Source organism: Pleurodeles waltl, chromosome 1_1 (genome assembly GCF_031143425.1).
Source record: "Pleurodeles waltl isolate 20211129_DDA chromosome 1_1, aPleWal1.hap1.20221129, whole genome shotgun sequence".
Lineage (NCBI taxonomy): Eukaryota > Metazoa > Chordata > Amphibia > Caudata > Salamandridae > Pleurodeles > Pleurodeles waltl.
The window spans coordinates 447,035,314-448,188,746 of NC_090436.1; the positions used below are offsets into that span (position 1 = coordinate 447,035,314).

General features: G+C 44.5%; 1 protein-coding gene across 6 annotated transcripts; it reads right to left on the minus strand.

Moving 5' to 3' along the window:
* Window positions 1-52,302: 52,302 nt before the first annotated feature.
* On the minus strand, window positions 52,303-971,494 carry SSBP2 (single stranded DNA binding protein 2). Of its 6 annotated transcripts, none has more exons than XM_069224635.1 (18): window positions 971,381-971,494; window positions 714,160-714,232; window positions 620,158-620,219; window positions 566,398-566,482; window positions 354,362-354,451; window positions 226,302-226,385; window positions 192,568-192,627; window positions 192,410-192,476; window positions 192,199-192,269; window positions 186,635-186,702; window positions 184,815-184,863; window positions 164,636-164,671; window positions 131,824-131,878; window positions 100,488-100,558; window positions 92,322-92,400; window positions 74,674-74,702; window positions 58,256-58,354; window positions 52,514-53,086 (listed from the first exon to the last, which is right to left on the minus strand). In XM_069224635.1, exons 1-18 carry the CDS (start codon window positions 971,440-971,442, stop codon window positions 53,057-53,059), a joined length of 1,170 nt encoding a protein of 389 aa, XP_069080736.1. In that variant the 5' UTR covers window positions 971,443-971,494; the 3' UTR covers window positions 52,514-53,056. The 6 variants fall into 6 exon arrangements, with proteins under 6 accessions (XP_069080753.1, XP_069080744.1, XP_069080761.1 ...); XM_069224617.1 differs by having other exon boundaries at window positions 186,635-186,726; XM_069224626.1 differs by lacking the exon at window positions 971,381-971,494 and adding an exon at window positions 896,160-896,323 and having other exon boundaries at window positions 186,635-186,726.
* Between the last annotated feature and the right edge of the window lie 181,939 nt (window positions 971,495-1,153,433).

Below are 1,153,433 nucleotides of genomic sequence, written 5' to 3' on the forward strand. Positions count from 1 at the left end.
GATATGGTGAAGCATCTATCGGAGTTCACCTAGACTTTTTACAGGCCCACACTGACAAAAAGAGACATGCATACACTTTACTCTGGATAGAAGGCCTTAAAAATGTTGATTAGTTTGAAAAATATTGTGTTTTAAGTACCTCTAACAATCTGCTCTCCTCCCTCTTTCCACTGTCCCATAAGTTCCCCCGGATCTCCTACTTCTCACATAATGTGTTTTTACAAGATATCCCAGCATGATTGTTGGGTATTCTGAAGCTCACCACCCCTTCATCTTACTGACCAAGCTACGCCCCTGCTTTCTACATTGCTTGCATACCCTCGATCATGTATCATCAAATGACAACTCAGTGGACTCAAGATGGAGAACAGGATCACAAATGCCCACAACCACAAACCACACATTTAACAATTAGTACTGTGCAGGTAATTGCTCATTTGTGCTTGACATTAGCTCATCTATCCATCTAATTTATGACACAGACACAGAATATTACATCATCAATCCATAGACATTTTCTGTAACAGAAGTGAAATGAGAATGTGTATGCAAACAACACACATGAATTTAGCATAGCCTTTTTGTAACATCCTGGTATGGCACAGACTGGAACACCCGAATATAGAACAGACCAGAAATTCATATCAATACATTTCTGGGCAATACCTTTGGCAATCAAAATGGTTTCTGTAGGCTGGTGTTCATTGAGTGATATAGGGTAGACTGTATTACTAGATCCCTTTTACTCCTTGCAGTGTACAAAAGAAAAATGAGATGGTGAGCATGGTCCTAAGATAGCAGCAAGGAGCCATAACTGTGAACATACAGAAGTCTCAAGCACCAAAGGCTGTCTGGAAAATCAGAATTCAGATTTAAAATGTATACTAATACTAATTCAGTAGTTCTCTCATTTACTTACCACAATTTTTTCCTGTTTGTAGAATTTATTTAAAAAGTAAATTCTGGCAGACCCGCTTACTTGATTGGAGTATACAAAAAGGTCTTCAGGACTGGAGGCAGCAGTGAAGAAACCATACTAAGAAATGGATGCACATGTTTTAGTGGAAGGGTATTCCAGTACAAGAATCTCTAGGTCCTCTTTGTTGAAGAACACAGAAGAAACGTTATCACTATGATCGAGTTAAGTAGTCTGTTCATTGGTAGGTAACCTGAAAACCCACTTAGAAAACTCAAGCACAGAACTGTGCATTTTCAAACATAATTGCTGTGGCGCTGTAGGCCCATAACACAATCTCAAAATCAAAGTGCAGTTTTTAATGATCAAGATACTAACCTTCAGTAATGCCTTATCTGGTGCAGACTATATCTAGCTGCAGATTCCTTACCTTAGAATTATCCTGGAAGATTTTTCATGAGCAGTACCCCTCCGTGCCAATAGATTGCGTCGATCCACTCCAGGTGCATGGTCTGTACCAATAGTGACATCCATGGCACCTATATATGCACCACCTAGGAGTGCTGACATCAGTTCTTTTCTTTCCACGCCAGCCAGCCCAGATCCGGAAAGAGATACCCCTTTTATTCACGTTTTGACTGAACCGACGCCAAGAACAAAAACAGCAACAGATGTGAAAGGAATCTGATGTCAGTCCCTGGGTCTCCTTGGGCTCCGCTAAATCAGCTTACCTTATTCAATTAGTCCAGGGAGACCCATGAGCTGAGCAGTATTAGGACAATGTAATGTAGAGCAACAGACCTGTATCAGATTTGATAGGCCCACTGATGCTACGTGTATCTTCAATAGAACTCTCAAATTCATTTGTGGGACTTTTTCATGCCTCCACTTCCTGTGTGTCTTCTCAGTAAACATCCGTATTATGTGTGTTGGAAATGGCCTTTTTTGCAGGGTCATCCCCAGCCTTTTTGCCTCCTTCCTCCTATTTTTTCTGACCTGTTTTTGTTGGCTTTAGGACTCTGGGCACTTTACCACTGCTAACCAGTGCTAAAGTGCATATGCTCTCTGTGTAAAGTGTACTGTTGATTGGTTTATCCATGATTGGCATATTTGATTTACTGGTAAGTCCCTAGTAAAGTGTACTAGAGGTGCCCAGGGCCTGTAAATCAAATGCTACTAGTGGGCCTGCAGCACTGGTTGTGAAACTCACATTAGTAGCCCTGTAAAGATGTCTCAGACCTGCCACTGCAGTGTCTGTGTGTTACACTGCCAATTCGACTTGGCAAGTGTACCCACTTGCCAGGCCTAAACCTTCCCTTTTACTACATGTAAGGCACCCCTAAGGTAGGCCCTAGGTAGCCTCATGGGCAGGGTGCAGTGTATGTTTAAGGTAGGACATATACTAGTGTGTTTTATATGTCCTAACAGTGAAATACTGCCAAATTCGGTTTTCACTGTGCAAGGCCTATCCCTCTCATAGGTTAACATAGGGGCTGCCTTTAAATTTCCTTAAAGTGCAGATAAAAATGTGGAGTTTAGGGTCTCTGAGATCACAATTTAAAAATACATCTTTTAGTGAAGTTGGTTTTTAGATTGTTAGTTTGAAAATGCCACTTTTAGAAAGTAGGCCTTTTCTTGCTTAATCCATTCTGTGGCTCTTCCTGTTTGTGGATTCCCCGCCTGGGTCAGTTTGACAGTTGGGCTGGTTGCACCTCACACTAGACAGTGACACAAAGGGAGCTGGGGTGTAGCCTGCATATCCTGATGAGCCATCTGTGCTAGGAGAGAGGAGGGAGTGACACACCATTGACTCCTGTGTCGTCACCAGGCATCCTGCCTGCACCGTGGCCTGTGGACACCGCTTGTGAGGGTCACGAAGCACAGTCCCGCACCGCTGGCTTGGGCCTACCGACAACAGCGCTTCAGCAACAACGACGACGCTGCCTGCACTGTGACCTGTGGACAACGCATGTCACATCGCCCCGCTTCACACCTAAGCCCTGGTCTCACCAACGCCGCTGGACGCTGTCACCGAGCCACTGCCTGCACCATGACCTGTAGACACCGCACGTCGCATCGTCCCGCTTCGCACCGCAGCCCCTACGCCATCCACGCCAGCGCACCTGACTTCATCAGCCTGGAGTTCGATCTGCAATGCGTGTGACCTCAATGGCCCGACGACCCCTGCACCGACTCCGCAACTGACACCGCAACGTCAGCGATGCCACTCTCCGGAGCGCACCACGAGGATCACAACGCCCTGCAAATCCAAGGTACTGTTTGCGGGTCTTCCCGACACCGTAGCTGGCCTGCAACGCCGCGGCTGGCCTGAACTGTTGGTTTTGCTGATCACGATGCCACGATAGCCCCAGGTGGAGCTATCGACTTCAAGGAACTGCATTTTTTAGTACATCTTGCAGAATTCATATTTTTATTGCTTTATGTTGGATTTTTATCGTATTTGGTTTTATATAGATAAATATTGGCTATTTTTCTAAACCTGGTGTGATGTCCGTTTGTACTGTTTTTTCTTATTACTGTGTGTTATGTGCAAATGCTTTACACATTGTTTCTGAGATAAGCTGGACTGCTTGTGCCAAGCTACCAATAGGGTGAGCAGGGGTTATCTGAGCGGGTATCTCCCTTATCCTGACTAGAGTGAGGGTCCCTACTTGGACAGGGTGCAAACCGACTGCCAACTAGAGAACCCATTTATAACAATGAACTTCTTCATTCCAGACGTCACTAAACAAGTGAAGAATCAAAAAAAGGAAATGTGGAAGATTAACAGTGATGGACAAAGTAATAACCACAAAGAACTGTAAGCTGTAATAAAGTTACTTTAACTTTTTTGAGCTGATGTGTGATTGTCAGTTTGTTAACTTAATTCTTAATATATCTTTCAAGTATGAAACCAGTGATGAATGGCTCATGATTTGTAAGGTGGCAAAGAAGAACTTTACAAGCATAAGAACATTAATAACAAGCAGAGTATTGTAGTGCATTTAAATGTTTTGCATAATTTGGAAGAAATAAATGACATATTTTACCCTCTACCGTATTTTATAAGGATATTGCAAAACTCTGATAATTTCCGTGACCATATAGAGGTACAAGGCCAAAGGCAGCATTCTTTTATAACGTCATGGAACTCTGACGGGACTTGTAATATCCTTTTAAGGTACAGCAGAGGTTATTTTATTCCCTGTAATACACGGTCTCAACCCCCCCCCACACAAACAGCTTGAATCTGTAGCATCTTTCTCTTTAATATTAAAGAGATAGTATGGTTACAGACATGAAGAATAAAAGTGTAGTTTTCGTTGTAAAATTAAACACACCAAAAGCAGTTAGTAATTTGTTACTAAAAGTTATTAGAATACATATAATGGAAACCACATTAAAAAAGCTGTAACCCAGAACGAGTAGTAACACACAGAGAGACTCTTTTCTTTAAGGAACTATGTGCAAAAAAATAAACATGATTCCATAAATATGTCTTTTCTACTGACCACTGTGCAGACCCTAGCACGTTCCCTTTTTTACTGATTAGACTGCAGCTATAATTATGCTGTGTGACCTGCCCTTCACCTTGACTACTGGATCTGGTTACAGACATAATTACATTACAACAAAACTGTAATAATTTATTACAGCTAAGCAGATTTGTCATTTTGTTGTTACAGGCGACTGAAGATGCCGCTATTAGACCGTAATGAGGCTTTTATAGAGCAATTGCAGACTTCCATGTATGATATTGCTTCAAAGGTTTCTTCAGAAACCAAATGATTTTACAAATATTATTATAAGAGCAATTATGCATTTCCTTTAAATTTCCATTTATAACAGTGTACCAAAGAGACACTAGATTAATGTTATAAGAAATCTATTAACCCCTTCGCTGCCAGGCCTTTTCTCCCTCAGGTGACTGGCCTTTTTTTGGCTATTTGGGACACTTTGCACTTAGGCCCTCATACCTTTTTGTCCACATAAGCTACCCACAACCAATTTGAGTCCTTTTTTTCCAACTTCCTAGGGATTCTAGAGGTACCCAGAACTATTGGGTTCCCCTGGAGGACACCATAAAATTAGCCAAAATACAGCAAAAATTGTGTTTTACTAAAACAAATTGGGAAAAAAGGGCTGCAGAAGAAGGCTTGTGTTTTTTCCCCTGAAAATGCCATCATCAAAGGGTTCATGGTGCTAAAATCACCATCTTCCCAGCTTTCAGGAACAGGCAGACTTGAATCAGAAAACCACATTTTTCAACACAATTGTGGCATTTTACTGGGGCATACCCCATTTTTACTATTTTTTGTGCTTTTAGCCTCCTTCAAGTTAGTGACAGAAATAAGTGTGAAACCAATGCTGGATCCTGGCTAGCTAAACATTTCTAAAAAAGAAGACAACATTCTGAATTCAGAAAGAGGTCATTTGTATAGATCCTACAGGGTTTTCCTACAGAAAATAACAGATGAAATAAAAGATATTGAAATTGAGGAGAAAAAAACAGCCATTTTTCTCCACGTTTTGCTTTGTAACTTTTTCCTGCAATGTCAGATGTTCGGAAGCAATATACTGTTACATCTGCTGGACTCTTCTGGTTGTGGGGATATATAGGGCTTGTAGGTTCATCAAGAACTTTAGGTACCCAGAGCCAATAAAGGAGCTTCACCTTGCAATGGGTTTTCATTGTATACCGAGTATACAGCAATTAATTTGGTGAAATATAAAGAGTGAAAAATAGGTATCAAGGAAACCTTTGTATTTCCAAAATGGGCACAAGGTAAGGTGTTGAGAAGCAGTGGTTATTTGCACATTTCTGAAGTACAGGGTGTTTATCAATTATACGTCTTTCTTACACACTGTCTTATGTTTGGAAGGAAAATATGTAGAGAAAGACAAGGGGCAATAACACTTGTTCTGCTATTCTGTGTTCCCCCAAGTCTCCCAATAAAAATGGTACTTCACTTGTGTGAGTAGGCCCAGTGCCCGCAGCAGGAAATGCCCCCAAAACACTAACTGGACACATCAAGGTTCTCAAATACAAAACTACCTGTTTTTGCGAAGGGAATCACCTCCGTTTTTGGTCCTAGGCATCTAGGGAAACCCACTAAACCCAGACATTTCTGAAAACTAGACACCGAAGGGAGTCCAGGGAGGTGTGACTTGCGCGGATCCCCCAGCGCTTTCTTACCCAGAATCCTCAGTAAACCTCAAACATAACATTTTCCCACATTTCTGTGTGGGATCACTGCACCATTACAAATTTCCTACCATCCAATGTTCTACTCAGTCTCCCGAAAAAATGATACTTCACTTGTGTAAATGGGCCAAGAGCCTGTGACAGGGAACAGCCAAAAATAGGTTGAAATTGAGGGGGAACCAAAATGGGTCCAAAAGGGCAGTTTTTAAAAAAATCGTTTTTAGGCTGACAACTGGGGTAGAATTTTTATTGGTGTAGATGCGACAATGATGGGTGGTAGGAATTTTGTGGATTCCTGGAGAATCCGTAAGGTTCCATCACAAAAATGCAGGGAAAATGTGTGATTTCAAGCAAGGTTGGAGGTTTGCAGGGCATTGTGGGTAGGAAAATGGTGCAGGTGCATGTGAAGCACACAACCCTAGACTCACCCAGATGTTTAGTTTTCTGATGTGTCTAGGTCTCGTAGATTTTTCTACATGGTAGCGTCCCAAAGTCCAAAAAGGTGCAGCCCTCACCATTCCAAGTGGGACGATATTGAGAGTTAGACTAGCTCTCATGGCCTAAATGCAAAAACTAAAACCAAAAATAATCAAACGTCCTCTTGTTTGCTGTGGGATAAGATTTTTTAGTGTGCGAGGGAAGAGCTGAAAGACTGTTACCCCTTTCAGTTGGGGTGGGGGCATAACCATGCCCATACTGGTTGGTAGCCACCACCCCAGTATTTTGTTTTTTAATTCCCTGGCATCTAGTAGGTTTTCTGCCCCCTCCCTCAAGTGGATCTAGGGTAATTGCCCCATCTGCTCACTGGTGGACAGAACAACGTTGTCCCCATTTATTTGGGGTGGGGGTATGGCCTGGGCTCTGGTGGGCTATCTGCCCCCTTTTGGGGCAGATGGGCCTTACAAAAATAGGCCGATCTGCCCCCAAGGGGGGCAGAAATGGCCTACAGTAATGTGCCCCCATGGGGAGCGACCCTTGCCCAAGGGGCTGCCCCCCCAAACAAAACACACACACACCAATCCTTGGTGCCTAAGTGGTTTCTGCCCCCCCACCCCCCGGGGGCAGATCGGCCTAATAGAAATAGACCGATCTGCCTCCAACAGGGGCAGAGGCAGAAATGGCCTAAAATAAATTTGTCCCCAGGAGAGCGACCCTTGCCTAAGGGGTCACTCCCCATCTGTAAAAGAAAAAAAAAATCCTGGTGCCTAGCAGTTTCTGATTAAAATAGGCTGATCTGCCCCCAAGGAGGACTGAAGTGGGCTAAAATAAATTTACCCCCCAAGGGACCGACCCTTGCTTAAGGGGTCGCTCACCTTGCATGAAACTGAAATAAAAATAAATCTCTGGTGTTTAGTGGTTTCTGCCCCACCCACCCCTTGGGTGCAGATTGGCCTAATTAAAATAGGCCGATCTGCCCCCAGGGGGACAGAAATGGCCTAATAATAAATTGCCTCCCAGGGGAGCGACCCTTGCTCAAGGGGTAGCTCCCCTTCGTTCATAACATAAAAAAAAAATCCCTGCCGCCTAGTGACTTCTGCCTCCCTTGAGGGCAGATCGGCCTAATTAAAATCGGCCGATCTGCCCCCGGGGGCAGAAAAGACCTAGTGAGATATTGCCCCCCTGGGGGGCAGCCCTTGCCAAAGGGGCTGCTCCCCTTATAAATAAATAGTCAAATAAAATACAAAAACAAACATCCCTGGTGCCTAACGGGCATTTCTGCAGCCCGATCGGTTCACGATAGGGCTGCAGAAATGCGCAAAGAGACATGAAAGGAAAGGAAAGGCCTTTCCTTTCTTTTCATGTCTCTGTGCCACCCCCAGCTCCAGGATCGGAAGAGAAATGCAAAGCATTTCTCTACGATCGTGCTGGAAGCTGAGCTTCTAGCGCAGTGGGGGTGGTCACTGGCGGGTGGGGGTGGAAGGGGAAGCGATTCCCCTGCGATCCCTGCCCATAGGTGGGAGGCTTATGATCCAGTCCATGGATGTAATGGTTACGTCCTTGGCGCCTCAGCACTGCAGCCAAGGACATAACCGTTACATTCATGGCAGAGGAGGGGTTAACATGAATGCTAAAATGACTTTCATCACAACATAGAAGAGATGTGGAAAGTGGCTGATATATATCATACTTTTTACTGGGTGAATAATACTGGAACACACTGAGAATGAATGTAATAAAAAAGAAAATGGCCGATCAGTTGTTTAAATGTTGTGTTTTATTATTTGAATGGGGCAGTTTGTTAGAAATGGGGTCTCTAGTTGGCAGAGGTATACACCCTTGGGACCACAATCTTAGTAAGGGTTAGTTACACACAATCCAAATTATTCTGTTCTCACCCTCGGGTAGCTTGGCATGGAGCAGTCAGGCTTAATTTAGAAGGCAATGTGTAAAGTATTTGTGCAATAAATCATACAGTAACATAGTGGAAACACCACAAAATACACCACACACATTTAGAAAAATATAGGATAGTTTATCTGGTTAAAATAAGGTAAAAACAATAAAGATTCAATAAGCACAAGTTGAAATATCACTTTTGCAGGTTTAAAAAGTGTCTTAAATCTTAGAAATCAACACTTCTCACTTGATTACACAAAATACCTGGTTTGCATCACAAATATCACGCACGGACTCCGCAGAGGAGGAGATGCATGGAAAAATAGGGTGTGCGTCGGACTTACTGACTCAGCACAGACGATGCGTTGTTTCTTTCAACACTGCATGGGGCTTTCGTAATTTTTTGACGCGCAGTCATGGTTCCTCACTGCGATGCAGAGATTTTTTTGATGCCCAGGGAAGATGCTGGGAAATCTTGGGCGCGAATGGAAGAAGTCACAGGTGCTGGGTCACACGGCAGGCGCTGCCACGATTTTCCACTCTGAGAATCGGTCGCATCGTTCCGGTTCGGCTGTGCGTTGATCCGGTAGGGCTGTGCGTTGAATTTTATGTCTCAAGACATGCGCTACATCAAATCTTCACTCGGAAACTCGTCGTGCTGCATCATTCTGGTTCGGCTGTGTGGCGATTTCTCAGTCGCAAGACAGCTGTGCGTCGTTTTCGGCAGGCTGTGCGTCGAGTTTCGGGGCACAAGGAGTTTCCTGAAGAGATGAAGTCTTTTCGGCCTGAGACTTCTCCAGAAAACAGAAGGTAAGCTCAATCCAAGCCCTTGGAAAGCACTTCTCAGCAAAGTCAGAGGGCAGCAGGGCAGCAGTCCTTCTCAGGAAAGCAGTCCAGATGAGTCCTTTGGGCAGCCAGACAGTTCCTCTTGACAGGTTGCAGGTTCAGGTCCAAAAGTGTCTGAGTAGGTGGGGTCAGGGACCCAGTTTATATACCCAAAAATGCCTTTGAAGTGGGGAAGACTTCAAAGAGTGGCTTTGAAGTGCACAAGTTCCCCTTTCAGTACAGGTCCGTCTGACAGGGTCCCAGTAGGGGATTTGGCAGTCCATTGTTTGAGGGCAGGCCACTAGCCTTTGAAATGTAAGTGTCAGGCCCTCCACCCTCCCAGCCCAGGAAGACCCATTCAGTATGCGGATGAGTGCAGGTGTGACTCAGTGTCCTGTGCTTGTGGTTGTCTGGGTGAAAAGTACAAGGAAGCTGTCAACCAACCCAGCCCAGACATTGATTAGAGACAGACTGTAAGGCGCAGATGGATTTTAAGTGCAAAGAAATGCTCACTTTCTAAAAGTGCCATTTCTAAAATACTAATATAAAATCCAACCTCACTAATAGGAAGGATTGTCTTTACCATTCTGGCCATACTAAATATGACCTGGTTACCCCTTTCTGATCAGAATCTACCACTCAAGCAGTATATGAGGCTAGTCCTAATGCTATCCTATGAAAGGAGCAGGTCTCACAGTAGTGGAAAACAAATTTAGGAGTTTTCCCACTACCAGGACATATAAAACACACCTGTACATGTCCTGCCTTTTACCTCCTTAGCACCCTGCCCTATGGATTACCTAGGGCCTACCTTAGGTGTGACTTATATGTGGAAAAAGGGGAGTGTAGGGCTTGGCAAGTACTTTTAAATGCCAAGTTGAAGTGACAGTGAAACTACACACACAGGCCTTGCAATGGCAGGCCTGGGGCATGGTTAAGAGGTTACTTATGTGGGTGGCACAACCAGTGCTGCAGGCCCACTAGTAGCATTCAATTTACAGACCCTGGGCTCATGTAGTGCACTTTACTAGGGACTTACAAGTAAATCAAATAGGCCAATTGGGAATGAACCAATGTTACAATTTTTAAGGGAGAGAGCATATGCACTTTAGCACTGGTTAGCAGTAGTAAAGTGCACAGAGTCCCAAAAAAACAGCAAAAACAGTGTCAGAAAGGTGGAGTGAAGCAGGCAAAAAGTAGGGGTATGACCACCCTAAGGCTGTCAGGTCTAACAAGGTGGCTCAGTGGGTTAATGTAACCATTCCAGTGAACTACGTTTGACTTCATGGTCATGGATTTCAATGCCAGAGGATCCAATCATTAAGTGAGTACCATTGAGCTGGATAACAATAAATATCTAGCCCTAAGATGCCCCAAGGGATGCACATGCACTTTACAAATATCCACTTTATGTTGTTCTTCAACATCTATTATGTAGGAGCACACTATAAACAAACATAAGACGGTTCTAATTGGTACCAGGTAATACTTTGCTCAAATCGAGTGTTGATATTTTACATATGAAACAGTAAAGGACATACTAGTTCTAGTTTTGCTGGAATATTTTTGAAAATAACCCCTGCTGGGCATCTAGCATCCTCACTTTGATGCCAACCTCCACTTTTTTGTAATGTCAATATCCCTCAGAAGTGGTAGCTTGCAATCCATAATCATTCGTAATGAGATACCTCACTTCTTAATTTTGATTCGACAGTCGACAAAAATTACACAACTATACTGTTGCTGCGCCAAGATAAAGATAATTAGAAGAACCTAAGAAGACCTAGGAAGATGTGTATAATGTTTATTTTTTTATATTTATGTTGCACACCTAGACATAAACAGTACTAAGTCGCTTTTCAAAGTAAGGTGGAAAAGTAACAAGGCTAGATCGAGATGAAGGAGAAGATCACGCTAGTTAAAACAAGAAAAGAACTTTGGAAACTAGCATTATCACTAGTCTTCAGAATGTGGTGAATTGTGTAACATGGACCGTTATTGCCATCAAAGGGTTCTGGTCACATCATAAAAAAACAAGATCAAAAGACAAGGGCTCTTTTAAATGTCACTGGAACACTAAGATGGCAATATAGGACTATATTACGTTATCCATGTAATCCCTTAACTGCTGAATCTTGCCCCTCCCACCTGGCCCTGCCTCTTAGAGTCCTAGTGCTGAACTTTTTTTGATGTTTAGAACACTACACTACACTACATAACTTTTTTCACATAATTGTTATCCAGGCCAAACTTCTTTCCTTTGTTTCCCCACCTACTGACAATTCTAACGATACTTAGGGTTTGCAGATACCTTGGAGAGAGCCTAGAAAATAGCCGAAATAGATAAAACATTGGTGGCGTTTATGGAAAATGGGAAAACATTGTATAGTAAAGTGCATAGTAGATCATTCACACTTTTTCCAAAGAATCTATCATTACAATAAAACTTAATGAACATATGTAGGAAAAAAAAGAAATAGGTGACATTTTCCTCTGTGACTTTTTTGCCCTCATGATTAAAAGGCAGTACAACATTACATCCATTAGATTTCTCTGGTCATAGTTGTAGGAAGTTGGCTCTGTATGTACTATTTCAAAGTAAGAAATAGCATGCACAGAGTCCAAGGGTTCCCCTTAGAGGTAAGATAGTGGCAAAAAGAGATAATTCTAATGCTCTATTTTGTGGTAGTGTGGTCGAGCAGTAGGCTTATCAGAGGGTAGTGTTAAGCATTTGTTGTACACACACAGGCAATAAATGAGGAACACACACTCAAAAGACAATTCCAGGCCAATAGGTTTTTATATAGAAAAATATATTTTCTTAGTTTATTTTAAGAACCACAGGTTCAAGATTCACAAACAATACTTTAAATGAAAGGTATTTCACTCAGGTATCTTAGGAACTTTGAATCATCACAATAGCATGTACAGTTTTGGCAAAAATGGCAATAAGCTATTTTAAAATTGGACACGGTGCAAAATTCAACAGTTCCTGGGGGAGGTAAGTATTTGTTAGGTTCACAGGTAAGTAAAGCACTTACAGGGTTCAAAGTTGGGTCCAAGGTAGCCCACCGTTGGGGGTTCAAGGCAACCCCCTAAGTTACCACACCAGCAGCTCAGGGCTGGTCAGGTGCAGAGGTCAAAGTGGTGCCCAAAACACATAGGCTTCAATGGAAATAGGGGTGCCCCGGTTCCAGTCTGCGACTTCGGAGGGCAGACCAGGGGGGTTTTGTAGGGCACCGGGGGGAACACAAGCAGGCACAAAAAGTACACCCTCAGCGGCACAGGAGCGGCCAGGTGCAGTGTGCAAACAGGCGTCGGGTTTGCAATACGTTTCAATGGGAGGCCCAGGGGTCTCTTCAGCGATGCAGGCAGACAAGGGGAGGCTCCTCGGGGTAGCCACCACCTGGGCAAGGGAGAGGGCCACCTGGGGGTCGCTCCTGCACTGGACGTCAGATCCTTCAGGTCCTGGGGGCTGCAGGTGCAGTGTGTTTCCCAGTCGCGGTCAGGGGGAGCCTCTGGATTCCCTCTGCAGGCGTCGCTGGGGGGGCTCAGGGGAGTCAACTCTGGCTACTCACAGGGTCGCAGTTGCCGGGGAGTCCTCCCTATAGTGTTGGTTCTCCGCAGGTCGAACCGGGGGTGTCGGGTGCAGAGTGGAAAGTCTCACGCTTCCGGCGGGAAACGTCTGGTCTTTAAAAGTTGCTTCTTTGTTGCAAAGTTGCAGTTTCTGTGGAAGAGGGCCGCTGTCCTCGGGAGTTCTTGGTCCTTTTAGATGCAGGGTAGTCCTCTGAGGCTTCAGAGGCCGCTGGACCCTGGGGGACACATCGCTGTTGCAGTTTTTCTTGAAGTGGGGAGACAGGCCAGTAGGGCTGGGGCCAAAGCAGTTGGTGTCTCCGTCTTCTCTGCAGGGCTTCAGGTCAGCAGTCCTTCTTCGTCTTCAGGTTGCAGGAATCTAGTTTCCTAGGTTCTGGGGTGCCCCTAAATACTGAATTTAGGGGTGTGTTTAGGTCTGGGAGGGCAGTAGCCAATGGCTACTGTCCTTGAGGGTGGCTACACCCTCTTAGTGCCTCCTCCCTGAGGGGAGGGGGGCACATCCCTATACCTATTGGGGGAATCCTCCAAAACCAAAATGGAGGATTTCTAAAGGCAGGGGTCACCTCAGCTCAGGACACCTTAGGGGCTGTCCTGACGGGTGGGTGACTCCTCCTTGTTTTTCTCATTATCACCCCTGGACTTGCCGCCAAAAGTGGGGGCTGTGTCCAGGGGGCGGGCATCTCCACTAGCTGGAGTGCCCTGGGGCATTGTAACACGAAGCCTGAGCCTTTGATGCTCACTGCTAGGTGTTACCGTTCCTGCAAGGGGGAGGTGTGAAGCACCTCCACCCAGAGCAGGCTTTTGTTTCTTTCCCCAGAGAGCACAAAGGCCCTCACCACATGGGTTCAGAAACTCGTCTCTCAGCAGCAGGCTGGCACAGACCAGTCAGTCCTGCACTGAACAATTGGGTAAAATAGAGGGGGCATCTCTAAGATGCCCTCTGTGTGCATTTATTAATAAATCCAACACTGGCATCAGTGTGGGTTTATTATTCTGAGAAGTTTGATACCAAACTTCCCAGTATTCAGTGTAGCCATTATGGAGCTGTGGAGTTCGTTTTTGACAAACTCCCAGACCATCTACTTAATATGGCCACAACTGTACTTACAATGTCTAAGAATAGCCGTATACACTGTAGGGGCATATTGCTCATGCAGCTATGCCCTCACCTGTGGTATAGTGCATCCTGCCTTAGGGCTGTAAGGCCTGCTAGAGGGGTGACTTACCTATGCCACAGGCAGTATTTTGTGTGCATGGCAACCTGAGGGGGATGCCATGTCGACTTTGCCTTTTTCTCCCCACCAACAAACACACAATCTGCAATGGCAGTGTGCATGTGTTAGGTGAGGGGTCCCCTAGGGTGGCACAACATATGCTGCAACCCTTAGGGACCTTCCCTGGTCACAGGGCCCTTGGTACCACTGGTACCTTTTACAAGGGACTTATCTGTGTGCCAGGGGCGTGCCAATTGTGGAAACAATGGTACATTTTAGGTGAAAGAACACTGGTGCTGGGGCCTGGTTAGCAGGGTCCCAGCACACTTCTCAGTCAAGTCAGCATCAGTATCAGGCAAAAAGTGGGGGGTAACTGCAACAGGATGCCATTTCCTTACAATAGTGATGTATAGTGTTTGTTGGTTGTCCAAAAACCCACCATACCCAAAGTCAACAACCGAGCTGAAGCTTATAATGTTTTTATTTCATTTTGGACAGGCTATGCATCAATTTATATAGTAACATTTAATGAAAGAATAATGGGTAAAAAGGCAACCTAAGCACTTTTTAAATGTGCGTATAATACTGATTTTAGGAATAGTGGTTATTTATACAGCTCTGGATTTGGGGTTACCCATACTGTTGTGTGATTCAGAGGGCATTTGGCAAAAAGTATGCTTTGTTGCACACTGGCTAACATATGGAAGCCAAAAATGAAGAAAAATCTAGCTGATAGTAACCCATATTCTGCTATTCTGTATTTCTATTCTGATCACAATAAATATAGTACCTTCCTTGTGTGGGTGTGCCTAATGCCCTGACAGCAAAGGCCCCAAAATGCAACATGGAGACCTAAACATTTGCCTCGCAAGTTGACCCATTCCAGTGGTGTGGAAAGCTGTGGTAGTGGGTGGCTGGGCTTGGCCGACACCCAGGGAAATCTATCAAAACCTGACATTTCTGAAAACTAGACCCCCAAGTAAGCCCAGGGTGGTGTGACAGTGTGGATCCCACTATGTTTTAGCAGCCAGAATGCACTGCAAACTTCCAACTTTGGCTAAAATCACACATTTTACTCACAATCCAAGGAAAGTTTTAAATTGACGGGGGTCCACAAAATTCCATTCCCTCAGTATTCCCACATTTCTGCCGATAAAAATGGTATCCCACTTTTGTGGCTGGACCTATGGCCTTGGTCAGGAAAGGCCCTAACGTGCAACTATCAAAAATGTGCCTTGCAAATTGACACATTCTGGCGGCATGAGTAGCTAAGGTATTTGGGGTTGGGTTTAGCCAGCACCCAGAAAACGTACTAAACCTAGACATTTTTGAAAACTAGACATTCAGGGGAGTGCCAGGTGATGTAACAAACATGGATTTCACTACATTTTCTTACAGAGAATTCTCTGCAAGCATTTTCCTGAGATTTCAGTCAAAACTTAGATGGTGAAGCCTATGTGGTATCAATGATGGCTTCATATGTTTACATTTACTCTGTGTTTCATTGATGTGTTTCCTCTACCCACACATGGGAGTGTTTCAATAAAAAAAAGAGTAAAAACGCAGGTTAAGACTTTGGCCATTGGCAGGAGGTGCCTGATGACACATACAATGATGTTTGCATGGCATTCTGGGTAAGAAAACCTGCTGGGTTCTGTCCATGCCACAGCTCCGTGGATTCCCCTAGGGCTCCAGTTTTCAGAAATGCCCAGGGTTGATAGCTTTCCCTGGTTGTCGACTAACTCATAGCCACAATAGTGCAGACATTCATCAAGGACCATTGAAAAAAAGAAGATATTGGGACTTGCCCCTTCTCTTCCAACGCAAATGTCAAAATTACGCCAAAAAGAATCCGCATTTCATTTTTCTAGCCATGAAGATGGGATTCTCTACGCTGCAGGGGAGAAAAACAACTGTTGGGAGTTTTAAAGGTGGGATTTTATACCTATCGCTGGCATCCAGTGGGCTTGGTGATAAAACTTCTGGTCTTCTCCCTGGGGGTGTGGTAGGGGCATGAAGACTGTTGGGACTGGAGTCCAGGCTAAATGCCTTGGCAGGTCGTCTCCATCTTATTTGTTTTTGTAAAAATAAAAAATCCTAGTGTCTAGTGGGCTTCCTGCCTCTCTCTTCTGAAGAGGCAAATAGTGATAACCCTTAACCTAACCTCAGGCTCAGGGGTAGAAAGACTGAAGCACCCTTTAGGGAGTGGTAGCCTGCCCTAAGGGCAGAGCACAACCCAAAAATCCCTAAAACTAGTGGGCTTTCTGTCCTCCTGGGAAGCAAAAAGGCTAAAATCTTTTATTTTTATTTGAGGAAATCGCTTGCCCATGCTTCAGGGGGCACCGCCCCTCTCGCTGCTTGAGCATCACTGTCCTGCAAAGATTGCCAAGCAGGAAAACACTAGGGAGTGGTACCATGTGAAAGGTGACATTGTTTCCTTTCAAATAGCGCCTGTAATGATCATTAGATTGCTATTGATAATCCAGCCCTGCAAGGAACTGTGAAAGAGTTTCATTTGACAATCAACGGGAAACTGCCAATGAAGTAAATATATGGTGCTTGTTTCCGGTATAGGGAGGACCTGGCTTGACAGTTCAGGCTGGACTGTTCCCATGGGGAACAGGGTCAAGACTGATTTGCACATGGCTGGGTCCAAACTGGGGTGGCGTGGTGAGCAAAAAACAATGGATTAAACCCAGATCTTTGTGACTGGGGGTGAATGTTTGCATTGTTCAGCATTCTGTCCATCATCTGTTCTTTTTGCAATGAAGGTAAACTATCAGGCTGGTAGGGTTCTTTCATGTTACTTGGAGAAAACCATAGGACTGGAGAAACAAGCATCTTCACTGAGAAGCTGTTAAGATAACAACAGCCAGGGCAGCATTCTATTCCTTTAACTCTGCAAAGAAAACTTTCACAAATGTCAAATCTCCTCTTGATCCCGCATGAAGCAAACCTTTAGTGGCCGCTTCTGCCTCATGGTGTAAAGACAGATAGTCAACAACTTCTCTAAGATCATCTTGGATTTCTATGCTTTTTATTCATCCTTCTCTTCGCAATGGTTATTGGCTATACTTTATCCCGTTGGGTAAAAACTGCAGTTTGCAATCATTCAAATCTGTCACACTAGAAGAGTTTGAAACATCAGCTAAAGCAGTTAAATCTGGCTCCCTACTAGACCCTGTGCCTCCCCATATTATGGATAAGCTAGCGGCAGCCATATCCTTCATTGAGAGACTTGCTTCTCCTGTCTTTGTCCATGTCTCTCACCTTAAAGGCCTGGAATCACGCCATTGTAAAACCTCTTTAAAAAAAATAAAAATCACTCAATAGTTCTCTATTAGTATAGGCCCATTTCTCTCCTTCCGTTCTCTGTTAAAGTGCTTGGGAGGCATTTAAGAGACAACTATCCAATTACTTAGAGTTTAATTCCATTCTTTCTCCATCTCAGTCTGGTTTTCACCCTTTTCACAATACAGAATCTGCATTACTAGGAGGGACTGAAGAGTTAAGAGCAACCCGAGGTGGAGAAGTGGCTTTTATATTTGTAAACTTAAATGCCGCTTTCTATGCGGTCTCACATAAAGTGCTTCTCACTAGACTTTGAAAAGTGGGAGTAAGAGGCAGTGCCTCATATCTCCATGATCACAGCTTCCAGGTGTTCGCTAAACCTATTACTCTAGTTAAGATCAAGGCAAAAAAATGAAAGTGGCACTCAGCCACAACAAAGCCAGTTGCTCTCTCTGGCTTAAAATTTCACAAAGTCTTATACTAAATTTGTTGAGCACAGACAATAAAGTCACAAGTTTTACAGCCAGTTTTTCCTTTCATTTCTAACATATCCTAGTGCAAATATTTTTCCATATACAGTCATACGATAGTCTTGAGTATTTCCATGAGATCATGTCAATGTAAAGCAAATAACCACATAAACATCATTGTATTCTAAACAAATAGATTGATAAGTTTCAGCCAACACATGTTTTATGGCATATTACGCCGTTGCTTCAGGGCTGAAGAGGAATAATAAATTAACAGCTTCATTTTATATAAATAAATAAGAAAAGAGGACAAAAAAACAAAAAGAGAAAAAGGGCAGCCAAAAAGTCTATTCAATACCATAACTCACAGTAGTCAAAAATTAATTTTGCAGTCATGCATTCTAAACTATATACACTGATTTTAATCACTTCACCCAATGAAAATGTGCATTTGTGAAGACATTACTTTTTATCAAAAGATACATCCAAAAGGCCACATCTCTATGTCTAAAACATAAATGTACATACACTCACCTATTTAGAGTAATCTGTAATGAATCATATAAAGGAAATTCACCAGTATTTTCTTCCCTCAAAACATAAGATAAGTAGAGTATGTGATCAATTCAGTTTCCCAGGCAGTCTACATACAGTTGAAATATGAAATTCGATGTTATTATCTTAAGTAGTGGCTCTTGCAATAAATCTATGTACATCTCATTCATTCTGTGTTCAGCTTACCTTCTAGAGCACAAATTACAAGCAAGAATCAGTAGTAGGACCATGTGAGTCATCAAACCCTAATCTTCATCAATACGAACCAGAGAACTGAAAAACATACATATACTTATTAGTTCAGTTTGAAATAAAAAGGACTCCTGCAATCATCACCTCTACAATAGATTTGGTCCACAGTCATTGAGTAATCCTAATTCAATCTGCTGGGATGATTCAATAGTCCCAAAATATACTTTCTGTATTAATTCTAATTCAATCCGCTCAGAGCTATTTACAGCTCATAAACTAAATAATTCTTAATATTCCTACACTTACTATTATCTACCAATGTACAGGCTCGAAGTCATGGTCCCTAATAATCGCATCCCAGTCCTCTAATATCGAGAGCTATTAGCTGTGTTATTTCCAATGGCCACTAAAACATTATTGGTTATGTCATTCTCCTAAGATTAAGTTTATCACATAACGAAAAGAAAAGAAAGACATACTGTCTACAACATGGACCAACATTTAAAGCACAAAACAGATTCAAATTAAATTATCTCAACTCCTACTGTTGTAGATATCAATTATTACTAGGGCGCCTCGTTTTATTGTATTTTTCTTATACATTTCCATCTGTATCTGTCCATATCTATTTTTTGGCCATCATATTGGTATTTATCCATATTTATTTTCTGTTTCAGGAATAATTGGAGTTGCAAAGTGGTATATTTCCACATTTACTTTACTGATGAACATGTATTCATACTTTGATGCCTGCCAAACTTTAGCAAAATAAGCAACCAAATATAAAAATCACTACACCCACAGGTCCATTTTACCATTATACATTTCTCTCTCTCTCTTTAAATATATATATATATATATACACACACACACCTCTATTTAAGGAACTCTTACCATACTGTTTATCTACACTATCCTGTGTGCTATCACTTCCATAAAGGAAAAACAAACATACAAAAAGTCATCACAAAGGGGCTACCAAACTGTTGCTGTTTGGGTGTACTCTGATGCGCAGATAGTTTTTTACTTATTGTGGCTATATAAAAACTCATTATATAATTCTTCTTTAGTTTGCCCTTGGTGTGTTTTTTTCTGGGGCTAGCTTTGATATATATTTTACCTCTATATAGGGTTTGAAAGTACTCACTTAATCAAGACTTAGTAATATATGGACCTCTTCAATTGATAGATAAACATAGGTTGGGTGAGGATTGTTCCTCAAGCTTCTTTCCTATTAGGACATTTGATTTGTGTTGATTTTATCTGTATTAGAAGATTTTTTAACCAGTGTAATTATGGATCCAATTGATGAGTGGACTGGAATTAGTTCCAGTAGGTATAGATTTAAGCTTTTTCCTCGACTCTTCCGTTATTAGTAGGTGAGATCCCTTTTGTTAGCATTAGTAACCCGGCACAGGAATCCATACAATAAATATGATTTCTATGCTCTTGTTTACGACGTATCGGTTTGATTTTTTAATTATATACATCATCTTTCACATTGCAGTGCAACCGTTATTGTAGTCCCTTGAGGATTTTATTTTCCACTAATTACATCATTTTGCTATCATTATTTCTGGAGTTATATATGTCATTTCCCAATGGAATATGCAGGTCTTTGTATCCCATTGTGAGTTTTAATTCCACCAATTGTATCATTTTGGTACCATCAGAATATGTGACTCAGCTCTGTGTGCTTAATAGCAGTAGCTCATGCCATTTGTTGCCTATTAATAGCAGGTTCAGGTCCATGTCCTGCCTTTTCTAGTAATTTTATTTTTTAGGTATCAGCTCTAGACAGTGTGCATGCGCTGTCTCAAACCAAAACAAGCTTTATCTACTTTGCGGGCTTCATTTCGCCCATCGGCTTCCCATTTGCTGGCTCCATTGTCGCTCTGCTATTTTCTCTCCCCATTTGCCCATGACATGCATCTGTCATGCGTCTTCCTGTAGTTACCACTCCTCGGGAGCAGGGACTAAGTACCTATACCTCCACTGCTATCATTTTATCACCATTTTAGGGACTTTTTTTTTTTTTCTTGGCCTACGATCCCTCCTCAAGAGTTATGTGTTTGACTTGCTTCAGCAACGGTGTAAAGAGCATTCCTGTTTTCATTTGCTCTTTAAACAACATGAGTGGAAGAATGGAGGCTCTGGAGCTTTAGCTACTATGCCGCTTTTAGTGGAACGAGCCACTTGCTGAACTCCTCCTCCTTTAGTAAATATATCCATCCCACATATGCATACGCCCCATGCATTGTGCCTGCCGCTTGTACTCCGAGTAAAAGGCCTGGCATAACTCAAGATATTTGAAATGCAAACAGCACCCTATGGGGGCTGAGGCCTAACAAATCGGCTTTTTATCGAATGCAGATGAAATGGTCATGTCGACAGATGTTAATCTTCTAATCACTTTTCATGTAAGTGCCTGCCCGTTTTCGGGTTGGTTCAAGTCGGGGTGGTTCAGAACTCATGATGTAAGCATACTTTTTAGATGTATAAGTGGACAATAGCGATGGAAGCACTTACATGAAAAGTGATTAGAAGATTAACATCTGTTACCATAACTATTTAGTATGCAGCCAGAAGTAGGTCAGCGCTTCTTCCAGGATCTCGGCTGCTGTGTTTATACCAGACAATGAGCTTGTTCTGCAATGGGTGTATGTTTAGATTGCCATATATGTTTAAAGGAACATGTTGTGTTCTCTAAAACTGCTTTACCTTTGGAGGGAGTGCTTTGCTTTGAGCAGAACAGCAGCCACTGCTCTTCACAAAGGAGTAACAGCACATCAGCTGCAGGCGCTTGGTTACCTAAGCTACCGAGCCACGGATGGTAGCTTGTGCAGAGGAGACAGATAGCCCGAGGTCATCCGAAGAGCTTTAATTTCATCATTATACTGGCACAGCGAGGTCTACCAGGCATGGTGAGTGCAACAAGGACTGCAGCATCTCCATCATGCAGTAAGCCCCTGCCAGCATGGAGATTCTGTGCATTGATACAATGGTTAAATTTAACAAAGAATATAGTTATTGTAAATCACAGCCACATCCCTCAATAGAGGCAAAGCTCCACACACACCAACTCAAGAAAATATTTGCTGCAACATGCTGTAGGGACATCCAACTTACTTTGTATATGTGGTTTGCATTTTAATTCTAAAAACAGTGGCAGACTTTCTGAGTTAATGTAACAGAAGGTCACACAGGGGAAGCTGTGGGTCCCCAACTGCAGAAGCATGCATGAAGTATGTGCTGAGAAAGGTTTTAAGAAGCCATAATATTTATGTGGTTTTTGCTAGGAATGGAAGGGAGCAAGTGATTTACCAGATGAGCTGTTAAATGCTTTCTTTTAAGGGACAGCTATATAAAGAAATGCATCATGTTTAGTCTGGGTATTACCAAAAACTAAATTTTGGAAGCAGAGACGGCCCTTGCACAGTTTGCGTCCCGGGTAAAACCAACTTTGCCGCCTCCCATTATCTTTCTAATAAAATATTTATTTAGCTTCTGTTAGTTTAGTAAATACATATTTTAATTTGCATCCCGCAACTTAGTATCCTGTACTCAGCAGCAGAAACAGAACTGCAAGTACCACACTGCAAAAAGAAAATACAGAACATAATACATGCCCACAATGAGCATAGAGTAATTTTTGAGCTATGACCCGACCCTGAGCCTAAGTGCCATCCCCCACTGATCCTGTTTGTGCCTTTTACCTAGGAGTAAAAATACAAAGTTGTTGGGGAAGGATGTAGAATTCTCTGCTTCCCAGGACCTTCCCTACCTCCCTAGCAGTATGGTACTCTCTCCTGCCTGCCCCCTGCTGCTGTTGGGCTACATGGGTGACTCTCTTGTATTCACAGGTTAGTCACTGGCTGTTTCACTCTGTGACAGGCCTACTCGGAGCTCACATCTCTCCGTCTCACCTTCCATGAACCTTTTTGACACTAGCACCGAATGGAAGGTTATGGGCCTGGTGGGGGAGCAGGATAAGAAAAGGGGAGAAGGGAGTGGAGAGAGGAGATTGTTTTACAAGCAGGACATGGGCAGCTGGAAAAATTATTAAAGGGCAGTTTACCAAAATCAGACCAGAGAGCAACTGCTGTTTGGCCTGTACACAGACAGACCTGTGCTGCCCCCTGACCATCAGCGCCCTGCTAAATGCCAGTCCTGTTTGGAAGCAACATTTTATCTTGTATAGCAGTCTATCTTACACTGTGTGTAATGCAAGTTTAAAACAACGACTTACACTTTAAAACTTCAAAGCTGACATAACTCCAGCAGACTGAAGTTGGTGTCATCTCAAGACTCGAACGCTCTTGCAGGGGTCGCAGAAACAGCTGCAGGATGCCATTCACATAGTTTTAGCCGGTTCCAAGTTGGGGGGGGGGGGGGGTAATGAGTACAGTAAAGAGAAGCAACATTTTTTCACTTCCTATGAAGGCTGCTCTCTTAGCACTGCAGTAGATAGACAACAAGCATTCAACTCCACATAATTCAACATGGCACACAATTCCACACCACACAATTCCTCACCAGGCACCATATTTACACTCCACAAATACCACTCAGTATCACATAATTCAACTCCACCTAATTACACACTACTCAATACCACATAAATCCATGCCACATAAATCCACCCTGCCACATTACGACAATCGACATAAATACACTCCACATGATGCCACATATTTCCACTCAATACCACACAGTTCCATGTCACACAATTCAACTCCACACAATGCCATTTCACACCACATAATTCAACTCCACAACACAATTCCACTACAAACCACATATATCCAATTCACAACACAGACTCCCACTTCATGCCACAAGATTCAACACCATACCACATAATTCTACTCCACAACACACAATCCCACTCCACATAATTTCAGTACACTCAATACCACAATTGTATCCACATAATTCCACTAAACATCACTCAACAGCATACAATTCCACAAAACACAATCCATAACAAACAATTCAAATCCAACCCACATACATCCACTCCACTCCATAACACAGGGCAAAAATACACTGACAAAGCCAATAGCGCTCAGATTCCTTGTACTGTATGGCTATGCCAATGCTTGTTTCTTTTGGGGTACAGTATTGATAATCGGTAGTATATTTTCAAACTTGATAGCTTATGTAAACTGTTTGGTAAACGCTTGTGATATGATACTCTTGATTATGATGAATCTGCTTGATTTTTTAAAATTATATATGCCATCTCTCCCTTTGCAATGCAAAGGTCTATGCACCCCCTTGAGGATTTTACTTTCCACTAATTGCATCATTTTTCTATTATTACAATATGCGTTTCAGTTCTGTGCTTAGTAGTAGCGCTTGTCAATTGTTGGCCATGCTCTTTATTGTTGGAGTTATTCAAATCATCTCTCCCCTTGGACTGCAAATGTCTATGTACCCCATTGTGGATTGTATTTCCACAAATGGTATCATTCTACTACCATCAGAATATGTGACTCAGCTTTGTGTCCTTAATAGTAGTAGTTTATGCCATTTGTTGCCTATGCTTGTATCCTGCTAGCAGCAGGCTTGGGCCCACTTCCTGCCTGTTGAACCTGGCCTTTTTTGCAGGGTCATCCCCAATATATTTGCCTCCTTCCTCTGATTTTTTCTGACCTTTCTTTGTTGGCTTTTGGACTCTGGGCACTTTACCACTGCTAATCAATGCTAAAGTGCATATGCTGTCTGAGTAAACTGTATTGGTGATTGGTTTATCCATGATTGGCATATTTGAGTTAGTAGTAAGTCCCTAGTAAAGTGCTCACTTGCCAGGCCTAAACCTTCCTTTTTCATACATGTAAGGCACCCCTAAGGTAGGCCTTAGGTAGCCCCATGGGCAGGGTGCAGTGTATGTTCAAGATAGGACATATACTACTGTAATGTGTTTTATATGTCCTAAGAGTGAGATACTGCCAGAATCGGTTGTCACTGTGCAAGGCCTTTCTCTCATTGGTTAACATGGGGGCTGCCTCTAAACATTATTAAAGTGCAGATTCCCTTTGGGAGCAGATAGAAATATGGAGTTTAGGGTCTCTGAACTCACAATTTAAAAATACATCTTTTGGGAAAGGTTGTTTTTAGACTGTGTGTTTAAAAATGCCACTTTTAGATAGTAGGCATTTTCTTGCTTAAACCATTCTGTGACTTGTGGATTCCCATGTTTGGGTCAGTTTGACAGTTGGGCTGTTTGCACCTCTCCTTTAGACGGTGAGACAAAGGGAGCTAGGGTGTAGCCTGCATATCCTGATGAGCCATCTGTGCTAGAGTGGAGGGAGGAGTGGTCACTTACACCTGAATGGGCTGTACCTGCCCTCACAGAATGCAGCCTCCAACCCCCTGGTGTGTATCTGGGGCCTGGCCTGGGGCCAGGCAGGATCCTGTAAATAACAGACTTTCCTTTGAAGTTTGCCTACTTCAAAGGCAGAAAGGGGTATAAGTAGTGGACCTACAACCCCAGACTTGAGATTACTTCAAGATCACTTCCGGAATCAAAAGGAACCTTTGCCAAGGAGAAGTCTGCCTGTGACTGTGCTTTGTTGAGCTATCCTGCAGTTGCCGCTTCTGCCTGTGAAAGGGGACAAAGACTGGACTTTGTTGTGCATCCCTGCTTGAAAAGAATCACCAAGGCTTGAACCGAGCTTGTCTCCTGTTGTAGAAGTGTCAGGTCCATCAAAGACTTCCCCGCCCAGCACCTGGACTCTCTGCTGAGACTCCTGCCCTGCCAAGTGGTGCCCTATCCAGTCCCTGGGCCCTTGAAAGGTGAAGCTGGCAGCTAAGAACTGAAAATCCGTGCCCAGAACACCATGCGGGGAAATTTACGATGCACTTTCCACAACGTGGCTGATAAACAACACGCCACCGGCTTCACGGCTGAAATCGACACTCAACCTGCTTTGCGGCAGGGAGATCGACATATTGTGGCTGGAGAAACGACGTGCAACACCCGCTTATGGAGGCTGATAACGACGCAAACTCCATACAGTGTGGTTTTCTCATATCGTGCGACTGGATTCTCCACGCATCATCCCTGGGCGTCAAAGTCAACCCAACTCTGCCCGGATCTGAGGTGCCCCGTCTGGAAATCAACGCATCACTCTCATGCGAGGGAGAAAAACAAAGCATTGCCGACCCGACCGGAGAAGGAAACAATGCACGGCCTTACTTGCAAGGAGGGAATCAACGCATCCTTGACTTTTCCAACACTCGCTCGCACGGCTTCATATATTATTTATTTTTATTTTGTTATAATTTTTTTACGCTAACCATGTACTTTGTGTAACAACAGCATTTTGACTGTTTTCTAAGGATTACAACTCTCTTTCTTTTGAAAATTCATATCTTGACTTGTGTATGTTGGGTTTTTGTCATTTAGGTCTTGTTTTGTTTAGATAAATATTATCTATTTGTCTATACCTGTGTTGTGTCATTTTGTAGTGGTTAACTGTGTTACTGTGTGTTGGTACAAATACTTTACACATTGCTTCTGAAGTTAAGCCTGCCTGCTCGTGCCAAGCTACCAAGGCGGAGAGTGGGGGTTAACTGAGTGTGATTCTCCTTTTCCCTGACTAAAGTGAGGTCCTTGCTTGGATGGGGGTAACCTGACTGCCAACCCAAAAATCCAATTTCTAACACTGCCTTTTTGAGAACTGTTACTACTTTAATTTGGTGTGTACTATTGATAATTGGTATTGTATTTTAAATATGATAGTCTATGTAAACTGTATGTTAGACCATTGTGATGAGTTTTTCTTTGTTTTTTCTTTATGGTGGTGATAGCACCCTGTTCGTTTTGATCAGGATAGTGTAGGAGCACGGTTCCACTTCACATTTTGTGAATTTCCTAAAATTGGGGTTTGAATCTTCAGGTGTTTTGCATCATTGGTGTTTCTTTTAGTATAAAACGAGGGAGACTTGATGAGGTGGTTTGGATCGGCTCAATACGGACATGCAGCATGGGATCTTCCTGCAGAGTAAGAATGCTGTTGATAGTACAACTTATTTTTTGCTATTTAATTCTGTTTAGTCTCTTCTATCCTAACAGATGACCTATGACGGAGGGATGTATTTGGAGATTTGACATGTGGCAAACGACAGTCATAATTGCTATCTATAATGGTAGGAGTCGAGATAATTTAATTTTAATCTGTTTTGTGCATTAAATGTTGGCCCATGTTGTAGACAATATGTTTTTCTTTTCGTTTTGTGATAAGCTTAGTTTTAGGAGGATGACATATCCAATACTTTTTTAGTGGCCATTGGAAATAACACAGCTAATAGCTCTGTGCATTGAAGGACTGGGATGTGGTATGAGGGACCACGAGTTCGAGTATGCATGCTGGTAGAAAATAGCAAGTGTGGAAATTTTAAGAATAATTTAGTTTTTGCTCTGTAAATAGCGCTGAGTGAATCGAATTAATATGGAAACTATGGAATCATCCCAGCAGATTGAACTAGGATTAGTCAATGACTGTGGACCAAATCTATTGTAGAGGTGATAATTGCAGAATTCTTCTATTTATTTCAAACTGAACATTTGAGCCTTGTGGGAGATACTATGTGGTTAGTGTAGTATGGTTATGACATTACAGATTACTCTAATTAGGTGAGCGTAGCTGCATTTATCTTCTAGTCAAAGGGATGTGTCCTTATAAAAATATATTTTGATAAATATGAGTACCTACTGGTTTTATGTATTATAGATGTGTCAAATGTTTTTTCTTCTTTAACAAAGAAGTATTGGTTTCAAAAATGCACATTTTCATTGGGCAAAGTGATTAAAATCAGTGTATATAGATTAGAATGCATGACTGCAATATGAATTTTTGACATCTGTTAGTTATAGTATTGAATTGACTTTTTGGCTGTCATTTTTCTCTTTTTGGTTTTTGTCCTCTTATTTATGTCAAATGAAATTGTTAATTTCATATATTATTCCTTTTTCAGCCCAGAAGAAGTGGCGAAATATGCTGCGAAACACATGTTGGCTGAACATTATTAAGCTATTTCATTAAAATACAATGATGTTTAGTTGGTTATTTGCTTTATATTGGCATGATTTCATGGAAATACTCAAGACTATTGTCTGACTGTATATGTGAAAATATTTGCACTACGATACTGGAAATGAAAGGAAAAACTGACTGTAAAATATTTGACATTATTGTTTATGTGCCCAACACATTTAGTAGAAAACCCTAATACTCCACCATGCACCCTTTAAGAAGTGTGGTACCCCAGGGGTGTTCATAGAGTCCTACCCATCTTAACATGCATGTTTGACCACTAGCAGATCTCTTGCAAAGACATGGCATCTCACAGGAATTTTATGTTTACAACTTGTCACCTCCCTCGTCTCCGACCACACCAACAATGCTGGGCAGCTAAAAAAAAAAAAGCCTAGTGGAGGTGGCCACATGGATGGAGAAAGGTACCTCAAACTCAACAGAGGAAACACTGAAGCCACGGTAGTCTGAAACAACATACATGGGAGGACAACTAACAATTGGTTTGACTGCCTGGGCCTTCTCACTCAGCCCAAGAATATCATGAAAATTCTTGGCGCCTGCCTAAACACCAACTTATCTTTTGAAGCTCAAGTTGGAGAGGTGGCTGCCAGCTATTTCGGCCTCCTGAGAATGCAAAGGAAAATCCTAGAGCCCCTTCTCCAGTTAACTCAGAAAATGGCATTCCAGGCATTGGTGACATCTCCCCTGGACTATGGAAATGTCTTTTACCTCAGAGTCGTTCGAGTCATTTTGAAGAGACTGCAAACCGTTCAAAATGCTGCATCTCAACTACTTCTATGGGTGCCTAAACATAAGTCAATATCTTCCCTCCTTGTAGACCTTCATTGGCTCCCAGTCCAGAAGTGCACATGTTTATAATAAAAAAAAACAATGCCTTGCATTTCTATCTTCAATCAACACAGGCCCTCTGTGTTACACCGCATGGTCAAGTCCTATACCTCAACAAGTGCATTAGGATCTTTCAATCTGAATCTGGCAATAATTCTGAGCTTTGGACAAAAAAAGGCAAGGTGACCTTTCCTTTTGCATAACTTGCACCCAAGCGTGTGAAAACCTGACCCCAAATCTTTTCAGGAAATCGCTGTAGTCGTGGCCATCATAATGTCTTATAGTGCTGGGAAGCTCCCTTGGGTAGCCATATGCTTTACAAATCAATTAAAGCACTGTTATCCAAAACTTGTCTGGGGCAGTCATCAGTAAGTCTCATCACTTTTGATGAACTGAAGTTGTATAAATGTGCATATTACTGAATTTATTTTTCACATTCAGAACATTTTGCAAGAAGGAATCCTACAGAGTATAAAACTTGCTACTTCAACAGAATGGACTTAAGCCTCGAGCACACTGTTCTGCTCATGTCCGTGTCCAGCAGCCCGCCACAATGCATACCTCACCTCCAAGGCGCCGGGTGACTTGCTCTATTATAGACGGGATGTTTTCAGTAGCGGCTCGCGGGCAGGGGTTGATGAGGGGTTTGGGGGTGATAGAATAATAAACAGGGTTTATTATCCTTTCCATATAAAAGGATTTGCAGCGGCTGCTGCTGGCAGGGGGCAACGCTCCTCCGCCCATAGGAAGAGCCGCGCCTAGATGTTTTTAATTTCTACGTGCTGTCCAACAATTCGTTAGATGATAGGGCTGTAACTAATTGAGATACAACGTTCACTATCATTTTATTTCACTAAAAAGGATTTTGCCATTTTTCTTAAAACACATGTTCCCTGTTCCTCAGATGTCAGTATTGTGCTCATGAATGCAAGCTGAGCCATGTAAAAAAGCGACTTAAAACCCTTTTTCAAAATCAAGATCTGGCTAACAAAGGACCGTGTTTCTATAGTTCATGACCTAATTTCCAGTTAATTTAAATAAGTACAAGTTAGAAGAGAGACAAGAGATGGAAGGGTGGCAATAATTCATCAGAAATCACTCAAACTGGACAAACATGTCTCTGCAAACTATGACATAGTCCAGAAGACATTTGTTCCACTGAAAAAGCTCAAAATATTCTTATTGAACACTTTTATTTTACCACCCACTTACCTTGACAGAGCAGAGGAATTTGCAGTTCGCACGAAAAAAAACCCACAGTTGTATTTGTGCTTTGCAGTTTCAGTACTTGACCAGAATTTACCGTTAGCCCTCAGACTTAATGGTTTTTGGTTTGCATATAGTCATTTAATTTTCTTCAGGGACTGAGAAACACCTGAAGCTGAAGACGTGGCTCTCTGACTTCGAACAAGGCTAGCACTGGCCAAATCCAGATTGTTCCCGTTTCAGCACCAGGGAACCCTCCCAAGTGACAGCGCGCGTCACAAATACACATAACCAGATCCAAGAGATGGGGCATACTCTGAATGTGATATTGTTTAACGGGGGTTTAAAAACTGAACTTCCCACAGTTATATTATAGTATTCTAAAGGAAACACTAGATTAAATAACTGTAATATGAAATTGCTCTCAACTCAACATATTGCAAATGGTTTAATTGAGAATAAATTCATGCAAAAATGCAAGTAAAATCCTAGAAAAGAAGCGGGGCCGCAAGCAGCGAAAATGATAAAAGTGTATATCTTTGCCAAATACTGAAATGAAATCAGAATCTCATAGCTGTGGGGAAAAAAACTTCTGCAAAACCTAGTGCAGCCAAAAATGGTCAATCTGCTTTTAGAATGTAAACCCACAGGGTCTACCACTGGATATATGTTCATGTGAGTGTATTCAACCATTCAAAACTTCATCAGTGGCTCTATGCAGAAGATAATAAACTTCTCTTCTTTATTTAGAGAAATTCCAAACTATGCAATTGTGTGTCCTTTTTTCGAGAACCTCTTGGTTAATTCAAAGGATTTAGCTAAATGTAGCTAAATTTAGGCCAACTTCTATTTTACTCTTCCTTCTTAAGTTGCTGGACGATCAAGGGGCCTGAATTAAAGTTTGGCGGGGGGAGTTACTCCATCACAAACATGATGATATTGCGTCTGCCGTATTACAATCCCATTATAGCCTATGAAGATCGTAATACTGCTGGCGGGTTATCCGTCACGTTTGTGATGGAGTAACCAGTCTGCTGAACTTTAAATCAAGCCCAGAGTATGGTACCTGATGGTGACAGCCCACCTCTAACAGTTATCAAGGTATGGGAATATGGATACCCAGCCCTGCAAAGAGATGTGTAACAACCAATACCATCACTTTGGTAAAGACTCAACGTGCTGGTGTCACTCAGAACAGGAGGACTGAGAACTGATAGTGTGTAGATTCCCCCACCCTCACAATCAGGTACATCTTGTACGACTGCAGAATCTGTATATAAAAATACACATCCTGCAAATTAAGAGATACCGTGCAGGCTCACGCTCCTGAGCATCTTGACAAAAGCTAGCATCTTGACATTTTTCTTTGTGCAGGAAGGAATTCAAGACCCATACGTCAAGAAAGTGATGAAGACCTCGGTTTTTCTTAAGAAAAAGTATCGTAAGTACCTCCGTGCCAGACCTTCTGCTCCTAAGCTCCATGATCCCTTTACTAAGTAGAATCAAGCCATCTTACTATATAACAATGTGCTTGTCTGGAGAGATTGAGGGGACGGCAAGGCTCAGAGGGAGGGAACTCATGAAAACAGAAAGAGTAGAAATGTTCTCATCTTTAGGACCCAGTGGTCCATTGTGATGGTTTTCCAGTGTGGCAGGGAGTAAGACACCCCCCACCCACTGGCCACACATGCTCCTTTAGAAGGGACTAAAGCAGTTTTGTGAGTGGCGTGCAGGAAGTAGAGGAGGAAGTAAAATGCTGTTGTTGGCCATGATGACCCCTGGTGCCCCACTATGGTGCAGGAATTGGTACAGTTACTGTATAGCCTGTAAGGGCACATTCTGTTACTCCCTGGAGAAATCTGGAAACTCGTGGTTATATCTGAAATTGGCAGGCAGGGAGTCTAGTCTCAGGCAACGATCCGTAGCCTGCCCTGTGCGAAGGGTTCAAGAGCAGAGTCGGTAGGAACCATTGAAATGCATGTCTATTGAATTAGCTTGGACTTCTCCCGAAAATCCAGTGGGATGTAGCTGGGCATGCCAGCATGTGGTGACAGACAAGCTGGTGACAGTCAAGCCCATCATGCATGCAACAGAGTCAACGGTGCCCAGGCAGACCTGAGCATTTGTTTGGTTACATCCTGCCCATCTCTAGTGACCTCTGAGAAATTGTCACATTTTGGCAAAAATATCTGATCCATCTCCCATACAGCATGGAAGTTAAGCACAAGCAAAGGTCGATTGTGCTCCATCTTCATAAATTCACAGTCTAGGGTGAGCCATAGACAATAAGCCAAGGTTTTGCTTGGATAAGGATGACGTGCACCACAAGACTCTCTGATAAGAGATAAGTTGTAAGGAACTTTGGTTTCCTTTGGGCTAGCCAATGCATCAGGCATCTTGGCAGTTCACTGTCAGGGCAGAAGATGGCTTCCTCACACAGCTAGAATGGGCTCCATGAAGGCTTCATTGAGTGGGAGCAAGGGCAGTGAGAGAAAGAATTCTGGCTGCAAAATGACAGTGAGGATATTCACTTTTGTAGCTTCCATGGGGAAAGGGAGCTCCAGAACCTTGGCCGCCTTTCTTAAGACAGCTAAAAATGACACCACCTTCTCCTAAGAAAGCCCAGAAGGGCAAACAATGTCAACGTCTGTGGAGGTACCTAAGCCACTTGTGTTTTGTAGGGTGCACAGAAGGCAGTATCCATGTTTGCAGGACGGAGGACACTACCGGCTTCATCATCATGTCTCATAATGTCAAGCATTTGGATCGGAAACATGTCTGAGCCAAGTAGGTCATGCAACTTGCCATGGTATTTATCTCTTTGCAGAAGTCTATAGTTCACCAGCCACTGGGCCTGGCTTCTAGAATGCATCAGGTTGACCTTTGTCTTAGGAAAATTCCCTACCAGCAGGGCTTTTGAAGGCGACCCGAAAACTGGCTGGTAAAGTCGATATTGGCAAGGCTTTCATTAGAGTCCGGTGTTACAGGAAGACTCAGTGAGACAGAGCAAAAACCTACCGGCAGAATCCCAGTCAGAATAAGATCAGTATTGCCCGAGTAAGTAATCAATCAATCAATCAATCATTTGCTATTTGTATAGCATGGGTTGTCACCCGGGCTGGTATCCAGGTGCTTGCTGCTGGTGTTATTCGAAGTTCCATGTCTTCAGTCCCTTTCTGATGTGGGTTAGTGATGATGCAGTGCGGAGGTGTAGAGGAGGAGCATTCCAGGCGTTGGCTGCAAGTTGGGAGAAGGAGTGTCCTCCTGTGCAGCAGCGGCGTATTCAAGGGATTTTTGCAAGGACGAGGTGTGGGGACCATAGGTTCCTGGGAGGCTGGTGGCGGTTCAGGCAGTGGTTGAAGTAGGAGGGTCCTAGGTTGTGGAGGGCTTTGTAGGCTTAGGTTAGGAGCTTGAACAGGCCTCTCTTGTGGATCGGGAGCCAGTGGAGGTACTTCAGGTGTTGGGTGATGTGTGTTCCCTTAGGTAAGTTGAGGATTAGTTGGCCACAGCGTTCTGGATTGTTTGAAGTCTCTGCTGGAGTTTGGTGTTGGTGCCTGCGTAGAGTGCGTTGGCTTAGTCTAGGCGGCTGGTGATGAGGGCTTGCGTGACTGTCTTCCTTGTTTTGATGGGTAGCCATTTCAAGATCTTGTAGAGTATGCAGAGCGTGTGGAAACAGGTGGAGGAGATGGTATTGACTTGTAAGGGCTGTAAACCTCCCAGCTGCTGGGATGTCTGGATAATCGTAGTATTACCAGGCCCAGCATTGGAGATGTCACCAACTAATGTCAACTAGGTATGGCTCTGGGGCCAAAGGTGGGGGAATCATGTCATGAGTCTGGAGACATACCACAAGAGCTGTGTATCGATACCAAGGAATCCCCCCACTGATACAACTGTTTTGATCTGTCCTTCAACGATTGAGTGGTCAATGGCAAATGTATGAACCTGTATCAGAACAAACATGGAGGCTGCCATTTGGCACTAGCCCATACCATAAACATTTTTTTTCATGATCTTGAAGCATGCTTTTGCCCCAGCCAACAGATGCATATCTCATGGGGGACCAAAATGGGTATTTGCTTCAGGCAGGGTTGGCACTCCTTAAACTCTCATTTTCTGGAATCTGACATTTTGCCAGACTGTAGATAGGTAATTTTGTGAAGAAAACATGTCCATAAGAGAGCCTGCAATGAAGGGGGTTGGGGGGGGGAGGAAACAAATGACAGTGTGCTGGAGTGGGCATGTATGGCTCTGGTGATGTCAGAACTGGAGTGCTGCTTGGCATTTAGATGGAGTAGAGCACTACATGCTGACAAAGGGGAGATTCAAGAGATTAGGAATATGCAAATAGAAGTTTCCATCAGAACTAACAATTTTGTGCATCTCGAAAAAATAATACCTAGTGTGTGTTTCCAATGCTAATTCCCCTAGGAGTTTTGAACACAACTACAGCCTGAACCGCTGGAAGGAATTACAACACATTTGGCAGAAAGCTAGATTTTGTTCTGCAGATTGTGATTTTTTTATTTGATGTACATTTGTTCAGTAAGTGTCAAGAAATTAAAGGAAATCCAAATCTGTATATCAAGGGACGAGGATCCTTTGTAGCAAATTTGCGAATACGTGCGCCAATACGAATGCCATGATTGGCTGGCCACAACCTGATCAGAGTTGCGGCCACAATTTTAGTTGATTGGAACAGTCCCCCGGGGCTCAAATGAAATGGCACAAAGTAGCATTAGGGGTCAAGGTGGATGTAACCTGACTACATGTCTGTCATATAGGGGTCTTTGAGGGACCCCAGATGGGTAGATTATATTGAAAAAAAGATTTTTTTCCCATAAGCACGATATTCACAAACCTCATGTAATGTCATGACAAATTTGTGAATAACGTCAGGAACATTTTTAAACATTCAAACTCATCCAGACACTCATTTATTCACTCGTAGATGCAGAGACTCATGCACCCACTCACCAACCCACTCTCACTCATGCACCCACTCAGAGCCTCACACACCCATTCACTGACCCAGACATTCAAGCTCCAACTCACAGACCCACTCAGACCCAGACATTCAAGCACCCACTCACAGACCCACTCACTGACGCATACACTCATACACCCACTCACACCCTTACACACCCACTCACAGACCCACTCAGACACACCCATTCACAGGTCCACTCAGATCCGCACACACCCACTCACAGACCATACACTCATACACCCACTCAGACCCTCACGCACACACTCACTCACACACCCACTCACAAATTATACACTCATACACCCACTCAGACACTCATGCACCCAGAGACACACCCACTCACAGATTTAGTCAGACACTCGCGTACCGACTCACAGACCCTCACATACCCACTCAGACCCTCACGTAACCACTCACATCCACTCAGACTTTCACATACCCACTCAGACTCTCACGCACCCAGACACTCATGCACCTATTCACAGACCTACTCAATCAAGCATCCACTCAGACTCATGCACCCACTGAGATACTCCTGCACATACTCACAGACCCACTCAGAGACTTATGCATGTGGTGTTGGGTGGTCATATGGGGTTGGCTGCAGGGGGGCCAACCCCTGCCCCGCAAGTCCGGAGGTCATGTGTGGTGCGGGGTTGGACAGTTAGAGCGGGTTGGGTGCGGCCTAGCCCCTGCCACGCACAGCCAAAGGCCAGGTGCGGTGGTGGTTGCATTAATATATAGTAATTAAAATTAATTTACAAAAAAAAAAAAAAAACATAGAAATTCATTAAAAAAAAAAAAGGTTACAGGGATGTTATAGTTTGGATCTGAATTTACTTTTTTCTAAATCTATTTCCCAACTATAACGTCCCTGTAACCTTTGTTTTTTTTTCAGTGAATATATATGTTTTGCAATGCCATAGCTCTGCACTGTATGTTGGAGGAGCAGCTCCTGTTAGACATCTGGTAAAAGAGTCAACTTGATTCTAGCTTCAATTCAAAGATTTATATCAGCATGTACAACTTAGTTCTCTGGTTCAGTTTCCAGTGGGGGCTCACTCAGTTGTTCAACCATCTGATGATGAAGAATGTGCTGACACAATAGTCCACAATCTGGTATGGACTCACTGTGTACAATAGGGAGCACAAAATGTTAAAATAGCTATTTAATTAGTCCTCCATTCAACAAACTGTCACTAACCCCTAGTGCAGCACATCAGAACCACAATTTATTTTGTATTGGAATGTCTGATTAAATATATAATTATTTAGTATACTAATTGACGTGTGTGTGTGAGTATGTGTGTGTATATATATATATATATATATAACACAATATGTAAATATATATTAAATTGGTAAGCGCTCTTGTAATAAATTAATTTTCGATCTTTGTAGAGGGCTTTTTTTCTTAACTGATAATTTACACTAGTCATTTACATCCAATTACAGACACTGGAGTCTTGCTGCAACAATCCTCACTGGAAGAGACCAAAGAGAAAACATATGGAACAGAAGAAAGAACAGGATCTGAGAAAAGAGATAGATGGGGCAGAGAAACAGCAGATAGGAAAAAGGAGTATACAGGGAACATAAATATAAGGGAAACTGTTAGAGACTGAGACAGAGAAAATGTGTAGAGGGGGCATAAAAGAAGAGGTTAAATACAAATTAAGTGGGGTAATGTGAGGGAGCAGAAAAGAATAGAGCGACAGACGGGGGAGAAAGGAGAAGGGGGAGATCGAATAGGGGCGCAGAGAAATTGAAGGAAGAAGAGATGATTTAGATAAAAGACGATGAGCAAGGACAGTGGCAAGCACAAGAAATAGTTAGACGGATATAGGCAGCAGTAAGGAGAGAAGTGAGAATGAGGGCTGCCTGGAGGTTGGCAGACAGACAGGTTACCGACCTCTGGTATTGAGTTATCTGGTAGAGCCTATATCCAAGCTGCAGATTCCTTACCTTTGAATTCTCACTAGGCGTTAGACTGAATTCAGCAGATTTTAGTGAGCAGTACCCCTGTGCATCGGTAGTTGGCATAGATCGGCTCCACGTACATCATTGGTATTGACCTGCCAGAAATGACATCACAGTCCCTATACAGGCACACCAATGTCAGTTTCTTTTTACGACTTTCCACGCCAGAAGCGCAGAGCAATGAAGAACACTGACTAATGGTGTGTCAAAACAAAGGTTCTGAAAAGAGAGTCCCTGCCCCTAGAAATCAGTTTGCAGAAATGGGAGGACAGGTGGGTCGACACTCAATCTGCATCTAAATATAGTCTCTATCAGATAAGGCGTTACCAAAGGTAACTTGTCCATCTGATAGAGACCTCTAACTTCAGATTCCTTACCATCCCCAGAGGTAGGTCTGTGAACCAAGTTCAAACGAGAATGTGCTGCAGGACCAAACGGACAAAATGCCCATCCCTACAGACCTGACTGTCCAGGCAGTAGTGTTTAGTAAACACGTGGAGAGACACTCATGGTTTGCTAACACAATGGTCGCAGTTTTAGCTCTGGTGGAATAAGCGCGCAAGCCTTCAGGAGGTTGCTTTTGGGCCAGTGCACAGCAGATCTTAATGCAGAGTATGACCCATCTGTAGATGGTTCACGTCTGCACTGCTGGACCTTTCTTCGCACCCACATCCCTACAAGCAGTTGATCATCCACCTGGAACTCCTTAGTACGATGAAGGTAGCACACCAATGCTCTTTTTGGGTCCAGATGGTGGAGTCTCCTCTTCCTAAGAAGGATGTGGGTGTGTGTAAAAAGTAGGCAAGGTGATGGATTAGCACACATGAGAACATGTGACCACATTTGGCAGAAAAAAGGCCCTAGTGCGAAGCACCACTTTGTCAGGATAGATAGAAATGTAGGACAGCTTATATGACAAGGCCTGCAGCTCACTCACTCTGTGGGCAGATGTAATAGCCACAAGAAAGACTGATTTCAAAGTGAAAAGTCTGAGAGGACAATTGTGGAGGGGCTTGAAGGGAGAGCACATAAGAAAGTGCAAAACCAAATTATGATCCCATGGGGCATAATGAATGGGGATGGAGGGAAGAGATGAGTAAGCCTTTTAGGGAACCTATGTACAATAGAAGACTTGTACAAGGAAGGTTGATCAGGCAACCACAAAAAAGGGGATACAGCAGACAAATATCCTTTAAGAGTGCCCAAAACAGAGCCCGGCTGGGCAAGGGAAAAAATAAGACGACTTCTGAAAGAGGGGAAAAAAAGCAGATCAACAGACTTGTCTGTGCACCATGTCACAAATTTCTTCCAACAAAAGGCATATACCATTTTGGTGGAGGGATGCCTGGCTGCCAAGATTACGTTACAGACTTCAGGCAGAAGGTCTAAAGCTGTCAACTGCCACCACGCAATCTTAACACAAAAAGGAGGGGAGTGGACGGTTAAGAATCCTCCCCTGCTTCTGCAACAGAAGATCCTTCCGAAGGAGCAGTCTTGTTGTAATGAAAATAATTATGTTTGACCACTGACTTTGTGTTTCACCACTGTGCATATTAGTTGTTCAATGTTCACCAGTAGCACATTACATTTTGTATTCAGATTAGCTGCCTATTGGCTTTAACGTGGCATTAGACATTACATTCTGTATTCAGTTTAGCTGCCTATTGGCTTTAACGTAGCATTAGACATTACATTTTGTATTCAGTTTAGCTGCCTATTGGCTTTAACGTGGCATTAGACATTGCAGTTGAGACACTGCAGATGAGCTGTGTTTTTCCACATGGTAAACCAAGCTTGTGTTTTTCGTATTTTCTCTCACCGAACACTAGCATGATAAGGAAGTGCATATTTTGTGTTTTTCTCTAGTGCAGCCTTGGGGGAGAGAGCCTTGAAAACTTGGCCAACTTTCGACGGTGTTTCTTCCAACTCTGACCTACAGTAGCCAGCATGTTTTGAATATTATAAAAGGTGTCCCTGGGTATCAGTGAGGGGTAATTTTCCGAGACTTCAGTCAGGAGTGGATGTCAACTGCCTGACCTGTCCCGTGAGGGTGAAAAATCTCTCTCGCAGTTGAACAGGGGGTCATCAACTTGCTGGCATGATAAAGATGACGAGCAGTAATAGGCCCTACGGTGTTTAATTTTGACTTTTATTCTTTCTTGACAATTATGCTATAATATAATCACATGTATTTGCTGTGTACATTGCAATTGAGAATCACTTTGATATATTTTCCTTTCATTGCTGTGACTGCTTTTAAACGTGTGCCTCCAACCTACTAATCTCCTCTCTCAGGAACCTTGTGGTGAAGTAATAATAAATGTCTTCTTTAAACTAAGAAGTGCATTCCAGAGATTGTTGTCAGCTCGGTCATTAGTGAAAGCAAAACACTTGTCAGAGGATCGATGAACATGCTCTGCAGCTCGGGAAACCAGACTCCGTGACCAGCCTAGATTAGGCCCAGCCAAGGATTACTTGGGCCTGGTCACTCCTGATCTTCTTGAGAACTCTGAGCAGGATTGGTATGGGCGGAAAGGAGTACAAGAGGCCTGAATTCCACTCAAGGTGAAAAGCATCTCCAAGCAATTGCCGCCTTGGAAACTTCAATGCGCAAAACTGCTGAAATTGTGCGTTCTTGGCAGAGGCGAACAGATTTAACTTTAGATCTATCCCACTGCTGAAAGAGACCATGCGTCACCTCATGATACAGACTCCATTTATAATCCATTAGGCATTTGTTTTTGCTGAGTTTGTCAGCTCACACATTCAAACGAGCCCACCAGATGTCAAACCACCAGGGGGTTGCCGTGCTGTTCCAGCCACCTTCAGAGGCGCAGAGACTCGTAACAAAGGGTCCACAAACCCACCTGGCCTGCTTATTGCAGTATCACATGGAAGTGGTGGTGTCTGTGAACACCTGCAACATCTTTCCCCTGCTAGAGGGAAGAAAGGCTTTCAACACCAGCTGGATTGCACTGAACTCCAGCATGTTGATGTCCCGCTCCCATGAGAGACCAGATTCCTCTAATCTCTACCTCTCCCAGATGGCCTGCCGATCCCCAGGAGTGACGTATCAGTCACTACTGTCACATTTGGTTGGGGAACGGAGGGAGATCTGCCCCAGCCCACTTTCAATTAATTAATCACCACTGCAAATATTTTGCAGTTCCCTCCGAGATCTGGACCACGTCAGAGAGATTCCACTGAAGCACGACCCACTGGAACTTCAGGTCCCACAGCAGACCCCGCACATGCCATCTTGCATGTGTCACCAGCAGGATGCATGAGGCCATGAGGTCCAGCAGCCCCAGTCATTCTCAATAAAATCCAGGATAGAGGAACAAACATTGGTATTATAGCCTGAATATCCTGGACTCGCCGCTCAGGAGAATAGGCCCGAAACTGCACTGTGTCCTTAACAGTTTTGATGAAATAGAGCACATGTGAGGGAGTCGGGTATGACTTTGGCACGTTTACAGTGATCCCCAGTGAATGCAGGGAGTTCGTCATACTCTGGAGGTGAGAGTCAACAGCCTGGGGCGAACCTGCCTTCAACAGCCAGTTATCAAGATAGAGGAAGACCGACATGCGCTGTATCCACCGTCTTCACCTTGGTAAACACCCGAGGGGCGCTGGTAAGGCCAAAGGGGAGCACGGTGAATTGAAAGTGCTTGTGGCCTACCTTGATTCACAAGTAACGTCTGTGGGCAGGCAGGACGGGAATGTAAAAATAAGCGTTTTGCAAGTCCAACCCTACCATCCAGTCTCCTAGGTACAAAGCAGACAAGACCTGAGCCAACGTGAGCATCTTGAACTTCTTGAGAAAGAAATTGGGGGCTCATAGGGCTATGACAGGGCAAAGACCCTTGTCCTTTTTGGGGACCAGAAAGTAGCGGGAATAGCAACCACTGCCTACTTCTGGCACTGCAACCCTCTCTATGGCTCCCTTGGCCAAAAGACCCACAACTTCCTCCCAGAGAAGGGGCAACTGATCCTCTGTTATCCGATTGTAAGATGGTGGCATGGATACAGGGGTAGTCCTGAAGGGGAGGGAGTAGATCCTTCAGAAAATTTGCAAAACCCACCTGTCTGAAGTAATGGATTGCCAGTGGGGCAGGTGATGGCGAATCCTGCCGCCAACTGGCCCATGGTGGTGGATGGGAGGCAGACTAGGAGAGTGTAGAGGCTGCTGCGGGGAGGGGGTGGCAGACTGACCAAACTGCTTGCCACCTGACCCACTAGGTCAATGGGTCCCATGTCCTCGGCCATGCAGAGGCTGGGCAGACAGGAATTGACACAGTTGGTAACCCTTTCCAGGCAGACTAGTGGGTGGGGGGCGGGGGGTCAAGGGGCTACCACAAGGCTCACAGACCTGGCCATAGAACAAGAATCCTTGAAGTGCTCAAGCGCTGAGTCTGCCTTGTCTCCGAAGAGACAGCTTCTATCGAAGGGCATGTCCATCAAAGAAACCTCAGCCTGCCCCAAAAAGCCAGATGTCCTCAACCTGGCATGGCGCCTCAGGGCCACTGTCGACGAAACTGCTCTGCTCAGTGAGTCAATCATGTCCAGTCCACAATGGATAGTGAATTTTGCTGCGTCTCTCCCATTAGCAACTGCCTGAGTGAGTACAGCCTGGGCCTCTTCCTGAACCTGTGGCAGCACTTGTGCAACTGTATCCCACAGCATTTGGTTATAATGTCCTAAAAGGTATGCAGTGTTCACAGACTGCAATGCTGGGCTGGGGGAAGAAAGAATCTTCACAAGTGTATCTAACCATTTGTATTCTCTTCCCAGGGGAGCTGAAAGAAACGTGCTCGGGGAAGTGAAGGCTTGGATGACCTCGCTTTCAGGGGTGAGGTGTTGCATCAGAAAGCTTGTGTCCCCCAGAGCGGGGTGATGGTGGTGGGAAATTGTCCTGTTCACAGGAGCATCTGTGCTGGGTTTGGACCAGGTACCCAGGAGGACATCTGTGAGGGCTTCATTGAAGGAGAGCATGGGTTCAGAGAAGGAAACCCCAGGCTGAAGCACCTGTGTCAGAAGGTTAGTCCTGACTGCCACCAAAGGCAAGTGAAGGTCCAAGACCACAGCTGCTCTACCCACCATCATTGAGTAAGAAGCCCCCTCCCTCCTTAGCCAAGATAGGAGGAAAAAGCATGCCAGTATCTGGAGAAGTATCCTCTCCCAAATCTGTACGGCAGTCCATAGGGTCTTAGAGCTAGCATTCTAAAGGGTCCAGCGACCCCTCACACTCCTCAACATGACCCAGCCCATAGGAAAGGGGCTCAGGATCCGACATAGTTGGCAAGGTTCCTGTCGGGATCTGCATTGTATGACACCTATCTGGCTCTGTATCGGAGTCAGCAAGGGGAATGGGGATGGCGCTGCCAGTGGGTGGCGATGAGAGCATCAGGACCGGCATTGGTGAAGGTTGGGGTGGTATGATCAGAGCTGGTCCAGATCCATCAGTGCCCCGAAGCTGCCAGTGTGGAACCCAAAGCAGACTTTTCCAACTCCACGGGGCCCTAAGGTGCTCCAGCAGAGTCGGGCTGACCAAAAATGAGGCGCATGGCGTTAGGCAGGGGTTGCTCTGGCTCCCGGAAACTTGAGGAGGTGCGGAGTCAGTCCAAGTTCCTCAGAATGAGGTCTAGAGCACTGACGCTCCCACGTCTCATTGGCCAACGAACGAGAAGTCTTGAAACTCTTCGACTTCTTGCTTTTCTTCTTGTGCCTCGACTTACCTGGTCACACGAGGAGTTGGAGAGGGATGAGGACAATAGAGCACTCTGCGACTGCTCCAGGGACCTTCCTTTCAACCAGGACCTTGAATTGCGTAGAGTCAAGCTTCGGGCCGCCATCAGCTTAAGAGACACTCCCTCAAAGCCTTCAGATACATGGCCTGATACTCTGAGCATGACTTCGGGTCATGGTCGTGCACCAGGTACCAAAAACACGAGGTACAGATCAGTCATGGACATCGTCCGATGACAGGCACCACTGGGCTTAAAGTCAGCCTTCCTCAATGACATCCTCTTCATACCAGGAGTAGAAAACCTAGAAAAAAGGCTAGTCAAAAAGTGACTGAGGGGTACCTCTGTTCGGATCGGCTCTAGCTGGTGGAGAAATAAAAGAACTGAAGTCAGCACACCCGGGTGGTACCTATATAGGACCTGCAATGTCATATTGAGGTGGACAAAGGACGTGGAGCTGATTGGACGCCACCTAACGGCATGCAGGGGTATTGCTCAGAAAATTCTGTGGATTTTGCTGATCCCCAGGGGAAAGAAGCCTCTATCAGACTGATTGTTTTGTTACATGAGGAGACTGGGGTGGAGGTAAGGCTGGAATGGAGAAAGTCAGACACCCTGAATGGCCACATACCTCTCATATCTCTTCCTTGGTTCCCAGCTTTGGAAATATTTGTTACTAATCAGACAGTTTCTTTTCTTTCATACTTGTTGCATTAGTCACTTTTGGACAGACTGAGGTTGCACTGCCAACCTATTTTTGTCTCTTTTCCTTCCTTTTCTTTTTTCTGCTGCCCACTCGCCACATGCATTGATGCACCAATTGCCCCAGTGATCTGGGATGTTCCACCAATGGGACGGGGAAGAGAATATTGCATTGATGCTATCCATAAATATGTGCATCTTTGCACCTGGAATGAAAGAGAGATGGGCTTCATAAGGAAGCAACAGAAAATAATTCAATACTTGAAGCGCAGGGGATGGACACTGCATGCCTTCAAAAGACACCTAACAGGGTAGGAGACACCCAGACTTCAAAAAGATTGAGAGGACAGGTGCTTACCACTGGGCTTTCCTCCTATGCGAGAGGAATGTTAATATTTGTGCGACAAGGTGCACCACTTGAGCCCATCACTGTGACAGTAGACAGGATGGGCAGATATGTACTCCTCACAAAACGTTTTAACAGCTTAACAATACTGCTGGGCAGCATATATGTCCTGAACGTTGGGCAAAGTCCATTTCTCAACAGGCTCACAACCCTGTTGTTGGCTGAGGCAGGCTTGCCCATGATACTGGAGGGGATGACTAAACTAAAGTGGAAGATAAAAAACCCGATAGATCAGTACCACCACCGGCAGATGTATCCATGGTAAAACTGGCAACAGGATTTAAAAATTAGCAGTGAACCGGGGTACAGTCGAGGCATGGAGACTGCTACTCACCAGTCCATGATTTGCATGTCTGGCTAGACAAATTAATTTACACACCCGATCTAGTGAATGACATCACATGTATAGAATACCTTGCCTGCACTGAATCAAACCATAATCCCTTGCTCCTGCAGAAGGCTATTTTCAAATTATTGAGGGCACCACCTGACACCCCAATACAGAATGCACAGTGTTCAAAGTTATTGTAAGGGGATTCTGCATCAGCCAGGCAGTGGGGGTACAGAAAGGACTAGAGAAATAATTAATTCTCAAGAGTTATATTTGAATGCTGAAACAGACCCTACGCACACACCATTTGATTGGACCCCATATTGCAGTCAGGCAACACAGTGACTATAGAACAATTGTTTGTGTTCCGAATTGGAGAATACATGCACACACACCATACAAAGGGAGGCAAGGTTGAAACTCGCATCAAAAAAAGCATCGGGTGACATAGTGTTTTCCTAGAATGACACCCACAGGGGCTTGGACAGTCACTACAGCCTTTCAGGACAGGGCACCGCTGCCTCACTGAGGAACTCCTGAGGGTGAGGTCCCGGAGGGACCGTCATGGAACAAGAAATAATGGAGACCATAGCAGACATGGCATGTGGTGGAATGCCCGGGACAGATAGCCTGCCTGCTGAATTTTATCATAGCTCCTCAGCGGTTCTCGCACCCAAACGGGCTTCAGTATATGCAACAGTATTGGAGACTGGCTCTTCACCAGACAATACTAGGTAACCGCTTTTAGTGTCAATCCCCAAGCCTTAGGGAGACCTCCTTGATGTATTGGCCTACAGGCCCTTTCTATGCTGAATCTAGACAACACAATTCTCAGGAAAGTATTGGCCACTCTGTTGTTGCCCCACCTCAATACATTACTCCATCATGACTAGAATGCTTTGTACTACCTCCCTCAACACCCGGCAACTGTTTCGGGTCCTTTATTAAACTCGATCACAGTATTAAGCTATGGCGTTGATACTGCCTACATACATTCACAAAGCATACGACACACTAGTCTGGTGATACCAGAGAGCAGTCCTGGGACAAATGGGTTGTGCTGCAATACTCAGATCCCTATTGTGGAGGCGTTTGTGGTGCTCCCTGTCCCCACTGCTCTTTGTGTTAGTAGCACCATTGGCATCTGTGAGGAGAATGGGAGGCAGAGAAAGAGGGATTTCACTCGGGATTGTACCTCCCTGATACTGGAGTTCCATGTGAAGTATAGAGATCATGAACTCACTGGGAAGGGTCTTGGGACTACAAGCAAACTGGAATAAATTCTGTGCCTTTCTGTTATTGCCCCGTTTTTTGGGTCCACTAAGGCTTGAGACACAATTGAGTGTCGAATGAATACCTCAGGTCCTTAGATATTTAGGAATCAAAGTATATCATTCCGGAGTAGACACGAGGGAGGGAAACTTGGGTGAAGCACTATGAGCCTTGTGGGGCTGCGTGGGTTTATGGCGCTCCCTTAGGTTACCAATTATGGCCAGCCTAACACCAAGATCGGTATCTTACCACAAGTGTTGTACTTTTTTGTGAACCTACCCATGTGAATACCGCAGAGCTGGTCCAGGGAGAAAATACCCTGCTACATGACAATATAGAATGGGGGCAGACACCAGGTTTCCTTGGAGGTGCTGACATGCCCGACAGAGGACTTGGGATGGGGAGCTTTGAGCTGTATTTCCAGTCAACTCAATTGCAGAGGTTAGTGAGATAGCTAGCCGGGTACCATGTTGAGGAGCTGGAGGTGATAAGGGATGCATTCCACGGGGCATCCTTGTGGCGATGATGTTAGGAGTCCAGTTGAGGGTGGTCCAATGCCCTGAGCTCCTTAGCCTGGTGCTCCGCTGCTTGTGCTCAGTAGGCCTTCACATAATTGGCATACCCAGATTAGGAAAGTGCTGGCTTAGAGTGGACAGCAGCTGGTCCTGAATCAGTGGAAGACTGCTACACCAAAGACGGCTTGCAACCTTGATGATCTAGTCAGTGAGGGCAACCACCGACAGATTTCCTGATGTAAGCAAACTACTGAGGTCCATGGGTCATCTCTGGAAGACAGCCACGGCAGAACCACCCACACATCTTGCTGCAGACCTTGCTGACCTTCGGCAGGGGCGAAGGCTCAGGTCTTTCATCTATTAGACAACTCTGTCCTTGGTCACGGACACCCTTGCTTGCACTAAAATGAAAACAAAAAACACTGGGAGAAGTGGCGGGCGGGGCCTGGGGTGCTTTTGTGCTGAGAAACTGAGCAAGATCTGCAGGAGCCCTATAGCGGAGATAGGGGCAGAAATCCTCACACCTTTTGCGGAGCCCATAGACTAAACACCATCATGATACCTGCTATAACAACTTTTTAGTCACACACGCTGTAGACCCTCATGTGGACAGATTGTTGCTACCCACCTGTCGGCTTACCATTCAGGACATAATGACAGTCACTGAACCACACATTTGCTGTCCCTGATTAGACGCTGCTGGCGAGAGGGTGATTGATGCCAACACCTAGACAGTAAGACACAGGCAATTAAGTGTTCTAGAATTACTACATGTGGCTGGAATAAGGTTATCCTTGCTTCTGACATTACGTTTCAATGACTGATTATTACTTTATATTCGAATATGGCACATGTGAGTATTTTTAATCAAAATACTGTATACTTATACATGCTACTGCTTGTTCACCTTATTACACGAAAACTAATGACACCTAGGTGTGTACTTATAGATCTCCACCCTGTGGTGGAGCCTCTTACCACAGGTTTTACAAATATAAAGTTACTACTAGCACCTTTTCATATTTCGGTGGAGACCTACGCTATCATAGAGATCTCTCCAAGGAAAAGTATACAGAAAATCTTGAAATGTATAATTCGATTAAAAAAAATATGTATGAGATTTTAATATAAAATAAACACGAAAAATAATTTAAAATATCTCATATTTAGAACTGTTACAGCACATTTTCAAGAATTTTAAAAATCTCACCTACAGCAACTTTTTATTTCATATATATTTAAGTTTGTTAAAAGTTTTGTGTAGAATTTAAATCATCTTTAAAATGTTAATACAATTTTAAATGTTTAATTTTAAATTAAATTTAGTACTGTATGTAATGACTATATTTTAAATTAAACAAAAACTATGCACATATTTTAAAGTTAAAATAATGTTAAATCAAATTATTTCCCGGATTCTTTGGCTGCTTGGTAGCAGGTAACCACTATGCAAAAGACAGAAGACACTTGGACTATGTTAGAAAAGTACATACACAAACAATATAAACAGAAGCTGTTCCGGCAAGGGGATAAGTCAGGAAATATGTTGGCCTGGCTCTTGAAAAGACAACAAACACTGTAGCAAGGGACCGTGTGAATGAGTAAAGCGTAGGGCATATTTGAAAGACAATTTCTCATGGAGGCTGAATGCCCCCCACCATGATAAGTAGAGGTACTTGCAAGAGACTGATGTCACACCCCTGACAGAAGAGCACTGGCTATTTTTAGGGTTGAGACTGCGAGTGCATGCATCTTATTTGCGAGACTTTGTTGTGTACAGTAAAGGGCTTGGAGCCCACCTGTTACTTACCATCTGTTGGATTGCACAGCACTTCATTAGAGCCTCGTAATTCATCAATGCAGGCCTGGTATCATTTCCATTCCTCTTTCTGGAGCAGGGATAAAGCACTGATTGATTCAGCTTAATCAGTGCCCGTCCGCAGCTCCCAACGTGATTGAGAAGGCTTGTGACTGGCAATTTTGTGCCCAACATGACAAACAAAATTGCAAAGCTTTATTTTTGATATCTAACTTTCTTTTATTTTGCCTCACCCTATTTCAATCCACTCCACCCCATTCTACCTCAAAAATCCACCGACCCCATCCCAGGTCAATCTGCCCCAATCCAATCCACCACACTCTACTCAGCCCACTACAATCTATCCCAATCCATCCACCCAAGTTCACTCCACCCCACTCTAATCTAACCCATAAAGCCCACCCGATCCAATCCATCTCACTCCAATCCAATTCCAACCCACGCCAGTGAATCCAACCCATCCCACTACCTCAACCCACTCCATCCGATTCCATCCCACTCTACAACACTCTTTGCCACTGAACCCCTGAACTCTACTACCCTGTACGTCACTACTCCCACAACTCCACTCTGCAACACCAAACAAACCCACCCTGTGCCAAACTAACCCCCCCAACCAACTCCACGCTACTAACTTTTAGCCATGCTGGACAGCCGCCACACTGGTGTACATGACAAAACACATTGCCAAAGGCAATAGCTCTTGTAAAGGCAACATCCATTGGCTTTGCAAATGCTTGTTGGAAGATTCTGCTGGATAGCAAGAAATGAAAGAGGCACTGGAGGACGTGAAAGAGATAAAGTGCCAGATTCAGGTGGCATCCCAGCACAGTTTTATCAAGAGAGGTGCTGATAGTTCTGATTCCAAAGGAGGCAAGTACCCTGCGATGTTAACATCCTATACACCTTTGTTGACGCTAAATACCTACAGTAAGTTGTTTATCAAAGCCTTAGGTAGTAGACTATTAGGAGTTACAGGCTCTTTTATTGCAGACCAGATGATTATCATTCTGGGTAGGTGCACCGGATTTAATATTAGGAGACTTGAGCATGGTATGCGGGCACTGGAGAAAAGTGTACATTAGCTTCCCTGGACCTTGAACGTGCATTCGACTTGAACTGGCAATTTCTGTGGGCTCTATTGCAAGTTATGGGCTTTGGACCTGCTTTTTTAAGTTGGGTCAAAATGTTATATACACTACCCAAGGCCAGAGTACACATGAGGAGGACTACTGGGCTTTGAAAGGGGAACTCGACAAAGGTGCCTGTTGACACGGTTGTTTGTGATGCATATTGAGTATTTAACATGGAGCTTAAGAAGGGTGCGCCTGCGATGAAATATTTGGTTCGGAGACATGACACATCATCTCCCTATATGCCAGTGAAGCATTGGTATATTGAAGGAACCTGATTACATCGGTTCCACGCGTGTTGGAAGAGCTGAAGAAGTTTAGAGCTGTAACAAGTTGGTCACTAACTGCAGCAAGTCTCAGCTGTTCCCCTTTGGTAGGTTAGGGGAGGTGAAGGGGACCTCCCAGGAGGTATCGGATTGAAGCAGGAAGGAAATAACTTCTAGGGGTACAGTATCTAAATTATCACAATGCCTCAAGCCTAGTACTTATTAAATGTGGGGAGGGAGGTAGAAGGATTAAGCTGTTCAACAGAATTTTGGAAAATGTTACTCCTTTCCAGTATGTTCTGGATCTTTGTGCCTAATTTGGTATTTTTGCCCAGATGCAACATGTTGCAGAACACAATGTGCCCTGTGCCGATGGATGCATTGCGACACCTAGATAGCATCTGTATTTGGTATGGGGGGGCGGGATAAGCAGTTGGGTAAAGCTTGAAACACTGAAGCTCCCGTGGGGGGAGGAAAGGCTGGGCCTCTCAGACATGTATTTGTGTTATGCAGAATGTAGTTGATTGGTTCGAGGAGGGCCCAAACTGGGAGAAGGCGCTTTTGATGGGTAACTGCTTACAACACCCGTTGGCACAGTTTCTATGATGGGTCACGGAGTTCACAGAGTTTGCCTTACCTGGTCCACTGGGGGACAGAATTTTTGCACACGGTGGTAGGGAGGGTTCTGAAGAGGTCCCTGTTTACTATATACATTTCTATTTGGACTCTTAAGCCTTTTGATGATATGTCCAAAGATATGTCCTTTCGTAAATGGCAGAAAGGGGGATTTGTTCATAAGTAGTAGATTAAACAAGCACAAGAGCAATTTGGGCTGGGAGCGGAACTATTCATACAGTACACTAAGATGACCCATGTGGTACGCTCCATTTGACGCACTTTCACCTAAGTCCCCACTGAGCTTTTTGCGTTTAGTGGAGTGTAGGAAACTGATCACTGTGCTATACGCTGCATTAGGGCAAGATGGTTGTGTTTTACAGCGCGATTGTGCTCGTTTTTCCTTTTTCATTTAATGTGGCAAGAAATGTTTGTTAGGAGTTTGCAATGCTAATAGCTCTAACTCGACGTAATGCGAGACCCGTTGCTTTGCAAATGCTTGTTTCTGTTAGTGGTAGGGAAGGCGGTGGGGGAGAGTGGGAGAGAAGCAGCCCCTCCCCCTCCTCCTCCACCAATAAAATAATTAAATCAGGAACTGGGGATTGGAACGGAATGGATTACGACTGTCCCTGGACCCTCTTCTTCCAACCAGCACTACCCAATTCAATTTCATACAATGGTTTTTTCACAGTGTGTCTGTCCAAGCCATGCATGGAGTATTCCTGGGGCATGGCACAATACTGTGTGCTTGCGCCCAGGGGATCCAGACGCTGTTTGAATTTTTTTGTAGACTATGAAAAAATACACTAAGCACCTAGAACTCTGACTCGGCACAGAAATATGTCTGTGCAGTAGCGCCTAACCAGATACGGTTTAGATTTTGTTTCAAAATCCAAACAGCATCTGGCTGCTCGGGAAGGTACAGACGGGTGGTTCTCTGCCCAGGGAGGAGTCAAATGCTGCTCGGATTTTTTCTTGGGCTAGGAAACAATGTCTGGCGTCCTCCTGAGGGCCCAGTAATACACATCTGTGCCCCAGGCAGCAGCTGGATCCTGTGTGTGTTATTTATCAGGTTAAGACAAAATCCAAAAGGCATCTGGCCCCTTGCGGTGACACATGCACAGAGATCTGTGCCCCAGAGAGCAATCAAATACTGCTTGGATGTAATATTAGCATCAAAAAGCACATCTTGTCTAGAATTTGGAAAAACCACCCAACCACAATCATTTTTAACACCTGACACCCACTGATGTCCAGGCTAGTGTGGCTTGCACTGATGCTAATGCGTTTTCCTACCCAAACTTTCCTGTGCAGATTAAGTCAGGGGCCTCCAACGGATAGTTCAGGAGCTACTGGTAGCTTTCCAGTACCCTTAAAGTAGCTCCCTTAAGTGTAAACCAGCACAGTATTAATTCAGAGGGACTAGCCCTCTGACATTCGCAGTGCTATACCTCTCCATACTCTTAAAGTGATGTCCAGCCAAACCAATGCCAGGAAGATTCGCTTACACATAAACACACTGATGTCCTGAGTTACCTACAACACAACCAGTGTCTTCTCTGTCAAATTAAAATTGCAAAGAGAATGGTCCGTTTGCAAGCCTCAGTATCAGTGGCGGCCCGTCCTTTAGGGCGGAGGGGCCATGCCCCCCCCACCTTTTGCCCCTCATGAAGAGTGTCTGTCAGGCTGAACAAAGGTCAGCCTGACAGACACTCCATGTTCAGCTCAGGCAGCAAGGAGCAGACATCCGCGATTTGCGCAGACTCCTGGCTGCCTGAGCTGAACTTTGCTGGGCTGAGGAGGTCACAGCTCCTATGGGTGTGACCTCCTCGGCTCAGCAAAGGTGCCTCGAGGCCCTCCCCTGGGTGACGAGGAAAGCATCACCAATTGACACTCTCCCTGGGCGCTTCAGGTTTAAGCCCTGAAGTGCCCAGGGCGAGTGTCAATCAGTGACACTTCGGCACAGAGTGGGGTGGGGTCAGCAGTCTCACTGTCCCCATCCCACTCTGTGACGAGGATCAGACTGCTGCCTTCCCTCATTGGCTGACCTAAGGCAGCAGTCCCAACCCTCCTGGGACCTGGAGGCTGAAGGTAATTAAGTGTGTGTGTGTGTGATGTTTTAAATTGAATGTTTGGTGCGTGCATGTTTGAATGGTATGAGTGTTAATGGATGTGTGGTTCACACACAGGAGAATGGCATGATTAGGATATGCATGTGCTCTGTGATGTAGGTGGACCGATTTACTTTTAGTCATCCTCAAGGGTAGCCATGTCATTTTTTCCTCTCTTGAATATGCGATACGAATATTGGACATCTATCAATCTGACTTGCAGCCTCCTTTCTGAGATAAGATCTATTCATTTTTGATCTATTGTTGGATCCAAGACAGGATCTCTTTGTTGTTCTGTGATCACATCAGTAATGAGACCTCAGCTCAGCACTGAACATAGCTACATCACGAGACAGCGTCTCGTTCATCAAAACAGGTGCCTGAAGTCAATGATCTTAATGTTACACAATGAATTTGAGATGAATGGCCAGACTCAACAGGACACTACCTGTGACTTTGATGGAGTCCACAACAACACTGCTGGTTGGCAAGCTCAAGTTTGATTCAGTACCTAGTGGTGAAGCAGAAAGAAAACCCAAACAGCAGGTAAACGCCCCAGTGCCCTGCAATATGTCTCATCTCACTATATGGATGAAAACTAAAAGAGGCTGCTGTGGGAAGCAGAAGATCTTGTTTAACAGTGCATACAGAGCACTCCAGTGTTGTGTATGGTATTTTTGACAGCTTGGTAACAAATGCACAATACCACTGAAAACTGATGCTACAGAAATATATTAGGCCCCACTTACAGAGCCGGGCAATCCAGTGCTTGAATGGTCTTTAAAAGGCATGATACAGTGCAACTGTACAGACAGTAAAACCTCGACGGCTGAATGAAAAGTTGTTCACTTGTTCAGTACAATTAGGAAAAGCTTTGTCTACATTTTCTTGCTTCCAACAGTAGTTTGTCATTCAAAGGGTAGCTGGTATCAAAAGTGATTTAATAAAAGCACTCATATGCAATTTTATTCCTATGCATGATTGCAAACATTTACAAAAAACATAACATTTCAATTTACCTTAAAAAATAACTTATTAAGCAGAGATATACACAGCACAAAATATTCCTTGAAGAAAACGCAATGTTTTGATAATTAAAATGTAAACGTGGAAAAAATAAAGACATGGAATAAAAGTCTCTAATTGTTTCTACTTAAGATGTCATGTGATAATATCCTTTTACAATGTCCTGTGGGAATATATATATATTTATATTTATATATATGTACAGATGATTGCAGTTCAGTTTTGGGCAGTTTCATATGCCACTCTTTACAGCTGGATGACTTCCTATTGGGACCTTATTTCCTCTCCGAAACAGGGCACGTGGTGAAAGACGGGAAGGTCTGATTGGCTCCGTCTGATCCTCAGGCTGAACTGTACACGGCGAGCAATGGTTTTCTTCAGTGGTAGGTCTGCAGAGAGGGCGGCCTCGCAGGGATCTTTGCGGAGACAACCGGTCGGAGATCACACACTCATGGTCATGCTGGGGGAATACTATGAAGAAGAGAAGGAGAATCGCCTGTTAGTGGGAGGTGAGCAGAAACATCAAAGCACATTCAGTGTGGAAAATAACACACCCTGCAACACAATAGATGTTCAACTCCGACCTCTGGGTTAGGTGAAGCCCAGGCAGAAATCAAATTATAGATAGTTGTCAAATATAGGGAAGTAGCAAAGGCTAAATTCAGAGAAACCTTAATGAAAATGTGTATTTGACAACAGGGACACTGAGCCAATTCTGAAGAGGGACATGCGTCTTCAAACCACAATGTATTTTAGAAATTACTAGTATTGGGAAATTCATCATAAATAAGGACCTTACGTTGCTCCCCAGATTTTGGGACTACCGTTATTTATATGGAATAGTTAAAGTGTTTATTATTACTCTGAAAGTATCAGAAGAACTTGCTCTTGCAGCATCAAAGAGATGTTCAAGATGAGAACAGGTCAATGCTAAGTGCCGAATCGTCTTTTATAGTTGAAGACATGTTGATGTCTAAACTTGAAGACATGATGATGCCTAAGTTTCAGATACACAAAAATGAATCAAAACCAGACATATCCATGCTTCTCCACACACAGCGATCAGGCCAGACAAATTTGCAGCTGAGGCAGATTCATGTAGATCGGCTACAAATGCTTCCTCAGGATGTACCTGCCTACGCCACAGAACACCAGGTCAAAATTTCATACACAGAAAGAATTGTGAGGGGCAAAAATTAAAATGTATTCTGTTTATTACGGTTGAAGCTCTATAGGGTGCACGACTATTTGTAGTTGCTACTCTCTGTAATCAGTATTTCTTGAGACCTACACAGCTATACGTTGTACAATATATCATTTACCTATACATATTCAGTGGGATGTGATATTTGTTTATGGAATCTTTGCTTTTTTATTGGTTTACTAGTTATGATAGTTGCTGTTTTCTTTAGCTGTTTAGATAGTATGGATTTAGCTTCATTAGTCTTTGGTATCCTTATAATTTGATGAACGAAGTTGTAGGTTCAAGACGGATCGTTGTTTTTAGTTTAGTTTTTGTCCGGCATTATTTATTAATGTGAATTTAAATGTTAGATTTGAATTACGAGGACATTATGCTTTACTGAGTTTTATTTATTTACAGTCTTTGTGGCTGATTAGAGTTTAAGACTATCCGTAGTTGTAACTCTCTGAAATAAGTATTTATTGCGTTCTTTTCAGCTACACTTTAAATGGTATGCTATTTATCTATATATCTTTGGTGGGATATAATTAATTAGTATGGCATTATTTCTGTTTACTGGTTCATTAGTACATTTTGTTTAGCTGTTTTGATTGTATGGATTTAGTTACATGGAAATTTGTAACCCTTGTTACTCAATTTATAGGATTACATCTGAGCAGTAATGGACAAGTTACTTACCTTTGGTAACACCTTATGTGGTAGAGACAATATCTAGTTGCATATTCCTCACTTTAAAATGTCCCCAGGCATCAGTCCGGATCTGGAGACTTTTCTTGAACAGTAACCCTGTGTGCCATTAGGTGGCGTCAATCAACTCTGCGTCCGGCTTGTCCTATACAGGTGCCACCTCGGCACGCTGACATCAGTTTATTTTCAAAACTTTCCACCCAGAAGCGCAGAGACATGAAGAACACTGACCACCGGTCTTCAAAACCTAGGGCCCTGAAAGGGCAGTCCCTGTCCCTGGAAATAGGTTCGCAGATCAGGGAGGATGGGCGGGTTGGTAAAGAATCAGCAATTAGATGTTGGCTCTACCAGGTAAAGCGTTACCAAAGGTAAGTAACTTGTCCACCTGATAGAGACATCTAGTTGCAGATTCCTTACCTCAGAATAGATACCCCAGCAATACCATTGCTGGGGTGGGTCTGCGAACTAAAATCATACTATAAAGTCCTGCAGGACCGAATGGGCAAAGTGCCTGTCCCTTTGTACCCGACTGTCCAGGCAGTAGTGTTTAGTAAACTTGTGCAGACACCCACGTTGCCACCTGACAGATATCAAGGACTGAACTCCGCATGCTAACGCAGTGGTCACAGCTTTTGCTCGGGTACAATGAGCGTGCAAATACTCTGGGGGCTGCTTTTTGGCCAATGCGTAGCAGCTGTTAATGCAGAGGACGACCCATATGAAGATAGTCCACTTCTGCACTGCCGACCTTTCTTTGCACCCACATAACCGACAGAGTTCATCATCCATCTGGAACTCTTTTGTACAAACAATATAGAACGCCAACACTCTTCTTGAGTCCAGGCAGTGGAGTCTCTCCTCTTCCTTGGAAGGATGCGGGGGGGTGTAAAAAGGAGGCAAAGCGTTGGATTGATCTATATGAAAGGGTGTGACCACTTTTGGAAAAAAGGAAGCCATAGTGCGAAGCACCATTTTGTCAGGATAGACGGAAAGGTAGGGTGGCTTAGATGACAATGCCTACAGCTAACTCACCCAGCGGGCAGAGGCAATGGCCACAAGAAAAGCGGTTTTCAAAGTGAGAAGCCTGAGAGGAAAACAGTGGAAAGGCTCGAAAGGAGCGCAGATCAGAAATATCAAAACCACATTCAAATCCCGTTGCTGCATAATGAATGGGGAAGGAGGAAAAATATGTGGAAGACCTTTGAGGAACCTATTTACCATAGGAGACTTAAACAAAGAAGGTTGATCAGACAACCTAAAAAAAAAAAAAAAAAAAAGAAAAGAAAGGCAGAAATTGCAGACAAATAACCTTTGAGTGTGCCCTTAGCAGAGCCTTGCTGGGCAAAAGAAAGTGTTAACAACAGAACCTCAGAGAGAGGGGGGCAGAATCAGGGTCACAGACATGTCCATGCACCATGCCACAAATTTCTTCCAACAACGGGCATATAGTGTTTTGGTGGAGGGCTGCCTGGCTAAAAAGATAATGTTAGACTTCTGGCAGAAGGTCAAAAGCTGTCAACTGCTGCCACTCAATTTCCATGCAAAAAGGCAGGGAGTGGACAGGTTAGAGTGCAGAAACCTCCCCTGCTGCTGAGACACAGCATCCTCCTGAAGGGGCAGTATGATCACAGGATCGATAGCCATACTCAATAGCTGGGAATATCAAACTCCCCGTGTTCAGTCCGGAGCCAAAATGATTACTTGGGCCCGGTCATTCTTCAGAGTCGAGGCCAAAGCCACTGGCGCAGAACCCAAAAGGACCCCTTCTGACTCCGCAAGGCCCAAAGGCATGCGGGTAGAGTCAGCTGCCCAAAATGAGGCGTATGGCCTCAGAGAGCTCTTTCAACTGGGCAGGGGTCACTCCAGCTCCCAGAAACTTTGGGAGACACAAAGTCGACCTTGGCACAGGCTCCGCAGAGGAAGGCCTAGAATGACAATGATGCCTTGTCTCATTGGCCGACAGACAAGGATAAGTCGAAGAGCGCTTGGACTTTAACTTCTTCTTATGCCTCGACTTACCCGATCGTCCGGAAGACTTAAAGTGGGTGGACGAGGAGGGACTCTACAACCAGACCAGAGACCCTCCTCTCGACCATGATCTAGACTTGCGCACAGTCAAGCATCGGGCCACCATCAGTTTCAGGGACTGCTCCCTCAAAGCTTTTGGATGCATGACCTGACACTGAGAATGACTTCGGGGAGAGGTCGCGCTCCAGCCAGCAAAGCGACACAATGTGCGGATCTATCACGGACATCGCACGAAGACAGGATTCGCAGGAGTTGAACCTGGTCTTTCTCAATGTCATCCTTGATGCAACAGGAGTTAAACAACTCGAAAAACCTTTGGTAAAAAGACAAGAAAAAGCCAGTCAAAAACTGACTGAGGGGTAACTCTCTTCAAATCAACACTGGCTGGTGCGTAAAGAAAAGAACAGAAGTCAATGTGCCGCCTATATAGGACCCGCAATGTCATATTGAGCATGGATGTCGCCGAAAGATGCGGAGCCGATCAACGCCACCTAACAGTGCACAGGGGTACTGCTCGAGAAAAATCTCTGGATCCAGACTGACCCGTGGGGAAATAAGTTAAGGAATCTGCAAGTCTTATGTGATGAAAGAAGATGTAGGTTGAAGACTGACTGTTACTTTGCTTTTATTTAAGTTTTACTTTGACATGCCTCATGACATTGAATTTAGATGTTAGATTCAAACTACTTGTACATAATGCTTTATTGAGTTAAAAAATTTTGAAGGTCTTTGTGGTTAAATTTTGTCATTCTTACGTTTATTTAGTTATATACCTTTTTGTGTGATTTATTGCTCTGTGGGATGACAGAGTCTTTTTTTCAACCACAGAGTAGTAGGAAGCAGAGATGCACAAGGTGGTCTCTATTTTGGCAGTATCAGGCTATATAAACTGGTCATTTTGTAAGTTATTCCTTTGCTGATACACTGACCGTGGAATGACACTATGCCGGTTGGTCTTCTAATTATACTAGGTGAGCAGCGGTCTCATGCGGAAAGGGTGTATTTGAAATTATTATAAAATTCCTTCCAGTCAGTACTTAGATTTGTTATGATTATTACTACTTTTATGTTTTTATCATACAACTGTCTAATTTGAAACTTTAGTACATCACTTCTATTAGAGAAACCTTCTGTGAAAATATGAATTGAGTTAAATATTGTATCATGCATTGTGGTATGTTTGATTTAAATTTGATGGAATGCAAAATATTATATTTCAAGTAGTATGGTTCTAAACCATGGCCTGTGTAAGTACATGTTTTTAGAAAAAGTATTCCGATATAATAGATATAGACTAATGTGTTTTTGTTACCTTATACTTGACTGTGACATACTTTAATTAGTTGATGGATATAAATTAAATTTACTTAAATAATTTTTTGATTTTTTTTGTTTACTGTGATACCTGATGTAAGTAAATGTAACTAATAGCAAGAACATTCTTAAAGAAAAAATGTTGAGATTTGTAAGGTTTTGTTAAGTGATCTGTTTAACAAAGGGTTGGTGTTCCAAAAGTATGCGGAATAACTGCAAACTGCTATAGATATAAAGGCATACAACAAATTGGAGAAAAAAAAACTTGACAGCTACCACGTTGGAAAAAAAGTATTTAATATATTGCAATGAAAACTAGACTACAGTTTTAAGTCCCTTTTACGTCAATTTGGAAATATATGTATATAACCAATTTTTATGGGTTAAGTCTGACAGGAATTACTTACACTCTCACTTTGAAAAGGATTCAAGAAGTTTCCACCCATTTCGCTGTCATCCCTCGGAGTGCCTGGCTGATTGCTCATACTCATGTTACCTGGCGAGTTCTGCATAAAAAGAAAGACAAGAGTTATGCCTTGTATCAGTACCTAAGAGCTCACATTTAGAGACCATATCATACAAATGAAAAGCAATTTGGAGGTAGTTACTCAATAGGCGTTTTGATGTCAGTTTATTGTGAGTCTGACAAGTCTAGAAATAGAGGGTATTATTGCTTTGAGCGGGGCGAGTGAGGATTGTAGGACAACTTCTAAAATAACATTTCCGAGAATAGCCTGTTGACAAGAGCTTGTGCAGCTGTTTGAAAGTGGTCCACGGAGATCATTTGTTTGAATTTTAGTTCTCACCTACTAGACAGCACAAGTTTTCTGTTTGCAAAAAGACCTATTGTTTACTGATCAAACTCATATAGATAAATAACAAGGGAAAAAAAGCCTGGTACGCTTGGTACGTGAGCCTACAAAATGACGCGTCCCCTATGGTGAAAGGCTCTGTTTTAGCAATACTGCACTAAAAACCACTGGCAAAGCTAATAGGTCACCAAGGGTATTTGTTTGAGAGAGTAGAACAGGAAGATTGCAGACGTAGCCACTTGGTTAATTTGTGATATGAGAGTGATAGCAAAGTCAAAGCTAAAAAACATTAACTTAACCAAAGGCAAGAGTGATAGTGGGAAGCCAGCTGTTGTCAAGACTTTAAGAGAGAGGGGTCATATGTATTTTAAAGGGGGGTTAGGATAAGGTGTGGGTGAATTACATTCTTTGGTGGTTGAGGACTAAGACATTTTCTGACATCTATGCCTGGAGCTTTACTAAGTATGGATAATGGCAATACAGATATTTGAAGTTTTTAGGTATAAATGTGTCTCACCCACACCTCGATCTTTAAAAGTCAAACATGGAGCTTTCATGTGCAGACTGAACTCAGCAGGGGTTAAGATCGAGCCCTGAAGAATATCTTAGAATGCTGCAGATCGATCTTCTTACCATGAAGCTCCTCATCTTTACCACTTTATGTAGGTGGTAAAAAGAGGGAGAACCAGTTCAGCAGCACCACAAATGCCTATACAGCGTTCCAGGACAAGGCAAAGCCTCTTAAAAACACCGATGCCACAGATTGCAAACAGATGAATATTAATGCATAATAAGAAGTTACCTTAAATCAATACGCGATGAACACCATAAAGACATAAAAGTTAGTGAATGGTGTTTTAGGATGAGCTATTAAAGGCGGTTTAGGTGTCTATAGGGGGATGTGCAGGTGTTGAGATCTGCTGAATTTTATGACGTGACAATTTTTAAGAATTTTGTTAAGGAGTATTCTTTTAACTTCATACAAATCCAGACTCATGAATTATGCTGTATTTTAAATTAAATGGAAGAAGGAAATTGATTAATAAAATGTAGTTGCTTCATGTAGAAGATCCCTGTTTCAGGAGTTGATAGCAACTGTGCCACAGGCAAAGTGAACTGTCTGTGTCGAGTTGTAATACTTACGTGCCAAGTTCTGTAACTTAGTTGATGTTCCTAGCAGTTCTTTGTTGTGGCTATGTTTAGATATGAAGTGGGCAAAAACAAAAAAGAAAAATGTTTGGTGAAGTTCTATTTAGGTATAGAGCCCAGAAAAGGTAAGTGCACAAGCCAAGAAAGCAAAGTCAACAATAGGTTTCCCACGAATGGTAGCCATTAAGATCCACTACAGAGTGATGCAGTTAAAGATCTTATAAAGGGTATACTATACCAGGGTTCTCTTACATAAACCGGGTACAGCAACGGATACGTTTTTGCAAGGATGCGGGCAGAGGGGTACGTTCCGCCACACACTGGGATTGTCCGACTCTCCGTGAGAGCTGGGAGGGGGTTACTCATTGATTGGAGGGCACTACTGACACTCAGTTGGACCTACGGGCCCAGCCAGTAATCTTCGGGGATATGAAGCAGATCTGATGCATCTTCCTATCAGTGGCTGCTATTTATTTTGGGCTTCTTTCTGGCTGAGATAGAAGTGGCACACAAATGGGGCTCCTCAGTGGTACCAGTGGTGGGAGACTGGGAACAAGAAATTAATATTTGCTACACAAAGGAAAAGGTGATCTATAAGAGGAGAGGATGCCATAATACATTTGGCAAGATTTGTAATGGCTGGGTGAGTGACCATTGGAGTAGTGTTCGCTGGTGATCTCAATGGATGGGGGAGGTGGTTGATGGGAAACCTTTTTTTCGGGTTGCATAAGTATGCTGTAATGTTAGAAAACCAAAAAAGTATGTCAATAACAGGTTGCCTTGAAAAGTAATTTGGGCCTATTCAGATGTACTGAGAGCTCAGGAGGGTGATGAACATCATATTTTCGCTAAGTCAACCCTTCCAATTAAAAGAAATTAAATATATAGTGGGTGATATTAAGGTGAAAGATAGCGGTAAATGGGCGAAGTCAGGTGGCAGCCCTCCCCAAGAAGATGCTTTTGGAACTATTCTAGAGATAGTATTATTGAAAGTACATAAAGCAAGAGCTGTTGTTCTACTGTCAGCTGTCAGCTCCAAAATTAAATATACGCAGTTAAGGAGGTCAATTCTTACAAAGATGCGGAAGATGAAAAACTAGCTGCTAAAAATTCCTCTGACAAGTTAATAAGACTAGACATTATTGGTCTATTGATTTAATTATGCACTACAGCAGGTGTCAGTTTTACCAAAAACGGACAACAAACTAAGCAAAGCTTCCAATATGTTTTGTTGAATACTTCTAAAGTGGTTGCTGCTCTTAGGTCAAGCTGTGAAATATTTTAGTACAAGAGAACTAGGACAGAAAATGAACTGAATCATCTTTTGTATACGCAGGCGGTGATGGGTAGATGATGTTACAGCGGTTGGGCCTCCAAATGGAGAAGTCAGCAAAGCGTTTAAGTGCGAGTCATACCTACTTTACAAATGACGGTAAAAAATGGTAAGAGGGCTCTGCTATGGTTCAAATGAAATCACATCCAACTAAGTTCCATGTAGTATGCATTCATATGTGCCTGCCCTTCTACAGCTAGTCCTCCTGCACCGCGCCTTTACTCCTGACCAAGGTTACCCTACTACCTCCAGGTAGTAGAACGCAGCATCCTGTGTTCCCCACCACTCGTGCCACTTCCTGATTGTGATGCTTCTTTAAGCACTCAGCCTTTCTCACTTCCACTCCATTGCACCATCCACCCTTTAGTGGACAGCACTGCACTGCTTTTCAGGTATGTTGAAGATATGTTTTTGCTATACAAATCCACATACATTTACAGATACATACAAGGAGGAGTGTGCAGCTAAGTCGAGGACCTTGTGAATGAAGAGGTCCTATGGAGGTCTTTTGCCTTTATATGTGATCTTGGTGAACCTTTTCCATCAAAACAGTTCTACAACCGTTTCAAAATGTTTCCTAAAATCGACGTGGTGAATGACGTATGAGCTGCAAAACACTTTACAAGTTAATTTTTGTCGGCTGACATACATCACATCTCTCTTTGATTTGTTAAAGAGGGAAAATACTCTTTCCTCTCCTAGCCCCAAAAACCATACACCCCCTTTTACGACTGCTGCTTTCTATGTTTTGAATGTTTGTCCGTCTGTTGAGAACTCTTCTTCCTGAACCTCACCCCCTCTATGCTGTCCTCTTCTGTCGCCCTTTGACCTGACCAACGCATTCTGATCTCCCCCCCCCATCTCTTCTGCAGTTGCCTCACCCCTACTATCCAGATATGTTCCACAATATCTCATTGCTTTCTAGTCTTTCTAATCACTGACTGCCGCTGCATCCTCTTAGATTTGTTTCCTCTTTGGCTCTGAATCTTACCTCCCCCTCCCTCTAAGTTTGGGGTAGCAATAGTAGGTATACTACTATGACACTGAGTTTCTTTTTCCATTACCCCTCGTTTTAAAAAAAATTCAAATTAGCATTTATTTTTTTAATTAAATACTGACACCAGAGCTGTGTTTCAATACTGGTCGCATGGCACTTTTGTTTTGCTGATGAAAAGTGAGATTATTTTTTCACAACATTAATAGTACTCTAAACCGGAGAATCTCTATTTTGAAGTCATCAGACTAATAATCAGACATTAGTCTTTTTCATGAAAACGAGATAGTGTTAAGTCTAACCATAAGGATATTGACTTATTCAACCAGGAGGACATGAACATTTTCCAGTTTACTCACGACCAGGGTGTGTTTGGTTTAGGAGGAGGTGCAGTAGGTTTTTGTAAATGTTGGGAGGAAAAGCATGAGTCACTGAAATGATGACGAAAGCTGCATGAGGTTGGCACACTGGACTACAAGGTACTTAGATGAGGCAAACAGGCAAGGCACCTGGTGCCAGTGGGGAGTAAAATGAACAAGTTAATTACCATTGGTAACGCGTTATCTGGTAGAGACAGGATCTAGCCACAGATTCCTTACTTTAGAAACCTCCCATAGGCGTGAGCCTTGAGCCGGAAACGTTTTCCATAGTACGTCAGCGCATCAGTAGAGGGCGTCTCAACTCCGTATCAACGTTGTCCATAAGATGTGATGTCAGAGGAGTCCATTTAACTCCCCTGCCGACATAGGTTTCTTTTGTGACTATTTTTCACGCTCAAAATATGGAGCCACAAATAGAAACTGCCTATCAAACTGCCCAACTAAAGACATCCTTGTGTCTTAATTCTAGGTGTTGATTTCCATAATGAAATCTTCTGAGACAAAAGAAGAATTCAATTCGCAGAGCGGGGAGGATGGGAGGGCCATTAAGGGATCTGCAGCTAGATCCTATCTCTACCAGATAATGCGTTACCGAAGGTAAGTAACTTGTTCATCTGACAGACATCTAGCCACACATTCCTTACTTTAGAATCAGATACCAAAGCATAGGAAACCCAGAGGAGGGGCTGCAAACTGAGACCCTCGAAAAGTCTTTTAAGTATTGTAAAACGGGTCTAGAACAAGAGGAAAAAGACCAGACAACAGTTAGAGTAATAATTTTTTCTACGACATCCATACCTGCGAAGTAACCACAGGTAAATAAGAACCATAAAACATGGATGAAACAAGCTCATCCATGTTAGCATGCCAATTGTGGGTCAGAAGCAACCTAACCACATTGAAAGCCTTTGATTCAGATGAAAACTCATCTAGTGCTGAAGAAATACACTATGCTCTCGTAATAATACCTATGAGGAAGAACATCCTTGTTAGTAAAAGAATTGTGTAATAAAATGTTATGAAAATGTTAAAAACATGGGTAGGGCATCACCCATGATCAATGCCATTAAAATTATGTTCTTAAATCAAAACCGGCCTAGTGTAATACAAAAAGACTGGTATTCATAAGAATGTAGATGAGCCCTAACATAATTTCGTGACTAAAGACTTCTGGGAGAAACCAATGATAAGGAGTCATAAGCAATCAAAAACATGGAATAAGGAAAATCCATGTTAATACGGCCAATCGGTGTCAAAGGCTGCGAACCAAAATCATACTAGAAAGTCCTACAGGACCGAACGACCAAAGTAGCTGTCCCGACAGACCTGACTGTCCAGGCAGAAGTGTTTAGGAAACGCGTGCAGGCATAGCTGCCTGACAGATATCCAGGACAGGAACTTTGCGTGCTAACGCAGTGGAAGGAGCAGTTGCTCTGGTGGAATGATTGTGCAAGCCCTCAGGGGGTAGCTTCTTGGCCAAAGCGTAGCACATCTTGATTCAAAGAAGTACCCACCGAAAGATGGTACGTTTTTGCACCGCCTTCCCTTTCTTTGCACCCACATACCTGACAAAGAGTTGATCGTCTACCCAGAAGTCTTTATTAAGATAGAACGCCAATGCTCTTTTTAGGTACAGAGAGTGGAGTATCTCCACCTCATGGGAAGGATGTGGGGGAGTGTAAAAAGTAGGCAGGGTGATGTACTGGCCTACATGAAAAGGTGTAACCACCTTGGGAAGGAAGAAAGCCTTAGTGCGCAACACCACTTAGTCAGGGTGCACAGACAAGACTGGAGGTGTGGATGAAAGGGCCTGAAGCTCACTCACCCTGCGAGCAGAAGTGATGGCAATAAGAAAGACAGTCTTGAAGGTGAGGAGCTGTAAGTGACAATTGTGCATTGGCTAAAAGGGAGTATACATTAAATAAGTAAGGACAAGATTGAGGTCCCCCTGAGGCATGATTAATGGAGTGGGAGGAAATAAATGGGTGAAACCTTTTTAGGAATCTACTCACAATAGGAGATTTAAAGAATGAGGGCTAATCAGGTAACCTAAGAAAGGCCGAAATGGCAGATAAATACCATTTAAGAGCGCCCAAAGCAGCGCCGTGCTGGGCCAAAGAAAGAATGAACAAAAGAACCTCAGATAGAGGGGCAGAGACAGATTATTTTGGTGCACCATGCCACAAATATATGTCAACGACAGGCGTATACTATTTTGGTGGGGGGATGCCTGGCTGCCAAGATAACATCACAGACTTCGGGTGAAAGATCAAAAGTCGTCAACTGTCGCCGCTCAATCTCCACGCATGAAGGCGGAGATTGGACATGTTCGGGTGGAGAACCGTCTCCTGCTGCTGCAACAGAAGATTCCCCCCAAAGAGGCAGTCTGAGCCGAGAGGATCGATGGCCATACTCAATAGCTCTGGATACAATACTCTCCGTGCCCAGTCCGAAGCCACCAAGATGACTTGGGCCCGTCGTTCCTGATCTACTTGAGAGCCCTAGGCAAGTGGTATAGGCGGAGAGGAGGCCGGAGTTCCACTCGAGACTAAAAGCGTCCCCAAGCGAGTGTCTCCTTGGAAACTCCAGCGTGCAAAACAGCTGACATTGCGCGTTCGCTGCAGAGGAGAACAGATCTAACCAAGGCTCTCCCCACTGCCGAAAGAGACCTTGCGCAACCTCCGGATGGAGACGTGATTTGCGATCGGCTGTGCATCGACGGCTGAGCTCGTCCACTCTGGTGTTGAGAACCAGACAGATGTTGAACCACCACGGTAATGCCCTGATGTTCCAGCCATGTCCAGAGACGTAGTGCCTCCTGACAAAGGTTGTCCAGGACCCTACTCCGCCCTGTTTGTTGCAGTACCACATGGCGGTAGTATGGTCCATGAACACCTGCACTACCTTCCCTTTGAGAGCGGGAAGAAATGCTTTCAATGCAAGCCTGATCGCCCGGAGCTCAAGAAGATGGATATGGAGCCCAGAATCCGTCGGAGACCAGAGGCCTCTGATCTCTGCCTCGCCCCAACCCAGGAGCGACGCATCTGTCACTATAGATAGATCTGGTTGGAGAAGGGAGAGGAATCTGCCATGGACCCAATGTGAATGCGAAAGCCACCACTGCAGGTTTTTCGCAGTCCCCTCCAAGATCTTGACCATGTCAGATAGATTCCTCTGATGCTGCGCCTACTGGAACTTCAAATCCCACTGCAGAGCCCGCATATGCCATCTGGCATGTGTCACTAGCAGGATGCAGGAGGCCATGTGGCCCAGCAGCGTCAGAGTCAGTCTCACCGCAACTTAAGACAGAGGCTGAAAGATCGGAATAATAGCCTGAATATCTTGGACTCGCTTTTCAGGATGATGAACCCCAGCGTGTGCAGGAGGCTCTCTGTAGTCTGAAGGTAGGAGATGACTTTCTGGGAATAGTCCGCCTTCAACAGCCAGTCGTCGAGGTAGGGGAAGACTGAGAGCCCTAACCTGCACAGATGAGCTGTAACCAAAGCCACCACTTTCGTGAACAGGGGCGCTGGTAAGGACAAAGGGGAGTACAGTAAACTAATAGTAACGCGTGACCTACCACGAATCATAGGTAACGTTTGTGGGCAGGCAGGATGGGGATGTGGAAATAAATGTCCTGCAAGTCCAACTCTCCCATCCAGTCTCCTGGGTCTAAGACAGACAGAACCTGAGCAAGGGTGAGCACTTAGAATTTCTCCTTCTTGAGGAAGTAGTTGAGGTCTCGAAAGTCTATGATAGGATGTAAGCCCTTGTCCTTTTTCGGCACCAAAAAGTAGCGGGAATAACAACCACAACCTATTTCTGGCACAGGGACCTTATATATAGCTCCCTCGGCCAAGAGAGCCACGACTTCCTGACAGAGAAGTGCCAAATGATCCTCCGGGAGTTGGCTGTGTGATGGAGGCATGGCCAGAGTGGCTCCTCTCGCGTCGCATCAGCTGAGCGACGGGGCGAAGTCGAAGTGCGATGGGACCACTTCGACGATTTATTTTTCTTGCCTGTACCCAATTTGGAGTAAGACAAATGGTGGTAGGCCCGCGAACGGTCTTGAGACCTTCCTCTCGATCGAGACCAGGACCTACATGGAGTTGAGCGCTGGGTCACCATGAGCTTGAGAGAACGCTCCCTTCAAGGCCTTCGGGTGCATGGCCCAGCACTCGGAGCACGACTTCGGGTCTTGGTCGTGCTGCAGGCACCACAAACAAACCTGATGCGGATCCGCCACTGACATCATGTGGTGACAGTCTTCGCACTGCTTGAACCCGGTCTTTGGGGACATCCTTGATGAACCAAAAAACTCAAAAACTCAACAAAAGGGTCAAAATCGGTCAAAAAGAGACCAGGGTAGCTCTCTTCGGATCAGCGTGTGGAGCAGAAAGAAAAGAACTGACGTCACTGCGCTGAGGCGCGACTATGTACTACTTCCGACATCATCATGGCAAATAGGACGCCAACGACGCCCACTGAGTTGACAGACACCACCTACCGACACGCAAGGGTATTGCTCGAAGAAAAAATCTCTGGATCCAGTCGGACGCCTGGGTAAATTCCAAGGTTAGGAATCTGCAACTAGAAGTCTCTATCAGTTCGCCTACGCCTATGTTCCCCAAAGATATCTATCTATTTTTTTTTTATTTTTTTTAAACCAATCTGTAAAAGGGGCCTTGGTAGAGTAGATGAAACTAAGACCAATATATGACTCTTATAGTGAACAAAACTCATCTGCAGATGACCAAAAAAAGGTATCAATGATGAAAAACTAGAAAAATTACAAGATTCAGAAATAATAATCTGTCCGAGTTTGATGGTCCATCCTATGACAACACTACTACAAGTGCCAAATTACGACTAGCAGTCATGTACAGATGAAAATATTTGTACCTACATAAGGTATTAATAATTAACCTTATCAAATAGAACAAATAGAACTATCTTCATAGAGAAGAACTACCCCTTAAAAGGGTAAAACCCTTCCAAAAACTAGGAAGGCTTGAATGCAAGAGCATAAATGTAGAACAACTGCTAAAGAGTCCATATATTAATCAGTCTACACAAGACTAAACAGAATCTACAATGAGATATATCTCTATGAAGATGCGTTATCAACCGACATAAGTCAAGAAAATAAATAATAATGTTCATGAACATGCAGATACCAAAGAAAAGTCGACACTAAAGTGTAGAAAATATATAAACTTTGATGAGTATCTAATATGAACCCTTTTAGGACCAAAACAAGGAAAGTGTTGAAGTCCTCAAGAAGATACTTTCTGGCTTATAAAGTCTCCAATTTACCAAAATTAGAAGAGTTGATATTACCCTACCATGGTTAAAACTAAGTGAACCTTAACTTAATTGACAGCACAAAGGGGACTCAGTAAACAGATACACTAGTGTTGTAGAATCTGTATAGAAATCTGTTTGAACAGAGAATAAACAATATACTGACACTCCCAAAGAGCTGGCTATGTTTCCTTTTCCCCATAAGGGGTACTAGTAAATTAAGTAAGGTGTAAAAGTTCACAAATTAAGGACTACATCCTATTTAACTGCTCTCTAGCATACTAGGAAATAATCAAATACTTCACTTAGAATATGGTATATACCATAAAGGTAACAACTCTTAAACACAAGCTTTACTTCACAGTAAAGTAAATGATATCACCTTAATTCAGGTGTAGTAAAACGTGATAACCCTCTAGGAGGTTATTGTTGATAAACTTGAAGCAGAAGTCATTACTTTCCATCAAGTAATGATGACACAGAAAGACATGACAAGCTCCATAGGGTTTCAGTGCACTATATTACTTTAATGACAAGTTAAGGAAAATTAGCACCTGCCAAGCATGAACAAACACCAGACGTTCCAAATAGGTTATGAGATAGATACATATACACACACATATATACATATGCACATATACTGAAAAGGCCTCACTGCCCTGCTGAAGCAAGACTCTTTTGTGGAATTTCCTAAGAACAAGTAACACAATACTAACAGTACCAAAGTTATGAACTAGCCAAAGGGTAGAGGAACCAAACTATCTAGATGCTCTACCCCTACTGTATCGCAAAACGCCTTAAAGCTGAGTCAGCCTGTGCACCAAATAAATGGGCACCATCAAATGGCATGTCAATCAATGCAAATTGGACTGGCTCTGAAAACCCTGAGGTATGTAACCAGGCACGGTGACGTAGCGCAACTGAGGAAGCCATAGCTCAACCCACAGAATCAGTGATATCCATGCCGCAGTGAATGATTAATTTGGCTGCGTGCTGTCCATCCTGAATCATAGGACTAAGACTGCTCCTGATTTCTTCCAGATGCAAAGGTAACATGTTTGCTAATGAGTCCCATAAAGAATGAGAGAAATGTCCAAGAACACAAGACGTGTTCACAGAGCGTACAGCAGAACTTGTGGAGGAAAAATGTCTGCCACAGACGTCTAGACTCCTGGACTCTATCAGGTGGAACATGTGGGAAAGGCTCCATATTATCGAAAACTAAAGCGGCCTGTGCCACTAAACTTCGCTGAGTACCCTGTCTTATCAGAAAGGGTGGATCACCAGGGGTCAGTCAGTGCCTGTGGGATATAGCCCCGTCAACAAGGGCCCCTGTATCAGGCTTGGCCAAAGGTCCCAACAACATCATGTAGTACTTTGTTGTAGGGAAGGGTATCAATTAGGGGATCTGAAGCTAATTCCACTAAAGGAAGAGTCAGATCCAACACTTTTGCAACCCTTTTTAGCATGTCTACAAAGGAGGACCTTGCCTCCGTAGCAAGTCGTGGAGGTGAAAGTAGGCCTGAGGCTGGAGAAGAATCCAAGGGACTAGCCATAGCTAGATCAGTTAATCAGCTGTCCTCTCTAGGAGGTTTCGCCTCCTTTACCACCTCTCCACCATATCCCTCAGTAGGACCAATATGCGGGGATTCTTCTCTAGGAAGATCAGGGATAACAGGCATGAGTGGCACCATTCCTGACGTCGACTGGCATCAAGGTGATTACTCGATGTCAATTTCGACTTCAGACGGAGAGAGGGATTCGAATTTGATCAGAGCCGCCAGCAAAGCTGCCGGGGTTGGCTGATCGGATTCTGGTGCAGAAGGTGGAAACCCCGAACGACTGTGCACCGGCACCATAACTGCTTCATCAAGTAAGGCTGAAGTCCTAACTGAAGCCGAGGCGAACCAGACGGCGTGGATACAGTCAAGGTACTTCACACCTCCTTGGGACCACAGGTACTCCAGAGGGAGGTGAATGACCAAAGATTGCGTGAAGGAAAGCATAATATTCACACATCTGGTACAGTCACCCCTTCTCCTGGAAAGGAAGGGAGACACAGGGCAGGCTGTGACCTCATCTCCTTGACTGAGGAATGATGTATGCGGTAAATTTGGCAAACTCCATGACTTCGATGCTTGCAGGACAGTCATCCACGAGAACAACTCATCGAACGGCCCCATGAACGGACATCAGACCAAGGAGACCTTATTTGACGGGAGGACCGGGATGACTCCGACATCCATGCCGCTAGGGGCTTCATCCAACACTCTCGCAGAGTTTTCGGCTGAAGTTGATGACAGGAATCGCACTCTTCGGTGTCATATAGTGCTCATCCAGGCACCACATGCATACATCTGTCGTCCACAGGACCCACAGGGTTTAAACCCCAAAGACATAGAAAGCACACTGTTCCAGTATGACGAAAACATCAAAGTAGGATGAAAAGCGGCCTGAAGAACCATCACCGGATCTACGTTGCAAGTGCAGAAAAGACGGAACTAACGTCAGTGAGGGAGTTATATGGATATGTTGATGTCACCTCCGTGGTCGACGTTGATACAGAGTTGCGCAATGCCCTCTACCGACACACTGAAGTACCATGGAAAATGTTTCCGGATCCAGGCTTGCATCTGGGGGAGGATTCTAAAGTAATGAATCTGCAGCTAGATGTCTGTATCACATAATAAAGAATATTTGGGAGTCCAATTGAGGAAGGCAAAGAAATCTCAATGGGCTTTCTGGAGCAGAAAATGAGAGGAGGGTGGGGGAGGGTCATCCACTGGCTGACCCCAGTGAGGCTGTCACGGTAAGGCTCATGTTGATATCTGCAAAATGGTGATGGCAGCTGTTGGACCTGACAGCCTTAGGGTGGTCTTCCCCCTAATTTGTTCACTGCTTTGCCTCACTTTTGCTGATCTGTTTTCATTAGCCTTAGGACTTTGGGCACTTTAGTACTGGTTCTGGGCACTGCTAACCAGTGCTAAAGTGCATGTGTTCACTCCCCTAAAATATGGCAACATTGGTGTATCCACAACTGGTATATTTAATTTACTTATAAGCCTCTAGTAAACTGCACTATATGTGCGCCGGGCCCGTAAAATGCTACGAGTGGGCCTGCACCACAGACTGTGTCACCCACTTAAGTAGCTCTTTCAAAACATACCTCAGGGCTGCCACTGCAGAGACTATGTGCAGTTTAACTGCCACATTGAATTGGCAACCCCTTGACAAGCCTTAAACTCCCCATTTATTACACATAAGACACATGTAAGGTAGGCCTAGGTAGCCCATAGGGCAGGGTGTGGTGTAAGTAAAAGACAGGACATATGTTTACATATTCTTGTATGGAAAAACTCCCAAATTTGTTTTTCGCTACTGCAAGGCCTACCTTTCTCATAGGATAACACTGGGCTTGCTTATTACACTTATTAAGTGTAATTCCTGATTGAGAAGGGGTAGGACTATTGTGTTTCGTACCTATGTACTTGTAATAAGGAATCATCTTAACGGTAATGTTGGTTTTATGATTGCAACTTTAAAAATGCCACTTTTAGGAAGTTGGTATTTTCTGCTTTTAAGCCCAGTTTCCTGCGGCCTTCCTCCAATACACATCTTGGTTGGGTGACAACTGGGCTGTGTGCATTCCCTCTAGACAGTCACACACAAAGGGAGCTGAGGAGTGACATTTACATCCTGATGGCCCATCGCCAGGCTGATGGGCCTTCTTGGGCTAGGTGGGAGGGGGAAGCTGACACCTGCACGTGAATAGGGCTGTGCCGGTCTCCTCACAAAGAGCTGCATACCCCTCACAAAGAGCTGCATACCCCTCTGTAGTGTGTCTGGAGCGAGAGCAGGAAAGGAAGGACCTGTGTTCACTTCAATGGCCCTCTCTGAAGTCACACCCACTGGGTAAAAGAACTGGACTTCTAATCCTACAAAAGTACACTTCTGGACCTAACAATACTCTGCCAGGAAGAAGGATTGTCGAGCTGCTGAAAGGACTGACTCTGGACTGACTCTGGACTCCTGCTTTGCTCTGTCTGCCCTGCTGCGCTCCTTTCATGGGCCTGAGAAGGACTGGACCTGTATCTCTTCTTCCCCACAACCAAGTGACTCCAAGGGCTTGCTGGTTTACCTTCTCTTTTGAAAGTCTCAGGGACATCAGAGACTTCATCCACCTCTGCTACAGCTTTGGACTCTGCCAACTGCGAGTCCTTCCCTGCCAAGCGGTGCCAATCCAGCCCTGGGTCCTTGGAAATTGGTTCTGCAGCTGTCTTCTGAGAAAATCCACACATCACCGTAACCTCCCCTCGATGCTGATGCATCGCCGCTGAGGACTTCACATCGTTGATTGCACGGCTCAGGATCGACAAATTACCATCAGCCCCGTAGCATCAACTTTGCAATGCCAGCTGCACAGCTCGACGACAGCACATCGCCTTCATAGTAAAGGGTTCAATGCTGCATCGCTGCTTGGAGATCATCAACTGAGAGGCTCCACGACGACATCCCCAGACTGCGCAGATCAGAACCGAGGCATCGTCTTTGCATTGTCTCCTTTGCTCTTCGCAGTGGATCTTCGAAGGCGATGCAACCCCCCCCCCGACCCACACTTCATCATGGTCGACCTGAATTTTGGATTTGTCCACGTCTAGCGCGACCAGATAGGCCTGGTTGGTGCTTTAAGCTTTTAATCATTGCAATTGCAGGTATTCTTTTAAACATTCATTACATGACTTCTACTTTTTGGATTTTTTTTTCGTTTTAGTCATGTTTTGTTCATTAAATTAAGATCTATATTTCTAACCTTGTGGATTCTTGTTGTGTGGTGTTTTCACTGTTTTACTGGTGTAGTGTTGCACAAATACTTTACATATTGCCTCTTAAGTTAAGCATGACTGCCCGGAGCAAAGCTACCAGAGGGCGAGCACAGGTTAATTTAGGGTGTGTATGTGACAACCTCGTCTAGGATCGTGGTCCCTACTTGGTCAGGGTGCATACCTCTGCCAAACAAAGAGACCCAAATTCTAATAGCAGCCAAATCATGAAGGGCCTGAGAACCAAACCCTAAAAATGCCTATGGGAAGGGGATGAGCAGATACTAAACCAAAACAGGCAAGGAAAAAAAAGAACATTTAAAAAGGTAGACGATGAACCATGTGAACGCTAAACTGACAAAGTACTAATGTGGCAGGGAGAGAGGGAGGTCACTTGTCGATTGCCATTAAGAAATCCAGATGAATAAGAACAGACAGCATTTGGTTAGTGTGGCAATGAAGTTACAGTCCTGAGACTTGGATCGGAATCCCTCTACAACAGGCTACAGGGATTAAAAGGTTGTAGGTGGAGAGGTAGAAGGCAAATTTACTGAAAACTAGCACATGTAAGAATTTTGAAGGGAAGGAGGAGGACATTGGTTTTTTTGTTGACATTTTAGGTAAAATGTGACACAAATTCCAGAGACAGCCGATTAGGAGAAGAGCAGGAAGAGGGGACTGATGTATACTGGAAAGTTGGCAAGGAGTTTGATGAATTCAAGGCACACAAAGCACAATTTCTCTGACTGGAAGGTGGCTTAAGATCTCAGTTAGGGAAGTAAGGGAGGCTGGATGAGTGCAATAACAGGACAAATTAGGGCAGGGTTGCAAGAGGATGTCTAGATTTTTCCTAAGTGTCATAATACTGGAGTAAGAAGTCAGAAGCAAAATCACTTACAGCAAAGAAGGAATGGGTGTCTTCAGGGAACCAGTAGAAGGGATTGTTGGACCTGGTAACTTTTTAAGCGTGATCAAGAGAGAAGGTAACATTTTTGTTCAAAGTGAATTCATTCCGACCAATGACAATTGTGGGCAGAGATTTACCTCTGTCTACATGTATGGATGTGCATTACTGTTTAAAATATATAACCGGCACAGTGATAAAAAATGGATAGGTGTAACTGAAGCTACTGGCAAGTGTTCAGGTTGTGCCTAAAGAGCAACTGAAGCAGAGGTACACATCATTTACTCAGCCAAGTAAAAGTAAGGAAATCAGGCATGCATGAATAAGCACATGGTTAATGACAGGATCTGCAAGCTGCAGGAGGTATAATGTTAGACGAGGGTATGGCTGGGGGGAATGAAGATACTTAATGTGGGTAGTTGGAGATGAGATTAATGTCAGGTGGCTTGACGAGAGAGTGGGTTAGGTGGAAGCGTGTGCTGAAGAGGGCCTGGTCAAGATTAAAGGGGGGAAAATAATTCAAGTTTGTTATGCTGGTGACAACCTCTCTAACTAAACCTAAGAGTTAAGGGAAATGCAAAAGGATATAGGAGTGTGCTGGTTCAGATATTTTAATGATTATAAACACTGAAGTTATTTGCTATAATGTTAGCTCTATCGTTTATATGTTTGTGTGCACACATTTTCACACTTGAGGATTATTGTTATATACAGTGAAAGTCTCAAATTACCAACCAGTAACCTACATATTCATCTTGTTTCAAATCTTTATTTCACTTTAAATTAGGTGGGGTAGAACACCGATGAAGACAATCCCCTAGAGTTTGTCCAAGCTGACTTTTTGAAATTCTTAAAAAATAGGTGGATCCATCCATAATTAGCAAAAGTAAAAACCTAAGCAAAATGTATGTGATCCATAGTCAAATTGTGCAAATGCCAATCACATAAAACATGAGTCACTTCTTTGAATGTGTTATAAAATGTGCCTTTTATACTTTTACAAGTACCAAAGTTATAATCTAGACCTTTAAAAAAAAAAAAAAAAAACCTTAAGATAAATTTAAGAATACTCTTCCATACAGGTGAAATGTAAAAGGGGCTTATAATCTTAACAGCCTCCAGTACCCACCTTTGAAATACTGTCCAGATCACCTGAGCCTAAAAGAACAAAAAAACAAACAAACATTAGGCACGACATTAAGATTGCACATACAAAATGAGCAAGGTTGACACTACTGGCATTTTTTACTTGAATTTCATTAAATGATAACAGTAATATGGTGTTATCTAAGACGACGAATGACCTGCCCTCAACATACTCTAGGAGAGTGCAGGCAGCAAAGGTAGTACAGTACATGCGCAACAATACAACAGTAGGGCTGAGAGTTAAGGCAGCTATCACACCAGTGTTGTGGGGTGTAATTTATAACAGGTGCCTCGGACACTACTGGCATTTTTATAAAACATGGATGGTAACTGATCATGTGCTAGGCAAGAGGCAGCCCCAAAAATGCTTGCAAGAATATGGGGTCCGTGGAAGTGAGTGGATGATGAGGGCTGCAGGGGGAGTACATCCGGGGAGATATACTGTTGGTACTAGCGAGAGAATGATGGATTAACAATGTTGGTAGCTGGGCGGGATGAGGGATTACCTCAGCAGACAAGGCAATGAAGCTGTAATATGGGAAAATATGATCCAAATATGAACTCTGTATATCTTGGGTATGATAACTTTCCGAGTATGCTGTCGGCTAGGAAGGGTGTAACTGTTTCAAGTTGTGTTTCACTTGTAAAATCAATAAAACAAAGTGTATCAATGTAGGACAGAATTCAAATCACTAAAATGACTATCACATACAAAATAATTGTGCCTTTGGATTGATCGCCTTACTTGTAAGACCGAAAATGTTATCTTATATTGACAAATACATTAAATCAATTGTATGGGGGCTTGAGACAACCCAGACTAAAATCACACAATCTTCATGTATACACATCAGGAACACTGCATTTGTCTTACATACGCACTTATAACCGGGGACACGCACTGTTTAAATCCGTATACATGCTACTCCAGAATGAACACCTACCACTCTGTGTCCGATTGGAATCATCCTCTTTCAAGGACACCCATGATTTGACCCCTGGTATATAAACAAGCTGTATCACACAGGAAATCCAACCCTGTAATACTTTCCCACTCAATATGTGGGAGGAACATCATTTAAAAAACAAATGATGCACTATTTACATGGCAGATTTGCAGGAACGACCGTGGAACTTGTTGGATTACTTTTTTTGTACTACAATCCGACATGGGGACATGCAGAGTTGTGGTTCCTAAAATTTATAATATCATCGACCACTTCTTTTCTGTTCAAACACAAGCAGCAGATAGTATTGCCAAACACTACAAAAAGATTAGCAGGAGAATGACTGAATAGAATTAATGGAAAATAATGCCAGAAACCGATTGGAGCAAAACTGAAGTTCTTATACTTCGTAGCTGGTTTTAGACCACTCACCGCTTACACTGATCACATTTACTCCTGCGCTCTAACTACTGGCATTGTAAAGTCCTCAGATGCCATCTGTACCATGTTTTGCAGCAATGCCCACGCCTACCTAATTACTGGACCACCGTTTGGGTGAGTGTCTTGTCTTCCCTGATACAAGTATCAGCACACCTGGGTCCACTACTTTAAATGGGACGGAAATCACAGGTACTAAGAACGATCACTTTTCAGTTTCCACCAGTGCTTAATTTGTGATTATTGTTTCTGGTGCAGGGCACCAGCACTTATTTTTGAGGGCCGGGGTTTATTCTTCTGCCTCAAACATTTGCTGTGAGCAAAAGAATATATGGGAAAGACGGAGGAAGAAAAAAACTAAAAAGCATCACAACGGGAGAAAGCAGAAAGCTGCCAGAGTGAGCTGAAGGGACAGTGAGTGGCTGTATATGGATTGAAGAGGCCCGAGATGGCTTCAGGATTACGCTGCCTCAGTATTCCATGTTCGCACATTTAATTGCAGCAGCCATGTGTTTAAGAGAAGGACTTTGGGCACCGGCACGTTTTTATTTACAAATTAAGCACTGGTTTCCACCCTTTGTGTACCGGAACCTCTCCTTCGTCAAGGAGAGTACCTTTACTCAGAGGTACACTATGGCAGAATCAGTGGCATGACTTCGTAAGCATGCCACTCTACAGCTCTAGAGCGGTGTTGCTCTAACCCAAGTGGCTGATAAATCTTCAGCAGCTCTTTGCTTTATCATAGCTGCCCGTGACAGGCTGCATTGCACAGTGAGATTCACAGTGCGGGGTCCAATGACCCTTGCCACTTAACGGCTGACTGCCTGTCCCATGCAAAAGGGGACATTAAATTCAAGTTGTGTAAAGTTATTATAATTATTTTTTTTAGCAGATCTGATTGGTTTCCAGCTACAGTAGAGATTAGAAGGCAAGAGGGAGAGTGAAAAAGCACGCAAGTTCTGTGTGGACACAATTTTACAAGGGCAAATAATTATGCTGCATCCAGTTTCCCCCAGGGCCCATAAGAGAGGGAGGGAAAGTGAAAGGAGAGAGAAACAGGTGAGAGAAGAGAAAGATAAAGAAAGTGGGGAGAGTTAGCAAGAGGTATAAACAGAACTGAAAGGGACACTTTTCATAGTGATGGAATTAGTGAACACTTGATGCGGTTAAAACAAAATCACTCAGTACAAGATATCAACTAAGCAGACCTTCCAGTACCATCTTTTTAGGGTCGAGCCTGCGATAGCATGCGCTAGCGCATGTGTATTGCTTGCGAGTCGCTGTAGTAGTTAGAAAAGGGCTTGGAGCCCGCTTGTCGCTCTCCATTTGTTGGCTTTCGTGACACCCTTCTTTACATCCTCGTAATTCGTCCAGTTCAGGCTGGCATCATTTCCGGTCCTGCCTGTGGAGCAAGGATCAAGCACTAATTCCTTTAAGTTAATTAGTGCCTGTCTGCTGCTCCCGACACGATTGAGGTACTATATTTTGTATTATATTATGTATTATATTTTGATATTCTGCAAGTGTGCGTTGTGTTTTCGTTTCCCATTTGCACTTTATTGCTGTAGGAAAGCAGTGGAAATCAATACGTACCGTATTTCGAGATTGTTTGCTGTTATGCTACCTTCCTTCACCAATATGCCTTCAGTATTTCTTGGTTGTTTATTCCTGGGACCGCGGTCTGCATTAGAAGTGTTAAGCTTTCTCGCCAGTAGGCTTAATTTGTCTCCACACGGCCTTGCCATCTGTGCACTGAGGCTGATCTAAGGGCAGTCCCCCTGCTACCCGGTGCCATGTACGGTGCATGTTAACTCACTTTCCGCCCTCCTGGAGACAGCTGACAGCTTGCAGGGTGACTCACCGCGTGATCACCAATGATCAGTGTCATTGATGACTTCCTAACCGCAGTTATTCTAAATGTGTACTACTACTTAGCATCAGTAATCATCTGACCCAGTCATGTGACGTATGTATTCCATTAGATATGTGCAATAAGTATGTAGCATGGCTGTTTGCAATTAATTAAGCACTTAAACCCCTCAGGTCAGGAGTAGAAAGCGATAAATAGAAATTACGATGAAATATGATTATTTCTCACTGTAAAGAGCACGTGCAGAACTTAATGACCACCTTTAGGATTCCTCTTTTTTTTTAATGCAATGTGCATCTCGTCTGAGGTTTTCCTTCTGTCAAGTAGATTCACGTCGGGCTTTTTCCAGTGTTTTGTATTCATAGGCGTGGTGGCAGAATTATTAAATACTCTCACATATTACGTAAAATCAGAAGCATTTTTAAATTCTTTAGAATATAAACCAGACGTATTAATGTCTTAAGATGTTTTTTGATAATTATTTTCAAAAATACAAGCCCAAAAGTTGTACAGCAACACAGTAGTTGTTAAACTGTCTACTGCAGGCATTAAACAGATGGCAAAACAAGGAAATGTGAATATTCAGGTCTGCCCAACTGCCTAACAAATAACATGAGGTAGTCAGGAACATAATAGCCTAGACCAAATATAGATGTGGAAGGAGCAGAAAATCAATCTTTCTCTCTTTCTTTCTCCCTCACGCTCTCTCTAAAAAAAAAAAAAAGCACACACACATAGTAGCACTATTCATTATCTTTTTAAGGTTTTCTAGGAGCTGTTTTGAGCAGTATAGTCTAAAGCCAAAAGTTTATTTCTGATAAAGGTTTATATGAAAATTATATATGTTTTAATAATCTCTCCTTATCACAATTAGAACATAATTCAGGCCAAGTTAACATCTTTATTACACTATGACTGTTTCAAAACTCTTGATATGCTTAGGTGACCCTTCTAGTTTATTTCTCCTATGTGGCTGGCTGTCTTGTGTCTTTTTTGGGGGAATTGTGATAGCCAGCCACCAGCACTGATGGTGGAGTGGTGAAAGTGGTATTCTACTGGAATTAGCATGGCAGATTTAAATAAGGATGCTAAATGGCAACATTTTCATTTTTTGCTGCAGATAGAGGAAGAAGGTAAATAGAAGTGCTTTAGTTATATTCAGGGCCACTGGAATTATATGGCAGGAAAAGAGAAATTATGAGGCTGGGTTGATACATTAAGTGGCAAGAAATGTCCAGCTATGAATTTACAATGCCAGTAGCTCTAACTCAAGCAAATGCGAGACCTATTGCATTGCAAATGCTTGATTTAGTTTTCAGTTATTATGAACGTATACATGTGGATGCACTTGCACCAGAGTAAGTCACACTTGTGCTTTAAAATGGTTCAGCTACTGCATGGTGCAGTTTATTCAGTGCCACTGATTTGGGAGTTGCAACACAAGTGTTTTGTTTAATTATGTTGTGCAATAGAGGTATGACCATTGGAGTATGCAGCAGGGGAGGACGAACCTATGCAGCAGGGTTGACAATTATGCATCAAGAAAAGGCAAATTATGCAGTCTAATGTGGCACATTGTCTGATGGTATTACTTCATTATTTTGCCATTTTTTACATATGGTAACACTGTCTGGGAAAATATTTCACCTTATTAGTACCATTTTAACACCCTGCTACAGCAATAGGAAATGCAAAGTTGACCAGCAAACCTTTGGAGAAGGCCTTCCACTGCGCAGGAACATGTTGCCATGTTTTTACTACCTTTTGATCCATTTAAGCTGAGTCTTAATCTTATTAATACATGCTTCCTCTTAGCCCCGGCCCTAGCTCCGCTCCAAACTCCACAGCCTAATTTGCTGAGTACCTGCACTTATTTTATGTAATTTAAAGCACTGCCTGGGCCGACTCCATGAAGTAACTTAACAGAATATTCATGAACGTAGGTGGCTGGCCACTATCCACACATCAGCACACCTCTGTATCCTATGTCGCTGAAGGCCATGGACAACACCCACACCTTTAAAACGGTACTCAGAACTCTCCTGGATCACTGTCTCCAAGCTAAAAGTATACAAATTACAAGACTATTTGAACACATTCTGTAGCATATGGGGTTGCTTTCTTCACTCATGCAACGATTCAGGCAAAGTTAAAAAATTGTGGTCAATCACCATCAGACTCAACAACCAGAAACCATCATGAGACTAATGTGTGAGGTCAGAGACATTTTGAGACAAATTAAACCCGGGCAGAGCATCCCCTTCTTACTAGACAGAGTGACATGATTCTAATATCCCTGTACATAAAGATATACATAGAGATACCACATTCCCCCTTTTGGTACACATGCTCCCCACAGACATCGTCCTTTCTTTTCAAGTATAATGGGTCCCCTCAAAAGACGAAGGAACAAACCCATGGCTCTGCAGCACAGACTCCTGTACAAACCTGTCACACTATCCTCCATCTCTAGTGGTCGATAGAGTTTTATGTTCTACGTATAACTGCAATACCTACTATACATGACAGATGTCCTGCATGTATCACAAAGTAGACATTAAAAGTCTTATAAATTAATTGATGCAAAAAAAAAAAAAAAAAAGATGAGTCTTAGATCAGCGGTTCCCAACCTGTGGTCCGCAGACCCCCTGGGGTCCGTGACACATTCCCCGGCAGGTCTACAGGCCTGGGCCAGCAGGAAGGCACTTCTCTAGCTGGGGCCGCTACAGAACACATGTGTGTTTTGGAATTTGTTAGTTCATTTGTGCAGCAGCTTTCAAACCACTGCAAAGAATCTTAATCTTTCCAACAAACATTTCAAAATATATTTAGTGATTAATGTAGGTACATTAAAACTGGAGAGAGATGGGAGTTTTATCTAGTGACAGTTTTGACTCATCTAAGGTAGCACAGAGGGTTAATATGCCTGCTGCTAAGAACGTGTCATGCAAAGAAAAGTATTTTATGTGCATAGCACAGTGGGTTACTGCTTTTGTCTTAGAGATTCTTGTGTTACTGTGCAATTCATAAGTTACAATCGTTGTCTAGCATAGTGAGCTATGAACTGCCAACAAAGAACTGCATGGAACAAATTAGAAAGTTGTTTTTCCCCATAATTTCATTATCCTTATGCTGCTAAAAAAGGTTTGCTTACATAGGAACACATTATTATTATTAAAGTCAAAGCTAGCCACTGTGTTATGTTTCTGAATCATGAGTTTGGGCTTCTCCAGACCAAGCACGTTCACGTTTTGACCATTTAACACACTGATGTGTCCTACAACACTACTCCTAAATGATGTCCCTATATCCGAATTGCTATTTTTTAAAATTAATTCTGATTTTAACCCCTTAGCTTGGAGGCAAGGGCGTCTTAAACCCCCTGTTTTAGCAGCTACAACGGGGGTGAGGCTCTTAAGGGGGAGCTACTGTCTGCAACTTGGCAGACCAAGGCTCATAAAAAACGCAAAGCGATAGGAGGATGAGCGAGTGAGTGTATGGATGGATGGATGTGAGTGAGTTGGCGGATGGATGGTGAGTGAAAGGGTGGACAAACGGTTACATGGATGAATAAGTGAAAGGATAGATATAAGGATGGATGACTGAAAGGGATGATAGATGTATGGCTGAATGAGTGAAAGGTTGGATGTAAGAATGGATGAGTCAAAGGGAGGAAGGATGAGTGATAAGGTGGATGGACTGATGATGAGAAAGGATGGATGGGTGTGTAAAACAGAAGAATGAGTAAAAGGAAGGGTAGATTGATGACCGGATGAAATGATGGACGAGTGAAAGCATGCATGGATGGAAGAGTGAAAGTGTGAATGGACAGATGAGTGAAAGGATGGCTGTAAGGATGGATGAGTGAAAGAATGATGGATGGGTGGCTGAAAGAGTAGATGGCTGGATGAAAGGACGGATGGAAAGGATGAATGGATGGACGGATGGGTGGAAGGGAGGATGGATGGAGTGAAGGGATGGATGGAGTAAAAGGCTGGATGGATGAGGAAAAGAACGGATGGATGATTGAAAGGATGGATGGATGTAAGGCAGATGACAGTGAAAGGGTGGATGGATGTTAATGTTTGATGGATAGGTTTGAATATGGATGAGCGGATGGATAGACTGAATGGTGACAGAATGTTGGATGAAAGACTGAATGGATGACAAAATGTATGGGTGAAATGGTGGATATATGAGGGTGGATGGAAGGATGAAAGGATAGATGCATGGATGAAAGTGACAAGCAAGCTCTTTTGGGGAGGGTTGCAATGACTTCCTTTTCTTGCTTGATGCCATAAGATCTTTGGTTCAAAGTGGGGGTATTTTAATTTTCTGGCTACTCCCTTGATTGAAGGAACTATTTAGGTTGTTTGCAGGCAGCAGATGATGTGTGTTGTGAACAACTTGATTTCTTTCTACCCGAGTCTGAGCTGAGCCAGCAGCCAGCTTTGATCACTGGAGAGTGTGAAAGACGAAAGGTTCTAAGAGATGGAAAGATGGATCGATTTTAATTTGCCAACATTTTTTGCAGCAGAAGTAACTAGAAGAGGGCCATACATAACAAGTAGTGCTTAACTTGTAAACAAAAACGTGCCGGTGCCCAAAGCCCGCCATTTAAATGTGCAAGCACATAATACTGAAGCAGCGTAATCCTGAAGCCATCTCTGGCCTCGTTAATCCATTTACAGCCACTCTCTGCCCCTTCTGCTCATTCTTGCAGCTTTCTGCTTTCTACCTTTGTGACGCTTTTTTGTTTTTGTCTTCCTCTGTCTTTCCCATATGGGTCTTTTGCTCGCAGCAAATGCTTAAGGCAGAAGATTAAGAGCCGGCCCTCAAAAATAGGTGCCGGTGCTCAGCACCGGAAACAACAAGCACAAATTAAGCACTGACAGCAAGTCGTCATGGTAATAAAGCATCTCCTAGGACACAAACCTGGCATGCCTCTGTGCGGGGCTTCGGCAATTCCATTTCTTGCACTGAATCCTGTTCGAGGCACACGTAACATGGAGTGATGACCATCGCTAAAGGCCAGGCAGGTACCGTGTGCTTGTAATTCAGTGGGCTCCTCTATCACTGTCAGCCATGCGGAAAGTATCGTGTGGGTCAGACAGGAGTTAAGAAGCCCATAAAATTCATGTGAATAAAGATCTCCCTTCACCTATGAAAAGGCAGGCCTGGAAAACAGCTTGTAGCCAGGATTTACCGGCACAGACTCACGTGACTTAAACGAACACGAAACACGAGGTGCTATTTCGCTTTTCCAAAAACAAAAAGCATAAAATTATCATATATCCTAATTTACAAAAGCATTGCGAATTTAAGGTAACTTGCTTACACAAAACCAAGAACTGCCGGCTACCTGAAATGTGCCCCTCCCAGTGGCAGAAGCATGATGCCGAAGTTACTCAGATTGTTAAATGAAGTTATTCAGATCGTTAAAGTCATATATACTATAGGTCTATGACCTACTGCGTTATGGTATCAAGTGTCTAACTGCATCATGAGGACGGTCACTATCCACCAGTTTGGGCTTTTTAACCAGCGCCTTGTTTGGGACCTGTCCGTGCGCCTACCACTGCCAGCATTACCTTGTGAGCTCCAGCATGCAAAGTGCTGTAGGCTACACTAGAGCTAGCTGCAGACGTCACGTGGACGACGGACCACTCAGCAGATCTGGGAATTAGCAGAGCAAATGAACAACTTCAACACACAACTATGATTGGAGCAAAGCCGCCGGCTTCAACCTTTCCTGAAAGGGTCCGGCGGCTCAGCGGACTAATGCACACATCCCAGCCTTCGTTGTCCAAAGAGCCAGTCTGTACCTCGGTGGGCTCACTCAGCATTATTTCTTTCGAGTACCACTGAGCTTGCCAAAAAGATGCATCTTTTATTCAGCACCCTGATGTCCCAGAGGAGAAATGCACTTCACAAATACACGTTATACAGTTCTATAAATGTGTCCATTTAGTACACAGCTTGAGTGAGAATACATCAACATTTTCAAATCTGATGAAATATTGGGTGGTTATTCGCTAAACTTGGCTGTCTTCATAGTCTTGACATCTTTCATAGGAGGTACCACTCCAAAGAGATTATTGTATTATGTAAAGCACAATGAATGAGATCCACCGCTGGAAAGGAAGCCAGTGCCATACATGTTCATGTCGTGATATGGGTCCGAGATTGTAAAAACCCAGTGTCATACGGGCCCCAGCCTGCTGTAGGAATTGAAGCAGGTTTAAGCATTTAAGGGACCCTGGATGCACAGAGATTGTAATCAGCACATAATACTTCTACAAAACAGACTGTGGTAAGTGGGTGCCTTACAGATCACTCCAATACGAACATGCCTTTGTATCATCAGCCCTATGTTGTCCTTACAGAATAACATTCCCATCAAGCAGGGAGTTAGGGTGCCTACTCCCCACGGCCAGGGCTGACTCAGGTGACAAACTCAGAAGAGTTCGATACCCTCCAATAAAGAATGATCAAATGTCAGGATTTTCACATTTATAGAAATATCTGAAAGTACAAAAGGCAGGCGAGATGAACTACCTTATCCACGTAGAACATAATATAATGTCACAACACAGTCTGTGGCACACTCACCCAAAGGGCACACAGGATCACTACCAACAACATATTGCTTTTGTTAAAAGTCTCATGCTACTACAAATTATAGGTGCAATAGTTTTCTCTGCAAACAGAATTGCCCAAGTCCCAAACTGAGTGGTGTTGCCAAAAGAAACTGGAAGGAGCAGTTATCTAAACGTTCTTCGAAAAAATTTGTGTGAAAAAATCTTAACGTGAGTCTACATAATATTATGATTTAAAAGATGTATGTTTATATGAACTGTAATAGTCTAATAAACTAGGCTAGTAAAGCGTGTAAACTAGAAGCTGATTCTAGGGTACTAGAAATGATTGGGTGGGCCCGAACACAAATTCAATGTTCAGGTCACTGAGACTACTTTCAGCCTAGTGACCGAAATACTGCCACAGACACTTACACTGATGCCCCAAAGCTATTGTCTACAAACTTGTACAATAACAATATCTTAGTAAGGCCAGAAGACTCTCAAGCAAGAACTCATGTACCAAGTGCTATCGTCGAACAGTATATCAGAGACAGAGAAAAACCCAGCCCCCTCTGCTCAAACAGGGTCACACAGGATTAACCTGATTTGATCAGCATGGATGGCTGAATAGATGCTCCCGAATCAACCTGTAAAGCACATGAATCTGGAAAACAGAGAAATACCCCCAACCAATTCAGAGCAATAACCCTCAAATGTAGGATCGAACTTACCTTCTGCAGGGTGGGTATTCCTCACATGACTTATTCTCTCTTGAAGCAAAGAGGTCTATCAAGTCACCCTCGAAAATGTATCTCCAAAACACCCCATGCAGGCCTGATTTACACTTTTGCTTGGGTGTTTAAATTGACACTCAGACTCCTCAGGGAAGTTGTGGTATAACAGATCGAACCGATTTCTCTCACTTATACAAGTGTCATCCATGCAAAGACAAACAGAAGCAGAATCTGAAGCAACTGCGTTCTATGTAATAAGGCAAGAATTGCCATTATAAGGATAATGAAACATCACTATTACAGTGGTGACCAGGAAAGTGAAACACAGGAAGAGTCCCACCATATTGTCACAATAGTGTACCTAATATCCCTACCTACACTACTAAGGGCCAGATGTAGAAAGCTGTTTGCATGGTGCAAACTGCGAAAATCGCAGTTTGCGCCATGCAAAAAGCCTTTTGCAGTGCACATTTACAATTTGCGAGTCGGTACCGACTCGCAAATTGTGAATACGACTCGCAAATAGGAAGGGGTGTTCCCTTCCTATTTGCGACTCGCAAAGCAATTCGCAGTTACCACCAGTGTCACACTGGTGGTAACCCATTCGCAAAAGGGAAGGGGTCCCCAGGGGACCCCTTCCCCTTTGTGAATGTTGCCAAGAAGGGTTTTTCAGAGCAGGCAGTGGTCCAATAGACCACTGCCCACTCTGAAAAACCGAAACCAAATGGTTTCGTTATTTTTTTTTATTTTGCAACTCGTTTTCCTTTAAGGAAAATAGGCTGCAAAAAAAAAACCAAAAAAAAAACCTGCTTTATTTAAAAAGCAGTCACAGACATGGAGGTCTGCTGTCTTCAGCAGGCCACCATCCCTGTGAGTGCAGGGACTCGCTATGGGGTCGCAAAATGCGACCCACCTCATTAATATTAATGAGGTGGGTCTTTGCGACCCCATAGCGATGCGCAGTCGGTGTCTGAGACACCGTACTGCATCTGATTTTGCGAATCGGAAATTGCGAGTCGCACCGACTCGCAATATCCGATTCGCAAAATGCTACATCTGGCCCTAAGTTTCTACATGAGAGCAATCAGCAGTGGTAGCCCTAATCTGTCCATCTAGCCCCAGGAAGGAAGCCCAATCCCCAAACCTGTGTTAGAGGTAAAGAAGAGGTCCGTTAGTCTGCTGGGAGTCCTCCTACGCAGATGAACAGGAAGCATGAGTTTTCAGCAGAATCTGCGACGATGTGCAGCATGAGATGGCAGGCTGGCTGGAATGTCTCCTCTGACTTATTTTAGGCAGCATGTCACTTTACAATAAAACTGTTCTAAGAACTACCCTGATGTGATAATGAGTCTTCTGTGTAAGGTGGACATTGCACTCTCTGGACTGGCAATACCTAGTAAACTGTTATGTGCAGACTTGGAGGGCCCACAGGATGAAATGTCGTGCAGAGAAATGAACAACAAAATGCTACATAGAAGGGCAGCAGATAAAAATAAAACATCGCCAATAAAACTGAAGCCTTGCTAAAATATTAAGAGGAATAAAATGACAAGTAACTAGGTGAGAGGGCATAGGCCTCAGGTTCAAGCTAAAATAAATGTGCCTACATAAATGCTAAAATAACCTCATAACATAGTGTGGCACTGCTAGGAGACATCAAAAACCAAATTAGAAAGCTGCCTTTTTGCCATTATGTTCATATCTAGATCCGTGTCCTCTCAGGTTGGACTGTCAAGCACAAGATACAGTCTATGAGACAAATAACAGCCTCGCCATAAAGTTGGCTATCAGTTACCAAAAGAGGTATTAGTGAAGTGTAGGAAGATGGAAACTCAACATAAATAAGGGGTCCTCAATTAACCTCTAATCTGCACCTTGTGGTGGTTCATTTCCAGTAGAACCACTTAAGGCACAAGCAGTTACATGAAACTTATATCTCTGAAACCTCCAAAATATTGAGAGCCTACAACTCAGGACATATATCATAGTTTTCTAAAGAGCCAAAATATATGTTTAGATCTCCCCAGCCGAACCGCCTAAAAGTCCTCAATGAACTTTGTACTAGCAAACAGGAGCATTACTAATCCAAAAAGAAAAGAATTGTGTACTACTTGGGAGATGAAACCTAGATCTTCCTGGTCTTCAGTTACAGACATATTAACTAAGTAAGATGTCACAAACAACATCCTGTAAATGCTAAACTCAGGCTAATCATAAATAATTTGCCTTGCCCATGGATTCTTGTTAGTCCAGACAGCCTTAGGATGGTCTTCCCCACAATATTGTGTATACCGTGCCTCACTATTGCTGGCCTTACGGCTGTGGGGACTTTACCACTGCTAACCAGTGCTAAAGTGCATGTGGTCATCCCTAAAGCATGGTAACACCAGTGTATCTACAATTGGTATACTCAATTTACTTATAAGTCTCTAGTGAAGTGCACTAAATGTGCCCTGGGCCTGTAAATTAAATGCTACTAGAGGGAATGTAGCAATGATTGTGCCACCCACTTAAGTAGCCCTTTAAACATGTCTTAGGCCTGCCACTGCAGAACCTGTAGGTGCAGTTTCACTGCCATGTCGACTTGGCATTTAAAATCTCTTACCAAGCCTTAAAAACTCCCCTTTTATTACACATAAGACATCCATAAGGTAGGCCATAGGTAGGGCAGGGTGCTGTGTAAGTAAAAGCAGGACATACTTTAGTTTTGCATGTTCTGGTAGTGAAAAACTCTAAATTAGTTTTTCACTAGTGAGGCCTACCTCTCTCATAAGAGAACATTGGGGATTCCTTAACACATCAAGTGTAATTCCTGACTGAGAAGGAGTACATCTGTCATCCTTACTACTTTAGTACCTGTAATAATAAATCCTGCTTAATGGTAAAGTTGGATTTATTACTTTAAAAACACCACTTTTAGAAAGCTGGCATTTTTCTGCTCTTAAGCCCTTTGTGCCTGCCTCCAATATACATCTGGGTCGGGTGACAGTTGAGCTTTTGCATTCCCTCTAGCCAGTCACACGCAAAGGGAGGCAAGGTGTGTCAGATGTGCAATTCACATCCTGATGGACCATCACCAGGCTCAAGGGCCATCCTGGGCAGGATGGGAGGAAGGAGCTGACACGTGCACCTGAATAGGGCTGTGCCTGTCCCCACACAAAGAGATGCATATCCCAATGTAGTGTGTCTGAAGCTGAGGCAGGAAAGGGGGACTTGTGTGCACTTCAAAGCCCCTCTGTGAAGTCACCCCGACTTCAAATGCACCACTGGGTATAAGAACTGGACTTCTGACCTTACCAAATCAGTACACTTCTGGACCTCAGGACGGTCCGCCAGGAAGGACTTCTGTACTGCTGAAGGGACTGCCACTATGCTGGACTTCATCTTTCCTGTGCCTGCCTTACTGCCCTTCCTACCTGGGAGTGAAAAGGACTGGACCTGAATCTCTACATCTCTAGTCTCAGGGACATCAACGCGTTCACTCACATCTGCTACAGCTTCTGGACTCTGCCAACTGTGAGCCCTAACATGCCAAGTGGTGCCAAATTTAGTCCTGGGAAGTGGGTTCTGAGAAAATCCATGCAACACTGTCACTGCTCCGATAGAACAGCTGCATCTCTTCCTGAAGTCGATGCATTGCTGCTGAGGACAAGGACTTTGCATTGCTAATTATGAGGCTCAAGATCGACCCATCCCCATCAGCCGTGGGGCATCACCTTCACATCCCCAGGTGCGTGGCTCGACGACAATGCATCACTTTCATCGTAAAGATTGCAACACCGCTCCTCGAGGACATCACCGCCAGGAAGAAGGACTTCTGTACTGCTGAAGGGACTGTTACTATGCTGGACTACTTCTTTCCTGTGCCTGCCTTACTGCCCTTCCTTCCTGGGAGTGAAAAGGACTGGACCTGAATCTCTACATCTCTAGTCTCAGGGACATCAAAGACTTCACTCACATCTGCTACAGCTTCTTGACTCTGCCAACTGTGAGCCCTACCATGCCAAGTGGTGCCAAATTCAGCCCTGGGAAGTGGGTTCTAAGAAAATCCATACAACACTTTCACTGCTCCGATAGAACAGCTGCATCTCTTCCTGAAGTTGATGCATTGCCGCTGAGGACAAGGACTTTGCATTTCTAATTATGAAGCTCAAGATCGACGCATCACCATCAGCCGCAGGGCTTCACCTTCACATTCCCAGGTGCGTGGCTCGACAACAGTGCATCGCTTTCAACGTAAAGATTTTCGACACCGCTCCTCGAGGACATCTCATCGACGACACATTCCCTGAATGTGCAGATTGGTCCCTGTAGCCGGCCAACGCTCCATCGTGGTCGGCCTGAACTTTTGGATTTACACCAGTCTAGTATGACCAGATACCCCCAGATGGCACTGCAAGTTTCTAAGCATTACAATTGCAGATATTCTTTAAAAAGTCCTATTTTGACTTCCACTGATTGGATTTTTGTCATTATCATCTTGTTTTGTTCATTAAATTAATATTTATTTTTCTAACCTGGTGTTGATTATGTTTGTGTGGTGTTTTCACTATTTTATTGCTTTGGGTGTTGCACAAATACTTTACAAATTGCCTCTTAAGTTAAGCCTACCTGCTCTGTGCCAAGCTATCAGAGGGTGAGCACAGGTTGATTTATAGTTTGTAACTGACTTACCGTGACCAGGATTGTTGTCCCTACTTGGACAGGATGCACATCTCTGCCATCTAGAGACCCAATTTCTAACAATTCACAAACCATACAGATATGTGGTAGGACTGGCTCATAGGGATATAAATGTAGGTATCATATATATCTATAACAGACGGGGAGACCAGGACAGTCCCGTCCCAGGGTTACCATTCTGAATTTCTCTATTGACTCCAAGAAATAAATGCAGCCTCAGTTAAATATGATGTCACCAAGTCATTTGTTCAGAGCGAAAGACATGGAGTAAAAAGACTGTGATGTTAACGATACCAGTAAATCTCGGGCAAGTTTTCGCCGTGATTGAAGATGAAATGAGAGGGTTTCCACCACATACGGCTATATGTTCCTGTTGTGAATCAAAAGGGAGGTCTGTTCACCTGTCAGTTATTTCTTGTGGTCTTAAGCAAAGAAAGAGATGAATAACTGTTTGGTGGAATTTTAGTACTTAGACTGCACCTCTGACAGATCCTGGTCACTTTTCAGAGAACCCAGAATGTATACCATAGCTTAATCCACTTATGTTGAAAGGTTTAGGGACTGGAGATTTGGAAGGCAATAGTCCAGGCACCTTTAATTTCAGCATCAGTATGGCATAATGAACAAAGCAACAATTAGAGAGAAAGTTATTCAGTGCAGTCAATGCTAAAGACCCAATTACCTTCACAACCAATTTGTACAAATCTCTAATGAAAAGATATGCTGAACAGTATATCCCTATAGTCTCCTCAGGAGGGGAGTCCTCGTTTGTGAAGGAAAGCTGGTGGCGGAATGAAGCTGCAAGGAATCAGCAAAGGGGGAGCCGGCAACCGAGGTGGACACAGATGGAGGGAATCTGGATGCAATATACGTCCATTGATTTCGCTGCAAGAAATTCACTGAACACTCCGTTATAACCATAAGCCTAAATCTCATTAGCATCCCTGCTAAATCCTGCTGTCACACTCTAATGGGAAGGGGGGGAAGAGGCTATTGAAAGCACCTGTAATTCCAGTAACACTGACCTTAAAGAAGCTGTATGTGACAATAAAGCACCCTTCATAGAAAACCCGGCTGGAAGCAACAGAGACTGATGTAACATGCTTACTGTGTACTATGGCACAAGAGGGGTAGCAGTCTTCCCCTTCACAACCCCTGACAGTCTTAATATACAACATTAGAGACCAAGGCCATGTATTTGGGCACGGTAGTGTGACAAAGGTTGACTTTATAAAAGCCCTGCAGAGGACCTTATGAGTAGTGCAGAACCTTTGGGTGACGTTGTCTAACTTTTCATCTTGGGGCTCTACATTTTGGCACCATATCTGGGATAAGGACCAGCCAGGAAAGATAACTACATTCGTCCAAAAAGGTACCCCAGGTTGTAACAGGCCCCTTCAGTTTCCTAGACTAATTTTTCCTATCCCAGTGAACAGGCTGCCTACCAAGGAGAAATTCCACAGTACAGAAGCAGGTGAAAGATGTTTATTCATGTTCTGGCTCTTACAAAATGTGGCACACTGTGGGGTTCATGTCCTGGTATGTCTTCCTTATGACAGTTGTCACAGATGGTGTAGAATGGATGATTGTGACTCAGTCTCATGCGGATTCAGGTCAAAAGAGGGCAATAAATCCATAGCTGTACCTGCATTTACCTCAAGTACCTCTTTCAGAACAGACATATCCATTGAATTGCACTTACAACATCCGTCAAATCAGTTTCCCAGAACCATCTCTAGATGTAGCACAAAGCCCGCACACATTTAAAGACCGAAACATGTATTTCACACTTAGTGTTCGGCAGAAATGCTAAAAAACATAGCTACTTTCCTACTTTCTACAGTGAAAGGTAGCAGGCATGTGCTGCAACAGTTATTCTACTACAAGTGACAACATTTAAACGACATACAGAACTACATAAAATCTATAGACCCAGCAAGTACAGTGATTGGTGATGTTTATTTCTGTGTGAGCAGAAGAATCGTTCGTAGGCACTTAATGACAAGCATTTAAGGATATAAAATACAGACGTCATGTGTTTTCCTCAAGACGACTAGGGATGTAACTACACGTATATGAATGCCAGCCCATGTCCATAAGAGCCATTTAAGTGTTTAGGAGCACTGGGTGCCAATGCCACCAAGTAAATTACTATCCATCAACCACTTACACTGGAGAACATCTGCTAAAAGACTTAGATGTCCAAGTAATTGTAAGATGTTTGGAATTAAAGTTAAGGGCAAGCCCTGAACTACAGATTGGCTAAGAAGGAATGGAACTAACTAAGCTCACAAAATAAACATGGCACAATGTTGACGTTGCCCATTTATAGGAGCCACAAACTCGCTCCACCAATCAAACAGTATTAAGATTTGTACCTAATGATCCATTCATATGATGTGGTTCCATGCCGCCCAAGCCACTGAGTGGTCCATCCGAACCCGGTCCCATTGGAAACTGTAAAGAGAAAATATGAATACTTTTGAAAAGCAGGCTCCTGGCTTCTAAACGTGAACAGCATACACACACACACAGTTATACAGGGCGCATTCTTTATCAGTCCGTTCTAGTTTACATCAGTGTGTTTTGACGCTATATGATTCAATGATTCACCCATAATTAAATCCCACGTCCTATAAGCAAACCTGCATAAAGGACCAACTCTCATTTAGTGGATGTCATTGGAAGCAAATTATCTGGAAGCCAACTGGTCCAAAAAAGCCAACTTAAAACACATTACAAGAAGAGGAACAAGGTTCCTGCCTTTTTTGCATACATGATACAGTCAACACAGACGCACTGGTTATAAACCACAGAATTTTGGAATATTTACAGTATAAATGTTGGATCCTTTATCTATTTGATCGAGAGTCATCCACATACTGGAAGGCGGAGACTTAACGAAAAAAAAACATGTGAAAATCATTCATACAGAGGTGGTTGTCTTAGATTGTTTAGCTTTTAGGCAAAAGTATAAAATCGATTATCCTGGGGAAGTTCCCTTTCAATAATAGCCACCCCTACTTTGGAGGTACGGTGTAATGAAGGATTGTGCCCTGGTGTGTTTCAAATCACAGATGCACAGAAACATACAAGGCTGTTGCTTTGACAACCTGGGACAACTCAAATGTTTTATTTGTGCAATAGGTGTTCATCCCAATGCACAAAACAACACCTTAACCTTTGGATGCGCTAATTAACGTCCAGCAGCCTAGTGTCTCATCCAGCTCATCCCACGAACGAGCATTACTGTAGGGACAGAAGGGCCAATTACAGGGCAAGTTAATATTCAGGGATGTACATGCAGCCTTCTCATCCCTGCCAGCCCAGGCACTTCCTAGAGTACCCGGATACCCACCAACTTCAACGAAGGACATAGCTGTCTCGCTGCTTGAACAGCGACGTAGAATATTCCAAAGTAAATTTCTGTTTTAGTGCATAAAAATACAGGATACATACAAACAACTCCCACTACTAGTATAAGGTATGCATAAATATAAATGTGTCTTTTTCTAACATATAATACTGCAGACGTAAACAGCAATATGCTGAGCGGTAAGGTAGTCACTTCTTTTTAAATGAGCAGGTTCCTAAGAGTTTATGGTTACGAAGGTAAACGGCTGCCTGCTTTCCGTGGTCCTTTAGACATCTGCATAACTGCACACTTACAAATTCGAAACCTTTTATGATATAACTTAAGACTCCCTACCATCTGACCACCAATTGTCGCTCATCACCTGGCTCTGCTCCCTTGCACTGTTCCCCGGATCTGCACCTTCATTTATGATCAACGGCCTACAGCTCTCCACTTTTGTATTTGTTACCACAACAAAGCCATAAAGCATTCTACTTAGACGCCAGAACATGAACAGTAATAAAAAAAACATATAAATGGACCACATACGGTGCTTTAGAAGGGAGATGGTCAGTAAAAGACAGCAGGTCATCAACGGAGATATTTTGATGGTGGCAGAAATGTCTCCAATGGCGATAGAGCCTTGTGATCTTAGATCAATGCCTCTTACTCCTTGAGAGCTCACACCTCACAAATGACTTAAAGGGAACATGGACATCAGTAGCCTCCTCGACATGGTTCAACACTGAATAGCTTGTGGCTGTCATCGGCTAAGGGATATTTTCTCCTAGCACGTATTACTCGAGGGTGCCTTCCTGCACCTCAAAGCAAGTGTATAATATAACAAAAAAAAGTTTTGGTCCCTCTGGGGGAAGGATATGAATTAACCTCCATGACAGTGGTTGAACCATAAAGAACTTTCTGTACCGATGAGGTTTGTGAGTAATATATCACATTTATAAGAAACTTAAATTCAACAATTTAAAGTAAAGTAATCGAGGTGCTCCTGTATAACAGCGCAATGTGAGTGAATTGTGTTAGTATAAGTGCTGCAGTGCTATTTACATGAAAACTAAACCCAAACTGTGGTTCAATGCATGAGGTCTCAAATAAGCACCTAAAATCATAGGTACTGTGAGCCTGCTGAATTTTTCAAAAGTCAATCCACAATTTCTAATACAAAGTCAACGTTTTGACTCCAATCTAAGAAATGAATTCAGGCAGGTCAGAATATTAAAATAGGAAGCACTCCTATTTGATTGTAGTCAGACACATCCTAGTCATGTTAACAATAAAACTATATACCAATCCCCCTTCCATATCATGTGGCCCTGGTGTGTTGTTAATAATACTACTTTTTTACTTTGCCATCTTAATGGCTTCAGGAAGGTCTTAGATCGTTCCATGAAAATGAGCCAAGTGTTTAAAGTCCTTTTTCTAAACTTGTTTGCGTGGTCCTATGTTAAATGGAATAGAATCACTGTGCTACTGAACTACCAGCCAAATCATTTAACCTGATTAAATCAGGGCTGCAGATCCTTAACTTTAACATAGGACCACACCAAATTATTTATGGTACAACCACTGTTGTGGGGGTTAATTCATATCCTTCCTCCAGAGGGACCAAAACCTTTTTTGTTATATTATTCACTTACCCAGGTCCCAGGGTACTGGGTTGCCCCATTTTTTCAAAATAATCAAAGCAAGTGTATGGCACGAGGGTCACGAAGTTCGAGAGTTGCTGACAATGAAGTTTCGCACAGGGGAATGGTGACTATCACTATTGCATCAGTATTTGCAGTCAGAGCCCCAAACGTTGAAGTTCTCTTCCAGAGATGTGGGTCAATTTTCGACCTCAGGAAAGAGTATATATATATATACATGCCTCGAGAAATGTAAGACCAATTACTGGAGTATGAATGGTGTCATACCTTCCATGCCTTTCCTTCCCTATGAAGATAAAATGGCTTGTAGGCCATCCTTAGCCCTCATCTTTTCACCTGGTCTGTCCGTTCAATGGTCTCAGGGCAGAGAAGTTATTATAATTCTCAGTTTTTCATCTCCTTTAACGTGGTGTAAACTTGAAAATAACTTTCTTTTTTGAAAAAACACAAGAACATGAAGATGGGCAAATCAACACAAAAACACGGCCTGTTACACTGCCAAATACGATGCAAAAAATACTCCGTTTACAACCTTGATACACAAAACAGTGTCCAAAACGTCCCAACGAGCATCAATGGACGGTCCAACAGCGATGACGGACTTGGAATCAGATCATGGATTTGACAACATGAATATTCATGTTTTCATATAAAAGTTGTTAGGTCACAGTTAAATGCTCCTACAGAACAGAGTTCCGACACTTTTGCCTCAGTCAGAAGATTTCGGTGGTGGCGGAATACATTCCGGGCATTACCAATATAACAGCGGATTGGAACTCTCGATTCCTTCGAGATGGCAGCGTCTGGAAGCTCAATCCGCGCATTTTTCAAGCTCTCCAACTTCGTTGGGTGACATGTCTGATGGATTTATTTGCCTCCTGATTGAACAGTCAGGTTCCTTGTTTCTTCAGTTGGAGGCCAGACCCTCAGGCGAAGGGGACGGATGCTTTCCTACAGTTGTGGCCGAAGGATCTTCTTTATGCCTTCCCTCCTTTTGTGATGATTCCTCGCGTCCTGGCACAAGTGCTTCACCAACGCTCGGAAATCATTCTAGTAACTCCATTGTGGAGTGCTCAGCCCTGGTTCCCTTCCGCAATTAACCTGTCATGCGACTTTCCGGTGAAGATTCCATGGTCTGTGGACCTTCTCTCTGACCCGTTGAACAGTTTTCACCCTCTAATTCTGCAGGGACTGTTAACCCCGATGGCCTGGAGACTTTCAGGCGACGATGGCAAGTGCCTGGAGTTTCGGAATCGGCAATGTTTTTCTTATCCCAATCTTGGGCCCCTTCCACTCAGAAAAGATATGAGCAAGCCTGGAGGAAGTGGGTACGTTGGTGCAATACAAGGAGTGTGGATCCCCTGGGGTCAGAGATTCATGTCATAGCCAATTTTCTTTCGGAGTTGGCCTCCCAGGGTTTGGCATATAGGACAATTAATAATTGTTGCTCTGCCCTTTCTGCAGGTCTCCCTCATATCCAAGGGAAACCGGTAGGGGAACGCCCCCTAGTTTGCAAATTGCTTAGGGGTATTCGTATGGTAAAACCCCCTCAACCGAAATATACTTCCTTATGGGACGTTAACATTATCTTACGTTTCCTTAGAAATTGGCCGGATAATGAAGGCTTATCTCGCAAACAACTATCTGCAAAATTGACAATGCTATTGTGTTTTCTTTCCTGCAGAAGAGTCTCAGATGTTAAAGCTCTGGATTTATCAGGTAGAGTATTTACTCCGAATGGAGTGTCCTTTTCCATTTCTAGACGTACAAAAACCTAATCTAAATGTATTTCATACCCCTCTTTCCCGCACAATAAGAAACTGTGTGTTGTTCAGTGTTTGAAAGTTTACGAAGATGTCACAAGAGAATTCAGACAGAATGTTTTTGGGCAATTATTAATTTCGATACAAAAGCCTTTTAGTCCAGTCACTGCAGCAACTTTGGCTCGTTGGGTCAAGTGGTTGTTGGCCGAAACTGGTATTGATATAAGTGTTTTTGGAGCCCACTCGGTTAGAGGAGCCATGGCCTCGAAAGCCTTTTCTACTGGAGCCAGGCTAGAGGACATCATGGCGGCAGCAGACTCGTCAAATGATTCCACTTTCAAGTTTTTTTTATCACAAACCCATTGTTGATGTAGTGTCAGAAGTGGTAAATAGACTTTAAACTAGCATAATCCGAAGCCTCCGGTCCTGACATAGAATTAAATATTTTCTAGCTATTGCGTCAAGAATTTTGGATTGTATTAAGGACACGGAGGCGAGGATTATCCCACCCGTTATGCACATTTTATGGCAATGGTGTTATAAATGTTAAATTGTTATAGCATAAAATGTGTATGAAATACCCTCCCAAGGTATATCTCGATATTAGTTTGATTTTTTGTCTCACTCAGGAACATCCAACACGACTTCGTGAAATTCTCCAGTGGATCACCGTAGGTGGAGTTAAATTCTCCAACGTCTTGGGATCGTTTCAAAGGACCCGGAGAGAGTTCATTATCAAGTTCTGCAAGGTAATGCATGTTTGAACTGTTTTCGCAAAGAAAGAGGAAGGACTATAGCATTCAGGCTATTTAGGGACAGTATTGAGCCATGATTGGTGGTCTGGGGCTCAAGGGACTTGTAGTTTTTGAAATTGTTACACTTTTATTGGCTGCTGTGTTTGTCAGTAAAGTTAAGAGAAGCATAATCCTCGCCTCCGTGTCCTTAATAGAATCCAAAATTATTGACGCGATAGCTAGACATTTTTTAATTCTCCTGATATTTTGAATTGCAGTGTCTGCGCCAGGCACCCCTTTCGCGGGGCATCGTGCACTTTACAAGTTATTTTCTCCATATTCCTCACGTGGTAAAAGTCCCGCGCCAGACAGTAAACGCAAAGGTGCAGCTCCTGAACCAGACATTACAAATTGACTTTCTCCGAGTCAATATGACAAGTATTACTAAAGATCACATTACTACAGGAGAAAACCGGTAACTTCTGGAAGGTGCTAAAAAAATGAAAACTATGAAAATATTATGATAATTCTTTATAAAGCAAACAATTAGTACATCACTGCGGACGGGAAGAGCTCGTTGTCGCTTGTCTCAGAAGCACCCGCCCGTCTGCCTCAATCCACCTTAAATCCTGTTTAACGGCATCACGCTGATTACCTTGTCTGCCTGTTGTGGCGCTGTCCACATTCACCTTCACTACTGCCACCACCAGCACACGCACAAATACATTCTCTCGTTGCCACACCAGGAATGGACGGGCACACGTTCCAACCCACAGTAAGCAAACACGCATATTACAAGCACGTCAGGGCTCACAGACAAAGCACCCCCTTGAGCATTCGCATCCGCCTCTTTCATGAACACATATCAAAGCCCCACCACATGCATGTATACCAAGACTGGAATTAAAAACAAAATATTCCTGGCACCCATAAATTGAGGTTCAAAGTGTGGCAGAGGAAAGGGAGTGGAGTCCTGAGGACTCGGCCTGAAACATTTAGTCGAATAGTCAATTTATTTATTTATTTATTTTTATAAATCTGCTACAAAGATATTAGCAACAAGGATGCTTAACAACAAATCTGTTCTAGATTACTAAATTGATCATAATGGGACTGCATTTTGAAATATCTCACAGGATTGAGGCACCTACTAGGCACAAAGATCATTATGTGCCCAGCAATTCTGCGGCCATTAAAATAGAGGTAAGATAACTCTAGTTGTAACACAGTTCTGGACTAGTGCTGTATTTTGTCCACACACTGTTTTGACTTATAAAGTAGCCCATAACATGCTGGTCACAGATTGATATTTTATTTAGAGAGGCAAGTGGGCTACTGCTTTTGATGCTGAAATCATTTTTTACCAGACAATTCAAAAGTTGCTAGTTTTCTAATGTAGCACAATGATGTATTTATATGCATCAATGAGCTGCATGCAAACTGTAAGTCATGGGTTTCAATCCTTATTGTTAGGTCGAGCATGCAAGCTCTCTGTTGTAATCTATCTGTGGGCTTTTAACCAAACCCACTGCACGCCCATCACTATCACTCATTCATGGGCTTGCTTTTCAAAAAACCTTTGTTATCATTAATAAATGCTTTACATTTGTTCCTCATTGGGGCAGTTTTGTTACAGACTTGGCCATCGACCATATTACATGGATAATTGCATGTTTGCCGATATATTTGACTGCGAGAAAAAATATTTTTCCTTTTGTGTCTCTCCTTCAATCTGATGCTCACGGCAGCGGTGGCAATTTGAATCGGCTCGCTTATGTCAACTGTTTTACTTTTCATTTTCAATTTATGTGGCAAGAAAAGTCCAGTTAAGATTTTACATTGCTAAAAGCTCTAACTCGAGCAAACGCAAGACCCATTGCATTGCAAATGCTTGTTTGTCAATACTGAAACTCCAAAACTTCAATAGCATTAAGGCATCTGGAACTGCTTCACTTGTTTCATGCAAGTGTCTAGGAGCGACAAGAAAAACAATTGCATTTCTTTTATAAAAAAAACTGAGCCGCCTCCTGTTACACATTGGTACAGAAGGTTGTGGAATCTCTTATCTATGGAGAAAATTAATGGGAGAAGGGTGACGCTTAAGACAGATTTTATGAACATTGAGGAAGATGAACATTATTGCGTTGCTTGTCAACATCAACCCGACAGAAATGAAAATTAACAAGCAGCTGCCGCATGTGTGAATTTGCTTCCTTCCAAACAGATGGCTGAGTGAACAGAAAGTGGCGTCCAGCTGACGTGCTCACTGGAGAGAAAGAACACTAGAATGCCGACTATTGAGCAGAGCAGCTTCCACTGTAGTACTGTCTGCTTCACGAAATGCCAAAGACCACAATGATTCCCCCAGTCGCACTCTACTCGCGCATCAGCCCAGAGATCATTTGGAGATTGCTCACAATAAAAACAAAGTTTATCAAAAGTCCGTAAGTGTGATGTAACAAAGAAGTTTGGCGGGTGAAAAGGAGTACTTTGGCCTCTGGACACTGCTAAGAGAAAACAAGCATTGGTAAATGCAGGAAATAGTGCTACAGCCAATAGAAATGGAGGGTAAGTATGTGGCAAGCACAGGAACCAATAAAAAGCAAGGAAAGCGAGGGCAGGATGTAAGCCCCTTTAACGATTTATATTAAATACAATAGATTTCACAACCACAGCGCAAAAGCTGTGCAGGGGAAACCTAAAAGCGAATCGGACCACTACTCATCAAAATGTTAAAGCAATATTTTTAATAAAACCACAAGGCCTGGCTCACTATCATAATAGCGAACACTGTGCAGTATCATAACTCTCAGACAGCTGGTGTTCACTGATTTAAGAGCTATTCTTTTGAAATACAATCACAATTAAAGTAAATATGTCAGCAGAACAGAAGGAATACGTTAATTTTGCATAGAGATGTAACCGAAGTTAAAATTTCAATGCCGTTTCTAACAGAGTTACCCAAGACTGGCCCATCCATCTAATATGGCATTTCTTACTGAAACAAGCTGAATATGCACAGCCTTACATTAGGTCTGTTGGGTCCCGGAGGCACTGCATTCATTAATGTGTACATGTTGTCGCCCGAGTTTGTTGAATCTGAAACAAAAGAACACTACATTAAACCAAGTAATGAGTCCACTGTCATCTCTGTGCATTTACAAGAACACATTTCTCCAAGACCGGTCTTTATGATGCACTCTGCAATCACACAACTTCACATGAACATCTGGTATCCTCTAGCCTTTGTGATGGTGCGGGAAGCCTGGGGCAATAGAGGTGGCAGAGTAGAAGAACCACAGTAACCAATAGCAGGCGACATGAAAAAGCCAGATTACCACATGCCAGGCTATATACAAAAGCCAGAGTGACTGACAGCAGGCAATCCCACCCCTTCCAGCTTATACAGTGGCTATAGAACTGCACCAAAAGACTTGTATTTGTAGCATTTCAAAAGCACATTAGACCAGCAGGTATATCAAAGCGCTGTAGAGAAGAGGGAAAAAAACAGCCAGGTGACGTCACCACAGACCAGGGACAAACAACCTCTGAAATGGCCCCCAATGGCTCCTAAGAAGTAAACAACCTGGTTTTCAATTGTTTGTTTGTTTGTTTAATAGATGTCCACTCAGGCTGTGGATGTGTTCTGGAATGGAGTTCCTCAGCCTTGCTACAGCTCCGGAAAAGCCTGATGCACCCCACCTGGCTTCTTGTATCGAGGAACAACCACTTTTGAGTTGTCCTGCTGATCGCAATAGCCTCCTAGACACATACCACTGCACTGCTGTCTTAAGGTAACCTGAATCCACAGAATAAAGCGCTTTATGCATCAGGCAGAGAGCTTTAAAGGCCACACATTTTTTTATTGGCAGCCAGAGATGGAGCAGCCCTTCTGAGATTGAATTGTGTTTGGGTAAACCCAGGACTCAGCGTGCAACCACATTCTGGATGACTTGAAGTTTGCTTAGCGAGAGTTGGTTGATATTTAAATACAGGGCATTGCAGTAGTCCAGATGAGATGAAATGAGAGCTCAGGCGACCGGTACGCTGAGCTCTTTTGGAAGCAAAGGCAGAATTTTCTTCAAAATTCTAATCATCCCAAAACACAAGCTGTTTGTTCTATTAACCTGGGAGTCAAAAGTCAAGCTGTTATCAAACATAATGCCCAGGTTTTTGGCCGCTGCTAATGGGACGGGTAGAGCACCACAATTGTCAGGCCACCACTGTTCTGTCCAAATGGCTTTATCCACTCCAAACACCACAATCTCCGTCTTTCCCACGTTCATTTTCAGTCAGTTAACTCTCATCCACCTGCTAAATGACTGCATGCACTCCCTAAATGTGTGCGCTGCCTCCTCTCAGTCATCCGTGATGGAAATGATGATCTGGGTACCATAGGACGACACCTGGAATCCAAAAGCTCTTACTAGTTTGACTAGGGGGGCAACATACAAGTTAAATGAATAAAGTTGGGCTAAGTGATGACCCTTGAAAGGACTGTGCAGGGAAGCAGAAAAGGGACTGCTCTAAAGCCCCCAAAACTCACTGTAATCGATCTATCATACAGGAAAGGCTCCATTAGCTTCAGCGCCGCGTCCCTCAACCCTGCCTACTGTGGCCTTTGAGCCATTAAAGCTGGAGAGATGGGGTAAAAGGCTGCTCATATATCAAGCAGAATCAGGATAGCAGCACCTCCCTGATCCGCTTGCCTAATGATACAATCCACAGTGGCTAAGAGTAGATTCATTGCTATGATTCTTCCTGAACCTATTCTGCGGGGGGTCCATGAGATAATGGACCCAGAGATAGGTAACTATATCCTGATTTACATGCTTCTCCAAGATCTTTGCCGGAGCCGGAAGCAGTGAGATATGGCGTAGATTTTTCAAGTCACTGGGATCCCCATCCATTTTCTTTTTCAGCTGGATAACCGCTGCCTCTTTCCAGCACTGTGGGTCTAGAGACGTAAAGATCGTCTCTAGGGTCTCCGCTATTAGGTCCAGCACCAACTGTAGTCCTAGGAGGGCATGGGTCATCAGGAGAACCTGATGTCATTTTCATAAGAAGGGTATTAATCTTTGACGCAGGAAGTGGAGAGAACCTGGCCAGGCTCACTGAGGTAAATTGTTCTGTGGCTGCCCTGCCTTTGTTCTGACTTAGCTGGGGCTCAGAATCACCTGGTTCCTCTATAAGGGCCTGGATCTCAGCATACATCTTCAAGATCTTTTCTCTAAAGTACTGGGCTACTTTGTCACAAAAGACTTGTGAATTCTCAGAGTGATGGTTGCAAAGGTATCTGCATTGACAACCTGGTCCAAGAAAGAAATTACCATTTGCTAAACACTCTCCACCGTTTCTGCCTAGAGCACAGACCGCGTTACTAAAGGACAAGAAACACTGCACTGAAATCATCACCCACGATCATTCAAAGCGAGCAAACACTATGCGCTAAACAAACCAACACCGGTCAAAGATGACGGAGTACTACCAAAAATGAGGTATGCAATTGCAAAATCTGCCTGCAAACTGAGGTACCGTGTGATCAGGGGCGTAGTTTCAGGGGGGTTCTGTGGGTGCTACAACCCCCTAATGAATTAATTTGCTGATAAAGTTGGGTACAGATGCTTTCAGTGGGTCATCGTGAAATATCTGGCGCACTTCACCAGGAATTTTACATACATACAGACAAAAACAGCGCACACACTCTCGCCCCCTCAGTTTTTAAAGTCGTCAAAAATATTGGTACTTTTACAAAATATTGTATTTTCCCTCACTTAGTACCCCTACCACTCCACATTCCTCTCGCTTTTCACTGCCCTTTAGGCCCCTCCCATGCAGCCTGTATGTCGTTTTGTATTTAAACATTATATGCCAGTCTGATCGTCGGAAAATCTGAGCTTTTTTTCCTCCCCCCCAGCCCCAAACCCCACCATCTTACTGACCAAGCCACTCTCCTGTGTGTGATTACTGCCGCCGACCTGGCGTGTTCATCTAGAACTTCAATAACCCTGTTCCCTCTATGTAAGTAAACAGCACTCGGCTGCGTGGAATATCTCGCCATGTAACAGACCACCAACTACATCCTCCGCCCACAGCTTCACTTCTGAGGTCCGTGTTATTTACCATCAACGCATTTTTGGAATACATTGACATTCCTTATCAAATACTGCCACCGTGTGTCTATTACAACCAAAAAAATAACTATACTCAAGAGTCCACTAACACGGATACAATATTCACAGGTTTTTTAAATACTTTTATCACTTACAATTATTTCAAATACAAACACCTTTAGCTGTGTAGTTGTGACACGGATACGTTAACACAAGTGTCTTTAAAGTCACCAATAAAATAAAACTCACTCAGATTCCCTAAGGAGCAGATACCATGGGTGCCGCAACTAGGATGAACTTTGTCACCTCCAAGTTCCAATCACTTCCCCCCCTCAAAATTTAAATGCACGTGTCTGGTGGTGTAAAAACGTCACAATGAACATCATTATTGGAAATGTGTTCAGCTCGTATAACCCTCTTCTATTTTATGTACTAAACCATTCCAGTTTTCTATTCTAAATTTCTTAAGCACCCACTATGACTCCAAAAAGCCCTGGTAGCCTGGACAACTAACTGACAATTCAAATGTATCAATCAAAGCTACCACCCGTTTCTGCTGGTAGCACTGCGTGCACAACACCGCATTTAAAAACTTCCAGTACTATCTGAGTGTAATGGAATAGATATTTTTGTTAATGTTTTTGGAAGCAAATGGCACTTCTGGACTGGCGTGGACTACCTGTGCGTGCAGTGAAACCTAGATTGAATATGTAGTCGCAGTGGAATACTAAAAGCACCGGGGGCCACTCATCTAAGAATTCAATTTGTTTTAGTATACACTAAAGCATGTTAAGAGTTCAACTGGCCATAGTCTATTTACATTTCCACAATACAGGGTACTCTCGCAGAACAGGGTATTATATTAGTATATATTCATGATAAATATAACAGCAAATGTTTTCTATTATATTTATCTGAATAAATATTAAACTAGTATTAATACTCTTTCAACTAACATGCGAAGCTGAAATCTCCCTTACACCCACCCTCTTGTTTTCCGGACCACTCTCCCTACCGTTGTCTGTGCTGTTTTTATTAGTTGTCTATGTTGCTTTCTCCCCAAACAAACTCCTGGTCGTTGTCCGTGTAGCTTGTTCCAGTGTTGCTTGTTCCAACCCTCCTCACCGTTGTCCGTGTAGCTTGTTCCTGCGTTGCTTGTTCCTACCCTCCTGACCGTTGTCCGTGTTGCTTGCTTCTGATTTGCTTGCCTTAACCCTCTCGAATGTTGTCCGTGTTGCTTACATAAGTTGCCCATGTTGCTTGTTCCCCATCCTCTTGACCTTTGTCCGTGTTGCTTGTTCCTACCCTCGCGACCGTTGCCTGTGTAGCTTGTTCCTGCGTTGCTTGTTCCTACCCTCCTGACCGTTGTCCGTGTTGCTTGCTTCCGATTTGCTTGCCTTAACCCTCTCGAATGTTGTCCGTGTTGCTTACATAAGTTGCCCATGTTGCTTGTTCCCCATCCTCTTGACCTTTGTCCGTGTTGCTTGTTCCTACCCTCGCGACCGTTGCCTGTGTAGCTTGTTCCTGCGTTGCTTGTTCCTACCCTCCTGACCGTTGTCCGTGTTGCTTGCTTCCGATTTGCTTGTCTTTAACCCTCTCGAATGTTGTCCGTGTTGCTTACATTAGTTGCCCATGTTGCTTGTTCCCCATCCTCCTGACCGTTGTCCGTGTTGCTTGTTCCTACGTTGCTTGTTCCTACCCTCGCGACCGTTGCCTGTGTAGCTTGTTCCAGTGTTGTTTGTTCCTACCCTCCTGACCGTTGTCCGTGTTGCTTGTTCCTGTGTTGCTTGTAGTCCTAGATCCAGATTGGGTCAGGTCCCACGGTAGGATGTGGCTGGGGGGGTGAAGCACTGGTTAGCAACTGAGCTAAATGTAAGAGCGAATGGGAAGAAATTTAAGGGTGTACAGGGTGGAAAAAAATACAAATAATGAAAAAGTAATTTCCATAACCATTTATGGAAGATTTCACCTTAGGTCCCAGATAGCTTTCATAAGGTGGTTAGGCATGGAATTTTCCGTTTTTCTATTAAATTGTGTAAAAGTTCTATTATAAAATGCCAATGGGTTAAATTGCTGCAAGCCCCAAGCAATCGAGTACTGTATTTTAGGCTATAGTTCTACAAAAACACACTTTATTAAAACAAAAACTCAACAGAACAAGCTTTTATCAAAATGTCCGGGGAAAGCTTTTTTGCTTCTTTGAATGTAGCACATAGAGGAGTGGCTTCGTGTTTGTCTAGTGCACTAGATATTGTGAAAGTCAAGGGATTTAGGGCTATGGGTGACATGTTAAATCATTTCTTTGGTCCCTACGTTTGGAAATATTTACGCTTTGGTTGCCGATGCTCCAAAGCACTTATATGAGCTTTGTATTTCACTAATGCCACAGAAAGGAAAATTAATAAGTGGTAGGGATCTTATTTGTATCCAGTCAAGCAAAGTTGCTTCCTTCAGTATAAATAGGAAACAGAATAAATCTAAGGCCTAATAGTGCTCAATCAGCTGGCGGCTCACCTAGCATCGATCAACCCTTAGAGATGAGCCACTTCACTGAGATTTAAGAAAGCTGCCAAAATATACTTTATCCTGACCTCAGCCCTGATTGAAACCAGACTAGGACTCTTCTACCCGAATCAGACAGACAGACATGCCATCACTGAATTTGATATTATGACTGGAAGGGCAAAGCAAGAGTTCAAGTGGTGGCAAATGAAAGGTCTACTAGAAGATCAAAAGTGAGTGGAAGAAGAAAAGCTATTCATCAGCAAGGTTTTTGGAAAAACTGGAAAAGCTAACCCTCCCGTGCTATGTTCGACACCACTCTCAAAGGCAGAATTATTTTCCATTCAATATATGGAGCAATTAAAAGAAAATATAAAATCAAGCTAATTGAGGCTGCAACTGAGCAAGAATTGAGCCTCATCACTTTAGGCTTCCAAGAAAAGAAGAGAAAACGAGAACAAGAAAATCTACAATTGGATACCATTATTAAGCAAAAGAATGCCCTAATGAATCAACTTATCTTCAGTGGGTGGGGCTGGCCACCAGACAACATGGCCGCTTAAGCATCTTCCTCCTGTTCTTACTGCAACTACCTGCCACAAAATCCTCACAATGAGGAAGCACGTAGTAGTAGATTTGTCTGCCTGACAGAGGACTCAACTACAGCTGCAGTCTAGGAACAGATCTCTGAATCCTGATCGGTGTGCTGCCTGTTCAAATGGACGAGTGACCACTCCCAGGCCTTCTGGGTCTGACCACTCAGATGCTGCAGGCCTGGTCACGGGAGTGGGGGTGCTCTTGGAGCCTGAGATTTGGGTGTGACTGGAGTGGCAGTGGGCATTTTCTCTATTTCAGCCACTGCAGCCTAGCCAGGTCGGGTAAGGGCCATGACTGCTTGGCGCTAAAGAGTGGGGGTGTTGTGTTGAGAACTGCAGATTTTCCAACAATCACGCTGGGATTTAATGTTAAAATAAACATTATGCCAAGCAGGACACATGATATGGGCTTAAGGGGCAGTGAAAAAGGAGTGGAATGCAGATTGGATGGGGTACTAAGTGAGAGGAAACAATATTTTGTAAAATAACTACCATTTTGACGGCTTTCAAAATAGAGAGAGAGCGAGAGAGAGAGAGAGCGAGAGAGAGAGAGAGCGAGAGAGAGAGAGAGAGTGTGTGTGTGTGTGTGTTTTGGTCTGGGTGTAGGTACACATTTTTAGTGAAATCTCAGACACAATATATCCGACTGACAGCACCTGTACCCAACTATTTAACCGAAACTACATTTATTGCAAGGGGGGGAGGTCTAACATCCCAAACACATCTCTCCCCCACCCCCAACCCCCCCCCCTTGAAGCCACGTCCCTAGGGCTGTAGGCTGCACTCTTTACCACTGTGGCCAGTGGTACTGATTTTTCAGCACCAAGGAGGGGGCCTCTCGGTTTGAGGCACCTATTGAGAGGAGACCCTGGGCGGATTATCAACCCAGGCTATGAAGACCCTCTTAAGAGAAGAATGTGAGCACACCTGCTGAACCACCTACCTAATTACGGTCTACCTTATTCAAGCACAGCAACAGGTAGAAATGTTAATTTGTTTGGGGCCCTCGTGAATTTGCCCTAAAATGGAGCTCGTTCAGGTGCTTCTCTTCATATAGCTCATATGCAGGAAGTGTAGCTATCCTTATTAGGAAGTCTGTCCACTCTATCTTAGCATACGTACAAACCGATCCTGAGGGCAGATTCTTAGTGGATTCAGGATATATGAGTGAGCAAAAAATACAATACATATGCGCATAACAGTCACCCCAGTTCTTTGCGAAGCTTGACATTTTGCTGCAAAATTGCGAGAGCTCAAATATAACACGTGGGGGACGGGAGGGGGGGGGGCACGCCAGCTTTGCTCTTAATAGATTTCCTGAGCCTGCCATCTGCTGGTTACCTTAAGCACGGCAAACTACTAGCAGAGATATTGGCTACATATGGCCTGTCGGACATTTGGAGGGGATGACAAAAAGTATTTCTTTTATCTGGCCATTATAGTCAATCAAGATTGGACTACTGATTTCTTGTTGCTGATGCCACGCATTGGCTATTGAAATTAAATATGTACTACAAAAGCTCTCGGACCACTCCTGGATCCTAATCATGATGCTGGAATCTGACTTTCTGGTATCTGCCATTTTAAATGTGTTGGAGGTTTCCATCAATTACTTAATTAAGAAAAGACAGCTGTCTCCCCTCACTCGGACCACGGGAAAATTGGATGCGGTGTTCCCCCTGTGATGATGCCATGGCTCAGTAAAGTACTTGTGGGTCACATACTAATTTTGGCCCAATCATGGAAAGGTAAACGGCTTCAAGCTAAGTGGTGGCTAAAGCTACCTCTGTTGTTGGTTGCCTAGCCCCACCCCGCCCCACCCCCTGGGTGTGATGCATCAACCTATGATAGCTTGAATTCTCAACTTTAGGGACAGAGGCTGTATCAAAGACGTGTACTGTAAAGACTCCAAAATTCTAATCTTCCCAGACTACATCAGGCTAAGAGGAGGTCCTATGCAGCACTCTGGCAGAAATGCAGAACCCTCAATCTGTCCTGTATGATCCTCTTTCCCATGTGGTTGAAAGTGATCAATGAGGAGAAAGGAAAATGTTACTTAACCAGTCAGCACCTGTTTGTGGCATGTAGTGCTGTAAATTCAAATGCTTTGCATATTTCCGCCATCTAGTGTTGGGCCCGGAAGGTTGCAAGTTTTTGTTCGAAAAGTCTTTAGAGTCAAGAGGTATACTGATGACTCCTCTGGCTGGTAATGCGCATCAACTCCATCATCAGACTGTTTTCCCGCAGGCGGTTTATGAATGGAGTTTTGTGTAAGGTAAAATAAATGAAATGTCCATGCATGTTAACGTGTAGAAGAAACTAAAACAGCCCCAAGTGTCCAGGGAGGGGTGGGCACATGTGAATCTACAACAGTACATGCCACTACATGCCACAGACAGATACTTACTGGGTAAGCTTCATTTTTTGTTTGATGGCATGTGTGGCTGTAGATACACATGCTCTGTATAGACTGTAAAGCAGTGCCTCCCAAAAAGCGGTGACTAACCTGTGGGTGTTGTATTTTGAAAGAGTACGTAGCACTGCCTGACCTACATTAGGTTGCTGGTGTGCGAAAACATCCTCACAGTAATGTTTAGTGAAAGTGTGTGATGTAGCCCATGTTGCTGCTTTACATATTGACCTGTCGATTTCCAAGACAGAAACAGTAAAGGACACAAGAGAAGTGGCTCAAATGGTGGTCTAGTTTATTCCTCTGGCTGTTGTGTCGGATGAGTCTAAAGCACAGCAAATGAAATTGTTGGAAACTAATTGCCCCTCACTAACAATTTCCTGGCCTCTTTTCCTGTGCTCCTCTGGGAGGTGCTCAGAAAGTTCCTCCATTTCGTCCCAGTGGGCACAGTCGTATCTGGCAAGTAGACCTTGAGTATTGGCGATATGCCAGTGATTGGCTGCTTGAGCAGCAACACGCTTGCCAAAAGCATCAATGAGTTTGCTTTCCTGAGAATCATGAACAGCATGTGAGTTAGCTCTTTTCCTGGCATTAGATACGACTAAAGAGCCATCAAGAATGTGACCTTTAATAAAACTGGGTCGGATGGAGAGGCCTTATATTTTTTCAACACCCACGGAGTTTGCTCTAGTGGGGTCGTGAAAGATATCGCTCACATGCCTCAACATACCCTTTAGCATGGGTAGGTATTGTGCAGTTTTATGTGAGGTGGTGAGTGTCTCAAAAAGGAAGTCATCTTCAATATGCTCTTTGTGAAGAGACACCTGATGTTATGGGGCTGCTTTCCCAATGAGTTATTGAAAAGAAGTTGTATAACCCGGTGAGGAAGGTCTAGCTGGATAGACCTCTGTGTCAGTATCTATATATGAGTCCACATCATATTGAGACCAAGGGTTTTTGTCTGAATGCACAGGGAGACTATGTGGCTGTATGCGCAGTTGTGACCTCTTGGCATGGAGCTGCTGCTTCATCCTATGAAGTATGGGCTCAGGGGATGTTCTCGACTCCAAGGCTGCAGGGAGAGTCAGTTTCCTCGGTGCCCGAGGCACCCCTAACTTTTGGTGCTGAAACGCTCGGTGCCAGGGCAGGGGGGCTTTTCGGTGCCAAAACAGTTGGTGTGGAGTGAGACATGGAAGCTTTCCATGCAGAGAAAGGTGGCGTTCGGCTTGGTACCGAGGTAGAAGGCTTATGCTTAGGTTTCGGTGCCAAGCTCAACAGCGAGGCATCTGACTGAGTCTTTCGATGCCTGCCATGGCCAGAGAGTAGTGGTGGCTCAATAGCTTCCGCGCTTGTGGGCTTTTTGGTCGGAAAAGGTGGGAGGTTTACTCAGGGTTGGTTGATCTGGAGGAATTTCCTGCATCTCAAGAGTTATGTCTGCTTTGGCGTCTGAATCTTGGATAGAAAAAGCCTCCTCTTCAGCAGCTGAAGACTCATGGAATTCCTGCTCCTGTTTGGTGTCGGACATGGTGTCCTGCAGACTGAGAATGTCAGGTGTTTCCTCGACTTCTTGCCTCTACATTTCTCGGCAGCAGGCTCTCTCCAAAACGGCAGTCTTTTTCGACTGGAAAGACTGACAGGCTGCACAGTCTTCATATCCATGCACTGGAGAGAAGCTGAGGTTCCCATCCTGGTATAGATCGGTGCTTGCAAATCTCAAGTGACACTTCAGACAGAAACAGAAGGGCATCTAGTCCTTTAGGAGTTCATTCACCGAGGTGTGGAATGGAGAAAATGGTGGCCCGAAGGGTGCTGCCTTGAGGGCCTCATTCGAATCTGGACGATTCGAACAGAATTTTCTTCGGTCCCGCATTACAAAGGAATGGAGTAACACGTTTAATGACAATACAGACAAATTGGAGGTTTCCCAAACGGAAAGGGCCTAATAAGACCCTGAACCTGAGGTTGGTGAAAAAACAACCGGACCTGACGGCAGAAGAAAACAACCTGATGATGGAGTCAATGCCCATGCGCATTACAAGCAAGAGGAGTCAATATACCTCACGACTCAAAAGACTTATCAAACCAAAACAACTTGCAACCTTCCAGACCCAACACTAGATGGCGGAATTATGCAGCCACAAATTCCATCAAACATACCCTTTTTTTAAACCTGAAGTGGTGTGGGATTGGCTCAAGGGAGAGAAACAACTCAGCCGTCCCGACAGATTGCCGCAAACTACTGACTGGGTACCCTTAACAGCACAAGCGTCCACAAACCATAAGAACCTGGGGGTCCAGACTCGCTTTTGTTAGGTCCGCAGCCCTGGTAAAGCTGTCCCGTCCTCCCCGGGCTGGATGCCTCTGAGGTGCAGTCGAGGGCCCTGGACCATTCACTAGGATCCACTGTGGTGGCCCACGTAGCCACCTCTCCTGAGGAGCTGGCAAATGAAACACCCCCCACACACCTCACCTTGGAAGATGATGTTACAAGAGCTGTCCTCAAGTCCTGTGATCTGAATGGGATCCTTTGGAAACGGTTGGAGGGAGAGAATGATTGTTCACTTATGTTCCTTCTTAACCAGGTTCTGGCTCACTGAGATCCTACATTAAGGAGGGGTCCACCACTCCAAGTTTGTATCAGTTATGTTAGGTGGTTTTGTTCTCTTTTTCAGGGTGGCAGAAGAATGGGGTAGAGGTTGTCTGGTTGGGGGGGAGGGTGGGGAGATTCTCTGTTCCTTTTGCAAATATGTTTCTTTATGATTCATAGTTCTTTGATTTGTTGTACCACTGGGTACAAATATACTGAGCATACACCATGACGTGGTACTCTGATACAGCACACTCCTACTGAACTCCTAAGGCCCTTGCAGCAACATTCACTTATCCTCTAAATGCTTGCCCGATTCCCCTTCATTCACTAATGTTCGGATTCTCTTGTGGAACGTCAATGGTCTGCTAGACCGCATTAAGCGACCCACGGTTTTGCAATACGCCCATCGTTTCCTCCCTGTGATAATGATGCTCCAAGAAACACACTTGTTGGGGGAACCAATGTTGCTTTTTACTCGGGCCTACGATAGGGTGTATCACCCCGGCTAGGTTTGTGGCTCCAGAGGAGTGGCGATCCTTCTTCACAGCTCTTTCTCCATCAGTCTTCTGCACACTTCCTGATCCCCAGGGCTGATAACTTCTCATTGAGGGTGGTGTGGAGAGCTGCACACTGAACCTGCTATGCCTTTATGCTTCCCCTCTGCATCCAACTCGCTCTCTTGACCATTCTTATGAATCCAATACTGGCAATACCTGAGGGCACCACTATGGTGGGAGGAGACTTTAAATCAGTCTTTGACTCTCAGACGGGCTCTACAGATGGTCCCTCTAAGCACCGCTGTGTGCGTGCCTTCCAGCTATCTAACTGGGTGACAGCCCGTGGCCTCTGTAATACCTCAATCGTCCCCCCCTCTCATGTGCGTATAGATCACATCTTCATGCCTGCACTTTTCTCAAAGACAAATTCTCCCCTGTGGGATTTCTGATCCCTGCCCTCCTGCATCTGGGCACAAAGACTGCCACCCTGCTTCCAGTGTGATGGATCAATGTGTGGAACCTCCAGGACGAGTCATAAACCCAGGATCTGGCTAAGGAGCTCGAAGCATATTTTCATACTAAAAAAAGCACAGTACAGTTGGCGGGTATTCTATGGATGGCATGTAAAGAAAGCATCAGAGGGTACACCAAAGGCCTTCTCAGGAAAAAAAGAGGAGCTCAAACTCCAGCACCTGACCCGTTAGAAAGCCAGCACCCTTGGATTGGAAGCACAACTTCCCTGCTGACCCTCCAGGGGAGGCCACACAACAGCTCAAGCTTGTTCGGGCTGAGATCCGTCTCCGCTCTCTTGACGTGGTGAGCCTCCACGGCAAGAGTTAATGAATGAGGTAACGAAAATGGTAAGCTGCTGTACTGGCTGACTACCGGGTCTACAACTGGACGAGTGATTCCGTAGAAACTGGATGACGCCAGGGTCCCCCAACAATCCACCTTGACCATCACCCAGACATTTGCAAGTTATTGCCACCGACTCTCCACAGCAGTCCCGCGACCCCAGGCCGAACTAGACTCTCCCCTCTTAGAGGAGATTCTACTATTTGGGATTTCATGTGTTCAGCGACATGCACTGGATCAACTGATCAACCCTGAGAAAATTAGCAATGCTTTCTCAGCTCTGTCGACGGGGAGGACACCCGTCCCTGATGGGTATCCTATTGAATTCTATAGTAAATATAGACAAGTTCGCTCTCCTCACTTGCATGCTCTCTATAACAAGGCTGCTGAGACTGGTAATTTTCCACGGGAGCTAGACATGGCAACCAGCATTGTGATTTTGAAATCGACCCCAAACCCCGCCCACTGCCTGTGGGGCATACAGGCCCATCTCTCATTAACGGTGAAACTAAGATCTCTGCCACCATCTTGGCTACAAGCCTGAAAAAGGTCCTCAAAACCTTTATCCATCCAGACCAATATGGCTTTTGTGCCCACTAGGGGCATGAGACACTGTCTCCATAGGATCCATGCCACACTAGCCTGTCGACACCCTCTGCCACCCTCGCTGGCTCTGATTTTAACAGAATTTGAAAGGGCATTTGATACCGTGAACTGGGACTACTTGTCCCAAGTCCTGTGGAGGATGGGTATGGTTTATGTGGGTGATCAATGGGTGGTCTCTGAAACATTCCAGTGAGGCAGTTGAGGTTTGGGTATCTTGGTATCCATGTTGCGCTTCACTCTGAGCTGCCTAGAGCCTCAACTTTAATACCCTGATCCGCAGAGTGAAGGTGGACCTGAAGAGGTGGTAGTCTCTCCCGCTTAATGTGATGGGAAGGATTTGCTTTATAAAATGATGATTCCAACAAGATTCCTTTATCGCTTTCAAACTTTCCCGCAGACAATACCCCAATAGTGGAGCAGTGAAATGGACTGCTTAGCAACATCCTTTCTGTGGCACAATTCTAGACCGCAACTGAGCCTTTCAAACTGTCAGCATGCCCTCTACGACAGCAGGTTGGGCATGACTAATTTGCACCTCTACTACTTAGAATCCCAGGTCACAGTTATAAACGACTAGCTCACAGGAGGGTGGAATAACCCCAGTTACATGGTAGAATTGACCTTTTGGGTCGATAAAGTAATGCACACGCTATACAGTACCCCATTCACAGAACCATACCAGACGTGACCAAACTATCTTTCTTACCTGGCGAGCCATGCTGCGACATTGAGTGGGATTCCAAACTTGCTTAGCAAACACTATTTGTGGAGGGATAGATGGTTATGTGAGATGGTAGACCTCAAGGGCTTCACTCAGTGGAATGTTATCAGTATTTACCTGTCTGGACCTCGACTACGCTTGTTTCGGGAACTCCAATCCTCTTACGCCCTATCGCAAACACAATTTCACAAATATCTTCAGTTGTGGCACACACTACAATCATTAGTACAGGCACAAGATTCCCAGAGTTCAGCTCTCTAGAGGCCAAAATCCTTATGGGGGCTTTGCTGAAGGGTGGTGTTTCCCAGATCTGCCGTACGTTAACTGCCAACATGCCCTCAACATTAGAGCACCAGCAGACCCGAAGGGAGTAGTAGGTGGGACAACTGGAGGGCGAGTGGTGTGATGCCATCATGACTCCCCGTACTATTACAATTTCCTCCAAGCCCAGCTTACTCCAGTTGTACTATCTATATGGTCTCACCTCACTTTTATTTACCCACACGAGGAACGCTTCCTTTAGAGCTCTGCTTGATTTTTCTGTTCCTCAGCCCCTGCGGACTTCTACCCTATGGTCTGGACCTGTCTGGCCATTATATGCTACTGGACTGGCATTGTTGAGGAGCTGTTGGCTCACCAAAATCACTCTTGCGTGTGGGCACAGGGGCCGACTGGACACTGCTTGGAGCGTCCACCATGGTACACAGTAGCAAAGAGAGAATGCAGCTAGATGGAAATCCCCTGAACTTCCTACACTGTCTCAATGGTAACGTAGAGTGGACTGGTGCACTCAGCAGGAAAAACAAGTCTATGAGGCCAGGGGATGCTCATGCAAACATACTTGGATTTGGGGTAAATGGTGGAGTCAGTCAGGGTGAAGGATGTTTCCACAGATGTCTTAATTTTGGATTTATTGCTATTACTGTATACATTGGATGTTCCGTTTTGTTGGTGTCCAGCAATAGCTGGAAATTATGTAGTGGTCAGTTGTTTCAAAAACAAAGTTGTTTAAAAAAAAAAAAAAAAGAAAAGGTGCATGCAACCTTCTTTTTGAGGACAAGCAAGATGTCTGTTGCTCCAATCAATACAAGAAGGATTTCCATTATCAGTTTTATCACCACTTCAATCTGCACGTGGGATCAAGGACATCCTTAATAGAAATAGAATAAACAAGGCTTAAAGATAACAGTCGTCCTGGTGCAAAATGTCATGCAAAGAAGGCCACTCTCCACCCCGGAAGCTGGGCACCGTCAAGCAGAGACTGAAGAATCTCAATAAGAGATACTGTATGAGGAATGAGCAATAAACTATAAAATAGGAACGAGGTAAAGTGCCAAAGAAATCGTAGGGCCCTTCTTCCCTCACCCAAGTCCAGTTCACGTCATCCATTTGCTTGTGTCTGGTTCTCATGTCCCAGAGGCCCCCAAAGTGTAGTTCTTGAACAATACGTTGCACAGGGCACCCTAAAATATTGCTCAGCCGATGACCCAACCACAATGGTATTTTTTGTCATTGTTCCACTAAGCAAACCGTTTCTTTGGAGGATTGGGAAGCTTTAATTAATTTTCCTCTGCAGCACTGCTCCCATGATGCTTTTTCCTGCAAGGCATTGTCTGCAGAAGCCCAGGTTTTCCAAAATCCTGTTACTGAGGATGTCAATATATGCCAAAATTTTAAATTGTTTCGCGTGTTGCTTACTACTGCAATTGATATACAAATGTTTTTCTTTGCTTAAAAAAGGGGTGATGGCTCCCGTCATACATCATTACACCTTCAAGTGGATTCCTTTCTCCTCCCCCCCATGCCTTCCATCACACAGACTCTGTCTTTCCTCTTGGTTTCAGGCTTAAAGAGAAAGGAAAGGCAAGGCAAAGGATCCATCTACAGACTTAAAAAAAGGCCAGACTGACACATAAGAGTTGTGAGCTGATCTTCCAGCATAGGAGTGCTGACGTTGAGTAGTGAAAAGGAAGCCAGTAAGTCTATAATCAGCAGGGAAAAAAAAATGATGGGGATTACAGCCTCAATATTTATGCATTAGCGAACTTTCCATTAGATTAGAAGAGCCATAATGACCAGTTGCTATACAACAAGACTACTCCTACACTCCTCGTATAGGCATAAGGAAGGACCCATCAGCTCCCAGATGATAGAAACAAAGACATACTGCAGATCAATCCTGGCTCCATTTACTCGCAAAGACTAGCTGCCATAATAGTAATCTGGAAGGGACTGACACCTCCAGGACCAACATTTACACTTCAATCACCACCCTGAAAAGTCTTACAGCTATTGCCCACCCTCTCACTGTGCACAGATCATAAGCCCCCGAGAGCCACAGAAGCTAGAGGAGCAACACCATGGGTTACATTACAGGCGTGTTTTGCTACATGTATGAATGCCCCTCTTAAGTGTACAGGTGTAAAGGTATGAGTGAATGAGTTATTTAAGTATGCACACCTCGGTCATTAGCATGCGTACAAAGAAGGTGCGGGGGATTAACTTCGCATCCAAAAATGAAAATATGAGATCCAACAATATACCATGCAGAATAGGTCAGAAAATAACAAACCAGGCCACCAGAAGGCAACCAGGCTGAACTAGAGCAAAGGATGTTTATTTTTGCTATGAACAGCACTGGATAATACTTAACCACATTTTAAATGGGGAAGAAATGTGTAGTAAATAAAATAAATTAACTCCTTAACATCCAAGAAATGTTTGCACAAGACCAGAGTACATTTTGGTAAAGGGGTCTACTAGAGGAGTGTACAGGGGCGAATAGGAAAAGAATGGATAGTCTATCGCTGTGCAGTCCAATGAGGATTATGACGAGGCCAGTGTCAAAAGGCCATTTCCACAAATGCACAGCTGAGAATTTACACAAACAAATACTAAACTGGCCCACATATCGCAGCTGAACCACAGGTTCTGGAATAAAAAAAATATCTTTCAACAAAAAAAGACACTACCACTTTAAACTTACCACTTGCACAGACTAAGCAGAAATAACCTGTAAAAATATGCATCCATTTACCTCCCATTTTACTGTTATAAACATTTTTTGTCACCATCAATTTAAAAACACTGCGCACCACCTACTTTTTGCAGCATGCTATATTTCACAAAATATAGGCCTTAGACCCTCTTACGTTTCTTTTCACATCATACACACAAGTGAAAACAAATTTAAACACACTGGGGGTCATTTAGAGTTTGGTAGACGGGAAAGCACGCCTGCCAAACTCCCAACAGGGTGGCTGCTGCCTACGTGTCGACCTCCCCGCTGGAGTAATTATGAGTTTCCCGCTAAATCGGCAGACGGAAACCTGAGTTTTCGCTTAGCGGGAAACAGGCTACAGCATTGTCTCTAGCTCGTAATCGAACCAGCGGCAATGCTGTAGCCATTAGGGTGCACCAGCACCCTCGCAATGTTCACCAAATGCAAAGCAGACAGTGAACACTGTAATGATGCTGGGCAGTAGGGATCCTGCACTTCTCATGCCAAGAGCATGGGCAGTGCAGGGGCCCCCCTCCGGCCCTCTGCACCTGTTCTCCACCAGCCTTTTTATGGTGGTGATACCACCATGAAAAGGCTGGCGGAGAACAAGGTTTACGATATCGACCACCGCCAGGATCATCATCTTGGCAGAGCTGGCATTTCTCTGTCGGTCTAACTGCCAGGGTTTTAATGTGGCAGTCGGACATGCCATCGTGAATGTGTCGGTCTTAAGACTGCCACACTTGTTAAAACCCCCATTGTATTCAATATGACATTCAGGTGATTTAAATATGTTTTTTTTTTTTTTACATTAACGATACTTAAATCGCCCGCACTACAATAGATAGGATACTCCATATTTTCCAGATATGTGGTGCCCACTCAGGGTACACAATTAACTGGGACAAATCCTTGGTTTTTCCTTTCGCAGGGGGATGCCCACACTTACTCCCCAGATGTGCTGCCCCGGTGGTGATGGAGGGCTTCCAGTACCTAGGGATCTATGTGATGCGAAACGCAGAGGAATTTTAGAGGCAAAACCTACTACCACAGTTGGAGAGCCTTTGCAGTGACATAGCCCACTGGCAGGGACTTCTGGTGTCCTTAATGGGATGGGCGGCGCTCTTTAAAATGGTTTCGCTCCCGCGCATATTGTATGTGTTGCAAAACACTCCCTTTAAAGTGACGGCAGACTTCTTTACTGGGGTCAAAAGTGAGGTGCGCAAACTTTGATGGAACGGGGGCAGCTTGAACATTTCCTTGGCCAAGCTTCAGAGTGGAATGTCTGAGGGAGGCCTGGAAAATCCCATACATCCAGGCCTATTATTGGTCGTCACAGCTGATCACAATCAACGAGTGGGTAGACATCAGTGACCCCGTCTATCAGGTCGACAGGGAGGCTATGGGGATCTGGGGCAGCTGGTCCACCCTATAGGACAGGTGCCGAGAGCGCACGGTCCTGCCACATACACAGACTGTAGTTAGGACCTGGAGAGATGCTACCACCTGGAGTCGGGGGGGAGGGAGGAGAGAGACAGGGTGGCAAACTCACAGATATGACACCACTGTGGGATAGTGACCAGTTGATGGAATTGAGGAAGCTAGAGGGCTTCCGTAAATGGAGCCTCATTGATATTGAACGCCTGGGGGACATCTGGAGGGAAGGGGCCATGCTCTCCTTTGACGACCTGAAAAGGGACTTTTAAATGAAGTACACTGCTCACTATAAATATCTGCAGTTGAGGCATGCGATATGCTGTCAATTGCCTGGGGGGGGTGGGTGGAAACACCTACCAGAGTCACTGCCACTGGAGAGTCGTCTCCTGCTGGATCCCATGCCATGGAAAGCCACTTCCCTGACATATAGGAAGCTAGTGACTAACTCTCCTGTTCCCAGGGGTAAGGTGCAGAGGGCTTGGGAGGGAGACCATTAGGCTGATAGAGAGCGAGGACTGGGTGGAGGTGCTGCAGAGCCCCAGAGAAATCACGATTAGTACTTGATTCTGATTAATACAGCTGTGAATACTGCATTGAGTCCACATAGCTCAAACACTCTTGCATTGCATGGGACGCAGCGCAAACAATCTGTGCACTAGGGGATGTGGGATCATTCTTCCATAAAATCTGGGAATGGCCAAAAATTCAGGCCTATTGGCAGGAGGTGGTGGCAGTCATGAAACAGGTGACGGGCCTTACGATACAGGTGAAGGCCAGATGGCTCCTCCTACACATAACAGGGGAGGAGAGGTGGCCCAAATCTCAAAAGATCTGGCTCATGTTGGTGGCGGGAATGGTCGAGAGGAACACTGCAAGGATATGGGGGAAGCACACCAATAGACTCAGACTGGAAAAGGGACCTCGATTAGTCCCAAAGGGCCGAACAGGTGACTTATAAAAGCCATAGTTGTCCGCAAGAAATTCGAAAAGATGTGGACCCCCCTGGGTTGAATACAGAGGGTACTAGGGGGAATGGGATGGGAGGAAAGCAGAGATAAAGATGTCCCCCAGAGAAGGCTATAGGATAGGGAAAGACCGCAGGATGAGTATGACATAACTCTGCTTAGCCACCAGTCTGAACTGTTTAAATTAATTATGGTTGTTATTGTGTTATACTCTATTATTCATGATGATGTAAAGATTTGTAAGCTGAGCAATGGTTTAATAAAAATAATTAAAAAAAATCCACAATGTTTAAATAATGGTCCTCAAAGCAGTATTCGATAACCGTCAAGACAATGCAGGAAAATTGTATTCAGGAATAATCCTTAAAGAGACAGACATTAAGTAAAATTAAAAAATACGTTTTACACACCAGACCGCTTTTGAAAAAAAGGGTGAAGAGTTGGTGGTGATTAGGGGAGCAGAATTTCACTTCTGGGGCTCTCTTGCACCCTCCAGGCTAGAGATAAGTGCAGCAAAGCCAGGGTCAAAAACAGCCCCAGCAAGGGAAATCAAGCAATCCCCACTTATACTAAACAGAGCTAGACAAGATATCATGACACACATGAGCACACTTTCCACAAGGATGCTGAGAAGTTTCCTCAAGATGCCAATCATGATTTAACCCAACTGTGCAGAGGCCCAATATTACACAAGCTATGAACCTGGTCACAGATCAGCAACAGACGCGGGAGTGTGCGGAAGGCCAAGGGGCGAGTTGGGGGAATGATCTGCCAAAAAACGACTTATGTAATTGGCAGATGAACTAATGACCCAACAGGGGCTCCAGTCAAAAACGCACTGAAGGCTCCAAGATCTTGCCTGATGACAAAAGGCAGGAAACAAATTTATTATTTATTGTGCGAGTTCACACTAGACTTCGGAGACAGCAAAGGTGTGAGGATCAGCTGTATGAAGCAGGGTCTATCTTGTAATGGCTTTTGTATCTAATTAATCTATGCAAAAGTGCACTTGGATCCACTTCATCAAAAACATTACATTTGACTAATTGGCACACAGGATGGGGGAACAAGGCTCATTTGAGTTCACTCTTGGCGCTGCCCCGGAAATCTAGTAAAAATAGGATGGTACAAAGTGGGATGGAATTTGTGCTCATGAGTAGGGATATAACCGGTGTCTGTCTAAGTGAGGGGTTGATCTCCCAGATTAATCCATTACATGTTCTTAAAGGACTCAAAGACTGCTACACTGCAACCAGGTAAAATGAAGTAAACGTTGCAAACGTTGATAACAATGAAAAGGGGCAATGGGGCGGATTTTCAGTGCAGCAGAATATGATGAAGTCAATTGCACTTTCGTACCCAACATAACATTTTATTTGGTAGGGGGAAATAGTTAAACTTTACTTTACTGTTAAAGCCTTTAAAGGTACAAACAATCTGATCTTGTCATTCATATTCCCAACCTTACCCAGTGATGCCATCCTGAGTGTCAGTTGTTTCGGTTACCCCCAATTTTATGAATTCTTTCCCAGCCTCACAGCATATTGATATTAAATTGGATTGAACTATGCAATGTTGGTACATCCTTCTCCTTTAAAAATATGTGTAAAATCTTTCAATTTGGCGAGGCCTTATCTGCATACTTCTGGAAATTCAACACAAAAATATTTTTTTATTCCTCCTAATAATTAAAGACAGGTTTTTTTGTAACTATTGTTGGTCCCTAATACCAAAAATTGCTGATTCACGTTTAGCCCTAGGTGGGCTAAAGACAAGACAAACAGAATAACATCAGAAAGTTTAGTCCACATCGGGTCAAATCTAAGTCCTCGCCCGAGGGCATCAACAAGGATAGATAAACTTCATAGATGGACAGCAAGCAACAAAGATGATGTTCACCACTTCCGCAGGCAGGCCTAAACGCTCAGCTGGTTTAATGTAATCTCTATACAGGTCTAGGCTGAGGAGGTTTGTGCGTAGAACGCAGCTCTTGTTGAGAGAGTAGGTCCTCCCGAAAAGGGAGATGGAGCAGGGGCAGATGCTCAGACTCAGAAAGTCAGTGTACTAGACCTCCAGCACCCAGTCCATGGCTACCAGGATGAGTTATGTGAAGTTCCTCTGGACTTTCTTCAGGAGCCATGGGCACAGTAATACATAAAGGGGACTGGAGTCCTACAGCAGACTAAACGCGTCTCACAGTAAATATTGAGATGGAAACTCTAAAGCATGGGTACTCGCAAACATCATTTCCTCAGGGGCATAAAGAATAGTCTGTGGCATGCCCCAGGGCTGCACTAATACCAGCAGGGTGAGGGTCTGGTGGTGTAAGGTGGGCGTAGGGGAAAAGTGAAGAATGTGCATGGTATGCACAACAAATCGAGCCTTCACTTGGCTTCTGTCTGCCAACCACGGTCTAACCTCATGTGCCAAGAATTAAACAGAGAATCAACATTTGACGTAAAATGTGAGAGAGAAAAAGATACTCATCTAGAGACTGAACTGCACAATTTAAAACCAGAAAACCTGCCGGCTTCCTGCATATTGTGTGATTCTAGGCAATTGGTTTATTTCACTTTGTCTCTTTTTCCTTCCTTACAACATTTGAGAAAACACCTTCAAATACACGAGTTCAGGATATGTGCTGTCAAAACCTTTTCTTGCATTTAATACTATAATGTTGTTTCAATTATAATAAAAATGCAGGCCCCAAAAAGGGTGCATCAATGTTTATACGTTCATGCTTGAAAATTACGACTTCTAATAAAGGCCTCTCGTTGCACTAATTTAATCTGATGTACTAAGGTGGAACGCTTCTGCGTGTAATGAGATACACTTTGAAATGAGTTTCTCATACTTTTGCATGATTAGTGAAAGATGTCTTTAGAAGTTAAAGCTTTCCTAAAGATACGATGTGCAGGACGCACTTCTTTACCCACTTTAGTTAAGGGGAAAATAAATGCTTGCCTTTTAACAGCTTTTAACGTGTGTGCTCTGTCAAGTAGCCAGCAGCCTGTTCATCAGGGAACCACAGAGAAATGCCAGGAGGGCTGCGTGCAGGCCCCGGGCCATACTTTGAGAATCCCTGCTTTGAAGTACACAAAGCTCAACAATGAGTTCCTTGGAAGGAGTGAAAAGATTCACCCAAGGCACATCCCACTGGGTAACTATGCCTTGAACCACTTCTGAGTGCAGACACCCCTGTAGTCCACTAGTTCATCCATCCTAGCATTTAGAGACAACTCCCTGACAGTGCAGCCAGCAGCACAGCCTCCATGCTTTCCAGCAGAGAACACATTACCTCCCGTCCCTCCCTCGCCTTCCTTTAAACCAATGAGGCTTCCTGCCTCCCTCTAGACCCTCCCTTCCCCTTTTAAACCCCCCACCCCCACCCCTACCACCTCCTGTTTTTTTTGTCTAGCCCGCGCTAGACTTACCTTTTCTCTTTCCTCCACAGCGGGGCCTGGGGGACGTCGTTTTCAGCACTCCTCGGGGCGCGGAGCTCCGTGAGGTGTGCTCTGGCTGGTCGCGTCTTTTCAGAGCAGGCGGGGCTGCTCGTAAGACGCGTCCTGGGAGTCGGCTGACAGGGTCAGCCGGCTCTTTGCGGCTGGGGCGTCAATTTCCGGTGCCAAGGAGCATTTTTTGATCCAGGACTGGTAGGACGGGCGTCCTGCCCGCAATTTTAACTGCATTCTTTAATTCTGACTTTGTGGGGATTGGTTAATGGTTGTGTTGTGGGAGGTCCTGGGCCCTGTATATTTGAGAGTGTATTCAGGGAGGTGGTAGTGTGTTTTGATTCTACCATGCCTAAGGTGCCTGCTAAGCGACGGAGGATTGTTTCTTCCTCCTCCTCAGATGAGGAGGGTGCTGCTGACATTTTAACCCCTGGGGGTCCCCAAGTTCCGGGTGGTGGTGCTGCGCCACTCATATCCAGGGAGGAGGTGCAGAAGATGATCGAGGTGGCTGTTTCCAAGGCTCTTCAAGCAGGGCTGGCCAGACCTAGTCGGTCTAGAGCTGCACATACACCTGCTACTGCGGGGAGGTCCTCCTCAGAGGATGAGGAGGGGGAGGCTCCATCTACTTCCTCTGGGGGGGAAATATGTCTCCAGAGAGGAGATGTGGGAAGTGATGGCACATGTACGGGACAATTTAGGGTTTCTTGTGTTTCAGCCTACGAACTCTGACTCTCACTTATTCCCGCAATATCAGACGCCTTCTAAGTTTGCCATGCCTTTTCAGGGACCTGTGAAGGATGTGGTGTTTCGTGAATGGAAGGAGGTGGATAAGGCTCAGGTTCCACGATTTCTTCAGAAACTTTATTTACTTGAGGGTGAGGATGTATTACCTTCCTCTGTCCGCCTGGATTCCATTTTGGCTACCCTGATTGGCAAAACAGCAGTCGATCCGAAGGATTGTGTGCCTACTGATGCCACGGACCATAAGGTGGATTCAGGGCTCAAGAGGGCTTTTGCGGCTGAGAATCTGGCACTGAGAGCAGGTATATATTCTGCTTATGCGGCCCAGTCGTTGGTTCAGGACTTTGATAAGCTGGCAGTGGCTGTTCAGGAAGGGACGGAGTGTTCCGAACTCCTGGCTGGTATGGAGCAGCAGGCCAGGTTGTTGGCGGATGTATCATCCAATGTGGTCCGTACTTCGGCTCTGCCGTCTGGAGCTTTGATTGGGGCCCGTAGGTCCCTCTGGTTGCGATCCTGGAAGGCCGACCCTGGGGAGAAGTCTGCCCTCCTGCGACTGCCTTTTGAGGGTCGTAGCTTGTTTGGAGATCAATTGCCTTCCATGCTTTCCAAGGCATTTAAGGAAAGGAAGCATGCCTTGCCTTATAAAGGGGGATCTGCTTCTGGGAAAGGGTTGAAGAAGCATTCCCGTTCTTCTCCCAAGATGGATGCAAAATCTTTTCCTTTTAGGAAACGTCGTTTTCAGCCTCGTTTTTCCCCTAAGAAAGCTGCTCCTTCGAACCGGGGTGGGTTCAAGAAGGGGTCCTGACAATCACTGTGGGCCTGGCATAGGGCAGGTTGGGGGAAGGCTGAGGCACTTTCTTTCAACTTGGCAGGAAAGTGTCAGCGATCATTGGGTGCTGGACATTGTGGCCAAATGGTTACGTCATCGATTTTGTTGTGGTGCCTCCGGATTCGGGGGTGCATCCCACTCCTCTGCCTACAGTCGGGGCACGGAGAGAGGCATTGTTGGACGGAGTCCGGGACTTGCTTTTGAAAGGGGCCATTTCCCGCGTTCCCCTGGAAAAAAAGGGGCCAGGGCACTTATTCTGTCTTGTTTCTGGTTCAGAAGGTATCAGGGGGATTTCGGCCTGTGCTCAATCTGAAAGGAGTGAATGCTTGGATCAAGACGGTGCATTTCCGCATGCGGTCAATTCAGACTATTTTCCCATTGGTCAGTCAGGGGGACTTTCTGGTGTCACTGGATCTGCAGGATGCTTACCTGCATGTGCCTGTGGAAAAGACTTCTCAGAGGTTCCTAAGGTTTGCTGTGGATCAGGAGCATTATCAGTTTTGTGTACTGCCTTTCGGCCTCAAGTCTTCTCCTCAGATTTTTACAAAGGTGCTGGCCCCCCTGGTGGATTTGCTGCATTCAGAAGGGGTGTTTATTCATCCATATCTGGACGACATCCTGATTCATGCACCCTCGCAGGGCCTGTTGCGGAGGCAGGTGGCCCGGGTTCTGGTGGTCCTGCAAAACCGCAGGTTTTTGATCAACTGGGGGAAATCAGATTTAGTCCCGTCCCAGGATCTGGTTTTTCTAGGGGCTCGGTTTCGGACTCTTCCAGGTTTGGTGACAGTGTCAGAAAAAAGGTTAGGTGTACTCCAGTCCATGGTGAGGGAGGTTGTGTTACGGACTGCCCCTCGTGCTCTTCTGTGGTTGCGTCTGCAAGGTCATTTGGCGTCGGTGATCTTTCTGGTCCCTTGGGCGCGTTTCCATCTTCTTTGCTTGATGACCTGGTTCCTGAGAATGTGGGCACCAGGGTCCGGTTCTCGGATGACCAGGATTCCGGGGTCAGGGTTGATTCGCAGGGAGTTGAGATGGTGGTTGGATTCCAATCATCTTCGGGTAGGGGTGTCTTTGTCTCCTCTAAGCCCGGTGGGGATGACAACGGATGCCAGCCTCTCCGGATGGGGTGCTTGGATGGGGTCGGCACAGATTCAGGGGTTTTGGTCCCCGCTGGAGGCCAATCGGTTGTCGAATTGGCGTGAGTTTAAAGCTGTATTGTGGGCTCTGATACATTTCCAGGTGTCCCTGAAGGGAGCTGAAGTTCTTATTCGGAGGGACAACTTAGTAGCCAAGGCTTATGTCAACCGACAGGGGATGACCAGGTCAAGGGCCTTGTTCAGTCTGGCCAGGCAGATCTTTTTGTGGGCTCTGGAGTGGGTTCCTTCTCTCCGGGCTACGTACATTCGGGGGGTGGTCAATGTTCGGGCGGATCTGCTGAGCAGGGTGATTCCTTCCTCTCAACTTTTCTCCTTCCGGAAGTCACTGTTTCTTCATCTGGTTCGTCTCTGGCGTCTTCCAGTGCTGGATGTATTTGCGTCTCCGGAAAATGCGAAGCTCAGTCGCTTCAGCTCCCGGTTTCGGTGTCCTCAGGCGTGGGAGGTAGACGGGATGTCGTGTCCTTGGCGAAGGGCCTTTTGTACGCTTTCCCTGCGTTTCAGCTGATCCGGTCTTTTCTGTTGAGGGTGCGGCATCTGGGGCCCAGGGTTATCTTGATTGCGCCGCACTGGCCGAGGGTGAATTGCTGCAGCTGAAGGCATCCGGCCGGATGTGGCCTCTTCCTCTTTGTCCGTCGCCCCTGGAGTTTCCCTGCCTCTCGATGGGGTCATTGAGGAGGTTACACTTGACGGCCTGGAAGTTGAACGCCAGGGTTTGACAGGTCTGGGGGTACCAGTGGGTTTGAGTTCTACTTTGCTGGCTTCCAGGCGGCGTTCCACTTTGCTTTCCTATGGTGGACAGTGGAAGGTTTTTTCTTCTTGGTAATTCCAGCATAAATTGGATCCTACCTGCGCGTCTATCTTTGATGTGATGCAGTTCTTACAGGAGGGTGCACAATTGGGGTTGTCAGTGGCATCTCTGCGGGTGCAGTGGGCGGCTATTCAGGCGTCCGTGGCGTAATCTTCCGGATGAGGGTCATTTGATGCCTAGATTTTTTCAGGGGCTTCTTAATTTGTTTCCTCGCCCTGTACGTTCTTTTCCGTCGTGGGATCTTTCTTTGGTTTTAGATGCATTGACTGCTGCCCCTTTTGAACCACTGGGGGAATGTGATTTGCGCCATCTTTCTTTGTAAACGTTCTTTTTGGTGGCCATTACTTCGGCCCGCCGTTTAGGGGAATTGGGGGCTTTGGCCTGTCCTTTTCTTTTTGTAAAGTTTTTCAGGATCGGGTGATTCTTGTTCCGGTGCCTTCTTTTATTCCAAAAGTTAATTCTTCTTTCCATGCTCGCCAGGAGGTCATTCTTCCTTCATTTTGTCCAAATCCCTCCTCGGTGGAGGAGGTTCGTTTACATTCTTTAGATGTGTGCAGGGCTTTGTTGGAGTATCTGCGTGTAGTGGCTCCTTTCCGGAAGGGGGATTCGCTTTTTGTGAATTTCGGTCCGGCCAGTAAAGGGGAAAAGCCTTCCATGGCTTCCTTGAGTCGGTGGGTGAGATCGTTGATTCTGTTGGCTTATTCCTTGAAACGGGTGGTTCCTCCGCAGGGGATTCAGGGTCGTTCTACCAGGGGTATGGCGGCTACGGTGGCTGAGCTTCAGGGGACTTCAGTGGTGGAAATTTGCAGGGCCGCCACTTGGGCCTCTCCTTCAACATTTGTTCGGCATTATAGGCTGTCGGACTTGGGTGGTTTGGAGTCGGTGTTGGGTCACCGGGTCTTATCCTCTATGAGGTAATAGGGGTAGGGTCTTGGTGGCCTATGTGCATTGTAATTAACTTCTTGCAACTCAGTGTCCGTCTCCTGTGTGTTTCTTGCTATGTCTCATTGGTTTAAAGGAAGGCGAGGGAGGGACGGGAGGTAATGCGTCCATTTTCTTACGATAATGGCATTACTCCTAGTCCTACTCCCTCGCCTTCCTTTCCGTTCCCTCTCGCCCTCCCGGTACGGACTGTCTGAGTTGCTACTTGGGCTTGGTTTTTGTACAGGAGGTGGTAGGGGTGGGGGGGGGGGTTAAAAGGGGGAGGGTGGGTCTAGAGGGAGGCAGGAAGCCTCATTGGTTTAAAGGAAGGCGAGGGAGTAGGACTAGGAGTAATGCCATTATCGTAAGAAAATGGACGCATGGCCACACACCACTGTTTGCTATAGAACAACACAGCTATAGTATAGCCCATAAGAGCATTTGCAGGGCAGTCCTTTATGGAAGGCAGAAAGGCACTGAGATCCAGCTAGATGGCATGCAGTTCCAGAGACTGATGAGGGTCCTTTGCACCACCAGAGACCAGAAGCCAGAACACAGAACCGAGCCTGAAGCACTAAGATCATATCCTTAATTCCTGGTTTCACTGTGGAGCAGAAATGTTTAGAATGCCACTGTGTCCAGAAGCGCTATTATAAAGGGAATCCTCTGCACTGGCTAAACATGGGATACGGGTTCAAGATGGCCATCTGCTGCTTACTTTGTTAAGCTTACCTTAACAACAGTCAAGGCAAAGATAAGCGTGACCACAACCATCTCCCTTATAAACAAACAGGTGGGGGCTGGAGGCTTGGGGGGGAGGAGCTGGGGGTACGTGAGGCTTACAGGCATGACGGTAAACTGAAATTGTTCTTTCTGCACAATGAAGCAGATGAATCACCTGTAGGACTAGAAGACGGGTATATGAAACTATGGGTAAATTAAAGTATGTGCCATGCATGTCCAAGGACATCATCAAATCCCCAAGATCTAGTGCAGATAGCACCTGGGCCAGAGACAGCATCTTAAATGTGTCCTTCCGAAGTAAAGGGAAAGGAATAACCATGACAGACAACATGCAGAGGTAACTGGATGACAGCTGAAAAGGTAAAAGCATTTTCTGCCCACTACCACCACTGGAGACTCAAAAGAGCTAGACGGGCTGCCGCACAGGCTGAGATGGATGGCTCTGGAGTTTGGCCAGGCCGGTCCCGCTAGCATTAAACCATTCCAAAGCTGAATCTGCCTTGTTATCGACAGCCTGGAGCATCAAACGGCATACCCATGAGGTGTTTCTGTATGTACCCAAAGAAAGTAATGGAGCACATCCAGGCATGATGACAAAGCACTACAACAGCATGACCTACATAGTGTCTGTGATGTCCAGCGTGGACCAACAAAATTAGGAATATTTACATTTCTCTCAGAGGACAGGTATGATCTCGCTCCCACATCTCAACAGGCATACCCCAGCCAGACACTGCAAAGCCATACTGGCAGAGGAGCTCTTGCAAAGCGCGTCAATGAGCTTCAATACTCTAGGAGGTGAGGCAGCTGGGAAGGCTTTAAGGTTTAATTTCCGGTGGTGAGTTTTGAGTCAAGAGGGCTGGGTAAACTGGAACAAGGCAGTGGGGTTACTTTCTGGAGGAACAAAGCAAGACTTCCAGTAAGCCTCATTTGGAGTATCCATCAGGGCTTTATAGATAGGTAGCATAGATTCTGATTTTGAAAGGCTAGGTCACACAATTTCATTAAGCAGATGGGCCTTAGTTTTCACAGTAGAACTGCAGTTGCAAAACCTTAGCCACCCTACATACTACTAAAGCAAGGGATGCACTTTCTTCACATGAGGACCCACTGTAGAGTCCAACTCTGTCTCTGATGGGGTCTAAATAGCAACAATATTTTGGGTGTCTAAATAAGAGTCAGTCGTAAGTAAAATACGGGGCCGACAAACAGCCCACCACCTCCTCCTCATCATCATCCCTGTATTGTGGATAGTTCTGGAAGTCTTGTATGGCCACTAGGACGAAAAATGGCTTCAGGGTGTCAAAGGTATTGGCACTGAGAAAGAGTCACAGCCAGAGAGTTGCTCAACATCACTGGCTCTGCCTTAGTAAACTTGTAATGAGACAATGGCCCAGCTCTAGCCGAACTCTCCTCTGAATCCATTATCAGCATTGGGATTGGATCTGGAACCAACACATTGGGAGCTGGGGCTCATGCTGGGCCTGGTGTGACGTTCAGCAAGGGATTAGAGGTGAGCTGGAGCCAGTGAGGTGCAGGGAGGAGGCAGAACAGGGTTAGACTGAGTTAGGCAAGGTTGTGCCGCTGGAAGTGTAGCTGAGGGCCTTGATTGTTCCATGGGGCCCAATGGGTCCAGGTGGACCCAAAATAATCAGGAAAAGCTACAGCATTGCCTGCTCAAAGTCCTTACCTGTTGCCAAGTTTATGATGGCCTAGGATATTCAGGGTGCATCAACTCAAGCCATGAAATGGTTGATTCTAATGACGTCTGGAGTTCAGGCTTTCGAGTGCTAACTACCCGATCTTTTTCCTAGAGCAACAAGTATGAGGAGAGGAGTCACAGCTAGATTTTCAGTCTTTGCCCTGAGTTTTGTCATTGACTCAGTCTTACTCTTATCTTAGAGCTGAGACCTGGACCTGGACAAGGACTTGCAGCAAAAATGAGCCTGTGACCTGCAGCATAAGTGGCCTTGTTTCTTGTTCTCAGCGACTTTACCGCTCACTCCCTAATGACAACTTTACTTCTTGTTTCCTGATGGCCTTATGTGTGCATCAGACAGCATCTGCTGCATGATTCTCAATCATGTTTGGATCTGAGATACCAAAGACAGACATCATGCAGGTCCGTGACTGACATCTGCTTCCTGCAGGTATGCCACAGTTTGAAATTGCAGAGTTTTGGGGAGACTGTCCTACAACACTCTCATTGGAAAAACTGTTTTGGAAGTTGGTAAAGAACTGACAAAGTTCGGGACCGAAGCTTCAGATCAATGATGAAGGGTGCAGGAAAAGAAGCAACACGTCAGCGTATGGGGTGTCCTCTTTATACAGCTCCACACCATCACTTCTGGATGTGTAGGCAAGGCTGCCCAAGAGTCCAAAGGCACCACGGAGCAGCGCATGAGAGCGATTGATGAAAACAGTTTCAAAATTCAGTCTGGCGCATGGAGAGAATTCAAAAGATGAGGAATCTGTGGTTAAAAGTATCCATCAGAAACTCCCTGTTTGATTTGTGAGGTACTTCTGCTGCATTTCAGCCATCAATTCTGCACAAGTAATTTTATGTTGTACTTTGTTTCTGCTCATAAAGCACTGTATTAATTTGAGTGTCCATGAAGAATGCAACTCTGGGCACACAAATAATTCGCTATTCTTCCTTGGTGCTCATGCTATCAGCTACCACACACAAGTCCTATACTTACAGGGACTGCAGCACACCTCTACCTTATCTCATCCAACCTCAAGTCCTTAATCAGTCAGACTCCTGTGCTGATGATACATGCCGACAAACCAAAACTACCTGACCCTATCGCATCTTGTAACCCATGTTTATAAATACCTAAGGCTCATAATCTCATGACTTCTAAACCTGTGCAACGATGAACAACTCACTGCTTTTTTCTTAGCTCTTGCTTCCTACATTTAGCCAAACATTCACACACAGCTTTCCATCAGTGTTAGGCCTACCCTCATTACCACAAAGCTTAGTTCTTTAGGTATGCTTCCCACTGAATTCTTAAGATGTAGTCTCTGCCAAAAATCTAGTGACTCATGTGGATCGGGGGCGGGCATGTTCTTTGCAGGGTGGGCTTCTCCAGTTTCAGACCAATCAGGTAAATCAAACAATGTTGCCAACTTTAGGGTATCCAACCAGGTGGATACCATGTGAAGTTTATTTAGCACACACCCCCAACAACAACAAAACTTTGGCAGAGAGGATCAAAACTAACCCAGTGAACCTTTCAAGCCAGTTCTACAAAAACAACTGTATTAAGGAATTCTACAGTGAAACATCTACAAATGAGGCATGACAAGCATATAACACTTCCCACCTCCAACACATAATATATTACTCCAAGAACTATTGACTCACAAGGAATGGCTCAATGCCCCGACATTTTATAGTTTTAAAGAACTGATACCTGCTGGACTTGGCATGATGGGTGTCCCTGGCTGTCCCCCACCTCCTGGAGGACCCTGAAAGAAAGAATAAATGCATTGGCAATTAGCCACAAACAAGTTATCAAATGGATGCATGAGAAAAAGACCAAAGAACAAAGCGTGGATTTTAAAATGTATGTTACACAATGCTATTCAATGAGGCTCTAGTTCAAAATATCCAAGATTCCAGAAAGGGAAAATGTTACCCTGAAAGCATTTGTTTGTTGCATATATGGTGGTGCTGATTCACATGCTATGCATACTCCTGCCATCTAGTTTTGGGCCCAGATTTGTGCCACTTGTCTTTCGAGTCTTGAGGTCCTAGGACTCCTCCTCTTAGCAATAATGCGTATGGTCATCAACTCCGTTTTTAGATTGCTTTCTTTCCACTGGGTTTGGACGTGTGTTTTCCTGCACAACAAGTGAGGATGAAATCTGAAGCAATATATAAAGAGATGTCCATGCATAACAGGAAAAGAACAAACAGATACTGCAATGGCTACAGGCATCCAGGGAGGAGGGTGGGGACATGAGAATATACAGCACTACATGCCACTAACAGATGCTTACAGGGTAAGCAACATTTTCTGTTTGAGGCACATGTGGCTGTAGATACACATGCGCACATGTGCACAGACTGTACAGCAGACCTCCCAAAGAGTGGAGGCTAGCCTGCGGTGATGCAGCAGATTGAAAAAGTGTACAAATAACTCTCTGGCCAACATTAGCTCATTGGCAAGCTAGGATAACCACTCAGTAATGTTTGTGGTGTGGATCAGCTAGCTGCTTTGCATATATATGTTATAGGGAATGTTCCCCAGGAAGGCCATAGAGGGTCCTTTCTTCTGAATAGTGTGTGCTCTAGGAAGAGTGTGTAGAATCCTCTTGGCTTTAGCATAGCATAGCATGTATGGATGCATTTCTCTATCCATCTGGCAATGTCTAACTTGGACTAAGCCTTCTCTTTGTGTGGTTGGGCGAAAGCAACAACACGTTTTTGTGTCTTTCTAAATGGTCTGGTACTATCAACGTAGTACATGAGGTCTCATTGTACATCTAAAGTATGGAGAGCCCGTTCCAAACTGAATCAGGCTGTGGGAAAAACCTGGGAAGGACTGATTAAGATGGAAGTGAGATACTACCTTACAGAGGAATTTGGAGTTGGTGCGGGGGACAACCCTATCCCTATCTAACTGGAAGAATGGCTCTTCCGGGGTTAATGCCTGAAGACCACTGACACATATGAGGGAGGTGACAGCAACTAGAAATGTCACCTTCCAATACAGGAACTGAAGGCGGCAAGGTCTTGAGGGGCTCAAAATGAAGGGCCAGGAATCGTGTGACTAGAATGTTGAGATTCCATGAGGGTGCCGGTGGGACCTGGGGAGGAATGACCCCTTTGAGACCCTCCATGAAAGCTTTAATGACCGGTATCCTGAAGAGAGAGATGTGTTGTCTATTCTGAAGGTAAGCAGCTATAGCAGCTAGATGTAATGGTATGGAGGTGAATGTTAGCCTAGAAAAATGCATGTGAAGTGACAGTCTATATCCTGTACTGTGGCTTCGAATGAGTCAATTTCTTTTGAGTGACAGTAGCAGATAAGTCTCTTCCACTTGGGCATGTAGCAGACACATGTGACAGGTCTGTGTGCTTCCTGAGAATGCACATACATTCAGGTGAAGATTAAGGTATCCAAATCTAAATTCTCTGAGCCAGATTGCAAGGTTGAAGGATCCGGGTGCCTCATTTCTCAATGGTTCTGTGGAAGAAGGTCTGGCTTGTTGGGGGTCTCTTATGCTGAACCAGTGAGTGTATGAACAGAGTTGTGAACCAGGACTAGCGGGGCCATGTGGGTGCCACCAAGAATAGGGTGAGGGATGTCTGCTAAAGTCTCTGAACTACAAATTGAAGAAGAGGAGGAGGAAAAGCATAGGCAAATATCCTTGACCAGTTTATCCATAGTGCATTGCCGTTGGACTGTGGGTGGTGGAACCTTCAGGCAAAGGTTGGGCATTAGAGGTCTTCTGCTGTAGTGAATAGGTTAACAGAGGAGGTCTTGCAGGTGGAGTTCCCACTCGTGGACTTGCTGCTGCGTTCTGCTGAGCAGGTCAGCAAAAATCACTGTCCATTCCTGAAAGGTACTCTGCTAACAAATGAATTTTGTGGCAGAGGGACACCCACCAAATTGTCTGGGATAGCAGAGACAGTCCCTACCATGTTTCTAAAGGTAATACATGGCTTTCATATTGCCCGTCCAGACAAATATAACGTTGCCTATCAGGTGAGGGTAGAAAAGCCTTCAACTCTAGGTAAACAGCTATAAGCTCCAGGTAGCTGATGTGAAAGCCCTGGTACTTGGTCTGCTGCTCACCCTGTACAGTTGAATCCTTTAAGTCTGCACCCCACTCCTTAAGAGAAGTGTCTGTTTTCAGCTGCGACATCACAGACTAAAACTGGCAAGTTTGCCAAACAGGCCTCACAGCCTGATGAAAGGGGTGCGACGTGAAGCATGACCCAACAGGATGGAAACCCACAAAATTCTGTAATCGTACAAGCGATCAAAGAAATCAGACACTCTGGAAGGGAGCATGGGGGAGCTCAAAGTTGACCTAACTTTAATCCGCCAAGACCTAAGAAACACCACACACAGTCACAGAGGTCGAAACTAGGCTTTGCGGAACAGAAGATGCTGTTAAATCACACAAGACTAATCTTGGAACCTTACAACAGCAAGGCAACCAATTTGAAGCCTGTATGGAAGACGCGGAAAGGAGATCTTGCTGCTCTAACCTTCACATCGTGGACATCCCCGAGGGACTGGAAGGGTCCTCACCTACATCCTTCATCACCACTTGGCTCAAGAGCTGGGTGCCCAAGGCCGTGCTGGAGCAGGCCCACCGATCTACCTCGACCCATTATTGGCTGTGTGCTGGACTTTGCAGACCAAGATGAAATCATCCGAGCGGTGTGAGGAGTGGACCCCCGTGATTGTCTTCCCAGATTACACCCAAAGAATTTAACAACAAAACTTACCTAGAAGTAAAACAGAAACTCAGGGCCATGGGCAAGAAATACATGCTGTTTTTTCCAGCCAGACTAAAGGTCCTGTTTCAAGACAAAACTCTATTTTCGGATACACCTGAAGCTGCATGGAAGTGGGTTGACGAGCACCCCAACCTTCAACACAGGAGGCCTTCTCACCTGGGCAGTAAAGAGAAAGCAGAATGGAAAAGAATGGGTGGAGGGCAGAGATCCGCCTGGGGGCTGGAGGACAGCCACAAAGAAACACCTGCATCGAAGAGACAGAAGAGGCCATTCCCTGGGACCTGGAGAGGGCTCAGGGAGACAGGACACTTCCAAGGACACAGTAGGCACGTCCTCACCGGACCCACAAACCTTATCAAGATAGGTCTCCTTATCAAACATTGATATTGCAGTAATCTCTCCACGGCACAATAATACATACACACAAGGAATGAGATCAATGAAAGGTGTTCTGATTCACTCTAACCCCTGTACTTGCGAAATCTACTATTTTTGGAAGTTCTCATTTATGTTATAAGTTCTACGGTTTAGTTTCAAATTAAGGGGGAAGAGCCTAACAGAGAATGAAGGGTTTTAGAGAAGGTAGAGAGGCATTACCCCAAATACGCACAACAGGTACTTCTAGCTGGCGAAGTATGATGTGGGATCTAGGGAGTGGAAGAGTTAACAGTCACGTTCTTACACAAAAAGCCACATTATGCCAAACAAATCGATTGCCGTTCCCCGGCCACTACCTTCACTCCTATACTCAAATAAACTCCTCAACACTCTTCATGGGGCCAGCAGACCCCATCGCTCCTCTATTGGAACGTGAATGGTATGCTGGATAGACTCAAATGAGGGGCATGCCTAAAACAGTTCACCACCATGGAGCGGATCTCCTCCTGCTACAAGAGACACATCTATTGGGCAATAAATGCCCTTTTTTGGCCCGTCGAGGCTACAGACAAACTTACCATGCAGGGTTCCACTGAGAATCAAGAAGGGTGGCTATTCATACATACAAGCTGATTTCCATGACAGTGTCACAAACGTGACATGATAAAGGAGGCCGGTATATAGCGATCTCTGAGAAATTAGGGGGATCCCCATTGTCCATTATCCGCATATATGCCTGTCCGGACAGATTGCATCTTTCCTGTCCGCCTTGGGTGCTCTCCTTCAGGAGTTGCTGGGGGGCACCATGGCTGATTGGAGGGGACATCAACAGGGTTTGTGAGTCGGAAATGGACCTCTACGGTGTGATACAAGGATGCGGCCCCACCATACTCTCAGGATTACTGTATAATACTATGATGATAGACGTCTGGAGGGCACATCACCCGCAAGAGAGGGGGTATACATTGTATTCAGGGGCCCACCAATCCTTTTCTAAGTTGAATTACTTCATCATTCCACAACGTGAAGGCCATCAGGTGCAAGCCTATGTATGTTGGCGAGAGGCTTCTTTGACCACTCCCCTCTGCAGATGGAGTTGGAATGGAGTCGCCCACGGGCGGCGATGGGGTGCCGGCTTAACGGTTGATATTTAAAAGAGGAGGAGTTCGTGGAGACATGTATAGAAACAAGTCATAGGTTCTCCGAAGAGAACCTGGGTTCTGTGACTTCCCCAGAGTCTTAAGGGGGGCTCAAAAGGCCACCCTGTGGGGAGACATCATTATCTACTGCAAGGGACAGCAAGCCCATCAGCCCGGTTCCCCTGTGGCATTCCTAGAGAGGGCAATGGCACTCGGGTTACAGGCAGTGGGAAGATCGCAGATGAATTTGCGACATACTACAACAAGCTCTATATGGCTGAGCTGGTTCCCTGAAGATTTGGTGCAATTTATTGCTGATGTGCTACTACCCCACCAGTCACTCGACTTGCGCGACTCCCTAGAGGTAGATATAACCAAAAAGGAGCTGAGAGGAGTCCTGGGTAGGCTCCACACTGGCAAAGCGGCGGGGCCCAATAGGTTCTCAGTCGGATTTGGCCACTTAGTTTGGCCCACTTTAGGCCCCTTGATGCTGAACGTGTTCAACTAGGCCTTAGAGTGCAGGGTACTACCCCAAAACCGACAAACGGCAGGGACAGTAGTCATACCGAAATCCAGTATGCAGGGTACTCGACGTGAGGAATTCAGACCAATCTCTCTGTTAAATACAGAGGTGAAGGTATGGGCTAAGATGTTAGTGGATAGGCTAACTAATGTGATTCACCATTTAGTCCACATCCAGACCAATCTGGCTTCATGGCTCATAGAGCTACTAGACAAAACATACAAAGGGTGTATTACACCCTGAAGAGGAGCAAGGATTTGCTGGGCCACGAGGCACTTCTGACAGTTGACTTTCAGAAAGCGTACAACACATGAAGCTGGGACTACCCGTTTGCTCTACTCCTTTGTTATAGGTTTCGTCCACGGTTTATACATTATGTCCATCTCCTATATTCCCACTTGAGAGCACAGGTGTGGTTCGGGTCAGTTTCCGCTTGGTTCTAGGTGGAGCGGGTAACCCGCCAGGGATGCCCCTTATCTCCACTCCTGCTCATGCTTGCTTTTGAGCCATTAGTGGCCTAGATGAGTGGACACTTTGTTCTGGGGCTTTCAGCAGTCTGAGGGAGTGGCTGACAGAATTTTCCTATACGTGGATGATGCCCTGATGTTCCTGGACAATCCAGAGACAACAGGGCCACAAGCCCTACAGATATTGCAAATATTCAAACTCCACAGGAATAAGACAAAATCAACTACTAACCCAATGGACAGCTGCCCTCACTCCGCACCATGGGGCCCTGAGCTAGGGGTACTCAGAGAGGTTTAAATACCTGAGAGTTCATTACACTAAGCAAGGCAACCGTGTGCGAAAGCAATCTGAACCTTATGGTTCAGACAATAGGGAAGGAAGTGAAATTTTGGTCCTCTATGCCAATCTCCCTGCTGGGTTGATGGCCATTTTTAAGATGGTGCAACCCCCCAAACTCCTTTATCATCTTGAGAATTTACCTTTCCAGCTTGGCCGGCCCTTTTTTGCGAGAACCAACGCCTTGCTAAGGAAATTGCTTTGGGGCAGGGGAGCTCTGCGGGTGTCCTTAGACAAGTGTTGCCGACCCATGTTCTCCGGGGTCCTTGCCACACCGAACATGCTCTCCTATTGTAGAGTGGCTCACCTCCTTGTGGTTTGCTGGCTTTGATGACCCAGTCTATGTGTTAGAGAGAGGGGTCCTGGGATGTATTAATTTGCCCCACTTACTATATGGAGGGGCCGTCCCTAGCAAGCTACCCTCAGCCACTAGTACAGTGCTCAAGGTGTGGACGGACATGCTGAGGGATATGGGATGGGCATCCAAGCTTATAATTGAGACCCCTGTTTGGCTTCCCCAATCTGCAGCCTCGAGACGGTTCTTGGCTCAGCTTGCGACACCACTGGATATCTTGGAGATGTCATACAAGAAGGGCAACCTAAAAGTCTTTGAGGAACTTCGATCCGAATATGATAGTCATCACCCAATTGTTTTATTATATCTCCTGCTGTGACATGCCCTACAGCCATACCTGTCCCCCGATGGGGAGAATATTCCCCACTAGAAGCCAAGCTGCTTCTGACCAACATAAAAGAGCATAAGTTGTCGGACATATATTGCATGCTTATTTTTAATATGAGCAACTGCAAGGTCCGAGTGCGTGAGGCATGGGAGACAGACCTGGGACTGTTGGACGATGAAGACTGGCTTGAGGCGCTAGCAGCACGCGTGAAACATCAATTGCCTCACAATTCCAACTGCTACAGTTCAAAGTGTTCCACAGAATCTATTACACAAGAACAAACGCTCACAAAATGAGCCTGATCCCATTGGGCCACTGCCTGCAGTGCAAGCATGAAAATGGAGATTTACGCCACACCTTTTGGCAGTGTCCTGAACTTACTGCTTATTGGTCACACATTTTAGACACAGTGAGAGAGGTGCTGGGGTGGGCAGGCCCCAAAGACCCCAAACTGATCCTACTGCATATCACTAAAAGGACTGAGGGTAATAGATACCACAAAGCGTTTTTGTGGCTAGGTTTAGAAATAGCCAAGAGAGACATTGCCCAGGAATAGAAATAGACTTCGGCCCATCCGACTGATAAATGGGCTAAGTGTTTGGACCACTGTATGGCCCTTGAGAGGCCAATGTCCCAGGGACATACATGTCCCAAAAAAAAAAGGAAAAATTTGGCAGGGATGGGCCACTTATAGAGGCATCACTCTGGAGCCCTGTCCGGCTCCTCCTTGGACTCTGTATGGACAATCACAGTCACACAGGAGGGACGATGACTGAAAGTGCTGCAGTAATACTGTATGATCCTCTGCCCAACTGGAGGGGGATGGGTGTGTGTAAAAGCTCCAGCCCTGAGGTGCAGTGATACCAGAGCACTACCATCTGTGGAGCGAGTTGTAGCATTGTACAGTGCATGAATATGTATCGTATGAGATGTGCAGTTTGTTTGACAAAATAAAATAAAGTTTCCAACAACAACAAAAAAGAGGAGTCTCAACATTTCTCTGTGGAAACGGGGTGAGGAAAGGCAGACCCTGCAACAAGTTGTTGGTGTTCACCACTACAAACAGCAATGACTGTGGTGGCCAATCAACACTAGATCATCTCAATGACCCTCCGCCTGAGAACATTGTTGAGCTAAAGATTCTTGCAACAGACATGTGGATCCTGGCATGAGGTACTATGGCAATGCGTTAGGCCATCCTGCCTAGAAGGGGCATGACTGTTATGACTGAAGGGTGTTAATCTGGTTGAAACAGGGAGGCAGTGCCTTAAAGGACTGGACCCTGGAAGGATTCTGAGTTGCGAATGGCCCCTCAGTAGGGCTGGATCTGTAGGTGTTAGAGGTGGGATTCAGTGGGGTAGATGGTAAATCCTAAGTGATGAAGCAGGTCTATTGTGACCTGTTTGCACATGCAGCACTGCTGGAATGTGGCACTTTGCATCAGAATCATCCAGATATGGGAAAATGTGCCCCCCCTGTCTGCACAGGTGTGAATCTACCACTGCAAGGCTATAGGTGAATATCAGAAGTGCTGTAGCAACCCCAAACGGGAGCACTTTGTAGGGGTAATGCCTTCGGTTGACCATCTGAGATACTGGTGATGTGGGGGATGTACTTGTATGTGGAAACAGGTATCCTTTAGGTTGAGTGCCACCATAAAGTCACCTTTTTGGAATAGTAGAATGACATCTTGAAGGGTCACCATGTGAAAATGCTCAGACAGAATGTATTCGGCCTAAGGTCCAGAATGGGCCTGAGAGACCTGTCTTTTTTGGGTATTAGAAAGTACAGTGAGTACATCCCATACCTTGCTGACGAGGAGGGATAAGTTCTACAGCTTCTTTTCTGTTCCAGTGAGAGTGTGCGGGGTGGAATGGTGGGACGAAAGGAAGTGAGCTCTAGACAATTACCATAATGAGTAATGTCCAACGCTCACTGGTCTGAGGTAAGTCTGCCATGTGGGAAAGAAGCCTTGTAGGCGGCCATAACCTGTGTTGCGTGGTCGGGGGAGGAGTAAAGACTAGTTAGGATTTGATGGCGAGAGTAGCTCCTTCCTTTCAGGGAGCTTCCCCTGCCTCTGGAATTGTTGCCCCTATGGGACCATGTAAAATAATCTGCTGGCGCTGGATGCCCTGATAGGACATGAAGATTTCAGGTGAGGTGGGCTTTGAGCCTCCATGGTAAGGGGTGTGGCAAAAGGAGCTATGGGGAGCGAGTGTTAGCAGCGCCCCACCCCAACTTTGGCTGTCTCTGTATTCTTTTTGATTTTTTCTAAAGTTGGTCCACTTGTGGACTAAAGAGGTGGTCACCATCAAAGGGCATGTTCAGCAGGTTCTGCTAAACTTCTGGCTGAAAGCCAGAGACACAGAGACACAGAGCCATGCGGGTCTTTGTAGCAGAATGCTAGAAATTATCCGTCAGACAGTGGTGTCTGCTGCATCTAGGGCACAGCAAATACAGGTGTTGGAAATCAGCTTCCCTTCAGAGACTATCTCTTGACCTTGCTTTCTATGGTCTTCAGGGCGGTACTGGTGGAGCTCCTCCATTTCGTCCCAGTAGGGATAATCATACTGAGTCAGAAGCCTGACAGCATTAGTAATGTGCCAGTGGCTGATCAACTGCATGGCCACCGATTTCCGTGCCTCATTTATGCTTTTCTTATCGGGTGGTGGGGCATCCCCACAGGCCTGGGAGTTGGCTCGCTTATGGGCAGTAGTGATTACCAGAGTCGAGTGAGATGGGAGCTAACCAAGACTATACATGGGGACAGAATAGGAAGGCTTTATATTTTTTTATCCATATCCACCCTAGGTTTTATAGCCCTATCCCGTACAAGATCTTTAAAGAAATGTCAGGAGTGTGACGTAACGCCCTTCAGCATGGAGAGGTACTAATTAGAGAGGTACTGAGTGGATGGGTGAGTAGAGGAGGAGGTTTCAAAGATAAAGTCCTCCTCTTAGGGCTCAGTGTGGACTTCCACCTTATGAAAGGAGGTGGCCCAAACAAAGAGCTCCTCAAAGATTGTGGAATCATACGGAGGGTAGGGGCGGGCAGGGTAAAGGTCTGGGTCTGTTTTACCTGGAGGGTCTACATCATAAGTGTCCCATGGGTCACCCTGTGGAGGAGTGCCAAATGTGTCATCACCCCCCTCACCTGCGCTGAGGTGTGATGTCAAGGGGGTCCCCTGAAGAACCAGATGGGGATGGTAAAGGCTGAGGCAGAGTAACAGGGTGAGGTGATGGTGGTGCTTGTCGTAAGGGGCTGGTAGCTTCATCCGCTTTCTTGCGTTGCTTCACTGAAACTGGAATGCCCAAGGCTTCCTCGAAGGACAGCTGACGTTTCAAGGGTCGAGCAGCTGGGCCTGAAGGGCGGGCAAGGATGTGGCCAGCGTGGTGGTGGGTAATCTGATTTTTCTGCCTCAAGTTGAGCTGCTCCTGCATCTTATGGAGAATCAGCTTGATTGTGTCGGCGTCAGACTTTCTGGTTGATGTTCCAGTCAGTGCTGAGGCGGGTATTGTCAGTGCCGAGGGTATGCTTGGTGCTGGTGTCTAGGTGGTAGGCACTGCCTGGCCGGTCTCAAAGGTTTCTTCGGCACTGAGCCAGAGCTGAGCATCTGAAGTGGTTTGTCAGTACAGACCATGGCCCGAAGGCATTTGCAGTTCGAACACCTGTCTGTTCCAGAGTGGCTGAGTGGCCTTTAGCTGAAGGCTGCTTTGTATGAATGTGGTGTCGAGAGGGAGGGGTGCCATACTTTCAGACTGGTGGATGGTCCTCGAACTCCAGGTCGGAACCAGAAATTTCACAAGGGATGGACAGTAAGAGGGTCGAGAAGTACAATACCGACAGAGGGAAGGAACCGTGTGAACCGAAAAGAGCACCGCAAAGGTGACAACCAGGAGCACACATCCACTCCCAGCACGAAAGAGAACAATCTAACAATATAGCTGATGACCATTATTGCCAAGAGGAAGAGTCATACTACCTTGTGACTCAAAATACTCCTTAGAAGGAATATAACTTGCACATATGCGGCCCCAACGGTAGATGGCAGAAGTGTGCACAGCATGTGTATCTATAGCCACACGTGCCTCAAGCATAAATTTACTTTAAAGTTGTCAACACTGCAACCTTTTGACACTAAATACTCTACAGATAAATGGAAGCTTCTGATCTGGAGTAGATACATAGTGTTTAAAAATTATTCAGTTGTATTAATAACATTCACTCTTGAGGTAGCCTGCATCATATTTTCATAAGGGAACAGTCTTATTGGAGGAAGTACATCTATGGTTGAAATTTTGGAAGAGAAGAAATGTGGTATTCTTAAAAATAATTTAAACAAATATTTGGTCTGGGTGTGACATAAAAGCAGAAAGAGGGAGAAAAGACTGATAAAGTGTTGGAGCAACCACAGCAAAGAACCAGGGAAAATGGCTCAGTCATTAGGATCACGACTAGTATCAGGGTAGAAGCCCTGAAACTGCAAAGAATAAATGGGCATTAAGAGTAGATCATAGGTGAGTCTCCCAGAACTATGGGAAACAAGACCCCGAACTAAGGAGGAGAGAACCTCAGAACTAAGGCAGAGTCAGGCCCCCAAAACTAGGATTGGGTGAGCTCTAAAACCCAAATGGAGCCCCCCCCCAAAAAACTTAAGAAGGACCCATAGAATTAAGGAAAGAGACTGAAGAGCAATGTGTTCTTTTTGAGAACAAAAGCTTTTTTTTTTGCCAGTGTTTGTTACAATGGTAAGGGCTGACAGATCCCACAACAACAAAGTATTACAAAAGCCTTGTCAAAACAAGACATGCACTGACGAATATGCCGGATCGGTTGGCTTTGCCAGCCCTTGTTTATTTTCATGCTTCCTATAATCTTGTCGAAAATGGTTACACTGATTTTCCATAAGGAATATTTTTAGGAAATACTAGCATGCATCAACACATTTTACTTAATGACGCTTCAGAGAAATAGCACCTAAAATTTCATAGTAGTGAAACATTTTTTTCCTACTTGCATTTGTTTCTGAACATTTTATTTTGAAAGCAAAGAATCATGACTTGCTTACAAGCTTCTGCAAATATTTACATTAACCAGAAAGCATTCTGGAAGCATTATACTTAGTGTCATATTGTTAAACTTTTCAAACATCTGCACACTTTTTTTTTTTTTTTACTGGAACCACTGTCAGTTGTACACTGTGACCTTAAAACATTTAGTTACAATGCTCACCCTAATAAGGAAGGCGTTTCATTAATGAACCATAAATACAAATTTGAACAGCATTAACATATGGGCACACATTACCTCACCTGCAGACAGTTCCCTTCTGTGTAAGGTGGCAGCCAAAGGGTTTGTGCCGCAGGGGGTTGGGCCTACTTGTCCCAAGGATAAAATAAACATGAAAACTTGTTGCACTTGTCCCCAAACAACATGTCCTAGGCGTCGCGCGATAGGAATTCCATATCTCTGTTGCTTACATTTTGCCTGCTTGAGATTAGAGATCTCAAAATATATACAGTTTATGTACACGCCCCAGTAGTGTGACCAAGCAGAGCGACATTTAAGTACCACCCCTGTGCGCCTATGTCAGTTTTTTGTCTTTCCCCTTTCCCTGCCTTCAGACACAAAGCATGAACAATTGTTTGTAACAATATGCTGAGTACTAAGTTGGGACATTTTTTTAATGTTAAGAAGAGACCATTGCATTTGACTGATAGGTTCGAAGGCAGTTAGGAATCTGCCATTAGATCTAGTACCTACCAGAAAAAGCAATAATAAGGGTAAATTACTTGTTCTTCTGAGGGATACTTCTAATCACAGATTCTTCTCCTTAGAATGGATACCAAAACAGCACCTTCCAAAGGTGGTGGTTCGGCAGAGTTCACTCAAATTAGAAAGTCCTGCAGGACCCAGCAAGTGAAGTGGCCTTCCACATGGACCTGGGTGTCAAGGGTGTAGTGCTTTGTGAATGTATGCAACGAAGCATATGTAGCAGCCTGGGAGATTTCAATGACAGACACCCCTCGCACCAATGCAGTTGTAATGGTCTTGGCCCTAGTGAAATGGGCTCTCAGACCTTCTGGGGACTGCTTTATGACCAGTGCACAGCAGATCCTAATGCAGAGGATTAGCTAGCTATCTCTACAGTGTTGTCTCCTGTACACTCTTCCCTTTCTTTGCTCCAGAGTACCCCAGAAAATGTGACCGTCAACTCAATAGTCCTTGGTATGATCTATGTAAAAGCATAAAGCCCTTGTAGGGTTCAGTGGATGGAGCCTCTCCGGATGGGTGAGGGGGAAAGCAAAGAGGGCTGGTAGAGTGATCAAAAGACCAATATGAAAAGGATACTAGAATGCAACAATTGCCCTGTAGGACTCATTTACACAACATAATTCAATCATTCATTTCTTAATAAATAATAACAATTGAGTATGTGAAAATTTTCACCTTTTTCCTTAATATGCTTTATCGGAACTCTGTGCGCTCAAGCCAATGTTCGGGGTCTGACATTGGTGTCAGCACCATAGCATGAATCCGTGTTTGTGGCATCTGTATCATAGGCATCAGTGTGATAGGCACAGACATGGATCTTGGGAACGGAGTTAAAGCCATACAAGAGTATGCACTGACTGGAGGCTCATTTGGTTCTATGAGCCCGTAGGCATTCCAGCAGGTGCTGGAAGCGCACTGAAAATGTATAGCATGGCCTCTTTGAAGGCCTCGAGCTGCTGTAGAATCCACAACAGCATGTCAGGCCCAACTGAGGAATAGTTCAATTTTCAAGGAACTGCGACTTAATTTTTAACACCTTCACACCTCCTTTTTTTAACACAGAATAGCAGGATGGGGTTGAGTTCTGCTTTGCATGCTCAGGTTTAGATTTGGACTTTCGAGCAGAAAGTGAAGTGGAAACTGAAACTGCCCCGGCATCGGGCCCACGAGATGTAGCAGCACCTTTGTGAAGGCGGTGACTACTTGTTCGTCGACATACATCTTTGCCTCCCAGTCTTGAATCGCCTCCAAGTGAACTACAGCACATTTATTACATGATTGATTTGTGTTTGGAGCTCAGTTATCAAAGGCACACATTGTGCAGGTCCATGACCGATATCTGCTTCCTGCAGTTGTGGCAGGGCTTGAATCTCGTCACTTTTGGTGATGCCATTGTTCCCTAGGAGTTTTCAGAAGGCCTGCAAGGTGGGAGCAGAGCTCTAGATCTGCCTCAAAAAGCGAAGAAAGAAAGGAACGGATGTGAGCATGTATGGGTGGTGCTTATTTTTGGATTTAATCTGTCATCTCTTAATGGGAATGGAGGAAGGATGACGCTGCGCAATGCCACCTGCTGGCAGAGGAATCACTGCTTCAAAATTCTTCTGATCCAGTCTGGCACCTGGAAGATAGCCTGTGAGGAGTCTGCAGTTACAAGTATCGGTCAAAAAGATCGGTACAAAAGTGTTAGTAGGATTGTATCTGGATTTCTGGGAACAGTAATCTAAAACATATAGTCTATTGCCTTCTGGACCTCCTCCCAGTATGCACTCAGATTTTTTGAATTTCAATGAGGAATGTGTGAGCGAGCCCGTCTCGCACATCATTGCCAACAGTTGACTCTGGGGAGGGAGATACCAGAATACAATAAGAATCATTACTTGTGTGTTAGAATTCATGTTTCCCTTTCTGTTCTCCACCTTCAAAAACTATGCTCCTGGAATGCCCCTTCTACTGCTATTGAATGGGTTTTTCTGAAGGTAATGGAACCTTTCACTTTCTGAGAAGCCAAAATCCCTTTGAACAGCCTCAAAATGTTTAACTGTTTCCATGAGAAAATAAGAACCAACCAGTGAGCATTTATTCTCGTTCTAGTCTTTAAACAGCCCCTACCATCAAGCCCAGGGGTAAAGTCAGGGTTGCAGTAAAGGGGGATGACAAAGAGGTGAAGTAATTTGCTACTCTCAGCTTGAGCCATATTTCTAAATGGGGTTCTCAACTGGTGAAGATTTAAGAGCCTTAGTACTGCGTCTTCAATCTAGGCAAGGCACCAGGCACCAACCACAAGGGTGTCCGTGAAGTCACATGATATAAGAAGCACCAATGTTTGATGATTTCAACCTTCCTATATTCCTTCAAAATTCCTAGTTGAGTTGCCTGGAAGTAACACAACTTGACTGGCAATTCCAGCCCATCCTGGATTGTGGGTAAGTGTAACTAACTATTAGCTATTTATGGCTTCTTCCTAGCCCATATAAACTACTGGCCAACAAATTGTTTACAAGGGGCAGTGGAGTTGGTATTTGCATTGTCTGGAATAGGTTAAGAAGCCTGGTGAGTAAAGCACGTTTTACTATGGCCATAATTGCCTGCCCATAAAAAGTAACACACCTAATATTTCTGTAAGTCTTCTCTCATCTCCATTAAAAGTGATAAGTAGTTGACTGCAAGGACTTAGTTGTACGTTCTGAAATTTTTAAACATTTGCACCTAAAATACTCAGTATTGCTTTTTTTTTTTTTAAACATCATGTCAAGCTGACAACTTAAATGTAGTGCTTACACAAATTTTATCCGGTGCTTTGTGACAGCCAAGAAAAATATAGGGATTTTGGTGCTATATAGCTAGAAAGGTACACCAAAAAGTACCATGGATAGAGTTCAAATAACTTATTTGCATGGCAGCAGTATAGATACCCTAATTTAGAAAAATAAAAAACATATGTTCTTGGTCGGTAGGGAGGAGGGCAGCTTACTGGAAGACCAGAGGTTGGAAACCATCGTGGTTATCCCCAAAAAAAGGTAAACCGCCTAATGACTGCAGCTCATACAGGCCCATATCACTTTTACATTTACAGGCCAAGGTGTTGGTGAAGGCTTTGGCAAAGTTGAAGACAGTAATAACTTTGGTAATACATCCTGACTAATCAGGATTCATGACTCATAGAAGCACCTGACTAAATCTACGGCGCCTACATGGGGTGCTACACATGACCGCTGCCCATCGACTGGAAAAGGCTGTACTGTTCTTGCTGGATGCTCGCATGGCTTTCAAAAGCACTGAGCGCACCCTATCTATTTGCTGCCTTGACCAAACTGGGTTCGGCCCACGGTTGTGTGCCTGGATCAAGCTCCTTTACCGAGATCTGATGGCAAGAACGAGGGTCAATGACACTTTGTTCCATTCATTTGCCCTGCGTAAGTGCACAAGACAGGGCTGCTCACTGTCCCCAATGATACTCGCACTGGTGCTAGAGCCCCTTGTGCCTGGGTCCACTGGGACACACTCATAAGGGGTATGAGGGGTGGGGGACTGGGAAGAACATATTTGCTTATATGGTGATGACATACTGCTATATGCTGTGTACCTACCCAATGGTCGACAAGTTACTACACATCTTCCAACTCTTTGGTGATTTTTCTGAGTATCAGATCAATTGGGCTAATTCCCTGATTTTTTCGCTTGCTGTGAGCATCCCCGCTCTGTCTTCAAGGTGCGTAGGCCTGACAATGAGAGATGAGTTCAAATACTTAGGCATTTATATAACGTGCAAAGCTGACAAATTCCTGGCTGAAAACCTGTTCCCTCAGCTGGAGAGATTGCGGAATGATGTGGACCACTGGAGGAGAGTCCTTGTATCTCTGATGGACAGGGCTATCCTCTCCAAGATGATGGCCCTTTTGTGCTTGCTCTCTGTCTTGCAAAACACCCCTTACAAAATACCCCTAAACTTCTTTCAGAATATTGACAGTGAATTGAGTAAACTCCTATGGGATGGAGGAAGCTACAGGAGCTACCGAGCTCTGATTACCTTTGAGGAGCTGCAGACAGAATATGAGATGGCAGAGACTGAGAGGTTTTGATACCTGCAGGCAGGGCGCGCACTAAGGAGACGACCTGGAGGGGGAAAAACTGTCACAATACAAGCCCTTAGAGGATCGACTAATGCTGGATTCTATGACAGACTGTCTTCCGAGAATGGCAGACTGAGAGGCAGACCTGGACTGATGCCAAAGGGCTGAGAAGGCAATTTATGATAACCGGGGATGACATAAGAAGTGTGGGAAGGTTTGAGGCCAATGGAGTGCATATACAGGACAACAAGGGGTTGCTATAGAGCAGAGGTCTTCAAACTGGGGGGCGGGCCCCCTCAAGTGATCGGGGGGGAGGGGAGGGGGGGCAAACTCTGCCCAAAATAAATATTATACAGATAAAATGTCTTTGTTTTAAGCAGAAGCATGTTATTGCAGTTTTAAAAAGGTAACAGTACTTAACTGCAATGTTTAAATAGGTTTAGACCTATTTAAACATTGGCATCTTTCTAAAATAATTGTGATAAATTTTGAGGGGGGGCCCAATGATTTGTTTTTTTCAACCGGGGGGGGGGGGGGGGGGGGGCGGGTGGAGCGCGGCATTAAAAAGTTTGAAAACCACTGCTATAGAGAGACCAAAGCTAGGTTCATAAAAGCGATTTGAGCATATTTTGAATGTATGCAGTTATGGACTGTTCGGCTTTAAGAGATGTCGAGAGTGTTTGCTTTGTAATGCTAGTCAACATATTGATTGTTTGAACCTGTCAGTGTATGCTGAACAATACAAAAGGATGATAGACGGAGTGTTTAAACTTTTCAACCACTCACCCCCAGTCACACATCTGGGTGTAATCCATCGTTCTTTTGCTCACCATGCCACCCCTGTTTGGATCCAGCCATATGCAAATCAGTCTTGACCCTGTTCCACATGGGAAGAGTCCAGCCCGAACTGCCAGGCCAGGTTCTCCCTGGACCGGAAATTAGCATCCTAGTATCAGTTTCAGGGTATCACCCTTTATCAGCCAGGCTAGCTTGAATCCAGTGGCACAGTGAGGAAGGGACCGCAGTGTACTTGTTCAACACTCCGTCCATCATCCTTTTGTGTTGCTAGTGTTTGCTGTTCAATAAAGTTTTTTTTTTTTTAAAGAACAAATGAAAAATATGTTCTAACTGTTAAGGAAAGAAAAGGTGTTCTGATTCTTGAAGACTGTCAAAGAAAATACTTTTCTGCTGTTAAAGATCCCTTTTGGATAAGGAAACTGCATGGCACTGTATTATCTAGATTGGTCTCTAGTCTCACTGACATGAACTTAAGAATCTATAAAAGCAGCTTTTACAAACGTGGCCACAATAAATCAGCTCAAAAGGCAATGTTCTGTTTATCCGTGGATGCAAGATTCATGTCAAAGGTCCTCTACAATGTTCACAAAGGCTACAGAGAGAAATGTCAGTAATCCTTGCAACATTCTTCTACAGCCGCAACTATGCACCAGTGTGGGATGGCCACTCAGTAACTAGTTAATCTAGTAACAATCCTTCAAGTGGCTGAAATCTGGAGGCAGAACCTTGGAGTCCAGGGCCTTCGGAAAGGGGAATGCTGGTCCTGTAAACGAGTCAGGGCAGTTGATCCTTATGAAAGATATTGTCATTCCAAACTTGTGAAATTAAGTGTCATCTACCACAGGAGAATAGACACGGGGATGCAAAAAGAAGCACACTGAAAAAGAGTTTTTTTCCCCCTTTAAGTGGAAGTTCTAGCAATGCTTCTACCATAATTGCAGGGGTGTGCTCTTTAAGACTGCCATTTGGCCATGGGTTCACAGCGAGAGAAAGTTTTGTTTTGTTCTCAAATGCACGGTGTTAAGGCGTTTTTGTACCAGCAAGCCCTTTATGATTTGGTGAAAACATTTTCTCTGCAGAAAAAGTGATGGGTGCTTGACAGGAAAATGTATGTGTTAGTAAGTAACTTTCTTCAAGGCTCTTGCACTGGTCAGACATTGAGGGAAACTATTGCGTTCTTAGACACCATGAGAATAACGGCCTGGACATTTTAAAAAACAGAAAATGATTAGCCAGACACTCATCAATATGCAGAGCACAAACCTATGTAACTACAAGGCATTCAGAATATAAAATGCAGGTTCTGCATATTTTTGTTTCTTTATTGATTCACATTGGACAAGTTACCCTTTCGTGCATACAGATATAACTATCAATTTCAGTGAATTTAAAATAAACAAATAAAATTCACAAAAACAAATAAAAAACACAATATATGAATATAATATGAGACAATATTGCTGGTAATGCCTCGTAAATTGCTTGCACATTGCTTTTTTGCACATGGAATGGGGGAGAAACGGATTTTAACCAAATAACTCAGATTTTTTAATATGAATCTGATTTTGACAGTGTGTTGCTGCTATCTGTTTTGACCTGATAGCCACTTGATGGTTGCCATTACCTCCACGGTAGTGAGTGGTCTGGTTTTTTTGGGGGGGTCAGAGAAGGGGCTACAGAAGAACAAAGCTGGCGTGGCTGCACTCCACTTGCCTGTAAAAATACGTAAATTGCTTTTTTGCACAGGGAACGGGGGATAAACTGATTTCAACCAAATAACTCTGATTTTTAAATATAAATCTGTTTTTGACAAGTGTGTTGCTGCTATATGTTTTGACCTGAAGGCCACTCGATGCCCGCCATTACCGCTACTAAAGTGAGAGGTCTAGTTGTTTTTTTGGGTCAGAGGGGGGCTACACAAGAAGTCTGAGGTCAGATGCATCATTGGAAAGGGAGGGAAGGGAACCGGGTGCGCAGGGACGACAGCACAACAACACTGGCCAGTCTAAAGTCAGGAGGGGATTAAGTGTGGCTTACTAAATGCACGCTCACTGGTGAAACACGTATTAGAGTTGAACATCTTTTTGGAGTCAAATGAGTGGGATATTATCTTCGTCATAGAGACTTCGATTCCCCCGCGACTCCGAGGCGGACCTAGGAATAACATGCCCCGCAGAATCTAAGGCAATACATCAACCAAGAGCTGAGAAAAGAGGAGGAGGGTTAGTAGTTATCTTCAGCCATAAATGGGAGACAGCTATCATACAAACGGGCAAAATACAGGTGGAACTGTTGGGCTTCACTATAAATCAAAGGTAGGGCAGTCTTTTCAGCAGTCCTATGGTATAGGCTGCCAGCATCATTAAATAACTTCATACTACCATTTTTGAAAATGATAAAATCTGGCATTAATTCACTCCAACCTCCTTGTACTAGGGGACTTTAATATACGGTCAGAGGATAGCTCATCTACCTACGGTAAATAACTCTTTAGCTCTTAGAATATTATAGGGCTGGAACAACTTGTAAATGGTCCTACACATCAAGGGGGTCATACTCCCAGTTTCATATTTGCCCCAAGGACCTGCTGCTTACAGTAAAGTAAATGATCCCACTAAGCTGGCTAGATGATGTACTAATAGCGTTTGAAATACACAGAACCAAACTAATGGAGGAGGAAAGAAATAGTCAAAACGTCAGTTCAGGGTAGTGCGTGGGTGGCACAGGGGAGGGGTGATTATAAAGGGGAGGGCGTAGCCTCTTCGGGCGATTTGCAAAACCCACCTGTCTAATGTTTTGGACTGACAGTGAGGGAGGTGATGGCGAATACTGCCAACTTGGTGCCCATGATGGTAGGAGGGCAGATTACGAAGGTCTGAGGGCTATGGCTGCCGGAAGGGTGGGAAACTGGCCTGACTGCTGGCTGCCTGACCCACGGGGCCTGAGAGTACCGCGCTCTCAGCCACGCAGAGGCTGAGGAGCATACATGATGGCTGAGAGGGCAAATGTATGGTTGGAAGTTCTTTCTGTGGCCACGAAAGTTGGACTCTGGGTGACAAGGGGCCATGGAAATGCACAAGGACCTAGATGTAGCCCTACTGACCTCCAGTGCGGAATCCACCTGATCTCCAAAGAGTTGGGAGGCATCAAAGGGCTGTCCATCAGTGATGATTGGACATCCCCAGAAAAAACAGTCGTCCTCAGCCAAGCGTTGGGCTGTAAGGCCACAGTTGATTAAACCGATCTGCTCAGTGAGTCTGTGGTGCTCAGTCTTGATCTTATTGTGAACTTCATTGCATCTCTTCCCTCTGTAACAGCCTGGGAAGTACAGCCCATGCCTCCTCCAGGACCGATGGCAGCCCCTGCACAACCATAGCCTAAAATGCGTGGCAATAGCATCCCAAAAGGCATGCTGTGTTCACAGGCTGCAGTGCCAGGCTGGTGGAAGAAATAGGGTTCAGATTTTGGCCTGGAAGGCATGACTTCAGTCGGCAACGTAGGTGACATTGGTCAATGCCCTCCCGGCTCCATGTCGGAGTCAAAGATGAGGGTTGGGGCGTCCCTGCTGGGAGGTGCCAGGAGCCCTGATATCGGGACTGGTGTCGTGGAAGGTAGACAATGCATGACAGGTGTTAGTCTGGATTAAAAATGTAATCTTAGAGGCCTAACTGGCGCGGAGGCCAGAGTCGTCTGGGCAGGGCCAGAAGGGGCCCCTTCCGAACCCTCATGGCCAGACTGTGCGCCAGTGGGTACGAGCCATCCAAGTATGAGGAGCATCGCCTCACAGAACTGTGAGTTGGGCGGGGGGTCGCTCCGGCTCCCGGAAACTCAGGGAGGCGCAGAGACTGCCCTGGCACTAGCTCCACCCCAGAGCCAGGCCTAGACTCACAACATACCCTTGTCTCGTCAATTGACGGACAAGGTGAAGTCGAAGACCTCTTTGATGATTACTTCATTTTATGGTGGTGGGACTTACCCAAGTAACCCGACGGCTCAGTGCAATGAAGATCTATGGCTCCCACGACCGCTACTGGGACCTTACTCTAGATGAGGACCTGGATCGTCACGGTGCCACACCTCAAGCCCCCAGAAACATAAGTAACAGTTCCCTCAAGGCCTTTGATTAGCAATCAGCGCAGGCCTTCGGGTCGTGGTGGCGCTCGAGGCACCAGAGGCATGCAAGATGCAAGTCTGTCACCGACATTGAGTGGTAACAGGTGCTGCAAGGCTTGAAACCAGTCTACCTTGATGACATCCATGCCACACCAGGAGGAAAAACCTCAAAAAGATGTTGACCAAAAGTTGAAAAAAGTTAGTCAAAAAATAACTAGGGGTAGATCTTCTCCGGATCCTTGCTGACAGACGTGAAAAAAACATTTTCTTCAGTACACCTGGGTGTCGCATATATAGGCACTGCAACATAATTTCCGGTGCAGATGACACCGCACTGAGCCAAATGACGCCACCTACCGGCATGCAGGGGTACTGCTCACAAAAAGAATTCTAGATCCAGTCTGACGTGTGGCAATAATTCTAAGGAAAGTAATCTGCACTCGAAGTCTCTATCAGATATTCTTCTTCAATGGCCCCTTTAACTTCTCCGATGAAGTTACCCTCATGGCAAATCCAAACTAAGAAACCCCTATATTAAACATTACTCAACAACTGGGTGGTTGTAGATAGACTTTCAACCCCATCCTACATGCAGGGCCACTGGAAGTATTTGGCAGGAGAGCAACAAATAATGCGGTGGGGTTGATTAAATTATGTGGCAAGAAAAGGCAAATTATGCTGCATAATGCAGGACACCTTTTGTTAGTTCATTATTGTTTAATGTTTACATATGGGAATACTGTCTGGGCAAAGATTTCACGTCATAAGTAACAGTTTAACAACCACATAAAGAAATAAACAATTGAAAGATGCCCAATTAAATTCTACGAAGGTTCTTTCACTGAGTGCACACATGTTGCAACATTTTAGTACCTTCTGATGTATTTCAGCTAAAAGATTTTTTTAAATCTGTAAATTATGCAGCAGATAATGTATTATGTAGCAAATGCAGCAAGTCTATAACTATGCAGAAAAAAGCAGCAGCCGGTCCTGCCTATATCCCACTCACCTAAGGGAATGCCATTTATCTGTTGATTCCTCCCACATAAACTGCACCCTGGCCCACAAAACAAAAATGCCCTAACTGAGCAAGGAAAGAGTAAGCAATCTGATTCTTGAAGGCTTAAAAAAATACTACTACTACTCAAGATCCCTTTGGATAGGAAAATTGAAAGACACTATTATCTACATGGACGAAGACACGCAATCCTCAGGGACCTCACAAGTACACCAGGACAAGACAAACCCAAATACCACCCAACTTTATCCTGGAACAGACTCATCACCAACCCTACTAACTTATTACACTGTAACGTTTAAAATTTCTTCGCCCTAACAATTTTATTTGAGACATCCTGTGACCAGCACTCTTGATTTTGCGAACTGCATACTGGAAATGGTACCACAACACATGCTTCCATATGCATACAAAATCTGTAGAGTAAATTATGCTTTCTCTGTTAGGTGCACTGACACCCCTTGTGGGGGTAAAGTCCACTTTATATAAAACCCTTAATAAATAAAACCAGACCCTTCCCTACCTTGCTCTTTAAGCAGACCACTGTCTTATTACACAGGGAGTCTTGTAATTCAGGACTTTGAACCTTGTATAGATCTAATCAGAATGTCTCTTGTCCTGGATCAGATTTTTCAGCTTATGTTTTCCTACTTCTAGCTTACAGCTTTCTAGCTGAGGGAACTTGGTGAAACAATGTCAATTGCTCCCTTTTCTGAAGACACGTTTGGAAAACAGGCTAACATATCTATGGCTTTCATGTTCTGACAAAAACATACCTCTTAAACAAAAAGTGGGTAGAGCATTAGATTTGAGTGAAAGTAAAATGATTTCATTACGAATCAGTTTAAAATCCAGCATTTATTTCAGATAGATTATTCTTGAATTCTTTGAAGGTCATTTTAGGAGACCTAAGAATTGAGCAAGGATGTGGTATTGTGACAGGTTACAAGAAACACTACCAAATAACAATCATAAGCCAGCGAAAAGTTGTATGTTAAAATGAGTTAACAAAAAACTGGGAAGGCAGAGCTTAGCTATCCTTCCCTTAAACAAAACTGTATCGGTCTACAACAGAATTGTGAAAGCTAGGTAGAGTTATCAGCTTTGTTATTAAACAACAATCTGGATTTTGTTTGCTAAAACATACTGAAGAAATATTATTCAGCAGGTTAAATAATCGCGTTAACCCAGAGAAAATGAGACTAGACTATGAACTCTGGTGACAATATCAGACGTGCACTATCTTCTTTATAACAAGGCTCTACCTGCAATGTTTGTACAAATGGAATCCTTTCTAAAAAGGTGACACTTTACAAAGAAACAAAACGGTGACATCCCCTTCCTCTGTTATTTGCATTAGCTATTAAACCTTAAGAAACAACTATTCATAGTGAATCAAACAGAAAAAGAGGTGTGGTTATCAGTAACACAGAGGTAAAGGTTTTACTCGGATGACATGCTGCTCACATTGCCATAAGTAGATATCACTCTTCCATGTCTGATGAACATCAGTAACTTTGGCAAGCCTTTAGGACTTAAAGTTACTTGGAAAAAAATGGAGAGTTTCTCCATTATCAATAAACACTTTGATGCGCATTGTTTGGATTCTTGTTAAAGGAAAGTGGCATTAAATACCTATATATTTGGATCTTCATGAATACAAAAAAAAATAGATGAAATAAATTTAGACCCACTGGTTGAACAAGGAGAACCAGAATTCATCAACAGATGTTTAAAGTAAAGTTTAACCTAGGATTGGAGAGAATAAATACAATTGAAATGAAAATATTTCCTAGGCTCTTACATTTTTGGAGTTGTTTAGTAGCTATGTGTCTGTTCTCGAGGCATCAAACATTTTTGACATTTGCTGGAGGTGAAGGAAATAAGGAAAATATTTCACAGAAAAAAATCCAGATTTCTTTATGTAAAGGAGTATTTGTGTTTCTTTGCTTGGAAGAAAGCTTTCATATTGCAACAGTTTAAGAAATTACTTAAGATGAAGTTATCATAAAGACCTTTAAGTATATATATATATATATATATATATATATATATATATATATATATATATATATATATACACATACACACACACACACACACACACACACATATATACATACGCATTATGGAAACAAGGAAGGCATTATGTTCTCACTGTACGCAAAAGAACGCAAGACTTAGAACTGCGAGTAATCTTCTATGTTACTAGATGTCAGAGAGAAAACTGGCTATAGAAATGTATATAAATCAGGGCGTCCTATATGTGCTAACGTATAATAGCAGTATCCTACACTGCAGAAAATGAAAAATTGCTTGCGTCTACAGTATTCAACAAGAAAGGAGCGATGTGGTAACGATCCCTTTTGGGAGAACAATAAGACACTTTTGGCTTAGCCAAACAAGAAAGGACATTTTCAAATATTCCGGTACTATGCACTAAACAGTATATTCAGGTGGTGGCATAGATACCAGCAGCAGTTGTCTCTTTAAATGATTATGTGAATAAGTAAGACTGGTTGAACGGCCAGCTGTATCTAAAAAAGTGGTACTACACAAAGACTCAGACCAATTGCTTGAAAAACAGATAAGACTGGTGTCAGGGGATTGATGACATTTCATAAGATTTATGATCCAAATAAAGACAGGGTCTGCAAGTCACAGGTCCTGATCTCAAATTGAGACTAATCCAGTAGAAAAACCTTTGGTGATTCTCTTGGATGCCTACGAGGCTTTCAAAATTGCAATACCTGTAGAAGAAGTGGCTCAGAATAATTAGGATTACAGTTTCTTGCCTTGTATGTGAGAATGTGTGTTGAGACAAATTTGGTTTGTTGATGTGAGTTTGGCATTAATACCAGCATGCAGCTACATTTTCTGCAGGCATAATCTAACTTTATTGAAAACCCCATGGCACTATCTAGAATGGCAGTCTTCTCTATATGAATATATTATCAATCTTTGTTAAATTATTATTTTATTATTTAGAAAAATACATAGCTAAGCTTACGTTAGCACGACTAGGTGGCAGTCAGCTTGGACTGACATTTGTTCATATCTGCTAAAAGAAATGTGCACTTTTATTTGTTGCAAAAGAGCGTTTCATGTGTATGTGTTTCTCTGTGGCCTTTTCCATTTCAGTGAAACAGAAGTCTAATCCTTGGCATTTGCATTGATAAATTGTTTTAATTTGTGTTCCGCTGGAGAAAGCCATGCCCAAGGTGTTCCCGTCTTAGTAACTTTTAAGTTTTGTTCAAGCCTTTCCTACATATCATTCATTAGTTAAACTGTCTATTGTATTATCTGTATTACATAAACGTCATCTGATTTCCTTCATTTTCTATGCACACCTCATTTTAACATGCAGCAGAAGTAGATATTTCTAGATGCATTTTACTGAATGCATTTTAAGAATTTGAATAGTCATTGGCCTACTAGAACGAAAAATTGCTCGTTCAACCCTATTATACCACATCTCATCGCTAAATGCGTGTGGCTTTTGTGTCTAAAACTCTCTAAAAGATGATGGTTTGTGACATGTGTCAGAATTTCCTTGCCTTACTAACTATGCAGTCTCTACACTAGCATGTTACTTGATTTATACTTGGTCTTTTCTGGCTCTTCTTTCAAGGTAGACTATATTGGTTCTATTTCTGAACTATACCTAGTTCTGGCTGTTTACTTTCTTCGGGAATGTGACCTTATGCTGATCATCTCACATTATTGGATTTTGATTTGCTAACCTTCTGTAATAGTTTTTAATTTTTAATAACCCAATAGCGTTTATCTTGGAACTCTGTCTCGCATACAGTTGTTTAATTGGCTTGGGCTTAGTCTTATGATGACACAGATAGTCCTGATTCTACACAGTGGCCCTCTTAATTACTTTAGAGTGTTGGTGTCTGAATGAACAGGAGAATCAGTAAACTCTTCCTCATTTGGAACTTGTGAGATTCCAGTACATACTGTCAAGTTTGACTTACTGGTACCTCTGGTCAGAGAATCACTTAAGTGATTTGGTATCATAGGTGTTTCTCCAGGACCCAAATAAAGTAAAAACATTCTGTTATTGCAATGTTTCTAATTGAACATTACTCCGGTAGCATCCCTAGGCATATGCAGCTTCTGCTCAAAATAACACTAATGCAACAAGGTACAAAAATGTTGCACACTATGTAGCAATTTACAAGCTAATCATGTACAAAAATGTCCCACGCTGTGTAGCATTTAACAAGCTGATCAGGTAGATCATTTACACAGAGGGTCCACTTCTAGCTCTCCAAGGTATGATTCATACATAACACATACATAACACATCGAGCCACTAATTTATGATAAACTAGTCAGAGCAAATCATACACTTCACCTAAATTCTAAATACATAAAATCAGTGCTATAACTCACTATGCTCTGTACTGCTCTTAAAATGTGCTCCATGAGACAGAGTTATGATTCACTAGGTATTATATTCCCATTATAAGGTAGTTCAGTTCACAAAGTGCTATTATTCACCAGCCGCTATATTATTTCTAGATGTTAGTACAATTCATTATTTTCCTAATTAAAAAACATAGTTCCCAAGGCATTACAAAATACTAGGTCCTTTACTTTCTCCTCGAGGTTAATATAGTAATTTGTAACAATCAAATTTTTCACTCGTATCCAATACAAACACCTCCTAGTTTTTATGTGTATTTTAATGTTTTGAAAATTAATACTCAATTTTATATTCTGATGATAATCGTTTGGGAAATTAAATTCCTTACCACCGAGTGGTAACTATTACTGATACATGCATATAACTTTCATTTCAGATGACTTCGGTGTATACTTAGTCAAAAGGACTGATATAATTCCCCGTCAGTTGATTATCTGATTAATATAATTTGCGTCAGAGGTTCTGTTAATTAAATGTACTACTGTAAAATATGTGTTTAATATATTACTTCTGATGGCTGGTAGGACTGCTAATAAGTGTTCGATTGCACTTATTCACTTAAGTCGGTACTGGATTCAAATGGTCATTGTCACCTGAAGTCAGGATTAACTGCTGGTTACAGTAAAGGGAGTGAAACTATTAACACACTTGAGCCATAAGCTATTCAATTAACCTGTCTATCAAGAAGAGAGATACATGATCATAACAAATAAAAGTTGACTGACAGAATTTCCCAATAAGGGATGTAGAATAGAATTTTACTTGTGTGTAGAGGTGTTGACCTCATATGGATAACCCATAGATTAATTTAAATAACCATTGCATTTGTGAATTAGAGGTCTATTATAGCACAACACATCTGTTTCGACTGCTTGTTATTCTTAGAAGAGAAAACATTCTTTGTCTATTTTTTAAGACCTATGATGTAATCACTCGTAGGGAAGCCTTATCTATTTTGTTCTCCATGGACATTTTTGATATTGCTGAGGCTATGCCTGATTAATTGGCTTAATTCAAAGGAAGTATTTTTAATGTGCAAGAATGAAATTAAGAATGTAACTGTCTTTCTTAGGATGTCTTGTTTTTGCTAAATTAAATTATCATTGTAATTATGTTTTTCAGGAAATTCTTTTAAGCTTAATGATTACTATTTTGTGGATATTTTTACAGCAACTCGTGTCATTTATCTACAGCTTCATACAGCCATTACTATGCTATGAAAATGTATACAGCGCATGTACACCCAAGGGTTCCTTGGCACTGTTACAACCAGGAAATAGCGAGCATGCAAGAGAGAAAGTGAGTGACTGGGTGGGGAATTCAGGCTAATCAAAAGCTTGCTGAAACAGCCAGGCCTTCAATACCTTCCTGAACCTCAGGAAATTAGGTTCCAGCCTGACTGAGGAAGAGGGATAGTTCCATAAGGCTGGGGCCAGGACCGAGAAGCTCCTGCCCCCTGCTTTTTGTTGCTTGAACCAAGGGATGCCGCCTAACTGGTTGGCCGTAGAAATCAAAGAGGTTAATGAGGAACATACCTCTTAATTCTGCTTGCTAAAAAGCTGGAGGCCTGGTCATGAATGGATTTGTAAATAATACAAGCTGTTTTAAAAAGAGCTCTCTGATGGGGAGACAGTGAAGCTTCATTAAGGCAGGTGATTTTTGTGCCTGTCTATGCAATTTACAGATTATCCTTGTTTCTGTTTTTTAAAGGATATGTAACTTGTTTAAAGAAGTTGTAGGGAGTTTGCATATTCTAACCAGGACCCATTTACTATTGCAATAACCACTTTCAAAGCAAGAGGAGCAACCTTCCTAATAGATTCCATTAGACAAAGCACTTTACCGTGACTACCTTAATCTGGGGGATCCTGGACAGCTGACTGTCCATCACAACACCAAGACACTTAGCAAAGGCCACTGGAACAGGAGGGGCACCAAGCTCCAAGGGCCAGTAGGTGCTGGCTCAAAGATCTGTACCTACTGATTCACTCTAGTCTGTGTATTTATCTTGACTGAATTCAAAATAGATTTTTAACCCCTTCTATGTGTGGGACGACTGGGAGCCGCCCGATACCACAGTGCTCATGTGCGTTGGAACGCTCCCAGTTGTCCATGCACACGGCAGAGGAAACACCTCTGGTGCAGGCTATAGAGGGATTTCCTTCTGCCAAAAAACAGCCTCGGGAGCTCAGGAATAGTTTCTCCAGCTCTCGAGGCTGTTTTTGGCTTTCAGAAAAATGACGATCAGCACGCATGGTGTGTGGACGTAATTTCACTGAAAACGAAAGTGAAAGGAGTCAATTGGCTCATTTCATTTTCTCTGCATCAGTGCTTGTGGGGCTCAGCACCCTGAGCACCGATCCAGACAGGAAAGGTATTGTTGGAAATCCCACTAGGCACCAGTGAGTATTATTATTTTATTTATTATAATAGAGGGGTGGGGGCTGCCCACAATCGGCAAGGCCATGCCCCACCCATATTAAATGGTGACAAGTTTTTCTGCCCCCCCAGGGGACCGAAGGGGCAATAGCCCCCAAACCTGCCCGCAGAAAGCCCAAAAGGCACCAGGGTTTCTTTTTTTTTTTTCCATACCTAGGGGTGGGGCTGCTCAAAATGGGCATTTTCAATGTCCCCACCCCCCAAACACAAACGTGCCCAGTTTATTCACCCCCCCTCCCCCAAGGAGCGGATGAGGATTATTACCCCCCGATCTAGGACTCAAAATCTACAGCTAGTCACATTGCAAAAAAAAAAAAAAAAAAAAACAATAGTCAGGTTTGTGTGGATAAATGTGATGTGTCCACGTTGCGTTTTGGGCCATTTCCTGTCGCAAGCACCAGGCCTACCCACACAAGTTGGGTATAATTTTTATCAGGACACTTAGGCGAGAGAATAGTAGAACAAGCGTTATTAACAATTGCCTTTCTCTGCATTTGCACCTTCCAAATGTAAGGCACTGTGTAAGAAAAAGTAATTTTGAGAAATGCCCTCTCCCTCTAAATCGCATGCTATATGGGTACCCCCAAATTCAGAGATGTGCAAAAAACACTGCTTCTAATCTCCAAATGTTTTGTGCCCATTTCATAAAATACACACATTTTCTTGAAACCTATTTTTCACTCTTTATATTTTACCAAATAAATTACTACATACCCAGTACACAATGACAAACCATTGCAAAGTGTAGCTCATTTATTGCTCTGGGATCCTAAGGTTCTTGGTGAAGCTACAAGTCCTATATATCCCCACAACCAGAAGGGTCCAGTGGATGTAACGGTATACTGCTCTCAAAGATCTGCCATACCTAGAGGTGGGGCCATAACTAGGGGTGGGGCCCCAACCCTAGGTATGGCAGATCTACACAAAAATAAGAATCTATACAAATGACCCCTTGCTGAATTCAGAATTTTGTATACTTTTCAAAAATGTAAAGCTTTCCGGGATCAACCATTGGTTTCACACCCACTTCTACCACTAACTGGAAGGAGGTTGAAAGCACAACAAAATAGGAAAAATGGTTTATGGCCCAGTAAAATGACAAAACTGTTGAAATATTTGGTTTTCCCATTCAAATCGGCCTGTTCATGAAAGCTGGTGATTTTAGCGTCACAAACCCTTCTTTAATGGCATTTGTGGGGGGAAAAACAAACGCTTTCTTCTGCAGCACTTTTTCCCCATTTTTCCCCAATAAAATAGAATTTTGCTGTATTTTGGACGCTTTCTCGGTCACCTCCAGGAAAATCCACAAACTCTGGGTACCTTTAGACTCCCCAGGATGTTGGGGGATAAAAAAGGGTGCAAATTTTAAATGGATTTGGCAAAAGGTTATGGGAGCCTAAGCGCGAACTACCCCAATTAGCCAAACAAAAAGCCTTAGTACAGAGAGGTGGTAAAGCCTAGCCACGAAACAGTTACATTTTCTTACTGGAATAGAAGCAAATAAACAGTTAAACATATTGGCAAATACATGAGTTACACTATCAGATCATGATAGAATTTTTACAGTCTTGACCTGCATACAGTATTTTGTGGAGTAGTCTGTATTTTGTTACATGCAAGGTTAGTAAACATACACAACAGCCCATCCTTTCACCCACTTCCCACCCAGTTCTTTTGTTCAGGGTATGGTGGGATCATAATTGTGCGAATCCTTGCCCATCTATCTCTGTTTTCCCTCCAATAGTCCCATATTTGTTTACATTTCCAAGGGCACACCCTTGCCTTGTATATAGATTCTTCCGCATTCATAAACCAGTTCATATTTTGTGCCACCTCTCCACTGTTGGCAGACACTAATTTCCCCATGAATGGATTACATCTTGCTTTGCCACCATCAGGGATGTATTACAAAAGAGGAGATCATATTTTGAAAGGTCTGTCCTCTCCAGATGCCCTGGAGGGCCCCTTGCTGTGTGACAACTATCTCAGTTACCACACTCCTTGAGAGGCTGTTCTGTACCCAGTCCCAAAAGGACCTGATACCCGATCATAATATGTGAATGTGTGGAGCAATTACCTCTGTTGCATGCAGTAACAGACATATTTTGGTAGTGAGTCTTCCAATTCTGTACTGTCTCGTCCTTGTGAAGTATGACCCACAGAGGATCTTAAGTTGTACCAACTAAAGCCCGCCCTGATTGGTGCAATTCATGGGTAGTGACACGACTCAGACCAGTCATCTTCTTCAAGCTAAAATGTATTTTTAACATGCATTTCTAGAAGATCATTTTTTAAAATAAAAAATAAGTAATTTAAAAGATGGCTGCAGGAGGGACATATAGGTAACAAAAGGGATCCAGAAATGCTGAGATATGAAGGTCAAGAGTATGGTAGCAGTGAGTAACTGCTTGTAAGCAAAGAGCAGAATCACATAACTGGACAAAGAGCCACACCATACATAAGCTAAATATGGATGGAAACCTCATCTATACACTGCTTTCACTTACACTAATGAAATCGATTATGTTGTTTCGGAAGCTTGATTAAAGAGGTGATTACCTCCTTCGAACCCAACAGTGACATTAAAATATTTGTATTTGCTGTCCAGGAGACTAGTGGTCCAGTACTAGGGAGCCTCGATGTTTTACAAAAGATAAGCCATATATTCACTCTTCACCTTAGCATCTTCAATAGTATAACTGTCTCCTATCTTGCCTTGGCGGAGGTGACAAATTTGTAACTTGCTGTCCTTGAGTGTTACACACAGGGATGACAAGTACTCTACAACATCTGTAAACGATAACTATTTTGAATAGCCTTTCTCCATATAGTCATGCTTATTCTTTTAATCTTCATACCTGCACAGCGTCTTTTACCTGGGTGGGTGATTGTGCATAAATACTTCCAAGGTCCAGTTCCAAGATATTTGAAACAACAATTAGTACCGTATGGCACATTGAGGAAGTTGAGATCAGTGGAAAAAGCAGCATGCGCTCCTTAAGAGTATCAGGAAAAAGTCTGGTGGGAACGCCTTGTCAATTATTGTGCCTAGTCTCCTTTGGAGGACGTGCAATCTTGATTAACTTAAGCTCTTCGGGGTGGCGTAAAGATACCCGTTTTAAGCATTGAATATGGGTGTTTAGCTGTCATGTTACTTACTTTTTAATAGCATTATAAAGGCCAATGATGGTCAGTGGGACATGCTTTCATTTCAGGACCCTCTCTCCTCAAGATTTAAAAATTAAATTGTATCAAATAATTCAGTGGAGCCTCACAGTATTAAAGAAATAGGATTTGTTTTTGTTTGAATGCAAGTGTGTGCTGGCTGTGGAAACATATGTCGAAGAAAAAAACTGTACTTAGAACAACTATGACCAGACTGTTAATAGGTTTACTAATAAATATGAACATATGCACAGTAAATGGCAGACAAAGTGAGCGAACACAAATCAAATGCTCTATTCTGAGCCAATACACAAGGGCCCCTCTTAACATCTGGACAACTCTTTCCTGAGCTAAATCAAATGCAACATCAATTCTAACAAGCAAACAAAGCCAAATGTACTTACTACGTAGTTCCCAGGGGAGGCTGAAGAATAGGGTATCTGAAATAAAGGCATAACAAGATTGTTTGTTTCTGATGGAACTGTGAATGATTACATTTCTGGTGTAGTTGTATAGGTCTTCTGTTAACATCTGTGGAAAGCAGCAGCATAAAGTAAAACCTCTCAACTGAAAGCTGTCAACAAACAATCGTGCTTCTGAACAGACAACGGAGCTATGCCACAGGCTTAGACAAACTGTGCTCCCCACCCACTACGCGAGCGCATCACATGTGGGGGCAGTCAGTATACATACAGCTCATATTATAATAACCACAACTCAACCTTGAGGCTGTGACCATGCCACCCATTTAGTCCCATGTTGCCCCCTGCTTATCTTATCGAGGGTTAATACCAAGCTCTAACAATGCGCTGCAATAACGATCAATCACTATAATATCCAGGTGTGCCATCTCCTGCCACCTCAGATTAAATCATCATATAGTTATAACAGTGTTCAAATACATTCATTCAAATCAAATACATACGTTCAGATCGAGCATCAACTTCATTGACACCTCACTTAAAGTTGTGAATTATCAGGACAGGGGTCTATGGGATGAAATTTAACTTGGGTGTAGCATGGCAGGAGACCATGCATTTTTGTTTGTTGGGAAAAACAGGGCAGACGGGGTGTAAAAGAGCTAGATAAGAGCTTACTGACCAACACAATATTTTTTCAGCGGGTGAGCACTGGAAAAATGTGAGGAAGTGGGAATAAGGCGTCGATAAACAGGTATGATTTCAGATATAAAGGTTTTCATGCAACTCTTTCACCTTACTCTCACAGCTGCAGGTAAAATAGAACTAATTATGCCAAGTGCCATGCATAGCCTCTACTGTGTGTGCCCTCACTAGCAACAACCATATGATCTCCACATCAGTTAGCCGACCTTTAAGCAACAACGGCTCACTGGAGTAAATCTCCTTCATCGCCGACACATTATCCATGTTTATAACTGCAGCATGTACGACAGGCCTATTTTAAAAAAATAAAAAATTTACATTTTTATATCAACCATTTTGAACCAGATCTTTTGAGAAAAATAACAGGGACTGAGAAAAAAAACTTAGAATATTTTGTGTACTACACTGAAAGTTGAATCGGGTAAAGTTAGAGAAAACAAAAGCTGAATGCAATGTTGAGAAGAAATAATTTTCAAAAATTTAGGATTTGACTAAAGAGGTTCAGATAATCAACCAGCAAAAACTGAACAGCAGCTTTTAAGCTTGTCTCTCATGCTGGAGCTGTTGGCTTTTCTAGATTCAAGATTCAAGGTCGCTGAATGGGTTTGCCCTCGAGACCCTTTTCCTTTCAGAATTAACCAACATCTCCAAGTATCTTCAATGTTAGATTGCGGGAATTTCAAATTGTCCCCACTGTGCGCTCTTGCCTTTATTGGCAAGCTCTGTGTGGTCATCAGGCTGATTAAGATTGCTTTGCTTGGTTCAGGAATTGCTGAAGGGTGGGATTTTATTATGAGATAGGTTAGGTTGTCAACGCCCTTGCTTCTTTTAAGTCCTAACTCTTATGATAAACCATGTGTCTCTCTTTCGGATTTCCTTGTAGGAAGGACAGCAGTAGGAAATAGACAACAGATTCTTTGTCGCATACAGGAGATCCCGAGCTAGTCCAGAAATACATCTATCACATGGGTGAGAAAACAAATGCAGCTTCGAGACAGTTAGTAACCTCTGGCTGCATCATATTGAGGCATTAAAGTATGTGGCTAGCTTGCCCACTCCAATGAATGTATATGTCCACTCCACGGCTCTCAGAGGAGTGATATACTTGGAGATTCAGTAATGCTCTTGGATTCCGGAGTGCCCAGAGTGGAGCATAAGACTGGTTTAGCAGCATATTGTGTCCTGCTTGCCTAGCAGTGTCAACTGGTGGTGGATTGTCACTGTCTGACTACGGGTGACTTTTCTTTCCTATATACTGCTTCCCTTGAAGCTTAGTTACAAAGATTTACTCAAATAAGCAGCATAAGCAGTACACTGCGTGCACTTTCATGGCATCAAGTAAGTTTGGTTTCCAGGGAGGAGAGCGAGTGAAACTCAGAAGGCCCAGCAATTCTTCCAGAACTTGTACAGCAAGATGGGGTCGCAGGGATAGTTAAATACTATGCATTTAATGTAGGTGTTAATGTATAACTGCTTTACTAAAACAAAAGTCTCACAGTTCCTAGCAGTTCCTGTTTGCTGTTGTCCCAATCGGAACATTGAGCCCGTAGACCTCAGACAAACAAGCGTGCCATAGAAACGCTGGAGTGACCAGGAGTACGACCGTCCTGAGGCAATGAGATACTATAAACCGCAAAGATACAAAACACTCAAAGTAAACTATGTTTGTACAAGAATTGTAACTGTTTTAAAGAGGGCCACCTGAGATGCTGGCAATAAATAACTTAATTCCTTATCTCGGGGTCAGTTTGGAGAGTGCAATTCTTTCCTTTTTTTAGTATGCCAGCACCTTCAATTTATACACTTTGGGGCGAGACAGTTTTATTGTTGTTAATGTTACCAAACATACCAAATTACATGGTCTTCAGAGCTTCACCACTAATCCCAAGGCTAGGTTTATAGTCAGAGAAGGGTAGTGGGTTGGCTTAGCATAGGGATACCATCAAGAACGTTTGGGATGGTTTCTGTAGAGTCAGAAAAAAACAAATATGCTTTAGACTTTGTCCATGACCGGTAGCACGTGATGCACAATATGCAAAAATTATCCTTTGCAGAAAACATCTAATAAACGTGCTGTGTTCTCCAGGGAAACCAGCCCTCCCTAGTTTTAAAGGCCTGCCAAAAAGGTAAAAAGCAAGGGACAGAAAAAAAGGCCATGTCCACAAACAAAATAAGCATAAGCAAAGCCAACAGGTTTGGTAATGGCTGTCAGCCTCCTGGCTTTGTCAATGCAACATTTATAATAGTTTTTGTAAAAGAGTATTTTGAGGAGCTATTGGGCGCTTGCCAATATAAAAAATAAACTGTCTAAAAGCAAAAATATTTTCTTGACTAAGAGAACAACTTTGTGGGGTCGTGCTCTTGGTGGAACACCAGGATGCAGTAATTCACACTGAAGTTAGCCAATGGCTGATCCACTGCCCCATGCTCTAGGCTGTAGTGGGCGGAAGAAAAATATTAGCAACAAAAGAGGCCAATGGATAAAAGGGCTGGCTGAAACCCCCTATAAGTAAGTAAATTATACATATACGTTTTAGTACAATCAAGAGTTATTCTCCAAAGCCAGACCTAAAAAGGCAATGGCCACAAAAATAAAGTGGCCACAAAAATAAAGGCAATCCATGTGAAATACCTATTCTGCCAAATTAATCACCAATATGGCAAAATAAAATAATTGTTTCACACGTTTGTCCTACAGAGTCAGCCAGAAACCAGGAACAGGGTTCTCAATAGGCTTTGGCACCAATATGTTTCTCATCCACTGACCACCTACACTTTTAGGGCTTCAAAAAATGGTTTCCATTTTTTTCAAGCAGCCAGCCAAGTTCCCCAAACTTTTTTTTATTCTTATCATCATTGTTTGTTTTAAATAACATTTTGTGAAGACTGCAATAACATGTCGTTTTGTGAAACTTTATGCCTGTGAGAGGGTTCACCCCTGCAGGGCTGACCAATATCCCACCCACCTACGACACCGCTCACTGCTGCTACACAGTGATGGCATCAAACAACAGGGTACTTACTACAATGGTACAAAAATAATTTTCTTTCCATTTGAAATCTTTCTTCTTAGTGATCGTGTTTTCACAAGTAGATGTAAGAATGCAGTGTCCAACTATATTGAGCTGGTTAAGAACTACCTCCATCAGAATGTATGTGATTTACCATCCACTGGGTCAAAACAACTCAGTCATCAAGGAATACATGGATCTCTTCACCTCTCAACTTATCAGCTCAGACAACAATATCTTCCTTGGTGACTTCAACATCCACAGAGTAGGCAAGGGTAACAGTTATGGAGACACTTTACATCCTTTCTCAAAGAGAATGATCACAACAACACTACCATAAACCCACAAACCACAAAGACGCTATTCTGGACCTGATAATCTCCAATTATCCCACCCCACAGACATATGACCCCATTCCAGTCGACTGGTCTGACCACATGCAGATCTTGTTCTTGTTATCTGGCTCTCACACTTAAACAGCCCGGAAATCCAAGAAAGAGAAAATATGGTTCAGGGACACATTCAACATTGACAAAGAAGCCATGGCCCTTCCTACCCTAATTTCGATTACAACTCATCTTGATATTAATGAGGCCACTGACAAGTACAACTCCTGCATGGAATCCCTTAATGACAAAAGTGCGACCCTAAAGTACAAATTATCCAGACCAAAACCTTCTAGTCCTTGGTTCATAAAAGAACTTTAAGAAGAAAGAACGATTATCAGAAAATGTGAGAAAGAATGGAGACTCACCAATTTTTGATACAGTTTCACAAAGTAAGAAAACAATTCAAAGACCAAATCCTCAGAGCTAAATCCTCCCATATCAGAGCCGTTGTGAATTCTGCAAAGAGCAGACCGAGCGCTATTCAAGTCCATACTGCAGACTAAAAACCACTTCAGCTCTCAAGTCATCAGTGGTCTGCTGTAAAAACTTTGTGGATTTCTTTGAAAAAAAAAGTTAGACACATTAATATCTTGCTATGGACCAACAACTTCCTAGAAACTGTTGAGATTTTACCACGCAAGGCGCTGCCAATGGTGGTCATCTTTCGCCCAAATTTCTGAACATGACTGACAGCTAACGATCTCAAAATTAAGACCTGCAAACCACCCTCCGATTATTCCAGGTTCTATTGGCAAATCTCTTGCCACACACCTACTCCCCATATGGACCACTATGGTCAACCCCGCTCTCAAACAGGGCCTGTTTCAAGAACGACTAAAAGTGGGTTCAAGTCTCTCCTGTCTTGAAAAAAACAATCTCTCAATCCATAAAACATGAACTACCACCACCAAATCTCTACTCTCCCATTTTTAGGCAAAGTCAAAAAAGTTGCGTAGCGTCCCAACTCACTTCACACATCCAAACAAACAACCTCCTAGACACTCTCCAAGCAGGTTTCTGCCAGGATCACAGTACAGAAACTGTGATCCTCTAAACAGTCAAGGACTCCCTTGGAATCCTCAACTCCAGTAATTCATGCCTCCTGGATTTATCCACTGCATTTGACACCGTCAATCATCTGAACCTTCTTCGCACTCTGGAACAACTAATGGGATGTGGAGGCAGTCCTCAATTGGTTCTCATACCTAACCAACCGTTGCCAAAAGGTGAAAACGGATAACTCTTACTTGAGACCAGTCAGCTTACATCAAGGGGTCCATCAAGGCTCAAACCCCTACCCAACCCTCTTGAACCGCTACCTAGAGCCCCTATGTGTGATTCTCAGAAACTCTGGTATTCTCTTTAAACTCTACACCAAAGAAACACAAATATACTTGAAGATTTCATCCCAAGAAGACATTGCCCTATTGTCAAACATGCTCCTAAGGATTCAAAATTGGATGTCCACCCATCATTTAAAACTCAACCCAACTAAAACAGACTTTCTTTTGAATTCACCTGTGAAAGCAAAAACTCCAATATAAGAATAGATGGCTAACCTTCAGGCCCTGGATGGCTTCCCTGCCATTGTTCAGAGTGTCAGATCATTTGGCATCACCCTTGACAAGCATCTCAATCTTCACAGTCACATTCCAGCCATGGCCAAAAGTGCACAACACCAACAAAGACAACTTTGGGGCATCAGCCAACTGATTCCAGAACAAGACCTCAAAACAGTGGTGCAGTCTCTCATTCTATCCAGACTAGATCATGGAATTGCCCTTCTCTCAGGCATCTTCAAAGTTCATCGAGGCCCACTGAGAGCACCACTACATACAGCAACATGCTTCATTTTGGGTTTCAAGAAATGTGACCACATTGCTCCTTTCCTGCTAACCCTCCCATGGCTTCCCATTGAAATGTGGGCCCAATTCAAAACCGCCTGCATGACCCACAGAGCACCCCCTCTCTGAACGAGAAGCTTTAAATCTTTGGAGCAAATAGGGGTTCAAGAAATGCCCAACTCCTGGTCCTGAAACCCCTCCACTCTCAGTCGAGAACGATACATGAACCAGTCATCCTCTGGTAGTGTCAGAAGAATCTTGAACTCCCTGCCAATCCAATCCTCTGCCTAACCACCAGCCTAGTCACCTTTAAAAAAGGGCCTAAAGCTCTTCCTATATGACAGACACCATGGTCAATCACTCCAACTAGACTTAAGTTTTCTGTTCACCAGGATCTGAACTATCTTGGTTATATGACCTTACTATCTAAATCAATGCTTTAACTGTGTACGACTTTTGACCAAATGCTGTAATTGTCTCATGTGGTAACTTCTGCACGCATTTACCAATTTAAACACTAACTGTAACCCGCTGTAATCCATGTATCCTGTTACTGTTGTAAACAGCTCTGATGCCTTTGGGCCAAGTCAGTGTTATATAAATTTGCAAAAATAAATAAATATAATAATGGCCCTGAGAGGCCCTATATTTCTCTACTGTTGAAGACCGAGAAAAAGGTCTGTGGCACCCTTTGAAAGTGGAAGTGACTCCGCTATGAAGGCTCATTCTCTAGAGCTAGAGCCTATGGCCGTCTCTCACTGCTGCTGCACAGCCCTGTCACTCCTGCTATGGATATAACCTTATAAAAACGATAGAAGTAGTATAATGTGATTAGAAGCAGACCACAGTGCTTCTGTCATATACAGGGTTATCTTTTGCAATGCAAAATATACTACTTCTATTATGCCGCCACCACTACAGGGAGTGCAGAATTATTAGGCAAATGAGTATTTTGACCACATCATCCTCTTTATGCATGTTGTCTTACTCCAAGCTGTATAGGCTCGAAAGCCGACTACCAATTAAGCATATTAGGTGATGTGCATCTCTGTAATGAGAAGGGGTGTGGTCTAATGACATCAACACCCTATATCAGGTGTGCATAATTATTAGGCAACTTCCTTTCCTTTGGCAAAATGGGTCAAAAGAAGGACTTGACAGGCTCAGAAAAGTCAAAAATAGTGAGATATCTTGCAGAGGGATGCAGCACTCTTAAAATTGCAAAGCTTCTGAAGCGTGATCATCGAACAATCAAGCGTTTCATTCAAAATAGTCAACAGGGTCGCAAGAAGCGTGTGGAAAAACCAAGGCGCAAAATAACTGCCCATGAACTGAGAAAAGTCAAGCGTGCAGCTGCCACGATGCCACTTGCCACCAGTTTGGCCATATTTCAGAGCTGCAACATCACTGGAGTGCCCAAAAGCACAAGGTGTGCAATACTCAGAGACATGGCCAAGGTAAGAAAGGATGAAAGACGACCACCACTGAACAAGACACACAAGCTGAAACGTCAAGACTGGGCCAATAAATATCTCAAGACTGATTTTTCTAAGGTTTTATGGACTGATGAAATGAGAGTGAGTCTTGATGGGCCAGATGGATGGGCCCGTGGCTGGATTGGTAAAGGGCAGAGAGCTCCAGTCCGACTCAGACGCCAGCAAGGTGGAGGTGGAGTACTGGTTTGGGCTGGTATCATCAAAGATGAGCTTGTGGGGCCTTTTCGGGTTGAGGATGGAGTCAAGCTCAACTCCCAGTCCTACTGCCTGTTCCTGGAAGACACCTTCTTCAAGCAGTGGTACAGGAAGAAGTCTGCATCCTTCAAGAAAAACATGATTTTCATGCAGGACAATGCTCCATCACACGCGTCCAAGTACTCCACAGCGTGGCTGGCAAGAAAGGGTATAAAAGAAGGAAATCTAATGACATGGCCTCCTTGTTCACCTGATCTGAACCCCATTGAGAACCTGTGGTTCATCATCAAATGTGAGATTTACAAGGAGGGAAAACAGTACACCTCTCTGAACAGTGTCTGGGAGGCTGTGGTTGCTGCTGCACGCAATGTTGATGGTGAACAGATCAAAACACTGACAGAATCCATGGATGGCAGGCTTTTGAGTGTCCTTGCAAAGAAAGGTGGCTATATTGGTCACTGATTTGTTTTTGTTTTGTTTTTGAATGTCAGAAATGTATATTTGTGAATGTTGAGATGTTATATTGGTTTCACTGGTAATAATAAATAATTGAAATGGGTATATATTTTTTTTTTGTTAAGTTGCCTAATAATTATGCACAGTAATAGTCACCTGCACACACAGATATCCCCCTAACATAGCTAAAACTAAAAACAAACAAAAAACTACTTCCAAAAATATTCAGCTTTGATATTAATTAGTTTTTTGGGTTCATTGAGAACATGGTTGTTGTTCAATAATAAAATTAATCCTCAAAAATACAACTTGCCTAATAATTCTGCACTCCCTGTATAGTAATATCTGTTTTCTGCGATGGAACGTATGATGCCCTGAAATGTGGAGAAATAACTGTTACACACTGAGGAAACATTTTCTTCCCTGTAGGGCAAAATGTGTGGAACCAAAAAAAACCGGACATTTGGAGGTTAGTTCAGATGCTCTCCCGAGGATTCAGATGATTTGAGGAACCACAAATTAGAGAAATCCCGGCGGGAGGTGGCGGAACCTGGGCCGAGGGGCCTTCCAGCTTCGAACGGTGACGAGTAAAGAGACACCGACAGTCTGTGGGATCCCGGCAGGCCTGGTACGATAAGTTGCCGCAGGGGATTGGAGGCGGAGAGCGAAGGGGGAGGCCAAACGGAAGCCAGCAAGATCCCAGAACTCGGCCCAGCCTGAGTAGAGCGGGAAGGGAGGAATCGTGTAGGAGGCCGAAGTAAAGCCGGCCTATTGCCCAGATCTGGGAGGTGGTCCTCCCCGGGTGCCAGATGTCCCCCAAGAATCGCCATAAAGGTAAAATAATGGACAATATGACACCCGCTGAACGCAAGAAGGGAGAGCCGCTGGACCTGCCCCAACTTAGAGTGCAGGACACCTTAGATAAGATCCTAGGTGCAATTGAGGACACTAAAACTACTCTACAACGTGATATCAACCAGGTTGCAGTTGAAGTTGGCCTGCTGAGGGCGGACCACCACAAGTTAGTGGATAGAGTAAAAGACACAGAGAATGTCTTGGCTGAAATTGCACCGCAACAAAAAGACCTAAAAGCCGAGGTGACTTGCCTAACAGATAGGGTTGCGCGCCTAGAGCAAAGAGCAGAGGACGCGGAAGGCAGAAGCCGCAGAAACAACGTGCGAGTGGTGTGAACATGTTGAAGTTTCTAGAGGAATGGTTACGTACGGTCGTGGCCCCGGAGTGCCTGACTCCTTGTGCTATTAGATCCCTCCACCTGTATATTTAGAGCCAAAAATGACAAATGAATCTTTAGAAGTGAGCTAGAATTTGAGAGCAACCGTGATTGATCGTTTGGCAATTTTTAAAAATTGTGAGTGGGCCTGGCTATTGTTTGCCATAATTTAAAAAAAATAACCTGGGTGGCCTTGAAGTCCAAAAGTAAAAAAAAAAAAAAAAAAAAAGAACAAGGCGTAAAATAATGAACGGCAAACGAGAATTAGAAACATTTTGAAAAAAACAAACTATGTAATATTAATTCACTTTAAATCCAAATACTTGAGGGTTAGGTCTCTATCTCACTGACACTTCCTTATATAAGATAGGCAGGCAAACAGTTGGTAAAGTCAGGGAGGACAGTAAGCTGCTGCATGCAAGGCCTAAATTATAAACAGGCATTGGCAAAGCATATATCTGATAGAATGAGTTGTTTCGCATGGCTGATGCATAAAAAAGAAAAGAAATAAAGAGGCATACTTGTGTACATATATAGATGGGCTTTGAATCAGCTGTCTTCATCCACTGGTCTGTTAAACAGTCATTGACATTTTGCTTCCAACCACCACTGCATACAGAATGGGAAATAGGTCAGGGCACTTTAGCCCTTGGCTCTTTTATACTGTGAAAGACAGCATTTTGCCTGCTCACTTGAGGGCATCTGTATAAAAGAAGTGCACTTCAGTGCTGGGAAAGGCGGGCCAATCTCTCCATGTGTTTCTTTTTTTATTTACTTTTTACTTCTAAACTTTTAATTTCTTATTATGCTTGCAAAAAAAAAAACACATTAAAACTTACATGCTTGCCAAGGCCAAACCTATCAGCTTTGATTAGGGTTGTGAAAGAAGTAATGGTATTCACATTTTTAGGCCCTTCAAAAGCTGCAATTTGCACATTTCTGATGCAGGCTGCAGTACCTTAGCCTGTTACTTGAAATGCCTCAACTTAGACACAAGTGCTATGTATTACATACAGAAAGCACTACACCAAGCTTTTATTAAAGGTCCCATATACATTACTTGCCACTTTTTCACAAAATTGCTACCTTGGAGAGAGGTAGATGCAAGTCAAATTTGCTAGACTATGTATAGTATGTATGGAAGCATGATGGTTAATGTATTTGAGGGTATGTATATTCAGTTAAGTATGGTAGGTGAACAAGTAATGGTATTTAGGTATGGTAAATTAGGAATGAAAGATTGTGCCTGTTAGGTATGGTAGATATAGAAAATAGTATGTAGGTAGGTGTGATAGGTTAGGTATGCTAAGCAGAGTATGTATGGGGGTTATGGTAGGCTTGTATAATTAGATAAGGAAGGGAAGTATGGTAGTCTAAATATGGAAGGGCATAACATTTTGTCTGATATTTAAAAGTTAGCCCTATCAAAGCATTTCATAGACTTCTTGCTTATAAATAAAAGCATTCTTAATCAGAAGCATAAACATAACAAAACCCTCCTTTTTTGCTCACAGGCGAAATGTTTATTACATTTCATGCTGAAACCTGCTTATACTTGTTGCTTAAAATTGAATTAAATATTGAAAAGTCATGTAGAACAAGGAAAATAATGTTTTATTAATACAGCAATTAATACAGGTACTTCCCTTACTACAACTGGTAATAATAATTCAAAGGAGCCCCTTTGCTTAACAGACTGCATTAGCAGAGTAAAAGCTGTGGCCTCAAAAAGGAGTGCTATTAGGTTGGGAGTGCTTAAGTTTATCAGCAAAATATTCCCAATACATTTGATAAAGGGTCAGTATTTTAATTATTGTTGAATCTTTAGGAAATCCTCACTCTCTACTTTGTGAGCAACAAATTCAACAAAAGGTTTCAGAGTAGCAAAGTAAAACAAACAAATATCCAAGGGCAATTAGTGAATAGTACTGTGCCTTTCTTTTATGACAGACATGGGCACCAAATCAAAGAAGTCAAATACTGGCAATTAAAATGTTGTGCAGACAAATTAAATACAACAAAGAACACACTAAGGGGTCACAATAAGACGGTACACATGATATTGAATCTGCAGTTTTCCGAAATAACTATTTGATCCCTTCCCCAAAATCTAATGGAAAAAAGCCAACTTAAGCATACTCAAAAAGCAGATAATCCATGAAATGGCAAACCATGGAAAATGCAGCGAAGTCAAAGGCTGAAGGGGTTTTTTCCCCATTCACTTTTCAATAGGGATTTTGAACAGCGATGGCGCCCGAACCACTAGAAGGAATTACACCAAACTTGGTAGAAAGGTAGCTCTTGGTCCAGAAAGTGACCTTTTGTTATTTGTATATATAGGGTCTCGAAGGCTTCGCAAACCCTCCCGATCACGTGCTGAGATCTGATTGGCTGCCAATACTTCAACAAGGAAGTGTTGCTAGCCATGTTGGGACTCTGCTTCAGCTGAATCCCAGAAACAAAAAAGTAAAAAACTGGTGCTGCCGCACCTCCCCCCACCACAGGGCTTACTTTATTATTATTATTTTTATTTTTATTTTTGGCGCAAATCTGCTGAAAAAAAAAAAAAAATGCGCAGGCTCCCACCCTTGCTTTGTAAACAGCCTCTGGGTTGGCCAGGTCCCAGGGGCAATTACATTTTGCATGGGGGTGCCTGCCCCCAACCCCTAACCCACCGGGACTGCCAACAGACTGGGGCTTTGATGAAATACGGGGGCCCCTCGGACTCCGGTAGCCTTTGGAACAGCCACCTCCCGAGGCTTTCAACTAATATGATGATCACGTACCTCACCCCCTCCCCATCCAGCCCCAGGGACCACCACCTTCCCGGGGCACTATTCAAACCCAGTGCAGGTGGTGTGCTGTCCAGCACTCCTTCGCAGCCCCAGTGACCGCCACCTCCCTGGGGCACTATTCAAGACCAGTGCGGGGGGAGGCGGATCTGGCTGCCCCGCAGACCGCCACCTCCCCAGGGCTACAATAAAAGAGTGAAGGAGATCCGTTTTGTCTTGTGCCGTAAGGTAACTATAACTTGCGCCCTCACCATACACTGCAAATTACCCCACAATTTACAGCACGCAGGACATCTTTGATAACATCATTGATAATAGCAATATTAATGTAATGTAATATGTGCAGTAACATTTTTGATGAAAAAACTGCATGGGCGGGGCATTAGTTAAAATTATCTTAAGGCACGAGTTGTAGTTACTTGAGATAACTAACTATAACAGGTGAATTTCTATGGTTTGGTATGTTTAAAATGTGAGCATAACTATAACGTTCAATGAATATATATATATATACACACACACACACATATATATATGTATATATATTTATATACACACACACACATATATTTATTTTTCTTGTATCTATTTTTGATGTATTGATGACAAAGACTCTCATAACAGATAGCTAAGTCAATCCACAGCAAGACAAACTGCTTTACATAGACAGGCCTGCTACAGACAATGAAGTACTTGCTGATTAGTGGTAGAAGCTGTGCAAAGCAGAATATGAAGTGTAAATAAGGGATTCCTCCATTTAACCTGATAATTTGAGGGGGAAAAACAAGGGAATCATCATCCCAAAAATAAAAAGTGAAAAGAGCAAACAAATTGCCAATTCATTATTTCATATTTTTTCCCATAGCTCTTTATTGGCTTTTTTTGTAGAGTTTTACAGCATATAAAGCAAAGCTAACTGCCATACCTTCCACAAAATGATATATGTAACATGACAGCCAATTATCTTTTTATTAAAGTAAACCATAGAACATGTTATAATATCAACAAGATGTCTGGTCCTAGCAAGAAGAAACCCGATTTCTTAGTGGTTAGGGAGAAGCTGAAACCTTTTTGCTGTGCTTTCCATAATATTATGAAAACCACTGATATTGTCTAGTGGCGAGTCCACTGCTGGGGGCAAAGGTGGGGAGTGAGTTGGGATTAAGTAGTTATCCCACTCATTAGGTATGGAAATTGAGTGTCTAATTTCCTCCTTCTTCTCCTCTGTCCTCCTCTGAGGAAGGTTGGTGATCCTCTGGAGGCTCAGCTAAAGTACTTGCTAGTGGGGGTAGAGGAGTTACTGGCAATGGCAGAGTACGCAGTCAGACAAGGGGCGTACTAATTTGCAGAGACGTGGTGGATGCAGGAGGTGGCAGTGGCAGAGGTGCAGAAGATTCCGGATCAGGAAACCTCTTGTAATAGTACTGAAGCATATGTTGGAGACTGTTAACCAAGTTTAATGACATCTAGATAGAATGTCCCTGTTCTTGCGAGTCATTTGCGGGCTTGGCTTCATCGTAATGTTCACTGGAGTAAAATTGTTCCCCATGATATTGGTCCTCACCATCCTCATCCACCCAACATGGAGTTCTGATGGGCTACGTACTACTCCAAAGGGTCCCTCATCCTAGGACTTCTCGTCGTCCAACAAATGCATATGAGGGAAAAGGCAGAGCCTTAGTAGGTGAGGTATGTACTGATAGGATTGTCTCTGCAGGAGATTTAGGGGGTTATTACAACTTTGGAGGAGGTGTTAATCCGTCCCAAAAGTGACGGTAAAGTGACGGATATGCCACCAGCCGTATTACGAGTTCCATAGGATATAATGGACTCGTAATACGGCTGGTGGTTAACACCTCCTCCAAAGTTGTAATAACCCCCCTAGTCTTAATAGAGTGAATAGATGCTGTGATCAGTGGTGACACTGGCACTGTCATTGACAGGGCAGCTGCTGGCATATTTGATGTTGTTGTTAATGGGTCACTCGTCGACTGGTCCCTCGCTGACAAGGCTCTCGTCTGTGTGGTCGTCGGCCTTGATGCCAATGATGGACTCAGACACGGCTGTTGTCAACGGTTTGTCGTTGATTACGTCTTGGCAACCTCCATGAAGACTTTCTTCGTTGATAGTGTGTCGTTGAGAGGATTGTGGAGGTTATGATGGTTGTTGAAATGGTGAGGCAGTGATGCGTGATTAAATCAGCATGGGAGACATTGCAGAGGAGAAAGTGGATTTTATAATGGTGGCAGAGACCAATGACTGTCCTTGCCGAAAAATCGCATCAGATGTACGTTTAGACACTTTGCTCATCCGGGGTAAGGATTGTGATGACCCTTTGACTGCATCCTTAAAGGACATTCAGGCTCTGAATGCACTTTTTCTGAGGAGAATTTCTCCTTTTTAGACATATGTGGATGCTCCTCAGATATTTTAGAATGTCCAGCAGAACTCTGATGAGACTTTGAGGTGGTGAGGGTTCTAAAGGGTGCTATCGCCGGATTAGCTGGATTTTGTTTCTTTTTAAATGATGTTAATAAGCTTTTAAAGTGAAGACCTTTAACACTGACCTCTATGTAAGTTTTTTCCTTACTGCTATCTATGGTACCGTGGGACTCCCAATTTGACGACGGGGAATGATTCAAGCATTTGAATTTGTGAAAGGTCCAATACTGGAGAAAGTAGTATACAGAGCAAGAGGATTCCCTACAAACTTTGAGGAGGTGTGAGGCCAGTGGAAGGCATTCTATGGTCTGGTAGTTGATTGCTCACAGTTGTCTCAGGCACAAGGCATAGACACCAACACCGAACAACTAGCCAAGAGGGACTGGAACAGTGGCCAAGGTGACGGCTCCCCTCCAAGCCCCCGGAGAATATGCTGATAGTGCTCCTACAACCTGTCTAGCCAAGTTCAGAGTGGGAATCCTGTTTATCTGTGAGGTCGTCATGTTCAATGCTCATTATGTATGTTTGTGCACATAATGCTAATAAAAAATAATTGATTAAAAGAATGGACTGTATCCCACCCTGATGCAGGAGAACAGTATGTATGGAGGATCCACAGACTGTGTGCATTTAATTAACCTTGTAAGGTATAGGTATCAATTTCATGATCTTTGATGAAATTGGTGGTGATACTGCTAGGAAGGATTCTGTGAAATGAGTTGATGTTTATACTTTATACTAATTAATTTGGATATTAAGGATGGTGATTTTGTTGCTTTATTATTGTATGAACCGAGACCTCAAAAGAAGAGGTCTGCGTAGCTTATTTCCACTGTTGCACGAAGAAAGAAGGGGCATAGTGGAAGACAACCACCTGTATGGGACATGATGGGTTCTGATTGGTTGAAGATTTTCTATTTCCTTTCCAGGTGGTTTTAGGTAAAGTTGGTTTTGTTGACATGCTGAAGGCTGCTGTATAACATTGAAGAAAGAAGAGAGCATAATTCCCAGCTCTGTGTTCTTAGTGGAACTGAAACTTTCTGTTACAAAAGGTAGGAAATTTTACATTTTGTCACTCACTGTTACGGTGCCCGGGCCCGCATTCTCTTAAGCAGAAGGTATACACATTACCAACAGTGGATACAGACTGCTGCTGTTCTGTCTGTCACCCGTTTGGGAGTTAGAAGTTGCAGTGCATGCGGCTATAACACATTCACTGAAGGAGGTAGTTTGTTTTTCCCAGTATAATGTCCCAACCCGAATGCGCTGCACCCCAACCCCCTTTTCAATACATATAAATGTGTCCACATCAGAGGAGGCCCCTCCTCCTCTAACTACAGCCTTATATGAGGAGCCAGTATGGCTTTCAAGGCAATAGCTATTAGTCTTCTGGCACGGATTAAGGGAAAATCCATAAGCCTGTAAACATATTTAGTTTGTTTTGATATCAGAAGTTGTTCTAACAAACATTTAAGTTGGTTTAGTGGTATCTTTTTGTCAGTGAGTGACAATACTATTTTCAGTATTCTTTCCAGTACCTCACAATCTTAGAGGAGATCCATACCCTATAATGGAAATCAGCCTCCGGTGTACGACCCCCCCTGGCAGTCGATATTAGCTCCAACCTACAATGTGCCAAAACGTATAGTGGAAAGGTATGTTTGTTAGTTGCAGTTAAATTGTGTATATTTTAGGCCTGGGTTTCTAGAGACAGTTTTAGTGTATTCCAAACATTTCACCCATCAGTGGTCTGATATAGTGTGACCTATCTGTGTTTTCTACTTCAGTATCATTTCAATGCTTGTATTTAGGTATTGTGGGAAACTTCTGTTTTACAATATGGTAATTGCTTTTTTGCCCGGTCTATGAAAGGAGATATAAAGTACTTGATATTGTAGGTTCAGTCTTGCCTGTCACCCAAGTCTGTGAGACATCTTTGGTGACTGCATTGTGTATCAAGAAGTGACCCCCTGCTGTCTGTAAAACCTCCCTCACATTCTTGAATGTGTGCAGCAATCCGCCTTCATGTGTGTCTTCCACCATTGTGAGGCCCTCTTGTTAGTATGGTCTAGTGTCATGCATTTTGGCTATCTATCAGCAAGGTACATGGTGAGTGGGGCATAGTTCCCTTAAGCAACTTTGTATAGCATTGACAACAGTTCCTAGCCCCTTGTAAAAGGACTGGGAAAGTGGATGGTAGCCTCTGAGTATCCAAAAACCAGCTTGATGTTGTGCAGTTAGTAACACTTCCAAGTAGGTCGTCGCTCTCCACATTGGAGAGGGTGGTCATTCGCCTTCATTACCTACTGGAGTTGCCCTGCTAGATAATAAGTTTCATAGTGAGTGGAGCAGCAACTTTTATGTGGTCAGAGCTCAAGATCAGTCAGGCCAGTCATTACCCCTGCAGTATGCAAAAAAGAAGCCTCACCTCTTAATGAAAGGGAGGGCAGTGATAAAGTATAGCAATCTGGGCAATATTAGCATTTTAGCTATGGTCAACTTCCCCAGTGGGGACAATGGAAGCCTGTTCTAAAATAGAATCATCCTGTCCCGAGATTGCTGTCTATAGGATGTCTGGTCGTGTGATAAATCTGCACGCCCAGATGTATGAAAGTGTGAAATCTCCACTTAAGTCAGGCAGGTGTCACCCACAGACGCTTATTTTCCAATAATGGATAATGCAGGAAATTACAGTATTTGGACCAGTTTATCTTTAATCCTGACATCAGTTCTGAACTCAATGTGTAAGTCTATTACATCATTCAAACAGCAAAGGCTGTCCCAGCACAAGTACAACAATGCATCACATGCATACAAGGAAAAGATATGGCCACCATTATTCAGTTGTATCCACTATTTCAGACATCTATGATGTATGAGGCAGGCTACAGCATCTATGGCCATGGCACTCAATACTGGAGATATGCAGCATCCCGGTCGTATGGCCCTTTTGTTGGGAAAATGTTTACCCTGTCTGCACTCCGGCAAGGGGGTCCATGTACAATACTGATTATGTAAAAATAGAATTCTAAATCTCAACCTATGCCCAACTTTCTTAGTAATGTCAGGCGATAGGACCAATGCAAAGTAACGAAGGCCTTCTCTACGTCCACAGAGAACACCCAATAGGTGTGATTTTCTCTTGGGAGACTGTCCATGATATAACCTTCTCTCCATCCCCAGTATGAAGCTGTTCTGGTTGGGGTGGATCACCACTGTCATGTAATAACTTACTCACCAGTACTTTCCTAAAAATCTTGTAATTCAAGTTTAAGAGGGAAAGTGAGTGTTATAAGGGCATATCCAAAGGATCACAATCCTTTTTCATTGCACCAAAATGTTGTAAAAGACCTAGGACCGCTTAACCTCAACTTCCAATTCCGGACAGTGACAAAACCAATGCACCCACCAAAATAATGATATAAAAAAAAAAGAAATAAAAAAAAGAAAGCAAATTAGATTTAGTTCATTTCGGCATAAAATAATTGTCATGAGGATGGCTAAAAGGAAGCATGGTCAAGTGCTGCACCACATGGATAGCTCTTGATTACTCATGCAGTTTAGACAGCCTTGTTCCCTCCTCCAAACCTCCTGCCTACCCACATGAATGCATCAGAAGCAGTGCCAAGGACCTAAGGGTGCCACAGGAAAGTCTATCTATTCTACCACATAATCTCATTCAAGGTCACAGGAGTACTATGTGGATCACCTCCTCCCATATACACAGAGTCAATCCCCTCTAAACCATTGTCTCCAGCCAAGATGGCAAGTTTGCTGGTTTGGGGGCTGTTGCGGGGCTCTTCTGCTGCTACAGTTAAACCACCATGCATGACCTCTCCACTCTGCTTGTTCTCTTGTATGCAGGATTAATGGAAAGCAGTCTCCAGTTTTGCCATCTACTGTGTTTCTTCTGCCATCCATTGGCTTCTCAGTCACTTAAGCATGTTTGTGGAGGATGACTCTGTGATTCCAGCCAAGACCAGACTTCAGCGGCCGTTGAGAAGTGAGATGCATCATTGTCAAACCCTTAATTATGCAGGGCAGAACAAGGCATATTTCAAGGCAAGTTGACAAGAGCTTCTTGATGCTCGTGAAGGCTCCACACTGTATTTGTACAGCATTTGTGTAGTCTCGATAAACGTTCACTGTATTTCTACCTATTGCAAAATATAATCCATGTCTCTGTAGTTTAGCAGTCTAGCCACCAAGGACCTTGTGGGTGAGGATGGGGGGGGGGGGCTTAACAGGGAGTGCTGGTGCAAGTGGCCTGCCCAAAACTATTGCGTCTAAAATGTTACTACCCAGGACTGACTGCAACAGCTACTACTCCAGAAACAGCTCGCACTTGGACCTTCTGCCCTCTCAACTCTCAAGAATGCACGATATATGTACACTGTTGCACCTGGAGCACCCTTCTGCTCTATCAGTCAGCTGTCGGACCTCATATTTCAGGCAATGATGGCCTCACATCTAAAGGCCAGAATGATTTTTGTAAACTTTGTCAGCCAGCTTCCTGAGGTCTGCCCTCAGAATATCGATGTCTGGGCAACCACAATGATCTTCCCTTCTAATGCAGTCCTGGAGTCCTTTGTCACCTGGAGGATCCTGCCACTGTGGTCAACTAGGGCCATTTCTGTGTGTTTGAGGGAGCTTCTCATTTCTTTGTCTCCCTTTTGCCTTATCATGAGGTCCTTCCTCTCTGGATAGTATTGGCTTGGCTGGTTTTGGTCATACCATGTTTTTGTTAAATATACTGGGCTTCCTTATAGATATCCTCAATGGTGATGACCCAAGGACAACATCATATGACTGGAGGGCCTATTGAATACCACCCCTGATACGCACAAGCACCAAAGGAATCGGGGTCAGTTGAGGGAGTAACTCAACTCCTCTGTTGGGACCTTCTCAAAGACCTATCCTGGAGGTGCATCAGATAGCTTTACATACCAGCGGGATATAGCAATTGGTAAAGATAACTTGGCTCAGGCACAATCATGTACATAACAAAGTAGAGATACACTGTAGTTTAGTTACACTGTGTAGGTGGGTGGGGCAGGGTGAAGCAGAAAGGTAGAGTGCTGCAATATAGTTTTTGGCTGTTTACCACTAAAGACACAATAATGCTAGCTCAAAACAGTCACCTGCTCTCTGCTTTCAACCAGCACAAAAGAATTATGCCACAAATTTCCCATGATAAGTATACATGCATTATAACAAGATATGATTATTGCAACTGTAAGCATACATCTGAGGAATGAGAATCTGTTAGAGTTCTACGTAACCTGCAAATCACCATTTCAAATCCTGTTAGGGTACTCTTTCGGACTTCCAGGGTTGTTAAACTGCATTCCAATAAAGTGAGTAATTGTAATGTTAACGAAATTAGAACGTCAACGGAATTACCTAGTGCGCATAGCGCACTACTCAAATGGCCAATGTTCATTACATATGGTACAAAAATACTGGATAGGAAATTAGAAGAAAAAAAAAGTTGATAAACGGAATGGGCATATGCAATAAAAATTATCTTGTTTGAACACTTTTGCAGTTTCTTAAGTAAAATGCCCCAGGTCTGCAGCTCTAATATATGAAAATTGCCTTACCGAGTTAGCATTGTTTGGGTTTGGCCATGGCCTACCACCTCCTGGGCCCCTGTGAAATAAAGAGACGTCGTTTATTTGATTTTGTCATGAACGCAAACGCATTGTGGGTGTGGAGTAAGTATCATGCCCATCAAATTTAACATTTCCCTTCAAAAGCATTGCTGAAGTTTGAACCTACTAAAACTATCTTAAGGATTTAAAAAGTAGTCTAAAAGGAAAACTTAATTTAACTGTATATAAAAAGAAGCAATAGGTAATATTGAAATTTGAGACAAAGATGGAGAGACAAAACTACAGAGAACCCAGTCATTTTATTCTTCTTACCTGCACTTTATTACCCGCTAACAGAACAAAGACATAGCGTACATCAAAGATTTACTAACACTGCTGCAGAAGACTGAAAAGGGTAAATTATAATCAGACAAACAGAGAGAGGCTAGATTATGAAGAGCAATCTCTTTTCATCCCTTGTACAAAAGAGGTGTGTGCAGGAGGTCAGATCGGGACTGATCAACCAAGATGTGGGCTGTAAAAAGTCTTTTCAGACATATTCTCTTCAGCTACACATTAAACCTGCAGAGTGGGAGTAAAATGAAGCAGGACGCAGAAAAACTTCCCAAGTAAATGAACCAGGAAGGCATTCGCTGGTCAGCATGCTTCACACACAAAAAAAACACAGGATGCAAGTAAATTGCATTTTTTTAGAGGAGTTTAAGTGTCTATGAACTTGCAAGAATTTGTTGTCGATTTCTTCCCCGAGTGAGCGCCTACTACTAGGCCTTCAGTTAAGTTACACCAGCAGCACCATACTGATGAATGGAACATTAAGAAGCATCCAGAGTAGAATGTTCAAGCTGGCCACCGAACTGGAATGCTCCCCTTGCGGGCTCAAGTTGCTGTTCCAGTTAGGGTTACAGGCCTAAAAATGCAGAAACCTCTGGCTGCCAACCCCCTGCTCCCCTGGCGTGCCTTCTCCTGGTGGGCAGCACCACACACACACAACTCACTCCTCTAGTTTGTCAGCTGTAGCAGTGTCACGTTGATCAGGAGCTGACCTTGGTCTCCCCCTTTGCCACTCCCTTAAACCTTAAAAATGTAGAAAAATAAATGTCTATTTTGTCCTACCTTGCTGCAGCAAATGGATTTACATTTCAGTTTTGAGAAAGAAGTGGAAAACCGCCCCAGTGAAAGAGACCGTCTTCTGAAGAAAGGGCTGATGTCCCACAGCGAGTTCAATGCATCGTTTGGAAAGAGGGTGAGGAGTGCTCAAAGCTTTACTGCTCTCACTTATAGGACAAAGACCACCCTAACCTCATTAAGAGGCCCTCGCCTGGGGGCGGTGAAGGGGGGTAATTAACAGTCGTTACTGCTGCAGGTGCAGGCTATTACACTGAATTACAGTTAAGGAGGGTCGAATTCAAAGTGAAGGCCTGAAAGATGAGCAGCCCTGGGCTTACTGAGATCAGAGAGTGAGGCACCGCATACAGAAGCGCCGTAAGGCCAGCACTGATAGACGTCAATTTGAGCAAGATTATCATCAAAAAGAAAGGCAATTCTCTTTAGACCTCCAAGCAGCTTAAAATGCAAATATTTTTATTGTTAGCAGTGAAATTAAATTATAACCAAACACACTGTTGGTCTGAAAACACACACTTTAGGTGTGTGCTTACTCTATTCACACATTGGTTTTGTTTTTTAAAGCTGAATCAAACTTGTGATGCAGGATATAAACAGATGTGAGGCGAAAGCAGGGGGGCAGGTACAACAAAGAAAATACAGTGCACATGGAAAATATTCGGGTTATATACAAAGGTGCTTACATGTTCATCCCCGGCATCCCAGGTCCACCTAAAGCATTCAATGGGGGTCTCATTCCACCTCCATAGTTCTGCAATGATAACCAAGGGTCAGACTACCACAAACAAAAAAAAACAACAAAAAAAGAAAACCAAAGGGGGGAAAGAAAGGACAATAAGTTAATGGTCTTTCTCAAAACAATGGAATGGACAACGCCTGAGTAACAAACTCTGAGGAGTTTTCAATTTGAATTGTTGTGCAAGCTGATATTCAAAGTCTTCTTTGCTATCAACAAGTTCAGGAATCACTCATGCTCTACTTATTGTTCAAAAGAACCGCTTCGTTTTTTTTCAAATATCTTCATTTATTTTGTTACAGAATATTTGTTGCATAGACTATACGGCTGATAACGAGGATCTTATCCAATTTAACAACAGTGTTATGCTCACTAAACATTAGTCTCATTACAATATTGCATAACAAACAATGAGAAAAAAATAGGATTTTTTTTTAATGAAGGATGGTCTTGTTCACATTTATTGTCCGTTTTAGTCCAGTTAGAAACCTCTAATGTCTTATTCAAATGCTCCATAGAAAAGTATTTGTGCCTGCTTTCGGTGGGCTACTAATCAAGCTTAATATGAACCCGTGGTTGCCTGAGAGGGCCACCGTCACATTTTTGGGGACAAGCACTTATTTTTCACCATATGATATTTATTGAGAGCAAGAGAAGGAAAAACACAAATGGGAAAGGATGGAGGAAGAGAGAGACGGAAAGCCCGTTATAAAGGGAGAAAGCAGAAACCTGCTAAAGTGAGATAAAGGGACAAGGAATATCTACTAGTGGATTAAAGAGGCCTGAGGTGGACTTAGGGCTATGCAACATTGGTTTTCGACACACTAACGTTTAATAGGCCCGGCTGCTGACTTCTAAGCGGAGCTTCAAGTACCAGCACTTTCTTTTACAAATTAAGTACTGGCTACTAACTCTATTTCTTGCACATTTTCTATATATGTACCTCACTTCTACAGTTTGTTTTGAGATAGCATGTCCTTGTTTATCTCTGTCAGTTCAGTTTTTTACAGGGATATGTCATATGATTTCTTGTCATTTAACTTCAGTACTAACTCAACTAAGTTCTGTGTATTCCTTTTCCCATTGCATCTATACTACCACATCTAGGGCACAATGCAGGAATGTTGGAGTACAGACTACTCATTCCGAAGGTAATTATGTGTGTCTAGTGTAGGTGATTAAAACGTAGCAAATTAAATTTTGAATTCCTGGATACTCAAGAAGCATATAACAATTTCAATTCAGCATCCCAGTCCAATTCTGCCACCATTTTAAGTTGTAAGCCTTTCATATTTCCCTTAGAGGCATTTATTAAAGTCTTCTCTTATTCTCGATGGTGAACACTTTTTGTATTACTTTGTGTGGGGATGGCCCTCCAGGAACACGTTTACATTTAAGAGTACACCATAACAGTGTAAACGCTGTTGATGCATCTATCCTTGACAGGCACCTATCCCAGCACTAACGAGCAATATAGACCAGTTTTGGAGGTCTAGCGGTATATGCCCTTTTCTCCACTTTAAGGCATCTAACAGTGATTTATTGCCCATCATTTTGTTGAAGAACTAGTTTCCATGTCATCTCTACTACCCATCTAGAACCAATGGATCAAGTGCACAAGATAATAAAGTTTAAGGTCCAGCACCTCCAGACCTTCCACTTTTGAGAACTGAAGAGTTCTAAACACAACACTCCTTCAGTTACTGCTCCGTAACTGCTTGGGTAGTAAAGTATTAAGCTCCTAGAAAAAGGTGGGTCTAATAGGGCTGCCAGGTTCGCAAAGTAGTAAGCATTCTCTGCACCATTTTTGGCAGGGCAAACCTGTCCATCGTTGCGGTTATTTTTAACAAAAAGCCACAAAGTTTCTTGCAGTAGAGATCACAAACATGTTGCCATCCATCACATCTTGGTCCATGTGTTATACTGACCCTCCAAGGTAGCAAAATACGCTTGTCTCCTATTTCAAGGGCATTTTGGTTGGTCGTTCATTACTTCGGTCTGATATTGAGCATATCAAGAAAATGCAGAGCAATCCTAATTCTGGCTGTAGAATGGCTCTGATAGGTAGGATATAACCAAAAGTAATATTGTGTAAGCATATCAGTGACCTCAATAACTCTAATTTCACGTTACTCCTCATTATGCTTTCCAGTGACCCAGCTGCTTAAGCAAACAGAGGAGGTGACAAGGTTTCTGGTGAGCCTACGGAGCTCAGTTTCAGGTATTAACGGCCCTGCTCAGACGCTGGTATTGGCATATAGTAGTTTGATCCAAGCTAGAAAGGTATCCCTACTTAAAAATCTCTCGAAAACCGGCAGCAAGAACTCCAACGTAAACCTATTGATTTTTGTCCCCATGTCAATGGGGATTATTCCTAGAAAGTGTTTAAATTCAGACATCCCATTTAGTATACAGAACGAGTGTCTAAAGTTTGCAGTGTATTTAGTCCAGAAATAAATTTGCTGTGAACAACATGTATTACATCTGGCAGTAGCCACTTGCTAATAATTACCTTAGTATTTTGTAATAAGTGTTTAGATTGATAAAAGATGGGAATTCATGCTAATCTGATATCGGATGGGTTTAGGAATTATAGTTTTTTTTTCTTTATTTTTGGTGTGTGGTAACCTTCCATGCACTCATGCATCACCGTTTACCTCTACTAGATGTGGTGCAAGCAGGTCAATGCATCTTTCATAGACTTTGATTGGGAGGCCACCAATGTCATGTTTTTCCATTTGACAATCCGATTATAGCTTTTCTGATCTCATGTGATGCTATGGGGGCATTAAGCATCTTCTACTGCCCTCAATAGTCTTCTATACCCATGGTTTGGGTCTGCGCAAGCAGTACAATTACAAATAGTTCTGTGCAAACCTAGCGTTAATTGCACTTTATGTGCGTTTTAATGCCCCTGAGCTGCGTTATAAGCTAGCCCTTTTGTCAGATCTTATTAATCATGCCATTACTCTACCTGTTTTGTCATCTTCATCGAGTATTCTTACTGTGTACTCTTTCTAATCAAGATAACGCAGTTATTTTACGCACCTCATTGTGCTCTGCACTTTTCTTAAGTACATATGCATGGCTACCATCGGTTGTCGAGGCAAGTTGTTCAGGAAGTTAATGTATCTGCTATTTTGTGGGTTCTCTCATGCACAGGACATCCTAATGCAGTGACTACCACCAGAAAATCCCTCCTCAGCGTGGAAAGTGGGGTGGCATCCTTGCAAGGCAGTGAGCGAGAGAGAAAGACCTGCTAGCGGTTTCACTGCCCCATTTATGAACAGGGCCTGCCACGCATGTTGAGGACACGCAACCCCGAAGCACTCCAGGCCCGGCAAAGACAGCCTTATGTGCGGCTCCCCTGAGTTAGGGGAGCCTTTGCCAAAGGGTCTCGCACTCTGTCACACCTTACCAGGTGACGTCTGCGTTCTAGGTAAAATGATGGTGAATTCTCTCTTTCATGGTATTTCTAAATGCTGCATCTTCAGGTACCGAGGAAAAATTGCAGTGAGCACCCTTTCCCCTTTTAGTGTCACAAAAGAGCGTTATGGTCTGAGTGTGTTTGAGGTAAGTACTGAGTCCTCCACAACTGTGCCTGTGACAAGTTCAAAGCATACGGTCCTAGTAAGTCTAATGTATAAACCATATTGGTATGCATAACATGAACATTCACACTTAAGGGGCTATTTAGTTGCCACGCATCTAACTGGTTCCAGTTTGCAGACCAGTCTATGTATTGTTTTACCAAAGTCAGTGTTGGCGAACGAGGTAAAGCTGGGTGTGGCCTTTACAGCAGGAGGTAAACTTCTCGAAAAACCTCTTAACAACCAAAATGTAATGCTGGTACTAAATGTCAATGTTAATTCAAAAACAATGTCACACCTCCACGTCTTGTACTCAAGAAAGTTCTTTGCTTGCTCTTACTATGGAACTGCAACGAGTGCAGCTAAGGCATAATTCACTGTGTACTGATCCAAACATTTAAACAAACAAGACAGAACTCTAAAGGCATGTTGAGGATTATCCTCGTTATTTGTGTGGCGAACCACCAAAATATAAAAAATTGAAAAATATATATTTTTATTTATAACAGGGTAAGGGTAATAGATTGAAAAGAGAAGAGATATTGAGGACGTGACAAAACAATGACAAAAATAATTCCACTCTTTCAGGAAGTTACCATTTTCCTCTGTGGGTAAAAGGTAGATATCAAAGAAATTCATCTTTACATCCGCATGTAAATATTAAGAGAAGAAAATATCCCCTATCGGCCATACATGCTAACACACTTTCGTTCTTTTGGAAATTTTACGAGTTAACATAATGGATCAAATATATTTGCAAAGTGCATGTTCACCCCTTTGGGCATTGTGGCGCTGAATAACAGGTGTTTATTGCTACCCAACTCAATGATACTCATTTTATCAACTTCGGAAGGATGACCTCATGAGAGGACCCACTGAAATTTGAATCTGTGGGCATGAGGCCAATCAGGTTTCTTTAATGGATGCATAAGTCCACTGAGCCACCAGGCCCAGTTAAGGTAAGGTGTTCACTTGAAGCAGTAATCTACAATGTGAAAGGATATTGTTAATCAAATGTCCCCTTCCACGATGTACAAATTTTTCAAGAAAGCTTTCTGTTTAGGTAACAGAATTCTAACGCAGGAGCAGTAATCTTAAAAAAAAAAAAGTCATAACATTTTTGTTATTCCAATAAGTCTGTTTCTAACGAAACTTACCAAATAAATGGTATATTAGCTGCAACAATATAATAAAACTCTGAAGATCTTTCCTACAACTGTCAGAAAGCGATTTATTTTCAATAAGAGCTTGTGTCTTATGTTTTTGGAACTTTTCACATAATCTTGTACAAAATGACTTGACAAATAGACTTGGCATTCAGAATGGTTGCGTTTATTAATAGCTCATCACTAATATTCCCGTCTATGACAGGGAATGTTTGATGGTTTTAACAATACTTGTGTTAACTAAATGCAGCACTTGTTAACTGACACAAAGCCAAAGGAATTACCACCATTATTATACTATCAAACCTGGTTTCATGCAAAATGACTTTATACATCATAACTATGGTGTAATTAGTACATCTGCAATTTTGTTTTTAAAACACAGCTATCGATTTTTTAATTATATATGATATATGGTATGTAGCTGTATCTACACTATTGTATAATTATATCCTTGTGGATGCCAGGCTTTTCGGACTGATGTTTAAATACTGAGTGCATTAAGAATAGCGTAAATTGTTTTTCCAAAACAAAATGCCCTTACAGCCAGAAGTCATTCCTTGATCTCTTGTGTTAAGTTATGATCACAAGCAAAACAATTTAGAACTAGAGCGGGTCTACCCCAGGGCAGCCTTTGATTTTAATTCCATATCAAAATAAGGCTCAGCTGTAATGCTCATTCAGTGGTTTTGGCCAGAGACCATGAATCGTTCAACTGTTAGGAGCAGACTGAAACTGATGGTCCTTCAACATACCTGCGGTCCTAAGGGAACCATGCCTCGAGGAGCTGTCATTCTCTGCATTGGCCCGCCCATGTTTGGATGTCCTAAAAAAATCCACGCACAACTTTAAAAGGGTGTGACTTTCATTTCTATTAAACCAAACGCTTTGTAGTGTATCTGCCCCTACAAAGTAGAATGAAACTTATCTCATGATTAACATAAATCTCGCACATAGCCACTACACCTTGTTGGCGCGTTGGATCCATCCCGCTAGGAAGTAATGTCTGACTCCCGGGAACACCACCGAGTCCCTGCAAGCATGCAAAGAAAGGACAGCATTAAGATGGTCTTTCTGCCTACTCTCCGGTAAGAATATAGACATGGCAAACGTGCAAAGGGTACCTGATTGGGTATTCTTAAGGGCGGCCTTGGACCTCCTGGATAACGTGGTGACATAAATGGCTTTGAAAAGAGAAACATAATAAAATGTCACGTCCTGAAGCACAGATCCGTCTAGAGTACTACACAGCTATTAACAATTGGTTGTAATCATGAACAAATAAGATCATACCAAAAACAGTATCTTTTTTTTTTTTTTTTTGTAACCTGGGTAACTGCATTTCGCAAATTGCCATAGTAAAAGTGGACTGCTCTTCATGTGATTTACCCAAAAATATTCTTTTTGTAACTTGCATTAAAACAGAACTGAGAAGTTAAGTTAAAGATCCACTCATTGAAACACAAGACATCATTTTCGACGGACCTTGGGGACAATAGGAGTATCATTAAAAAAACAAATAAAGGCAAGTTCTGCCACAGCTGCAGACTTCAAAAAGAGGAACCTATTAATCTAAGGGAGTCATAGCAGCAATTAAGTGCAAAGCCACATGATAAATGCAATTCTGTCGCGTTCTGTATAAATATAAGCAATCCACACTCACTTTCATAATCAAACATCCACACTTTTACAACCATGCATATTTTAACAAAAGCGAAATTTTGTTTTAACACAAATCATTCAGAAGTTAGTAAATTCGCTCCACGAGAGACGCAGTAGTACCCAAAAATGTTTTGCAAAGGTTAAATGGTCAACTTCCAGCTGCTGGTTGCTGTAATAAGGCATTAAAAGGCTTGATAATTGTCAAGATTTGAGTAATACAATGATCTAAAATTCTGACAGTTATGGCAGTGCAGTAAAATATGTTGCAAAATGTGTTGTATAATTCTAGTGACCCTGTTTAAGTCAGCTGAACTGTATCCGAACAGAACTCTTAACCAAGGGCACACAATTCGAGAGAACATAAAATTACTGAAATAAAGTACACTATTGCTTGAATAAAACAAATGAATCAGAAAAATGTGGGTACATGGTCGAACACTAGCAACAGCTGCAATGTCCATCAACAGTGTCATTGTTTTTCTCAAAATGTACATTAATTTGCTGCAAAAAGACTCAGTAGCATGTCTGTGAAATATATATGCATGGTAAGAACATGCAGTCACGTAGCGATAACATCTTTATTGTATCGAATGGATTTCATTTACTTTCTAGAAGCACTTGTAAATTTAAATTCCGCGTGGTCCTACCGCACAGAAAAGAAGACAACCAACACCACCACGGGAATGACTTGCATTGCTTTACACATTTCTATATGAAAATTACTTTATTCAGCTTTTAAGTTTTCAATCTAAATGTTCTAATATGGTTTTAGGAGTAGGGTAAAGAAGGTCCCTATCGGCATACGGAAATGTTGCATCAGTGTAATGTAAGGTCCCGCCCTTTCTCAATAACCATCTGCACGTTTTGTTGTTTTCTCTTTCCCATCAAGATATTAGAATAGGCCTTTCATTTATGAACTATGTTTACAATACACAATCTTTATAATCCATCAAATAATGTCTGTTCATCATTTTAGCACTGCTCCTAACCGTAATCGTTCAAACAAAATAGTACAGACAAAATGGATATACTTCATCTGGAGAAACAGACGTCCTCTAGGACCACTGACTGGGCCAAGAAACGCTTGGTCCATAGGCCACACCTGTGTCAAAGTCAAAAATCTGGGCTTCTGGCTTAATAAAAAACTTGCTTCTGGCTGTTTGTGTTTATCAACTATGACTTTTATATAAGATCTATCCCTTCTTACTCCCTACTACCAGATATGCACTGGTTCAAGCCTTTATTTTATCAAGATTGGATTACTGTAATGAAACTGGGACTTGTGCTCAGATTACTTTCCTGTCTTCAATTAATTTAAAACTCCGCTCTTCATCTCATTTTCAACCTGCTGCAAGACTCCCCCAGTTCCTCATTTAGGGTATCTCTGTACTGGCTCCTGTCCCTCAGAGAATTATTTTTAAAGCCCTGTACATGGCTCACTGTGCAATTTACGGCCCAGAACCCACCAATTTACGCACCAAGTTGTCTTCTCATAAACCCCTATAAACTCCAAGATCTTCTTCTAAAGTTCAACTCTCTGTCCCTCCGCTCCAATGCCAAAGGCTTTGTGGACACTCATTTCTCTATCTGTTCCCACAACATTAGAATGCTTAACAATTGTCTAGCATTCCGAAAATATCTCAAACCCTAGTTATTCTTTCAAACGTTCTGCATGTTCTTAAGCCAACCTTCATTCTCTTCTAGCATCCTTCCTTAGCACCAGGACACCCTACTGTATATTTTATATGAGCTCAGACACAGCACAAACAAGTACATTGAAAACACTGACTGCTTTAATACGAGCACAGTCAGCTGATTAGTAGGAGATTAAGAATACAAGGATTTGAAAAGAAAAATCACTTCAGCACATTTGTAATGAGAATGAGCAGGCTTTGGAACAGAGGCATTGTATATGTTACTGTAGGTGAATTACGTTATCAAGACTGGAAATTAATTGTGATCAGGTGCTAGTCATTAAACCACATTAAACCAGAGAAAGTTCACAATACTGTATATCAATTTAGGTGAAAATGGTTTTCAACAGACTATTACTACTACAAAGGCATAATATTTATTCTCTGCCATTCACAGTCTGAGCCACTCGCAGTGTGTGGCAGGGCTTTTGTGTAGTAAAAAATGATGCTATATGCATGCTAAGCTTGATTGCAAGGAAATGGCTGTATGTAATACTAATCAATGTGTCCAACGGGAATAGGGCCTAAAACAGCTGATTAATAGTCTGCATAGTAATGCTACCAGTGTTTGCAATGCTTAATGTTTGGTATGCTTAGTTCTCTAGGTGATCCCCAAAAGATAAAGGAGCGGGTCTAGAGGCAGTTGGCCATCAATCACTGTCGACAAATGTTCCAGCACCTGGGTCCAGGTGTGCATCAGTGGCGGGCAGTCCCACACTGCAGTCCCATCCATGTGCCCACATCTTGGACATGCCGGGATACCCCTGGAAACATTTTGTGTAGGCGGTGCGGTGTAAGGTAGGTTTGATGTATGCAATTAAATTGCGTGAATATTAAGTGGGCATTGAGTGAAAACTCGCTTCAATCGTCCACTGCTTGGTGGTTAATTCCACATGTAATACCGAAACCACCTGATAGCCTAGGCTTTGAGTTAAAAAGAACTGCAAACCAGGTGTAGTGGCTGTTCGGTCAGGCCAGACACCCATACTTCTCCACCTTCTGCCCTAATTTGCAGTGTGTGCAAGAAAGAGAACTACTCCAACATCGTAAAGTTCCTGCAGGCAATGAAAGGACAGCAGAATACCGTCACTATATAAATCATCCATTTGGGTGAGCCCAGCGTCTCTAAATGGACAGGGATTGTGAACCCTTAGTAGATTTTATTTTTACTGACACGCTCCTTAAGGGCACCTGCATTGCATTCTCAGCAAGAGCAGTCATTCCAGTAAGTCCATGCCCCTTAGATCCGCCCGAACCAGGCCACTCTTCGTTGTTCTATACCCAGCCAATCAGTGCATTGGCCACTGCAAGTGGGCTGCTGGAAAGTACAGCTTCAGGTCCAGGACCTCAAGCCCCCCCTTGAGTATGGGGCGCTGAAGTTTGGTCCCCAAACGAGTTCAGATTTCATGCTCCTCAAAATCTTGAAGAAGGATCTAGTAAGTATCACTTGCAAAGCCGCAAAGAACTATAAGCCTTGAGAGAACCAACTTTTTAGCCACTGATGCTCTGCCCATAGGTGAGAGGGGTAGTTGTGTCCAAAAATTGCATGGTCAAGGCCTTACCATGATGGCCATCGAGCAAATCCTTATGTGTATGGTAGATATTTGCACCGAGATAAAGAAAGGTCTCAAAGTTTCAGTGGAGGCCCCCCTCCTCCAGTACTGCTCGGCGCTTCAGTTCAGTCCTGTGTAACGGGAAGATAGAGGATTTACCATAATTCACATTGAGACTGGTCATTTCCACAAAGCGGTCGAGCAGGTTATGCAGTGCCAGTAGTGTGGATGCATGGATCCACATATAGACTAACACATAATTTGCATATAAAGACACAGTGTGCCAGTCTGGTCCCACCTTAATGCCCCAATCAGGGCACCTGATGTGCAACATGGCCGTCAGCAGTTCCACAGCCAATGGGAAAAGAGTGTGAAATCTGAGGGCCAGTGTGGACCCGTGCCTGAGGGTCAGTATCTAAAAGCCTGACCCAACCTAGAAAATTCAGACCCAACCTAAACATCTCTAATACCTGTAGTAACTAGGACCAACTCAGCATATCAAATGCTTTCTCGAAATCCAGGGAGCCAACCCCTGGAAAGGTTGGGTTCCCACGACATTGCATCCATTATGTTGTACAGGCGCTGAACGCTGTAGTGTGTCGCACTTTGAGGCACAAACCTACATTGGTCTGAATGAACAAGGGCGCCAGGAGCAGCATGTTTGCAAGGACCATACTAAAAAATGGTTGATAAGAGCTCACCTCAAGTGGGCCTCTACCCAGTTTCAGGAGCTAGGAAGGCCTCATGTAAAAAACTCTACAAAACTCTCCGGTCATTCACTCCTTGGTAGACCTAAAGGTGGCATAGTACTCCACAAGGTGTCAGTCAGTGTCTGGGGATTTGCTGCACACCATCGATGGACTGTTTATCTCCTCTATCTGGAGAGGCTGCTCCAAGTCTAACAACTGCAGCGGGGGTCAGATGAGGGAGTGCCACCGCTTGCAGGTAATCCTGTACTTGCGCCAAGAAGGGCTCCTGGGGGGGAAGGAGTACAAGTGCTCATAATAATGAGCAAACACTTCATTGATGTCTGCTTGAGTGTTTCTCATATGGCCTATGCTATCACGTATAGCGCCCACCAGAGTACTGGGGGTTTTGCAATTGCAGTAACCATACCAGTGTGCACCCAGGTTTATCACTATCTGCATGCTGGCGGGCTAGGAAGGACTTACTTACAAGAGATCACAGTCGCTTCACTTCCTCCCAGTACTGGCGACGCAAGTTTGCCAGACGAGGGTGTGCATCAGTAATCAATAGTGCCTCAAGCTCTGTGGTTCGTAGGCGTGTCTCTAGTGCCAGTATATTGCAATGAGAGGTGACTTGACTCCCCATGTTGTGGCGATGCAGTGTCCACTCACAACTACCTTCTGGCGTCCCATTCCAACCCCATACTCTCCTCAAAATACTTGGGAATGTGTGTGGCCAAAGTGTCTTTGTAAACCGTATCTTGCAGGGCCTCCATACAAAGCGCTACGTCGGGATGGCGGCCCTTGTCCCCCACCCCCAAACTGGAACGTGATCCTGAGAGGGCTTTGGTCTGAAATGATTCAGACTAGGTGCTCAGAACCACAAAAGGGGCCAGCAGTCTGTGGTGCAAAAGAGATAATCTAGTCGAGTGTGAACCTGATGTCCCGGTGCATAGTAAGAGTACTCCCTCTCCCCAGAGTGCCCTAAGCATCAGATATCATGCAAATCAGATGACCTGGACCATCCCTGGAAGTGTTTTGTTGCTTGTATACCTTGTGTGCCAGGGAGTGTAGGTATAAATCAATCCATGTAAGTTTTGTGTATGCAGTTAAAATGACCCCCTCCTCAACCCTGGGGTCCGGGGTTCAGCAACACGGTCGGGAAAAGTGTATCCAAAAACGCACCTTGAGCGGTATTGGACACATAACGTGATACTATAGAGAAGGAATGGCCATCTAGGGTTCCCTCTAAGACTATATACCAGCCCTCCTTATCAGCACGGACTCTAGTTTTTACAAATGGGCGACCCTGATAAGAACCCCTCAGCCACAAGCTGGACATCTACCACCATATACCTGCCCACTACATCGCCTATTTACTTTGTCAAGCTCCCCTGTGGTGAGTCTCTTGGAGACAAGCGATGTGTACATGTCTACATCTAAGATAGGCACATATCTTGCGTCTCCTGACGGGAGTCGCTATAACACGGATAGTCCAACTAAAAGCATTAAAGGTAGTGGTCATGAGTACAAATTCAGGGTGCTCCTGGCCCCCACCGTCTCTCTGCCTCCCTCCCTCCCCCAAGTAGTATCCCATCATCCCGCCCACCCATCCAACCAGCCAGATCAAAAAGAACAGTCAAATATTCATAAGAAACAACTCCCCTATCCCTGGCCTGCGCGGCTTCTCGCACAACAACTCAAACAATTCAACTGGCATGTAACAGATGCCTGCAACTTAGTTATGTCCATATTGTTTAAATTCACTGTGGGGTGTGGAAGAGTTGGCCCGATAGTTTTGTATCATAGGCTCTGCATGAAGGGATTAGCCATCCAGACCAAGCATGAAGCAGGCCCGGCCCCAGGGAGATGTCAGCCATAGGGTACAAATTCCAGGTGACAACAGGTATCCTCGTAGTGGAGGATGATGAGTGTCATAGGTCATCAGCAGACCGTGGAGTGATCACAAGGCCCCGCTCAAGTGCGTTCAGTGATCATTCTGCGGCACCAGTGTCAGATCCAGAGTCTGATGGCTGAGCTGTTTGTAGTGGACCAAAGGAGTTCACCACCTTAACCTGCTTGACTGCTGCTTAATCACGTACAGGCTTGACTTTGGTGGTTCTGCGTTTAGAATGGGGTTGGGGTGTCAACCAGTTTTCATCATTAGAGTCTTCCTGTAGGGTTTAAGCCAAACCTTTCAGGTGGAGCCAGGTCCAGACATCCTCTGGTGTGGCAAACATATGGGCCACCTCTCCATCGACCACACATAGTATTGATAGGAACAGCAGTCGTTGTTTGACACTACTGTAGGAGCTGTGAAGCCTTTGCCGTAAAGTCAGGATGAGCAGTAATTGAGGCGACTTCATATTGCATGGGGCTTTTTGCTCAGAAATGCTGGAGCACTAGGTCACGGTCTCGATTATTGAGAAGTAAAGCAATGATGGGACGTGGATGAGCGCCCAGAAGGGGTGGCTTGCCAAGCATCCAGTGTGCCCTTTCTAAAGAAAATAACTTGGGTGATTTGCCAGCCAGTGCAGTGTTTATCAACCAGTTTTCAATAAAAGGTTCTGTGCTGGGGCCTTCTGCTCATTCAGGGAAGCCCAGCAGTTGGACGTTGTTAAGTCTGGACCTCCCTTCAGCATCCTCCGCCCTGCGGTGCAGCAAAACCACTTCAACATTCAGTTGTTTCCTCTGTGCTTGTAAGTTTTGCACTGTGAGGCCCAATGAGGTAGGTGAGGACTCTGTTTCATCAACATGATCCATCAGGTTGCGGTGGTCTGTATGGAGTAGATTGACATCCAAAGAGATAACGTCTATCTGACTCTCCAAGGATGTTGTGGTCTCTAGTATAGCTTGTAGTACCTTTTCAAATTGGGCGAAGTGCGCTTGAAGGGTACTCTCTAGATGAGCCACTGCCTCCATGCAGTCAATAGAGGAAGATGAGGGTGTTGAGTCCTGCAGTAAGGATTTATTTGTTTTAGGTTTTACCATCATGGGGGATAGGTGAAAAGTACAGGGTACCTGAACCGATGAGCAACACTCACAGCGGGCACTTGCACAAAGTAATCAGATAATGCCTCCAAGTAATAACTAATCCCCAGGGCTTCCCTGTCTCAGCAATTATTAATGTAAATAACTATGTCATTAAGAAATAGTGACCCCACCTGGGACGGAGGGTGGCAGGTGGTCAAGTCTTTACCACAAAGGAACAGTTAAGCATTAAAGCTGCATCCCTTAGGCCCTTGTTTCGTACTTGCGTTGTTACAGACACCGGTGTTGACTTAGGCCACAAATAGGGGCATGCAGGGGGGATTACTTAACCAGCCATTGTGTTACAGGGGGCCTCGCTGGGTAGAGAGCACTCCTTACAGCAGGAGCCTTGACAGCCGTGCAGCTTGCATACCAGCCACATGAATAAACAAAGTAGGTGCCTGCTCACTTCACTGTGCAAAGCTATTGCTAGGCTCACCTCATGTACATCTGGGGAGGTGGGAAATATTGTCGCTGGGAGTAAGCCATTGTCATGGCAGAGTTGCTGGGGGCAGCAGGTAGGTGAGACCGTGTTGTCATGGAGGGAGGATAAAGCTTCTGTTAGCATTGCTGCAGGGCTGGCAGGTGCATGAAAGACTGGATACAGTTGTGGGAGCTCTGCTGCATTGGCAGCAGAGCTCATAGGTGAACCGTGTGGCACTACAGTGGCCGGCGCTTGGCTTGGGTTGTAGATCCTGCCGCGTGATGTAGTAGGTCAGGCGTTGGGTGCTGAGGAATCCCCATGGGGCAGGAGGGAGGTGAAATAACGCAGCATGGAAAACTGAAGTCAGACAGGAGTGGGGTGTCCTCGGTGGCCCATGGAATCCCCGTCAGCGGTTATGAGGCATCAAGCACACTGCTTACAGGTATACATTGCTATCCTCTTAGGCCACGCAGTAGTCTCCTCACGGCTCCTTTCCCCAGCACTGGAGACTTTCGGTGCAAGAGAGCTTGGCCATTCAGTGGCAGAACATTGCACTGCGGGCTCCAATGGTCTTATTACAAATTTAAAATTCTGGATGGGGAGGATTACTTTAGGATATTGAGTGGGCCATCTGGGAGCTCTCAGCTTTGTGTCAATTATGGCTGCCATCTTGGCCATGTCCCTTTATGATTCCCTTCTCAGTCCCACCTTTCCTGAGATCTGTCCAGGCCCCTTCCTTGTGATCTACCACTGAATAAAAGAGCTTTCTTTTGAAGTGTGAAGGAAGTCTCTTCCTCCTTTCCTCCAGTATGTGTTTCACCCAGCTGAAAGGAATGTAGAAATACACCAGTTTGCCTAGGGGGATCCCTTTCCTCCTCATGTCTTCACGGGGCAGGCCTTGGCTTCCCAAAATAGAATCTAGGGTCCTTCATATAACATACCATTGCAGGCAAATATACTTAATGTATATTCACAGCACACTTACTGTCCAGCACTACTACCTCCATGCATTGTACCACTACAAGTAGGCATGCATTAAGCACACTTGTTCAGTCTGTGTGCACTGTTCAGCACTGAAACTTTTCTATTCTATAACAGGATGTGCTATCCGCACACACTCACCATGTGCATACTGCACAACACTTCACCCTTCATGTACTCTACTTCACACAAACAACTACACCCAGCACATGCCTCCATTGTGCAGTCACTGCATTATATCCTTTAATGTCATGTATTCCTTGCAGGCATATATACACTGAGAACATGCACTCATCCTCCGTATATACTACACATTACTGTTTTATCCCTGGACTGTATGCTTCCCAGGCACACATACATCCAGCGCAGTCACTACTCCTGCGCAGCACCCTACATCTACCAAGGGTGAGTAAAGCATAGAGCAGCAGAACTTTTAAAAAACGTGAATGATCCTATCTCCTCACTCTAGTGACATGCTGGTAAAAAGAACTTGTCTACTACTACTGCTCAAAACACAGTATGCTGCCACCACCACACTTGTGCTGCTTACCTCCTGGTGAAGGCGGTTGCCTTCCACCATTATGAGGGTAGAGCTTTGGGTGCCCCTCCTGGTCCAACAAGACTGCAAATCTGTTAGACAAGCCTAAGTCAGGGTGCACACACATGATCAGTGTTTACCTATAACAAAGTATCAGCATTAGGGATCCAGAGAGTAGTACAGTTGGGCACTCAGGGTAGACGTACATGTCCCCAACCATGCTAAGGACTTTTCTGTCTCAAGAGGAAGCAGGAGCTCAGCAGAGCCTTGGTTGAAGCACCTCTGTCAAGACTTTGGTCTTGGCTGTAACTGTGGAAAGCTGCAGGTTGAGGACCTCCAATGCCCTCCTCACGACCATGGCGAAATGTGCACCTTCCTCCATAACAGATCCCAGAGACAAGACTAGTATCTGGAGATGTGTCCAATCCGCTGGCTTCTTCCAGCTCCTTATACCAGTTGTCCTCATGGATGGACCCTTGTTATGATGGGTCAGGGAATGCATAGCAGTCATCGTTACCACCCCCAAAGTCCACGTCTGCACTGGGTTTGTCAAAAGATAGAGGCAGTGTGACCAAACTAGATGCTGAGGTCCGTTGGTGCCAGTGTCAGTGTCAGTGTCCAGTGGAGGCGGTGCTTCAGAGTTGGACAGGACAATGGGTTCCAGGTCACCAGGGGTGCCAGTGACATCGGGAGTGGCACTGTGGGGACATGATCCAGCTTGAGCCTCTGTGGCGACACCAGGGTCAGTCAGGATCTGGGAACAGATCCAGATGACCTGGTTGGTGTCAAGGAAGGACCCACCAGAAGTATTCCAACTTGAGCACCTCCCGGATATGTGGGGCCTGAAGGCACACCACAGGGAGCTGGTGGCCCAAAGATTGAGTGCATGGCAGCGTACAACTCCTTACCTGGGACAATCTTGGTCCAGAGAATTCAGGAAGGCGCAGAGCTGACTTGGACTCCGGCTGTGCAAGAGGAGTGCAGGAGCGAGGCCTTGAAGCACAAGGTCGAAAGGGAGAAGACTAAGAACAATTCAACTACTTTTCTGTGCTTCTTCGACTTAACCCAACTTTGAGGACGACTACGTCAGTTTTGAAGATGAAAGCTCGAGAGACCGACTTCACGAATGGGCCAGAGTTCTCCCTCGGGATGTGGACCGGGAACAATGGAGCCTTTCTGTGTTGTGCCACTAGGAGATTCACGGCTCGCTTCCACATCACATTTGGGTTCATTAACCGGCAGCCTGGCACAGGCCCTGGAGACGTGGTTCAACATTAGACACCACAGATGGACCAAATGGGGATCAGACCGACATGTGTCTGTGACATTCCCCACAAGGTTTGAAACCTGTAGGTTTGTTATGGGACATGTCCCTAGCACCCAGAGCAATAGCTCAAAAAAGGTTGACAAAAGGGTTGAAAAAGTTGGACAAAAAGTGACCAAGGTAACTCTCCGGATCCACACTGCTGGTGCAGAAAGAAAGAAACGGATGTCAGTCTGCCAGGGCGGCGCCTATATGGGCATTGTGCATGTCACTTTCAACGGGGAAGATGTGGAGTCACCGACGGCACCTACCGGCACTCAGATATACTACTCAATACTGTCTGGATCCAGTCCGACACCTGCGGGGCTAAGGTAAGTAAATCTGCAATTAGAAGTCTCCATCAGAAAAGAACTACTACAACTTAGCAATACCCAACCCTGCACCCTAAAATCTTTTTACTAACTCTGAACACTACCCTTCCCTGAACTCTAAAAGCTCCTTACCACCCACTAACGCTAACCTTGAAAACGCCTTACAATCCCTTGACGCTACCCTTCTCTGAAACATAAAAGCCTGTTACTACCCCTTAATGCAACCCATCCCTGAACCCTAAAAACCTTCAATACCACTTAACACTTTACTTCCCTGAAGGCTAAAAGTCCCTCACCTCCTCTTAATGCTAACCTTTCCTGAACCCTTCACACTTTTTACTACTTCTTAAAGTTAACATGGGGACTCTGCCTGCTGAAAAGAAGGGGAGCCTAAGGGTGGAATACTGGCAAGAATTGGGAATCAATTCAAGAATTTCCTAATTTTCATGGCAACCTTCAGGGCCCCACACATTTCTATCGCCACCTCCTTCCCCAGTTATCAAGGTCCCAGATAGCAGGAGCTATAGTGAGGAGTTACCTGGTGATATAAAGTACATCATTAGAAAGGGCCTTAGAGGATTCGAAAAAGCTTACCTCTTTAAAGAGTTTGAAGAATGCTTTAGGGTATCAATGGAGGCACTTTGAGGTCTACATTTTGCTGGTTATGTACAGTGGAGCTGTGCCTCATTTCCATTTGGGAGAAATGAGCACCACCCCACTAATGGAGTCATTTACAGAATGTTGGCTAACCAGTCATCATGTCACATCACATTTAGAGATATATGTGTAAGCACTGTTTACACCTCTCTTTCTGCAATTAATTGTTTCCAATTTGCACCAGCTTTTGTTGTGCTCTCGGACGAATAGGACTTTTCTCTTAATGCAAAAAAAGGTGTTAAATGCATTGGAAACCACTTTGCCACATTTCACTAGATTTTTTATTTATTTATTTTTTACAGCTTTCCACATATTTTAAATGACCCTTAAAGTAGTACGTCGGTGAAGGACAAAATACACCAATTATTAGTGCATGACTATTCCAAATTATTTTATAACAGCTTATTTAAGTGAAGCAAACTTCCAATATTTGGGTCTGGTTTGACAATGTAGCTGCCTGGATGACATTTTTAAGATTTAGTTAAAATATGCATAGAGTGGATTTTAGCTTGGCTCCACCCAGAGGAATATTACTCTCTCACCTCATGCTATCAGCTGGCAATTTAACATCCCGCCTTCTAGAAAGTGCTTCCATTAGTATGCACAAGGGATTATTCTAAATCTGAAAAGTAAACTCAGCTAGGCTGTTTGTTATATTTAGCAGTTCTCCATTATGAACTCGGGGAAAGCAATTTATTACTTGCTACTTTTTCTCAGCACTACCAAAGCAAATAGGACTGGTTTTAATATGATAAACAAAATTTCTGGTCATCCGCAATAGCTCTCGTAACGCTTGGGCGGGTGCCACAATCTCTCTGCGTTCCGCACTCAGGCAGTATGCCTCGGAGGCCATAGGGCAACAGCCTGAGGCCCATGGATGATCAGGCAGCGCGGCGCTGCCCAGGGAAACTTGCAGCGGGCCCCCCTACCTCTCCCCTGCCCATCCACCCAATAATTGCCAGTTACCGGGGAACCTGCAAGAAACAGCGGCGGTTTAACCATGCATCAGTACAAGACCTATTATGCCACGCTACAGCACAGAGGGCCTGCAGGCTGCCTAAAAACACTCTACTGCAGCCTTCGCACACCGCAGTGAACCAGGCTGCAACTAAGCACAATCAAGATAGGGAAACCTGCCCTACGCTGCTGCAATACAATTAGCCCCAGGGAGCATATACAAACAAGCATTGTCTACATCTCAAAAAGCCAAATTGGTAACAGTGATTACTAGAGTACACGTGCTACCCCTCTGCACCCGATACTGTTGTTGCATGGGGATGGATGGACTGTGACATCACTCCATGACATAAGATGCCTCCCGGCCCAGGCCCCCTTGGGAAAGGAAGGCACAGTTTTGCCAGAGGAGTGATCCTACGTGTACAAGAAGAGCACACTTTGCCTAACCCCATATCTTCCTGGGCTTGGGACCTGCTGGGCCCCCCCTACTCAACACCTGGCCTCACACCACTTCAGGGTAGGTGACCACTACTGTGCGATACCACGCCACCACAGCGCCATGCACCTCCAGAGATACTGTTCATATACTGAGCCGCAGCCAGAGCCCAGGAGGTAATCATTTCTATGAGCAGTTCCGAGGTGTAGCAACACCTAATGGTCCGCAACAAGAATGGTGCGAGGGGACCCAAAACAACACAAACTCCCCTTCGAGAAGAACGCAACAATGGATGTGAATGTCTCAACGCCAGCATCGGAGGGGGCTCCGCCGGCACTAATGGTGAGCGCGGAGGCTATCATGGCAGAGCTACCGGCGGGCTTTGATGCCATTAATGCCCAATTTGACACCTTAACCATCAAAACTGACAGGATGGGAGAGCATCTCGAGAGACAGCAGACTCACCAGAAGGGCGCGAAGGAGCACATCTCAGGATTAGAAGAAGGAACTGCGAAAATGGTGAAAAGACTGAAGAAACTGGAGGCCAGGCTCAGGGCAGTGGCTATTATTAACGAAGATCTGGAGGCAAGAGGCCGCCGCAATAACTTTCACATTTCTGCGAATACTGGCTGTATGGACTTGTTTGTGGAGGGGCTACTCGCTGATCTATTGGGTCGTCAAAACTTTACTTCTACTTTCATGGTGGAGAGGACACATCACACATTGGGGCTGCGGCTTGCCCCATCATTGCGACATTGCTTCATTACAGTGACCGTCATACCACGCTCCGCCTCACCAGAGAAAAAGGACCACTATATTATCAGGGCACAGTTGATTCCTTATTCCCGGATTTTACACCTGCTGTCCAGGAAGCCAGGAGGCAATTCTCAGACGCAAAAACGTTCTTCAAAAGTTGGGCCTTCGTTTGGCATGTTATACCCGGCTAGACTGCGAGTTAATGTGAATGGCAAACTTAAATAACCCCACTATTGTGATGACATTTAGTAAACAGCAAACTAAGAATGGTTCATCCACCTGGAAAACAACCCTGGTACATGCTACACCGACGTGGACCCCTTTGCCAGCATGGACCTCTTTCCTCCAGACTGATGCCACTGCTCGTGAAAGAGTACATTACTTTCCATCAGCGCTTTTGTACTACAATAAAGCATCAGTTGGAACCACTGTTCTGTGTGCTCTGATTATTGTTTCAAACCACTGACGTTGCCCATACTTATTCTTGAACACCATATACCAATCCTAATTAAACAGGAGTACATCGCCACTGCGCTGTCACACCCGCAAGGTTGATACAGAGTTCTATACTACTGTGGTTAAGATGTTGTTTTGTTGTGGTTTACAAGATTCACCTGGCAGGTCCCCCTAACCCACCGGGGGTGGGAAGGGGAGGGAGACTATTTTTGAATGGGTTATATACTTTAAAACTTTCATCTCAACACAATACTGGATGCCCCACATGCCTAACCAAATGCAATGGAGAACAACCATCCCCATATGACAAGCACCATACACAACAGGAAGCAGACAATAGACTTAACCATCATGTCATGGAACATACGAGGCCTTAATAACCCGCGCAAAGGTAAGCAGGTGCTTCAGTACTTGACCAGCCACAACGTGCAGATAGCCTTCTTGCAGGAGATGCAGCTCCTCGCAGGTACCACACATCTGCATGAGGACCACATTGCTATTATGCTCGCTCCAACACGTATTCCTGGGGCGTCTGTATTCTGCTGCATAAAAGTCTTCCATTCAACTTTGACTCTTCATACGCAGACAGTGAAGGCAGGTTTATACTGGGTGGAGGGGTGCTCACGGGCCTAAAAGTATTATTTGTAAATGTTAATGTCCCAAAAGTTGACTCTCCTGAATTTCTCCAAACCTTACAATCCCACATGGATCGCTTCGAGGCTGATCATGTTCTCCAAGGGAATGTCTTTAACATAATGTTAAACCCCCTCCTTCTACACCACAGCCGCCATACCAACCATTACGCCACCCCCCTTCCCTCCGGGTTCTACCAGCCATCTGCGACACATTCATTAATTGACCTGTGGAGCCTTCACAACACTGACATGACTGGCCTACACCTTCCATTTGCTGCCCCATGGCACCTGGACACGTATGGACTACTGGCTGATAGCCAGCACGGTCACCCAGTGGCTCACCTCCATAAAACACCTCCTTTGTACGTTATCTGACCATTCGCCAGTACAGATAGCACTCAGCGTTCCCTTACGAGGGGGCATTGTGAGACCATGGCGTCTCCCAGACATGGCATTGCAAGACGTGATATTCCAGTCCGAGCTTGTGAAGCTATCACCAAATACTTCACGTTCAATGATGGCTCGGTGAACACTCAGGCAACCCTGTGGGAGGCATTTATAGCATTTTTCAGAGGCATCTGTACAGCAAAACATTCCGGGGTGCTGCACGACATCTGACATAGTTTGGCACGTGTGGAGGCACAACTAACAGAACTAGATAGTACACAGACAACCCATGACTGTCACCCAACTACACAAACACAAAACACTCTTAGACGACTTCCACAAACTTGCAGAGCAGGAGGCAAACTACATGAGGAAATACGTCAAAGTTCGCAAATAGGAGAGGGGGAGTGGCCAGAGCGCAAACTGGCCAGATTATTACGCCCACCTCACTCGGCTGTAAACATATTGGAGCTGCAGATGAAGGACGGCACCCGAGCAGTGAGCTCCTCAGTGGTACAGTCTGAATTTTCAACTACTAAGCCCATCTCTACATGGCGCTACCCACCTCATCCCATCCGGCTTTACAACAATAGCTTGTAGAAGTGGTGATGGTCTGGTTGACCACTGCCCAACTACAATTCCTCAGTGAAGCCTTCACCACTGAGGAAATAGTACAAGCCATAGAATATGGTGTTTTACAAAAAAATACAAACAAACTGCTGGCACCGTGTCTCTTGTCTGTATATGTGGAAACTATTGAAACCGGAGTACTCCCCCTCCATGCTGCGAGAGGCAGCTATCACTCTCTTACCCAAACCTGGCAAGGCACCGCTCCAGCGCAGCTCCTACCGACCCCTATCCTTGCTCAATTTCAATAACAAGATACTTGCCAAACTGCTAGCTACACACCTCTCCCTTCTCCTACATCAAGTCATATCCCCAGCAAAATCGGGCTTTATTTCTCATTGCTCCACATCCCTAAATCTCCACGTGTTTTTTTCAGTACTGAACAGAGAATCCCCAGCAACACCAGCAGAGATCGCACTTGCTGGATGCAGAGAAGGCATTTTTGATTTTCTTGATTGCCCATTCCTCCATGCCACACTTCGCAAGCTCATGTTCTGGCTGAGATACACAACCCTTAGAAATCTCTTATATACACAACCATCAGCTACAATATGGATTAACAGAACACTATCCCCTTCTCTTTTCATTGAACGGGGCACCCGGCAAGGATGCCCATTATCACCCCTGTTCTTCATTATAGCAATGCACCCTCTGGTGTGCCATCTGCAGGGGAAACACCTTCACAGGGGCCTGCAATTTACCAGTGCACCGCTCCTAATATCGCTATATGTGGACAATATCTAATTATTCATATGCCGCCCTGATGACAACCTTAAGCCAATACTAGAAGAAATAGTCCGGTCTGGCACAATTTCAGGCCTGCACACACATTGAGGAAAATCTGCACTTTGGCCACTTAGAGACATCACCATCCCACCATGCATAGATTACCCTTTGAAGTGGTGCAATGACTCAACAAAGTATCTTGGCATCCACCTTCACCAAGACAAAGAGCAGATTATGTGTCTTATTTATGGACCCACCATTGGGAGGTTAACCACACAGGTGGACCGCTGGACAGCGCTCCCATGGTCAACAGCAGACCGCATCTCTCTCATCAAAATGGTGGTGCTACCCCATTTCCTATATCTTTTAAATATCCCACTCACAAATTCCCTTGACACCATTTGCGGATTGCTTATGTGCCTTGTGTGGGCAGATAAGCACCCCTGCATCTGATGGGAAATTCTAACCTACCGTATTGTGTGCTGTGGTTTTGGAGTACCCAACCTCCAACACTATTATCTGGCAGTACAACTGCACTTCTCTTACCATTAGTTTCACCCTGACGCATGCATACCCTATGCAATACCAGAGCGTGACCTCGCTGCCCCAGTACCACTGCAAGCGCTCCTGCCTTCGGGAGTCCTCTGGACCCCCAGGGACATACAGACACTGTCCGCCACCAGCAGGGCATGGTGTAAGCTTGAACGTCTACTTAAGGGTGAGCTACTTTAGTCTCCTACATTAACTCGGGTCAATAACTCCTTCCTCACCATTACGCAGGAGGTACTAGTTCAGCGCACCCTGCTAGCACTAAACATTCACAACTTCGGAGATGTATTCCCGGACGGCCATGTCTTTGCGTGAACCAAGGATGAACGATTTGCTAACACTACATATTTAGAACACTTTGTGATCTGTTGCCTACTTAGCGCTCTCCGCACCCAGTTCCCCTCGTACCCACTGGCCCAGCTGATTTTGCTCCAATCACTCTGGTCATCACACCAGCCTCTGGGGCACAACTCACTTCTAAACTTTACCACACGTGCATTGCCACCTTACACGTTTCAGACACAAAACTCAAGGCAAACTTGAAATTGGTCTTGAGACGGCCCCTATCCAAGAAAATATGGATGGCGTGTTGTGCCCAAACCTGATTAGTGTCCTTCAGTCACTGGCACAAACTCGTAAATTTTTTATTCCTTCGCAGGACCTACATTACACCTAGTGCCATAGCCTGTATGGACCCCTCCTGGCCCTCTGCCTGCCCCAAATGCCACGCACACCTTGCAGATTTCTCACATATGATACGACATGCAGCCCCATTATCCTTTACTGGATTGAAGTATTTGACCGCTCTCACAGATGGTGGGCACGAGTCTCTACTCCGACCCACTGATGGCCCTACTGGGATACATGAGAGATATACCTAAGAGTATAAGGTACTTCGCTGCCACTGCGCTCCTACTGGCAAAAGGGAGATAGTTCTACTCTGGAGCACTAAGCATCCACCCACCCACAACTAAGCAGTGGCTATGAAGCCTCATTTATTGATGATAACACCAGTGAAGTCTATGCGTCTCTCCAACCCCCTGTGTCTCGACCAAAAGACATTTGGCAGCCACCGAGGGACTACTTGCGTAATCTAGACACTACACTTTCAGGCTCACAGACATTCAGATGCATGATGGAACACGCACCTACTTCCTCAAGCACAAGGCAACCATGTACAACCGACAGAGCCACTATGATTGCATTTGCTATCCTATTCTTTTTTGGTATAACTGCATGATAAATATGCTCATCATGTTTCAAAGTCTGAACGCTGAATCTTACCTAAATGCAATGCACCCTCCTCTTTGCATGGTTTATGACTTGTTTGCATTGTCGTATGCCATGAGAAAATTCTAAAGTTTAAAAAAAAAAAATACCATCTCTTTGGACCTTCATTTTCCTCATAACCACAAATCACAACAAAATTTAGAATTCAGTTATAAGAAAGTGCCTATTACCGCACAGAAACTGTATTGGAAGACCAAATGCTCTTTGCGTTGTCATCAGTGGAATCTTAAGTGCTCACCTATGTTCCCTGTAGGCTGAGTGCGCGTTGCTTCTCAAAGCGCCCGACTATTAGGGAGCACGCTCGCCGCTCCCAGCCCTAAAAGACATAAAAGGGAGGTGTGAAAACTCCACTTGTCTCTTTTTGTGGCAGGCGTAATAGAAGGCCCAGCAAATCCATCAACGACAAAAGGGCCTGTTTTTTAGGGGCAAGCACAAAGCGCTCCGTCCCCTGTAGTAATCTCTCTATGGGCTTCCAACCACGCCCGTGTCACGTCAGTCACTTTCATTGGGTCGTGGGCTTGCCTTTTAAAATCAGCTTGCTTTCATTTGTGAAAGGCATGCATATGTCATGCCTTTTCCGGTGATTAGCCCACCTACACATCATCCGTAAACTACTAAAAACATAGGAGGCGCGATGTTTTCAGCATGGTTTCCGAACTACTTTATCTGTTTATTTTACACGCAGCACGATCGCGCTGGGGTTTACGCAGCACGATCGCGCTGGGGTTTACACAGCACGATCGCACTCCGTTTTTCTGTTTTCAATTTCAGCATGATCGCGCTGCATTTTACATAGTGCAATCACACTGCGTTTTTTTTTCTTCTTTTAATTTGTGAGGCAAGAAAAGTCAGGTTAGGAGTTTACAACGCTAATAGCTCTAACTCGAGCAAATGCGAGACCCGTTGCATTGAAAATGCTTGTTTTATTTTAAGTTTGGGGAGTTTTTATGAGGCCGGCACGAGGCAGTGTAAAATAAGCACACTTGTGACTGCTTCTCACACCTCAATGAGGGTGGAGTACTTGGAAATGCTACCAGAGCAGCTGACTTTTTTTGAACTGGGAAAAACAGATTCCAGTCTTAAAACTCAGATAAGGCGCTACAATACTTTCTGGTCGAGTTTGTTATATAAAATTGACAATACTTTTTAACCATCCTCTTTTTTGTTCATCTTCACATATGAGAGCATGTTCGGGCTGCCCACTGTACAATACATCTCTTGTATTTCATTTAACAGCCTATCATGTTGCTCCATTTATAATTAGAATCTAGTCCACATACAAGGTACCCACGATCCATGACTTGCCTTTTAGTTTAGGAATAGCAGGGGTCTCACTTCATTTTAAAAACTCACTTTTAATACATACTTTTCACATAATTTGATGTACCAAGGTCAAGGCCACTGGAATTATGCAGCAAGGCAACACCAAATTATGCATTAGGGTTCACTAAATTTTGTAACAAGAAAAGGCAAATTATGCTGCATATTTCAGCACATTTTTTTATAGAAAAAATTCAATTTTGTCATTTTTTAGACAATTGTACACATGATAATACTGTCTGCACAAATATTTGACCTCATTACTACGAGTTAACCACCAAATACAAAAGTACGCACCTGAAAGATGACCAGTTAACCTTTGTGAAGGACCTTCCACTGCGTGCAAACACATGTAGCCACATTTTTAGTAACTTTTGATCCATTTCCTCTAGAAATCATTTTTTGGGTAAAATCATATTTTCAAGGCTCGGTGTGTGCATCGGCTCTTAAGAGCTAGAGCTGACCCTTGGCTCAACTGTCTCCGTGAATTTGTTGGCTCACCCACCTGTACCTTGTACAATAGTTGGGGTCACTGGAATGATGCAGCAGGAAAGGACCAAATCATGGGTCATGGTTGATTAAAGCAACAAGGAAAGGCTAATTATGCAGCATTACATAGCACATTTCATGGTTGTAATAGTTAATTATACTGTCATTTTTAAACTTAACACTTCCTGGGCTTTGGTTGTAACTCATTAGTACCAATTTAACACCCAAATACAACAATTAGCAACACAAAGATGACAAGTCACCTTTTGTGAAGCAGCAATACAGGTAGTCGCAGTTTTATAAACTTTTGATCCACTGGAGCTAAAAACAATTTTTGGGGCTAAAATCTGGAGATTAGAAAGCAGATGATGGATTATGTGGCATGTGGAAAATCGATTGTTATGATGAAAAGGCCTTGGCTTTGCATAATTCCAGTGGCCCTGACATTAGAACAAGGGTATGAGGGTTCTTTCAAGCATAGGTTTTGTACTGGAAGGATTCCTTCCAGTACAAAAATATACTTTGCCTTTTCTCACTAAATGTGTGCTGTACGGTGCAAACCACATACAATGTTTAAAACATATGGAGACTTTTAAAAGTTGCTCCACATAAGCAAGAAATGAAGAGGAAAAGAAAGAAAGGAGAGATAAATATAGACAGGAGAGGAAATGAAGGAAGAAATACGGAAGGGAAGGATGATAAAACAACCAAAAGGGGATAGTTAGACCAAGAGGTGACAAACAAGGAGCTCAAAGACAAGAATAGGAACAAGATGAGTGAAAGAGAAGCATAGTCAAGATATAGATTTCATAGAGTAAGTTTGGAATGATGCAGATGAGGGAAATTAGAGGGAGTCCGTGGGAGAGCGAGAAGGGTAGGACGCAGATTGAAGAGAAGAGAAAGGATGAGGGAGAAGTGGAGCAGAAATGGAGGCTGAAAAGTGGGGAGGGTAAAGAGGAGTCAGAAGAAAATAGAAAAAATAAAAAAGCGAGGAAAGAGAGAAGGACAAAGGAGAGAGTTGAGTAGAAGTGGATAGGGATAAGAAAAGGTGCAAGGAGGAAATGAGTGGTCTGGTGATAGCAAATAGAGAGGGGTTGTAGGTAGAATAATTAAGGCGCAAGATTCAGCAGTACCCATGGACATAAGTGAAAGAAGTCCTAGTAATGGGTGCCCTAATAAAAACCCAGAGGTGAGGGGGCATTTTTTTCTGATTTGTATTAGGGTCATGGCACCCTTGCTTATTTTGGTAGTTTGCACACCACATGTGCTTATGTATTACGTTGTTTGTCTTCAAGGGGGTAGGGGTTTAGTAGTTAGGGTTATGAAAGCTGAAGTATCAATAATAACATGAGCAACTAGGGACTTATTACTCGAATACAATGTGAACTTAAATTCGCGATTGATGGTCCCAGCAAGCGCCTGCCTCACATTGTCATGTGGGTATTAGCGTTTTCTTAAATTACTGCGTATGACCAGCCGATGTTTACCATACTCAATGTCCCAATGGCAAGGTATGTGACTGATATGTTGAAAACCCAATAACGTGCCTTTAAAAAAATTGTTTGTCTTCAGTGCACGCAGCCTTAGCAGCAGTGCACGGAGCACCTTTACTACTGCACAAGGAGGAAAAAAATTAGAGGGAACATTGGTGCTCACAATTACCTTGTTGCACAGCAGTGGAAGAACATACAAGAAAGTGACAGTATTAGTGGCACTTTGTAAAACTGATATACGTTGCTAACATATCAATCCCCCGATGACGCACAGTAGTAATTCCATCAGCAATAATTTTCCGCCACCCCTCACACAAACTAGGTGAACAGCAATGTCACTTAATTTACAAATTAAGCACACAGTTGTGTGGCAAACAAGGTTTAAAACCCACTACTTAATATATAAGCTTATGAAGAAAATGCTTTGAGGTGTGCTGACAAACAAGAAAGTGTGTTTACTCTGTGCTTCTCGGAAATGTCCTCAAGACAAGAAAATGTGTAGCAATTCCAGGCTATCCGTTCACAACTACGCCCCTCCAGAAAAGACTTAAATTGCAAAGGAACATCGAAAAGCAGCTACTGCAAACTGTATAAATACCACAATGGCAAAGAGTTCTTACATTTGCAGTCATCAGAAAGTATAGAATTGGATAAACAATGTGTCACCAACTAGGACATTCTCACTTAATGTGTAGGTCCAGTTTTTGCATTACGCTTTTTTTTTTTTTTTTAAGAGAACCACAAGTTGTAATTAGGTCACAGAAGGTTAAAATCAAATTCATCCGCGCGATATCACTTTGTTCGTGCGTTGTCTTGGGCAGTGCGACATTTTCAAGAAGAAAAGGGAGAAAATAACGTTATACAGTCTTAGAATAGGAAACATGCGTTAAAACTATGTTAACCATTTTGTCTAGAGTGAAAGGTTTAAAGCTTTAGTCATTTTCAAAAGCTACTGGTCACGAGCTAAAAATGAATGACGTCAATGGGAGGAACCCGACCTAATCTTTACCAAAACCATATGCCGGCTTCCAGATTTGTTCTTGTCTGCTTGCATTGGTGGTGTCTATTAATTGAAGGTCAATTCTTTGACCTCTTTACATGACGCACATGGCACATAAATTACTCTCCAGTGACAATGTCCCTTTGACCTCCAAGACATTTGAAAAACCCTGCTCCTGACCTCAGAGTAGTTTGTTTCCCATGTTCTGGTAAGGAATTGACTCAGTCTATTGATGAAAGCATGGAAATGCAATGCTCTAACTTGTCATTTGAGTACGGGGTAGTAATGGCTGACTTATCTTGTTCATTAGATCATTTGTATTTTGCAGCATGTGTAACTGCGTCTACCTAGCCTGCCTCCGTCGGTTTGGTAGGGCTAGAGAGCAGTCAGACACACATCTACTAAAGAGACTATTCTTAAGCGTGCTACACAATGCCAGTCCCCGCACCGCTGTTGCAGTAGCCAACTGCACAGTGAGGTTACAAGATTGCCCTGCTCTAACAGCACTAAGGTAAAAGGCTCACATTTCGAATTTCACCAGTATTTACGGTAACACTGCAAATGCTCGCAAGAAGTGCCTGTTGCAATCTTACTGCAACTGCACCAATTTACCTTTTTGGTTCTGGTTCTCAAACCTTCGGGCTTTAAGGGACTAGTAGAAACTCTCTTACATACTGATGAGCCAGTATGGGATTCACAAAAGCCAAAGAGCTATACTGTAACAAACATCAGGCTCTCATTCGCGACAGTGCTACAGCCACCCTATTACTGCAATCAAGTCAAAAAGTGCACTGAGTAATGCAAACATCACACTCAGACTCCAAACAACATTACATAATAACTGGTAGATTACCACTGACACAAGCCACATTTAAACTGCTGGAGGGTGCTCGACCAGGTACACTTCGTGACGTCGAACTAAGTCAACATTTATAGTTTGAGGAAGTAGATGTTGTCACCAAGGGGTAACAGAACTTGAGCCCCTACCCCCTACCCCCCCCCCCCCCCCCCCCGGCCAAATACATGGAGGGGCCACCCTCTGAACTCACTCAGTAGCTCTCAAGCCAGTGTACTGCGCTGAGGGAGCCCCCTGGAGCTCTGGGTCTCCCATGCATCACGCAGACTGTGGGGGCCTTTGTTACACCACTAGTGTCACATGCAATGTTTTTATAGCTTTAATTCAAAGAGCAACTGTGTGGGTCCATGAACCACTGGCTAATAGCACCACAGCTCTGTACCAAATTACCAGGATTGCTAGTCGGTAACTTAAGCATCAACCATTCTAAGTAATAAAAATAAAAAAAAATAAAAAAATTAAGAAAGTTGATTAACAGTTTCAATCATAGTTGTTTCATTAGGTTACAACCAGGCCCACCGGAGTTATGAGATTCTGCGGTCACCGTGATTTTCATATGATTAGTCAGTTGAAATAAAAGGTGACTGATTCCTGCATACTGGAAGGCACTTCTCAAAGGTTAGCTGGTAATATTTCAGTTGCTTATTGCGTATTTGGGAGTTAATTACTGCTAACAGGGTGACATATTTTCCCAGAAATGTTCCCAGGTAAAAAAAAATAAAAAAATAAACGAACGAGAAAAACCGAAGTAATGCTATCACAAAATGTGTTGCATTATGCCGCATAATTTGCCTATTCTAGTTGCATAATTAAGTCAAACCTGCCGCATAATTTGGTCCTTCTCTATCGCATAATTCCAGTGGCCTTGGTTACAACCCGTGCTTAAATAAAAATAAAACCTACATTTTTGTTTGGAGCCTGCTACCAGCACTGCAAAATGCAAGGATTGCCCAACAGCAAGGCTGCTTAGTCTCGATTCCAGTTCTCGCTTCTGCCCCTTTGTCACTTTTCCCTATCGTATTTTTCCTTCTCTTTGGCCCTTTGCTCAGAGTCCCATTTGAGGTGGGCCAGCGTCTAATGATTAATAAAAGTCCCCAAAAATGAGAGCTAAGATTTACCACCGGCAACCACGAACACCAACTGAGTACTGGATGCAAGCCATTGCAGCAAGTATACATGGAACAACATGTAATACAGTTGTTTTACATTCCAAGGTGTTATAAACATAAAAACGCATAATTAAGTGAACATAAAAAACGTCTATACTTATGCTAAGCCCTTAGAATCTAAAATGCCGTTAACCACAAGTGAAAGTAAAAATGTATAAATGAGTCATTATTACAGTCTCTATTGTTCAACAAACACAAAATGCAACTGCTTGCTGAGCTTTAACGTAGTATTACAACGTGCATTACATATTTGTTAAACTGTAATCTAAAACAGAATGTCAAATGCTGTCTTTACAGCCTTTAAATTGAATATAAACTGGTAGTCACCTACAATCTAGTCTTGTACTAACTGAATCGCATCAGATGGAGTTTCAAAGTTTGCGGCATCAAGAAAACTGTTGTTTTCCTGGATTAAAAAAAATGCCACCGCGACTGCCCCGCTGGAAACGTCATCTGTGTCCACTGTGTTAAGTAAACCTTGCACAGATTTGACAACCGTGGAAGTATCCACAGCAAAGTCATCAAAATATCTACTCCATTCTACTCATCTAACATCTGAAATTGTGCAGATTCTTATTTCAACTATGCGGTTGCAGAATAGTTTTAAATATCGAGAAAAATAGCGTACATAATCAACACGTAGGCTAAAAAACAAAAAAAGTGTTCTCAAATGCAAAGAAATGTAAGAGGCTGTCATATGTACATGCACCAATCCTGAATAGCTTAAGCAGAATTTTCGTGACAAGCTGATCTGGTTCAAAAATGTGAAATGTTATGTTTTCTGACCTTCCAACAGGTATATTTTTCATAATGTCTAATAGTTGCTTGAAATGTTTATATTTAATTCTGCAGATGTTTCTACTTACACGAAGAACACTGTAAGATAATGAATAAGCAACTTGTCTGTTAGCGAGGTAATTTAGAAGCTTAAACTTTAAGGTGCAGTTTTCTAAAGCCAAATGAAGGGTGAGAAAGCTTGTAAACCTAAATATTGTGTTTGATAAAAATGTTTCATTCGACATTGGTGTCTGTGGACTATTGTATTCCTGGTGAGAAGACAAAGCAGTGATCCTGTTCCCAGGAGAGCATGGAAAGCTGATTGGCTGACTGAAGAAAGAAGCAACAAGATTTGCAAAAGCTTAGTCTGTACTGTCTATAATAATAATAATGTGTGTTCCTAGAGTAGGTTACCTCATTGCTCATTATGCTCCAACTTTCCACTCTGTCATACACTGCTCATGCGGATACTTGAGTTTCTTGAGCCTCTCATTATAGGAAGTTATGACTACTTATTGAATTTGAGCTGATATTTGACACTGAAGCTTTATGCTTTTAATTTCTCTAACAGAACTCTATGGGTTCAAATGACACAATTTCTAACCATTCTCGTTCTTAGAATATGAATTTTTTCCTTTATGGAACGTGTTTTATGCATTGATTTTGAATTAGTGATTCCTTATTTTGATCACTGCAAAAAACTAATGGTTGATATTGATGAATATAAACGTTGACTCCAAGATAAAATACTAAAAATATTTGATTAATAAAGCTTTTAAAACTCACACCAGAGCTCATTATTTACTGAAGACACTATCGAACTTGCGATGATAAATTAATTGATGAACAGCTCCTGGTTAATCTCAACATCAAAGATCCACTGGGCCAGAGTGAAACAGCCAGGATTTCTCCATGATGAGTTGGTAAGTCTCATCTCATAAACCGACATTTAAAATTGAGATCCCTGCTCAAGCACAGTCAAGGCTAAAACAGTGAGATGTGGAAACTAAAATATCATGAATCCTTTTCCCACGATGGTCCTGCTAGGTAATGCTGGAGTTTAAGATCAGGGTAACTATCAGCCAAGGGGGACAGACTCTTTAAACCTATGAGCGCTTATACATCAAGACTAAAGCACAATTCTTTTGCTGTCTATTTTGACAGACTTTCAGTACTCCTGAGCAACGGTCCTCTTCATGAGAAATACAAACTCTCTGCGTAGTTCTACAATACAATGTCTCAATCTGTCTGTCTAAGGGTTATCAAACATGTTCACCTTTGCCCATGTCAGCCCTGCTATAGGATCATAACATTTTAATCTCACCCAATATAGCAATGTTGCTTTGGCCACAGAGACATTAGCCCCCACTCCAGTTAGCTCAAGTCTGAAAAGTGAGTGAGCCACAGATATTGTCACATTTAAGAGATGTCTAGGCCCCTTACTTTGTAACAAGTTCAATCAACCAATTGCATAAAACAACTACCACAAACGTCATAATTGCTTTAACTTTGCAATCAAATGAATGTACAAGTGGAAGGTTAGCTGTCCCACCACAGTGATTGTAAAATAACTTCAGGCCCGACCTCTGCTTTTACAGAAATAGATTTACGTTATAGCCCCAGCTTTTTTCAAAATCATTCTTAAAATTTTCAACATGTTAAAGTGAGTGCATTATACCTTGGTCAAATGGTGATCAATCAATAGCTGTTTTACCGATACAAAAAACATCCACCCGGCTTTTCTTCCCACCCAGGTCCATGCAGAAGCTAGCATTTACAACCATAAAAGGCATGAATGGCCAACAATATTGTGGACTTCAGCTTACAGTGTGCGTCAGTAACGTACCCAAATAGTCGTATGCTTGGACTTGTTCAATCTTAACATCATAAGCATATCTTATCTAGGTGGACTTTTTCTAACTTAACTTTAAGATTTTATTTTTATTCATATTTGGAGTTCATTTAGTAAGCTGTATTTTTTCTACAACAAGCTGATCCAGGCCTACAGGGGTCAGATCTAAAAAAGGACCCAATTATCTGCATACATCTATAAATAATGGTCATAACCACCCAACTGTGATGGAAAGTTTCTTCACTGGTCTTAAAGTGTCTATGATAAGCCACATGTAAACGACACTGTCTGTTTCTTACCACTGGGTTCATATTTTCTAGAATTGCTACATTCTCTCTCTCTCTCTCTCTCTCTCTCTCTCTCTCTCTCTCTCTCTCTCTCTCTCTCTCTCTCTCTCTCTCTCTCTCTCTCTCTCTCTCTCTCTCTCTCTCTCTCTCTCTCTCTCTCTCTCTCTCTCTCTCTCTCTCTCTCTCTCTCTCTCTCTCTCTCTCTCTCTCTCTCTCTCTCTCTCTCTCTCTCTCTCTCTCTCTCTCTCTCTCTCTCTCTCTCTCTCTCTCTCTCTCTCTCTCTCTCTCTCTCTCTCTCTCTCTCTCTCTCTCTCTCCTTGGTTACTCATGGACAGCATGGATTAGCTTAGAACTGCCTAGAGCACGATGTTCAGCCCACAAATGCTCTCTACTGATGCAGTTAAATGGTGTGGAATAATCTACCACATAGCAGCAAACGTTACTGTCTAATAGATAGCTGTCTTAGGAAAACAGCATACAGTCCTCATGTTGCCCACTGTCATGACAGGCTCTAAATCCTTCTTGCTCACAAAATAGGCCCAAGATGACTTCCACACCAAATGGGTAGTATACTCTAATGCTGCAATACATTCTGAAACAGGGGCGGCAGGGTAGTGACCCAAAAGGCTGGATTAAACTTCAAGACAGCAACCAGAGAACCATTTTGGCATTGCAAGCCTTAAGGATTTTGGCGAGCTAATTAAACTTACGTCAGAATAACATTGTTTACAGCTGCCCCAGGGTGATATGAACTGATTTTGCATTTATGTCTTTTGACACAGTGTGACAATATGTTTGATGCTACTTTCAAAGCCAGTGACCAAAACTCACTCTTTTTCTTGCCAATACTGACCTCCATCATTTGGGCATTTCTTTTAATATTCTTTACGGATCAAAAATCTCCCCTCCCAAAATTATTATCTTTATTTTGAACTGAATTCCCAGTCAGAAATACTGGTATCCATAACCTATCAGTCATATACTTGTAGCAAGTGGCACTTATACAAGTACCTCTGCACTTATTTACTGCTATTATCCTTATGCATGCTTTTATTTTTTGACTTACCAAAACTTTGCCAATCTTAATCCTCAAACTGTATGTTAGTTTGGGTGATTATGACTGTGCAACCCCAGAACCTCAGAATAACCAGCATGTAAGAGGTCTATCTACCAAATCTATAACATCTCAAGATCGGTTCCAAGAGCTTGAGACCAGATAATGTTAAATCTGCTCCTCATAAATAATGGAAATCAAAGTGCAATATTATATCTCCCCTGTATTACAACAGCCTTTAACTTTAATAACTGACCTCCCTGCCCCCAAAGTTGCTCAAAGAGGTTTTCAGGAGGGCATAGTGGGCTGTCCTAACGAGGGCTAACGTTGTCCAAGCCACTTCAAAAAAGTTGTCTGTTCCCAATATTTTTGGAAATTCTATAGAATTAACCCAAGTATTAAAAGTAAGAGGATTAAATTGGAAATACACTTCGGCCTTTGATATTATTTTATCAATATAATATCAATATATACTAATTTTATAACGATGAAAACATTTCCAAATTGCTAGAACTCTTAAGGTTCAATGATCTTCTGAGAACTACTTGCTAGTCAGTGACTAAAGGTTTTTTGTATAAAAAATAATTTTTAAAGACATGTAATATTTTTAATGGACCAGATTGTGCGTTCATGGAATGTTCACTTGTCTAACTTGCTAAATCTAGGACTACTCCTCACACTAGACAATCAAAAGTAGAAGAGTAGAGGATTTTTTAATTTTTTATTTGCATACATACCTAAAGCTTCTACAGAAATCAAATAATAGCTTACATTTTCACAATGTTACAGAAACAAACTTTAGAGCAGTCACAGCTCACTCTGAGAAATCATAAAATGGCTAACATTCTCTATTTGTGGCAGTTTTTACTCACATTGTAAGGCAGTCCCAGTAGTACAATACCTTTCTATAACATTTTCTAAGGCATTCCGATGAGGAGGTAGGGTCCCATGCACTGACTGCAAGGAACTTCCCACATAACAGCATGGCAGCAACTGCACAGCCTGAAACACTACATTCTTCACTTCATCCACGAGAACAGCCTATATTCCCAACCCTTCTGTGCAACACAGACCACCGTTAAAGTTTAGGTTTATGTAACCACAGGGCAAAACAGATGAAAATGATAGCTAAAATGAATTTACAGTAAACATTTGTTTACTCCGATTTTACAAGTAGCAGGTTAGTAACTTTACACCCACTAGAGCGGAGAGCCTAGGAAATGCAACTTACCAAATATACACACGTCTGAAAAACAAACACCATAAGAATGCACCAAAGAGTCGCATGCATTCATTGCAAAGGGTGTAATACCTTAAGATACAAAATGATGATCATATACACAATACGCAATGGAAAATCAGAGAGCTATAGCTAATCACAATAATTCTACATTTCTAGTAAGTTCTCTAAAAGAATGATATGTGAAAGTCCAAAGTAATTTTATTTACTATCAAAAAGTGACTTGCTCTATTTCTCACTAAGGGGATCACCTCTATCCAAAGGCATTTAGCAGCTCCGGACATTTTGAAAAATAGTCTACGAAATCCAGGGTGAGGAGAACTGCCACTGTGTGACGAGTTGTCTACCAATAATATGTTTGGAGATTTTTTTTTCAAAGACCCAACAGATTTGGCTCGCTGGAGGTCTTGAAAACAGAGTGTATTGGATTTACCAAGTTTAACGTCGTTTAAAAAAATAATTTTTTTATTTTTATTTTTTCAAATAATAAGGGCTCTCTCCCACCTGCATTACTGTGATATAGGATTTTAGGAGTTTTGGATGTTCCCTTAATCATCATTACAATTATTCATTTTCTGCCTATTCACAAATGACAAAATGAGAAAGTACACAATTTGTGATTCACAAAAGATCATTGAGGTACCCAAGGACCTCTATGATGGCTATAATTAGTTTTAGCACTGTTTTATATGGATGCATACAAAATTTTCACTGGGTCACGTTTTCGGCATGCATGTGTCATGCAAGCATGCATTTGCGTATGTAACTTTTTTTGTTTATTTATGAGGAAACGTTCTTCTCTGTGAAGAAAACTCTTCTATTTTACAGCCAGTAAATGGGTATTCATATAATGCAGTACCCTGGACACTCACTTACTCCTGTCTTTGACAGGAGCACATTTGGGAAACTACCTTTTAAGGTAACACAGTACCCACAGATGTAGCCAAACCCACTCATATATGCACACAAACCAAACCATACCCCTAAATGTCCAACTGGGAATATTCCAAGATACTGTATGTATTTCCACATTTATCAGAGACTCACAGGAGTAAACTTATGGTCATAAAATACTTTTTTTATGGAGTTGAACCAAGATACTTTGCGAGTGGAGTATGCAGTGTGAGTCCAGTAAAAGTAAATAGCACAACACTGTTTTGTAGTCATAGTCTAGTGAGAAGGTCTCGTGAGTTAAGAAGAGAAGTCGATAATGCATCCAGTTAGTTAACATTACAAAATATAATTGTAATCTTCTCAAATCAATGAACAACCACATCAGGGAATCTTGTTTATCTTGAATGTTAGAGTTTCTCTGCTTACAAAGAAATTTCACAATATCTTGGTAAGTGAGCTTTTCATACACTGCCCATATTTCGCCTAATCTTAAAAATCAAGCATATATTTGCAGAGTCTGTTGATATCACATTACTAATGCAACAGTATTTAATATTCGATATTTCAACAGATTAACTGTGAAAGAAATCATTCTCCTTTATCCCACTTCTGAGCAGTAATAACTCAATCAAGCTACTATTTGTAAGGCTTTTATTAGGTATTATCAGCGATCACCTCATATTTAGGCACTCCTAACAATTAATCCATCGTTCAAGTATTGTGTGGTGTGATCATAATTTTGGCTGGGCACTAAACCATAGAGACACCCATCCTACTACTGTGAGCTGTCTCATCCACAACACATGAATGACTTGGAATTGTCTCCTCATAAAAGCACTCAGACAAGGAGAGGTACAAAAACTACAAATACATTAAAATAGGTACTCATCTAATCAACCCATTAGTCATGTGTTAAATTTAAAAACCGCATTGTTCTGGCTTCCTGGTTTTGTTGGCATAGTATGAAATGGTGTTCAAAGGATTGGACAGTGCTCTCCGCAGGTTAAAGACCGGGGGAAACACTACTCTTGGAGGATGGCACTCCACTGCATTTGGGCAAGTAGATTCTCGTGTTTAGTGGCCTGTGACAGGATGGCAACACCCTGACCTCCTCATCCAGTGGAGCAGGTTCTGAAGGGTCAAGACAGCCTGGAAGTCTGTCTTACTGGGTTCAGAGGATAAAGGCTGTAAGTACCCCAGAAACCTAGGCTAGGAATGCACACAGGATCTCAGTGTTGTTGAGGGTAGCACTGTGGTAGAGGGCTGACTTCAAGGTTTGCTGGTCTCTCAGGATGGTGGGCTAACCATCACTTTCATTCTCTCAAACAAAATATCACTCAATGGCTAATTGTGAGGGTCCGTGAAGATCAGACCATGCAAGCAAGGCATGCTTGTCATTTCAACAGCACCTAGCATCCTTTGTCCTTGGGACAGAAAACCTTAGGGCTCAATAAGAAGTACACACCAGAAACATAAGGGGAAGAAAAGTGTGAGCCTCTGCTTTCCGAGATAATTTTGTGTGCCAGGAACCTGTGATGAAAAGGATTTTTACAGACAATGCCAGCTGCAGCAGCTTCAACACTTCAATGGATTCAGCATGAACAGTTTACATAGCGGGCATTTACTGCAAAAACCAACAATGATGGCAATCTTGCTTTCCAGGAACTGCAGAGGGGGAAGGAGGCCTCTGTTTGTTATAGGGTTACTCTGTTTTCCTCAGAACCCTGGCTCTAAATACTGTCTCCCATAAAATGGTTCTGCCGTGTTCACTTAATATGGGGTCTGACTACTGAAACGATTGTGACAAAGTTTGCGGATGGATGAAAACTTGCAAGAATTCTTTGATATTAGTCTGCGCATCTTTTGGGATTAGCGGAATGTGTATGCACTGGGTATTCCCTGAACTTTCCATTGATTGGCATTCCTTAGCTAAGAGATGGATTTTACAAAGCCATACTGACAGACTTCTTGGGTGTTCCTTTTTTTGCTTCAAACGCCGACGAATCCATATGTTCTGCATGTATCTAAAGGACTTAAGTTGGGCTGACAATCCTTAGAAATTAATTGGAAATCCCCCAACTGTACAGACTTTATGAATTATCTGTTTGGACCAAACTTACATATTGAATGAATAGGATTGTTGTTTTATGTTCTCTTGGTTACATTTTACACACAAACCTTTACACAACACAAGCACTTTTGCACTTATCACAAAGCAACTCAACAAAAACTACTGTATAATTGACTTGTGGTATGCTTTCATAAATTGATACGTATGTTTTTAAGCTAGTGAGTGTCGTTGCAATATTTTTTAATTTTATCTCCTTTTCATACATATTAAGTGGGAAAACGGGCACATTATCTTTTCTGTGCATAGTTTAGGAAGTCATGTCCATAATGGAATAGAAACCTACATTGAATGATGAACTAAAGTCATTTTTTTTGTTCATTTTCTGTAAAGAGGACTATACTACTGATATTCCACTACTGATGTTAGTTACAAACCCAAATCAATGCTGAAATCTGAAACATGTTCAGTGCATGACCTGAGGAACATAATGCAGTTACCCATTATCTGTTTATGCGAGTCAATTCTTTTTTGCCAAAAAACATTCCAACCCAATCCCACAAGCTCCCTACAAAAACAAATATGTCAACATGAATTAATAAAAAAAACATTTCTAATTGTAGATTAACATATTTACAAGATGCACAGAGTCTGATTTCATGCTTTTGCATTGCTCTTACTAGGCAAACACGCTGCTCCTGACTTGCATCAGTGGTCTGGTGGCATCTGTCATCACAGCACCACAAGCCCTCACGGCATATGCGCTATAGAAATGGAATAAATAAATACATATATTAAATATCCAAAGGCAATCCTTTAGCTACTGCTATCCATATTTATCAGCTGTGGGCCTTATTGATAGCTGTGTATTTCACAGATATTTGTAATGATGTGAAGAAAGAATGATAGGGATTGTTGACTTTTACCATCTGGAGACGTATTTTAGACCCATGTGGTCGTCAACATTGCAGACAAATGTCTCAATGAGCCTTCTTAAGTATGAAAAGTCACAATCTGTCTTTTTGTTGAAGCATTACTCTATTGACATACACCTCAAACATTGCTGGGGCGCAAAGGTTATCTCAATGTTCTGTTTACTCAAGTATGGACAGAGTTTTGCCTGTTTATGCAGTATCTACAACCCCTGTTTAACATAGATATGCATAACAGATTCTGTTTTTGGAAGATGATTCAGAAAAATAAGCTTCAGGATGGGTGATATCGCAGAAGCATATGATTACCGATAACATACCAGCCAAATAACTCACCCTCATGTGGAGGGTATCACCTTCTTTTACATGATATTCACCCTCATAAAAACTACTAGCTTCCAGGGAGTTCAATATGATGATTCTCTTGGCAAACCTGAATTATTCTCTTAAAATGGTGTATTTTTCATTCGCTTTATTTGGCTCATCGTCTTAAACATTGGATGTCACCCTAATCCATGAGTCAACATATTGACAGGTATACAGTAATTACAAAACAAAATCCTCAGTGTTTTAGAAGTACAGAAAAATTAAGGGACATAAATAGTGTATCCCCGTACAAGGACTTTAAAATATGATTTAAATACGTTTTAAGCAAAACATAATTGCTATGATGAAATTACACAATTAATCAGGGATGTGAAAAGCTGAAACCGGGGTTTCAGTCACCCAAGAGTGCCTAACAGTCCTCTGAGTAACCCCAAAGCTCTGATAACAGATAAGAACGAAGTTGCAGCACTCTGACGTCTTGGCGCCACACAATACAGAGATCCGAGTGAAACTCAAGTTGCTTTGAAATAATATAAACGTCGGGTGAGCGGACCCACTCATGCCTCCCTGGATGAAACCACGAACGCAGAATTGGCGTTTACCAACTCTCTAAATTTATAAGTTCCTTAAAGGATACCCTAAGACTATTCCCCATCATCCACACTATTCACTACTTCAGGAGTTCACGAGCTTGATTATTTCAACATTTTTACAACCTACTCCAGATATCTGGAGGAGAAGTACAGATTCACAATCTAATCTAAAATAGGTGTTAACAGAACAATTTTGTTGAAGGAAAGCTTTACCTGTCAATGGAGAATGAAGTGGAAGTACTGCTTTTAGGCAACAATTCCAATATGTTTGTTTATATTGCCTGGACCCTGTAGCTACGTCTGAGACACCCCGTCTGTAGAGTAATGAATGAGGGTGTGCTTTCAAATGATCTTTGCCCCTCAATTCTGTAGCACACACCATACTAATAACTGGCTCTGTGCTTCCCCTATCAAGGGACTGATTGCCAGGTCTCTGATCATGGTTCACTCCAAAATATTGTAACTGGCTGCATATCCAACTCCTTAAGAAACACATCAACATCTACAAAACCAAATAAAACACTTTAGATGAAACTAAACAAAAGGTAGTCCCTGAAGAGGATGCCCTGTTTCTCTGCTTAAGTAGGATAAAAAACAAACACTGAGCATCAATCACGAGGAATATTGGTGTAGGACAAAATTAAACAAACATTTCTACCCATAACAGTGTCAGAAAAGCGATGTGCATGGCAATCATCTGTTTTTGCATGCACAAATAGAGTAATTCAAGACACATGGGTCAGGCAGCTATAAGACTTTTAATTACTGAAAGCCATTGCACCAATTTTTGATCAAACAGGTGCCATGACTTTTCAGATCTAAGTAACTAGTAAAGCTTGATGGTCAAACCCCTTCTATATGCAGTAAAACAAATAGCCTACAGACTGCTGAAGCCCCACTTCAACTATGAATGGAGTATTCACAATGTAGGTACGTGATAAGGTAAACTGCGTGTGGAAGATCATCTATAGGCTCTCAACCTGGATTACAATTAAATGTAGCATTCTATAACCCAACTAGAACCATCAGCTTTTGCTCACTGTTGGAGGTCAGGAGGCAGCGCCATTTTCAAGGCTGATCAGCTGAGAGGATTGATGGATGATGAAAACAAATCTGTACAATAAATTTGCATGCTTCATACAGTGGAACAGAATGACATGCAGAAAATTTGGTGTTACCACTGGGTGGAAGTGAATCGTGGGTTGGAGAAGTGCACTGCTCATGCCTCCAATGTGAAGAATTGCAGATGCAGCATGGCTTGGATCTACAGGTACAGCTTGTTCTTGCAGTCCAACCTTATTGGAAAACCTAACCTGGCACTGACCTTCACCTTTCCTAGTCAGGCATCAGATGGACATTTATTTCCTTCGACCCAGACTGTGTCCCAACTTCTTTTTCAAGTGGGATTTTTCTTTCAGGTATGGTGGGGGCAGCGGCAGGCAGTAGTGCAAGGGATGAGAATCATCCAGGTTCTATCCTTGTATTTGTTCTCTTTCTATTTGTGACTAGAACTTTCCATGTTGTCATTTCAACATGGTGGATCTTTCTTAGTTACCAAATAACAATAACCCAAACCAACTTAGCTCCTCAACTTTGGGTCTGGTTTCCTGTTCAGTAGCAAAAAATAAGTCGTGGGACATTTACAATCTGTGGCACAACGCAGTCAAAAGTGTATCTTTTTTGACAGTTTGATCATCTACTACGTCATCTACTTTCATCCCTATCTTTCTTGCCTTTTTATTTCCAAGTGCCAGTTTGTGGTTACGTTCAAGTGTGTCCAGTCTGTTGATCAGGGCTGGTCTTGCCTTCACCCTAGACCCTTCCTTTGTTGACGAATAAGTTACTTACCTTTGGTAACGATTTATCTGGTAGAGACATATTCTAGTTGCAGATTCCTTAACTCCTCTAGGCGTCAAAATGGATCCATATATTTTTCTTCGAGCAGTACCCTTGCGTGCTGTCAGGTGGCATCGGTTGACTTTGCGTCTGTCGTTGGCAGCATGGTTGTGTGATGATGTCGGGGGTCGTACGTACGTGCTGCCTCAGTGACATCAGTTTTTTTTCATGACTTTCCACGCCAAAGCATGGAACCATGAAGAACACTGAAAATGGTGCGCCAGAACTAGGCCCTGAAAAGGGAATCCCGGTCCCTAGAAATCAGTTTGCCAGCGGGGAGGATGGGCGGGTCGGTAAGGAATCTGCAACTAGAATATGTCTCTACCAGATAAATCGTTACAGAAGGTAAGTAACTTGTTCATCTGATAGAGACTTCTAGTTGCAGATTCCTTTCCTTAGAATAGAGACCCAAAGAATACCCTCCCCGGTTGTGGGCTGTGAACTAAGATCATGCTAAAAAGTCCTGCAGGACCGAATGACCAAAGTAACTGTCTCTGTAGACCTGACTGTCCAGGCAGTAATGTTTACTGAACATGTGTAGAGATGCCCATGTTGCAGCCTGACAGATATCCAGGAAAGGAACTCCACATGCTAACGCTGTGGTAGTAGCAGTTACTCTGGTGGAGTGAGCATTGAAGCCCTCAGGCGGTTGCTTCTTTGCCAAAGCGTAGCACATTTTGATGCAAAGTAACAGCCATCATGAGATGGTATGCTTTTGCACTGCCTTTCCTTTCTTCACACCCACATATGCAACAAAGAATTGATTGTCTTCTTTGGTACGATTGAAGTTAACACTAACGCTCTTTTTGGATCCAGACGATGGAGTCTCTCCTCTTCATGAGAAGGATGTGGAAGTGCGTAAAAAGTAGGCAAAGTGATGGATTGGCCTACATGAAAAGGTGTAACTACTTTGAGAAGGAAAGAAGCCCTCGTATGTAGCACAACTTTGTCAGGGTGAACAGACAAAAATAGGAGTTTTGAAGAAAGAGCCTGAAGCTCACTCACTCTGCGAGCAGAGGTAATGGCAACAAGAAATGCAGATTTGAGAGTAAGGAGCCACAAAGGACGATTGTGTAACAGATCAAAAGGAGCATACATTAAGTAACTAAGGACAAGACTGAGGTCCCACTGAGGCATGATAAACAGAGTGGGAGGAAAGAAATGGGTGAGTCCCCTTAAGGAATCTACCAACAAAAGGAGACTTAAAAAGGGAAGGTTGGTCTGGCAATCTAAGAAAGGCTGAGACAGCCGATAAGTAACCCTTAAGGGTGCCCAAAGCAGAGCCCTGCTGAGCTAAAGAACCTCAGAGAGGGGATCAACAGACTTGTTGGTACACCATGTCACAAATTTACGTCAATGACCATTTTGGTGGAGGGACGCTGGCTGCCAAGATAACATCACAGACTTCGAGCAGAAGGTCAAAAGCTGTCAACTGCCGCCGCTCAACCTCCATGCATGAAGACAAAGATTGGACAGGTTCAGGTGAAGGACTGTACCCTGTTGCTGCGACAGAATATCACCTCGAAGGGACAGTCTGACTGGAGGATCTGTGGCCATTCTCAGTAGCTCTGGGTATCATACTCTCCATGCCCAGTCCAGAGCCTTAAGGATTACTTGGGCCCAGTTGTTCTTGATCTTCTTCAGAACTATGGACAGAAGTGGTATAGGCAGGAAGCAGTAAAGGAGGCCTGAGTTCCATTGGAGATGAAAGGCGTTGCTGAGGGAGTGCAGCCTTGGAAACTCCAACGTGCAGAAGAGCCGACATTGCGTGTTGTCTGCGGAGGCGAACAGATCTAACCAAGGCTCTCCCCACTGCTGAAAGAGACCTTGTGCCACCTCTGGATGGAGAAGTCATTTGTGATCGACTATGCATCAACGGATGAGTTCATCTGCATTGGCGTTCAGAGAGCCCTCCAGATGTTGAACCACCAGGGTAATGCCCTGATGTGCCATCCATGTCCAGAGGTGCCTCTTGACAAAGGGTCCAGGACCCTTCGCCGTCCTGTTTGTTTCAGTACCACATGGCGGTACTGTTGTCTGTGAACACTTGCTCCACTTTCCCTTTGAGAGAGGGAAGGAATGCTTTTAATGAAAGCCTGATCGCCCAGAGCTCAAGAAGATTGATGTGGAGTCCAGACTCTGCTGGAGACCAGACACCTCTAATCTCCACCTCTCCCATGTGGCCTCCCCATCCCAGGAATGACGCGTATGTCACTACTGTAAGATCCGGTTGGGGAAGGGAGAGGGATCTGCAGTTGACCCAATCCTGATTCAAAAGCAATCACTGCAGATCTTTCGTAGTCCCCTCTGAGATCTGGACCATGTCGGAGAGATTACCCTGATGCTGCACCCACTGGAACTTAAAGTCCCAATGCAGAGCTCGCATATGCCATCTGGCATGTGTCACTAGCAGGATGCAAGAGGCCATGAGGCCTAGCAGCCTCAAAGTCATTCTCACCGAAACACAGGATAGAGGCTGAAACATCGGAATCATAGCCTGAATATCCCGGACTCACTTTTCAGGAGGATAGGTCCGAACCTGCACTGTGTCCAGAACAGCTTTGATGAAAGGTGGCGTCTGAGAGGGAGTCAGGTGTGACTTCGGCATGTTTATAGTGAACCTGAGCGTCTGCAGAAGGTTCACCATAGTCTGAAGGTGGGAAACAACTTTCTGGGGCGTGTCAGCCTTCAACAGCCAGTAGTAGAGATAGGGAAACCTCTACCCTGCGCAGATGAGCTGCAACCACCACCATCACGTTCGTGAACACCCGAGGGGCGCTGGTGAGGCCAAATGGGAACACAGTATATTGAAAGTGCTGGTGACCTACCATGAATCGCAGGTAGCGTATGTGGGCAGGCAAGACGGGAATATGGAAATAAGCGTCCTGCAAGTCCAACACTACCATCCAGTCTGCCTGCCTCCAAGGCAGACAGGACCTGAGCCAGAGTGAGCATTTTGAACTTCTTCTTGAGGAAGAGATTGAGGGCCTGAAGGTCTAGGATAGGACGTAAGCCCTTGTCCTTTTTGGGCACCAGAAAGTAGCGGGAACAACAACCACAACCTACTTCTGGTGCAGGGACCCTCTCTATGGCCCCCTTGGCCAAGAGAGCCCAGCTTCCTCACAGAGAAGTGCCAGATGATCCTCCGGTAGGCGGCGTAGGATGGAGGCATGGCCAGAGGGGCAGTCTCGAAGGGGTGGGAGTAGCCCCTTCGGACGATCTGCAAAACCCACCTGTCCGTTGTGATGGATTCCAAGTGTGGGGCGGGATGTTGGCGAACCCTGCCCCCAACTGGTCTGAAACAGGGGGACGGACTAGGAAGGCTTGGAGGCTGCAGAAAGGTGCTGGGGTGGACTGGGCAGACCTCTGGTTCCCTGTCCCACGAGGCCTGTGGGATTCCACGTCCCTGGCCACGCAGCAGGGGCAGAGTAGCATGGGTGGCACGGTGGCTGAGAAAGGGACATGGCAGGGAGACCCTTCCATGGCCACAAAAGGGGCGAAAGGCAGATTGTTGGGGATGAGGGGCAGTCGAAAGGCCGAGGGACTGAGCAGCAGCCCGGGACTCCTTGAACCTCTCAAGCACAGAGTCCGCCTATTCTCCGATGAGACAGGTGCCATCAAAGGGCATGTCCATAAGTGTCTGTTAGACATCTCCCAAAAAACCAGATGGCCTCAACCAGGCGTGGCGCCTCAAGGACACTGTTGATGCAACCGATCTACCCAGAGAGAGTCGGTTGTGTCCAGCCCACATCGAATAGTGAACTTCACTGCATCTTTCCCATCAGCAACAGCTTCGGAGGTGATAGCCCGGGCCTCCTCCAGGATCTGCAGCAAGACTTGCGCGACCGTATCCCACAAGGAGTGGGTATAAAGGGCCAAAAGGCATGCAGTGTTCACTGACCGCAACGCCAGACTGGAGGAAAAAAACATCTTCCCAAGTTGGTACATCCTCTGATTCCCTATTCGTGGGAGCGGACGTGAATGCGCCAGATGATGATGCCTGGATAACAAGGCTCTCAAGCGTGGGGTGTTGAGACAGGAATTTAGGGTAGTTCGCTGATGGCGGCAAGAGATTGTTCTATTCACAGGAGCCCCTGTGCTGGGTCTGGAACAAGTACCCAGAAGGACATCAGTGAGGGCTCCATTGAAAGGGGGGAAAGGCTCCGAAGCGGAAGTCCCAGGCTGAAGCACCTCCATCAGGAGATGAGTCCTGATCGCTACAGTGGGCAGTTCACGGCTAAGGACCTCAGCCGCCCTACTGACCACCACTGAATACGAGGCTCCCTCCGCCATAGCCATGGTAGGAGGAGAAAGCATGCCAGCGTTTGGAGAAGTATCCAGACCACTGGCCTCGCCCAATTCCTATGCCCAGTCCATGTTAAGATCACTTAGCTGGTATTCATAAGGATCTGGCAACTCCTCCGATCACTCCTCATACTCATACCCATAGGAAAAAGGGTCCGAATCTGACCTGGGGTGAGAATGCCCCATCGAAGTTGGAAGCGGTGTCAGCACACACCATTACAGCTCCGAGTCATCAGGAATCATGACTGGGCCAACATCGATCATGGGCCCAACCAACGTCGGGAGCGTTGATGATTTAGCCAGCCACAGGACATGTTGCGATGGTATGACCAGTGTAGCACGGTTCCGGCAGTGGATCCGAAGAGGCCCTTGGAGGCCAAATCTGCCGGCGTGGAACCCAAAGGGCTCCCCAGCCGAACCCCTAGGCCCGAAGGCGCCGCAGAGGGGTCAGACTGCACGAATATGAGATGCATGGCCTCATAGTATTCTTTGAGTTGGGCAGGGGGTCGCAGCGGCTCCCGGAAACTCGGGGAGGCATGGAGCAGACCCAGAAGTAGTCTTCGCAGACGGAGGCCTAGAGCGTCGACGTGATGCTTGTCCCATCAGCCGGGCGACAGGGTGAAGTCAAAGAATGCCTAGTTTTCTTCGACTTCTTCTTCTTACCCAAGTGACCCGAAGACTTGGAGGAAGATGGGTGGTGGTGACTCCATGAGCGGTCTCAAGACCTTCCTCTCGAGCGAGACCAGGAGCGTTGCAGTCGTGCAACGAGCCGCCAACGCTTTAGGGACTGCTCCCTCAAAGCCTTCGGGGACATGACCCAGCATTTGGAGCATGACTTCGGGTTGTGGTCGCGCTGGAAACACCACAAACAGACCCGGTGCAGATCTGTCACTGACATCATGCGGTGACAGTCCACGCATGGTTAGAACCCGGTGTTCGGGGACATCCTCAAAACACCAAAAGTCACCAAAAAACAATTTTCGAAATTGGTAAAAAAATGACCAGGTAGCTCTCTCCGGATCAGCATGTGGCACAGAAAGAGAAGAACTGACGTCACCGCACTGAGGCAGCGCCTATGTATGACACCAATGTCACCATGGTGGCCACAACACCAACGACTGACACAGAGTCGACTGACGCCAGCTGACGGTGAGCAAGGGTACTGTTCAAAGAAAAGTCTCCAAAGTCAGTCTGATGCCTGGGGGAAATTCTAAAGTAAGGGGACATTCCTAAACTCCTGTTTCTTATTCGCTCTTGGATTATTCAACCTACTTCTCCTGAAAGTTTTTTTAATGCCTTGTAGCTTTTTACTACAGTCATGAGATTCGTTCTTGCATACACCAGCTCTAATTTGTGAGGTTTTAGTGCCGATAAAAGTGCCTACTGGAGGGCATCACCATTATCTAGGCAGCTCAGATCGAGAACTGAAGGAGTACAAATTCAGCTGTAGAGAAAGGATGGACATTTTTAAAATGATGTCATACAAAATTAGAGTAACAGGGATTCTCATCATTCTTTTCAGATTAAATAGAAAAATGGCTAATCTTTACTGCCTCTCTGCTTTTCTGGACCTAAAAGCATGCTCATGGAGGCCACAGAGAATTTCAACCAGTCAAATTGTCCAAATTGTGAACAATCAGATAGGCCTGAATTTAGGTGCCAATCGCCTATGCAGATGCTGGACACAATCACTACAGGGAACATTAGGCACAGTGGAGAAGTGAAGCGGGAAGAGTAGAAAGGAGGGTCATTTTGTCAATCTAGTAGCCTTCTGTAGGCCAGATCAACCACTCCTAACAATATGTGCAGTCCTTGTCACTACTTACTTTAATAACAGGAGACATGGTTCAACTGCCAAGGAGGTAAAGGAAAATGTTACTCACCCAGTAGACATCTGTTTGTGGTATGCAGCGCTGTAGATTCACATTCTGTGCATACTTCTGCCATTGTATGCTGGGCCCGGATGTGTGCAAGTTGTTTTTTTATCGAAGAAGTGTTTTGAGTAACGAGGTTCAGTGACTCCTCCTCTTAATGCATATGGGCATTGACTCCATGATTGTTTTCTTCCATAAAGCAGTGAGTGAAGCTAGAGTGAAGAAATGCAATGTATAGAGTGATGTCAACGAGGAAAGTGAAATAGAAAAATAACTGCAGCTGCCACAGGTGTCCAGGAGAAGGGTGGGAGCATGCGAATCTACAGCACTACATGCCATGAACAGATGTCTACTAGGTAAGAAACATTCTCCATTCAAGGCAAGTTTGGCTTTAGCTACACATACTGTGCATAGACTGTAAAGCAGTCCTCCCAAAATATGTATGGAGTATTGCCTGGCAAACTACTGGTGGGCTAGCATATCCACATAGTAGTGTTTTGAAAAGGTGAGCAGTGAGGACCAGGTAGCTGATTTAAATATGTCAGCTATTGGAATAGTCTCCAGGAAGACCATGGAGGCTTCCTATTTGTGGGTGGAGTGGGCTTTAGGAGGAACAAACAAGGTTCTCTTTACTTTAGCATAGCAGGTTTCGATGCATTTAACTATCTATCTAACAATGCATGATTTAAAGAAGGCCTTTCTTTTGTATGGTTTTGAAAAATAGTTGCAGAGTCTTTCTGAAAGGTTTTGTTTTATATATATATATATATATATATATATATATATATATATATATATATATATGTATGAAGAGAGAGAGAGTAAACAAGGGCTCATTTGAAATCTAGCGTGTGAAGAGCCTTTTCTGCTAAAAAGTCTGATTTGGGGGGGGGGGGGGGTCCAACAGGAACTTCCATTGATTGATGCAAGTTGAATTGTGAAATCACCTTAGGAAAAAATTTAGGGTTGGTGTGGAGGACTACTATTATCCTATACACTTGAAAGAACAGTTCTTCGAGTGTTAGTGCCTGGAGCTCATTGCCATACCTAAGGGAAGTAATGGCAACTAAAACAAGCATTTGGAATGCAATAGTCTTATGTTTGCTCGAGTTAGAGCTCAGAGCGTTGTAAATTACTGACTGGACTTTTATTGCCAGACAGACTGAAAACAACAAAAGGAAGAGAGTGAGAGTGAGCTGGCCCTGGAAAAGCTCCCCTCTGCTGTTGCTTTATGTTTACTGAGGGAGATGGAGGGGAGGAGGGTCTGAACAAGCACCCACACTGTTGCGGTGCCGCAAATGCCAAAAAAGTCCCTTACAGAAGAGATAAATAGGACATAGCGGAACTACACAGTACTTTGTGCTGCTCCCAAAGTGAAAAAAGGCAGGACAAAGAGGCAAACTGACCACTAGCAAGCAAGGATTTTTGAAGGACCCTGCAACTAACAAATCAGAAGGCAGGAACTCACTCTATTGTATACTTTAGTATACAGCAGGCCGAACGCTAACGCTACCTTCCATGAGAGGAACTGAAAGGGGCAAGAGTGGAGAGGCTAAAAAGGGGGATCCTTGAGTCTGATAAGGACACTATTAAGATTTCATGATGGAGCCGTTGGGGTCTGGGGAGGGACTACCTTGTTGAGGCCCTCCATGAAAGATAACTGCAATTTTGAAAAGGGATAGATGCTTGGTAGGTAAATGGCCACAGCAGCTAAATGGAGCCGAACAGAAGTGAATGCCAGTCCTTAAACTTGTAGATGGAGCAGGTAGCAGACAATGTCTTGTACTCTAGCTGTAAGTGGGTTAATATGTTTTGAGCGACAGTACAGGGCAAATAGTTTCCATTTAGAGGTGTAGCATGTGCTGGAGTGGGTCTACGTGCTTCCTTCAGGATGGGCATGCATTCAGGAGGTAATTTGAGATATCCAAATTCTAAGACATCAGGAGCCCGGTTGCAAACCAGAGGAACTTGGGGTCTGGGTGCCGTATTTCTCTATGGTTCTGCATGAGAAGGTCCAGCCTGATTGAAAGTTTCTTGTGTGAAAGTACCATAAGGTGCAGAATTGTAGTGAACCACAGTTGATGGGTGCAAGTAGGGGCCACTTGAATGAGAGTGAGGGGCATCTGTTGTAACCTCCGAAACACAAATGTTAAGCAGGGAAAGAGGAGGAAAAGCATTGGCAAATATCCAAGACCAGTTCATCCAAAGCGCATTGTTTTTGGACTGTGGGAACCTGGATGCAATGTTTGGGCATTTTGTGTTTTATACAGTTGCAATTAGATCTATTTGGGGAACACCCCAACACTGGAAGTACTAGTCGAGGACTTGCCGGTGGAGTTTCCAATCATGAAATTGTTGCGACATCCTGCTGAGGAAGTTGGCAAAGTTGTTGTCCACCCCCAGGAGGTACTTCGCTGACAGGTGGATTTTGTGATGGAGAGCCCATCGCCAGATGTGCTGGGAAAGCTGAGAGAGCAGTGGAGACTGAACCAACCTCCGCCCCCCTCTTTTGAGGGGAAAACATGGCTGTAGTGTTTTCCTTCTGGACAAGGATGACTTTGCCCAGCAGATGAAGAAGGAAAGCCATCAATTCAAGGTCAACTGTTAGGCGTTCCAAGTAACTGATATGAAGGCCCTAGTGTCTGGGTTCCCAGTGGCCTTGGATGGTCAACATCTGCACATGTGCTCCTAATCGCAAGACGGGAGGCGTCTGCTGTGATGGGCTCCTGTGGAACTAGGTTGTGAAAAGTCTGACACTGCAACAGTTTTTTGGGTGTTCTACCACAGGTGAGAGTGACAAGTGCGACAGCTAACCAAAACTAGATCTTCCTAGTGACCCTCTGCTGTAGACCATTGCTGCACTAGGCATTCTTGCAACAGAAGCACGTGTAGTCTTGTGTGTGCACTATTGCAATGAAGGAAGCCATAATTCCAAGGAGGCGCGTAACTATTCTGGCTGGTGGTCTGCTTGGAAGTGCGGAAGGAGTGTCTGAAAAGACTGCATTCTTACCATGTTGGGGTAGGCATGCCGCCTTCTCAGCTGAGAATTGCTCTTAAGTAAGGCTGAATTTGTCAGGGTCGCAGGTGGGATTCAGTGACACTGACAGTGAATCCCAAATTGTATATAAAGTTTTTAGTGATCTGAGTGTGTTTGCCACACAGGTGGTGGATGGAACTCTTGATGAGCCAGTCATCCAGATAAGGGAAGACGTGAATGGCCTGCTGATGCAGGTGTGCACCTACCACTGCAAGGCACTTTGTGAACACTTAGAGCTTTAGTGTCCTCAAACAAGGGAGTACCTTGAACAATTAGTTTGTGCCGTCGACCACAAACCTGAAGTAGCACCGATGCATATGTGAAAGTATGCATCCTTGGAGATGAGAACAGTCATGAATTTGGCCTGCTGTAGAAGAGGTATGACATCCTGAAGGGTGGCCATTTGAAAATCATTATGAGTGGATGTATTTGTTGAGGGGACTTATGTCCAGAATTTGCCAAGGGGAGCCCTCTTTTTTGGGGAAATTAATAATTACAGGGAGTGCACTCCTGAGCCTTACTGTTGAGGTGGTTCCAATTCAATGGCGCCTTTGTGAAGGAACAATAGCACCTCTTTTTTGAGCAGTGTTATTTGATCAGCTCTGAAAGTCTGTATTTGTGGGTGATATGGTAGGAGTTGTAGTAATAGTGTTATTGGGGATTCATTTCCCTTAAGAAACCAACTCATACCCTCCTTTCTTGTGTTCCTCAGGGAGTTGCTGAAAGAGTTCTCCCCATTTCATCCCAATTTCAGCCCAAGTGGCTCTATCGTATCCGCTAAAGAGACCTACAGAATTGGCAATTTGCCAGTGGTTAGCGGGCTGTGCTGCCACTCTTTTCCTTGCAGAGTCTAGTCTTTTACCTTCTTTATGTGGCAGAGAGGCAACTCTGGTTGGTTGGGAGTTAGCCCTCTTTTGCATCGTTTATACCACAAGAGAGTCTGGGAGAAGCTGACCATGAACGTAAGGAGGATCTGAGGGGCATGCTTTAAAACTACCCAAGCACTGACAGGGTCCTGGAAAATGTCAGCTGTTTGACGTCACAGACCTTTTAATATAAGGCGGTGTTGTGTAGTGCGGTGTCTGGTGGAGAGGGTCTCAAAAAGGAAATCCTCTTCCATGGGATATAAGGGGAGCAGAACTTTGTGGCAGGGCGCTGCTCTGGTGAAGAGATCCTGATACGTGGCGGAATCATCTGGGAGAATGGTGAAGCTGGGTAAAGCTCAAGGGGTCTGCTAGAGGTGCATCATCATGTGTGTCCCAGGGGTCTGGGTGAATGAATGTAGGGCCTCTTTCCCTCCCCCGCACCTCAATATCCCCAGAGCATGGATGTGGTGACCCTTGTGGAGTGTAGGAAAGAGGGCCACCATGTGAGGAGTGAGGGGAAGGAGAGCCCTGTGTGGCCTGTGTTGGTGGTGGAGGAGCAGGTAGTGGACTGGAGGCCTTGTCCATCTTCTTCCCTAGTTTAGGAGCTGGTGTTTTATCTAGGGCTTCTTGGGGGAAAAAAGCTGCTCTTTTGGTGGCTGTAAGGCAGTTCCAGGTTGACAAGCTATGATTCGGCAAGTCTAAGAATGTCTGTCAAGCACCAATCCCCTTTGGAGTGGTTCAACTGTTTCACCGCTGACTGTGGTGAAAGTTGACTTAGGCACCAAAGGTGGTTTCAGTGCAGGTGGTTTTGGTCACGTTGGTTTTGGCTTTGACGATTCACTCTATGCCGAGTTGGTTTTGGTCAGTGCTGAGCTGATTGGCTTGGAGTGTTTTTTTTTTGTGCCACACTGGGTGTTCTGGCTGTAGTAGATGGTCAGTGTTGATCTTAGTCCGATGGTCTGTCACTGGTTTTCCGGAGTGGCTGTGCGGTTTTTGTGGAGGCAGGTGAGCTATATCGAGGAGGGAAAGGGTCTGTATTCACGAACTGTTGAGCTTCTGGTCCTGGATCTCCAGGTCAAAGCTGGTACTGTCCTTGGTGAATACGCCTCCTTGCTGGCTGCTGACTCCTCGGAGTGTTGTTCTTGAAGATCTTCAGTGCCGAAGGGGTCCACTGGATCTTCGCTGCTCATCTGCGACATCTCCAAACATCAGTCCTGATGGTCATGGAGGGCCTTCTTCAATCTGAGGGAGCGGTAAGCGTTGCAAGCAAGCTCATAATGCTCTGGCAAAAGGCGGAGGTTACAGACCAGGTAGAGGTCGGTCCAAGGATGTTCTGTGTGGCACCGAGGACAATATTTAAAAGGCTTGTGACATGACATGGAACCAATCAGGCGTCCTGAGAAAGAAGGCACCAGAGGACAAGGCCCCACAAGGGGACAGAGATCGATCCAATGATAGCCCGGGAGCAACTGGAGTAGTTGCACAGCACAAAAGGGAAATGAGATACACATTCAAAAACAATAGTGACAGTAAGGAATTGCCATGGGAACCGAGAAGAGTACAGACGGTCTCGAACTGGAGCACTGGGGCACATGTCCAAAGCAGACAGCAGAAAACAATCTAACAATGGAGTTGATGCCCATATACATTACCAGTAGGAGGAGTCACCACCAAACCTTGTGAATCGAAAGACCTCTCCGACGAAGAACAACTTGCACACATCCAGGCCCAACAATAGATGGCAGGAGTGTGCACATCATGTGCAACACATGCCTCAAACACATTTTGTCTCAGGTAGATAGGATCACCTAGAGGTTCGGATCACTTAGTGGTCTGAGTCACCTAGAGGTGCAGATAAGCGAGATCCAATTAATGGAATTAATTCTTGATCTATATGCTGTGCCCCACAAGATGTTATCGCAGTGGGGAACTTTGATACAGAAGAGGTTGCCAATTTAGCATTGCTAGTGGATCCTGGTATCATTGTAGAAGTAATTGGCAATCTGAAAGGTCTCAAGCAGGTGGTCCGGATGGATTACCTACAGTGTTATTTAAGGCAAATCCTCTGCAGTGGGCAATTTTGCTCTGTCCATTTTAAATATGGGTGTCCCTAACAGGGATGAGCCAGACGGCAATCCTTTACCTGGTTTATTAAAGAAGGGAAAGGTGTGTCCCAAACAATTACAGGTTAATATTATTGTTAGCTTTGCCTTTTAAGATCTATGTAAAAAACATTCTTTACTTCTTGAAAAATGGGCCTTCTCCTCAAAAACTGTTGCTAGAGAAAAAGGTGTATTTAGGCCCCACTATTTGGCAATGGATCATTAAGTGGTCCTATGGATGGTGGTAAGAAAATGCACGAGTTTAGTGGGCAAGTTATGCTGCTGCTTTGTAAATGTCAAGACCGTTTTTGATTTAGTCAATAGGAAATTATTTCGAACGAACTGCAGTCTTTAAACATCCTATTGACACTTAACTACGATTTAGCAGTTCCATTCTAACAACTGGGTCCAGATAAACTAAAGAGTTTGGAAATCTGGAAAAATTCCTGCATATAGCGAGCGGCTTGTGCCAAGTATGCGTTTTAGCTTGTCTTTTATTTACTCTTTTTATTTCTGATCTTCCACAATAACTTGTTAAGGGGAATTCATTCTCCCCACAAAACTGGCGAATCGCATGTCCTGTGTTTAATGTATGCAAATGATTTAGTCTTACTGAACTACACACCAACAGGTCTCCAGCCGAAACTCAATGCATGGGGAGACTACTGCAAGTCCAGCAGCCTAATACTAATTATTAGCAAAACTAGCAGAAGTAATTTTGGTGTTTTTTAAATAACGCACCGCTTGAAGAAGTACAGGTCTACAAATACTTGGGTCTATATTTTACAGGTATTTTGAAATGGGACAGACATTTAGATATTTTAAAAACCGCTCTTATCGCTACAACCAATGCCCTTAAAAGGTTTGCGTTTTGATTGTTTTGTCTATAGAACCTTTAAAGAAAGCAATTTTTATCACATTTATACCTCAGGTACTTTATGGCGCCGAACTGCTGTCTCTGGATAGCAGTGTGAGCTGGTTGAAACTGGAGAGCTTACTTCTGAAGAGAAATAAGCTGCCGGCAAATTCAATGATTCAGGCTTTAAGAACTGAATTGGGACCTGGGACTTGCTAGAGCACTCGCATCCTTACATCTGCATCTTGCAGTGATAAATTTTCAACTCAGTCGATATAAGAAATGGAGTGCCATTTTGGCCACTCTTTAATTTGCCTTCGTAATTATATGCTGTATCCCTCACTTGCATTGATTTTAACACAATGAATGGTAATATCATCATGGCTAATCTAAACAGTACACTAAATGAAAGGGTTGGAGTTTTAAGCCTAGAGGCGGACAACGGCTATCTCACCTCGATAAATAATTGAAACATTCCCCTGAATATTTGGGTAACGGAAAGTATTTCCCTATCTGGTAAAAATTCCTGATAAGTGGATGTGTGAAAAAATTCTGCACATCTGTAATAGGGATTTGATTCAGCTTAGAGGATAGCTGGTTCAAGAGCAAGGATTAGCTTAAATCAAAATCACTGCATTTGTGGCTTAGAAGTTAATTACAGCATAATCCATTTTTTCATAGATAGCTTATTATTTATGGAGGCAGGAAAAAGCTATTATTTCCCGTTTCTAAGAGATTTGTAATCACTAGGTGCAGTGATACCCTAACCATTTTATTTGGAATGGTTTTTGACATTGCTGTGGCTAGATGTATTGGGCTCATACAAAAAAAAGTCTTATTTTGCAACAATGAAATCTGTTTCCAGGAGGCCTTTTTTCTATTACAGTTATTTTAATATTTATTGAAAAACTTTAGTACTGTTATGACTGTGGCCAGATTAAATGGGCTAATAGAGGACATTTTTAAAGCATGATAATAAGACAAAAGAGGTTTCATAGTCACTTATTGGAATATCTTTTTACAATATTGTCTAGTGGAGTAATTTTCTTTTTCTCTGTATTGGTAATTGATTATTTCATGGAGGTTTTTATGTTTATATATCTGTATAAATGATGTTTAAATACTATTTTGTACTGTCATAGAGAATTTATTAGAAATAAATATTTTCATTTCGAAAAATATATAAAATGTATTGTTCTGAGTGAGATAACACTCCAGAAATAGGAAGACAAGTTTTACTATTAGGTTGCTTATAGATAGACCACAATTCCAAAAGTAAAATATATAACAGGATCTATATTACGGAGATTTAGTTTCTAATTATTTTCATTACGGTGGACTGAAAGGTCCTATGTTTTTTCCAGCATAAGCACAATCAGCACATGCTTAGACATGATATAAAGCTCTTACTCATAGGTTGAGGGCTGCTAGAAGTTGCTTTTTTACTACATATTTTACCGGAAGAAAAACTATAAACACAGGTAAATAAAATTAGCAACTCCAGTAAAGCAGTGGAGTCAACTTTTGGATTACCGAAGTGCTGAAAGTTATAAACAAACGAATACAATCACAGCCATCAGTCACTTTGGGGACACTTTTCTATTGAACATAAGTGCACAACTACAGCCTAAGGTTTAAGACTAACAATCACAAACCACAGCCTGGGACTGAAGGGTTACAGGTACTGCGTGTGTACCACGCACATATTGAAAACAATAGCAGGCAAAGAGCATACACCTATTAACTGTGCACACCCCAGCTCATGCAGTAGCTAGACATACCATAAAGGCTATCTGTAGTGTATGTCCATTGATCGTACACTATGTGGCACATGCCCAGGTACAGCCTGCAGTTGAAGCTGCAGATTATCTCTGGGATAACCTAAGCAATACACATGCCCGAGATTGAGAGGCTTGTTCAACACCCTGACACACTGAACACAGACCAACAGCCATCTTTCTAAAATATATGCAATAATAATGTGCCATGCACTAGCTTCATAACACCCAATAAATTCACTGAATAAGCTTTGGGTGAGTGGAAGTTATGCTAACAGCCAAAGGAATAAACATGATCAACAAAAAAAAACAAAAAACACAAAAACACTAACACTTTGAAAAACACCTGTAAGAGTGATGTTGAAGTTTACAAGAAAAAAAAAACAACTCAAAAAGAACGGCACCCCCACTACACTGTGCTAAAACACACTTAAATCAATATCATTCCATATAGCTAGGCGCAACTAATATTAGATGACACAAAATATGGCCAAACATTTGTTCATATATGTACCACGCAGGACACTTTTGTTTCCTTAGTCAGCAATATTCTTGGAAACCTGCAATCCTCTCTTTCAGAATGATAGACTTGCCTAGTTTAGAAAAAGGGTATCCAATAGGACATTTTTTTCCTGAAAGATAGTTCTAAGCACAAACACAAAAACACTTATTCGATTTCTGACTCGTAAAAACATCAATACAAACTTGGCATGAACAAAAAAAAACATAAAAAGTGGCGATGATAACATAGGATGCATTGCATCCTTAAAGCTACAAAATTGTTTCTAGGAAACTGTGTTCACTTGTTCATACATATTGGACACCCAGAAGTATCTTTTGCCGAGTTACCAACATGACCATTAGTTTTTAATGGTGATGTAGGAAGAATAGGAACACATCATATACATCACATACATGCAAACACAAGTTCCCAAACCCCAATACAAACATTTTAGGCTAGGGATAGTTGTAAACCAATGTAAGTAGTGAAAGGCTTCATACATGAAATGCTAAAAAAGACAGACTGTGGATTCAATAGAAAAGGCAGATCATATTTAGGACAAACAAACACTTATTACTTAGGAAACTTATACACATGCTGCATTGTTAAGGTAGCTGTGCTGAAACACACAAGAGGCCAAAGCCACTTTAGAATGAGAGTTTTTATTTGGAGCTGCACCGTTGCTTTCAAAATCTTCACTCAGCACGTACAGGGTGGAACAAAAGGGTGTATCCTGCCTTAGCGCAAGGGTCCTAAGAACTACAAGTCATTCATATCTTGGTGAGGGGAACTGTGTAAGGGTCAGATAAGCATTTGCACAAGACAGGGCTACCGTGAGCATCATGTAACACATAATCACTTGTCATGCAGAAAGATAGAGATGTTAAATGACGTCAATGTTACTTACCCACCCATGAGGCGACCAATAATCGTGCACGTGCTCTTTTCGAGAGGTGCCTCTTCCCTATTATCTTATCTGTACTGCTTGTTCTTGCTTACATCAATGCTGAACTTGTGACCGTAGTTTTTTGTGGTTTTTACGGTATAAATGCCACTGCTTGAGAACTAGAACTTTAGTCATGGCCTGTATGTTGAGACTGCCTGTTGTTCCCAGCTATATTACTTTGTCGAATTGATCTGTCTTATTTTATTAACAGATTTCCTTTGAACATATTGGCCAGCTAAGTCAGGAGCTCTACTTTGATATCACCAACTGCTGGACTGGGAGCCCTGCCTGTCTCCACAAGGTGATTTGTGCACTTTTGAAAGAGGTAAGGTATATGCCAACATTTAAGTAAAAATCTCTGATTTCGTGGGGACGGATGGGACTCAGGTGTTTGGCATTAAGGTGGACAAAGTACGAGGTCTGTTCCTTTTATTTTATAAAGACATTTACAATTTTGACACTGTAATGTATATAATTTTGGTGTTTGCATGCAAGATTGTGTATGAATTGATACAATATTAAGGGATCCCGGTGGTAAGTCAGGAAGATACATGGAACTTGACTAAGTAGTCAAAAGTGGTCAAGAATAGTGTTCGATATGGGGCTGAGCAATCAGTGTATGTTCGAAAGAACACTCAAGTTAACCTACCCAGACCTTAAGTCTGGAAGTAACAATTTGTAGTTGCAAATAGTGAATAGTTGTCCCCTCTATGAATCTGGAGGGAAGTGACCAGTAGTATTTTGTTTGCCCTAGTATGAAATTAAGAATTACTGTGTATGTATACGCATGTATAGATAGAAATGTGGCCACATAATGGCCAGTACACAACGGGAAATGTTGGGTGGGGACAGTACTAAAAACATAGGGACAGTAGATGCCACATTTACACTTCATTTGGAGGACGAGATGTCCCCCACTAGGAAAAATGAAGGTATACATAATGAGGGGTCAAGAGATGCACAGAGAATGGATGGGTCTAGAAAAAAGGAAGGTGTTTTGCAAAAACCAAGTACCAACATTAAAAATGAGACAAGAAGTGTTAGCTTACACACCAGAAAGTCCTCCCACAGGGTGCAGGAGGTTCATGCACCCAGGAGCAGAGGAGAATAGTGTAGGCAAGCAGGTCACAGTGCAGGAAGATGGACGGGTAGACCAAAGAGTGGCTTGGGAAAAGGAGGCAGGGCCCTTGAGGCAGTCAAGGGCCCTCACTGGGCCACGAATGATTGAACAAGAAGGACTAGAGGACACAGTCTCCACACATAGCAGCTTAGGTGAAGAAGATCTGGATTTAGAAAAATCCTACAAAGGATCAGAGGGGGCTTCACATGACTTCACTGAACATGTTAAAAGAATGTCCCTTCTTGAGGACCATAACAAGGAACAGTCACAGTATGCCTGTGAGGGAGAAGAAAACAATAAGACAGGACAGACTTTACAAAAGAAGCCAAGAGAATTACAGAGAGTAGTATTTAATGGGGCGCATGCACGCCCATATGAGAGAAAGGGAACATTGGATATGGCAGGAAAAATGACACTGAGGAAAGACATGGCACATGCATTCCCTGTATGCCCTGGCAATAAATTTGACACCCAATGAAATAGTAGCTCAGTATGAAAATAGTTAGTATAATGTTGTCTCTTTTACTGACAACCTAGCAGGTTGGACATAATGATTGGCATCACAGGTGACACCATGGCCGCAAGAGGGTTCCTTTGAACCGCAAGACATGGCTAAGGTAGAAATGTGCATTTTTCAGGGCACAGGGGATCCTTACTGGGATTATCCATATATGCAGAAAAGTCTAAGAGTGTGGCAGAGATATGCTTATAAGTATGACTATCGTCACCCTAGTGGCAATAGGACTACACTCCTGTCATAACTGCCCTTGATATTCAAGGGCCCAGGGGTGCCTTGGTATATACCATGGCCCCAGATGGACAAAGAAAATCATAAAAAAACAGTTGCCACAACTTGCTGAGGGTGCTGGGAAATGGATAGCAGCTCTGGAAAAACATACCGCAGGGATTACTCTTGCAATAGGGGACATTAAGAGTTTACTAAGTTCCCTTATAGGAGTAAAGGATGTGACACTGACCAACCCAAAAGTATCCTTTAGGCCACAAACCAATTGCATATTTTAGTGGCCTACTTGATTCTGTCATGAAAAGCCATTGCCCTTGCAAACAAGCACTAGCCACAGCAGCCTTTGCAGTAGAGAAAAGTGCCCCCATTGTCATGGGTGCACCTCTGACACTGTATGCTGTACATGCTGTGTTTGCAATAATTCAGAAAGCTAAAACAACACTAACACAGAAAGTATCAGGCTACAAGATAATATTATCATTACCATCCTTGAAGGTGGTTAAATGCCACATAGTCAATCCTGCTACCTTCTTTGCACACCCCATTTCAGACACGGACGATGATGCCCATGATTGTGCCACATATACTCCAGATGAGTGTAGCCAAGCAACAGAAGATCCCATTCCAGGTAGTGTTGTATATTTTGTGGATGGGTCTTCCACAATGGATCAGGACCCTGGGGTAAGACATACAGGTGCTGCAGTGGTCAGAGTGATGCAGCACAACTCTTCAGACACACTGCAGATAACCGGACAGATAACTTTGCCATCTCAATATTCAGCCCAGGCTGCTGAATTAGTAGCTTTAGTGGCAGCCCTCAAACAAGGGAAGGAGAAACAATAACAGTATACTCTGATTCAGCCTATGTCACTACGACAGTGCATTCCAGCATTATGCAGTGGAACAGACGTGGATTTCTCAAGTCTAATTGTAGCCCTGTCATGCACCGCCCCCTTTTATAGGACTTGATATAAGCTTCAACACTGCCACATGCATTTGCACTAGTGAAATGCGCAGCCCACACTAATACTCAGGATTTTGTATCCTGTGGAAATGCCCTGGCTGATTGGGCAGCCAAAGATACAGTAACACGCCCTCTTAGTGACACACATACCACAGTTTTGTTAGCTAGTGAAACATTGACACCTTCAGACCCTTTGACTTCATCCAGACATTAGACAGAGACAGCTCATCTGCATATAAGAGAGATGCAAGAAAATGCCCCAGAGCATGAGAAACAGTTGTGGGAAGCCAGAGGATGAACACAGACAGGAACAGATTTAATATACAGAGAAATGTTAACAGGGAAGCCTGTCATGCCCCAAGCATTGCTACTGATAGCTCTAAACCAGCTACATCTTCCTTCACATACTGCTAGAGACAATATGTCCCTCCAAATATGTCCGGATTGGTTTATCCCTAACTTACTTACATGAGATGATTACAATGTACATACACACCTGCACAGTGTGCCAGCTGTATTCACCAAGTCCCACCTTTAAGGTAATAGCTTCCACAATACCTCGCCCACAAGGTCCCTTAAAGGAACTGCACATTGATTACATTGATATGATTGACAGATACAATCATTATCGCTATCTTATAGTTGTAGTCTGCCTATTCTCAAGATGGATTGAAGCAGGACCTTGTGTTCACTGTGATGCCAAGTCTGCGTTAATTTTCTGATCTTTGAGGTAATACCGCGGTGGGTTGTCCCTGAGGGAATCAGATCCAACAACGGCACCCACTTCTTCAATAATATATTTTCTCACCTCACCACCCTGTTAGGAATAACACACTAATTGTCCTCAGCTTATCATTTGCAAAGTAATGGACTTGTGGAGCGCCTTAATGGCCTCCTTAAGAACAAAATAAGTAAACTATGTGTGACATCGAAAAATAAATGGTTGTACTGTCTCCCATTAGCACTCTTTGCTTTGAGAAAATACCCCAGGATCAGATCACCATTTGACTCATCAAATAGTGACAGGAATAACAATGAACACATTTGTGCCATCAACTGGACATAAGTTGGAGACAGAGTGCACCTGAAGTTGTACAACCTGAAATGAATGAATACATGTCTGAGCTAACCAAAGTTGCAAAGTTTTTCTCTAAACAGGTTACACGTGCAGCCAATAAGCGCACCCACGAATCTCCTGTAAAGGATCAACAAACACCATTACCTTTGGGAACTTTAGTATATACTCGCAATTTTGTAAGAAAATGGAAGGACTGCAAATTCCCAGTGACAGACAGCACAACTACAGCAGTGAAAGTCCATGGCCACAAACCATGGTACCAGATCCAGGACATCCGCCTGGCCCCGACCATGCCACCATGACTTTGGACAATGAGCAGGAAAAAGAGGGGGAGAACAGGAGAAGCAACCAGAGTAAAGGCTCCCTCTAAAGCTCCAATATTAGACAATTCTTCTTTCAAGTTATGTATTTTATGTTTGTTTTTCCTCCTCAGTGCACTGATATTGATGTTTTTAGCCCTTGAATATTTTTTTTTTGATCCTATATCAATTATTACACGCATGCGTAGAACTGTTGATAATGATATTGACCATCACCCTCTCCATACTGCTCTGATTGATAATATGAGGTACCAGCACATGCATAGTATAGGCACATCCACGTCCAACACCAGCTGTTATGTATGCTCTCTCATCCCCCATGCTGCTGGAGTAGATAAATTGCATCTCCCTAAAGAGGTATCCCCAAACATTATACATTGTCTCCTGCATCTATTTTTATGCAGAATGAGAGCAAGGCTACAACCAACTACTGTTAGTCCTGTTACTGCACGAGTTAACACAACTAGATTTGACACCACCACAGAAGTCCTACAAGTCCTGACAGAAAAACAAGAGTTAATGGAAGAGATATCAAAAATGAAGAAAGCAGTTCAAAAAAGGTCTCACCCAGATTGGGAAAAATAGGTATTACGTTGAGGTATTTTTGGAAGGTCTTACCCATCATCTGAATGTAGTAACTATTTAGCTAAACCGCTGCCCCCTGATTGTACAGGCAGGCCAGTTCTTAGTATCACAGGATCAGTATTTGCCCATGATAAATGGCATACCAAGGCCAAGTTCACAGGTATAGCAATATAATTATGGAATGGCACCGAGACACAAGGTCCACTAAGTTTTAATAAGATAATAGGCGAATGTCAGGAAATATGGGATGTGAACATACAAAGATATACATGGACAGTGACTACCATATACCCTAGAATAGCAATGAAATTAACACAGTTTTCTCTTTGTTTCAGAGGGAATGGGACAGTGAAGGTGGGGAGTAACCTCAACTGCAACATCACCACCTACAACGCTGATATGCAGGGAGGCACCTCCAGCCTGATGGATCACTACTGGATGTGTGGGGCCCGGCTCCACATACAACTACCCCCGAACTGGAATGGCCTCTGCTCCCTAGTGACTTTGCACACACCCTCCATGGTGATACCAGGTGTGGACATCTCTCAGTAACATGACCATCCCATGAGCCGTCCAACAACCTTGCTTCACCATTACCGGACAAAAAGAGCTGCTGAGTATTTTGGTACTGCAATGTGGAAAGACGTTCCACAGGAACACTGACTATTTAATGATGCCCAAATCTTTTTTGGTAGCATCCTACCATTTATTCAGGCGAAAGCAACTGCGGCTGCAGATCACGCGCTTTGAATTGATGAAGACCATAAATGCAACCGAAGATGGGTTCAATGCTATCAAGGAAGAACTCCGAGCCCTTAGGCTAATGGTAATGCAACACAGATATGTACTTGATTTAATGACGGCCATGAAAGGAGGGGTGTATAAGAAGATTGGATCGGCCTGCTGTACTTATGTGCCAGCCAATGATGCTGACCATGGGACATTAGCTCAGGCCATTCAGACATTGCATGATCTACAAAAGAAAACGATTGATGAGAGGGGTGCCCCTGATGGGTGGTTCGAGGGCTGGTTCGAATGGGTGCCGTCCTGGATGTCGGGGTTATTCAAGGCACTGTTGCCTTTGATCGTGTTGTTGCTCTTGATGTGTCTTATATTTCAGGTAATAATAGCATGTTGCAAAAGGATGACAGCTAAATTGGGAGGGACAGAGTAATGGGTATATGGTGAGTCCCCTAGTTTCATTAGTAGATGGGAAGGTAGGAAAAGTAGTTGAATAATCAACTAGAGGGAGGAATTATGTATGAATAATAGGAACACATCATATACATACAAACATAGGTTCCCAAACCCCAATACAAACATTTTAGGCTAGGGATAGTTGTAAACCAATGTAAGTAGTGAAAGGCTTAATACATGACATGCTAAAAAAAGACAGACTGTGGGTTCAATAGAAAAGGCAGGTCATGTTTAGGACAAACAAACACGTAGTAGGAAACTTATACACATGCTGCATTGTTAAGTTAGCTGTGCTGAAACACACAAGAGGCCAAAGCCACTTTAGAATGAGAATTTTTATTTGGAGCTGCACCAACTGTCGCTTTCAAAATCTTTACTCAGCACGTACAAGGTGGAACAAAAGGGTGTATCCTGCCTTAGCGCAAGGGTCCTAAAAACTACAAGTCATTCATATTTTGGTGAGGGGAACTGTGTAAGGGTCAGATAAGCATTTGCACAAGGCAGGGCTACCGTGAGCATCATGTAACATATAATCACTTGTCGTGCAGAAAGATAGAGCTGTTAAATGATGTCAATGTTACTTACCCACCCATGAGGCAACTAATAATTGTGCATGTGCTCTTTTCGAGAGGTACCTCTCCCCTATTATCTTATCTGTACTGCTTGTTGTTGCTTACGTCAATGCTGAACTTGTGACCATAGTTTTTTGTGGTTTTTACAGTATAAATGCCACTGCTTGAGAACTAGAAGTTTGAACTTCCGTCATGGCCTCTATGTTGAGGTTGCCTGTCGTTCCAAGCTGAAAATCGATTAAACTTATATTACTTTGTCAAATTGATCTGTCTTATTTTATTAACAGATTTCCTTCTAACAATGGTAATAAAAACCATTATCTATCAAAGATAATGAAACCTAGGTACACATTTCCTACCCATGGCCCTCGTCTGCTTCTGCACTATAACCTGGAGGTTTATTCAGCATAGTTCTCAAGCAGCCATAAAACCTTTTCCCTACTCAAAAGTTCTCACTGGAACTCACCACACCTTGCAGTGCCCCTAAGAGCAGTCATCTTCCCAACTCTAAACGTCCGTGGTTTAATCTGGCTAACGGTGGGCTGTATTATTGCACATGCTTAAAACTATTTTCTCCTTCTAAGGGACACTTACAAATTAGTAATGTGCAATTTGGTCACCGACTGGTATATAAATGGTAATGAATTTTGCGATGCGACCTATTTTAAACAAACTTGCATTGCAAATTGTACATTCCAAGCTAATTACGGGGACGTTTAATTGTATACATGTGCTTGCAAAACAAGATGCTTTCTTTGCTGTGCTCGTTACACTGCTTTTACAGATGTAGAACATTTTGTTAGAAGTCTTTATTTCACTTTGTCTCATTCCTCTATGTGCTCTACTCCTTGGCTCATCTGCATGTTTGTGTCAGTGGCCAGTACGAAGCACCTCTCTTTTCAGGTGTGAACACTCAGACGCACCGTACAAGTCATAATGGCAAAGATTGACAACTTATCCCTAAACCACACCTTCAAGTTACAGTGTGCCAATAAGCTCTGACCTGGTCTCCATCCTTTTTAGGTTGAGCATGGCAGCAGGCAAGCGCAGCTTTTCCAACGTGTTGGTATGTATTTAGGCTATTAACAACACCCACTGCACTCCCATCAGTACCACTCGTTTGTGGGCTTGCCCTTCAAAAATCCTCTGATGACATGGGTAAATGGTTTAAGTTTGTCCCTCCTCGGGGAGGTTTTGTTACTGCCCTGGCCATCCCCTGTTACAATGGGTAATTGCACTTTTGCCGATAAGTTGGACTGCCAGAAAACTTCTTTTTCCTTTTGTGAGTCTCTTCATGCTGGTGCTAATGGTGGCCATACGGCTCGCTTATGTGAAACTACTGTACTTTTTATTTTCAATTTATGTGGCAAGAAAAGTCCGGTTAGGAGTTTACAACGCTAATAGCTCTAACTCGAGCAAATGCGAGACCCACTGCATTGCAAATGCTTGTTTAACCTGTATGCCAAGCCAATAAATGAACGTCTACAGCAGTGGTTCCCAACCTTTTGACTTCTGTGGACCCCTGTTTTATTATTACTGGGGCCCAGGAACCCCAACTGAATCTTTATTGGAATTCGGGGACCTCCCCCACTGAGTAATTCCTGAAAGCTGGGGACCTAATCTGTTAATATTATTTAATTTTCTGAGCAGCTACGGACCACCAGTAGGGAACCAATGGTCTACAGAAACTGGGCCTCGTTTCAACAGTATGCCAACAAGCTACATCGGAGAATGGACTTCTTAACATGTTTCAAGACCAGGCCGCACCGGCCTTCTATTCCACCAGGCACTTCCTCAGTAGACTAGAACCACTGGAGGCTGGTTATGAAAGCCTGGGGTCTCTACTGTTTTCTCTGTCACTTTCCCCAGCTCCCCGAGGTTAGTACAGCAAATACAGTGAGACTGGGAGGGAGGGAGGGAAGAGCAGGGCAGAGTGATAGCGATCAGAGATTGACAAGAGGAGGGATGGAAAGAGGTGGCAAGAGGAGACCAAGGGAGCGGGGCTGGTTGGAACATTTTTACCAGGGCTACTTTTAGTTCCTCAATCAATCAATCAATCAATCAGTGTATTTGTAAAGCGCGCTACCACCAGCGAGGGTCTGAAGGCGCTGAGGGGGTTGGCGAGGGAGGGGGGGCAGAGGGGGTGCTGCTACTGCTCAAATAGCCAGGTCTTGAGCCGCTTTCTGAAAGTCAGCAGGTCTTTGGTCTGTCGTAGGGGCAGGGGAAGGTTGTTCCAGGTCTTGGCAGCGAGGTGGGAGAAGGATCTGCCTCCGGTAGTCGCTCTTCGGATGCGGGGGACTGTGGCGAGGGTGAGGTCGGCTGAGCGAAGTTGGCGGGAGGGCGTGTATAAGTTGAGTCGTCTGTTGAGGTAGTCTGGGCCGGTGTGGAGCGCCTTTTGTGCATGGGTGAGGAGCTTGAAGGTTATCCTTTTGTTGGCAGGGAGCCAGTGTAGGTTTCTCAGAAGGGGAGTGATGTGGCTGTGGCGGAGGGCATCGAGGATCAGGCGTGCGGAGGCGTTTTGTATGCGTTGCAGTAGTTTGTGGAGTTTGGCCGGGGCTCCTGCGTAGAGGGCGTTTCCGTAGTCCAGTTTGCTGCTGACGAGGGCTTGGGTGACTGTTCTTGTATCTGTGGGGATCCATCTGTAGATCTTGAGGAGCATGCGGAGGGGGTTGAAGCAGGATGAGAAGACAGCGCTGACTTGCTTGGTCATGGAGAGTGTTGAGTCAAGGATGACGCCCAGGTTGTGTGCTTGGTTGGTGGGTGTTGGAGATGCTCCTAGAGCAGTCAGCCACCAGGTGGAGTCCCGAGCTGAGGGGTTGGTGCCGAGGATGAGGGCCTCTGTCTTATCTGAGTTCACCTTCAGTTTGCTGTTCCTCATCCATTCGGCGATAGCCTTCATTCCATTGTGGAGGTTGGAGTTGGCGGTGAGGGGGTCCTTGGTGAGGGAGAGGATCAGTTGGGTGTCGTCGGTGTAGGAGATGATGTTGAGGTTGTGTAGTCGGGCGACGTGGGCGAGCGGGGCCATGTAGACGTTAAACAGAGTAGGGCTGAGGGACGATCCTTGGGAAACGCTGCAGATGATCTTGGAGGCTTAGGAGCGGAAAGGGTGGAGGTGGACGCTCTGGGTTCTGCTGGAGAGGAAGGAGGTGATTCACTCTAGGGCTTTGTCTCGTATTCCTGCGTTGTGGAGGCGTGTGCATAGGATGCGTGGCAGACGGTGTCGAAGGCGGCTGAGAGACGCGGTTTCGCCGTGGTCAAGCAGGGCCCTGGATGTTGTTTTCTTCGAGGTAGTGGGTCAGTTGTCTGTTGACGATCTTCTCGATGACCTTGGCCAGGAATAGGAGCTGGGAGATTGGGCGGAAGTTCTTGAGGTCTCTCGGGTCTGCCATGGGTTTCTTGAGTAGGGGTTTGATTTTAGCATGCTTCCAGCTTTCGGGGTAGGTCACGGTCTCGGAGGAGATGTTGATGACTTTGCAGAGGTGGGGTGCGATGGTGGCGCTTGCTTTGTTAAAGATGTGGTGCAGGCATGGGTCTGATGGAGATCCAGAGTGGATAGTGCTCATGGTTTTGATTGTGTCATCTTCGTTCATGCTGGCCCAGGCGAGCAGAGGGTCGTAGTTGAGGGAGGGTGGAGAGTATGGGGCGGCGGTGATTGGCGGGGTGGTCTGGCTGTGAAGCTGTCATGTATGTCTGTGATCTTGTGGTGGAAGAAGGCGGCGAGGGAATGGCACAGGTCTTGTGAAGGTGGGATGTTGTCTGTGTTGGATCTGGGGTTGGAGAGTTCCTTCACGATGTTGAAGAGCTCCTTGCTGTTGTGTTGTTGTTGTTGTCCAGGTGGTCTTTGAAGGAGTTTTTTTTGGCAGATCTGATGAGGTGATGGTGACTGCGGATGGCGTTCTTGAAGGCGGCATGGTTGTCCGGTGTCTGTTCGAGGAGCCACTTTCTTTCCAGCAGGTTTGCTTGGAGGCCTGAAGGTCCGGGGTGAACCAGCTGCCTCTCTTGTTGGCAGCTCTGTTGGAAGGTTTGTTGAGCGGGGCGAGTGTGTTGGCGCAGTCGTCGATCCAGCACCAGAGGTTGCAGGCAGCGAGGTTGGGATTGGTGGGTTTGTTGGGTGGCTTTTGGGCGAGGCTGGTGTTCAGCTGGTCCTGGTTGATTTTACTCCAGTTGCGGTGGGGGATCTGTTGGGTGCGGTGGTGCATGGTGGGTTTCCTGAAGATGAAGTGGACGCAGCAGTGGTCGGTCCATGGGAGTTTGGTGGTGTGGCTGAAGGCGACGTGGGGGCTAGCGAAGAAGACGGGGTCCAGCGCCTGGCCGGCGAAGTGTGTTGGAGTAGTGACTAGTTGTCTGAGTCCGAGGGTGGAGAGGTTGTCGACCAGGGTGGTGGAGTTGGGGTTGTTGTTATTCTCCAGGTGGAAGTTCAGATCACCGAGGAGGACGTAGTCGGTGGAGGCTAGGGCGTGCCTGCTGACGAGGTCGGCGATGGAGTCACAGAACTGATGCAGTGGTCTGGGGTGCCTGTAGATGAGGGTTCCTCTGAGGGTGGGGTTGGGGTTGGTGTGGATCTTGAAGTACAGGTGTTCGGCTGTGCCAAGGGTGTCTTCAGTGCAGGTTGTAACCCTGATGGTGTTATTGTGGACGATGCCGATTCCGCCTCCGGTTCCGTTGGTGCGATCTCTGCGGGTGATCTTGTAGCCTTCCGGAATGGCTATGGCGATGTCTGGGGCCGAGGAGGCGTTCATCCAGGTCTCCGTCAGGAAGGCGACGTCCAGGGTGGAGTCGTCGAGCAGGTCCCAGAGTTTGATGGCTTGTTTGCTTGCAGAGAGGGTGATTAGTAGGATGCATCAGAGGTAGTTGCTGTCCGGTTAAGCCGGTGGTGTGGCGATTTCGAGGCTGGTGAGGCTGCAGTTCCGGCAGGTGAAGGGTCCCTGGGTGTGGCCAGGGGAGGCCAGGAAGCAGGCGTGTGATCGTACTGTGTTGAGGGCGTGGAGGGTGCTGGCCGTGTAATGGCGTTGCTGGCCGTGGTGATCATGGGGACCAGGGGTCCTGGCGCTAGGCGCGGATGGTGCAGACACACCAACGGTACGCCCGCTGTGCCCAGCCGCCATTAAGAAGAGGAGGTAGGAGGGAGGAGCAGCTGGGAGGAGGGAGGGGGTGAAACCAATGGGAGCACGAGGGGGTGGGGCCGCAGGCGACGCAGCGGCAGGGCCGGGGAAACGGCAAGAGCCGGAGTGAAAAACAAGGCAGCAGGAGCAGCGGGAAAAACAAAGTTGGGTACACAAATGGCACCGATTTTAAAGAAATCACAGGTAAAAACGAAATTTGATATATATGGAACGAAATACAGAGCAAGTGCAGAAAATGCTGGAAGCTCTTACTGTAAACGGCAGCGAGGCAGCAGGGACACGGGGGCAGAATAGAGGATCCGCCCGACGCGAGGAGTCGAGCCTGGCCTTAAAGCAGGTCAGGGGGTCACTCTTTGCGTCACGCAGTGGCCGCCAATAAGAAGGGGAGGTGGGAGGGAGGAGCAACTGGGAGGAGGGAGGGGGTGGAACCAATGGGAGCACGAGGGGGGTGGGGCCTCAGGGGACGCAGCGGCAGGGCCGGGGAACCGACAAGAGCCGGAGTGAAAAACAAGGCAGCAGGAAAAACGGAGTGGGGCACACAAATGGCACAGATTTAAAAGTAATCACAGGTAAAAACGAAATTTGATATATATGGAACGAAATATAGAGCGAGTACAGAAAATGCTGGAAGCTCTTACTGTAAATGGCAGCGAGGCAGCAGGGACGGGGCCAGGGACATGGGGCAGAATGGAGGATCCGCCCGACACGAGGAGTCGAGCCTGGCCTTAAAGCAGATTCCTCCTTCAGACCCTGCTCAAAACACCTACCTCTTGTATTCTGAAATACAGGCATGAATGAAAACCATGAAACTAAAGTTACACTCCCTAAAAATATTCTCACTCTTTCTCCTAAACAAAACTGTGGACTACAAACAGAATGAACATCTGAACATGGTGAGTATTGTACCCAAAAGCAATCTAACTAGAAAAATCCCCAGGCATCATTCTAGACACTAAATTCAATAAGGATATACGTTAACAAAAACTGCCAATTACCATCTAAGAGTTACATTAAATCAAATATTTGCTTCTCAGGTCTTATCTGAAATACCTAGTTCAAGCAGTGATTATCTAAAAAACTGAATAGGGCAATGCTCTAGTCTGTGACCTCCATACGATTCATACTACCCACCAAAAGAAGTCTTCCATGGTGTGGACCGACTCATTTCCAGAACTCGGAAATTCAATCTTATTAAGCCAGTTTTGGCATCACTGAACTGCTTACTGTTAAAGGCACACAGTATTTCCAAAGCCGCATCTATTCCCCACAAGGCTTTAAAACTGGTACCCCAACATACCTAAGTAGCAAACTTCTCTCGGGAGGAAACACAGCTTTTAGACGGAAGGCATCTTTATGCCTCAAAAATGCCAAAGGTAGGAAAAGATTAACTTTGAAACGTGCCTTTTCACGTAACGCCCCAACAAGAATATAGTTGACTCCTCCACAATATTCCAAGACTAACGATTCATCTAATGTAGCACCCATGGGTAAAGGTCTTGAAAGTGCTATATAAAAATGAATGTATACAATGAATACATAAAAAGTTTTTTTATGGGTCTTAATGCCGTCAACAAGGACATCTGTAAGCACATCTGCAAGCACATCCAATTTTGATGTGCAAGGGAACGGTGGTACCGAGGATTATAGCTTTTGCTCAGGATCACACAATGTAGTTGTATACAAAACCAGAATAGGAACTGAGGTCAGAGTAAAGACACCAAGTTAGTTTCTAAACCACATACCCTGGCAATTAGAGACGTGTATGGCCAGAAGGGAAAGCAGGAGGTTTCCCACCAGGCAAAATGAACACGGGCAGGGTCAGAGGCAGTCATGTGTTGCTACATCGCAAGTGCCTTAACATGCCTTTCCATATGACTGCGGGACTCGGTCTAAAAAAGCGAGTTCAACTTTAACACGGTTCATTATATATGTATGTGTTTCTTTTTTTGTTTTAAAAAACACAGTACTTTGTTACTATGCAGTGCCGGCATCAAGCTGTTTCGCTTGGATGCAACAAAGAATATGGGTCGTCACAGTGTAGCTCAATGAAGCTTTGCACTTCCTTCTGAGGTTTCGTGATTACACTCCCGTACCTCAATAGAGCACGAGAAGCAGTTCGGGTCTAATGTAAAGCTGCTCTGGTTTGCGAGCAACTTTGTTAATTTACAACACCGGCGTTGCAGTTTTCTTCCACACAATCATGTTTAGATGAGATCAGATATTCTGCTGAGAGAAGACTATTTTATCATAAAAAAAGACAGCGTCATAGAGCCAGGGCCACGAGCGTTTTAAATCCGAAATACTTTTACTGGACCTCCAAGGAACAGCATTAAAGAAGCAGCCTTGTTTCACTGAATACAGTTCCCTCTGGCCATCCGTAAGCAATTGAAATTTTGAACACAGGCTTATTTTATCACATATCAGGCCCACCTTTAGCAAGGCGTGTCCAAATGAAACAGAAGATATGTCCACGCTTGAGGTGGGCAAGCCACTGAAAGTTCGAGCCAGATGTCTGGCTCAGCTCGGGGTCCTCTTGGGTCCTCAAGCCCAAACCAAGACAAGACTTCATGTGGCTTCTGCCCGACACCCACTCTCTAACCACATGCACTATGAATTAAAAAAAAGAAAAGCATTAACCTTTGATGTAAATGGGAGAGAGAAAGATACCCATAGGTGTGGCTGAAATTTTGCATAACGTAACGTGATACCAGAAAACCTGGGATCAATCCTGGCCTTCCCACTGGACAGACCTGTTTGATCCCAAGCAATTATTTTAATTCATCGTTCCTCCTATTTTCCATTACCACTTCAGCACCTTGCAACATGTGCTGTCCAAAAAACATCTCTATAGTTTGATTTAAAAGACTATAATGTTGCTCCATCTATAATAAGAATGTAGACCCTACATAGGGGGACCCATGACAACTCACTCTCAGTTCACTAAGGGCACTGCCATAAGGACGCGGGGGTCTGAATGTTTATTACTTCATGTTTAAAAACCGCAATTTCTAACAAATTTCAATCAATACAACGATATACTATAATAATAATGTACTAAGGTAACATGCGCTTGTTAAAAAATACACATTTTGAAGATAGTTCATAATATTTTTACATGTTGTGTGTTGCATGATTCACGTGCTTAGCATTCTCAAGGCTCGGCTCGTGCACTGGCTACTAGAGCCATGTTAGACCATTGGCCGGGCTTTGCCTGTTGCTGGCTTGCCCACAACTAGTTCCCTCACCAACAGTCTCTGACAAGAATCTATGCAGGGAAGGGAATGGGAGATTTAGAAAACAAGCCAGGCCAACCCGACTAACTTTACACTGGTCACTGTGTAACACTGTCAGGTTTCTAATGCAACTCATCTGCTATGTGAAACACCATACAGGTCATCAACTTGTAACAGCAAATATTTTCTACAGGAGAGAAGAATTTTATCTAGGCGTGCTTAATAAAAATCATGGCACACGCAAGTGTTCAATAAAGAATAAACGATCAGTACATGTATGCTCAAAGCTGACACTGAATGTTGTGTAAATTCGCAGCAGACTTCAGATATATGACATCAGTCCTTACTGTTGCCATTCCGGTCCATTACACAGCAAACACATCCGCATGTCGATGCAATTAGAGAGCATTCAGAAAATGAGCATTTTTTTTTTTTTAAGAGAAGTAAACGTACTGACACAAGAGGGCCACAAAAACTAAAGGGTACAGCAGGTTTAACAGGCTAGTGACCCCTAAAGAAAGAGAGAAAGTAATAAATACAATCGCTAGATGGCGCAAAATAACTGTCGTACATATCACCACATACAGACCTATTCTCAAAGAAAACATTATTTTCACTTTGTAAAGGGTGCCGCGCTCCTCCTCCTCAGCAGTGTACCAACTGCCTGCTCTGATTCTGTAGAGTTTTACGCACTGGTATATGCGGACATTCGACAGGCCGTGCTGATAACGAGGGTCGTGGAGGAGGCGGATCTAGACCGATTCTAGAGGCTCAAGTGGCCTTGCCATTAAACGTACATGGCAAGTTTTCGCATAGAGTAAGGGTGGTTTGGCTAGCTTGTCCCTAATTTTTGGTCAAATACCTAACTGAGGTCACCAAGTTCATAAGTCAGAAAATAAGCCCTTCAGATCCCATCTCCTCCCGATGCTGTACGCCGCCATTTTCAGATTTGGCTGCTACCGGACCTTAGCCAAACCGTCCAACGCGTGCTGCACTGTTTAAATGGTATAAGTACCACTAAAGTACCCTCCGTGGTATTATGTGCTCTTCGCTTTAAGAATGTATGAACTACACGGTCAAAAGCGCAGATACGGCACTTAGGGCCACATGTAGGTAGCTTTTTGCACGTTGCAAACAGCAAATTTTGCTGTTTGCGACGTGCAAAAGCACATCGCAATGCACAAACCCAGTTTTGCAATTCGGTAACCTGGTTACCGAATCGCAAAACAGGTGTGCGACTCGCAATTAGGAAGGGGTGTTCCCTTCCTAATTGCGACTCATAGTGCAATGTAGGATTGTTTTGTGGCCGCGAACGCGGTCGCAAAACAATCACAGTTAGCACCCTTTCAAATGGGTGCTAACCTATTCGCAAAAAGGAAGGGGTCCCCATGGGACCCCTTCCCCATCGTGAATGTCACTGAAAACATTTTTTCAGAGCAGGCAGTGGTCCGTCATTTTCTGTTTTTGTAATGCATCTCGTTTTCCTTTAAGGAAAACGGGCTGCATTACAAAAAACAAACTGCTTTATTGAAAAACAGTGACAGACATGGTGGTCTACTGTCCGCAGAAGGCCACCATCCCTGTGAGGGCCAGCATTCTCAAGGGGGTCACAAATTGCGAACCAACTCATGAATATTAATGAGGTGGGCATTTGGGACCCCCTTGCAAATCGCTAACAGTGTCATGGACACTGTTGTGCATAAGGTTTTGCGACTCGCAAATTGTGAGTCGCTCTGACTCGCAAATTGCGAGTCGCAAAACCAAACGTACGTACATGTGGCCCTTAGTAGATTCACTGGAAAGTTCATCTCAGCATACGTACGGCATACCCATGTACCATCTCTCGGCATACATACAGCATACCCATGTACCATCTCTCAGAATACTTACAGCCTGTCCATGTACCATATCTCAGCATACTTACAACATACCCATGTACTCTCAGCATACATACAGCGTCTCCATGTACCATCTCTCAACATACGTACGTGTCCACATACCATCTCTCAGCATACATACAGCGTGTCCATATACCATCTCTCAGCATACATACTGCATGTCCATCTACCATCTCTCAACATGCATACAGCGTGTCCATATATCATCTCTAAGCATACATACAGCGTGCCCATATACCATCTCTCAGCATACGTAGAGTGTGTCCATGTACCACCTCAGCATACATACAGCGTGCCAATGTACCATCACTCAGCATACATATAGTGTGCCTATGTACCATCTCAGCATACTTACAGCGTGCCCATGTACCATCTCAGCTTACTTACAGCGTGCCCATGTACCATCTGAGCATACGTACATGTACCATCTCTCAGCATAACCATGTACCATCTCTCAGCATACCCATGTACCATCTCTCAGCATACATAGAGCATACCCATGTACCATCTCTCAGCATACATACAGCGTGCCCATATACCATCTCTCAGCATACGTAGAGTGTGTCCATGTACCACCTCTCAGCATACATACAGTGTGCCCATGTACCATCTATCGGCATATGTAGAGCGTGTCCATATACCATCTCTCAGCATACGTAGAGCATGTCCATATACCATCTCTCATCACATGTACCTTCTCTCAGCATACATAGAGCGTGCCCATGCACCATCTCAGCATATGTACAGCGTGCCCATGTACCATCCCAGCATACGTATTTCGTGCCCATATACCATCTCAGTATACGTAGAGCATGCCCATGTACCATCTCAGCATACATAGAGCGTGACTATGTAACATCTCAGCATACGTAGAGCGTGCCCATGTAACAACTCACAGCATGCCCATGTACCATCTCTCACCATACGTAGAGCGTGCCCATTTACCATGTCTCACTGTACGTTGTGTGCCCATATACCATCTCCTAGCATATGTAGAGCATGCCCATATACCATCTCTCAGCATACGTAAAGTGTGCCCATCTACCATCTCTCAGCATATGCAAAGCGTGCCCATATACCATCTCTCAGCATTTGTAGAGTATGCCCATATTCCATCTCTCAGCATATGTAGAGTATGCCCATCTACCATCTCAGCATATGTAGCGCGTGCCCCTGTACCATCTCTCAGCATACGTACAGCGTGCCCATGTACCATCTCTCAACATACGTCATTCGTGCCCATATACCATCTCAGCATACATAGAGCGTGACTATGTACCATCTCAGCATACGTAGAGCGTGCCCATGTAACATCTCAGCATACGTAGAGCGTGCCCATGTAACATCTAACAGCATGCCCATGTACCATCTCTCACCATACGTAGAGCATGCCCATTTACCATGTCTCACCGTACGTTGTGTGCCCATATACCATCTCCTAGCATATGTAGAGCATGCCCATATACCATCTCACAGCATACGTAAAGCGCACCCATATACCATCTCTCAGCATACGTAAAGCGTGCCCATATACCATCTCTCAGCATACGTAAAGTGTGCCCAAATACCATCTCGCAGCATATGTAGAGCGTGCTCATATACCATCTCTCAGCATATACACAGCACCCATATACTATCTCAGCATACATAGAGCGTGCCCATGTACCATCTCTCAGCATATACACCGCCCATGAACCATCTCTCAGCATATACACTGCCCATGTACCATCTCTCAGCATATACACCGCCGAGATATCATCTCTCAGCATATGTAGAGCATGCCATGTACCATCTCTAAGAACACCTAGAGTGTGCCCATATACCATCTTGCTTGTAAACTGACCTGTATTGACAGACTGAGTTTGGTCATGACACTCATCAAATCTCATTCACTGCAGGGCAGAATGCAGTTCACTGCCTGAGAAAGCACCACGTTTCAGTCAACTCTCCCAGGGAGCTGGTGCAGCCTGGGCGGGGGATTGCAGGCAAAAATACAACCTTTACTTTATTACAAAGGGTGATGGCTAAAACTTCAGAATTTCGAGCAGCCTGTCGTGATGGAACCGTGCCAGCAGCACCGAATATACTACGGCTTTGTGCCAGGAGACACGAAGAGTTCCAGGTTGCTCGGCAACGTCCCCACGATGACCTCCAAGAATGCTGTAGAAAGTCACTACACAAAAGCTTGAAATGTTCATCTTTAAGAAACCTACTTCAGGAAGGCGAACAACATGGCAATTAACAGAACATTGACGCGCGTCTGTGTGGGAGATAAATGCATGCAAATAATAACAAGGCAGCAATGATGAAAAAATAAGATTTCATAAAGGAATGCAACTCACAGCTGTGATGCAGTGATCCTGCACAGTTTGGCTACCACCCATAGTCTCCACGGAATTTACTCACGACGGGCTGAGAGCAGCAAGTGCTTCATCTGCCAAGATGGCTGCTGATCTATGAAGAAAGTGTTGGACGGCTGGCGGCGGCATGCCAAGTCACCTTCTTCAGAGTGCCAGACTGTGCCCTTGAACAGACTTGTGCCTTGATGAAGTAACAGGGCAGCCACAGAGGAGGATCCTCTTGTCAGACTGAACTATTGAGAAGCGTATATTTTCGGATTGCTAAACTTGAATCGGCACACCTACAAAGGATTGGTGGCACTTGTGTATTAATCATGAAGAGGATCAGGATTCTTAAACGGGAACTGAAGAATTATCCTAACACAATGAGACGAACGTTAAATCTCGAGACCGACTATGGTGATGTTTAGTTGGCAGGTGTTGTAGCACATTTGACCGAGGACGGCAGTGAGATACGCGGGAAGCTTACAGCTGAAGTACCTAGTAGATGGAAAGAGTACCTGGAGGCAGTGTCTTAAGCCGATGACGGAACACCAAGACATTTCTACTCCATTACCATTGGAAGGCCTTGCTCAATAGGCGATCCCTTTATATAATTAAAGGTCATCTGTTGTAATCTACTTAAGTAAAGAGGGTGTAACTAGTATATTTACCCCATTTCCCCACATCTGCAACCAATCAGTCGAGTATGATTTTAGATGTTATAGTAATCCTTTATTACGCGCTCTAACGCTGGAAGACAAACCTGCTGCATTAAATGGCACAGACACCAGAGCAGATGTTTCTAGTGCCTTTACCATCAGGTCTAAGGGATTTACTAGTAAGGACTTGTGCAAAAGGAAAGGGTGAACATGTAGGGTGTCCCCTATAGAGCAAGCCATGCTGTCATGCTTGAGGACCAGAAAAGTGTTCCGACTATGGTGCTCCGAACTCGGCACTAAGCTGAAAAAGCAGGGGCTATGGTCGGGATAAAGAGATGCAAGGTTGCACCTGTTGTACGTGAGGAAAGCCTAGTGTTGTGCTCAGTGGCCACAGCTGTGCTCCCATCCCTTAAAGGCAAAGTTGTTGCCACAGCTCAATGCGAAGACTTCTCAGTGAGCTGTGTCAGATGGAGAGAAGCTTCACACAATACAACTACCGAGGTTAGACTGGAAAACTGACTTGATTGATGAAAGCAGGAGGCAGGAAGACAATCGGATTCATATTGCTATAGCTAGCATGGAACAACTACATTTTAGTGGCCCTGGGCAGAGACATTTCGCATTTTGGATATTAAAAAAGAAAAAAATACTGTAGAGGATTAAAAGCTAAAACCAAACCCACTGGATGCTCATCTTAAGAGTCACTATTATTAGGAAGACAATATGTTCCTTTTCTTTACGGACTGAGAAAGTATGTGCGCATATCGGGTGGTAGAAAAAGCAGCAGCAGTAAAAGAACACGACGTTGAAGCAATGCACACACATACATCCACCCCAACCGGGTTGACAATGAAAATAAAGTAGGAGTAAAGGCACCCTACTCTACAAAGGAGCAATACAAACTCAATGCCGCAGTTTTTATGGGTAAAGTACAACTACAAGGATTATTTTTAGTTCAGTAGTCTATTGCCTTTAAAGAAAGAAGACGAAGCAACGAGCAATGGCTGAATAATAAAATAATCTTAAAAATAAAAATAGGTGCACCCATTTCCAATATAACATACATTCTACTAATAAGTAAGACCTAAGTAAGTTGAAGGCGCATTAGCTGTGAAGAGCCAAGATTTGGCTACACGCGTGCCTGGATTATTCTAGAAAGTGCTTACGTCTTCAAATTGAAGCAAAGACCCTACAATGGTTATCGCCATTGCCAACACTTTTACTGTATAATTAACTTGGTGGTATTTACTGGGTGTCAAACGTTAGCTGCAAACACTAATTAATACTGGGCTGGTAAAGTATCATAACCAATAGTACTAGACATTCTATAAGACTTCATAGACACAAATGACAATATCTACATAGCAACCATTCCCATGTCTTAACACACATTGAAAACAGTTCACACAATTTTCAACCAACTGAATAGCTGTTCTTCAATATCCCAGGCATGAGCATAGCTTTAAATTATGACAGCATGCTGGGCGTCTATAGTAATAGACAGCCAATGGCATTGCTTATGAATTCACCTATGCTGGACAAAGTACTCAAAATGATTCCACCAGCTTAATCTCAGTTGTGAATCGTGCATGCATACCTCATTACCCAGCAGTTCCGTCACTTTACTGTACTCAATGGTAAATTTGGCTCACTGAGTAATCAAGTGAAGACATGTCCTAACAAGTGACCAGAGATAGGAGATGGTAATTAACAATTCAAAGGTCGTTAAAAGCAGTGTCCTATGGAAGAATTTTCTTTTAAGAACTAGTTACTTGTGTTTGGTAACATTTTTTCTGTTAAAGAACTTTAAATGCAGATTCCTCACCAGATAATATTCCCCAGGCACAGTGGTAGCCCGTCCTTTAGGGCGGAGGGGCCACGCCCCCCCACCTTTTTTGCCCCTCATGAAGAGTGTCTGTCAGGCTGAACAAAGGTCAGCCTGACAGATACACTCCATATGTTCAGCTCAGGCAGCCAGGAGCAGACATGCGCGATTTGCGCACACTCCTGGCTGCCTGATCTGAACTTTGCTGGCTGAGGAGGTCACAGCTCCTATGGGCGTGACCTCTTCGTCTCAGCAAAGGTGCCTCGAGGCCCTCCCCTGGGTGACGAGGAAAGCGTCACCAATTGACACTCTCCATGGGCGCTTCAGGTTTAAGCCCTGAAGTGCCCAGGGTGAGTGTCAATCAGTGACACTTCGTCACAGAGTCAGCCAATGAGGGAAGGCAGCAGTCCCAACCCTACTGGGACCTGGAAGCTGAAAGTAAGTGTGTGTGTGTGTGTGTGTGTGTGTATGTGTGTGATGTTTTAAATTGAATGTTTGGTGCGCGCGTGCATGTTTGAATGGTATGAGTTGTTAATGGATGTGTGTGCATGTGTGTGTGAAAGAATGAGTGAGTGCGATCTTTTAAAATGAATGTTTGGTGCGTGCATGTTTGAATGGTATGAATGTTGTTAATGGATGTGCGTGCGTGTGTGAAAGAATGAGTGTGTGATGTTTTAAAATGAATGTTTGCTGCGTGCATGCATGTTTGAATGGTATGAGTTTCGTTAATGGATGTGCGTGCGTGTCTGTGTGTGAAAGAATGACGGTGTTTTGTGTGTGTGTGTGTGTGTGTGTGTGTGTGTGTGTGTGTCTGCGTCCCACCCGCCCCCTCCCTCCTAAAGCTGCCGGCCGCCACTGCCCAGGCATCAGACTTGATCCATAAAATCTTGAGGAGTTCTGTGTGTTGATAGGTGGCATTGATCGGCCTACATAGATACCACCCAAGTGTGCTGACATCAGTTTAATTCCTGACTATTTAGGTACCAAAAACACGGATCCCCGTTAGACTGTTTGAGCAGTGTGCAGAATTTAACAGGACGTTAGGGGGAAGCACCCATTTTGCAGAATGGGAAGAATGCGAAGGTCAGTGAGAAATCTGCAGTTTGATTTAACCTCTACCAGAAAAAGTGTTACCAAAGATAAGTCATGTGTTCTTCTGATAGACACCTCTAACCACAGATTCCTGACCTTAGAACAGACACCACAGTAATACTTGCACACAGCTCAAACCAGAAGTAATTGAGGACCTAATGGGCATTCCATGCCCGTTCCATACAGACTTGACTGTCCAAGCAGCAGTGTTTCGAGAATGTATGACGGGACACCCATGTAACAGCTGAGCAGATATCCAGGACAGGTACCACATGTTAATGCAGTAGCATTGGCGGAATGGGCCTGCAGGCCATGATGAGACTGCTTTTCAGCCAGTGTGTTGCAGATCTTGATGCAGAGCATATTGAATTTTTCTTTCTTCAGGAAGGCATTCAGGGGGTGCAGATCTAGTATGGGATGGAGGCCTCTGTCATTTTTCGGCATCAGAAAGTAGCAGGAATAGCAACACGCCCTACTTCAGGCCTTGACACCCTCTTGATTGCTCCATTGGCCAATACAGCATGAAGAGATGGTCCATCCTGGGGATGGTGGCAGAGGGGTTTCTACAAAGGGAAGAGTGGAAAATTTGAAGCACCCACTTGTCTGATGATATCACTCACCATTGGGCAGACAGTGCTTGATTCTGCCACCAACAGCATGGCTGTGATGTGTGGAAGGGAAGGCATGCTTAAGGGGCTTAGAGAGCCTTAGCAGCGGGAGGGGCAGGGGGATGAACAACACTTGCTTAGAATCCCATGTCTTCTGTGGGAGCGGCATCCATGGCCACAAAAAGAGTGTGATGCCTGGAGACCTTGGGGTGTGACTGGTACTGCAGGTGCAACTGGGAGCACCTCCTGTAGCCTCTGAAGAAGTGAAAGGAGGCGTGTAGCTAGTGCACACCAGAGAAGAACCCAAAGAAATGGTGGCAGCCCAACTCTTTAAAGCACTCAAGTGCTGAATCTGCCTTGTCACAGACCAGGCAAGAGCCGAAGAGCCTAGTCCATAAAAGCAGAGTGGACTCCCCCAAGAAGCCAGATGATTTGAGCTTGCATGGTGGTGGAGTGCCACGGTGGATGCGTTAGCCCTGACGCACAAATCTGTTGTGTCCAAACCACACTGGATGGTAGCTTTACTAAATCCCTTCCTTCATTAATGGCCTACTTCAGTATGGGGCAGGCCTCTTCTGAGACCAAGGGCAGCACTTGTGTGACCAAGTACCACATTGTGTAAGAGTATAGGCCCAAGAGGCATGTGGTGTTTACCAACCTCAATGCTGGGCTGATGGAAGAGAAGATTCTCTTTAAGAAGGCGTGCAACTTCTTGGATTCCCCATCCTGCGCACTGGTGGGAATGTGCTGGGATGAAGTTTGGTGGTCAGAGGCGTTGGGTGTGGAAAGCTGGGTCCCCAGGAGTGAGGCGATGGCAAAGGGTAATCATCCTGTGCACTAGAACACTGGAGCAGGCCTTGGCCCATGCTCCTAGGAGAGTGTCCATGAGAGCTTTGTTGAAGCAAAGCAGGGGTCTGAAGGGGGTAGCCCTGGCTGAAGCAACTATGTTAAGACATTGATCTTAACCTGGATGGAGGGGAACTGCTGGTTGAGGACCTCCACCACCCTCCTCACCACCACAATGAAGGATGCACTTCTTCTGTGGCAGGTCTGCCGGTGGTACCCAACCTGGGACAACTCTCAGTTTCAGGAGGCCCAAAGGCGCACCAGAGGGAGTCTGGGTACCAGAACTGAAAAACATGGCCACATTAAACTCCTTAAGTTGGGAAGGGGTCGCTCCAGCAGTGGGGAAGTTGGGGAAGCTGTGGAGTAAATCCAGCCTCCGGCTCCGCAGAGTTGTGTGGCAAAGGGGCCTAAAAGCAAGGGATCGAGGGGGAGAAGACGAAGTACTCTTAGACTTCTTCCTCTTGTGCTTTTTTGACTTATCCAACTTCAATGACGACGAGTTGGACTCTGAAGGCGACCAATCGTGAGATCAACTCCGTGACAGGGTCTTAGACTTTGCTCTGAAATAATGCAGTGCCTTCTTGTGGGGTTCACTTATAAGATGAAACCGCTGGAAAAAGATTTAACTAGGGCTCCTCAGCCTCACACTAGGAGTACCGTATTCAGGGCTGTTTAAGGTTATGTTGTAAGGGAAGTTTCCTTTACGGACTAGGTGGTCTCACACAATATATAGTGTCCTGCTTCATCATATGACCACCTAGCCCCATCCAGGTCGGACAATGCCACCTGGGCGGACTCAACCTCACAGTTAAAAGAACAGGAGGGAGTGCGGAAATTCAAATTATCTGGAAGTATATGGGATCCAGCTATGCTAGGGAAAATATAGAAACACCCAGTCAGTCACCTGTGTAATAGTACACCTGTATTCGTGGTGACTGCTGGTGAGGTTAAGAACAGAGGATGGGACACCTGTATGAGAGTAAAGACTCATGGGGTTGCCTATCTAATAGTTACTGGTCAATGTGTTTCTGCCCGCTGCTAAGAGCTAAAGGAGGTCTGGGGGCATTCTTCAGGGCCTGGGATCCCTCAGTATCATGCACTACAAAAGCAAGAAAAAAAGAGACTACTCCACTAGGAGGAGTTTAGATATTATAGAGATAAAGGTCCTACCTGTGGGGAGATACCCTATGGTGACCCAAGGGAAACAAAAATGATAGTACTTTATACATATCCGTGACACAAAGCAATGCACAACACACAAGGAAGTGACACAGCAAGCAAAAAGTCATGCAATGTAAACGTGAGTAATACGTGTAAAGGGATAAAGAAGGTCTCTTACCCTAATCCTGAAGGGCTCCTGGGCCCAGGTCTAAAGTAGGGGGAGTGTCCCCTTATAGTCACACACTAAAAACAGGAGAATAAGGCAAAACAAAACAGGGAACAACCTATAAGCTATATGGAGGGCGGAAGTGGTCCACTTTTTGGTAGCCAAGGGTACTCTACGCTGTATAAGCAGCATTGTGCCTGAGGTGTACTACATTGCTGGAGCCCAATAGGACAAGTAGGAGAATATAGAAATCCTAATTTAATTAGAGGCATAAGCACACATATCAGTGAATTAATGTAAACATAAAGAGGCCATAGATAATGAACACTATCAGGCCTCTGTGGCCAGCAACATTCAACCATACACCCCAAAGGGAACAAACACACAACCAAGATCAAAAGTGTCCAAATCTTATCTGTGCTGGGGCGTCACCGCTGTGCGAGGGTTCAGAAAGACTTACAACTCCAAAGGAGGTGCTCGCTAAGCACCTACTCCGTTCCACTCCTAGACCGCTTGTGCTAACGGGTCTAGGGAGTCAACGATAAATAAAAAGCCCCGTTTTGTGTCCGACCGCAGGCCCGAACCGGATCAAGTGGCGTGGCAGGCAGGATGTGCGTAGCCACGCTCAATGAGGGGCAGGGGAATATGGGCATTGTGGTCCCCTGCAAAATGGCCCACGAATAGGGTAGCGTGAACCCGGGTGGTGGGAGGTGAAAACCGTGAAGAGAATTGGCGGGGGCGGAGAAAGGGGAAGGTAAACACCAGAAGGGAGAGGGAAAGGAAGGAAGATAGAGAGGGTGTGGGGTGGGGGGTGGGGGTGGGGGGTGTGGCGAGAAAAAAATATAATAAAAAGAACGAGAGAAGAGAAGAGTTAGAGAAAGAATGAGTTTAAAATAAAAAGATATATGATAAACAGAATGAAGCTCAGAAGGGCTTGGGGGAGGGTTGTGAGGGTGTTGAGGGAGGTGGGAGAGGACGGGGGCGAATGGGGAGAAAAATTAAATAAGAACGAGAGAAGAGAAGAACAAAAAACACGGGGAGAAGAGAAGGCAAAAGAAAAGTTAAGTTAGAGAAACAATGAGCTAAAATAAAAGGAGATACGATTAATAGAATGAAGCTCAGAAAGGGGGTGGGGGAGGGTTGTGAGGGTGTTGGGGAAGGAGGGGGGGGTTTGAAAACAACCACCGCAGGAAAAAGAAGAGAAGTAAGCACTGGTTATTTCGAAGAGTGCTAGATGAGTACTGATCGCACGTCCTATCACCTGGTTAGTAATGACCAGGGTATTTTGTCATTCAGCCCAGTGGTATCTGTGTGCAATCTCCAGACCCATCGTTGTTCATAGTAGAAAAGTTTCTGGTTCAAGTCATTTTTTGTTGGTGGCAGTTTGTCTAAAACTACCCATTCCAACTCATCTGAGGAATGGTTACTCTTGATGAAGTGGCTGGTGAGTTTGGTGGCATCCCGTTTGCATCGGATGGTACTCCTATGTTCACAGATGCGGGTTCCCACCTTCCTGGTTGTCATCCCGATGTACTTTAGTTGACAGGGACACTTGATCATGTAAATCCCATTCTTGCTGTTGCAGTTCGTGAGAGATTTCAATATCCATGGTGTTTTTAGTCCTAAGTCTACCGTGGTGGATCTCTGCGTGAACTGGCAAACGCTGCAATTTCCACAGGGATAGTGGCCCGTTGGAGGTGGTAATCGCCACTATCTTGTCTGGTTATTGGAAGGTGTCTTCATGATGGGTCGTGTGTGGACCACCATGTCCCGTATATTCGTGGCCCTCTTGTAAGCATGTAAAGGTTGTGGGAACGGGAGGCCACCAGAGGTCAGAATTTTCCAGTCCTTCCTGATTATTTTCTGAATTTTGTTAGAGGGTTAAATGTTGTCACACACACTATCTGTTCGGTCTTTGGTTAGGTTTGTCAAAGTTCTATTGTTATTACGAGCCCTTTTGTTTGCTCTCCTGATGAGGTATGCAGGGTAGTCTTTTTCCTGCAGTTTTGTGGATAATCTTTAAGCCTCAAGCAGTCTAGGAGGGGAACGGAGTAGGTGCTGTGCGGGTGCCTCCTTTGGAGTTGTGAGTCTTTCTGAACCCTCGCACAGTGGTGACGCCCCAGCACAGATAAGATTTGGACACTTTCGATCTTGGTCGTGCGTTTGTCCCATTTGGGGTGTATGGTTGAACGTCACTGGCCCCAGAGGCCTAATAGTGTTCATTATCTATGACCTCTTTATGTTTACATGAAATCATTGATATGTATGCTTTTGTCTCTAATCAAATTACAATTTCTAGGTTCTCCTACTTGTCCCATTGGGCTCCAGAAATGTAGTACACCTCAGGCCCAATGCTGCTAATACAGCGTTGAGTACCCTTGGCTACCAAAAAGTTGACCACTTCCGCCCTCCATATAGCTCATAGGTTGTCCCCTGTTTTGTTTTGCCTTATTCTCCTGTTTTTAGTGTGTGACTATACGGGGACACTCCCCCCTCCTTTAGACCTGGGGCCAGTAGCCCTTCAGGATTAGGGTAAGAGACCTTCTTTATCCCTATACACGTATTATTTACATTGCATGACGTTTTGCTTGCTGTGTCACTTCGTGTGCTGTGCATTGCTGTGGGTCACGAATATGTATAAAGCACTATCATTTTTGTTTCCTTTAGGCCACCATAGGGTATCTCCCCACAGGTAGGACCTTTATCTCTAGAATATCTGAACTCCTCCTAGTGGAGTAGTCTCTTATTTCTTGGTTTTGTAGTGCATGATACTGAGGGATCCCAGGCCCTGAAAAATGCCCCCAGACCTCATTTGGCTCTTAGCAGTAGGCAGAAACATGTTGGCCAGTAACTATTCGATAGGTGACCCCGTGAGTCTTTACTCTCATATAGGTGTCCCATCCTCTGTTCTTAACCTCACCAGCAGTCACCACGAACAAAGGAGTACTATTAGACAGGTGACTGACTAGGTGTTTTTGTATTTTCCCTAGCATAGCTGGATCCCATATACTTCCAGATAATTTGAATTTCCGCACTCCCTCCTGTTCTTTTAACGGTGAGGTTGAGTCAGCCCAGGTGGCATTGTCCTACCTGGGTGGGGCTAGGTGGTCATATGATGAAACAAGACACTATATAGTGTGTGAGACCACCTAGTCTGTAAAGGAAACTTCCCTTACCACATAACTTTAAACAGCACTCAATACAGTACTCATAGTGTGAGACTGAGGAGTCCTAGGTAAATCTTTTTCCAGCGGCTCCATCTTATAAGTGAACCCCATACTTTTGTGTTTATGATTCAAGTTTTAGGGAGACAGTATGGGGTGGTCTTCCTTCTCTCCCTGACTCTCTTTTTGTGTTAAGGCAATGCCTTCTTGTGCCACGCCGCTAGGTGCTTCATGGCTTGCTTCCGGACCACCTTTAGTAGCATTTGCTGACACCTGGTGCAGGCTCTAGAGCTGCAGCCTGACTCCAGACACTACAGACAAAGTGGGGATAAGAAACAGATGTGTCTGTGATATTCCCCACAAGGTTGAAAACCTGTGGGTTTGTTACTGGACATGCTCCCTAGCGCACTGGGAGCCAAATTGTTAAAAATGAGTCAACACAAAGTAAAAAATAAAAAAAATAAAAATAATGGTAAAAAATGACAGAGGTAGCTCTCTGGATCCACGCTGTTGGCACGGAAAGAAAGGAACGGAGATCAGCACAAATGAGTGGCGCCTATGTGGGCATTGCTCACGTCATTTCCAAAGCAGAGACGAGAGACACCATCTACCGCTGGAGCAGAAGCACTGCTAAAAGATTTTCGGGATCCAGTCTAATGCCTGGGGAACACAGAGTAAAATTAATGCTTTCTAGAAAGAAAGGGTTTGCAGTCAACAGTAATTTAATGAATACTGCAAGCATAACAGATAGGCGAACAAACAGTGAAAAGCAGCTGGGCTGCATACTCTGAATACAGCTGTGCTAAGAAACCTTAACCTTTTCCAAGGTGGCTTATAAACAGTGCTCTTTATAATACTGGCCAACCTCGCCTGCTACCTTTTCCTCCTAAACTGTGTTCCATTCCACTATCAAACTCCACTCTGCTCTAGGAATTTGAATCATATCACTACCATGCTTTCTGAACTCAACACCAATATCCAGTTCAAAGTACCCATCATCTACAAGAGCATCAAACACCAAAAATTTACCACACCTTAACTCAAAACTCTAACTTTTCTGGATTCACCACCACCCCAGTAAAAAAGTACTTTTCATAACTATTTTCAAGGTAACAGGCAAAGGGAAAATAATGAAATGAGGAAAGTGTGGTGCACTTATAGATTTACAAAGAACCCCATTTTTAAGCCATAGGACCCTTTGTAACCCAATAAAAGGGGTCACTTGATTTTTCAACAATACAATCTTGCAACATTGAAAAAAATCATGTGACCCCCTCCCAATAGGTCTAGAGAAACTCTTTTCGGGGGTTCCACATTTATTGTGATTTCACAGGATCGTCTGCAAGTATTTTGCTTTTGCTTTAGTAAAGGCTTGTTTGTGCTGATAGTCTTAAGAATACCCTTAAAAATAGGCAGGTCAGCATATCCAAGCAGGTACAAGGCAGGGATGGTGGTTCCTCCTCCAAAGTCGGGGGAGGACCTGGCAACAGGGCAACACGCAGAACAACAATCCTAGTGAGTCTTTTATGCTACCCAGCAGCAGCAGGTGTCAGGGCAACAGCAGAAGAGCAGTCCAGATGAGCCCTTTGTGCAGTCCAGCAGTCCTCTTGAAAGAGGTTCACTCCCAGTCCAGCAAACTTTCTGATTAAAATCACTTGTTTAATCGTTGCAGTGGAGAGACATCCACTAGCATTCCTATTTGGAGCTTGCAACCGACTGCCCAGAAAGATGCAGTGTATTGGAGCTCGACGGAGGGTGCGGTGCCATTTTTTTTTAAATCACTGCTGGCTCTACTGGAGGTGTTTTGAAGAAGTAGGAGACATAAAATCTTTATATGAGGCATTTACATTAAGAGCAAAATAAAAGCCTGTTCTGACCATGCAGCTGGAGGAGCACAAGGGTGAGGTGTGTGCTCTGTATAGTCAGGGCAGAGAACCAGAAGCTGACAATGCAGACTTTCTGCACAAGAGGCAGTTGCATACTGAACTGTGTCAGAGGTTAGGTTCACACAATTCTAGGGAATACATGGTTCTGACCCACTTGGAAGGGGACAGTTAGATCAGCCATCTACTGGCCAGATTAATTAAGGCAGAGGCCTCACATGAAGCTATCACAACCATTCATTAACTGGATGGCTTTTTCATCCATTCACAATCATGCATAAGTTAAGTATTTACCACCTACAGTGGTCGCTTTATAAATCTGGTACGGAAGCAGACTCATCCATGCAGAAAGCATAAATGTTAGGGACCGGACTGCCCTGCCCTACGCCTGACGAAGCAGAAACCATGGAGGCTCTGCTGTTGTTGGCTGAATTCATTTGGCCACAGAACACCTGGCAACGGGGAAGGTACAAGCAGCAATGTCCTCTACCTTGAATTTTATAAGACTTTTCAGGGCCAGTTAGCTCATCAGCTTTTCAATATGTTTCATGCTTCCAAGGGGAGGGATAATATGCTATTCACTGCATGGAAGGCTAGCATAGTCATGCTGTCAAAACTTGCCAAGTGTTATTAGATAGAATATCTTTTTGCCCCTTATTGATCATCAATCTGGAACTTAAGTTCTGGAAAAGGTGCTCTTAAACAGGATTTGGAGAGTTATTTCCCATTTCGTACACTCAAGCCAGAGTGCCTTTATGCAAGACAGAAGCAGAGCAGCCAATATCCACAGAATGTTTCTCATCATGGATGGACTTCCCTGCGGACAGTGAACATGCAGTGGTGGACTCCACTGACATGGAGAAGGAATTTGATACACACAACCGGAGGGATCTTTCTCATGTACTGGAAGCAATGGGGGTTTAGCAATGAAATGCTATTGTTTATCTGCTTACTGGATACCAAATGCCATGGTGAGATTTAAGATTGTGAACGTGGTGTTCATTCAATTCTCCATAAGTCAAGGCAATCAACAGGGGTGTCTCCTCTCTCCATTATTATTTGCACGAGCAATGTAGTCTTTTGCTAACCATACGTGAAGGCTGGAGAACACAGGCTAGAACTGCATGGGTGAATGCATACAGTATTGCTATAACACAGACAATGTGTTGTTTCTTACTGAAATATCTTTGCCAGTTTACCCATAAACTAGATGCAGCTTCAGGAGTTGGTGCAGTCTCTAGGCTTAAGTTTAACAAATCCAAGTGCTGTCTCTTCCCCTTGAGGCAAAGCGCTGATCAAAACATTTCCATCTAATTCACTTATGGGCTGTAATAAGCATCCCACACCTTTCAGTTTTTAGGAGTACATTTTTATAGGCACCAAGGAGATATCGTAGAAGGGAACCTAACCAGAGTTCTAACATCGGCAAAGGGGTCGACAGGCTTTTGAGGGAACCTACAACTATTCAAGATAGGAAGGGTGGCTCTTGGCAACAGGATCCTTCTCCACTGTGTCAGTTATTTTTACTGTGTGCATCTTCAAGAAGCTGACTACAGTCTTAACAGATTTAATTTCGGACTCAAACACATGAAGAGTGGCCTTGACGAAGTCATATACCCTGGAGACAAACAGACAAAGGGGTTCTCCCAGCCTCTGATTTTGAAACCACTTACAAGGCAGTGCAGTTCCAGTGGGTCATCCCAGGGCTCAGCACTGTGGGCACGACTGAGGCTCAATATGTGCAAGCTGTTTGGTAAGACACCCACAGCTGAGTTCTTTCTTGAAGGACAAAGGCAACCCAGCACCCCTGTACTCTTACTAAATATTGCTAGGAAGTGCTGCTGCAGCTATCTCCAAAACACCGTGCTAATGGACAGGGTGAAGGAGAATTTAGCTGTCATATAGTGGACAGGGAGGGGGGTTGGTGGGGAATCATTCAGATAGGACACCTTCACAGCTCTGCGTCTTTGAGGAGATAAGGAAATAATATGAACTGCCACTTGAACTGTTTCGAACATTGGTAGCTATATATTAAGTGGCAGAAGACCATGGTAACACTCAGAGAATCTGAAACAGATTGTACACTGCAAATTTTGCACTCCTAGGACTAGACTAGAGGGCACCACAATGAAGCTGGGCAGCCGTTCACAGACACATCTGCAAAGTTAACAAGTGCCTCCTTTACATTGCTCCAAATCAGTTATGTGCACCACATATCTCATCCTAGAGAGACTACACACCATACTTCCTGAGCTTGCAGATGTGTGCCCAATGTGACAAGGGAAGGGGAAACATTTCTCCACATGATGTAGTCCTGCTCTGAACGAAAGCCTTTTTGTGGCAGGGTAACATAGCTGATCATGGAATGGATGGGCAGACAACTCCTGCGCCAGCTGAGAACTTGCCTACAGGGCTTCATGTCCAGACCCAAGGTAGAAAAGGCCACTTGTCAATTAAATGATTCAGCACTGGTAATAGCCAAGTGAGCAACTGCATCTCATTTGTAGTCACCTCTCTTCCATAACATTAATAAGGGGCAGCATGAGTTAAGTAAATAGGCAGAAGCGGAGGACACTGTCACAAGGCGCTTTAACTGCAGAATGACAAGGGCTGCACTGGTATCAGGACGGAAGGCTTTACTGTTCAAACGAGCACCAAAATCGGACAAGCCACTGTGAGCCATTTGAGTAGCACAAGCATACTTCTTGGTCAATGGATGTGTGATTAAATGGCCACTTTTTTATGGCTTGTATATTTACTGATCGAGGCAGCTTGTCATAGGTTTCAATGCATTTGCTGTACTATGCTACACACGTCACTTGTTATAATTTGTTAGCAAAACTAATATAAACATCTATAAATAAATTAATTTGATCAGGTAATTTTCCTCTAGCGTATTGTAAATTTGCATGAAGTAAGCATCTTTCTAGAGTGGCGCAGTGGGTGAAAAATTATGGTACCGAGGGCTACCCTGAAGTAGTGTCCGTGACTTAAAGTATTTACAAGTATTCTGTTCATCACCTTTTCTGTGTTGACATGGAAATGGTAAATTTCACCCTGATAAGGAAGGTCCAACCTGTTCCTCTGCCCCAAACAAATCCTGCTCTACAAAATAGTTTACATACCACTATATTGCAACAAATCTTATTCGTCGGGCTATGTACACTTTGACAACAGTGCTTAATGAACACAATAACATGAAGGGTAACAAAGAAGGGGGATTTGTTACTGAATGACAAATGGCACTAAAGAACTGAAAAGGACATGAATAAGAGATGGATTGAAATCTACTCAGTTTTGCAAGGACACGTTTTTTAGAGAGCAAGTTGATTGTGTAATGAATAAAAAAATAAAAATCTGAAATGGGCTGAAGCCAAGTAAGCAGAACTGAAATGTATCATTAAAGCTGCAGTCTCCCCGATTCTAGATTGAACTCACATAAAGGTCTTGTAGTGATTCCTGTTTAGTTTTAATGAGAATCAGGAGTTTAGCTTAGCCTTCTGTCTTGCAGGCCTGTGCCCCAGTCTCCTAGTGACTTTTAACCTACTTAGCTTGCTTTGTTTTAGCACATTTATTTAATTATTTCTTCCAAGATAGCTGTCATGTTTATATTTAGGAAGATGTTAATGTACTTTTTCAGGGAATCGTTTATGTAATTGCCACCCCAAGCATGCTTTTTTTTCTATTGTTTTGGAACATACCTGCATCAGGGGCCCTACACGATCTGATAATCTGAAGATCGGATCCAATAAACCTTGGATATGATTGGACTTTTAAAGACTGGCGTGATATTTGGGATTGCGTTCATTTGAAATTTACTCACTTGTGATTTGACCTATTCATATAACTTTTTGAACAAATAAGGGAGAAAACCTCCCATTATGTCACTTTTTGTTGGGTTCCCCAATATGGAATAATATAAATTCACTCACTAAGATTAGCGATGTATTCAAGATTACTTTGACTTTGAATTTCACTTACTTGAGATTTGACTCATTGAATTTAAATAGGTAAACTTTGAGAAATAACAATAAGAAAGAAAATGGTATAAGAAAAAGGAGGGCGCCTCACATTGTGTAAAAATATTTGTTGGGTTTTTTAACCCTTAAGGGATGGGTGTTTTCCCTTGTGGAGGCTACCCCTACTACTATATTGGCCAAATAGATTCCTGAGCGCCAACATTCCCCTATCATTACACCCCAATTGTTTGTAGCCCTACACGATCTGTATAAATACATCTCACACAAACAAGATAATCAGAGGGATTCTTACCAGATGCCATCAACGGTATCTATGCTACATGTTGCCTTGATGCAGATCTAGCCTTCATGTCACCACGGAGTCTGATCTAGAGACCTCATTCCAAGGTAACGAGGTTTGGGTAGCTCTTCTCATGGACATGGTACTGGCAGATTAGGTTTAACACACCTAGCTCTCTTAGGTTCATCATGCTAGGGTATTAGGGCCTATTTCACATTTATTTTATATTACATGTGTTGGACTTTTTGCCTTACGCAGGGTCATCCCCAGTCTTTTTGCCTCCTTCCTCCTGGTTTTTCTGACCTCTCACTGTTGGCTCTAGGACTCTGAGCACTTTATCACTGCTGACCAGTGCTAAAGTGCAGGTGCTCTCCCATCTAAAGTTGGTATGATTGGGTTATACCTAATTGGTATATTTAATTTACCGATAAGTCCCTTGTACAAGTGGTATCTCTATACCCAGGGCCTGTAAATTAAATACTACTAGTGGCCCTGCAGCGCTGCTTGCACCACCCACTGAAGTAGACTTTCAAACCTGTCTCAGGCCTGCTAGCGAAGGGCCTGTGTGTGCAGTTTTCTGCCACAGGGACCTGGCATCTAAACTTACTTACCAGGCCCAGAACTCCCCTTTTACTACATGTAAGTCACCCCTAAGGTACACCCTAGCTAGCCCTATGGGCAGGGTGCCATGTATGTAGAAAGGCAGGACATGTGCCAAGTTGCGTGGCCTGTCCTGGTAGGGACAAACAGCCTAACTGGTGTCTCACTGCTGTGAGTGCTGCCTTCTCATAGGATTGCATTAGAAATGCCCTGCCTTATGTGTAAGGGGTATTGTCTGATTTATGAGGGGTAGCGTAGGCGTGTTTGGTATGGTTGTGATGGTGATAAATGCTGCTTACTGGTGTGGGTGTATTTTTTATTACTATCACAGAAATGCCATTTTATCTGTGCTTATGACTTTGGTGTTTTGCAGCTTGACTCCAATCCACGTCTGGGCAGAGTGACAGTTGGGGCTTTGTGCATACTTTTCAGACAGCCTGTACACAGGGAGGGTGGAGGTGTCAGAGGTGCATCTGCATACTGCATACTGAATAGGCCTGTCTATAAAAGAGAGGAGGTGCATGTTGCCCTCCTCTGACCCCAGAGTATAAGGGAGGCCCCCGTTTTGCGCATAGGAGCGCCGGGGGCCCCATTGTTCACCTTCTAGGCACTGGAGGTGCCTTCATCCAACTAGGTACTGTTTAAAGGACCAATATAGTTGCAATCCAAAGTTCTTTCTACAGACTTTTGTTTGATTCATATATTACCTACCTGCGTTTGATGTTTTTACATATGTGTATGCAAATGTTCCTTTTATGGACATGCTGCTAATATGTTTTTCTAACTTGCCATATGTTTTCTAATGTTCCTACTATGGGCATTTTATGATATTTTTATGACAAGTGTTCTAATGTGATAACGTGTTTCCTGACTACTGCTTATGTTGAAGAATACTAAGTAACCTGTGTGTTATGTGTGACTACTGCTAGTTTGCAGAGTAACGAATGTGTACCGTTCTGACAACTGCTAAGGTAGCAGGATAGTACTGATATGTGATGTTTGGTCTGATAATTGCATTCTGTACAATACAGTATATTTTCATATAATCTGGTGTTGTGTTTCCTTTGTGGTGGGGATATTGCGTCACATGTGTTGTGTGTGTTGTGCAAATGCTTTACACATTGCCTCCGGGTTAAGCCTAACTGCTCGTGCCAAGCTACCAAGGGGGTGAGCAGGGGTTATCTTGGACGTGTAACTCCCTTGCCCTGACTAGAGTGGGTAAGTTCTGCCTGGCTGAGGTGCATACCCTAGCCAACCAGAAACCCCATGTTATTGCAAGATGGTAGGGGGTCTTTGTATTCATGACTCATTTTTACCATTCTGTTTCTTGCATTGTTCATTATCCTAATCATTGCAGCCCATGCATTTTACAGTAGATTGCAGTCTTGATAATAAAGCCTCTTGAACACTTTCATTGCATCTCTCATTAACTGTGTGTATGAATGAGACATGTTGCTTATGTGAGGAAAGGGTAATCTCTGTTTAACCACAACTCCCCTGAGTTGTCGCTCTCTTGAGTCCATGCATAAAGGCTGCCACAAATAACTTTTACTGTTTGGGTTTTTGGTGAGGTACTGCTTGCGAGCTGGGAGGGTTGGGCCGACAGTTGTGACTTGTCGCCTACATACAAAAGCAGTGTCATCCCTAAACTGGCAGTCTTGCCTTGAGCAAGAGTCAAACTACGACCGTCTGAGACAAAAAAAGCTTTTCAAATCCAAGTTTCCAGACATTCAAGATGGTTTGAAATCTCCTTATTTATGCTATTTTTAGAGCAGCTTCAGAAAGTGAGATATGAGACACTTTGACCACTGAGTCTGAAAGCATCCAATGGTCAATCAAGCTGATGGAGGTCACTACCCTTGACGTGGGTGTCAAATAGCAGGAAAGCCTAATTTCATACATATGGAAAATAGTCCGCACCACTTTCAACAAACTGCAAGTCTCTCTCATTCCCTGCAGCAGGCATAACAGGACTTCACCAACCTTGTTTACGTTTGTTTTTAAGAAGAACATGTCTATCTTCCTGATTCACAGGATAATTTGTGGATACTAGAAGAATTGAGGTAGTGACCTTGGCTATATCTTTCACAAAGGAGGCTTTAGGGGGACAAGGGATGCTCTTGGAAAGTAGCAAAAGAAAAACTAATCTATGACTGACAGAAGTACAAATAAAAAAATATGGTGGGGCGTTCTGAGATTATCTTAGTGACTGATAAAGTCAGAGATAAACTGATAACTCCAGTTAAGAAGAATAATGAAAATCAAAGAGAAATCCGAGTATAGGAAACCAAAGTAAACTAGAGTTGGGGGGCTTGTATGATCTTTTGAAGGTCGACTGAACATGTGAAGTCATAGAAAATCTGAGTCACTCCGGGAAAATGTCACTATTTTTTCCAGGTCAAGCACAAACCTAGTCTTGACTGAAGCACTATCTTTTTCGACCCAGGTTGACTCCATCACAAAATATCAATAGTAAGACCAGCATGATTTCACTGTGTGCTCGCAACCATGTTACTTTGAGATAACTATTTTCCTCTGTCCAGATCCTCTGCAATCTTTCCTTTTTAACATTTTTCTTGCGTCTTTTAATAAAAGCATAATGTTTCTTTGGTTTGATAATTATTTGGGTGTACATGTAAGAAGTTGTTTTCATTAAATGTTACTTTTTTATGTGCAGCAGTGTGTGTGCATGTGTGTATGTGTCTGACTGCCCGTGCGCGAGGGGGACCAAGCGCAAAGACAGTCAAGTGTGTATGTGTGCTTGTTTGTGGGGGGAACAAATGTCACATCTGTATCAAACAAAATAAGGTCATCTCGGCTTACTAGCCTTAGGACATGACTTGTTACACTGGCTTCTGAACACCTTTTTATTGAAGTTTAAAGAAGTGGCAACGCAGTGGTGTTATGCTTGATGTGAAAAAATAATACTAGTTATTCCCATACCTTCCTGTATCATTAGTTCCACATTTCTGCCTTTGAAATATCCCAGCTACGGACAGACAGCAGAATTCATTTTTATCATGGTGTGACAACTCTAGGTGACTTCTACTCACATATTGTTGCATTGGCACAGGCACTGCTGAAAAGACATGACAACACAGAGTATTCACACGGCATCACACCACCCAACCCCTTCAATTCACAGAACGTTTCAACTAAGGCATCAGAAGGTCTTAGAACTGATCAGAGAAGTGGTCAGGCAATAAGGAATCTGTAGTGGGAACACAGTATCCATCAAAACCAAGGCTACCGGAGGTACACAACTTTTGTTCTAAAGGACAAAACTCCTTCTGCAAATTCTTCATTGATAGACTGTGCAGCAATAATCAACTAATTTGAAACAAGGTGCTTCAGATAACCAAAAGGAAGCTACTCTACCCAACAGTAGCTGTTTCATCAGAATACCAAGTGGACACTTTGCAGATTTCTTTCAAAGGCATCTCTCTCAAGAAAGCAGCCGTTTTACTGCATTAGGAGTATCAAATTGTGCAATGATTCGTTCAATCAGACGGCTGTTGGCTGCCTGCCAACACTTGCTGATGCATCACTTGCAACCACCTTCAGTTATGAAACTGTCTGCTTTGTAATCGGACAATACCTTACTAGTCCATCACATAATCACATCAGGAGAGGTAATGTGATCCAGTTTTGGTAGTTCAATTTCTGCAGCCTCCCTTTAGCCTTATATTGGTGTGGTGGTAAAATAAAAATCAAGTCAGAACTGAATATCAAACCTAAGATGCAACTTCATCACCACATTCAGAACACATGAAGTCTAAACCCACAAGACGCAATATTTTTGGAAAAACAATATTGCAATTCTGCAATCATGAATTGTAAATCACTTAGCTACCTGACTGAATTTACTTAAACCAGGATATTATTTTAAGTGCAGAGTAATTATTATTACAACTGTGGAAATGTTTTAAAGGTGTGCCCATCTTCTGAGCCAACAGCAACAAACATCCACTTAACAGTAAGAAACCTTTTTCCTCTGTCCTCCCTAAAATCGAGAAATCACAGGGATTTTAACTAGATCATCAGATTCTCAAAAAGAATGAAGGAGATGCAGCTGTTAGATAACCTTTAACAGTTGCCAACTACAAACCATGGCAAGTTCAGCAAATTAGGCAATTGAGTGGCGAGTCAGCACGGAAGCTGTATTGCACCATTTACCGAGGCTGAAGCACCTACATGGATAAAGAAGCTTTAATGCTCTTTCATCTATTGTCCACCATCTTATTAAATACCTCATTCAACAGATTACACCCAGGTAACCTGAGCATCTAAAGTCAAATGGGTGACTGTAGGTTGCTCAGGTGTGGATATCAGACAGCTCCCCTATTACAGCAGAAGGGGTGGCAAAACTGGCAGCCTCACTAACCTTGACAAGTTAACAATAGGAGCTCCATTTACAAAACATACTGGACTAGGATGGGAAGGCCATGTGTAGAACGTTCAAAAGTTTGTCCTCCTATATTACCTTACTAAATCAAGTTCAACATGTGTCTAATCAAAAAGCAATCAGTAAGACACCACTCATGTTGCAAGTACGATGTTCTCAACAACCACTGTAGCATCTTCAGTCTTTACTTAATTATCAGAAGACTGCATGCCTCAATGAAGCCTATTCACCTTGTGCCCAGGACCAATAAATTTATCCGATCTCTAACCCCTTTGGTGCTGAGGATGGAACCGTTCCGTCCTCAGCCCCGGTGGTCGTGTGCAGAGGACGGAATCATTCCGTCCCCATCACATGACCATGAAGTCCCTATACTGTTTACAGCAGAGGGGTTTCCTTTTTAGGTCGAGCACGCAAGCGCTTTGACCTTTGGTAAGTATTGTGGACGTTTAATCATGATCATCACTTTCATTTGTTCCTGGGCTTACCCTTAAAAATCACTTGATGTAATTGGTAATTGCTTTACGTTTGTCCCGCATTGAGGCTGTTCTTGTCACGCCTTGCAGACTGCCCGTTACATGGATTACTGCACGAATGCCGATATACCTGGGCGTGGGCAAACTACTTTTTTTTTTCTCTCTCTCTGGTCTTTCCCCTTCGTGCTGCATGGCGGCCATGGTGCTCACAGTGCAAACAGGCACAACAGCGTGAACTCGATCGGCGGTATTGGAGCGCTGGTCACATTGTTCACAGTTACATAATCAGTCATTTCTTGTGGCTCTCCCCTTAAAGCACTTGAAATTGGTAAATACTTTACATTAAACAAAAATCCTCAAAAGCTAAAGCGGCTCTCCCGCCACAGCGCTCACTGTATTTACTGCACTACGGAAATTCACCTCATAATGCTTTGCAGGACACTAATTTTACAAAACATTTTTGCTCTTAACAGCCTGTGACAGTCCTAGAACAATTGGACAGCCACCAAAATGTCCTTTTTCTGTCTGCATCATCTCTAGGTCCCCTCACTAGTTAGTGGGGACCCTCAAATAATAACCCCTCCCACGATACAGTGTCTATTTAAGAGCTTTCATGTCTGGAACTTTTGCTTTACAGCTGGGACTAGCTTATGTTTTAAGGGCCTTGGTTGTAATATCATTGTTACAAGCCTGCTATCCCTGAAAATGTGTAAAGCACTATGCCCCCTAGGGGCTAAATATGTGGTTACATTCCATTATTTAATGATATTTTCTTTTTGTGTGGTAATGCATCCAAGCAGCTAATTCTTTAGTTACATGACCATGTTTCTTATAAAAGCTATTTTCATTGCGGTGTCCTCTAGGGGCTGTTCTGAGCATTACAGTCATATCAACATACTAAAATATTTGTGGCACGGAAACTTGCCCCATAATGCTTGCAGGGCATTACTATTACAAAATATGTTTGCTCATAAGTCAGCCTGTGGTGGTTCTAGGGCAATGTGACCACCTCCAAAACATTGACCACAATATGCTCTTTCTGTCTATATCATCTCTGGCCCCCCACACTATGCTAGTAGGGACTCCAAAATAATAACTCCTACCACCATTCATTATTTTTTTAAGCTCTCTCATGGTTGAAACCTTTGTTCTACAGCTGGGAGAAGTTACATTTTATGGGCCTTGTTTGTAATATCATTGAAATAGGCCTGCTAGCCTTGAAAATGTGTAATGCACTATGCCCTCTAGGGGCTAAATATATGGCAACACTACAGTATTTTCTCTCATTCTTTTTTCATGTGGTCATGCTCTCTAAGAGCTGCTTGGATTGTTACATGACCATGTTTCTTCCAAATAGTATTTTTATTGCGGTGTCCTCTAGGAGATGTTCTGAGCATTGCAGTCAACATATAACATATTTGCAGCACAACATGCCACATAATGCTTTGCAGGGCATTACTTTTACAAAAAGATTTTGCTCATATGTCAGCATGTGGTGGTCCTAGGACAATGGGACCACCGTCAAAACACTGTCTACATTATATCTGGGTCCCCCCCACTAGGTTAAAAAAGGCCTCCCACCATTCAGTGTCTTTTAAGCTTTCTCATGACTAGAACATTTGCTTTACAACTGGGAGAAGTTTTGTTTTAAAGGCCTTATTTGTAATTTCATTGCAGTAGACCCGCTAGCCCTTAAAACTCCCTGTAGGGGCCAAGGATATGGTTAAACTGTGTTACTTTCTCCAGTTTTTTTTTTTTTTAATGGGGTTATGCCCTCCAGTGACTAACAATATGGTTACATGACCATGTTTCCTACAAATGATATTTTTGTTATGGCGCCCTCTAGGGGCCATTTTGAACATTACAGCATAATGCCAAAGGTTTATATGATAATTGTGTATGTTTTAATAATCTCTCCTTATTACAATCATGACCAAGATTCAGGCCAACTTAACATCCTTATTACACTATGACTGTCTGAACATACTTGATATGTTTGGGTGACCCTTTTAGTTTACTGCTCCTCTGCAGGTGTCTTTTTGGGGGGGAATTGTTTTAGCCAGCAACTCTGATGGTGGAGTGATGAAAGTGGTATTCTATTGGAATTGGCATGGCAGATTTAAATTAGGATGCTAAATGGCAACATTTTCATTTCTTGCTGCAGATAGAGGAAGAATGTAAATGGAAGTGCAGGGACACTGGAATTATATGGCAGGAAAAGATGAAATTATGAGGCAAGGCTGACCAATTTATGTGGCAAGAAAAGGCCAGTTATGAACTTACAAAGCCAATAGTTCTAACTCAAGCAAATGCAAGACCTATTGCATTACAAATGCTTGTTTAGTTTTAGCATTGGGAGCAGGGGAAGAGCTTTCCCTGTTGCCCAAGGCATTTTCTTTTCATTCAGTGCAATTATGATTCTATGGCAAGACCAGAGGTTTCAGATTATGCTTCTCTTTCTTCACTGTTTATTTTTATAGTAGCCAATCATATAAAAACTTTAAACAAAACTACATTACCATGACCCCTTATTATCACATGGCCAACCATAGAGCTGTAGCCCTTTAAAACCTCCTTACATCTCACTAGCTTGCTCTTTCTATGCTGTTGCAGCAGACTAGGTAAGTGCCCATTTTATTATCATTATTATTATTACCTGTAATATTTTGTTGTTTTATTGCTTGCCTCTGCGCAAACGCTGCAACGCGCACGCATTTAAGTGGAGCAGGATCGCCAAAAGGCTCAGCACTACATTTTTCACAAGAGGAGACTGTCCTCTCTCGATTGCCCACGTTGTGCACGCACGTTGAACCGATTCAGACGTTTTTCCATCCAACTGGTTCTCCATGCAGAGTGTGTCTCTGCAGGCACGTTCAAGGTCCCTAGAAAGCCCAACGGGGCAGAATAACATGTTTCAGGGCCGAGCCCAGGGGAAACATATCCTGTGCCCTTTACTAGTTCTATCTGGCCAAGAAATAACACTCTTGGCTGGTGGCTCCCCCCACAACAAACACTTACAGGCACAACAGTGTTTGCACTGTTGAGCATTACTTTGCTGGATCACCTGCTTTGGAGATGATTACCCCCCCCCCCTAAACTTCTTCCACTCAACAGCCTAGCAGAAATGGCGTACTATGCTAATGATGACAATGACCAGTACCAGGATAACACTGAGGTGCTGCATACGCACCAAAAGGAAGAGACTTGTGGAGGCACTGGAATAGTATGTGCAAGACTCCATGCATTGGGCTCTGATCAAGGCCTTTAAGCCATTTACTCAGCCTCTGGTTCATTTTGGCAGACGAGAATTGCTGGGTGACTCAAGGCATGCAAGCTTGATCCCCCAAATGAATTGCCCAATGCCTCGGATCCCTTCCCGAGACAGCATGAGAGTGGACCTTCCTCTGCAGATATAATGGCGCAAATGGCCGCCTCAGTACTGCACGACCACGAATAAGAGGATTTTGCTCCTCAGGTAACCACAGATGATTTTCTATTTTTTTTTTTTTTTAAACCTCACCAAACTCAAGTGGTTTCTTATGACTTTCTGAGAAGTCACTTTGGGGGAGTCACAAAAACATCCTCCCCCTCCAAATACATAAAAACACAAGACACACTATCTTTCTTCTGACATTCCAGGGCCACGTGGCTGGAACCTCTTGTTTGAGCCGGAGAACATTGTTCACCTACGATCCACAGAGTGGGTCATTTGTATGGAGGTCACACACTACATGCACGATAGACAGCGCAAAGGTTTTGAGAAAGACGTTAGGAGCACCCTCCGATCTGAATGCCCTCGCCCTTACCTTCATGGGAAAGTGGCAGTCATGCCAGAACTGGATCCTAACATGACGACCTTCTTCAGAAAATTTGCTAAGGATCCTAAGAAGGGTTTGGACCACTCCTAGCGCAGTTGTCAAGACAAGCTCTTAGACCTTTCCGGACTCCTTAGGACGATTCTAGACTTGGCGGTGCAGGCTAAAGAATCTAATTTCCCCCCTCGATCCAGAGGTCATCCTGGAATGGGCCCAGAGGGCAATATGCCTGTTAAGAAATGTAAATTGCAAAATGTCCACGGAGTCGAGATGGTCCTTTCTGATGCATCTTGACCCCAAGTTAGAGGAATTAGCCCTCCACTGAGACAGATACCTTGGCTAACGGTTTATTATTTGGCGACATGCTTGTCATGGACTTGAGTAAATATGTGACCACCTTCACAGCTTAAGACTAGGCGCAGTTCTCCATCAAGAAGGTGTTCAACAACACACTTCTTGCCAGGGCCAGGCGCTTCAGAGTTTCAGGCGCCCGGCAGCGATACTACAAGGCTTCAAGAGCAGCCCATCAGAGAAGCACAGGAGGCGCATATGGCAGTTCCAATTTCTATCCATCCCGCTACAGAGGAGGCCGCGGGCATGTCACCAGAGGAGGGTATTGAGGCAGGAAGAACAACACTTCAGATGCTACCATTACAGTTGAGAATAATACCCACCTCGGAGTTTGAGGGGTAAGAATTTGCCTCTTTATGGCCAAGTGGGTAAGCATCACACAAGTCCCCTCGATCATTCAGACAGTGCAGAGGTCTCGTCTAGAGATTTATTCTCATCCTATTCAAACGTCAACTCCACTCCCTCTATTTTTTCTCCCACTCAGAGCGTACCTTTATAGGGAAGGAAATTCAGTTGTTACTTCCGAAACGGACCATCATAGAGACTTTGCCCCATCCCCAGGCTTCTTAAGCACAATATTCTTTGAGCAGAGAAAGGCAGGGTGTCCAGATCGGTACTAAATCTCAAGCACTTCAATTCATGGATGGTGTATCACCCTTTCAAGATGAAGGGAATACAGTTACTCAGAGATCTTTTAAAACAAGACGATTTGCTAGTGTGTCTCGATTTGAAAGACGCCTATCTTTCGGTGCTGATTTACACTCCCCGTAGGAGGTTTCTCCAGTTTCAATGGGGCTCTCATTATGAGTATGCCGGCCCTCCATTTGGTTGTCCTCAGCCTCTTGGTGTTTCACCAAACGGTTGAGCCCATTGGTTTAACATCTCAGTGAACGCAGAGCGAGAGTAATTTACTACCTAGACGACATCCTGATAAGGGCTCAGGACAAAGACAGTCATCTGTCACCTCTCATGGTCAATTCAGTAGCTCCAAGACCTAGTATTTGTCATCACTCGGACAAGTCCAACATGTTGTCTCGCCAAGCTACCAAATATTTTCAGATAGACTCAATCAATGTGCAGCTCCTTTTACCGATTTCCAAACGGTCCTCTATCAAGAAGGAGATGAAGAGAGCCCTTGCCTCTCCAACTATCATTCACGATCCTAGCCCGTCTGGTGGGACTTTTCATATCCTCAATTTAGGAGATCTTTCTGGGCCCATTACATTATCGAGCCCTTCAGTCTTTCAAGATTGTACATCTTCAGAAGGGCCTGAAATATTTGGGGCAGATTGTTCTGTCAGAGGAGACCAGGACGAAGATCTCCTGGTGGCTCTCTCACGGATGCGTGGGATGGCTGGTCGATATTCTCATCCATTCTGGAGATGACCATAGAGTCAGATGGCAGCCGGTGGGGCTGGGGTGCAGGCTGTGGTCAGTGGAAACAGGGGACAGTGGTTCTCCAGAGGAACTCTTATACCACATCAATTGCCTGGGGCTGCTGGCTTGATTTTTTGCAATCAAATCTGTATCTCCCCAGAGAGCTCAATGTTGCATTGTGCTCAAGGTGGACAACATAGGTGCATAACCATCACGTTTTTATTTTTGGGGGGGAAGGGGAGGGGAGGGGGCAGTTACCAGATCTCAACTGTTGGCGGAGATAGCAAAAGACTTTTGCCATTAATGTGACTACATCATGGGCAGGACCAATGTGACAGCAGACTGGAACTTGCTTTTCCTCGCCGACTCCAGCGATTGGAAGCTTCTGCCCAGTGTTTCAGGTGTTGAATCTTCGTTGGGGGTTGTGCACGGTAGACCTCTTTGCCTCTTGTCTGAACACTCAGTTGCCAACATTTTTCAGCTGGAGACCTGATCCTCTAGCAGTGGGTTTGGATGCTTTTCTCAAGTCATGGTCACAGGGCCTTCTATATACATTTGCCCCATTCTCTATGGTCCCAAGAGTTCTCTCTCAACTGCAACAACAGTGTGTGGAGATGGTCTTGGTGACCCATGTTGGAAAGCTCAGCCGTGGTTTCCGTCAGTGATGGCCTAGTCCTGCGATCTCCCGGCACAGATAGGGTTCTTCTAGGACCTTCCCACAGATCCCATGGGCCTTCCGCACCCTTTGATAGCTCAGGGTCTGTTGTTCCTCATGTGGGTGGAGACTTTCGAGAGACGTTGGCACAGCCTCGGCATTGTTTTTCATATTGCAATTCTGGGCGCCTTCTACTCATAAGCGATATGAACAGGCCTGGAGACGATGGGTTCATTGGTGCAGTGAAAGGAGTGTGGATCCCATGGGGACAGAGGTTCATGTCATAGCAACATTTATTTCGGACTTGGACACCCATGGTTTGGCCTATCGGACTGTTAATAATTTTCACTACGTTACTTCGGGGGCGCATCCCAAGGTACAAGGTAGACTTGTTGGGGAACATCCACTACTCTGTAAGTTACTTCAAAGTATTCAAATGATGAAACGTCTTCAGCCTAAATATTCGGTATTATGGGACATAAATGTGGTGTGGAGATTCCGTATGAATTGGCCATGCAATGAGGATCCGTCCCGTAAACAACTATCCGACAAATGGACGATGCTTCCATTCCCGATTTCTTGCAGGTGGGTTTCTGATGTGAAAGCCTTGGACAGTACAGGTAGAGTACTTACTCCCACTGGGGTCTCTTTTTCAATTTCAAAACATATGAGAACTGCATCCTGCTGTATTTCTTATCCTGCATTTCCTCATGATAGCAAATTGCGTTGTGCAATGCCTTAAAGTTTACGAGGACTGTACATGTAAATTTAGACAACATTCAACAGGTCAATTGCTTATTTCTCTGCATAAGTCTTTCCACCTGGACTTTTCAGCCACGTTAGCCTGTTGGGTAGGATGGCTGCTAAGTGAAACAGGTATATGTGACTCGTTTTGAAGCACAATCAGTTTGTGGAGCTATAGCCTCTAAGGCTTTTTCCACAGCTCCACATTTGGACAATATGATGGCCTTGGTGGATTGGCCCTCTGATTCTACTTATGAAGTGTTTTAACATATACCCATTGTTGATGTAGCTTCTGTAGTGGTGAATCAGCTTTGAAAAAGCATAATCCGAAGCCTCCGGTCCTGCCATAGAATACATAATTTTCTAGCTGTTGCATCAAGAATTTTAGATTATATTAAGGATACGGAGACAGGGATTAGCTCATTCAGAAAAACAATCAATGCCATTATCACTGTTGTAATTCTTATGCACAAAAAACCCTTGCTTAATTCAAAATTTTGTCTACTTTTCAGAAATGTATGGCTTTCTGGGATACACCATGGGTTTCACACCAGTTTTCACCACAAACTGGAAGGAGGTTGAAAAACAAAAAAATAGGGAAAATGGGTTACTCACAATAAAATGTCAAAACAATCTTAAAAAATGTGTTTTTCTGAATCAAGTTTGCCTGTTCCTGAAAGCTGGGAACATGGCGACTTAAACACTCCAAACCTTTTGTTGATGCTATTTGCAGGGAAAAACAGTTTATTCTGCAGCACTTTCTTGCATTTCCCCCCCAAAAACAAAATGTTGCTCGTTTTTTTTTTAAACGTGTGTGTAGTACTGCAGCCGTTCGTCATCCCTTCTTGAGAGGCCTCATTTAGGAGCAAGTCGTCGAAATAAGCGAATACCTGCATTCCCTGCAACTGCAGAAGTGCTTGCAGCTCTAAACCAATGTAATGAATGCTGGAGCTGCTAAAGTGAGAATGAACAGGAGAATCTTGAATTAAAAATAACCGCCTTCTACTACCAAACTATTCGCTGAGTTATAAATGAAAGGGTAAATGGAAAAATGCACTTTGTACATCAAGTATCGCAAACAAAAAGGGGTGCAGCCTGTAGCTCTCTCGGTTTGGTTAGGCAGCAGTGTATATGCATTGTCTCAAGAGGGGAGCTTTATACCAAAACAGATATAGTAAATCAGGAGAGAAGAAAATAACGCTACAGGAGTTTAAGTGCATATAGATTATTTATGCATTTGGCACAAGAGAAAATGGAGCCCGCAGAATTATTTTTAAATAAAAATCAGAGAAACTACCATTTCAACTTATTATTTTTTTTCTAAGAAAACTAAACATTATAGACAGAGTGATAGGGAAATCAAATTACGAAATTTAACGGTTAAACACAATTTCAAACAATACACATTCCTGAAAAAGCCCTGTGCGGGTCAGGAATAACACGGATGCACACTTAGAGGAGGTGGACGCCAATACACACATTCTGTAATAGATCAGAACATGTGTGAATATTAGGTGTAGCCTGCACTCCAACTTGTTCCCCACCTCCCCCTTAAAATCTTACTCTTTTCTCCCCTCTCCACAGATTATCTTAGGTAGGGTGCTTTAGAGCTATTTTTCTTTATGTTCTTTTACTAAATTGTTCTGGAAATATTCTCGAACTTATCCAAATTCTAGTTTACTATCTCTCCAATTAATTGTTTTGTAGATGGGTGAAATAGGTTTTAAAGTGGCTGAAAGTCTTTATAGCATTTTCTTGCATTTTAGCTATGCATCCTACGGCGTACTTTGAGCTTTGAGTTTTTTCTCTTGCAGTCAGTGGCATGAAACACTGTCCTACGTGTCTTACATCAATCCACAGGCAATCTATTTTCTCCTCTCATTCTCTCAGCTATTCGAGTCCTTCTGCCATCTATGGATTCTCTCTATTCAAATATGTGAGTCTTGTTTGTTCTCCTGCTTCTCCCACTCTTCCTGCTAACTGCTGCTCTCTCACTCCTCCCAAACCAAGCTTTCTCTTCTTACCATTCATTACATGTGCATGCCAGCATGGTTGCAATCTTTAAGTGTTTTTGCGTTGAAGTATAAGAAAAACTATTGAAGACTGACCGCAGTGCGCACAAACAAGCTTATACATGGGTGGCCATCTTTCAACTGCTTGTCAAACAATGGCAAAAACAAAAGAAGCATGGGTAAAACCAGTGGCCCTAGCTCCAGTCACAGATGAGATCTACTGGCTTTGCTATTTATTTCTGTTGTCTGGAATGCTTAAACAATAAACTATTTTGACACAGACGATTAATGATGAAACTGATCTCTGAATTTGTTTTGTCTTCCATGCCATAAGAACATTTAATATTCTCTCAACTTAGTTTGTTCTTTTTAATTCCCTTTTAAGTCAATTTCGGATTTACCTTGTATATATTGAAGCAATATGCCTAATCTTTACTTAGCACTGTGAAAAGCAGACTCTCAAACATCATTTTGAAATGGTCTTTATGTTCATAGATTCTCAGTCTAAAATGGGCCTCAACTTTCTTACAGGTTTTTTTAACCTCATACTTGTAATTTAATCCTTATTAACCAGTATCTCATCAAGCTATACTGGCAATTATAGAAGCTGTACGCTTCCATAACACAATGACAGTACATATTCACTGTACTCCGACTCACAAACTACCTCTCTCCCCACCACTGAAACCAAATTGATCATAGCCCAGGAAAACCCCAGACAATCTCGCTCAACGCTCATACCCTGAGGCATGGTGAGATCAAGCTTCTCTGAGGTCTTTTTTTTTGAGGGGGGCAGGGGGGAGGGGAACAAGAAAGCTTCTGGATGAAACCCCCTGTTTTAAATTATTTTCATGCATGACCTGAAGTGCATGCTTTAAGGGCAGTTTAAAAGAAAGATGCTGAATGGGAGATTGTGCATATGTGTTTCTATGTGCAGAACCCACCTATTCAAAGTCAATCCAACCTACTCCCAAAGACAAATTAATTCACCTGCCTCCCAGCAACAAAAATTATGAAGAGTCAGCAGAGTTTATCAAATAGGTATTTCTTAGCTGGGAACATAGCTGTTGTCAAAATCTGCCCTATAGTCCCTTATTTACTGTGTCCCCTGCCATTGAAAGCTTTTTTTTTTTTAATTAGGGCGGATTCCGAAAGGGTTGCTCAATGGCAAACGAAGGGTTACACATATTATGAGGTAAAGATCAATAGGAGTAGGAAAAGCCCGATACTTCGTATTCTATCTGGACTCCTTATTTTGTCTTTGTTTTTTTGTTTTTTTACATTTCATTAACAATGCTCACAAATAATTTCACTACATTCAGCTGCATTGCCACTCTTTTAGACTGTACATCTGGGGATGGGGAAGGAGCTGTAAACCGTAAACAACACTATTGTCTCATTGCTAACAGGGTAGCTACCCCTACCAATGAAGTCGCCTGAGGTCAAACAAGACTGTATTATGTATTTGAATAATTTCGTATATTCAATCACCACTTTAGTAAATGCCTTACACTGAGAATCTGGCAAATAATCTGCTCTTTTCTGCACCATAATAGTGGTAACTTTCTGAAATACTGGCTGCATTTAAACATTTAAAGAGGTCTTCATTCTATGGGACATCAGATCATGGCAAGCATTCATCTTTGGTTCTGGAGTTAATTGCATGTATAAAAAGGAAGCGAGGCACCCATGTGATTTGTTAAGTACAAGGATCACTCACCGCTGATCTGTATTTTGTGAGCTTAAGCTTTGAAATTGCAGGCAGGAAAACTGGGTTCTCCAATATGTCCAATGCCTGTATTTTTGAAATACAGAACCAAAAGAAACGGTGACTCATGTGCCAAGTCCCTTGTGAAAAATACCCGCCTTTATAATGCACAACACCGTCCTAGGTCACAGACGGCTGTAACCCCACTCTGGAGAATGGCCTACTTAAATTAATAGAGCAAAACATAAACTATAACCATCAGAATGCATGGTTGATACTATATCCTCAATCAATTATTTGGTAAGCTGCCTAAACAACATGCTGTGAATTTTGCAATCTCCCATTCTCTTTAGCATCTCACTCTTTTTTAGTGTACATAAGTTCTTATTCCACAAAATGCACACTCCAATCGTTAATATAACTGGGTGCTTCAATGAAAAGGTGCAATTTCTAACACCAGGTCTAGTAAATGTTGCGTAAATGGCGCCATGGATGACAGCACAGCCAGAACTGCAAGATGCGTCAAGAACCACCAAGCTCACACACTGCATCACTAGACCGGTTGCACAGACTTAAATGAGAGGGAAAAGTGGCAGTCTTTCCAGGAGTCTCCAATGCTAGCAACACAGCTGGCCGGGATCCACGGTGTGGGACCACTCTTACTTGTACTGGAACTTAACAACTCAAAAGGTGCCTCTCTCTGTTTCCACATGCACATCATTTGCACTTGTAAAGAGTACTGGAGTCAGAACCCACTACCGAACCCATTCACGAAAATTACTTGCCCTATTGTTAAGGTTTACTCTTCTAAGGGGTAGAACTGCTCACATCTTGCAAAACCCAAGGGATTTGTTTTGTATTCTTTTTAGACAGACAACAGCAAGTTCAGAGTTAAATCCATTATTAGAGTATTTCGTCATCTGTTTTTAGCTACTTTCGATGGAAGAACAAAAGGTTTAGTCACCATCATAACTCTGCTTCAACAACAAGCAGAGGCTAGAAGAAAGTCTTATTTGTCTGCCAAAGGCCACCCACCTCTGGTGATTTAACTCCTCAGCACCGTCTCTTCGGGGAATTTGCCCGAGAGTAAATTCCATGACGTTTGGTGTTCAGGCCTGTGGTCTTCGAGAAATCAAGAGCAAAAATACTGAAACAAATGCTGCATTTACTTCCAATAGTAGTTAGGCAAATACCTACGGCGCGCGAAGAACAAGGGCACAAAGGGGTAGATTGTTCACAGACAGGATGTTCAGAATGTTGCGCTCACCTCTGTTGCTAGAATTATAAAGTCAGAATCTATAGCTAATGTCATTAGGGAAACAAAAGAACAAGTTATCAAAGCTTCCGCCACCAAAAGTGTGCACCTTGTTCAAGATACTGGGACACGGGTGTAATACCATGAAGCTCAAAGGGAGTGTGTGCTTCCACATAAAAACAACGGGGGGGAGGGGGTTTCATTAAATGGGAAACCATGCATTCAAATTTCCCTCATGGAAACAGTAAATAAATGTGACCCAAACTTTAAAAAACAGAAAAAGCACACACAGCTCAAACACTGACTAGGGGAATCATTATGCACTTTGAATACTAATAATATTTTGTCAAGCCTCGCTAACACATCAAAGGAACCATAGGCTATAGCACATAAGCTTCCAGCATGTTTCAGTTCCAAGCACGGCTCCTCCATTTGGGAGGAGTAGCATTCCTCCTCTCCACCCCCCCACCCCCCCCACAACCGCTACAAATCCTTTCCCTTGTGAAAGAAGTGGGGCATTGGGGGTGATGAGCAGAGAGAGGGGAGTTCACTGTGCATGCCCCTCAGAGCGCATGTGTGTTTGCCCTCCCCCCCACCCCGACAAAGGACCGCAATCCGCTCCTGTTCAGTTCCCATACAGGATGACGTCAAATAAGACTCGGCATGATAACATATAAAGGAATTTCTCAAACGCTTAGTGGAAAATGGTGTACGTGAAAGCAGGTTACAGGGCTACTAACGTTTATACTTATAATCATGTGTGCATTTTGTCACTATAGTATAATTTTAAAATCACAACATTAACATACATTGCAAGATAATTCTCACATATTTATCAAGGTTCTGCTATGGAAAAGTTGCTTATGTAGTGTACTAATACAGAAACTGTGTCTAGGTGTTGGATTGTTGAGGAAAGGCTGCTTGGGCTCAGAAAAGGGAAGACGGGAGTTTGCACCTGAGGGAAGAATGATCAACTCAAGTAGAATATTAGGAAAACACAATTTCTGACAATCACTCATGATAACGAGTTTAAAGGGGAGTAGAAAGTGAAAATGTTGTTCAGCAGTTAGTTGTTCATGAGGTTAGAATTTGTGGCGGAGGTAACTGGAAACTGATCCAAGGAGATATATTGATGACCATGAAGCAGTCACCGAAATCTAATGCAGTCATCTTCTGGTCGTGGAAACATGACTTCTCCAGATCCTCAACAAAAAAACTTTTATTTGGGCCCTGTGGCACTCTTCAGAGGTGACCAACAGATGCAACTACAAAAGTTAATTCAGGAGTTCACTAATGCCTTATTAAGAATGAGGCACAAAGCTACTGGGATAAAAATCAAGCTTTTACGGAGGCATAGCAGTGGAAACATGGTGGTGACTGCGTGATAAACCTGAGCCTTCATTAAAAAGGTACTTACTGTCCTGGAGAAACATACAATTTTTCAACTTGGTTTTAAAGATGGGGATGTGCCCAAGGATGACATGAAGAGTAAGCATTTCTGAAAACTACAGCTACTGTGTTAAAAAGGGAGAAAAGACTATCTAAATGTGCCACACTTGGCAACCACGTCACAAGCGTTGTGTGAACAGAGGCATTTCTCAGGACTGGAAAAGCCATCACGAAATACCTCCTGCAGAAGCATAAGCACAGTCACTGACTCTCAGAAGAACTTCAATGTGCCACGTTCCAAAATGTTGGCAAATAAGCTTGGGTTGGACAAAAGTGTAAAATATGGTACTGGATCACTTCACAGCCACACTTCTCTGCAGCAACTGCTCTATATGATTACTTATCTGAATATTGCTAGGAAACAATCTCAATGGTCTAGTAGTTTTCCCTTTTCTGCTATATACTGCTCACTGCTAATCATCCCAGCACCAACTGAATCAGGAGAGCTAGGAGTAACATAGCTCCTGATGTGCCAAATCAGTTTACACACACTGCACTAGTTGACAGGCAATATTACTGAACTTACTATAACATCAGCTATGATAGTTAGCAAACTTGGGGATAGACGTTCCAGACCAACATACGTGACCCAACAAAGTGAGAGAAAAAATCAGCATAGAGCTCATCAGGCAGACATTCCGTTTCTGCTTACTTTCATGTGTTTCTGGTCATCAACTGTGCATAAAGTACACGTCCTAGCTATTTTATCCTAAATCTTTGCCAGCTGATTTGTTTGGGGATAAGTGAAATACAAGTAACTGGCTGCCCATTCAGGTACACTATATTTTTAAGACCATCAGCATCTTCCACTGAGCACCTTATTGTCGACTTTCTACCTACATTTGCCAGAAACTGTATCTGTACACTCATCTTTTTTTCTGCCAAACAGTATTGGGCATCGTACCTAAAATTTTATGTGGCGGACAAAGGGGGTAGATCCTTCTCCTACCTTGCTGCCAAAACAGATCTTACACTAGCGCTGAAACTCTTTTGGGTGTTTGCATGCTCTACAAAACCTAAAATTGATAAATAATTACAGAAACCAAGTGCTGTTGCCCAGAAAGCCAGCAGTCCAGCAGACTGCCTAAAGGTGTAGCAAATTAATATGGACCTCTTTTGGCAGCTATGCATTGACAGCACTTCAAAGGGACAAGTAAATGACCCCACTGCACGCCACAGACTGACTCAGGCACAGTGATTCACAAAGAAGGAAACTGCATTGACAAAGAGTTATTCTACACTGAGAAAAGAGCAATACATAATACCAGGGAACTTTGGCGGCATTTATGACCAATTTTATAATTGGTGGAATTTACTAATAGTACCAAAAAATGTAAAAATTGCCCTTTTTGTGGTCCAATGGCTATGCAGCACTCACTGTAAAGGGCATATCAAAGTATGCTGTGCCTAAACAATGTCCTTCATAAGAATATTACTACCAATACAGTTATTGTCAGGCACCAAAAGTGTGTCAGCCTGCCAGTGCAAGGGAGTGTCACCTCTACCAGAACAGGGTGCAGTTGTCTCCATGCCATTCCAAGAGGAGAAAAGTCTTCATTAGGTTACGAGTAACAGCCAGTGCTCCCCAGACAGGACCCCTCCATCAGAAAGCTGTCAGACGTCCAGTCAGACTGTGTCAACTTCCAAGCCACGACCTCACAGAGGATACACAAGCAATAGCAAAGTCAACATGTCTTGCCTTATGGCTGCCAATAGAGACCTACTACGTTTAAAAAGGACTTTTGCCAATGCTGTTCCGCATCAGCAAAGAGAAAAAACTGATTGCGTGTACACGTGTGTGATCTGACAATATGGAAGTATTTGGCTCGTGGGCGGTTGCCCTCTGTGGCGAAAAGCTATCCTTGCAACAAGCACTCCTTTTTCTTAGATGCCAGTAAAGAGCGCCATAAAACAATAAAGGTGGCATCTCAAACAACATAAAACTGCTACGCGCTATGAAACTATCTCAAGACCCATTACTATGCCAAAATGAATACAAAAAAGTGATTACACTGCAAACTGAAATAAAATCATGCTCTAATAATTGATTAAACTGCCAAATACAAACCATGACATTTCTCATCATACGAAACCGCACCCATGATGAAGGAGGAAAGCACAAAAAAGAAACTGGCAATATGTCTGGGTAATAAATTAAATTGCTTCTCCAATCCTAGATGGGTTTAGGCATTCAGCCAGACATTGTGCAAGTGTGCACTCATCATTGCACTCATTCTTGCATTCACCTACTTGAACAACTACAAAAAAAGCACACACACATTCAACAAGATATGTAAGATAAATTAATAGAATTATAAGGTGAGAATGGAAAATATGCCACCCACTAAAAATGCAAGCATATTTTTGTAGCAACAAAATTAAACAAAGGAGCAGGTGTGTCTGGTAATGGTATTTTACATAGTGTAGCATTGTTTTTAAGTACCAGCATGTCCACACGTTTGAATCCGAATATTGGAATAGTAAAACAGTGCTACACTAGGGACAATACAGTTCAATGATGGGCACCTGCGGGATACGTTGCATTGGAGATAAATAAATAAACCACTAGCAAACTGCCCATCTGCACTGTCTGTGGGCTGTTGTATGCTCTAAAAATGAAAATAAAAAATCTAAAAGCAAAGAAATGACAGGGGACCTACAAAAGGAGATACAAAAGACGGAAGGTCAGAACCACCAGCCCAGGCACTAAAGCATGCTCATTTTCAGGCAGATGTGCACAGCATATGTGATCAGAAAAAGGCTGATTCACTCCTATGTTTATTCCCCCCCCCTCACTTTCCCCCTACCCCCCACCAACAAATCAAACAATCTCCTGTGCTGCCCGGGTAGGTGCACCTAAGGACCAATCAACCAACTCGAGTACTGCCCCCCCCTCCCCCCCATACCAGCACCGAGGCACACTTGACTTTCAACCCTGAGAGGTTTTTTGTGATGAGTTTAATGGTATTATTCCAACAGCTTTAGCAATTTACTTTTGAGTCGTTTCTTTAGAATATTCAAAATTAGTTTTCCTATGATGCAAAAGTCTTGAACTCCAAATCTCTTTTTAGTAATATAATTCATGTATTCAAAAACAATTCAACTGCATTGATTGATTGGTATTCCATTGCCAATTCCCAATGCATTTCGAGTTCACCAACCCTTCCTCTGGGGATCTATAAAATCAAACAATATTCCTTATTAGATGTTTAACTTACCCAATACAGGTCACTACACACTGAAACCCTGCAACAGTCACATGTGACCTTGGAAGCACCCAAAGTTTACCTCGTTACTCTGCATTCCATTGAAAATCAGTCTAAGTGCAATACAAGCTGCGGGTGCTCTTTTAGTGAAGATAACCCAAACATCCTGGTGCTCCCACATGACTAGCATGCGCAACCCTAGTATGTTTATAATTGTGATCTACAATGGTGCAAAACTCGTGGTGCATTATCGCAAAAAAATAAAAACATCTTCAATGTTATGCGTGAAGAAAGTAGATACAATTAGCATTCCAGGAAATCCAGTGACTATGTGACTGTGTACCTGAAAAAAAACATCCTTCCATGTTCTCACTCCCATGCCACTGTGATGAAAACGACCTCCGAGAGGTCCCAGTGTGCACCATGTGCCTCCAAACTAGTGAACCTATTTACAGTTATCCAAATATCATGCTGGGTCATGAATACATGAACTTTATTGATAAAAAGTGATTTGGAGTTTAAGACTTTTTGCATCATAAAAAAACTAATTTTGAATATTCTAAATTAATGATCCAAAAGTGAATTATTAAAGCCTGTTGGATAAATATCAATGAACAGATCACAAAAAACCCTCAGTATTGAAAGTCAAGCGTGCCTTGGCACTGGTAAGGGGTTCCCAGTTGGCTGATCAGAAAAAAGGCTGTCATTCATAGGGCACAAGTGACAATGGCTGAACAAGGCTGACACACTGCCCCATGCTATATGCGGTCAAGGATAGAAGCAGAATGTAAATGACACTCATACAAATAGCAGACGATAGCTGACCAAACCCCCACTTTGTTTGAATATAGATCTATATGCATGCATCTATATTTTAATGCTTTTTATTACAAGATTAAAAAAGGTAACTAAGCTTGTTAGATCTTCAAAAGAGAATCTAGCATGAATTAATACAATTACATCTTTTACCCCTTTGGTTTGTCAAAGTTGATAATCAATGCCAAAATCCTTGACTACAAAGGCAATCTTTGAAATGTCATGTTACAAAATACACGTGAAGTTTTTAATATGGTGGAATTGACAATTCACTTTTAAAGGCCTATTGGCCTAAGCATTTATTTATAGAAGTAAATAGAGCCTACTGCTTTCATCAGAAATATTCACAGTAAACAGATTAGGCTTCTGAAATAACTATTTCCAATGAGCCAAAAAGGTTTACAGATTTTACAGTTGACTTGTCACCATAACGAACTCTGACATACTGTATTAAGCATAGCTTTATCTACAAGTCAGCCGTTTGATACATCAAAATAAAATGATAAACATGTCACAAATATGTAAACAATTAGAGTTGTCAAAACAATCGAAAATCCCCCTCAGATGGCCTAATGATACTTATAATGCAAATCTACTATCCACCTGCTTTGTGAGAGTCACTAACACCAATACTTTGCCTACTATGGTAATCTGTGAGATTCATTAAAAAAAATACCTGCTTTGGGCTTTAGCACATGTAATGACAATTCACACAAGCCTGTTTTCTTTCTTTCTTTCTTTTTATTTTTTTAACAGATGCGTTTCACAATAAATTAATCAGGCCTGATGGCTTTCTTACAACTTTTCATAATAAACAGATCAAATCTATGGAATTTACTTCAAGTTTCCCATTCAGTGAATAAGACCTGTAGCTTTTACTATAGCGTAAACACGATAACCAACATAAGCTTGCTGAAAGGTGCATTAAGTTGGCAATTGACATACATGCAGATATTTCATGTAACATAATACCTGCCTACAGCCTGTAAGACATCCTGTAAGACAACGTGTTGGCTTTATTGAATGCTTTTTTTAAAACCAAAAATAAGTCACACCTACTGCCCCTGTCATGACTTTTTATGACATATCAGTCCTACGGCATCGGACATAACTTTTCCCACTGAATCATTCAGCTTTCCCAAAGGTGAACCATCAGGCATAATTATGAAATTACAAATGTATACAGAAATTAAAATTCGCTAAGCAAAATACCATCTCTCATAAGAGAGCCTAACCAATATTACCACAGTGCAAAACTCTTATCCCAATGGTTTGTAGGGGAGGGTAACCAAAGCAAAAAAATATTATCTTGTATGGTAATCGTGAGATTCTATGTAACAAAATACCTCTCTGCATGCTTTAATACAGAGTCTTCATAACAACTCACCTTTAAATGCACATTAACTTTATCATAAGCATTTCACAATAAATATGTCAGACCTACTGTTACCTACTTGAGAACTGGCTTACCAGCAGTCCTGCTGTACTGAGCATAAGCTTATTCCACAAGGCACAATGTTCAATACAAGCAGTCCTTTTTCAGTAAAGCACAAATGCTGTAATCAAGAATCAATGTGAGTGTAAGCTCCTTTTCATTAGTATTTCTGAATGTTTTCTCTATTTTGATCCCATAAGTTAGGGTGACAGCTGAGCTGTCAAAGCAGACGTTATGAGGGTATGCACTAGACCCCATGAGCTGAACGGTCTCCTTCTTGGAGAGGCACCCTCTGCGCCATTTATTGACACGGGTACCAAAACGAGTACAAAAAAGAGTGACTCGATTAGCTGAATAGCACTTTAATATTTCTATGGGAAGAGAAAAGGACTTCCCATTATATGCCTTCTGGTGTGTGAACAGACGGGTGAACGCTTTCAAGGTTTACTAAATACTGGGCCCTTACAGTTAGCTAGGATTTAGCAATCACCATGAAATTAAAAAATGCCTAATAAGTTCTACAGAAGCAGCAAACATGCCCAAAAAATGTAGTGCAAAAATGTTGTAAAAACTTGGGGGACTATCTACATATATCCGGTTAAGTGTCCCTCCTAGTGATTTCTGGTTTGTCGGTGCTTAAGAGTGCATATATTGTCTGTACAAGTCTAGTGAAATGATTCCTCAAGTTATTTGAACTTGGTTCTTTCCCCCCCCCATCAATATTCTCATATAAAATCAGCAACCCAGATAGTTATTTTAGAACAAGGATGTAATTGCTGAATTTACGGCTATTCAAAGTATATTAAAATATAATAATTTACAGCTCATTGAAATCAAGTCTTCAGATATTTATTGATAATGATCCTCAACAGGCCAAGGACAGAATATGAAAACCAGTGATGAAATATGGAGCTGGGGTGAAGGAAGGCGCACAGAAGAAGGTCTGAAAGATTAATGTACAGTACAAAACAGGCAAACAGCAATAGGCTGCTGTCCTGGAAACTAGTTCACCAAATATACTACTAAGCCGAGCAAGTGAGCCAGCCCGTGTGAGAAGACAGATCTGAAGGAGGAAGTGAAGATTAGACTGATGATGAATGAGATGTAAGGTTCCAAGGTATTTAGGAGGTTATGTTGCATCTCATTTTTCTGAGAGCCTGACATACTAGATTAGTTCACATTTTAAAGTGGACGAGTTCCTTGACGAATTAGTGGGGGCAGCTAGTTTCAGAATGGAATATCCACCGGGCTTAAGGAGAGTATAAGAAACCTTATGTTTTATTTTTATTAACTGTGTTTCCAGTGTGAGAGGTGAGGTTTCTGCTGTGTAGCTAAGTAGTACGAGTGAATGTAAAGCAGGACAGTAAACTATGCATTAACTGCAACTCATGCAGCCAGTGATTATTATTACTTGCCATATAGTTTTTTGGCGTCAGGGAAAGAAGATTTCTGGGTTTGTAGAAGGCATTTTGAGTTGATACAACTTCTTTTTAAATGCCATGCTTTATATTCCAGAGTAACAGTTTAGCTTTTTTTGTTTGATAATTGTCTAAGAGTGCGAATGCTTGAGCAGCGATATAAACAGTGATGTGGATGTAATGTGTTTTATACAGTTGGCAAAGTGATTTTGAAACTTTTTTTATTTTACTTTATGAAAAACTCTGCAGTAAGGGAGTTTTTGAAATAATGATTGAATAGAGATTATAAAGGAAGAAACACCTAAACAAATGCCTGAAATGTACATCACATTACTGCCTCCATATAAAGAGGAAACTGATTTACGAGCTATTATGCTGCCTTTGAGTGCTTTCACTTGTATAGTGTGTTAAGAGACCTAGCTGGGCTTAGAAGGAGTGCAGTCTACTGCCAAACTACATGAAAACCTAAATATGAACAAGTGGTTTGGAAGGGTTTCAGTTAAACTTGGGCTAAGGTTCCATGTCAGACCAGGAGGAGGGCAGTAAACGTAGGGAAGACATCTCCCTACTAAGGGAGCAATATATGAGAGACAGGCAACAATCCATACACGAGTCAGGCACTCCTCTTCCACGTGCATTACTCGCATGCGTAAATGATTAAAAAAAAAAAAATAGGCCACAGACTCTGTTTTCCAAAGGCATTCGTGGTGTTGGCCGTTTAGACTGAACATTCGCAGATGTGCCCGATAAACCGCTTGCACAATTGCACAAACGGGGGCTGACCGAGGTGCCTAAGGCAAGTGCATGCGTACGCATATCCTGCATTCCTAAATAAATACAACCAAGGCAATGGATTCCAAGGTCTGCAAAATTATTTTCAGCAGATCATAGAAAAGTTGAGGTGAAATAAACGTAAATCTGCAATCCATCTGTTAAGGTATTGTTCACTGACACGTTTACGAATTATTAAATTATTTTCAGTATCTGCCAAGGTTTGGTGGTGCTTGTCGATGCACATTTATGCACCGGTGACATGCTTAAGCACAGTCAGAAAGTCACCCTGGTAACAAAAACCTCACTTACACCCACTTCACATCCCCTTTAGAAATTGACAACCCACTGTAGAGAGTCGGGTAAAAACCTGTGTTGCCTGCTCTTTGTTCATTAAATGATTCAAAGTTGATGATAAATTAGATCGTTCCAACTGCAACCCCTCAGGAACCTCACTTTAAATAATAAGATAAAATGTCACAAATGTATTTAAAATCTAATACATAAAACATGACAATACTTAAAAATGAACTGCTGCTCATAAAGCAATTACTACGATGGTTAAGAAAACTAATGCATTCACAGATAAAGGAAACGGACGAGAAGAACTCACAAAATCAAAATTACAAACTTTTTTTCAGATTTAATACATTTTAATAACCTAATGAAGTTTAGCTTTGAGCATGTCCAAAGCCTGAGAATTGCAGCGGTTTGCAACATGCTCAAAGGAAGCAGCACACTGTGTACTATAAAGCATACCTTCAGCCAGTTGAAAGTTGTTTACTAACTACAGTGTATTAAGAAACCTCCTGTGTGTGCTTGTAATACCCCTTCGTTGCATTTTCCTGAAGCGTGCCTATGCTCTGCTAAGTTCTGGTAATGCATTCTCTAGTTTTCAGGAGTATTGTTAGAAGGGGGTCTTGCAAGTGCTGTGATTCTATTTCTTGTTTTTTCATACCTCAAACGACATTAAGTTAAGCATGGGCAGGTGTTTTCCTGTGTCTATGCAGCAGGAATACTGGCAAGGTGGCCTTATTTTAAGTCCTTCCTAGGCACTGGGACTCTTGCTCCCAATATTTTGCTAAGGACAGCTGGATTCTGGCTCACTAGCCTATCTCCTAGAGGCCGGTTTTATACAAATGCTTACATTTCTGCAGTATTCTGTAGGATTCCCAAGTACAAAATAGTTAAGACACGAAACCAGCAATTAACGCAGAGAAACAAATGTGATCATAACTGGATGACGAGCCACAGCGGGAAGAGGCTGTTCTTTCTAATCCATATGCTGAGTGCCCTGCCCATCTAAAGCAGTTTATGTAATCAGAGCTTGCATTTAAATGGACACATCCACATTACCAGAAAGGCTTACTAGAGGCTTCATAGAGACAGATTTCTTTCAGGTTTCGAAGGGTCGGACGGTGGAGGCCCCAGGAGCTATACATATTCACTTTTAAGATACAAGGTCCTTTTCTAAATAATAAGACAGACATAGTGTTCCAAATTATTATTGGATTTCTCTTTACATCAGCAAGAGAGCAAAACCTCCACTAAAACGTCTTCCAAACAATTTACTAGAGAAAAGATTTTCATGAGTCGAAGTTGCAAAAAGAACAAGTTGCTTACCTTCAGTAATGCTTTTTCTGGTGGATACAATAAATACCTGTGGATTCCTCACCTTATGAATGGGGAGGAGGGTAGAAGGTTTAAAGAGTAATAGACAGCCCCATATGGAAGGGAGTTGTGAAATAAATTTACAAGTCTCTTGTTGTAAAAGCCTGATTTTCTACAAGAAAGAATACAAGGATTTGGATTATGCTTCAAGATAGCATTTTATTCACTGCAGTGGGTCACCTCCAAAGAGTGTCAATGACTGATTCTCTCTGGCCAAGGCAACTGACCTCTCTGAGAGGCGTTGATGTTTTTATTGCAAAAACCCACTTTACAGGCGTCATAATTTATAAACACTTCCTGTAACATCTCTGAACCACAAGAACAGGATGTTCAAACACAGAGATAACATTTCTAAGAACATGGGGTGGTTAGCCCATCTGCAAAGTTTTGAAAGCAGCTCTAAGAAATCAGCACATTTGCAAGAAAGAAAACTTGAGCAGGGCTGAGAAATACAATTTTGTTCGTAGCACAGAACAAATGGAACTGAAGTGTTAGACAAAATGGAACCCTCATGCCAAGTTAAGAAATACACTTTCCACAAACCAACCTTTTTGCCGTGAGGAGAACATTTGGTACAATTCAAGTAATAGAAGCGTTACCGATATGAGTAAACACATAAGAATCAGTGCAGAAAATATTACGATACCCCGTCTTTTCTTTGCTCATTACCTTTTTCTCCTCAGAGATATTGTCAAACCTAGACATTTTCTCTATCTACTCTAACAGACAAAAGATTAAATCCCTAGTGTCCTTTACTTCCAAGCCTCACTGGCAAGCTTACGTACTGGTCCGGACATTGGCGGTCTTGACCACTGGCATGGGGTGCAGTCCCTGCTGGGACTGTTTCTTCCTTTAAGTCTCTTTACAGTTCAACCGTACCCTGTTCCTCAAATCATATCTATGTCCATAAATCTCAGAATCAAAAGGTTCAAGGGGAGAAGAAGAATTGTCAGTTGGTGTCCTCATTTCATCATTTAAAATCACTTCCCCATTCCCAAAAGGAACTTGGTACGGAATGTGCTCAGTCTCGGTATCCGGGCAATTGTCTAATACGCACTGGTAATAAGGTAAAGGCAAAGGGCATTTTTATTTTACATATGATGCATGAATCCAGTTCTTCTTCCCATCACACTTCACAGCAGTCTGGGTGGCCAGGAGAACTTGCAGGGGCCCCTTCCACCTGGTTCAAGGCTCCTTTTCTTTTGGAAATTCCTTACACAGATACACTCTCCTGGCTTGATGGAGAGTTCAGAGCCCTCAAGTCTCCTGGGCAGTGCCTCTTTGACCTGTTCATGGATAGAACCCAAATGTTCAATTAACTACACAAGGTACATATTACCGCCAGCATATACCTTTTCTTATTCACTGGTTCAATTTCTACAAAATCCATTCACAGGACTTCGAATGGCAAGTCCGGTGGTGTAAAATTTCCTTTAGGGACAAGAGTATCCTTTCCTACATTGTATATCTGGCATATGATGCACCTTTGTACATGAGAATGTGCATATTTTGGTATGTTCTTGTTATGCCATACTTGATCCAATGTATCCACTATTCCTTGAGAGCTATGTGTGCAGGTACATGTGTGAGGGAACTATGGCATTCACATAAGCATTAGGTAACAACCATCTCCTTTTCTTTGTCTTGTATATCCAACATCCTTCACTATATTTCCTCCGGAGTAGCTGCGTCCTGAATATCCTTTACACAATCTATTGTCTGGTTCATCATCCAACTTCTGGTAACCATCTAACTGTCCCTGTCACATACATGATACTGTACTCAGCTTGTGCAGTATTTTTAGCTGTCCTGTCTGCAAATGCATTTCTTTTTCCTACATCATTCTCAATTTTCTTGTGAACTAAACATTTTACCACAGCCGATTTCTCAGTAACATTAAAGTATTTAACAATCTTACATTGAGTTCACCATGACGTATTTGTGTTCCATGAGAAGTCAAACCCTCTCTTCTTTCACAATCTGCCAAAAGAATGTATTACGCCTAAAGCATAGTAGCTGTCAGTTTACACATTAACCTTTAAACCATCAATCAATTCACCTGCTTGCATCAAGGCTATCAATTCTGCAGCCTGCGCAGAGTTTTAAAGTATCTTATTGTTCTCAACTTTAGTCTGTCCCGTAATAACAGCATAGGCTGCAACTGTGGTCCCATCAGATAATTTTGAGCAGGAACCATCAACATACAATTCGCCATCCCACTGTTCCAATGGCCTGTCAGTGAGGTCCACTCTACCTTTGGGCTCTTGTTCTGTTCTAATAATACAGTCATGTATTTCTTCTGGTAACATTGGATTAGGTAAAGGTAACATAGTTGCCAGGTTCAAAACATTACATCTCCATATTGAGATATGCGGAGAAAATGTGAGTTCACAGTCTGTCAACCTAGCATTTGTCAAATGTTGTGTCTGTGTTTTATTCAGTAGGAAATCTACAGCATGGGGTACCATCACTGTTAATGGATGTCCAAGCACATATCCTTCACTCTGTTTTATGGCTGCCGCTGCAGCCACAGAGACAACGTGGCAATGCTCTTGCTAATGGGTCTAAGGTGGACTGAAAATAAGCACATGATCTGTTTTTGTCTCTGTGTGATTGTTTCAAAAATGTAAGACTGCAACCTTCTTTTTCATGTACAAATAGGGTAAATGTTTTCTGATAATCTGGGGTGCATTATACAAAGCCTTTTTCAATTCACCTCTTTCACATTCATCATTCCAAGTGGTTGGTATATATACATCTTTGAGAGTGAGGGCAACCAAAGGTTTCACTATGAGGGAATAATTAGGTATCCACTGTCTGCAATATGAGGTAATACCTATAAAATCTCAAACCTCTTTCTGTGTTTGTTGGTGTTGTAAATTGCAAATTATTGATATTCTTTGTGAGTCTAGTCTTCTACCCCCCCCTAAATAGGACATGTCCTGTTGACAATATTGCAACTTGGATAGGGAGACCTTTTTTTCCATGTGTGGCTAAATGTGACAGCAATTCTGATGTGGCTTGTTCACATTGTTCAAGTGTGTCAGGTGCAATGAGGAGTACATCAATGTATTGTAAAAGAACATTGCCATACGGTAATTTCAAAGTGTCCAATTGGCTTTTTAGAGCGCAATTGTTATACTAAAGAAAACATTCTTTAAATCTTTTACAAAGAAAAGTGTTGCAGTAGGTGAAATCATGTGAACAGTGTAGTGACATCTGGTGTACAACTGGGTATTGTGGTACTACTATCTTGTTAATAACTCGCAGATGAATAACCAATCTATATTCTTGCTGTTGTCCAGTAGGACTTTTCTTGATGACGGGAAGTATGGGACTATTACAGAGACTACCATAACTCTCCTTCACAATACCCTTATGAAGGAGGCCATGTACTACGGAAAAAGTCCTTCCTCAGCTTCAGGGAATAATGTTTATTGTGGTATGAGGGGTAAGGATACGCCTTCTTTAACGCGTTTCCTGACTTGTTCCAGGATTATGAAACCCAAATCTTTTTGTCCTGTAGCTCAAAGAGACGTATCTATATGTGATAACTGTTGGGGTAAATTAGATGTGAAAAAAAACAAGGTAACTCTTTGAAATGGCAGTATTACCGATTGTCACAGATTCTCCATCAGGAGAACAATAAATATGAGCATGCACTTTCTTTAACAAACCCAACCCTAACAAATTTTCGTCACACGCTTCAGTGAAAATCAATGAATGGGGTAAACTGTAAGGTCCAATAGTAACATCCAAAGGTTTTGATATGGGGCTTCGTACGGGCATTCCAGCAAATCCAAGTGAAGTATTAATAGACCAAGAGAGGGGAGCCCCAGGAAGATGGCTATGGATGGCAGAGGTGCAGGTAGCTCCGGTGTCTAACAAAAAGGATGCTCTTCACCACACACCTGCATGTCTACATACAGTCCCCGCTGATTTACTGGAAATGCCAATCTCCCTTCTCCCTCTCGTGGGCATCCCTAGTCCATATTGTCTATTTGGTCATCTACCACATGATCTGTCCATGTGTGTTGTATCAAAGTAATTAGAGCGCATCTGATTGTTGAGAATGTGCAGCAAAATCTTGTCTAGATCGTTCACCTCTTCCTCCATGTGTTCTCCTATTTCCCATTCCTCTCTGCATTCCTTGGCCAGAATTTTGTAGTTCTGGACAAGTGTCTTTCCAATGCCCTTCTTGTTTACAATATGCACAGGTATTGTATCCTATGACTCATATTCCCTGTTGCGCAGGAGTATTTGTTTGTCCTCTGCCAACCCACCGTCCACGTCCTCTTGCCGTCTCCATCTGTCCTGTACCTTAGCCCTGATTAGGGAAGCCTGTGGCATTAACACTTTTGTTTTCAAATCCTTTTTTTTTTTTTCCTTATCACAAACCTCTTTTTTGTTTTTCAACACATCTTCCTAATATGTGGCCATAACCAGGAATTCTGACGGGCTCTTAGTTGGCCGTGTATTTTCAGAATTTTAAATAGTCACAGAGGTCCTTTTGCATGTTATTAATGAATTTATCTCTAAACATTTGTTGGTCAGTCTTCTCCTCGACTGCCTTTATTCTGTCAATAGGGGCCATGTTAAACAATCCCTCTTGATTCATTTAGACATCTAGTCCAAAAGAATGTTGCCGACACCTTAGGAAGGAAAGGAAAGATGCCTAGGCTCTCAACACCACCTTGTCAGCATGAAAGGATGTAAAGGGAGGTTTGACACTAAGAGCCTGGAGCTCACTCACATGCCTAGAAGACGAGATAGCTATGAGGAAAACCGTTTTCAAGACTAACAGCCTCAATGAACAAGAATACATAGGCTCAAACAGTGAACCCATTAAAAAAGTAAGAACCAAATTCAAATCCCACTGAGGCATGAGAAATGGAGTGGGAGGAAACTTGTAAGTCAGGCCTTGCAAGAACCCGACAACTATAGGAGATTTAAACAAGGAAGGTTAATCAGGAAGGCACAGAAAGGCCAACAGCGCCGATAAGTAACCCTTCGGTCGCAATTGCACAACCCTTCTGTGCTAAAGAAAGGGCAAAAAGCAAAACATCAGAGAAATAGGCCTTTAAGGGATCAATTTGCCTCTCTCCACACCAAGTAACAAATTTTGCCTATCTGTTGGCATAGACAGCTTTGGTGGAGTGTCGCCTGGCCGGTAAAATAACAACCACCACTTCTGGAGGGAGAGAAAAATAACTCAGATTGCCCCATTCAATCTTCAGGCACGTACGTGCAGGCTCTGGAGGTGGGGGTGTAAAACCTGCCTCTGCGACTGCGAGAGGAGGTCTGCACTGCGAGGGAGACGGAGCAGAGGGCACAATGAGGGTTGGAGTACCACACCCTTCTTGGCCAATCCGGAGCTATTAAATGACTTGGGCCCGGTCTTGGTGAATCTTCCTCAGAACTCGAGGAATCAAGGGAATGGGGAGAAATGCGTAAAGTAACTGGCCATACCAAGACATTTGAAACACGTCCCCCAATACTCCTTGCACCGGATACTAGAGACTGCAGAACGACGGCCAGTGCACATTCTCCCGAGTGGCAAACAGGTCTATCTGTGGAAAAGCCCACATCCGGAAGATGTGAAGAACCAGGTCTGGATGGAGATGTCAATCAGGATCAGCCGAGAAATGCCGACTGAGACACTGTCCACGCGTACGTTGATAACCCCGGCCAATGGTCCTGAGCCCAAGACCAGAGCCACAGAGGCTCTTTGCAGAGAAGGTGCGACCCTACTCCTCCCTGCTTGTTCATATACCAAATCACGGTAGTGTTGTCCGTCAAGACCTGAATTGACTGACCGCGAAGGGACAGGAGGCAGGCCTTGAGAGCCAGACGTATCGCCCACAATTCTAACAGATTGATGAGAAATATCTGTTCCACTGGAGACCAATGACCTTTGACCTCCAGGTCCCCCAGGTGAGCTCCCCACCCTAGAGTGGAAGCATCCATTATGACCGTGGCCACTGGAGCTGGTAGACAGAGCAGCCTTCCTTGGGAAGTCCACAGTCCACCATCATAGATCCGTTGCAGCATCTCTGGAGATCGTTATTGACTCTTCGAGATCCCATTTGTGTTGAAACCACTGCTTGCGGAGGCACCATTAGAGAGCCCTCATGTGGCAATGTGCATTAGTGACCAACAGAATGCAAGACGCGAACAGACCAAGCAGACGTAGGACCTTGAGGACTGGAACAACCGCTTCATTTTGAAACATTGGAATCAACGCCTGAATGTCCTGAATCCGCGGAGGTGGAGGATAGGCCCGATTCAATGTTGTATCCAGCACTGCCCCTATGAACAGGAGACATTGAGAGGGCCCCAGGTGAGACTTGGGCACGTTTACCGTAAAGCCCAGGTTGAACAACAACTGTGTTGTCATTTGCAGGTGACGCAGCACAAGTTCTGGGGACTTGGCTTTTTTCAGCCAAACGTCCAGGTAAGGGAATACAGATACTCCCTTTCTTCTGAGGTCTGCTGCAACCACCGCCATCACCTTCGTGAAGACTCGAGGTGCGGAAGTAAGACCAAAAGGAAGCACCGCAAACTGGTAGTGCTGCAACCCTACCACAAACAGGAGATACTTCCTGTGCGACTTCAGAATAAGGATATGAAAATAAGCATCCTGCAAGTCGACAGACACCATCCAATCTTCCTTGTTCAACTCCAGAAGCACCTGTGCTAGAGTCAGCATTTTGAATTCCTCCTGTTTGAGGAACCAATTAAAAATCCTCAGGTCCAGGATGAGTCTCAATTGACCATCCTTCTTGGGAATCAGGAAATATCTCCAATAGCATCCCTGACCCCTTTCCTGCTCTGGAACCAACTCCACTGCACCTTTTGATAAAGGACTTGAACTACCTGCTGCAGCAACAGGAGATGATCTTCTGAACAAAACGAATGACGGGAGGGATGGGAGGGGGAAACTCCTGAAAAGGAAGAGCATAACCCTTCCCCACAATACTTAGTACCCAAGAGTCCGATGTGACTAACTCCCACTCGTGGAGAAAATAAAATATCCTGCCCCCTATGGGAGAAGCATGACTTAAGATGGATGGAAAACTAGGGCTGCTTTCCTTGTTGTGTTACCTAAGAGGAAGAGGATGAGGCAGGGTGCTGCTTGGTGGCTCCTCGTGTCCTAACCCACCCCTGCCCTCTAAAAGATCTATAAAGTGGGTTGGCAGGCAGTTGAGTGCTGGACTGAGGCCTTCCACAATCAGCGGATTCACGGCCAAACCCCCTAAATCTCCCAAAAGGATCTGAAGGGAGTAGATGCAGAAGCCTGTGGCCCCAAGGATCTCCCAGTGGCCCTGCTGTCTTTGAAACGTTCTAAAGCAGAGTCCGCCTTGGACCCAAACAACTTTTCGCTGTCAAACAGGAGATTCAATAAAGTTGCATGGAAGTCCGTTGAAAACCCAGAAGACATTAGCCACGCATGTCTCCTGGTGGCCACCGAAGTACCCGTTGCCTTGGCAACTGAGTCTGCTGTATCCAGACGAGACTGGATGATCTGCTTGGCTGCCGCTTGGGTGTACAAAAGGAGCTCATCAAACTGCCCCTGCATATCCTGAGGCAAGTTAGGCACCACAGCTCTTGCAGTCTCCATCAGGGCATAAACATATCTACCCAGCACACAGGTAGCACTGACTGACTTTAAAGCCACACTACAAGAGGAGAAAGTCTTCTTGGCTGCTTGCTCCATTCTCTTGGACTCCCTGTCCGATGGAGTAGCAGGAAAGGAACCAGGCACAGAACAAGAAGCCTGGACCACCAACCTCTAATGTTGTGATAAAAATCCAGGATCCCCAGGAGCAACCCTGTACTTTCTTGCTACAGTCCTGGACACCACTGGAGACATAACAGGCTTTCTCCAAATGTACAAAATAGGCTCAGTAAGAGCATCATTGAAAGGGAGCAGACGCTCCGCTGAGCTGAAGGAAGGATGCAATACCTCTGTCAAAATGTTTGTCTTTACTTTCGAAGATGGCAATGGAAGCTCCAAAGGTTCCACAGCCTTCCTTATGACAGTGTGATAGGATGCTGCCTCCTCCGTAAATTCACCTGGGGATGAAAGACCCCACTCAGGGGAGGTATCCAGTCCACTAGCTGAGTCCAGACCCTGAAACTCTCCCAAAGGCTCAGGAACCTCTCCTTCCTCTAACTGTTGCTGGTATTCCAGCTCTTAAAAGAGCCTCAATGCTCTCATCCTCGATCTCAGTCTGGCCTCCAATCTCAGCGTCAACGAAGTTAGCTGACGCTGACGACGCAGGCTTCAAGACAGATGGACATGGCATAGGAGATGATGGAGATACACTCAGGCCAGACCCATCCGGCGCCGGAATTTACTCCATTGGCGCCGTCGGCATCATTTGAGGAGACGTCATTGGTGCCGAACCAGCACCCTCAGCCTGATAGAAAGGCACAAACGTAGCTGACTTACATGGAGCCGGCGAACCCAGTGAAAACACTTTCTCTAGAAGAACGGCGTAGAGAATCGTGCTGGCGCGGCTTCTTGTGTGATCTCAATGACTTATGAGATGAACAGTCTCTTGTCTTGGACCTCCGATGACTCGTGTCCTGTCTTCACTTTTGCTAAGAAAAACTAAGCCTCTCTTTCTTTTGACACCTTTGGATTCATCCACTGGCAAGACATGCACCCTTCCACGTTGTGGTCCAAACTCAGACACCACAGTCTTCATGAGGGTCCGTGACTGACATACAACCCCCGCACTCACATTGGAACAAGTACAATTCACCTTCAAAACAGTATCTGTTCGAGAGCAAGGAAAAAAAACGTTAGCATCAAAGGCACAGAAAAAAGGGAGCAGAATCAGCACGCCGGCGAGGACCTCTTATTGCCACGATGGCGCCAAATGGAGTTGCGTGCGGAGCTGTGCAACTGTGACGTCCTCGTCAACGTGAAGAGCTGGGAAGAAAGTTTCCTTCGAATGCTGGCGCATAGGGAGAATTCATAAGGTGAGGAATCTACAGGTAGTTGTATCCATCAGAAATCGCCAATATCCTTTGTTCACATTAACCGCAAGACAAGATGTAAATGTACCCAATTTTCAACTGACCTTCCTGCTTTACCACCACTCAAAAGCAAATTAGCAGTTCCTTCATCTATTTTGTGGCGCATAATTTCTTATTTTATTCATTTCAGTCTGTTCAAACAATGACAAAATTAATTAGGCATGCACATTGCTCGTTTCCTCGCTGGTATAATTAACTAGAACAGTAGTTCCCAACCTTTTGACTTCAGTGGACCCCCACCTTATCACTACTGGAACCCAATGAATCATTATTAGAAGCCAAAGCCTGCCACCGAGTCATTACTGGAAGCGGGGGATACCAGTCAAACATTGTTGATGATTTGAACGGCAAAACAATACACAAACAATACAGAAACAAGCATTCATCAAATGATAACACATTTTATTTAATTTATAAACAAATATAAACACAAAATAAAAACATATGATTTTAATAGTAAGGATGTAGCTTTTCTAAATTCAATTGAACCCACACATCATCCATACTATATTCTGTTTGCACTGCTCCCACGAATCCATCTTAGGATACTAATTAAATTTGTAGCCTCCAATTTCAAATTCTTTGACATTTCTACTACATTTTAACATTTTCAGTTTTGCATTTAGCCACTTTATTTATATACACTTTATTAATCTGTTGATATAATTTGTTTTCTAAGCAGTCACGGACACCTGAGGAGGTTCTGCAGACCTGCAGGGGTCCCCAGTCCACAGATTGGGAACCACTAAACTAGAATAAAGAAAGGACAGATATTCTGTTGCCATCATGGACACCCATAATGAAGCACCAAGCGAGACACTATAGGCATAAAGAAACCAGAAGACAATGTTTGGTCATCACCTCAGCAGACCATACCCTACTTTTGATGAAGATTTAAATGAGAACTGTTAACAGAAAATCCTTGTGGGATAAATACAGAAGTCATTTATATATGAATTAATTATGCAAGCTTAAGATATGTTTCAACACAAATACCAGGTCCTTGGAAAGTTTCCCAAGAATCTTTAATCTGGCTCCTGTGATTTTAAAAGTGCTGACAGGTTGTCAGTCCTATGGAAAACACAGCAGTTCATCTTCTCCTTGGCCAGGCTCTTAACAACAATGGTCCTGGCAAAACATTACAATGCATTGATGTGGGTCACTCATTCCTACAAGGGCCATGATCCAGCTCTCCACCGGTGGATATGCTATTCAGCTAGACTCCCCAACTGGCATCAGATTCAATGACAAAATACAGAATAGGAAACAAACAGCCTTACTGTTCCACACTTTCAGGCTTATTACTACCAACACATCTCAGAACAAGACTTCTTGTCCAGCAAGAAGTGCTCCATACAAGAAAAGCCTCAGAGGTGATTGGATTTTCATTGAGAGCCCATTTAGGTAATGGATAAGAAAGATGGTGTTGATATTAGCTGTCAATAAGCTAATATGTCAGAGCTAGACTCCTGAAGGGGAGAGTCGGAGGGAAGGCGGCTGCTTACACTCCTGCTGCATCAGAGGAATCTGTTTTTTTGTATTTGTATAGCTCACAACTCACCCAGGAGGGTATCTTGGTGCTAAAGGAGAAGCTGTATGGAAAAAACAGGTCTTCAGTTTCTTGTGGAGTATAAAAACTGAGGAAGAGATTTTGATATGCATGGGCAGATCGTTCCAGGCTTTAGAAGCAAGGTAAGGGGAAGCATGGCCGCTTTATCTGGTTCTGCTTATGTAGGGGTATGTCTAGTAGGAGTTCGGTTCAGCAGAGATGTCGGGTAGGTCTATGGAAGTTTATATAGTTGTTGAGGGCCAATGTTGTGTAAGGCTCTATATGTGTGCATGAGTAGTTTGAAGAGTGCGTGTTAGTGGATTGAAAGCCAGTGGAGCTGTTTGAGGTGCAGGGTTCCGCAAGTGTGGTGTATGGTGTTGAGGGTGAGCCTGGCTGCAGAGTTTTGAATGGTCTGAAGTCTCTGATCTGTTGCACATTGAATCCAGCATAGAGTACATTGATGTTGTTCGGCTTGCTGGTGATGAGGTTTTGGTTGGCATTTCTGGCAATAAAGTGGGGAGCATTTAAGGGTCTTCTTGAGGATCCAGGATGTGTGAAAGCATGAGATGGAGACCGCGTTCACTTGGCTGGTCATGGTGAGTTGGTTGGCCATTACTATACTGAGGTTCTTTTGTGGGTTGTCAGGAGGGGTGTGGGTCTGAGTTCAGCAGGCCACCAGATAGCATCCCAGAGGGAGGTGTCTTTGCCAAAGATTGCTTCTTCCATCTTGTCTTTGTGGCATCCAAGCTGAAGGAGGCCAGGATGACTGACACACTTTGGAGTGAATATCAGGATGGAAGAGGATAGAGCCATTTGGAACCCCTGCAAGTACATTTTCTAAGAGAGGATGCACGAGGTCTTGAAATAGAGTAGTGTGAAGTGAAACTGTCAGTTCCAGATGATGGGTCAGAGTGATGTGATGCCGGTGCATCAGAAGAATGTTATCCTGGTAGGAAATTAGGCACATGGCGCAAGACTACAGGGGAGCCACCATCACTCTGAGCACCCTGGTGAAGCACCATTGGTAGAGGTAAGGTCGAACGGAAATCATGTTAACTGTCATATCTGATTTCACAACTGAAATTTCATGAAGGGCTGATCCTCATCGAAGATCTATTTGGACAGCAAATAAATGAACCTATTAGGCCATTATTGTCCTCATTAACCCCTTCTGTGCCGCGGACGTAGTGGTTACGTCCCGCGGCACAGTGCTGCTGTGCCGAGGACGTAACCACTACGTCCTCGGCACACAGCCCAGAGGGAGCGCTCTCGCTCCCTCTGTGTGCTTCCCCCCACCCCCCCAAAGTCAGGGATGGAAGGGGAAGCCCTTCCCCTTCCACCCCCGACCCCCCCCACCCCCCCATAATGACGTCAGCGCGCGATCGCGCGCTGACTTCATTATGGGGATTTCGCCGCACAGGAAGCCATTTGCTTCCTGTGCGGCGACGAGGAAAGAGGTGAGTTCCTCTTCCCGGTGGGTGGGGGGTTTGGGCTAAAGAGGCACCGGGGGAAAGGAAAGGCTTTTCCTTTCCCCCGGTGTCTCTTTGAGCATTCCTGCTGCCCGATCGCATTGCGATCGGGCAGCAGGAATGCCCACTAGACACCAGGGATTTGTTTTTTTTTTTGTTCTTTACTGTTTCTTGTTTGCGGGGAGCGGCCCCTTGGGCAAGGGTCGCTCCCCTTGTGGGGGCAATTTGTTACGGCCATTTCTGCCCCCCTTGGGGGCAGATTGGCCTACTTTTTAGGCGGATCTGCCCCCAAGGGGGGCAGAAACCACTGGATCACCAGGGAATTATATTTTCTGTGCAGGTATGTTGGGAGGGGGTGCCCCCTTGGGCAAGGGGCGCCCCCCCCAAGGGGGCAGAGAACTGTTGGCCATTTCTGCCCCCCTTGGGGGCAGATCGGCCTATTTTTTTTAGGTCCATCTGCCCCCAAGGGGGGCAGAAGCTACTTAGGCACCAGGGATTGTGTGTGTAGTGGATGGGGGGGCGCCCCCTTGGGCAAGGGTCGCTCCCCTTTGGGGGGCATGTCTTTTAGGGCCATTTCTGCCCCCCTTGAGGGCAGATCAGCCTATTATTTTTAGGTTGATCTGCCCCAAGGGGGGCAGAAACCACTAGAACGCCAGGGATGTTTTTTTATGTGTTTATTTTTGTGGGGGGGCGTCCCCATGGGCACGGGGCGCCCCCCCAAGGGGGGCATTGACCTGTTGGCCATTTCTGCCCCCCCTGGGGGCAGATGGGCCTATTTTTCTAGACCCACCTGCCCCCAAGGGGGGCAGAAGCCACGTAGACACCAGGGATAGTGTGTGTGTGTGTGTGTGTTAGTGGATGGGGGGGGGCTTGGGCAAGGGTCGCCCCCCACTTTGGGGGCACATGTACCCAGGCCATTTCTGCACCCCTTGGAGACAGATCAGCCTATTATTTTTAGGCTGATCTGCCCCCAAGGGGGGCAGAAACCACTAGAACGCCAGGGATTTTTTTTAATGTGTTTATTTTTGTGGGGGGGTGTCCCCTTGGGCACGGGGCGCCCCCCCAAGGGGGGCATTGACCTGTTGGCCATTTCTGCCCCCCCTGGGGGCAGATGGGCCTATTTTTCTAGACCCACCTGCCCCCAAGGGGGGCAGAAGCCACGTAGACACCAGGGATAGTGTGTGTGTGTGTGTGTGTTAGTGGATGGGGGGGGGGCTTGGGCAAGGGTCGCCCCCCACTTTGGGGGCACATGTACCCAGGCCATTTCTGCACCCCTTGGAGACAGATCAGCCTATTATTTTTAGGCTGATCTGCCCCCAAGGGGGGCAGAAACCACTAGAACGCCAGGGTTTTTTTTTTATGTGTTTATTTTTGTGGGGGGGCGTCCCCTTGGGCACGGGGCGCCCCCCCAAGGGGGGCATTGACCTGTTGGCCATTTCTGCCCCCCCTGGGGGCAGATGGGCCTATTTTTCTAGACCCACCTGCCCCCAAGGGGGGCAGAAGCCACGTAGACACCAGGGATAGTGTGTGTGTGTGTGTGTGTGTGTGTTAGTGGATGGGGGGGGGCTTGGGCAAGGGTCGCCCCCCACTTTGGGGGCACATGTACCCAGGCCATTTCTGCACCCCTTGGAGACAGATCAGCCTATTATTTTTAGGCTGATCTGCCCCCAAGGGGGGCAGAAACCACTAGAACGCCAGGGATTTTTTTTTATGTGTTTATTTTTGTGGGGGGGCGTCCGCTCGGGCACGGGGCGCCCCCCCAAGGGGGGCATTGACCTGTTGGCCATTTCTGCCCCCCCTGGGGGCAGATGGGCCTATTTTTCTAGACCCACCTGCCCCCAAGGGGGGCAGAAGCCACGTAGACACCAGGGATAGTGTGTGTGTGTGTGTGTGTTAGTGGATGGGGGGGGGCTTGGGCAAGGGTCGCCCCCCACTTTGGGGGCACATGTACCCAGGCCATTTCTGCACCCCTTGGAGACAGATCAGCCTATTATTTTTAGGCTGATCTGCCCCCAAGGGGGGCAGAAACCACTAGAACGCCAGGGATTTTTTTTTATGTGTTTATTTTTGTGGGGGGCGTCCCCTCGGGCACGGGGCGCCCCCCCAAGGGGGGCATTGACCTGTTGGCCATTTCTGCCCCCCCTGGGGGCAGATGGGCCTATTTTTCTAGACCCACCTGCCCCCAAGGGGGGCAGAAGCCACGTAGACACCAGGGATAGTGTGTGTGTGTGTGTGTGTTAGTGGATGGGGGGGGGGTTTGGGCAAGGGTCGCCCCCCACTTTGGGGGCACATGTACCCAGGCCATTTCTGCACCCCTTGGAGACAGATCAGCCTATTATTTTTAGGCTGATCTGCCCCCAAGGGGGGCAGAAACCACTAGAACGCCAGGGATTTTTTTTTATGTGTTTATTTTTGTGGGGGGGCGTCCCCTCGGGCACGGGGCGCCCCCCCAAGGGGGGCATTGACCTGTTGGCCATTTCTGCCCCCCCTGGGGGCAGATGGGCCTATTTTTCTAGACCCACCTGCCCCCAAGGGGGGCAGAAGCCACGTAGACACCAGGGATAGTGTGTGTGTGTGTGTGTGTTAGTGGATGGGGGGGGGGCTTGGGCAAGGGTCGCCCCCCACTTTGGGGGCACATGTACCCAGGCCATTTCTGCACCCCTTGGAGACAGATCAGCCTATTATTTTTAGGCTGATCTGCCCCCAAGGGGGGCAGAAACCACTAGAACGCCAGGGATTTTTTTTTATGTGTTTATTTTTGTAGGGGGGCGTCCCCTTGGTCACGGGGCGCCCCCCCAAGGGGGGCATTGACCTGTTGGCCATTTCTACACCCCCTGGGGGCAGATGGGCCTATTTTCTTAGGCCCACCTGCCCCCAAGGGGGCAGAAGCCACTTAGGCACCAGGGATAGTGTTGTGTGTGTTTTTTTTGTTTGAGGGCTGTCCCCTTTGGCAAGGGTCGCTCTCCATGGGGACACAGTACTAAAGGTATTTTCTGGCTTCCTTGGGGCAGACAGGCCTATTTTTTTAGTAGGCCCATCTGCCCCTATGACAGAATCCACTTAGGCACCAATTTCTAAAATGTTTGATGGTGGGGTGTTTGTCAACTGAAGAAGTCTTTGCATTTGTGATAAAAGAATTTTTCCTCCTTTTTGTTCTAGTTCAAAGCTTTTGCTTTATTTGCTGTGGCTCCTTGCGGTTTTGGCGGTGGTTGACCTGCAGTTTGCACAGTTGCATGTTTTAGGTAAGTAAAAACAATTTACTCCAAAGGAGTATTGTTGCCATGCATGAATGACATGTTTGTAGGGGGTGTACTAAATGCAGGATTGTGTGTGAAATTGTCCTTAGGTTTGTGCACAATGATATTTGTTGTGTCTTATTTCTAATTTGCCTTTCTTTCTTTCTTTTTAGTGGGATATCATTGGTGATTGCTGTGTAGTTGCTGGTGAATCAAGCTTTTTCAGGCAAGTGAGCGGTATAGTTTTTGAGTTTGTAACTCTTACTAACAAAGCTACACTTTGTTACTTGTCTTACACAGTGCTGGTTGTTGGTGGTGAATTTGTCCAGTTAATTTTAGCAGGAGAGATCATGGCTAGCCGCAGGATGACCGCTCAGCAGGTGGTTGGTATGCTTTTTGAGTCACAGTCTGATCATGACTATGAGACGGACTCTGCATCTGAGGCAGAGGAGGAAGTCAGAGATTCTGGCAGTGATGTTTCTGTTGGAGGGGAATCTTCTGATGATGAAGCCACACTCAGTGCAGATGAAGGTTCTGTTTTAGAGGAGGACATTGATGTGCCAATAGTGCAGCAACCTGGGGCTGAAAGGTTTCCCGTTAGAAGACCTGATGTCTGGGTTGCCCCAAACATGGAGCAGCCAGAGTTGCCTGCCTTTACTGGTCTCCCGGGGTGTAACGCCAATACAGAGAACTTTATGCCTATCAATTTCTTTGAGTTATTCATGGATGATGTGTTTTTGGAAGAGATTGTTGAGCAGACTAATTTGTATGCGGAGCAGCATTTGAGGGACAACGCTGCTAGACTTAGGCCACACTCTAGAGCTGCCCAGTGGATTCCCACAAATTTGGAGGAGCTAAAAAAGTTTTTGGGTTTGACTTTTTTGATGGGGTTGATAAGGAAGCCGTCACTGGCTTCTTATTGGTCTACTAGTCCCTTGATGGCAACAGCTATATTTCCAGCTACCATGAGTCGTAATCGGTATTTGCTTCTTCTTAGGATGCTGCATTTTGTTGACAATGCATTAGCCTTGCCACGAGATCACCCAGATTCTGACCGTCTTTTTAAGATTAGGCCTGTCCTTGATCATTTTGTAGATCGGTTTTCGGAGGTCTATGTTCCAGGCAAAGAGATAAGTGTGGACGAGTCTTTGGTCCTCTTCAAGGGTCGTTTGGTTTTTAGGCAGTACATTCCTAGCAAAAGGGCACGATATGGAATTAAATTGTATATGCTGTCTGAAAGTAGGACAGGATATGTGTATAGTTTCCGTGTGTACACTGGTAGGGATTCCAATATTGACCCCCCTGGTTGTCCTCCCACTTTTGGAGTTACTGAGAAAATAGTGTGGGATCTTGGTAGACGACTGTTCAACAAAGGTCACCATTTGTATGTAGATAACTTCTACACTGGTGTGCAGTTGTTCAAGGAATTGTTTAGAGTGGACACAGTTGCTTGTGGCACAATCCGTTCTAACCGGAAAGGCTATCCAAGGGAGCTTGTCTGTAAAAAACTTGAGAGGGGACAGTGCTGTGCCTTGCGGAACGAGGAGCTGCTAGCTTTGAAATTTTCAGACAAGAGGGATGTCTACATGCTAAGTACCATCCATGATGAGAGTACTTCCCCTGTGACTGTTTGGGGCCAGGTTGCTGAAGTGCGCAAACCTGTGTGCATTTTAGATTATAATAAGCACATGGGAGGTGTAGATAGAGTTGACCAGAGGTTGGAACCTTATACTGCTATTCGTAAGTCTTATGTTTGGTATAAGAAGTTAGCACTTCACCTCTTCCACTTAGCAACCTTCAATGCTTTTATTGTGTTTAGGGATAGGTCTCCAGACTCAAAGATGACATTTGTGAAATTTCAGGAGTCAGTGATAGAGAGCCTTATTGTGGTGGAACAGGCCAGAGTTCCTAGAGAAGCAGTGGTGGAGGATGTGGCTAGATTGAAAGATCGCCACTTTGCTGAGCACATTCCTCCCACACCCAAAAAAGACTTTCCAGCTAAGAAATGTAGAGTGTGTTTTCGAAGAGGTATCCGGAGGGAGTCTCGAATGTACTGCCCAGATTGTCCTTCAAAGCCTGGGCTGTGTGTCGGTGCTTGTTTTAAGAATTACCACACCCAGAAGAATTTCTGGGAACAACCATGAGTGTAAACTCATGTCTGTTTTGTATTTTCATGTGTTTAGTTTCATGGTTAGCATTTCTGTCATGTTGTTAGTTAGAGCTTTTGTGTTTGTTGTTTTGTAATTCTTTCTACTTAGTTAGGGGTTCCTCTGTTAAAAAAAAAAAAAATATGATGCCATTGTGTGTGGAGTGGGGCTTGGCTGAGACTGTACATATTGACTTGATGTTGGCTACTGCAACACACTGCAAGCCAAACACCAGTCCACACACTCCCATCAGCTGGTGTGATTGTTGTATCAGGCATGTGGGCGTATGTAAGTGATGGGCCCTTGAGTGGCGCTGTCTGTCGATGTGAGTGTTGTAATGTGCTGGGCCCGTGGCTGGCGGTGTGAATGGCCTTGTGTGTGTCATGTATGAAAGTTGTGTGAATGGACTGTAAAGCGGTTGGTGCCTTGTCGCGGCTTTACAGCTCACGAGCTGTGAGTCATTGGTTCAGTTTTTTGCCTTTCAGTTACTAACAGTGCTTTTCATTTTTGTGAAAGCTCTTGTTAGTAAAATTTGATCCACTGAACCATCACTCACCCTCGTGCCAAATCCAACCAGTATGTGTGGTAAAAATGACCAAACCTGCTCCGCTGTAATCAGGCGTCGCAGCACACCTATGACACGCTAGGTGCCTCAGGTGGGACCCCGATGATGAAGCATGCCACCAACTTGGTTGGTGGGTGAGGGGTCTTTTTCACATAACCTAAGTGTGTTTCTTTTCAAAATTTTAGTGTTTGGCACATCACGGACGTATGTGGGCACATCAAAACGATATATTACAAAACTACCTGTGTTTGGGGGGGGAGAGGGCACCTATGTTTTTGGTCCTGTGTGCGGCCTTCATCTAGGGAAACCTACCAAACCCAGACATTTTTTAAAACTAGACACCCCAAGGAGTCTAGGGAGGAGTGGCTTGCGTGGATCCCCCAACATTTTCTTACCCAGACTCCTCTGTAAACCTCAAAATGTGCTTAAAAAAAACATATTTTCCTGACTTTTCTTCGTACGATCACCACTCCAGCACAAAATTCCTACTCCCCAGTGTTCCCCTCAGTCTCCCAAATAAAAAGACACCTCACGTATGTGGGTCCCCAAAGCAGAGTCAGTCTAAAGATGTATAAAAGAATATGTCCTTATAAACTCGCATTACTATCCCCTGTATCTCTACAAGTTTTGGGCCTTATTCTGTTGGAGGCACCTGGCCCACCCACACAACTGAGGTATCATTTTTATCGGGAGACTTGGGGGAACGCTGGGTGGAAGGAAATTTGTGGCTCCACTCAGATTCCAGAACTTTCTGTCACCGAAATGTGTGAAAAATGCGTTGTTTTAGCCAATATTTGAGGTTTGGAAAGGATTCTGGGTAACAGAACCTGGTCAGAGCCCCTCAAGTCACCCCATCTTGGATTCCCCTAGGTCTCTAGTTTTCAGAAATGCACAGGTTTGGTAGGTTTCCCTAGGTGCTGGCTGAGCTACAGGCCAAAAACTACAGGTAGGCACTGTTTTCAATGAAAAAATGTGATGTGTCCACGTTGCGCTTTGGGGCGTTTCCTGTCGCGGGCGCTAGGCCTACCCACACAAGTGAGGTATCATTTTTATCGGGAGACGTGGGGGAACGCTGGGTGGAATCAAATTTGTGGCTCCTCTCAGATTCCAGAACTTTCTGCCACAGAAATGTGAGGAACATGTGTTTTTTTAGCCAATTTTTGAGCTTTGCAAAGGATTCTGGGTAACAGAACCTGGTCCGAGCCCCGCCAGTCACCCCTCCTTGGATTCCCCTAGGTCTCTAGTTTTCAGAAATGCACAGGTTTGGTAGGTTTCCCTAGGTGGCGGCTGAGCTACAGGCCAAAATCTACAGGTAGGCACTTCGCTAAAAACAGGTCTGTTTTCTTCCAAAATTTTGGTGGTGTCCACGTTGCGCTTTGGGGCGTTTCCTGTCGCGGGCGCTAGGCCTACCCACGCAAGTGAGGTATCATTTTTATCGGGAGACTTGGGGGAACGCTGGGTGGAAGGAAATTTGTGGCTCCTCCCAGATTCCAGAACTTTCTGCCACAGAAATGTGAGGAACATGTGTTTTTTTAGCCAATTTTTGAGCTTTGCAAAGGATTCTGGGTAACAGAACCTGGTCCGAGCCCCGCCAGTCACCCCTCCTTGGATTCCCCTAGGTCTCTAGTTTTCAGAAATGCACAGGTTTGGTAGGTTTCCCTAGGTGGCGGCTGAGCTACAGGCCAAAATCTACAGGTAGGCACTTTGCTAAAAACAGGTCTGTTTTCTGTGATGTGTCCACGTTGCGCTTTGGGGCGTTTCCTGTCGCGGGCGCTAGGCCTACCCACACAAGTGAGGTATCATTTTTATCGGGAGACGTGGGGGAACGCTGGGTGGAAGGAAATTTGTGGCTCCTCTCAGATTCCAGAACTTTCTGCCACAGAAATGTGAGGAACATGTGTTTTTTTAGCCAATTTTTGAGCTTTGCAAAGGATTCTGGGTAACAGAACCTGGTCCGAGCCCCGCCAGTCACCCCTCCTTGGATTCCCCTAGGTCTCTAGTTTTCAGAAATGCACAGGTTTGGTAGGTTTCCCTAGGTGGCGGCTGAGCTACAGGCCAAAATCTACAGGTAGGCACTTCGCTAAAAACAGGTCTGTTTTCTTCCAAAATTTTGGTGGTGTCCACGTTGCGCTTTGGGGCGTTTCCTGTCGCGGGCGCTAGGCCTACCCACGCAAGTGAGGTATCATTTTTATCGGGAGACTTGGGGGAACGCTGGGTGGAAGGAAATTTGTGGCTCCTCCCAGATTCCAGAACTTTCTGCCACAGAAATGTGAGGAACATGTGTTTTTTTAGCCAATTTTTGAGCTTTGCAAAGGATTCTGGGTAACAGAACCTGGTCCGAGCCCCGCCAGTCACCCCTCCTTGGATTCCCCTAGGTCTCTAGTTTTCAGAAATGCACAGGTTTGGTAGGTTTCCCTAGGTGGCGGCTGAGCTACAGGCCAAAATCTACAGGTAGGCACTTTGCTAAAAACAGGTCTGTTTTCTGTGATGTGTCCACGTTGCGCTTTGGGGCGTTTCCTGTCGCGGGCGCTAGGCCTACCCACACAAGTGAGGTATCATTTTTATCGGGAGACGTGGGGGAACGCTGGGTGGAAGGAAATTTGTGGCTCCTCTCAGATTCCAGAACTTTCTGCCACAGAAATGTGAGGAACATGTGTTTTTTTAGCCAATTTTTGAGCTTTGCAAAGGATTCTGGGTAACAGAACCTGGTCCGAGCCCCGCCAGTCACCCCTCCTTGGATTCCCCTAGGTCTCTAGTTTTCAGAAATGCACAGGTTTGGTAGGTTTCCCTAGGTGGCGGCTGAGCTACAGGCCAAAATCTACAGGTAGGCACTTCGCTAAAAACAGGTCTGTTTTCTTCCAAAATTTTGGTGGTGTCCACGTTGCGCTTTGGGGCGTTTCCTGTCGCGGGCGCTAGGCCTACCCACGCAAGTGAGGTATCATTTTTATCGGGAGACTTGGGGAAACGCTGGGTGGAAGGAAATTTGTGGCTCCTCCCAGATTCCAGAACTTTCTGCCACAGAAATGTGAGGAACATGTGTTTTTTTAGCCAATTTTTGAGCTTTGCAAAGGATTCTGGGTAACAGAACCTGGTCCGAGCCCCGCCAGTCACCCCTCCTTGGATTCCCCTAGGTCTCTAGTTTTCAGAAATGCACAGGTTTGGTAGGTTTCCCTAGGTGGCGGCTGAGCTACAGGCCAAAATCTACAGGTAGGCACTTTGCTAAAAACAGGTCTGTTTTCTGTGATGTGTCCACGTTGCGCTTTGGGGCGTTTCCTGTCGCGGGCGCTAGGCCTACCCACACAAGTGAGGTATCATTTTTATCGGGAGACGTGGGGGAACGCTGGGTGGAAGGAAATTTGTGGCTCCTCTCAGATTCCAGAACTTTCTGCCACAGAAATGTGAGGAACATGTGTTTTTTTAGCCAATTTTTGAGCTTTGCAAAGGATTCTGGGTAACAGAACCTGGTCCGAGCCCCGCCAGTCACCCCTCCTTGGATTCCCCTAGGTCTCTAGTTTTCAGAAATGCACAGGTTTGGTAGGTTTCCCTAGGTGGCGGCTGAGCTACAGGCCAAAATCTACAGGTAGGCACTTCGCTAAAAACAGGTCTGTTTTCTTCCAAAATTTTGGTGGTGTCCACGTTGCGCTTTGGGGCGTTTCCTGTCGCGGGCGCTAGGCCTACCCACGCAAGTGAGGTATCATTTTTATCGGGAGACTTGGGGGAACGCTGGGTGGAAGGAAATTTGTGGCTCCTCCCAGATTCCAGAACTTTCTGCCACAGAAATGTGAGGAACATGTGTTTTTTTAGCCAATTTTTGAGCTTTGCAAAGGATTCTGGGTAACAGAACCTGGTCCGAGCCCCGCCAGTCACCCCTCCTTGGATTCCCCTAGGTCTCTAGTTTTCAGAAATGCACAGGTTTGGTAGGTTTCCCTAGGTGGCGGCTGAGCTACAGGCCAAAATCTACAGGTAGGCACTTTGCTAAAAACAGGTCTGTTTTCTGTGATGTGTCCACGTTGCGCTTTGGGGCGTTTCCTGTCGCGGGCGCTAGGCCTACCCACACAAGTGAGGTATCATTTTTATCGGGAGACGTGGGGGAACGCTGGGTGGAAGGAAATTTGTGGCTCCTCTCAGATTCCAGAACTTTCTGCCACAGAAATGTGAGGAACATGTGTTTTTTTAGCCAATTTTTGAGCTTTGCAAAGGATTCTGGGTAACAGAACCTGGTCCGAGCCCCGCCAGTCACCCCTCCTTGGATTCCCCTAGGTCTCTAGTTTTCAGAAATGCACAGGTTTGGTAGGTTTCCCTAGGTGGCGGCTGAGCTACAGGCCAAAATCTACAGGTAGGCACTTCGCTAAAAACAGGTCTGTTTTCTTCCAAAATTTTGGTGGTGTCCACGTTGCGCTTTGGGGCGTTTCCTGTCGCGGGCGCTAGGCCTACCCACGCAAGTGAGGTATCATTTTTATCGGGAGACTTGGGGAAACGCTGGGTGGAAGGAAATTTGTGGCTCCTCCCAGATTCCAGAACTTTCTGCCACAGAAATGTGAGGAACGTGTTTTTTTAGCCAATTTTTGAGCTTTGCAAAGGATTCTGGGTAACAGAACCTGGTCCGAGCCCCGCCAGTCACCCCTCCTTGGATTCCCCTAGGTCTCTAGTTTTCAGAAATGCACAGGTTTGGTAGGTTTCCCTAGGTGGCGGCTGAGCTACAGGCCAAAATCTACAGGTAGGCACTTTGCTAAAAACAGGTCTGTTTTCTGTGATGTGTCCACGTTGCGCTTTGGGGCGTTTCCTGTCGCGGGCGCTAGGCCTACCCACACAAGTGAGGTATCATTTTTATCGGGAGACGTGGGGGAACGCTGGGTGGAAGGAAATTTGTGGCTCCTCTCAGATTCCAGAACTTTCTGCCACAGAAATGTGAGGAACATGTGTTTTTTTAGCCAATTTTTGAGCTTTGCAAAGGATTCTGGGTAACAGAACCTGGTCCGAGCCCCGCCAGTCACCCCTCCTTGGATTCCCCTAGGTCTCTAGTTTTCAGAAATGCACAGGTTTGGTAGGTTTCCCTAGGTGGCGGCTGAGCTACAGGCCAAAATCTACAGGTAGGCACTTCGCTAAAAACAGGTCTGTTTTCTTCCAAAATTTTGGTGGTGTCCACGTTGCGCTTTGGGGCGTTTCCTGTCGCGGGCGCTAGGCCTACCCACGCAAGTGAGGTATCATTTTTATCGGGAGACTTGGGGGAACGCTGGGTGGAAGGAAATTTGTGGCTCCTCCCAGATTCCAGAACTTTCTGCCACAGAAATGTGAGGAACATGTGTTTTTTTAGCCAATTTTTGAGCTTTGCAAAGGATTCTGGGTAACAGAACCTGGTCCGAGCCCCGCCAGTCACCCCTCCTTGGATTCCCCTAGGTCTCTAGTTTTCAGAAATGCACAGGTTTGGTAGGTTTCCCTAGGTGGCGGCTGAGCTACAGGCCAAAATCTACAGGTAGGCACTTTGCTAAAAACAGGTCTGTTTTCTGTGATGTGTCCACGTTGCGCTTTGGGGCGTTTCCTGTCGCGGGCGCTAGGCCTACCCACACAAGTGAGGTATCATTTTTATCGGGAGACGTGGGGGAACGCTGGGTGGAAGGAAATTTGTGGCTCCTCTCAGATTCCAGAACTTTCTGCCACAGAAATGTGAGGAACATGTGTTTTTTAGCCAATTTTTGAGCTTTGCAAAGGATTCTGGGTAACAGAACCTGGTCCGAGCCCCGCCAGTCACCCCTCCTTGGATTCCCCTAGGTCTCTAGTTTTCAGAAATGCACAGGTTTGGTAGGTTTCCCTAGGTGGCGGCTGAGCTACAGGCCAAAATCTACAGGTAGGCACTTCGCTAAAAACAGGTCTGTTTTCTTCCAAAATTTTGGTGGTGTCCACGTTGCGCTTTGGGGCGTTTCCTGTCGCGGGCGCTAGGCCTACCCACGCAAGTGAGGTATCATTTTTATCGGGAGACTTGGGGGAACGCTGGGTGGAAGGAAATTTGTGGCTCCTCCCAGATTCCAGAACTTTCTGCCACAGAAATGTGAGGAACATGTGTTTTTTTAGCCAATTTTTGAGCTTTGCAAAGGATTCTGGGTAACAGAACCTGGTCCGAGCCCCGCCAGTCACCCCTCCTTGGATTCCCCTAGGTCTCTAGTTTTCAGAAATGCACAGGTTTGGTAGGTTTCCCTAGGTGGCGGCTGAGCTAGAGGCCAAAATCTACAGGTAGGCACTTTGCTAAAAACAGGTCTGTTTTCTGTGATGTGTCCACGTTGCGCTTTGGGGCGTTTCCTGTCGCGGGCGCTAGGCCTACCCACACAAGTGAGGTATCATTTTTATCGGGAGACGTGGGGGAACGCTGGGTGGAAGGAAATTTGTGGCTCCTCTCAGATTCCAGAACTTTCTGCCACAGAAATGTGAGGAACATGTGTTTTTTTAGCCAATTTTTGAGCTTTGCTAAGGATTCTGGGTAACAGAACCTGGTCCGAGCCCCGCCAGTCACCCCTCCTTGGATTCCCCTAGGTCTCTAGTTTTCAGAAATGTACAGGTTTGGTAGGTTTCCCTAGGTGCCGGCTGAGCTAGAGGCCAAAATCTGCAGGTAGTCACTTCGCAAAAAACACCTCTGTTTTCTTCCAAAATTTTGGTGGTGTCCACGTTGCGCTTTGGGGCGTTTCCTGTCGCGGGCGCTAGGCCTACCCACTCAAGTGAGGTATCATTTTTATCGGGAGACTTGGGGGAACGCTGGGTGGAAGGAAATTTGTGGCTCCTCTCAGATTCCAGAACTTTCTGTCACTCAAATGTGAGGAAAATGCGTTTTTTTAGCCAAAATATGAGGTTTGCAAAGGATTCTGGGTAACAGAACCTGGTCCGAGCCCCGCCAGTCACCCCTCCTTGGATTCCCCTAGGTCTCTAGTTTTCAGAAATGCACAGGTTTGGTAGGTTTCCCTAGGTGGCGGCTGAGCTAGAGGCCAAAATCTACAGGTAGGCACTTTGCTAAAAACAGGTCTGTTTTCTGTGATGTGTCCACGTTGCGCTTTGGGGCGTTTCCTGTCGCGGGCGCTAGGCCTACCCACACAAGTGAGGTATCATTTTTATCGGGAGACGTGGGGGAACGCTGGGTGGAAGGAAATTTGTGGCTCCTCTCAGATTCCAGAACTTTCTGCCACAGAAATGTGAGGAACATGTGTTTTTTTAGCCAATTTTTGAGCTTTGCAAAGGATTCTGGGTAACAGAACCTGGTCCGAGCCACACAAATCACCCCATCTTGGATTCCCCTAGGTCTCTAGTTTTCAGAAATGCACAGGTTTGGTAGGTTTCCCTAGGTGGCGGCTGAGCTACAGGCCAAAATCTACAGGTAGGCACTTTGCTAAAAACAGGTCTGTTTTCTGTGATGTGTCCACGTTGCGCTTTGGGGCGTTTCCTGTCGCGGGCGCTAGGCCTACCCACACATGTGAGGTATCATTTTTATCGGGAGACGTGGGGGAACGCTGGGTGGAAGGACATTTGTGGCTCCTCTCAGATTCCAGCACTTTCTGCCACAGAAATGTGAGGAACATGTGTTTTTTTAGCCAATTTTTGAGCTTTGCAAAGGATTCTGGGTAACAGAACCTGGTCCGAGCCACACAAATCACCCCATCTTGGATTCCCCTAGGTCTCTAGTTTTCAGAAATGCACAGGTTTGGTAGGTTTCCCTAGGTGGCGGCTGAGCTAGAGGCCAAAATCTACAGGTAGGCACTTTGCTAAAAACAGGTCTGTTTTCTGTGATGTGTCCACATTGCGCTTTGGGGTGTTTCCTGTCGCGGGCGCTAGGCCTACCCACACAAGTGAGGTATCATTTTTATCGGGAGACGTGGGGGAACGCTGGGTGGAAGGAAATTTGTGGCTCCTCTCAGATTCCAGAACTTTCTGCCACAGAAATGTGAGGAACATGTGTTTTTTTAGCCAATTTTTGAGCTTTGCAAAGGATTCTGGGTAACAGAACCTGGTCCGAGCCACACAAATCACCCCATCTTGGATTCCCCTAGGTCTCTAGTTTTCAGAAATGCACAGGTTTGGTAGGTTTCCCTAGGTGGCGGCTGAGCTAGAGGCCAAAATCTACAGGTAGGCACTTTGCTAAAAACAGGTCTGTTTTCTGTGATGTGTCCACGTTGCGCTTTGGTGCGTTTCCTGTCGCGGGCGCTAGGCCTACCCACACAAGTGAGGTATCATTTTTATCGGGAGACTTGGGGGAACATAGAATAGCAAAACAAGTGTTATTGCCCCTTGTCTTTCTCTACATTTTTCCCTTCCAAATGTAAGACAGTGTGTAAAAAAGACGTCTATTTGAGAAATGCCCGGTAATTCACATGCTAGTATGGGCAGCCCGGAATTCAGAGATGTGCAAATAACCACTGCTTCTCAACACCTTATCTTGTGCCCATTTTGGAAATACAAAGGTTTTCTTGATAGCTATTTTTTACTCTTTATATTTCAGCAAATGAATTGCTGTATACCCGGCATAGAATGAAAACCCACTGCAGGGTGCAGGTCATTTATTGGCTCTGGGTACCTAGAGTTCTTGATGAACCTACAAGCCCTATATATCCCCGCAACCAGAAGAGTCCAGCAGACGTAACGGTATATTGCTTTCGAAAATCTGACATTGCAGGAAAAAGTTACAGAGTAAAACTTAGAGAAAAATTGATGTTTTTTTCACCTCAATTTCAATATTTTTCTTTTTCAGTTGCTATTTTCTGTAGGAAACCCTTGTAGGATCTACACAAATTACCCCTTGCTGAATTCAGAATTTTGTCTACTTTTCAGAAATGTTGCGGTTTATGGGATCCAGCGTTGGTTTCATGCCCATTTCTGTCACTGACTGGAAGGAGGCTGAAAGCACAAAAAATCGTAAAAATGGGGTATGTCCCAGTAAAATGCCAAAATTGGGTTGAAAAATTGGGTTTTCTGATTCAAGTCTGCCTGTTCCTGAAAGCTGGGAAGCTGGTGATTTTATCACCGCAAACCCTTTGTTGATGCCCTTTTCAGGGAAAAAACCACAAGCCTTCTTCTGCAGCCCATTTTTCCAAATTTTTTTAAAAAAATGAAATTTTCACTGTTTTTTGGCTAATTTCTTGGCCTCCTTCTGGGGAACCCACAAAGTCTGGGTACCTCTAGAATCCCTAGGATGTTGGAAAAAAAGGACGCAAATTTGGCATGGGTAGCTTATGTGAACAAAAAGTTATGAGGGCCTAAGCGCGAACTGCTCCAAATAGCCAAAAAAAGGCTCGGCACAGGAGGGGGAAAAGGCCTGGCAGCGAAGGGGTTAAAAAAAAAAAAAATAAGCCTGCAATCTCATGGCCCATCTAAAAAAAAAATCATGCAACTGTGTTCTCTAAACCAGACAAAATTAGCATTGTCAATAAAAAGCCTAGGAATGCAGTGGCCAATTTTCTGCCACAGTCCAGGAAAGCTTCCTCTGGGGGGGCTGCAGCCTTTTTTTTTCCAGAGCATCCTTTAGGCAGAAGAAAATATGAGTTATTAAGGACCTTGTACTGCAATGTTCCAAAGCACTGCATGTCTTGGCAAAGGTCCCACAATGGCGTACTGAAAGATAAGATGGGGCCAATCATACTTTCCCAGTGAAAAAGGAGCCAAGTCCTCCAAGGGCCCTGGGGTTCCTTTTTGACTATCCCAGTGCCAATGTGAACCCTCATCGAATAAATAGGGGGATCCTTGCAGATGGAACTCAATAGTGCAAGTAAAGGTGAGATGTTCAGAGGAATCAAACATCAGCTTTCCATGACTTCCAAGATGTAAAGTGTGGGTTATGGGCAGGAGTCCAATGCAGCTCTGGTAGAAGAGAGAACTTGGGCACAGCTAAGGCATCATGGAACATATTCCATTGTAGGTGAACAGTGGGATGAGCAACATGCTCCATAGTGAGATCCTCAGGAGGAAAGGCTCTAGTGTTCATAGAACCCAGGGTTAGATTTTCTTCTGAAGTAACTTTCCAAACACCTCTAGCCTACTCATGCTCCTGGAGGTGTTTTGTTTGCAGATGCACTTTGCCAATTTTGCTGGGGCAGTGAAGACAAAGTAGAAGGAACAGACAAGGTATCCAAGAGAAAACCACCAGGCAGAGATCAATTTCGAATAGAGGAGTCCAAAGAGAATTGAAGGGCACTCTGAACTTCAATAGAACAGTACAACTGTGTCTGCAAGCCAGCAGTAGAAAGGGAAGAGAATGAATCACATCTTAGCCTCACTGGAACCTATCTATGGAGAATGACAAAGCAGCAAACTCCTTTCTCTAAATTGAGTCTATTTAAGATGGATCTTAATGAAAAATAAGGCAAGAGGAAGGTAAGAAAAAACTCTAGGATACAGACAGCCTTGTCTAATCAGATACAGAGTGAATAAGAGTGAAAGCTAGTACAATGGTAAAGGAGGAGAAACATCTAACTCAACAGCATCAAGAGTATAAATAAAGAGGCAATTTCCAAAGAGCAACTGCACTCTGTACCACTGATGTCATACTGCTTGTTTCTTTATTCCTGCTGCTGTGATCAGTAATAATCGTTAAATCACTCATACTTGACATACTTGATGAAAAGAAAGGTCCAAAACCATGACTACATATGAAAAAAACAGAACCTGAGCACAAAAAAACTCTAGAGCATGAATAAGGGTGTACCGTTGACACTAGGAGGTAAAAAAGGCACTCTTGAATATGCACTGGAACAGCGACAAATAAATACTCCTCAATTTATCAGGAGGTTGCAAAAACATCCATCTTTCAGTTCACTCTGAGTACTATACCCAAGCACTGTGAAAACGTACCTTTTTTTATATCAAATTTACATCCACTTAGAACTCAATACAGATCAGTAGTGAACATCTAGCTTTAATCCAGTCTACCATCCTCTCAATAATAACACTCACTGCTGCCGAACCACTGAGCCAATACCAGCATTTTCAGAAAACTACTAAAAATCAAAGGCATCCAAAATCCCAGCAGGCGCTTCCTTGCCTTCTACATCAAGATTAATACCCAAACACTATTTTCAGCCTTAAAGAATACCATCAAAATGCCCATTAAACATGATATAATTCCTGAAGCTGTTGGCCAAGCAAGCAATTATAACTTACCTACTGAAAGAACTAATAGCTGCTCCTTACATCCTTGCTATCATTCTACACCTACTCCGCTTTCACCAGCAAAACTCTGGAAGTGGTGGCTGCAAAGCAGATCTAAGAGTGTGCAGAATCCAGCATGCTGCATTTGATTGTAAGTCAGATTTCAGACCATGCACAGGTGCAAAGGGCACCTTAACTAACATATAAAAGGAACTTCTGCAGCCTTTGGTAAATGGCACTCCAGAAGTGATGATCATTAAGGACCTGTCAGGAACATATAACAGTAGATCCCAAAACATTAATGAACAGACTGGGAGTTCAGTTCAAAGTAAAGGGCCCATATTTCTAACAAGACTACCTGTTCCTCTCTGACTAACATAAGCTGTTCATGATTAGCTCTTCTATATCCCTGCAACGGGTATCTACTTAGGCACTCCATAAAATGAACTTCTTAAATGACAGAGGATTCAAAACCAATTTACCAGAATATACCTTTTCATTAAGCAATATGATCACATAAGCTCTGCTCTGAAATTATTTCTTGGCTTCCAGGGGAACAGGTAATGAGACTGCATTATACACTGAGTTTGTACATTATTATTATACAAATAAGTTACTTTCGGAAACTCCTCTAGTGGTCAAGACTATCTAACCACAGATTCCTCACCTCTTGAATATTCCCCAGGGTCAGACTGGATCTGGAACAATTCTTGCAAAGTGTCTCTGCTCGCTGGTAAGTACTGCCATGCGACTCCACACCAGTGTCACTCCACTCCTGAAGTGAGGCACAGGGCCCTACATAAGCACTAATGCGCACTGAATCTGTTGCTTAGATTAGTTGTTTATATACTAGTGACAACCAAACAAGGTTTTTAGGTGAAAAAAAGTGTCCACAGAACGGGAAGGGTGGGAGTGTCGGTAAGGAATCAGCAGAGTCTCAAATGAAAAGGCGTTACTGAAGGTAAGTAAGTTGCTCTACACTTCTAACCACAGATTATTCACCTTTTGAATAGACACTAAAGCATTATCTGCCAGGTAGCAGGCCTGTGAACTGGGTCAAACCATAACAAATTTGCAGGACAGAGCAGGCAAATTGCTCATCTCAACTGACCTGCCTATCCAGATAGTAGTGCTTTGTGAACATATGGAGTGTCGCCCATGCAGATGCCTGGCAAATGTCCAGGATAGGCACCTTGTGCCAAGTCAGTTGTTGCAGCCGTGGCTCTGGTGGAATGAGCCTGCAAGCCTTCTGGAGGATGCTTTTTGGCCAACACCTAGCCTATCTTAATGTAAAGCTTGATCCAGTGAGAGATGGTCCTTTAGTGCACTGCTTTGCCTTTCTGAGCTCCAGCAAATTAAAGTGGAGTATCTCCTTCTCCTTGGACGGGTGAGGTGGAGCAAAGAGCTCTTGGTGGTTGATGTTCTGTCTGAAATGATAGGGTGTCACAACTTTAGAAGAACGGGGCTTGAGTTAATAGAGCCAGCTTGTCTGCATGGAAAGTGGTATAAGGAGAGATGACAGAAACGGCTGTAGCTCACTCACTCTCAGTGACGAAGATACAGTGACAAGAAAGATTGCCTAGAAAATAATCGACGGGAGAGGACATCTATGCAGAGGTTAAAAAAAAGAATGCATAAGGCATTTTAAAACCAATACAAGTCACCCCAGAAGGGAGGAAACAGATGTTGTAAACCCTTAAGAAAATGCATTGCAAAGGGTGATTTAAAAAGTAGGACTGGTCCAGAATCTGTAAGAAGGCCGAGACAGCAGAGGTACTCTTAAACTGGTGCCTAAAGTAAAGCCTTCCTGGGCTAGGGATGACACAAACAACGATAGCTCAGACAGTTTGGCATGAAGTGGATCAATCTGTTTGGTAGTGTACCAAGCACTAACCTGTCCCAGTGGCGCATGTACACAGACTTGGTTGAGGGACAACTGGCTGCTAAAATAACATACAAGACTTCGGGAGCAAGGTCAAAAGCACTCAACTGCTGCTGTTCAATTTACAAGCTTGGAGGTAGTGGAACCTGCCCTGATGCTGTGACAGGAAAGCCTCAAGAAGGGGCAGCCTCATTAGAGGACACATGCTCATGCCCAGGAGATCGGGATACCACACTCTCCACGTCAATCTAGAGCCATTAAGAGGAGTTGGGCCTAGCCGATTTGATCATCTTAAGGACTCTGGACAGGAAAGGTGTACAGTAGTCCAGACTTCTACTGTAAGCGGAACAAGTATCTGAGCCACAGCCAGTTTGGAAACACCAGCACACCGAAGCACCAACACTGTGTTCTCAGCAGTGATAAACCAATCATGTCAAGGTTCTTGGACCTTGCACCACCTCTGGATGTTTCAACCCAAAAAACATGTATCAATCAACACGGTCAGCTCTAGGTGGGGTTGGAAGAGGTGTCTGCCACTGACTCAATAGCAACCTAGCAGCCACCACTGCAGATCTTTCGCAATCTCCTCCTAAATCTGAACCTGATCAAAGAGATCTTCCTGGTGCCGAGCCACTGGGGCTTCAGATTTCACTCATATTTTCCATCTGGTGCGTTTGATCAACAGGATGCAGGAGACCACGAATCTTAGCTGCCCCAGAGTCATCCACACTGAAATCCAGGACTGACACTGAAACAAGATCATTACCTGGTCTCTCTGCTCCAGGGAGTAGAGGCAAAACTGCACTGTGTCCAGAATGGCTCAGATGAATGAGAGCATATGCGAAGGAGTCAAGTGCGACTAGAACATTGATAGTGGACCCCATCGATGTTAGGACGTTCGCCGTAGTCTGTAGGTGGGTGACGACTGACTGGGGCGAACCCACGTTCAGCAGCCATTCATCAATAGGAGGAAGACTTAAACCCATGATGTCCAAAACAGGCTACAACCACTGCTGTCACTTTCATGAATACCCAAGGGACACTGGTGAGGCCAAAAGAAGAGCACAACAAAAATGAAATGCTTCTGACCGATTATGAAACGCAGATAGCGTCTGTGGCCCAGCAGGAACGGAATGTGAAAATAAGCATCCTGCAAGGTCCAATGCTACCATCTAGGCTCCACGACCAAGGGCAGACGAGACCTAAGGCAAGGTACACATCTTGATTTTGGGTGTCAGAGACCTCCCTCTGGCTCCTTTCATCAAAAGGGCCTGCATCTCCTCTGTAAAAGGGAAAGATTGTCCTCCATCAGCCGTTCTCAAGGCAGTGGAAGGTGAGGCAGGGTTTTAAGAAATGGTAGTGGATATCCCCACTAAGCGATCTGTAATAATCACCTATGCGAGGTTATGGCTTTCCCACCCTGCAGAAAGTAATGATTCCTGCCTTCAATAGGGTAGCTGTGTGCCAATAAGGACAGTCTAAAGGGGCTAGCTGAAGCTAGAGGAAAAAGAGTGGGCTGCATTCTGCCCCTGCTGGCCATGTGGTCTGTGGGTACTGGAGTCACGAAAAGACTGAGCGCGTTGTTGTGCTGCAGCAGCTGTGGCAATATTGAGAACCCCCACTGTAGCCACAGAGAGGGAAAAACAGAGGATGTGACCGGCTTGTGGCAGAAATACCCACAACATCCTTAAATGCTCAAGTCTGCCTTCTACCAAAAAAGACGAACTGTCAAATGGCATGTCCGTTAAGCTAGGCTGAACTCACCTGAAAAACCAGTGGACTTCAGTCAAGCATACCGAAGAAGATACAATTACTAGAAGGCGATGCCAGAACATTAATGCACCTGAAACTTCACAGGCTCAAATACTGAACTCTCTGTGGAATCCACACCAGATATAGTGGAGGCTTTCGCTTTTTATCTGGAGGGGAGTAAAGATATGCGGAGGGGGATTTAAGAGTTTCATCCGAGATATCCCAACCCCATGCTGAACAGTGCCAACAGGACATGGTTAGACCACTGGGGGAACAGGAAATAACTGAAACCATGGCTCACCTCAAAAGTGAGAAAATCCTTAGGCCAAATGGCTTCCTGATTGAGCTTTTGAAATGCTAGAGCAGCAAACTGATGGAACTACTGTCCAAAAGTACTAAGAGGCACGAGAGGAGGGTTGCCTGCTAAACAATCGCCACCAAGCGATAGTAATACATAAAGAAGGTAAACCCGCAGAGGAGTGTGCATCACAAAGACCTAGTTCTCCACTTAAGGTGGAGGTTGAAATTCTGGCAAAGGTGTTCGCCAGTCGTTTATACTGTATTGTTTACAAACTGATTAAGCCTAATCAGATGAGCTTCATGCCCCATAGTTCTACACATCATAATCTGCAGCACCTGTATGAAATCTTGGGCAACAGGGAGTAGGCTGAAAGAATTGGAGGTGCTTTTATCTCTGGACATGGCTAGGGATATTTGACTTGATGGAATAGCAATATCCTTTCCTTTTTTAAGTTTCTTTATTAGCATTTTAGGAAAGAACAAGTACAAGTAAAGACATCATATTAAGCCACCAGTAAGGGGATATTTTCACCCCCAGCTGAAATATGACATTACCCAGAGTGAATGCAGTTTGTGGTCTAACCAGTGTGCGGTGGGCAGAAGACCATGATTTATACAGGCTTCAGACACTCCTACGTTAGAGGGAGTAAGTGAGCAGATCCGGAGGTTTCGAGGAATTTGAAGTGGATAAGGCATGATATATAGTTAGCGGTGAGGGCAGCAATATGACCACTGGGCATCAGTGATAGGGGTGTTAGTGCCTTCTTTCAAGTTGGTACAGGCAACCGGCGCAGTGTCTTGCATAACGGAGTAAAGACGAGTGACTAGTCGGGGTGGCAGATAGATTGGTTAGTATGTGCTCAAGGGAACAGTGTAAGAGTGGGAGCAGGAGTGCCCAGCATGTGGCTCAGAGCTGGTGATGAAGGATGATCTTAAGCCGGCGGTGGGGCGGCAGAGGGTGTGAATGAAGGTAAGAATTGATTGCCAGGATATAGATCAGTGAAGGTGATGAGGCCACGTCCACACACACACCCACAACAGCACCCTCATCCTGCAGTGGCAGCAGTAGAAGTTTCTGCATCAGGGGGAGGAAGGGTGAGCACAGGCAGGTGAGTTGGATGCCATCCCACGCCCACTGCCCACACGTCACGTATCTATCTCAGTCTGCTGCAGTTTATACGGTTTACAGAGCACCAGGGCGAGGGGGCATGGTGCCGCACGGTCCACCTCAATGGCAGTGTATGGTTGATTGAGTAGGGTAGAGCCAGATATGAATGTATTGTGCTTTGGCGCAGAGTGTATAGGGACAAGTCTGGTGCACGCAGTCCCCATTGTTGGAAGGGTAGGGTGAGTGTCTCCCATGCGATCCACAGTTGCTTGCCGGCCCAAATCAGGGCAACAAGGTAAGAGCACAGCCGCCGTAAAAATGTGCAGTGAGTGGGATTGCTATGTTTATAAAAAGGTACAGAAACTTAGCCAGGATGACCATTTTCGCAATGGCTATTCAGCCTGTCATGGATAATGGCAATCAGGTCCACAAAGGAATCCTCTTTTCCAGCTACTCCATGGTGTGGCCATAGTTAACCTTCCAGGGTTCATCAAGGTCGTGGCTGAGACAAATGCCCAGATGGTGCACTGGTTCTGTAATCTGTGGCAAATGGTTGTGTGCACTCCATGAGAGGGAACAGTGTGGACTTGGCCTAGGTGACATGGATACCAGAATATTCACTGAAATGAATGACCTCATGAATAACTGGGCCTAAGTTCTCTTGAGGTTGGTGAATATATAGCATCACATTGACTGCTTACATGCAGTCCTAGCTGTGAAACAGAGGCCTGTACAGATGTGATGTTGCCGCAGCTGGGCCACAAGCGGCTCTGTCGCCCACAAAATAAGACGAGACAACGGGCACCCTTGGCAATTGCCGCGGGTAATTGGGAATGGCTCTGCCAGCATGGCCACTCCAGGGAATCAAATGCCTTTGTGGCATCCAGTAGTATGGAGTTGGCGGCAAACCGAGATGGAATGCATGAGGGCAAACAATGTGCAGAGATTATATGAAGTGGATCTACCCAGCACAAACACGGATTGGTCCTGGCATATAATGTCAGGCAGCAGTGGGAGAAGGTGGTGAGCAAGATGTTTTTTTGCCTACATTTATCATGGAGAAAAGCCAGTATGAGTCGCAGTGATCCGCCAGCTTGCTGGGTTGAATAATTATCACGGTAACTGCCTACTGCAAATATGGCAGCAGCACCCCGATGCCAAAGAGCCTTCATACACAGACAGTAGGTGTGGAGCCAGCAGGTCGGCGTACTCCTTGCAGAAAGAGGTGGTTAGACCAGCTAGCCCAGGCACCTTGTTTCCAGGTAGGGTTTGAATGATTTGTAAAACCTCCTCCACAGAAAAAGGGGAGTCCAGTTACAATGAGCCCAGTCCAGCCAAAGCAGCTGGATCGAGTATAGGTATGTAGATAGTTCATCTTCTACAGGCCCCGATGTTGACTTGCTGAGCTTAGAGTAGAAGGTGGTCACGGTTTGGAGTAGCTTATCAGAAGCAGACTAACTTCTGTCACTCAATTGGAGGCGATACATTTGGAATGCATCATCCATACATACAGGAGAACAAAATTTATGTTTGGAACAAATAAATTACAAACTGGTTGGATTACACAGAAGAACTGCAACTTTTTGTTTATGCTCGTTATAAGATCAGACTTTTCTCATGATAATGTGTTTTGAACTTTGATATTTCATCGTTACTTGATCAAGATATTTCTATATGGACTTTAAATCATTAACGGAAGATATGTACTAATTTACTTCAGCATGTGCCTCTGTAACTCCTGTTGCTCATCCAGGAGCTCTGCCATGTAGACTGTGGCCCAAGGTTTGTGCAGCATACCGGGGAAACATCCGGCCTGAGCAATCACACTCCCTGTATCAGCATGTGACCACCTCCCAGCTTACGCATTTGGTTTCAAGTAGGGCCTCTTCCTCATAGAGAAATTTGTGAGGATAGGTGCCACAGTTGTGGCGTGTTTAGTGATGTAGTATTCTAGCTCTAGGGACCGAAGATCTAGTTCCAGCATAGTGATTTGCCCATGTATCACCTTAAGCATGCCGAATTGTTGTGCAATGTAGACGCCCCTGCTTACAGCTTGGAAGGCCTCCCAAAGGGCCCAAGTGGACAGCCGCCAGGTAAAGGCGTGCAAAGGAGACTGCGGTAGTGAGTTCCAACATAAAAGGGGCACTGTCAGAGAGGGTGCATGGCATATGTGTCACCGAGGTGGACCAGGTAAGGGCGTTGCGTGAGAGTAGAGAGTAATCTATACAACCATGCATTGTGTAAAGTGGTAATACACATGCCCGCCATGTTGGTAGTGTGATTAAGTTGCCAGATTTCGTTTAGATAGTTGTTGCGAATACGTGTGTGGAGTTGTGCCGGTGTATTTGGATTGGGGCACCTAGGAACACCTGAGAGATCCACTGCATTGTTGAGGACCACATTATAGTCTCTCCTGAGCCCCCCAAAAAACAGCTCTTTAAACCAGACTAGTGATCAATTGCTCAGGGCAGCGTATTCAAGAGAAAAACAGAGCAACTGATTAAAAGATGCTCCGTGTTTAACAGAGCAAGCCTGCACTTTCAAGGGGGATTAGAGATCTCCTTTGTAGGAAGCTATCTATGCAGTGTACCAAATGTAGGTACTGTGCAGATAGTACAGACAGCCCTTATTTGTTTACAGGGGTAAGAGTAATAACCTGAAAAGCTCTCTTTGGTGGTAGTGTAGGCGAGCGGTTAGGCTTATCAGAGAGGGTAGTGCTAAGCATTTGTTGAACACAGTCAATAAATGAAACACACTCAAGAATGAACTGGAGAATAAGGTTAAGAAAAATAGTTACTTTTAATATTATGCTTCAACACCAGAGTAATTTAAAGAAGATAAATACTGTCGCAATTTGTATCGTTTTATCAGGTAACTTTCTCAAATGTGCTTTTTACGTGGTAAAGGTTCCAAAGTACTTTTACTGTAAAGAGGCTCTTGAAAACTGTTTGAGGGTCCCCTGAATATTATAGTGTGCTAGGGATGCAAGGTCACAAGCAAGACCAGCGTTTCACCTGCCCTGAGGTGTCCTGATGCTGTAGTGCTAGCTGAGTTTGGTGTCTTGCGCACCACACACTTGGTGAGGAGGGGGGACCATCAAGAAAGAGACTTTAAAGGGAGACTTGGTGACACATCCGGGAACTCCCAACAAGGGGTTTGGTCAGTGGGAGTCCCAGGAGCAAGAGAACACCTTTGTATGTTGGGGTCGGGAGTGCAGTTGTAGCAAGTCAAGGCGCTCACTGATCTTTGGGTGAACCTGCAAGAAGAGTGACAAAACAGTGCAGCTGGACAGCTCTTAAAAAATGTCCTCTGCAATGCTGACATCCCTCAACAGCTGGTCTTCGGATGAGACATTGGAATCCGGATTGGACTTCAACAAGCCTTGATAGTTGCAAGGGATCCTGAACCTCAGGTATTTGTGCAGCCCAGCTACAGCTGATCCTAATGTGTTCTCACTTGGAGAGGAGGCTGGACTAGCCTCTTGGAGCACAGTGACCTCCTCCTGGGTGGCTGCTGCATCAGCAGACCCAGTGGTCAGCAGCGTAATGAACCAGACATTGTGGTTGGTACCCACAGGGAGTGGCTCCTCCACTCTAAGGGAGATGCTGAACGGCTGGCAAAGTGTTGGAGAACCTCCAAGCTCTTGGAGTCCCCAAAGCTGCAGGACGAGTTGGGATATTGTGATTCTCTGGACAGAAGCAAGGAGGCAGGCAGGGTTTGGCACCAAAAGTCTACTAGTCGTCCACAGTTTTCACTCCTTCGGATCTTCTTTGTTCTTTTTCTCCTAGGTCAGACGAATCTGTTCGCCTGGTGTCAGGGGACCACCTAAATATTCAATTGGGGGAGTGTAGAGAAGTAGCCAATGGGCTACTTGCCCTTGGGATGCCTACACTAGCTATATGACCACCTCCTGTGTGGAGTGCGCATAACCCAGTCCCAGAATAATTAGTTCCATCAAAATCAAGATGATTGAATGCTTCCTCAAGTGTTCACCTTGGGTAGCCCACCATCGGGGCGCGGCTAGCCCGAAGGTAGAACACACTGCCTAACTAATTTTCCCACCTGTCCTGGTGCAAAATGAGCTTCAGGGCAGGGGATGGCAACTCCCAGATCTGGGGAAGCCGGGGTCACATACTAAAGGCTGCAGAGCCTTTGAAGTTCCTGGCATGCAGATTTGCTAGCCAGCCTGCTGGAGTAGATGATAACACCTCCCGCAGGTACTGTTTCAGGCCTCAGAGAATGAGCCCTCACCACCAAGGGGCAAGAAACATGAGCGTGGTGGAAGGCTGGTCGGCACCAGTCATCCAGCACACAATGGGACTGGCAGGTTTATAGGGGGCACCTCTAAGATGCCATCTGGGTGCACTTCAGAGTAAATCCAAGCATGGCATCAATCTGGGTTCATTAAGACGGGGTGTTTGATACGGAACAAAAGAGGTTTTAGTTAAGCGTTAGGTAGCTGGGGAACTCTTAATGACGAGTGTTCAGTACATACCTTAAAATGGCTTCCCTGTTCACTTGCCGTGTCCAGCAATCAAAATAGACATCACAGGGGAATATCTGTTCATGCATATGTGTCCTCACATCAAACATAATACACCCTGCTTGAGGGCTTCAAAGCCCGCTGTAGGGGTGACTTGCATATCTTTAGATGCAGTGAGCAGGGGCATGGCACACAATGAGTGGGCCTATGTTGTGTTTCTGCCTGGCTTGCACCAGGACAAATCAACTGCAATGGCAGCTGTGTGCAACTTTTAGGAGTGTCCTCGAGGGTGCCTTCATACATGCTGCAGCCCTTAGGGACCATCTTCAGTACCCAGGCCCTAGCTACCACGGGTACTATTTGCTAGGGTCTTACAGCGATATAGGAGTGTGTGCCAACTGTACACCTTTTACCTGTTTTCGTGAAGGGGCACTGGGGACCTGTTTAACAGGGAACTGGTGCACCTCAGTCAAAAAAAAGCTCAGTACCAGCGAGCAAAAAGTGGGGGGTGAGTGACCATGAACAAAAGGGATACTTTTCTACACTCTTGCAGGTGGGTACGAGTGAATGCACACGCCTGCAGGGAGATGTCTGGGGTCCATGGGACCCTCTTTCTCATCCCCAGAGGGCTGACTTTTTATGCCGGGCTATCAGTGAGCCACCTAAAGGCATGTTTCCATCTCCACCTGCATCCATAATCTGGCTTTGGCACAGAGGCAAAGTGACTATCATTTGCATGGGGCTACGCCCTCATGCAAATTTGTGAACACTCTATCATGATAGCACTATCAATATTACAGAAGGGGGTGCACAAGTGTCTATTACCCCGTCATGTAATATTATAGTGCCCCGGGTGCGCACAAATCAGCCACTCAGGTCTGTTGCATCCCTGGGGCACTTTCTCCAATACCTCCCTTGGACGGCCCAGGGGATAGTCTTGTCCCCAGACCTCCAGAAACAAGTTGCTGACACACTACAATACAAATGCATACACTGAGTCACAAACTGCACAGACCAAACAATTACAGGACCTACCAGAGGAGACTGCTGGAATATAAGCTGGGGTCACCCCTATATGCACACTGTATATCCCAAATATGTAAGTCACCCTCCTGACACACTGGAGGGGTCCCATGGGCAACCTCAGAGAGAAATGTGAGGGTGATCTAGATTGTATGGAGGACTCCGACTGGGCTAAAGCATGTCAGTACCCAAGAGAAGTAGATATTAGGGTGGGCTTTAGACTGATAGTTAAACATCCTACATCAAGCATATTACACTCAAACACATTACTGCAATGGAAAACTGGATAATAGTGAGTGCCTGAGGGGATGCAACTAGGAGGGTACACTCTCTTGTATGTTGTAGGATTGCTCTCGTCTGCAGTAGTTTCTGGTCGGGCATGAAGTGCTGTCTATCTAGGGCCCTAGACCTGAACTTTACCGTGAGTGCCCGAAAAGTGTGTGTGGGACTTTGGGGAGATCAGATGCTGTCAAAATACATCCTTCTGTTCTGCAATGCGGCCTGGACGGTGGCACACAGAGATGCCATTCAGTTGTGGGGAAGCAGGTTGATCCCTGAAGTACAGCACTGGATACAGAAAGTTGACTGGTGCATGTTGGCCAAAAAAAACATGTATCCTGCTTACAGCTGCCCGCAGAAACACAGGAAGGTCTGTGGATCATGAAGAGAATTTTTAGACAATAAATGATGGAAGTGGGAGGCTCACCAAATCTTGGGGAAGCAGTGAACTCGAACACAATTACCTCAATGAACTCACCTGGTCATTTGAGATCTTTGAATCTATGCCCCGTATCACAGCAAATTATGGTCTTGGTGTCCTTAAGGTCCCCACGTCTGCAAGAGTATAATTATTTATGCCTGATAAATGGGAATGTGGGTTACGGGGCGGGTGGGGGTGGGAGAGAGGGGGTGATTGGTACTGCATACAGAAACTTTTTTTAAATGCATGCAGACAAAGGGTCTCACTGGTACCTATGCCTCTGTCCAGGGAATCAGTCGTATCCAGGTGTCACAAAAGATTGTGAACTTAGCTACATCATGACCATCCTGCATGACCTGAGAAAGGACAGTACAGGCTTCCTCAATAACAATGAGAACAATCTGTGGGTATCAGCCTATCAAACAACAAGCATTCACATGGTGTGGGTGTATCAGCCCAGCAAACAACAAGCATTCACCAACTGTAAGGAGAGACTGGTGGAAGAAAACACCCACTTCCCAAATGTCACAATCCTCGTATCAGGAGCAATAGAAGGGAATGCATTCGGCTAATTTTGCTTCAGAAGCCTGCAACACAAGGCTCTGTTGTGGGATGCTGGGTGAGAAAATCCAGATCCCCAGTGCAGGGCAGTGGTACCAGTCAATAAGTCAGTTGAATGGGGGCACTCCAAATAGGTACTGGTCCAGGCGCCCAAAAGAGTCTCTGTGAGAGCCTCATTAAACCAAAGTAGGTCTTCAGAACTAGTCTGACCAGACTAAAGGACCTCAGTATATTGGTCTTGACTTGCTCAGTAGGACATTGGAGGTTAAGCACTTCTGCAGCCCTCTACATCGTAACTGCAAATGATGCACTTTCCTCGGTGGCTGGGCCCCTATGTGTGACCAAGCTGGTGTCTGGAGAAGTATCCAGTCCACTGTTGCCCTGGAGATACTCCCACCAATTGTCCTCATGAACGTTTTTGGCAAATTCAGCCCTAACATCAAATGCTCCATTATAAGAGTCTGTTTCAAAACATTCATGGATAAAGTGTCTTGTCATGGGTCTAATGCACCTTATTGGAGTCAGGTTTCTAGTATTTTGTGGCAGTAGCTGAGCCAGGCACTACCCCATTAGAGGTCTGCGCTGCGCGCTCTCAGAATCAGACAGCACTATGGGTTGGCTGTCATCATCGGTATTGGTGGATCGTGTTCGGACATGGAATGTGGTGCCAGAAAAAGGTCAGGCATCAAAGCCAGTATGGACACTAGGACAGATCCAGAGGACACAACTGGTGCTGAGGGAGAACCCACTGGCAGAAAACCAGTTAGGATGCCCCTTGGCTCTTTTGGGTCCCGTGGACATACTAGAGGGAGATGGCTTCATGCCAAAAAAGTGTTATTCCTGAATCTGTTAAGGAGTTGCCCGAGGCCCGGAAACTCAGGCTGTACCATGGTGGTGTTCAGAAGCAGGTCCAAAACCCTCTCGGAGGGGTTGTGTGTGTGTGTGGGGGTTGGGGGGGGGCTGTGTGTGGGGGGGCGGGGCGGGGGGCTGTGTGTGTGGGGGGTGGGTGTGTGTGTTTGTGTGGGGTGGCTGTGTGGTGTGTGTTTCGGGCCCAGAATATCTATGGAACCTTGTCCTATAATCCCTCACTGCCCCCAATTCAGAGCTCAACAAAACACAATATAAATTACATGACATTCCATGTTTATGGATCACTGCAAAGAACTACAAATGCAACCCTGATTTTTTTATTTTTACACCTGTCTACGTCCAGCGTACCATCCTTTTTCGACAGAAAATCTATTTTACAAAAATGAGAAGCCAGTACACAACAGAACCAATTCTTATATCAAGTGACCTTCAAATACTTGTTGGGAGTCTAATCTTTAACCATTTCAAAAACTGTATTAAACTCATACTGGACTCTTTATAACACTTCCATAAATATGCAGAATTAAAAACATGCTTTACTAGTTGTTGGAAATGAGGTTTCTGGTTGGCTAGGATGTGCACATAAGCCAGGCAGAACCCACCACTTTAGTCAGGGCAAGTAAGGTACACACTAAAGATAACCTGTGCCCACCCCTTGGTAGCTTGGCAGAGAGTAGTCAGGCCTATCCTCAGAGGTCATGTGCAAAGCATTTGCGCAATACACTCACACCAGTGACATAATAAATAAGCCAGAAAAGAGACAGGTTATATATAAAAATATATATATATATAGTATGTATTGCATAGTAAGAGACTGGAACAACATAGATCATAATTATCGCACATAAAATGCAATGTCCATTATAGGGATCAATATTCTGACAATGCAAGACAACAGCAGCATCATAACGTCAGAAAGTATCTTGCTCATAGGAGAACCAGTTGTCATAAAGGGTACCTGGGGCAACCACACATGAAGTATATACTTAGTACATGTAATACTAACGAACAGCTCATAGGGTGAGACACTAGATTAGCATGGTACTAACATTTAAATGGTATACCTGAGAGCCTCCAGGAATTAGATGTAGTAAATTGGCTGGGGGAACAAAACCTATAACTACCAGGAATCACAGTAAAAACATAAATTACCAACATTACCCACAGCCTATTAGCATTCACTGCCCCTCTATTAGAAGGATTACAGTAGTTGTAGTGAGAGCCGGGTTGGGAATGCGGAAATTAGGCCTAAACTGTGGTGAACATGCGAGCCTGCGCTCCTCCTTGGAGGTTTACAGTACTCGCCCTACAGTGGCTAGCACCGGAGCGGGGGCCTCTGCCTAGGATTCACCCAGTGAAGGAACACCACAATAAGAACCAGTGCCCCACGGCTATGGCCCAACGAGCGGGGAGCATGTACCTCACTGGGTTCCCCCCACATGAAAATCAATGTCAAGGAGCCGCCCATTGCTACAAACTGAGGCAGTGATCTAAAGTGCTGGTCCGACATTTCAGCGTGTCCTGGACCCTCCAGAGCCTCTCGGACTGCTGGTTAGTACCAGACACAATTGGAGCTTCCTGCAGCTGGGAAGCCTCGCTGGAAGGTAGACTTGCAGCACTGCAGTGCTAGCTCCTCTCCCCGCTTGGTCACACTCCTCCTGGCTAAGCGGGGACACTGTTTTGGATGAGTCAACAGTCGGGCTGTGGCTCAGCGCTCACAGCGCGAGTCGGGAGGGGCAGAAGGTGCAGGGGCTATGCAGTCACCACAGGCTGCAGCCCAGAAGGCGCCCACCATGCGTCAGCTAGTAGATAGTGGAAAATAGGGCACTCGATCTGGGCTAGAGGCACCATCAGGTTATGAAACGCTCTCCACGTGCGGACTATAGCAGATGCCAAAGAGCGGGACACATTGCTTTCCCCACATGCTGGGCTACTTGAGAAGCACTGAGGGCGTTGTGGGCATAAAGGGGGAGGCAGGCTGGCACAGAGAAGCCAGTAACTATTTGGCTGCCCCTCCTGGCAGCAGAGCATTGCCCAGAGGCCCCCAAGTCAGGAAGCAGCTGGCAGCACGGCAACATGCAGAAAAGCAATCCAGTGAGTTCTTTATGCCACCCAGCAAGAAGCAGGCAACAGGGCAACAGCGGGCCAGATGAGCCCTTTGTACAGTCCAGCAATCCTTCTGACAGTCCCAGTTCCAAAAGTGCTCCAAAAACCATGGGTAACAGCCCCTGTACTTATACTCAAAAATGCCTTTGTTCTGGGGTAACTTTCAAATGAAGCACAACACCCTTTCAACCCAGCCCTGCTTCCAGACTTCAGTAGGGGGCAATAAGTCTATTGTGTGGGGGCACTACACAGCCTACTCACATGTAAGGTATGAACAACCCTCTCTCTTCCCAGCCCAGGATGACTACCAGTAGACAGATGCCTCTTCTGTCACACCCAGCCTTTCCTGTGTTATGGCTGTCCAGAAAATATGCACAGAGTGGAGCTGTCACTCTGCCCCAGACGTGGATTGTAGTCAGGCTGCAAAGCACTAGAGTTATAAGCACAGAGAAATGCTCACTTTCTAAAAGTGCTATTTCTAAAATAGAAATATAAAATCCAATTACACCAGTAAGCAGGATTTCTCACTACCATTCCAAACCTACCAAACATGCCCACGCTACTCCTCACTGATCAGAAATTACCACTTAGACATGTCAAGGAATTCCCCATTCAAACCTATTAGAGGAGCAGCACTCACAGTAGAAAAAAACAAAATAGTCTGTTTGTCACTTATGGCATGCAAAAACAAAGGTACATGTCCTACCTTTTATATACACAGCACACTGCCCATAGGGATATCTAGGACCTACCATAGGATTGACTTGGGTGTAGTAAAAAGGGTGTTTAGACCTTGGCAAGTAGTTTGACTTGTCGAGTCAATTTGGCAGTAAACAGTGCATGCAGGTCTTGCAGTGACAGGCCTGGGTCAAGGTTAAAAGGGTACTTCTATGGGTGGTGCAAACTGCACTGCAGGCCCACTAGTAGCAATTATTCACAGGCCCTGGATATATAGCATACCACTTTATAAGGGACCTACATGTAAATTAAATATGCCAAACAGGTGTAAGCCAAACATACCAAGTTTTAGGGGAGAGAGCATGTGCACTTTAGCACTGATTAGGAGTGGTAAATTGTTGAGAGTCCTAAAGCCAACAAAAAGAGGGTCAAGAAAAGAGGAGAAAGGCAAAATGTTTGGGGATAACCCTGCAGAAAGGGACATTTCCAACACTAGTCATGGGAACATATACTTTATGAGCAAACACCTGCTTAATTTTTACAGGTAGCACCAATTTATTCAAGTAATCCAGTTTATAGAAAGTTTACATTTCAATGTACATAATATTCACCGTACTATAAAAGATGAAAGGAACATTCCCCACAAAGCATCAACTGCTTGAATCCGGAATAAAAAATAAAAGTCACTGCACACATTGGTGTTCTAAGAATCAGGCAGCGCGCAACATTAATACAAGAAACAAAATACAACGTCACTGTTTGCCAAAACGTTGTAATCTTAGCAAAATAAATACGGGTAGGTTTCCAGTTAATCGATGTAGATAAAACTTAAAAACAACTGTCTGCTGCATGAAAACAAATGATTCACAAGCCAGCAGTCAAATATTTCTTGCAAGGGCCTCGAAGATTGCCTCAGACATTTTTTTTATTTTGCTCAGCGTCAGGATGTTCTCAGTGGCATCTCTCCTAAAAAAATATGCACTCCCAACCCTTTGTCTGCAATGTACACTGTACAACGATAGCATTTTGTTTGATTTGTGGCAATTTTATAGAAATCTCGCCGGCACAGCTAAAAATATTTCAAATCCCTCTAAAGCCCAAGCTTTCTAGACTGCAGTGCTAACTGTACCTGAAAGAAGCCTGGCGGCACGGGCCCCACCGGCATGCCGTCTCCTGGGGGCATGTTTCCTAGCACCGGACTGGGAGCTGCTGCAGCACTCTGAAAGAACAAAGGAAAAGCCAGCCGTCAGACACTACGCACCAAACATTACACAGCCGCCATCTCTTGTGTCTTGAAGTAACCTTAGACCTCTAGCGCAGGTTTATTGTCGCACCACACGCTTAATGGTTCTGCTAGACTATGTAACACTTAAAAGCTATCAATCACACCCATCAAATAATGACAAATGAAACTTGCAAGAACCTATCCAAAATACTGAAAGTTCTATGCAAAAGAGAGTGCGCTACCATGACGACTTAGGCATTTCGTTACATAGACCGGACAGGATTGATGAACATTGTGTCTGTACAGGATGGTAATGAAACGAGTTTAACTTCTTAAGTATAAGCTATTATACAGACATTACCCGCTAGAAAACAAGCAAGCATATCTGGGTTCAGAAAGCTAGATTGAGCGTAGCAAGGAAGAGGGTATTATGGGCAGTGCATTTATAAACGTCTATTTCGGAACAATTTTCTTTTATATTGTACATTTTTGATGGCATTTCAAATGGTACTGGTCTTCAAACTCATACGTTTCACAAGTTGACTTTTGACCGATTTCTATATATCTTACAAGAGTTTGGGTTCATAAGACAATAACGTCCCATGTGTAGATATGGGTGGAGAAGTCTTTACCGGTCTTGCTGCCATCATATAATAATAAAGTCATAAAAAGTTTATAAACATACAAATGTAAGCTAGCCACCTTCATCTATTTAAGTTTTCAACTGTCTTTCACATTTTGGTTCCATCCACCACAGCACAAAACACGAGGTAATGCGTCAGCCCACTTCAACCAGTCTCTTGCACCGAGTGATGACATTTTCTTAATCACGTGTACGCACTGACTTAACAAGAAGTGCTCTTCAGTGCCGTGGCTGATGGGCCACTACTTTACCAATGCTTTTTGTCTGTTTTGTATACCTTCTTTTATTTAGTAATCCTTGGGTGTTCAAACGATGCAGAGCCAGATTTTCCTGTGATGTACATTAAAATTACCTGTTTAAGTACACCTACCAAGAAGCACTCAACTTTATTACAATTATAGCCAATGGTATTTTTTCCAAACAATATTTCAAGCATTTGGCTTCCAAATTTAGACAGCAGCATGTTTTGTTTGGATTGTATAGCATATGCTTCTAATGAAAAGTGAAAAAAGTATTTCTGTTTTACCTAGATCATGTTGTGCCTGAAGGAGGTGGTCACACCTCATTTAGTACGGACCAAGGAGAAACGGTTTTGAGGGAGTAATAGCTATTCAATAAATACCAAGCAAATACGAGCTAGCTTAAAGAGCCCTATCGCCAGCTTTGCCATCAAGCACACAACACTCACTGGATCACGAATGGTTCAAATAACCCTTCACCTCCCTCCACCACCCCGCTATCAGGTTCCATGAGTTGTACTGGAGTGAGGTGGGGCTGCAGAGTACCAATTGGCAAACAATTCCTTATCCAAGCGATTCCCAAATTGGTTTGAAAATCTATTTGGGATTGTGACAACAGTCCCGTATTTAAATGGTACAAAACAGCAAAAACTGAACTGCTGGAAGTAATGTGGCGGTCGTAGATCTGTAATGGATAATGAACCTTGATAAGTCTTCTGAGAGCTCAATCTATGTTGACGGCGTGTATCACCGCCTGCAATATCACATCGCAGTTCTCTGCATTTTTAGGACATTAAGCTTTGGACTTTGAAGCTGTTCTGAGCTTGAAATATGGATGGATGTCCTGTATGGACCCATGAATGACTTCTTGCTCGCTTAATGATTTAGGTTTGATTTAATTTGGTTTGTGCAGAGCCTTGAAGAAGTCCCCGGGCAGAGACGAAACACGTGTCGGCTGAACTCTTCATCTGAAAAAGATCACCAATGCACTAAAATTTAATGTTTTTTTATCAACTATACTAATTGCTCATTGTATGGCTCAATTCTTTATTGCACTAAGATCATTAATGTACTAAAGATCTTCTGTGGTAGACAAACTATACCAATTGCTGATTGTACAGTTAGGTAAAGTTTGTTCTTCTGACTGAATCTTTTGACTATTTGTCTCACAGATATATTTGATATTGAGATTGATTGTACTGGACCATTACTTATGAAACACGTTTGATTACAGTTAAGAGTGCTCTGCTACTTTTTGTATATATTGGTCTTCATAGGATTTCTCTGGTCAAAACGTACACATTAGGGCAACAGTTGTGTTGTAGCGTGTTGAGCACCTCTGCTATATTACTGTTGATATAAAGTGAGATGTGCAACAGATATACCATTGTTGTTATTTTTGAAGTTTAAGATTCTTTAAGAGGGCCGTCGGGGTCCAAGCTTTGCAGGGAGGAGGGGATGGGGCAATGGTCAGGAAGGGTATAGGGGTTTGGGGAGACAGAAAGAAGCAGCAGATGTTTTCAAAGATGTAGCTTGGTTGTTAAAGTTGTTTCGAAATAAGCTATGGCTGCCAGATTTTTAAAAGGGATTTCATGCAACGCCAATGGCCTCAATAATGGAGTTAAGTTTTGGGCAATGTTATCCTGGTTTAGGACACCCCACACAAGTATTATATTCTTTCAAGGACACTCCTTAAAGCCTCTCGTCTTCCTTTAAAGACACCAGGCTATAATCAATATGTTTTTTTGCATCTTTAAATGCAGCAATTAGATGGGTAGCAATCCTAAACAGTTATCCAGTGAAATATTAGAGGTAATCAGCTACCCTGGGGCAAGATGGATTTGGGTGAACGCTAAGGTGCAAAACCATATAATAAACTTTATGAGTTATTACAGTTCCATAGAAGATTTAACCTCAGCCTTAGAGGCTATATACAATATTGCAAAAGGGGCAGCAGGATCACTAGTAATAGGGGCAATTTTAATCTCCTTCCCCATATATCTACCGATTCCTCCCATTCTAATAAACATCAGAATAAATCTAAGGCCTTTAAGGTGTTGAGATTACTTAAACAAGGTTTGGCCTTAACAGGTCCTTGGCGCATCGATCATCCATGAAGTAGACAGTACACTTGGTATTCAAAAAGATTTAATTCAGCTTCACAAATAGACTTTTTTATTTTAACACAACTTTTATCAAGGTTAATCAGATATGTCAGTTAACGCACTACCAGACCATTCAATAATTTCATTAAAACTCTATTTACCAGCTTGGCAGAACGTAAGGTCCAGGTGGACGTTTGCTAAATCTCTATTAGCAAATGAAAGCTGGGTAGAGAATATGCGACAAGCTGTGAAAGCTTTTCTAGAGCACAATATAGGTACAGCTTCCAATTTCTTGGACTGGGGGGTCTGAAAGATTTTTGTATTTTTTTTTTCCCTCAGAGGGAAAATCATCGCTTTTTAAGTAAGGTAAAAACAACTCGAAAGGGCAAAACTCCAACAGCTGTAGTTGGCATTAAATCAGGCAGTTATGGCATGTAACTCAATACCGGTTTCGGAAACTAAAATGGGAGGTGGCCAGGGCGGGACTGAATTTAAATGAACATTTCACTTCAGAAGAAATATTAAATAAGAACACATTTCTCTCCAAAAATACAAAGAGAGTGAACTCATGGGAAAATATTTGGCCTGGTGAATAAAACATAAAAGCAACAATAATTCCATAAAAACAATGTCAATCCAGAGCTAGGCAGGGTAGTCACTCAGCCTCAATTGATGGCTGAGGTTTCAAGCATCAGAATCTACAGAGTCCCAATGAGACAATAAACAGATGGCTAAATCGTATCGGAATCCCAACCTTAGCTGCAGATTTGCGGGAGACCATTATCGCCCCGATCACTATGGCTGAAGTTATGCATGCGGTCAGTCTCTCTCTCAATGCTAAGGCCTGTGGTAAAGATGGGATACAAGCAAAAGTTTATAAACTATTCTCTTGGAAACTAAAGTTTTTAGTGAGGCGGCTGAACCAATTTCTTACAGACTGTGAAATACCCAATACCTTTACTGAATCAGCGGTAGTTAATTTTCTAAAACAAAGCAAACCAAAAAAAAGAAGAATGATAGACTCTTATGGTCCAATCAGTCTGCTTAATAGCGATTATAAACTGTTCACCAAAATTCTAGCCAATAGATTAGCACCATCAGCCCAAACAATAGGCTTTAACAATCAAAACAGTTTCTTACCGGGCCGAAGCATCACTATCAACACAAACTATTTGACTGACGCAATTCATTTTTATTCCAGCCCTAAAACCAAAGTCGTCATTATCTTGGATAAAGAAAAAGCTTTTGACTGAGTAAGGTGGGAAATCTTACTCAATATTTTATCTAAATTTGTTTTTTTCCAATTAGAAATCTTCAGTTATTCAAATATTTATACAAACATACAACAGCACATATAGTCATTAATGCTAAATCAGTGGGACAGTGTCATTAGCAGGGGAACTTGCCAAGGATACCACATGTCACCCATTCTGTTCTATTTATTCATAAAACCACTAGCCTGTTCTATACAACACCTTAACAGTCTTTCCACCCGTAATTGGAGCAGCAAAATTGAAACTGGTTGCCAATTTGGTGCTATACCTAGCAGCACAAGAGGCTAAGATTTTGCAAGCCTTTCTTAAAATCAAGGAGTTTACGGAGATCAGTGGCTATAACAATAATCATTCTAAACCAGAGGCCCTAATTTTTAAATGCACACCTGAAATTTTGCCAGCAATGATGCAAGCTCATCATTCCTCAATTAGTCCAAGTAGATATTTAGGAATATACATTGCCCCCAAATTTGATGACCTGTTTGCTCGTAACTACTGTACAACATTAACGAAGATAAGCAAACTGCTCGACCAATAGCAGAATCTCCTAATGACAATTATCAGGCAGGTCTCCTTGATCAAAATATATATTCTTCCTTATTCATATTCGTTTTCAGATACCATGATTAAAGTTCAACAATCATTCTTTCACTCAATTGACTCCGATCTTCGACACTTTATTTTGCAACGGATGAAGCCCCAGCTTAAACTTCAGGAAGAGGCAGGGGTTGGCACTTTCTAAACTGAAATATTACCAGGCAGCCTTTATGGGCTGGTTATCAAGATTTGCTAAAAGTATTATAAACAATAGTAATGTGTATTTAAATACATGCTAAACACAACAGAAATCTAGCTATTTGCCTTTTTAAAAATACCCAGGCTACCAAAGAGGTCCCGATATAAGATGCCTCTGGTCATTATGGATAGATTCAACAAGATTTGGCAACAATACGGAGTCTATACACAATTAAAACTAGTTGACTGTATTCCATTAGGGCTTTTATTAGGCACCCAAATTCTCAGTCGCTGGGTTAATCTGAGGCTCTTGAGGACAAATGATTTTTACCAAAATAATTAATTTATCCAATGTCATCAGATACGAAGGGCCTGATTACGAGTTTGGCTGATGGTTTTGCCCGTCCGTCGAACTTCCAATGGGGAGACTGCTGCCATATGGCTACCTCCCCGCCGGGTCCATTACGAGTTTCCCGCTAGGTCGGTGGGCAGAAACCTAAGTTTCCGCCCGCTGGCCTAGAGGGAAACACCCTACAGCATTGTCTCCAGCTTGTAATCGAGCCGGCGGCAATGCTGTAGGATGCAAGGTGCACCAGCACCCTCACAATGTTCACTACAACGTCAAGTGCCAAGTGCATGGGCAGTGCAGGGGCCCCTCTGGGGTTCCCTGCAGCCCTTGTCCGCCATTGGTTTTATGCCAGTAAAATCGCTGGCAGAGAACTAGGTCGTGATCCCAGGGCAGCGCTGCCCTGGCAGATTAAGACCGCCACTATCGCCAGACCGCCGAGATAACTAATCCTGGCGGTGCAGGTGGTCCGACCTTAGCACGACCGCCGTGGTCATAATGTGGTGCTGAGACCGCCACATCAGAGGTGGTCTGACCGAGTCTGGCAGTCAAGTGACCGCCAGATTTGTAATAACTATCCTACTCTCAGACCCACCCTACTATTCTGTTTTATTTAAACACTTTCGTGCAGGATATATAAAACACGGGAAATGGTGCTATCTGAGAACATCAGTAAAGCTTTTTTCCCCCATATCAAAGCTGACAGGTATAGGCAATGGGCATAGAATACTATACCCAAAAATCAGCGAGAGGATAACAGATTTTCTGAATAAAATTAAAATCACCACTGGTTCCAAAAATCAATATCTCCCAATGGATGTTCCAGAACCATCTAAGCTCTAAGCAATACGAGCTGCCAGCTATAGAAGAATGGCTCTCTTCTGTAGTTGCATGGTCTATTACACTCCACCTTTATTTCATGAAATGCATTCACTGGCATTATCTGCCTGCTTCAGGTGTAAATACTAGAACGGGGCCTGCCTGCATATGGCACTCACCTGCAGCTTTGACAGCAGCCAACCATATTAATACAATAGGGAAAGAAACCTGTTTAAGCAGCATCATATGTAACTGTTTTTCCAAACCTTTGTTTCAGGAGGGCTGGAGGGGCGAGGTCAAAGAAATATTTTGTCAATTTTTAAAAAAATTATAATTAGGGTGAGATCAAATCAGCCGCCTCGGTTTGTTTAGAATGCAGAATTTGCTACCGCTTGTCACAAAAAACTAGAACCGAATTCCAAATTCCCGCCGGGTCTACTGTCCCAATGTTTACTAAAACACAAACATACATTTATCATTCTAAGATTTGAAGAATGAAAACTCCTGGGGTCAATGTTCTCAGTCATGTGACTGGCCTGTGTTCTTCAAAATGCAGTATTACAGTACATTGTCCAGAAAAACGACACACTATGCACTGTACTAGAAGAGCAAAGCCAGCTCCCATAAGAAATTCCAATTCTGGACAGAAGATGGTTCCACCCCAACAGTTCGAATTGTTAGCCTTAAATGTTTTCAGTACGGCCCCCAAAGTGTGGGTCTCAGTTGACCATAACTAGCATGCCTCCTGGAATGCCTATCAGCTGCCTATGTGATAAAGCACAACTTGGCACCAAATTGAAATTGCATATAAATTCACTACAGATAAAACAAACATCCCTTTTTCTGTATGCAATTTGTACCCACATGCATGTATACAATCAGATGCTGGCCAGTGGGCAAACGCAAAATGATAATGCTCTTCTGAAGCATGCAGTGAGGTGCCCCTCAGTATCCCACACCTCACAAACAGTCATAGACCATGGCCTGAATGGGACCTCCAAAATGTTTGGGAAAGGATGCTGTTGTGCAGGGGCTGAAAAGGCCTGGTTACACAACCCAACACTACCACAACGGTCATAACACAAATCCTTCATTTCATTTATTTTGGTCCTCTCTGCTTCTTGTTGACAGTTTGGTTTTGGCCTCACTTCTATCAGTGAAATCTCACTTTTACAGAACGAGAAATGTGCGTCACAGAAAACACAAGCTTCTGAGCTACTCTGCAAGATAATTATGTAGCACAGACTCTGAACAGGACCCAAGGGGGTGACTAGGGCATAGATAGTGCCAGCCTGAAAGCAGGGTTTCACAAACGTTCTAGTAAATGACTAGAGAGGCAGTAAGTGGTAAGTGTGCTGTACCACAGGGGCCCAGCTATGCCTGAACTTCGGGCGGCAGAGGTAGGGTGGGTTGTAATCTGACATATCAACCAATGGAGAACTGGCCAACACTTCAAACAATGGAGTGCCACTATCCTTGGACCCAATACAAAAAAAATAGTGCTTTTCAAATATATTGGTCAAATCCGCCAACAATCTTAACAAATATCTTCTAGTGGATTTGACAATGTTGATAGGCTGGCTGAGATCTTTAAAATGGGGAATGAGACAACCAAAAAGCAGCCTCTACACATTTTAATCCAAGGCACTTTAGAACCAGTTTTGCAAAGTTATTTCATAACTAAGAACCTTTTTGCCAACTCTCACAATAAATCTTTCTTTGAAATGATAAGCTTGTGAAATATTTTCAATTTAGTCTTCAGAAAAGCCCTACTGTCTACTGATCAAAGGTACGATTACAGTCTGCTCGTCTGGACATTGCAAAATATGCATGTTTGAGGCCGCGCACACACACATGTACAGGTCCCAGAATACTGATCTCGGAAATTTAATGTTATGTGCATGACAAGTCTCTGGTTTGATTCCTAACGCCTCATCCACTTCTCCCGAGACTGAATAAGTAATCTGCCGAAAATCTGTGCTATCCTAATAAAAACCGAATAGTTGTTGCAGCACCACATATCAAGCAGTTCTCATAGTAAATGAGTAAGCAACTTCCATGGGGGAAGCCAGCAAGCCTAAAGAACTGACAAAAAAGGTATTTACTTTGCAATATTGGAGTTCTAGCATACAAAGAACATGTATTCCATCGAGCTCCAGAACACAAAGAAGTGTAGCAGTTGGCTAACGTCCTGCAAAAAGGTCTCATCAAAAGAAAGAAATAGTGCCACTTAACAGCATATGTTATAATAACGGCAAATACGCTTTCAATTTGCATCTGAAGCCCCAGCACAGAGTGTGAAATCCAGTGAAATATTTTTTTTAAATCCTATTGGGGCAATGTTCATTATAAAATGCAACATTTGGGAGAGGGCGTGGCTAAGATGGGGCTCAAGTGCCGGTGAATCCACAGAGCTCTGCCGCCTGGGGACCCAAACGGGCATCAGCAGAGTTCACCGACCAACGGAACTGTCAGAATTCTGCAGCAATAGTGGCTGACAGCAGTGCAGCGACGGTGGAAGCCCCTGATTGCAGTGCCTTGAGTGTTTGAGGCTCCCGAGATAACTGCAGACAACGGTGGAGTTTTCAAGATGGCAGCTGCAGCTGGATTACAGCTGAGAGGAGCAGGCCTCTGGCACTGACGGAGGTTGAATGCTTTGACGGGCTACCAGGAAGCGACTGCCTGAAGCCCTTAAGACCTGAGTGGCTACACCTAGATAAATCACGCTACGCACTGGGTGAGTGGGAGATAATTGCGCAGCTAACTCTGCAGCCTCGCCTGGAAGGCCAAAGGGGATAAGTGCGGCCTCCTTGACACCTGCAACCAAGGCAGCCTAGCGGTAAGCTGGACGATGATACCCCCTCACTGGGCATCTCTCAGTAACACCGAAGCAGTCATCTATAAAGTCTCTCCTTGCGGGCAGGACCATCCTCCACAACTTCAGCGACAGCACATAGTTATTTGCACACCCTGAAGCCACGCCTGCACCCTTGCAGTTGGACCTCTAAACATCCTGCACTCATGAAGTGCAAGTACCTGGCGCACCAGCGTACTCCTCCAAAGCATTGCAAGAGGTGGCGTACCCTGGTTTCAATCCAAGTGAGGGCTGGGCTAACCTCCCCCATCCGTGAAGAGGCAGATCCTGCTTTTGAGAACCCCTTGCCTAGTGACCCGCTGACTGCAACTTTGCTTAACAGCTATGAACTCAGATACTAACAAATGCTGCTACCTACTGACTTCTGATTCTACACGTCCACGGCTACACTCCTAGTGACACGCCTTGCTCTATAGACGCTGTCATTGGGACTAGGTTACCAGCGTTGTCCAAAGTGATTTTACCCCTCGAAGGGGAACTGTTGCCAGTCATCAGTGGGATATACAGGTGGATTGGTGGACAGCAACCTAAGCTGTGCAACTACTCTTGGTGCTGCCACAATCACTACAATGACCACCAACTGCTCCAAAGAAAGATACAACTCTAAGAGATATGCTCAGCTAACCACCACCTAAAAAAGAATAGCGGCCACCCAAGACGCCCTGTCCAATGCCAGATACTCAGGAAGCCATCTTGACTGCTGAGGAGCCTGTCACTTGCACATTCTTACAGACTCCTTTTGGCACCTTGAGGAATGACATTGTGGCGCTTAAGAGGGATATGGCAGCCAATGTTAAGGACATTGAGAGAGAACTGTCCGAACGGGGCAGCACATATATACCCTAGAGACCACAAGTGACCAAAGGGAGGAAGAACTAAATGTGCATCAGCAGGGACTACTAGAGCTTCACGATATAAACAAAGATTTATACTACTGTCTGGAAGATTTGGAAAATAGATCATGCCGCTCTAGCATGCAAATCAAAGGGGCGCCTACGTAAGCAGACTCTAGCAACTTGGAGGACTATGTGATATGCTTATTCAGCCATGTAGCACTAACGCTGATTGACAAGGGTATCATTCTGGATCGCACACCCAGGGCGGGTTGTCCTGCCAAGACCCCTCTATGGCACACCCCAAGCTATCATGACACTCTTACATACAAAAGGAACTTGTGGCGGCTACCGGAGACAAGACAACTATCACCTTTGAGGGAACGAAAATTGGCATCTTTCAAGACTTATCAGCTATTACCCTTCAATGATGCAGAACTCTTCAACTAGCTACTGCCTATCTCAGAGAGAAGGACGTGAAATATTGTCAGCGCCATCCCTTCAAACTCATCTAGAATAACTAAACACATGGGGTGCACGCCTTGGAGGAGGCTCAGGCAGTCTCTGGCTTTACACTCCCCTCAGAGAAGGAAGCCAATTCCAGTGCAGAGGGCACTCTGTTGCACCCATCGACCGAATCTCGCCGCCAGAAACCTAGATCATCATCAGCTGCCAAACCTACCAAAACAGAGAGTTACGAGCAGCTCTACTGCATCAACTATGGAAGCATGGCAACACCATGGAAGTGACTGACTGCTCTGATATTGAGTTGTTGCCGTGGGCAACTCCCACTCTCCCTGACAAGTGGAAATCCCCAGATGGGGACCGGCCGCAGACAAATCGACAAGACACCATGCAGCGGAGCCCCACTATCTCTGACAGCCGACCACCGAGCTGTCAGTACAGCACGCATTTGGACCCCTACTGCCTGTTGTGGTTTGCTCTCAGGCGAAGGAACACAGTTGTTCTGATATGTTACTGTTTTTCATGTTTTCCCCTTCCTCACATCACACTCTGCACTCCCAGTACCACCAGTAGTGTGGTTCACTTCAGCCCGAGAGAGGTAGGCTCCCTCCAATGCTACTACAACCGATCGCCCCCATGGAAAGAGCCTAATTAATATCTATCCCACCAGATGCTTAGAATTCTAAGTCTTAATATCTGAGGCCTCAATGCTCCAGTGAAGCTTTTAGCCCTCTCCTTTCCAAGAGAAGAGAATCTAAATTTGATATGTCTCCTACAAGAGACTCATCTCCTTAAGCTTGACTGGTATCACATACGCTCTATATGTTTAACCGCCAATATTTCTCCTCGGGCCCTAATTAATGGGCAGGTGTTGCAATCTTCATAGCTACTCACTTTCCAAGACGGGTGATCCAAACGCAAGCCAAGACGGCGGACAGACTTTTGTCCCTCTGTATTTCATTACACTCCCAGACACCTACTATAGCTCCCATTTACACCCCCAATGATCACCAAGAACCCTTTGTACTGGATGCTGTGGGCTGCGTACTGACCTCACCTTATTCAGGCATACTGATATGCGGTGACTTTAACCTCACACTCAATGCATACTTAGACAGGTCAGCACAGAGAAAATGCCAAACTAGGGCTTTCACGACTTGGGGCCTCCAATAACTAGCTGACATGGGTCTTTTGGACACCTGGTACTCAACCCATCCCTACACTTACTATTCTGCAGTGCATTAAACTTACAGCAGGATATAATTCTTCCTCACCTCACCCCGCTTGACGGCAAGGGTAGTAGCTGTAGATATAGGACCTGCTGCAATGTCCGACCACTCACTGTTTGCCCTCACCTTGCGCACACTGCAGTTCCCCCCCCCCGCTCAAAGCCTGGTGCCTCGACCCCAAACTGTTGCAACACGACTCCAATAAACAAGAAATCAAGACAGCGATTGGCACCTTCATACAATTGAATGACAACCCTGATACGCAGATTACAATACTGTGAGGCTCGCTAAAAGCAATCTTGCGGGTAATTTTCATAGGTATATTGGTGAAATTCAACAAACAGCGCCAGGACATGAGAAGTAAACTGGAGGGCCGGGTGGGAATGTTGTTGGCACACAGGATCTCACAGAATATAGCACCAATTAACATCAGCTCGTAAAGAGCTCACAGCTCTTGATGTGACAGGGCAGAATACACCCTCCTACGTTTTAAACAATGCCACTAAGTAGGAGGTAACAAGGCAGGATGCTTTTTGGCTCATTGCCTAACGGCCCAAACACTTAATCAAAGAATTATTGAACTCACACAGGACAAGCTCAACCCCATATATCAAGACACACAATTTCTTCATGAATTTGAATGGTTTTACTGCACACGCTACACAGCTGCATCATTATACATGGCCCGGGGAGGACACTACTTCAACTGTGTCCATGGAACGCATACTTACAGCTAAATCTGCTAGATTAGATGATCATATTTGAGTGGAGTAGGTGTTAATGGCTATATCCCACCTGAAATCTGGGAAGGCCCTTGACAGTTATGGCTACACAGCCGACTTCTATAAAACATTTGCACTCAAATTAGCACCCATTCTCATCTGCCTTTTCAACTCCTTTAGTGAATCTGAAATGGTGGCGGACACAATTAAGGAGGACATTATCACTGTCATTACTAAACTTGGTAAGGACCCCAAACTTTGTGCATCGTATTGCCCCATCTCACTTTTAAATACAGATGATAAACTTCGTAAAAGCATCTTAGCATCACCTTGCATGCCTGGGAGAGAGAGACATTCCTGGATACAGAAATTGGCAGCAGTGAAAATGACCCTCCTGCCCAAGATATTGTACATCATGCAAACCCTGCCCCTTCAGCCACCCCTACATGTACTAGAGAAACTGCATCATCTCCTGGAGTCTTACATCTGGGATAATCAGCAGGCACGTATGGCTAAGAGAAAAACTTATTGGCAGATGAAGGAGGGAAGGTTGGGGGTCCCACACCTAGTCCATTATAACCAAGCAGTGCAAATCTACTATTTGATGGAATGGTATAGACCCAAAACGGAGAAGCACTGGTTCTTTATTGATCACGCTATAGCTGGAATTCACATTTGGAAAGTAACATGGCTTCCAAAAGTATACAGGCCTGTGGGGCTATATTTTGCCAGTGCTTCGACAAAAGGTACATGGGATAAAGTACAGACATCAAGGCAGTTATCCTCATGCATCTCTCTGCTAACACCCTCCACATGCAACCCAGATGTTCTTCCTGCTCACTGGGGAATGACCGTCATACAGTGGCATACTGCAAGCTGCAAAATATTGGGGCACTTCTTTGATCAGGATGATCCTTGTGATTTCCCACAACTTCAGACAGATTATGGCATTTCCTCGTCTGCCCTATGGCAATACCTTGCCATAAAACATTGGATCACCCAACCCCACATCAAAGAGCATGCCAACAGGACCTCTTACACCCTTTGAACGATGGCTTTTGACCCGAGAAACAGATAAAATCCTTCTATAAAATATCTATCTTTTCCTTAACACTCCAGCCACTATAAGTCTCATCAGCACAGAAAAGGTGAAAGTTAGAGTGTGGACAGTCTTTTAATGGTTGTCCTAGTTGTGGGGGAGTGGAAATCGCCTATTAGTACCATACTCCTGCTCGACTGGCCCAGTGGCAACCAGGTGAGACTGATTAATGTTGGCAACATTGTGGCCAACAGGGTACATTAACCCACATTTTGTGGCAATGCCCGCTGCTTCAGTCCTTTTGGTTCAAGGTTATCACTACACTCAATAACATATGATATGGACATACCTCTGTTCCCTAGCTACCTTCTACGTGGCCTACCTGACGTTATGAGCTACCCCTTACGATCTACCAGGGGTCGGACGATTACTCTTGCGCTCTGCGCAGCCAAACAAGTCATCCTAGCCAAATGGGGGATGGACAATATTCCAACAAAACTAGATTCGTTATATAGGCTGTGGGCTCTCCTGGGGATGGAAAAGATGACTGCAGTAATCGTTTACAAACTACCACTGTTTGAAAACATGGGCTCCCTGCTTTGATATTTATCCCAAGAATTCAGAGAATTGACCTGTACAGCATACTTAAAAGTTCTTCGCCTTACCCAACCCCCTCAGGACTCTACTGCGCACGGCACTCATGCCCCCCAATTAGGCACTAATGTTTATGAACTTTGCTGCCTCCTCATACCCTCCCATGATGCAGTGTGTGTACCCTAACACTTGTTCTCTGTCCTTCTGTAGTCTCCCAAACTTCCTGTCCCTTTATGTGACGCATGATGCTGAACCCCACTGGCCAGTGGATGTAGGTGCAGGTCTTTTGTATTGTTCAACTAAATTTATAATAAAAAATATGTAAACCAAAAATGCAACATTTGTCACAAATTTCTCCAAAACTCCTTTAAAAAGGATGACCATATTCTTTTACAACATCTGTCCATAAATGCCTATTCTATTTATCGCCATTAGTCTGGCCTAAATAGCCCAGGGACAATCTTGAATGGCCATAACAGATACAAGGCAGACAAGACGGTTATCAGTTTTTCAATGCAACACAGGAACAAGTAGCACACAAAGTAGTGTTTCATTGTGCAAATCGTTTGTGTTGGTAAAGTAATATACCCAATATCAGAGTTACATTACTTTTTGCAGGCCGAAGCTAAATTTAGTAGCAGAATAAGGTTTCAAAAGCATTTTCCAGCCAAACCAGTTTGAAGAGGTCGGACAAAGCAATGCCAAGCTTACATATGGGAAGCATGGCATTTCTGCCTATGCATAGACACCATTCTGGGGAAAAAGCACACAAGCCATATGTTAAAGCAAATTGTACATATGTCTTATACTGCACACTGAGGTACTGATCATAAAGGCTTTATGTGGGAGAGGTATGCTTCTGGTTAGATATAAATTATATGTTGCTGAGACATCTCAGTCTACCAATAGGTTGTTCACCGACACCTGAGCTATGCTCCATCTCCAAAGGACAATAACTACAATCCATCACTTCTGCTCAAATTTCTTTTAACAGTTTGCCACCAACCCTGCTTTCAGTGCTTGAGGGGGAACCACTAAATGTATTGCAACCTTCACATGCCATGTATGATGGAATCTTGCATTTTCTGTCTTTTTGTTGAAGTTAAAGTGTCATGAATTGCCTTTGTGTATTTGCAGATGTTGTGGAATGTGATAACTAGGCCTTCCTTCCCAGATGATCTATCCCTAGGTGCATTAAGTAGTCTAAACTAGAACCAAATACAAGTTGCAATGTATTGGGAGGTGCAAACTCCACATCAGTAATTGCACATACCAGGCGGAAACAACCCACCTGTATCATGCAATCATAAGTTAAGCCCCATTAAATGTGGGAATATTGTGAGTACCCAGATTTATCTGTGGGTATTCCGCATGGTATTCACTGTTCCATGGGGTTTATTGCACATATTTACCACCTTCTTTCAGCAGGGGGTTCAAGTACGCAGGGGTTGTTTTAAGGCTGTGGGGAGCGAGAGCTTTCAGAGGGTAAAAGAAGTGGAGAATGTGAGCTGGAAGGGTGGAAAATGTAACGCCCCGTGCTTTGTCTGAGATTTGGGAAGGGCTCATGGTAAGGGTCCTGGTTACAATTAATTCTTTTCTGACAGTAATTTTACCTGCTGCATTTTCCAGTTTGGTAAAATGAGGCTCACTGTTCTCGCACCCAGTAAATCTTGGTAGAGGAACACCGCACTTCTTGTAAATGTGTGGAATGGATAACTACATGGGATTTCCCCGAGCCATACAGTTCCTGGTGAGGATCCATGACTTTAATGGACATTTTGTAGGGGGGCTTATCAGACAGATAGTCCAATAGTATGAGACAAGAGAAGCAATGAAAAACAATCAAACCCCCTCTACCAGTAAATGACTTTTGGATGCCCTCAGTGGTTAAAGTGGGCTCTGGGGGTTGAGGGTCTGGATGCAGATTTTTTTTATCTTTACAGTAACAGTTTCCAGAATGGAACCTTCAGGGGCCTCTGGCTGAAAGGAAGGGAGGCGGTGGTCTCCTTTTCTGCGACACAATGGAAGAAGACGGCGAAGAAAGAAACTAACCTACTAGCCTGAGTATCTGAAAGAAATGTAAATGTATGCATTTTATAAATCACAAAATCTAAAGGGTGCGTGAGTATTATATTGTTTTAAATGATGGAGTCATTTGAGTCTTCATGGTAAAGATATATTCTGCTTGAGAGGTAACGTAAGAATGTTTATCTGTTCTGGAATGATTCCTATTTTGTTCTAGAAACACCCTGATTGTGTATTACAAAAAAATATATATTTTTTAACATAATTGTTTTGATCTTAAACACATGGGGCACATTTACTGACAGTTTGTGCGGGGCTGGTGTCACAAAAGTGAGGCAAACTGATGCAAACAGATGATTTGTGTGCAGCGTGGCAAGGGGGTGAGGGGTGGCGGGGGGGGGGACCACACACAGGTCAGGGTTCTATTTTGTCACCACTGTTTTGCAACTTTTGCCCAGGTGCTGTTTGGTGTAGGGGCGGGACAGATCCTGCTCTTTGCTAGCATGCACATACTGCATGAGCAATCTGGTCTTTTCCCACCTGGCCACAGGAACATGTCATGATGAGACAGCTGCTGGAACTGGCTGGGTGTAGCTGGTTGATAAGCCACCTATAGCCGCCTTAGTGGCAGAAGGGGAAAAAACAGAACGTGCTCTGGAGGGCTGGGCTGGGGATGACCCTGATGACCTGACATTGACAGACTGCAAAAACGCTTGTGCTCAAGTTAAATAAGTGTCCCCTAATGCACAATTCTATGTCAGGACCAGAGGCAAGGATTATACTCTACTTTCTCTATTTTGGTCCATCAGATGTCAACATACTTGTATTAAACTATCAGTCCCATCAACCCACTACAATCAACTTTGAATCAATGAATAGTCTCTCTCCATTCCGTCAAAACTAGCTTCTCCCAGAGTCACTTCCTCTTTCTTTCCTGTTTCAGCAGGCAGATAAAGGTTTTCCCTATTTCTCATATATACTTCTGCATATTGCTTGCAGTGCTTTTTGTACAGTTCGATGGTTTGCAGTTGCGGGATCATGATAAGCACTCCTTTTGCAGCTGGTTATTTTGTTATTCCTGTTATTATTTGCCCGGGGCCACATGAGTGTTGTATACATGATGGCCTGCAGAGGGCGCACAATGGAGATGCCTTAGCAGCATGTGTGCGCTCTGCAGGTGATGCGCTTTGTCTCGGAAAGCATTCCAACAAGCCATCATCCCTGTGGAGCCTGTGCTGGTCAATTACAGAACCTGGGCTGCCTCAAAGTCTAAAACACCCTGAGGGGGTCTGTATATTTTGCAACATTGGAGTGGAAGCATGCCAGTAATAAATGTGTCTGTACTAGCATGTTTTTTTTCAGTTACGCCTATGAGGCGCTTGCAGTGATTATTGCCTCTAGGAGGGCACAGCCCAGATGAGGAGTTTTAGACCATTATGTGTTGGTTGGCCCAAGGTCAAGTCCCACTGAGTGCTCTCTAGTATGTCCATATAAAGTGGTATTGCCTAGTGTCATATTATCCTTAAGAGGGTTTAAACACAGAGGCAATTAAAAGGTGCCTCGCAGTGCTCCCTCTTGATGATGAATTCTGTGAGGCTGTGAATGCCTCAATACAGCAGAGGTGCCTAATCAACATTGCTTATTGATGCCTGATGCCTCTAAGTATGTCATTAGATCCACCCAGGCCCCCAGGGGTCCCTGGCAGAGCATGAACAGGGTGCCCAACGACCGCACAAGCACAAAGCAGACACAGGGTTGATCTGCGTGTATCTGACAGGCTCAAAAAGGCCTTCCTTTCCAGGTACCCTCTTCTGGCTTGGCTAATGCCCCAATCCCTTGCAACACAAACCTCTGGCTGCTAATATTTGCGTCCATATGTTGATGCTTTTATTTATTATTCATTAATGCAAAGCCTTTATTATTAGGGTGACTGCTCTAAATCAATGTTGTAAGATTGAATTGCACTATTTGACAGTGACTCCAGTAAAAAAAAAAAAAAAGAAATGCACCCACATTTCTAAATTCGAACAATATAGCACTACATATGATGCCCCCTGAACCCTCTCTGATTAGATGCAAATATTTGCAGAAGCTTAAAAGCAAGATTTGTGATTTTTATTTTTTTTTAGAATAAAATGTTCACAAAAAATGCAACTGGGAAAAAAAACGTTTGCTAAACTACTATGAAAGTTTATATACCATTTCTTAAATGCATCTTTTGGTAAAATGTGTTGATGTTAGTATTCCCCAAAAATATCCATAATGGAAAAATCTGTGTAACTAGTTTTATCAAGATTATGGGAAACATGAAAAAACAAGTACTGGGAAAGCCAACAGGTCTGACATTGGTAGTCAGTGTTTTGATTTTGCGAATGCATGTCTTGTTTTGACATGGCTTTTGTAAACTTTATTATTCTGGGAGCTGCCAGGTCCTCACCATTGTAACAAACATTTGAACAAAATATATATATATATTTTTAGGTCTCAGTAACCGCACATTGCTGCAGTGACACTGAACAAAACTACGGTGTGCCAATATGCTCCTAGTGAAATGCAGCATGCTATCACTCACAGCAAAGCCAGCCAACAGATGCATAAAGGGAGTTATAGAATTTGAATAAAAACAAAAAGGTCTTGGTTAACGCCAGAACTAATTAGGGACCCAATTCTGAACGAATGTCACAAAAGTGCACCCATGGTATATATGTCTTTGCATTAGTGCAGATTTATGTATTTCATGAATTCAGAAGAATTCACAGAAGTAGAGCAGTAAATCGTACTCCTAGAAAATAATTCTGAACTGTATTATAGCACAAGCAAATATGCATGTGTAGATTTGCTCATGTGAAAGTCTGTTGAGCCTTTACAAGTTCACTTTCTCTCCAACTACTTTTTTTCCCATTCCTGGAATAAGTTTCACTTCTGCCCCTCCTCGGTATGGAGAAAGATTAGAGAAATTAAAATCCTTAAAACAAGCAAGTTAGTAGGTTTGCAGAGACTCAAAAGGGCATTCCAGCCCCAGAACTATTGATTACTGCTTCCTCCAGCCTCAATATGTAGATCTGCATAACGGTGGAAAAAAAAGGAAACTGCTGGTATTCAAGCACTACAATAGTACTAGCCATGGCAAAATCAGAAAGGCTATTACCAGAGCTCTTAAAGAATGAGATTGCTCCCCTAATGTGTCATCGCAACACATGACTCCAACTTCTAAGGGAACCTGTCCCATGGACAAGTCGATATTTTAATAAATTCCACCCTCCTGACAGTACAAGCTTTTCACATCGAGCTCCATGGCTCACCAATACAAGGCTCTTGGCTGCATCTGTTGGTCTTTTCCGATGCCCAAACTCTCTCGATAGGTCAAGGTGAAGGATTTGCTGAACAAAGACGATATCACCCGATCTTCTCAGCACCCAAGGCATTTGCTCAGTAACATTTTTCTGGTGGAGAAACAGGATGGAGGTCAACGACCCATGATAAATCTCAAAGAATTCAATGGCTGGTTTGCAGGAAGTTGGCTCTGTATATACTATTTCAAAGTAAGAAATAGTGTGCACAGAGTCCAAGGGTTCCCCCTAGAGGTAAGATAGTGGCAAAAGTAGATAATTCTTATGCTCTATTTTGTGGTAGTGTGGTCGAGCAGTAGGCTTATCAGAGGATAGTGTTAAGCATTTGTTGTACACACACAGACAATAAATGAGGAACACACACTCAAAAGACTTACTCAAGGCCAATAGTTTTTTATATTGAAAAAATATATTTTCTGGATTTATTTTAAGAACCACAGGTTCAAGATTTACATTCAACACTTTAAATGCAAGGTACTTCACTCAGATACTTTAGGAACTTTGAAGGAACACAATATCATGTACAGTCTTTGTAAAAATGGCAATAAGCTATTTCAAAAATGGACACAGTGCAAAAATCAACAGTTCCTGGGGGAGGTAAGTAAAGGTTAGTTTTGAAGGTAAGTAAAACAATTACAAGTGTCAAAGGTTGGGGCGGTGCGACACGAGAGGGCACAGAAAGTACACTCTCAGCGGCACAGGGGCAGCCGGGTGCAGTGTGCAAACAGGCGTCGGGTTGTGTATAGAAAGCAATGGAGAGACCTGGGGGTCACTTCAACGATGCAGGCAGGCACAGGGGGGGCTCCATGGCTCAACCACCACCTGGGTTAGGCAGAGGGTTGCCTGGGGGTCGCTGTTGCACTGGAGTTCGGTTCCTTCAGGTCCTGGGGGCTGCGGGTGCAGTGTTGGTTCCAGGCATCGGGTCCCATGTTACAGGCAGTCGCGGTCAGGGGGGAGCCACTGGATTCTCTCTGCAGGCATCGCTGTGGGGGTTCAGGAGGGTCGTCTCTAGTTACTCACAGGCTCGTAGTCGCTGGGGAGTCCTCCCTGAGGTGTTGGTTTTCTGCAGGTCGAGCCGGGGGCGTCGGGTCAGAGGGTGAAGTCTCACGCTTCCGGTGGGAAACGTGAAGTCTTGGGAAGTTGCTTCTTTGTTGCCAAGAAGTAGCTGGTTTTGAACAGAGCCGCTGTTCACGGGAGTTTCTTGGTCCTTTTGTGCAGGGCAGTCCTCTGATGCTTCAGAGGTCGCTGGTCCCTGTTGGATGCGTCGCTGTTGCAGTTTTCTTCGAAGTTGGGAGACAGGCCGATAGGGCTGGGGCCAAGGCAGTTGTCATCTCCGTCTTCTCTGCAGGGCTTCAGGACAGCAGTCCTTCTTCTTTGTTAAGGTTGCAGGAATCTTGTTTCCTAGGTTCTGGGGTGCCCCTAAATACTAGATTTAGGGGTGTGTTTAGGCCTGGGAGGGCAGTAGCCAATGGCTACTGTCCTGGAGGGTGGCTACACCCTCTTCGTGCCTCCTCCCTGTGGGGAGGGGGGCACATCCCTAATCCTATTGGCGGAATCTTCCACTCTCAAGATGGAGAATTTCTAAAAGCAGGAGTCACCTCAGCTCAGGACACCTTAGGGGCTGTCCTGACTGGTGGGTGGCTCCTCCTTGTTTTTCTAATTATCTCCTCCAGTCTTGCCGCCAAAAAGTGGGGGCAGTGGCCGGAGGAGCGGGCACCTCCACTAGCTGGGATGCCCTGTGGTGCTGTAACAAAAGGGGTGAGCCTTTGAGGCTCAACGCCAGGTGTTACAGTTCCTGCAGGGGGAGGTGAGAAGCACCTCCACCCAGTACAGGCTTTGTTCCTGGCCACAGAGTGACAAAGGCACTCTCCCCATGTGGCCAGCAACATGTCTGGTGTGTGGCAGGCTGGCAGAAACTAGTCAGCCTACACTGGAAGTCGGGTTGGTATTCAGTGGGCACCTCTAAGATGCCCTCTGGGTGTATGTTACAGTAAATTGCACACTGGCATCAGTGTGCATTTACTGTGCTGAGAAGTTTGATACCAAACTTCCTAGTTTTCAGTGTAGCCATTATGGAACTGTGGAATTCGTGTTTGACAAACTCCCAGACCATATACTCTTATGGCTACCCTGCACTTACAATGTCTAAGGTTTTGCTTAGACACTGTAGGGGCACAGTGCTCATGCACATATGCCCTCACCTGTGGTATAGTGCACCCTGCCTTAGGGCTGTAAGGCCTGCTAGACGGGTGACTTACCAATGCCACAGGCAGTGTGGGGTTGGCATGGCACTCTGAGGCAAGTGCCATGTCGACTTAGTCATTTTCTCCCCACCAGCACACACAAGCTGTGAGGCAGTGTGCATGTGCTGAGAGAGGGGTCCCCAGGGTGGCATAAGACATGCTGCAGCCCTTAGAGACCTTCCCTGGCATCAGAGCCCTTGGTACCAGAGGTACCAGTTACAAGGGACTTACCTGAGTGCCAGGGTTGTGCCAATTGTGGAGACAAAGGTACAGTTTAGGGAAAGAACACTGGTGCTGGGGCTGGGTTAGCAGGGTCCCAGCACACTTTTAAATCATAACATAGCATCGGCATCAGCAAAGGCAAAAAGTCAGGGGGTAACCATGCAAAGGAGGCATTTCCTTACATGGTTATTTTACTACCACTTCAAGATGGAAGGTATCCATATTCTGCAAGATTTACTTCAACTGGAAGACTGGATGGTGTGTCTAGACCTTAGAGATGCCCATCTAAAGCTTTTAACTTTTGTACCCCAGCGCAGATCTATTCAGTTACAGTGGCGGGGGCAGGTATAAGAATTCAAAGCTCTGCCTTTTGGACTTTCTTCAGCACTGTGGTGTTTTATCAAAGGTGCTCAAGCAGGCAATGGAATTCCTTCACGCCAGTGCTTTCGGTTGATCATTTACTGGGACCGTCTTCTCACAAATCAATGTCCCATCAGGTTGTAGGAACAACTGCAAACAATCCACCTGCTGGAAAGTTTGGGTTTTGTCAAACAAAAAGAAATCACTCTTGACCCCGTCCAGACAAATACCCTTTCTGGGTTTCGTCATCAACTCAATGGAAAAGACCTTTGCCTGCCCTCTCAGAAGATGGCAAAGATTTAGAGAGAACTCAAACGGACCCTCTCCAAGCCAATAACTTTGCTGCGCTGGGTAGCCCGAATGAAAGGACTTCTATCATCTTCCATCCAGGTAATATAATTGGGCCTGTTGTATTACAGAGCCCTATAGAGGCTCAGGGCTTTTCATTTCCACAAGTTTCGGAAGTATTCAGAACAAATCCCTCTGACGGAGGCAGTACAGGAAGAGAAGTGGTGGTGGCAGGGCCACAGGAAAGCGTGGCATGGCAGAGCCATATTTGGTTCCAACCCAGATATTGTAATTGAATCCAATGCCAGCAACTCCAGCTAGGGATGCACGTTGCGGGGACTTCTTCACAGGAGGAAAGTGGTCCGAAGAACAGCTCCACACAAACTGCCTGGAATTAATGGCAGGATCTTTCGTGGTCCAATGTTGGACCAAGGTAAAAGTGACTGTTGTGTCCTCCTGCAGATAGACAATGGGTCAACCATGCATTACATCAATCACTTGGGAGGTCCCTGATCAAAGATTCTGACAGGCCTGGCCAAGAAATTCTGGGCTTTTTGCCTCTCAAATATTGTATTGGTCACAGCAGACTATCTTCTGGGTGTATCCAATGAAATGGCAGATCAGTGCTCGAGGAAAAGGTCAGACATGAGTCTTTGGCAGCTGGATCCTCATGCCTTCAAGAAGATGGAGAATCATTGGGGTCCGTTCACAGTGGATCTTTTCAACTCACCGCTGGGTCACCAAAAAGACAGGTACTCTGCCGATGGATGCCTTCTTACAGGATTGGGTGGAAGAGAGGGGATACACTTTTCCATTTGCGATGATCATGGGGGTGTCCACTCAAGTGTAGAGACAACAAGCAACTGTAGTCCTCATCACACCCTTTTGGAGATCACAAGTGTGGTTTCCAGTTCTTCTGGAACTTTCTAGGGATTTTCCAATCCTTCTACCCCACACTCTGGATCTCCTCCAGGACCTTCTGGGGAATCCTCACCCATTAATCCTGCAGGGGCGGGAGCGTTACAGGGAAGGATGGAGAGTCCATGGACTTTCGGAGGAAGCTGGAAGAATGTAGGCTACAGCATTGGCTGACAGTACCACCAAACGGTACAAATCAGCATGATTACAATGGGCTCATTGGTGTGTACAAAAAAGGTAGTGATGCCATGGGGTCCAACATTGTCAAAGTTAGGAATTTCCAGGCTTTACAAGGCCTGGCTTACAGGACGATGAATATGTTCAGGTTGGCCATTTTGGCAAGTCATATTCCAATTCAAGGCGATAGGTGAACATCCACTGTTGTGCAAGTGAATGAGAGGAATCTGTCTTACTTTGCCACCAGAGCCTAGATATTCATCGTTATGGGATGTCAATAAAGTCCTACATCTTTTTTTTTTAAATGGCAGCAAAATTAATTTATCTTGCCATGCTGCTATGTCTGATTTTGTGCCATAGAGTCTCGATGTCCAAGCTCTAGATATCACGGGCAGAGTTTTCATTTCAGAAGGAGTGACTTAACACATTTCACGCCAAACAAAATCTAATTCCCGGGTGGTCTTGTACCCGGCGTTTAATAGATCACCAAAGCTGTGTGTAGTGAGGTGTCTATGAAAGCATGACAGAAGAGTTTTCCTTTCCTGGGGGAAAGGCAGTTGTTAATATCCCTGAAGAAACCTTCCAATGCTGTCTTTTCTCCAACTATTGGCCGATGGGGCTACTGGATCATGCTAGAAATGGGTATAAATGTGTCACAATTTGGTGCTCACTCAGTGAGAGGGGCCATGGCCTCAAAACCATTCACTTTGGGTGCTTAACTGGAAGATATCCTTCATTAGGCCTACTGGTTGTCGGACTACATGTTTAAGAGGGTTCACTTTAGGCCTGCCTTGGATATGGTGACCTTGGTGGTGGACAAGCTTTGAACAAGCATAATCCTCACTTCCAGTCCCGACATAGAATTGAAAAGTTAACTTGCATTTGTAATGGAACGTTTGAATTCTATTAAGGACACAGAAATGAGGATTATTCCACTCAAGGTTTCTGAGGGCACTACCCACCCCTTATTTGGGAAAAGTTCAGGTATATCTGAATAAGGAGCATATTTGATGTAAAGTTAGGATTATAACTTGGATGTGTTTGAAGACTGTCTGAATTAGGAGTGTTGTTTCAATTTTCTGTTTCTATTATGATGGTGTTGCCACAGTATTTATACGGTTACTTGATACTGTTGGTTCTTTTCTGGAATGGAAATGATATATACTGGATGCTAGTCTCAGAGACTGCTTAATTTTTCCAGGTTCCGATTCGACAATAAGGAACTCGTTAAGAATTGTTTACTGTCACAGGAAAAGAAGAGGAAGTGACTGTTCATTGGTCCAAAGTTGTATGTAGTTCCCTTCCCGTGGGTTGATGGTAAAGGTAGTTTCATAGAAGTATGTTGAAGTCTGCTGGAGTACGATAAAGATAAAGAGTGAAAGTAGAGCATAATCCATGCCTTTGTGTCCTTAATAGAATTTAAACTTTCTGTTACGAATGATAGGAAATGTCTCATTCAGGCTTACACACTTTCATTACTTACCTGGGATGTAGAAGACCCCGCAGAAGCTTACCGAAAGATATCCAGAGTCACCAGTGTTGTGTCATTGATGAGGTCATGTTGCAGTGGACTTCATACGAAGGTGATACTTGAATGTAGTGGAGCTTTGGACAGAAGTAATATTGTATCTGACAAGGATTACAGGGCTTGCACTGGAGGGATCGGTTAAACTGTGCCTCTTTGGCATTGTCCCAAGAAGGTAGCAGACTAATATAGAAGCCAGGATTTTCATGGACATTCATGTATATGTAGAATTCACTTGAACGGTACGTTGTTTCATTGTTCATAAAAATAAAAATGTCAATGTACTTAAAAATATAATTTATATATACACACACACACACACACAGTTGATTAGGGATTTACTATCCAGTGCAAAAATGTATTTGTGCTTGTATGTAGCTCTAAAGTGATGCAAAGTAGTGCTAGCGATGATTTTCAACAAAGCGGTGGTACATGGGCATTCCTGTGCACCCACCGTTTTCTTTTCTTTTTTTGTGGTTAACGTAAAGTCCTATTTACTAACATTTGTAGACCGGGCCTTGTGCAAAAAAAAGTAACACATTTTGAGGCAGGCCTTTAGCTTAGAGAATTATTTATATTCCTCCAAATGTTTCCCTCTTTACATGTGTGCTACTCTGTACATCACATGGGTATAGTGTCAAACTATGTCTAAGCATTGTATTTTGTATTGGAATGGTATCCTTCTTGTGCAAATCCCATCACACACACACACCCTTGCACCAGTGTGTGTGTTGCGTGTGTCAACCTAAAGTGGACAAGGAGAGAAGCAAACAGCACCATATCTTAGTATGGTATGGCACTGTTCACCATCTTTTAGTAGATGTGGTGCTGTTCTGCTTTTTCCCTACTCACACAATGCTGTTCAACTTGGGCTGCTGTGTTGCACCGCATGAAAGGTTAGTATATTTGCCCCTTAATCTCTTCACTTATTGTGACAACCCTATACTTTTACTGTGTATAACAACATTTTAAAATGATGACATGCATATTTGCAGTGCTTTCAATCGCAGTCGGAACTCGTAGCACTCTAAATACACATCACTATTCTACTGGCGCCCCAACCAAGATTCAGATGTGCGACTGTCTGGTTACACACACACAGAAATCTGTAGTGACCCCATTACCAAATTCAGCAGTCATATCATAACATGATGCATTTCACACCGATTACTGTGATATTTATTTTTCATTTAAGGTGTGTGATTTACATTTTGGATCTATCTTCCTGAAGGTGAAAAGTCCACATAGTTGCAGAATATTCTCTTCATTTTTGTAGCCACGTCTCTGGCCTCCCACTTTATATTTACTTCAAATATTTTGATAATACTCTGTGAAGGCTTTAACTGAGGCCCCATCTCCGCTCAACCCAGCACACGTCAGCGAAAGATCTGGGTGCTGTCCTGGAAGCTGGTGCAACTCGAGGTGAGTGACACTCTGGTGGTTTGGGTGGGGGGTGGTTTGGTGGGTGGGTGGGTGGCTAGGCCCTTTTAGTCTGTGGGCTTGTCCACCTGCTGTACTTCACAACCACAACTGAATCCTAAAAGGGCAATTCCTTTTTTGGAGACTTCGAATTTGACGTTTGCAATCATTTCTTTCTGAGAAATACGTTTGCCCATATTAATTTTGTGAAAGTTGTTCTTCGCAACCAATAATGCCATTGCCCCTCTTACGTCCTATGGTGGGTGCCACTTGTTTCTACCCTCTAATGCCACTTGGCGTGTCCCAAAAACCTTAGAGCTTTATTTCAGAGATGTGGCTGCTTGTGCAGTTTAAAAATTAGGTTTTTATATCAGGGAAGAAATATAGACTCCAACACCAGAGACGTTGACAATCTGAAACACAGCTTCACAGAAAGAATTCAGGCATTTATGAGTACCCAAAACAATATAAATACCACCAGGAAATGATTTCAAAGTAACACAGCGATAAGGTAACAATTTCGCACTCTCGCGCTCACGGTTGACAATTAAAATCTGGAGCATTTCTTTTTGTGTTTCACTTTGGCCGGGGACTCAGTAACTACAGGAAACACGAAAGACACTGCTCAGGAAGGAAGTTAATGAGCCCCGCTTCCCCCCAAATACCATCAGGAGACTTCCTGAGTGCAGGGGAAGCTCATTAGCTGCAGACACGATGGGCTTCTGCAAACAACAGGCACTGTCTATATAAATATGCACTTCCAGGGGCCGCTAATCGAGCGCCAAATACTGGGGGCCTCTGGACCATACTCCGCAGGACTCTGGGAAGGGAAGAAACTACAGATTCAGCAGCAGGCTAGAAGTTAAAGCTCCCGTGGGTTTAGGTTTTTAATATTAATCCACCCATGATTTCTTGTACATATGCATGGCAGTTTGTTTCTTTGTTGGTCTGATATATATATATTTATTTATTTATTATATATACACACACACACACACACACACACACACACACACACACACACACACACAAAATAAAAAAAAGGCATTTCCTATGGAAATACCACCCTAACAATATATATATTTTCACTGGGAAAAACAAATATTGAAGTGATGTTATAGTTCGGTATGGTGGTAATATCTTACTTTGCATTACAAAACCCTAAGAAATTCACTGAAAAAACAAAGGGTAAAGGGAGCTATAGTTAGGAGAAATTGTCAGCTAAAACATACGTTTTAAACAAACCTCTGAAATGCACCAGTTGCAGTTATCTAAAGAAACTAACTTGTGGCCTGAAGTAATTGTAATTCGTGCCCCCACCAGGCGCATAGTGCTGTCATTTCATGTTGCAGTGGTATAAATCTATCATGCCATAGAACATTTAATGAGTGATGCAATATTGTAGATAATTAGCAGTACATGGTGAGGGTGCGAGTTATAACTCGTACACTCAACACACACACACACACTTTTGTTTCTAAATAATCAACAATCCAGGAATTGCAGCAATCCTTAATCACTACTGAAGAAAATTATTTTGCCTACTTGACAGTGCAGACCTTATACCGTCTACAGATTCAATTTTGATTCCATACTACTCTCTTGTGCCTACCTGGCCATTTTAGTTTTACATAGCAGCATAAGACACAAAGTAGTGATTTGTCTTAGGGGAGCACACAAGGAGGAGTTAGGTGAAACTTCAATTTCTCTTTCAGTATTCAAACAGGCAATAGCGAAGCCAATAGATGTGACACTGCCTGCCAGCCCTTTGGCTGTGTTAACCTTTGTTTTGTTCTGTCATGTTCATGACAATCTTTACAGTTAGGGGAGCTTTCAGGTCCCTTCAAATAAAAAAAAAATGTCTATAGCTTTTTGTTTTTATCTCAGAAAGCATGTATTGCAATATTAATCCCTGGCATTGAGGGGAACTAATTTTTGTGAAGATGTGCTTCTTGTGAACTAGCAGAATGGCATCACTCACAGTGAAGATAGCCAAAGGATTAAGTAGGATGATCCATTACTCCATGCTATAGTAGGCAGAAGAAAAATATGAATGACCATGGTTGAACTGGGAGAGATAATAGGCCTGGATATCAGAAGTAGCCAGCCTCCATTAGTGAATCAAACATCTTTAAAAAAAAGAAAGTGTCTCACATTTATTAATTGGGGCAGTTTTGAACTTTTAAGAGACCCTGTATAGGTGTTTTGCAAAGTATTGCAGTCTGTATGCAGGTGTGTGTGGTGCAATGCAAGGTTTGCGGTAATATCAAGGAAATCAACATCAATAACCGGCCCAATAAACTATAAAACTGTCCCAAAAATAACCAAAAACAGGCCCACAGTGCTCTGTCAGACCAGCCCTTCTGTCACTGCCAGGTTGCCCTATAGGCCAGTAATAGGCCAATGTACACAGAGGGTTGACTGAAAGCTTCTTTTATTTATATATACACCGGCAGCAAGAGCGCGCGATTTCATCTGTGGCCAACTGGTGATTAATATATATATATATATATATATATATTATATATATATATATATATATATATATATATATATATATATATATATATATATATATGTCACTTACCCAGTGTACATCTGTTCGTGGCATGTTCCGCTGCAGATTCACATGCTGTGCACTGTTCCTGCCATCTAGTGGTGGGCTCGGAGTGTTACAAGTTGTTTTTCTTCGAAGAAGTCTTTTCAAGTCACGGGACCGAGTGACTCATCCCTTTCGGCTCCATTGCGCATGGGCATCAATTCCATCTTAGATTGTTTTCCCACATAGGGTGAGGTAGGAGTGGTAGAATGAGAATAGTAAAGATGTCCATGCAATGGAATAGCTATGTATGTACATACATAGTTTGTGCTAAAGGAATGTTTATTTACATATACACAATTTCTAATTGCAACTTAAACGGCTACAGGCTCCCGGGAAGGTGGGAGGGCGCATGTGAATCTGCAGCGGAACATGCCACGAACAGATGTACACTGGGTAAGTGACATTTTCTGTTCAATGGCATGTGTAGCTGCAGATACACATGCTGTGCATAGACTACAAAGCAGTAATCCTCCCCAAAGTGGTGGTCAGCCTGTAGGAGTTGAAGTTGTTTGAAATAATGTTCTTAGTACAGCCTGTCCTACTGTGGCTTGTTGTGTTGCTAACACATCTACACAGTAGTGTTTGGTCAACGTATGAGGTGTGGACCAAGTGGCTGCCTTACAAATCTGTCATTGTATGTTACCTAGAAAGGCCATTGTTGCTCCTTTCTTCCTAGTGGAGTGTGCCTTTGGTGTAATGAGTAGCTCTCTTTTAGCTTTTAGGTATCAAGTTTGTATGCATTAGACCATCCATCTGGCTATGCCCTGTTTGGATATAGGGTTTATAGCATTGGGTTTTCTGAAAGCGACAAACAATTGTTTCGTTTTACGAAATGGTTTTGTTCTGTCTATAATTAGTGCTCTTTTTATGCCTAATGTATGCAGTGCTCTTTCTGCTACTGAGTCTGGCTGTGGGAAGAAGATTGGGAGCTCCACAGTTTGGTTTAAATGAAATGGTGAGATGACTTTTGGCAGAAATTCTGGATTTGTGCGGAGAACTATTTTATGTTTATGGACTTGAATAAAGGGTTCTTCAATAGTGAACGCTTGTATTTCACTAACTCTTCGTAGTGAAGTGGTAGCTACTAGAAATGCCACCTTCCTGTCAACACCAGGACAGTGCGCGCTCTACGGGCATCTAGAATGCAAAAACCCAACACTCGCAAGATAATGTAATTTATGCATTGTGATGATATGTTATTGTTTAACCTTTTGCATTGCAGAATTCCATCTAAAAGGTTAATTTTTAAGGTGCTTATAAATACTGTACATTTGCAATGTATTGCTGCAGACATTCAGAGTGTGTTAGGGTGTGGTCCCTTTCCAGGGCCTTCTAGAGACTTTCCCTGCAACATGCCTGGGCGTGGTTCCAGGCTGGGCCAAGACTCTATAAAAGAGAGTCAGCCCAACTTCCAGTGCTCACTATTCAGAGGTCCCGGTGCAGAGCAGCAGCTTCTTCCTGAGCTCCTGTCCCGGAGGCCTATTTGGATTTTCCAGTCTTCTGCACTCATCTCTCATTGGTGATCACTGTTTCCAGGCGGTAAGACGGTGTTTGGACATTTCCCAACACCGTAATTGAGAATGAAAATGTCACTTACCCAGTGTACATCTGTTCGTGGCATCAGTCGCAGTAGATTCGCATGTTTTGCAATAGCTCGCCATCTGGTGTTGGGCCGGAGTGTTACAAGTTGTTTTTCTTCGAAGAAGTCTTTCGAGTCACGGGACCGAGTGACTCCTCCTTTTGTCTCCATTGCGCATGGGCGTCGACTCCATCTTCGATTGTTTTTCCCCGCAGAGGGTGAGGTAGGAGTTGAATTGTAGTAATAGTGCCCATGCAATGGAGTGACTAAGTATGCACCTATTTAAGGTTGAGATGATACATATATAAATAATTGAAGGTAACTTCCAAACTGCTACAGGCTCCCGGGGAGGCGGGTGGGCACATGCGAATCTACTGCGACTGATGCCACGAACAGATGTACACTGGGTAAGTGACATTTTCAGTTCGATGGCATCTGTCGCTGTAGATACGCATGTTTTGCATAGACTAGTAAGCAGTTATTTCCCCAAAAGCGGTGGATCAGCCTGTAGGAGTGGAAGTAGTCTGAAATAATGTTCTTAATACGGCTTGACCTACTGTGGCTTGTTGTGCGGATAACACGTCTACACAGTAGTGCTTGGTGAATGTGTGAGGCGTAGACCATGTGGCTGCCTTACATATTTCTTGCATTGGGATGTTTCCTAGAAAGGCCATGGTAGCACCTTTCTTTCTGGTTGAGTGTGTCCTTGGTGTAATGGGCAGCTGTCGTTTAGCTTTAAGGTAGCAGATTTGGATGCATTTAACTATCCATCTGGCTATACCTTGTTTTGATATTGGGTTTCCTGCATGAGGTTTTTGAAATGCAATAAATAGTTGTTTAGTCTTTCTGATGTTTTTTGTTCTGTCAATGTAATACATCAATGCTCTTTTGACATCTAATGTATGTAGTGCCCTTTCAGCTACGGTATCTGGCTGTGGAAAGAACACTGGAAGTTCCACTGTTTGATTTAGATGGAACGGTGAAATAACCTTTGGCAAAAATTTAGGATTGGTCCTTAGGACGACCTTATTCTTGTGTAGATGTATAAAAGGTTCCTGTATTGTAAACGCCTGAATCTCGCTTACTCTTCTTAGGGAAGTAATGGCGATGAGAAATGCCACCTTCCAGGTTAGGAACTGTATGTCGCAGGAGTGCATGGGTTCAAAAGGTGGACCCATAAGTCTAGTTAGGACAACATTTAGGTTCCATGAAGGAACAGGTGGTGTTCTTGGTGGTATAATTCTCCTAAGGCCCTCCATGAATGCTTTAATGACTGGTATCTTATATAGGGAAGTTGAATAGGTAGTCTGCAGGTATGCAGATATTGCTGCAAGGTGTATTTTAATGGAAGAGAAAGCCAGGTTAGATTTTTGTAAGTGAAGCAAGTAACCCACTACATGTTCTGGAGTTGTGTGTAATGGTTGTATTTGATTAATATGGCAGTAGCAAACAAACCTCTTCCATTTACTTGCATAGCAGTGCCTGGTGGATGGCCTTCTGGCTTGTTTTATGACTTCCATACATTCTTGGTTAAGTTGTAAGTGCCCGAATTCTAGGATTTCAGGAGCCAGATTGCTAGATTCAGCGATGCTGGATCTGGGTGTCTGATCTTTTGGTTGTGCTGTGTCAACAGATCTGGCCTGTTGGGCAATTTGATGCAGGGTACTACTGATAGGTCTAGCAGCGTTGTGTACCAGGGTTGCCTTGCCCAAGTTGGTGCTATCAATATGAGTTTGAGTTTGCTTTGACTGAGTTTGTTTACCAGGTAAGGAAGGAGAGGGAGAGGAGGAAAAGCGTAAGCAAATATCCCTGACCAGTTCATCCATAGGGCATTGCCTTGGGATTGTTCGTGTGGGTATCTGGATGCGAAGTTTTGGCATTTTGCGTTCTCCCTTGTCGCAAACAAGTCTATCTGAGGTGTTCCCCAGAGTTTGAAATAAGTGTTCAGAATTTGGGGGTGAATTTCCCATTCGTGGACCTGTTGGTGATCTCGAGAGAGATTGTCTGCGAGTTGATTTTGGATCCCTGGTATAAATTGTGCTATTAGGCGAATTTGGTTGTGAATTGCCCAACGCCAAATCTTTTGTGCTAGCAGGCTTAACTGCGTGGAGTGCGTCCCCCCCTGCTTGTTTAGATAATACATTGTTGTCATGTTGTCTGTTTTGACGAGAATGTATTTGTGAACTATTATTGGTTGGAAAGCTTTTAGTGCTTGAAAAACTGCTAGAAGTTCTAGGTGATTTATATGCATTTTGTTTGATGTACGTTCCATTGTCCTTGTATGCTGTGTTGATCGAGGTGTGCTCCCCACCCTGTCATGGAAGCATCTGTTGTTATTACGTATTGTGGCACTGGGTCTTGGAAAGGCCGCCCTTTGTTTAAATTTATGTTGTTCCACCATAGAAGCGAGAGGTAAGTTTGGCGGTCTATTAACACCAGATCTAGAAGGTGACCCTGTGCTTGTGACCATTGTGATGCTAGGCACTGTTGTAAGGGCCTCATGTGCAGTCTTGCGTTTGGGACAATGGCTATGCATGAAGACATCATGCCTAGGAGTTGTAGTACCATCTTTGCGTGTATCCTTTGTGTTGGATACATGCGTTGTATGATGGTGTTGAAATTTCGAATTCTTTGTGGACTTGGAGTGGCTACTCCTTTTGATGTGTCTATTATGGCTCCCAGGTATTGTTGTACCTTGCGCGGCGGAATTTTGGATTTTGTGAAATTGACGGTGAACCCTAGTTTGAAGAGGGTTTGTATGATATGATTTGTGTGATTTGAGCACTGTATTAACGAATGGGCCTTGATTAGCCAGTCGTCTAGATATGGGAACACATGTATTTGCTGCCTTCTTATGTGTGCAGCGACTACCGCTAGGCATTTGGTAAAGACTCTTGGTGCGGTTGTTAATCCGAAAGGCAGTACCTTGAATTGGTAATGTATTCCTTTGAATACAAACCTTAGGTATTTCCTGTGCGATGGGTGTATTGGTATATGGAAATAAGCATCCTTGAGGTCTAAAGTTGCCATGTAGTCGTGTAGTTTTAGCAATGGCAATACTTCTTGTAGTGTGACCATGTGAAAGTGGTCTGATTTGATGAAAGTGTCACTACTCTGAGGTCTAGGATTGGTCTCAGCGTTTTGTCCTTCTTTGGTATCAGAAAGTACAGTGAGTAAACTCCTGTGTTTATTTGTGTGTTTGGCACTAATTCGATTGCATTCTTTTGCAATAGTGCCTGCACTTCTATCTCCAGGAGATTGGAATGGTGTGTTGTCAAATTTTGTGCTTTTAGTGGTATGTTTGGAGGGAATTGTAGAAATTCTATGCAATAACCATGTTGGATAATTGCTAGAACCCAAGTGTCTGTAGTGATTTTCTCCCATGCTTTGTAATAATGACTTATTCTTCCCCCCACTGGTGTTGTGTGGAGGGGGTGAGTGACATGTGAGTCACTGTTTAGTAGTAGGGGTTTTGGGGCTCTGAAATCTTCCTCTATTTCTAGGGAATTGCCCTCCTCTATATTGTCCCCGAAAACCTCCTCTATACTGTCCCTGGTAACTGGACGGTGTTGCTTGTGAGGTGCTGGCTTGTGTGCTCTGACCCCGAAACCCCCCTCGAAAGGGCGTTTTACGGAATGTGCTGTAATTCCCTCTGCTCTGCGGGGAGTAGAGTGCGCCCATGGCTTTGGCAGTGTCCGTATCTTTTTTGAGTTTCTCAATCGCTGTGTCCACTTCTGGACCGAACAGTTCTTTTTCATTAAAAGGCATATTGAGAACTGCTTGTTGAATCTCTGGTTTAAATCCAGACGTTCGGAGCCATGCATGCCTTCTGATAGTTACAGATGTATTAATTGTCCGTGCAGCTGTATCTGCAGCGTCCATGGAGGAGCGGATCTGGTTGTTGGAAATGGTCTGTCCCTCCTCAACCACTTGTTTTGCCCTATTTTGTAAGTCCTTGGGCAGATGTTCAATGAGATGTTGCATCTCGTCCCAGTGGGCTCTGTCATAGCGCGCAAGTAGTGCCTGGGAGTTCGCGATGCGCCACTGGTTTGCAGCTTGTGCTGCGACTCTTTTACCAGCTGCATCGAACTTGCGGCTTTCTTTATCTGGGGGTGGTGCATCTCCAGATGTGTGAGAGTTGGCCCTTTTCCTAGCTGCTCCTACAACGACAGAGTCTGGTGGCAGCTGTGTAGTGATGAAAACCGGGTCTGTAGGAGGCGCCTTATACTTTTTTTCCACCCTTGGTGTGATTGCCCTACTTTTGACCGGCTCCTTAAAGATTTCTTTCGCGTGCCGGAGCATACCAGGGAGCATAGGCCGGCTTTGGTATGAGCTGTGGGTGGAGGAGAGTGTGTTGAATAAAAAATCATCCTCGACCTGTTCTGAGTGGAGGCTTACGTTGTGAAATTGTGCTGCTCTAGCCACCACTTGAGAATACGCGGTGCTGTCTTCTGGTGGAGATGGCTTCGTAGGGTATGCCTCCGGACTGTTATCTGACACTGGGGCGTCGTATAGGTCCCATGCGTCTTGATCTTGGTCACCCTGGCTTATGGTGGTGTGAGCTGGGGAGTGTGATGGAGTTCGTGCTGGTGAGACGTTAATCACGGGCGGAGGAGAGGGTGGTGGGGTAACTCTTTTCACCACTTTTGGTTGTGGTGTCTGTTCAGTCTGGAACTCCAACCTTCTCTTTCTCCTAATGGGGGGAAGGGTGCTTATTTTTCCTGTCCCCTGCTGTATGAAGATTCGCTTTTGCGTATGGTCCACATCAGTTGCTTGTAGCTCTTCCTCAAACCTATGCTTTTGCATTTGGGAGGTTAGCGAGTGCTCTTCTGTATAAGAGCCTGAAGCTGGGTCGCTTGCAGTTTGTTTCGGCATCGAAACCCTGCCTGCGTGTTTTTTCGGCTCCGAGGTGACTTTTTTCTTTTTCGGGGCCGAAACCTCTCGGCGTCGATCTTCTTCGGTGCCGCTGTCTCGGCGTCGAGCCGTGTCCACACCGGCATCTCGGTGTCGAGGCTTGTCTCCAGCACTTTCTCGGTCCCGAGAAGGCTGCGTGCCGGTGTCTCGACCGGAGTCGGACGACCTCGGCACTGTTTGGGCCTTTTTCGGTGCCGACGGTCGGTCACCGAATTTATGGGTGGAGCCATGGCCGGATGGCAGTGGCGTCCCCTGGGCCTTGTAAATCTTTCTCTGTGTGGTTTTCGACGTCTTACTCACGGTTTGTGTATCGTCGAATCCTTCGGAGTCCGATTCTTGGATCGAGAAGGTACCTTCCTCTTCCTGCTCCTCGAACTCTCGGTGGGCTGTCGGCGCGGACGCCATCTGAAGTCTTCTGGCTCGACGGTCTCGGAGTGTCTTTCGGGACCGGCCTCACAGGTGTCTTCACTGTGCTCTGTTGACAGTCACAGGTTACAGACCAAGTGTTGGTCTGTATAGGGGTATTTATTGTGGCATTTGGGGCAGAAACGGAACGGGGTCCGTTCCATCGGCGTTCTTCAGCACGCGGTCGGGCCGACCAGGCCCCGACGGGGGATCGAAAAACTACCCCGAAGGGCACCGGAGCTCTTCGATCTTCGATGCGGTGTGGAATCTAAGTACGCCGATCCCGAACGCAACAATACCGACGAAAATCTTCCGAAATTAGCTAATTTTCTGTTCCGAAACTCGGAGCGACAGGAACACGTCCGAACCCGATGGCGGAAAAAAAACAATCGAAGATGGAGTCGACGCCCATGCGCAATGGAGACAAAAGGAGGAGTCACTCGGTCCCGTGACTCGAAAGACTTCTTCGAAGAAAAACAACTTGTAACACTCCGGCCCAACACCAGATGGCGAGCTATTGCAAAACATGCGTATCTACAGCGACAGATGCCATCGAACTTTTCATATTCTTGACTTTAATTCTTAAATGAATAACAGATTACTTGTGCGCTGCCATTTTTTGACATTTGTATGGTGGTTTGCAAATAGGGAGGACGCGCAATTTATTCCAAAAAGATTTGACTTAGTTATTACATTGTTGTTCATTGCGCGCTGATATTTCTTGACATTTACATGATGTTTTCCGAGTTGGCAAGACGTGCAACTCGTTTCATGAGCATTTAACTTTGTTGTTCATTGCGCGCTACCTTTTCTTGACATTTACATGGTGGCATTCAAATCGGCGAAACGCGCAATTCACTTCTCATGTGTAATTCATGCTGTTCATTGTGCGCTACCATTTTCTGGCATTTACATGGTGGCATTCGAATCGGCAACACGCGTGATTCTTTCCTTGAGTGTTTTTTCATGTTATTCATTGTGCGCTACCATTTCTTGGCATTTGCATCGACAAGACGCGCAATTCTTTCCCCGAGTGCTTTTCATGTTGTTCATTGTGCGCTACCTTTTCTTGGCATTTGTATGGTGGCATTTGAATCGGCAAGACGCGCAATTCTTTCATCGTGTATAAATAATGTAAATTACTGTGCGCTACTATTCTAAGACATTTTCTTGGTAGCATTTCAAGTTGACACGTTGCGTGATTTATTCCTTGAATCTACGTTGTGTGATTTCATGGTGCACATTCCTTTATGGTGTTTAATACTCATATAAAAATCTGCAATGTGCGCAATTCACTTCCCAATGTTTTTTTCTGAGAAGAACACAACAATACCAGAGTTCTAGATGTAATGCTGTGTGTTCCTGATATGTATTCTTAAAAGGAGATTCATATGGTTGTTTAGAAATTGCTCAGAGTGTTTCCTGATTCTCATGCTAAAGAAAGTATTCGAATCAGAAAGTCCTATTTAACTTTTCCTGTTTCCTCCTCAGGTATTCGGTCATCTAAAGCCTAGTCAGTTTTAGGACTTCCTACTCTCCTTATCTGGAGGTGGTGCATCTCCAGATGACTGCGAGTTGGCTCTCTTTCTCGCAGCTCCAACCACTACAGAGTCCGGGGGCAACTGTTGTGTGATGAACACTGGGTCCGACGGTGGTGGCTTGTATTTCTTTTCCAACCGGGGTGTAATGGCTCTCGCTTTCACGGGCTCCAGAAAAACTTGTTGGGCATGTTTAAGCATGCCTGGGAGCATCGGAAGACTTTGATAGGAAGCATGCATCGTCGACAAAGTAATAAAGAGAAAATCGTCCTCCAATGGCTCTGTATGCATACTCACATTGTGGAATGCGGCAGCCCTAGCAAAGACTTGAGTATATGAGGTGCTATCCTCGGGAGGAGAGAGTTTAGAAGGATAGCACTCTGGGCTATTGTCCGACACAGGGGGATCGTAGAGGTCCCAGGGGTCTGTATCCTCTTGTGACTGCACAGTGTGTGTGGGTGACTGTGCAGTGGGCGTTGCAATAGGTGACACTGTTCTTTGCGGAGAATGTGGAGGAGAATGTTCTGGTGAAAAATGGCGTGACGGAGATCTTTCTCTGGGTACTTTAGTCTTTGGCTGTTCAGTGTCTGTCCGCCCTTGGAAAGCTAGTTTCCTTTTGAATTTGAGAGGAGGTGCAGTTTGGATCTAACTATTATCCTTATGGATCTGTATCCTCGTCTGTGTTTCATCAAACTCCTCCATTTGAAGTTCCTCCTCAAATCTGTGTCTCTCTTTTAGTTGCTTTGAGAGTCCATGTTCCTCGGTGTATGAGGCTTTTTTCGGCTCCGAAGCCGTTTTTTTCAGCACTGAAATGCCCTTGCTGATGGTAGGCCTCGGCTCCGAAAGACTCTTGAGGCTTCGCTGACACGACGAGTCGATGTCGAGTTTTCTTGGTGACAGGTTCTCGGCTCGAGTCCGAAGACTTCGGCACGATTTTGGCCTTTTTCAGTGCCGAAGGTGTTGCTTGGTCACCGTAGATTTTTTTATGGGTGGAGCCAAGGCCTTTCGGCAGTGGCGTCCTCGAGGCCTTATGTTTCTTCGACTGACTGTGGGCTTGGGTTGGGGCAGGCGTACTCACGTGTTGGCCTGCTGTAGCTGGTCGGTCTGCGTCGGAGTCATCCAAGTCCGAACCTTGGATGGAGATAGCCATCTCCTGTTCTTTGCCGTCGAGGTGCTCGGAACTTTACGACGCCATTTGCATCCGCCTCGCTCTCCGGTCCCTCAAGGTCTTCTTCGATCAAAAGGACTTGCAGGTCTCGCAAGTATCTTCTCTGGGCTCCGGTGACAAACACAGATTACAGACTCGATGTTGGTCTGTGTAGGGATACTTGGCGTGGCACTGTGGGTAGAAACGGAAAGGGGTCCGGTCCATTAGGCTTTGATGTTTTCTGTGGTCGGGCCGACCAGGCCCCGGTTGGGCGCAGAAGCCCCGAAGGGCCACCGAAGCTGTGTTTCGCTGGTGTCGTGGTGTCGATGCAAGATGTTTCCCAATCGAAAACAATACCAACGTTTTTCGGTGAATTTTAGTATTTTTCCAATTTGAATAACAGAGCGACGAGGAACACGTCTGAACCCGGTGGCGGAAAGAAAACAATCTAAGATGGAGTCGATGCCCATGCGCAATGGAGCCGAAAGGGAGGAGTCACTCGGTCCCGTGACTCGAAAAGACTTCTTCGAAGAAAAACAACTTGTAACACTCCGAGCCCAACACTAGATGACAGGAACAATGCACAGCATGTGTATCTGCAGCTACACATGCCTTCGAACATATATATATATATCTATATTAATGTGTGTGTGTGTGTGTGTCAAAAAAAAAATAAACAACGGTTACAGGGACGTTATAATTTGGCTCACATTTTAACCTTATGAAACCATAGAAATTCACCAGTTCTACCTCACGTAAAACTATAACTCGTGCTCTAAGGTATTTATAACTCGTACCCTCGCCATGCACATTTTTTTCCTCAAACATTTTACTACAAATATTACATTGATATTAGCAATGATTTTATGAAAGATGGCATGAGTGCTGTAATATGTGGGGTAATTAGCTTCCCTCGCAGTGTCAGTGCATTTCCTCTCATTTGTTTCATTATTTTGTTTGCCTCCAGCAACCCACTTGAGGCAGAATGAAAAAACTGCAGGACTACCACAACCAGCATGCACTGTTACTCACTTGAGAGGCCCACTGGGACGAGGCTGGTATTTAAAGAGACTAATTAGGTGCCTGTAATTAGACAAGCTGAAGCCATACAATTGGTCTTTTCACAAAGAAAGAAATGTCTGGAACACTTCCAGCACTGGCTGCTCCTACGAGGGTGAAACACTTTTATATTTTTCTCTGCTGATGAAGGGATTGACCCAGAAACACGTGTCCAGAGATGATTTTACAACATAAGGCCTGGAATAACTAAACTGCTTAAAGAATTCACTGTGAGTTGCTGACTTTGCCTTGCCCCCCCCCGTTTATATAACCTGTTGGGAGTGCGCTTTCACATGAGGACAACTTTGTTATATATATATATACACATATATGTCTGTGTGTGTATGTGTGTGTCAAAAAAAAAAAAAACAACAGTTACAGGGACGTTATAATTAGGACATAGAATTTAAAATAAAAACATAGATATTTGCTTACAAAAAAATAAACAAAAGGTTACAGGGACTTTATAGTTTGGCTCACATTTTAAACTTACAAAACCATAGAAATTCACCAGTTCTACCTCAAGTAACTATAACTTGTGCTCTAACGTATCTATAACTCGTACCCTCGCCATGCAGTTTTTTCGTCAAACATTTTACTACAAATATTACATTGATATTAGCAATGATGTTATGAAAGATGGCATGAGTGCCGTAATATGTGGGGTAATTAGCTTCCCTCACAGTGCCAGTGCTGGAGCATTTCCTCTCTGTACCCTGCACAGCCCCTGCTTCAAATACAGTGTTGCCCTGTGGGGTGATGGTCCCCAGGTCAGAGGGAGGGCCACAGCCCCCACCTTCTGCACCCCGCATATTACTAATAATCCCTAGGGAGGTGTCCGTGATCAGGGCAGCAAGAGTGGGCCAGGAGGCCCCCCTTTTTTATACACAAAAGCCCCCAGGACTTGGCCCACCCGGGGACACACGCTTTTGTTTTGTTTTTATGGGGGAGTTGAGGATCCGTTGGTAAATATTTGTTTTAAATGCCTTACTTTTTTGGGGGGCTTGGCTTCAGCCCAATCCCAAGATGGCTGACAACACTTCAATGACTTCTGTTGTTGAAATGTTAACAGCCAATCACAACATTGCACAAGTTCAGGAGACATACACATTTGGATTTTATTTAATTTCTCTACAACTACGGAATGGAATTACACCAAAACAAAACCCACATTTGCAATGCCATGGGTCTTGCATTTGTTCGAGTTAGAGCTATTAGCATTGTAAATTCCTAACTGGACTTTTCTTGCCACTTAAATTGAAAATGAAAAGTTGACATAAGTGCGGCGATTCAAAGCGCCATGGCCACCATGAGTGCAAAGGAGAGAGACAAAAAGAAAAAAAAGTTTGCTCACAGTCAAACATATTGGCAATTGTGCAATTATCCATGTAACAGGGGCAGTCTTGCAAGGTGGTAACAAAACCGCCCCCAGGAGAGACAAACGTAAAGTATTTACCAATGATAACAAAGGATTTTTGAAAAGCAAGCCCACAAACAAGTGAAAGTGATGGGCATGCAGTGGGTGTGGTTAAAAGGCCACAATTCTTACAACAGGTCAAAGCGCTTGCACACTCGAACTAACAGCACTCTTTCTGGACCAGGACCTACCTTCCTGCCAAATATGGTCTAATTAATTCCATCCAGTAGTTTTTGCGCTATTGCTGTTCAAAATCCCTATTGAAAAATGAATGGGAAAAACATGTTTTCTGCAGATCAGCCCAAAATGCTTTTTCCCCCATTCTATGTCCCTGGGGATTTTACAATTTTTAAACACAGTTAAAGCCCGAACCATTGAACAGAATTACACAAAGTGTGGCAGGAAACTAGATCTTGATGCAGATTGTGCTTTTTGTGATTTGGTGCAAATCCGTTCAGTAGTTTTGTAGTTATTAATGGGAAAACATATCTAGGCATGCAAGTATCCATGGATCCTAGGCCAAACTGGGGGTTCTGGTGGGGGGAGAAGAATCACACATATTATAGCCCCGATGTGCATAGCTTTTGGCCATGCACAGCATGGGGTTGGGTGCATTTGAGTGGTGGTGGTGGGGGAGGGGAGGTGTTGGCTGTAGAGCCAAGCCACAGGATAGGCCCTGCAACCAACCTCCGATGAAGTGGCTGTATTATCATACAGTATTTATATATTACTATACATAAAGAAAACAAATTTACTATATAAAAAAAGGTGACATGGATGTTATCATTAGGTTCACGTTTCACCCTCACAACATTCAGCAGTTATAGTTATACTTATCTTAAGAAACTAAACTTGTGCGGGAAAGTAACTTTAGGCTATGAGTTATAGCTTCTTAACGTACCTATAACTAGTGAATTTCTATGGTTTTGTGTGGGTAAAACGTGGACCTAATTATAACATCCCTATAACCTTTATTGTTTTTTTGTGAATACACACACACACACACAGGAGGAGGGGTATTCTCTCTCCCCTAAAACTCATTTCCGGTACAAATTAGATTGGAGTTTGGGCTTACAAAGCAAGAACTTGGCAGAATGACAGCGTCAATAAAATGTTGGTACAAAATATGGAATGGCCACGAAAGTCCAATAAACAGGTCGCTTTGGTCCACCTTGGAAAATGATCCACAATCGGCTTGCAAGAAGTACCTGTATGGTTCTATGAAACTATTGCACTTAATAGAGCTCTGGGACAAGAGCCTACCATTTCCGGCCATCAAGAGTGTGATGAACAAGTTGGTAAAGGAGGGGTCACATCTGGAAGATAAAAACAACTTTATATCTCGATCTCACATCTGGATTGTGCTCAACACTATGATGGTCCGAAACCTTCTCCACTGCGCCTTCCCTGCTTACATTAAGAAAAGCCCGATGGCTCTGCATTTAGGTCAATTGCCAGCCCTAGAGCTAGCCAATCGCCCTGAAAGCAAAGTGGCCCAAACGCATTTTGGTTTTACAATGCTAAAAAAGAAAACTGCTTACATCTGGTCTGTATAGATCCTCATCTCTACAGACTTTGCACTAGTCTACTGAAAATTATTTTTAACGTTAGAGGCATTTAAATGTGCAGAGAAGCAATAATAGCGAGCCTAAACCCAACAGACCCTCTGCTGGACTGTACATTGGTGAAACTCTTGATGGCTGACCATATCTAACTGACCAAAATGAAGTTAACATTTCAACGCAGAAACAGAAGTAGAGGATAGTCTGTTTTGATGGGCCACCTAGGTCCGTGGAAAGAGTCAAAATGCTTTCTATAAAGAAGTATATACATGGGTAGATGGTGTTTAAATATATTAACAGGATTTGTAGTATTTTAGCTGGTTACTGGTCTTAAGAGTTACTTTTTTAGATTCCTTGAGTCTATTGTTCCTGTAGTTGCTAAACTATCCTTCTAAAGCTGACTCTATACCAAGTGATACAGTACAAGGACGATCGGTTGTAATTCTGTTTTGCTATGCACAGATGCATTTTAATTATGGTCTACATTGGCAGATTGTGTTACATAGTTATGGTTTTATTAAAATGAAAAGGTTTTGCCTATTGTTCAGACCAAAAAATGCGTAATGTCATTGTGCATACTCCCGCCAGTATTGCACACTCTCAGTAAAAAAGTGCTTCTTGCATGTATATTGCCCTCCTGGGATTGACTGAATGCTTATGGGACCAACTGAAAGGCTGAAAGATGCACAATAGGGCGTGCCCTTTTCTTTAATGGTGCTAGATTGGATGTCATTACAAAGCTCACCATTTTTGTTTAGCTCTCAACTCACTCAGATTTGCCTGCTGACACGCACGCCGGAGATCCGTCTCCCTTTGCAACCCCGTACCCCCCAACCCACAACCCTTCTGGAGCTTGCTGAATGTGTGCTAGAGTTTCCAGAAATCGTTCAAATGGTCTGCCAGTGAGGAACACACAACGCTCTGGCCAGTATACTTTTTTTTTTTTTTTTACCTTGGGGTACGAGTACAGCTCGAGGCCTGTATCGAAAAAATGTTGCATGGTTACAATATAGCAGTGCTTAATTTGTAAATAAAAAGGTACCGGTGCCCAAAGCCCTCCTCTTAAACATGCGGCTGCTGCAATTAAATGTGCGAACACGGAATACTGAGGTAGCATAATCCTAAAGCCATCTAGGGCCTCTTTAATCCATTTACAGCCACTCCCTGCCCCTTCAGCTCACTCTAGCAGCTTTCTATTTTCTCCCTTTGTGACGCTTTTTTGTTTTTCTCTTCCTCCGTATTTCCCATGTGTATCTTTTGGTTGCAGCAAATGCTTGAGGCAGAAGAATAAGCCCCGTCCCAGAAATATAAGTGCCGGTGCTCAGCATCGGAAACAACAAGCACAAATTAAGCACTGCAATATAGTTGTGCAGTATAGTGAGATAATACAGGAATTCAAATGATGATCCGATGTGGGGCACAAAAACAAATTAAGTACCCATGTTACAAACCACAAAATATGCTTCGATACCTTCAGTAGCTTTTAATAGCTTTAAGGTGTCAAGAAACCATAAATAGTTTAAAAGGTTACAGGGACTATATGATTATAAAAAGATTTGAATACAAAACAAATGAATGAAAATGGCAGTCCCAATAAACAAGCTGAAATGAAAAAAAAGGAAAATAGTCCAATATATTTTCCTCTGACCACTCACGTACTAATTATAAAAGCAAAAAATAATTAACATTGTGTAAAAGTACCAAGATACGTTCAGTACTATCAAGCCCCAAGTGATGCGCAGGTGAAAGAGGGGCAAAGGATGGGGAAGAAAATATAAGCCAGTGATTTACGAAAGAGAAAGAAAATGCAGAGGGAAGTAGAGGTTTCAGTGCAAAACCATTTAAACATATGTTTAAAACTACTACTAATGGCAAGTTTAAACATACATAGAACAGATTCTCACAACTAGACAAAATCTAAACTTCTGCATCGTAGAAGGCAGCACAAAGGTTAAGAAACTATTCAATAATATGAACTCTTATTTTTTCCTATGAAAATGGTCGTCCTATCTTCTCCTAGATGGATTATCTTCTGTGTACCATCTGCATAGGCTTGAATTTGCATTTTGAACAGGTCAGTGTTTAACGTCATCACTGTTGTTAATCATAATCACTAATTTTAACCTCATCCTCTGCGACCTCTTTAACATTCAAAAGGCTGTTGGGTCAAAAGTCTTTCACGCCTACTTCAGAATTTGACTGGGCTCTCACAACTTGGTCTTTTCTCTAGGTGATATGTATGAGTGGTATTTTACAGTAAAACCAAGACTTACGTGCTTACTTACAGAAAATTAAGTTTTGATGTTCTGTTCACCAGCCATTTGGGGTTCTTCATTTGGCAAGCTGAGGTACTACCTTTGTTCAGTTTAATCATGGATTGGAAGTGCATGATTCTCTCTCAAACACAACTCCGTAGGGTTTTAAGGCTCCCATGTTGACCTGCCCCGGAAGAACAATAGAGTTAACCCTCATGTATCGAAGGCTTTTAGACTGCTTTCCTCTGGAGGAGAAGGAAAGGGGCAAGGGGAATTATGAGTGTTGCCCTGTGGATGTTTGGCCTTTGATTCCAGATCTTCAAAGATCTCAGAGATATTACATTTACAAATACTATGCCTCACTTTCCAATTCTAGTCCAGTCCTCCACAGTATTCCCAATGACTGCAGGAGGACCCTTTGGTGAGTGGACTCTCAGCCAAATCTACTTGTGACATTATGAAATACATGCCGCTGGCATTTCTGAAAAGTGAATAAGAAAGACCAATTTTGACAATCTTTAACTTGATACTACATCAACCAAATTGCTGTGGTCCCTTAGCAACCAAAAATTAGTAAGGTGTTGCGATTTCTTTGAGTGGTGGGTTTATTAGTGGGATTTACAGTGTTTGCAAATACCAAACTCTGCAATGCTGATCATGGATGATAAGCTACCCAGAGACAAGCATTCAAGGAACTCAGATACAATGCTACAGCGATTCCTCAAAGTAGCAACAAAACATTTGTAAATATGAAAAACACATTCATTCAATTCATAATTTAAATAAGACTGTAAAACTAGTGAAAAAAACATTGTGAAAAAAAGAGCTATATACATTTTCATGATGCAAAGTTGAGCTTTTGTGGCTGCAGCACTTTGCTCCATTTCAGCCAGCACCTCCTCTCAACGCGTGCAATTTTTGTCCACAAAACAAATTAGGAAAAAACTATTTTGCTTGTAAGGGACCAAATCAGCTTGGACATACCCTCTCTAGAGGCCAACTATGCGTCCAATGTTATACTCATATCTTAGATGCGATGTTTAAAAACGTTAGTTAACAAAATTACCTGGAATAATGAAGCAAGTTGCACCTAAACACTAGATTGCACTATCCTGGAGCAGAAGGAAGCCCAACAGTTACAGTGATAAAGACTTGTACCTCAGTTTACACCAATAATCATAACCCCTAAAAGGAGACAGAGAGGTGGTAAGGGGACTTATGAGAGACACGTGTGATGTGACAAATCAGTTTAAAATGACAAAAAAGTGACAAAATACTGCTTCCAATAGGTAAATGTACAGAAAGAAGTAGTCAGCCTGTCAAAGAGGTAAGAAGGGAAAAGGTGTGGGTGTACAAAATGTGGAGGGTGATCCACCGAAGTAGGTTATTTTTGTTGTTGTTTATTTTAAAAACAAAAGCACTTGCATAGCCAACAGGTCTCACCTTCAATACCTCGCAAGTATTTAGCCATGCACCACTTTATCTTGGGTGCTACAACATCTGATACTTCATGTGCCAGTGATGAAAACAGGGGAGACAGAGCCGCCAATCAAGCCAGGAGGGGCTTGAACAGGCATGCTTTTCACATGACATCACACCGGCCCCAGCTTCCCACATGTTAGTGTTTTTTTCCGGGTAAAACAGATGTGCTTCTGCAACATTGATTTCAAGTTTTGAATCTAAAAATCAAAACATCCACGTGCAAATGTGCGCATTTTCAAAACTGAAATATACTGATTGTATTTTTGTGTTGTTTTCATCAAAAAATGCATTTGCAAAACACAAATATCCTCAGATGCGAGCAGAGGAAAAAGAAGAAAAAAAATAATTGGTACACCACAAACCACATAAATGCTGATAAGTGGACTGCGACATGTAACAGGGCCAGTCTCCACGGGAGTGAACAAACCACTACAAAGAGGGACAAATAAAACAGATTCATCTATGAAAAGCACCGATTTATGAACAGCACGAAAAGGAAGCAACGAAAAGAGAAGGGCATGCGCAAAGCCTACAGAGCAGATACAGCATGTCTCAAATGAGAGCGCATGCGCTGCTTAGGCGAGACCTAAAAAAGAAGCGCCTGTGCAAGTAAGAGTATTGGGAGAATAAATGGGAGTTAAGAGAGAACAGGAGTATTTTTTTTTATTTTTTATAATGGAGTAGTTGGGGAGTAAAGGGTTTGTAAAATAAAATGGGGGGGAGTGGACAGAGGTTAAGTGGTTTCATAATGAAAGGGAATAAATCAGAAGCGGGAGTAAGGGGTTTGTAAACACAATTGTGAGTAAAAGGGGTAGGGAATAAGTTGTTTTAGAATTGAAGGGATTTAATCAGGAGGGGGAGTAAGGGGTTTGCATAAAATGGGAGTGAGGAAGGCAAGGAGTAATAAAAAGAGGTAAAGCAGAAAAGGGAGTAAGTAGTTGTTAAAGTGAGTAAAGAGGGAGGAGAAATAATGGGTTTGAAAAAACAATGGGGGTAAAGTGGACAGAAAAGTAAATTGGAAGAGTGGAAGGGGTTTGAAAAATAAATGAAGTAGAGTGGAAGAAGGGTTTGTAAAAAAAAAACAAAAAAAGGATCGGTGTAAGGCTGGAGAGCGGATAAAGGGAGTTGCAAAAAGGGAATAAAGCAGAAGTGGGAGTAAGAGGTTTACAAAGAACTAGACATGCAGCAGAAGGGGCCAAAATAGTTTTGATAAAAAGGAGTAAGAGCGCTGTTTGTGTAGAAAACAAAAAGGGGAGAAAAGCTTGAGGGATTAGGAAAAAGGGAGTGAACTGGGAGCAAGGGGTTTGTTAAAAAGGACCTGGAGTAAGGAGTTTAAAAAAAAACTGGAGTCAAGTGGGAGGGGGAGCATTACAAAGGGCTTGGAAGGCATAGGGCAGAGTCTTGAAAAAGTGGGACCAGGTAAGGGGAACCCCCACCTCCTCACTTAGCCCCAAAATGAAAATCAAGCATGAAGAAACAAATGTTCTTTCAGGAATGGCTTTCTGCAGATTGTCTTTCTCAACCCAGTGAAAGCCAATCTAGAAGAAGAGATTTTTAACAATGGTGAGTCCAAACCATTTTCTATCTGTTGATTTCTGGTCAAGATCACATACAAGCCCACAGATATGCCAAGGAAGTGGTAACTTGGTAGCACCAGCCTCCAAGATGTTGTCTACTTAACAGATTACCAGGATTTGTTCTGAGTGCCTGCCATTGGCCTGTCATGTGGGCTAGGCTACTGTAAACAGCTAACACGACTTCCATCTAGATCAGTTCAAAGGCAGCTGTCAAACTATCAAGTGATTGAGTTCAGAGAGATTTATCTAGCAAGTATGTACAGTTCAAGTGAGCAGGTGCTAGACTGTTGATCACTAAACCAGCCCTTCTTGAAGTCATTGAACTTCAACAATCACTTAGGACATGTCCCAGGAAGCATGTTATGTGCCAGGCAGTGTATTCAATGACCTCTATCAGGAGCAGTGATTGTGACCTGGGATGAGTGAAACGCGTTAAATTTCACAAGGTACTGGAGGCTGTTTTTTTCTCGTTATGATGGAGGTTAATGTGAACAGCAAACAAGACATACAAACTTAGTCAAAACTCAAAAAATACTTACTGCTCAGAAAAGGGGGAAATCAAATCTATTATTTTACAAGAAGAATTTCAGATTAATTTAAAAATAAAAAGTGATTTTCCACTGGTTACAAATATTGTGTGAGAGCCAGGTTACTTCAAGATGTATGTATTGTTTGTTGTGATAAAAACAATCAATGAAAAAATAAAAAAAATGAAAAACACATTTCATTACTGTATGACCCTCCAAGCAAGTGGAAGTTCAGACCTGAATGAAACGCAGAGCACTTCATCAACATTCCTACTATGCAAAGCAGATTGTATCAAAATAAATGCAACGAATAGTATACATTAAGGAATTCAGCTCAATGTTGAAGACCCCACCAGATAAACCATGAGTAAATATGTCAAATTGTAAATAATTAATAGGAGCATATGTTAGACCATTTTCTAGACTTTTCTCTGCCACTAAATCCAGGTTCTGACCCCTAGTCCCAAGAAAGATGTACAGCTCAGCTTTTAAAGGTCATTCACCTGGACTTACAATAGAAGGCAATTCAGGAAAATGGCAAGAGTAGCACAAGTGACATCAATCACCATTGACTGTTAATGACTACAGGGCTGAGCTCATGTCCCAGACACAGCCCTCAACAGCCTCCTAACTGCTTTTGAATGGCTAGTGGAAAAGCAAGGAGTGAAAAGTACAAGTAGTAAAAACACTATCTTAATGGCCCAGGGGCAGTGCCAGTGGAACCTGGGAACAAATCCAGGACAACCAGCTGCCATCCCTGGCTACCCTAAATGACAACCACAGATTCACATTAAAAAAAGCAGGATAGCAAGGATTCAATTATGTACCCAATATATAATGAGAAAAAAGGTTTATATATATAAGTATCTTTGGATCTGGATAACTATCAATGGAAGGTAAGAATTCAAAACATACAGCAACATGGGTCCTTCAGATGGGGTACGTCCAGGTCAATGCCCTCTGTGTTTATTATCGCTCATTAGTTTTATGTACTGGTGTGGCGAAAAGGGCCTTCTTCCATCGCATGGAATGCCATGACTGGATATGCAGCCAAGTGACAAAGGTCAAAAATGCAGGTCAGAAATCTAAGACTCACAGGTTTCCTCCGGCAATTTGCAAAGCCTTCCCAAACCTCCTGAACACCTGTTTTCACCACTAGTCCTAAACGTATGGTGGCAGAATTTCTCACACAGTTGGGTGCACTGTATGTATATATATATATATATATATATATATATATATATATATATATATATATATATATATATATATATATATATATATATATATATATATATATGATTATCCTTATCCTAGAATTTAGGACTAAAAAGGCTCTTTCCCCACCATGCCACTTTGCTGGAGAAACAACACTGAGAATAGGAGCCCAAACTTTCCAAATTTGGGACTACAACCCCTGGTTTCCAAAGCTGGCTTTACTACTAAACCAAAACTGAATGGCCCTGGTAAACTAAATGTTAATGGCCCATTCCTTATTTCCATATTTGCTAATAAGCCGGATGAACACCCGCATCACTACGAGAAGAGAATATTTTAATCAATGCCCTCATCCAGGAAGTGCCTATGGGTGATTTAGTGTGAAGAGCTGCGCTACACAAGTATCTTCACACTCTCTCAATGGCAACAGTAGATGTCTGTGGCACACCTGCCTTGAAGGTTACAGAGAGTAAACTATCTTTTAATCTCGGACAAAACAACACAGCATTTTGATAAAAATCAAAAATTTTAATGCTGCAAAAACAACAGTATATTATCTGCAGTGTTAGGATTTCGAGGGGTTAATGCTGTCAGACTGCGGTGGAGCTACAGTATGCTTATGCTATTTATCCATCATGAGAAAGAGTTAATCTATACTTAACCCCATAGCTGCTGGCCTTCAACCCGCCCTTCCCTCCCCTCCAGTGCTGAGCCCTTTTTTGGCTATTTGGGGTATTTCACGCTTGGGCTTTCATAACTTTTTCTCCACATAAGCTATCCACACCAAATCTGCGTCTTTTATTTCCAACATCCTAGGGATTCTAAAGGTATCCGGAGGAGACCATGAAATTAGCTAAATACAGCTAAAATGTTGTTTTGTTCAGAAAAATATTTTAAAAAAGGGCTGCAGAAGAAAACGTGTTTTTTTTCCCTGAAATGGCATCAACAAGGAGTTTGCGGAGCTAAAATCACCATCTTCCCAGATTTTCGGGAACAGGCAGACTTGAATCAGAAAACCACATTTTTTAACATAATTTTGGCATTTTACTGGGACATACCCCATTTTTATATTTTTTTTTGCTTTTAGCCTCCTTCCAGTTAGTGACAGAAATGGGTATGAAACCAATGCTGGATCCCGGACAGCTAAACATTTCTGAAAAGTAGACACAATTCTGAATTCAACAAGGGGTCATTTGTGTAGCTCCTACAAGGTTGTCCTACAGAAAATAATAGCTGAAATAAAAAAATATTGAAATTGAGGTGAAAAAAACCAGCCATTTTCTCAACATATTACTCTGCAACTTTTTCCTGCGATGTCATAGTTTCAAAAGTAATATACTGTTACATCTGCTGGACTCTTCTGGTTGCGGGGATATATAGGGCTTGTAGGTTCATGAAGAACTCTAGGTACCCAGAGCCAATAATGGAGCTGCACCTTGCAATGGGTTTTCATTGTAAACCGGGTGTACAGCACTTCATTTGGTGAAATATAAAGAGGGAAAAATAGGTGTCAAGGAAACCTTTATATTTCCAAAATGGGCACAGGATAAGGTGTTGAGAAGCAGTGGTTAGTTGCACATCTCTGAATTCCAGGGTGCCCATGCTAGCATGTGAATTACAGGGCATTTCTCAAATAGAGGAGGAGGTCATGGGAGTGGGAGCACCAATACTGATTGTTGGGCTGGGCGCTAAAGATTGTGACGATTGGTATGTGACAAGGTGAAGTAATAGGGTGTCTTTTTTTGAGTGTCTTGAAAGACTGCTGATTGAGGGAAGAAGCAAAGGTAAGGTGATCTCTACTGTTGCACATCTCTCTCTCTTGCACGCTCACTACCACCTAGCGAAAGTGCCCTACATCTCTCCATAGCTCCCCGCACATACATTGTATGACAGTGCTGGTAATGGCTGACTTTACTAATCTACTCAGCTATTTACATAAAATACATATTTGATCTTTGTAGTAGGCATATAAACCTTCTGTGCTACTTTATGGCATCAAAATTGCCACTAGACAAAAGTCAGATCCTTTTGTAGCACAAACATAATCACAAGACTTACTTTACTTTTTTTATTGCTGCCCAAAAGCTACAGTTCAAACGCGTCAGTTGAAGTATGTGCATTGCTTTTAAGACGCAAGCTGCAACTGCAAGAGAACTGGTGGCAAATATATATATCACTTATATATGTGGGTGTTGTTTTCCTGGGGGCCGATCGCAGCCCCTTGAGAAACCAGACATGCGTTGACAAAAGTGATCACTACACATGTAGATATATATATATATATATATGGCTGATCCCCCCGCCACCCCCCCCGGGGAGTCCCTGATGTCTAGTGGGGTTTCCTGGCCCTCGATCGCAGCTGTGAAACCTGTTCAGGAATCTCCCCTTTCAAACGAGGCCTTCCCGAATGTCGGGAAGACCCGTTTGGGCTGCTTCCTGCTCTGGTGGGAAAACAGATAGTAACATCGGCACGATCACAAAGGGGTGGTGGTGGGGTGGGGTGGGGGGGTGGTGGTGTAGGGAGCTACACGAAGATCTTCTGTATCTCCCATTTTTTGGAGCCGGCGGTGTAGCGGCTGTGCGATAGGTGCAGTTGCACCCGTCGCGCTTTTCACTGTCTGCTATGTAGGGCAGACCAATGTTAAAATACTCACAAAATACTTGCAAGCTTTTATATTTGTCCTATACTTATTGCTTTACTTATTTTATCTGCTCTATGCATAAGGGGTCTTTGAAGAGTATCTCTCCTGCTCTGTTTAGAGCCAGTATAGTCAACTCAACATAATTTCTGTGGATGCCATTTTGGTTGGCGGCCCAGCCTTTCAGCGACACACCTGTACAACTCTATTTTATGTAGCCCAGTGCCACAAGTGCAGTGGACATAAGCAGCGGGTGTGCCGCTGGCGCATCAGTCAAGCCCATCGGAGTCAGAAGCTCTGGCCCTTTCTGCCCAGATTACATTTGCTATACCTCAGAGACTCTAAAAAGCCTCAATGTACGACCAAGCGCTGCTTGCTGTCATTCTATGGACTTGGTAATCATGCCCAGTAAGTGACATACCTGCGGTTTTAAATTCTGCCTAAGTGTTCGAGGCATGTACGAACTTTCTACCACAGAAAGTGGACTAGCACATTTAACTTCAGATGATTTGACAGTTTCAACTTGGTCAGCCCACAGCTAGGAGTGGCTCCTTTTAAATTGTAGGTCACTACCCAAGCACAGCTTGGAACTGTTTACTCTACTGAAAGACTTACAGCCTGCAGTCTTGTTTCTAATGGAGACTTGGCTGAGCAAAGACAGCGGGACAGATATCTCCATTGCTTTTCCACCGGGCTATGCGATGGTTAGAAATGACCAGAGGGACAAGAAGGGAGGTAGAGTGGCTATACATTTTAACAGCAATTTGTAATGTAGAGCCTTCCCAGTGGATATCTGCTGTTCTCTATTAAACTCTTGCAATCCTTCACTTTCTCAGGCTTGCTGCTCTTTAGCCCACCAGGTCCATGCCACAGAATTTTTGCAGGTCATCCCAGAGAGCGCTGCATTTTATAGACTTCAGTCAGCCAATTTCACATTGCTGGGGGACCTAAATCTCCATTTTGATGAGGTCTCTTGTATACAGGCTACCACCCTCAAGCAGGGCTTAGCTATTTGTTAGAAATTGGGTTTCTGGTTGGCTAGGGTATGCACCTAAGCCAGGCAGAACCCACCCACTCTAGTCAGGGCGAGGGGGCTACACACCTAATATAATCCCTGCTCACTCCCTTGGTAGCTTGGCACGAGCAGTCAGGCTTATCTCAGAGGCAGACGTGGCACAAATACATCATAAAGGAAACATAACACCAAGTTATATAAAAATAAACTGTATTACATACAACATCATTAGACCAAACACAACATGTCAGTAATAAACTGCTACACAAGCAGTTGTCAAAACATTAGTCAGTTACTAGTACTCTGCAAAAGCCAGCAGTAGTCACATAAACACATAGGTTACTGCTTACCCTGCAACACAAGCAGTAGTCAGGTAAACATATAGGTTACTGGTTATTCTACAACACTAGTCATAGGCAAATCCACTAGGCAGGAAAAAAAAGGTATTTGGAATACCCAAACATCATCATGAATGCATACTAATTAAGACATTCTTCCTATGTGGCATATGGTATTGGAACATTCCCCATCCTGCAATCCTAAAAGAAATCAATCACCCCAGCAAGGCGATCATGTGTGCCTGCCCCTCTATTAGAGGGTATGTGGTATCTCCTTTCCTTGGTAACAGGGTAGCCAGACGGGGTCCTCCAGTGAGGATCCTTCCCCACCCGGATGGTAGTTTTTTGGGAGAACTAGGCTCCTACATTGGTAGAATGGCCCCCCGGAGTAGGAGGGAGGAGGCTCAATCAACAAACACGGGTGATGTGTCAACTTCTTGGGGTCCCCGTGGCTCCAACAAAGAGCAAGGTCAGAATGGCCATTGTCGGCTCCCCTATTAGGGGGAATGTTCTTGTCTCATATGGAGAAGAGGAGACGTGGGCATCATTGGGTTGTGGTCCGTGTTCGTGAGGGGCAGCAGCACTCCTCAGCACTACCTGATCGCCTACTCAGAGTTCAGGCGTGGGCGCTAAGCCTCCTGGTTTGGAGGCACGAATCTCGCTGTCCCACCTGGCTGGCAGGAAGGGAGCTCTCTGGCAGCTTGGGTGAGTGTGCGCTTAGGCAGCAGCCCTGCTGTTTCTGCAGAAGCCGGGCACATATGGAAGCGCACCTTGTCCACGCTAGAGGAGAAGTTGCAGGCGGGCTCCTCTCGAGGTCTCTCCTGGCAGGAGAGGAGGGGGGGCATTTACAGAGCACTCCCTGCGCCCAGGCCAACAAGCACAACATTGCTTGTCACGCGCTGTGCCCTGCAGAATAAGGCACTCCTTCCACGCTGCTCAGAATATGGTGAAAGCATTTTTAGGCACTGTGAGCATGTAAGACAGAAGGGGAAGGGGCACACCACCCAGTCCCTGGAGACAGCAAAATGGGGCACAGGGCGGTAGGGCCCAGCAAGCAGGCCATTCCCAGGCTTGTAAGCAGTGGCAAGTCTCTTATTGACCCAGCAGGTCACAGGCCAGCACAACAGCAGCAGTCCAAAAGGTGGTTCCTGGCGAGTCCCTCCAGCAGTATCCTGTGCCCAGTTCAGTAGTCCATTAGTGTCTGAAAATGTGGGGGAACCCCCCTGTACTTATACTCATTTTACGCAGTTTCCATAAAAGGGGTTCCAACCAGTCCTAACTGGTTCTAGCAGTGTCCCCTCTCTCCTCCAGCATAGGCTCCAGACATCAGTGGGGGAGGGGTGGGTGGGGGGTAAACGAGCCCTTAGTGAGGCCAGAGTACAGCCTTTACAAATGCAGGTGTGCCCAGTCTCTCCTCCTCTCAGCCCAGGAAGACCATTCAATATGTAGATGCACCTCTGTGACACCTCTACCTTCCCTGTGTACAGGCTGTCTGAAAAGTATGCACAAAGCCTAGATGTTACTCTGCCCCAGATGTGGATTGGAGTCAAGCTGCAAAACACCAGAGTCATAAGTACAGAGAAATGCTCACTTTCTAGAAGTGGCATTTCTATAATGGTAATACAAAAATCCACCTCCACTAGTAAGCAGCATTTCTCACCACCATTACAGCCATATCAAACATGCCTACGCTACCCCTCATATCAGACAATACCACCCAGACATAAGGTAGGGCATTTCCAACGCAATCCAATGAGCAAGGCAGCACTCACAGCAGTGAGAAACCAAATAGGCTGTTTGTCACTTCCAGAATAGGCCACACACCTAGGCACATGTCCTGCCTTTTTCATACCCGACACCCTGCCCAAAAGGCTAGCTAGGGCCTACCCTAGGGGTGACATATGTAGTAAAAGGGGAGTATCAGGCCCGGCAAGTGAATTTAGATGCCAGGTCCCTGTGGCAGTAAACTGTGCATGCAGGCCCTGCGCTAGCAGGCCTGAGGCGGGTTTGAAAGACTACTTCTGTGGGTGTGGCAAGCAGCGCTGCAGGCCCACTGGCAGCATTTAATTTACAGGCCCTGGGTATAGGGACACCACTGTACAAGGGACTTACATGTAAATTAAATGTGCAAATCAGGCATAAGCCAATCATACCAAGTTTACAAGGTAGAGCACATGCACTTTAGTACTGATCAGCAGTGGTAAAGTGCCCAGAGTTCTAAGGTCAACAACAAAGGGTCAGAATAAACAGGAAGGCAAAGGGTTTGGGGAAGACCCTGTAAAAAGGGCCAGGCCCAACACTATTCAATGAGCTCAATTGGTTTTGCTCCCTACGCATACCAACGGCCATATACTAGACCTGATTTTTACTAATCTGACCAATATGTCAGTAACCAACCACCTTCCCATCCTACAGTCAGACCATTTTTGATTCAGTTCTCAATCTCCAGTAGTGCTTCACCTAAACCTACTGGCTCTCTGATTAAACTTACCAGGCAAAGGTCAAAACTGAACATTGTTCGATGGAAAGAGGCCCTGTAGGATTTGGCCCTGCACAAGAGTGTGAACATGGACCTTTCATATCAAGAGTTTGACGATTTGATTGAGTCAACAATAAAGCTCCTCCTCCCAAAAAACGTTAGAAATCTCATCAAGCTGGAGGTCACGCTAAATGGTTCTCTCTGGAGATTAGAAAATTAAAGTAGTGCAAGAGGGCAGAAAGAAAATGGAGACTTCATTATGACGAGGCAATGATTATCTATAACAGCGCAAAAAATATCAACAAGTAATCAGGAGAGCTAGATTAATCCTGTTGGCAAAGTCCTCCAATCAGTCTTCTCAATCTGCTAAAGACATCAATGTGATCGTGAACTCCTTTTTAAAGTCTGGAGTCGCCGTAGCAGGCCCCACCCCGTCAAAGGAACAATGCAAGCAGTTAGTTGACTTTTTTTCTATGAAAAGTCAGTCTCGTCTAGGATTACCTGGCAGCAATTTCAGAGTCACCAGCCAGCGCTGAACCAGACACCATAAATGTAAAAGCTTTGGTGGATCCCGATAATTCAGAGAATTACAGACCTATTTCTCAGTTTCCAGGGGTCAGTAAGATTCTGGAGAAATTCCCCTGTATATGGCCAGGAGGCAGGAAGTAATCTAAAATGCTGCAGCTAGAGTTTTGTTGGGCTTACCAATATCGCATCTACATCTGGCACTCTCCATTGGCTACCCGTAAAAAAGAGAACTGAGTTTGAAGTATTGCACATAAGGTAAACATGCTCAGGGGGCTTACATTTTCAGCCGTCTTATCACCCCCTACTGTAACCAGAGTGAGGTAAGATCCAATAATCTCTCCTTTCCATCCATTCACAGAATTTGGAGAGTGAGGAGCGGAGGCTGGTTGTTTGCCTACTTAGTGCCTATACTCTGGAACTCCCTGCCTACTCAGCTCAGAACTAATGCAAATTTGTTAAGCTTTAGGAAGCACCTGAAGACCAATTTGTTTGCCTAGCCAGCGCAGTTACATAGTTCCTCTGATTACCTAGTCCACTCACATACCCTCAATTCACGTTAGGACTGGGAAGCCCCGCTCTATAGGAAATGGTAACAGCATTGTACCAACTGCATCAGCAGTTCTCATAGCATGCCAATGTGATGGCAATAAGTAAGACTGCTTCAAGAGCCCTAAGAAGTAAATGTACAAAAGCTCAAAGGGTGTGAATGTAAGGAATGTAAAGACCACGTTAACACCCTAGTGGGGCACCACAAATGGTTTTGGAAGAAATATACTGAAATTGCATTTACATAGCGCTTACTACTCCTTTAATTAAAGTATCACAATTGGGGACTTAAACAAGAGCAGTTTGTCTGATAAACACAAAAAGGCTGATGTTTAAATAAACTTTCACTGTGCTCACTGCAAGGATTTACTGGTCTAAGGAAAAAACAAACAAAAGAACAAAGTTTGGCTTGTAAGGGGTTTTAGCGTTAGGGCCCACAACAGGCAACAAATCTGTCCTAGTGCCCAGTGTAGATGGACATTCTGGAAGGAAACCTGGCAGCAAGGATAACATCCACCACCTTGGTCAGCTATTCAAACACATTCAACTGCTGCTGTTTAATCACCAGGCATGGAGGTTTAGGTTGCGGAGACTCAGATGCAGGATCCTAACCTACTGCCCAGACTGAGATCCTCCCGGAGTGGTACCACACTTTCTTTGCCCAGTACAGGTCAATCAAGATGACCTGGGTCAGTCTTTCCTTTTCTTCAGAACTGGAAGCAGGAGAAGTCTCACTGGGAAGGGACATAACAATCCTTTGCTCCATTCAAACCAAAATGAGTCTCCTAATAAGGGCCTTGAAGAAAACATCAGCGCACAAATCTGCTAACACTGCATGTTCCCAAAGGTGGCAAATAGATCTAGCCAGGGCTCCCCACCAATGTTTGAAGACGACCTGCACTACTTTGGTATGGAAGCACCACCCAAGATCTGGCAGATGACGCCTGCTGAGGTTGTTTGTTCAGGCGTTCAGTAATTCTGCAAGATAGTTGGCAAATAAGATTTTCTGTTGCTCAAGCCAACTCCAAATGTGCAGTATCTCCTGGCAAAGAGACACACACTCCCCCCCCCCCAAACTGCCCCCCGTCCCTGTACCAAATGGAAATAGTGTTGTCTGTTAGGACCTACACCACCCTCCCTTTGATGGTTGGCAGTAAGGCCTTCGGGCTCAGGTGAAACACCCAAAGCCACTTAAGATTTATTGAGCTGACTCTCCACCGGGATCAGGGGCCTCTACTTGACTCAATCAACCTGCATTGATGCCTCTGTCACAACAGTGAGTGCTGCATAGGTAAAGGAGAGCAAAATTATCACAAAGATGGCGTGGGAGGTTTGGAATGACCATATGCATCTCTTCCCATAGAGCAAGGGAATAATAGGCTAGAAGGCAAATGCCATTTGTGGAACCAAGTGTAAGGCACCCTGAAGAGAGGACCTCTTTCTCCATTGCCCCAATCCTTTTTGACTCCATTTCTGTATGAGTAGAAGGAAAATATGGTCCTGTTTCAATGAAGAGGAAGCCTGAAAAACAAAACTCTCCAGAGATGGGGCAAGCTGGTAACAACTTCAGTTTCCCTAGAGGTGGTTGATGGCAGAATGAGACTTGGCAGGTCAACACTAGGAACAGATGCTGGTTTGCTCCAGGTAACCAAAATTAGATCCATCAGCGTTTCACTGAAGGGGAGAAATGGCTCCACTGCAGAGGGTGTCAACTGCAGGGTACAGGAGGAGGTTAGCTCTATTTTACTGCATCAGCAAGTTAACTCAAGGACCTCTCCTGCCTTGCATACAACAGCTGTTAATGATGCAACATCCTTCATTCGGAGAAGTTATCACAAAGGACACTCAAAGTCCACTTCAGGAGAGGTATCCAAACCACTAGCGTTGGCAGGGCTAAACAATCACTACTATGTCATATACATAAGACGCTTGGTGATTCTATGCTGTCATTGCCATGATAAACAATGTCGGGCATTTGAATCCTTGCTAAAAATTCCCTCAAGTCTGCCCTAATACTACTCACAAGTCAAAGCATTCCAAGGGAACTCTTCCTACAACAACTGCTGTGTCCTATTTCTGGATCGGATTAGGATGGTAAATATAGTCGCAAAATTTGTCAGCCACCATGTTCTGGATTACTTGCAGACACCTCATCAAGTATTCAGAAAGGCCTAGGTACAGAACATTGGTATTGGGGATTGAATACGGTGACAATGAAGACTGCCAAAGGCCTTCTAGAGATGGAGGCGTTCAGCAGGAGCCAGATTGGCATGAGGATGACAATAAGTGGGGGCTGACTGACACTGGGGACGGAGGAGCCGGTGACAGCCCATTCAGAGGCCTTGTCTGCTTTTTGAGCCCAACAGGCACACCAGAGAGAGCTGTGGAGAAGAAATGACCTGCATACTAAAGGTGAAAGCTGCAGTCTGTGCAAGGTTAGCACCAAGAGTTGGAAACTCCCTACAAGGTCTAAAGCCAGCACTGATACCAGTACCAGCTACATCTCCAAGGCTGATACTGAGGACAACATTGAGGCTGGAGTGTGAAATAAACTCACCAATTGAAAACTCTTGGAGCTGGAGCAATGCTGTAAAGACTAACAGTAATTCTTCTGCATAGCTGCCAAGTGTTCCAGGTTCATAAATAACTAAATTAGGCCAGTCACAGTTTCTTATTAGAAATATGAAACTAGCAGTCTTATTTAAATCCAGTAGAAAACAAGGACTACAAGTTCCAGAATTCGAAGAAAAAACAGGATTTACGAACCTGGGAAACTTGGTAGCTATCCTTCTGGAACTTCTTGTGTTTCTTTCACGACGTGTCCTTGGAAACAGCCCTTTTGGAGGATTTTCAGATCAAAGGCTAGTCAGAGCAGAATTCGGACTGGCAACAGGCTCAGCATTCATTTCAGGCCCATGGCATGAAGAGTTTTGCCTCCCCTCTCTTTAAGAGCCTTAGCAAGCATGATGCCTCAACTGTTGCATAAAGTGGAGTCATGTTTGGGTCCCAGGTACTATAGGCAGATGCCACAAAGTTCTGAGAGCGATATCTGCTCCAGACAGGTTCTATATGGTTTATACTCTAAACTTTTTGAGGGAAACACTCTGCCAAAAACACTGAAAATTATACATTTCATAGAAAATGTTCTGAGGTGATAATCTCTGGATTCGTATTGAAGGGTGAAGAGAAATGGCAACTGTTGTTGGTGCATTGGAGTGGAACCTTAAGGGATTCCGTGATTTCATATTAGGTGGAACTGGAGCCAAAGCATCACTTGAACATTTGAACTTGCCAAATCCAGCCTGGTCCCTGCAGTAAGATAGGAATCTGCTGGTAGTATCCATCAGACCTATCAGGTTTGGGCATTTCAACCCAAGTAATGTATACACTTTCAGTAGGAGACAGTTATTCATAGAAGACAAATTGGGGGAGACATCCCTGGCAAGCATTAGTTCCATTAACAAAATCATATGGATAACCAGGGAATAAATCAGTAGGTCAGATCAATCCAAAGCTCCCATGATTGCTCATAAGCAGGCAATGTTGTCTGGCAAGCTAGGTACCACAGTGCCTGAGCTCGACTGCTGAATGTGTGACAGGTCCAACTGCTACAACCCTAGAGCAACTCGATATAGAGGTAGGTACATAAGACTGGCAACAGCAATGGTGCTTCTGTGCTGTGTGTGTCCCAGTCATGAGCCGGCCTTAGTACTATTAGGGTTTTAGGATGGCATTACTCAATGGTAGACCCAGATGTTTGCTAGATCTTGCACCACCTCTCCAAATTAGCAGATTTTGTTTAGCGGTGGAAGAGGCTAGAACTGTTTTCCAGTGAACCGTTACTCTCAAGATGGTCAGACAATACAAGAGGCCTCTCGTTAATATGCACCTGTTTCACCCCTGGACATCAATTAACTTATCATGGGCTTCCCTCATCTGGTACCTACTTGGCAGGAGTGAAATAAAATGAATAAATGAACAAATGGTTTTATAAAGCATGCAGATACTCCTGCAAGCATCCTGGCGTTAGGGAAAATCGGAGCTAGAACACATCATAAGTTCTGGCAGACTCAAACAGCCACATTTTCAACTTCTTTCTAAACTGCAATTCAGAACTAAGGGTATGGAGCTCCACTGAGAGCTGGTTTCAGGCTTGAGCAGCTAAATAGGAGAATAAGCAGCAGCCTTTTTTTACCAGTACTGTGTGATTATAAAATGCATGTTCCTAGATTAGTGTGGGAAGCTTTTAGGGAGAGACTTTGAGAAGCATTTTTAGTGGAGAATCTGACAGGCACAGATGCTTCGGGCTCATTCAACTGCAATTCTCCACTCCATTCTGATACTCTGACTTCTTGCAGATGCTCTCTGAGATAATACTCATTCACTTTGAGCAGCTTTTTTTAATTTTTTTTATCTCAGATCTAGAGAGCATGCATGCGCTGTCTCGAAAAGATACCTGCTGTATGTACTTTGTGGGCTTTCGCCCGCCGTTCGGCGTCAGATTTGCTGGCTCTATTATCATACCATTATTTGCTATCCCCATTTGTCCATGGCATGCAAGCGCCGTGCCTCTTCCAGGGTTTAGCCCGCACCGAGAGCAGCGACCAATTACCCTAAACATATGCAACGATCATTTTAAGGGATTGTTTTGGGACTACTGTTTTATTTCTTTAACAACGCTTTTCACAGGCACTACTGTTTTTACTTGCACCGTTCTTTGTTTCAGCTCGTTCCGCCATCTGACGCCTGGCCTCTTTTTGCCATGTGGGATCAAGTCAAGTCCTAGAGCTGAGCCTCGTGCTCGGGGTCCCCAGCCCATCTAGGTCAGAATGGCTAGAATATCCACCACAGCGTGCCACTCCACACTGTTACTCATTGCTCTTCTTTCAATGTTCATTAGCACTTATTTTCTTTCCTTGCTTATGTACAGCTTTTATAATTTGCAACAAATGATTACCACATTACACTGATGACAATACACTGACAACACCAAAAGCTCGGCCAAGACCTACTGGCTTTACCAATGCTTGCTTGTCGCTTAGATTTAATTTGAGACTTTTTGCCTGAAACTTACTTGCCCTAAAACTCAGAGTTTCTAAATGCTTTCGGATTTTTGACCTATGTACTCTCTATGGGCTCCTCTAGCCAATTCATTTGTCTTCTTTTATAAACCATCCTCTAAATTAGACTAGGAAATTAAATTGTACGGAACGCGCTTTATGCAATGTTATGTTTAACTTTGATATATGATTTCTGATTGTGTCAATAAAGATGATAAACTAAGAACATTGCATAATAAAAATACTAAATCTTCTTCAAACTCTCATCTTTGACTCATAAAATGTTATTGATATATTGAAAATTGTTTTATGACTTTGATTGCAGCTTCTCCCCGTATCATATTACATCTCCAAGGTTCATTGCCTGGAGTCCAGTAGTAAAGCATAAAAACTTTGAATTATTCATACCAACGTTTTCCGCTCTAATAAAGTTGGTAGCAGAGGATGGTTTAGAAAAGACAACAAATCTATTAGCTAGAGAAACTCAAAGAGTTCATAAGTGAAAGACGTGAAAGAATTTAGTAAACTCTGAATTTTAGAGCAAGCAAGTTTAAGGCAAACCATCTTGAACTGAATTTAAGTGTCAAAAATAAAGCAGCTGCCACTGGGAATGCCAGACTATTCAAAAGATTTTACCTGACTGCAGTGAGAGGGAAGGCTGCACTCTCTCAATGCTTACAAAGATGCATGGGGATGTTAAAAAGCCTGTTGCCTATTTTTGTCAGACTTGATACTGTAGCTGCTGCACTCCCTGGTAGTGTTCAGTGCTCTAAATGGGCAGGTACTGTCCCCTACTGAGCACTTGCACTTCTTCAATTTGACACAGAGTACCTGCGCTTTTCAGCACTCCTGCATTACATGAAATGGGAGAGTAAGCACTTATCAGGAGAAAGTAGGTACTCTAAAGAATGACTACATACACTTCTAGATTTCCATTTGAAGCACTGGTTGTCTTAAAGCAGTTTCACATCCTCAAAGCCCACCAGCAAAATGGCCGCGTCCAGAATCAGATTACTGCACCCTGAAATTCTTATGTCATCATGGCCACTTGAAAATTGGGTGCTTCAGTATCTTGTTATTTTACAACTTAGAGAATCGTGACACTCCATCTATTTTACCTAAGAGATTACTTAAGCTGGTAAATCATCTTCCTCTTTTCATGCATCTGCCCTACTACTCTTAAGTCCGCTCAATGCTCCTCATGCCACATGACACTAAGTTTCGACTCACATAATACTTCCTGCTCTTTGCACAAGACACTAATAAATGGCACTATTGTCACTAAAATCATCTTCTACGACAGCATGATGTACTGTTTTTCCGTTTAATAATCTAAACAATGGCTGTGTTAATCAATGTGGAAGTTAAAATGTAAATTGTAATCAGCACCTTAAACGTAAAATACCATCTTTATCCATGAACTCGAATAGATGTACTTATTCTGCCTCTCTGTCAAGCGCTCTAGCATCATTTGCGTTTATATTTGCACTACAGAATTAAACGAAATGCATAAGCAGAAAGGTCAACTTCGCTTACCTCACAGCAACCACCAACCAACAACTAGAAGGAAACGGTCGAAACTTTAGAATAAATGCTGCACTGACCGCAAAAATAAGGGTTAATTAAACCAATATGGAATGCTTCTACTAGCGTCAAGGTGCCCACAGCGGGAGAGAGCATCCGCAGTATACGTGAACAGTGTATTTGAGAGCCTCCCGCACGCCACAGCACTACAAGCCATCACATTAGATACCGTGGCAGCCATTCCAGCTGTGACTCATGTAGCGCTTTCTCGCTCCTCTGTCTGGAGACAAGGGTGAAGGCACCAGTCACATCTGTATGCGCATCACAGGCAGCTTCTTAGACTTGTCTCACTTTCTGGTCACCTGGTTCATCAGGCCCTCATCGCTATGGCAACAAACATCCTCCCACATCTCATTCCTCCATCTTGCATATGTAAAACCTGTGAGCGGGGGACGTAAGTGACGTGCCACGTCCTTGGTCTGAAAATGGTAACAAAAAGAGAAATATAAACAAGATTCCTCTGACACAAAGTGCTCTTAAAATTGTAAAACACGCCAACATGCTTGCCGCGTAGAAGAGGGAAAAATATGCAATTCTTAGGAATAATGTTAAAGGTTAAGCACGTTAGAAGGCACTGCCCTTCCTCGTGTGCCCACCCACAGACCGACCGGCCCAAGGGTGCATAGACGATGGAGTCGAGGCTACTCAAGATAAGGCGCAGTATGCGCCCTCTTTCCGAGCTCTAACAGTGGTTAAACACAGACGGCGCAAGTCTTAGCATCGGGACGCGTTCGGAAACGTTTTCATTACTAGGTTATTTCTATTACCCATGTTCCGCGCTGGGGTATAAATGTAAGGAGAAACAAATACAAAGATTAGACCCACAGTCGCCATTGCCGTGAAAAGTGCAACAGCGGCTCACGCAATAGATTCGTCAAAGACGTGATGTGAAAAGTCCTACTCGGGGACAGAGCTGTGCTGACGTGCCTTGCAGGAAGGGGATGCTGTAATGCGCTCCGGGGGCAGCACCAAGCAGACTCCTCTAGGGGGCAGATTAAAGCTCGAAGCCCCCAGTGTAATACATGAGATCACACAATGAATAAGGAGAGCAGACTCGGCACTTACATCACTGCCTTCAGTTTTTAAAAAATAAACGAACCATAATAGTGGTTCCCCGCAGACCGCAGTTGGCAGGCAGCCAAGCCCTAGGTGGCGGGGCAGAGCTGTCTTTCTTTGTCGCCTATCGATATAGCCGCCCATCAAGAGCCCCCCCTCCCTCCACCTCCGCCCCCCCCCCCCCCGCCCCCCAGCGGGGCTTTCCAGGGGGTTCCCTGGGCCCGAGCGTCGCGTTACCACTCGCTGCAGGAAATGCACCTGCATGTTTACATCTCAGGGACAAAGGCTACACTCGGCCACTGAATTCAAACTTTGCACCTACACCCAGTGCTCGCTTTGTAAGTAACAAGTTTCAAGGCCCTAACATTTCTTGGGAGGTCGTCTGTATTGCCTCTAGTGCTATGTTGAGTGCACTACCTCCGCCTTCAAATAGGGAAGCTGGGAGAGCCTAGTGCAGTGACCGTGAGACCAACTTATCTGGGACAACGTGTCAAAGATCAACAAAAAACAAATCTAGGCCTAGAATGTTTAAGAGAAAGGAAATATTGAGTGTGAGGCTTAAGCTGCGGTATCCAAAACCACCACTCATCTGAAGGCCGCAGAACAATGTTCTAGTGCAGTGTAAGAGTCTAGAGTCTTAAATAGACTTTTTTTTTTTGCAAATATGGTCACAGTGTTTATGCAGCAAGTATTTTGTCTCCGTGTTTTTTTTTTCTTTTTTTCTTTTTCTTTCTTTATGTAAACTAGAGTATATTACCTATTGGCGGTCGCCAGTAGGTAGTGATAGTGAGGACCCAGATTGCATAGGAAAAGCATATTTTTGTTTTGCCAATATCTTTGGTACGGTTTGAAGAATCTTCACAAAATTTTTCAAAACTAATGCAACATTAGGTGCAGGTGCCGTCTTAAAAGTTTTGGAGTGATCGGTCAAGCGGGGGTTGAGAAAAAGAGAGGGGTCCTAAAACGCATTTTCCTATTGGGATTTTGAACATGACTACAGCTTGAACTGTTGGATGGAATTACATTAAATTTGGTATAAAGCTAGCTTTTGGTCCAGTAAGTGTGCTTTTTGTGATTTGGCGTAAATCTGATCAGTACTTTTAGAGCTATTAAAGAGAAAATAAAATATAGCCATTTAGGGATGCGAAGGCTCCGCTGACCCTGGAAATCTCGTGCTGAGATGTGATGGGTTACCAACACTTCAACCAGGACGTGTTGGCAGCCATTTTGGGACGCTAACCCCTTACCCTTAGTGCTGGGGTCCTTCTGGGACCACACCATGGTAAAACAGCATTCTTGTTTTGAATTTTCAGGAAAATTCGTGCAGGATGCGCAAATATACTGAAAATAATTAAAAAAGAAAAGAAAAAAGAAAAACACTATTCGCGGCCTTCCGTGCTTGTTCCTAATTTAGCCCCTGGGTTAATCAGGTCCCGGGAGCATGTACGTATAAAAAAAAAATAAAGGAGGGGGGCGCACAGGCCCCCCACTCCTATGGCTCATTTGAGCCCCTGCTCCCACGTGCTTGGAGTGGAGTTTTCATCTGTTTCCCTGCCCGCTGACATGCGGACAGGGAAACAGATGAAACATTGCTCCCGCATGCAGGGAGCTGCAGATCTAGCAGCTTCCTGTGTGTGGGAGTAGTGCTGTCTCCCACAGGAGATGGCTGGGACCACAGGGGCCTTGAGGCTCCCACTGTGGTCCCATTTGATGAAGACACTTGAGTAACAACCACACTGGGAAAGTAAGACACAGGCTCACTGGAGACAATCTCAGCATCCTTTACACAGCTGTAGTGTACCTCCCAATGAGGTAGCACTTACTAATTAGGCAGCAGAAAGTACTTCATTTGGGTATACATTTTGCACAAATCAGTGGCCTCTTCTTGAATAAATTTACAGGGCAGGATTCATTCTGCCACAATGCTTTCACAGAAATTAAACCTCAACAGGAAGCACTTAAGATCAAAGCAAAGCAGGTGCCCAAGTTGCAGCTCTACTTTTGTAAAGTACTAATCATCGTAACTTCTTGCACGTGGCCCAGGCAAAGCAATTGTGTTTTCTCTGCATTTCCAACTTAAAAAGTTATCTGTAATCCTTGAGGGAGGTGTTTGCAAGGGCAATATCTCATGTATTGACTGTGACAAGTGGGTTCTTTGTTGTCATCTGTTGCTGAGACCAGAGCTTCTGTTCTCCCGTTTAAAAACTACAAGTATGTAAAATGGCTTAGAGGTCCCACCTGTTTGGCCCTGCCCTAAAAAACATTAGGAGTATGCAACGTCTTCCCATCTATTTCCCAGGATGATAGACCACTTCCTAAAAGGACACCCGAGGGCATTTCCAGTTGATTTTGGAAATGCGTTTTTGATGCATAGGAATATGACCACATCTCCATCAAACATAGAAGCACTTCATGTGTGGCACAGGGTTGGGTGCTTTTAGGGAGTTGTCCGTAGGGCCTGTGGCCAGACTTGAATCAGAAAACCAAATTTTTCAACAGAATTTTGGCATCTTACGGGACATACCCCATTTTCACTACTTTTTGTGCTTTTAGCTTCCTTCCAGTTAGTGACAGAAATGGGTGTGAAATCAATGCTGGATCCCGGACAGTTAAACATTTCTGAAAAGTAGACAAAATTCTGAATTCAGCAAGGGGTCATTTGTGTAGATCCTACAAGGTTTTCCTATAGAAAATAACAGCAGAAATAAAAAATACTGAAATTGAGGTGAAAAAATTAGCCATCTCTCTCCACGTTTTACTCTAACTTTTGCCTGGGATGTCAGATTTTCAAAAGCAATATACCGTTACGCCTGTTGCACTCTTCTGGTTGCAGGGATTATATAGGGCTTGTAGGTTCATTAAGAACTCTAGGTACCCAGAACCAATAAATGAGCTGCACCTTGCAAGGGGTTTTCATTGTATACTGGGTATACAGGAATTTATGTGGTAAAATATAAAGAGTAAAAAATAGGTATCAAGGAAACCTTTGTATTTCCAAAATGGGCACAAGATAAGGAGTTGAGAAGCAGTGGTTATTTGCACATCTCTGAATTCCGGGGTTCCAGTACTAGCAAGTGAATTACAGGGCATTTCTCAAATAGTCGTCTTTTTTATACACAGTCTTACATTTGGAAGGACAAAATGTAGAAAAAGACCAGGGGCAATAACACTTGTTCTTCTATTCTGTGTTTCCCCCAAGTCTCCTGAAAAAAATGGTACCTCACTTGTGTGGGTAGGCCTAATGCCCGAAAAAGGAAACGCAACATGGACACATCACATTTTTACATTGAACTCTGGCTTGTTTTTTGGAAAGTACCTAGCTGTGGATTTTGGTCTCTAGTTCAGCCGGCACCTAGGAAAACCTACTAAACCTGTGCATTTTTGAAAACTAGACACCTAGCGGAACCCAGGATCGGATAACTTAAGGTGCTCTCACCACGTTCTGTTACCCAGAATCCTTTGCAAACCTCAAAATTTGGCAAAAAAAAAAACACTTTCCTCACACTTCAGTGATAGACATTTCCTTCCACCAAGCATTCCCCCACAACCCCAGATAAAAATGGTACTTCACCTGTGTGGGTAGGCCTAGTGTCCGCAACAGGAAATGCCCCAAAACACTATGGACAGCAGCAGCCATCTAGGGAAACCTACCAAACACAAACATTTCTGAAAACTAGACACCGAGAGAGTCCAGGGAGGCGTGACTTGCGTGCATCCCAAAGTGTTTTCTTACCCAGAATCCTCACCAAACCTCAAATTTAGCTATTAAAAAAAAATAATAATAATAAATCACATTTTCCCCACATTTCTGTGTGGGATCACCGCACCGGCACAAAAGGCCTACCACCCACCGTTCCCCTCAGTCTCCCGGTAAAAATTATACTTCACTTGTGTAGGTGGGCCAAGTGCCTGTGATGGGGAAGAGCCAAAAATATGTTGAAAATGAGGGGAAACCAAAGTGGCTCCAAAAGGGCAGGTTGAAAAAACGCTTTTAGGCTGAGAAGTGGGGCAGAATTTTTATTGGTATAGCTGCGACAATGATGGGTGGTAGGAATTTTGTGGATTCCTACAGATTCCGGAAGGTTCCATCACAAAAATGTGGGAAAATGTGTGATTTCAAGCAAAGGTGGAGGTTTGCAGTGCATTGTGGGTAAGAAAAATGGCACAGGTGCATGTGAAGCACACCACCATGGACTCAACCAGATGTTTAGTTTTCAGACGTGTTTAGGTCTCGTAGATTTTCCTACATGGCAGCGTCCAAAAGTCCAAAAAGTGCAGCCCTCACCATTTAAAGTGGGACGATTTTTAGAGTTAGCCAAGCTCTCATGGCCCAAATGTAAAACCAAAACCCCGATGAAGGCAGTATGGGAGTAAGGCTTGGGGGTGGTGTTCCAAACTATGGACTTGCTGAATCTTGCTAAGCAGGCCTGCCAAATCGTTGTCCACACCAGGAATGTGTTGGATGAGTAGATGTACCCTGTGATGTACTGCCCACTGCCAGATGCTCTGTGCTGCACTGAACAGCTTGCTGAGTGTGTGCCCCCTTCTTTTTGTAAGTAAAAGAAGACAGTCATGTGGTCTGTGGGTATCAAGACTGTTGTCTTGTATGATAGCATGAAATGCCTGGAGAGCAAGCAGTGTATCCAGCAGCTCCAGGTGACTGTTCTGGAGGAATTGCTAGGCAGACGTCAACTTCCCCTAAATGGTGAGGTGATTGAGATGAGTGTCCCAGTCAGTCAGTGAGATCTCTGTGGCAATGGTCTCTTGTGGAGTCGAGGAAGTGCCATCTCTGTAACAGGTTGTGTTTCACCATTGCAGAGAGCGATGTGCGCACCCCCAAACTAACACTGGATCCTCTAGATGACCCCCTGCTCGAGACCACTGTGTTGCTAAGCACTCCTGGAACAAGCTCATGTGCAGTCTGGCATGGGAAACTATGGCTATGCAAGATCCCATCATGCTGAGAACTTGCATCACAGTTCTGACTGTTACCTGATAATCCGGTCGGAAAAGAGGCAGCGTGGTTTGGAAGGTTCATATTCGTGCTTGACTGGGGAAAGCCTTTCCCACCTGTGAGTGTAAGATGGCCCTATGGAAAGGGCTGCACTGGAAGGGGTTGGGACTTGTAAGGTCTGGACGATGGTCTGGGTGGGCGTTAAGCATAGTCTGTGTGTAGCACTAATGATCAATGGATCAGCTCCTCCTGAAATGATCTATCACAGCCAGACATTTGATAAAGACCCTTGGGGCTGGGGTAACCTGGAATAGAAGTACTTTGAGCTGGTAAGGTTGTCCATTCACCACATGACTCCAATAGCTTTGATGCACTGGGTTGATGTGTATTTGGAAGTAGGTGTCCTTCAAATTTAGGTCAGTCCTGAAGTTGCCTTGTTAGAGTATTGGTATGGCATCTTCTGGAGACACCATGTGGAGGTGCCGTAAGAAGGGCCTAATGACAAGAGGAGACATCTGTGGGTTGAAGGTTTTACAGGGTACATGTCAGTCTGTGAAATGGGGGATTTTGCGTCATAATCATAGCAGGGGTCTGGGTCCCGAGGCGACGAGAATGGTCATAGTTTTGGACAGCATCCCTCTCCCCCAAACCCCTAGTGTGAGGTTGCCCATGGTGATTGTGGAGAATCCACATGCAGTAAAGGAGAAGTCAAGGGTGGAGAAGTCAAGGACGGAAAAGGGGGTTGGGAGCAGTGAAGGAGAAGGTCACCCTGTTGTGCATTTTAGGCCTTTTGGAAGTGGGAGGTGCAGGAGGGTGAAGGGCCTCCTGAGAAGTCAATTCCTCTTTTAAGGATCAGAGCTTTGTCATTAGCTGTGGAGGTTTTGACAGGATCAGATTAGTGTCTGACTGGATTTGGATTCGCTGCTGCTTGGCGTCAAGATGTTCCTGCAGTCGCTTAAGTACTGGTTTTTCGAAGTCCTCAGAGGCAACGAAGGATGCAGCAGTAGAAGGCAGTCTGGAGGGAACCAAAGAGAGTCCACACCCAGACAGTGCAGAGCACAGCATAGGCTCCAAATGTTTTGACACAATGTCATTCGGCTACAAATGCCACTGGCCTGCGAGTCTCAGCTCTGAATACTTCGGGTCCACCTGTTGCGAATCAGCAGGTGGGTGAGCCTGCGTCTTTGAATCCAGTGCCGAATTGGTGGTCAACTTCAATGCTCGAGGCTTCAGGGAGGACTTTGGGGCAGAGTGTACATGGGAATCAGGTCAGGCTCGGAAGGCAGTGGTGCACTGGAGGCCTCAGAGGTGGCACAGGACCTCAAGACTGGTGCCTCCATTTGTTGAGTAGAAGGGATACCAGCACTCGCCGACCTTCGGCAGACGCTGGGCCAGCGGAGGCTCTTCTGTTTCCATGTCCAACTTGGAGTCAATGCTTTTGATTAAAAAAAAAACTGCCTCAACTGCGGTGCCTGGAGCATCCTGGTGCTCGCCATCTAACTGCTCTCGCTCACCAAAGAGGACTGGGGTATGCTTGGCATACTCCTGCCATCTAGTGTTTGGCTCTGATGTTTACAAGTTTTTCTTTGAAAAAGGTTCTTGAATCACAAGATGCAATATGCGGGTCTCCTCTCAATGTACATTGCACCTAGGACACCAACTCCCTGTTAGATTGTTTTCTGCACAGGAGGTTTAAGACTGTATGAAGTGCGAATTAAAGTTATGATGCATCACTGCAATGTATAATGTGAAGAACTGAATTGTGGGTCTGACTCACTGCACCCATGCCCAGGAAGGGGGTGGGTGCCTGGGAATGAATCTAGCGCACTACACGGTATTAACGGATGCTTAGGGTGCAAGTAGATTTACCTGTTTGTCGCATGTGTGGCCGTAGAGCCATATGCTTAGCAGCAACTGAAAAACTGTATCCTTCCCATAGCAGTGGTGTTAGACTTTTCATCTTTGGCGTGGTCTCCCTTAACGTTTTGTCTCTGTTCCCCAGGTTGTTGATGTGTGCTGGACTCTGATTGTACTGTTTTTGTTACTCTGAGCACTTTACCACTGCTAACCAGTGCTCAAGTGCAAGTGCTCCTTTACAAAATGTGTATGTAATTGGCTTATCCTTGATTGGTTTATTTGAGTCACTAGTAAGTCCCTAGTAAAGTGCACTAGAGGTGCCATGGCCTGTAAATCAAATGCTACTAGTGGGCCTGCAGCACTGGTTGTGCCACCCACATAAGTAGCTCTGCAATCATGTCTCAGACCTGCCACTGCAGTGTCTGTCTGTGCAGTTTTAACTGTAAATTCGACTTGGCAAGTGTACTCACTTGCCAGGCCTAAACCTTTCCTTTTCTTACATGTAAGTCACCCCTAAGGTAGGCCCTGGATAGCCCCAAGGGCAGGGTGCAGTGTATGGTTAAGGTAGGACATATAGTATTGTGTTTTATATGTCCGGACTGTGAAATAGTGCTAATTTCGCTTTTCACTGTTGCAAGGCCTGTCCCTCTCATAGGTTAACATGGGGGCTACCTTTAAATCTGATTAAAGTGTAGATTCCCTTTGGGAGCGGATGGACATGAAGTTTGGGGTCTCTGAGCTCACAATTTAAAAATACATCTTTTTTAGTAAAGTTGATTTTAAGATTGTGTGTTTGAAAATGCCACTTTTAGAAAGTGAGCATTTTCTTGCTTATACTATTTCTGTGACTCTGCTTGTTAGTGGATTCCCTGTCTGGGTCAGTTTGACAGTTGGGCTGGTTGCACCTCACACTAGACAGTGACACAAAGAGAGCTGGGGTGTAGCCTGCATATCGTAATGAGCCATCTGTGCTAGGAGGGAGGGGAGCAGTGATCACTAACACCTGAAAGGGCTGTGCCTGCCCTCACACAATGCAGTCTCCAGCCCCTTGGTGAGTGTCAGGGGCCTGGCCTGGGCAAAGCAGGATTTCACATTCAAAAGAGACTTTACTTTGAAGTAGGTCTACAGCAAACGAGAAATTGGGTATAAGAAGGGCACCCAAAACCACAGACTTTAGAACACTTCTGGAAACAAGAGGAACCTCTGCCTGGAGAAGAGCTGAAGAGCTGAGGAAGAGGAGCTGCCCTGCCTGTGACTGTGCTTTGTGGAGCTATCATGCAGTTGCTGCCAGAGTAAGAGGGCAAAGACTGGACTCTGTGTGCCTTCCATCTTGATAAGAACTCTCCAAGGGCATGATTTAGAGCTTGCCTCCTGTTGTTTGAAGTCTCAGGGACAGCAAATACTTCTCTCTGCCAGCACCTGGAGTCTCTGGAGAGACTCCTACTCTGCCCTGTGGTGCCCATCCAGTTCCTGGGACCCTGAAAGGAGAAGCTGGCAGCCCAAAGAAAAGGAAATTCACGAGCAGAGCGCCATGCGGGGAAAAGATGGGCGCAATTCTGATCTGCGGCTGAAGAAACTACGCACCCCCAGCTCCGCGGCTGAAAATCGACGCTCGCCGGAAACGCGACTGAAGAATCGACGCACGGAGCAGGAGAAACGACGTACAGCATCGCTGACTGATGCTGGGAGATCGCAACCCGCGCTGGGCGGTTTATGGATCATTGTGCGGCTGGATTTCCGACGCAAGTACCGCTGGGCGTGTAAAAACAACGCAAGGCCTGCCCGGACCAGAGAGTGCTGACTGGATCGACGCATCGCTCTCCTGTGGAGAGAAGGAACAACGCGCCCCGACCCAACGAAAGGAGAAACAACGCAAGGCCCCGCTCGTGAGTGGAATCAACGCATCGCAAGCCCTTTTTTGACGCACACTCACCCGTATGGGGTTATTTTTGACGCACCCGAGGTACTTTTTCACGCTAACAGTGTTAGTGTGTGTTTGAAACTACTTAAAGACTCTTTTTGATTTTTAATTGATAACTTGACTTGTGTATTTTTATCGTTTTGGTCTTGTTTTGTTTAGATAAATATTTCTTATTTTTCAAAACCTGTGTTGTGTCATTTTGTAGTGTTGTCATTAAGTTACTGTGTGTGTTGGTACAAATACTTCACACCTAGCACTCTGAAGTTAAGCCTACTGCTCTACCAAGGGGGTAAGCAGGGGTTATCTGAGGGTGATTCTCTTTTACCCTGACTAGAGTGAGGGTCCTTGCTTGAACAGGGCGTAACCTGACTGTCAACCAAAGACCCCATTTCTAACAAGTGGCTAGTGAGTGGAGGATGCAGAGATCTGAAATAGTGATTAGTATCGCCTGACTAATTAAGACTTGTTGGCGGGCTAGTGTGTCTACACAATAGTGGTTAGTAAATGTGTGTGAAGTTGACTGTGTATCTGCCTTACAGAGATCAGCTAAAGGGATGTTGCCCAGGGAAGCAGTTACTCTCTTTCCTTAGAGTAGTGTTTTGTCCTAGAAAGAGCATGAAGTACTCTTTCGGCTTTTATGTAACAAATTAGTATACATCTGACAATCCATATGGTACGTCTATGCCAGAACTGGAAATTGCCTATTCTTTGTGAGGTTATTTGGATGAGTCCAATAGTTGGCCTGATTTGTGAAACAGTTTGGATTTATCTACATAATACATAGAAGCCCTCTTAACATGTAAAATGTGTAGAACCTTTTCGGACGCAGAACCAGGTTGTAGGAAGAAGACTGGAAGTTCATTGATTGAGGTGGAAAGGAGTAATCACTTTCGGAATGAAATTGGGGTTGATTGTAAGAACTACCCTAGTATTAAGTAACTATATTAACAGGCTCTTGTATAGTAGGGGCCTGTAGCTCAATAATTCATCTGAAGGCGGTAACTGTGATTAGGAAGCTACTTTCTATGACAGGAACTGAAGCGGGCACGAGTGCAAAGGTTCAAATGGTGGCAACATAAGCCTAGTAAGGGAGTATATTTAGGTTCCAAACTGGGGAAGGACAGGCACACTAGTGCATTACATTTCTGAGGCCCTTCACAAAAGCTTTGGCAACTGGTATTCTGAACAAACAGGTAAAGAAGGTAAGTAAATGTGGTGGATCAAAGTACCCAAACTAAAATCTCAGGTGCTAAACTGCAAAATTGAGCTATACGGGGTTCAAATGACTGATCTTCCCATGCCGCTGCACAAGTAAGTTTGACATGAGGCGAAGCCGCTTGTGGGGGGTGATGGAGAGATCCTGTAGAGTGGAAAACCAGGGTGCCTGGTCCAGGTTTGAACAACTAGAGTGAAAGTGAGGGACATCTGCCTGGGCTTACTAATGACAAATGGAAACAGTGGGAGAGATGGAAAAGCATTGGAGAATTTGCCTGACCAGTTGATCCATAATACATTCTCCATGGACTGTGGGTGTAGGTATCTGGCGGCAAAGCCTGAGCATTGAGTTTGAATATGGCAAAGAGATCAATTTGTGGAATTACCCACCATTGGAAGTATGTATGGAGAACTCAGGAGTTCTCCTTGTGGACCTGTTGATGCGTCCTGCTGAGTAGGTCTGCAAAGTTGTTTTGTATTCATGGGAGGAGTTCTGCCATGTGGCGAACTTGTGACGAACTGCCCCATGCCAGACAGTCTGTGTTAGGTGTGAGTGCTGTGGCAAGTGTATGCCTCCCTGTTTCTGTATGTAATACATTGCAGTCATGTTGCCGGTTTTGCTTAGTACCACTTCCCCCAAACGATTTGGAGAAAAGCTTTGAGAGAGAAAGTTGTATCACTAGAAGCACTAGGATATTTTTCGTGTTGACCTTGATATTGAGGGGCCATTGTTCTTGTATGATATGGTGATCAAAGTGGAAGGCCCATCCTAGGAAAGAGGTGTCCATGGTAAGGGTCATATGCAGGAACGGGTCTACGGAAGGAATGACTTGCACCATGTTGGTGGTTGTCAATCATCGCTGAGATCAGTGTCCTTTTGTCTGATCCAATACTACACCTTTCCACTGATCCTGAGTTTTTGCCCAGATAACTTATCAGGGGCATCACACGCAACCTTGCATATGGGACTACTGCAATGCAAGTCACCATAATTCCTAAAAGGTACATGAATATGTGCAGCAGAACTGGGGGTTCTGGTAGAAAAAGAGGTAGCAGTTGCTGTGAGTTGTCTGCCTTCTGTTGGGTGGGGCATGCCTTGGTGGTAAGGGTGTAGAGAATGATACCCTGTAAATGGTGCACATGAGGGTGAGAGTGGGAGGGAGGTTAGAGGATAACATTTTGAAGCGTTGATGGTAAATCCCACTGTGTGAAAGAGTCTGTTTGGTGTCTGTTTGTGCACTAAGCATTGTGGGCCTCATTACGACCCTGGCGGCCGGCGGTAAGCTGGCGGTAACATTGCCAACAGGCTGGCGGTGTTCCGCCAGCTATTATGACCGTGGCGCATTAGCCACGGCCATATCACCGGCCCCTCCAACATAGCGCCAGGCTTCCACCTGGCGGTCATAATTCCCAGGGCAGCTGCCCTGTGGATTGTGAGTCCTCAACCGCCATGCACTTGACATGGGCAGTGCAGGGGCCCCCAGGCACAGCCCCATCCCGCATTTCACTTCCCGAAATGTGCGACGGGTGCAGCTGCACCCGCTGCACATCAACATTGCCGCCGGCTCTATTATGAGCCGGTGGCAATGCTGATGTGACTTTTCTGCTGGGCCAGCGGATGGAAACACTGTTTCCGTCCGCTGGCCCAGCAGAAAAGTCATAATAGGGAGCCAGATATACCGCTAGCACTGGTGGTATAGTGGCGCCCGCAGCTTCGGCGGTCTTTTGAAAAGACCGCCGAAGTTGTAATGAGGGCCTGTATCGTGTTGCTAATCTAGATCAACCAAACCCCGAGTTAAGGGAAGAAGTGAATCCCTTGGCGGAAGAGGGGTGCAGAGACCCTTGGGGCAGTGATTACCCCAAAAGGAAGTATTTTGAATCTGTAACGATAAACACTTACCTCGAGGTGGAGATACTTACAATGCACAGGATCGATGGTGATATGGTAATTGGAGTTTCATGCACGAAGCGCTGCCATGAAGTCTCCCTGCTGCAGGAGGGATATGACCTTTGGTCTTTTTATCTATCTGTTGAGTGGCCCGAGATCGAGAACCGGCCTGAGGGATTCATCTTTTTTGTGGGTGAGGAAGTACAGTGAGTACACCGCTGTCCCTTGGTGTAGTGGGGGCACGGGTTAGATGGCCCATTTTGTAGGAGGGAACAAGTCTCTTCCTGGAGGAAGTGTAAGTGTTCAGAGGTAAGTTTGTGACTGTGTGGTGGGATGCCTGGAGGTGTGGCAAGTAGTTTAAGTCAGTAACCTTGCACAATAATGCTCAACACCCATCTATTTGAAATGATTTGCTGTCATTGACTGAGGAAATGGCTTAGTCTTCTCCTGATAGGTAACTTGTGTTCAGAGTGGAACTGTGGGCAGTCACTGTTTGGTACTGCCTTCCTTGCCTCAACTCTTGTGACTAGCTTTGTACATCCCTTATCTGCCGGTACGAAGCTGGTATGATGCTGCTGATGTTTTTGGTATGACTGACTGACAAGGAGATGTAGGTTTCTATCCAACCCTGGACAGAGGTTTCTATCCAACCCTGGACAGATACCTGTAAAAGGACCCATGATAAGTGGTGGCTTGCAGGATGCCCATCAACTTCATAATCTTGGTGTTCTTTTTTATTTTCTCTAACATCTCATCAACTTGAGGGCCAAAGAGATGTACTCAGTCAAATGGCAGGGTTGAGACGAAGTTGTTGCACCTCAAGTTTAAAACATAAGATGTGGAGCCAGGTGTGGTGGTGTAAGATAATGCTTGAATTAACACCGCTGGAGGTTACCCGCCAGCATTCAATGCACAATACAGTGGATATTAGCATTGGCTATAAGCTTACATTCCAACATCATTTCCTCCCCTCTTTTAAGGTAGTGGTCAGGCAGATATTGGACAAGACCTTACATTTCATCCCACTACGCCCGAACGTAATGGGATCAGAGTGCTACTGAGTTAGCTGTTCACCAGTGAATAGCTGCTCTTACCGCTACCATTCTTCCTGCCACAAATATTTTCTTAATCACCTTGTCTGGAGGAGAGTCACCTGTGGTCTGGGCTAAAGCACGTTTGTGGTCTTGTGGACTACTAGGGAGTCCAGAAGGACCTGTCCCTTGATGTATGTGTGATCACCAGGGGGAGGAATAATGGGTGGCTTAAATGTTTTTTCTACCTGACCTGCAGAAGTACCACCTTGGCTTAAAGGGATGTTGAAATGACCCAGAAAACTTTTAAGTCACAGTTTAAGTACTCACAGGAATTGCACGGGCATCTCAGACTTTAAAACCAATACATTTGACCTGGACAAGCAGGTGAGATCGTTCTAAACACAAAGTGGTCACAGTTAGCGGTGTGCCTGAAAAGCTGCTGCAGGCCTGAAGAAAGGACTGCATTAACCCAATATTGTCACCAAAGCAAAAAATAGATGCACTGTGAACTTAACTCCAAGTAGATTGCTTTTTTCATTTCAATTTTTTTATTATACTGCCACTCTATACCTCGGGTGTATGTGAAAAACACTGTGCCTGGTCTTCGAAATGAGTGAGTGCAGGTGCTTACTACCTGCAAGTAACTGCCTGCACAAAAAACACATGTGCTATACCTCCATTCCTGGAATCTCACATTCACAAAACTGTACCTCAGACACCACTACACATCCAGATGTCCCCCACCATCTCCCACAACTAAACTTGGCACAAACCCCCATGGCCATCCTTGTACCTCTCAGCATCTCCAAGTTCCTTATCTCTGGTGCAGGAGGAGGGTATGGCAAAGGGCACCATCCCCTTTGCAGCATTAAAAAAAGCTGGGCCAGACTCCAAACTTTAACCTACGTTGGCCCATATCTTCCCGACCATATACCACTGAGTACTGGCAACCACCGCTGCCCAGGAGAAAATAATGTGCCAATAAAGGCCTCCCAACAGGTTGGACCCAGGCAGGCAAAAGCTGGAAGAACAAACATGGGCACTGCAGCCGGCACCTCAAAGAAAGTCTGGAAGGTAGAGAGCACCGCTCCTACAAAGAGACAGAAATGTCAAGAGAAATGCACAATGACTTCATGCGTTTCTGTTTGTGGATGTGGCTGCCAGAGCTCAACCAAGAATGAGAAGGACTCAATATTGCAACCGTGGCTCCAACTGGCCACCAAAATGCCTGGCTACTGTGAGGTGCATGCAAATTATGGGAAACACTAAACGGACAGTGAAATCTGCATTGACAATATTAGGCAATAGAACCTGCATAGCAAGAATATTGGTGTGTAGTTCCATTGCATTTGTTCACTATCAGTGTTCTGCAATGGGTGTGTCAATGATGATATTGTATTCGTTTTTCCTTCTGTGTGTTCTAATAGAAAGAATGGTAGAGGTACTGCAAAGCAATTAACAAGTCTGACAAAAAACAAAATGTTAACTATTTAACAAAATCTTGAAATACTCAGGAACGTGTCAGTCATAATCAGCACTATTACAATAGCAAATTTCTACAACCATCAGGTATCACAAAGAATATGAAGAACTCAATTCCAAGAAATGGGTAAACTGAGGAACCTTATAAAAACAAGCATACAATTTGAAGTCACCCTCTATTTTATATTTATTTTCTAGTCTGGCATAGTGCTGCACCAGCAGGTCCAGATGAGTGCCATGCCCCCATACTTTCCTTTCCAGGCATGTGTTCAGACCATCTGTTAGAAACTGGCTGGGGGGAGGTGTTCCAGCAGCTCCCTCACATTCCTCAAAGAATCCACTATGGCCGCACAAAAAGGAGAAAGGAACCACTGTTATATTGCAGCCCAAGTTCACATTTACTTCTGGCTGCTCCTCACAGTTACAACATGTTTCAATGCATATATCACTGGCACTCTGTACAGCTGGCAGGTGAAGCAGGGCAAGGGAGGCCTGTGGTTCTAGTATTGGACAAACAAGAGGTTGGGGAAAACAAAGGGGCTGGATTGTACACATTACTAAGAACAATGCACTGTTTAACTACAGACATGGCTGCATATACAGATGGGTGGGGAAGCGAATAGGTCAGCTAACACCAACGGTTCAGCCACAGGTCTCGTCTAACGTGTCCTGTCTTGCAACATGGGTGGTCAATTCTAGAGAGATGACTGCTTACACTTTGAGAGTTTGACCGCCCTCGTGGTCCCTCGCAGACAACCTTATCCATAAGCCATTAAATGAAGCAGGAGCGACAGGGTTCTTACTCCCCCACCCACCCCTCAGTCACTGACTAGTCAATAAGTGTCATAATAAACAGTTTATGGCAGGCCTCCCCCCAAGAGGCAGTAAAGTATGTGGAAGATGGAGCAAGGGTGATCCTGGCTGCAGGAAGATCGAAGGAATAATGGTATGCCTGAAGCCATATTTTCACTGCCACTGAAGTGGATGGCACAATAGGTGCAGCAGTTAACTACTATAGATAAAAACAGGATGGATGATATGCTTGAATTAATCTCAGCCACTGGTTTTACTTGGGGCAACATGCAAGTTCATAATTACTTGCACACCATGCCAACTCAGTTTGGACTCTGCCATATACAAATTAGACTTGTTTCACCTACCATTAGGGCTCATCAGTTGGGTATAGCTTGGAAACAGTAGCATAGTGTGCACTAGATCCACACCTGGGCACATCAGTCCCACTTATGGCGCCACATTGAAATATACAAAAAAGCAATGAATGGAATGATTGACAATCTCAGCCATTGGTAATTACTTGAGGCCAGCCCATCATTACTTTGCACACCATGCCACTTTAGGTAGGAAATCAGACTTGACCCTGCTCCAGCCCAAAGTTCAAGGCCAGGTCCTCCAAGAACTGGAACACAAATAACCAAGGACCAATATCACCCTTAGTAGGGCTCATCAGCAAGTTACAGCTTGGTTCCACTGGCACAGCATGCATCAGACCCATGTCTGGGCATTACACAGGCATTACTCGAAGCCACTTGGGGCATCACAGTGTACAAATAAATGATGGAATGCTTGAGTTAATAAACGCTGCCACTGGGTCCAAACTGAGGAGGCAAGGTGTGCAAAATAAAGATAGACTGGGAAGTCGTCCCGAGTAATTACAAGTGGTTGAGATTCATTTAAGCTTTCCATTTATCACTCTGCCTTATGTGTTGTTTGATTAGGGTCAATAAGATTACGAATGTGTGTGTAATTATTCAAAGTTTGACTTTGGGAGATCAGACCCAGGAGAGATAACTTGGAATTATTTAGGGTTTTTAAACAGAGAGAGCATACTCCAGGTGCTGTCCCTCATCTATGAGAAACTGCAGACAATAGCCCAAATTGTGCAGCAGCTTTTTGAGTTCTCTGAGGAGCACTCCCTGCCTTAGGCAATAAAAACTTGGGAATCAAAGTGGGACAGTTTTATAAACATTTTCCATGCCAGGTATGTTCATCCACTATTTAAGGTTTCAGGACACATTTGGGTATGTTTCTTTTCAGGTGTCATTTTCAGACTTTTGCACAAAGCGAAGGCTTGCACAGTAGATAGCAATGGGCTGGCTCCAAGCAGGAGTACCCAAAACATGGGCACAATTAAGTGTGAGATATCTGCACTCCTCATCCCCACCATGCACCAAATGGCAGTGCTCAGGAAGAACTAATTGCTAACTAGGACATGACTGAATTTCTAATGAGAGCAGTCTCCATCCTCCTCATTTCAGAATCTGGATAGCCACCTTTCAGCCACAGGAAGGTAGGCAATACACTTACACGGTTTGGAAAAGCTGTTCTCATCCTCTATATTGTAACAAGCTAAAATAGGGGCATCCAAAATGGATCCCACTAGCCCTAGCATTCAGGCACACACAACACACAGCCCTACTGGAACACATGCTACACACTGTAAATGCACATGCATGCACTCAACATGCACACTTGATGGCAGCACATGGTTCTGGGTTTAATATACCAGAGTACATTTTTAAGAGGGGTCAGTAGACTGCATTCACCCTGACACACTGAAACTGTCTGCTCACCCAGAATGGTACACTGCCACCACAACTTAACCGCAGCAACCAGGACAGGGACATTAGTCGACTGTCTAGAAGGGTAGGCTTGATACGACCCCGCCAGGTCCCTGAAGAGGTACTGGACCTCACATTAATTGAGACGGGGGCTAGGTCTCTGAGCACACAGTAGGTTACCTTGACACCAAGGACAAAATAAAAGTCAGTATACCAGTTGCACATACAACAAGGCATTTAGGGCTGACTCATTTACCATGCAGGGGACAATCCCATCCTAACTATGCCTAAGCCCTCCAATCTAGTGCTGTACCTCCTAAGTTCTATCCAAGTGTTTTATACTGTATTCAAAGTGGGAGAGTGGGGGGCTTCAACTTTATAATATTCTTAAGTATGTAGCTGAGGTCCATTTCTTAAATCACCACTTTACATGCAATCACAGTTTATCTGCTCTAATTTATGATGCTTTACAAATATGAATAAATACATCTCCAGGGTAAGAATGGACTTCTCAAACCTCCTTTTAGTCCAATTCTTTTTATTTTTTGCTCGATGCGGTATTTGTGCTATATGAGGGGGAAAAAAGTGCAAGCTTACAATTAGGGGATAGACAAGAGCATGTCGTTTTTATTGGATGCCTGGAAAACATGTTCTTTCACTTTAACTTCTGTTTGGTTTTGCTCCATTGCTTCTAACAATTGATCATGTTTTATTCTCATGCTTTAGTTCAAAGCGGTATATTCAACAGACGCTTAAATATTAGCATTAAGTTTACGTCAGTTGCTTCTGTTACCCAAGTTCACCGGGGATTATTGAGTTGCACTCTTCTTGTAATATGATGGAAAACATGACATGGGCAATACTGACAAACCTATTCGGCTGCTACAAAGGCATGCTCTAAAAGAGGCACTAGGAGAAAAGGAAAGGCTTTTCCTTTCCCTCAATGTCTCTTTCAGCATTCCTGCTGTCTGATCACACTGCAATCAGGCAGCAGGAATGCCCACTAGACACCAATGATTCAATTTTTCATCAATTACATGTGGGGGGAGTAGCCTATTATTTCTAGGCCGATCTGCTCCTAAGGGGGTTATAAGTCACAAAGACACCAGTGATTTTTTTTTCCTTTTTTGTGTGGGGGAAGGGGTACGGCCCCTTGGGCAAGGGTCACTTCCCCCTCTTCCCCCCCCAAAAGGGGGGGGGGGGCACATGACTGTTGGCCCTTTCTACCCCCCCCCCCCCCTTAGGGCAGATCGAGTTATTTGTAGGCCCATTTGCCCCCAAGCGAGGCAGACGCCACAAAGATGCCAGGGATTTTCTCCATTTGTTTTTTCTGAGTGGGGGGGGGGGGGGGGAGCCCCTTGATTTGCTCCTAAAAGGTGCGCATAACTGTTTGCCATTTCTGCCCCTCTTGGGGCCAGATCAGTCTAGCTTTTTTTAGGCCCATCTGCCCCAAGGGGGCAGAAAACACTAGACACCAGAGAAAATCTCTAAATGTTTGGTGGTGTTTGTCAACTGGCGAAGTATTTGCATTTGTGATTCTAACGGTTTATTTCTCCTTTTTGTTCAAGTTCAAAGCTTTTGATTCCTTTGCTGTGACTCCTTACGATTTTGGCAGTGGTTGACCTGCAGTTTGCGTAGTTGCATGCTTTGGGTAAGAAAAAACGATTTATTCCATATGAGTATTGTTGCCATGAAAGATTGACATCTTTATAAATGGTGTACTAAATGCAGGATTGTGTATGAAATTGTCCTTAGATTTGTGCAATGATATTTGTGTTGTCTTATGTGTAATTTTCTTTTCTTTTTCCTTTTTAGTGGGATATCGAATCAGAGTAGCTGTTGGTGAGTCTAGTTTTTTCAGGCAATTGTGATAAAGCAAAACACTCTATTACTTATTTTACACAGTGCTGGTTGTTAGTGGCACATTTGTCAAGTAATTTTTCATAGGAAGGATTGTAGCTAGCCGCAGGGTGACCACTCAGCAGGTTGTTGGTATGCTTTTTTAGTCGTATTCGGACCATGATTATGAGACTGACCCTGCATCTGAGGCAGAGGAAGAAGTGCAAGTTTCTGGCAGTGAATTTTCGGACTGAGAGGAATCATCTCATGATGAAGCCACTCTCTATGCGGATTAATTGCCTGTTTTAGAGGAGGATACTCATGTGCCATTTTTGCAGCAGCCTGGAGCTGAAAGGCTCACAATTGGAAGACCTGAACTCTGGGTCGCACCAAACATGGAGCAGCCGGAGTTGCCTGCCTTTACTGGTCCCCCGTGGTGTAGAGTGAATATGGAAAACTTTCTGCCTATCAATTTCTTTCAGTTGTTTATGGACGATGTATTTTTGGAAGAAATTGTTGAGCAGACTAATGTGTATGCTGAGCAGTATTTGAGGGACAACAGTGGCAGACTTAAGCCACGCGCTAGAGCTATCCAGTGGATTCCCACAAATCTGGAAGAGTTGAAAGTTCTTGGGTTTAACTTTTTTGATGGGATTGATAACTAAGCATCACTGTCTTCATATTGGTCTACTAGTCCCTTGATGGCAACGGCTACATTTCCTGCAACCATGAGTTGTAATCAGTATTTGCTTCTTCTTCGGATGCTGTATTTTTTTAATAATGATTTAGCCTTGCCACAAGATTATCCTGATTCTGACCGTCTTCTTTAGATTAGGACTGTCCTTGATCATTTTGTAGATCAGTTTTCAGAGGTCTATGTTCCAGGGAAAGAAATAGCTGTGGATGTGTCTTTGGTCCTGTTCAAGGGCCGTTTGGTTTTTAGGTAGCACATTCCAAGCAAGAGGGCACCATATGGAATTAAGATGTATATGCTGTCTGAAAGTAGTACAGGATATGTTTATAATTTCTGGGTCTACACTGGTAGGGATTCCAGTATTGACCCACCTGGTTGTCCGCCCACTTTTGGAGTTAGTGAGAAAATTGGGTGGGAATTTGGTAGACGACTGTTTAACAAAGGTCACCATTTGTACCTAGATAACTTCTACACTGGAGTGCAATTGTTCAGGGAATTATTTTAATTGGACACTGTAGCTTGTGGCACAATCCGCTCTAACCGTAAAGGCTATCCAAAGGAGCTTATGTGTAAAAAAAAAAAAAGGAGAAAAAAAAAAAAACTTGAGGGGGGACAGTGCAATGCCTTGTGCAATGATGAGCTGCTAGCTGTGAAATTTGCAGACAGGAGGGATGTCTACATGCTGACTACCATCCATGATGAGCGTACTTCCCCTGTAACTGTTTGAAGTCAGGTTGCTAAAGTGTGCAAACCTGCATGCATTTTAGACTACATAGATACGTAGATAGAGTAGATCAAAGGTTGCAACCTTACACTGCTGTTCGTAAGGCTTACATTTGGTATCCAAAAGTTGGCTATAGATCTCTTCCATTTAGCACCTTTTAATGCTTTTATTGTTTTCAAGGATTGTTCCCATGAGTCAAAGATGACATTTGTTAAATTTCAGGAGTCTGTGATAGACAGCCTTGTTGTGGTGGTGGAACAGATAAGAGTTCCTAGAGAAGTAGTGGTGGCGGATATGGCTAGATTAAAGATTGCCACTTTCCTGATTACATTCCTCCCACACCCAAAAAAGACTTTTCAGCTAAGAAATGTAGAGTCTGTGCCTAAAGAGGTATCCGGAGGGAGACTCATATGTACTGCCCAGATTGTCCTTCTAAGCCTGGGCTGTGTGTGGGTGGCTGTTTCAGAAGTTACCACACACAAAATAATTATTGGGAACTACTGTGCGCGTAAACATAAACTGCCTGTTTTATATTTTTGTTCAGCTTCACGGTTGTCATTACTGTCATGTATCTAGCTTTGTAGTTTGTAGTTTTGCACTTATAATTAGTGGGGGGTTTTTGTAATAAAAAAAAAAAGTGATGCAGTGTGCTTGAAGTGATGCTTGGCTGGAGGTGTGCGTGGAGTGGCACTTGGCTGATAGTGTAAATAGTGACTTGCTGTTGGCCACTACAACACACTGCTAGCCAAATGCCAGTCCACAGACTATCAGCTGGTGTGATTACTGTGTCAGACATGTGGGTGTATGAAAGGGATGGGCCCTTGAATGGCGCAGTCTGTTGATGTGAGTGTTGTAATGTGCTGGGCCTGTAGCTAGTGGCGTGAATGGTTTTGTGCATGTCACGCATGAAAGGTGTGTGAATGGACTGTAAAGAGGTTGGTGCCTTGTCGTGACTTTACAGCTCACAAGCTGTCACTGATTCAGTTTTTTGGCCTTTCCGTTATTAACAGTGCATTTCATTTTTGCGAAACCTCTTGTCAATAAAATTTGATCTACTGAACCATCACTCACCCTTGCGCCAAATCCAACCAGTACGTGTGGTAAAATTAAAACAAAATGAAAAAAAACCTGTGACATGCTAGGTGTCTCGGGTGCGACCCCAATGATGAAGCATGCCACCAACTATGTTGGCGGGTGAGGGGCTTTTTAGCATAACCTAGGGGTGTTTCCTTTCACAATTTGAGTGTTTGAAACATCACAGAAGTAAGAGCCTTGGTAGAGTGCTTGCTTCTTCTCTAGGGAAAAAGTACCAACTCTAGATTAGTTCGAAAGCTAGACACCCGGTGGAGTACAGGGTGGTGTGTCTCTTGTGGATCCCAACAAGTTTCTTAGCAACAATATCCTGTAAGCTTTAGAATGTGCCTAAAATCACACTTTTTATTGCATTTCTGTACACTATTCTTCCAGAAGCAAAAAGAAATCAGAAACTTATACCACCCACTGTTCCCCCGTCTCCTGATAAAAATGCTACCTCACTTATGAGGATGGTCTAAGTGCCCATGACAGGGAAGGGGCCAAAACACAACGTGGACACATCAAAATTATCTATTACAAAAATACCTTTTTTTGCAGGGGTGAGGGGGGACCTGCGTTTTTGGTCACTGGCCCGGCGGTCATCTAGGGAAACCTACCAAACCCAGACATTTTTTAAAAATAGACACCCAAGGGAGTCCAGGGAGGTGTGGCTTATGTGGATCCCCTAACATTTTCTTACCCTGTAATGTACCCCCGAATTTAGAGATGTGCCAATAACCACTGCTTTTTAACACCTTATCCTGTGCCCAGTTTGTAAATACAAAGATTTCCTCCATACCCATTTTTCACTCTTTATATTTTACCAAATGAACTGGTGTATTCCCAGTATATAATGAAAAGCCATTGCTAGGTGCAGCTCATTTATTGGCTCTAGGAACCTAGGGTTTTTGATGAACCTACAAGCCCTATATATCCCCGCAACCAAAAGGGTCCAGCAGAGTAACGGTATATTGCTTTCACAAATCTGCCATAGCTGGAAAAAGTTACAGAAGAAAACCTGGACAGAAATGGCTGTTTTTTTAAAACTCAATTTCAATAATTTTTTATTCCAGTTGTTACTTTCTGTAGGAAAACCTTGAAGTATCTACACAAATGACCCCTTGCTGAATTCAGAATGCACTCTACTTTTCCAGAAATGTTTAGCTGTCCGGGATCTACCATTGGTTTCACACCCATGTCTGTCACTAACTGGAACGAGGCTGATACAACGAAAAAAAAAGAAACGTAAAAATAGGTCTATGTACCAGTAAAATGCCAAAATTGTGTTGAAAATGTGGTTTTCTGATTCACATCTGCCTGTTCCTGGAAGATGGTGATTTTAGCACCGCAAATCCTTTGTTGATGCCATTCGCAGGTAAAAAAAAAAAAACACATGCCTTCTTCGGCAGCTCTTTTTTCCACATTTTTCCATCAAAAAAACTAATTTTAGCTGTATTTTGGCTAATTTCTTGGTTTCCTCCAAGGGAACCCACAAACTCTGGGTATCTTTAGAATCCTTAGGATGTTGGAAAAAAAGGACGAAAATTTGCCATGGATAGCTTATGAGGGCCTAAGCGCAAACTACCCCAAACAGCCCCAAAAAAGGCTCGACACAGGCAGGGGAAAAGGCCTGGCAGTAAAGCAGTTAATGGTACACTTCAGGAAAAACACAGCTTTCTAAGAAAGGTAAAAAGAAAAGAAAACCAAAGCAGCAGGCCGCTCCATCTATGCTCTCAGGATCTGGAATTACACAGTTGTATCTAAACTACCGCCCCAATGCTGCTCCAGTTTAAGTATTGAAGACATACCTTTAAAGAGCACTACATCACAATGCAGTAAGAAATCCATCACCCAGCTACTCCTTGAGTGTATGCTTGCCTGTGACCCTGTACAGCACTCTGCTGCCTTTTTGGTTAGGTTCGCTCTAAACAAATGCCACATACATAATGCATATAATAAATTAAAAGAACTTTCAAAAGTGCTACTGTATAGCTTTTTAAGAAATGTTTGTTTAGATTATATAAAAGAATTATAAAACAACTGTCTCGTCATGAATAACCACTAGCATACTACAGCCCACAATAATGCATTATTCAGTGAGTTAATGTTGAACAGCGCTAACGTGCACAAATATATTTTTTTTTAAATTACCTTGAGTGATTTTTTTAACACTATTGAAAATGCTTCAAGTATTACAGTATGCATCCACTGTATCTCCGTTTGAAGACACATTTTTCAAAGTATGTAAATGTGTCCGGAGTAGTGCAATTTTAATCACTTTGTTACAACGGAAAGAAGCATTAGTATAAAGGACTAGCTACTTAAAAGGAGGCAGTGATCCTTCCCTCTAAGCCATTAGTCTTAAACAGTGCATCACTAATTAATTGTTAAAATGTTAATTGTTAAAACCTCTACAGCATCGGCAAAATATAAACCTGCACTCCGAAATTTTAAGACCATTCAGAGGCAAGTCAGATAAACGGAGAACATTTCCAACTGTTTCACATCCACCCTCTATGGAAGGAAGGAAACCGCTATTGTTTTTCATATGTCAAACCTTCCGGTTATTCGTCCAAAACAAGCAATTTTAAAGCAGAATGAAACGCTATGCTCAGCCGTGAGCGAGGGAGCACGATCATGATGTCCTGGCTTGATAAAGTCTCACATCACACAAAAAAAAATACTTGAACCCACATCAAAATCTATAAACTTTTTATTAGCCTTGGTATCGCACAAAGCAGCGCTGCCAATGTGTTCACCCTTCAATGAACGGGTTAAGAAAATAATTCATGTTCTGGACGGTATTCCATTCAAAGTGCATGTACCTTACATTCGTTTTATGGCACATGCATAAACACATTGAAAGGACTGACTGAATGTCAGCTGCTACAGCGCTATCGTTTAGGCATACCAGCTATTTTTCTATACGGGCTGGTGACCTAATGTCGAATAAAAAAAAGTCCACATAAATTATGTTTTGGATTTAAAGCTATACCATCTATTCAGAAATAAACTGAAAGGAAAGACAGCCATCATTTTCTTGTAAGAAAGAATAAATGAGTCTACTCCAATTACCGTATAAAAATCAGCAGCTGGTACCACCAAAACATGACAACTATAACAGTTGTACAGGATTTATCGCTCTAGGAGATCTCAATCCATATCCAAGCAAGAGGGAAAAGCTGCACGTGATACCTCGTATCCTGTCCGATTCTAGAGAATTTCTCCCAAAGAGCAGACAGTACCAATGTAGCCCTATCTTTTCTACTGAACTCATCTTCATTGCCTTCGACACCTTTGTCTTCTTGCTGATACTTCTACTTTTTGCAGGTCATGGGAGAGGCATGCAATAATCGACTTATTACCTCTTTTATGGCCAGTCACTCCTAGAACCTTGCTTTTTTAATTTTGTTCTACTCTTTTTACTTATAAATGATTCTGTGATCCTCCATGCATAAAGGAAGCTCCAGGCAACAGTCTTTACCATACATCCTTTACTACATAGATGTCTTTACCAGACATCTCTTATGTGTATACCTGTACCATGCAAGGTAACTAAATTTAAGGGAAGTGCAAAGCCATATAATTTAGGGTTTGTTGTTAGGGGAACAGTATGTTAAGGGTAATTTTAGAGTTTATGCTTGGGTAAGGGTATAGGGTGGTAAAGGATGTGTTTAGGGGTGGGGAGAGTGTACAGTGGAAAGGGCATTTTTAGGGTTTAAAATTGGTAGGAGTATAGGATGGTAGGGGTATTTTTAGTGTTTAAAAGTGGGTAGGGTTAAGTGTACTAGGAGTAAGTAAAAACAAAAAGGGGGGATAGGGGTTTCACACCATTAAAAAAAGCGAAGAAAATTAAAAAAGAGGGAGCTTTTATTAGGAGTTTACTTACCTTAAGAACACTTACTATGTGTGGTTAAGGCATGCATGGTAAAGGCACCTGTGTGGTAAAAGCAGCTGCATGGTAAAGATGGGGGGTAAAGGCATGCATGGTAAAGTCATTCGTCTTCCCCCGACCCAGGGACGGCTCCTCCATGGGGGTGGAGGAGCATTGCCCCCGCCCCACCCCCAAGCGGCAGCTGCAAACTTTTCCCAAAACACGACCCTAAACTGTGTTTATGATCGTGTTTTAGGAAAAGGGCCGGGGCCATGGGGGTAACGTGCCCTGAAGGGGAGTGCACAGCACTCCCCCTCAGACCACATGTGTGTTCAGCCAGCCAAACACACATGCGCACAGTGCTCTCTCCAGTCCAGCAACACTGTTGCTGGGCTGAAGAGAGCCTGCACAGGCTCCCAGTCTGCCTGGGAGCACCCTGGCTGGGCAATCCCAGCCAATTCTGACGCTGCTCTGAGCAGCGTCAGGATTGGCCGCAGGGCAGGCTGGGAGCCTGTGCCTGCAGCCAGGAGGAGACGGAGCAGAGCGGATGGAGCGGCCGCGGCGGAGGAGGTAAGTGTTTATAAAAAACTTTTTATTTGTCTCCCCTTCCCCTGCGAGTGCCACCCCGCCCGTTAAGTGCGAGCCACGACTGCCCCGACCCCCACCCACCCTCAACAGCCATAAGCCTTTTGTTTTGCCCCCTTTGACTTCCTTGCAGGTAGTCTCCATGGCTGTGTCAGTTTCATCTGGGGTGCTTCTGTATCCCTAGATTGCAGCTGGCATAATTCTGCTACACTCATACCACCAGGTGTCCATCCTCTGTGAACAAGAAACCACTTTGGGTCACCTATCCATTCCAGCCTTCTGACCCAGTTCTTCAACCTCTGGGTTATTCTTTATTCCCATTTACAAAGGAAGGACTTGACTCCTGGGTTCCTACTTCCACCCTTCAATGGTGATTAATGGATATTGTCTTTTTCGTTCATCTTTTTTATACATTTTGCTCTGCATTTATTTGATTGTCTGTACACATGTACAGTGGTCTGATGATCATTGTCTCTGGGCACAATTTAAAATTCCCTGAGTAAAGAAATACAAGTTCTCAAACAGGAAGGGGGAGGAAGGAGCCAATAACATTAAGGTGACAGAACAAGTACTATATGTTGTTTGAGTGCTAGTCTAGCAATTGTGCACTTTGGATATAGCAACGCCTCAATGAAATAACAATTTTTTTTGCATCCCTTAGTCTTTGTTGTATTTGTGTTTTCTCTGCATACGATCTAAGAGCATTTGCATCAAGAAAATACGCTCAAGGCTGTGCCTGCCAGGGAAGCACTGCACTTAGCAGGTTTCCTGTCTGAGGGTGTGTCCATGTCTTTGCCGGTTGTCTGCCTTTACAAAATACAAAGATCTATTTATTTCTAGAGAGTATGTTGCCTTGTCAGGAGGGAGTAAGAGTCACAAAAAACTGAGGAGTACATCTGTAAGTGTAAAAGCATTGTCAACAATTGATGAAGGCTGTAGAACTAACAGTAGCCTAAAATAAGGACGAAAGCGAAGGTGCTAATTTAATAAAATCATACTAGTAACCAGCCTTCCTTAAATAGCATCTACCTCCCATCTCACCCAGTCACCAAAGCTAACGCAGAGGACAGGTGACAGGAAAACTGGTCTAAATACTGGATTGATTTTATTATCCTTGCTAACCAAGCCAAATGATCAGGAACGGTTAGTAAAAACACAATTTTCAGTTAAGAAAAGACACTAGGATGCACTAAAAGCCTGATAATCAAAAGGTACATTTGTACACGTAGAACTACTCCTACATTTGCGTATAACACTCCATTTGTTTGCTATTCACTATTTTCGAGTGAAGATGTACATCTTAGTATAAACTTACAGGTCCCTACCCCTCCATGAGGCCTCATATGAATCAATCTAAAAGTGCAAAGTTACTACAAGTAAATTTCACCAGTTAGTGGGCAGGATGTAATTGTTATTTTATAAAGCAAATAGATTTCAATGTAAAATATAATAGGATATAATTTAACATAATTAGTGACCAGGAACTAATACAATAAAATGATACAGCACATTACCTCAGCAAACTAAATGTGCATTAAATAATAAAATGATGGAAAAATGTGTATACGTGTATCACAAATAAACAATTAAAAAAACATAATTTACTCTCCTTCACCAGCATTTTGGTTTAATTAGTAGTAAACTTGGTTAATAGTTATTTATTCAGTTACTGAAAATATTTTAGTCTCCCTCCCTCTTCACTGAGGCTGTTGTGTAGCCATTTTAGCTATAGGTTTAGACATGTTATTTTAGCAAATTAGGCCTGCCGCTGTGCACTTTAACCTAGATCTGTTTTATTCTAGCTCCGTTATATTATGTTAACAATAGCCACATTTGCGTTCTTGTTTTATTTTCTCTATCTAGCTGTTCTTCAACTAGGTCAGCACTGCATTCTTAAACAAGACATTACCTTCACTCTGCTTTTCTGAAGGCTGTAGTAAGATAGGTTGCCGGCAAAAGTGGTACACTTTGTCTCCAATGTTCACAGAAACATACACTCTTACGTGGGAATCCTTTCTTAGAACATCGCTGTTTTATTATAAAAACACTACTTTGACCCATGTACGTTACAGGGAGATTCCAGCCAGATGACCACGACTGTATGCTGATTGCTTCGCTGCAGCTGCTTATGTCGACTACAGGCCTCAGATATGAGGGATGATGTCTTCCCAGAGGAAACTGAAGGGCAGAATTAGACCTTAACATACTGTGCTGTAACATAGCCTAGGCAGGAACTATCCTTAACGATCTTAGTGACAATATAGTAGCGTTATTTTTATGTTTCACTCTCCTTGTCACAATTGTAATCCTATTGTGCTTCATCGTCCTAGATAGTGCATACATAAGATGCAGAAACTTCAATAAAACCTTTTTGAACTATACTCTGCCTCTGATTGTCCTTGCATATGTGAGACTAATGTAACTGAGAGAAAGTGATGAGATCTGAGTGACCACAATTTCCCGGAGGAGTCATTTGTGTCATGCGTCCCAGTTGCCCAATCATTCCTGCTCTTTGGGTAGAGATGAGGCACTGCTAGTTAGCCGGAAGAAAACCCAGATTAGACAGACTGGTGTCACCTGGTGTGGGTAGTCCCCCACAGTACAAGTGATTCTGTCGCCCAAGTCCAGTAGTCTCATTAGGATAATGAGCATCTACGCGCCAAGGACAGTTCAGCTACATATCTTCATATAACACCAACTTCTGTAATGTTGGCTGGACGGAGAGACAGAACATAAATGAACACACCAATTTCAACAGAGAAACTAGAAGGAAGAAACTATATGAACCATTACAACACCAAAACAAGCATTTGCAATGCAATAGGTCTCCTGCTTGCCTGAGTTAGAGCTATTGGCATTGTAACTTCATAACTGGACTGTTCTTGCCACATAAATTGGTCAACCCTGCCCCATAATTTTGTCTTTTCCTGCCATATAATTCCAGTGGCCCTGAATATAACTAAAGCACTTCTATTTACCTTCTTCCTCTATCTGCAGCAAAAAATGAAAATGTTGCCATTTAGCATCCTAATTTAAAACTGCCATGCTAATTCCGCTAGAATACCACTTTCGTCATCCCACGATCAGAGTTGCTGGCAGGCTAACACAATTCCCCCAAAAAAGACACAAGACAGCCACAGAGGAGAAAGAAAATAGAAAGGGTTACCCAAACACATCATGTTAAGTTGGCCTGAATCATGGTCATAATTGTAATAACAAGAGATTATTAAAAACATATACATATAAACCTTGATCAGAAATAAACTTATGGCATTAGACTTATGCTCAAATCAGCCCCTAAAGGGCACCATTAAAATTATAATTTGTAAGAAAGATGGTCATGTAACCATATTGTTAGCCCCTAGAGCAGTGGTTACCAATCTGTGGTCGGGGGACCCCTTGGGGTCCACAAAGCCTCCTTAGGGGGTCTGGGACTACTTAGAAAATGAAATATTGACCAATTAGGTCCCCCAGCTTTCAGTAATGACTCAAGCAGGGGGGGGGTCCCCTGGAATCCTAAAAAGATTCAGTGAAGGCCCCCGGGTTCCAGTAATGATAAAGAGGGGGGCCCAACAGAGGTCAAAAGTTTGGGAACCACTGCCCTAGAGGGCATAACCCCATGGAAAAAGCTAGGAAAAAAAGTAATGCAGTGTAACCATATACTTGACCCTAGTGGGCGTTTTTAAGTCTAGCAGGCCTACTGCAATTTTACAAACAAGGCCTTTAAAAAAAAACTTCATACAGCCATCTAACAAAAGTGCTAGCCATGCAAAAGCTTAAAAGACACTGAATGGTGGGAGGGGTTATTTTGGGGTCCCCTCTAACCTAGTGTGGGGACCTAGAGATGATGTAGGCAGAAAGAGCGTTTTGAATGTGGTCCCATTGTCCTAGGACCACAACAGGCTGAGTTAAGAGCAAAATTGTTTTGTAAAAGTAATGACCTGTAAAGCATTATGGGACGATTTTCCTGAGTTCAGTGAATCTTGTAGTATCAGCTCTCCGCTTTCACGTTGAGGATTTCTGTTTTACCTAAAGCTTTTACCAATTTCAAGTGTTTAAGGGGAGAGTCACAAGAAATGACTGATTAGTTAACTGTGAGCAATGTGACCAGTGCTCCAGTACCACAGATAGAGTTCACGCTGTTGTGCCTGTTCAAGCTGTGAGCGCCATGGTCACCATATAGCATGAAGGCGAGGGAAACAAAAAAAAATACTTCACCCACACTGAAGTATATCAGCAATCGTGCAATAACCAGTGTAACAGAGGCAATCGGCAAGGTGTGACAAAAACAGCTTCAAGGCGGGACAAACGCAAGGGATGTTTTAAGGGCAAACCCAAGATATACCTAGATAACACAGTAGAAACTAGTCAACAAACAGATGCTCTTCAGAAACTGCTCTTAGTGACATTTCTACTCGAGTGTAAAATACACTCACTGGATGAATGAAAACATTTTACCATCAGCCAGCATAGTGTTGGCAGGAAAGGCGAAGCAGCTGTTAAGCCAAAGAATTCCATGCCGCTATCATCAGCATTCTAATAGCAGCTTTCAACAAATGTCAACATCTGCTAACGGCGCAAAGCAAAACGGAGCTGTCCATCTCATTCACAACAGAAGTGGTATTTACCCATTTCAGCCAATCACTGTTAACGGTCTGGATTTATTGAATCAAATGAGTTTAGGTCTCCGATTTTCATCCCGCCTCTTATAACCAACACCACCAATGTTTAAGTAGCCACAATGACTGATGGGAGAGTGGACTGCTACTCTACGAGGCAAAGTGGATCCTAGAAGCAGAAGGTGACCACAGACACATCCATTCAGCTGGACATGGTGTCCGTTCTGTTGGGGTGCTCTTCAGGTTCAGGCACCTTCCAAACCAGGCATTGAATGGGTGACAAACTTGGCACTGAATATACTAATGGTTACTTCAATGTGTCTGTATTAATTGTCTTGTTATATCTTCAAGTTGATGGATGTTTACCATTTTTTTTTATATTCTAACCCCTTCTGTGCCCAGGACGTAATGGTTACGTCCTGAGGCACAGTGTTCGTGTGCCCAGGACATAACCATTAAGGTTACGTGCTAGCGCTCCCTCTGTGGGGTCCCCCCCACCCCCCAAGGCAGGGATGGAAGGGGAAGCCCTTCCCCTTCCACCCCCCCACCCCTGTGACCTCAGCGCGTGATCGCGCGCTGACTATCACAGAGGCCTCCTTCCATCGCAAGAGAAATGCAAAGCATTTCTCTTCCGATCACGTGGAGGCGGCCAGAGAGGCTTCAAAGGGAAGGAAATGAATTTCCTTCCCTTTGAAGTCTCTCTGAGCGTTTTAGCAGCCGGATTGCAAAACGCCCACTAGACACCAGGGATTAATTTCTTTATAGGAAATTGGCATGCGGTCGCTCCGGGGGGGACAAATTATATTTAGGCCTATTTTTGGAAGGCCCATCTGCCCACAAGGGGGGACAGAAAGCCCACCAGAGGCCAGGGAAGTTATTTTTTCCAAAAATAAGAGGGTGGGGTTATGGCCATACCCCCACCCCAAATAAATGGGGCCAAAGTTCTTCTGCCCACCAGTGAGCAGATGGGGCAATTACCCCTGACCACACCCTGGGGGGGGGTGGGGGTGGCGGGGGGGGCGGCAGAAAGTCTACTAGATGCCAGGGAATTTAAAAAAAACAAAAAATATTGGGGTGGTGGCTACCAACCAGTATGGGCCTGGTTACGCCCGCACCTCAACTGAAGGGGGTAACAGTCTTTCAGCTCTCCCCCGCACTCTAAAACATCTTATCCCACAGCAAGCAAGAAGACATTTGATTAGTTTGGGTTTTAGTTTTACATTTGGGCCATGAGAACTTGGCTTACTCTCAAAATCGTCCCACTTGGAATGGTGAGGGCTGCACTTTATGGACTTTGGGACGCTGCCATGTAGAAAAATCCACAAAACCTAGACACATCTGAAAACTAAACATCGGGGTGATTACAAGGGTGGTGTGTTTCACATGCACCCCGCACCATTTTTGTACCCACAATCCCCTGCAAATCTCCACCTTTGCTGGAAATCACACATTTTTCCCACGTTTTTGTGATGGAACCTTCCGGAATCTGCAGGAATCCACAAAATTCCTACCACCCAGCATTGTCTCATCTATACCGATAACAATTCTGCTGCACTTGTCAGCCTAAAAATGTTTTTTTGCAAACTGCCCTTTTGGACCCCCTTTGTTCCCCCTCAATATCGACATGTTTTTGGCTCTTCCCTTTCACAAGCACTTGGCCCACCTACACAAATGAGGTATCATATTTACCAGAAGACTGAGGGGAACATTGGGTGGTATGAAATGTGTCCCAGTGCAGTGATCCCACACAGAAATGTGGGAAAAATTTGATTTTTTAGCTAAATTTGAGGTTTGCTGGGGATTCTGGCTAAGAAAACATTGGGGGATCCACGCAAGTCACGCCTCACTGACTCCCTCGGGTGTCTAGTTTTCAGAAATGTCTGGGTTTGGTAGGTTTCCCTAGAAGGCTGCTGAGCCCAGGACCAAAAACGCAGGTGCCCCCCTGCAAAAACAGGTAGTTTTGTATTTGATAATTTTGATGTGTCCAGATAGTGTTTTGGGGCATTTCCTTTCGTGGGCGCAAGGCCTACCCACACAAGTGAGGTACCATTTTTATCGGGAGACTTGGGGGAACGCTGGGTGGAAGGAAATTTATGGCTCCTCTCAGATTCTAGAACTTTCTATCACCGAAATGAGAGGAAAAAGTGTTTTTTTGGTCAAATTTTGAGGTTTGCAAAGGATTCTGGGTAACAGAACCTGGTCAGAGACCCACAAGTCACCCCATATTGAATTCCCCTAGGTGTCTAGTTTTCAAAAATGCGCTGGTTTGCTAGGTTTCCCCAGGTGCCGGCTGAGCTACAGGCCAAAATCCACAGGTAGGCACTTTGTAAAAAAAAAACACCTCTTCTTTCTGTGAAACAATGTGATGTGTCCACGTTGTGTTTTGGGCCATTTCCTTTCGTGGGCGCTAGGCCTACCCACACAAGTGAGGTACCATTTTTATCGGGAGACTTGGGGGAACACAGAATAGCAAAACAAGTGTTATTGCCCCTTGTCTTTCTCTACACGTTTTCCTTCCAAATGTAAGGCAGTGTGTAAAAAAGACGTCTATTTGAGAAATGCCCTGTAATTTACATGCTGGTATGGGCACCCCGGAATTCAGAGATGTGCAAATAACCACTGCTTCTCAACACCTTATCTTGTGGCCATTTTGGAAATACAAAGGTTTTCTTGATACCTATTTTTCACTTTTTATATTTCAGCAGATGAATTGCTGTATACCCGGTATCGAATAAAAACCCATTGCAAGGTGCAGCTCATTTATTGGCTCTGGGTACCTAGAGTTCTTGATGAACCTACAAGCCCTATATATCCCCGCAACCAGAAGAGTCCAGCTGACGTGACGGTATATTGCTTTCAAAAATCTGACATCGCAGGAAAAACGAGGAGAAAATGGCTGTTTTTTTTCACCTCAATTTCAATATTTTTTTATTTCAGCTGTTATTTTCTGTAGGACACACTTGTAGGATCTACACAAATGACCCCTTGCTGAATTCAGACTTTTGTCTACTTTTCAGAAATGTTTAGCTTTCTGGGATCCAGCATTGGTTTCTCACCCATTGTGGTCACTAACTGGAAGGAGGGTGAAAGCACAAAAAATAGTAAAAATGGGGTATGTCACAATAAAATGTCAAAATTGTATTGAAAAATTGGGATTTCCAATTCAAGTCTGCCTGTTCCTGAAAGCTGGGATGATGGTGATCTTGCCACCGCAAACCCTCTGTTGATGCCATTTTCAGGGACAAAACCACGAGCTGCCTTCTGCAGCCCTTTTTTCCCATTTAAAAAAAACAACTACATTTTCAATGTATTTTGGCTAATTTCTTGGTCTCCTTCAGGGGAACCCACAAAGTCTGGGTACCTCTAGAATCCCTAGGATGTTGGAAAAAAAGGAAGCAAATTTGGCCTGGGTAGCTTATGTGAACAAAAAGTTGTGAGGGCCTAAGCGCAAACTGCCCCAAATAGCCAAAAAAAAGGCTTGGCACAGAAGGGGGAAAAGGCCTGGCAGCGAAGGGGATATTGTTTATGGTGCATATAATTTGCATAAACTCCAATACTTTATAGTATAGTATTTAATACGGTGTAGTGGGTATATAAAAAGATGCTCTTATTTGTGATACTGTGCTTTTTTTTTACTGTGAGTATCATCTTTAAATGAAACTATTTCTTTCAACAGGTTTACATCTACAAATTGCACACATTCTCAACCTGTTGTAACCCATTAAAATGCTACAAGAAAAACTGACCTTCCATCACTTATGTTTTTTAAATTGACCACTGCTTCTTTCTACCTTCTGTCTCCCTCATCTGCAAACAAGTTACTGTAAAAATATAATGCCTATCTGCCTTAAAGCTCTTTTGAAACCCTAACAATATTAATTCCAGCTAGTAATTGTGCCTCATGTAGTCCCCTCTAATAATCACATCAAACGAAATAAGACCCCCACAAAGCATGCATACTAACTCCAATAACCAACTGACGGACCACTAACTAGGCTGAGTATCGTGCTACTCCCCATAAAGCGATTCGACGCCTCATCAGGGGTATTAAGCACTATACAAATAATAATATATATACATATATATTTATATATAGTCATTCTGTACAATGGGTGCAAGGCCCTAGTGTGTCATACAACACTTTACATACATAAACTGTATTTAACAAGTCAACAGAGCAATCACGGGGATAAGGGTACAGTTCATACATACAAAGCAGAAACACGAAGAGATGGGTATCAGAGAGACTTACATAACAGTTAACAATTTTATGCAAGTAGTTTACAAAAGCACTGTTACATAGCTAGCATAAACCAACCTACAATACAAGATCATAACAAGGTTAACATTTCTCTAATTACAAGGTGAGCAAAATATAATTATCAACTTCAGTAAGCGCTAATATAATTGTTCAGAGACAAAAGGAAGAAAAGTTAACAGCCATCCTAGTCCAGACCTGCATTCCGGTGGGTCAGCCAGTTTTCCTTCCAACATGACTGCCACCATTCAAGTTAGGAATACAGGTTCTAAAGAACGGGCCAAGCTGCAGCCTAGCTGTATAACCAGAGTCAGTACCCCAACATAGCTGGCTCTGTCTGCTAAAACACCAAGCATGAGCCACTTCCCACAGTATCCTGCTGCACATATACTACACCTCAGTTGACCATCAAACCTCGCCAACCTGGAGGTCCCCTGTCAGACCGGTAGGATGCCCTTGCATCTCAGCGACAGAGGTCATTGAGTCCCAGTAGGCAAAGAACAAGACATTGCCAAATCAGGAGCTAAGCTATCTGCCATCGATCCATTCCAACAAAGACAGCATTGGTATGCCCCCGTACCACTATTGTTTCCATGTTTGTGATGCTTCACCAAAGCAAGGCAGCACAGACCCTGCCCCCTGGCAGCACAAGGTGGGAAGAACACAACCCAACACACAGGTGGGACCTTGCTTGCCGCTGTCACCTTCCCCTTGAGCATTCCACATCTTCCCCAACAAACCCGTTAAGTAGTAAGGATAGTGCTGTGAAGTTGCCCTTAACCCCAAATCTTGCATCTATCCTAACCCCTTTGCCCACCAACAAGCAACAAGCACCACTGAAGCTTGCAACTGATTTTGCAAGTAACAATACGAATCTGAAGAGTCAAAAAATATGCTAGAGTGTGTTTATGAGTTATTCCCATGGATACTAAATCGACTGAATTAGAGAAGCACTTTTAAAAATAAGGCATCGCTTGCTCAGTGCATCATTCAAATTGCCAGACAAAATTATAAAAACAATTCTAAGCAATGTAAAGATAGTAACAAAATAACGCGTCATCCTACTTATTTAAGCTAAGTCCAAATGGAAGCTACAAAATAAGGCTACAAAGCAATTCAATTTCAACACAAGGCAAAGGATATTAAAATTTCAAGTGTCTGTATCTACCATACTCCAAAACCAATTAATCCACTCACGACAAACAATATTTAATTAAGCAAAGTATATTTCTAAGGCACCTGCATGTTCCCTACTTCTGCTGAACAGCAGCGGGTCAGAAAGAAGAGGGTCCCAAATAAATGAGGCAAGAAGAACAAAGGGGAAGCATGGGATGGACAGCCTGCCAAATATGGTTAAAAACAGTCTGAATAATAAATGCTTGGTGGGTGGGCTAGTAAAGACGGCCATGTAATCCCAGGCCAGGAAAGGGGGCCAGCTAAACAGCTGGTGAGCGACTAGTGGAGTTAATGTACTCTGGGAACTGAGAGGAACACCAGGGTCACAGACAATCTAGAACAGGAGTCTCCCATTAGGTCGGTCGCAAGCTACCAGTAACACATCAGCTAGCTGTCTGAGTAGCTCACACACGATAAAACGTTTGTCAGCTGGTTTGATAATATACAGATGCCCACCTCTTCATGAAACATTTTTTTTACATTGTTTGCCCAGTTCAGTAAGGCCTGGAAAGAGGACAGCGTAAGATCAAGCAACTCACCTTATTCTGATAAATTATTTCTTACAGTCTATACTACTTTTTGCCCTTGCCTGCGCCCATTTCTTCTGCATTTTTCTTTTGCTTATTCTTTTATCCCTCTTCCTATCATGCTCTCCTTTCTCCATTTCATTTTTCTCCCCATTTTCTTGCTCAGTTACCTACTTTTTTCCTCTTTTACCTATGTTTTTATCCTCATTTCATTTTCAATTCTGTAATCTTTTTTCCAGTTAGCATTGCTTTTTTCTTGACTTTATTACTTTTTTTTTCTAATTATTCTTTGATTCCACTAATTCATGGTCATTTTCTCTCCTTTCTATTCCTCCTTCTCTCATTTGTTTTTGTCTCACTCGCATTATTTCTCTTGCCTTCTTTCTTTAGCTTTCAGATTTTTGTTTTCTTTCGTTATTGCCGTTTTCTCCTTTCAATGTTTTTTACTTACAGCATTTTTTGCTCACGTCCCCATTTGTTTTACTTTTTTTCTGCTTTGCTTTTCCGTATGTTCTCTCCAGTCTTTTCTTAAATTTCTGCTCACCTTTTTAATCCCCATAATCGTTTCTTTATTTCCTTCTCTTTTTCTTTCAAATAGATTTGATGTCTTTTTGTCAGTCTTTCTGTTTCGATCTCCCTCGTTTTTCACTTTTTTCTTTCTCTTCATTCTATTTATATTTGTCCTGCTTTTCTTTCATTTTTCTTGCCTTCTTCTTTTGTCCCCTTTAGTTCCTTGGACATATGTATTGGTATTTATATAGCACTAACCTAGCTAGGAAGCCACAGAGCATTGTACATTATGTGGGGTGATGGATTACTGTCTACAAGATCATGCACTTCAATCAGGGATTAGACAGGTACCTTCCACACGTATTTCACATTTTAATCAATCCATATCATTATTAATGATTATATGATATGATCTTGCAGTACTAAAAGCCAATATACCACAATCATGCAAGTATCGTCTTTAACAGGAATAAATTCAATGACCAACTTCCTGTATTTCTTTTTTTCTTTTTTCCTTTCTGTGCACTTTGTTGCTTTCTAGCTAGGTTTGCACTATATAAATACTGTTACACACACAAGTTAATTTATGTGGCATAATCACCTGACTGTGTGTGGGATGCGGGCCAGGGTGGGGAGTGCAGAGAGCTATGAATTTTGAGGACATCAACCAACAGGACAATTAACTAGATTGTGGTAATTTGAGATTTCCCTGTCCCCGACTCCCGCTGCATGTTTACTAAGCTTCGGGAGGGGACAGCCACGGGGAAAGGTGGGAGGACGGTTTCTGGACTTGGCTCTAGTTCTCTACAGGAGACTGATCACAAAAGGGTGGAAGGCCCCAGGACGACCCCCACTCACTGAGTGGAAACGAGACGTGTCGAAATGGTCCAGAGCTGAACTGCAGGTTCTGAGGAGTGAAGAGGCGAGAGGCCTGCGTCAAAACCCAATCGCACCAGAGTGGGAGGTAATAATGACGAGTTGGGAAGACATAATGAGGGTGACGGGAACACCCACGGAGGAGCCAGCAAAATAGAGGTCTAAGTAGACAAGAAGGGGGGGGGGTAGACCTCATGCCTACTAGAGAGTGTCCCATTAGAGGATCAGCAGGACTGAGTGTGAAACCAGTACAGTAATGACAGCCGGACTTAACGAGGGCCCTGGGGGGCAGACACATGGGGTGCGGAAGGCAGCCCGTCCAGCGTGGAATGAAGGGAGTAAGAGTATAGCAACATCCCACTCACAGGAAAAACCCAAGTATCACATACTCCAGCAAATGTAGTTACCTACTCTACACAATGCCAACAAGTTTAATGTTTAATTTCTGTTCAACACAAGTTAAGCCTGCCCGGTAGTCATAAAACAAAATCATTATACAACACTCACATTTAGGGGAAAAGTAGACAAGGAGGGGTTGGCGCACCTATTCTGAAGTAGCTCTATTGAGAATCACAGACAGAATGAATAACGCGACGTAAAACTTTAAAACTGGTAAAAATCATTTGTGATAATAACATTGATAACTGTGAACAAGGTGAGAACTCGATTATGTCATAACTTGTTATGTATTTGTAAGGCAGCAATTTGGTAATAATAAAAATATATAAAAAAAAAAAACACAAAAAAACGAGATTGTGGTAAACTTTAAGGCCTTAACTCTCATAGCAAAAGCAGTGCCATCAAATGTACTGCATTATTATGAGACCATAAGTCCCAACAAGTCACCCAGAGGTATTCCATAAACATGAGCAAAGGGACAAACACCTATCTTTGGAAACCCAAAAAGCAAACTTTTTGCACTACAGCTCTTGTGTATGCACACTGGGGCAGGACTAGCGTACTCCAGGGACTGAGTTAAGGTTACTTGGTCTTTGTGCACCATTATCAAACTTTCTATGTCAGACGCTGGTTTGCTACTCAAGATAGAGGATGCCATATCTCAGAGCTCCCATACCGACTCCTATAATTCTGCATCACCTACAGTACCGTGCCACAGACTTCAAAAGCATGGACACTGACTAAACCAAGACTATTTCAGCCCCTTATCAATGTTAAAATAGATGGAGTCTTGGGACTCCAGAGAAAATATGAGGGAAACAGGCAGAGACAATGTGAAACAGCACCTCATCTAGGCTCACAACCAATGCCCTCACCACAACCACTGACACCCAAATGCACACTAGTAAGTAAAGAGATGAGTAACAACCTCACCCTCAGCAACTCAGAAGCTGCACTCATAAGACAGGACTGCAAAAGCCCAGCACTATGTGGCCCGGGCCACGACAGCAATAGTCCTTAAATGCACATAATATTGAAGGTGCCATCAGATTGTATCACAGAGTCTGAAGCAGCAGCAAAACAATGTGAAAAAACAGGGGACAGAGTGGCAGTAACGTACTAAAATGCATGCATCTCTCTGCCTTCTGCAGTAACATGGAGAAGAAATATAAGATTGGAAACTGTGGCGACCTATATTCATCGGCAGTTACTTGCCTCCTCTGACAGTGCATGCACGATGAAGGGTGCACAGAAGCCTGCAACAACCTTAAGTTAACACAGGAGCACCGGAGGAGCTATCGAACCAGGAGGCCTTACTAGCCCTTTAGTTGTACCAGACTGCTCATGCTACCTGTGAGATGTCGGACAGGTGGGTCAAGAGATTCTCACTCCCTACGATTGCCATAGGGTCAGGCACCCTGAGGACACAGTTAGGACTTCATCGTACTCTGGATGAGTCCTAGAACCTGTAAGATATTCTGCTAGACTGCATTTTATTAGACCCCGCACAAAGGCTGTGAAATCCCATAAGAGACTGTGAGCCCAACTACTCCCAACAAGTGCAGCAATAGCCAAAGATAGGATACTTCCTAAGCAGGGGATACTGGACAAATTTGCAAGCCTTCCCACCACCTGGTAATGGGCAACCCACTGGTGGCATGGACAATGTAGGCATAAAGTCTTCCTAGAGGGCACTCACTCCAGTACAGATGGCATCCTCAAAGCCATCCAATCTTCCCAGGTCACGAACCAAAAATAGATGAAATTGAGGCAGATGTAGCCCTTTTAAGACAAAAACTAAACGCCACCACATGGGAACCAATGAAGCCAAAAGGCGCATATCTGCCTTCAAAGACATAGTCAAAGATCTTAATCGAACCATCCAGAATCTTAAAAGCTTAACAGGCCAGTTACGGGTAAGGGTGTAAGACACGGAGGACCGCATTCATCTCCAATATTTGGGACTCCCAAAGAGCCTTGATGCCATGCACCGGAGCAATTTCTGGAGGCCTAGCTAAAAGGCTTCCTACCAGCAGTCCAGATCTTGTTTTGCTCCGGACGTGGCAGGCTAACTGTGCCTTTACACAAAAGCCAACACTTGGAGCCCCACTTAGGATCGCCCAGCTCCTCAACTATAGGGATAGAGATTTAATCCTTCGGACAGAGAGAAATTTGGGTGAGGTGCTGCATAGCTCAAAGTAGTAATCTTCGTTGACTATGCAAAATTATTTCAGAGGCTGAGGACATCCTACATGCTGGTAAAGCGAAAGCAACAATGGAGATAAAATACACACTACTATATCCGGCTAAAACTAAAAGTTATTCATCAAGGGAAAATCTTTTGACCACCCAGATCAGGATGCAGCACTATCTACTGTACAATATCTTGGGCTGTGTCCACATGAGAAACAGGAGAGGGTGACAATATCTGAAAGACAACTGATGCCAGCACCGCCAGAGAGAAACCAAGAGAACCGAAGTGCCAAAACCACAGATACAGAAGACATTAAGAGACCATACAACACTTGGCCCTGACAAACATTTGTGGGAAGTGGCGTGTAACCAACAACTGTGCAGTTAGATATACTAAATTAGTTGATATTTTTACTTTTGCTATAGGGTGAGGCGGACGGGAGTTGGGACTAGGTGCCTTGCCTTTTCATAGTTAGGGAGTTAGAAGTTAGGGTGACAGATGCTTCTAGACTGGATGGGTGGGAGTTGTTGGGAACGGTTTGGTTGAATAAAGTTAGGTTTAAAGTGGCAGATGAGAATACTAGGGCCAGGACAATGAAGCGGACACAAAGCATTCATTCACAATGAAAAGCAAAAGCTGTGATGTGGAACTATACTGGGCTCCTGAGCCAAAACAAAAGAGAAACAGTCAAGTTGTATGCCAAAAACTGCTCCGAATGTCCTGCTGCGTGAGACCCATCTCCTGGGCATTAGATGTGACATCCTGGGGAGAGATGGATACAATAAAGTTTACCATGGTGTATTTACTAAAGGCTCAAAGGGAGCAGCGATCCTGCAACAAAAATCTGTCCCCCTTAGTGGTCTCCACAATATACACAGATGACAGGGGTGTTTGGGTTGTGATCATAGTGGGACGTTGGAGAGATACCATGGCCGATTGACAGTGTTTATGTCTCTGCTACTCTCCACCTCAGGCAGTTTCCAATATCCTACACCACACCCCAAAGGCAATGACCATAGTGGGAGGGGATTTCAACATTGACATAAACACAACTCTTGATGTAGACACTCCCTCCCCAGCCACTAGTGTTGCTTAGGCTCTCATTAGTCTAACAAGACTACTGGATTTGGGCGGCAGAATCGCCTGCAGTGTGGGGGACTGAGTCTAACCCACTACAGGTGACACCTGTCGGCCTAATCCGGGTTTTGGTCTGGCTAACTAGCAATGCCTCATTTCTACCCAAGAGCAGGGATGATTGGGCAGCCGAGCGCATGACACAATTGACTCCTCAGGGAAATCGTGGTAACTCAGATCACGTCCGTTTCTCTCAGTTACATTAGTCTCACATATACAAGGACAATCGGAGGCAGTATATATTTCAATAAGGTTTTTCCTGAAGCACCTGCATCTTAAATACTAAAGCATGTACTGCAATAACCAGGACGATAAAGCATGACAGGATTAAAATTGTGACACGGAGAGTGAAACATAAAATTAATGCTACCATATTGTCACTAGAGTCAGACTAATTCCTGCCTAGGCTATATTAGAGCACAGCATGTTAAGCTCTAGCTCTGCCCTTCAGGTTCCCCTGGGAAGACATCATCCCCCATACTTGAGCAAAGGCCTGAAGTATGCATAAGCAGCTGTAGCGAAGCAATCAGCATACAGTCGTGGTCATATGGCTGGAATCTCCCTTTATTGTGCATGGGACAGTGAAGTGCTGATGTTCTGAGAAGATGTCCCTAAATAAGGATGTGTATTTTTTTATGAATACGAGAGAAAGCGTTACCACGTTTACCGGCAACCTATCTTACTGCAGCCTTGAGAAAAGCATAGAGTGAAAGAAATGTCTTGTTTAAGAATGCAGTGCTGGCCTAGGCAAAGAACAGCTAGATAGAGAGAAATAAAACAAGACTGCAAATGTGGCTATTCCTAAAAAAATTAAACAAAGCTAAATAAAATATATCTAGGTTGAAGTGCACAGCGGCATGCCTGGTTTGCTAACATAACGTGCATGGAGCTATAACTAAAATGGCTACACAACACTAGGAAGGCGACCATTTATAAACAGACTGCCTCTCCGGGGTTAGATGACGCATAGTGGGGTTGGTACCCAGATGATAAACAATGAACACACTACTCAGTTAACCATCGCTGTTTAGCTCTGCTCCATTACGTATTGGTCCCGGCCACCAGGATTCACACTATCCTGGGAGCCAGCATATCGGCCAGATGTTTTTTCCAAGAACACATACTCTGCCACCCACACTGCGGCCCCATGAGCCCTTTGCACCTCAGTGCATGGTGGCTAAAATATGATGCCTTTAACAATCTTCTGCACAATGCCATGGAGGATACCTTTTAGCTAAATGCCTCCTCTGTGACATCTTCAATTACCCTGTAGGAGGCCTTCATAGCAGTGGTACGAGCAAGGCATTATCCTATGTCTGATAGAAAGATGGACAGCAGGATATCCTTGAGGAGGAAATCCTGACATTCAAATAGCATTGGCCAAACGAGCATACAGAGGGGGTATCCTGGCAACTTGAGCAGCTCTGCTTGGCACCAAAGCAAAAACTCATTAACAGTCAGGATGGCAAGGACATTGTTCCAAAATAACATCTATGAGAGTTGTAATAAAGCAGGCAATGTTATCTACTAACTGACATACAGAAATAGAGTCCAAAATTGTTCCTCTCAGTACAGAAGTCTGAGGGATAGAGGGTCAGACTCACTAGCAGCTGCAGCACTATTCACAGATTACTGCCAAGAGCACACTATAACTAATTAATATAGATATCAAACCCCTAGCGAAGATCCTGGCCTCCTAACTAGCGATGGTGACATGTACATTTGTCTATGAAGATAAGAATGGTTTTATGCTGTGCATGAGAACAAGACACTATTTAAGTCGCATACAGTGACCTTAGCTAGAACAGCTGACCTACTAGATCCTACTGCACTAGTTCCTATAGAAGACAAAAAAAAAAAGCTTTTGACATGGTTCAGTGGCCCTTCCTAACACAGGTGCTTCACAAAGTGAACATAGGCCCTCAATTCCTTGCACGTGTTAATACCCTCTAAGGCCCAGGTTAGGGTAACTGAGGTTCTGTCATCCCCATTCCCCATTGAGTAAGGTACTCGTCAGGGATGCTCTCCTCTTTGCTCTGGCCATTGAACCCCTCTTAGTGAGAGACACACAGATTGAGGGGTTTTGCTGGCCAAGTAGCATGGAGGACCTTGCTACTTGGTGTCCTTATGTGAAGATGGCATTGATGAAAAGCATATTTTCATACAAAACCCAAAGAGCAGACTAGAGCACCCAACACAGACGTTAAAGGCCTATGGATACGCTTCTGGGTTGACCGTAAACTGAAGCAATTTCACTAATGTGCAGATACACAGCACTCCGCCGCAAAGACCTGTACACAACCACATCTAATTTGGCAAAGACCACTTTATTTGGGCATGATTGTGCCTGGGAACAGGAGAGGCTCTTTTCTAGTGAGTTACAGAGCCACCCATACATTCCTTAACCTTCTTTCTTCTCAGACCTCTCACCAATGCTCATGAAATAACTGGGGGTTGGCAAACTCCTTACAGTTTCATACCAGAAATGTACGCAGTCCCCACATGAAGGGGGACGGGGTGCATTGACGATCTTCGTCTCTACTACTGGGCTTCACAGCTAGTTCTGATAAGTGACTGGTTGCTCAGAGAGCAATAGTATTCAACTTTGCAGCTGTAATATGATGCTTTTGAGTAAGTTGGCATTTTGCACTTGTTGCATAGTTGTGCATCCCTGTGGTCACTCCTACAAATCACAAGATTGTCAATGTTGTGAATGCAGGAAGCCCTTAAAGATATGAAATGGCTAGATAACCAAAAACCAGACTCCACTGTGGTGTGGGTCGAGGATGACAGTTTAACGCTACTCCACGGACTTAGGGGACACAAGACACAGTTCTACAGATATCTGCAACTTCGCCAAGCTATTACTGCATACAAAGATGATTTACATGGAGTCTCCATTTTTACCCCACTTGAGCCCAAGTTGATAATGGTCTTTGCTCCTCAACACCCAAGAAACGTCCACTGGGGTACAAGCTGAATGGGAACAAGACATGGGAGAACTAGACAATGATGAATAGCAAGAGCATAATATGGAAGCCTGTGGTCCCCTCCAATTTTAAGATGATCCATTTCAATTATTTCCAAATAATATACTATAGTCCTGAAAGGGATTGGCAGGGCAATTAGCCCAGCCCGCACTCATTACAGTGACCTCAGTCACATTTTACAACATACATTATATGGGAATGCCCACACATTCAAGTATACTGAAGGTCAGATATATGAATCGTCGCAAAGGTATTACGTCCACTCCTCCTGACCCTAGAATAGTACACTTAGGCATAATGGAGGGTTGGGTCTGCCTCATGGGCACAGAAGACACTGGCAGGGTTGGGCTTTCTTACAGCTAAAAAGACATTACACAACACTAATAAAAAACAAATGCTGTCTCTGCCATGAATGAATGGGCAGGAGGAATGGAATACTGCCTTGGAGTCCAAAAAGCGATATATGAACGGTGTGTTAAAAAGCATCAGAACCCTCAGAACATCTGGGGCCCTTGGCTATCCTATTAAAACCTGACTGAATACAGTAAATGGTCTACTGACTGCAACAGCAGGTACGCTTGCCATTTTAACTAATAACTGCTAGATCTGTCTGGTGTTTGGTCTATATGCATCTTCCATAAACAAACTATTGTGTTGCACAGAAATTCATTAAAAGTAATAAAACATATATGTAAAAACACAATTTTACGTTGGACAAAAAGTAGCTCTCACTATTATAAAGGCTGGAGTCCTCTGGTTTAGAACCAATACCTGGTGAGCTCCGGTATTTAGGTGTCTAAGAGACTTAGATCTAGGATAATTGATGGAAGCAAGCCTAGGAAGAGTTTGGGGTTAGATCCAAGGGTCTAGGCCGGACGAGAAATTACAGAGACACTGAACACACAAGGGAGACGCCCAAGAATATGCTGTGCAAATTGGCCTAAGAGAGAATGCAGCAGGGACCCAGAGGGCCAATGTAGATCGCAAGTCTCATGTAAAGGCCATCCTTTGGAAAACTCAATGAGTGGATGGGTGGGTCAGAGATGCTGACATACCTGGGTCAGGTAGGGATATCTTAAAGAAAAAATGAAAGGTTTGATGATGAGTTTGCTGGTTAAGATTTGTCCTCCAGAAACATTGTAATGTTGTTTTGACTATCATGTTACAAAACATGGTAAAGCTTGTCAATATCACGATGACTTAAAATAGTCAAACTATTTCGTTATGTGCTCTAGTGTTGTTCAGAAGGCAGTATTTACCTTTCTAATTTGGAAATATATTGATTACTAAAATGTAAAAGCAAACAAAAAGTGAAGGTATGTATGGCTTGCAGTTCGTCATGTGGTGGACCTAGTTTTAGTGAGTCATGACTGTTGGTTCATATTTTCACATGACTGCCTGCAGTGCAACTACTGGACAAAGGCAAAAAAAATTACTAGGCCTCTGGTGGATGTGCATTATCAACTCGTGTGGATTAGTCACAGAGGCACAATTACAAAGAAATCAAATCATGAGGGTGTTCCACTTTCTGGAAATTCGTGGTCAGCAGGAAGTTGCAATTTGCCACTTATACAGATGTTTTCTTTATGCAGCAGATGACATAACAGACACTGTAGGAGGATGGGAGACTGGGATTTGGGAGGTCGAATGGGAACATCCTTGAAATAATTTACCCAGGATGAAAGAACTCCCTAAGGAACATCCAAATCACCCGCCAATGCAAGCATGCCACTTTCCCGGGCACTGAGCCATTAAGTTTAGATTCCGTTCAGGTATCAATGTCAAAGGATAAGCCACAGAATTCATTTTTTGTTTTACCAGTCAAAGAGCTTGTATTGAAAAGAAAATCACAACCTGTCCATTCCCTGGCCGTTTGCTTATTCTCGCTGTAATATAGTCTCACAAAAGGATGCCACGGTTTGGGCGCAAGATGCTAGCCACCCAAAAGAAAAGAACCATGCAGGCAGTAGAAGCCAGAGTTCAAACTCAGCAGGCTCATACAACTAGGCACATTTTGTATGAAGCTGAGTTCCTGGATGCAAAGAATCCCAGGATACCCTATTTCTACTGTCTCCCCAAAACCCACAAAGGTACTCCTCCTCCTGGCCGCCCAATAGTGTACGGGATAGGATCTCTTCCGGAACCTTTATCCAAATTCTGTGATTTTTTTCTGCAACCTATTGTCCAAAAAACGTCCACATTCTTGAAAGATACTAAGGACACCCTGATTCTACTTGAAGATATCAACAACGCAGGTACTACTGACATGCTGATATGTTTAGACGTGGAGGCTTTATACACCAACATACCGCAGGAAGCAACTCTCGCTGCAGTAGAAGACCTACTTTTGGCTGATACCTGGACTCACAATACCCCTTGTCAGTTTTATCATGCAATGTGCAAGTTTGGCTCTCGAAGAAAACTTCTTTCAATTTGAAGAACGCCTCTTCCATCAGATACAAGGTACGTCCATGGGGAGTACTTTTGCGCCTAGTCTTGCCTGTTTGTATATGTTTGCTTTTGAACAGCGCCATATACTTACTCCCACACAACCATTCTTTTCTAACATCAGACTGTGGCGCCGTTACATAGACGACATCCTAGTGATCTGGAGGGGTAATGCAGAACAAGCGAAAGCCTTTACTCAGTGGATTAATACTTTAGATACTCATCTCCGTTTCAGCACCAACATCTCAGACATAGAGAAATCCTTTCTTGACCTACGCATTACACTAAAGGATGGGTACCTCCATTCCTCTGTTTTCCATAAACTGTGTTCCATAAACCCACTGATAGTAACAGCCTTTTACTCTATAATAGTCATCATCCTAAAGCACTGCGAGATAATCTTCCCTTTGGACAGTTTCTTAGGATACAACGCAATTGTTCAGATACTAATGACTTTCACACCCAAGCTGACACCCTATGTTGCAAATTAAGTGAACGTAACTACTCTGTCTCGAATATCAGACGAGCTAAGAAAAGAGCCAGTAATATCCCCAGGGAGACCCTTTTGACCAACAACACTCGCACGCAACAATCCAGACTGACATGTGTGACCACATTCACCCCTTTGAGTAACCAGATTAAGAGCATTGTACAGAGACATTGGCCTATTCTCAATAGTGCGGGTGAATCGCTAGAACGCCCTCTATTCTCCTTTAAGAGAACACAGAACATTAGAGACTTAGTAGTCCACACGAGACCTGCACCCCGCCAGTACTCTGACAACATAGGTGTTAAACAATGGTTGAGAGTCAAAGGGCACCACCCTTGTGGTGGGTGTAATGTTTCCCCATTGACCATCAGCACACAGGAGTTGGACCTGGGTGAACCCAGGAAATGGCAATTAAGATCACATACTAATTGCCGCACAAAAGATTGCATATACATGATTACGTGCCCTTGTGACCTGAAATACATAGGTATGACAACTAGAATGGCAAAAATACGAATCAATGAACACCGCAGTACCATCAGGTGTAAGAGATCTTCAACTAAATTGACCAACCACTACATTGAGAAACACCACACTCCCGGTGACCTCCGGTGGGTTATTCTGGAAACCATTAGAGACAACAGAGACTGTGCTACTAGGCTATTTGAGAAAGAACAACGGTGGGTTTTCAGGTTGAAGACCCACATATCTGGACTTAACGATGAGATTCCTTGGACCAATTTTATCCATAAATAATTAGGTCCTGCTGATCTCGTCAGGATGCTTCCTGTATATCTTCTGCCATACTATGGCCTTGATCCAATCCACGTTCTGACGCTCTCACTTCTCTATGGATTATATTTCTCCATATTCCATTTATAGAAATGAACATCCTTTGCATTCCTGATTAATTATCTTAATGCACTAACCTCTTCTGATATTACTTTGCTGCAGTTCAGAATTCCCTCTGCATATGGCCGAATTTGCCTTTTTGTCCTTTCTTTGTGGTCATTATTGTTTCTAGTTTACAGTCTCATTTCTATTTCCCTTTATAAACTCCACCTACTGATCACCTCTTATCGTTCCGGGAATATTCAGGGCGATGTAGGTTTGCCACTGCTTGCTGATCTACTGAGAGTAAGTGCCTCATTAGGGGTGTTATGGACTGTTTCTTGGATTTTATTTTATTTCTTTACTCATATTCCCTTTGTATTCTGGTAACAGACGCGGGCTGCCTAACGCGCACTCGCGTCAGTAGCAAAGTTTGCTACTTTTAGTATTGTCTTTAAATGAATTTTTACCGGCAGCCCGCCAGCTTTCCTGTACGCGCACTGCCTCAAGCAGTGTCGGATAACGGTCCATTAATATGGGACCCTCAAGAGGAGTCAGGACGCGCTAGCAACCTCGCGCGCCTTCCTCTACAACTTTCTATTTTTTGAATACTTTGGCAGTATGCGGGAGCTCGCCCGTACTGCCCCTTATTACGGCTGATACCGGCAACGATTCTCGTTCCGGTTCTGGCTAGCGCACACTTCCTTTTTAATTTGACTGCAGCTCGTACAATGTGCCTTAGCGTTTGAGCATTATCGTACTTCAGGATGTGTTTACTATGACACCGCTTTGAGCTTTGCCCATAAGCAGGGCATATGTTTCATTTTCTTTACATTTATTCCTTCCCCGGCCTGAATTCACGACCCTAAGTGGTCATTGCTTTGTCAAGTTGCAAGTTTTCTTGCCAGCCACGCCTGACTTTACCACTAATTCCTGCTATGCCCAAGCATTTCCGTAGGACATTATCCAATACACTCATAACTATAGAGATGAGTATATGTGTATATATGTGCGTTGTTTCTGGCTTTGATATTCCCCCATGGCTTTGTCGTCATATTTAGATCAACTTGCACACTTTATATTGTGACATTACGCCCCTATTTGTTGTTATTTACGGAATTCTTTCTTTATGCGTATTTAGACCATAGTGGACCTCTCAAGCCTGATGTTTTCCCCGATGGGGCCCATCCTTTAGTATATGGAGGGTAAGCATTGTGGTACCTTCGCCATGTTGGTCCCTTTTTCTTTCACTGCTGTACCTTTGTCACATGTCACCTAAGGGATTTCTCACGAGTGTATGGGTTTTAAAATGAGGACATTGTGTACACGTAGTTATCTGATACAAAGAAATTCTTTGACGATTGTTTCTTTCTTCTATATTTTTTAGGTTCCTGTTAATTTGATTTCCCCTATAATGGGTCCCTAATTGCTTAAGGATTAGGTACGTGTCAAGGTCCTGACGAATCGCACTAGATAATTTTCTGACTAAACAGCGAGAAACATGTTGACCTATTATACAGAGTAACACAGGGGATCCTGTCTGCACCTTCACCATCCTCCATTGAGAGATTTAGTGATTACATTATTTCCTTTCGTTTGGGGAGTTTAGACATCATTTTATTATCTCCCCACGTGACGTTTTTAATCATGTCAGAGGTATCAGTATCATAATAAATTGTAATTTTTACCTCTAGTCATTTTTAACTACCTTTATACCAATCCTAATTTTTTGACCGGTTGATCATCATTCACAAAAGATCTCTGGCAAAGAGCCCCCGTGTGGGGCCTGTCAGGCATTGCAGCGCCGGCCTGACGAGGAGCATAGCCCTATGATGAAGCATGTCACCGTAAGGTGAGTGAGGGCACTTGCTTCAAACAAATTGATTTTCCATCTACCTCAACATAGACCTATCATTCTGAAAGAAACCCTCCCTTGTTTTGGAACTGTGTTCATATACTATTTTGATTTGCTAACCATTGGGGGCCATATACACAGGACCAGGAGTTTGTTCTCCAAATCTCCTGCATATGCCCCTCCCTCTTGTTGTTGTTTGAACATTTTGTGACATAACCATGAAAAAAGGACAATAGGAGTCGGCGATTAAAAATACAGGCACTTTTTATTGTCGAGGGAATTAAAAAAAAAGAGCACTTTAATAATGAAACTAGGACATTTTGTCAAAAGAGAGAAAGCTCAAGCATTGCAATTTAGTATTATTATTATTCATTTTTTTAAATGAAAGCCATAAAACACATCATATAAATTTAAGTTTGCAAGCGGTCGCTCCTTTTTAAGAAAAACTGCACATACGATATTGTGGTGCACACCTAGCTAAAATGAATTTAGTGCACCAGCCAGAACATCAAGCATTGCAGCAAGACCCTTCATTTGGTAAGAAGATGAAGGATACTAAACAGAAGAGAAAACAAGCCACTAATGACCTTTCTCATCAGGTGTAGGATGGGTCTTCCCAATAGGCCAGTGTGCTGAACAGATGCAGTCCCTCAGCAAACCACCGCAGACAGATGGGTCGTTGGGCGGCTACGAAAGCAACTACAGTCTCCAGGCTCAACTCCCCTAGGGCAGGGGCACGACAGTTCTTCCTAATGGGCTCTTGCTGAATGAACAGATGCAATCCCTTGGGAAATGAAAAACCAAAAGCATTCCCTAAGGAATTCAACAATCTTATGTTGGGAACAAAAGATGGATTGGGCTGATTTCTCACTAGAGTAACTGTGTGCTGCCATGAATTTAACTAGAGTTTTGAGTCTTATTTCTGGTAAGACTGAAGGGCTGATGAACTTGAGTCATCTGGGTGTCAGACAATCTACAGATGCTACAAGGTGACCATTTCTGGACACCACTTGCCACAAGCATGCCTGTCCTTACAAGTCCACATCATTGTCCTGAAGTGTGTTGAAGGGGAGACTGCAGCTGAGGAGGAATCATATTGAATAAGAGAAATAAGGCGTAACTCCATGAACTTTTACACATTGAGAACTAAATATCAGAGTAGAATATAAAGGAAAATGGTCACAGATGTACTTCAATTCTCATGTCGAAGACAAGTTTAATGGTGCGGAGGAGAGTTAAAGAGAAGACTCTCACCAGAAAGGGTAAAAAAAAAAAACAATCAGATTAAGTGGATTGGTACATTTCTTCCATATTTCATGCGAAAACTATTCTTCATAAGGCAACCCACGTCCCTATTTTGGAGATTAAATTAAACATCAATGGGTTGATCCTGTGTTCCTCAGAACCTGGGCTTCCTATGTTACATAAACAAATGGTCTGTCCGATGAAAAATGTATGTTAGATATATGCCAAACAAATTAACTTTATTATTCGAGAATGAATACAAAAAACACGCAGGTCTGGCTGGCTCATTAAATAGCATGTACTTTAAGCATATATTAATGACAATATTTCATTTGATATAAACACAGGTGAACCAAATGTGCAAAAAGTGGGACGTCTTCAGTAGACATTCTCAGACAAAGAACGGGACAAGGTACTGCAATACCGCAAATGAATTTCCTGCAATGCTGGCTGCAATCCCGTCAGTTCAAACAAATGCAAAGACCATATTTGCAAAGTGATCCATAAAGTGAATCCAACCACCAACGCGGCATGACCCAGATGCCAGGTGAAACAGGCAGATTTCACCCATATGATCTGGAACTGCCCTGCACTGAAACTATACTGGGAAGAAGTGGGGTCACTTACTCACACAGAAACAATGAGGGAACACTACATCTTCATGGCAAACTGAATATAAATCCTTGTACATAGGCCAAAGACAGGGAAGGTAAGAAACAGATTTGCACACTTGCTCTTTACACTGCCCAAGCACACAATAATAATGCACTGGATGGATTCAGCCCATACCCTAAAGGGATATGGAAGAAAGCTGTGGGGAAATTTGCCATTAGTGAAGAGAAGGTCCTGCACAGAGAAGAAGTCAGAGTTGCCCAAAAGTCCCCCATAACCAGGGAATGGGAAGCTCCAGAGATGTCCTCCCGCAGGCGACAAAGGATGATGATAGACTGCTGTAATTTAATTAGTCTGAGCATGGCGATGCTGCTCAGTTGTTATGTTACTTTAAGGCACACTCATACCTATGCAGATGTCCTGGTGCTGGGGGTAATAAACCAAAGAAAGGAAAATGTCACTTACCCAGTGTACATCTGTTCGTGGCATTAGTCGCTGCAGATTCACATGCTGTGCATAGTCCGCCGTCTGGTGTTGGGCTCGGAGTGTTACAAGTTGTTTTTCTTCGAAGAAGTCTTTTCGAGTCACGAGACCGAGGGACTCCTCCCACTTCGGTTCCATTGCGCATGGGCGTCGACTCCATCTTAGATTGTTTTCCCCGCAGAGGGTGAGGTAGGAGTTGTGTATGCTAATAGTAGTGTCCATGCAATGGAATAAATACGTATGTACAAAATGAAGGTTTAATGTAATATATTTACAAATGTACAAATGTTCAAGATCTACTTCTAAACGGCTACAGGCTCCCGGGGAGGAGGGTGGGCGCATGTGAATCTGCAGCGACTAATGCCACGAACAGATGTACACTGGGTAAGTGACATTTTCCGTTCGGTGGCATGTGTAGCTGCAGATACACATGCTGTGCATAGACTAGTAAGCAGTTATCTCCCCAAAAGCGGTGGTTCAGCCTGTAGGAGTGGAAGTAGTTTGAAATAAAGTTCTTAGTACGGCTTGACCTACTGTGGCCTGTTGTGCAGATAACACATCTACACAGTAGTGTTTAGTAAATGTATGAGGCGTAGACCATGTTGCTGCCTTACATATTTCGTTCATTGGAATATTTCCTAGAAAGGCCATAGTAGCACCTTTCTTTCTGGTTGAGTGTGCCTTTGGTGTAATAGGCAGTTCTCTCTTTGCTTTAAGATAGCAGGTTTGGATGCACCTTACTATCCATCTGGCAATACCTTGTTTTGAAATTGGATTTCCTGTATGAGGTTTTTGGAAGGCAGTAAATAGTTGTTTTGTCTTCCTAATTTCTTTTGTCCTGTCAATGTAGTACATTAGCGCTCTCTTGATGTCTAATGTATGTAGTGCTCTTTCAGCTATTGAATCTGGCTGTGGGAAGAACACTGGTAATTCCACTGTTTGGTTTAAGTGGAACGGTGAGATAACCTTTTGTAAGAATTTTGGATTTGTTCTTAGAACGACCTTATTTTTGTGTATTTGAATAAATGGTTCTTGTATGGTAAACGCCTGTATTTCACTTACTCTTCTTAGAGATGTAATGGCAATGAGAAATGCAACTTTCCACGTTAAGTATTGCATTTCACAAGAATGCATGGGTTCGAAAGGTGGACCCATGAGCCTTGTTAAGTCAATGTTGAGGTTCCATGAAGGAACAGGTGGTGTCCTTGGTGGTATAATTCTCTTTAGGCCCTCCATAAACGCTTTAATGACAGGTATTCTAAATAGGGAAGTTGAATGAGTAATCTGCAGGTAAGCAGATATTGCTGCGAGATGTATTTTTATGGAAGAGAAAGCTAGATTTGATTTTTGTAAATGTAGTAAATATCCTACTACATCTTTCGGAGATGCATGCAATGGTTGAATTTGATTATTATGACAGTAACAAACAAATCTTTTCCATTTACTTGCATAGCAGTGTCTAGTGGAAGGTTTTCTAGCTTGTTTAATGACCTCCATACACTCTTGAGTGAGGCCTAAGTGTCCAAATTCTAGGATTTCAGGAGCCAAATTGCTAGATTCAGCGATGCAGGGTTTGGATGCCTGATCTGTTGTTTGTGTTGTGTTAACAGATCTGGCCTGTTGGGTAGTTTGACATGAGGTACTACTGACAGGTCTAGTAGTGTCGTATACCAAGGTTGTCTTGCCCATGTTGGTGCTATTAGTATGAGTTTGAGTTTGTTTTGACTCAATCTGTTTACTAGATATGGAAGGAGAGGGAGAGGGGGAAAAGCGTACGCAAATATCCCTGACCAATTCATCCATAGAGCATTGCCTTGGGATTGCCGGTGTGGGTACCTGGATGCGAAGTTTTGGCATTTTGCGTTTTCTTTTGTTGCAAATAGATCTATTTGAGGTGTTCCCCAAATTTGGAAGTAAGTGTTCAGGATTTGGGGGTGAATTTCCCATTTGTGGACCTGTTGGTGATCCCGAGAGAGATTGTCTGCTAGCTGGTTCTGGATCCCTGGAATAAACTGTGCTATTAGGCAAATGTGGTTGTGAATTGCCCAATGCCATATTTTTTGTGTTAGGAGACACAACTGTGTCGAATGTGTCCCCCCCTGTTTGTTTAAATAATACATTGTCGTCATGTTGTCTGTTTTGACAAGAATGTATTTGTGGGTTATCATGGGTTGGAATGCTTTCAACGCTAGAAATACTGCTAACAGTTCTAGGTGATTTATATGAAACTTTCTTTGATGTACGTCCCATTGTCCTTGGATGCTGTGTTGATTGAGGTGTGCGCCCCACCCTGTCATGGAAGCATCTGTTGTTATCACGTATTGTGGCACTGGGTCTTGGAAAGGCCGCCCTTTGTTTAAATTTGTACTGTTCCACCATAGAAGCGAGATGTATGTTTGGCGGTCTATCAACACCAGATCTAGAAGTTGACCCTGTGCATGTGACCATTGTGATGCTAGGCACTGTTGCAAGGGCCGCATGTGCAATATTGCGTTTGGGACAATGGCTATGCATGAGGACATCATGCCTAGGAGTTTTAATACCATCTTTGCATGTATCTTTTGTGTTGGATACATGGCTTGTATCACCTTGTGAAAAGTTTGAACCCTTTGTGGACTTGGAGTGGCTATCCCTTCTGTTATGTTGATTGTCGCTCCTAAGTATTGCTGTGTTTGACACGGCAAAAGGTGTGACTTTGCATAGTTGATGGAGAAACCCAGCTTGTAAAGGGTTTGTATAACATAATCTGTGTGGTGTGAACACTTTGTTAGCGAGTTGGTCTTGATTAACCAATCGTCTAGGTACGGGAACACGTGTATTTGCTGCCTCCTGATATGTGCAGCTACTACTGCTAGACATTTTGTAAAGACTCTTGGCGCTGTTGTTATTCCGAATGGCAACACTTTGAATTGGTAATGTATTCCTTTGAATACGAACCTTAGGTATTTCCTGTGCGAGGGATGTATCGGTATATGGAAATACGCGTCTTTTAGATCTAACGTTGTCATGTAGTCTTGCTGTTTCAGCAGTGGTATTACGTCTTGTAACGTGACCATGTGAAAGTGGTCTGATTTGATGTAGGTGTTTAGTGTTCTGAGATCTAATATTGGTCTCAAACTTTTGTCTTTTTTTGGTATTAGAAAGTACAGTGAGTAAACTCCTGTGTTCTTTTGTGGATTTGGTACTAATTCTATTGCGTCTTTTTGCAGTAATGCTTGAACTTCTAGTCCTAGAAGGTCTATATGCTGTTTTGACATATTGTGTGTTTTCGGTGGGACGTTTGGAGGGATTTGGAGAAATTCTATGCAATAACCATGTTGGATAATTGCTAAGACCCAAGTGTCTGTTGTTATTTCCTCCCAAGATTTGTAGAACTGGCTTAGTCTTCCCCCCACTGGTGTTGTGTGACCTGTGAGTCACTCTTTATTTTGAGGGGTTTTGGGACCTTGAAATTTTCCCCGGTTTCTTGGGAATTGGCCCCCTCTGTATTGGCCCCGAAAGCCTCCCCTTTGATATTGTCCCTGGTAGGTAGGTGGTCTTGCTTGTGAGGTGCTGACTTCTGTGGCTTGACCTCGAAACCCTCCTCTGAAAGTTGTTTTGCGAAATGTGCCAAATGTGCCTCTGCCCTGCGGGGAATAGAGTGCGCCCATGGCTTTGGCTGTGTCGGTGTCCTTCTTTAATTTTTCAATTGCAGTGTCCACTTCTGGCCCAAACAATTGCTGTTCATTAAACGGCATATTGAGCACTGCCTGTTGTATCTCAGGTTTGAAGCCAGATGTGCGCAGCCATGCGTGCCTCCTTATCGTCACAGCAGTATTTATTGTTCTTGCAGCTGTATCTGCTGCATCCATAGAAGAACGTATCTGGTTGTTGGAGATATTTTGTCCCTCTTCAACCACTTGTTGCGCTCGTTTCTGGAATTCTTTGGGGAGGTGCTCGATGAAATGCTGCATCTCGTCCCAATGGGCCCTGTCGTATCGCGCTAGGAGTGCTTGCGAGTTGGCGATGCGCCACTGATTTGCAGCTTGTGCTGCAACCCTTTTCCCAGCTGCATCAAACTTGCGGCTCTCCTTGTCCGGAGGTGGTGCGTCGCCTGATGTATGCGAGTTGGCTCTTTTACGAGCTGCTCCTACGACTACTGAATCTGGTGTCAGTTGTGATATAATAAAAGCAGGGTCTGTGGGCGGTGCCTTGTATTTTTTCTCCACCCTTGGAGTTATTGCTCTGCTTTTAACTGGCTCCTTAAAAATCTGTTTAGCGTGCCTTAGCATTCCCGGGAGCATAGGAAGGCTTTGATAATGGCTATGGGTGGAGGACAGGGTGTTAAAGAGGAAGTCATCCTCGATAGGCTCCGAATGTAGCGATACATTATGAAATTGGGCTGCCCTAGCTACCACCTGTGCATATGCTGTACTGTCCTCAGGTGGTGAGGGTTTAGTTGGGTACGACTCTGGGCTATTGTCCGATACTGGAGCGCCATAGAGGTCCCATGCATCCTGATCATCTTGGCTCATGGTGGTATGAGCTGGTGATTGTGGTGGAGTCTGTGCCGGTGATACATGAGTTGACGGTGGTGGAGAGGGTGGAGGAGTTACCTTCTTTACCACTGTTGCTTGTGGTGGCTTGTCTTGTTGCTGGAAGACAAGTTTCCTTTTCCTTCTGATTGGGGGAAGAGTGCTGATCTTCCCTGTACCCCTTTGGATAAAGATTCGCCGTTGCGTGTGATCTACTTCTGTTGTTTGTAATTCCTCCTCAAATCTGTGTCTTTTTAGTTGGGAGGACAGTGATTGTTCCTCTAAGTAGGAACTGGTTTTCGGTTCGGTTGCCGGGTGTTTTGGCACCGAAACCGTGTCTTTAGTTTTTTTCGGCTCTGATGAGATCTTTCTTTTTTTCGGTGTCGTGCCCTCTCGGTGCCGACCATCTTCGGTGCCGCTGTCTCTGTGCCAAGCAGTTTTGGTGCTGCTGTCTCTGTGCCGAGCAGCTTCGGTGCCGCTATCTCGGTGTCGACCCTTTTCTGCACCACTCTCTCGGTCCCGAGATTGCTGCGTGCCTGTGTCTCGACCTGAGTCGGACGACTTCGGCACCAGCTCGCCCTTTTTTGGTGCCGATGGACGGTCACCTACTTTATGGGTTAAGCCATGGCCTGTTGGCAGTGGCGTCCCCTGGGCTTTGTCTGTTTTTTCGTGTGATCTTTGTTTCTACGTTTTACTCACGGTTGGTTGCTCTTCGACATCGAATTCTTCGGAATCCGACTCGTGGATGGAGAAAGTTCCTTCTTCCTCTTCCTCGAACCGTTGTTGTCCTGTCGGCGTGGACGCCATCTGCAACCTCCTGGCTCTTCGGTCTCTGAGCGTTTTTCTCGACCGAAACGCGCGACAGGCCAAACACGTCTCCTCCTTGTGCTCGGGGGACAGGCACAAGTTACAGACCAAATGTTGGTCTGTATAAGGATATTTATTGTGGCATTTAGGACAGAATCGGAACGGGGTCCGTTCCATCAGACTTCGTGTTGCACGCGGTCGGGCCGACCAGGCCCCGACGGGGGATCGAAAATACCCCGAAGGGCTACCGGAGCTCTTGAAGGTTCGGTGTCGATTTGCCCTAACTATCCCGATACCGAACGAAACAATACCGACAAATTTTCCCGAGATTCTGACTAACTTTCCGACCCAAAACACGGAGCGAAAAGGAACACGTCCGAACCCGATGGCGGAAAAAAAACAATCTAAGATGGAGTCGACGCCCATGCGCAATGGAACCGAAGTGGGAGGAGTCCCTCGGTCTCGTGACTCGAAAAGACTTCTTCGAAGAAAAACAACTTGTAACACTCCGAGCCCAACACCAGACGGCGGACTATGCACAGCATGTGTATCTGCAGCTACACATGCCACCGAACATGTAGTACCCAAGATACTCATAGCACACTCCATTTTGCAAACTTCCTTATAGCAAAGAATAAGAGGAAAGGAAAGAGGAAACAAAAGAGGGTCCAACAACACACACGTCCATGGGGTAGAACACTGAAAGATAATAAAGCCCCCTAAAAAAGTAACTCCATATAGTTTCAACAGGAACGTGCTTGTGTTGTGATGTTAGAACAAAACACTTGCTGATATAGTATAACTATCTAGAGGGTATGGGTGGAGTAGAGGGCTAAAGTTTATTAGATGGGGTATAAAATGAAAAATTGTGTAATTGTGTATGATAGAATAGATGTTGAGGATCTACATATTTTTTGTAGTGTTATTTACAGGTAGCAGTAACATATTTAATTTATATGACCATTGCCAGTAAAAAAAATATATGTTAACAAAAAAAGTCTGAATAGTTGCGTTTTCGCAGGTTTCCTGAACCATATGCAGTTGGAATCATTTCGAAGTCTCATTCTGGGGACACTCCAAAGAAAAACGCCCTTGAATGCCCCAGAGCTTCTTCCGAGTTTCATCCCCTCAAATGATAACTGGCTGAGACTACAGAGTAAAGGTGAGGCGCCAGTTTCTGTAGCTCTTATGTTCCATTATGTGTGGAGGCTTCTCATAAGACCTTGAATTTGAATCAGGATTTCATACAGAGCTATTCGAGTGCTTTAAGGCCTTGTCTGATGTGGCCACACTTTTGAAGGGTAGAGCGAAGCCTGTCCGCCTGGCTCAAAAGTTGCAGTCTAGCACTGACAATGAGGAAACATATTTGCAAATGTTAAGAAAATTAGTTTGCAAGTGGGTAACACAAACTAAATTAAATAAAAAATAAATCATTATTGTAGGAAACTGTCCCTTAACACAGCAGCTTTGACTTCACTGGGAAGGGACACTCAGAAAGATATGAACACAGTAGGAAGAGGGTTTTTTACGCTCACTCGCTATAGTCAGACATAGACCTTATATAGGTGATTTGGTTTGGCTTTACTATGGGGTTTCCTGCTGTTATACTGGTTGCCCTACCAGATGAGCAGTGGCAGGAGCTTTAGGTAGGAGCCTCATTGTCTAGCAGCAGATAGTGTCACAACCTGGATTACAGAACTACCTCCAGTCTCAGCAGACGCTTTGGCCGACGGATGCTTCCACTTCATACAATAGTCTCCTTTAAGGTTTTTCCATTCCCAGATTAAAGTAGAAGCAAACTTAGGTGCGTGTGCCGCTTTGAAAATAACTCAGCACCCCCCAAAAATGTTATACTGAACACTTACGTTGTGCAAGCAGGTTAAAGCTTGCCTAGAACAAGCAACGCGTGTTATTTCTAGTAGGAGGAAAAGCTTGGGTTTTTGTACATGGAATGGGGTTGTTTTTTTAAATCTCTCTGCAAAATGTCAGATCTTCTAATGATTAACAACTTAAAAGACAGGGAACCCTGGAGAATGGGAAAGAAAAAGACCGTTTAAGCAATCTTCAGAGGGTCGCTGAAATTGTGATAAGAGGTTCATGTTGCTCAGCCTTATCTTAGGTTTAGGAAGTGACTTTAATTTCAAATGAAAGCACAGCCAAAAAGGCGGAGGGAAGCTTCTTGTGAGACAAGGAACCATCAGAAGGAAACCGGATTCTTCCCATAGAAGTACTTCAGTAGTGCAACATGGTTGTCGTGTGCAGTTAGAGCACTGTGGAAAAAACTGAACGTTACTTATTGACACCATCTCAGCACACAATTCGGAAATGTGCATTCCCTGCTTCCCTTTCTTGGTGGTTATTTGTCTTTGTTCATAGAAAGATCCCTTCATATCCATCTTTTTAAAATTATTGTACAGGGGAGGGCTAGGCTGTGAATCCAATGGTGCAGAATTGGGAAATACCTCCACTGTCAGCACAGCTCATTTACGGGTATGGTTTCTCCATGCCAAAGACCTCCAATGGCACGGTTGTCTACTAGTAGATTATAGACCTTCTGTGGGCCGGCTGCGAACTACGAAACATATCAGCTACTCTTGTTTGTGTGATCAGGCTGTTGGGTAGGTGGAAGACAGACAATTTTCTGCCTTATCAGGGCACATGGTGAGGAAAGAAAGTGTTAAAGAATTACAAAAACTGTCATCAGCAGTCACAAACGGTAGAACGGGCCCCCCAAAAGCCCATATATCCTGACCAAATAAAGCCTGAGAGAAAAACCACCAATCCAGAAGGCGATCAAGACCTGGACACAATATTGCACCTAATGTCTGTCAAGGGTTGTGGTTGGGGGTAAAAACAAATGTGGATAGCAAATTGAATGAACTATTGTAAAACATGCTGCCCATTATTGAAAGGTAAGCTTTACAAAGTAAGATTAGAACTGACAATCAGCAATGTGCTCTTCCTCTATCCAGCTGATGAAGAGAACTGGTTGCCGCATACTAATAATAAAATTGAAACAGACAGTCTGTAGCAAAGCAGCAACAGTTCAGATTGTCTGAAGAAATGTAAAACTTTTTTGCCCCAGCCTTTAATTTAAATGACACCTCATAAGTTAATTTTATTTATTATTAATGTTATGGCACATGACAACGAACTCTTCGAATATTCCTTAACATATTTTTATTTCACGACAATTATCTTCTATAAATTAAGCTTTTTAATGTAGCATATATGTGAGAAGTTTCTGCGAGTTTGCCTCTTTACCCTTCTAAAGTACTTATGTTTTAAACCTCCTGATCCTTTCACAAGGATGGGAAAGAGATGGAGAATCTGACGTGGAACTTTCAGCGATGGGACAAATGTTCAGAACGAGTAGGGGACAAATGAATTGTTGGTACTGCTTAGTGTGCGTTAATACTATTGATAAATTAAATGAGTTTGTCTAAAGGCTTTACAGGTTAATGCTGACTCAAGAAGCCAGGCTTCTTCTGGGTAATCCATGTTATGACATTATGTACAGACCTTGATGAAACACTGATACAGCTCCATAAGGGAAAAGGTCTCATGAAGCCTCTTGGAACAAAAAGAATAAGCGCTAAAAGCCAGGGCACCACATACGATTTTAAAGTGTTTCCTTAGATCTGTAATAGAGTCAACTAAGAGCCCATTAACGTATGTGTCACTGAATTTTACCTATCTCAAGGTCACTGGACTATTTTCCTTTGATCTTTGCATGAAAATGAGTGAACCATAAAAACTTTTTCTTAGTGAAGCTTATACCTTATTATTTAACCGGTAGGGTGCCTGGGGCGAACTGGTCTCGTCCTCGCACATGGTTCCCGTGTGCCGGGGGTGAGACCAGCTCGTCGTGCACCCGGCCCTACACACCCCTATCGGGGATGGAAGGGGAATTGCTTCCCCCTTCCACCCAACCCCCCCGATACCACCCCATAACGTCTGATGACATCAGCACGTGATCGCATGCTGACCTCATCAGAGGTCACCTCCCATCGTGCTGGAAGCATGCTTCTAGCACGATGCGGAAGAGAAATGCTCAGCATTTCTCTACCGCTCCGGAGGAGGGGGGCAGACAGAGGCATGAAAGTAAAGGAAAGGCCTTTCCTTTCATGTCTCTGCAAGCATTTCTGCTGCCCGATCGCAATGCGATCGGGCAACAGAAATGCCCACTAGACACCAGGGAATGTTTTTCTTTTTATACTTACGTATAAGGGGAGCAGACCCTTATGTTCAGTCATTTTCTGCCCCTCTCCCCCCCCGGGCAGATCAGCCTATTATAATTAGGGGGGCAGAAACCCCTAGACACCAGGGATATATATATTTTTTTGTTTACTTATGTTTTTATGTATGGGGAGCGACCCCTTAGGCAAGGGCCACTTCCCTGGAGGGCAAATTGTATTGAGGCCATTTCTGCCCCCTTTGGGGGCAGTTCGGCCTATTTTTATTTGCCCAATCTGCCACCAAGGGGGGCAGAAACCAGTAGACACCAGGGATTTTTTTTAATACTTGCGCATAAGGGGAGCGCCTCCTTGGGCAAGGGCCGCTCCCCAAAAGGGCAAAATATTTTTAGGCCTTTTCTGCTCCCCTGTCCCCCCCGGGCAGATCAGCCTATTATCATTTTTTTAAAATTTACTTTATGTTTTTATGTATGGGGAGCAACCCCTTAGGCAAGGGTCGCTCCCCTTTGGGGGAAATTGTATTTAGGCTATTTCTGCCCCTTTGGGGGCAGATCGGCCTACTCCTGTTAGGCCGATCTGCCCCCGGGGGTGCAGAAACCACTTAGGCACCAGGGATTGGTGTGTGTGTAGACACCAGGGATTCGTGTGTGTGTGTGTATGTGGGTGTTTTGTTTGGGGGGGCCGCCCCTTTGGGCAAGGGTCACTCCCCATGGGGGCACATTACTGTTGGCCATATCTGCAGCACTTTAGGGCAGATTGGCCTACTTTTGGCCCATCTGCCCCTGGGGGGGGGGGGGGAGGGGGGCAGAAAGCCAACCAGAGACCAGGGAAGTTTTGTTTCTTCAAAATAAGAGGGTGGGGTTATGGCCATACCCCCACCCCCAAATAAATGGGGCAAAGTGCCAATCCACACCCCAGGGGTGGGCAGAAAGTCTACTAGATGCCAGGGAATTTCAACAATAAACAAAAAATAGTGTGGTGGTGGCTACTAACCAGTAAGGGCATGGTTATGTGTAGGAAAGTACCATCTTGCCTGGCATGTTACCCCCATATTTCACTGTATGTATGTTGTTTTAGTCATTGTATCACTGGGACCCTGCCAGACAGGGCCCGAGTGCTCATAGTATGTGTCCTGTATGTGTTCCCTGTGTGGTGCCTAACTGTCTCACTGAGGCTCTGCTAACCAGAACCTCAGTGGTTATGCTCTCTCTGCTTTCCAAATTTGTCACTAACAGGCTAGTGACTAAATTTACCAATTCACATTGGCATACTGGTACACCCATATAATTCCATTGTATATGGTACTGAGGTACCCAGGGTATTGGGGTTCCAGGATATCCCTATGGGCTGCAGCATTTCTTTTGCCACCCATAGGGAGCTCTGACAATTCTTACACAGGCCTGCCACTGCAGCCTGCGTGCCACGTTATTTCACAGCCATTTACCACTGCACATAAGTAACTGATAAGTCACCTATATGTCTAACCTTCACCTGGTGAAGGTTGGGTGCAAAGTTACTTAGTGTGTGAGCACCCTGGCACTAGCCAAGGTGCCCCCACATCGTTCAAGGCAAATTCCCCGGACTTTGTGAGGGTGGGGACAACATTACACGCGTGCAATATACATAGGTCACTACCTATGTGTAGCGTCACAATGGTAACTCCAAACATGGCCATGTAACATGTCTAAGATCATGGAATTGTCACCCCCAATACCATTCTGGTATTGGGGGGACAATTCCATGTTCCCCCGGGTCTCTAGCACAGAACTCGGGTACTGCCATACTGCCTTTCCGGGGTCTCCACTGCAGCTGCTGCCAACCCCTCAGACAGATTTCTGCCCTCCTGGGGTCCAGGCAGCTCTGGCCCAGGAAGGCAGAACAAGGGATTTCCTCTGAGAGAGGGTGTTACACCCTCTCCCTTTGGAAATAGGTGTGAAGGGCTGGGGAGGGGTAGTCTTCCCCAGCCTCTGGAAATGCTCTGCATAAGCCAGTCTACACCGGTTCAGCGATCTCCCAGCCCTGCTCTGGTGCGAAACTGGACAAAGGAAAGGTGAGTGACCACTCCCCTGACCAGTACCTCCCAGGGGAGGTGCCCAGAGTTCCTCCAGTGTGTCCCAGACCTCTGCCATCTTGGAAACAGAGGTGTGGGGGGCACACTGGACTGCTCTGAGTGGCCAGTGCCAGCAGGTGACGTCAGAGGCTCCTTCTGATAGGCTCTTACCTCTCTTGGTAGCCAAACCTCCTTTTCTGGCTATTTAGGGTCTCTGCTTTGGGGAATTCTTCAGATAACGAATGCAAGAGCTCACCAGAGTTCCTCTGCATCTCCCTCTTCACCTTCTACCAAGGATCGACCGCTGATTGCTCCAGGACGCCTGCAAAACCGCAACAAATTAGCAAGACGACTACCAGCAACATTGTAGCGCCTAAGCCTACTGGCTTTCTCGACTGTTTCCAGGTGGTGCATGCTCTGGGGGTAGCCTGCCTTCACCCTGCACCAGAAGCTCCGAAGAAATCTCCCGTGGGTCGACGGAATCTTCCCCCTGCTAACGCAGGCACCAAAAGACTGCATCACTGGTCCTCTGGGTCCCCTCTCATCCGGACGAGTGTGGTCCCTGGAACACAGCAACTCTGTCCAAGTGACTCCCACAGTCTAGTGACTCTTCAGTCCAAGTTTGGTGGAGGTAAGTCCTTGCCTCCCCATGCTAGACTGCAAAGCTGTGTACCGCGTGATTTGCAGCTGCTCCGGCTCCTGTGCACTCTTCCAGGATTTCCTTCATGCACAGTCTAGCCTGGGTCCCCAGCACTCCGTCCTGCAGTGCACAACCATCTGAGTTGTCCTCTGATGTCGTGGGACCCCCTTTTGTAACTTCGTGTGGACTCCGGTCCACGCTTCTTCTAAGTGCCTGTTGGGGTACTTCTGCGGGTGCTGCCTGCTTCGGTGAGGGCTCTCTGAGTTGCTGAGTGCCCCCTCTGTCTCCTCCTCCAAAAGGCGACATCCTGGTCCTTCCTGGTCTTCAGCAGCACCCAAAAACCTCTACAACGACCCTTGCAGCTAGCAAGTCTTGTTTGCGGTATTTCTGCCTGGGAACACCTCTGCAAGCTTCATTGCGACGTGGGACATCTGTCTTCCAAAGGAGAATTCCTAGTCCTCTTTTTTCTTGCAGAACTCCAAGCTTCTTCCAACCGGAGGCAGCTTCCTTGCACCTTCATCCGGGGTTTCCTGGGCTCCTGCCTCCTCCCCCCCCCGGGACACTGTTGCGACTATTGGACATGGTCCCCTTGCCTTGCAGGCCCTCAGGTCCAGAAATCCGTTGTCAGTGCACTGCTGGTGTTTGTTCTTCTTGCAGAATCCCCCTATCACGACTATTGTGCTCTTTTGGGGTAGTAGGTGTACTTTACTCCTACTTTTCAGGGTCTTGGGGTGGGGTATCTTGGACACCCTGACTGTTTTCTTACAGTCCCAGCGACCCTCTACAAGCTCACATAGGTTTGGGGTCCATTCGGGATTCGCATTCCACTTTTGGAGTATATGGTTTGTGTTGCCCCTATACCTATGCTTGCCTATTGCAACCTATTGTAATTCTACACTGTTTGCATTACTTTTCTTGCTCTTACTTACCTAATTTTGGTTTGTGTACATATAACTTGTGTATATTACTTACCTTCTTACTGAGGGTACTCACTGAGATACGTTTGGCATATTGTCATAAAAATAAAGTACCTTTATTTTTAGTAACTCACTGTATTTTGGCTTATTTCTTGGTCTCCTTCAGGGGAACCCACAAAACTCTGGGTACCTCTAGAATCCCTAGGATGTTGTAAGAAAAAAAAAGGACGCAAATTTGGCATGGGTAGCTTATATGGACAAAACGTTATGAGGGCGTAAGCACAAACTGCCCCAAATAGCCAAAAAATAGGCCTGGAACCTGAGGGGGAAAAGGCCTGGCAGCGAAGGGGTTTTTCTTAAGGTCATTCTTTGTGCAATTCCCTTATCGTCCTGAATTATTAGTCCTGAATTTAAATGAAAAGGGTATGATGTGGATTTCGGTACTTGACTAATGAAAGACACAAACAAGATTTAAAAGCTTACGGGCAAGTAGTTAAGTCTTATGCATGACTTTATTACGAAGGAGTGTGGGGTCACTGTGCAGAGAAAGGTATAGGACTGATTGCGCATAAAGACATTTCTTATGAGGATCACACATTACACCAGCCTGATGGTGTTGGGAGAGGTGCTAGGGCAGTAAATGGTGATGTTAGGTGATGTTACATTACTTATAAACTAATTCTGATTGGGTTGCTAGCAGGGACGATAAACCCCTAGGCAGGTTCTTTCTGGTTAGAAAAGCTCCAATACTTAATGGTGATGGATTGTTATCAAGCAAACCTTGCCAGCTAAGGAGGGTGGGGAGGGAGGGACAGGGGTGCCGCACAGACTGGAATATGGTCTAACAGGCCAAGAGGTGAAAGGGGGAACAATACGAAAGCATTTTGGAAAATATTGTGGGACTTACAAATTTGCTGAATTGGTTGTGTAGTTTCCTCTCCCTCAAACGGACTGCACTGTAGTTAATACATGGGGACATAATGAGTGATTAATATTTTATAAGAAGCAATCGCCACAATTACTTGAGGGAAGAATGAAAGTCTGAAACATCAGATTATTTTCTGACAGGAGCCTAATGAAGGGAAATGTGCACACTTAGGATACTATATTACTTTGGTATGTTGTGCAAACCACTAACAAAGGAGCATGTCTACTTGGTACACTCTTAGGGCTTTGTACAACATCAACCTTATTGGATGCACAACATCCAATCAACAAAGAGTACAGTAATTATAATTTGATGGGCTAACAAGGGCTGTAAAAGTATTGTGGGTGCCATCACACAATATTTATGAAAGAAAATCCTCCTAACTGTGTCAGCTGGACACAAAACAATACTGCCTTACAAAGAAAAGCATTATGGTGAGACATGATTGTTTACAGAGAAAAAATCAGAAACTGAAGCCTCACACAATACAAAGCATAATGTAAATGAGTAATACAATAAAAAGACTGATGTTGAATACCAAATCCAGTTCTTAATATGTTCCATCAGAATGTTTACAATATTAATGACTTTTCATACTTAGCAGATTTCACCAATGCCTGTCCATACTATAAAGTTGCAATCTTAGTGTACTCAATTTAAAATTCTTAGAATGCAAGAATTTGCCGTCATGAGATTTACATTCAGAGGAGGCCTGTATGCCATTTGCAAAAACAAGAACACACACTATAGATTTAACATACCCACACTGTCAATGGAGTGCTTCATTTTGAACAGGGACAATACAATAAGAATGCAAGCTTTAAAAGGCAACGAAAAGCATGGTAAGGGGTTGAAGGAGGGTTAGATGCCCGAGGGCCTGATTCAGATCCTGACAGCGAGAATACTCCATCACAAACATGACATATCCCGTCGGCCATATTACGATCCCATTATAAAAGAGGAATTGTAATACGGCAGGTGAGATAGCCTTCCGCCAGGATCTATATCAGGCCCTGCCTTTCTTCAGAAGAATAGTAAGTTGGTGTTTAGTTTTAGTTCACCTGGTATTCAGTTCTAAAGTTAGGAGACTGGAAAAACTTTGTTCACTGTGCTGGATTTTCTTACTTTTGACATACCCAAAAGAAGAAAAGTATAATTTTTAACTTTCGTGGACTCCTGCCTGGTGAAGCTGGTCAGAGACAGTCGGGGCTGCCAATATGGAGTACTATTTCAATGATACATGCCATTGTATAGAGGTTATGTCTTCAAGCGTTACAGATTACCTTTCTGCTGGCTTTATAATATAGAACTATTCTGGCCCACACTCCGCTTCCCCAGCAATCACTACGGGTACCCAAGGAACTGAGTAAGATTGTGTCTGGAGTGCATGGAAAACCAATGTTTTCTTTCATCTGGGTTTTAAGTGGGGCAAGGGTCAGTTTCTTCTCTATGCTTTTAATGGATGAGTCTATACTGCATTTCAAAGGGTTTACATATATGAATCCTGCAGGGATCAGTTACATCTTTGAGATCCATCCATCCATCTTCTAAACTTGAGTTTGCGTCCTTAATATTTTAATATTCCTTATAGCTGCACCTACAACACAAACAGAAAAATCATGTGCGTCCACAATAGTTGCATTTTTGCATATTTACGCGTTTTACAATCCAGTGTTGAACAAGTGGCAATGGGAAATATTATCCTTATCTTAGTAATATAGAACCATGATTAAGAGGACAATTTTTATTGGGACTCATTTCTAATTCTCTCAACACTTAACATTAACCATATCTAGATTTACTGGACAAGAAACACAAACGGTTCATGCAAAATAAACTGCACAGTAAATGCCTTACATAATAATTCAAGTTGGATAATATATCTTTCTGGAGATGGTACTTCCCTAACATACTTTCAAGGGACCCCTTGTTTCGTAGCAAGATTTGTATTGTGATTAGAGAATTTTTTCAGCTAAATGTGACTGGAGACACCACTCTTTCCCTGACCTGGGACGCCTTTAGGGCAGTTATTCGGGGGAAATGTATTTCATTAATGACTATGCTAACTCAGCAGAGGTCGGGAGAGAGAGATACTCGAGGCTGAAATCTTGAAAGCCAAGAATGCCCATAAAGCTCCACCTACCCTTACCCTACAGAGGAAGGTCACACCATCCAGGGGAAAGTTAAAGCAATACGCGCTAATAGAGCGGAACTATCCCTCTTTGCGGCTCAAACAAACCACACGTGAGAAGGGCAACAAGGTGGGCTATCTGCTAGCAAGGCATAAAAACGTATCAGGCAGATACACAAACAGGCAGGGGTACCTCAACACACAAAGGAAGGGAAGGTCCAGGCGTTCCGAGAGTTCTATAAAAAAAATTAAACACCTCTGACTCCATGCACGACAGAAAGCAGTTAACCTACCTAGCAAATTTCACTTCCGCAAATCTCTGACCTTTAACGAGGCATTAGGTGCTCCACTGCACCAGAAGAGGTGCAGCACACTATAGAAACTCTTAAACTTCATAAATCCCTGGGCCTGACGGCTTTAATGCACATTTCTATGAGACCTTCAGCTCAGATTTATTTCCCCACCTGACAGAACTCTTCAATTATATAGCAGACTCCCAGGTAGTCACTTCTTTGATGGGAGAAGCCACGATATTGGTTATCCCAAAATCAGGAAAAAGCCCAGAGCTCTGTGCTTCCTTCTGCCCAATAGCCCTCCTCAATCTAGACGCAAAACTGAATACTAAAATTCTGGCTCTTAGACTGGAGGATATATTGCCAGACCTGGTCCATCCGGATCAGTCTTTCGTGGGTTTGGTGCCCTGTGATGAAAACAATCTGCAGCGAGTCATCCACTTGATAGAGAAGACGACTAAATTCAACCCAGCAGTTCTGCTGATGTTGCATGCCGAGAAGGCGTTCAAAATGGTGGACTGGACCTTCCTATCTCACACATTGCACCAGTTTGGTTGTAATGACCACTTCATTGGTATAATACAGGCTAACTATAGCTGTCCCTGCTCCTGAGTTCTAGTGAACGGGACAGCATCTGACTTCTTCACTCTCACTCAGGGTACGCAACAGGGATGCTCCCTTTCATCTTTACTGCTCGCCCTCAGTATTGAACCCTTGGCAGCAAGGGTGAGAGCCACTCCTTCCAATTCAGGGGATCCCCTTTGGGCCCGTCAACATGAACTCTTATTATTTGCCAATGACATTTTGCTCTCCCTCACCTCCCACTGGTTCTCTCTTTAGTCATTACAAGTCGAACTCCATCACTAACAATCAGTATCCGGTTTGTGTATTAACCTTCACAAATCCTTTATGCTCAATTTGAAAGCCCCATCAGCTGAATCTGAGGACTTGGCATTCGTCTTCCCTTTTCAGTTAGCAAAGTAGGACAATGTATTTACGGATAAGGCTCACGCCCTAGGTGAACGACTTAAGCATAGCAAACTACCCTCCCCTTTGTTGCGACAACTTAAACTAGACTTGAAACGGTGGGCTCCACTGGGTTTAACCTGGCTAGGTCGTATTAACACCATTAAAATGTCAGTGCTTCCCCGTATTTTGTACCTGTTTCAAGGACTCCTGATTGAGGTAGACAGAGAATTTTTCACTACCCTTCGTTCTCTGATCACAAATTGTATCTGGCAGAACCGGAGGGCCGGATTAGCCTACCACCATTTGATACTTCCTAATGAAACAAAAGGGAGGTGGGCCTGGGGCTACCAGACTTCCTGACCTACTATAGAGTGTCACAACTTTGAGTCATATCTGAATGGTCTATAAGGAATCACACAAACACTGGTTACATACCGACCGGACGATGGTGGGTAGAAGAATTTGGGATCTCCTCTGGAAACCTAAAACTAACCGTTCACGCAATATCTACCTAAGCACTCCCTGAGCCACTACATTGAAGATCTGGGATACAGTCACTAAGACAAATGAACTGATGTCCTTCTTTCCCCAATATACACCTATTAATTTCAACCCAGCTTTTCCACCTACTCTGATACCAGGCCTCTTTGACAGGTGGTGGGAAGGGGGATGCCTTACCATATCAGATCTGTTGCATCGGTATAACATCTTAACATTTGAGAACTGCTGCCAGGACTTCATTTACCAGCTTCAGAAGCATATCATTATGCCCAATTAAAACCCTTGGTTTTCCAGGCTGATGTAAGACAGGCTGCCTCCAGAGACACCCTCCCAGTCTAGCAATTTGTGTGGAAAGCGGGGACCACCAGGAGATGCATCTCTTTTCTCTACTCCCTCCTGAGACCCACCACACTCACCTCCACCTCACAACATGTTACATTCTGGTAACAAACCATGGGGCTCACCATTGAGGAATGACAATGGCGTAACCTATGGCGTGACATTCACAGATTGAATCACTCAATGGGTTTACGTAAAGCCCATTATAAAGTAATTTATGACTGGTATTTGTATCCAGAAAAACTCCGGAAAATATTTTAAAACATGACAGACAGGTGTTTGAGGGGTTGCAGCCTCTTAAAGGGATTTTATCATATTTGGTGGGATTAATCATCCTAACTGGGACGAGATCCAAGCACAGATAAAATATATATTGGGCTATTCTGTCCCTTCAGCCCCAGAATATGTTTTATTGGATCTCAGGGATCCTTCCCTTAAACACCAAACAAAGGGGAACCGGCCAATTCTCTGGCTGTGCCTGGGCACTGCTCAGATGACCTTAGCATCAGCATGGAAAAAACCCGAGGACCCATTGTTGTCCCATTGGCATGCACGCCTAAGGCATGAAATTACAATTGAACGATTGACTGATATTATGACTGACTCTAGGAAAATGTTTGCGTATTTACGGGGTCCTTTGGTGCAATACCTTTCAAAGGGTCTCCCTCTTTTCTCATGCCCTACCCGAACTAGTGCTCTCCACCTCTTCCAGCTATGACAGCCTCCCACTGCACCGCCTTCTTGCACCTGGGCTGGTGGGACACCCCTACCCATAACGCCCGGATATACCCTGTATCTACTGTCTAGCTGATTATGGTCCAAACATGCAAGTTATATTGGTTACCTTCTATTTGTTTTAACCCTGGTTTATACGTTTGAATTTTATATTGTCTCAACTGGCATATACAATCCACATTCATGGAAGTTTTTTCTCTTTACACACGTGATCGATATATGTATAATTTTACAGCCTTCTTATAGTTGTGAAACTGTTTCGGCCATTAGCCTGCTTTTTGGTATAGGCCTTATGATGTATACACCATGAATGCCTGTGCTTTAACTATGAAAAGCAATAAAAACAGTTTGACAAAAAAAAGATGGTCAAACAAAACTTGGCAAATAACAATTGAAACGTTATTATCCAGCAGACAATGGGGGGAGCAATTGTGATTACAAAATCCTGTTGATTAACAAGGATTAGACTGTGACTTAGCAGAATAGTATAGAAACGTCTATATAATCCTGAAAAAATACTACAGTAAAGATTACTTGAATTAATTGCAAGAGATTTTGAGAGAGAGAGTAAGTAACCACAAACATGCATTCAACAAAAAGTCACATCCTATAACACCAGTTTGTATACCCTACTAAAAGTACATAGGGCATGAAACAACTGCATTGGCCGATTATTCAAGTTGGTTCCATACAATTACTCCTTTGGGAGTCCTTCTTGTAAATGTAAAAATTCATTAATTTTTATGGGCTGAGATTTCATTTTATTTTTTTACCTTTAAAAATGATTCAAGGTTTATACATTGGTAGAATTATATCTATCTGCTTTGGAGGGTTACCGGTTGCTTGTCCCCTTGTGTTAACATTTTTTCTTGAATTGCTATCCAATGGCAACATGTGCCTGCAATACAGGTGACAGAATATCTTAGAGAGCCTAACCACAAAATATTTCCATGTTTTTTTCAACAATAAGCAGAACAGGACTAAGCGCCCTTTTATCACAGACCCATAAAACTAGTAATCCACTTTCCACATAGGTCCTCCATGCTGAGGTCTACTACTTTTGGGGAATCAAAGATGCCATCTCAGCTTTCCACCCGGAGACCTTCTGTTATGATATTTATGTTTTGAGCACTGACTTCACGTTGCACTTAGCTTAACAGCACACCGTCACAATAGTGACTACTAGCTTTATTTTGCCTATTGACTTTATTGAAGCATTGGCCACTGGCACGTTAAAAGCTGCAAGTAGTTTTCCACATTGTACAATGTGCATATGTTTTCACTTTTTCGTGTTCTTTCCCACCACGGGCTTAGGCTAACAAGAATGTACTAAGAAAGCAGGGAACGGTCTTGTTTTGAATTGGCACCTTGAGATTGTGGCCAAGTCCTGACGTGTTATTTTCAAAGCTGGCCTAAAGCAATCAGCATTTTTTTTTATAAATAAACTTCTCAATTGAGAGGGAGGTCCTAGAATTTAACTCTCTGGTTTGTTCAAAGTATAAGAGGCCGAGACCAGATGGACCAGGGACAAAGTGTTTGCAGATCTCTGGCCTATCCAGGACGCTGGAGTGTGTCATCCTTCTCGTGAGGATAATTGATCTCTCTTCCCTCAATCAATTCTGGGATCTGGCAAGCTGATGCTGAATAGGAGGGAAATGAAGCAGAGATACCCTTGCCTCATGGTGATACATATTTTTTAATTCATTATTTGCTTTGCATTATAATAAAGATACATATATTTGCTGATTATATTGCAGTGGAGAATAATTTGTACATGTTTTCATTTCATTGCTGTGACCATTTTTAAACATGTGCTTTCAGCATGAGCGTTTCAGCTCAGTCATTAGTGAAGCAAAACACCTCCCCACCCCAAACATCCCCTGCACCTATTCAGGACATGTTCTTGAAGCTATTAAATTTTATAAATCCACTCCCAAAGGAATAAGTATGACCTGATGAAATAAATGCTTTTAGAGCCCACCAGCAACCTTTACCTCCACGCTGCTCCTTGCTATCAGTAAAGTGTCTGCAATCCTCTGAAACATCAAGGAAACATCCCTCCTACAAATACCAGAACATTTAGGAATGTTCAGGTAACACCAATCTTGTTGAAATATTCAAATACCAACAGCCTCAGGTGGGTCAAGCCAAGAAAATCAGATAGGGATTTAGATACCATCTCCCACATCAGGCACGTTTCCAGCATTATTGTAGTCTCTTCAGAGGAAATACTGCAAAGATGTTTAAATAAACAACCAGTTATCAGTCTAGTCTGTCAACAACTGGTTCTAGTCAAAATCCCTACCCAACGAGCTTTCTCGAAAAAGGCTAAACTTTTGCACAAATAAAGTGATCTTTGATATGCTAAAGTCAGACAATCCATCTCTAGTGGTTCCTCCAATCTGTTAACTAACATGGTCTTAAACTCTCTAGATTCGATTTATCAAGATCCTCTGGACTCACCATAAATGTCTATAGAATAACTCCCCTCCATCTATGCTAGACCCTCTTGCCTTTTTGATGGGTGATATGCTCTGTCAGTTCTGGTTCTAAGGAACAGACTACAGGAACATTCTGCCTTGTACAATCATACAATCACAACACACAACAGCTGAGATAAAAAAGCAATTTTCATCAGGCATCTCTGGCATCCACACAACTCAAATGGTAAATACACTACATTGTCTGGAGTTGAAGTAAGTTTATAAAGATGTGAATGGCGTATGTGCTCTCAGATGTCACAGAAACATTCTTTAAAGAGCGTTTTGCAAACTTTCGAGGAAATTGTAGAATACATCTATTGGTTTTTGTAAAAGATGTCTGTTGGTGTCAATGTATCATTGCCCCCACCATGCAAACTGGTGAATGTTTGTGGTTTCTCCGGAAAGGGAAGATCCGGCTTGATGATGTGATCACCAAGATCAATCATTATTTCACAACTGAGCAAGGAGCATATTAAAAGTGTAATTCTGTAGGCATCTGTTTGATGGGGGCTGACAGAGTACCTGTCCGTAGTGAATGGATATTTGAGGCATTGTTTATTAAGAGGGTCATCCAGATGTTTATTTGTAAGATTGGAAGAGAATTCTAAATTTAGAGTTATAGATTGGTCATCTAAATCCAGATAGTTACAGGCACCTTCACGCAATCCTGCTGGGAACTGTCCTTGAAACTTGCCAGGGAACTCATCTTTTGAGGCAGAGGCAAATTTGTATAATCTAAGTTGCCCAAAATTTGAAATGATGAAGTGTTCACTGTCAGAAAAATGACATTGATAACAGATGCTGCTTACATTGGAAGATTTCTGTTGCAAGATCAAATCAGAATCCAAACAGATATCAAGATCCATCACGGTAGTGATAAATGTGTTGTGAAAGAGGTAAGGCTCAAACATCACCTATACATTGTATTACTGAATGCACTTTTGGATGACACTAATAGAACCTCCATTCATTATCGACTACACTGCAATCAGCTGTAAGCCAAGTCTTTCTTGAGAGGTCTGAAGAACTTGTAAAACAGCACAGTTAGTTATCTGACACACCCAAGTAATTCAATAAGACAAAAACCTTCTAGCATATTTAAATTCCTGACTTCTGAGGTTTCTTCTAAAAACCTTCAAATTGCAGTAAATAAAGTTTTTTATTTCAGTATGGACCAGTAACAGTTTAGTATTTGATGCTGCAGCCAGTTGTCCACAATGCACACCACAGTAGAAAGCACAGGGTTGCAGTGTATGGATGATTTGCACTACACGAGTGATTCCCAAACTTTAGAACTACAACCCATGTTTTTTTTCCCCCTTCTTAAAACACACTACTGCGATCCACCTGTCCTTAATGGAAGTGAAACGGGACAATTTTTTAATAGAACTAAAGAACTTTGTGGTAGTGCCTTTGTCATTTACGGGCAGCACATTTTCCACTGAAATGGCCATTACATGTGGACAAACACAGTTTTACTGATAAAGCTATAAAGGAAAACAGATGATAACCCAATGGAATATGGTTTTGTGAATATTTACCATTTGTGCATCACCATGCAAGAGTTTTGATTTATTTTGATCCTATTAAAATCTGTTTCCAGGACACTTCAGAATTATAAACAATGCTACATTTTTGATTTACTAACTACTGGATGCATACAATCAATTTAGAGTTTGTTGAGTATTGCTAAAAACAACACCCTACATTGTCACATAATTCACTTTAAAAATTACTTTCACTTTGCTGTCAGAAAAAGAAAAGTAAACACCGATTCCCATGTTGAAAGAATAAAGCACCCTGACATTTGACCTCTGTCTTTGAATCACTGGCAAATGTGACAAGTTAAAACACAGATTGAAAAGGTATCTTTAGTTATTGCACTGCATTTCACAACCCACCAATAATCAGCTCAGGACCTATCACTGGGTCATGGCCCCAGTTTCGTTAATACAGCACTCCACTCATCCTACACCCCCAAAGTCATGGGCTGCTGCCTGGAGGACTTTTGTCTTTGTGACGTAGACACCAGATACGCATGATCCTCACCATATAACAGGGCCACGATTGCCAACCACTCTGTCAACGTGTGTGATGTCTTGATGCAGCCCAGAGCCCCCAACATTATATGTTAGAATGCTTTGCACATCACCTCACTCAGGTTTTGCGGAAAGGTTTAATGTTGTGCTCACCTGGCCAATAAGAGCTGATTATTGTGAAGTGTGCCTGCAGCTATACCAAGTCAGTAGTCTAAATATCTGGAGACCAGTAGGTAAGAATAAAACTCATTTAGAGGCAAAAGTACTGTGTGGAGTAAAGATTGCTCAGGGTATCAAGACAGACATTAAAGGTGACTCCAGAGCAAAGTGTTATTAATAAAATAACTCCTCGTTCAACAATCTTTTTACAAGATAAAGCATATCACAAACACACTTGTTGGCTATTTTTCACACTGACAAGTGCAGTAAATATGAGCTGCCCACCTCCCAGTGTTATGAAAATCGGATTTAATAATGTAATGTTAGACCATCCAGTGCTTCAAGTGGGATGGAAAAGGTGGCGGAGCCCAAAAAAACTTGGCTTGAGAAACATTTACATGAGAAGAGGCCTATGTAATGGATACTTGTGCAATAGCAATCTGTGTTTGTCAAATTCATAAAAGGGGACTTCACTGGACAAAATAATCCCAAATCCGAAGGATGTTTTATTAAAAAAAATTATATAGCATTTTTAACCAGGGCTAAAAGCAATAACAAAACATGATGAGGTAAGATAAAGTGTCAACGTTAATTATTCTTTAGGCCTGGAACATCAATGGTAAACAATAGTAGCCTCTTGTCAGGTAGTCCCTGTGCCACAAAAGGGGCTTCTGGTGACGCTGCGTTGCAGCACTAGCACGTGACAGGAAGGAGGTTAAGGGCTTTTTCGGCAGGTAATAACAGAATCAGAGGGCCTTATAGGACCCTTGTTGGATGTCTTTTCTTTCCTTTGTCAGGGTCCTTTCCTGGGCGGCCCCGAAGAGACAGCACTGAGACGACTTGCGATTCTTAGCTACCTTCAAATGAACGCCAACTTCAGTGCGTGCTTATGTGGTGGAACGGCTTTATGTCAATTCGTAAACGTCAAATTGCATGAATAATGCTTTCAGATGCAAGATAACATTTTTAAGTGTTAATTATTTACAGCTAAATAATGTCAGATTAAAGAAAGTAACACTAAATGTTAACTAAGTGTCAAAGCTGAAAGCAATGAACTCCTGAGCAAGGCCTCATGCCTGAAATCTCGAGTCTTAACTTTGTCAAGAAGCTCTAAAATAATGGTCGAATCAAGGACTTGTAACTAAACTTTAAAACTTGTGACCTGGGCGCTCAAAGAATAGCGATAGGACTACTATCAAAATGCATTTATACTAACAAAAAGATGACCGACACTAAGTAATACTGCAAATACCGCTTTAATAACCTACCTTCCACTTGGTGTTAAAACTGCTAAGACAACTTCTCGAACCAAAAACACGCTCCAACGTAAATTAGACAAAAAATACACTAACTAATGAGGTGCAGCACGGCCAGAAAGCTGGTGCAAGTTTAAAGAGGCGCCACTTGTTCCTGGAGAGTGGCACTTCACTCCAATCAGAGGCCCGCTTGAGTCTGCCGCTGCCCGTGCTATCAACTCACCCCCTGCCAATCAGGGCCAATCAGTCGAGCACTAGACACGAATCAGGGGGCGGGAGCGCGAGCATCAAGCGCGGTCCTCCCGCCAGCAGCTACGCGCATTAAAGTCAAATCAAATTTAGACTAAGGCGAAGGAGTGCGAACTTGTCATTTGGGAAAAACCTCTTACTCGTTGAGAACGCTCAGCTGTTCGGCGGCGTCTGATTAATACGAGGAGAGTTTAAAATGATGTGATTTACCCCTTCAAATACACTCTGGTCCAACCTTGGCGGCAATGCTCTCACACTATGTCACAACAGGGATATACTAAAGTGAATTTGTACAGACACCCTCCTCCAACCCCCCGCCCCCCCGCCCCACCAATATGAGTGTGCTGACTTTTCACCAATTAGAGCAAGCACCGCACCGCTGCAAGTCTACAAGGGAGACGTATTAAAACCTACTTAGTGCGCAAAGGCGCTGCTGTGAAAAAATTATATCCCTTCCAAAAGAAATGCTGGCCCTTGCGGACGGCTGAACCCAACAAATGGCCAGGCACGACTTAGGACACAGCGAAGGTTTACTTTAAGAGGGAGAGTACCTGCACCTTTCATCAGAAGTGCAATACTTTCAATTGGAGAGTACCAGCACTCTACTAAACAAGCGGGTAGTATGGTACGGGGTACCTGCACGTCTATTTTTCCATTTCAAGCACTGCCCATCAATATGAGCTGTAGTTACTGACAGACACGGACGACCCCGGTTCGGTCAATCACAATCCCCGCACCACGTGCTGGCAGCTCAGAGCGGTATCCCCGATAGGAGTGAGAGAAAGAGCAGCGTGTGGTTGATCAGATGGTTCTCTGGGTCTCAGCTAACTACTATGTGAGCTCCCCTGTTACACAGGCTGGTCACAGGTGTAGACCAAGATTTTGAGAAGAGATGAACACCAAGGCTCTATAATTCAATTCACGGCCTCGCCTGATAAGCCTTTATGATATGGTCCTCTGCTGTGCTATGCACGGAATAGAAGGAATTACGAAACTGCATCGCGCACAGTCAAAGCTCAAGCCAGAAGGTGAGCACCATGATTTTCATCTTCTGTCCTCGGAAAGTGACCATGCATGCTGATTTTGTCTCCTCTGCTCACTTTACTTTTACCAGCCTCGACATAACCGTTTTGGAACAACAAAACCTCACAAAGTATTAAAGAACGGCAGGAAACATCAGGTATCACCTTTTAACATGATGGTACAGCACAGTCACAAACCAGATGAGGTCAGATTTAAAAATTAACAGAATTCCAGAAAAGAAGACATCCTGTATAAGTTCCTGTGCAGTTAATGTAGAGAGAAACTGAAGTGGAGCATCACAACTGCCCACCACCAAGAGTGGTGTAATGTATAGTCCCTGCTTCCACAATTCCAGCAGCCAACGAACAATGATGGAAACGGGTGGAGGAACATGGTGAGAGGGAAATCATTTATGCTTGTCAACCAACCATGTAGTTCTTATGCACATCTGGTGGACCACAAACCTCTATGAACATTGGAACGTTGTCTCTGAATCCAGGATTATTCACGCCATAAGCACTAAAAGGTTCCTCTGGGCCACCTTTCTTAATTACCCATCCTATGTCTAACCAAAACATTCCTTTAGAAAAAGTAGGAGCAGGTCCGTTCTGCATATGGGGTATACAGATGGCCCACCCAAAGAGAACACCAGCACTATGAAAGAAAATCGAATTCCTTCCTTTTTCCCACAAGCCACACTGGCCCTGAAGGCCAGCTTCAAACCATTCTGTGGCCTGTGCCGTGGCCTTTTTCGTACTGAAGTATTCCCATTGCAAAGGAAACCTCGGGTTGTACTCTCAATGGAATACACTTTTCTTAAAGAAACAAAGCACATTCTATTCTTTAAAATATATGCACATAATATTTAGGTTTTACATGCAGTTATTTTCCTACGTGCTGAAGCAAACTGCAAATGGGGGGGGGGACCACTTGCCTTCTTACTAAGCAATACTGAAAAAATATGCACTAAAAAAAACTATGGGTTTAAAATGTGACTCAATATAAGAGTGGCAGTACAATTGACTTCACAAGGCGTTCATAGAAGGAGGCTCGTTTAAAAAGCGCGAGGTTCACAGCCCCCCCACCAGTCCAGCTGTGTTCGTTCCTCTGGAAGGGATTCCTGTTTACAGGCTTGTCGAGACGAGGCGGCTACTTCCGGGCTCTCCCAGTGGTGATTGCATAAACAGCATACACCGTACGACAAAACCAGAAACAAACACGACATCTATGGGGAAACGAGGCGGTGAAACCTTCCGCCCTGGGGAAGTCAGAGGAGCGCGGTGTAATAGATAGATGTGTGTCACACTGCATTAGAAATGCCTTTTACAGCATTCTTTTTAGCACACCCGCAAGAGCCTGTATCACTGAACATTTGGCTCGTCACTCGAACGGATCGCCCTGAGCGTCCCTGGGTACTGGAAATCATTATGTCCAAAGATTTCATACATTTCCACCAATTACGAATCAATGATCTTGTAATGCTGCTGAACACTAGTACTGTGCCCTTAGCGAGACGAGGTTCAACACCTCCCACAGGAGTAGAATAACAGAGCTCCTCTTCAGGCTGGTTCTAAGCGCAAGGCATGCCGGCTGGAGGCAGTCTGCGAGCCCTGCTTGCTGCCTGTGTCAGAGTCTGAGCTATGCCATGCACGTCATGCACCTATCAGCGGTGGCAACGCTCGGCTTCAAAAGGAAGAACGGACCATGTAGGTCCCATAGATCGGCGCATACCGCGCGGTATATGTATATCCCTACACATAATATTCCAGAAACTCTAGATGTTAACAACTGCTTCTTAGCTGATACCAAATAAAACAAAAGCTCTCTGCTTTATTCGGAGCTCTCAGGATGACACGATTTTTAAACTCAGCCATCAAGTATTGTAAGTTCGTTTCATGTTGCACCATCCAATGGTATTTATATTACTTCTTGTGCTCAATACAAATTCCTGCGCCTTCATAAATATGCCCTTGTATTCTGGAACCGGATGCACAATATCGAAATGCTATCATTTCATAAGCTATACCACGATTTTTGGTAAGCGGTATCGAGACATTAAATTAAAAAGTCAACAACATAATGTTGCTTGATTCTCTCCGATCGTTCAATGGTGGGTATCTAGGCAGGTAGTGGCATGCAGTGCTTAATTTGTGTATAAAAACGTGCCGGTGCTAAAAGCCCTCCTCTTAAACATGCGGCTGCTGCAATTAAATGTGCGAGCACGGAATACTGAGGCAGCGTAATCCCGAAACCATCTCTGGCCTCTTCAGTCCAATTAAAGGCCTTCCCTGTCCCTTCAGCTCACTCTTGCAGCTTTCTGCTTTCTCCCATTGTGAAAATGTTTCGTGTTTCTCTTCCTCCGTCTTTCCCAAAATGTGTCTTTATCTCGCTGTAAATGCTTGAGGCAGAACATTAGGCGCCGGCCCTCAAATATAGCACAAATTAAGCACTGGTGGCAGGGCAAGAAAGTGCTCCACATCTGACATCATTCAAAGCTTTGCACGCCAGTACTGTGGCATGCCCTAACCTGCATGCGTGCATGTCCTGGCGAGTTTAAGAGGGGTGGGTGGGATGGGGTTTATAATGGCCACTCCCATCTTGTGGGTGTTCTTCACTGCAATTAAGAATGCACAAGGAAGGGGAAGATGGCCTTACCGGTCAGTTTGTGCCTAGACAAAGAAATTGAGAACTTCTTGCCCAGGTTTGGCATCAATCGGCAGGAAGCCATGAGAGAACTGAATCGGCAGTGTGTGTGTGGAGTAGGCCACATGGCTGCCCAGCGTATATTCATAACATGCCACTGATGCAGGCTTAGCCCTGGTGGATGGGGCCTCGACAGTGTGAAGCAATACATTATGTCATCCATATGGCAAAGTTGTCTTTAGCAGATGCTGTACCGACCGGATAAACCGCCTTCAAAATGTAAAGACAGAAGATTGTCTTTAGAACCTAGCAACAAGTACGCTAGTTATCTGCAGTCGTTTGGAGGATTTGGGGTTATTTCATGAAAACCCAAGGTTGTACTGTGCCGTTTCAGGATTATGGCAAACTCTGCCTCCTCCTTTGTTGCTGCTCAAATAATATCATCCAAGTAGAGAAAACAGTGGACATACTGCTGGTCAGAAAGGATGCTACTTGCACGGGGATCTTAGTAAAGACCTAATGTACAGTTTTGGTACCAAACTGCAGTGTACTCTATTGGTTTCCCACCACACAATGTTATACGTCCAGTGTTTCTTCCGGAACTCCACATGGAAGTAGGCACTCTGCAGCTCCATTGAACTAAGACAGTCTTTTCTGGACAGCATCTTAAATTTATGCAGAGTTTAGAAGAGAATTTAGAACACAGGGGTCTAGAACAGAAGAGCGCTGTCCTTGGTCTCTTATAAGGTATTAGCAGTATCCCAGCCTCCTTTTTGAACCACTTGAGGATATTCGTGCAAAGCACATTATGGCAAAGGTAACTAGGATGGGAGTAGCTAGAGAAAATATGTTCTTCACCAATTACAACGCTCATATATCTGTGGTTATGTTGGCTCAGTGGCGTTACTGAAGAGGCTTCCCGCCACTACCACAATGGGAGTTCAGTAGACTTACTGAGGTGGCACAGAGATGGGCTGAACGATCCCGGGAAAGTCACTGTGCCATCTTGATTTTGATTGAAGCCAGGGGGTAAATGTGTTATTCCCACTGAAATGCCTCCTCCTGGTTCCCCAGGCTCCAGCTTCCAGAGGAGTAGAAAGCACCTTTAGCCCTGAAAAAGTGAAGGATCTTCACCATTAGAAGAAAGGAGGTAGTTACTACAGTATTGATGGGACAGTACTCAGTAATTTAGCAGTGAATGTGCCACTCATGCACTGCTCGGTAAAAAACATTTCTTTCCATAAAAAGGAAGATACTGGCCTTTCCATTGGATCTAAGCTATGGCCGTGGTGCATGGAAAGAGTGTATCTCATGGTCCTGGTATAAGTACCCATACTTGGGAGTAAGTTGAGCATGAACTTGTATGCTAGGAACTCATGCCACAGATGCAGTCAACCACAATAGATACTAGTGTCAGGCTGCTGGTGCATATATATATATATATCCTGTCCTTTTTCAAGGAAGCATCCCTCACCATAATAGGTTGAGGTAGTTTAGTTTTCCAAGGCAGGGGGTAGTTTTTGTCCAACAACTTGGACCTTAGTGTTGGAAAAGGGTTTTCTTCAGACCTTCTGAGCCTACTTGAGGTTTAATGATCATAACATATTTCACTTACGGAGTTGTTGTTGCCATTACTGCAAAGAAAGCCTTATGATCCAGCAAGAGTGTGAGGTCCCCAAAGCACATTGCTTCCAAAGCATAGACCATGTCAGCATGGTAGCATCTGGCTGGGTGCAGGGCCTCATGGAAACTGAGAATAGGTGCAATGTTACCAACATTAGGTACTCACAGTAACCTCTTGCCGTGACTAAAGTATGTTCAACCATTCTTGTAGCAGGTTCATCTGAATTATGGCATAAAGGACAGAAAAAACACATTAGGTCATCATTCCCACAAGGTGCATAACCTTTCTTACAGTCAGACTTTACATTCTGATAAAGAGGTATCCGTTCAGAAATGCTTGCATTGTCTCCTTGGTGTGGTTGACTTTCGCCACCAGTACATTTAAAGCTGCCCCCCCAAAAAAGTTTAATTATTCTGTGAGCAGATGTGAATAGGTCACAACGTTTATAATGAATTTGAGTTTGTGGAGTAACTAACTGCATGGCTTGTTGCTAGCTGGAAGTTCTTTCCCTTCAAGAGGAAATAGTCTGTGTGTGGATGGGTAGGCGGCTAAGTGTTCTATCTGCACAGATATTAATTCGAGAAAAACACTAGCAGCAACCTTGGCACCAAATGGCAAAACAGTGAACTGTAAGTACTTGCTAGTTATCATGAACGTCAGGTGATTGTGTGTTAAAAACATTGAATGTGGATGAAGGAAGCACCCTTGAGTTTGAGGGTTGTTCTGTAGTTTCCCTCTTGAGAGCAACTGTATGAGCTTTTGCAGAGTTATCTTGAAGTTCAGCATCCACATCTAGTAGTTTAGGGTTTGTGGGGTTATGATCCTGTAACGTGCCTTCATTCCTGAGGAAGTAAACAGAGTATATGCTTTAGCCCCTATCTACCGGGAATCTTCCTCTATGGCTAACAAGGATACAATCTCTCCCAATAGCTGTGTTTAATCATTTGATTTTTTTTTTTTTTTTTGTCGTCAGGGTAACCGATTGAATGCTATGCAGTAATCCTTGTTGTTTGTATCTGCCCCCTACCATTCTGATGTGGCCAGTTGGCAAGGGAAAAAGCTTCAGTTATCATTCCAGATATTTGCTGAACAGTGGACATATCATTGCTTGTCTTTCGCTCCCTCCACCCCGGACCTTGCATGCACCAGGGCCAGGCAAGGAGGTTGCATCATATATTGCTGCGTTGGTACTGTGAACATTGATGCCACTTATAGACGAAAGGCAGGGGACCATGAATGTGCAACCTCTAGCCTGTGACTAGACGCCTATTAGGAGGCCTACGAAACTACAGTCATTTTTACTTATAAATGGTTAACTGTTTCTGAGATCTTAACATTTAATCAAGTAAATGTGCACCATCATAGGCAAGTTCAGGAGATGAAGCCGCACCTACGGTTAAAATATAGCAATGTCCTGATGCTCCAAATAGAAATGGTCTGCCTTCCCTGTACTAACTTCACTGCATTCTCCCGCTTGTTGTAGATCTATCAGCTACTCAATCTCCTCTTACTGCAAGTGATAATTCTGGTGAGAAGTGACTTGGAGTTAGTGATTCACCACCTCATTGACAGTCTTGTGGCCACTCTTCACCCTCTGACAGCCACGCTGTCTTTATCCAGTAGTGGTTTACCAGCTTCCATATGGTCCCTAATGTATAAATAGCCTTGAGAAGTTCCCTTGCACTTATGATCTATCTATGCAAAGGGTCCCTGTCCTCATCTTAGCAGCGTTTTTCAACATTTTATGTGTTGTTCCTGAAGACCATCTTCAAAACAAGAAGACAATGAATGGACATTTCAGTTCTAGTCATTTTTTTTTTAAAAATAAGAAAGCCACCTTCCTCTTCCTCAGTGTGTTAAAGCACACCAAGATGGCATGCTGATTGTATTACTGCACTATTTGCATATGGTTTGACTAGTGGGAAAGATTTAAGTAAGGGCAAAGGGTCTAAATTATCCAAATACACTGTATGCGAGGGTGAGCCGTTTGAACTGACATCGCTTTTGGACTGGTCGCCAGTGTAGCTCTGAGGTGAGCCGCGATGTGTGCAGTGCAGGAAAGGTTGAGGATGAGTCAGACGGCAGCATTCTGGGGCGCCGGAGACTCTGTATGAGTTGATTCATGATGTAGGTGTAGAGTGTGGTGCCCTAGTCTAGTTGGCTGGTTATGAGGGTCTGTATGACTGTGTCAGGGGGAGCCAATGGAAAACCTTGCGACCCATACACAGGAGGAAGAAGCAGGAGGAGGAGACAGCATTCACTTGTTTGGTCACTATGTCATCCACAACGATGCTGAGGTTTTTGGCATGGTTGGCAGGGGTGGCATGAGTTCCATATCTGTTGGACACCAGGAGTACTCCCATGGAGAGTTCTTGTTCCCAAAGATAAGTACTTCAGTTTTGTCTGTGTTTAATTTTAGGCAGTTGTGGTTTATCCAGTTTGCTAAGTAAGACATGCAGGTGTTGAAGTTGGTCTTGGTGGATTGGTGGTTGTCTGCGAGGAGTGTCGTCTGTGTAGGATATGACGTTGATTACATGGGATCTTATGACGTGGGCAAGAGGTGCCATGTAGATGTTGAAGAGGATAGGTCTCATCAATGATCCTTAAGAGACTCCACAGATGAGGTGCTTGGGTTCGGAGGCGTAGAGCGAGAGCCTGATTCACTGGGTCCTGTCGGACAGGAATTAGGCCAGACAACTCAGGGCAGGAAATGTATTCTAGAGTTGTGGAGTCTTGTGATGAGGGTGCTGTGGGAGACTGTTAAAGCCACCACTTTTGATTCACGGTGCTACTCTAGCCATAGGCCTGTCTGATGCAAAACAATACTGACCCTGTTCCGGATGGGAATAGTTCATCCAGAAATGCCAAGCGAGGTTCCTGCCAGAAGGGACTTATTACGCCTCTTTAGTTTGGTGTAGCTTGTATCTTGTAGGAGCAAGGGACCTACATGTGGGCATACACTCGGTCCCTTGGGGTGTTCAAACACAAAGAAAGATAGGAGAAATACTTGCAAATAGTCTACTTATCTGCTTTGGGTGATTTAGCAGACATTGAAGATTACTTGTAGGGTAACAGTGGATCTTCTAATTGTTTTCTAACAAAGATGATTGTATAGGTAAGCGGTTTTAGGTCACTGACCTCAATTTTAGTGCATATTTGGATTCTTCTCTTTTCTAGGATTCCTTGTCATTCTTTTCTTTCTTTTGGGGAGTAAATGCACACATTTATGAATTATGTTGCAAGGTTATACAATATTAAAGTAGAATATTTGAAATACATAGAGGTACTAGCCACAGTTGCCCTTGGTACCCTCTTGTTTGCGCTAGCCATGCATCTACGGACCATACTTAAAGGCCTAGTGATACTGGTGGGAGACACAGAGCATACAGTATCTCTGTATGCAGATGATGACCTAGTGTATGTCAGTAGACGGCCATGCATGGTAACACTCCTGGCAGAGGCGTTGAGTCTTTGGGAGGCTGTATGGCCTTCAGGTGAACCTGGCTAAGCCCATGTTATTCCCTTTCGTGAGGTGAGCCAGAGCAGATGCGAGCCCCATCCCTGACTTGGGCCTACGATGGGAACTAGAAAACTTCCAGTACCTGGGAATACAGTTGATGCATAAGTCCGATAATCAATTTGCATACAACATGAGGAAAGTTCTGTCAGGACTGGAAGGCTCAGTGGTCTTCTGGAATAAATTACCACTCTCAGTAGCTGACAAAGTGGTGGTCGCAAAGATGGTGTTCCTGCATCTCTGTCTTTATCTTTTACAGAACATACAGTATCCTTTGGGCCATTCAATGTTCCAGAGGGTGGATAGTCTCCTGGTTGCAATGGCCTCGGTGGGCAGGCCCAGTATGGTCGGACTTGTGTCCTAAAGCTGAACATTGGGGGGGATGGTGTTTGGGGGTCTAGAATTCAGCTACATGGCAGCATGATTGCAGCAGGCCACTCAGTGGTTTTCAGAAGGCTCAGATGGTGAGGAACATTTGTTGATATGTACAAAAGTTTTTGGGGATCAGCTGCCCATATGTCTCATGGAAGGGGGCCAGACTACACTCAAAAGATTACCTATATGTTGTCCGGCAGACAACACAGACCTGGGAGATAGCCATAAGAATTCTGCTTAGACTTCCATATTCCGTGAAGCTGCACTTGTGGTGGTTAAAGCCCTTCTAGTGGATGAAAAGGATTATGTCAATGCAGCACGGATCGTGGAAGGCTGCGAAACGCTGGGATATCTGTATCCTGGGGAGAGGTGTAGAACACCTGAAGAGTCTAGGAAGGTGTTCGGTGTAGACTACAGCTAATTTTTAACAATCTGCCATAATTACTAGCACCTCCGGACAGGTTTCCTACAGACCCCAGATGTGCTGCAAACACTGGAGGTGTCAACTGGAGGGGGTCCCACTCAGACACTTGTCTCGCGATTGTATAGAATGCTGAAGCAGGATACTTGTACAAGGGTATTTGTAGGAGCCACTGACAGACCGAGAATGGGCGAAATCTTGCACCCTAGTGAGGGCAGTCTTCAGCAACAACAGATTTAAGCTAGCTCACATCTATGTCCTGAATTGCTAGTATCTCTCACCGAAGAGACTGTAGGGCATTTATAGGATTCGGTCAGGTACCTACCCCAGGCGTGCAGTAGATGAGGCAGATTTCCTACATATGGCCTGAGGGTATACCCAGACTTAAGTACTGCAGTGGAATCATCACAGACTCCGGAAGGTCATCGACATACACACAGCACATCATTCACCACTGGCTGTTGCATCTCATACAGAGACAAAGCGGGAGCAAAGCATATTATAAATTTACCTTATTAGGCTTATTGTTGGCTAATTGCAAGAATAGCTATTAAAAAAATTGATGTTCGCAAGAGTACCTACATTTGAGCAGTGGTGTAGAGATATGGGTGAGTGGGCTCTGACTGAAAAGCGTAGGATGCGTGAGGTCAGGACAGAAGGTAGAAGAGGACCGCTTTAAGTGGGTAAGGTATGCTGCAGGAACTGATGGCTCCGATCACAGAGGGTAACTTGGACGCAGGTTTAGAAAATAGCTTGAAGCGTGAATGGGTCAGTCAGCCCACTGTTCTCTGAGTAGGTATAATCATTTAAGCAGGGAGGTTGGTCAGGACCCTGTGAGGAGAGGTGCAGTCTTGAGTGTCATGACTGTATCAGGTCTGAAATGCGGCATTGCATTGCTTACATTACGGCTTGCTAATCTCCAATGTTGTTGTACCTGTTTGTTGTAAAAAATTTACAATAAAGAGTTAAAAAAAAAAAAATTATAATATTAATATCTATTTACAAGGATCATTTTGAAAATAAGCGAGTCTTGCCATCTATCATGAAGTTCAATGTTGATTTTGTATAGCGTTTACAATTCTGTGAAACTATGTTGTGTAATTTAAGTTAATGTGTTATTTTATAGCCCTAAAGAAGCAGTGCTCCTCCTGCAAAACATGTGTTGGTTGGAGTTTGAGATTTTGTTATTGATTTACGTGAAAGTGATTATTATGTTTCTATTGTAACATGATATAATATAATCTGTTTTAAGAGATTTTTCTTGCTAAAAACAAACAAAATGTAATTTTAGGTTACAAGAAATTACTTTGCTGGTTGTGTTGAATTCAGTACGATTCTCCGATCTTAATAACTGTGCTGCAAATAGTCTAAACATGACAATTGCTTGAAGTAGCATACCACTCTAGACAGAGGCCTGATGGGTTGAAACTGTTCCCTGAGCGATTGCCAGGGTTTTAGACTATTTACAAGCATTCCTCCCATCACATTGTGTGTGTCTGATACAGGTACAATGTGGCTAATTTCAGAGTCAGTGCAAATTGCAGTATGCTCTTTTCCTGGGTCGAGACTAGTTTTTAACATCATCGCCCACTCTGACCCAAGGGTTGGGTATGCATTTTTCCTCAGAGGGAGTCTTTTTGTATTGGATGTCAATCATCTAGTAGAGGTTGTGGTTTGAGTCAGGGCCACAAGGCCCTGGACTGGGTCACCTCCTTCCTCTCCGAAAGAACCCAAAGAGTCGCCTCCCTCCTTTCCGGTCTACAGCCACCAAGATCATCTGTGGGGTCCCCCAAGTATGCTCCCTCAGCCCCACCCTCTTCAACATCTACATGGCTCCTCTGACCAACATCCTCCGCCCCCACGGCATCACCATCATTTCATAAGCTGACGACATCCAGCTCATCTCACTCACCAGGAACCCAGCCACCTCCAAGATTAACCTGCAAGCCGGACTCCTCGACATCGCCAAATGGATGACAACAAGCCACCTCAAATTGAACTCTAAGAAAACAGAGATCATCATCTTCGGCCCCAACAAGACAGCATGGAACGACTCCTGGTGGCCCACCACCCTCGGACCACCCCCAACACCCACCACCCACGCACGCAACCTTGGCATCGTACTGGACTCATCTCTCTCCATGACCCAGCAAATCAAAGCCATATCATCTTCCTGCTTCAACACCCTTTGCATGTTACGCAAGACTTTCAAATGGATTCCTTTAGATACAAGAAGAACAGTCACCCACGCCCTCATTAGCAGCAGACTGGACTACGGCAACGCCCTCTACGCAGGGACCACAGTCAAGCTTCAAAGAAAACTCCAGCGAATCCAGAACGCAGCCACACGTCTCATCCTCAACCTCCCTCGCCACAAACACATATCCTCCCACCTCAGATCCCGACACTGGTTGCCCATCAACAAAAAGGATCATTTTCAAAGTCCTCATCCACGCTCACAAAGCCCTCCACGACACTGGACCGGCCTACCTCAACGAACAAGTAAACTTCCACATACCAACTTGACAGCTCCGCTCCGCCAACCTCGCCACAGTCCCCCACATCCAACGCACCACCTCCGGCGGCAGATCCTTCTCCCACCTCACCGCCAAGACCTGTAACTCCCCACCAACCTACGCAAGACCCAGGACCTCCTAACCTTCACAAAGCACCTAAAAACATGGCTTTTCAAGCAGTCACCCCCCCCCCCCCAAAGCACCTTGAGACCTTACTGGGTGAGCAGTGCGCTTAAGAAATTATTTGATTGATTGATTGAAGATTAATCACTGAATGCTCAGCTCGAGGTATGCAGGATTCTCAGGTGATGTATGGAAATATTTTGAGGCATTCAAATTTGCGTTTTCCTAGAGGTGGCTAGCATTGACAGGGTTTCTTTAGAAACCACATTTAGTTGTCGCACACAACTTGTAATGAGCTGGGGTTTCTTTGGGAGTTTCGCCTGTTTTTTATAAGTGCAAGATAAAGGTTTATCAGCCTTTTCTGCCTTTCTATCTGGGAACACAAAGTTTCTCTTCATTCATGTCAATAAGTTAGGCTGGGTCTAAGAAATCTAAATTTGCCATAAGTCATTTTTATGTGACCCTGAACCTCTGCTAGTGCCTGAATTAAGCTCCATCAACTGCCAGTCTGTACCAATTGATGAAGAAGGCTTTACCGCACCTCAGATGAAACTCTACTGAAGTCTTTGTTGTTCACTAGAGGACAACTAAAGTATTTTAATCAATGGTTAGACATGTTTTTTTAACATGGTCTGCGGCCCAAGGTATTGTGGGCTTCAGATGATGGATAGTGAGTCTATCTCTAGCTACACTTGATACCAGAAGACAAAGCTTAACTAACATAACATGCATTTTAGCCAGACCCTAAATTAGATATCACGAATATACAACGCACATGGCTCTAATACCGACATGCTGCAAACCAGGCTTTTTCCATTACTTTTACAAAAGACATATTCAGTGAGATTTGCCAAGGACCAACAAGTCAAAGTAAATGTCTCTGAAGCAAGGGTGATACAGCGACAAGAACCAGAGGAGCAACCCGAATCTAAGAAGTTGATAAGAAGAGTAATGGGAGTAGCAATGAAAACACCACTTTTTTAATGTCTCTGACTGGGATGGGTTTGAATTAAGAGAAGTAATGGCCTCACCTAACACCTGCAACTTCAAACCCGAGAACAAAGTGTTCAATAAGTAAGATTAGACTTGCCAAAACTCTCTCAGCACTGTGCAAACAGAAGCAAGGATGGTTAACTGTCATTTTGAACGTCCTTAAAATGCACAAATCTGGAAAAAAACAGAAAATTCCTCACACGTTTGAAGCAAAAAGGAAAAAAAGAACAATCTTCAAACGCTTGAGGCAATGCAGGGACATATGCTACTTGCCCAAGAAAGTGAGAGAGTTCTTTTACAATCTACAACCCTTCGTTTGAAAAGTTGAAAGCAAGGGTGACTCAGCAATAACGTAGTTAGTGTTGGAAGTTTCATAAAGGACTTTTTTGTGAATCTAGAAGCTGGTAGCAAGCTATACAGACTATACCGCGTACGCTCTGCTTCTTTGCAAAAAGGCTGATAGGACCAACTTTTCATTTTAGGATCGAGCAGAAAGGGAACTCATTCTCAGCAGATCCGAGGGTCAAGAGCAGTGGTGAACCATCTCTCATAGGCTGCGTGTTATCACATTTTCATTTTAGGATCGAGCAGAAAGGGAACTCATTCTCAGCAGATCCGAGGGTCAAGAGCAGTGGTGAACCATCTCTCATAGGCTGCGTGTTATCACAGTGGTATCTTTGAGGTCACGATATTACGATGAAAGACATTATGCTACAAGCAAGAAAGATCAATGCAGATAAAATCCCGGTAGTTGTGCAAACAGATGAAACGATAAAAGTTAGAGCAATGTCAACAGCAATGGAAACTGGGGGCCCAAGTTCAAAGAGCTCCACAAACTAAAAAAATAAAAATACTGGCTATGCCAACAGGTCTAGTGTTAGTGCTTGTTGTATCATGGTTTTTTGCAAAAACCTATTTGTTGAGGAAGCAGTCAGGCCTTGATCTATCTAAAAAATAAAATTGGCTAAAAGCAAAAATACATTATGGGTCTTCAAAAGCATATACTGCGACAGTCGTCCCCGACAATCAAGAACTATTCTGTGTGTGTACGTGTTCCTTGTGAAATGATGCAATTCTATCATTCATAGTGGCTGAAGCAGGGTGCCCACTGAGACATACTGAATGTCGGAGTGGTCAGAATAAAAATGTGGGTGACACAGTAACAGACAAATGAAAAGAGCTGTCAGAAAGTCCCTATAAGTATACATTACACATACAGTTTTATTATATAATAAAAAGGTCTTGGCTAACTCAAGAGCCATCAAGCTCCTGGATGACCAGCTCAATGAGAATACTGAATGACATCCAGAATAAGTAGATTAGGCAAAATTATTAATGGCTTTGGAAGAGTGAATGAATCGACTTCTGAGATAAAGTGAGCAAAATTATGGTACTGGAACCCTTAAGCATACAGAAGACATCAATTCAGAGGAAGAAAGTTAAGGCTGTTGAAAGCCATGAGGCAATGTATGAATGTAAAGCAGCATGAACAAAATAAAAGCGTTAATTACTAACATTTCTGCTTCAGGCAAATAGAGACGATATATAATAGACATCGTGAAAATCTCTGGGGTTAAGCCAGCCGCCAGCCCCCACTGGACAGTCTTACTGTTCAATACCATGTATGCTAAAGTAGGTATATCTAGGTGGGTAATAGTAATATCTGGACCATAACAGCACCCCTTAGACGTGCCCAGTAAGGAGCAGAAGGTGACACTCGTGTCCCACAATAAGACTGCTAACTGATACACTATGGCTGACCATCCGGGAGGATCATGAAATTTGCACTTTTCTAATAATCTAACGATTTTTTAGAAAAGTGCCCACTGATCTTCTCTAAATTGGCTCTGTGCTGCCGCTGATAGGCTTAAAGGAGGGCGAGCAGCAGGACAGCAGAGGAATTACCTTTCGCTGTCCCTGCTTTGTAAATGCAGAGGGAACCCTGCAGTGTGCAGGGCATGCATCCTGCCTCACACGCTTCACTGCGCTCCCTGTGGACTCTGCGGGCGCCTGTGCACCTCAGCCCGGACCTTCAGCTCCTAGAGAACTAGTGGGTGCCTCATCAGAATCAACGTACTTCGTGTGGAGGTTCAGATTCATCAACTGAATCATTTGAGGTAACGGAAAAGTAAATCCGAAAATAAAATACTCATCTATGTTTTGTTGTTTTTTTGATATGTTAACACACAACAACAACAACGTATATGCTTTAATCTACTGCTTACAAAGTATTCTTTGTTTCATTACAGTTGATTAATTCACTTTAAATTGAAAAATACTCATATCTAAATACAACCAACTGCAACACTGCTTCCCCATCCTCCACTGCACTGTATCACTCCCTTCATATCCCTGTCACCACTGAGCATTCTTCCTCACTACTCACCTGGCCTGTTCACCCCCACAGGACTCTTTGGCCACACCGCACACCTGTGCCCCCATCGCACCCATCCCCCGCACCACCTGCTGCCCTATGCATCACAGAAAATGTTGCATATCTGATGCCAGAAAGAGCAGAGATTTCAGACTGCACTCTGTGGCACCAGACAGTCTCCTATAGAGGCGTGGTGCTGTTGGAGACTTTGCTAGTTCACAGATTGTCACATAGCACAGTCTCCAGCACTAACAGACCACAGGCAAGCAGTATTTACTAGATAACATTTGTAAAGCACACTGTGACCAAAACTGAGGCAGTCTTTTGACAGAGGGTGCAGAATGCCAGGAGAGGGTAGATTACTGTTTTGGGAATAGCCATGTCTTCAGGGCTTTCCTGAATTTCAGCATCTCAGTATGCGCTCTCATGGTGGATGGAAGTGCATGCCACAGCGGGGCAGCTTTAATAGAAAGGGCTCGGCCATCCCAATCGAGCTCTTCGAAATCTCAGTATCTGAAAAGAGATGTGCCAAGGAGAGCCTTGCGCTTTGCCAATGCTAATTTTGTGCAGTCTGTGCTGCAGCAGTACTGGGCCCTTGCCTTGCATGGCACTAAACACAATGCATATTGACTTAAAGAGGATCCCCTATTCCACAGGAAGCCAATGCAATTCCCTGAGGGCATTGGCGGCAGAGGATCTACAGGGCCTATTCAGCGCCAGTTTTGAAGCAGCCGACTGGAGTCTAAAGTTTCTTAGCCTAGACAGAAAATCAGGGGTTCCAGAGAGGGTAGCAGTACAACAATCAAGCCGGTTATGTATGATGCCCCGAGCAATTAATTACTTGGCATGTGTGGATAATACTGGAAACTGTTTTCGCAGGCCACGCAACAAGGCAAAACAAACACCGCCACTTTATTTACATACTTCTTAAGTAAGAGATGTGCATCAAGTATAACACCAAGGTTGCAGACCGCCTCAGAGGAGAACATCTCTACTTCAGTAGGTTGTGGCCAGAAATTATGGGCTAACAGTTGCGAGACCTTATACGGAGAGCAGCAAATAAACTCAGTTTTATCCCCATTTAAATGTAGGGGACTGATGTTCTTCCACTTTTCAATGTCGGTCAGGCAGGTCTGGAAAGAAGTTACAACATCCTGCTGATTAAGAGACAAATGTCAATTATGTGTCATCAGCATAGCTGACCACGGAGATGTTATGCCTTTTTATTAAGGAAATCAGTGGCTTCATATAGATTTTAAATAGAACTGGACTGAGTGCATACTCTTGCGGTACTCCATGTTGAATCCATCTGAAGTCCGAGCAGAAAGGCATTGCCACCGCCTGACAGCAATCCTGCAAATAGGATTGTATCCAGCTTAACTGGACACCAAAAATGCTAGCCTAGTCAGCAGAGTGTTGTGGTTAACTGTGTCAAAAGCTGCCGACAAATCGAGCAGAATACAACAGCCTGATCACCTACTCTCCTATGCAGCTCATCCATTCCGTTCACTAGGGCTGTCTCAGTGCCATGAATAGTCCTAAAACCAAGTTGTTCATCATCAAGCATAGATTTGTTTCAAGTATTGGAATAAAATCTTGCTAACATAACGTTTTAGGATCTTCACCAGAAAAGGGAGAAGTGAGAAGGGCCTATAGTTGCGTAATGCAGCTGGATCCACTGACGTTTTTTCAACAGGGGCAAGACAAAGTACTTTTTCCAAACCTGGGGCTCCATCCCTGAACTCAGAGATTGATTACAAAGAAGCCTCAGGGGTGGTAGAAGCTCTTCTGCCCAATTTTTCCACTGTCTGGCCAGGAGTGGGTCTAGCAGAGATCCAAACATCATGGCCAATGCAATACTGAGGAACTTTTCCTCAGAGATCAGACCAAAACAGTCAATCTGAAAGTTGGCTCTTACTTCCAGGTCCTTTGGCCACTGTAAACCATCATGGTTGATTCAGGTGGCAACGACCGAGTTGGTTCCTCCCGTTAATAATGATTGCTCCACAACAGACGAGTAATCGATGTCCTCTAGGATTTTAATAATCTTATTTTCAAAATAGATCGTCAGGTCATCACATACTTTCTGCTAAGGGAGTCTATCATGTTTCAGACATTGGGGTTGAATACATCAGTGAGAACTTCAAACACCTTTTTAGCACTGTTCAAAGCAACTAAGATAGAATTTGCATAGAAAACATTGTTTGCTTTCCTAATCTCCGTTTTGTCATTATTTAGAGCAGTTTTCAGCACTTGCTTATCCTCCTATGCATAATGCCGACACCATTTCCTTTCAGATTGCCTACATGGTAACTTAGCGGCTGTTAATGCATCATTGTACCAGATGGTTAAGGTTAAGCAAATGGACGGGTATGAAGTGTCTGATAGGAGAGGGGAATAATTTTGTCCAACCGAGCAGTGATTTCTTCGTCAAGCTGCGGATCAAGTACATTAGGTAGATCAAAGACTGGACCCTGAGAAGGTTTCACAAGTTTGTGCAAAGGTCCAGTCAAAATACCGGAGTTTGGAGCATTTGTCAGGGACAATGATTTCTGCAAAAATCGAATGAAATAAGTGCATGGCCAGTCCAGCATAAAGGGGAAATCGTATTTACTAGAATTAAGCCTGAAGTGGCAAAAATAAGATGAGGTGCATGGGCCCATTTGTGAGTGATGCCATGGGCAAGTTGTTAGAGTCCAGCAATTTTACAGGCACTCCATAATTGTTTTTAAAGTCACCTAGGAATAAAAAGTTGGCGTGGGTCAGTGCCATGTTGGAAAGCACCTGTATGAAAGAGTTAAGGTACGAAGTTGGGAAGTCAGGGGCCTTATATCATAAGGCCCCTTGCAAAAGCACAACACCTCTTTAACTTGCAAGAGAAGCCTAGCACCACTATACTCTCTGTATCATCCAAATTGTGTGAAAGTCACTTTTTGTGTTCTAGGATACCCATTCCACCTCCCTTCTTGGGCCAGACGTTACTGACTACTTCAAAAATACCATAAATTGTGAGGGTTTAGACAGCAAATTTTGCTTTTTTGGCCATAACATTTGCCAACCAAAGCTGCAAAATTCAAAGGGGAGGAGGTTACTACAACACAACAGACACCGGTAAGTCATTATCCAATATCAAACAATATTTCTATCTCAAATTATATGTTTTGCTATCCTGTGATGAAGAGGAAAGTAAGGTACAAATATGGAATCTGTTGGTGTTTATCAATATATGTGACCTGGTAGAGAAGCTTGCCATCCCAGAAGGAAACAGTACAGTGAAAAGAAAATCAGCTTTATTAGTTGAAATTTCCAAGTACAAGAAAGAAATCCACCAGATTCTATGCAAAAATATGAAATCCCTCCCAACCAATGTCACCACCCTGCCGCCACCCTTACAGAGTTCAAAACTAGCCATACGGCCTTTCCCCCCACCCCACAAGTTGTTTTTAACCGTATTCTATGGATTAATGATTGTTCTATTAATAACTGCCAATATCGACTATGCACTGTGCATTTGATTGCTCCTCTCCTCCCCAGTAGATGTTAGAGTATTTTTCCAACTTGTATACAGTGCTTTGCCCCCCAGTAATGGGTAAAATCTGCACTATAAAAAAATGACTTTGATTTACAACACCCAAGGAGGCCCAAGGAGGCACATTACAAGACAAAATGGCCACAAGCCATTAGTGTGCATAACCCACATTACATATTATTTTTATTTGTTTTCCCCAAGACCAAATGTCCTGGGGGTGAACTGTGTCTGAGCCCTTCCACTGAGTGGATTGAGGGGGAGGATGGGGGAGGAGGTTAAGCGTGTCAAAAGCTATGCATGGTTTAGCCGTATGCTTCTTTGAGGCTGCAAGATCCATGCCCTCCTTCATTCCCGGCAGAAATTAAACACATTAGCAGCAAGGTCTGTGGCTGCCAAGTCAGGATACCACCACTAATAGGAATGGATGAAACAATTGAGTAGCAGGACCTGGAGATGCTACCATCTAAGGCCACTCCAAAATGCAGTTATCAGAACCTCGGTCCCCTCACCGATGGCACTTCACACCACAAAAATGTGGCTAAGGAGTGTGAGGAACTGGTGAGCACTTCATCAACTCAACCTCTAGATGTGCAGACATTAACGTTGTCTCTCCACCAACTCATTTTAAACAAATAACTGGAAAAATGCTGCATCTTCTGTGGGATCATTTTACACGATAAAGTGGAGAAACATGCCCGCAACTACAGCAAACAGTGAAGAAATGTGCCCGCAGCTACACCAAACACTGCTGAGACCTGTTATAGGTAGCTGCTAAAAATAGCAGTGATACATATTTTTCCTCTCTGGAGGTGAGAAAACAAGCATGCTACACACTTAGTGCATGCTTTGTACCAAACCCGCTTAGCTAGTTCACAGAGCAGGATGTTAAGGAATACACTAATAAATAACTCTGCAATACCAAGGCTATGCATCAGTAGTGTTAAGTGTAAAGTAAGCCATGCACACCAAAAGGGCTGAACACCGGTAATCACTGAAAACCTATAATCTTTTGCTCACCTTATAGGTATATGGGCTTTCCTGCAATGCACTTATTTCACGTTTTTTCTCTATCTTTTAAGAATTTTTGCATTAAATTGCAGGTTAAAAGGAAGTTTTTTTACACTACTTCCTCGATTCAATTCTGCCTTCCCTATGAACACACACTAAAATGGCTCACACACCAACACATTGAACTGTGACATTCTCACCACAGTGGAGAGTGAAGGCTGAACCTGATTTTCTCGTGGCAGATGTCATGGGGTGCCCTGTATCGGTCTATGTGGGCCAAAGCTAAAACACCTATTCAGGATATCTACACTAGAAAATGTAAATTTAACAAATCTAAAATGGCATCATCAACCTAGTTTGCAGTTGTCCTGAAAATCTGGCAGGACTCCGGTCCTTGAAAACAGTCTTTATACATAACTGCTTCAGTTAATCCAGATAGGATACCCTTAGCATTTTTTTCAAAGGCAGCCTGTCCACTCAACTGAAAGTGGCGAATTGGCAAACTCAGAATCCTGAAACACATACGCTATACAGACCGCCAAATATGCCCTTATTGAGCTATTACGCTGCAAAACGGCAGCAGCCGCTACCACCAACTGAAATACACATACACATATATATGTGCTAGGCCATGGGTAGGCCTTCTGACCAAGAAGATATGGTCAGATATGGTCAGACATTCAATATTATCTGAACACAAGCGCATTCACTGACAGCCCATTGAAATAGATAAAGTAATCTTATTTGCACTTGATTCTATTGCACCTATGCGTAAGCACAAACCCAGGAGAATGACCCCTACCACGCTTTGGTATTCTGACGCACTTAGTGCTGGTAAAATTCACTGTAAGCTTTTGGAACATAGGTGGTGCAGGAGCAATGATTGAGAAGTCAAAAAACAATCAGCAAGCAAGCAAGCCATAGCTACTACCTATTACACTGCTAAAATCGAGTATTCTAGCTATCAGATAAATGAGAATTTCTCTGCTGTTCACAGTCTCTCACCCCACAGCCGCTACTTAATCGCATCTCAGCTTCTGCAACCAGTTTGCATCTACGTTCAAGATTAAATTATTTATGCAAACTTCTCCACTCCTAATATTAACAGCACATTTGAGATTGATTAACCTTCTACTTTATGTGACAGTTGTTCTTTATTGCAATTGTGCCCCCCTTCTACAGAGCAGGCCAAACATCTCCTGTAAGAGACAAAATCTGGTTAGTCTCTTGGCCTCTGTCCTCCTCTCATTTTGCAAATGGCCCTCTGCATCATGCAACTTATCAATTTCAACTTACATAGTACGCTGCAATGTCACAAATTAAGGTCTGAAAAGAAAAATCTCTGGCCTACTACATATGGGTTGAACTGAACTCCACACTCCGCTCCCACGCAGGATCGTACCTGCAGCAGTCATTGAAATCCTTGACTCTACAGTCTGCTTGGGATTTACCTATTAGTCACCAGCAGTTTAAAAGGATAATAAAGATAAGCAGTAAACGGCTTTCCCTGCTTTAAGATAAGGCCACCCCAGCACTACGCAAACATGACTAGCTTGGGCTCTCAATTTACGAGCTGCTGAAACCCCAGAGTTATCTTAGTAAGCCTTTAAAAAAAAACCATAAGTCTCAGCTAATGAGATACAGACTGCGGCTACTACCTATCAGATGTTACTTGCCGGTTTGGAAGAGATGTGAAGGAGGGAGCTGCCGGCTATGCCACCTTGGGCCAGAGGACATTACCCGTGTACTGCGCATACGCTCAGCTCAACTACAGGATTAGTATCTGCTCCTACAAAGAAGATGAAACGCTAGAGGTATAAGGTCCTGTCCTCTTCTAACACTAGAGACCTTGGGTTAAGCTTGCTTTGGTGACATTTTTGCAGAGATTTGTGAAACGGGTAGAGGTCAATTCCTGTGGGCAACAGTGAGGGCCTGTGAGTGCCCAGGTTCTTGGCCAGCCTGGCCGAGCCTCTAAGGCAAAAGCGGTATATGTGGCAGAGAATGGATGTAGCTAATTTTATCCCAATCACTATTATGTGGTGCTTCTATGTATTTTGCATGTCATGAATATTTCTTTTTTTTTTATAATCTTAAATTTATGCCGGAAGCAGAGCAAGGGTATACCAGTTTTATAATCCTGATATTGAATATGGGTTTTAATAGTAATCACTATAAACTTATTATAATGCACTGCTGGCTGATGCACCCCACATTGCTTTTTGTAAAAGTACAGCGTTTTTTAGACAATGATGCCCCACTTGGAACTCTTACAATTATAGATTGTAGTTTCTAGTGTAATCTTTGGGGCACCAGACTATTTTACATATTTATTCTTGGAAACCATTTTTTATTTTTATTTTAAGGGTATTAATAAACCAATGGCTATAATACAGGTCTTAACAGATTACTTTAGTGTATTTCTCTTGCAAACATTTGAATACCAATTTGTATGCGACAGGCGCGGGTGGTTATAAGGGATTTATTTTAATATATTATCATGTACTGTTATGCAACGATTTTAAGAAATAAAGAAATATAGAATTTGACTGACAACTTGAATAGCAGCCTCTAACTGGAAAAACACGATAGGCCCATTACTTAAGTGCACTGCAGATCATTCATCAACTACTGTCCGATTTCTCTGTTTGTGTTTCCTGCAAAAAAATGCTGAGACAGCAGTGATCTCCTAATTATCAGCATTTGTTGAAGAATACAATATTCTTGATTGGACCCAATCTGGATTTCGTGATAGCTGTGACCCTATCAGATAACACAAGGTTCACCTGGACTGGTGTGGCTCAGCTGCCTTGAACCTTTGACCTCTCAGGCATTCAACAATGGAAAACTCGGGAGTTTATTGCTCACCTATAGTGGCTCAGGATTTGTGGAAAGACCTTGGAATGGTTTTAATGTTTTCCCCACCAATCAGCACCAAGTAGTTACTTCACTTCGGTATGTTTCCAAAGACTTAACATTGCAAGTGGAATACCCCAAGACACTTCCCTGAGCCCACATTGTTTAACAGTTTAACAACTGTGTTGCCCCAGCCGCCCTAAAAAGTTCAACACTTCACATTATTGTTAACGTAGACCAATTTCTAAAAGCCTACCCATGATTTAAGCCAATTTCTTTCAATGTATGGCTGCAGTATAGGAATAGATGAGTGAAATCTGTGTACAACTTAATGGAGACAAAACAAAGATATTGCTCCTTGGCAGCACCACAGGGTTCTGGGCCCCTACATGTTGGCCACAGCAAGTATGCACCACTCCTACACTGGTATCTACAGACAAAAACCTTAGAGTTTTGCTTGATGGCAAGTTAGTCTTCTCCAGCCACATCACCAAAGCTGCAGCCACTTATTACTTCATGCTCCAAGAATTCAGGAAAATTCTTCCACAACTACTCATTCATCATCAAACAGCAGTTTAAGCCCTGATTACTTCCGGGCTGGACTATGATAAGTCATTGTATGTAGGCTTTTTAAGTCTACCACTAATCAGCTTCAGATTGTTCAAAATGCTGCGGCTAGACTTTTGCTGAGTGTCCAAATCTAAGTTCCCATCTCTAACCCCCCCCCTTAACACAAAGTACAACAGGTTCTTGTTCGCTGTATTCAAGTTTAACACCAATAGCCATCTGTTTACAAGGCCGTTTTTCAGGAATATTAAGATTATATATAAAGCTGGCACCTTTATATAAAACTTTTCTTATGCTGCTATATAAATTGCCTTCCTAGTGGACAGTAAGTACCAGAATGTTCTCTACTTTCTTAGTGTTGCGTAATTAGCCGAATTTGTAACTGCTATGTACATACTTGTTCAGCCATTTCTATAATACAGATCGCAGCAGAGCCATCTCAAGGGTGTGCCCACATTTGCCTGAGGTTGTGGCACCATGAAACTTAGAGAAATCTGTGCTGTTGCGCCACACAATAAACTCAAGTGCAGAGGAAAAAACGCTGTCACAAGGTGCACTGAACATACACCACAAAGCTGAGCACAAATACAGTGCACCTCTGGAGGTTGACTCTAGAAAGAAGTCCTATGGACCCCTAGACACCCTCAAGGAGGTGGGTGCAGTCATTACACCAGGATTCTCCAATGGGTGGCTCGTGAGCTACTGGCACCTCCCTGGCTCCCTGCAAATAGCTCTCCTGCATGCAATGTAGCCTACTAAATTCGGAGCCTTTGCTTTGTTGCATCAATATATGTATCCTAAAATTGAAAGCATATATTCTGGATGAAATCATTTGCTCAAAGTGATGTTTTAAGAAAAATGCATTTTCAAAATACATTTAAAGATTATATTTGCATGATAATTCATGCGGTGTTGGGGAGGCTTGTTACAAATACTATTAACTTGCTTCTAGGGGCATAGCATTCGTGACTGTCAAGTACAACTCACATACATGCATTCCAAATTGATAACCCTGCTTTTACATTACTACTTGCAAATCTACTGGATGCACTGAGGTGGCCCCTACCAGTAACCTTGCATGGTGAAGCCACTAATGTAATTGTGTGTGAGCTGGGCACTATTTCAACACTAACAGTAGCAGCTCTGGATTATTTTCATTGAGTGTAAGTAGCTATTACGACAGAAAAGGTTGGAGACTCCTGCATTACACACACCTGCAGGGGAATCTCTGTCCCATTTTTAAAAGAAGGCGGTGTTGCAACCTTCAAAGTGAAAGGACTGGCTGCTTCAAACAGATGGTCCGTCTTTCACTAATGCACTGTCCCAGGGACGGTCCATGTTTGCGGGAGCCTTGATGGCAACACATTATCTGTACTAGGGACAATAACTAGGTCTGTACCTGGCACACAGTATTAAAGGTTTGCCAAGGGGCAGAGGAGTGCTGTGTACCCTACACATAGCAAGGTCCCAGCTGTCCAAATCCCTTTTTTTCTCCATATGCTCACTCCACATGCATCTACAAAGCCCACCAATGCTTCTTCAAGGAACTCGCAGATCCAGAATTCTGGATCTTGGCCTGCCTGCTGGCAATCACTTGATGTATTTTCCACCCCACTAAAACCATTGCCACTTCTGAAAATTACCCTCTAGCTTTTGCATCCTCTGTTTAATGTCCCATGGACTGCTGTTCCCCACAACCTTTGCATCTATACTGGAAAACCAAAACTGTATTGCATTGCATGGTTTTGCAGCATTTACATACCACTTGGTACCTCCCCACCCACCATGTGGGGAGCCGAAGAGCTTGCCTACATGAGTAGCACAAGTGTAGGCTGTGTGGTTAGAAGGATGTTGTTTCAGTTTTGATGTTAAGTTGTAAGTGTTTCCATGTCGTGCGTGATGACCACCGAGGTGAAGTTATTGTGTTACAGGGTACAGCACATGGGATGATGAAGTGTAAGAGACAGGCACTCAGTATTATAGTTTGCAGCATGCTGGTAGCTATGAAGAGCTCTGCAGATCCTTTTATGGCATTTCATGTGATATAGCCGGGTTGCTGGTAATTGCTCTTCTTGAAACTGCATTATAAAAATGTTTGCCAACTGGTTTCTGAAATATATAAGCGGTACGTGCAATTGGTTTGATCTATGCTGCTGAAAACTGTGCCAACAGATAAACATCAATAGTGTTAAATGTAAAGGACTGAGAAATAAACGTGTCCGATTTTATTTTTTGGTATATATGTATTGATGTTTGCATTCTGAAGGCACATCCTCAAAGAGGTAGGGTGTGATGAGAGAAGTAGGAGGGCCTTTAAGTTCACATTAACGCAAGATATACTGCTTTATCTACTGGTATCACTCATCTATAGAGCGAGGAGAGCAGATAATCATGAGTGAGTTATTTTGTAAAGTGACACTCCACGGTGGCCCCGATTCCGACTGATTCTAAAAGCCACATTTGTCTTATTTAACTACAAATGTGTCCTGGTATCCGGGACTATAAAGCTAACCAGCGCTAAATCTTGTACTTTGCCCGGTGGCACTTGACCACAGATCACCTAATCGTCACTACTGATCTGAAAAAATATTAAGTGACTCTTTTAGGAATTCGTCAACGGCAGGAGGATACGCGGAAGCAGATAGATCAACTGGCTCTGGAGATCAATGACATGAGCAGTGACGACCTCAAAGGGAATCGTGGAGCGTTTCCTCTCAGGCTAGCAGAGCAAGAAGTGTGCTGGTGAAAGAGGGGGAGATATTCACCGGGAGCCGGCCTGTCACCGCACGCAGCAGTACCCTGAACGCGGTAATGCAATCACGGCCAGAACAATGGCACAGCTCGCATGGACACACACCAAACAAAACCAGAGCATTCCCTGCCAAGGAGGGCGGCAGCACGGGTGCTGAGCAAGATTCATCTGTGCAGATGGAATAACGCTGTGCTTGCAAACTGCACTCAGTGATTTTCACACGCTGTCTCTTCTCGCTGCTGCATTGTAACGAACCCAGCAAAGCGTTCGCTGGGAAAAGCAACTGGGCATTAACAATTAAACATCCAACTTCGTAACCGCTGACAGCGGGAAGAGCTCGGAAGTTGGAAGCGGTGCTCACGTCGTCACCCGTGAAGTGGTTAGTACAAGAGGATAAGTTAAGGAACTGCGGGCATCCGGCCCTGACGGCCTGCACCGAGGTCAAAACATGCTGGCGTAAAGCCCGTGGCCTTATTAATTTAGAAAATACAAATTCCAAGCATTAATTAAAAGCATGAAAGCACCAATAGACTTGGCACTTTCAGTCCAGTGGAACGATATAATCTTTCATTAAACAAAAAGTAAAACGGTCAACATACAGAGGGCCGACACCCGAATCGAACCCCGGTCAAAAACAAACTCAGGTAACCAACACATACCTAGATGTTGCATCCATGTCCTAGAGGGGAAGGTCAGCCGGAAAACCTTCCCCAGACCAACAGTCATTCTCACAAATAGGGGAAAAATCGCACCCCAGTAACGTCAGGAAAAGGCAGACACTTCACTAGGAAGGTTTGCTTCCCTTACTTTCTGTCGCGGGTGTCGGTGTAGATTTGTTTCTTTAGTTGCAGCTGAAGAAATGGCACCTGCTGTATGGCTATAGCGGTTGGTGTCGTCCTGTAAAGAGAAAACGCACCTAGGGGGAAACGCAGCCATACACTGCAAGTGAAGCGGTTTTTCAGAGCTTGACAGGAAGTTCCCTCACTACAGGAGAGCCCTCAGATCTTGCGTTATCTCCTTACCCTGGAAATCTTACGGATCATCGGGGATCTTACCGCAGGAAGAAGGATATTTATTTACATCGAAAATTCAATATTCACTCTTTACCAGAAGGTTACCCTCTTCTTCAGATAACTACTATTAGTTTCACTTGTGTGTGCATCTTAGATTTTTTTGTTTGACTCCTCACCATCCAAGTAAGTTAAGAAGAGTCAGCGCGTTATTTGATTTTCACAACTTTTTTTTAGAAAATAATTTCCCTTTTTCCACGCAGCCACAAAAATACCATTGCCTGGGCAGTCTCGGCTGGACTTTGGATAATCTCTATATCTAGGCCTACTTAAATATACTTTTTCCAGCCTACAGTTAATTCAAAATAACTCACCAAACTGCAAGGGCTATTGGTGTCCAAATGGATAATTCTATATCCGTGTGCATCTACCATTAAGCCTTTTCTGTACTGGCTATGGTGTCAATTTACTCACCATCCTCTACTCCATGCTCTACCCTGGCTCAGCTTCTGGTAACTAAAGAACAGGTTACTTACCTTTGGTAACGCTTTGTCTGGTAGAGACTATAGAGACCACATAACTGCAGATTCCTTCACCTTAGAATATTCAACAAGAATCAGAATGGATCCGGAACACCTTGAGAAGTACCTATGCGCTCCAACAGATGGAGCTGATGGGCTCTGCGTCAACATCATACGCATCAGTAGTAAGGTCGGAGAGCCCATATATGTGCCAACCCGGTGGACTGACCTGCTTGTTTCATTACTATTTCTGCATCAAAGGCTCAGAGCCACGTGAAACCCAATGTTGAACCAATGTCCAGTGTCTAATGGGAACTTTCTGGTAAAGAGCCCAGTTTGCAGAGTGAGGAAGATGGGAGGGTCAGTGAGGAATCTGTGGTTAAACAAACAGAGTGTCTACCAGAAAGAGAGTTACTGAAGTTAAGTAACTTGTTCTTCTGACAGATTTCTAACCTCAGATTTCTCATCTTAGAATAGATACCCAAGCAATACATTCCCGGAGGAGGGCCTGCAAACTGGCTCAAACCAAGAAGTCCTGGAGGATCAAGCAGGAGAAATGTCCACCTCAACAGACCTGAATATCCAATCTGTAGGGCTTCGTGAATGTGTGGAGTGACACCAATTTAGCAGCTTTACATGTCCAAGACAGGTACCTCACCTGTCAACGCAGTAGTAGCGACCTCAGCCCTAGTGGGATGGGCCTGCATGCCCTCAAGAAACTGCTTCTTAGTTAATGCCTAGCAGATATTAATGCAGTGTACAAACTATTGTGTGATAAGTCAGTTTCCGCACAGCCTTACCCTTCTTTGCTCCAGTGAACCAGATGAAGAGCTGGGCATAACCCAATGGTCTTTGGTGAGATCAATGTAGAAAAAGAGAGCAGAGCTTTCTTTGGGTCCAGGTGATGGAGTCTCTCCTCCTCTCCAGAAAGAAGAGGTGCAAGCAAGAAATGTAGTCAATGTAATGCTCTGACCAACATGAAAAAGGTTGATCACCTTCTGCAGAAAAGAGGTACTTGTCCAAAGGACCAGTTTGTCAAGGAAAAAGCTGGTGTATGGAGAATGAACAGAGTCTGAAGCTTGCTGACACGCCTGGCCAATGTAAGGGCCACTAGGAAAACTGGATGATAAATTGCACCAGAAAACAGCTGTGTAGCTTAAATGAAGAGCACATGAGAAATGCGAGGGCCAGATTATGGTCCCACTGGGGCACCATGCAAAGAGGTAGGAGAGAACACATTTTGCAGCCTCAGGGTCAGTCTCACTCAACTAAAGGAGTGAGAATGAGACACCAGGATTATTGTCTGGATATCCAGGACTCTCTGCTTCAGAGCATAGGCACAGAATCCAGAATGGCTCTGATGAAATTGAGCGTCTGAGAAGGAGTCAGGTGTGACTTCAGTATGTTGGTAGTGAACCCCAGCATGTCCAGGGGTTGTACAGTTTGGACGGTACCAGAGTCGAGACACAGCGGCATCAACTCAGCGAGTCAGAAATGGGTATGGGTTTGTCATTCAGCGGCAGCATTGGAGTTTGAATTGGCGTTTGAGTCAGTGGCAGAGAGACTGGGGCTTGGGATGGTATAGGCACCCTTGGTAGCATCAAGCTGGTTGCAAGGGCAGATCTAGAGGGCATCGGGATGAACACGCCAGTGGTGACCCAGCCAGGGCACCTTCTGGCTTCATGGGGCCCAAAGATGCATGAGAGAGAGTGTGTGGCCTAAAGATGGCATGCATGGCATCATAAAATTCTTTTTACCTGGGTGGACGTCACTCTAGCCCCAGGGAACTCAGAGTAGTGAGGAGCGGGCCTGGACACCAGCTCTGTAGGTAGAGTGCAGAGTGAGGCCTTAAAGCACAACGTTTGAATGGGGAAGTCTAACACTTCAACTTCTTCCTTTGTGCTTGTTAGTCCTACCAGACTTTGTCTTCCCACTCCGATACCTCTTTCTCTATCGCCTGTAGGAACTGCTCCAAGAAAGGCCTCAAGATCTGCCTCAGGAATAGGACTGAGGATGGCATGGGGCCTTCTTCTGCTGCCCTACTAGGAGCTTTATCACCTGCTTGTGAATCGCTTTGGGGTGCATCGACTTGCACTTGACGTAGGCAAGTTATTAAAAAAAAAAAAAAGACAGACAGCTCTACGGAGAAAGGAGCTGATGTCAGCACACTGGGGTGGTGCATATATAGGAACCTCAGCGTCACTTTCAATCTGCGTGCAGAAGTACCGCTCAAGATTTTACAGATCCAGTCTGATGCCTGGGGAATATTCAATGGTGAGAATTCTGTGGTTAGACGTCTATCAGGCGCCATGTTATCATTTGAAATACACTTGTTGCCCATGTCACATAGAAATTAAGGAAACCTGTTTTCAGTTTTCACTGAAGAACCACAGGATTCTTACGGTTTACCAATACATTCTTAAAAACAGTTTTTCTGTTGAGTGTCTGGTCTTCTAAATCATTTATGTAAATTATGCACTGTATAACTGAGTTGTAGTAATTTATTGTGTCTTGAAAGAATAAGCAGTTGGCCACGTAGATGTTTTTAAGTTTCAATTTACTTTATTGTTGTGGGTCTCATATTTAAATATGAATCATCCTGTGCTCCATTCACATCAGGTTGGTACACCCAACACTTGTTTCGCCCTGTTACAGTGCCTGTAAAGCTGGGGCTTTCTCAAGGCTGCACAATTGTATAACAACAGTACTTAACAGATCAATTTAATGTTTCTAAGGTCTTCACCTCACGTGAACCATGTGCAGGGAAAGTGGTATGTGTCATCCTGGTAACACTCATTACCTTATATCCTTAGAAAAGAGTGAGAAGATGTAGTTATTGACCCATCACACCAGTTATTTGCTTGCATCGTAGCCCATTGTGTCTAGTCCTTATTATGAGATGGTTTCTGTTCAGAGCACAAAGGTAATCGAAAAAGGGAAGAAAAGTCAAAGAAAACAATATAAAGGGAGCAAAGCCACATGCAGCCTAAAGGTTCTCTGTTTCACATGCTTTCACATGCTGGTAGGTAGGTGTTCAAAACAGAAATGGAGTGAGCTCTTATGTAACAGCTAAGGTAAGTACCTTGTATTCACTGTCAGTAATAATTCAAAGCGTACAATACAACATCCAAATATTCATAGAAATCAAGATCGTTAATCCACTGCCAGAGAAATAAAAAAAAGGGACGGTGTATGTTTTAATATTTGTCCCTGAAATAAGCAGCCAAATTATCCTAACAATATGTGTTTGCCTGCAATTTTATTTTACTTAAAGAAAGTTTCATATTTGAGCCTACAGGAAGTAAGATTTCTCACTTGGTGTCCAAGTCATGGTGCTGCATATAGACATGCCCAGCCAAAAAATATATAGGAGCAATATTGCTTGTTATTGTTACAAACATTTCTGTGCTGTTACCACGGTTCTTGACCGTGAATGTGAAGTGTGTACACCAGTTGTCAAACCGTCTCCATGAGCAAAGGAATGCTTAACGCTAAATCAAAGAATCAGTTACCCCACACATTATACGGCTTGAGTTAAATAGTAGGGGTTAAGTAATACACATGTTTTACTCATTACGGGTTCCATTATTTAAGTTAACTCAGATGTTACTATTCTAGGTTGTGCATAATGGTTTCCAACCAGTCTCATTGAGCAAACTGGCCCTTAGCGTCACCCTATGGGTAAGCTGGCCTCTAAATAATGCGGCATTGAAAGGGTACAGAAAAGCGCGGCTGTAGAAAGGACTCATAACTTATTACGAGTCAGGAAAGATTTCTAGCGAAAAAGTCACTGCGGTCGGTTATGGTGTCTTTCTATCCAGCACTAGTCAGGCGCCATGTTATCATATGAAATGTACTCGTTGGCCACGCCACATTAGCTTACCAATTAACTCTCTTTCCAATCAGAACTTGCAGAGAAACACCACCTGTGGGCGCCAGTTAAAGGAAATATCTTAACCAAAAATTTGGTCACCCGCCAACCAGAGATAAAATGAATCTAGTTAGGCAGGATTGCCGGGTCCACAGTGTGGTGAAGAAAGGATTCTGGCATGTTGGCAGATGTGAAAAACAAAACATATACCAAGACCTGTGCTCTTCGCGCAGTGACATGCTATTGATGAGCTCAGTATTGCATTACGGTTTTGTTTTAGTTTTTCTTTTTGAGTTTTTTTTTTTTTTTAAGAATATCACCTCGCAGTGTCGCTCACATCAAAATCATAATATGATATTATTGCCTAGGCTATGGGTTGCAAAAAGGTATTACAGTAATTCGACCCGAACTATTTGGCACCGACATTCATAAAACACACAAAAGAAGTCTATCTAAACCACTGGAAGCTGGTTTTGATGCAGACAATCCTCCTTTTTTACAAACATACATATTCGGCTGGAATAAACTTTGGCTTCAATACAAACCTTATGAACCGAGCTAAATCTACCGACAACCAGACTTAACAGCTCCTTTTCACTATAGTCAACATTAATGTCCTAATATTTCATAACAAACTCCAGACTTCAGGCACACTGGTCGAAATAAGATGTTTGCTTTGTAGAGGCTGCAAAAAGGTTGTGTTTAACACAACATCTTTTCTGGCGGGTAGTCTTTAAGGCTTCCTCTGTTGCGAGGTGCCTGCATTTTGAGTGTCTCAACTGTATTCAAGCTGAACTACAACCACTTGACAATCAGACTATAATCAACAATATATGAAAGAAATCTCACACATTATGATTTCTTCGCAGGTGTTTACTGCTGGTCTAACTTATATTTTGCATTCTCCAGGAACGTTGCCTTTTGGATTTCTGTAGGAGGGCAGATTTAGGGTAGTCCAACACACCAAGTGTATTCAGGCTTCTAAGAAGGATCTTAGGGCATAGGTGGTTGTAGCTATAAAGTATAAACATACTTTAAGCGACAGTTTCCTGTGATAACTATAAACACCCCCGCCATGCATTGCCTGTGACCTCGCATATTACCAGGACCAATTCAATTATATGGCAGGAGAAGGCCATTTTAGGCGGCATGGTTGAGTAAATTATGCAGCAAGAAAAAGCAAATTAAGCACCATAATGCTGTACATTTTGCAATATGTATTACTTCATTATTTAATCATTTTAAAACTTGGTAACACTTTCTGGGCATTGGTTGCACCCCATTAGGACCAGTTTAACACCCAAATATAGATATGAGCAACAGAAAAGTGACCAGTCCAGCTTTGCAAATGGCCTTTCACTGCACTGCAACAAATGTTGCTGCATTTTTAGTAACTTTTGAACAGTTTGAGACAGAAACATTTTTTTGTTAAAATCTGCAGATTATACGTCAAATCTATACTTATGCGAAAATGGACACGGCTGCACATCCGCATAGTACCAGTGGCTCTGCATATTACTTCACTCAAAGCGCAGAGCCGTGAAGAGTACAAACCACAGCTGTGTGAAACTAGGAATGTGAAAGGGGAACAACCCATAAGTATTAAATCCATTCACAGAGCGGGGAGGATGGGTCGGGAAGGAATCTGAGGCAAGAGAGTCTCTACCAGATAATGCATTACTGAAGGTAAATAACTTGTTTATCTGAGAGAGACTTCTAGCTGCAGATTCCTGTTCTTAGTATAGATACACAAGCAGTACTTCCTGGAGAGAAGTCTGCAAAACGATTTCACACTAAGTAGTCCTTCCGACCGAATGGGTAAAATGTATGTCCCTGCGGACCCGATGTCCAGGCAGTAATGCTTTGTAAACTTTGCTGAGTGGAAGATGTTTAGGATCGGGACTCCATGTGCGAACACAGTGGTCACAGCTTCAGTTTTGGTGTAATGAGCACACAAGTGCTCAAGGAGTTGCTTCTTATCCATTGCGTATCAGATTTGGAAACAGAGAACGATCAGTCGAGAGATGGTCTGTTTCTGTGCTCCCGTTCCTTTCCGGGCTCCGACATATCCTACGAAACGTTGGTCAATTACCCAGAACTCTTTTGTGGGGTTAAGGTAGAATGACAACGCTCTTTTTGATCCAGCCAGTGGAGTTTCTCCTCTTCCTTAAAGGGATGAGGCAGATCACAAAAGTTAGTGGGGTGACACTGTCATACATGAAATGGAGTGCCCACCTTCGGTAGGAAGGATGCTCTAGTCCGAAGAACCAGCATGTCTTATTAGAAGTTACGGTAGAGAGGCAAAGATGACATAGCCTGGAGCTCACTGACCCTCTGGACAGATGTTATTACAACCAGAAATCCAATTTTTATAGTATGGAGCCTGTTAGGGCAGTTGTGCAACGCCTTGAAGGGAGCGCACATCAAAAAGGTTAAGACTAAATTTAGGTCTCACTGAGGCATGATGAAGGGTGAAGATGGGAACATGTGTTGAAGACCTTCCAAAAACCTATATAAAATAGCGGAATTGAATAGGGATGGCTGATCTGGCAACCGGAGAAAATCTGTCAGAAAGATGGCAGAAACATAGCCTTTTAAGGCCCCAAAGGCAGAGCCCTGCTGGGGTAGAGAAAGAATGAATAAAATACCCTGCCAAAGGGGAGAGGATTGGGGGGCAGTGGAGGACACGTGTTTCTGCACACAATGCCACAAACTTTCCCAATGTCAGGCGTAAACAGTCTTAGGGGGTTATTCTAACTTTGGAGGAGGTGTTAATCCGTCCCAAAAGTGACGGAAAAGTGACGGATTTACCACCAGCCGTATTACGAGTCCATTATATCCTATGGAACTCGTAATACGGCTGGTGGTATATCCGTCACTTTACCGTCACTTTTGGGACGGATTAACACTCCTCCAAAGTTAGAATAACCCCCTTAGTGTAGAAATGTCTGGCTGCCAAAATAACAGTACAGACTTAGGGTGGAAGGTCGAAAGCTGTCAATTGCCGCTGCTCAATCTTCACGCATGAAGGCTGAGTGTTGACAAGTTTGGGAAAACAATCCTCCTCTGCTGCTGCGACAGGCAATCCTCCAGAAGAGGCAGCCTGATCAGAGGACCAATGGACATGCTCAACAGCTTGGGATATAGACACCCTGAGCCCAATCCACAGCCACAATGTGGATTTGGGCTTGGCTGATTTTCTTGAGAACTCTGGTAAGGAGTGGTATTAGTGAAAAGGCATACAGGAGGCTGTAACTCCATGCGAGATGAAGTGTCTCCAAGCGAGAACCGCCTTGGAAACTCCAGTGCGCAGAACTGCTGGTACTGCACGTTCTCGGCATCGGTGAACAGATCTAACCAAGCCTCTCCCCACAGCTGAAAGAGACCTTGCATCACCTCCGGTCGGAGATGCAATTTGTGATCCGCTAGGCATCTTCAATCAAAACATTTGTCTTGACAACCATGGGGGGCTGCTAGAGGTCTAGGACCTCGGCTGCCCACCTCACCACCATAGCAAATAAGAGTCCCTCCTCCGTAGCCACAGTAGGTGAAGAGACCAAGCCAGGACCTGGAGAGGTGTCCAGTCCACTGGCATCTGCCAAATCATCACACCAGGTGTCCTCAGTGACATCTAGGGGATGGTGTTCATCAGGGTCCAGTGCCCTCCCCCAGTCATCCCAAGCCCTAGACCATAGGACTAGAACACAGGCTCCTGGCCTGGATGGAATGCCTCCAGTTGCCACCGTAGTCCATGTTGGACAACGCCCATTGGGCTCCAAGTCGGAGTTGGGGATGAGTATGGGTTGGCGTATGGGACGTTGCAGAGAAGCCAGCACCGGAGATGGTCGAGGTGGCACGACCGCGCTGGCCCAGATCTGTCCATGGATCTCAGGGGCCCAACTGGTGCCAAGGGTGAACGCACCAGTGGAATACAAGTAGGGGGCTCCTGACTCCACTGGCCTAAAGGCGTACCAGCAGGGACAGGCTGCCCAAATATAAGGTGCATGGTCTCATAAAATACATGGAGTTGGGCGGGATCACTCTGGCTCCTGGAAACTCTGGGAGGTGCAGAGATGGCCCAGGCTCAACCGCGGAGCCAGGACAATGTTGACACTCCCTCATCTCGTCGGCCGACTTCAACAGACAGGGGAAGTCAAAGACCTTTTCGACTTCTTGTTCTTTTTGCACTTGAGGGACTTACCTGGATGACCAGACTGCTTCGAGTGAGATGAGTGGCTCTGCGACCAATCCCGGGACCTTCCTCTCGAGTGTCATGTCGTCACACATCTTGTAGCAAAGAGTTTGAGGGACCGCTCCCCAAAGGCCTTTGGGTGCATGGTGTGGCCAACGACGCAGGTCTTGGCATCGTGGTTATGCTCGAGGCACTAAAGGCAGACAAGGCGCAAGTCAGTCACTGACATTTGTCGGTAATCGGTGCCACAGGGCTTACAGGACAAGTTAATGACCTTTGGTAACAAATGATCTGGCAGAGACATATTCTTGTTGCAGATTCCTTACCAAAAAATTTCCCAGGTGTCAGTCTGGCTCCAGCGATTTTTCTTCATGCAATATCCTTGCGCGCCGTTAGGTGGGTGGTTGAATCTGCATCTGTTGTTGGCATTGTGGTCGCCGGCTATGACGTTACAGGTCATATATAGGCCCCACCGCGGCATGCTGACATCAGTTTCTTTTCACGACTTTCCACACTAGAAGTGTGGAGCCAAGAAGAACACTGACTCTGGAAAGGGATGTCCCCGTCCCTTGGAAATCAGTTCGCAGAGCAGGGAGGATGGGTGGGTCGGTAAAGAATCTGTAACTAGAATATGTCTCTACCACATAATTTGTTACCAAAGGGAAGTAAATTGTTCATCTGATTGAAACTTCTAGTTGCAGATTCCTTACCTTAGAATAGATACCCAAGCAATACCATGCCCCAGAGGTGGGTCTGTGAACCAAGATCATACAGGCAAAGTATCCATCCCTCCGTACCCAACTGTCCAGGCAGTAATGTTTAGTAAATGTGTGCAAGGACGGCCATGTTGCTGCCTGCAGATGTCCAGGACTGGAACTCCACATGCTAACGCAGTGCTTGCAGCTGTTGCTCTAGTAGAATGAGTGTGCAAACCCTCTGGGGGTCGCTTCAATGCCAATGCATAGCACTTTTTAATGCAAAGAACCACTCATCTAGAGGTGGTTCTCTTCTGCACTGGCCGACCTCTCTTCACGCCCACAAAGTTGATCATCCACTTAGAACTCTTTCGTACGATCAAGATAGAACACCAATGCTCTTTTTGGGTCCAGGTGGGGGGAGGGTAGTCTTTCCTCTTCCTCAGAAGGATGTGGGGGCGTGTAAAAAGTAGACAAAGTGATTGATTGGCCTTCATGAAAGGCCTGACCACTTTTGGCAGAAAAAACGCCCTATTACGAAGCACCACCTTGTCAGGATGGATGGAGATTAAAGGTGGATTCAAAGAAAGGGCTCACTCACTATGAGGACAGAGGTGACAGCTACAAGGAAGACTATTTTGAAAGTAAGCAGACCAAGTGGACAGTTGTGAAGCGGGTCAAAGGGAGTGCACATGAGATAGATAACTAAGTTCAAGTACCATTGGGGCATTATGAACAGGGAAGGAGGAAATAGAAGGGTAAGGCCCTTAAGAAATCGTCCAACAACGGGAGGTTTAAATAGGGCAGGTTAGTCAGGCAATCGGAGGAAAGCCGAGATGGCGGAGAAGTAACCCTTTACAGTGCCCAGAGCAGAGCCCTGCTGGATCAAAGAAAGAACAAACAAATGAACCTCAGTAAGAGGGGCAGAGAGGGGATAAATAGACTTGTTGGTACACCATGCCACAAATTTGTGTCAATGACAGGCGTATAACGTTTTGGTAAAGGAACGCCTGGCTGCCAAGATAACCTTACAGACTCTGGATGAAAGGTCAAAAGCTATCAACTGCTGCCGCTCAATCTTCACGCAAGAAGGCAAAGACTGGACAGGTTCAGGAGGAGAACAGTCACCCGCTGCTGCATCAGAAGATACTCCCAAAGGGGAAGTCTGATCTGAGGATCAATGTCCATGCTCAAAATCTCTGGATATCAAACTCTTCGTGTCCAGTCCGGAGCCACAAGAATGACTTGGGTCCGATTTTCCTTGACCTTCTTCAGAACTCTGGGCAGAACTGGTATTGGAGGAAAGGTGTCGAGGAAGTCTGAGTTCTACTCAAGACTAGCTTGAGGAATCAAACTTTTGGCCCATACAAATGTTGCTTGGTATGATCAAAATGTGTCTGGCTGAGAACATTGTTCTCTTCATTAAGTCTTGAACAAACAAATACAAGGGACAGCGGTGGGCACCTGCTTCGCCCATAGCTACGCCAATATACTGGTGGACTAGTGGGAGGAGCAGATGCTCTGGGACACAGATCTATCCCGATGGACCGCCCAGATTGTTATCTGGCCCTGGTACATCAATGATATTTTTTGTGTATTTAATGGCTTGGAAACAGATCTTTCAGAGTTTGCTGAAGTTTTGAATTTGAATAGTCGGAATTTCAAATTCACGCTGACATATAGTAAGAATACTGTTGACTTCCTAGATGCCAGGTTGATAGCCAGGGGGTAAGGTCTACACACCAAACTTTAAAAAAAAGAAACAGCAGGCAATTCTATACTTCATGCCCATAGTTGCCATGACCATATTTTAGAATGGAATATTCGGGGCGGAGAATTCCTCCGGGCTAAACGTAATTTCAGTCCGAAAAGGGCTAAATCATGACACGTGAGTCTATTAAGACCTGATTGAAGTCGGTGTTTACTCTAGTAAACGTCTCAAAATGGTGAGTGATCATGCGGACCTTGTGAGTAGGGATGAGATTTTATTCCAAACAACCAAGAAATAGGAGGGAGTGCAGAATCCCATCCAATACATCACAAAATACTCACAGGGGACTGAGAAACTTCACAAGATTTTGAAAAGTAGGTGGGATATTTTGCCCCAGGATACTACATTTAAGAATGAGATAGGCATAAAACCTGCAATAACATACAGAAGGAAAATTTCCTTAAAGAATATGTTGGTCCATAGATTCCTAGAACCTAAAGATGGGACATGGTTACCAAAATTGAAAGGCTTTAAGGTATGTGGACACTGTAAGGCCTGTAAACATAGTAATAAAATAATGTGACCAGTGTCCTTTTAGAGGGTACTCTGAGAAAATGGAGTATTACCAAATTATTTACATGCTCTACAAATTTTGGAGCATTGGCTGGCTTTATCTAATAACAATGGATCCTACGGCACAGCTAAACATTTTTGAAAAACATCAAGGAGATTGGAAGTTGGCAATTTTGTTTGCCTTAAATTCAGAGCTAAATAACCTATTTGGGGGTGGGGGGGGAAGGGGGCGGGTAACAGATTGTCTGCTTTGAGGAAGTTAGAGTCCAGGCTGATCCTGGAGGCTGGTTGTATTATCCCTAGAGGCATGAATAATGAAGAGCTTTTGGTCCACTTACAGTATGACTTGGAAAAAAAATCCACTCTTTTGATGCTATATTGGAGATGTCTTCCTGCTTTAATATGCAACAAGAGTAATGGTTTGTATTGTCACTTTTATGTTGATTGATTTATATGTTTTGAGGTGAAATTTACATGCACTGTTATTTTTGTTTTTTATACTTCTGTTTTAGATCTTTAATTAACACTAAGGATTGCGTTTTATGAGTAATTACACAGGAAGAGAATGATGACTGAAGACAGGACACTTCAGATGAGTAGCTGACTTATGAGTCAAGATTATAGTCAAAGTATGATTTGGATCAGATTTAATGGATAAAGTGTATGCTACTATAGCTCAATTGCAGCTGTGAACGCGGAGCAAGCTATATGTTGTTATAAATTATGACCATCAATAATTGATAAGAATGTTCTATTTCACTACTACAGCCAAATTTTAGATCATCTCAAATTTATGTATGTTAAGACATGTTAAGACTTGTAAAATAAAAGAATAGGATGGCTGGTTTTTCCTAACACACAACATTTAAATGACCAAGTCAACGTGCATACAATTCAAAATATATTTTAGTAGTTGCCCTTTTTTTATATTTGTGTGATGAAAAAATATTTTAATAGGATGAAAACAAATCAGAATACTTTACAGGTTGATGTGCAAAGAATATGTTTTCCCAATTTTCACAGATTGATAATACACTATATAGTTTTATCAGTAAAGCTGCAAGTTAGTGGAGCGGTTTGTGGACATTTCATGGAAAGTTACTTTGTGTAGATGACGTTACTGTGTGTAGATGACAATATGTTACCACATTATGGTTTAGTATGAAAATGTCACTTACCCAGTGTACATCTGTTCGTGGCATCAGTCGCAGTAGATTCGCATGTTCTGCAATAGCTCGCCATCTGGTGTTGGGCCGGAGTGTTACAAGTTGTTTTTCTTCGAAGAAGTCTTTCGAGTCACGGGACCGAGTGACTCCTCCTTTTGTCTCCATTGCGCATGGGCGTCGACTCCATCTTCGATTGTTTTTCCCCGCAGAGGGTGAGGTAGGAGTTGAATTGTAGTAATAGTGCCCATGCAATGGAGTGACTAAGTATGCACCTATTTAAGGTTGAGATGATACATATATAAATAATTGAAGGTAACTTCCAAACTGCTACAGGCTCCCGGGGAGGCGGGTGGGCACATGCGAATCTACTGCGACTGATGCCACGAACAGATGTACACTGGGTAAGTGACATTTTCAGTTCGATGGCATCTGTCGCTGTAGATACGCATGTTCTGCATAGACTAGTAAGCAGTTATTTCCCCAAAAGCGGTGGATCAGCCTGTAGGAGTGGAAGTAGTCTGAAATAATGTTCTTAATACAGCTTGACCTACTGTGGCTTGTTGTGCGGATAACACGTCTACACAGTAGTGCTTGGTGAATGTGTGAGGCGTAGACCATGTGGCTGCCTTACATATTTCTTGCATTGGGATGTTTCGTAGAAAGGCCATGGTAGCACCTTTCTTTCTGGTTGAGTGTGCCCTTGGTGTAATGGGCAGCTGTCGTTTAGCTTTAAGGTAGCAGATTTGGATGCATTTAACTATCCATCTGGCTATACCTTGTTTTGAAATTGGGTTTCCTGCATGAGGTTTTTGAAATGCAATAAAGAGTTGTTTAGTCTTTCTGATGTTTTTTGTTCTGTCAATGTAATACATCAATGCTCTTTTGACATCTAATGTATGTAGCGCCCTTTCAGCTACGGTATCTGGCTGTGGAAAGAACACTGGAAGTTCCACTGTTTGATTTAGATGGAACGGTGAAATAACCTTTGGCAAAAATTTAGGATTGGTCCTTAAGACGACTTTATTTTTGTGTAGTTGTATAAAAGGTTCCTGTATTGTAAACGCCTGAATCTCGCTTACTCTTCTTAGGGAAGTAATGGCGATGAGAAATGCCACCTTCCAGGTTAGGAACTGTATGTTGCAGGAGTGCATGGGTTCAAAAGGTGGACCCATAAGTCTAGTTAGGACAACATTTAGGTTCCATGAAGGAACAGGTAGTGTTCTTGGTGGTATAATTCTCCTAAGGCCCTCCATGAATGCTTTAATGACTGGTATCTTATATAGGGAAGTTGAATAGGTAGTCTGCAGGTATGCAGAAATTGCTGCAAGGTGTATTTTAATGGAAGAGAAAGCTAGGTTAGATTTTTGTAAGTGAAGCAAGTAACCCACTACATGTTCTGGAGTTGTGTGTAATGGTTGTATTTGATTAATATGGCAGTAGCAAACAAACCTCTTCCATTTACTTGCATAGCAGTGCCTGGTGGATGGCCTTCTGGCCTGTTTTATGACTTCCATACATTCTTGGGTAAGTTGTAAGTGCCCGAATTCTAGGATTTCAGGAGCCAGATTGCTAGATTCAGCGATGCTGGATCTGGGTGTCTGATCTTTTGGTTGTGCTGTGTCAACAGATCTGGCCTGTTGGGCAATTTGATGCAGGGTACCACTGATAGGTCTAGCAGCGTTGTGTACCAGGGTTGCCTTGCCCAAGTTGGTGCTATCAATATGAGTTTGAGTTTGCTTTGACTGAGTTTGTTTACCAGGTAAGGAAGGAGAGGGAGAGGAGGAAAAGCGTAAGCAAATATCCCTGACCAGTTCATCCATAGGGCATTGCCTTGGGATTGTTTGTGTGGGTATCTGGATGCGAAGTTTTGGCATTTTGCGTTCTCCCTTGTCGCAAACAAGTCTATCTGAGGTGTTCCCCAGAGTTTGAAATAAGTGTTCAGAATTTGGGGGTGAATTTCCCATTCGTGGACCTGTTGATGATCTCGAGAGAGATTGTCTGCGAGTTGATTTTGGATCCCTGGTATAAACTGTGCTATTAGGCGAATTTGGTTGTGAATTGCCCAATGCCAAATTTTTTGTGCTAGCAGGCTTAACTGCGTGGAGTGCGTTCCCCCCTGCTTGTTTAGATAATACATTGTTGTCATGTTGTCTGTTTTGACGAGAATGTATTTGTGAACTATTATTGGTTGGAAGGCTTTTAGTGCTTGAAAAACTGCTAGAAGTTCTAGGTGATTGATATGCAGTTTTGTTTGATGTACGTTCCATTGTCCTTGTATGCTGTGTTGATCGAGGTGTGCTCCCCACCCTGTCATGGAAGCATCTGTTGTTATTACGTATTGTGGCACTGGGTCTTGGAAAGGCCGCCCCTTGTTTAAATTTATGTTGTTCCACCACAGAAGCGAGAGGTAAGTTTGGCGGTCTATTAACACCAGATCTAGAAGGTGACCCTGTGCTTGAGACCACTGTGATGCTAGGCATTGTTGTAAGGGCCTCATGTGCAGTCTTGCGTTTGGGACAATGGCTATGCATGAAGACATCATGCCTAGGAGTTGTAATACCATCTTTGCCTGTATCTTTTGTGTTGGATACATGCGTTGTATGATGGTGTTGAAATTTAGAATTCTTTGTGGACTTGGAGTGGCTACTCCCTTTGATGTGTCTATTATGGCTCCTAGGTATTGTTGTACCTTGCGCGGCAGAATGTTGGATTTTGTAAAGTTGACGGTGAACCCGAGTTTGAAGAGGGTTTGTATGATCTGATTTGTGTGATTTGAGCACTGTATGAACGAATGGGCCTTGATTAGCCAGTCGTCCAAATATGGGAACACATGTATTTGCTGCCTTCTTATGTGTGCAGCGACTACCGCTAGACATTTGGTAAAGACTCTTGGTGCGGTTGTTAATCCGAAAGGCAGTACCTTGAATTGGTAATGTATTCCTTTGAATACAAACCTTAGGTATTTCCTGTGCGATGGGTGTATTGGTATATGGAAATAAGCATCCTTGAGGTCTAAAGTTGCCATGTAGTCGTGTAGTTTTAGCAATGGCAATACTTCTTGTAGTGTGACCATGTGGAAGTGGTCTGATTTGATGAAAGTGTTCACTACTCTGAGGTCTAGGATTGGTCTCAGTGTTTTGTCCTTCTTTGGTATCAGAAAGTACAGTGAGTAAACTCCTGTGTTTATTTGTGTGTTTGGCACTAATTCGATTGCATTCTTTTGCAATAGTGCCTGCACTTCTATCTCCAGGAGATTGGAATGGTGTGTTGTTAGATTTTGTGCTTTTGGTGGTATGTTTGGAGGGAATTGTAGAAATTCTATGCAATAACCATGTTGGATAATTGCTAGAACCCAAGTGTCTGTAGTGATTTTCTCCCATGCTTTGTAATAATGACCTATTCTTCCCCCCACTGGTGTTGTGTGGAGGGGGTGAGTGACATGTGAGTCACTGTTTAGTAGTAGGGGTTTTGGGGCTTTGAAATCTCCCTCTATTTCTAGGGAATTGCCCTCCTCTATATTGTCCCCGAAAACCTCCTCTATACTGTCCCTGGTAACTGGACGGTGTGGCTTGTGAGGTGCTGGCTTGTGTGCTTTGACCCCGAAACCCCCCTCGAAAGGGCGTTTTACGGAATGTGCTGTAATTCCCTCTGCTCTGCGGGGAGTAGAGTGCGCCCATGGCTTTGGCAGTGTCTGTATCTTTTTTGAGTTTCTCAATCGCTGTGTCCACTTCTGGACCGAACAGTTCTTTTTTATTAAAAGGCATATTGAGAACTGCTTGTTGAATCTCTGGTTTAAATCCAGACGTTCGGAGCCATGCATGCCTTCTGATAGTTACAGATGTATTAATTGTCCGTGCAGCTGTATCTGCAGCGTCCATGGAGGAGCGTATCTGGTTGTTGGAGATGGTCTGTCCCTCTTCAACCACTTGTTTTGCCCTATTTTGTAAGTCCTTGGGCAGATGTTCAATGAGATGTTGCATCTCGTCCCAGTGGGCTCTGTCATAGCGCGCAAGTAGTGCCTGGGAGTTCGCGATGCGCCACTGGTTTGCAGCTTGTGCTGCGACTCTTTTACCAGCTGCATCGAACTTGCGGCTTTCTTTATCTGGGGGTGGTGCATCTCCAGATGTGTGAGAGTTGGCCCTTTTCCTAGCTGCTCCTACAACGACAGAGTCTGGTGGCAGCTGTGTAGTGATGAAAACCGGGTCCGTAGGAGGCGGCTTATACTTTTTTTCCACCCTTGGTGTGATTGCCCTACTTTTGACCGGCTCCTTAAAGATGTCTTTTGCGTGCCGGAGCATACCAGGGAGCATAGGCAGGCTTTGGTATGAGCTGTGGGTGGAGGAGAGTGTGTTGAATAAGAAATCATCCTCGACCTGTTCTGAGTGGAGGCTTACGTGGTGAAATTGTGCTGCTCTAGCCACCACTTGAGAGTACGCGGTGCTGTCTTCTGGTGGAGATGGCTTTGTAGGGTATGCCTCCGGACTGTTATCTGACACTGGGGCGTCATATAGGTCCCATGCGTCCTGATCTTGGTCACCCTGGCTCATGGTGGCGTGAGCTGGGGAGTGTGATGGAGTTTGTGCTGGTGAAACATTAATCACGGGCGGAGGAGAGGGTGGTGGTGTAACTCTTTTCACCACTTTTGGTTGTGGTGTTTGTTCCGTCTGGAACTCCAACCTTCTCTTTCTCCTAATGGGGGGAAGGGTGCTTATTTTTCCTGTCCCCTGCTGAATGAAGATACGCTTTTGCGTATGGTCTACATCAGTTGCTTGTAGCTCTTCCTCAAACCTATGCTTCTGCATTTGGGAGGTTAGCGAGTGCTCTTCTGTATAAGAGCCTGAAGCTGGGTCGCTTGCAGTCTGTTTCGGCATCGAAACTTTGTCTGCGTGTTTTTTCGGCTCCGAGGTGACTTTTTTCCTTTTCGGGGCCGAAACCTCTCGGCGTCGATCTGTTTCGGTGCCGCTGTCTCGGCGTCGAGCCGTGTCTACACCGGCATCTCGGTGTCGAGGCTTGTCTCCAGCACTTTCTCGGTCCCGAGAAGGCTGCGTGCCGGTGTCTCGACCGGAGTCGGACGATCTCGGCACTGTTTGGGCCTTTTTCGGTGCCGACGGTCGGTCACCGATTTTATGGGTCGAGCCATGGCCTGGTGGCAGTGGCGTCCCCTGGGCCTTGTAAATGTTCCTTTGAGTGGATTTCGACGTCCTACTCACGGTTTGTGTATCGTCGAATCCTTCGGAGTCTGAGTCTTGGATCGAGAAGGTACCTTCCTCTTCTTGTTCCTCGAACTCCTGTTGGGCTGTCGGAGCGGACGCCATCTGAAGTCTTCTGGCTCGACGGTCTCGGAGTGTTTTTCGGGACCGGAACGCACGACAGGCCTCGCAGGTGTCTTCGCTGTGCTCAGGTGACAGGCACAGGTTGCAGACCAAGTGTTGGTCTGTGTAGGGGTATTTATTGTGGCGTTTGGGGCAGAAACGGAACGGGGTCCGACCAGGCCCCGACGGAGGATCGAAAAAACTACCCCGAAGGGCACCGGAGCTCTCCGATCTTCGATGCGGTGTGGAATCTAAGTACGCCGATCCCGAACGCAACAATACCGATGAAAATCTTCCGAAATTAGCTAATTTTCCGTTCCGAAACTCGGAGCGACAGGAACACGTCCGAACCCGATGGCGGAAAAAAAACAATCGAAGATGGAGTCGACGCCCATGCGCAATGGAGACAAAAGGAGGAGTCACTCGGTCCCGTGACTCGAAAGACTTCTTCGAAGAAAAACAACTTGTAACACTCCGGCCCAACACCAGATGGCGAGCTATTGCAGAACATGCGTATCTACAGCGACAGATGCCATCGAACATATATTTATTAAAATTGAGTGTTTAAGCAAAATGAGAAACACTCCTACCCTGATGGCAATGTTGTTAGTAAACTAAAAGAAGTCTTAGGTTATATGGGCTAGACCTAATGGGTATGAGGGCTAGATTCCTGTGATGCATGCAGCAAACTTTAGTCTACTTATTCAAACAAAAGAGGTTGTTTTGTACTGCAGTAATGCTGAGCTCACATATTTGAAGCTGCAATCATATGCGAGAATTAAGAAAATGGCGACTCAGTAAACTATTTGCCTAGGATCACACAATTTGAGCACCGTTTACGGGTCAAGTACATTACAGTTAGGTCGAGTAGATTATTTAAGTTACTCGACTTGCAGGTCTAGTAACATTTTTATGATTTTTCGAGCCCTGCCAAACCACCCTGGCTGAGGACTCCCCCACTCTTTGCCAAAATAATGAGGGCAATACAGGGCATACATATTACAGTTGAAACCGATATAGACTCTGCCTCAATAGACTTTGGACATGTGCGTGCTCACCTCCAAAACATGGGAGTACGGGTAAAGGAAGTGGAAGATTCTATCACCACCCTGAAAAGGGAGACAAAGACTCTGCAGAACCAAGTTAAGGAGTTGAGTGCGACCTCGCAGATCCTGGAAGCGAAGCTGGAAGATTGAGGAGCAATCCCAGTGTAACAATGTAAAAAATAATAGGGGTGCCGGGATGCTCAGCGTGACAGCAGTGGATCTCTTCATTGAAGACCTGATGATCAAACATCTCCAACCCAGAGGCCTTATAAAAAGTTTTCAGTAGAAAAGGCGCACAGAGTACCAGATACCCCTTCGAAGCCAAGCGCTCCCCTGCACCCAACTTCATTCACATTTTCAACTATCGTGACCAGTATGTCATTATTGAGGCCCCCGAGCTACAATCACCTTCTTCCCTGACTTTACACTCTGAGTGCAACGGATGTGCTGGTGCCTCTCTGGTGGAGGCGGACGGTAAGACCTGGGACTTCATCAACCTGGAGGAGGTCTGGGAGCAGTTGGAAGGTTGGCGAACGGTGGGGAGGACACAAAGAGGTCTACGATCACAGCAGCAGCAGGACGATGGAGAAGCTACGCAGGGGCCGGGAACTGAAGCCAACTAGCAGGGGGAGGGGGGGGGGGGGGTGAAGACTCTTCTGATGCACTGAGCAACACTGAACTGCCATAGAAAACCGGACACGGACTCCTGAGTAATATTGGTTACAGAATCCTGTGGTGGGAAGAGGAAGGACTCCTTTCATGTTCAAGGTAACAGTGGCAATGTAACGATTCCTCTTTTCGAAGGGGTTTGAGGGGGAGAGGATGGGTCATTCGGTTGTACCCATAGCCTCCTTTGGTTAGCATCATGTTTTGGGGCGGCAGGGACTTTGTACAATTGGGGAGGTGGGCAGTTTGAGGTCAGTGATGGAGGGCGGCAGGGTGGGGGGATGATGTTTGGGATTGTGTTAACAGTTTACTATGTTTTTTTCTTGTATGTACTTTCAGTTCAATGGTGACAGTTTTTCATAGCCAAGCTACGGACAGTTTTTGATAGCCACTACGGGGCCCTGTCTCCTTTACTTTTCTGCTCCATCCAAGGTGGGAACCTCAGAGTAGATCACAACTCCCAGTTTCCAGTGTCTCAAGGACAACTGTCTTGGTCCCCGCTGCAACGTCCTTGCCTATCTGGCACCCAGCAGGGGTCCCCACTGCAAATGCTCCCAGTCTTTCCCTCTAATGGTTCCCCATGGCAGCTGACATAGATGTTTCCAATTTTAGGATGTTATCCTGGAACGTCAATGGCCAAGGCGATAAAATTAAACGAGGAATGGTTTTGCAATATCTTAAACCCTTTTTGGCTGAAGTGGTTTTGTTGCAAGAAACACACCTCCAGGGCAACTCCTGTCTTGAAATAGACAAATGGGGATACAAAATGGTTGCCCTTGCAGGATTTACAAGCAAGTTCCTGGGGGTTGGCATTCTTCTGCGTTAATTGATCCCCCTTATTGTGAACAGACTTGACCGATCCAGATGGGAGATAGGTCGCGCTGTCAAGACAATGGGAGGGCAGGACGCTCAATATCTCCCTCTATGTCCCACTCAAGCTTCATGATGTGGCTTTTTCTGACTTTGGCACCCTTCTCCTCCGGCTCCCTGATGGTAGACTATTACTGGGGGGAGACACTTTAACAACACAGTTTGTGAGGCAATAGATCAATTGCCCCCTCGACTCCAGTGAGCAACACACTGTGTGCGCTACTTACCGCTACCCAGGCCATGGTGGTGGACATAGGTTAACACTCAGCCCCTGGTATCTGAAAATACCCTGAATCTGTGAGACCATCTGAGAAGCCACAGAGCACTATTTCTAGGAAAACGAGGGCTCAGTAGAATCTGCGCAGACACTGTGGGAGGCCTACAAAACCGTCATTAAGGGTCAGGGCACAGGGCTAATAAGAGGCTATAAAAAAAGAAAAGCAAGCCCGACTGGAGTAACTTGACAAAGCTATCAGCCAGTTGTAATCCCAGCAGGTGTTAGATAACCAGAGTCATTCACAGCATGCGATGTCCGTGAAAAAGAAAGAAAACAGGGATTTTGCAGTGGATGCCTCCAGAAACTATTTTCTGGAGGACAGGGCGCCCGAAATCCAATAGGATCCGCTTATGCGGCCCTTGGAGGCGCAAATGGTGTTCAGTACTGTGTAATGGCCCTTTATGTACGCAGTCCCAGAAAAGATGGGCTTCGGTCCCCGCTTTGTCTCTTGAATCACATTGTTGTACTCCGGTCCTGTAGTGAAGGTGGCAGTGAATGGGGGCACATCAGCACCATTTTCCCTTCGAAGGGGCACTAGAGTAGGTTGTCTGCTCTCCCCCCGATCTTCGCCTTGATATTAGAACCACTGGCAGCATTGGTCTGTAGCGATGCCATGGTCAAGCGACTGAGATGGGCCGCAGATCGGAAGGACTGAATCTCCCTCTATGTAGATGACATCCTGCTTTACGTGGCCGATCCCCCTCCACACTTGAGAATCCTGCACATATTTGCACTCTACCCCAAGTACTCTGGCTACAAAATCAATTGGTATAAATCTCTCATCTATGTTCTTCATCGGAAACCTCTGGTACTCCCTGATGACTGTGGGGCTAGGGTGGCTGCAGAGGGATTTTGCTGTTTAGGCATCTTTATGACAAGAGATCTGGATACGTTCTACTCACAATCTTGATCCCCGATTTCTGTGCTTGCGGAGATATAGAGATATGAAACACTGGAAAACCCTGCCTCGCTCCTTTTAAGGAAAGGCGGCTCTCCTCAAAACAGCAGCCCTCCCACAATTTCTGTATGCACTTCAAAACACACCCTACCCAATACTGCAGTCCTTCTTCCATGCCATATATAGTGAGGCCCACACGCTTCTTTGGGATGGCGGTCCCCCTCACATGGCGCTCCAGAAATTGAGGAGGGGTTGGTACGATGGGGATATATACCCTTTCCCGACATACGGAAATACTATTTGGTGTCCCAGCTAATCGTTGTCAATCACTGGGTGCACCTTCCGGGAGATGAGCTGGCCTAAAGGATGGACAGGAGAAACGTACAACTAAGGGGCTACCATCGAGCCAACCAAGGGGGAGAAGGGAAGGGGGGAGCTGTGCATTCCCTTATGACCCTACAGCTGTCACTATTTCCCTGTGGCGCACAGAGTTAGCAGCCATGGGCTGGGGGCGAGGGGGGAGGAGATCAAGCAAGCTACACCCCTGTGGGACACAGCACATCTTGCCACCTTGGCTATCCAGAGGGGTTTTGACAAATGGGATCTTTTAGGCCTGTCCTGAGTGGGAGATCTGTTGAAGAATGGAAAGGTGCTCCCCTACTCGGAACTGCAAAGCGACTATCAGTTTGAGCCCATGGAGGCCTATGGATACCCGCACGTCTGTCATGCCCCAGGGATGTGGAATTCCTATCGCCCGACGCCCGGGACATCTTGTTTGGGGTCAAGGGCAACAAGTTTTTATGTTTACTTTGTCCTTGGGACAAGTAGGCCCAACCCTCTGCAGCACAAACCCTTTGGCTGCCTGCTTATAGGGTGTGGAACTCTCTGCAGTTGAGGTAATGTGTTTCCAAAAGATAATGCTGTTCGAACTTGTATTTATGGTTCATTATTTGAAAGCCTTCATTATTAGGGTGAGTGCTGTAAATAAACGTTTCAAGGCCACACTTCACTACTAACGTTGGTTCCAGTACAAAAAAAAAAAACGTGTATACACATGTTTGAAAAGTTTAGGCTATGAGGCTAAGTATAATGCTCCCAGAATGCTCTCTGATTAGATGCAAATGAAGTGTCATTTAGTAAAATGTGTTGACGCATGCTAGTATTTACCAAAAATATTTCTAATGGAAAATCAGTGTAACCATTTTCAACACGATTATGGGAAGCATGAAAATAAACAAACACTGACAAAGCCAACTGATCCGACATATTTCTATAAGTCTTTTAGTTTCATCAAGGCGTGTCTTGTTTTGACATGGCTTTTGTAACACTTTATTGTTGTGGGAGCTACCAGGCCCTCAACATTGTAACAAACACTGGCCAAAAAAAAACAAAATGTTTTTGAACTCTAAAAGCACACGTTGCCACCAGTGGCATAACAAAGGCCCCGCAGCCGCCCTCCAGGGGGCCCCTTCAGCACAGCACCTGCCCTGAGTGAGTCTGGAGAGGGGGCTCCTCCATGTTCTTTGGAAAGGGGCACCCTCCAGTTTCGTTACGTCACTGATTGCCACTGTAGTTCCTGACACTGAACAAAACTACTTTGTGTGCCAATATGCTCCTTGTGGAAGAGCAGAATGCGATCACTCACAGTAAAGCCAGCCGAAAGAGAGAGAAATAGAAGTTTAATAAAAACAAAATGTCTTTGTTAACACCAGACTTAATTAGGGACCAAGACCCACATGTAGGTAGCTTTTTGCATGTCGCAAACAGAGAATTTTGCTGTTTGCGACGTGCAAAAAGCACATTGCGATGCACAAACCCAGTTTTGCGATTCGGTAACCTGGTTACCGAATCGCTAAACAGGTTTGCGACTCGCAATTAGGAAGGGGTGTTCCCTTCCTAATTGCGATTCGCAGTGCAATGTAGGATTGTTTTGTGACCGCGAACGCGGGCGCAAACCAATCGCAGTTTGCACCCATTTCAAATGGGTGCTAACACTTTCGCAAAAGGGCCTTCCCCATTATGAATGTCACTGTAAACATTTTTTCAGAGTAGGTTCGGAAAAAATGAAATGAAAACGTTTCATTTTTCGTTCTTGTAATGCATCTCGTTTTCCTTTAAGGAAAACGGGCTGCATTACAAAAAAAAAAAAATGCTTTATGGAAAAGCAGTCACAGACATGGTGCTCTGCTGTCTCCAGCAGGCCACCATCCCTGTGAGGGCCGCCATTCGCAAGGGGGTCGCAAATTGCAACCCACCTCATGATTATTCATGAGGTGGGCATTTGCGAAGCCCTTGCGAATCACAGATGGTGCCAGGGACACATCCTACATTCGGATTTGCGACTCGCAAATTGCGAGTCGCTCGGACTCGCAATTTGCGGGTTGCAAATCTGAACCTACCTACATGTGGCCCTAAATTCTTAAAGAAAGTCACAAAAGTGCACCCATGGTATATGTCGTACCCCTATAAAATATTTGTGAACTGTATTTTAGCATGGGTAAATACGATGTGTAGATTTGCTCATGTGAAAATCTATTGAGCATTTGCAAGTTCATTTTCCCTCCAGCCACTTTCTTCCCAACTCTGGAAGAAGTTCTAATTCTGCCATTGTCAGGAGTAAATGTCCAACCTTTCTTATTATGGGAAAATATTAGAGAGAAGCTGGTGAAAATCTTTAAAACATGCAGGTTAGTAGGTTTGCAGACTCAAAGGCATTCCAGCCCTGGAACTATTGCTTACTGCTTCCTCCAGCCCCAGTATGCAGATCTGCAGAAAGGTGGCAAAATAAGGAAATTGCTACAGTAGGGATTGAAACTGCAAGTATTCAAGCCCTATTATGGTAGTAGCCCTGGCATAATCAGAGAGGCTATTATCAGAGCTCTTACATAATGAGGTTGCTGCCATAATTTGTTGCCACACTACATGGCACCAAAGGGACAAGTAGATCTTTTTACAGGACAAGTAGATTTGAGAAGCAACCTGTCCCCTGGACAAGTAGATATTTAATAAATTCCACACCCCTGATGCCCTATACAAAGCAATCCCTAAGGGGATGGACCTTCTTGAGTCCTCCCCTCTCGAGGGCAGATTACTTGACGACTACTTACCCAAAAGAACAATTTCACTCACATATCAAAAATTGTTAAATAACTCCCCCGATACATTGACCTGACTGAGGGAGGCCTGGGAGAGACCTGGGTAGTATAGAGGAGGACAAGTGGCCCGAGGCCTTGGCTTCCCCGCGAGGGTGGACAGACACTCGCACTTCCGTTTCATATAACTCAAGATCCTTCATAGGAGTTATTATGCAGCTACAACACCACTGAAAATGAGTAAAGTAGACATGGCACCCTGCCCCAAATGGTGTTGGGTGTTGACAACAAGGTACATTCTACCATGTGATAGGGAACTGTCCAGTGCTACAGAGGTAATAGGTGGCAGTGGTGGCCTGCATTACAAGTGTGTGTTGCGGTGTATTAGAACCGAAGGCGAAGTGGTGCCTCTTGAACATTTGGGGTGAGACAGATCTTACTCGCATGGACTGCATCTGGGTCACTCTGGGACTGATGGTGGCTAAACAAAACATAGCCAGATTATGGGGAGTGGACAATGCACCACAATTAAGAGACAAAGAGATATGGACTGGTGTATTGCAGGTGGAGAAGGCTGTCTTTGAAAGCAGAGGGTGTCCTCAACAAATGGGGTAAGGTGTGGGGGAAACGGAATGATTATCGAGGACAACTACGTACTCCTGTATTAGGTGCCACTCGAAATGCCTAAGACCTAGAGGGGCTAGACATGCATGTGAATGTGAGAGTTGCTGGGGCGGGGCGGGGCGAGGGATGGTGAAGGTGAATATTTACTGGATATGTATTGCAAAGTTACACCATATTGATTATCATCATGTGCGTGCCTAATTTAATCTGGTTTCTTTTTGATTTGGAAGAAAAATAAAAAGAATAAAAAAGAATATGATGCAAAAACAGAGTTTGGTAAGCAGGGTTGTCCCACCACACTGAGTGCCCTCCCAAATCAGTCAACTGGCGATGACAAACAGCAACCCCCTCCCCCCCAAAAACGTAACATTGTTCACTCTAAATCAGGCGGACTGTGTTGTATGTGAACCTTCAACAGCCCACACACTCTGTTGGGCCATCAGAGAACGTGCCAGCAACAGAGAAAATATGCTTCACAACTGACATACTTAAGGTTAGCCCAACTGTAAACCAGGTGGGCAGACCTAGTCTGACAGAAAGGGTACTCTGTTACAACGGAGTACTCTCTCCGCCAAACTGTAAATCAGCTACCAGTGCTAGAGATTTTTCAGGCACTAAAAACGTTAGTGCTATATAAAAGTTACATTTGACATAGGTTTTTTCATCGTTTTTACTAAAATGTAGCGGTGCCACATTTGTTTTAATTGTTTTTACTTAGTGCCTCCTGCCACAGATTTGCTATTTAGTATAATTGTGAAGGTGAGATGTGTTATAACCTTTGGCATTCAGGAGCTGAGCGTCTGCATCTGCAGTGCTGGGATTCAAACCAGTTACCTACAAGTTGCACAGGTTTTATTATCAATCAAATGACTCGCAGAGCTATCTTACCAGACCAACAATGATACTTTTCATATTACTGCCTGTTTGCATGCTACTGCCTGTCTGTGAGCAGTGTTTGTGAGTAAGATCAAAGTTGATGGCTCTGATCAACGGTGAACCTACTCTTCGATGTTCCACTAACTTGTGCTCAGCACAAAATAGTGTTCTGTAAATTGTTTAATTTAGATGCCCTCTGACTTAAAAGCACTTTAGGTAGCTGGGATACATTTGAAGGCATCTATATATGATTAATCTTCAAAATGTGTTAACACCACATTAACTTGCTGCGCATGCTCTTTATGCCATTTTACTTTTACACACATGGGTAAAAAATCAGCTATGACATAAAATAACAGAGGCTGTAGGGGCCTGTTACATGGTAATGCAAGTAAAGTGTAATGAAAAATGTAAAAGAGGGAAGCCATTTGGAGCACTGATTCACTAAAAGGCATTGTTTTGTAGTGTTAGTGAAAGACTAACACAAGCTCATTGAAACAGTTCCTGCTCGTCAACCGACTAACAATAACCAAGAGGGTTACCATACACATGACAAGGTTAGGACTGAGAACTCTTAAGGTAAATTAAGGTGACCTCCTAACGGCATTAAAGACACTCTTTAACCCTGACCTTTTTACTTACAAATCACTGTTTTCAGATAAATTAATCTAATTAGTTCAAAGGAAGCAAAATAAAAAGTACAACACCTAGAAATGCATTAGTTTATCACATGAAAGAGCAGAACTGGAAACAGTGTCCGCAATTATATGGAGTGAGGTGGTCACTTTTAGGTAAGCGCAACATTCATTGTTCAGTCTGCATGTGAGACTTCTTTTCTACGGCCCAAGACCTTCTCTTTACACCTACCTTTTTAGATCAAGTCGGCCAGACAGTACTATCTAGCTGCGAAAGGCATTGTGGCAGGGTGTGCTCACGGAGGTCACAGTGTTTAGGTTTTTGACTAGAAAAACAGCCCAGTCAGGGAGGTGATATCCAACCAACTTATTTTATTCTCTTAGCTGCACAGAAATTCTCAATCTATATTTCTGTTTATGGGTTCTGCCCAGGATGTAGTCTTTTCTTGATCTTCGCGTTCCTTTCCGCTCCCTTTTCCTCCACCAGTCCTTCTAATGCTCTCAGGGACCCCACTACAGGCGAACAGCAGGAGTAGGGCGAAAATAAAATAAAAAATAAAAAACAACACGTGGTCAGGTAAGTATTCCTTCGTTCTGGGTCTCTTTATGCATGCAATGGGAAAGGGGTTTGTAAGGGGTTCTTTACGTAATTCACTCTTTTCCGTGTATAATGTGCTGCGCAGGTGAAACCTTGGTGTAGTAGTGAATTCCCCATGGTTAGCGGGTAGGAAAAAGGGATAGACCGCTCTTCTTTGTCTCCTCAGGAGTGCCCTTGGTCCTCCGCCCTCTTTCTTCCCCAGCCCCTTCTTGCCTCCCCCTCTCTCCATAGCACCAGTGTTATGTGACTGCACAAGCGCTCCCATACCTGGACTAGCCATGTCCCCTCTGGGACATGGCGGGCCTCTTCACTTCCCCCTGTTGCTCTCCGCTCCTCTCCACAACTCCCTCTCCGATCCATGATACTTCTGTCTCTCTGGGTCCTCTTTTTCCACCTTTGTCTTGTTTTCCTCTTTCCGTTGCCTCGTTCCTTCTTTCTCCCTCCTGTACGTGACTGTGTGCCCTTCCTCCGTGCTCCTCTGTCTTTACTTTCTCCTCCCCAGTGTCCGGAACGCTCCTGGGTGTGTACGGGCGTTATTCCCTCGTTTGTCCCCCTTTGGGACTCGAGAGCCGGCTCAGGGCTCTTCCACCCAGATGTGTTCTTCCCCAGTGGTAGCACCCTGTCATAGGCATATTAGGAGCTTACCGGAAATCACTCGCTGCTTGCCACCGGTTTGCTCTACTGCTGTCCATTGTCTGCTTCTTATTCTGTGCCTAGATTAGATTTGTCCATCTTATCTTGGTCCCTCTCCAAGAGCATTTCCAATTTACCTGTGTCCTTCCACTAATCACTTTTAGGAGGTTATTTTTTTCTTCTGTCTTAAGCACTCCACAAGAGAGCATGTGTTTTCAAGCTCAGTGCTTCACTATCATTCACCGTGCTGCTCTCGTTGCTGTATGCTCCTCCCTCCATCCTCTCTATGAAAAGCTCACCCAAATGTGCGTTGCCCTCATCAGCTCCACATTGCTTTCTTACCTGTTTGCTTTTCTTCCCCCACGCTTTATGTTTTTCTTTTGGCAGTTTGCTTTTTTCCACTCCTCCTGTGCCCTTGGTGTTAATTCCCTCAGCCTCTCCCTGTTGCCTCCCTCATTTGTGCCTCTTGTTTTGCATCTACCCCACAAGCCCCATGTTTCTTCTCCCCTTGTGTTTCTTCCACCCCTCAAGCCCCCATGTTGTTTTGCCTTCCCAACCCAATTTTCCCTTTCCCAAAGTGGCTGGCCGCATGAAAGTTTTTTTTTATTCTTCCTCAGCCATACTGCGCACCGTCGCATACAGTACTAAGAATATGGTAGAACACCACTAGATCAACTGGGTTGGTCAATGCTTTTTTTTATTTTTTAACTTTGGCTCCTTTTTAAGTTGAGGCCTACCAGACTGTGCAACTCTCTGGTTTGCTAAAGAAATCTTAGGAACTTTCAGTACATTGACCTAGGAATGCATTCCACTCGCTGATTACCAATGGCTTTGTGGTTTGTCACTCGCATTTTCTGGCATTCCATTTGCTGGGTTTATTTGCTTTAGCTCTCCAGGTTCAGTTTGTCCCTACCGTTGCCTAAATCATGTTTTCTGTATTCTTCCATAAACTTATTTTTTGTTAACATTTGCTGCGAGTTCAAAGACCGAGGTCAAATGTCAGGCGCTGTCATCAAAGTGTGCTTGTTTACTTTTCTTTTTCCGACCTCAAAGTGAGAGGATTTATGTGACAATCTTACAGGATACTGGGGGCAGGAAAGAGTTTTTGTCTAGCACACAACAATATTTAAATAAACTATAGAAGTATTTCAGAATATATCAGAATTATGAACACACACATGAAGCAAATTTTATATTTCTGAAGTGTGTTGGAAACAAACACTTTAATATGACCAAAAAGAATCATTAAACTAGATCAGTGATTCCAAATCTGTGGTGGGGGTCCGCGAAGCCTCCTCAGAGGGTCGGTGACTGTTTACAAAATGAAATAATATTGAAAGATTAGGTCCCTAGCTTTCAGAAATGACTCTAGGGGGGGTCCCCAAATTCCAATACTGATTCAGCGGAGGCCCCCGGGTTCCAGTAATTATAAAGTCGGGGTCCACAGAAGTAAAAAGGTCGGAAACCACTAAACTAGATTGACGCCGTTTCGAAACATTTTCGTATAGTTTTATTAGTAAAACTGCATGTCTGCAAATGTGATGGTAATTTCAAATGAAAATGTGTTGTCTGTAATGGCAGTGTGCTACCACTCCACTTCACGCTATGCCTCTCTACTTTATGCCATTGCACTCTGCAACACTCTATACCACAGCACTCTATATCACTCCAGTCTAAGCCACACCAATCTACTCTGCACAATTCCACTCTATGCCACTGTACTCTACACCACTCTGCAACATTGCACTCTAAGTCAATGGACTTTACTCTGTAACACTCAACTCTACACCCCTGCACTCTATGTCAATCCATTACATGCCACTAATATAATCTGTATTACTGCACTCTATGCCACTGCACTCTACACTGCTGTACACCATTTCACTCTACGCAACTGCACTCTATTCTGGACCACTGTACCCCAATCAGTCACTACACTGTAATCTCGAACACTAGACTGTATCTCAATGCACTTTACTCAACTGCACTCTATGCCACTTTACTCAATGCTGTTGCACTCTACGCCATTCCACTCTAACTACTGCACTCAACATTACTTCTCTCTATGCCACTACACAAATGCACTCTACACCACTGCCCTCTATGCTACTCTACACAACTGTACTCTACACTACTGTACTCTACACCACTGCCCTTTATGCTAGTCTACACAATTAACATCTATGCCACTCTACCCTACTGCCCTATACACCACTCTACCCTACTGCCCTATACACCACTCTACCCTACTGCCCAATATGCCACTCTACCCAACTGCCCTACAAACCACTCTACCCAACTGCCCTCAACGCCACTCAACACAACTGCCCTCTGCACAAGTGTACTCTACGCCACTCTACACATTTCTCCTCTGTGCCATTGCCCTCTATACCACTCTACACAACGGTGCACTATGCCACTGCCCTCTATACCACTCCACACAACTGGCCTCTATGCCTCACCCTCTCCACCACTCTACACAACTGCACTCTACGTCACTGCCCTCTACGCCACTCTACTCTGCAACACTCCACTCGAACACTCCACTCTGCGCCACTCTGAGGCACTCTAATCTACAATGCTCCTTTGTATGCCGCTAAATTCAATGCCACTGCACTTTACACCACTATACTCTGCAACACTCTAGGCCAATGCACTCTACACCAATCCACTCTACTCTATGCCACTCCAATGTATGTCACTTTGCCCAGTCCCATACTATGCCACTTAAAATGCACAACCATGTCTACACCTTCACTCTACAACAGTCTACTCCCATCTTAGTCATTCCACTCTACGACACTCCATGCCACTCTCCGCTATGCCACTAAATGTTATCCATGCTGAACAGACAAGACCCGTTGGCTTTCCCAATGCATGTTCTACTCGTCGCCTCACATTCCCAATCTGCCTGCCTCTTCTCTCGAACACGTTTACAGAATATACTGTGCAGCCCCTTTTTCCAGGTCACCTGCTGTATCTCCATTTAGTCATACATGTTCTATTTGGCACACAAGCAACACCTTTGAGTATGAAAGTGAAAGTCAGAGCACATCTTCCCCTCTGGTCTGTGAAAGTTCTTATTCCAAATTGATTTGGATGATTTCAGCGAATGGGCATTTATGTACAGCACAGTATGCGAGTGTGTCCCGCATATTTCAAGGGTCTTGGAGCAGCATACATTGGACCACAATCGATATGTTGTCTGCATCTACCTGTCATCCCCTAAACAGTTGCTCGGCACATTTCATACACGAGACATGGTCTAATTAAGCTGTACCAACGTTTCTGTATTTGGTCTTCCCTCCTTCTGAGTCATTGTGAGAACTATACAGCTACAGCTCTAAGTATTTTGCCCTAAGAATTTAAACACTTTTGAAACATAAGATTGTATTATTAATTAAGCAGTAGATGAAAGAAGACACCCAATAGAAGTGATATGCGTGAGGATATTTATAATTTCAGACTGATACAAACACGAAATTGAAGCCACAGCATCAGGTAATGGATGAAACAGGACAAGTTTAAGTTATGTTATGTATGAGGAGTAGTGTGGTATCAATATACAAAGACAAATAGTGTGACTTGTATAAAGTATTAATGACCCAAATGATTGTTTTACAAATACATATGATATTAATTGGAAAACAATTTCAGTAGCAACTATAATGTTTAGAATTTATGAATACATTTTAGTGAGCAAAGTTGTTATGTGTGAGGAGTAAGAGTGAGGTATGCATGAAAGTAGAAGAATGTGTGTAAGCGAATGGTGTGGTGGGGTCTATGCAGTTTTGAAATGTATTGATCAAATGTGGATGTAGTCACGTATAAAAAAAATAAAATGATGAGATTTTGCCTTTATGGGCAATCAAGATTATGATATATATTGTAATTATTCTGTCTGAACCATGTATAGTATAGTATTTATCAAGTAAAATAATGAAAATGTCACTTACCCAGTGTACATCTGTTCGTGGCATCAGTCGCTGAGATTCACATGGTCTGCATAGCTCGCCATCTGGTGTTGGGTCGGAGTATTACAAGTTGTTTTTCTTCGAAGAAGTGTTTGAGTCACTGGACCGAGTGGCTCCTCCTTCTGTGCTCATTGCGCATGGGCGTCGACTCCATCTTCGATTGTTTTCCCCGCAGAGGGTGAGGTAGGAGTTGTACTATAGTAATAGTGCCCGCGCAATGAAATGTGTAAGTATGTACCTATTAAAGGTTTAAATAATATATATACAAATGTACAAAATTGAAGGTAACTTCTGAACTGCTACAGGCTTCCGGGGAGGTGGGTGGGCCCATGTGAATCTCAGCGACTGATGCCACGAACAGATGTACACTGGGTAAGTGACATTTTCAGTTCGATGGCATCTGTCGCTGTAGATACACATGGTCTGCATAGACTAGTAAGCAGTTATTTCCCCATAAGCGGTGGTTTAGCCTGTAGGAGTAGAAGTTGTCTGAAATAGAGTTCTTAATACAGCTTGACCTACTGCAGCTTGTTGTGCGGATAGCACATCTATACAGTAGTGTTTGGTGAATGTGTGAGGCGTAGACCATGTGGCTGCCTTACATATTTCATGCATTGGGATGTTTCCTAAAAAGGCCATTGAAGCACCTTTTTTCCTTGTTGAATGTGCCCTGGGAGTAATGGGCAGTTGTCTTTTTGCTTTAAGGTAGCAGATTTGGATGCATTTAACAATCCATCTGGCTATACCTTGTTTTGATATTGGGTTACCTGCATGAGGTTTTTGGAATGCAATAAATAGCTGTTTAGTCTTTCTGATGTTCTTTGTTCTGTCAATGTAGTACATTAATGCTCTTTTGACATCTAGTGTATGTAGTGCTCTTTCAGCCACAGAATCTGGCTGTGGGAAAAAAACTGGTAGTTCTACCGTTTGATTTAGATGGAACGGTGAAATAACTTTTGGTAAAATTTTTGGATTAGGTCGTAGGACGACCTTATTTTTATGTATTTGTATAAAAGGTTCCTGTGTTGTGAACGCTTGAATTTCACTTACTCTTCTCAGAGATGTAATGGCGATGAGAAAGGCAACTTTCCAGGTTAGGAATTGTATTCCGCAAGAGTGCATGGGTTCGAAAGGTGGGCCCATGAGTCTTGTTAGGACCACGTTTAGGTTCCATGAAGGAACAGGTGGTGTCCTTGGTGGTATAATTCTTTTAAGACCTTCTATGAATGCTTTGATGACTGGTATCCTATACAAGGAAGTTGAATAGGTAGTCTGCAAGTATGCAGATATTGCTGCAAGGTGTATTTTAATAGAAGAGAAGGCTAGCTTTGCTTTTTGTAAATGGAGCAAGTAATTTACTATATGTTTTGGAGTTGCGTCTAGTGGTTGTATCTGATTATGATGGCAGTAACAAACAAATCTTTTCCACTTACTTGCGTAGCAGTGTCTAGTGGATGGCCTTCTGGCCTGCTTTATGACCTCCATACACTCTTGGCTAAGTTGTAAGTGTCCGAATTCTAGGATTTCAGGAGCCAGATTGCTAGATTCAGCGATGCTGGATCTGGGTGTCTGATCTGTTGGTTGTGTTGCGTTAACAGATCTGGTTTGTTCGGCAGTTTGATGTGGGGTACTACAGAAAGATCTAGCAGTGTTGTGTACCAGGGTTGTCTTGCCCACGTTGGTGCTATTAAAATGAGTTTGAGTTTGTTTTGACTCAATTTGTTTACTAGATAAGGGAGGAGAGGGAGAGGAGGAAAAGCGTAAGCAAATATTCCTGACCAGTTCATCCATAGGGCATTGCCTTGGGATTGCTTGTGTGGGTATCTGGACGCGAAGTTTTGGCATTTTGCGTTCTCTTTTGTTGCAAATAAGTCTATTTGAGGTGTTCCCCAGAGTGTGAAGTAGGTGTTCAGAATTTGTGGGTGGATTTCCCATTCGTGGACTTGCTGGTGATCTCGAGAGAGATTGTCTGCCAGTTGATTCTGGATCCCTGGAATAAACTGTGCTATGAGGCGAATTTGATGGTGGATTGCCCACTTCCATATGTTTTGAGCTAATAAGCTTAACTGCGTTGAATGTGTTCCTCCTTGTTTGTTTAGATAATACATCGTTGTCATGTTGTCTGTTTTGACAAGGATGTATTTGTGGGTTATGATTGGTTGGAAAGCTTTTAGTGCTTGAAAAACTGCTAATAATTCTAGATGATTTATATGCAGTTTTGTTTGATGTATGTTCCATTGTCCTCTTATGTTGTGTTGATTGAGATGTGCTCCCCACCCTGTCATGGAAGCATCTGTTGTTATTACGTACTGTGGCACTGGGTCTTGGAAAGGCCGCCCTTTGTTTAAATTTATACTGTTCCACCATAGAAGCGAGAGGTAAGTTTGGCGGTCTATTAACACCAGATCTAGAAGGTGACCCTGTGCTTGAGACCACTGTGAGGCTAGGCACTGTTGTAAGGGCCTCATGTGCAGTCTTGCGTTTGGGACAATGGCTATGCATGAGGACATCATGCCTAGGAGCTGTAGTATTGTTCTTGCTTGTATTGTTTGATTTGGAGACATGTGTTGAATGACTCTGTTGAAATTGTGAATTCTTTGTGGAGTTGGCGTTGCTACTCCTTTTGTCGTGTCTATTATGGCTCCTAGATATTGCTGTACTTTGCTTGGCTGAACGTTGGATTTTGCAAAGTTGACGGTGAACCCTAGTTTGTAGAGGGTTTGTATGACTTGATTTGTGTGGTTTGAGCATTGTGTGAGCGAACTGGTTTTGATTAGCCAGTCGTCTAGATACGGGAATACATGTATTTGCTGCCTTCTGATGTGTGCAGCGACTACTGCTAGGCATTTTGTGAATACCCTTGGAGCGGTTGTTAAACCGAAAGGCAATACTTTGAATTGGTAATGTATTCCTTTGAATACAAACCTTAGATATTTTCTGTGTGATTGATGTATTGGTATATGGAAATATGCGTCTTTGAGGTCTAGGGTTGTCATGTAGTTGTGTTTTTTGAGCAATGGTAACACTTCTTGTAGTGTGACCATGTGAAAGTGGTCTGATTTGATGAATGTGTTTACTACTCTGAGGTCTAGAATTGGTCTCAGTGTTTTGTCCTTTTTTGGTATCAAGAAGTACAGTGAATAAACTCCTGTGTTTATTTGTGTGCTTGGTACTAATTCTATTGCATTTTTTTGCAGTAGTGCTTGAACTTCTATCTCTAGAAGCTGTGAATGGTGTTTTGATAAATTTTGTGATTTTGGTGGTATGTCTGGAGGGAATTGCAGGAATTCTATGCAATAACCATGTTGGATAATTGCTAGAACCCATGTGTCTGTAGTTATTTCCTCCCATGCTTCGTAATATTGACCTATCCTTCCCCCCACTGGTGTTGTGTGGGGGGGGTGAGTGACGTGTGAGTCACTGCTTGTTGGTAGTGGTTTTGGGGCTTTGAAATCTTCCTCTATTCCTAGGGAATTGCCCTCCTCTATACTGGCCCCGAAAACCTCCCCTGTACTGTCCCTGGTAGGTGGACGGTGCGGACTGTGAGGTACTGGCTTGTGTGGCCTGACCCCGAAACCCTCCTCTAAAAGGTGTTTTGCGGAAGGTGGTATAAGATCCTCTGCTCTGCGGGGAGTAGAGTGCGCCCATGGCCTTGGCAGTGTCAGTGTCCTTTTTGAGCTTTTCTATGGCTGTGTCGACCTCCGGACCGAACAGAAGTTTTTCGTTTACTGGCATGTTAAGTACTGCCTGCTGAATTTCTGGCTTGAATCCAGACGTTCTGAGCCATGCGTGCCTACGGATGGTAACCAACGTATTAATGGTCCTTGCGGCTGTGTCTGCTGCATCCATAGAGGAGCGTATTTGATTGTTGGAAATGTTTTGACCCTCTTCAACAACCTGTTTTGCTCTTTTTTGTAGATCTTTTGGGAGATGTTCAATGAGGTGCTGCATCTCATCCCAGTGGGCTCTGTCGTATCGCGCTAGCAGCGCTTGTGAGTTTGCGATGCGCCACTGGTTTGCTGCCTGGACAGCGACCCTCTTCCCGGCTGCATCGAACTTTCTGCTTTCTTTATCTGGGGGAGGTGCATCCCCAGAAGTGTGTGAATTTGCCCGTTTTCTGGCAGCCCCTACCACCACAGAATCTGGTGGCAGCTGAGAGGTGATGAATACAGGGTCCGTAGGAGGCGCCTTATACTTTTTGTCCACTCTAGGCGTTACTGCCCTACTTTTAACTGGCTCCTTGAAGATCTCCTTTGCATGGCGTAGCATGCCTGGGAGCATAGGCAGGCTTTGGTAGGAGCTGTGGGTGGAGGAGAGGGTGTTAAATAAAAAGTCATCCTCTACTTGTTCAGAGTGTAGTTCCACATTATGGAACTGAGCTGCTCTAGCCACCACTTGTGAATAGGCTGTGCTGTCCTCAGGTGGTGATGGCCTAGTTGGGTATGTGTCTGGGCTGTTATCAGACACTGGTGCATCGTACAAGTCCCACGCGTCATGATCTTGGTCGTCGTGGCTCATGGCGGTGTGAGCTGGCGAATGTGACGGGGTGTAAGTTGGCGAAGCCGGAGTTACAGGTGGAGGCGAGGGTGGAGGTGTTACCGTCTTTGCTGTTTGTTGCTGAGGAGCCTCTCGTGCTACAAACTGAAGTGTTCTCTTTCTTTTGACAGGTGGAAGGGTACTGATCTTCCCTGTCCCCTGCTGAATAAAGATACGCTTTTGCGTGTGATCCACTTCAGTGGATTGCAGTTCTTGTTCGAATCTGTGTCTTTTCATTTGTGAAGACATAGAAAGTTCTTCAGTATAGGAGCCTGAAACTGGGTCTGTTGGTGCTTTTTTCGGCTCCGAAAACCCTGTTGTTTGTTTTTTCGGCTCCGAGGTAACCTTCCTCTTCTTTTGTGCCGAAAAATCTTGGCCTCTATGGTCTTCGGCGCCACTGTCTCGGCGTCGATCCGTGTCGACACCGAACTCTCGGTGTCGATGCTTCTGTTTAGCACTCTCTCGGTCCCGAGGAGGCTGCGTGCCGGTGTCTCGACCGGAGTCGGACGATCTCGACACTGAATGGGCCTTTTTCGGTGCCGATTGTTGGTCACCGTGAAGTTGGGTGGAGCCATGGCCGGTTGGCAGTGGCGTCCCCTGGGTCTTTTTGCCTTTTTTAATTTCTGATCTCGACGTCTTACTCACAGTTTTTGTATTGTCGAGTTCGTCGGAGTCTGAATCCTGGATGGAAAAGGATTCCTCCTGTTCCTCTTCTGTCTCGAACTGTCGATGCTCCTTTGGCGTGGACGCCATCTGCAGTCTTCTCGCTCGACGGTCGCGCAGAGTTTTTCGGGACCGGAACGCCCGACAGGCCTCACAGGATTCTTCGCTGTGCTCGGGTGACAGGCACAGGTTACAGACCGAGTGTTGGTCCGTATAGGGATATTTGTTGTGGCATTCAGGGCAGAATCGAAACGGGGTCCGTTCCATCGGCGTTGTTCTCCACGCGGTCGGGCCGACTAGGCCCCGACGGTGTGCCGAAATCTACCCCGAAGGGCACCGAAGCGCTTCGATGTTCAATGCGTTGTCGTCTGTGTTTATCTCGAACCGGATCGCAACGATACCGTCGAAAATCTTCAGTTTTCAGCTATCTCTCCGTTCCGAAACTCGGAGCGACAGGAACACGTCCGAACCCGATGGCGGAAAGAAAACAATCGAAGATGGAGTCGACGCCCATGCGCAATGAGCACAGAAGGAGGAGCCACTCGGTCCAGTGACTCGAAAACACTTCTTCGAAGAAAAACAACTTGTAACACTCCGACCCAACACCAGATGGCGAGCTATGCAGACCATGTGAATCTCAGCGACAGATGCCATCGAACATAAGATTTCTGAGTCTTTCCTCTACATTGTTGCATAGTTTCCCTTCCCTAGGAACCACTATCCATAGTAGGGGGTCCCTTGTTTCTATTATATGCTGATGTGCATTAATCTGTTCCATGCTGAGGATGGAACGGTTACTTCCTCAGCCGCAGTGGTCGTGTGCTAGGGATGTAAGTGTTACATTCTCTGTACACGACCACATTAAAAAAAAAAAATAAATTATGAACAGTCTAGAAAGCTGGGGTAGAGCTCTCCCTGCTCCTGGGGATGTTTTCAGTTTTCTGTTTCTGATGACATTTCAGTGAAAACAAAAGTGAAACAAGCCGATCAGCTCATTTCACTTTCACTGCCTCAGTGCTCAGGGAGCTATTGCAGCATCAAAGTGCCACCCTCCCCCTTCCATTACCCACCCCCAAGAAACTCCCCTTTCCAATGGTACCCCTCCCTAGTTCATCCCTGCTTGGGGATCACCCAAGGAGGGTGATCCCCCAACAGCGATCCACCCTAGTAGATACGAACAGATCAAACCAATCTCAATAAGGGCCCCACGCAAGTGCTCCCATCGTCTCATGGTCTGATACATTCCTGTCCCTGGCACCAGGCCCAGCCACACAAGTGGTGCAGCATTTTTAACAGCATAAGTAGGGCAATGCTGAGTGTTGGTAGGAATTTTGTGGATTTCTGAGGATTCCGGACGTTTACATCACAGAATTGCAAGGAAAATGCATGATTTCAGGCAAAGTTTGCTGTTTGCATGTCATGCAAGTCACCCTTCCCTGGATTCCCCTAGGAGTCTAGTTTAAAAAAAATGTACAGGTTTGCTAGGTTTCCCTAGGTACAGGCTGAGGGAGGGCCTAAAGCTCACAGCTACCCACTTTGCAAATAATGGGTCAGCTTTGCATAGAAAAAAATTGATGTATCTATGTTGCGTTTTGGGCCATTTCCTGCCACGGGCACTAGGCCTACCCACACAAGTGAGGTACTATTTTCATCAGAAGACTGGTGGTGAGCGCCAAGTGTCTAGTTTTAGAAAATGTACAGATTTTCTAGGTTTCCTTAGGTTCCAGTAGAGATAGCTACCTACTTTGCAAAAAACGGGTCAGTTTTGTGTGGAAATATTTGATGTATCCATGTCTCGTTTTGGGCTGTTTCCTGTCGCAGACATTTGGCCTGCCCACACAAGTGAGGTTCCATTTTTCTTAGGAGAATTAGGGGACCACAGAATAGTAGAACGAGTGTTATTAACAATTGTATTTCTCTGCATTTGCACCTTCCAAATGTAAGGCAATGTGTAAGAAAGAAGTAATTTTGAGAAGCACACATTCACAAGCTAGTATGGATGCCCACAAATTCAGAGATGTGCAGATAACCACTGCTTCTAAATCCATTTTTTGTGCCCATTTCAGAAATACTTAGGTTTCCTTGAAACCTACTATTCACTATTTATATTTTTCCATATGAACTGCTTTATACCTAGTACACAATGAAAAACCAGTGCAAGATACAGCTCACTGATTTGCTCTGGGCACGTTGAGTTCTTGGAAAACCCACAAACCTTATATATACCCACAACCAGAAGGGTCTAGCAGATGCAATGGTATATAGTTCTGCGAACAGGCCATAGTGATGAGAAGTTACAAATGAAAGTGTCACAAATGCCGGTTTTCCCTACTAATTTTCAATATTGTTTTATTTCAACACATGGTTTCTCTGAGAAAACCTTGAAGGAGCTACACAAATGACCCCTTGCTATATTCAGAATTTTGCCTAGTTTAAAAAAAATGTATGATTCCCCAAGATCCACCATGGGTTTCACACCTGTTTCCACTACAAACTGGAAGGAGGTTAAAAGCACAAATAATAGGGAAAATGGGCTACCTCCCAGTAAAATGCAAAAACTATGTTAGAAAACGTTTTTTTTTTTTTTTTTTTTTTTTAAATCAATTCTAACTATTCCTGAAAGCTGGTAAGATGCTGATTTTAGCACTGCCAACCTTATGTTGATGCCATGTGCAAGAAAAAAAAACAGAAATTTTCTTCTGCAGCACTTTTCACGCATTTTGTCCTTTTTGGCTAATTTCTTGGTCACCTTTAGAGGAATCCACAAATCCTGCGTACCTTTAAAATCCCTTTGATGTTTGAAAAAGGCTGCAAACTTGGTATGGATAGTTTATTTGGACAAAAAGGTATGTGGGCCTGAACTACCACAAATAGCCCAAAAAGGCTTAGCCCAGGGGGTGAAAAAGCCTAGCAGCAAAGGGATTCAAATGAGGAATGAGAACATTGAGACCAGGGGACCAATTCAGTGGGGTCAGGCCGTGGTAAGTGTAAGTAACATTTTCGGTACCTTTGCTCACTTTGCGACCGAAACAAGTCATTCTTGGAACAACACTAAAATGGGCTGTTGTGTACACCACACCCCCACGCCTTTAAGCTCAGCCTGAAAGTTGTAAACAGCATTCGCTGCCTCAAATAAGATCACATTTTACTGAGCTTTTGCATCGGAAATAGTGTCTGAAATACGTATTCATGAGCGGTTTGTCGGTCACAGCTGCACCTAAGCATTTAAAAAAAAGCCTTGAATGAGGCAGGGCTCAGTGGCAGTTGTACAATTCCATCATTTTGGTGTGCGCTTTTGATGTTCAACGCAAAACGACAACTTCACCCAAAATACAAGGATTTACTTAATCTAAAACGTTCAAACAGATGCACAGGCCATTTAGTTAATTTGCAAAACTGTGTACGAAATTGTCATACAGCATACATACAATTCATAAAATAAGCCTGCTTCATTTAAATGTAACCCGGATTATGGAGTACTGTATTCTGCAGCAATGGTTTCGTTTCCATTTATAAGCATATCGTGAAATCAAGCTTCACCTTCCTGCCACAAAACCTTGTAATGACAAATGCTACGAGATATAACCCGACTCAGCAACGTTATTTCCCAGATCACGGTGAAAATAGAATAAAAGAGCAAGTAAATAAAGAATAAGGACAGAACTATAACATATGCAAGTGTAAAGGTTAGAACCTAGCTGTTTTGGGGTGAGCCACCAGACAATTCATATCTTGGAAGCGCACACACATTTATTTCTGTCAAGGGCAGGAGAAAGCGCAAAAGAAGAGAATAACTTTGTATTAAAACTGGGTGTAGAAGGGTTTTTTCCACAACAAAAACGTTTTTGTCTGTGTAGATGAATACAAGTTAAATGTGCAAGTGCACATGAGTTTCATTTAGTATTTCCCACTACTTGGAAAATTCCATGTGTGTAAATGTTAAGCCTCTAGAGATCTCCAGGAAATGTAGGACTATTGCGGATTTCTTGAGTAGTCCTGGGATTGTTCTGTTTCACACAAATGTCAGACTTCTACTATAAACAGGAGTAACCCAATGGGTGACAACGTCCAATTTCTATCGCAAAGGCTTTGCAAATTAAGTATTTGCGCCGAAAGCTCATGTAGTCAAACATTTGAGGAAATCTATGGCTAGCAGCAGAAGCTTCAATAAATGCCTAAGTCATGTTTTTGACAATGACGCTCTACAACGCCATCGTGACACCGACATCTTTCTCACTGTTGAACTAGGCTGAGGCCACACGACCTTCTGGATGTGAATACATAAACACCTCGACAGAAAGGAGGGAGAAATGCACTCAGCCTTCCTGCCAGGAGCCATTTGCAGATGGTACCGATTCTCCTATGGAGCTACAATAAAGATTATGCGCACACAATTACAGGAATAAATCTGGAATCCTGACGACATAGAGACCTGACCCATGCTACATCTGCAAAAAATAAATACAAATAAATCAAAACACATTTTTGAAGCCCGTACTAAACATGGGAGCTGGTTGATATTAACCATATACCAGTAATAATAAAGCATAATAGAAGAGGACAAAAGTCACCACGGGCGGAGAAACAAATTGTGAAAAAATAAGGCGAGGTCAGTTTTATTGGGAAGCATTAACTCACATAATCATGGAACGCTTTAGCTTCACTGGAGTGTTCACAGGTTTCTCTTCTTTCAGGAGCTGCACAGTAAAGATCCCAAAATACACTGCAAATACAATAATACAGATTGGTTGGCACAGTGATTAAATCACGGACACAGTTTTAAAATCAGGTAAACGTTTTCTTTTGTTGTTCATCCTTCTAGCTACAGGTCCATACTGACACACAAGAATCATCAGTAGGATGGAGCATCTTTCTCTCATGCAGGCAACCTAAAAGTTTCAAGTCCCATGGGAATTAGTTGTGCAAAAACTGCGTAACAAAATTACAACAAACTGGGTAGAAAAGCAAACTTTACTCAGGAATAGGTACCTTTTTTGTAATTTGGAATAAAACTGTTCAGAAACTTGAGAAATGTTGGTCATATCCATAGATGCTGGAAGGATTTGGGGACTTAAGTTACTCGATTAGCAGGTTATGATAAAGAACCCTTTGTTGTAGTCATTGTACCGTCCTTCGCAGCCCAGGAGCAGGCAAAGGACCACCCCACACACATAAGCTCTGTAAGAGACATCTTTATTCCTCAGCATACAATCACATACTGTACTCTGATTATGTCATAACCATTAATAACTACACCTTAACACCTCCCAGCAAGGTATGTTATTCCTCTATTGAGTCTGCCTAGAACCGCAAGGGTCCTAGGGCACATGGTCTCACGACACAACATCTCCCCCTTTAAGTATAAACAGTCACATTATGACTGCACGTCACCTCCTTCAGAGGTCTGTTTTCCGCTTTCATTCCTGTTTGACCGTAACCCAGTCACCTTCATCGAAGACTGTTTCCTGAGCTCGTCGACACTGGTCAGCATATGTTTTTATTCTGCACTTTCGAGAAGTGTCTAAGACACAAACCTAATCAGCATTCAAAGGTCGGTCCACTGTGGCAGTTTGGTTCTGATGGCTCTCCCAAACAGCAAGATGGCAAGGGCTCTCACCAGTTGTGGAGAGAGGAGTTGAACAATATGCACGGAGGGCTCAACACAGGGCCTGGTTTAACTTGAGTCCCTCTATCGATGCTCGGTGAATTACCCTTTGGAGGGTACCCATGAATCGTTCTTCAAGACCATTGGCTTGTGGTCACAGACATGTACACTTTTGATGCTTGACATTTAGTCTGATTAGAAACTCCTTAAATTCTTTGCTACTGAATGGCACACCAAAGTCATATTTGAGAATGCAGGGATACCCCACACTGCGAAGATGTTGCTCAGCCACTTGATGACCTTGTCATGGGTTGTTGATAACAGCTCCTCTTCTGAAGTAAAGCATGAATACTCATCAAAAACTACCATGAGATGATGTTTGCTTTCTAAGGGCCCAAATAAATCAACTGCAACTCTTTCTCAAACCTGTGCAGGATGGTCAGACATTGAGGGAAAGGCAGTTTTGACAATAGCCCTCTTTTAGTTCCCTCTCCACCCGCTTGTCTAGGCGTGGGAACCACACTCAGTTTCTTAGGGCTCTTTTGCTGGTTACAACGTCATGATGTCCTTCATTGGCAAGTTCAAAAACTTGCAGTCTTAGACTCTCAGGTATGACGATTCTTGAGTTCTCAATGCAACACTTTCCCTGGTCACAGACAGTTCATCCTGAACATTTTTTGTAATTCAATATCATCAGCAATAGGTCGAGTTCTGCCCTTTCAAAACTGATTTGAAATTATGTCTTTGAGGACCAGCATGTTCTTATCGGCACTAGCAGCAGCAATAATCTGTTCAATGGACATGGACATGGCTCCTGGCGTGCTGGACCTCACAATGAAGTTAATGTACTCCTCAGCCTTTCTGGATGTATCACTGTGCTGATGCAGTGGTACACGTGAAAAGTAATCACTAGGATTCTGATCTTTGTCCAGCTTGTGTACAATTGCATAGTTGTACTCTTGCAGGTGCAACCCCTACCTTTTAATGTGAGGGAGCATCTGGGCATTCGGCTTCCAAAAATGGTGAGCAGCGCTAGGTGGCCTGTAATGATAGTGAAATGTTTTCCATATAGAAACAAATGAAAATGTTCACAGGCCCACACTACAGCCAGACTCTCCTTCTCCGTCTGAGAATAGGCAGATTCTGTGTCAGACAAGCTTAGACTGGCATAGGCCACAATGTGTCTCTGGGCTTTCGGATGACCATTATGTTGAGCAAGGATTGCCCCCAGCCCCATCGGGCTAGCATCTATTGTGATCTTAGTATGTAACTTGGGGTAAAAATAGGCCAACTCAGTTGCATTCTCATTTGCATGTTTAATTCTTTTGAAGCTTTGATCACATTCAGTATACCAGTGGAAAGGGACATTTTGTTTGGCATGTCTCTTAAAGGGGCACTCACTGTAGCAAAGTCAGGAATGTACCTTGAGCAATAACTGGCCATACCTAAGAAGGACTGCAGCATGGTGACATCTTCGGGGGGCAAGTAGCTGATGGTACTTGCAGTCTATCTCGATCAGGAATCATTCCTCACCTTATGAATTCACCCTTGCGCCAGCATCCGACGGAAAACCTTCTTCCCAGCCCTCCACGTCTACGAGGACGTCACAATTGCAGAGCTCCACGCGACTCTGTCTGATGTCACCGTGCCAATAAGAGGTCCTCGCCGACGTGCTGACATCAGTTTCACCCATTTTTTACGTGCCTTTGAGGCTAACAGGTGAGAACCGACTCCACAAAAACTCCAAGAAATACATATATACATAAAACCTTCACGATGCAACATAATCAAAAACCATCATTTATATATACATGAAACATACCAATATATAGATACATCTATACAACCACATATCCTAGTGCAATCAGACAGGCAACGGGGAGGCGGGTGGGACTGTGAGAATCCACAGGTAGCTTTTGTATCCACCAGAAAAAGCGCTACCGAAGGTAAGTAACTTGTTCTTCTGATGGATACAATCTACTTGTTGATTCCTCACCTTATGAATAGAGTCTCAAAGCTGTAACGCACTCGGAGGTGGGTGCCTGTCTGATTACACCAAGAAATCCTGTAAGACAGATCGTGCAAAATGCCATCCCTCCGAACCTCAGAGTCCAAGCAGTAATGCTTTGCAAAGGTATGGAGGGACGCCTAAGTTGCCGCCTTGCAAATATCAACCACTGGAACCCTCCTTGCCAGGGCCGAAGAAGCAGACTTAGCCCTGGTGGAGTGGGCTCCGATACCTTCAGGGGGAACCTTTTTCGCCAATGAGTAGCAGATCTTGATACAAAGGATAACCCACCTGGAGATAGTTCTTTAATGGACTGCCCTGCCCTTCCTCTGTCCAACATACCCCACGAACAGCTGATCTTCCAGGCGAAAGTCCTTCGTCCTTTCAATGTAGAAACTAAGCACCCTTTTAGGGTCCAAATGGTAGAGTCTTTCTTCCTCCTTTGAAGGGTGAGGAGGAAGGTAGAAAGAAGGAAGGGTAATAGTCTGCCCTACATGAAAAGGAGTGACAACTTTTGGCAGGAAAGCCGCCTTGGTTTTCAACACCACTTTATGTGGGAAAAACAAGGTAAAGGGGGGTTTTACAGAAAGAGCTTGGAGCTCACTAACCCACCTACCAGAGGCTATGGCAACAAGAAAAACTGTCTTAAGCACTAAAAACCGTAACAGGCAAGAGTGCATGGGCTCAAATGGAGACCCCATTAAAAAGGTTAAAACAAGATTCAGGTCCCACTGAGGCACATGAAAATGAGTGGGAGGAAACTTATTAAGTTAACCCTTAAGAAACCTAACTACAATAGGTGATTTAAACAATGAGGGCTTATCCGGGAGGCAAAGAAAGGCTGACAGAGCAGCTAAATAACCCTTAACCGTAGCCACCGCACAACCCTTCTTTGCTAAGTCCAAAGCAAATAATAAAATATCAGAGAGGTGGGCCTTCAAAGGGTCAATTTGCTTTTCTCCACACCAAGCGACAAATTTTGCCCACCTACCGGCATAAATGGTCTTAATGGAGTGTCGCCTGGCTGATAAAATAACATCCACTACATCTGGTGGGAGAGAAAAGGAACTCAGGTTGCCCCGTTCAATCTCCAGGCATGAAGGTGCAGGCTCTGGAGATGGGGGTGTTGAACCTGCCCCTGCAACTGCGACAGGAGGTCTGCCCTGAGAGGAAGACGGAGGGCACAGCGAGAGTTGGAGAAGGTCCGTGTACTACACCCTTCTTGGCCAATCCGGGGCTATTAAAATAACCTGAGCCCGATCTTGGCAAATCTTCCTCAGCACCCGAGGAAAAAAGGGTATTGGTGGGGAGGGGGGGCAAACGCGTAAAGCAACTGGTTGCACCAAGAGATCTGAAACGTGTCCCCCAACGCTCCTTGCACCGGATACTGGAGGCTGCAGAATGACGGGCAGTGCACGTTCTCCAGAGTGGCAAACAGATCTACCACCGGCGTACCCCACATCCAAAAAATGTGCAGGACCAGATCCAGATGGAGATGCCGCTCATGATCAGCTGAAAAGAACCGGCTGAGAGAGTCCGCACGCACGTTGAGCACCCTGGCCAGATGATTTGCTATCAAGCAAATCTGATGGTTCTGAAGCCAGGACCAGAGACGTAGAGCTTCTCTGCAGAGAAGATACGACCCTACTCCTCCCTGCTTGTTTATATACCACACTGCGGTAGTGTTGTCTGTCAGGACCTGAACTGACTGACCGCAAAGGGACGGGAGGAAGGCCTTGAGAGCCAAGCGTATTGCCAGCAATTCCAACAGATTGATATGAAAAGTCTGTTCCACTGGAGACCAACGACCTTTGATCTCCAGGTCCCCCAGATGAGCTCCCCACCCTAGAGTGGAAGCATCTGTCATGACCGTGGCCACCGGCGGCGGCAGTGAAAACGGCCTCCCTCGTGAAGGGTTGCCGTCCACAGCCCACCATCGTAGATCCACTGCAGTGTCTCTGGAGATCGTTATCAACTCCTCGAGATCCCCTTTGTGTTGAAACCACTGCCTGCGGAGGCACCATTGCAGAGCCTCATGTGCCAACGTGCATGAGTGACCAACTGAATGCAAGAAGCGAACAGACCGAGCAGGCGTAAGACCTTGAGGACTGGAACAACCGCTCCATTTTGAAACATTGGAATCAACGCCTGAATATCCTGGAGCCGCTGAGGCGGAGGATAGGCCCGACTCAATGTTGTGTCCAGCACTGCCCCTATGAACAGGAGGCGCTGAGAGGGCTCCAGGTGAAATTTGGGTACATTGATCGAAAAACCCAGCCTGAACAACAACTGAGTTGTCATCCGCAAGTGACGCAACACAAGCTCTGGAGACTTGGCTTTGATCAACCAATCGCCCAGGTAAGGGAATACCAATATCCCTTCCCTTCTGAGACTTGCTGCCACTACTGCCATCACCTTTGTGAAGACTCGAGGTACTGAAGTCAGACCGAACGGGAGGACTGGAAACTGGTAGTGTTGCGACCCCACCACAAACCGGAGATACTTATTGTGCGACTTGAGTATAGGGGTATGAAAGTACGCATCCTACAAGTCGACAGACACCATCCAATCTTCTTTGTTAAACGCCAGAAGTACCTGCGCTAGAGTGAGCATCTTGAATTTCTCCTGTTTGAGACCAATCCTAGACCTGAGGATTTTGAATTTGTTCCTCAAACGAGCGTCCTTCTTGGGGATCAGGAAATATCTTGAATAACACAACCCTGACCCCTTTCTTGCTCTGGGACCAACTCCACCGCACCTTTTGATAACAGGGTCTGAACCTCCTGTGGCAACAACAGGAGATGGTCTTCTGTCAAAACAAGGGACGGGGAGGGATGGGAGGAAGAAACTCCTGAACAGGGAGAGCATATCCTTTTCTCACAATGTTTAGCACTCACAAGTCTGATGTAACTAACTCCCACTCGTGGAGAAAAATACGTAATCTTCCCCCTACAGAAAAGTATTGTAGTGTAGACATTTTTATGTACCCTTTGTGCGTTTGCTTCAGGCGTTAGGCCTTTGTGCACTTTGCCCTGGATGCATTTTATTCCTTTGCTCGCAGCATCGGGCCTCTGTGCACTTTGCTCTAGATGCATTTTATTCAGCTTCGTACTGTTATTTTTCAATAGCCAGTTCTACGGTCTTGTTTTATTTTTTATATCACACTGTTTAGCCTACTTCAGCACCGGAGTTCTCAATAACACATTCTTGCTCACTCTGTGCTTCAGTCAAGGATACAGTCTGGTACATTGCCGATAGACATGGTAGGAGTTTAGTCTTTGGGTTGTAGACGACATACATTCTTGCGTAGGGACATTTTGTTACCACATCGGCATGTTAGTTATAAAAACACTTCCTTGTCCTAATACACGCAAGAGGGAGATTCCGACCAGGGAAGCACAACTAGACACTGACTGCCCTGTTGCAGATGCTGATACAGATTACAGGCCTTTGCTCAGGTATGAGGGTTGATGTCTTCCCAGGGAATCTGAAAGGCAAGCTTAGAGCTTAACATGCTGTGCTCGAAATAGAACTTAATTAGAGGGAACGTAATCTATTAACACTATGATAGAGTTATTCTTATGTTTCACTCTTCTCGTGACTATTTCAATCCTACTGTGTTGTATGGTTCTGGTTATTGCGGCTCACGCCTTATTATCTAAAATGCAGTCGTAAACTGCCTTTGTCATTTGTATATGAGATCATACCGTAAATGAGAGAGCTGGTTTGGATCTGAGCGACCACGACTTCCCTCAGAAGTTCTAAAGATGTAATGCGCTCGGCTGCCCAATCATCCCTTCCCCTTGGGAGAGATGAGGCACTGCTAGTTAGCCGGAGCAAAACCGGATTGAAGGTGACAGAGGTCCTTCTTAGTGGGTCAGACTCAGTCCCCCACACCAGGAACGACCCTGCTACCTAGAAATCCAGTAGTCTCATTTAGGATAATGAGAGCCAACGCAACAGTATGGTCGACAAAGGGGAGAAAACTAGGGCTGCTTCCCTAGCTGTTGTCCTCCAGAGGAAGAGGATGGCATAGAGTACTGCTGGGTGGCCCCTCTTGTTCTAACCCTCCCCGCCCTCTAAAGGACCAATATGGGAGGCTAGTAGGCTGCTGGACTGAGGTCTCACTCGATAAGCTGCCCCACGTCCAAACCCCCTGAACCTACGAAAGGACCTAAAAGGGGTAGCAGAGGAGGCTTGCAATCCTAAAGACTTTGCAGTGGCCCGGCTGTCTTTAAAGCGCTCCAGGGCAGAGTCCACTTTATCTCCAAACAGTTTCTCCCCATCAAATGGCAAATCCAACAAGGTGGTCAGTACATCTCAAGAAAATCCAGAGGACCTTAGCCAAGCGTGCTTCCTAGTAGCAATAGATGTACCCATTGCCTTTGCCACCGAGTCCGTAGAGTCCAGGCCAGACTGAATTGGACAGCAGCCTGCGCATTGGACAGGAGTTCCCCAAAAGGTCTCTGTATATCCTGCAGCAGATCCGGAACCATGGCTTTTGCAGAGTCCATGAGGGCGTGGACATACCTACCCAGCACACAGGTAGCGTTCGCAGCCTTAAGAGCCATGCTGCGAGAAGAAAAAGTCTTCTTTGCGGATTGCTCCATCCGCTTGGATTCCCTGTCAGATGGAATCACAGGGAAAGAGCCAGGAGCAGACCTTGTAGAGCAAGATGCCTGGACCACCATCTTTTCTGGGTAGGATGTCGAGATAAAAACCCCGGATCGCCAGGCGCTACCCTATATCTTCTTGCCACTACTCTAATCACCGCAGGAGACTAAACTGGCTTCCTCCACAGTTCTAAAATGGGTTCTGTAAAAGCTTCATTGAAAGGAATCAGAGTCTGCAGAAGCCGAAGAAGGATGCAGCACTTACATTAATATGTTGGTTTTAACTTCTGCAGCAGGCAATGGAAGTTCTAAAAAGTCCGCTGCCTTCCTGATGACCGTGTGAAACTAAGCTGCCTCCTCTGTAAACTCCCCCGGTGAAGACAAGTCCCAATCCGGGGAAGAATCCAGCCCACTCACCGACTCCAAGCCCTGATACTCTCCCAAGGGCTCAACAATCTCTCCTTCCTTCAACTGTCTTTGATATTACTCTTCTTCCAAGAGGCGCAAGGCCTTCCTACGCGACCTCAAACGAGCCTCCAACCTCGGCAGCGACATGGAGTTTGCAGACGTCGAAGACACCGGCTTCAACACCTGACGAGGCGTTGGAGAGGACGGTTGACTCCGCTGGAATCCATCAACCGAGTCCGGTGCCGGCATGGATCCTAACGGCACCGAAGATGCATGCGACTCCACCATCAGCGCTGGCTGATGGGGAGACGATATCAGCACCACAGATGTAGTTGGCGACGTCATGGGATTCACAGGACCTCGAGGCGATCTCATCGGCGCCGGTCCGGTACCCTCAGCCATATAGAGCGGCATAAACAGCGCCGCATTGTACGGAGCCGGGGATCCCAAAGAAAATGCCAATGGACCCTTGGGACCAGCCAGTGCACCAGCAGGGGCCATGGTGTTGAACATGGCATTCAAGAATGCCGCCGGACCTGCTCCTGGAGCCGGGAAGACAGGATACCGCTGGTCTTGTTGTATCCGTACTTGCTGACCATCTGACTCCTGAGTAGCAGGTGAAAACTGAGGACTGTTCGGAGGTGCCACAACCTCAAAGACAGACCGCGCCGGAGAAGCCTCAGGACTCTGGGGTTGCGGAGTCACCGTCGGACTCCCCTCCCACGTCGCACGGCACCAGCGAGATGGAGACATTGACCTCCGAAAGTCATGACGGCACCGTTTCTTATGCTTCTTTGAAGAAGCACGGGAAGAGGATCTTTTATGGCTCCTATGACCCTTCTTTGCTTTTGCCAAAAAGAGTTTGGCCTCCCTTTCCTTTAAGGCCTTAGGATTCATGCTCTGGCAAGACGGACACTCCTCAACGTCATGCTCAGAGCTAAGGCACCTAAGACAATCAACATGAGTGTCAGTGACCGACATGCAACTGCCACACTCTCTGCAAGGCTTGAAACTGGACTTCCTCTGGGGAGACATTGTAACTACAAAGAGCAACAAGAGGAAACCTCCAACAGAAGTGAGCGCTAAGAAAAAAACATTAGCGTCTAAGGCACAGAAAAAAGGTAACGGACGTCAGCATGCCGGCGAGGACCACTTATTGGCACAGTGACCTCAGATGGAGTCACGTGGAGCTGTGCAATTGTGACGTCCTCTTCGACGTGGAGAGCTGGGAAGAAGATTTTCTGTTGGATGCTGGCGCAAGGGTGAATTCATAAGGTGAGGAATCCACAGGTAGTTTGTATCCATCAGAAATACAGTAAACAAATATTTTCTGGGCGTATGATTTCCTGGTCTACTTCTGTAAGTTCTTGTAAATTCATGAAAGCCCACTAATCTTAAGACAAACCATGGGTGCACTTTTGTGACTCTCTTTTTTTTAATTGGGTCCCTATCGAGTTCCTGCATAAAAAGCAGTTTGTTTTTATTAAATGTCTATTTCTCTATAGGCTGGCTTTACTGTGAGTGATCGCATTTTGCCCTTCCACAAGGAGAATATTGGCACACAAAATAGTTTTGTTCAGTGCCAGGAACCACTGTGGCAAACAGTGGCATAACGAAACTGGAGGGGACCACCCTGCAAAGAACATGGAGGCCCCCTCCTCCAGACTCACTCAGGGCAGGTGCTGTTCTGAGGGAAGCCCTGTGAGGAGACCTGCGGGGCCTTTGTTACACCACTGGTGACAATGTGTGCTTTTTGAGATAAAAAACTTTTTTTTTCTTTTTGCCAGTGTTTGTTACAATGGTGAGGGCCTGGCAGCTCCCACAACAAAGTGTTACAAAAGCCATCTCAAAACAAGACACGCATTGATGAAACCTAAAGACTCTCAAAAAAATGTCAGATCGGTTTGCTTTGCCAGTGCTGGTTTATTTTCATGCTTCCCATAATCTTGTTGAAAACGGTTACACTGATTTTCCATTAGGAATATTTTTTGGGAATACTAGCAAGCATCAATAAATTTTTCTAAATGAAGCTTCAAAGAAATAGCACCTAACATTTCATAGTAGTGAAACTTTTTTTTTCCTACTTGATTTTTTTCTGAACACTATTTTGAAAGCCAAGAATCATCACTCTTGCTTACATGCTTCTGCCAACATTTGCATCTAATCAGAGAGCATTCTGGGAGCATTACTACTTAGCCTCATACGGTTAAACTTTTCAAACGTGTGTACAGTTTTACTGGAACCAATGTCAGTAGTGCAGTGTGACCTTAAAATGTTTATTTACATCGCTCACCCTAACAATGAAGGCTTTTAATTAATGAACCATAAATACAAGTTCGAACAGCATTAACATATGGACACACACTTATCTCAACTGCAGACAGTTCCCTTCTCTGTAAACTGGGAGCCAAACGGTTTGTGCCGCAGGGGGTTAGGCCTACTTATCCCAAGGACAAAATAAACATGAAAATCTGTTGCCCTTGATCCTAAACAATATGTCCCGGGCATCAAGCAATAGGGGGCAGCTCACAGGAAAGACTTAGGGTTCAAAGGTGAGCAGTAGGATGAAGTACCCTGCAAGCCACCAAGCAAGAAAGATTTCACTGAACCCACTCATATTTTTATTGGCATGATTAGAAGAAAGCATTTCATCCAAACAAAGGAAGTTCCAGTGACACCTGCCCAGATTTCCAGTCACTCCAAGAGGATTTCATGGCCCACCTTATTAGGCAGTATAATATCATATTTACAAGCACCATAAACCAAAGGACTATCTATTATATCAATGTCACACCATAAATTGGCAAAGGGAAGTGATGCTCTAAGATTCACTGTAAGCAAGTGCTAGTAATTCTAAATTACATACAAACAGTGGGCACATTAAGGCCCTCAAAGTGGAGTATACCTTACGGTGAATTCTTAAGGGCACACAGAGTTTGCTAAAAGGAAAAAGTAGAATCAAAAAGAATATACTCTTGATTTTTGTCGAGGGGATATCCGTAACACTACAGATCAATGTTCTGAAGAGCGTGAGTAAAGGGCAAGGAGTCACTGCTCCTCTAAACAATGTAAAAGGAAAAAAACACACCAAGAAATAGAAAGATGGAAAGAAGTAATGAGGTGTTCAGATTCACAATGCAATATACAAATGACAGTGATAATAAAAACTGGAATGCGCTCAAAAGAAGTAATCAGAATGCACCTATGGAGAAGCTACAGAAAAACAACATAACCGGTGAAAGCAAGGGCATTTGGAAGTGTGCCATGTGCAAGGCCTGTGCTAATGGACAACACAAAAAGTAATATAGAACATTCAAACGATCCACAAGAAATATGACAGAGACAGAATCACAAACCAAACGAAATGTGTGATATATGCCCCGGATTGTGAATACTGCCAACAATACATAGGCAGCATTATCAAAAAATGTAAAGTGAGAATCTTGCAGCACCTCAAAGAGATAACAAATAGATACATGACCTACTCCAGTAGTATCACGAGGAGAAACGGGGAAAGGGCTCAAAACCTATCCTTCTATGGCTTACAACAAATCTCAAAAGAATTCATGAACAGTTTGTTTTACAAAAGGATGAGTCGTGAATGATCTTATTATTGGGAAGCGAGACGCCCTGAGGCTTGATTCAGGACATGGATTAGATATCCACTTTTAATAAAAAAAGTAAATTGTTTCTTCTGACTTAGAAAATAGAATAGCACTGGGCTTGGTACCAGCTGACCTGTAAATGGGCATGAGGGGACATATTACAGGGACATCAAATAAGTATTATTTCCCACAACTTTCAAGTTGTATTGTCATCGAGTATGGAGATATATTTGAAAAAGGACAAAAAGTTGAAAACATACTGGAATACAAACAAGCCTGCTCTCTCAGTGAACACTGATGGTAGGAGAAGAATATGTTGTTCCACATGAAAAAGCATAACAGTTTAATGGGAAGATTCACTGGCAAGCACTGAGGAAATCAACACGTGAAAGTAGAGACTGTAAAGAATGAAATGCATAAAAGTATTTTGAATGACTGAGATGGGAATATGAAATAATAATTGCGCAATGAGTGTTTCACTCAACAACACCTTTTGAACCAAACGCATGAAGGATTTTGAGACAGAACACCTCACACTGATGAAATAATTTAACAGACTAAATGACTAAAGTATGTATCTATGTCAGTGTGTGTGTATATATTATATATCTTTTTCACTAAACAAAACCAAAAGGTTACAGGGATGTTATAGTCAGGTTCTGAAGTTAATCGGACAAAACCAGAGAAATTCAGCACTTATAGTTAGAGTTATTTCAATTAACTATAACTCATGGCCTAAGGTAATTATAACTTGTGACACTTGCAGGAATTTTCATTACTATATGTTAATCCAACCACTGCCTTTGGCCATGCACAGCAGGGGTTGGCCAATTGCCCTATAACCACCCAACCCAATGCTGTGCACGGTCTTTGGCCATGCTTGGTGGGAGTTGGACGCAGGGCCTGTCTCTCTGGGTGTGAGAGGGTGTTTCTGGGTGTGACAGTGTGTGTGTGTGTCTCTGTCAGTGAGTCCGTGGACCTCTTGGGGGGGATTAGAGAGATTCTGAGTAGGTCTGTGAGTGGGTGAATGAGTGAGTAGATCTGTGAGCCTGAGTGGGTCTGAGAGAGGGTCTGTGAGTGAGTGTCAGGAGCTGTGCAAGTGATTAAGGCACAAAGGAACCTCACCTGCCCTTTTATCCAACAAGAGTCCACAGCTTTGCACAAAATATCTACCCAAGTGGAGGTCTTTCTGCCTCCATGGGTAAATGTCCAGTATGTATTCTACACTAAAGCCGTGTAAAGGGCCGCAAGGAAGTGTCACAAATGACCTTGTGTGCATTTTGGAAACAGGACTGTTCCTGTTGCCTCTTTCTCTAGAATTCTGTGATAACATGAATCTTCCTATAAAGAGGCCAACAAGACTACAAAGACGTAGATCTCCACCAAACCAGGGTCCTTCCTCTTATCTATATCAAGTAAGTGGTTCTTTGTTTTGTGGACAAGACTTCATATTCCTCTGCATCACAGCACGCCATCAAAACCTGTGGGATCCGCACTGAGGGGCCCTTTGGGAAGCTGTCCATCATTCTCGTAAGTTTATCGGCTGTTTCTACTAGGTGCTCTCCCAGGGCACTCTGTGTGCAGTGAGAGAGCGAGTGAGAGAGCGTGAGAGAGAGTGAGTGTGAGAGAGTGAGTGAGTGGAGCCTCAAGGCTTCTGTGGTCCAAGCTGGCTCCTGCCTCCTGCCTCCTGCAGGAGGCACCATTACTCTTGCACACAGGGAGCTGCTAAACATGCAGCTCCCTTTGTGCAAGAGTTTAATCTCTTCCCCTGCCGGCATCCTTGCAGGCAGAAAAAAAAAAATGAAACCTCTGCTTCCGGCAGGCAAGAGCACTTTTGATCTATCAATCAGAGCATTTGAACAGCGCACTAATCACCTGTGAGGGTCTCAAGGCGCTGATGGGAAGGGGGGGCTGCTACTGCTCGAACAGCCATGTCTTGAGTTGTCTCCTGAAGGTAAGTAGGTCCCGTGTCTGAGCACGAGTGTCTGACTTTGAAAACTCTCACCTGCTGGAAGCAAAGTGTTTGCTCTGACTTGATGGAAGATGTCTTTTTAACCACTAATACCTCAGAAACTAATGAACAAATATGCACCAAATCCTAACAAGCACGTTTTCTGGACCAAGAGCTAGCTTGGTGCCAAATATGGTGTAATTCGGTCCAGCCGTTCGGGCTGTAGTGTTCAATATCCCCATGGGGAAATCAAGTTTTGGGGCCCCCTCTCCCTTTTCTTTCTCTGCCCCCGCTTCACAGATCACCCCAAAACTTTCAAGACAGTAACTAAACCCACTGAAGTATATGTTTTGAAACTTTCATAAAGATTTGTCAAGCGGTCAAACAAAGTTATTGGCAAAACAAAAAATGCTCTTTCTATCGAAAGTAGGTCCTAACTGTAACTAACTACTGGCCACCAGTAGGATGGATATATAAAAAAATGATTCATTTAATGTCAGTCCATGAACAAAAAGCAGTGTGGGGAGGGGTCTGTGATTGAAACTTAGAAACATCCTGCAAATGTACTGAATGAAAAGATGGAGCAGAATTGGCAACTGAAATGAATACACAAGTTTGCGGTCTAGTTGTTTTTAGCTTAATCACTCGCATGCTCTTTCAAAAACTGCTCCACGTCTGAGGTCCTGAGACCTCGAAGAAAAGAGTTTTGCCAAAACATGTTGCTTTTGTTTTTCGTCAGAAGAAGCACTTTTATACCATATGCTATTGGTGCCACTAATTCTTCCCTCAGCGACTGAAGATATAAATATAGACAGAAGTAGATTTTTTTTGCACTAAAAAGAATTAAGGTTACAGGGGCGTTATAGTTATGTTCACAATTTACACACACAAAATCATAGAAATTCAGCAGTTCTACAGTTAGCTCAAGAAACTAACTCTTACCCTAAGGTTACTATAATTTGTGTCCCTGCCATGCACAGTTTTCTTATCAACAATTTTACAGCAAATGCTGCACTGATATTATCAATATCATAGCAGATGTCCTGAGTAATGTGTGAAAATTAGCAGTGCATATAGTTTTTTGACATAGTTTTATCTATAACTGCTGCAATTTCTATGGTTTTGTGTGTGGAAATTGTGAACCTAACTATGTCCATGTACCCTTTGGGTTTTAATACATTTCTAAGATTTTTTAAGTTCTATTTCCTAACTATAATGCAGCGGGGGTGGCCAGGCCCTGAAGCCAACCACCGGCATGGAGCAAGCTGTGGGCATGGGGGGTAGGCAACAGTGCTTGGACAACCGTGGCCAACTGCCCAAGGGCAGCCAACCCGGTGGGTGACATGCCGGTATTTTGGCCCCTGGGACTCCATGTCCCAGGGTCTAGCCTTATTGTAAATTGGGAATTCCCGGGCCCATTTTGTCCCCGGGACCCCATCTCCCAGGGCCCGGGCATTCTGTGATGGAGGAGGAGATCATGCAGCCCCCCTCCACTGGCCAATACTGGCCCTGGGATCCCATCTCCAGGGACCTAGACAGTATATGAGGTGGAGGGAGGAAAGCAAACCCTCCCCCCAGGCCAGTATTGGCACTGAGGACCTTATCTCGTGACACCTGGCTATTATATGAAAGGGACGGGGGCACGGAACCTCCTTCCTCAGACCAATAGTGGCCCGGGGGGAACACATCCCCAGGGGCCACGCACATCCATGGTGGGTGCTGTGGAGCCCACCCTGGGCAGTCACTGCCTCTTTGATGGTGGCTGCCGGGGAGCCCCAATGCCCCTGTGGCCCCAGCCGGCTCCCTGCATCCAGTGGTAGAGGCCTTGCCCCTGCCCACCAGGAGCAACTAAAAATGCTGCTCCCTGCAGACAGAAGCAATTTTATCATCCATTTCCCTGCCCGCTACACAGAGGGCAGGGAAACAGATGAACTCTGCTCCCAGTAGACAGGAGCATATATAATGTTCTCAGTTTTCCATGTTCTCGTCTGCTGGAAGCTGACTTAGTCTTTGCTCTTGCTTGGAGCTTTGAAATTGCTCCCGGCAAGCAAAAGAAAAGACAGGTTTCCCTGCCAGAACCAGTGCGAGCAAGGAAACTGCTATGTTCCGGGGGTGGACACCCCGGGACATAGCTGGAACCGGCCCTGGGGTACCAGGCCAATAATGGCTCCGGAAGGTGGGCCATGTGGGTCCCCTTACAGTTGTTGCCACATCAGGCCCAGGGGGGTTGGGGTCCCCAGGGCCGAAAATGGCCCAGGAAGGGGCCCACCTTTCCCTTTTTTTCCCCTCCCATGGGCATGCCCTAGGGGGTGACAGTGTCCAGGGCCAATATTGGAGTGCGGACGATATATAGAATTTTGAGGTGATGGGAGCACATCCACAATCCACCCTGTTTCTTGTGTGTATGTGCATATACTGAGACAACTTTGTAACTATAGCTACATCTCACTACCTGTAGGAATTACCTTTCTTTTAAACTTTAATAACTTTTGACAAAAAGGCGGAAACTCTTATGACTCATCCACACTCACTCAACCCAGAAGAATTTTGTAAAGCTCTATTGGGGGACCAATTTTATAAGGTATGTGCCAAAACTTTAAATGGTTGTCCCAAAAGTACTGAACCAGATTTTAATTCCCATAAGTAAAAACCATTGGACCTACAACAAAAAATTCTGAATGGACTATCTCGAAACCTATTTGATGTGAAACAGCCTAGTCCAATTTGCTATTATTTTGCAGTTTTCTGAAAACACATTTAACAGTTTTTGGCAAAAAAGAGGGCTAAAAAACAAGCCACCTTATTAGGTTAAAAAAACCTCTGCTCTTACCGACCTAATTATGTACCCTCAAAGTTGAGAAATGTGACTGGTACCATTGTTTTGTAGCATATATCTAGTGTTTCATACTTGTGATTAAGTCGCAAAGTGCTTTCAGGTTTTCACTAATTTCTGCAAGACTTCAAAGACCTGCTCAAACATGGTGCAGAGCGCAGCACAGTACATAATCATGAAGTGTTGTAAAGTATGTGGGAATAAGCCAGCCACACATACCTACCTACTACTTTGTAAAGATCACAGTCTGCTTCTTCTGTTGATATTGATGCAAGAACTAGGTCTTTAATGATTTTGTCAGTAGTCTTTACTGCAGCAAACATTCGGTGCCCAAGTTTGACTGTCTAGGTGGAGTCAATAATGGTGCCAACTCTACGCAAAGATTTGGTTTGGTGAAACATTGAGTTTCTTCCTGATGAACTGCTTGGCGAACCATGTAGCTTCCTTTGAAGGTGACCCTGTGAGCTAGTATGAGCCAGTGTAGGGAAAAAGAAGCTCGCTCCACATTGGTAATTTGAACATTTGTCCGTCAGCCACATTTTAAATTCCCTGCATGTTTAGCAGCATTCACAGGGTAGCTCTGAAACTTTCAACTGGCACTGTGTAATACAGTGAGTACCAGTGCAATGGTAGATTTGACATTTTCAGGGAATATACTAATACAAAAGGTACCTTTAACCTTTTGTGGGAACTTTGGGTATGGCAAAAAAAGTATCACATCACAAACTGTAAGCAAGTGACCGAAATACCTGTGGGTGGTAGAAGTTGGAATTTTTAGATCTACTACTTGCCAAAAATGGGACATAGCTTATTACTGGAGAGCAGATCAGTGGCCGCCCCACCCATAAAAGAATTGTTGATTATCTGTATTGTGGCGAAGAGTCAGTTTACAAAGTGAGGGTCTGCCCTAGTAAATATGAAAATATACAGAGGGTGTTGTGGGCCGATTTTCCATCAATAGGGCCTACTGCATGACCGAAGTGTTGGGAAATGTTTCAGATATGGGTGATTAATCAGCATATTAATCATGTCATGGAACTTATACCTTCCATATGTGTACTGAACAGCGTGCTGCAACCTTTTACCTAAGTTTCTTTAAGTTGTTTTTGACTGTCTTTGCGATGGTTAAACCAAAAAAAGTCTTAATTATCTCATCACATGGAAATGTAATTTGCCATTTCAATTAGTGTAAAAGATAGTTTAGAGCATACTACCCAAGTTCCTCACTGGAGTCGAGTATCGAGGAGGGGGTCCTAGTTTCATAAGGTCAAATGTTCCAAGGGTTTTGATTAATCCAGTTGCCACATGCAAGAATTTCAGTTTGAGAGGTTTCTGGAAAATAGTTTGTAATAAATTGGAGTACATGATATCAAATGATGGAGTAAAAAAGGGAGAGTGGGGCGGTGCCTCTCTTTTACCTCGGGGTGGGGGGGCAGGGAGAAGATGTTCTTAGAGTTTCACAATCACATTTTCAGTTATGGCGTAAGAAATTGGGTTATTATTTGAAAGGGGTCAGTACCCACCTCTTGTAATTTTCACAGCCCTGATCAGAGCATACTAATAAAGTCACTACATTAAACTGAGCTCAATCCCCCTGGTAGTTATGGCACAGAGCAGAAAGGCTTAATTTGAAGGCAATGTGTAAAGTATTTGCAAATTACTAAACCAAAAATTAAGTTGAGATGCAAAACAAATGACACCAAAAGGACTAAAAATCCAATAAGAGGTACCAGAGATACAAATTTTTAAAGTTTAGGGTACAAATAGAGCCAAGAAGCATAACTTTCCAATGATAGTCAATGGGTGGGTTATGTTGCATGATAACTGTATGCATTTCTACATAAATGTAATAAAAACAAATGTAAAAAAAATTATAGTCAATGGGTGCAGTAGAAAACGACCTGGTCAAAGATTTTACCTTCTGACTTGAATCCTTTAAGTCCTACTCCACCACCATATGCTCTAAACTCTCTTTTACACTAGGGTATCCAGGAGGACATGACCTTTGATGTAAAAGGGATTGGAAGAAGAAGGTTTGCACTTTTTTGTATTCTCCTGGGTGTGACAACTGGACTTTATAGGTTCCTTGAATGGCTCCAGGACAGTCTTAAGCATGCCCTTGGGCATATGGAGGAACTGTAGCGAACACTCCATCCTGGCGAATATTTCTACCAGGAAGTCATTATCCTCATGAGTGTTGTACAGATCTACGATAGGCAGCTGCTCACTGGTTGACACCACAGGTTACACTGGTATCATCTGGAAGGGTGGGGTGGCCTTAACTGGGACAGGCTCAAGGACTGGGTTCTACGTGATAGTCTAAGATCGTCAGTGGGGTCTGGGTAGACATATGCATCAAAGTCCTCTACAAGGGAGCAGAGACTAGGACCAACTGTGCCCAAAAAGGATTAAGGTGTCCTCTGAGGGGAGACGTGAGGAGGGGTTGTAGATGGTGGTGGTGGTTTTGATGGAGATAGAGGACTGGTGCCCTTAATAAGGAGTATTCACAGGAGCCTGGAGTCCTAGAGGAGGGATCTAGCTCAGAAGTGTCCTCAAAGGCAAGCCTGCATTTCTTGGGTACCATTGCTCCGGGGCCTGTTGAAATCTTGCCTGTCTGGGAGATCTTGCCTGTCTGGGAGTGGATGGCAGCAATCTTTTGTCTCTTGTTGAGCTTGTGCTGAAGCTTCTTGAAGACGGGCCTCCCTAGGGTCTTCAGAGCCAGCTGTTGATGTTTGTTTTAGGTCCCACTGAGTTTTGAGCCTCGATCTTGGTTGAGGTGCTGGCAGGGCCTTTGGCTTCGAAATGTGTTTGGTTTTTGTGGCATCTGTTCAGACTCGAAGGCCAATGGGATTCAAGTGACTTGGCTCTATCTTGTCTGGGCTCAGCCATCTTGACTCTGTGTTGAATGCACAGGGCGATGGCGCACCTTGAGGTGCAGTGACTTATGCATGGGGTGAGATGTCCAACCCCTGTGGGGGCCGTGCTCCACCTCAACATGTGGCTATTTGTGCAGCTTCAGAGTTTGTGTCGGTTGTACTAATGACTCGGAGTTGTCTTGGTACTTGGACCGGTGTTCTGAGGGGACAGAGCACCTACATCCTCTTCTTTTATCAGTTTGGACTCTGAAGAGTCTGAGGCGGTAGGAACGTCTGGGGAATTTACGTCTTCCTAGGCATCAAGCGGGTCAGCTTCGCCAAAGATGCCTAGTGTCACTTTGATGGAACGCTAGATCCCGCGGTTGACCGATTTTTCTGCTTCTGAAGGGCCTTTTTGCAAGTGAAGGCGAGGCAGGTAGCAGAGTGTCGTCATGCTCTGGGGTAAGCGAACATTACAAGCCCCATACAGGTTAGTCTAGGGGTATTTGACATGGCACTGAGGGTATTTTCTTAAGGGCGCCTGCTCATTCACCCTCTACGCCTCATCATTCTACGGAGTTGATACGGACCAGAAGAGGGTCCAGATATCCAAGAAACCGAGGCATGAAGAGGTCGAAGAGGAAGAACGGATGACATTTTTCTTTTCCTGTAGAATAGCACTGCAGAGACGGGACTCGGTCCCGCGAACATTCAATGCAATGTGTCTGAGAGCTGCATCTAACCAGGAATAAACCTGATAGAGGAAAAAAAACACGAACAATGAAGCTAGTGTCTATGTGCATTTCCATTTAAGGGAGGAGTTACTATACTTCATGACTTGAAAAACTTATTTGAAGAAAAACAAGTTGCAAACACCCACGACCAACACTATATGGCTGGAGCATGTGTATCTACATCCACAATGCTATGAACATTTGTTCTTCTAATGGATTTGTCACATTTGAACAGACACCAAAGCAGTTAATTCCGAAAAGGTGGAGTGTCTGAGGTGTGGACTTCACACCAGGAAACCCTGCAGAACATAATGGGTGAAATGGTTCTCTTCTGACTTGATTTCTAGACAGTAGTGGTTTGTGAATGAGTGTGTGGAAGCCCATTTGGCAGCCTCAGAGATGTGTAACACTGGAACAACACTTGTCAGCATCACTGTGGTAGCCTGCTCTCAGGCGGAATTTGCAGAAGACTCCTTTTGGCTATGGCACAGCATTTCTGAATACACAAGATGGTCCACTCGGACTTGGTTCAGTTCTGGACCACTGATAAAAAGCTGATCATCCATCCACCCGGTGCTCTTTCATGTACTTGCTGTAAAAGCTAAGAGCCCTTTGTGGTTCCAATTGATGAAGCCTATCTGCCTCTCTAGAAGGGTGTGGCAAAATAAAACAGGGCAGGGAGAGTGATGGACCGTCCCACATGAAAGGGCAATACTGCTTTCCGCAAAAAAGAAGCATGAGTTTGCAGCACCAACTTATCTGGGAAATGGGCTATGTATGGAAGTTGCACTGACAGTGCCTGCAGCTCACTAAAAGCATGCAGAAGTAATTGCTATGAGAAATGCCACCTTCTTGGTCAGTATTCACAAAGAAAAATTGTTCAAGGGGTTCAAACACAAGCACCACATAGAGGTCCCATTGAGGCGTAATGAAGGGTGTCTGAGGGATAATGTATGTGAAACCCTTCAAAAATGTATTACAACTGGTGACAAAGTTTGATCAGGCAAATACATGCAGGGCAAAAGGACTGACAAATATCCTTTAATAGTGCCTAACACTAAGCCTTGCTGGACTAGAAATAGAACTAATAACAAAACAACTTCATAGTCTCCATACCAGGCCACAAACTTCTACAATGATAGGAATAAATAGAGATGACAGCAGCAAGGAAAACATCCACTACCCAGCAGGTAATTCAAATCTGCTAAAATGGTGCAGCTTAATGTCTATGTACAGAGGTGTAGAACATGGAGATTTGGGTTCAAGGTCCTTGCTTATTGCCAAGACAAGCCCCTTGAAATGGTAGCTGGATCAGGGGGCAAATGCTCAGGCTAAATATATCAGAGTACCACATCTCCGGGCCCTATTCAGAGCTGATCTCCGCCATTCTTCAGAACTCGAGGCACAGATGGGAAAGCGCACTGGAGAACTGCGCCTGGGAATATCTTGACTGAATCTATATACAAAAATCAACAATTTGTTTGAAGACTACAACGAATTGATACTTTACTAGGATTGAAAAAATTGTTCATTTGTAAACTTTATGATGACAGTAACTTCTTCAAGCGTAACTATGGATTTTTTTTTTTATCCGCACAGATTGTCTGCTCAATGAGAGCCGGCATTCTTTTGTGTACGGCATAGTTTGATGTTAATCCTACACCCACACACCTTGTGGGAACTGAGAAAAAGCAATAAAGCTCCACTTATTTTTAGATGCAAATGTCTTGAGATCACATTTATTTCCTATTTTCACAATAAAATAAAAACGAATATCTTTTGTTTACCAATATAGCTATTAAGATATATTTTAGCACTACAGCTCTGATCAATGCACAGTCCACAGCACCACTTAGCCCTTTCACTGGAACTCTCCTGTTAAGCCACCCACTCAGTACTGAAGTGCAAGTGTGGGATAATGAAAGACTAAAAACACATTTTCATTAGCCTAATTTAAGTATCAATTTGTGGTATTCTTCAGATACATTTTATGTATTTATTGCTTGGCTACCATAGTACACATAACCTATTAACAGACGCTGACAAATACATGTTTTCACATATTTTTAGGTCAAGCATAGCAGTGCGCAAGTGCTGCTTTTCCAACGTGTCGGTATGTATGTGAACTTTTAACCATGCCCACTGCAAGCCCATCACTATCACTCGTTCATGGGCTTGCTTTCAAAAATCCTTTATTTTCGAAGGTAAACGCTTTACGTTTGTCCCTTCTGGGGCAGTTTGTTTACCGCCTCGGCCACTGACCCTGTTACATGGATAATTGCACTTTTGCCAATAACTTTGACTGCAAGAGAACTTTTTTCCTTTTGTGTCTCTACTTGGTGCTCATGGTGGCGGCGTTTTGAATCAGCTCGTTTATGTCAACTATTTTGCTCTTTATTTTTAGTTTGTGCAGCAAGAAAAGTCCAGTTAGGAATTTACAATGCTAATAGCTCTCTAGAGCAAAAGCGAGACCCAATGCATTGCAAATGCTTGTTTACATAATGAAGTCATCTACAGTTATCCCAGCACACTTTCAGTCAAGCAGCGGATGTCACATAATGCCTGCTCTGTCCTTCTGACTTCTATGGTTAACACTATTCAACAGGGGTATCAAATAAATGGAAAGTCCGGGATAGGTGGATGACCATGACTGTTTCCAAATTCTCAGAGGCAGGTCAGAGGACAACCAGAGGGTTACTCAAAGTAAAGGGAAAAAAATACAGACTTAGCCGAGCACCAGTAAATCATAAATCCTGGAATAACCCAAATATATCACATTTGGTGGTGAACCTGACCAGAATTAATCTAACACACAGATACAGGTACTTCACAAAGACATAGTAATTGTTATCACCCTAAAACCAGAGCTTTTCAATTTGAGGAAAGAACTGGCAGAAGATTGTTCTAGAAAATCCAGTTAAAAGCTTTCTTTGGGAATTCACTGGAGGAAGACTCTACCAACACAGGCCTCAGAAATAAATCCTACACTCAACCCCCTTCAACACCAATGTCATCTTCCCTATTCTTGCACAATCTTTGCTGCACCTGTATGATACAGGGGTGTGGAATTCCTATAGCCTGACACCCAGGACATATTGTTTGGGGTCAAGGACCAGAAGTTTTCAGGTTTATTTTGTACTTAAGACATTCAAAACCAACCCCCTGCAGCATAAACCATTTGGCTGTCAACTTACAGTATCACATTTAGAATCGTCTGCAGTTGAGGTAATATGTGTGTCCATATGTTAATGCTGTTTGAACTTGTATTTATGGTTCACTAATGGAAAGCCTTTATTTGTGGGGGAGCATTCTAAATAAATATTGTAAGCTTGGACTGCACTACTTACAGTGGTTCCATTAAAATAAACAAATGTGTACACACATTTGCAAAGATGAACACGATTAGGTTATGTATAATTGTCCCAGAATGCTCTCTGAATAGATGCTTTCAAGCTTCTGCAGATATTTGCAAGATTGAGGATTCAGCTTTCAAAATAAAATGTTCACAAAAAATGCAACTAGGGGAAAAAACATTTCCATAAGCTGAAATTTTAGATACCATTTCTTTGAAGCATCATTTAGTAAATGTGCTGATGTAGTAGTTCCAAAGAATAATCATAATGGAAAGTCAGTGTAACCAGTTTCAATTAGATTGTGGGATACATAAAAAATAAACAACCACTGGCAAAGACAATAGATCAGACATTGGTGGTCAGTTTTTTTGTTTTGTCAAAGTGTGTCTTTTGAATTGTCTTTTATAAAACTTTAATGTGGGAGCTGCTGGGCCCTCACTATTGTAACAAAAAGCAAACCTCAAAAATATGTTTTTTTTCCCCCAAAAGCACACATTGCCATAGTAGTTCCTAGCACTGAAAAAAAACTACTTTGTGTGCTGATATGCTACTTGTGAAAGAGCAGATTGCCATCATTGACAGGGGAGCTAGCCGATAGATATACAGAGATCGGCAGCCCTAATTAGGGGCCCAGTTCTTAAAGAAAGTCAAAAAAGTTCACAATGGTATATGTGTTTCCATTAGTGAAGATTTGCGTATTTCATTAACTCATAAGAATTTACAGAAGTAGAAGAGAAAATCATACTCCTAGAAAATATTTGTGAACTGTATTTTAACACAAGCAAATATGCATGTGTAGTTTTGTTCATGTGAAAATCTGTTGAGCATTTACAAGTTCACTTTCCCTCCACACGCTTTCTTCCCAACTTTGGAAGAAGTTTCACTTCTGACCCTTGTCAGGAGCAAATTTCCAACCTTTCTCTGTATGAGAAACAATCAGAGAACAGCAGGTGAAAACCCTTAAAACATGTCAATTAGTAGGTGTGCACAGACTCACAAGGGCATTCCATCCCTGGAACTATTGCTTACCGCTTTCTCCAGCCCCAGCATGAAGATCTGCAGACACGTGGCAAAATAAGGAAATTGCTATTATTCAAGCCTTACTATAGTATTAGCCTTGGCATGAACAGAGAGGCTATTATAAAAGCTCTAATATAATGAGATTGCTGCCATAGTTTGTCGACGCACTATATGGCACCAAAGGGAAAAGTAGATTTTTTTTTTTTTTTTACAGGACAAATGGATTTACAAAGCAACCTGTCCAACTGACAAGTAGACATTTTATTAAATTCTACACCCACGATGATAGCACCTTTGTCGTCATAGTGTCTGTTCTAAGAAACATGACATTGTCCAGTTATTTGAGCTGTGACAGATACAACATCTAAGGCGACATTCGTCTGGGTCAAGAGTTGCTTTCTTCTTAAATCAAGGACACATACATTAAACAGCTACTAGATCAAAGGAGTATAGTCTGAATTGACACCCTTTTCCTCTATATGTTCATTATGTCAACGTCATAAAAAGACACTGTGATGTCCATAATCTAGCACGCACATTCCCATCTCTGATAAAGTTTTAGGATATAAGGACTGTCTGTCATTTACCCACTTTTAGAGAGAGTTTTCTTTGCTCAGATTATTTCTCAAATTATTACCCAGTATTCTGACCGAAATGATCTCATCTACTGCCAGTGCACTTCACACTTCCAGACAACACATCTCGCATAAAGCCTGCAGCTGATATAGCCCAGTCCCGGAGGTAGACCGCTTGACTGCTACCCAAAGTGGGTGTTTGCCCATCATGGGGAACACGGTTTTCATGCCTCTGCCTATCACAACAGCCTTTGCTGTCTACAAAGTATACAGTGCATTCCTTCTTTCTAAGAAACGCTAGAATTCAAGTTTGTCTTTCATGCTCTCAGGGTATAGCAAACAGAAATAGCAAATAGAGTGTTAGGTTTTAGACAGTATTTGCAATGATATTTTAGAAATGCTGGAAATGTTAATTTTACTCTTGTTACTTGTAACGTGTCTCCTTGTTGATGTTTTAGATGTACTGAGAAAAAGAATCTTTCTGTAGTGATAAATACTTTTAACATGCAAGCATTTCATTCTTTTTAGTACACTGTTTGTGGTAGTATGAATAACGAAATGAGGTTGTTGCTGTTTCCATAGTGCCCTTGATCCCAGTATAGGATTGCTAGTAACTCAAAAGCAATACTTGTATGTCAGATACACATTGAAATGAGTCCTGAGGGGCGACAAGAGTTTGTCCTTTACACTCAGCACTGGCGTATTGAACTGAATTAACTTGTATCACCTGTGAGTAGGAGGGGACCCCAATCGGTAATTCAATCAATCAGTGATTTGTAAAGCGTGGCTAATCACCCGTAGGGTCTCAAGGTGCTTTTTGTGGATGTACTGCTCAGTCGAAGAGCCAGGTCTTGAGGTCCTTCCTGAACTGCTTCAGTGATGCAGTCTGTGTGAGCTTGAGAGGTAGCGAGTTCCATGGCCAAGCTGCTAGGTAGGAGAAGGATCTTCCTCCTGCTGTGCTTTTCTGGATCTTGTGAACGGCTGCAAGGGTGAGCTGGGAATAATTGAGATGTCTGTTGGATAAGTAGAAGGTAAGGCAGTGGTTGAGGTATAAGGGAGATACCAGTCCAGATAACCCCTAATCATCCCCTTGGTAGCTTGGCACGAGCAGTTAGGCTTATCTCAGAAGCAATGTGTAAAGCATCTGCACATAACACACAGTAATAAGTGAAGTTAGAAAAATTGCCAATATGTATCTGTGTAAAACAAGACCAAAATGATAAAGATCCAACATACAGTGCTAAAGATATGGATTTTGCAAGATTTACTAAAAAATACAGTTCCTTGAAGTCAATAGCTCCACCTGGCGCTTTCACAGCATTGTGATCAACAAAACCAACACTTCAGGCCGGCCGCAGCATCGCTGGCTAGCTACAGTGTCGGGGAGACCTGCAAACAGTACCTTTGGAATTGCAGGGAGTCGTGATCCTCGCGATGAGCTCTGAAGAGCGGCATCACAGGCGTTGCGATGTCGGTTCCAGAGTCGGTGCTGGGGTCGTCGGGCCCTTGAAGTCACACGCGTTGCAGATCGAACTCCGGGCTGATGAAGTAAGGAGCACTGGCGTGTATGGCATCGGGCTGCGGTGCAAAGCGGGTTGAAGTGACATGCAGTGCCCACAGGTCACGGCTGCAGTGTGAGGTAGGGCAGTGCGACGTGTGGTGTCACCAGGTCAAGGTGCAGGCAGCGGTGTCGCCGTTGCAAGAGCGCAGTCGTTGGTAGGCCCAAGCCAGCAGTGCAGGGTAGTGCTTCGTGATCCTCACGAGCAGTGTCCACAGGCCACGGTGCAGGCAGCGGCACCGGTGTTGGCAGGAACAGTGGCGTTGGGGATGCCCAGGCTGTGGTATGAGCAGGTGATGCCAGAGTGCGGGCACTCAGGTGGAGCATCGGCTCAATGAGACCAGGGTCTGGTCCGAAGCGGGACAGTGCGGCTCCATTAACAGCGTTGCAGTGGTTTTTCACTTTGAAGAGCACAAAACACACTGTTCCCAGTGCTGTAGGAAGAGGAAACTGAAGTCTTTGATATCCCTGAGCCTTCCAACAGGATGCAAGCTGTACTCCAAGCCCTTGGAGAATTTTCTCAAGCAGGACACAGCAAAGTTCACCCTTTGCACTCTTTTCAGGGAGAAGCAGTAACTGCAGGCCAGTCCAACAAAACAACACAGCAAAGGGACAGTACTCCTCCAGATCTTCTCCTGGGCAGAGGTTCCTCTTGGTTCCAGAAAGAGTCTTAATGTCTGGGATTTTGAGTCTACTACTTAAACCCCTTTCTGCCTTTGAAGTTGGCAAACTTCAAAGGAAAGTCTCACATGTTGGCAAGATCCTTCCTTGTCCAGGCCAGGCCCCCGTGCACACACCATGGGGTTGGAGACGGCATTGTGTGAGGGCAGGCACAGCACTTTCAGGTGAGAGCGACCACTCCTCTCCTCCCTCTCAGCACAGATGGCTCATTAGGATATGCAGGCTACACCCCAGATCCTTATGTGTCACTGTCTAGAGGAGAGGTGTAAACAGCCCAACTGTCAAACTGATCCAGACGGGGAATCCACAAACAAGCAGAGTCACAGAATGGTTTAAGCAAGGAAATGCCTACTTTTTAAAAGTGGCATTTTCAAGCACACAATCTAAAAACCAACTTTACTAAAAGATATTTTTTTAAATTGTGAGTTGAGAGACCCCAAACTCCATATTTCTGTCTGCCCTCAAAGGGAATCTGCGCTTTAAAGTTATCTAAAGGCAGCCCCCATGTTAACCTATGAGGGAGATAGGCCTTGCAACAGTGAAAACCGAATTTGGCAGTTGTTCGCTGTTAGGACATGTAAAATCAGTACATGTCCTACCTTTTAAGTTCACTGCACCCTGCCCATGGGGCTACCTAGCGCCTACGTTAGGGGTCCCTCCTGGCAAGTGGGTACACAATTTTCAGGTCGAATTGGCAGTTTAAAACTGCACACACAGACACTGCAGTGGCAGGTCTGAGCCATGTTTACAGGGCTACTAATGTGGGTGGCACAACCAGTGCTGCAGGCCCACTAGTAGCATTTGATTTACAGGCCCTAGGCACCTCTAGTGCACTTTACTAGGGACCTACTAGTAAATCAAGTATGCCAATCAGGAATAAACCAATCAACAATACAATTTACACAGAGAGCATATGCACCTTAGCACTGATTAGCAGTGGTGAAGCACCCAGAGTCCTAAAGCCAACAAAAACTGCTCAGAAAAATTAGGTGGAAGGAGTCAAAAAGATTGGGGATGACCCTGCAAAAAGGGCCAGATGCAACACTGGTCCCATGTTGTACAGTACCTTGCAGGTGTGGATCAGGAGTTTGTATGTGATGCTTTTGTTGACTGGGAGCCAGTGTAGGTCTCTGAGGTGGGAGGAGATGTGGCTATGTCTGGGGATGTCCAGGATGAGTCTGGCTGCTGCATTCTGGATTCTTTGTAGTCTTCATTGTAGTTGTGTGGTGATGCCGGCATAGAGTGCATTGCGGTAGTCCAGTTTGCTAGTGACAAGAGCTTGGATGACTGTCTTACTCGTGTCGGAGCACATCCACTTGAACATCTTTCGCAGGAGTTAAAGGGTGTGGAAACGTGATGAAGAGACGGGGTTGACTTGGCGGGTCATGGATTGAGAGTAGTCCAGGATGATGCCCAGATTGCGTGCGTGGTCCGTGGGGGCATTTCCCAGTGTGGTGGGCCACCAGGAGTCATTACAGGCAGAAGGGGTGGAGTTGATTACGAGGATATCCGTCTTGTCCAAGTTGAGTTTAAGGCAGCTGGCTTCCATCCAGGCAAGACTGCACTCATCTAGTTGTGGAAAGTTCTCTTGGCCTTTACAGAGTCCTCAAACGGGGAGAGGATCAGTTGGGTATCGTCGGCGTTGGAGACTTTGTTTAGCCCGTGTTGTTTGATGATCTTGTCAAGAGGGGGTCATGTAGTTGAAGTGTCAGGCTGAGTGAAGATACTTGGGGCTCCCTGCAGGAGCCTACACTCTGTGTTCTTCTGGTGAGGAAGGACTTGATCCAATCTAGTGCTTCACCCCAGATGTTGGCATCGTATAGTCTAGCACAGAAAGGGAAAGTCTTTAGGTCATGCGTTTGTTAAACGCAGCGGAGAGGTCGAGGAGGAGGAGTGCGGCCTTGCCTCTATGGTCTAGTATGATGCATGTGTCCTCGGTGGCTTCTAAGAGTGTGGTTTCAGTGTTCTGGTTGCTTCTGAATCTGGATTGGAATGGGTCTAGGATTTGGTGTGTCTCGAGAAATTCTGTGAGTTGCTGGTTGATGGCCTTTTCTGTTACTTTGGCTGGGAAAGAGCAGAGAGTTGGGGCTGTAGTTTTTCAGCTCCCTTGGGACGGTGATGGGTTTCTTGAGCAGCAGGTTGATCTCGGTGTGCTTCCAGTCTGATGGGAAGTTGGAGGTCTCGGAGGATCGGTTGATAGTTCGGCAGAGGTCTGGTGCTATGGTGGCGCTGGCCAGGTTGAAAATATGATGAGGGCATGGATCCGAGGGTGCTCCCGAGTGGATGGAGTTCATGAGTCTTTGGGTGTCCACTTTGGTGACAGGGGTCCAGAAGTTGGGCGGTGCGGGCGGGTTTTGGTTCCTGAAGCCTTCGCAAATGTTCTGGATTTTTCAGTGAAAGAAGGTGGCGAGGTCATTGCAGAGGTCTTGGGAGGGTGGGATGGATGAGAGGTCTGTCCCAGGGTTCCTCAACTCTTTGCTGATGACGTAGAGCTTTTTTCTGTTGTGAGCACTGGTGCTGAGGCGTTCTCGAATGGCAGCTTCTTTGGCGGCTCTGATGTTCTGGTGGTGCATGGTGACTGCATTCTTACAGGCTGTGCGGTCCTCAGTTGATTTGCTGTGCCTTCATTTCCAGTCCAGTCGTCTGCAGGAGCATTCGGATTCTTGTAGGTCTGCTGTAAACCATTTAGGTGTTTTGCTGTGTTGTTTCCTGCTGGGTTCATTAAGGGGGCTACGCGGTTGGCGCATTCCGATAATCAGCAGTGTAGATTGTGTGCGGCTTCATTCACGTCCGCTGTGTCCAGTGGGAGGGAGTGGTTGAGATTGCTGGTGAGTTGTGCTTCTGTAACTTTGCCCCAGCATCTGCAGAAGGGGCGGGGAGCATAGTGGTGTGCAGTGTTCTTTGTGAAGGTAAAGCAGATGCACTTGTGGTCGGTCCAATGGTGTTTGGAGATGTGAGAGATGGTGATGATGTTCCCTGCTGAGAAAACTGGGTTGAGAATGTGTCCGGCTCTGTGGGTGGAGACGTTAACGAGTTGTTTGAGGCAGAGTGTTGTGAGGTTGTCCAGAAGGTTTGTGGTGTTGGGGTCATCGTAGATATCAAGGTGGAAGCGGAGGTTGGTGAGTAGGATGTAATCAGAGGAGGTGAGTGCTTGAGGGGCGACGTCTGCAATGTCTTCGCAGAACTGGGGTGGGGGTCCAGGCGGCCTGTAGATGAGGATGCCACGGAGGGAGGAGTTGGGGTTGGTCTGAATCTGAAAGTGCAGGTGCTCATGGGTTGACTGAGACTGACTCGGTGGTGGTTTTCAGGTGGATGTTGTTCTTGTATACTATGGCAATAGCTCTTCCAGGCAGGTTGGCTCTGTCCTTGTGGATGCTTTTGTAACTGTCCAGGAAGGCTGTCTGGAGCAGAGGCAGGGGTTTTCCATGTCTCCGTGAAGAAGGCAACGTCTGGGGCTGACGAATCATGGAGGTCACAGACTTCTTCTGCATGCTAGACAAGAGAGTGTGTGTTGTATGTACTTGAGGTTGTCGTCCGTGCTTAGTGCGGGATCGTGAGGTGGTCCTTGGAGAGTGCAGGATGGTGAGGTGGTCCTTGGAGGGTGCAGGAACATACACTGCATGATAATGGTCCATAAGTGTTCCTGGGGTCAGCTCCGTGGCAGGCTGAAGATCTTTCTGGGTTGAGGGCACATAGAGTGTTGGCGTCAAACCAACAGATGGGGCAAGAACCAGGGTCCGTGGTGCTGGGTGCAGACAGGCTTGCCTTTGGCACACCTCCTGTGTGCGTCCGCCATTAAGTGGAGAGGGTGGTGGGTTAGCTGGGGGGGGGCAGGAAAAGCACTTCGTGGGTGGTGGTGGTTGGGGGGCAGTAGGGGTGATAGGGGATAGGGGCAGCAGCGCAGGGAAAAACCCGTGAGAGTAAAGGGAGACATAGACAAGAGGAAGAACAGGCATTTGCTCATGTTAGAGCTGATCGCGTTGTAAACTCCTAACCCGACTTTTCATCTATCGGCAAAAGTGCTTTTATGTACGTAACCCGAAAAAGTGAAATTAACTGTGAAAGCGCTCGACTTCTGCCAAGCGAAATCGCACTAGGAAAATAGAGAAAAAGCAGTCAACGATCCGACAGAAAACAGCGAGCCTCACATGTTTTCTGTACTTGGTCGATGCGCTCGAGGGCTACCCACCGGAAAAGGCATGACGTATGCATGCCCTCGACTAATGAAAGCAAGCAGATTTTGCTAGGCAAGCCCACGAACCAATAAAAAACACTGACGTGACGTCGACAAGGCTCCGAGCCCTTTTCTAATACCTAAAGCGCCTCGCTGCGATACGCATGCGCGAGCGCATGCTCGACCCTAAAAATGGAATAAAAGACAGTAAATTACAGAAGTAAACAACAGAAGTAAAGGCAGAAGTAAAAGGCGGGAGTAAAGAGACAGACGATACTTACCTGCAGATGGCCACTAGGCCACCATAGGTGAGGCGCTGGTGGGAGTCTGCAAGTGGAGGTGGGCTTCGAACTGAGAGTCAGGCAGGCTCTCAAATAGCTTGAGGCAGAGGCAGCAGGAACAGGTGGAGCTGCACAGGGGAGGGCAACAGATGCTGACCAGGCGTTCAGAGCAGTCGCCCTCTCAGTGCGCAGCTGCCGCCATTAAGAAGGGGAGGGAGGTGGGGGTCTGGTCAGCTGGGAGACAGGAGGGTGGGAAAAGCACTTTGCAGGGGTAGAGGGGGTGGGGCAGCAACAGCACGAGGAAAAACGCAGGTGAGTAAAGGGAGAGAAAAAGAGACAAGAGGGAGAAAAATTGAATAAAAACAGAAAATGAAGACAGAAGTAAGAAACAGAAGTAAAGGCAGAACTAAAAGGCAGGAGTAGAGAGAGACAGAACATATTTACTTACAGATGGCCAGTAGTCCACCAGAGACGAGGCACAGGCGGGAGCCTGCGGGTCGAGGTGGGCCTCGAACTGAGAGTCAGATAGGCTCTCAGTTCCCTTGGGGCAGCAGCAACAGGTGGAGCTGCACAGGGAAGGGTAACAGACGCTGACCAGGAGGTCAGAAGAGTCTGAGTCAAAGTCGTTATTAACACAACAAGTCCATTTCCCATCTCCATCTATTCAGAGTTAGATTACAATAACGGTCGAGGAAGCTGAAACGGAAGGCACATCAAATTAGATATCAAATCAGTCCAAGATCCCATACTTTTGTACTTTACCAAAAATACACAAAGAAATTAGACCACATCCAGGTCTCCCCATAGTATCTGGAATTTGAAGATTAATTTCTTAGACCAGTGATTCTCAAACTGTGTGTTGCGACCCACCAGCCAATTTTTGGTTGGTTGCAAAAGTCAAAGCAATAAATAAAGATGCTGTTGTATAGTCATTTAGTAATGTCTCTAGGCGCAAGTAGGCCTGCCGCTTGTGCCCTTTAGCCCAGGTATATTTTGTTCCAATTTATTTTTATTGTTTCAGAATCAGTTGTTCTAGTTCAGTATCTAGTTGCTCTTTGGCCTGGAAAAGCATTACGTTTTTTTCACTCTGTGCTTTCCTCAAGGCTGCGGCGAGATAGGGTTGCCAGCAAAGTGGCACACAGCGACTCCAACGGTCACAGAAACTTACACATCCTTAAGTGGGGGCATTTTCTCAGAACATCAGCTGTTTAATTATAAAAACACTTCTCTGTCCCATGCACATTAGAGGGAGATTCCAGTCAGATGACCACGACCGCATGCTAATTGATTTTGCTACAGCTGCTTGCTGAGACTGCTGGTTCCCTGACCTACATGGGGATGGTGTCTTTAGACAACAGGCTTCCGTGCTCAGGTATAGAAGATGATGTCTGCCCAAGGGGGGTCCTGAAGGGCGGATCAGGGCTTATCATTCTGTGCTCCAACATAGCTTTGACAGGAACTGCATATATTACGCATAGTGACAATATGGTGGGACTTTTCCTGCGTTTCACTTTTCATGCCACCATTTAGCTTCTAGCATGTTTCATCATTCTAATTATTGCAATTCATGCCATTTTATCTACGACGCAGCTGCTTCAATAAATCGTATTGAACCATTTTCTGCTTCTGTTTGTCTTTGCATGTGTGAGTTTATTGTAAACTGAAAAAAAAGGATGAGATCTGATACACCACAATTTCCCCGAGAAGTCATTAGGTCATGCGCTCAGTAGCCACAAATCATCCCTGCTCTTGGGCAGAGATGATGTGCTGCTAGTTGGCCGGAAACAGTTTAGGCTGACATTTGTCACATGGTGTGGGATTGGACGGAGTTCCCCACATATCAGGTGATGCTGCAGCCCAAATCCCTCATTAGGATAATGACAGCCCATGCCACAATGTCTTAAATTTGTATTTATTTTGCCATATGTACTAAACTTCAAAGATGGGTCAAATGTCAGGCTATGTATTCTGCTGTTTATTTTGTTAACAGGTGTTTACAAAATTCTCTCACATTGCAGTTAGAGAAAGAAAAATAAAGGGAATTATCTGACAATCTGACTGGGGTATATGAAGTGTGAAAGGCTGTAGGATGTCAAATTTTCGTAACACAACAAAACGTAAATGCCTGCAAGTTAACTGTACACATTCAAGAGTTAGAAAGGCAAAAATAGAGCACTTTATTACTCCGAAGTGTGGAAAGGAGTCAAGATGGCAGACTGAGCGTATGCACCCTCTCGTTACTCCAGTCACACACAGTTATTGGACGCCTCTTGGACACCTCTAGGTCCTTGATCGGCTAATTACATGGTATAGGAAAGCTTGGAGAAGGGGTGCCCCCATCAGTGTCATTTGTGAGAGTTTTACAGCTGTCCTGGGAGCAGAGCCGCACTGTGGCTGGGACAGAGTGCAAGAGGCTGTGAGGCCATGGGAAGCGGCATCAGAAAATGCCACATGGGTTCTGACGGTGGCCACCCCATCAAGTGTTTCTGCGCCAGGAGGATCGTCAGCCTTTGGTGGTTGCCAACATGTAAAGGAAAGGGAGGCAGTGGGCCAGGCTGGGCCTGCCGGGTGAAGGGTCTTGACTAACTTCGTTGGCCCTGGAATGGGCAGCGGCACTGAAGGTGAATCGTGCAGGCCTATCCACAGATGAGGTGAACACCTCAGAGTCACAGAGAGGTCCATGGCGTGCCCTCAGACGCGTGGTGATCACTGTAGCAAGACTAGGTGAATGGCACTGAGGGGACAATTTGAAAGGTGGGCCTACATCCTTGGATCACAGTCATTGAGGTGAACTTAGGCGGTGGGGAAGCAACCTGCACCGGCCTCAGTTCAGGAGTGGTGCGAAGGCCCACACATTGAGAGGGGCTGGCCCTCATGCAATGAGAAGAAAAAAACAGACTAGAGTGCTGTGCTGAACAAGTTGGTACAAGGAGGCCTCCCCCCTCATTCTGCACTAGAAACAACACTGCTTTTGTTGTGCCAGCAACTGTGTAGAGCTCTGACTGGGTTCACAGATTGAGGGAACATGGAGGTCACACCCTGAGGCCAGTGAGTGTGCATCCTGCTCCAGATGCCGCCCAAGCCAAGGAGCAGTCTGGGGGCTGCCTCAAAATGACACAATTGAGGAAGGGATCACAAAGATGGCACAGAGCGTGGCATCCACTGATGGGCCCCAGGCTGGGAATATAAAGCTGCCCTCCACCGTGGAACTACAACAGCTAATTCGAGAGAGCAACAGGGTGCTAACATAGAAGACTGAAAGGGTGGTGATCACAGTGGTGCTACTGCGCCAGACAAAATGAGAGATTGTGTGAAAGTGCTGAGCATCAGAGTAGATGATAGAGTAGACTTTGGGGTCACATTCCTGTCAGTTGATGGACCAGGAGCGGCAGAAAAATAAACTGGCAGAAAGGTCAAGGCACAACAATGTCCACATACAGGGCCTACTAGAAGGGACAGAAACCTCTCCGATGGAACAATAATTAGAGAACTAGTCACCCTCCGTCTTACTGCACCTGGAGGGATCAGAAGATGTACAAGTAGACAGAGCCCACAGGACACCAGACAAGAAGCTGCCACTGGGGGCGCCATCTAAGATTATCATGGCTAGAATGCTGAGTTATAAAGACACATTGAGAACACCGACAGTGGCCTGCCAACAAGGGACAGTGAAGGCAATAAAGTATGCCTCTACCCTGATTATGGTATTGCATGGCCTATGCGTTGTTGCCTCCAGCATGCATCACGATAGTTCTACAGGGGAAGACCGACTTCTTTCATCATGCGGAGGACACTATGCAGCTTGATAGATTTACAGGGAAAGCCACATTTCTTTCATCATGTGGAGGACCCTATGCAGCTTGGGAAAGTAATTAATCAGGCTACATTCAGTAACACTCGAACATTTATACAAACTTAGTGACTCCTTGAAGGTGGAGGTACCGATGATACACTGTAGCAATCCAAGGGAGGGGTGATTTCCAGAAGGACTGAGAATCAAACATTGGACTGATATGAGAGGTATTCGTAAATACTTGTGTTAATTTCTCTTCCTGAGTCTAAGTGTTCGTGGAAGCAGTCACTGAGGAGCCACTCCTTGGGAGCCACTGGAATACACAATATGAGGAACATTATCAGGATCATTATGTTGGAGGATGGGACGAAACAGACTGTGTGAGTTGTTGAGGCCAAGTTGGGGTTGGCCACATGGGATGGAGGTGGACGGCGTACAGTTCTTTCTTAGTGGAGGAGCTCACATACTCAGTACACATAGAGCTCAATAATATATGCAGGGCCCTGGAATACGTGGTATGCAACCTACACAAATGGGAGTGACAGCATTATCCTGGACCATTAAGGGAATCCACAATCCCATCAAGCGCCAGTAAATATGGTCTTATGCCAGAAAACAGCAGGCATCACTGTAATGCTACAATAAAAGCACTTGCTTCCTAGGAAACATGAGAAACTTCAGGACAAATGGCGGGGGGGTACACTATGGTACTCTTGCTTCACCGCATCTGTGTGTGGGGTCCAAATTTGGGTTGATGCCAATGTTCCCCTAAAGAACATACATCATTCAGAGATACTGACGGTCGATATGCTGGGTTTGCAGGGGAAATCTGCGGGAAACCCACGGTCCAACTGACTACTTGTGAGCCAAATATAGATACTCCAGACTTCTTTGATGGGATAACATGCCGGTTGAAGCCATATGTTCATTGTGATATCTTATAGATGGGTGGGTAACTGCATTCCTGACAGAACACTACATAGCTCCAGAGCCACTACGAGGCCACTGCGTAGGTCTTCTAGGGTGCTGATGGGTGGTATTGACACTCTATCTTATGGAACTCTGGAGACCCTGGCATGGGCAGACGAAGGGGGGGGGGGGGGGGTCCTTCTACTTACAACCACATGTGAAGTTCTTCAGAATTGATTATACATTCATACAGCTTTTACAAGTGGTCGATTTTGGGGTGGTCCAATACTTGGAACACACCTCATCCCATCATTCCCAGCGGGTGGTGAAACTACTGGGGCATGCATATATGGTACCGCTCCTGCAGTGGTGTTTCCAAACCTGAGCATTATATGATCCAGTATCAGGAGGCAATCCGGGAATACTCTGCTGTTAACATGGGTTGGCTGACTTGGCTGGCACAGTATGGGAAGCATTCAGAGTGACTATACGGCGCATATGTAAGAGCATGACAGGGTGCGCAAATCCTTGGGAAACACAATTACTAAACTGAAGAACCACATAGTGGAGATAGATAGGCAGGTCCCACACACTGCTGCAGTATGGGAAATGCTACAGCACCTCTAGGAAGAATTAGAACAGGAAAGGGAAACACTAAGGAAACAGGATTACATACACTGAATTGTTCCATGAACAAGGAGACAAAGCAAGTCACCTATTGACAGGGCTCATTAACAGGGAAAAGGGCAGTAATACAGTTGTGGCCCTTAAGGATGCACAAGGAGAGGTTCTAACGGCGCAGGGAGATATAGTGCAGAGATTTATGGAATTCTACTCAGCACACTATGCAAAATGGGACCAGAGCAATGAGGCAGGTATTGCAGATGTGTTGGACGAGGCACACCTACCTAGGGTCGATGCACAAATGTAGGCACTATTGAATGACCCTTTAGATGAGACAGATATTAAATGGGCAATAAAAACTATGAGCATGAGGAAGGCACCCGGAAACAACGGGTCATGAGTAGAGTTTTATGAAAAGCATGTTGATCTTCTGAGTGCCCCTCTGCTGGCTACGTACAGGCAAGTAATAGAGGGGGGGGATTTTCCCAGCCCTGTTGCAGGACGCTTATGTTGAACCAGGGAGGTATCCCACACAATGTGGATAATGTAGACCATTATCTATAATCAGGTCGACAGCAAGATTCTGGGAAGATTCTAGCCAAATGCCTAGCGAAAGTGGAGGTCATTGTACACTCTGACCAGGCTGGGTTTGTGGCAGGTCCTACGACCTCCACTAACAGCCTATGATCTGAGGGTGGAGTGCCTGAAATGAGTTGAGCTACTGCATACTGGCAGAAAAGCCAGAGTGAAAGTTGGCCATAGATTATCGGAAAGTGGAGCGGTGGAGAGAGGAAAGCAATAGGAATGTCCCCTGTCCTCATTGATATGCGCTCTAGTAACAGAGTGGCTAACGCTGGTGATACACTATAGACATGGGGACGATGGTATATCAGTGGGAGGCAGGCGCAAGATCATCTGCTCGTATGCTGATGATATAATATTGACCATTAGGAACCCAAGTACCACGTTGCACCTGTGTTTAATTTGTTAACGAAAAGGATCCGGTGATAAGAAGTCGGTGGCCTGTGCAATGAAACGTTGGCGTGCCACAAACCAAGGATGGTAGTCTACAATCTACTACCAGACAGTCACCACCCCTTTCTCGCAGATCCATGCTTTCGCCCTTCATAACAGTTTTGCCACCTTTCTCTTCCTTCGTTTTCTCCTATGTGTGTTTTTTATCTCTATCACACTCAGAAATTATCTGATGGGGACATACAAGTGCTGGTTCCCAAAAATAAGTGACAGTGCCCCCCACCAGCAACCATCGGCTCAAATTAAGCACTGGTTCAACTACAATCCTTCCAACTCTTCCTCTATTCTGTCCCTTGATGCACCTAGAAGGTACCCTCTGACCTCCATCTGAAAAAGTTTCTTCAAACCCTCTATTCTTCTGAGCCGCAAATGTACTTTGTATTCCAACCAGTCATAAGTGTTCACACTGGACAATGACTCACAGTCCCTTGATTCTTTACTTAGATAAACAAGGAGCCAATCTTACCATCACTCAACAGGGCAGCAGCACTACATGAAATGTGCTTCACTGAAAGCGGAGAACGAAATGTACTCTCATCCCTTCCTTATTAAAACTCACTTCTTTACTCTGACCTTGTCTCGCACACTGAGATCACACTTCTTTCATTGCCGGTAATTCATCACATCACTTTTTATACACTACTTATGCTAGTGTAATTGCTTTTTCACATCCCTTCTGGTAATCGCTCAATCATTCTTGCCTTAGACATCCATCCTAAACTGTCTTTACTAAGAGGTGTCCTGCTCCTCAATGGGCTATGTTCTGTATTCATCCGGTGTGATCCTAAAGGCTCACATAATTTTTAGGTCTCATCTGCATGAGCATGCACTAGCACTCTCGCTAGAGAATCTTGTGTTCTTTACGGGCCTGGAACCTGCTCACTGCTTACTCTTTGCCTGCAGCGTGTCACTCTTCTTTGCTGCCTTCTAATTGGGCAACTTTTACCACATGTCCTTCCTTTTCGTTCAATGGCGCACGGACCAAGCACAGATTAATCAACTTTAAATAGTGTCCCTCCATTGGCCATCCGCTGCTCGCGCTGTGATTCAGGTGCTATTTCTTTTTTTTCTTTTTTTTTTTTTTAAAGATTGTCTGTCAACGCTGGACACATTTTAGTGCTTTTTTTTTGGTTAACCTTCCTCGCCAGCCCCACATCTTGTTTCCTCTCCCTGGCGTGCTCATGTCCCTTTTTCTTCCATCCCTCCCTCCCCTGTTTCGTCTCCCCCTCCTACTGAGAGAAATAAGAAAAAAAAGAAACGCTATAAAGCAGCCAGAGTTAGCCGCTTCATAGAGCATTATATTTTCAACTGTCCCATTACGAGACCTATTTGCTTTGCCAATGCCTATTTTACTTATTTCTCCCAATTTGACAACTCAATAACCCCTTTAACTTCGCTGTTAATCCGTTCCACACTACCGTTTCCTTCAGGGTGGTACACAGATTTACCCAACTCCTATTCATGTACTGCTGGAAGGTTTCAGCTATAAGTTGTCCTAGCTGTCACTTACTATGAATTTCCTTCGGAATATGGCAGCCACAAATGTCACTGCAGCATATATTTCCCATTTGTTTCGATTTTGTCATTCACACAAAAGTATTACTTTTAAAACTAAGCCACTCACACTTCCAAACGGTTTAAAATAAAGTTCAGAATGTGCAGCTTTGCAAAGATGTACTGACTGTTTATGTATCAAACGTCAAGGTCTGAGTACTCATTAGCCACTGCATAACTGATGTCAGGATGAGCCAACTACAACGTGTTCATTTTATCGACCTCTCAAGGATGACATGCTCTGCCAGCCTGCCTTAAATCGAACTGGTGGTCCACAGAAACTTAGCCACCAGTCCAGGTGTCTTTCCTGAAACATTTGCTATCTGACAGATTTGGCGTTAGGGCCAGAGCTGCCTATTTCGAAACTTCCCGCCAGATGCGAATCTCAGCGTCAGCTCAGCATCCTGTGATTCTGAGCAAATCACTTAATGTCTACTTGCCTGAAAAACATAATGTGGCCGTGTGTAATCAGTTCTTAATTTGCAAATAAAAACATGCCGGTGCCCAAAGCCCTCCTCTTAGATACGCGGCTAATGCAATTAAATGTGCGAACACGGAATACTGAGGCAGTGTAATCCCGAAGCTATCTCGGGCCTCTTTAATCCATTTACAGCAACTCCCTTCCTCTTCAGCTCACAGTTGCAGCTTTCTGCTCTCACCCTTTGTAACGCTTTATCGTTTTTCTCTTCCTCCATCTTTCCTAAATGTGTATTTTGCGTGCAATAAATGATTGAGGCAGAAAATTAACTGCCGGCACTCAAAAGTAAGTGCTGGTGCCCCGCATAGGAAACAACATGCACAAATTAAGCACTGGGTGGCTCACGTTGGAAAGTACGATCAGTGAGGTAAGGCACCCCTCTGGTTTTTCACTGAATGCAGACAAGTCAGTACTATACCCTACTACTTTAGATCATATGCTAGGAAAGGACTTTCACAATATAAGGCTCCAGATAATCCTGATTAAGTAGTTGGGCACATATCTGAGGTCCAGCGTTACAGAAGTATACGATTTTAATGTAGGTGCACTCCTGACTGGCCTAGAATGTACTGTACATGGTTGCTGTTCCTAATGTCCTTAATGGGGCGTATAGTGATCAGTAAATGACAATATTACCCAGGGTTCTGTATATTTTACAGCATATGCTGATGCACATACTGGATCCATGCTTTCACAGACTAGACAGATTGTTTAGGTCACTGTACTGGGGCTCAAGGAAGGATAGGATTAAAGTTGATCTCTTGAAGTTCCTGTGGGAGGCACCAAATTTTGGAGAATAGTATTGGGCAGCCTAGCTACAGCATGAAGTCCCATGGTTCGAGAAGGGGAGTATTGACATGGTAGTTCAGATTCTGAGATTCTTTTCTCGCCCTCAGAAACTGCTGGCACTTTCCCTGGTCTCCCAGAACAAAAAGACTGCCCTGCAACTGCAAATCTGAACAATTCTAGATGTTCAGCACAGGTATCCAGGGAGGAGGGGAACTGATCTTGCAGCTTTACATGTTGCTGGTTCTATGTACAGCTGACCATATGTTTAATCTTAAAATACAATGTAAAAGGGATAAGGTAGAGCAATTGGGGGAGCGTGAGTGAGGCACTATCGTCAGCAACATGCCGACAGGTCACACATAACTCAAGGGTGAAACTGATTTCTTATAAATGCATGACATGCATAGAGACTATTTAACTCCTCAGTGGCGGACCTGCCTGGGGGTACAAGACTTCTAGAAAAGAGGTTGATACACCACTGGTTGATTTGACTAGAATTGCACTGCAGCTAAGGGCGCGATTATGCCTACTGGGCTCTGTATTCCGCTCTAGCCACACTAAAACCATGAGTAAGGTAACAAAACTGTGACTGACAGTTGCTAAGTAATTCATTGCATTGCATTAAAATGAACAACTAGCCGACTACCCACCAAGATGTGATGGACGAGGGTGCGCTATTTTGGGCCAAATATGGAGTGCGACATAGAACGATACATGGGGACGGGTCAGACAGGCCTTATGGGATGGAATATGGTGGAAATCAGCCTGCAACGAGTTATTGAGAATTTTTCTGAGGAGCATGACAAACAACCTGCTGCTGAACAGACTGGTCGGAAGATTCCTCGATATGCTGAGCTCCATTCACTGTTTATGATACTGTATGATGGTCCTGCGTAACCAGTGGCCTAATTGTATTTGAATGGTACTGGTTGTGAACTATTTCACAATTGAAAGGAGTGGATTCTAGGGAATGTTATATCTGTGTTGAAAACAAAAGAAATTTGAGAAAAAAATAATTATGAACTGTGATGAAAGCAAAGATTTCACTACGAACATAACAAATTACGACATTTTACTTGGTGATGTACAAATAATGTTAATTGAAACCTGATTTCCACATATTATCATTTATGTGCAATATAGTTTGAATACAACTACTGAAGGTCTGTGCAAATTTAGTGACCATTTCAATACAACAAATGCTGTCTGTAAATAACAATGCGCTACCACACAATACTTACCCACAGCTCTCAGTCTGGCCAAAATGAATATGTTACATTCTGGAAACCAGATACTGTTCAGACACTTAATTCTTGGTTGAAGTATATGTTCGGAGTAGCACATTTTGAGAAAATTATTTACAAATTGAACTATAATCTACATCATTTTGATGTTTATATGGGGCCCTTTTCTAGGAATATAAATCATATTTGTGTTTCAAGGAGTTATGTCAACATTTTAGTTCTCAAAGATATTAACTTGAACCAACTTCGAAAATGTATTGTATTCATGTATCATTTTCTCGAATTGGTTTATTATTTATAAGCTGAAACTACCTCTTAGGTAATTATTTCTTCACACTCTTTATATCCATTTAGGATTACTACTATACTTTCTGTACACTTTTCCTGTAATGTGGGTGTATATATATATATTTTTGTTTTGATGTTTATTGTAGTTATCCTTTTGTAACTCTTGAAAATTTAGTAAGGAATGGATATTTTTTTTAAATGACCACCTTATGTCCTTATAAGTTAGGTGGGTCATGAAAGATTGTCATATTAAAAAGTGAGTTGTGGTTCAAAAAAGTTTGGGAAGCAGAGTCTAAAACTGTTGGTTACAAAATTGTATCTTAAAGGAACAGAAATATAATGGATATGCTGAGCTTGATTAGGGAGATTCAATTTGACCTTACCCAAGAACCAATGATTAGTTTAGACACGGAAGCTCTGTCTATGAGCATTCCACAAGAGGAGACCAACAAAGTGATAGAGTCTATTTTATATGATCAAGAGTCTATGACACCTTTTACCTTCATATGGACTGTGCCCGAGAGCTATGCAAGCAGGTACAAGGTACTCATATGCGAAGTACATTTGCACCCAGTCTGGAAAGCCTATGTTTAAGGCCTCAAGCAACCACATATAGGGACTCCCTGTAACCCCTCTGTAACAATCTTAGAATGTGGTGTAGATATGCTGATATTTTATCCTATGCAGAGAGGACACTACAACAGCTATTGAATGTATTAGGTGGATCAACACCTGAGAAGTCACCTAACATTTACCCATACCCTGAGTAATGAACTGTCATTCCTTGATTTTCCTTATCCTAATTTGCACTGATGACATACATCTTCCATTCACTCCCCTACACTATTTAGTGTCTGTTTTTCCCGCACAGTTCTCTATAATATGTTCTGGACACTTTTATTCTTGACAGATCATTGATCTAATATAACCATTGAGGGCAGTCTGTAAAAGGAATGTCTATGACTAGATGCAAGAAAAGCCTGTTGTCCATTTTTACCTTTCATGACAAGGTTTGACTTTACAGTAAGGAAGCATAAAGGAACACATGTTCACATCCACCATTCAGAGCCTGTTGGAAGACAGAAAGCCAGTCTGCTTGTGGAGGTTGCTTGGGCAAAATACCCTGGCTAGAGCCCCTGTGCAGGCTGGATCTGCCAGGCACCTGTAACCGAAGTAAAGACCGACCCGTGTTGCACTGAGTAGCTAGTGTAGGCCTCTTACAGACACCTTGCTGCTCATTCGTTGGTCAGTGCACTGTGCCCATCCAAGTTAGAACATTTCACAATGAATTGTTATTATCTCCGATACATCATTCATCATCCACCCTAGATGGTATGCAGAAACCATTGTTCTGTGGTGATGATTACAATGATGTGCACACAACTGACCAAACTATTCGCCTCATACCAGATATCACTTTCCTTATGCACTAGTTATCACTGGATCTTTCACTGTGCTCACTGCTGTTTCTTGAGCCACCAAATGCCTACACATCAAATTCTCTCTATGTTTGGGTTAAAATGTAATACTCTTCCAAGGAGATGAATTTAGACCACAGCCTATGGCAGTGTACTCCTCTAGTCACTGAACAGATGTTAAGGCACTTCTAGCTCTCTTCTACAATCCTGCTCTCCAGTGAGCGGTCCCATTCTCTCTCTGGAAGCCACCTTCAGCTTGCAATGTTTTAAATAGAGACTTTTGTAACAGAAATATTTCCAACTGTTATTCATCTTATTGTCAAGGCACTCCTTATTGAAATTACCATCACTGGAGGTCATAATGCAACATGAGATCATGTTCTGTTGTAAACAGTACTATGTTTTAGTCACTGTCTTACGAAAAATGTATTATAAAATTAAATGAAATTTATTATTTTACAGACAAGCCACAAACTGCACTTGCTGCCACCTTCGGAGTAACAGTATTTCAATTATCACACTTAAACATAAATGACTAGGACATACCTCAGTTGTCCACACAAACACGTCAAGTGACTCCATGTTATATGTGGCATGTTCAGACAGCCCTAGCTTTTTGTCAACAACACTTTGCATTGTCACTCACAGTTTCGTTCTTATAATTACAAGCGTGCATTTTAATCCGCAAAATGATATTGTCTAAAAAGCTAGGTTGGTGTCCCACGTGACGTGGTGGTAAAGGGCACTTGTGCACACTCAGTCCTGAGCTTGATTACTAAAGAAGGCTTGAAGTGTTGATTGCTTCCAGTACTGTACCTCTTCTGTGTGGTGGACCTTTTGTGCTGCTTCTTCTTCCGCTTTTGCTGCTTCCTCTACTGCACCTGTTTTGTGAAGTAAGCAGGCTTGCACGACTGATGCATGTGGGTGATCTGTTGTCTGTGTGAGGCACTCCTTAACACCTGCCTGTGTTGCACTCGTTTTGTGTGTACATGAAAGGTAGAGGTTGCTACATTTGCAGTACCTGTTGTGTGCAAGAGTGAAGCTGCTGTTTGTTGCAGTGCCATACCTATACTCTTAAAAGGAAAGCTGCTTCGCTGTTGCCTTCGCTTTTGCATTCTGCTGTAAGTGGCCAAGTGATGTTTGCGAGCGCTCTTTAACAGCTACCTACTACACACTACTCAAACAACACAAGAGAGGGGCGGAACTGTGGACCAGCAAAGCACTCGTCAAGATGGAGGTGATGACAAGTAATGAAAATGAGAGAAGGCCTGAATAATAAGGCAGAGGAGGAAAGAGTGGTAAAGAACAAGGAACAATAGAAGGTAGGCAAGCATGAAAGGAAAACTGTGAGAAAAAAAGGGAAGAAAAAGAAGGCTAGAGCAAACAACTGAAATGGATAACTAGTAGAGGAAAGGCAAGAGGAAGAAGAAAAAGGTGATGTGAAGCAGATTAGAAAATTGAGGGGTACAAATAAGAGTGACAGGAGGCTAAACGAGCAAGAACTTTACAAACAAATACAATGATGAAGCAGAAATGGCAGACATGGAAAGAAAAGAAAAAGTAGGACAGACAAATAGAAAGGAAGAATGAAATGGAAACAGACAGCGTGTGCAAGGCAATGAAGAATCAGAGGCGGAACCCAAGAGGGGGCAACAAGGCACCGCAAACAAATAAGGCAGGAGTGACATGCAGACAAATGATGCAAACGGTAGAGAAAGGGAAGCATGTAAATAAATAGGTAGATGAGTGACAGACAAAATATAAACTTAGAAATTTAAGAATGTTGAAGGGAAAATGTGAAATACAGAGGGTAAGGGTCAAACGAGGAGATATTAAAGTGACAGCCTGATAGAAAGAAACTGGAATGTGGATGTGACCGAAAATTTGCAACAGTGGTATTGGAGCTTTGTTAATGTACTTAAGCACTGGCAGGTCTTGAGAGTACACTGACCTGCGCCAAACAGTAATATCCCAATAGTTAGAGTATAACATATGTTAACTACTGCAAAGCAACCTGATCATTTTGAGAAGACATGTCCCCTTGTAGAGTTAACTACTGCTACGGTTTCTCAGGTTTTGAGAGCTATGAGAAACCTCCAAGTCAGAGGTTGCAGTGCGTGTAAACCGGCATATATGGGTAATGTGTCTACAGCTGAAATGTGTCTCCCCACAGCGTACAGACACACACAATTGTATGCAGCAAACCCATTAGCCCTTGCAACATTATTACTGGTGGTATAGCCTCTGGGCCGAAGGTTACAAACCGAAGCTGTGCTGTGGCAAAGGCTTCTGAATGTGTCACGACTGGAACATCAAGCAACATACAAGTTGAGTTCAAAGTGTTTTATAGAGTTGATGTGATACCGGGAGTACTGCAAATCTAAACAGATACGTGTCATGAGATCCTTCTGTACCAATATATTAGTTTAAGATGTAAATCAGGACTGAGGTGCTTGCTAAGAACTGTCTGCACGGTTTGATACCGTGCACTGCAAATTAGATTACAGCTTCACTGCGAGAGGTCTAATAAGATCTAATTACTTTGCTACAAATGTATAATGTGGGCCATGATACAGAGGCTACAATTATTACGTTGTCAGTATTTGAAGACAAACTCAGATGGGTGGACGGCAAGAGTTGAGGACCCTGTTTTAAAAAAGACATATATATATATATATATATATATATATATATATATATATATATATATATATATATAAACAAACTATACAAGATGCTCATCTATAAAAATGGAGAAAAAAGCATACAAAACTTGAAAAGTTCTGGTTGGGAAGGTTTAAGCAACGGATATAAAATTACTTCACAAAACTAACTGGGATTTTTATGTCTAGTTGTACTGAGTGACAAGGGTTGATGCTACAGTGTTTTTAAAAGGCAGACATGGGCACATAATCTACCATGGGGACCCAAAAGAGTAATGAAAATGTCACTTACCCAGTGTACATCTGTTCGTGGCATCAGTCGCTGTAGATTCGCATGTTTTGCATAGCTCGCCATCTGGTGTTGGGCCGGAGTGTTACAAGTTGTTTTTCTTCGAAGAAGTCTTTCGAGTCACGGGACCGAGTGACTCCTCCTTTTGTCTCCATTGCGCATGGGCGTCGACTCCATCTTCGATTGTTTTTCCCCGCAGAGGGTGAGGTAGGAGTTGAATTGTAGTAATAGTGCCCATGCAATGGAGTGACTAAGTATGTACCTATTTAAGGTTGAGATGATACATATACAAATAGTTGAAGGTAACTTCCAAACTGCTACAGGCTCCCGGGGAGGCGGGTGAGCACATGCGAATCTACAGCGACTGATGCCACGAACAGATGTACACTGGGTAAGTGACATTTTCAGTTCGATGGCATCTGTCGCTGTAGATACGCATGTTTTGCATAGACTAGTAAGCAGTTATCTCCCCAAAAGCGGTGGCTCAGCCTGCAGGAGTGGAAGTAGTTTGAAATAATGTTCTTAATACGGCTTGACCTACTGTGGCTTGTTGTGCGGATAACACATCTACACAGTAGTGCTTGGTGAATGTGTGAGGCGTAGACCATGTGGCTGCCTTACATATTTCTTGCATTGGGATGTTTCCTAGAAAGGCCATGGTAGCACCCTTCCTTCTGGTTGAGTGTGCCCTTGGTGTAATGGGCAGCTGTCGTTTAGCTTTAAGGTAGCAGATTTGGATGCATTTAACTATCCATCTGGCTATACCTTGTTTTGATATTGGGTTTCCTGCATGAGGTTTTTGAAATGCAATAAATAGTTGTTTAGTCTTTCTGATGTTCTTTGTTCTGTCAATGTAATACATTAATGCTCTTTTGACATCTAATGTATGTAGTGCCCTTTCAGCTACGGTATCTGGCTGTGGAAAGAACACTGGAAGTTCCACTGTTTGATTTAGATGGAACGGTGAAATAACCTTTGGCAAAAATTTAGGATTAGTCCTTAGGACGACCTTATTCTTGTGTAGTTGTATAAAAGGTTCTTGTATTGTAAACACCTGAATCTCGCTTACTCTTCTTAGGGAAGTAATGGCGATGAGAAATGCAACCATCCAGGTTAGGAACTGTATTTCGCAGGAGTGCATGGGTTCAGAAGGTGGACCCATAAGTCTAGTTAGGACAACATTTAGGTTCCATGAAGGAACAGGTGGTGTTCTTGGTGGTATAATTCTCCTAAGGCCCTCCATGAATGCTTTAATGACTGGTATCTTATATAGGGAAGTTGAATAGGTAGTCTGCAGGTATGCAGATATTGCTGCAAGGTGTATTTTAATGGAAGAGAAAGCCAGGTTAGATTTTTGTAAGTGAAGCAAGTAGCCCACTACATGTTCTGGAGTTGTGTGTAATGGTTGTATTTGATTAATATGGCAGTAGCAAACAAACCTCTTCCATTTACTTGCATAGCAGTGCCTGGTGGATGGCCTTCTGGCTTGCTTTATGACTTCCATACATTCTTGGGTAAGTTGTAAGTGCCCGAATTCTAGGATCTCAGGAGCCAGATTGCTAGATTCAGCGATGCTGGATCTGGGTGTCTGATCTTTTGGTTGTGTTGTGTCAACAGATCTGGCCTGTTGGGCAATTTGATGTAGGGTACTACTGATAGGTCTAGCAGCGTTGTGTACCAGGGTTGCCTTGCCCAAGTTGGTGCTATTAATATGAGTTTGAGTTTGTTTTGACTGAGTTTGTTTACCAGGTAAGGAAGGAGAGGGAGAGGAGGAAAAGCGTAAGCAAATATCCCTGACCAGTTCATCCATAGGGCATTGCCTTGGGACTGTTTGTGTGGGTATCTGGATGCGAAGTTTTGGCATTTTGCGTTCTCCTTCGTCGCAAACAAGTCTATTTGAGGTGTTCCCCAGAGTTTGAAATAGGTGTTCAGAATTTGGGGGTGAATTTCCCATTCGTGGACCTGTTGGTGATCTCGAGAGAGGTTGTCTGCGAGTTGATTTTGGATCCCTGGTATAAATTGTGCTATTAGGCGAATTTGGTTGTGAATTGCCCAACGCCAATTTTTTTGTGCTAGCAGGCTTAACTGCGTGGAGTGTGTCCCCCCTTGCTTGTTTAGATAATACATTGTTGTCATGTTGTCTGTCTTGACGAGAATGTATTTGTGAACTATTATTGGTTGAAAAGCTTTTAGTGCTTGAAAAACTGCTAGAAGTTCTAGGTGATTTATATGCAGTTTTGTTTGATGTACGTTCCATTGTCCTTGTATGCTGTGTTGATCGAGGTGTGCTCCCCACCCTGTCATGGAAGCATCTGTTGTTATTACGTATTGTGGCACTGGGTCTTGGAAAGGCCGCCCTTTGTTTAAATTTATGTTGTTCCACCACAGAAGCGAGAGGTAAGTTTGGCGGTCTATTAACACCAGATCTAGAAGATGACCCTGTGCTTGAGACCACTGTGATGCTAGGCACTGTTGTAAGGGCCTCATGTGCAGTCTTGCGTTTCGGACAATGGCTATGCATGAAGACATCATGCCTAGGAGCTGTAATATCATCTTTGCTTGTATCTTTTGTGTTGGATACATGCGCTGTATGATGGTGTTGAAATTTTTAATTCTTTGGGGACTTGGAGTGGCTACTCCTTTTGTTGTGTCTATTATGGCTCCTAGGTATTGTTGTACCTTGCACGGCAGAATGTTGGATTTCGTGAAGTTGACGGTGAACCCTAGTTTGAAGAGGGTTTGTATGATCTGATTTGTGTGATTTGAGCACTCTATTAACGAATGGGCCTTGATTAGCCAGTCGTCTAGATATGGGAACACATGTATTTGCTGCCTTCTGATGTGTGCAGCGACTACCGCTAGACATTTGGTAAAGACTCTTGGTGCGGTTGTTAATCCGAAAGGCAGTACCTTGAATTGGTAATGTATTCCTTTGAATACAAACCTTAGATATTTCCTGTGCGATGGGTGTATTGGTATATGGAAATACGCATCCTTGAGGTCTAAAGTTGACATGTAGTCGTGTAGTTTTAGCAATGGCAATACTTCTTGTAGTGTGACCATGTGAAAGTGGTCTGATTTGATGAATGTGTTCACTATTCTGAGGTCTAGGATTGGTCTCAGCGTTTTGTCCTTCTTTGGTATCAGAAAGTACAGTGAGTAAACTCCTGTGTTTATTTGTGTGTTTGGCACTAATTCGATTGCATTCTTTTGCAATAGTGCCTGCACTTCTATCTCCAGGAGATTGGAATGATGTTTTGTCAAATTTTGTGCTTTTGGTGGTATGTTTGGAGGGAATTGTAGAAATTCTATGCAATAACCATGTTGGATAATTGCTAGAACCCAAGTGTCTGTAGTGATTTCCTCCCATGCTTTGTAATAATGACTTATTCTTCCCCCCACTGGTGTTGTGTGGAGGGGGTGAGTGACATGTGAGTCACTGCTTAGTAGTAGGGGTTTTGGGGCTTTGAAATTTTCCTCTATTCCTAGGGAATTGCCCTCCTCTATATTGTCCCCGAAAACCTCCTCTGTACTGTCCCTGGTAACTGGACGGTGTTGCCTGTGAGGTGCTGGCTTGTGTGCTCTGACCCCGAAACCCCCCTCTAAAGGGTGTTTTACGGAATGTGCTGTAATTCCCTCTGCTGTGCGGGGAGTAGAGTGCGCCCATGGCTTTAGCAGTGTCCGTGTCTTTTTTGAGTTTCTCAATCGCTGTGTCCACTTCTGGACCGAACAGTTCTTTTTCGTTAAAAGGCATATTGAGAACTGCTTGCTGAATCTCTGGTTTAAATCCAGACGTTCGGAGCCATGCATGCCTTCTGATAGTTACAGATGTATTAATTGTCCGTGCAGCTGTATCTGCAGCGTCCATGGAGGAGCGGATTTGGTTGTTGGAAATGGTCTGTCCCTCCTCAACCACTTGTTTTGCCCTATTTTGTAGGTCCTTGGGCAGATGGTCAATGAGATGTTGCATCTCATCCCAATGGGCTCTGTCATAGCGCGCAAGTAGTGCCTGGGAGTTAGCGATGCGCCACTGGTTTGCAGCTTGTGCTGCAACTCTTTTACCAGCTGCATCGAACTTGCGGCTTTCTTTATCTGGGGGTGGTGCATCTCCAGATGTGTGGGAGTTGGCCCTTTTCCTAGCTGCTCCTACAACGACAGAGTCTGGTGGCAGCTGTGTAGTGATGAAAGCCGGGTCTGTAGGAGGCGCCTTATACTTCTTTTCCACTCTTGGTGTGATTGCCCTACTTTTGACCGGCTCCTTAAAGATTTCTTTTGCGTGCCGGAGCATACCAGGGAGCATAGGCAGGCTTTGGTAGGAGCTGTGGGTGGAGGAGAGTGTGTTGAATAAAAAGTCATCCTCGACCTGTTCTGAGTGGAGGCTTACATTGTGAAATTGTGCTGCTCTAGCCACCACTTGAGAATACGCAGTGCTGTCCTCTGGTGGAGATGGCTTCGTAGGGTATGCCTCCGGACTGTTATCTGACACTGGGGCGTCGTATAAGTCCCATGCGTCTTGATCTTGGTCACCCTGGCTCATGGTGGTGTAAGCTGGGGAATGTGATGGAGTTTGTGCTGGTGAGACGTTAATCACAGGTGGAGGAGAGGGTGGTGGGGTAACTTTTTTCACCACTTTTGTTTGTGGTGTTTGTTCAGTTTGGAACTCCAATCTTCTCTTTCTTCTAATAGGGGGAAGGGTGCTTATTTTTCCTGTCCCCTGCTGTATGAAAATACGCTTTTGCGTATGGTCTACATTCGTTGAGTGTAGTTCTTCCTCAAACCTATGCTTTTGCATTTGGGAGGTTAGCGAGTGCTCTTCTGTATAAGAGCCTGAAACTGGGTCGGTTGCAGTTTGTTTTGGCACCGAAACCCTGTCTGCATCTTTTTTCGGCTCCGAGGTGACTTTTTTCTTTTTCGGGGCCGAAACCTCTCGCGTCGATCTTCTTCGGTGCCGCTGTCTCGGCGTCGAGCCGTGTCTACACCGGTATCTCGGTGTCGATGCTTGTCTCCAGCACTTTCTCGGTCCTGAGAAGGCTGCGCGCCGGTGTCTCGACCGGAGTCGGACGATCTCGGCACTGTTTGGGCCTTTTTCGGTGCCGACGGTCGGTCACCGAATTTATGGGTCGAGCCATGGCCTGGTGGCAGTGGCGTCCCCTGGGCCTTGTAAATCTTCTTTTGAGTGGTTTTCGACGTCCTACTCACGGTTTGTGTATCGTCGAATCCTTCGGAGTCCGATTCTTGGATCGAAAAGGTTCCCTCCTCTTCTTGTTCCTCGAACTCCCGGTGGGCTGTCGGCGCGGACGCCATCTGAAGTCTTCTGGCTCGACGGTCTCGGAGAGTTTTTTGGGACCGGAACGCACGACAGGCCTCGCAGGTGTCTTCACTGTGCTCAGGTGACAGGCACAGGTTGCAGACCAAGTGTTGGTCTGTATAGGGGTATTTATTGTGGCATTTGGGACAGAAACGGAACGGGGTCCGTTCTATCGGCGTTCTTCTGCACGCGGTCGGGCCGACCAGGCCCCAACGGGGGATCGAAAAAATTACCCCGAAGGGCACCGGAGCTCTTCGATCTTAGACGCGGTGTTGAATCTAACTACGCCGACCCCGAACGCAACAATACCGACGAAAATCTTCCGAAATTAGCTATCTTTCCGTTCCGAAACTCGGAGCGACAGGAACACGTCCGAACCCGATGGTGGAAAAAAAACAATCGAAGATGGAGTCGACGCCCATGCGCAATGGAGACAAAAGGAGGAGTCACTCGGTCCCGTGACTCGAAAGACTTCTTCGAAGAAAAACAACTTGTAACACTCCGGCCCAACACCAGATGGCGAGCTATGCAAAACATGCGTATCTACAGCGACAGATGCCATCGAACTGATAATTTCTTACTTTTAAACTTTTTCTTTGAGTGATATAAATCATTTGATGTATGTATAGAGTAGTAATTATGTTAAATACATTGGAAGATAACAATAGCTACAATAAACACAAATTATCTCAATATCTTCTCCACTTTCAACTTACCCCTTTTGTCATATCTCGGCTCCACCTGTCCATCTCCTTTCTAATTTTAACCTGTTCCTTGCTACATGGTCCCTCGTCCGCACTGGTCACATGTGCCATTATTCTAGCCTTCAGCATAAGCTGTCTCCTCTAATAGCAAAACTATCTATAATGAGGAGACATTTGTTGTCATGTACAATGTCACCTCTAGAAACAAGGTTACGGAGTTAATCCTGAACAGCACCTAAACTTTGGCATCCACCTTTTTGCACTCGAAGCTATGATGAGGTAATAGTCACAATAAACAAATACGTTCGAACTCCTACTGACTGAATGACGCCATGTCATCTCAAGGATTTGGGGAACCCTGGGTAAGACATCTTGGGGGAAGAGGGGCTGAGCACGATATCGTTTGGGGGCCTCGTAAGGAACACAAACAAGCATCTGTTTACTACCCATTTTCTGCTGACTCAAGGCCAAATAATGCATAACAACACTAAAGTACATGTTAAACTTTAACAGGGTCGCCAAAACAGTTGAAATGTGTCTTACCCAGGACCCCAAAAATCCTCAAGATGACACGGGTTAGAGAGACCGAGTCAGAGGTAGAGAAGGAAGAGAGGTTAAGAGAGAAACATAATAGAGATCAAAGCGAGAGAACTCATTTTCCTAGGGGGTCCCTTGGAAGGCAGCCACCCTCGGCAATTACCCACTTTGTCCATGCCTTTAAGACATCTCTGAAGGCAAGTATTCTCCATCTATAAGCACCAAAGAGAACCATGCAACAAGACATGAAAATGATGTTTGGAAAAAATAAAATAAAACAGTCATAGCTTTTTGTTGAAGTATTTTGCTGAAAAACACAGGTCATCTTAACATGCAAGGTGACTGAATAAATTGACATCCAAAATGATGATAAAAAGTATATAGTTGGACAAACGGCAAGAAAGCATTGCAACATTACTTACAGAAGAAACTGATGCACATTATCCACGTTCTCCTGTAATAACAGCGGCAATTCACTGGAGTATGAAAAAAAATAAATTAAAGTACTTACCACCACCAAGAATGTAAAAATCCAGGAGGCTCACCCAGTGTAATGTTTTTTTCCCATCTTATCTACAGTGAAGAAACAGAAGATACTCAAAAACCTCTCTTTACCAAAATCTACAAAACACAAGCAACATGCAATTGTTCGGTCATTGTTTTAATAGCTCTTTATTCAGTTTCCATAAAATGCAATTTCGCAAAAGTAAAATTGGCATTATATGGTAAACTTCATCAATTTTTAAGCATCTTTAAGGCAGTAACAATGTGCTTCTTTTCTTTTTTTAATAGAATAGACAACACATAATGTAGTGGGAGGACAGGACACCAAGCCCGGGTTGTCCCTAGTTTCGGCTTGAGCAGGTAAAGCAATCCCACTTTAGAAAACACATACTTGTATATAGCATTAGGCTGTAATCTGTCACGGTTCCCATTGACAAAGTATATCTGATGTGCATCTTCCCCAACAGTCCCAGTCCCCACTTCGTTTGCTATCCTGTCAAAAGCAGAACTCAATACAGGTTAGAAACAGCTCTTACGGCATCGTATGTAAGTGAACCGTGTTTTCAGATAAAGCCTCTAAACTGATCATAATCAATGGGTCCTTCCAGCAAGACATTCCAGTACAATTCCCACTTCTGTTTTGTCTATTAGTTGTGTTTGGTGGCTTTCAGCCTACGTTCAAGAGGGGCATGTATTTGATTCGGCGTCTGTCAGTACAAACATGTCCCATTGCGTATCTGCCTGCCAATCCTCACCCATGCCCCAACAGGGCATCAAGACGGTCATCTTCAGTATCAGCCCACAGCAAATCTTTTAACCAGAAATTCTGTTTGGGGGCCTCTGGGGAACTTCCACGCCAAGTTGTTTTACTAATACCAGGGCAGGATCAATGAATCTTGTGCGGTATTTAGAGCTTCGATCTGGGCATTAGTGGGCATGGCTCAGGTCCAAAAGGTTATTTTTTCTCTGTCAATTCTACCAGCATAAGTGCCTCGGTCCAAAACAGCTGTATGATGAGACATTGCCATAACAAATGAAAAAATCTTGCCTATAGTCGTTGGCAGCAGAGGGATCTGGCGTCCGCTTCCTCGTATACGTGGGCTATTCACTGAGGAGTAAGATAGGTCTGATTTAAGTAAATGAACTGGGTATACTTCAGGAAGGCTTTGCTGTTGATTCCATGTACACACTCCTACGCATGGGTCCGATTCCTATGCACTATTTTCAGCCATAGATTTTGTTCCCCACCAAACTTTAAAGACAATATTAGGGTAAAGTGCAGTGTGAGCAATGAGCCATATATAGACCGGTTACTGGATTTCAAGCATGTCTATTTGCAAGTAGTAACTGAAGGACCAGAGTCGCAGGAGGCTCCACCTCATCTGGACCCCATATTTCATCAAGAATGTGCGTCAGTGCCCTGTAGGTGATACACTGTCCCAGTCAATCCGAGAGCTCCTGAAATGTGGAGGGGTCCCTTGCATAAAATGGTAAGCCAATGTAAGCACTCCAGTCCCCACCCATGAGCGTTTATCATGCATGGTACTAGGTGAGCAAAAGAGAGGGGAAGACTAGAGAACATATCTGGTGCATACGAGTGCATCTGATGTTTGGATAATATTTACTTTCTTCTACAGTATTTGGATATATGCCCTAATCTCTGCTGTCCCCATCCCTATTTCCTCTGACATCAGCCATTGTAAAATCTGTGCAGGAAGGTTATTATGCTTCTAGAATAAAACAATCCTCTAATTTTCCTAAGGAGATCTGCTCTATATTTAAGGAAATGACTCAGGAACCTGTTGCCTCCAGTCGTATAGAAGCTTCCAAAGAAAACAGCAATAATTTAGCTTGCTTTTTTCGTAATAAAATTTCTGAGATCCAGTCACCCTTTTCTAATGACTCACCTAAAGAGCCTAAAAAGTTATCTCAGACTGAACACCATCACTCCAGACCCTCTCTGTCAGTCATCCAACCGATGACAGGAGATCTACTTGGAAATTATTTAAGAATAAAATCAGGATCTCCTTTGGATCCTGCTCCTCCAGCCGTTTTAGTTCAATGTTTAGATCTCCTAGACTGATTTTAACTAATATTTTCAACAATTCTTTTATAGTTGGGAGTCTACCCCAAATTTGGAAACACGCTATTATTAAACCTCCACTGAAAAAACCTAAGCTGGATGCATCTCTACTAAGCAATTATAGACCTATCTCTTCTTTCTATAGCATCTAAAAAAGCTGAAAATCATGTTAAACAAATTTCTGGCTTCTTAGAAGAACATAAGCTCCTACACATTCCACTGGGTTTCAGACCTTAAATTAGTACGGAAGCCGCCCTTTCAACGACGACTAACTACTGGTGGCTATGCAGCAATTATTTTATTAGACTTAAGTGCAGCTTCTTCAAAGAATTACTCAAGTGGGATTCGAAGGTACTATTTTTAACTGGCTTTCTTCCTTCTTAAAAGGTAGGTCGTTTCAGGTTTTGGATAGGTCTTTTTTTTCTGATATCCATTCCTTTAGCTGTGAGATTCCTCAGGGATCCTCTCTAAGCACCACTCTTTTTTAAGATCTATATGTCTCCCTTGGCTAAAATTGTGGAACCCTATGGTCTCTCTCTGGTATCTTATGCTGATGATACCCAGGTGGTCTATTCTTTTAGCACCAATGTAAACTCTGATCAAGAAGCGCTATCCTCCTGCCTTACAGACATCGCTAACTGCATGTCAGATAGTAAGCTCAAGCTAAATGATGAAAAAACGGAAGTAATGTTGGTTGGAAATATTTCCCTACTTAACTCGCCCATCTCAATTCCAGAAGAATTGAAAAGTCTTCTTCCCCCCAAAGGAAACCATAAAAAGCCTAGGAGTATGGCTGGACTCCAGTCTATCGATGGAACAGCATGCAAAAAAATTGCGGATTCTTGCTTCAATCTTCTAAGAATGCTTAGAAAAAAGTTCAAATCTCTCCCCTTTCTTGCCAAAAGACTTATTATTCAAGGCTTCATATTATTCCGCCTAGACTATGGGAACGTGCTGTTCCCGAGTTCTCTCATCTGTGTATTAAGGAGACTGCAGATGGTGCTGAATGTGGCAGGCCGGCTAGTTATGGCCATCCACAGAACTCCATTGGCCAAACCAGCCTTAGCCTCCCTCCATTGGCTTCCTATCCAGCAAATTATTAATTTTAAAGCTTTGTGTATGGTATATCGAGCTCTTCATGATAGGGGCCTTTCTTTTATCAAGCACATGATCACACCCTACATCCTCAAGAGGTCCCTTAGATCATCAACTGCTGCTCTAATTAACATCTGACATGTTAAAAAAAAAAAAAAAAACAAGATGGGGAGGTAGGTCCTTCACATTCAAAGCAGCAAATGTATGGAATTCCCTCCCCGTCACTTCGAATGGACAATTCCGAACTCTCTTTTTGAGGTAAACTGAAGACTAATCTTTCCAGCATAAATTCTCACTGTGATGCCTCCGTCCTCTTTCAGCACTGGGAGGCCTTCGGGTAGCCATGTGCTTTATAAATATATTAAACTAAACTAAACCAAACCATCTAGACACCTACTGCAGCTGAACCTCTGCATAATATAGTTTGTAGTTAGGAGCTCTTAACCCACCCACAGACAAAGATGTTTGCAACATACGTAGAGCTACTCTATTCCTACCAGTTCCTATATCATGACTGAAAGAATCCCATCTAAATCTGCAAAAAATAAAATAAACTCATGGGCATTGTGACCAGCAAGGCTGAGAATAAGTAAAGCAATCATAGAAGAACCACCATTTTGGAATCGTTATCCTTCCCATAGATTACAGTGGCAGGGCCACCCAGAATTTTGCTGACTGGCGCATTTCTTAAGGAGATTTTTCCTAGGCTCGCCTATATTTAGTCAGAGTCTGAATGATACAACGCCAAAATAGCTAAAGAAGTATGGACCCAGTTTGTCTGCCTGAAGGGGTTGAGCAGAACATTCCTAGTTTTTATAGCGGCCCTGGGGGAACAAGAATGATTTCTTCCAGTTGATCATTAACTACGAGTTGTCCCCAAAATCATGTAGAATATTCATCACCTTTGGGACAGTATCTTGGCCCTCTTGCAGATAGATAAATTCATCATCTGTGTACAGTGCAATAATCTGCTACCGATCTGCTACTCTGCTGCGTAACAGGCACGACAGTGGCTCCAAGGCAATTGCAAAATGAGGGGCGATAAAGGGCAACCCTGTCTAGTGCTTTGCCTATTGAGAATTATACAACTATCACTAGCCTGTCTGCACCCTTGTCACAGCTGCCATAAATGTAGTCATTTCCTGAAACAAGAACCTATCCCCAACAATTCTGGGACTGGCATCAGATAAGGCCACCCAAGGGTGTCAAAGGTCTTCATTGTGTCAAGAGAAAGAGCCATGCGCCTAAAATCGTTTAATCAGGCATTGTCTATTCAAGCTGGACATACAGCGCATGTTAAGGAACATGCTCAAAGCCTTTCTGGTCTGAATACTATTGCAGTCACCACAGTAAGGAATCTGTTTGCAAGTACCTTATCCAAGAGATTAAAATCTAGGTCCAACACTACTAAGGGGGTTGCAGGATCTTCCATCTAGGGTGTCTCGCTCGGTTTTGGTAGGATCACTACAAGAGCCTCATGCAGCGAATCTGGCAGGGAACCCAGTTGTTTGGAGGCTTCATACAGTCTGAGGAGTCTAAAGGCATGGACTGTTCTGTATATGAAATAAAGCTAATTTAGAAACTTAACTGTGCCTGGTGTTTTGCTGCACACCATCTGGTCACCTCATCCATAGTCAATGGCCCCTTTAACAATTCCCTTTCCTGGGAGTCCAGACATGGTGTGTTTATGTTCTCAAGATATGCTCATAACCAGTTGCATTTTATCAAAAACAGAGATCCCTTACCAAACCAATTACATTTCCCAATACAAACAGAGATACAATGAAATCTATGTGAAAATGTAAAAAATATAATGAATTATGCATATAGCAATTGAGGATAAAATACAAAAACAAAAGTTAAATGAAAGAACAACAATTATGGTGGGGGCACCTCTCAGCGGTGCTTGAGAGCTGTCACAAAACAGGGAATCAAATCATTCCACTAATATGTGATTATGCTTCTACTCAGGTGGGAAGCAAGACCTCTTGCAGAGTAGTATATTTTGCACGATGCAATGGTTTGTCTCAAATAATAAGTAAACATTTTTTTAGTTTTTCTGTCTTGAAATGGTAAAGCACACGTCTTATACAAGAAACCAATCATCAACTTGAGGTGCAGTTGTTCATCAATTATTTGTCTTAGACAAAAGGAAGAAACACAGAATAATGCAGTATTTTTATGCCAACTTAATAATGTACAAAACAAAGAACCATTTAACAATAAACGAGTTAAGGTACAATTATTCATCAATGTTTGGGTCCTTTATGGGCCATGTGCAAAGGACCATCATCAGGACCAAAAAATAGTGCCTGAGGGAATACTGAAACAGAACAGAAAAATGAAAAGGGAGAAAAAGTTGACTTAATACATAGAATTGTAAAAGCAAAGTAAATAACACACAAAGGCTTATCACAAAGGTGTAACGAACAGCAAGTGGGGAAAAAGTACCACGAAAAAATACCACAATGAGAATGGCATAAAAAAAGAAAAAAAGAAACAAAAAAAAACAAAAAAACAGAAGAAAAAAAAACAAAAAAAAAACTCAACTGTCAGTACCATTCCATACAAAACGCGTGGAAAACACTGGAAAATCATAGGGGTGAATAAGGGAGAAACGTGCAGTGGCTGTGAACTGGCAAGCAAAGAGTTACCATATCAGTCAGAAGCTTGTGAATAGTGAGAAATTCTCAACTAAGGTAGACAATACCTTATAACGGGTATATTTCACATTGAATTAGTTATCAGTACCACGCTGATTTTGTTTTGAATTTTTTTTAACAGAAATCTCTATTTCCATTTTTTCCTATGCAGTGAAAAAAAGATGTTGAGACTTTGGGACGAGAGACTGAAACCTGCAGATTACCTACATACACAAGGCAAACGAAAGCTAGCAAAAAGTCTTGAACACTCACAAAAGGATCAGGAAAAAAAAAAAAAAAAAAAAAAACACACATTCCCAGGACATCATACCATCTTGACTGCCTTTCGTGACTAATTTATAGATCATATAATTAAATGTTCAGTGTTAGAAATGGGGTCTTTCAGGTTACTCACTGTTCAAGCAAGGACCCTCACTCTAGTGAGGGTAAAAGAGAATCACCCTCAGCTAACCCCTGCTTACCCCCTTAGTAGCTTGGCACGAGCAGTAGGCTTAGCTTCAGAGTGCAAGGTGTAAAGTATTTGTACTAACACACACAGTAACTTAATGAAAACACTACAAAATGACAACACAGGTTTAGAAAAATAGAAGGTATTTATCTAAACAAAATAAGACCAAAATGACAAAAATCCACAATACACAAGTCAAGTTATCAATTAAAAAGCAAAAAAAAGAGTCTTCATGTAGTTTTAAACACACACTAACACGGTTATCGTGAAAATGTACCTTGGGTCCATCAAAAATAACCCCGCACGGGCGAGTGTGCATCAGAAAAAGCTTGTGATGCGTCGATTTTTCTCCTTTCGTCAGGGCACGTAGTTTCTTCTCTCCACAGGAGAGCAATGCATCGATCCGGTCAACACTCTCAGGTCCATGCAGGCCTTGCATAGTTTTTACACGCCCAGCGGTACTTGCATCGGAAATCCAGCCGCACGATCATCCAAAAACCACACAGCGCGGGTTTCGATTTCCCAGCATTCGTCAGCGATGCTCCGCGTTGTTTATCCAGCTCCGTACGTCGATTCTTCAGTCACCTTTGCAGGCGAGCGTCGATTTTTAGTCGCGAAGCCAGAAGCACGCAGATTTTTTAGCCGGAGATCGGAGTTGTGTCGATCTTTTCCCCACACGGCGTTCTGTGCATGGATTTCTTCCACTTGAGCTGCCAGCTTCTCCTTTCAGGGTCCCAGGAACTGGATGGGCACCACAGGGAAGAGTAGGAGTCTCTCCAAAGACTCCAGGTGATGGCAGAGAGAAGTCTTTGCTGTCCCTGAGACTTCAAACAACAGGAGGCACGCTCTAAATCAAGCCCTTGGAGATCTTCATAAGATGGAAGGCACACAAAGTCCAGTCTTTGCTCTCTTACTCTGGCAGAAGCAGCAACTGCAGGATAGCTCCACAAAGCACAGTCTCAGGCAGGGCAGCTCTTCTTCATCAGCTCTTCAGCTCTTCTCCAGGCAGAGGTTCCTCTTGGTTTCCAGAATTGTTCTAAAGTCTGTGGTTTTGGGTGTCCTTCTTTTACCCAATTTCTCCTTTGAAGTAGGCCTACTTCAAAGCAAAGTCTCTCTTGTATGTGAAATCCTGCCTTGCCTAGGCCAGGCCCCAGACACTCACCAGGGGTTTGGAGACTGCATTGTGTGAGGAAAGGCACAGCCCTTTCAGTTGTGAGTGACCACTCCTCCCCTCCCTCCTAGCACAGATGGCTCATCAGGAAATGCAGACTACACCCCAGCTCCCTTTGTCTCACTTTCTATTGTGAGGTACAACCAGCCCAACTGTCAAACTGACCTAGACAGGGAATCAACAAACAGACAGAGTCACAGAAATGGTATAAGCAAGAAAATGCTCACTTTCTAAAAGTGGCCTTTTCAAACACACAATCTTAAAATCAACTTTACTAAAAGATGTATTTTTAAGTTGTGAGCTCAGAGACCCCAAACTCCACATGTCCATCCGCTCCCAAAGGGAATCTACACTTTAATCAGATTTAAAGGTAGCCCCCATGCTAACCTATGGGAGGGACATGTCTTGCAACAGTGAAAAACGAGTTTAGCAATATTTCACTGTGAGGACCTATAAAACAAATTACTATGGGCCACCGCCGCCCGCCTCGCGGGAACCGCCATATGGCCGCTCCGCGGTCGAAAGACCGCGGAGGCCATTCAGGCTTTCCCGCTGGGCTGGCGGGCGACCGCCAGAAGGCCGCCCGCCAGCCCAGCGGGAAACCCCTCCCCACGAGGAAGCCGGCTCCGAATGGAGCCGGCGGAGTGGGTATGTGCGACGGGTGCAGTGGCACCCGTCGCGTATTTTAGTGTCTGCATAGCAGACACTGAAATACATAGTGGGGCCCTCTTACGGGGGCCCCTGCAGTGCCCATGCCATAGGCATGGGCACTGCAGGGGCCCCCAGGGGCCCCGCGGCACCCCCTACCGCCATCCTGTTCCTGGCGGGAGACCCGCCAGGAACAGGATGGCGGTAGGGGTGTCAGAATCCCCATGGCGGCGGAGCGCGCTCCGCCGCCATGGAGGATTCTAAAGGGCAGCGGAAAACCGGCGGGAGACCGCCGGTTTTCCGCATCTGACCGCGGCCGAACCGCCGCGGTCAGAACGCCCTGCGGGGCACCTCCCGCCGACCCTGGCCCCGGCGGTCTCAGACCGCCGGGGTCAGAATGACCCCCTATATGTCCTACCTTAACCGTACACTGCACCCTGCCCTTGGGCTACCTAGGGCCTATCTTAGGGGTGTCTGACATGTAAGAAAAGGGAAGGTTTAGGCCTGGCAAGTGGGTACACTTGCCAAGTCGAATTTACAGTTAAAACTGCACACACTGACACTGCAATGGCACGTCTGAGACATGATTACAGAGCTACTCGTGTGGGTGGCACAACCAGTGCTGCAGGCCCACTAGTAGCATTTGATTTACAGGCCCTGGGCACCTCTAGTGCACTGTACTAGGTACTTACTAATAAATCAAATATGCCTATCATGGATAAGACAATTACACACACATTTTGTAAAGGAGCACTTTAGCACTGGTTAGCAGTGGTAAAGTGCCTAGAGTAACAAAAACAGCAAAATCTGAGTCCAGCCCACATCAACAACCTGAGAAACAGAGGCAAAAAGTTAAGGGAGACCACGCCAAGGATGAAAAGTCTAACAGTCAGGAATTGAACAAACTGGTTATATGACAGGTGGTGGTAAATTGGCTCCATGACAGAGTTTAATATCACTTCAATACAATGTTCTCACCTACTATAGCAGGATTCACAGAGGCTTAGGTTTTATTGGTTCAGATACCAGTTCTGCCATATGTCACATTAAAAAAAACGATATAATTAGCAATATGGTTAAGAAGAGACCCCACCCTTTAAATCAGAAACCACTATGAGAAATCGGGTGGACAGGGAGATGGGAATAAGTGAAATAGTACAACATTTATACATGTTCTTAACGTAGGGTCCCCAATGTAGACAAGAACCTTTCTTCCTTCCTGTTTCACAAAACAAACTTAACACAAGCTGTTGATGATTTGGACTTGGAGGGAGGTTAATGCAGTACTTAAACTAGACTAGAACAGACCTTTTACTAAAACAGGTATGCTTTTGAATCCGGACACAGGATTCTTCAACAGTCTTTAGAGGTTTATCAGACCATTCACCTGAAATTTAAACCCTTAGGATTTTAACATCCAAGGAACCAAATCTCAGAACATGGAGCCTCAACAAAGTGCCTTTCATTTAACACTAATAAATATAATAAGACATTGCACACCACAATTCTGAAGAAAATGACATAGGCTATATTTCTCCAAAAATGGTATAAGATGATGCAAAATCAGCCCTAAAGGGAGAGGTTAATATGACATACCTCAGCCTTCCAGAAATCAACAAGAAACAAAAATCAAGATTTTGAGTCTAAACTCTCAATACTAGAGGGGCGGCGGTAGAAAATAAACTACCAAACTCTAACCTACTGAGCCATATGTAAAGCATGAGAGGAACCAGAACACTTAATCCCTGAAATTGCAAAACAAATGGTTTATATCAACCTGCTTCGCTACTAAAAAGGGGGAAATGCAGACCACATCCTAGCCTTAAGTTGAAAGGAATTCAAATAAGCAATTATATGAACAGGTTACTTACTTTCTGTACTGGTAGAAACTATCCAACTGCAGATTCCTCACATTGTGACTTTTGACTTTCCCCAGTTGCTAGACTGGATCTAGAAACTATAAAGGAATTCCCTCATATATCGACAGGTGGCGTCATGCAGCTCCACATCAGATAAAGCGGCTCCGGATAAGATGCTGTGGCCTCTACATATACACCGCCTCCCTACGTGGATGTTCTTTCTGATGTTTGGCCAAGTTAACGGACAATGTAGTGTGCAGATGTTTTAGATTGCCATCTTATTAAATTACTGTATGGTCTCTACCGCAAAAGGCGTTACTAAAGGTAAGTGGTTCGTCTAAGTAACTTGTTCTTCTAAATCAATACTTCTAACTGCTAACTCCTCATCTTGTAAATAGATACTCAAGCAGTACAACTTCCCCAGAAACGTCTCAGTAGAATGGCTCAACATCAGGAAACCCTGCAGGTCAGATCGGGCAAAGTGCCCGTCTGGGCTTTCCTGGCTAGCCATTCAGTAATGATTGGTGAACGTGTGGAGGAACGTCCACAGAACACTGACAAATGTCCATAATGGCTTACCACGTGCCAACGTAATGGTAGCAGCTTTTGCTCCGATGGAATGTACATGCAACCCTTTGGGGACTGCTTTTTGGCAGGCCTGTAAGCAGATCTTTCGCAGTCTCCGTGACTTGCATAGATTTCTTTCCTACTGAGCCCACGGAGACTTTAGGTCCCACAGCAGAGTCCACATGTACAACCTGGTGAGGTCCACAAACAGGATGCAGGTGACCAAAGCCCCAGAAGCAACAGAGCAGCTTTCACTGAAACTCAGGAAAAACGTTGAAAAAAATCAGGATCATAGCACAAATGTTCTGGACTCACTGAGGCAGAAAGATGTATCCAGGATGGCTCCAAGGAAAGGGAGCCATTGTGAGGGAGGCAGGTGTGGCTTCAGCACATTGATGGAAAAGCACAATTATGTTAATAGATCAGCCCTCTTATGGATTGGCTTATGACAGCTTGAGGCAAGCCTACCCTCAAGAAAAGAGTTTGTGGTGTGGGAAGACTGGTATTCCCAACCTCCACAAATGGGCTGAGAACATTACCTTTGTGAACACCTGAGGCGCACTGCTACTGCCAAAGGGAAGCACGAAGAACTGAAAGTATTTGTGGCCTACCTTAAACAGCAGGTAACATCTGTGGGACTGAAGGACATAGAAGTGAAAATATGCATCAGTGAAGACCAGCTCTACCATCCAGTCTCCTGGGTATAGGGAAGGCTGAAGTTGGGCCAGGTTGAGCAGCTTTAACCTGTCCTTCTATAGGAATAGGTTCAGAGGGCGAAGATCTAGAATGGGACAGAGGCCTCAGTCCTCCATCATCAGAAAGTAACATGAATAGGAACAGGTATGTAACCAGCACTTTCTACTGTTCCCTTGGCCAGGCCAAGAGAGTTGACCTTCTCCTCAGAGTATGGACGAGTGGTTCTTCTGGGTGTATGGATTGCATGCCCAGTGGGCAGGATGGGAAGGGTTGGGAGTACCTGGGTTACAAGATCTGGAGCACCCATTGGTCAGATTTAATGTGCCTCCATCTGGAGAGCTAATAAGGTGACTCAACCTCCTACCTGGCGATAGTGTGCCTCCAAGGACAGTTGGAGTGATACAGTTGGAGTGGTATATTGTCCCTGGAGATCTAACCGCTGATGGCTGACTCCCCTCCTTTGCCCTCAGAAGAGCTGGGAGACCTACTGAAGCCCCGAAAGGGGCACTGGGGTTGAGGGGATTGCTTAACAGTCTTAGTTAGGCCCAGAGAATAGGTGGTGGCCTTGCTCCCTTTAAACTTGGACATTGCAAGGTCAGTCGTACTTCTTCTAGAAAAGCTGGCAAGATGTCCGAAACTTTGCCAGACAAGGTGTGCGAATACTGTCCCAGGAAGCATGAGATAGTCACAGAGTGCAATGCAGACTGGCACTAGAAAACATATCTTTGGCTAAGCATGCCATCCATTTCGATTCCTTGTTGGGTGGTGTGGTGGGAAAATAATTTGGGCTCAGTCTTCTACTTCATGCTTGTGATACCAAGCTCTCCAGAGTGCTAGATCAGAAAGTCAGAGTCCTGGGAGTTGGCCTGTACCATCTTGTCACCTGCCTGTTTACTGTTGGCCAAGATCCTGTTTTTTCTCAGTTGCATCAATGAGAGCTTCATTAAAGAGCAGAAGAGGTGCTTGGGAGGCAGTGGCAGGGTTAAGGACCTCCATAAGGACACTACAGGCTCTTGCATGGGCAGTGTGAGGTCCAAGAGTTGCATTGTCTTACTGATCACCATGGCAAAGGAGCCAGAGTCTTCAACAGCCTTTGCCTGATTAGGGGAAGAAAGGCCAAGGTCAGGGGACGTATCTAACCCACTGGCATTCTGTAGATCTTCCATAACAATACTCTCTTCATAGAAAGTCATCATACCCACCTTTGTATTCATCGTAGAGGTGTTGTGTGTAGGACTGGGCATAATTGCATAATCCATGGATCAGGGGTCGAGCTTCTCAAACCAATAAAACTAACAGATCGAGGTCCTGTGTCTGAAATCAGTGCCTTTTGTCGAAGGCTCAGATCAGTTGCATCCTTCACGGCACCGGAGTCTGTGCTGGATGTTGCGCCAAGGCTAGAGGCTAGAGCTGGTGGTGCCAGGCTCAGAGAAGGGACTAGCCACAGGTCAAGGTCAAGTCCCCAACATCATACCCACAGCAAATGATCTGACACTGTCTCACACAACACCATCTGTCTGCATGTGAGGGTTTGAAGTTTCCGGATCCAGTCTGGACCTGGGGACATTCACAAGGTGAGGAATCTGCAGTTAGAAGTATCTACCGGTAACATCAGCTACAGGATAGTGAGAGGGGAAGCAACCAAGTGCAACACAGGGTTGTTGCTAACTTTTTCTCCTTTTTTATAAAAATAGCTAAAAAAAAAAAAAGAGAAAACAAATGTGATTTTCATTATCACACCGTTAGTCCTTTTCTTTGAGTCAATTTCCTCTGTAGGCTTACCTCGCACCATACAGCTTCAGAGTGAGGTATGAACCTCCACACCCTTAAACTATTATTACTATACACACTACAGTGTTGCTTGAACTTGGTAGCTGCCACAGCAATCACACATCTGACCTCAGGGCTTATACCTCTTCAGTGGTGTCACATTATCATCACACATTACATGCATAACGCAGAGCTTCAAGTCTTGCAGCTCTGCAGTGGTGTTCTATTCTATCGTCTGCCATTCTCACCTACTCACGTTGTATCCAGTGAGTGCACTCTCAACCATCTCTTAACTCCAATACTGCTGCCAGTCAGTGCAAGCAAGTTCCACCACTTCTCATGCCCTGGAATATTAGAGTGGTAACAGCACCTTAACAGTCATACTCAAACACAAGCTGTGCTCTGCATCCTCTTCAGTTTTGCACACTGGTGCAACTGTTACCAGTTTCCAAGGTAATGAAGAGTCTTTGCCACAGATGGTACATAAAAAACAACTCTTTAAATGCAGTTATCTTAGTACAAATCAAACATACCACTGGAACATGAGGACCCTTTCTCCTCCAGAACAGAGTGGAATGCTCTGAATCTAGACAATAACTACAATGATTCCCTAGAAGTAACCTAGGGCAAGGTGTTCTCAAATGAGTAGTCTTCTGCACACTACCACTTTAACTCCAAATCCAAAGACCTGATTAGTCAAAATCATTCTTTGACAACTGCAGAAAAACTGGACAACTTGTCTGCTCCATTTTGCCTAGTTCTGTAATAACTTTCTTCTTACCTCAGTCTATAGGTCTACCTTCTCTTCCTGTGTCGCTTTACATCGCCTCATCTCCAGCCTATCACTGAACTACTTGCTTGTTCACTCCTTACTCACCCCTAATTTTCTGTTTGGCTATACCAGCCACCTCTAATTTGCAAATACTTTTATTTTGAACCTCTGATGTAACATAAAATAGGTTGTCTCATATATTCTTATTTTCTGTTATAACATGAAGAGCCCACATGTGCCACCTGGTCAGGTCCACAAGCAGGATGCAGCAGGCCAAGAGGCCCAGAACACTGCGCACCACTCTCACTGAAACTCATCTCGATGTTTCAAACTTTGACCTAATAGCCTGAATATCCTGGACTTGATGAGATGAAGGGACTTAGCCCATCAGAAAAAAAGCTTTGTCATGTTTCCATATTTCTTGTTATAACATGAAGAGATTGTTCAGTTACTCTGCACCATACAACATTTTTAAATAATACATTATTAAGAGACACTGAGGTGGCACCTAGAAAGGGAGACAGGTGTGTCACATTTGTCATAATACTCCTGGCAAATATTGTGCCCCAATGTTGCCAACAAATACCATTACACTGAAGTTAGTAAAACGAAAATCAATATTCAATTAACCAATACGTCTGTTAACTATCAAGCAGGATCCCATCTAAACACCAGTTAGCCCTATATTTTAGAATGTTACACCTCATGACATAAGAACCCCTTTAGAATTAAAATTCAGCACACAATAATAATATCACCCCATGAGTAATGGCATATATAGAAATTAATCCACATGCATTATTTCTCAGATGCAATAGAATGCACATGCTGGTATGTTTTTGTTTATATTGAGGATATTTTGGAATTGCATTGACACAGCACCAAGAAGCAGAGGAGTGTTTTCAGGAAACATTTTCACAGTTACTTTAATTAGCACTTTATAGTTTCTGAGAAGCAGCCCATACACAAGTTGTATAAATAACAGTATCATACCTGGGTGCTTCTTAAGAGAAGACAGTGGGGGGAGGTAATGGTAGGGGTAGCAGGTAAAGAACGTACACTAGGTCACGCCAAGTCTCCCATCATTCAGCACATGATGAGCAGTTTTCAATTTGCCTTTTGCCAATTTTGTGCAATATTCTAAAGAGCCAACTTCTGCTCACAACTGGATGGCTTTCACATTTCCCTGTTTTTTTTATTGAAGGCGTTTCTCCCCCATCCCTCTTCTGGACCCCGCCATGAACCAAATATTATTTTCCTTTGCAATTTGTTTCTAGCCTTGCACTGCTGATGTCGTGGAAAGACTTACGTTTTTTTTTTTTTTTTTACTTATCTTACTGTTTCTCTCCTCTCGACCATGTCGACCGCGCTCTCTGCTGATTTCTAATATTATACTTCCTACCAACACTTACATTGCTTTCTCTAGTTGGCACACCATTTTCCACACCTCTCTCAACACTCTGCCTATGCTTGCCATCATTTTTTAAAATTAGGACTCCAGTGCTTGTCCCTTCCTCTCTTGTGTGCATGGCAGGCTGAATTGTAGGCCACAGCCTACCAGACAGCTTAGCTGTGTGGTTTGCTCAAGGCATCTTGGTGACATTCAGAAAGCTGACCTATGAATGCATTTTGCGTGTTACTTGCTATGGGCTTTGTGGTTTGTAACTCATTTTCTTGCTTTCCATTTGGTGGCTTTATTTGCTTTAGGCTGTACAGCGTGAATTCCTTCTGAGTGCTCCCTTTCTGTGTACAGTGCTGTAAATATTGCTCTTACCTCATCGCATTTGCTGTACTTTCAAAGACCAAGGTCAAATGTCAGGCACTGTCTTCCAAGGGTGCTTGTTTAATTTTATTTCTCCGACTTCAAATGAGAGGATTTATGTGACAATCTTGCTAGATATCGGGAGGGAAGAGGTTTTTTTCTAGCACACAACCTTCAAATGAACTGTGTAAGAATTTCAGAAATAGGGACACAATTGAAGTGTATTGGAAACAACTACTTTAATATGATCAAAACCAATCATTACACTAGGTAATGTAATTTTCATACATTCTTATTTGTGCACTGTGTAGTTTTTTTAGTGAATCTGTATATCTCTGCAAATTTAATGGTAATTTCAAATGAAAATGTTTTGTTTGTAATGGCATTGATCTACCACACCATGAATACTCCACTCCACTCCACACCACTGCACTCTGCTCTGCACCACTCCAAAGAACTATAAACCACTTCACTCTGCACCTCTACTCGACCTTGTACCACTCCACTCTATGCCAATATACTCTACGCCATTCTGCAACACTGCACTTTGTCACTACACTCTATGCCACTGCACTCTACTCTGTAATACTCAAGTCTATGCCCCTATGCACATGCACTATGCCAATCCACTGTATGCCACTCATCTGCTCTGCACCACTGCACTCTACACCACTTTACTCTACTACATTACACTCCATGCCACTCTCGGCAACTGCATTCTACCCTATGGCACTCTACACCACTCTTCTCGACTCTATGCTACTGCACTCAGCGCCACTCCCCTCTATGCCACTGCACTCTACACAGCTGCAATCTAGGTCACTGCACTCTCTGCCACTCTACTCCACCATATGCCACTGCTCTCTATGCCACTCTACTCCACCCTACATCACTGCACTCTGACACTCTTCAACACTTCACTCTCTGCCACTGAACTCTAGGCAACTCTACTCTGCTCTACTCCACTTTATGCCACTGCACTCTACAGCACAATACTATACTCTGCACCACTCTATACTGCTCTGCAACACTCTATGCCACTCAACTCTATTCTGCGCATCTCCACTCAGCACTACTCCACACCACTATCCACCACTTTAATCTACAGCACTACATTCTATGACACTGCATTGTATACCACTGAATTCAACAATACTGCACTCTATTCCACAATACCCAAAAACACTCTACCCCAGTCCACTCTATGTCACTCCAGTACCTGGACTTTGCAACAGAGCAACCCACTACATTTGCACACTGCCTTTCATGTAGACTTCCATTTCGAACCTGGCTACCCAGTTCCAAAGTTGGAAGCATTAGTCGTAACGCCACATCCTATCCCCACTTCATGCAACTGACTGGTGTATCATTTTGCCTCCTAGAGGGTGCTTGCTCTGCTTTTTATAACGCAAAAATACACTGAATCTTCACACATTACATTTTTACGTCGTATGGTTTTCCGCAGTGCAGCAGTATTTCATTAAAGAGTTCAGAACTCAAAATACAAACCAGATCTCTTCTCTTTGCCAATGCTTGTCGTGTTAGGCTACCGCGGAACACTGAAAAATTGTAAATACTGAAAAAACGTCCCCCTCACATATAAGTCAAAACCGAGCAGTGAAAGAAACAGAAAATTATCGTTGGAGTAATGAGGGCGCTTAGCGTGCATTCTTTATACATTCGGAATCCAAACTATTTTTTTAATTTTTTTTTAATCAAATGCATATGGAGCTGAACACAACATCACTCCACATTTCATCTTAGCTGCTACTACACCCGGCTTTTGAGCTCCACAATAAAAACTAATCAAATGTTCTTTAATATATTTAAGAAAAAAACATCCTCCCCCACCCCCAAAACATCCTTTAGATAAGAAAGCACATTTAGTTACTTTTCAAAAAATCACGCTGCCACAGAAGTCCTGTGCAAACGCAGCTATACGTGAATGTACTACTGGGCAATAAAATTGTCACTTTCGTGCTGGATGGCAGAGTGTCGATGCCAGCATTGCTGTACAGTCCACACTACAAAATGGAATGTCTGCTTATTTGTTCCGATTGTATTTTATGTGTCTTTAAGACTACTAGCCTCTTGAGGTGATAATACACTTTAATTTGAATTACCTTAAACTGTACATTGGAGTGTTCTACCTTTCTTATATTGCTAAAAGTTAAAATGTAACGAGTTTACAAACCTTAAAATAGAGTGTACATTAGGGCATGTAAAATGTTCAAAGCAGCAGAATGTTGTTTCTCTGGCGATGCAGCAAAATTGTGGAAGCTCGTTCCATTTGATCAGAATATCTAACCACCCTCCCTACCAGTTAACATCTTTCTCCTGCAACTCCACCACCTCCTTTGGATGATTGCCTGCATGCTTCTCACTCTTAAAGAGCGCACACTAGCGAATTTCGATTCATATACAACACCCACTCCACATACCATACCGCCTATCACAAAAAGACGTAAAGACCGTCAACCACAATTTCAGTGTCCGGTAGCCAGGGAGGATGATGTAACCTATAGATCAAAGGCAATTTCATATAGATGGCAAACACTATACTGGAACCCTACCTCATATGCAATACCACCACCACAGAAACAACCTCAATATTATTCCCCCAGAAACACTCACTTTCTCCTGCCACCTTCCCTTTTATCCTAGAACGATCAACCTGCAATATTTTTCACATATTCTCCTCTGCAAGAAAGGGTCAGCTAAAATCCAAAACAACTGCTGTCAAATCTTGTAAACAAATCATCTTCAATTGCCTTCATCAGGCCAAGCTGCACCATTCACTTAGCACCACACCTGGCGTGGCGAGTCTTGATGTACTTGACACCACAATTCAACCCTTTTTAGGTCCAGCCTGTTAGACAGTATATTTACAGACCAGCCAATGCTTGCCATTGGTTGACTGTCACACTCATTTGTTTGCTTCTTATTTGATGGCTTGCATTCCTCTTCTCGTGTTTGCCCTTCCCCTACAGCTCAGCCTCTTTAAGACACTTATGATTGGCTGAGTTGCAGCCTATCCTTCTACTGCTCACATTGAGGGAGAGCATGTGTTTTCTATCTCACTCTCAAAAACCCACCCCTCCCTGCACTGTGGTGGTTCACACCTCTCCCAGTTTATCTGTAAAAGCTTGTCTGTAATAGCAGAACAAGAGAGATATTCTTGTTGTAGTATGCTGAAGAGCAGACTTGAAGAGCAGTTTTTATTTCATCTCTTACATTCCACATAGTGCATGAAAGTACAAGTTTGGCAACAAATGCGTTTATGGCGAGGGAGGAAGGGCCATCTGCTGAACTCACTCAGCTGCCATTTGAGGTGTCCTTCTCATGAAACTTCTCCTGGCGGCCCATTAATCTTCAAGGAGGTCCTGGCATGGCTGTTCAGGCTAGATTGTTTCCATTGGTGGAGAGTCAGGAGTGATTTGTATATAGCTGCGTCCAAACTGAGGTGGCTTGGAGTGCAAATAAACAATGAACTGGGATGCAGCCGGAGTAATTAATAGTGGTGGAGACTAATTTAAGCATGGTAGCCACTGTGCTCCAAAAGAATAATTTACTTACTGTTGGTAACGCCTTATCTAAAAGAGACTATGGGCCTGATTTAGATATTGGTGGAGGTGTTACTTCATCACAACGGTGACTGATATCCTGTCCGCTGAAATCTATATCCAATGGGATTTAGATTTCGGCAGACTTGATATCCGTCACCATTGTGACAGAGTAACCCCTGCCAATATCTAAATCAGTCCCTATATCTAGCTGCAGATTCCTTACCTTACAATCATCTCCAGGCGTCAGACTGGATCCAGAAACTCGTGTGACTAGTAGCCATGCGTGCCGGTAGGTGACGTTGTTTGGTTCCATGAGGCATCGTCCACACCAGAAGTGGTGTGCGCAGTGCTTATGCAGGTACCACCCCAAGGAGGCTTAGATGATAATGCCTGAAGCTCACTGATCCTCTGGACAGATGTTATAACCACAAGGAAGGCAGTCTTGATGGTAAGGAGCCTAAGTGAACAATTGTGCAAAGGCTCAAAGATCTCACACATGAGAAAAGTGAGGACAAGATTAAGGATCCACTGGGGCATAATGAAGGGGGAAGGTGGACACAAATACCGCAGATCTTTCAAGAACCTATTTACAAAATGGGAGATGAAGAGAGATGGCTGATCGGGCAACTGCAGAAAAGCAGAAATAGCAGAAAAAAAGCCCTAGAGAGTGCCCAGAGCACAGCCGTGCTGGGAAAGAGAAAGAATGAAAAGAAGAACCTCAGAAAGTGGTGCGAGAAAAGAGACTGATTTGGTTTTATGCACATCAGGCCACAAATTTTCCCCAGCGGCTGGCATATATTGTTTGGTGGTAGGACAACTGGCTGTCAAGATAACACTGCAGACTTTGGCTGAAGTTCAAAAGCTGTCAACTGCCGCTGCTCAATCTCCACACCAGAATGTGGACAGTTGGCAGGTTTAGATGGAGAACCCTCCACTGCTGCTGCCACAGAAGATCCTTTCGAAGGAGCAGCATGATAAGAGGACAGATGGCCATGCTCAACAGCTCGGGTTACCAGACTCTCCGTACCCAGTCCAGAGCCACAATAATGACTTTGGCCTGGTCATTTCTGACCTCCTTGAGAACTCTGGGCAGAAGTGGTATAAGTAGAAAGGTATACAGGAGGCTTAAGTTACACCAGAGAAAAAAGAGTCTCTGAATGAGAGCTGCCTTGGAAACTCCAATGTGCAAAACAAAAAACATTGTGTGTTCTCACCAGTAGCTAACAGATCTAACCAAGGCTCTTCTTGTGGCTAAAAGAGACCTTGTATCATCTCCAAATGGAGACCTCATTCATGATCAGCTAGGCATCGACAGTTGAGCTAGTCCACCCTGGCATTCAGAGAACCTGCCAGGTGTTGAACAACCAGGGATACGCCCGATCTTCCAGCCATGTCCAGAGGTGCAGGGCCTCTTGACAAAATGTCCACGACCCCGCCCCGCTTGTTGCAGTATCACATGGTGGTGGTGTTGTCCGTGAACACCTGCACTAGGCTTTACTTGATGGAGGATAGAAAGGCTTTCCATGCCAATCAGATCACTTGGAAAAGGTTGATGTGGGGTCTGGATTCCGCCGGAGACCAGAGTGCTCTAATCGCCACCACTCCCAGATGGCCACCCTATCCCAGGAGTGACGCATCTGTGGCTACTGTCAGATCTGGTTGGGGAAGGGAGACTGGTCTGCCACTGACTCAATCACAGTTTGCTAGTACCACTGCAGGTCTTCTGCAGTTCCCTCTGAGGTCTGAACCATGTCGGAGATCCCCCTGATGCTGCGCCCACTGGAACTTCAGGTCCCATTCTAGAGCCCACACATGCCAGCGGGTGATACCAGCAGGATGCAGGAGGCCATGGGTCCCAGCTGCCTCAGAGTGAGTCTCACTGAAATCCAGGACAGAGGCTGAAACATTGGTATCATAGACTGAACCTTTTGGACTCACCGTTAAGGTGGATAAGCCCAAAACTGCACCACGTCCAGTACAGCTTTGACGAAAGGGAGCATCCGAGAGGGAGTCAGGTGTGACTTCAGTAACTTGATAGTGAACCTCAGTAAATGTAGGAGGTCCGTCATAATCTGGAGGTGGGAGACGATGGCCTGGGATGAGCCTGCCTTTAACAGCCAGTTGTCGAGGCAGGGGAAGACATGAACCCCTGATCTCCACAGATGAGCTGCAACCAGCACCATCACCTTGATGTACACCCATGGGTCACTGGTAAGGCGAAAGAGGAGCAAGGTGAACTGAAAGTGCCCATGTACTACTGGAAAACGCAGGTAACGTATGTGGGCAGGTAAGATAGGGATGTGAAAATATGCATCCTGTGAGTTCAACACTACAAATTCAGTTTCGCGGGTCCAGGGCACACAGGACCTCAGCAAGAGTGAGCATTTTGAACTTCACCTTCTTGAGGAACAGATTGAGAGGATGCAGGTCTAGGTTAGGACAAAGCCTCCGTCCTATTTGGGCACCAGAAAGAATAAGGAATAGCAACCAGAACCTACTTCTGGCTTCAGAACTCTCTCTATGGCTTCCTTGGCGAATAGAGCCATTACTTTCTGATAGAGAAGGGAAAGGTGGTCCTCTGTCATCCTGTTGCTTTAGGGTGGCCTGGGTGAACAAAACCCATCTGTCCGATGTAGTGGACAGACAGTGGGACAGGTGATGGCCACTCCTGAAGCAAACTAGGTGCCCATGATGGTATAAAGGCAGACTAGGAAGGTTTGGAGGCTGTCGGGGGAGGAATGTGGTGCTCTGGCCTCACCTCTGGCTGCCCGACACATAGCCACTCAGAGGCTGGGAAGCATGCGCACCACTGTGGCTGGGTGGGTAAGGACGAGTTTGGAAGATACTTTTGTGACCGCAAAAGGAGCTAATACATATTGGGGGGTAATGAAAAGGCACAAGGACCTGGCCGCAGTCCTGCTGTCCTTAAAACTCTTCAGCGTTGAATCTCCCCTGTGCCTGAACAGACCGGAGCCATCAAAGGGCACGTCAATGAGCGGCGCCTGTACATCCCCAGAAAAGCTGGTTCTACTCAGCCAGGCGTGGGTGCTGCTAGGCCACCGTTAATGAAACTGCTCTGCCTAGCCAGTCAGTGGTGTCCAGTCCACATCTGATTGCAAACTTCGCTGCATCTCTCCCACCAGGGACAGCACCGCCTGGACCTCATCCGGGAATGCTGGCAGCACCTAGGCAACTGTATCCCACAGTGTGTGGGAGTAGCAGCTGAAAAAGCATGCTGTGTTCACGAACCGCAGTGCCAGGCTGACGGAGGACATCTTTCCCCACTGTTTCTAGCCTCTAAAGATCTGGTGATGTGGTTGGTAAAGTGCCAGGATTCAAATGGGAGGTAGAGGCTTGGACCACCAAGCTTTCTGGAGAGGGGTGTTAGGAAACTTGGGTTCCCTGGTGCGGGGGCAGTGGGAGCAGGCAATCGTCCTGTTCCCAAAAGCCCCTGTTTTGGGGTTGGGCCAAGCTGCAAGCAGGATATCAGAAAGTGCTACATTAAAAGAGAAAAGCAGTTCTCAAGGGGACATTCCTGGCTAAAGCACTTCCGTCAAAACGATTGTTTTGACTGCCATTGAGGGCAAATTAAGGTTCAGAACCTCTGTTGCCCTCCTCACCGCCACTACGAATGACGCTCCCTCCTCCGTAGCCACGGTAGGGGGAGAAAGCATAACTGTATCTGGAGAAGTATCCATTCCACAGGCCCAGACCCTAACACCAGTGCAAGGTTTCAAAAGGCTGGTATTCCTCAGGCCCCAGTGACCTCTCCCACTCCTCCTCAAGTCCTAGCTCATAAGAATAGGGCTCAGGCTCTGGCCTCGACGGCATGGCTCCAAAAGGCATCAGGGCAGGCACCACAACTGAAGGCATGCTGGAGGAGTTGGGCCACCCAAATATGAGGTGCATGGCCTCACAGAACTCTTGCAGTTGGGCAAGGGTCACTCGGGCTACCGGAAACACAGGGAGCTGTGGAGACAGCCCAGCAAGGCCTTGAATGTGAGCACTCCCTCATCTCGTTGGCCAACAGACATGGAGAAATCTAAGAACTCTTAGAGGGCTTCTTATGGCGGAACATACCCGAGTGACCCAACAATGGAGTGCAATGAGGATCTCTGAGTCACAACCACTCCCGGAACCTTCCCCATCGACCGAGACCGTGACCCATCACAAGCTGAGAAGCCAGGAGCGTGAGGGATTGCTCCCTGAAGGCCTTCGGGTTCACAGCTAGGCAATCAAGCAGGACTTAGGAATGTGGTCGAACATGTGACACCAAACGCATACAAGATGAGGATCTATCACAGATATCGGCAGCTGACAGGTGCCACAGAGCCCTTCTTGAATAACATTCCTGCCACATCAGGAAGGAAAAACTTCAAAAGAAGTCCATAAAACAATGAAAAAAAAAATTCTATTTTTTTTAGGGGTAGCTCTTCTCCAGATCTACGTTGACTAGTGCAGAAAGAAAAGAACAGATGTCAGCATGCGGGGTGGGGGGTCTATATAGGCACTGCACATGTTACTTACAGCACAGACAAGCTGCCAACACCTCTCACAAAAAAGATCCAGTCGGATGCCGGGAGATGATTCTAAGGTAAGGAATCTTGTGCTAGAAGTCTCTATCAGATAGCTAGCTTCACCTACCTGAATGTCATATTGTATGCTGCTGCCCACCCTCAGAATAATCAAAGCAAACACAGTCACACCAAAAATCTCTACTGACCAGCCCTTTAACTCACATCAGATTACTGTACATAATCTAGGAAACTATTCACATCAATCAACTTCCAAAACCTAACAGCAAAACTCCCTCTCTGGCTTCATCACAAGCAGTAATAACAAAAGGACACTTACAGTATCAAAGGTAAGCAAAGAGAAGGAAAGACAACAGGAATCCTTCTTCTACACATTCAACCTTTGTAGCAAGCCCCATCCTTTCACTATGTGAAGGCACTTGCACTACTGACTTTTAGGAAAGAACTAAAAGCCTTCATTTATACCCAGGTCCGTCTTCTACTCCATCGCCTGTTGAAAGAAATTTGTGCATTTCTCTGTGACCTACATTATAATATATTCTCTGTTAACTACTTTAAACATCCCATCACTGCTTCGGCAACATTCATACTTTAGCAACATCCACATTTCTGTAACCTGTGCTGTGTGACCTTTTGTAAGGTGGTCCACTGTCACACAGTCTACATACAAAATAAATAACTTTGTTTAGTACATTGTAAGGCATAACTTAAAATGCTGCTTTTACAAAAACACACAGTATATTTTCAATGTTCATGCATGTTTTATGTGTAACCAAATGTAGGATTTTGTTTTATTTTATAATCTGCTCTGTGTACTATTTAATGTTCTTATTAATGAGTGTTGAGTTGCAGATTCGAAAAAAATAATTAAATCAGGATTTTGACCAACAAAGGATTTTGTGGTGTAAGCCAATGGTCTTTCATGCTTTAACGCTGCTAATCAGGGCAGTAGGTTCATGCAAAAAGACAGAGAATTTTCTGTGATAGAAATTCTGCCTTTATGGAGCTAGCAGGAATAGAGTGTTTGAGATGTGTTATTTTACTATTCTTTTTCTACAAAGTGAATATTAATTGTCTGTGTGGATAATGTCCTTTCCCATGCACCCTTACATTTTTTCACCCTGCAAACAGCTTACACTGATGTTTTGTTGGGTTACAGCTACAAGCGTTACATGGTGGAAACCAGGAGAAAAAAACATGTGGATTAACAAAGTTTAGTTTCTGTTGTACCCTCTTGACGCTTAACCAGGATTCAGATTGTATGAGCACAAGATTTTCAATGGCCATTAATTAAAACGTGTGACATGTGAATTGGTCACCTACCGTCCACAAGGAAAGACCACATTTGTTAACTGTTTCTGAGAAAGAAAATGTTTTGAGCTTTTGATTGAAGGTAGCAAGCACGGTCTGGCAGTCAGCACAGTGCTACTGGCACACCAAGAGCAGAATCATGTAAGCATGTGTTGCTCATTAAGATCTCCAAGTACAGCACAGTGTCCTTGCTGTGCAATGTACAAATCACAAGAACTACAGCATTATGTAACTGGAGCTGAAGGAAAGAGTTTACTGGTGTGATTGTGCTTGCAAACACAAAGCATCATTTTTCCATTCCATAATCTTTGATCCACCTGCTTCTACATTTATAAATATTTGTATTCTATGGTGTAGTTTAGGAAAACAATTTATAAACTTTAAGGACTTCTGTAAACTTTCTTACAAATGTCAGCATAGAAAATATTCGAAGGACACCTAGTCGAAGTTCACACTCTAAATATTAATAAACAGTATCCAATTACCATGAGACAAAGTGTTACTATTAAGAGTATTACCTCCTTTATCTCTTACCACAAAACCCCCAAACGAGGATTACCTCTTCAGTTTACGGTCCCAGGGAGGACCTGGTCTGGCAGTTTGGGCAGGACAGTTCCAATGCGGAGCAGGGTCAAGACTGATCTGAATATGACTGGGTCCAAACTGGGGTGGCATGGAAGGCAAAAAAAATGATCGATTGGGATGCGGCATGAGCAATTGCCAGTGGCAGAGATTAGATCAAGCACTCCATCCAATATCTTGTTATTTTTGCCCTTCCCACAAATGGACTTGTTACTTACCTTCGGTAACGCCGCAGCAGGTAGAGACTATGGGGGTCATTACAACATTGGTGGTAAAAGCTGCTTACCGCCATGCAGAAGACCGCCAATACACCGCCGCGGCCGCGGAAATCCGCCACAGCTATTATGACCCACATCTCGGAATCCGCCGAAATTCAGACACCCACACAAGTCCGCCACACCAAAGGTCAGTGATAAACTGGCGAAAACAAAACCTCCACCGTCACGCCAACAGAAACACGCCCATGCTATCACGACCCACAAATCCACGCAGCGGTCTTTCAACCGTGGGATTCCATTGTCGGTACACATCGCTGCGCTCAAAATATACACACATTTCCAAAACACCGCCACATTGGACAATTCGAAAGACACACACCTGATACACATACAAACACCACTCCCACACACCCATTACAATATAAAAACACACACTCACATCACACACAAACCCCTACGACCCCAAATTATTGACGAAGGCCAGAGAGAGCACAGAATCGACAACCCCACCACACAGAGGCACACAACACCAACACCCACACAACATCCACGCACAAAACACCACACACCACTACACATCACCACCCTCATCACCACATACACCAACTCACACATCACCTACAACCACCCCATGGCACGGCAAAGACACCCCAGGTTCTCCGAGGAGGAGCTCAGGTTCATGGTGGAGGAAATCGTACGGGTAGAGCCACAGCTATTTGGAGCACAGGTGCAGCACACCTCCATAGCTAGGAAGATGGAGCTATGGCGAAGAATAGTTGACAGGGTCAACGCAGTGGGACAGCACCCAAGAAATCGGGACGACATTAGGAAGAGGTGGAACGACCTACGGGGGAAGGTGCGTTCCGTGGTCTCCAGGCACAACATCGCGGTACAGCAGACTGGCGGCGGACCCCCACCTCCTCCCCCACAACTAACAACATGGGAGGAGCAGGTTTTGACCATTATGCATCCTGAGGGCCTCGGAGGAGTTGGTGGAGGAATGGACACTGGTAAGTCAAATCTTAACTATCATATCCCCCACCCTACCTGCATGCCATCACAAACCCCCACCCTCACCCCCTCCCCTATCACTCCAAGTCCTCACTGATGTACTAATAACACAAACCACCCATCCCAACACCAAGCCCTGCATGACACAACAAAGCATGGACACCCATCACTAAAGCATGCCCACGGCACATACCCATAACACCCCCCCCAACCATCATCACACAAGGCCCCACACAGGAATGCTAGCACTGGGGTACACGCTCACCCACCCATTGCACACCATGACACACACACGTGCAATAATCATACTTTTACACCCCTGCAGGACCACTACCTAACGTCACCAGACAGGAGGGTTCAGACATCTCTACCCCACCCACAGAAGAGGCCCACAGTGATGACAGCAGCTCCGGCCAACTGGATCCAGATGACCAGCCCAGACCATTGTGTGCCTCGGGACAGTCGGTTCCCCTCACACAGGCACAGCCCAACACAGACCTTCCACCCTCTGGAAACACCAGCACAGCACCCACCCAGCGGGCCCATACCTCCGTACCCAGAACACGTCAATCAGCTGTGTGTCCACCACTACAGGGAACAGAGGATAACCCACCACCCCAACAACAACAGGGACCTGGGGACAGTGGTAGTGGGCACACGGTCCAGGGGACGGAGGCACAGGAACACAGGGGAACTGGGAGGGCTGGCGTGCGACAGGGGGCGGACAGGCCAAGGGAACCCACTCTCCACGAGGCCCTCTCCTCCATCATGGGAGCATACCACCACTACCAGGAGACAATGGCTACGGTCCTGGCCAAGTTTCAGGAGACCCAGCGCCTGCAGGAGGAACAGTATTTGGGCTTCAGGGAGGAACTCAGAACCATCAGCCCCACCCTGGGCACCATCATAGGGGTGCTGAAGGACATACAGAACACCATGAGGGACACCGTGACACTAGCATGGACGATGAACTGCCCACCACCTCCGCCGGCGCTAGTGGACAGGACACCCCGCCACAGGACCACCACACACGCACCCAACCCCCTGCAGACAGAGAACCACCCCGCAAGCGGACCCTGAGATCCAGGAACAGATCAGAGCACGAAGGCAAGACCCCCGCCAAGAAATGAGACCACCCTGATTGTCATCCCACTGTAACCCTGTCCATATTGGAACTGCCCCAGCTCCACTTCCTATGCCCATATGTGCAGTGCACCTGTGAGACTAATAGACTGGACTCTGCCATGGACATTCCTCCACCATCACCCCTCACCATTTTACCACCCCCTCCAATATTTAGCAATTCAATAAACACCCTTGAACCACAAAACAATCTGGAGTCAGTCTGTGATTGAGAAAATGTGTATCAGCTATGACAGTGACAAAATCCGTTCTCAATACTAATGTCAACATGCCTATGTCACACATCGCAAGTCCATGAAGGATGCAAGCAGATGACACACGTTGGTAACCACACCTGTGAAACCGTAATGGAAATGTACAACTCAGTTACCAAATACTGGTTGAAATTGACAGATAGGATAGAGGTAGAAGTGTGAAAGTACTTGTAGTAGTCAAGAAAGTGTTCTCACCTGTATGTCACTGGAAATATTGCTGTATGACTGAGTCCCTGTTGTCAATGTCTTCTTCCTCTGCTTCCTCCTCATCACTGTCCACAAGCTCCACAGCTGCCACAACACCGTCATATGGACCATCCTCCTGCAGAAAAGGCACCTGGCGTCGCAAAGCAAGATTGTGAAGCATACAGCAGGCGATGATGATCTGGCACACCTTCCTTGGTGAGTAGAATATGGGACCACCTGTCATATGGAGGCACCTGAACCTGGCCTTCAGGAGGCCGAAGGTGCGTTCGATCACCCTCCTAGTCCGCCCATGGGCCTCATTGTAGCGTTCCTCTGCCCTTGTCCTGGGATTCCTCACTGGGGTCAATAGCCATGGTAGGTTGGGGTAACCAGAGTCCCCTAATAGCCACACCCGGTGCCTCTGGAGTTGACCCATCACATAAGGGATGCTGCTATTCTGCAGGATGTAGGCGTCATGCACAGAGCCAGGGAACATAGCATTTACCTGGGAGATGTATTGGTCTGCCAAACATACCATCTGTACATTCATCGAATGATAACTCTTCCGGTTCCTGTACACCTGTTCACTCCTGTGGGGGGGGGGACCAGAGCTACATGGGTCCCACCAATGGCACCTATGATGCTAGGGATATGTCCAAGGGCATAGAAGTCACCTTTAACAGTAGCCAAATCCTCCACCTGAGGGAAAACGATGTAGCTCCTCATGTGTTTCAGCAGGGCAGACAACACTCTGGACAACACGTTGGAAAACATAGGCTGGGACATCCCTGATGCCATGGCCACTGTTTGAAATTACCCACTTGCAAGGAAATGGAGCACTGATAGCACTTGCACTTGAAGGGGGATTCCTGTGGGATGGCGGATTGCTGACATCAGGTCTGGCTCCAACTGGGTACACAGTTCCTGGATTGTGGCACGGTCAAACCTGTAGGTGATGATTAAATGTCGCTCCTCCATTGTCAACAGGCCCACCAGCAGTCGGTACACCGGAGGATTCTGCCATCTCCTCACATGTCCCAGCTGACGGTGCCTAGGAAGGACAAAAGCGACCACAGAGTCAAGCAACTCAGAGGTATGTACCCACAGCTACACAGAACACGAAACATAATCCAAAAAGTTATCCGTAAGAGTGTTGAGTCCAGGCCTAGGTATGTGTGACGCAGTTGTAAATGAAGCCATGTGGGCCCCTCAAATGGCGGCTGCCTGACCTCTAAACTGGGACAATGGGATGTGAGGCAACTGCGCTGGCGTTGTACACCGTCGCGGTAGGCGGTCGAAGATCGTGGCGCAGTGCTGCATTGGTTAACATTGGACCCTATGGGTCCCAGGAGCCAATGACGAAGTGCGCCAGCGGTGATGATACGCACCGCCGCGGACGTGACTGCCATTTTCTATCTGTTGAATCACCCGATACCTGATCTTCAACAGGAGAGGACCTATACTGCAAGTGCTGCTGTGACCTCGGTCGGGAAGAGACAATGGCACGTGCGTCTGGGGAAAGGGCCCCTGCCTTCACTGCACAGGAGTTGGAGAAGCTAGTGGATGGGGTCCTCCCCCAGTACACGCTACTCTACGGTCCTCCAGACCAACAGGTGAGTACATAGGGTGCAAGTTGTATGGGCTATGCCTGGTTGGAGAGGGCTGGTCGTAAGAAGGAAGGGAGCAGAGTTCTGTGAACATGAAGGACTGTGAACGCATGTGCCACATGGCAAGGGCAGGGATGTGGGCCACTCATGTCGACGGTGCAGTTGGTAATGACTTCTCTTCTTCCCCGGTCTATGTCATGTAAGTCAGCGCCCACCAGAAGAAGGATATTTGGCGTGCCATCGCCAAGGATGACCGGACCCTGGGGGTCCACCAGAGACGGAGCACCCACTGCTGTAAAAGATGGGAGGACATTCGCCGCTGGAGCAAGAAGACGGCGGAGGCTCAGCTGGGGATGGCCTCCCAACGTGGCAGGGGTGCCCGTCACACCATGACCCCCCCTGATGTTCCGGATCCTGGTGGTGGCCTACCCTGAGTTAGATGGGCGCTTGAGGGCATCATAGCAGACACAAGGGGGTGAGTACACTCTCATTCTGCGGACTTTGCGCGCAGTGGAGGGGTCTGGGTGGGGGAGGAGGGCTGTGGGTTTCCCTAGGCCAGGGCGAGTTCCGTAGGCTAGGCCCCTCCGTAATGCAGGCCATGTGCCACTCAACCCTACCTCTGTAGAGTGCCAAGTACAGGTATACATGCCCCTGTGTCATCTATGTGTGCAGATGTCGACCATAGCCATGTAGGCCATATCCCAGGAACTGCATCAGTAGAGCCCAACAGCGCGGCCTAGTGCAGGGGGCTGCTGTGTCTGTTGTCCGCCAACGGTAGCGGTAAGCCATGCACTCAACCCGTCTTTCTTCTGTCGCCCCCTCCCCTTTTTGTGCTCTCCCTGTTCTTTTGTGCATCAGCATCATCAGGCGGAGGTACAGTGGCACCGGAGCACGAGGGGGCTGCATCCCACATGGCCATGGAGGGCCACACCACGGACTCTGAATACACCAGTGGGACGGAGGGCGAGGGGAGCTTCACGGCGGTCACCGGATCAGCAACCAGCGACACGGACTCGTCCTCTGATGGGAGCTCCCTTGTGGTGGCGGCAACATCTGTGCCCCCCACTTCTACAGGTACAGCCGCCACCCCCCCTACCAGCACTGCCCTCCCAGCAGCCCCTCAGCCTTCGCCCCGTGCCCGCTCACCCAGGAGGGTGGGCATCACCTTTACCCCAGGCACCTCAGCCCCTGTCACCTCTGCTGCCCTCAATGAGGAGGCCATTGACCTCCTCAGGTCACTCACTGTTGGGCAGTCTACCATTGTGAATGCCATCCAGGGTGTAGAAAGGGAGTTGCAACACACTAATGCATTCCTGGAGGGCATTCATTCTGGTCAGGCTGCCCATCATCGAACCCTGCAATCTCTGGCCTCAGCACTGATGGCAGCCATTGTCCCTGTGTCTAACCTCCCCCCTCCAACTTCCTCCACCCAGACCCAATCCCCTGTACCTCTGCCTATCCCAAGCACACCATCAGACCAGCCTGCACACACGTCAACACACAAGGGAAGCTCAGGCAAACATAGGCACCACACATCCCACAGGCATCACCCACATACAGACACAGCAACATCCACTGCCTCCACTGTCCCCCCCTCATCGTCGTCTCCCTCCTCCCTCCCAGTGTCGTCTACACTCTCACCTGCATGCACTACCACTACAGCCACTAGGACTCGCACCAGCACACCCACCACCACACCCCGTTCACCTGCACTCACCACCCCCACTACCATTTACACGTCCCCTGTGTCCTCTCCCAGTGTGTCTGTGACGCCCCCTCCCAAAGTACACAAACGCGGGCACACACACACACCCAACATCCATCCACCTCACAACAGCCTCCAGGACATGCACCTGCACCCAAATCATCCAAAGTTACACCTCCTACAACCATCTCCTCTTCCTCCACTCCCACACCCCCTCCAGCTACCCGTCCCAGTGTTCGTCAGAAACGTTTCCTGAGCAACGTTGACCTCTTTCCCACCACCCCCCCTCCAATTCATAGGTCCCGTACTATCACCTCAGCCAAAAAATCTCCGGTACTAGTGGTGCCTGTTAGAGGTATGTGGAGTGCACCGGGCACCAGGGCAGCCAGTGTTACACGGAGCCAAAGCACAGCCAGTGCCCCCCTGTGAAGCACCAGAAGTTGGAAAGTGCCCGACGGGATAGGGGGAAGACTCCAGCCGGCAAAGCCGCTCACAAGGGTCCCGGGGGAGTGTCGACTCAGCTGTGACTCCTCCCAAGGTGGGGAAGGGGCAGAAGAAAGCGCCAAAGTCTGGGAAGAGCAGCACGGCGGAGAAGGCCGCCATCATCCCCGCTGCCCAGGAGGCCTCCGCCAGCCCGATTGTCACTGGCCAGTACGCCAGAGTCAGTGCCCAGGAGGGCAGTCCCATCGTCAGTGGTCCAGAGACCACCGCCACAGTCAGTGCCCAGGAGGGCAGTCCCATCGTCGCTGGTCCGGAGACCACCGCCAGAGTCAGTGCCCAGGAGGGCAGTCCCATCGTCAGTGGTCCGGAGACCACCGCCAGAGTCGGTGCCCAGGAGGGCAGTCCCATCGTCACAGGTCAGGAGACCACCGCCAGAGTCAGTGCCCAGGAGGGCAGTCCCATCGTCACAGGTCAGGAGACCACCGCCAGAGTCCGTGCCCAGGAGGGCCCCGGCAGCCACAGCCCCACTGGGCAATGAGGGACCGCCATGGCAAACACCGCTACACAGGGCAAGCACCGCTGAACAGGGCAAAGACCGCCATGGCAAGCACCGCTGAACAGGTCAGAAACTGCAAAGTCAAGCACCGCTGAACAGGGTAAAGACCGCTGAACAGGGCAAGCACCGCCAACCCTAGCACCGCTAGCCCATGTGCGGCAGGGGCAGTGACTGAACTGGGACCGTCACGGGGACAGTGATGCACTCTGGGCACCAGTCCTCCTCCAGAACCAGTGGAGACGTGCATCCACTCCATCTGTCCTTAACAGGATGAAGCACTCTGGGCACCAGTCCCCCTCCAGAACCAGTGGAGCCTGTTATCGACTTGTGAGACTGTGGCTTTGCACTCCCCAGGATAAAGCAGTGGGCAAACCACCCATTATAGAGACTTGTGAGACTGTGGCTTTGCAGTCCCCAGGATAAAGCAGTGAGCAAACCACCCACTATACAGACTTGTGAGACTGTGGCTTTGCACTCCCCAGGATGGTACAGTGGGCAAACCACCCACTATAGAGACTTGTGAGACTGTGGCTTTGCACTCCCCAGGATAAAGCAGTGGGCAAACCACCCACTATAGAGACTTGTGAGACTGTGGCTTTGCACTCCCCAGGATAAAGCAGTGGACAAACCACCCACTATAGAGACTTGTGAGACTGTGGCTTTGCACTCCCCAGGATACATCAATGGGCATGGAGCCCCCTTGTGGATCTGGCGTGGTGCTGTCATCCGGCTGAGGTGCCCCCCCCTTACCCTTCCCTGAGGTGCCTGTTGTATTTCGATCTGATGCCCCAGCGGTGTTCTCTCCGTTTTGCTCAGGTATCTAGTGTTGGCCTGGCCCATGCATTTTGGGGCCAGTGGTCCACGGACATTGAATGGTGCATACCTGCACTACTAATCGTGATGTCTATTTTGTAGAATGTGTATATATATATCTGTATATATTAGCTTACTGTATTTTTATACATTACAATGGTTGCACTCATTTCCTTTTGCCTTCGCATTCTTCGGGGGGGTTTGGGGGTTGTTACTGTAATGTTTGGATATGCATTGGTGTGTGTGTTGTAGTGGGTGAGGGTGGGGGTGTTGCGTGTGTGTGTCCCTGACTTTTGCCTCCCCCTCCCCTATGTCATAGGTGCAGTACTCACAGTTGTCTTCGGCACCGCCGTTGGTCATCGTACAGGAGCTGGAAGACTATCGTAGGGAGTATTTGGAGTTCCGGCTCCATGGTGCCCTCCTTCCTCATGGAGTGTTTGAGGGGAGCGTTTTCCCTTTGAAATGGCTGTTTCCGCCGTGTTTTTATCCATGGTGAATCCGCCCTGGAAAAGGTGCGGATTGGTAGGTTGTGATACTGTGGGCGGTACTTTGTCTTCCGCCTGTCTGTTGGCCGTGACCGCCACGCTGCTTGTCTGTACCGCCGTGGCAGTCGGAGTGTTAAAGTGGCTGTGTTTGTTGGCGGTTTCCGACACGGTCATAATTCCCTTTTTTTTCCGCCGGCCTGTTTGCGGTCTTAACGCCACTTTAACACCATCCGCCAGGTTTGTAATGACCCCCTATATCTAGCTGCAGATACCTTAGCTTTGAATTCTCCCCAAGAATCAGACTGGATCAGTAAGATTTTTCTGAGCAGTACACCTGTGCGTCCATTGGCTCCGTGTTCGTCGTCTGAGTCATCCACGCCAGAAATTATGTTGCAGTTCTACATAGGCGCCACCCATGCGCGCGTCAGTTTCTTTTCACACCTTTACACACCAGGAGCACAGAGCCATGACGAACACTGACTGAGTCAAAACTAAGGTCCTGAAAGGGGAGTCCCTGCCCATTGAAATCCATCCACAGATCGGTGAGGATGAGATGAGTCAGTAAGGAATCTGCAGCTGTATATAGTCTATACCAGATACGGAGTTACCAAAGGTAAGTACCCTTGTCCTTCTGATAGACCTCCAGCTGCAGATTGGGTAGATTTGAATAGACACCCAATGTAGGAAGCTGGCCCTGTATATACTATATCAAAATGAGATAGTGTGCACAGAGTGCAGGGGTTCCCCAGAGGCTTATAGAGGCTAAAGTAGTGTGGTCGAGCAGTTAGGCTTATCCGAGGGTAGTGCAAAGCATTTGTTGAACACACACAGACAATAGAAGAAGCACGCACTCAATGACTTAACTCCAGACCAATGGTTTTCATACACCAAAAATATATTTTCCTAATCTATTTTTTTAACAAGATTCAAGTTGCATGTAAGTAGTTCAATAGTGTGGTAGGCTGCTATACGAGCGGATCAAGGAGAGTCAGAGAAGGGGTATAGGCGTTTTAGGCTTGAAGTTTTATTCTCTGTTTTATTCACAAGACATTCACTTATTCAGTATTTCTAGATATTTGATAAGCCTCGGGTTTCTTCTCTTCTCAATTTCTTTCTTAGGTTTCCTCTCCCTCTGGTGTATCCCGGTTGTAAAGGATGTGGGCGTCTCTCTCGGGTTCCGGCCTTGTTAAGCCATGACCCTCCAGGGTCGTGGCGGCATTCTCGCGTCTCCGGCGTCTCTCCTTTCGCCGTTTCCCGCGTTTCTTCACTTCTTCTGTGGTCTGTTTCCTGCTTCCTCGATGGGGTTGCTGGTGTCTTTGTTCTCCCGGTCGGCGTTCTCTCTGTCTCTTTCTGCTTCACCGTCGCGTTCTCCCTCCCCGCAGGATCGTCGTCCTTTTTCTTTTCTCCTGCCGGAACCCGGAAGTCGTCGTAGCTGTTACGGCGTGGCGTCCCCTCGTTGCCAGGGGAACGCAACGTCGTCTCCGGGGAGCCTGCCGAGTAATGGCGGATTCGGGGTAAGTAAGACGCGGTCTCCGCGACCCGTCTACAAATAGCTTCCTATTTCACACATGTATCAACAGTATTTTGTTTGAAATTGATAAGTTATACAGTTCTTAAAATATTGGCAATAACCAGTTTTAAAAATGGGCACTGTGCAATTTTGAGAAACAGTTTCTGGGGGGGAAGAAACGTTAGTTCGATTTGCAGGTAAGTACTACACTTACTGTTTCAGTCTCTGGCTTTAGGAAGTCCACCGGTTGGGGGTTCAAGTTAACCCCAAACACCCACCACCAGCAACACGGGCCGGCCAGGTGCAGAGGTCAGAGATGAACAAATTTAACGTGGGCTCCTATGGTGACAAGGGGTACTCTGCATCAGGTGTGCCTGCAGGTAAGTACGTGCGGCTCGGAGGGCAGACCAGGGGGGGATTAGAGGAGGACTGGAGGGGCCACAAGTAGGCACCAAACACACACACACACCCTCAGCGGTACAGGGGCGGCTGGGTGCAAACAGGACGTCGGGCTTCCAATGCTGGTTTATGAGGGGGCCCAAGGGGTCACTCAAAGCCTGCAGGCGAGGGCCAGGGGGGGTGTCTCAGGCACACCATCGTTTGGACATGGAGGAGGGCCGGCTGCTGAATGTGGCTGCACCGGGTGTCGGTTTTTCCAAGGCCTGGGGGCCGTGGGTGCAGTGGGTCCTTTGGCGTCCGATATCTCCATCCGGGGCTTTCACGGTCAGAGAGGTCCTCAGGATTCCCTCTGCAGGTGTCGTGGGGGGAGGGGGGGAAGGAGGGTGGAGAGGTCAACCCAGGGTGGGCAGTTCCTCTGAATCGCCTGAGGATCCTCTAGCTGGTTGGACCACCTGGACACGGGCCGTGGGCGTGGAGTGCAGAGTGGTCAGGACTCACATTCGGAGTGAGGCTGGAGTCCTTGGTTGTTGGTTTTTCTTGGACATGGCTGCTGTCCTCGGGAGTTCTTGGTCCTTTTGGGTGCAGGGCAGTCCTCTGAAGCTGGGCAGAAGTCGCTGGTCCCGCTCAACACATCACTGTTCTTTTGCAGGTTCTTTGAAGGAGACAGGCCAGTTGGGCTGTGGCCAAAGCAGTTGTCATCTTCCTTCTTCTCTGCTAGGGGTTTCAGCTAAGCAGTCCTTGTCAGGTTACCAGGAATCTGGTGAGCTGGTTTCAGGGTGGCCCTTAAATCCTCGATTTAGGGATGTTTTAGGGGTCAGAGGGAAGTAGAGAATGGCTATGGTCCCTGAGGGTGGCTACACCCTCCTGTGCCCACTGCCTTTTGGGACGGGGCACAAACCTAATCCTATTGGTCCCTGTCCTCCAAACCAAGATGGAGGATTCTGAAGGGTGGGGGTCACCTCAGCTCTGGACACCTTAGGGGTGGTCCTAGCCGGAGTGGTCACTCCTCCCTGTTTTGCCTAACTTGCCGCCAAAAGTGGGGCTTTGTCCAATCCAAGGCTTGAGCTTTTGAGGCTCACCGCTAGGTGTTACAGTTCCTGTAAATGGGTGGAAGAGAATGAAGTACCTCCACCCAGGACAGGCTTTGTTTCTGACCAGAGTGCACAAGGGCAATCATCCCATGCGGTGAAAGTGGCTGGCACAGACCAGTCAGTCCAACATCAGCAGTATGGCTAACATACAGGGGGTTTCTCTAAGATGCCCTCCTTGTGCATTTTTTACATTTTTTTTACATTTCGTTATAAATACCACACTGGCATCAGCGTAGGTTTATTGTGCTGAGACGTTTGATACCGAACTTACCAGTATTCAGTGAAGCCATTATGGAGCTGTAGAGTTCGTAATAACAAACTCCCAGATCATATACTCAATATGGCTACACTGCACTTACAATGTCTAAGAATGGACTTAGACACTGTAGGGGCATATTGCCCTCACCCGTGGTATACAGCACCCTGCCTTAGGGTTGTTAGGCATGTTAGAGGAGTGACTTACCTATGCCACAAGCAGTGGTTTGTGGGCATGGCACCCTGAGAGGGGTGCCATGTCGACTTTGTCTTTTTATCCCCACTAGCACACGTAAGCTGCAAGACAGTGTACATGTGCTTGGTGAGGGGCCCCTTAAGGTGGCATAATACATGCTGCAGCTCTTAGAGACCTTCCCTTACCACTGGGCCCTTGGCACCATGGGCATCTTTTACAAGGGACTTAACTGTGTGCCAGGGTTGTGCCAATTGTGGAACAAAGGTACAGATTTTGGGAAAGAACACTGGTACTAGGGCCTGGTTAGCAGGGTTCCAGTACACTTTCAATCAAAGCTGGCATCAACACTAGATAAAAAGGTGGGGGTTACCATGCTAACAATGGCATTTTCCTACACCCAAGCAAATCCAACCCCAGGGGTGGGTATGCAAGCCGATTTAAACAAAGAAGTCCTGCATACAGACCGGACTTTCCAGACAACAGTGTGTAGTAAATGTGTGCAGAGATGCCCATGTTGCCACCAGACAGATGCCCAGGACTGGAACGAAGTGGTCGCAGCTGTAGCTCAGGGGGAGAATGAACAAGCAAAACCTTGGGGGTTGTTTTTAGCCAGTGCATAGCAGATCTTAATACAGACACAGCCCATCTGGAGATGATCTGCTTGCGCACTGCTGACCTATGGGAACACTCTTTTTGGGTCCAGGAGGTGAAGTCTCTCCTCTTCCTTAGAAGGATGTGGGGCTGCATAAAATGCAAGGAAGGTGATGGATCGGCCTACATTAAAAGTTCTGACCAACTTTGGCAGAAAAGAGGCCCTAGTGCTAAGCACCACTTTGTCAGGATAGAAAGAATGGTAGGGCGGCTTAGATGATAAGATCTGCAGCCCACTCACTCTTTGGGAGGATGTAATCGCCACAAGAAAGGCTGTTTTCAACGTGAAAAGCCTAAGAGGACAATTGTAGAGGGGGCGAAAGGAGTGCAAAGCAAAAATGTCAGAAGCAAATTCAGATCCCATTGGGGCATAATGAACAGGAAAGCAGGGAGAGATGAGTAAGGGCCTGGTGCCTGATTTAGATTTCGTGGGAGGGGTTACTCTGTCACGATGGTGACACATATCCCATCTACTGAAATCAGTGGGCAGGATATCCTTCACGATTGTGACAGAGTAGCCCTTCTGCCGAAATCTAAGTCAGGCCCTAAGACCTTTGAGGAACCTATGTACAACAGGAGATTTAAACAAGAAAAATGCAGAAAAAGCAGACAATTATCTTTTAAGAGTGCCCAAAACAAAGCCCTGCTGGGCAAGAGAAAGAATGAACAATAAATAGGACCTCAGAAAGAGGGGCACAAAAGGGATCAACAGACTTGTATCTGAAGCATGCCACAAATTTCTTCCAACAGGCATATGGGCGTATACCGTTTTGGTGGAGGGATGTCTTGTTGCCAAGATTATGTTACAGACTTTAGGAGGAAGGTCAAAAGCTGTCAACTGCTGACACTCCATCTCCACGCAAGAAGTTAAAGAGTGGACAGGTGCAGGTAAAGAGCCCTCCTCTACTACTAAGACAGAAGATCCTCCCAAAGGAGGCAGGCTGATCAGAGGACCGATTGACATACTCAGAAGCTTCTCCTTGCCCAGTCTGGGGCCCAGTCGATCCTAATCTTCTAGAGAACTCTGTCGGAAAGATGTACAGCAGGCCTGAATTTCACTTAAGACAAAAAGTGTGTCTGAGCAATTGCCACCTTGGAAACTTCAATGCACAAATCTGCAGACATTGTGGCGGTCATTCCGACCCTGGCGGTCATGGACCGCCAGGGCCGGGGACCGCGGGAGCACCGCCAACAGGCTGGCGGTGCTCCCAAGGGCATTCTGACCGCGGCGGTACAGCCGCGGTCAGAAACGGAAAACCGGCGGTGTACCGCCGGTTTTCCGCTGCCCTGGGGAATCCTCCATGGCGGCGCAGCTTGCTGCGCCGCCATGGGGATTCCGACCCCCTTACCGCCATCCTGTTCCTGGCGGCTTTGGCTTCTAGACCAGATTCCAATGATCTCCACCTCTCCCAGATGGGTGCCCCATCCCAGGAGTGACCCATATGTCACTATTGTCAGATCTGGTTGGAGAGGGGAAGAGGCTTTGGCCGCCAGGAACAGGATAGCGGTATGGGGTGTCGTGGGGCCCCTGGGGGCCACTGCAGTGCCCATGCCAATGGCATGGGCACTGCAGGGGCCCCCGTAACAGGGCCCCACTGAGAATTTCAGTGTCTGCATAGCAGACACTGAAATTCGCGACGGGTGCAATTGCACCCGTCGCACCCTTTCCACTCCGCCGGCTCCATTCGGAGCCGGCATCCTCGTGGAAAGGGGTTTCTCCACACTGCTGAAAGAGACCTTGCGTCACCTCCGGACGGAGATGCCATTTGAAATCTGCTAGGCATTTTCAGCAGTTTGTCTTCTCTGGTGTTCAGTGAGCCTCCACAGATGTTGAACCACCAGGGATATGTCCTGCTGTTTCAGCCATGTCCAGTGGCACAGAGCCTTCTGACAAAATGTGCACAATCCCAGCCCTTCCTGCAGTACCACATGGCTACGGTGTTGTATCTGAACACCTATACCTTCCTTCCCTTGATAGAGGGAAAAAAGGCATTTTATGCCAGTCAGATGGCACTTTGCTCCAGCATGTTGATGTTGAGCCTGCTTCTAGACCAGATTCCAATGATCTCCACCTCTCCCAGATGGGTGCCCCATATGTCACTATTGTCAGATCTGGTTGGAGAGGGGAAGAGGATTCTGCCTCTGTCCCAATCGTGGTTCACTTACCACAACTGCTGATCTTTTGCAGATCACTCCAAGATATGGAACACGTCAGAGAGACTGCCCTGATGCTTCACCCACTGGAACTTCAGGCCCCACTGAAGAGCCCACATATGCCATCTGGCATGCGTCACCAGCAGAAAGCAGGAGGCCATGAGGCCAAGCCACCTCAGAGTCATTCTCACCAAAATCCAGTATAGAGACCGAAACATCGGTATTACATCCTGAATATTCTGGACTTGGGAGTATAAGCCCAAAACTACACTGTGCTGTGTCTAGAAAAAACTCCCAATTAAAGGGAGCATCGGAGAGGGAGTCAGGTGTGACTGCAACACATTTACAGTGAACCCCAGAGAATGCAAGAGGTTTGCCGTAGTCTGGAGGTGAGAGGCAACAGCCTGGGGCAAGCTCACCTTCAACAGCCAGTGTTTGAGATAGGGGGAAGACGGATACCCTGGATCTCCGCAGATGAGCTGCAACGGCCACCCTCATCTAAGTAACAGAATCTTTAAGTTGGCTGAATACTCCAGACCAATTTTTGAAATTCACATGCAACTATGCATAATTTGACATTGGACTTTCTAGGCGTCATTTTTGCAGAAGAGATGACACTGAAAGCTAAAACTTTTTACAAACCTACAGCAAAGAAAAGTTTGATGCTATCTGACAGTTTCCATCCACGCTCCCCGAGAGAAAATTTGCCTTATAGTCAATTTGTAAGGATTCGTCAGAATTGCAGCAACACAGAAGACTTTCAGATACAGGCAAAAGACGTTACTGCCAAAATGATGGAGAGAAATTACCCAACAAAGATTGTGGACAAATGCTGATACCAGCATCAATAGTGTCTCCAAGCGCCATCATTGAGGAACACAGATGAAAACAAACTCACATGTGTTACCACACTGTGCAGCCTCAAATCATGTCAAAACGATAATAAACAATGGAACATTACAACATCAGGAAATTTGAAATGGCCAAAACCAAGATTTGCTTTCAAAGGAATTAAGGACACACACACACACACACACCTGAAGAGAGCCCATAAGGAACCAACCACAGTTCTGTCTAATTGGGGTCTGCAACCCATCATTGGACACAATCCATGTGGCTCATGCAGTGTTTGCCACTTAACGAAAGTCAGTGGTGACCACACTCACATACAATGTATTGATTGAAGGAAAATACAGGTAAGAGATTGCATGTAGAAACTGTGAACGTAAATGAACAGTATTCTTCTTGGTGTTCCAGAAAGTCATTTATTGGAATAGATTTTCATAAAAGTAGAAATGCAGTCAAACAGGCACAGCCAACACGTGTTTCGTCACATCCGTGACTTTATCAAGGCTGTAAAAAACATACAGTGCTCAATCATAAGTTTGTACATACATAGTTACATTGAAAGAACAAAAATTATCAAAGAAAACCTGTGATGTGTGTCCAGACATGGCAAATCGAACCCGTGCCAAATGTTGTTAAAAAAAGCAAAGTGAGATGGTCGATAAACGGAGTGAGTAAGTATTAACCAACATCTGATAATTGTATAAACGGGAAAAGCATGCTGCTAGTGCGTGATAATGTGTTGTAATGACTGGATAGTAACTATAAGGGCCGTATAAACGTGGAAAGAGGTGAGTTGAGAAACGAGGCAAAGTCCGGTAAGAGACGCCTACCTATATGGATAGTAGGTAAGCTGAATATCCAGGAGACGCAGGTGTCGATGGTACCTAAGGAACCGAGGTAAGAGCAAAGTCAAAACATGAAAGGCAAGAAGAAACCAACAAACGGAAGTCAAAAAAGAAAAACCAATGGTGGTAGAAGAAGGGAAAACAAATTTAATGTATACTGGAAAATAACTGCCTGTGTAGTGTAGTGTAACCTGAAGAAACCATCCAATGTGTTACACATCAATAGTAATCAAGGGTTTTAAGGGAAGAGGTCCCGTCCAAATTATAGCTTCTGTGCGTACAATTAGAAGGACCTTGGTAAGTACTGGGATAAAAAGGATAAAGGTATGAGACAAAAAAGGAGACAGAAAGTGCGAAAGTAAAAGAGAAAATGGCACATTAACAAACTAACAGATAAAGGGAAGTGTATTCGAAAATAAGGGCTCCAAAGTTACTAAAGTGATGTTAGAAAAAGGGGGCTTGGTGTTTTTCTGTAGAAAAAAACCCCGGAGAGAGGTGCTGAAGTAATAGCAACAAGCATGAGCGAGTATGCACAGGGTGGCAGGGCTGAACAGTGATAATAATGCCCAAAGCGGTAACTCTCGGGAAGAGCTGAAACCGAGGAATGAATGTGTCTTCAGCAATACTGAGGACAACGAGCAAGAAACCAAGCAGCAAGGTTAACGTACACAAATAATGATGTGTGAAACTGTCACCACGAAATAGTTGTGTAATCGGACGTGAGCAGGACAAAATGATTTTAAAACATGGGCCGAGAATGTGTAAAACCGGAGATGAACCTGGCAACACTGTGAACGCAAACAAATAGAAATCTGTGAAATTAACCTACGATGAAGTCGTGTCCTCCGACAATTTTGAGGACGACACTACGTGGGACACGGGAAGTGTAATAAAATAGGGAAATATAGCCGATAAGTATTAAGACTAGAAATAAAAATACCCAAAATACACGCGAAGGAAAATAAACGTAAGCGTGCGTAAAGCGTAGATTCGGTCATGGAAGAACGTAGGAAGGTCGAGCGCAAGGCCCGCAACTTACCGTGTGTAAGGTATGTTGAGCTCTTGTGCTGAGTGATGACGAAGCCGGTGTAGGGAATGAGCTGGTGAGTTAAATAAGGTAACTGTGAAAGTAAATGGCATCCTTTGTGAAATGTAGGGGAGACGGCAGCTATACCACCGTCAAATGTTTTGGAAGTATGGTCAAACTGGCAGCCATCTTGAGAGAAACGCGGAGAGCGTGAAGGTTTACGAGTTGGAGTGCACATTGTGGGTGCTCACCAGGTGCCCGTGTCAGAGATATCAAAGGCTCTCGGTCTAGTGTGGAGATCCTAAAAAGTATTAGCTTTAGCTCGTGTCTTTTCTTTGTCGTGATATAAAATCCCGAAACCCTGGCATCAAAGGATAAAAATGTTGTGTATGCATAATAATTGATTGTATTCAATTTGCCATTCCCAGGAACAGAGAGAACAAGGGCGTAACATCATGGTAGGGTCAACACATTCCAATGTCTTATCAAGCAGTACATAGGACAAAAAATTACACCAGAGTCACGTACTTTAATACTGATAATCAGTACCAGTCAATAAGTGGTGGGCAAGACGTCGTTCAGAAATGTTGCATGTAGTAAAAAAACAGACAGGACCAACGGGTTATGACAGTAAAAAGATGAGGTCACCTACAAATTAATGCAAAGTATACTTGGTACATATCTATAAAACCACCAATGTATGTGGATAGTTAACAAGAGTAAAGTATCTTTAAGAGCATGTAATACACAAGTCAGAACAGAAAGGATAAACGGGTTCTGCAGTAAAAAGATGAGGTCACCTACAAATGTTGCACAGTACACTTGGTACGTATCTATACAAACCACCAATGTACATGGATAGTTAACAAGAGTAAAACATCTTCAAGAGCATATAATACATTGGTCAGAACAGTACATAGTAGTGATTGGTTAGAATTTGGAAAAACGTTGATCTGAAAGATACAAAATGTGGTGCAGATTTTAAAAGGAAAGACAAATTTCTGGTTGACACAATCTGGATATGTAATTAAGAAAGTGAAATCAAAGACGCTTAAATGGTGTTGATAGAAAGGTAACATGTAAACGAACGCAAGAGAGAGAGTCAAGGTCCAAGTAAGGAACACATGTAACTCTTTGTCAGTGTTAAGACCTTTTTCCACGGATCGTAGTTGTAGTATCCCTCTGGGGGATGGACAAATATGTGTGATGCCAAAGAATCTGATGTTGGTAATGTCACCTTCTTCATGTGTGGAGTTGAAATGTATAGCCATGGGGTAGCTGATATTGTAGTTTCTGATGGCCCTAATGTGTTCCTGTATACGTTCCTTTAGAGGACGTAGGGTGCTACCCACATAAATAAGTCCCCGACACAGATGATAATATAAACTGTGTATTTGATGTTAGAAATGATGAATTGTTTAACATGAAAAGTGGTTGTGGTATTGAAAGTGAAGGTCAGCGTTTTGTTGAATGCAAATTGGCAAGAGATGCAGCAGCCACATTTGTAGAACCCCAACGGTTTGTTGAGTAGCCACATTGGGGGATCAAAGAGGGGAAAGGGGTGCTATAAGGCTGGGACAGAGAAAAATTCTCAAGGTACGGCCCCTGCTGTGGGTAATGGATGGTTTAGCTCCGATAATTTCTCCTAATTTGGGGTCAAGGCATAGTAAATGCCAGTGTTTGAGTATTTTAAATAGAACCCCACTCACTGGGCTGTATTTAGTGATAAAGGAGATATTAGACTTGCGGTATTTTTTGTATTTGTGCTTTTTTTGGTAACCCCTGATAAGAAGTGAGTCCCGCTGTTTAGAGAGTATGCATTTGCTACCTGTGTCAATGGTTTTTTCAGAGTAACCCCTGTTTAGGGAGCGCTTTGTCAAAAATCCCATTTCTTGTGTGTAAATGTAATTGTCACTGCAGTTACGTTCGGTCCTAACCATTTCGCCGTAGGGAATGGCATCTGTGGGTGAGTCTATCCCGGGGATGATGGACCTGCCTGGAGTAAAGTTACCTGGTTTGTGGACCTTAGGTAAGATGTAGATGCACGGGGCCCGGGGTGTTGTGTTGTGCATGTACTTAAATTAGAGGTCCAAGATGAGACATAAACTTTTCCAATGTGATAGTCTGGTGCAAATTTCTTTGGTCACGCTAATAAGGGGATTGTCTGTGAGGCGAGTATATGCATGAGTGTCACCCAACTGTCTGTCAATTTCTGGAAAGTAGTCACTCCTGTTCATAACCACTACGTTACCCCCCTTATCAGCTTCCCTTATTACAAGATCAGTATTGGTAGCGAGTTGGTTAAGAGCCCGCCGTTCCGTAGGGCTCAGATTGTCTCTGTAGTTAAGGCCTTTGGTTTTGTGTTTATCCTCTATGTTCATTAAATCCATACTGACCATTTTGTAAAAAGTGTCAATATTATTGTCTAGTGGTAGGTTGGGCATAAAGGTGGAGGAGGGTTAAAGTCCACTATCCAGGTCCAAATTGGATTGTATATTGAGGTGCTCTAAAAATTGTTCTAAACTGGGAGTGGAAAGAGTAGGGGTATCAAGGTACATAACCGTGTGTATGTCTTGGATGTCCCCGATAGTCTTGTTGCAGCATGGGACAGGTGTAGTGAAGTTTTCCCTGACTGAGGGTTTGTCTATGACATTTTTTTGGGAGTTTGATGCGACGGATGTATTTTAATAAGTCAATGTGAATGTTGATGTAGTCGGGTTTGGAAACCAGACAAAAGCTCAACCCTTTGCTCAATATGTTCGTTTCTTCACTAGAGAGGACATGAGAGGATAGATTAATAACCTGTATATTGTCATTGCTTGTACTGTTGTCTCGTGGTAAGGGATTTGTAATGTAGTTTAACGAAAGTCATCAAAACTAACAGGTTGGCTGAGAATCTAGAATGGACATAGAGGAAACACACCAATTGTAATTCCACGCATGTATTATACAGGTTTACATGCCCATGCCAACTAAGATACATTGGTATGACGAGTAGAAAAGTAAAAGTGCACATAGGGGAGCATCGCAGCAATATTAGATGTCAGAAATGCGCAACGAAAATGAGCAGACATTTTTTGGCAGCAAAACACAAGGACAATGAGATGGAGTGAATTGTACTTGAAATGTTAGATGGAAAAATGACAATGTAGACCAAGTTCTCTTTGAGAAAGAACAGGGGTGGGTATTCCAATTGAGTACTTTTGACAAAGGTCTCAATGACAGTATCCAGTGGCTTTCATTTAGCCAATGGTACACATACCACAGACGGGCCAGGTGACGATAACAGCTCTCTAGGACCACATAGGGATACTGTAAGCCTCCCTAATTATTTCAGAAACACTCTTGTAGTAATCACCTGGATGCAAATCTTTTATCAGAGAACAGCCCAAGAACACAACATTCTGTTTTCTGAGTAGGGAGTTTTTTCCTCAGTCTGGTACATCAGAACTGTTATATGTAATCACTTTAAAATCATTTTTAGTCTCAAGAATGTTAAAGCATCAGCACTTACTCACTGAAATATTAATGTAGACCACATTTGTTTTAAGCATAGGAAAATATAGATGTTGATTATATTGTTGAAGTTTAAGAACCAACCTTGTTCAAGAGTCTGTCGTTACTGTTGTTTATTGTCTAAGGAGACATGTGGAATACTCAACACTGTTTTGACAACATCTGGCTTGTTTTCATTAGGAAATCTAGGCCACTTCTCTTTTCCATTGCTCAGATGGGAAGTCCTTTTTCACTCGCATTTCCCAATCGAGCTGTTGTCATTGTGCAAACATTTGTTTGTTTTTCTTTTGTTTGGCTAAATGTGTCTGTAAACACCTGATAATGACCGTAAGATAATTTTAGACTCAAGAATGTTAATATGAAATATTCATGTTGAACACATTTGTTCAAGCTTAGAAAAACATAGATGTTGAACATATTGCTGCGATTTAAGAATCAGCCTGGATCAAGAGTCTGTTGTCACGTTTTTTTATTTTCTAAGCAGACATGTGGAATACTCAACACTATTTTGACAACATGTGGCTAGTTTTCAGTAGGAATTCTAGGCCACTTTTCCAATGTTGAGTGCTCAACTGGTAAGTCCTTTCTCACTGTCTGACATTTCACCATAGAGCTGCAGGACGCTTGTTGTCATTGTGCAAACATTTGGCTGTTTTTCTTCTGTTTGGCTAAATGTGCCTGTACACACCAGCTTTGCATTTTTACTAATTGGTGTAAGCTAGACATCTTTGCCATCCTTTTCACTTGGATCAGGACGGCATTACAGATCTTTGGAAGATTTTGATAACTTCTCCAAAAATAGGTCTTCTCTTTTCATCTGGACTTTTTTAAGGCTTACTGAGAAGGAGAAGGAGAAGGAGAAGGAGAAGGAGAAGGAGAGAGAGAGTGTGGTGTGTGTGTTTCTACAGATAAAGGCCTTTTTCCTATGGTGGGATGGAGGGACAGCTCCCATTGAGGTATTTGAACCTTAAGTATTTCTTTTTGTGTATAGTTTCTCTGTCTATATTTTCCATTTTGACTGTTGTAGACCATCATCAGATATCCCATTTTATCTTTAGGCTCTACTCAACTAAGTTGACACCCTAACTGCCACTTATTCTATAAAAAAAAAATATAAAGTAAATAAATGCACATAAAAAATGGGCAATGACACCCTTTTTTAACCTACAACTAAGTTATGTTTTTTTAATGCACTCAAAATGTAGCTTTCGTGGAGTGGACAAGGGGGATATCAGTTGAAAATATAATAAAAAATATTGTTTATTCTTTCCTTCTTGTCTGTTGATTATTTTATATTCCCCTCTGTGCTCCCAATGCTGCAGCACTAATTGAACCGCAAATCATAACTACATTTGGTGATTACTTAAAAGTTGCAGGTAATCTGATTAACAACAGGTCCTGATGAAAGCCATGGACCCTGAATGGCTGTGTCAGGCTGAAACATCCAAACCTTAACTTTAGTTGTGTAGGATTCATTGCTGATCCTCACAACGTCACCAGTTTTTAATCTTACCCTTATCCTTTTTATGGACACTAATAAAAAGGAATTTGGGATGTTAGGTAATTTTAACTAACATTGTTTCACTCACCTTCTCACTGAGCTATCCTTCAGTTCATTTGGATAACGGGATACTGAAGTAAATGGAGACCCCGTGATGATGCTACCCACGAAATCACCCCACAGTGATAACATTCACCGCTGAGGGTAGAATACGTGTTTAAGGCTCTGTTGAGAAAGATTGCAGAGGACCTGAAATGATTATGGTATGAGAGTTCACTTATTTTGGTTATTAGGGTCTGGAGGCTGCTGCAGGAGGGGGGTGGAGACCGCTTGCCACCTGACCCACAAAGTCATTGGGTCCCATGCTTTCAGGCCACACAGAGTCTGGGCAGCATGCGCGGCAGTCACTGGATGGGAATTGGCACAGTTGGTAACCCTTTCCTTAGCCACATGTGTGTGGTTCTGCTGGTGGTGGAGGGAGGGGTGACAAGTGGCTGCCACGAGGCCCAAGGACCTGGCTGTAGCTCAAGAATCCTTTAACCGTTCAAGCACAAAGTCTGCCTTGTCTCCGAAGAGACAGGTGCCATCGAAGGGCATGTCCATTAAAAAAGCCTGGACGTCCCCCGAAAAGCCAGACGTCCTCAACCGTGTGTGGCGCCTCAGGGCCACTGTTGGGAAAGCGCTCCGCCTAGCGACTCAGCTGTGTCGAGTCCTCAACGAATTGTGAACTTTGCTGCGTCTCTCCCGTCTGCAACAGCAAGAAAGAGTACATCAAAGGCCTCCTACAGGGCCTGTGGCAGCACTTGGGCAATTGCATCCCACAGTGTGTGGGAATAACGGCCCAAAAGACATGCAGTGTTCACTGACCGCAAGGCAAGGGTGGTGGAAAACTCACTTCTTCCCAAATTAATCCAATCTTGCCAGAGGGCGGTACGGAACCCACCTTGGCAGGTAGAGGCTTGGACCACTAACCTCTTGGGGATAGGATGTTGAGTTAGGAAACTTGGGGGCCAGGAGCAGGGTGATGGCGGCGGCAACCGCTCTGCTCACAGGAACCCCTGTGCTGGGACTGGACAGGGGTAACCCAGTAGGAAATCAGTGAAGGCATCATTGAACGAGTGCAGGGAGGGATTCTGAGGTGGAAGCTCCTGGCTGCAGCACCTCTCAAGAGATCAGTCTTGACAGCCACCAATAGCAGCTGAAGGCCCAGGATCTCAGCCTCCTTCCTACCCACCACTGCATAAAAAGCTCCCTCCTCCTCGCCACGAAAGTGGGAGAAAGCATGCCACTACCTGGAGACGTGTCCAGTCTGCTGGCTTCAGCCAAGTCTTCACACCAGTCCATTTCACTTTTGTAGGGCTGGTATTCTATAGGGTCCAGCAACCCAGCGCAGAGAAATAGGGCTCAAGATCTGAGCAAGGAGGCAGAGCTCTTGTCTGCGACAGGGTCAGTGTCAGGTGATGCCCATCGGGCTCCGTGTCAGAGTTGGGGATTACAATTGGGATGGTGCTGCCATCAGCATCAGGACCAACATCCGGGAAGGTCGAGGTGGTACGACCAGTGCCGGTCCGAATACAGGACTTGGTCTCTGGGAACCAAAGCCGCCGGTGTGGAACCAAGGGAGCCCCCTCTCACCCTGCGGGGTCCAAAGGCGCCCCCACAGGGTCAGACTGCACAAAAATGAGGTGTACAGCTTCATCAAACTCTAAGTTGGACTGGGGTCGCTACGGCATCTGGAAATTCGGGGAGGAGAGTAAACGGCCCATGCTCCGCTCAATGAGACCTAGAATGCAGACGGTCCTTTGTTGCATCGCCCGACGGACGAAGCATGTGGAAGAGTGTTTCAACTTCTTAGTTTTCTTCTTATGCCTCAACTTACCCAATCATCCTAAGGACTTCAAATGGGATGACTTTGGACTCCGCAACTAGTCTGAGACCTTCCTCTCAAGGAAGTCCTGCACGGAGTCACGTGCCAGGCCGCCATTATTTTTAGGGACTGCTTCCTCAAAGCCTTTGTATGCATGGCTTAGCACTCTTCGAGCACAACTTCGGGTTGTGGTTGCGCTACAAACATCAAACACATGAGCTGCGGCTCTGTCTTGGACATCGTCTGATGACAGGCTCCACAGGGCTTGAAACCAGTTGTCCAACAAGATATCCTGCTGTAATTGAAAGATTCCCTCTTGGTAAGCAGGAGTCGGGTAGCCAGTTCATGTAGTACTACAAGTTGTAGGTTTATTGATGATGTCAAAGTTACAGGTTATAAGTTACCTAGTAAAATACCCCATGAGGAGCAGCATCCGCTCTGCTCAGCCCACTTTCCGTCTCCTCAGACACTCGCCAACATTCCAGTACATCACACACTGGCTGAGCAGAGAATGCATTACAACTAACAGCAGGTTATAACATACCGCCTTTCCTTAGAAAAATGATAAATTACAACAGGAATAATAAAAACACAAAGATGTAGAAGACTCTTGATTCAATAAGCCCTAAGAAAATAAGTTACTTACCTTTAACTGTAGTTCTCCACTATTGGTATCTTTCATAGATTCACATGCTTGACTCATTCCCTGAAGTGGAAGTTCCACAGTAACATAGAAGGCAATAGTGAAGAAACTCACATAGAGGTTAATGATAAATGCATTCACTTTATTAGCTTATTTACTTCATTAAAAAACAAAGTAAACAAAGTCTGGACAATCAGGCAACAGCACCCTTTAGAACCCTCACCACAGAGACTCCAGTATCTCAGATTTTCTAGCACAAGTGTGAGGTGGAAGCGAAGGGAAATAAGGGGAGCCTCTATAGGAAGGAGGGTGGGTTTCATGTGAATGTAGGAAGATACAAATACTGGAGAACTACAGTAACAGGTAGTAACTTCTTTTCCAGTATTGGATCTTTCATACATTCACATGCGTGAATCAGAACAGCAAGCCATTAACATTTATGAATATCAAACGCAATTTGGTAAAGCAGATGGTGGGAAAGAATTAATTAGAAGTGGCTCCCCTTATTGAAATGGATGACTTAGAACTGCGTGTCCCACAGCCACATCAATTTTGTCCGCAGCATCCAGGCATTAATGCTGGGTGAATGTGTGTCTTTTGGACCACGTAGCTGCTCAGCAAATCTAGTCAATACACAAGCAAACAGAGCTGTGGTTATAGAACTGGCTCTTGTAGATGGAGCCTTAACTGTGTCTGTTAGGGGGTTTGCTGCTTTTACAAGGCAGAACTGAATAGCAGATCAAATCGACCTTGCTATAGTTTGTTTGGACACTGGATATCCTTTCCTTAAATCTCTGCAGGCCACAAACAACTGATCCGACTTCAAAAACTGTTTAGTTCTGTGTAAGTAGAATTTTAAATGTCTTTTAATAACCAGAGTGTGCAGAGATCTCTCCGCCATTGTTTGAGGATTAGGAAAAAAAATACCATAATATTATGGGCACATTAAAGGTGGAAATCCAAGGAGATCTTCGGTTTGAATTTGGGGTTGGTTCTTCATATCACACTGTCTCTTGTGAATTGAATGAATGGTTCTTGTTAGAAATGGGGTCTCTAGTTGGCAGTCGGTTTGCACCCTGTCCAAGTAGGGACCCTCACTCTTGTCAGGATAAGGGAGATACCCGCTCAAATAACCCCTGCTCACCCCCTTGGTAGCTTGGCATGAGCAGTCAGGATTATCTCAGAAGCAATGTGTACAGCATTTGCACATAACACACAGTAATAAGTGAAAACACTACAAAAGGACACCACAACAGTTTTAGAAAAATAGCCAATATTTATCTATATAAAACAAGACCAAATGCGATAATAATCCAACAAACAGTAAGCAAAATATGAATTCTGCAAGATTTACTCAAAACTACAGTTCCTTGAAGTCGATAGCTCCACCTGGGGCTATGACGGCGTCGTGATCAACAAAACCAACAGTCAGGCCGGCCACAGCGTTGCGGGCCAGCTACGGTGTCGGGAAGACCCGCAACCAGTACCTTGGATATGCAGGGCGTCGTGATCCTCGCAGTGAGTTCCGGAGAGCGGCACCACTGACGTCGCAGTGTCGGTTCCGGAGTCAGTGCAGGAGTCGTCTGGCCCTTCAGGTCACACATGTTGTAGATCGAACTCCAGGCTGATGAAGTCAGGGGCGCTGGCGTGGATGGCGTCGGGGCTGCGGTGCAAAGCGGGACGATGCGACGTGCGGTGTCCACAGGCCACGGTGCAGGCAGGATGCCTGGTGAAGACAGGAGTCACTGGTGCTGGCGTCGGTGGACCAGGGCTACAGTGCAGGACAAGACAGTGCTTCACAGGCCACGGTGTAGGCAGCAGCGCCGGTGTCTGCAGGAGCAGTGTCGTCGGGGATGCCCAGGCTGCAGTGTGAGCAGCCAATGCCATAGTGCGGGGCCCACAGGTCACGGTGCAAGCAGCGGCTCAGTGAAGTCATCCGATGACTGCGTCAGTGAGACCAGGGTTGCGGTGCAAAGCAGGGCAATCCGACTCTGTGTGGCGTCGGCAGGTCACGGAGCAGGCCAGCGGCGTCGTTGGCAGCGTTGCGTTGGGTTCCCCTCTTGAACAGCACAGAACACAGTTCCCAGTGCTGCAGGTTGAGGAAACTGAAGTCTTTGGTGTCCCTGAAACTTCCAACAGGAGGCAAGCTCTACTCCAAGCCCTTGGAGAATTTTCTCAAGCAGGACACACAGCAAAGTTCACCCTTTGCACTCTTTTCAGGCAGAAGCAGCAACTGCAGGCCAGTCCAGCAAAGCAACACTGAAAAGGGACAGTACTCCTCCTTCAGCTCTTCTCCTGGGCACAGGTTCCTCTTGATTCCAGAAAGATTCTAAAAGTCTGGGGTTTTGGGTCTTCTTTTTATACCCAGTTCTGCCTTTGAAGTTGGCAAACTTCAAAGCAAAGTCTCAAGTGTTTGCAAGATCCTTCCTTGTCCAGGCCAGGCCCCAGACACTCACCAGGGGGTCTGAGACAGCATTGTGTAAGGGCAGGCACAGTCCTTTCAGGTGTGAGTGACCACTCCTCCCCTCCACTCCAACACAAATGGCTAATCAAGATATGCAGGCTACACCCCAGTCCCCTTTGTGTCACTGTCTAGAGGAGAGGTGTGAACAGCCCAAATGTCAAACTGACCCAGACAGGGAATCCACAAACAGGCAGAGTCCCAGAATGGACTAAGCAACAAAATGCCTACTTTCTAAAAGTGCCATTTTCAAACTAACAATCTAAAAACTAACTTCACTAAAAGATGTATTTTTAAATTGTGAGCTCAGAGACCCTTAACTCCACATTTTTATCTGCTCTCAAAGAGAATCTGCACGTTAAGGATATTTAAAGGCAGCCCCCATGTTAAACTGTGAGAGAGATAGGCCTTGCACAGTGAAAACTAAATTTGGCAGTATTTCACTGTTAGGACATATAAAACACACTAGTACATGTCTTACCTTAAACATACACTGCACCCTGCCCATAGAGCTACATAGGGCCTTACTTAGGGGTGCCTTACATGTAGTAAAAAGGACGGTTGAGGCCTGGCAAGTGGGTACACTTGCCAAGTCGAATTGGCAGTTTAAAACTGCACACACGGACACTGCAATGGCAGGTCTGAGTCGTGTTTACAGGGCTACTAATGTGGGTGGCACAACCTGTGCTGCAGGCCAATTAGTAGCATTTGATTTACAGGCCATGGACACCTCTAGTGCACTTTACTAGTAAATCAAATATGCCAATCATGGATAAACCAATCAACAGTACAATTTCTATAGGGAGCACTTGCACTTTAGCACTGATTAGCAGTGTTAAAGTGCACAGAGACAATAAACCAGCAAAAACAGACCTCACAAAATAAGAGGAAAAAGGCAAAACGTTTGGGGATATAACCCTGCAAAAAGGGCCATTTCCAACACAACCCCCTCCCAGCCTAAAGCCAGGGTAGGCCAATCAATACCTTGCTGGACTTCTCTACTAAGGGCGATAGAACCTGGACAATGGCCCACTACTGCAGGAGGTCTTGCCAGTTCTACGCCTCTCTGAACCCAGGTTGATCCCTCGGTCAACACTCTCAGGGCCCACTGAATTATCCTTGGAGGACCTCTTCTCCTCATCTGAGAACTCCATCTGTGCAGCACCTAACCTTACCTTGCTCACATATGCATCCCAGTAGGCAGACAGTACCACCAGAGCCAGTGTGATGTGGCCCATTCCATCCCTGGGGTCTGACTTCAGTCCCCCTCCCAGGGAAAACTCTGACCACAAGGCTAACAACCAACATAGGCCACTGACAGCTGTCAGTGTCAACAGCCAGGACCCAGGCCGTGCTAGGGTCTCTAGCCTCTGTGGTTTTAAAAAGTGGGGGGCAGTAACCCCTGGTGACCTGCACCCTTTTTCTACTTCCCTTCCCACCAGTTCAGGAGTGGTGTCCTGAGACTGGTTACTCACCCTTGGGTCTGTACCCTAAGGCTGAGCAGGGGACAGGGGTGGGCTCTCCTTCCTCCTGTCCCTCGTGCTGGGATCCAGTACCCTCCGCCTTGGAGTGGTACCCCCAGACAACTGAACTGTGAGGGTGCCTCTGGAGGCCAACCCTCCCAGTTCCCCTGACACCTGGGTAAACTAATTCCCCAGAAGGCAGTCTATTAGCATCTGGGGACTGACTATGACCCACCTATGGGTCACCTCCCCACCCTACTCTAGGGATACCAGGGCCATAGGACAGAATAAGTCCTGCCCATGGGATGGTGTCACCCTACACACCTGGCGGTGTACTGTTCTGGGGAGACAAGCCTTTTCACTATCATTGTATGGCTAGCTGCACTGTCCCTCAGAGCAGCAACTGGGACCCCATTCACTGTTACCTGGCGGAAGTGACGACTCCCACCCTCAGGGATCACCAACTAACCCTGTTAGTCAACCTCCCAACTAAGGGACATCATGGCATGGTCTATGACCTGCCCCTGGCGGCTACCTCCCCCTAAGGCCACATTAGCCACTTCGGTAGAGGGGCCACCAACGTGGGTTGTCTTAGGACAGACCGAGTCCCCTTTTATATGTCCTAACTGGGAACACTCATAGCACCGGGGTTAAAAATGGGGTGCCCTGGGCCACCGCCTACCAGAATCTCCCTCCTTCCTGTCAGAGGGGCCTGGGACTCTTTTTCTCCCTCCTTATCCTGGGACCTGTCTGCATCTCCCTTGACATCCCTCTCCTTCTTCTGGGAACCCTGCCCACCTTTGGCTGAGTCTGCCCCATAAACCTTCTTGTGGACCCTGGTACTCACCCAGCGGTCTGCCTCCATAGCAAGCTTCCTGGGGTCAGTCAGCTTATTATCAGTCAAGTGCTGGCGCAGCTCTGCAAAACAGACCAGACAAGTGCTCCCACGCAATTAAGTTGTACAGCCCCTGAAAATCTGTTACATTACTGCCCTTCACCCAACCATCCAGTGCTCTGCAAAATGAATCTAGACACTCTAACCAGGTCTGGGACTCAGTTTTCTTACTCCGCCTAAACTGATCCCTGTACTTGTCAGGAGTGAGACCATATCAAATGAGAAGGGCCTCCTTCAGGTCAGCATAGGTGAGGTTGTACCCCTTTCCCAAAGCTAGCAAAGGGTCCCTCCCCTCCACTGTGAAGTGGTTCAACAATCCTGCTCCCCAGTTCTTCGAAGGGACCCCATTCAGGTGGATGTACGTCTCATATCCCTGACAACACCTCTGTATGTCATCTCCCTTCTTGTACTCGCTCCCTATGGTTTTTAGGAATGTGCACAATTCTGTCTGACTACACTGAGGAATTGCTGCCACCATCCTGGCTGGACCTGCTCCTCACATCCAGCTCTTTTACTTTAAGCTCACGGTCCAAAATCATCTTTCTTTCCTCCATCGCTCGCTGCTCCCTCTGAGCCTCCATTTTTAATCTCTCCAACTCAATCTGGTGCCTCCTGGCTTCTCTCCTGTCCCCCAGCTCCTCTGGAGTCAGGCCTTTTGATCCACCACTGCTGCTTGGCACGGGGGGTACCTCCCTCCCTGGCAGTTCCTGCACCCTCAGTACATCATCCCTAGAATATGTGTCAGCAGATTCTCCATTTGGATCCTTAGACTGCCCAATGGCAGTTCTGGCTGCTACCCAGGCCCTCAGCACCTTCTGCAGCTCCTCCTTTTTGGTGAGGCCTCTGATCTGAACTTTGAGGTTTTTACAAACTGCCTTCAGTTCCTTCATGGAATAGGTTTCCAACCTATCCTCCTTAAAAACCAAATCCTGGGATGCAACTGAAGATGCTCTTGATTGAGCCATGATGTCCTTGGGGTTCACTTAAACTAAAGATAAAAAATAGGTCAAAGAGAAAAAAATCTAAAACAAAAAACTGTATGTGGCACGTAATGGCCGCGATATGGTAGTAGTGTACACCAATCACTGTAGGTCAAGTGCAAATGCAAGTCCTATCCTCACCGATGACAACCAATGTTAGAAATGGGGTCTATAGTTGGCAGTCGGTTTGCACCCTGTCCAAGTAGGGACCCTCACTCTATTCAGGATAAGGGAGATACTCGCTCAGATAACCCCTGCTCACCGCCTTGGTAGCTTGGCACGAGCAGTCAGGCTTATCTCAGAAGCAATGTGTAAAGCATTTGCACATAACACACAGTAATAAGTGAAAACACTACAAAAGGACACTACACCAGTTTTAGAAAAATAGGCAGTATTTATCTATATAAAACAAGACCAAATACGATAAAAATCCAACATACAGTAAGAGAAATATGAATTCTGCACGATTTACTCAAAACTACAGTTCCTTGAAGTTGATAGCTCCACCTGGGGCTGTGACGGCGTAGTAATCAACAAAACCAACAGTAAGGCCGGCTGCAGCGTTGCGGGCCAGCTACGGTGTCAGGAAGACCCGCAAACAGTACCTTGGATTTGCAGGGTGTTGTGATCCTCGCGGTGAACTCCAGAGAGCGGCGTCACTGACGTTGTGGTGTCGGTTCCAGAGTTGGTGCAGGTGTCGTCGGGCCCTTGAGGTCACACACGTTGCAGATCGAACTCCAGGCTGATGAAGTCAGGTGCGCCGGCGTGGATGGTGTCGGGGCTGCGGTGCAAAGCGGGACGATGCAATGTGCGGTGTCCACAGGTCACAGTGCAGACAGGGGCTCGGTGACTGCGTCCAGCGGCATCGGTGAGACCAGAGCTGCGGTGTGAAGTGGGGCAGTGCGACGTGCGGTGTCCACAGGCCACAGTGCAGGCAGCAGCGTAGTCGCTGCTGAAGCGCTGTCGTCGGCAGGCCCAAGCCAGCGGTGCAGGACGGGACGGTGCTTCGTGACCCTAACGAGCAGTGTCCACAGGCCACGGTGCAGGCAGCAATGCCTGTGTCAGCAGAAGCGGCTGCGTCTGGGATGCTCAGGCTGCGGTGTGTGCAGGTGATGCCGGGGTGCGGGGCCCACAGGTTGCGGTGCGAGCAGTGGCTCAGTGAAGTTGCCCGATGACGGCGTCGGTGAGACTAGAGGAGAGGTGTGAACAGTCCAACAGTCAAACTGACCCAGACGGGGAAACTACAAACAGTCACAGAATGGATTAAGCAAGAAAATGCCTACTTTCTAAAAGTGCCATTTTCAAACTAACAATCTAAAAACCAACTTCACTAAAAGATGTATTTTTAAATTGTGAGCTCAGAGACCCTAAACTCCACATTTGTATCTTCTCTCAAAGAGAATCTGCACTTTAAGGATATTTAAAGGCAGCCCCTTGCTAACCTATGAGAGAGATAGGCCTTGAACAGTGAAAAACAAATTTGGCAGTATTTCACTGTTAGGACATAAAAAGCACACTAGTATATGTCCTACCTTAAACATACACTGCACCCTGCCCATAGGGCTACCTAGTGCCTAACTTAGGGGTGTGTTACATGTAGTAAAAGGGAAGGTTGAGGCCTGGCAAGTGGGTACACTTGCCAAGTTGAATTGGCAGTTTTAAACTGCACACACAGACACTGCAATGGCAGGTCTGAGTCATGTTTACAGGGCTACTGATGTGGGTGGCACAACCAGTGCTGCAGGCCCAATAGTAGCATTTGATTTACAGGCCCTCGGCACCTCTAATGCACTTTACTAGTAAATCAAATATGCCAACCATGGATAAACCATTCAACAGTACAATTTCTATAGGGAGCACTTGCACTTTAACACTGATTAGCAGTGGTAAAGTGCGCAGAGACAATAAACCAGCAAAAACAGACTTAAAAAAATAGGAGGAAGAAGGCAAAACGTTTGGGGATAACCCTGAAAAAAGGGCCATTTCCAACAGTTCTTTTATGGTGAACACTTGAATGACACTAACCCTTATAGTGGATGTTAGTGCCAGACGTCGTGTTGCTTTCCATTTGATATGTTCTCAGTCCGTTTTGTGGATTGGTTTGAATGGAGCTTTCATTAATTGATTTAATTCTATATTGAGATGCCAGGACAGGGGAGGTTCCTTCGTGGGAGATAAGACTCTAAAAAGTCCTTTTAGGAGCTGTCTGATGATTCTCATTGACCAAAAAACAAAAAGGTGATTTATTTGATCTCTGCAAACAAGATATCGTTGCTAGATGCACCTTAATGGATGATAGTTCAAGCCAGATTTTAGTAGATGCAGAAGGTATGGTAGGATCTGTTTTGTGGTTGATGAAATCAGATGGAAATCCCTTTCCTGACACCAAGTACAGAATAGTTTCCATTTGAGCTTATACATTTGATTAATGGAATCTGCCCTCGCCTTTGTCAGAATCTACCTGCAGTCTGTGGGAATATACACATTCTCTAATTCATGGAAATCGTGAGTTAGGCCTATAAATGTAGAAAAGTCAGATTGGGATGGAGTATCTGGCATCAGTTCATAGTTAGTAGTGTTGGATTATTTGTCAGCTGAATGTGTGGCTGTTCAGAGAGAAGGAGAAGGTCTGTGAATCAGAACTGTCTGGGCCATCTCACAGTAATCATTGTGATCCAGAATGGTTCCCTTTTCCTTAGAATTGTCAGTACCAGTGGGATCGGGGGAAAAGCATTTGCAAATATCTTTGAACATCTGAGCAAAAATGCATTCCTCCATAACCCCTCCTGGGGATGTCGGCTTGATGAATACTGGCATTTTTTATGTTTTGCTTCCCCTAGCGAGTGAAGATGGTTTGCAGAATCTGGCGATCTACTTCCCACTCGTGACAGCTGGTAGCCATACTGCCTAGCGTGTCTGTCAACACGTTGGTTGCTGCAGGCACATGTTCCGCTCTCATTGTGATCTGGTTCAGGAGGGCCCAATTCCATATTGCTTGTGCCTGGTGTGATAGAGTTGACGATCTTGTTCCTCCCTGTTTGCTGATGTAGTGCATGCTGATGATACTGTCTGTGCGAACCAATACAGAAGAGCCTGCAACTCTGGGTAGGAATGATATCAGGCCAAGTGCTATGGTGTTGAGCTCCAGTAGATTTCTATGCAATCTCTTTTAGGAGATGTTCCATTTTCCGCTGACAGAGAGCTTGGAGATGAGTGCCCCACCCATCTAGGGACACATCTGTTGTAATGACAAAGTCTTCCACCTGGGAGAGGAAGGTTAGTCCCTTTGCAATGCTCCCACTCTGGATCCACCACTGCATGGGTGCTATCATTGTTGGGGTGATTAGAATGATGTCATCGAATGACCCCTGAACGTGTTCCCATTGCTTGTTCAGTTCTTATAATGGGTGCATGCGTAGTCTGGAATTTTGAATTAGAGAAATGCATGAGGAAAAGTATTCCCAGAAGCAACTTGTACAGTCGAACTGAACCTGACTTTCTTCTGCTGCGTTGTTGGGCTAGCTGCCAAATCTTGGACTACCATTCATGCGAGACAAATGCCTTGCTTGGTTGGTCTCTAGGACTGCACGTAGGAAAGTTAATCTTGTTGTTGTAATAAGTGATAATTTCTGTCTGTTTACTGTGAGACGCAGTTTTCGGAATTGTTTCTGCATTGTTTGGTATGCGCTGTGACTGGCTGAGACGTTGAAGCTTTTCATTAACCAATTGTCCAGTTATGGAAATATCTGCATTCTTTCCTGCTTTAGGTAAGCTGCTAGTGGTGGCAAAAGATTTGTGAATCTATGTGGGGATGATTTCAGTCCAAATGGAAGAACTTTGAACTGGCAGTGGGTGCCGACTACTTTGAATATTAAATATTTCCGATGTCTGGGGTGAACCAGAACATCGAAATATGCACCCTGGAGGTCGAGAGCCATGTGATCCCTGTGACTGAGAAGATGTAAGATATCTAGCAGGGTGACTGTGCAAAAGGACTGTTTTGTCAGGTATTTGTTGAACCTCGAAAGGTGTAAGATAGGACGCCAGTCTCCTGAATTTTTCCTTATGAGAAAGGAACGGGAACAGAAATAGAAACAGATTCACTTCTGAGCCTTCTGGACCTCTTCTACTGAAACCCGTTATTAACATGATAGGTACATCCTTGCTTCAGATGGGGAGGTGGTGCTCCTTTTGGAGGAGCAGTCAGAGGTTTGCTTCCGAATTTGAGAGTATGTCCTTGGGCTATGATGTCCAGGACTCATTTGTCTGTTGTAATAAGGGAGCACTGTTGGAGGTAGTGGGATGTATGGTGTTTGGGCGGCAGAATCACCTGAATTGTGGCAAACTGAGTTCAATTTCACACCATCTGACAACTATCTGCCTAATCCGTTTCCGGCCAGCAAGCAGCGCCTCACCTCTGCCCAGGAGCAGGGATGATTTTGTGGCAACCAAGCGCATGGCATTGTGACTCCTCAGGGAAGTTGTGGCGGATCAGATCTCATCCTTTTATCTCAGTTACTTTGGTCTCACACATGCAAAGACAAGCAGAAGCAAAGAATGGTTCAATCAGACTTACTGAATCAACTGTGTCCTAGATAAAATAACATGAACTGCAATAATTAAGATGATAAAACATACTAGAAGTAAAATGGTGAAAAGAAAAAGGGAAAAGCAAGAAAAGCCCCACCATAATGGCACTATACAGGATATGTGATGCTACTAAGGTTCTATGTTATGTCACAGAATGATAACCCCTAATCCGTCCTTTAGGACTAGCCCCCTCCTCACCCCCATCACAGAAGACATCATCCCCTATAACTGAGTATGGCAGTAGAGGAGAAGCCTGTTGTCAATTGATACACCTTCCCCATATAGCCCAGGGAATCTGCAGTCTCAGCAAGCAGCTGTAGCGTTTGCGGTAGAAGTCTTCTGGCTGGAACCTCCCTCTAACGTGCAGGGGACAGAGAGATGTTTTTTATAGTAAAACAGCTAGTATTCGGAGTAAAGTGTCCCCACATAAAAATACATATGTTTCTGTGAAATGTTAGAGACACAGTGCACCACTTGTGCTGGCAATCCTATCTCATCACCACCTTGGAAAAAGCACAAAGTGAATGAATGCTGTGCTAAGAAATGTAAATGATTTCCTAAGCGAAAGGACAGCAAGATAAAGGAAAATAAAACAGCACCACAAATGTGACAGTTTCTTAAGCAAAAAAAAAAGAAACATTACTAGGCTAAGGGGCATGGACAGCAGGCCTAATTGCTAAAATAAGTGCCCACAGACATTACTAAAATAGCTCCACAACAATGGTTTACAAGATGTTTTTCAGAATACGGGCGGTACCAGGCACTGGTGTATGGTCACTGCTTTCTAGCAAAATCATGCCCTCTGGTGGGCTGCTTCCCTCTTGCTGACTGCATGTATGCCGCTGAAGGTGGTTGTCAATATTGTTGGGTATACTGTATGTGATATTGACACTGGAATGGCTGACAGTTTTGTCTATACAGTTGGAATCCTTTTGGATAAAGGTAGAAGCTCCTACCTCCGGCTTTTCAAAAAGGGCTGTCTACTCGTCTGCAAAGTTCTTATCAGTGTCATCCTTGACAGCTCTGAAAAGCATCATCAAAGTGTTACCAAACAATGCGTCTCCATTGTATGGCATTTCTAAGATTTTACTTTAGAGTTCTGGTCTGAATGATATCGCTTTCAGCCACCCTTGCCTTCCAAGTACTGCCACTCCTGCCAACTGCCTGATTCCTGTTGAGGAGATATCTATGGAACAATAAATTATCTCCACAGAGGCTTGTTATGCTTCTTGGAGAATCTCCCTTGTGTCCAACTTAACACGTTCTGGCAGGAGGTCCACATACTGGGCCATTTCAGACCACATCTTTCTGTCAAATCTCCCAAGTATCGCCATAGAACTGTCTGCTCGAACTGTGATGGCTGCCATACTAGAGAAGCATTTGCTAATGTTGTCTAGACTGCGTCCAGCCCTAACTGGTGGTGTTGTGACAGAGGTCAAAGGGTTCTTTGAGCGTCGTTGGGCTGCCTGAGAGATGACAAACTGGTTTGGGGTGGCCCACTAGACACACCGGTGAGTCACCCGGTACCTTATACTTTTTATTCAGTCTAGGCATTACTGCCAACACTGTGGCTGGATTTTTCATTGTTCGGAGTCCTTCCTGCCAAATTAAGTCCAGTAGAGGAAGAGCTCTAATAGATCTCTTAATGGGCTCTTTAAAATCATATAGAAAGTGGTGTGCCTGCCTGGGGATAGGACAAAGTTAAAAGCTCTTTACTGCCCTTTCCATGATATTGTGGAAACCACCAATATTGTCTGGTGGTGAGTCTACTGGTGGTGGAACAAGAGAATATGTCATTGGTATCAAGTAATCACCCCACTTGTTAGGAGTTAAAGCAGGGTCTCTTATTTCCTCCTTCTCTGGGTACTCCTCTAAGGAAGCTGGGTCATCTGCTGGAGGGTCTGCCAATGCATATGCCACGGACGGTAAAGGGGTTACAGGTAACTAATGTGCGTGGCTGAGGAATTGCCATTTTTATTTGTGGAGACCTCACAGGGTCAGATGGTGCCGGTTTCGGAAACCTTTCATAGTAATCTTGGAGAATGTGCTGGAGGTTGGTTACTTTCAGTGGAATCTTAACTGACTGCTTTTGATGGTCCTGTTGGATATAGGCAGAGTACTATTCCTGTAGATGTTGTGGCTGTTCGGCTTCATAGAATTCATCCCCCCTAATATTGCTCATCATTATCATATGGTTGGCACTTTACGTGCAATTCAGAGAGGCTACGAGCCACTCCAAAGGGGGCATCATCTTCCGATTCTTACTCATCAATAAATGCACTAGCGGAAATGGCGAAACTGAACTTGGGGATGTGTGAACAGGGAGAATCAAGTCTTTAGGTGACGTGTCTGATAGTGACACTATTGAGCTAGGCATCAAATGTGTTAATGGTGCTGTTGTTAACAATGTCATTAACTTAGGTGTCACTGTCCACAGTGGTTCTGTTAGGGACGTTGTCAACAAAGCTTTCTTTGTAGTTCAGATCATCTAACAGCCTTTTTTGCTAGCTCTGAAGGCTCTCTATCATAGAATCTATCACTTTTATCAGATTTTCCAGTTGTACAAGAGTCATCACTCTCTTCCTCAGAGATGAATTTCCTTGGATTTTTGCTTTTGCAGACACAACAGTCACCTCCCCTCTCTGTCCATGAGTTTTCTGGGAGAATGTGAAACCAATGTTGCAGTCCTTGACTTTATGTTCAGGGTAGAGACGATAGATGCACTCTTTATGGGGGTCCTCAGAGTGTAGTCTCATTTTGTCACAGGTGCTGCATTGGCCTGAAGAATCTTTTTTTTAAGGATGTTCAGACATAGTCAGGTTAGATAGACAGACAGATAGATAGATAGATATAAAATATTTACCTGACTTGAAGAGAATCTTCTTGAATTTAGCTGTCTTGAAGAAAAAACTGAGCAGAGCTCAGATAGACTCCCATAATACAACATGCGATAGAAAATCTGAGAGACTAGAGCCTCTGTGGTGAGGGTTCTAAAGGGTGTGGTCACCTTATTGACCATACTTTGGGTCTTGTTTTATAAAGTGAATACGCTAATAAAGTGAGTGTCTTTAACATGAACCTCTATGTAGGATTCATCACTATTGCTTTCTATGATACCGTGGGGCTCCCACTTCAATGAGAGGGAATGATTCAAGCATGTGAAAGATACAGTACTGGAAAAACATTCACACAATGGTAGCATTCAACCCATTCCATACGAAACTTAAAACACACCAACATACAGGTCACACAGAACCCATCCACACAAACCATTAGCATGCGCCATACCATGGAAGCAACATTTTCACCCCAGTGACGTACATGTCGTTCACATATCAAATATAGCACTCACGTGCAGGACCAGGCACGTGTGCTCTACTTATCTCTACTGCCAGACAATCAGTTATACAAATTGGGACATACAGTAACTACATACTACGCACACCCCTTACACTCATCCCTCTACTGCCTACTCTTACAGTACCAGGGACAAATACTACAAGTCCACCATCGGACTGCATACCCCTTAAGGACCCAGTGACAAATCCAACCCATTCACCCCTTTTCATATATACTTGCACGGCCAAGAACAAATATACATCTCCACCCTCTTCTGCATACTCTCGCAGGTCCCGGGACATATACTACACCTCCACCCTCATCTGCATACTCTCTCAGTACCAGGGACATATAATACACATTCACCCTCATTTGCATACTCTCGCAGTACCAGGGACATATAATACACATTCATCCTCTACTGCATACTCTTGCATGACCAGGGACAAATACTAAAACATACTTTCTACTGCGCACCATTTTAGGACCATTGTAGGACCAAGAAACATTTTTCCACCTCTACTGCACACTTTTGAAGTACAGGGACCCAGAATATGCACTCAGCTATGGGCACTACTTCTCGCCAAAACTCCTGCACACTAACAGGAGCAGAAACGTAAAACAAACCAGGACAAATAAGGAAGAAGAAAATACTTTCCACTCCACTTGAAACAGAAAGATTTTGTCAACTGACATCACCAGTAAACATCAGCATAGCATTGAAAACACTACATGCTATCACCCACTACTGCATATGATAGCAGGACTAGGTACCAAAATACATTACTTGCAACACATTTAAAAAACATTCTCCTGACAACTTTAAATTGGAGCAAAATCAATATGGCATTCAAAAATAACCTTCAGTGCTAAACTCAAAGTCATATACTATGGTGAGCAACTTCTCACCAGAACATGCAATACAGAACACAGACTGCAGATCCAACTGAAACAGTCCCAATGCCATGTGAGGATCAGGGTAAAGGTGTTATAGAAGTGAGAAATTTAGCCTTCAGAACACCGACAATGCCCACAAAACTAGATTTATGTCTGGAATACAGCGAGTTTAGTTGGGGGAATACACACTGCTTTTTGTCTCCAAACGGCTCCAGAATGCCTTGTTCTTGCAGGTGTTCACACTCCTTGTTGAATTGTTCCTCACTTAACCCTTGGTTTAGCCTCCTCTGTGTCCTTGACCATTGGATAGTAGCTGAAAGAGTCCTACCTTGCTGTTCAGCATCAAAGTTTAACTGCCTTGTAGTCCTTCATTTTTCACCAGTAACTCCCTACTACACCAGCTCCATTGTAGTCCTTCACTTTCTACCAGTGGCTCCCTGCTACAGCGGCTCTAATTATCACCGCCGCTCTTGTCACTGTTCGGACACCAGGATGCCTTCTGTGCAGCATACAGGCTCATCAGATCAGGCTCAACACCAGCACTCTGTAACTGCCCTCGGCCTCTGTACAGTCACACACAGTTCACTGCTTAATGGCACCAGACAAAAAAGATGGCACGCTCCAAAATTTATTTTCACTGTGCGCACTGACAACAGATGTGCATGCACAACGGTGATTGTCATGCCAGCATCGCCGCTTCACACCACATGGCAGCTTCGCGGCCAAATCAAAGCACAGCCTTCAACTGTCACTGTCACGCAGGTAACTGCTTGCGCTCTCAACAGCCACTCACCACAAGCATTGTTTGAAAAAATAAATCAAATTTAATCAGCATTTCTACCAGACGTGGCTCAATAAGTGCCATTATCTTTGTTCATCAGTTCAGTAGCCGCTATATGAGGATTACTGTATTTGAATATGTTGTCCGTAGGCTGTCTGTTGGACAAGACACTAGCGGGGCACAGATGCTTCTTTTGCTCGTTTTTCCCTTTCTTTCATCAGTTTCTCTTACATGTATGCAGGAAAGTCCCTGTTTTTGGCATGATTACTCCTGTTTGTGCCTGTTGTTAGTGTGCTCGGACTGTTTTCACGGAGAACCTGCTAACCAGGACCCCAGTGATTGTGCTCGCTCCTCTAAATCTGATTACCTTGGTACCCTTTACACCCCACAATTGGCATACTGGTGTACCCCTGTAAGTCCCCAGTATATGGTACTTAGGTACCCAAGGACACTGGTACACCAGGGGTCCCCCAGGGGTTGAAGCATGTATTATGTCACCCATGGGAGCCCATGCAAACTGTGTATGCAGGCCTGCAATTTGAAGCCTGTGTGAAAGGGTACTTTCACCCTTTCTGCTGGTCACTATACCAGGTCACTAAGTCACCTCTATGGTAGGCCCTTCCTGCTCTAAGGGTAGGGTGCGAGTACCTGTGTGCAAGAAAGAGCAGAAGTGCCTCTACAAACTCCAGTTCTAAATCCTTGGACTTTGTAAATGAGGGGAAGCCATTTTAGCTATGTACTGGCCACAGGTCACTACATACGGCCCAGCTACTTAATGGTAACTCCAAATCTAGGCATGTGTGGTATCAAACATGTCCGAATCATACCCCAATACTGATGCCAGTATTGGTGGCATGATTCCATGCACTCTTAGGGCTCCTTACAGGAACCCCCAGTGCTGCGCCTACCAGTCTTCCAGGATCTGCGAGCAGCCCACGCTGCAACAGCCCCTCAAACAGGATTCTTCCCATCGGCTGTTTGACCAGCTCCAGCAGGGGGGAGGCAGAACAAAGGATTTCCTGTTGGAGAGAGGGTCAGCTTCATCCTCCTTGGAAATAGGTGTTACAAAGATGGGGCGAGTTAGCCTCTACACGCCACTGGCTTGCTTTGAAGGGCACAATTGGTACCCTCCTTGCATAATCCAGTTTGCACTAGTTCAGGGACCCCTGGTCCCTGTTCTGGTGCAAAACTGCCTGAAGGAAAGGGGAATAACCACACCCCTGTCCATCACCACCCCAGGGGTGGTGCCCAGAGCTCCTCCAGGTGGCCACTTGACTCTGCCATCTTAAAACCAAGATGGGCAGAAGAGCCTGGGAGTATCTAACTGGTCAGGTAAAACAGATGATCGGTGGTCACCCTGCAAAATGACCAAGTACCTTTTAGGGCTATTTATGTTATGTTATGTTAATTGACATATAGCGCCAACTACCCACAGGCCTTGCAGCGCTTAAAGGACAACAACATAAGCCGAGGGCGGGGACAGTAATGCCTAAAAGAGCCAGGTTTTAATGGCCCTCGGAAGTCAAGTTCATGGCTAAGTAGCCGAATGCTGAGAGGGAGAGAATTCCACAGTTTTGCCCCTAAATATCCCATCGTAGTGCCGCCCCATCTTGCATTTTTAATTTTAGGCAGAGTGTCCAAGGCTGATGTGGTGGATCTAAAGACTCTGTTGGGCTTATAGAAAGTGGCCAGGTTTTTTAACAAGTGAGAACCCCTATTGTGTAGTGATCTATGGATGAAGCATAAGGTTTACATTTTTATAAGTTGCTCCACAGGGAGCCAGTGGAAGGAAACCAAAGCCGGTTTAGCCGAGGTATGCCTTGGAATGTCTATTAAAAGGCATGCCGCAGCATTCTGTACTACCTGTGATTTCCTAATCACGAACTTGGGAAAAACCAAGGAACAAACTATTGACATAGTCAAGTTCAGACATGATACTTGCTTGAACAGTAAGCCTTTTTGCGAGAGGAGGGAGTATTCCTAAAACCTTAAAGTCTTAGTGACCCAAAGCAGGCGCCAGAAACTTTCTTGCTGTGATGTTCTAGGGTGAGGAGGGGATCTAACCAGACTCCCAGACTTCGGAGGTATTTCTTGGGAGGAGGCAAGTCCTCCAGAAGGGAAGGAAGTAGAGGAATGTCAACTGGATTGGAGTAGTGACCTAAGATCATTATTTCTGTTTTGTTCCCATTCAGTTGGAGCATACTGTGTCATCCAATCTGCAACTGCTCGTAGACATGAAGACAGAGACGATCCTGTTACCCCTCCATTAGTGGAGAAAGAAACCACTAGCTGGGTATCATCTGCATAGGAAACCAATGAGAGACCAAGGATTCCACTAGTTCCGATAAGGGGGCCAGGTAAATATTAAATAGCGTAGGGCTGAGTGAAGATCCCTGTAGCACCCCAAAGCTCCAGTTGAACCTTTCGGACAAATACGATCGGTCCAGCACCTGAAAGGTCCTGGCCTCAAGAAATGAAGTAAGCCAGCGGAGTGCTAAACCTTTAATTCCTGTATCCCTCGTCCTATGGGCGAGCGTGTGGTGATCCACTGTGTCAAACGCTGCACTCAAGTCCAGGAGAATCACAGGTGTCATCTGACTCTGATCCATCCGTATCTTTGCATCTTCCATAACGGTACTGTGAAGAGACCTGAACCCCATCTGAGTGGGATGGAGGATATTGTTATTTTCCAAGAACAGGGATAATAGGGAGTTGAAATACTTATCCAATAATTTCGTCATTACAGGAAGTAGTGATATGGGCCTATAGTTTTTAAGATCAATGGCGTCCAGGTTGGATTTCTTCAACAAAGGCTTAACTATATATATGTGTTTCCACTGTTCAGGGACAATACCCCTGGCAAGTGAGGAGTTCAGTAATTCAGTTAGAACCGGGACAATGGCCGGAGCCCCAAGGGATAATACGGAAGGGGGGCTGGATCAAGAGGAGAACATGACTTCAATGCCACCAGAAGAGAGACAGTCTGGTCTTGAGAAAGAGGGGGGAAATGCAACATAGTTGCTTTACTATTCAAGAGTGGTTTTGCCTGTACCACCAGCTTGTCCTTCTCTTTTGAGAGATGAGAGTGGCTGGCACTAATTGTTTGTTGAAAGAACCTAGGTAAGTTGTTAGTGTTCTTCTGAGGCTTCAACTAGATTACCCTCTGAAGGGGGATGAAGAATTTCTTTAAGCACCTGAAAGACCTCTTTACGGGAACCAGAGGCATATATAATTCTACTAGAGCAGTAAGCCACATGTGCAGATCTTATTTCTGCATGAAGAAATTTGACTGATTGCCTATATTCCTCCCTAGTCATTAGGTCTAGCAATTTACTCCACTGAGAGCCCTACACTTTCTTTTAAGCGATAACATATCAGGGGTAAACCACTGACCGCCAATTTTTGAATGATAATTGTCCTGTGTGGGAGAAGGGTATCTAGACTCCCTTGTGGGTGGATTCCCAGATTCGGCATGCAAGACTCCACCAGCACTCCTCCGCAACGACCTCTTCTACTCCTGGCCACCGGAACCACCTCTGGACTCCACAGGAACCGCACAAGACTGCAACACCGAGACAACTTTTCCTTGCAACGTTGTTTCCTTGGCTCCTGTCAGCACTATGCAACATTTCCACGGCTGTGCATCCTCTGGGGCCAGCAAGACTTCAGCTGCACCAAAGAAGCAATAAGGAATCTCCTGTGGAGTGAAGGAGTCACTCCCATGCATCCGCAAGCAAAAAAGGCAACAACTTCCGGCTGCTGAGATATGCTGTCCTCTGGACCCATGAAGATTCTCCAACACTGGTGGTGGTTCTGAGGAGACTATGAGCCCTTGCCTCTTCCTCCAAAACAGAATCCCTGTGCAAGGTGACTGCTGCAGCGACTCCTGCTCCAAAGTATCTTCAGGCTCCAGGTAGCCCTAGCCCCCAGCACTCCACCTCTGCAAGGACAGTCTCCTCTCTGCTGCTCCAGCAAAGTGGGTCTACTCTTCAGGTGTGTTGCCTGGGTCTTACTGTGACTTACTGTGTCTGCTCCCAGTGGATTGCTCGTGGGGGCTCCGACTGCTTATGGTGCCTTTTTCTGTTTTCTTAGGGTCAGCCCGGCATCTCCTTGAAGGGCTGAGTCCCCAGGACCTTGCTGGTCCATTTCAGCTCTGCAGATCTTCCACAGATCCAGCTGCATTTGCTTGTTGGTGGTCCTCCTGACCACCGACCCGTCTACAATCCAGCGACTGTCAAGGGACGACTCCTAGGTCACTTCAGGTACTCCTCTAATAAAGTACCTTTGTTTTTGCCGCACTGTGGGGTTCCTTTCAGATGTAAAAGGTTATTGTGTGGATACTGTGGTATTGCAAGTGCTTCACACTCCTCCTAGATAAGTTTTAGCTGCTGACCACAGCTATCATTTGAGAGCCCTGGCTTCCTAGACACTAATACTTACTAAAAAGGGTTGCCTGGGCCTGGTAGAAGGTGTCAGCAACCTAGGTGTCCACCACACACCAGGCCAGCCTCCTACAATGGTGGTGAAGCAGTGGGATAAGGCACTTGCAATTGCATTACCCCCAGTGCCTTTCCACAGGAAATGTCACTACTAGTCTTTAGGACAAACTACACTTGGTAGTAGTGATTTTTAGACTTCTTGTTTAGGTATGTGGGTGCATCCACACTACTGTAGGTAACATGTCTACAGCAGGAGACACAGCCCAGGCCTGAGAATCACATTATGAGGGGTGCATCTTTAAGGAATTGAGGGAGATGTGTGCTTCTAGGAAGCTGAAGATAGGGAGAAACTCCAACAAGTCTCTACTTCTGGGGTTTCTTCTCTAGGCTGATAGCCAGAGCACAGCAGGTCAGGAAGAGCAGAAGGTAGAGACTGACCCTCCAGTGTTAGATAGGGTAGACCTAGATCCCACTGGAGAAGGTTGGGAAGAAACTGGGAGCACTCATGGAAGCGAGAAGAGGGACACACACCAGTAGGTCCACTTTTGCTCCCAGAGGATTGGTGCAAAGGGTCTCCAGAAGGAGGAGTAGATCCTCCTCATCTGTCCATACCTGTGTCTCAGCAGTATCTGATGCGACTAACCACTCTAGCTCAGGGGAGGAATGCCTAGGTAGGGAATTCAGCAAACTGAGGCTTGAAGAGCCCAGGCTGAGGATGCACCAGCAATAGTTAGCCCTAGATAGGGAGGCAGTGGAAGTGGAGAGGGAGACACAATTTTGTTGATACCCCATGGTGGCAGCAACAGCTTTAGGGAAACCAGGGTTAGGGAGGACTCGTATGACTACAAGAATCTCAGCAAAACTGTCCCACCTCACAAGGCTGTGGAAGATATCCACAAGTAGATCATTGCCTTGGAGAAGGGCTGTAGAGTGCATAAGGTCCCTCAAATATAGTTGGCAGCTATCGTGTGGCTTTCCTTTACTGACAAGGGTAGGGACAAACTCCCTAGAAGATGCAAACAACTATCAGGCACTTAAGGATGTTCTCATTGAAGGGTTTGGGTTGACCACAGAAGAATACAGGATAAAATTCAGGGAAACCAAGGAGTCCTCCAAGGATTTGGTAAATGTTGTGGACGGCTCTATCAAGGCCCAGGAAGGCTGGTTACATGGCAGTAATATGCATGATTATCAGTGCTTGTACAATCTTCTTATGAGAGAGCACACTGTTAACAATTGCATATCTGATAAATTGTAGCAGCATATGGTGGATTCACATCCGACTAATCCCCAAGAATTGGGTAAGATGGCAGACAAATGGGGGTGACCAGAAGAAGTCTTCTTTCAAGAATCAGGACAAAGGTGGGGACAAAGCTAAAGACAAGAGTCTTCATCAGGGCCACAAAACTCTTCTGGGTGGGGGTTTAAAACCTCTTCATCCTCCCACAAGAAAGCTTGGTGCTACATCTGTAAACAAGAAGGCCACAGGGCAGGTGACTGCACCAGTCCTAAAAAGAGCATCAAGCCTGCTACTACCACTTCTACCTCCAGTGCCCCTAGCAATAGGACTGGTAGTAGTAGTCAGTCCAATTGTGTGATAGTTTCACCTTGGGAACTGCAGTGGGCTCTTGGTTAGTCAGGGAGACCACTGCAACAGTGTTGGTCTCCGACTGGGGTACTGATCTTGCCACCCTAGCTGTTGGCCCCGTTAATATGGGTAAGTACAGGCAGCATCCCCTTATCAATGGTGTTGAGGCTGAGGCCTACATAAACACGGGAACCAGTGTCACAATGGTGACTGAAAAACTGGTGTCCCCTGAACAACTCCTACTTGGTCACACCTACTTGGGAGGGGAAGGAGGTTTACTGGCCCAAAGAAAGTTGTAGTATTCTCTGACCTGCATGTAGAGAGTTTACTGGGCAATGATTTGGAAAAGCCTGGGCTGAAGTAGAGCTCGAAGCCCATGAAGCAATCCTGTGAATCCCTAGGCATATCTTTGCACTGACAGTAAGTAACACACGCCAAGAGACAGTGAGAGCAAGGAGCACTGGAGCCTGGAAAAATGGGCCAGGAGAGTCCCAAAAAAACAGGGCAAGAAATTACCCACGTCCGGTCTTCAGGTAAGGATACCACTTCTAAGGGAAAAGAATCTGCCCCGGGTGGAAAGCTACACCAGAGGAGCTGAAAGCTGATACCGCCGAGTTCTATGGTGCAGAAGGACCCGCCAGGGAGGAACATAGCTTGCAACAGCAGTCCTGTCCTTCTCTGGAAAGCCTGAGAAGGCAAGCTACTGCTCAGGAAGCAGGGGATATCAGTGGGACCCAAAGGGTCTACTGGGGCAATGGCTTCCGATATTCTAAGGCAAGGGACCCCCCAACCAGGAGGATGGTCGTTCCTCAAATGTTTAGGGAGTTCTTATTGACCTTAGCACGATATTCCCCTTGTAGGCAATTTGGGGCAAAGCAAGACTTGTGAAAGACTGGTCTCTCACTTTCACTGGCCTCATATGTCTGGGGACACAAAGGAGTTTTGTCGCTTCCGTGTTAGCTATCAAGCCAGTGGCAAGAGAGGTGGCACCCCAAAGGCCCCCCTAATTCCACTACTAGGGGTTGGGGTACCATTTGAGAGGGTGGAGAGAGACATTGTTGGCCCCTTAGACCCTCCAACTGCATCCGGGAATAGATTCATACTGGTGGTAGCCGACCACACCACCAGGTACCCAGAAGCAATTCCCCTTAGGACCAATACAGCCCCTGCAGTGGCCAAGGCCCTCCTGGGTATTTTCTCCAGGGTGAGTTTTCCTACGGAGGTGGAGTCAGACAGAGGTACAAACTTCATGTCTGCATACATCAAAGCTATGCTGAAGGAATGTGGTGTCACATATACATTCCCCACCCCTTACCATCCACAAACAAATGGTTTAGTTGAAAGATTCAACAAAACCTTAAAAGTCATGATAATGGGACTCGTTGAAAAATTCAGGAGGAATTGGCATGTCCTACAGCATTGCCTCCTCTTTGGCTACAGGGAAGTTCCACAGAAGGGAGTGGGCTACACTCCAATTGGGCGTTTTGTCTGGGCACCCAGTTAGGGGTCCAACCTCTCAAACCCCTCAAGCAAGACATAGTAGATTATGTACTAGGCCCAAAATCTAGAATGGCAGAGTACATGAAGAGGGCGGCCAAAAAACTTGATGCCAGCCAAGAACTTCAAAAGCAGTGGCATGAACAAAAGGCTGTACTGGCTGTTTATCAGCCAGGACAGAAAGTGTGGGTCCTGGAACCTGTAGCACCCAAGGCACGCAAAGATAAAAAGAGTGGTCCCTACACCACTGTGGAGAAAGGTGAGGTCAGCTATTTGTTTGACCTAGGCATTACTAGAAGCCCCCAAAGGGTGAATAACCAGAATCCTTAATATGACAGGGCTGACATGACTTTGGCCACTGATGAAAGTTAGGAAGAAGAAGAAGAAGAAGAAGAAGAAGAAGAAGAAGAAGAAGAAGAAGAGAGTGACTGTTAGACCTGACATCCATAGGCTGGTCTTACCAAGACTTTTTGCCTTTCCCTCCTGTCTCATTGCTGTATCTTCTTGTTGGCTTAGAACTCTGATCACTTCACCACTGCTAATCAGTGCTACATGGCAATATTGGTATACTCACAACTGACCATTTAGTTTACCTGTAAGTCCCTGTTGAGTGGTAAGTCATACCCCCAGGGCCTGTTAATTAAATGCTACATAGTGGGCCTGCAGCACTGATTGTGCCACCCACATAAGAAGCCCTGTAAAACTGTCTCAGGCCTGCCACTGCCGAGCCTGCGTGCGCAGTCCACCTGCCACCCCAACTTGGCACGCACTTAAAATCCCTTGCCAAGTCCTATTACCTTTTGCTTACATCTAAGTCACCCCCTAGAGCAGGCCCTAGGGAGCCCATGGGGCAGGGTGCAATTTAAGTAGAAAGGCAGGATATGCACCTCACCATTCCCATGTCCTGGTAATGAAAAAACCCTCCAGTGCTTTTTCATTATTGTGAGGACTAACCCTCTCATAGACCAGCATTAGGAATTCCTTGTAAAAACCTTGGGTTGTAATTCCTGATCTGAGAGGAGTGGCTGGGTCATGTTTAGTACCATTGGAATGGTGATAGCTAATCCTCTCTACTGGTAGGGTTGTATTTGTTACTACTAGCTATAAATGCAACATTTAGAAAGTGGAAAATTCTCTGTGCTCTTTGCCCTATGTGCCTACAGCCTCCTTCCAATACATGTCTGAAGGGAATGCTCAAGTGGAGCTGTCACCCCACCTAAGCCAGACACCCACCACACAAGACAATCAGTCAGATCTGTATACTTATGGGTCTTCCTGGGGAAGGGGTGGGGAGGATCTCACTCTTACATTTCAAAGGGGTAAGGGTTAAGGGCTGGGGTGCCCGTCCCAAACCCCGACTGGCTGTCTGGAGCCAAGACTGACCTGAAAGGGTGACACACACACTTCACAAGATTTCTCTGTGATCATCCCCCACATCAAAGGCACTTTGTTTGTATAAACAGTGGGCCCCTGTGATCCACTAGCCAGTATACTTCGGGCCCCCACAAGAACTGCAAAACTCCAACAGCTCCAGTTTCATTTGCTTGTGCCTGGTCCTCCTGACCACTGACCTGTCAGCAATAGGCCGACTGTTGAGGGACAGCTCCTAGGAAACTTCATTGACTCCTCAACTCTCAGATGGACTTCATCCACCACCATTCTTCACAGATCTTCACCCACAGAAGGGTGGGCATTGCCTCCTGCCCCGGCTGGACACTACTATGTTGAGTGGACTCTGTCCCCCTTCTTTTGCAGGTCCTCTTCATCCAAAATACACCAACCTGGTCCTGTTCTAACAATATTACAATTCCAAGTCCCCATGTTAACCTATGGGACAGCCAGGTAACTGAACTCTACTCTCCTGGTCACTGGGGGTCTTCTAGTTACTTACCTCTTGGGGGTTCCATAATCTCCCAGCCTTTGGCTAACAACTCCATATCCTCTGGTGGGGACCCATTCTTGCATTCCACTATTTTAGTATATGGTTTGGCCCCTCTAAGGTCCTTGTTATTTCTAATGATTTTATGCTAATTCCTAATACTTCCCTGTGTAAATGTTTGTGTGCTTACCTCTGGAGGGGGGGGGGTGGCCTATAGTAATCTAGAGTTCCTATAATAAAGTACCTATATTTTTGCAACATTATGTGGTTCCTTTCAGGTGTGAAAAGTTACTGTGTGACTACTGTGGTTTTGCAAGTGCTTCACAGTCCTAGATAAGTCTTGGCTGCTCACCACCACAGCTACCACTAGAGAGCCCTGGTTTCCTAGACAGTGTAACACTTACTAATAAGAGTAGCCTGGACCTGTTATAAGGTGCCAACACCATAGGTGTCCACCACACACCAGGCCAGCCTCCAACAATGTAAGTTCACATGGTCTTCAATCTACCTTCTCTTTTTAGGTTTCCTCAGCATCTCTCTCATATGCAGGTTCATTTTCCAGTTGTCGCCAGTGTTGTAGCTGAAAGATTCCCCCTTGGTAAGCAGGAGTCAGGTAGCCAGCTCATGTGATATAAGTTGCAGGTTTATTGAAGAAGTTCTAGGTTATAAGTTACATGCAAAATACCCCACCAGGAGCAGCATCCTCTCTGCTCAACCCACTCCTCAAATGTCGCCTCAGGCACATATCAAAATTCCATGACATCACACATTGCCTAAGCAGCAGGGAACTGATAATTAATGGAGAGAATGCATTACAACTAACACCAGGTACTAACACATCCCTAAATACACTAGGAGAAATTATTTTATTAAAAAAAATAAAAAAGAATAAAAATTAAAAAAACGACCAGAGAAGGGATCAATGGTGTGGAAAGAAAAGAACTCACGTCTGCAGTCCTGGGTGGCACTGTATAGGAACCGCACTGTCATTTGCAACGCGGACGACACAGATGACAGACGCTTATCGATGCCACGTACCGTTGCGCAGGGGTACTGCTAACAAAAATTGTCTGGATCCAGTCTGACGCGAAAACCGCTCTGCCTAGCGAGTCAAGTCTGCAACAAATTGTGAACTTTGCTGAGTCTCTCCCATCTGCAACAGCCTGAAAAGCGTACGCCCGGTCCACCTCTGGTACCTGTGTGGCAGCACTTGCGCAACCGTATTTCACAGTGCGTGGGAATAATGGCTCAAAAGGCATGCAGTGTTCACTGACCGCAAGGGTGGCGAAAGGAAACTTCTTCCCAAATGAATACAACCTTTTTAATTCTGTATGAGGGTGGGCGGGGCTGGTAAGGAACATACCCTGGGAGATAGAGGCCTGGACCGCCAAGCTCTCAGGGGTGAAGTGCAGATTCAGGAAACTTGGATGTCCAAGTGCGGGGCGATGGGCAATCATCCTGTTCACAGGAGCTCCTGTGCTGGGTTTGAACCAGGTACCCAGTATGATTTCAATGCGGGAACCACTGAACAGGAGCAGTGGTTCGGAGGTGGAAGCTCCTAGTTGCAGCACCTCTGTCAAGAGATCAGTCTTGACGGCCATGAGAACAGTTGATGGTCCAGGTCCTCGGTCTCCTTCCTCACCACCCTTGCATAAGAAGCTCCATCCTTTGTAGCCTCTGTAGGGGGAGAAAGCATGCCACTATCTGGAGACATGTCAGGTCTGCTGGCTTCACCCAAGTCCTCACAACAGTCTATTTCACTTTCATAGGGCAGGTATACTAAAGGGTCCAGCGAGCCCTCCCCTTCTTCCCAGGCCTATCCCAGAGAAATAGGGCTCAGGAACCAAGCAATGAGGCAAAGACTCTGTGTCCGCGTCTGGGATCACAATAGGGATGGCACCGCCGGCAGCATCAGGACCGACTTTAGAGAAGGTCGAGGTGGTACGACCAGCACCAGTCTGGATCCAGAACTGGATCCCTTGGGGCGCCAAAGCCGCTGGTGCAGCACCCAGGGGACCCCTCCGACCCTGCGGGCCCAAAGGAGCTCCAGCAGGGTCGGACTGCCAAAAAACAGAGGTGCACAGCTTCATAAAACTAAGTTAGGCATGGTTGCTCCAGCTCCAGAAAATTTGAGGAGGTAAGGAGTCGACACAGAATGAGGCCTAGAATGCAGATACTCCTTTGTCGCACTGGCTGACAGATGAGGTAATTCGAAGAGCGCTTCGACTTCTTAGTTTTCTTCTTATGCCTCGACTTACCCAATCGCCCCGAGGGCTTCAAATCGGACGACTTCGGACTCTGTGACCGGTCCCGAGACCTTCCTCTCAACCGAGACCTACACCGAGTGGCATGCCGGGCCGCCATGAGCTTCAGAGACAGTTCCCTCAAAGCCTTTTGAATGCATGGCTTGGAACTCTGAGCGCGACTTAGGGTTGTGGTCGCGCTCCAAACACTACAAACACATGAGATGCAGATCTGTCTTGGCCATCGTCTGATGACAGAATCCACAGGGCTTGAAACGGCTATTCCTAGAAGACATTCTCTTGTAATTGAAAGATTCCTTCTTGGTAAGCAGGAGTCAGGTTGCCTGTTCATACAGTATATTAAGCAGTAAGTTTATTGAAGAAGTTATAGGTTGTACGTTACGTGTAAAATACCTCACCAGGAACAGCAGCATCTCTGCTCAGCCCATTCTCTCCATCTCCTCAGGCACTCATTAACATTCCATGACATTACACACTGGCTGAGCAGTAGGCCACAGAGAATCTATGAAGAGAATGCATCACAACTAACAACAGGTTACAACACAAACGTTGGCACGCTAGGAGAAATTCTCAAAAGAGGCCAACAAAATGTAAAAACAAGATGAGTCAAAAACAGCTGAGGGGTAGCTCTCTTCGGATCAGTGCTGGAGAACCAGCATCTGCAAACCTGGGTGGTTCCTTTATAGGAACCGCACCGTCATTTCCAGCACTAATGACAGACGACCGATGCTGATCGATGCCACCTACCAGCGCACAGGGGGACTGCTAACAAAACTTTTCCAGATCCAGTCTGCTGCGTGGCGAGAATTCAAAGGCAAGGAATCTATAGCTTGAAGTCTATCAGATTCCTCAATCACACCCTCCAAAGTCTGCTGCCTATATATAAAAGAAGTTGTGTATGAATTAGAGCCCAGAACTGTGCACTTTTTGCAGTCAGAAAGACACAATCCTAACTCCAGATGAACTGCAGCCCTTTCAGAAAAAGAAGTGCCTGAATATAGGGACCCCCCCATCACAAACATTCCTTGAAAATTGCCAATGGTGATTTGGCAGTGCCCATCCTAACTTTCTAGTGTGAATGGTGGCGGATGTGGGTGATTAGCGCTAGCACCTATCTGCCCTTCCCTGGGGCACTGCAGTTGAGGCCATAATCTCTCAGCAGTCCTTTATGACTGGTGTCACTGCAGGGATGGACTAACATGCTTGCCGTCAAGACAGGTTAACTAGTTCCTGTGAGGAATCCCTGGTTCACCCTTGTTAGCCTTTTAAAAAACAAAAAAAAATGCAAAATACCATACTGTGAAAACAAATTGCATCAAATTTCCAAATCAATTTAGTTAAAGTGAGAACCATACGCTGATTAAAACAACAAAATGAATAAACTTTGATTTATTATAAATAGTTACTGTTAAAAACAAAAACTGGCTCATAGGAAACAATGGGAAATCCAAAATCAATGTTAACATATGGAGCGCGATGGACTGCGACATAGGCACTATTTGTGTACATATGGCGAGGATGCACAGTTGGCACAGTTGATTGTTCATCAAAGTCAAAAGTTTTACCTTTAAGACTTCAAACACTGAAGGGCTTTGAAAATCCTCAACGACTAAAGTCTCAAAATAGTAACCAAGCAAAGCTCCACAAAGCAAGATACTCACTTTTTTCGAAGTACTGTAGCCCCCAACTTTGCAGTTGAAAGCAGTAAGCAGGTAAACCACTTAAATGTAGCTGGAAGGATGAATATATGTTTTTTGAATAAGCCTTGTATTTCACCCTGATCTTCTAGAACATTCATACCCCAGCTTTTACTAAGAGTTCTATATATCTTCTTTTATGCTAAAGATTTAGGAAAAGCTTCTTGGAAAGCAGCAATGGATTCAACATTGCAGAATGAACCCTACATCTAGAGCGAGGATCCACAGAAAAATGTCCAGTTAAAAGGAGTTCCTTGGACGCCTCTGCAGCATCTTCAACTCTGTAGGCCAGTACGGGGAATCTTCATTTCACAGAGATAACACATCTCATAATGGCAGTTTGAAGAAATGTCAAGTTACAACTTGTCCACCTACCAGGAAGTCAAAGCTTCCTCTGCTTCTAGGACCTTCTGCACTATCCCCACTAAGAACAGGCTTTATGGTGGACCTGGATCCTCTGCCTTTGGGGTCAGCTGAGCCACCAGACCAGTAAAAAAGGTCTACTTTTATTGATTTAAGTCCAAAACAAGTTTCCCACCATACGATATTCGAAGTGTGTGTTGGGGAAGGGGAGAGATCTTTCAGAAAAGCAGGAAGTCTTCTTGTTGCAATCCGTACCAGGCAGTTCTCTCTAACTATGTGATCACAGTGAGATTTTCCCAAAGGTAATCAAAATATGGTTGGCTACAATGTAAAAGCAAATCAAGTAACACTGCTTGCGCTTTACCCCACCTAATATTTTGAAAGGTGCAACTCCATTCCAGAAAGGTGCTTTACACATAACAGCAATCCAAGCTGTCTGGAGCCTTATTCCACTAAGTCCACCTCCCATTCACTCCATGTTGTGCAAGCAAAGACTAAAGGCCTAATTCAAACCTTGCCAGAGGGTATATTACTCTATCACAAATGTGACGGATATCCCGTCCATCATATTACAAGTTCCATTATACCCTATGGAACTAGTGACACGGCAGACAAGTTATTTGTCACATTTGGAAGGGAGGTATCCCGTCCGCCAAGATTGTAATCAGGCCCAAAGTCTCCCTCCTTTCCTGCAGCCTTTCCAAGCCTCCATCGCCACCAGCAACAGGTCATTCCACACTCCCTTTTATCACTACAGAGATTTGTTAAGGCTTTGGTATGTACAACTACTGTCCCAACCAGTTTCAAAATATATGAGATTGATAAGCTGACTGTGCTAGGTATGTTCAACCAGTATGTAACAAACCTAGATAAAGTCAAGCTTGAAAATTAAATAGGGGACCAAGCATGAAGTAATAGGGTTGCTTTCCAAAAGCCATTGTCATGCTTTCATTTTGAGGATTCGGAATACAAATGTTGTAGCAGAAAACTGTTAAGATTTTTTTTTTTTAATGAAATGCATATTGTTTCTGTTGTGCCTGTAACGCTCATTTCTTGGTCTTTGTTGGAATGGAAATATCCCCTGCAGTGTAAATTGGCATGTACCCTTAAAAGTAGAGCTTGTCACTGTAAGTAAAACTGGTATCCAGACTTTATTCTGGCCTGGCTTCACGCTAATGTGGTATGTGATTAGAGGACTAGGTCTGTCCCTGGTACTGCAAGGACCACAACCGGTCTGTAAGCTCTAGGGGCCCACAAAGTGCGCCTTCATGTCGTGCAAAGGACCTGGGTGCGTCATGTAAAGTGCAGTGGAAGCATACAGATTTTGTGAATCAGAAGTGTGAGCAGACCTACTTATCTGTGCCAGGAAGCAGAGTCTCCTGACCCCGATCATGTAAAGTTGCACAATTATGTGAAGCCCAGAACCACATTATATGTGCATGGTGACTATATGTGCAGTAAGCATGTTGCATACATATGGTGGGAATGCTCTAGTATGAGTCAGAGTACTGTCACCAGTGGTATTCATTTTGAATGCCCTTTTGTTTAGCATACAAGATGAATGGCGACACAGCTTTCCCTGACAGTGGACATGTACTGACTGCATTCCTGTGGCTGGAGATTGTAACAGGGCTGCCTTCAGAAATTCAATGATGCCCTTATTAGCAAATTACTTCTGATTAGTTATTCCTGGACACTGACACTTTGAAGGTGTAGAGAGTCAGTCTACAGTACAGTACAGTACTTGAGGAAATGTCTAGGAGGAGACTGCCCTGCTGTCTGACGATATCTTGCACTTCACTGAACTCTTGTTTCGGAGCCAGCCTCAAATCTACCTAGTGGGAGAACTATCACCTTGCATAAAGGATGCGTGTGAGAAATAGTAAAAAAAAAAAAAAATGACAACAGGTTCAGAAACCTTACACAGTGGATTCACGTTGTTTGTCTGGGATTTGTCTGCAAGCTTGGGATCCAAACCACCCCACTTTTGTCTAGTTCCAGGTTCTTCTTAGTCAAGGAAGAGTGTACGGTAGAGTATCTTTCAGAGCTGCTGTATGACCAGGGCTGGTGAGAGCACAACAGCCTGCCTGCGAGAGGTAGGTGGACATCAGCTCAAGAGAACGTCCCAGAAGGAAGGCGTAGCACAGTTGTGTCATAAACGTCTCCAAATGAGGCCCCCACACAATAGACCGCATATAGAAATCAAGCCCAAGAAGTTATCACATGTAGTCTGGCACCCCTGCAACATCTAAAAGTATGCTACTGCCAGACTCCAATCGAATCCAGTGGAAGAATTGCAAAAGCAGCTGCAGCAGAAGCCAGGTACCAGCCCAGAGAATGCACCTGCTAGATGAGCATTCTGTGTGATCCTAGGACTCAGGCTGTAACTGCTCACAACAAGCAAATGTTGGATCCATTTCTGGAGGCCACCTCGTCCAGTACGGGCACCCACCAAGCATGCTGCGCACCTGCTCGGCTAGAGTCCTGAAAGAAGCTGCAGTCATGGGTCCATAGAACGGAGTGACCACTGGAAGCACCAGCCTGGAGAGCGCTCAACAACACCATACAACCATAACAACTTGAAGGGGTAATGAGACCTCACTAGCAAAGGACTGAGCTGGATGCAGAGTTCTGCACTGGGAACACTGGCCATTAGTTATGAAATCCCATTAGATAGGAACAGTTGAAATGAACTACCAAATATTCTGCATGAGTGTAAACCTAGTGAACTTCACTTGTGTCTAATCTATGCCTATGTTTGGGTTATTGTAGAAGTCCCACAGCACCAGAGAAGCTCAGACTGGGGAGAGTGCCATAACTAGGATGTGTAGTTGAAACCACAACTGCATAGCTGAGCCCAATTGAACTGAATAGTATGATGTTTTACTGTGAACTAAGATGAACAATCGGTTGGACAATGTATTATTGTACATGTGGGATGATTGCTGATTTCTCAGCTCTTTCCCCACAACATGCTACCTCCCCCAGTAGCCTTTTATGGCACACCCCTGGTATCCTGAGAGCCAAGTGGATAAAGAGTGTACTTGGCCAAGTCTTCGGAGCCACAGTAGCACAAAACCCATGGCACCAGTGACCAAATCAACCACAATGGCTGGGGCCCAGTAGCCCCTTTCTGTCCTGTGGCATCCTGAAAGGGATAGCGTAGTATTTAATTTGTTCTTCTTGTACAATGATTAAACCATCAGGCAACACACCTCTTAGTACTACCATTCACCTAGGGATTTCTCAAGGTTTAACCTCTTAGCTGCTGTGCCTCCCCCCCTCCAGTTCGGAGCCCTTTTTTTGGCTATTTGGGGTAGTTTGCGCTTAGGCCTTCATAACTTTTTGTCCACATAAGCAATCCACGCCAAATTTGCGTCCTTTTTTTCCAACATCCTAGGGATTCTAATAGTACCCAGAGTTTGTGGTTTCCCCTGGAGGAGACAAAGAAATTAGCCAAAATACAGTGAACATTTCGTTTTTTCCAAACAAATGGGAAAAAAGGGCTGCCGAAGTAGGCTTGTGGTTTTTGCCCTGAAAATGCCATCAACAAAGGGTTTCTGGTGCTGAAATCACCATCTTCCCACCTTTCAGGAACGGGCAGACTTGAATCAGAAAACCACATTTTTCAACACAAATTTGGCATTTTACTGGGACATACCCCATTTTTACTATTTTTGGTGCTTTCAGCCTCCTTCCAGTTAGTGACAGGAATGGGTGTGAAACCAATGCTGGATCCCTGAAAGCTAAACATTTCTGAAAACTAGACAAAATTCTGAATTCAGCAAGGGGTCATTTGTGTAAATCCTACAAGGTTTTCCTACAGAAAATAACAGCTGAAATAAAAAAAAAAATTGAAATTGAGCTGAAAACAACAGCCATTTTTCTTTATGTTTTACTCTGTAACTTTTTCCTGCGATGTCAGATTTTTTAAAGCAATATACCGTTATGTCGGCTGGACTCTTCTGGTTGCGGGGATATAAAGGGCTTGTAGGTTCATCAAGAACCCTAGGTACCCAGAGCCAATTAATGAGCTGCACCCTGCAGTTGGTTTTCATTCTATACTGGGTATACAGCAATTCATTTGCTGAAATATGAATAGTGAAAAATAGGTATCAAGAAAACCTTTGCATTTCCAAAATGGGCTCAAGATAAGGTTTTGAGGAGTAGTGGTTATTTGCACATCTCTGAATTCCGGGGTGCCCATACTAGCATGTGAATTGCAGGGCATTTCTCAAATAGACGTCTTTTTTACACACCCTCTTATATTTGGAAGGAAAAAATGTAGAGAAAGACAAGGGGCAATAACACTTGTTTTGCTAATCTATGTTCCCCCAAGTCTCCCGATAAAAATGATACCTCACTTGTGTGGGTAGGCCTAGCGCCCGCGACAGGAAATGCCCCAAAACCCAACGTGGACACATCCCATTTTTTGACAGAAAACAGAGCTGTTTTTTTGCAAAGTGCCTACCTGTAGATTTTGGCCTCTAGCTCATCCGGCACATAGGGAAACCTACCAAACCTATGCATTTCTGAAAACTAGAGACCTAGGGGAATCCAAGATGAGGTGACTTGTGGGGCTCTGACCAGGTTCTGTTACCCAGAATCCTTTGCAAACCTGAAAACGTGGCTAAAAAAAAAAGAAAAAAAAACATTTTCCTCACATTTCAGTGAAAGACAGTTCTGGAATCTGAGAGGAGCCACAAATTTCCTTCCACCCAGCGTTCCCCCAAGTCTGCATATAAAAATGATACCTCACTTGTGTGGGTAGGCCTAGCGCCCGCGACAGGAAATGCCCCAAAACACAACGTGGACACATCACATTTTTTCTTAGAAAACAGTGGCTACCTGTGGATTTTGGCCTCTAGCTCAGCCAGCACCTGGGGAAACCTAGCAAACCAGCGCATTTTTGAAAACTAGAAACCCAGGGGAATCCAAGATGGGGTGACTTGTGGGGCTCTGACCAGGTTCTGTTACCCAGAATCCTTTGCAAACATCAAAATTTGGCCCAAAAAACACTTTTTCCTTTCATTTCGGTGACAGAAAGTTCTGGAATCTGAGAGGAGCCACAAATTTCTATCCACCCAGCATTCCCCCAAGTCTCCCGATAAAAATGGTACCTCACTTGTGTGGGTAGGCCTTGTGCCCGCGACAGGAATAGATCACACAACGGTCAATGTTGGTCCTTACATGAGGCAGCTGTTGACCCTGGGGTGATCCATTCCTGACGCAGGCACTAGGTGGAGGCACTCAAGTGGGGTAGTGTTTTTATCAGGACAGGTGAGGAATCACTGGGTGGTAGGAATTTTGTGGATCTCAGCATATTCCTGTAGTTTGTGTGACAGAAATGCGAGAAAAATAGAGTTTTTATTCAACATTTCAGCTTTGCAGGGTATTCTGGGTAAGAAAACTTTGGGGAATCCACACAAGTCACACCTCTGTGGACTCCCCCAAATGTCTAGTTTCCAGAAATGTTTGGGTTTAGTGTGTTTCTCTATATGGCCACCGAACCCAGGACCAAAAACACAGGTGCCTGCCTTACAAAACCAGTTTGTTTTGCGATAGATTATTTTGATGTCTCCACAATACGATTTGGGCGGTGGAATTTGGGGCTGAACTAAATTGGGGAGCTCCCAAGAGAGCACTCTCTCTCTCTCTCTCTCTCTCTCTCTCTCTCTCTCTGCTTGCCGCCGCATTCACCTGCTCTCTGGGTTGGGCTAACCCACTATTACCCAGTTGCACAGACGCGCGATCGCGCCCCACCCCACCCCCCCAGGGGGCACCTACCTTTTTTTTAGCCGTTTTCCAAGGGGGCCGACCCCCCTCCCCAAGTGAAATCCCTGGCATCTAGTGGTGTTTCCTGGCCCCCGATCGCAGCTCTGTGCTGTGCTACTATCGGGGGCCAGGAAACACTTTCAGGAAGGCCTCGTAAGAAAGGGGAGACTCTCCCCTTTCTCACGAGGCCTTCCCGAACGTGGGGAAGGCTGGGAAATCAACTTTGTTACGTCAGCGCGCCTCGAAGCTTCTGTGTCTCCCTGGGACACAAAAAATAATAATAATAATCCTCGGTAACCCCCCTCCCTGGTGTCGGCCACTGGCCGACGCCCGCATTGAAGGGGCTAAAATTAAATTGTGTACTTAAGGTCAAGGTCATCCATGCCAAGGAACACAGCAAAAAATCACCTGATCTGTGTCAGGGAGCTGAGGGGGACTCCTAATGGGGCCTCTGAGCCTTGGGCAAACCATTTGCCTGACTATGCTAATCAATTACTTGCGTCTTCAGAAAACACTGTCAACAAGAAGTAATTCCCAAAGTGTTGTGGGACTTTCACTCCATGCACTGGAAGAACCGTTGAATGTAAATATCTGTATACTGTCTAAATACAATAAGTGTATTTTGCCCTAGAAAATCTTAATGGGATGATTAATACGGTTATGCTTTTTAGCACACTGTCTATCTTGTTTTGTAAGATGCAAGTCGTATTTGCATCAATTCATGTGGCTCTGTGGTGTTTTTGGTGTTTATATTCTAGCAACACCGTCGATTAACAAAAAAAGAAATGTACATCTAAAAACCAAAAGAATCTTGTCAATGTTCTTTAAAAATAAATCACAAGTAAGTGTTAAATATGTCAATGTGAAAAAATTAAACAGAACAATTAATATTATATTTTTGAAAATAAAATCCTGGTTGTACACCATCGCCACTCATCCCTTAAAATCCATTAAACATTTTGTCTTATTTACTTAAAATATAATTTAACTTCATCTTCTGGATTTATTTTGAGGCACAGTAAAGGAATACATAATTTGGGTTTTTTTTTTCAAGGTGTCTCACTCCTCTGTTTTTTTTTTAAATATTTTTTTTTACTTGCTATATATTTATTGTGCAGAACAGAAATGCACTATTGTACTATTATCCAATATTTGTATAGATAGGAATTGCCCTCATTTTCAACTTCAAGGTTTCGGGTTGCTCATAATGTTTAGGCTTTGCATAAACGCTGGTAGAAAGTATAATCAGATTGTTCTGGAGGGGGTGTTTTGGGGGGTGGTGGGAGTAATATACTTAATAGGACGTAACATAGTTTGAAGGGGCCAGTTACTTACATAGTGAGACCAAATTCTAGGAGACTGACAGCCTGATTTGAGACACGGAAGGGGCCCTGATTTTCAGTAAATCTGACCTGCCTATGTTACTGCACTTCCCTGCAGCCTTAGATGCCCTTGATCATCAAGTCCTCCAAGCAGGCAATAGTATATGTTCCATATTGCTTTGAAATGGTTTGTACTGCATAGCATAGAACCATTACAGTGGACCTACACACCTTAATTTTTAGCTCCTTTGTTGATGTATGAGTCCTGTGGGACCCCACACAACAAGCCTAAACAATTGCCGCTAACAAGAAGTTCTAATGTTCAAGATGCTGCATCCTATTACTTTAAATTAGCTTCAATGTATATGCACAATGTATTGTTGACCGATACAAAACTGACTTATTCGGGTTCCTTTGTTTCCTGGTTTGCTATAGAAGGCTATAAGTATTGGATGAAGCTGACTGACAGAGTGTTTGGTGAACTAAACATTGCCTGCAATGTGTACTCCTACACATTGATGTCCCAATGTATGCCCTGCATGAGCATTGGGTAGTGTTGCCTTGAGGTCCCCTACGTTCCCCTACAGTAACCTGTGTTCTATGGTGTTGCCTTTTGAATCTTTGAACCCATTCCGATGCCAGTAATGCAGGTATTCATTAAAGGACTGGACACAGTAATATGAATCACAGACTATCAGAGTTAGCTGTTCTAGATCCGTGTGTTCCAGTGCCATGACCAGAGCCTTGAGCTCTGCTAGCTGTGCAGTGCTTTCCCCTAAGGTCTGTATATAAGTGTTTTGTGGAAAGGATTCACCATCTTTAATGCAGCCACTCACAGCTGCGTAAGCAGCGGAGTATTGATACTTTGTGCCTAATGCTGGTTGGGTTGATCCATCAGTATAAATAATTGTTTGATACTGATCAACTGGCAAAGTGTTTGCCAGTATTGGATATTCCTATTCGTATTGAAGGAATTCTTGAGTTTGTCATGTTTTATCAAAGATGTAGTCTACATCAGTGGCTGTCAGAGGCGTCGCCCATTGAATCCAACGTAGATGTAATGCTTTTGCATTAGAAAGGCTAGTCCTTGTGACAGCCTCAAGGGCTGGGATCAGAGAGACGACAATAATGTGTTTCCCCTGAGCCAAAGGTCTCTCCTTAATGACAGCCATTTGAACAGCAGTCAGAATCTTTTCTGTGGGAGTAAAGCCTTGTTCATCTGTGGCGTACAAGTGTGATTTGTATACAATAGGAACAGTATCACCCTCATTAAATGTTATATTGGTGAAACCGATGCCACATGCAATTACTCCGATGACCAAATGTGCCTTGTTGTCCCTTGTATATAAGTGTTTTACTGCAAGCATTTATTGTTGTAATGCTCTGAGAATGCATGTGTGCTCACCTGTCCAATATTTATTTGAGACGTCGGGCGTATTAAATAATATAATGTTTTAATGCATTGTGCATAATCTGGAATGAAAGTTCTGCCAAAGTTTTAAAAACCCAATACAGACTGGAGCTTTTTTTTTTTTTTTTTTTTAATGGTATTTGGTGGTTGCAATTGTGCACACATTTCTAGAAAGCTTTTCTAGAAAGTGGGGTGCTAGGCTCTTGCCTTCATCTGACAACACCTATCGCAAAAATAGGACACTGAGAAAGGCAATTTTTGTTTTCTTTAAAATTACATTTGTAGCCACATTCGGCAGATCCCATAACAATGCGGGGCAATCTGTTTCAGGTGGTGAATGAGATCATCATCTGTTAGGTAGATGTCATCGACAGAAGGACGAAGCCTCAGGGTCAATGCTGTGTAACATGGATGGTACACAAGCTGAAAACAGCCTAGGACTGTTTTTGTACCCCCATGGAAACCGTGAAAATTTGTTCTGCGAACCTAAAGCGCTAAATGCTTTTAGATCACTGCTTGCAGGAGCTAAATTTTGTCAGAAGTCATTGGAAATATCCAACATTGATTTGTATTTTTGAACACTATATTGTTAATGAGTGCTGTGTGAGTTTTGAATAGCAAAGGTGCGTGTTTGTTTGTTGAAATATCTATAATCTAAGACTATTCTATATGAATGGGCCAGTTTGGCAACAGGAAATAAAGCCTTGTTCATTGGTGAGACACAGGGCTCAAAAACACCCTGGTGCTCTAGCTGTGCAAGAATCTCTCACAGGAGCTTTAGCCTCATGCTTAATAGGATATTGAGGTTGAGGCTGTGGTTGGGACCTTATTGGTATTTTGCGATACAGAGAATCTTTATCCCACCCAAAATGGTTGCGATACAGCCTGGGGGCCTGTGCCAAAGCCCAATCGAATGGGAATGACTCAACTAATTCTGTAGGAACTAGGGGCAAGAAGGAAGGCTTAATCTGTTACCCTGCTGGACTTCACAGACAAATTCTGGCAGCCAATCGTTTTCGGCCAACAAAACGTCATGGATGACAGTTAATCGTTTCCAAATATTATATCAATTGTGCGCTCAATGTATCCCTCTAACTGTATTTTCATTTTATACACCCTATTGGGGGCAAGGGGGATGCGCATGTCCGGAGTCTCGACTTCTATGAAATCGTCAGTTGCTTTCACCACTAGAAGCTCTTAAAGATTCCAGCAAACTATTGTGACCTCTGCTGCACTGTCTAGCAGAGCCAATGTCCAGTTCTTGTTCTTCAATAAAACTCGTCTTGCATGGCATTTCATGCAGAAATAGCTGTCACCTTCTTTCTGAATTGGGGTTTTTGTTGTGGAAGTTTCTCTTCTTTTATAACTGAAACTTCTGCTGAGTGTTGTAAACCTTTTTTTTAGTTTCACGTAATCTGTGTGTTGTTCTGATAGCCCACCTCTCTCACTATAGTTTTCCGGTGAGTCAAGAAAGGAACGATACTGGCGTGCATCAGTATATTGATATTTGTCAGGAGCTGTTATATTATTCCTAATTCTTAAATTGTATCGTTTCTCAGGGGTCTCCGATTGCAGAGATTCTCCCCCGTCTTTTTAAAAATGTTTCCCTTTAATTTTCCCAGTGTTTTGTAGAACCCGGTCACTTGCTTGGTAGAATCCTTATTGTATTTACCTTGTAACTGTGGTTTACTTGGTCTGACTCCCAAACTATCCCGACCTATACTCAAATAGGTTCCAGCAATAGTTTTAGGCAGCTTGCGTTCCTGATCCTGTACAGGAACATCCCGGAGCCGCATGTGCACTGCTAGTGCTACCGCTTCCCCTTTAAGGTTACCTAATATTATTGAGGACACAGTAGCAAAATTTCCCTTTAATTGCATCCCCAAGTCCAGGGCTGGGGCAGCCCCGTATTCATCTTGAATTTGTTGAATCCGGAAGAGTGGCAAGTACTGGTGTACCATGTGGGGTAGTGTACAGCGTGGCAAATACCGTGCTCCAAATTTTGCAGTTATTCACTGCGGGAACCATTCCAAATGGCTAGCACATAGTGAGAATTCTGTTTTTATTTTGAGGTCCCATATGGGAAAACAGTTTCCAGCTCATTTATTTTTTCAGCTAACCAAAACGGATTTCTTCACACTTGGCGGATACTTTTCTTATTATTGAATGCACAGTTGCAGGGTTAATGCCTACAGAGACTGAGTGTGGTTGTGCTGGAGCAGGGAGTGCTGGGTTTGTATTTAATGTTTGCATTATAAACTGTACTAATCGTCTATATACTGTTACAGGTTCAACATATAAACGGTAAACCTTAGATACCGCCAAGGTGCCTGCATCAGGATGTGGTGTATATGAGGCCAATTGAGGCCAGGTAGGACCTAGCCTAACATAGTGTTGTATGGAATAGGGCGCCGTCAAGCCAGCTTTGGTGGTCTTGAAAGGATAGAGGTATCTCTATGGGTGTGTATGTTCTGTATTGTGCAGGTGCATTAGTATGTGTATAATGATGAACTGTATTAGTATTCCCATCAACTGTAGAAAAATCTGTTCCCAGTATTTCTCTAACAGTACACAAGAGAAGCATATATGCATCCTATCTCCCTGAGCGTTTTGACATCGTGGACAGGAGCCGGATGCTGCTGGATGCATATCTTTAATTACAGCAGGGGTATAATACAGCATCCACCTGGAAAATAAAGCAACCCTTTTAAAATTGGCTCCTCTAAGTGCCTTGTATGACGCTATCATTGCTGTCCTAGCTACCAGTCATCCGTCTGCTACTGAGACACTCTAAATTACTGATGTTCTAAAGTACCACTTTTGTTTGCTTAGTGTCGCATTTCAAAAAGAAAGGCTCTTTTCTGGTAAAGTAAAAATGTACAGAAGGTGTTTTCTCCAGCAAAATATATACATATATTTTTGAGAACCTATAGGTGATTTGCCGCGCTTTACACATCCTTGACTGATATATATGTTCCAATTCGAAATTAAGCACATTAAGATACGTTTGCCAGACAAAAAGCCACTTTAAATGTTGCAGAAGAAAGGCAATGGGTCCACTGGCATTACTTTGCACAAAAGAATTTCGATGGTGTGCTATCCAAGAATGCTCTGAAGTACAATTTGCTGTGAAAATTGGGATAAGAACACATGCCAAAAACTTCCAACCACAGTCTTGGTTTAGCAAGAGGAAGGTAATCTGTTTTAAGTTCAAAGAACTTAAAAACATCCATGATGAAGAACTAGTATTACTGCTGATAAACTTCTCCACCATTAGATTTTCTTTAATATGCAGCAGCATTACAGTAGCATAGTAAGCCCATCCTTTGAGTCCAGAAGTGCGTAAAGCAGGAGAGTTGAGCAAAAAGGAATTAAGCAAAAAATCAGCGAGGACAGGCATTATCTGCTATAAGGCCAGGTCTTGAGCCTGGGTTTATGCAGTAACACTTGTGAAAGGTGTGAATTATTATCAGTAGATTTCTACAGGTGGGACAATTCTCATATGACCAGCAGTAGCTCCCTTGACCCCAGAAGAACAAGTGCATGATTTACTCTGAAGTAGTCTGTTGGCGTTTTGATGCAATATAAAAATATAATAACTAATCCACGCAATGTGGACAGTTAACAAGGGATTCTGATTTACAAGCATCTTTGGTTTCATCAAGAGACTACTACATGGGCCTTTTATCATTCATGATACAAAGAAAATATTATTTTCGAAGTTTAATTCAGGAAGAAGGTAGACGATATAACAGTCTGATTGATTTACAGTTTGAATCACGCTAAAATCGTCTGGTCCAGTGATTCTTAACCTCTTGACTTGTGTCGACCCCCACTAAATCACTTCTAGAAGCAGGGATCTTCACTTCAGTAATTTCTATGATTTGAAAAAGTACACAGAAATAGGGAAAAAGTCAATATAAAATCCATATTTATGTATTTATTTGATGTCATTTCCTTCACAATTAAAAAATAATCTGAAATCGAAATTTAAAGGGGAGGTTTAGCTTTTAAAAATGTAGCTTCATGTCTTTAAGACAAAGCCATATGCGAGACTGCGAAATAGATCGTCTTTTCTGCTCCTAATGCAGGCTCTTTTTGTCAGCACACACAGAAGTGCTGCTCCAATTGAGGAAGTAGCTGTTCATACTAGATTGTCTGCTGTTAATGCTGCGCTCACCAATAAGGATAACAACTTAAGTTTTAGCTTCCAATTTCAATTTACGGCACACTTACAGTGTTAAAACTTTCTATTTTACATTATTTATTTTTTAAGTACATGTACTTTATTAGTCGGATATTTCATTTTATAAACAGGTGCAGACCTCCTGAGTAGGCACTGCGGACCCCTGGTGGACCACAGGTTCACAACTACTGGTCTAGTCACATTCTGGTTACTTTCCATGAGGTACACTGCATCTTTTTCTTAAGCATCAGTTCACTGCAGGTCCCTTCGGAGCCAGGAGCTTGCAAAATAGACGTCCTAAATAGGAAGTAAAGCTTGCGCAGACATTCTTGGGACAGGAAGGACCTGGACAACACAAATGGTGTGGCTAGTCAGGAGCATAGAGGATCATCCTTGTTTTATGTTGTATCTACTTGAGGATTACTTTGGGAAGGACAAGGAACAGAGAAAAGGCAGAGATATGACCTTGACCAGTCAATGAAAATGTAAAAAAAAAAAAAAAAAAAAAAACACATTCGCCTTGATATTGGTTGTGAAACCTGGACACACATTCTCTGCATTTATCACTCGTGCAGTGGCAAGAATGTAGAGTATCCACTTGTTCGTGCTTTTCAGGGAGATGCCTCAATTCAACACTGCCCTAACTCTTCTGTATGACCACCAGATGAATTGCTGTGATAATATCAAGTCCAAACGTTATGAGCCTCCCATAAGTGTGTTGAATCTCGTTCTGAATGGAAAATGCAGATTCTACTTCGTTGCAGTATTTACCATATGGCTCAACATAGAGCGGTATGGATGAGAAGGGAACTTCAGAGTTAGCCACTTGTGTTAAACTCTTTTACTGTCAGCTGACACTTAATCTACTATGATATCTATGCACTTATTTCTAACCTGATCTTGTTAAAGTTTGCATAAAGATGTTAATATAGCCCTGTGATCCATACCATTCCCTTTTCTCTCTAACGTCCGCTCACCGATCTAAAGAGGCAACGTGACAGGAAATTCTCAGTGTCCACCATTAATTAAAGATGTACCATTTAAGGAGAGCAGACATGACAATGAGTCTAGGGAGTGAATGCGCCCTCCACTTTCTACACAGAAACTATGCAGGTCATTACCAGGTGTTAGAGAAGCTTCCCTTGGAGAAGATGCTTTCAAGTGTGCCACTTCTATTCATGAATACCTGATACAAAGAAAGTTCACTTACATAACCCCTGAGCAAATAACTTGAAGTTCTGTATGCGATGCTAAGACCGAAATCCAGCTGAGAAAATAAATCACCTTCAGAAGGGATAGAGATGTAATTCTTGTCCCCTTTGCATTGTAAAGCACTCAAATCCGGAAATAATTCCCTTCCTTCGAGGACAGAAAAGGCGATTACCTATTTTCTCAGCCACTGAATTCTATACAGTGAGCATATGTTTGTGAATGTGTGCATAGAAAAATGAGTGCAGCCAATTTACTCACATTTCAAAGCCCAATAAATTAAACTGTATTTATTAGTAAGTCTGGTCAGTGAAATATTAATTGATCCAAAAGCATGTAAAATAAGTTATCCAACAAACATTACCGCTTCAAAACCACAAAAACGGAGTCTAGATAGTCAACAGTACCATATTCTATTGCTGTTTCTTGTTTAACACGAGAAAGGCAATAACACAAGTTGAGCAATTATTTGAAAACAGCATTGTTATTGGCGATGTAATATTAAGCGAACGCGATACTTACCTCTGACAAAAATGTCTGGGCAGATTTCTGTGCTCCTACATGCAGCAAGTATTCATATACATAAAGAGCTAACCTGGAAGAGGAAAGAAATACAAGTGAGTGAGTGCAAGAAGTCTATCACCCTTAGATCAACTCAAACATTCCGAGGGCAAGAATGACCAGCAAACTGTTTATTATATCAGTGAAATTAGGTGACGTTTCGAAGAAATGAAATTACTTCAGCTTCTTTCTACTCCCTTTCCAATTCAGACAGACTTATTGAGAAACACTGAATCCTGGAACTTCGGTAGTACTTAATAAACCAAAGAGCCATAGGCCTGCACAGTAAGCAGCAAGATTGGACCTAAGTGAACTCAAATTATATGTTGGCGAGTGCACTTCAGGGGGCAGGCCGTGCATTCAGCAGATAGTGTCGCAATCAGCTTCGAAATCACCAAAGTGTAGGCTACATCAGAGCTGCTCGGTGGGCAAATATACCCCGATATTTGAACAGTGGGTGCTGATAATCTTTTAAATTGTGTGCGCGTTAAATGTACACTGTGAAATGCAACAGGTGGGCAGAGGGCATAAGATTACCTTCCGGGGGGTTCAAGGACCTTTCACTCTCCCCACCACTGACAAAATACTAAAAAAAAGTAGATCAAATAGCAACTTTTGAATGTGTCACATTTACTTTCTAAAAAGTCATAAAGATTCTGAAGGGGCACTCCTGATAATGCGGACTAAAAACAGTGATGAACGAAGTTTAACAAAGGCAATGTCACATGGCCCATAACTTCTCTTAGCAGCTTTCTTCACTTCCACATTTCAATTCCTATCCTGTCTTCATCTTGTCCATTTCAGGCAGTCCAAGCCTTATTTTATGACCGAAAAACTTACTGGAGGAGAGAAAAATAAAATGAAAAAAAGACTATCTCAGGCTGTAGGTAGCAGAGCTAGAATGATTTTGCAGGCTCATACAGCTCTGTTATTCATCAGGTTACAGTCATTAAAGGTTTGGACTGCAGACAGGTTCCACCAAGCATACATGGGTAGAGATCCCACATAGTAATAATGATCAAACATCAGTTTTAAATAAATATATGGAAATGAGGTCTGTCCCCAGACGACAGGTTGTCAATTTATGAATGAACATACATTCTGCTGTCAAATACAATATTTTCATTTTCGAAACAAACTCATTTCCCCAAAAACAAAACCTTCTTATAACACTTATCAAAAGTAAAAACACAATTTCTTAGTCTAAGTGCCAGTTTTTCTTCAACAAAATAGAAGCCTGGCCCCAAACATCAGTTTGTGACTTGGATGAAACACCAACCTGCACTATTGCCACACGCGGATAAATTCTGTCTCGCAATCTGACAAATCACTATCTCATGCCATGGAAGTCACAACTATACCAACTATACCAAGAATCAGCACTATAAGGCTATGTCCAGTATTACAGCAGTCTTGAGCACAATCCTGCCATGGATTCATACAATATACCAAGATTTAGCCCTAATGCCTGGGACCAGTATTATACCAGGATTCAGCACCATAATCCCACGATAAGCACAATGTAGCAAGACTTACTACTATCATGCCAAGGCTAGTAATATATGAGGTGTGACCATCATAATGCCATGGATGCCAGTCACACGCAATAAATTACCACCATTAATCCAGGAGTGGGCACATCATATTCACACCATCTAAGATGCACACAAACACACACTTCCCACAACAAGCAACAAAGACCTTGTTTTACTTAAAATACAATATGTTCTGCTCTGGCTACATTCACCATGTCAATGTCGAGCTGCATAGCAGCACCCACACACAATATACTGAAAGAAAGGGGTTTCGAAGAATAAACCCAAGAAACTGGGTAAGTAGCGGTATTACAACTATGCCTCCCGAGAGACTAGTCCCAAGATTAAATCTAAAAACAAGATAATAAATGTTAGAGACAAATTATGTTAGATATTTAACACACAAGGATACAGTAATACACGAAAATTGCATTTTATTGAAACTGGCTATTGTGATGCAAGAGTGATCAATGGGCGAAGTGTGCCCAAGAGGATCGCATGATACAATAAGGAAGTGTAGGTGTGAGGTAAAACAGAAACCATATGACAGATAAAGTCTTGTACGGTATAACACCCAATTAAACGGATTCAACTCAGACACGAAATAAATCAAGATTGCTAATATGGGTACGGTCTTACACGCATACATTTATTGACACTGCAGGGTCCATGATATAACCAAACCACTGGCCTGCCTGGTTTTGAAGCTCTAACATACTGCACACTGATGGAGCACTGGAGGCCACAAATTTCAGGGCTCATGTGTCACATACTCTGAAAGGAACCTGGGATGACTCGAACATATTCCATCGGTCCGCCACACATGCAACACTTCCTAACTTCCATCCCACCTTTCTGGAGTTTAACAGCATCGCCTCGTAGAGGTGAAGCCACCCAGATTAAGATAGTGACAGGAAAAGGAGAGTGGAACACTCTCAAACACAGATGTGCTGCCAATGAAGCTAAAATTCAATGTTCAGCAGAGAGTACGGCTATTGGAGAGTAGGGCGTAGCTCAAGAACCCCCCTCCCCCAGTTATGCTTTTTTTTATTATTTTTTATTATTTACTGCTCAGCAAACACAATGCTTTCAACCATCATGAGACAAACACAATCAGTCACTGTCCACGACCTGGGGGTATAGGGAGGGTGGAAGAGACAGAATGAAAAAGTCATAGTAATCTTAATTTTAAAACTGAGTAAGGGAATGTCATAAAAAGGTCCAACTACTTAAACTACTGTCTGCACACTACTTTGAGGCGCACATTTAACACCTTGCAATTTGTTCAGGAAGCATGAACTAAGCTTTAATTTACCTGGAAATACTGTACATTACTGCCAAACCTATACATTACAGATTTTAAAACAAGCTTTAGCAATGCCAATATTTCTCACCTTTGAAAAGCATTAAAACACAGAAGGCGTTCGTGCACTTTACAGGAAAGTGGCAGTTCGGGAGCAAATTGCAGCTGCAGTGCACTTAAAGCATTTTAAAAAACAGAGGATAAAGAGGTGGGGTAGCAAGGAAGAGGAGCAAGTTAAGGCCACCAAAATGGCTGGAGCATGGAGCGAGGGGGAAGCAACGAAGCAGCTTTGGTGAAGGAGAAAAGAAAAAGAAAGTAAAGCAACGAAAGAGCTAGGGAGGCCAGTGCTCAGTGTGGTGATGTGATGGTTTACGCAGCACATGGAGGAGACAGCAAGAAAACACAGATGGAGTGTAAAAGTAGTTTCTTGATGTCAGCTGGGGAGCGATACAAATCATCAAAAGATAGTAAAAAAGCTATGGTCCAGTAGAGGAACAGATACAAAAAGGGCAAATAAAGTCTTTGAATAAGAAGTAAGCAATTACAATTGACACATAAGCCAACCAATGGTAAGCAATGGGCTGCTGTAATCAACAGTGAGCTAAAAGTTATTTGTAGGCAAGACTTGAAAAAGGATCATACATGGAGGAGATATTAAAGAGGACCTCACATGCAACATGTAAAAAGGTCAGGATAATCAATCTAAAAGAATGCTCTCCTGACCTAGGGGGCAGAGTTTACAGTACAGACTAAGTTAATTGGGTAGGTCTAATGCTCCAAGTAAAAAGGACCAATCTACTCTCCTCTGAGGTTGTAGGCCAAGTGTGTCTGAAATAGAGGTGTGCTATTCTGATGCATGACAACATTAGCATAACAGAACCCTGGTGAAAGTGACTTGTTCATGCAGTGTGTGGAATTCCTATCATCCAATGCTCAGGACATATTGCTTGGAATTAATGACAAGTTTTCATATTTAGTTTGTCCTCTGGATAAGCAGGCTAATCATGTGCAGCACAAACCCTTAAACAGTTTCCAGTACCACAGGATGGATCAGTGAAAGAAGACAATCTGCCAGAAAGGAAGGGTTGTAACCATGCATATAAAGTTGTTCAGACTTGTATCTAGGGTTCATTAATGCAAATCCTTTACTTGTTAGGGCGAGCACTCTAAGGAAATATAGTGAGAGTTTTGAGCTTAGTTTGCTTTTCTGACAGTGATTAGAGTAGAGAAACATAAAAATATTTGCAAATTATACCAATTTGAGGCTCTTTATAAGGTTCCCAGAGTGTTCCCTGAGTATGTGCAAATACATGCTCAAACATGGAAAGGTATTGATTATCATTTGCTTTCAAAATATACACAAAAATGCAACTTACAAAAAAAAACCTTCTGCTGAGTTACTGTGCAACTTTACAATTTCTACGAGGGATCATTCAGTAAAATGTGTTTGATGCACGCCAAAATAATAATAGACTATCGAAAATATTATGGGCAATATGAAAATAAATAAGGGGTCTGATTTCTAAAGTCACAAAAGTGCATCTGAGGGTATATTGGGGCAGTTTTACAACTTACAGAAATCAATACGAATTTATAGAAATAGGCATTAAACAATGTGCCCGGCAAACTTGTGACTTTCATTTTCGCATGAGCAAAAACACACACTTGTTCACATGAAAATCTTCCTTGCAACTGTGGATATGCCCAGACTTGAACGGTTGTGCAAACCTTGGAGCTACTGCTTTCCCACCTACTCCTAGCCTGTTTATGTGGATTTGCATAAGCGTGGCAAAATCGAAACCTTGCTATAACTTAATTTTCTTCTCACAGCATGGCACCAAAAGGATAGTGGGTTTTATACTGACAGGACACTTTTGGCAGGTATTTCATAAAATGTCACTCCCCTTCGTTTATGTGATTTTGACTAAACAATTTAAGGGCTCTCTGAAAGCCCTTTCTAGAACTGAGCATAAACACTGGTATGGACACAATTAAAAACATTTTCCTGCACAATTACAGAAAACTCATAAGGAAGTGAAGAATGTTGCGCTCTATTATGGGAATGATTATGGAGTTAATGTGCAAATGCCAGTAGTTGTTCATGCACAATATCTGTAGATATTCAGCAACACATGTAGTGTACACCGCAGCACTCATACTCCTCTCTCAGCAGCTTTCGACACGGTCTCCCACAGCACTCTGAGCACAAGACTCCATGACATAGGAATCCGTGGAGGAGCCCTGGAAAGGATCCACTCCTTCCTCTCTGGGTGGACGCAGAGGGTGAATCCCTGAAACCGGTCCCAGGATGCTTGTTTCCGGTCCAGGGAGGACCTGGCTTGGCAGTTCGGGCTCGACTGTTCCCATGAGGGACAGGGTCAAGACTGATTTGCATATGGCTGGGTCCAAACTGGGGTGGCATGGTGAGCAAAAGAACGATGGATTAAACCCAGATCTGCGACTGGGGGTGAGTGTTTGCATTGTTTAGCACTCCGTCCATCATCCTTTTGTGTTGCTAAAAAATACCCAATGGTGGCCTCCAAAACGTTTGTCTGTGGGTACATAAAAATACACTGCCACAAGGTAGTGTTTTGCAGAACCTAGTGGGGTGAACCAGGTAATAAAGCAGCAAGTGGTTTGTCTATTGAGAGGAGAGCTTGCTCAGGATGCACACCAACTGATATGTACCAAAAATGACAAAGCTTTACAAGAACCACATCTATGACAGACAACAATGAAGATGACAAGATAGACATGGTTCTATGACCAGTAAGCATTTACAAGGACCAACTGAGGTGGCATGACAGAAAGAAGACTAGATTAACCAAAAGGCAAACATTTCAAAACTTTGTAAAGTCTTCCTTAGGTGTGAGATGTAGTGGTAGACAGTTTCACAGGGAGAAGTACAGAATGTTAAGAGTACGGGCAACAAATCTCCTGTATCTAGTATGTTGAGTTGCGAGAAGAGAACTATAAGAAGATCGGAGGCCAAAAAGTAATGAGGAGCAGCTTTTCAAGGAAGTTCAGTGATTAACCATGGAGCTAAGAACGTCACTCTTTTTTCCACAGGTAGAGAATGCTGTATATTCAGGGCGACAGTGATTTGGCAGTATTGTTCTCGAGCAAACTTGTAGGCTATATAGTTCTGAACTTGTGTTTTGAGGGAGATAAATGAGGCTTGCCAGTGTATGAGTTGTTCAAATACATCAGCTGGACCCGTTTAAAAGACAAAGATAGTGGGATGCAGACTTTAGGACAATGTTTTTTGGGGGTTAAATGGTAAACAACCACCAAAGAATATAAATTGTATCCACAGGTTTAAACGAAAACCCAATTTATAAGTCCAAGGTAAAGGGAACTTGGAAGAATTTACCGGGCCTAAGGGTAGGATTTCAGTGTGGTCACTGTTAAGACAGATAGTCCGCATCTATCTGAGTTCATAAAAGGCAATGAGGCAGGTTGTTGTGGTTGCCAGGTTAGTCAAATGTATGTTATAACAGTACAAGAAGACAGCAAGAGGAACCCTGTAGAGGCTGAATAATGGTGTCAAAGCAGAGTCCTGGGAAACGTCCACTTTGGACATGAGGGGATCAGTTCTGGATCAATTACAAAAACCTCAACAGCACGGTTCATCTGACCTGGGTCTCTGTGTACAATCTTTTGATCAACATCAGAGAGCTGATGGTGTCAAAGTTCATCTGAGAGGTCCATCAGGATCAATTTTCAGTGGTGCCTTTGGTCATAGGAGTTCAGTAGCCCTTCAATTACTTTTAGAAGAGTGGTCTCCATAGCCTAGTGGGGTCAGAACCCGGAGGTCTATCTCTAGGTGGGCAGAGTATTGGTGGGCAACAATTGCTTCAAGTGCCTTTTCTACACTTTTCACAGGGGATTTCTTCTAGAGAGGGATGATAATTGCATCAGAGAGGGCCTAGAAGGCTCCGCTCAAGAGGGAGGAGCTTGCTAGGCTAGTACTGATCAGCTATGGACAATAATTTTGGCAAATTAGATAGACCACGGTGGATAAGATTTCTTGAGAGTGGTCAGGCTAATGCTTAGGTCTGTTTCAGAAACTAGTGCCTGCTTGCAGTGCTGTTGAGACGGGAGCAAAAGGTCAGTGACAGCCAGATTCTTTCCCATGAATGTGGTGGTGATGTAAGCCCACAGGGAGCTGATTTTGTTGATAAAGAATGAAAGGAAACACTTTTTAAGGAGGGTGGCATTCAGAACGCAAAACTGGGAGAAACAAACTGCTTGTAAAAACATTTTTTTCGTCGAGTATTAAGTGTAACTGAAAATAACCCTTTTTTTCCTCTGGTAAAAGTTAGCTCACAGCCTCTGTAGTACACAAGACAGACTGTGAAATCAGTAAGTAATTAATTTTATGCTGACTTCTTTCCAGATTTCTGCCGACTTCACAGATTTCTGCCCTGCCATTTTTACCGGTGGAGGTAGTCAGTGGAAAATGTATTAGAATTCAAGTGACTTTGTTTGAGAAGGGTAATGGAAGATGGGTTTCTAGACTCCTAGTTTGAATTGAAGGTGATCCACAAGCTTATTATCAATACAGAATTTGATTAGGTACCGATCTGCCCAGGGTAGTAGTTGTAAACTTTGGAGTTGAATGTCGGGTATCAAGGAAAATAGCATGAAGAGACACTCTGACTTCCCCAGTGGGTGGGTGGGTCCCTGGACCAGTTTGCTAAAACCCATGAGATCTATGTAATCAATTTGTTTTGACTAGAAGTGTGAGGTGGGTCATCTTCTCAGATATCCAAATGAGAGCTCAGTCAGAAATGGTCAGAACTGACTTGGAAGAAGGTAAGGTTTGTCACCTCCGGCATAGGAGACATGTATGAGTTATAGGAAAGACAAAATCTATTCAAGTTAAAGTGAAGTGAGGTGGAACAGACGGGGAAAGGTGCTAACAAAGGGATTATTCACTGCATTGTTTAGGGAGTAATCCAAAGATTGCGGATTCTAGCAGAGTGACCCGCAATAGTTTCAAACAGCACAGTCGGGGTAAGGGTCACATCAGCGTTGATCCACTATTTGCAGAAGAGTGAGTCTGTTGGTGAAGAGATCACTCATATGATGACAAATATAGTCTTTACCTTTGTAGAACCAAGTAGCAGGGAGTCTGTGACTTCTTGATGTTGATTATACTTAATATTTGAAACCCTCCTCAAAACAACGCTTAGAGTAAATAATGTAGGCCCAGTTTTGTTTTTCTACATAAAAAGAAACTAAAGCAATTTTTAAACTAATATGTATGCCTCCGCTAATTCAAAAGATATAAATGCACCTTTGTATTATGCACATGAACATACACAAATGCATTCATGTGACAAACCAATGGGTCAGAATTCAAAATAACCAAGACCCCAGAACAGAGCAATATCCTCTGAAAAATCTATGATGTGTGTCAAAGCTAACAATTACATGAGTGTACTAAAGTTACATAAAGAAAATCTGTGCTTATATAAATGCTGGATATGAGAGCTTTGTAAATTCGACAGCAACTAGATATCTGTATATAAAAATATCTTTCAATTATTTATTGGAATATAGTTGCACATGGTCACCCAAACAACATTCAATTCTTTCGAGATTACTCCCCTACTTCTTTTTAAAGTACTCAATACTGAAACAAGTAAAGAAAGCAGCTCTGTAATCAATATTACGCATCCAGTTTATAAAGATAGCAGATAACAAATAACTGCAGTGCTTACCGAATTACAGAGTAATCTATTAGTCATTCGAAATAGTCATTTAAGAGTGCGGTTCCCTGGCGCTGCTCGTGGATACCAGCAATTACAAACTTGAAAGCGATCCGACAGGGAACTTTATGATGTTGTACTCAATTAACTTAACAGCTAGACCGATGTGAAGGAGCAAAACGTGCAGCTATGTTTGGGGGCTATTCTGAATGATAGCATATTTTGTTTTTAAAGTATAATAGACCACAATGGGAAAAAAATGTATGAAGCAGCAATTTAAGGGAGTATGTGTAAATATATGCACCCCCCTAAAAAACATAACGTTCAGAGAATAAATCATATAACTGTTTTAGAATGAGAGCTAAAACGCTATTTGAAAGTAATTAGCGCGGCCATGTTGGAATGGTGAGGCATAGGAGAATGAAGATGAATTAAATACAAATGCCAAAAATGTCTATGCAAACAAACCTACCAGTCCCTTATTCGAAAGCAGTTTATACAAGACAAATGGGGTCTAACATCTACATTAATCAAATCAAAAAGCTGTTTTGAATAAAAATAGCCCACAATTAAAAAATCATTTACGTGGCCGTTTTAAAGTGGTAAGGCCAAAGACAATAAAACATAAGAAAACCTTTTTAAAAAATGAATTAAATCCGCTGCTATACATGTGTATGGACATATTCTGCAAACATACTCGATCCCTAAATGGAAAACAAATGAAATAAGATAGGCAGATGCCAGCATTTACTAAATAACAAAAAAATGAAAAGCCTACTAGAAATCCTAAGTGCCTAATCACATACAATAGAATGCGACAGTCAAAAAAACAAAAACACATTGACACAGTGACTACTGTATGCTGCGGTCAGTATGCGGATAACCTAGGGCATATGTTTTTATAATACTGAACATAAATTGTAGCTTTTTGTATAAGAGAACACATTGTGAAAAGTACTGAAGGTATGATATGTGCATGTGGTTGCAAAAGTTAGAGCCGGTGTAATCTCATCCTTTATGGGAAACTGTAAGTGAGAGACATCAATTTATTTATACATTGCCAAATTCTGCCATTCCACAGAGACATGTAAACCAGAATCTACACTCACAAACATTCCAAATTCATCGATTTTCACAACGAGAAATTTGCCAATCTAAATTATGGTACCTTAAGGAGATTGGAATCACCTGAACCACCTACCATTTCTTGTCTCTTGAAGCATGTTTCTATTTTAAGTAGCGGTCAACCAGTGGGGTAGGAGCAACCTGATTTCTAATTCTGGATTGGTGTTATCATATTTCTTGTGTCATATTACCTATATGTGCCAAACCACAAGGGCATTTGATGCAATATACCACATTTTTGGTATGATCGTTTGAAACATGTTTAAGTTGGAAGGTCTTCCCATTTAACATAAAATCTTTTGTCACTTGGGTGGTGTTACACGCCACACAGTTCCCACATCAGAGCTGACCTGTAACAGGTTGCAGGCCAAGGCTTGGTGTTGTAGAGTTCTTTTTTTGTTCAACATATGCTGTGACCAGCCGATCCTTCAGGTTCTGTCCTCGTTTGAATTGACAAACTCCCTAAAGTTGGATTTAATTTTAAATAGGCTCGACTCATCACAGCTCATGGATGCCGCCATCTTCTTTATCTTGAACAGAGGACATCGCCGTTTTCCCCGCGTCTTCAGAATCCTTATCATGTCTGCCTTCTAACAACATTGTAACCAGACCTTATCTTTTAGGAATATTCTGTAATATCGTCAAGTTTCGATAATGACAAAATACAACATCTAGGGCAACATTTGTCTGGGTCGAATGTTGATTGCCCATTGTGTCAAGAGAAAACAACAACCAACAGAGATATTTAATCAAAAGAGAGTGTAGCATGAATGGACATCTTTCATCCCCATATGTCCGTAAGGAATGTCGGAAACAGAAACATACTTTGATGTTCATAATCCAGGTTACACGTTCCAATCCCTGAAAAAACTTTAGGATATAAGGATTGTCACTCGCTCACTTAGTAGAGAGGTCCTTTGCCGCATTATCGCCTGAGATTCTGACAGAGGCGATCTCACCCACTTCCAGCACACTTTACCGGTGACACCGCTCGCATGAAGCGGTTAGAGCCCAGTCCCGGAGGAAGACCAATTGACTGGTACCACAGCGGGTGTTTGCACTTCACGGGGAACAGGTCTTCACGCCTTTGCTGATAGAGACAGCCTTTGCTCTCAACATGGTATTCAGTGTGTCCCTTCTCCCTAAGAAACTAACTCTAAATTGCAAGTTCTTCTGCCTTTCATGCTCCTACAGTATAGCACATAGAAATAGGCAACATGGTGCTAGGTGACATTTTAAATGGCATTTTAGCAATGATGGAAATGTTCATTGTATCCTTGCTACTTATAACATGGCCCAATGCTCTTTTTATAATATTCTATGTGTTTGTTATAGATGTACTATGAAACAGATTATTCATGTAATAATAAATACTTTTAATGTAAAAGTGTTCATTCTTCTTAATACAATCTGTGTGGTACTGTGAATAACAAAATGTGGTTTGTGACGGTTTCCATAATGCCCCGATTCCTTTATGGGATTGTTAGTAACCAAAAAGCAATACTTATATATCAATTACACATTGAATAGTGACTGATTGAGGAGCCGGGGGTTGGGCGGCTAGTGCAACTGCATTCCCCAGTATCCAAAGCGGCAGTAGCAGCTACAGTGCCCTAAACATGCCAGGAGGCGCATAAAGCAGAGGGAAACCTGCTGCACACTGTGACTGATTGAGGAGCTGCTGGAGGATACCGGGGCAACTACACCTCCCAGTATCCAAAGCTGCAGGAACCGCGACACTGCCCTAAATACACCAGGAGGCCCATAAAGCACAGAGGGTGACCCACTGAGCACTGTAACTGACTGAGGCGCCGTTGGGCTCACAACTACATTCTCCAGTAACCAAAGCAACAGGAGCCGCCACGCTGCCCTAAACGCGCCAGGAGGCGCATAAAGCACAGAGGGCGATCCGCTGCATGGGCAAAACTTGGGCAAAGGGGAGGCCCATTTGCGTTCAGACAATGTTGGGCTGGGCCACTCCTGTCACTTGGAAGTGCCTGTAAAACATACCTGTTAAAGAATGTCTGTGTAAGCTATTCCAAAATGGACAAACGGAAAAGGCTACTGGTAATGTTCCGCAACCCCATAAACCGATAAGCATCGACACAATGCTAGAAAGGGCTATTGGTGTTGCGTCTACTAAGATAGCTCTAACGGAGGGGAGATTATCACTGGGTCGTTGCAACTAGTAAGGGGTCAGGTACCCTTTGTACCCCTAAGTGGCCGATCAGTAATGAAAACACTGCTGGGGGGTGGGGGGGGTGAAGTGGTGGATTTTTTGCCAATTAATGAGCTCATACTGATGCGTTTTGCACCCTAATGGACCCTGGAAATGTGGAAAAATCTAACCCCTATCTGAACCAAGCGCAAAAAGGAACCAAAAAAAAAAAACAGACCCAGATGCGTCAAACACGCACTAAATCCAAACAGCTATTGAGAGGCTAGAGGGAACGAGAGGGGTGGGAGGGGGAGGTGGAAGAGTCCAGCACTGGCGAATGAGGGGGTCATAACTGTGAAAGAATTATGTGCCAAATGTGCAAATATATTTGATGATATCTTGGGAAAGCATTTAAGACCACTGTCAGATCGTTTGACTGCTATAGAAAGGCACGTAGCCTGCCAAACGACACATTAGAGCATGCATATCTTATTGTTGGACTTATTCCTGATCAGGGCCATACGGAGCATATACCAGGGCAGATAATTCAAGAGCAACCAATAGACAGTGGCTGTAACACTATGAAAGAATCAGTAACCAATGCTAAAGCAAATAATGTTGCTGTCTACGGACCAAATTGTGAAGCACCAATCAGCAGCTGTAATTTGCAGAACAATACATCTGGCAGGGCAGGAAAATCGGATAGGGCTTCAGATAAGGAGGGCTCTGTCCAAAAGGGTACGATCCTTAACCTTCCTCCTGTTACATGCAATCATGGGAACAGGCTCGTAATAAAGTCCTCTGTAGGCATAACTTCAGCATAGATAAAGTTCAAAAAATTTTAATGACACGTCGAGTATGCGGGGGTGGAAGGGTGTTGGGGGTCTCTTTGCAAAGATAATGATGGAGACTATATGGTTGTGAACTTTAAGTCCTCAGGCACTAAGGCAAAACTACTAGGTACAAACACAGAGGACAGGAGGGTTAGACACTTCTGGATGACTAAAGGTGTGCCCTGCATTAACAGGTTTGCAGTGCTAGCTGACTGCAACAACATATCTTGACGATGTGCCTAGTGTGTCAACATATATTTGTGAATTAGAACGTCTTAGGGTCAAAAGTGATTCTCAAAGTACAGCACAGTAGCCCACTACCCAGGCTGAACTCACTTTTGTGCAGGGAATAGGTGAAACAATAGTGAACCCCCCCTCCCCTCCATGTAATGGGAAATCAAGTGACTGATGGCCCTATCACAGTTAAACCTTGCTTTCTTTGAATAATGAGATGGAACGTTGCAGGATTATCTATGAAGATGTGCCTTCCGGACTGGTATAAATTTATAAAACCTTATGATGTCCTATTTTTTCAGGAAACCTGGGAGGTTAATCCCGTAATGTCAGAAGGCTTTGATTGTTTCAGCGTCTCCGTCTCGCTCAGGTCACGCATCCGGTGGCCTATCGGTTTGGGTTAGTCTGTCAATTGGGTGTTGGGCAGAGGCGGACACCATCGATCGCAGGGGGGGAATGTCTATATACTTCATTTATTTAAACAATAATGACTTTATTAATGTACTCAATCGATGCGTCGAGGGTTTGTCTGATTGCATCTCTGCTATTGCGGAGAGGAGAGTGCTTAAAGGGCAAACACACTAACTCATGCCTTGCTGGAGATTTTCATGCAAAACTGCACAATGCTTGTACAGGGAATGAACCTAATAGAAACCTAGGCATCAACACTAGAGGAAAGGAGCTAGAAATTATGCTTGCTACTTATGATCTAACTAATGCACTAGATATTGTCAGTATCAATGTTTTGGGGCTGTCCACCTTTATGGGGAGAAATTCTAATTCAACAATCAACTACATATTTGTATCCCATGATTTAAATAACATGCTGCATTATGGAACCGTTGTTAGTACAGATCTTGGGGACCACAATCCTTTAGAAATAGCCTTTGATGCGCCACTTAAGAGTGAGTTTTCAATCCCTTGCTGGACTTGATACCTTAACTCGAACTACTGATAACCTTAGGTTACGTTGGAAACTAACTACTCCCAAAAAAACTTTAAGTAGAATAATCTCTGAGAATATTGAAATAGTTATGGGCTACCTGAAAAAGGAGACAGATGGTGGAGGGGTATGTTTGATTCTTTTGTAGCTTTATGCTCTACAATTCAACAGTCCCTCTCCAAACCCACTAGATCTACGCAACCAGTTCCTCACTGGTTGACCAGAAATGCTCCCAGGTAAATCATCTCTTACGTAAGGCCCTCACTGAAATACCAAGAGAATGCCACTGTAGCCGAGAGATGGAAACAATATAAAATAGCAATAGCTAGGAGGCGTGATTAAGTTATTTCCAACCACTGGGATACATTTGGTGCATTCAAGAAAAAGTAAATCCTTTTGGAGAGTTGTGTCAGGTAAACGCTCTTTAGATAACACTTCTACTGCCATAGGCTGTCATATGAACAGTGCTGCATGGGAGGGTAATTTCTCTAATTTATCAACTCCCCAAGTCATCTCGCATGGAGCAGTTAGTACTGGACCTTTATTTTGTTACACTGTGTCAGTACACAAGGTCATCATTGCTATACAGTACAGTAAGGGAGGTAAAGCACCAGGGCCGGATGGGGTACCCACTGACAATCAAATGTGAAGTAGACCTATGGGCACCCCTGCTATCTAGCGATTTTTAATAACATAAGTCATCATAATACACTGGCTTCTTGAAGAAAGTGATTGTTCCTATTTTTAAAAAGGTCGATCGCTCTAAACCTCATTGTTATCACCTGATTTCATTAATAGCTATTTCAGCAAAAAGTTTGGGCAGAGTAGTCCATAATATGATACCAGATTGGGCTCAAGAGAATAAAATCTTAGATGCTGGTCAGTATCGGTTCCGTTCTGGGACCGGTAGAGTGAGATAATGCCTAAACCTGAACTTACTCATTGGCAAGTACACAGTGGCAAAGCAGTCACCCATTTACCTACCTTTTATGGACCTGTCAATGGCCTTCGACTGTGTTAATCGCGCTAGGTTATGGAAATTACTTCTTGAGCTGGGTTTGGATCACAATCTAGTGCACTTATTGAGATCATTTCACACGAACACTAGGGTCAGGATCGGTTAGAATGGTGAAGTATCAAGATACATCAATATGGACCGAAGGGTTTAACAGGGATGTGTTCTCGCCCCATTGTTATTTATTTTGTATATTAAAATCTTGCCCATGAGCTAATGGCAAGTACCTGCGACGCGCCCAAAACAGTGTCGTGCTACCTGTCCTGTTATATGCGGATGATGCCGTGCTCATTGCTCGTACTCCTAAAGCGCTACACCTGTTAGTGGATTTGTTTGTAAAGTTTGAGTAATCTTGAATTAACTACAAACTATTCTAAATTCTATATTATGTCTTGCGGCCCTTAGAACATTAAATTAGAAAGTGTTCAGGTAGGTAGTGATAGGTAACTAGTACTGACAGTTTCTCCTATCTGGGTGTGACCTTTAGCTCTTCAGGCTCGTGGGCCCCATATGTAGCATCCTGCTGAACGAAACTGGCTAGCACAACAGGATCCCTTCTCAGTCTCCCCTGTCCATCAGGTAGAAGGGCACTAAGGGCCAGATGTAGGAAGCCTTTTGCGCCTCGCAAACGGCGAAAAAAGCAGTTTGTGAGGCGCAAAAGGCCTTACGCGGTGCAGAGTCACATTTTGCGAGTCGGTACCGACTCGCAAAATGTGATTCCGACTCGCAAATAGGAAGGGGTGTTCCTTTCCTATTTGCGACCGCATCGCGATGTTGAGTTGCTTTGTGACCGCGAAAGCGGTCGCAAACCAACTCGCAGTTACCATCCACTTGAAGTGGATGGTAACTCATTCGCAAAAGGGAAGGGGTCCCCATGGGACCCCTTCCCCTTTGTGAATGCCACAAAAAAGTATTTTCAGAGCAGGCAGTGGTCCTATGGACCACTGCCTACTCTGAAAAAACCGAAACTAAATGGTTTCGGTATTTTTTCTTTTTGCAGCTCGTTTTCCTTTAAGGAAAACGGGCTGCAAAAAGAAAAAAAAAAAACTGCTTTATTTAAAAGCAGTCACAGACATGGTGGTCTGCTGTCTCCAGCATGCCACCATCCCCGTGAGTGCCTAGACTCGCTATGGGGTCGCAAACTGCGACCCACCTCATTAATATTCATGAGGTGGGTCTTTGCGACCCCATAGCGAGTCGCAGAAGGTGTCTGAGACACCTTTCTGCATTTCATTTTGCGAGTTGCAAATTGCAAGTCGCTAGTACTCGCAATTTGCAAATCGCAAAATGAAACCTACCTACATCTGGCCCTAATTTCAATATTGCAGATTTATGCTGCACGGTGTCTTCAAACAGCAATATACGGGGTGGAAGTCTGGGGTATAAGAGAATATAAAACCCTATAGAGGGAAGAAAATAATTTCCTCAGAAAAATCTTGGAGGTCACCCTCTCAACCCAGGACTATTTCTGTCACAAGGAAATTGGTGTCAGCTATATAAGTGATTATATGCGTGTCAAACCATTGTTGCTGTGGCTTTCGATTTGGAAAAAAGAGGAGGCTGCCTTAACCAGGGATATAATCACTGACTGTTTGTCATGTGATAAGGGACTTTTGATTCCCTGGATGGCGTACGTTAAAAAAACATTTGATGACATTGGCTTGCAATATCTTTTTAATGATAGGGCACGTTGCATGGCGTTTTCCAGGAGGCAGGTACAGGATTCACTGTTGGCCTTTTTTGAAGGAGGGGAAGGAAACTGCTGAACGGTTAAAACCAAGAGTCGCGAGTCCCATGCCTCTGGCCCCTGAAATATCACTCAACAGTTATTTATGGAATACAAGGGGTCATTAGATTTGTACACTGTTGTTCAGGTTTAGAGCCGGTATGAGTAAATACTTGTTCTGCTTTTCCTTTGGTTACCAGCAAAAACTAGCAGAGCTTGTCCATGTAATAATTTTTCATCTCAATCCATGATACACTTTTTATTTATTTGTGATTATTACAAGATTTACACTAGATGGTACATGATCCCCTTTCTGAAGCTCAGGAATTTAAGACCTTGTAATGAGGCTCATCATTATCTGCAACAACTCCCAGATGAAGAGACTTGTCTTCGTGAGGACTTATTCTTGTGCTAGGCTGTGCGATCACACGGTCCTATGTAGTCTGAGTAATATGAACTGGCTTTTTATACATCAGCTTTTTAAGTTTTAAGGTCTTTTTAATATCCTGTGCAGGGGCCAGGTTTTATATATGAATTGTGTTAGTCTGACAACTGTATGTCGTTGTATAGTATTGGATGTTCACATGTATAAGGGGACTGTAAATGTATACATTTAGTTATTTATCTTTCTTGACTGTATGTGCTTTTATGGCACAATTATTAGCCTAATGATGTTTTCATTGAATAGTGTCTTGTGTGTACATTACCCTGTCATCACATTCATCTTCGGTGCATTGAACCAAGTTCACCCTGGTCACCCGTGGGTGGGAAGGCACCTCTTGTAGAGTTACACCAAAGTTGTAACTTATGCAACACAAAGTTAACATAGATTTATTGGAAAAGTCATTCAGAAGTTGGCATTGTTTGAGAGTTATTTTTTAAAAATCTTGTTGGATTCAGTCCCAAAGGTGCAAACCCAATTCTGGATTCTTTGTGCCTCACATGGTTTTCCAGAAGACCTTACCAGTTATTACATCACTCTTGTTCCATAGGTCTCCCTACTAGCCTTTTGGATAACCACAGGTTGCGTGTTGGGGCTCCAAGTTTCTCTGAAAGTTTTTTGGTTTCAAAAATATAATCTGTCTTTTTGCTGTAGTTCCGTCTAAAATAAAGAAAATGCCCAAGGGGAAATTATCCTTTAGATTTTGGGAACTATGATTATCGTATCTGAGTAAAGTATTCTGGGCAGTTGATGCAGTAAGTAAAGAGGTATATAGTAAGTTATTCTCTTCTACATTGGTTAGGTAAAAAAAAAAGTAGCGAATGCTTTTCAAACTGCATTGTAAAAGAAAGATTGTCATTAAGGGAATTCACCCAATCATAAAATGTTGTTATCCACTCCGTAGTGCACTGCCAAATTAAGAAGACATTGTCTATGTTTTTATAAGGATTATCTGTATTGAAAATATGACTGCTAGTCTATACCCAGCTAATTTTGAAATCTATGTAACGGGCATAAGAACGGCTCCCATTGATAAAAAAATGCTTGTTCAAATTGAAACACTTTCTGCAAAGTGCAATCTTGTTCCAGTCAAGAATAAAACTTGTTGGTACTCTGTGGTCGAGCTTTGGACTCAAATGTATTGTCTAAGATCGTTAATGCTTCTACTTGAGGAATATCTGTATACAGGTGCTCAACATCTATTGTGGCTAGCAAGTGACAAGAAGCACCAAATGAAAAGCGTTACAGAATGTTAATAACTGCAGTACTGTCCTTAATGTAGAAGGAACTTTTATCAACGTAAGGTTTTATGAAAAAGTACACATATTGTGCTAGTGGCTTGAGAATATATTCACATCCGGAAAAGACCGAGAGACCTGGGGGCCTGGAAATGTTTTTATTAATTTCTGGGAAGCTGTAAATGCCAAGCACAATAAAGTCAGTTTTATTTCAGAAGGTACGCTCTTTATCACTAAGCGCTCATTTTTTGGTTATGGAATTAATATTCTTCTGATTATCTAGAGATGGATCACCATTCAGTTTCTCGTTTTTTTCCGAAACTAATTTCTGTGATCACTGGTCTTCTGCAAAACAATTCTGCCCCCCTTTATCTGCTGGCTTGATGCTGATGTTGCCCATGGCTTGCATGCCTTTAATGGCTCAATGTTCGATTTTAGACATATTGAATTTATAAAATGGTCTATATTTAAATAACTGGTCAATTTCATTAAGAACTACACTCTCAAAAGTGATGATATCTTTAGTCACATCACTATTTGAGGGGACAAAATTGGATGGACATTGAGGCCCTATTGTATCACACTGGGAGAGATAATCATGCATATCAAAACAATGTTTAAGTTGCTTGGTTTTGAAAAAATGTTTAAGATCTATTCTTGTGTGTTAAAAAAAAAAAAAGTCACTAAAATGTGTAGGAGCAAACGATAGACCAGAATTGAAGGCAGAAATTTCCGTGTCATTCAAAATACAGTTGGCATCCAGAACAAGAATGTCTGAGGTATAAACCAGGAGGTCTGACATGGTGTCACCTAATGACGAAATTAGAGGTCGAACGGCAATTAAAGTCTCTGGCTGGCACTGAATATGGTGGTTTTACATTTCTCTTTCTTGGTTTCAAGGATGCTGCTAGGGGACAGAATCCCCATAAGGAACAAAAAGCATGCATTAAGAAGTGGTGCAAGGTGTTTAGCTGGGACATTGTTTCAGTATCAATACGAGCCACCGAATTCACCTCAACAAGTATTACACTTAGTTCATTGTTACCACTTGAAAAAAATAAAAAGACGTCATTTTCTTTTTACATCAGTCATTGATGAATAGTAAAGAGCATGGGTCATGCCTGAAGAAAATAAAACAGTTATCCAACTCAGTTTGAACATCTCCTTTCCCCTCATTGAGTTGTATTTGGTCCTCTCTGTTAGAGTTCTGAAGTACCCAAAAAGGCCACGTCCTTGTGATTTACAAATGTCTTTAATAAATGAATATCTAATTGATAAAGATGCAAAGACTGAAATCCTTTAAAGATAAAAAAGTACACCATGCCCATAACAACACAGATGAAAACGCCTCTTGTAGTATGTTTGCAAGAAGGTATACAGTAATCAAGTGTAGGAAAATACCACTGTTGGCATGGCCACCCCTCACTTTTTGCCTAGTGTTGATGCCAGCTTTGATTGGAAGTGTGCTGGGACCCTGCTAACCAGGCCCTAGCACCAGTGTTCTTTCCCTAAAACTGTACCTTTGTTTCCACAATTGGCACAGCCCTGGCACACAGTTAAGTCAATTGTAAAATGTACCCCTGGTACCAAGGGCCCTGCCTGTGGCCAGGGAAGGTCCCTAAGGGCTGCAGCATGTATTATGCCACCCTCAGGGACACCTCACTCAGTGCGTGCACACTGCTTTGCAGCTTGTAAGTGCTGGTGAGGAGAAAAGACAAGTCAACATGGCACTCCCCTCAGGGTGCCATGCCCACAACCCACTGCCTGTGGCACAGATAAGTCACCCCTCTAGCAGGCCTTACAGCCCCAAGGCAGGGTGCGCTATACCAGAGGTGAGGGCATAGCTGCATGAGCACTAAGCCCCTACAGTGTCTAAGTCAATTCTTAGACATTGTGAGTGCAGGTTAGCCATAAAGAGTATATGGTCTGGGAGTTTGTCAAACACGAACTTCACAGTTCCATAATTGCTACACTGAATACTGGGAAGTTTGGTATCAAACTTCTCAGCACAATAAACCCACACTGATGCCAGTGTGGGATTTATTGAGAAATGCACACAGAGGGCATCTTAGAGATGTTCCCGGTATGTTTGCCCAACTGCTAGTGCAAGGCTGACCGGTATGTGCCAGCCTGCCACTTCCAGACGAGTTTCTGACCACATGGGGTGAGTGCCTTTGTGCACTCTGTGGTCAGAAACAAAGCCTGTCCTGGGTGGAGGTGCTTCACACCTCCCCCCTGCAGGAACTATAACACCTGGTGGTGAGCCTCAAAGCCTCAAGCCTGGTGTTACAATGCCCCAGGGAACTCCAGCTAGTGGGGATGCCCCGTCCCACTTCCCCCCACCTCCACCACTACCCTCCACCCACCCCGCCCGGACGAGCCCCCATTTTTTGGCAGCAAATCCAGAGGGATAATGAGAAAAACAAGGAGTCACCCACTCAGACAGGCCCACCCCTAAGGTGACCAGAGCTGAAGTGACCCCTCCTTGAGAAATCCTCCATCTTGCTTTGGAGGATTAGGACCAATAGGGATAGGGAAGAGCTCCCCGCCCGAGAGGGAGTGGGCACAAGGAGGGTATAGCCACGCTGAGGAACAGTAGCCACTGGCTACAGCCCTCTAACTCTACAACACCCCTAAATTCAGTATTTAGGGGTGACCCTGAACCCAGCTCTTCAGATTCCTGACAACCTCAAGAAAAACGACTGCTGAGCTGAAAACCCTTCAGAGAAGAAAAGGAGACGACAACTGACTTGGCCCCAGCCCTACCAGCCTGTCTCCTGCTTCAAAGACCCTGCAACCGAGAAGCGATGCGTTCTGCAGGACCAGCAACCCCTGAAACGCCTCCAGGGGACTGCCTGCACCACCGAGGACCAACAACTCCCGTGGGCAGCAGCTCTGCCAAAGAAGAAGAAAAGACATCCATCTTTAAAGGGACTCCCACCTCACTCCAGAAGCGCGGGTCCCCACTACACTGCACCCGGTGCCCTCAGCACGTGTCCAGAGAAACCAACTATCCAGAGAGAACCCCCCAGGCAACGTGCCCACTGTGGGCTGACCTCCCTGCACCCCCAGGACGACACCTGCAGAGAGAATCTAGAGGACCCCCTGACAGCAACTGCCCGGGACAAAGATATCCAATGCCTGGAAGAAGCGCTGCACCCGCAGCCCCCAGGCCCGTGAGGAAACCGACCACTGGTGCAGCAACGACCAGAAGCCAGCCCTCACCCTTGCCCAGCCGGTGGCTTACCCCCTGTGCCCTGCCTGCAGCACCTAAGTGACCCCCTGGTCCCTCCATAGAGTTCTATTGAGAACCAGACACCCTGTTTGCACATCGCACTTGGCCGCCTCCATGCCGCTGAGGGTGTGGTTTGTGTGCCCACTTGGGGCCCCTCCAAAACTCCTTCAAACCCCCATGGTCTGCCCTCCAAGAACGCGGGTACTTAGCTGACAGCAGACTGGAACCAGAGTATCCCCTATACCCAAGGATGCCCATGTTATTTTGGCTCCAGTTTGACCTCTGCACCTGACCGGCCCTGTGTTGCTGGGTGTTTGGGGTTGCCTTGAACCCCCAACTGTGGACTACCTATACCCCGGAGATGGAACCGTAAGTGTGGTACTCTCTGAAACTGTACTGTACTTACCTCCTCCAAGAACTGTTGACAAATGCACTGTGTTCACTTTTAAAATAGCTTTTTGCCATTTTAATGAAAACTGTGTACAATATTGAATCTATTCAAAGTCTCAACTATTACCAAGCAAAGTACCTTTCATTTAATATACTTACCTGCTAAATGAATCTCGTGGTTCTAAAAATAAATTAACAAAAGAATATTTTTCTATATGAAAACCTATTGGCCTGGAGTTAAGTCCTTGAGTGTGCATTTTCACTTATTGCTTGTGTGTGTACAACAAATGCTTAGCACTACCCTCTGATAAGCCTAACTGCTCTACCACACTACCACAAATAGAGCATTAGTTTTATCTATTATTGCCTCTGTCAAGCCTCTTGGGGAATCCCTGGACTCTGTGCACACTATATATCATTTTGATATAGTATACACAGAGCCAGCTTCCTACATCAAGTGCAATAACAACATATATTTTGACCAATAAAATGTATCTTGATTTGCAATTATAGGCGTCCTTGATAAGCGACTTTGTGACACTTATGGCACTAAATTTGATACGGATTACAATGATTTACTTATAGACTATTCCCAGTCGATTCTGAGGATGTCAGTTTACAAACCTACAAGGAAAATAACAAACATTGGAGCACAGATTAAAATAACCTGAATAGAGACAAATTAAAAAATACATAAAGAACCAAAAAACAAAAGCATTGTATAGTTCAAATATGAGAGCTTTGGAGACCAGAACCAACTGTTCTCCTATGGTGTGTGCATTACAAAATGTAGCTCTCTGAATGAAAAGCTTTTATCAATCTTGCAAGAACAGCATTCTAAATCATTCCCTCAGAGGTTGGCCAAATAACCTATTAGTTACAAACAGATCCCTGCAGTAGTGACTAACTATCTTACATTTGGAAGCATGTACAGAATTTAGCAGGTCTTTTGTTCCTACTTAAAGAGTGTTCTTGAAGTCCTTGAACATGAAAATCTTCTGCACTGTTAATCAGGCTTTCTACGACTGGCCATGGCCATTTCAAAGGTCCTAATTTGAAAATGTGCTCCTTCCTACTCTGTTCTCCCAAAAGAAGTGGGGACTTTGAACACCTTTCAAAAGTCTCCACTTTTTGCTAGGGTAAGTATGGAAGCAGATCTTCTTTAGGAGTGTAGAATGCTAAACTTCAGAAATCTATCAGAGAGGCTGGCAGCCAAAAAAACAATATCATCTGAAAATCTACCAACAGATCAAGACTTGGATTTTCTCTACCTGGCCTGTCTGACTGGCACTTTTGGGCGATTTGTTGAGCTTTTCTCTCCTTTGCCCTTCTCCTCATCCCACCAGCCAGCACCAAGAGACTCTGCTAAAGTGCTAATAGGTTTTACAGAGACTGCTAATAAGAGGCTATTTCAGCAATATGAAATAATCTCTTTCCTTGGCTACTGCAGCCCAACTGGCTGTGCACTGTGGTGCCACTGTTTGCCATGTGTTATTGGTACAGCATCTTCCCTAAATGAAACATTAAGTAGGTGTTGGAAGGCACATTTATAGAACAGTATTTCCTTAGGTTATTATGCTCGTAAACTCATTACTAATTTTATGTCACATCCATGGTGAACCAAAAAAAGTGAAATTAAATAGTGAGATCATAAACTGACCATTAGTACCTTTCAAATAAATTCACTTACGAGTAGGTGATGAAACGAGGAGCCAAACCTACATCATAAGCTGCAAGAACCACAAATAGTAAATCCTAAAGCAGAGGCAGGGCTGAACAAGAATGTATGTGGCTGGCACTCTTGGATCCAGCCCTTGTCTAACAAATCAAACAGAGCACAAGTCCATGGTAACTCCAAGGTTTCTTACTTTCTTGGATACTTTAGGAGACGGTCCCAGATAGTCAGGCAGCGAGTGGGTCATAATTTTTACACTCGCCACAGGTATTTTATTTTTGGACACATGCACTTTGAGATGGCGCCATTGTCATCCACTGTTCAATGGCTCAGAGGTAGCTAAAGATTTGAGAGTTTCTAATGTATTTGGTGCTTTCCAGTTTAAGTATTTGTGCATCATCTGCGTAGTAGTAGCAGGTGAGCAAAAAATCATTGATCATTGCTGGTAAGGACTTCATATAGATGTTGAAAAGCATAAATGAGATGTCAGAGCCTTAAAGGACCACTGCTTTTAAGATGTAGGGTTAGGATGAGAAAGGAGGAGTATGAATGATACTTGTTCTGTTTTGACAGTAGGATGTAATCCAGTCGCCAGCAGTCCCCTCTAGGTCAGCTTTGGGAAGTCCATAGATTAGAATGTCATGATTAACTGTGTCGAAGGCAGCTGAAAGTTCCAAGAGAAGTAGTGCAGTGACCCTGTTGTGGTCTACTGTATTTTTAAGGTCATCCCACAAGGCAATTGGGGCAGATTATGTGCCTCTTCCTGGATGGAAACCTATTTGGAAACCGGAAAGTATATAGTTATAGTAATTAATTTGAGACATCCGAGTGAATGCTGCTCCTTCTATTAGTTTGCAAATGGTCTGTAGTCCTTAGGTTCTAGAGGGTCGTTTGTTTTCCTTAATAATTAACTTATGTATTTTTTATTTATTTCAGGAAACACTCTTGTTGTCAATGAATGGTTGTTCTGACTGGGGTGGCAGCAGAGGTTGCTAAAAGGATGTTCTTGAAGATATGTAGTGGACAAGGATCAGAGGGACAGCCGGCTGTCCTGCTTCATTTGACAAGATCAATAAAATCAGTTTCTGATAGTAGTTTGAAGGAATTCAGAGCCTGGATGAACTTACCCTTGGGAGGAATTGTTTGAAAAGGGCTGGTGCTGGTGGTTTTCGTTTGGTGTCAATAGGAATCCACCAGTATGTCTGCTTTGGTTGTCTAACAGTTTCCCAGTTTGTCAGTAAATTCCTGGGAAATAGGATGGTTTCTTTCTGTGCTCTTAGGTGTATGTAATTTGGTGAGAATTGTATACAACTCTTAATTTGCACATTTTGCATTCTGAATAGTGTTTGACTAGTAGGTTATTTAGCTTTTTTATATAGATGTCTTGTCTATCTGTTGTGTTTGTGTAGGTGAAGTTTGTCTTGTGTGTAGTTTGTTTGGAGTTAGCTGTGTTATAGCTCTGCAATGTATTGTTTTATCTTTTTTAGTTCTGCATTCATCCAAGGAGGATGCTTTCTTTTGTCATATTTTGTTGCTTTTAGTAGGAGTAGGACAGCACATTCTTCCATGAGCTGCTCAGTTTTTGAACTGACTGTGTCCTTATCTCTTCTGGATGTCAGTGGTCTTTCTAGATCCTCCAAATTCACTTTCTTCCTAGGTCAATATGTGCTTGCTGATAAGGTGGCCTTAGATGTGGAGAGTTGTAGTGTCTTGTGTGGGCAAGCTTCCAGATTCTGGCCTGACCTCGACTGGATTAATCCTTTGGAAACTGACTGATTCAGGATTGGGGAACAAATGGCAGCTGGGATGTGTCCAGAGGTGTGTGTGGGTTTGGGGATGACCTGTTGTAGATTCAGTGTGTCTAGCTTAGTGATAATAGTTTTAGGATGGGTCATGTTAGGTTTATCAAACCATATGCTTAGGTCACTTAGGAGGCAGAGTTTGGAGTGCAAGTAAAGTTTATTGTACAGGTAATAAAAACCATTAAAAATAGTCGTGGTGACAACTCAATCCAAGGATGTACAATTATTCTGATCGAAATTCATTAAAAGTCTAAATGCCTTATTACCTTAACAAAAGAGAAGAATGAAAGAGCAAGAGAAACAAAGACGTTTAAAATGAGACAATTGCTTAATCTCAATAATATACTAAACCATAATATATATAATGTTCCAAGTCCTACATTAGTTAATTGTTAAAAATACTAGTCCGGATGCTTTGTGCAATAACACGTCAATCAAGTTGTCCAAATTAGTTTTGCTCAGGGAACCCAAATGCAGAGTGTCATCGTTACACTTCAACGGCCTCAGAAGTTTTGTGCCCCAGGAAGCTAAGGGGATTGAGGCTCCACTCAGCCATTTAATGACAGCTTGCCTGCAAGTATGGATTTGCTTTTCCATAAGTAGTGATCTGAGTAACTTCCTTCTTTCTTCTAGAATAGCTGGGCAGGTGCAGAGTATGTGGGTGACAGATACTTGTTTGAATCCACTTAAACGGCAGTTTAACTTCAGCGGGAAGTTCTTACAAGATAGAATAAGAGCAAATTGGCCAAAATAAAAACATGAAGTGATATTTTAGAACACATGAAAAATGAGTTTTCAAATATACTTGGAGCTTCAGCTTCTGATAAGTGTTGGGACAGGGTTTTTTCTGCAGCACTGCATATATGAAAGAAAGTCGCTTTTCCCTTGGGGACGGCCCATACTTCTCTGATACCAAGAACGTCCACTGCCAAATATAAGTGGCCTCCCCATGATGATCTATTTATGTTTCTTTCCCATCTGCGCCTCTATTTCTTGCCAGCATACCTTGCTCAGAGACCCACACTCCACACACAGCTTGACAAAGGCGTTCATACTTGGCATTTCTTGATTTTTTAGCCCTAATTCCAGACGAACTTGAGCTAGAGAACTCTGGTTCGATTTAGCAGCACATTTTGCCTTAATATATTGTAAGGAGTGCCGGGGGGGGGGGGGGGGGGGGGGATTCTCGTTGCCTTAGCACAATTTAGGGGAAAACCAAAAGAGGAATGTAAGCAGTCACAGGTAGAAGATAATAAGAGTTTTAAAGTTACCAACTACACAGCACAAAGTCTATAATCTTACCAACTCCCTTTGTCCTTGCTCACTGGGCTGTTTAGGGCTCAGAGAAGCTTGGGCTACAAAACGAAGGTAAATGTCTTGGGGGTAATCAACTTGCTATTTTTCCATTTAGAAGTAAGTCTTGAGATTTATGGCAGTTACCAGGGGAAAGTTTTGCGAGGAGGTAGAATATAGAAGGTAATACAGGCGATGTGGGAGGCCAGTGTGCTGTTTAAAGCAGTCTGCATTAGTCTCGAGACTGCTTCCACTGCAGAAGAGAAAAGCACACTTCGCTAACCACTGACATCACAGGAGCCAGGAGTAGAGACCAGCATATAAACAATATGACCCCATAGGTAGCTGGGTTGCAAACTTTCGCACTGTACAGAATAAATATTTGTTATACATCTTATGTCACTGCTTTCTGAAACATAATAGTTTGTGAATCCCGGAGGTAAGCTAATTGGACTTAAGCAGTGCTAAGGACTTTGCAAATTAACAGTTTTTATGAATTACTTGGTAACTGGAGTCTTTTTCAGCCATTCTAAATATTAAAGGAGATCTGCATTTTTCAAAACATTACTTCATATCTCCAGCAGTTTGAATGGAATGATATACATATATGGAACCGAAAAACAACGATTTATACAGAAAAGAGCCCAATAATGTTAATTAGTGTGGCAGAATCCTTATGTCGAATTAAATAGCCAAATTAATATGTAATCCCTTCATTAGACCATGTCCATTCTGCACAAGTCCCTGGACACCATTAAGACATTACCTCTGTCTAATACCTAAAATGTATAAATCAACTGTATCACTTTAATTACTGTATCAAAAGGACAAATGAAGGGGACTCTCACCACGATAATCATCGCCAGAGGATTCAATTAATACCTGTAAAAGGATGAATGTGATCTGCCAAATGTCTTATATAGGTGTTTAGGCCTCCCTTGGGGGGCTTCAGAGCACTGATAGCCAGTACGGAAAGGAAGTAGCAAAATTAAGTAATTCAGGAGACCAAACAACCATACTCTACTGAGTGATGCCATCATTGAAAAAAAAATGTCTCCCAGTGCAAGAAACAACTTTAGTGATAAATCAATGGGAGAAGCTACTGCAACAATGTTAACTTAGGATATAAAAAGCAGTTTACCGCATTAAGTGAGTTCTTCACACCCTGATACACCCAGACCAATGTGGTTTCATGCCGGTACGAAGCACTGCATCCAACGTCTCCCTGTGGCTCTGGCCTGTCATCTCCTGCCTCCCAACTTGGCCTTGCTTTTTATAGATTTCGAGAAGGCATTAGATACGGTGGACTGGGAGTATCTACAGCTGGTGGTGCAGCAGGTGGGGATTGGTCCTTGTTTCCGTGGACTGGTCCAAGCTCTTTACACTAACCCCACGGCACGAGTCCAGATCAATGGTGTCCTATCACCTGCTTCACCCGTACAGCGGGGTACGCGTCAAAGCTGCCCACTGTCCCCCATTCTTTTTGCCTTGGCAATCAAACCCCTAGCGCAGCTTGCCTGACACAATGATCAGTTGCACGGCAGAAGCTGGAGAAAGGGATATGAGGATGCATAGCCTTGTATGCAGACGTCCTCCTTTACTTAGCGGATCCCGCAACTAGTGGGCCTCAATGCCTCACATCCTCAGATGTTTGAGGAGGCTCTGGCCTCCGTATTAATCCTTCTAAATCAGTGTTGATACCCCCTGCCCCAGTCCCCGGACTGCTTTCACTGGCAAGACACCATCCCCATTTGCAGTCTTAGCTTTCAATACTTGGGTATCTGGATGGTGCTTCGCCCCAAGCTTACTTGGTCCCTATATCTCACCCCTGTGATGCAGCAGGCTAAATATGACCTTACTCAGTGGCACTTCCTTTCTCTGAACGTCATGGGCCATATTCCCATATACAAAATGATGATCCTTTGGAGGTTCTTGTACGTCTCCCAAAACATCCCACTACTCCTCCAGGACAGTGATGTTTCTGTGGCATGGGTCGAGACCTCGCCTTGCCCTCCACCACTGCCAGCAGGCCCCACATGATGGGGGCCTGGGAATGTCCAACTTATATCTATATTACTTGGACTCCCACCTTTTAGCAATACATGATTGGTTCCCTGGGGGCTGGTCACACCCTGCCTATCGGTTGGAACTCTCTCAGATTACCTTCCCCCAAATACTTTCTATGTTCGATGGTTCCCCGATTCCTCAAGACACTGCTTGGGTAACTAAAACGGTTCTTCTAGCTTGGAGACCCTCCCTACGTCATTCCAAATGAGCCAATACACTTACACAACAAACACCTCTTTGGCATGGTACCTGGCAATCGAAGTGGCAACACTACAGGGCTTTGAGAGGTGGGATCTTATTAGGCTCTCCTGACCAGGCAATGTTTGGTCAGGAACATACATGTGCTTGTTCCAGGAGCTTCTGACCACCTACGTGCTTACGCACACACAACTGTACAAATAACTCCAACTGAGGCATGCCTTCCAATCACTCACTTTCAGCGAAGCCTCTCTCCTGGAGTTCAGTCCGCCCACAAACACAATTGCGTATCGGGGAAATGGCTTGAACAAAAACCTTCAGGTCTCTGCTGGAGCCAAAAACTGTTGCTGCATTGCTATGCTGTACTGTGCTGTGCTATTTGAAATCTGTGGTGTGCTCGAATGTCATGTTGTACAGTTCTTTCAAAGTGCTGCCTGTTGTACTGTTGAACCTTTAAATGAAAATCTAATGAAATGTGTTTATAAAAAAAGCAGTTTAAAAGCTAAAGCAAAGGGTAGGTGGCCAGAAATTCTGGTTCTGTAGACATGGCAATTTCACAGAGGGAAAATAAAGACTATTTGCATTTCTTTTTTGAAAGCTGGATTGCATCAGAGGGCCAAGAAATCCTTTTTTCATCTCCTGCTCCTACTGCACACACACCACACTCTTTCCTCTCCAAACCTACTTCAGACACAGGGCAGGAGATGTAACTGTCTACTATGAGGACAGTAGTCTCTTTCCTCTGAACGCTAGGGCCATCTTCAAAGGAAGGGGGAAGACAATACTTCTACCCTGTGGCACAGATGAACAAGCTACTTACTTTCTGTAACAGTTTATCTTGTAGAGACATATTCTAGTCTCAGATTCCTTACCTTAGAATGTCCCCCAGGCATCAGACTGGATCCGGAGATTTTTCTTCGTGCAGTACCCTTGTGCGCCGTCATGTGACGCTGGTCAACTCTGTGTTTGTCGTAGGTGTCATGGTCACCGAGATGACATTGCGGTCGTACTTAAGCACCAACCCGGCGTGCTGACATCACGACTTTCCACACCAGTAGCGCAGAGCCATGAAGAACACAAATTGGGGCGCCAGAGCTAGCTCCCTGAAAGGGAATCCCTGTCTCTAGAAATCAGTTCGCAAGCGAGTATGATGGGTGGGTCAGTAAGTAATTTTCAATTAGAATATGTCTCTATCAGATAAATTGTTACCGAAGGTAAGTAACTTGTTCATCTGATAGAGACTTCTAGCTGCAGATTCCTTACCGTAGGACAGATACCCAAGCAATCCCATCCCCGGTGGTGGGCTGCGAACCAAGATCATACTAAAAAGTCCTACAGGACCGAATAACCAAAGTAGCCGTCTCTGCGGACCAGACTGTCCAGGCAGTAATGTTTTCTGAATGTGTGCAGAGATGCCCACGTTGATGTCTGGCAGATATCCAGGACAGAAAACTCCATGTACTAAGGCTGTGGTAGCAGCAGTTGCCCTGATTGAATAAGCATGAAAGCCTTCAGGGGGTTGCTTCTTTGGCACAGCATAACACATTTTGATGCTTAGCAATACCAATCGTGAGATGGTACAAATCAGCACCGCCTTCCATTTCTTCACACCCACATATCCAACAAAGAATTGATAGTCTACTCAGAAATCTTGAGTACGATTGAGGTAGAACGCCAACGCTCTTTTTGGATCCAGAGGGTGGAGTCTCTCCTCTTCATGATGGGGAGGTGGAGGGGCATAAAAAGAACGCAAAATGACTGATTGGCCTACATAAAAAGGGGTAACAACCTTAGGAAGGAAGGAGGCCCGTGTATGAAGCACCACCTTTTAGGGTGGACAGACAAAAATTGTGGCTTGAAAGAAAGGGCCTGAAGCTCACTCATTCTGCAAGCAGCAGTGATGGCACTATGAAAAACAGTCTTGAAGGTTAAGAGCTGCAAGGGACAATTGTGCATCAGCCGAAAAGGGCCACACATGAGGTAAGTCAGGACCAGGTTCAAGTCCCATTGGGGCATAATGAACGGGGTCAGACGAAACAAATGGGTAAGTTCTTTAAGGAACCTTCCCACATTGATAGATTTGAATAAGGAAGGTTGGACTGGCAATCTAAGAAAGGCAGAGATGGCCGATAAATAACCGTTAAGGGTGCTCAAAGCAGAGCCCTGCTGGGCCAAAGAAAAGATATACAAGAGAACCTCAGAGAGAGGTGCAGAAATGGGGTCAACAGACTTGTTAGTCACACACTGCTTTTCCCGACGCGATCAGCACGGGTTGATTACTACTACATTTGAGGCGTATCATGGCCACCATTGATCCTTTTACGCTGATTGACTGCACCTAGAGAAACTAAACCGGACTGGTAATGGAGATTTTATAGTTTTCTATCTCCTGATATATATAACGCATATCCAAAGCCTTGACTAAGTCTTGAAGACGAAACACGTGTTGGCTGTTTTGCTGTACGGACTCTTTGGCATCTGTGGTCATCTGATTGTAATCTTGACCATTCATTAACATCTGGCTGCTTTGTGTAACATGGACTTACTGCATAACATGCTTTCTGTGATCGTGACTTTGAACATCCATTTGCATCTATAATAATTTCCTCTGCACCAAATTCCCTGATCGGACTTCTACTCAATTCCTGAACTTTATCTGGATTTACGATACGGGTGTGCACTGGCCACTCTGTTCCCGCTATTTAGACTTGTTAGTACACCATGCCACAAATTTATGCCAACAACAGGTATATACCGTTTTGGTGGAGGGAAGCCCGGCTGCTAAGATAACATCACAGACTTCGGGTGGAAGGTCGAAAGCTGTCTACTGTTGCTACTCATTCTCCACGAAGGCAGAGACTGGACATGTTTGGGTGGAGAACCATTCCCCAAGATCCTTCCGAAGGATCTGTAGCCATGCTCAGTAGCTCTGGATTCCAGACTCTTCGTACCCAGCCCGGAGCTACAAGGATTACGTGGGCCCGGTTGCTCTTGATCTTCAGAACTCTGGACAGAAACTTAAAACTGATGCAATGGGCTCACTTCTATATGTTCTAGTGTCATCTGTGAAAATGGAGTCCCAAATCCTGTACTGTCCACTACGGGGAGTCAAATTTGACAGTAGGTGACTGTACTTCTGTCCTTTGGAGTCAAGGCCAGCTGTTTGTGCCTGCATTAAGCCTCATACCTCGTCAAATATTTCTAACATACCGATCCTCATTATTGGTCTTCACAAAATGTGGTCTGAAAAAAATAGGCCAGTGTGGGCACTGTAAGGAATAAAATTAAAGTTTATAACACCTAAAGTTAGCAAAGGAGCTATGCATCTGGTAGTATGTATAGCTCCTTTGATATTAGAGGAGTTTGCATAGAAAACGTGAATGATAATGATGGGACAATTGCATCCATGCCTGCGCTGCCAGCTGCCTTTAAAGTAACAGGTTCACACTGCACACCATCAAATATGGGCATACTTGAATGGGTGCCATCGTGCAAACTGAGATCAAACTACTATCACAAGAAATACATGAGCAGTATTTGGCTCAAACAAATCAACCTATTACACAGCAGAGCCTTGAAAATCTATGAAGCAAGAGTATGGCTACCCCCCAAGCCCTTCACTAAAACTGTGCATCAGCGAGTCAGTGATTAAATTTATTATGCTAAACAACCAACATCAATTTTCAACTGTAAAAATTTAGGACAGCACACATTTGGTGTGATCTTTATCAAAGTGGGCATGTAGTTGGAAAGCAAACTACACGCCTCTCACCACGAAGTAGTCCATGGCCACCTGCAGTCATACTGCTAGACCTATATTGGCGGAATCAACAGCCAAATGTGCCGTCATAGTTGCTGTAAACTATTTACCCGCATTGAAAAGATAAGTGAATTGAAGGAAGCCAAAAATCACCATTAGTCTACATGGTTGACAGTTTGTTGCACTGACGACGTCTCTGCCTCAGGTTTGGGGAAACTAAACAGCCCCAGGATCTTTCAACCCTCACTTAAAAACAAACTGCTATTATTGCCAAAACAACGGGTTGGCACCATAGGGATACAAATAAGAATAATATTTTGATGGGTTGCTGTATCCAAAATATAGAATGCTGGTGTTAACAATTGTACATGATAAAAGTAATACAATATAAAGTTGAGAGAAATTGTGACACAGATGTGTAAAAAGAGTGCAGGCAAAAAATAACTAAGAAAAATGGATAGAAAAAAATAGTACAAACAAAACAGTGAATATCTGTAGAACAAAGCTCAATGGCTGTGTTCAGTCCTTTCCGTAAAATCTGTAGACAGTGTTCAACACGTTCTGTACAATTTTACAGAGTCTAGAAACCTGCACATTTTCATAGTAGGCCAGTAAATACATGCATAAATTACTGTGCTCGTGCCTGGCAGCTCTTCAGTTGCAGTATAGCTCGTAAGCACCCACTCATTAAGGTGCTACTAACAGGCTTAAGAACCGGGACAACGAACGAATTGAAAAGCTTTGGTCATTTTTTCACTTTTAGGGGGCAGCAAAAAAAGGACACATCGGTTCAGTATTCCAGAGCCTTATAATTAACTTCATTCAGACGGAATGAATAACAAAAATATTCAAGGCAGAGAGATGTAGTCGGACTACTAGAAAGTCACAAGTTGTCCTGCTATCTAAAATAAAAAAAAAAGTAATAAAGTTATGCCATTTGAAAATCTACCCCCCTCTCCGTCCAAGTCGCATTGCATGAACGACAAATGCTGGTTTCTGTTATCAGGGTTTTTTGGAGAAGTGTCACCGAGTTCTGCACAATACTCGAATACAGTGGTACCAGAGATAAGTGTAGTACCCAGAAGAAAACTGCAGTTTCTTACTTTTAAATAAATGCCCCTTCCACCATTGATCTATTAAAAGTAGAGTAAAGCGGCGTTTCTAGAGGGACGGCTTCTTGTTTGGGTGCATATAAAAAGTTTTCTTTGTTAAAGTGCGGACTGATTGGTCACTTAACTCAAAGCCACTAGGCTACTTTTTAAAACAGATTTAAGATAATGGCTCCGACTGACTTTTTCCTATCATAAGCATGATCAGTGCAAAGAAAAGTGACTCCACACCCAAACATATTTACTGCTTCAGAAAAACTGGATCACCACGCAGAATTTTCGTAAATATGTATGTTCTGCAAAATAAGCAAATGGTGCCACCTTCTTAAGTGACATCTAGAGTTTATCATTATCGAGGTGTCCCAAGACACAGAAATGTGTGTACTTATCTGCATTTCTAAAATGTACACAAAGGGAACAGGCACTTGTAGCGCAAAAAGTACGGAAAATGTGAACAGATTACTACACAAAGTTAAAAAGTAAAGATTTGGCAGCAGAAATGTTTGACGTTAAGTAAAAATAATACATTTCTAACCTTACACGTTCCGTTTTCTGCAATATGTACCATCTATCTGTATTTGTGGCGCTTGGAACCACAAGCGTTAACCTGTAATGGTATTGAAATCACATTTCCCTTATCAGGCTTAAGAGTTTTGTGATGGGTGCAGGGCACTAAAAAGAGGATCTTCCCAGACACAGAGAAATAAACCTTTGTTCTACACTTTGCAAACTAACAACCCACCACACACCTGCAATCGCTGAGGAGGATGAATCAACACACAGGCCCATCTGCAATGTTGAAGCAACCATCTAAGTTGTGGACTAGGCCTTCATCATCAAAGACAAGAGAGTGACCCTTATCTCTGGTCCTTCTCAACCTCTCAAAGGCCTTCAAAATCATCACTCATCAAAGCCTGCTCCCTAAACTATCAGGCATATAGACATCACCTCTTCCAGATGACCACCCCCAGGTCTTGGCAGTCAGCAGCCACTTGCAAAACTTTCAGTGAAGTTTGCAGTCTCCTTCAGCTTCTATATGGAACACCTCAGAGTTCTTCTTAGCACAGACGAATTACAGTGCACCAAGTTGCAGACAACCCTGTACCTACCACAAATGGAACCCAATTAAAAACAAAGCTGCCCACATTCCAAACACCAGAGAAACAGATACTAGAAAGGCTGTCTAACACTAAGATAGATAAATTCTCCACTTAGGACCTTCACCAATACACAATCAACAGCAGTCCCTTCATTAGAAGTCCACATCTCAAAGAGAACACAAAGCCTGGTGCAAGCTCACCCAAATGTAGAATAAAAACCTGCAGTGTAGAATCGGAAAAGAGAACCACTCTTCAAACCCGGTCTACCTTTGACCGAGGTGGCAGTAATGCCCAACTCAATGGCATCCTTAGGCTATACATAGAAGAGGGGGCTACTGGGCCACAGTTGTGGGGTTGTTTGCCTCAGATGTCAAGGGGTTGGTCTTACTATTGCTCTACAAACTGGGTGACGTGCAACCCCTCCAGCACTTGACTCGTAGCATTGGCGAGCAGTCAGAGGCTTCTCAAGGAGGTTCGAGTGGGGAATACAACAGGCTCAGCAATCAGACAGCTTACAGTATAACGGGATTGTCCAGGCCAGTGCTTATCTTTGTAAAAGAAAAGTACTTCAATACGCAGTAAACTCAAAAGTACACAAAACATTTTAAGTGCTCTGGCTCTGTTGTGGGACAACTGCCTCAGGGGGCAAGGATGTCTCCTCTACCACTTTAGACACCCCCTTAGTGTTGGTAACCCCCGATGTAAGATTCAGCATAGATACAGTGCCTCTCCTGGTCTGTAAACACTAGTATGCATTCAGTCTTACAGTGTTTTTCTCATCCACAGTTTAGGTCCACAGTAGGCCTCACTCCTGCCTCCCACTCTTCAGTTTTTGTCCTCCTCACATTAGAGGAATATGTGCCAGCTGCAGGTGTGAGGAGCAGCTGCTCCACTCCGACAAAGGCAGCACAGCAATGTCTGGATGCACCTGCACACATGCCTGGTTCTTCAGTTGGGTTGCAACTCCTCCTTGGTCAAAGAGAACTTGGAACTAGAAAAACAAGTGGATCATCAGCTCCCACTCTGGTACGTGTACAGCAGAGAGGGGATATGAATTAACTCTCTGCAATTTCAGAATTCGTTTCAGTCGGTTCTTCTTTCATCTGTCCTTCTGAGGCGGCCTCCAAGACTTGGCCTTTGTCTAGAAAAATTTAACTCGGAGGAGGGCCGTCTGCAGGCAGAATTACCCACAACGGAGTCACCAAGAGGTGTGAGCATTTTGCGCCTGGCTATCACAGTCACAACTGACCCTGATGAGGAAAAAAAAGCAAAAGGCTAAACCCTTTCTAAAGGACTCTTCACTCACTGACAACAGGAACTGAAGTCCTATACTTCACCCTTACCATCCACCAAATTGAAGTATTTAGGGTGGTTAATCAATACTTCTCTGCAGCTAAAGAACCTCATCAGATTTCTAAGGGAAGCTTGTCTCCTCTCTCTCCACTTGACTGTCTAGGTCCCAAACCTCCAGCTGCAGGTTATCAGCCATAAACTTCCAGTGTCTGGGAAAGTAACCTCATCTCCATCTGAACAGGCCAAGGATATTCAAAATAAAACTTGCATGACTCCTTCACTCTGGACATGCACACTGTGTGTAATACACAGACTACATGTAATTGGGATATCGGTTATACCTGTAACAGCATAACTTTAAACGAGGGACACAGCAGGCCAACTCTCCTGTGACACAGATAAAAAGGTCTTATCACACTAGGATCACTAGACACATGGTACGCTGGCCATACTGCACAGCTTGAACGCATGACGGGGACAGCAGTCCTCTGTCCCTATGGAGGGCTTTCTTAGTCCAAGACCGTACAGACTGACATCAAGGGATAGGCCTAGGACTTCACACACATGCTAGAATAGCAAGCGGCAGAGGATCAAAACAGCAAAAACCATGATACTAGATACTCCCATTTGGATGCTCAGGCAGGGGACATGACTGCATACTACATAGGTGGCATTCATGTGCCAACAAGGTCACCCTTATCAGAGATCATAAAGATGTAGAGATGGGGTGAATGTTTGATCTAAAGAGTCAGATACAGAAAAAGACGGACTTCAGCAACTCTGTTCAATAAAAATGGGTTCAGCTGGTTCAAGCATTTGCTGTGGAATCACCATAAACCCACTATTCAAAATCTCCAGCTCACACAAAGCTGACTCTGCCCTACTTTCTGGAAATGGCGAAAAAGAAAATAAATGGTCAATAAGCACCACCTTTTGAAAAGTGTAATTCAAACTACTACTAATTAGTCGTTTTTATTATAGATTTACGTTGCGGACTTTAACATATCATACATTGCGTTATTGTGTGTATAATCTAAAAATAAAACTGAAATGCATTTTTTGTTGCTATGCGTTTTACACAAACGTGCTTTCTCCCTGCACTCTACCTCTTGACGTTTGTATCCTGGCTCTTAACCAGGCAGCTAGGAGCTAGTGCCATCACCTCTGAAACCTAGGGGATAGCAACCAGCTATCAAGAGGCTTTTGCAGGTGATGTTCCAATCTCCAGGGTGGGCCTATGGTACCTTATGCCCAGCCTTGGAAACTGGACCTAAAATTCATAAAAAAAAAAAAAACGATGCTGCCGCAGAGAGAAAATCATCACAGTGCTAAAATCCCCATAATTTTACGCACGATTGAATAATACTAATGTTCCAGTGCATCAGATCGCCTACCCAGTACCGGAGAGAGAGGAGATACTATAAATTACACCAACATCAACAGGTTTGAGATACACAACTCAGTAGAACAAGTGTGCCCTAAGGTGGCAGCATGTGTTTCATACTACCGTACCTCAGTTACATTTGTGGAGTCCATGGACACTGGGCTAAACAAAGATTTTGGTCAATCATTGCAATACACTGAAAGTCCCACTAGTTACGGGTATCTGTCCATTGTGGCAGTCAGAGAGATCTGAAATAAGTATTCTATGGAAAATGAAGCTCAGAATGAAAAAATTTAGAAAACACCCGGTAACTGTGCCGTTGGCACAGCATATAGGATCTTGTCATTGCAAAACAAGAGGACGAGCAGTATACTTCTGAAAAACATTAAACTGGCCTTGTTGGTTTAGTGATTTCTTATGAAGAAGTATTGCAGTTACAATTGAAGCTTTTGGCTGAAGACGAACAAGTCCATGAATAATTTATTCATGTGAGTAATGGAACTGTAAGTGTCTTAAACATGAGTAATACACTTTACAAAACTCACAGTATGTGGTCACTGAAACCATAATGGAAATTGCTGTATTTCTCATGCAATGACACAAACTGCTAACCATTATACAAATTGACAGAGCACTGCTTTCTGGGATGTCAGCTGTTCCGCATTGAAATTGAAGCGGTCAGCAGAAACTGAGCAGGACGGCTACAATAAATAAAAAAAAATGAACATGTATATCAGGCACAGGATGCAAACATCCACTGTTAAATCCGAATCCCAAGAAAAAGACAACAAATCAAGTACACGGCCGTCACAAATGTACCAAGGGAACCTCTTCGCTTACATTACTGAACATTTAGAGGAAGAAGAGTGCAAAATTTAGCTTGCGACAAATGTACCAAAATTACCAGGTAAAAATGAGTATTGTAAAAATGTGTTTACAAAACGGGTGATTTGAGGAGTATTAGAATTCCCATGCTTGCAATTTAGAGAGTGGGAGACTTATGGTCTACTTGTGATCACATACAGCGGGCCAACAAAGCCATATCTAAACTTGGAATTAAGTGCCATTCGTGATTAAACCCTCCCTGTGGAGGTGTCCCTCAGCCCCTTCCTTTCCTGCTGAGACCTTTTTGTTTCTTCTATTTTTATTGAGCAGTTTGTCTTAAGGCTTTATAAAGTTTTTCCACAAGACATACTGACAAATGTACAACCTTTTAGACCCCACAAGTTGCGGATTCTAAAGCTACTTTAAATTAGTGAATGCCAATGGATGAAAACCTGAAAATAGCCATAAAAGTAGCAAAATTATATTTTTAGTAAATGGGAAAATTGCTGTGTAATAAAAGTTGGGCTTTATCTTTCTAAAAATGGCACCAGCAAAGGTTTATTATCCTAAAAACAAACCCCCCCCCCAAAAAAAACACTATAGTTCAATCTTATGAAACAGGCAAAAGTGTTTAAAAAAAAAAAAAAAAAAAAAAAAAAAACGAACAAACACACAAAAAAAACAAGATTTTTATCTAAATGGTAGTCAGCAATTCCTATTCTTGCATTTCAATCTACATGCAAGGTTATGGGGAAAACGGGTGTGAAACCCATAACAGGGGTGTGGAATTTAATACAATATCTACTAGTCCTTGGGGCATGTTGCTTCATAAATCTACTTGTCCTGTAACAAAATCCACTTGCCCTTTTGGTGCCATGTAGTGCAGCTAGAAACCATAGCAGCAATCTCATTATATAAGGGCTTTGATAATAGCGCCTCCGATTATGTTTGGGCTCATACAATAGGAGGGTGTGAATACTAGCAAATCTCTTATTTTGCCACCTTTCCACCGATGTACATACTGAGGCTGTGGGTAGCAGTAAGCAATAGTTCCAGGTTTTGAATGCCCTTTTGAGTCTGTGCAAACCTGCAAACTTTCATGTTTTAGGGGGTTTACTAGTTCTTCTCTAATTGTTTTCCATACTGAGAGAGACTGGACATGTATTCCTGGCAGCTGGGGAAAAAAAAAAAAGTAATTTGACGGAAAGTGAATTTTACAGATTTTCACATGACCAAATCTAGACCTATGTAATAACTTGATATAAAATACAGTTTACAAACATTTTCTATGAGTACCATTTTCTGCCCTACTTCTGTAAATTCTTGTTAATTCAGGACTCCTAAATTTGCACTACTGTAAGGACATACCATGGGCGCAGTTTTGTGACTTTCTTTAAGAATTGGGCCCCTAATTAGGTCTGGTGTTAACCAAGACCTTTTGTTTTTATTACAATTCTGTCTCTGTGTATTGGCTGGCTTCACTGTGACAGCATTGTGCTCTTTCACAAGGAGCATATCGGCACACAAAGTAGTTTTGTTCAATGCCAGGAACTACTGTGGCAATGTGTGCTTTTTGAGACAAATACATATTTTTGCTTTGGTAAATACTGGTTATAATAGTAAGGGCACAGCAGCTTCCACAATAAAGTTTTTAAAAAACCATGTCAAAACAAGACATGCATTGTCAAAACCAAAAGGCTGAGGATCAATGTCGAACCTACTGACTTTGACAATGCTTGTTTATTTTCATGTTTCCCATAATCTTGTTAAATGTGGCTACACAGATTTTTATATTATGGATATATATGTTTTTTTTCAGAACTACTAGCATGCATCAACACATTTTACTAAGTGATGCTTCAAATAAATGGTACCTAAAATTTCACAGCAACTCAGCAAATCTTTCCCCCCCCCTCACTGTAGTTTCTTGATGAGCATTTTAATTTTGAAGTCAAAGAAACCTCAATATTGCTTTCAAGCTTCTGCAAATATTTGCATCTAAATCAGAGAGCATTCTAGGAGCATTATACAAAGCCTCATATTATTCAACTTTGCAAACGTGTGTACACATTTTTATGCTTGAACTATCAGTCGTGCTGCCAGAGCTTACAACATTTCTTTAGCACCCGCTCACGCTAATAATAAAGGCTTTGCATTAATGAACCATAAATACAAGTTCAAATAGCATTAAAATATGGACATATATGTTACCTTTTCTGTATACAGTGCCCTTCCCCGATCCATAATGTGCAGTGGGCCTACTCGTCCCAGGGACAAAATAAATATGAAAACTTCTTGCCCTTGACCCCAAACAATATGACCTGGGCATCAGGCGATAGTAATTCCACACCCCTGCATAGCTGAATCCAAAACGCTTCATGTCCGGAAAGTATTCAAAATTGCCAATGCAGCAACAGGTAATTTGTGTAGATTGCTTATGGTTAAAAAAAAGGAAAATACATGAATGCAAGTGAATAAAAAGAAGTGTAACTAGGTGACAGAGTTTCCCCTAAAAGGCAAACCTACAAAAGTAATAAATTGTTACATTCATGAAACTCTTCCGGTCACATGACTGATGTGTGTTGGTTGTTGTAAGAAATTGGGTTATAGCATGGGGGTGAGTGAACTCCTCCTCAAGCAAGAACCCCAATGTTTGTCAGGATGAAACACAAGCAGGCCCCAAATTAACCTGTGATTAGCGCTCTGGGAGTTGGAACAAAGCAGTCAGGATTGCCTTAGAGGCAATCTGTAAAGTATTTATGCAGCACATAAACAGTAATAAAGTTAAAACATGACACAAGAAAACTTCCACATCAATCTAGAAAAATATATTAAAAACTTAGATAAATAATTTAAGTCCAAAATTAGAAAAATCCAATCAGTAGAACCGGAAATATGAAAGTTTAAACACTTTGAAGAAATTAATAAGCAAGATGCACCAATTGCGATTATCTGGTCAAGGCGGGCCAGGTTCAAGTCACAAAGTTAGGATGACTGTGATGGATCGTTGGCCAGATTACTTGCTTTGGCCTGCACAGCATTAGCATCAAGGAGTAGTCAACAGGAGCTTGTGGTGTGAGGTCCTGCATTGAGATGTGTTGCACTGTGTCAGTGGGATGAAGCAGACAATCAGGAGCTGCGATGCAGCGTCGAGGAGTGTCAAGCTGCATTGAGGTCGATGAAGCCACTGGTGCTGTGAGGACTTGCGCGGAGATGGATAGCGCTGAATCAAAAGGATTCAAGCTAGTATGGCTGTCAGCGTCAAGATGCATTGTGCTTGTCGGTGCATGCAAAGTCTCCATATATAACCTTTGATGTACGGTCTTGCAGCATGATGCATCGAGTTGGGCTGGAGTCGAGATGTGTCTGTGCAGAGGAGCCTGTTTCAAAGTGTAAGTTCAGTCCTTCTTCCTCAGGCAACAGAGCAGTCCTCCTTGCAAGCAGCGCAGCTGGCCAGTCCTTATAGCAGAGCAATAATTTAGCCGAGTCTTCCACAGGTCCAAAAGTGATCTGGAGTGTTGGGTTTGAGGTTCCAATATTTAAATCTTGTAGCCACTATGAAGTGGGAGAAGCTTCTAGAGTTTCCCCTACAGAGGTGTCCGGAATTTCTTGCCTCCTTACCCTTCTCCCAGTCTGTGTGGGGGCACAATAGGCTAGTGTGAAGTTCTACCTACATGAGCTAAGTCAGTGCCTTTGAAATGTATGCGTGTTAGGCGACAGCTCCTACCCCTCCCCCAATCTTGCCAGAGTTGGCCCATATTTTCAACACCTAGACCTTCTATTGTGATACTGTCTGGGAGGAATGCACAAAGGCCAACTGCCAACTATACCTAGTCATGTGGCCCCAGGAATAGTGTACATGCACTAAATGGTTGGGACAAGAAAATGCCAACTTTCTAAAAGTGGAATATTCAGAATTAGGACTTAAAATCTGACTTTACCAAGACGATTTATATTACAATTCCTCAGACACCAAACATGGCTTTCCTACCTGCTCCCAAACAAAAGTCACCGCTTATTGAATGTAATAAGGTAACCAAATGTTATCCTAAGGGAAAGGCAGACCTTGCAGTAGTGAAAAATGAAAAAAAAAAAAAAGAGTTTTTCACTACAAGGACATGTAAAACTTGAAAGTACAAGTCCAATTTTTCAACTACTCTGCACCCTACCCTATGGGTGACCTATGTATTAAAAAGGAAGATTTGGGCTGGGAAAAAAGGTTTATTTTGCCAGGTCAAAATGGTAGTTTGAAACTGCACAAACACGCTACAATGGCAGGCCTGGAACAGGTTTAGAAAGACTATCTAAACGAGGGGCAAAATAAGTGATGCAGGTCCAGTACTAACATTTAATTTACAGGTCCTGGGTACAAGTAGTACCACTTTACTAGGGACTTACATGTAAATTAAATGGGCCAATTGGGCGTGAGCCAATTTCATCATGTTTAAGGGGGAGAGCACTTTAGCACTCATTAACAGTGGTAAAGGGCACAGAGTCCTAAAAACCAACAAAAACGCGGATTCAGACAACAGGAAGGTGAAGGCAAATGTTTGGGGAAGACACTGCAGAGAGGGCCAAGTCCAACAGTTGTCTATAAACCCGCCATACCCACAACCATCACCAGACCTGCAGATTGTAATGGTTTTTTATTGCATACTGACCATGCATCATTTAATAATGTAAAATGTTATGAATGAAAAAGGACTTTAAGGAAAGCTATGCATTTTTTTAAATCTGACTTTAGGAATAGTGGTTATTTGTCCAACTCTGATTTGGGGTTATCCTATACTATCGTGATTCAGAGGTTCTTGCAAACTGACAAATTGGAACCCAAAAATAGAAAGAAATTAAATAGATGATAATAACAAATGTTATATTTTTCTGTATTTCCACACATCTAAATAAAACTGTACTTCACTTTTGTGAGTGGGCCGATCACCCACAATAGGAAACGCAATAAAATAGAACATGGACATACAAAGATTTTTCTTTGGAACTGAAATCTTTCTGGGGATGTGGGTAACTGTGGTATTTGGACCCAGTGTCGGCTGCGCTTAGGGAAATCTACGAACTCCAGACATTTATGATGAGTATACACCCTGTGACATAAAGGGCTGATGTAGCTCACATGTATCCATCACATTTTTTTACCCAGAATGCCATGCAAACATCACCCTGTGGCTAAAATAACAAAATTTGGCCCCTTCCCCTCAAATAAGTTAGGCCCCTCCACACATGTGGGGTTATTTTGTTTTCCAGGAGACAATTGGGAATACGGGATGGTAAGATTTTAGCCACTGGCTGCAAGGGCTAAAGATTCCAGAGAAGTGGGGTGGAAAATTGAGCTTTTTGTAACCCATATTTTGAGATTTTCAGGCCACTTGTGGAAAAGAAAATGGTCTTGGTTCCATGTATGCCAAATCACACCGAATTCTCCTGGCTCTCCAGTGTTCAGAAATCCCCAAAGTTGGTGAGAGTCCCCTAGCATTCACTGACCCAGAGCTCAAAATCTACAGCCACCTGCCCACTCTATGAGCGGGCAACAGGAAAATGGGATTTCTTTGACTTGACGGCCAGCAGAGATGGGTTCAACCCCCATTCTGTCTCGGCTGCTGGCAGAACTACTATCTCTAGCCCAGTGAGTGGATCCCTCCTCAGGGACTGTTCTACTGCAGCAAGCACTGAACAGGGATCCACTAGGGAGAAGTATCACTGGGAAGAGATTCTTGCACTTTTTCTTCTTGTACGCAGAGATGGAGTTGGGTAACATCTGCGTACATGCAATACCAAATGATGTGGTTTTGGTAATGCAGGCCAGTGGGGCCATGTGTCAGCTCGATGTTGGCAAAAAGAGAAATCTTTGAAAAACTCCACAGATTGTGTGGTACAGTTTGGACAAAACAAATAGTCTGACACATTGTGTTCAATTTTGTTCGAAAGACGCAAACTACTTTAGTGGTGTCCCTCCAATTCCTCCACTCCTTGCTATGCAAAATAGCTGTGTGATATGATAAATAATACTGAAAATAGCAGAGAGGTACAATGTGTGTATACATGGCCGATCTGCTGGAATTTGGAAGCTACTGGTGTACATTATACAGAGTTATTTCTGGAATGTGAGTGGGGGCCACAATGTTAAAAGTTTACCTATGCAAAACACTGCCACAGTCTTCAGTATATATCACCTTGTTTCCACCATGGTACATGACAATGGAAATCCCATGTCTGTGCTAGAAAAAGAAGGTGCAAGTAAGAGACAGGTGAGGGCCTGCAGACCTAAAAAGAAGAAAAAAAAAACATCTTTGCATTACAAACGTCCTACTGATGGGAGGAGTTATTGAAGCCTGATTTGAAATTTGAGACTTCTGATATCTGAATAAGTCTGAACTTAAGGAAATGCAAATGCCAGTTAGTTTTGATTGGGGTTAGGAGAGAACTGCAAAGTATTAAGCATTCCCACAGAATTTCAATTTTGTCACGAAAGCTAGCGTGCATAGTTTTGGATCCTAAGCATACAAATGTCCAATAAAAGCCATCCACCACACCCATGTCATTATCTGTGACCTCATGACTATCTCCTCAGCCTGAGAGGGTTCCCAGAGCATACTCATCTAACCAATGGCTACCAGGCCCATTGCAAAAGTCCTCCCCACCAACCCCCCACCTCCACCCCTCACCACCATGCAATGACTTCTGGAGGATAGGATGTATGGCAAAAGCACTTTGCTGCACCTATTACACAACGTATACCAAGGGCAGCATTTATTACATGCCACAGTGAGTTGGGGAAGACATGCTCTGTAGCAGTTTCCAGTCCTGCAGATGCCATAGGTGAATCGTAGAAAGCCTCAGTCTCATCCATGTTGGCGCTCTACATTCTACCTGTGCCACCTCTTGTCATCTCATGAAGACATGTTCACTACAGAATCAACCTCTTTCACCAATGCAATCCAAGGAGTGCCTTATTTCAGTGGGTCTCAACCTTTTGACTGCTGTGGACACCAATCACATTACTCAAACCCAGGAACCCCTAAGTCAGTCATTATTGGAACCCAGAGACCACCCCCACTGAGACATTACTAGAAGCCAGGGACCCTGGGCTAAACATTGTCAATGATTTCAACCGCAAAACAATACACATAAAATACAGAAAGAAGCATCCAAACAAATAACGTTTTAATTTGCAAACAAATATACATTTAAAAAAATGTAATTTTTATAGGAAGAGTGGAACTTTCTCAAATTCAATTGAAGCCGCACAACATCCATATTATAGTCTGTTTGATGCACCTGCACTGCTCCAACGACTCAATCTGAGGATATTAATTTAATATTTAGTCTCCAATTTCAAATTCCATGACATTTACAGAGCATATTAAAATGTTCAATTATACATTTAGCCACTTTATTTATATACATTGTATTAATCTGTTACTCTTTTAAGCAGTCGCAGACCTCCTGAGGAGGCTTTGTGGACCACGGACCACATATTGGGAACCAAAATAGATGCCTTACAGAATTATACCATATTCTAAAAATAAGCGTTTTTTGCTTGGGATGAACAACTAAAAATGGTACTAATCCCACTAAATAAAACAGTTTAAGACAACAGGCTAACGTAAATATTCTTTCCAACCTTGTGACCCTTGCTGACCAGACTTCATCAACTTAACCTTGAGAGAAAGCTAAACCAGCAATTAGGCTTGCATGGAAAAAGAATGCAGTTAAATACGCGCATCTGATTTTGAACAAAACCATGCCATGTTGGGTAAACTGCTGCCATTTGATTTCATAACTTCTATGTTGATAGTCCACATGTCAACTAGCTTCAAAAAACTGAAGAGTGGATTCTTTGGTGACACGGGGGAGTGATGATGCTTTATTCTTGAAAGTGTACCATGGACCTAGAATAATAACTTCTATTGCAGCAAGAGAAAACTTTTTTATTTGAGGAAAGCATTCATTATGGTACACGTTTTTTTGGGAAAGATCACTGAATTGATTTACTCCATTATAGTGTGCTGAAGCAATAGTAAAGCAATAGGAAATAAAAGTGTCACTTACTTGGAGTTTTGTTTTACATTATGTATTAAATAGTTAACACTTATGGTCTAAACAACCCATCAGCTGTATGCATGTCCTTGTTCCAGTCCCTGAGGCTTACAAGAATCTACTGCCAGACTTACTGGCAGCAGGGTTCTTCGACCATACAACGAAGGCCACCTGTGCTAGAATTGCCATACTTCTTCACCATAGGATGTTTTTCCACAAGAAAGCATAGACGTCGACACAGCGACCATATATCACTTAGTTCGGTTCAGTCACTTCAGTTTCCATAGCCCCACCTGACCAAGTAAGGGCTGGATTCATCAGTGAATTTTCAGAGTCAAGATCCTTATGGGCTTTCCTAAATAAAGTGACCCTAAGGAGGAACACCAGTTTCCAAATCTGGTGCTGCTATCCCAGAAGGAGACATGCTCACACCGACCCTTGTTTGGCTCAAAGGGATGACTGTGACGAAAATTAAGTCTTTGGATGGGGCAATGGTGTTGGGAGGTAAAAATGCACACGCACTGGTAGAAAGATAGCCATATTAGTTTACTGATGCCTGGAAAAAAACATGATCACATGGACACAAAACAAATTACAAAAGAGACATCTTCAGTCCACAAGTGCAACATTAGCCACCCCTGTTTGCAACGCAAGGGTCATCACTCTAACACACTATTTTCTGAATCTGGAAGGACAGGGCAAGGCTGGAGAAATGTGCTCACAGAAATCTAGATGTGAATTGAACCTTTTCAGCCTTGGTACCGAAAGGTACCACTTTTAACCCAAGACCCAGCTGCCTTTACCCTGATCACAGCAGAGAAACAGGGGGGGGGGGGGGGTCACTGCCAACTTCCCCATCCAACCTGATATAGTTACCCTGCATCACCACGACAACTACGGACAGGGCAGCTCTTTTCAAAAGTGCCACCTTACACTCGGAATTAAAAGGGCTAGGGCTCTGGCCAACAGGTGTCGTAATTACACTCCTGGCTAGGAAATCCGTACATGCACGAATAACACCATATCCAAGGAGTCGTTTCGGGCATTATCTATTTCCACTTTAAGAACCTTAGTACATGACCATTACGAATTCCAGGAAGAGCACATTGCACGTACATTGCTTGTCGTACAGCCCCGTCTGAAGCCGGCTGCCACCAAGCTATATCCAGAATTAAAGCAAGTCTCCACGTGTATCACCGGCATTAACGAGTCTGCCATGAGTTTACTCTCTGAGAGGAAGGACAGCGTTCTTGTTAAAACACGATGCTAGCACGGAAGGCAGGTGTTATCCGATTACGCCTCACACAGATAACGGGTAGTGTTGGAGGTTCTGGGGAGGAATAGTTTGATAACCCGATACATGGCGGAGAGTGCATTCTCTTCTCTGTACAGCGAGAACTAAACTGCATTGCCTGGATATTATTTTAGTTCTACTCCTATGTTTCAAGTCTGTGCTTAATATTTGGGTTTGTCAGGTTTCCACATTTCCATATACAGCAGGGTGGAACTTGCACCCATAGGAGACTGAGGTGAGGACGCCTTCTTGCCACCTTCATTTCAGGTAACCCACTCTAAACAACTGAGCAGACAACGAATTAGGCATGCATGTTCCACTCAATACATGTCTGGAAAAAAAGAGCAAAAGAAACGCGAACACCCAGTTTATTTACCACAACAGTCAATACATAGGTGAAAAGAGTTCAGAGATTCATTTACTGTTTTGGCAGTCCGTGTTGTTTAACACACATAAAACAAATAAGAGAACGTTTTTTTACAGACCCGCCAAAACGTATGCCAGAAGTGTCGCCATAATTCGCACATAACTAAAAATCGCTTTCAGTGAAATGAACCAGAAAATGAATTCGATCCTCACTGAACGCTACGGTCGGTGAGAATAAACTGCAAGTGGCACAAATTCAGTTTCAGGGGATGCACCTATAAACAACGTCATCATTCAAAGTTATCTGTATATGTTGTGTAGAATTTTCAATTCGGGTTCGGCTGCTATTAAACTGCTTTCAGTTTAAGCATACTCGTGAATGAGGGGGAAAATAAAAATCCATATGTTGAAAAGCTGTACTCGAAGAAATTAGTGCATTTCAGATATATTCGATACCTGTAGTAACCAACCACTTACGAGAAAATTCCTATATTGGAGAGTGGCCATGTGGTCAGTTAGTCATGTTATCCCCACTGCCACAAGACTACAACCAACATTACCCTCTTACGTACACATCTTTAGGGTTATCTTCACCACCTAATGTACTCTACATTGATATTGGCCCTCTGTAAAGTGCTACTTTAAAAGATACATCTCTGCACGTGTTTGTGGTCCTGTGGGGTCGACTGCTCGCAAGTCTCGGTGATGTACAGTTCAACAAACCTATACACTAATTGCCTATAAAAGTAATCGATGATCCTGTATTCGGTAATCAAATCACCTTCTAATCTCCTTAGATCAGGGCTGGAGGTGTTCAGTCAGGCTAATCAATCCTCAGTGTTCAATTGGTCATAAATCATAGATCGATGCAGCTGTTTTGCCAATCTGATCACAGTTCCCCACTGACCTGACAGGAAAATCAACACAGTTTTGAAACCGAGTGGAGCCAGGAACTTGACTTGATATAGGTAATCTGTTGACAGTCCCGTAACCTCAGAATCTGTGTATTAAAGAGTGCTAGATACCGTACAGCTTTTTAGTACTTGTTAAAGTTCAATCACTAGCCCTTGGCCTAGACAATTAATCTATGAACAGCTCCATGAATTTAATCCCTTTCCACCACGGTGTCCACCGCTTTTGCTAATTTAGTATCATCAGCACACTCAGGCATTCCCTTGGTTCTACCTCGGGCAAGGACAGCGATGAAAATGTGAAGTACATTCCCAGCATTGAACCTTGAAGCCTACGTAATGAAGCCAGCAGGAACCAGAGAGGGAACGGCGAGAGACAGAGAGAGATCGGGGAAAATTAAGAAATATCATTCAGTCTGCAAAGTTTTCCGAAGAAGAGCACATTCATTAATGGATAGCTATACACAAATAGTAAAACGGCATACAAAGCAACTACTGAGCTCTATAGCTCTAGAGATTAAATATGTTGCTACGTGAAACAAAAAATAATTCAAAGGCATTCTCAAATTGCATACAAAGAGGAAAAAAAACAATTTATGGAGCCGCATTGTACTAGCATTCATATCGTAGTCGAGTAAGAGGCTACTCCCTAGAGTGTACTGTTCTGTGGTCTATATGGGAAGAAATATAACCCTTCAGCTGATCACAGGGTATTCATCAAATCTCTAGAAACATCAGTTGAGCTCCTCTTTCTTTAGTGAAGGAGTCGTAGACCACACTGACTAGATATTAGGGTGCAAGGCGGTTCCTGATGATGATGCATGGCACCTATGGTGGGCTAGGGAACTCGTCCAAAAAAACGGAATGTCCCATATCTATTAGGGGAACCTTGTTTTTTTATATTTGTTTCTGTTTAAGACCCAGGTGTGTGTTTGTGTGCGTTATAAATAAATATAGTGTCATCACGCATGAGCATGGTAACTTCATGCATGGGGAATACAATCATTTTCGGACTGGTAGGTGCACTCATGCAAGGCAAGTAGCTAACATGTGGAGGACAGCTTAAAAATTGGCCCGATTAAGGGACAGAGTAACCAGATATGAAGGTAAGGCCAGGGTCCCTCAAGAACCTTCATGATGAGGCCTAGTACATCCAGTAACCACTTGTTCAGATATGAATGTCACCCATAAGTTCACCCTAGTATTCCTCTGAAAGAAGTTGGGGGGGAGGGACACACACACATGACCCTGAGACTGATGTGGCTACCTTGCATTTCTACATCGTGCCTTAATGTCCTGAAGCAGGACTATAGTGAAAGTCTAGCACCCAGAAACGAGTGCTGGCAAAGGACTCACAAATGTCCCTCAATCACATACAAGGGATCCAAAACATTGTGAGGCGGACAGACAGCTTTTTTGGGAGCCTGCCCCCATCCTGGAATGGAAATCTGTCAAAGGCTGAGAGGTGGGCACTAAAAGATACGTAAACATAATTGAAGGAAAAAAAAAATCCAAGCTAGTGTGAGAAGGTACGTCAGACAAGGTCAGGTGAGCAGAACCAGTCTCACAATTCTGCTGTTTGTGTTTATCAGCTTATTACCAAGATGCAGTAAGCTTATGGTGAATCATGATCTATGGAAGTTGGTCCACAGAGGTGAATGAGGACCCTAGTCACTATCACATTCAAGTCAAAATTATGCTTAGGTTGTCTACAGAAGGTAGGAAGCAGGAGGGAACATGATATCTCAAGTTTGTCGTCACAGCCTCAAGTGCTCTTTTTAGGTGTGTCTGGTTTTAGATTGCGAGACGACACACTGAGGCAAGCCCTGGGCCATTGCTCCCATGAGGGATTTCTGAGGAAACTCAAGTATCACAGGTTCAGATGACTGACACTTTCACGTCACCCACAACTGACTGGTCTCAGTAGTCTGCACATCAATCAATTGCCCTTCACTGGTCCACAGTGCAATGCTAAAAAGAGTGGAGCACACAAAGCAAGTGTTGAAAAAAATAAGTAGAAAACTGCACAGCGTCTGTTTCTCCATCACATCAAAAAGCTTGCTACTGTAATATGTAAAACATGCGAGACCAGTGACCGATTATTTTGAGCACCCTAGGAGTTAAAAGCATCTACACTGTTTGTGCAGTGAATGTTAAATGCACAAACAATGTAAGCATCACCTAGCAGTGTCAGCTTCTTTACGTTGTGAACTGCAGGGTCGCCTTTAAATCTGCTATCCAATTTAAAGAGGAAGTCAGTAGACAACATAGCCCCCAAAACAGGTACAGAAGTAACAAAGACAAAAACAGAGTTGAGACACATGCAAATTGTGGAAGAATTGTGCCAGATGTTTTAATCTGGAGAAAAAGGTCTGAACGTGGGAAGTCAGACTGACATGGTAGATGTAGAGCCACCTTCTGGGGTGAATGTACATGCACAAAGGCTTCAAGCTGTTTTTAGGTTACACAGAGGTGCTGTGGTGGTCACACTTGCTGGATCAACTTAATGAATCTAACGCAAGGGGGCTGAAACAACTACCAAAATCTTGTTGTGTATGACTTATTATTCTGGTTGAGTCCCTGCGGGGAGAGTGGATGCTGCAAACGACTTGAATAAATACATACTTTTGAATTGCCAAGAGTGTTGGACTACCACAGACTATAGGCTTTCTAGTTGCATCACACTCTCTAACTTTAAACTCCTCCCTTTTCCCCCAGTTACCTCAAAAGTTTCAGTTTTTATAACCAAGACAAACGCAACCCCTTAAATAATAATAATTTGAAAAAATGCTACAAGCCCAAAAGGTGTCACTTATTTCTTGGAACTAGGAGTACAAATAATACAAAAATGATCTATAAAGATTTTGAAATCTGAACTCAGATGTTTTCCTATTTCTATAGTCACAGTTTAAAATACAAGTCAGCCAAGATAAACAGCAACATTTTTGAGAATACAATCTCCCCTGTAGAGTGACTCCCATGATCACAGAAAGGATAGTCAGTTTATGACAAACTGAAGTGATCATTTCAACATGGACCTAAGAAGAAAAATAAGTTTCTGACAGGACAGAATAAACCCCTACACAATGTAGGCAAGATCCTCTGATTCAATACACTTGTTTTGGAAGATTCTCGTATGAATTTCATAAGTATGGAAGAATGGCTGACAGATCACCTAGTAATTATAATAAGTACCCACTTACCCATAAGTATTTAAATGAGACATGCATTCGGTGCTGCAGGAAAGAGCAACAAAAATCTGCAGAAAGTATTAAGTCAGCTTTTTTGGTAATACACTACATGTTTTTTGCTTAGATCAAAGCTATGTTACCACAATTTAATGCAGTTATGATCTACACAGGCAACATCAATTCGGTTTGTTCCATTTGTTAAATAAAATTACATGTAACTAAGGGTCAAATAGCCCCAGCATGAAAAAGACTACGGGATAAAAAATATTTCTGGCTGAGCGAGACTTAAACAGCAGTTGGCAGCTACGCAATCACATTCTGGAAGAATAAGCAACCTACCTTCGCAAATGATCTTTCTGGCGGATACTCCAACCACAGATAAATCACCTTTAGAATATCACCAGGTGCCAGACAGGATCTGGAGAACTGCTCTGCAATGCTCCACTGTATTGGTAGGTGGTGCAGTGTGGCTCTGCAATAACTGTACTGCTTAGAAAGTGACGAAGCAAAGCCACGTTATTACCACCCTTGCACACGGATATCAGTTTCTTGCATCTTTTTACTTTTGCACCCTCAGAAGCACTGCGTTAAATTGTAATATGCTAATCATCTAACTGTGGACTTTTTGCACAGCAAAAACAGGCCACTCCACAGAACAATCAGAAACACGCAGCTAGATGGAGTATTCAATAGCGGGACCATTACAGAAAGTAAGTAACTGGTTATTCTGACAGATACTTCTAGCCGCAGATGCCTCATATTTAGAATAAATACCATAGCAGCACCTCTGAAAACTGGAGGTCCTGGGAAGTGGACTCAGATGAAGTCCTGTAGACCCAAGCAGGCAAAGTGAACTTACCCACCAAATCGGATTGTCACAGAAGTAGTGCTTCGTAAACCTATACTCCAATGTCCAAGTCACAATCTGATAGACTAGACAAGCTAGAAGAGGCACCCGCTGTGCCAATGATATTGTAGTGATTTTGGCCCAGATGGAATCACCTCACAGGCCTTCAAGGAGGCTTCTTCTGCGTGCAGCAGATTTTGATGTAGAGGACTATCCACCTTCACGGAGTCCTCTTCTACTCTGCCTTGCCTTTTTTTACACTAAAGAATCACACAAAAAAACTCATCGTCCATGTAGTGGTTCTTTGTGACCAACATCATTGTTTTGACCCTAAGAGGGCACTAAACATTTGAGTCTCCCTTCCTCTTACGAGAGGGTGAAGCTAGGAAAAGAACATTGGGAAAGTGATCGACTGCTGGATAGCAATCACAACTTTTGGTTAGAAGGCCACCTGGATATCAGCACCAGTTTTTCTTGAAAGACAGTGGCGTACCTAAAGAGCCTGCAGTTTATTCACATGGTGCACTGATGTGATGGCAACTATCAATGCAGTTTTCAGAGCCTTCGGAAATAACTATGCATAGGCTTGAAGGGCGTGCACCTAAGAAATGTCAAGACCAGATTCAGGTTCCATGGAGGCATAACAAATGGTTTGGAGGGGGGAAAGGAAGGTTGCGAAATGAATAAAACCTCTAATAAAATGCGTCACAACCAGAGATTTCAACTAGGATGGCTGGGCTTGTAAAGAAAGAAAGCCGTGAGGGTCAACAAATAACCTTTTGCTGTGTTCACCTCAAGACATTGCTGGGACAAAGAAAGAACAAAAGAACACCCCTGCTAGGGGCTGGGGTTTCCAATACCACATCAGGCAACACATTCAATCAATCAATCAAAGGCATTTGTATAGCGCACTGCTCACCCGGAGGGTCTCAAGGCGCTGGGGGGGGGGGGGGGGGAACGCTACTGCTCGAACAGCCAGGTCTTGAGTTGCCTCCTGAAGGCGAGATGGTCTTGCGTTGTCCGGAGGTGGATGGGGAGGGAGTTCCATGTCTTGGCTGCCAGGTAGGAGAAGGATCTTCCTCCGGCGGTGGCTCTGCGGATGCGGGGGACGGTGGCGAGAGCGAGGCTGGCGGAGCGGAGCTGGCGGGTGGGCTTGTGGAAGGTCAGGCGGCTGTTGAGGAACTTGGGGCCCACGTCGTGGAGGGCCTTGTGTGCGTGGGTGAGGAGTCGGAACGTGATTCTTTTGTTGACGGGGAGCCAGTGCAGGTCTCTCAGGTGTTCGGAGATGTGGCTGTGTCGGGGGATGTCCAGGATGAGTCGTGCTGAGGCGTTCTGGATCCGTTGGAGTTTCTTCTGGAGTTTGGCGGCGGTGCCGGCGTAGAGAGCATTCCCGTAGTCCAGCCGACTGGTGACGAGGGCCTGGGTGACCGTCTTCCTGGTCTCGGTGGGGATCCACCGGAAGATCTTTCGAAGCATGCGCAGGGTGTTGAAGCATGCAGATGAGACGGCGTTGACTTGTCTGGTCATCGAGAGGGAGGAGTCCAGGATGAAGCCTAGGTTGCGAGCGTGGTCCGTTGGCTTGGGGGTGGCTCCCAGGGCGGGGGGCCACCAGGAGTCGTCCCAGGCGGATGGTGATGATCCCAGGATGAGGACCTCCGTCTTGTCCGAGTTCAGTTTCAGGCGGCTGTTCTTCATCCATTCGGCGACGTCTTTCATCCCTTCGTGTAGGCTGGCTCTGGCGGCGTCCGGGTCGCTGGTGAGGGAGAGGATCAGCTGGGTGTCGTCGGCGTAGGTGATGATCTTGAGGTTGTGTTGACGTGCGATGGTTGCGAGGGGGCTCATATAGACGTTGAAGAGGGTGGGGCTGAGCGATGACCCTTGTGGAACTCCGCAGATGACTTCGGTGGCCGCTGACCGGAACGGGGGGAGGCGGACTCTCTGGGTTCTTCCGGCGAGGAATGAGGTGATCCACTCCAGGGCCTTCTCCTGGATGCCGGTGTTGTTCAGGCGCTGTACCAGGGTGCGGTGGCAGACAGTGTCGAACGCTGCGGAGAGGTCCAGGAGGATGAGGGCCGCAGTTTCCCCATTGTCCATTAGGGATCTGATGTCGTCTGTGGCTGCGATGAGGGCGGTCTCCGTGCTGTGGTTGGCTCGGAAGCCGGATTGCGAGTGGTCGAGGGATCCGTTGGTCTCGAGGAAGGCGGCTAGCTGTCTGTTGACGGTCTTCTCGATGACTTTGTCAGGAAACGGGAGGAGCGAGATGGAGCGGTATTTCTTGAGGTCGGAGGGGTCTGCAGTTGGTTTCTTCAGCAGGGCACTGATCTCGGCGTGTTTCCAGCACTCCGGGAAGGTGGCGGTGTTGAAGGAGGCGTTGACGATGTCACGGAGGTGGGGTGCGATGATGTGGTCGGCCGTGTTGAAGATGTGGTGTGGGCAGGGGTCCATAGGGGATCCGGAGTGGATGGTGTTCATTGTGCGTGTTGTGTCTTCGGTGCTGACTGGGGTCCAGGTGCGGAGGGTGGCGGTGGGGGGCATCGGTTCAGTGGTGGGGTTTGTGGTTGGTGGGCCGAAGCTGTTGTGAATGTTGGCGATCTTGTCGTGGAAGAAGGCTGCGAGGGAGTCGCAGAGGTCTTGCGAGGGAGTGATGTCATTGTTTCCGGCGTCGGGGTTGGAGAGCTCTTTGACGATGCTGAAGAGTTCCTTGCTGTTGTGGGTGTTGTTGTCCAGTCGTTCCTTGAAGGCTGTCTTCTTTGTGGCGCGGATCAGTTGGTGGTGTTTGCGGGTGGCGTGTTTGAGGGCCGTCATGTTGTCTGTGGTCTGGTTGGTGCGCCAGGTGTTCTCCAGGGAGCGGCAGTTCTTCTTGGAGGTGATGAGTTCGTCGGTGAACCAGGAGGCTTTCTTGCTGCTGCATCTGCTGGGGGGGTTCTTCTTCAGTGGTGCGAGGGCGTCTGCGCAGTTGGTGATCCACTGTGTGAGGTTGTTGGCGGCTTCGTTGGGGTCCGTTGAGCTGGTGGGGGGGTTCTGGCTGAGGAAGGTGGTGAGCTGGTCGCCGGTGATCTTGTTCCAGCTCCTGCGGGGGGTTTGTTGAGGGTGGTGGTGGGTCGTCGTTTTACTGAAGCTGAAGTGGACGCAGCTGTGGTCAGTCCACTGGAGATTGGTGGAGTGGCTGAAGGTGACATATTTGCTGGATGAGAAGACTGGGTCAAGCGTGTGGCCGGCGTGGTGGGTAGGGGTGGTTACCAGTTGCTTGAGTCCGAGGTTGGCCAGGTTGTCCAGTAGAGCAGTGGTGTTGCGGTCCTTGTCGTCCTCCAGGTGGAAGTTGACATTTGTCCTTGCACCGCGTGGCGCTCCACTTTGTTGAAGGGTGGCTGCCTGCAAGGATGATATTAAGCACCTCAGTCAGGAAATCAAACACATTTAGTTGCTGTAGCTCATTCGCCATGCATGAAGGTGTAGGTTGTGGAGACTCAGTGCACGATCCTGTCCTGTTGTTGGGACAGAAGGTCCTCCTAGAGTGGAAGACTGTTTGGAGGACAAATGCTCAGGCTCGGAAGCTCTGGATAACACTCTTCTCACCCAGTACAGGGCAATGAGATTGACTTGGGCCCAGTCTCCCTAGAACTCCCTCAGAATTCAAGGCGGAAGATATAGTAGTAGCAATACGTACAGGAACTCTACTTTCATTCCAGCCGGAATTCATCTCCTAACAAGTGCTTTGGAGAAAACTCCAGCAGGCAGAACTGCTGACTCTGTATATTTACAATAGTGGCTAACAGATTTAGCCAGGGTGTACGCTATTACTCAAAAATACCCTGTACCACCTCAGGATGTAGACACCTCTCGTGATTTGCCAGACAACTCCTGCTCAGTTCATCTGCCCGACATGCAGAAACCCTGCCAGATTATTGGTGGTCAGGAAGATGTTCTGTGGGTTCATCCACCTTCAGAGTAGTAACAAAGGATCCAGAGCCTCACTCTGCCTTGCTTGTGCAGTGCCACATGGCAGCTTTGTTGTTCCCAAGGACCTGCACCAGCCTCCATTTGTTGGATGGCAGGGAGGCTTTTATGGCCTGACAGATTACCTGAAGTGCCAGAAGACTGATGTGGAGCTGGCCGCCTGCTGGAAACCAGAGGCCTCTGATCTCCATCTCTCCCAGATGACCTCCCCAAACCAGTAGTGGCACATCGGTGACCACTGTGCTATGGGCGGGGGAAATACAGTAGCCTGCCACAGGTAAGGTTGGCATCTGTGAGCCACCACTGCAGATCTTGCACAGTCTCCCTCAAAATCTGGATGGGGGTTGGACAGGTGCGCGATGCGGGGTAGGTTTTCCCGCTATTCCGAGGATCTAGCAATACTACCTCCTTGGTTGATGCTAGCGCAGACCTAGGAAGCTCAATATCTAATACGGGATGGGCGACTGTTTGACCAACTGACTCTGACAAAATCTGTCTTCCATTTGTAAGTGACATTCCAGCACTTAACAATTCTTGTTGAATAGGAGAAGTAGTTTTCTGGGTCCTGAAGAAGCGTCACGGGATCATTTAGTGACCAAGTAAAGACGCGAAACATGTTGACCATTAGACAGGATTAGGTATACTACCCTTCCTTCACTATAGAGTGTAGTGGGACATTATTCCCACCAACACTCCCTATATTTATTTTTTAATCTTGGCCTGAACCTTGTTTCTGATTCATTAAAGTGATGGTTTAGGTTCAGAGCTCATTTTAGTTCACTCTTACTCTCCTTCACTCACTCACCCTTCTTTTCTTTGTCAGTCGGATCTCGTTTCAGACCTCCATCTGGCGATTTGCCTACGGTTGAGTACCACCCTGATTTCTGGGTGGTCCGCCAGACATTGCAGCACCGGTCTGACGAGGAGATAGCCCAATGATGAAACCTGTCACCCTATTGGGTGCTTGAGGGCTCTCCTGAAATCAATCACAACTTCGTCCTTATTTTCCTATATAACTAATAGGTTCATTGTCCCTTTGGAACAGTGCACTACTATTTATATAACAGATTACCTGAAGTGCCAGAAGACTGATGTGGAGCTGGCCGCCTGCTGGAAACCAGAGGCCTCTGATTGCCACCTCTCCCAGATGACCTCCCGAAACCAGTAGTGGCACATCGGTGACCACTGTGCTATGGGCGGGGAGAAATACAGTAGCCTGCCACAGGTAAGGTTGGCACCTGTGAGCCACCACTGCAGATCTTGCACAGTCTCCCTCAAAATCTGGATGGGGGTTGGACAGACATTCCTAATGTTGAACCCAGTGGGATCTCAGGTTCCTCTACAGGGCCTTCAAGTGCCATCTGACATTCAGGATTTGAAGGATGCACAAAGCTAGGAGACCAAGAAGCCCCCAAGCCCTTCTCACCGAAACCAACCTAGGACTGATACTGAAACACTGGAACCATATCCTGAATATCCCCAACTAGTGGAAGGAAAGCCTTCCTCGCTGGAGTCCAGAAATGATCCAATGAATAGAAGTTTCTGCATGGGGAGAGCAGGGGAGGGATGATGTCAGGTGGGACTTTCACTTCATGATGAAACGCAGTAAAGTCAGGAGTTTGGCAGTTGTCTGGAGGTGATCTACAACTGGCTGCTAAAGGTGAGCACACAGAGGTCAATCCTCAAGGTGCGGGAAGACAGCCGCTGCCCATCTTCTGAGGTCCGAAGTATGTCACCATAGTTGAGGTTGTCGCGTAGGCTCCCATTATGCTAATGAGGCTACTGGATTTTGAGCAGCAAGATAGTCCATGGTGTGGGAGACTGAGTCTGACCCACTGTGGGTGACACCTGTCGCTCTAAATCTGGGTTTTGCTCCGGCTAACTAGCAATGCCTCGTCTCTACCAAGAGGTAGAGATGATTGGACAGCCGAGCGCATGACATATCATACTTCTCAGGGAAGTCGTGGTCACTCAGGTCTCATCTGGTTCTCTCATTCACACTTCAGTCTCATATATAAATGACAGATAAGAAGCAGTATAAATTTTAATAACTGGTTTAATGAAACAACTGCATTTTAGATAGCAAAGCGTGAGCTGCAATAACCAGGACGACACAACATGACAATATTAAAATGGTGACAAGGAGAGTGAAGCATAAGAATAACGCTATCATATTGTCACTAGGAGTTATGGACTATTTCCTATCCAAGTCATAATCTGAGCACAGCATGTTAAGCTCTAATTCTGCCTTTCAGGTTCCCCCGGGAGGACATCAACCCTCATACCTGAGCAAAGGCCTGTAGTCTGCGTTAGCATCTGCAGCGAAGCATTCAGCGATCAGCATACAGTCGTGGTTCCCTGGCTCGAGTCTCCCTCTTAACGTGTAATGGGACTAGAAAGTGTTTTTAAATAACACAGCTGATGTTGTAAGAAAACGTCTCTACGTAAGGTTGTGTATTTTCTACGAATGTTGGAGACTAAACTTCTACCACGTTCACCGGCAATGTACCAAACTGTAGCCTTGACTGAAACACAAAGTGATCAAGAATGTCTTGTTTGAGAACACAGTGCTGGGCTAAGCAAAAACAGTTAGATAGATGAAAATTAAAACAAAACCGTAAAACTGATTATTGTAAAAATAACAATGCAAAGCCGAAAAAAATATATCTAGGTCAAAGTGCACAGCGGCCTAGTGTGTTAAACTAACGTGCATGGAGCTATAACTAAAATGGCTGCACAACACCCTCCCATTGTTGGTTAAAGTGGTTCAAAGCCAAAACTAAAATTTCATTGCTAAAAGCTCAACCTAAGATATATATAAAAACCAGGTAAATTTTGCCAAGTTAAAAGGACACACAAGCATACTACGTGGCAATTTAAAACATGAGCATGTGGCTTATGACTGAATTTAACGGACATGTCAATTTAGAAAAGTTCCAAACTAAGTACGAGCCATGGAGAACAGGAGATCTTCCACTTCGGAAGGTGTCAGAACCGGAAAGTCCGCGCCAAAAATGATCAAGCAGCAAGTGTGTTCCATAGCCCCAGTGTCAACCAAGGCGGCATCCCATGGAGTGCCCATTGATGAGTTGTTGGCAACTTCCTCCAGGAAGGGTAACTCATAATTAGCTTCACGTAGCAAACGCAATCTCAATGTGCATGTCTGGTAATGAATTCTATCTATTGCTGGGGGACGCTGCTGTGAAAGACAAACTTCCAGTGCATGTTTGAAAGAGCACCAGAGGCACCGAAACACGGGCTGCACACAATACAGAACCGGTCTGAATGACAAAGACCAGTCACACTCCAATTGCTCCAGGAGTGTTGCTCCAAAATGCTGCATCATACGCTCACGACACAGCTGCGCTGGTGGGAGCGCCGTCATTTCTCCTCATTGCCGCGGGACAGCCATTGCGCATTAACAACAGCAATAGCAGGATGCCAGCTAATAAAGCCAAAGTTATCGGAAATCCCCCAAAAATACTACAGAAAATTGAGTGGATAGCTGAAGGTATCAAACCAAATATGGAGGAGAAGTTGTGAACGAAACCAGAACCAACAGGTTTGAAAAAATGTGCTATTCCAGTCGTGCTGGACGCATTAAATATTCGTCCCACAAGTTCACCAAAGTGTCTCGGAAAGTTCGTATTTCTGCTGATGACCTTGCCACTTGAAGTGCGTAGGTCTCACGCACAGATGTAAGGGCCACATGCTTTTGAAACAGTAAAGCCTTGAGTCTACTCAACTTGTCAAAATTCACGTTTGAAGTAGCAATGTAAGGCCAAATATCAGCTACCTCCTTAAATTTAGTGTGGGGAAACAGTACGTTCCCGCAGCATGTAACGACCAAAACAACGTAAACTATTCCAGCCCGCATGCCACAACAGCCTTCACTATTGAGAAGGACGTAGCTGCCGTTTGAAAGCACCTGGAACGTAGGTCTAATCTAGGGGACTGGAACTCCTTTAAGATAACAAGCCAAGTTTTCAGCCGAGGCATTACATGCCCCATGCAAGGACAGCTGTTTACAAATCATCGAACGGCTAACTGAAGTCTCGCAGTCACTACGGCTAAGAAAGACCTCTTTCATGCCATTGAAGCATTTGTACGAGAAGGGAAGCTCCCACACCTCATGAATGTAACTATCTCCCAGTTTTTCATATCTGCCTACCGGAATGTGTTTTAAACAGGAGGTGAATTGTAGTGTGGAAATAGGCAGATTAATATGTATTAACCACTCAGCCGATGGTATTTCGGCCACAGTAAGAGGCAACTTTTCTAATTTCTTGATGTTAAGCATGACATAAGTCGCTTCCTTTTTAGCCATTTGTTGTTGTTGTCGTCAAGTTAGATTAAAGGAAGAAAATATCTCCCTTGCACTGACGTGCTGCCATGGAACGCGACCCGCCTTCAATGTTTGAAGAGTCCAACCCAACTGCATAATGAACCTGATCGGACTGTCCATGGTGTAAGGAAGACATATCTGATTGTATAATGTCTGTAGCAGAACAGACAATATTATTTATCGTATATATCCGGTCGGACAAAGTGTTAATCCCATTATCCACAACAGCTAATGCCTTTTTTAAATTTTCCTTGTCTATTTGCCTTAACCTGGCAGCAGCATCTTGTTGGGAAAGTTTCCAAACCTCATTGTATACTGCATATAAAAAACGCTTCTTACGTGGTGTTCTAGGGCCTGAGAAGAAATTTTGTAAGTCAGTGGAGTTAGGAGATTGAGGTGTTCTCTAACCGCGTTCATTGAGGATGATTTTAGCCACTGTTGACATAATTTTCCCACACTATATGTTGTAATTATATCTGCATGCTCTGGTGATATATAGCGAGGGTCTGGCCTACTCGTCCTAAAACCCCCCAAGGAGTTAAATAAAACATTGATGACACCCATTGGTATCTATTGGCCACAATAACCACCCGCCTGGACGTGTCAGTGAAGCATTAAACGTACTTTTCTGGACCCACTCATCGAGGTCATCTTCAGTTGCATTCGTATATTTTTGCCATCTGTAAAATTTTCCCGGGGCAGGTATACTGGGAATGTTTAATTCCCTGATTGTTGCTAAGCCTAAACAACTCGTTTGTTGCACTGTTTCATTTAAAAAGATAATTTGAACAGGAATGAGACATGCTCTAAACAATGTTTCTTTTCCCTTAATTTGCCAATTTTTTGTAACCCTAGACACTTTTCAGATCAATTGATTTGGACCAATATTCATAGCCTTCTATTGATAACCGGGAAACAAAGGATTCCGAATACATATATTTAATCAATAATGTGTATATCCTTAGTAGATGGTACTTTAAAATAATATGACTCAGCATCCTTTTGATTGTGCCCAGAAAAATATGCAAACTTTTCAGAATACGTTTTGGAACTCCCTTGTAGCGAAGTTGGGCAATGTTCCCATTTCGTGTAGTTAAATACATTTTTTGGACTGCTCGCTCTATGTATGAAATGGTGCCCATAATAATTATAGCAAAACATATCACCATAATTTTCTTTAAATTGGTAAACATCTTCGTTTTCAAAGACAGTATAATACTGCAACTCAGTCATCATAGAATCAACTTTTTGCACATCCCAATCATCATGCCTGGTATCACTATATCATTAATTGATAATTTGAACACATACGGTATTTGAATAATTTCCGTGGGACCATATATATCAAACATTACTTTGTCTCAAACAATCCCATCAGGAATTGGCACTACGGAAATGTTCACAAAGGATAGGTCTTTGGGGACTTTGCGTGATGAAAAATGTGGTTTCAAAACCTCCTCCACCAGTTCAACTGTTGATCTTTAAGGAAGACAATTACCATGTATTAATAAGAAAAAGATAATGACAAAACCAATCCAAAGTAGAAAGGCTAGGACAGTCAGAGAGCCATAGATAGTTCCATGGAAAAATAAAGTAAGTTTCTTTAAGCCAGTTTGTTAGCTTACTTGTAAAGTCAGCTGTTGAGGAAGCAAATGAATATGAGAAATCATCATTGAAGTCGGCAAAATAACCAGAGGCAGTTCGTGCAAATGGCATAGCCGTTGTCAGTGGTGGAGTTGGTGTTTCTTGAGGTGGCACGCTATAGACCGCACCATCCGCTTGACTTGAAGTCGAGTTGACTTGGTCAAATGTATCTAAATTAGTTGGCGTTAGTGGAACTAATGCAAGATCATCTTCCACCCTCCCCATGCTCAGAGAGGTGTCGGTGTAAACAACTTGTAGAGGAACTTCCTCGCCAGTAGTGAGAGGGATTCGGGAACTACTGGACGTTCCTCTTGGTCGGCTGTGCAGGATCGGCCACATGGTGTAGTTTGACATTGTCGATAGAAACAAAACGATTTTCTTTGGCACCCGCCAACGGTAGTAGAATGACAGTTCTGGTACCGTGTATCCCTAGTACAGGGACTGGTGCTCTCTAAGAAGGGCCAAATTCCTTTTTCACAGCGACTTTTTCACGTACAAGATCCCCAACTCTGGGAATCCAGCCGGTAGATGTTACAGGCACATCCTTAATTCTTGTGGAGGCGGCACTTTTGGAAGAATTATCATCACGGAACTGTTGCAATTCCTGTAAGACAGTGACACGTTCATTTATGTCAAAAGGTGTTTATGCTAGCTCCAAGGCAGGACCATCAAGATCCGGAACATACATTTGTGTTCCAAACAGGCACTCATATGAAGTACGACCCCCCAGGGACCTTCTAGGCAGATTATTTAATGCTCTCTGGACTCCATACAGGTGGTTAAGCCAACTACGACCCGTACCTAAGACTCTAGCTGTTAAGGATTGCTTTAAATCACAGTTTAATCGCTCCACAACACTATTTCCCTCGGGATGAAATGGAGACAAGTACTGGAGTTGGACCCCCAACGAAACCATGGCGTCCCTGAATGCCCTTGAGGCGAAAGCAGGGCCCTGGTCCGAATGGAAAGTCGCAACAGCATATGTACCGATAAAGATTCGCAAATCTTTAATAACAGTCCGAGCATCAGCCGAGCGTTGTGGCCACACCCATACAAATCTGGAGCATGAATCAACAGCGACTAAAATATATTTGTATGCACTATCATGTGATAAGGGACCACAATGATCCAAGTGCACACATTGTAATGGTTTGTTTGAAATTAAGAGGGGTGTCTGTGGCGGGCGCTTGGCAGTGGAAACCTTAATTTGTTGACAGATGTCACAACAAAGGACATACTGCTTAGTCTCTTTGTAGAGAGCTGGCCACCAATAGCGGGCCTGCAAGATCGAAATTGTAGCCCCCACGCCAGCATTGGCAGAAGCCACCCTCTCATGCGCTGCTTTAATCAATTGTGGTCTTATGTCTTTGTTAGGGATGTCTCGTAGACCTATGCCTGGTATCTTAACTTCAGCGTTCAGCATACTTCCCATATGATAATGATATTTGTTAGGAAATCCTTTAGGATGGGGCTTACCATCAGCCGTAGCTTTCACGGCAGCCCAAATGTCTGCGTCCGGTTTGGAACTCGAAAGTCACTGCAGCTACAGAGGCTACTGCCACTGCTGACTTTGCGGCTTCATCAGCCAGTGTATTTCCAGCAACGTGTATTCCAACGCGCTGGTGTCCAAGTGTGTGTGCAACATGGACATTCAGTAGCGTCTCTTTCAGATCAGCTACTTTCCCCCCAGTAGTCTGTGTTTAATTGTGTTGCCCTTGGAATCTCTGAACCCATTCTGGCGCCAATAATGCAGGTATTCATTAAAGGACTGGACACAGTAATAGGAATCACAAACAATCAGGGTAAGCTGTGCCGGATCTGTGTGTTCCAGTGCCATCAGCAGAGCTTTTAGCTCAGCCAATTGTGCTGTACAATCCCCTAAGGTCTGTGTAAAGGTATGTAGAGGACAGAATTTGTCCCCTTCCATATAGCCACTTACGACTGCACAAGCAGCAGAGTATTAATGTTTAGTTCCAATTGCAGGTTGTGCAGAGCCATCGGTGTACATGACTCTATGATACTGATCAATAGGCAAAGTATTTGCTGGAACTGGATATTCTACTTCATTTTGTAGGAATTCCTGAGTTTGTAGCTTTGGGTCAAAAATGTAGTCTACATCAGTGGCTGTCAGAGACGTGGCCCATTGTATCCAACGTGGATGTAATGCTTGCTTTTGTAACAGCCTCTAGGGCTGGGATTGGAGAAATGACAATAATGAGTTTTCCTTGGGCAAGAGGTCTTTCTTTAATGACAGCCATCTGTACAGCAGTGAGAATTTTCTCTGTGAGAGCAAAGCGTTGTTCAGCTGCTGAGTACAAATGCGATTTGTATGCAATCTGGACTGTCTCACCTTCTTTAAATGTCACATAGGTGAAACCGATGGCCCCAGCTACTACTCTGATGACCAAATGTGTTTTGTTGTCCCTTGTGTGTAAATGTTGTGCTGCAAGCATGTCTGTCTGCAACTCTCTAAGAATACGTGTATGTTCAATTGTCCAGAACTTACTTGAAAAATCGGGACATATTAAGTCATATGAAGGTTTTATGTGTGTAGCATAATCTGGAATGTAGGTTCTGCCAAAATTTAAGAAACCCAATAAGGACTGGAGTTTTTTTTAATCTTATTTAGTGGTTGTAACTGTACGCACTTTTCTAAGAATTGTGGCGCTAGGCTCTTCCCTTCACTTAACTGCTCATATCCTAGAAACAGGACGCTGAGGAAGGCTATTTTTGTTTTTTTTAAGTTAAATTTGTAGCCAAATTCGGCAAACCCTACAACAATGCGGGCTACCCGTCTGAAATGTTGTAGTAGTTCATCATCCATGAGATATATCATCTACATAGGACAATGCTTCAGGGTCGATCTCGTGCAAAATAGCAGTGACACGAGCCGCGTCCTGGGCTGTTCTTATACCCCTGAGGTAAACAACCAAATTTTTTCTGAGAGTCTAGTGCTCTAAAACTTCTTAAGTCTCTACTCTCAGGCGCTATATTCTGGCAGAAAAACCCATTGGAAATGTCTAGTGTTGTTTTGTATTTTTTACACACTATGTTGCTCATTAGTGCTGTGCTATGCAAATTTATGGTTAGCATAGGTGCGTGTAGGACTGTTTAAATGTCTGTAGTCTAAGACTATTCTGTATGAATGGTCTGGTTTAGCTACTGGGAATAATGGGTAAATCATTGGTGAGACTCAGGGTTCAATCACACCCTGGTACTCTAATTGCGTGAGTATTTCTCTCAATGGTGCTTTTGCTTCATGTTTTATAGGATACTGCGGTTGTGGCTGAGGTTCACTTTTAATTGGAATTACATGGTAGGGGGGATTCCTTATCCCATCCTACGTGATTTCTGTATAATGCGGGTGCTTGTGCTAGAGCCCATTCAATGGAATAGCATTCAGCGAGTTCCTCTGGAACAAGGGGCGAGAAAGAAGGCTTAATGACATTTTCTCCATATGGGCAGGTACGGACAAAGTCAGGCGGCCAATCTTGTTCAGCAAACAGGACATCATATACTTTTACTATGCGATCCCAAAAGATTGCGTCTATTGTGCGTTCAATGTCTCCTAACTGTAGCATTACTTTGTACACCCTATCTGGCTTGGAGACACGCATGTCCACAGTTTCTACTTGTATAAAGTCATCAGTGGCTTTCACCTCCAGATGCTCTAGAAGATTCCGGCGAACTATTGTGACCTCTGCCGCGCTGTCTAGCAAGGCTAGAGCCCAATTCTTGTTCTTCAAGAGGACACTCTTCCTGTGTGGCATGTCGGACTGCAACTACTGCCACTTTTTTCTTTTTAAATTGTTGTTTTTGTTGGGCGGGTTTCTCTTCCTTTTTAACCGAAACCTCCAAAGAGCGTTGTGATTCCTGTCTCGGATTCACAAACTCTGTTCTTCGCTCTGATCGCCCACCTCTCTCATTTCTTTTTTCCGATGAGTCCTGAAAGGAACGAGATTGGCGTGTATCAGTATATTGATATTATCTCTATTTCTGAGACTATACCTATTCTGTGGGGCCTCCATACGCGGAGATTCTCCCCTTTCTTTCTTAGGAGTTTGTTGCTTTTTATCCCAGTGTTTCTTATTACCCTCAGGTGCTTGCTTGGGGGTATCTTTGTTTGATTTACCCTGAAATTGAGGTTTCTGTGGTCTGGCCCCTAGGCTATCTCGACTGATACTTGAATAGGTCTCTGCTATTATTTTAGGCAGCTCTTGTACTTGATCTTGTTGTGGAACGTCACAAAGCTGCATGCGCACTGCAAGTACGACTCCTTCCCCTTTAAGGTTACTTAAAATGATTGATGATACTGTGGCAAAATTGCCCATCAATTGCATCCCCAAATCTAGGGCCGGGGCAGCCCCATATATTCATCTTGAATTTGTTTCAGCACTTCCGGTAAATTGGCAAGTGTTGGGGTACCGTGTGCGGTGGCAAGCACATCGTTAATATTCTATGTTTATCCTGAGGTCCCGTATGGGGAAATACTGCCTCCAGCGTATGAATTTTCTGTGCTAACCAAAATGGAGTGTCCTCTCGTTTGGCCGGTACTTTACCCATAGTTGAATGTACAGTCACTGGATTTATACCTGGTGTTACTGCATGTGGATGTGCTGGAGCAGCACGTGCTGGGTTTGTATTTAGTATTTGCATCACAAATTGTACTAATTGTCTATATATTGCTATTAACTCAATGTATAAGCGACAAACCTCAGCTACTGCTAAATTTGCTACCGCAGGATGTGGTGTATAGGTGGCCAATAAAGGCCTGGTAGGACCGTCATTACTTAGTGGACCTATCCTTACTGGTAATATTGTGTGGGGTAGGGCGCCATCAAGCCAATTGTTCTTGATAAGATAGAGGTATCTCTAAATATGCATACGCTCTGTATTGTCCAGGCGCGTTCGCAGGTGTATATTGATGAAATGTATTTGTGTTCCCATCAACTGCTGGAAATGTGACCCAAGAGTAAAAGAGCTCTGTTCCATAAGCTGCATGGCCGTCTATCACAAATGTGACTGGACCTCCCTGGGCCGTTAGGCCATTTGCTAGTAAGTGTGCTGTTAGAGGTTGTCTCATATTAACAGCTATTTGTACCTGTTGGGGATTTACCATGATAGTAACACTGAGTTCAGAGAAGGCACACCAAAATGGGGTTTACTTTTAAAGTTCAAGCTTGAACAACAGCCAGTTGTAGTAGGCTTACCTACACAGCTGTGGTGGAAATCCTCAGCACCACGGACGTCTCAGCATTCGGCATTGAGGTGTCATTATATATAATGAGACAGAGATACTCTGGAGGACCCGAAAATTAGAGCCTGACCAAATGTTGGCGGCGCCATGTCACGTAGGCTCTCATTATTCTAATGAGACTACTGGATTTTGAGAAGCAAGATCGTCCACGGTGTGGGAGACTGAGTCTGACCCACTGTGGGTGACACCTGTCGCTCTAAATCCGGGTTTTGCTCCAGCTAACTAGCAGTGCGTCACAACCGAGCGCATGACATATCATACTTCTCAGGGAAGTCGGGGTCACTCAGGTCGCATCCGGTTCTCTCATTCACACTTCAGTCTCATATATAAATGACAAATAAGAAGCAGTATAAGTTTTAATAACTGGTTTAATAAAATGACTGCATTTTAGATAGCAAAGTGTGAGCTGCAATAACCAGGACGACACAACATGACAATATTAAAATGGTGACAAGGAGAGTGAAGCATAAGAATAACGCTATCATATTATCACTAGGAGTTATGGACTATTTCCTATCCAAGTCATAATATGTGCACAGCATGTTCTGCCTTTCAGGTTCCCCTGGGAGGACATCAACCCTCATACCTGAGCAAAGGCCTGTAGTCTGCGTTAGCATCTGCAGCGAAGCATTCAGTGATCAGCATACAGTTGTGGTTCCCTGGCTGGAATCTCCCTCTTAACGTGTAATGGGACTAGAAAGTGTTTTATATTAACACAGCTGATGTTCTAAGAAAATTATCCTACGTAAGGATGTGTATTTTCTACGAATGTTGGAGACTAAACTTCTACCACGTTCACCGGCAATGTACCAAACTGTAGCCTTGACTGAAGCACAAAGTGATTGAGAATGTCTTGTTTGAGAACACAGTGCTGGGCTAAGCAAAAACAGTTAGATAGATGAAAAATCAAACAAGACCATAAAACTGGTTATTGTAAAAATAACAATGCGAAGCCAAATAAAATATATCTAGGTCAAAGTGCACAGCGGCCTAGTGTGTTAAACTAACGTGCATGGAGCTCTAACTAAAATGGCTACACAACAAGGTAAGGCCAAAAGGGAGCACAGAAAATTTAAAGTGCTCCTGGCACATCATGAACCTCAGGTAACACCTAAGGGACTGGTAGATGGGTATACATAAGCAGGAAGCCTGCATATCCAGGGACACCTTTCTGTCTACTCAGTTAGGAGCACCCGACTTGATGAGCACCCACTTTAATCACTTGACAGTTAAATCTAAAATTGCTAGTGAAGTCCTTTCAAAACAATCACTATATGTAAGGGAGATAACGGTTTAATTTGTTTCCTCATCTGAAGCAGCTTTCTAAAGGGATCAAAAGATAAAGCACACTGGTCTGTAAAGCTACTCAATGAAGTGCTGTACTTTTACTTTGATATTGAAGCATTATTCATTTGGCAAATTCTACTGTACTGATCCACAGTGTTGAGATTTTGCATCCAAATGTGCAAACATCTTCTACAACAAGGCAATGAACCTTTCTACTTCTAGAAGACCTCTTATGTCACTTTGCAGTCTCTGCAATGAAAATGTCAATGTCTACCATTAATGTTCTAAACACGGGATGCAATCTCCCTTTAAAAAATGAACATATTCCGACTGAGTTATGCCTCGATCACAAAAATGACGCAGTGATGTGTGGTCCTTACACAAAGGTTTTATGAGTGATAGAGTCAGTTGATCACCACTATTTTTCATTCTATAGCCACATAGCTTCTGACCAATCACTAAAGCGGAGGAAGAAGCTGGTGGTTCATGTTTGTCAGCAGAGGTAAGAATCCCCAAAGGGTAGGAACCCAGCTCTCGTAGGAGACAAAAGCATTTATAAAAGGTGTCTCCAAAAGGTCGGTCATGAGCTACCGGTAGCTCGCAGAGAACCCCTGAGTAACTCGTGCAGTAGCGTCTCTATTTGGTAGCCCGTTAACATCCATAAAACATTTGGGCTTCTTTTTTTTTTTTTTTTTAGGTGACATTGCCCACCCTCACCCAAACCAGCTGCTCAGATTGGCTTAGCTGTGGTAAGGCAGGCTGAACAGGATGGTGTTGTTCCTCCCGGGTCCGGTCTCTGTGCCATCTGCCTTTCGCACCCTAGCACTGCACTTTTCATCCTGTGCGAGAGTGCCAGTGTGGAGTAGCTGGAGCAGGAAAGGGTAGGTGTCGCAAGCAGTACAGAACTGCTACTAGGCACCACACCACTTGCCTTGTTCAGCCTGCCACCAATCGGAGCAGCAGGTAAGGTTTAAAAGCAAGCCCTATGCTGCCAAGATAAGCTCTGCTTCTGCAGTGAGCCCAGGCCCTGCGCTAATAGTGTAAAGGTGAGGCGGCTCATTTCTAAACTGCTTTAAGCATCAGGGGTATTGTTGCCAGTATTTTATACCATTATTCAATAATCATATAAAATACTGGCCCCAGTGCTGCAAATGTTTACAGGAGAAAAAATGATTAGCGTTCCATGGATATAAAAAAACAACAAATACTTTTGTGGCCCTGGCACATGGAGTGACAATTATTTTCACGCTGCATGCCAGGGCCACATAAAGTGTTTATGGCTCTGGCACTCGTGACAATAATTCATATGAAATACTGGCCCCAATGCTGCTGATGCGTACAGGAGGTAAACTCCTGAAAGCATCTGCAGCATTGGGGCCAGTATTTCATATGAATTATTGTCACGCATGCCAGAGGTACAAAGAGTGTTTGCTTTTCAAATATCCATGGGAGAGGCCCTGCACCCGGTGCTGCTGCTGGCTCCTCACACGGCCCTGTGTTCTGCTGGAAGCGGGGAGTCGGGGGCGTAGCTTAGTCAGTAAGATTGGGGGCTGGGGAGGGGGTTGAAATTCAGATTTACCCACAATCACACTGGCATATAATGTTAAAGGGGCAGGACTCATGAAAGGGGCTTAAGAGGCAGTGGAAAGGGAGAGGTATGCAAATTCGTAGGAATACTAAGTGAGAGAAACACAATACCTGTTCTCATCTATAAAATAATGAAAATGCTTTCAGTTTTTCAAAACAGAGACAAGAGAGTGTACATTTGTCTGTGTGTGCATAAATGCCAGGTGAAATCCAACAGACATCTCACCATATCTGACTGAAAGCCAATTGTACTCATCTAGTCTTCAGAAAATACATTTATTGGGGGGAGTGGTTGTAACACCTCAAACACCCTCATGAAGCTACACCCCTGTGATGAGCCTGTGATAGTGCTTGGTGGCAGGTTCTCTCGGAAAAATGCACAAGTTGATTGGCCTTTAGTAGCTCACAACGATTTTCACTGACCAGAAGTAGCTCTCACTACAAAAAAGGTAGGAGACTCCTATTTATAATGTACACAGTGCGCAAAATAATTCTATAATACAATTGTAAAACCGGACTTAATACCTGTAATTATGATAAAGGCAATATTAACAATAAGAAAATGATATATATATATATATATATATATATATATATTCACCAGACCGCAATCTGGGAGTAGCAAGCAAACATCAAACGTATCTAAAAATATGGAAGTAAAAAAAAAAAAAAAAAAGCACAGGACCTCCTTTCAAACAAGTCTATAGGGTGTATTTTACAACCCTCTTCCCAAGTTAATGGCAGTGAGGCGGAAAAGAAGAAACATTTGGCTCACAGTAAAAAAAAATGAAAAAAATGTTTTTTTTTTTAGGGAGAATATTTACTCATTTCTTTACGCAATTGTATGTAGAATGGACATGACCTAAAGACATCGACTTTACTATCAAGAAAAAAAAAGACTACAAAAGAGACTGAGGCAACTACAGTTGCAGTGAAAACTCTACATAAAAATAAGTTGAACAAAAGAAGAGAATAAAAATTGAATATGTGCAAAAGACAAAACACTTGCAAGGCACTCATCAACAAGCACTGGCCAAAGAAAATAAGTTTGGCCTTGGCATACTCCTGTAATGGCTACATGTTTTACATTCTTTAATGCAACCACTGGCCACAAAATGAAAGAAAAAAAAAAGAAAAAGAGGCATCCATCTAAATGTGACCACGATATGCTTCCAATAAAATAATCACATTAAAAAAAAACATTCATTGACATGCCTCTTTTACTAGTTAAGTTTAACAAAAAAAGATGAAGTTGTGCCTTGCATTTTATTATTACGTTTTTTGCAGGCAACAAGATATACTCCTCACCCAACTATACACTCAAATTGCAGGAAACAACAAGTCCGGTCTTAGCAAGCCTGTCATTTTGTTTTACAAACATATGCAATCAGCACTAAACATACAACCGTAATAAAATTAAAATAAAAAATAAGTTGCTTTTTAATGACGGCATGCATATGTCTGCAAAAATAAATGTAAAAAAGAAACATGAAATGAAAGAAATTGAGCTGCCGGCGCAACCAATGGCGAGATAGAGGGGAGAGTGTGTGTGTGTGTGTGTGTGTAGAGAGAGGAGAGAGAGTGTGTGTGTGTGTGTAGAGAGGAGAGAGTGTGTGTGTGTAGAGAGGAGAGAGTGTGTGTGTAGAGAGAGGAGAGTGTGTGTGTGTGTGTGTGTGTGTGTAGAGAGAGGAAAGAGTGTGTAGAGAGGAGAGAGTGTGTGTGTGTGTGTAGAGAGAGGAGAGTGTGTGTGTGGAGAGAGTGTGTGTATAGAAAGAGGAGAGAGGAGAGAGTGTGTATAGAAAGAGGAGAGAGTGTGCGTGTGTGTAGAGAGGAGAGAGAGTGTGTGTGTGTGTGTGTATGTGTGTGTAGAGAGAGGAGAGTGTGTGTAGAGAGAGGAGAGTGTGTGTATAGAGAGAGGAAAGAGTGTGTGTATAGAGAGAGGAGAGAGTGAGTGTGTGTGTGGAGTGAGAGTGTGTGTGTGTGTGTAGAGAGAGGTGAGTGTGTGTGTGTGTATAGAGAGGAAAGAGTGTGTAGAGAGGAGAGTGAGAGTGTGTGTGTAGAGAGAGGAGAGTATGTGTGGAGAGAGGAGAGTGTGTGTGTAGAGAGAGGAAAGAGTGTGTGTAGAGAGAGGAAAGAGTGTGTGTAGAGAGAGGAGAGTGTGTGTGTGTATAGAGAGAGGAGAGAGTGTGTGTGTGTAGAGAGGAGAGTGTGTGTGTATGTAGAGAGAGGAGAGAGTGTGTGCGTAGAGAGAGGAGAGAGTGTGTGCGTAGAGAGGAGAGTGTGTGTGTGTAGAGAGGAGAGAGTGTGTAGAGAGGAGAGAGTGTGTGTGTATAGAGAGGAGAGTGTGTGTGTGTGTAGAGAGGAGTGTGTGTGTAGAGAGACAAGAGAGTGTGTGTGTATAGAGAGACAAGAGAGTGTGTGTGTATAGAGACGAGAGTGTGTGTGTATAGAGAGAGGAGAGTGTGTGTGTGTGTGTGTGTGTAGAAAGACAAGAGTGTGTGTGTATATATATATATATATATATATATATATATATATATATATATATATATAGATAGATAGAGAGAGAGAGAGAGAGTGTGAGTGTGTGTGTCTCCCCCTAGCAGGAAATATATCGCTATCAAACTGGCCACCTAAAGTACAGACACAATAAACAACTTTTTTAAAGAACAACTTTTTTAAAGCTAGTATATAAAGTAAAAATAAAAAAATTAAAAAGCACAGAGCAAGATGTGTGCTACTGAAGGCAATTGAACTATGTTATGGTAGAAGTAAACAATGTGCACAAACGTTATGCAGTCACTTAAAGTGAAGAGAGCCAAATAGGTAAAGTGGGCTCACCCACTTCCCCACGTTGTGACAGGCTGAAGTAAAATGTGAAAGGCTGTTCAACACGCCAATGGATACAATCCGCTGACCAAAAGCTATTTATGTATGAACATTATATATAAAGTTTTTAAAGAATAGTAGGTGAAAAACTAACTCTCAAAGACCAAAGCTAAAATATATGAAAAGGGACAGAGAGATAACAGGAAACAAGAGAAAATAAGAACTGTGCTAGGTAGGTGGTCAGAGCATCTCTGGGAGACAGAATGCGATGGGTAGTGATGTGAAAGAAAGCTAAAGTAGCAGTAGGAAAAAGGGGACTAGGGGGGGAAAAGTTAAGGGGCTAAGAGCCAGATAAGAGTAGAGTGGAAATTAGAGACTGTAAGAAAAGGGGGGGGGGGGGGCATTTAGCAGTGTCTTTAGAAGATATGACGTATTAGCTCATTCTCCTGAAAGTTGCCAGAGAGGTAATGGAATGGAGCCTGGGAGAAGTAAATTTCAAATACTTGTAGCGCTGCCTGAAAATAACTGTCATGCTGGGTGACGTTCTGAAGCTGGCAGTTCAAAAAGAACAGTTTCCATACTCCAAAGGAACCAGAGGCAACCATGCTGTTTTAGTTTTAATGCTAGGTACAGAGGAGTGGATGTGTGTAAAACCTTGTGTTGAATACTGGCCTTCTTGTAGAGCTCTCTGGCTTCCAAGGGAAGCGGATGCAATATTAACATCCCTAATGCAATGTGGTCACGCTTTTTTTTTCTTCCAGTGACAAAGTACTCAATGGGTGACAGTTGCTCATTGAGACTTCTCACTCCAAGGTAGACAAATCAAACTGCACATTTGGCAGTATTGCCACATAAAGCATGTAAGATGACAAACGTAGTGTATAGGCTTTTATGACTGCCTACCACAAAAGATAACGTTCATTCTAGTCAAACCAACTAAAAGTAGAATCGGCGTAGCAAGGATTGCCCAAAAATGATGGCCAAAAATCTATGTTCAGAATAATGCAGCATAGAGGGGAGTGCATACTTCTCATCTTGTGTACAATATTTAGATGGAAATGTCAACATTTCCTACAGGCGAGTGCAAAGTCTAAAATGTTTATTTTGTCCTAATGCTCTCTTTCCATACAAAGCCAAATGCTCCAGCTCATCCTACACCAGCATTAACATGGGTAAGCTATGGTCTCTCGCCTGGTGATCTTAGTACAGTTGTTCCTGGCCAAAGTCCACTAATTATGTGTTTTTGTTAACGGCTAAATCTTAGCTGCAAGCCATTGGTTATGCTAATTTGTCCATGTTTTTCATGCATACATGTAAGACATATCGTTTCGTTGCAAAAAGCATGGCACAAAGCTGGTAAGAAACTAGAATCAAAATCCTCAATGTCTTCATGAAAGGGCTACCTGCAAAACCCAAATACAAAAAACTCACAAGTCAGTGGTGGACACAGGTGTACAGAATACCCCACTTCCCCTTTCCCCCTACTTAGCTCATGGCCAAGCATGGCGGAGAGATGTTTTGCTATCCCTTTTTGCCTCACCACAGCCTCTGCTTGACTTGAAGGTTCATAGCATAAGCAATCATATACAATTGAAATGTGACCTCAGATGCTTCAGCCATCCATTCCACTGACAGCATCCACTTTATCTGAGACTGGCCCAGCAGGAGTCATCTATGGATATCTTAACTGCATAACTTTAGCCAGTCTATGACTTAACAGGATGCAAAAGCAGAAAAGAAATGGATTAAACAGCATGTGGTTTAATTTTCAACCACTTGCACATTTTATTGTTCTGTCTAAAAAAAGTAAATATAACGCTGAACTGCTCAGTTTACAAACATTGTTACTTTCAGCCCATTTCTTAGCTCAGATAAACACTGATGTATGGAAATCATTCACGTAACTTATGAAAAATAAAATTTGCACCAAAAACACTTTTGACATTTCTGAGTGTCTGATTTAACTAGATTTCTTTGTAAAGTAGACATGGAGTCAGCAGGCCACTTCAAACCTTACTCAAGCAATACAATTCAAATTCTAAATACATCACAAATAAATCACATTTCACTTATCATCCCCCAATACCAACTTCATTACGTATTATAAATGACAAGTTTAAGAGCACTTAGCTGCTTAATCAATATCTGTACTCATCAATTTCATATCTATACATCAAATACATATATTTACCCATTACCTCATATTATGCAAGTAAGTACATGTTTGGTTTAGATATGAATACAAATATTTATATTTATATATAAAATATCCTCGGTCTTAGCTTTGCTTGTAAACTAGGCTGGTTCCTGTTTACAGGTGTGACACTCTTAAGAGGTAATGTCACTGCATGTGATATTACATGTGCAAATTATACACCCACTATTTTTAGGTTGAGCTTCAAAACCTGTTGTATATACTTTGCGGGCTTCAGGTCCGCCTATTGCTTTACATTTGTCTAGGTCAGTGTGCTTTAAAATCCTTACTTGCAAATCGTCAATCCTTCCTCTTTGTCCCTCCTCGTTAAGTTGAGCATAGCAGCATGCAAGCACTGATTTCTAACCTACTGTAATCTATTCTGTTGGCTTTGACCACGCCCATCACTTTCATTCAATCCTGGGCCTGCCTTTCAACAATCCCTTGATGTCATTGGTAAAGGCTTTACGTTTGTCCCGCCTAGAGGCTCTTTTGTTACGCCTTGCAGAAGGACCCTATTACATGGATTACTGCATAATTGCCAATATACTTTCAGGAGTGCAAACTACTTTTATCTTTTGCCTCTCCCCTTTGCGCTCCATGGCAGCCATGGTGCTTTGAGCGCGAACTCGATTGGTGGTACTGAAGGACTCACCACATTGTCCACACTGCTACCTAATCGGAGTCATTTAAAGTTTGCTTTTGTCTCTCCCCTTCGTGCTCCACGGCTTTAAAAAAAAGCCTTGTAATTGGTAAATGCTTTACCTAAATAAAAACACAGAAATCAGAGCGGCTCTCCCGGCACAGCGGGAGAGCCGATACTACAATATTTGTAGGTAACTCACCCCATGATGCTTTTGCAGGGAATTCTTTTTACAAAAAACGTTTGCTCATAGCTCAGCCTGTGCTGGTGCTAGGACAATGGGACTGCCACCAAACCGGTCAGCATGACACACTCATTCTAACTATTCATCTCTGGGTCCCCACTCTAGATTAGTGGGGAGCTGCAAAATAATAACCCCTCCCAGCATTCTGTGTCTTTTTAAGCTCTCTCATGGCTGGAACTTTTGTTTTACAGCTGGGAGTAGTTTGTGTTTTAAGAGCCTAGTTTGTAATATCATTGCAGTAGGCCCTTTAGTCTTGAAAATGTGTAATGCACTATACCATCTAGAGGCTAAATATATGGTTACATTGCATTACTTTCTGACATTCTATTTTCATGTTGTTATGCCCTCCAGAGGCTGACTATATGGTTAAATGACCATGTTTCTTATAAATGCTGTTTTTATTGTGGTGTTCTCTAGGGGCTGTTCTGAGCATTACAGTCAACATACTACAATATTTTCAGCACTCGGAAACTCGCCCCATAATGGTTTGCAGTGGATTCCTTTTACGAATCTTTTTTGCTCATAACTCAGCCTGGGTTTATCCTAGGAAAATGGGACCACCTTCAAAACGTTCACCACAAGGTGCTCTGTCGGGATCATTTCTGGATCTCCACACTAAGTTAGTGCGGACCCGAAATTAATAACACCTACTAACATGAAGTGTCTTTTTAAGCTCTCTTATGGCTGGAACTTTTGTTTTGCAGCTGGGAGCAGTTTGTGTTTCAAGAGCCTATGTGGCAGGGTTGACCAATTTATGTGGCAAAAAAAGTCCAGTTATGCATTTATAACGCCAATAGCTCCAACTCAAGCAAATGTGAGATCTATTGCATTGCAAATGCTTGTTGTCTATTGCTTCCTCTCATGGAGCAGCAGCCGAGTACTGTATCCTTACGCTTTGGTTGTATATCTGTTCTTTGGGGGGACTATTTTAATATTTCTTTTATGATCGCATTACACTGTGGGTGCTGGGTCAGCATCGGCACCTGTATTTTATTGCCTACCACGCCATGCTGCTCCTAATTCTCATCTCCTCACATCTGCTGCGCCCTCCTCCCCTGCACGCCTGTGCTGATCCCCTCCTCCCCCTGATGGTCCCCTTCTCCCTCCACTTTGCTTTTCTCATTTTCTTAGTACTCCCTTGTGTTTCTGATCATCACCATGAAAAGCACTCCTCTGTCAGAAAGGTTGGCAGAATCATTACCGATACCCTCTTATCTTTATCCTAGCACTTGCTCAGAGTGCTGCCTAAAAAAATAAATAAAAAAATAAAAAAACATATTTTCTTTAATGACCATCACAGGCACTGCTTTGTCCTGTCGCAATAGGGCCACAACTGCAGCTCACCATCTCTTTAGTTCCACTTGGTGTCCCCCCGGTCACTCCTACGATTGGCCGGTGCTCAAGAAGCAGCGCCTAACCTATTTTTGTCTTCCAACTCTGTGAAATGTTGAAAACAAAGAGGGACAGGTTACCTAGACGAACCACTCCTGTAAGCCAGAAGAAAGCACGCATCTCTCTGCTCAGACTCAATTTCCTGGAGGACCGCTGCTGCGGCTACTGCCCAGAGTGGTTGGAAAAATTAGATAAGAGAAGAAAAAAAAGAGGAGGGATTAAAGCACTGATTGGCAACATGACTGGAAAAAAAAAAAAAAAAAAGAGGATCACTTTTCCTTCAGGCAAAGTGCAGTTTTTGGGTCTCAACAGGAACACCCAGTGCTGGGGCAGGGGAAGGGAAGCTGCGAGACAGTGAAGTAACCCGGCTGCATGCCCCTACACTTCAAACGCTTAGCTGCGAGGCCACACAGCCAAGAGTTCCCCTTCACTTTATGTTTCACCCTTGTTATGTCCCTGGTTAGCCCCCTTCTTCCTCACCCTGAGGCCATTTTGCTGTAAGTGCATGAGTAAGAGGGACCCGAATTTTCACTCCCACTAGCAACAACTCTGAGACACTGAGAGGCTGAGGTAATGTAGCGAGTGTGGCTGAAGGCTGGGGCATTTCACAACCTTCAGCACCTCCTCAGCCTTGCCCAGCACCAGCAAGCATGTTTTCTTGTGTCTGTCACTGGCATTGCCTTGCGACATTTGCAATTCGTAATACTTATACTTCTGTGAAACTGGCATGCAAGTTTTATATGCAGTGCTTAATTTCAAACAAAAAACGTGCATGGGCTTAAGGGTTTTTCAGGAACCCAAGTACATCACTGACAATTCCCACCAGAATTATTGAATCTCAAGGCTGTCTAGTCTTGATTCCACCTGGTACCAGTTTCTCTCTGTATCTTCGTCTCACTCTTGCATAATGCAGATAACATGTCTTGCCTGCTTTCTCCTCGTCACTTTTTGCCATATTTCTCCTTCTCCTCCTTTTTCCCTTTACTGCCTTGGTCTGATGTTGAAAAAAAGGTTCTGGTCCCTACAAATACGTGCAGCCACCCCCAGAGATTATGCACCATGTATGTTACTGCTCCCAGAATAACAGACAAGATAAATGGACAACATTACATTAGATGGTGGCTATAACATTGAAGCATTTGACCTTTCTTACTCATGCATTTTTTGTGGTGCAGAGGAACATCACTTATTTGCCGATCCAAAGAGCTCCAAAGCCAAATTGTGTAAGAACTTTTTTTTTTAACAGAAAGATAGATTAATGGTATTTCAGATGAAAAGCTGCTTCCCAGATGTGCGTTTTGTAGCAGTCTATATTATACTATGTGTAATGCAAGTTTTAAATAAAAACATACATATTCACACAGGCTCGGATTTTGTGGCACTAAAAATACACACATTACCATTCTCTACTGGATCAACCAAGATTTAATTCGGTTTCCTGACACAAGTGTGTATTTCTAAAACAGACAGCATAACCTAGTGTGTATTAACTGACCAGATCTTCAATCCACTAACGACACACCACCCATGCTAATATGGTGCATGGCTAACACTTGGAAGGTCCTAAAAGCAATACCTGTTCGCTATGCCAATGCTTGCTTTTTTAGGACTTGTTCCCCCGACATGCCACAAACTAGATGACAGAATCACCCCCCACCCCAAATATTTTAGCTCATTTGGCACTGGATCAAATGGAATCAATTAAATAAACTGATTGCGTATATGCAACTTGCGGACCCCTGTTCTGCTTCATAGCCATCTATAGGACACAGAGGCAAAGAATGAGTGTAGTGACGGCAGTACCTGAAAGAACCTGGGAGATACTAACCTAGGCATAAATACAAGGCTGGACTGGCCATACCAGGCATCAGGCATTTCCCTGGAGGCTGGGAGGGTGGGGGCTGCTTTACTACAGAGGTGGGGGTGTGGGGGTGCTGGTTGTAGCAGCGCAGCAGTGTTAAAAGCACTGCAGAGTTACTTGTGTAGCCAACAGTTTTCAAGCAACAATAAAAGTGCCAAGATAACTCTGGTGATTAATGTACCTGCTGGAGAGAAATCAGGAGTTTCGTCTTGTGGCAGTTTTGACTCATCCAAGGTAGCGCAAAGGGTTAATGTGTCTGCTGCAAGGAACATGTACTTTGCAGATCACAAAACAGTATTTTATGTGCAATGCTCAGTGGGATACTACTTTTATCACAGAGATACTTTTGTTCATAAGTTTCAATCATAACCTAGCACAGTGAGCTGTGAACTGCCAAAGCGCTACGTGCAAACTGCATGGTACAGATTAGAAAGTTATGTTTTTTTCTCAGACCTTAATTATCATAATTACAAAATGGTTTGTTGGGGTAGAAATTAGTTATTTGTAAAGTCAACCTAATCCACTGTGTTACGTTTTGAATCCAGAGTTTATGCTTCCCCAGACCAAACACTCCTATAAAATGCCTTCCAGTATGGATGACATGTGATTGTTATACCTTGTAGTTCCCTTTGTCTTATGTAACATTTTCTTACACTGGTTCACACATGTGTGATTCACTGTCTCTGTATGTGTGTGAGATATAAATTGCTCCAACATCCCACAGTGGTAAAAGAGATGATATAAAACAAATTAAATACATGTAAAAGAGGGGCTATGGAGAGATGAGAGGCACTGTTAGAGAGCGATGGTGATGGATTAATCGCTGAAGAGCTCCAGTAAAGATTGCTGTATTTGGGTGCACTGTAAGGTCCTCATTTACTATCATGAACATATAATAAAAAATGTTTTGTAGAATGCACCATTTTTGCCATTCTCCCCCAAATTTTCTCAGGGGGGTGAGAACTCCCCCAAACCACATTGTAGTGGTCAAGCTTGCTTGCTATGCACCCCAAGGGGGGTGGACTGACAAATTCCACTTTTGAGTACCCAGTCCGGTTCTGCATAAATAGGTAATAATTTGTGATCTCTAGATGTGTTTAGGTCCAATCCTTCCCCTCAATCTGCACTTAAATATTAATGTACTGTCCTCACATTTCAATCAAAGCCCGCAGAACAGTCACATCGGTAGCATGCTGATAGCCATTAATTAACCCAAGCTTATTTATTACCATTCCTCAAGAACCTACGACTCCATATCAAGAGCAATGACAAGTCAGATTGTTGGCCACTGAGGCAAAAGAGGAAACATACCTGGAGGACTTAGACAGAGACAGATTCTCAAGCGCCCAGGCTACTTGATTTATTCCACTTTCTTTTCCCACCTGACCTGCCTGAAACAGTTTTGTTACATTAGTCCATATCCACTGAAATGCACTACTATTGCTCTTGGCCAGTTTCCTTGTCCTTTGCAGAAGCAATTACAGGTTTGTGCAAATTGTAGGTGGTCGACGGCAACAGAAACCTTCCAGATTTGCCCGGACAACCTTTGCTGTGTCAAAACAAAACAAGCATTGGCAAAGACAATAGGTCTTGCCTTAGCGACCTACTGGCCTTCCCAATGATTTCTGCAACGCTGTAAAGCATCTGGGCAGACGCTGTGCAGCATTTTTATTCACACAATTTGTAAAAACTCACAAGGCCACTGAGCAACATAATTTGCAGGTGTGCACACGGGATGACACAGGCATTACATTCTGGAACTACAATTTTTTTTATTTATTTTTTTAAGTACTGATCTGAGATGGATAGGTACACATAAAAGCATAGAAATTGTAGCACAAAAGTGCTTTGTGCTGTTTTGGGGTCAGGAAGCCGACTGGGGAGGAAGGGAGCAACACTGAGTGGGAGGGGGGAATGGGGTAACAGTACTACTTTGGAAAACATTACAAATAAATACAAAATGTACCTCAATAACAGCGTGAGCAGGGGAGCTATGACCAGTTTGGGGATGGGGAGAGGGAGGGGGCTTGGGGGAAAAGAGGTCCATTAACATGAAAAAGTGGTGGGTGGAAGGGTAAAGAAGCAACAGGGTCACAAAAGTTAAAAATAAATACAGAAAAAGTATCTGAATAAGAGAACAAGCAGCTGGGAGACACTTATAAAGAAGAATCAAACTGTGCATGGTTCATTTGCCAGAGAGGAAACAGGAAGGGACACCTGGCCTGCACGTTCTATTTAGGAAAGAAGACGCAACACTGAAGCCAACAAACAGTAAGAAATGGAGGGGGGGGGGGGATATGCCCTTTTTTTGATAAACACTAGTGTCTTGTAAATAAGAGCACATGCACTAGGCCGTGCTTCATGCAGGCTCGACCCTAAAACAGTCTAGCAACCCTGCAGCATATCATTTGTTTCTTAAGGAGGCAATATTTCAGCAGGGAAACTTCTCCTTGCTGAAATAATGGCTACAAAAGAAACAAATTGCAAGCATTAGCATACGTCAATGCCTTCCACAAAGCTTAGGCAAGGTTTAACTTTTCAATATACCTGATCTGAGCGAGAAATAAGGGCAAGGGTCCACAGTATATTAGGGACTGGATTAAAGTTGGGAGCAGAGGCACTCTGCCTATTACTATTTAATTTCTATAATCATACACACACTTAAACAGGGGCCATTAGAACCGTTAGATCCCTTGAAATTTTAAGTTCCAAAAAGCAAGTCTGATATCACATCAATTATAGGGTCACATGTAAAATTCACTTTCAATCATAATACCCTACTACACAAGTAATCCTCACATAGGCACAAAGAGGTTTAGGAGTAGCAAACTAATGCAAACGCACATCAGGCGGTAAAGCAAAGAAATAAATAATCCAATTATGGGAAGGATTCATAAGCTTGTATCCTTTAATTTCCCCAGCAGCTTACAGTAAGCATTGAAGTGAAGAACCAAAGGGAGAAAAGCCGCAAGCATACTCTGGGAGGATGGTTGCATCTATCCCACCAAACCTATGACGACAAAAACAGAGGGAAATATTTGCACAATTCACTGACATAAGAAACAATCTACTGCCCAGGATTAAGTGCAAAAAAAAAAAAAGAGACGGCAACTACGGAGACACTTACACAGGACCTTTCTGAGGGATGCATCATCCCACAGATTACTCAATGCATGGAAATCTTTCCAGGCACCAAATGGGATGTGAGGGAAACAGGCTTCCTATCCCTGTGGGACAGATTAGGAGAATTTGCCCCAACCTGTATTCAGACAATTAAGTTTCCCTTTAGTAACTCACCTTGTAAGTTTCCTTAATGTGAGAGCAAATGCTCCTAGTCATCTCACACTTGAGTCACAAGTAAGACCTACCCCCTGAAGTGATGGGTTGTGCATACGTGGACCTCTTTGTCGTTGCCCAGAACACAAAGCATTTCGGTTTGGTGTGATGCACTTCCTTCTCTGGGGTAAGCTTTAAAGTGCAGGTATTCTGAGGAACGTCCATATGAATGTCCATTTTCTTTAAGGACCTTTGCGAGGATCATTCACAGCTCATCCTAATTCCCTCCCCTTGCCCTCAACCAGATTAGGTTAGGATGATCTAATACAGTGATCTGCTGGCACTCAGCATTCAGCTATCTCTTACTCTGCCATGTAGGATGGACCTGTCCTTTTTGAAGCAGGATGGTCAGGTTCTTCATCCAAGATGCTACACGTGGAGACTGAGCGGGCCAGTTAGAACCTTTTTGCCTTACGCAAACTTTGTGGACCTCATTCTGCTGCCTTGAATCTTACTACAAAATCTATTTACGCAGGCCGATAAAACAAATTTGTTCAGTGGTGCGAGTCCGGATTCTGAATCCTAGGCAATCCTGTATTTCTGATGTCCTATGATCCACTGTCTCTTGCCCAGCAGGACGTCTTGAAACACCTGCTAAAGGCTATTTGCCTGCCCTGTCTCCCCTTCTAGTGTCTGCCAGACCAGCTGTCGTGGTTTAGATCGCCACTAGTGGCGAGTTTCCTAAAAGGTTTGCTTTATTGCATCCTCCCACTCCATTCATTGCTCCTCAGTGAGATCTGAATCGTGTTGCCTTTCCTCAAGGCATCCCTATATGAGTGATACACAATTCTTCAGTTCAAATTCTTGCTCTGAAGACTGTGCTGATAGTGACTATAATATCAGCTTGTAGAGTCAGACTATTTTCGGCTCCCTGTGGATCTCCCTTTCAGAGTTTTCTATCCAGGTAATCTGGTTCTTCAGATTTGGCCATCATTTATACCAATGTTGCTACCTGCCTTTCACATGGACCAGTCTGCTACCATTGCATGCTTTGCCCTAGTCCTATTCATCCCACCAAGGAGAAGCAGTGGTTTCACAAACCGGACACAGGAAGGCTGTGTCTTGTTACACTGACCGTACTCAACAATATAGAGTGGATGATCAACTCTGTGGGCTGTGCAAGTGCCAATTTTTCAGTGGGTCATCTTTTGTATCAAGAACTAATGCGCCTTAGCCAAGGAAAAAACTCCTCTAGAAAGCAATCATGCTCATTCCACTGCAGACATGGCTGCTTTCAAGGCTCTCACAAGAAGCATCCTGGTGACTGACAACACTGCCTCACAGCTGAAGAAGGTAGTGATGGGTACTTTGCACGACTTGGTTAATCGTCACTAGGTAATCTCACCTCCTAGGAATGCATCTCTTTGGAACTCATTCATAAGATGGGGAATCTGCAGGCAGATGTATCCATCAGAAATTAAAGTTATGTAACTTTGGCAACAATATTTCTGGAGACTACATGGCTTTCCCACAGATTCCTCACAGCTTTTTGAAATATTGCAATGAACAAAAAGATCCCAAGGTATGCAAGGATGTTCTGTTCCTTCACTGCTGCAGATGCTCTTTCGTCTCAACTAGGTGCGGAAAAAGTACCAGGAATTGATGACAACATGTTGTACCTAATATACTCTGATGACGTTGCCTAAAATACTCTGTTCTTTGGTCCAATGATAAGTCAAGGCTGAAGCTGCATTGTGGCCCTGGACAACTATTATTGAGTAAAGGTTTTTCAGCCCAGTTTGGTGCCTGGAAGGATATTCATAAGGTGAGGAATCTGCAAGCAGATATTGTATCCACCAGAAAATAGCTATCAAAGGTAACAACATTTTTCTTTGCAATGCAATAGGAAGCAAAGGAGGATGCTGGTGTGCAGAAAAAAAGTGGTAGAGCTGGGACAGGAAGGGATAGGCCTTGTCACTGAACACAACCCTCGCTGTCTCAGCAAAGCCTGTCCTCAATCTTTCTCACTTTTCTTCCTACTTAGGTCTCACCTAACACAGCGCATGTGATGACTCTCATAAGACTTATTGTTTTCTAGCAGTGTGCTCACAGGCAGCCCATTGCTTACCATTGGTTGGCTTCACTGTTACTCTCATTTGCTTTCTTCTTATTTTTATGCTCACATACAAAACATGGCTAGCTTTGATTTATAAACATCCAACCAGGGTAAGCTCATGCTGCAACACAGATCAATATACTCTCAACTAACAATAGCCACAACTATGGAATGCCCTATTTGCCCTTATCATTGTTCAATTATGCCTTCTGTTTTTGAAAGACGCCACCTGGAACTTCTGAAATCCCCTCCCCACCCATTTTTCCCCACCTTCCTACCCACCACCACACCTTCAGGCAAGTGTAACATATATCCTATCTGGTTTGGCACCTTGAAATACAGGACCGCTAGAAGGCCCTCTATCCAAGGTTGTGGCGGAGTGTGACTGGCCTTTGACTACACCAGGGCTTTTATCAATTACATGTGCAATCCTCAATTATAGGGAAGACCATGAGTTTCTCAAACACAGATACAGTGAATAAGGGATTTCAGACAATGTTAATCAGTAATCCAATAAACACTGTTGTGCTAAAAAAATAAGTTAAACAACTAATAAGTTCACTGGATTTACAATTTGATTAAATTCACTTGGAGACGAGGAACCTGGGTAGTATGTTGTTATTTTTTGAAAACTTTTTTATTGAGTTTCCACAAACCCAATGAAGCACTGTTACACATTATACTCCTGGAGTTCAAAATAGTTGTGTCAATTAACAGCCATTAATGTCATGGTTCTACAAAACTCAACAGCAAATTAGGTGTATTGTCACAGTTCCCTCCTTCCCCTCCCTTAGTGCTTATCATTCCTGTGTTGTGTGATGACATCAAATGTCCCCCAGAACCATCCTTTTCCCATGGTCTCATTGGACATGGCTCCAAATGAATCCTCCTTGCTTTCGCTCAACCTTTCCATATTTTATAGTGCTTCTTAGGGCAACCCCATGCTTGGTATATAGGTTGTTCTAGGCCAATGCAACGATCCATACCTTTGGGTCATCCCCGCCTCTCCCACCGATGGTGTAGCTGCCTCCTTCCAAGCTCTCGCAATGTCCCATTTAACAGGTATGAGGCCTAACCAAAGGTAATGCTACCTGTATTTAACCACCGGCTCCATCTTGATCACTGACTCCATTTTGTGCTTAGCTTAGCTTAGCTTCAAACGCTGTCACATTGGTGGCACAAGTATTTTTCCACCCACAGCTTGTTAACGTGTTTTCACTTTTTCTCACCAGGGAAGGGAACATAACATGGGGGTGGGGGGATATAGATAAGGATGTACTAGGCTGAGAATGTTTATGGTAGAGCAGGGTACAGCCTGGTCTCGGAAATACACCGTGAGATCTGGCAAGTCTCCATCGTGTTTTTTCAGCACTGACCTGGTACAGCCAGCACTTGAATTTCACAACTTACTCAAAAGGGAGGGGGGTTTCTAGAACCTTCCTCTAGAGTTTGTTTAAAGTATATAAGGTGGGGAAGACTGACAGCTGGGAGAAGAAGGAACTCATCATTGGGAATGGACGCATTGCCCAGAGAGTAATCCCATCAGGGTTGTTCTCTTTTGTCTCGGTTGTCAAGTGTTCCACAACCTGAAGTTGGCAGACAAAGGATGATGATGGAGTGAAGCCCCATGGTAATGCATTTTTAATTCCTATTTCTAGCTTTGCTGTGTGCATGCATGAATACGTAGTCACTGCACGCACATTATATTCATTGTTGATGCACTGCATTTTCTTTGATCATTATTATTCTACTGCTGTGATTATTTTAAGAGTTGCATTTGTTTTGCTCACAGTATTATCTTTGTGTAAACTTGGAAAGTGCCTTTATAAATTCATTACTCAGACTAAGAGTGCTGCATTCTTTGCATTTCTTTCACTTCATTCCCTCTTGGTGTGAAGTAAAACAGAACACCACAGGGGTGCCCTTTGGTGTCGTTTACCTCCTGGCTTATTCATAACATGTAACGGTATCAGTCTGGGGTCTCTCTGAATCTTCCATCCCAGTACCCTCTCCAGCTTCCACAAAACTCTTTCCCAGAAAAAAGAGAGAGAGAGAGAGAGAGAGAGAGAGAGAGAGAGAGACCAAACCGTGTGCGACTGGTCCCCAGACTTGATCCACATCTCAAACACCCACTGTCCAATATAAGCCCCATGCGATAGAGCCTAGATCTCACATAGTCCGTGGTACATGCAATGGAGTAGTTTACGATACTCCTCTGCCAGTTCCTGAAAGGATTTCAACACACCATTAGTTAACCTGCAAAGGCAATTGCTTGCAATAGTCGAGGCTACAGCATTAACCTCTCCATCCAACCAATGGCTTTCCTGACTGCCACCCATGTCTCCAACATCACCCGAGTCGCTGGGAGCAAATCCCTTTGTACCTTGCCGCCCATACAACAAGTGTGGCAAACCCAGTAGTCCCAGAGCCCTTCCCTTTAGAGCATAAACCAGGTCCACTAATCCCCCAAACCATTAGTCATTGACTACCAGAAGATGTGTGGCCCAGTAAAACAGACATCAGGTGTAGCTATACCCCCTTCAAATGCAGTGTGGCAGCATTTCTCCAGGAAGATGTGCTGAATCCCACACGTCCCCTTCCCTCCCCACTCCTGAGAAGATGTGCATTCACCTTTTTGACGAAGGCAGTGGTGAGCGGATAAGGACGGTTCAGCAGTTGATACAGAAGGCGCAGTAGACCAACCATCTTAAATATGACTGAGCAATCCAGAAGGAACAATGGGAGGGCCATCCAGAACTTGATGTCTCTCACCATCCATTCCAACTGTGGCACAAGGTTTCTTGCAAAGGAGCACCACGCATCTTCAGTGACAGACACCCCCAAATATCAGAACCCCATGGGCTGAAACAAATCAGCTTTCCACATCATGACTGTCAGACATGCAGCTATAGGAAAATTACTAATTTGCAAGGATTGATGCAGAGTCTCAAATATGCACCAAACATCTCTAAAATTTGTAGTGCCCTTGGCCCGGACAGCAGTGTGTTCCCCAGATACAGGAGGATGTGGTCTGCGTATAACGATATCCTAGTACTTAGTAAACTGTCCATTGAAAGCCCCCAAAACAGGGTGTCAATACGAATCTAAGCAGCCAGGGGTTCTACTGCGATTGCGAACAACTGTGGGGAGAGGGGGAAACCCTGGAAGTATGCTCCCTCCTCACCAGGAACCAAGCAAGGCAAGGCCACTTCCCCCATGCAGACGCTAGCTTTACGATCTGTATTTAGGAGACAAACTTAACTGATGTATTTGGGATTACATCCCATCTGCTTCGCTCCAGCAGAGCAAACATGAACGCCCAATGGACCGAGTCGAAGGTCTTCTGGAAGTCCACTAATATCAATGCTCTATGCTTCTCCCACCGACTCATTTAAGGCTATTGCCTTATGTACTTGTAGATTGTGCCGTGTGGTCTGTTTTGGCATGAATCCGTCCTGCTCCGGCTGGACCAGGTGCGTAATGACCATCCCCAAACAATTTTCCAACACTTTGGCCCATATCTTCACTTCCATATTTAGCAGCAAAATGGGCAGGGAATTCTCTTAGCGAGTATCATCCATATTTGGTTTCAGCAGTACCACTATGTCTGCCGTCTTAAGGTCCGGGGGCAGTTTTCCTTTCTGCAGGGCTTTCCTAAACATCTCTAACAGTGGTGTTCCTACCTGTGGCCACACAAATCGACAATACTTAGGAGGAAACCCACTGGGGCCATGCGCTTAGCCGGACTAACCGGGCCAGGGCCAGGGCCACCCTTAGTTAGTCAGCCAGGGTTTCCCCGTCCTCTGGAGACAAGCTAGGGATTGGTAAGTCCTGCAGGAATTGGGACAGATCCTCACTAGGACTCAGTCTGCTTGATATAAGTCTTGGTAGTAGTTGGTGAAAGCTGGCGATATGGACTCGCTACCCACCATCTTTGATCCATCAGGCATTCGAAGATATACTACTGGAGTTATCCCCAGGCAGGGCATACAAAGGCGATGTAGAGTCTTACTGGCCTTGTCACCCCATTGGTGAATTCTACCACGTGTGGTTTTCCAAGCCGCACGGGCCTCCTATGTCAGTTCCTGTTGAAGCAAGGTCTGCACATGTAGGGAATCCTGCGGCTTTCCAAGCCGCACGCGCCTCCTGTGTCTGTTCCTGTTGAAGCAGGGTCTGCACAGTTAGGGAATCCTGCAGAACATTCTCCTGACCCGAGGCAGCAAATCTGCCCTGTAAGTCTACAATGCTCTCCTCTATGGTTTTGACCTTCTGCCTGCTCCTCTCCTTGTGGCCTTCAATGCAACTTAAAATTAGGCCCCTCTAGCTGGCCTTATGGGCTTCCCATAACATTTCAGGCGAGGATACAGAGCTTCGTTATCTATATAGAATGGTTTGCTTTGTTGTTGACACAGTTCCCGGAATTCTTCTTGCTGGAGGTACCATCTATCTAGCCTCCACCCAGACCTCGCCTCTCTCGTGCTCTAAGACAGAATAAGCTCCATTGGTGAGTGGTCAGACAATTCTCATGCCAAATGTCTAACCTCCATTACTCTGTGGCAGTACGTAATGGTCCAAACCATCCTGCCAAACCTTGGTAACCACCAATGGCGTACACTTTCTAAATAGGGTGGCTGTGCCTCTGGAGCCTCTGTGAAAGCCTGCGTGATAGGCCTGGGAGTACTCCCTCCGGGACATGAAGGGCAGTTATTCTGCATCAAGTGAGTTTCTGGAAGGAGCACAATATCTGCCTCTGCTCTCAGCGATGCTTTGAGAACTGCTCCCCTCAATCCTATCTAACAGGCCATTTACATTCCATGACAACTCTTGAAGGGTGTCTAGCCTTATAGAGGGTGAACTGTCAGTCCTCAACACCATCAGCTCCACCATCAAGAGGGTATATCTTAACATTGCACCGGCCACCATCTAGGGTGTATACTGCATCTGTATCGTGCTCCACCCCCCCACCCCCAACCTGAATGAACCTCCCCTGTTAAAAACAACCCAACCTTCTATCCACTCAAATACCCTCCCCATACTTCAACAACCTGAAGTACCCATTGTGGTGTGTCCAGGGACCTAGCCAAAAGGGCTAAACTATGATGAACATCACCCCCGCACATAACCACCCCCTTACTCTCAATCAACTTTACCCCCCTAACATACCAGAGGACGTAACTATTAGCATGTACATAAACAAAAGCCCCGACCACCATTTGAACAGATAAGCAAAGATAGATCTCCCATGCCACATTCAGTCATCCTGCCATACGGTCGGAGGCAGCCCATGCTCCTCCTCAGCAGCGTCCTCATGTAGCTTCGGGCCAGTTGTAGAAGTGGCCATGTCTTTTGTCTCTCCACTGGGCCCATTCTCCAGTGAGCGCGCTTGCCTTCCCCTCTTCTTTTGTATCTGGCGGAGAGCCATATGCTACTCTCTCGGCCCCTCGTTGCTCCCATCCTCCCACACCAGGGTTTGAGATAATTGTCTTATCGGGCACTCCTCTATCCAATTCCAGACTTCCTCTGGCGTATCAGAAAAAAAGAAAGAAAAAAAAAAAAGGATTTACCATGACAAAGAATATTCAGTAGGGCCGAGAATAGGAGCATGTAGGCGAGTCCTATTGCTCTCAATTTCATTTTAGCCTCTAGAAATGAGCGCCATTGCTGTTGGACCTTCTGCGTATAATCTGGGAAGACTATTATATGAGTGAACTGGAATAGCAAAGGATTTGCTCGCCTTGCTGCTCTTAGAAATGCATCCGTCTGCACAGCTGAGTATTCTCACAAGAAAGATCTGGGCAGAACCCCCAATCAGTGGTTTTACCATCAGGGCCAGGGCTAGAAAAATCATGAAAATGTTACTAGACCTGCAGGTCGAGTAACTTGAACAATCTACTCAACCTAACTGTACTGTACTTTACCCGTAAACGGGTCTCAAATTGTGTGATTCTAGGCAAATAGTTTACAGAGTTGCCATCTTCTTAATTCTCACATATGATTGCACCTTCAAATCTGTGAGCTCAGCATTTTTGCAGTACTAATAAAACCTATTTTGTTTGATTAAGTAGACCAAAGTTTGCTGCATGCATCACAAGAGTCTAGCCCACATAACCTAGGACTTCATTTAGTTTACACTGCCATCAGGGCAGGAGTGTTTCCCAGTTTGCTTTCCAGGAAATGGTCAAAAACCTTGCCACTAACTTGCAAATTTACTGATAAAAATATAGTGTATTAACAATCTGTGAAAATTGGGTTTCAGGAAACATATCCTTTGCACATCAACATGTAAAGTATTCTAATTTGTTTTCATCCTATTAAAATACTTTTTCATCACACAGAAATATAAAAAAAGGGTTTTCACAAACTACTGAAATATATTTTGAAATGTTTGCACTGTTGTCTTAGTCATTTAAATGATGTGTGTTAGGAAAAACCTGGCATCCTATCCTTTTATTTTACATTCTAAGCAGCAGGTCACAAAGACCAGGACTTACAAAGTCCTGGAACTCTGCAGTCAGAAGGAAAAATATTTGTAAGAAAAATTTACTTTTGACCTCTATCTGTGAAAACAGAGCAAATGTAACATAAGAACAAGATTTAAAGGCATCTTTTATGCCCCTCCACTTTTTAACTAAACAGAACACCTGTTCAGTGTGAATTAGTAAGTATTAAAAATAGCTCGACCTGATAAAATAAGACTCGCCAATGCGAGTGGGTGAGTGGACTTTGAGCCCTGAGGGCCCTGTGAGCGTGTTCCACAATGAAGCCAACTGACAAGCCAGTGCCACATGATTTTAGTTGGGGTGCTTCTCTACGTCCCCTCAGGAATGCCCACCACTTGTTGATTATTTTGCCTGGACCGTTCCTCCGCGTCTTCACCTCTAGCTTCTAGTTGGTTCAACAGGCGTTGCAGCTTCACTAGACGTTCAACTTGCGATTTGATTGTATCCTCTGTTTCTGAGAAACGGCCTTCCACCTCAGTGACCCAGTGGCTAGTGTTGCAGAGATCTTGTCAGATCAGGGCCAAGTCTACTTTGAGTTCCTCCATGGTGACCTTCAGGTCATGGATAGCCTACAGAATAGCAACCGATTGGGTGGAGTCCTCCGCCACTGGCACCCAGTCAACTGCACCTCCCTCGCCAGCATGGACCCCTGTTTAACATACTTGTCGGTCATCTGTTGTGCCACTATTGTGAACCCTTGTGTCCAGCAGATCACCGTCCAGGCACCACATCTAGATAAAGTCTGAGAGCCTGTGCCAAACCGTCTCTGCATATGCCTCATCTGCTACTGTCCAGTTTTCTTCAGGGGTAGTCCAGGACTCCCTATAGCCTACAGCAAGATGTCAGTGGAACACACCCAGCCGCGATCTCCTTAGATGTTTTATGGGTACCTTCAGTGTGATCCATGTCATGAGTTGGTGCCTTTCCACTACTACAGAGACCCCTCAGCCTCCTCCCCGAGTTGCATCAGCCATTTCCCCACTTCTCCAAATGTCAGTGCAGTGGGGGGTTAATCTCCAATGCCCTCCGGCTGTCTTCACTGTACTTGCGGGTCTTAGAAATTGCACTGGTGATGGCAGCAATGAGTAGATAAGGAAATGCTTGTTCCCTGGCTGGTTCATTATCCAGGTTTTAAAAACATCCCCAGTTCCCTCCAGGCCTCGCCGCAATGTCTCTAGGAGGCCCGACAGACCAGCGATTACTATCAAGTTGCAGAGGGTGCGGCCTCCTAGTCCCACGGTTGGGGATGTGGGATTCCTATCGCCCAAAGCCCAGGACATATTGTTTGGGATCAATGGCAACAGGTTTTCATGTTTATTTTGTCCCTGGGAACAGGAGGCCCAGCCCCCTGCAGCACAAACCTTTTGGCTGCCAGTTTACAGAGAAGGGAACTGTCTGCAGTTGAGTTAATGTGTGTCCATATGTTAATGCAGTTTTAACTTGTATTTATGGTTTATTAATGAAAAAGCTTCATTATTCGGGTGAGCCCTGTAAATAAACTTTTTAAGGTCACACTGCACTACTCAGTGGTACTAGTTTAAAAAAAAAAAAAAAGTATACACGTTTGAAAAGTTTATTATGAGGCTAAGTATAATGCTGCCAGAATGCTCTTTGATTAGCTGAAAATGTTTGCAGAAGCTTCTAAGCAAGTGATGATTCTTTGCTTTCAAAATAAAATGTTTAAAAAAAGGTGAAAGTGGGGGGGAAAAAAAGTTTTGCTACTATGAAATTTTTGCTGCCATTTCTTTTAAGCATCATTCAGTAAAATGTGTTGATGCATGCTATTATTTCCCAAAAATATGCCCAACAGAAAATCGGTGTAACCATTTTCAACAAGATTATGGGAAGTATGAAAATAAACAAGCACTGGCAAAGTCAACCAAATCCGAACTTTTTTTGTGAGCCTTTTGGTTTCGTCAATGCATGTCTTGTTTTCACATGGCTTTTGTAACACTTTATTGTTGGTGGAGCCGCCAGGCCCTCACTACTGTAACAAACACTGGAAAAAAGTTTTTAAAAAAGTTTTTTAAAAAAACGGGTTTTGGTCTCAAAAAGCACACACTGCCACCAGTGGCATAACAAAGGGCCGCAGTCCCCCTCCTGGGGACCCCTCAGCACAGCACCTGCCCTGAGTGAGTCTGGAGGCCTCCATATTCTTTGCAGGGGGGCGCCTCCAGTTTTGTTACACCACTGATTGCCACAGTAGTTCATGGCACTGAACAAAACTACTTTGTGTGCCAATATGCTCCTTGTGGAAGAGCAGAACGCGATCACTCACAGTAAAGCCAGCTGTAAGAGATAGAAATAGAAATGTAATAAAAACCAAAATGTCTTTATTAACACCAGGACAAATTAGGGACCCAATTTTTAAAGAAAGTCACAAAAAGGCACCCTGGGTATTTCTTTGAATTAGTGGCTTTCATGAATTGACAAGAACTTACAGAAGTAGACCAGGAAATCGTACTCCTAGAAAATATTTGTGAACTTATTTTAGCACAAGCAAATATGCATGTGTAGATTTGCTGATTTGAACATCTATTGAGCATTTACGAGTTCATTTTCTCTCCAACCACTTTTTTCTCCAATCCTGGAAGAACTTCTACTTCTGCCATTGTAAGGAGTACATTTCCAACCTTTCTCATTATGGGAAAAGGTTAGAGAAGAATTGGTGAAAATCCTTAAAACGTGCAAGTTAGTAGATTTGCAGACTCAAAGGCATTCCAGCCCTGGAACTATAACTTACTTCTTCCTCCAGCCCAAGTACTGTATGTAGAACTGCGGAAAGGTAGCAAAATAAAGAAATTGCTATAATAGGCATTGAAATTGCAAGTATTCAAGCCCTGCTATAGTAGTAGCACGGCATAACCAGAGACGCTATTATCGATCTCTTACATAATGAGATTGCTGCCATAATTTGTTGCCGCACTATATGGCACCAAAGGGACAAGTAGATTTTTTTTACAGGACATATAGATTTAAGAAGCAACCTCTCCCATGGACAAGTAGATATTTTATAAAATTCCACACCCTTGCATGGTCTCCTCACTCCTTCCCATATTCAGTTACCTTTTTTTTTTATTTTTTATTAAATCATTTTATTGCTTTTTATAATAGTGCGATGATTTACACTTAGTAATAATATACTGTACTGAAATCCCCAACTTAACTTGACCTCTCCTCCCCCTTTTTAACACAAGATTATTCATGTTGGATCTTTGATTAGCAATTCACACGTATAAACAGTTGATTCCAGTGCATGTGACGTTTAAGTTATGGATATTGAAGACTGTTCAGTTTCAGATTCTGAGGCGTTATTTTCTTCTTCCGCTATGGATGCGTCTATATTTCTTAAGTTTTCTAGGATCGTATTCCATTGTGTAATATCGTCTCTGGGTCTTTGCCCATGTACGGCTTCTTTTAACCACGCTGTTCCCTCGGCTTCTTCCCATTTCTCCATTGCATTTTGCCATCTAGTCACTTGAGGGCCCACTGAGTCCTCCCAATGTGAGGTTATCTCTCTTCTGGCTAAAATCAAAGCGAGGTCCATAAATTTGCAGGTTATTTTATGAGCTGGTGGTCGGGTGAAGTCCCCCAGCATTGCTACGATTGGGGAGGGGGATAAATGTCTCCCAGTACAAGAGGTAATTTTCTTAAAAATCTCCATCCAATAATTTCTGATTGAGGGACATCCCCATAGCATGTGTAGTAGGTCTGCTGCTGGTTCAGTACATCTAGAGCAGTTGGAATTGGTTGTACCATACATTTTCGATATCATTTGAGGGGTTAAGTATGCCCTATGATATATATATATATATATATATATATATATATATATATACAAAAAATTTAGCAGCTTAAATCTTGCGTTTCGCGACACAGTGTAAATGTGGGAGGTTATCCTGGTCCATTGCTCGTCCTCTATGGTAGTTCCCAACTCCATCTGCCATTTGGTTTTAAGTTTGTCTAGAGGTAAGCATGCATTGCTCGATAAGGATTTATATATTCATGAGATCACTCCCTTCTGTTCCCCTATTGAGCAGAGTAGGTTACAGCTCTCATGTGTAGGTGGTTCAAGTGTACCTGTTCGCCATCTCTTATTAATGGCTCTGGTGATGGTATCATGTATTAGGAACATTCCAGTGCAAATTGTTCTTGAAGTTCCGCATATGTTCAAAGTTTCCCATTTTCATACATGTCGCCCAATTTTGTAATATTATGTGTCATTAGTTTAGCAATGCCTATTATCATATAATCTCCAGTAATGTAGGTCAGGCTCGTTATGGGGGCTTCAGGTGTATATGGTGTCATGTTGCGGGTGCGCTTTAAATGTTGCTCCCAGCAATATCTGGATGGCTCCCATTCCATAGGAAGGGGTCTCTTCTGCTTTTTCGGATTCAGTAATATCACCAGGATTTGTGCTGGTGGGCAGTTCAATGGGATCTGTAAGTCCCCGGGTATTGAAGGTTTAACAGTTATTTTCGCTAGCCATTGTAGATGCCCTGCCCAGTAGTAAGTTTCCAGGTTCAGGACCGCCAGGCCTCCATCAGCAGTGGGCCTCTGGAGGGTATGTAGCGCGATTCTGTGTCTGCTCGAGCCCCATATGAAACTTGTAACCATAGATTCTATATTTTTAAACAGCGATTTCGGTATTAATAGTAGAATGGTGGAGAAGTAGTAGAGCAGTCTGGGTAACACTATCATTTTGAGTAGAGCGACTCTACCGGAGACTGTCAGAGGGAGTGTCCTCCAAAACTGCATGTTCGCTCTGATCTTTCTGAGTGCGCTATGTATGTTCCCGTCTAATAAGTCATTTGTGTTATGGTATATATTTACCCCCAGATATTTAAACTTGTTCGGGGTCCAGGGTAGACCTTTGGTGTCTATGGGTTCTACAGTGCCCTTAATTACTGGGAAAATGGAGGACTTCCTACAGTTGATGCGGAGGCCAGATGCTGCTCCGTATGCCTCTAACATGCTCATTGCTCCCGGAAGATCCGCCTCCAGATTCTTAAGGAAGAGCAGCATGTCATCCGCGTAGAGAGCAATATGATGTGTCCAGCGAGTTACCAGGATACCCTCATAGTATCCTCTGGTTATGGCCATTTGGGCCAGTGGTTCTACCGCAACTGCAAATAGAAGGGGTGATAGTGGGCAACCCTGTCTGGTACCTCTACCTATGTGGAAGGAACCCGATATCGTTCGACCCGTACGTACTCGTGCCGTGGGGTTGGTGTACAATAGTTTAGTCCAACGGACGAAGCCGTCTCCTAGCCCCATTTGCAACATGACCTGCTCCAGGTAGTCCCATCTCAAGCTATCAAAGGCTTTCTCGATATCTACCGATATGATCACTGCCTGTGGTGTAGTTGGTGGAATGTTATTAAGGACAGATAGAAGGCGCCTAATGTTTTGCGCCGTGCTGCGTGATGGTATAAAGCCCGACTGATCTTGATGGATCAGTGAGGTCATGTGCGGTAATAGCCTATCTGCTAATATTCTGCTGAGAATCTTATAATCAAGGTTTAGCATGGATAACGGGCGGTATGATCGGCCATCCGCTGGAGGTCTATCAGGTTTCAATAATGGAATCATTATGGCTTCGGAGGTTGATTGGGGTAAGTTATTAATATTATTCCATGCTTCTGTATATAGAATGCAGAGTTGTGGTGCTAGTAGATCTTGGAATCGTAGATAGAACTCCATTGGAAGTCCGTCTGCTCCTGGTACTTTACCTCTTGCTATATTTTGGATTGCTGATTTGACTTCTGCGATCGAAATAGGAACCGCCAGAGTCTGACAGTCCTCAGTCCCTAGCTTTGGGAGATTGAGGGTCTCCAGTTCCCTCATTTGGGTCTCAGTTATCCCATCTATAGGGGGTGCGTATAATGCTGAGTAATAATTAACGAAGCTCGCGTTTATTTCCTTCTGTCCAAATACTCTATGACCTGGGGTGTCTTCAATTTCCAATATAATCGTTAGTTGCGAGTGGGGTCTGGCTAACCAAGCTAGTAGAGCTCCTCTGCGTCTTGTCTGCTTAGATAGAGTTTGTAATCGAATCTGGACAGTTTAATATTCGCTTCAGCTATCTTATTTTTAGTTTTGAGTATTAGGGAGGATAGGTCAGGTTGCGTAGGGTAATTACGTTCGAGTTCTCTGAGGGAATCTTCTAGTCACTGGAGTTCCCCTTCTAGTACTTTTCTAACACCTAGATTTTCACTAATACATTGACTCCTGGTGACTACTTTGAACGTTTCCCATTCTATAGTTCTACAGGTGGCAGTCCCAGCGTTTTGTTAAAAAAAATCTTTGATGTTCTTGTGTAGGACTTGTCTAAATGATTTGTCTTCTAAAGTGTCTGCCCTCAAACGCCAAGTTGGTATTAAGGGTCTCTCTCCAGTCCAAGCCAAGAAGACCATCAGTGGGTTGTGGTCCGATAAGGTGCGGCTAAGATATTCAGCTGTTACCACTCTACTATACACTTCCGGTGACACCAGTATGGTGTCAAGCCTTACGTGTAGGGTGTGTGCTGCAGAATAATATGAATAATCCCTAATGTGTGGGTTGAGGTGTCTCCAGCAGTCTGTGAGGTGCCAGTGTAGCAGCCATTTTTTTAATATTTGGGCCATTTTACATATCGGGGACTGTGGGAGGGGTGGATGTGATCTATCTAGGTCAGTGTTGGTTATGCAATTAAAATCTCCCCCCATTACCTTTGGGCCTGTCATGAGTGGGCCTATGTCACATGATATCCTGTCGAAGAATTTCCCTTGGTCTTGGTTTGGGGCACATATCCCACCGACTGTTATCTCTTTCCCTTCCAGCCTCCCGGTGACCACCACATACCTCCCCTCATTGTCTATGATCTTGTGTAATACTTGGAAGGGCACCCCTGGCCAGATCCATAATAGTACTCCTCTCGCGAATGCTGAGCACGTAGTTGCGAAGATTTGATCTCTCCACCTTTTTTTCAGGGCATTAACTTCTTGTTCTATTAAGTGTGTCTCCTGTAAGATAGCTATTACCGTTTAAGGTAATTGTGTACTTTGTATCTTTTAGACATATTATTTAGGCCTCTAACATTCCAGGTTAGAATTTTATATAGTGTAGTCATGATCTATTTTAGTGGTGTAATGTGGGTAGATTCCTTGTTCCTGTTGCCGTGCATGGAACCATAATAATAGTTTCAATGTTTTGGGTCGTAAATTGCTCGGGTCGTTACCTACTTGTGTTTTTAGTACCCCTAGAACTAACTTAATTAACTTATTTCCCAACTCCCATTCCCCAGGACCGGCGCTTACAACTCCTCCCGTCCAAACCATATTAACTGTCTTAATTAGCATCCTATAGGTGGGTGGCGTGGCAATGGCTGAGAGCCGTCGCCCCAGGCCACTCCCCGGGCCCTTTCGTGTTATCCACATTGCCCAGTCTAGTATGCTTAAGTAGTTTCATTGGGGTCTGCGTCGTGTGCTTTTTTACTTAGTACTTGTCTTGGTGTTTTGTGAGGTAGGTCAGTACTCACAGAGCGGTTTTTCCTTTCAAGAGAGAGGTCAGATAATCTCATCCGTTGTTCTCGGCGTCACCGGAGGCAGACTAACAAGGGTGTCCTGTGAGCACCTCGAGGAACCCCCACTGCACGAGTCTATATCCGAAACATTACCAGTGGTAGGAGAGAACGGTGGGACCCTCCCACTCAGTGTCGCCGCTGTGTTTATGGCTTCTCTCATTTCCTGCAGGGATTGGTGCAGTGGAGGCGCTATCTCGGTGATCCGTCTCCTGGATCTGCTGCGTTTTTGTTTGTGTATACAGGAGGATCGAGGGCCGGTTGTCGGTTTGGTTACGTTCCGGGATTCTAGCCAGTCCTCTACTGATTGTGGAGATAGAAAGAAGTGTGTTGTATTGTCGTATTCTAACTCAAAGCTTGGCCAGGAAGAGCATTGCGTACCTTATACCGTTCTCTCGCAAGACCCGCTTGAGTCTGTTGAAGGAAGCCCTTTGCGCTTGTGTTCCCCTGGTGAAGTCAGGGAAGATCATGATTCTTTGGTTCTAATATAGGATTTCAAATATGGTAATATCATAACAAGGAATATCCACAGCGTGCATACCCCAGCGCGGGTACGCTATATACTCCTACTTAAAGCGCCACAATGCCCATATTTCTTTCCTGCAAGAGTCCCACTTAACGAGTTCAGAGGCAGCTGCATTGAGAAAGAAATAGCGCGGGTGGGTATATTCCACGAGTTACTCATCCTATGCGCGGGGAGTCATGATATAGATCTGGCCAGGGGTCCCGTTTGACCTGCCAAAGCAGGTCACTGATGTGGATGGCCGGTATGTATTTATTTGTGGTAAACTGAACGACAGACATGTTATTCTTGGCAACATTTATGCTCCTAATGTAGACAAAATTCCCTTTTTCTATGCGCTTAACCAGTTGACACAATGGAGCAAGGTTCTGTGGCTGATTGGAGGGGATTTTAATTGTGAGCTAGGCCCGTACTTAGATAGATCATTTCCACCATTGGAGTGTACAACTGCTATATCAAATGCCCATGAGCTAGTGACATGGCTCCACCACTGGCACCCAACAGATGTCTGGCGACATTATAATGCTGCAGCGCTGGTGTATTCCTTTTATTCGGCCACACATGGCTTACATGTCCGGCTTGATAGGCTACTCTGCACGGCTGGCCGGATACCAGCGTTGTGCACACGGACTATCTGGGCCGTACTCATTCCGATCATAATCCTAAATACCTCCAGCTATACTGGGCTGGGACTGCGCAGTCCCCTATCCCCACATGGAAGATGCAGCCTGCAGCATTAGAAAAAGCAGCATTTCGGGAGTCAACAGGCCAGCAGATCACCGACTACTTTGAACTTAACGCAGAAACGGCAGCGTCTCGGACAATAGAGTGGGACGCGTTTGAGGTAGCGCTGCGGGTTCATAATATAGGGCTTAATGGTGGTGTGCGCAGCCAGTTAGACCAGGAGGTGTCCGTAATAGAAGGGCAGCTAATGCAGCATGAGTTGGGGGTGATACAGAACCCTGATGCCTTACCCCAGTTGCAGGCAGTGCACAAAACCTATTCAGAACTCATTGACCGTTTAAGAGGCCTCAACTATACAGCACATGCAGCCAACAAGCATGGCAAAGCTCACAGAGCCAGAGCTCTGCTTGCCCGGTTGATACGGCAGGAGACCTCTCCTAGAGCAGTGCTATCCATTCATATGCAGACAGGTGAATTGTTATACACACAGGATTCCAGACATGCAGCCTTTCACACTCATCATAGGGCTCTGTATGACGCTGATCTCCATCCTTCTTTGAATGAAATTGAACTATTTCCCGCAGATATCCCTGCCCTGCATTACGTCGAGCAGTGTTCAGAACTGGATGGGCCTCCTTTGCTAGCTGAAATAGAGGAAGCCATCCAGTCGTTGGCAAATGGTAAGGCACCTGGACCGGACGGGCTGCCAGCCGAATTCTGTAAGCATATTCGGTTCATCTAGTGACTAAATTGCTTGCTTTATATGAAGAGGCCATAACATCGGCACGCTTACCCCATACACGGAGGGAGGCCACCCTAGTCTCCCTACTGAAACCGCACAAAGACCCAACTAGTCTACACTCCTACAGGCCATTGGCACTCCTAAATACGGATTATAAAATATTAGGCAAAATAGTAGAAATTAGACTGGCCCCGCTGGTGTCTACATTGGTTCATGAGGATCAAAACGGTTTTGTACCAGGCCGCACGATGTCCCTTAACCTTCGCAGTTTTTTTCTGGTACTGAGGTCTGCTCCCGGAAATTGGCCACGAGCGGGCTGTTTAGTGATTGACTTGGATAAAGCTTTGACTCACTGGGGTGAGGTTACCTTTTTGCCGTCCTACCGAAGTATGGTTTCGCCCCTCGCTTTATACAACTGGTGAAATTATTATATACGCTGCCACTGCCCTGAGCCAGAACAGGACGCCTCCTGTCACCCCCCCACCCCTAACATCAAGAAGGGCACACGGCAGGGATGCCCCTTGTCTCCCCTGCTTTTTCCCCTTGCGGTGAAGCCATTGGCAGCTGCTCAGTGCAGAGCGGGACGGACCTGGGGAATACCACAGGGGGATTGGAATCATGTGGTTTCTCTGTATGGAGATGACCTTGTAATGTATATGCGATTTCGGCTCATTCAATATTACGTTACCCAAGGAGCCTTTCTTACACTGGATAAAATTAACAGATATTTTCCCCGTCTTTCCCCGCGTTGTCAAGATCTAGGGGCAGACTTTCTGCAGATGTTGTGGTCGTACCACACTTTGAGCCAGTATTGGTCCTCAATCCCAGAGGGCTTAATGCATTGCGCAGACCAGCCCATACCACTGACATGGGAGTTGTGTACCCTGGGCTTGTTTCCTAGAGGTAAAAAGCTATGGGCTACTTCCCGTTTTTTTGGATCTTGGGGCTTCTTGATGGCCAAACGCTTTATAACCTGAAGGTGGTGGTCTCCTGAGCCACTGGCATATGAAGCGTGGGTGCGTTCCTTTTCGGAGTGTACGGCTCTCATGTGCGAAGATACATTGGGACTGTGCAAGTAACCTTTCGCGGCTCAATGGGAGCTCTTGTTAGTGGATATCTCCACCCCACTGGTTCCTACTTCTGTTGGGCTTTGATTCCTCTGTTGCAAGTAATTGTGGTCGATGATGGTACATATACTATTTCAATAAGATACCTACCTGAAGCTATAACCGAGCTAGACGGACACTACCCAGAAGCTGCAGGACAATATACTGAATGAGAGCAAATTGGCATGGGTATACAGAGACAATAGTCTATGCGCTTGTGAGTTGTATAATAATTTAATTGCATTCTGAAATGTAGGTATATGGAACTGTCTTGCTTGAGTCTTTTTCTGTCCCAAATGTTTGCTGTTGTCTGTTGACATTGATGACAAATGTGTGAGGCACACGTTTCTTAGTTATGCATAATATGTTACATTAAAAATGCAATAAAGAAAGTAAAAAAAAAAAAAAGAAAAAAAAAAAGATGCAAAAAACACAAAGAGCTATACGACCGTGCAATGAAGCCAATGAAAAATAGGCAAACACATGATTTGCTATGCATTCATCTCTAACCAAAGTTTCCTTGTGTAATGTTCAGGCAGGAAAATAAATCACTGGAAAAAAGGTTAACATAAGCTCAAACTAGGGAATTCTTATAACAAACACTGCAGATTTGACCACATTGGGTAAGAATTCAAGACTAACCACACCTTCAGAGAAATAGCATTTCTCCGAGGCATAAGGTGTAGTAAATGGACCTTCTGTTTAATCTCACTCTTTCCATACATGTTCCCATGCTCCACCCGCTAATTTCAAAGGGGGTGCTCCACATTGCTCGCAAAGTATCCCAAACTGCCACAGATCCTTCCAGCAGGCTGAATGCAAGAGCTAAAGACATACTGCCTTCTTTTCCAGTCTCAGATGTTAGAAGCTGACACAACAGCAAGGGACAAAGCAATAACCACAGCTGTAACCACGGTAGGGACCAATGAAGTAACAGCAATGATAGCAGCCGCTGTAGGAGAAAGAAACACAGCTTCTGCCATAGCAGACACAACAGCAGTAACCACAGTTGTAGCAATTGAGAAAAAACAAAGTAATCAATTTCAAAGCCTAAATTAATCTCAGTAGTGGTATTACCTCTGGGCCACACTCTATTCCATTCCTCCCCCCCCCCCCCCACCCCTCCATTGTGTCAACGCAGACCTAGATCAGTCTTGGTCTTCCTCTAAATAAGAACAGATCTCCCAAAGTAAGAACAAAACGACAAACAACCCCAAAGTGGTTTCAGTGCTGTTGGGCTTCATCACCAAAGAAATGACTTGTCTCTCATGATATGAGCAATAAACATCTTTACAGTCAACTAGGAAGTAAGGCCTTCGCCGATGCTTTTTATTAACGTATATAATTGTTTCGGGAGGAGACATTTTATTGATCGGCTGTACCTTAGAATATACTCCTATAACAAAACAGTCCTTTTTAAAATCATTATCAGTGAAAGATTTTGTGAATATTGTACTGGGTGCTGCAATTCCTGCACAGCTTTGCATTAAGAACTCGGTCTCTCAAGTACTATGTCCAGGCATTAGCAAAAGTAATCTGTTTTGGTTCATGAACCAAAAGGGAACTTCAATCGAATTCTTGAATCAAGAAATGCTTACCGATACTAAAAATAAACAAAGTCTAGCAGTGGCATTGTGGACAGTCTGCAGTCTGTTCAAGAGACACTTTGTGACTCCCAGGTATAATAAAATGTTGTTGTGATCCAGGCAGCATGTGAGAAATGTGTGCACAATAGTTTTTTGTTTTTATTAGCAGAAACAGGGAGGAGCCCCAGGATTTTACGCAGGCATTTAAGGAACCCAAAACATGTGTTCGACACCTTATTAATCTGAAAATCAATTTGGAGTTTACTGCCAAGACAAAATCCAACATCTTTTACCATCTGCTTAGGAAATGGGTTTAGGTACTCGGGCCAGCCTGACAGTCCCTAGAGCGGAGACTGATTTGCCATCACTAGGACTTCCATGTCGGTGCCATTTATTTTAAAAACAGTTGTCTTTCATCCAATGGGCAACAGCCGATATGCAGGGCCTCAACCTGGACCCACAGTTGCCCTCAATAGAGGATAAGGAAAAAATTATTTGGGTGTCATCAGCGCAGGAAAAGAAGGGAAATGCCCAGCGCCTCTATAATGTCCACTAAAGATCTTGCACAGAAACTGAAGGACATAGGACTCCGGGAGAAGCCCTGTGGTACCCCAAATGGCATACGGTAAAACAAATTGGGAAAAAAAAAGGAACTGGAGGTCACCTGAAAAGCACAAGCCTGTAAAAAGGAGCAAAACCATTGTAGAGCTAGACCTCTTATACCACTGTTATCTGGAGAAGAATGGAATACGTTGTCAAAAGATGAGCTAAGGTCCAAAAGAATCAGCTCAGTAGAATCTCCAGTGTCAAGGATCGCTCTAACATGCTCAGTGACCCCCAGTAAAAGGAACTCAGTACTATGGCCAGATCAAAAACCAAATAGAGCATCATGGAGAAGATTACAGAGTTCCAGGTGAGATGAGACCCGAAAATTAACATGTTTTTCCAGCAGTTTTGTTAACGTCAGGAGAAGTGAGATGGGACAAAACCTTTCCACCTTGGACATGTCTGGAGTAGGTTTTTTCAGAAATGGAACAAACATGGCATGCTTGCAAGAAGCAGGAACCATGGCTTTGACCCGGACATATAGAGAAGATCCATCCAGATGGGAGAGAATGTTTGGGGGGCCAGTTAAATTATCCATAACGGGGCAGTCAGATGATGACCCAGATTTGGTGGAGTTCAACAGAAGCTCAAAAGTTTCTGAGTCAAGTAAAAAGAAACATTCCAAGGTCACTACAGAACCTTTTTCTTCCACCTCCACCACTGCAAGGGGACAAAACAAGTGAAGATATCTGCTACTGTGTCGAAGATGGAGCACAGGTGGAGCCACACACGCTGGCTGCGGCAAAGGTTTGACAATCAACAGCTCCACTGCGGATTCTTCACAAGATTAATTTTAGTATTGAAGCAGACAGCAAGTGCTTCATGCCAAACCTTGTGATAACATTCCAAGGCTTCCAGGTACTTTGTATTATCATTAATGTTAAAGTTTCTTCACCAAAAATGCTCCAGTTGCTTGCAGGTTTTTCTCAAGTGTGAGGGGTAGAGTGGAAAACCAATGTGCAAGTGCACAGGCTCTGCCTTTATTAACCGTGGTCTTAAAGAGAAGGGATTTGGAGTAGACTTTACCCAACTATAAACTTGCAAAACCCTCCTGTCAATGGAACCCTCCAATTTCGGAGTGTTGTTAGAAAGACAATTATTGAAAGCAGAAGGGTCAAGCTTGGACCAGCGTTACCTTACCAATATCTTTGCCAGGACCACCAGAAGATCCGTCCAAAGCAACGGGATAGGTGGTTTAACTTCCAACAAGGAAACAAATAGAGGAAACAGGGTCTAGATTACAGCCTACTAGATTTGCAGGGCCATTTCCTAATTGGTCTAAACCAAGCACCTTTAAGTCATCCAAAAGAATGGCACCTTCTAATGAGCAAGCATGCTTAAGTTTATTGAAATTTTGAACAAGTTTTCTGAATATATATTTTTCTGTGAATACACGTGTTATAGAGATTGCCTTATACATCGACTGTTGTTAATTATTCTATTGTTGATCTCAATAGAGGTCTAAATCAACTGCTAATAGTAACCTTGATAAACAACTAGAATCCAGTTGCACAGTGAGCACAGGATCCATGTCAGGCCATAATTTTCACATATAAGGTATACAACTTGGAAAAAAAAAAAACAACAAGCAGAGACAATGAGCTTAAGTAGAAGCATTCAGAAACAGCACAGACTATTGATGCCTCATTCATGTGCAACCAGCCTCTTTCTGTACTCATGTCTTTTTTTTCTTTTTTTCTTTGATTCTCCATACTTTCTGTGCATGCATTATGATACAGTGACAGCCCTGAAAATAGTTAGGGAGGTGAGGGGGATCTTCTCCAAGAACACATTTTGGTGCATTTTTTAATATATCGTGTTCACTCTAGATGTCACACAAAAGACTACTTTAAAGGTGAACAAAATACTGTTTCGAAGGCTTCAATATCTTTGTAGTAATGCCTACCCTCTGCATTTTTATTTTTCTTGAGAGAATTTCATTAGCTTTGCACAAGCATTAACAAAACCAACAGTTGAGGCTTTTGTACAGTGGAAACCTTTGTGTCGGCACAGTCAAATACTATGATTAGGAAACAGCAAAAGGTCAATGAGGAAGTGTTGGCAGAAGCATTGACTCCAGTGGGTTTAGGAGTACAACAGGTATTCTTAGGGTAGGATGGGGTGAGCAGAAACATGCACTCAAGAAGGTGCAGGGAAGCTCAGGTATCCAACAAGACAGTCATCCCTCAGTTTAGTTTTCACATACTCATACACTTTGCAGTACTCCTAAGGTAACAACATATTTGTTCTATGGTGCAGGCAAACGAGACCCCCTCCCCCCTTCTGCCCATGTCCACGCCTGTTAACTTACAAGTATTTGGCAGTTGCCATCCTCTTTTTACTTCTATTTGTCCGCCTGATAAACAAAGGCCTTCTATAGACTTTAATGGGGTCATCCACTTTTACTCTATGACCTTTCAAAAAAATAGGTAAATTACCCATTCAACTTAAATATTCACCCTCTTACATGCCTGACTTCACCCACATTTCGGATTGAAAAGGTTGACAGGTGTCCATACCATTATACAACAAATTACCATTTCTCTTACAAACTTGCATAACTGTCATTGTACTGACCAAAACAATCAGACCTCCAAAGTTTGTTTAAAGAAAGGGTTAAAGTCCACTTTTTTGTACAAAAATGTAAATTAAAAACACCATATCCTTACTCACCAGCAGTTCAAATACATAAAGACATTTCATAATTACCCTATATAGGAAAACAGGCCTTATTGTAGGTCACCCAGGATGTTTTTGCCTTTGTGCTCGTTAGACCTGGCATCCTTGGTTTGGTTCCCCCTGTCTTTTTGCCTCTGCTACCTTTATTTTTGACTGTGTGATGACTTTGTTTTGCTGTTTTTTGGTACTCTGTGCACTTTACCACTGCTGATCAGTGCTCAAGTGCTCCCTGTTTAAATTGTGATTATGATTATGATTGGTTAGCCCTGATTGGCATACCAAATTTACTAATAAGTCCCTAGTAAAGTGCACGAAAGGTGCCTTGGGCCTGTAAATCAATTGCTACTACTGGGCCAGCAGCATTGGTTGTGCCATACACATGAGTAGCCCTGTAAAATTGTCTCAGGCCTGCCACTGCAGTGTCTGTGTGTGCAGGTTTGCACTGCCAATTCGACCTGGCAGGTGTACCCACTTCCCAGGACCAAACCTTCCCTTTTACTACAAGTAAGTCGCCCCTAAGGTAGGCACGAGGTAGCCCCATGGGCAAGGTGCAGAGTTTTTAAAAGATGGGACATGTACTGGTGTGTTTTACAATCCCTGATAGTGAAATACTACCAAATTTGTTATTCACTATTGCAAGGCCTATCGCTCCCAGAGGTTAACATGGGGACTGCCTTTAAATATCTTTTTTAGTGCAGTCTCCCATTGGGAGCAGATAGAGATATGGAGTTTGGGGTCTCTGAACTCAGAATTTAAAAACACAACTTTTGCTAGATTTGGTTTTTAGATTGTTTGTTTAAAAATATAACTTTTAGAAAGTGGGCATATTCTTGCTTAATCATTCTGTGCCTCTGCCTGCCTGTGGAATAGATGTCTGGGTCAGACTGACAGTTGGGCTATGTGTGAATTACCTCTTGACGGACACAAAGTGAGTTGAGGTGTGCCCTGCATATCCTAATGAGTCTTCCTGGGCTTGAGTGGGGAGGGAGGAGCTGACACCTACACCTGAAAGGGCTGTCCCTGTCCTCCCACAATGCAGTCTCCAGCCCCCAGGAGTGTGTCTGGGGCCAGGCCTTGGCAAGGCAGGATCTTGCGAACAACAGAAACTTTCTTTTGAAGTTTACCTACTTCAAAGGCAGAAATGGGTATAAGTAGTGGACCCAAAACACCAGATTTTTAGGACACATCTGGATCAAAAGGAACCTCTGCCAAGGAGAGGAGCTAAAGAGCTAGAAAAGGAGTACTGCCCCTTTCCTGTGTGTGCTTTGCTGGGTTGGCCAGCAGTTGCTGCTTGTGCCTTAAAGAGGACAATGGCTAGACTTTGCTGTGTATCCTGTTTGTGAAGATTAACCGAGGGCTTGGACTGAGCCTGCCTCCTATTAAGTCTCAGGGACATCAAAGACTTAATATGCTAGCACCTGGGCTCTAGTGTTGAGAAATTCCTCAACCCCCCTGACTTGCCATGTGGTACCACATCTAATCACTGGGACCCTGGAAGGAGAAGCTGGCAGAACCAGAGAGAAAATCCACACACTGGAGCCAAGCGCCAGCAAAAGTAAAAAAAATAAAATAAAAAAAAATTAATAATAATAATCATCATCTAAGCAGTGCCTGCAAAATGGCAAAAAAAATGTTTTAAAAAAAATGATGCAACACCAGCTCAGGGCAGATTCATAGCTGCTGTTCGTATGGATTTGCCATGCATAGGCCTTGCACATCAAAATCTTCAACATCACAGCATAGACCTGAGGCTGCTTGTCCAGAAATCGATGCAAGTAAAAAATAAAAAAAAAAGCACGCCCTCACTTGCGAGTAAAGAATTGACATAGCGTTTGCTTTTCTGAAGCAGACTTGCCCGTGCAGCTTCATTTGTGACGCATACCAGGTACTTTGTGCTAAAACAACACATCCATTGATTTCTATGGATTAAGACACGTTATTTTAAAAATTCATATCTTTGCTTGTGTATGTTGGATTTTTGTCATTTTGGTCTTGTCGGATTTAGATCAATATTGGCTATTTTGCTATACTGGTGTGGAGTCCTTTTGTGGTGGTCTTACTGTGTTCTGTTCGTGCAAACACTTTACACATTGCCTCCGAGAAAAGTTTGACTGCTTGTGACAAGCTACCAAGGGGGTGAGCAGGGGTTATTAGAACTGTTTATCTCCTTTACCCTGACTAGAGTGAGGGTCCCTACTTGGATAGGGTGCAAACTGACTTAACTAGAGACCTCATTTCCAATAGTGCTTAACCTTATTTTTGCTGGATGCAGAACTCTCAAGTTCACCCGGATAACCAGTGGTAAAATGTATATGCTCCCCCTTTAAATATGACAGCACTGGCATAACCCTAATTAGCATGTTTAAATTGCCTCTTAGTCACTAGTATATGGTACACAAATGTACCTAGGGCAAGTAATTTAAATGTCAGTAGTGCACTGTAGCACCCCTTGATCCATCAACTACAGTGACGATGCAAACGTGGGTTCACACCTACAAGATAACTAACAGTGTCAAAACTGCAATTCGAACTGTTGAAATAAACCTGTTTGACAGGTCTAAATCTTCCTTTTAATGTTAAGGAATCACCCATAAGTAGGCTTTAATGCTCATGAGACATTGTGGTTGGTATTTACAAGTAGGACAGAGAAATGTTAAGCATGCCCTATAGAGAAAAAAGCACAAAAAAGCAGTGTTCGTTGTTGCAAGGCTAGCTTTTAGGAAAACACAGGGATGAAATATTACATTTAATAATGTTACATCCAACTAGAAACCATTAAAGAATTCAATTCTTGGACTCCTTCAAATATTTATTCAAGGCCCAAGTCACTGCTGAAGTCAGATTAAAAAAATATATATATTATGGAAAAGATATTTAAAACGTTTCCTTTTCCCTATCTAAAGCCTCTAGCGGCTACTTTGCATTAACCTCCTGCTGTAGTATTCCAAGTGCTTAACCCTTAATGGGGTGTAAAAACTGCTGGAACTAGAGCAGGAGACATAGGGTTGGATGTGAGGGGGTGTTTGTTTCTCTAGCAGAATGAGCATTTGGGCAGTGCCCACGAGCTTAAATTGCTTCAAAGGAGCCTCCCATGTCACCGGATTCCTCCTTTGTTCACCCAGCCACTAATTACAGTGGAGAGGGAGTTGCCCCTAGAACGGGTTTGAAGTGACCACAGAGGAATGGTTGCTCATTTCCCTGGCCATATCCCTTGGGTACAGGCTCTGTACAAGGGAAGACTGTTTTCACCATTTTGAATTTAGAAGACACTGTGGGAATGATTGCTCTAGGGCACAAATGAAATGCTGCAAAAGTGGGTAGGGTTATCCCTGGGAATATTTACCTTAGTCGTTAACAAGGGGTTAGAGTCACAAACAGGCGGTGGCAGACATAAATGTGCCACCAAACAAAAAAGAAGCACTGCAGAGGTAATTATAGGGTCCAGACATTTTCCCCTGTCTGAATTATTAAAACCAAGAAGGATGTGCAGTTCCATTGGTCCTCCTATGCTATAGTTATACCGTGTAGACCATACAGGTCACTGCAGGCAACCTTTTGGGGATTTATCAATATGGAACTCACAGTACCCTCCTCAGAACACTACTGAACTTGTGGAAGAGGACGGATCCTGCTCAGAGACCTGAGAAGAGTCTTGACCGACTGGACCTGCTCTCTTTGTACCCATGACAAAGAAGTGGACTGCAGAATTCGTAAGGCTGACCACCTGTTTATCCAAGCTACAAGGACACAACAAGCTGCCATAGGCCTTTCCTGCAACTGCCCAACTGACCAGTTCCAACTGGACCCGCCCTGGACGCACTTTACACATACATTTGTCCCATCAGATATATTCAGTTCTATATTACATTGTTTTTAGGTAATAAAATATACAAAAGGTGAGCTTAGGTGATTTGCCCAGAATCACAGGATGTGGAGAATAGGTCTGGACTCCGTCAGTTCCAAGGCCAGACACTCTGGTCGGTAGGCCACATCCCCTCTGTACTACATTGGTTTACGTTTCTAAAAGAGAAATGTGGAGTATCTGAATGTCAATTAATTGCAGCACAAGTGAAAACACCTAAACTTTGCACAGCTCTTTATCTGAAGTAAAGCTTAAGACCCCAATAAGTATTACCAGTGGAGCTGAACCCTTACCACCCAGCAACAAAAGTGTGGGCAAGAAGCAACCATGGTTGATTATATTAGCATTTGAACCGATGACTGGAAAATGCTATTGTTTTGGCTTTGTTGTAGTGTTCTACTACAATGTAGTGTTCTTCCTTCGGACCTCAGATTAACATTGACATAACAAATTCTCTCACTGGGTGAAATCAGGCTCAACATGCCGTAACGTAGCAGCTGCATTTTTGCAGCTGTAGTGTGTTGCAATGTTGTTATTGATGTGCAGTTTTGGCAGTATTATATTATCATCAGTGTTATAGTGAAAATCTTGGTTTTGTGGTACAAGTTGTTGGTACATTGGTACTGTCTGCTGTTGTTCTGATGGCGTAGCACTATTGTAGTTTGAAGCAAAGCTTGTAGTACAAGTAGAGGTAGTAGAATGTGCAGTCTACTGTGTCAGAAAGGGCAGAGACACAGACAAGACAATACAAGTCTATATTTCCTAAAAACGATCACTTCTATAAAAGCAGCCTGGTGGGTTTCTGTATGACCCATCACAGAAAAGAGTGTCTCCACTTTGCCAGACCTTGGTTTCAAACACATCATAGAACTTCTGGGTGTTTTAATAATTCGTAACAGAATTAATCACAGAAAATTTTTACTGTCCCAACAAAGACAAACAATGGTACCTAAAAGTTCCCAGGGATTGGTGGTGGCCTAAATGAACCAAGATGAACAGGAAATACGTAGGTATGAACATCATGCAGAGCTTTCATCTTTGCAGCCTCCGCAACTCACATGAAAACTGAACACTGTCTCAGGGTCATCAAAGGGAAGCACAGTGCACATGCTTCCACCTTCGAACCTGATTCTTGACTCCTATGCCACTCTTAGGACCTGCAAATCGGCAAAACATACAGTAAAGGCAACAGTGATTCAGTGAAAAGAACAAAGCAATCGTCTTGTAATAATATAACCTAGAATGGAGTATTCATTATTAAGATTGTTGGTTGGAAACCACAACAGTCTAAGCTGAAAGCTTTTCTTTCACTACATACAGACAGGTGTACAGTAAATTTCACAAGAACTGGAGTTGTTACTATCAACTACACGCTCTGCTCCACAAACGCTGCTAAGGTAAATGGTCTGTGCAGATGGCAAAGCCATAAAATGTAAGATATACAAATGAACAGAGTACCTACTGCTGTTGGATAAAGAACTGACATCTGTGAACTTCCAATTTAAGCAAATGTTTTTTTTTTTTTTTTAAATACTCCATCTACTTATGACAGAACAAACTCAACTTTACTAACACTGTAGGCATGACACTAACTTTCATGGACTTTCAGCTGTGAAGTTTAATCTTTTTACTTCCCAGCCTCCGGAAATGCCAAAAGGCAACAATGCACTATAGAAAATACACATATTTAACACAAAGAAATTACTTTTCGGAATAAAGAGGAGCATTGAAATAGCCTTCCCCTCACACACCCATGGTTGGCACTCATTGTGATCTATATGTTAAGCTCAAGCTACTCCCAGCTTGGGGAAATCTTTCCTAACCTTGTGCTCCATCACAATATAGGACAGTTTGCTGATGTGTACATAATTAGTTGTTAACTACAACATGTTTGAAGACAGGGACTGCCTGGAGAAACTTTCAGAAGGATGGGATTGCAGGTGAGAAATTAAGTAACGACTTGGCAAATTTACTAATTTAGTTACATATATTGCATTTTTAGGACTAAAGCAGCTCCAAGTTGCCCAGTGACCCACTGTTTCATCCTCAACTGTCCTGAGTAAGCCTTCCCTCACAAAACGTATACAGACCGAGGGCCTGACTTAGCCTTCGGCAGACAAAGAACAGGTAACCCGTCAGAAAGGTGAAGGATATCCCATAGGCCTGGTTACAAGTGCATTAACATATAATGCACTTGTAATAAGGCAGATGGGATACTCATCACCTTTCTGTCAGAGCAACCCATCCCCCAAACACTAAATCAGGCTGTGAATCCTCTAAATCTCTGCAGAGGATTAATTTTATATCTAATACTTACTTTTCTAGAAAAATACAGAGTTTGTTTCTTGCATGTTTCTTCACTCTTCTCTAGATATCAGCATGTTCAATCACCTATAACGGTATGTAGACACCCTACAGATGTCCCCTGTGATTTTCTTATCCTGGAAACTCAAAACTGATACAAGTAATGTTGAGGCGTTTCAGGAAGTATTAAACATTACTTTTCTATTGTTACCACTCCTAAACTGCATTGTTAACTTGGCAAGAACTGGTTGAAGGAAGCACTTTGTTGTGATATTGTTCTAATAAAGTATTTGTTATGTATGGCTCTCACTGAGAACTTTCAGCGTCTATGTCAAATTCTAGATGTGATAATTCAGTGTTGTGACGTAGTAACAAAAGATTACAGATCGGGTAAATCATTGTTGCTACGTCAAAGGAATTCCAGGCTGTTCGGTCTGGGATCTGTAAAAACCTGTCAGAGCAGCACTGGAATGCACAGAGCACAGCAGCTTCTGAAGACGAAAGAAAGGAAGGCATAGAAAGAAGTGAGGGTGGGTGACAGGCGGTCAGGTATTTGTTTCTTTAATCTGGTACAAGGAGAAGAGGCTATGGCTCTCAGAGAGCCACTAGTGTGAACGATTGAATTCTAAATACAGTAACTTAATGCTATGGCATTACAACATTGGGTAACAAAACTTGAAACTCTGGTGCTATGTCATAAGGGAATTCCAGCAGCTCTGGCTGGCTCTTTGACAGTGTGTCAGAACAACGCTGGAAAGCAAGGAACCCAGCTTCTCAAGTAAAGGGAAATAAAGGCACAGTTATTAGTGGGGTGGGTGGCAGATAGTCCATATTTTTTATGTATATTTGGGACAGAGAGGAAAAGCCTTGTCATGTCTCCACCCCTGCATGGAAGTTAGAAGCAGGGAAAAATGATTTTTCAGACCAAAGATAACATAAAAGTGGATATGGGTAAAAAATTTGAGGGAGATGTTTTGCACCTTGGGGTCCTGAGTGACATCATACACAACTCTATTTTATGTCACTCAAAACCTTAGGCGAAAAACATCTCTTAATTCACTATAAACCAACATTAATTTAATATATAAAACATGGGAGTCTACAATCCCTGTACAGAAACCACTCTATAATTTCCTTGTTACAGGCAACTTGTGACTCACCCAGCCACCTGTATTAGAGAAATGATGTAGCAGCTAAACTATAAAAAGTTATTACAGTGTAGTTCTGACATCACAATGCCTACTTTCAGACCCATCCGCCAGGTTGAAAGGCAAATAACGGAGCACCGTTATTGCTGTGGTTTAATCAACGAAAACAGGAACTGCATTTTCATTCTTTGGATATTCCTGTACAATAAAAAAACATTGAGCAGAAAGGAGATATTCATGGCACCAGGTTTATTTTTTCTGCACTATAGGTCATTACAGAAAACAGAATCTTCGATAGCTTTTTTAAAAATCTGATTTGCATAAAACATATCCCAATATCTTTTGGCAACAATTACTAACAACTTTTTGGAGTGTTTCACACACTGGTTCCGCTTTTATTCTGTGTCTGCAATGGACATGAGAGAGATAGACACTAAAGATTTAAGTGGTTTGTGAGAAAGGTGATGGTGTGCTCATGTATAATGACAAATAAATGACCTTATGCTGTACATCAGAAAGATATTGTAAGTCAACTCTGAGTTCTATGACCTTATAAAGGAACTCAGATTTTGCAAGTCACAGATGAGTACCATCACCATGTAGAGTAACACGGCTGACGACTAATTATTGTAAGGGGTACTTAATCCCATATATTACTAATACATCATTATATCAATCTCTCAGATTGTGCAAATCTCTTAGGGACTTCCAATCTATGTTCATGCAACATAACTGTTATATCCATGCCTCTCTCAGAATGTTAGTACGTTGTATAAGAACGTTAGCAGGTTGGATTGTTGGGGAGATTCCAGGAGAATGTTGGTGACTGGAGGACGGTTGTTGTGAGAGATGGAGGTCGGGATGCTTTCCTCCCTTGAAACTTATGTGTTCCGCATTAAATGAAGAAACTTGGATTATAACTCTGCTTCCTGGCGTTCATTTGGATTCCACTGCGTATGTTTTAACACTGGTGACGAGGGGCTCACCTACGCTACTGAGAGAAGCATCCTGACTTCGCTCTGTGTTTTCTACAAGGGCGCGCTGTACTCCTAGTGGGACCTGACGTCGCAAGTTTGCCTCAGCACCTTAATTATCTTTTATTTTTTGAGCATCTTTGAACTTCAGTCTTTGGAATATTATTTACGGCGGTTGCGGTTCCTTCGGCTCGAGCGTTGTTTCCTTGGCAACCACCTTTGTTTTCCTTTCGGCGTCACTGCGCCCTCGTGGTTCGTGCTGTCACAAGCGCCCTGTTCCCAGGCAACTATGTGGGTCTACAAACAGCGCATGCTTCTTTGTTTCGGCACGAGCATTCAGTGTAGCCGCGTCATCGTCGCATAGCAACGCTTCTATGGCACTGGAAATTACAAGAGCGTTGTTTACTGAGTGCTTCCGTTCTCTGTTCCTGTAACGCTTCAGTGTTTTACGTCTGGACCTACTGGACTTTACATTTTCCTGCTTTTGGAGCCATTCATGACCTTTTTGAGGATTCTTTTTTTTTGCTCACTGACCAAGAATACTTTGCGCTTTTCTTATTCACACCTTATCTTGACTTTACAAGGATCTCTGAATTGTATTACTGCAACGTGTAGGACCTGTTCATTTTCTCTACTCAGCCTGTTGTGGTTTATCTTACTGCGACAGGCATGCATTCATTCCTGATTATTTGTGCGCTACCGTGTTTGTGCGCATCCTCACATTTTAACAAGAACTTGAGACATGTTATTGTTTCTTTATTTTTATTTCTATTGGTTGTTTTTTTTCCTCTTTCTTTTGTTTCTTCTCCTTTTGTTTTCTTCTCCTCCATTTTTTTTTTTTTTAGTCATTCATTGTTAAGTCTGATAATGCAGAACGTAGCTGCTCCTCATTTCTTTTTCTCCACCCCTGGGGAACCTCCCATCAGGTGGGGAAAATGGAAGAAAGGTTTTGAAAGGTATGCCAGAGTTTGTGGAACCTCAGTAAGTACTGAAAGAAGAACTGCGTTATTACTACACTGTTTAGGTACTGAAGGCCAAGAAGTTTTTGATCATCTCCCTGAAATCCCTGACAGTGAAGCAATCAATCTAAATGAGTATGAAATCTGCATTAGAAAATTGGATTTACATTATTTACCAAAAGTTAGCACCATATTAGAGAGAGATTATTTTGGTAAAAGATTACAGATTGAAGGTGAAACTGTTGAGAATTACATTACTGATTTGAGACGTTTAGCCTCCGCATGCAAATTTGAATACAATAATTTGTGATCAATTCATGCAAGGTTGCAGTATTGACAAAGTACTTGATGAGTTGTGGTTGTTGGATGATCCTCATCTTGATGAAGTAATTTCTCTTGCAAAAAGGATAGAGCATTCATTGAAATGTGTTGAAGTCATGAGAAAGCATGGTTCTAATGATGTTTCTGTGGTAAAAGATGGTAAAGTCAAAAGTTATAGGGATGTCAATAGAGATATCCCTCAGAATTCCATTAAAAAGAAAAGATGCTACAGGTGTGGTAAAGAAGGACATTTTGCTAATGATAAGGTGTGTCCAGCGATTAACAGTTCTTGTTTATTCTACAAGAAGGGTCATTTTTCGGCTGTGTGTAATCAACGTAAGTCTAAGCAAACTGTGAATTCCATTGATGATCACATGAATGAAAGTGAGGATGTTGGAGAATTTCAGTGTGGTCAGATAGTTTTACAAATATCTGACAATGGTGCTAAGGGCCCTTTGGCTTATGTTATGGTGGAAGGAAAAAAAGACCTTGATGCTTTTTGATTCTGGTGCCAAAAATCACTATAGTGTCTAATCAGTTTTATCAGGAACATCTCAAAGGGAGTCCAGTTACTGAAACCTGATATCAGACCGTGTGCATATGGTGGAGAACCTATTGAGTTACATGGCTATTTTTTTTAGGCTTGATGGAGTATGGTCAACGCTATACCTCTGGCAAGATCTACGTTTCGAAAAAGGGCGACAGTATAATTAGTTGGTGGCATCAAAAGGATTTGGAAGTCGTGCTTGACCCTAACAGTTCTCCTCCCATTATCCTAAAAGAGCAGTTATGTGTTGATGAGGTGGGGAATACCTTGGCAAGTTCTGATTTGGTGTTACCTCTTCATTGTGATTTCAGTGAAATCTTCAGTGATAAAATTGGTTGTATGCAAGGGTATTCACAAAGAATTAAGTTGGTTCCTGGCTCTATTCCTTTCTGCAGTAAAGTTCGCAGTGTTCCCTTTGCAGTGAGGAGTGATCTTCAGGCTGAGCTAGAGAAGTTGAAGGATCAAGGGGTGATTGAAGAGGTGGAAGGAACGGAGTGGTTGGCTCCTATTGTTATTGCTAAGAAGGATAATGGGAAAATTAGGTTATGTGTGGATCTTCGTAAGCTCAACAAGTGTGTTGTGGTTGATAGGTATCCTCTTCCTAATATCTCTGAATTACTTTCCATGGTCTCTGGAGCCAAAGTATTTTCTACAATCTAGCTCACTTCGGCCTATCACCAAATTAAATTAGATGACTCCTGTAGAAACGCTACAGCTTTCTTTACCCCATTTGATACCTTTAGGTTTATACGGCTACCTTTTGGTTGGATTTCTGCTGCCTCAGTATTTCAAAGAATAATGGAACGTGTTTTGAAAGATATATGTGGAGTGTGTGTTTATCAGGATGACATTCTGGCTTTTGACAGAGATGCTAAGGAACATGAGATGAGGCTCAGAAAGGTTCTAGGGAAAATTGTGGAATGTGGTTTGACCATTAAAGCTGAGAAATGCAAATTTGGGGTTAGTACAATTGATTATTTAGGGCACACCATTACCGGTGAGGGTGTTATGCCCAATAAAGAACTTGTTGATACCATTCGATGTTTGTCATCTCCTACGACTAAAGAAGAATAAATGCGATTTTTAGGCATGGCTGAATATTACAGTAACTTTGTCAGGAATTTTGCTAGTTCTTGTTTTAATATGAAGTGTTTATTAAAGAAAGGAGTTGAATTTACATGGAACGAAGATTGTGGGAAAGTTTGTTGATTTGAAGGAATCTCTCTCAAAGGCTCCTACTTTAAAAAAACTTCAATCCAAATGTACAATCTATTTTGAATACAGATGCCAGTAGCAAGGGTTTGGGAGCTGTATTACAACAAGGAGGTCTTGATCCCGAAAACACTATTGCATTCATATCTAGAAGTTTGAAGGGTGCTGAAACAAAGTATTCTGTCATTGAGAGGGAGGCTCTTGCAGTATTCTGGGCCATTAGGAATTGAAGAAGTTTTTGTGGGGAGGTTCATTTATTGTAAGATCTGATCACAAACCTTTATGTGAGGTTTTTTGTTCTAAAGGTATTGAACCGGTATCTAATAGGATCACAAAATGGATTGTTGGGCTGCAAGAATATGATTTTGTTATGGAATATGTTCCTGGTTTACACAATCTATCAGCTGATGTTTTGTTGAGGCTAGTTTAATCAGAATCTAAAACTCAGGAGGAAAAGTCTTTGGACGATGATCTGGAGTGTTTTGATCGTGTTTCTGAGGTTAATTTTTAAATAATACCAGAGATGAAATGGCGTGAGGAGCCTTTGGCTGACAGTGTATTGGCAGAAGTCATCAAGTTGCTACGGGATGGTTGGAAGAATAAACATCAGGGTAGTAGTGAGATAGTGGATTTTGGAATGTAAGAAATGAACTAGCGGTGGATCGTGATCTGCTGCCGCGGGGTACAAGATTGGTCCCTCCCTCAAATGTGAGAATTCACTTGATAAATCAAGCTCATAGCAGTCATATGGGAATTTCAAAGACTAAAGAGAAATTACGTTCCTCTTATTGGTGGCCGGGCATGTATACTCATACTGAGAGAGCGGTGAGAGATTGTATGCAGTGTGCTGTTCGCGAAAAAGCTATGAAACCTAAAGTGCAACCCATGGTGACTAGGGATACTCCTAAGGGACCGTGGGAAGCCATTGCTTTGGACATTTTAGGACCCATTTTTGGTGGGAACAAATATGAATGTGAATATGTGATTGTAGTTGTTGACATGTTTTCAAGATGGCCTGAAGTATGTTTTACTAAAAGCATCGAGACTTGTAAGGTGATAGAATTCATGAAAGACTTAATAATTAAAGAAGGCATACCCTCTAACTGCACACCATCATCTGTAAGTAGAGTAGTTTCCAGAGAAATGAATGATTTTTTGAGTGGGTGTGGAATTAAACATAAGCTGTGTGCTTTGTACCACCCTGAAAGCAAGGGTATGGTAGAATGGTTCAATCGTGTTATTAAGGAAACCATCTCTATTGCTAGAGGGAGTCGGTTGGATTGGAAGGAGGAGGTATTGAAAAAATGTTTGTGTATAGACACACCCCACACTCATCTACAGGTCAAAACACCTTTTGCTCTTTTCCGAGGCAGGCGTGGAAATACAATTTTGGAACCAAATTGGGTCAATGATCTCTTGGATTGTAGAGGTAGAGTGGTGGTGAACGATGGTTGGATGCATAAGGAGCGTGTGAAGATGCTGCAGAGTAAATTTAATTTTGATAAAGCGAACTCCGTGAAGAAGACAGTGATTAATGTTGGTGATTGGTGTTTAATTAAGAATCCGCTCATGAAAAGGGATGGGAGGAAACTGTCTTTTACGATAAAGGTTGTGTAACATTTTACCAATGCCATAAAAACAGATGATAATAGAATATGGAACCTAAACAGGGTAGTCAAGTATTGTGGTGATCCTAGTGTTCTGAATAAAGATGGGATGCGTAAGGATGACTTTGATAGTCTTATGAAAGACACAGATTCGAGAAGATCCAAGGAGGAAACGGATAATTCGTCAAGGAGTTCGGCGTTGAGAAGATCGAACAGAGGTATCAAGTTCCCTTCGCATCTCAAGCACTATGAACTGATGTAAATAATAATAATAATTTTTTTTTGCATAAAGGGAGGGAGATGTGTTATATCCATGCCTCTCTCAGAATGTTAGTACGTTGTACAAGAATGTTAGTAGGTTGGATTGTTGGGGAGATTCCAGGAGAATGTTGGTGACTGGAGGACGGTTGTTGTGAGAGACGGAGGTTGGGATGCTTTACTCCCTTGAAACTTATATGTTCCGCATTAAATGAAGAAACTTGGGTCATAAAACTCTGCTTCCTGGCATTCATTTGGATTCTACAGCATATGTTATAACAAGAACTTTTTGAAAAAAGCTGCATTTCAGAGATGGAAGGCTACAGTCTTGCATTAGGACTGCATAAAAGTGATGCCTTTCACCAGAACGCCCCCTATACCACCCCCCCCCCCCCACACACACACACAGCTCCAGATGACGCTGTCTCCTGTGGGTGCTGACCAATAAGTAGGCCCCTCTTCCAGATAGCGCAAGAATCTTAAGAACAAAGCAATGGAGGCCTTTGAAGCACAGTTTCACAAACTGAAACCCTCAATATTATTTGAGCTTCCTATTATTAACATCTTTGACCTGTTTTTACTCAAACTACAAGTGTGCAAGTCTGATTTATCACACTTTGCAAGTAAGTCAACCTTTTTTTATTGCAGTTATCCTATTTATGCAAAAAATAACCATTATTATAATAAAAATAACGTTTTACAAAACAATTAGGTTATTAACTTTTTGGTTCTTATTTCTTCCAAAAACTTGCAAAACATCAACGTTTACATTTGCACAAGGATTCCACTACATCCTGTCCAACAGTACAAGACACTTTGGTGAAATCCACCTTAAGGCAATGCACACCGTTGTAATGATTTCTTTTACAGAGTACTAATTTAACTCTAGAGTGAAGGAAAAGCGTAAAACATTGTGCCCAAGTCTAAAGCTAAAGGCCGAAGAGGGAACTGGCAGGCTAGTGTCAAAATTCCATTCTGTAGAACCAGAAAACCTAGACTGACATCGAAGATTCCCCCACTTTGCCTTACTGTTTGATTCTGGGCAAATTACACTACCTCTTAGGAGCAGAAGAGATTCTGTTCAGAGAAAGTACACTACAAACAAAACCCTTCACTGAATTCAAGAGAACAATGAGGCCTCATTTACAATAACTGCTCATTGATTTGCATACAGCACGCAATAATCAGAATGGTCTCTTGGTGGCAACATCACTCGACTTAGATCCGATATAAAGATTTATTAGACGGACTTTGTGGGCATAAATAAAGAGATGCAATTAATAAATTCTAACGCTTACTACAGGAAAAGGAAGGAATACGTCTAAAAAATAAATAGGTATTGGCAAAGGCAATAGGTCTTGCCTATGTGAGAGCTATTGGCTTTGCCAATGCCTTTTGGCCGTGTTGTACAGCAGTGTGGTTGCTGTTCGGTGCAGCATGAGTGGCGCAGAAGACAGTGTGGCAGAGGACCATGACATAAGAGTGGCGCAGAAGAAGGTGGCATTGTGTGGAGAGGACTAGAGTGGTGTGGTGTTGAGTGGCATGGCGTCGAGTGGCATGGCACTGCACAAGTTGTGGGTATAAGTAACTAAAGCATCAAAAGAGACAGCAGATAGAGTGAAAGCAACAAAGCCATATGATAATGCTACCGTCCAGGAAAAATACAGAAACTCCTTTAAAAAAAAAAAAAAAAAAAAAAAAAAAAGTATTGTGTTGCATAAAGATGAGGAAGCACACATGTACTAGGCCCGTGCTCCAGGTAGAAGCTAGCGCATAAAAGGAAGGGAAGCCTAAAGGAGCAATTGTAAGACTGCAAATGAGAGCGACGACAAGATCAATGGTATGCTGTGGGCGGGTTGTAAGCCAGCTGAATAGTAAACAAGATGTCTTGCAGCGCATACGCTGTGTAGGCAAGACCTAAAAATGGAAGAAGTTGTGTCAAAATACCTTAAAACCACCATATCTGGCACATGCCAAGGAAAAAATATCACATACATTTTTATTTATTTTTAAACCACGAAAGATGCCCTGAACAGTAATCGAGGATGGGGCAGAGGCAGTAGTCAGTAGGATAAACAGCCATGTACAGATTTGTATCCGTAGAAATAAACCTCTTATTGTAGTAATGGCTCGTCTTTTTAAACAGCACTTCAATGCACACTATTGCTGTGTGTAAGCCCTATAAACAAATGTTACCATTCATTACCCAATGGTGGCAAAGAACTTATGGACCGTCGAAGGATGTAAGGGTGTGTTGCAGGAATTAAACTTCCGACCTTCATATTCCATCAGATGTGTGCACTAGCATTTAACTCACTGAGCCAGGTAGCCAACTTGTGAAAATTGCTAATGGACAGCTATAAAGGTGCTAGAAGGAGGAAGGTGTCGACTCACTCTAAGGGGCAAGCAACGAAGGTGAACTAAAACTGATAAATTTGGCTATAGAGGCTGCGAAGCCTAGTCTTTCCAGGCTGGACACACTGTACCTCACTTACCACTGATAATATATATTCACATTCCCCCACCAGGGCCATAAAAGCGCAAGTGCAGATAAAAGTACATGGTAACTAAGTAAAAGAGTACAATTCAGCACAAGGAAATTCTTAATTCCTGTAAAATGTGCACTAGATCAATAAAATAAAAGTCAAATGACACGCAAAATACAATTTAAAATGTAGAGAGGAGCCGGAAATAGTGCTGATGTACACTATATAAAAACAGGGGTGTAATACAAAATCCAGCATAATACTAATAAAGGGGAAGCACCTTTCTGCGAAGTTTCCACGTGGCACTCAAGAACTTGCCTACAGGAACAGCATAAATTAAGCTACAGTCCGTTCTCAGAATACAGAGAGCAGCAGAGTGACTACGCACATCCAAAAGCCTGCAGGTGGGTACTAACCATGTTCCACGGGGATAGGCTTAGGCTGGACAAACAAAAAGGACGTGCAAGAGAGTCTGTACTGAGGAATTATTGGCAGGATAGACATCGGTTCCCCCGTCCATTCTGAAGTAAAAGCTTTCAGCGGGAGAGTGCGCACTCTGAACTAGAAGTATAGCTTCCTATCCATTGTGACGGTCACCTGGTCTCAGAATGACTCGCACCCAGAGAGATACTTCAAGTCAAGAAAATCACTGGACAACTTAGCGGAAGCAGCCTTCCTAGAGACACTGGCCGTTGTAATTGCACAGTAGCGCTGCTTCAGTGAATCCATGGAGGAGAAACAGGTGACAGCTGGAGGTTTCAGTAGTTCGGTCTGCCCCAGAGAATAAAGCAACTCTGTGATGTTCAAGACCCAGGGTACTTAAGAAAATTGGTCTGCCTCCATTACTGTCTGAAGGACTGTAACGAAAAGGGCAAGTTCTGGGGTGGTCCATAAGCATCTCCAATACAAAAGGGGACATAGTCTAGCTTGGCATGCTAACCCTTTTACTCCCATGTCCAAAAAAGCAGGTACAAGAGTGAGCTACTGGGGAGAAAAGCAAAGTTACACAGGAATTTGTTTTCTGCTCCGGTTAATACCTCGGTTTTAGAGAATCTCCACAGCTCAGCCCCATGAATGGCTGATACCAGTGCCTTGGCCTCATATGCAGAGGGGAAATGGGTTTGGTATGGGAGGCACAGTATTCTTTAAGTATTGCCCCCCAAATCTGTTTGAGCTCTAGGGCCGCTTTGTTAATGTGGGGATTCCAGGACATGCAACTACTGAACGTGATGTCAAAGTATGTGAAAGAGTGCACCTTCTCTAGAGGCACCCCCCAAACAATACTCTTTTTGAAGGATTTATGAGGGTTAAACATCAGTTTAGTTTTAGTAGTGTTGATCTCCAGACCACAGTCAAAGTGAGTCAGGAGATTTTGTAACCTGCTTGGGGTCCTGGAAATCAACAACGTGTCATCAGCAAATAGAAGAATCTTGGTTTTGACGGCAGCCAGCGACGGAGCATCCTCTTCATCCTGGAACAGAAAAGGCACCATTTTATTGATGTATAACAAAAAAGGTGTAGGAGCCACTACACAGCCCTGGCGAACGCCTCAGAGTGCTGGAATCCTTTTGGTCAACTGACCCTGCTTCTCCCAAGTAGTGCGTGCAAAATTGTCTTCATGGACGTATATCACAAGTGGGGATGTTCAGGGGCATTTTCACTTCAATAAGAGCCTGCCAAAGGGTAGAACGTTTGACCAAATCAAAAGCAGATTTTAAGTCGACAAAGGCAACATAAAGGTTGCCCTTACCGATAAAAACAGTCCTACAGTAAATCAATAAAAAGCGGAAGGCCTAATCAGTGGTAGAGACTTTCGTCTTAAAGCCCGCTTGGAAGTGGCTAAGATTATCTTTTGCAACTATCCAATCCTGGATTCTGGACAGCATGCAAAGGCAAAAGACTTTATGGAGGCAGTCAATAAGACTAATTGGTCTATAATTTTTAGGCAAAAACCGGTCTCATTTTTTATATATGAGTAATCCAGTAGAACCTTTTCAAGATTCAGGGAAAGGAGCCCCCTCAACAGTAGCATTAGCAATGGTTAAGTTGAGCCAGGCCAAACCTCCAGATCAGATAAAAAGACATCAGTTGGAACACTATCCGGCCCTTCCCCTAGTAAAAGTTGATAAAGACTGAAGAACCTCAGAAATGTCAAAAAAGGCGAGGAAGGGATTGCTCGGGGTAGTGCCAGTGTGCTGTCAATGATGATGCTTAGAAGGTCCTCAGAATAGAAGTTATTAAAGTAATCAACCCAGTCAGAGGGAGTGACATTGTAAGTTCCATTGCAGAAGTGGTGCCACCACAGGAAACAAGTTGCCAAAATTGAGTATAGTCTATCTGCAGAGGCATCATTAAGAACACTCCACCGCTGCACATCCCAGATCTTTTTTTGTGGAAATAGTAGCCAACTTATAGGCTTTCCTGACCAGAAGGACACAGGACATGTTCTTGGTTTTAATAGCTCTAGCTAAAGACTTTCTTTACTGAACCATGAGCAGGTCTTAGAGGTTTTGTTCTTTACGAATGTCAGGAACAGTGAATTACCCTAGAATGCAATCACAAACTGCTGTATGAATAGAAATCAGCTGATTTGGTGCAACAAGGTGATCGCCTCTATTTTTGCCATAACTTCATAAACGTTGGCATTAGGGTCAATAAAATGTTCAGGCAGTCTACTACTTGGCTCCACTTCAAGTGGTGCTCGTCAGAGGTCAGTGATCTAAGAGAGTTCGGAACAGGAGCAGGGAGCATGTTTGCACAGAAAGCCTGCATAGACAGATTATGGCCACTGTCTATCCTTTCTAGTACAGACATGTCAATAACAGACGGCAGTAGCCTCCAATCGATTATAATATAATTGATTCTGCTCGTATGATGAGTTATTGCACGTGTGGGCCCCTACTACATCAGATTTTGTAGGGATTGACAGCCCTGAGCCCAGTCTCAATAGTTAGGACCTTCAGGTGAAGATCTACTTTTGACCATCTATGAATAAGAGGAATATCCAATATCCAAGAGGGGGGCAGCCCAGGGCGCATCCTCATCTTTTCTTAGAAGAACATCGTTATTATTAAGGGCCTCTAATGTTGTATTAAAATCACTCACCAGAATAAGATGATGTTGAGAAGAAAACCGTTCAAGATAGCTTTTGAAGTCTGAGGGTGCGGGATACCATGCCACCTCTAGCCTCTCTGATGTACACATTAATAATAATTATCCTAGGCTTGGTCCCACTATTGAGCTCAATGGCCAGAATGTTGGACGAGTCGATGTAGAGTTGATGAATTTGGTAGTTGAGCGAGACTCTAACCCATGCAAGTCAGACAACCGAGGCTCTGCCCTTCTGGCTGGGAATTGCAAAAGCATGAAAATTAAGATAGTCAGGCCTTTGGACTGGTTCCAGTGACCAGGTCTCTTGAAGTAAGCAAACGTCCTGATCTTCCATAAAGGCATTCCAGCCAGGCAGTGAGACCTTGGACCCGAGACCAGCTATGTTCCAAGTGAAAAGAGATAACTTATTGGGCTATCGTTTTGCGGAAACATTTCTTTAAACACAGGGCTGGTGAGTCATTTGCGATACACAAGGGAATGCTATTAGAGGAATGAGGATCAACAGAAGTTTGAATAGAGGTTCTAAAATACTTTGGTGATCAAGGAGTTTAGATTTAATTTAGGACAGGAGTCAGGAAAGCAAGCACAGTTTGAAACAGCAGTCTCCCAGCTAGCATCCAATAGATGAAAGTGACTAGAATTCTGTGTCAAAAGCATTGTCACATTAAAACATACACTAGTTGCCCTACTGAGTCAATGTCATTGAGGGGTGAAGAACCGCTATTCATCACCGAACTAAAATGTGCATCAGTGTAACTGGCTGGCCTGGAGTATTTAAATTGGATATTAGAGTGGCTAGGCAGACAAGTCCTAGCATCTAGGACCACTAAATTGTTAACCAAGTCCATATTTCTAAGAGTTAGTTCAATTTTGTCAAACAGAGGTGGCATTTACCCATCTTTTAGCACGAATGACAGTCACGAATGACTGTAAGACAGCCCCCGCCGTGCCGGATCGAGTGAATCACTGTTTTTGAGGGAGCCTTCTCCTTCAAAACTAGCATGAGGGCTTCACTTAGGAACGTTGATCATCTTGATAGAGTTGGGAAAAGTGTGCTTGCTCAAACTTAAATAGTTAACAGATTTTGCGTTAAGACCATGGGCTTCCCTGTGAGCTTGGGTACAAACATGTTTGGTGGAGTTAACATGAATGCTCGAAGACTGGTACTGAAGGTTGCCACCCAGACCAGGCAAACCATCAACACTCTTGGCACCCAAAGGCCTAGAAGGGGGGCGCTCATGATTTACCAAGGGGAGGGGCCCCAAATCATAGGAAGCTAACTAGGGTCTAAACAGATCAGGTGGTTGCCTGGTATAGGGTGAAGTCGGGGCTAGATGAGGACCTGCTAGATTATCCCTCCTGGAAGCTAAAACTGATTCCAAGTAGTAATTAGGAAGATACCATTGACTTTAGCACCCCCACCTTCTACTTCAAGTCTTGTATAAGTGGAAAAAAAAAGCTTATTTGGAATAGGAGAGCCGGACACAGCAGGTTCCACCGAGGTACACACGGTGTTATTATTGACAGAAGCAAAAAGCAGTAACCTGCTCAGCTGCTGTCTCAAACAAGGGGGCAAAGTGGTTACTACAGCAAAAAAAAAAAAAAAAAAAAAACGAACACCACTGGGTGAAAGAAGGGAAGGGGAAACAGAAGGACGCGTTACAGATGAGTCAATCTGAGTGATAGTGGCGAGTTCCTGGCCTTGTTTTCTAGATCTCGTAAACATCCCAGGAACTCGCTTCCATGTGCATGTGGCATTAGTGGTGGAAGGACTGGGAATACTTAGGTGAGAGATAATCAGTGTGGGGACTAAAATCTGCTTGCATTCAGTCAATAGATGATTTATTCTATCTAAAACACAATTACCCCTGGCAGATTTTTTATTTTTATTTATTTGTTTTAATTGCAACTGGCCCTCCCTCCATAGCCTTTCTTTTCCCCCATGATCAAGGATGAATAACCCATGAACCGGAATACAAACTGGACTAATTACAAATGGCTTAAAAAGAACAAACAGAATAGCTAGCACAGAAAAAGTCACAGACCGAGTTCCTCACAAACAGCTTGAAAAGCAGATGTGCAATGGAAAGAGCAAGTAATTATACTGGGCAACAGTCAGCAGTATCTTTAAATGAAGGTGTTCAAAGGGTGGGGTGGCCCAGCCACCTCGGGCTGTGGACAGAATTGCCCTTGGCCTGGGCTTTGCCTGTACGCATCCCGCACAGTGGGACCATGGCGCACTTTCGTAGCAGTCGAGAAGTGCAGGTGCAGGCAGGGTTGAAGGGACTTGTAGTCCCCAGAGACCCAGGCGTCCAATGCTGGTGTGGTATAGAACAGGCCCCCAAAACAGCAAGACCACAGCGTGCTTTTATAGCGGAGTCAAGAAGTGCAGGTAGGGTTGATGGGACTTGTAGCCCCCAGTGGCTGAAATCGGCGGCTTGACCTCCCAGAGTGCTGTTCCTTCACTGCGGGTTGTGTGCTACAGCAGCGCTCATTTTCCAATGGTAGTGTGGTACAGAACAGGCCTCCAAAGCAGCAAGACCACAGCACCCTTTTACAGTGCAGTCGCAAAGTGCAGACAGGGTTGGTGGGACTAGTAGTCCCCAGTAGCCCAGTCATCGTCAGCTTGACTCCCAGAGTGCAGTTCCAACAGCGCTCGGTTTCAGATGCTGGTGTGGTACAGACAATATATGTTATTGTGGCATGCCACTCCATACGAAATAATAATGTTTACACTCGGCCCAGTTGTTCAAAAGAGAATAAAATTGATTTAATTACTGGGATTCACACTCTCCCTTTTGTACTTTGCCCCTCCCATTTCCACCATGTGGAACTTCACCCTGCTTACTAATGCTCGTGAGTTCATCCTACTCTAAGGGTCGATGTCCGTACTAAAGCCCGGTTAAAGAAGATCAACTCTGCCTCGCTCACCTTAGCTGTCCATATTACCTGTAGTCGGTCTAGGAAGACATTTCCAGTGCTGCTATGAGGGAGCAAACACCCAGACACAAATATAGAAGGCAGTACCTTGAACCACCACACTTCACAGATCTCAAATAATGGCCTTTCTAACTCATTTAGAGGGTAAGTTGAATCAAGAAATTCTACACTAAATTGCTACATTGACCTCAGATTCAGTGCTGTGACGCGTCCTATGGAATCGGTAAAGATGGTATTGAGGGAGCGTAGCTCTTATACTCAAAATTAACATGAAATGTTTATGAACTAATGCATAATAATGCCGCATAGAAAAGGTATTAATGTATTATTGCTAAACATGCGCTTGAAATGTGCCCACGGGGAGTGGCCTCCAATGTATACAATGATTAATGAAGCTGACTAATAATGAAATAATGATATGTTAATGTATGATTTTGCACTAATATTAAGAGTTATACGTTAAACTTTTGCTAATAAATCATTAGGCCTTAGTTAGCATGAGTCGAGGCCTAGCTACCCCGTTTCATATTAAATGTGTTTTTCTGACGTGCAGTGTGCGGACTTGCTGAAGGACATGTACTCGTACTTTTCCAAAGCTAAAAGATGTGTAACTGTAGTAGATCCGTTCTCACGAAATTCGACTTGCTCAATTAAACATTTTTTTTCTGAATGCAACAGTGTAGACTCGTTACAGGTACAAGGTCGCCTAAACCGGTACAGACATTGGAACTACTGACTGAGGATGCAAGAGGACCACAAGAGTATGAAATCATACCAGACATTCTACCCGCTGGGGACGTCAATCACAAGAACCAATAAACTACGTGAGAACTGTTATGGGGGTGACAATTTTGATAGTACCACTGGAAACCCATTGGATGGAGATAGTGGGATGCCAACCCTACCCAATTATAAATTAGGGGACTGTACAACAGAAAAGGGATAAAAACCTTTGACACGAGGAGCCATTAGGAGATGCCATTGCAAACTTTTGCTATGACCCAGACACTTTGTCACTCTGCCTAAAGACTTTGCTGTTTGGTTCTTCAAACCATCCTCGCCCATATCTTGCCCGTTCTATACTTCTCCTCCTTATGGAGGAAAGTGTCCCTACTTACCCCGTCTTGCTGAATTCCCTGGCTGATGGCGAATCAACTGATGTCCTGAGGACGAAGACGGACTCTGTATGCTGACCCATTACGGAGGGTAACTATATGATGATGAAATTGTAATTGTGTGTTTGCCTTTCCTTTCTAGGTACCAACTGCTTCTTTTGACAGAGACCATAGATAGATGTTTTCTAGATTCATGTTGCTAAATTGTTTTGCATGAAGCCCAACATGCCAATGCTAATTCAAGGTTAGTTAAGGGGTTCACTAAACGGACGCAAATAGACAAATGACTGAATCAATGCTTTGTTGAATAGTGCGCTAATGATACTCTGCTAAGGTTAACCTATGTTGATGTCGTGTTATGTTCTAATGTTCTTGATCTTTGCTTTGATGAAATCTTATTTGAGTTGCCATATTATGACAATGCTGATGTGTTTCATGGTTTTGAGACTAATAAACTTGCTTGCAGAATTGTAACCAATAGGGAATAAACATCATAAAATCGTACTAAACTGGTGTGGTTTTCCATGACTGAAAGGTCATGGTGGTTTCCGAGTCTTATCAATAACATTATTGACTTGTTGATTAGTTATCTCGTCCTAAGGTGTCTTCAATCAGGGTAAAAAAGATTCATTGGCCTAAAATAAGTCCCAGAGTGAATAAATTAACTAGATTGGGACACGTTATCAGTTCTGGTAGCAGAGGATGGTTTAGGCCCTTTGGGGCCCTAGGACGAGGGACTGTTGTTTACAAGTGTTTTCAAAATAATCCAAATTGGAGGTATGATGGGTCTCTAAATTCCCCATGACTTTCCCGGAATCTCGGAGCTTGCCTAATTAAGTTGGGTATGTTTTCGGCACTCTAGTATGTGTGAAATAGAATTTGCACTTGCCCAGCTTATGCATATTGCAAGTGATTTGTGAAGCTTGTGTGAATTTAGGCCAGGTAATGTTTTAGTAGGAGTGGGCGTACTCTGCAGTATGAGAGTAGGGAAGTCGGCGAACTTCATGTGACTGTGGCGCTTTGTGCTAAAAAAAATTGTCCACATGGTTGTTGGTGATGTACGGACCCGTTGTGGTCTAAGACTCCGGAGTATATTGACAAGTGTATGAGACACTTGGTTTATGTTGTAATTTGTGCAGTTTAATAGGTCAATCGGGCGTGGTTTACAAGTTGAGTTTGAGTCAAATTGTGTGAGTGAAACCTTCGATGGAGATTTGGCAAGTTCTAAAGTGCACTAGAACGAACCACTGACAAGTCGAGAGTAGGATTTGCGGGTCGAATTCTGCTTGCGAGAGCGGGAGCTGAGAAGGAGAGAGTAGCGGCCGAGGCTTCAAGTGAAATCTCTGTAAAGTTCTGAAGCGGTTGTGTTACCCTTCCTGTAGTAAACCGGCAAATTTGGGTTTTTGTTGTTAAAGGTGCCTGCAATATATTGCATTAGTTTTTGTGTGAGGAGGACAAGCCGCAAGACTTTGTCAGCTGCAGTGTGTGTGTGTGAGTGTGACATCATTGGAGCCGCGCTGGGATAGGTCAGTTGCCGAGAGGGGGCACGCACGGATTGGCAGCCGTCCGTGAGAGGCAATTGGTTGAGAAGGTTGGCAAAGAGTGTTCTGGGAATTAAAGTCACTTCCTGATTAGATTCTAAACAAAATAAAAGACGTAAAAATTACATTTTTCAAGGCTCTAAAGAGTGCTTTGAGGGGAGATACATACATTACAGCGAGTGTGGGGGAGCCTACACCGCCAGAGGACACACCAGCTTATATCGTAATGGAGGAGAAGGGAGTCGCGCCATGTCTTTGGCTAAAGCAGTGGTGCAAACGGACAGAAGTAGGGATGTTTAGTGTTTCCGGAGTACGGAATGTTTAATATAAGAATTTTGGAAAAATTTGCAAAGGGTGTTAAGTGAGCAAAAACCGCCCCCCCCCCCCGACCAGCTCAGTATGAGGCATTATCGGTCTGGGATTTAATGGCCATACAACATAGGCAGCAGAAATTTGTGAGGAGAATGAAAAGAGCAAAAAAGACTCTAGCGGAGGCTAAACGGGATTATGAGACCAAGATGTGGAGAAGGGGAATAGTTGATTGAATTAAGATGTTTCCGGCAATAACTCAAGAAGATAAGGCACAGGGAAAGAAGGCCACTTGTAAGAAAGACAAGGGCTCTAGTAAGCCAAAGGAGACTCAGAGGTCTTGGGCAGATGCAGATGATTCAGACGATGAACAGTTTCTTAATCAGTTGTTACGTGATCGCCCGCCACCATATGCCATAAATGATAATGGACAGAACATTAATGCGGGTCCTGAAGATCCGTCACAAAATAAGGGAATCACGAATACAGTGCAGACAAGTGATACAGTTCTGATACAGAATGGTGTCAGTGTAACCACTGCGCCCAACACGCAAATACAGTTGCAGCCACCACCAATTCAGAGACTCTATCCTGATGTTCCAGTATTAGAGACAACTACAAGTTTGATGGTGCTGCCTGATCCAGTATACACAAGATCAAAGTTAGTGCAGATTGAGCCAACTCCACAATTGCTGCCCCAACCGCAGCAGCAGGTGGTTCCGAATTATACTTCTGTCACAGGACCGCAGTCAGTAGCTACAGCACCCATGATGAATCAAGCTGTGGGAGTTAATGCTCCACTGGGTTTGGGAATTGGACAGTCACCAGCTGCTATATCATTGCCAATTACTGTTGGTCCACCAGTACCCCTGTACGCGCAAGCTAAGCCTAGCATATGTGACCAGGGAGTAATGACCCAAGAGGCAATAAGAGGAGGGTCTACCGGAAACTTGCAGGGAATGACACAGGGAGGACAGACAGCTGAAAGGTCTAGATCCTTGTTGGACTTTAGTCTGATTGGGGTTCCCTTGGAGACAATGAGGCAAGCAGTGTTGGGAACACTAACCCCAAAGGTAATGAGTACAAATACGACACAGACACCAATGATACAGTGTGGAAATGTTTTGTTGCAAGGCTTAACAGCGCAACAATTGAATGAGTGGTTAGACAAGCTCAACACTCCGCAGACTACTACAGTGACCGCAGAGAGGTCAGAAAGAGAAGAATATCGGAATTTTGAGAGACTGGGTGTAGAAGCCACAGAATTAGTAGAAGGAACGATGGGGGTGAACAGATTAGAGTCATACACAGAAGCAGAATTGAGGTATCTGTGCCCCCAAAATAACCAAAGAAGTGAGCAGGGTGCATCAGAGGTTGGCAAACCTAGCGGACAAATACGGCATAGACTTAGAAAATACTAAGCATTTGAAGAGGAGCTATAGGTTGGACTTTGAGCCTAAAGATTTCAATCATATGACATCTACCGGAATGAAGGCACATCTTAAAGAGATACTGCAGAGTACTCAAATTTGGGGAGCATTAGAGAAGTGGGAAGGCAGATGGGCAAAGAAGAGAGATAAAGAGAAGGTGACTGCCCGGAACCAAAGCAGGCGAAAGCTGCACCAGACACGGGGACAATAAAGATGTTACCAATGAGAGAAACAGCTGGAGGGGTTTTAGTCCATGTACCATGGTCTAGGGGTGACATCCTGTCATTCACAAATGATTATCCCAGGTTGAGGGAGAAGCCGATAGAGTGGTACCAGCAGACGGACAGGTTTGTGAAGCTTGCAAAATGTCTTTGGGAAGACTTGAATACCCTGTTTGAGATCATAGTCCCAGCTGACTTATGGCTCGAGTGCAAGCGAGGTGTGGATTGGCCGACAGAGGAACCAGCAGGGGACAAGGTTACTGGAGCACCGTCTTCTGAAGTGATGAGGTATTATCATAAGGTGATTGACTTTTTGAAGCAGAAAGTGTTGCCAAAGGTGACTGATTGGCACAAAATTGATCGAACGTCACAAGAGGGCAAAGAGTCGATACATGCTTACTATGAGAGGTTGCTGAAGGCATTCAAACACTACAGTGGCACTGAGGTCATAGAGCCGAAAGACATGAATTACCTTGTGTTCAGGTTTGTTGAAGGGCTGAGACCAGAGATTAGCCAGATGATTAAGAATCATTTGATCTGTTGGCAAGCAAAGCCAATTGATGAGGTGTTACAGTATGCAAAATACTGTAGTGACGAGATTGAACTGAAACAGAGAAAGTTGAAGGAGAAAGTGATGGTGATGCAAATTAAGGCAGCGCAAGCAGGGATACAGGGAAATGGAATACAGCAGGTGGTACAGCAGCAACCGCAGGGAAATGGAATGTTTTAGGCACAACCGAGGACGAGGAGGTTTTGTGAACCGTGGTCCAGATATGAATACCGTTGTGGTTCAAAATGATGTGCAGGGGATGAAAAAGGTGTCACCATGTCACGTGCGCGGGGGCGTGGGGCACTGGAAATGGGAGTGCCCAATGATGGTGCAGGATGGTGTTGTTCAACAAAGCAATGATGTCGGTACATTTCAAAATGTGAGGGGTCCAGAAGTGAGGGGTCAAAATCCGAACTCCCAGAATAAAATGGTGCAGATGCAGGGTCTCCAGCCCATGCAACAAATGCAAATGCCACGTGTTCAACCAGCACAGATACAGCAGCAGATTCCCATGGTACCTAGACAGCAAATGCAGTTACCAATAGCTCCAATGGGACAACAACAGGTGATGCTTCCTCAACAGGTCACAGGTCAAACAATGAGTCAAAATAATACAGTACAGAAGTCCCCATTGCATGGTGAGGATGGAATAAACGATGAATGGACGGATGATTGTTCAGATAGCGAGGAGTGCAGGCTTGCAGCGTCCCTAGAAGTAGATCAGAGGGGTCCTTATCTAGAGGGAAAGGTGATGGGTCATAAGGTTTCGTTCCTAGTTGATACAGGAGCTACACGCTCTACAGTCAGAAGTGCAGAGGTTCCGAAATTGCCACTTTCGGGAAGTACTATAAAGGGTGGTAGGAGTAGCAAATCAGTTCCTGCCAAATCCGATTACAGATCCGTTCCAAGTTGAGATTGGTACCTTCCAGGGATTACATAGATTTGTAGTCTGACTCGAGTCCCATATCCCTACTGGGAAGAGACTTACTGTGTAAGACGAGGTGTTCGATTACCTGTTCCAATGAAGGGATTGAGGTGCAGACAAACAGTGATGATGAAGGGGACGATGGTCAGATCTCAGAGCCAGAGATGGAGACCGCAAGTGAAGAGTACCCTTTGATAACCTTATTCCCGATGTTCACAGTGACTGACTTACCAGCCGAATTACAGGGAACAGTGACAGAAAAGGTGTGGGACCTGACAGGAAAAGAAGTGGGACTAATAAAAGGAGTAGAACCGGTCAAAGTAGAGGTAAAGCCGAATGCAGTGTTTCCCCAGGTACCGCAGTACAACATGGCACAAAATGTCCTTATACAGGTGACGCAGATAATTGCAGACTTTATAAAGCAAGGGGTTCTAAAAGAAGTAATAAGCAGCCCGTGTAATTCAATAATGGTTCTGAAAAAGCCTTGTGGGAAAGTTCGAATTGTTCAAGACTTGAGAAAAATCAATGAGATTGTGGTAAAATGTTGCCCCATAGTGCCAAATCCAGCCATGATTATGTTTCAGGTTCCGTGTGATGAGGAGTGGTTCACAGTTGTGGACCTGTCTCAAGCATTCTTTTCAGTGCCTCTTCATGAGGATAGCCAATTTCTATTCAGTTTCAAATTCTTGGACAAAGTTTACAGTTGGTGTCGAATTCCTCAAGAGTTTTCTGAATCACCTTTCATCTTCAATCAGATATGGAAGAAGGACTTGGAATCACTAGAATTGCCTTTTAGTTCGACTCTAGTACAATACATTGATGATTTGTTGATTGCGTCCAGAACAAAAGAGGACTGCAGGTACGATACTATTGCCTTACTGAATCATTTGGGAAAGAACGGACACAAAGTGTCCCCAAAGAAGCTGCAGTACTGTCAGAAAGAGGTGAAGTACTTAGGTCACCTGATTGAAAAAGGGTCAAGGAAAATATCCAAAGAAAGGGTGACAGCCAAATTGTAGATGAATCCCCAGACAACCAAGAGAGACGTTAGGATGTTTTTGGGAATGGTGGGCTACTGTCGTCAGTGGATTCCCAACTTCTTGATTATCTCTAAACCTTTGGTGAGATTGACTGTCAAGGAAATTCAGGATGGCCCGGGTGCCATAACCATGTCCGAGAAAGAGATGATGGCATTCATGGAACTGAGGGAAAGCATGTGCAGGGCACCAGCTTTAGGTATGCCTGATTACACAAAGCCTTTTGTACGGTTTTGTCATGAACGTGATGCTTGTTCTTTGTCTGTCCTGACACAGGTCCATGGAGGTGCAAACCGGCCAGTAGCATATTTTTCAGCTACTTTGGACCCAGTCGCAGCAGCCTTACCGGGTTGTTTGCGTGCAGTTGCAGCAGTTGGTCAAAGCCTCACTCATTGTGAAGGTATAGTGATGGGACATCCTTTAACAGTAATGGTCCCACATTCAGTTGAAATCCTGTTGACCCGAACAAAGACGCAGCATATGACGAATGCACGCATAACTAAGTATGAAACAATTATACTAGGGTCACCGAACGTATCCTTAAAAAGATGTACTGTGTTGAACCCGGCAACTTTGCTTCCTATTGAAAATGCAAACATTGATGATGCTGAGGAGGTAGAACATGATTGTCTTGAGGTAACAGATCTGTGCACCAAACCGAGACTCAACATTAAAGATACCCAATTGGAAGAAAATGATTACGTTATCTTTGTTGATGGTTCATGCCTGAGAGACTCATTAGGAGTACTGAGAGCTGGATATGCCATGTGTACAATCACTGGTATCCTAGAAGCATCCTGGCTCGAAAGAGTATACTCTGCTCAAGTGGCTGAATTAATCGCTCTTACTAGGGCATGCCACGCAGCTGAGAACCTGAAAGTCACTATCTATACTGACAGCAGATACGGATTTGGAATTGTACATGATTTTGGCCAACTGTGGTCACAGAGGTGTTTCCTGACCTCTTCTGGTTCACCGGTGAAAAATGGCGAGAAAATTAAGGATTTGTTACACAAGATTCAGTTACCTCTTGAAATTGCCGTGGTGAAATAAAATGCTCATGTTAAATCACAAGACTTTGTGTCAATGGGAAATGAATATGCAGATCAAGTCGCAAGGTTTTGTGCATTGAACTGTATATCGTTTCAAGACCAATGGGAATTGTTACCTCAAACTGAAAATGAAACATGCTCAGGGTATGCATTAAGGGTGGTTGACAACACTAGATGAGTTGAAATTATTGCAGGGACGTGCCAACAGAGAGGAGAAACGCTCTTGGCTCAAAATGCAATGCGTACAAAGATCTGATAATTTATGGGTTTCAGAGGAGGGGAAAATGGTTTTGCCAAACAGCCTTTTGTCACAGTTTGCGAGGTTTTACCATGGTCAAGCACATGTTGGGAGAGACGCAATGATCAGGTTATTCAAAGTCGACTGGTTCAATCCAAAATTCAGACAAGCTGCAGAAGTCATCTGTCACAGGTGCATCATCTGTCAGCAGATGAATGCGGGAAAAGGGACCGTGGTGAATTTGAGCCACATTGGGAGAGGAGGAGGTCCATTTAGCAGAATGCAGATGGATTTCATTGAGATGCCTGTGTGTGGAGGTCTGAGGTACGTGTTGGTGATTGTGTGCATTTTCAGTCACTGGATTGAAGCTTACCCTACACGTAGGAATGACAGTCTCACAGTAGCGAAGCTGCTACTTAGGGAGCTAATACCACGTTTTGGGTTTCCGATCTCTTTACAATCAGATAGGGGGAAGACACTTCAACAATGAGGTGATTAAGCTCTTGTGTGCTGCATTGAACAGAAGTTGCACTGTAGCTATCGCCCTGAAGCATCAGGACTAGTGGAACAGATGAATGGTACCTTGAAGTCGAGAATGGCAAAAATGTGCGGCAGCGACCAATTTGAAATGGCCAGATGCATTGCCCTTAGTGCTGATGTCAATGAGAAACACACCCGACAAGAAAACAGGACTGTCTCCTCATGAGATTCTTATGCGCCGAGCTATGAGACTGCCCGCAGTGCCTGCAAATGTTCTTGTGAATTTCACAGATGATATGATGTTGGACTACTGCAAGGGTCTGGCTGACATGGTCCGCTCTTTCTCTCACCAGGTGGAAGCTACCACATTGCCACCGATAAGTGATCCAGGACACACCCTGAAAGCCGGTGACTGGGTTGTTGTCAAGAAACACGTGAGGAAGTCGTGTTTGGAGCCACGTTGGAAGGGGCCGTATCAAGTAATACTGACAACTACCACTGCTGTGAAATGTGCAGGACTTCCAAACTGGATCCATGCCAGTCACACAAAGAAGGTGATGTGTCCAACTGATGAGGAACTAGAATTGTCAAAAACAACAGCTGCAGAGAAGGAAGTCTCAGGGCGACAGAGTAATCAAAGGGGAACTGAGACTGAAGGAGAGCCCGTTGAGGAAGGCTTAGTCACTCAAACAGCAAACGAGATCCAGAGGAGTGACAGTGAGCCTATCTCAGCTGAGGCATCAGGGGAACCGACGCAAAGGGAGGTTCGCCCAGAAGCAGACGGATACGGGTTCAAAGTTGAGCCCTTGACAGACCCTGAAGGCGAAGGAGGTGAGGTGGAAGAAGGTCAAAGTGTTCTGACTCCTCCTGAGCCGATTGTAGATCTATCAAGAGAAAACACCATAGCACAAGAGGAGGGCACTGTTCAACATCCTGAAAGGCCGAGCGGAAAGAAAACACTTAAAGAAGATAGCTGGCCGGAACCATAAGCTGCAAGGGAGAAAGTGATCCCTTATGAAACAACAGAAGAAGTTGACACAACCAGGAAAGAAGATCTCAGTGAAGGAGAGTTGCAGGGTAATCGCAAACTGAAAAAAAAGAGTTGCAAACAGGAGGTACGCAGGTCCTGAGCGTATGCAACATCAGCTGAATGGCAACAAGAATTCTTGGCTTTCTGTTTTGATCGAAAAATCCCAGGTCAATACTACGGCACCTGAAATCTACCATAGAAAGAAACCGTGTTAAGCTGAAATTGAATAAAGAGAGAAACTTGAGAAAAGAGATTGATAAATTACCGGATGTGACATTGTTAACCTGAATTGACTCTGAAAAACCGATGACAAGCCGCTAAGCTGATTTGACAAAGGGTCCTGGGAGTGAGTGAAACGTTGTAAATACTTGCTAAGAGAGAGAGACTTTGCACAAAGAAATTAAAAAAAAAGGAGCTTTTAAATCTTCCTCAAGTTGATGGTTTGCTTTATATTATTCTGCTCTCCGATTCTTTTCAGATCATGAGTAACACTAGAAATAATAGTAGGGGTAGGATTTGTGGATGGTTGAGTGTAATTTTGGGTGTTGCGTGTACAATAATAATTATAGGTGTGATTGTGGGAATGCCATTGGTGGATAAGAGTGCGACTAACAAGGCTCCAATTCCTGAGACTGCTACACTAACACCATGGGAGAGGTTTGAGCAGGATACGAAGTACTTGCATGAGGGAACTAATTTGAAAAGGGAACTATCTACTAATGTCTTCTATTGCTTGTTGAATGAGTATGTTGACACAATGGATGCGAAAAATTGCTATGTGTGCACAAAGATTTCTTCGTCAGTACAAGAAGGGGTTACTTACCATAGTTTGCAGCTTACCTACGGAATAAGCTGTAGTTTGCTATTAACAAGATTCTATGATCAAGAACATGTCCAATACTTCTATTCTAATCTAGATGTAGTGTTTTCCTTTGTGCCTTTAATTGAGTTTCTAAATAAATTAGCTAAGGAACATAACATAAAAATAGTTAGGGGTTTCTTTGAGCCGACACTGACATTTGGGACAGCTTACGCGCACCGCAATAATCTAACATGCTCACTAATGCCTGTAAAGAAGAGCTTCTTAGATCACACGGATAGAAGAAAAGCATTAAAGGAAAGGCTAGAAAAGGGAATAGAAAAACGAACGTTTGCAAATGATTATGCTTATAGTGCAATAAAGACACAGGGCAAATTACCTATAGATGCATTACACATAAGGAAGCTTTGTATATATAGGCCAAAATCTGATCATGACACTTTATTTGTGGGAACGAGTGAATGCAGGCATGTGTTTTTATTTCAGAGTAAATGGACGTTCATGTTAAATGGACAGGATCCAGCGATCCCTGGGATCTATTACATATGTGGACTAAATGCTTATTACCGTCTTCCAAAAGGATGGTATGGGACATGTTATTTGGGAATAGTTTTCCCAAAGATCTACCAAATTGATGACTTAAAGCAACTTCCTAAAATGTCTGCATTACATCATACTAGACAAAAGAGAGAAACAGTGGCTGCTGTCGTAGGTGATATATTTGGAGCCATAATTCCTTCAGTAGGGGTTATCTTAAACTCCATAAAGATTCAAAAGTTGTCTACTATTGTGGATAACATGCTGACAAACTTCACAGGGGCTATACTCCTGATGGGTACTGAACTTGCTGTGGGGAGGGCTATGACTCTTCAAAACCAGCTTGCTTTAGACATTCTTTTAGCGAAGAGTGGTGGCGTCTGTAAGATGCTTAATGAGCGCCACTGTTGTGCACTCATTCCAGACAATAGTAATAAGATTAGGAGTATGCTTACTAAACTAACAAGAGACCGTACAGATTTGAAGGAGCTGCAGGAACCTGGAGTTTGGGAAAAGGTTGGAAAGGGAATTGCTAAAGTAGGGAATTGGTTTAGTAGTATTTGGAATGGGATACTTGCAAAAATAATAGGGGGTATATTGATTGTTCTAGCTTGTTTATTCGGACTATTGTTAACATGCAAAATTAATCAAAGAATTAAAAGAAAATTGGCAAAATGCAATAAAAGGAAAGGATGAAAAGAAAAAGGAGAAAACGTTCAAAGAAATTTGGGAAAAATCAAGAAGGGGAGAAGAATATGAAATATGCGAACTAAGAAGTGAAAGGTTGTGAAGGGAAAGGTTTTGTGTGATGACAAGTGTCATTGGAGGAGGGTCTGAGGGAGCGTAGCTCTTATACTCAAAATTAACATGAAATGTTTATGAACTAATGCATAATAATGCCTCATAGAAAATTTATTAATGTATTATTGCTAAACATGCGCTTGAAATGTGCCCACAGGGAGTGGCCGCAAATGTATACAATGATTAATGAAGCTGACTAATAATGAAATAATGATACGTTAATGTATGATTTTGCACTAATATTAAGAGTTATATGTTAAAAATTTGCTAATAAATCATTAGGCCTTAGTTAGCATGAGTCGAGGCCTAGCTGCCGGGTTTCATATTAATTGTGTTTTTCTGATGTGCAGTGTGCTGACTTGCTAAAGGACATGTACTTGTACTTTTCCAAAGCTAAAAGATGTGTAACCGTAGTAGATCCGTTCTCACGAAATTCGACTTGCTCAATTAAACATTTTTTGCTGAATGCAACAGTGTAGACTTGTTACAGGTACAAGGTTGCCTAAACCGGTACAGACAATGGAACTACTGACTGAGGATGCGAGAGGACCACGAGTGTATGAAATCATACCGGACATTCTACCCGCTGGAGACGTCAATCACAAGAACCAATAAACTACGTGAGAACTGTTATGGGGTCGACAATTTTGATAGTACCACTGGAAACCCATTGGATGGAGATAGTGGGATGCCAACCCTACCCAATTATAAATTAGGGGACTGTACAACAGAAAAGGGATAAAAACCTTTGACACGAGGAGCCATTAGGAGATGCCATTGCAAACTTTTGCTATGACCCAGACACTTTGTCACTCTGCCTAAAGACTTTGCTGTTTGGTTCTTCAAACCATCCTCCCCCATATCTTGCCCGTTCTATACTTCTCCTCCTTATGAGGAAAGTGTCCCTACTTACCCCGTCTTGCTGAATTCCCTGGCTGATGGCGAATCAACTGATGTCCTGAGGACGAAGACTGACTCTGTATGCTGACCCATTACGGAGGGTAACTATATGATGATTAAATTGTAATTGTCCGTTTCCCTTTCCTTTCTAGGTACCAACTGCTTCTTTTGACAGAGACCATAGATGTTTTCTAAATTCATGTTGCTAAATTGTTTTGCATGAAGCCCAACATGCCAATGCTAATTTGAGATTAGTTAAGGGGTTCACTAAACGGACGCAAATAGACGAATGACTGAATCAATGCTTTGTTTAATAGTGCGCTAATGATACTCTGCTAAGGTTAACCTATGGTGACGTCGTGTTATGTTCTAATGTTCTTGATCTTTGCTTTGATTAAATCTTATTTGAGTTGCCATATTATGACAATGCTGATGTGTTTCATGGTTTTGAGACTAATAACCTTGCTTGTAGAATTGTAACCAATAGGGAATAAACATCATGAAATCGTACTAAACTGGTGTGGTTATTCATGACTGAAAGGTCATGGTGGTTTCCGAGTATTATTGATAACGTTATTGACTTGTTGATTGACATGTTGATTAGTTGTCTCGTCCTAAGGTGTCTTCAATCAGGGTCAAAAGATTCATTGGCCTAAAACGAGTCCCAGAGTGAATAAATAACTAGATTGGGACGCGTTATCAGTTCCGTGCCCAGGCACATTTAAATCCACCAATAATACTTATGGAAATAATGGGTGATTTTATCACCACAACACCCGCTCAGAATCCTTGCATTATATCACCCCCACAGAGATATTTTAGGCACCCAGCAGGATTCATATTCAAAGCGAGGTCTCGATTTTGTCTGCATCTAGACTGTGAGCAACATCGCTTTGGAAGAGGGAATACGCAGTTAGGGATTAATCAGTGGACAGAGCCTGAGCAGAGAAAACCTTTTCTGTTTTTTTAAGTTTGATTGATGGGTTACTGTGCTGGCTCACCTAAGAGCAGAACTGGATGTCACTCAAACACAGGTACGTCCTGTTCTGAGCCAAAGGAGGCTACTGAATTATTTGTCCGGGGAATACAAGAAATGTAACCAACTGCGGCACTATAACTCCAACAGGTTGTCATTGATTCTCAGCTATCCTGAACAGTGAACTTCACCCCTTAACAGTATTCAAAAGACAATGTACTTGTACTAAGATATTACTCAAGGTATGCACAAGAGTGCATTAGGCACTAGAGTGAGAATACGTGAGGCAGGGAGTAGAAGCTTATTCCAACATACAGCTGTCAAATATTCTAGAAAATTATTGTTTGCTAACCTGTGCCACTTTAAAAATGAGAACCAAAAGAGATAAAAAAGTTTGCCAGATGAGACCACAGCTTTCAGGGCCTGAAGACTCTTGGAAGGGGCTCCATCTCCACGGGTAACATGTAAAGACTGTATTCTTATTTTCTGGAGGAATCTTCACTGGCTCTGTCTGAGGGAACAAGAGCGTGAGTGCCCGTGAGGTAGCAACATGGCAGGAGACTATTGTGGATGTCATTCTGGGAAGATGCACTGCTCAGTAACAAATGGAGCACTGGTGGCAACCCTGGGTGCAACGGACCAGTTACATCTCAGAGCTATTGAAGGGGCCTCCTATGAACAGAGGAAATCAGCTTAACTGGGGACGGCAAGAGGCATAGGAAAGTGGAGCCTGACTCGACGGGAAAGTGACCCCTAAGAGCAGCAGCGCACGTCAGATGGTCTTCACAGGGGACTTCTAACTGTTTTATAACTGCTGTTTACAGTGGGAGCTGATCCAACATGATGAAGAAGCAGTCTAAGAAAAGAAAGCACAATTTATTTTATCCTTGCAGGAAAGAGGGCACTACAAAGATGGCGATTTTGTGCAGGTGGAGAACTGGCCTGGGGCTACAAATAAAATAACGGGCGTTTTGGATTTCATCCTCAAGAAGCTGAACAAAATTGGAAAAAATGCCACTGCCATGGAAGCCGCCTGAAAATGGAGTGCACGCTGTATGAAGTGAAGACTATGGTGAAGTCAGTAGAACTAGGGTTTTGCTCTTTGAAAGTAAGACTCAAGACCTAGAGAAAATACAAGAACGTAGAATGTTAACACCTTGTGCTAAACGCAATAATTGAACATGATAATAAGGTGGAGGAGTTAGAGACGGGCGAGATAATCCAATGTCCGATTCCTAGGGTTTGCTCCTGTTGTCCGATACTGTCTATCACGAAGACAAAGCATTTATTTTTTCATGACCACACAACATTTTCGCTTCGCTGCACAATAAATCTAGTACGACAGAATGCTGACCAATGGCATATATGAAAACGTCCACATTCATTACTGTGCTAGGGCATCTTTGAGATCCCATTTAGCAGAGGACACTCTCTCTGAAGTGGTCTTGCCTAGTGGAGTTCAGAAGGACACATTTAGCCTAGCGCATTAAGAAATGCAAATGCAACAAAGGAGATGACAAACTCGAGCCCCCCACAATAAGCTCCGAAGACATGGACATCGGAGTCTCAGTGTGGAGACCTACAAAGCTTAAGGAATTGCACACCAGTAAAACAGATCTTTTCGTTGGTGGAAGGAGTGCAGTGTTTTACAGAGGGACATTAGACTGCTGCAAAAACAGTGCGACTGTGCATTTATGCCAGGTGGACAGAAAAGTCCCGTTTCATACAAAGTACTGCACAAAACAATTGTTGAGAGACAGTGATCGTGGCATAGCACCAGAGAGGGGAAAGCTAAACTGTCCATTATGCAACTCTATGTAGTGCCTGAAAGTATGCCCTTTCCCTCGCTTCCCATATCCCACTAAACCACCCATTAATCCCTCTTGGCCTTTCACTTAACCCCTTGCTTATCTTCGTCCTCGTATTTTCCCTCTTTATGGCTGAACATAATTTGTTGTGTTATAGTATTGTGGGCCTCAATACTGTTAAAAATGCTAATGGGCGAAGACCCCATGGGGACCAAAGCCTGGGTCCAAGGCTAGTGTGATAGACCTAAAATACTACGCAGCATCCCTCAGATGGACTCCGCGTACAAAATAATACCATCGGTACCCACTATCAGCCTATCTCCACAAAATGTACTCTGACACATCAGTACTTTGCTGGAGAGGTGGCTAACTAGAGGAAATTTTCCTACACATAATCACAAAAGGCAGAATGAAACACAAGACATTTACCACAGGATCGGAGGAGCCAAGCAACTCATAACACTCAGACGGAAAAAGGAGCCACCATCAGAGATATACTGGTTTTACAAAATGTGGCAGGTGCTTGCAATGGAAAAGCTTACCCATGCACTCACTCATTCTGACAACAAATTTAACGAAGTGTGGCAACCACTAATAGACCACATGGGGCAATTAGATTTTTGCAGCTTCCTACTTCAATGGCTTGGAGCCTTAAAACTTTTTTGCTAAGCGACATGATAGTACACCATTGACCCCTCCAGATTCCCACTCCCCCAAGGTCTCTTTAAGTTCTCGACAGCTCCTAAGAGGTCCCAGCAAAACCTCCTCCTCATAGCCCTTGGCAACAGCCTGGCAAAGAACGCTTGCCTCCTCTGGGGTCTAACAACGGGCATACACCAGCCATCCCTTAAAGCCTGGGGCAAAACTAGGAATGTGGAGGGGAATCTCCTATGTCCCCCCCCCCCTTTCTTTCCCCTTCTCCCTCTTTCTGTGCTCTCCAGTTATTGTTAATACTGTTTATACCACTTCGCTGTACAGCAGCGCTTTCCCGGTTGGCAGCACTAAACAAGCTTGACATCTTCTGGCTTGCAAACCTTTGCTGCACAGTCTTGGAAGGTTTACTGCATTCATTTATCAACTACTGGATGCAAGTTTCTCGAAAACCCAGTAAAACGATTTGAACAAAACAAATGTTAGTGGACACTGAAATTCGGAGTCTGGCTAGAGGACGCGTCCTTTGGAAAAAGAATGGGAAGGTTAAACATCTTGTGGTCTTTCTTCAGAAATCCACTATTCTTGTCCGTTTTGAGTGTCTTCAACCTGAATAAAGAGATTTAAACAAAAAAACTATGCTTCTACTGTACTGCAACAGAGAAAGAAATGAGGGTGTGATGAGATTTAGACCCACAAAGAAAGAAACCAATGAGAACAAAGAATGCTGGTCTTGAACGGCAAAATATTATTTCAGACAATACATATTCTACAACAAGCTATAAACCAAGGTAGGACAATCTCCAATTCACATAAAAGATGGTGTAATCCTGTGGTATTAAAAGTGAATATAATACAAAATTGTGCATAAAAATATTTGTTTTCTTCATGACGATGGTTCTAAGTTTTAACGAGTATACAAGAGCACATCAAAATGTCTTACATACATTAATTCACAAGCCTACCATATATAATCTATTTATATCGTCAAGATAAATCCACTTTATTCAACCAGCTGACATGTTTTGTTTATTAGACAGTTTTTCAAGGCAGATCATTATGGATCTGGCCTACTAATCACAATGATGGATTAGTCTGTAGGTGGTATGAAGCATGAAAACATCTGAATGCCAGAATAATGAACGGAGTATAGGTAGCCCAGTTATAGCAGCTGAAGTCAAAGTATGATGCCCTATGCTATAAAGGCAGATGGTGCATCAAAACATTTCAAAACGCAGGGGGAACTATGGAAAGCCTATAAAGGGCTACAGTAAACGGTCAGGGGAACGGCACTGAAAAAACAAGACTAAACAGATCGGTAGGAGAGCAAACTCATCCACTACAACAAAGCAAGGCATTGATGAGGTTTGAGTAGCGTACATGTCTGTCGTACGTTCAAAAAGCATATTTTAAATTTAAAAAAAAAAAAAAAAAAAAAAAAAAAAAAAAAAAAAAAAAAAAAAAAAAAAAAAAACTTGTTGTTGTTCCCTTGTTGGTTGTCAACTCTGGTAGCAAAGGTGTGTCATGTTACAACTGGTTAAATATTATATATATATATATATATATATATATATATATATATACACATATATATATATATATATATATATATATATATATATATATACATACACACACACACACTATAAAGGATAACCTATGGCCTTAACGTATGTTGGCAAATGAAAAAAAGAACCAAGTATATACCAATAAGATGGCCATCGTTTTGAGACAAAAACCATGGCTATATAATTGGTCTTGTGTGATGGTTCCCACAGAAAATATAAGTTCAAAAACTGTTTTCATGAACAAAAGCTACTGAAAAGACCTTGCCTTTTTCAGAAACAACATGCCAGGAAAATTACTACAAGAACAGTCAAAGGAGCCTAAATTAACTGCAGTAATGACCCAGTGATATGTACATCTATAGCAAATCTCAGAAACCTCGGGGTAATACAAATCTCGTGTGTCAGTGCAGTAAAAAATATATATATATCACTCCAGGAATGATACAAACACCAACATTAAAGAAAAGGCACTGATATTAGTCGAAGTAAGAATAAAATTTAAGACCATGACATTCATATATGGGACCACAGAGAAAAACCTGAAAAAATGTTCCAACTATTCTGTCCACACCTCAGATTCAGTGGTTGAAACTTTCCGGTCCCGCCTACATGAAAACAGTGAGGGAAAGTGGTTGCTCCTTTTCTGTACCACCATGCACTGTGGAACAAACTACCTGATTAACCTCAGCTACTCAATCAACTGCTGCCGTTTAGGAGAGGAATAAATACAAATAAAAATAAAAAAAATTCTCTGAAGGTTCAGGCTCGAGTTTTGCACTTAGCTGCACTCCTAGAGTTTAGTTCCACAAACATATTAGCCTAACCGAAGAGGTGAAGGGACGCAAGATGCACCCGAATTACAGCTCTAGACAATGAAGACAGGGTACTGGGCACAACCGGACTTTCTAAATGCCAAGAAGCCTGTCAAAGACGCCTGACTACGTAAATGATCCAATATCAGTGCTGTGCAAGGAAGCTAACTGTAGGAGATCCAGAGATTTACCAGTCACACAACTTAAAGAAAATCCGCATCTATTTAGTGCCAGTGGGTTATGCGGTTGTATCTGGAGAAGTATAAAAACATCAAATTACTATCAAAAACAGAGTGCCATTTTTCGTGCTAAGGCGTGAAGAAATACAAATGTTTAAAATATCCACACAAGTGGACTGCTTCTACCTCCCTGATGGTGCAGAAGCCAGGTAAGCGAAATCAGGCCTTATAAACTAGGTAAAGTTACGTTCAGATTCTAATTTAGTTGCAGATTTACTGTGTTTTTGTAACCAGAGAGCGCAAGAAGTAAGAAAAAAATATTACTCATAGTTGATACTTCAAGCCTTCAAAAGTACACTTTTTACCATGCAAGGAAAAGTTTTTTTTTTTTTTTTTAAAGAAAATATAAGGAGACTTCTAGGCAAAGGAAAAGACCTGGGTGTGGCAATTATGTGAAAAAAATATACAATATCTGGTGCCAATTGGCAAATTCAACACAGATTATTAGTTGTGGATATCTAATTAAGTTGTTCCTGACAAAAGCAAGAAATAGGTAAGGGTTTTTTTCTTTAGAAAAGGTAGATTTACTTAATTGGAAAACTCTGCTTTTTTTTCCTGGGAAAGGGGGAGTGGGGTTGTCAGGGACTTCCATGTCAGATCATAATTTACAAAATAGGACTCTGTATTTTTTTTTAAAGTACCTGAAAAACTTGTGGGCTAACTAGACATTGTAAGAACGGAATGGACTATAATTTGCATACGCTACCATATGTGAAAAGAAAGCAGTTTTTAAATGGTAGTGACAAGACAGACAACACATTTTTGCTGGGCTTTGAGAGCGGGGATTGTTGTATCTAACTCAGACCTCTTTTTGGGCAATTAAAAACAATTTTCGTTTCTAATTTTCAAACCATCAACCTCAGCAGCAACAATCTGAACAGTTAATGAAATCAGTCACATTTAAGGGAGCTAGACGTGAGAATTGTTGTGCAAGGAGGTCAACACAAACATGGAAATTACTCCAAACCCCTTCAGCAGGACTGGAGTGCTTGGCTGGCAGGTTCCTGAAATAAACTCGTTTAAAAGCCAAGTATTGATTAACCTTGCCTTTTCCAGATATCTTGATACAGGACTGATCATGGTGTACAGGCATGTTTGATATTGTAATAGTTACTTTGTATTAAAATTAATTTATTAGAAGACCATAAATTCAGGATGGATGTTAGTATTGCTACATACCTGCTTTCATAATTATGGTGACACCAGACCAAAATGAAATAGGGAACTAATTAGCAATATTTTGTTTCAAATGTCTGGCAACAGTTTTGGTGAGGTCCTGCAAAACGAGCCAATATGTTCCAACTATACATTCAACGAACAGAAACAATGTAGCAGTGTAATAAAACCAATACCTAGTGGTATAGATTCTCTGTAAAGATACGAAGTTTTAGAAATCTCTTAGTTGTAGTTTGACAGCTGCACAGCTTTCAAAAACCGTCTGTTCATCATTTTGACTTTCAAAGATTTTTGTACCAGCAGACAAGTCAACCTGCTGGAACTAGCAATGTATTGCTTTCAATAGGTAAGTTGTCTCAACAACGTCTTACGTGACCAAATCATGTTTGTTGATGCCAAAGATCTTTTCTACAAGCCAGAGGAGATCAGCTGCATAACAGGATTCAGCTGGGTTCCTGCCAGACGCAGCTCGCTGTGCGTTAAAGGGGTGGGGCAGCGAGTTTTGGGGGTGGTGAGGCAAAAACGTTAAATTAAAAAATAAAAATCGAACCTGCGTGCCGCACTGCCACTTCTCCATCCCCTCAGCAGGCACAGGCTCCCAGTCTGCCCTGTGGCCAATCCGTACGCTGCTCAAAGCAGCATTAGGATTGGCTGGAGCACCCAGCCAGGGCGCTCCCAGGCAGACCGGGAGCCTGTGCCCGCTCTCTCCAGCACAGCACTGGCCAGCCAAACACACATGCACACTAAGGGGAGTGCACAGTGCACTCCCAGTCATCTGCCCCTTGAACAATGAAAAAATAATAACTCAGCTCGCGGGGGGGCAGGGTGACGCTCCTATGCCCAGAGAAGCCACCACTGGTTCCTGCATTAGCCCTACATTCATATCTGTTTGTTGTGGCGGGAAAAGGAGAAACTGTACCGAAAATCATTTGTCGAGGGTGTCCAAAATCCCACTTCTTTGGAAACAAAATGCAATACAGTAACAAGTGTCCATACGGAGTTTCGTTTCGACTGTGACATAGTACTACCTATAGCAGATATTTAGCAAATGTTTGTTTTCAGGTATGAACGAAAACTAAAATAAAAATAAGTTGCTGAAAAAGTGACCAAGATATTTATTTTTGAACAATTTGAAGTGCCCGAGGTAGTAGTCAAAGCTATCACTGCTGGGTTTACGCTGATATCATGAGAAAGCTTGTGTTGCATCTATCGGACTTGCTATGAACTATGCACGGCCTTTCAGAGGTACCAGTGTATTCCAAACTCCTATCTCTCCTTACAGGCCAGCTGTCTCCATGTTAGACAAGCACTTCTCTAACAAATCTGAAACAGCACTCTGTACAAGAGCAATCAATCCAGCAAAGTCTCTGCATGTTATGAAAGACTTCTGGATGGTTTGTCCCCAGCTACGTCAAACACTAAATAAATAGATCATGGTTAATACACATTTGCTGCTCAGCTGAAATCTGCGGATTTATTTTTGAACACTTTTAAAGTAACCAGCACGACGAAGAGCTGGATTCACAAAGTCATTTTTAACCAAAAATGCGTTTGCTGGAAAAATAAATAAAAAATGCAGGATTTACAACTACTTGGGATTCACAATGGGGTACCTAACAAGCATAACTGCATTTAAAGCTGCGTGAGTGTATGCCACGACTGTGTAAAACTACACAAGAGCAAACCTCAAGCAAAGGGGTAGGGAAGTTGGCAGACCATGACATGGTGTTCTGGCGAGTTTGTGAACATTTTCAAATTCTTCTCTGACAGTTTCCCATCATGGAAGTAGGCAGAGACTTTCTCCCTCAAAGGGCTTACGTAAATTCTCTACTAGGGTGAGAAAGGGAACTCAACAGAGCTCAACTTCATGGAGGTGTAAGAAAAGGGTGTTTCTCCACAGGCAAAATGCTTTCACATGAGGCAGTTTAAAATTAAAAAAAGAAAGAAATGGCCACGTGAAACTTGCATCCCCCCCAATTAGGATTTGTACTACGCCTACATGTCCTTCTTATGGAATATGCACATCAAAAAAAATGTCACATGGCATGCCCACCAGTCGACCTGTAAATTTGTGGAACTTTTCTATACCCATTTGTAAAACCACTAATAGGAGTTCAAATCAAACACGCAGACTTTACTTTCTGCATAGAATCTGTCAATGTACAACAGAAGACAATAATAAAACATTGATGGTATACAACACATGTGGTGATGTACTGTAAATGCCCTTTTAAGCTGCAAGTTCTACTATTACAAGGCACTGTGGCTAACTCAGAATGAATTATTTTAATAAAGGTATTACACAACCACAGGAGGCATACTCAAAATCACCGTGAATAAAGGCTGCTGCCTTTGAGGTCTTCAAGTGTTTACCAGAGAGAGTAACTCATTAGGTTTCACGTTAACTTCAATAAAACATTTGTGAGAAGTAGGCATGTTAACAAATGTCAAACTGTTCAAACAGTGAATTGTATTTTGAGCTGTATCTTCAACTACTGCATGAAAGGGAATAATCCTTGACAGATAAAGAGGCAGCACAATCAATTAGATGGGATGTAGTTATTACAAACATGGAGCTGGAGGCCACAGATCATGCACTCGGAGGCAATCGAGACAGGGACGCAGTGTAACAATAGTGATGTTTTGTTTGATTAAATGCAAAACTGAAGATCATTTAGACACGTTTAAGAGTACAGCTACTCAAATACGGCATTCTGAAGAGTTCATTTGCAAAACTGTTAGCAATTACAGATCATCCAGATATTCCTATAAATTAAACTTATCTGTACACAACAGTTAAAAGTCAGATACCACAAACTTCTGGCAGAATTCATCAACCAAACACAGCACGCAATGTTTCATGAAAAAGAAACAAACAAATTCAGCATAAAAAAACGTTATGCCATTTACTTTTTCCATGTGTATACCGTATTTGCCAATTCTAACAAAGTAAATGGGAGGCATTTCCCTTACTTCCATCACTGGTACTGTAAATTACACCAGGGGAGAAGATTAAATAGGCCACGCTATGGGATTCTAAGCAAAGATCAACAAGATGCTCACATTCCAACAGCGTGGGCTGAGAACTCCGTAAAATAGCTTACAGGATACAAAAGCCATGTCCACTTTGAAATCTTTCCTGCCACTCAGTATCATATATGTAAAGAGGCAAGCCCGGCTGGCTGTTCGCAGAATAGGTTTTCCTTCCAGCGCAATAAATTTGCCTCCTCCAAGGGTTTGGCGGGCATTCTCTCATTTCAGCAGATGCAAACCAAGTCCCAGGGAGTGAAAACATTTCCCACACAAACTTTGGCCACACGTCACCAACTCTCAAAATAAGAACAAGCATTTCCGTATGCAGTCATTAAAGCCTTCTCTCCATTACCAGGTAATGCTATAACATGACATGTTAAAGAATTGGAGAGGCGTAGGCAGAGGAATGTAGGCGGTCTGGCACATATTTCCCAGATAAAATGACTTACAGCAGTGTGACATTACATAAAGTACAGTGTGTAAAGTGTTCTTCAACCCAAGTCCATAAAGGTCTTATTTTTAGGATGCAAGGGCCCTCTTCCTTGGACAGAGAGAGAGTCCCAACGGGCCATAAAAGTTGAGGCATTTAGCAACTTTCTTTTGTCAAAGACAGCGCCATATGCACTGCCTAGATGATATGTAGCAACGGCATGTAAGAGGTGACTTATGCTGGACAAATTAATTCCACTACGTCTGACTCGGCTATTTAACCTCATCAGAGGTAGCAAAAATGAATAAACAAATTGCAGTTTCCCCGCAGGTAATGTTAAATCACTTCTTACAATCCCTTTCTAGATGTTGTGTAGGCAACCCATCTAGAGAAGTCTTCGACAAATGAAAGGGGCTCAGTTCTCCATCGTTAGGGCCAGAGACAGACTGAGAACCCATAGCAGTCCTGGTAATTGTCAGACCAGCCCCCTTAGGGTGCACAGTGAGCGTGCCTGTTCTCACCCCCAAGACAATTTGGACAAAAATGGTGCATCCTACAGCACATTTTTCATTATATATTCGATTGTATTATTATTTAAAGCATAGTAAATGGGGATCTTACAGTGCACCTGGATACAGCAATCTTTACTGGGGCTCTTCAATGATTCCTTCACCATCACCCTCTAACAGTGCTTCTCATCCCTCCAGAGCCCCTCTCTCACATGTACTTAATTTGTTTTATCTCACCTCTCTTACCAGCGTAAGACGTGGGAGCACTGTACATCACACACACATACAGAGACAATGAATCATACAATTGTAAATCAGTGTATGGGAAATGTTACATAACACAAAGGGTACTTCAAAGTATAGGAATCACTTAATCAATGCTAGTAGGCATTTGTTAAGTGTGCTTGTAATGGGGAAGCATAAACTCAGGATTGACTTTACTAACTTATTTCTACCCAAACAACCCCCTTTTAGCAAAATTAGGCTAATCAAAGACTGGGAAAAAAAACATAACTTTCTAACCTGTACCATGCAGTTTGACTGCAGCCATTTGATGGCAGTTCATAGCTCACTTTGCTAGATTTTTATTGTAACTTATGAGTTGACAGTAACAAAAGGATCTCTGTGACAAAAGCAGTATCCCACTAAGCACTGGAAATAAAATACTATTCTGTGCTCTGCATAGTACACATTCTTTGCAGCAGGCGTATTAACCCTCTCGCTACCTTAGACCAGTCAAAACTGCCGCTAGACAAAACTTCGACTTCTCTCCAGCAGGTACATTAATCACCAGAGGTATTTTGCCACTTTTATTGTTGCCTGAAAACTGTTGGATATACAAGGAACTCTGCAGTGCTTTTAAAACTGCTGTATTGCTACAAAATCAGACCCCTAGTAACAAAAGCGGCCCCACCCTTCCAGCCTCCCGGGGAAATGGCCAATGCCCGGTACAGCCAGTCCAGCCTTGGTTGAGGCTTGCGCTCCCTGCCCAATGAGGAGCATGACCAGAATATGAAGCAGGCTACATTGGTGGGAGATAGTCCTTGCTACTTGGGAAAAAAAAAAAGACTTCTATGAATTTCGGTAGAACAAGGTTTACTTAGTAAAAAAATTTAAAGTCTCAGTATTCCCCAAGTCCGGTACCAGCCAGTATTTGTGAGACTGAGCTAATTATTGGTCCTTGACCTCCTTTTAAACATTCAGCTAAGAAGGGTGAATACATCTCTAAAATACAGAAACCTTCACAGAGAAAGAAGAAAATTAGGGCTAAATAGACTTTTTAAAAACAAAAAAAGCAACATAACATTGCTGGAATAGGTATTAGGGGATTAAATTATTGATAGGATATGGATTAGAACAAGGAGGTAAATAGTGATTCTGCCAGTTCCTCTAAAAAGAAAATAAACTGTAGTAAGACATAAATTAACAAAATGAATAAACAAATTTAGATATAGACTATCTCAGCAATTACAGACCTGTCTCCCTTCTACCAGTCTTTGGTAAGTTATTGGAAAAAAATGTTTTACCTTCATTTAATACATTTTTCGGAAAAATATAACTTATTAAAGCATTACTAAGCAGAGTACCAACTGTTCATGGTATAGCCCTTAATAATTTAAGGAGAGTGGCAGACGAAGAAGAAACGGGTGTACTGGGATTACTCGGCCTCTCCACCACATTCATTACCATAGACTATAGCATCTTAATATCTAGACTAGAAGAATTGGGCATAAGTGGACTTTCATTAAATGGTTCCTATCATTCTTCTACAATAGAACACAAGCTGTGTTATGCCCACCATATCAACCAAGCCAGAAAACTCTAAATGTGGCATTTCACAGGGGCCTATTCTTTTCCCCCATTACTTAATATCTGTAAACGCCCACTTTCCGAAGCTCCGCATAACATGGGAGCCAGCTCTACATGTATGTGGATGTCATTCAATTTTCTTGTCACTTCTGCATAATCATCTTCTAACAAATTCTCTCAGATTTACTTTACGATGGAAGGCAGCGAATTCCTTAAAAGTAACCCCTTCCAAAACAGAAATACTGTTAGCTCACAATTGCCTACAAGTCTCTGACCTTCTTGATTGGCTACAAGTGATGGAAACGTCCGTTACAGGTCAAATCAGAATGTCATCTCGGGATCACAACTGACGAAGAGCTACTGTTGTTAAATCAAGTAGTCAATGGTACCAAAACCTGTTTTTTGGCAGATAAAGTTGCTAAAAGTGAAACTACAGTTCATTAATGATAATCTATACATACCAGCCATCAATGCTCTAATACACTTCAGAGGATAGTGGTCACAGTGCTGCCCTCCTCAGTTCCTCTGGCTGCTGCCTCCGCTTTGTTGGGACAAACTGGGAGTTTCCAGCCCCCCCAGTTCGAGGCCCTCCTCCACCTACAGGCTTGTCCCTGCCCATCATCCCTGGTGGTTCTAGTGGCCATCACTGTAAGCATATCCTTTTCTTTCTCTCAGACGCTCTTTCACTCTTGCATTCCTGCCTTTTTCTTCAATCATCCCTCGTTTTTCTCAATTTCTTTTTCCTTTCTCCCCTCTTTCCTTTGACAACCCTCCCCCTGCGAAGCACCTTTCCCGCCCTCTTGCCTCCCAGCTGACCGTTCCCCCCCACCCCCTTCTTAATGGCAGCCACAGCGCTTAGACAGGGCAGCTGCACTGACCTCATGGTCAGTGTCTGATGTCCTCCCGGTCTGCTGCTGTTCCCTTTGCTGAGGACGAAGTGGGAGTCTCCCGACTCCCAGTTCGAGGACCTCCTCCACCCACAGGCTTGTTCTGCACCTCATTCCTGGTGGTTCTAGTGGCCATCACTAAGTATTTCCTTTTCTTTCTCTCCGTCACTCTTTCACTCTTGCATTTCTGCCTTTTTCTTCTATCATCCCTCTGTTTTCTCCATTTCTTTTTCCTTTCTCCCCTCTCACCCCCCCCACCCTCCACAAAGCACCTTTCCCGCCCTCCTGCCTCCCAGCTGACCGCTTCACCTGACCCCCCCACCCCCCTTCTTAATGGCGGCCGCAGTGCTGCGAGAGCAGCTGCACTGACCTCCTGGTCAGTGTCTACTGCCCTCCCCAGCTCCTCTGGCTGCGGCTGCCTCTGCTTTGCTGGGGACGAAGTGGGAGTCTCCCGACTCCCAGTTCGAGGCCCTCCTCCACCCGCAGGCTTGTCCCTGCACCTCATCCCTGGCGGTTCTAGTGGCCATCACAAAGTATTTCCTTTTCTTTCTCTGTCGCTCTTTTACTCTTGCTTTTCTGCCTTTTTCTTCTATCATCCCTCTTTTTTCTCTATTTCTTTTTCCTTTCTCCCCTCTCTCCTCTGACCCCCCACCCCCTGAAGCACCTTTCCTGCCCTCCCGCCTCCCAGCTGACTATCTCCGCTGCCCTTCTTAATGGTGGCCGCAGCTGGCGCACCAAAGGCAAGCCCATCTGCGCCCGTCTGCACCTGGACTGCGCCCTGCGCCAGGAACCCTGGTAGCTCTTCGGTTGAGGCTCCTCCCCCCCCCCACCAAGCGCCTTGAGACCCTCACTGGTGAGAAGCTGTGCTTTATAAGCATTGATTGTTTGAGGATTACGGCAATGCAAGCTACTTGGCAGACCAAAAATCTTTAATTCACCAACTATAGTCAATTCCAAACATAGCAGCACTTTTGATCTTGAAGGTGCCAATAAGAGTCCACATTTCCCAAGTACTGAAGAATTTACACTGGCTGTCGATTTCAAAAAATCCATCTTGGTTCATCGAGCAATGTATGCAGGCAGTCCAGAATTCCAGCTGATAAATTTCTTTTATTCTCTGGCTTGTAGGTGACGATTCACCCAACAATATTTCTTAAGGATTTCAAGACCAAATCAGTTACGCTAGGCAACTAATCCTTTTCTATCACAGCTGCTAAACTCTGGAGTAACAGTACTTTGAATCCTCGGGCTGAACACATTTTTTTTAAATTCAGAAAGCTTCCAAAAAACACATTTGTTTAATCCTTGCTGGAAAAGAATGAGTGATCAGTCAGTCAAGATCAACTGAAGGATAAACTATGCCATAACGAAATGCAAAGATACTTCGATGATGGTGCACTTTGTAAATGCCTGATAGATCATGCCTCACAGATCATAAGCTATTATCTGTGGAATCTAGTCGTATTCAGCAATGCATCAAAAGCATGTTTTTCCCCCAAATAGAAGGCTTATTTTACATAGTTTTTCGAAGCTCTGTGTATATGCATAAAAAAAAAAAAAAACTTCATCAGCAGCTCAAATATTCCCTTGGGTATACGTGGTTCAACAGATAGTTTCCAGGAACTCCTGCACCTGCTGATGCTAGTTATTGAAATGTATACAACACGCAGATCCAAAAACAAAGTCTTGGAGTTTGGCTATGAAGCTGCAACCTCTTTAAAAAAAAATATAGTGCATAGTTTGTTAGGTTGATTGAAGTGAGTACAGCTGAATATTTTTTTTCAATAGAAATGTGCTTATCTTGCCTTTGGCAAAGAAAAGCCTTTTTGAATTTTTAAAACTGGCTGACTCATGTGAGCAAGACACGGCCTTCAACAGAAGACCATTCTGCATGAATGGAGGCCAAAATGGGGAGAAGAGACTAGAGGATGATACAACTATAACTGAAGAGGAACATAATGGCCTTCCTTCCAGAGACTGCACCCAGAGCCCGTGGTGTAGGAGTTATTCTCCACAATGCCTTGTTCAGTAAAGAGAAACGCTATCAAATCAAATGTACCTTAACTGAGTAGGCCTTAAGCTGAGAGAAAAGTGATTTCTGTTCTTTTTGGAATGTATATTTGTGGAAGCACTTAATAGAAAAACAGAATCTTCAACTTTGGCATAAACAAAAGCAAGCAAAGGAGCCTTCTAGTTTCAAAGGATGAAGACGACGGTATGTTGCTACAAGTTCTTCAGGCAGAAAAAGTAGAAAACAAATCCTTCACAACAAAAACACTGCCCGGTGCAAGAAGCAAGTGCAATTAACCTTTTTGATGCGGGCGTCGGCCACTGGCCGACGCCCACACACCCTCCCTGGTGCGGGTCACGACCAGTGGCCGACACCAGGAAGGGTATTAATAAATCCTCGGGTGCGATTTTATAACCTTCCCCCGGGAGACACGGAAGCTTCTGTGTCTCCCCCCCGCCCGCCCCTTTGTGACGTCAGCGACGTTTCAAAGGTGTTTTCCCCATCAAAGCAGGAAGCAGCCTTGCGGCTGCTTCCTGCTTTGATGGGGGAAAACGTCCTTTCCCACGTTCGGGAAGGCCTCGTAAGAAAGGGGAGACTCTCCCCTTTCTTACGAGGCCTTCTGAAAGTGTTTCCTGGCCCCCGATCGCAGCACAGCTGCGATTGGGGGCCAGGAAACACCGCTAGACGCCAGGGATATCACTTTGGGGGGGCGGCCCCCTCGGAAAACGGGCCGCCCCCCGGGCATATTTTTTATTTTAAAAAAAGGTAGGTGCCCCCTGGGGGGGGGGGGGTGCGATTGTGCCCCCCCCCAGGGGATTTTTTTTTCTTTTTTTCCCCAAAAATAAAAATACAAATGACAGGGGGTCGCCCGTGGGCAGGGTGACCCCCTGTGGGGGCAATATTTTTTTTTTTAGATGTTGTAGGGTTTCCCTGGGGGACATTTTGGCCCCCAAGGAAACCATACAACAACTAAAAAAAATATATATATATATATATATATAGATAGATCTATATATATCAATCAAAGATTTATAAAGCGCGCTACTCACCCGTGAGGGTCTCAAGGCACTGGAGGGGGGGACGGGGGGAGGGAAAGGGGCTGGGAGGTTCACTGTTCGAAAAGCCAGGTTTTGATAGCCCTTCCTGAAAAGAAGTAGGTTTTGGGTCTTGTGATGGTGCGTTGTGAGGGCGTTCCAGGTTTTGGGTGCAAAGTAGGAGAAGGATCTGCCCCCGGTGGTGGTGTGTTTGATGCGGGGGACAGAGGCGAGAGAGAGGTCAGCTGAGCGGACGTTTCGTGTGGGGGTGTGGAAGGTGACTCTCGTTGAGGTAGGCAGGGCCTGTGTTGTGGAGTGATTTGTGTGCGAGGATGACGATCTTGAAGGTGATCCTTTTGTCAGTGGGGAGCCAGTGGAGGGATTTGAGGTGTGGAGAGATGTGTTCGTGTCGGGGGAGGTCGAGGATGAGTCGTGCTGCTGAGTTCTGGATGCGCGTAGTTTGCGCTTGAGTTTTAGAGTGGTGCCGGCGTAGAGGGCGTTTCCGTAATCAAGCCTGCTGCTGATGAGTGCGTGAGTGACAGTTTTTCTGGTCTCTGTGGGGATCCATTTGAATGTTTTTCAGTATACGGAGTGTGTTGAAGCATGAGGAGGTGAGAGCGTTGATTTGTTGGGTCATCGAGAGGGAGGAGTCTAGGATGATGCTGAGGTTGCGTGGGTGGTTGGCGGGGGTGGGTGCAGGGCCTAGCGTGGTGGGCCACCATGAGGGGTCCCAGGTGTTTTTGTATTGGCCAAAGAGGATTATTTCGGTTTTGCTTGAGTTGAGTTTCAGGTGGTTGGCTGTCATATATATATCACTTTTGTCAATATGTGTGTGGTTTCCCTGGGGGGAAAAGGGTCCGCCTTGTCTAGTGGCAGTTTTAGTGCCATAAAGAAGCGCAGAAGGTTTATATGCCTATTGCAAAGAGCAAATCTGTATTTTATGTAAATAGCTGAGTACATTAGTAAAGTCAGCCATTACCTGCGCTATAATACCAATGAAATGTATATGCGGGGTGGAGGGCGGCTATGGAGAGATGAAGGGCACTTTTGCTGGGTGGTAATGAGGGAATCCGAGGAGGAGGGAGCACCAATAATGATTGTTGGACTGGGCGCAGGAGGTGCTAAAGACTGACGAATGGTATGTGACAAGGTGTTTTTTGAGTGTCTTGAAAGTACGTGCTGAGTGAGGGAAGAAGCGCAGGTAAGGTGGCCTCTACTGTTGCACGTATCTCACACACACCATCGATTTTGTGACTGTCTACGTAGGCTAGTGTTTTAGAGCAACAGTTTAGCCAATAGCAGAGATGGCATCTTGATGGATGACTGCTGCCTGCACTCGGGTTATAGAGGACCGCTCTGACATAGGATCAGAGACTGAGACATCAGATACGGAGACAGCATCTGAGGGATAGGACAATGGTGCAGACTCTGGGAGTGATTTTTCAGTCAGAGGAGTCCCATTCGATAACTCCTCTTCCAGTACATTATGAGGGAGGTGATGAGGACAGTCCTGCTGTCCCTTCGCAAGCTGTTCGTGCAACTGGGTAATAGTGGGAGAGAGTGAGAGAGAGACAGAGAGAGAGAGAGAGAGAGATCTCTTGGGAGCTCCCCAATTTAGTTCAGCCCCAAATTCCACCACCCAAATCATATTGTGGAGACATCAAAATTATCTATGGCAAAACAAACTGGTTTTGTAAGGCAGGCACCTGTGTTTTTGGTCCTGGATTCGGCGGCCATATAGAGAAACACACTAAACCCAAACATTTCTGGAAACTAGACATTCGGGGGGGGAGTCCACAGAGGTGTGACTTGTGTGGATTCCCCAAAGTTTTCTTACCAAGAATACCCTGCAAAGCTGAAATGTTGGAAAACAAAAAATCTATTTCTCTTGCATTTCTGTCACACAAACTACAGGAATATGCTGGGATCCACAACATTCCTACCACCCAGTGACTCCTCACTTGTCCTGATAAAAACACTACCCCACTTGAGTGCCTACACCTAGTGCCTGTGTCAGGAATGGATCACCCCAGGGTCAACAGCTGCCTCACGTAAGGACCAACATTGACCGTTGTGTGATCTATTCCTGTCGCGGGCACCAGGCCTAACCACACAAGTGAGGTATCATATTTATCGGGAGACTTGGGGGAACGCTGGGTGGAAGGAAATTTGTGGCTCCTCTCAGATTCCAGAACTTTCTGTCACGAAATGTGAGGAAAACGTGTTATTTTAGCCACATTTTGAGGTTTGCAAAGGATTCTGGGTAACAGAACCTGGCCAGAGCCCCACGAGTCACCTCATCTTGGATTCCCCTAGGTCTCTAGTTTTCAAAAATGCACAGGTTTGGTAGGTTTCCCTATGTGCTGGCTGAGCTAGAGGCCAAAATCTACAGGTAGGCACTTTGCAAAAAACAGCTCTGTATTTTGTCAAAAAATGGGATGCGTCCACGTTGTGTTTTGGGGCATTTCCTGTCGCGCGCGCTAGGCCTACCCACACAAGTGAGGTATCATTTTTATCGGGAGACTTGGGGGAAAATAGATTAGCAAAACAGGTGTTATTGCCCCTTATCATTCTCTACATTTTTTCCTTCCAAATATAAGAGAGTGTGTAAAAAAGACGTCTATTTGAGAAATGCCCTGCAATTCACATGCTAGTATGGGCACCTCGGAATTCAGAGATGTGCAAATAACCACTGCTCCTCAAAACCTTATCTTGATCCCATTTTGGAAATGCAAAGGTTTTCTTGATACCTCTTTTTCACTCTTCATATTTTAGCAAATGAATTGCTGTATACCCAGTATAGAATGAAAACCAACTGCAGGGTGCAGCTCATTTATTGGCTCTGGGTACCTAGGGTTCTTGATGAACCTACAAGCCCTTTATATCCCCGCAACCAGAAGAATCCAGCAGACAAAACGGTATATTACTTTCAGAAATCTGACATTGCAGGAAAAAGTTACAGAGTAAAACAAAGAAAAATGGCTGTTGTTTTCAGCTCAATTTCAATATTTTTTTATTTCAGCTGTTATTTTCTGTAGGAAAACCTTGTAGGATCTACACAAATGACCCCTTGCTGAATTCAGAATTTTGTCTAGTTTTCAGAAATGTTTAGCTTTCCGGGATCCAGCATTGGTTTCACACCCATTCCTGTCACTAACTGGAAGGAGGTTGAAAGCACCAAAAATAGTAAAAATGGGGTATGTCCCAGTAAAATGCCAAATTTGTGTTGGAAAATGTGGTTTTCTGATTCAAGTCTGCCTGTTCCTGAAAGGTGGGAAGATAGTGATTTCAGCACCAGAAACCCTTTGTTGATGGCATTTTCAGGGAAAAAACCACAAGCCTTCTTTGGCAGCCCTTTTTTCCCATTTTTTTGGAAAAAATGAAATTTTCATTGTATTTTGGCTATTTTCTTGGTCTCCTCCAGGGGAAACCACAAACTCTGGATAACATTAGAAACCCTAGGATGTTGGAAAAAAAGGACGGAAATTTGGCGTGGTTAGCTTATGTGGACAAAAAGTTATGAAGGCCTAAGCGCGAACTACCCCAAATAGCCAAAAAAGGGCTCAGCACTGGGGGGGGGGGGGAAGGCCCAGCAGCTAAAGGGTTAAGAAAAACGCCATAATTCGGTTAGCACCTGTCCGTGCCACCGCGGTTTTTACTTCTGCAAAGCCTGGATTTATTTGTAATCACAAAATGTTTTTAATTTTGCTAAGCTTCTTGTTATAGTCAAAAAAGTAGTAAACACAAAAACAATGTTATTTTCTAATTCTCCTAAATGGGTTAGATGTAGAACTTACACCATATTTTATGTTTTTGCTATGTTTATGAAAAGGTTCCTCCCCAGAGGGCCTCTACCCTAGAACCTACTATACATGCAGCAGGATCTGGTGCATGGTACGACCTCTGGGAACACCCTGAGCTAAGTGCCCCAACATGAAAAACATATCCGAGCTTCTTGAGCTCTCACCGCTGGATGAAGCCTGTAAAACAATTCTACAGATATCTTCCGGCATGGGATCACTACAAGTTAACTGGAGAGATGGCAGGTAGGTGGCTCAACCCTTCAGTCCAGAGCCCAGCCAGATTCCTACATACCAATGTGTGTCAGAGAATCATTTGGATGTATCCACCAGAACACTACTGTCAGCAATCTTAAAAACAAGTTACTTACCAAAGAGAAAATCATCACAGAAAAACCTGTTCACCTTGTTTGAGAGAGTGCTTGTAAAATCGGCAGGGGGGCGTAGCTCCCGTGAGCTTTTGAGAAAAGCTGGCATGTTGTGTGCCACATATAAATGTGGTACCTGTATTCAGATTTTAGAAAGAGGCAGGACAGGCTGGCACCACTTTACCCTTTTTAACAATAGCACAAGAATTTCCACATGAAAACTAGCAAGTTGGTGCTGTACTGGATAAGAATATGTGCAATACCAAATAAACAAACTCAACGGTAGTTACAACGTTTTGAAAATACCAGTCTATGACAGAGTCCATGCTTCAAACTCAAGCGTCCCAAGTTAAGTGTCCTCATCAACTGTTCAAATAACCAACTACCACCACAAACGTGCATTCAGTGTGAACACAGACTCACATCCTACTTTCTTGAAAATGGACCAAAGATAACAAGCATTGACAAAGCTAATGGGTCTGTCCTACGATAACTATTGCGATTGGCATTGTTTTGTAGCTACGTTGGACTGCTGCTGTGCAGTATGGCCAAAACCAGTTTTTTAAAATGCGATATGACACTTGTAGTGTCTTGCATGATTTAGAACCTTTCTGGCTCCTCGAGGACACTATCAATGTTACATAATCAATAGAATAGAATGTATTTAAGCTTGCTTTAGATTGTTGGGGTTCACGGGTATACACAGAGCAATAAAGATGTGATTTACAGCTCCGTGTGTAGCCTAGTTATTCAGCTGGTGCCAAGCTGGGGAACATACTACAACTGGCGATGAGATAGGGGATCAGTAACACGAAGGCGAAAGTGCTCTTCTGGAGATTTTGCCTTGGTCCAAGGAAACTGCTTGTGCATGCCCTGTGTGCCTTTAAAGTGCTGAGTCGACGGTTGGCGTTTGCGTAGTCAAAAGCACAACTCCATCCAGTGTGAATGGAAAGAGCCTCATGGAAAAGTCTATGCATCGATGGTCTAGAAATTGCAACCAAGATCCTACAAAAAGGTACCCTGTTGCCATGCAAAATAATGTTGTACAATATACTTCAGCATTAACGCTCAAGTAGGATTTAATCAGATTTACAAAGCACAGTTAAAGACAAAATAACGCTGAAGGCGGATCAACCAGGTGTAATACAATACAAACAAATATAAAAAGGGATGAAATTTAAAAAATAAATAAAAATAATTTTACAAAGCCTGATAAGACAGTCATCACACAGTCAACAGTGGCGCCAAGAGAAGTGCCCAGGGTTGTGCTAAAGGAGCAGTCCATATTTCCAGCAGCCAGAAACATGCCAGAAGGCCGTTCCACCGATGGAGCCCATCAAGCAGTACCCCAAGGCTAGCCCATGGCAGGGTCACAGCCGGAATGGATGGAGTAATTGTACATAATTCTCTATATGTAGATATTTGTGTCTGTCTCATGATTTTCTAAAACATTGCAATTCTTCCTTTAACAGAGGTGTAGATGTAGTGTCTTGCATGCCTAGGATGGAACCTTTCTGACTCCCAAGGACTCCGTATCAATGTACCGTAATCGCTAGAATAGAATGTATGAACACTTCTTATAAAATCTGGAGTTCACGGACATACGCAGAGAAATAAAGACATGTGATTTACCACTCCACGAGTAGTCTAGTCATTCAGCGGGTAAGGCTGAATAAGACAGTACAACCCTCATCACGCAAGACTTTTTTTTTTTTTTTAATTATTGGTAGCCACGTGCTCCCCAAAGGCAACATGGAGAGGGGAAGAGCAGGCAAAAGAACGACGCAGGTGGGAGGAGAGGAAATGTGAGGAAAGAGGGGATGGAGTAAATAGGGACAACAGAGGGTTTTCAGAAGAGGCTATGGCAAGCAGACTCACAACAGAATGTGGTCAGGAAGGGCTGGGGGTCAAGCAGACAGACAACTGATTGTGGGTTGTCGGTACTGAGGGCAAGCAAACAGACAAGCAAGTGGGGGTGGGAGTTTGCAGTGATCAGGAATGGTTGGGGGCAAGCACTCGAACAATTGAGAGTGGGACAGGAGGCAACAAGAAGGTCAACCAAGGGTTACGGGATGGGCTGTGGAAACAGAGGGAGAGAAATACACAAGTGAGACAGAAGTACAACACATTCACTCTCATAGTGTGCTGTGCTTACATAAAAAGAAAAAAAATACAGCCTGTAAAATGAGTAGTGGAAGGACACAAGTAATGTGTCCATGCTCAAGGGTAGGAAATAACAAAAACAAGGAGATGGGAAAACATGTGGAAGCTGATGAATAAGAAGCATGTAAATTAGTGTAACGATGAAGCCAACAAATGGCAAGCAATGGGCAGCCTACTGTAAGGTTTAAAAATAAAAAAATAAAGTGTCTCTGCAAGAGATGCCGCACAGGCTTTTTTAGGTAAGACAGACTCGCACAATTTAGGGAATGTTAGGTTTGTGGCACAATTTAGGGAATGTTAGGTTTGTGGATGTTAACCCACAAGTACACACCTCCATACACCTCCATACACAACAGCACTAGTTAGGAACAACGCAGGAAGGATGATCGTTGGTCATACCTTCAAATTGAAAGAGTTGGCTTCTGGTGGCGTCCTGACAATAAGCAAGGTGGTAACAGAAGACACTCTAAAACACTTCACAAGGTACAACATGAGATCGCCTCGCCAGATAACCCAGATTGGAAATACTGTCAACACACATTGCCTCAAAATCCGGCGGAACTTCTTGCACCCTCCAATGAAACAAAATAATTGCTTCAGCAATTACAAAAGCATGTTGTCCGAATTATACAATACACTCATAGCCTTCATACACTCAGAAGCTGTACTGCAAGGCACTAGAACATGCTGGATAAGGGTGGACCATACAAACATGAGAAGTGTCACAGGAGGCCCATAGCAATCTATCTATTTTAAGACACTGAATTACTGGTATCTGTCACCTGCTAAGCTTCTCAAAGTGAAGCTACCCATCATTGATAAATATTTAAGGTATAACTCTCATTGCTGTAACTTATTCAATGTCCTGTGTACATGTGACCACCTATCCACCCTTCTGGCACAGTGGCTAGAATATACTGAGAGATACATGCAATAACTCCTTCCAGCTATCTGCTGAATTAGCCATCTTCCAAAACACCCTGGACATAGACAACACCACAATGGACTGATGCAGGTGGATGGCTACTGCACTATCCACTGACAAGATATGCATTTTCAGTCACCTGCAGGTGGCGATAATATCCACAAAGGAACTAGGGACATCAGGACTTTTCCAAACTCGCAACACAAGAGTGTCATTTACAGACTACAAGGCCAAGTGACACTAAACAACCGCATCTGTTACTCAATACTTCTGCAGATCCCTCCGCTTTCTCCCAATCCATATCTAAAATATGCCATGACAACTGGGTATTTGTCATCATGCTATGTACAACTGTAAAAATTCACAAGATTTAAAAGTTTATAAAACAATACATCATATGTAAAATATTCCATTTTGTTAACGCTTCAAATGGACCCTTTCAACGTTCTCACGTTTTAGATGTATCATTTTTTATCATATCTTTACTATACAATTAATGGGAAATATTCCACAACTCTACATTGTTGATTTTGCTGAAACTCACATTTCTTGTATTGAATGTATATATACACACACACTGTCAATTCTAAAAACTAAAAGTTTCATAAAGAGATTTCAAAGAAGAAAATTAAGCATGGTTATTGTCCTGGTGTTTTAGGGCGTTGTTTTTCATCAGAGTACATAAAACTAGTCTGTTAAGGTGAGCTACAGTAATTTTACTGGTTTTGTAAAGCGCTTCAATCATCCCCGGGGGGGATATCACAGCGCTGAGAACGCTAATTTCTCACAATATAAGGCACACCTAGCAGCAAATCTGGTTGAAGATGAAAGCAGAGGAGCTGGTCAGGGAAGAGACGATATCCAGTGGCAGTAAATTACATTGCACTGCTGCTAAGTGGGAGAATGTGCAGACACCTGACCTTTTTTTTTTAACTTTGTTGTTTTGGCTAGTGATAGGTTCTGTGATCTCGGATTACGGTAAAGTCTATAAAATTCAGGTTTAGAGCGAAGAATCTCAGGGCCAGAGTTGTATAGTGCCTTATGCGCAAAGCAGAGAATTTGTGAACTTTGCGCGATTGCACAGAGGCAGCAAGTGTAGAGTTTTTAAACAAGCTGAGCTAAATTTATCTTTGTTACCAATAAATATGGCTGCCGTATTTTGAATTACCTGGAGGCGGGACAACAGATAATCCGCCATGCCAGCTTAAAGCACGTTCCTGCAGTCTAAATGGTTTATAAGGCCTCTACTACGGTTCTGCGCAAGTCCACAGGAATCCACTGAAAGAGTTTCGCCAGCAGTTTTAGTATGCCAAAGTATTTAACACAAGTGGAGATAACTTGCTCTCACATCGGCAGACAATTGTCAGACTGCCCATGACTTTTGCTACATTCTTGGGCTGAGGGCTGAGCCAAGGGCAGTTGTTCACCAGGAAGAATTACAGATCTTTTGGGCCCTGACTAACAGCAGTATTTCTTTTTTCAGCATTCAATTTCGGGCAGTGTGCCCTCATCCAGCTTGCCACCTCTATAAGACAATTTGATAGGTTCTTCCTGGTTTCCTGATGATCTCCTATCGAGATTACTAGTTGGGTGTCATCAGCATAGGAACAGATTTAGAAGCCCCATTTCCTGACATTTTTAGAAATAGAGGACACAAACATTAAAAAGTGTGGGGCTTAACGAGGAGCCCTGAAGAACTCCACATTTGGTGTTTCGTGGGGGGGAGTGGGTGTCACCTAGTTTTACGGGTTGAATTCTCTCACTCAGAAAGAAACCAAGCCATTGTAAGGCTTTGGAATAGATCCCCATCTCAAATAGGCTCTTTATCAGTAAACAGCGAGACATCATCCCACAGAGTAGTCAAGTAAAATCAGTCCTGATCTACCTCACTATTATCCAATACAGCAAGCAGTGTCGCTTCGGTGCTGTTAGCCCTAAAGCCAGTCTGTGATCAATCTAGCCAATTATTGTTCCAGAAAGGTGGCAGGTTCGACAATAACTTGCTCTTCAAGAATGTTTGGCATACGGGGAGCTGAAAAATAGGTCGGTAGTTCAATAGAGTGGTTACGCCAATGCCAGATATCTTTACCAGGGGAAGAATTAATGCTTGTTTCCAAGAACTGGGGTATTCAGCAACGGACCAAGAGGTTAGAAATTTGAGCTAAAAATTGACTTAAAATAGGAGCTAAACGTGCGTCATCACGTTATCTACAGCAATTGACTGACCATGCAAGAACATTTGTGGTGGTTAGGTGTGTATGCAAAATGTAATTGTACACTGCATATGTAAAACGTAAAATTGAAATAAAAATTGTGTGCATTGTAAGGGCGATCACTAAAAGACAAGGAATAAATCAAACAAAATGCAGTTCGAATAAAATGCCTTCTTTATATTGAAAACATGAATTTATTTATTAAATTCCCCACACCTGGGGTAGAATCTGCGTGTACAAGTAAAGTGAGCTTTGAAGAAGATCACAAGGAATTTTAAGAAAAGGAGGGATAGCGCAAACCGCTATTAATGGTGACTGTATGGAGCTGCAACTAATCAACTGGCTTGCATATTCATTTAGTGTTAAGAAAGTAAACCTGAAAGTCACCTTTAGGAGATACTTAATAGAGGTGGATGTCAGCCAAAAACCTGTGACAAAATGGTAGTGATAAAGTGAAGGAATGGTTCACAAGACTCTTTGCAAATGGGAACAATGGGCTTTGCAAGTACGTCTTTCATTAAAAAGATACTGTTTTATAACCAGGCAGGAGACAATGTACAACACATGGGAGCACAGCATACAGGTTAAAAGCTTTTAAAATTATGAAGAAGATACCTGTAAATTATGAGACATAGGAAGTGTTCAACTAGGTTTTCTCAGGAAACACAAGTTTAAAAAGTTCTAAATCAACAAGCTTACAAAATCAAAATTTCATTGATCAAAACATACTTGAAAATAAAGATTGCTAAGATATATAAAACTAAGTGGCAGATCAAAACCCTGCTTCAGGGCACTTTGTTAGGATTTGTCTGGTACATTGGCCCATCCATAGTTCTCAACTGCGCACTGACCCAAGTGCCTGCACCTAGTGCAGTCAGAACTGCAGCAAACCAAGTTCATTCAAACAGTTCTTCTTAAAGCACAAACTTATGGTGGGATCTCTATACACATACACACACACACCCATACACACACACACCCATACACACACACACCCACACACACACACACCCACACACACACACACACCCCCCCGCGATATTCACTCCAAAAAAAAGGTTACAGGGACGTTATAGTTAGGTTCTGAATTTACTCATACAAACCCATAGAAATTCAGCAGTTATAGCTAGAGTTATTTCAAGTAAGTATACCTCACGCCCTAAGGTAACTATAACTCACGCTACAGCCATGCTTAGTTTTTTCTTTAATTATTTGACTGCTGTTTCATTCATATTTTTAATGATGCTATATAAGTTGTCATGAGTTCTGTAATATCTGGGGTAATTGGCAGTGCATGGTGAGGGAGTGTGTTATAGTACTTCAGAGCTATGCCTGTCTGCACAAATAATTTGTAGTACCCCAGAGAGGAGGTGGTTCCCCCGGCATCACTTTAACAACATTGCTCCGGAGAGGTGACAGTCCCCAGGCGCAGTGGGGTGCTGCGCGGGTACCCCAGCAGAGATAACAGTCTCCCGTGTGCTCCCCTCCTATTTTTCCAAAATGCCCCCTGGACCTGCCCACCCGTGGCCAATATTACAAGCAAGCGCAGGAGACTACACTTGCTTTTTTGACCAAAATTGCACCAAAACTAGCAGATAGTTGCTGTTTCTGCTGATTTTTTTTTTTTTTTTTAATGCTTTTTAGCCGTGGGGAGCCCCTGCACCAAGGCAAGAAAGGTAGGGTAAAGGTACCCTTCTCCCTTTTCTTCTATTTATTTTTTTTAGACTCGGCTGAAGCAGAGTCTCAAAATGGCTGCAAACACTTCTAGGTTGAAGTGTTTGCAGCCAATCAGATCTCTGCACCAGATCGTTGGTATTTGCAAAGTTGTCACAACCTTAGCTTTACAAATTTGGATTTCCTTTAATTTCTTCTAAACTACCAAACTGATTTACACCAAATAAAAAAAGGTTCATATGTGGACCAAGAGCTACTCTGCCAAATTTGAGTCATTCGGGCTGCAGCCGTGTTTAAAGAGTCAGTGGGAAAGGCATTTTTTTTTTTTTTTTTTTTTTTTTTTACACCCTTTTTTCCTCAGCTCCCGAATGACTGATCACCCCGAACCTTTCCATGCACAACAGGACCCTAGAGGGCGCTTTTTCTGGAAAATGTTAAGATTAGTCAAGCAGTGTCAAAAGATATAGGCAAGACAAAAAAGGCTTCTTCAACGGCAATTAGGTCCCAACTATACCTACTGGCGACCACCAGTAGGATGGAAATATTATAATAAATATATCCAAGAAAGAAGTGACTCAAACAGATGGTCTCACCAAAGAACAAAAATATATTTCCACTACAATGTCAGCCAAAGGTTACAGGGACGTTATAGTTAGGCTGACTTCTTACTCGTACATAAAATACGAAACCACAGAAATTCTGGAACTACGACTGGTGAATGTCAATCTAACTATAATGTCCCTGTAACCTTTTGTTTTCTCAGTGAATTTCTATGTTGTTGTTTTTTTCTAACGAAAATTTATATAAATAAAATTTCCATATGTTTATACAACTACTGCCATGAAAGTGTGTATTTTCTGCCTGCTTTTGATTTGTAGATCCTTCAGAATTTTACACCAGGGGCCGTGCAGAGCGACTCAGGGGTACTACAGATCAGTTGGAGAAAAAAAATGCGCAATTTTGTGCCCATTAGTGACCCCCTCAATGTGTCCTATGGGGTCAGGATACCTCTATCCTGACCACTTATATGTTTTTCCCTTTTTTAATTCCCTCCTCTGACCCATGCAAAATGGTGGCCGCTACTTTCTTTCAGGTTGCAGCCAGCCAGTCAGGGCCTTGCTTTTGGTCAGACATCGGCAGATCCTCGCAAGTGGATCTGTGTCCCTAGACATCTATATTTAATTTCCTGAATTACTCCTTAATGACCTTTAGGGCACGGCCCTAAAGGTCAGGGGCCACACAGTCCCCCTCCCCTGGCAGATTTTGACCCCAGGGGACCCCTTTCCCCCAAGGGCCCAACTCTATTCAATAGGGGAGGGGGCTGCGCAGCCCCTGCAGTCCCAGCCTGCTCGCCGCCTCCTGTGGAAGCTGGCATTGCTGTCATAGACAGGAGCTGTTAAACATGCAGCTCCCTGTCTGTGTGAGCAATTGTTTCCTGATTCCCTGCCCACATCTCTGCAGACAGGGAAACAGAGGAAACTTCAGCTCCCACCAAGCGAGAGCTGTTTGATACCTCTTGCTTGGGGGAGCAGAGTTGTGTTTGCTCTGACTTGCTGTGAGCAGTTAAAGATCCCAACAAGTCAGAGCAAACAGCTATGTCCCCAGGGTGGGTACCCTGAGACATTGCATGAGCCAGCCTTGGGGGGTGGCAGTCCCCATGGTCTTTATTGGCTCCTCGAGAGGGCCACACACCCCCTCCAACCTTTAACTTTGACCTTGGGAGGTAGTGGTGCCTGGGGCCAGAGGGGAGGTTGTATTGGCCTCCCCCCTTAAAACAATTGTTTTACCCCATGGAGGCGGTGGTTGCCAGGGTGCAGGGGGTTGGGGAGGGGAGGGGGGAGCATGGGCACACTTATTTAATAAAGTCCCGGGGAAGGTGGCGGTCCCCGCAGCGCAAAGTGCCATAGGAAGGGGCTCTGTGCAGCCCCTTCCTAAGGAGCCCCCAGGACCTGGCCCATCCAGGGGCTCTATTCAAAACATGCGTGAATCCGTGCTTTTTTTTTTCCTTTTTAAATTTTTGCTGTCAATTTGTTGCAAATTTGCAGCCAACATATATATATATTTATTGTTTGTGCTTTTTTGCCTCTGGGACCTCCGCACCAGAGATAAGGGGTCAGGGTGTCTCTATCACGGCCGCTTTTTTTTTTCCCCCCATTGTTTTTCTGGGACTCTGCTTAAGCAGAGTCCCAAGATGGCAGCCAAACAGATCTCTGCACAAGCTTGTTATTATTCACGAAGTTTCGCAGCCACAGAAATACAAATCTGGATTTCCTTAAATTTCTCAACAACTACTTAACGGATTTACACCAAATAACAAAACATGTAATCTGTATACCGAAAGCTACATTTCTGACAAATTTGGTGCAATTCCATCCAGCAGATCGGGTTGTAGTTGTTTTCACAACTACTATGGGAAACGCACATTTCTGACCCTCCAACCTTCCTTTTTTGTCAGCCCCGCTTGACGGATCACAGCAAAACTTTACCTGAGCAACAAAAATCACCAACACTTTTTCTGGAAACTTTTCGTGAAGATTTGTCAAACTGTGCCAAAGATGTAGGCAAGTCAAAGAAATGCCTTGGCTAAGGAAACACAGTTCTCCCTCTACCTACTGGCCACCACCAGCAGTGTGTAAGTATATATATATATATATATATATATATATATATATATATATATATATATATATAGGAACAAATCAGCCTCCCACAGTAAGCTGACATTTTACATTAATATTACACCATTAATGATACACTCTAGGGAAGGTAATGTTTTGGATTACCTGGTGACTGAATGATACAATGCTAGGGTATAACTAGATGTTGTTTTTAACTGAGCTCAAACATATTTGACGTATGACAGGAGGTTACACATAGGGCCTCATTACGTCTTAAGACCGCCAGCCTCGCAATGGCGGTCAGACCACCCTAGACAGGGCAGTCCGACCGCCCCATTTTGACCGTGGCAGAGCCGCCACAGTCAAACTGCCGACACCGCCAGGATGCAGCCAGCCTGCAACCTGGTGGTTCCGGCAGCTGTAATTCGCCAGGGCAGCAATGCAAGTAGCACTGCCCTTGGGGTTACAAGTCCCCATCTGGTGTTTACAGCCATGGAAAGGCTGGCGGAATGTGGGCGTCAGAGGGCCCCTGCACTGCCCATGCACTTGGCATGGGCAGTGCAGAGGCCCCCATGCACAGCCCCATCCAAAATTTCACTGCCCAAGTTACGGGCAGTGAAATGCCAGACAGGTGCTGCTGCAACCAACGCACCACAACATTGCCGCCGGATCATAATTAATGTTGTGGTGAGTGTTCTGCTGGGCCAGCTGGCAAAAACTATGTTTTCGCCCACTGGCCCAGTGGAACACTCCTAATATGACGGGCAAAAGACCTCCATTACTGTCTGTCTTTTGCCTGAAGCGGTTTCAGTGGTCCTGTGAAAGGGCCACCGAAGTCATAACGAGGCCCATAGTGTGAACACTTGGAGGGAAAAGAACACCCTCTCACTGCCCCCCCCCCAAAAAATATGATTTTGCTGAGATTCTAATTCTAATCTAAGAGGCACTTCTCTAGGTCAGCCAGACTATGCACATTAAACTCAAAAGCTATGTTGGAAATATGCCTTGGGCAGGGAATGGTCTAGTGTCTGGGGTTTCATGAACGAGTGTTGTCCTTTAAAGGCTGCTTGGGTCCATAATTGATCACTAAATGGGGTAGTACCAAGCACAATACCAAACTACCCCAAGTAACTAAATAGAATTCTATTTGCAGAAGTGAGAGCTACATGAAGAGCCCCAAACAGTTGTGATTTTGGAAAAACATGCCCCTTGCACCATATATAAATGACGTCTGGCAGTGGCCGACGGCTGACTAGGATTTCAAGTCCTGAACTTTGGTGTGAATTTTTCCAAATCAAGTTAAAAAAAATTCACGGAGATGTGACTGTTGCATGGCAAAGGATTCCTCAAAATGAAAGGGTTTTTTTCCCATGTTTATAGGGTGAGGAAATGTAGAATGGCAAGACACAACGGATTACTTGTTATTTGCTGGTCGCAGTACATAAACCACAAATTAGACACCAACGTGTTGTATCCAAGACTGTACAAACTGCCAGAAACACATGTGGTTGCAAATATACATCAACGCAAATTTGGCTCTACACTGGCAAGTACACCTCAGGAAGTTAAACCCTTGCTTCTGTGATCTATAGGTCACAAGTCTGAATCTTGTAAGGTTCACTTAGACGGTTGACTCAGCAGTCTATCCTGCAGAGGGTGGTGGGTTAGAGCATTGATCATTTGATTAATAATGGCTCCTGATATTTATTTATTTTACAGTTATTAGACATTGCAGAAGGGAACTGAAGATATAATAAACAAGTTACTAAAAGAAAGTTAAGACCACATTTTTGTAGAAAAGTAGAAAATTTACTGGCTGACTTCATTTCACACCAGATCCAGTATATTTGCAAATATTTCTTATATCTTCTATGTTAACTGGGTTGTGAAGGGTAAATTCTTGAATTATACTGTGATGACAAGCAAGGTTTTGATTTATTATTAACATTGGTAGAGACTGTTTACAACAGTTTGTAGGGCTTGCTGTTTAGAAAAGCATCTCAAAATTAGATGCAAATGGAACCTTTCACAAAGATTCTGGACAACGTTGCAACTCGCTGTACAAGTTACATCTATGAATTTAACTTACAACATTCAACCTACTGATATATGCTTCTGCATTAAACAAGTCTCAGGAATGTAAATATGGTAGAAATACAAGTGCAGAAATGCACACTACTAAAGAAAGCCACCTTTCTCCCATTTCAGTAACACTGTCACAAGTAGTTTCTACATTGTGTAACACAAGCATGCATAAAGTTACCAAAAAAAAAAAAAATCACAAAACTTTACTTTAAGTTCTAATTTTTTATCCTACCAAAACACTTTTCCCACATATGCTTCTTCTTAAAACATATTGTGATTCAACATAGGGGAGATGCTACCCACCCACTCCAAATCCATAAAGTCTGTTTCCATGTAAACATCATTCGAAAATCTCACTCCATTTACTTCACATCCTATTTTTGAAGGACATAAATTACTTAATATCCAGCTAAATTACACATGCATAAACTTAGCTTTTTCAAGCTTACACCTGCTTACATAATTAAGTTTTCCTGGGGTAAATAATATTAACGCCTAAAAAAAAGTCTGGTATCAATATTAGTAGGCTAAAAGCTTTCTGGCTGCATTTCAACATTTTCTGACTGGCAGTCACAAAACGCATAAATTATTAACGGTCGCCAAGTTGCTGATGGACTAAGTCAGTGTTCTTCCAACTTTATAAAGCTGCCCCCGTGTGTAAAAAAAATAAAATAAAAAAAATAAAAAACTCATCTGCCATAATTTTTCTCTGTTAAAATATGTCCACACATATTTAAACATTACAGTTAAGTTATGTTATTCTTTACAAACATGCAATCAAATGCATGACTGCCAAACATACTATGCTGGTCAGCCAGCCCTTTACTAAATTGTAAAAAGTATCCATAGTGTCATTATTGTAATAGTTTTTATATAGCGCTTACAACCCCTGACATGGAGTCAAATTGCTTTTCGGCGAGTAGCACGCTACTCCGGAACCCAAAAGCAATTAGTGGTGGATTAGTATAGGGAAATAGGAGTACAGTTTTAGCATTATTATCAGTTAATTTGCGCCACGGATGTGAGTTTGTTAGTTGGATTGACTGGAGTAATGGAGGGGTGGAGGAGGGAAGAATCCAGAAGTGTTAATTGGGAGTTTATGGTAATAGTATGAGGCTTGGGATGAGTAAAGGGGTGATGGAGGAGGAAAGAGTCTGTGGAAAGGGTTAGGAAGATCATAGTAGTCGGAGGGGTTTTGGATGAGTCAAAGGTGAGAAATGAGGGAGAATTTAGTAGGGTTTTTGGGAGATCATGGTAGTAAACTGAGGTTTAGGTGAGTTACTTGTGGAAGGGGAGGAAAAAGCTTAGGTAGGATTATTTAGGAGATGAAAGTAGCATGGGTTTGGGATGAGTCAGGGTGGGGACGGAGGATAGATTGATAGAGACATGGTGATGGGTAGACAAAGTAAAGCTTACAAGAGTAAATATATAATATTTGTATTTATAATTTTATGTATATACATATATACACACACACATTTTGATTATTATTTTTATTTAATTTATTCATTATTATTTTTAATTTACTTATAATTTGAATTGTATTTATAGATTTTATATTTGTATTTAATTTCTCTCTAGTACAGTAGCACTAGTGTAATAGATAGATATGTAAATACATAGTAAGGGAATATATGTACAAGGAATATAATAATGGGTATAATATGAGAAGAAAAGTAGTACTGTATAAACAAATACTTTCAAGATTTGTAATATTTGAAGTTAATTAATAAGTTATCAGAAATGGTACAGGGGAGCAATGTTCCCTGTAAGGCGCCCGAGCGCGCACCTTTCCTTCCCATCGCGCAGGCCCATTTGGCAAGCGCGCACAAATGTTCCACCATTCCTATACTTTGTGGTAGTTTATATGCGTTATCACTTTCTAAGCCTAAATAAGCCTTTTAGAGCGATATACGTGCTCCCTTAAGGCAGATAATGCTCATATTTGAATCTGGATTGAAGTCAATGAAAACAGCGTTTAAATGCCGCGGGAGTGTTTTAAACATCATTTGGCGTACTTTAGCATACAAGCGAGCAAGTGATATTTGTCTTGGAAATTAATGGTTAATGAGTTAGGAAATGCTTCAGAACAGTAGAAAATGTGCTGTTATCAAATGTTCCACCATTCCTATACTTTGTGGTAGTTTATATGCTTTATCACTTTCTAAGCTTAAATAAGCCTTTTTGAGCGATATACGTGCTCCCCTAAGGCAGATAATGCTTATATTTGAATCTGGATTAAAGTCAATGAAAATAGCTTTTAAATACCGCGGGGAGTGTTTTAAACATCATTTGGCGTGCTTTAGCATACAAGCGGGCAAGTGATATTTGTCTTGAAAATCAATGGTTCATGAGCTAGGAAATGCTTCATAACAGTAGAAAATGTGCTGTTATCAAATGTTCCACCATTCCTATACTTTGTGGTAGTTTATATGCGTTATCACTTTCTAAGCCTAAATAAGCCTTTTAGAGCAATATACGTGCTCCCCTAACAGGTCATGTCCTTGGGGTGTGCAACCAGGTCACAAAACTACCTTGATGCCCTATTGCATGGAGCAATGATATCCCTTTTTTGCTTTAGTGGTATGGAGAGGCTAATGCCAAAGAACTTGGCTAGTTATGCGCTGCGCGGGCGTGAATGGTCAATTTCTTGGCGCACATATCCTTGGCTGCAGCGCACAAAGACCGCACACTGCCGCACACAGTGGAAAAAAATTAGAGGGAACATTGCAGGGGAGCTGAGGAATATTTGTAGTCCCTCCCCATTTGACACTTACTCCCAATCAGCATATAAATAGAGGTTGAAGTGGGTGGGATAAGAGGGGCATGACATGCCCATTTTTTTTTTATATCAAAAAAGTAAGTGTTCCCCTTCTTTTCATAAAAAGACAACCATTCCAGTACGGATAATTCCGATAGTTTAAATGCCTCAGTTGAATTGTCATTCAGTGAGTCTCATGTGCTGTGAAACTAAAGCTAGGCAGACGGCTAAACAAGAAACAAGCCTTCCTGCCATGGTGTCTACTTGCCTGAATGAAATACAAATGTGCGCTACAAGTTGCCCTGCAAATGTGACACGTAATCTACAAATGTAAACGATGCTTGGAGCCGGTACTGAATCTAATTTAATCACTCAGCACTTTGTAATGACTAAGATGTATTATTTTTGAGCGGTAGTACAAAGAGTTAGCAATAAGCTATGAAGTGTGTGGTTTTAAGTGTAATTGTATTTATATAGTGCTTACTCCAGCTGGAGGTGTTTAAGGGACAGTAATCTAAAAAACTAAATTCATTACATATAGCCTGGGTATTACTAAAATCTATATTTTGTAAGTACCATTTTATCTTAAACCTCTTTGCATATTTTGTAGCATTCTATGTTATACTGTGTGTAATGCAAGTTTAAAATAATTACTTACCTATGCACAGTGCTTTCTGTCACAGGCTGTGTCCTTGTGGCACTACAAAGAAACAAGTCTCTACTCTCCACTTCACCAACCAAGATTAAATTATGTGGCTTTCTAGTTACACACAGACCTCTGCAGTGCATCAACTAACATTTCATAGCCTATCACAGTGCGTTTCCCACTGAGTAACAACTTGTTTTTATTAATTATTTATTTAAGATGCAAAAATTTTTTGTAGTTACCCCATAGTGAAAAGCTTACATACTACGTTTTTTAGCCACACCTTTGACCCCGCCCCACTGTATTTCGCATCAGTTCCCATACTTTTTTTTTTTTTTAATGCACTTTAACCACTGGATATAACTAACAGTTGTTGGTGATGGCCCATTACAGAGTGGATTTCTGCATCATATTTTTTCTCCACTTGAAACGAAGCAGTGTTTTCAGAATGTTGAATCTCTTAAAAAGAGCATGTGCCCCCAGCCCCCACCAACTGATCAATTAAGGCCCGCCCCTAGTTTGAAGACCTCTGGGCTAACCGCTGAAAGCAAACATTGTGTGCTTTATTACCAGTCCATTGCATAGTGGGTAACTTGAATGTGCTTTCTTACTTCCATGCGTATATTTGGTAATGTAATTAACGACCCCAGGCCGAAAGAGGGCAATCAATACAAAGCCTAACAATCTCGCTTTCTAAAACTCTGCATGCATTCTTAACACTCTATTACAGTTAATTATATGTTTAGAGGACACCCATTTTAAGTTATGCGAGCAGCTTCAGATCCTTAAAACAACTAAGGTTATCTAGAGCCTTCGCATTACCGCAAGGCGACCTTCTGGCTCACTGGGAATCAGAACTAAAAGCATGTTTGTACACATAGTAGAAAGGTGTCTCGTCATATAATAATATATTAAGGGTTTCTAGAAAAACAAATGTTTTGTTGCCCATGCAACATGCAATGCGCTTTGACTATACAATTGCTTGCTCCGCCCTATATATAAACATTAATAAAATCAAAGCCTGCTCTGCTCACCCCCAACCACTGTTTACAGCTCAATTTGTATGAATGTATGATCGGATCCTCCCCACTAAACCATATCCCCTATTCGTGTTCTAATCAGGGAGGGTCTCGGTACGCATGTGCACGAGGAGCCGAGTGTTAAGAGGTCCTCCCCCCCCATTTCCGCCCCCCAAGAGGACCATGCAGGATCAGACACACCTTAGGTACAGTTGATTGGAAATGTGGGCTCCCGAGTCCATACATGTTAATAAATCCTAACAGCCAATCATGGTGTAGGCAGGGACCGTACAAGCATCATTTTGGAACGTGCCCATTATCTCCACTTGACCCTCATCAGGCGGGAAAATTACATTACTCTACACTGGAGGTATTAGTTTATTTTCTGACATTAATCATGTCACGCTAAACTGCAAAGAAGTGGAAACTATGGACTGCCTCGCTGTCTGAATCCATGAGAAACAATCTAAAACAACAGATGAGCTCATCAGTTATGCAACCGCTGGCTTCTTTCGTGAGATAACTGTTCGGTGGTGCACCTTTAGCAGTGTTGTGTGCCTAGGAAACCATTCTCCGAAAACCTAGAGTATAGAAATTAAAACATTTGGTCCAGGGGTTTGTCTGGATGTCATTCACCGGTGTGCACATTTCTTGGCGCCCCACTCAGCCCCTCCTGATTACCTGAAAAGGCTGTGTGTCAGAGCTGTGAAGTGGCATCAGAGTTCCTCTTTCACATTGCGGTGCACCTTCGACAGTCTGCAGAAAGAACGGCTCTAACGCGTCTGCGGGTGGGGTTTGCCAGGCAACCTTGTGGGGTGAGCATCAGATACCTGGTATGAGACAGGGAACCCGGAGTAGCGTGCATATAGCCGAGAACGGCTGTGTGCACTCACCAAAAGGTTCCGCAGGCTGTATCAATTCACCCTCGCCCTTAACGCATGAAGTAGAGGCAGTGAGTGCGTGCATCTCATTACTCGCCATGTGCAGGTGGCAGAGAGACAACTCACGTGCAGCGCTCCTTTCCGGTGCAGGCAGCGGGGCCCTCGTCATTCCACGCCCATGTGTCCCTGACTGTGTAGGAAGCAGTCAGTGTGTGTGCAGGAACTAGAAGCATTATGTGTGCAAACGCTAGAGGCATTATGTGTGCCCTTCGTACGTCTCCTTCCTGCGCAAGGAGGCAGTCCAATCCGAATCATGGTCAGGTTAAATATGCCTGACCTCCGATTCTGCGCTGGAGACCTTTGCACCCCACGCAAGCCAAGCACCACAGGAAGAAACGAGGAATGTCTATAGTGTAATACAACCGTGGCAAGAAACGAGTATAGCGCCTGGAAACATAATTTCGATTCAAAGCACAATGTTCGATTTACTATTTTATCCACCACTGGAGACTGACTATCGATGCCTAAATGTATCGATAGAAATGCTTTCGGTCACATACACAACATTAAAGCAAACCAGTTAAACCCCGCCTCACTTAAACTCCAAATTGGTCATGTCCCACGGACTGTATGCAGACAGGGAGGCAGGTGGTTGTGTACAAGAGAAGGCGACACTGGCTCGTTTTAAAAGGGGCGCTACACGCCGCTTCCTGTGTTACGTAAGTTATGACAGAGACGGGAGCTCAGGTCTGATAGGCGATGGTGCAGAGACCTCTTCTCCGGCACCACCCGAGGGTCACCGAAGAGCCCAACGGGCAACCTAGTACTGACTGTGCAAACTGCATGTGCCTGAAGTTAATGATGCACGAACAGCAACCCCGTGCCTGTCGTACCAGGTGTCACAAACTGTGAGCTCCTGTCGCTGCAACACTCAATGAAGCATTACGGGGGATCCTAGGAAAAAAGTACATACCCAGCTGACAGCAGAAACACATTGTTTCACATTCGCCCTTTGTAGAGGTAAAATGTAATCTCAAAAGGTAATTTGTCGTCCCAGAAAGAAGCGTTTGTCTACATCCTACAGTAATAAATGATAACCCAACAAAAACACGCATCGCCCAAATACATGAACCAGTCCTTTGCGGTTTGTTAGATGTCACTTCTGCCCACTCGAAATACGATTCCCGCAGGTATCAAACCTGTAAAATACTTCTGCTGCTTAATTATTATACATATGAATAAAACTGCCCTCCAAGACTGTGCCACTAAACGATAAGCAGAATGTACAGCATCCCAGCCCGGCTGAGTGTCCCGGAGCAGACACGGTGACGTTCCAGGTGCGCAGGTTTGTGAACATGTGCCCAGTGGAATCGAGCTGCACTGCCACGGCAAGAGTACATTATGTCCCACTGCACCAAGACGCACTGACGACATCCGCCCGACCTCCCCAGCCCCGCCGCCTGCACTCACTTCTCGCGGGCCTGATTGTCGGACGGCACGCCGCCGCTCTTGCTTTTGCCGTACATGCTGCACTCAGCGCCGATTGGCAGCACCGGTCAGCCGCTCACAGCCTCCCCGGGAACAACCCCGTCGCCATGGCGACCAGAAGCAGCGTTGCCAGCCATTGGTTCGTGGTCTACCAGTGACACGCCCCTTTGTCTTGGTAACGGCGGATGACCGACAGCTTTGACCAGGAGAGGGTGGTAGCAGAGACAACAGCCCGCCACCTCCTTCACCTACCTCCTCTCGTCTCTTCCCCTCCCCCAGCCTCCTCCTCCTCCTCAGCTCCCACCCCTCCCCTTCCTCTCCGAGCTCAGGGGGAATTTGAAACTATTCTAGACAGATTTTAAACAACTGGCTGTTCACTGAAGCAAGCACCACTCCCCGGCCTGGAAACTGCTTCACCCAGGGAGGGAGAGACACAAAGGAAGGCCTGGAGCCAGGCATCTGTAGATGATACAACACTGCCCTTGAATCACACAACATCACCCCCACCTCGCCTGCCACAACCCCTCACACAGACAATACTGTCTCGTTCACCGTAGTGAAGACTCGGCGAGGCCATAATTCCCTGCACGCCTAACGCCATGGATATAGTTTTGTGCTTCCATCTAACAAATAGGTGCATTTTGACTGTCCTGTCCCACCGAGAGTAATTGGGCGCGCTTGCCTGTGTGCATCTTTTTCTGCAACGGAATCTACGGAAGTCAAGAGACTTCTCATGCACGTAAACAGTGCAACGGGGACTGAATTCTTCTGGTGGGATGTACAGTATAAGTTTACTATGATTTATAACAAAGAAGACCCTATTTTACAAGTCCAGCAAGGTTCAGATTACAGGGGGACCAAGCAAGGAATACTAAATTCCTTAGCTCTAACAAGGTTAATTAAGGGCATTAGAGTCAAACTACGAAACACAAATAAACAAAACCAATTAAACAAGCCAGATCCCGAGTAATAGCAAGCAGAACAAACGTACGTTACAAGTTGTAGTATTTACATCGAGGCGCCATTAGAGAGTTAGACACAAAATCAGCTAAAGAAGCCCAGTAGTATTTTTTAACTTGGCCTAAAAATTAAGTGTCGTGAAGTCATGAAAATGTGTACCTGCTCAACTGTCTTTGTGCTTCCTTGCCCATAGCCCCCCTACCTGCAATTGAGTATAGTTTGGTTACAGTGGCACACTGAACATGGGACCCACGTCTGGCATTCCCTGGCCATTAGGGCGTACATGGCAACATCACAAAATAAAATGATGAATGGAGTGTTAAAACTTTTTGAACTCTCACCCCCAGTCACAGATCTGGCTTGAATACATCATTATTTTGCCTGCCACATCAACCCAGTTTGGACCCAGCCATATGCAAATCAGTCGACTGATGGATTTAACCCAGAGCTGTAATTAAAAGGTGAGTGTCTGAAAAGTATCAGCACTCTGTCTATCATCTTGTGTTGCTATGTTCGACCTAAGTTACCAGGGTATGCCAGGACACGAGTCCGCTCACTGCACCACTGGATTCAAGCTAGCTTGGCTGATGAGGGATGATACCCCAAAACTTGTCCCAGGATGCTGGTTTCTGGTCCAGGAAGGACCTGGCCTGGCAGTTCGGACTGGACTGTTCACAAAGGGGAACAGGGTCAAGACTGTTTTGCATATGGCGGAGTCCAACTGGGGTGGCGTGGTGAGCAAAAGAACAATGGATTTAACCCAGAACTGTGACTGGGGATGAGTGTCTGAAAAGTTAATTTTGTTGTGTTGCTTAGTCACAGCAAGCCAGATCACACAAGAGGTCTGCCAGGTCTCCAGGACACACAGCTTCAGTAGGAACCCTCCTCCTTCAAGTACTTAGACTAGGCGTAATGGGCAGGATAGCAATCACAAAGCTAGTGGTACTCCCCAGACTGTTTTATCATCATACTAACCTACTGCACAAAATACCCCCTCAATCACTTCCAGGAACTTAGGGGCCAGATGTACATAGCTTTTTTGCTTTCACAAACAGCCCGATTGGCAGAATTGGGCCGATTGCAGATGCAAAAAGGCACTTTCAAATGTTCAAAGCCAAAACTGCAATTCGATAACCTGTTACAGAATCACAATTTCGAACTGGTAATCGGTATTTAGAAGGGGTGTGTTTAAGGCGTCACTTCCTAATACCTCTAGTTGATGGAATAGCATAAGAACAGTATGTTTTATACCCCAACCTATGGGGGGTTTCTACCATCCATGTTTCCTGTAGGAATATGACAGCGTAATTCTCAATATAGGAACACCATACCACATCCTCAAGGTTCCTGGCTAAGCCAGCTATATTCCAAGATATCAATCTAATATTTGTTTTCCCTTTTACACAGGGTGAATCTAATACTATTGGTAGGTTGTCGTTTTCTATAACATCCTCTAGTTCAACAAAAGGATTTAACTCTTTGTCTTGATTATAATCTTTACTAACGTCATTAACCTCCATAGTCACTGTGAGGCACTTATCAGGTACGCCCAAACTGATTACCTCACTCAAAATAGAATAATGGGATTTAACGCAATTTACCAATTTAACTGTCCATGAATTTCTGGGGCTCGAAGGTACTATAAGTTTCGGTTTTAAATATTCTATACTCTGTTTTTGTTCCCACGTCTGGGTGTATACTAACATTTCTGTGATAGATTCCCCTACTCGTGGGAGTCAATCGTTTTCATCCAAAGTACTCAGTACCGAAAGTCTATTTTCAATTGGAATATAAAGATTTGCGTTTCTTCTATTAGTCAAGAGTCTGTGCGTTTTAGAAAATTCTGATATACTGGCTAAATGTCTATAAAAATAACCCAGAGAATGCACACCCACGTCAGACTCCTCTACATCCAAAGAAGCTGCTCTAAGAAGAACAGTCGCAACATGTTGAGGGTGCCTAAAGTTAATAATTACACAATCCCCCTTACATTTTTTCTTCGCGTTTCCGATCCATGATACCCGTCTAGTGGACAGTATATGATCGGATAGATGTGGGGGGAAACCACAATTTTTGTTTAACCAAGCAACTGATTTCCGTTTGAGAGAATCATGTGATTCCTCACGGAAATTCATTGCTGTTGGGTCTAAGGGAGGAACATTCGAAAGGACTATGACATATGGTTCACAATCAGGTGGGAGATTAATATGATTTGGTCTGTTCACGGGAGTAGTGTACCTCACCTGGGTAATGATATTAGATGCAGCTGCTTTTATATGTGGGGTACTATCCACCATACATGGTGGCTCCCTAGATTCTGGTAAACATGACCTCTGTGCTACAACCAATTGTGCAGAGTTACCGGGATGGACGGGTAACTCAGATTGTTTTATAGTCTGTTCCTTACACATCTTATCTAAAAGACCACCCAACCTAGATACCTCCGTAGATAGCAATTCAATTTTTTCCATAAGAGGTTTAGTCATATGGTCTAGTTTTTCCTCAAATAGCTTAGCGATGTGACCCAAGAGATCACAATTCACATCGTCCTTATTAATTATAATCTCGTTATTAGCTACATTACTTCTATGACCAAATTCTATCGTTGGTTTAAGATGTACGTTCCCCTGCTTAATTTGCGTTTTTCTGCATTTTCTAACAGCTCTCTTAGGAGGAGAGTGAGACAATGCGGACTCACTCGGGGGCTCCAATGGGTCTTGAATTGATGGTTCTAAAACTAAGGGTAAAATGGCTGAGTTTTCCAAAGGGAAAGCTTCAATATTAAGGGGATCCACCATAATAGAACTGCTGCCATTGCCTACAGAAGAAAACATTTCTGAGGTGGACCCCTTCCCTAAGGATTTCCTTCTATCAATGTTTATCTTGCTCACCATTTTAACCAAATAATTATCCAGGGTGGAAATATTTGTAGCCATTCTACACCACCCTCACGTATATAACAACCACTACTAGTATTGATAAAATACTTGATGGACTGTCTAGTATTTATAGCCCTGCCCTACACAAAACTTTTATATCGTAACAAAGTATAGGGCGCCTACATATATCAGCAATAACACAAAACAACAAGTGTATCTGACCCAGAAGGCACAATAACTAAATGGAGCCCAAGTATACAGCTTACTAAAGCATTAACAGATTAGATAGAAGCAATTAGCAGCTTAGCGAATTGGCCCAACCCGACCCCTTCCGGCCCCCTAACGGCCACACAACGGCCCGCCCTTTGCCCGGGCTTAGCCCGGCGCGGTCCCGCGAGACGGGGGGCAAGATCAGTTTAATAGCGCCTTCGGGTGCGCAAAATGCGTTGGTTCTGCTTCCGGGGTGCAAGGGGACCTGGGTAATGTAGTCCCGTCCTGTCCCGTCAAACGTTCCCCCCACACAACGGTCGCGATGTCAGGCGACGGCGGGGGGGAGACGTGGAGGCCAGCAGAAGGAACAGCAGCCCCGAGGACCACAGGGGCACACAGGTATGCAGCACGATGCGGGCGTAGGTAAATTCTGCAATCAGCCGATTGCAGATGCAAAAAGGCACTTTCAAATGTTCAAAGCCAAAACTGCAATTCGATAACCTGTTACAGAATCACAATTTCGAACTGGTAATCGGTATTTTGAAGGGGTGTGTTTAAGGCGTCACTTCCTAATACCGATTCACATTGGCATGAACCAATGTTTTGTGACTGAAATGCGGTTGCAAAACATTCACATTGTAACACCAAATTGAAGTTGGTGCTAAGCCATTTGCAAAAGGGAATGGGTCCCCATGGAATCTCTTCCCATTTGAGATTGAAAAATATATATTTTGTAAGAGCAGGCATGGACCACTGTCTACTCTTAAAAAATTAAACAGAAAACTTTTTTTTTTTTTTTTTAATGAATCCCATTTTCCTTTAAGGAAAACAGACTGCACTTAAGAAAAAAAAAAGTTTTCTATATTGAAAAGCAATCACAGACATGGTGGACTGCTGACCACTGAAGGCCACCATCCCTATGAGTTTTGAGATTACCAATGGGTCACAAACTGAGATGTACCTTATTAATATTAATGAGGTAGGTCTACTTGCGACCTACTGTGAATCACAAAAAGTGTAAAACACACTTTGGTACATTAGTGTTTGCGATTACCAAATCAAGAATCACAAAAAGTAGCAATTTACTAATCGCAAACACTAAGCTTCGTAGATCTGGCACTTAATTCTTTAGTGACCTCACTGACATGGAACAATGGGAGGAGAGTCTACTACCACTTAGGGGGACATTTTGGCCACCCGGTGACTGACAGCTATAGCCCCAAAGAGAGGAAGTGGCCATGGCTTAGCATGCATGCATGCAGAAAAATTGCTAAACCTTTTACTACCTAGGGCACAACACAAAGGACTTACCAGACCTCGTAGTAGCTATTCAGCTGAGTTTGTGAGAGAGTAGCTTGATACAACGCTCCCAGCAGGGATACTCACCAAGAATCCCACTGAGGGTTTTCCTGCCATCCTCTGGGCAGACAGCCTGAAAACAATATGGACTACTGACATTAGGGGACCTCTATGAAACTGGGTATGCCCAGACATGAGCCCCTTACTCACTGCACCACTGGATTCAAGCTAGCCTGGTTGGTGAGGGGTGATACCCCAAAACCGGTCCCAGGATACTTATTTCCACCCAGGGAGGACCTGGCCTTGCAGCTCGGGCTGGACTGTTTCCATATGGAGCAGGGTCTAGACTGATTTGCATATGGCTGGGTCCAAACTGGGGTGACTTATAGAGCAAAACAACAATGGATTAAACTAACATCTGTAACTGGGGGTGAGTGTTTAAAAAAGTTTCAGCAGTCCGTCCATCATTTTATTTTGTGGCGTTACTCTATGTAAATGGTCAATTGCAATTGTATGGGGATGTCATGGAAGGATATACTTCTCTTCTGCCCACCTACCCTGTGTTCGTCTCCGAGGCCTTCTTATTAGTACATGCAATGTACATGGAGGTACACTTGTATAGTTGCAATACTCACTGCCTCATGAGTGATTCCCAGTGTAGCAATTACCAATTGCCTTTTGTCATTTGTTCCTCCTTTTTTTTTTTCTTTGAGAAAAAAGTAATGCTGATAATGTCTGCACTTTTAAGCCTGGGCTTCCCATTGTACCTCCATGAACTAAACACCAGAACCAAAGATCCCAGTGATCGTACTTTGTTGGGGGTTTGTACTGTAACAGTTATGTTTTCTTTATTCATGATCGTTTGTATTTGAAACTCAATAAAAAGATTTTAACTAAAAAAAAAAAAACAATAAAAAAAAATACTACCCTCTCATTTGATCTCCATACCAATCATATTCCATGTCATACTGAAGAGTTCATATTTCTTTATAAGCATGCAGTTACCTGTATCATGTGGTCTAGTTTGTGGTTCATAACGTTACTCACAACTTGACTTAAAAAAAAAAGAAAAAATTAGACCATAATAATATCATGTAACATGGACTTAAACACCCCCACCCCACATACCTGCCCCTCTGACCTAAACTTACCCACACACCACCACAGTTCACATAGCACACTGCACTTGTAATCCAACATTAACCACCAATTCCCTCAACTAGTGGATGGAACAAAGCCTGGGGGAGGGGGGGGGGGGGGGGAGGGGGCAATGCCGGCAGTTGGAAGCACCAGCAGCAATGTTGAGGCTTACCTGGGAGGCACCTTCTCCTTGGGAAGTGGAGGAGAAGCACAACAGATCTTTATGCACTCATCACCCAAACATTGAAAGTGGGATTACCAACATACCCCCAATGAAGAACTAGAGTTTAATTACATTCAATAAACTTGTCCCTCTCCAGTAACAGTTACTCATCTGTTTCCTTGGCAGCAGTGCTGTCAACCTGGCGAGAAAGAGCACAATAAATCGACATGCATCAATCACCCATCCACCCTCAGTTTGAAAGTGGGATCAACAACACATCCCCAATTCAGAACTACAATTTAATTAAACTCAGTACCCATGTCCCTCTTAATAGTTACTCATCTTGGCCACCAGTGCTGTCACCTTGATGAGAATCCACTTTTGGTCACCAACTCTTCTTAGTCTGCACCTGGGGGTTCATCTGCCATGACCTCAGCAGTGATTACGATGCCTGCCCCACGTTTTGGCTGCAGCCCAAGACTCAAGTTTCTTTAAATGGTAGAGCTCTCTTTCCAGTAGTTTGCCATCCTTACAACCACTACCAGGCTTCTTGGAGAGTATTAAAGTGCTACGTTTTACCCTCTCCATGAACCTGTAGTTTGCCCAGGAACATCATTATATATTTCAGCTTTCACTTCTTTTTCTGTAGAGCACCAACGGCCCTACAGTGGAATATAGTGGGACCACACTGACTGTGTTACGTCAGGAAAAATTAAGAGGTGTTCTCGAACGGTATTGGGCCCTAAAGCTGTGAAGCCTATAAAATAGCATTTCCCTAAATCAATCATTTAAGATGTGTGCTATTACTGCCCCTGGTCTATTTCCTCGTTTTGGAGGAGACACCGGCCCTCCATGCACCCTCTCAAAAGAAAACAACTTGGATAGCACTTTGGGCTGAAAGGTGTTCAGTAGAAACGACTCAACTAAAGTTCAGACGATCAATTGAATTTCTCCAGTTCTCCCATCGTACAAATACTGTCCTGCAAGAGCACCTCTTTTCATCTTCAGCCTTCAACAAAAGCCATTTGATATCTTCCCTCATTTGAAGACCCTCCTCTTTTTTAGCATCAATATCCCTTACTATGTGTGCCTTCTATACACACACACACACACACACACACACACACAAAACTGTCTCGGTGACCTTTCTGAGTTCGCTTCCAGCTGCAAGATATCCAGTACTACACCATCTACCTTATGTTCTACAGTGCGAATGGTCTCACAGATAACTGCCAATACTGCCTGAACCAAGGTCCAGTGCTTTTTTTTTTTCTGCTTTGCTATTTGGTCATTTGTACAATGTTCACCTGATTCTTACCTGGTGTGGTCCTTCTTGATTGCATACTTTACTACTAGTATCTTTGATGGGCCGACAAATTCAGGGCCTGTCTTGCCCCATTTAGACACATTTTTCCACAAAGAGTTACACTACTTAATTTTATGGGGCGTTATTAGAGTGATCACCCATGACCTCACCTGCACTTTCTTGCCAGAGGGGATAGCGGCGTCCACTAGCACACCATTTACTTATGGCCCACTTCACCCCAATCGAAGAGGTACTGCCCTCCCTTTCTCACTCCTGCATGTGTCCTGTGGTCTGTCAACCACCTGCAGGGCTATGACAATGGGATACCTGTTGTGTTTCCACATGTCCATAATACAATCAGGGTATTATTTATCCTCGGATGCTCTCCACCTAGATCAACCAACAGTTCTGCAGCTCTACCCTCCCACTTGCCTTTCATATTAAGGGAGAGGAGGAGAAGGGGAAGGGGGAGGGGAAAGACTCATGGGCCATGCCCCCCCAATCATTGCTGTTACTGGTCACATCACCCTCAACTTGACCACCAGATTTTGTGGCGGAGGTCGAACCCCAGGGTCAACCCTCCAACCGCTTTTGTGTAGATCAGGCCCCATTCCGCCATACCTATTCTTGCTTAGGTCTGGTCCCAGGAGAATTCATCAGCCAACAAATTTCCTCTGTGCAGACCAACATAGTAGGTAAAGCCTTGAGGAAGAGGTATGCCACACCTTTCTGCACCATCTGTGGATCCCTCTCGATCTATGCAGTCCTCAGATAGACCACCAGGATTGCTGACTGGTCCCTACTACACCTTCGTATCCCACCTGTACCTTCAAATGGGACCTCATGCAAACGTTTAGAGCAGAATTGCACCAAATTTGCCAGGAGCTCCACATCAGGAAGTCATCTTGTCCTCACAGCAAACCCCCACACTAGCAAATTAAATGTTGACCACTGCATCCAATCACTGACCAGGGGTTCTGGATTTCAGTAAGGGCTTCTTAATAACAAGAAACCATTAATCTCTGCTATACATCTCAAGACAGTAATAGAAAGTCCCTTCTGCTGGGTATTCCCATAAGAAGGCATGTTCCGGCCATGACAATCCTGGGACACATTCTGTGCGACACGCAGATTGGCTGATGTTGATCTGCCAGCTCCCTGAGAGGATTGCCATCTACACAACAGGGCGATTCAGAATAATTTAACCAGGCATGGGGCTGGCGCTAATAAGGCTGATTCCTGAAAATTTACCCAGGTATGGGGCCGATCACGCCAGACAGAGGGTTACAACCACTATGCTCTCAGATATAGACATAGAGTTACGTAGATATCTCTAGAAACACTAAAACATCCAGAACCACAAATCGTCATGGTTGGCTAGTTTATCTTCTTTACCCTGATCGTAATGATGATTACTTTGCTTTGTTTCATCTGCCCAATTATCGCAGCACACTCTTTGTATACTAGATTGCAACAGTTTCAATAAATGCATACCACACATCTTTGTATCTCGCCTTGGCATGCGTGAGTAACTGAGTAAAAAGGGTATGATCTGTTGCTACAGCTTCCCTAGGAAGTCAGTGTCATGGTCAGGTTGCCATAATCACCTTTTACCCAAGGGGGTTTGGAGGTTTGGGTGAGGCACTGTGAACTAGCCAGGAGCTAGACCGACAGGTACTAAAGGTCTGGATTGCACTCAGTTTCCCATACTCTACAGTGCGGTCATCCTAAACATGCAGTCCTATTACCAAAGTAGGAACCACATAACATGATGGCACCAACGTATCAAGGTCAGGTACTTATTTAACTGATCCTCTGAGTAGTTACCTCTTGTATGTCTAAGGTGCCCTATTAACCTTTATATTGAGACGTCTGTGGTGTTAGGGAAAACTACTCCTCAGCTGTATAGGTAGCAACTATATTTGTCTATAGGTTGTTCAAACATGAACATTTAAAAGGATACCTGACTTGGAGTTTCAATTTATAAATTCTTTTTTGTACAAAATGGCAAATCCAGCAGTTATTCCAGTAAACTGTAGACGTGCTGTGTTAGAAGTAGGATTTCTGGTTTAGAGTAGAGTGTACAAGCAGGAACCACTATTCTAGTTAGGGTAAGTCAGATACACACTAAAAGATAACCTGTGCTCACCCTCTGGTAGCTTGGCACAGACCAGCCAAGCTTATCCAGACAGGCACTGTGTAAAGTAATTGTGCAGACACACACAGTAACACAATGAAAACACCACAAAAACAGGCCATACAAGTTTAGAAACATAGCCAATATTTCTATAAAGAAATAAAGACCAAAACAACAAAAATCCATTGAGTAGAATTAGAGTTATGTATTTTTAAACAATAAAAGAGTTCCATCGCTTAGGAGCAAATAGTTCTTTAAGGGTTATTTGAGGTTGCGCTGGGCCAGGCCAAAGTCAACAATTCAAGGCAACCGCGATAGAGTGTGGGTTGGGTACAGGAGCCCTGCAGGCCCAGGGAAAAGAGTACCTTGATCCTGGTCGTGAACATTAGATGCGTTGATTTTCCTCACGCAGTGCAGGCAATGCATTAGTTCTATAGGTGAAGTGCCGGTGCTGCGATGCGGTGATTCCAAAGCTGATGCGCCAGGTTTTTCCATGTACAGAAGGGAAGCGCTGATCTTCCTTCAGCAGTGGTGGCACTACGATGGCTCAAATGCGGTGATGGGGCAATGGCGAAGCGCTGGTTCCGAAGGTGATGCGGCGGTTCTGCTCCCACAACAGGGTCGATGCACTCATTGCTACTTCCAGCAGGCAGGAAACACATCGATTTCACTAGTGGAAGTATTTGGGTCCACTTCCAATGAATCAGGCACCGGAGCAAGGATAGAGACTTAGATATCTCCAAGTCTCTGGAAACAGGAGGCAAGCAATCAAACCCTTGAAGATCACTTGGGGTGCAAGACAGAGTCCAGCTCTTCCCCAGCAAAGTCAGAGATTAGCAGGCAGAGGGCAGCACAGCAGATAAGCAGTCTCTCCAGGTCAGCAGTACAGCAGAGTGACAATCCTCGATGCAGCACAGCAGTTCTTCTGACACAGCCCAGTTGTAGGTTCAGAACTGTCTGATTTGGTGGGGTTGGAGACCCAGTACTTATACCCAAATGTGCCTTTGAAGTAGTGGTGACTTCAAAGAAGGGTCTTAGAAGTGCACAAGTATCCTTTCGTCCTCAGCCCCGGATCCAGACTGTTGGTAGGGGTAATCAGACCTTTGTGTCGGACAAGCACTGCCTATTCAGGTTTAAGTGTCAACACCCTTCCGCCCAGGAAGAGCCATAAGAATGCAGATGAGACTCAGACACAACCAAGCTTCCTGTGTTTCTGGCTGTCTAGAGGGAATGCACAAAGTTTAGCTGTCACCCACCCCAGACCTGCACTGGAGACAGGCTGCAGGCACACAGAACTATAAGAGCAGAGAAATGCCCACTTTATAAAAGTGCAATCTGCAAATAACAAATGCTCCTAGTGGAATTACTTTGATACTATTTGTGTTCAATCACAATGGTCAAACATATCTAATCTTCAATAAATGAACCATGTATGTATGTAAGTATATATGTATGTATGTACTATTCAAATTAACTGTATTAGCAACAGATTAACCTCGAAAAAAAATACACAAACATATGTATCCATTGATCATCAACACTGTAATCCGTATCAATTGATCATCAACACTGTACATCCTCCTACCACGATCACATTATTATATAAATATATGTAATCTCATCCAAAGACCCCAGGGAGGAGTAATAAGGCACCTCTTAATCAAAGACAATACATTAATTTACTATCTAACCAAGTGAATTTCACTGTGGCTTGTCAATGAGGAGTTGTCGATGTTTCAGTCTGCAATGGCAAACAGAGAACCTTCAGACCATCTTCAGGTCTCAGTGTTGACAGAAGATACAAAACTAAAGTCATACCTACATACAATAAATGTTAAATGAGATAGTACGTAAACAGGACCAAAACACACCAGGTGTACGGCCTGTTAAACCAAAGTGCACCAAAACAAATGGTGTTAATACTACTCCAATCCGAAAAACGTGTGTAAGAAAGCCAAAATTCACTCCAAATGACCTAAAAGTAGGAAATCTTAACGCATAAACCAAACATATGGAATCCCCCAATACCAGAAGTTAAAAATGAGAAAGTGAATTGTAGTAACCACACAGAATCACCCAACAACATCTTGATCAGGCTCTACTTACATATTATATGTACCAATGCCTCAAGCTGCTGCCCAGTGCAAAAGAGGAGGAATAAAGCTTACAAAAAAACCACAGGCAAATATCCTCATTAGCCTGAACCCATATTGTGTTAATTAACAGATACCTTGAGGGTCCCTCAAATACCACTCACCTTCCTATAAGAGACCGCAAGCATCTGTCTCTGTGGCTCATCTCTCTGCTATGACGAGTCAGCGTGAAACGCTGAACTTTTGAAGGGCACATTTAAACCCCAAGGACATCACATGACAACCACTGCAAAAACGGCAGCCATTTTAAAGTTTCCAGATCCACATATACAAACTGGGAAACCTGTAGCAAATCCTCCATGGGACACAGTTGATTCAAAACCAAGTGAAACTTTACTAAATGCCAAAGGCCAGCAGGCTTCAGACATCTATCTATGTGGGTACCCGCTCCATATAGACGAGTCCGCAAAGATTGGATCTGTTTGACCATTGTGAATGAACACAAATAGTATCAAAATAATTCCTCTAGGAGCATTTGGTATTTGCAGATTGTCTGTATCCAGTTCCTAGGGGAAGACTGGGTTGCCCTATATATTTTTTTTCACTTTCTAAAAGTGGAATTTCTAAAAATAATAATGTTAAATCCAACTTTACCATTAAAGTGGATTTATCATTTCCATTCCCAAGATATGAAAAATGATGGAACTATGTCTTTCTAATCAAGAATTATAGGTTAAAAGTGTATTAAGGATTTCCAAATGCTAGTCTATGAGAGGAGTAGGCCTCACAGTAGTGAAAAACGAATGTGGTTGTTTGTCACTACCAGGACAAGAAAGACCTAAAAGTACATGAAATACCTTTTAGTTACATAGCTCCCTCCCCTATGGGCTGGATAGGCCTACTTTAGGGGTGACACATGTAACAAAAGGGGAGTTTCAGGCTTGGCAAGGGGTTTTAATTGCCAAGTCCAAGTGGCAGTTACAGTGCACACACAGGCTATACAGTGGCAGGCCTCAGACATGTTTAAAGGGACACTTCAGTGAGTGGCACAATCAGTGCTGCAGGCCCATGAGTAGCATTTAATTTACAGGCCTTGAGTACATGGTATACCCCTTCACAAGGAACTTATAAGTACATTAAATATCCCAATTGTAGATATAGTATGTTACCATGTTTAGGGGAGAAGCACATGCACTTTAGCACTGGGCAGCAGTGGTAAAGGGCTCACAGTCCTAACCCCCACAAAAAGAATAAGCAAAAATATGAGGCAAATAGGCAAAATGTTTTGGGGAAGACCATCCTAGGGATGTGACAGGTCTAGCATTCGGTCGCACAACATTTACTTTTAAACGGGCTATCTAATGGGGGTGGAGATGTTACGTTTGTGGTGTTGTAGGACCCCTTTAGCACCTATATTGGGCACCCTTATTTTAGCATTAGGCCTATAGCCTATGCCTTTTACATTCATATGCATTTTATTTCTTTACATATTTTTAGCACAGCCAGCTTTTAGCTCATTGATTTTACATTTTAATCAACTGCCTCTTTCCATAAAGACAGTTGTTTGCTCTGCACATTTTTATCAGCCGTTTGTACAACGTGCACTCTGTGCCCTGCTCTCCGATCTAAACATAGGGTTCAGATAGGAATCTCTAGGCTTTCTAGAATCATACAAAATGGTGGGGTTGTTTATCTCCTTCTGGTTGTAATGATGATTCCGTCTTGTTTTTCATCTGCTTTATTATTGCAGCTCATGGTTTTTATACTAGGATGCAATTGCTTCAATAAATGCATTAAAATCCAGTTTGCATCTTATGTCTTGCCTTGGCATTTGTAAGTAACTGAACAAAAGGGGTATGGTCTGTTTCCACATCTTCCCTTTGACACAGTCTCCCAGACTCTGTGATGTTGCAGCCCTAAACACACAGTCTTATTACCATAATAGGAACCATAAGACATGGCGCTAGCAACATTGGCTTGATATATACTTAACGGATCTTCTGAGGAAATGTTTTTTTACATACCAAAGTTACCCTAATCACCTTTATACAGAGTTGTCTGTGGTGGTAGGGCAGAATTCTCCTCAGCTAAATAGGTAGTACCCATCTTAGTCTATAGGTTGTTCAAGCTTGAACCTTAAAAAGAACACCATTTGGTGTTTCCATCTCTGAATTTTGCCCTTTGAATATGGCACAGCCGGTGGCAATTCCTGTAAATTGTAGACAACCTGTCACACAATATTTACTTGATAATGGGCTTGCCAATGGGGTTGGAGATGTTACATGCATGGTAGAGGCACACAATGAGTACAGAACACAACTGTTCTACTTATAGGTCACTTTTCCTGCAGTTGATGCAAATACAAAACACTTTTCACACACGTACTGTAGCTAACACACTTGCATAAAATAGAGCTTATCAATATCTAGAAACACCACTGACATATCAATAATTGGTTTCATATACTGATAACGTTAGATTAGGACACCCTAAGTAGTGATTGGGCGTCCTGGCCAGTTCTAGCTGCCTACACACCATTTCCAAATATACAAAACTTACAGGCAGCAGATCGGCATCCAATATATAATAACTGTAGTTAGAACATAGAGACGCTTAATACAATTCGAAATGCTGACTAAACACCGCCCTACAGCAGGCTGCTCCAGCTGCTCAACAACTGCCTACACCAGAGATAAGCCCTGCAACTATTAATGCAATTATGGGTAAGGCTCCCACCAAACATGAAGAAATTCCATTTTGGACTGCACAAAAAAATTAATCAGCTGGAAGCAGTGTTTCCCCATATGGGACCCAAAGACAAACACAGAATTGTCACTGTTTGCTTGCCATTTAGAATGGTTCCCTCCATAAATGACTGTGCCACTTGGGGTATCGTATTTGCTGCAGTGTTTACCACAATCCATGGTACACCAACTCTGGCAAATTTACTGGATATGCTGAAATATATTGAACACGGGGCTACCCAGGCCCTGGATTTGGAAATTAAATTAATAGGGAATTTTGTCACAGTCTCCTCAATAATTTTAAGTAATATTAAAGGGAAAGCAGTAGCATAGCATTGGCAATACACCAACAACACACACAAGTTCCACAGATATACCTGGAATGCAAGTTATCAAAAGATTATTTCTTATACTAGAATAGGCCAGGAACCTGGAGGCCAAACTGTGTAAGCCACAGCTTAAAAGTAATTCTGAGAAAGATAATACAAAGCAAATGCTGGAAGGTTCTAAAAAACGCTAGGGCAATAAAAAAAATCTAATGAAGATAAAGTAGAACAATGAAGAGAAGCTCCGCAGTCGTAGACCTCGGAGAAATGCTACAATATTAGAAATCGTGACAATATGGAACCTCCTGACAGATATCAATATACCGAAATACGCCCTTCTTGTACCTTTAAAGACTCATTTGACATACGAACCAAGAAAGGTGGGCGATCAGAACACAGAAACGAATATGTGAAATCAAAAGAGGACTCACGAGGCTCAACTGACATGTTAAAAAAGGAAGATAAACTTCCACAACACAAACCTCAATTTAAAAAGAAGGTTGCAGCACTTTGGGCTAAGTACGCCACACATATTGAGAACCCTACTGATGGACAGGATGTGGGCAGTGACTCTGCTTGACAGCACAGCAGAGGTCACAATAGTTTGCACGAATCTTCAAGAGTTTCTGGAGGTGAAAGCAACTAATGACTACCATTAAGTCAAAACCCCAGATAGGTGCATCACCCCAGCTGACGGGGTTTACAAATTAAAAATTCAAACTGAGAGGGGCATTAAGCGCACAATTACAGTAGTTTTCTGGGAAAGATTAATGCTAAGCAATGACATTCTTCTGGCAGAAAAAAATTGGCAGCCAGAATTTGTCCAAACGCTCCCACAAGGGAATGGTGTCATTTTGGCATCTTTTTCAGTCCTAGTTCCAGATCCAGTAAAAGAAGTCTATGCTGCAGATTGGGCTCTGGCATAGGCTCCAGCGCTGTACCACAACCACGTGGGTTGGCATAAGGACTCTCCTTATCATGTTATATCTATACAGTCTAATCTAAAAATACAACCTTCAAATCCAATAAATCATGATGCTAAAGCCTTAGTGTGGGAGATTCTCTCACAACTAGGGGACCAAGGAGTAACTGAACCCGGCGTATCAGCTATGAATAACCCTTTGTTTGCCGTTGATACGATGGACCATTTTTACAGAATAGCCTTAGATTACAGACATTTAAACAGTCATACACGCGCATTTGTCTTTCAAAACCCACATAGTTCAGCTCTTATGAACAACTCTACATACAAAACAACCCTGGATATTTCCAACAGGTTTTTCTGCTAAAATCTAGCACCTTTAAGCCGGGATCAAAGATCATTTTCTATATTAGGCTCTCAGCATTGCTTTTGCTAATTTCCTCAAGGGTATAAGAACAGTCCAGGACTGTTCTCAGCCTGTGTGACATCAATATTACATGGTATTGAGCCTGAGGCGTTGCATTATGTAGATGATATCTAACGGATGACTACCTCAGCACACATCTGGGCCTGGTAAATTGCATTGTACTGGGACTTGCTGACTATGGCTACAAATTAAAATTTAAGAAAACTAAAATTGTTTTCCTCAGAGTCCTGTTTCTGGGATACAAGCTTTTAAATGAGGGGAACGTCTGGCACCATACTTCTTAAAGAAGTGTGCACAACTACAACCACCAAACCATATTAAAAAACTGCAATCCTTGTTGGGATTCATATTCCAGATTATGCACAGCATATAAAGCCACTTTACGTTTTGATCGGTCCTGATTTCTCAAGCAAACATTAGCCACCACACTATACACAAATTCTCTTGCATGCTTGAAGCAAGGCAATTACACACCTGTGGAAAAAAGAAAATTGGTAATCTGGGTCTTTCTGGGTGTGATGGGATTCACATGTTTTTTAAATGATCTTTATTGAGTTTTCTGGTGAGACAATTATCAACAATACTGTATACAGCAACATAGAACCTTTAGCGGTGAATCAAACATTCCATCAACAAGATCTTTTCAACACATTTAACCTCTCCCCACCTCAGCTTTTGCGCAAAAGGGTCACTGAACAAAAATCAGATACGGATACATAATGATGATGTAGTAGAGCTATACAATTTGCTGGACATGGACTGTGTCAGATAGGTGATCAGTAGGTTTCCCAGTAGTGGGATTCTGGAGATGTGAACATGGCCGCCCAGGCCTGGAGGTCGTCTTCTAGTATAATATCAATGCGGACAAGTTTCATGCAGATCTCTTCAGCAGTAGCCCAGTCGGTGACATCTCTGAGACAATCAGCGTATTCAGAGGAGGCTGCACTCATCCATTTAATAGCTATGCAGCGTTTTGCTAGTGTGAGGCCCAACAGGGCAAACTTTCTGATAAGAGTGCTATCAAATGGGGAGGTTAGTAGGCCCAGCAATGCCATAGGACTCACATATGTCACATTTAATGAAGGTAGCACAGTACCCATAGCGTATAAATTGCACTTATACTCCAATGCTGAAATGCATTTAGCACCAACAGAAACAATACTGAGTGCAGCTCAGTTGGCAGTCATCAAGTAGACCACTAGCCCAGGGAAGCGTGTCATTACTCAGATCCCAGCCCTTGAAGCTACAACCAAAGCCACCATTCCAAACACAGAAACAATGCATCCACGTTAGACGCAATGACTACCACTGATGTTTTTGATCCAAAACTTCAGACCCAAGAAAAAGGGCCATCTGGGCAGAGCGAAGGGATCTGGCGGAGGTGTGGAAGGAGATGCAATGGTTCAGGTAGGCTGGTCCTGCGTTGTGTATGGCCTTGTACGTGTGGGTGAGAAGTTTGAAGGTGATTCGCTCCTCGACCGGTAGCCAGTGGAGGGCCCTCAAGTGTTAAGTGAGTCTGGCAGCAGCGTTCTGGATGAGTTGATGTTTTATGATGTTCCTAGTTGAGGTGCCGGAGTAGAGGGCGTTGCTGTAGTCGAGCTTGCTCACGACTAAGACGTGAGTGACTGTCTTGCGGCAGTCTACTGGGATCCATCTGAAGATCTTCCAGAGTTTGCGTAGTGTGTGCCAGCAGGAGGAGGTGAAAGTTTACCTGGCGGGTCATGGATAGGGAGGAGTCAAGGATGATTCCTAAGTTGCAGGCGTGCTCGGTTGGCGCGGGGGGCTCCGAGGGATGTGGGCCATCATGAGTTGTCCCAAGCTGAGGTGGCGTTTCTGAAGATAATGAGCTCCGTCTTGGAGTTGAGCTTGAGGCAGCTTTCTCTCATCAGGTGGCGACAGCTTCCATTCCTGCGTGAAAGTTCCTTTTGGCCATGTCCAGGTCTTCTGTGAGGGAAATGATAAGTTGTGTGTCATCGGCATATGACACACGATGTTCATACAGTGGCTTCTGACGATGGCAGCAAGAGGGGTCATGTATATGTTGAACAGTGTGGGACTCAGTGAGGATCCTTGGGGGACTCCGCAGTTGACTCCTGTGGATCTGGAGGTGTAGGGTGGGAGCCTGACCCTCTGCGTCCTCCCAGAGAGGAAGGAGTGGATCCATTCCGGGGCTCTTACGCGGATTCCTATGTCGTGGAATCTGGTGCAAAGTGCTGTGGGAGACAGTGTCGAAAAGCTGCTGAGAGGTCGAGGATCATGAGTGCTGAGGTGTGGCCGCGATCTAGGAGTAATCGGATGTCATCAGTGGCAGCCAGGAGTGCTGTCTCCATGCTGTGATTGCTGTGGATGCCTGACTGGGAGCTGTCCAGGGAGTTGTTGGCCTTGATGAAATTCCGTAGCTGTGCGTGGATTGCTTTCTCTAGCACTTGGGTGGGGTAGGGTAGCAGCAATATGGGCTTAAAGACAAACTGCTACGGACTCATGTAAAACATAAGCTGGGCCACCAACATGCTGGAATACACGTCGTAGGAAGCTGATTAAGCTGAGAAATCTGCAGTTGCTATAACATCTGTTGCTGCAATAACTTGTAGTCATACAAGGGTGGATGATGACATCTTGGCTGCCGTGAATGCTGTGGCTGAAGGCAAGCCTTTACCAAATGCATACCCCAACAAATATTCCTACAACCTAAGTGCCCAAAACATCCCCTTTGTAACAATACCATGGGTGGGTGATCTTGTGATACCCAACCAAGATCGTAGGCTAGAACTGATCAAAGCAACTCATGAGGGTGTTGCTTCTGCCCATGCTGGTGCATTGGTTACCATCGCTCTTCTGCAAAAACGCTATTGGTGGAACGGTTTATACAAACAGACCAAACAGTATGTCCATAGCTGTGACATCTGTCAACAAATTAAAAGCTCCACCATAAAACGCCCACTGCAGACACCCATCCTAATCACAAATAAGCCTATGGAGTGTTTATACCTGAACCACTGTTTGTCCCCTAAATTTAGATGGTGCATACAAATACATTCTACTTGCAACAGACTCATAAGGGTGTGGCCACAACGGGTGGCTGATGCGCGAACTGTTTTTGGACATATGCAGTCGCAACATACCTCTCGGACCAGGCCCCTGCTTTTGCCTCTAGCGCATCTAAGGACACCATGGGAACGATAGGTTATTCTAATCCCTACCATCCCGAGGGAAATTCAGTAGTGGAAAGAAAAAAATAGGACTTAAAGCAATCCTTAACAGCTAGAGTACAAGGCTCAGGTCGTAGTTGGAGCCATCATTTGTATGGAGTCCACAGAGCACTAAATAATCTGCCTAGAAGATTTTTGAGAGGTTATACCCTTTATGAAGTCCTGTTTGGCATCCCTATGTACATCCAGATATTGATGGTCCTGGCACAGTGGTGGCAGAAACACCTTTTGATATCAATGAACAAGTCACTGTCTTGCACGAATTACAACAGTTCCAAGATGAACATGCCTTAGCACATGCCATCACCTTGGGGATGAGGGCTTCAAGAATACTCACAGGCTGGGTTCTGAAAATTGGGGACCTGGTTTGAGAAACAAAATACCAGTGAAGAAAGAATTTGGCCCATCCTACCAGGTACTGGTGCCGGTTTTTGGAATACAAGGTAAAAGAACTGTTATCGTACCATCAATGCCTGGCTCCAAAGAGAACCGCTTTGTCTCCATTGATCACATTAAGTTGCATCATGTGGCCAATCCTGCACAATAGGATGAGGTTGCTCCTGCACAGTAGACCACTAGGATTCCTGGGTTGGTCCCTTGCCCCTCTTACTACTATACAGTAGATACCTTTTCCAGCATTAAACAATGCTGAAATTATTTCCCCGAGGTTGGGAAGGGTGGAGAATTAACTTTTTTTGCTTCCAGTTACTGCTACATCAACAAGAAATGTCACAAATGTTAGTTTGCAAGTTACAAATGCAACACAAACAGTTAGGATTCTGTTTCTCCAGCACCAGCTCCAGATTTTGCACATACTGCTTCTGGTTTTTTAGCAGAAATTGATGATTTTTCTTTACCTTCTTCAGCACATGGAATACGTAAGCTTTTTAATTGGCTTAAAAGCAACAATTTGATTCTTCTATGGTAATATCTGTGAATTATATTGCTTTCCTTCTATGGATCGGATTTGTCACTGTCTTTTTTCTGCTTATACATGCCCATTATCTTCCTGAACGCTCTGCTGTTGAGCTGGTGGATGAGGTTTTAAAGTCTTATTTGTCTTCCAGCAAAGTGCAAAGAGACTTGTACCTTGTGAACATTTCTGCTGTTTCAGTTCCAGACGAAATTTGCTTGGCATAAAGTATCTTTTGATATATTTGGTCCAATAGAAGTGATACAAAGTCCATACATTTTTAAAATTTCAATAAATTACATTATTACACCTGGGATTGTTTCTGACAACTGGGATGTTTAAACAGTTGATTCTATGCTTTCTGAGCTCGAATTATACTGTGTTTAAAAGTGAACTTTTATATATGAACACTACAAATTTTGGGAAAATGTTCTATTACCTTTTTATGGGCACCATTGTGCACATTGTGCTAGTACTCCCAAGTAGTTTTTAATTGCACACAATCTGAACATTGTCCAACTCCACCAGTGGGGAGTTGCAAAACATATGTAGGAAAATTAACTTTTTGTATGGGCATGGTGTCCCAAATGCCAAGTCATATTATTGCAAATTACCAACATCAAAAGCAAGGACAATGCTAACCGCCAGTAAATTAATTTTCAGACTTGTTTTTTTCCCAGTTAGCCATCCAAGGATATGCTTATTGGAATAAGTCAATAAAAATGGTTTGAGGAACAAACGATTGACAGATACAAGGCATGGAAGCTTTATTTAGGGCATTCCACTATAATTGATTTTCTTGAACAATACTTGCCTTGGGGTAGCAAAAGTGAAATAAATAAATGTACCCAGTATTCCCTCCATCACTATATTTGGCAATTGGCAAAAATTGTATTGTGAACTTTACAGAAGAACAGATCAATGGTATGGTTCTGAACAGTACTTTTAATTCACAACTTTCCTGTCTCAAAAGGTGATTATTGTAGCCAGTGGACACAAATGGTTGTCATGCACGTTTTATCAACTCAACACAGAGTTTTCAAGCAAGATGACTGGACCCTTGATATGTCACTATACAACATACAGGTATAGTTACTGCATACAGCGTTGCTAAGTTATGCCCACAATGGTTGTAAACATTCACGTTACTTGTTGTAAAAGAACACTTCTCTCTCCTTCCGGAGGACAAAGAACTGCAATATTTCTTGTTAGGTCCTAGAAAACCATGCAAACATTTTTTTTATATGCAATTTATAATGAAATTTTGTAGCTTTCACAAATGGAAGCTGCCGCTCGTTTAAGGCAAATAGATAAGAGAAACTTGAAGAAAGCTTTAGCCGTTGTCGATACTGGTTTGAACACACTGTCCACTCACATATACATATTAAACAACATTGTGTCTTCTGCCAATGACATTATTGAGAACAATATGCCATTTTTACAGCAAGTGCAAAGTCAGCTTAGGTCCATTATGCAGCTGAGTTGGACTTGACAAGTTCTGAAGGCGGGTCGCGTGCCTGGAAGCAAGGTAACTCCAAAGAAATATTCGGCACATTCACTTTACACATTAACAACAGATAACGGCAAAAATGGAAGCTAGTTACATCTTGCTTAAAATAGAGAAGCTGGAAAGTTGCCTTTTACAGTAGTTGAAACACCATCATCAGTGTGGTTAATACATGAAGTGATATACCTACCAATATCAACATTCCAATTCACCTTGTGTTTGAAATGCTTTCCTATTGCCAGGTTTGAACATCTAGGTGATAGTTACATCTATGAGGTGTGGGAGCTGCCCTTTGATTTCAAATGCTTGAATGGTGAAAAGGAGGTTTTTCCCTCAGCGGAAGTGAATGTGAATCTCCTGTAAGCCATTCAATGATTTGCAAACAGGTGGCGTTGCACGACGTAGGTAATGTGTTGGCGCCTAATTTAGCTTGCTACTTTAAGGGTATTCCCGTCCCTTTGATTCGCTCAGTGTGTCTGTTACTTTCAAATGGAAGTTATTTCATGCTTAGTAATCAAGGCTGCTGTGGGATGAGAACAGGTGTAGCATATGTGATTTCTGAAATGTGTTAGCCCCCCCATGCATGAGACAAGCGTAGCAAATATTTTGCCTTCCATTGATAATTTCAATGTCAACTTTGACAAGCTTGGCAGGCTGAAAACATTGTTTCAAAAACACGCGGTGCTTACATCTGCCTGTGAAACATATGACCTACAAGTAGCAAGGTCATGAGCGGAGGTAAAAACCCTCTTAAATAACAACTTTCCAAGGCCCTTCGGTGAACATGTGAGTCGCATTTTCAATGCTTCAAACACCAAATGGGTTGTACACTTTAAGGCAAAAGGGTCTGGCTTTGCAAGTACATTCCAGACTGTCTTTGGAGTAATACCATAATCCATCCACTCGCTAATTTTGAGTGTTTTTGGAGGCATACCACTGGTATTGGTGTTAATTTCCAGTATCTTGCTATTGCTCTTTTTGCTCTGCAATGTATGTCCCATCTCAAAACCAAAATGTGATAGAGCTTCCATCAACCCAGCTGTGCCGTGATTGCATGATGCAGTACTTCGAATTACCAATGTTGGAGGAACTAAAAAAGGAATGGTCACTGTAATTTCGGCTAGAGTTCTATTGTGTGCAGCCTGTGTTCCACTGCTTGTAGTGCCCTTTCAAGAGTGCACTGGAAGTCTATCTTGTCAAGCGACTGGTACTTCCTACAGACATTAATCTGCTGATGTTCCTGTTGAGGGTTCATTCCTGAAGTTGTCCTTTGAAAATATGGTTGCCTTGTGATGCTTTCTATGCGCCACCTTAAAGGAACATGGCTGATACTGCTCCAGGAGTCCTTTCTATGGACATGATACGGAATGCAGACTCCTCAGCTGCAGCGGAGGCCTCGGATCATGTGTGTTCCATTGACCTTCTGGATGAGATGTTGGTGGTAATATTGTCTGTGAAAGGAGGATCCCTCCTGGACTCTATTTCAAATGATGTTTTTGATGACCTCATGTTGAACTCCATTGACTTAATTTGGTCCAGTTAAATTCTGATATTGTAACTGGTTGCCCTGCATGTTGGTGTGGATATTTTTAAGGCTTTTTAGATGGGTTATAAACTATGTACTTCATGCCTGGCAAGGGGAGGGTGTTGTGAGGACCGTTTTAGGACCAGGATTGGTCACCCCTGCATTAACTTAGTTTAACAATTTATGTTCACATTTTATTCATGTTAATGAGGCAGTTTTTTTAGCAATGACTTTAATACATTTTATTAGCTTGCTTTTACTCTAGGAAAATAGGGGACATGCTGCTCAGTTAGCTTAGCCTTTGAACAACATATAAAATCGGGAATTTGTTGTCCAAGGCTATGGAGCAACATACACAATATGCAGACTAGTGTTGCCAATCCAGGAGAAAGCTTCGATCACCAAGAACCAGCCCTAAATCAGAACTGTATTCCCAATTTGGTATGGTTTATTATATAAAACATGCACTGACCTAAGGAGGGCTAAGGGCATTCAGGCCACGATGATCCTGGGACACACTTTGTGTGACAGGCTGCTCGGCTGGCCATGATTTGCCAGCTCCCAGAAAGGATTGCCATCTACACAAGCTGAATCCTATGGTTATCTAGGTATGGGGCTGATTCCTTAGATCGGGCCAGGCACTGGGTTACAACAACTATGCTCCCAGATATAGACATAGGGTTAGGTAGGAATCTCTAGAACCTCTACAACCACAAAAAATCATGGTTGGATTGTTTATCTTCTTTACCCTAACCATAATGCAGATTACCTTGCTTTGTTTCATCTGCCTAATTATCACAGCCCCTTTATATAATAGATTGTGATTGTTTCAATAAATGCACTGAAAACATATCTCACATCTTTTTTTCGCCCTGGCATGGGCGAGTAACTGATCAAAAGGGGTATGATATGTTTACACGGCTTCCCTGGCAAGTTAGAGTGTCATGTTCATGTTGTCATAATCACCTTTTACCCAGGTGGATTTGGATATTTGGGCGAGGCACTGTGAGCTAGCCAGGAGTTTAGGCTGACAGTTACTAAAGGTGTGGATTGTGCTCAGCCTCTCACTCTCTGATGGTGTTGCAGTCCTAAACACACAGTCCTATTACCAAAGTAGGAACAGCATAACAATCTCTTGTTCTCGGAAATTTAATAATCTGATGGCCGAATTGAAAGCCTTAAACTGACCAGAGTCTTCAAAATGTCTCACCTGGATTAGAATGCCATGTACAAAAGATCTCCCAAATCTTTTTTAAAAGTACAACATCTGGAGTAAGCACTCTCTTGGATGAAATAGGAATCTGTACATGGATATTGCTAAATTCATAGTGCAGAAAATCCTCTGCCACTCTTTCTTAGGCTGTGCTTCTCACCTAGGGAACCCACTCCCTCTGACTCTGTACCAAACATCCCCAGTCAATGCATGGACGTCAATTCACCAAAATGCCAGGGGTAGCGGAAGGAACATCACACGCCATTTCATATTTACTTTAAATCACACACACATTTACATATACACACATATTCACTGATACACACACTCTTTTACACAAACACTCTTACCCGCAAGCATGAACAACATACATTTAAATGTGTTTGTTTCATACCTCACTTACCAAGGAGGGTCATATTCCAGCTAACTGTACTACATTTTTTTATGAGCGTAATCGTGAATAATATATTATTAGTCACAATTAATGTAATACAAGAACTGATTCAAACAAGGAAGGGGAGCCCCAAGCAACATCCATAAGGACGTGCTGTCCCTTTGTTCCTGGCACTGATTTTACAACCTCTGAGGCCCGGGGTCGCAAAAGGCAGTGCCAGGGGTCACAACGGGCAAGCTGGGGGGGAAATATTGCAGCTGCGACCCCTGGCGATCCCTAAATGACGTCCTTGGGTCAAAGCCTTCCAGAAAGATATCAATATGTTTCAGTTTGAACTATTCCTTAACTGAACTATAACTCTCTACCTAAATCTGCACTTTCCTCTCTATTTAGCAGGTGCTTGTAACCATACTCTTGCTACATGGAGCACCAATTTATTCTAAACTATTTGTCTGTGAAGCTACAACTAATCTCTTTAATCTTCCCACTAACCATCCCTCATAGGCTTAATGCCCTCTCTGTTTCACAGACACATGGACATGCATGGATGGTCACCTTTGGAAAAGATTAGTTAACATAATATTGAGTCACATAAAAATCAGCTTGCTTTCAAGAGATCGAATAGTAACATTTGTTATTACCCTAATTCATTGGTACTTCCGTTGCAATATCAGAAGTAGTTAATACTAAGATTACCTTTCCAAGATTCTAAACAGTGATGTGGCAGTTTGCACGTAGACCCAACTAACATGCAATATAAATATATTTGTTAACAATGCATGATCTCAACACTTAAATTGCAATTCGGGATGGACAGGTGTAGCATGCTGCACAGAGATGATGCATATGCCAATTTTAGACCTGTGAGGCCGAGATGCAGACAATGAAAGTAATACACCAAGATGTTGAGACCATTTCAGTGTGAATTATGTTGCCTCCCACCTGGGTGACGGTAGGAGAGGTTGCAAGGAGCAGTGTGGCATTTTTGCTCCTGGGTGCTTATGTGGAGGTGAGCTGTGAAATCGGTGAAGATGGAGCATGAGTGTGCCCTAGAACACGTGGGCACCTAAGGCATGTTTGCCAACCTGAAGCATATTTCCTGTCCTAGCTCACTCCCCTAACTCATGTAATATGCAAGGCTGACACCATGGACTAGGATTCGTCTCTCCACACCCCTTGTTATGATGGTGGAGGAGTAAAGCTTCTAGACCTCAGGGCAGAGTGAACAGAAGTCAACGGGCTTTAGAGAAGTGACATACGCAGACCGGTGCATGTCGAACTCATCTACCCATGTTACCCCTAAATACTGGGCTTCTTGGATGTAGCACAGATAAAAAAAAACAGGTGTGTTGGAAATTACTATCTTTTGCATGGAGTATCCCCAGATTTTTGCCTGGACTGCTTTTGGTGGCTGTGGAACTCTGCACAATTTAACCATGCAACCCAGTGATAAACTAACCATGCTCGCCCTTTCAATAGTATTGAAACAAATTGTCAAACCTCCGATTGGTATATTTAACTTAGCTATAAGTCCCTAATAAATGGTATAAAAGTGTATCCAGGGTCTGTAAGTTGTATGTTACAAGTGGACTGCAGCACCTACTGTGCCACCCTTTATAGTGGCAGTGTAAACATCATCCTCTTACATACTAATGTCACCCCTAAATAGGCTGTACTACCTATAAGGCAGTGTATGTGTTATTTAAAAGTGGAACACGTAAATGTTTAATATTACAGATGGCCATGCAGTGAGAACACCTCCAAAGCTATTTTCAGTGTGCCAAGGCTGGCTGTGTCATTGGAAAACACTGGGATATAATATTAAATACTAATACTGTATCTCAGGAATGTGACTAGCTAGAAAACAACTACTATTTTGAATAGTCATTAAAAATCTAATGTAATGGTTAATTTGGATTTGACTAAATATTAAGGAAAGTAACTTTTTCTAAACCCATTTTATTATATTTTGTTAGTAAAGCATATACAACAATCCACTTATGCATTTCCTCATACATTTTGCAATAGAATAATCATCATTATGTTCTTACTCTTGAGTCGCACAGTTTAGTAGTTGCAGTATCATTGACATATAATTGCGTATAATTTCAAACAGGATTACATTCAATAACATTTCTGATTACCCCTAACCTTCCTCCCTTTCTAACCCAACTGCGCTGCTTTTTGCTCATAGTTAAAGTAGGAAAGAAATGGCGTGGAGGATCCTGTATGTGTGCTGGTATAGGAATAAGGATGGTTAAAGAAAGAGGGCAATTCACCTGGTTGTTTTGTATTTGTATTGTAGGTGCTCGGATGGAATCGTGAAGTGTTCAGTTGTGTATAAACTCCATGAAGAGTTTACTTCCTTAGGATTTAGGTGGTCCATTATAGGTCATTTCACTGTCTCCCTGCAGTGTTTTCAGTAATTTGTAATTTAAACTAAGGCATCCCATTGCAGAGAAATAGGGTTTTTATGGAGTCCTCAGTATTCTTCTTTGCTGAGTGTTGAGCTTTCCGCCAGTCTCCAGAGGTCCAACTCTTTACGCCAACTATCTACTGTGGAGGCCATGGGTGAATTCCATCATCTCGTCTTTTATCTTTTGTCTAATAGTAGAGCCAAATCTACAAAGCGAGATAGCGTTCTTGAAGATTTGTGGAGGGGTATAGGCCAATAGGGTATATACAATGTTTAAACGTGTGCCAGTGTGGAGCTTCTGCCTGTTCAACTAGGGCAGTATTAATTCCTGCCCAGTAAGCCCACAAAGAAGGGCAAGACCATGGCATATGAACAAGGTCTGCAGGAACGTCACAGCATCTAGAACAGCCTGGGGATGCTGCAGGAAATATGGTATGTAGTTTTTGTTGTGTATAATATGCCCTGTGTAGTAGCGAGAATTGTATACATTTAAACTGGGAATTGTGTGATATTTTGCAGGGGCATTCCAGCATAAAATGCCATTCTTTGTCATTCAGGACCCGATCTATGTCCTCCTCCCAACGAGTCCGTAGAGTCGCCAGTGATGAGTATGAGTGTTGTCTTATGCCCTTGTATAGCCACTTGACCAAATGTCTGCCTGTTTCCATCTCATTTAGCCTGAATTAGCGAATGCATTTGTGATTGGTCTCCTTTGCATGCCTAGGTTTCACAAACATATCAGGATATTCCAGCATGTAGGAGAAAGAGAGGTAGTCCATGTGTTTCATTGAAATCCTGGTGAGACATCAAACCTTCCTCTGCAAAAATATCACAAAGCATGTAGCATGTGTACACCTATTGCATCCCCTGGTCAGATATGAACCAATGTAAGCAGACCCTGGGTTTCGAAATGCCTAGTAGAGGTATGTCGGGTGCATAGGGTAACTAATCCTTTGTGTATTTAAGGCTTATTTCCAATATGTCAGAGCATTATTTAAAAGTAGTGGTAATTCGAGGTGACAATGTGCACCAGGCAAGAATAAGGTTTGAACGTACCCTGTTGCAAATCGCAATATGTAATGTGTAATTTATTTCTGCCAGGTGATGGCCGCTAGACAGTACGCTAGCCGTTGCAATTGGCCTGCACAGCAACATGCCCTGAAACCTCAAGCACTCAGTTCACCTCCGTCCAGGGGGAAGTTGTAATTTAGCAAGGCTCACCCTTCGTCTTCCTGTGCCCAGCCTAAATCTTTCAATAATGTATTGAGTTGTCTGTAATACGCCATTGGGATCACTACCAGTAGATTGACACAGTAATATGAAAAGCAGGGCAGCAGTACCATTTTTGATATCACTATCTGTCCAACCACCGACAAAGGCAGTATGATCCAGAACCGGATCTGTGAGCGGAGGGAAGTGATCGTTTTGTTTAAGTTACCCTCCAGGAGATCAGAAGTGGTTCTGTAAATTTGGACTCCTAAATAATGAAACCTATGTGGAGCCAATGATATAGGTGGTCATTATGAACATGGCGGTAAACACTGCACCGCCAGCGGCGGTAACTACCGCCAACAGGCTGGCGGTCCGGACCACCAAATAATGAGGCACATGAGAAACAAGTAGCGGTCTATCCACACACCACCATCTTTGTAGTCCCTATGAGGACGGAGGTGGCCGCCCACAGGCCGCCAGGAAGGACCTACCCGCCCACCAAATAATGAAACACCAGACCGCCAGCAGTTCCGGGGTGGGAACCACCACCAGGCAAAGCGTAGCGGAAACGAACAATATAAAAGGAAACACTCACCTGAGGCACACAGAACACGCCGACGCAGACATGGAGCAAGAGTTGGAAAAAATTCCAGTTCTACTCCTTGCCATATTCCTCCAGGACTGTGACCGACAACAAAGACGACGACGTAAGTACTGCAGCCTAGTACACATGGAAAGAAAGGGCACAGTTACACACCCACCCCACCCCACCCACCCTTCAACGCACTCCCAACCCCTCCCACATCCCAAGCCATACATACCAAAACAAGATATTCTTACCAGACACAAGGCAACAAAGACCTGCACCAAAGTACACACATGTGCACACCACACCCCCACAGTGAAACGCTGAACAACGTCACAATATAGTGCCAACAGCACTACTGGGCACTGAAATTTTATTAGAATGAAAAAAGTATTGTCCAAATAAGGCCATTGGCCAGTCTATGTGAAAGTCCCTGAAGGGCCAATATAGGCCGAACTTGACTTCCACATGTGCAAAGGGTACTCCACTGGAAAGGGGCATCAATGGGGCAGCCAGGCACCTCAGGGAACAGGCGCAGGGGGTGGGGACATAGGTCTGAAAGGGGGGGTTCTTGGGCTTAGTTTTGGGAGGTGGAGGGGGTTTGGGCTTGCCCTTGGAAGGAGGGGGGGAGTGGGCTTGGAACGGGGGGTGGCAGAGGGACCGGGGTGACACAGGGCCTCTTCCTCCCGGGGGAAGGGAAATGGGAAGGGCAGACTTTGACGAGGAAGGAGTGGACTGGGCAAGGACATGGGCACGTTTAGGGACAAGACGGGGTGGGCCAGTAGGTTCAAACCGGTCAACACAGGATAGGAAAAGCTTTTTAAGTGCAGTTGGAGGAGATTTGGCGGCAGGTCTGGGAGTGGAGGTCGAGGGAGTGCTCGTTTCAGGTGTAGGTGTGCTGGACGTGGATGCAGGTGCCTGTATAGTATGCTTATGTGTGGTGGATGTGTGTGGTGTGGATGTCTGTGAATGTTTGAGTGTTTTGGGAGGAGGGGGGTGGACACAGTGGGGGAAGACAGGCTGCCAGTGTAGATGGATGTTGTCTGGGTGTCTGCAGGTCTGGTGAGTGTGCTGCAAGTGTCTGTAAATGTAGTCGTGGTGAGTGCAGGTGTGATGTCAGGGGTGTATGTCTGGATGTCAGATGTTGTGGTGACTGTAAGAATGGGGGGCAGCAGCAGTGACTGAGGGTGCAGTGTGTGTGGGTGTGCATGGTGAGGTGACAGACAGGGTGGCGGGGGAGGTTGACACACTGGGAGAAGTGGATGTTGTTGTGTGTGCTTTTGTATGTTGGGTGTGTGCATGCCTGTGGTGGGAAGTGTAGTGCTTGTGTTTTTCAGTGTGCTTCTTGTGTGTAGATCTGTGTGCATGGCTGTCTGTATGTGTGTGTGCTTGGGATGGGTGAAGGAAGTGAGGTGATGGAAGGGGTAGAGGTGGTGGGAGGGAGGACAGAAAGACCAGGGATACTGGCTGCCGTCAGAGAGGAGGCCATAGCCTGAAAAGATCTCTGTAGGCCAGACATGGCACCATGAATGGCTTCCAGGTAGGTATTGCATTGCTGTATATGGGATGATAGCCTATGGCTGGCATTCACAATGGTTGTCTACCCTTCAGACATGGTTCTCAGGAGGTCAATAGCCTCCTCCGTGAGGGCAGCAGGGCTGACTGGGGCAGGGGATGAGGTGCCTGGGGCAAAGGAGACGCCCACCCTCCTCGGTGATTGGGCATGAGCAACTCGGTGGGGAGCAACTGCTAGGGAGGTGATGGTATGGGGGTGGCAGAAGATGTCAAAGAATGGGTGGGCCCAGTAGGATCCACCACCACCAGGGAGCTGCCATCGGAAGAGATTTCAGAGTCACTACCTCCAGTGGTAATTTCCTCCCCTGTGGTACTCCCTTCGCCCTCCAACCCACTGGTCTGCTTGGCGTCGGTCAACTCTGCCTCCTTGGAACCGTGGGCTGCTGCATCCCCACTCGCTGGTGCTTCAGATCCCTCGCCAGATGATGATAATGTACACAGGGACACAAGAGCACAGGGGTGGGGAAACAAAAGAAGGGAGAGCTATGTCAAATTCAGAATATATGTACATTTTGGCTCACACACGCCCACCCAGGTCAGGCATGTACCCTCAGCAGAAACAACATACGTCCTGAATGTGCCCCTGACTAGTGGGCATGAACCCAGAATACACCAAATAACCCTCATGAAACAAGAACCTGATACACGGTGTTAAGTACACCCATGAGAGACCATACCCAGCCAATGCACTTACAAGTCCATAAGGCCACAATGAATACCAGATGACAGAAAGGGAGCCCCTCGTAGGCCTATAGAGCCTGCCAAAACTATCTCTTACACCATCCCAAGGACTTGGAGGGGGACTGCCTGGCACTACAATGCATACATCCCACAGCACCCGAATTTCATCCATCAAAGTGGTATCCAACAGTGTTGCTACTCACCCCATTGTGGCTGCTGTGCTGCCTTCAAGCACCCATTCAGATCCGGATAGGCCACCGCCAGTATGCGGGCCATTAAGGGGGTCACGGTCGGACGGGCACCCCTTCCTTGTTTGGAGGCCTCCCCCACTTGGGCCTCTCCGGTCTTCCTGGCCCAGCGCCTCAGGTCCTCCCACTGCTTCCTGCAGTGGGTGCTCTGCCGCTGTAGATCCCCAGGGTCCGCACTTCCTTGGCAATGGCTTGCCACAGGCCTTTCTTTTGATGGGCACTGACCTGCAAAGGACGCACAGAGTAAAGAAACAGACGTCAGTGTGGGCACCGTATACAAATGCCATGTCGTCCCATATGGAACAGCCATTGTTGACATGCATTTGTTCAACTTACAGGCAGAACGTGCCAGACAAACAACGGCTAGGCAGTCACACAGCAAACACACATGCATACAGGCATCCTCCAGAATCACACACATCTACGGATGACAGATGACAACTCACCTGCTCCTCTGGTCGCCCATACAACTTCGCATACAGGGGTAGGACCCCGTCCACCAGCTTCTCCAGCTACTCCACGGTGAAGGCTTGGGCCCGTTCCCCTGTAACACGCGCCAGCTCAGGGACCAGAGTCAGGACACAGCAGCTCACGCAGTGGAGTACTACCCTTCACGTGAATGAGGAGTCAAGTGTCAAGGGTTTGTTAAAATGGCATAGGTACCGCGGTGGTGTGCTCCGTCACTGCCGGCGGCAATCATGATTGGCCAAGGTTCCCCATTGACAACCATGTAATCCAATGATCAGGTGCACAGCGGTGAACACCGTCTTCCGCCATGATGACTAACGCCAGGGGAATTAAGTCACTTCCACTCTATCATACCTGGATGGCAGGAAGCTTCCATTTTGTTACCACCATGTCTTCGTAGCCCGGCCAGGGGCATCATCCAGGGTCCCAATCTCTCTCCCCTTTGTCGCTTGCTGACACGATTCTATAATCCTCACATGTACCCATCTTTGGAAGTGTGTCCACACTGTGATGCCATTATGACAAAGTAACCTCAGTATACATTTGCCTGACTGTGTACCTCATTCATTCCATTTGTGTGCGTTACCTACGTGACGCATTTTAAAAAGTACAGTGACATCATGGGCTGCAGGTGTATGTTGACACTCAGAATGTGTTATTTCCTCCCACACAGGTGCAGACCCATGTGGCGAGGGAGGGCCCCATCTGTATACAGACCCCTGGTAGATCTGGACACTATGGAGGAACGTCACATCATTATCACCTACAGACTCAATAGAGCTACAGTCCATGACCTCTGTGCATTACTGGATCCTGTTCTGAAACCGGCAAATCGAAATCAGCATGCCATCCCTACAACTGTGCAAGTGCTATCTGTTCTCCATTTTTTGGCTAAGGGCTCATTTCAGGTGGCAGTGGGCATGGGTGCAGGGGAATCACAGCCAATGTTCAGCCACATCCTGTCCAAATTTCTGGATGCCTACATCCAAAACACTTGCAAACTTTATGACTAGTTTCCCCAAGGGGCTGAACTACCCGCCATCAAATCTGGAATCTATGCCTTCGCTAGTATCGCCCATGTGATAGGTGCCATTGATGGAACCCACATAGCTCTCATACCCCCAAGGGTAAATGAACAGGTGTATAGGAATCATAAGAACTATCACTCCATGAATGTACAATTGGTGTGTACTGCTGATCAGTATGTATCACATGTCAATGCCAGGTTCCCTGGATCAGTCCACGATTCCTTTGTCCTGAGAAACAGCAGTATGCCACACATGATGGAACAACTACAAGGGGACAGAGGTTGGCTCATAGGTGAGTGTGCATGACACTGGACCAGTACATAGCTGACAGCCAGGCTGTATCCAAGTAAAGGCAGTTTGTTCAAGTCATCTTTCGCCCACTTTTGCAGGTGATTCTGGCTACCCCAACTTGCAATGGCTCCTGACACCTGTGAGGAATCCCAGGACAGATGCAGAGAGAAATTATAATGAGGCCCGTACTAGGAGGGTGATTGAGCGTACTATAGGTCTCCTGAAGGCTACATTTCATTGTCTCCATCTCTCTGGGGGATCCCTGTGCTATGTCCCTGACAAGGTGTGTAAGATAGTGGTGGCCTGCTGCATGTTTCAGAACTTGCCTGTGAGGAAAGCTATCCCATTACTGGAAGAGGAAGGTGCTGTTCAACCCTGCAACCTCAAATAGGGGATGAGAGTGATGGTGAGGAAGAAGAGGGGGAAGATCTCACCTCCAGGACCCAGCTAATCCGGCTATACTTCCAGTGACTCTAAGGTACTGTTCAATGATGCGGATGTCTTCACTGCATAGTTCCAGTCTGACTCATGTAATAAGTACTGTGGTGTCTTTTGTCAGTGACAATGCTCACTGATGACTGAAGTGGCATGTGCCAGGAAACCCAATATTAGGTAGTGTGACATACTTCAGACACTACAATGCGTTGGATCCCCTCCTGCAATTAAGATGTGATATTGACAGTAACTGGCTAATGCATACAGAATCTCAATTCATATCTCATTTTGACGAGGGACATACTATTTGAGTGTATAAGTGTATTTATTAAATGGCAATATATACTTATGTGTTGGGACAGTGAAAGGGAGTGGGCACATGGTGAAAACACATGCTCAGGTATATATGCTCAGCTGTTAGTAGCACTGGGTTTTGGTCTATGTGGCCATTGGAAGATGGTGTGATGGCAGTGGCATGTCAACAAGGTAGCTGAGTGGCACACAAGGGAGACAGTTCATGACAGAGCCACTTCCTGGCACTGGGCTTGGTCTTGGCTGGTGTTTCAGTGGCATATCTGGGTCTGAGGGCACGTTTGCGAAGGTGCAGCTGGGCTGCAGAGGGAGGGGTGCTGGTTTCATGTGTGTCCTCTGGCAGTGCCAGCAGTCCAGTTGATGCTGCAGATGTAGATGGCAGGGCAGTGTCCTGGCTAGTGGTAGGGGCTTGCAGGTGAGAGGTGGGCTCAGGCTGGCTGTGGTACAGGTGCTGCAGCACCCCTGCAATGGCGGCCATGGTGGTATTGAGCTGTTTCCATTGCTCCATGGCCTCCTGATGGTGTGCTATCTGCAGCCTCAGATTCTGCTCCAGGGTGGCCAGGATCTGGCCCATCCTGTCCTGGGTATGGTGGTATGCTCCCAGGTCCTCAGATATCACCTCCTGGGCTGCTGCATCAATCCTTTGGCCACTCCGTGGGCCAATGATGCTCTCCCACTGGCCCTAGCCCCCTGTGCCTGTGTCCCCTGCACAGGTCTGGCAGTCCCACTTGCAGTTGGCCCTTCATCATCCTGCCTGTTGGTGGGTGGAGACTCTTGCCTCTGTACATGTGGGCCGCCAGTCCATGGCCGGGAGACACTGGTGTGGGATCGTATAACCAGAGCTGATGATGGTGGCTGAGTGGTAGGGAGGTCAGTGGTATCCTGGGTGGGGCTTCTGGAGGTTGATAGTCTAGGGCTGTGTGATGGGCCAGGGAGTACCTCTATTTCAAGACATCACTCTCCTGAGGGGGGCTTCTCTTTTCAGGTGGAGGGCTGGCACTGCTTGACATCTCCATCCAGGTGGCATGGGTAGTAGTGCCTGTGTGTGGGGGAATAGACAGGTGGGTGTCAGGTATTTGTTCGGCAATTGCTGCACTGGTCTGCACTATCTTTGATGCTTATATTCCACTGTGGTGGCATGCAAGGTCCCTTTGTGTACATTTTGTTACAGTTTATGTGGGGGTGGAGCTGCATTGTGGGTGCTGTAGTGACACTGGGATTCCATGCAGGGGTATGTGACTGTGCACAGGGGGCTGGATATAGATGTGTTTGTGGGATTGTGGGGATGCAGGGAACTTGGATGTGGGTGTTGTGGATGGGGTCCTGGTGGTAGTGAGGGGATGGGGTGGTACATGCATTACAGGTGTGGTGGATATGAAGAAAATTCTGTACGGCGATGTTGTGCCTGGATGCCATTGACCGAACCTTCCCGCACAGGTCGTTCCAACTCTTCCGTAGGTCGTCCCTTGTGGGTGGATGGAATCCCACTGCATTGACCTTGTTGACTATCCACTGCCATAGATCCATCTTCCTGGCCACGGGTGTCTGCTGCACCTGTGCCCCGAATAGTTGTGGCTCAACCCTGAGTATTTCATCCACCATGGTCCTTCGCTCCATGTCTGTGAAGCGGGGGTGCCATGGTGTGTGTTGTGGGTGGTGTGTTATAGGTGTATTGGTGAGGGTGCTGTTGTCTGTGTGGCTTGTGATGGTGTTTGGGGTATGTATGGGTTTTGGTGGTGTATTTGTGTGTGTGTCTTGTGTAATGTTGAGTTCAGTGTATGAGTGTTGTGTTGTCAATATATGTTGTGCAATTGGCGTTGCAAAGGATTGTGGGGTGTGTATGTGAGTGTTTTATTGTGTTGTGGATGTGTGTCAGGTGTTTGGGTTTGAAACTTGCCAAGGTGTGCATTTGTTGTTGGTGGGTCCCATTACTGGCCGTGGCGGTCCGTACCACCAATGGTTGTTCGGCATCCACTGTCCGCCTAGCTGATTTGTGCATCATTATTTGGCGGGCGGAGGATTTGTCTGCATGGCGGTGGCAGGGTGGGGTGTAATACCTTTGCGCCGTCGTTGGCCCTAGCGGTTGGTGGAGGTTGCAGGATTTTTGGAGATTTCTCTTTTTGGCATGATTATTTGGCGGTGTGCAGTCCACCGCCACTGGTGGTCTTCTGTTCACCGTCGGCACGGCGGTTGGCGGTGATTACCGCCAAGTTCATAATGAGGGCCATAGCCTTTGTCCCAATGTCTAGGCGTCTACTTTCCGGGAGGATACGATTAAAGGCACATGGTTTTTTATGATTTATGCAGAGCCCTAGGAGTTCTGCAAATTGGGTAAGGGTGGCATTGACCGGTGACATATCCATCATCAGATCACATGTGTATATTATCAGGTTGTCTGCATATAATGAGATCACATGACTATTTAGTCCCTAAAGAATTCCTCGGGCCTCTGCCCTATCGTGTAAGCCAGTGGTTCCATGGCCAACACAAAGAAGAGTGGTGATAGAGGGCATCCCTGTCTAGTACCCCTGAAAATCAGATAGTCTCAGGAAATGTAAGAGACTGTTCAGGCTCATGCTGTTGGGTTGGTGTATAATAATTTCACTCATTTTAGATATGATTGTGGAATGCCAAATTTCTCCAGAGTTCCAAATTTACAGTCCCAGCGTTAAGAATGGAACGCTTGTTGGTGGTCAAGAGAGACATCCAGGATTTAGGTAGGCAGGCTTGGCTACCTCCATCACTTGGCAGAATTGCCTAATGTTTAATGATGTACTACATCGGGCTACAAACCCATTTTGCATTAGATTTGGTAGTGGGGAGGGGTATAGTCTGGTAGCCAAAACCTTGCTCAATATTTTGTATTCCCTAGACAGTATAGATACCGGTCTTTAGGATGACATGTCTGATGGCTCCCTACCAGGTTTTAGCAGGGAGGTCACTAGGGCTTGGAAAGTTGTGGGTGGGTGGGATCCATTCTTTAGTGACATTATATAACTTTTCTTAGTGTGGAAGTATACGGGTGACATAAGGGGCATAACATTTGACAGGCAGGCAGGCCATCTAGTCCTGGTGTCTTATTTCATGAGAGATCGTTTATCGCACAACGGATCTCTTGTGATAGGAGTGCACTCAGTGAAGTTCTATGTGTCATGGTGATTTGTGGCAGTGTCATATTTTCCAGGAAGTCATTGAGGTGACATGAGGACGGCTTGTAGGGGGTCTGTACAGTTGTGTGTAATATTCTCAAAATGCTGTGTTAATGGATTCTTGCTTCTTGAGTAGGAGTCCCTCTGGTGTATATATCACTAATGTTGGTGTTGAAGGCACTTGTGGTATGATCAGGCGGGCCAGTAAGGTGCCCGTTTTGTCACCTTCGGAGTGCATCCTATATGTGTAGGCACAATAATCTAGCAGTCAAAGGCGTTATAGGTGTTCTGCGTACTGGGTGCAGCATTCTTGTATTTATCCAGTTTTAGCATCATTATGTGCCACTTCCTGATCTAGCACTCTTAAACGATTTTCCGCCTTTGAAATGTCTTGCAAGATTGTTTGGTGTGCCCCAGCAGCGGTGGACATTGCTGCTTCCAGGATAACTACCTTAAACACTTACCATTCCACTGTTGGCGATGAAGCAGTACGATTTTTTCAATAAAGAACGTGGAAATAGTAGTGGCCCAGGAATCTTTGAACACTACACCTTCCAGTAAACTCGGTTGAAGTTGCCAGGTGGAGACCCATCCCTATATAATGTGCAATTCTAACAGGTTATGATCAGATAGGGTTTTCCCTTAATATTTGGTTTGTGATAAGTCATTAAGTAGTTGTGGTGAACAAAAATGTGATCTAATCATGAATGTAGTTTGTGTGGGATTGAATAAAATGAGTATTTACTCATACCATTGTTCAGCTCTCGCCATGCATCCCATTCTTTCAGGGCTTGTCTAATCGGGGGTGCATTTTGGAGAATACAAGCTACATTGATGTCAAGGACCACATTATAATCACCATCTATTAACCGTGGTGTATTGTCCTGCAATGCCAAATTTAAATTGGCGCATTTCAATTATATCACCCCAGTCCTACTACACAGGATGGACCTTAAATAGGTGGATGGACTGTCCCCGCTGCCAGAAAGTCAATGCAACCTTCATACACCTCGCCTGGCACTGCACAGCTGTGAGGGCACCATTATTTGGAGACCTCTTGTGGGATAAGATTGGAACGACACCCTGCTGTGGGACTACTGGGGGAAGTACATTTCCACAAAGGGAAAAAGATGAAGTATAAGTATACGTAATTGCCACTACTGCCAGCCAAGAGCAGGGTAGCCATTACCTGGATGGGAAGCAGGGTTTCCCATCCAGGTATTGCCGCTGTGGAGTGGTGGGGGTTCATTCCTCTGTCCGCAACCAGAATAATTGAAAACAAGCTGGAGCAGTACCGACTCAGATTAGGCCCAAACAAGTGGTCTCTGGGCCTGTGTAGGCCTTACGGCTTAAGGCCACTTCAGGGGATTACCGTTGTCTCCCCTCACTTCTAGTAGCTGCACTTGCATGCCCTGGCACTGTGTTGGTCATAGACCTCCTCAGGCCTGCGGATGTTGGCTATGTCGTGCAGGATAGTGCAGTTCCCGCATCCACCATTTTACGTGTTTAGTCACGTCCCCATCCTGTAAGGAAAAGTTAACTTTTATAAAGTTACCTTTTCCCTGCCTGAAGTTCCTGGATGCTAATCTACATTTTCCTCTCCCACTTCTGCCAGCCAGTAACTAGCATTTGAATACTAGCATTTGAAACAGGTTTTGACACTCCAGTAGGATTTGACATTGTAATGTGAAAAAAGGCCTGCTGTGATTGGAGCCTGCCTGGCTGGGTCAGGGGTGGGAGGAGCAAAGGAAGAGGGCAGGCATGGCTGTTAGGTACAGCTGCCTATGACAAGTGCCACCTTGAATGAAGTCTGTCGTAAAATCATGAAGGAAGGACAAAAAAATAAATTGTTGAAACCTAGCGGGAAGAAACCAAAAAAAAAATAGACTCCAGATTCATGTTAATTACATGCAATATCAAATAGTGGTCCTATTGCCTACTGGGATAAAAAGGGTAACCAACATTACTTCACTGGCAGGGACAGAGGTCCTACCAGTAACTTAGTGACTCAAGTGTGTTCATTTTCACCTATGTTAACGAGTAACACATTTTGACAAAATATTACATTCTTCCAATAGTATGCATTTCACGTTCCCACAGCTGATCTCTGTTCTTGGTGAAACCAACAAGACGTGAGATTGCTGATGAGATGTTCACAGATGACACATTTCTGCCAAACTATTGCATCCTCCCAGGAATATGCAATTCACATTTCCGCGTATGCTAAGACTAATCACCTTTAAATCTCATCAACACACACCTATTTCCACAGACAGGCACTCCTTAAACCAAACAGAATCAAGGCAAGTTAGACAATCCTAGGATGTATATGTCACACGCATTGCTGCCAACTGGCCATGTGTTCTGTGCAAACTTTCAGTTAATCCTAACTTGTAGTTGAAAGCACTCTATTAAAAGCCAAAGCTACAAGTGTCAGAATGCAAAGTGTTACTGGCTAAAATACCATTGCCTTGGAAAGGGCAACAGGACTTCTGCAACAACCGCATTCTAATTACAGACAACCAGTACTAAAGTCCTAAATCTATTAAGACAATACTGAGTGACGTCCCAGAGTGATACTCTCTTTGAGTACATATATTTATAAATAAATGTCATCAGAACCCTGACAGAAAGCAATATAGGACACTTATGTATTTTTTTTATTTTTTATGATTACATGTGTGGTGTGTGAGGTTTGCAGGTTCCTTCAAAATGCTTTAACCTTTAGGCAGTGATTGGAATTGGAATATTGCGCTGTGCTTATCTTTCGTGAAAAATGGTCAATGACACCATGGGCAATGATACAGACCACTATATTTGTGAGACTGAAAAGCTGCTGTATTTATTTAGAGTATAATTATGGCTTTACCACTTAAGTCCATCGTTTGTAGAGACGACAGAGATCAAATTGATGAAAATAATACTGCTAGGGAATGTACTGCACAATTTGAGGTTTTTGATACATACTTTAGGTAACCTTGCAGCATATTTTGTCTCTCCATGCCGCATAATCCTAGAAGCCCGACAAAATGAAGTTATGCAGAGAAGTTTGAAGAATCTAATTAGGTTGATGAAACCCATATAACACAGGGAACTATTAAATATTTCACGGCCCCTTGTGAAATATCTGACTTTACACCACTGCAGGTTTAAAATAAAGGCATCCAAACACTGTATGTGTAATATATCAGCTTGGAAGCAGATCATCACTTCCTGCAATAAGTTAAACATAATTAAAAACGGATGCAGTTCTAGAAAATACAAAGTACAATCAATGACAGGAAAGAGAATCCAGCAGCATCATCCTGACCAAACTAACTTCACAGACCAGAGGACAGTCTAAGATTTCCCTCTACTGCCACAGTGAAGACATCTGATGCGTGTGCAGAGAAAGCTTATTCCGACAATTGGTACAAAGTGAAGAAAAACATCTCTTACCCCACCAACAAACAACACTATCTCAGAATTGTAAGAAAATTCAGATGGACTGAGTGCAATGATCTCTCTGATTCATTTTCGGGGGAATCTTATTTGCCAATTAACGTGCATACATTTTAAACATGAGACAATGGATTTCAATACGAATCTTGACTTGTGAAGACAACTAAGAAGACTACGAGTGCTGCAAAAGGAGAAGATATCTTATGCCCTACCATCAGCACCCAGCCTCGTTCTGAACACAATACAGCCTCCTGATTTGTTAAACTGTTTGACAGGCCAGAAGGCCACATGGACAGCATAGCGTGAACGGATTGCAGATCCAACTATAATGGCATGCACTTCCTTAAGAACGAACAGAATACATTTTCTAAACATTATAAATGATAACAAGATCAAAAACCTTAATCTGTGAGATGCTAACAAAGCTGTTTCTCTGAGGAATCGACGATTCCGAACTATGTCCTTTCCTGCGATAATCATTCCAAACATAAGTAACCAACCGAGGTGTGTAAGCAATATCTTCTGAGTGCCAATGGCTATGATCTATGTTTTGCTGCTACTATGCTTCAGACTTTTCCCACTCAGCTTCCATCTTTCAGAAGCTGCAATCACTATTTACTTGGGTGCACGTCTCTAATTTAAGCATGGAAATGGACTCCCTAAACTCCTGCGGAACAACAGAAATGGAAACTATAACATAACTTTACAAATACTTCCTAGTGTCTTCATTAAAAGTGTGGAGTCTAAAAGGTTCGTATATGTGCGCCACAAAGATGAACTGTTTTATAACTGTACAAGAGTGAACATGTGGGACCAACTAGCAAAGTACTCACATTCTCTTTGCAAAGTGATTCTCATTCCATACATCATACTATTTTCCCATGGTATAAACTGGAGGTGCCAAAATAAGTGCTTCACAAGAAGCTGCTAGTCTACCAGGGAACCCTTTCATCTCTGCTTGCATGAGGAACTGCGGAAGATGCTCTGAATCATAACCAAATGTGCTAATAGTGTTAAATGAGATAATTTTCTTTCCTAATTGTGTTTAGGGGGGGATTATGATCTCAGCATTAGCAACAAAAGATTACCTCTTTTTATTAATTAATAAATACATAAGACTAACACCTTACTTTGTCTCAAGGTCACTTTAAAATGTTGTTAATTTTAGTAATTTCTCAACTAAATTGCAATTTTGTATGTGGAAAATATCGTGTGATTTACAGCAGGTGAAATTGTATATTTCATGTGTTAGTATTATTGGAAAGAGGTCACTTTTAGAGAGCGAATATAAAACACAACATGATCACAAACTGTGTTGCAACACAAACAGGTGTCTTTCGACGTTCCACGTCATCGTTTATAGATTAACATCCTACAAACAATCTCTGAATTCCTTAATTTGTGTCATTTTGTGGGAGCCATGCACAGCTGTCCATTATTTTAGGCTATGTGACAGATTAATTGTGGATAGATGTATTCAATAGTCTTTAAACGGAGGCTTTTTATTTCCTCAAACATTCTCAGTGTTGAGTGACACATTAGGCAAGTAAAATAAATAAATGTATGGTTGGTTTACCTAAATCAGCTGCATAAACATATATTCGTTTAGGCGACCTCTTTAAACATAAAAAGACATGTTAACAATAAAGTCATGATTACGCCACTCCACTGCACACAGCCTTTTGCTAATAAGTCTTCCCACTTACTATTTATGAACCTACAGTGACAGTTTGTAGGGGGTAAGGAGGTTACTTGACCTGCGCAGAAGGATTCAATGCTGTTCTTAAACAACTTGCTATTAAGTTAAGAGGTACCAAAAAATAAATAAAATTGTAGCCACAGACAAATTATAGCTCATGACCTAAATCGCCTTTTCGACCTTGAAACAGAAGCCTTTTCACCATGTTCCACGACCTGAACATACTACTTTTTCACACCTGCAAATATACAAAAGGAATAAACAAAATCAAATCTGAGACATTTATGCACAATACCTATGATCTACAACAAAACACACTTACAACACCATCACAACATAAATCGGATACATTCAATGCGACATACTCAAAAACTGAAGGCATACTGTATGAAGAGAGCCAAAATATAAATGAAAGAAATGTATAGATCTTGTAAAGTGCTTTAGTCAGCCAGATAAAAGTATATCTACATCACACTAATGTATACACAATAGCACCAAAAATATAAATACAATTTGCGTTATATGCATCTTAGACCTCTCACCACTCACTTCAATGTGATATAAGCCTTTATAAACCAGGAACAATTTTAAGTGAGTGACTGATTACGCTTAAGCATGATTTCTCTAGAACATATAAAAGTCCAATCCGAATATACACCAATCATAAATAAAGCCAGCTACCTAGATTCGCTTTCAACTTGCAAGGTTTCCCTTGCGAGTTGAAAGGCAATCTGGAGAAAAGGGGGAGGGGGGATTCAAATGCTATCTGCTCCCCATGTTTTCTGAGCAAAAGGAGCTGGCCTCAGAAGGCTGGATAGCAAAAGGTCCAGGCGCCTGGCTTCTTAAGCAAGTTTCAGACAGCAGATGGCCTAAGAATTAACATTTTCCGCCAGATCCTTTGCTCCTGTAGGATGGGCAACTTAGTGACATTGGAGGATCCGGTTGGTTCGTCATCCAATTTTCCTCACTGTAAATCAAAATTCTAATGCAGGACAGGAGGCGAGGATTATGTTGGTCTTCCATCACTGTATTTTGATAGCAGTCATTTTATTAAAGTTGTAAAAAAGAAGAAAAAAACTATCATTCCCATAAAACCCTGGGAAATGGAACAAAATAAATAAATCCATTGAGGAACAAAAACTTAGTCAACATACAATCACATAATAGTGTTCCTTTTAAAGTTCATTCTCTATGCTGTTGCTGCCTCCTTCTTTGCTACTCGCAGCCAAGTTAAGTCGGTTTTCTCTTTCCTTCCTTGTGCCTTTACTATTCAGGTCGGAGTCGCACACTGTGCTGCCTCGGAGTCTCTGCATTGGGGTGCTTACTTTACGCGGGGGGGGGATGTATTTACTGTTCAGTCACGTGAGCCAGCTTGTGGGGACACGCTCCCATGTGCTTCATTACCCCTTAGATTCCTAAACCGGAAAAAGAGTCCTCAGGGATTGGACATATTGATTGTGAGGCTTTGCACACCCAAAACTCCTTTGCTGTAACCCCCAGCCCCAAAGCTGCGGCATCTTGCCTGCAAGTACTGCTTATTGCTTGCACATTGCTCTGCCTGCCACCACATATATCTGCAGTGCTCTGCCTGCCAATATACTCCTGCAGTGCCCTGCCTGCTCTTGAACTAGTGCCTATACACGCAGAGCCGTATTTGCTTATATTCCTAGGCTCGGTCATGGAGGCCTCATATAATGCACAGATGGAGGGTGACCCCTTGGTGTTCTTGCCCTGGAATGAAGAGTTTTATGAGGCAGTGAAGGCCTCTATTTACAGGACAGTAGCAAAGGCCATAGGCCCCTTAGAGCAACGCCTTGTAACACAAATTGCGCTGTACTGCACAAAAATCCCCAGACTGGACCAGAAATCGTGGGAGGCCTCCGGGCCTTTTGGATCCTTGCAACCCCCTTCAGGGCTGGACGCCAGACCAGTGAAACATTGCCGTGAAGTTCTTGGCCCATGGTCCTTCCCTGTCCCACCCTTAGCTCCCCAGAACCTCAGGACAAGGAGGAAGCAGGACCTTCCAAACCCTCCCCCTCTGAATCTGCAGACCTGTAGAGGGGATGGGCGGGTTGGATATCTTGGACCCCCGATAATATTCTCCATCCTAGAATCTTCGGAGTGGGTCCCAGAGGAGAACTTGGCAAGCTATGTAGCCGGTCATCTGCGGAAACCACTTGAGAAGCAGGCCCGCAGCCATTTACAAGCTGAATGTTCCCGGCCTGCTGTGGAGGGCAAGGTTGTTCTAACTCCAGATGTAGACCCTAGGATGGCCAGTTTCTGGCAAAATTCATTTAGAAGTCTGAGGGTATAGACCATTCCTAGACTGCATGCCAGGACAAATTGTTGGATGCCATCGGACCCCTCACCAAAATTTTGGACATGGCAGAGGATGCAAATTCTTCAGGTTCTCTATATCCCCAGAGGTCCTCTCAGGATGGACGCAGCACACTATCATCTTTTTGGACAACACCAATTGCACTTTGTCTACGGAACATTGCAGCACCTTGTTGATTAAGGTGGACCTGAAGCCTGGGGACCTCACAACCTCTAAAGCTGGGGTGGTGGCCCAACGGTGTCTCTTTAGGGAACCCTTAATCAAAGAGCTGGGCAAGTTCATGAATACATTCACTTCATTGGATAAAGCCAGTCGTCCATGAAGAGTTTTTTTACTTAGGTTTTCCCCCGGGGCCAGTCGTGGCAGGGCTCACTTGGCCGGCTATTCTTCCTTCCAATACACTCTGCGAGGGCAAGGCTCCAGGTGAGGCCAGTACCAAGATCAAACACGCTTCACTAACTTCTACCAACCAGAGGCCAATGTTTCAGGGGCAGAGGCTTCAAAGGAAACAACACTTCCACCAATTCTGGTGAGAGTTCATCCTTCATTCCTTCTAAAAGTAGGGGGAAGATTGGGACATTTTCCCCACGTGTGGAGATACATTACAACGGATGCCTGGGCACTGCACACCATAAAAGTTTTTCAAATAGAATTCTATGGCTCTCCTTGTCAAGAGACTTTCCTACTCCCAAAATACTCATCTCTTTAGGAGTCGTGCTAATAGATGTGAAGGTCGCTGACCTCCTGTACAAAGATACTATCCACCAAACAAGTTCACACCCGACAGGTTTATCATAAATCTTTTTCTTGTGGAAAAAAAGAGAAGGGCCAAAGCCAGGTTATCAACCTGCGCTAATTCAACAAATGGCTTGTATAGCACCACTTCAGGGTTGAGGGCATCCATCTCCTGCACTACGTGTTATATACCAGTGATTGGACAGTCTGTTTGGACATAGAGGACCCATACTTGTTGGTTCTAATTTTCCCACCTCATCGCAGATCCCTTCAGTTTGTGTAGCGTCAGCAAACATTTGAGATTTCCACCCTGCCCTTCGAGCTCTCTTCCGGCCCTTGGTGCTCCACAAAGTTTCTCAAACTAGTTATGTAGAATCTTTGTGCACAGGAGATGCAAATTGTTGTCTACCTCGACAACATGCTGATCACGGCCCAATGTCCTCGGAAGCTGTCACTCCAGCTGCAGATGACACTCAACCTCTTGAAAAGGTTGAGATTCGTGATAAAAGCAAAGAAGTCCCTTCTAGTACCCTCCTAGAGGGATACCTTCCTGGGTTTTGTGATAAGAGACTACACCACAGCATGTCTGAGCCATTAGTCTGAAGAGTAGCAAAGATCCGGCACGAGAATCCTAGCCAAACAACATACATCATTGTGTCAGATTGCTTGTCTGGTGGGGCTCCCCTCGACTTCCATCCAGGCGACCTTCCTGGGACTCCTCCATTACCAGAACCTACAGCGGCTCAAAGCTTCACATCTCGGGAGCGGGTTAACGTATTCCTAACTGGTTTTCCTCTAAGAAGAGGTAAGGGAAGAAATCAATTGATGGCTCTCCCACATGGAGGGCTGGAATGGATGGAAGATCTCTGGATTGGCTCCAGACCTCGTTATAGAGTCCGACGCCAGTAGGTTAGGCTGGGGTGCACAGTATGGCGAATTCTCCAAGGAGGGGGGGATAATTGTCTCCTCAAGAGCAACAATTACATATTAATTGTCTGGAGCTTCTGTCTGGCTCCTTTGCGGTCCATTGGTGAACCAAGGACAGGATTCAGTCATGTGTTCTCCTCAAGATGGATAACATATTGGCGGTTTGATATGTCAACCATCCAGGGGTAATCTCGGACTTGGCGACCAACTTCTGGCAATACTGCCTGGACCAACATGGATTATTCATGATGGAGTACCTTCTAGGCCAGGCAAACCAAGTGGCATACTGGCACTCCCCTTATCTTCTGGACTGCAGCCTGTGGAAGCTCCATTTCGAAGTCTTTGCCATGCTCCATGACGATTGGGGTCCTTTTTCGGTTGACCATTTTGCGTCCAGGCCGGATGATCAGCTACTCAGATTCTTCAGCTGGAGGCCGGACCCATTCCTTCAGGACTGGAGTCCAGAAAAGTTTTAAGTGTTCTTACCATTTTCTATGATCACTCGGACCTCTGCCCATATCAGACACCAGCAGTTGGAAGTGGTGCTGTTCACACCAATTTGGAGATCACAAGTTTGGTTTCCAGTTCTTCTGGAACTTTCCAATCCATATCCCCCTTTTTCCCCTGATTTCTTCTCAATTTGGATCAGCTTCCACATCAGCTAGTGCTTGAGGAATACCTGCACTTGCTGGTGTGGCGTATTACAAGGGGCGATGGTTAGTCCCAGACCTTTTGAGACACGTTGAGAAACTCTTATCAAGAGCCTGGGCCAACAGTAAGGTCAAGCAGTCCAGATCTGCATGAACGTGTTGGACCTGTTGGGTGTCTGTGATGGGGTGGTGATCCTGTGGTCACAAAGGTAGTGCAGGTGCTCAGTTTTCTGGCTAATCTGGCAACAGGAGGTTTGGCATACCGGTCAATCAACACCTTCTGGTTGGCTATCTCGGCAGGTCATGTCTCAGTAGAAAATGGGAGACCACCCTTTTGTGTGTCGCCTCCTTAGAGGGCTCATCCCTCCCTCCGGAACCATGCTAATTAGCTCTTTGGGATGTCAACCAAGTGAGTAACTAGTTTCTGTCCTGGCAACCTAACAGGTTTTTATCCCAGAAGGAGCTTTCAACGAAGCTAGCCATGCTGTTGTGCCTGGTATCGTGAAGAAAGGTCTCAGATGTTCGGGCCCTGCATATTACTGGCAGAAATTTTTCCCATCTAAGGGGTCCTTTGCAATCTCTAGGAAAATGAAGTCCAACACCAGGGTTATTTCATATCCTGCTTTCCTGGACTCTCCCAAATTGCCCGTGATGCAGTGTCTGAAGGCATATGAACAAATGCCCAAAGAGTTTAGAACGCCCGGTGAGTGGCAGCAGCTTCTCATTTCACTGTGTAAAATGCAAAGAGCGTTTTCTTCTCTCACTATAGCCAGATGGGTGAGGTGGGTTATGCAGGAGGCCGGCACTAACCTTAACATTTTTGGAGCTCATTCTGCTCAGTGGTGGGGGCGCTATGGCCTCAAAGGCCTTCAGCTTAGGTGCCCGCTTGCAGGATATTAGGAATGCTGCGGCGGACTGTGCGAGGACTCAACCTTTAAAAGATTCTTTTCTAAGCCGGTGCTGGACACGGCTCATTTGGTGATGAGCAAGCTTTTAACCAGCAAACTCCTGACCTCCGGTCCTGATAGGAAATTTTTCATTCTAGCTATCGTAATGGAAAGTTTACATTCTATTAAGGCCTCTGAGGCAAGGATTATCCCTTTGGCTGTATTTTCTTTGCAACATGAACCTTCCGTGACTAGTAAGTGCTGTTTTTTTCGTTGGTATATTCTGGTTGTAATTTGATGATGTGGCCTAATGTTTCCGACAATTGTTCTCCGGAAACTGTTCAAGCTTATTTTGGCCTTTTCCTTGTTGAAGATCCATTGCTTATGGTTATCTTCTTCGTTAGGTACCAAATATATTAAAACAGGACCAATGATGACCGGGCAGTGACTTGACTCGTCTACGAAAGAGGCAGTAGCAGCATATAGAATAGACTATATAAGGAACACTGTTACCTGATTGGATGTTGACTAAGTTGTTCCTCAAAGGATGTCTTTTTTTGTTCCATCGCCCAGGTTTTCATGGGAATGGTAGTTTTTCATAACTTTAATGAAATGGCTGCTAGTGAAATAAATCGAAGAAAGAACAGCATAATCTTTGCCTCGGAGTCCTTAACAGAATTTAAACTTTCTGTTACAATAGGTAGGACATTTTTCATTGTGTGCTTAATCTGATTTGGTGGGGGGGAGCAAATAGCAACTGAGGACAATTTGTGTCTGTGTGGCTGATGCGCTGGGTGATCTGAATATGGTAGAGCTGGACTATGACAAGGAGGAGGATTTGAAGGAGGGTGAGATTGCAAAAAGGTGTTGTGGGGGTGCTGCAAGAACACATGATGTGGCATCTGATGAAGGATGCTAGGTTTGGGGGAATGAATAATGGTAGAAGGACTATTGGTATCTTTCGAAAGGGAGCTGAAAAATAAATGTACAGGAAGTCGTTTGACAAAGAGGAGGAGAAGGCAATTGGGCCAGAAAGAACAGTCAACTAGGGAAAGAAACAGTGAAAAGCAAGGTATGCCAAAGTGGCGATCAATCTGGGATTTGAAGGGGAAGACAGCCAAAGGGTGTGTGATACTGTTTAAGTCAAAAGGTGTGTCCAAGTGCTTGGTTAGGAACAAACTGGCTGTTATAGACAGGGAGAATGGGATACATAAAGTGGTGGAAATCGAGGCACGTAAGGATGAAGTGAAGAAACAAAATTGAGATTGAGAGGGTAAATTGGAGAAGTCAAAAAGGGATGATATGAAAAATAGTAGGGTTAATAGATAATGAGTCTTTACTGCAATGGATGACTCTAACCTAGCCTGCACTTGCGCTTCGTACAAGTATTGATTAGCAAATACAGAGTTGTTTCTGTTATGTTTGCAAGGGAAATAAATAGCAAATGAGCAGTATAACGGGGATTCAATATGGGATTTTGCAAAGGGCATTGTTTGAGTAAAGTGTGGTGGAAAGCATCCCATCAACCAGTGTTTCAGTCAGGTTGTACGGGGGCAGTGGCAGTTAGCAAGGGCGAGGCAGCAGTAGCAATCCTTGATTAAGGCATCTTATACCAATTGAGGTTCAAATGGTATGTGAATGGAAGGAATATTATCCAAATAGGAAGGCTACGAAAACTTTGGATTGGGAATTTTAAGAAAGACTTTGATTAGGTTATCAAGGCCCCAGGGAATGCAGATGGTCGGATAATCTAAGATCAGCAAAGGTGGTACATGATAAATTAAGGAAGGAGTGTGATGAAGGGAGGGTTGCAGGCCTCCTTTTAGAATATACATTTACTTAATTTGATATGTATGTATGCTAGGTGTGGTTCCCAAGAAAGCTGAAAGAGAAATCAGTTTGATGAATCGCTTGTCTTAGCTGTAGAATTGGTCAGTGAATGATTTATTTGCACAAGCTGATGCATCTGCACATCAAAGGTTTCTATCACTTTGGTTGGACAGTTCAGAGAGGAGTAAGATTTGGACAGGTGCAACAAAGTCAGTATTTAGACTTTACCAGTACACCCCTGTGATTTCCAGTTATTGTGCAAGCAATTTGACAGGGCCATTTTTATAAGTAAAAGTTCTGCCTATGGGCTGTGCCACTTCTTGTCCCTTGTTGAGATCTTTAGTTTGTTGCTGCAAGGCCGTTTTCAGTTAAAGCAGGCTTATATCTAGTTACGCATCACCTGGATAAAATCTTGTTTGTTGGGCCCAAGAAAACAGGGGTATGCAAGATGGTTTGGCACAGTTTGTTTTTAGCATCCGAGCTAGGGATCCATAGTCACCAGAGAGGATGGAGGGGCCAAGTTCAATGTCAACCGTCTTAGGTATTAAACTAGACACAGTAACCAAGCAGGTAACGTTAGGAAGAAGAATGAGGAGCTGTTGCAGCTGTTAGATGAGGCAGGAGCCACCAAGAGGATAGAGCTCAGGAAGGTTCAACCTAGGTCATCTGATTTTTGTTTGTTGAATAGTAAGGGTTTTGTGTCTGGTGCTGCAGGGTCTAGCATATTTCTGATGTTTTATGTATTGGCAAACCCCTACACCACCATAATCCACACATAATATCTGCAGTCAGTGGCTCAAACAAAGCCCAAGCCTCAAGATAAGGCCACATAACTGCAGAAGCGGCTTTCAGAACAAAGATCAATATGAAAGAGGTTGCCTCCAGGACTAGATGCAATACACCCTACGATTGACTGGAGATTATATACTGGAGGCAGCGCCTGGAAATGCTTTTAATCTGGCCTCCAGCACTAAGCACAATAACAAAGAGGTGACCTTCATAGCTGGATACTCCGGAAGTTGTCATAAACATTCAAAGGAATATGCCAGAGGTCTAATCTTGGTTGGGACACAATATGCAAGACATAACAGTTAATATTAGTAAAATGTTCCCTGCAAAAACTAGACAGGATAATCGTAATAGGTCCTCCCTGAAGGTAATTAACTTGTTGTAATCACAAATTCCTCATCTGTAGAACAGAGAGCAAAAGAGTACCTCAAAGTAGGTGGGTCTATGCAATGGCTCATGCACTAATACTAATAAGTCCTGCAAGACAAAACGGCTGAAACGCCCTTTTTGCCAGACTTGGCTATCAAGCCAGTAGTGCTTCATGATGGTATGTACTTACACCCACACTGCGGCCTGACATATCAAAGAAAGGCATTCTGTGTGCTAGTGTAGTGATAGCCTTGGCCTTGGTAGAATGGGCCCTCAACCCCTCCGGAGGCTGTTTCTTGGCCAGTGCATAGCAGATCTGATGCAGAGGACGATCTACTTTGACACGCTTTTTTAGTGTACTGCCTTACCTTTCTTTGCCCCAAAGAAACTCACAAAGAGCTGATCGTCCACCAGATGGTCTTTGGTGCGCTCAAAAACTTAACGCTCTTTAGGGGTCCAGCTGATGAATGGTGAGGAAAGGCAAAGAATGCTGAAAAAGTGATGGATTGTTCAAGGTGAAAAGCTGCCACTACTTTAAACAGTGTCACTTTGTACGAAAAAAAAGGAGGTATATGGTGGTTGCACCAAGGGAGTTTGAAGTTTGCTTACTTGACGAGCCTAGGTCACTGCAACCAGAAACACAGTCATCATACTCAGGAGAAATAATGAACTGACGTACAAGGGTTCAAATGAAGTGAAGCAGATGGAGACCAAATTAAGATCCTACAGTAGCATCACAAAGGGTTTTGGAGGAAGTAAATGGAACAAACCTTTAAAAGAAATCTTATCACAATGGGTGATTTTAAGTGGAATTGTTTGTCAGGCAAACGCAAGAAGGCCAAAAGGTAACCTTTAACAGTAGCCAATGCAAGTTTTCTGCTGGGACAGAGACAGAAAGAACAATAAGACATTCAACAATGTGTCCTGCAATGGATCAGTATTGCAAATGCCACTTCAGGCTACAAACTAGTCCCAGAGCCTGTCATAGTCAGACTTAGTAGAAGGACACCTGGCAGGTAGGACTGACATCAATAATTTTGGGAGGATGTCAGAATACAATCAAATGCCAACAGCAATCTCCATGCAAGAGGTGCAGATTGTGCAGGTTCAGATTCAGGAATCTCCAAAAGCATTAACTTGATTGGAAGACAGATGCTCATGCATCCGGGTAGTGGTCTCTCCTCACCCAGTACAGAACCACTAGGATGACCTCTGTCCAGTTCCTGACCTTTTTCATAAATAGGGGCAGGAGAGGTAGCAGCAGAAAGGCATACAGAAGACCAGTGCTCCACTCAATCTGGAATGCATCTTCAAGAGACAGCAGCTCCATCGCACAAACATTTTGACACTGCACATTGTCCACGGTGGCAAATAAATATAACCAGGGTTCCTTCCTTTGCTGGAAGATGCCCTGTGTAACATCAGAGTTTAATCACCAATCATGATCAGTCAGATGTCGCTAGTCGATCTTGTCCACCGTGGCATTCAAAGATCCAGCCATGTGGTTCATGGACAGGGAAATTAACTGTTGCTCCAGCCAGATCCAGAGGCAAAGGATCTCCTGGCACAAGCCTCAGGACCCATCCCTGCTCCACTTGTTGCAGTATCACCTGTCAGTCCTGTTGTTCATGAGAACTTGAACCAGTCTCCCTTTGATGGATGGTAGGAAGGCCTTCAGCACCAGCCGAGCGGAGCTAACTCCAACAGGTTGATGTGGAGACCATCTCTGCCAGGGACCTTTGATCTCCACCTCTCCAAGATCACCTCAACGTCCCACCGGTGATACATCTGTCACTACTGTAACCCTCAGTGGGACAGGCAGAAGGTCTGTCGCTTGTCCAATTGCAATTGAGCCTCCACTGCAAGTCTTTTTGCAGTCTCCTTTGCATAGAATAAGATAGGTTCCCCTTGTGCTGGGCCCCCAGAGACTTCAGGGTCTACTGCAGAGCCTGCATATTCCACCTATGACTAGCATAATGCAGAATGCCAAGAGGCCCAGAAGCCTCAGAGCCAGTCTCACCGACATCCAGGACCAAGGCTGAAAAATTGGGATCATAAGCCAAATGTGCTGGGCTTGTTGTGGTAGAGGAACCTGAAAGTGCACTGTATCCACAATGGCACCAATGAAAGGGAACCCCTGCAAAGGAGTTAGATGTGACTACAGCACGTTGATGGTGTACCTAAACGATGTTAGGAGGCTTGTCATCCTGTTGAGGTGGTATATGACTGTGTGGCAAAACTGGCTTCAGCAGCCAGTCGTCGCAGTATCCCTGGCCGACAAAAAGTGTGTTAAGAGCAGTGCCATCATTTCTGTGAACACCCGAGGTGCACTGGTGAGGCCAAAGGGAAGCATGGCAAATCGAAAATGTTCCTGGCCCACTCTGAACCACAAGTAGTGTCTGTGGGACTGTTGTAATGGTACATGAAAGTAGATGCCCTGCAAGTCCAAAGCCACCATTCAGCCATCTGGGTCCAGGGGGACCAAACATTGGTCTGTGTGAGCATACTGAATTTGTACCTCCGCAAGAAGGCATTGAGAGGGTGGATAGCTAAAATAGGGTGAAACGCTCCATCCTTCAACACAAAAAAAACAGCCAGTTTCGATTTCCTGGGGCAGAACCCTCTCTATGGCTCCTTTGGCCAAGAGACCTTCTGCATATCTTGGAGCAGGACGGAGAAGTGAGCATCTGAAAGATGCTCTGATGTAGGTGGAAGGTGTGGTAGGTCTAAAAGGAACGGAAGGGAATAACATTGGACTATCTTTTGCCACACAGGGAGAAAATGTCTGATCCCCTCTCCTGCAGGGGAGGTGTGTGCTAACAAGGGCAAACTAAAGCAGTCTAGAGGTGGACACTGGAGGAGCGGGGAACTTGGAAGTCTGCTGCCCTTGATTGTCTGAGCACGGACTACTTGAGTTTGAGCACATTGTCCTTTTTGCCGGAAAAGTGTCCATTAAAGACGTTTGTATGTCTCCAGAGAGACTTGTAGATCGCATCCAAGTGTGCCGTGGAGGCACATTAGTGACGAATCCCTGCCCAAGCAGTAAGTAGTGTCCAGCCCCGGTATTAAACTTTGCGGCGTCATAACCATCCTGGATGATTTGAGCCAAATGGGCCCAACATGCCGCAGCAGTGCCAAGTAACCATTCACTACTTCAACTTGCACATCAAGGTATGGGTACATCTCATATCTTTATAGTGACACTCAGCCATCTGAAACACAACCTGTTGTTTCTCAAAGTCAGTGGCCCAACTCTCCTCAGCAACTGTGCAATTGGAGTCATATTCTGCCAACTTATCTGGCTATGAGAAGCTATCTCAACACCTGTGTCATAACATCAAGCACACTGCTGATGGTCACGGTTTGCAACACTTTCAAAGGCAGTAGGGCTGTCTTTTTCTCAAAGAACAAGAACATTGCTTCGGAGCATGTTTAGCACCTACAAACATACAGTACTGTTATATGTGGCTTGATGCGGCTCGGCAGGAGTATAATTAGACTACAGATTGACTGTGCAAGTCTTTGGTATCCCCACAAATTCAGTGGAGCCAAATTCTTAAATTAACATAGCTTAGCTTTTTTATAGCTTGGTTTGTGCTGTACAAACAAAATATACATATCACATGGTGAGAAATGAGCCTGATAATCAATAGGCTCACTGGTGAACCACTAGGACTTCACTTGTGTGACATTAACAGAAAAAAATAACCTTTAGGGCTCTGGCAGCAAAGCCGGAATAATGGACTGAATGGGAGTGACCAAAGTATTATCAGAATTCTTCTCATTCCACTTAGCTGATATGGGTCCTGGCTAACAAATGTCAACCTTCCTGTAATTTTGAGAACCTGTTTTGATTTATAGGGTTCTCAACCATATAAAATAATCCGTATATTTGTGGTACCCTTAGAAGTGAATGCTTGAATATTAAATATTTCATACAGGCTAATCTAATAGAATACAAGCTCAAAGATATTGGCATTTTAAAAAGAATGTAAGGAGTTCTCGTAATATAGAGTTGCTCAAGTAATTATTGGTTTCAAATGATATTATGCCTTACTGAATTAAGTCAGACTTGTAAACTTTAACATTTAAACAGAATGTGCTGAATACATATCTCAATGGACCAACAGACAGCCTTGGACTGCCTATGTGAATGACATACATAAGGTTAACGAGGTAACCTTTCCAGCTACACAAAGCTTGGTAAGGGGCACAGTCAGAGCTTTGGCTGTGAGCTACAGTGCATACGGACACGTATAGACATATGGGTTTACAGATCTTTCCCAACTGCATTATGTAGATCGTCATAAAAAGGTTTCCGGTAAACATTTTAGGGAGGGGTATGGCCTGATTCACAATGAGTGAGACACACTTCAGTGGGGCTTTGGGGTAATCTTCCCTCCTGCATCCACGGATCCTCCAAAGTTTTGAAAAAGTGATTCCTTACCAGCAGCCCACCCTCTTGATCTGACTGGCATTGGCTGTTGCTGAACCAGAGGGTGCACTAATACATCTGATGGCAGTCAATTATGTTGCAGGGCCAGTGCCAGCTGGAGATCCAAGATGGCACCCTCAAAGAGGAGGGTCGTGGGGCTGAATTGAGATCATGCAGCTATAAGATATGTGGGGATCTGTGGAGGGACCTCTAACCCGCTTTTAGGGCCTAGAGCTCGCTCCCCACGTGCGCAGCTCCACCAAGCTGTGCCATGTCCCTCACCCTGCGCACGCTGCTGTTGCATGTTTGAGGCCCTCCACCACCCGCAGGCACCAGTCTGCGCCTCATCCTTGGTGTCTAGTGGGCTGCTCTGGTAAGCGTTTTTAGACTTATGCTTATTTCTGTGTTTTTCTTTTTCATTTGTATTGTGACTTATTTTTCACAGTTTTTGACTTGTTCTGTGCCTGATTTTGCCCCTTGTGTGCTCCGTTGCCGGCTCTCCTTGAGCCGGTTCTGCCTTCTGCCTTCCCGCCGCTGCGTCCCTGCGGCCCCGCCCCCCTTGCAACCCCATTCGCTCTTCCCTCCCGCCTCCCAGCTGCTCCTCCCTCCCACCTCCCCTTCTTAATGGCAGCTGCACGCAGCGGGCGCGCCAGAGGCAAGCCCGTCTGCGGCTGTCCGCACCTGGACCGCACCTAGCGCCAGTCCCCCTGGCCCACGGGGCCCCCGCACCACCAGACGCCACTACACAGCCAGTGACCTTCACGCTCTCAACCCAGGACGCTCCCCCGCCTTCTTCCAGGCCACGCCGAAGCACACAAAAGGAGCCTTCTCCTGCAGAGATTGCAACTTCACCTGCACCCTAACCACCAAGCACCGACACAGACCCGCAGACAACAATCTCAGCTGCATCCTGCTCAACACCCGCTCCGTCCACAAACACGCAATCGAACTCTGGGACCTACTGACCTCATCATCACCTGATGTCGCATTCCTCACCGAAACCTGAATGAACACGGCCTCGGAACCAGACATAGCCATAGCCATACCTGAAGGCTACAAGATCACTAGAAGAGACCACACCAACAAACCAGGAGGAGGTATCGCCATAATCCACAAAAGCACCATCAGAGTCTCCACCAGCTCCCACGACACCCTCAACTCCGCCGAGCACCTCCATTTCAAAATCCACATCAACAACACCAACCTCAGAGAAACACTGGTCTACAGACCCCCGGGCTCCCGACCTCACTTCTGCGACGCCATCACCAGACATCATCAGCGCCCAAGCCCTCGCCTCAACCGACTACATCCTCCTCGGCGACCTGAACTTCCACCTAGAAAACAACAACGACATCAACACCACCAACCTACTCGACAACCTCGCCAACCTCGGCCTTAAGCAACTCATCATGTCGCCCACCCACACCGCAGGACACACACTCGATCTCATCTTCTCATCCAGCAACCACGTCTCCTCCAGCCACACCACTGAACTCCACTGGACCGACCACTGCTGCATCCATTTCTCCTTCCAGAAGCCGGTCGATCACCACCTCACCACTCAACCCCCCCCCCAACGCTACTGGAACAGAATCTCAACAGAACAGCTGATCTCCACTCTCGACCAGGCACCTCCTCCTAGGACCCGGGACCCCAACGCAGCCGCCACCGGCCTACATCAATGGATAGACAACTGCGCCAACACCCTCACGCCACTCAAACAGCCCTCGGACATCCACCACAGATCCAAGGCCAGCTGGTTCATCCCTGACCTACAGGCCTCCATACGGGAATGCCGAAGAATGGAGAAGATCTGGTGCCGTGAACCTACCGAATCCAACCAAATCCAACCACACCGCCCTCAAGACTGCCATCCGCAAACATCACCAGCTGATCCGCACCACCAAAAGAACTTAATACAAAAGCCGCATAGACAACAACGCTCACAACAATAGAGAGCTCTTTGGTATCATTAAAGAACTTTCCAACCCCAGACCCTGCTCCAGTGAACCCACACCATCACAGGAACTCTGCAACTCCCTCGCCACCCATTTCCTGTGAAAGATCGAAGACATCCACAACAGCTTCAAACCCCAGACCCACCAGCCATCCATAGACAACCACGAACCTAACACACCAAGCAACACCAACGTCTTATGCGCCTGGACCCACGTCAACAACAAAGACACCATCAACACCATGGCCTCCATCCACTCCGGCTCCCCCTCGGACCCGTGCCCGCACCATCATCGCCCCCACCTCTGCGCCATCAACAGCTCCTTCGAAACAGCCTCCTTCCTGGAGAGCTGGAAACACGCCGAGGTCAACTCCCTGTTGAAGAAGCCCAAAGCGGACCCAGATGACCCCAAGAACTACCGGCCCATCTCCCTCCTCCCCTTCCCAGTGAAGGTCACTGAGAAAATCATGAACAGCCAACTATCCCGCTTTCTGGAAGACAGCAAAGCGCAAAGAGCTCAATACCTCCAACGCACTATGCAGGAACCACAGCCAAACTACAAACGAAAATGCAACGCATCCAAAACGCCTCCGCCCGACTCATCCTCGACGTCCCACGCCACGACCACATCTCTGCCCACCTCAGAGAACTATCTGATCTTCAGAGCATATATGATTATTGTAGCTCACGCTGTAGTTTCTCTTACTCATAATTTTCCCTGATTGAGCTACTAGCATTCTTTAGGGAACCCCTTTATTGTTTCTCACTTACCTCAGAGAACTACACTGGCAACCCGTATCGAAGAGGATTACCTTCAAACTCCTCACCCATGCACACAAAGCCCTCCACAACACAGGCCCGAACTACCTCAACGACAGACTCACCTTCCACACCCCCACCCGCCAGCTCCACTCCGCCAGCCTCGCCCTTGCCTCCGTCCCCCACATTCGCCGCACCAACACCGGAGGAAGATCCTTTTCTCACCTCGCCGCCAAGACCTGGAACTCCCTACCACTGCACCTACACCAGACCCAGGACCTCCTGACTTTCAGGAAATGCCTCAAGACATGGCTATTCGACCAGTAGCTTCCCTCCCCTGTGCCTTGAGACCCTGACGGGTGAGTAGCGTGCCTTATAAATTACCTTGATTGATTGATTGGGCTCTCAAACAGGATTGGTGCTTTCAATGAACAGTCAGGGATTGTTCTGCCACCCCTGAAGCACCTTATTGTTTCTTTGTGCGTGGTTGTACTAGGTGGCAGCGGCTGGCTGGGCCTAGCCTTATTTGGCTCTCACAGCACCCCCTTCTAGCAGCAAGTGTAGCCTGGGACGCAACAGAGTTGCTGCCTTCCCCGTGGGGGGAGCAATGAGAGATGAGGAAGAGCAACACTTATTTGCAGAGGGAATGACTCATCGTGTAAGAAGGAGGGCCTTGCTGAGGATTATCTATGTGTCATCAGCGGATACACAGCGACTCAAAATTGAGCCAATACTAGTCTGTTGCGTTCCCAATTTCTGCAGGAGTTAGTGGCATTTCTAATAGGTGCCTCTGTTCTTTTGTCAAGTTGGTTACTGAAATCCAGTGCAAGTAGGTCATTACATTTACTGTGTCGAGCAAGAAAGGAGGCATGCAATTCAGTATAGTATGTAGCAAATATCTGGTTTGTATCTTTTTGTGTGTAGCAAATATCACCAGTGGTAGAGCCAATGAGGCAAATGGGTCTTCTGTCAACCATGCCAGCAGTTGCCCAGCCCTGTCCTAGTCACAGTGTTGTTCTTCCAGGTAGTCCTTATAACTGATTCCCCTCAGTCTCTCTACCGATATGTTATAGTTTTTCTTTTTTTGCTTAACAATTATTCATTGGTATGTGTGATCAACCACAGTGTGTAGTTCCAGCCATAGCAGGTCTGTTTCGAATTCTTTAATTTATTGACCAACTGTGAGCGTAACCACATAGCTAGTTTGCCAAAATATCCTGTGGATAACCCAGGCCAAAATATTCTGTGACTTAGTCCTGGTGGAATCCCCTTGCAGGGGCATTATCTATATGTGTTCAAATTTACCTTTCAGACGTTGAAGGGGCAATATTGATTGATTAGTGACTACAATGAAACAATCACTTTCATTTTGGTGCAGACGTCCTCTTTCACACTGGGCTGAGGAGCAATAAGTTGATATTGTCTAGACTGCTTTATCTTTTTTTGGGAAAGCCTGTGATAGTAAAAGGACTGTTCTTTAAGAGACTGCAGAGTCTACAATCTGGGCTGTTATGGGGGAATGTACACAGACGACTAGCAACAGGGAAGGATATGCATAATCTGGCTGGTAAGGGCCTAGGAAAACCCAACTTTGAAACTTCTGGCAGCTCAGTGGCTATGGTCAATGCACTGGACAGATGAGGGGATTGATGCAGAGAGAGCAGAGATTAGTGTCAACAAAGGTGGGTACCTATTTAAGGGAATAAAGTTGCTACTAGGGCCAGCTTTAGGGCGGTATGACCAGTTCAGCTGAACTGGGTTCTGACCTGGAAGGGAGGCACTGACCTTGGTGGGGGAGAGAGGGCTGTGTTTAGCAATAACTTAAGATTCAAAAACACCTGTTGCAGTGTTCCTTGGGGGTCCAGCTTTCAGGCAGCAATAAAAAGGTCAAGATAATGTGCGACTATTGTTCCTGCTAGAACAGATCAGAGTATTGTCTAGTGGCAGTCTAGGCTCTGCATAAAGTATAGTAGAGGGTTAATATGCCTACTGCAAAGAATAGATACATATTTTATGTGGACAGCTGAGTGGACTATTAAAGCCAGCCTTTACCAATGCTTTAAAGCAAACAGCTGTGGCCTGTCCATAGGGGCTGGGGGACTACGCCCCCTCACCTATTGCCCATCAAGAAGTGTGTCTGTCAGGCTAAGCAAAGGTCATCCTGACAGATACTCTTTATTTTCGGGTTAGGCAGCCAGGAGCTAGATATGTGCTAAATACGCAGGCTCCTGGCTGCCTGCGCTTCTTTGCTGGGCTAAGGATGTCACAGCTACTGTGGGCATGACCTCCTCCGCTCAGCAAATGTCCTTGTGGCCCTCCCCCTAATGACGAGGGGGAGCGTTACTGATTGCCTCAGTCCTGGGCACATCAGATTTAAGCCATGAAGTGCACAAGGCCGAGTGTCAATCAGTGACAACTCGTCACTGGGGTAAGCAACTCTCACAGACACCATCCCACACTGAGATGAATTGGGACTGCTGCCTTCACCCATTGGCTGACCAGGGTGAGGTCAGCAGTCCCAACCCTCCTGGGATCTCAGAGCCAGAGCTGCAGGTAGGTGATTTTTTTTTTTATTAATGTTTGATGCATGCGGGAATGTATATTAGGGGTGGGCTCTGTGTGCGAGTTCTGCCCCCTTCCCTGCAAAAATGACTGACCGCTACTGAAAACAAACAAAATGTATGTCAGAGAGGTGCTATGGAGAGATAATGGGCACTTTCGCCAGGTGGTGGTGTGGGATATGAGCAGGAGGTCAAAGGGGGGTGGGGGGAGTTTGGCACCAAAAAAAGACTGTCACACTGGGTGCCACCAGTGCTAAAGCCAGCCCTGCATGCAACCTTGAAATTCTCCACTTCACAACCCACAGTACTTTGGACAGCATATTATTGCTGGACTAAGTATCTGCAGCGGGTGGATTCAACTCTTTTATACACTATTGAAATACTGCTGTGCTGCCTGCCTCGATTTAAGAATATCATGAAGCCATATGGTAAGACAACATAACTGGAGGCAGGAATAACCACTGTTGGGGACTTGTACTCTAGGGAAACTTTCCATTCATTTAAAACCCTTGTAGAGCAGTATAGATAGACAGTGGGGCAGTTTATACCATATAGTGTGTTAATAAAAGCAGGAAAATAGGTTTTGAGGAGAAGATAACAAACCTCCTCACTCTGAAATCCTATTTGTATTCTTGACAGATTGGACATACAGACATGGAGTAGCTACATTATGCTCACAATTTTTCCCACTCCCACCCCGCCCACCCTGAACACAAACATTTTAACACTAGAGGGGAGATGGGATGACAAGCAAGATAGGAAGAATACTTTAAGTACTTAAAGACAGGGAATGGCAAAGAATCTTGGCATACAGTAAAACAGTAACAAGAACACTCAGATTTACATTCACACAATTCAATTATTTACACCAAATGTATTAGTCCCTTAGTAGGATTGCCCATATGTATAACACATGTGTCTGATGCTTGTACTCATTGCCAGATAACACAAATGACTTTTCCACATGGTACGGGAGAAGAAGAAATACAGGCACTGATAATCAAAGTCTCTGGTGAGCTTAATTCTGTGGTATGATTACTGGAAGAGTACATATGTCAAAACATACTAAACAAGTATTTAAGTTCATAGACGTAGCTTTGGTGATTGCTAGCAGAAACATACTGTTGAATTGGAAGACCAACAAGGAACCAAACACCGAAGCACAGTTGTAGCACAGACAGAAGTGTTGTAGAGCGGAACTGGCAACTCTCCTGAAAAACTGTAGACAAGGGACTGCTTGTACAGCCTGAGATAATTGGGACACAATAGTACTGGCACTACTGGTCAAGATGGATGAATGCCCAGTGTTATTTACCTGAACACGTTCTACTGTTAAACTGGTTTCATTTCAGAGGTAAGCATCAACATGCTAGGCTACATAAACAATTAGGTATAACCCTATGCCGAAGCCTTCTTGTTATCTAATTCCTTATTCTCTCATGTGGAAAACAACTAAAGAGATACATTTTAATAGAACATAGCTTAGAGGGAACACAGGAATGAGGACATTGCTCCTGTTATTTAAAAACACAATACAGTGCCAGATTCTGACTAGAGTAGATCAAGGGATGCCAACCATTTATGTAATAATAGCTACTTGTATTCAATGAAAATCATCCTGAGCTACTAATATGATTAGAGTTTTAATCGTGATCATGTCAGACAAGATTATATTAGTGGCCACCCAATGCAAAATTGTCTGCAGTGATCCTCTCAGAGCATCGGGCAGCACTGCCAGTAATAATGTAAAAAAAAAGGCTTTATCCATTTGGAATGCCTCTACATGGATAATACAGAACAGCCATAGTTGCAATGCCCCTGTCACCAAGGTAATAATAGGAGTAATAAGACTCCTCAATGCTACATCATTTATCACTCAAATATCAAATTGAAATACATTTTCCAACTTCAACCATTTTTCTCCAAACACCAGCTTATAAATTCTGAAAGTACAAACATTTTCATCTCAAATCCACACCCATTTTAATTTTGAATACACATATTAATTCAACAAAGCAAAAGCATCAAATTTAATAGCCTGGTGTAATGCTATGTGCGTTTGACCGCCGACTCCATCTTGACCACTAACTCCATTTTGTGCTTAGCTTCAGATGCCGTCACAGCGTGGGGCGGAGGGTTTTTTCCACACCAACCTTGTTTGCTCTCTTCTCACCAGCACAGGGTTGCACCATGTTACAACACAACATGGGGGATATGGAAGGTAGATGTGATAAGAGAGCCTCAGCCTGGGAATGTTTTCATCAAGGAAAAGTACAGCTCCTCTGTCTCTGGAATGTGCATTGGGGCAGGGCCCGTTCTTTTGTGTGTTTTCGACGCAAACCAAGTACAGCCAGCGCTTGCATTTCATAACCGAAGGGAGGAGGAGATTGCTAGAATCTTCCTCTTGAGTTTGTTTAAGGTTTATAAAGGTGAGGAATCTTGGCACTGAGGTAGAAGAAGCTTGCCTGAATGAGGACACATGGTTCAGGGAACAAATCCCATGTTGGGAAGACCTCCTGCCTCAGCCATCCAGGGTTCCTCGGCTTGATGCTAGCAAGGATGAAGAATTCAAACCCCAATGGTGATGCGTTTTAATTCTTAATTATCTAGCTTGACTATGCATATATATATTTTCACTGCATATATTCATTGTTGATGTATTTTGCATTTTTGGATTTTCGGTCCGTCATTGTTTAACTGCTGTGAGTATTTTGGCATGTACACGTGTTTCACTGCATTCAAGTTAAATGCTTATGTTCATATTTCCGTCTGCTTTTATTTGACATCTGGGAAGCGCGTTAATAAATTCATTACTCAGACTAAGAGTGCTGCATTCTTTGGCATTGTAGAGCAACACACCTGGACTGCACAAAGGAGAGATACTTGGAGGTGGCTGGAGAGCTAGCAGTAGCTCACAAACTACTTGTTTGAGAAGCAGGGAGTGGAAAGTGGAAAGCATGTGGAGTGTGGTCTGAAGGGCTTCGATTCAATATCCATACTCTGTTACAGAGCAAGACAAGATGAAAAATGACAGAGGCTCTTGTCATGCAGTTGGAGGTTTTGCTAATATCTGAACGTACCAAAATATGCTGGCAGAGGACTAGGTCCAATTGCATCACTGCCAGTCAATTACTACATAAGGAATACAGATTCATTGGCATAGTTGTAAAATGTATTTCTTTATTCAAGATAAGTTTGAATTGGAGCAACTTGGTTTGTAGTTTCTTTCTAGTGGTGTCCCTTATAACACTGATTATTGATTGGTCTGCTCAAGTGTGCAAGGCTCAAATGTGTTGTCCTGTACAGGACCCCAGTGAACCATACTAATCATTCCATCATACATAAAGGGTAAGGACCCTTACCCACATAGACACATGGCAAGGTGTGGAAGCATTTATTAAATGTGTCTTTTGACACAATCCATTATTTCTGTATGGCTGCTGTAGAGTTTGAGCAGCTTAAACATCTCTGGACTCACCACCTCTAGATAATTCAGTGAAAGACAACTCTGCTTTACCTCCATTTCACCACTGATAAAAACAAACATTGTTACTGTCATCATCAGAAAGTTTACATGATTTCACAATAGTGTTCATTCATTTTTATAAACCAGTAATTTCTGGAATATGACCTTAAAGTTTCCTGCTTATTTGCTCAGGGCAACTGTTTTGGCACAGAATGGAAAGAATGAAAGCAGAACTGTGGCTCTAGAATTAAGGGATTCCACCCAAATGCAAAACTTATTTTTGGCCTAAATAGCGTGTCCTTAATTCCACATTGAAACCTCAGGCCAGGACAGCTTTAAGATGTCGAAAAAACGTGTCCAAGACATTTAAAGTACAGATGGATGGAAGTCTAAATTAAGGGGAAAAGAAGTATTAGACATTCGAAGGGTTTCTTTTAAACACTGAAGAGGATGATGTATGAAAGGAGTTTGAGGATATGCCAAAGGGAGAAGGGAGAATCAAAGGCAGGATCAGCTAGGAAACCAAAATCAGCCATGGCAAAAATGTTCACACCAACACCATACTGCAGGATGCCACCACTAAAACGGGGCCTTGGGCCTTGAAGACTGGGTCTTTGGAATCCATCCAGCTCTGAAAGCAACCCCCATTCTAAAGTCCACCAGAAAATTCCAGAGTGTTAAAATAGCCAAGTGCAGCCCTGATCAATGGGCACTGAAACATTTTCACTTTTTATCACCTTGTTATTTGAACAGTTTCATGGCTTTGCTAGATGATGTTCTGAAAGACTGCAAGCAGTCTAGAAATACTGTGTGGTCTACTTTCTAGGGTGCCACTGGAATGTTGAGTAACAGTAAGATGGTGATGATTCTCTTATCTCAAAAACAGAGAGGCATGAAAGAAAATTAGAAGTGTTGTTTCTAAAACATGTCCTAGTCGCTCGCCTGCAAATGGGAGTCAAATACATTTTGTTTGTCTAAACAGGCCTGAAAAGGTTAAACTACTGATTTCGAGATGTTTTCTGTGGTGGAGAAAAAGGTAATGGCATTATTGACGTTCAGCATTAAAGGAAAAGAGGATCAAGTGTTAAATGTGTGGATGCTGGTAGAGCATCTGAACACATTTATATCAGGCCCTTGCACCTGAAAGGTAATTACATGATTTGAGGACAAGTATTTTTTTGCAGTCTTCGATGACTTCATATGTTAATGAGGAGGAGTGTGGCTCTAGGAGGTGTAAGATTTTATTTATTTTTTTAAACTCGGGTAAAAGTGAAATAACTCTCATGCCAGTAGCTAGGAAGTCAGTGGTGGTTCCAGGTGGGCTAGAAATGATTCTGTGTGAGAAGAGAATGCCTTTTCTAGTCTGCTCTAATTTCAATGCAAATGACTGTGAAGGGTAGTTAATGTACTCTTAAAACAATACCATATAAGATTTCATTGTGATTCGGTACTGTATCAAGATGAGCCGCAATAGCCACTTGGAACCCATATCAAAACACAGATATTTTTAATGCAGTACTCCTGCTAGTGTCCATTTTAAGCATAAATTGTTGAAAGCCTTAGGTCATGGACCCTACACCAATCCTGCAAGGCATACCAGTCACCTTTGATACAATACACTAATTAGTTCTATTAGGTTACCTCACCTACATATCATGAGAGGGACAGTCTTCGCATTCATTGGTTTGTTCATAAACAGTATCACACCAAATCTAAATCTCCAATAAATGGAGTCCACCATGTTGGGTAAACTAAAGATCCATGCTACCTTCCATTAGACAGAATCGTGTGTATCATTATAGACACCCTATGTAATTCAAAACTAATAAGTAAAGTTGCAAATGTATGCACATGACACACACACATTCCTCAGATTCAGTGAAAGACCGGCAGACTAATAAATTGTAAACAACTGCTTCTCCAAGGTTCATTATTGAATCAGCACAGTATTCAAAGTAGAATACCACACATTCAGGATTTGCTATAAATTGCGACAAATCATTACTGTTCCCATTGGAAGACAGATAGAGATACCCAATTCACACTGCCACTCCAATTAGAGCGAACCAAATATAAATATTTGGGGATTTGGATAACCCACTACACGGACAAATACTATGAGGCTAATTTGGCACCACAGCTGCAGCGCCTTGAACAAGAGGTGGGATACTGGCAATCGATGCCACTTTCCTTGCTAGGGAAGGCAGCGATCTTTAAAAAGATAGCACTTCTTAAGGCTGTTTTATATATTACAGAACACACCATACAGAGTACCCAAGATGTTCTTCAATAAGGTAGATAACTTGACACAAACTTGATATGGGCAGAAGGTCAGCCAAGGATCTCTTTGAAAACACTACAAAGATCCAAATTTGAAGGGGGTATAGCACTACCTAATGTAAGAAAGTATTATGAAACAGCACAGGCGAGCGTGGTGAATGAGTGGGCATACACAGAGGGGGAATAAGCCTAAGTTTTGGAGGCTGAGAGCAGGGATGGGAACACACATCTATATCCATGCACTGCATGGTGCATTCCCTCCCCTCCCCCCACCCCCGCACCCTGCACACAAGCCCGGAGACCCTCAGGGTGATAGAAAGCTAGAGGAAACTCACAAAAGAAAGGGGCTGGCATAATAAACTAACTCCAAGGACCCTATTATAAGAGGGCACTATGCTGAAAGAGGTTTCTTCATTGCGGGGGTTCAAAGGATAGGACGTCCCAGGATTATCCACAATGGTGGATGTGTGGGACGCTTAACGGGATGGTCCCCTTCTCACACCTCTGGAAAGAATACCAGATGGGCATCACACAACGTCTTAAATATGGCCAACTATCCCACTCTGTTAGAAATGACGTTTCTGGTTGGCTGGGGTATGCACCTAAACCAGGCAGAACCCACCACTCTAGTAAGGGCGAGGGATCCCTGCTCACCCCCTTGGTAGTTTGGCATGAGCAATCAGGCTTAACCCAGAGGTCATTTGTAAAACGTTTGCACAACATACACAACACACGTGACACAATAAATACACCACAAAGGAAACACAAGTAATATAAAAATAAACTGTATTGCATAAAACATATAGATTACTAGTATCCTGCAACACCAGTTGTAGTCAGGTTGTCATCATCACCAAGAATGCACTTGTCAGATTAACCATGATAAGGTATCATCATGAATACACACAGGAGGGAAACCTTTCCCAATGGCATAAACCATAAAACAACATCAACAACATGAGTGCACATAAGAGTAAGCAGTCCCATCTGGCACACCCCAGGCACCAAAAATGCATATGTCAAAGTACCCATATCAGAACAGCCAAGAACTTGTCATGGAAGCACCTTCTACACGGAGACGGCAGCGCATCTGCGTTTCCTATATAAGGTATGGGGTAAACCACAGAGGCTCAGCAGGGACAGGGCCTCTGTCAAGGGTTTCTCTATTGCCTTGCGAGCCATGTTCGAGATGCCTCTCTGGACAAGTATACCCAACCTGGGGGTGTCAAGCCCCCCCAACTTCTCTTTGAAGTTTGTGGGTGACTTGCGCTCCTTTTTTTGGGAGGGGGCAGGGGGGAGGAGGGAGGAAGAGAGTTTCTCGGTGAAGACAGATCTCCCCAGGTCTGCATAAGAGCCCTGGTGCTCCTATTATGGAAATACGGTACGTCCTTACTCTGAGCGGGAACGGAACCTCCGTTGATGGTTTCTCTCCGTTCTGCATGGGACTAGTGACCACAAGAACCGCCCCAGCAGTAGGGGAAGTCCTCCAGGCCTCCTTTGGTTGGAAGCAGCCCAGCTCCCCCTCAGCTCTCTTTCTACCGGGAGAGCAGGCAAGGAAGCAATTCAGCCTGCGCTGAGGTCTCGTTGAACCAGCATTCCACACCCACTGCAAGGCTGCAGGGAGGTCGGTGGTCACCCAGGCGGCGTGGAGGTACCCCTCCGGCGGGGCGCCATGAGCCGAGGAATATTTTTGGCAGAAAACGTCAGCCGCCCGCATCCTCACAATGCGGCTTGCTGGCTTCTGCACCAGTGTGGCCAAGGATGGCCTCATGGGCCCTTTGCAGTTGACCTGGGCTGCGGCGGTGATCAGTCCTTCCATGACACAACACCCAGTACTACTGCTACTTGAAGCACCTTGTAATTCGGGCTCCAGCGGCAGGAATAAGTCCCTGCTTGTGTCCTGGGGCACCACAGGGAGCGCGCTCATCCACACAATGTACACGGCTCCTCGCAACTCCTCCCATGTCAGGGCGGGGGGGCACACAGGGTGACACAGGCGATTCCTCGTGCCCAAACCGGCAAGGATTGCAGCAAAAGTGCTTTTCACGCACTACGGTAACAGAACCAAAAGGAAATGAGGCACTCACAAGATGCAGAGTTCTAGGGCCGAGGCACACAGTGAGCCAGGCAGTTGCAAGACAATATTAACCCCGTGCCATCCCCCGGAAGAACACTGGTAGGGAAAACACAAGACAGGAGGCCAGCACAGCTAAGTAGGTGGCGGTTCCTCTGGGCAGCCCAACAGTGTAGAGGGAACCCCAAAGTCAGGGAGCAGCTGGCAGCAGGTCAACATGCAGAAAAACAATCCAGATGAGTCCTTTAGTCTACCCAGCAAATACGAGGCAGCAGGCCAACACATGAAGAACAGTCCAGATGATTCCTTTCCGCAGTCAGGCACCTCTGGCAGAGGTTTGGTCCCCAGTCCAAAAAGAGCTCTAAAAATGTGGAGCACAACCCCCTGTACTTATACTCATTTTGTGCAGCCTCCACAAAAGGCGGGAGAAGGGGATACAACCAGCACTAACTAGTTCCAGGGATATCCCCGTTCTCCTCCAGCACTGGCTCCAGACATCAGTGGGGGGAAAACAAGCCCTTTGTGTAAGGCCAGGGCACAGCCTTTACAGATGCAAGGCTGTGCCCTGGCCTCACACTTCTCCCAGCCCAGGAAAACCATTCAATATGCAGATGCATTTGTGCGACACCTTCACCCTTCCTGTGAACAGGCTGTCTGAAAATTATGCTCAAAGCCCAGCTGTCACTCTGCCCCAGACGTGGAATGAAGGCAAGCTGCAAAACACCAGAGTCATAAGCACGGAGAAATGCTCACTTTCTAAAAGACCATTTCTATAATGGTAATGAAAAATCCACTACACCAGTAAGCATCATTTCTCAGTACCATTACAACCATACTAATCATGCCTACCCACCCCTCATAGATCAGACAATACCACTTAAACAGATGTTAGGGTATTTAGTCCTATGAGATGTTAGGGTATTTAGTTCTATGAGAGAGGCAGCACTCACAGTAGTGAGAATCCAAATAGGCTGTTTGACACTACTAGGACATGTAGTACATGAAGACATCTGTCCTAACATTTACATACACAGCACCCTGCCCTAGGGCTAGGTAGGGCCTACCTTGGGGGTGACATATGTATTAAAAGGGAAGTTCCAGGCCTGGCAAGTAAATTTAGATGCCAGGTCCCTGTGACAGTAAACTGTGCACGCAGGCCCTGCGGTAGCAGGCCTGAGACAGGTTTGAAATGCTACTTCTGAGGGTGGCACAAGCTGCACTGCAGGCCCATAGTAGCATTTAATTTACAGGCCAGAGTATAGGGATATCACTGTATAGGGACTTACAGGTAAATTAAATGTGCCAATCAGGTGTAAGCCAATCATACCAAGTTTAGAAGGGAGAGCAAATGCCCTTTAGCACTGATCAACAGTGGTAAAGTCCTCAGAGTCCTAACGTCAACAAAAAGGTCATGAAAAAATAGGAGGAGGAAGACAAAATGTTTGGAGCTGACCCAGTCAGAAGGGCCAGGTCCAACACACGCCCTTAAAAAGAGTATTTCACCAGATGAGGAGACAAAGGAAGACTCCCCACTAGAAGTCAGGGAGAGTGGAGACAAAACTAGTATCCCAGACATATGGCATGGTAATACGAAATACACCCCTCAATGGATAAACTACAGAACAGATGGGCAATAGATGTAGGAGACCTAGATGAAGGCGACTGGAGTAAATCCCCATTGCAAGGGGCTACAAAAAGTAAGCTTTCAACTGATACAGCTCAAAATACTACACCTAACTGAGGGATGCGGAAGGTGTGACTGGATGTTATAAGTTTAAGTTTAGGAAAAGTTGGGAGTTATAGATTGACATATGATGTAAATATTACTGTGAGGGATGACAAAATTTCAATAAAAGTATATATTTTTTTTAAAAACCCACTTGCCTTCTCATTTGTGAGACGCAGTTAGTCTCCCCTCTGTCCACGTCCTTTTCCCGGCAGCACACAGGCTCCCAACCAATCATGAAGCTGCTGTCAGCAGCATGACAGCAGTGTCGTGATTGGTCTGAGTGGCCTGCTTTGGCACTCAGATTGGGAGTGGGAGCCTGTGCATAGTCTCCACTCAGCTGTGAAATACAGCCAGGTAGAGAACATACAAAGTGCACATGTCTGTTTGGCTGACCCAACATGGCCGGCCAAACAGATATGCGCACTTCATGGAGCACATACGCCTCCTCCAGCCATCCTCCAGCTCTCTCCAGCCCAGCCCCACCTCGTCCCCTTACTCCCAGGAAAAATAAAATGATAATAACATGGTGCTATTCTCATTTCATTTTTCCTTTTACTAAAATCCAGTGGGGCGACGCCCCTTCGCCTTACGAAGGAGTCGCAGCTGCCCTGAACACATCCAAACATCAACAGTATACAGCAACCTAGCACTACTGACGGAAAGTACAAAGAACAACAGGTATCTGTGAGGAAGGCTATTCACAGAGGTCCTAGGACAGCTATACCTACTACAGCCACACTGGCCAAATATATATAGCGTTGGAGAATTGTTCTCTTGCACGCGTTCCATCAACTACTTAGCCTATGTATGCAATATTTTACCCTCTGACGATCAGACGAACGTTTAGCCTCACATTGATGTTGACAATTTGGAAATGGAGCTGAACACTTGCCTCACTCTGCCATCTGCCAGCCCTTCCTTTAATTTCACAGATTGAGTCAGTCAGCGAGCTCGCCTGCAGCCTCACCTGTACGTTTGTTATGAAAAATGGCTTATATAACCCACCCTCTAAAATCCTCGGAGGCAGCGTTTGCCAAGACCCCACTTCTAGTGCGGAACCAAGAGCCTCTGGACAGCAGAGATCACGCCTTGCATAACAAAACAATCCCATTTCTTACTACGTTTCTCTGCTGTGCCAGGGAGGAGGCTGAGCGGCAGTCCTGGGAAACAGCAGACCTGCCCTCTGACGCCATCTCTACCTCTCCTCCCTCTGCCCCGAGGAGCTCAAAGGTCACAGCTCACAGACGCAGTTGCTCAACTCCCAGTCAGAGAAAGACAGGCTCGTCACGGGTAGTTTGCCAACACCAGGGAACATGCAGCAGTGTGGTGTCGTATGCCCTAGTAATCTATGTTAAAAAACGGAGGGATATACATCAAAAAAGTACAAAAATTAAATGGAGCCGTGATTTATTTAAGTTCTCACAATAAATTTGGAGTTTGGTTAAGAATTACAGTACACAATTTTAACATTTCTGAGGTGGTTTGGGATGTGCATTTTCCATAAAAAATATTACAACAGAGATGCAGGGTCTTCCTATATTCCCGTACAATAAAACTGTTAAACTAACCTTTGAAACATGACCTGATGTACAAAAAAATTACCAAATAGTTAGTTAATTTGTGCCAATAAGCCCACGTGTTGCTTCATATGCTAATATAACGTAGTTGCTTATCAAAGAAACGTACTGGAGGCAGTATCAGGTATCTTTTTTTGGCTGAGCCCTACACCCCCCTAAAGTCCCTCCATAGTCAACTAAGGATTGCCTCCCACAGATTCAAGGCTACCGCGTGATTTTGAAGCGGCCCCATGTCATGGTTGACACCCGTAGAACAGCCTTGGCTCTGGCATCAGCAACACGTTGCATGCTGGCATGTGTCACTTTCGCTATAAAAGCATGGTCGATTGGTTCCAACATGCCAAGTGCTGTTGCCCATCAAACTGGGGAACTGTATAGGTAGCATAAATCACATTAGGGATTAATAGGGGCGATTCCAGTACATGAATGTAAGAGCCCCCCAAATAGTGTACCTCTTCTCGGACTGAAGACGCTGCTTTCCAGTGTCCTTTCCTGTCCTGGGAGACAGGGTTCAGGAGCCTTGCTTCATGAGAGCTACAAAAACATAAATAACTTCTAAAAAAGAAGGTGGGCTGATTATTGCAATTCACTAAGAGTTCTCAAGTGACCATCATTTCGGAGGGTGAGGTCGATAAATTTAATAGAAAGGACAATTGGTGTCTCCTCAAGATATCAGTCCGGTCCAATGCTTTATGATACTCAGGTTTGGATGAACAGTTTAATGTCAGTGAAACATTGGCACATTACTTTTAAGACCTAGTGCTGCACTGAATGCATCGAATATCTGCTCAAGAAAAGCAGCAGACCCAAAATACATATTTCAAAGGAATCTGGAAAAAATGCATGGTCTTTAACGAGAAGACATAAGTCAAGCTTAAGATAAAATAGGCCAGAGGACTACCCAATAAGATTAGGGAGTTGCCCAAACGTTCCATCTCTGACGTGGAATTCAATATTTTTAATTCCACGTGCAAGAGAGGAATGTATTCTCCACAGCACACTGCATATCTTTTTAAGGGATTTCACCTGCTAATCAGCAAAGAAACAGTGGAATGCCAATTCTTAAATATCGCTGTTAGCATTTAAATGCTTTCATGTGTTACAGGCTAGGTCATACTTTATATTAAACCCGGAAGAAACGCAGGAGTGCAAAACGTTCTCAAAATTAGTGTATTCTTCTCAATTTTTTACCCATGGGCCATCCAAGCCGGCTGTATCCACGTACACCCCCATTCACTTTAGCAGAAACAGCATCATTGATCATAAAAAATAAATATAAATGTTGCTCCATTTTCCCGATGTCATACGAAATTATCCCACGTGCTGTATAAAACAAACAAAAAATATGCATACCATCATACAGTACACATGCTGCTAGGTTAGTACACTGTATGGGACGTTTTTGTAGGCTCAAAGGAAGTGTCATGCCCAAGGACTAGATAAAGTCTGCATAGTAACATCTTCCCAGATGCAGTCAAGAGAACAGACTAAACCACCAATAAAAACACACCTAACAACTGTTGTTTAGTACCGATAAGTTATTCATTATTGAGATCGAGACCAGCTACTTTAAAGAAAGCTGCTAAAGCAAATAGCAGTGGGAAAATATAGCATATGTGGATGGCAGAAGAAAAAACACAGTAACAGTGCTAGAAAGTAGATGTGGTGGAATGCAACAGACATTTCTCAAGTTTCCCAAGCATGTGCACTGAGTCCAGTCCAGATTTGTTCTCACTTTCATTCTGGTGCTTGTAGTTCAAATGTTATAATATTGTATTAAAAAGGACACAACTCGCGAGAATGGAACATAAAAACCCTAACTGAATGAGGTAATCTCTCGCGCACCTGGAAAGACTCTTTATGTGCCATACTGTTCAGGATTTAACACATAATTCATCCCTAGTGTGGTCAAGTTAACAATGCTGATTGTTGTCACCACGAGAACCCATTTTAAAAAAAAATATATATATATTACAAAGGGGAAATATCACAACTCTACAATGCAATCCACCGAACAGAATACATCGACACAAAGAAAACGTTGCCGAAATATTTGCACAACTTCAAATGTCAATATTGCACAGGTGTGCACTCGTGGGAGCGTGCAGAAGAGCTGGCAGAAGGAAGCGCCATGGGAGCTGTGTGTCTGGAGGTGTAACGGGTCTCACTCAGACTTCATGTCATAAAGAATAAGTCAAAAGATTCATGGAGAACAGGTCCCCAGAGTAAGAGTGAGCGTGTAACCTGCCTGGACAGGTCGCTTAAGAGAACAAGTAGTGAGAGAAAATAAGGCAGGGACCGGGCTGAAAGGTCAAAACACCACCAGAATCAGGACAGCATCAACAGAGCTTCAGTTTCAAACTAGCAGTTTCAGTGGCACCGTACAGGAGAACGGAAGCAGGTGGGTCAGGGCTACCTGCTACAGGTTCAGGTCTCGAGGTAGAAAACATGCCGGGAAACGTAAGCAGGATGAGAGCTGTGGGGTCAGGGCACTGTCAGGGCAGGAAACTGGGCCTGAAGCAGGTCTCAGATCTCCCGGGTGGAGGGTCAGGGTTCGGCGGACCTGGGCTCGTTAATGGTTATGGCTGGAGGCAGAGGAGGGCGAGGGTCAGGATAAGGGAACGGCCATGGTCCAGGCAGGGTCAGAGCTGGCGCCCTGACAAGACTCCGGACCTTGGCCATAATGGTGATGGAGCAATGACAAGGCTGATACAGGGTTCTGGTGCCAATGTTGGGGCAGGTGCGGGCAGAGCATTAGGGTTACTGTCGGGGCAGGGGCAGACGCGGTCAGGATCTCAGTGAGGTGCGCAGTTGAAGCTCCGTGTGCTACACTGCTCCCCTAGCTCTGGTAAGCCGCACATTCGCCGCATCCCAGGGGCGCAGTATTAACAATGCCAGCACGCAGAGAGCCGCCCTCCCACCCTGCACTCACTTCTCGCGGGCCTGGCTGTCGGACGGCACGCCGCTGCTGGGACTCTTGCCTTTGCCGTACATGCTGCCAGAGCTCTAACTGTCACGCACCTGTCAACCGATCACAGCCACTCCGGTACAACCCCTGTCACCATGGCGATAAGCCACCGCCTTGGTGCTCCTATTGGCCAATGTATCTTCCGGGTCATCCCACTACCTACTTGACTGACAGGAGAGGGTAGGGTGGGCTGGAAAGAAGCACAACAAGGAAGCCTCCTCCCCCTGTCGGTACCCTTCCCTCCCCTTGAGCCCAGCCCCTCCCAGCCCTCAGTAGCTCCCCTCCCTCAACACAAGGGGGAGTTTGAAACTATCCTAGGAGGATTTTAAACAACTGGCTGTTCTGTGAGGAGGACGCCTCCCCCTCCGCTTAGAAGCGCTGCCAGGCAGGAGAGCGAAGGCTAAAGCCAGGACTGGATCTTAGACAGTTGTGTAGTCATAGACATGCCGAGCGTTGCTCAGGCAGCCCAACAGGAGGCAGCTGGAAAGCGGGACGTCAGAAACAGGTTACCTTACGGGTCACTGGGCAGACCATTTTTAAGTGGTGCAGCATACGCATTTAAGAGGTGTAGCCACAATTTAACATCTCTCGAAATGGAGGCTACTCCTGTACACAAAGTGATACGGCGTTGCTACATTTTACTCGAGGGTAACGGCTGAAACTGTACATTCAATTTTTGAATGCCAGCTTCCAATAATATTATACCTTAATTAAGCTTGTACCACGAGTACGCTTGCAACCCAGCCAGTTTTATACCCATTATCAGTATTTTAACACCCCTGCCGATACAATGATTGGGGAAATCACTTAAAAACAGTATTTTTCCCCTTATCAGTGTGTACTTTAAACAGTAAATGTAAGATGAGAACACTGTGAAATGTGTTATATAGTTGCCATATTGACACCCTGGCTGATAAAGTAAACAAAGACAGAAAAGCAGTGTTAAAAATGAACAGAAAACTTTAATATAAAGATCTACTTAAATAAAATGTCTGGGCCTTTGTAGAATCTTTAAACATGAACAGAGGTTCCACTTAAGTGTCCTGTCTAGACCTTTGCAGAATCTTAAAATGTGAACATATGGATGGTATTTTTCTCGAGGAAAGGTGGCAACCGTAATCACATGTGACAAAGGAAATTGTATTGCTGTGAGTTTCTTGTTTTCATTAAAACCTTACATCTAAAAGCGACCTGCCTAATGACATAGGACTCAAGCCACTGCCCCCCACAGATAGTGTAAACAATATCAACCATACTACTACCTCCAAGTACAAGAGGAAGTGCAGTAAGTCTAGTCTTTCGGAGAGGCCTCCCAGTATCAATTTGATATAATCTGTGTCACCATGTGATTTTATACACTAAATCTCAACATGATCCCTCGCTGTCAATGGAACCGTTATCTAGTGTATGAAAGGACCAGTGGGACCTTGCTAGCAGCTGGTTGACCAGGCACAGGCTACACCAACCCACTTAACAAATCACTCAGAGCTAACCAGACAAGCCTGACAAGATCAAAGAGATCTGCCACAAATTGTTGGATTTCCTTTCATCCATATGCACAGCAAGTGACACAACTTTACGCCTTCTATCTGCTTCATTCAACTCTTCAGGGTGTCCCAAGCAAATGGCAAGCACAGACAAATTAATTGGCTGTTTGGGATAGGGTCTTGAATGGCTACAAGCCAGATGGCCTGTGCCAGTGAAACCTACAAGGTAAGATTATAATCATGTGTCTCACTCAGCACCCCACACTGCCAATCTTCATGACTAAATCTAGAAGGAGATAAAGCAGACATTCACATCACATTTGTACAACACATAAACACAACCTTATATACACCCCACTACCACATAGCCTCAATTTACAGAACACACCTTCCATTTCATGATTAAATGCCCACTCTGCAGTACTCTACACATTGGACATCTCAGACCATATCACCTATCACAAGTCTTATACCCTCTTCATTATAGAAACATGGTTCACTCCCACATCTTCACATACCCTGTGCATCCTTCCCACAGGCTACAGCATCCATTGTGTGGACTATGCACATAAGAAGGGAGGGGACCACACTGTCATCCAGAAGTTCTCATAGTCCTGCACAATAGACAAGCAAGTAACATTCAAGCCCATTGATCTGCTGATATGACATTTCCTCCTCTCTGCAACTCAGACCATCATGTTCTATCTCATCTCCAGGCCTTTGGGGCAGAACAAGGACTTCACTGATTAATTCTCAGATCTCTTCACCACATTCTGCCTCTGACATGCCCACACCAACTTCTTGGGTGACTTCAATCTCCCAGACAAGGCAAGCTAAAAAAATAGAGATGCTCTCTTCAACCTCAACAATACACTCAACATGATATCGCATGTCCCACAACCAACACACACCAAAGGCCACATCCTCAATCTTGTTTTCTCAAGAATACCAACAACACAGTGCAAACCACCTATAACCTTGGACTGGACTGACTACTCTGCCATTCCCTATCTCACTGCTTAGCATACTAACAATAAACCAAGGTCAACAAAAAAGAGAAGACAAAACCTTCAGACCCTTTAAAGACTTCTACATAGACAACCTAATGTTTGAACCCATCTCGAAAGCCACCAGCTCCACATCTGATGCCAACCTCCTTCTAAAGAGCTTCAACAATTTTTTAGAAAGCTTCTTCTCTCAGACTCCCCCTTCCCATAGAATCCTGGAACACTCAGTCTTCAAAGCCATACCCCTCACAAAATTGGCTGACATACTCAAGTTCCTCAAAGCCATTTCTTATGAAGATGATGTCTTAACATTGTTCTTAATCAAGCCTCTTTCTGGGGATGCTCTGTTACTCCTTCTTACCACTGCCAACACCTCCCTCACTCAAAGCATCATTTAGAAGTCATCAAGACTGGGCTAATTTGCCCACTCGTTAAGAAACTTACACTAGACTCCGATTAACTCACCAAATATTAGCATATTACCTACCGATCATCGGCAAGATGATTAACAAAGTAGCCTAAGGTTGACTCCAAGATCACATCAATGCTAACCATCTCCTACACAACTACTGGTTTGTCTTCAGATCACTCTGCAGCACAGAGACTGTCACATTACACTTAATAGACAATTCCCTCTTAACCAGAGATGACGACGACCCTTGCCTCCTGATATTGCTGGACTTCTCAGTTGCCTTCAACACAGTCGACCATCCCACCCCCATAGGCACCCTCGAGTTGCGGATGGGATTCACGGGCATTGTCCTTCACTGGTTCTCCTCCTCCCTTTCCAACTGACACCAGTTTGTTCACAAGGGCACTTCCAGGTCACAAAAGATCTCTATCACATATGGAGTCCCCCAGGGTTCCATACTGCGTCCTGACATCTTTTTCCTTTACATGGAGCCGCTGGGTGCAATACACATAGATTAATGCATCAAGATTCACCAATATGCTGATGATAAGCAACTCCACTTGAAAGTTTCCTATACATCAGACATCCAAAGCCTCAAACACTGCCTGCTTTCATCTAGACCTGCATGTCCAGCGCCTACCTGAAGCTCAACCCAACCAGGAACTAATTTCTCTTGTTTGTCAGGAGCAAGAAACAAGATACAGTACAACTACCACTGAATGCCAACTCACTTGGGTCCACCCTAGTCACCAACCTCTCCCTCAAGAAATACAGTGCCAAAAAACAAAGATGTATTGGGAACCATGCCTCTCTTTTAAAGAAAGTCAAATGGTTTCTCCCAGAAAGTGACTTTAGAACTGCTGTTCAAATCCTTGTACTTTTGCATCTGGACAGTGGTAATGCTCTACTTCAAGGTCTCAGACTCCACACTGGCACCCATTAGAGGCTTCCACCATGCTGCAGCACATTTAATCCAGAGCTTGAAGAAATATGATCTCATCTCCCCTACCCTGATGGAACACAATTGGCTCCTTTTGCCAGCCTGCACCATCTTCAAAACCAGCTGCATCATTTACAAACCCACCACAACCAACAAACCTGCTTTTCTTGCAGACAATCTTGTTGCAGGATTCCTATTGTAGTAACAAGACTACTGGATTTTGGGCGTCAGCATCACCGAGTATAGGGGACTGAGTCTGATCCCACCCCACGTGCCAGCTGGTGGCCTAACCCTTTGGGCTAGCTAGCAGCAGCTCACCAGTACCAGAGGTAAAAGTGATTTGTGGCAGCCTATTGCATGACACTAAGGCCCTCATTATGACATTGGTGGTAAATCCTGCTTACCACTGCGGTGATGGCCGCCAACATACCGCTGCGGTGGCGAATATCCGTTCGCCATATTATAACACACACACTACACTGAAAGAATACTGCCACAAACACAAATCCGCCAGCTCAAAGGTCAGTGATAAAGTGGTGGTGCCAACACCCATACCATTACGCCAACAAAACAACACCCACCACATTATGACCTACGAATCACCACAGCGGACATTCAATGGTGGTAAACCATTGGCGGTACGCACCAGCGCGCTCAGAATGGCCACCCTAACACAAAACAAAACAACATTGGCCAAAACTAAACACACATACCTGACACTCATACACACACCACACCCACCCACACATAGCACTATAAAACACACACCCACATCACACACCACCCTTTGCAAATACCAATAAGCACCACAAGACCAACACGAAGACCACTGAGACAACTACACACACACACCACAAACACCCATACATCTGTCACGCACCCCACATCGCAAACCCCACCACATCACTCAGCACCCTCTGCACAACACACACCACACAACACCCATGTCCCCACAAAGGCACCCCCTGTTTCACAGATGAGGAGTTGCGGGTCATGGTCGAGGAAATAGTCAGGGGAGAGCAACAGCTGTTTGGCGCACAGGTGCAGCAAAGATCCATTGCCAGGAAGACGGAGCTATGGCAGAGAATCGTGGACAGGGTGCACGCTGTGGGACAGCATCCAAGAACAAGGGACGATATCAGGAAGAGGTGGAACGACCTACGAGGGAAGGTACGATCTGTGGCAGCAAGACACCAGCTCGCCATCCAGCGGACAGGCGGTGGACCCCCACCTTCTTCCCCACAGCTCACAGCATGGGAGGAGCAAGTCTTGGCAATACTGCATCCTGAGGGACTCACTGGAGTAGCCAAAGGACTGGACACTGGTGAGTCAATATTTACTACTTATCACCCCCATACCAACATGCCATCTCACCCCCTCACCCTCACTCACATCACTCCACCCCATTTCATACACTGCAGCTACACATGTGACTAACCCCAATGCCAAGCCCTGCATGCCACACCAGTGCATGAACAGCCCTCCCAGCCCTGCATGGACACCCATCACCAAAGCATGTACAGCATGGAGAACTAACAAGCACACAATACATCACCATACACAAACAAGGTGGCAGGGCAACAGCAACAATAGAGGGGAAGCAAGGGTTGTACAATATGTCACAGACATGAAGTATAATACATCACTTACATCCCCTCTGGTGCCCCAGCCAATCTCAGCAGACAGGAGGTGTCACGAATAACCAGACCCCCAACAGAAGACACCCCCAGTGTTGACAGTAACTCAGGACTTCAGGATCTGGATGAACTACCTGGCCCATCAGGGACCACTGGTCAGTCAGCCATCCCAGCCCACTCACAGTCCACCACAGAGCCTCCCCCATCAGTATCCAACACCACAGCACTCACCCAACGTCCCCACACCTCTGTCCCCAGGACACATCAATCAGCAGTGTGCCCACCTGTACAGGGACCCCAGGTCACACCTCACACCCAAGACAATCGGGGACTTGGGGTCAGTGGCAGTGGGCACACCGTTCAGGGGACAGAGGCACAGGGGAACAGGAACACTGGGAGGACCGCTGTGCACCAGGGGGAGAACAGGCCCAGGGAACCAACTCTCCAGGAGGCACTCACCAGTATCCTGGGGGCTTACCAACAATCCCAGCACAAGATGGGCCAGATCCTAACCAACATGCAGGAGAACAAGCGGCTTCAGGAGGTACACCATCAGGAGATCAGGGAGGATTTGCAGGCCCTCAACACCACCATGGTCTCCATAGCAGGGGTGCTGGCCGATATGGCCGGTGTTGACAGCACACCAGCGGGCACCTACCACTAGCCAGTCTACTGACCAGCCCACCACTTCCGCTGCAGCTACTGGGCAGAAGGCCCTGCCACAGGACCCACAGGCCACCAGCACCCGTCCTCCTGCAGAAGGTGAACCACCCCGCAAACGTTCCCTGCGACCCAGACAGAAGCCAGAAACACTTGTCAAGAACAAGACCACAGCCAGGAAATGAGACCCTCTTGAATGTTCCCCTGGCAGCCCCACCTTGTCACCTTGTCCACTTTGAACTGCCTTTGCTCCCCTTCCTCTGGCCCCTTGAACACTGGATCTGTGCTACAAACAGACTGGAACAATACCCTAGCCTTCCTCTACCATCACCCCATTCCACTGCACTTTTGCGTCAATTATTTGCACTACAATAAACACCCTTGAACACGACCTAAGTGAAAGTGTTTTATGTGATGAAATTGTGCATATATGGAAACAGTTACATCTTGTGCAAATGATCTGAACACTGTGATAGCATACATTTTAAGACCTGTATCTGTCTGTAGACATCACATCAGTACACCGTTGTCATAGCACCAACATCTGCAAAATGAGAAGCCATAGGGAGCAGTAAGTAGAGATGTGAAGGAAGTGAATGCCATCCTGCTACAGCCACAAAGAACACATCAATAATCATAGGAATGGTCAGTTCCACTGTCTCACCTGTGTGACATTGGAAGTATTGACATATAACTGATGTTCTGTTGTCCACATCCTCATCCTCTGCCTCCTCACTGTCCTCAGGGTCCACTACTGCCACAGGGGCATTTCCAGTCTCCTCCTCCTGCAGATAAGGCACATGCCATCTTAGGGCTAGGTTGTGCAACAGCAGCATGCCACTACTATCTGGCAGACCTTCTCGGTCGAGTAGCACAGGGATCCACCGGTTAGATGGAGGCAACTGAACCTGCCCTTCAGGAGGCCGAACATCCTCTCAACAATTCTCCTGGTTCGCCCATGTGCATCATTATAATGATTCTCAGCCCCTGTCCTAGCATTCCTCACAGGGGTCAGGAGCCACAATAGGTTTGGGTAGCCAGGGTCACCTGCAAGTATTGAGGGACAAACATTAGCCTTACATAATGGTATGGAGTCAACACCGGAATGCATACACTGACATACATTGGGTGGGGAGCTCAGCCTCACCAATTAGCCACACCCTGTGCCTCTGTAGTTGCGCCATCACATGTGGAATGCTGCTATTCCTCAGGACGAAGGCTTCATGCACTGACCCAGGATACTTGGCAGTGACGTGGGAGATGTACTGTTCCTCCAGGCATACCATTTGCACATTCAGTGAGTGGAAACTCTTCCGATTCCTGAACACCTGTTCATTCTGGCAGGGGGGGGGAACGCGACATGTATACCGTCAGTCACCCCAATAATGTTGGGTATATGTCCCATTGCATAGAATCCAGCCTTCACAGTGGCCAAATCTTCCACTTGGGGGAAGGCGATGTAGCTGCACATGTGTTTCACCACAGCCGACAAAACCCTTTCCAGCATGATTGAGAACATTGGCTGTGACATTCCTGCTGCCAAGCCCACTGTCAATTGGAATGAACCAGTTGCCAGGAAGTGGAGCACTGATAGAACCTGCACTAGAGGAGGCATCCCAGTGGGATGACCGAAAGCTGATATCAGATCAGGCTCCAATTGAGGTCATAGCTCTGTGATCGTGGCCCTGTCCTGTCTATAGGTGAGTACTATATGCCTCTCCCCCAGTGTAGCCAAGTCCACAAGGGGTCTGTACATGGGGGCTTGTCTTGTCCTCGATTACTCCAAAGTGGTAGGTATCTAAGGGACACAAGACTGAGTAGGTTGCCACAATTGAAGCAATGGAACCACCACCTCAGTGTACATAGAGCAGGATGTGATGGGACATTGGGAATGGCAATGTATGTGCAAAAAATTGAAATGACGCAGTTCTCGATTATCTGAATATTGTCCACCACCATAAAATGTAATCCGCCTGTCCTGTATGTAGGGACAGGTGGAAGTGAGGTAACTCCGCCGGCGTAGCGCGTCATGCCGAAGGTGGTCTTGCACCGCCGTGCTATTGCTCATGGGATAACATGGGGCTCTATGGAGTACAGTGGCCAATGGGGATCACTGGCGGCGGTGACGGTGTACACTGCTGCGGACGTGACCGCCATTTTCTGTCAATAACCTCACTCGTTTCCGGACTTTTCACAGGACAACACATACACTGCGTATGGTGCTGTGACCTGTGTCTGGATCCTGCCATGGCCCGTGTGACCGGGGAAAGGGCACCTGCCTTCACTTCGGAGGAGTTGGAGTGTTTGGTGGATGGGGTCCTACCACAGTATGGGCAGCTGTATGGGCCTCCAGACCAACAGGTGAGTACACCTTGGGCACGAGGCATGTGACAGGGTTGCATGGAGATGTGTGTTCAAGCATCGTGTCACATGGGGGGTCGTATGTCTGGTCATAGTGTACATGGTGGGCGCTGAGTAATGTGTGCGCCAATGGGGATGGAAGGAGATTTGTGGGCCATATGTGTTATAGGCTGGATTGTCTGGTTAATAGGGTTCTCCTGTCTGTGTTTCCTCTGCAGGTCAGCGGCCATCAGAAGAAGGGATTGTGGCATACCACCTCCAAGGACATGCTGACCCCGGGGGTCCACAGCAGGCAGAACACCCACTGTAGGACACCGGAGACACTGAGCCCAGAATACTGCAGAGGTCCAGTTGGGGATGGCCTCCCAACGTGGGCGGGGTGCCCATCGGAACCTGACCCCCCCTGATGGCCCGCTTACTGGCAGTGGTCTACCCAGAGCTGGATGGGTGCTTGAGGGCGTCACAGCAGCCACAAGGGGGTGAGTACAGTGTACATTACAACTATGATTGGTAGGTGGTATGGGGAACCTGGTGGTGGGTGTCAGTTAGTGGATGCCCCTTAATGCCAGCTCAGAGACCGCAGCGTGATCCAGCTCAAGGGTAATAGGTGTATTGCTAAATCTGGTGACATAGCTGGGTTGCAAACCATGTCAGACAGGGCATAGGGGGTCCCAGGAGGGGTGCAGTTGGCAGTGTTTGGCTCTCATCTTGCTGTAGTACCTAGCCAATGTAATGCCTGTGAGATGCATGGGACACAATCCTGATCCCTGTGTGTGACGGTAATGGGTATGCCGTATGTGGTGTTGGTGCCGTAATTGACCCAGTACTCCCTTTCCCTCTACCCCCCACACGTTTTACTTCTGTCATCCTGTCCATGAGTGCACTGACGCCGAGGGGACCACTGGGACGGAGGGCGAGGGGAGCACTATGGCGGGGACAGGAGGTGACAAAACTGACTCAGATACCTCCTCCGATGGAAGATCCCTGGTGGTGGCGGACAACTCTGGGACCACCCCAGCTCCAGGTACAGCCGCCACCCCTGTACAAGAACCGCCCTCCCAGTAGCCCCTCACCGAGTTGCCCGTGCCCGCTCACCCAGGAGGGTGGGCATCTCCTTCGCCCCAGGCACCTCAGGCCCTGCCCCAGTGAGCCCTGCTGCTCTGTATGAGGAGGCTATTGACCTCCTGAGAACCATCTCTGTAGGGCAGTCAACCATTGTGAATGCCATCCAGCGGCTGGCATCCCAGATGCAGCAATGCAATGCATTCCTGGAGGGCATTCACTGTGTATTGGCAGCCCAACAGAGATCGTTCCAGTCTCTGGCCTCCTCTCTGATGGCAGCCATTGTTCCTGTTCCTACCGCCCCCCCTCCAACTACCACTTCCCAGTCTGAATCTCCTCAACCCTAACCCATCCCATGCACACATACAGACAAACATGCACACAAATCATTACACGAGACTGGCACAGACAAACACAGGCAGTATACTTCAGGCCACAAGCACTCACACAAACAAAAGACAGTTGCACACACAACAACATCCACTGCCTCCACTGTCTCCCCCTCCTCCTCCTCCATTACTCTCACATCCGCACTCACACCTGCATGCACTACATCAACGGCCACCACCACCATCACCATGCCAAGCAGCACACACACCTCACTTGCAGAGACCTCCACAAAATCCATCCACACGTCCCCTGTGTCCTCTCCCACCCTGTCTTCCCCCCCACCTCCTAAGAGACACAAACGCACGCACACAGACACCCAACAGCCGTCCACCTCACATCAGCACACTGCCCATGCACCTACATCCAAGTCCAGCAGACATACACCTCCAACAACCACTCCCTCAACCTCCACTCCCATCCCTCCTCCCTCATCCCGCCCCATTGTCCCTAAGAAGCTTTTCCTTTCCCAACTAGACCTCTTCCCTCCACCTCCCCCCTGTCCTGTTCATAACAGCAGGGTCCCACTGACCCAGCCCAGCACCTCAGCCAAACAGTACACGGGGTCAGTGGAGGCACCTCCTAGTCATGGAGGCAAGAGAGGGAAGGATCCCACTCCACCAGCCAGGAAAGGGAAGGATCCCACTCCACTAGCCACAAAAGGGAAGGATCCCACTCCACCAGCCAGGAACACAGCAGCCCTCACCTCATGCTGGGACACAGCAGCCCTCACCTCAAGCTGGGGCACAGCAGCCCTCACCTCAGGCTGGGACACAGCAACCCTCACCTCAGGCTGGGACACAGCAGCCCTCACCTCCAGTAGGGGGCATGTATGCCATCCCCAGGGGCTGTTGTAGAAGGAGCCCCCTCCAGAACCAGTGGGCAAGTCCCCCACCTCAGAGACTGTTACCTTGCACTCCCCAGCTAATTGTTATTGGCATGGAGCCCCCTCCAGAACCAGTGGGCAAGTTCCCCACCTCAGAGACTCTGACCGGGCACTTCCCAGCATAGTAAAATGGGCATGGAGCCCCCTCCAGAACCAGTGGGCAAGTCCCCCACCTCAGAGACTGTGACCTTGCACTCCCCAGCTAATTGTTATTGGCATTGAGCCCCCTCCAGAACCAGTGGGCAAGTTCCCCACCTCAGGGACTGTGACCTTGCACTCCCCAGCATAGGAAAATGGGCATGGAGCCCCCTCCAGAACCAGTGGGCAAATCCCCCACCTCAGAGACTGTGACCTTGCACTCCCCAGCTAATTGTTATGGGCATGGGGACCCCTCCAGAGCCAGTGGGCAAGTCCCCCACCTCAGAGACTGTGACCTTGCACTCCCCAGCTAATTGTTATGGGCATGAAGCCCCCTCCAGAACTAGTGGGCAAGTCCCCCAACTCAGCTGAGGTGTCCCCCACCCCCCCTTCCCCCGGAGGTGCCTGGCCTTTCCCACCATGATGGCCCTGCACAGTGTACTGCGGATTACATTAAGGAAAGAGTTGGGGCTTGGACTGTGCCCTGTGGCCATGTGAGCCTTTTGTACTTTGGACTGGCCATTGGCCCTTTCTGCACAGTGACTTATGTGTATTTTGTCACATTGACAATATGGTGGCTGTTTTCATCCAATTACACTTTCTGTTCTGGAATGCTGTAGTCCTTGCATTATTATGATGTGTGTCCTGTGGCATTGGTTTGACTCTGCAGCTGGTTGTGTGTATGGTGTGTGTGTGTGAATGGTGTGTGTTGTGCGTGTGTATGTCACTCTCCTTTTCCTCCCTCCCTTTTGTGCTAGGCGGCTGTACTCACCGTCGTGGTCTTCATCGGTGTTGGTGTTCCAGGTGGAGCATAGCAGAGAAGAGCATCGGGAAGATTTGCAGTTCTGGTTCCATGGCGGTCTTGTTCTTTTCTGTGTCTCCGAGGGTGAGTCTTTGGCATTCTGTGTTCTGTTTCCGCCAGGCTTTCGATGACGTTGGTACCGCCCCGGAAATCCTGGCGGTGTGCTGTGTCATAATATGGTGGGCGGTACCTTGTCTTCCGCCTGGCTATTGATGGCTACCGCCGTGGTCAGTGGTGTTTACACACTGGCGGTTGGTGTGGTACATTGGCTGTCTATGGGAGTTATCAACTCCATGGTCATAATTTGGCAGTAATTACCGCCAGCTTGTTGGTGGTGTTACCGCCACTTTATCACTCACCGCCAATGTCATAATGACTACCTAAGACTCCTCAAAAAAGTCGAGGTAGAACAGATCATACTCCTTTCTCTCAGTTATACATGCAAAGACAAACAGAAGCAGAATCTTGTTTCAATATTTTTTATTGAAGCAACTGTGTTCTATGTAAAAGGGCATGAATTGAGAATATGCAGATAATGAAACACAACACTAGTGTGGTAGTGACCAGGAAAGTGAAACACAGGAAGAGTCCCACCATATTGTCACCATAGTGTATTTAATATCCCTACCTACACTACTAATTTTCTACATGAGAGCAAACAGCAGTGTTAGCCCTAATCTGCCCATCTAGTCCCAGGAAGGACGCGCAATCCCCACACCTGTGTTAGAGGTAACAAAGAGGTCTGTTAGTCTGCTGGGAGTCCTCCCATGTAGACAAAGAGGAATCGTGAGGTTTCAGCAGAAACTGCAACAACGTGTAGCATGAGATAGCAGGCTGGCTGGAATGTCCCCTCTGACTTATTGTGGGCGGCCTGTTGTTTTATAATAAAATATGTTATTATTCTGAGAACTGCCCAAACGTGGTCATGCATCTTTTCTGTGTAAGGTGAACATTGAACTCTCTGGACCGGCAATACCTGGTAAATTATTGTGTATAGCCTTGGAGTGAGCATAGGATGAAATGTTGTGCAGAGAAGTGAATACCTCTGCATGGAAGGCAACTGATATAAAATAATAAAACATTGCCATTTAAATTAAACCTTGCTAAAATAATAAGAGAACTAAAATGGCAAAGTGAGGGGGCACAGGCCTCAGACCTAAGCTAAAATAAATGTGCCTACATAAACGCTAAAATAAACTCACAACACACTTCCCATTGTCAGGTCGAGAGTGCCAAGGCCTATAACAATATATATCTATTGCTAAAATCACTATATCTGCAACAAATCTTATTAAAAGCAAGCTAAAATAACATAATAAATTGAGATAAAATTTCATTGTTGACAAGCAGGACAGACCAAGAGCAAGCCAAATTTAAACGGTCAACTTAGGAGTTTGATAAAAAACATTCCAGTGAATTAGGGCCAAATGTCAGCAATAATCTTGATCTTTTGAAAAATCACCAATGTCATGAATTGAAATTGAATTCAGGAAAGACTCCACTTTGGCAGGTGACAAACTAATAAGGTCTTTGACAAGTAAAGCGAGGGAGCATTCATGTTTGTTTGCCTCAGCCACAGCTCCGGCCAAGGTGGCAGCATCCCGTGCAATGCCAGGTGTTGTAGCACTAGAAGCCACTTGCTCCACAAAGGGCAGCTCATATGAAGCCTCTCACAGCAACCACAATCTCAATGTGCAAGTCTGGTAATGAGCCTTCATCGAGAACATCAACAGACCCATGTCCAAAGAAGGTAGGCGCTGCATAGCAATACACACTTTCGGTGCATGTTCGAATGGGCACCACAGACATCGAAAGACGGGCTGCACCCAATTCGGAACCTGTGTGAATGACAAAGACCAGTTGGACTCCAGTTCTTCCAGGAATGGTGCTCCAAAATACTGCATCATGAGTCCACGACACAGTTGGGCTGGTGAAGGTACCATAAGTCCTCCTTGGTGGGATGGAACAGCCATTGCCAATAAAAAAAATAGCAACAGCAAGATACCACCAATTAGTGCCAAAGTTATAGAGAATACCCCACAGACACGCAGAAATATTGAGTGAATGGCTGAAGGTATTATGCCAAATTCAGAATGGAAGGTGGTGACAAAACCAGAACCTACAGCTTTAAAGAAATATACAATCCCAGCAGTGCTGGATGCATTGAAAATGCAACATACTAGTTCACCAAAATATTTTGGAAAGTTGGTATTTAAAAAGGGACTGTGTATCTACGGATGACCTTGCCACTTGGAGAGCTTAGGTCTCGCAAGCAGATGTAAGTGCCACGTGTTTTTGAAACAAAAGAGCTTTCAGTCTGCTCAGCTTGTTAAAACTTACATTTGAAGTATAAGGCCATATTTCTGTTACTTTTATCTCATACAGGGGGAGAGCACATTTCCACAACATGTTACAATTTGGGAGACCGGAACTATGCAGGCACTCCAGCTTGCATTTCAGAACAGCTTTCATGTTCAGCATCCAGCAACTCCCATTCAAGAGCACCTGGAACGCCAGACGAATCAAAGGGACAGTAACACCCTTCAGATAGCAAGATAAATTCGTGGGCAAGGCCAAGATGGCGACTGTGCTGGACATCTAACCCCGGAGCTCCGTGTGAGCCCTACATTTATCCTAAATTTATTGGAGGCATTCACCCTCTAACAACCCTTATTCAGCATCCTTACGCTGCAGCACCCCCCCTCCGGTGACAGGCGAGAGGGCTGGGTGGAAGATGGCCTGCGGTGTGGAGTTGTTCGCCCTCATCCTGCCTGTGGCTGTGTCTCGCCCACATACCCTGAACCAGGGAGCTGGTGCTATTGCGTGCCCTTGAAGCAGGCGCTAGAGATCGGTCCTGATACCGGCGGCCTCCCCCGGCTCCGAGATGCAGCCTGACTGCAGCAGCTGGGTGAGTCAGTGGTGAAGCTGGGGAACGCTTTGTGGAAAAGAGGTGCCACTGGGAGCGGCTGGCTGCAGCTCATTCTGGACTGCTCTTCTGCAAGGAGGATACGAAGTGGATGAGATGTGCTAGCCCAGCCGGGTCTGCCCTGGCGGTGTGTAGGTGCGGAGACATCACTGCCTCAGCTGCTGGCAACAATGCATCTTAGCAGGCATCCAGGCATCTGCTACTACTGCTGAAGGACTGCTGTACATTTGGACAATAGGTATGCATACCCACCGTCTTTGGGACATAGAAGTCTGCCTGGCATTGCGGGGACTTTGCAGAGTAAATTGTTGGGCCTATGTCTGGGCCCCTACCTGGGCTGTATGATGCAGTGGGGCACCCCTGCCTACTGATGTATGCCTAGCAGGTGATGACAGCCCGGGTCCCTCCACACTAATTTGTGTTTCGTGCTGACTTACTACCTTATTGCCTATTGTGGAGGGGTGCCCAATATTGTGCCACAAAGGCCTCTCTTACGAGGAGTGAGAGAGGCATGTGCATTGGCACTGCATAACCTGCTGCCCCATGTAACGCCCTGTGAGTGGTGCTGATGCACTACAGGTATTGCACGAGGCAAGCAGCTCAACCCTGAAAACCCAGCCCTAAGACTGTTCTGGATGCCTTTGTCTCCTCCACCTGCACAGTGCCCTGCCGTCTCGGTCTTCCTCTGACCTCCTTGCGCTACCCAGCATCCCCCAAACATGATGGGGAAGACCAGATCCCTCAAGTCTCTGGCTGTAGGCGCGAGCAGTGTGCCGGCACCCTCCAGTCCTCCAGATGAAACCCTTGATAGCCTTCATCAGCTTCAGGTAACACTCCAAGCACATTTGGTACAATTTGATAAGGTCCTACAGGCTATTTTGGACACTAAATCCTCCCTTGAGACTCGGATTGTCACAATCTCTTTGGAAGTTAACCTCTTGCGAGTTGATCATTGCAAACTGGCGGGCCGAGTTGAGGATGCAGAATTCACTCTCGCCACAGTGTGTCCCACAGTGCAGGATTAACAAGATCGCCTGAAACAGGTTGAGGCCGAGGTTGCCACACAACACCGCAGAGCAGAAGACGAGGAGGGGCGCTCCAGGCGTAACAATGTTTCCTTCTTAGGCTTTCCGGAACGTGTTGAAGGCCCTAGCGTGGAACTATTTATTGAAAACTGGCTTACTGAGACTGTACTAGAGAGTAAGATACCTATGTTCTTTTCCATTGAAAGAGCACACCACACCCCGGGGCGATTGCCACCACCTGTCGCTCCACCGCGACCAATAATAGCCTGATTGCTCAAGTAGCGGGACCAGGACTTACTTTTACAAAGGTTCCGAACCAAAAGGCCCTGGCAATACGAAAACTGTACGATTACGGCCTATCCTGACTTCACTATGGCAGTACAACACCAACAGAACTCCTACACTAAAGTTAAACAGCGTCTCCACAAAGTGAACCTGAAATATACCCTGCTGATTCAATCAAAGTTCCGTGTGATTGGCAGCGACAAGAGCCTTACATTCCACTCTCCAGAAGATGTTTGGACTTGGTTACATGCCGTAAAATTGATGGAGGGCCCAGAGGCAGTGATCTGGCTAACACCCAAGATGCGGAATTGCAAAAAAGAAGGTGCTTAGGTCAAAACCGACTAAAGATCAAGTGGTGACAGCACAGGTGGTCATGGAGGCCTCTCTTTGCAGCACGAATTTCATTCATTGCTACTATCTAAGCAGGCATGGGACTCCAGGTCGGACACTTGAGGCTCGCTTTTCTCTGGCGCTCAGTCCCACCCGGGACCACAGGTCACATCACGCTCCACAGACGACCAATGAGGACATTCTCCCTCCAGAAGATGAACAACTGTGCGCCAATGGGGTGTCACTGGGGATGTATGCTCCACTTTGAAGCCCAGATGCAGGGTGCTGAGGGCCTGGTTGTTTGACCTTGCCATTTCGCTTGGGCTCACTCTGGGTCCACTTCTACTCTTGACTTGGCCCACCCCCCACCAAACGATTCTGAAGGGACTTGAATACTACACGGACACTTGTTGTATACCAGTTAATGAGTTTCATAAGGGGTGGCATTGTGTTTTTCTGCACTCAGGCCTGGGGAATGGGAGTTGTTCGCTATGTTTGTTTAATGGTTTCATATAACACTTTCTGGGTGGTTTACTGTCTATGCGAGGGTTTGGGAGAGGGGGGTCGAGACTTGAGGGATTATGCACGGCAACACCTAGACACTGATAAATGACATTTATGGCTGCCACCTACAGTACACTTACATGGAACACTAGGGGTATAGCCACAGCGTACCTTTGACATCAACACATTCATTTTGCATGCCCTCAGGAAACCCACCTTACTAAAGGCAAGTTAGATAAAGTTAGCAGGCGATCGAGTGGACAGGTCTATGGCACGGGCTACTCAGCTTATGCCCAAGGAGTCCTCATCTGGGTTGCCCCTGAAGTCTCGTTTGTAAAGAATAGAGTTTTTTGGTGGACCTGAGGGGTGATATGTAGTGGTGGAAGGTACCCTAGATGGGTACCCCTTTTATTTAGTATCCATATATGCCCCAAATCTGCTCAGGCTGCTTTCTTGGACTCTGTCACCTACCATGCTATTAACACCACAAGCTCCAGAGAGGGTGGGAGGCAATTGAACTGTATACAAGATACATAGTGGGACCGTTCATTACTCCGACTACCGGGCACAGCCTGTATTCACACCACAAAGCCCTTCCAACTTTGGGCCAGGATCTTGGATCTACATGACATTTGGCGGATGGGTCACCCAGGGTAACGGGAGTATTCCTACTATGCACGGGGTCACACATGACTAGATTATCTCTTCTGTAATTGTGAGTGCTGGCCGTTAATAAGTAACTCTGAATATCTTAGCAGAACTCTTTCAGACCGTAATCCCCTCAAAGTCACATTTCAGTGAGGGAGGCCACAACCAGCTATCCCCTCCAGGCATTTGCGCACTGAGGCCTTGCAGGACACAGCCTACTGAACTATGTTAGCCACACATATATCCCCTTATTTTGCAGAGAAGGTGGGTACTGGAACCACCAGGAGAGTGGAATGGGAGGCTAAGAAGGTTGTTTTGCGGGGGCTCTGTATTTCTATAATGTGGGGCACCCGATCCACTCTAACCAGAAGTGTGCTGGAGATGGAAGTGTACCTTCATTCACTGGAGCTTGAAGCGGTCACACATCCATTGGCGTGTTCGCAGTTGGCGAACTTGCGTTGCCGATACTGGGACGAGCTCCTTGGGTTGGAAAATTTAGACTATAGAGCCTTTGTGGTCCGCCAACACGCTGAAGGCGATAAAGCTGGGCGTATATTAACATGGTTACTGCAAACAGAGGTTCCCAATAGACTGCTCCCGATTTATGATACCCTTATCCACTCTGATCAAAATGGCTTTGTACCGGGCAGGGTTACCCATTTTAATATCAGGCACCTATGTCATATCATCGATGCCCTAGCCACTGAGAATGACCTTTCGGTAGCAGTCTCTTTAGACTTCGAAAAGGTGTTTGATACTCTTAGCTGGACCTATTTGCTTCAAGTTCTACAAGCCTTTGAGGTGGGCCCTGATTTTCTGAGGTGGATCAAGCTCCTGTACACTCCCCGAGTGCACATGTCCGAACCGGCCACTGTATCTCGCGCTCCTTTGTCATAGAATGAGGCACCCGCCACGGCTGTTCCTTATTACTGGTATTGTTTTCATTGGCCATGGAGCCCTTGGCCACTATATTCCGCGTGAAGGGGCCAGAATGGGGCGTTAAAGAAGGATCTGTCTTACATGCTGTCTCTCTCTATGCGGACGATATCCTTATCTACCTTTGAGACCATGAGTCTACATTACCACCCCTACACATTCTCCTTGCACATTTTGGAGATTTAACTGGCCTTAGGATAAACAGGGGCAAATCTTGTAAATTTTCACTGCAGAAGGTTGAGCATGATAAATGCGACTTCCTTGATGGAGACCGCCTACCCTGGGCCTTTGATACCTTCCAGTATCTTGGGATAAATATTTACCACACACCTAGAGATCTTCTGGATGGCAATCAAGGGAAAGCACTGACCTACATACGTCATTCCATGCAATTCTGGATGCGACAACTGCCCTTATTGCCTATGGGCAAAGCGTCAATAACTAAAATGTTGGTCATTCCACGCTTATTGTATTTCTTCGTTGCCTTACCAGTGCTTCTGCCCAAATCCTTCTTTCACACATTACGAGGTTTGATATTGGCCCTGGTGTGGGCACTGGCGCAAAAGAGCTTCCTTAGCGATCCTCCAGCGCCCTAGCTTGGAGGGGGGTTTAGGGGTTCTGGATCTGTACTTTGCAGCGGCACAGCTCCAGTGGCCCATGCAGTTGTTGTCGGGTGCAGAGTCAGGAGAAGGCAATCTGACCCGGGTTAACCTGAGCAACCTTGGCATCCTGGAGTGGCTTTTCTCCCCAGATTAATCGGGTTGTAAACTGGGGATGCTCTTGAGCGCAGCCAAGCTTACTTGGACTCACCACATACACATTAGGCGTACACTGCTTCCCCGCTACCTCTTGGTATTAACATCCCCAGCAAAATAATCAGACTCTTGGATCCTGTCCGGAATTTGCTGTGGAATCGGCTGCAGTCATTGTATGTATTCGTTCATGCTGTTTATGTTTCAGTGCCTTGCATTGCTTCTTTGTGTATGTCTGTTGAATAAAATGCCAATAAAGAAATAAATAAAAAAATAACAGGCTTAATTCGCAGCTGAAGCAAGATATGCTTCGAGCAAGGACATTTGCTGCTGCTAAGAAAGACCTCTTTCATGCCATTGAAACATTTGTATGTAATGGGTAGCTCCCACACCTCATGGATGTAACTATCTCCCAGTTATTCACATCTGCCTACAGGAATGTGCTTTAAACATGAGGTGAACTAAAGTGTTGAAATGGGCAGATTAATAACCCCGTGTATTAACCAAACTGCAGATAGTATTTCTGCCACAATGAATGGCAACTTTTCTAACTTTTGGATATTTAACATAATATAAGTTGCTTCTTTCTTAGCCATTATTTTTTGATTCGCGTCAAATTAAACACAGAAAACATGCCACTGGAGCTGACAGGTTGCCAGGGTATGCAAGCACTTTTCAGTATCTGTAACGTCCAACCTAACTGCATAATGCACCTAAGTTGACTCTGTCCATGGTGTAAAAGTGACATATCATTTTGTACTACGTCAATTTCAGATTAAAGGATATTATTTAAGGTGTAAATATGGTTAGACAAAGTGTTCATACCATTATCTACCACGGCAATAGTTTTCTGGGGGTTTTATGTGCCTCAACTGGGCGGCAGCTTCTTTTTGTGAAACTTTCCAAATTTTGTTATGTATTTCATATAAGAAATGCTTTGCGCGTGGTTTTCTAGGTCCTAAGAAGAAATCTTGTAAGTCTGTGTTTTCTGACAGGAGGCTAAGGTGTTCTTTAGCGGCTGCTAGTGTGGAAGATTTCAACCGTTGTTGGTATAGTTTGCCCACACTGTGGCCCTCATTATGAACATGGCGGTAAACACCGCTCTGCCGGCAGTAGCGGTAACTACCGCCAACAGTCAGGTGGTCTGGACCGCCAAATAATGAACCACATAAAAAACAGGCAGCCTGAAAACCACTCACCGCCAGCAGAGGAGTGCCGACAACAACAGCAGAGGCTGCCAACAGGCCGACGGAAAGACCCTACCCGCCCATCAAATGATGAAGCACTAGATCGCCATCAGTTCCGGGACGGGAACCACTGCCACGCAAGGCCAGGCGGAAACGAACCAAATAAAAGGAAACACTCACCGTAGGCTCACACAACACGCCGAAGCAGACATGGATAGAGAGTTGCAAATCATGCCAGACCTGCTCCTTGCCATATACCTCCATGACCCAGACCACCGACGAAGACGACGACGGTAAGTATCATAACCTACTAAACAAGGGAAGAAAGAGCACAGTTACATACCCACCCAGCAACTTACCCCCAAACACTCACAACAGCACAAGCCTTACACCCCAGAGCAAGAGGTACTTACCCGACACAAGGCAAACTAAACATACCCAAAGTACACACATGTGCACAACACCCCCCACAAACAAACGATGACCCACGGATCCAGAGTGTGCCAAAACCAACACTGGCCACACAAACTTTAATGAAGCTCAATGAGCAACAGAAGTCCAACAGAAGGCCAATGGCCAGTCCATATTCCGAAGTCCGATGGGCCCAAATGGCCCCAACTTGACTCCCACAAGTGCAAAGGTACTCCACCTCAAAGGGGCAACAATGGGGCATTCAGGCACCTCAGAGAACAGGGGCAGGGGGTTGTGGGGGTGGGGACGTACAACTGGAAGGGGGGCTTGGCTTTACATTTGGGAGGTGGAGGGAGCTTGGGTCTGGTCTTAGAAGCTGGTGGAGCGGCCTTGGACTGGGGTACAGCAGATGTTCCTGGGCCAGCACGGGGTCTCTTGCTCACAGGGGAGGTAGCACAGGAATGGGAAGGGCGGACAGGGGCGGGCTGTGATGTGGGAGGAGTGGACAGGGCAAGGAGGTGGGCATGTTTAGGGACGATTCGGGGTGAGCCAGTGGGTTCGAATAGGTCAACCCGGGATAGGAAAGGTTTTCTAGGTGCAATTGGGGTGGACCTGGAGGAAGGCGTGGGAGTGGAGGTAGAGGGAGTGGTCATGACAGGTGTAGATGTGCGTGACGTGGGTGCAGGTGACTGTACAGTATGCTGAGGTGAGGTGGATGTGTGTTGGGTGGGTGTTTTGGAGCGTTTGAGTGTCTTGGGAGGAGGGGGGGTGGACGCAGTGGGACAAGACAGGCTGCCAGTGTAAATGTATGTTGTCTGTGTGTCTGCAAGTTTACTGAGTGTGCTGCACGTGTCAACCAAAGTCGTTGTGGTGAGTGTAGGTGTGGTGTCTGGGGTGCATGAATGGATGTCTGATTTTGTGGTGACTGCCAGAATGCAGAATGAGGGTGCAGTGCCTGTGAGTGTGCATATAGAGGTGACAGACAGGGAGGCAGAAGAGGTGGACACACTGGGGGAAGTGGATGTTGGTGTGTGTGCCTTTGTATGTTGGCTGTGTGTATGCCCGTGGTGGGACGTGTGGTGCTTGTGTTTTGCAGTGTGCTTGTTGTGTGTTGAGGTGTGTGCATGGCTGTCAGAATGTGTGCTTGGGACGGGTGAAGGAAGTGGGGTGCTGGAAGGGGTAGAGGTGGTTGGAGGGAGGGCGGAATGACCAGGGACACTGGCTGCCGTCAAAGAGGAAGCCAGAGCCTGAAAAGATCTCTGTAGGCCAGACACAGCACTGTGAATGCCATCCACGTAGGCACTGGTCTTCAGCACCTCTGATGCTAGCGCCTGGATGGCATTGATGATGGTTGTCTGCCCTACAGAGATGGTTCTCAGGAGGTCAATAGCCTCCCCCGTGAGGGCAGCAGGGCTGACTGGGGCAGGGGATGAGGTACCTGAGGCAAAGGAGACACCCACCCTTCGGGGTGAGCGGGCACGGGCAACTCGGTGTGGAGCAAATGGGAGGCCGGTGATGGTATGGGGGGTGGCGGAAGATGACACAGAATGGGTGGGCCCACTAGGGTCCGCCACCGCCAGGGAGCTCCCATCGGAGGAGGTATCAGAGTCACTACCTCCAGTGGTAGTTGCCTCCCCGTGGTATTCCCCTCGCCCTCCAACCCACTGGTCCCCTTGGCGTCGCTCGACTCTGCCGCCGTGGAACCGTGGGCTGCTGCATCCCCAATCGCCGGTGCCTCAGCCCCCTCGCCAGATGAGGCTGATGTACACAGACAACACAAGAGAACAGGGATGGGGAGACAAAACAGGAGAGACACTTGTAAATAGCTGAATGGAGGTACAAAACTGGTTCACACATACACCCACCCTGCAAATATTCCACCATGCAGCACCTACCGCTATACACATAGCTATTCCTCTGACTAGTGGTCACAACCCTGCTCTACAGCCATTTCCTACATCACTGAAGGACCTGAAGTACTGCAGACCTGACCCTTACAACCCAACTCCCCACGGGGGCCATTATGTAAAAGGACATCAGTCAGAGTCCCTGCCACTAGACAGCATACATACGACAGCACACTCACACATCCATCAAGGAGGCATACATTGGTTTCTGTACTCACCCCCTTGTGTCTGCTGTGCAGCCTTCAAGCGCCCATCCAGGTCCAGATACCCCACCTCCAGAATGCGGCGCATTAGGGGGGTCAGTGCCCAATGGGCACCCCTTCCTCGTTGGGAGGACTTTCCCAGCTGGGTCTCACAGGTCTTCCTCGCCCAATGCCGCAGGTTCTCCCACCGCTTCCTGCAGTGGGTGCTCTGCCGGTTGTAGAACCCCAGGGTCTGCACCTCCCTGGTGATGGCATGCCAGCGTCCCCCCTTCTGACCTATATGGGACACACAGAAAAAGGAACACAGACGTCAGACTATTGGCATTACATACAGCTGGCTATGCGTCCACTATGGGATGGACCCTCACAACAGCATAACAGGACCTCACACACGCAACATGTCATGAATCCCACAACTGTACAGTGTCAAACGTGCACACATGTTTATAGCCATCTACCACCATTACACACATCTATGCCCCCCAATCCACCTACTCACCTGTACCTCTGGTCGACCATAGAGCTTGGCGTACAGGGGCATGACCCCGTCCACGAGCTTGTCCAGTTCCTTGCTGGTGAAGGCCGGGGCCCTTTCCTCTGCCACTCATGCCATTTCCAGGACCAGAGGCAGGACACAGCAGCACACTCAGTGGAGTACCTGGATGCACGTAATCTGGGAGTCAAGTGAAGTGTGGGTGGCGAGATGGTGTACGCTCCGCGGCGTTGTGCACCGTCACCGTCGGCGGCGATCATGATACGCTAATAATCCCCATTGACAACCATGTTAACCAATGAATGGTCGCACGGCGGTGAACACCGCCTTACGCTATTACGACAACCGCTAGCGGTATTAGGTCACTTCCACTACAACATTTCTGGATTACAGGGGGCAGACATTTTGGCCATTACTACGCAGTTATTAATTTTTTCATTTGCCCCATGCAGGCCCTATTGTCCCCAACCCCCATAGGCATGAACAAATATACATTTACACACCACAACAGTCCTGATGTATCATTGAGGACATGTCACTCCAGTTTAACATCCTACTATGTCTATGTGTTATCGACTTGTATGCCAGCAGTGCTGAATATTTAACATGTTGGACAGATGTATGTGTGTCCCTCACATGTGTTCTCAACTCCTCCTAGGTACAGACCCATGTGGCGAGGGAGGGCCCCATCGGTGTACAGACCACTTGTTGATTTGGGGACCATGTTGGAGCGTCACATCATTATCAATTACAGACTCAACCGTGCTACAATTCATGAACTTTGTGCATTACTGGATCCAGCACTGAGCCCGGCTAATCGGAATCAGCATGCCATCCCTGCTGAAGTGCAGGTGCTCTCTGCACTCTATTTCCTGGTCACGGGCTCATTTCAAGTGACAGTGGGCATGGGTGCAGGTTTTTCACAGCCAATGTTCAGCATTATACTGTCCAGATTCCTGAATGCATTTGTACTACACCTGCAGTCCTATGAGGGTTTCCCAAAAGTGCTGACCTCCCTGCCATCAAGTCAGACTTTTATGACTTTGCCAACATTCCCCATGTGATAGGTGCCATCGATGGAACCCACATACCTCTCATCCCCCCCCAGAGTAAGTGAACAGGTGTACATAAACAGGAAGAACTTTCATTCCATTAACATTCCATTGGTGTGTACTGCAGACCAGTACATGTCACGTGAATGCCATGTTCCCTGGATCAGTCCATGATTCCTTTGTGCTGATGGAACAACTACAAGGGGACAGAGGATGGATCATAAGTAAGTGTGTCTGACACTTTTTGGCACATAGCAGACAGCCAGGCTGTCTGCAACTGAGGGTTGTCAGTGACAGTCCTGTTTTGCCCCCTTTTGCAGGTGATTCTAGCTACCCCAAAATGCGTTGGCTTCTGACACCAGTGAGGAATCCTAGGACAGATGCAGAGAGGAATTACAATGAGGCCCATGGACTTACTAGGAGGGTGATAGAGTGCACAATAGGTCTCCTGAAGGCTAGATTCCGTTGCCTCCATATCCCTGGGAGATCCTTGGCCTATGAGCCTGAAAAGGTGTGTAGAATAGTGGTGGCCTGCTGCATGCTGCACAACGTGGCTGTGAGGAAATCTATTCCCCTCTTGGAGGAGGAGGGGGCTGTATATCCAGACCAGCTTCCTCAGAGAGGGGATGAGAGTGATGCTGATGATGAGGAGTGGGAAGATGTACACTCCAGGAACCAACTGATCCAACTGTACTTCCAGTAACTAAGTGGGACTCATTGATGATGTTGCTGTCTGTGCAGCATACTGTCAGTATGCCTTATCCTCTATGGGGGTGTTGGGTCAATAGACATTGTCACTCTGACCAGGTTTGCATGGGACATGTGACATTATGGACAACTTGTTTGACAATTCTGTTGGCACAACCCCATGTTATGCTTGGGGTGCCATTCCTACAATTAAGATATGAATAAATGATTTAAAGTACAATTGCATTCACACTTCAATTTGATTCAACATAATGACAGGGGACAATTACATTGGTGAACAGATGTTTTATTTGGTGTCAGGGATGCCATCGTGCACTTTACAGTGATGGGAGTGGGCTACTAGTGGCTGCCCATATTGGCTACATGGTCTCAGCGTTTGTTGGCAGTGGTGATATGTCCATCTGTTATTTACAGTTTTTGGGGTTGTTATTGCACCGTGTTTATGATGGTTCAGTGGCACACTTGGAGGACAGTTCTTGTCAGGGTCACTTCTTAGAGGGGGCCTTGGTTTTGTCAGGTGTTCCAGTGCCGTATCTGGGCCTGAGGGACCATTTGGGTGCCTGGTGTTGGCCTATATGGGTTGAGGTGCAGGTCTCCTGTGTGTCCTCAGATGGTGGCACAAGTCCAGTTGCTGGTGCTGCTGTTGTTGACCGGTCTGTATCTTGGCCTGTAGTAGGGGCTTCCTGGTCTATGGCGTCTCAGGCTGGGTTGGGACAAGGTACAGCAACGCACCTGCTATGGTGGCCATGGTGGCATTGTGCAGTTTCCACTGCTCCATGGTCTCTTGGTGTTGGGCTCTCTGCAGCCTTTGACTCTGCTCCAGGGTGGCCACAGTCTGGGACAATCTGTCCTGGGTATGATGGTATGCTCCCAGGACCTCAAAGATCACATCCTGGGTTGCAGCATCCATCCTGTGGCCTCCCCCCTGGGCCACTGATGCCCTCCCACTGGGCCTAGCCCCCTGTGGCTGTGTCCCCTGCACAGGTCTGACGGTACCACTTGTACTGGGGCCATCGTCTTCCTGCCTGTTTGTAGGTGATGACTGTGGCCTCTGTCCGTGTGTTCCACCAGTCTGTGGCCTGGATACACAGGTGTGGGACCGGTTGCCCTGGTCTGATGTTGGTGGGTGTGTGGTAGAGGTATCAGTGATGTCCTGGGTGCGGCTGCTGGATGATGACAGTCCAGGACTGTGTGAGGGGCTAGGGTATTCCTCACTGTGCAGGGTTCCCTCTCCAGTGTCCTGTGTGGGGCCTCTGTCTCCATGTGGGGCACTGCCACTCTTTGTCCTGTCCACCAGGGTGGCATGGGTGGTGGGGAAGGGGCATGTCTGTTACAGTGGCATAATCGGATGGGGTGCACAGGTCTGGGCTGTTTTGTGCAGGTTTTCTACTTTTGGGCCATGCAGGGTGCCTTTGTGAGGTTGCCATTGCATTTTGCTTAGGATGTGGTGGTGTATTATGGGTGGTGTAGTGCCTTTGTGATTCCTTGCAGGGGCGGGTGGCTGTGCACAGGGAAGGGATGTGGGCCTGTCAGTGGGTTTGTGGGCATGCAGGGTGACTGGATGTAGTGATTGTGGCCTGGGTGGGGTAGTGGTCCTGGTGGATGTTGGAGGGGTGGGGTGGTGCATGCATTACAGGTCCATTCCTCCAGTGAGTCCAATGAGGCCTTTAGGGTAGAGGTGGCCAGTACCTTTTCCTCTCAGTCAATGTAGTCAGTGGTGTTGGTGGAGGTCCTCCCCCAGTCTTCTGGACTGCAATGTTGTGCAGGGATGACATGGACCTCACCTTCCCGGGCAGGTCGTTCTATCTCTTGCGGATGTTGTCCCTCGTGTGTGGATGGTGTCCCACTGCATTGACCTTGTTGACAATGATCTGCTATAACTCCATCTTCCTGGTGATGGGTGTGTGCGGGACCTGGGCCCTGAATAATGGTGGCTCGACCTTCAGTATCTCGTCCACCAGTGTCCTTAGCTCCCTTTCTGTGAAGCGTGGGTGTTTGGGGGATGCCATGGTGTGTGTTGTCAGTAGTGTGTTGTGTGGATCTAGGTGAGGGTGCTGTTGTGTGGTTGGGTGTGTGATTCGTCTGTTGTGACGTTCAGTGTCTGCTTGTGGAGTTCTCAATCTCAGTTGTCCTAATGGCATTGCAAAGGATTGTGGGGTGTGTCTGTGAGTGTTTTATAGTGTTGTGGATGTGTGTCAGGTGTGTGGGTTTCAAACTTGCCAATGTGTGCAATTCTTACTGTTGGGTCCCATTGCTGGCCGTGGCGGTTTGTACCGCCAAAGGTCGTTCGACTTCCACTGACCGCCGCAGTGATTTGTGCATCATTATTTGGAGGGTGGGAAGTTTGTGTGCTCAGCTGTAGCGGGGTGGGATGTCCTGAATTTTCGCCGACAAGGTCCTGGCGGTGACTGGTGGCTGGGACATTTTTGACAGATTCAGATTTTTACATCTTTATATGGTGGGTTTCTGTTCATCGCCAATGGTGGAATTCTGTTCAGCGTCGCCACGGTGGGGTACGGGGTTTACCGCCATGTTCATAATGAGGGCCTGCATGTGGTAATGATATCGGAGTGTTGTTTTGAGATGTAACGAGGGTCAGGATTATTTGTTCTAAAATCCCGTATGAAATTTACAAAACAAAACGCGGATGACAACAATTTGTATCCACTGGCCACAATAACCACATGTTTGGAACTGAAAGTTTTGAATTAAATGTTCCATTTTGGATCTAATTGTTGAGCTGTTCTTCGGTGCCTTTTCAAATCTTTTGCCATTTGTCAAATTTAGCAAGTGACAGAGTACTGGGCGCATTTAGTTCCTTAATCTTTGATAAGCCTAAACAACTAGTTTGTTATACTGTTTCATTTAAAAATATAATTTGCAAAGGAATAAGACATACATTAAACAAAGCATCTTGTCCATGTATTTGCCAGTTTCTAGTCCACCACCAGCTCTTTAAGTCAATTGACTTTAACCAAAATTCATAGCCTTCAATAGCCAACTGGGAAACAAAATAATCAGAACAAATTAATTTGGTGTCTGTTAACAGCACAGTCGTCAATTTTATAGGAGGCAGATTGAAATAATAAGATTCAGCATTTTTAACATCATGCCCAGTAAAATATGAGAACTTTTCTACATATGTTTTAGAACTCCCCACTGGCGGAGTTGTACAATGTTCCCATTTTGTGTAATTATAAACAGTTTTCGTGATGCTAGCTTTAGATATAAAATGATGTCCGAAATGATGGACACTGAACATTTACCCATAATTTGCTGTTGTGTTTGGTAAACATTTTCACTTACAAACACAGTATAGTATGCAAGCTCAGAAAGCATAGAATCAACTGTTTTCACATCTCAATAATCAGAAACAACCGCAGGTGTTATGTCATCATTCATTGAAACTTTATATATACATGGAATTTGAATAATTTCTGTTGGACCAAATATATTAAAAGGAACTTTATCGGAAACAATCCCATCAGGAATCGGAATAGCTGAAATGTTCACTAGGAACAAGTCTCTTCGGACTTTATGTGAGGATAGGTGAGGTTTCAAAACCTCATCCACCAGTTCGACAGCAGAGCCTTCAGGAATATATTGACCATTTATCAGCAGAAAGAAAATGATGATAAACACAATCTAAAGAAGGAAGATAAGCACAGTTAACTGGAGCCATAGATAACTCTATGGACAAATCAGATAGTTAGTTTTAAGCCAATTGAATAGCTTACATGCTCTTGATAAGGTGCAGTTGAAAATGCTGAAGAATTTGAGAAAGAGCCATTGATGGCAAAATATCCAGAAGCAGTTTGTGCAAAGAATGGAGCTGATGTTGGAGAAGGAGAACGGACAGATGTATCCCCTGGTGGTTTGTAGTAATTGATTCCATCCATTTGTGAGTTAGAGAAAAATAACTCAGAACTTTAGACATCTCGTGTTGATGATGTAGAGACAGGTATTGTATTTATCATCATCACCAGATCATTTTCCACCCTCCCCAAGCTCGGGGAAGCCTCCTCATCATTGCTCAAATTTTGAAGAGGCACATCCTGACTGGCAATGAAAGGGGTTCTGGAACTGCACAGGAGCACTAGTGGTCTACTGTGCAGAACTGGCCACATGGTGTAACTTAACGTTGTCAATTGATACAAAGCAGTTTGCTTTAGAACAAGGCAGCTGTGGTAGAATGACAGTTCTGGTACCGTGTATTCCCAGGACTGAAACCGGTGCTCAATAAGCAGGCCCAAATTCCTTTTTTACAGCAATCTTTTCACGCACTAGATTCCAAACTTTTGGAATCTAGCTGGTTGATGTTCTTGGTAAGTCCCTCATTCTCATTCTCAAGGTGGTGGCACATGCAGATGAGTTTTCATCATGGAACTGTTGTAATTCCTGCAAGACAGTGACTTGTTCATTTATGTCAAAAGGTGTGTCTGCCGCCACAGCGCCAGGACCATCAAGATCTGGGATATATATAGGTATGCTGAACACAACCTCATATGGGGGGTGCCCTCCCTAGGGCCTTCTGGGCAGATAATTGAGTGCTCTCTGAACTCCATACAGGTGGCTAAGCCAACTACGACCAATACCTAGTACCCTTGCTGTTTTGGATTGCTTTAAGTCTCAGTTTTTCTGCTCCCCCACTGAGTTTCCCTCAGGAAGATAGGGAGACGAGAAATGGAGTTGGATACCCATCGTAACCATGGTGTCCCTGAATGCCCTGGAGGCAAAGGGAGGGCCCTTGTCGCAATGGAATGCTGCAACTGCATATGTCCTGATGAAGACTTGCAAATTTTTAATAAGCGTTTGAACATCAGCTGATCGTTGTGGCCATACCAATAGAAATCTGGAGCAATAATCAACAGCGACTTAGATGTATTTGTATGCACCATCTGGTGTTAGGGGACCACAATAGTCCACGTACACACATTGTAGTGGTTTGTTCTTTGATTGTTACATAGGTGAATCCGATGGTACCAGCAATTACTCTGATGACCAAGCTTGTTTTGTTGTCACGAGTGTGTAAGTGTTTTGCTTCAAGCACGTCCTGCTGTAATGCTCTGAGAATGTATGTGTGTTTAACTGTCCAATATTTACCTGAAAAGTCTGGGCGTATCAAATCATAAAGTGGTTTCATGCGTTGTGCATAATCTAGAATGTAAATTCTGCCAAAATAGAAAAAGCTTTTCTACAAGGGGTGCACCAGGCTCTTTCCTTTGTCTGATAACTCGTATTCCAAAAACAGGACACTGAGAAAGCCAATTTTTGCTTTCTTGAAATTAAATTTGTAGCCTATTTCAGCGAAACTCACCACAATACGGTCCACCCATCTTAGGGAAGTGACCACATCGCCATCTGTCAGGTAGATGTAATCTACAAAGGACAGCACCTCAGGGTCAATATTGTGTAGTGTGGATGTTGCACGTGCTGAGAACAGCCCAGGACTGTTTTTATACCCTTGTGGGAGTCTGCAAACTTTTCTTTGCTCACTGAAGGTGGTCAAATCTCTGCTTTCAGGCACTATATTTTGGCAGAAAGAAAAATTGGCCAAATCCAAGGTTGTTTTGTATTTTTTGCACACTAAATTGTTGATAAGTGCTGTGCTGTGTGCATTTTGTATAGCAAATGTGCATTTGTGACTGTTTGTCTGCAATCTAAGAATAGTCCGGCTTAGCTTCCGGGAACAAAGGGTTGTTCATTGGTGATATACAGGGTTCTATTACACCCTGGTACTCGAGTTGTGTGAGTATTTCTTTCACTGGTGTTTTAGTTTCATGTTTAATGGGGTGTTGTGGTAGTGCTGTCAATCTTACCGGTTTTATGTGGTAGGGGGAGTCTTTATGGATGTGCATGTCCGCAGTTTCGACTTCTAAAAAGTCGTTAGTTGCTGTCACAACCAGAAGGTCTTGACGAGTCCAGTGAACTATTGTGACCTCTGCTGCGCTGTCTAGCAGAGTCAGTGCCCATGTTCTGTTCTTCAGTAGAGTTCTCATTATATGTGGCATTTCTAGCCATAATTGCTGCCACTGTTTTCTTGTAAACTGTGCTTTCTGATGGGGGTGTTTCTCTTCCTGTTTTATGGAAGGTTCAGATAAGCATTGTGAATCTTTTCTTGGTTTCACATACTCGTTTCATTGTTTGAAACGCCCTCCTCTCTTACTGCGTATGTCCGGTGATTCCGGAAAGGAATGAGATTCGGCATGTATTGATATAATTATATCTATCAGGGGTTTTTATACTATCTCTATTTCTGAAATCGTTTTGTTTCTCTGAGGTCTCTGATCGCCGAGATTCTCCTATTTGTTTTAAATTTTCTTTGTTTTGTTTTTGTTTATCCCAGCATTTTTTAGAACCCTCAGCTGCTTGCTTGGTAGAATCCTTGTTGGCTTTACCTTGTAATTGTGTTTTACCTGCTATGGCTCCTAGACTATCCGACCTATACTGCTATAAGTCCAGCAATATTCTTTGGCACCTCACGCTCTTGATCCTGAAGAGGAATATCCCGGCGCTACTGGCGTACTGCCAATGCTACTTCTTCCCCTTTAAGGTTACTTAATGTTATTAAGTATACTGTGTCAAAATTGCCCATTAATTGCATCCCCAGATCTAGGGCTGGGGCAGCACCATATTTATCCTGAATTTGTTTTAACACCTCTAGAAGATGCGCAAGTGTTGGTGTACCATGTGTGGTAGTGTAGAGTGTAGCAAACACTGCATCCCAAGTGGCACAGTTGTCCACTGAGGGAACTACCCCAAATGGCAAGCACATTGTGAAAATTCTGTGTTTATCTTGGGGTCCTATGTGAGGAAACATTGCCTCCAAAGCGATATTTGTTTGTGCTAACCAAAACAGAATCTCTTCACATTTGGTGCGTACTTTACCCATAATTGAATGCACAGTAGCATGATTAATGCCTGCTGTGGCCACATGTGGTTGCACTGGAGCAGCCCTTGCCGACGGTGTTCAAAGTCTACATTACAAATTGTATTAATCATCTATATATTTCTACTAAATTATTGTATAGGCAGTGTACGTCTGCTAACGCCACTGTACCTATATTAGGGTGTAGTATATAGGTGGCCAATTCTGGCCATGTAGGTCTGCCATTACTTACAGGACCTAACCTAACATTCTCTGGAACATGTGGTAGAGTGCCATCAAGCCAATTTTGGTGTTTTTGATATGATACTAATATTTCAAAATATGCATATGGTTTGTATTGTGCGGGTACATTTGCTGGTATGTAGTGATTAAATGTATGTGTGTTCCCATCTGCTGTTGGAAAGGTGACCCAAGAGTAAAAAAAAATCACTTCTGTATGCTGCGTGAGCCTCAACAACAAATGTAATACTGTAATACCTATCTAGCTGAGGAGGATATACCCTAATACCACGGGTGTCTCTGTATAAGGTAATTAGGGTGCCTTTTCCATGAAATGAGACAGAGATAATTGGGAGATCCGTTAAGTTGGTGCCTAACCAAAGTTGGCGGCACCATTTTGTAGGACTCCCGTTGTAGTAACAACACTGCTGGATTTTGGGCGGCACCACCACTGAGTCTAATTCCACACTGTGAGACAGCCGTCAGTCTAACCCACCAGCTAGCTAGCAGCACCTCACCAGTACCAGAGGTAAAAGTAATTTGTTACAATCAATCAATCAAGGATTTATAGAGCGCACTAATCACCCGTTAGGGTCTCAAGGCGCTGGGGGGAAGCTACTGGTCGTAGAGCCATGTCTTGAGGTGTTTCCTGAATGTCAAGAGTTCTTGGGTCTGGCGAAGGTGGAGCGGTAGGGAGTTCCAGGTCTTGGCGGATAGGTGAGAGAAGGATCTTCCTCTGGCGGTGGTGCGGCGGATGCGGGGGATGGAGGCGAGGGCGAGGCTGGCGGAGCAAAGATTGCGGGTGGGGATGTAGAAGGTGAGTCTGTCGTTGAGGTAGGCTGGGCCTGTGTTGTGGAGGGCCTTGTGTTCGTGGATGAGGAGTTTGAAGGTGATCCTCTTTGATACTGGTAGCCAGTGAAGGTCTCTGAGGTGGGGGGAAATGTGGTCACGGCGTGGGATGTCCAGAATGAGGCGGGCGGATGCGTTCTGGATTCTTTGCAGTTTTGTTAGGAGTTTGGTTTTTATTCCTGCATATAGGGCGTTTCCGTAGTCCAATCGGCTGCTGACCAGGGCGTGGGTGACAGTTTTCCTGGTTTCGACGGGAATCCAGTTGAAGATTTTGCGGAGCATGCGGAGAGTGTTGTAGCAGGAAGAGGAGATGGCACTGACATGCTGAGTCATGCTGAGTGTGGAGTCCAAGATGAAGCCTAGGTTGCGTGCATGGGTGGTGGGTGAGGGCGCGGTTCCTAGGGAGGTGGGCCACCAGGAGTCATTCCAAGTTGAGGGGTTGGTGCCAAAGATGAGGATTTCTGTCTTGTCTGTGTTTAACTTGAGGTGGCTTGATTCCATCCAGCTGGCGATGGCGTGAAGTCCGTTGTGGAGGTTTTTCTTTGCAGTTGTAGGGTCTTTCGTGAGGGAAAGGATGAGCTGAGTGTCGTCTGCGTAGGAAACTATGTTGATGTGGTGGGTTCGTGCGATGTTGGCGAGGGGGGCCATGTAAACGTTGAAGAGCGTGGGGCTGAGCGAAGATCCTTGGGGAACAGACGATTCTGGAGGCTTCTGACAGGAACGGTGGGAGGCGGACTCTCTGGGTTCTGCCTGAGAGAAATGACGAGATCCAGTCGAGTGCCTTGTTGCGGATTCCAGCGTTGTGGAGGCGTGTGCGGAGAGTGTGATGACATACCTTGTCGAAGCTGCGGAGAGGTCCAGGAGGATGAGTGCTGCTGTTTCTCCTTCGTCGAGCATGGTCCTAACGTCGTCTGTGGCTGCAATGAGTGCAGTCTCAGTGCTGTGGTTTCTGCGGAATCCGGATTGGGAGGTGTTGAGTACCTTGCTGTCTTCCAGGAACTGGGATAGTTAGCTGTTTAAAAATTTTTCGATGACCCTGGCTGGGAAGGGGAGGAGGGAGATCGGCTGGTAGTTCTTGGGGTCGTCTGGGTCTGCCTTTGGTTTCTTTAGCAGGGCGTTGATTTCTGCGTGCTTCCATCTTTCTGGGAAGGTGGCTGACTCGAAGGAGCTGCTGATGATTTTGCAGAGGTGGGGGGCGATGATGATGTTTGCCTTATTGAAGATATGGTGTGGGCAGGGGTCCAGTGGTGATCCGGAGTGGATGGAGTCCATGGTGGTGGCAGTGTCCTCTATGTTGACGGGGGTCCAGGTGTTGAGGAGGTGGGTGTTGCTTGGAGCGTTGGGTTCTTGGGTGTTTGTAGTCAGCTGGTGGGTCTGGGGTTTGAAGCTATTGTGGATTTCTTCTATCTTTCGACAGAAGTGGGTTGCCAGTGAGTTGCAGAATTCCTGTGATGGCGGGAGTTCGTTGGAGCAGGTCCTGGGGGTGGAGAGCTCATTGACGATGCCGAAGAGCTCTTTACTGTTGTGAGCGTTGGCGTCAATGCGGTTTTTGAAGTGGGTCCTTTTGGTGGTGCGGATCAGTTGGTGATGGTTGCGTAGGGCATCCTTGAAAGCGATGTGGTTGTAGTTGGTAGGGTCAAGGTGCCAGGTTTTTTCCATTCTGCGACATAGCCGTTTGGATTCCTGTAGTTCTGGGGTGAACCAGCTGGCCTTGATTCTGTGGGAGGTTTTTTTTTTTTTTGGAGCAGTGCGAGGGTGTTGGCGCAATCTTCTATCCAGCGATGCAGGTTGGTGGTGGCTATGTTGGGGTCTGGGGTACCAAGGGGTGGGGCCCGGGCGAGAGTGGAGATCAGTTGATCCGTTGATATTTTGCTCCAGTTGCGTCAGGGGGGTTGTGTGCGGTGGTGGTGAGTGACTGGTTTTTGGTAGGAGAAGTGGATGCAGCGGTGGTCTGTCCAACTGAGTTCGGTGGTGTGGCTGAAAGAGACGTGGTTGCTGGCTGAGAAGATGGGGTCGAGTGTGTGGCCTGCGGAGTGGGTGGGTGTAGTGACGAGTTGCTTGAGGCCAAAGTTGGCGAGGTTGTCGATTAGGTTGGTGGTGTTGATATCGTTGTTATTTTCTAGGTGGAAGTTTAGGTCACCAAGGAGGATGTAGTCTGTTGAGGCGAGGGCTTGGGAGCTGATGGCGTCGGCGATGTCGTCACAGAACTGCAGTCTGGGTCCAGGGGGTCTGTAGACCAGTGTTCCTCTGAGTGTGTTGTTGGCGTTGATGTGGATTTTGAAGTGGAGGTGCTTGGCGGAGTTGATGGTGTGGTGGGAGTTGGTGGAGACTCTTATGGTGTTTTTGTGGACTATGGCGATTCCTCCTCCTGGTCTGTTGATTCGGTCTCTTCTGGTGATCTTGTAGTTTTCTGGTATGGCTACGTCTGGTTCTGAGGCCAAATTCATCCAGGTTTCGGTGAGGAATGCAACGTCGGGCGAGTATGTGGTCAGGAGGTCCCAGAGTTCAATTGCATGTTTGTGGACGGAGCCGGTGTTAAGTAGGATGGTTGTCTGTTTTGATTTGGAGTTTGGATGTTAAGTTGCAGGTGAAATTGCAGGCTTTGCAGGAGAAGGGTCCTTTGGTGCGCGTCGGTGTGGACTGGAAGCAGATGGAGGAGCGTCCTGGATTAAGGGCGTGGAGTTCGTTGGCAGTGTAAAGGTGTTTGGTGGCGCGGGAGGAGTGTTGGCCAGGGGGTCTGGCGATGGGCGCTTGGCGCGGACGGGCGCAGATGGGCTTGCCTTTGTGCGCCAGCGTCCGCGCTGCGGCCAGAATAAGAGGGGAGGTGGGAGGGAGTGGCAGCTGGGAGTAGGGAGGGAAACCTCCAATGGGAGTGCGGGGTGGGGGCAGCAGGAGTCAGGAGCAGGAAGGGCTCTGAGGAGAGGGAGGGTGGCGGGGCCTTCCAGGAGAGAAGAAGCCAAGAAGCCCAAACAGGCCCAAACAAGCCCAGACAAGCCCAAACAAGCCCAAAACAATGGCAGCACTTACCGGAGCAGTGGTGAGGAGGAAGCGACCTGCCTGCAAGTTGGCATGGGCAGTGCAGGGGCCCCGGTGCAGCGCCCCATCGTGCAGGTCACTGCCCGATTTTCGGGCAGTGATCAACGCGACGGGTGCAGCTGCACCCGCCGCACAGAGGCATTGGCGCCGTCAATGTCCCGGCCAGGCCTTCCTGTAGGCCGGCTCACAGGAATGTTCTTTATGCGGCCGGCGGGGATCCGGGGACGCTGGCGGTCAATGTTTTGACCGCCAGCATGAACACGGTGTTTTTTACCGCCGTGTTCATAATGAGGGCCTAAGTTTGTACATGAGAGCAAATAGCAGTGTTAACCCTAATCCGCCCATCTAGTCCCGGGAAGGAAGCCCAATCCCCATAACTTTGTTAGAGGTAACGAAGATGTCTGTTAGTCTGCTGGGCGTCCTCCCACGTAGACAAAAAGAATGCTTGAGATTTCAGCAGAAACTGCGACGACGTGCAGCATGAGATGGCAGGCTGGCTGGAATGTCCCCTCTGACTTATTTTTGGGTTTTATAATAAAACATGTTGTTATTCTGAGAACTGCCCAGACGTGATAATGCATCTTTTCTGTGTAAGGTAGGCATTGCACTCTCTGGACCGGCAATACCCAGTAAACTATTGTGTATAGCCTTGGAGTGAGCACAGGATGAAAGGTCATGCAGAGAAATTAATAACAATTCTGAGTAAATGGTAACTGATATAAAATAACATAACATCACCAGTAAAATGATGCCTTGCTAAAATAGAAAGAAAATTAAAATGGCAAGTGACTAGGTGAGAGGGTACAGGTCTCAGACCTAAGCTAAAATAAATGTGACTACATAAACGCTAAAACATACTCACAACAAGCTCACCATGTCTGGTGGTTCAGTGCCCACCCATAGCCTGGTCACCATCAGATGGCACACTAAGAAGTGTAAAAAATCAAGACAAAAGACCTTTTCCATATATGCATACAGCATGTGGAATAACATCCTGAATCCATCAGGTCCACGCCAACGCTGCTCCAATTTAGGAAGGAATTAAAGTCTCTCCTTTTTAAATAACACAACATCACAATTCATTAACCTTTCAAGACTCGGCTTCATTGCCTATTGCTTGCTGACTTTAAGCTTGACTTTGACCATGTAAAGCGCTCCTCTGCCTTTTGGCTAGGTTTGCGCTACAGAAATACCATATACATACACACACCTACATACAAATTGTTGGTTACCGGAGGCCTCTAACATAGTCCAGTCTGCAGGTCCCAGATAGTCACACTGACACCCTATAGTGACAAAAAAGAAGTCAATAATGAAGTGCATCTGGCAAGAATTGTAAGTAGAAAAATCACCAAACGTGTACATTGAGCAAGACTGATTGCAAACTAGGTTGCTGAGGTGAATACCAGCACAACACCCATTGTTGTAAGGTGATGAGGAAGCACCCTGGTTGTGCTTTAATACTGTATCTGTTCCTGCAAATGTTTGCACATCTGGGCACCAATTTCTACTGGGCTTCTAGGCAAACCAGGCTGACAAACGTACCATCTTAGGTCTGAAGATACAGCATCCATGTGGCGAATCATACCATAATGGCCTGATCTCTATTTGGTCTCAGGTTGCCAAAGACACATGGGTCTGATGCACCTTCCATGTGGGTTTCTATCTTTGCATGGTTCACCACTAGCTCATCGCTTCCTTCAGCCACAGGAGTAAGTCATGCTCCAGCAGCGGCCTCATAACAGGAGTCGAAGAGCCAAAGGGCTCGCTGACACTTTTTGTGGCCTGGCGGCAGGATGAGTGGAGCCACTGGGCATGCTGAACACCATGAACAGCCCAGGTGCACAATTAAAAGGAGCCTGCGCATGGAGATAAAAAAGTAGGAACAGCCCAGTGCCAGTCTGTGTGCTGATTGTGTGAGCAGTGCCAGGCAGCAGCTGAAGAAGAGCAGCCAGGGGCATACTGCAACACACTTGTCACGTGATAATCATTTTGATGTGGTGCAGTTAAAATTAACATTGATGGCAGATCTAACAGCCTAACAACAGGATGGCCTCCAAAAGTCTCAGTAGATCAGGTAGCCATTTTAAGGAAGGGGCTGTCCAGATCTGCAAATGGACAATCTAAGACGGTAACCACCTTAACGCCAGGCTCACACTCCAGTCTTGATTAAATTGTTGAAACAAGCATCAATAAAGCTACTAGGTCTAGCGTTAGCCACAACCCTTTTGGCTTTGTTAATGCTTGTTTTCTTTTGTCATGTTTTAAAAAAAAACATTATTGTTGGGAAAGTTTCCAGGCCTTCATCAGCCTTAAAAAGTATAGAAGAAGTGGCTAAAGGCAAATATATGTTTTGCTTTAAAAAGCACACATTGCCACAGCAGTCCCTGGCACTTAAGCTAACTACTTTGCATCTGGATGTCCCTCGTGTGAAAGGGGAGCATGCGGTCACTCTCAGACTTTTCAGGCGATTACCTTTTCGCAAGAGTGAAATGGGCACGACTTTGGGTACACTCCTAGCTAATGAGGCATTGAATCAGGCTGAGTCAATAATTCTGTGAGCATCGCCGCCCAGGCCTGTAAATTATCTGTCAGCTTATTGTCTTGGCATGTTTTATGCATATGACTCTCTTCTGCATTCGCCCATTCAGCTATATCCTTCAACCAATCGGTAACTCTGTGTACACTGGGAGACAACCTGTGGATGGCTATGTATCTTTTAGCCAGGATCAGGCCCCACAGTAGAAATGTTCTTCTAAGTTTCTTCTTTTTTTTACACCACAATCCACCCCAGCAAACACTGCCCGATCTCAGAAGTGATCGACCAACCAGTGCTGCATTTAAGGATGTGAGCACAACCTCCCAGAACGTAGTCAGTTTAGAACACAGGCAGACTACAGCAAGAAGGAGAAGAGAAATGTACCAAGGTAGTAAAAATCCTAACACTATAATGTGAGTAAATCATGATAACCAAGCTCACCCACTATGATATACCATTAATATTAGTCCTCCAGCTACCTGGAATCAACAGGAGAATGGAACAGGACGATAGAGTATGTTTGCCAAATACTCAGAAATCCTGTGGAAATGCCTCTTTTGGAGGAGTTGTAAATAAGTAATGCTCAGCTGGATGCTGAGCAAGATACTTTCAGCCTGTAAATAAGGGTAAAAGGAACAAGAACCTAAATGTGAAACACCACCCCTCAGAAAAAACAAAACAAATGTGCAGAGATGCAGAATGGATGCCAACTATATGGAGCACAAGAAAACCCACCAACCAGTTTTGTTAGACTCTGAGCCTATGACAGTGGAATTTCTTATCCCTTCTCTGAACGTGGCACTCCAGAAGATTAAGGCCCTCATTACAACCCTGGCGGTCAAAGACCGCCAGGTTTGTTTTGGCGATTGTACCGCCAACAGGCTGGCGGTACAAATCGCCACATTATGACCGCGGCGGTCGCACCGCCGGGACCAGCGGTTTCCCGCCATCGTTGTCCCGGCGGTTATAATCCACCAGGGCAGCGCTGCCCTGGGGATTATGACTCCCCTTCCCGCCAGCCTGTCTATGGCGGTAGAGACCGCCATGGAAAGGCTGACGGGAAGGGGAGTTGCGGGGCCCCTGGGGGCCCCTGCACTGCCCATGCACTTGGCATGGGCAATGCAGGGGCCCCCAGGCACAGCCCCACCCTGCTTTTCACTGTCTGCACTCCATTAGGAGCCGGCTGCAATGTTACGGCCGACATCCCCGCTGGGCCGGCGGGCGGAAACTCTGCCGCCCACCAAGGTTGTAATGAGGGCCTAAGTATTAAGTAGGAGAGAAATACTTTCCTATGTCGTGCCAAACGACACTCTATACATGTCAGGTAACAGTCAAGTAGGGGTAGACAGTTGGCTCCATCAGAGGTGGCATTTTAATGCTGAGCTATCTACTTCCAAGTACTCCATCTGTGGCTGCATTTCAATGCTGAGTTATCTACTTCCAAGGATTCATCAGCCTGTATTAACCTTGCTACCTGCTCCTCACCCTACTTACCATCATTTCAGGAAGAGGACTTCTATGTTACAGGATTCTGTTCAATAAGAGCACCTGGGGACAAAAGAATGCCATTTTGCCAAGGAGAGTAATTTGCTCCGGGAAGTAGAGTTTCTCTACAACACTTGCACAAGGAAATCAAAGAATGGCACCCATGCTCTGTTTTTGGTGATACTATAAAAGGAGCTTCCAACCACTGAGATGATGTTTCACAATTGTGTTTTACTTTTTTTGCTGAAGTTCAACTGGGTTTCCTGCTTCACTGGAAGTCCAGATCATTGATTTTCTTGCTTTTTCTCCTGTACTACTTTTGCCTGATTTTAATCCTCCTTTCTTCCTGGTTGCTTCTGTTGCCTAGTTCTACCTCCAATACTTTAACTGCATTTTTTGCCAGCCATCATCTTGCACCCTCACTTAAAGGTGCACAGTTCACCTTTGTGTCCCTGCACAAGGTTGTATGACACAATATTGACCAAACACTGTGATACAAACATATTGTTATAAAAACATCAATAACCATGATATCAACATTTGTAATTCTTTATGGAAATAACAAAAGTGTTCTACAATGCAATTAAATTACACCAATAGCAAAAATAAAAATATAGACTATCAAAATAATGAGGACACATTAAAAAATGTAAAACTATAACATTTTTGATGTCCAACAAATCAACTGTCTTGTTGTTTTGTTGTTGTTTTTATTGGGTTTTTACATTAAAAAAGAACAACAAAACAGCATAATATACTCATATGCAGAGACAGACAATAAATACAACTCCAAGATGTAGCATGAGTTGAAATCATTACAATCAATAGCCTGAGTCCTGCTCGTGTGAGATGACAAGCAACAATAATGGTGTAGGAAGAACAGATTGAGAACTAGGATGTAGGATGTGGCCGGAGGCAAGTACAACACTGGATGTGAGGGGTCATGTGTGAAGGGGGCAGGCGGTCAAACACGACATATAGGAGTTGTGAATATAAGGTATAGTGGAACGGCTATCGGGTGGTGAGACAATGTGATCCTGGGTAAAAGGAGATAGGGGTTATTACATCCAGGGGACCTTAGGGATGTGATGGTACTTAGGGAGAACATATATAATAAAGCCTCAAAACGTGAGTGTCCAAACGGTGGGGTCAAGGAGGACGGTCATCTGGGGTTGTGAGAAGCACAAACTGTGACAAAAGCATGTCCCATTCAGGGGAGATGGGGCGTCTGCAGATGTGACGCACCTCCTTATATCAGAGAGCTCACTATTTTCGTACTGTGCCCTGTCATGCCTCCATAGAGGGAGCAGTAGAGGCCTTCCATTATAGCGTAAGTATTCTCTCCGCCAGTGGCAGGGCCATGCTGGCAGAGCATGTGCGGATGGTGTGCCTTTTCCTACATTTAAAAATGCTTACGGTTCAAGCTTCCCAGAAAGGTAGTAAATTCAGTGACCTCACGCAGTGTGGTATGTATACCCTGCCAGTAGGTATGCGGGGCAGGACCCTAGCATATGCCGGAGATCTGTGTCGTCAAACTTGCAGCAGGGATAAGTTACATTTGCAGTGGGGAAGTGTTGATTATGTTGTGCGTGGTTGAGATATGCACAGTTTAGAATGGAACTGTATGTTTTTAAACCTACCACTTCGAGACAATGTGTGGAAATGCCAGTGCCTGAGTCCATTCCATGTCATTCAACACTCTCACAATATCGTCCTCCCACTTATTGAAAAGAGGGCCCAGTGAGGTACCAATGTGACTGCGAATCTCCTTATACAGCCATGTGATCAAACGGAGCCCCTCCCCCTGGTGAGTAATACTTGTAGAACGGTGTGAGTAGGGGTGCTCTTTGTCTCTAGTTAGCCATAGTCTATGCCTGGTGTTCTGGAGTTGGCGACAGGTGAGGAACTGCCCAGCTGGGAGGCCAAAGTCCAACTGAAGTTGAGCAAAAGAGAGAAGATGATCATCTCAGAATAGGTCACCGGCTGTGGTAATAGAGCATTCCTGCCAGCTACCCAAAAATGTACCAGGGTAGTGTGGAGGCCCACTAGAGGGAATCTCAAAGCACATAGAAGGAAGTGCCATGTGAGAGTATGGATCCTGATGATGCATTGGTAAGCAACCTGTACTTGGAGCGAGCACAGGGGTCTGGTATTGTCAGTGGGAGTAAAAGACCTCTGAGAGCAGTGGGAATAAGGGATGGGGAGTGGTAGCAGGTTTCTCAGAGATTGCGACGGGGTATCCACCTAGTTACCCACTGCATTTGGGCTGCTAGAAAATAAGCTTCAAAGTAAGGGTTGTCCAGCCCACACTTACCTGTAGGTAATTGCAGCTTCCACAGAGCTATCCGTGGCAGCTGCTCCCCCAAATGCAGTGCTTAATTTGTGCTTATTGTTTCCGGTGCTGAGCAGCGGCGCTTATTTTTGAGGGACGGCGCTTATTCTTCTGCCTCAAACATTTGCTACGAGCAAAAGTCACATATGGGAAAGACAGAGGAAGAGGAAAACAAAAATGCGTCACAAAGGTAGACAGTAGAAAGCTGCCAGATTGAGCTGAAGGGGCACGGAGTGGCTTTAAATGGATTGAAGAGGCCCGAGATGGCTTCAGAATTACGCTGCCTCGGTATTCCGTGCTGGCACATTTAAATGCAGCAGCTGCGTGTTTAGGTGGAGGGCTCTGGGCACCGGCATGTTTTTATTTACAAATTAAGCACTGCCCAAATGATTTCAGTCAGTAGGGTATCAAGGTCGTCAAAGAAACTACGTGGGTGAATCAATGGCATGTTAGCAAAGTAATACAGAAGACGAGGCAGGATCATCATCTTTGATAGTGCAATGCTTCCCGTTGTGGCACGTGGAAGTTTTGTCCAAGACTAAACATTTCAACGATGCTAACACTGGGCACAGATGGCGGTCAAAGAGATCATCTGGGGAGTGGTATAATCGGATTCCCAGGTATCTGACTGCAGATTTTTGCCAAGTGAGGGCAGTGAAGGGCCAGATTATTGTATAGTGGGTAAATGGAATATTCATTCCAATTGACTATTAAGGTGGATATTATAGCAAAGACTGCAGCATGGTTGGGATGCTAGTTGGGATGTTGGTTAGGTCTGCTCGGGCATCTCGAAGGAGCAGGAGAAGGGGTCATCAGTGTAAAGCGCCACTGCATGTGTCCTGTCCACAAGGGGGACACCCCAGTGTGTGCCATCCTGCCGAAGTTGAATAGCCAGAGGTTCCATGGCCATCACAAACAGCACGAACAGCACAAACAGCAGAGGTGAAAGTGGGCACCCCCTGCTGCGTACCAGCTCCACTGGAAAAACCTCTGAGATGTGTCGACCCACCTGGACCCGTGAGAGGGATCTCGTATATAGAAGTCATGTGTAGGCGAGAAGGCAACCACTACTGTCCATCTGGGTAAGTGCAGCCAGCCAGGGAGTTGAACGCCTTCTCCAGATCCAGCACCATGTACACTGCTAAAGGATACCGACTTTGACCTAGATGTGAACGTGGAAAAGGGACCCAAGACTGTGAAAGATACTGTGCCTGGGGACAAGCCCATTCTGATCCGAGTGCATGAGTTCCAGCAAGATTTGAGCATATCGGGAGAGCAATATCTTCCCTAAGATTTCATAATCCGCTCCCAGAATGGCAATGGGGAGGTAGGAAGCTGCGTTGGTGGGGTCCCGATGAGGCTTCGTCAACTGTCTCATTTTTATAAATAAAAAACCTAAAAATATAAAACCTCATACTACTACACAAAAAAGTAAATATGCAAAGAATATATATTTCACATAACAACAAATATAAGTAGCAATTTGGATAGTAAAATCAGTGTGATCTGAGAGCACCACAACTCGACGAGTAGAACGTTTCCAAACTCATTTTCTTCCCAATCAGGAATTATTTTTCGTATGTATAGCAAAACAAGAAAAAAACTTATAACAGCCACAGCCAACATGTGTTTCACATAACTGACACTTCCTCGGGGCTATTAAACTAAAAAAGAAATGACATGAACATCCAATTAAACTATAAAATCAACATATGTACTCATGTACATAAGTGACAAAAAAGAATCACATTACACGTACTGCACTTTGTAAAATGTAAAAGCCACAGAAAAAACCCTTAAGTCAAAAATTATAATAAGTAACAAACAAATAAACTGAGAACAGAGTGACAGAAGACAAATAGATTTCAAAGGTAAATCGAAATTAAGAATTGTAAATAAACGCAATCGACAAAAAATATTTTTCATACAGATTTGTAAAGATTATAATATATGATATATTATATGCAGAGGAAAACAAAGAAACTACATATACCCGCTTAGTCCCTGTTTCAATTACTCTAAATTGGAAGAACAGGCACACAAAAATAGATAATAGAAGTGAGAACTAAAAAGTTAAGATCAGACACAGGCATCTTCCATATATAATGCATACCTCTGATAGACCGATAAGGCGTCTTATCATCAAAAAGGCTACAATAGACATGACAAGGTAGTTGAGCATGCACCAAAATGAAAAAGATGCATTTTTAAAATTTTGTTAAGTATAAGTCAGTCTCTCATCACTTGAGACGAGATTCTCTTTGTTTCCATGCAATACCTACCAATAAATCCAAATAAGGTCTTCTAAGATGACTAATATAGTAATTAGCTCATACGAACCATACCATTGATATAATGTACAACAATTGTAATGAAACCAAGAAATATGGAAAAGGAAATTGTAAATGAAAAACAAAACAGAAAGGAGAAATAACAGAAACAGCACTCACGATTACGCATGCCTAGTTGTCCCCCAAATGCCGGTGTCTGTCTGCCGTAATGACTTTCTTCAGTTATCCAAAACATATACCATTGTGTTACCCACCATCATCTACAAGCCCAAAAAGGCATCACGAAGCAAGGTGCCTAAATATCTATCTAGTGACTACCCACACTGCACATATACAAAGTGTCGGGCTTGTGGCTACGAAAAACCGGGAAGGTGAACCCACCAACAATAACAACTAGGATCCCATGGTAGGATCTTAACTGGAGTGATCATTTACAACATTGTAAATAAAAATCACTATAGAGTAAAAGCAGTATTCCAAGATCTATGGCAGGTCTAAGATCCCCCGAACGGAGCCTAACTTTAGCAATCACCGGCAACATTGTAACTTACCTAATAACGAAAAAGCGCGAAAGCGTGCGGCCAGTAGTGCGTGGTCTATCAACTCTCCATCTCCCTTATTTACTAATATTCCCGCTGTGGGAAAACTGGCCATTAGTGACAAACAAGTCCGACCAATTCTCGTCATTCATTCAAACTTTTGAAACCACCTTGTTAAAAAAACACATGCAAACTATTTCAATCATGACCCAACAGGTATAAAAATGCATGATCCCAATCATACTTAAATCTATGAAAAATCAAATTCCAAGGTGCCGAATAGTTTTTATCTATGCCATCACACATAATTCTAAACGAAAATAGAAATTAATATAAAGTAAATATAAATGTCTAGCGTCAATAGGAGGAATGGAACTCCCATTCATTGGCACTCTAAACCCATCCACTAATCATTGCACCACCTTGTGTTGAGGAGGAAACTCTCTCCATACCAATGGTTGCAGTCAGACATGAGTCTACGAGAAATCAATTTCCAAAGAGCCAGATAACTGTTACCAATGCCATCACATATATCACTAAAATAAATACATAAAATCAATGCCAATACCTATTATAAATTAGGGGACAGGGAGAGGGAGATTAATCGAACCCTCAAGCATCAGCACTATAAACCTTCACACTATTCCTCAGCCACCTTGCATTTTAAGAGACGTTTTTTACAAACCAAATATAAATCCTAATAGCAACATCTTCTCAACATAAATTGCCAGATATTACACCAGAACTTCCTTATGTCACAAAAGCATAGTTAAATACATAACTAATGATATTGTCCTCAAATGTAACTAATGATATTGTCCTCAAATGTCTTATGAGGAAATGGGAGTATCAAACGATTTGACAGTTTCGCTATAACACTGAAAGAGGGATAAGAATCAACCCATTCCATAATCAGTGCAACATTTTCAAACAAAAAGCCCATAAATTAAATGTAAATCTCTATTGGCATTCTGGGGAATTGAACACCCTCCCGTTCATCAACACTCTGAACCAGTTGTTCCGTTCTGTGGTCTCGGGACCCCTGGAGGTCCGCGAAGCCTCCTCAGGGGGTCCGCGACTGCTAAGAAAATTAAATAATATTAACAGATCAGGTCCCCAGCTTTCACTAATAACTCAGGGAGGGGTCCCCGGATTCCAATTATGATTTAGTGGGGGGCCCCGGGTTCCAGTAAGTCTAAAATGGGAGTCTATAGAAGTAAAAGGATTTGGAATCTCTGCTCTAAACCAACACACATTGTCATCGTGCTATCTCATTTCTCAACAAAAAATAATGTTTTACTAAACCATTCAAACCAAACTACATTATTCTACAAGGGGAATCCAACCCCAAAAAGGGGTGGGGGAGGAAACCAGGTCAGACAAGAAGCAAAACCTGCCAGGTGCATATCAAATTTCAAGAAAGGCACAAGTTCCACATGGAATGAAATTGCAAGTCACTGAATAAGGGTACAGAATAGATATAATTAGATCTAAAAGCAAAATATAAATTGACAGTTGTATTCTTGACGGGGTCTCAGCCCGGTATTTTGTTTATTTTATTTACTAAATAGCATGTTACAATAGCAAAATAAAGTATTGCAATAAAAGACAGGTGTCACCAGTAGGGCGATATAAATCTCTCTGACACAGACATGTAAGGCATTATACAACAAGTACAGTGAATGGAAGGGGAGTACCATTATTCCATTGCATCAAAGGACGCTACAAAAAAGTACATCACAAAGTCATAGATCCAATAAACACACCCTGCCAGTAGGTATCAGATAGTATATTTCCACAGGTGGGACCCTACAATCTAATCCGGATTCAACTGTAGTAGATATGTTTGAAATAGGTCCCAGAAGTCTCAAGGGCATGCCGCCAGGGGCAGTGTGTTTTCGCATATACCCCCCCCCATTCTTTGCAGTCTTTCAACCAATCATTAAACTTCGGAGCCAGTCTGCCCCATCTCATTGCCACTCTACATTTCCCCAGTAACAAAGCAAGGGCAGTGAGTTTCCAGTACTTTCTGGGGATCTCTTTGACATACCCCAATAGCACTACCATGGGGAGGAGCTGACATTCATGTTCAGACATGTCGTGTAATGCTGACACAATATGAGACCTGAATGAAGCTACCGCATGGCATGTCCAGGCTAAGTGTGTAAAAGTTGCCTCTGGCGCACCACATCGGATGCATTTAGTATCAACATCTGGGTAGAATCTGGCAAGGTCCACAGGGGAGAGATACACTCTATGCAGGTGTTTGTAATGAATCAAATGGAACCTGCCATTGGAGGACACTTCCTTAGTTTGTTGACAAAAATTCCTTTGCACATCCGTTATATCCTGTCCCAGGTCGCCCTCCCATGCTATGCAGATCTTATGAAGTTCTGGAACCCAGTAGTCCATAACTGCATTGTATAGTGGCGATATAGGTTTAGAGGGTAATTGGTTGGTGAAGAGAATGGTCAGGAGCGACCATTCCAGGGGTTCTTTTGGGAACCTACTAAAAAGCTGTTTGGCTTCATGGGTAAGCTTATCATAAGTGAGTACATCTCCCATATTGACCGGAGAATCCTCAACATATTCCTGATAAGTCTTAAATGTGTTAGCTTTAAATAAGTCTCCTAGTGTAATAAGGTGTCTCTTCTGCAGGGATTGCAAAACCCCCTAGGTGTTTCCTAGCTGGAGCTTATGATAATACCTGATATGGTATTTGTTTTGAGTAAATGAAGGAAACGCCGCAGATGGTGGCCAGTCTGTGCCAGGCCCAGACAGTGCAGTGCACTTTGTGGGTTTCTTTGGTTGGTCTGGGGAGTTGAACAAATGGAACTGTTGAGAAAGGCGTAGACCTAATCAAGACCCTTTCGATGGATTTACGCTACTAAATAGTAGACCTCGAAGTTATGGGTTGAAAACCTGCCCTTGTGATACGTATGTTGTAAAGTATGCCAACATATTCGAGGCTGTTTGCCTGCCCATGCCAATTTGATCAGGAGGGAATGTAGTTGGCTAAAGAAAGCTTTATTTAGAGACATTGGGATATTCTGGAATAAGTAGAGCAATTTGGGAAGTATAAACATCTTCATTAGGGCCACTTTGCCAGCCATCGACAACTGAAGGGTTAGCCACCTATCAATACGTGTCGGTAACGTCTCCATGTACTGTACTGCCCTTAGTTTGCTCTTATTACAGTGGGAATACCTCTGGAATAGAGGATGGCCAAGTATCTGACCGGGTCCGTTTGCCACTGCCATTGAAGTGCAGTATTAGGTTTGGTGGTAGCGGCTGTTAGGGGGAACATAATGGACTTTGTCCAGTTTATCTGGAGTCCAGACCAGAAACCAAACTGGATTATCTCCTGGATAATGGGATTTAAATTGACAATCGGGTCTCTAATCACTAACAGCGCGTCATCAGCATGCATGGATAGTATAGTGTTGCAGAACCCAGTGTTTACCCCTCGTGTAAGTTGAAATTCATGCAAGGCACATGCCATACGCTAAAAATTGAGAGCAAAAAGTAGGGGTGACAGGTGGCAACCCTGTAGTGTCCCCCTACCAATTTCTTTGACAATATGCTGTATACCCATGAATTTAATTGAGTTCAGTTCCATAAGGGAATGCTCTCTATGAAAGTAAGTAGCCATAAGGTATTTATGATCTTTGTTCTTAATTGCTCTGATGTGTTCCTTTCATCTTTCCTTGTGCTTGCCAGTGGTTGATCCAACATATTGTTTGCCACACACACACGCAATGACATAGATACAATATGTTGTATTACAATTATTAAATTAATTAATTGAAAAGGTTCTTATTCCCATGCTGTCAGAAAAAAACCGTGACACTATCCCAAACATATTTACAACATACACATTTGGTGCAACGAAAACAACCATTAGGTTTGCCTGTTAACCAACAGCAGGCACTACTTTTCATTCCACCTGAAAGGCATCTGTGAGTGTCACTAGGACTCAGTATTTTTCTTAGTATAGGTGCTTTCCTATATGTTATAATAGGTTTATCAGAAATAATCTTCGAGCTATCAGTATAGATAACATTCTCCATTATTTAAATATACTCCTATACAATAACTTACACCCACTGCTGTAACTAGTAATAAACCTGACATCTTCAGCAAGTCGCTCCTTTGTGTGCTTCTTATCTATAAGCCGTTCATCTCTGCTAACTCTCTTAGCACGTTCACAAGCTGCATGACCAATTTTAAAGTTGTAACCCCTTTATAGAAACCTCTTGGTTATTTCTCTTTCCCGAGTCTCATAATCTGACTGGAGATCACAATTTATTTTGGCTCTTAAAAAATTCACTTTAGGGAATATTGTTTATCTGTTTACGTTGGTGTCCTGATCGAGCATGGAGAACAACATTGGTAGAAGTCGATTTCCTATGTAGTTTCAACACCAGTTTGCCATCACATATATATAGTTCTAAGTCAAATAAACAAATATTATTTTTTTCTGTAGTCTAAACTCAGAGCCACATTGAATCTTTTTTTATTGAGATTTTGATGATACTCCTTGAGATCTGACACAGAACACTTCCAAATTAAACAGTTATCATCAGTCCCCACTACACAGGTAGCAATTTAATTAGCATGTTCTACAGACACTAGCAACACTAATAAAATAAGTACACAACTAAAACTACAGCCAATGAAATTTAAAACCAAAACAGTTAACAAGCAGGACAACAGAACAAATTAAAAAAGACCACAAACATAAAACACACCAGACACACAAACTGCTGCACAGCCAGCCAACAAGAAAGAAGAGAGTCACTCTGCTTGAGTGCAAGCCCGCTACCAACTTTGAACCTCACACAACACGAGGTAACAAACTGCATTCAGAAAAAAGTGAGTTTACTCACTCGTGAAAACAAATAAATATTCTCTAAACTAAGGTACATTACAAATGACAAATAACAAAAAATAGCTTTACTAAAATGAATTAAATACATATTTTTTACCTCTCGAGTTAGACAAGACCTTTCAATTTTACTAAAATTATACGTATAATATAATTACTTAAACCGTCTTTCAGCCACCTCTCATCATCCATTGATCTGTTGTGTCATTCACATTTTGCTTCCACACACAACAGCTTACAGCATGGGGCAATGGGTCAGTCTTCTGCAGCCACTGGTGAAATTCACTTTGAGTGACTGCATTTTGCTCTCTCAGAATGAGCACAACCACACACGAGGTAGTTCCCATTAGTGCTAGTACTTTATAATTACTTTAGTGTTGCCTTTCTGTCTAGAGCATGAGGTGAAAGCAGGGGCTGCAAATGTGAGCACAGGCCACATTCCATGCTTTATCTGTTTCTGCCTTCTGCCAGTGCTGTTCTAAATTCCATTTGAAGTGCCCTTGAAGCGTCCTCTGACTGCTGGTATTTCACAGCAGAACAGATTGTCTATTGGAAACCATTCTGTATTAAGCTACCCTCTTTCTACTATGCAAGCTTAAATATTACACATGTGAATTCACGAGCGGACAATGCTTCAGAACAGGTTTATTTGGGACTCAATTTCACCAACGGCTCTTTAACCCCTTTGCTGCCAGGCCTATTCCCCCCCTGTGCCGAGCCTTTTTTTGGCTATTTGGGGCAGTTCGTGCTTAGGCCCTCATAACTTTTTCTCCACATAAGCTACCCACGCCAAATTTGCAACCTTTTTTTTCCAACATCCTAGGGATTCTAGAGGTACCCAGACTTTGTGGGTTCCCCTGAAAGAGACCAAGAAATTAGACAAAATACAGCGCAAATTTCTTTTTAAAAAACAAAATGGGGAAAAAGGGCTGCAGAAGAAGGCTTGTGTTTTTTTCCCTGAAAATTGCATCAACAAAGGGTTTGTGGTGCTAAAATCACCATCTTCCCAGCTTTCAGGAACAGGCTGACTTGAATCACAAAACCCCATTTTTCAACACAATTTTGGCATTTTACTGGGACATACCCCATTTTTACTATTTTTTGTGCTTTCAGCCTCCTTCCAGTTAGTGATAGAAATGTGTGAGAAACCAATGATGGATCCCAGACACCTAAACATTTCTGAAAAGTAGACAAAATTCTGAATTCAGCCAGGGGTCATTTGTGTAGATCCTAGAAGGGTTTCCTACAGAAAATAACAGCTGAAATAAAAAAATATTGAAATTGAGGTGAAAAAAACAGCCATTTTTCCACACGTTTTACTCTGTAACTTTTTCCTGCAATGTCAGATTTTCAAAAGCAATATACCGTTACGTCTGCTGGACTCTTCTGGTTGCGGGGATATATAGGGTTTGTAGGTTCATCAAGAACTCTAGGTACCCAGAGCCAATAAAGGAGTTGCACCTTGCAACGGGTTTTCATTGTATACCGGACACACAGCAATTAATTTGGTGAAATATAAAATGTGAGAAATAGGTATCAAGAAAACCTTTGTATTTCCAAAATGGGCACAAGATAAGGTGTTGAGAAGCAGTGGTTATTTGCACATCTCTGAATTCCGGGGTGCCCATACTAGCATGTGAATTACAGGGCATTTCTCAAATAGATGTCTTTTTTACACACTGTCTTACATTTGGAAGGAAATAATGTAGAGGGGCAATAAGACTTGTTTTGCTATTCTGTGTTCCCCCAAGTCTCCCAATAAAAATGGTACCTCACTTGCGTGGGTAGACCTAATGCTTGCGACAGGAAACGCAACATGGACACATCACATTTTTACACTGAAATCTGATGTGTTTCTTGCAAAGTGCCTAGCTGTAGATTTTGGCCTCTAGCTCAGCCGGCACCTAGGGAAACCTACCAAACCTGCAAAGATTCCGGAAGGTTCCATCACAAAAATGTGGGACAAATGTGTGATTTCCAGCAAAGTTGGAGGTTTGCAGGGCATTGTGGGTAAGAAAATGGTGCGGGGTGCCTGTGAAGCACACCATCCTGGAATCACCCAGATGTTTAGTTTTCAGATGTGTCTAGGTCTCGTGGATTTTTCTACATGGCAGAGTCCCAAAGTCCATAAAGTGCAGCCCTCACCATTCCAAGTGGGACGATTTTGAGAGTTAGCCAAGCTCTCATGGCCCAAATGTAAAACAAAAACCCAAAATAATCAAATGTGCTTTGCTTGGCGTGGGATAAGATGTTTTAGTGTGCAGGGGAGAGCTGAAAGACTGTTACCCCCTTCAGTTGGGGTGGGGGCATAACCAGGCCCATACTGATTGGTAGCCATCACCCCACTATTTTTTCTTTTTTAATTCCCTGGCATCTAGTAGACTTTCTGCCCCCCAAGGGTGTGGATCGGGGTAATTGTCCAATCTGCCCACTAGTGGGCAGAACAACTTTTTCCCCATTTATTTGGGGTGGGGGTATGACCATACCCCCACCATTTTATTTTGAATAAAAATCTTCCATGGTCTCTGGTGGGCTTTCTGCCCCCGTTGGGGGCAGATGGGCCTTCCAAAAATAAGCCAATCTGCCCCCAAGGGGGCAGATATGGCCAACAGTAATGTGCCTCCATGGGGAGCGACCCTTGCCCAAGGGGCTGCCCCCCAAACAAAACACACACATACACACACACCAATCCCTGGTGCCTACGTGGTTTCTGCCCCCACCGGGGGCACATCGGCCTAATAGAAATAGGCTGATCTGCCCCCAAGGGGAGGAGAAATGGCCTAAAATAAATTCCCCCCTCAGGGGAGTGACCCTTGCCTAAGAGGTCATTCCCCTTGCGTGAAATTGGCACAAAAAAAAAATCCAAGGTGCCTAGTGGTTTCTGCCCCCAAGGCAGAGCGGCCTAATAAAAATAGGCTGATCTACCCCCATGGGAGGCAGAAATGGCCTAAAATAAATTTGCCCCCCCCCCCAGGGGAATGACCCTTGCCTAAGGGGTCGCTCCCCTTGCGTGAAATTAACGCAAAAAAATAAAGATCCCTGGTGTCTAGTGGTTTCTGCCCCCTTGGGGGCAGATTGGCGTAGCAAAAATCGGCCGATCTGCCCCCAAAGGGGGAAGAAATGGACTAAATACAATTTCCTTCCCCCCCCAGGGGAGCGACCCTTGCTTAAGGGGTCGCTCCCCATCTGCAAACAACAAAAAGAAAATCCCTGGTGCCTAGTGGTTTCTTCCCCCCTTGGGGGCAGATTGGCCTCATAAAAACAGGCCAATCTGCCCCCAAGGGGGGCAGAAATGGCCTAAACATAATTTGCCCCTAGGGGAGCGACCCTTGCCTAAGGGGTCGCTCCCCACCTAAAAAATAAAAATAAAAAAATCCCTGGTGCCTAGAGGTTTCTGCCCCCCCTGGGGGCAGAAAAGGCTTTGAAAAAAATGCCCCCCTGGGGAGCGACCCTTGCCCAAGGGGTCGCTCCCCTTATGCCAATTTCCTAAATTAAAATAATCCCTGGTGACTAGTGGGCATTTCAGCAGCCGGATCACTTCACGATCCTGCTGCTAAAATGCTCTGAGAGACTTCAAAGGGAAGGAAATTAATTTCCTTCCCTTTGAAGCCTTTCAGGGCCCCCATCACATGATCGGAAGAGAAATGCAAAAGCATTTCTCTTCCGATCGCGCTGGAAGCTCAGGGGGCCTCTGTGAGGTCAGCGTGCGATCGCGCGCTGATGTCACAGGAGGAGTGGGGGAGCTCGGGCTTCCCCTTCCATCCCTGCCTTTGGGGGGGGGGGTGGGAGGGAAGACCACAGAGGAAGCACTAGTGCTCCCTCCGAGCTCTGTGCCCAGGACGTAATGGTTACGTCCTGGGCACACGAGCACTGTGCCGCAGGACATAACCGTTACATCCGCGGCACAGAACCAGTTAACAGTCTTTATCGTGCTTAATTTGCAGTACATGTAACACTTTTTAGAATGTGTTTCCTTCCTCTTTCTTTTTTCTTTCCTTCTTTCTTAATTTCTTTCCTTCTTTCTTTCTTTCCTTTTTTCCCTTTTATTCTTTCTCTCTTCCCTTCCTTCTTTCTGTCTCTCTTTCTTTCTCTCATTACTTCTTTCCTGCTTTGTTTCCTTCCTTTTCTTTCCATTTCCCTTTCATTTTTCTTCTTTCTTCCTGTAATTTCTTCTTTCGTTCCATCATTTTATCCTTCTTCCTCCTTTCCTTTGTTTCTTTTTCTTTCTTTTCTTTTCCTTGTCCTTTTCTTTCCTTCTGTATTTTTCTTTCTTTTTTCCTTCTTTCTTTTCTTCCTTCCTTCCCTCCTTATTTCTTCCTTTCCTACTTTCTCTCTTTCTTAAAGGCAAGACAGTGGCAGCCAATGGCAGAATGATTGTCTTTGCTTAGGTCGATCTTAGCCAAGACCTTTTAATTTTACAAAAATTGTTAGAATGACATGGGTACTTATAAGGGTTGTCAGCTACACTTCATCAATTTATCTGAGGTTGTGTAATTCAAATTTTTCTCCAACCCCCTAGAGCATGCATCCGGGCCAGTGCATCAGGCCACATCAGCCACTGGCTGACTTCACTATGAGTTACAACATGCTGCCCTTTCGCAAGGTGCACATCCACACACAAAGTAGCTCTCTTCAGTGCCAGGGACTACTGTGGTGTTGTGTACTTTTTTGAGACCAAAAACATTTATGCCTTTAGTCAACTTTTTTTTAGACTGATGAATGCCCAGCAGCTTCCCAAAAAATAAAGTTTTGCAAAAAACATGACAAAGCAAGCAAGAACCAAACAAGAATTGCCAAAAAGACTGGTAGACAACACCAGACCTAATGGTTTTACCAATGCTCGTTTAATATATTTCTAACACAGAACAAATCATTTGAAGACTGAAAACCAAATGAATAAAAGTGAAAACAACTGAGAAGTACAAACCAAAAGCACACCAGAAAATAAGAATAGATAAGTGTAAAAAGCAAAATGTCATAAATCTTTAACTCTCAACCTTATGCCCCTAAGGAGAATTTTCAATTAAATTCAACTAATTAGATTGCTATTTCTCAAATGTTTATCATTTACAGATTCTAAAATGTCCAAGATAGTTACCTATGTTACTTCACAGAAAGGGAAACCCCTACTTAATCTACATGGATTATACCTCCACTGAAGAGAGCACTACCAAGAACAGAACACAATGGAAGTGCAGTAAAAATATTTTGAAGAGCTGGTATGCTGAATCAGCTACCATAAATGACAATGTTGAGAAAGCAAAAGAATACAACCATCTACCTAACATAGCTCAAGTAAAAGTCCTGATGCAGTGAAAGACTTGAAAGAGGCAAACACTAGCTATTTAGCACCAACAGAAACAGTTTTAAAATACTATGGGCCTGATTTAGAGTTTTGCGGAGGGGTTACTCTGTCACAAACGTGACGGATATCCCGCCTGCCATACTACAAGCTCCATAGGCTATAATGGAATTGTAATACAGCGGACGGGATATCAGTCACATTTGTGAAGGACTAACCCCCACCGCCAACTGTAAATCAGGCCCTCGAGCCAGATGTATGAAAATGCAATTGTGCATTTCTTAAGTAGAAATGTCAGAGAAATCGCTATTGAAGAAATGCAAAATGCAATGTACAAAGATACTGATTTCCTAATAGCGATGGAATCGCTATTAGGAAATTGCTATTAAGAAATCTCATTGCATTTGAGTCAATGGGTTGGTTTTGCATTTCCCAAATAGCGATTTCTTATTAGGAAATCGCTATTTAGGAAATGCAAAACTAAGAATGACAATGGTGCACCCCAAAAATAGGGGTGTACCTGTAGAGCCCACATTTGCCCAAGGGGCGTGTGTGCTCTATTGTAATTAAAAATAAAAAGCACTTTGGGGTGCTTTTTTTAAATTGCACCTAATTACCATCGACTTCAATGTCCTGTCTGCCAAAATCTAAATCTCATAGAATATAATGGGATTTCGATTTCAGGAGACGGGATATTTGTCACCGTTGTGACGGTGTAACCCATCTGCCAATATCTAAATCAGGCCCTGAGTCTTAAAATATATCCTTACACAGCAGTGCAAAGATGTAACTTCCATTTTAATCAGGCTTTATGAAAATATTTCTATCAAACAAATAAAAAAAAACGAACACCCTTTTTAGACTATTTTGAAGACACCTGGATTGGAAACAGCACCGTTCAGGGCTTAAGCGTCAACCCAAGTTCCACATTACATGGTGAAATTTCTACAACAATATACTATCCTGTGAAGCCAAAACTAATAATGCAAGAAAAAACGTAGCCAAACTCCTTTCAAGGCGTTCTTTGAAGAAGCCACTTCACCCTTTACCAATTCATAGAAATTAGAAAAACATATTTTCAAACAACCAAGGACTACACTTCCTAAATATTCAAACACTACTACAACCTACTCCAATATAGATGCTTAGAGAAACAATACAAAACAGATACTAAGCAATTCTTTAAAAATCTCTTAATAATAATTTTTTTTTTAAGAATTCAAATATTTTCTTTTTTACAACTTCCAAACCATTTGAACTAATGAAAATCAAATAAAAGAATCAGAATGATATAACATAAATTAATACATGTAAACATCCAAAAAATATAATATTATACAATCCATAACTGGACACATAATATTATTAAACCATGAAAGAAGAACTTCAAGAGTTATACAAATTAAAGCATAAAGAAATATATATAAATGATACAACCATAAGTGTAATAAACAATCTACAGTACACAACGCAATGTTAAAAACTACTACACTATAGAAACATATAAAAAGCACATCTATATAAGTTTGTTTATTATGAAATATAACTCTGTCACAATCCAACATTTCAACTTTACTAAAATAGCTGAAAACTGCTTTCTGTTCAGTTGCTGAAGATCCCTTAAAGCAGCAATCCTTTTACACATGTAGGAATTCAAGGTAAAAAAACAAAAATGCTAACGTGTTCTAGCATTAATAATTATTGCCCTCATTACAACACTGGCGGTAAATCCCGCTTACTGCCGTGCAGAAGACCGCCAACACACCGCTGCGGCGGCGGAATTCCGCTACAGCCATTACGACCCACAGCTCAGAATCCGCCAAAATCTAGACACCCACACAAGTCCCCCACACCAAAGGTCAGTGATAAACTGGCGATAACTTAACCTCCACCGTCACGCCAACAGGAATACGCCCACACTATCACGACCCACCTGGCAGTCTTTCAACCGCGGTATTCCATTGGCTGTACACACCGCAGCGCTCAAAATACACACACATTTACAAAACACAACCACATTGGACAATTCTAAATACCCACACCTGATACACATACACACACCACTCCCACACACCCAATACAATATAAAACACACACCCACATCACCCACAAACCCTTACTACCAAAAACTGAGAACGAAGCACAGAGAGAGACACCACAATCAACAAACTAGCATCCACAGGCACACAACACCATCACTCACACAATATCCACGCACCTCACACAACACACACAAACACATCCCCTCACACATCACAACACACACACCACCTCACACATCACCCACACCAGATCATGGCACCGCAAAGACACCCCAGGTTCTCTGAGGAGGAGCTCGGAGTCATGGTGGAGGAAATCGTCCGGGTAGAGCCACAGCTATTCGGATCACAGGTGCAGCACACCTCCATAGCTAGGAAGTTGGAGCTATGGCGCAGAATCGTAGAAAGGGTCAACGCAGTGGGACAGCATCCAAGAACACAGGATGACATCAGGAAGAGGTGGAACGACCTACGGGGGAAGGTACGTTCTGTGGTCTCAAGACACCAGATTGCAGTTCAGAGGACTGGCGGCGGACTCCCACCTACTCACCCACAACTAACAACATGGGAGGAGCAGGTCTTGGCTATACTGCATCCTGAGGGCCTCACAGGAGTAGCTGGAGGAATGGACTCTGGTAAGTCAAATCTTAACTATTATATCCCCCAACCTACCTGCATGCTATCACATACCCCCACCTTCACCCTCACCCCCAACACTCCAACACCTCAGATATGTTCCACTATCACAAACCACCCATCCCAACACCAAAGCATGGACACCCATCACCAAAGCATGTCCACTACAGATACCCACACAGATCCCCAAACCAAAAATTACACAAGGTCCTAGACAAGAATGTAAGCACTGGGGTACAGGGTCACCCACCCATTGCACATGATGGCACACACAGATGCAATAATCATGCCTTTACACCCCTGCAGGACCCCTTCCCAACATCACCGGACAGGAGGTTCCAGACGTGTCCACTCCCCCCACAGAAGAGGCCCACAGTGATGACAGCAGCTCTGTCCAACTGGATCTAGATGACCAGCCCGGCCCATCTGGGACCTCGGGACAGTCGGCTCCCCTCACACTGGCACATGCCACCACAGAGCCTCCCTCCTCAGGAAACACCAGCACAGCACCCACCCAGCGGGCCCATACCTCTGTCCCCAGGACACGTCAAGCAGCAGTGTGTCCACCACTACAGGGAACCCAGGCAAACCCACAAACTCAAGAGCATCAGGGACCTGGGGGCAGTGGCAAAGGGCACACGGTTCAGGGGACAGAGGAACAGGAAAACAGAGGAACTGGGAGGACTGCTGTGCGACAGCGGAAGAACAGGCCCAGGGAACCCACTCTCCACGAGGCCCTCTCCAACATCATGGGAGCGTACCATCATTCCCAGGAGACGATGGCAATGGTACTGGCCAAGTTTCAGGAGACCCAGCGGCTGCAGGAGGAACAGTATTTGGGGTTCAGGGAGGAACTCAAGTCCATCAACACCACCCTGGTCACCATTGTAGGGGTGCTGAAGGACCTTGTGAACACCAGGAGGGACACTGTGGCACAACAAGGGGCCCCTGACACTGGCCTCGATGATGAATTGCTCACCACCTCCGCCGGCGCTAGTGGACAGGAGGCACCACCACAGGACCACGACACCAGCACCCTACCCCCTGCAGATGGAGAACCACCCCGCAAACGGTCCCTGAAATCCAGGACAAAGACAGAGAACAATGCCAAGACCTCCGCCAAGAAATTAGACCACCCTGAATGTCATTGGTCTGTCCCACTTCGTTGCCCTGTCCATCATTAAACTGCCCTAGCTCCACTTCCTAGGCCCCTTTGGACAATGCACCTGTGAAACAAATAACTGGACTCTGCCATGGACATTCCTCGACCATCACCCCTGACCATTTTACAACCCCCTCCCCTAATTTGCACTTAAATAAACACTCTTGAATCACAAAACAATCTGGAGTCAGTCTGTGCTTTCACAAATGTGTATTTGCAATAACTAAGGAAAATAGCAATGTCCATTGTATTGCCAACATACCTATGTCACACAGCTCTAGTCCATGAGGTAACATAGCAGAGGTCACACAGTGGGAACCACATCTGTGAAATGGAAAGGCAAAGTGACAGGTCAGGGTCCATACACTGGGTCAAAGTGACAGCCATTTGATAGGTCTAACAATTGTATGAGATGTAGGAGGCAGTGATGTCTTCTTACCTGTATCTCACTGGAAGTATTGCTGGATCACGTTGTTTCTGTTGTCGATATCCTCTTCTTCTGCCTCCTCTTCTTCACTGTCTACAGGCTCCACAGCTGCCACAACACCTCCTTCTGGACCATCCTCCTGCAGAAAATACACCTGTTGTTGCAAAGCCAAGTTGTGCAGCATACAGCAGGCCACGATGATCTGGCACACCTTCTTTGGTGAGTAGTACAGAGAACCACCTGTCATATGGAGGCACTGGAATCTGGCCTTCAGCAGGCCGAAGGTTCTTTCTATAATCCTCCTAGTTCGCCCATGTGCCTCATTGTAGCGTTCCTCTGCCCTTGTCCTGGGATTTCTCACTGGGGTCAGTAGCCATGACAGGTTTTGGTACCCAGAGTCACCAGAAAATGTAGAGGGACAACTGTTAGACACACACTAACCCTTAGGGACAACTCCAGACCCAGACAACTATTCACAGGGTATAGGGCCCTTGTCCTCACCTATTAGCCACACACTGTGCCTCTGCAGTTGCCCCATCACATAAGGGATGCTGCTATTCCTCAAAATGTAAGCATCATGCACTGAGCCAGGAAACTTGGCGTTCACATGGGTGATGTACTTGTCGGCCAAACACATCATCTGCACATCCGTTGAATGATAGCTCTTCCTGTTTCTGTACACCTGTTCACTCCTGCGTGGGGGTACCAAGGCCACATGTGTCCCATCAATGGCACCTATGATGTTGGGGATATGTCCCAGGGCATAGAAGTCACCTTTCACTGTAGGCAAATCCTCCACCTGAGAGAAAACAATGTAGCTGCGCATGTGTTTCAGCAGGGCAGACAACACTCTGGACAACACGTTTGAGAACATAGGCTGGGACATCCCTGATGCAATAGCCACTGTTGTTGGAAAGGACCCACTGGCCAGGAAATGGAGTACTGACAGGACCTGAACTAGAGGGGGGATTCCTGTGGGATGGCGGATAGCTGAAATCAGGTCTGGCTCCAACTAGGCACACAGTTCATGGATTGTTGCACAATCAAGACTGTAGGTGACTATTACATATCTCGCTTCCATTGTCGACAGGTCCACCAGCGGTCTGTACACCGGAGGATGCCGCCATCTCCTCACCTGCCCCAGCGGACGTGGCCCATGGACGAGAACAGTGAGCACAGAGTCAGCCAACACTGAGGTAGTAAAAAAAGAATTTATTGCACACATTTGTCAATCCGCTATGTGCCTGTCTCTGTGTGTATGCAAGGCCTAGATATGTGTGACGCATTAAAAAATAATGCCATGTGGCCCCCTGAAATGGCGGCTGCCTGACCTGTAATGTGGGACAAGGGGATATGAGGTAACTGCGCTGGCGTTGTACACCGTTGCAGTAGGCGGTCGAAGACAGCGGCGCAATCCTGCATTGGTTAACATTGGGCCCTATGGGTCCCAGGAGCCAATGACGATGTACGCCGGCGGTGACGGTACGCACAGCTGCGGACGTGACTGCCATTTTCTATCTGTTCACTCACTTGATACCTGACCTTTGACAGGAGAGGACCTACACTGCAAGTGCTGCTGTGACCTCAGTCTAGAAGTGACAATGGCTCATGTGTCTGGGGAAAGGGCCCCTGGAGTTGGACAAACTGGTGGATGGGGTCCTCCCCCAGTACACGCTACTCTACGGTCCTCCAGTTAAACAGGTGAGTACACTGTGAGCATGCTGTATGGGCAATGCCTGTTTGGAGTGGTGTGGATGGAAGATACATGGGGGGGGACTGAGGCCTGCATGAGCGGACAGTGAGTGTATGTGCGTCAGGGCAAGGGTGGGAACGTGGGCCAATGACTGTGACGGTCCGGACGGTTAAAGGTTTTCCTTTTCCACTGTACTATTCCTCTAGGTCAGCGCCCACCAGAAGAAGGATATTTGGCGTGCCATCGCCAAGGACGTCCGGACCCTGGGGGTCCACCACAGACGGAGCACCCACTGCCGGAAAAGATGGGAGGATATTCGCCGCTGGAGCAAGAAGACGGCGGAGGCCCAGCTGGGCATGGCTTCCCAACGTGGGAGGGGTGCCCATCGCACCATGACCTCACTGATGTTCCGGATCCTGGCGGTGGCGTATCCAGAGTTGGATGGGCGCTTGAGGGCAACACAGCAGCCACAAGGGGTTGAGTACACTCTCATTCAGCTGACTCTGCGCGCATTAGAGGCTGTCTGGTTGGGGGAGGTGGGCAGTGGGTTCCCCTAGGCCAGGGTGAGCTTTGTAGGCAAGGACCCTTTGTAAGGCAGGCTATGTGGCACCCCAACCCCACCAGTGGTAAGAGCCATCTACACCTAGTCAGGCTCCTGTGACCTCCATGTGTGCAGCAATCGAGCATAGGCCTTGTACCCCATGTCCCTGTGATTAATTAGGGAACTCTAAGTGCATGGCGTAGTGCAGAGGGCTGCTGTGTCTGTAGTGTCTGCCAACGGTAGCGGTATTGCATGCACTGAACATGTCTTTCTTCTTTCTTCCCCCCCTTTTTGTGGTTTCCCTGTTCTTGTGTGCATTAGCATCATCAGGCGGAGGAGCAGTGCCACCGGAGCAGGAGGGAGCTGCATCTCACATGGCCCTGGAGGGCGAGACAACGGAGTCTGAAGTCACCAGTGGGACGGAGGGGAGCTCCACGGCGGGGACAGGAGCAGAGACCAGCGACACCGACTCCTCTTCTGATGGGAGCTCCCTTGCGGTGGCGGGCCCCTCTGTGCCCACCTCATCAACAGGTACAGCCGCCACCCCCCCTACCAGCACCGCCATCTCAGCAGCCCCTCAGCGTGTGTCCCGTGGCCGCTCACCCAGGAGGGTGGGCATCTCCTTCGCCCCAGGCACCTCAGGCCCTGCCCCAGTCAGCCCTGCTGCCCTCAGTGAGGAGGCCATTGACCTCCTGAGATCCCTCACTGTTGGGCAGTCAACCATTCGGAATGCCATCCAGGGTGTAGAGAGGCAGTTGTAGCAAACAAATGCATACCTGGAGGGCATTCATTCTGGCCAGGCAGCCCAACAGAGAGCATTTCAGGCTCAGGCCTCAGCACTGATGGCAGCCATTGTCCCTGTGTCCAGCCTCCCCCTCCAACTTCCTCCACCCAGACCCAATCCCCTGTACTTCAGCCTATCCCAAGCACACTATCAGACCAGCATGCACACACCTCAACACAAGGGTGGTTCAGGCAAACATAAGCACCACACATCCCACAGGAACTCACACAAGCATCATACCAATGCACACATACCAACATCCACTGCCTCCACTGTGTCCCCCTCCTCCACGTCTCCCTCCTCCCTCCCAGTCTCGTCTCCACTCACACCTGCATGCACTACATCCTCAGCCACTACTTCCATCACCAGCACGCCCATCACCACACACCGCTCACGTGCACTCACCACCCCCACTACCATTCACACATCACCTGTGTCCTCTCCCAGTGTGTCTGTGAGCCCTCCTCCCAAAGTACACAAATGCAGTCACACCCACCCAACAGCCATCCACCTCACAACAGCCTACAGCCCATGCACCTTCACCCAAAGTCACCAAACGAACACCTCCTCCAACCACTACCTCTTCCTCCACTCCCATACCCCCTCCATCTACCCGTCCCAGTGTGTGTAAAAAACTTTTCCTATCAAATGTTGACCTCTTCCCTACACCTCCCCCTCCCGTCCGTCCCCTAGGGCCCGCCTTTCCAGGTCCCAACCCAGCACCTCAGCCACCACATCACAGGGCACAGTGGTGCCAGCAATAACGGTATTTTGGAGTGGGCCAAGCAACAGGGCTGCCAGTGTCCCAAGGAGCGAGGGCAAGGACATTCCGCCACTTCTAAAACAGAAAAAGTTCCCCACATCCCGGAGGGAGAAGGCCAAAACACCTGCCGCCAAGGGCTCAGTCAAGACAAAAATTGAAAGTGGCAAGACAGCTGCGCCACCATCCAAGATGGGGAAGGGACTGAAAATCAAAGGCAGGTCCACCTCGATGCCAACCTGCACGGCGGACAAGACCACCACCGGCACCGCTGCCACAGACACCGCCACCAGAACCCCAGACACTGAGCCCTTCACCAGCACCACCGTCAGTGAGCCCGCCACCAGCACTGCCGCTACTGACACTGACGCCAGCACCGCAGTCAGTGAGCCTGCCACCAGCACCGCTGCTACTGACACTGCCGCCAGCACCTCAGACACTGAGCCCTTCACCAGCACGCCGTCAGTGAGCCCACCACCATCACCACCGCTACTGACACCGCCTCCAGCGGCCCGCAACATCCTGAGCCAGTGGCACCACCGCAAACATGGCTGCCATCCTCAGTGGTCAGTCGTACGAGGCTGGTGGTCAGTTCCAGGAACATGGGCAGCTTGCATGTTGCACCACCGTCAGTAGAGTGTCACATCCACTACCTCAGTCCTTGGCAGGATGAACCACTCTGGGCACAAAGCCCCCTCCAGAACCAGTAGAGTATCACATCCACTACCTCAGTCCTTGGCAGGATGAAGCACTCTGGGCACAAAGCCCCCTCCAGAACCAGTGGAGAAAGGCATCCACTACCTCAGTCCTTGGCAGGATGAAGCACTCTGGGCACAAAGCCCCCTCCAGAACCAGTGGAGTATCACATCCACTACCTCAGTCCTTGGCGGGATGAAGCACTCTGGGCACAAAGCTCCCTCCAGAACCAGTGGAGTATCACATCCACTACCTCAGTCCTTGGCAGGATGAAGCACTCAGGGCACAAAGCCCCCTCCAGAACCAGTGGAGAAAGGCATCCACTTGTGATACTGTGGCTTGGCACTCCCCAGGATAAGACAGTGGGCAACCCACACACTGGAGAGACTTGAGAGACTGTGGCTTTGCACTCCCCAGGATAAAGCAGTGGGCAAACCACCCACTTGAGAGACTTGAGAGACTGTGGCTTTGCACTCGCCAGGATAAAGCAGTGGGCAAACCACCCACTGGAGAGACTTGAGAGACTGTGGCTTTGCACTCCCCAGGCTAAAGCAGTGGGCAACCAACCCACTGGAGATACTTGAGAGACTGTGGCTTTGTACTCCCCAGGATAAAGCAGTGGGAAACCCACCCACTGGAGAGACTGTGGCTTTGCACTCCCCAGGATAAAGCAGTGGGCAAACCACCCACTGGAGAGACTTGAGAGACTGTGGCTTTGCACTCCCCAGGATAAAGCAGTGGGCAAACCACCCACTGGAGAGACTTGAGAGACTGTGGCTTTGCACTCCCCAGGACACATCAATGGACATGGAGGCCCGTTGTGGAGCTGGTGTCGTGCACTCATCCGGCTGAGGTGCCCTCAATTCCCTTCCCTCTGAGGTGCCTGTTTCATTTCGATCTGATGCCCCAGCAGTGTTCTCTCTGTTTCGAGTCTGGTATCTAGTGTGGGCCTCGCCCATGCATTTTGGGCCCAGTGGTCCACGGACTATGAATGGTGCACTACCCGGACTTACATAGTTGGTGTACATAATTGTTTATACTGTATTTGGAGTTTTGACTAATGGATTTTTATTGAGTACAATTGTTACAATCATTTCCTTTTGTCATTGAGTTCTTCCAGGGGGGTTGGGAGGTGTAAATGTAATGTTGCAGCATGTATTAGTGTGTGTGTTGTTGTGGGTGGGGGTGGGGGTGGGGGTGTTGCGTGTTGCGTGTGTGTATCACTCTCTTTTTCCTCTCCCCTCCCCTGTGTTGTAGGTGCAGTACTCACCATGGTTGTCGCCGCCGTCTTTCGTGCTCCTGGTAGAGGAGCAGGAATACTATTGCAGGGAGCATTTGGGGTTCTGGCTCCATGGCATCCTCGTTCCTTGTGGGTTGTGTAGAGGTGAGTGTTTCCCCTTCCAAGTCCTGTTTCTGCCGTGTTTTTGTTCGCGTTGAATCCGCCCCGGAAAAGGTGGCGGATTGGCCTGTCATAATAGTGTGGGAGGTACATTGTCTTCCGCCTGTCTGTTGGCGGTGACCGCCAAGCTGTTTGTTTGTACCGCCGTGGCAGTCGGAGTGTTAAAGTGGCTGTCTATGTTGCCGGTTTCCGCCTTGGTCGTGATTCCATTTTTTTTTCCGCTGGCCTGTTGGCGGTCTTACACCGACCGCCAGGGTTGTAATGAGGGCCTATGTGTATTAAATCCTTTGAATCCTTCCAATACCCAAATAAATAATTAAAAAAGAACCGGTTCAGGAAAAACAAAAAACATACAGAAAATGACAGTAATACTTTGGCTATAAAATAATCAAAAACATTTTCTTAGAAAATTAAAACCACCTCTTAAAAAAATTATTTCCAATAGCCAACATCATCTGTAACCACAGAACATACATTCCCACCCACAAGACAAACAATATCCAAAATTACACATACAGCCTTGAGGCATCCTGCATAACATAACTAAAGTAATAGAATGACAGTACAATAACTAACAAAATCAATATACGATACATGAGGCTGAACCATGGTTTTCTCATCTGAAATTACCGAAGCAGAATAACTAAACCCACAAACCAGAGGGTCCATGGACAACCGGGAAAGATAACAGATCAGCTGCTGCATTGATTCAACATCATCCACTCCTGTAAGGGTCCCTTGGGGTTGTTGACATGCTGTGGTGGATGCAGTAAGCAAGGAGCTCATGTCCAGGCCCTGCAGCCCCACACGCCAGTTCCTGAGCTGCACCGCAAATTGAATGGAGGTACTCTGGACTTGGTGGGTGGGCAGCACCCAAGGTCTTGATGAGTCACTTTGCTGGCCGCAGGCTCCGATCTAGGGCATCACGGCAGTAGCACACTCTGCAGGGCTGCCTGGGGCATCGCCTGTGCTTATTTCGCTGTCCCCGGCCTGCGAACTACAGTGTGGTGCTTGGGGCTTGCATGCGGCCTTCTGAAGATGGCATGGCCTGAAGTAGTGGGCTTGGTGGCCCTGAACATGCTCACCTGGATGGAGGAGCACAAGTTCCCACAGTGGTATGACTGTGAGGCCTGGTTCGACACCTGAAACCAGGGCCAGTACATCGAATCACAAGAGGCTGACAGGAGCCACTAGATACTGGCTGCATACAGTGAGCTGCATGAGGATTGTCGTTGCCTCTGATATGAAGCTTTTCTAGTACAGCAGCAGCAATGCCCATTTTGATGTCCTGGGGGCAAGCTGCACCATAGTATGATATCCAGTGAGTTTGCAGCATGCTTATGTTCTCATCTTCTCTACTCCATTTACCACAGCTAGGACCACTAAGGTGCCTCTGGTTGGCTGCTCATGCTCTGGTCATCATCTGGAGCATGTGGCAAGTGGGATAACCTATTGTAGGGCAGGGGACATCCATCAAATCCACACAGCACCCACACATGGACCAAGCTGGACCAAACAGCCTGGGTGCCTGGGTCACTCTCACAAAAGATTATGAACAAGGAAAGAAGCTGGACAGGATTCTGGATGCTGTTAGCTCTACCAGGGGATCCCCCAAAGCCAAAACCGATGCAGTTGCAATTTACTTGGGTCTGCTGTATGAAGCTCAGAAAAAACTCAAGAACCAGGTCTCTCAGACGCATAACTTGCTGTAGGTGCTGCAACCACAGACACTAGATCTCCAGTAGTGCGTGCAGGACCTCAGCCACTGCATTCGCTTTGTGGAAGGCAGAGTGATGGACGGGAAGGGCAGAGCAAGACACAGCACTATATGCATGGTGGGAGTCCCCGAAGGTACCAAGCAACACAACATGATGAACTTCCTAGAAAACTGTATCGCTACCACTGTGGCCTGTCTCACTTCTTTTCCATTGAGCGAGCACAACAGGTCGTGGCGCATCCACCTCTCCATAGCGCAACTCCTATTACCATCGTAGCCAAGCTAATACATTTCAAAGACAACTACACTATTCTGCAGATGGTGAGTAAGGCCAAACACTTCCCAATCAACAACAGCAGGTTCTTCTTGACCTTTTGTGATTACACTCCAGTGTTGTAACACTACAGAGCCTCTTTTGCGGAAGTGAAACTCAAACTCAGAGACATAGGCCTAAAAAATGCTCTGTTTTTCTATGCCAAATTAAAATGATGACTGAGAAGTTCTTATTCTTCCCTGACCCACAGGCCTATTGGGATTGGATGGAGCACTGCAGTTGTCGTAGGCCCTGCTACAGACGGAGACTAAGGATCCAATTGGTGGGAAATCAGTCCATGCAGACTGTAGACCATAAGCATGCCAAATTAAAATGATGACTGAGAAGTTCTTATTTTTCACTGACCCACAGGCCTCTTGGTATTGGATAGTGCACTGCAGTTGTCGTAGGCCCTGCTACAGACGGAGACTAAGGATCCAATTGGTGGGAAATCAGTGCATGTGGACCCCAGACCATAAGCTATCTGAGGTTGCGTGCTTCTTGGCACTGAGTGCCGCTGCAGCCGTACCTACGGAGAAGACATACTTTGCCACAACTTCCTCCAGTTATGATGATGGAAACAGTGCTTCTACTTTCTTCAGTGATGATGACAGTAAGCAACCCAGAGTAAGTCCACTAACAGCAGATGATCGAATTTAATACACAGGGAGTGGGGATTCTCCTTTTGGTCACTGGCTGGTGAGCGCATGTCTTCCTCTCTTGTCTTGTGCTACAGACTTCATGTCAGAAGTATACTTGTCAAGGAACATTAAGTACATGTATGTCCCCACAAAGACCTACATGGCAGTACTACACAGGAGTGCCCATTGTTTTCATTTGGAAAATACAGCAAAGTCCTCCCCTCCTTTGGCAGCATCAAGGTCCCACAAACAGTAGGTCAATTGAGCACTGACGGGGGTGCATGCCAGATAGCAAGATTCTTCTTTGGTACACACTCTACTCATGGCTTCACACAACACTTTTTCATGTGGAATTTTAGAGGGCTGGGACAAATAACTAAAAGACATTACACTTATACTTGTATGAAGAGGCAGATTGTGCATACTGTAGTCCCGCCAGAGGCCCAACTTACAGAGGTTGAGGGTCAGAGACTCCACAGTCAGTGGAAGGAATTATTGTTTTACACTATCTACTCAGCTTATGTCAGGGGGGTCTTGATATGGATGTACCCAAGGACACCTACCTATTAGAAACACAACAAATCAACACAGAAGGGAGGTTTGTGTATGTGTCAGGTCTGCTGAACAGTAGCAAAGTGCACATCCTGAGTCTGACTCTCCAAACTCATGACGAGACGCACATTTACACACACTTGTTCTGACTAACGCCAAAGCTCTCCATAAACTATTATTAGGAGGGGACTTGGACTGTACAAACAACACTGTGTTTATTTGTTTAACAATTTGTATTACATTTTTTTTTTTGTGCACTTCAGTTTTGTGTGTTTTTTTGCGATTACCAATGACATTTAAAGACAAAAATAGTGAGTAAGAAATGCAATTAATGAGCTAGATGTACATATACTATTGAATAAGCAACAGGAGATTCTTGCTTATAACATATGTATTTGTTGCATTGCTAGGTACAAAATAAGTGAATAATTATGCACTGGTACACAATGAATATTTTATGAGGGTAAGTTTCAATTCAGAACAAGGAAAAAAGTAAAAGAACAAATGAACAGGCTCAGATATGGGGAGAGTCCTAACAGAGTAATGCATTGCGCACCCTGGTTATTGTCCATGGTGTCTTCGCTTTGGCAATGTCTTTAAGGCTTCAGTCACCCAGTGGCATAGCCACTTCAGCTGTGAGGCGAGACAGTATTGTTCTAAGCATGGGACACTAAGGCCTCCTGCAGAGGAGGAGCACTTGAATTTAGTAAGCGCCACCTTACGATGGCCACTATCCCATATTAGGTCTCCTAAAAGGGCATCTAAGAGGTGGAAGAATTGCACGTTCAAGTAGAGTGACACATTGGCAAAATAATAGAGAAGGCGCAGGAGGGTACACAATTTTGGAAAGAGCCACTCCTTCCATTACTGTCAGGGGTAAGATCCTCCAGAATGTCACTTGTCCCCGCAATGATATTATGGTGTGAAGAAGGTTGCCATCTAGCAGATTGCGTTTGGCATTGTAGATGTGTATTCTCAGGTATTTAAAGGTTTTATGGTGCCATTGTAGTTCCACACCTCCTAAACCCAGTCTGATTTCAGGAGTATTAGGAATGAGAAGGAATAGGCTAGATTCCTGTTAACTGACTTTAAAACATGATACCTTCAGTATCTTGTAAGAGCCGTTAAACACATGCCCTAATCATTGGTGCTCTCTGGTAACATCTTTGAGGTAAAGTAGCAGGTCCTTTTCAAGATTACATGCATCCTGCCCCCAGGGGGATGCCCCATTCGGCTCCTTCCCGATGCAAGCAGATTGCCATTAGCTGTATGCATGCAAAAAAGAGGGGAAAGAGGGCAGTCCAATCTGGTACCACTGTGAATTTGCAGTGATGCAGAAATATGGTACCAGTTTTGACCCATTTATTGGGACTGGTGTACAGGAGTTTAATAAAACGAAGTATGCATCCCCCCAGACCTAGGGTCTGATTTATATGTGGCAGTATACATACTCTGTTTTGGCTATGGTGGAGACTATTTCAGTAACACCATAACAAAATATCTCCAAAGAACAGACGGAGTAAGGGCCGCCAGAGAAATGGCTGTATGTCCATTTAACCAATCAGGATGGGCAGACATTTAGCCATTTTGTACTGTCTGTCATGGGCAGGCAAATCCTGGGCCGAGAGGGACAGTAAATTGCAAATAATGGTCTTCTTGCCACTGGAGATGACTCCCATGGCGAGGGGACCATTACTTTTTTATTTTCATAAATAAATAAATTCCTGTTCTGGGATGTTCTGTTTGAAGATAAAAAAAGAAAACTGTTTTGTGCATGACTGAGTCATACTGACGCAGCAGCCTTGTACCAAACAGCTAAATACATTGACAGGAAACACCTTATAAATTACTGCCTGCTTAGATTTATATATTTGGCGAGCAGTCCCTCTGCAATGGGGATGGAGCAAATCCATCGTTCTTTTGCTCACAATGCCACCACAGTTTGGACCCAGCCATAAACAAACCCGTTTTGAACCTGCTCCCTAAGGGAACAGTCAAGCCTGAGCTGCTAGCCCTGGGTATGCCCAGACGTGGGACCCTTGCTCACTGTGCCACTGGATTCAAGCTAGCCACACTGATGAGGGGGTGATACCCTGAAACCAACCCCAGGATGTTTGTTTCCATTCCAGGGAGGACCCAGATCTGGGGGTGAGTGTTTGAAACGTTTCAGCACTCCATCCATCATCCTTAAGTGTTACTTTTAGAAAGTTGCCATTTTCTTGTTCTAACCATTAGGTGCCTGCAGCCTCTTTCCTGGGTCACATGACTAGGTGTACTTGGCAGTTGGCCTTCGTGTATTCTTCCTAGACAGACACACAATAGAGGGTCTGAGGGCTGGCAGGATGAGCCATTCCTACTTGATGAAAGGGGCGGAGGTGTCACATGTCATTGATGAGCTGTCACCTGTCACACTTGCACTTCAAAGACCCTGCCTCAGCTCACACACAAAAGACTTTACACCAGCCTATTGTGCCGCAAACAGCCTGGGAGTAGGACTGGGAGGCAGGAAAATCTAGGAACTTCTGTAGGAGAAGGCTCCAGAAGTTTCTTCCACTTCATAGAGGCTAGCAGAAATAAAAAGGGGATTTTCAGACCCACTCTTTTGTAGACTTCTGGACCTGTGGAACGACTGCTGTGCTACCAGAGGATGTCCCTGCTGCTTGAGGCCTAATCCGCTGTCTGAAAAGAAAGACTTGCACCCTTCAACCCAGGCTCAAGTGACTCCAAGGATCAGCTGACTGACCTCCTGTTCTGAGCTACATGAATACAACAAGCTCCATAGGCATCTCTGTAGCTGCCAGCTGACCTGCTGCACTGCAGCTGCATGGACATGCAACTGGAGCTGTCAGAGACCTGCTAACCTCTGCTGGACTGAGTTCCTAATCTCCAAGAGATGCCTTACAGGTCCTGGAACTTTGGTGTGGGATCAGTTGGGATCATACTATAAGAAAAGGAGAGATCCTGAGATTTTGGGGACTCCATGATTGCGAAGAGGCATGTTTGCACCAAGATCTTGCCGTCTGCACTGACCGTCAGTGTAAAGCTCTGGTGAATCCCACACTTTGTGCTACTGCGGCGGCCAGCCATGACCAGCAATGCAAGGTCTGCACTTTGCAGTACAGCATTGACAGCCCACAGTGACCGCAAAAGCAAAGCTCCAGCAGCAACGTCCACAACACCGTACAGGATCTTCCCGGTACAGCGTTGACTGTCTGCAATGCCGGGCCTGCTCTTCATGCTACAGCGACAACCATCCATGATGCTTTTCCTGCTCCGAGCCGCCTCATCCTCACAAAGTGGACTCGTCACAATGGACTTCAGAAGGTAACTTTTTCAATGGGACTCACCTGGTCCTTGTATGCACCATGTGCGCCATCTCAGTGGGCTTGAACTTGTGATTTTCCCCTGGTCTCACACAACCAGATAACTGCGAGTGGTGCTTTGTTCTTTTAGGTACTACACTTAGCCTTAAAAAATGTATATTTCTGGTATTACTGATTGGATGTTTGTCATTGTGGTGCCAGAATGGGTGTGGGATTTTACTTGTGTTCTGTTTTCAGTTTATTACTGTTTATGTGCTACATACATACTTTACACATTGCCTCTAAGTTAAGCCTGACTGCTTCTGTGCCAAGCTACTAAAGCAGAAGAACAGCCCTGTTCATCACCCGCAGCAGGGCCTGTCATCTAGTGCTTATAATACAGCAAGCAGTCCCACAGTGCAGGAAGGGCACAGGCTGTACCCAGGCAAAGCCCAGACCAAGGGCAGTCCTGTCTGCACCAGACGAGGTTGGGCTGGTACATCCCTCTTGGTTCCATCCTGCAGGTGTTTCATTGAGGTATTGTGCATCTTCTGTTTCATCCTTTTTATTGTTTTTTGGTGGATGGTCCATCTTTGACTTATTGAACTATGGGAAAAAGAAAAGCCCCACTTCCTGTGAAAGCTGGAGATTCCACGCTAGATGGCTATATTAGGAAAATAGTGGAAGCCCTGAACAAAGAAATAGAGAGTGCAAAACAATGACTATCTGCCACAGTAGCTTTGGCCTCTAATATGCTACTGTCTTATGAGTCAAACACACAACCTACTATTGTGACACTATTGTGACTATTAGCCACACTAGATGTTCCTCCTGGGTCTGTTGAGTATGGCCGCGAATAGGGGCAGGATACCAGCCAATTATTAGTATTGCCTCAGGATAGAGCCCCTGACAGAGGCCCTCCAACAAGAAGGAAAAGAAGCCAAGGGGTAAACAGAGGGCTACTTCCCACCACGTTTCAATCAGACTTTGATGCTCTTAGTCATCTTGCCCATAGTAACATGCTCCCTTCAGAAGCACTGAATGTTTCCCCGGACAAACCTTTTGAGAATGTTAGGGGGTTAATGCAAGACCTGCTTCTACCTAGTGCCAAGTGATTGGAAGCAATTGAGGAACTTCTGGTTAGTAATAAGACTACAAGAACTGATATTCTGGACGCCCATTTACCTGTAGGGGCTCTATTGTGCCATCTCACATCAGTCATATTTCTAAATCTAATCCTATAGTCTGTATACTGCAACCAACACCGATATTGCCCATGACGAGTACACAACAGAACCAGCCACTTCTTTCAGCCAACCAGATATCTGTACCACCATTAAACTGCCTTGTGAGTAATTATAGACACTTTTGGCCCTCGTTACGATCCTAACGATGAGTGATAAACTGGTGGTAATACCGCCAACAGGCTGGTGGTAAGTTCCGCCAAATTATGACCATGGCGGCGATAACTCCCATAGACAGGCAATGTACCACATTAACCACCAAGGTAGAAACAAGACTCACCACGGCGGTAGCCGGCAACAGCCAGGCAGAAGACAAAGTACCGCCCACCATATTAAGACACTGCAAACCGCCAACTTTTTCGGGGTGGTACCAATGCCAACAAAAGCCTGGCAGAAACAGAGCTCAGAAGTGAAAGGACTCACCACTGGAGATACAGGGAAGAACTACGCCTCCATGGAACCCGAACTGCAAGTGTTCCCCGTGATTTTCTACCTTATGCTCTGCCTGGAACACGAACGCCGACGAAGACAATGACGGTGAGTACAGCCGTCTAGCACACAAGGGGGGAAGGGAGAAAAACGACAGTGACAGAAACGCACAACACACACCATTCACACACACACCATACACACAACCAGCTGCACATGTAAACCAATGGCACACAACACACGGCATAATACAACAAGGGCCAGATTTCAGAAGTACTGACAATGTATTAGCATATCAAAACCCACCACACAAACTAAATATACACAAATGTTCATAAATGGCCAATGCCCAGTCCAAAGTCATAAGGGCACACAAGGCCACAGGGCATAGTCCAAGGCCCAACTTTCTTGTGACACATGTGAAGAGAACACTGTAGGGGCATCAGTTTGCAAGAGGGCAGGCACCTCAGGGTGATGGGGGCACCTCAGCCGAATATGGGAAACTTCCCCACTGGTTCTGGAGGGGGCTCCATGCCCATTCCTTTTTGCTGGGGAGTGCAAGACCACAGTCTCTGGAGTGAGTGACTTTCCCACTGGCTCTGAAGGGGGCTCCATGCCCATGTCTCAGTGCTGGGGAATGCAAGGTTACAGTCTCTGAGCTGGGGAACATGCCCACTGGTTCTGGGGGGGGCTCCATGCCCATTTCTCAGTGCTGGGAAGTGCAAGGTTACAGTCTCTGAGCTGGGGAACATGGCCACTGGTTCTCAAGGGGGCTCCATGCCCATTTCTCAGTGCTGGAGAGCGCAAGGTTACAGTCTCTCAGGTGGGGAACATGCCCACTGGTTCTGGGGGGGGCTCCATGCCCATTTCTCAGTGCTGGGAAGTGCAAGGTTACAGTCTCTGAGCTGGGGAACATGGCCACTGGTTCTCAAGGGGGCTCCATGCCCATTTCTCAGTGCTGGGGAGCGCAAGGTTACAGTCTCTCAGGTGGGGAACATGCCCACTGCTTCTGGAGAGGGCCCCTTGTGCAGCAGACCCGGCGTGTGGCCTACATGTCCTCTGATGGTGGTGATAGCTGCACTGCCTTAGCTGGTGCGGGGTGCTGCTCTGTGGCAACAGGTAATGGTGCCTCCTGGGCTGCCTCTGCTGGTGGTGAGGACTCTGTGACCACAGGTGGTAGTGTTGGTGGTTTCACCATCCCAGCCTCTGATGGAGCTGAGGGCTTCATTCCCTCCATGGCAGGAAGTATGGACTCCTTCCCCTTCCTGGCTGTAGTTGTTATGGACTCCTTCCTGGCTGTAGTTGTTGTGAGCTCCTTCCCCTTTCTGGCTGTGGGTGTTGTGTGCTCATTCATGGCTGTGGGTGTTGTGGGCTCCTTCCCCTTCCTGGCTGTGGGTGTTGTGGGCTCCTTCCCCTTCCTGGCTTTAGGTGTTGTGGGCTCCTTTCCCTTCCTGGCTGTAGGTGTTGTGGGCTCCTTTCCCTTCCTGGCTGTAGGTGTTGTGGGCTCCTTCCCCTTTCTGACTGTTGGAGTGGAATCCCTCACAGTCCTGCCTCCACCACTAGGAGGTGCCTCCACTGTCCCCGTGGACTGTTGGCTGAGGTGCTGAGCTGGCTGGTTGGCACCCTGGTTCTATGGGCAGGACGGAGAGGGAGGGGGAGGGAAGAGGTCAAGTTGGGCAAGGAAAAGCTTTTAGGGACGGTAGGGCAGGAGGAGGGATGGGAGTGGAGGTTGAGGGAGTGGTTGTTGGAGGTGTACGTCTGCTGGACTTTGGTGCAGGTGCATGAGCAGTGTGCGAGGTGGATGTCTGTCGGGTGTCTGAGTGCTTGCGTTTGTGTCCTTTGGGGGGGGGACAGATACGGTGGGAGAGGACACAGGGGGCAAGTGGATGGATGTTGTGGAGGTGTCTGCTAGTGAGGTGTGTGTGCTGCTTTGTGTGGTGATGCTGGTGGTGGATGTTGAGGCAGTGCATGCAGGTGTGAGTGTGGATGTGACTGGGAGGGAGGTGGAGGAGGAGGAGGAGGAGGGGGAGACAGTGGAGGTAGTGGATGTGGTTGTGTCTGCAACTGTATGGTGTTTGCATGAGTGCTTGTGGAATGAAGTGTGGTGCTTGTGTCTGCCTGTGCCACTCTTGGGTGTTGTCTTGTATGCATGCTCGTCTGTATGTGTGCCTGGGATGGGTTCGGGTTGAGGAGAATGGAAATGGGAAATGGTAGTGGGAGGGGGGACGGAAGAAACAGGCACAATGGCTGCCATCAGAGAGGAGGCCAGAGCCTGAACCGATCTCTGTTGAGCTGCCAAACCACTGTGAATGCCCTCCAGGAATGCATTGCATTGCTCCATCTGGGATGCCAGCCCCTGGATGGCATTCACAATGGTTGATTGCCCTACAGAGATGATTCTCAGGAGGTCAATAGCCTTCTCACTCAGGGCAGCAGAGCTCACTGGGGCAGGGCCTGAGGTGCCTGGGGTGAAGGAGATGCCCACCCTCCTGGGTGAGCAGGCACAGGCAACCCACTGAGGGTCTACTGGGAGGGCGGTGCTAGTACGAGGGGTGGTGGCTGTACCTGCAGCTAGGGTGGTCACAGAGGTGTCCGCCACCACCAGGGAGATACCATCGGAGGAGGTATCTGAGTCTGTGTTGTCTCCTCCAGTCTCTGCCGTGGTGAAGTCCTCGCCCTCCGTCCCACTGGTTACCTCGGCGTCGGTGGACTCTATCGCCAGGGTCCTGTGGAATGCAGCTTCCTCTGTCGCCGGTGCCCCTGCTCTTCTGCCAGATGATGCTAATGCACACAAGGACAGGATGAGAAAACGAGAAAGGGGGAGACAAAGGATACTCTTGGTCAATGACTGCACCAACACCACTATTGGCATGCACATCACCGTCACAGACAGGGAACAGGCTTAAGCACAATGCATTGCACTACCAGTGATACAGCTAATCACTAAGGCAAGATGAGGACCACACACCGCCAACTGCAGACCTGGGATGCACGATGCCCTGCCTGAAATGGACTGCTAACAAGCTAGGTTACCTCTATTTGCCATGCAACCATTACCCTTCAGTTGACCCATGCTGCAATGTCTGGCCCGGCCTTCGGGGCACCAACTAACACACATCCACCACCCGGATACCACCCCACCAGCCAAAATATGTAATGATACCTACTGTACCCAACCCCTTGTGGCTGCTGTGATTCCCTCAAGTGCCCATCCAGCTCAGGGTAGGCCACCGCCAGTATGCAGGCCATCAGGGGGGTCAGGTTCCGACAGATAACCCTTGCTCGTTGGGAGGCCATCCCCAGCTGGGCCTCCGCGGTCTTCCGTGCCCAGCGTCTCAGGTCCTCCCACCATTTCCGACAGTGGGTGTTCCGCCTGTCATAGACCCACAGGGTCCGCAAGTTCTTGGCGATGGCACGCCATAACCCCTTCTTTTGATGAGCGCTGACCTGCAGGGGCAAGACAGACAGGAGAAACCATGAAACAAACAGTCTAGCCTGCCACACAAATGGCCCATCATACCTGATTCCATCACCATTGGCACACACATAGGCCAGCGCACAACATGTACACCGCCAACAGACAAATCCTCTACCCCACCACCCAACCTTACACAATGCTTTCACACACATCTCCATGCATTCTTGCCACATGCATTGTGGCCAAAGTGTACTCACCTGTTGGTCTGGAGGCCCATACAGCTGTCCGTACTGGAGAAGGACCCCATCCACCAGTCACACCAACTCCTCCGAAGTGAAGTTTGGGGCCCTTTCCCCAGTGACACGGGCCATGGCAAGTTCCAGACACAGGTCACAGCAGCACACGCAGTGTAGGTGTTCTCCTTTTGAATTTCAGGAAACAAGTGAGGAATCAGATAGAAAATGGTGGTCACGTCCATGGCGGTGTACACCGTCACTGCCGGCTGAGATCCCCATTGGCCACTGTACTCCATAGAACCCCATATTATCCAATGAGGAATTGCACGGGATGCAAGACCACTTTCCTCCACGATGCCCAATGTCAGCGGAATTACCTCACTTCCACCTGTCCCTCCATACAGGACAGGCGGTCGCCATTTCGGGGGGGGGGGGCAGGCATATCGACAATTACTGCGTCACAGATTAGAGTGGCACATACTTCGCCATTTACACTGTCCCAATACATACTTGCACCAGGTGGACTGCAGTTTTGGTTTTGTTGTTCCAATAGTGTCAGCCTACTCACTCTTGTGTCCCTTAGATACCTACCGCTGCGGATAAATAGGAGGTGGAGACAACTCCGTGTACAGACCTCTGGTGGACTTGGCTACACTGGAGGACAGGCACGTAATACTGACCTAAAGACTGGATAGGGCCACAATCACAGAGCTGTGTGCCCAGTTGGAGCCTGACCTGATATCAGCTATCCATCATCCCACTGGGATCCTCCCTCTTGTGCAGGTGCTATCAGTGCTCTATTTCCTGGAGACTGGGTCTTTCCAAGTGACAGTGGGCTTGGCAGCAGGCATGTCACAGCCAATGTTTTCAATCGTGCTGGAAAGAGTTTTGTCTGCCCTAGTGAAACACATGTGCAGCTACATTTCTTTCCCCCAGGTGGAAGATTTGGCCACAGTGAAGGCCAGATTCTATGCAATGGAACATGTCCCCAATATTATTGGTGCGATTGACGGGACACATATTGCATTTGTGCCCCCCCGCCAGAATGAACAGCTGTTCAGGAATTGTAAGAGTTTCGACTCAATGAATGTGCAAATGATGTGCCGAGCAGACCAATACATCTCCCACGTCAATGCTAAGTATCCTGGGTCGGTGTATGATGCCTTTGTTCTGAGGAATAGCAGCATCCCAAATATGATGGCCCAACTACAGAGGCGCAGGGTGTGGATAATAGGTGAGCCTTGATCCCCACCCACTTTATATTAGTGTATGCCTCTGGTATTAACCCCATAGGATTATGTGTGGCTAAATGTTGTCCCTCAATACTTGCAGGTGACTCTGGTTACCCAAACCTATCATGGCTGCTGACCCCTGTGAGGAATTCCAGGACAAGGGCTGAAGAGCATTATAATGATGCACATGAGCGAACCAGAAGGATCATCAAGAGAACCTTTGGGCTCTTGAAGGCGAGCTTCAGGTGCCTCCATCTGACAGGTGGATCCCTGTGCTACTCACCCGAGAAGGTGTGCCATATAGTAGTGGCATGCTGCATGTTGCACAACCTGACCCTCAGACGACATGTGCCTTTTCTGCAGGAGGAGGAGACTGGAGATGCCCCTGTGGCAGCAGTGGACACTGAGGATGAGGAGGCAGAGGATGAGGATGTGGAAAACAGAACATTGGTGATACGTCAGTACTTCCAATGACACACAGGTGAGACAGTGCAACTTCACATTTCTATGACAATTGTTGTATGCTGTGTGGCATTGGCATGCTGGCATTATCCACTTCTTTCACCTACTTACTGTTACCTATGGATATTAATTTTACAGATGTCGGTGATATGACAACATTATCCTGATGTGATCACAACAGCCAGAAACAGGTCATTAATTCTATGCTCATATTATGTACAGTTCATTTGCAATGGTTATAGTTGTTTCAATCAATACAAATTTGCAATACATGAATTACTAGTAGTCGAGTTTTATCCAAGGGTGTTTATTGTTGTGCTAAAATATGGAGGGGAAAGTGCAATCGAATGGGGTGATGATGGAGGAAAGTCCAGGGTATTGTACCAGTCTGTTTGTAGCACAGGTGCAGTGTCCAAGGGGACATAGGAAGGGGAGCAATGGCAGTTCAAGGTAGACAAGGTGACTGAGTGGGACACAAGGGGGACAATCAGGAGAGTCTCATTTCCTGGCAGTGGTCTTGGCAAGTGTCTCTGGCTTCTGTCTGGGTCACAGGGAACATTTGCGGGGTGTTTCACCTTCTGGAGGGGTGCTGGTGGCATGTGGGAACTGTGGCGGGGCCTCCTGGCCACTGGCACCAGCGAAAGTGGAGGGCTGTTCAGATGACTGGCTAGTGTTAGGGGCCCGCTGATGTGATGTTGCCTCCCACATGATGTTGGCCATGTCTGCCATCAACCCCTCCTATGGAGATCAGGGTGTTGTTGATGGCCTGCAAGTCCTCCCTGATCCCCTGATACTGTCCCTCCTGCAGCGCCTGTTCTCCTGCACGTTGTCAAGGATCTGGCCCATCGTGCCCTGAGATTGTTGGTAGGCTCCCAGGATCTTGGTGAGTGCCTCTTGGAGAGTTGGTTCCCTGGCTTGTCCTCCCCCTGGCGCACAGCGATCCTCCCAGTGTCCCTGTTCCCCTGTCCTCTGAACGGTGTGCCCGCTGCCACTGACCTAAGGTCCCTGATTGTCTTGGGGCGAAGTGTGGAATGGGGTCCCTGTACAGGTGGGCACACGGCTGATTGACGTGTCCTGGGTACAGAGGTGTGGGGACACTGGGTGGGTGCTGTGGTGTTGGATACCGATGGGGGAGGCTTTATGGTGGACAGGGAGTGGCCTGGAATTACCGACTGTCCAGTGGTCTCCGATGGGCCAGGTTGTTGTTCCAGATCTAGAAGTCCAGAGTTACTGTCATCACTGGGGGCATCTTCTGTTGGGAGACTGGAAAGCTGTGGCACCTCCTCTCCGCTGACATTGGCTAGGGCACCTGCGAGGGTGTAAGTGATGTTTTATGCTTCATGCCTGTGATATATTGTACATCCCTAGATTCCCCTCTATCGTTGCTGTTGCCCTGCAACCTTTGATTGTGTATGGTGATGTGTTGTGGGATTGTTAGTTCCCCTATGCTGTGCATGCTTTGGTGATGGCTGTCCATGCAGGGCTGGGAGGGCTGTCCATGCATTTTCATAGCATGCAGGGCTTGGCATTGGAGTGAGTCATATGTATAGGTGCAGTGCGTGGGATGGAGTGGAGTGATGGGGGTGAGGGTGTGAGATGGCATGCAGGTGTGGGGGTTGATAAGTAGTAAATTATGACTCACCAGTGTCCAGTCCTCCGCCAACTCCAGTGAGTCCCTCAGGATGCAGTAATGCCAAGACTTGCTCCTCCCACGCTGTGAGATGTGGGGGAGGAGGTGGGGGTCCACCGCCAGTCCTCTGTATGGCGAGCTGGTACCTTGCTGCCACAGAACGTACCTTCCCCGTAGGTCATTCCACCTCTTCCTGATGCCGTCCCTTGTTCTTGGACGCTGTCCCACGGCGTTCACCCTAGCTACGATTCTCTGCCAAAGCTCCATCTTCCTGCAAATGGATATTTGCTGTACCTGTGCTCCAAACAGCTGTGGCTCTACCCTGACTATTTCCTCCACCATGACCATCAACTCCTCATCTGTGAAATGGGGGTGCCTTTGTGGGGACATGAGTGTTGTGTGGTGTTTGTAAGTGTGGGTGTTGGGTACTGGGGTTGGGTATGCGTAGTGGGGTGCGTGAGGGATGTATGGGTGTGTGTGTCTAATTGTCGCAGTGGTCTTGATGTCAGTCTGGTGGCAATAATTTGTATTCGTAAAGGTTTGTGGGTGATGTGGGTGTATGTTTTATATTGCTGTGGGCGGGTGGCTGTATGTGGTGTGTGTATCAGTGTCAGGTGTGTGTTTTTGGTATTGGCCAATGTTGTGTGGTTTAGTAATTAGGTGTCCATTCTGAGCGCGCCAGTGTGTACCGCCAATGGTTTACCGCCACTGAATGGTGATTTGTGGGTCATGATGTAGTGGGCGTTGTTTTTTTGGCGTAACGGTGTGGGTGTTGGTACTGCCACTTTAGCACTCACCTTTGGGCTGGCGGATTCGTGTATGTGGCAGTATTCTGTCGGATTGGTATGTGTGTGTCATAATTTGTGGAACGTATATTTGCCACCGTGGCGGTATGTTGGCGGCAATCACTGTGGCGGTAAGCAGGATTTACTGCCAATGTCATCATGAGGGTCTAAGTACTTTAATCAATATGTATACAGTGTGATTTACAGTGGGTATGTCCGTGGGCGCTCAGCCTGTATCTGAATGAGCCAGCTACCAGCGGTATCTGTGATGACACCAAAAAGTAAGGTGCTATTAGTACAGTCAACATATAGTAGAATAAAACAATTAAATAACCAAAAACTGAACCAGTTCCTCACCTGGGAACCTCACAAGAGCCATTGGGCGGTACACTGGAATGTACCAGGTCATTCTCCTCCCCGTCACCGTCCTCCATGGGGGGAGCTCCGCCGTCGCTCCTGTCCATTCCCCTATCTCCATCTGCCATAAGCTGCTTATCACTCTCTGATAGTCCTTGCTCAGAAGGCACTCCTATGGGGGGAGCCTTTGTTCAGTGCCCCTCCCCTCCAGTGTGCCCACTCTCATTAGGGATCCCCAAGGCCAGTCCTCCCTGTCCCAGGGTCATATCCGCGAGAGATTCCGCTTCTTCCAATGTGCGGATAAAGTGCTTTTCATTTTGCCGAACAAACTGGAGCTGGAAGAGGTGCCCCCACTTATAACGAATTTCTCTCTCCTGAAGCATAGCTGTGACTGGTCGAAGGGCGCGGTAGCACTGCAGTACTGCAGCGTCAACAGGGATAGATCCGGATACAAATATATTTTGTGGCCCACAAAGTTAATGGCGTTCAAGTCACGCACCACTATAAGTATTTGCTCCCTCTGTTTGTAATAGTAAAGGCAATTGAGTATGTCCTGTGGTTGACCTGGAGTCGGGAAAGGGCGGCCAGTCCTGTGTGTGTGATCCAATACTATCTCTTGATCCTTAAGCGTCAGCGCCACCTGGCGAAATTGGTGGATCAGCAGTTCCTCCAGGGTCCCCGTCACCGCCTACGGTACCCCTCTAATGCGAATGTTGGAGCGCCGTGACCTGTTTGCTAAATCTTCAAGTCAATATTTCAGCTCACAATTACTTCCTTGGAGTGCCAGAATCTCCTGCCTGTGGTGATCTAGTTCTTCGTCCTGAGCATTGTGAGTGCCCTCCACTATGTCAACACGCTGTCCCAGCTCTGCCACCTCACCTTTAAGTTCATAGACTGAGGCAGCAAGCTCCTGCCTAAGGGTATCAAGGTCTTCCAGAAGCACCCGAATAAGTGCTTCAAGAAAGACTTCGTTATTGGGGTGGTGTCTTCCTCTCCATGTCATGCTGCCGGCCTCCCCACCATCCGCGACTCCACTTTGGGTGGGTGTCTGTTTCTTTACTGGGGTTTTTGCAACAAGATGTCTCAGGTTACCCTCGTTCTTGTTCTGTCTTTGTGTCGCAATGCCCTCCAGATAGGTGGGTGGCTCTCCTGCACAAAATTCTGCATTTCTCCTCACTACTCCTCCAGGGTGCAGCCACATGGGGTAACACTGTGCCACTTTTGGTCTGCCATCCCCCGCTCCTTCTTCCAGCCCTCAAAATCACAGCAATCTAAAGGGCCACGCCGTGTCACAGCCTCAATGTCCAAGAGTCACTCACCCTCTTTCAATACCACACCGCCACTTCCAGGGGGATCCCCCCCTCGATTCCACACTACCTCAAAAGGGCACCAGCCATGTCCGAGGCTTTGTGCTCACACCCACCCAGCTCTTCCTCAACAGGAAGGATCCCTGTGTAGCCCTCCACTGTTTCTAGGTGCTCACTCGGCTCTGTGGCCGCACGCTTCCTTACCCCCTTTGTTGTCCAGCCCGGCGCTATGGATCTCCTTTGTGGCCGCGCTGCAGTCCAAGCACCTCTCCTCGGGGGCCTCCTGCTCTCCTCTCGTTTCTTCTCCCAAAGGGGGACTAATCCGGTTCTCCGCTGCTCCAGGGTCTGTCTTCCTGTGTCCGAGACATCCATTCAGTCCCCCATGGCTCCAGCCAGTCGCTTGTCGGCAGATCCAGCTTCCAGGCGCTTCAGTCGTTCCACGCCAGCATGGGTAGCGCAGCTAGACCCCTTGTCCCTGCTGGCTGGGACGCTTTTTGGTGCCTCTCTTGTCCTGCAACAGCCTCACTCTCGGCTCCAGCTACTTTCTCTCTAGGCAGCTTGCGGGCCCGCCATTTTGTCCAGGGTCCGCTGCCAGTCACCAAATATGTTGCGCGCCGCCCTCTCACCTTCCGATCTCCAAACGTGGAGTCCACCGTTCTCTGGATCCTCAGTAGCCTTCTGCTGGATCTGTGGGGCTCTCCACTCAGCTCCAGCCACTCCCAGCATGTGTCCAACGGCACAGCTCCACGCTCTTAGTCAGCCACCATCTTGGCTCCTCCCCCTGGAAAGCGTCCTTTAGAAGGAATTCTCTGTCTCAGCTAGGTAATTCTGTTTGCAATCCTTTTCTTTTCATTTAGACCCAGGTGTTAAATTGTGTTTAATGGTATTACACAGGGGAGTTAACTACTGCTGCTCTTTAAATCTCCTCTTGCCCTCCTTTTGTGATTTAATAAGGCCTATCTCTTCCATAGGCTAACACTGGGTTACCTTATTACATTTAATAAGTGCTAATATCAGATAGGGAGGACAGAGACATATGGGTGGTCATTACAACCCTGGCGGTTGGTGTTAAAGCAGCGGTAAGACCGCCAACAGGCCGGCGGTAAAAAAAATGGAATTACGACCGTGGCGGAAACCGCCAACATAGACAGCCACTTTAACACTCCGACCGCCACGGCAGTACAAACAAACAGCGCGGCGGTCACCGCCAACAGACAGGCGGAGGACAATGTACCACCCACAGAATTACAACCTACCAATCCGCCACCTTTTATGGGGCGGATTCACCGCAAACAAAAACACAGCGGAAACAGGACTTCGAAGGGAAAACGCTAACCTCTGCACACCCCACGAGGAACCAGGACGCCATGGAACCAGAGCTCCACATTTTTCCAGCCATTATCTTCTTGCTCCTCTACCAGGAGCACGAACGCCAGAGGCGAAGACCACAGTGAGTACTGCACCTATGACACAGGGGAGGGGGAGGGAAAAAACAGTGACACACACACGCAACACGCAACACCCCCACCCTCACCCACTACAACACACACACTAATACAGCATGATACATTACAGTTACACCCCCGAAACCCCCACAGAAGAATGCAAAGACAAAAGGAAATGATGCGAACGATTGTAATATAATCAAATTTAGTATTCAAAAAATATACATACACTATTTACAAATATATACACCAATAATATTAGTCCAAGGTATTCCACCATTAAAGTCCGTGGACCACTGGGCCCCAAATGCTTGGGCGAGGCCCACACAAGATACCCGAACAAGACGGAGAGAACACTGCAGGGGCATCAGATAGAAATAAAACAGGCACCTCAGGGGGAAGGGAAAGGGGGGCACCTCAGCCGGTTGAGTGCACAATGCCAAATCCACAAGGGGGCCCCATGCCCACTGTTCAATCCTGGGGAGTGCAAAGCCACAGTCTCTCAAGTCTCTACAGTGGGTGGTTTGCCCACTGTTCAATCCTGGAGAGTGCAAAGCCACAGTCTCTCAAGTCTCTACAGTGGGTGGGTTGCCCACTGCTTCATCCTGGGGAGTGCAAAGCCACAGTCTCTCAAGTGGATAACATTTTCCACTGATTCTGGAGGGGGCCTTGTTCCCGGCGTGCTTCATCCTGCCAAGGACTGAGGTAGTGGATATAACTCTCCACTGGTTCTGGAGGGGGCCTTGTGCCCAGAGTCCTTCATCCTGCCAAGGACTGAGGTAGTGGATGTAACTCTCTACTGGTTCTGGAGGGGGCCTTGTGCCCAGAGTGCTTCATCCTGCCAAGGACTGAGGTAGTGGATGTCTTTCTCCACGGGTTCTGGAGGGGGCCTTGTGCCCAGAGTGCTTCATCCTGCCAAGGCCTGAGGTAGTGGATGTCTTTCTCCACTGGTTCTGGAGGAGGCCTTGTGCCCAGAGTGCTTCATCCTGCCAAGGACTGAGGTAGTGGATGTAACTCTCCACTGGTTCTGGAGGGGGCCTTGTGCCCAGAGTGCTTCATCTTGCCAAGGACTGAGGTAGTGGATGTCTTTCTCCACGGGTTCTGGAGGGGGCCTTGTGCCCAGAGTGCTTCATCCTGCCAAGGACTGAGGTAGTGGATGTCTTTCTCCACGGGTTCTGGAGGGGGCCTTGTGCCCAGAGTGCTTCATCCTGCCTAGGTCTGAGGTAGTGGATGTAAATCTCCACTGGTTCTGGAGGGGGCCTCGTGCCCAGAGTGCTTCATCCTGCTCGTGGGGGCCTCAGTAGCGTCAGAGCTTTTGCCGCTCATGGGCTTGCGGTGCTTGTTGTGGCGGTGTCCTTGGCAGCGGTGCTTGTGGCGGCGGTGTCCTTCGCAGCGGTGCTTGTGGCAGCGGTGTCTTTGGCAGCGGTTCAGCTGCTGGCGGTCCTGTCTTGGGCAGCGGTTCAGCTGCTGGCGGTCCTGTCTTGGGCAGCGGTTCAGCTGCTGGCGGTCCTGTCTGGGGCAGCGGGGCCGCTGCTGGCCGGCTCCTTGGCAGCGGGGCTGCTGCTGGTGGTCCTGTCTGGGGCAACCGGGCTGCTGCTGGCCGGCTCCTTGGCAGTGGGGCTGCTACTGGTGGTCCTGTCTGGGGCAGCGGGGCTGATGGCGGTCGGCTCCTTGGCAGCGGGCTGCTGCTGGTGGTCCTGTCTGGGGCAGCGGGGCTGCTGCTGGCCGGCTCCTTGGCAACGGGGCTGCTGCTGGCGGTCCTGTCTTGGGCGGCAGGGCTGCTGGTGGTCGGCTCCTTGGCAGCGGGCTGCTGCTGGAGGTCCTGTCTGGGGCAGCGGGGCTGCTGCTGGCGGTCCTGTCTTGGGCAGCGGGGCTGAGGGCAGGCTTCTCTGCTGTGCTGATCTTCCCAGACCTGCCGGTTTTCTTGTGCCCTTTCACCACCTTGGAAGATGTCGCAGCTGACTCCATACTCCCACCTGTACCCCTTGGAGCGGCTTTGGTGGCTGGTGTCTTCCCCCTCTCCCGCCGGGCACTGGCCAACTTTTGCTGCTTGACAGGTGGGGGACTGTCCGTGCTGTGGCTCCTTGCCACACTGCCTGCCCTGCTGCCTGGTGCACTCCATAATCCGGTGACTATTGGCACCACTGGTCCCGCCGATGTTGTGGCTGAGGTGCTAGATTGGGACCTGGAGAGTCGGGCCCTAGAAGACTGACAGGGTGGGGGAGGTGAGGGAAAGAGGTCAAGGCTGGCCAGGAAAAGTTTCTTAGGAACACTGGGACGGGTAGATGGAGGGGGTTTGGGAGTGGAGGAAGAGGTAGTGGTCGTAGGAGGTGTACGTTTGGTGACTTTGGGTGAAGGTGCATGGGCTGGAGGCTGTCGTGAGGTGGATGGCTGTTGGGTGTGTGTGTGGCTGCTTTTGTGTACCTTGAGAGGTGGGCTCACAGACACACTGGGAGAGGACACAAGGGGTGTGTGAATGGTAGTGGGGTGGTGACTGCACGTGAGCGGGGTGTGGTGGTGGGTGTGCTGGTGATGGACGTAGTGGCTGAAGATGTAGTGCATGCAGGTGTGAGAGGTGACGAGACTGGGAGGGATGAGGGAGACGAGGAGGAGGGGGACACAGTGGAGGCAGTGGATGTTGGTATGTCTGCATGTGTGTGATGCTTGCGTGAGTGCCTGTAGGATGTGTGGTGCTTATGTTTGCCTGAGCTTCCTTTGTGTGTTGAGATGTGTGCATGCTGGTCTGATGGTGTGCTTGGGATAGGCTGAGGTACAGTGGTGTGGGTCTAGGAGAAGGAAGTTGGAGGGGGGAGGCTAGAGACAGGGACAATGGCTGCCATCAGTGCTGAGGACAGAGTCTGAAAAGCTCGCTGAAGGGCTGCCTGACCAGAATGAATGCCCTCCAGGAATGCATTGGTTTGTTGCAACTGCCTCTCTACACCCTGGATGGCATTCAAAATGGTGGACTGTCCAACAGTGAGGGACCTGAGGAGGTCAATGGCCTTCTCACTGAGGGCATCAGGGGTGACTGGGGCAGGGCCTGAGGTGCCTGGGGCGAAGGTGATGCCCACCCTCCTGGGTGAGCGGGCACGGGGCAAAGGCTGAGGGGCTGCTGGGAGGGCGGTGCTGGAGGGGGTGGTGGCGGCTGTACCTGTAGAAGTGGTGCGCACAGATGGTGCCGCCACCACAGGGGAGCTCCCATCGGCAGACGAGTCCGTGTCGCTGGTTGGTGATCCGGTGGCCGACGTGAAGCTCCCCTCGCCCTCCGTCCCACTGGTGCATTTAGAGTCCGTGGTGTGGCCCTCCATGGCCATATGGGATGCAGCTCCCTCGTGCTCCGGTGCCACTGTACCTCCGCCTGTTGATGCTGATGTACAAAAGTACAGGGAGACCACAAAAAGGGGGGGGAGGAAGACAGAAGAAAGACATGTTGAGTGCATGCATTACCGCTACTGTGGGCGGACACGACAGACACAGAAGCCCCTTGCACTACGCCGCGCACTTGGGGTCCACTATTCAATTCCTGGGACATGGCCTACAAGGCTATGGCCAATATCTGCACACATGGATGTCACAGGAGCCTGAGTAGGTGTAGTTGGCACTGTACCCAGGTGGGGTGGGGTGCCACAGGGTCTGCCTGAAATAGGGGACTTAACTAGCACACTCGCCCTGGCCTAGGGATACCCACAGCCCACCTCCCCCACCCAGACACCTCCACTGCACGCTGAATCGGCAGAATGAGAGTGTACTCACCCCCTTGTTGCTGCTGTGATGCCCTCAAGCGCCCATCCAACTCCGGATACGCCACCGCCAGGATCCTGAACATCAGGGGGGTCATGGTGCGACGGGCACCCCTCCCACGTTGGGAGGCCATCCCCAGCTGGGCCTCCGCCGTCTTCTTGCTCCAGCGGCGAATGTCCTCCCATCTTTTCCGGCAGTGGGTGCTCCGTCTGTGGTAGACCCCAAGGGTCTGGACGTCCTTGGCGATGGCACGCCAAACATCCTTCTTCTGGTGGGCGCTGACCTACAGGAATTGTACAGGGGAAAAAGAAAAGTTATTACCAACTGCACCGTCACAGTCATTGGCCCGCATCCCTACCCTTGGCATGTGGCACATGCACTCACCGTCGTTTCATGCACACCTCATTCCCCCCCCCCTATCTTTCATCCACCCCACTCCACACAGGCATTGCCCATACAGCATGCTCCCGGTGTACTTCCCTGTTTGTCTGGAGGACCGTAGAGTAGCGTGTACTGGGGGAGGACCCCATCCACGAGTTTCTCCAACTCCTCCGTGCTGAAGGCAGGGGCCCTTTCCCCAGATGCACGAGCCATTGTCTCTTCCAGACTGAGGTCACAGCAGCACTTGCAGCGTAGGTCCTCTCCTGTAGATCAGGTATCGAGTGATTGAACAGATAGAAAATGGCGGTCATGTCCGCAGCGGTGCGTACCGTCACCGCCGGCGTACATCGTCATTGGCTCCTGGGACCCATAGGGTCCAATGTTAACCAATGCAGAATTGCGCCACGGTCTTCGACCGCCTACTGCGACGGTGTACAACGCCAGCGCAGTTACCTCATATCCCACTGTCCCACTTTACAGGTCAGGCAGCCGCCATTTCAGGGGCCCACATGGCTTCATTTACTACTGCGTCACACATAGCTAGGCCTACACTCAACACACATACAGGAAGGGTTTCGTGAGTGGTGACTAGGAGGGTGATCGAACGCACCTTCGGACTCCTGAAGGCCAGGTTCAGGTGCCTCCATATGACAGGTGGATCCCTATTCTACTCACCGAAGGTGTGCGACATCATCATCGCCTGCTCCATGTTCCATAATTTGGCTTTGCGACGCCAGGTGCTTTTTCTGCAGGAGGATGATCCAGATGACGGTGTTGTAGCAGCTGTGGAGTCTGTGGAGCCTGTGGACAGTGATAAGGATGAAGCTGAGGAAGAAGAAAACGACAACAGGGAGTCAGTCATACAGCAATATTTCCAGTGACACTCAGGTGAGAACATTTTCAGATTTTACATTACATTCACTGTCACACATCTACCTCTATTCTGTTTGTCTATTTCAATAACAATTTGTTAACTGAGTTGTACCCTTCCATTACGGTTTCACAGGTGTGGTAACCTACGTGTCAACTGCTTGCATCCTTCAAGGGCTTGTGATTTGTGACATAGGTATGTTAGCCTTACAATGGTACAGCCATTATGACACTGTCATTGATAATACAAAGTACGAAATCATAGACTGACTCCAGATTGTTTTGTGTTTCAAGGGTGTTTATTTAAGTGCTAATTATAGGAGGGGGTGGTAAAATGGAGAGGGAGGATGGTGGAGGAATGTCCATGGCAGAGTCCAGTCTATTAGTCTCACAGGTGCACTGCCCATCTGGGCATAGGAAGTGGAGCTGGGGCAGTTCGAATATGGACAGGGTAACAAAGTGGGACAGTGGGAGGACAATCAGGGTGGTCTCATTTCCTGGCGAGGGTCTTGCCATCTTGCTCTGTCCTGTTCCTGGATCTCAGGGACCGCTTGCATGGTGGTTGTCCGTCTGCAGGGGGTGGGGTGCTGGTGTGTTGGTCCTGTGGCGGGGCATCCTGTCCAGTAGCGCCGGCGGAGGTAGTGTGCAGTTCATCGTCCTGGCTAGTGTCAGGGGCCCCTTGGAGTGCCACAGTGTCCCTCAAGGTCTGCTGTATGTCCTTCAGCACCCCAACGATGGTGCCCAGGGCAGAGCTGATGGTTCTGAGCTCCTCCCTGAACCCCAAATACTGCTCCTCCTGCAGCCGCAGGGTCTCCTGCAACTTGTCCAGGACCGTCGCCATCGTCTCCTGTGAGTGGTGGTACGCTCCCATGAGGGAGGATAGGGCCTCGTGGAGAGTTGGTTCCCTTGGCCTGTCCTCCCCCTGTCGCACAGCAGCCCTCCCAGTTTCCCTGTGTTCCTGTGCCTCCGTCCCCTGGACCGTGTGCCCACTACCACTGCCCCCAGGTCCCTGTTGTTGTTGGGAGGGTGGGTTACCCTGGGTGCCCTGTAGTGGTAGACACACCGCTGATTGACCTGTCCTGGGTAGGGAGGTTTGGGCCCGCTGGGTGGGTGCTGTGCTGGTGTTACCAGAGGGTGGAAGGTCGGTGTTGGGCTGTGCCTGTGCAAGGGGAACCAACTGTCCTGAGGCCCACGATGGTCTGGGCTGGTCATCAAGATCCAGTAGGGCAGAGCTGCTCTCGTCACTGTGGGCCTCTTCTGGGGGTGGAGTGATGTTGTCTGGACCCTCTGGTGTGGTGACGGTCCTTCGTGTTCCTGCAGGGGCATAAGATCATGATTATTGCATGTGTGTGTGTAATGGTGTGCAATGGGTGGCTGTGCGTGAACCCCAGTGCAAGCATTCCTGTGTGGGGGCTTGTGTGATGATGGTTGGGGGGGGTGTTCTGGGTATGTGCAGTGAGCATGCTTTGGTGAGGGGTGACCATGCTTAGTTGTGTCATGCAGGGCTTTGTGTTGGGATGTGTGGTTTGTGTTATGGGTAAATTAGTGATGAGTTGTAGTGATAGGGGAGGGTGTGAGGGTGGGGGGGTGTGATAGCATGCAGGTAGGGCGGGGGATCTGATAGTTGAGATTTGACTTACCAGTGTCCCATCCTCCACCGACTCCTGCGAGGCCCTCAGGATGCAAGATGGTCAAGACTTGCTCCTCCCATGTTGTTAGTTGTGGGGGAGGAGGTGGGGGTCCGCCGCCAGTCCTCTGTACCGCGATGTTGTGCCTGGAGACCGTGGAACGCACCTTCCCCCGTAGGTCGTTCCACCTCTTCCTGATGTCCTCCCGATTTCTTGGGTGCTGTCCCACAGCGTTGACCCTGTCAACTATTCTGCGCCATAACTCCATCTTCCTGGCTATTGATGTGTGCTGTACCTGTGAGCCAAATAGCTGTGGCTCTACCCGTACGATTTCCTCCACCATGACCCTGAGCTCCTCCTCGGAGAAGCGGGGGTGTCTTTGGCGTGCCATGGGGTGGTGTGTGTGATGTGTGGGGTGGTGTATGTGTTGATGATTGTGATGAGTGTAGTGGTGTGTGGTGTTTTGTGCGTGGAAGTTGTGTGGGTGATGGTGTTGTGTGCCTCTGTGTGATGGGGTTGTCAATTGCTGTGCTGTCTCTCTGGCCTTCTTTCAGAATTTGTGGTCGTAGGGGTTTGTGGGTGATGTGGGTGTGTGTTTTATATAGTGTTGGGTGTGTTGTTTGTATGTGTATCAGGTGTGTGTATTTGTAATTGTCCAATGTGGCGGTGTTTTGTATATGTGTGTGTATTTTGAGCGCGGCGGTGTGTACCGCCAATGGAATACCGCGGTTGAAAGACCGCCGCGTGGATTCGTGGGTCGTAATAGCATGGGCATGTTTCTGTTGGCGTGGAGGTGGAGGATTTGTTTCCGCCAGTTTATCACTGACCTTTGGTGTGGCGGTGTTGTGTGGGTGTCTGAATTTCGAAGGATTCCGAGATGTGTGTCATAATAGCTGTGGCGGTCTACCGCGGCCGCAGCGGTGTATTGGCGGTCTTCTGCACGGCGGTATGCGCCTTTTACCACCAATGTTATAATGACCACCCTAGTCACTAGTTACACCTTTGTAGAATAAAACAAGTCACTTTAACAGAACAGAGCATACAAGATCAAAATTAAATTGATCTATTTCAAATATTGAAAAGCAAATGAGGAACAAACTTAAGGCCTGATTTCAACTTCAGCGGAGGGGATTACTCGGTTCTAAATGTGACGGATATCCTGCCCATCGAATTACGAGTCCATTATATCCTATGGAACTCATAATAATGCGGGCGAGATATCCGTCACATTTGGGACGGAGTAATCCCCTCTGCCGAAGTCGAAATCAGGCCCTAAGTCACCTTTCTGATCATTATGCGGCTTGCTGGCAAGAATTCTGGAAGTGCTCATTCTTTAATTTATAGAATTGTGCAACTTTCAGAGAGCCTGCAACAAAAAATAAAAAGAATCATTCAAAATAAGGTTTACTTAACATGGTGAATAGTAATTTACATTTGTAAGGCGCAGTAATCAAGTCAACTTCAAAACACCTATTAGCTGTTCTCTTGGAAGGCTATAATAAAGATCAACTATTGATTGTTAACATTTATTTTCCACCATGGTAAAAGTAATGAAAGAAAATATTACTCCACTGTCGATAAACTTAAGAAAATGTACTTAATGTGCCACCTATGTTTCCTGAACCAGGATACTGTTTTTTTTTGTCCTCATTCACTTATCCAGCCTCTTGATGAAAGGAGATCAATTGAAATAACCACTAATCTCCCCCTAGAGACTCTTGTCCAGGACAACCCATAACTCTGATTGGCAGAGCCTCACCAGCCCACCTTCAGAACCGCCGGGCACCTGTTTTAACGTAATCACAGGACAATACCTAGTTGTTACGATTCTAGCCAGTTTTTCAATGGGTCCCAGAATTTGTGCGTCTTATCTAATTCTTTATCTCTTGTGTCCAAAATTAGATTATATATTAGCAAATTTTTCCATTCCATCACCGTCGGGGGAAAAGGACTTTCTTACATATCTCCCGCCTTGCTAGCAGCATCATATAGAAAAGCAATTTAGCATCATTTTTTGCATCCTTCCTGGAGCCCACTTGACAGCCAAATATAACTAAAGAGGGGCTTACCTGATGCTCTCGGGATAAAATGTTTTTCACTACCTCACCAACCTCTTTCCAAAACAGACTGAGCTGGGGATATTCCCAAAACATGTAAATGTCACTTGCCCGATCCTTGCTGCACTTTTTACAGGTAACCGGGGTGCCTTCTGTCACTTTAGACAGTTTCTCGGGGGACCAGAAGGCTCTGTGGATGGAGAACAAATGATTTCGTCTTAAACAGGCAGATTTAACTGGAGCATACAAAAGAGTAATAGATACTTGCCATATATCTCTTATCTGTACTCCAGGCAAGCATCCACCCCAGATCTTCTCAGGCAAGTGGAATTCTCCATCTACAGTTTCCAATAATGTCCAATACCATTTTGCTACTTCTCTCTTCCCCACCGAGTCTTGAGATAGTAGCTCTTCCAAATCATTGGAGCCGCCTACCTTTTCCTTGGAGCACTTCAACCAGCTCCTTATTTGCAAATATTTAAATTTAAAGGAGTCCATCTGCCATTATATTGAGGTCCTCGTAAGGTAATAACACCCCCTCAGTGCAAATCTGTCCCCATTTCACCAGCCCTGCGTCCTTCAGAGGTTTCGCCAAAGTATCTCTTGTCCATTCTGGTCAGCCCGGAGCATCCCAGAGAGGCGCGTATGTACTATAGAACGGTAGCTTAGTAGCCCTCCTTACATCATACCAGCTATTAGCAGAGTCTTGCAGTACTTTAAACCTCACTTTCTTAAAATATTTTGGATCTCCAAACTTATACAAGAACCCTGACTGTTTATCATAATCAGCTTCCATCATGACTTTCAAAACTTGCCCCAAATCTGAGATCTTCGACCCATTCAGTGCCCCTCTCATATTCTTGATGAAGACCGCCCAAGCATAATACTGAAGGTCCGGCAGAGCTAATCCACCCTTCTCTTTTCTCCGTCTCAGTTTCTTCCATGCAATTCGCACTCCTTTGGAATTCCAAATAAAAGAACTAATTCTACCTTGTAATTTACCCAACCATTCTTTCTTATATTTCAGCGGGATCGCATTAAAAAGAAATAAGGCTTTTGGTAGTAACGTCATCTTTACTAAGTTAACCCTCCCGTAAATCGTAAGAGGTAGAGTGCCCCAGCTCTTCATTGATTTTGTGACATCTGCCATAACTCTTAAAAAATTAACCTCTGCTAACTTATCTATATCCTGTGTAATCACAACACCCAAATATTTCATTTGCTTTTTAATTAGCACACTCTCCTCTTGCATATTCCAAGTCATAATTTCAGTCTTTCCTTTATTAACCGAATATCTGGCAATTTCCCCAAATTCCCTTGTCAAATCTTCCAAAACCGGTAGGGTTTGTTGCAAATCTGCTGTATAAACCAACAAATCATCCGCATACAAGGCAATTTTTTTACTCCAACTCCCACCCCGAAACGGGATTATCCTCTGTTCAATTCTAATCTTACAAGCTAAGGGTTCAATATATATGTTAAATAACAATGGAGATAATGGGCAACCATGTCTCGTCCCTCTCCCAATTTTAAAGGGACGTGTTAGAACCCCGTTGACCAGGATTTTTGCCTCCGCGTCCTGATATATTATCCGCAATGCCCTAGTAAATTTCTCTCCCAAGTTAAAAACTTTGCAGAGGACCTCCAAGTAGACCCAGTTCACTCTATCAAACGCTTTTGTAGCGTCAATCATAACTAGGGCCAAAGGCTCCTTATATACTTCAGCCAGATCTATGGAGCCTATCAGGGACTGGGTCAGCTCTTGCATATATCTCCCCTTAATAAAGCCTTTCTGATCTTCATGTATCAATTTACCTAAGACTCCCCCCAATCTCCTTGCCAGAACTTTTGTAAATATTTTATAATCGCAGTTTAATAAGGAGATCGGCCTGTACGAGTCGCAGATTTTTGGGTCCTTCCCAGGTTTTAAAATCAGAGCGATAGTGGCCTCCTTCCAGGTAGCGGGACATACACCCCCCTCCATCAAGATGTTATTACACAACTCGGTTAGGAATTTAGCTATGCTACTTCCTAAAACTTTATAAACCTCAAAAGGCAACCCATCTGGCCCGAGTGCTTTCGCCGACTTCCCTGCCTGTATACAATGCTCCACTTCTACTTGCCCAATAGAATAATTCAAGACTTTATTATCCTGCTCCTCCAGGGCCACTAGATCCAAGCCCCTCAACCATTCCTTAGCTTTCTCTATAGATCCTTCTAAATCTTCTGTATACAATTCCATAAAATGGTTCCGGAAAAACTCCTGAATCTCGTCGTCGCTGTTAGAGACCAAACCTGACTCCTTATCCAAGATCTCGACTACCTTGTTCCTACCTAGATTTGTCCTTATTTTCCAGGCCAACAATTTCCCACAATTCTCTCCATACTCATAGTGGGCAGATCTACTTGCCTCAACCCTCGCCTTAATCCTTCTGTCCAGCACTGCTAGTATTTCATACCTTAACTTTTGATGTAATTCCGCAAGTCTCCTCATTTTTTCCTCTTCTTCGGGAGTTAAATCTACCAGTTCCTGCTCCACTTGTTGAATACCCCCTCCAACCAACTGATTTCGTCCTTATACTCTTTCCTTTTAATCCAGGCCGCCCTTATCAATTTACCTCTTAGGAAAGCTTTAAAAGCATCCCATACCATATCAAGTGACGATGACCCCACATTAAACTCAAAAAACTCCTCCACATCTGCTCTTAATCCTGCTACTATGTCCTTATCTAGTAACAGAGTTCTATCTAACGTCCAACTGTCCTGGGCGACCCTGTCTTTTAACCGAATACTCAAACTATCTGCAGAGTGATAGGTGAACACCAACATGAGCTATTTCCCTTACCCAATCTCTTATCCTCCCGTCTACCAAAACGTAATCAATTCTTGATTGGTGCCTATATTTTTTGTTATTGTATGTATATCCCCGTTTTGACCCCATCCTTTCTCTCCATACATCATGTAGACCCAACTGCGACATCATAGTTAATAACCGAGAGCGCATCTTATGATTAAATGTCGATCTGCTTCCAGAGGATCTATCAAATTGGTAAATCATCACGACATTAAAGTCGCCCATCCATATTACTGGGTCTGGAAAATGAATCAACTGCCGAAATAGCTCTTCCAGAGGTGCAGGGTCATCTTTATTAGGCCCATAATAAGCCACCAAAGTAAACGTTGAATCAAACGCTACCAATTTTCCGATTACCCACCTACCCGCCTTATCAACTGGTCCGCCCTGCAAGGAAATCCTTGGATGTTTTTTGATTACGATAGCCACCCCTTTGCTTCCACCAGCCTGTGTAGTACTCGAAATCTGCTGGACCCAACTACATGATCTGAACAGTTTAATACATTCCTCATTAGACAAGTGAGTTTCCTGCAAAACCAACACATTAACTTGTACGTCCCTAAAGTATTGCAGCAATCTTTTTTGCCTCTTTACAACCCGGAGACCATTGACATTCCAGGCCAAAAGTCTCAGCTCATTATCTCCCATCTTCCAAACCCCACAAAGAAGAAAAACTACTGAATGAGGACATATTTTTTAATTTTTTCCCCCATGCTCCCCACCCTGTGATTACCCCCTCCTCCCCCCCCCCCACCTCCACCTCTATCCCCTCCACCCTCGGAGAACCCCCTCGATTCCTAGTCAAGGCGAAAACGCCTCGGGAAGGCCCCCAGACCCTTATACTTAAGGTGAAAAAATAAAAATAAAAAAAAGGAAAAGGAAAACTGTCATCCCCCGCCTTAGTCTATTTTTTCCAAGCTCTTTATCAGCTCATCAACTTCTTTACTGTCTCTAAAGTTATACATTTTATTATTCGCCATTACCTTCAAAGTGGTTGGGAATTTTAATTGGGCGGTAGCACCAAGCCCCTTTAAAACCTCAATTCTTCTCCCCAGTTCCCACTGCTTATTTAAGGTCACACTCGATAGGTCTGACCTAATTTCGAACTTCGTACCTTCCACAGTCAGCATTCCCTTTCTTAATGCGGCAGACAAAATACGCTCCTTAATGGCATATGTCTGAAAGCAAACCAGGATTATCCTGGGCTTATCCTTATTGAGCCATCTCCGAGGGGGGTCCCTGTGTACCCTTTGAATATCTTTCGCGATAACATCTTCAGTATCTTCAACCTGTACTTCTTGTTTAATCAAACGAACTATGAACCCTTTCAGGTCCCCCCCTTCCATACCTTCTGGTACTTTTAAGAATCTCAAATTGTTCCTTCTCTGGTTATTTTCTAAAGATTCCAGTTTCAATAAGACATTTTCTTCTCCTGCTCTTAAACTCTGCAATTCCACCTTGTTTTTTTCCAACGCCGACCTTAAATCTCCAACTTCTTCTTCCAAGGCAGCTGTCCTACCTGCCAATTCGTCTATTTTTCCGCCAAGAGTCTCGCACAGACCTCTTATCTCCTTCTGATTGGCATTTGAAGTCTCAAAACCAGCCCTAACCTCCAAAGAGAGTGCTGTCAACATTCCTGCAATAGATTGCTCCGAGGGTTCCTCTGCCGACCCCAACTGGTGCCTCTCTATACCCCGGGGAGGGGATCTCAGGTGATACCCCAGGGACGTACCAGGCTGTTGAATGACCCCTCTAGATCCTTGTTCGTCATTTAAGTCAGATGCCTGTACTCCGTCTTTATGCATGCCCTTGGTGCATTGAGCTGCCGCTCCCTCTCCTCCTGAGGAGCCTGAGGCATCCAACTCGTTCGCATGCAACTCCCCCAACACTTGAAACCTATTCGGGTCACACTGAATTCGCCCGATTTGGGCCACCCCCTGTCTCGAAACTGCTCCCTGTCCAGGTTCACTCCCCTCCATCCTTAGGGTGCTAGGAAGGACTCTGAAATAAGTTGTTTTTAAAGAGGGGGTAATCCTATGCTCTTTATTGAATAAAGTCCCTGCTTTTAAATTTGGGACAACCTTCCCACTCCTTCTGTTGTTTCGCCTGATATGAGTTCTTTGCTCTGGAAAGGCTCCCCTAGTATTCAGCTCTTCGCCCTTAGAGCCAAAAACCTTCTTACCACTCCTAAGAGAATAAACTGTGCTCGGTTTACTTATTCCCGTCACTCCTGTCACCCCTCCTGCTGTGCTTCCTATCTTTTTGCTCACCCCCCTAGGGCCAAGCATGCCGATGTAGTCAGAATTTAAACCCTCTATTCCTTCTTGCATACTCCCAAGAGGGGCAATCCTACACTTAAAGGGAGGCTCATTACCTTTCCTGCCAAAGTCCTTCTCCAACCAGGGGGATGAATCACTTAGAAAGTCGCCCTTGTCTCGGGAAGCACCGCGTCTTGTGCTGCCCCTGCCGCCTTTCCTCTGGAGGTGGATTCTAATTACTGCCTCCCTACCTCGCTGGTGCTCCCAGGCAGCCCGGGACCACAGAGTCGGCGCCGCCCTGTCCAGGCTTGTTCCCTCCACCTCGGCCTCTACCGCCGTCCGGTAAGCAAAAAGAGGTCCGCGGGGGTTCCCTGAGGCTAGCGCATTGTCATAGACGTTGTTCTTTGCTTTTTTTTTAAAGAAATTTCCGATCGGGTCTGGGCCTCCCCGCGGCCCGCACTCTATCCGGCCGCCATGTTCTCCGCCCTGAACCAGGATACTGTTATACTCACAAACAAATTAAACTCCAATAATGGTTCCTTTAATTTAGAGGATACGCAAGCTGTGTCATCAACCAACAAATTAAACCCCCATATGTTAAGTTATTAGCTGCTGAGGTGCTCTCTAGTTCAACACCTAATGTTTCACAACCCGTTACAATAACTTGATAATCCCCTGCATTATTATTTATAAGAAGAAAACAAAAATAAAACAATGAAAACAATGAAAACACACAGGAATAAAATTTCAAAATGTTTTCCGTGAGAATTCCTATCTAGCAATTATTGAAATACACATTTTAGAAAGGCCTTTAAGATGTAAATATAGCAGAAAGAGCAACACAATTCTTCACCTAACATCATGGGAATGGCTTGCATGAAATCAGGATTTTACCCAATGCAAGATAATGAAAGAAACATGGTATTGTTACTACTACAAATTATAAAGGAACCTTCAATTTCAAGCAGCGAGACATTAGTAAATGAATTTCATGAAGCCTAGCCAACCAGAATGAGAGAACATAAATTGCAGGTAAACAAATGTGTTAAATAGATAAGCCATGGAAAACAATGGAAAGACAATGAACCTCATCTGTATGAATGGATAAAAGCAAAAACATCAAATAAAACCAAAACAATTTTTAGACAATATAAATTTGCTACAAAAAGAAAATAAAGACTACCAGAGACTAGTAGGTAAACCTAATATTGGGCACGAAATGAGAACAATCTCTGGAATCTAAAAGCTGGGATGGCTTGGTCCAAATAAGGAGCTTTGTTCAGTCTACAATGTCCTGCCAAAATCTTCTTTGCATGGCAATGACCAGGATGATAAGAGGTATGATAGCTGAATCCACAGAAAATGAGTCCACGAAGCATGACTCAGCTTAGTATACTTCATTGAATGAAGCAAGAGTACGTTTTTCTGGGCTCTCCAAAGAATGAACATGATTGCATGTTTTCATCGCTTCTAAGAGTGTGGCCAATGTTAAGAGTTTCTCTTGATGGCGAACAGTCCCAATCATAGTGTAATTTCCTTCCGTACAATAATGTCCTAGAATAATATACCATAAACTGTAAATCCTCAGTGGTCAGATGTCCCTGTGATACTATGACTCCTGTAGTCACAGCAGCTTTAGTCTCTACAATAAAAGCTATCTGTACAGCTGGATGTATGAATAAAGGCCATTGGGGTTCTTTCAATGATTGGAAAGTCTTTTCTTGTTTTTTTGTTCAATAAAATGTGACTCCCTTTTTCATTAGATGAACAATGGCCTATATGATGGATGAGAAGGCCTGTGTAAAAGGTCAGTAAAAATTAGTGAAACCAACAAAGCGCTGAATTTGTTTTTTACTAGTGAGTTGGGTCCATTTTTGGAACATTTGACCTTTTTTTACTCAAAACTGAAACAGACTGCATAAATATAAAAGCCCAAAAATGCAATGCTGGAAGCTTCGAAGACACACTTTAATGCAGTGTATGTGGACATGGTCTGTTAAAGACTTCTCAAACACATGTATAATGTTGGAGGAGGTTTTCTCAAAAGATCAGTATATCATCAGAATACACAATCACACAAGTCTCAAATAGGTTTCTAAGAACTTTAATAACAAAGTCCTTTGGAAACGCTACATAGGCCGAACGCATCACCATGTATTCAAAATGGCCACCTCTTGTATTAAATCACGTCTTCCATTTGCCTCCTTCTCAAATTCAAAGTAAGTAGACCCCTCTGCGATGTAGTTTTGTGAAGACAGTTGCAGACTTGATTTGAGCTGGTCGAGCAAATGTGAGTAGTAAATGATAGGGGTTCCTGATTCTAACTGCTTTCAATTAGTCAAGGCAGTGACAATGCTCACTATTAGTATTTGGATTGAATCAAATGAAGCTCCTGCTGAGGGTGTGGAAGGTCTTATGAATTTTTTCAGGGTTTACCTTCCGTGATTATTTCAAGATTTCTTCCTTTTTGATCATGAGGAGGTAAATTAGGCCATGTGGAATGTCTGCTTTGGGTATGAACTTGATACACAATGCTAAGGGCGATGAGAATGAGGTGGTAACCTGTCTGCTCCCTTTTTTCCGCCTTCTGAATTCGTTACTAGGTACTTATTTGCAAGGTACATTAAGACCACAGTGGCGTCTATGGAATAAGAACCAGAGTGAGAGCATCTTTTATTTCCCACGCAAGTCCTAGTAAAAGCCTACCAAAACTGCCTCATTGAGCCTCCCTGCTTTAGTGCAGAGCTACTGAACTATGCTGATGTAAGAAACTGATTCCTGGTCCCTGACTGAGTAAGTGACTTTGTATGGAAAGTCTGCTATATTAGGCATCTTCCAAATATGTATTTACACAGAGGAACGAAAATATATCGGGAGGTAACGGAACGAGATGCCCTAAGGCTGTAAGAATACAAAACTATAAAAGCACAAACAACAGAAAAAGGAAGAGGGGGAAAACAGTGGATCGGTGCGAGAAAGACAGAGCTCCACTTCTCCTTTCGCACAGGCAAGCAGAAAATAATGACTATGGGGGTCATTCTAAGTCTGGCGGGCGGCGGAGGCCGCCCGCCAGACTTCCCCCACCAAAATACCGCTCCGCGGTCGAAAGACCGCTGAGGGTATTTTGGGATTTGCCCTGGGCTGGCGGGCGACAGCCAAAAGGCCGCCCGCCAGCCCAGGGCAAATCATCCTTCCCACGAGGACGCCGGCTCAGAATTGAGCCGGCGGAGTGGGAAGGTGCGACGGGTGCAGTGGCACCCGTCGCGTATTTCAGTGTCTGCATAGCAGACACTGAAATACAAAGTGGGGCCCTCTTACGGGGGCCCCTGCAGTGCCCATGCCATTGGCAGGGGCCCCGCGGCACCCCCTACCGTAGGGGGTGTCAGAATCCCCATGGCGGCGGAGCGCGCTCCGCCGCCATGGAGGATTCACATGGGCAGCGGAAAACCGGCGGGAGACCGCCGGTTTTCCGCATCTGACCGCGGCCGAACCGCCGCGGTCAGAATGCCCTGCGGGCACCCCCGGCCTGTCGGCGGTGCTCCCACCGACCAAATCACCCCCTATGTCACTTATTCATTATATCTCAGGTAAGAATACATGGTATTGGGATGGAAAAGTCCCCTGTATGGTGACAGATATGCACCTCATCATGAGTGTTCCAGCAGCATGAATATCTGGATCTCTGGTATTGATTTTTGGTTATGGGCGACCATGGATCATTTGTGTGTGCCATGACCTAGGTCTGCCTTATGGTATTGCAGTTTGTTTAGACTGGGATACCCTAATGCGTTAGAGGGCTACTGATCTTATCTGGTGTTAAGTGACACAAGCACAGTGGTGACTGCGTACCTATTTTGTGTTGAACAGAATCAATATTGTAAACAGGCCTTTTTACATGTATAACTGGAGTGGGGCATTTTGGCCCGCTCATGTAAAGTTCAGTGGCTGTGTACATAACTCAACCTTGGCGTGCATGGATTGCGTGTAGTGCTGGAAATAGTGTGATACTTGTGTGTGAGTGCTGGGTTTCATATGTGTGCATGGAAGCTGGTGGGTTCCATTCTGAAAGCGTAGGGCCTGCAGAGGCTGGCAAGGTGAGGACTGCAACCCCCTGGATGTGTTTTGCCAACATTCCTGAGACAAAGAGTATCCTCTGTGCACATCAAAGGGTTCTTTGATTACAGGAAGAGTTACTGGTCAGGGCTCATTCTCAGGAAGATAGTAGGACTGATAAGGTTGGTACTATTAGGGAATCTTGAAAGGAAGGTTTAGTAATTTGAACCTTTATAGGGCATATTTTGGTGGAGGTTGACCGCTGGTAGTGATCCCCAATAACTCCCTTGACCTGTGTTGTGAGTCACTCAAAATAGAAACCATTCCTGCTGTGGCAGACTGTCCCTTTCACAAAGGGCAGTGCAGAGGAGAGCGCACTTCAAATGGGCTGAAAGCCCCAGCACATATTTGAAGGTGAGAGAATGAGCCTCATCCTTTGTTGAACAGCACTTTCTCATCAGGAGAGGGAAAATCGCCAAGACTTCTTAATGCTGGAACCAGGACCCGGGACAAAGGTCTGTCAGTCTCTCTGCTGGGTGAGGAGCTTTCACTCAGGAAGTCAAGACCACTTGCCCTGAGGTTCAAGCACTAGCCTTCTGCCGGCCTGTAAGACCAGAACCTCTTGCTAGGAGAAGAAGTGCCTAGAGTCTGCCTGCATGCACGACCAGATGGCCCTGGGAGGAGGAGAGTGCATCCCAGTGAGCGAGATATGAGATACCTGGTCTGGTTGGGAGCGCTGCAGGGGTTTGAGCTGTGTGTCTCCTCCTGCTGAGGATAGGGCTGTGGCTCTGATGTGTGAGTGCTGTAGTCAGTGATCCTGTGTGCCAGGCAGTGGCCACTGTGAAGTGTAGGCCATTGCCTCTGGGAGCTAGGAGGAGGGGTCACCGTGAAGTGCGGGCTGCCACCCATGTGTGCGCAGTAATCATGTGCTAAGATAGGGCCACCATGTAGTCTACGCCATCGCCCATGGGGATCTGGAGTTGCCGTCCCCGATGTGCCTAGAGTAGACCATTGTAGAGACAGGGCTGTTTCCTTGGTTTATCTTGCCTCTGTGCTGCAGAGAACACTTACCAATTGCTGCTGGAGCCATGAGAGGCACGTCAATGGGAAAAGACTGTGAGAGGGCATGGACTTTCAAGGAAAGGAGACTAGAACTTGCAAGGGAGCACCCTAGTCTTCCCGGGATCGCTGGCTGCCAAAGGGCCTGGTAAGATTGTTCCAGGCCAACAGGGCCACAGTGGACTTGCACAAACTTAGTGTTGAGCACTGATGAACTCTTCAGGCAAAGCAGAAACGTTGGGGTGCGTGGGACTGGCATGGTCCGCATCTGTGAGGGATTTCCATAATTTGAATGGGGAATAACAACCTCTTGCAGGAGAGACAGAGAGATATAGGGATTCCACCCCACATAGCGCTAGCACACTGACTTTCAGAGGGTTGTGTGGATTCTTTAGTGCAATGTACATGCTTTGAGTATTTATATTAAATACTCCTTTTTTCATACAAAACTAGTATTTGACAGGACAATCATCTTATTTCTGTCCTGTTCGTATCTTGAGTTATGAGCCTGTGTATGCCTAACACCTACCTCCGTCTGATGAGACTTTGACTGCTTGACCCATGCTACCATTGAGAGTCAAGTGCTAGATAGGGTAGTACTTGGCCCAGTTACTCAGGGCAAATAGTAGGTCGGGCCCTGGGACATCAGAGGTAAAAGGCCTCAACCACCCACGGTTGGGCCCAGCAAATCCTGCTTGTCCTGTGGACCTATGAAAGGGGTTCTGATACACAGACTCTCTCAAACGCACTACATTTCTAAAGTAAAAGGGTTACAATTTGCCAAAAAATGAATAAACATTTGACTCATGCATAATGTATCTTAACTGGGTTCTGTTGCAGCAACACCATTAGCAAGCTAACCGGTATCACTGGGAAACTGGCCTTATAGCAACCTGCAACTGAATGACGAATACAAATAACAGTGTAAATGGCAGACGCTGTAGTTCACAAAACTCATACATGAACAGCAACTGGACAGAGAAATAGGGTGGGGTCAGTGGGGATGAGAAAAAAGGTAACTGGAAACACAGCAAAATGTAAGAGGCAATGAGCATATATTACCAGGTGCCATGATTTTGTCTTGCAGCTTCTTCCAATTCTCCACCCCTAAATGCCGGCTTGGTCCTAGAAGTCATAGTGCTCGGGAGCCAGAGGGGTTGCTGAAGACATCCATGTTTGTAGTCCCAGTTTTGAAGATGCAGTCTCCATTTCTCTTTGCCATAGAGACCATGGTGATTATATTATCAATCAGACTATCACGGACAAGTTCACGGGAGCACAATATTGACAGTGAACTTCAGAACAGAGAAACTGTGTGAGTCGCTGCCAGGCGTATAAAAGTGGCAACGAGCCAACCCAATAGACGTGAAAAGATCTGGTCACAGGCAAACAAAAACAAGTGTTTCTTCACGGTTCTTCACTTGGACACATTTTATGGAATTGAAGGCATCACACTATCTCATTAGGATAGGGCCTCAAATGGCTTTCATTTTATTTTAGAATACAATAGTTGGCTCCTAATAATGCAGTACAAAACAAATTACATTTATTTTGTCAGCATGTGGCCACACAGGAGCTAGGCATACAGCTAAACCGGGATTGATGGCAGGACATACTCACCAGAAATACAGATCATGCAAGATACGCAAATGGCTGGGAAACCTTTATTCAAAATACTACACCAATGAGATTTAATGTTGACAACAGTGCATTTTGATGCATCCAGACAGAACAGATTATTGTTGGAGTGGATGCAGCAGCAGCTTCAACATCTCCCATGTGTTATGGTTCTGCCCCTAAACAAACGAGTTCTGGAGGAAGGTACCAGGAACTGTTAAAAAGGCCACTGAAAGTCAAATAGGCAGATCCCTAGGAGAACCTACTAGGTCTTGTTGGAGGAAATTTATCCATTATGTAAGAAAAAGGCAACTCAGCAAACCTACTCCTAGCAGTGAAATAGGAAATACTGGTGCTATGGAGAAGGCAATAACGCCAACCTTAGAGTCTTGGTGGCTGATTGTATGGTCTTTGAAGTATAAGGAAAATCTGCACATACAGCCCACAGTAAAGAAAACGCATTTATAAAGATCTGGGGTCCCTTGGTGAATTATTTAGCTAGAGACTTTGGTAAGGTCAGACGCCTAAAGTGCTTTTGTGATCTACTGATTGTTGCCACAGAGCAAATAGGGCCTACTGGACCTCAGCCGTGGGGGTTAGAATGATTTAAACTCAAGTGCAGTCTCTATAATTCCCAAACAGGTGTACTCCATTAACACAGTCACAATTTAAATTCTTTCCCTGGTGAATCAGCTTTGCTGCCTAGCTGACAATCTCTTCTGGGAGAGATTGCACACTGCGACTGGTGTTAATGGGCAGAAGGGGCATTGCCCTGCCCCCCTCCAGGGAAAAGCAAGAACAGGGAAATAAACACAGGCACAGAGCCAATGAAAGTAAATCACTGCTCCGAGACAGTGTGCTGAATCTCTTGGGCAAAGTCTAATGAACTATGCAGATGTCCTACTGTGCATGTGCCAGCCTGGCGAGGTTTTCTTTGACCTGCAGGTACAAGCTACAGCAGTGACATCATCGTAGAGGGAGTGCTGGATTAGAAAGCCATGGATCCAGTTGCTTTTGGGGCGTATGAACAGTGGTCCTGGGAGGAGGTGCCAAATCTCCATTCACTTCAATGACTGGGGGTGGGGAAAGCCGATGAAGACAAGGAAGGAGTGGGTGGCAACTATTTGTTGATCATCATAGAGGGGCAGGCTGTAAGAGGAGTACAGGGGGATCCTCTCCTTGCAGTAATGCCTGTTTAGTACTGCATTTACTTTCACTTTGGAGCTGAGCAAGACAGAGTGCTCCATATCTTGACTCAGTAGAGGCCCAAGAGAGGGAAGGAACCAGCTGCGGACAACAATGGCACTAGTGGACTAAGAGGTAAGTGTGCAGTTAAGCTTCTGCTTAAGGGGCACCATCACCCTCTCCCCCTTGCTTTAGCAGCTACAGTGGGGTGGGGTTCTTGATGGGGCTCTTCTGTCTGCAGCTCCAAGACAAAGGGTCATAATTAACTGGATGGATGTAAGAATGGAAGTGTTAAAGAGAGAGAGGGTGTATGAGTGAAAGAGAGAGAGGGTGCATGAGTGAAAGGGTTGGAGGATGGGTGCAAGGACGGATGGAAGAATGAGTGAAAGGATGGATGGAGGAGTGGAAGCGGAAATGGATGTGAGTGGATGGATGGAGTAAAAGTATGGATGGATGTATGAAAGGATGAATGAGTGAAAGGAGGTATGGAATGAAACATGGATGAGTAAAACAATGGATAGATGAGTGAACGGCAAGGTAGATGGATGCCTGGATGAAAGAAAGGAAAGGTGGATTTCTGAAAAGGTGAATTGATGGATGGATGAGTGAGCTCTCCTTGCAGAAGCAGAGGCTGCAGTCCGGGCTTGAGGCTGTCCCAAAAGGGCCAGCTGATTGTCTCTGAAGTCGGGACTTGAAAACAGGACCATGCTAGAGCTGTCAGTTGATGCTGGTGCCTGCATCAGGCCAGAAACAACAGGCAAGTGCAGCCTCTTCTGGCTGGTCATGACTCCAGCAGGCGCAACCCTGCATGGACTTGGTACAATCAGCAGTCGCAGCCCCTACACTGGCTGGTTACTCTGGGCAGTCACAGCCACACATGGGCCATTCGCAAAACTGGACAGCTGTGGCCACACATAGGCCAATCACGAGGTGTTGACAGCAGTGGGCACGCACAGACAAATCTTCAGCTGACAAATGCAACCCCACACAGGCTTAATCCAGAATGCAATCACAGCTCTAACTGCCCCTCAACAATTGCAGTCACAGGCGTATGGTTTCTACCACGAACTAGCACAGTGAGACTGCAGGGCCACAGGCACTGTGGATCAGCATTTTCCTCTCCTCTGCCCTCTATTACGGGTGTACCACGATCATTTGGGATATGCTTCCTTGCTCTTCATGACAGACCCTCATACTGCAGGGCTGCTAGGCTCCTTCCCTTTCTCAAAAGGTAAAGAGCCGCGGTTCAAGGCACTTCATAACAGATGGACATCTCAAGCAATAGGCTCAGGTGATGTTGCTTCACCTCTGAAAGACTGGCTGTCAGGCAGACCTTTATATGTATTGCATTTACTGCAACCGGAAAAACACCTATGCTTTTTCAATCGTAGACATAGAAAAGGCATCTGACACCCTTGGGTATCAAGTATGTTGTTTGGATTCATTTTTCTTTGTTGGGTCAGGATTTTATATACAAAGACTATGTCCAGGATCTGAATTGGGGCACTGGTATCAGACAGCTGGGAAACACAGGGAGATACAAGACAGGGGCACACTACTGTTTGCGTTAGAAGTTGAGCTTCTAAAGTGTAGATTGCAGCGGGATCCAGAGAACTGGGACATCAAGCTAGGTGCCACCATACATATAGTGTACATGCAGTGGGAAAAATTGCTGGTGTACATGTGGCAACCACAGGAATTGCTGCTGATACTTTTGGGAGGAGCTGGACTGATTTTGGGAGGTGTCAGGCCTTAGCACAAGCTGTAAGAAATCTCAGAAAGTCCCTAAGGAAGACTGGATAAAGAGGGGTTTATACCCAGAAGCGGGCCCTCGGTGGGATTAGATCAAACTAAGTACTTGGCTATACCAATGGCAGATACATCATAGAAAGAGTTAGGGGCATAATTAAGAGCCCCTGGGGTCACCTTAGTGCCACCATGGTGTAATTTTATTTTATGCTAAGGCGGCACTAAATTGTCTTTTTCCCCACGCCATATTTACAAAGTGGCGCAATGCATGTATCCTGCACATTATGACTGCGCCAGGCATAATGTATGCAAGGGGGCAGTCCGGCACTAGGAAGCCCACAAAAATGGCGCAGTGAAATTTCACAAATCTCACGGTGCCATTTTTGCCGTCATTGTTAACGCGTTAAAATGATGTTCCCATAGAAACCTATGGGCCTACTTGCACTTTGCTACACTAGTGTCAAAAGTTTTGACCCTAGGCATCAAAAATGTTTACACTGTTGTGCTAATGACCGCCATGGTGTGCCGTATTATAACTACGGCGCAACCATGGTGTCATTAGGTGCTGGTAGGGGGGGCGCAGAAAAAGTGGAGCATCAGCTCTGATGCACCACTTTTTCTTAAATATGGGACTTAGGCCCGTATTTATACTTTTTTTGCGCTGCATTTGCGTTGTTTTTTGACGCAAAAACGGCGCAAACTTGCAAAATGCCATTGTATTTTGTAGGTTTGCGCCGTTTTGCGCCAAAAATCGGCGCAAATGCGGCGCTAAAAAAAGTATAAATACGGGCCTTAGTTTCTTATATGAGAAAAGTAGTCGCTAGACTGAAGACATCAGTGAAGTTCTGAAATACCCACCCATTGTCACTAAATTGCTGTGCATAAGATAGTTTTTCTTCCTTGATGCCTTTACACTATGCAAAATTCAATATGCTCACAGTCTCAATTAGAGAAATCAGACAAGCTGTTACTGTCACTTGGTTGGGCATGCAAAACGATGAGGGTACGACTGGATTCATTTAAGGGGACCTGGGAGGCAGTGGCCTGGAACTGCTATACTTTGATGCTATTTTAGTTAGTGCACTAGTGTTTTTTGGACATGTGGCTATATAACGGTGCATGACTGAAGGCACACCAAAGGCAAGCCTGTGGATGATGACTCCAGCACAGCCTCTTCAGACTTGATAAATTCTCTCGAAGCAATAAAACTACAGCATTTGGTGCAGGGCCCTACTCACATACCTTGCACATTCTGGATTTGATATTCGGCCATAATGCGCTCATTATTTGTTCAGAATTTTCAACCACAAGCCTCAAGGTAATTCTCTCCTAACCTTTTTGATCGAGCCTCCTGTGCCCTCCTCTGGCCAAACGGCTCCTGAGAGCAGACGTTGGTTCACCCATGGGCTAAACTTCCTCAATTGGATACCTTAAGGCTACCAGTCCCCCACATACAGGACTCTCTTCAGCTTCAGTGGCAGATGCGTATGACAATTATCATTCCTGGATCACAAAGTCATTGGACAAGGCTCTCTAAGGTAATCCAAAAAAATCTCGTAAGGATTAGATGACACATCTAGGTTCGAGTAAAATGAAATTATTCTTAATGAACAGTGCGTACATCTTCTCAGTAGAAAAGCCAAGGTCAACTGACCCCACTAGAATCTCAGTGTTCATTCCACCTTCACATTCTACACTGAGATTCCAGCTGGAATACCACACACTATCTTCCGTTAAACAACAAAACATCAGATAAATACAATTTGTGCAGAACATTAAAACTGAATATGTTTCACTTTAGTATGTATATTTTAAAAATATAGACAATATAATAATTTACATGAGATAAAATATTAAATCAGACCATGGTATAACAATACGATAGAGGGTGGGGGATTACAACTGTATATTGAACGGTGAACTGGATCGCCTTCCCCCGAAGCTGGGGACTAAGCCTTTGATGGTGAAATCTCTTGCGGAAGTGATGACTCATTTAGGGTTATGGGACAGTTGGAGGAGCTGCACCCCGAGGGCAGGGAATACACTTGTCATTCCAGAACACATAATACACATACCCGATTGGATAGGTTTCTGCTGGACGGTCTTAATAGTTCGCAGGTGCTGGATGTTACACATTAGGATAGGTTCTTATCCGATCATGCACCAGTGCTGATGCAATTGCAGTGCGGGCAGCTACCGCCAGTTTAGGGCGTAGTTGGTGTTTGCCTGCAGACTTCCTCAATGATGTGGGTTGTCGGGAAAGGGTGGGTGAGGCCATCAAAGGGTACATGGATTTGAATTGGAACACAACACTGTCTAGGGGCCTGGAGTGGGAGGCTATGAAGGCAGTAGTACGGGGGGAATGTATAGGTACGGCGTGTGGGGTACATAGACAAATGGAGCAGGAACTTACAGATCTGGAGGAGTTATTAGGGGAATTGCAGCAGCGGTTAACGGACACGAGAATGGCTGGAAGGGAGGAACTTAGGTTATACAAGGAGGTTAATAATTGTTGGGATACCCTGAGTCGGGTCACACTTAGAGGATACAGGCAGCGACTGCACTGGGAGGGGGATAAATCTGGCAAACCTTTGGCGTGGATTCTGAAATGGGAGGTGGAGGCTCCTCCTATTTTGCACATTAGGAATTCTAGCGGCAAAATGCTCACAAAGCGCACAGGACATTCTGCAGGTTTTGGCTGAGGCAAGGGGTGTCGAGGGCTGGTGCTGCACCCCCAGAGGATGGTATGGGAGGGTTTCTGAAGCGGATGTGGGTTCCGTGCTTGGAATTAGAGAGTAGGGATGCTCTGGAGACTGCGATTACTGTGGAGGAGGTGCGTGAGGCAGTTGCTGCGATGACCAAGTCTAAATCCCCAGGTTGTGATGGTTTTCCTGTTGAGTTGTATGAAATGTTTTCCTTGTCTCTGAATGAGAAGCTCCTGGAGGTGTTCGAGGAAGACCGAGTGCGTGGCATGTTGCCAGAAACAATGCTCAAGCCGGGAGGGGATCCTGGTGACTGCTCCTCGTATCGCCCACTTACCATGTTAAATAGCGATGTCAAGATAATTTGTAAGATTTTGGCTCCTCCGCTCCACGGGGTGATTCAGGGTTTGGTGCATGAGGATCAATGTGGGTTTATTCCTGGTCGCAGCACGTCTTATAACTTGCGCGGTTTGGCACATGTTCTGCACGAGACTGAAGGTGAGGAAACTGAATTGGTGTGAGTGTCCTTGGATCTGGAGAAAGACTTTGACACAGTCGAGTGGGGCTATCTCTTAGAGGTTTTGCAGGGCATGGGGTTTGGCCCCGGTTTCTGCGCTTGGGTGTAGTTACTGTATACTGCCCCCACTGCACAAGTACGGGCGGGGGGAGAGCTATCGGAATCCCGGGAGATTGGTAGGGGCACGAGACAGGGATGCGTGCTTTTGCCTCTCCTTTTTCCTCTGGCGGTGGAGCCAAAAGCTATCTGGCTTCGAGAGGAGCTGGGACCGTGGGGTATCCAAGTGGGGCGGACCAAACATGTGGTTTCCCTGTATTCAGATGATGCACTAGTTTATCTTCGGAAACCTCGTGTCTCAGTGCCGATGCTGCTACAGAGGTTGGATGTTTTTGGGGTTGTCTCTGGTCTCAAATTAAATAAGAAAAAATTGCTCATGTTCCTCTTGGGGTCACTTAGCGGGGATCTGCAGGCTGATTTACCCAGGGCAGGACTCAGATGGGAAGTTGAGAGTTTCTGGTATCTGGGCATATGGGTTACTCATTCTATGGCTGTGCATGATAAGCATTATGTCGAGTAAGTAGTTGCTGGCCTGGAACGTTCGGTATTATTCGTTACTGAATTTCCGTAATGGGCAGGACTCAGATGGGAAGTTGAGAGTTTCCGGTATCTGGGCATATGGGTTACTTGTTCTATGGCTGCGCATGATAAGCATAATGTCGAGCAAGTGGTTGCCGGCCTGTAAAGTTTGGTATTATTCGTTACCTCTTTCCGTAATGGTCAGGGCCGTTGTGGCAAAGATGGTGTTCTTGCCGTGGTGTCTATACCTGCTCCAGAACTCTCTATATCTGTTGGCTGCCCAGCTCTGCTGTCGTTTGGATAGTCTGCTGATCTCTTTGGTGTGGTCTGGGCGGTGAAGTAGGGTGGCTCTGCCAGTGTTGCAGAGGGATCTTGAGGGGGTAGGGCTAGCAATTCCTAATAGTAGACACTATTATTACGCAGCACACTTGCAATATGCTGCCAAGTGGATGACGGATACTGATAACTGGGAGAAGAGATTGTTTACAGGAATGTTGGATGGGCGGACCTTGGTGCATATATTGATGTCGGGGTAGATCTTGAACAAGATCACTGCTGGAATCTGGGTTTAGGCAGTTAAACATGTACTCCAACAAGCCCCCTTCGAAAGAGAGCTGAAAATATGGGATTTGGCACCCTTTCGGGACATGGAAAAGTTGATGTCTATGGAGGCTTGGAGACTGGGAGGATGTGAGGTGCTGGGGATCTTTACCCCAGTGGAGAGTTTATCTCTTTCACTGAAGCTAAGGATTTGTTTGGACTGGGCCCTGGTCAATTCTTGCAATACGCAAAAATGGAAAGTGTGGCACATGAGATTTGGAGTGGTTTTCCGTAGCCCCTAAGACCTCTGCGGTGTTGAACGGCTTGATTAACTAGGGGGGAGGGACGCACTTGATTACCCAATTTTATAGAGCCCTTCTGGAGGATCAACCAAGTGTGATAAGGGTGGGGCGCAGGGCATGGGAGTATGACCTGGGGGAACCCACAGCAGATGCTGATTGGGATTTGGCTTTGTCTCTGGTGCGTACGGTGTCATGTAATAATAGGTTTAAGTTGTTAAATTTTAAATTTGTACACAGGACGTATCTCACACCCACTCGACTAAACAAGATTGACCCGAGCCGCAGAGCGGGATGCCCTAGGTGTGGCACATTTGGTGCTTCCTTCTTACATCTGGCCTGGACTTGCAGAACAGTATATTACTTCTGGCAGGAAGTGGCAGAGAAAGTTGAGGAGGTTACGGGACTGGAGTTGGAAGGAGCGCTGATGACCTGTCTCTTGGGGTGGTGCAGAAACCACGTGGCCAGAGCATTCCATATAAACTGGCACAGCTAGCGCTGTTGTTGGCTAGGTCCAGGGTAGCAATTGGTTGGATGAGCACCCGGAATCCGTTGATCTCCAGTTTGATACATGATTTAATGGAACAGGGTGCAGCCGAGGAACACCATATGCGCCTGACACGAAGGGATGAGAGGGCCTTCACTGATGTAGCAGCTTGGGGAACCTTACTGGGACGGTTTACTGGTGTGGAGGACTTAAGTTCTGTAGGTAGTACGGAGGATGAGGGGGGTGAGGATACACATTGAACCTTCTGAGCAGGTGATGGCCAACTATGGTTTCAACATGTTTCTGTTTTCTACAAGCTATATAATGTCTGGTCTCATGAGGATTTGGGCTGGGATGGTGGGATGGAGGGCAATATTTGTGCAGTGGTTGTAACTGTCTCATGGCTTGGACTTTGTTGAATAATACCCTTTGGTACTGTGATATAATGATAATGTTATGTCTTGCTGCATTGCCTGTTATTGTCAGTTATAATTTTTAAACTCAATAAAAACAGTAAAAAAAAAAAAATACTATAGGACAGCACTTAAACAAAAAAAAATGAACATTTGTACATAGGATCTGTATAGTTTTAATACATGAGTGAGTATTTACGCCTTTGTAAAACTGATCCTCTATCTTGAACACGATCACTCACTATAGGTGAGCCACTACTAGCTGTAGATAATGAACTTCTATCCAAATTCTTGGGCGAAAATGTTTGTGGAACTCTTTACCACTTTAGTCATATTCCATACATTTCCATCTGTCAGTTACACTACCTGAATCCCAACTCTTATTACCCTCATAGGCCTTGAAAACTTCAACTCACCAGTTGTGACAAACATTCCTTTCTTCACACGCAACCAATCACACTCCCTTGTAGAGGACACAGCCAAAGTCTTTGAGGTTTCCTGCATCCAACTTCTCAGAAGACCTCCTGTCAGTACCTCTCACGTCCACTTTACATCCTTCTTTCTCTTTTGATTCCAACATCCACACTTGTCTCAAATTATGCACTGGAACCCTTCCCCTTATGTTTTTTTAAAGGTGATTTTTCACCAGCTGTTCTAGGTGTAGTGTGATAGCACCACAACAATTCTTCAATTGTTGTCCAACAATCTTTTGCATTAACTATAGTTAGCTGCAGACCTTCTTTTAAAACTCTGACTCATTAATAGAAAGGAACAATAAACAATTAACTAGGACATTTCTGTCCTCTGTAACAAACTCCACTCGAAATGAAACGCTTGTAAGTTGTAGTGCCATCTTGCAACAAAGGGAGTTGTCCTTTTTACAACCCTTAGTCATAAATAACTCCACCAAAGGTTGAAGATCTGTTCATACTTTAAATCATACTCAGCATACACATTTTCTAAAAAATTTCTATACCCCACCAGCATGCTAGAGTTTCCTTTTCCAGCCTTGAATAATTAAGGTTTGCTCCCCTCAACGGTCTTGGAGCAAATCCAGTGGCTACCAATCTACCCTTATGATCTTGTAGCAAAACAGCACCTATACCCACATTGCTTGTATCAGTCATGATAATGGAATCAGCATCGATATCAAATGATGATAAAGCAGGAGCACTCACAATAGCTTTTTTAAGATTACTAAACTCCAATTCGCACATGTTGTCTCACATACATTTTTTATTTTTCTTCATTAACTCCCTCATGTTTTTAGTTTTGTCAGAAAACAAAGGAATGAACTTAGCGTAGTATTCTGTCAAACCCCAAAATGGTCTGAGTGGATCCTTATCTTTAGATATAGGAGCATATTCAATGGTTATGACCAAACAACATAATTTTTGAAGAACCTGCTTACTGATAATGTGGGCTACATAATACACTGATTCAACTTCATTTGCATTTTTTTTTAGTCCAGGTTAAACCATTTTTCTCCAAAATCGTTAAAATCTTAAACAAAACAAAATGTCTGCATGTTCTTTCTTTGTACTACCAAACACTAAAATTGTCATCTTGAAAGTGCAAAACTTTTTTTTTAATTTGTAAAAAGATTATGCAATATTGTTTTAAAAATTGCTGATGCGAATATTAGTCCAAAGGGTATTTTCATGAAGAAAATCAATCTGATGATACAAACCTGGCAGATCCAGGGTAGAAATTACAGTGGCACCATTCACCATTGACATTTCTCCAATATTAGGTAATAGGTGGAGATCTACCCAAACACAGTCATAAAGATCTCTCAAACCTGCACATATTTTAATTTGGACCACCACTACTGGGGGTAACCACTCAGAAGATTTAATTTCTTCTACTATGTTTTATTGGCATAATCTGTTTAACTCTTCCTTTGATACTGATCGCATAGCAATAGGAACATTCCTTATTTTTAAGACAATTTTGTGGATAATTTTTAACAACCTTAGCTCAGAAGCAAAAACTTTGGGAAATAAATGTTTCCACGCTACTGACTTTGGATCATTAACTTGTAAAATCAAATCCCCATAACCAAGAACTTGATCGGGATAGTTGGGATTTATAGTTATCATGAACTCTTTTTACTGAGGCCAATCCAGCAGACATGAACCTTTCTTAGCTGCATATATCTTGGTTTCAATGTTCTTCCCTTTATAACTCAGCTAATTAAAAATACTCCAAAACATCAGTAGGCGTGTTACCATAACCCACCAATTTTATGTCATGATGTAACAGGCTTTTATCAGGAAGTAAAGGTAATAAATCATCACTACCAGTGTGTGTCTAGCTCCTGATTCTGCCATAACCTTAATCTACTTACCCCCAATGCACACTACGCAGAATGGTGCATCTTTCTTCTTCTCATCAATTTAATATATACCTAAAATGTACCCTTCAGATACTTAATTGTTGTCTTGTACAACCTCTTGAACTTGACTTGATGTACCTTCAATGGCACCCAGACTCCTATTACAGTCCTGTACAAATTCTGAATACCCGAGCAATTGTAGGACACACCCTACCATTGGATAAATGACCAGGTAAACCCCATTTAAAACACACATATTCTTCATTATCTTTTGCTGTTTTACCATGTACATTAATCTGAGATTTGTTTGTAAACCCCTTTTTATTTTCCCCAACATCTTTTTTATTGATGACATGTACCTCTTCATCTGTTTTATGGGATATCTGTTTCATATCCATTATAATTTCTTCTAATTGGTGTGCTATATCTATTGCCTTCTCTAAGGTTAACTTATCTGCCAATAATAATTTTTCTTGCAATTTGGGATTCAGGGGGTCATTCTGACCCTGGCGGTCATGGACCGCCAGGGCCGGGGACCGCGGGAGCACCGCCAACAGGCTGGCGGTGCTCCCAAGGGCATTCTGACCGCGGCGGTATGGCCGCGGTCAGAGACGGAAAACCGGCGGTCTCCCGCCGGTTTTCCACTGCCCTGTGGAATCCTCCATGGCGGCGCAGCTTGCTGCGCCGCCATGGGGATTCCGACCCCCTCACCACCATCCTGTTCCTGGCGGTTTTGACCGCCAGGAACAGGATGGCGGTGAGGGGTGTTGTGGGGCCCCTGGGGGCCCCTGCAGTGCCCATGCCGATGGCATGGGCACTGCAGGGGCCCCCGTAAGAGGGCCCCACAAAGATTTTCAGTGTCTGCCATGCAGACACTGAAAATCGCGACGGGTGCTACTGCACCCGTCGCACCCTTCCCACTCCGCCGGCTCCATTCGGAGCCGGCTTCCTCGTGGGAAGGGGTTTCCCGCTGGGCTGGCGGGCGGCCTTCTGGCGGTCGCCCGCCAGCCCAGCGGGAAACACAGAATAACCGCGGCGGTCTTCTGACCGCACAGCGGTATTCTAGCGGCTCCCGCCGGCACCGCGGTTACCGCGGCCGGCGGGAGTCAGAATGACCCCCTTAATGTTTTGTGTACCATTTTATTGGACATCATTTGATTGTGTAATACACCAAAATTACATTTGGTAGTAAGCACCCTTAAATCATTGACAAAAGCATCCGTTGACTCTTTATGTAATAGACCTCTCCCCCAAAAACGTATGTCTAGCTACTTCTTCATTGACTCTTTTTTTATAGTGAATGCCTACCTGTTTCATTGCTGTTTCATATAGATCTGGTTCCTCTTCTTCATCTACGTCATCCAACTCTAATGGGGGAAAATTATTCAACACCCTTTTACCTTGAGGACCAAGACAATGCATCAATATGGCAAATTTGTATTCATCAGTAATGGCATCACCACCCAGAGCCTCCAAATATGATGCAAAACCATCTTTCCACTGAGCCCAGTCTAATGTCGCTTCATCGCTATCTATTAGGAATTATGTTGGTGTAATGATTTTCTCTATGTATTGGTACTGAAATAGAAATATGAATAAAAATACTTAAGATCTATGCACTGAATGTCGTACCATCCCAAACAGATGACTTTCACTCTATCATTATGCACTTGGACCGTTATAGAAATGGGTGTGCAACTCACCGATTAAGATCTGCCTTATGGCCCTAACAGAGGCGCTAATGGATGTGCAAATCACTGCTTAGCATATACACTGCATAATGTAGACTTAGGCCCGTATTTATACTTTTTTTAGCGCCGCATTTGCGCCGCTTTTTGACGGCTAACGGCGCAAACCTACAAAATACAATGGTATTTTGCAAGTTTGCGCCGTTTTTGCGTCAAAAAACGACGCAAATGCGGCGCTAAAAAAAGTATAAATACGGGCCTTAATGTTTGTAAGGAATTTGGTATGCAAATCACAACTTTGTGTTCGCAATAAACTCATAACACAGACACTCTGGTATGGTGTCAGCTATGAATGCGAATCACCACTCAATGTCCACACACTCCTGCCAGCCTATTGAATAATTACCAAAGAAAGCTGATTACTCTCAGTGACAGCCCTTTACAAGCGCACCGCTGCCACAACTTCCAGTAGATTTCTCCTTTCAGAACATTATGCAGCAGCTAACTCCACCCTCATACTTAGCTCTGCCTCTTGTCCTCTTAACCGTATAATTAAAAAAATTAATAATAACAGATATATTTAAACAATATTAGGAAAAGTCTGAGAATAATAGATATACCATCCCCACTCCACTGTGGAACGTTAGGGAAAGTTTTAGACTTCAGAGAGGTAAGATTTACTATTCCAGTCTGTGCAAGATTAGGGAAAGCATTGGACTTTGGAGGGTTTAAATATGATGTTTATAATATTTTAAGTAAATGTCTTTTTTAGGGATTAAATGTTTTTTTATATTTGATTAGTTTTGGTAATTATTAAATTTTATTGCCGTTGATTTGTTAATATTTTTTATGTTTTATATATATATATATATATATATATATATATATATATATATATATATATATATACTTATGTTACAAAACTTTAACTCGTGGCCTAAAGTTATTTAACGGCATAAGTTATCATTTCTTCAGATAAGTATACCTATAATTATAACTGCTGAGTTTTTAGGGTTTTGTGTGGGTAAAGCTGCACCTAACTATAATGACCCTGAAATCTTTGTTTTTGCAGTGGATTCCTATGTCTGTTTAACATAAAGCAATATATAAATACTGTACGTTAATACAACCAATGCCCCGCAAGGCCAAAGGGTTTGGTGTGTGAGTGGGTGTATTTTATTTTAATTTGTCTTCAGATCCACTGATCCTTCACAAAGTTACACTGGGTGCTACAATAAGCTCCGCAATGGATCCTCTATCCTGACTCATTCATTATGTGTGGTTTTAATTCTGTTTTCTCCCCGGGGGCACAGCCAAGAAAAGCAATGGCAGTGGCAACTTTCCTTTCAGGTTGCGGCCAGCCAATCAGGGCCTTGCTTTTTGTCCAGATCCACAGATCCCCCGCTGGTAGATCCACGTCCCTAGATGTCTATGTATTTTTGTCCTTTCATAATGCCAAAACTACTGAAAAAATTTACACCAAATTGTAAAAAAGTATAAAATTACAAAAAGGGCTCCTCTGGACCAAGATCTAGCTTTCTGTTAGGGTTTGTGCACAGCAAAGAGCATGTCCCCTCTCACTGCACTAGTGGGTTCTGTAATAGCTCCCTTTTAAACTTACTATTCAAACCCTTTCTTGTTATCTCACCTTCCCCCCCCCTTAGGCTTCTGTGTATGTTGTTTAATGTGCTGTTTTGTTTACACATTGGGCCTTGCTTTTACCAAGGCTTCTTTAAAACACTCCTCCTTAGGCCATGTGTTAATTCAACTCATTTGCATAATAACTGAAACTCTGCACACCTTTCAAGAACATGTGCAGCATGTGAGGACCACACCCAGCCCTTCAAACCACACCCAGCTCTTCGAACCACACCCAGCCCTGTCTATAAAAGGCAGCCCCCAAGCCTCACCCAGTGCTTGTGCTCGTCTACCTCCCGCTTACCTGAGAACAGATCCCTCGGCGCTGGCACTCCTGCTCTCTACAGACTTTCATTGGCTTCAATGCGCGCAGCTGCTGGCTCTTCCTTCTTCTGGTTTCCGGTTCCTCCTTGCCTCAGCCTCTCTCCTACAAACAACCTGCAAAAGAGAAAGAAGACAAGGTTAGACTGATCAGTATCTCTTGCCAGCAACAAGTAAGTGCAAAACTTTTTATTACCTGAAGGAACTTTGACAACAATTTCTGGATTCGTGTGTGGACGGTTTGAAGCAAGATACCTTCCACGAACATTGTGATTCAGGCTCTTTGTTGCAAGAATACCTTGCGGAGCTTTGTGAAACAAACATTGTTTTTTTTTTATGGAACTTTTAAGAATCGAACAGTGGAAACCATTAACAGCAAGGCAAACAGTAAATCAAGGACTTGCACAAATTACATGCTGTATTTTGATGTAAAAGTACAGTATTTGTTTTCCAAAAGATTCTGGAGATATGGGAAAAGTGAGTCTGCTATTGGGAATTTAGGCTTTAGTTATATTAAGATGAATGTTTGATATTGGTAATTCTGATAACGGTATTTGTTTAATGTTTTAGAAGCTTTACAGTAATAGAAAGCACATCCCAGAGCAGTAACACATTCCAAACCTGGAAACTCGAGACCAGGATCCAAGAGGTACTTTTAGAAGAGAATTTCTAATAAATAAAGGGATAGTCAGGAACCCATTTAGGAATAGGTTGCACTTATCTGTTCTTTGTTTATGTTTCATTAGGCACCAGTTTCTACGGAAGTCAGAAAGGGCCGCAGATTTGTGCAGCACTTCAACAGTGGAAACGCAAGAACAGTGTTGTCTCTCTTTTTTTATTTTATCCACTTCCCCCCTACCCTTGAGCTTCTGTTCTTAGTGCACTGTGTTAAAAACTAGTGTGCTGGAACAAGCAGTTTCAGGGTGGGGTCGGATTGTCTTCAACCTCCATCAGAACTGAACAAGAACTCAGGTGAGCTGGGCTTTGACAGAAGCACAAGCCTTAAAAAAAATTCAGTTCTGGTGGACGATGAATACCGGGGAAGAAATAGAGGGCATTGACGTCACGGATATGGCGCAGGCCCTAAATGAGGACTTGGCTCATAATGAATCAGTGTCTGGCATCTTACAACATATGCAAGAGGAAATAGAGAGATTAAAGATGGAGAATACCTCTTTAAAACAGGATTTAAGCAGGTATAAATTTAGGGGATCTCAGTGGAACACAGCTTTTACGCCTTTGTTTAAAACCACCTCAGAGACAGGGGCGCCATCAAAACATACAACTTTGCCTCCCCCAGTTGAGGTTACTGTTAATGTTCCTAATGCTGTGCCCTTAGCAGCACCTGAACGTTTTCATGGAGATAGTAACAAATTCCATGTTTTTATCCATCAATGTCAATTACACTTCGTTTGTAAGCCACAACAGTTCCCTACTGATGCTACGAAAGTGGCATTCGTCTTGTCTTATTTGGGTGGCACAGCAGCCAATTGGTCAATTCCTTTTGTGGATAGAGATGATCCCATCCTCCATAATTGGAATCAATTTAAACGTACCATGACCAGCCTTTTTGCAAAACACACTTTCATGCAGGCAAGTGATAATGAGCTTTTAAATCTTAAACAAGGTAACAAGGATTTATTGACCTATCTCACTAGTTTTAATCGTTTACTCACCGAGACACAGTGGCCAGAAGGAAAGCGTGTCTCCCTTTTTTATAAAGGTTTGAGAGACGAGTTAAAAGACGCGCTGGCTCATATCGTTGATTTGCCAGAAGACTATTCGGACTTTGTAGATTTAGTTGTGAAATTAGAACATAGACTAGGAGAAAGAAAGGGAGATAAATACAAACTGGAATCACGGTTAACTTTTATTAAACACGAGAAGAAAGACACAGATAATAAACTCCCTGAACCTGAGCCTATGCAAATAGGGACACTCAGAGGTCCACTCACATCAGAGGAAAAAGAAAGAAGGAGAAAACTTCAATTATGTTTATATTGTGGCAGGGCAGGTCACTTTGCCAGAGAATGTCCAGTAAAGCCTAAAACTCCACAAAAGGGTGCTGTTTCCTCCACCTCCTCAACTGAATCGGGAAACGATTAAGCTCGACAAGGGGAGAGGTTACTTGTTCGAGAAAACATCTTAATCAAACCTCTAATGCTGCAGCCTTCATGGTACCGCACATTCCTAGACATTTCATAATTCAGGTCGTTTTAATTGTTACTACCCAAGTGAGGCATTCTCTCCCTGTCCTACTGGACTCAGGCGCGACAGGAAATTTTGTGGATAATAAGTTAGCTGAAAACTTAGGACTTCCTATGTGCCTAAAGCCTTGTCCAGAAGCAGTATGTGCAGTGGATGGGTCAGAATTGACCTCTGGATTAATCACAAAACAAACAAGTCCACTTGTTATGGTCTGTCAGAACGGGCACACAGAGGTGATTAGCTTTGATCTGATAGATACTCCTAATTTTGGTTTGATTCTCGGGGTACCCTGGTTAACAACTCATAACCCAAAAATTGACTGGGTGAATAGAACTGTTACTTTGGATTCCTCTTTCTGTAGAACCAATTGCTATCAAGAAGCAGGTACAGAACAGAGCACAGTATTACACTGTGCTAGTGTTACACAAGATGAACCAAGTCTCCCTCCTGAATATTCTGACTTTAAAGACGTCTTTGATCCAGTAAAGGCTAGTGTGCTGCCCCCACATCGGTCTTATGACTGCCGTATAGATCTTATCCCAGGGGCCCCTTTACCTAATAACAGAGTATATGCTTTGACTGACGAAGAAACCAAATACTTAAGAACCTACCTAGATGACCTACTACAGTCTGGGTTCATCCGTCATTCCACATCTCCGGTATCATCTCCACTCTTTTTTATCCCGAAGCCGGATAAATCCCTGCGCGCGTGTATCGATTATAGAGGACTAAATAAGGCTACAATAAAGAATAAATATCCTCTTCCTCTAATACCTGTGTTGTTGGATCAATTAAGACATTCTACTGTATACACTAAACTAGATCTGCGGGGAGCTTACCACCTGGTCCGAGTAAAAGAGGGGGATGAGTGGAAGACAGCTTTCAAGACAAAGTTTGGTTTATTTGAGTACACAGTAATGCCCTTTGGGTTATGTAATGCCCCTGCGGCCTTTCAGTTCTTTATAAATGAGGTCCTACACGAATTCCTGGACGTTTGTGTCATAGTATACATAGACGACATCCTCATTTACTCTAAGAACTCAGAAGAACATACCCAACATGTTCGTGCAGTATTATCAAAGTTAAAAGAAAATCATCTTTTTGCTAAGTTAGAAAAGTGTACTTTTAATGTCAGCAAGGTGGACTTTTTAGGATACTGCCTGTCACCTCAAGGAATAACTATGGATGTAAAGAAAATCAGTGCTATTGCTGATTGGCCAGAACCATCCTCTGTAAAAGATATTCAGAAATTTCTGGGTTTCGCCAATTTTTATAGGAGGTTTATTGCACATTTTGCAGACATTGCGGCCCCAATAACTACCTTGTTGCGGAAAGGGCAACGATTTCTTTGGACTGATGAGGCGGCACACGCCTTTCAACTCCTAAAACAAAAGTTCACTTCAGCCCCAATTCTGAAACATCCTGATCCTGACTTGCCCTTTTTTGTTGAAGCGGATGCTTCACAAGTAGCTTTAGGAGGAGTTCTCTCTCAACGAGATATAGTAGATGGCCAGTTACATCCTATAGCCTTCTATTCCAAAAAGTTATTACCAGCTGAACAAAATTACACTGTGGCTGAAAGGGAACTACTAGCTATCAAAGTAGCCTTTTCAGAATGGAGGCATCATTTAATGGGAGCCAAGTACCCAGTTACAATCTTTTCTGACCATAAGAACCTACAGTTTTTTGGATCACTTAAAGCACTAACACCACGTCAGATGCGCTGGTTAAATTTTTTTAGCACATTTGACTTTGTTATAACCTATAGACCAGGTGCACAACAAATTCAATCTGATGTGTTATCTAGATACGGACATACCTCAGACATGAAACAAGATAAAATAGGAGAACCCATTATTCCTCCCCAAAAGTTTTTGGCACCAGTACAACAGAAGGATTTCATCACAGATCTATATAATGCACACATGCAAATAGCACCTCAGGATTGGTTAAAGGATTCCCATAACACAATACAACGAGGTTTATTGTATCACGACAACATGCTGTTAGTGCCCACCTCTGAATTACAAACACAGGTGATAATTTGGCATCACGCCTCACCATTGGCAGGTCATCCTGGTTGGGTAAAAACCCTGGAAAATGTGCAAAAACACTTTTGGTGGGACACTATAAGAAAGGACATTAAGCAATTTGTCACTACCTGTCCAATTTGTGCAAGACATAAATCTTCTCATAAGGCCCCTGACGGCTTGTTAATACCAATGCCAACACCCAAGCAACCTTGGCACACTGTGAGCGTAGACTTTATTGTAGGCTTACCACCTGTAAAATCCTTCACAACAGTGTTGGTTATAGTGGATTTTTTATCTAAAATGGCACATTTTGTACCATTACGGAAATTACCCACGGCGGCAGAATTTGCCGATATTTTTATAAGGGAAATTGTGCGTTTACATGGTTTGCCAAGCAAAGTGGTGTCAGATCGAGGGAGCCAGTTCAACTCTAGATTTTGGAAAAAATTATGTGAAAAACTGAAAATAGATGTGGCATTATCCACTGCTTTCCACCCAGAGACAGATGGACAGACTGAACGACTGAACCAAACCTTACTTCAAACGCTACGTTGTTTATTGGCTGATTATTCTAGTGAATGGTTGGAAGCTCTCCCTGTAGCGGAGTTTGTTTATAATAATACTGAGCATTCAGCTCTACTTTGCTCACCATTCTATTTCTTGCAGGGGTATCATCCAAGAGCTATACCCATTTTGTTAGAAGAGTCCCTGTTGCCTACAGTAACGGATAGACTAACGAGGTTAGGTGACATACAAGACAAAGCCAGGAAACATTTATTAAAGTACAAGGAAAGCATGAAAAGACAAGCAGACAAACACAGATCTGAGGCCCCAATGTATAAAATTGGTGACAAGGTATGGCTCTCCACAAAGAACCTAAACATAGAGGGATCCCGAAAGCTGCAACCACGTTTCATTGGACCCTTTAGTATAACTGCCATAGTAAACCCGGTAACAGTAAAATTAGATTTACCAAAAGAATATCCAGTACATACTACATTCCATGTGTCCTTGCTTAAGCCGTACAACCCAAAAACCAGACCTGAACCACCACCTCCACCCATACCAATTAAGGGAAATCTAGAATATGAAGTGAAAAGCATAAAAGACTCAAAAAGAATTAGTGGACGTCTGTTTTATTTAGTAGAATGGAAAGGATATGATGAATCTGAGAATTCATGGGAACCAGCATCATATGTACATGCCCCACAGCTGATTAGACGGTTTTATTTAAAAAACCCAGGAAAACCCCGTCCTGTAGGAGGGCCTTTGAGGGGGGCAACTGTTAGGGTTTGTGCACAGCAAAGAGCATGTCCCCTCTCACTGCACTAGTGGGTTCTGTAATAGCTCCCTTTTAAACTTACTATTCAAACCCTTTCTTGTTATCTCACCTTCCCCCCCCCTTAGGCTTCTGTGTATGTTGTTTAATGTGCTGTTTTGTTTACACATTGGGCCTTGCTTTTACCAAGGCTTCTTTAAAACACTCCTCCTTAGGCCATGTGTTAATTCAACTCATTTGCATAATAACTGAAACTCTGCACACCTTTCAAGAACATGTGCAGCATGTGAGGACCACACCCAGCCCTTCAAACCACACCCAGCTCTTCGAACCACACCCAGCCCTGTCTATAAAAGGCAGCCCCCAAGCCTCACCCAGTGCTTGTGCTCGTCTACCTCCCGCTTACCTGAGAACAGATCCCTCGGCGCTGGCACTCCTGCTCTCTACAGACTTTCATTGGCTTCAATGCGCGCAGCTGCTGGCTCTTCCTTCTTCTGGTTTCCGGTTCCTCCTTGCCTCAGCCTCTCTCCTACAAACAACCTGCAAAAGAGAAAGAAGACAAGGTTAGACTGATCAGTATCTCTTGCCAGCAACAAGTAAGTGCAAAACTTTTTATTACCTGAAGGAACTTTGACAACAATTTCTGGATTCGTGTGTGGACGGTTTGAAGCAAGATACCTTCCACGAACATTGTGATTCAGGCTCTTTGTTGCAAGAATACCTTGCGGAGCTTTGTGAAACAAACATTGTTTTTTTTTTATGGAACTTTTAAGAATCGAACAGTGGAAACCATTAACAGCAAGGCAAACAGTAAATCAAGGACTTGCACAAATTACATGCTGTATTTTGATGTAAAAGTACAGTATTTGTTTTCCAAAAGATTCTGGAGATATGGGAAAAGTGAGTCTGCTATTGGGAATTTAGGCTTTAGTTATATTAAGATGAATGTTTGATATTGGTAATTCTGATAACGGTATTTGTTTAATGTTTTAGAAGCTTTACAGTAATAGAAAGCACATCCCAGAGCAGTAACACATTCCAAACCTGGAAACTCGAGACCAGGATCCAAGAGGTACTTTTAGAAGAGAATTTCTAATAAATAAAGGGATAGTCAGGAACCCATTTAGGAATAGGTTGCACTTATCTGTTCTTTGTTTATGTTTCATTAGGCACCAGTTTCTACGGAAGTCAGAAAGGGCCGCAGATTTGTGCAGCACTTCAACAGTGGAAACGCAAGAACAGTGTTGTCTCTCTTTTTTTATTTTATCCACTTCCCCCCTACCCTTGAGCTTCTGTTCTTAGTGCACTGTGTTAAAAACTAGTGTGCTGGAACAAGCAGTTTCAGGGTGGGGTCGGATTGTCTTCAACCTCCATCAGAACTGAACAAGAACTCAGGTGAGCTGGGCTTTGACACTTTCTGCCAAATTTGGTGTAATTACATTCAATGGTTCGGGGTGTAGACCTGTCTAAAAACTGCAAAATCCCCATCGACCTTGCATGGGGAAAAGGCCTTTTGGGACCTCTTCGGCCTTGCTTGAGGAATCAGCCCAAAGCTTCCCAGACAGCTGCTAATCTAACTGGTGTACTAGTTTGGAAATTTTTGTGAAGATTCATCACACGGCAGCAAAGTTATTAGGAAAACAAAAAATGCTTCACTAATGGTAAAAGTTGGTTGTAACTATAACTACCTATTGGCTACCCCCAGTAGGTAATATTTAAAAAAATGCTTTTATAGTTGTACACTTAAAAAATAACTCAAAAAGTTCAGATAATGTAAATATGTTTTTAGTAAGTGTTACCTTATACATGTATATATAAGTATACACACATCTGCTTGATTATATAAGTAGATATTTTTATGTAGTGTTACATATTATCTAAATTAATGTAATTTACATTATAATAATGTTATATAGTATAATATTTAAGATTTACTATTGAAAGTATGTATATTTATTTAAAAAACAATATTTTGTATGTTGTTAATGATATTAGCGTAATACGATATTTTTTTCAATATTTTTGTATTTACTATTATACAATTTTAAGTATAAGAAAACAATGTTTGTAATCATATTTTTGACACACTATTTCTGTCCACAATATTTTTTTTAATTTTGTTTCCTCATTTGCCTTACACACTTCCATAATGACCTCCAAGATCTTACACTATTGGTGTGGAGACGGCCTCAGGAAGATCGAGATGCTCATAATGGGAAGCCAGGGAAGAAAAGCAAGACTAGCGGGTGTACCCACCCATCACCATTTCTTAATCCCATATGGCTCTAATCATTGGGCAGTTCACCTCGCTGCCACTATGCTAGTGATGTGCCCCATCCTTCCGCTCCAGCCATCTGATCCAGGGGGGCCACAACTTTCCAGCCTCATTTACATGGGTATGATTTGAGTCCATCTTGCATACGTAGGCTACTGCGTCCAACCACTTGGCCTTGGAGGGGGCCTTGGAGGATGTCCATTGTTTACAAATCTCCCTTCTGCCCAGTAACATCAAGTAAAACAACAGGTTTCTTCTGTATCCATTTAAATGACCTACATTAGGTGACCACCGAAAGAAGACCAACTCCGGGCTCACATCAATCTGCAGGTAAAATACCTCATTTAACACTTTACTGACGTCTGCCCAGAATTCCTGAATATAGGGGCAGAGTACAAACATGTGGAGATCATCTGCCTTAAATAAAGCGCATTTTCTGCAATCCGTATTCCCTGCATCTCTTAATTTTGCCAACTTTTTGGGAGTGTAATAGGCCGTATGGAGGACAAAAAGGTGGTTCGTTCTTAGGTATGCTGGTTTTACCACTTGATTCAGAAGGCGCCATAATACCAGCCATAAACGGGTATCATCTATGTTCGGGAAAAGTTTCTCCCACCTAATGGCTGGGAGATCCTGATCTTGGTCTTAAGTGTCTAAAAGTATACTGTAACCAGCCACCACTTCCTTCTTACAAGTTGGGCCTTTAACCATCAGCTCCTCTAATCTGTTTGTGTCTGTTCCCTCCTCTCGCAGGGAGCCAGCTTTGCAGTTGGTAGTATTTCAATTCTGATAGAGTTTTGACCGTGAGTTCCTCCCAAGAGGAAAGCTCCCTACTCTGATGCATCTGGTCCCAATCTATGGTGTCTGAGTCCCTCAGGAGGAACGATAAACTATCTTTAAGGCATTCTGGTATTTCAGGAAAGTCCCACACGGGCGTGATTACTACAATATATTAAATACTTTTTGTTTCCTTATCTGGGCCCATAGTTGAGTGGCTGCCTGTAAAACTTTTAGTCTCACTCTTTTGTAGAATTTGGGGTGTCCAAATTTGTACATTAATTTAGATCCTCCTCCTACCACTCCCTTCAGCATGGTCTCCCTTAACTGATCTCCCCCTGTCCGAGACAGCAGGTCCTTCATATTCTTTAAGTGAAAGGCCCAAGCATACAGTTGGATGTCTGGGAGTGCTAGTTTTCCTTTATCATATTTCCTTCTCAGCTTCCTTCTTGCAATTCTAACTCCTTTAGATGGCCAAAGGAATCATGTTGAAGAGAAAAGTGAGTTTTGGCAGGATAGACATTTTTATCAGATTTGCTCCTGCGTACAGAGATAGCGGGAGATGGGCCTAACTTAGAAGTAGCCTGTTAACCTCTTTCATGGCGCTGTTCACATTTGCCTCTACGGTTTCTTCCAGGGTATTGCGGATCCTAATGCCCAAATAGTTTAATTATTTTTGTCAGACTCTATGTTCCTCCTCAATATTCCAGGTCATAATTTCCATTTAAGACATATTGACTGCATACCCTGACACCTTCCAAAAATCCAAAGTCAAGCACTCTAAGCTATCCAGGGTAGGACATAGATTGCTTGTGTAGACCATGATGCCGTCTGCATATATAATGATATTTTCTTTTCCCAGCCAGCGTATACAAAAGGCTTAATAGACTGGTCTTTCCTGATCTTCTCCGCCAGCAGCTCAATATAAAGATTAAACAATAATGGAGAAAGTGGGCAGCCCTGTCTGGTCCCACTAGTGATTTTGAAGGCCGTGGTTAAGTTCCCATTTAACAGTATTCTGTCCGTCTGGGTTTTATAAATGTCCTTAAGTACCCTGCGAAAGTTCTCACCTAAGCTGTGGTGCACCAGGAGGGTATTTAAGTACTCCCAGTTTACCCTTTTGAAGGCCTTAGTTGCATCCAGGGTAATTGTAGCAAGAGGGACTTTATTTGCCGCTGCCAGGTCTATAGATCCAATTACTTAATGAGATCGTTTGTGCATGTATCTCCCCTTTAGAAAATCCTTCTGAACTTCCACAATCACTTTTCCTGCCACATTATCCAGTCTTTTTGCTACAATATTGGAAAAAGCTTACAATCATTATTTAACAGACAGATTGGCCTGTAGGATTCGCACATCAAGGGATCTTTTCCTGGTTTTAATAGCAAGGTGATCACTGCCTCATTCCACAATTTTGAAAGGGAAATATCTCCTCTATTAATGCGGTCAAATAGCTGGGTTAGAACTGGATTTAAAATCTCTTTCACACAATTATAAAATTCATTTGGCAGCCCCTCTAATCCTGCTGCCTTCCCCTTTTTGCCCTTACTAATACCCTGAAACACCTCCTCCGATGGTATTATCTTGTCTAGCTCTTCCTTCTTCCACTATGTAAGTTTTTTTATCTGCAACTCTTCTAGCCAGTCAGATCTTTAGGGTGCTATTGTTGTTTGATCTTCAGTGTATAGTGACCTGAAACAATCTACGAAGGACTGCTGTACCTCTATGGTCTCCTTCAGCTTTTTCCCTGTGGTGTTGCATCTTATCTCCCTCATCTCATTTCTTGTTACGTCTGCCTTAATTTTCCATGCCAGGAGCTTCCCTGCGTTTTCACTATACTCTAAGTGCTCTATTTTGCTTGCCTCCCATCTGGCCTTGACTCTTGCTTCTATGACAGCAGCTAAGGTGGCCTTTTGCTCCATGATCTCTTCCAAATAAGGCTTCTCTCTCTCCTCTTCCTGCGTCTGTGATCCTACCAGCTTTCCCTCTTGGGGGGAGATAGCCTGCTCCAGCTCCTGTATTGCATTCCTGTACTCCCTATTCTTTTGAGCTGAAAGGCTAATCAAAGTGCTCTTATAAAGGCTTTAAAGGAGTCCCAATTCCACATGAGGCACCGCAGAGTTAATATTAATCTCAAAGAACTCGCTGGTTTTAGCCTTCAAGGTTTCTTTCACTTCCTGGTCCTTCAAGAGTGAATGATCTAGGGTCCACCTCCTTGCTTAGTTACCAGGATTACAGTTCATCTTCAAGACAACTGCTGCATGATCAGACAGATGGGTGGCTATGTGTTGAATATCTATAACTTCTGCTTTGAGTGACCTGTCTACCAGAAAGTAATCTATTCTTGAATAATGTTTGTATTTTTTATTATGAAACATATAACCTCAATCTAGGCCATGATTTTCTCGCCAAATATCCAACAACGCACATTGTTTCATTATTCATCTAACGTATGTCTCTGATTTTGGGCATCCTAGAGATCTATTCTTAATTGATTTATCCAGAAGGTTGTCCAGAACCACGTTGAAATCGCCTGACATTATAATTGGGTGCATGTGTCCAGTAATTCACACCACAATTCTTGCAAGGACTCTGCATCATCTATATTAGGGCCATAGCAACCCGCTAACGTATAGACCCTCTCAAAGATTTTAATGTTTGCTATAACCCACCTATCCTTCCTGTCTGATTTATGGTTCAATATAGAGGCATTTAGCTGATTCTTGATTAAGATCAGAAACCCCCTGGATTGGCTAGCATGATCTGCGCAGACCTTCTGTTTCACCTATCTCTGGGATTTAAAAATGTCTGAGAATTCCTTGCTTTTGAGGTGTGACTCCTGTAACACAACAATCTGAGCTGGAGCATCCCTTAGATATTGAAAAATATTGTCTCTCCTGGGCCATACTTGAAGACTGTTCATGTTCCAAGATAAGACTTAGAACTCTCTCCTATCACCCATCATCTTTACTTCCCCGTTTTTTGGATTTTGTATGTATGTTGCAAACTCCTGAGGATCCCAGTGTATTCTGAGGCACACCTTTTTTTCCCATTTTGTCCTAATGCTCCCTACCCAGTGCTCCCCTCTCGCCAATCCCCTACCTGTCCAACCCCCCACCCGGAGAACCCTACCCTGCTCCAACTTGGCTATGATAGCCATTTGGGCACTATCGTGCTTGTCTGAACACGAAAAAGAGAAGAGTGGGAGTTAGTAGAGGAAATACAGCTACCCTGAAAGTTTTTTATGACTTATTTCTTAATGACTCTGGTAGATTGTACGCCTCCTCCCAGTCCTTTAAATTGTACATTTTGTTATTCATCATAACTTTTACAGTTGCAGGAAATTTTAACTGTGCGGTGCCACCCAGTTTCTTGAACTCATCCAGCCTCTTCCCTAGTTCCCACTGTTTATTTGAGTTGGTATTGGAGATATCCGTCCTTACTTCAAAGGAACAGTCCTTCCCACCCAGCATTCCCATCTTTAACACCTTGGTCAGTATCTTCTCTTTAATAGAATATGTGAGAAAGTTCACTAAGATCCTTCTGGGCTTGTTCTTATTTGCAGGCTTCCGAAACGGGTCTCGGTGCACTCTCTGAATGTCTTTAGCCAACGTATCCTCCGGTCCCTCCCAGGTGCCACTATGTATAAGTAACTCGACTACTAGTGTCTAGGGATTCAAGCTTATCAAGGCTTTCTTTATATTTGCCTTCAATTTGTCTACCTCCTGCCTGTCCCTGGTAGTAGTTTCTTTTAGTTTTTCTACTGAGACCTCCAGAGCTTGAGTTCTTTGAATCAGCAATTCTAACTTATCTACTAGCCCTTCACACACTTCCTGTATCTCTTTCTGGTTACCCTGGGATACGGAAAAGCCATTCCTGACCCCCCTTGCTAAGGACTGCAGTAACTGTTCCAAGGAGCAGGCCTGTGAGCCCTGCGGGCCGTCATCATCCATGTGCGTACCCTGAGATTTCAAGGGTTTCTGGGGGTTCAGGTTTCCATTTCCTTTTCCACCTGGAGACTCCTGATAGCTACCTGCTTTGCGGGTTAACAGTTTCGGAACCTCTACCATACTTGTCGTGGTTAGGTTTTTGTCATTTTTGTCACATTCCTCCCTGCCTATCTCTGCCAGGCATCAGTATGGATTTAGGGCTAATGGCGTTGGACCCATCTCGGACCCACAGTTATTACCCTCCATGATCCTATCTAATCCCTCCCCAAGATGCGAGAGGGGCAGAGGTTTGGCAGGGATCTTCTTGTTGGGTGCAGAGGCTGTCTATTTCTTCCCTCGTACTGCTGCCTGAGCTTGGGGTCTTTTTTGCGTTAGGGGTGGCTCTCACTCTTCTGGGGATTCCCCTGTTTGACCACCCTAGAAAACTTCCTCGCAGGCTTTTTCAAGGGCTCCCCCTGCTCTAACTGATGCTCTCAGAGAGTACATACCCAGTCTCCTAGCCTTTGTTTTCTGAGGGCCTGCCACCCCCTTCCTCCTGAGTCTCTGTACCGCTTATCTTCCATTGAAGTCAGTGGCTCCTCCAGGGTCTTCTTTTTGCCCTTCTAAGCGGCCAACATTTGTCTCCACCCTTCTGGAGGCACCACCGCCGCAGACAGTCCAAAAACCGTCTGTTTGCGAGGAGATGCCAATATCTCCTCGCCAGTGCTGCCTCTGCTGCCCCCGCTCGCCCCCCTCAGCGTGACCCTGGAAGTGAGTCTACACACCTTCCTCAGTTCCAGGGCAGCTCTGCTCCAGCGAGCTCTGACGTAGTGTGCTCCTGCCTCGAGCATCATGGCTTGGCATTCTTCTGCTGCGCGGCTTGCTCGGGACCCGCTGCTGCTCATGTGTGGTGAAACAATACGGTGATGGAAATTGTTCTTCCCCTTGCCCCCCTGCCCTGCCCTTCGTAAACTGTTCTTCCATACCAGTGTCCTTCAAGCACTGGTTTCCGCTTTTCTCAATGTAATTTTTTTTCCATTTGCCCGAGGAGCGCTGCGATCAGTTACCAACTGACCCCCATGTTCTCTTGTCCACAATATTGTTAGTTCCGATATTATGTCAGTGCTTCATTTCTAGGACCTGCAAGAAAGTGTTTTGCTGCATATATAGAAAGAATCCTGGGCAGATAGATAATTTTATATAAGGTTGCCCTGCCTAAGAAGGATATCTGCACTTTACACCATTGCCTTACATCTTTCCTCTAACCGTTAAGGATTTTGGCTAGGGTACGAATGCAGCATAATGCCTGATCCATGATTGGACTCAGAGCAGAAATATTTCAAATAGTTAAAAAACAGCCCTTTTTAAATTGCATCCTCTGTGGAAAATAAAGTCTTTGATTCCTGTACTACTGTTCGTGATAGTGGTCCAATATTTAGCACATTTTCAGCGAAACAGTGTAAATGCCATTTTTCATGGACTTCCCAATAATATATTTACTCCACTGAAAGCCATCCATCCCACTGAAGCAAGACTAATTCTCCTTGTAAGAAGATCTAACTGCATCTCCCCCTTACAACAATATCCACATTAGAAATCTCTCCACTCTCATCTCAAACTAAAAAATTGTTACATCACTTATAAAGCAATTCACTTTCGGCAACCATATAACATCATAGATAACTTATGTCTAGCTGGAGGTTCTAGGCAAAAGCGGAGCAAAGAATCTCTGTCACAATTAACAACTTGATTAGGTATTTCACAGTGTAACACCTTCGTTCTGGAACTCACTTTCCACTCAGATATGTTGGCTGTTAACATCTCTCTACCTTCAGAAAATATTTCTAGAAATCTTCCTTGTTGTATTTTACTTGTGTGCATCTCTGGAATATATATATATATATATATATATATATATATATATATATATATATATAATAAAAAGGGCTAGAAGTGGCTTGAATGTCCCTGTGCCAGTTGGTTGACTGGAGCTGCCTGGGCTAACCGTTATATTCAAGCTTGAAAAAACATACCAATTTGAAGAAAAAAGTGTGCCTAAGGCGTGAACTTTATAGTGGCGATGAGAAAGAGTAACCTAGGTGGATTCTTCAGGACCAGCTCAAATCATTGTCTTTTTGGGAGGGGAGAGGTTTGCAGTGTTTGTTTCATATCTGAGGTGGTGTTATACTTCTCAACCACATCAGAGTAAGGTGCTGTGATGCTTTACTTTGGGAGGATTGTTTTGTACTGATAGGCAGCTTCAAGCTTATGCCCATGTTTACAAATATAAAGTGGGTGTACTTCATGCCACGTGCTTCTACTGGCTGTTTGCTGCTTACTGCGCAATGGCTATATGTGTATTCTGTGCGCACCGCCACTGACTGTTTGATGTGCCCTGAGGTGTGACGGATATATACCGCGTGATGGTAAATGCATAAACATCACCAGGCTGAAATATCAGACCTGGGCTTTTACTAGGTATTACTGCATGAGGCTGTTTACCGTGTGACAGCAAGCACATTTCAGCCGCAATTCTCACCTTCAACTGTTTCTTTGGTCATTGCTGGGAGTGTATACAGGGAGAATGTAATGGCGTACAGTCATCTGTGTACAAGAAGAGAAAATGAGCTACAACTAATGCTCACTGTTGTCTACAATATAAACAACCAAAAAGTCAAGATAACAAAAATATGAAAAATGATATTTATTACATATGTATGTACAACAACATGAGAACGCAATAATCAAAATTAGATATATAAATATTTACATATTCACAAGGGAAAACACACACACATATATATAGTGAATAAACAGAGACACAGTGTTACACAAGACAAGACACAACAGATAATAAAAAAATAACATTGACTGAAGAAAATCCAAATTGTCCAAGATATAATAAGATGTAAATTAAATGTACACTTTTTCTTTCTAGAGTCTTAATAATGTTCATAATAATGACATGTTATAACTCAGAACTAAATAGCGTCTCCACCTAATTCATAAAGAAAATTTAATCAATTGGACCTTAAAATTCATAGTCCATTGTAACAACTGTAGAAACTTAAGCCAAAATTTAATCACTTGGACCTTAAAATTCATAGTCCATTGTAACAACTGTAGGAACTAAGCCTACGCACGTTTCGGCGGTAGCCATCCAATTTATAAGACCGCCTTCGTCAGGGCAGTTCCTTTTTCAATATTAGGTAACTAATGTCGCAGGTCTTTTAGATTCTTGTCCTTCCCACCCGAGTCAATCCAGATGACAATGATGGTGCGTTCCCTCAGGGAGAGAGCGCACAGAGGGACTGATTCTCTAACTTCAAATTCTAATCCTCAGTGGCTCCTTATGCAGGCACAGAGCCTGATTCACAGATCTATCCCTGTTTTCCGAACAGACCACCAAGATATTCTTCAAAATAACCGAATTCCCAAAGGAATAGATACCCATAACTTCCATCAGTCTTCCATCTTCTGATTTGCCGATTTCTTTTATGGCTACTATTGGTAAAGAACGCCCGATCAAGCTACAGTCATCTGTGCTCACCATGGTCGGAGGAGCATATATGCTAACAACGTTCAGCATGCGACCCTCTATTGTCCCTGAGATCGCCACATGCCGCCCCTGTGGGTCTCTCCATACCTGTACCACCACCATGGGCAGTGAGCGGTGAAGCAGTATTGCCACACCCGTGAGCCCCTTACGAACCCCGCGTGGTATACCCTGTCGACCCCTTTACGGGCTAAAAAGGGGCAGTGATTCCCTAGGAGGTGAGTCTCTTGCATCAGGAGCATATTGGGTTTATGTCGGTGGACATGTGTGAGCACTGCTGCCCGTTTGATCTTATCTAGAAGACCATTAACGTTCCAAGATATGATGTGAGTCGACCCCATTCATCTCGTTTGTTTGTAGACGCTCACCTCGTCCCTCTCTCTCGGTTCCCCATGTGTGCCCGAGACATATACCATTCCCCCTGTGTTGTGTGTGTTCCCTGCCATGACCTCTTTGTTCTACTACCCCCTGCTGGTACGTGAGGTAACAAATCAACATTAACTTCAGATAACATTAACAGCAGCCCTGTGGCAGGGCAAAAACCCCCATACCCCCTAGCTCCCACCCCTCCCCATACTTCCCCCAAGAAGAAACATGTGTCGCCCTTATCAAACAGCTCACTCCCTAACATAGTGAGCTGAAAACACCAATTGCCTGAGCTGTGGTGGACCCCTCCATTTCTGCAGATTAAGGAGTGTTAAGTAATAAACAGACACACTGCGACCACATCGAGTTTGTGAGCCATACTGGCCTCGTCCTCTTCCCACCGAAGGGGAGTCACAGCACCGGACTCTGGGACAGATCGGTATCTTCCATCGTTGCGGGGCGTAGCTGCTACATGTCTTCCACCTGAGAGCCTCCCCCTACGCGTCCCGGCTCAGCGGCCGTTGAGGCCCCAAGGATACTTCTCTTGTAGGTCCCACAGTGGAGCCGGACAGCGAGTCTCGTCGTTCCCTGTGCTTCCTGGAACGCGTTCTCTGACGGGGTCCCCATTGCCATTGCGTTTGACTGTCCGTCTGCCGCTTGACACAGGTTTGCCACTGTTCTCCTCCGGCAGAGCCCAGCGGGACCTCCTCTGTTAACCATGTCCAGGCTGCACCCGGGGTCTCAAAGAAATATGTCCTGTTGTTGTGGACCACCCTAAGCTTTGCAGGAAAGAGAAGGCGGTAGGGCACGTCCATCGCTCTCAGTTTTTGTTTTACTTCTATAAAGGAGCGGTGCTGCACCTGCACGTCCCTCGTGTAGTCTGGGAACACCATAACTTTTGTTCCTTCACAATGTAAGTCTCCCTTTGAGTGCGCCGCCTGAAGTATTGCGTCCCTGTCTTTGAAATTGAAAAGGTGGAGAATCACTGGCCTTGGCGGAGAGCCTGGTGAAGGCCTGGCCTGTAGAGCCCTGCAGTTACCCCCTGGGTCACAGTGTTGGGAGGCGACTTCAATGCAGTCCCGGATCCTGGGTTGGACGCAAGCGGGGTGTCATCGGCCCATAAGCAGGGAATGGCCGCTAGTCTATCCGGGTGGATGTCGACGGCGGGGCTTGGAGAATATGGCACCCGCGGCGAAGGCAATTTACACATATCTCAGCGGCCCACAGTACGCAGTCTAGAATGGACCTTGTGTTCATGCCGGCCACTGATTGCTGTCATCTCTCAGACACTGAGATTCTGCCACGGGGGATCTCTGACGAGGCGCCAATCCGGTTCATTGTGGGCCCTGCGAACTCGGTGGTCCGCCCCATGTGGAGGCTGAATGCATGGTATTTGCAGGACGTGGCTTATGTCAATCGCCTAAAGGGGACACTGTGCGAGTACTTCAATATTAACGAAGGCTCGGTGGCATCGCCCGGGACCCTATGGGTGCTGAGGGGGATGGCCAACAGCCTCGTCCGTGCGCGGGAATGTTCCCTGACTTCCCGCGTTGCCCAACTGGAGGCCCGGGCCTCACACCTGGAGGCGGAGCAGGAGGCTCACCCCAGTGAAAGGATAACCAGACAGCTCTTGCTGATACAAGAGGAGATCCGTAGCCAATCTTTAGAAGCGGCTAAACACATGTGGCGTGCATCCACGGCCCGGGTTTATGGTTGGGGAAACAAAACTGGGAAATTGCTATACTGGCTGGCATACCAGCAACAGACCTCCCGAATCGTCCCCGAAATTTGTGATGAGCGCGGGGAACATGTATCCAAACTCCAAGAAGTGGATGAGGCGTTCGCCACATACTACAGGGTCCTGTATCGGGAGGTGGTGCGAAGGTGCCTGGCAACTCCGATCAGTTCTTGGCAGACATTCCGCTCCCGGCGCTGCCCTTGGTGGAGGCCCGGGAACTGGAAGAACCGTTCACCGAAACAGAAATTAGAGAGGCCATTGCTGCAACGGGGGTGGGCAAGACTCCTGGGCTGGATGGGTTTCCACCAGAATATTATAAGGTGTTTAGGGATGACCTAGTGCTGCGTCTCGCGACTTTATATGTGGAGGTGGGCCAATTTGGCTCCTTCCCAGAGGGATTGGATGTAGCCACCGTTGTTGTTTTGCCCAAGACTCAACCCCCGTCCCTTCATTATGCGGACTACAGACCCATATCCCTGATTAACAGTGAAGTAAAAATTTACGCCACAATCCTCGCCTCCTGCCTTAAGAGGGTGATGCCCCTGCTGATACATCCTGATCAGTGTGGCTTCATGGCCGGCCGCAGTACGCGCCATTGTATACGACGGGCAGGCTTTGGGTCAGGGTTTCGCCTAATGGTCCGGGCCTTGTATGCTAACCCTACGGCGCGTGAACAAGTGAATGGAACCTTATCTTCATCCTTCGCTATCCATCAGGGAACGCGCCAGGGCTGCCCCTCTCCTCTTTGCTCTGGCCATCGAACCCCTGGCACGACTGATAAGGGGAGACCCAATATATTGCGGGTGGAAGTGGAGCTCTTCGTATGAAGACCGAGTGGCCCTATATGCAGATGATGTCCTGCTGTATATGGAGAATCCTGGTGTGACAGGACCCCGAAGTTTTCATCTCCTTCAGTGTTTTGAGGAGGCCTCTGGGCTCAAAATGAACCCCGCCAAATCGGTGTTGGTCCCCTTGGCGAGGTCGCAAGAATGTTTCGACTGGCAAGAGGTGGTGCCCTTGCGCCGGCTGAGTTTTAAATATCTCAGAATATGGGTTGCACTGCTTCCGGAGCTATCCTGGGCTCTCAACCTGACACCGCTTGTATCTCGCGTACGAGCGGATCTTCAATGGTGGCAAACATTGCCTTTAAATGTCTTGGGTCGTGTAGCCCTATATAAGATGATGATCTTGCCGCGACTCCTATATGTGCTCCAAAATTTGCCGTTTACGATCCCTCGCTCATGGTTCAGAAAATTAGAGGGAACCACCGCCTCATTTCTGTGGGGCGGGGCGAGGCACAGGGTGGCAGCGCAAAGCTGTCGTAGAGGGGTGTATGATGGGGAATTAGGCATGGCCGATCCATACCTGTATTATTTGTATACTCCTGGTCGCTCATGACTGGTTCAACGGGGGATGGACGGACCCATCCTATCAGGTAGAGATGGATGTGTTGGGGTTTTCTCATATTCTACACTTCCTCTACGGCACACCGATTCCCAGAGACTTAGAGCCAGTCACTAAGGCGGTCTTTCTTGCATGGCGTGTGGCGCTACGGCACACTGGATGGAACAACGTCGTCACCCAGCAAATTCCACTGTGGCAAGGTAAATGGCTGAATGAAACGGCCACTCTGGGGGGCTTCACGAGGTGGGACACACTGGGCATCTCCCTAGTGGGAGACGTATGGAAAGGGAACACACTGAAGTCCTTCCAGGAGTTACAGTGTGAGTTTCAGCTGTCCCCAACTCAGTTCTTTGGATACCTTCAACTCCGGCATGCCCTAAGCACGCACCTGACTGGCGCGGAGCCAATACCGGAATTCAACCCACTTGAGGCTAAAATACTCATGAGTAGCTTGGGGAGGAAAGGTGTTTCCCAAATTTACAGAATGTTAATAAACAACGCCCCGGGGACTTGAGCCACCTTAAGATTGGGTGGGAGGCATGGGTGGGGCCGCTTGATGAAGCCAAATGGGCAGAGACTTTGATGGCTCCTCGATCGTTGGCGGTGTCGGCGAGGTTGAGAGTGATAAAATTCTATTTCCTGCACAAAGCATACTTATCTCCCAAAAGACTGCATAAGATGGGCCTTTGGAATTCTGCCCAATGCCCACGGTGCGATAGGGGTCTGACCGATTTCTCCACATGGTATGGTCATGTCCTGTGATACATGTGTATTGGGGAAAGATAAATCAAGGGTTGAACACAGCATTGGGGAAGGCATAACTGTTGTCCCCAAAAATGGTCCTACTGGGTACAATGGAGGAGCTGGAGGGCTCTAGAGCGGACCGAGCATTTGTTGGAACGGCCTTACTTGGTGGCAAAGAGAGACATTGCAGCCGCATAGAACACCGCCTGGGGTCCTTCTCTCCAGAAATGGAGGCGGGAGTGGAATGGTGTGCAGCACAAGAAAAAGTGGTGTATGAATCAAGGGGGTGTCCCCATAAGCATGGAAAGGTGTGGGGGAAGTGGACGGGCTTACTCATTTGAAGCCGAGCCAGTGGTTGTGTGTACCTGCATTTTCGTGTTATTCTGATATGTGGCATCAACAATATCCTGTGTGTTCTATATCAAATGGAGACATAACAGAATTGGTAACCCCCCTGCACAGGTGCAGGCTGTAATGAGTTTGTCCTTTTCGTGTTTTGTATGTTTCTCATGAAAAGCAATAAAAATGTGTTTATAAAAAAAATTGATTAGATATTCAATCAGCACATTTGTCAACACTGATTTGAGGAAGAGTGTTACATGCATTGCTATTGGCTATCTCTGCTGTATTATGATTTGGTGGTAACAAACCTCTGGGGCATTGGTACAGTACTGCTGGAGCTGTGAAGGGACATCAGTGACATTGTGATTACTTTCTTTATTTACGTTTCTTATTTTACTTGTGTATTTTTGTGCCAGACATCGGTGACTACTTTTATTTTGTTTGTTTTTTAAGTTAGGAACTAAGATTTCATTAACTGAGTGGGATTTGTGTCCTGGTAGAATATTCTGCCTGCATTTTGTTTCTGTGTCTTTATTAGTGTTATGTTGTACATTGGTTTCAACTATGCAGTCAATTTCGCCTCCATCTACATTTCTTGCCACTGCTGGTGGCCCTATTATGCAGTGGGAGGAAAGGAGAGATGTTTTTCAAACTTATTTAGATGCTATTGGTGGGGATGGCTATGTAGCAAAGAGGAAGTTAGCTTTGCTTAAATATTGTTTAGGAGTGGAAGGAAGGAAAGTACTCAAAACTTTACTGGGTGCAATAATCACTTGGGCAAATGATGATAATAATTCTGATATAGATATATAGTTAGATGATAATAAAAACAAGTTGACAATGAAAACATTAGAAGAGAGTTTTGGGAAGAAAATAAATGATGTGGTGGAGAGGCGATTTTGTTTTCTATTGTACAGCTAGATGGGGATACCACAGAATAGTATGTAGCTGAATTAAGAACCTAGTTAGTAACATGTAAGTTTAAAGATCTTCACAAGGAGATCATTTGGGACCAGTTGATTAATTGTACTTCAAATATGAAAACTCACGAAAAACTGCTGGATATTGGAAAAGTCTAAAGAAACAATGTGCAATCAGTTGTCTCATATCGAAAACACACATTATAGTTGGAATATATTAATAATGCTGTACATACCACAATTGTGATACCCTCACGACCGAGCACACCTCTATATTATACAGTATGTTGAACTAAGTCAGGGTTCAACAGTAGATGAGCTGTTAGTGAAAAGCCTATTTTTTTTATTCAGAAATGCATAGAAAATACATCTTGTTATGTTGAAGAGTTGAAGGGCAAGGATGGAGTATGTAGGATTAAATCTGATACCACAAGGCAAAAGATTTTAACCTGGTGTTAAAGTTAAAGATTGTAGTAACTTAAGAAGTTCATTTACTGTTGAGAAAACAACTGTCCAGCAATTAGAGTGAAATGTTTAAAATGTAAAAAGATTAGACACTACTCTAGTGTATGTAAAAGTGAGAATAAGAGCAGTGTGAACATGGTACATGAGAAGGATGAACTATGCAAGGAAGGACGGTGGAACGGAAATCGAGTGATGAAGTGGAAGTGTTAGCAGTATGTGACACAGAATAAGTTGGGGGCACTGATGTGGATGCTGTGATGAAACCCTGTTTCCCCTCTAATTGTTTGGTGAAAATAGGTGGAGTACTAATTACAACGTGGGCTGATTCGTGTTCTCCATATACATTGATTGATAAAAGTACATGGTAATTGGGTAAGGTGTTGGAGATTTTGGAAGGAGCAGGATTCACAGTGGAGACTTTCAAATGTAAGATTGTAGTAAAGGAGGTTGAGTATTTAGGCCACACAGTTTCCGGTGAAAGAATAAGATCTGATGAAGGCCATAAAAAAAGGCATCATGTACACAGGACAAGTGTCAACTAGGATCATTAGGTCCTGAAGAGTATTATACAAAATGTGTTTATCATTTTGCTGGTAGAGTGCAAACCATGAGGGCATTGATGAAGAAGGGACAGAAGTATGAATGTATGTCTCCTTGTCAGAAAGTGTTTGAAGATATCAAAATCTGTTGAATGTAACCCTTTTTATCCAAAGGATCGAAACACCATATCCACTGATGCCAGAATGCAAGGCTTAGGTGCTGTTTTAATGCAGGTGAATGGAGGTCAAGAGAGAATAGTTGTGTTTGCTTCTAGGACACTTAGAGATGCAGAGATGAGTTACTCTACTGTCAAGAGGGAAGTATTTGCTTGTTGGTAGGGAATAACGTATTTCAGGAACTATGTGTGGGGTTCAGAGTTTGAGCTAAGAACAGATCATAAACTTTTGGTCGATCTGTTTACCATTTGTGGAGTGAGCAAAATAATGCCACAAATTGCAAAGTGGTTGTATAGACTGCAAGAGCTTGTACTTGTGGTCCATTATGTTCCTGGACTAAAACTGTGAATAAGGACTGCCTGCCAGTGCAAGTGGATGGAAGCGTCTTGAAGAATGACTGGGTGTTGGCTGATGTGCAAGGTACTAGTTTAAAGGCCACAATCGATCTAAGCTGACTTTGCCCATGTTGTTAAAAAAGCATGCCATTTTGTATAATATCAATTGCACACAATACAATGCTATTCAAAGTGTAAACACGAGTTGACAAAATATTCATTCCATTATCGACAACAGCCATTGCTTTTTCCTAATAAGCCGGATCAATTCACCTTAAATAAGCAGCAGCTTCCATCTGAGAAAGGCATAAAGAAACCTTTTTGAATGTGGTGACCTAGGACCGAACAAGAAACCTTACAAATCCATGTCATCAGAGAGGAAAGAGAGATGTTTTTTTACTGCAGACAAACTGGAATGTTTTAACCATTGCTGGTATTACTTCCCCATGCTACATGTAGTGACAACCCCTGAGAGTCGAGACTGGAAAACAAGGTTCCGGTCTGTAAGACCCGAGGTGGAGTTTAAAAAACATGCATGACAACCATTTGTGCCCACTGGCCACAATAACCACCAGTTTCGACCTCAAAGTGTAGAATTGAATGGACCATTTGTACCATGCCATTGAATTATTCTTCAGTGTAATTTACAAAGTTGTTGCCAATTATTGAAATGTGCAATAGAGGGAATACTGGGCAAATTCACCTCTTTAATTTTTGCTAGACCCAAACAAGTAGTTTGCTGCAATGTTTCATTCAGGAAAGTCATCAGTAATTGAATTAAACGCACTCTAAATAAGGTAGTTCTGCCCTTCTCTTGCCAATGTTTTGTACTAGAAACTGATTGTAAATCAATTGTTTCTTTCCAATACTCATAGCCTTCAATTTGTAGTTGGGTAATGAAGGAATCTGAATAAATTAATTTTGTCTTGGTAAGGATATTCGTCCTCACTTTTGTAGATGTAAGTTTATAATAATAAGATACTGGATCTACAGTATTGAGTCCAGAAAATATGCAAATTTGTCCAAATATATTTTTGGGCTACCCACTGGTGGAGTCGGGCAATGCTTCTATTGTATGTAATTAAAAACTGTATGTGGACTAATAGCTGTATGTAAATAGTGATGGGGATAATGATGATAACAGAGTATGTCACTATAATTAGCAGAATTCATGTATAGTATATTATTCTAGCTCAGATAGCATTGAAGTGACTATTTTTACATCCTATTCATCAGAAATAAGACCTGGTGTTATCATGTCATCCATAGCGACCTTAAAGACATAAAGAATCAGCAGAGTTTCTGTAGGACCAAAAATAATATATCGGACCTTATCCCAAACAATTCCATCAGTGACTAGAAAAGCAGAAATGTTCACAAGGGACAGGTCTCTACATACATTATGTGAAGACGAAAGAGGTTTCAAGACCTCAGCTGGCAATTCTACAGCAGAGCACTCTGGGAGATAATGTTCATTTATAAGCAAGAAGAAAACGGTCACAACTCCAATCCACAAAAGCAGGAAAATAAATGAATTAGCAATCCAGATGTAAGACCAAGGAGGGATCAGATAAGAGTGTTTCAACCAGCATAGAAAAGCACGTATATCATGCATTGAACTGTATGAATAATCACCAGAAAAGTCATCAATGTCGACAAAATAACCAGAAGCAGTCTGTGTGAAAACTGAGGCCTCAATTAGTGAAAGAGAACTGGTAGACACTCATTCAAAAACTGTAGAGTTACATCTGATGTATGTGTTGCATTTGCAGCAGTGACAGAAATCAACAAAAGTTCATTTTCTGCCCTCCTCAAGTATTATTCGATTCTTGTAGAGGCATTTCAGGTAGGGCAGTGAGAGGAGTTAGGGAACTACCAAGGAGTCCTCTTGGCCTTCTGGAGCAGAATGGACCACACATTGCAATTTTACTTGATCAATTGAAACAAATCTTTTGTCTTTACAACCAGCAAGCAGTTTTGGTACCTTGAATGCTGAGAACAGGCACCGGTGCACAATATGACGGGCCAAACACCTTCTTCATTGCAATCTCCTCTTGAACTAGAGCCCTAACTTTTGGAATCTAGCTGGATGGTGCTCGATGGCTCTTCACACCTTCAGTGGTAGAATGTTTAAACTGTTTGTTAGAACGCTCATCTCAGAAGTCTTGTAGTTCCTGTAAGACAACGAAAAGGTGTATCAATCAATCAGAGCATTTGTAAAGCGCACTACTCACCCGTGAGGGTCTCAAGACACTGATGGGAGGGGGAGCTGCTACTGCTTGAACAGCCATGTCTTGAGGTGTTTCCGGAAGGTAAGTAGGTCCTGTGTCTGTCGCAGGTGGGTGGGAAGAGTGTTCCTCGTCTTGGCGGCGAGGTGGGAGAACGATCTGCCGCCGGCGGTCTTCTGTGGATGCGTGGGACTGTGGCGAGGGCAAGGTCGGCAGAGCAAAGCTGTCGGGTCGGGGTGTAAAAGGAGAGCTGTCTGCTGAGGCATTCTGGTCCGGTGTAGTGCAGTGCCTTGTGAGCGTGGGTGAGGAGTTTGAATGTGATTCTCTTGTTGACGGGGATCCAGTGTAGGTTTCTCAGATGGGCTGTGATGTGGCAGTGTTGGGGTATGTCCAGGATGAGGCCTGCGGAGGTGTTCTGTATGCACTGCAGTCTTTTCTGGAGCTTGACCATGGTTCCTGCATAGAGGGCATTGCCGTAGTCCAGTTTGCTGCTTACGAGGGCTTAGATGACCGTCCTGGTTTCAGTGGGGATCCCTTTATAGATCTTCCGAAGCATGCAGAGGATGTTGAAGCAGGAGGAAGAGATGGCATTGACTTGCTGGGTCACTGATAGTGATGAGTCCAGGATGAATCCCAGGTTACGTGCGTGGTCAGTGGGTGTCGGTGCTGTTCCCAGTGTGGCAGCCCACCACGAGTCGTCCCATGCGGAGGGGGTGTAGCCGAGGATGAGGACCTCAGTTTTGTCAGAATTCAGTTTCAGGCAGCTGTTCTTCATCCATTCGGTGATGGCCTTCATTGCTTCATGGAGGTTGGTTTTGGCGATGGCGGGGTCCTTGGTGAGGGAAAGGGTCAGCTGGGTGTCATCGGCGTATAAGATGATGTTGAGGTTGTGAGATCGGGCGATGTTTGCGAGCTGAGCCATGTAGATGTTTAAAAGGGTCGGGCTGAGGGACAATTCCTGGGGTATCTGCCGGTTTGTCAAGAGCTGGAATGTACATCCGGATGCCAAAAAGGACCTCATGGGGGCCCAGCCTCCCAAAGATCATCTAGACAGATTTAGTGCTCCCTGGACTCCCTACAAGTGATTGATCCAACTACGACCTGAACCTAATACTCTAGCTGTTAAGGATTGATTTAAGTCATAGTTCTTCCTCTCCAAAATCGAATTTACCTCAGGATGATATGGAGGAGAATAATGCATGGCCACACCCAGGGTTCCCATACTATCCCTGTAAGCCTTTGAGGGAAATGCAGGGCCTTGATCCCAGTGAAATGCAGCTACTGCAGCGTCCCAATGAAGACTTGCAAATATTTAAGAACAGTGGGAGCATCAGACGATCGTTATGGCCACACCCATGGGAATTTGCAGCAAGAATTTACAGCATTTAGAATAAATGTAAACACACCATCCAAATTTAAGGGACCACAAAGGTCTAGGTACACGCATTGAATTGGGTGAGAGGGGTGTCTGGGAACTTTTACTTTTTTGGCAAATGTCACAACTGAGGACATATTGTTTTGTCTGCTTGAACAGACCATGCCACCAATAGCGCTTCTGCAGTAGAGAAACTGTGGTTGCAACACCAGCATCAGCAGATACTACACCCTCATGAGCAACTATTATTAGTTTTAGCCTGCAGTCTTCGTTGGGTATCACATGATCACCCACCCCAAGGATGGAGGCAAAAGTAATGTTTTGGGCACTTAATTAACAGGAATATTTTTCTGGATATTGTTTTTAATGACCGCAGACGTTATATCTTCATCCACCCTTGTATGTGAATGAGTAATCGCAGCCACTGTAGCACTCTTACCTGCAGATTTGGCTGCTTCATCAGCCAACGAATTCCCAACAATGTGTATTCTGACATGTGAGACAGCTGTGTTGGAGTGCAGCATTTCAGAGGGGGAAACCACAACTACCAGAATGCACAGGGGCCCCAGGAGATGGTCCCTGTAATCTTTCCCACCTGCTTGCTCTGAGCACTATATAGCATGTTCAGCTTGCCTGCTGTGCGGGATGCGTGTAGGCCAACAGCCTGCCAGCACCAGGAAGAGTCTGGGCGGGCCACCCCTTTTGGTTTTTATGAGCGGCTGTTTGTACTTTTCCTTATTGTAAGCTGCCACTCCAGTAAATTGTTTAGTTGCATTAAGCCCTTGGTTTTGTATTGTAAAGCTTGGAGCACAAAGTGACATCAGTTCTTCAAAACACCAGTGAATACTTGATGCATAAAGGTACTGTGTTCGGCCTATTGTTGGTTAGTTGTATATAAGTGGAGGTTTAAGCGGCATCTGGGTAAATGGGAAAGCAAAAAGTCCCGCCGGCAGTTACTGGAACTTTACAAAGTCACACTTGGACTACCATTGATAGTTTTTTGGTCAGGGCGGTTGATGTGATTTTCAAAAAAATTAAGCTGGCGGAAAAAAGACTCTCACAGCCGAAGATGGGCTTTATCCAGTGATGCCATCTACTTCCGTAACTTCCTCCCCACTGCTTCTTGTGGCGGGTCCTGATAGCGATAGCTATGGGGATGACTCTTGCGTCCAATCACCTACTCCTTCTTTTGGTAATGGGAATATGAAACGAATGAGTGGGGAGCAAGCACAACCTAGCAATAGAGCGTCTACATCTTCCCCTGAACCAACACCTAGGGTAAAGCAGAGAAAGGGATTGATTAGGTCAAAGGTGGGCTCTTCTGAACCTTGAGCTGACTATGACAACCAACAGCCCAGGAACTCTAGTTCTGAGAACTCAACCACTTCGATGTGGGACTGTATCAGAGGGCCATTATCTGAGCTACTTGATTTTAAACCTCGACCACTGTATGACCGTTTTACTGCCATTGAGGAATCATTGGGCAGACCTTTGAGGGACGAGGGTAACCACCTGGTGAATGCAGGGGAGAGGGAAGGGGAATTGAAGCTCTAATAGCTCAACCTCCCCTAGCTGCAGTGTCAAGTGAGAACAGCTCTAGTATGTCTGGTGATAGGCAACCAAAAAATGATACTAGGAATGTATCTTCTGTTGTTACCCTGCCGGTGCCAGAGGGCAATGTTCTATCTAGTTTTAGGTCCAAAAGGAAGGATAATAGGCCCCCTGAGGTGACCGGGAATCAATTTGGGGGAGAAGCTCTCCCTGTGATTAATTTATCGCTTACTTCCTGTCCTTATGTGGCCATCCCAATTAATGCTCCTTGTATGGCCCCTGGTACAAGAGTCTACCCTCCAATTAAAAAGATAAGTTATACACAATATCTACAGTAAATTGGGTAGCAGACGTAATTTGCAGGAGGAAATTATACTGGTTAGGAGAGTGAGAGGCACAGGGTCCCTTTCTGTTACACCACAAAAGAATTGCATTATTTTTAAGCTTCAATAAGCCCATGGTAGCAGGCGAAGTACTTCACAATGCAAGTACAGAATGGGCTCATTCAGGGTCTACAAGTGTACTGGGGCATTTTTTACAAACATTTAGATCCCATGTATGGGAGGTATAATCAAACATAATCACACATCAGTGGCCAACATGGGGTACAGCTGTACTGGGCGAATAGGTGTCAGGTTTTATTTTTTGTGTCGATTTCCTCTTGTGATCTGCTTTATTTCAGCTGCACCTAGGTTTTTGGATTGCTCACCCCATACGGACAGCATTAACAACCCTCCCAGTCTCTTCTTCATTTAGTTCTCTAGTTTGTGTTCCAATCAATTAATAGACCTATCAGCAGCACCCCGTGAATAGGATTGCACAGGAGTAAAACAGGGGCTCTATACTTTTCAGATCAGTGCTTCTTTCTATGAGCTCTAGAGGCTTCCCAAGCATTCAGGTGTTTTGTATTTTCAATGTAGGCGTGATAGAAGGTGGAACCTATGCTTGAAGGCCTTGTGCAGGAAGCACTCTCATCACAACTTCGGACCCATCCCGCATCTTTCTAGAAGTCTGCAATATTGGAATGCCTACAGCAATATTGATGTGACCAGGATGTTGGCTACAGTGATAAGTCTTCTGTTATCATCCACAATTGCATCTCTATCCTCTCCCTAGACAACTGCAGTAGTGTCAGATTGACACGTTGCTGGAACAACTGTTCTGTCCACTTGCCATAAGTGGTGTGGGTGGCATTCGTATTCATGTAGAGGCATGCAGTGGTCTCAGTCTGGGCGTGACTCCAACTTCAAAGGGTGCAGGAACTGTTCGGGGTTGTCCAGGTAAGGAGCTCTGGGCTCTAGCGTCCTCTCACCCAGGCCAGGTGCCACCAACCAGGCCAAACTTTTGCTGTGGAGGAGAGGTTGTCTCTGGTGGTTTTCCTCTCCTGATGTACATCTCTGACCGCACAAAATAGCTAAGTAGGTATGTGGTGTTTTTTACCGTGTAGAGCCCACCTCACAACTGGCAATATGCCACTTGAGAAAGGACCATTTCTAGGTGGAAGCTGCAGGAGCTGGTCTTCAAAGCTACCATCTCACCGACAGATGGCACGACCTCTGCCAACCCTCATTTGAGGTTATTGCATTAAACGTACTCAGTGTGAGTAATCCCTTTTGATGAAGACAAACATAGTCTTTATCCCCCTGCAAACAATTATAACGGTGATCCTGTTAATGGTGCCCCACGTCTGTTTCAATGCACCGGACCCATCTGCTTACCTCGGGCCATGCGTCTTAAAGTTAATTTTTTTTTTTAATTGAAAGCTTTGCTGTGTGATGATTCCTTTCAGGTCAAACGGGTCAATATATAAAGAGAAAGAGTGAATGCATTTCTCCCTCACCAACAACATTGAAGTTGACCCCTGCATTCCATTTCCTTAGGGAAAACATCTAAAATCTGGGTGCTTGGATTGCCCGAGAGGAGGATTAAAACGAGCAGAGACATTTATCATAATTTATTATCATTGGGTCTAGATGTCAAATGCATGTCAATAGCTTGCCTTATGTCGCGTTTCATATCGCACGTCTGCCTGTCCAAGTACTGTAAAGAACAGCTGTGACTATTACTCAGTGTAATTGTACTCGCCTTGTGCCTGCACTGTTGGAATTACATAATGGAGGTTCGTTTTTACCCGGTGAAATATGGCCCGGCCATGTTTACATTGTTGTGACTTATAGAACAGCGGCATTGTCTAATTAAAGAGTGGAGAACATCCTCCCATAAACGCAGGGGGTTGTCATTGCCACGTGGACGAGTCTCCCGAATAAGGTGCTAATGGGGACACCCTGCCCCTTGCGCACAAGACCACTGAGATAACAGCCTGCTATTTTAGAAAAGTTGGCAAAGTCGCGAACGTCTTTACTCCGCAACTTTGTAAAGTTCGCAAGTTGTGGGAAATTCTCAACGCATCAAAAATGCAAATAGCACGAGGAAGCCTGCTATATGTGGATCAGCAAAATACATTTTAAATGACTTTTTGTTCAAAAATCGCCTTTGCTCCTGAAAAGCAGTTTACGAGCAAAGTTGGTAACACTGGATAGTGCACAAAGGCTGTCAACTTTGCACAGCTTCGACAAGGACGTTCAAAACTTTGCACTTATTTACTATTTTACCTAGACACGCCAGTCACGTGTCAGCTCGATGCACTTTACAAACACACACATTTTATTCATGAAGTGTAAACGACAAAATGGGTGTCAGATTACGAAAGGTATTTTCACCTTTGAAGTTCATTTAGGAGCCTAAATACCGACATTTGTGAGTGCAAACTTACTTTACTAATTTGCAGACAAATTCCGAGAGATGTGACATTTCTGTGTGGTTATCTTGTTTCACAATTGCGAGTTTGCGGGTGTTCCACAAAACTGACAAACATTTTGCAAGTAGTCACATACCTTGAAATTAGTCAGATGTTTACTTCTGTGAGGTGCAAATTCAATAAGTGTAGCAAATGTGAAGGAACAACACAGTCAAAATTGTTACAGGCGTAAAGAAGAAGCAGTAATGGAAAACCAAAGACATAATTCGGTGTAAACGCACGGCAGAATGGCAGTTACGCATGCAAGTAAGCATAAATCTTCATTTTGGAAAATATTTACACATATGAACACTCCTGGGAATCTGCAACAACTGGAGGTTCCCATGAGTACACCAGGAATTCTTTATACATTCTGGAAAAGGTGAAATTATACTCTACAACTAGGTACAAGCCTACGTGAGCGTCTGACAACATTTGGGAAACGAGCCACGCCATATTTACGAAAACAAAAACACTTTGCCGAGGAGTATTTTGAGTGGCAACGTTAGATATCAAGCGGGCATCTTTTCTGCTGCACGAGGATCGTCCAATCCTGCAAAAAGCTGCGGTAGCGCTTTAAAAAGACTTGCCCCGAGGACTTCAGCTGGCGCGCTCCAGATCTTCACCTGCCAAGCTGAGAAAAATCAATGTTCATTCCCCTGAGCAAGGAAAGGATCCGGCACTAGAAGGATGCACTAAATCAATACCCAGGCACGTGGCCAAGTGACACAGGGATCCGCGAACACACGCGAACAGAGAGCCTTTCTGTGCACCGCTCACCAAAACACATCTATACAAGGACAACAAAAGCAGGCTTACCTGACTGACTGAGAGAAAGCGTGTCCGTACCCATCATATGATAGGCATTGTTCATAGAATTTCACCCATTCAAGAAGAGTGTCAGGTTTTGAGCAATTTCTTTCTCGCACGGGTACAATGGAGGTACAATAATATACATTTAGATTAGAGTGGTAGTAGCCTTTCTAGTTATGGATAGGATTACCAGAGAATCCTGGTCGCTAGTAACTTTGCACCGGTTCGAAAAATCTCCACAAAACTTTGCAGACTCAAGACCTTTTGATTTCTAGAAATGTATGCATAACATACTTATTTAAAGGGACTTTCAGTGAGCTGTTTTCATTCGTCTGTTGGTTTGTCATTCACATTTTCTTTCGCACACTACAGCATACAGATTGGGGCAGAGGGTCAACCCTCTTCAGCCACTGGATAACTTCACTTCGAGGACTGGCATTTTGCTTTTTCACAAGGCACATGTAGGGATGTACCCTATTTCTTGGCATGGTTACCCCCCTTTTCTGCCTGTTGTCAGTATGTTTGGCTGTGTCTTCTGTGTTCCTGCCAACCAGGACCCCAGTAGTTTTGCTATCTCCTCTAATTTGTACCTTTTCTTCCCACAATTGGCATACTGGTCCCCCCATGTAAGTCCCTAGTATTGGGTACCTAGGTACCCAGGGCATTGGGGCTTCAGGGGTTCCCTATGGGCTGCAATTTTTATTCTGCCACACATAGGGAGCCCATGCAAAGGGGTCTGCAGGCCTGCCATTGCAGCCTGCATAAAACGGGTGCATGCACCCGTTTTCACTACAGGTCACTGCACCAGGTCACTATAAGTCACCCCTATGGTAGGCCCTCTCAGCTCAGAGGGCAGGGTGCAGGTACCTCTGTGTGAGGGCACCTCTGCACTAGTAGAGGTGCCCCCACAAACTCCAGATCCATTTCCCCAGACTTTGTGAGTCCGGGGACACCATTTTACGTGTGTACTGGATATATGACACTACCTATGTCCAGCTACATAATGGTAACTCCGAAGCTGGGCATGTGTGGTATCAAACATGTTGGAATCATACCCCAATACTGTTGCAAGTATTGGAAGTATGATTCCATGCACGCTGGGGGCTCCTTAGAGGACCCCCTGTATTGCTACTACCAGTTTTACAGGGTTCTCCGGGCAGCCCAGCTGCTGCCAACCCTCAGACAGGTTTCTGCCCTCCTGCTGCTTGATCTATTCAAGCCCAGGAATGCAGAACAAAGGATTTCCTTTGGGAGAGGGAGGTAACACCCTCTCCCTTTGGAAATAGGTGTGACTGGCTTGGGATGGGTAGCCTCCCCAAGCCACTGGTTTGCTCTGAAGGGCACATTTGGTGCCCTCCGTGCATAAACCAGTCCACACTAGTTCAGGGACCCACAGTACCTGCTCTGGTGCAAAACTGGACAATGGAAAGGGGAATGACTACTCCCCTGTCCATCACCACCCCAGGGGTGGTGCCCAGAGCTCCTCCAGAGGCTCCCTGGGTTCTTCCATCTTGTTTCCAAGGTTGGCAGGGAACTCTGGGAGCATCTGAGTGGCCAGGCCAGGCAGGTGATATCAGATTCCCCTCCTGATAGGTGCTTATCTGGTTAGGTGACCAATCCCCCTTTCAGGGCTATTTAGGGTCTCTCTCCTGGGTGGGTCCTCAGATTTGGCATGCAAGATTCCAGCAGGACTCCTCTGCAACTTCTGCTTTGACTTCTGGCCACTGGAACCGCACCTGGACCCTCCAGGAACTGACAAACGCTGCTGCAACGAAGAAGACTCTTCTGCAACTTTGTTTCCACATCTCCTGCCAGCTTTGCAACATTTCCCCAGACGTGCATCCTCAGAAGACTGCAGCTCTTCAGCCTGCACAAGTAGAAGAAGGAATCTTCCTTTCAGTGAAGAAGTCACTTCCCTACAACCTCAGGCACCTACAACAAGCGACGACTGGCTTCATGGATCTCCTCTCATCTTGAGCTGCATGGATCCTGCATCACAGGTGGTGGTCCGGAGTAGTCCTCTTGGTCCTCTCTGCCAGCTGTCCAACTTTGGTGGAGGTAAGCCTTTGCCTTTCCATGCAGGACAGTACCCCATGCACAGCGTCTCTTGCAGCTGCCAAGGCTTGTTTGCATCTCTTCCAAGGGATCTTCAGGCGACATGTAGCTCCAGCCCCCAGCACTCCATCCTGCAAAGCACAGCCTCCTGCGTGGTTCTCCTGTGGCGTGGGACCCTCTTTTGTAGTGCTGCGTGGGCTTCTGCTGCAACTCCTGTGTCCCCGTCCTGTGGGATTCCTGGGGGTGCTGCCTTTGCTCCTGTGGACTCTCTGCGATGCTGAAGGTCCGAGGTGACTCCCCTTCGTGGGTTGAGTCCTCCTGGGCGTTGCTGGTCCCTTGAAGCACCTCTTTTCTGCTAACCGCAAGTTTGCTTTTGCCAAGGCTTGTTGGTGGAATTCCTACACTAACACCCATCTGCAATCTTTCTTCCAGCGTGGGGCTTCATCTGCATCCATCAGGAGCTCTTCTCCGGCTCCAGGGCTGCAGTGCTGACCTGTTCTTCATCACCGTCGACCAACTCCTGCATCCACAGCTGGGTGAGTAGTAGTAGCCCCTACTCCTCCTGGACTCCACTATGACTCTTGGACTTGGTCCCCTCTCTCCACAGGACTTCTTTCTTCAGGAATCAACCACTGGTTTTCTTGCAGGCTTGTCTGGGTGTCTTTTGTTTCTTCTTTTCCCCCTTTTGGGTGGTTTGGGGAAAATCTAGTGTTTTACTCCTGCATTCTTGGTAACTGAAAGGTATTGTGTTACTTACATCTGTGGTTTTCTAATACTCCCAGCTCCCCTCTATACATTTTACATACCTAGGTGGGGGTACCTTGTTCGCATTCCATTTTGTTAGTATATGGTTTGTGCTTCCCTAGGGTCACTATTGGTTATTGCTATTTGCACTGTTTTCTAACATTTTCTATACCTACGTTTGAGCATTGGTGTATATATTTAGTGTATTACTTACCTCCTAAGGGTGGGTTACCTGTCTAGTATTTTGTGGTGATTTGTTCCAAAACAAAAGTACCTTTATTTTTGTACAACTGAGTGTTTTCTTTCATGTGTATAAGTGTTGTGTGACTACAGTGGTATTGCATGAGCTTTGCATGTCTCCTAGATAAGCCTTGGCTGCTCACCCACAGCTACCTCTAGAGAGCCTGGCTTCTAGACACTGCCTACACTTCACTAAGAGGAGATGCCTGGTCTTGGTATAAGGTGTAAGTACCACAGGTACCCACCACAAACCAGGCCAGCTTCCACCAGCGCACTTACCCCTAAGTATTTCTCTTAGATGCCAGTGTTTTTGTTTTTACATGATTGCGTTATGGTTGCTTGAGTGTTTAGGGTCCGATGTGTTAGCAGGAAGCTTTCTACCAGCTCTTCCATGTTAATCATAGGGCACATTCACTCCAACTTTATAAGTTCTGATCTCCCGCTACTACTGCTGTAAATTTTTCTTTTTGGAGTGCCCTTTGTTTATCCGACTGCGATTTCGCAGCAGGCCAAATTGTGTCCATTTGAAACTTTTTCATAAAGTTGTCCTGTTTAGGTCTCAGCCTACAACACAGCGCAGATGTCTGGCTTGCTAAAGACATCTTGGGGACATTCAGAAAGTTACAGTAGGAATGCATTTCGCTTGTCGATTAGCATTGGCCTTGTGGTTTGTAAGTCACACTTTCTGACTTTCCATTTGCTGGCTTTATTTGCTTTAGGCTCTCCAGGTTCACTTTGCCTCTCTCGTTGCCTAAACCATGTTTTCTGTATCCTTCCAAAAACTCACTTTCTGTTAACAGGCCTTTACATTTTGGGGGCCGGAGGGGTAGGCTCAGGCCAAAAGAAGCATTATGCTAATAACAGGGCTTTGTTTTCAGCTTAAAAAATAAGCATCAGTAAATCCCTCTGTAATGGGCCATCACTAACATATTTTGTTATTTATATTCAACCTGGGAGTATGTAAAAGGGCAGGGACTCTAAATACTCTTCAAAACCCCTACCCTCACTTCTCATAATCACACTGTGGATACTTTTACACGTTTGTCAGGCCTGCCTGACCAGAATAGTATGTTTGGCATAATGTATTTAATTGCATTTTTAAAACTGTAAAAGAACTTAACTGCAATATTTAAATAGGGCTACACATATTTAAACATTGTCAGTGTAATATAATAATTGTGAAAAATTCATGATTTTGTTTTTTCCCTCGGTGGGTGCGTCTTTAAAAAGTTTGAAGACCACAGAACTAGGTAATGCAATTTCCACACATTTTCATCTGTGCACTGTATAGTTTTATTAGTAAAACTGTATGTGTGTGTAAATCTAATGGTCATTTCAATTGAAAATGTGTTGCCTGTAATGGCAGTGTGCTACCACACCAAGAATACTGCACTCTACGCCGCACCACTGCACTCTACTGTGCACCTCTCCACTTTATACCACTCCATGCCCCTGCACTCTGCACCTCTCCACTCTACGCCACTGCACCCTACCCCACTTCACGCTACACCTCCCTACTCTACCGTCTACCACTCTACTCTATGCCAATGCACTCCTCGCCATTCTACTCTACACCACTGCACTCTTTGCCACTGCACTCTACACCCCTCCAGTCTAAGCCACACCAATTTACTCTGCACCACTGCACTCTATGCCAATCCACTGTATGCCACTCTAATCTACTCTGCACCACTGCACTCTATGCCACTGCATTCTACACCACTTTACTCTACGTCATTACACTCTATGCCATTCTATGCAACTGCACTCTACTCTGCACCAATCCACTCTACACCACTTCACCCCACTCTGAAACAAACTACTCCACTCTACACCACTGAACTCTGACACTCTACTATGTAACACTGCAGGATCCGCCACTGCACTCTATGGCACTGTGCAATACTCCAACCTATGCCACTGGACTCTATGGCAGTATACTCAACTGTGCAGCAATCTATGCTACACTACTCTGCACCACTCTACACCACTGCACTCAACTCTACTTTGCACTTTACGCCACTTCACTCTATGCCACTCGACTCTACTCTGCACCACTGCCCTCTGCAACATTCAACTCTACACCCATCCACGCCACTTTACTCTACGCCACTAAACACTGCAACACTCTACACCAATGCACTCTACACCAGTCCACTCCACTCTATGCCACTTCAGTGTATGCCACTCTATGCTACTCTACACTATGCCACTGCAACACACAACACTCTCTGCCACTCCACTCTATAATACTCCACTTTTCACCTTTCCACTCTATGCCACTTCATGCCACTCTTCTCTATGCCTCTAACTTGTAGCCATGCTGAACAGCAGTCCCACTGGTGAACGGCATGGCTAAAAACACATCCGCAAAGCCAAGCTCTTGCAATGCTTGTTTTTGGTATGCGCTCAAGTGAGTGCATTTCTAACTGAATGTCTGCGTGTCATACTGACATCTATTTTAATTGAGGACTACAGTAATTTTTGTAAATCAGTTTAATCTGTATGTCCTGCTTGCCTGGCTTTCTAGTTTGCTTGTAGTGCTCTTGTCTTTCGTTATAGTTGTGAACTAATTTAGACTGTATGTCCTGTTGGTCTGGCTTTTATTGTGCTTTTGGTGCTCCTCTATGCCCTGCTTATATAGATATTTAACTATTATATTACTAATTTTAGTTCTGCCATTTATTTAAATTACATGTGCTGTCTGTCTGTTTACAATATGCAATCTATGTATCATACATCTATCTATCTAAGTATCTACCTGTCTTTGCAACTCTGTCTCCATTTGCAACCCTAGCTGTCTCTGTATCTTTGCAACCCTGTCTATCTGTGCAAATCTATCTATCTATCTATCTATCTATCTATCTATCTATCTATCTATCTATCTATCTATCTATCTATCTATCTATCTATCTATCTATGCAACACTGCCTAGCTTTTCAACACTATCTATACAACCCTCTCCATCTGCTGTATTTGCAAGCCTCTCTGCCTTTGCAAGCAGTTCTGTCAGTCTTTGCAAGCCTCTCTTTCGTCCTTTAGAAGCCTTTCTATTTGTAAGAAAGTTTTACAAAAATATTACAAAAATCATTATCAAAGGCAAAAGGCTGTCAGCAAAGGCAAGACCGATTGGGTTTTTGAGTCTGTTGTTATCTAAGACCTTTTAATTTTACTACGATTCTACAAATACGTGTGTAACATAGGGCCAGATGTAGGTACAAAAAAATTAGCGACTCGCAATTTGCGAGTATGTGCGACTCGCAAATTGCGTGTCGCTAATAGAAATGCAGGTACAATGTCAGTGTACAATTTGCGACTCGCACCTGGAGTCGCAACGCATATAGCGAGTCCGCTGTTAGCGAGGTCTCTTTTTGCGACCCCGCAAAAAACGAACTCGCAATTTGCGAGTGGGTGTCGCAAATTGCGAGTACCATGTAAATTGATTGCAGGTGCTGCAGAACACTCCAGAAACCACTCCAGAACACTCTGGAAACACTTCCTGGCACATGATGATGACATCACAGCCAGGAAGTTTACAAATACACCTGGGAGGAGGGAGGACCACACCCATTTTAAACTGCTGAACTGCAAACAGGAGGAACAGCAGCTACAATGGAAGAAACTCCTAGAAAAAGAAAACTAAAATTCTCAGAGAAGGAGCTGGAGGTGCTGACAGACGAATGCTGTCAGCACTATGATGAACTATTCGGAAAGGCAGCCCTCAATGTGCCAGAAGCCACCAAAAAACAACTCTGGCAGGAGATCCAAGAAAAAATTAACTCCCTGGGGGTGAGCCACAGGAGTGTGGAAGAGATAAAAAACTGTGGTATGACCTCCGCTCCCGGACCAAGGAGAGGGTGGCTGAAAGGCTCCGGGAGGTGAGAGGCACAGGAGGGGGACCATCATCTGTACCACCACCCACACCCCTGGAAGAAAGGGTGGAGGAGACCCTGGAGCAGGAGGCAGTGTCAGGATTTGGAGATCTGGACACCTCTGAGCCCACTACATCAACCAGTGAGTACCATGTGATATGCCTGTACCCCTATCAATGCCATACCCCCACCCACCATGTACACAGGGGCATGCTCAACCAAGATAGCTCCATTTCAGGGTAGCAAACACCAGAATGATGCATTATGGGAAATGTAGTCAAGTAGGCAGTTCATAGGCAATTGTTTATTAGGAAGTGTGCAACAGATAGTAGACACTGACAGTGTGTTCCCCATGTCCCACAGGTCTCCCACAAGACACCACCACAACCCACAGCAGCCAGCCCCATGAGGACAGCACAGGAGCTGCCACCACTCCCACCTGCACGACCAACACCATCCCTGTGATGTCCACACCTGCTGCAACTGTGTTTCAGGAGGCTGCGCCAGCAACAGGCAGGAGTGGCACAGTAGAGCACACAGGTCAGCCACCGCTGTGCAGGCGACGCAGGTACAGGAGAGCAGGGCTGCAGGCTGCGTCCGGCCGTCCATCTACCACCAACAGCAAAGCACAGCTGCTCCGTGGTCAGCACCTGCAAAACAATATATTAGAGCGGATTAGTGGTGTGCTGCACCGCTTTGTCAGAAACAACGAGGCCAGCATGCAGCAGCTAAATTCCCGAATAGACGTTATTGCCACAAACACTGGGGACCTAACCCTGTCCATGAGGGATCTGGTGGCAGGACTACTGGCACAGGGCGAGGGTGGGCGGCGCAGGGACCGTCAGCTGCTACAGAGGCTTGACAGGATGGCCACATCAATTGGCAGACTGGCTGTGAACACCACTGACCTGTCGAGAAGGACAGTTGGCCTCCAAGTCGAAATGGGCCATTTTGCAAGAGATGTGGCTAGGGGCCTGGGCCGGATCACACACGTGATTGACTTAATGGAGGCACGGCATCTGTCCAGGGGCACAGGGGACACACCCCAGGACAGCGAGGAGGGCTCTACAGTGAGCAGTGTCTCTGCCAGTGACACTAGGGTGCTCCGGAGTGGGAGTACCAGGCAGAGCACTGCAGAACCACCAGGGACCAGCCAGGCTGGCAGGGGCCGCTGTAGGACATAGACATAACCCTGTCCCTGATGATATGGCACATGACAGCAATGTGCCCCATGCATGGTTTGCATTTAGATGACCATGAACAGTTAGTAATTGTAAATAGTTGTATTTCTGCACATATTAAATAGTTTTTTTGTTCCACTTAACAAATGGAGTTTTTGGTCAGTAGGTGAGTATGGTTGGAGTTGACACGTACCTTCCAAAGTATTGGTTTGCGATGTGTTCCCGTCTCAGTCTGCCTTGATTAGCTATACTCCGATCACCATGATGGCGATGTGGTTGCTCTTGCTCTTCATCCTCAGGATCTGGGTCTGCAGGGGTGAGAGGTAGCCCACGTCGGGTGGCAATATTGTGCAGGATGGCGCATGCGACAACAATTTTGAATGCTGTAATGGGGGTATACTGGAGGGCACCTCCACTGCGGTGGAGGCATCTGAATCTTGCTTTCAGTAATCTGAAGGTGCGTTCAATAAGGTTCCTGGTCCTCTTATGTGCACTGTTGTATCGCCTCTCACATTCATTGCTAGGTGTTAAGAACGGAGTCATTATCCATGGGCGTAGAGCATATGCACTGTCACCTGTTGGGCACAAACATTACACTGTTAGAAAGTCCTGGTTGGTGTGCACAGTGACCTGTGTGTATGTCTGCAAGGTGTATGCAGCTCTACCTAGGAGGTATCCGTCACCAAACTCCCCACGTTCCAGGCGTTGGTGTATCCCACTGTGCCTAAAAATGTAGGAGTCATGGGTACTGCCTGGAAATTTTGCAACAATGTCAGTGATGACATAATGGGCGTCACAAACAACCTGAATATTGAGTGAATGGGTACACTTTCTGTTGCGGAACAGATGTTCCAGGTTTGCAGGGGGGCATATTTGAATATGTGTCCCATCTACACATCCTATGACATGGGGAAAGTTTGCAATCCGGTCAAAGTCCAGCTTGGTGCTGTTAATTTCTGCGTCATTCCTGGGTAGGTATATGAAGTGAGACATGTGTGTGAGTATGGCATCTAGGAATGCCCTGAGGAACCTTGATAGTGCACTTTTTGATACCCCACCTGCCACAGCAATGACCCCCTGATAGCTCCCTGAGGCCAAGAGGTGCAGTGAGCATAGCACTTGCACATGTGTAGGGATGGCGCAGCCGCGCAGAGTCTGGTGTTCTAGCTGTGGTTTTAGTAATTCAATTAATTCTAGTATGGCTGCGCTGCTTAGGCGGCATTTATCGTATATCTCTTCCTCAGTTTGCTGGAACAGAGTCTGCCTTGTTCTATAAATCTTCTCCTGTCTCTGGCTCAGCCTCCTCCTCTGCTGGGCTGCGTGGACTCTCTTCCTCACTGCTATCAGGTATATCTCCGACATCTTGAGTAACCCAGATGCCTTCTGGGTCTCCTTTTATACTTTGGTAATGGTTACCACCTGCTCTGAGTTAGTGGTAAATGGGACATGCAAACTGGGCTTTTTGCGACTAGTCGCAATTTGCGAGTTGCTATTGCATATGGTTTGCGACTCGCAAATTGCGACTTGCTATTTGCGGGTCGCAAAATGGGGTCGCACATTTTGCGAGTCGGTAACGGCTCGCATCGCTTTTTGCGAGTCGGAAATGGGATTTTTGCATCCCATTTCCGATTTTGCACAGTCGCAAATGGCGATTCGGGCCATTTGCGACTCGCAAAACTTTGCTACATCTGGCCCATAGTTACTTATAGGGGACTTCAGCCTGACTTCTTCCATTAGTCTGTAGTTGTGTCATTCACCATTCACACATTTCTTCCAACCACTGCAGCATGCATCATGGAGCAGTGGGTTAGCACACTTCAGCCACCTGCTGATTTCACTTTGAGCTACAGCATACTGCCCTTTCACAAGGCGCACATACACACCCAAAGTTGTCCCCTTCAATGTCAGGGACTGCAATGGTAATGTGTGCTTTTTTTTTTAACAAAAAAATGTGGGTTTAGTCAATTATTTTTTATTTTTTATTTTTTATGACAATGGCTCAGCAGCTTCCTCACCAATAAAAATTTGCACACGCCATGACAGAACAAAAACAATTATTACCAAAGCCAAAAGGCTAGCAGCCAACACCAGACCTATTGGCTTTGCCAAAGCTTGTCTACATTGGTGGATGATACATCAAGGGGGTGCAAGGAAAACGAAGCATTTGCAATGCAATGGGTCTTGCATTACTTTGAGTTAGAGCTGTTAGCGTTGTAAACTCCTAACCGGACTTTTCTTGCCACATTAAACGATTAAAATAAAAAATAAAAAAACGACGCGATCGCGCTACAAAATAAAGAGAAAAAGTATTCCAGAAACCATACGGAAAACATGGAGCCTTGTATGTTTCCAGTAGTTTACCAGTGCTCTCCAGGTGGGCTAAACACCAGAACACCGGAAAAGGCATGACGTATGCATGCCTTTCACAAATGAAAACAAGTGGATTTTAAAAGGCAAGCCCACGAGCCAACGAAAGTGACTGACATAACATGGGCGTGGTTAAAATCCCCCTAAAGAAAGATTGATGGACGGACGGAGTGCTTTGCGTTCGCCCCTAAAAAGGGGGATCCCAAATACATTTTGGCACCAACGAATTTTCGATTGTCTTTATACTCACATGTAGAGCAAAAACAGCTGGACGAATTTCAATGTAATTTGGCAGGAATATAGATTATGGTGTGTAGATGATTGTTTTGCATAGTACAGGTAAGTAGAGTAAGTATTTTTTAACTAAAAGGGTATTTTAACTTAATTATATCTGTTGTTGCAGTAATTTCACAGTATTTCACAAAAGTAGTATGGTACCTAGCGATGATATGGCATTATGTGATTGGCTAATGACTGCCTTTACAAAAGTTAAAGGCAGCCATGTTGTTTTTAAGGCCACTTTCCCTGTGTTCTGGGGTAGGGGCTTAAATATAGGTAAGTATTAGGTTCTATAATTTTCCCCTATCTAATACCAGGTACAAGGTAAAGTCGTAATAGGTAGGGAAAAATACATATAGAGCCTGATTTAGATCTTGGCGGTGTTTCCGCCAAGCTGTGTCGACGGCAGACCCAAAAAGACCGTTGATCCAACTGTGTCCGCCTGCCGTATTTAGATGTTACAGTTCTGCAAGTGAATTGACTGGCGACAGACTTCTGATGGAGAAATACTGTAGAGGATCCCAATGAACTTCATACAATGGCATGGGCTATGGAATGCCATTGTAACACACACACACACACTGGGGGTCATTCTAAGTCTGGCGGGCGGCGGAGGCCGCCCGCCAGACTTCCCCCCTCCAAAATACCGCTCTGCGGTCGCAAGACCGCTGAGGGTATTTTGGCTTTTGCACTGGGCTGGCGGGCGACCGCCAAAAGGCCGCCCGCCAGCCCAGTGCAAAAACCCTTCCCACGAGGACGCCGGCTCAGAATTGAGCCGGCGGAGTGGGAAGGTGCGACGGGTGCAGTTGCACCCGTCGCGAATTTCACTGTCTGCAATGCAGACAGTGAAATTCAAAGTGGGGCCCGCTTACGGGGGCCCCTGCAGTGCCCATTGGCATGGGCACTGCAGGGGCCCTCAGGGGCCCCACGACACCCCATACCGCCATCCTGTTCCTGGCGGGTGAACCGCCAGGAACAGGATGGCGGTATGGGGTGTCTGAATCCCCATGACGGCGCAGCTCGAGGATTCAGAAGGGCAGCGGAAAACCGGCGGGAGACCGCCGGTTTTCCTCTTCTGACCGCGGCGGAACCGCCGCGGTCAGAATGCCCTGCGGGGCACCGCCAGCCTGTTGGCGGTGCTCCCGCCGACCCTGGCCCCGGCGGTCTAGTACCGCCGGGGTCAGAATCACCCCCCCTGTCTTTTAGCCATATGTGTACCCCTGCACTAAACATCACATACACACAATAACCCATTGCCATTACAACACAACCCGTACATGCCGAAAACACACATTGACATACATCCATGCCACAACATACACACACCATTGACACTGCACAAACACACAACACAACCACAACAACCAACACAACTTTACACTCGGCTACACAAACACACTCACACACAAGCACAACTACACACAGCATAACAACATCCACCACACAACAACACTCACCTGAATGTGTCACACGGCAACACAACATACACAGCAATATTGCTCTCACAAGCTAGTGACACATATACAGACACAATCACACCACCCACACCAGCTCCCTCTACCTCAAACAGCCTATACCCTCAAACAAACATAAACAGTACAGACACACATACACAAGAGATAGCACAAACCTATCCGTACAGGTCCCCCTGCAATGCGAACACATGGGTACCAATGTCTAGTATGACTGTACCATCATTGTGGTACCAGTATTCATTTTGCTGTGTGCAATATGCATGTTGTACGAGTGTCCCCCCAGCCGTGTGTGACACTATTGTTTCCCCGACATATGCATGTCACAGTGATTAAAAACAAATTACGGTGACATGTAAATGTTTACAGTGGTCCCAACCATCCATGCAGTGCTCACCCAAAGTACCCTGGCAATTCGGCATCCCTACCTTCGAGTCCGGTGATAGAGGGTTCTTGTAATCCATGGGTTGGTAGCTGCAGTGACAGCAGTTGTTACCCTGTTGTGTCCAGTCAAAGACAGGGGGGTAAGGGGGAAAAAGGTGAGTTTTCACCCCTTTCCTTTCCAGGCTGGCAGATGGGTTTTCAGTTGAAAGGTCGATGGTGTAACCATTACAGCCAAAATCTAAATCAGGCCAAAAGTTTCTATAAATTAAAAAAAATGTCAGAGAACTATGGTACATAAAAAAATTAATATATGTAAAACATGTTAAAAAACATTGTAAATAACTATATTTCGCAAATGGGGGGGCGGAGCTTGCCGAGCCACAAGATGGCCGCACTGTAGCGGAGCTCCGCCGGCCACCTAACGATCCTGACAAAATCCTGTGGGCCAAACCCAATGTCTCGAGTTCCCTAAGGTGGCAACCACAACACAAACAACGGGAGAGAAGATTGAAACCGCCAGGCGGCTCCGGTAGGGTCCGGTGTGAGCGCGAGGCCGCGCGAGGTCTGAGGGGTGTAGGCCGGGGCCGGACGACCGAGGCCTGACGAGAACGTGACTGCTCTGTCGCCCGCTTGAGAGCGTGCCGCGAGAGAGACCCGGCAGAGACTTGGAGTAGACCCAGCTACGCCCGGAGCCCAAGAGGGGGTGTGACCGGGGACGTCCCTGGACAACAAGGCAAGGCGGCGGCCCCCCGAGGGGAGCCGGCCGCACGCATCAGAGTGCCGTGGTGGGATCGACAGCGGGAAATGGAGCGGGGGAGCCGTCAAAGGACCCAGAGGTGAGACTACGGCAGCAAGGCAGATAGAAGCGCGGGGACCCTCTGCTCTCTCTGAGAACAGAGCCGGGTTGAGCTGCCCGGAGGAAATGTGGATGAACGGGGACAAATAATGACACTACTGGGCTGACCGGCATAACTTAGAGAGCGGGCTCGGAGTGAATGAAGGAGGGCCCCTGTGGATGCAGGTTTTAGCACGCTGACTACTACCGGACCCCGGTGGGTCACAGAGAAAGTAGTGACCGACAGGAAGACACTGATTGCTGCGAAGCGTGTCACGATTGTTCAAATCCGCTCCTGGCCCTCTGATCGGTGGTACCAATCCTGTGGTGGGACCCTCGATAGAAGCGGTGTCACCGCATCTATAATATCGTACAACTTGGCAAGTAACTTTGCGGGAGACGGTGGGCTGACCGCCATGGGGAAACACGACAAAACTCAGCCCAAACTACACTTCGAGCGGTGCAAAACGATAAGCCAGGCTGAAGAGGGCACAGAGTCTGGATCGGAGAGGATCCCAGAGGTCCCCACTCATGAAGATCAAAACTTACAAAACATTCTGACAGATATGCAACAAAGTCTAACCCAAATAGATGGTAAAATCGACTCTCTATCGTACCGCATGGACAGGATGTCGGAGCGACTAGATAAACAGACAGAGCAATTGGACCAGGCGGAGAGGCGGGTGTCAGCAGTGGAAGATGGACAAACTGCACTAGCCGCCGGACAACTTAAGGTTAACACGGAGCTAGGTACTCTTAGGCATAAGATGGACGATTTGGAGTCCCGCTCTCGAAGGAACAACCTTCGCATTGTGGGAATAGCGGAGTCTACTTCAATTGCAAACATGGAGAACTTCATCGAAAGCCTGCTGATACAGCTGCTGGGTGGGGACACCTTCTCAGCGTTTTTCGTAGTGGAATGAGCACATAGATCTCTGTCGGCCCGGCCTCCACCTGGTGCTCCGCCTCGCCCGGTGATAGCGAGGCTGTTGAACTATAGAGACCGGGATGCAGCGCAGAGGCGAGCACAGGAGTTGAAAACTTTGTGATATGAGGGTATGACACTTTCATTGTACCCAGACTTCACACTACAGGTACAGTAAGCGAGGAAGCAATTTCTGCCAGCGAAGAAACAACTAAGAGCACTGCAACTGGATTATAGAATGTTATACTCAGCCAAATTGAGAGTAGATGTGGACGGAAACACAATGGGGGTGATTCTGACTGCGGCGGACGGCGGTCGCCGCCCGCCAAGCGGTTCCCGCCGAAAGACCGCTCCGCGGTCAAAAGACCGCGGCGGTCATTCTGGCTTTCCCACTGGGCTGGCGGGCGACTGCCGAAAGTCCGCCCGCCAGCCCAGCGGGAAACACCCTTCCCACGAGGAAGCCGGCTCAGAATGGAGCCGGCGGAGTGGGAAGGTGCGACGGGTGCAGTTGCACCCGTCGCGAATTTCAGTGTCTGCAAAGCAGACACTGAAATTCTTTGTGGGGCCCTCTTACGGGGGCCCCTGCAGTGCCCATGCCATTGGCATGGGCACTGCAGGGGCCCCCAGGGGCCCCACGACACCCCATACCGCCATCCTGTTCCTGGCGGGTGAACCGCCAGAAACAGGATGGCGGTATGGGCTGTCAGAATCCCCATGGGCAGCGGAAAGTCGGCGGTACACCGCCGGCTTTCCGCTTCTGGCCGCGGCTGTACCGCCGCGGTCAGAATGCCCGGCGGAGCACTGCCATCCTGTTGGCGGTGCTACCGCCAACCTCCGCCATGGCGGTAATTACCGCCAGGGTCAGAATGACCCCCAATATATTTTACTAATCATAAAGAGCTGGAACAATTTGTGAGTCGTAAGCTGGCGGATAAAAGGAGCGCTCCGGCGGCCGAACCGGCGGCCGATTAATCAATGTGTAGGGTTCGATTGTAAAATCTCCCCTGTTAAGATTTGATTAGAACACTAACTCTGCTTAAGGGGTGTTGGTTATAGGCGCAGATCTGAGGCACAAGGTTATCAATCATAATAACAAATCTTGAGGTCATCTGGGGGTAGAGATTAACCATACGCGTTTCACACAGTAGATATGACATACCCCGGGACATGGAGATGGTCCATTGGAAACATATCAGTAGCCGATATAACAGAATTGTTGTTAAGGCGAAGCAACATCCGCCTTCATATGTGTTCCACTTATAGCAATGTTGGGGATTGTATTAATTGGGGTAGTTTGCAGGAGGATACAGAAAGTAACAAGTAGATGGGCAGGTTGGGGTTTGGCCTATTGTGGGAGGGGGGTGGGTGGGAGGGTAGAAGTTGTTGTAACAGTATGGTTGGAAAGTTGTATAAAACGAAGCAGACAAAATGCAGACGTACTATACACAATCGGGTTTAAAAAATCAACTAAGAAAATTAGATGACTTAAGAACATACAGCTACTGACTCACAAAGTGGTTGCCATAGGCTCAGGTTAATCACCTGGAATGTGATGGGGCTTAACGATGCACGTAAAACTCGTGAGGTAGATGCATACTTACTTCGGCACAAGGTTGATATTGCAGTCTTGCAAGAGACACATTTGGCCCCAGGCAGCCCTATGCTCACTCCCCGCAGAATGAAGGGGCAGTTCTTGGCTGCAGGTTACACAACTCACTCTAGGGGTGTCCTATTGTGGGCCTCCCGTGCATCTGCCATTGAATTTGAGAGTGTGGAGGTGGACCCTGGGGGACGATATGTGGCGGCAAAATGTAAGGGGAGAGCTTTAACCTTTTTACTAATAGGAATATATGGACCGAATTACGACGACCCCCAGTTCTACAGAGACCTAGCGGCGCAGGCAATGAAATGGGGAGACCTTCCACAACTTTGGTGCGGAGACTTTAACTGCACGCTGTCTCCTGCATTAGACAGATTGGGGGGGTAGAATCAGAGGCCCGACTGCTGCTGCACGCGCAATACTAAACATTATGGTCGTCATGGGACTGGTGGATGTTTGGAGAGATAGGCACCCAGAAAAGGGAGGATACACTCATTATTCAACAGCTCACGACTTGTACACACATGTAGATTTATGGTTGGTCTCCCGCAGTTTGTCACATAGAGTGACGCCTGAAGCGCCTTGGCCTCGAACCTATTCAGATCATTCGCCTGTCCCAGTGTTGCTGACGGTGGGTCCTATTCCACAGCCACCGTTCTCTTGGAGGTTCCCATCATACTCACTGACAGACGCTGCGTTCAGGGAGGAACTGGCTAATGCAATCAATGAATTCTTCCAACTAAATAAAGGGTCGGTCACTCGAGTAAGCACAGTCTGGGAAACATTTAAGGTGTACATAAGAGGGATCACCATATCCAAGCATGCGGATGTACTCCGGTCTATACGAAAGCGACTACAGCGACTCGAAGGGGAACTATCCCAACTACAGCAAGAACATCGCGACACTGCAGATAAGCGTACATTGGGACATATTCGTGCCAAGGTACAAGAATTTCAAGAGACAGCCCTCTCTGAAGTTCGACATATGGGGAAGTATGCTGTGGCCCGAGCATATGGGGAGGGTGACAGACCTGGCAGAGTCTTAGCGAATCTAATCCGCCCCAGTCGAAGCACCAATCTAATCAGCAAAACTGTAGCTGCCGATGGTAGCATAATCGATGATCCTGAAAGTGTAGCTGCTAGATTTCGTGAATACTACCAAACTTTATACACTACAAGAGGCGCCCCTGAACCTAATGCTATAAAAGAGTATCTCACACACATTGTATTACCAAAGCTGTCGGATAGCGATAGAGAGGCTCTGGGGGCACCATTTACACTGGGTGAAATAACAAAGGCGTTGGGGGGTACGGCTGAAGGTAAACCCCCAGGCCCCGATGGCTTGACTGTGTATTTCTACAAAGCATTCCAAACTTTGATACTCCCACACCTAAAAGAGGTGTTTGAGGAGAGGGTGGCAGAAGGATGCATGCCTCCATCGATGCGGGAAGCTATGATAATCACACTTCTTAAGCCAGGGAAACCACCTGAACAATGCTCCTCCTACAGGCCGCTATCGTTGTTGAATGTAGATGTCAAGATATATGCTAAAATCTTGGCGGACCGGCTGGCCAAGGTGTTACCCCTCTTGATTAAAACCAAAGCAGGCAAGATTCATCCCCGGCCGTAATCTAACTATGAATCTACGCACTTTATTTGGCACCATACAAAACATTAACCCCGATATACAAGCTGTAGCGGTCTTTTTAGACTTGGAAAAGGCGTTTGATTCAGTGGAGTGGGACTTCTTATGGGCTGCACTGTGGCGGTTCGGAGTAGGGGACACGTTTCTGCACCTGATAGCCACATTGTACGGGGATCCCCGGGCTAGGGTCCAGGTTAATGGTACTGTAACGGAGACGTTGGGTATCACTAGAGGCACCAGGCAGGGATGCCTGCTTTCTCCCCTATTATATGCTCTGGCGGCGGAACCACTGGCTTGTGCCCTGAGAGAATATCATGGTCATCGTGGCCTTAATTTTAAACATTACACATTTGTGGTTTCAGCGTAGGCAGATGACACCTTGCTGTACATCAAAGATCCAAAACGCAATGCTGCTCCGATGCTCCAAGAAATAGTGCGATATGGCGCACTGTCTGGTCTCAAAGTTAATTGGGGAAAATCAATGTTGTTTCAGCTGACTCCCTCCACAGTGCAGACGGAGGTGGGTTTTCCACTTAAATGGGAAACTGGGCCAGTTAGATATCTGGGAATTAAGGTACATACTGATTCCAACATTATAGTAAAGGATAATTACGACGCAGCGATGACTAAATTGGCAACTGATGTTTAAAGATGGATTCGACTCCCATTATCTTTGCTTGGTCGGGTAGCGTTGATGAAAATGGTTGGTGGTATTGCCACGCTTTCTCTTCCTATTTCAGAATATTCCGATGGTAATGCCCAGAAAATATTTCGCCACATTAAGATCACTCCTGATAAGACTAGCTTGGGCAGGCAAACAACCCCGAGTGCAGTGGTGAGTATTAACTTTACCGTATGAACTAGGCAGACTGGGAGCCCCGGATCTAGAGGCCTATAGTGTGGCGGCTTGTACTGCGGTGGCGCAGGCTTGGCTTCACGGACCAGAAGACACCCCATTTCTTAGGATAGAAAGGGAGCTGGCCTCGCCGACCCCGTTGCAGGGAGGGCTATATCGCACCCCGAGCAGGCAATATAGAACATTGGCCTCTCTGGACTCGGTGGCAAAGGCATGGCAGGAGACTGTGGACAAACAGGGATTAGTTATGCTATACTCCCCACATGTGCCATTATATTGCTGTACTTGGTTTCCACTTTGGAGCGACAGTAAGTTAATACGCACCCTGAGCGAACTAGGTATTAACACGTTGGGGGACTTATTTGAGAACAACAGAATGAAAATCTGGGAACATGTGAGGAATGAAACCGTTGAACCTATGATGACGCAGAAAAAGAAGGTCCGACATATATTCATACATATCGTGTAATCAAAACATATAATGAAGTGTGATTTTAGTAAAGAAAATAATGTACGAGGGAAATTGTGCCCTCGGGGTAGTTCGCCATCATTGTAAACGAGCTTTATTAATCATGAAGTATTAAAAATGTAGTAATCCGTCATAATTGCAAATGTATGCCATGATTTCTTGTTTGAAAACTGTTTTGCTTAGCTTAAATTTAGTACAGGCTTTGGCCTAGTTGCCTGGTTTCAAATTCTAACTGCGTGGTTTTTCCTTGAACTAATGAAACATATATTCTTGCTTGAAGTTGTATTTTTCCAGTAGAGCTGACTGATACACTTATCTCCAAGGTTTCGTACTAGGCCGGTTTCATCCCCTTTGATACAAGGTCAGTCTGCAGGTGCGGACAATGAAGGTACAGATAGTAAAATAATTGGCAACCCATGTTACAACTTGTGTTCCAAGGCTCCAAGGACAGTGTATGCATAAATGAGCGCTAGTAAAAGACAATTTTCATTGGACAATTTGAAGCCAACCTATGAACCCTCCAATGGAAGACCCTGCAGAATTTGGAATGTTTCTTACTTAAACCCACTTGGCAAAGAGAAGTCAGCTTGAAGCCTGATGCCAGACTCCATTTTGGACGACATCCTGATGCCCTTTTCTCTATCTGAGAGAAAGAGACTTTAAGAATTCTCACCCTAGAGACTTTAACTTTGATTTGCCCCGTCTTGCCCATGCAGTAACTTTGCCCCATTCTCCTTGCCGCTGCAAGGAAGTTTGTCCTTAACTTTGCCCCTTTGAAACTTGCCCCATGCTGATCAACCGGTACCTGAAGGACGAAGACTTTTCTTGAATGCTGATTGTATTTGGTAAATATGAAAGGATAAATGTATTATGCATTGTGTTTTTCCTTTTAGGTACAAACTGCTATTTTGATAGGATCCTAGCTAGAAGTTTTCCAAATTTGTGTTGACTAAATTCGTTTTGCATGAAGTCCCACATGCCAATGCCAATTAGAGGTTAGTCAAGGTACTCATTCGATGTATCATGCTAATTTGAAATCTTGTTATGCTGACCAATGTATGAAATTAGTCAAATACAGTTAGTCATATTAGTGATTTGCATTGCGATAACAGAGTGTATCATTATTCAGATTTTGCGTAGATTGCGTTTCTTCCGCCGTTATGGACAGCTAGTAATGTTCATATACATATATCAATTGGTTTTGAGACATATATACATCGTGCTAGCTTTGTTAATATAGGGAAATAAATTCACTAACTTTTAATAAACTGGTGTGGTTATTCATGACTGAAAGGTCATGGTGCGCCGAAATACCAACTGTTATTGATTTCTGATGTGCTATATTGATCTATTAATTGAGTATTGATCACCGATTGCAATAGTTATTGATTATTGATCTGAGTGACTTGACTATTTTAGAATGAGGAGAGCCCGACTCGGTTAAAAGATTCACCGACCTCCAACGTGTCCAGGTACAGGTAATTTATAAGGGCTGGACGCGTTATCAGTAGATGGTAGCAGAGATTGATGGTTTAGCCCTTTGGGACCCCACCCGAACAATAGACAGAGTCAAGTTAGAATTTTCTTTGATAAAACAAGTTGGAGAGATGATGATGCCCTAAGTCCCCAATGACTTTCCCGGAATCTCGGAGCTTGCGAATGAGGAACATGGAGGTATGAGAATGGTCTCAGCGTTTCTAGTGACGGTATGAGTGAAGTTAGGGTTTCGCGCTTGCACAGCTTATCGCCGCAGATTAATTGAGAAGTTTGTGAGGATTTTAAGGGGGGGTTAAAAGATATTAGAGGAGTGTTACTCCAAAGGTGTGAGAGTAGGGAAGTCGTCGAACTTCACTTGTGTGTAGCGCTTTGAGCAGAAAAAAAAAAATTGTCCACGTGGTTGTTGATGTTGAGACGGGCCCTGCGAGGTCAAGAGACTCCGGAGTATGTTGAAAAGTGTATGTGACACTTGTTTGATGTTGTGATCTGGTCAGGTTTAATAGGTTGATCGGGCGTGGTCAACAAGTTGGTATGAATGTTGCAGAGTGAAAGAAAACTTCGACTTTAAGATTTGACGAATTCTAAAGTGCACTAGAATAGTTCATTGATCAGTTGAGGGAAAAGTTTGCGGGTCAAATTTTGCTTGCGAAAGCGGGAAACCGAGAAAGATGGAATAACTGCTGAGGCTAGTGAAAAATCCCTAAGGTTTCTGAAGCGATTGTGTTACCCTTCCTGTAGTAAACCGACAGATTTGTTTTCTTCTTTTTGGTTAGTGCTTGCGTTATATTGCAGAAATTAGTTTGTGAGTGAAGACGAACGAAAGCGGACAAGCCGCAGGACTTTGTCAGCCGCAGTGTGTAAGTGTGACGTCACTAGGAGCCGCGCTGGGATAGGTCGGTTGGTGAGAAGGGTCGCGCACAGATTGGACGCAGTCCGTGAAGCGCAATTGGAAGGGGAAAGGCAAGCGAAGAGTATTCCGGGAATTAAAGTCGCTTATTGATTACATATTTTAGAAAAACAATAGACGGAAAGATGACATTTTTCAAAGCATTTAAGAGTGCCATGAGGGGAGATGTTTATATTAAAGCAAATGTAGGAGAAGAAACACTGCCTGAGGGTACACCAGCTTACATCGTCATTGAAGAAAAGGGTGTAGCGCCATGTCTTTGGTTAAAACAATGGTGCAAATTAACAGAGAAACATGGAAGTGTAGCGTTCCCTATCCACGGGTCGTTTAATCTAAGGGTTTTAGAAAATCTGAGATTTGCGCTATACGACATGAAAGTACCTCCAAGACCAGCACAGTTTGAGGCACTAGCAATTTGGGAGCTAATAGCTAGAAACCAACAACAAAAGAAATTTGAGACAAGAATAAGAAAAGTAGAAAAGACACTAGCGGACGCTAGATGGGACAGCACACAAAAGGTTTGGAGATCAGACGTATTGCAGGGAATTAAATTGTTTCCAGCAATTACCGATGAAGCGGAGACGGAAGCAAGGAAAGCCACCTTTCATAAGACAAACAGGAGTCAGTCCAGAGATAGAGAGAACAATAGAAACTCGAAAAGGGGAGACGAGTCAGATGATGAGGAGTTCATTATACAATTGCTGAATGATCGCCCACCACCATACTTGGAGAGCGAAAAAGGCTCAAGCATTAGTACTGCCCCTCCAGAACCAATACAGGGTAATGTAACACCAAATTTGAGAATATCTCAGAAGCCGAGCAGCTCCGACATGCCTTTCTCACCACAAATACCACGGATTCAGAGAATATACCCAGACGTGCCGACATTGAAACCTGCTGATAACTATCAGCCACAGGTTCAAAGGCACTGTTGTGATGAGCATAACATGGGAATGACTTCTGATTCAATGGCGCAGGGAGGACAAAACTATCAGAGACCGACATTGATTCAATCTGAATCAACACAGTTCTCGATGCCCCAAAAGCAGACACAAGAAGTGCGAGTAATAGAAAGCCAGTTAGGTATGCCAGCAATGATGAACCACAATGTGGGGATTAACATGCCACAGAATTCGGGGAACAGACAGAATCCAGACGCGATATCTCTGCCTATTACTGTAGGTCCACCAGTACCACTGTACATACAGGCAAATTCAAGCACAAGCGACCAAGGGTTAATGATACAGAATGGGACAGGGAGAAGATGCATAGAAACCACTCCAGAGACAACTCCGATAGCGGCACTGCCAAATGGATCTGGGTCCTTGTCGGAATTTAGTCCAATTCCAATTTGTGCTCCGTCAACCGTGGTAAGGTCACATCCACCACTATTAGTACCGTTAACCTCACAGACTGAAACATTACAGAAACCGTCAGTGGCAGTTGATGTAACTGCTACACTGATGGGACTGAACGCGCAACAGTTAACACAATGGTTCAACAGCCTGAACTCCCCACAGAGTGCATCTAGCGGGAAGGGAGAAGAATACCTGAATAAAATAAGGTTGGGTATGGAGGCAGATGAACTGGTTGAGGGAACAATGGGTTTGAACAGATTAGAATCATACACAGAGGAAGAACTAAGATACATGTGCCCTAGGATTACAAGAGAAGTAAGCAGCATACATAAGAAGTTACAAGAAATTGCAGACAGAAACGAGATCGATATAAGTAAGACTAAACACCTGAGCAGAAGTTACAGGTTAGACTTTGAGACAAAAGATTTTGAACACATGAGATCCGCAGGAATGAAAACACACCTTAAAGAGATACTGCAGAGTGCACAGGTCTGGAGATGTTTAGACAAGTGGGAAAGTAGATGGGTTAAGAAAAAGGACAAAAAGAAAGAAAATACTTTAGAGCGGAATGAGAAAAAACAACAGAATGACGATCTGATAACTATGTTACCAATGAGAGAGACAGCAGGGGGAAAACTTGTACATGTACCATGGCACAGGTGCGATATTCAATCCTTTACGGATGACTTTCCCAAATTGAGAGAGAAGCCGATTGAATGGTATCAACAAACAGATAGATTTGTGAAACTCGCGAAGTGTCTCTGGGAAGACCTGAATACTTTGTTTGAAATTGTGGTTCCGGCAGATTTGTGGGAAGATTGTAAAAGGGCTGTAGGTTGGCCGACGAGTGAACCAGAGAGAGATAGGGACACAGGTGCACCATCACCTACGGTAATGAGTTTGTACCACAAGGTGATCGAACACTTGAAAACCAAGGTTGCGTTGAAAAATGTGGATTGGCAGAGGATTGACAGGACCGCCCAAGAGGTTAAAGAGTCTATACATGCGTATTACGAGAGGTTGTTGAAAGCGTTTAAAAATTATAGTGGCACAGAAACGATTGAGGCAAAGGACATGCTCCATTTTGTGTTCAGGTTTGTGGAAGGGTTGAGACCCGAAATCAGCCAGATGATTAAAACGCATTTGATTTGTTGGCAGTCGAAGTCGATCGATGAAGTGTTGAATTATGCGAAATACTGCAGTGATGAGATTGAGACCAAACAGAAAAGATTGAAAGAAAAGGTGATGGTGATGCAGCTCAGAGCAGCTCAGACAGGTTTACAAGGTTTGCAAGGTGTTCAACAACAGATGCCGCAGCAGCAGCAGCAGGGAAATGCTATATTTCAGCCGCAGATGAGAGGCAGAGGCCGAGGAGGTTTTGTGAATAATGGTCCTGATTTGAATACCGTTATGATTCCAAATGGTATACAGGCAATGAAGAAGGTGATGCCATGTCACACGTGCGGAATCGTCGGGCATTGGAAACGGGAGTGCCCAATGATGGTGCAGGAAGGTGTAGGTCAGCAAAACAATGATGTCAATGCATTCCAGACTATGAGAGGACCGAAACTGAGAGGTCCAAACCCAAATTTCCAAAACAATATGAACCAGCTGCAGGGTTTACAACCCATGCAACAGCAACAGGTGCAAATGTCCCGTGTGCAAATGACACAATTGCAGCCAATGCAACAGCAGTTTCCTATGGTACCTAATCAGCAAATGCAAATACCCTTAGCACCAATGAATCAGCAGCAAGCAATGCTTCCTCAACAGGTCCCGGGTCAGGGAATGAGTCAAAATGACACAGTACATCAATTCCCACTACACAGCGAGAATGGAATAAACGATGTATGGGAGAGTGGAAGTTCAGATGAGGAGGGAAATTGTGTGCTTGCAGCATCCTTGGAAGTTGATCAAAAGGGTCCTTATGTGGAGGGAAGAGTTATGGGTCATTGCGTTTCATTCTTGGTTGACACAGGAGCTACACGTTCCACTGTCAGGAGCATTGAAGTACCAAATTTGCCACTTTCAGGGAGAACAGTTCAAGTAGTGGGAGTAGCAAACAGGTACCTGACGAACCCAATCACAGATCCAGTACAAGTCAGAATTGGTAACTATCAAGGGACACATAATTTTGTGGTATGTGACTCAAGCCCGATATCACTGTTAGGGAGAGACCTATTGTGCAAATTGGGATGTTCGATTATGTGTTCGAACGATGGAATTAGAATTCAGACGAGCAGTGATGGGGAAGAAGAGGACAGTGTAGAAGGGGATGAGATGGAGACTGTCGATGAAGAGTATCCCCTGATTACCCTTTATCCGATGATCACTGAAGCAGATATTCCTGCTGAGTTACAGGAAACAGTCGGAAAAGAAGTGTGGGATATCACAGGAAAAGAGGGGGGATTGGTGAAAGGAGTGGAACCAGTGAAAGTGACCGTAAAACCCAATGTAACCTTTCCCCAGACCCCACAGTACCATATGGCACAAGACACCCTCATGAAAGTCGCCCAGCTCATTGATGAGTTTGTAAAGCAGGGGGTACTGAAAGAGGTGTTAAGCAGTCCATGTAATTCACCAATTATGGGACTAATAAAACCGAGTGGGAAGGTCCGAATTGTTCAGGATTTGAGGAAAATAAATGACATAATAATCAAATGTTGTCCCGTAGTACCAGATCCAGCTGTGATAATGTTTCAAGTTCCCTGTGACGCTGAATCATTCTCAGTCATCGACTTGTCACAAGCATTCTTTTCGGTGCCTCTTCATGAGGACAGCCAATTTCTCTTTTGTTTCAAATTCTTAGACAGAGTTTACAGTTGGTGTCGAATTCCTCAAGGGTTTTCGGAGTCACCGTCAATTTTCAATCAGATTCTAAAGAAAGATTTGGAAGCGTTAGAATTGCCATTCGAGTCAACCCTAGTACAGTACATTGACGACTTACTGATTGCATCCAAGACAGAAAGTGACTGCACAGCCGACACCATTGCCCTATTGAACCATCGCCTTCAAAATTACAGTTCTGTCAGAAGAAAGTGAAATATTTGGGTCTCCAAATAGAGAAAGGGTCACGGAGAATAATGAAGGAAAGAATAACAAGCGTACTCCAAATGAGTCCCCCAAAGACGAGGAGGGAGGTGAGGAAGTTTTTGGGAATGGTGAGCTACTGTCACCAATGGATTCCCAACTTCTCAACCCTAGCAAAACCTTTGCTGAAACTGACCCAGAAGGATGCATTGGATGAAATAGAGCTGAAAGGAGATGAGATGGATGCTTTTATTGAATTGAAAGAATGCATGTGCAGGGCTCCAGCTTTAGGTATGCCTGACTACACAAAGCCTTTCACATTGTTTTGTCATGAACATGATGCATGTTCCTTGTCTGTCTTGACTCAAGCCCATGGTGGCGTAAACAGACCAGTAGCATATTTTTCAGCTACTTTGGATCCGGTCGCAGCAGCACTGCCAGGGTGCTTGCGTGCCGTAGCCGCAGTTGGTATCAGCCTCACTCAGAGTGAAGGAATAGTGATGGGACACCCTTTAACAGTCATGGTCCCTCACTCAGTCGAGATACTTTTGACACGTTCTCGAACACAACACATGACTGGTGCTAGACTCACAAGGTATGAAACAATAATTCTGGGATCACCTAATGTGCAGCTGAAACGGTGCACTACGTTGAACCCAGCAACCTTGTTTCCCAGTGAAAATGCCGAAATTGAGAACGCCGAAGACATCGAGCACGACTGTCTTCAGGTGACTGAATTTTGCACCAAACCAAGACCTGATATCAAAGATACCCGATTGGAAGAAAATGATCAAATTATTTTTGTTGATGGTTCATGTTTAAGAGATGCACTGGGTATATTGAAAGCAGGGTACGCTGTATGTACGGTAACAGGTGTTTTGGAAGCATCTTGGCTTCAAGGAGTTTACTCTGCACAAGTAGCAGAATTGGTAGCCCTTACTAGAGCTTGCCAACTCTCTGCATTAATGAAAGTTACCATTTACACTGACAGCCAGTACGGGTTTGGAATAGTGCTTGATTTCGGACAATTGTGGTCACAGAGAGGCTTCATGACCTCTTCAGGATCACCAGTGAAAAATGGTGAAAGAATAAGAGAATTGTTACATGCCATCCAACTACCAGGAGAAGTAGCAGTGGTAAAATGCAGTGCACACTCGAAGGGACAAGACTATGGGGGTCATTCTAAGTCTGGCGGGCGGCGGAGGCCGCCCGCCAGACTTCCCCCTCCGAAATACCGCTCCGCGGTCGAAAGACCGCGGAGGGTATTCTAAGTTTTTCCCTGGGCTGGCGGGCGGTCGCCAAAAGACCGCCCGCCAGCCCAGGGAAAAACTCCCTTCCCACGAGGATGCCGGCTCGTAATCGAGCCGGCGGAGTGGGAAGGTGCGACGGGTGCTGTTGCACCTGTCGCGTATTTCACTGTCTGCCAAGCAGACAGTGAAATACTTGTAGGGGCCCTCTTACGGGGGCCCCTGCAGTGCCCATGCCAGTGGCATGGGCACTGCAGGGGCCCCCAGGGGTCCCGCGACCCCCCCCTACCGCCATCCGGTTCCCGGCGGGCGGACCGCCGGGAACTGGATGGCGGTAGGGGGGGTCGGAATCCCCTCGGCGGCGCAGCTAGCTGCGCCGCCTTGGAGGATTCCAAAGGGCGGCGGTACACTGGCGGGAGACCGCCAGTGTTGCCGGTCCGACCGCGGCTTTACCGCCGCGGTCAGAATGCCCTTGGGAGCACCGCCGGCCTGTCGGCGGTGCTCCCGCGGTCCTCCAACCCGGCGGTCATTGACCGCCAGGGTTGGAATGACCACCTATGTTTCTCTGGGAAATGGATATGCGGATCAAGTCGCAAGGTTTTGCGCATTGAACTGTATATTGCTTAGGGATGAATGGAATTTGATAAGTGAACCAGAACTCGAACCAAGCGAAGTCTTTGCTCTAAAGGTGGTAGATACGATGGACGAATTGAAATCCTTACAGAATGATGTCAGTGAGGATGAGAAACTCTCGTGGACCAAATCACAATGTGTAAAGAGACTAGATGAATTATGGGTTTCAAGTAAAGGGAAATTCGTTCTTCCAAACAGCCTTTTGACACAGATAGCCAGATTTTACCATGGACAAGCTCATCTTGGGAGGGATGCCATGATTAGATTGTTTAAAACTGATTGGTTTAACCCCAAATTCCGTCAAGTTGCTGAAGCAGTTTGCCACCGTTGCGTCATTTGCCAACAAATGAACGCAGGGAAGGGAACCGTAGTAAATTTGAGCCACATAGGAAGAGCAGGGGGTCCATTCAGCAGGATGCAAATGGACTTCATTGAGATGCCTGTGCATGGAGGCTTGAAGTATGTGTTGGTGGTTGTGTGCATTTTTAGTCACTGGATCGAAGCATACCCTACACGCAGAAATGACAGTCTCACAGTTGCAAAGTTGCTCTTGAGAGAGCTGATACCACGTTTTGGATTCCCGATCTCTTTAGAATCAGATAGGGGAAGTCACTTCAATAATGAAGTAATAAAATTGCTTTGTGCAGCACTGAACATTGAGCAAAAGCTGCATTGTAGCTACCGCCCTGAAGCATCAGGTCTAGTGGAGCAAATGAATGGCACATTGAAATCAAGAATGGCGAAAATATGCGCATCAACAAACTTGAAATGGCCTGACACATTGCCTTTGGTACTAATGTCAATGAGAAACACCCCTGACAGAAAGACTGGACTGTCCCCACACGAGATTCTCATGGGCAGAGCTATGAGACTTCCAGCAGTTCCTGCAAATGCGCTTTTGAATATTACAGATGATATGGTGTTAGACTACTGCAAAGGTCTAGCTGATGTGGTTCGCTCTTTCTCTCACCAGGTGGAGGCAACCACCTTGCCACCGATCCAAGGTCCAGGACACGCCCTGAAAGCAGGTGACTGGGTCGTGATAAAGAAGCACGTGAGGAAGTCGTGTTTGGAACCCTGTTGGAAAGGACCTTTTCAAGTTATTTTGACGACTACCACCGCTGTGAAGTGTGCGGGAGTTCCCAACTGGATTCACGCCAGTCACACAAAGAGGGTATTGTGTCCCACAGACGAGGAAGTTGAAGCGCTGAAGTTACCAGTACCTGATAACAAAGTGCCAAGCGCTGAGACAGAGCGAAAAAGAACTAGAAGCGAACAGGCAGAAATAGAGGAGGGAGAAATATTCTCTGAGGACGAAGCAACTGATTCACTTGGGGAAGACCAAGGAGGAGCCTCAGAAAGCGACAAAGCAGCTGAAGGTAACAAAGAGCCTGAAGCAGCTGAAAGTGACAAAGAGCCTGAAGAAAGTAACAGTGACAAAGGGCTCGAAACAGGTGAAGAAGCAGGAGAGCCTGATCAGAGGAGGGCTTTCCCAGAAGCAGACGATACAGAAAAAGAAAAGGAAAACCTGATTGACTCCCCAGAAGGAGGGGACAAGGTAGAACAGAACGAAACTGCTCAAACTCCTTCAGAAGAGATTGCAGGTCCATCAAGTGGACACAGTGCAAAAAGAAGACCAAGCATATCGCCAGTAAAATTAAGAACTAGAGAAACGTTGAACGACAGTGAAGGGCCAAGAGTGAAAGAGAAAAGAAAGGAAGTGTCTGTCGTAGTACCAACACCAAGTGAAGAAAAGGACTTGGCCAAAGAGGAAAGTAACAGTGAGAAAGAATCAAAGAGAGATGCAAAATTGAAAAGAAAAAGGATACCGAGCAGGAGGTATTCCGGTCCGGAGTGGGCATACGTAGCCAATAACGATTGGTCAGACAAGTTCGTATCCCTCAGTCTTGAGAACGAAGAGGCAGAACTTCATTTTGGAAATAAAAACTTTATGGACTCTGTTGATTGAAGACATTGATCACCTGATTGACTTTCAACCGGCTAAGACATTGCTAACTTGATTGACTTTGAAACCGATTTTGAGACAACGCTGCTAACCGATAAGAGACTAAGCTGCTAAAGAAAACTGTGTGAACATTGAACTCGTTCAGCTTTGTAAATACCTGCAAATACGCTTTGATAAATTGTCTTCAACTTTCTGATTCTATACAGATCATGACTAGCTTCACTACACAGGGGCGTTAGATGAAGTGTTGTAAATACATGTGTATCGGTCTAATAACCGCATGCGTACTAATCATTGTAGCAATAGTTCTTGGAATGCATGGTAAAAATGAGAGTGAGACGAATGATGCTTCTACTTCTAAACCTATTATTGTTACTGAACTAACAGCTCTTAAGAGACTCGAACAAAACGAGAGACATTTGCATGAGAAAAAGGAACTTTCATCTAACGTTTTCTATCGCTTACTGAGTGAGTATGTTGAGACCATGGATGCGAAAAAATTTTATGTGTGTACACAAATACCTACCTCAGTAGTGGAAGGGGTAATGTATCACAGCTTACCTCTTACGTATGGAATTACATGTAGTATAATAGCTTCCAGATTTTATGGTCAAAAGGACATTCATTATTTCTAAACTAATTATGATGTTACTTTTGCACATGTCCCCATAATAGGGCACCTAAGTAAAATAGCTAGAGATTATTATGCCAAATTAATGAGGGAATTCTTCGAACCGATGTCACCTTTTCACACAGCTCACGCACATAGAGAGAACCTTACATGCTTGCTTTCACCAGTAGAAATAATTTTTTTAGACCACACTGATGATAGGAAGAATGAAATGAAGAAGAAATTAGAGAGGGAATTACACGAAAGAACATCTGTAGATAATTATGCTTTTGCTGCAATA

Excerpts from the sequence above, each read along its gene's own strand:
- SSBP2 (XM_069224617.1), bottom strand. The coding sequence starts at position 971,442 with ATGTACGGCAAAGGCAAGAGTCCCAGCAGCGGCGTGCCGTCCGACAGC. Across the intron at positions 131,879-164,635 it reads CCTCCCCTGGGAACTACGTA|GGTCCTCCAGGAGGTGGGGG; the intron begins GTAAGTACATTT and ends TCTTTCTTTCAG. Across the intron at positions 74,703-92,321 it reads TCATATGAATGGATCATTAG|GCTCAGGTGATCTGGACAGT; the intron begins GTACAAATCTTA and ends TTGTTCTTTTAG.